General features: G+C 37.9%; 5 protein-coding genes and 1 long non-coding RNA gene across 11 annotated transcripts; 3 read left to right on the forward strand and 3 right to left on the reverse strand.

The window, feature by feature from the left end:
• The first annotated feature begins 8,989 nt into the window (after positions 1-8,989).
• On the forward strand, positions 8,990-65,718 carry PLA2G12A (phospholipase A2 group XIIA). Of its 4 annotated transcripts, XM_072623937.1 has the most exons (10): positions 9,798-9,890; positions 10,620-10,683; positions 13,980-14,056; positions 16,687-16,852; positions 46,424-46,466; positions 49,271-49,417; positions 51,922-51,998; positions 53,764-53,939; positions 60,480-60,639; positions 63,563-65,718. In XM_072623937.1, exons 2-10 carry the CDS (start codon positions 10,662-10,664, stop codon positions 63,799-63,801), a joined length of 1,107 nt encoding a protein of 368 aa, XP_072480038.1. In that variant the 5' UTR covers positions 9,798-9,890; positions 10,620-10,661; the 3' UTR covers positions 63,802-65,718. The 4 variants fall into 4 exon arrangements, with proteins under 4 accessions (XP_072480037.1, XP_072480039.1, XP_072480038.1 ...); XM_072623936.1 differs by lacking the exons at positions 9,798-9,890; positions 10,620-10,683 and adding an exon at positions 8,990-9,352; XM_072623935.1 differs by lacking the exons at positions 9,798-9,890; positions 10,620-10,683; positions 13,980-14,056; positions 16,687-16,852 and adding an exon at positions 38,181-38,298.
• A 3,734-nt stretch (positions 65,719-69,452) lies between these two features.
• On the reverse strand, positions 69,453-149,893 carry MCUB (mitochondrial calcium uniporter dominant negative subunit beta). 2 transcript variants are annotated; one of them, XM_072623934.1, is made up of 9 exons: positions 149,531-149,615; positions 104,310-104,496; positions 83,081-83,156; positions 82,036-82,206; positions 78,962-79,066; positions 76,774-76,934; positions 73,482-73,685; positions 72,207-72,323; positions 69,453-69,640 (listed from the first exon to the last, which is right to left on the reverse strand). In XM_072623934.1, the coding sequence occupies exons 2-9, from the start codon at positions 104,346-104,348 to the stop codon at positions 69,563-69,565; spliced, it is 951 nt and encodes a 316-aa protein (XP_072480035.1). In that variant the 5' UTR covers positions 104,349-104,496; positions 149,531-149,615; the 3' UTR covers positions 69,453-69,562. The 2 variants fall into 2 exon arrangements, with proteins under 2 accessions (XP_072480035.1, XP_072480033.1); XM_072623932.1 differs by lacking the exon at positions 104,310-104,496 and having other exon boundaries at positions 149,531-149,893.
• A 22,866-nt stretch (positions 149,894-172,759) lies between these two features.
• On the reverse strand, positions 172,760-261,484 carry SEC24B (SEC24 homolog B, COPII coat complex component). 2 transcript variants are annotated; one of them, XM_072623141.1, is made up of 24 exons: positions 261,299-261,484; positions 245,463-246,191; positions 230,956-231,129; positions 225,225-225,329; positions 209,453-209,533; positions 205,728-205,915; positions 202,926-203,110; positions 199,667-199,769; positions 196,126-196,252; positions 195,343-195,452; positions 193,577-193,689; positions 191,976-192,094; positions 191,581-191,636; positions 191,056-191,262; positions 189,848-189,971; positions 183,981-184,139; positions 183,153-183,326; positions 182,456-182,566; positions 179,544-179,719; positions 179,093-179,230; positions 178,406-178,510; positions 175,934-176,026; positions 174,288-174,391; positions 172,760-173,640 (listed from the first exon to the last, which is right to left on the reverse strand). In XM_072623141.1, the coding sequence occupies exons 1-24, from the start codon at positions 261,414-261,416 to the stop codon at positions 173,526-173,528; spliced, it is 3,714 nt and encodes a 1,237-aa protein (XP_072479242.1). In that variant the 5' UTR covers positions 261,417-261,484; the 3' UTR covers positions 172,760-173,525. The 2 variants fall into 2 exon arrangements, with proteins under 2 accessions (XP_072479242.1, XP_072479243.1); XM_072623142.1 differs by lacking the exon at positions 225,225-225,329 and having other exon boundaries at positions 261,299-261,483.
• A 121,450-nt stretch (positions 261,485-382,934) lies between these two features.
• On the forward strand, positions 382,935-951,846 carry COL25A1 (collagen type XXV alpha 1 chain). Its single transcript, XM_072623878.1, has 38 exons — positions 382,935-384,050; positions 385,083-385,152; positions 688,003-688,047; positions 691,380-691,387; positions 737,165-737,182; positions 757,009-757,035; positions 757,198-757,224; positions 789,861-789,920; positions 791,793-791,900; positions 794,686-794,721; positions 814,207-814,233; positions 818,553-818,597; positions 834,655-834,708; positions 838,194-838,220; positions 841,707-841,751; positions 854,214-854,246; positions 855,112-855,147; positions 859,924-859,968; positions 874,975-875,037; positions 879,351-879,419; positions 880,233-880,277; positions 881,473-881,517; positions 883,065-883,142; positions 893,667-893,690; positions 894,351-894,395; positions 896,836-896,880; positions 900,644-900,724; positions 903,756-903,818; positions 904,370-904,420; positions 909,424-909,450; positions 913,809-913,889; positions 916,751-916,786; positions 918,571-918,624; positions 924,194-924,247; positions 927,560-927,613; positions 932,509-932,595; positions 936,775-936,813; positions 946,350-951,846. The coding sequence occupies exons 1-38, from the start codon at positions 383,757-383,759 to the stop codon at positions 946,350-946,352; spliced, it is 2,049 nt and encodes a 682-aa protein (XP_072479979.1). The 5' UTR covers positions 382,935-383,756; the 3' UTR covers positions 946,353-951,846.
• Positions 951,847-996,794: 44,948 nt separating this feature from the next.
• Positions 996,795-1,016,851, forward strand: ETNPPL (ethanolamine-phosphate phospho-lyase). Its single transcript, XM_072624957.1, has 13 exons — positions 996,795-997,030; positions 1,001,173-1,001,291; positions 1,001,522-1,001,681; positions 1,004,141-1,004,215; positions 1,006,221-1,006,311; positions 1,007,268-1,007,384; positions 1,010,040-1,010,122; positions 1,010,410-1,010,635; positions 1,011,998-1,012,152; positions 1,013,156-1,013,245; positions 1,013,532-1,013,662; positions 1,014,133-1,014,164; positions 1,016,316-1,016,851. Exons 1-13 carry the CDS (start codon positions 996,975-996,977, stop codon positions 1,016,442-1,016,444), a joined length of 1,464 nt encoding a protein of 487 aa, XP_072481058.1. The 5' UTR covers positions 996,795-996,974; the 3' UTR covers positions 1,016,445-1,016,851.
• Positions 1,016,852-1,043,206: 26,355 nt separating this feature from the next.
• LOC140513907 (uncharacterized) lies at positions 1,043,207-1,092,486 on the reverse strand. The gene is made up of 2 exons (XR_011970413.1): positions 1,092,389-1,092,486; positions 1,043,207-1,045,922 (listed from the first exon to the last, which is right to left on the reverse strand). It is a non-coding gene; the product is annotated as an uncharacterized lncRNA (long non-coding RNA).
• Between the last annotated feature and the right edge of the window lie 7,243 nt (positions 1,092,487-1,099,729).

A 1,099,729-nucleotide genomic window follows, 5' to 3' on the forward strand; every position in this document is an offset into this window, starting at 1 on the left:
TGGGAGATTATTCCTATTGAGCCTTACCCTGAGGGGAGAAGGGCCAATGGAAATGCTGCCTCAGGTCATGCTGGTTCCCCAGGGAACATAGTCTAAGCATGCTTCTGGTAACAGGCAAGGCAATATCAGAATAGATGAATCATGCTGTTATTCTGGGGAGAGGCTTAATGACACCCATGCCTAGCTAGCCATGAGGGAGTCAGTAAATCCCTTTCCAAGATGTAGAGGAGTTAGGGAAGACAGAAATTGGGATTTTAAGTGGGACTTAACAGAAGCCAGGGAAGCCAGTAGGTGGAGATGAGAAGGCCAAATGCGCAGCGCTGAGATACGGAGCATCTTGTTCATGAAATAGCTAGGAGGTTATTGTCACTGGATCAAAGAGTATGTGTCATTGGAGAAAGGTGTAAGAAGACTGGAAAGGTAGGAGGGGGTTAGGTTATATAAAGATCACTGAATAGCAGCATTTTGTATTTGATCCCAGAGGCAATAGGTAGCCACTGGAGTTTATTGAGTATGAGAGTGACATAGTTGGACTGGAGCTCTAGGAAGATCGCTTTAGTGGCTGAATGGAGGATGACTGGAGTGAGGAGAGAGGTTACTGCAGTAATCCAGGTGTGAAGTGATGAGGGTCTGCACCAGGGTGGTGAGAGTGTCTAAAGAGAGAAGGGGGCATATTAGAGAGATGGTGCAAAGGGGAAACTGAGTCTTTGGCAATAGCTTGGATGGGGAGAGGGGAGTGAGAGATGGTGAGCAGTCAAGAATAACTCCTAGGTGTTGGAGCCTGAGAGATGGGAGAGTTGGGGAGAGTTTAGGGGGAAAGATGATCAGTTCTGTTTCGTGCATCTTTAGTTTAGTATGTCAATTGGACATCTATATCTGAAAGGCAGTTGGATATTCGAGACTGAAGGTCAGTGGAGAAGTTGGGGCAGCTGAGTATAGAGATAGATGGTAATTAAATCAATAGGAGTTGATGAGATCACCAAGTGATCATTTCATTAAAAATCACCTCCTGCATTATAACAGAGATGGAAGGTGGTGCATGTAGAATGTTGCATATAGTGCCTATCTTAGCCACTATGTGAGTTGGTTTTACTTAACTGTTTTGCTTTGTTAAAATGAATGTATGCCATCCAGCGATGACTGACATTAAAAGCAGAAGGAATCAATAAGTACTTTTTAAAAACTGGTTTCCAGTGTAGTATACCCTGTTCAACCTCATCAGTTATTTCAATTTCCTCCTTTCCCCATCTCAATAATTTGATATCGTGTCATGAAAATTTAATCTTGAAAACCTTCCTTACCTCTTGAACCAATTTCCCTTGAACCAAATTCCCAGCCATGGAATCCAGCACACATAATAGGGTGTGATTTATTGATCGAGCCTAAATAGGGCAAGGTAGGTGTGTACACTGGATAGAGCCTTGGGCTTGGAATCAGAAAGATGCATTTTCCTGAGTTCAAATCTTGCCTCAGACATTTGCTACCTGTGTGACCCTGGGCCAAGTCACCTAACCCTCTCTGCCTCACTTCCTTATCTGTATAATGAACTGGAGAAAGAAATGGCAAGTACCTTTGCCAAGAAAACTCCAAATGGGTCACAGAGGATTGGGCACAACTGAAACTAAACAACAATCTATACTGTCTCTAAAACGAGGCAAAATGGCCTAGCAGATAGAGCATTGGGCTCAGTCACGAAAAACTGGGTCTGCACCCTAACTTGGATACTATCTATGACCCCAAGCAAATCATTTGACCGCTCTGGGCCTCAGCTTCCTCATACGTAAAATGAGAGGCTGCCTCCAAGGTGCCTTTCAACCCTAAATTTATGATACTATGAACATAGGCTGCACATAAGATGTCTAAGAACATAACAACCTTTCTGATGTTCTCATTGATCAAAAAAATTTATAAATGACATGGTCACTTTCTCCCAAGGTTCCTGTCATTTCTAATTTTTAAAAACATAATCACAAAGCATTCATTAACAAAAGATAATTTAATATTAATCATAACATATAATAATTCAACACATAACATGACATGACATAATATAATGACATAAAACATACCCTAACAATATAATATAAAACATAGCCTAACATAGCAGTATTCTCATAAACCTGGTTCACATTCACCCACCAATGCACCCAGTGTCCTTTGTGAAGAGTGGGCATAAATACCTTCCCTAGCAGGGTACCTGGGGCAACTCACCACTTTGTTCTGAAGGTCTTAATGTCCTTGGTCTCCTCAAGAAACAGTCTGAAGCATCTGTCAGCTGTTAAGTGAGAGTTCTCCTCTTTGGGGCTTTTCCATTCCCTTATGAGATAACCCAGTACCTTGCTCCTCTCAGGCTGCTAAAGCCCTGATAAGATCTTTTAGGAAAAAAACACCCTGAAACAGAATCTAATCTTTCAGGAAAAGAAATTCCCTTATTAAGCTTGGAGTCTGAAAGCTGTTAAAGTATATCACCTATTAGGGTTCCCCTCTTTTTGAGCCATAGAGGGCAGTGGTCATTTCTATTTCACCATACAGTTTCTCTGGAATACTCCATAGGATTATATATCCTAAATAAAAGAATGATAAGGAAATATGATTCTTCTAGGGCTTTTCTGGAAGTGCCCATACCTTGCTCCACCCCTTTAGTCAGGCGAGTCATCCCTAGAAAAGGCCTCAGAGATGTCACAGCTGTTCCTGTTCCAAGAACTGCCACAAGCCTACTCAGTCCCAAAGAAGATGGTCCCACAGAACTTCCAATTAGGGCAGAATCAGATTACAGTGTATGTTGGGGAATGTTTGACAAAAAGAAATAAAAATATTATTCAGCATATAAAACGTTGATTTGTGGTTTTCTGAGTCAATATGCAGCCAGCAGGGATCCATTTCTATTTGAGTTTGACACCACTGCAAGGCTGTAGCCTTGGACCATGAGCTCCAAACTCAAGCATCAAATTTATCAGGAAGCATCAGATTTAACAGAAACTGAAAAGGAGGATTCATCATTATTTCTGCCTGCATCCAAGAAGATGAAGACAGAAACTAAAGAAAAAAAGAAAAAAGCACAAAGTAGATGAAGATGAAATTCAGAAGAAACAAATTCTGGTTTCTCCCTTTTTTTCTGAAGAACAGATTTCCTAAGGCAGCCCTTCAATGGCTGACCAGCCCCTCAGGGTCACAGAATGTCTCAATGATGTGTCAGGCATTTCTAAGGTATGTGTTGGAGATGTGGCAGAAGATGCCTTGAACTTGTATGAGAAGAGATGCAACACATCTACAATCCAAATATATGAAGGAGGCTGAGTTATTGAAATTAGTGGTGCAGATTCCTAACTCAAAGCACAAGCACAAGACACACACACACACAAACACACACACACACACACACACACGCCTGCACAAAATCACCTTCCACTAGGTCCAGAGAGCTACTCTACTGAAAATGGGGAGAATGACTTATTTCCTACCAATGAATCTTTGTGCACTGCTGTTACCCCAGTACTCTAGGGATCCAATGATCAGATATCTGCCAAAAAAACAAAAACAAAAAAACAAACCACAACAAAAATACCTTCGTGGTGTGTCTCCTGGTCTCTAAATCAGTTTGGTTAGTTCAGATTTGCCTCATATAACTGTGGACCAGTAAGTTCAAGTGGTGGTTGATAATAACTCTTGTCTAATTGAAAAGGGGAAGTTTCCTTAAAGATGAATTTACCCGGATTCCTGGCATTGTTTGTACAAGAGTATTCTAGTTTCAAATGGGTAAAACTCTTCTAAGGATTTATCTCTTGATTAATCTCAAGAATGCTTTATTTTCCAGCCTCACATGGGAACCCTAACCTGCTAATGTAACTTAATAGGGTCTCATATCTTCTTTAAAGTTGACAAGAGGCCAGAAATTTGTAATGTGCAAAATTTCACAATTTAATTTGCAATGTGGGCAAATGGTAGAATGACAACATAGTTTTATTTCCTTATAAAAACTAAATATTATCAAGTGGTTTTTGGTGTATGATCATTAAAATAATTTCTAACTTTGGGGAAAAGAAATGTGATTCTTAAGGGCAGAAGGTGAGAGAACATGTGGAAATAGTAGAAAAGAAGACAAAAAAATCAAATTTAAAAATTAAAGAAACACGAGCTTCTGAAAGGTTCTTAAAACTATAGATAAAGGAGAATAACTACAATTGTAACTGAAGTACAGTGGTGGTGAGAGGACAAACAGGCTACAATAATTATGAAGAGATAAATAATAATCAATTGACAAGTATTTATTAAATGATTACTTTGTGCCAGGCACTAATGGGGAAGACATTCTTTTGCCACTTGTCATTTTTTCTAACCAATATTCATCACAAAAATACAAGCACAATGACTTGAAGAAGAATTTTTTAAAAAAGAAAGCTTAAAAATTGACTTATCACGTCCTTGATCAGTTGTATTTTGTTGATTTTCTGTTACACTGAGACATCAGGTAGTGATTGCATAATCATTCCATTTCCCAGAACCCCAAGTTAATATATTACATTGCAATCAGTAAAAGTTGCATCTCATTACTTTAACATGGTTCTGTTCTATAATTCATTTTAATTCATATTTTCATCTGGACTGCATTGTGAGATTTACACCTGGAAATAAGAGGTCATATAGTCCAACCCTCTCATTTTATAGATGAAGAAACTGAGGCCCGAAGTCACACAGGCAGTCAATTGCAGAGCCAGGATTTAAATCCAAGTATTTTTACTCAAAATCCGTGACTGTTTCTACTACAACTCTCAGGGATATCATAGTCAAATGTTATCAAAACTTATTGGGCACACATAATATGTTAAGGACCAAATAGAGAAGACAGCTAGTCTTTAACCTCCAGGAGATTTGTCTTTAAAGTAGCATGATGTGTGTGTATGTATGTATGTGTGTATGTGTATATATGTATATGTGTATATACACATATCCACACACATGTATGTATACATGTATATATTTGTATATGTATGTGTGTGCGTGGATATATGTCAAACAGTATATTTATCAAAATGCAACTTTAGCATAAATCTACAATCACCATTTTAGGGTTATTTTTGCATTTTTGTTTCTACCCTTTTGTGGGGAGGAAAATTACTTGGATTACATGTGAGGAAGTAGTTCTCACTTTGACTGTTCAGTAGTGAATTGTAGACAGGTGAGAAGTAGGAAGCTATTTTGATTCAGGCAGATGAGAATGCAAAGTGGCTTATTTTAAGGAGTGGATTAATTGACAAGGAAACACTGAACACAAGTTTCTTCACTGGACCAAGGTGGCATCATCTAGGAAAAGTGGGAAACATAGGTGATACAGGTTAGGATGAGTGGGAAAATGAAACCTACTAGAATTAGGTTGAACCTAATACAAGAAGGATTTAGTTAGGTAATGGTTGTGACCAGAAGTAAGCCTGGCTGACATGGTAGCCATAAAGATGAGGCCTTGTAGGTCCTTGGCTGGGGCCTTTTGACTGAGTCCAGGTTTTACAGAACAAATCCTATTATTAAGGGGATTTGTTCTGTGAAGTTTGGATTCAGTCAGAGGGCTGCACTAGAGGGTCACATGTGACCTTGAGGCTGCAGGTTCCCCACCCCTGTTCTATCCTAACGAACAGCTTTATGCAGGTGAGTTAAAGGCAATGACCCCACATTGGCTAGATGGTGCAATAAACAGAGATGAAGTCAAGAAGACCAGAACTCAAATCTAGCCTCAGACGTTTACTAGATCTGTGACCCTAGGCAAGTCACTTAGCCCTGTTTGCCTCAGATTCCTTATCTTTAAAATGAGCAAAAGGAAATGGCAAACCCACTTGAATATCTTTGCCAAGCAAACTCCAAGTGGGATCATGAAGAGTTGGATTCAACTTAAATGACTTTACCACAATAAATGTGATGTACCACACAAGCATGTGAAATATTTTGGACTCTCCAAATTCAGTTCAGGTATTTCAGGAAGTTCCCAATTTAAAAAAACAAAACACCTCCCTCTACCAATGCAGGTACCATGCTTTCTCTGCAGCTTACAGAGTTGCCTGGAGCACTGAGAGGTTTAGTCTTTTGCTCAGTCTCTTAAGTCAGTATTTATTCAGAGATGAGACAAACCCAGGCCTTCCTGACTCCATGGTCAGCTATCTACTGTTCGAGGTTCCCTAAGAAAGAAAGGTACAAAAGCAAAAGTCAAAGCAGTGCCCTGCCATCAAGGACTACACATTTTGCTGTAGGGAAGCTACAGGTTTATAGATAAGAAAATACAAAATAAATACAGTTGTGTAGGAATGGAGGGCACTCAGAGATTGGTGGGGGAGGGCGGGGGGAGGGGGAGTTGGGGAAGGCCCTTTGGAGAAGTAAAAACTGGCACTTGAGTTAAGTCTTGAGTCATCAATCAATTCATCATTCTGGTTTGGCCAGAATGGTGAATACATGAAGGGGAGTCATGTTCAGTTGACCTAGAAAGATGGACTGGAGCCATTTAATGAATCTGCTGTGGATAAATAAAAGTCCAACCTTTGGCCAACGTTCTGTCAATAATATCCTCACTATCCATTATACACAGGGCAGACCCTAGTTAAAGCATCATGGCATCCTGAGGAAGAGATAGGCACAGGAGCTCTGGAAGTGGCAGTACTTTCCACACCACTATTCCTTCTTCTGGCCCATCCCTCAGAGCTATCATCTGGTAATGCCAAATGTGTTCTACATACAAGGCAGGAAAAAAAAAAACAGCTTAACGGATGTAAAAAGGCACCCTGAGGGAGAGACAGGAGGCAGAATGTGCCACCATGTCCAACTGCCACCACCATTTTGATCACCATCTCCCCTCAATCCTCAACAGCCCAGGGGCAGCCCAGGACCTGAGCTTAAGAGCCTCTGCAATGACTTTGTTTCCAGCCCAAGTGCCCTTAGCCATCACCATGGGAAGCAGCCCTGGTAGAGATGCCACCTGGCAACTGCTCCTGCAGATGCTACATCCACAGCTACTTAAAGACCCAGAAAAGAAAGTACTTACTTATCCCCAAAGTTCTAGGCCTATCAAATGGTTCAACATCAGAAAACGATGGGATCTTAACAAAGAAAATGACTTTAAAGAAGGGGTCTAAAGGCCATGGAGCTTTTCCATCTGACTTCCAACTAAAACCTTCCATATGTGCAATATCACCCACTAGAATGTGAGCTCCTACCGTCTTACTTTTGTAACCCCCATGACTTAGTCCAGTTCTTTGCACATCGTAAGTGCTTAATAAATGTTTTATTCATTCATTCCATAATAAATAATCAACCAGGGAGATCTACAGCGGCGGCCTTTTCAGCTTACTGAAACCTGCCAGATAGTCTTGATAAACCCAGGAATTTAAATCCGAAATACATTTAACAGAGGAGAGGTTATCATTAAAATCTCAGGAACGGATGAGCTCAACAAGAGAGGAACTAAGTGAAAGGTCTAGGTAGAAGCCAGGTGAGGATGCTAATGCTGGGACAGGAGCAGGGGGCTCTTTGTTTCCTTTTTAGCAAAAAGAAAGAAAGAGAGAAAGAAAGGAAGGAAGGAGACAGGGGAGGGAAAGAAAGAGGAGGGAAGGAAGAAAGAGGGAAGGAAGGATGCAAGGAAGGAAGGAAGAAAGGAAGGAAGGAAGGAAGGAAGGAAGGATGGAAGGAAGGAAGGATGGAAGGAAGGAAGGAAGGATGGAAGGAAGGATGGAAGGAAGGAAGGAAGGAAGGATGGAAGGATGGAAGGAAGGAAGGGTGGAAGGAAGGAAGGAAGGAAGGAAGGAAGGAAGGAAGGAAGGAAGGAGGGAGGGAAGGAGGGAGGGAAGGAGGGAAGGAAGGATGGAAGGAAGGAAGGAAGGATGGAAGGAAGGAAGGATGGAAGGAAGGATGGAAGGAAGGAAGGAAGGAAGGAAGGAAGGAAGGATGGAAGGAAGGAAGGAAGGAAGGAAGGAAGGAGGGAAGGAAGGAAGGAGGGAAGGAAGGAAGGAGGGAAGGAAGGAAGGAGGGAAGGAAGGAGGGAAGGAAGGAAGGAAGGACGGAAGGAGGGAAGGAAGGAAGGAAGGAAGGATGGAAGGAAGGATGGAAGGAAGGAAGGAGGAAAGGAGGAAAGGAGGGAAGGAAGGAAGGGAGGGAGGAAGGAAGGACGGAAGGAGGGAAGGAAGGATGGAAGGAAGGAAGGAGGGAAGGAAGGAAGGAAGGAAGGAAGGAAGGAAGGAAGGATGGAAGGATGGAAGGAAGGAAGGGTGGAAGGAAGGAAGGAAGGAAGGAGGGAGGGAAGGAGGGAGGGAAGGAGGGAAGGAAGGATGGAAGGAAGGAAGGAAGGATGGAAGGAAGGAAGGATGGAAGGAAGGAAGGATGGAAGGAAGGAAGGAAGGAAGGAAGGAAGGAAGGAAGGAAGGAAGGAAGGAGGGAAGGAAGGAAGGAAGGACGGAAGGAGGGAAGGAAGGAAGGAAGGAAGGAAGGAAGGACGGAAGGAGGGAAGGGTGGAAGGAAGGAAGGAAGGAAGGATGGAAGGAAGGATGGAAGGAAGGAAGGAGGAAAGGAGGAAAGGAGGGAAGGAAGGAAAGGAGGGAGGAAGGAAGGACGGAAGGAGGGAAGGAAGGATGGAAGGAAGGAAGGAGGAAAGGAGGGAAGGAAGGAAGGAAGGAAGGAAGGAAGGAAGGAAGGAAGGAAGGAGAGAAATAAAATGAATAAACAAAGAAGGGCCGCCTCGGCGGTCCACGTGCCGGCCCAGCCACCACCCGCCCCCGCCAGGACACGGGTCCTAGCACGTGACTCTGGGTCCTCCGAAATCGCGGCCGTCCAGTCCCCAGCTCAGAGCTCTCACCGCGCACCAGGGGTCTCTCTCTCTCTTCTTCTAATACCCGTTCTATTCCTTCCCGCTCCATCACCCCGCCCCGCCCCGCCGTGACGCACGGCGCGCCGACGTCATCACGCCGCTCGTCACGTGAGCACGCCGGAGAAGGATGACGCCGCACGAGCGCCAGGTGAGGCGCCTCCGTCTCCGCGCTCCGTCATCTGGGCCGGGAGGGGCGCGCGCCGGGCGCGGGGAGCCGGGGCCGCCCGCTGTCCGCCGAGGCGGCATGGAGCTGGCCGGGCCGGGCGGTTGAAGCCGGGAGCGCGGCCGCCGCGGAGGGAGAGGCGGCGATGGGGCCGCCGGCCTGGGCCGCGCTGCTGCCGCTGCTGCTGCTGCTCGGGGCGGCCCCCGGGGCCTGCCCGCAGGAGGCTGCCACGGACTGGAGGGCCACGCTGAAGACGATCCGCAACGGCGTGCACCGCATAGACACGTACCTGAACGCGGCCTTGGACCTGCTGGGCGGCGAGGACGGGCTGTGCCAGTACAAGTGCGCCGACGGTGAGGGCCGCGGGCACCCGGGGCGCTGGCCTCAGCTTCCTTCTCTGTAACCTGAGCCGGGCGGGGCAATGGCGAACCGTAAAGAGCACTCGGGGCGGGGTCAGGGAGGGTCCGAAACGACTGGACGTGTCCGTATGTATGCGTCATGTGTGCGCATGTGCAGTGTTCCATGTGCACGCGTACCATGCTTGTGTGTGCGTGTATACGTCACATAGGTGCACGTGTGCGTGTGGTGTACATATGCATGTGTGCATACATACGTGTGTACATATATGTAACGTCTGAAGTGGTCCCGCCTGGACCCCCGCACCGCCCTGTGCGTGAGCCCAGCGCCGGGGCCGCAGAGGACTCCGCCCACAAGGATGCGTTCAGGGGCCGGTGCCAGGGTGCCAGAACCTCAGCTCCGGTTCTGATCCAAGGTCCCCACGAGGTCCGCGTGGGGTGAAGGAAGACACCTGCGCTATGGGGTCCAGGGAAGCATTCATTCTCACACAAGCTGGTATTTTACCTGAGACTTGAGGGAAGCCAAGAGGCAGAGGTGAGAAATAACTAGAGGCCAGGGTCCGGAAAGGGGGAGGCAGGAAAGACCCAGTCACGCACTTTATCTTGTCTCTCCGTATGATGTCTACACACACGTACACGTAAATAAAATCCTGGGAGCGTCACCCGGTCATCTGAGGTGTCAGCCCTGCTTGATGCTAAGTTATGCAGTTGGAGTTTTAAAAAATGCTTAATCATTATACTTCACTGTAATTTGGTATCCTTTGTAAGCCTTGTGTATTTTATGCTTTTAGGAGCATGATTCTGAGAAGTCTGTTGGCTTCAGACAGCCAAAGGGATCCATGTCACAACATAAAGGTTGATGACCCCTCCTAGCCTAATTTGGGTCCCTAGGAAAACAGCCCTTGTATTCAAGGGGCCCTATTGGTGAGGGAAAGCTGGACTCAGATTGTTAACAATAATAAAAGGTTCTTTGGGGGTGGGAGATGCTGGGAAAAGCTTATCCTCTGGTTGAATTTTGTCTTCTGATTGTTGAGGGAATCTTTTAGGAGAGCCCATCCCTGTTGTAGCCTTGGAAAGGATCTATAATCAGCTTTGCACACGTAATGCTTTGTATTATTTTACTTTTTAAATAGATTTTTACTGATGTCTTGTTTTTATATTGCATGGAGTTCCTTCATGTAATAATTTTTAAAATTAGCATTTATGCAGAGTTTTATGGTTTGCAAAGAAGCACTCCTCACATTATTTCATTTGATCCTCACAGCCACCCTGGGAGTTAGAGGCTATTGTTGACTCCATTTTACAGATGAGGAAGCTGAAGCCAAGAAGTGAGTTGACTTGCTCAGTCACACAACTAAGTAGAATTTTCTCCAGAGATCTGTCCCTTATAAAGGATTTTTTAAAAAAGTATAGATCCACAGAGAATAAAATCTACCATTATTTACAAAATTCTACATCTCCAATTCCACTCCTGCCTTTAATTACTTTTTTAAAAACTACCCAAAGGGGCATCGGACTTGGAGAACTTGTGGTGCCTTGGAAAGAGTTGGAGATTTGGAGTCCAGGGGAACTAGGTTCCAATCATGACCCTTCCAGTTAGTGCCTGTATGACCTAGGGCCCATTGCTTAACCTTTTCAGCCTCAGTTTCCTCATTTGCACATTGTTTTCCCCATGAGAATGTGACCTTATAGAGGGCAGGGAGCATGTTTTTCCCCCTTTTTTGTGTCCCTTTTGTTTTTGTGCAGTGCCTAGCATGTAGTAAGTGCTAATAAATCCTTATTTGTGATGTTAAAATGAGGGAGTTGCACTTAACTGGCTTCTGAGTTCCCTTCCAGAGTGCCTAACCTTGTATTCAGTTTTCAGTGCTACTGTAGTGTAGGTTGGTGGTTTTTTGGACTGGGACTTAATGTTATATCATCAGGGTGGGGAACTCCCTGTATGGAAACTGTCTCTAGGGATGCAGATCAGCAGCTTTTCCTGTTATATAGTCTGAGTTGTGTAGGGGCACTGAGAAATCTTCACTTGCCCATCCACACACAGCTGGTAAGAGTCAGAGGGCCAGACTTCATGCCAGCTCATCCCATTGTCCTTGTAGGTGAACATTTTTGCCAATTGTCTGAATAATGACTCACTGTTTCCCCCAGGATCTTATTACAAAATCACTTGACCTTTTCAGTGTTCAATGAGGTGGTGTCCTGGCTTTACTTTAGGAAATCTTAAAATGTTAAAAATAAACACTTCTGGTGATCATGTTTCCTGAGGCATCCTCTAGGAATGATTGGCCAGCTTCTTCACCTAGTTAGTTTAGTGGTTGAAAGACATTATTAAGAACCTAACAAAGATAGGGGGCTCCTGATGATACTTATGGGAAAATCAAGGGTTGTGTACAGTGAAACATGCCATGAACTGAATCAAGTAAAATCCTTCCTAATGCTGCCTGCCAGCTGTAATCCTTAGGAGGGTTATTTATAATTTGTTAATGTTATGTGGCTGCAGAAAATGTGTTGTGCTAGATATTAAGATATTTGCTCCTTGTATCTTTAATTTACTCTCATAAAGGATACATTTAGTATTCTTTTTCTCTTTCTTGTACAACTTGAATTGGGTTTGTTATGAGGTACATAGGTCTGTCTCCCCCCCTCTCTTCCCCTCTCTCTCTACCTCTCTCCCTCTTGAAGGCACAGACCCAGAGAGGTTAGGTTGCTTTGAATCCTAGACCTGTCGCTCCAAACCCAAGCCTCAGCATTGCACAGTAGTAAACTGAGGTACTGTATTTCTCACAGCTGCACTTGCTTGAAGGTCACAAAGGTTTTTCTGACCTCAAGTTCAGCTTTCTTTCCTCTCATTGCTTACCATTCCTGGAGACAGATATGTATCTTTTTCTTTGCATCCTGCCTCAAACACCCAGTTTCCTCATCAACAAAATAATATTTATTTTATTACTATTAATAACACTGCTTGTATTACACTTTTAAGGGTGGCTAGATAGTGCAGCAGATATTGTACTGAACTTGGTGGCAAGAAAAATATGGATTCAGATACGTCCTTTTCTGGGCAAATCATTTGACCTCTCAGCCTCAGTTTGCTCATGTGTAAATTGGAGATAATGATAGTACCTCCCTCATAGGGTTGTTATGAGGATCAAATGAGATGACATAAATAAAGCTTCTGGGCTTAATTTTAAATTTCAGGGTCATGCACTATCCTTAACACCCATTCATTTTTTCCAATTCTGACTTCGGAAAAGGTACCCAATCAGTCGACAAACATTTATTAAACACCTGTTGTGTGTAGGCCTTGTGCTAGGCAAATGCAAAGAATGAAACAACCCCTGCTCTTATGGACCTTACATTTTATTGGAGGAAACAACATGACTATATATGTGTCTATCCAGAAGAAATACAGGGACAGAGGCAGGCACTGGCATTGGGGGAATCAGTAGTGCTCCCTGTGGAAGTGGCACCTAAGGGAGGTGAGGGATTGATTCTCTGAGGCAGAAACTAGGAGGGAATGTGTTCTAGGCATACAGGATACCAGTGTGAAGGATTAGGCTCCAGGACACAGGGCAAATGAGGGTGAAAAGTGGAAATGACATGGGAATGATCAGATCTAAGATCTTTATGAAACAATTCCTGATTGTTGAAAAACTTTCACCTTAGTGTAGTCTGTTGAATGTAATTAAATTGGTCTTTTAGAAAGGATACTGCCATTCCCCTGATGTTCTGAAGAACAAATCTCATAGTGTCTAGTATCAGTTGTAGAAATGTATAGGGTGTATTTTGTGTTCACTCAATGAACTCACAAAATTAAGGGCTTACTATGTGTAGGGTGGTGTTGTGCTGAGTGCTGGGGATACAAAGGCAAATACGTACAAGATATGTACATACAAACATGTGCACACCAGACACATACAAATCACCTTGGATGCAGAGGCACTTATAGCTAGGGAGGTGAGGAAAGTCTTACCACATGCAGCAGAGGACACTGTACTGATTTGTGATTCCACAAAATGAAAGTGTAGACAGACCCAGGAGGCATGCAGACAGTTACATGTTCATTGCTTGTGCTGAGTCGTTTATTACTACTATGTGCGAGGCATGAGGTATACAAAGACAGAAATGATCCTCTCTGCCTTTAAGGAGCTTTAAATGTAGGGAAACTCCTTAAAGTAAGTACAAAGTAATTTGAGGAAGCAGAAAGCACTAACCACTGGGAGGATGAGGGAAGACTGCCATTTCAGTTCTAAATCTTTAAGGAGAAAAAGGTTTTTGTAAGGCTGAAGTGAGAAGGGAGGGCCATGGAGTCAGCTTGTGAGAACGGATAGAGAAGAAAGATGAAATACTAAGTATAGTAGCCTGGCTTGGCCAAAGTGTGGAGTGATTCATCAGCCCAAAAACAGTTTTTCACTAACTAAGCATGCAAGTAGCCGTTTTTAAAGCTTTGTAATAAACTACTGTTCCAAAAATAAAATTTAAAATATGTGTATGTATGTTAACACACATAAGTACATGTTTTTATATATTATATATTTCTAGCAGCCCTTCTCCAGGAGTTTACGCTTATATTTTGTCATTGTAAAGTAGTTACTAAAACTTAATGGTGGGTGTCCTTTGTGTTTTATAGGATCTAAGCCTGTCCCTCGCTACGGCTATAAACCTTCCCCTCCAAATGGGTGTGGCTCTCCTGTGTTTGGTGTTCATGTAAGTGTTATCAGCTTTTATTTATTAAATGTTGCAACCAACTACATAAAAGTGGAGTAGGCCAGATATTTGACAGCTGAATAGCCATCTGTATAGTTGTAAGTTTTAGGATACTTGTAGTACGTGTTGTGATAGTAATTAAATTGTTCAGTCTTTTCGTTGAATTGTTGATGGTAATTGAACATGTCAGTCTTAGTGATTTTAACACAGTTTGAACTGTTGTTAACATTCCAGATGTGTAACTTAGTGGTGCACAAAATACTGCATAGAGAAAATGTAGATAGAAAGAAAACATGACACCTTCTAGTGTCACTTCTGAAATGCTGAACAGTGGGCTGAAGGCAACATTGCAATAGGGAAAAAACAAGGTATCACTCCCCGGAATTTTAGATCTGGGAAGTTTTCAGTGATGTTAAAACAACTTTGTAGAATCACCTTCACCTGCATTTGGTTCCCCAGAGAAATTTATTCCCTTCATCTTGCTTTGGAAACTTTCTGCTTTGTTCTTTTTTTAATTTTTTTTTTTTGAAAAAATTTAGAACTTGACAAACAGTAAACATGAATGTTTTGATATGCAAAGAATGAAACCATGTCATTGTATAAAGTGTTTTTAGGTGTGTATTTGACACTGTAATCACACAGGTGGCCCTGTTTTGTTCCCATCTTAACTTTTGTTTTCATCTGAAGATTTTTTATTTTATTGACTTTCTTGTTTCTTCCTTTTTTTTCTATTTTTCTTTCCCTTCTTTCCTTCTTCTGTGTCACTACCCAATAATTCTCTTCCTCTCTACCTCCTGTGTCTTCCAAGCTCCTCCCCCATCACACCCTCTTTTGCAACAGACAAATATAATTAAGCAAAGCAAATCAACACTGAAAATGTCTGTCATGTCTCTGCCTCACAGTCTTCTGAAGTCATGATTGGTTAGTGTTTTGAAAAGAATTCTTGTTTTTTAAAATTTTCTTTCCTTTACATTATTGTGATTATTTTGTAATTCTTCTCTTGGTTCTTTTATTTTTATTCCTCATCATTCCATACAAATCTTCCCAGGCTTTTCCACATCTAGCATTTATTATATCTTTAGTGCATTAATGTTCCTTTATAATCCTATGTCATAATTTTGTCAGCTCTTCTCTAGTTATGGAGCACCTGCTTTGTTTTAGTTTTTTCATACTACAAAAAGTGCTGCCAGACTACATTTGTGCATGTTTGTGTTTGCTTTGCCCTCTTGGGAGGGGGAGGGGTCTCTCTTCCTGAATCAGAAGTGCTCCTTATCCACTGAGCTTTTGGCCATGGTTCCAGACCACTCTCTAGAGTGGCTGGACCCTTGCTTTTAACTTTTGGTGGATGATTATGTTGAGAGTGGTGAGGTTGGGGCCCAGGGGAATCAGGGTCTGCTGGGGGCAGATGTCTGGGAGCTGTTGGTGTCTTGGCAACCCAAGAAGTGTGAAGGAGAGAGCTGAGAAAGTCGTGAGAACCATAGACAGCAGTGATGATGGAGAAGGTGCACGTTCTGTTCCTGGGATAACCATGTACAGGTTCTGAAAGACATTTGTAACAATCCTGGTCATTTATTTTTTATTTTTTATTTTTTAATGTTTAACAATCACTGCCATACAATTGAGATTTTATCCCCCCCACACCTGCCCCCCACTACCCCCCTCCCTCCCCACAACTGCATACAATTCTGTATAGATTCTACATATACTTTCCTATTGAGTATATTTTCACTATAGTCATGCTATGTAGTCAGACTAAAATAAATGAAAGAAATCGTATAATAAATCAGAACATGATACACAAACACATACACATATACAAACATGATCTGCTACATTTTGTGAGTGACTTCCATATTTCTTTCTCTGAGTGTGGAAGGCATTTTGCCTTGAGAACCACCTTTGGGATTTTATTTTTTTTTTATTTTTTTTTTTTATAAGAAGTTTTTGCGTTATTACAAAATTCCAAGTCTACCAGAAAAAACTCTCTCACGCTGTGGTCGTTGCTGTGCACAAAGTTCTCCTGGTTCTGCTCCTTTCACTCAGCATCAGGTCATATAAGTCCTTCCAGGCCTCTCTGAAGTCTTCTTGTTCATCATTTCTTGTGGCACAATAGTACTCCATTACATTCATATACCATAATTTATTCAGCCATTCCCCAATTGATGGACATCCCCAATCCTGGTCATTTTTTAAAATTAATTAATTTTTAGTTTTCAGCATTCACTTCCATAAGATTTTGAGTTTTAAATTTTCTCCCCCTCCTCTCCCTCCCCAAGACAGTGTGCAATCTGATATAGTCTCTACATTATACATTCGTATTAAACATATTTCACATTAGTCATGATGTAAAGAAGAATTCCAATGGGAAGACCTTGAGAAAGAGGAAACAAAACAACAAAAGGAGAGCACATAGTCTGCTTCCATCTGCATTCAGACTCCACAGTTCTTTCTCTGAATGTGGATAGCATTTGAAGTTGTCTGTCAAAGTCAGTCATCGCACACTATGCCTGTTACTGTGTATAAGACCTGGCCTTTATTTTGCCAGACTATCTGAGTGCCATCTTCCAGGCAGAGAGACCTGGAATTTTATGAATTGAACACACTAACCTTTGTGAAAACCCCATTTCTAGCTTAACATCGGCATCCCTTCAGTAACAAAGTGCTGCAATCATCATGACAGATGCTATGAGACCTGTGGGAACACCAAGAATGACTGTGACGAGCAGTTCCATTTTTGTCTCTCCAAGATCTGCCGAGAAGTACAGAAAACACTGGGACTAGCACAGAATGTGCAAGGTAAAGATGGTTGGGCGGGCACTGGAGGGAGAGAAAAGGTTTTTAAGTTTAGGATTTTTTGTGGATTTTTTTTTTTTAATTGGATAGCGTTTGTGGAGAAAGATCCGGGGAGAGCTCAGGAAAAGTTCCTACAGCTCCTTCCCTAAGCCCCTTCCCCAAATACTTTTTCCTTTTCCCACTGCTACAAACTTGAAAGTGCCCCCTTGACTCTGTGTTTGGAATTAGGAAAGCTTTCTTCCTCAAATTATTGAGATGAAATTAGCTTTCTCAAGAATTAAAGAAAAAATAAAATGAAGTAAAATATTTATACATTATTTATAGATCTGCTAAATCAAAAAGTATTATGATAGTATTCATTTTTACCCTTTTTGTAAAGTTCTAGTCCTATTTCTTTACTCAAATCAGCAGCCTGGTGTAATCCTTAGACAGAAATCAAATTGACTGTCTCTTAAATTGTCATATTGTTGTGCTGGCTTAACCAGGGCTTGGCACAGGGGTTCTAAATGGCTGCATTATTTTAAAGATCTAGAGGCAGTGGGTCATATGTAGTTCTGTAATGCAGTTTTGAGAACTAAGTGTGTTTTATAGTTTTAATGCTGATGATGCACCTTCTGGGATGTCCCAACACATCTCGGCTTCCTGTGAACCTTCAATGCTGGACCCATTTTTAGAGGTGGAAAAAATTGACAAGCTCCTTGGATTCAGTGGAATTCATATTTACTAAACTAAATGCTAGTGTCACCCACTTTTATGTGCTTTCGCAATGATGCTGACAGTCAAAAGTCCTGATTTAACCGTTTTTTGGCACATATCACTAGTCCCTTTAAATTCTCAGTAGTAACAATCAGCTTCCAGTACCAGTGACAGAAGCCCTTTTCACTATAGCTTTGTTGTAGGCCTACTGTTCCGTACAGTTCTGTTAAAAAAAAAGCAGGTTGGTCTGGGTGTTTTAAAAATACTTACATTAACCAAAAACAAAAGAGGTATAGGAGGGAAGTTGGGCAACTGGGAGAACAGGGATCAGAAATTCATCTGAAAACCTTTACTTTGCCGTTCCTGAAATAAATCTTAGTTCCCCACGGTTAAACACTGGCCCTGACCAGATTGCACACCTGTTAAAGCAAGTTAGGAAGCTTGATCAGAAAAAAGTCTTTGTGGGGCTGAGGAGACTGATCTGGGTAGTGCCGTCAAGGGATGACTCTACTAATACATTGAGGTCCATGCCTGACTGGGGCAGCAGTCAGATCTGACCATGGGGAGGCTTTATTGTGGTGCATATCCCCTGATACTGTCTGCATGTACATCGCCATGGAGGACACTTGACACAAGTCATTCTTTTTTTAAAAAAAAAATGTTTTGTTAAATATTTCCCAACTACGTGTGAAAATAACATTCATTTAAAAAGTTTTTAGTTCCAGATTCTTTCCCTTCCTCCTCCCCTCCACCTTTTGAGAAGGCAAGCAGCACAATATCAATTTTACATGACCACAAACCATTGCCAAAGCTTGTAGTTCTTTTTCTCATGTGCTTTACCAGGACTTGGAAATAGAAAGCAATTGTTAAACTATTTTTTTTACTATAGCTTTAGTGTCACATGGTAAATGGTTATGTAGGTTCTCCAAATTCTTTAATGAATATTTATTTTAATTAAAAACCTCCAAAGAAAATTTTGATTCCTGTCAAAATGAAATGTTTCAACAAAAATTGGAATTACTTAAAGAATTTTCTTAGTATAACTTAAAAACATTTTATATGTGAGCACTTACAAGCCATTAAGTGAGTGCATTGTTGTTGTGTCCTTTCTGGTTTTGTTCACTCTGAAACGTAAAAAACGTATCACATAGATGTGTCGCACAACCTTCATTCATTTTTATATTTTTCATAGAAAAAGTGGAAAGAATAGTGACTGACAACATGAGTGTTACTAAAAATGGCCTTGGATCATGTGTGAATTACATGAATAGGTCATCATGTAGGGACGTGGGAATAGACAAACAAGGAGAGGGACATTCACGGTGAATCGTGTCCGGGTCATTGTGCTGCTGTGCTCTGTGCAGTGTAGAAGTGAGAAGGCTCTGCCGGCCTTCCCTGCAGTGACGGTCTTTGCTTCTCTGCAGCTTGTGAATCGGCGATGGAGCTCTTGTTCGATGGTGTTATACACTTAGGCTGTAAGCCGTACCTGGACAGTCAGAGAGCTGCCTGTAAATGCCGCTATGAAGAGAAAACTGACCTTTAAAAGAGGCCTCTGACCAGCAGCACCTGCAGCTAGAGAGGAGTCCCACTGTTGACAGATCCAGTGTTCTGTGACTGGGTGAAACTGCCTGCTTTTTGTCAGTGGCTTTTTTTTAGAAGAACCTGAAAGTTTCTTTTGCCATTAAAACCTCTGCTATTTAAAAAGCGGCTGCACAGTGTGATAGAAAAAACCCCGAATGTGGAGCCAGGAGGCATGGGCTTGTCAGGCTGTGGAGTTGTGGGCACAGTCTTTCTGACCTGCTTTATGGCTCTGGGCTCACCTTCTGAGCCTTGACTTCCTTGCCGGTCGAGTGAGGATGATATTTATAGTAGTGCCTTCTTCATGAGCTTTTTGTGAGGAAAGTGCTCTGTGAAGAACTCTTAAAGCACTATGTTAAGAGGAGTTACTTTCACGCATTCACCTTCAAATTTGTAAAAATGTATCATTGCACTCTCATGTATGCTACCATTATTGCCTTAATGTGCCAAACTGCTGTGACTAAAAGCGAGACAGACTGTAGGAACTGAAACAAACTGGAAAGGCAGAAGCAGGTGACTGCAGAATTCTTTTGCAACGACATCCCTCTCTCCCTTGAAAAAGTAGGTCAAATTTTAAAGTTCAGTATAACTGAGGCTGATAATAAAGGAGGAAAACCTTACTTTGAAAGAAGATTAGTTTACTATAAAACCGTAAGTGTTTGCACTTTGATGCTTTGAAGGAACTAAATATATTGTTTTTCTTTCATTAAATGCATGCCGTCTGTTCCTTTTTGCAATACATTTAGCATATTAACCAAGCCATGCCATAGTTAAAGCACGTTTAGGCTCAGGGACAAGGTTTTCATGTATCTAGTGCATATCTGCTTCTCTTGTGAGATTGAAAGTGTAAACAGGTACACCTTTAGAGGACGCTGACGGCAGGTCTCAGAATTATCCTCCTAAGGAAGCTTCTAAGAATAACACTTGATCTAACAAGAACATGAAGCACAGCCACTCACGTCTGCTGAATTGCTTCTTTTAAGAATATAAAATGTAAATGTCTATGTTTCTAAACACTTTGCATGTTGCCTAGAGGTCTAATTTGGAGAGAGAATGGATTCTGGTGGGTTTAATGATTAAGTTGCTTGTGTTAATATACTTATATATAAAGCCATGTTATAAACTTACATCTTGGGTTTTTCATTCTTCATTTATTTCCATTAATATTTTTTATCATAAATTCACACTAATCTTAGCTTTAATAAAAATTTGGTTTGCCATTTAGATCATTTTTTTCCTTTGTTATTTTGATAGTAGAAGGTAGGAGAGGAAGTCTGTAGGTAATATGAGAAATGTTATAAATCTCTTATTTACTATAGAAATTACTTGTTCATGTCTCATCACTCAAGATTCTTTATATGTTTCATATAAATGTTAAAAAGTTATCCCATAAAATAGGGTCTTGGAAATGGTTACTGTCAAGTATTTCCCTGCTGTCATTGCCCTACAATTTTCCCTTAATGTCTCATCGGGTGTCTTGGTGCATTTCAGTGATGTCTGACCTCAGCTGTTTGCTTCTTCTCTTCTAATAATGACAGACTCCACTGGTCCATGAATCACTTTCATGGGATCAAAAATTCCTTCTCTTAACCTTTGTGGATTATTCATTTCCTCTTGCAGCATTTCACCCCCTCAGAAGGGATAAGGGGAAGACAAGAATGATGCTGCTGCTTTTGAAGGCATTAATGGAGCCCAAGTGACCAATTCGTGCCAAAACAATAAATAGCCTGATAAAAACCTTAATAGTTCAGTCTGTGGTAGCTCATGTTTTGAGAACCTTTGGTCTAAAAGGCATGAGTTCTTGCTTGCTTGCTTTCTTTTTTTTTTTTTTTTTTTGGTGAGGCAATTGGGGTTAAGTGACTTGCCCAGGGTCTCACAGCTAGTTAAGTGTCAAGTGTCTAATGTGGATTTGAGCTCACTCCAAGGCCAGTGCTCCATCTGCTGTACCACCTAGCTGCCCCTAAGGCATGAGTTCTTAACTTTTTGTGTGTCAGAAGCCTTTCTCAGAATAATGTTTATAAATGAATAAAATACAGTACATAGGATTGTGAAGAAAATTCCTTATATTGAAAGACAGTTATCACAGTATTTTTAAAAACAAGTTCATGAACTTCAGGTTAAGAATCCATGGTCATTCTCCACATAATGCTGTCACTCAATAAGCTTATTGGGGTTCTGCCTAATCAGTCATATGAGAAGGGGAATTTGCTTTGGAAGTACTCCAGGGAACTTACCAGGGCACGCATATAGAAATAGAACTCTAGAGCAGTATGACTAACATGTATTGAGGCCGATTTTCTTTAGTTTATCTTAGTGAAATCAGTCTAGTATAATCACAACTTAGATTAGGGGAACCAGAGTTCTAGCTCTGATCATTTTACACCACTGAGCCGTGTGTGACACTAAGTGCTCTCTGGGGGCCAGCCCTGACACATTTATGAAATTTAGATTTGGAAGAGACCCGAGAAATCATGTAATCAAGTGTTACTATGTTACAGTTAAGGGGACAGTTTCAGTGGCTTGCTTGACGTCACGCAGCTAATGAACTCTATAGTCATAGATGAATATGGATTGAGGTAAAAGTTAATGTAGATGAGAGACAAAAAGGGAAGGGAATAAACATTTACATGGTACCTTCTTTGTGCCAGACACTGAGCTAAGTGATTTACAGGTACCTCATTTGATCTTCACAGCAACCCTGTGAAAGAGATGTTTATTGTTATCCCAATTTTTATAGTTGAGAAAACTGAGGCAGAGAGAGGGTTAAGTGACTTGCCCAGGGTCATGTAAGGGTCTAAGGCTAGATTTGGATTCATGTCTATCCTGACCTCAGGCCAGTGTTGTATCCATCCATCCTAGCTACCCCAGAACTACAGAAAGTAAGTGATTTAATTAGGGCATGACCTGAAGACATTGACCTTGCCCTGTATGAGATATGACTGTAAAAATAATGAGACCTTTAACAGAAGCTAGAATCTATATTTATACCCTGACTGTTACCTTTTAAACAGGAAAGGTTTTACCTGGGGAGTTAGATACTGGCTCAAATATAGGCACTGTTCAGAACTCTTTGGGAATTAGAAGTAAAGTTTACTGAATTCATTTTATACTTTCTGTGAATAAGATTACTTTGTGTAGGCCAAGGGGGTTTATTTGTCTTTGCAAGGAAGTTTTAATATTTGCAAACATAGAAAGGATTAGAATAGTAAAGCCAAGTGGTGTCCTGTAAGGAAATTAGTCAACTGTTCTGACATTCACAAGTCCAGCTTGTTGTTTGAGTGCACAGCCAAAATTGCTTGACACTACGAGGTATAGGAAAGAACTTTGATTTGCTCTTGGTCTGAGCTTTTGCTCCCGTGACAGCTGTTGAACTTGAGATGAGCACTTTGGTGAGGGAGGCTCTGTAGTGATATGAAAGTGGTGATTTTTTTTTTATTTAGTTAAAGATTGGAGACTAAATTCTCAGTGATAGTTGGGTAAAAGAAAGGGAGGTTTTGGATATTCAGGAAATGATTTTTTTTTAAAACTGGATGTGAAGATTTTGTTTTCAAAGTCAGTTGAGGAGCTGGACTCTGTATATGAATACCTCTAGAAACTTGGAAGATAACACCATGACAACTGATTGTTTTGTGTGTCAGCCAGAACAGGACAGGAGACAGCTATCTTCAGAGGATAAAAGACCATTCCCTGCTGGGAGCTTAATACATTTTCAAAGTGAGATGTGACAGAAACTATTGGAATGTGATCATTAGAGTAAACTAGTTAAATTTAGCCTCCATGTGTTTAAATGACTGGATATTACTTTTGTTTGATTGCTTGTCAGTCCAAACTCCTTTAAAACTCTGGAACAAATCAAACGATCCTTTTTTCAAATAGGTAAAAGATGTAACATATAACTAGTTTTGATGTTGCATTTTGTGAGGGATAAAACATCTGATTGGGCAGCTTAAAAAGGAACTAGTTAATTTCCTTTTTAAAAAAATTTTTTTCCAATTACACATAAAAACAATTTTTAACTTTTTTTTAAATTTTGTGCTGCAAATTCTCTCCCTTCTCTTGCTCTTCCTGAGTCAGTAAGCAGTTTGATATAGGTTATATATGTGTGTCAGATCATGCAAAACATTTCCATATTAGACATGTTGTTCTTTCTCTGTGGATGGATGTCATTTTTCATCATAAGTCCTTTGGTATTGCTGAGAATAGCCAAGTCATTCACAACTGATCATTGTACAGTATTGCTGTATTACCGCATACAACGTTCCCCTGGTTCTGCTCACTTTTCATCAGCTCGTGTAGGTACCAATTAGTTAATTTCAGAGCTGCTCTTAATCCAGTCACTGGAGTACTTGAGAGCAGAAATACAAGTTGTCTCTGAGAGGTTTGATTCCTGGGATTAATTTAGGCTCCAAGGTAGGAGAAACCTCTTAAAGATTTTTTTTTTTTGGGTCCCAACCAGTGATTTCATTAATAGGGTAGGGGATGCAGATGAACAATGCTTCTATAAGTTAATCTTCCAGTGTGGCCCAGGTAAGTAGACTATGTTCATATTTGTACAGCTAGTAGGTGTCAGAGACAGGAAGGCTTGCGTTCAAATCCACCTCCTCTTTCAAGATATTTTAAATTTAATAATTTTCTCTTGAATCTAAGACCAGATTTTAAAAAGTGAAGATGACTTATGACTTATCTTTTGGGAGTTAATCTTTTTCATTAATTAACTTTGAAATTTGAACTTTCAAAGTAATATTTAGAGTTATAGAGTGTCTTTTCCCTAAAAACTTTCAACACAAAGGAATGAGTATTGATATATTCATTTCATAGATGGAGATTACTGATGCATAGAGAGAATATCACACCTCCACATCACACAGCAGTGGAGTTAGCTCCTTTACGTTACAATGGGATGGTAATCTATTTTTTTGAGATTTTAAGAACCCCTTCCAAGTTACTATACTTTTAAAGTTTATGCACTTTTATGTGTTCCATGACAGTATTGGAGTGGTGCTGGGAGGTGAGGGACTAGACTGGGTTGGGGAACCTTCAGTCTTGAAGCCAAATGTGGCCATCTAGGTCCTCCCTTAAGCTGAATCCAGAGCAGATCCCCTTAACAAAAGGATTTGTTCTGTAAAACTTGGACTGTCAAAAGGCCACACCCAGAGGGCCAGAGGGCCACTTGTGACCTTGAGGCCGCAGGTTCCCAAATCTGGACTAGACCAATTCACATCTTCATTGACAGTGGTGTCAAATGCAAATAGAAATGGGGACCAGACTGCTGCTGGCTAATGCATTGACATAGAAAACAACATATTAACATGTCTTATATTATTTATTTAAAATATTTCCTTATTATATTCATCTGGTTTGGGCCAAGTTCCAGAGTGGAGAGGTAGAAGGGGGCTACAGATTTGACACATCTACTTTGTGTAATTACACTTTCTTTTCAGAGGACCTCAGTTGGAGGGGTTCTTAACCTTTTTTGTGTTATGGACCCTTTTGTCAGTCTGGCAAAACTTATGAAGTGCTTGCTTCTCAGAATCGTGTTTTAAAATATGTAAAATAAAATACATAGGATGATACAGGAAACCAATTATATTGAAAGTTATCAAAATGCTTAGAAAAAAAAGTCACAGGTTCGCAGACCCCATGTAAAGAACCCCTGAGTATATACTTTATAGATAAAAAAAATTATTTTTAAGAAAATCTGAACTTAAACACCAAAAAGGGAGTGTTTTTATATACAGCAAAGCACACAAAAAAGGATTCTCTATGAAACTGAGTGGGATAGACTTTGTGAAGACTCCTCAGATTGTAATTTTTCTCCCAGGGGTGAGGTAAGGCCTAAAGGCTCAAGGTTACAATATTTTTAGAATAGAATAGTTCCATATAAGGATATAAAACTGTGTAGTGTATTAGGGTCTCAATGATTGGACAAAACTTACATAATTCCTCGATGTCTTCATTTCAAAAGGGATTGGTTAGATTTCATGTCTAGAATGTAAGACCATATTCTCAGCTAATGAGAATAATGGTCAGTGGGGGGAGGAGGGACTTGCGTTAGGGTCTATATAAATCACTGTCCTGTTCTTTGTCTTCGGCTTTCCTACTCCTACAGGGGAGCCCCGCTTCTCGAGAATCGAATAAATCACTTTTCTGTCATCACTTTGAGAGACCTCTGAGTAATTGATTTATGTAGGGACCTGAGCCATCCCACACAAAACCATCTCGATTCATGCCATTTATACTTTTTAAAAGTACGTAATACATTTTACACTTTATTTTCAAAACTGCCCTTGTTCATACTTCTGAACTTCTTTTATTTTCATGGATTTAGAAATTGTATGGGCATCTAGGTGGCACAGTGGATGGAATACAAGGCCTGGAGTCAGGAAAATAAGTTTTCCTGAGTTCACATCTGGCCTTGAGACTAGCTGTATGACCTTGGGCAAGTCGCTTAACTTTGTTTCACAGTTTCCTCATCTGTAAAATGATCTGGAAAGAGGATTTTCAGGAGAATGGTGGACTAGATCAGAAAACTTTTTGGCTTTCCAAATTTCCTCCATTAAAAACCACAACCTAGAGCAGCAGCAGTAAACAAAAGTCACAGTAAAGCAGTTGTTTTAAGACAACTAGAGAAGACCCCACCTTCAGGGGCCAAGATTGGGCCTGAGTGAAGTAGAAATACTTTCAGACCAACTTCGGAATCAAAGGAGCCCAGGAGGGCAGCTGGGGTTGGGAGGCAGCCTCACCAGGCTTGAGTAGAAGGCTGAAGGACCTTCCACTGTCAAGGGATGCTTCCAGGGCAGACCTGCTGCTGCTGAGGAAAAGCAGGTAGCACACACCTGCTGAGTGAAATAGCAAGGGGCAGGGATCCTGCCAGCTGTGGGCGCTTACAGGAGAACAGAGGCCCTGGTTTCACTTCCATGGCAGAGGACAGCTATAGTTTGCAGCGACTGGAGGGACAACAGAGAGCAAGGTCATTTGTGGAAGAGCTTGGGTGAGGGCCAAAGCTGTTAGGAGTGGGCAGGAATTCCAAGGTTGAGCCCCAGTTAGACCTCAGAAAATAACAAGGACCCAAGGCTTGGGGCATAGATGCTAAAAACATAAAACAATAAATAAAAATAAGCAAGGAAAGGAGAAAGAACCTTAACCATCAATAAATATTCTGGGGATAGAAAAGAAATGGGTTCAGTCAGAGAAAGATAATGGAGCTAAAAAAGCCACTCTTTTTTCAGTGAGAAATGGCAAATGCTCCCAAGCACAAAGAGTTGTTGGAAGAACAAGTCAACCAACTTGAAACAGAATCAAAAACTTAAGGAAGAAAATAATCACTTGAAAATAGAATTGGGCAGAAGAAAACTAATGATGTTCTAAGACACCAAGAAGTAATAAAACAATCAGAATAGTGAAAAAATAGAAGAGAATGTGAAACATCTTATCAGAAAAACAGTTGATCTGGAGAACAGATTGAGGAGAAATAAGAATAGCTGAACTACTTGAAAATTATGATAAAAAAGAGAATCTTGATACAGTCCAAACTCCTTAACTTTGTGACTTCTCCCTTCACCTACATTCCAGAAACTTGCTTAAAGATCAAGCTATAGTGTGTCTACCTTTGTAACCTCACCCACCATTCAAATTCAGTTGATTCCATTTAAGCCCGGCCCCAGAGGCCTCCTACATCTTCAGACTAACACTCTTACCTCTGAAGGATTACTCCCACCATCCAAATGAGTACTTCTTCTAGGTATAAAGATTGATACTATAAACAAATTAGGGGAGCAAGGAATAGTGTATTTGTCAGATTTGTGGAGAGTGGAGAAATTTTTGACTAAACAAGAGATAGCAAACGTTATGAAGTGCAAAATGGATAATTTTGATTACATTAAATTGAAAAGGTTTCTCACAAACCCAATGCAACCAAGATTAGGAGGGAAGCAGAAAACTGGGAAAGAATTTTTGCAACTAGTATCTCTAATAAAGGCCTTACTTCTAAAATGTATAGAGGACTGAGTCAAATGTACAAGAATACAAGTCATTCTCCATGGTCAAAGGATATGAACAGGCAGTTTTCAGAGGAAGAAATCAAAGCTATCTATAGTCATATGAAAAAATACTCTAAATCACTATGGATTAGAGAAATGCAAATCAAAACAACTCTGAGTACCACATCACACCTATCAGATTGGCTAACATGACAGAACAGGAAGATGATAAATGTTGGAGAAGATGTGGGAGAGTTGGAACACTAGTTCATTGTTGGTGGAGCTGTGAGCTGATCCAACCATTCTGGAGAGCAATTGGGAACTATGCCCAAAGGGCTACAAAAATGCGCATACTCTTTGACCCAGCAATACTGCTTCTAGGACTGTATCCCAAAGAGATCATAAAAATGGGAAAGGGTCCCACATGTACAAAAATATTTATAGCAGCACTCTTTGTGATAGCCAAAAACGAAATCAAAGGGATATCCATCAGTCGGGGAATAACTGAACAAATTGTGGTGTATGAATGTAATGGAATATTATTGTGCTATAAGAAATGATGAACAGGAAGACTTCAGAGAAGCCTGGAAAGACTTATATGATCTGATGTTGAGTGAAAGGAGCAGAACCAGGAGAACTTTGTATACCTCAACAACCATTGTGTGTGAGGAATTTTTCTGGTAGACTTAGTCCTTCATAGCAAAGCAATGACCTAAAAAATTCCTAGTGGACTCTTGAGGCAAAATGCTTTCCACATCCAGAGAAAGAACTATGGAATTGGATTGCAGAATGAAGCAGACCATTTTCTTTTATATTATGTTTTGATTTGTGTTATGATTTCTCCCATTCATTTTAATTCTATTCAACAGGACTGTGGTGAAATTGTATTTAATAGGAATGTATGTGTAGAACCTATATAAGATTGCAAGCTGTCTTAGGGAGGGAGGGGGAAAAAAATCTAAGATATATAGAGGTGATTATAGAACACTGAAAACAAATAAAATAATTATTTTTAAAAAAGGATTACTCTCACCTCTCTCTGAGGCAGTAAGGGGGAGGAACTGAGGTGACTTCACCATCTCCTCATTAAAATATTTTAATAATTGTTATAAAAGACTCAGTCAGCCTTCACTTAGGATCATTGAGAGAGGCCATTCACCTAAGTTGTTTGTTGTTCACTTGCTTTGATGTGTCTGACCCCATTGTGGTTGGCAAAGATACTAGAGTGGTTTACCATTTCCTTCTCCAGCTCATTTGACAGATGAGGAAACAGAGGCAAATGTTTAAATGACTTGCCCAGAGTTACACAGCTAGTCTGAGGTCAGATTTGAACTCAGGTCCTCTGGACTCCAGACTCAGCACTCTATCCACTTCTCCACCCAGATACCTGTAATTTATTGGTTATTGATAACCTACCTAATAAATTGATTGTGCTCAGAACCTCATCTCAGTTTACGTTAATTTTCTATTGTAGCATTTGTCTTTAAGGTTACTTTTCTAAACTATTGGTATGGGAAAATATGCTGATAATATACTGATATGGCAAAACCAAACCTCCCTTGATGTAATTTCCTATTTCCCTTCAAGATCTTTGTGTTCCAAACAAATTGGACTCCCTGTTCTCATCATACCTGTTCATTCAGTCATGTCCAATTCTTTGTGAATCCTTTGTAGGTTTTCTTGCAAAGATAATGGAGTGGTTTGCCATTTCCTTCTTCAGCTCATTTTACAGTTGAGGAAACTGAGGCAAACTGGGAAAAGTGACTTGCCCAGAATAACACTGCTAATAAGTATCTGAGGCCAGATTTGAACTCAAGATGAGTGAGCCTTCTTGAGGGCAAGCGCCACACTTTATCCACTGTGCCTCTCAATATTTCATCTCCCTACTTTTTGTTGGATTAAGGGGCTTATTATGCTTGGAGAATAGTCTCCCTTTAGAAGGTACTTCTCCTTTTATTCTACCCAACATCTGGGCCTAACAGATTTAGAGAACCCACCCCAGGTGTTCACATGGACTATTTGTTTCCAACCTGTGGTAGAACACTGAGCTTCATTGGTCTAATCAGACACAGTGGGACACACTGTAACTTGACTCTAGCATAGTGATACCATTTTAGTTCTCTTAGAAAACTAAGGACAATAATCTATTAAACACTATTACTGTAAGAAAAAAGGAAGTAAAAGACAGTTTAAAAAAATCCTGCCTTTATGGAGCTTACTATGTAATGGGGGAGATCAATGCAAACAAATTATACAAAGCTAACTATATACTGGATAAATAGGAATTAATTTGCTGAACAAAGGCACTCAGTGAATAAGGCTTGGAAAGGCTTTCTCCGGGAGGTGGGATTTGAGTTGGAGCATAAAAGAAGGTAAGAAGCTCTCTTAGTAGTTGCAGCAGAGGAGGGGGAACATTCTAGGCATGGGGGCAGCCAGAGATTGCCTAGAACTGAGAGATGGAGAGCCTTGTTTGTGAGGCAGCCAGGGCCAAGTGTCCCCAAGTGGAAGAGTATGCGTCTGTAAGAAGACAGGATAGGCAGAAGACGATGTATTATAAAGAGACCAGAACATGGAGAAATGGGCAGCTACAGAACAGGGTGAGTGGGACAGACTTAGTGAAGACTCCTCAGATTGTAATTTTTCTCCCAGGGGTGAGGCAAGGCCTAAAGGCTCAAGGTTACAATATTTTTAGAATAGAATAGTTCCATATAAGGATATAAAACTGTGTAGTGTATTAGGGTCTCAATGACTGGACAAAACTTACATAATTCCTCGATGTCTTCATTTCAAAAGGGATTGGTTAGATTTCGTGTCTAGAATGTAAGACCATATTCTCAGCTAATGAGGATAATGGTCAGTGGGGGGAGGAGGGACTTGCGTTAGGGTCTATATAAATCACTGTCCTTTTCTTTGTCTTCGGCTTTCCTACTCCTACAGGTAAGCCCCGCTTCTTGAGAATTGAATAAATCACTTTTCTGTCATCACTTTGAGAGGCCCCTGAGTAATTGATTTATGTAGGGACCTGAGCCATCCCACACAGTTTGGGGGCACGTACCAGGATCTGTGACCTTTCTGAGAGATGGCTGACAGCTCAGTTCAAAGACTGGGCGCCCGTGGGGAGATTTCCCCATCGTCCTTGAAAAGGGCTGCTGGGCCTCCCTCTGCAAGGTAACGACCCGAAGCAGAGGAACTCAGTGAAGACAGAAAAGAATAGAGTTAGGGACTCCAAAGACTCCGAAGCTGTGAAGTGTGTAAAAATGCCAACCGGTTGGTGTTGAAGTTTGCAGTCAGGCAACTTGTACGCGTATACGACCCAGCGGTAAGCGCGGGGGGGGCCTGGGGGTCAATTCGTTGAGTCTTAGATAGACTCGGGGAGAAGGTGACGACTCCCAACCAAATTAGTGGACTGCGGGACCCCAGGGTGAAGGGCCCCCCAAAAAACGTTTGCTGGGTGACTGCTGGTGACGGGCGACCCTCACCTGAGAGCTGGCAAGAGAAGCTAGCAAGGGAGCTAGCACAATTCGTTGAGTCTCAGACTCGGAGGTGTTGGCGACAACCCTCGACCAAAATGAGACAAAAGCAGTCCAAGAATAGAGCTTCGGAGTGGAGTCAGGAAGAAATACCGGTAAATAGTCCCTTGGGAAACTGATTACAAAATTGGCATGAGTTACCAAATTATAGAGAAAAGAATGTAGAAGAAGATGATTAAGTATTGTTGTTTCATATGGGGTGAAAAGACATCGGAGGAGGAGGCACAATCTGGCCCAAATATGGTTCCTCCGAGGACTGGGTTTGCCAAAAATTTAAACCTATATGTACTATTCTATTCTGTTAAATGTTTTGTCTGTATATGTTGTGTTGGTATTTCTGTGTGAATGAAAGTCTGTGTGTCTCTGTTTTCATCTGATAAGGTTGTAAATTTAGCCAGCCAGCCAGCAGGAGCAGAAAGGCTGAGCTGAACTGTCCTTGAAATTCCTGTTACTCCCTTTCTTCAACCCCTCCAGACTAGTTTCAGAGGGGCCGAGGGACAAGGAGGGAGAGAAAGGAAAAAAAAAATCTTTTTCCCTTAGACCTAAGAGGCATGCTAGCAACCAATTAACCATTTCCTGCCTCACCCAAAAGAAGAAATTTTAGTGTAATGGGAAATAACAGAAAGTTAAGTGAATTCATTCTGGTCGTATTTGGAATTGTGAATAGGTGAAATGTGTCATTCTTAATTTAATGTTTCAGATAGGTTAGAATTTATTAAAGTTTGGTGGAAGTAAGCAGAAGATTAGAAAGTAAAACTCAAGTAAGCAACTTAGAGCTGAGAGTTTTGGATTTAGGTTTAATTAGATCAATATATTTGATGCCAGACAATGTATTTAAATTATAATATATTATAATTTATATTTATATAATATAATAATAATATATATTAAATTATAATAAGTTTAGGTTTTTCTTTTTCTTTGCAGAGTGGGAGGGCCAGAAAGGGGTGGCCTTGGGAATCCTGGCACAAATAAGAGGAGGGCAGAGACACCCAGCAGCATTTCTGCCAAAAATGTTAGATCCATTAACAAAAGGATAGGTATTTGTTAGATGCAACATTAATCTAATATAACTGTTACACGATTTTAAATTTTGTAATTTATTACACATAGATTGGGGTTTTAAAAAGATGTGATAGAAATTTGATAATTTGAAACTTACATTTGGTTATAAAAAAAGAGCTGAACAGGTTAATGGCTTCTTTTAAGTTTTAAGTAAACTTAAATAAGTTTAAATTTTTAGGTAATCCATCTAAGTATTGTATTAGAAATTGCATTGTTAAGTTAATGAATTGGTTAAAAAGAGCTGTTATGAATTTTTTTTTATAAGAGTTTCCTTGTTGTAGCATTCTTATTAAGAAAATGAGAACACTTTAAAAATGTATGGGTATATATATAGGTGTGATTTTCAAGCCTGTTTCATCTGAGCATGTATTATGTTAAAAGTTTATTTCTGTTGTTGAAAAGGAAATTTTAGCTAAAATTGTTTTTGCCATGAATCAAGCATTTACTCTAAAGTTATTTTTGTAAAAGAAAGTTTATGGGCAAATGTGAAAAGGCTTTGGGTTTAGGTCTTTTCTTGTGATTTCTGTCAATTAGTTTCAAGGGGATTGTGATAAATTGCAAACTGTTCGTAAGAGAGGAAATATTTGCTGTATTAAGAAATACTTTGTAAAATCTTTCGTATGGGTTTTTGGAAGGCCTACCTATCCAATTTGTATTTGTAAGTTACAAAAGTGGGAAGAATTTAGTTTCTCTAATAGGATATGAAAATGCAATTGGTGTCATCTAAAATTTATTGTTCAGGTTCATAGCTAAAACAGTTTGTTATCACTTATGAAAATTATGTTTGCCATTTGTAATTCTAATGCTAAAACCTAAAGCTGGTACACTGTGTGTATATGTGGGAAAAGAAGCAGTCCTCAGGCTAGTAACAAGTACGGCCCCAGCAGCTGAGGAGATTGTATATAGAACTTCCTTTGGTGAGAATTTGAAAATGTATAAGAAATGATCTTCAGTGATTGGCTCTTTAGGGCAAATTTAAGATCTAAGAAGTAAATAAAATCCCTGGGGACATTCTTTCTAAATCTAATGGGAATAAATAGATATTGTATCATTGTTACATAGAACAAAATTGGGATTTAAAGTTAACTGTAATTGTATTTTATTTACAGGGGGATTCAGGGAAAGGAATCCTTTACAAAAAGGGGGGGGGGGGGGCCAGGTGGTCTGGGAGCTCCAGGAATGGTCTTGATGGGAGTGGCCAGTAAACTGGAGATTTGGACTGATAGAATTAAGAGTGGGAAGTAGAATAGACTTGGGCATAGTGATAGAGCGGACCTTAGGAGAGCCGGTTCACGTGGAAAAAAAAAAAAAAAACCAAGGAGTTTTCAAGGTGAGGTTTTCCAAGGCCTTTAGACAAATGGGACTAAAACTTTTTTGGGGTAATGGACAAAGGTCCCAACTTGGAATGAGATCTTTACAGGTTACAAAATGATGTAAAAGCAATTAGTATTAAAACAATTAACTGAATTAATTACTGAGACTAAATCAGAGACATCTTTAGTTTGGGAAAAAGAATTTCAGTCTAATTTTCTTAGAGGTAGGTAGCCTCTGGTAATATTTGGCATTGAAAGTTAAATGATTGTTTTGATTTGAATTCATTACATAAACATAAAAATTCAAGTTAGTGTTTGAACTTATCACATGTGTAGCTCATTCGTTTAGATTGAGCAGGGTTAGAAAGGGATAAAGTAGTTTGGGAAACAGATATAAATCTATTAGAGCAATGACTTATGATTGTTATTCAATCAGGAACTAGAACATGTATAGAAAGGCATGTAGGCTACTTAGACCTGCTTCAAAGATGTTCCTTGGCCAATGTGAAATTAGTCATGTCTGAAACTGATTATTGGAGCTTGCTATTTTAAGATTTTTCTGGGACTATTAACTGACTGTTCTTCTGAGTCTAACTCCAGGTGTGGATAGCAAGAGAGGTGGTCTGAGCCACTGATCCATGATGCCAATAAGCCTGTGAGATGCTGGTATGAACTGCAAAAAGGTGATCTCATGGGAAGGTCGGGAGAGCGACTGTTCAGTCTGGGCTGAGGTAGGATTCTCCTGACTCAATTTCCCCACTGACACCTGGCAGACTTGAAGCCTGGCTGAATGCCAGTTGACAATCTACTCCTGCCTGGAACTGACATAAAGTAAGGGAGATGTTGTTTCCTGCAATGTCCCTACTCTTAGTGGCAAATTCCTAAAATCAGAAGTTTTGTAAGTAATAATACCAGATCTGTTGAATAATAGATTGTTGGTAGGGGAACATCTGAGGTTAAGTCTAAAATTGAGCTAACAGGTTTAGGACTTTAGACCAACAACAATGTTAGGGTCCTCTAATTCTTAGTAATAGTGTGGAGATGATTAGGTCAAGGGCTTGTGAGACTAGCATGCACAGTTATTATTTTGTCTTGGTTAATGTTAAATGAAAAATGATTTGTGGACTATATTGTAAATGCTTTAAAAGAAGCATCACATGATCAGAAGTTGGAATTGTTTTATGATGTGATATGCACTGTGTTAAAAATGATTATTTCTTGTATTTATATAAGTACTGGAGCCTGGTATTGACTCCTTAGTGAAATCTCATCTTCCTAATGAGGGAATGAATAATGACTTACTGTGAAATGTAGAAGCTGCATTTTAATGTGAATTTTCTTTTTTTGTTAAATGACAATTTGTCAAAGTTTCAATTTTGATTTTTGTAAGAATGATAGGAGTGGTAATCTAAGATGGTATTAAGTTCAGTTTTGTAGGAGAGTGGACATCTGGATTTCTACAAGAAGATAAAGAAAAGAAGATGCTGAGATGCTGTGCTGACGACTGTTTGAAGGAGCATCCAGATCAGAAAATTGCATAAGATGATATTTCTCCCCAGACTGCTGTATGAGATGGAACCTCTAAATGGACAGTTCATTAATTTAAATCTCTGTATCTGTACTTATGACAAGGGGACTGCCCCCTGTAATTTGCTAATGTGTCAGTCAACTTTGCTTCCTTCCCATATTCATAAAAAAAAAAGGGGGAAGATAGATGAAGGGAAGGATTCATAAGGGAAAGAATGTGAAGAGGTATTTATTGATTGGATTTAGGTATGGAAAAAGGAAAAATAAGAGGAGGGGAGGAATATGGGTAAGTTGAACCTTGAACTATCTATTCCCCCATCCCAATTCAGAAAATGTTTAGCATGATTGGGAAGCCAGTAGACAAAGTTATGGAAGGTTATTGCATTTAAAAATTTTAAAGTTGTTTACTTTCATTTATAATTATTGCTATTAGTTATTAAACTCTCAAGCTTCATGCTTGGAGACACACTTTGTCAGTATTTAAAGAAGCGTGTGTGAGGACACATAGAATTTGGAAAGGGATAGCCAATGAGGTATATATATATATATTCATTATAAGTTTTGTTATTTGGGGAACTATACTAGGATTATTATTGTTTGTTCTTAACAGGATTCTCCGTTCAGCAATTGTCCTAAGTCATTAATCACAATATCTAAAGAGGACTCTTCTATTAAGACTGGGTGGACTTGACAAACCGTGGGAACAATGCAACCAAAATGTAATACCCTGGGAATGTCCCTTTTAGGCATGATCCTGTTCCCACTGCTGGGACACCAGGCCACAGTTATCAACCCCCCCCCCCCCTTGAAAATAGTTTCCTGGCCCTAATTCAGACCATTGCGGACACCTTTCAGGTATCCGACTGTTGGATTTGTGGGGGGACCTCAGCGGTTAAGCCAATGGCCATGGGTAGCAGTACCTCTGAGTCCAGTCTGGATTTTAAGTAATAGATCTGTAGTACATGACAGAACAAGATTCTGGACAAGCCAAGAGAAACACCAAGGGTCTTTGTCCGAACCAGTTCCAGGTGAACATTGTTTAAACCAAACAGGACCTGAATTGCAGGAGACATGGCTGGGAGAAAGTAATTGTAAATGGACATTCACACAAAGGCCAGAAACCCTGGCTCGTATTGATTGTGCCCAGTATGCAAACAGATGGGATCAGAACGGTATTACCTGTTCAGATGGTAGGGTGATTCCCTGTACCCATTCATTTTTCCCATCCTCTTCATACGAAGAGAGAGCAAAAGGGGAATATCATGAAAGTTGTGGGTATAAGTTTTACAACCCCTCTGATCCCAGAAAACCATGTGAAGGGGGGTCATGACCATGACTATTTGTGGAGTTGTATATATATGAACAGTATTAAGAATAACACAGAATATAAAGAATGGGTATGGAAGTGGGAGAATGGAACACATAGGATGATGTTTGATACTTTCTGGAGTGTAATCAATAGAACTGGGGAGAATTATCAACATTGTATATGGAAGAGGAAACAACAACTATGGAAGGGTAAGTCAGAGATCATGAAAGGGGGACCATTAGGCCTGGATGATGTGAAGTACTTTCCGGCTGTGGATTAGAGAGTAAGACTGTTTCTAGAGGAAAATCCTTGCTTTGAGAGGGCATTATTGGATATGTGGACAGACAGCCTATACTCACCTTCCGCTAAACTGGAGAGGTGTTTGTTACATTGGATTGGTGAGACCTAAATTCTTTTTCTTGCCTGAATTAGGAAGTTGATGATAATGGAAGGATAGTGAAAGAGATCACCAAGAATATCAGGAAAGTTGCTCATGTTCCCATACAAACTTGGGGCTCCCCTTTCAATACATCCTGGTGGTCCTGGTTTGAGGGGAGCTGGTGGAAGAGGTTACTGTGGTTTGGCCTTATAGCAATTAGTGGTATTGCATTACTTCCTATTTGTTTACCTTGTTTGATTTCACTAATTACTAAAATAGTTAGAAATTCTTTACTAAAACTTGCTAGAGTAGAAGAAAGGACTGAAGGAGCCATTCGATTGATGATATTAAAGAAGGAAGGTTGGGTACCTGTGGAGACAAGAGACAGGAATGATCCTGATTGGGGTGAGGAGATTAATAGACAGCATGAGATCATGTTACAGAACTTTGGTTGAAACATCCGTGAGAAGTCTTCAGGCTGATAAAATAAGAGGAGGGATTGAGTGGGACAAACTTAGTGAAGACTCCTCAGATTGTAATTTTTCTCCCAGGGGTGAGGCAAGGCCTAAAGGCTCAAGGTTACAATATTTTTAGAATAGAATAGTTCCATATAAGGATATAAAACTGTGTAGTGTATTAGGGTCTCAATGATTGGACAAAACACATAATTCCTCGATGTCTTCATTTCAAAAGGGATTGGTTAGATTTCGTGTCTAGAATGTAAGACCATATTCTCAGCTAATGAGGATAATGGTCAGTGGGGGGAGGAGGGACTTGCGTTAGGGTCTATATAAATCACTGTCCTTTTCTTTGTCTTCGGCTTTCCTACTCCTACAGGTGAGCCCCGCTTCTCGAGAATCGAATAAATCACTTTTCTGTCATCACTTTGAGAGGCCTCTGAGTAATTGATTTATGTAGGGACCTGAGCCATCCCACACAAGGGGATTGACACCTGATAGACCGAGGTGCAAATTGGGACAAATATTTCTGGACATAGTCAATGTTGACTGTGGACGTTGGTTTCTCCTTTTTCCTTCTCAAGGTGGGGAAGAGGTGGGGAGTTGGAGAGGAAGAGAAAAACCAATGTTTTGTCGAATCTGAAAACATGACCAAAACCACAAGGAGCTATGCAACTGTTAATTCTGAAAATACCAAGGAACTCACCCAGGGTATCACAACCTGTTACCTGAAAGAAAAAAAATAAAGGGCTAACAGTGGTGATAAGCAAAAAACTTTATTCTGTTGGAGGACGTGTCAAGGCCTCCCATAGGGGATCCTCCCATAGGGGACTTTAGTGAAGTCAAATCTTCATATGCAGTAACAATAATATATACCATCAACAATGAGGTACCACAGCAGGGCCTCATGGGGGGACCATGGGTTCTGCAGCTGGTTGTCCGAGCTCAGTGACCACCTGGGGCTGCTGTGAACCGATCCCAGGATTTTGTTCTGGCTGAGTTCAGTAGAGGGTGAGCGCAAAGGATTATTGTTATGTCAGCCTTGGAGCACCACCTGCTTGGTAGGCCTGAGCTCTGGAAAACTGACAGCTTGTTTACTTAAAAAAAAAAGGCACAAGAAAACCCCAAGCAGGAGCAAGTTTACCCACCGCCAGAGCTTAGATTTAAGACTGCCAGGACGGGGAGGGGGCTGTCGGACCACAGGACCGTGCACTCGGAAATGGGATTGACCAGGAGACCACGGAGCCTTGTTGGGCATCACTCAACAAACAAGGAACCTGGGACCCACGAGGCTGGGTCAGCCAGAACTGAGAAATGCCTGGGGCAGGATCAGAACTCGGGCGCAGCGGAAAGCCCAGGCTCCACGTGTGCTGCCCTCTCCGTGGGGACTGGGCGGCGGTAGCTCAAGGCGGGGGGGAGGTAGGGGGAGGGAAGGAGGGAGGACTGGGGGAGGGAAGGAGGGAGGACTGGGGGAGGGAAGGAGGGAGGACTAGGGGAGGAGGGACAGGGGGAGGAGGAAGCCAAAGGAGACGTGGAGGAAGAGGCGGGGGCTGCAGAGAGCAGCCAGGAAGAGCCGGAGTCCGCACCATGAGCGCCCTGGACTTCTCGGCCCCAGGTGGGAGGGGAGGGCGCCCCCTGCTTTCTCTCCACTTTGCCTTTCCCTTGCTCCTCTTCTCCCTCTTGTCCCCGGCCTCTATTTCCCCCCCGTCCTGCCTCTTCTCGCCTTTCTCCCCCTCCCCACTTGTCTGCCCTGCCCCCCTTGGCGTGGGAGAGCTTGGCTTCCAGCCGCAGGCCGCCCGTCCTCGGAGCCCCTTCCCCGCCTCTGGGAGCCTTGGCTCGGGCGGTGTGGCCGGCGCCTTTCACCTCTGCGCTGGGGGCCTGGGCCCTGCTCTCCAGCCGCCTTTGGGGCGGGGTCCCTCTCTTCTGTAACAGGAGCCCCAGCACCATCTGGTGCCGGAATCCGGATCTCACCCCCAGCCCTGCCTCGCGTCCTCGGTTTATAGGGTTATTTGTGGATTTAATAGACTTCTCTTCCCAGGACGAGTGGCTTCCGTAGGGCGCACTCCCTTCCCATCGTGTTCCCATTGCCGCACTCGCTTCCTAAAGCCTTAGGGATTTGTTGGAGAGTTCCTTCTTCGGAGTCGGGGAGACCCCACTGCTGTGCCTGGCTCAGACGCTTACTAGCTGTGACCTTGTCTGAGCAGGTCAGGCCCCCTCTCCCTGCCTCAGGGCCTTCACCTGTAAAATGGGGGTGATTCAAGCCCCTAAGGATCGAGTGGGACAACCTGTGCCCAGTGCTTTGCAAATGGAAGTCAATGCTACCACCATCATCATGGTGCTTGTGGGAGTTTTGTTTTTCAGGCTTCTGCCTCTTCCCTTTTCCTCTGGGCTTGATACTAGGGCAACTGTTGCTGGCGTGTGGAGTCCTCCAGAATGGCCTTTCCTTCTCCCTCCCCATCACGTTCATTCCTGGGGGGTTCGAGGTCCCCCGCCCCCACCATAAGCCCAGCAAAGGGGAGAAGACGTACGCAAAGTGTTCACGCAATCCATCCATGCGCCCCAGCGTTCAGACCCTTAGTTGTCTGCCGGCTGCTCGGAGGAAATCCCGGGACTGCTCTGCCTTTGTTCGTTGTGGGTCCCCGGCTATGGGCTTGAAATTGAAACTTGAATCACTCGAGGATAGCTGGTTCGCATTACTGCTTGAGAGAGAGCGGGCTTGGTCCCTGTACTGCTCACCAGTTCTGTGCCCCAAAGCTTTTAAAAAACGCAACAAACCTCAAAACCCTTGAACTGGGCTGGGGAGCAAGGAGATGGAATCTTCAAGGCACGTCTGTGCCTCACCCCCTTCCTAAACGTCCAGTGACGCTTCAGAGCCTCAACCAAGGCTTGCCCCTGAGCGAAGGTGGGGGAGTAGGGCAATAGATGATGCCCTTGCCTGTGCCATAAAGGATAAGTACAATCGTGGCAGCGGTGGCAGACCAGGAACAGCTGGTAACTGGCAGTCAGTTTATTTCCATAAAAATTTATTAAGACCTTCACAGTTGTAGGTGCCAGGGCTACAAAGGAAAAGAAGTGACTTAGTCCCTGTGCTTGAATACCTTATTAGGGAGATGCACTATTTAAGCAGGCAAATAGTACGATCAGTCATCTTTTTATTCACCTAGTTTGTGTCAGCTAAAGTCATGGTGAAGATCCCCAGGAAATAGAGTGGGAATTTCCCCCCACATTGAGATTTTCATCACATGGCTGAGGTAATGAATGCCCTTTTCAGGGGATCCGAGGGATCAGCACGGGAGACTTCCTTCCCCCTTTCCTCTAGTCAATGGACTTAGCACCCTTAGGGCCTCCTGATTTCCTCCAAAGAATTGGGAAGGTCAGTGATCCAGGTCTTTGAGCTGGTGGAGGGGGCTTATTTATTAGTCCAAACTCTGGAGGGTTCCCAGGGTGACTCTACCCAACGAGGATGCACCATCCTGTAGTAGAGTGGCCTGAGTCATACCTTTTCATGAGGGTTTCTTAGCCAAGACAGGATCCTAGGCCTTCCTGTACCCTAGGACCCATCCCACCTTGCTCCCTCCCCTAATAGCTTTCCTACCAGCCTGGATCCAGGGGGCTTTCCTGAGGCCTCTATACCTTTATGTTTTAGGATCCAGGATTTCTCCCTGGTTCTGCTCCTTTCACCTCTTTTTCCCCCCAACCCCCATTAATTTGCTCCATGTATTAGAATTCTTAGCGCTTGGGACAGGCACTAGTTTTCTCAGTCATAAACCATTTATTAGATGTTTGCTATAACTCATGCAGAGTTTTGCCTATGATCCAAAAGGATAGCAGTTCTGGAAAGTCACCTGGAAACACTGCTTCTTCAGTAATTCAGCACTGGCTACATTTCTTGCTCAAAGATCAAGCTTTATAGACTGGACAAGTTCCCACTCACCTAGCAGACTGGATGCAATAACTAAATAGTAATTGTTTCTCTTTTACCCAGGAACCCTGAGGGTCTTCCCCTCCCAGTTTGATTTTTTTTTTTTATTAAAGGGGCCATGCCTTGAGTAACTTGAAGTCTATTCATTGAATTGGGTGTATCTCACTCAAAGTGAGAATGTGATACGACTTTAGCCTGAAAGGGCCAGGGTCTCCCATTGCATCCTGGGCCACCTCCAGCTGTCCTGATGAATATCAGGTCACTAGACCCAGATGGCTCAGGAGGAGAAAGTGAGGTTGGTGACCTTACACAGCCCTCCCTCACTCAAATCAAAGTCAGCTGCAAGTCATGTCATCATCTTAATGTCATGGTCCTCTTTGAGAACAAAGGACACAATAACAACGTTATAATATATATTTAATATATATATAACAAAAGCATGTTTATTAAGCACTGACTATAGCACTCTGGAAACAATGTCAAAATACCCTTCATGAGTTTACATTCTACTGTATATGTTGCATCACTTAGCAAATTAAGGATGGAGGAGGGAGAGGGTTCTAACCACTGGGGGATCGGAGAGAGTCTTTGCTAAGTAGGTGGCCCCTGACCCGAGCCTTGAAGGGAAGATGAGAGGGTGAGAGGAGGAGGGAAGGCACACCAAGTGAAGGTCTTGACTTCTTTCTGTGCCTGGGGGTGGGGAGATGGACTCAAGACCAAGTCCAAGGTGGAGCTAGATCGGGAAGGACTTTGAATACCTGGGTGAGGGATTTGTATTTTATCTCAGAGGCAATAGAAAGGTTTGTGATCATAGGATGAGCACTTACAAATGCTTGTTGTCTTGGCTTTTCAAGACTATCTTCCTCTTAAAATGAATGGCTTGAATGTTGAATTCCCTCAGTTGTGTTTGTCCTTCATTCTCGAAGAGGATGGTGATATCAAGATGATGACATGACTTGAAGTTGACTTTGATTTGAGTGAAGGAGGGCTCTGCAAGGTCACCAGCCTCATTTTCTCCTCCAGAGCCATCAGGATCCAGTGGCCTTTTTTCCTTTGGGTTTACTGGCTAGATTTCTTGCTCAAAAAACCAAACCTTAAATGAAATTCATTTTGGAGCTCATAGATTGTACCAGGTCCATACCCTCCTAGCATAGAATGAATGTAAATTATAACTGTTTCTCTCTTACCCAGGAACCCTGAGGGTCTTCCCTTCCCAGTTTGATTTTTTTTTTATTAAAGGGGCCATCCCTTGAGTAACTACTTAAAAAGGCCTATTCATTGAATGGGTGAATCTCACTCAAAGTGAGAATCTGATAAGACCTTATTCTAAAATGTCCAGGGTCTCCCATTGCATCCTGGGCCATCTCCAGTTGTCCTGATGAATTCCCTCAGTAGAACATAAGGGAAGGAACTGTTGTGTGTTGTTGTTCAGTTGTTTTCAGTCACGTCCAACTCTTTGTGACCCCATTTGGCGTTTTCTTGGTAAAGATACTGGAGAGGTTGGTCATTTCTTTCTCCAGCTCATTTTCGAGATGAGGAAACTGAGGCAAACAAGGTTAAGTGACTTGCCTAGAGTCACACAGCTAGTAAATGTCTTAGAGTCCAAATTTGAACTCACATCTTCCTGATTCCAGGCTTACTCTATCCATTGTACCACTGAGCTGCCCTCTTGACTTTGTGCCTAATGTCTTTTTGGTTGAGTTCTTTAGGAAGATTATTTTGGCAACTGGGAGCCTGGAATGATCTTCCTTTTCACCTGTCGCCCTCATAAAGACCCTGTATTGTTTTAAAACAGACCATTCTCTTCTACATATGCTCTTTCCTGATGAAACTATCAACTATCTTGGGTCAAACTACTTTGTATATGTTTGTATTTATTCACTCTGTATTTGTGGTGTATGCTTTTTGGACTTCCTGTCTCCGCAATTAGAATCCAAGTTCTTTGGGAGTAGAGATTGTGGATAAAAATACTGTGTGCTGGGCGCATAGTAGACTCTTAATAAATGTTTGTTGATCGATAGGCTGGAGAGGGAGAAAACCTGGAGGCTAGGAGATTAATTAAGAATGCCTGAATAGCCTTGTGAGTTAAGAGGGGAAACCCAAGGAAGAGATGTGGGAGTAGAATTAGCCAGATGGATGGGAAGGGGAAATGAGCATTTATAGAGTACCTACTCTGTGCTAGGCACTATGCTGAGCGCTGTTACAAATATTATCTCATTTGATTCTCACCACAACCTTGGGGGTAGATGCTATTATTAGTCCCATTTTACAGTTGAGGAAACTGAGGCAAAGAGAAGTTTAGTGACTTACCTGGGGTCAGTGAGCGTCCAAGATTGCATTTTGATCTTAGTGCTCTATCTACCTGGGCCACAGTTGCCTCTGATGGGAGTAGCTAATTATATATTGGGTAAGGCAGAGTGAAGAGTCAAGGATGAGGCCAAGATTATGAACCTGAGTGACTGGGAGGATAGTATTTCCCTCAACAGAAATAAGTATATTAGCCAGATGTGGTGGCCTGTAATCCCCCACATCTGGGTGGGCAGATCTCTTAAGTGTGGCCCATGCCTGGTGCCCTTCCAGTGTCCTCAGTAAGGTTAGCATCAATATGGTGAGCCTCCAGGAGGACAGGGCCTTCAGGTGGCCTAAGGAGGGGTAAACTGGCCTAGGTCAGAAGAAGAGGGAACATTAAAATGCCAGTCAGTAGAGGGATCTGACTTGTGAGTAGCCTTCCAGCTTAGGTGAGATGGTAAAATCCAGTCTCAAAAGAAAGGAAGGAAATTTTGCTCCTGAGGGGACAGGGATCCAACTTTTTTTAATCTTTGTGGGAACAATAAATATTTGTTAAATAAATGAGTAAAGCCAGTCAGGTTAGGTAAGAAGGGTTTGGCATTTATTCGATGCTAATTCGTTCATTTAATATATTCTGCAGGGGGAAAAGGTGTGGCCAGAAATCTAAAGTGAAACTCACTTCGGCACAAAGGGTAGGGGGCAGATTAGATAGTACTGGAAAGGGACCAACGGAAAAAGATAAGAAAGAGATAAAAAAACACCCAGATCAGGCACTGTATCTTTGTTAAGATGAAAGGTAGAGGCTGTGAATTACCTGGGCTAGAGAATTTCTTTTCTCCAACAAAATTCATTCTATCCTTATCAGCAAAGTAATGCTAGAGTGAGTTATTCAGGTGGGTGGGTGGGGGTTGCCTATATCTGTAGAATTGGGCATTAGTGTGGTGTTTATTTAAATGGAATTATACTTGTCATAGCCAGAAGGTTGTCCAGTTTAATATATCTCTATATGAAGATAGTCATTGATGTAACAATGAGGTATTTAAATTTTTTTTAAAATCCTCTAATTGTTTGGGAAAGTAAAGTTGACTCACTATAAAGATTGTTAGAAATCAGTGCTCTAAAAAAAAAAAAAAGGCAATAAGGTGATTGGGATAGGCTGCTTGTGAATTTTAGGTGAGATTTGAAGGGAGCCAGGGAATACAAGAGGCAGAGGTGAGGAGGGACAGAGTTCCAGACATGGTGGATGGACAGGGAAAATCAGAAGAGTAAGGAGATGTACTGTCTTGTATGAGGGGCAGCAAAGGGTCCAGTGTCACTGTATGGAAGAGTAGGTGGAGGGGGGAGTAATATGTAAGAAGATTGGAAATGAAGGAAGGAAGCCAAGTTTTGGAGTTTGATTTTAAGAGCCAATAAAATCAAACTTGGTAACTGGATTAGAGTGGCAAGAGACTCAAGGCAAGGAGATCAAATGAGCATCTGTTGCAGTGATCTAGATATGGTGTCATGAAGGTGAAAATGATCGAACTTGGACAGTTGATTAGCTATGAGGGGTGAAAGAGTAAAGAGTTGAGTGGGGAAGTTTGGAAGAGGGTCTGGGAGGAAAAGATAATGAGTTTAATTATCAACGTACAGCATTTGAAGTGAGTCTGGGAAGTTGTTGTTCCGTTGCTTCCAACTCTTCATGATGCCATACTAGGCAAAGGTACCAGAGTGTTTTGCCATTTCCTTTTCCAACCCATTTGACAGATGAAGAAAGTGAGGCAAACAGGGTCAGGTGACTTGCCAAGGGTCACATAGGTAATTTGAGGCCAGATTTGAACTCACATAAATGAGTCTTCTTGACTCTAGGCCCAACGCCCCACTCACTGTGCTCTCTGGTTGCCCCTAGGAGACTTAGAGAGTAGCCTATTGGTGTTGGAAGGGAGGAAGGAGGAGGGGAGATCATAGATCAGTGCTGCTCAGTGGTTGCCTGTTTAAACTCATGACCCTCCCCTCTTCTTACCTTTCTAATTGCTAATGAGGGCACCATGGAAGAGAGAGGGCATTTCACCTGGGTCTTCCCAGCTGGCAACACTAAATGGGCAGGTTTTTCTCTTTTTAAAAAAAAAGAGAGATTAGAGATTCCTTGCTTGGCATCCCCCCACCCCACCCCCCCAAAAAAAACCTCCTCTGCTTGTGAATTTCTTTTGGTATTTTCTGTAGGATACTGTTTCCCTGCCTTATGAGGAAAAAAGCACTGTAGTCAACAGCATGATGTAAATGCAAAAACCAGCACAGTTGGATATCTCGGTTCAAATCTCAGCTTTGCCATTTATCATGGGTATGACCTTGGGGAATTCAGTTCACCTGTGGGGAACAAGTTTCTTCATCTGCTAATGAAGGGCATTGACTTTCTAGAGTCCCTGATAGCTATGAATCTAAAAGTCTACCATTTCTCAGCTACAGGGTCCTAAGTAAACCAGAGCATCTCCCTAAATTCTGGTTCTTTTGTCTCTACAATGGGGGTCATCATGCTTGTATCACCTACCTTACAGGGTGATTGTGATTCTTAGGTGAGATAAATGCAAGGTGGTGTCAAAGTCTTCGTGCAGTTAACAAGCTATTAGTTTAATATAACATGGTACTTTGTAACTATATGTAAGTGCAAATTGCCATTGTATACATATATGCTACACACACACACACACACACACACACACACACACACACACACACACAGACACCACACCTATGATTTCAGTGGTATAGGAATTCCTGATGAAAAAACCCTCTCTGCCAGTGCAACTTGACTCCTGCTCTGCAATCTGCGGTCATGGAGAATTGCTCTTTGGTGGGCACTGAAAGGAAGGGAAGAGAATATGCATTTACTAAGCACCTATGTGTGCCAGGCATTATGCTAAGCACCTTTACACAGATTATTTAATTTGATCCTCAACAACCTTTCGAGGTAGGTACAAGTATTATCTCCATTTTACAGATGAGAAACTGAGGCAGGCAGAGGATAAGTGACTTGCCCAGGGTGACATAGCCAGGGAGTGTCTGAGGCTGGATTTGAACTCAAGTCTTCATGGCTCCAAGCCTACCCCTCTATCTACTGCCCCCCAAGCTGCCTCTGACAGCTAGAACTCTATAGAGTTGGTTGGGGGGCAGTGAGTGGCTTGCCTGTTGTCACACCCAGCATGTTAACAAAGTGGGACTTCTTGAATTGGAAATCATGTTCTAAGCTATATTGTATCTCTTGAAGAGAATAACTTGTGTTGATAAGAAATCTTTTAAAAAATTATTGGTCTGTAATTAAAACACACAAGTGAGCCACCCATCCCTCCCAAAGGTGAAGGGTTAGTGAGATTGCAAATGGTTTGTCAGTCAAACAGCACTTTCCAAAGCTGACATATGTAAGATGTGCCAAACCAGAAGACTCAGGTTTTTTTGAAGAAGATACAAGTCTTTTGAAGGTGTGAAGGAGAGGACATTTAATACTCCCTGATGTGTTTCCATCTCAAAAACTCTTTTGTTTTGGTTTTAACAGATGCTGAACAAAATGTGACAGAAGTGGATGCCTTAATTAAAAGGTAATAGGCCTTTCTCTAATAAAGACCCTTGGCTGGTGCTAATGACAGAATGAGGGGAGGTTAAGAGCTGACTCTTGGAGCTGACCAAGTAGAACCAAGTTTTATTAAGTAGGTGAATTGTATAGGGCGTGAGTGACCATGCTGCTGACCTCTGGCAAGTGAGAGCACTTTGTAAACTGAAGGTGTTGGTAGTGTTATCATTAAATCACCCATCAGATACTTTGTAATTATATGACCATGGACAAATCATTTAACCACTCTGCCTCAGTTTACTCAACTGTAAAATGTGATGGTTGGGTTTGGGGCCTTTCCAATTCTTTGATCTGTGGTTCAGTGATGAGGATGATGCTGTTCTTATGACATAAAAAACTAACCTGATCCAGGCTTCTATGAGAGAAGAAAGCCTGGTATCTACAGCTTGGGAGGAGATCCTGGTCAGACCATATTTGGAATGTGTTTAGTTCAAGGCGCGTTGGAAAGACATTGACAAACGGTGAAGATGACGCGGGGACTGGAAAGATGAAAAGACTCAAAGCTACGAGATAAGGAAGGTGGTAAGGATGGTCATCCTGGAGAATAAAGGACGTTGTCATTTTACAGATGAGGAAACTGAGGCCCATCGAGGTTAAGGGCTGTTATGTGGAAGGTGGATTAGACTTAATTCTGTTTATTCTTGGAGGGTGGAACAATGAATAATGGATGGAATGGTAAAAGAATAAGAATAATAATATTTTTAAGGTACCATAAAGTTTTCAAACCACTTTACAAATATCATTTCATGTTATTCTCACAGCAGCCTGGGGAGGTAGGTGCTGTTTTTATCATTTTACAAATGAGGAAACTGAGGCACAACATGGTTAGGTGATTTGTGTCTAGAGTCACATGGCAAGTGAGTAAGTATGTGAGGCCAGAGTTGACCTCAGATCTTCCTGACCCTCACCCCTGTGCTCTAACCCCCATGCCACCTTGTCCGCTGGGATAGAATCTCCAAAGAGGCCCATTTCAGGTCAATACAAGGAAAACCTTTTTTAATCATTTTACTGTTCAATCTTTTTCAGTCGTATCTGACTCTTTGTGACTCTATTTGAGGTTTTCTTGGCAAAGATACTTGAGTGATTTGCCATTTTCTTTTCCTGAGGCAAACAGGGTCAAATGACTTGCCTAGGGTCAACCAGCCAGCAAATACTGAGGCCGTACTTGAACTCAGTCTTTTTAATTCTAGACTTGGTACTTTATTTACTGTGCCTCTTAGCTGCCCTTGAAATACAGAGGATTATAAAGAAATTCAATTATATTAAGATGTAGTTATCAAATATTTTTAAAAATTCATTGACTTTTAGTAAGAACCCCTGACTTTGGTGCAGGTCTAATTCTTTGGCCGCAGCAGCCTTGAAAAAATACAAGATTACAAAATGAATCTCAGTGCTTTGTGGCGTGCTTCTGCTGTGACTGTGACAGAGTAGCAGGAACGATGGGGAAAGGGTACTAAGTTTTTAGACAGTCTAGAAAAATATAATACAGGGGTTTTTAACCTTTTTGTGTGTGATTTGAACCCCTGTGGCACTCTGAGAAAGCCCATGGATCCCTTTACAGAATGGTTTTTTAGAAAAATAGAGACGATTGCAGAGGAAGTCCATTATATATGTTTTTAAATGATATTTCCCCCCAGTTACATGTAAAAACAATTTTTAACATTTTTTTTTTTAAGTTTTGAGTTTCAAATTCTATCCCTCTCTCCCACCCATTCCACCCTCTGTTCTCTTCATGGTAAGCAATTTGATAAAAGTTATACATATGTAGTCATGTAAAACATCTCCATAGTTGTCACTTTGTGCAGGAAAACTAGCAATAAAGGCAGACAGTATGTTTGGTCTGTATTCAGACAGCATCCATTCTTTCTTTGGAGGCAGATAGCGTGTTTCATCATGAGTCCTTTGAAACTGTCTTGGATCTGGATTGCTGAGAAGAGCTAAGTCACTCATAGTTTTTCATTGTACAGTACTTCTGTTATTGTGTACAATGTTCTGTTTCGTTCACTTTGCATCAGTTCATGTAAGACTTTCTAGGTTTTTCTGAAATCATCCTGCTTATTATTACTTCTAGCACAATAATATTCCCTTACAATCATATATCACAACTTAATTCCCCAATTGATGGACACCTCAGTTTCTAATTCTTATCCACCACAAAAAGAGCTGCTATAAATATTTTTACATATGGGTACGTATTTGTACATATGGGTCCTTTTTCCTTTTTTATGATCTCTTTGGGATCCAGACCCAGTAGTGGTATCACTGGATCAAAGGGTATGCATAGTTTGTTTACCTTTTGGGCATAGTTCCATATTGCTCTCCAGAATGGTTGTATCAGTTCACAACTCTACTAACAGTACATTAGTATCCCATTGGAAATCAAATTATTTTGAAATAGTTATCAGCATTTTTTTTTAAAGTTCAGGACTCCAGGTTAAGGATTACTTCTCTAAAATTATAGGTTGGAGAGAAGGTACTCCTCTGTTGGTAGAGAGGGTGTTTCCTTATCCTGGAGTTTCCCTGTAACAAGGAATTAACAGGGACCATTCCGTATCCCTATACTCTGCATATGCTGTCTGTCCTGATAGAGTATAAGCTACTTGAGGACAGGACTATTTCATTTTTTTTTTCTGTTTCCCCAGTACCTAGCCTAGTCTTAGGCACATATGGTGCTTAATCATGCTTATTGATTGATTAGCTGATATTACTTCTTGGTATGGGTAGCTGGCACATTTGACTCAAATTTCTTATTTCTTGACTTTTCACAAACAGTGAATCATTTGATCCAGCAGAAAGGTACAAAATGGACCACAAGAGGAGAGGTATAGCTTTGATCTTCAATCATGAGCGGTTCTACTGGAAGTTGACTTTGCAAGAAAGGCGTGGCACCAGGGCGGACAGAAACAACCTTAACCGAAGGTAATCTCTCATCTGTCAGAAACAAGTTGGCACGTTGGAATGAATGTCTTATAAAATTTTTAAGTGGTAATCAGATAGTGAGTCAGGAGAGAAGATGGCTCTTTTTGGTGACTAAAGATCATGGAATCATAGATTTCAAGGTGGAAGAGAGCTTAAGGTCATTTAATCTAACCCCCTCAATATTACAGAGAAGGAAATTGAAGCATGAGGAGACTCATGGATTTGTCCAAGGTCACCCAGATCCTGCAGGGGCAGGCTTTGTACTTGGACCTTTATGAGCCTCAATTTGGGAAAAATTCCTTAAGCATCTATTCAGTAAGTAATAAGTTGGCTTCAGAGTGATCAATTTTTCAACCAAAGCAATTCTAAGACCATTTAGATAGATGGAAGGGGGAGGAGGAGGGTCAAACAATGTCAGTTGAAGGGGCGAGTGCCTTTAACACCCGAATTACAGATCTTTGAAATATTGAGTTTATTATTTATCAATTGTTTCTACAGTGTTAGTGTTAATGTTAGAATTGTTTTCCTTTCCTGGTTCTTCCTACTTCGCTCTTCATCAGTTCATACAAGTCTTTCCAGGTTTCTCTGAAACTGCCCTTTTTCACAGCACAATAATATTCTATTACATCACATGCCATAATCATTCGGCCATAGCGCCCCCTTGTCTTCCAGGTTTTCTCCACTACAAGAAGAGTTGCTACTTATATTTTTGTATCTATATTTTCCCCTTTCTTTGATCAGCTTGGGGTTTCAGGCTTTATTGTGGTTTCTGAGTCAGAAAGGATCCTCGGTTTCGTAGCTTTGTGAGCATAGTTCCCAAATACTTTCCAGAATGATGACCATTTCACAGCTCCACCAAGTCCACAGCCCCTCCAATATTAATCATTCTTTCTTTTTTGTCAGCTTGATCAATCTGATGGATGTGAGCTTTAATGTGCATCATTAACATTTTCTTAAGTCTAGACCAGGGGTGGGGAATCTGCCATCATAAGGCCACATGGGGCCTTCTAATCCTTAGGATTTGTTCTGTGAGCTTTGAATTCAGTCAAAGAGCAGTCCTTGAGGACCTAGAGGGCCACACCCCTGGTTAGATTAACCAAGTCCATTAACACTGGGCTCAGACATCATTTTCTGTGGGAGACTTTTTCTACTTCCCTTCTGTTAGTAGCTTCCCTCTATTGTCACCTTGGATCGACTTCCTCTGCACCTTAGCTGTCCTGCTATGTGCACATGTGGTCTTCCCCCAGTAGAATGAAAACTCCTGGAAGGCAGGGGCTGTTTGGTTTTCGAATCTTTGCATCCTCAGTCTCTGGCACATAGTAGGTGCTAAATAAGTGTTTGTTGATTGATGGAGATGTGTGATGGAAACATTCTCTATCTCAGGTAGACTAGTGTAGCAGTTTCTTTATATATAATACAATTATATATGTGTATGTATGTATGTGTGTGTAAATATTTATACAATATATTTATATATACATCTTGTATAAGTATGTATAAATATATGTATATGTTGTATACAGTATAGATAATTATTTGTATATATTATGTGATCATATAAATATATATTTTATATATTATAAATAATGTAATATTTATCATGCTATATTTTATATGTACTATATAATACTCTGTATGCTATATTACATTTTATATATTCTATATACTACATCGTTATACTTTATATATACTACGTTATGCTTTATACTATTATTATACGTGATTATACTTCATATTATGTATACTGTATATTATAGGTACAGAGATGTGCATATAGATTTATATCCTCAGTGTTTTAGAATATGTCTTTAGAAATACTTCAGAATGTAAGCTCATTTTGAGTAGGGATTTTTTATTGTTTGTATTTATATCCCCAGCAGGTAGTATAGTGCCTAACACAAGAGTATTTGCTTAACAAACACTCAGTTCATTTCCAATCCGGTAATGTTCACTAAGCGTGTGCTTTGTGCCAGGCACTGTGCTAAGCTGGGGATACAGTTAATTAAAAAAAGGCAGTCCCTGACCTCAAAGGAATTTACAATCTAAGGGGCGAAGAGAGCCACAAAAGAAGCCAAGAAGACAAGGTGGGGAGGGGACCAGACACCAGGGGAATCTCAATCTGTAGAAATGAATCTAGGCAGGGCAGGAAATGCAAAGTGGAGTGAAGTGCTGTTTCATGAATTGAGTTGTGTAATTGATAGTGACAAGGTGGTCCAAAGACAGCAGCATTCCTTCCATCTGGGGAGCTCTAGGAAGGCTGCATGGAGAAAGGGGCACCTGAGCTGTTTCTTGAAGGGTTGAGAGGACCCCAAATCAGGCCCGGGGATGGTGTATCCCAAACCAAAAAGGCAAAATTGGGAAGGACCAGATTAGAAAACAGTGGAGTGGGGGGAAGCGGGCGTGAATTGAGGCTGGAAAAGTCAGTTGGAATCTGAATCTGGAGGACATGGAAGGCATTTGGATTCCTTTGGCAAGTCTTAATGTTTCCCTTACTCTGTCCCCAGGCTTTCAAATCTGGGGTTTGAAGTGAATTGCTATGATGATCTTAAAGCTGAAGAACTGCTACAGACCATTCATACCGGTATGTGGTTTCTCTACCATATGTGTCTCTAATTATGAAGCAGCCCCATTGGGAGTTGAACCCAGGGGTGTGCTAATAAATATTTAACAACTGGATCTCCGTGGGGAAAAAATGTATATAAGACACATTTTCAAATTTAATGTTTCTCCAGTACTTTCTTAAGTCTAGGCAGTCAACAAGGCAGTAAGTCAAACCCTGATTGGTTACATTTGGCCAGTTTCCAAGATATAGATGCTCACACTGAAAATTTAACAATCAGCTCTCGTGAGCTCACCCTTGCTTTAACTCTATCTGGAAAGAACTGCTGCAAAGATAGAGGGTGAAACATGCAATGTCTAGGAACGTCACAACTTGGGAGGTTTGGAGGGAAGGAAAAAAGGATTTCTTTGGTTGCCTTTAGATACTCCCGAAGTTTTTGTATCAACAGAGCCACAGTCCCTTCACTGGTGGCTGTTTGCAGCCTTTCCACCCCTTTGCAGATGGTCCTCATTAGTCACTATGGACAAAAAAGTGCAGGATCTGGTGGCAAACCTTCTGGGGATGAAACTGTTCTAACTGAGCTGGACAACCCACAGTGTCTTTCACTAGACCCACATTTGAAGGTCCCAACTTAGTAATGCCTAAATGTTTAGAGCTGAGTTCTTGGCTCAAGGAATCTGATAGAAAAAGATTTAATGACATGAAACCACTGACTCAAAAAGCGCTACACAGGAAGATTCCATCTCAGTGAGTAACTGTAATCAGTGAGGAGACTTGCTTATAAATGGCCTAAATACCTCATTTTGAAACCTAAACATGTTCTCTGGTTTTTTTTCTAGGAGTCAGAGAACACCGTAGTCATCACTGTTATATAAATTTTATAAACCTCATCTCTTAACCCCTCCTTCTCTAGGCTATAAATACCCTACTTGGCAATAGTGATTAGAACTGAAAGGTATCTTAGAGGCCATCTGACCCAATTGTCTGATTTTATAGTTGAGAAAACAGAGGCCCAGAGAGTTTGGGTCACCTGTCTGAGGTTACATGAGTTGTACGTAACAGGGCTGGAGCTAGAACCTTGGTCCCTTTTCTCTAAATCCCTTAAATCACCATTTCAACCTACCCCATCCCTTTCAGGTTTTAGTGTGTCTTTGTTCCTCCCATCCTGCTTTCTTGTATGAGCACCATGAGAAGTCTTATTGGTTCTTGAGGCATTAGTCAAAGGGCGACTTTTGTAACAAACATCCAACTACAGAGAGTATTATAAAAGGTCTTCTTTCCAGTCCCTGCCCCATTAAATAACTCCCTGTTGGTGGTGTTGCCCAAGTGACTGAAATCATGTGGTGGTGACCCCTCTCTCCCGTTTCACTCTGGGGGTGAATTTTTTTGGCTCTGGTCAAATTCAGAGGGCATCTACAAGGTCATAGATGGATTTGTGACTGTGCCAGTGGAGAAGGAGCCTTAGCAATGAAATCGTAGTTTGATGAAGCATCAATTATGCATAGCTTATTTTCATAAGAGCATAGATTTAGAGCTGGAGTGGGCCTCCTAAGCCACCTACTACAATCCAGTTAAAGGACCCAATTCTATTTACATCAGTATGCACAGTATTTGAAAGCAGATTTGAAGATAACTGTATTTTTGCATTTCACTAAGCTGGATGATTTTTTCACCTCCTGCCACTTCATTCCAAATTCCATGGTTGACCACCATTTTCCCCTGAAGAACTGTTGATGGATGCTTGGTTTTCCCTCCTGTCTGAGTTCTTGATGATCATTCCTTGCAGTATCCGCCTCTAGCCATGTGGATGCTGACTGCTTCTTGTGCGTGTTCCTGACTCATGGTGAAGGAGATTACATCTATGCTTATGACGCCAAAATTGATATTCCGCAGCTGACCGCCCTGTTTAAAGGAGACAAATGTCAGAGCTTAGTTGGGAAGCCCAAGATATTTATCATTCAGGTAAGAATAAATGTCTTTCATTTGGAAAAATTCATGGTTCTAGTCATTTGTTTATGAAGGATTCACAACACCTTTTCTAGGTCAAGTGCCCATCTCTAGATTTTCTTTATGTCTAAATTCTAGATTTCTAAACTTCTAGAATTTCTTGGTTAGGAAGATCCCTAGTTAAACTCTGTCTGGAATCCTGGCTACCACCCCCATACCCTATGCTGTTAAGGTTTATTTTTTTTTTTTACTTCATAACTAGCACGCCCCTCCTCCCAAAAGATCCCCTTCCTTTTAAGTTTGTTTTCTTGTTACCTTTTGTTTTTATATCACTTTCTTTTCTTCATATCAATACATTCCTCTTACCCCTACCAGAAAGTCATCCCTCTGTCAAAGAATTTTTCTTAAAAGGAGGTAAAATGCAGTTTAGCAAAGCTAATGTCCGTCCAATCCAATGGTATATGCAGTATTCTGTACTTATAGACCCACACCACTGCAGCTAAGGAGAGAGCTTTATTCTGTTGTCTCTTCTTTGGATTCAAAATCTAAGCATTCTTCTTGCTTTCTTTTTTTAAATTTTTGTTATTCTGCAAACACCAGTGGACATGTACATTTTAATATACAAAAGAAAAAATGCACATGAAATTAGGAATCTGATGTGAAATAGCTTGTTTTCTTTTTTAAAAGTATAAAGAGGGCAGCTGTGTGCCCTGGTAAATAGAGCACCAGCTCTGGAGTCAGGAGGACCTGAGTTCAAATCCAACCTAAGACACTTGATACTTTATAGTTGTGTGACCTTGGGCAAGTCATTTGATCCCGATTGCCTCACCTCCCCCCTCCAAAAAAAAAAGTATATAATAAGTCCAGAACGTTCATTTCAAAGGTCCCTGTGAACCACCTTCTGTTTTTTTAGCTGTTTTTTCATGGCTCATAATTATAATAATAATTATGTAATTACACAGTGCTTAGGTTCCGTTTTTTCTCACTGTTCTCTCTGCTGATATTGAAGTTACTGTTCACATCGTTTCCCTGTTCCTGGTTACTTCTTTACATTAGAGCATAGAAACCTTGCCCTGGTTCTCTGTATTCTTCTTAGCCATCTTTTCATAATGGCACATGATATTCCTGCACATTTTTTTAGCTATTTCCCAGTAGTTGAGAGCTCCCCACCTCCCCCATTTTAACACAGAAAAACAGCAAAACAAACTCTCTGTAAGACTTTTGATATCTGTAGTCTCCCATCTCTATGTTGTCTTCCCCATTAGAATGCTTGTTTCTTGAGGATAAACACCGTATTTTTTTAGTATTTCTTTATATCCTCAGTTCTCAGCACATAGAATTCATAAAGAATTAGTAACCAGTCTTGGAAAAATATCAAGTGTTTAGTTGAACAATTTCTACAAAACAGTCGTAATGTTAATAAGAAAACAGCCCCAAAACGCTTCTGGACTCGGATCAAACATAAAGACCAATGCTGGTTGGCAAACAGTAAATGCTTAAGTAAATTTGTGTTGACCAACTCCATTGAGGAACGTGGCATGTTTCATCACTTGTTCCCTGGAAACTGGATTGACCTTTGTATTTCATCTTAGTACTGTCATTTTCATCTACGCGATGACAGTTAGTGTACAGATTGTTCTCTTGAATTCTTGCCACCTCCTTTGCAAGAGTACTTTAAGTGGTTATTAATTCATTGTGAATTCTGTCGATATCTTGGTTTTAGCAAAACAAGTGCTTAGACTTAAATTATGGGTGACTCACAAAAACTGCTCTTATACTAATTCTACCAGCCTAGTCCAAGGCTGAAGGCAAAGCAACCAAAAAGAATTACCTGGTGATTGAAACTTGATTGTTTCGGAAATGGCTGAATTAGTTGTCACATGTTTATCTTGGTTTTCTGGGCCTGTGGTCATCACAGACCCACTGGAAGAAAAGCTGACTCAGGAGCACAGACTAGTGAGTGCTTGTCTTGTTTTGCCTCTGTATATTTTTTTTTATTAGTTAAAAAAGGGTTGCCATTTTATTTTTAAAATATCTTTTATTTCATTAAATATTTTCCAATTACAGAAAAGATTTTAACATCCATTTTTTATAATTTTGAGTTTCAAATTCTCTCACCTGCTTCTGCCCCTACCCCAACAGTTTAGAAGGCAAGCAATATGATACTGATTATACCTGTGAAATCCTGCAAAACATTTCCATAGTAGCCGTGTTGCAAAAGAAACACATGTACATAACAAGGAAAATAAAGCACTCGGAGTTAATCACTTCTCTGTCTGGAGGTGGATAGATAACATGCTTTTTGTCATGTGTCCTTTGGAGGTGTCTTGGATTACTGAATTGATAATAGTAGCCAACTTTTTCACATTTGATCGTCATTACAACATTGCTGTTAGGGTGCACAATGTTCTTCTGGCTCTTGTCACGTCACTTTGCATCAGTTCATTTAAGTCTTCCCAGGTTTTTCTGAAATCATCCCCTTTGTCATTTCTTGTAGCACAATGGTATTACATCACAGTCATATACCACAACTTGTTCAGCCATTCCCCAATTGATTTGTACCTATATTTTAAACTGTTTCTTGTGGGTTAATCTGGAAAAGAGTAAGAAGGAAATAAGTCAAGCACATCTTTGTATGGTTGAAATCATATTTTGATGGAGTATTTTGTATGCATATATGACATATTATTTTGGATGGTAGAAATCATATTTTGATATGTGTACTGTATCACAGAACATATAATAGGAAACACTCCTGAAATTGTGTCCTTTTAAACACTTTGGAGAGGTTCATTAACTATTTAATCAGCCATAATTGGAACAGGCTATTAGAGGAAATTATCCTGTTTTATAAACTTGGGGATTTGTCTAAGGTTATAGAAGTAATCAGCAGAACTAATATTTGGACTCTTGACTCCATATTCACAGTCTTTCCACTGCATCAACTCTATAGCTCCCCTCTTTTTTTTATTTGACTGCAGAATAATATGAAGTTTCAACTGTTCAGCTGACAAAGTTTTCTTTCAGTTTCAAAGTGATTTTGAGTTATTTGAATAGATATTCCTTCATGACCAAATGCCTCATTCATGTATGCTTGCAAAATTTATTGTTTAGTATTAAAATTCTGAGAGTAAACCATGTTAGAATTTCAAGCATGGGGATTTTTCTCTTTTTCTTTAAGCAAGTTTTGATGTCTTGTCTTCATCATTTTAATTTTTTTAACAAACGAAGAAATCATTTCTTATACATTTACTATGTGGAAAAACATTGTGCTAAATTCTGAGGATAAAAATTGAAAAATAAGAAAATATTCACCAAATACTATAACATCTAAATCTTTTAAAAGAAAAGTTAAAGGAATTTCAGGTAGAAATAGATAGTAGTACTATGATATTGGAGGACTTTAATCTTCCCCTCTCAGAACTAGAAAAATCTCACCAAAAATAAATAAGAAAGAAGTCAAGGAAGTGAACAGAATTTTAGATAAGCTAGATATGATAGATAATATGGAGAAAATTGAATGAAAATAGAAAGGAATACATCTTTTCTCAGCAGTTTTACAAAGATTACCTTTACAAAGATTGACTGTGTGTGAGGGCATAATAATTTCACAGTTAAAAACAGAAAAGCAGAAATATTAAAAGTGTCCTTTTCAGATCATAGTTCAATCAAAATTATGTTTAATGAGGGGCCACAGAAACATAGATTAAAAACTAATTGGAGACTAAACAACCTAATCTTAAAGTCACCTCTTTGTATTTACTAGGAGAGCAGAAAAGACACTGAAGGAAACCAGCTGTTGTAGCAGGTTCTGCCAAAGTACTCATAACACAGAAAAATGGCAGATACAGAACAAATGGAGTCCTCCCAAAAAATCTTTTCTCAACACTGCTCTCAAGGAACTCACAATTATTAATATATCTCTCCTTGTACCCTCCCCACACTCTTGTCCCCAAAGACGATAAGTGAAAAATATAAGAAAGGAATATAAGAAAGGATAAAAACGAAAGGGGAAAATTCTGTCACCAAAACTAATCAGCACAAAAGTCACATTTCAGAATTCTATACCCATTGACCCTCACCTCTATAAAGAAGGGAGAGAGGTACATCTTTAAGCTAAAACTTGGTTATTTTAATTTCACAGCTTTTGATTTAAATTCTTCCACTAAAATTGTTCCACTTGTGTGTACTGTTTCCTCGATTCTAGTTGTTGCCCTTTTCATCTGTTCCTCTTATATTTCACTGTAGTCTTCTTTTTCATTATTTCTTACAGTATAATCATGTTTCATTATATTCATTTGGCCAGTCCTGTGGAAGTTTTCCTTGGCTGCAATCTGAATTTGATCAATCAAGATTTCATTGTTTGTTTTAAAAAATTCTGGCTAAGTGTGTATGTGTGAGAGAGATTTCTTACAGTCCAGTATTTAAGTGAGATAATCTGTTCTTTTGGGAGACCCAGGATCCTTAAATTATCTGGATGTTCTATCTTCAGAGTCAGTTGTTTTATCTGCTTAGGCCCCTCTTTCTAAGTTAACTGTCCCTTGCTTCTCTTCTGCCATTTTTTCCTCTGCTTTCAAATTTTGAACTTTGAAATCTATTCTCTTTCTCAGAGCTTCTGCTCCTTTGGGGAGGTTTTATTCGAAGGTGTCTTCTCTGATACTAATCTTCATTAATTCTGCATTGAGAGCTTAGATTTCTGACCTAACTTCCAGCACTCCTTCTGCAAGTTGTATTTCTCTTGGGAACTATTATTGCTGATATTTTGAGATCTCTAGGGAGTCTGTGGGATTCTTTATCACTGAGGATTTTTCATTCTTTTTCTTTTGTTAGTAACATTTGTACTAAATTCTTTTTCATATTATTCATAGTAAAATTCTTTTTCCTTTTTAATTCTTTTAAGAATTTAATTTTTTTATACATGGATTTTTTGATTAATATTTATTTTTAGAGTTTTGAGTTGCAAATTCTCTCCAGCCTCCAGCCCACCCACAAGCAACATGATAGCCATTGTACATGTGAAGTCATACAAAACATACTTAGTAATAATGCTCTTTCATTATGTTAATGCCATTTTCAAAATGCCTCCGATTCATTCTTTCTTCTGCCTTTTAGTCTCATTGATTATCTGTTTGGGAATTTCCAGACTCTTTCTCTTGGCTATTTTTTAAAATTATTTGGTCTTTTTCTTATCTTCCCCTTAGATGCTTTCTGGCCTCCGTCCTCATTTGTGGCCATCCGGCCTTTTAGTGCTGAAATACGTCCTCCTACGGACCTGTGTATTGGAGTATCTTTAGTCTCCCCTCATTGAGGAATTTGGTGGCCTAATTTCTTCCTTAGATTAAACTCTTAATGGTGAATAAACTGAAAAATGAATAAACTTTCAATCCAGAAGACTGACTCTGGACAGGTTTATCATCCCCTTTTCCTTGGTCACAGAAGCCCTTTCCTCTTTAGCAGGTTCTACCTTATTTCATCTCATATCCCACCACCCCACCCCTATCCCCATCTCTACTTGTACTTCCCTCTTCCTGTGGATGGTTTTTAGAGGGGATGGGGATAGGAGTGTGGTTAGAAGAGCCTTAGTCATGACCATGGGGAAACTAGCAACTTCCCTTGAAGTTCAAGCCTGGGAACTAATTTGCAATGACTACCCCTATGGGTGGGGTTGTCTGGAGACTAAGGATAATTGAGTTGTCGTTCAGTCCTGTCTGATATTTCCTGACCCCATTAGGGGTTTTCTTGGCAGAGATACTGGAGTGGTTTGCCATTTCCTTCTGTAGTTCATTTTATAGATGAGGAAATTGAGGCAAACAGGATTAAGTGACTTGTCCAGGGTCACACAGCTAGTAAGTGTCTGAGGCCAAATTTGAACTCAGGAAGATGTGCCTTCCAGTCTTTAGGCTTGGCACTCAATCCACTGCACCACCCAGCTACCCTAGGATAGTTGAATAGGAGTTCTAAATATTTAAAATACTTGACTTATTTCATGAGTCATCCTTCTAACTAGTGTGCTAGCTTATGGAAGAGTATGCTTGTAAAAGTTTAACAGCCAGCTCTCCAGGAAAAGAGAAGTGTGCCCAACACACTTTTAAGTTTGATATGCATTATTAGATTTGTCTTTGTCAATTCTACTTAAGTCTAGGCTGTCAACAAAACAATAATAAAGTCTTGATATGGAGCCTTTAAGGATTTTGGGGTAAAAGACTGAAACATCTGCCATTAGTCTATTTCCAAGTAGCTTCAGTACACTCGTGTGTGTGTGTGTGTGTGTGTGTGTGCGCCTTCTTATCTTTTGGATTCAGCTTTATTTGCTTGAGATTTGGCTTCTGTTTCCTTATTTTGAGTTTTTTATTTAAAAACTCAATTAAGATTAGAAAAGCTCCTCTACAATCTGGACTCCATCCCCAGAAGGACTTTTTTAGTCATTGTTTAACATTTAATGAGGAACAATTTAGTAATCATCCATTAACTTTTAAATTAAAAGGTAAGGGGAAGAGATTCGATGGGGGGTGGGGTGGAGAAAACTGATCTGACTCTTCCCTCTGATGCTGTTAGGCATGTCGGGGACACCAGCACGATGTGCCAGTCATTCCTTTGGACGTGGTTGATCATCAGACTGACAAGAGGGACGTCAATGAAACAGAAGTAGACGCTGCCTCCGTTTACACTCTCCCTGCCGGAGCCGACTTCCTCATGTGCTACTCTGTTGCAGAAGGTTTGTTAACTATTTCTAGGAGGGTTTGCTGGATCTGGTGGATAGATGTTGCTCTTAATTTTTGTCTAATTTTCCATTTTGTGTTCTTCTTAGAAACCAAGTCAAGGAGTTGTTCCTAAATTGTTCATCAAGTGTCTTTTAAGGCAGGCATTGGAATCCACAGACCAAAGTGAATACAAAGCCCCTGTCCTTAGGGAATTTCCATTTTAACTTCTGTGTATATATGAGATACACAAAGCAGACACAAGGTGACCAAAGAAGGGAGAGGGAGGGGGACATCCTAGAGGTCATAGGGTACAGATAGAGTATTTATCAAGTACACAGCTAATGTGGTTAGATCTTTGCTTTCATTTTGCCAACTGTTCAGAACTGTGTCGTCAAACTCAAATAGAAACTGAGCCCTGGAGGCAGCTAGGTGGTGCAGCCAACAGAGCACCAGCCCTGGAGTTAGGAGGACCTGAGTAGAAATCTGGGCTCAGACATTTAGTAGCTGTGTGACCCTAGGCAAGTTACTTGACCCTGATTGCCTCCCCACCAAAGAATAAATAAGGTACTCCTTCCCCAAAATTAAAAAGGAAGGAAGGAAGAGAGGCTGGATAATGAATTTAGAAAACCACACATTGATGTTATCCCTGTCGTATATATTTATTGTGCTAAACATTTCCCAGTTACAGTTTCATCGGATTTGGGTCTTAATCTGGAGTTTTGTGGTTTGACGCCTTGGGTACAGAGGAGGGTTTGGAGCATGACTGGAGCCTCAGAGACCAAATAGGAAATCTTAGCCTTTAATTAGTTAATTTAATTAATTAGTACAGCACTTGCCTAAAGTCCTACTCCAACACCTCATCCTGGTGTGATGATCCTGGGTTCTGGATGGCTGAAGAGGTTTTGAGGATGGGTTTGGTAAGAGACACCTGGCAGCTGAGGAGCAGCCTCCCTCCCTCATTTTGGAAATCCTTCACCACCAGACAGTTGGCTTACTACTAGAGGGTCTGGTTGTTTTCCAGCTACGAGGTATCACAAAGACAGCTCATGCTGCTGTGGGTGAGGACTTAGCACAGGCAACCCTCCCAAATCTAGTCATCACTTCATAAGAGCAGTGATAAATAGTACATGTGGAATTTGGCACAGAATTGAGACTAAGAAATAATCTGGAAAATCACACATGAAATCCAGTGATTACTTCTAGTTTTAAATTAAGCCAGGAAGATAAACCACTTTAGACATTAAGTCTAAAGGGTGCAAAGAGCAGTCATCCCCATACACAGGAGATACCTTTGACTGTCAGAAGATCTGTCCATTTACAACACTAAGGGTGAGGGGAGAGTCAGTCTATATTTGGACCCATGTCTGCATCTGTGCTTTCATGAGCGGCCTGCTTGCTAGTTACAGATGACAATGCCCCCTTTAGGGGCAGACTCTATATCAAGACAATGATGTTTCTCTTTGGTTCCTTTGTTCTAGAGCAGGGGATGTCATGGACTCCTTTAGCAGTCTGGTGAAAACTCTGGACCCCTTTTCGGAATATTGTTTTTAAATGCATAAAATAAATTGCATTTCAATGGAAGCCAATGATACCCAAATGGTTATGAGAATGGATATTTGTAAAAGTTCATAGATCCCAGATCAATAACCCCAGCAGTAGAAGCAGGTCATTCTTGTCTCACTTTCTATCTCTCAGCATGGCATAGTGAACAGAGAGCTGGCCACAAAGACAGGAAAACTTGGGTACCAAGGCCAGCCTCTGATGTAGGACCCTGTGCATGGTTCTTAAGTTCTCAGGGTTCTAGGCAGTTCTCTAAAATTGTAGGTTGGAGAAAATGTGCTAACCTGCACCAGGAGCAGGACTTGCCTCACTTGAACTCCTAGATCTAGACCCTCCCTATCCTTCCTACCTCAACTTTATAGTGCCCACTTGTCCACGTGCTAGCCCTGGTCATTTTTTTTAAATTAGTGAAGTAAAATGAAAGAGAATTGATGCTGAAGGACATGACTTTACGTTTACTTTGTATTTATTCTCTGTATATAGCTGTATGTATATCCTCATTATCTTCATCCCCATTAGAATGGAATCCCCTTGAAAATGGAGAATGTCCAGTTTTTTAGCTGTATCCCTAGTATCTCACACAATGCCTAGCACATCAGTGAATTCTTTTTGATTGATTGAATACAGAAAGGAGAGTCAGCAATGATTCAGTGAAAAGAGCCTGAATCTGGCATCAGAGAACTGGGTTCAAATCCTTTTCTGCTCTTTGCTACCTTCATTACGTTGGCAAATTATATCATGTCACTGGGCCTCAGTTTCCCTATAGGTAAGATAATAATAACTGCTAACATTTATGTTGTACTTACTATGTGCAATAGGGACAGGTAGATCCAGTGGATAGAGCACTGGCTCTGCTCTTGCCCAGGAACACTTGAGTCCAAATCCGAACCCAGATATTTACTAGCTGTGTCACCCTGGGCAAGTCACTTAACCTTGTTTGCCTCAGTTTCCTCCTCTGTAAAATGAGCTGAAGAAGGAAATGGCAAAGCACTCAGTGTCTCTGCCAAGAAAACCCCAAATGGAGTCACAGAGTCGGACAAGACTGAAACAACTCAATGACACCGTGTGTCGGGCATGTTACAATTATTGTCTCCTTTGATCTTCAAAACAACCCATTTTACAGTTGAGGAAACAGAGTTCAAGTGACTTGTCCAGGGTCACACAGCTAGGAATTGTTTAAGGGAGGACTTAAACTCAGGTCTTCCTGACTTTAGGATTCCTTCTCCCTTTAAATCTCATAGCTTCTATGATTCTGGTTTATTCTTCAGCACTAAAGGAAAAATCAGTCCTGTGGAGAGCCATATAAACTTGTAACAAACTAAAGCAAGGTGCTCGGTGCTGACGTCGGGGCATTTTGTGTTTCTGTATCTTTGCCAGGTTATTATTCTCATCGTGAAACAGTGAATGGTTCCTGGTACATCCAAGACTTGTGTGAGATTCTGGGAAAATATGGCTCTTCCTTAGAGTTTACAGAGCTGCTCACTCTGGTGAACAGGAAGGTCTCTCAGCGCAGTGTGGGTTTCTGCAAGGACCCTGAAGCTATTGGGAAAAAGCAAGTCCCTTGTTTTGCCTCCATGCTGACCAAAAAGCTCTTTCTCCTTCCAAAGTCTAAATAAACGTCTGGGTGGCTCCTTCAATGTAAACACACATTTTGGAGGTATGGTCTCCTCCTCACTTTTTTTTTTTTTTTTGGTACAATTATCTTGAGATGGGATCCAGTGCCTTTTAAATTTTCTAATCAGATGCCCATTTTGGTACAATTATCTTGAGATGGGATCCAGTGCCTTTTAAATTTTCTAATCAGATGCCCATTTTGGGACAGTCTTGCTGCTCAGCAGCACAGTTTTCAGTGGGGAACTATAACAGTTTTCACCCAAAGTTGCTACTTTGGTTAATCTTCGTTTTTAGAGCTTTGGTTATATTTGCTAATTAGCGTGTTGACCACATTCTCAGGGAATATCAGGGAATCACCTTCCCAAGAGTTTCTTAGTAATTGACTTTAATTTCATGAATCGGTAGTCTATCCAAAGTATCAGGTGATTCTAACTTGTTTTTGTGGCATCTTTGTTTCTTCATCGAAGTCTGTTTTCTAATATTCATTTATAGCTTTTTTAGATCTTTGAGTGAAAAATAAAAACCAGCGGGTCATTTTCCAATAACTTTTCAATTTCAAGGGAATACTTATATCTTCTCTGGAACTTTTTGTATGTTTTATAAGAAAATTAAAAAAAAACACATTCTTACTTAAATCTCCACAGTGTCTCATAAATATATAATAACCACCAATACCCTTATTCCCCCTCTCATCCCCTTCTAGCTTATCTACATGGTATCCAATAAGTGGATACCTGCCCTGTCTAAACTTAAAGCTTGTACCACCAATCCATCAGCCATCATTCACCTGGTTACATCTTCTCTTCCTTCTTACTCCTCTCCCCACCAAACCCTTCAGCTGCTCAGTGTTTCACACCTGAGACTGCATCCAGTCTAAGTCATCTACATGCCTTTGCCACCCCAGCCAAGACCCCAATCTTTTACTTTATATCATTTCTGCGGTACCCACTTTACGCCTCTTTCATCTGTGATCATATTTCAGAATAATGAGTTGGTGGTTACATAGACAAGGTATGCCTGTAAATAAGTTTTATTCTCAGATTCTAAATTGTCGATTAATCATTGACAAATTAAATGACCTATCTTGCAGATTTTCATCATTCTAAACCCCTTCCCCTTTCATAGTTGATATGCTGCATATTTTAGGTGAATCTTTGAAATTTAGTGTTACAAATTTGTAAATTTTGAAGATTCTTTTTTCCCCAGGATTTTCTTTAGATTAGACCTTTTTTAAAAAAAAAAAATTTTAGATAAATTATTATTTAGAGATCACCTATTTAGGTGGTTACACTAATACTGGTTTCATTCATAGATTATCAAGTTAATGAATATATATTTTGCTAACCATGGGGCTCTGAACCTTAAAGTGCTATGCAAAACCAGAAATCTTGTTGCCCAAAGCTAAAAATGATTCATTTTGGTTTCTTATAAGTAATTGAAAATCTGTAGTTTTCATGTCTTGTTCCAATTGCTTATTTCCTAGGATAGACTGTCCCAGATGGTATTATGGCATATACCTAATCTCAGTGAGATTCTTGTCCTCAATCTTAACTCCTCCTCTTCTCCCCCAGTCCCTGTGAAGGCACAATAAAAGTCCATTGGCCCTGTACCAAAGAGGCAACACCCCAGAATGTTCTACTTGGTGTACAGATCATGAAAAATTTCCTGGGCTTTTGGGCAGATGTTATACAATTCTGATTGTCTCAGAGACACTAAATGCTTTTTCCATTGTACTGTCATTCTATCTTAAATGTGATTCTTTTAATAATTTTTTTACAGTAATGTACCCAGAGCTCAGTTGCCATAATAAGGACTGAGCTTTGGAAGCAATATGGATGGACCTAAATTTTGTTTACACTTATTACGTTGTTTTGGTAATAATTTGGTGCTTTTGTAATAAAAAATTATGTAATCCTGTATTTATTACTTTCATTTTTACTCTATATGGTTGGCTGTGGATCCCAGCTGGGTGGAAAGAAATTCTGCTTTTTCATCCTCATCCATTTCCATGGGGTCTCGCAATCAAGCAGAATACTCTATTACCATATTCAGTGCAAGTTCCAAACTTTCAATGTCCTAGGTTAGGTAACCCTCTCAAATTCTAAGTTGGAGAAGAAGTACAATTCTGAATTGATAAAAATTGTCTCATACCAATGAAATCACCAGTCTAGTCCCCCCCCCAAAATTGTCCAGCTATTACTTGGAAGTTAATTTCATGAAATGGGCTAGAATTTCATATACCTTTACATATCTAGAATTTCTAGTGTCTTCTCTCTGTTGATCATCTCCAGTTCATTTTGGATATATCTTATCTGTACAGAAACGTTTGCATGTTGTCTCTCCCAGTAAGTAGACTTCGAGCACCTTTGGAGAGGTTTTAAAAATTAAAACTTTTATGCCTTTATATCCCCAGCACTTAGCACTCAGTAGGTGCTTAATAAATTCTTGAATTAGAAATACCAAAATCTCATCGTTTGGGTCATTGAAGTCAAAAGAGCAATTTACGTCAGTTGTAACTTACATCATGTCAGGATGCTAAAAATACAATTGGATGCGCAGAGAGTGCAAGATAGAAATATAAAACACAGGGCTGTTAGTGCTAGCATAATGGGTCTTGTGCTTGAATTCTGATTAGTAGTACCAGAGGAGGACGTGGGCTCAGAGATGCCAGCTGTCTATTTCACAGTTTTGTGCATCTCTGCCTCACTGAAATCCAGTCTCACTCACAAGGTAAGACATATCACCGGTGACATCACTGATCCTTAAACAAAGGATAAAGAACAGTTGTAAATGCAGAGACAGAACTTGAATCATCAAATTGTTACCTGGCATTAATTTATATGCCTTCTTAAGGTATCATTTTCATGGCAGTTTTTCAGCTTTGATATTTTGATCCCATCCATGTAGGTCCTCCTTATACAGATTATTACTCAATACATAACTCATCCAGAATGACTCTGTTTTTGTCTTCCCAAATATTTTCTAGAGCTTTCAATATTCCATAATCTGCCCATCGTCTCCTTTTCTTACATATCTTGGATTAGTTGGTCAAAAGCATTTATGAAGTACCTGTTGTATACTAGGCACTAGAGATAGACAATATATAAAATAAGTAGTCCCAACCCTTCTCAAATAAAAAATATATGCAAAGTGATTTCATCAAGGGGACAGGGAGTGGTCATAGTAACCTGAGATTAGAAAATGCCTGTTGTATGGCCAAAGCTGAGGACTGAAGGAGATTTGGGATTCTAAGAGGTGAAAGTACCTTCTAACATCCAGTTCTGGTACACAATTCTTTGCTGGTAATGTGCTATGGCTCACCTGTGCCAACCATGTGTCTCACCATTGCTGATTAGGTCACCTCTACCTTTAATTCATGATTTTTGTCCGTGGTTGACCATCACATATAGTAACACTGGAGAATATTAGTGTTCAAAACATTCATATTTGAGAGGAAAATTTATTAAAATTTCCTAATACAATCTAACCCATTCTCCTCTTAGTTTCAAGCCTTAGGAAGTGGCTACCTTAGACATGCATTAGTGGACTATGGGCCTTTCATCCAACTGCATGATCATAGTCTGAATAAAACATTCTTCTCCCACCTGGGCTTTTCATGTGTTAATTGTTAGGCTAAACTTGAGAAATTATGAATATTATATAGAAGGCTTTGTAGATTTAAAAAATTATCTCTATGTCTCACATGTGGACATCTGGAGGGCCCTCGCCATTTACAAGATTACAGGGGCATATGGGGTGGTCAGGGCTGGTGTGAGGGCTTCCTGGGTCCTTTTCAGGGCTGCTTATCCACCTTTAATGATTCCATGGCACTCAGCTTCACCTGTGGATCCAAGAAGCTGTAGCATGTGCAGTGGCCACACGCTGGCAAAATTCTCAGCAGGTGGGCTAAACCAGATTGAGGGTAACTGATGGGCCTCCCACCTATCAGTGAGCTGGGGGTGTTTACTCCAAGTGTGCGAAGACTTCCACTGCTGGAATGGGTGGATGAGAACAATTTGTTCCAGCAGCCATGAAGGCAGCTGATGCAAGCGCTATGGGGTGCTTAGAGCTTGGCAACAAAGATGACAAGGTCATCCACGGCATCCTGAGCCAACCCCAGTCATCCTGACTTTTCTCTTGCCATTGGACTTTGATGAATCTGGAAGAGAGAATGAGGCTGATGATTCTGAGCAACTGCCTCTCTTAGATCCAATTCACTCGCAAATCAAGACATCACCCCATGATGTCACTGGTCAGCTTTGAAAACGAAGGACAAAAACCAATTTCTGCACTGACAGCCTCCCTGACAATGGTAAACACCTGGTAAGCATACATCTCCTTGTCCTATGCCTGCCCGATATTAAAACGTTCATCAAGTAGCAAGACGCTAATATGAGCCAATCACTGAACAAAATCAGCGCTTTTTAAGAAATCTTTTCTGGTTTTGACATTTACGTGGCAGATACTTTCTTGGAGGAGAAGGCTTTAAGGCAGAGATTTTTAAGGTTTTTTTGTATTATGAACCTTTTGGGGAGTTTGATAAAGCATAATAATGCTTTTAAATGTATAAAAATAAAGTAAAAAGCAAAGCAAAACCATTATGTTGAAATACAGTTATCAACATAACTTTAAGAACAAAATTACTTCACGGACCCCAGGTTAAGAACTCTACAGTGACATTTCTGTCTGATCAAGTCTATTTTGTGAAATAGTGAAAAATAAAGACTGAGAGGGGTAGGAGGAGGTGGGGGATCCATGTAGTTTTTATTCTTTACCTTTCAGTAAGATATGTAATTAAAAAGATGTAAGATGCTGAAAGCATATCACTTACTACCTGTTCTCTTCGCTGACTTTTCATCAAGGATGTCCTTGACACACGCATACAGAAAAGTCTCATAAAATTTTTGTGGCCACTGGGAAAACAGGTATATAGATGATAGTCACTAATATTTTCTTGATTTTCATCAGTAATTATTTTCCAGCAATTTAACCCTGAAGTGATCCTGGGCAAGTCATTTATCTCTCTGGGTCTCTTTCCTTATCTGGAAAAAGAAGGAGTTGGACTAGAACAGAGATGGGGAACCTGCGGAGGCCACATGTGGCCTTCTAGGTCCTTGGGTGCGGCTTTTTGACTGAATCTAAGTTTTACAGAATAAATCCTTTTATTAAGGGGATTTGTTCTGTGAAGTTTGGATTCAGTCAAAAGGAGACACGTGACGGCCTAGAGGGCCACATGTGGCCTTGAGGCTGCAGGTTCCCCACCCTTGCACTAGAGACCTCTGATGTCCCTTCTAGCCCAGATCCTGGATAACCAAACACCTGTATAGTATCAGTTCGGTTGTTTTTCAGTCATGTTCAAGTCTTCAGATCCCATTTGGAGTTTTCTTGGCAAAGATCCTGGAATGGTTTGCCATTTTCTTCTTCAGCTCACTTGAAGGATGAGGAAACGGAGGCAAACAAGTGACCTGCCCATGGTCATACGGCTAATAAGTATGTGAGGCTGGACTTGAACTCAGGAAAATAAGTGTTCCTGATTCCACCTAGCTGTCCAGTGTAATACCAGACCCCTCATCAACTCACTAGAAGTGAAAAATCAAAACCTCATTGTGAGATTTAGAACTCAGAATATTTCTGTCTTCCAAGAAAAACTTCATTAACTAAAAAAAAAAATTTATTGAAACATTCAAATCTATAATGACAGTCATTGAACATCCAGTTTCCAAGACAAACTAATAAGCATTCATAAAATAATAAAAGCAGGTGTCAATTCTTCTCTTTGATTTCCTGGATTGGTAACCGCAAGTGGAGAGGCTGGCGCAGACGTTGCAGAGACTCTTCAGCCTAACAAAGTGAGAGACAGAAAAGGATGTAATAAAAGAATGAGAAATAGCAAGTCTGCCATGTGTATGGCATGTACCTATGTGTTCAAGGAATTCTTGGGCAAACTCAAAATGGCTTCTCCCTTGTATTGGGACAATGGCATGTCATAATGCATACTTTGCTGGATGTGCCCAGTTTATTCTGAATTCTCTACTTGTATAATTGGCACGGGGGTTTTTTCTGCTTTAAAGCCAAGGGACCTACAAATCTGGAGAGCTTTAACGACCTCCATTTGTACCTCTTTTACCATCCTGGGTGGCACCTGGAAAATACTTAAATGTTTGTTTATATGGAATTGGAACACAGAATGAGGCAGACTATTTTCTTTTGTGTTATGTTTTGTTTTTTCTCATGGTTTCTTCTATTCATTTTAATTCTTCTACGCAACATGACTAATGTGAAAATGTGTTTAACAAGAATGTATGTGTGGAACCTGCATAAGATTGCATGCCATCTTGGGGAGGGAGAGGAAGAAAATTTAAAGCTCAAGGAAATGATTATTAAAAACTGAAAACAAATAAATTAATTTTAAAAAAAGTTTGTTTCTTGGACTTGAAAACTGCTATCTAAAGAGAATACTTTTAGGTTTAATATCAGTCCTGAAAGGCCACATGATATAATGTTTCTGAGTCTGGAAGGCCTGGGCTTACACATTCTTACACTCTTAAATTGTAGAACCAGTGATGGTTTACAGTGATAGAGGAAGCTGACTCATTGGGAGTTCCCTACACCAATGAAACCACAACTCTAGTTTAAAAACATAATCACACAGCAGGAAGAGCAATCCCTACTTTTCTAGGACTAGGATACATCTGTTTAAGAAAAAAACACAACTCTTCATTGTTCTTTTCCCTAGAAGGTGTACACATGCCCTGTCTGCCTTAATTTTTTGTTTCAACTTTAAATTTTAAAGAGCCAGTCTGATGAGCTTTGGAGTTATCTGCTAGTCAACACAACAGTGTAACACTTCCTGAACACCCTTTTAAGGGTGACTGTGAATTTAAAGAACTGGTCAGTCCTTCCTGATTTTGAGATAAGATCTGCCTAGCAGAAGAGTGGTAAGGGGCAGTTAGCAGAGAAGATCCTTCTCATATTGCCTGAAAGGACTGATGACCTCAAGTTGTGAGTGACCCTGAGCATATGGGACTTCCCCACTCATGCGTGAAGCGAGTGTGTGCCCACTTCTCCCTCAGACACTGATAGTAAAGAGTGATGCAGGTCTAGGGGTAGACTGGTTTATTGATTATTCCCGAATTTGCTCAGTGAGTACCCGTGATGTTCTATACATTACTACTGCTTTTATTTTATTGTTAAATAGATGGCTGTGTTTAGGATCTAGCGGTTTTCATCACTGTGAGTGGCTGGTTTTGTATAAATGGAGCACACTAGTGAGGGCTCAAGACCTCTAGAAGTGAGGAGGGGGAGTGTGTGTGTGTGTGTGTGTGTGTATGTATATATATGTATGTGTGTGTGTGTGTGTATGTGTGGTAAATGTATCAAATCATTTTATTTTTTAATCTTACAATACATACAACATTGGGAATGCTCCGTTGTTATAATATAAGGGAAGATCTACCTGAAAACTGTAGTATAAACACAAATAATATCAGTGTAACTTTTATTTTATTTTTCGCAGGGAGGCTTTTTTAAAATTGGTTAGTGATTTGAGGTTTCTTCAAATCAAATAACATTCTACTAGAAACTTATTTTCATGCACTGAGAGTACATAATGATGAACTGGATGCCTTGCCCTGTGTCCCTCCAGCTGAAATCCTAAACTACAGGATCTACCCCAACCATGGCTCTGAGACTAATCTAGTCCGTCACTCATGAACAACAACAACAAAAAATTTATGAGCTTTGATGGATCAGCATCAAACTCTCCTTGTTCATAGCATGGGGGGGGGGGGGGGGGGAAGTATATTTTTGCGTAACAGTCACCCGTAGGATGCTGGGAAAGTGTGGATAGAGCCACATGGTGGTAGTCCTAATCTGGGAACTCAGTCCTCTCTGTATAAGGGCAGAATGCAATGAGCGAGAAACGGGTGGCCAACATCTCGTGTGAGAGTGTTACAGTATAAGAGGTCTACACCAATAGAACCCAAATGGAAGGAAACACACTGTAAAGTACAAATATATAAGTACAGCTATATTTATATGTAATATAGTTTATTATATCATATGTTATATATTATTATATAAGATATTATTATATATTCTATTATAAATATATAAATATTAAATACGTCCTATAAATGCGAAGTATTCATATCTCCATGAAGGACTATAAAACATGAGTAAATATAAAATTTTAAGACAAAAACCTGGGAGGAGGATAAACTGGTTTGGAGCCCCATTTCATATTTCAACATGCATCTTTTTAAAATGGGGAAAAAAACAACCCAACTTCATCGGGGAGGAATTTAGGAACTGGAAAGCCAATGACTGGACAACTGAGGCAAGCCATCACAAATACATGAGAATACTTTGAGAATGTAGCTACAGAGACTTGGAACTTTAAAGATACCTCTTCAAGATCTTCTTTTAACTTGTTATACTGTTGCACATCAAAATCCTTCTTCTTCAGTCTTTTGTGGAAGAAATAGAGGAATTGTCGATTCTTAATGAGTGAGTAAGAAGAATCCTAAAGAAAAAAGTCCCCCCCAAAAATTTTAATACATTTCTGACTCCAACATTTGGCTTAATAAATATGACAACCAATGTAAAGAGCAGAATCAATGATTTGTGTTGAACATGGTATTTTAAAGCTAACATGTAAAGCAGCATGGATTACTGGATAGAATACAGAGCTTGGGAGTTGGGGAGATCTGTGTTCAAGTTCTGCTTCTGAAACTTATCAGTTGTGTGACCCAGGGCAGGTCACTTAATCTTCACATGCCTGAGACAACTGCTAGGACACCTTAAGATCTAAGTCACAGCCTGATTATGCTCCTAAAATGGTAGAAGTTCTCTACTTTGGTGAATTCGCAGCGATCTCTTAGATAATATGAGGATGTAACATTTGAGATCATTCCAGATCTACGGCTACTCTGTCTACTGCTTTCCAAGACATACTTGGGAAAAGAAGCTGACTCTATTTCTGAAAAAGATTCTGGCCAAACATCTTCATTATTACCGTGGAATTTTCAAACTAGAAGAGACCTCAGAGGTCCAAGCCTCTCATTTTACAGATGAGGAGACTGAGATCTGAAAGGATTAACTGAATTCTCCAAAATTACTCAGAGCAGAACAGGGCTTTGAACCTCGTTCTTGAGACACCAGGTGCAGTACTCTTGACCTTATACTCCAGCTAACCCTATCCAATTTTGTATGACTACCACTTCTATTATTACCGCCTCTACTACCACCACCGCCACCATCACCGCTACCACTAATACCACCAGCACCACCTACCAGCACCTACAACAACTACTACCGGCCAGGATTTATATAGTTTTGTAACATGCTTTACAAATACCTCATTTGATCCTCACAACCACCCTCAGAGGTAGGTGCTACTATTACTCCCATTTTGCAGATGAGGAAAGTGAGGCATGCAGAAGTTAAGTGACTTGCCCAGGGTCACACTGCTAGTAAATGTCTAAGGTCAGGTTTAAACTCAGGTCTTTCTGACTCCTGGTCCAGTTCTCTATCACTTCCCTACCACACTGCCTGTTAAAGCATGAAGGGACAAAAAATGAATAAGCCTATCACACTACTGAATCAAGCCGTCAGTGACTCAGATAATCTACATGAATAGTCTTTCTTGGCCATAACAAGACTGTCCAATCCAGAGACGTACCTGTCGAGTGAGGAGGAAATAAGCGAAGAAGGTCATGGAGCTACCAAAAGTGATGAAGTAGGTGACGGGTTCCATGATGTCCCAGGAGTACACCCACCACGTGAGCCATGCCAAGATTCCACCCTGAGTGGACATCAAGGCCAGGCCGGTCCACAAGAGTCTGTTGGTTTTGGCCTCTGAGCCAGCTTCAATTTTAGCTTTCAGCTGAGGAAGGGAAAAAAAAAACAAAAAACCACTTGATTAATCTACTTACAACTGCAGTATCTGCCCTTCTCTGGCCCAGATCCATGGTTTTACTGGTGTAGGGCAATGGTTCCCATGTATTTCTTTCATGGTCCAAGCAGTCTACTCTAAGAATTCTTTTTTCTCCCCCAAATTTACATGCTAAGAATTCTTAGTGACACCTTCAGAATAAATACATTCTAAGGCACTCTGAGTGAGGAAATGCCCTCTACTAATGCAGATGAGTGCCTATACTCCAACTTGTCTTAGGAGAACTGACAAGTGAGTTACTTGCCCATTAGCTTATAAGCTCCTTGAGAGGCAGGCACTGTCTTTGACCACGTCTTGTATCCCTAGCACAGGGGTAAGGAACCTAACCACCTTCAGGCCACATGTAGCCTTCTGGGTCCTGAAGTGGTGCTTTTTGACTGAAACCAGATTTGTTGCACTGGCACATAGCAGATGTTTACCACACAGTCAGTATATGGTGAAGTCAGCCAAGATCCAGGCTGTCCTTGATGCTGAGGCTACCTCCTCTATCCAATATACCAGGGGTGTCAAACTCAAATAAAAATAGATCCCTGTGGGAAGCAATAGTGACTGAGATAACCACAAATTAACATCATCTACGTTGTACTGTGTTGTTCTTTATTTTGTTAAACATTTCCCAGTTTCATGTTAATTCCATTCTGGCCAAACTCAGGGCTTCTGAGGGCTAAGTCACGCTGCCTCTGTATCCTCTAAGATCCCAGTCCACCTCACTTAAAAACAAACCTAATATAAAGGAACACCTGCTATCTGACATCCCTTCTAGGATCCTGGGAAAACAGAAATAGGAGAACAGACAAAACATTTCCAAATAAATGGATTCATTAAAGTGATGGTTCTAAAGAGTGATTTTTCCAACTTTCCATCTACCCCTAGTCAATGCATTTGAAATATTCCTCTTACATACAACTGTGAGAACATTTCTCTCACTTAAAGAGTGTGTATTGTATACTGATATGAACAAGGACATGATCAAGGCAGTTAAACTGAGCCCTACCAGGCCTTCTGAAGAGATCACCGGGTCAAACATACTTACCTGTCCTTTTGCTTTTAGGTGATTTTGAACTTTGGCCAAAGCAGGGAGTGAAGAACATTACCAGAAAACTAAATATTCAAGATGGTTAAGTTTACTAAATGAATAATAAGGTCTGTTAGACTTAAAAGCCTTACCACCTCCTCACTCCATGCCTTTGCAGAGGCTGAGGCCCCCCAACTGGAAGGCCATCTCTCCTCACTTCAACCTCTTGGAACTGCTCTTTGTGACTGAGCTCAGAGGCCAACTTCTTTAAGAGGCCTTTCCCAATTCCTCCAGTTGTCACTATCACTCCCTACCCCCTTAATTTTCTATTTATTTCACATACATTCTATATTTATCTGTTACTGTGTTGTATTACCTTACTCGTCTACAAGCTCTTTGAGGTTGAAGCCTGTCTTACTTTCTATTCCCAGTCAGTCAAAAAATATTTAACAAGAACAATTAATGACATTATCAGAGCTATCGTTTATACAGTGCTTACTATGTGCCAGGTGACTTACAAATACCTCATTTGCTCCTAACAATCACCCTGGGAGATAGATGTGGAGAGAAACGAGGGAAACAGGGTTGAGTGATTTGCCCAGGGTCACATAGCTAGCAAGTGGCTGAGATCTGAACTCAGGTCTTACTGACTCCAGGCCTGGAACTCCACAGTGCCACTTGTTATATATTTACTAAGCACCTGCTATATTCCAGGCACTGTTCTAGGTGTTGAGGATACAAAGAAAGGAAAAGACAATGCCCCCTGCTCTCAAGGAGGCAGCTAAGTGGCCCAGTGGATAGACCACCGGGCCTGGAGTTGAGAAGACTCATCTTCCCGCGTTCAAATTTGTCTTCAGACACTTCTAGCTGTGTCACCTTGAGCAAGCCACTTAACCCTGTTTGCCTCAGTTTCCTCATCTGTAAAATAAGATGGGGACGGAAATGACAAACTACTCCAGTATCTCTGCCAAGAAAACCCCAAATGGGGCCTCAAAGAGGTGAACATGACTGACTCTACTGAACAACCACACTCTCAAGGAACTTACAGTCTAAAGGGAGAGACGACATGCAAACAAGTGCATAGGAACAAGCTACAACACAGAATAAGCAGGAGATAACCAACAGAAAGAAGGCAGCAGAGTTAGGAGGGGTTGGGAAAAGCTTCGTGTCAAAGGTTAGCTGGCTCCTGACTTAGCAGGTGCTGAGAAATGCTTATGTATAATTTATTTAAATATAATTTACATATAATTATATATAATGTATATATTTTATCCTGCAATATAGTTTTATGCACATAATTTCATTGTTTTATATATTTATATATGTTATTATGTAATATATTATATTTATACATTTTATTACATAATATATTTATATATTTTGTTATGTAATGCACCTGTATATTTATTTTATATAATTTATGTGATATATATTATATTACATCTTATATAATATAATCAATGCTTATTTATAATCAACACATTTCAACATCTAGACCTGCAAGGGAGATCAGAGGCCATCTAATCCATCCTCTTTACTTTACAGAGGAGGAAACTGAAGCACACAGAGTTTAACGGACTTGTCCAAGGTCACACACCCAGCAAGTATCAGAGGCAGGATCTGAACCCAGATCTTCCTTTGGTCTTGAGAACCAGTATGCTTTCTACTCTTGCACAACTCCCACATCAGGAAAGAGTCAACTGGGAAGGGACTATTTTCTCTAACATTCTGCTTGTATTTGCTTCTTAGAAACCACTGAAATTCTCGGGTTTTGATGCAGTTGCTGGAGTGAGGGAGACCCCGCACTATGGACTGACTAGCCTTGGAAATTATTCCCTTGGCTCCAAGTTCTTGCCCAGATTAGCAAAGCTGGTGCCCATAGCAAGGGAGCCCCTCCCCTGTGAATTCTGATGCTGTTCTGGAACGGTCCCTCTCATTGTCCGGAGAGGATGACCAAAGGTTGCCTGGACCTCTCCCTGAATGGATGACCCATTCATTACCTACCTCCTCCAGGGGCTGGAGCTGCTCCTTCAGCTCCTCAATTTTCTCCAGTAAACTGCGTTCCTTCTTGACCTGATGCTCCTCCACATGCAAAGCAGTAAAGAGTCTCTGTACCAAGGACTTGATGTCGTCCATGTTGGTCATGTGCTCGCTGCTCAGTTTTTCTGAGAAAGACACAACAGTGATCACAACTGAGCGAGGAGCAAATCAGGTCTGACACATATACTGACAGTCCAGGCAGCCAGTGTCCATTCTGACTGATGGCCCCAGCCCCTTGTCAGCTAAACTGTCCCAACTCCTGAACCGGCATTTAGGTTATTTTGCTTTTGTATCATTTCCAAGTATTTTTTTCCTTTCTCCCCTCTTCCCCCATTTTTTAAAACAAATGATTTTTTTCATTTTTTTACTTTAGTTTTTTAATTTACTTTCTTATTTAACTTCTTATTTATTTTTTTTTACTTCTTAGTTTCACCTCTTCACAAAATAATTTATTTTCATTCAAATTTTAAATACCAAGGATACTCACCATTCATATACAGTTCTATTTTTAATTTTTTTTAATTAACAAGCATTTTTAGTTAACGTTTTCTCTTGCCTCACTGGGGAAAAAAGCCTTATAACAAATAAAGCACTTACTTTCTCTCTTCCCCACCGTCCTCCCTCCCCTGACCAAAGGAAAGGAAAACACCTTTGTAACATAAGAGATCAGAGAGACAGGAGGCTCTAGACAGACAGCCAGGCAGACTCATCTTCCTGAATTCAAACCTAACTTCGGATATTTACTAGCTATGGGTCACAGGGCAAGTCACTTAACTCCAAACTAGAACGTCCCTACTCTTTTCTCCAATTAGAAATCAGATTATCTAATGTATCCTGGCTGTTTCCTTTGACTTATTTGATCTGATGTTATTAATTATTTGGCCTTATTTGATTGCTTTTAATGTATAAAAGTCTGGCCCCCCCTGTTGTAGGGATCCAGGTCTAATCTGAGGAGGTCTGGTCCTGGTTTATTGGGTAACTGCCATGCATTGCTTAAGAAATCAACTTGCTCAGAAGATTGAATCTTTGTTTCCTCAATCATTTCATCTTTCACCTGCCACAGTATATAGTATGTTGGCTGGTTTACTGAACTGCATTTTTTCTCTTCTGATATCTTTGTGACAAGAAACATCTCACTGGGTAAAGTGAGGAGAAAGGGAGATGTATTTAGAAATAAAAGCCATATGGAGATATCAAATATCTTTTTTCCCCTGTTGTATTTTGGTCTTTATTTTTAAAAAAACTAGAATAATGAGTACATAGCAATGAAAAGACATTTGGGGGAACTGTATGAATAAAAATATGGGTATGAATAAAAATATGGGTAGGGAATGTTTAATTCACTTTTGGGCACCTATAATATTGTTTAATAAATGCTTGCTCAATTAAATTGAATGTCTTTTTTTTTTTAAGAAGGGAAAAAAACTGCAATGCCTCCTCCAAAAGTACGTCCATATACACATCCACAAAAGAGATGCATCATTTTGATGGCTGTGGTGCGATGAGGAAGCCAAAGGGTTGGGATGCTGTCCCCCTCATTCTAGATAGCAGAGGTGATAGCATCCATGGCCAGCAGAGGTCCCAAACCCACGAGTTAAGTCACTGGCTTGGTTGGCCAACAGGAATTAAATGCATATTTACTATACAAGATACAAACACTTGGAGGCAAAGTATAAAGGTGAGATGTGTTCTCACTGTTCAAGGAGATCACTTCATGTGAGAATCAACAGAAATACACAATAAACATAGAAACAAACAAAATTCCAGAGGAAGGAAAACACAGATCATGCTGGGATTAAAGGGAATACCTTCTTAGAGAAGTGATATCGGAGCTGCAATTTAAAGCAGAGCAAGGAAATCTAACAGAATTCTGACCATCCCCACCCCACTGGGTTACTGTTAGAAATAGTAAGCAAGAGTCAAAGCCCAGGTTTTCAAAGCTAAAGTGAATGAGATAGGTTTTAAAGGATGTAGGGTTGGGGAGAGAAGATCTAATGTTTGGAAAACATTTTATACATAACTGGTTGAAAGTTCTAAAAATATGGATTCTTCCAAGACCTTTTGATCACCTGATGAACCCAAACCACCTGTATCCCAAGCCCCCCAAACTCAAGGCAAAAATAAAGATTCCTGGATACTTATAGCTTCTTACCTTTCCTAGGACAATGAACATCATATGTCATGTCATTTATCATGAGTTTAAAATCATTCGTAAGCAAAATCTCCATTGAGGTTGAAGATGGAATTCTGCTCCCATCTGTGGAAGAGAAAGATTTAAAAACCAGTTCCTTGAATGAAAACAAAATCAATTTTCCAGCTCGCAGATTTATTTTTACGAGTTCTCCATAATGGGTACACAGAGAATAAAATAAATTGATCTGACACTCTTAATTACTTTTTGTAATCGATACTGAGAATGTTGTTTTCACTTCTCATCCAACAACGCTGACCTTGTCTAAAGTGGACTTTACATTCTCAGCCAAGATTTGTGCCTAAGAGTGACAGACGAGGAAAACCAACCCAAAATAGAGAGGCTGACTAAGCATGAGAGATAGGAAAGGTTCTATTAGACAGGGAACTTGCATATCTCCTTACACAGGAAGCAGTGTGGTATGGTGGAAAGGGTGATGAACTTGGAGGCAAGAAAGACTTGAATTCAAATCTCACCTGACCTTGGCCAAGTCACTTTAAACCTTTCTGCACTTTGGTTTCCTCATCAATAAAATGAAGGGGGTAGACCTGATGGCCCTTAAGGTAGCTTTTGTCTTTAAACCCAAGATCACAGACAAGATCAGAGTGTGATGGAACCTAAGACATCTGCGACTCCAATCTCTTTCTTTTAAGAGGTAAAACAAACCCATCATGGTGGAGGAACCCAGCATACGCTAGGTGATTTTAAAAAAAAATGGCAGTTTTATTAAACAATGAAAAAAGAGATCCTCTGAAGTTTCTCCACCCTCTTACTCAACTGTAAGAATCTAACCTGCTAAATAAAGTAATACTCAGAGAAAGATTAGCAAATATAAGCTCATCACCCTCTTGATTAAATGAAAATAGAGAGTCAAGAAAGTTATTTCAAAGACACTCATAATGATGTATGTAATGGTGGAAGGCAGCTACTTTTAAGTTAAAACATTCCAGTCATCCGTCCCTTTACTGCATGTGTTTTACTCTTTCAAGGAGGCAGTAAGTCAAGTCTACACCTGCCTCCTTTTGGACTGTCTGGTTTCTTGTTTGTCTGCTTTGGGTGAGATTAAAATATTCGTCAACTGCCAACTTACTTAACCGTCAACCCACACAATGGGTAAAAAAAAAAAAGTGCAGTAGACTCAAAACACCAATTTCAAGCACAAATGAAAGACACAGGCAGACGCCCTGCCCATGTGGCCTTAAAAAAACCCACACCTGTGATGCCCTAATCTTTTCATCTGACTATGCAAGAGACATTTAAAAACATTTCCATTGAAATGAGTTCCAACAACCCTTTCAAAATGATCTCACTACAAGAAAGGAATAATCTGAATATGATTTATGGAGTGTATTACTACATCACCCTATCCGCTAAAGTACTGTGTGAGCAGCAAAATTCTAAGAAAGCTCTTTTATGGGGCCAAAAATACGTTTTTAAAAATTACTTTTCCTCTTCAGGAGAATGCAGGTAATAAGGCTCTATCACCAAGGAGTTTGCTCTTAGTCCAAATCTATATCAAATTGAAGTGTAACCTGAAAATGTCTAATATTTTCATTGTATCGATGGATTTTGCTGAATTTTTTTCCTTTTTTTTCCATTTAAAAAGTCGTTTGCAAGGATGGCTTTTTAGGAAGAAGAAGGACAGTGATACAGGGTAAAAATCTAGGCAAATTTAGAGATGATGGGATTTGAATGCAGACCTTCCAGACAAGATAGGTCATTCTTCTTCCATTATACATATAAAAATGACTCATTTCACAAGAGTTAACTACCAGCCCTGCCCTTCTGATATATGTATATGTATACATATATATGTGCATGTATGTGTGTATTATATGTATATGTATGTATACACACACATATACACACTCTTTTTGGTCAAAAATAGATTGTATTATAGTTAAAATATATAAAAAAGATTAGCAACCAAGTCTGCATTCTGATTCTGTGCCAAAGACTTTATTTAATCAGTGAAACCTTATTTTATTTCTTAATGATTCAAATATTACTGCTTGGTTCATAAACTGCTGGACAGCACTACTGCCGTACATCATCACCAAATTTTTCATTGAAATAAAATGCAGGCTAAATGTTATTTACTAAATGAAACTTGCATCTTGGTCCTTTCAGGCAGGTTTAGGGAAATGGCTCCGGAGTTTAAGGACTTCATTTCAAATCTTGCCCTTCATGCTGCCCTGTTCTCAGGGAACTCACATTCTAAAGGTGCTTACGTGACCTTAGGCCAGTCACTTAATCTCCACAGTGTTGAGGTTTAAAGTTGGGAGAGCTCCGTTCAGGTGTGAAAGAATTCACTTAGACCTTCTCTTTTAGCCAATGGGAGCCTTTTATTTTACGTGAAAAAGCATCACAGGCCTCCTTAGTAAAAAAGCTGAGACCCCTATATTTGGGGTTATATAGAGCTTTCAGAATGGTGATGTAGTTTTAGAGGTTTTTATGGAGGTTAAAGATTAAAGACAGGACAGGATGACACCGGATGAGGGAGATAAAGGGAATTCCTTATGGTTTAAGGATTTAAGGACAGGGCAGGAGGATACAGTTTAAAAATTAAAGGAGAACACAGGATAAGGAGACAAAGCAATTGTTTTTGGTACAGGTTCAAGATAAGAGGAAAGGACTTCAGGTTACAGAATAAACTAGGGTCTTCACAAAGTACTAGAAAAGCAACTCTTAACCCTTAGGGTGCCATTTGTATCCACATCCATAGGCCTTAGGTTCTTCATTTCTAAAACAAGGAAACTGAACTAGATAGCTCTGTGGTCCTTTCCACCTTCAGACCTAAGATCCTAGATGTCTACACCAGCTGGTTTTTGTTATGATCCCTGTATAGAGAAATTACTTTGCTTAGAAAAAAGAAAATATTCAAGGCATGATGATGGTGATAATGCAAAAAGGTTTGGAATGAGCCCCCCTCCCTCTTTTTTTTTTTTTTTTCCTCTGTGGAAAAGCCAAGAACCAAAGTAAAGCTTGGGAGGTGAAGATATGGGAGTAAGGCACACCTGGAGGTTAATTAATACCTGTGGTGAAGACAGCTGTAGTTTTAATACCTCGGTCCTCATTCTGGATGTCCTGGAGAAATGAACCAACCGTGGTTAACATGGGTTTGACTGTGAAACGACAGCGCTCCTGTCTTGATGGCAAAGTGAGAGTTATCAAAGGAAGACCGTATCTGTAATTAATGACTACCTCTGTTAAAGAAAGAGAAAAGGAAGCCAAATTATAATGTGCAAAAGGAGAAGATATTTTCGAAGCTACTTCTTCCTTTTTGGAGAAAAGGAACAGATACCAAAATTAAGAGAACACTATAACTTATTTCTGTCCTCATTTTAGAATTTAAGGTTTGCTCTTGGGATTTTAAGCCTCTTGAAGGCAGATAGATAAGGTTTCTGCCTTTTCTTTTCATTCGGCAGTACATTATCCAGTGCCTGGTATGTAGTAAGTGCTGAATAAACACCTGGTGCCTGACCAAAAGATATGTGTCTACTTTGTACTCCATTAAAGCTCAAGTTTATACTATGCTAGCTTACCATATTTCACTGCATAATCTGATTTTATACAAAAAAGTAGGGTGTGACCATTATGTAAAGCTTTTTAAAAATTTGTACCAGTATTATTTTAAAAATCACTTATTACTAAACTATCTTTGGTACAAGATTAGGATGCATGGAATATTCATGAATGTACATTAAAACTGAATACTGACAATCCAAACCTGGCAGCTGGCAATGCACAAGAGATAAATGCATACCCATATGCCACTGGTTAATGCCTTGCTGCTCAGTTTACCTTTGAAGCAGTGTGGGAAAGAGAATTATACCATGTGACCATTATGCAATGAAAGGTTATAAACCAATTTTGGGACTGAAACACAACAACACACACAAACGCGCATATCTGTGTGTGCAAGTAAATTAAAAATCCTGTGTGTATGCATGTATGTATGTGTAAGAAAATTAAAAACCCTGGAGTAAATGGGGAGCCATACTGAAAACTTTAAATCCATAGCTGGGACTTTATTTGGGAAGTATATAATCAATGAATTAAAGATGGTAACAGACTTACCATCAGATGGCACCGGTACACTGTAAAGGCGTGATTGATGGTGTTTCCTATTTCTAGTTAGCCTTACACACAGTATCTGGAAGAAAACAGAGAAACGTTGAGCCAGGTACTTTTCTACCATGAATCTCCAGAATTCTGGAAAAGCACAGACACCAACCAATCAATGAGCCAATCAATTAAACACCTGCATGTGCCAAGGCGCTGTTCCAGGTGCTGGAGATGTAAAGACAGTCCCTGCCTTCAGAAAGCAGATGTTCTATTGGGGAATGGGGGTGAAGGTGGATTTTTTCAAAGATGGTGGAGTAAATTACTCAATACCATAGCAGTTTCCAAAGAAGAGTTCTAGGCAGTGCTCTGTTCATGTGATACCCTTCTTGAGAAATGTTTAATGACTCATCTTCCTCTTCAACATCATCCTCACAGCTAACATTAACACAGGACTTACAATGCATTAAGTGCTTTACAAATATCTCATTGGATGCTTACAATAACCCTGGTAGGAAGTGCTACCATTACTCCCATTTTACAGATGAGGAAATTGAAGGCAAACAGAAGTTAAGTAACTTATTGACTCTATAGGCCATGGCTCTACAGACAGCGACATGGTGCAGTGGATGGACTGCTGAGCCTGCAGTCAGGAAGACTTGAATTCAAATTCAGTCTCAGAAACTTACTAGCTGTGTGACCCTGGAAGAGTCAACTCCTGTTAGCTTCAGTTTCCTCATCTCTAAAATGAGAATACTAATACCATTTTCCTCTCAGGGTTGTTGTCAAGATCAAATAAAAACTGTAGTGTGCTTAGTCCAGTGCAATGCATATAAGCATTCTATAAATGTTAGCTATCGCCATCATCATTATTAACCTCTGGGTCGTTACAAAGAGCAAATGAAATAAAATTCGCAAAGCACACACAGTGGGTGTTTAATAAATACTTGCTGCTTTTCTTCCTCCCCATACATTGTCCATACTAGATGAAGAAATGAAGGATCTCTCAGTGGAGGGAACTCTTTGTTTGAGAATTGTCCCCACCATGGCAGATTGCAGCCATTCCGTGACTTTGAAAAATCACAGATTTAGAATGGAAGGGGTCTCGGAGGCCATATAATCCAAACCCCTCATTTCAAAGATGAGGAAACTGAGGCCTAGGAAACAGACAAATTTTAGGCAATTGCCCAAGGTACATTCAATTCAATGAATTGCCTAGGATCAGAGAGTTTGCTGAGTGTGAAAGGTGGAATCTGGATGGGGTCTATCCACTGTGACAGGCTGCTGTCTCTATATATGGAGGGATTAAAGTCTCTTTATAAATAGAGGCTGAACAAAGAAATGTATGGATGAGAAGGCTTCACCAACAAATAAATCTTTTTCTCATATGGTATGGACAAGTAGCTGGTTTCCCCAAATGTCTCAACCACTTACTCATAAGTAATACTACAAACATCTATTACTTCTCTCATTTTTCACGAGGAAGATGGGTACCTTCAAGGCAACAGGGTAGACTGGAGACAGTACTAGATCTGAGTCAGGAAACCTGGATTTCAAATTCTTTCTTGGACACCAGCTGTAACCCTGGGTAAGTCAGGTTTGTCTCAGTTTCCTCACCTGAAAAATAAGGGGATTGGACAAAAGGTCTCTAAGGTCCCTTCCAACTCTAAATCTATGATTCCAACTCTTTGGGGACTCAGTTTCTTCATTTGCAAAATGATGGCTGCGATCAGATTTAGAGCTGGAAAGCTACAGTAACTTCTTTAAAAATGAGACTGTCATTCCCTGCTGGACAAATGTCAGATGTTAATAACTGGGGCAGAGGTTTTCCAAGTGTCAACAACAATCTTCGGAGATCCTCTGAGGAATGCTCATGCAATCACAGGAAATGAAAGAAGGAAATGGGCTGTCCTGACAATACAGCCGAATTGATTCTTCAGCCCAGTCCCAGAGCTTTGTTCTTTAAATGCAACTAAAAATAGCCCTACTATGGTCCTTCCTACTTCCCAAGCAGCGACACCTTCAAGTGCTCTACTCATACTAAACAAAGACAGAGGCCAACGGTCAAATCAACAGTAGTATTTGCCCCAATGAATAATGAATGGATAATGAATCCAATCTACAATGGCAAAACTTCTCCCCATTGGTAAAGGCAGATAGGTGGTACAGTGGATAAGACAATGGGCCTGGGATCAGGAAGACCTGAGTTCAAATCTGGGCTCAGACCTGTATAACCCTAGGCAAGTTACCTCACCCTGTTTGCCTCAGTTTCCTCATCTGTAAAATGAACTGGAGAAGGAATGGCAAACCACTCCAGTATCTTTGCCAAGAAAACCCCAAATGGCATCATGATGAATCAGACATGACTGAAACAAATGAACAACAGCCACTCTGTTACTATATGAATGTTACATTTGTGGAATGGGAGAGGGAAAAAGGCAGGCCTGGGGTTAATGTATCTATTCAAAACAGGACTTTGACAGAGTGAAATGTGGAATTCTAATTTGGACAGACCTGGCACTGAACAGACAAGATGCAAATTTCCACATAATTTATAATGATTGGAAGGGGCCAGGGAGGAATGGTGGAAATAAAGGGAATTTGGAAGTGGTTTGGGATAAGTAAAATCTGTACAGTGTGGAGCCTGGTGGATTGACAGATGTGCGAAGGATACGTTGTTGAATGCTAAAGACAGGTTTACTCTAAACAATACTAAAGAAAAATGAGCAAAGCAGTGTTGAAACTCAGGTGTTCGGTAGTTAAAGTAGAGGCTCTAATGTGTCCTGGGCTCCTTTGGCAGTCTGGTGAAACCTATGGACCCCTTCTCAGAATCACGCTTTTCTTTCTTTTTTTTTTTCAAATTTATAATTAAAAGTAATGCTAAATTAGAAGGTAGTGAAAACAAAGATATAATTTGTTCCAATCCAAATTCAGAGACCCCCGAAAATCCATCCCTGTAGCCCTTGGGGGGGGGGGGTGTCTATGGACCCTAGGCTAAGAACCCTTGAGTTACACTCACGTTTTCCTGCATAAATTCCTTAAGGGAAAGAACCATTAGTTCATCTCTGTATTCTTCATAAGGCCTGAGTACTTAAATATTTATTTGTTGTTGAGTGAGTGAACATTACCCAGATTCAGTAATCAAGAAATCCCTGGCACGTTACAGTATTTGTGCCCAGGGTTCCCAGAGCTCAATCATCATCCTTCTATGGTCTAAGTCATCCCAACCCCTTCTCAATCCTTCTGCAGAAAGAATTTTAGTCATTTCAATGCTTTCATTTAGGCCTTCTCCAAAAAGGTTTTTAAAAGTCTTTTTAAAAGAATACATGAGGTAGGTGTTTCTTTTATCCACCAATTGTCATGTATTATAATAATAATGATGATGCATAAGAATGTCTGCTTATATTAAGAGCTTGAGTACTAAAAAGTTTCATTTGTTATTTTTAAATAAAAACATAAAAAATACAGGTAAAACGAGATTAAAATGGAGCGGCAGACTCTAAGTTATAGTTTTATTTCCACACCAACAAAGAGAACGAGACAGTATATGTTTATGAATGTATGTACAGAAGGATGTATGGGGGGGAGGGGAGACACACAAGGTAGGTATGGATACATGAGTCCCAATTTTCATTATTCAAAATGTAGAGTCTCATTCTGAATAACTGTTCTCTAAACCTATTCTAATCTTTTCCTAAGCTGTGGCGTAATTCTATTCAGCACTAGGGAATTCAGCACATGATGCCTGTTGCTGAGTTGGTAGTAACCAATGCATCGAGGTGGGGGAGAAAGAACTAACTACCAGTATTGCTGATGAATTCTGATGCAACACTTTTAAAGGCAATTTTAGCAAAATGATTACAATTTTTTTTACAATTTTTTTTTTTTAATTATTCAGTATGACCAAGTTGGATTTACCCTAGGGATATAAGGTTGGTTCGACATTTGGAAAACAATGGGCATGATTACTTGTATAAACAATAAAAATAACTATACATATGATTATATCAATAGTCTCAAATTAAGGCATTTGTTTCTTTTAAAAAGAACTAGTAAAAATATTTTAGTACACATAGGTCCTTTTCCTTTTCATTTGATTAAAAGTAATATCTAAAACTAAGAGCTATAATTATTTGAAATACAGAAGTACTGGAAGCTCTCCCAGTAAGTTCAAGGATAAATCAAGGATATCTCCTTTCCCTATCATTACTTGATAGTATACTAGAAATGACAGCAGGATCACTGAAACAAGAGAAAGAAACTAAAGACATTTTTTCAAAGGGAAAAAATTATGTTTATTTGCACACAATTTGATGCTTTACTTAGAGAAACCCAGAGAATCAGCAAACGAAACAGCTGCAGCAAAGTGGCAAAACATAATTTAAAAAAAAATCAGGATTTCTGTTCAGTGGTAACAAAAAATTAGAAAGAAACAAAAAAGAAAGCTGGTTCATTCAAAATATTTGCAAAATGGAGAAAATACCCGTAAGTCAATATATGAAAATAAACTAAGAGTTATATCACACAATTACAAAGTGCTCTTTACAGAAATAAAGGAGAATTCAAATAATTGGAGAGATACTCAATGTTCACGGATAGAATATGCCTATATGATAAAAATGATGATACTTGTTAGAGTGATACTATACCAATCAAATTATCAAGGGGCTATTTTTATAACAAAATATATTCGTACAAGCAGAAGACCAAGAATTTCAAGGGAGGTTTGGCATTACTAGATCTTAAATTATATTATAAAACAATATTATATTATAAAACAATAACCACTGAAATTATTTGGGGTTTTCTTGGCAAAGATATTGGAGTAGTTTGCCATTTCCTTCTCCAGCTCATTTTTGAGATGAAGAAACTGAGGAAAATAGGGTTAAGTGACTTGCCCAGGGTCATATAGGTCTAAGAGGACAGATTTGAATTTGAAAGAAGAGTTTTTCTGACTCCAGGCCCTGCACTCTATCCACTTCACCACTGAGCTGCCCCATATTTGCTATTTGTTTAGAAAAAAGGAGATTAGAAAAAAAGACTAAGGAGAAAATGATGCAGAAGCAATCCGGTGTCCAATAAATCCAATAAATCCACAAACTAATAACAAACCTCATTTGTCAAAAATGATTGGATGAACTTGAAAGCAGTTTGTCAGAACATTTTTCTAGACCAAGTAACTTGTTTCTACAAAGCACAATAAAGTAAATAGATGTAAATATAAAATGAATATTCAATTTAAATACAAAAAGTCGCCTCGGAAAAATTAGATCTTTTACAAGTATGATTAAGGCAAAATTCATAACAAGATAAGGGATAGAGATCGCAAAAGACAAATTCTATTTTGTATTATATTTGAAGCAAAACTAAAAAATTGATAAAAATGTTTGCATCAACCAATTCTGACATCCCAAATCTAAAGGGGTTTAACACAAATAAACATGTCAAAGAACTACTTCCTAATACTAAGTGATCACCATGACATCATGGAGAATTAAAGCTATGTGAATCCTTAACTAAGACAGAATAATGGTGCCCAAAGTCCACTGGACCCAACGTCTGCCGTTTCAGCTTGGCCAATGAATGGATAATTAGAAGTGGTTACACCTGACAGAACCTTGTACTTAAGTTCAGGACAAGAAAGAAGGGACTGCCAAGCAAGATAAGCTATACCATGTTGGGGTCCAGCCCCAGAATGGCCCAAGGTGGGATAGAACAGTAGACCTACTGGATCATCACCTTTCCCTCACCTCACATATCCAATTAGTTGCCAAGTCTTGTCAGTTTTACTTTCACAATCTCTCTCTCTCTCTCTCCCCCTCTCTCATTCTTCCCTTTAATCTCCACTAAAAAGGCCACCAACCTAGTTCAGGCTTATCACCTAGACTATTCTTTTTTTCCATATATATAGAGAGAGAGATAGATAGATAGATAGATAGATAGATAGATAGATAGATAGATAGATAGATAGTTATAGATACAATTTATTTATTTTAAACATTCTTTACCTTTTGGATTTTGAATTCCAAAATTTCTCCCTCCCTTCCCCCCTTCCCTAACTCACTGAAAAGGCAAGTAATATACCTATTCTACATGTGAGATCATGCAAAGCATATTTCCATATTAGCCAACTTTTTCTTAAAAGAAAGTAAGAAAAATAAAGTAAGAAAATTATACTTCAATTTTCACTCAGAGTTCATTAGTTCTCTCTCCAGAGGATAACGTTTTTCATAATGAATCTTTTGGAACTTTCTTGGGTCACTGTATTGAAAGAGTAGCCAAGTGTTTCATAGTTGATCATCATTACAACATTGTTGTTACTGGGCACGGTGATGTTCTGGTTTTTCTCACTTCATTTTGCCTCACTTAAAAGAAGTTTTGTCGTATTTTTCTAAAACCACTCCCCTTGTCTTTTTTTTTTTAGTAGCACACTAGTAATCTATCATAATCGTATGCCACAACTTATTTAGGGGCATCCCCTCAATTTCCAATTCTTTGCCACCACAAAAAGAACTACTAAAATATTTTAGTACATATAGGTTCTTTTCCTTTTCCTTTGATCTCTTTAGCAAATAGACCTTGCAACAACCTTCTAAAGGATCTCCCCACCTCAAATCCCCTCTCCAATATGTCTTCCTTAAACCTGCCAACATGATAACGTGACCACATCGCTCCCCTTCTCACTAATCTCCAGAGACTATATTAGCATAAACTATGCTCCCACACCCAGAATGCATTCCTTCTTCCACCTCTTAGAATTCCCAGGTTCCCTCAAGGTTTGGCTCCAACAACACCTTCAACATGAAACTTTTTTTGATAGCCACCACTGTTAGTGGCTGCCCCTGCCCCAAATTACCTTGTACTCATTTTATTAGCTGTCCTTTATGTTCTCAGAGGACCAAAATGACATACTATACCAGGGTCAAGGTACTGTGTGTCCAACATGGTTGATCAGACCATACAAGCTTGGAAGGCTCTACCACAAGATGGGCCCAAACAGACCATATGAACCTTTGGAGTAGAGATATCTCTAACCATAAAAATGGCACATCTCACATTTCTTTTGAGCTACTGCAATTGTGCTTTGCTCACAGAGCACATATGTATATGCCTCTCCAGATAGAAATCAGCCCCTTGAGGACAGGAACAGAATGTGTTTCTTTATAATTCCCAGTTCTCAGATTGATTGGTTGATACAAGGAAAGACTTACACAGACTAGAAAATCACATTCTCTTCAATCTCCAAATTCCTGGATTTTCTGATTCTGGATTAGAATGCTCATCTGTGCTCATCAGAATCTAGGTGCTATTTATCAAAGCGGATATAAATATTCCTCTTCAATAATTTAGTATTTCACCCAAACTTTTGCTTATATCACACCCAACATCCACAATACCTCTCCATGGGTTACACAGGGCCTGTGCTTGCTGGTATTCATGTGGAGCTGAATTACCACTTTTCTTAGCCCTTTCAGGGAAAGAATTGAGAGCTGATTTTAATGATGATTAACCAGACTGAGAAACTCAGGGCTGTTAATTAGATGGCAGCCTATTATCTGCTAGATAATGCAATTTATACTGCCTGGTCCCTGAAAGATGAACCTCTAGGCAACACAGGAAAACAATCATACCCATCAAAGAGGACAATTACATAGCTGTTTGATTGAGAAAAGTTTGCTGGGATGTGTGGCACGCTAATTAAAATCCAGAGGAAAAGAAGGCGATGCTGTGGGGCATCTGATGAGTGTCAGAAAAATGGAGGTGTTTCCAAAGCAATATGTTTGAGTCGCTCATTCTAGAGGAAGGAGACCTGATGTCAGGGTTGGGGATGGGTAAAACGGTACCCAGTTGGGACTGAGCTTAAAAGGCAGTCACCCAACTAGTGATGGATGGTTAGGTATGTGATGAAAGACATTGTCTGGGAGGAAAACATCCAAAAGGACAGAGTAGTAATCACTACTTAAAAAATGGTGTGTGTGTGTGTGTGTGTCTGTGTGTGTGTGTGTGTGTGTGTGTGTGTGTGTGTGTGTCTGTGTGTGTACGTGGGCAGCTAGGTGGCCCAGTAGATACAGCACTGGGTCTGGAGTCAGGAAGACTTACGTTCAAATCCAGCCTCGTACATGTATTAACTATGTGACCTGGGGTCTATAGGGTCTTTCACGGGAGTCTAGGACACACACAAAACTAAGACGTATTTTCAGATTTTAGGTGAAAAGACACTGCTGCGTATTGATATTACTCACTAAAGGATCAGCCAACCCTTACATTTCTCCCTTAAAAGGCACCTTCAATAATATCTCCAAAGAACTTTACATACTTAAAAATACTGTGTAAATGCTAGCTACTACTACTATTATTATTATAATAACAGTGACGTATAGGTATAGTGGATTAAAATAAGGACAATGTAGACCTAAAGACAAACATTTGTTTTAGGATTTTAATTACAGCTCTGCAAAGGCACTCCATCTGAAACTGGTCTCAGCATGAGGCCTCTGACAATAACACATGGTGTTAGGATTCACCCTTTCCACATGGGTGACAACTCAGTTATTACTGCTATTTATCAGGGATGCACAACTGTACACTAGGGATCTCATCAGATTGTGTAATGTACTTAAAATGGCTTGGAGTAACAAGCTATAAAAAAGATGAAAAGAAAATGTACCACATACTGTACCCAGAAAATGAACGCTTTGAGTCTTGTGATATTTCTCTCCGATGCCCCATAAATGGTGGACTGATTATGTCTGATGAAGGAACTTTCTCCAGGTTGGACGCTTTACAGAAGGCTATATTATGATGCGTACAAGTCTAGCACATGGCAAGAAAGGGACAAGACTGTGGTTTTGGGAAGCAGGAAAATGTTGTGGTGTTTCAAAGAGTAGAGGCTAATTTTCTAATTCAGCTGGTGTTTGCTCTGAATACAATCGGGAGTGTTTTCATGATGGGATTTTAAAAAAATGAGTAGCCATCATAAAGAATGGATGTGAAATGTGGTGTGAAATTAAAGTGGGACTTCCCTGAAATGTTAAAAGATATTCCTGGGGATGAAGTAATAAAGGCGGTAATAATTAACTGACATTGAAATAGCATTTTAAATTTGGCAAAGTGCTTTACACATATCTCATTTGAAACCCACGTTAATAATAATAGCTGTCATTTATAACAATACTTTAAAAATTTTACATTTAATTTTTTCCTCAATTTTCTTAACATTTCTTCAACCTGTAAATAAAAACTATTTTTCTTCAACCTTTAAATAAATTAACGTTTATTTTTTAAAATGTTAAGTTCATAATCTCTCCTCTCCCTGCTCCTTGGGAAAGCAAGCAATTTGATATTTATTATACATGTGCAAGTCTTGTAAAACATTTCTGTTATACAGTATAAGGTATTGCAAATGTTTGCAAAATCTTTTACATGTTAACCTCACAACAATCCTGGAAGATAGGTGCTACTATTATTCCATTTTACAGATGAGGAAAGGAAAGATCAAAGAGGTCTATTGACTTCTCCATGGTTCCACAGTTAGCATAAATCACTGGCAGAAGTCAAAACCAAGTATCTCCTGACTCAAGGTTCAGCACTCAAAGATGCAAAAGGTTTAAAGGAGGCAGGAAGACACCCAGGTAATTAGTGAGGATGCTGAATAAGCAAGCCATGGGGCTAATGAAAATCTTTAGTGTGGACTTTAGATTCTAGGTTGCTGCTGCTTTTCAGTCATATCTGACTCTTTGGGACCCCATGCATTGGGTTGTTTTCTTGGCAAAGATACTAGAGTGGTTTGCCATTTCCTTCTCCAGTGGAGCAAGGCAAACAGAGGTTAAGTGATTTGCCCAGGGTCCACAGAGCAAGTAAGTAACTGAGGCCTGTTTTGAACTGATGAATCTCCCTGACTCCAGACTCAGTGATTTATCCAGTGTACCACTAGCTGCCCTGCATTTTTTTTTAAGACTACAAATAGAGAGGAATTGGGAAAGTAGTAGCAAGGGCTATTCTCGTCCCCTGAGGGTCAGAGACAAAACAGAGCAGTCCTTAGGATGGGATCTGTGAACAGACATGCTTAGCATCTCAGCTGGCAGAACACCCCAAGTCCCCTTGGAGAAGCGTAAGGGCGACTCAGCAGGAGCAAGGCTTAGATGCAGAAGCCGCCATACAAGCACAAGGTCTACTCTATCCAGGCTTGAGAAACTTCAGCTGAATCCACAAGAAAGCAAAGGGGATTTGGGGGTGGGGGAGAAAAAGCTCCCTTTCCTCAAACAAGCACTTGTTACTTATTCGTGCTTTATCATGACTCTTTTTATTTGGATCTCTCCCCAGATATCTGGGAATCAGTCTGGGGTCTCCTCCTTCCTTTGCCTTCTTCCTCCCCTATATACTTTCTCCATATATTTTCTTCCTTTTGCTCATATGGCATGCATTTCAGAGCACTTGTTTCAGGAAACGAATATTCAAGCAAGAAGCGGACTAGATCCCAGACAACGTGCAAAGGCCGCAGGTGCTCCTCAGCCTGATGGGGAAGGCACGCGCAAATGAAGACACGTGAAAGAAAATCACAGTGTTTTCTCTCTGGGGAGACTCCAGCAACATCTGCTTTATCTCCTTATTCACCCGGAGTCAGTTTCAGGATGAGAAGAGTCCACAGATAGGAAATATTTGAGGAGAAGGGAACTCACGGACCTAGATGTGGAAGGGACCTCACAGGCTTTGCAGACCAGCCCTATCATCTCACAGGTGAAGGGACTGAGGACCAAAGAGGGTCAGTGACATGCCACGGTCATGCAGATTAAGCACCACAGGCAGGATTTAAACCCAAATTCTGACACCAGAATCAGTGCTCTTTCTATGAGAAGGAGGCAAGTCACTTAATCTGTCTGCCTTGGTTTCCCCATCTGTCAAGTGGGGATAATAATAGCAATTACCTCCCAAAGTTGTGAGGATCAAATGAGATATTTGTAATCAAATTTGCCAACCTTAAAAAGCACTATAAAAATACTATGATGATTAGATAATTATAATATCCAGGCATATAGAAATTGCTATATAAAACCTATTCTTATTAACCAACAGGTTAATCAAGCGGAAAGAAGTGAGCTAACAACAGAGAGAGACACATGGCTGTAAGACCCTGAGCAAGTGACAACATTCTCAGTAAATACCTTTTGGCCTTTTCCTTTTAAAAACAAATTGATATCATCTGGTTGACTAATAGTGTGAAACACTTGGGATGGGGTCTTGTGAGCAACACAGCTAGAAACCCTAAACACTCAGGGTTTCTCCCTACAATAGCATTCTCTTTTTCATTGCTACAATTCATACAGGAAAAACTAAGTGGATGAAAAATTCCTATTTTCCTGACTATGAAATACAACAGGGCTTAGAATTAAATAGAAGGGAGGGAGTAGGTTAGATTGCATTTTCAAATATACCATGCTTTCAATAATCCCAAATCCTTTTCCATCATGTAAACTTAACTTCTTTTTAAACATAAAATATTCTCCCACTGATGCTATGCCTGTGAATACTGGAAGAGCCTGGTCTCTCAAGAATCAAAGTTACAGGTGATTAAAAGAGTTGTGGAGAAATGTATGGTCAGAGAATTATAGATTTAGAACTGGAAAAAACCTATTCCAAACCATCAGTTTGCAAATGAGAAAATTAAGGCTCTGAGAGGGACGCTGTCTTACTCAAGGTTACTGTAAGAGAGAGAAACAGAACACTTGAGGGCTGCTAGCACAGGTTCACTCTTGATTTGGTCAGACAGGAAAGACACTAAAAAGGGGTAAATCTTACTTTATTCTAGTCTAGTTCTCTCAGAAGAGGTTGTTGATGGTGAGAGCACAAACTCCTACAATACTCCCGAATCACCCTTCTCACAGGGGCTGGTGAGAAGGGGGAGCAACTACCCCTACCTCTCGACAGTGTCAATCAAGATGGGCACAACTTGTGCTTCTCCTAAATCCCCAAGCCCCAGTGGGGGCCAGTTGAGGCAAATAGATTCCCCCCAAGCCTTGATGGGGGCCAATCAAGGCACACATAGCATTCCAGCTTGTGCATTCAACCCTAAGGCTCCCCGCAAGCCTCAATGGGGGCCAGTTGAGACACACACAACATTTGTGCATTCAACCCTCAGTGTTCCCCATTCACTATCTAGTGACTACCTGCTTTATAGGCCAACAGACGAAGAAGGCATATTGCCAGCAACAGCCTCACAAGTTAACATCACCCCATCTCTGTATCACACTGCTCAGCCACCGTGGATGTTTATGTTATTACTGTTATATAACTACGCACAAGCATGGTGGAGATGTTTTGAACCATAACTGTGGGAACTCATATCTAGTACCTGGGAGCCTTACAGCCGTAGTTATGGCTATGAATCCTGAGAAACTGAACTCTGAGAAATAATAACAAAAATTCACTTTACGCACACTAAAATCCACCTTACTTACACTAAAATTCACCTTACAAACAGTTACAAAAGTAGGAAGTGAAAGAGCCAGGATTGGAACCTAGGTCCTTGACTCCAAACCTGGCACACATTCCACAGCACTCCATGGTCTCTGGCGTGAGCATTAACAGGTTTCAGCAGATTTATGTAACTTTATTTTTTTCACATGTTTAGAAATAAGTTTGTTTTTACATTATTATCTATTAGCTTTTGAAAAAGTTTTATTGATATGTTTTGCTTTCACATTACATATATTTACAGATTACTCTTATTTCATGAGAGGTCTCTTGTAACAAAGGACGATCTTTGACTTAGAGGAGTTCACAGTCTAATTAATAAGGTAAAATTAATACAGATTAGTACAAGAAAGTATGGAGTTAAGCGCTATAAATTGAGTGTGGCCCAGAAAAAAATGAAAGAAGAGTCTGAAGAATACACATTTTTGTGATTTCCTTTATGTTCCCTTCTCCCTCTTTTCGATCACCACTTCTATTCTCTCTTACCATATTCCTTTATTTTCTCACATGGATTCTTTCTCAATCCATGGATATAATTTGCACGTTTTCTGAGTAGTTTATGGTATGTCCCACTATATATGAGCGTATGGGAGATTTATTTTTGTATCTTCTTCTCCTTACTGTGTGTTGTATATATTAGGCACTTAATTAGTTGTTAAATGAATGAATGGGCCACATTAATATCTTCTGAATGAAGATTAAAGTTAAAAATACTACAATGTGGCCAGTTAATAAGAAAGAAAAACAAATAAGTTGTTTGGCCTACGATGATTATCATCCTAAGAGAGTTTATTAATCCAGCCTGTGCTGGTAACATCTTCTCCTTATGACATATCCATTTGTTCGCCAATCTTAATTCACTATTTCTCATTTCTACTAGTCATGGCATAATGACTATTCTCCAAGTGAATTTACTTTGTGAAAGGAAAAAACAGAAGGAGCAGAGGAGGGAGGGAAGGAGGAAAGGAAGGAGAAAAGAAGAAAAAGGGAGGAATGGGAGGAGGGGAGAAGAGAAAGATGGAAGGAAAGACAGAGGAGAAAAGGAAAGAAGGGAAGGAAAAGAGAAAGAAAAGGGTGAGAGGAAGAGGAGGGAAGAAAGAAGAAAGGGAGGAAAGGAGAAAAGAAAGGAGGGAGAAAGGGAAGGAAGAAGAAAGGGAAAAAAAATCAATGTTTTAATTGGGATTTAACCAAACCACTGTATCTCAGCTTAGCTTTGCCAATAAACATTTTCCAACTCCAAATGCTACCCTAATTTCCTCAAAATAGAATTCTTCTTGGCAACTCAAATAATTAACAGCAGCTCCCTTAACGTGGATGCCAGCTTCCATTTAACATAACATCCAGCCTCGCTTTAACATTCAACAGCTGTTGGCGTTAGCAGCCACCCCCTTCCTCACTTCAGCTGTTTGTTTGAAAGCTGAAATTTAGCTTACAAAATGAAGATGGGCTACACAAAGCAAATGGAGAGAGCTCACTGCATCCTCGCCAGGGTAATTAAGTCTGACTGGCTGAAATTACAACTAGGCGTCTCAACGGTAATTAATCTATCACCTAACGCACCACAAACATGACTTCTTAATAGTAATCTGCATTGAACTCCTTCCCATGACATAAACATATGCTATAAAAAGATTTCCAGCTCTTTACAAATTTGTTTTAGGATTAAACTGTATTTTTCAAAAATTTGTCCAGAGAAATGGCATTACCTTAAGGACACCTTCCAAAGAGAAAATATATAGGTAATAGGTTTCCATAGAGAAATCTGAGTCATAGCACACAATCATTGCCCAAGATCCTTCAATTTCTGTTTTATCCAGTTCCAAATCAGGGGATCCAATTCTGTTTGTCTACAAAAAGCCGACCACTTGTGGATATAACACTTGGGACCGGAATAAAGATGCCGGGTTTCTAGTCTCCCTTCAGCCACTAATTTATTTTATGCACCTGAAAATATTATTCTGAAAAGGAGTTCACAGGATTCACTATGCTGCTAGTGCAGCCCATGGGATAGATCTAGAGGCAAAGAATCTATCCTTCAGGCCCATTCTCATGCCTCACCAAAGCACAGAGGTGACCCTGAGTTCTCAAAGGTTATGCCAACATAATACTACCTCTGGAAGGTCCTACCAAGCTGGAACGGCCCAGTAATACAGCAAGAACCAGTCTCCATTAAGTCTGGAGATGCTCATTGGCCTTCTAGCTCTACTTAAGGTGATAATTTTTTTTTCAGCCAGAGAAACTCATGGAGGTCCAGGGGGGTGTGTGATTTGTACCCCACATGGTTGAAATCACCGATCCTTAAAATGCAAAAGTTAAAAAAGGAAGCTGACATTTACCAAGGTTTAGAAACAAACTAATGTGCTGATAGGAAAAGGGAGGATTGGGGTGAAAGGGTCTCTTTTGCTAGGAGTTAAATTCTTGGACACTCTTCTCAGTACCTGGCCTTTTTCCTGTTTCCTAGGCTCCATTTCTTTTCTTCCCCTAGTAAACACTGTCCTAACATATGCACAAGACGTAATAATTGATATTTACATATAACATTTTAAGGTTTGAAAAACACTATACATAAATTATCTCATCTGAGGCTGAAAACAACCTCAAAATGCTATGAAGGAAATACATATTAATCTTGTTTTCACATACGAAGAAACTGAGACTCAGAGATATTAAATGACCAGAGTGGTAAGATTGAAAACCTAGGTCTTGTCAATTCCCAGTCCAGCACTCTGGCCGCTGGAAGTCTCCATGGATTCAGCCTCTTTTGAAATCCACTCTTCATTGTTGTCTCCTGGGATGAGAAAGTCAAGGATGAAAGTAGAACTCAAGTGTCTAGACCCACTGAGGCTTCCAATGACATTGACAGAAAGCTAACATCATGTCCTTAAAGGGAGTTCTTTAGCTCAGAGAAAAATCAGGGACCATATGAAGTGCCTTCCTCATGCCATGGACCACATACCAAGAGATAAAATTTAAGATAGCAGTGGATAGAGAGCCCACCCTGGATTCAGGAAGACTCATCTTCCTAAGTTCAAATCTGGCCTCAGACATTTACTAGCTGTGTGACCTTGGGCAAGTCATCTTGCCTCATCTGTAAAATAAACTGGAAAAGGAAATGACAAACCATTCCAACATCTTTGTCAAGAAAACCCCAAACGGGATCATAAAGAGGCAGATATGATTGAAACAACTAAACAATAACAACCCAAAATGGACTGAGAATTCTGACATCGCTCCCAACCGTATTCTATTTCAGTTAGAAGCCAAAGAATTCAATCCCACTCCAAAAACAGTGAAGCTAGGAGGGGCTTCTTAAAAGGCATAGCTGAGACAGGGAACAGGGGAACAAAACTTATCTGAGTTCACATATTAAAGACAAGGATTTCCTATGCTTAAGTTATTAATATGTCTCCTAACTTCATAAAATTTCCCTTCCGTGTGTTATATAACTATGCTTTCCTTTGGTTACTATCCAAAAAAAAAAACCAAAACCAACAACAACAAAACTTAGTAAACCTAAGGGAAGATGAGATACTTCTTTCACAGAAAGGGAGAAGGATGTAGAAACCTGAATCTCATCCTCTTTAGGGTTACAGGGAAACCAGAATAGAAGAAAAGATGAGACAGAGACAGAGACAAAGACAGAGAGAGAGAAAGTAAGTAAGGTATAACAGCTAAAATACTTGACCCAAACTTAGGATGACCTGGATTCTAATCCTAATTCCGATACTTTTTTGCTGTGGGCAAGTCACAGGGTGGTTGAACCTCAATTTTCATATATAGAAAATGGGCATGTCACTTACTTTGCCGAATACTCTGAAGTTCAGATGAGGAATTTGGTGAACCAATTTAAAGGAACTGAATTCAAAAGCATCTAATTGATGGAAGAAAGGATCTGAGTGACAAATTTTCTTATAAGTTGCTTATGCTACTATGACTAGGAAATATTCTGAGTTAAAATCTAACATGTAAAACTTGTGGAATTACAGGTGTACCAGATTTTAGAAGTTAGGCAAGAAGTCAATACTGGAGAGGAAAACAGTAATACTGTAATCAAGTACCAGGCGTAAACAGTGCTGGCTGATCAATATTTTCCATTACACTCAGTAGTCTCAATTTTAACTGGAATCCCAATTCAGGAGTTTAGGAGATGAGCAGACAACAACTCTAATGGAGGATAGTTATTTCTTAATACAATCAACAGCGGATAAAAAAATTCAAGAACCAAGCTATGATTTAAGCTTTAAGCTTATTATTGAGATATAATGGACTAGACAGCAAAAAATATAAGAAAACCCAAAATAATATTAGCTGGAGTCAGGAAAATTCTATCTTTCTTTTAGATTTTAAAGGCAAGTCATATAACTTCTTTGGGCCTCACCATCCTCATCTGAAAAATAAGGATACTGTTAACCTTGTATTTATTTTGCATATATCCTATATAGTAACATTAGCGTTATAGAGGGCTGTCCTTCCTGTCTGGAAGACCTAGGTTTAATTCTTAGCTCTGACCCATACAGATTGTATATCATTGGGTAAGTCATTTAACATTCAGAGCTCTAGGTCAGAAGTATCAAACAAGATGCTGGAAGCTACACCTGATTAAAATATAACTGGTAAATATTTAACAAAATAGATAAAAATGAAACAGAACACAGATAATGTAAATATGTGGTTGACTTTCCTAAGTCAACGGGAGGCCTTTATTTAGTGGTCCTTTGTTTTTTAAGTTTGACACCACGGTTCTGGGCAACTTTGCCCCAGTAGAATGTAAGCTACTTACCAGAAAGGTAACACTATAATAGTGTTTCCTTCTCCAGCTCACTTGACAGATGAGGAAATTGAGGCAAACACGGTAAAATGACTTGCCTGGGGTCACACTTCTAGGAAGTGTCTGAGCCCAGATTTGAACTCAGGAAGATGAGTTTTCCTGACTCCAGGCCTGGCATGCTATCCACTGCACCACTTAGCTGTCCCATGGCAGTATAAGACCCCTGTGGACAAGTCTGGGTTCCTAACAGGCATAATAACTTGAAACCCAAGCACCCTGCTCCCCAGTTTGGAGCATCTGGGCATTTTATCACTAGTTTCTGCCAGATATCTACATAATGAACAGACAGGTGCACAGCTATAACTAGAGGGCATTTAAAAGGATCTAATTGACCAAAGTCCTCTCGTTCCTTTCTGGCTGTGTTCAAGTTAGGAGGAAGGGAAGGAAATAAATGTCAGGAACTGTGCCAAGCACTTTATAAATGTTATCTCATTTGATCCTCCTGATAACCCTTCGAGATAGGTACTGTGATTACACCCATTTTACAACTGAGAAAACTGAGGCAAACAGAAGTTAAGTGACTTGCCTAAGGTCACACAGCTAGTAAGTGTCTGAGATCAAATGTGAGTCGAGGTCTGGCTACCTCCAGGCCCAGTACTCTATCCACCGCATTACCCAGCTGCCTCTGTGAGAGGGAAAGAACTGAGACCCTAATCCGAAGAGAGACCTCAGGGCTTTATATCCCCACCAGGAAGTCCATGAACACAAGGTGCTGTATCTCTTCTTTCCTGGTTTTAGGCAATCAGGACTGGAGATGGCTGTGGATCTTTCTCCTGAAATATCAGGAAAACAACTGAATAAATTTAATAAAGGTAAACTGAGCTGTAATAATAAATAATAAAGGTAAACTCTGTGTAAAATCACAATTAAGTTTTATATACATACATACACACACACGCACACATTACATATATAATATACATACATAAAATGTGTGCGTGTATGTGTGTGTATACACACACTGTTAACAAAGTGGGTGAGGCTGGCCACCTCAGCAAGGCCAGGGACCCCAGTGAGAAGGAGGTGACCCTCTTCATTGACACCCAGGAAAGGAGGGGGTCTGAGAAGTTGGGGAATAAGCTACACTAGGCAAAGTGGGTTGGCACTCAAATGTAGACAATCATGCCCCCCTCTGACATTTAAGGAGTGGTGACTGGTTTAAGGGATTAATCTGATGCCTGTAATCTTGCCTATAAGACCAGTACAGCATCCCCTAATTGAACAAGAATAGGCAAGGACAGATGGCATGCCTTTACGGGATGGTACCAGGTTAAGCTGGTTGGGACTGACAGACAACAAGCAGGTGTCCCAGAGGTTAACGGCATGAATGATAACTTTTTCTTTCAACCATACTTTATTACTAACTCAGAGGGAAAACTGCATTCCCCAGCTTAATTCAAGAACAAAGAGGTTGCTTGACAAAATGGGGCAGTGATAGGGTGTAGGGTTATTTATAGACTAGATTCAGTTATTTAATGATATAGGATGATTTTAATTTCTTCACACTAGGAGTCCAAGAGCAAAGTCTAAGTGGGTTTTTCCAGAAGCTGGTGAGGAAATGAAGTCCCAAGTGACCTGCCCAGTCCAGTAATAAAAGGTGTAACCTCATCCATCCACTTACTATGCTGTATTTGTAAAATAAGCCTGACGGGACAGGCTCTACGTAGAAACAGTGTTAAGTTTGACTCCACTCTCCGCAGGAACCCAGGTGGTGTAAGGGAGAAAGAACATGCTCCTAGGAATTGAGTGGAAATGCTTTTAACTTCTGTGCTGGCTATACCTTCCCAGTAAATAAATCTTTGTAAAAGCTAACTGATGTTAATTTGTTAAATGCACTTGGAGGGTTATGGGAAACATACCCAAACGGGAGTTTAAGTGACTAACTAATACTGGAGAAGAATCATCTGAACCCCAAGAACTCTGAAGGAGAGACGTGGTTAGCCTCACTCTGAAAGCAGAAGCCCAGAGTCATGGCTACACAATGCACCCTTCCTGTGTTAACTCATTTTTAGTTTGAAAACAACAAATCAGTAAAGATCCCTTTTGTTCTTTGTCTCTAAATGATTATATCCCAGGATCCTAGATTCTACACATGTTGCTGAAATTTCTATTAGAGATAAGCAGCATGATTGCTCTCTCAGGGTCTCCTACTATCACTTTTCTCAAAATGCCAAAATAAAACTGGTATTTTCTCCATTCAAATATTTGCCACCCTTTGTGTGGAAATCAATTCACATCTTAGGTTCCAGCCACTCTGAACAGCTTTCCTAAAGAGGAATCAGGGCATCCTTTAGCTAAAATTGTAGAAATATTGCTTTTTTCTTTTAGATTTTAAAGGCAAGTCATATAACTTCTGTGGACCTCAGTATCCTCATCTGAAAAATGAGGGGGCTGAGCTAACAGATCACTAAGTTCCCTGCAAGAAAGAGAATCAATCTGGGAGCCAGAGGACCTGGCTTCACATACCACCTTTATCGTTTATTCCCTGTGTGAGCTGGGCAAATCACAACCACTCTGGGCCACAGTTTCCTTGCCTACAAAAAGAGGAGATTTCTTTAGCAGGAAGAAATGTGACCCTGAACAATACCGAACACTAAGGTTATTAATGGAAACAACTGTTTATTTTGACAGGAGAGACGCATTATAAAAAGAAACTGAATAACTGACTGAAAAAGGTGGACAGTCTCTAAGGTCCTTTTCAGCTCCAGGTCTGTGGTTTTAAATCTACAACCTTATGATATTTTTTTCCCAGAGATACAACACAATTGATTACGATATTTCAAAATAACAAACAAAAAACCCTATTGTAACACAAATTTAAAAAAAAAAAAAAGAAAAGAAAAAACCTCATAATCAAGTGCTGTCAAATACTGAACTCAACTTCTCTTTCCAAGGTGGTATATAGGAAGAGACATGGGTTTCATAGGGGGCATCACCACAAACTTGGCACACCTTCTATAGTCAATTCTGGAGTGAGTGAGCCAAATGGAGTGCCTTTTCCCATTTTGGTATGTGCCAGGAAACCGACATGTTTCAGTAGGAGCTGATGGCAAAGACCCTGTTCTATAATGGTTCTTGCACTGGCCCCAACAACATGGTTCACTCTGTTAATCCCTGGAAAGTACCTACCCCCAAAGATCTGCCCCAAGATCTGTAATGGTAATCCATCTGGCAAGAAGAAATGTGACCCTGAACCATAAGGGTATTAATGGCAACAAGTCTGTTTGTTTTGACTGGAGAGACCCATTATAAAAAGAAACTGAATAATGGACTGGAAAATTAGGATCCCTGAGAAATCAATCTGGAGAGAGTAATCCATGCATTCTCCAAGCACCTTGTTGACAACAACGTTGATAATTTTCTTCAGCTGTATGCAATTAGGTGATGAGAAAGACTGGCCCTCCACTGAGAAGCATCAGTACTTAAGTGGGAAGGCACATATTTGAAGTCTAATGCTTTTACTGGAAATCTTCCACTTACAAAGGTCACCCACCATTTCACCCTCACTGCATTTCTAAGCTCCTGAAAAAGCTCTCCTATTACCAATAGGACATCTCAGCCTGGATATCCCACCAGCACCTCAAATTCAACTATGACCCAAATCAAGATAACTTTTCCCTCTAAAATTCTTCTTCCTTCTAAGATCAGTTTTGGAGAATGTCAGTTATTTACTGAGTCTCTCACATTCAAAAACATTGACTTTTTGAACTTTCTTATCTATCATATCTAATCTATCATCAAGACCTGGTGATCCTAATGCCTGCAATTCTCTTTACATTATTTTAAATTAGTTTTTTTTAATAAACAAAAATTAGTTTTCTCTCCTTCCCATCCACTCCTGGACTAGGTAAAAAAGACCATTCTCTGCCTCATTTCTTAACTTAGCCTTAATCACTGAAAGGGCATTGTCTCAATCAAACTGAGTCTTGCTAATAAATACCTTACTTTAAAAAGTCCAAGGTTTCCCACTGCATCCTGGGCCATCTCCAGTTGTCCTGATCTATATCTGGCCACTGGACCCAGATGTCTTCACAGGAGAAAGTGAGGCTGGCGACTTTGTACAGCTCTGCCTCACTTAAATCCAATTCACTTGCATGTCATGACATCACCTCCCTGATGTCATGGTCCTCTTCTAGAACACAGTAATAACAACAATCCACTATTACCACTGGAAAAAAAAAACCCAAACCCTTATAGCAAATACGCATAATCAAACAAAACAAATCCCCACACTGGCCTAGTCCAACATAATATATCTCTTATGTCTTATTCTCTGCAATTGTCTCCCATATCTCTCCCACCACCATCACCCCAGTACCGGTCTTCATCACTATTTGCCTAGCCCTAGACTGCTACAAAAGCCCCCACCCTACACCTTCAAAAACCCACCCTTCATACTGTTGCCAGACCAATCAATCCTTTATGTACAGGGCAAGTTATCTTCTTCAAGCCTTATTTCATATCATTCCCTACCACGGACTTCATGGTGTTTGTAGTCTTGGAATTCTCAGCTTAGGATCCATTTTTAAAATATTTTTTCAACTGTATTTCAATGTAGTTGGTTTTCTTTATAATTCCATGTATTTTATCTTATGCATTTACAAATATTATTCTAAGAAGGAGTCCACAACACCCACACCCATACACACACACACACACACACACACACACACACACACACACACTTAAGAACTTCTCATCTATTCAATAGTCTCTCCACAATATGCTTTCTGGTGTCCTGCCTTCATGTTTTTATTGAATGTTCTTCTGATATGGACTATCCTTTCCACATCTTTGCTAAATTTTTAGCTGTTTTCAAGGCCAACCTTGGATGCTGCTTCCTTCATGAAACCAAGATTCCCCCATGCTGCCAATGACCTCTTCCCTCCTCAAAACTCATGTATGTTGTGCACCTCTGTAATGCATTTATTATGATGTAAGCTTATTCATGTACTGAACTATAAACTCCACGAAGGCAAGAACTATATCATTACCTAATAGTAACTTTGTTTCTTCCTCTGAGCTCAGCACAGCACTCCGCACAGACTAAGTCTTTAACATTTTCAGAACTGAAATCCATTCTTTTTCTTAGTCCACATTCTATAACTGCTATGCAAAGAATTACAATTAATTACCAGGATCTATCCTCAACAAACTGGTCTGTAACCAAGTAACCCTCAGGTCTGGAGTGTTTTTGTTTTTATTTTTTTCCCCCTGAGACACAGAGTGTGGAAAGGCTGCGGTATACAAGAGATAGGACTCCTGAATGGCTGAGAGACAGCTGAACCTGTGATGTTCCTACCTGAGTAGGGACTTTTTTGCATTAAGAGAGACTGCCAAGAGAAGGAAGAGGGAAGGAAGGAAGAAAGAGTCTAGTCTAGACTATTCTTTCAAGAGGGAAGCACAAACTTTTAAATGGTGGACAGGAGATCCCCAAGACTTGCTCCTACCCAATAAGTCCCTTGACTGCTAACTCCTTCAGCCCTTCAGACTGCTAAAAGAGGTCTCCATGAAATCACTCCCTCTCCTACCTCCTTACTCAACTATCTCCAAGATGGGTATTACATCTATTCATGTATCGATAGTCTAGGCATACAATGCTCTCTCTTTTTAGAAGTTCAGAATAAAAGCAACTTTAAGGGTAGGGTTATTACTATACTTAGCTTATTCTCACCAGCTTAGGTCCCTTTTAAACACTGGTTACATAAAAGACAACCATGACCAATTAGTACAACTTTTTTAAAAAAATTAAAAATACATAGAATGTGTTATGAATTATCTAGGTTAATAATTAAGGTTAATTACCTAAATTAATAAAGCAGAACAGTAATAACAAGTGTGTATTGATAATGACCATAAGGAATATGTCATCTAGCTCCACAATTAAGTGATCTACAGAAGCAACTAGGTGGTGCAAGGGATAGAATGTTAAGCTTCATATCAATAAGTTAAATCCACCCTCGGATTTCAAGTTGTGTGGCCACGAGAAAATCACTGTGCCCTCCCAAATTCTGTTTCCTCATCTATATAATGGTGCTAAATAATAGTTGTGAGGATAATGTTGGTAAAATACTTTGCAAACCTTACAGCACCATATAAATGCTAGCTATTTAGCTATTATTTATACTGTTTTCAGTCCTTCTGAACTCACTATACCACTGGAAAAAACACAGGCAAAAGTTTTCATCAAACAAATTCATTTCTGAAAGTAACGTCTTATCGGATTCACCTTAGGCACAAGAGTTCTGAGACTAACTAGTACCATTTACCTACTTGCTGTATTTCAATTTGGGGATAGTTTACGTGGTTGCCTTTACTATATCAGTCTGTATCCTTCCCACTTTTATTCTACATGAGAAAGATCATGCAGGACTGAGAGGCAGCGACAAGCTGAAGAGAAGGAAAATCTATTTAAGTAAGACTTAAATGGAGGAAAATGGACCCGAGAACAAATCTTCTCCCAAAGGGATGTCATTTAGGCTTGTAATCTTCAATCCACTAACTTCCATCCTCTTCTTTTTCTTCTTAACCTTAAAGCCACATCAATCGAGATGTACATAGCAGCAAAATCCACCAGGCAATTTATCTGAGCAGGCCTCCTGATTCTCTCAGTTCCTACACTGTTCGGGTATTTTCCAACTAGTTGGACACTCATTTATCAGGTAGGCAAATTCAAGGCAAGGTTGAGCTCTCTAGCAGCAGCAAACAAAGGACCTGGGTCAAAACTCTGAGCAACTCATCTCTGTTTTGTCCCTGCTGTCATAAAGAAGTAGAAGAAAATATAATATTCTGCTTTGTTTTTTGTTTATTTTTTAAGGATCCTGTGAGGGTGGAATCTTTTATTGGCTCAAATAAATATGGTTTAGAAGTCAGTTTGTGGATAAGGAGATGAGAAAGATACACAATTTACATCAAGGGTGGAAAACAATAAAATATTGGCCAGAGTATATGACCCAAATAGCAACAATTCTTATATTTTTTTTGAAGAGATGGTGTCAGATTTACCATATCCCAAGGAGATGGTTGACTGAATGGTGTAACTGATCATTTTCCCCCTGTCCTCTCAGGGTTGGATAATAAAAATGGGAACAGTGTCTCCAGAAAGTCATCAGTAATATGCACCCCTGAACCCCCAAAGAGGGGCTCTCCATTCACTCTTTATTAAATATCCTTTTGTGTACAAAGTGCCTAGGGGCCAAACAAAGATAAGATATACTTCCTACCCTCCAAAATCCTTTTGTATTTCATTGGAAACATGTTAATAGTTATGTACATGGGGTATCCCCTGTTAGAATGTAAACAACCTGAGGACAAGAGTTATTTCATTTTTTGCCTTTGTTTACCTAGCACCTAGCACTGTTACAAATATGTTTTACGCTACACTAAAGCTTAACTATATTGAGACTTCTAAGATATTCAATGTAGTATAATATTATTATACAACATAATATGTGTATTATAAAATATATATATTATATATGTTATTATACTACTATAATATAATAAATTCTTAATTAAAAAAGAGGGAACACATAAGTGGCATAGTGGATAATGTTCCCAGCCTGGAGTCAGGAAGACTCATCTTCATGAGTTCAAGTCTGGCCTCAGACACTTAGTAACTGTGTGAGCCCTGGGCAAGTAAAAAATAAAATAAAATAAACCTGTCCCTTTGTTTATTAGTGATGGTAAGCTGCATAGAGACATAACTCAACCACTCTCTAAGGAGACAGTGAGGCCTAGTGGCCTCCAGCCTCAAAGTCAAACAACCTGGATCTATGTGACATCTCAGTGCCCCAGGCAACTCTCCAAGACTGGATATTGCACAAAAGCTGTAAAACTGAATTACTATCAGAAGTTTCCTCACCAGGAATCCCTACACCACAAGTTCTTAGCCTTTTTTTATGTCTCCAAGCTCTTCAGCAGTCTGGAATAATGATTTTAAAAGTACAAAATAAAATACATAATGTTGTAAAAGATACCAATTTTGTTGAAATACAGCAATCAAAAAACAATTTTTTTTAAATACAGATACTCCTCCCATCCCCCAGGTGAAGAACCCTTGCCTATATACTGAACCCTTGCCTATACTGAAATCACAGCCAATTCTTGCTTCCATCAGCAAAGTAGTCTATCATATTATCTGAAGCTCCACTGACATTCCTGTTTCTCCGATAGCTGCCTGCTGCCTTTCCTTCTTGGAATAACAATAGTCAGTCCACAAACAATGTGCCAAGAATCATGTTAAGTGCTAGAGATACAAAGACAGGCAAAGACATTCCTGCTCTCAAGAAGCTCAGTCAAATAGGGGAGAAAATTACAAATAACCACAGACAATAACCAACAGTAATCCCAAAACAATGGTGAGGAACATAGAATCGGAAGGGAAAAATCATTGCTTTGTCCTTCTACTACTCCCAGGAATAATGGAAGGTGCTTCTTCTGATTAGAATTCAAAACTTCTCAAATTATAAAACTTCTCAAATTAAGACTTAATGCCCTGGAGGACCTCCTTTCTGTGTTTAGGATTCTTCTTAGTAAGTCACAGCACCTTTTTCATCCCACATCTCTCACAGTTAGATCTTCAATGTGCATGGGTGACATCTGGTTTCTGCCTGGTTTACAATCTTCATCAGACACCGAGCTCTAGCGATCAGACTCCCTTTGAAAGGTACGTGTGGCTACAGAAACTAGTTTTGTTATCTGTGCAACAGATTAAAAAACAATGAAAATCATAAAGACCCTTTATTTTAAGGGCAGTTACTTATTCCCCTCCTAGGATTTTAACGTTAAGCAACTTTTTCCACCCAAGTTCATAGACCTCAGGTTAAAAATCCTTATTTTCCCTGGAAAGATTTATATGGACTGATGCCAAGTGAAGTGAGCAGAACCAGGAGAACACTGTACACAGTAATGCAACTTTGATAGACTGAGCTCTTCTCAGCAATTCAATGATCAAAGACAATTCCAAGAGACTAGTGATGGGAAATACTATCCACATCCAGAAAAAGAACTATGGAGCCCGAATGCAGATTGCAAGATACTATTTTCACTTTTTTTTCTTTCTCATGATTTTTCCCTTTTGTTCTGATTCTTCCTTTACAACATGACTAATGTGGAAATATGTTTTAACATGATTGCACATGTATAACTTATATCAGAAGGCTTGCCATTTTGGGAAGAGAGGAGGGGAAGAACGGAGAAAAATTTGGAACTCAATATCTTATATAAGTAAAGGTTGAAAACTATCTTACATGTAACTGGAAAAAATATATATATTAAGGCGCAAAAAACCCTGTTTTAGTCTAACCTTTTCACATTAACAGATTAGGAAACTGAAGCCCAGAATCCTCTAATCCAATCCTCTCATTTTATGGATAAGTAAAATGAGAACTTAAGAGGTCCTCTAACTAACTTGCCCAAGACCACATAGCCATATCTGGGATTTCAAATACAAGTCGTGGGACTTGGAGTTTAGTGTTCTTTCTACTACTTTGATAAATAGAACACCCTTAACAGATCACCCTTTGATAAATACAACATAATCCCAAGTTACTGCTTTATTTTCTTCTTATTTAGCCGGCAAAATGTCAAATGTCCCATGGCTGCCATTTTTCACTGGAATGGAATGGATTCCATCAAAAAAAAAAAAATAAGAGATCTAACTGGTAACAACTCAATTATTTATTTTAATACTAGAAAAAAAAGAGAATTTTCAGTTCACTGGGAATCAAAGTGGGATTCTACTTACATACCAACATGATTAAAGCTTGTGTTTTTAGCCATGCAATTCAATGTTATCCATCAGCAGCTTTCTGGGTTCTGGGTAGATAGAATGTTAGGCCTGGAATAAGGAAGACCTGAGTTCAAATCTGGACTCAGTCAGTCTCCAACTGCATGAGACCCAGAGCAAATCACTTAACCCTGTTTGACCCAGTTTCCTCATCTGTAAAAATGAGATGGAGAAGGAAATGGCAAACCACTCTAGTATCTTTGCTAAGAAAACCCCAAATGGGGTCACAAAGAATCAGACAAGACTGAAATGATTCGACAACAACAAAAGTTAAAGGATGAGGAAAGGCTTTACACAGAAGAGAGTTCTCAGAAATGTTCATTCTCTATAGTGGAAGTTCTCATGACGTCAGAAATATTCCTTAACATGAACTAATTCCCTTTCTCGGTAATTTCATGTTCATCAAAAATAAATCTTCTGATTAGTTTCAGTGCGTTGAAAACAGAAAACTGGTAGTTCATAAACGTCTGCTGAACGAATACATCCACTTACTCCAATGTCCAAATCAGGGGTAGGGAACGGGCAGTGTCTAGGTCCTGAAGTGCAGCCCTTTGACTGATTCTAAACTTCACAGAATAAATCCCTTTGATAAAAGGAGGTCTGACTCTGAATAGTGGAAAGAGGGATGCTCTGGTGATGTAACACAAGCATATAATCATTAGAAAGACATATCTGATTATAAATTTTAAAAATCTGCACTGAAGTTCATAAATAGATCCCCTAGGAATTTGGTGAGTAGAGATCAATTCTTATCAGAATATAAGATCTCTAGTGAATTAATAAAATTAATTCTAGGGGGAACAGTGACACCAAAGGATGACAATACCCGTAGAGAATGATGTGATATATATTTGAAAGAATAAAAAACTTCTGGCTTTGAAAATAGAAAAATGCTCATTTCTTGGCTTCACACATTTATCACTTCCAGTCTTAAGAGTTCCCAAGATTCCTTACAATGTCAACTACAGCCAAAATATGCCACAGTTTACAAAAGGCTTGATAATCCACAGACAGACTTTCTAGCAAGCATGCAACAAAATGAAGTCTTAAGTGGAAACTATGTAAAACCGGTTTTATGTATTTTTTTTTTTGGCCCCAGGCAAACATTAGCATTTACAAATTTCACCCCAATTCATTATATTCAACATTGTCTTTGGACTGAAAAAATTATATTGCCATCTTTATGAGTTTCCTGCCATCTAGAATACGTTATTAAAGGGAAGGTTTTTCAAGATTTAGAAAAGGAAATGGAGTCAAAAGGAACCAAGATATTTTCTTCTCTAACAGGTCATTCCAGGACTAACTTCATTTCCTTTTGTTTTTGTCAGGGTTACTGACTGGCAGAGCAGGTAAAGAACTGAAGGATTGTGTGCCTAGACTAATCAAAACATCTCACAGAGCTATTTGTTGCTATTATTATGGAGGTGATGCCAATGAGACAGTCTACAGAATAGGTAAATAGATTCTCAACAACTTGAATGGTTGGAACACAGGGTCAAAGCCAACTTGCAAGGTTTCTGGTACAATGCCCAGGGGATCTGTGCTTGGTTCAGGATATTGACTTCGATATGGCCCTAGAATAATAGGTGACAGTCAGAATCCAAAAAGATCTTGATGAGCTGGAACATTAGATGGAAACTCCTAAGAGGAAACTGCATAAGAAATAAATGTAAAGTCTTTTAGTTGGGTTCAAAAATCAATTTCATTAGCCTAAGATGGGGACACATTCTGTTGGCAGTTTGTCAAAAAAAAATCTGGGAGTTTCAGTGGATAAAGTGGCCCCCAAAGTTAATGAGCTAAATTAAGAAAGGAGTAAAGTTAGGGAATACCTTCCTATCAGAACTATCCAGAAGAGGAAGCGGGTTGCCTTAGGAAAAAGCAGGCTTCCGTCTCACTAAAAATAAATGTCTTCTAGCAAAGTCTGGGTGACTATTATCACTTATACAGTAGAAAGGATGCTTGTTCAAAATGGACTGCAGGACCACTAACTGGGAGATTCTAGGATTCCTTCCTCTTCTGTATCAATCCCCTGCCATTCCCCATGCCCACTATAATATATTTCATAAGACTCTGAACTGGAAGAGTCCTTGAAATTCACTGCTCACTTTATGGAGAAGGAAAATCAGGCTCAAGTTAAATGACTTACAGATCATTTAGGGTCAAACAGATAAGAAGAAGGGTCAAGGTTCAAACTCAGGCCCTCTGACTCCAAATTCGCAGTTCTTTCTTTTTCTTTTTTTCTCCTTAATAGTATTTTCTTTCAATTACATGTAAAGATAATTTTTAACATTCACTTTTATAAGATTCTGAGTTCCAATTTTTTTTCCCTCCCTCCACTTCCCCCTTCCGAAGAGAGCATGCAATCTGATATAGGTTATACATGTACAATCATATAAAACATATTTCCACATTAGTCATGTTATGAAAGAAGAATCAGAACAAAAGGGGAAAAAAAACACAAGAAAGAAAGAAAAAAAGAGAAAATAGTATGCTTCTATTTGCATTCAGACTCCATAGGTCTTTCTCTGGAAGTGGAGAGCATTTTCCATCTTGAGTCTTTTGGATGTCTTAGATCACTGCATTGCTGAGAAGAGCTAAGTCTATCAAAGTTGATCACTGCACAAAGTTGCTGTTACTGTGTACAATGTCCTTCTGGTTCTGCTCACTTCGTTTCACATCAGTTCATGTGTGTCTTTTCAGGTTTTTCTGAAATCCGCCTGCTCATCATTTCTTATAGCACAACAGTATTCCATTACATTCACATATCACAACTTCTTCAGCCATTCCCCAGCTAATGGGCTTCCCCTCAAATTTCCAATTCTTTGCCACCACAAAAAGAGCTGCTATCAATATTTTTATATATGTGCGTCTTTCCCCCTTTTTTATGACCTCTTTGAGAACAGACCTGGAAGTGGTATTGCTGGATCAAAGGGTATACACGATTTTAGAGCTCTTTGAGCATAGTACCAAATTGCTCTCCAGAATGGTCGGATAAGTTCACAACTCCACCAACAGAAATCCACTGTTCTTTGTACCATACCTTTCAACCTTCTTTCTACCATACCTTAACAACCTCCTCCTATATTGATGTAGAGATAGAGAGCTAGATATAGATACACACACACACACACACACACACATATATATAGTTTTGTTTTGATATGACCTACATTTCCCAATATATCCCTTCCATTTCCTCTCTCCCCTCCCAGAAATGGTCCTTATAACCAAAAAACTAGAAAAATACCAGGGGGCAGAAGAGGAACAGTTCATCAAAACCAACAAACATGTCAACCAGGTGTGACATATGTTGCATTCTTCACCCATAATCCCCCACCTCTATAAAAAGTAGAAGAGAATATATTCTTATGTCCCTTGTTGGGAACAAGTTGGGTCATAATCTCACAGCATAAAGTTTTGGTTGTTTTACTGTTTTCTTTCCTTGTACATTGTGGTTGTCACTGTGTATCTCATTTTCCTGGTTCTGTTTATTTCACTTTGCATCATTTCACATCAATCTTTCTAGGGTTTTCTGTATTCATCATGATGGCGCTTGGAATAAAATGCTGGATTTGAAGTCAAGAAACCTGAGTTCAAAATAGATGCTTGGGCATTCCACAACTGGGTGAATTTGTTTGAGTAGTTAACTGAACTTTTCTTAGCCTCAGTTTCCTCATCAGTAAAATAGAAAAAAAATAGTACCTACCTCAAAGTGAGAATTAAATTAGATAATATATAAAAATACTTTGTAAACTTTAAAGCTATAAAAATGTTATTATTATTGCTACTTCCTACAGCATACATATCATAAACTTGCTTAGGCATTTCCCAGTTGATTATTTCCAATTCTTTGCTACAATAAAAAATGTTGCTATAAATGTTTTGGTGTATATGGATTCTTTCTTTTTTTACCAGTGACTCTTTGGGTTAGCATCTGGGGGCAGGATCTCTGGGTCAAAGAGTATGAAAATTTTATTTACTTTCTCCACTTAATTCTAAATTGCTTTCTAGAATGTTTAGACCAGGGAATGGCAGGACCTGTGAACAGTTTTTATACCTTTAAATAAAATTTTAATGTATTTAAAAATGTAAAAAACCACTGTGGGCCATATAAAAATAAGCCTGGCTGGATTTGGCCTTGGACCATGGCTTGTCAGCTCCCACTGGAGATGGACTCATAACCCCACCAACAATGCGCTAGCATGTTGACTCTTTTTTTAAAGTTAAACAGAACTCCAAATTCATATACTCTATTGTTAGTACCTGTTCTTTCCTCCCGAGTTAAAATATATGCATCCTTCAGAGATGATAAATGCCTAGTCTGTTTCTTTAGACACAATACATGGCTGATATGTAATAGCTAACTGTACCATTAAAAAAAACTCCACTAATTCCAGGTAGCTTATGCTCTGAATACTTGAATAAAGCTGCCAGAATACATTTATATACACAAAGCTGATTGGAACTTCATTTTTGCAATTATTTCTTTTTATGTCTTTATAAGCTTGCAAATTCTGCGGGTGAAACTGCCTTAACAACTTCAACTATGAAAAGAATATGCCCCCATTCATTTTAAGAGCACAGAGTAATCAGTAAGATTCAATTTGAGTTTCCCACATCAAGCCAGGCTTTTCAGGAGACTTTATACAGCATTTCCATGCTTCTCAGCACACCATCTTAGTTTATTTTGTGAAATCAAAAAAGAGCCCCTCCCCTCCTCCCTTTAATGTACACTAGGAGGCATATTTCATTTAACAGGAATTGTTATAGGCACTGAGACTTTATTCAGAGTATGCTAGGCACTGTCAAATATCACCCTCAGGGCATCTTTGGTGTACATTACATCAGAAACTCACACCTGGGTAGCAGCCAAATCAACAAGCATTTATTAACTATCTACTGTATGCCAAGGCTCTGGAGGAGAACGAGGCAGAAAATGTGTTCTTGCTTTAATAGGGGCAGCCTGAGATTCACAGAAGAAGGCTGAAGGCTGGGGGACACGGATTTGAAAATCAACTGGGGGGGCGGGGTTGCTGAAGCCATGAGAGTGAATGAAGTTGTCAAGGGAGAGAGTGTAGGAAGCAAAGAGGGCCAAGGACAGACCCTTGCAAAATATTCACCTTAAAGCCATGAAGGAAACACATGGAGTGTTTTCATAGAGGCAAGAGGGGAGAGGTCTCTGAAGACAAAGGAGACAGTATCCTATAGAAGAAACTAGACAGCAATGGCAAAATCTGCTGAGAGGTAAAGGATCAGTCAGTCATCAGTCAACAAACAAATATTAAGTGCCTACTATATCCCAGGCGAAATCTGACTCTCTAACCACTTTACTCTATTTTCAAAGGATTCAGAACTGAAAGACCCCTTAGAAAGTAAGTCAAGTCAACAAGCGTTTTATTAAGCTCCTGCTATCCACCAGGCACTGTACTAAGGTACTTTCCAACACTCGATCCATGATCCTCTTATCACAAAAGATTCATAGCTGGAAGGACACGTAAAAAAAAATCAAGGTCAACAAACATTTAAGGTGCCTACTATGTGCCAATTAAGTGCCAAGGATACAAACAAAGGCAAAAATCAGTTTCTGTTCCCAGAAGTTCACAGTCTAATGGAGTGTGAAGGATAAAAGAGAAGACGGGACACAAGGTCATAGATTTAGAGCTTAGAGGTCTAACCCCCTTCATTTTTACAAATGAGGAAAACTGAGGTGCAGAGAGGTTGTGATTCACCCCCAATCACAGTCTGAGGCAAGATTTGAACCTAGGTGCTCCTGACTCCAAATCTAATGTTCTATCCACTATGCATCACTGAAAAAAGGCCAGTGGTGAGAGAGCAGTTTCCAGTCAAAAAACCAAGGATGGGTATTAAGACAGGCATCAAGGAAAGAGTAGGTGATGAGGAAGCCCAGGTCTTAGGTGTAAATAGTTGGTCATAGAATATAGCAGAGAAATAGCTAGATGGAATGGCAGGGTCAAGGACCCAAGCAAGTTTGAGAGGTAGTATGGCATTGTAGAAAAAGAATCAAGCTTGGAATCTCAAATCCTTTGAATCCTGCCTCAAACACTGGCTAGCTGTGTGACCCTGGGTAAAACCACTCTAGTTATCTCTTAGACTTCATTTCCTCCTTGTTAAAATGGAAATCACAATAGTGTCTACCTCCAAAGTTACCCAAGATTAAGTCTTCAACATCAGATCTGAAGTGTTTTTCTAAGTCTTCCACCTTGCTGACCTCTCTATAGACTGACACAGTCCCCCCTTTATTTTTGTGACATATCTCTTGGTGCTTCTTCCCATCTGAGAGGTCCTCCTCTATCTTCGCTCCCTCATCATCCTTTACCCATCCCCAAACGGTGGGTCTTCCCCAGTGGGACCCTTCTCTTTTCCCATTACATTCTTGTTTGGTGACCTCATTGATTTTCATGGGTTTAATGATCATATTGATGCAGATGGCTCCCTTATTCAGCTGCAGGACATATATCCAGCCCCAGTCTCTCTCCTGAGCCCAGTCCCACATCATCAACTGCCTACTGGACATTTACAACTTGGACACCCCACAAGAATCTCAAACTCAATGCATCTAAAACAGAATCCACTGACTTTCTCTCAAGCCCATTCTTTTCCCAAACTTATACTGTCAAAAGTGCCAGCATCCTTCCAATCATTCAGGTTCATGATCCCAGCATTCCCCTCCATTCTTCATTTCCCCTCACTCTTCAGATCCAATGTTAAGGTTATTCTACTTCTACAGTTCTTGTCACATCTGTCCTTTTCTTCTCCTGCACAGTCACCACCCTAATATCAGCCCTTTTCAGCTTTCACCTGGATTGCAGAAATACCCTCTTCATTGGTATCGCTGCATCCAGTCTATCCCTGCTCCAGTGCATCCTCAGGACAGCTGCCAAATAGGTTTCCAATAAGTGCCAATATATACTTACCATTCCCTTTACTCAAAAACTCTACTAAAATCATATACAGATGCCTCTGCTTGGCATTTAAAAGCCTTTCACAACCCAACCCCAACCCACCTTTCCAGCCATACCAATAAACTGATAAATATTTATTAGGCAATGACTAAGTACCAGGCTCCTGTGCTAGGGATACAAAAAGAGACAAAAGACCATCCCTACCCTCAAGAAGCTTACAATCTAATGGGAGAGGACAATGAGGCAAACAGATCTATATAAAGCAAACTACGTACAGGATAAACAGGAAATAATTAACAGAGAGAAGGTACTAAAATTCAGAGGGGATGGGGAAGAAGTTGGGATTTTAACTGGGACTTAAAGGAAACCAAGGACATTACGCTCCTTATGCATTCATTAAACCATCCAATCACAGGACTTCTTACTTTTTCTCAGAAGGAAGACAACAAACATTTATTAAGTACCTACTATATACCAGGCACCATACTAAATGCTTTACAAATATCTCATTTGATCCTCACAACAACTTTATGAGGCAGGTGTTATGATTGGCATCATCCCATTTTACAGAGGGGGAACCTGAGGTAGGCAATGTGACTTGCACACAAGTCTTGCAAGACAGTCTTGGGCCAGATCTGAATTCACATCTTTCCTGACTTTAGGCCCAGCTCTCCATCCACTGAGTTGCCTAGTAACCTTCTGCTGGTACTTTATATCTCCTGTCTAGAATGCAATCTCTCTTTACTCCTACCTCTTAGACCACCTACTTTATTCAAGACTCAGCTCACAGGCTACCTACTTTCTTTTTTTTTCTCCCCACTTATTAGTATTATATTTTTTCCAATTACAGGTAAAGACAGTTTTCAACATTCACCTTTATAAGATTTAAAGTTCCAAATTTTTTTCTGCCTCCATCCTCCCCAAGAGAGCAAGCAATCTGATGTAGGTTATATATGTACGATCCTATTAAACATATTTCTACCTCAGTCATGTTGTGAAAGAAGAATCAGAATAAAAGGGAAAAACTCAGACTGCCTACCTTCTAAACAAAGTTATCCCATTCATTTGTGAGACTGGTGTTAAAAGGTCAAAGAAGCTTTAAGTCAGCAATCTGACTGCACTCAAATTCTGCCTCTCACATCCCAGTTCAGGAAAATTAACAGGGGAAAGGTTAATTGTCAGGGTGCCAATAGATAGGAGAAGGCTATTGCAGCTGGAGCAAAGGGCAGGGACAAAGGCCACCAGAACTAGAGCATAAGCAAGAAAGAGGCCCACAGAGGCAGTCCAAGTCCAGGCCAAGGTTTGACCAGAGACTGAGTCCAGGGAATTATCGTCCCCCTGGAGACACAAAAGTGGGAGTTATGTAGTGCCACCAGGCCAAGGTGACTGGGGTAAGAGCTACCCATCAAAGAAAGGCAGAGGAGACCAGGAAATCTAGGAAAACAACATTCTATCTAGAACTCCAATGTAGCTACCTGCTCTTTCCTGCTAACAACTCTGACGTAGTATCTAGGAAGGAGCCTAGCAAAGTGAATTTGAGAAATATTTCTTTAGTGTGTATTAATAAGATGATTGAGGGAAATGAAAAGTTTTTCAAATACTGAATCACAGACAGATACCTGAACGAGGTTTAGAGATTTAGAGTCAGAAGGAGTCTTGGAGATCACCCAGTTCAAAGTCCTTGCTGTATAAAGGAGAAAACTGAGAAACAGAGATAAAATGATCTGTCCAAGGTCACCTGGATAAAAGTGATAGGGCTGGAAATGGGGAACCCAGATCCCCTGACTTCAAATTCAGTGATGTTCTACCGCCCTAGGGTGCCTCCTAATCATTTTGATAAATATCTGGTCACTGGATCTAGATGGCTCAGGAGGAGAAAGTGAGTGAGCCCTCCCTCCCTCAAAACAAAGTCAAGGACAATTCATGTCATCATTTCTCTGATGTCATGGTCCTCTTCGAAAACAAAGGACAAACACGACCTCCTGACAGAATTCTATGACTGGCTGTAAAAGGAGGAAAGAGATTGATACCCCCAGATTTTATACAATCAACTACCATACAAAGCTGCCCATTCCAGAGAAAACTGCTAGAGGAACTTAAATTGCTTTTGTGTTTTATTCTTCACTCTGGAAGAGGACAATGACCAATGATATCAGGAAGGTAATGTCTTGCCTTGCAAGTGAATTGGATTTAAGTGAGGCAGAACTGTGCAAAGCCACCAGCCTCACTCCTCCAGAGCCACCAATATAAGGGCCAAACTGAAGCTACGGGGTTTGGGCAAGCCCTTTTTTAGAAGCTAGAACTAGTTTTCAAATAAGTCACTTGTATTTTTCAAAGAAGAAATTTCACTTGAGGGTTCTAAACAGAGTCTACTGCAAATAATAACTTAACTTTTTGAACAATTAAAAGAAAACACACACCTCAACATCCTTGAGGGCACAGAAGGAGACAGGATGCCCATTTCTAGAACTACGAAACAGAAAGAGATCTCACCAATCAGCTATCCTTAAATCACTGCCTGAAAGATGTTTCCAAGCCAGAGACTAAGAAGTAGAGGCAACAACTATCTCTTTTCCTCTTGGATATCATGGGAGTTTTAAGCCATGTTTCAAAATCTTCCTGAAAATGGGACATAAAAGATGTTCTCACTTAATGGCATCAAAGTACCTACATCTTTGCTTAGGAAACTAAATCCACATTTCTCATGTGTTGTAAGCACTGTACTTACATGATTATTAAATTATTATTGTATGATTATTAAATTATTATTGTATGATTATTAAATCATAGGGAGAGGCAGGTGATGAGTATTTAGTAAGTACCTAACATATGTCAGGTAAGGTGCTACGTGCTTTACAAATACTATCTGATTTGATCCTTACAACAACCTTGGAGGGTAGGTGCTATTATGACCCCCATTTTAAAGATGCAGGAACTGAGTAAGACAGAAGTTATTACCCAGGGTCACACAGCTAAGTCTGAATTTGAACTCCGGTCTTTCTGATTCCAGGTCTAGGGCTCTATTGACTAGCAGCCACCTAACTGCCTACATGACATGACATGTTCATATTTTACTCAACTGCTCAAATGGATCTGCCATCCCATTGTTAGGGATGTTCTCTCCAATAAAGCAGATTGCAATCAGTCCCACCTGCCCATTTCTTGTGACCACAGTTCAAATCTCCCCCTACCTCATATACTGATCACCTAATGTGTTGGATTTCCCCATGTTTTCCCACCCTTAAAAAAAGCAAACAAGTTGAGTAGGGTTAGGACCAAGTGACCAGCCAGCAGGTGGTGTCATTTTGGCCCTTTCAACAACCTGACACTCTTTTTAGCCAAAACAGTAGGTGTGTTAACATACCTAAACCCCTTTATGTACTACAACAGATCCTTAGCTTTAGAAGCAAATAAAACCGAGATCTAGAACTTTTATACTGTCTCCTTTCTTCTCCACTGTCCAAGGCACGGAGACCTCCATTAGGATCCCTACTAGACCCTTATCTCCTTTGTCATTGCCTCTACATCATAACCCAACCCTGACCATGCCCCCATCACACACACAAACCCACTTTTGGGGGGCAGCCCTTCTTCCCTGTATCTCCTATTTTATCCCCCCTTAGGGTCGGGCCAAGCTTATTTCAGTTACAATGATGTTCAACAGGCACAGGCTAAGGGGATTCCTTAAAACCTTCCCTTCCAGGTCCTAGTCACATATGTGAATTATACAATTCGGAACTTTGGCAGAAAAATAAGTTGTATTTTTGATCTATTATACAACAATAATTTGCATAAATTAATTTTTTAAATCCATAAATCAATACAGATGAGGTTGAATTGCCCTGCCATTCATTGAAATGTACATATGCATCTATTTATCAGTGCCTTCTCTGGATGCAGATAGCATCTTTCTTCACATATCCTTTATTTTTAATCTGTGAATTTATAATAGTCAATATGATTAAGTTAACAACATTGCTGTTACTGTGTACAATGTTCTCTTACATCTGTTCACTTTGCTGTTCATCATTTCGTGCAAGTCTTTCCATGCCTAAGATCATTGAGCTCATCATTTCTTATAACATAGAAGTATTTCATTATAACCATATCACAATTTGTTCAGCTGTTCCCCAACTGATAAATTTTTTTAGAAAAAGAAATATACATATACGAACTAAAATATGGAGGCAACATGGTGCAATGAAAAAGTCCCAGCTGTGGAATCAGAAGACCTATGTTCAAATCTTACCTTTGACATGTCTTACATGTGTGACCTTGGGCAAGTCATTTAAGATCTGTTGGACTCGTCTATAAAAGGAGGGATCTCTAGAAGACAGGGCCTTATAAAGGTCTCCTTCAGGTCTGATGCTATGTAAAATATCAGATAAGAATACATTGCAAAAAAAAAATCATATTAAACAGCTAGCTAGTGTAACAGAAAGCACATGACCTGAAGTTAAATCAAATCCTGCCTGACATATTTACTAGCTAAGCAACCCTGGACAAGTCACTTAAGTTTCATCTGTCTCAGTTTCCTCATCTGTAAAGTGAGAAAAATAAATCACAGGATTGTTGTGTAGAAAAAATAAGATATTTGTAAAGTGCTTTCTTTAAAATTTTAAAACACAATACAAACACTAGATATAAACATTATAATATTCAAAATATATTATAAAAAATGGTTATCAATATAGTTAGTCTTACACAACACGACTATTATGGAAGTCATTTGCATAACTACACAGATATGGCCTATATCGAATTGCTTGCCTTCCCAAAGGGAATGGGTGGGGAGAGAGGGATGAAGAGAAGTTGGAACTCAAAGTTTTAGGAACAACTGTTGAGTATCGTTCCTGCAACTAGGAAATAAGAAATACAGGTAATGGGGTACAGAAATTTATCTTGCCCTACAGGACAAAAGAGAAGATGGGGATAAGGGAAGGGAGGGATGTTAGAAGGGAGGTCAGATTGGTGATAGGGGTAATTAGAATGCTTGGTGTTTTGGGGTGGGGAGGGGAGAAATGGGGAGAAAATTTGGAACCCCAAATTTTGTGGAAATGAATATTGAAAACTTAAATAAATAAATTTAAATACAAAAAAAAGAAAAAAAGTGGTTATCTTTCAAAAGGATGGCTTCTAGGGGGTGGAGCCAAGATGGTGGAGTAACAGCACAGACTTTCTAGCAAGCTCCCCCTGAACTCACTCAAATACCTGTAAAAAATGGCTCTAAACAAATTCTGGAGCTGCAGAACCCACAGAATGACAGAGTGAAGCAAATCTCCAGCCCAAGACAGCCTGGAAGGTCACTAGGAAGCATCTGTCTCACCATGTTGGAGACAGTGTACAATTCAGAATCGGCCAAGCCAGCACTGACAGGACCTGAGCAGGCCTTGGGGAGACTGAATTTCTCACACCTGTGGTGGTTTCCAGACTTCATGACCCTAAAATGCTGAGGACAAATTAGAAGGTCAGTGGAAAAAGCCTATGGGACCAGTGCAGGAGAGTGGAGTGGTCTGGCTCCAGCCCCAGGGCAGCACAGAGGGAAGAGGGCAGAGGAACCCTCAGCATCCATAGCAGCAGCAGGGGCAGCTGCAGCCACTGTTTCTGGAGCTCTTGGCCCACAGACTGTGGGGGACTTGAGTGGCTAACAATACATCCCCCACCACCACTGGAAGCAGAGAACTACCTTGACAAAGAGCTCGTAAGTCAAGTAAATGGCTGGGGAAATGAGCAAAAACTGGAAAAAGAATCAGATTATAGAATCTTACTTTGGTGACAAGAAAGACCAAAACATGCAAACAGAAGAAAACAAAGTTAAAGTTCCTCCATCCAAAGCCTCCAAGTAAAATATGAATTGGTCTCAGGCCATGGAAGAGCTCAAAAGGATTTTGAAAATCAAGTAAGAGAAGTAGAGGAAAAATTGGGAAGAAAAATGAGAGTGATGCAAGAAGATCATGAAAAACAAGTCAACTGCTTGCTAAAGGAGATCCAAAAAATGCTAAAGAAAATAACACTGTAAAAAATAGACTAACCCAAATGACAAAAAAGATCCAAAAAGCCAATGAGGAGAAGAATGCTTTCAAAAGCAGAATTAGCCAGATGGAAACAGAGTTCCAAAAGCTCACTGAAGAAAATAATTCCTTAAAGATTAGAATGGAGGAGATGGAAGCTAATGACTTTATGAAAAATCAAGAAATTATCAAACAAAACCAAAGGAATGAAAAAATAACAGACAATGTGAAATATCTCACTGAAAAAACAACTGACCTGGAAGACAGATCCAGGAGAGACAATTTTAAAATTATGGAACTACCTGAAAGCCATGATCAAAAAAAGAGTCTAGACATCATCTTTCATGAAATTATCAAGGAAAACTGCCCTGGCATTCTAGAACCAGAGGGTAAAATAAATATTGAAAGAATCCACTGATCACTTCCTGAAAGAGATCCCAAAAGGAAAACTCCTAGGTATATTGTAGCCAAATTCCAGAGTTCCCAGGTTAAGGAGAAAATATTGCAAGCAGCCAGAAAAAAAAAATTGGAGTATCGTGGAAATACAAGCAGGATAACACAAGATCTAGCATCTTCTACATTAAGGGATCGAAGGGCTTGGAAAATGATATTCCAGAAGTCAAAGGAATTAGGATTAAAACCAAGAATCACCTACCCAGCAAAACTGAGTATAATACTTCAGGGGGAAAAAAATGATCATTCAATGAAATAAAGGACTTTCAAGCACTCTTGCTGAAAAGACCAGAACTGAATAGAAAATTTGACTTTCAAACACAAGAATCAAGAGAAGCATGAAAAAGTAAACAGGAAAGAGAAATCATAAGGGACTTACTAAAGTTGAACTGTTTACATTTCTACATGGAAAGACAATATTTGTAACTCTTGACACTTTTCTCAGTACTTGGGTAGTTGGAGGGATTATATACATATAGACAGAGGGCACAGGGTGAGTTGAATAGGAAGGGATGCTATCTAAAAAAATAAAATTAAGGGGGTGAGAGAGGAATATATTGGGAGGAGAAAAGGAGAAATAGAATAGGGCAAATTATCTCATAAAAGAGGCAAGAAAAAGCTTCTTCAATGGAGGGGAAAAAGGGGGAGGTAAGAGGGAAAAAGTGAAGCTCACTCTCATCACATTTGGCTTAAGGAGAGAATAACATGCACACTCAATTTGGTATGAAAATCTATCTTACACTACAGGAAAGTAGGGGGGAAGGGGATCGGTGAGGTTTGGGGGGGAATGATAGAAGGGAGGGCAAACGGGAGGAGGCAGTAATTAGAAGTAAACACTTTAGGGGAGGGACAAGGTCTAAAGAGAGAACAGAGTAAGTGGGGGGCAGGATACGATACAGGGAAATATAGTTAGTCTTTCCCAACATGACTTTGTGGAAGTCTTTTGCATAACTACACATGTATAACCTATATTGAATTGCTTGCCTTCTCAGTGAGGATGGGTGGGGAGGGAAGAAGGGAAAGAAGGTGGAACTCAAAGTTTTAAAAACAAATGTTAAAAATTGTTTTTACATGCAACTGGGAAATAAGATTTACAGGCAATGGGGCATAGAAATCTATCCTGTCCTACAAGAAAATAGAGGAGATGGAGATAAGGGAAGGGAGAGGTGTGATAGAAGGGAGGGCAAATTGGGAGAAGGGATAATCAGAATGCATGGTGCCTTGGGTGGGGGAGGGGAGAGATGGGGAGGAAATTTGGAACTCAACATCTTGTGGAAATGAATGTTGAAAAAAAAATTAAAAATAAAAAAAAAAGGATGGCTTCTGAATTAGAATATTCTAGCTACTGATCATCAAAGGAAGAATGTTCCTATTTGAGCTGAATGGTTGCATCCTACTAAAATAACTGACATGATGAACAATTTCATCTTTATATAACACATTTCCTGAACAAGCCACCCCCCACCCAAAACCTTGTGAGTTTAAATGTTATAAGCATTATCTCATTTTACAGATAAGGAAACTGAGGCTCTGAGAGACCTAGTTTAAGACCAGCATTTCTTTTTGCTATACCCATATCTTCTGCCTAAGGTTCCACCCAACTCTAACCCAGCTCTAATATTTCCTCTACTATTTTCTAACCTAGATATCCAGTTTCTTATATGGTGTTAAGAAACTGAAGCTAGGGTTGTTTTGCCCTCAAACAAGATTAAAGAGAAATTTAAGACTCTAAAGGTACTGCTCATGTGTGGTTACTCCAGGACAAATAACACAAAGTAGGATCACAGGCTCAAAGATCTAGGCAGACAATCAGTCAGTCAACAATCCTTACTATGTGTCATGCACTGTGCTAGATTTAGAACTGAAAGGGACTTCAGAAATCATCACCCCCCATTTTACAGATGATATGATACAATACTTAAGTATTGTCCACAGGCAATCAAAACGTCACAAAACTTAAGTGAAAAACTAGATGTATTACAAGAGAAATAAAACATGAATATGGAACCCTTGGCAAGTGCAAAGAGTTCACCATCCAAACAGAAGGTTGCATATTTATGAAATTATGACAAAGAGAGAAGAGACAAAAATTTCCACCTGAATGGGAGTAGTCAGGGAGGAGAAATCATGAATAATTAAGACAGCAAAAGCCAAATTCTTTTCCCTTCTGCTAGACTATGAAGATAGGATAGTCTGCTTATCTACAGAAGGCCCAGTTGCACAGTTTTCCAGTCTAATACTGACTGTCTGGTGCCTGTCTTGACTCCCAAAGACATACAAGGACTCCAACTTGGAGTACAAACATCAAATTATATCAGTTCAGGGGGGCTTTATCTTTGACATGTTCAGGGCCTCTTGCATACTCTAGGTCCAGTGTTTCTGGAAAATATGGCAACACAAAAGGACAAGTTCAGGGACCCCTTCCCAGTATATATTAAGTGCCTACTATGTGCCAGGCACTGTGGGGTACATAAATAAGGAAAACAGTCCCTGCCCTCAAAGGGAGGAAAGCACACAACTGAAATCAAACAATAATGTCTGTTCAGCAGTTTTACAGACTGCATTATGTGCTAATGAAGTTTAAGTCACAACCTCCTAGGAGAATAGAACAGTAGTTATAAGCTTAGTTATTAACTATTGTTTTAAGTGTTTTTGTCAATGTACACTTCTGAGTGTTTTATATTGCCTCCATCATCAGCACTGAGTGGTTGAGATGCACCATAGGTTTTTGGTCCATAAATAGCTTTCAGGGAATCATAAAAGTGCTTTGGATTGTTACTGTCGGCATAAAACTGAATTTCATCTGCCTTCTTACTGAGCCAGGAATCCTGCATCCCTCTAAGCTTTGCTTGTACTTTGCTTCTGATGGAATTAAATGCTGCCTTCTTAGAGGTGGATGAATTATCCTGCTTAAATCCTGCGGAGTTTTCATTTTTCATTTAGCAGCTTCTGAATTTCCCCATCATTTTCATCACATTAGCCTTGGTGTTTGCAAGTATTCTGACCAAAAAGAGCAAATGCAGTGCTGTACACCAAATCTCTGAAAGCTGCCCACTCCCTTTCTGCTCCACCGTTGCCAATTGTGTGTTGACTCAACTTTCCCTCCAAATCAGCAACAAACTATTCACACTCAGAGAAGAGCTCTAATTTGTTGACATTAATTTTCCTGGTAGTCATTTTGCCTTGAGGGCGGCGCTTTTGAGGAATGTGAATATTTAGGTTGGAAAGGATAAGTCTATGATCAGTCCAGCACTCTGCACCACACATTGCCTTTTGTCACTCTCACATCTTGTCTGTCTCTTCTCCTTACAATCACGTAGTCTTATTAGGTGCCAGAAAAAAAATAACTGTCCCATACCTAGTTGACTAAAGGTCTTTCTACTTCCCTCTTTGAGGAACCAAAAACTAAGCTTTAAGTATTTTTTTCCATAGGATGACAAGGTGGGAGTTTAACAAGCTAAAGAATGTGGGAAAGGAGGCTTAATCCCTCTCATTAGAAGCCAAAGTCACTCAGGACTGAACCTGATCCAAATCAGAGAGGGCTGTTTAGTGGAAAGGGCACAGAATTTTTGAGATCCAGAAAGACATATGTGTAACAGCAAGGATCCCGACATATACAGGAGGGCCTGCTGTACAGGTTCTTAGATCTGCTTTTCTAAAAGGAAAGCAACTTTTGAGGAGTCAACAATCTACTTTAATCAAGCACATATATCATTCACTTAGTTCAAGGGGAAAAATCAGCATCCTGAACTTCAGAGAAAATGCAAACAGAAATTACAAACAAAAAGACCAACAGACAGGGCTTCCAACTGTCTGACCAGAGACAATACATACAACGTTACTAGAGAGAAAAGTATCTGGGTTTTCAAAGCCAGGGGGCTCCTTAGCAGGTACTCAGAGTCTCATCTGGCCAAACAAACACTTCCAAAGAGTAAACCCCAAAGAAAAACCTCACCTCAGAGTATTTATTCACTTTTCAGAGATGGAAAGGTACAACCTAGTGACTCATTAGAAATGAATAAGTGCCCATTAATGGGCAGGGAAGATCTTTAACTCTTCCCTCCACCCACCATTAACCTTACATTAACATTACAATATATTAGATATAAAATGAGCTGGTTGGAACTCTGAGGTCCCTTCCTGCTATATATAATAACCTTATTACACAGTATAAGAAAGAAAGTTTTTGAACAGGGAAAAAAATCTTTGAAACAAATTTCTCAGATAGAGTTTTATTATTCAAGATACAGACAATTAAGACCAAAATCCATTCCCCAATAGATTAGTGGTCAAAGGATAGGTTCTCAAAACAATCAAAAACTATTAACAACTAAATGAAAGAATGCTCCAAGTCACTAATAATGAGAAAAATGCAAATTTCAACTCTGAGGTTTCACTTCACACCCAGAAAATTGACATAGATGACAAAAGATGGGAATGGTCAATGTTTGGAGGTGCTCTGGGAAGACAGTGAATTGTCAGTGGTGCCAAGGTTCCGGGAAAGCAATGTGGAATTATGCAAATGACGTGTGTGTGTGAATACACACTACATATGTGTGTATACACACATATAGTTGTTTTCATGTTGTTTCATGCTGTCTTTGTTGGTTGGAAGAAGTTTCTCAGTCAAACCTGATGGAATTAGAAGATAGTAGTGAAGTCACAAATATTTGCACTTTCTTTAAGACCTGTTGCCTCTGTTACCTGGCCCTCACAGTCTGTCATTTATTTCATCAAATGGAAACAGAAAGCAATCAATTAATCAATCCTTTCCTCCCCAACCCCCATCACATCCTTATCAAGATTTTATGCCAACAAAATCACAAGCCTGGTAAGGAAAAAAAAGTTGTTAATCAGATAATGTTTCTGTCCATTTGAAGCGTCATGTTAACCTAATTTAGCCATTAGCCACATTACATCATTTTAAATCTATCAGACTATCTCGTTACAAGTCTTCATTTCTACCGAGCCCACTTGGGCAGATACAGGACAGCAAAATCATTCACTGCTTTTAGCAAAAAGGAAATCAAGACATTTTCTAAAAAGCATACAGATTTAATTCATTTATGTGCCTTCTAAGATAAGTCCAAATCTATTACAGGAGAATCTTGGAAAAAGAATTCAAGATGGAGTTTTTAACAGTTACATAAAGACAAACTACATCTTTACTGTGCTAGTCACTTAACATCTGCTTCCCATTAAAAGAGGCGTACTCTGTTTACTTTCCAGGGAATGTACCCAATTTTGCATAAACTTCTCTTTCAAAGCTGTTGCACAAAGTAATCAAAGGAAGTGCCAGTATTCATCCTCTGGTTTTTGGTTCACTTTTACATAACTGCTCTGTAAACTAGATCTTTAAAACATTTACATAATGATAATCACTTAATTCCAGATAAGACTTTCAACAAAGAACATGGCTTTACTTAGCACTGCTCCTTGAGAAAAGGAAAGGTTTATGGCTTTGGGGGTTTTATTGCCCCCTCAATCTCTAGTGCTCCGTGTAAGTGCCTAGAATATAGTATTTTCCCATTAAGTCCTCCAGAGAGATCCAACTCAATATATGATCAGCTGTCTTCTCCATCTTTCCAAGACACCAGCGTAACACTAGAGCTGTCCATCTGTCATTCCTCTCTCTTTCTCCATCACCTTTCTAATGTCATGGTCCTCTCTGAGAAAGAGGGACAACTTTGGGCATAACTAGCCCATTATCTTTGGGGCCTGATGATGTACTGTTACTTACTTGATATCACATTAGTTATTTAACTTCTAGGTCTCAGTCTCTTTTATCGGAAAAATGAAGAGATTGGAACAACTTATATATTGACGACAACACTACAAAGGGCAACAGCTCTGAGAGGTTTAAGAATTCTGATCAATGAAATGACCAATGATGATTTCAGAATAATTAGGTAAGCCTCCAATTTCCAGGAAGAAAAGTGGCAGACTTTTGAACACTGATTTTTGAATACAGTTTTGTTGTGTTCATCTGTTTCAGTCACGTCTAAACCTTTGTGGTCCCATTTGGGGTTTTCTTGGCAAAGATTCTAGAGTGGTTTGCCGTTTCCTTCTCTAGGTCATTTTACAGTTGAGGAAACTAAGGCAAATAGGGTTAAATGACTTGTCACAAAGCCAGTGTCTGAGGCTGGATTTGAACTCAGGAGGATGGGTCTTCCTAACTCCAAGCCCAATGTTCTATCCATCATACATACCTAGCTGCCTCAGTGGTAAACAGAAATGGGCAACACAAATTTGTTTAGCCTGACTATAGTAGTTTATTATAAGGGAGGGCTTTTATTGGGAAAGGAAAGATAATAAAGAGTTTATTTCCCACCTAGCTGCTCTCCTGGATTTCAACATTGTCTCCAGAAGTTCATTTTCCTACAAAGATCTCATCAGGTCTGAAACTCACACCTACTCAGTAGCCCCTGCCCCAGGCCAGAGAGCTCCTCCATCTAAGGAAAGGGCCCAGGATAGCCATCTCATCATTTCCCACTGGTTACAGGTCTTAAGCATGCCCCCACATCAGATATCCTCTCTCTGCTCCTCCTTCCCCTTTTCAGCCATGATGTCATGTCTGTGGGCTCTTGGAAGGTAGTGACTATCTTTTGCCTTTCTCTTATCCCAAGCACTTAGCTGGCTTTGGGGGAGAAAGTGAGGCTGGTGACTGCATAGGCCTCCCTCACTTAAATCCAATTCACTTGCATGTCACGGCATCACCTCCCTGAGGTCATGGTCTTCTTTGAGAATGAAGGAGAAACAGGAAGCATGCAGCAGCAAGCGCTTAGCACAGTGCCTCTTAAACAGTAGGTGTTTAATAAATGTTTAATCATTTACACTGACAGACTATAGAGATAAGAGTGGAGTTGATAGTGATGCAAAAAAAAGATATTCAATCAAATGAAATCAAAGAAATGTAAAAAAAATACACAAAAGTCAGTATGAAGACTCTAAAAAACACCAAGAGAGGACCGGTACTATCACGTTAAAAATGATTTATACTTTTTTTTAAGACATCAAGCTTATGTGGAAACTGATGATTTCATAGTCAATCCTCTTTTCAGTCTTTTATTTTTTTCATGGAAATATTCGTGACTGTTGATGACTGTCAAGTTCACAATAAAAAATCTATTAAAAATGAGAGGGTATTTTTACATAAAAATTCTTGCTGGCAATATGCCCACCCACTCCTAACATGCATCTTCCCATTGCCCATTGGGTTATCTGAAATTTTGATTCTTTATTCCATAATCCATGGTTGTACAGCATCACCGGACAATTAAAAAGATGGGCTTTGAGGACAGATTATTAAAAGTTCTGTACAATTTCCTTACATATACCATACATAATATCCTGTTACAATAATTAGCTCTCTTTAATTACACTGAATTGAAAAACAAAACAAAGTCCCCCACGTTACAGATCAGTTCTGCAAACATTTATTTTTAGTTTGTGGAATAAAAGCAGTTTCATAATACAGTAAAATAAAAAGAGGAAAATGAGTTTCTGGAGACAATGTTGAAATCCAGGAGAGCAGCCAGGTGGGAAATAAACTTTTTATTTACCTTTCCTTTCCCAATAAAACCCCTCCCTTATAATAAATAAGTACAGTCAGGTGCAAATCTACTATGACAACTTTCAAATATATTACAAAATTATCATGTAACTGCACGACGTGGTACCAGAAGTATCTAGAACAATATTGGTCTAGGATTCAAAGGGCCACACTCAAGGACCTAGAGGGTCGCATGTGGCCTCAAGGCTACAGGTTCCCCACTCTTGATCTAGTCTCTGCCCTCAAGAAGCTTATATTCTTGGTGAAAGAATACATGTATAATTTTAACCCACTGGTTCCAATTCTGCTCCCCAATGTAACAAAATTTATGTCCTTTTCCTTTGTGATGCTTCAGCTGAAAACAACAAGTATCCCTCTGTATGGTATTCCCTTCAAACCGACATCACCATGATTCAGGACAATCTAGACAGGTGATAAGATGATTTTCAGGGTATGAATCCAGTGATAATATTTACTTTAAAACAATTCTTCCTACCTTACACTAGTGAGGCAGCTGTCCTGGAGTCAGAAGGTCCTGGGTTTAAATCCTGACTCTGGCACAGACTAGTTTTGGATTCAGTCAAAAGGCTACACTTGAGGACCCAGAGGGCCACACGTGACCTCAAAGCTGCAGGTTCTGCAGCTCTGGGCTAGAGGAACCTCTGAGTTCTCTAGGCAGCTCTGTAAGTGCCCAAAAGATGAGTTGATAGAGGGAGGTTCTTCACCTGGAAATTCCCTATGCAAATGAAATCACAGGTCCATTATCTATTTCTCCGTTAAGTTCCATCCTGACATCTTTTCAGGCCCACCAGTGAGTACATGGTCCTCCAAGATTAATCAGTATAACTGTAAGAACTGAGTTTCATAGATCCAAAGGAGGTAGGACAGCATGAATGCAAAAACACCACAGAATGTAAACTCCTTGAAGGCAAAGAATGTTTTTTTTTTGTCTTTGTATCCCTGATCTGGCACAGTTGGTACTTAAAAATGCTCACTGACTGTCTGAAAACAACACAGAAGGTCAAATGCACAAGAACTTTCAGTGCTGGGAGGTGTCAACTCTGGTAACAAATGGCCAAAGAGTCACACAGGTTTAGCAACCCGCTGTTAACTCCAAAAATACCAAAGAGCCCACACAGGTTATAAGCAAAAAGGTTTCTGTATTCCATTGGAGGAGAGACACATGTCAGGGCCTTCTCTAGCGGAAGACGAAGCTGTAGGGCTAAACCTTGATTTATATATTTGTGGCTAGACAAAGAATCAAATACCGTAATGTAGTAACAGCAGTGAGGCCCAACTGTAACAATATAGTGAGGCTCATTCATAGTAGGGCTCCATGTCTGGGCCTGCTGGTACTTGCCCAAGTTCAGGGACCATGAGTTTTTCCAGTTAGTTGTAACAATGTTCATCCAGAGGGTTAGTTGTTATGCCAAGGACTGTTGTTATGCCAAGCTCAGGGCACAGCTTGCTAAGCCTTAGCTCTCTTAATAATAAAAAGAGAGGGATGGTCTTGGATTCTGACACTGGTATGTCAGTAATATGGTATTGGGGGAGGGGTCCCCAGGGAGCCCCATCCATCACCCCACCCCTAAACTAAGATGCTCTGTTTTTTACATAGAAAAATAAAACACATTTGCCATATTTGTCTTTAAATGTGAGTCATGCTCTCTCGGGTCATTTACCTCAGTGTGCACCACAACCTTACCCATGTCTCTCTGTCATTCATTTCCCTCTTTCCATGTCAGAAATCAGACAACCTGACACTGGATCCATTCAGCTGGAACCCTTCTCCAGCTCCCATCCGTCAGCCAGTCTCCTCAGTTACAACACCTTCCACCCCCCAGCAGCTGTTTTTTGCATTTACAAACTTGAATTCTGACCTCAAATTCTAGTCAATTAATCATCACAGTTCTCTTTTTCCTCCTTTCCCTGGCCTCTTCTGACACACAGTACAGCTGAGAGGCTGTTCTCTTTCCTCTCGAGTTACAGCCTCGAGGGCAGCTTATAATGAACCCAATGACATGTCAAAAAGATTGAACCGGCTGTGATTGTTCCTTTTCTAAGAATGGATTTTTTTAAAAATGCTGAGCTTTCATTTTCTCCTCCCAGAAGTTTTGAGGGAAAGGCTTACAAGCATCCCTTCCAGGAAAAAAAGCATTTAGGGATAGAGGACAGTTTGAGGCCTCAGCGCTACCAAAAAAAAAAATTCACATAGCTGAATACACTCCAAAAGTTCTGTTTCTGAACAGACACATGGAAAGGAGAGGCGACTCTCTCTGGCTTTGTCTTACAGTATGAGGTTGGAACACTGAAAATAATGTCACAAATTTTTCAATGTTTAGTTAGTTTTGGTGAATTGTTTTCTCTCTCCTCTTTTATTTTTCATCGTACAGGATAGCTGCCTTCAAGGAGGCATTGGGAAATGTAGGTGATGTAAAAACAAAAGATAATCAATACTAATTTTTTTTTTAAAAAGGAAAGACATGAAGAAACATAGTCAAAGCACTGAGTGACCTTGCATTCTTGTCATGCCTGGACAGGTAAGTCAAAACAATGTCTGTAACTTAATGATGATGCTCCCCAAATTAATCAATCAATAGGCCTTTTTGTATCTGCTCTTACCCATCTTTTCCATATGTTTATCTGCCCATTATTCATGTCATTTGTCCCAGTAAGAATAGGGTCTCTCATCCCATGGCTCTGCTCCTTCCCCATCATCCATGGAGGCACTCCAGTTCAGACCTCTGCTCCCCTACGCCAGCCTTCATCTTTTCCCCATTTCCTTCCCTCATCCCTCCTATCACTCTGCTACATTCCTCCCCCACTTCTTCCTTACTGATTCAGAAGTGAGAAGATTCTTGACTGATCTTTGTTAAATTTATTTTGTCCATCTCACATCCCATAGATCTCTATACATCCAGTTTGTCAACAAATCCTTTCTTTCATTATGACATCTCCCACATCCATCTCCTACTCTATTGCTACTGCCAAAACTTTAGACTAGACTCAGTTCCTTTTAATGACTTCAGCCTTCTCTTTGCTTAGGGCTCATTCATTCATCGATACTTCTCTCCATCCATTCATTCATCCACCATGTATTTATTCAGTGCTTACTATGTCTAAGGTACTGTGCTAGACCAAAATGCCAAGTACAAAATCTCATCCCTGTCACTGAGGAATCTGCAACCTCTTAACATTCTTAGCTCTCCTTGTCTCCTGTCTCTCTGAGGAAGAAGTCCTTTTTATGGCTAAACTTTCATGTGTATGAATGCACCATCACTCTCCCCAGTACCCAGACACCTAAATTCAGAGCCATGTCTAACTCTTCCTTCTCATCCAAAGAGTTGCCAGGGCTTCTTGATTTTGCTTTCACAAACTTCTTTATGTCTATCAATTGAGTCATTATTAAATGCCTACCAGGCATACCAGGTGTTAGGGAGAGAAGGACAAAGAAAGAAGACAACCTGTATGTGATGTGCCCAGTCTAAGGTTTTAGTAATAGCAGGAGATGGACGTGGGAGATGTAGTAATGAAAGACAGAAGATTGGTTGACAAACTGGATGTGTAGAGATCTGTGGGATGTGAGACAGACAATATGAATTTAACAAAGATTGATCAAGAAGCTTCTCACTTCTGAAGCAGTAATGAATAGGAAGAGGAGGACAGAATGTAGATGAGTAAGAGGTATGAGGGAAGGAAATGGCAAAGAGATGGGAGGCCAGCATGGGGGGGTACAGAAATCTGTTCTAAAAGAACTGGGGCCCTATACCAAAACTACTTCATTTGGGCTGAGGTGGGTTTACCACAATTGTGAAAATAGGGAGAGATTTCTCCCAACTGTTCAGACAAGGCAAAACAGCAGCATTGAAAGGTGTATAAATGGAAAGGAGAGATAATAAGTAAAGCAACCTTGAGCAGTTTTAGCTTCTAAAAGGTTTCATCGATCTTAGAAGTGGCTTTCTCCATTTTCGGGGGAAAGAGACCTGAGGAATTTTCTTTGGGATAGGAAAACAAAGCCTTTGCTCTAAAGAGTTTCCTTTGATATATTTCCAGTAAGCAATGCCAATCTACTCACTAGGATAGCACTTGCCCTTTTAAAAGTCCTAAACAGTAGACATAGCTACCAACTCATTACGTAATGGCTAAGAACTACACCCTAGGCATTAGAGAATGCATTGTTACAGTCACAGTTTTGTGAACACCAATAAGGTGTTTTATCTCAGTATGTGGGTATACAACTGTTTATGACTCCTAGTGGTCCACAGTCCTAGTATTGACAGATGTGTGCCTGGAGAATGCAGGATACATTTTTAATATCATAATAGAAGAAAACTGAAGGTTCGGTGGTCCTAAGTTTCTGGCCAGGTTCCAATATAGACTTGTTGCTCATTACTTAAATTGCTAGAATTTAAACTAAAGGGCAGATGCTGTTTCAATTTTTTCTTTGTTGTCTTAGTGTTTAGCACAGCGCCTGGCAATACAGTAGATACTTAATAAATGCTTGCTGATTGATCGACTACATAATTATACACGTTGATGTCATCTCCTCCATAGAATGTAAGTTCCTTGTCCGCAGAGACAGCTTCCCTTTTGTCCCTGAATCCCCTGAACACATCAGAGTGCTTTGAAATCACTAGGTCAACAAGCATTTATTAAGCACCTACTATGTGCCAGACATCATGCTAAAACAATGTTGATACAAAAACAGGCAAAAGATCCCTGCTCTCAAGGAGCTCAGACCTAATGGGCAAGACAACATGCAAATGACTATGTACTAACTCAGTCCAAACAAGACATGATGAGGGTCTCAACTATGATAGTGACTGTGTAAATGGAGAGTAGGGGACAGATACGAGAGATGTTGTGTTTATCGGATTTGATGAGGCTTAGAATCTAACTGGATATAAATATGACCTGGGGGGGGGGGGGAGATCTCCTTGCCAAAGACATCCCAGTCCTTACAACATGCCCAATATGCTTTGACTGCTGAAGATCCACATGGAGGATTGGTGAGGCTATTTCTGGAAATGTATGATGGAGGGTTTCTTTTCCTACCTCTACTCCTTTGCAGAGGTAGAAGGTCTATGAGTGTATACATTTTCAAACTTTTTCAATGTACAGAGCAGTTTCCCTGATTTTTCTACTTTTTAAAATTTTTTTGTTATATGAGATGGTTCTCTGGGAGAGAAAGAAAGGAAAGGATACTGGGGAAAATTTTAATTAATGTAAAAAATACAAAAAAAGACAAAATATTATTTAGAAAAAGAGGTGTGAACTCGGTTTCCTCACCTATAAAATGGGAGGGGGTTGAACATGACCACCACTGAAGTCTCTTTCCTGTTCTAAATTGATGATCCAGTAACTGGTAAAAATTCACTGTAGTTATTTACCTGTCCAGCCACAAGAGGCTAGGATAAAACTGAATGAAAACTCCAGCCCCCTAGCTTTTTTACTACATAAGGCATCTTACTTGGGGAAAATAAAAAGATATTGGAACTAATTGGTAAGAAAAATACAAGCTGATAGAAGAGAATTCAAATTTTTATATTTTGTAAAAAAAAAAACATTTCAGCAGTATGTCATTGAAAAATCGGCAGGTAGGGAATTCATGTCAATTAACACAGTATCCCTTTCACTTTCTCTCCCAAATGATCTGATGCATTAAACAACTTAAACCATTGGCTCACTATTGATTCAGAAAATGCACCTCTTTACTTTAAAGTACCAGAGATTTAATTGAGTTGGAAGTCAAATCAGATTTCAACAGAAAGTCTGAGGTCACCCCAAATGCCAAACTCTGGGGTAAAAATAAAGCACAGAATTCCAAACAAAACCCCCTAGACCAAGTTGAAAATTCTACCCGAGAGTTGTTAAGGCTGGAGAACTTTTGTTTCCTTTGGAGTTTTTTGCCCAAGAATTACCGTATTGTGACCTAATTTCTTATGAAGTCCTTCCTCCCACTTCCCTTAAGTAATACTCTGAACTATTTAACTTTTAATACTTAAACTTTCAATGCAGATACTAATTATTCCTGGTAGTTGCATGGTAGGAGCACTTTGTGAATCTGACATAAACATGAACTAATACTTGAACAACCTAATTTAGAAAGGCATTTTCTTTGGAGAAGAGTCCTTGCTACTTTGCTCACGTGTTAACACCACCACTGTTGTTGCTGAATCACTTTTAAGGATGTTTGTCTCTTTGAGACCCCAATTGGGGTTTTCTTGGCAAAGATACTGGAGCAGTTTGCCATTTGCTTCTCCAGCTCATTTTACAGATGAGGAAACTGAGGCAAACAGGGTAAAATGACTTGTCCAGGATTACTAGTTAGTATCTGAATAGTTAGTTAGTATCTGAAGCCAAATTTAAGTCAAGAAAATGAATCTTCCTGACTCGAGGCTGAGCACTCTATCCACTATGCCACAAAGGTTAATCAGCATCTTTTCAGATTGGATATGTAAGATATCTACTGGGCATTCCTTTGATTTGGATAAACCTAAGTATATGCTATACATGTAATATGTATCTGGGTAAAATATATGTACATAGGGTAACAAAATCTAAATACATATATTTAACCAAATTAATATATATATTATATATTTGATAATATTCTCATAGCCTCAGTTTTACTAAGATATAACTCTATTGCTCTAACAATTCTTTTTATTTTTTTGTTGTGCTTTCATCTTGTTCATTTTTTGTTAATTTTTATTTTCCTCCCTTTCCTTTTTTTTAAATTGGGAACTTAACCAGCATCAAATAAAGTTAGTCAGTTAATAAGCATTTGTTAAATAATCATTCTGTGCCAGGCAGCATTCTGAGAACAAGAGATTCAAAAACAGACAACAACAATCCTTACTCTTCAAGGATCTCACATCCTGAAGAAAGAGATAATATGCAAGGATAAAGCAAAATTATGCATATACAAGATATCTACTCAGGAGGTAACTCAAAAGGAAGGCACTAATATAAGTGGGGCAGAGAAAGGTCATGAGAAAAATTATTATACTATCATATTAATAACTAATTATTAAATTGGAATCCAGGTTTTTTTCCTATTTTCTCTCTAGGCCCAACTCCTGTAAAAGACCAGTCTTACTCTGAAGGATGTGGCTAGCTGATGAGATTAATCATAGCCCTCAAGCAATGCTCAGATCGACCCCACCCAATAAGGAAACCAAATTTCTGTTTACAGTGTAAATAGAATCCAGTCTGAGTGAGCCCTTGCCCGGAGGGAAGGAACCCCAGTCTTTTTATTCCTTTATTACAGTTTAGGGTGACCCAGCTCAAGAAGGAGAAAACCAGCTGGAGAAGTCTGGATGGAGATGGACTTCCCTGTCCAGAGTGCTAGAGGCTGCTGCGTTTCATGATCAAGCCACGATCTCTGCAGGAGGAGCTAAAGACAACTATCTAGCCCACTACCTCATTAATGTCCACCAATCCCAGTTGAATTTCACTTGTCAGGGGAATTCCCTTTCAGAAGGGTCATTTAAGGTTTCCACAGTCTCCACTGGGGATGAGGGGTAGGGTTCTTTGGTTACCAGAGAAACCACTAACCATCAACTAACTGATTGCCAACTAGCCTAGTTAATAAATTGATTATTAATTACTCAGAAACTGTGTCTCTTGGGGGTTCTTCATTCATTTCAGTCATTCATCTGCAAAGTAGAAGAGAAAGAGGGGACTACATGAGGCCATGAATCTGTACCATGGACAACTGACTTTTCTTTTTAAGTATATAAAATTAAACAAGTTATTTTCAAAGATGTCCTGCTTGTGTATGCTGTGTATGCTCCCTTCTAATCCTTCTAGGATTCTTTTTTTTTTTAATCATTTCCCCTGATTTGGTAACCTCATTACTAAGTTCTGTTCTTCCCCTCCAATTCTTTCTGGCCAAAAGTAAAGAGGGAGGAAGGGAGGAAGGGAGGGAGGGAGGGAGAGACAGAGACAGGGACAGAGAGAGACAGAGACAGAGGGAGAGACAGAGGGAGAGGGAGGGAGGGAGAGCGGGAGAGAGAGGGAGAGAGAGGGAGAGAGAGAGAGAGGAGAAGAGGAAAATTCTCATATATTTCATCCAACAAAAAAAATCTCCACATTAACCACATTTGAAAATGTGTTCATGAACTCAAGGTTCATGCCGCACCTTGAGTTTATCCACTCCCTATCTAGAGGAAGGTAACATCACCAGCTCTTTGGAATTACAGCTGGTCAGCACTGATCAGATTCTTGGTTGCTTTTCTTAACAGTTTGTTATTATATAAATTACAATACAGGTTCCTCTGCTCACTTCATTGAGAAGCATTTCATATAACCATTCCCAGGTTTGTCTGACAACCATGCTTTTTAGTATTTTTAATGTTCAATAATATTTCATTGTTCTGTCATTCCAAAGGACAGGTGGTCCCTTAGTTTCCTGATCTTTGCCACCACAAAAAGAGCAGATTATATGTTTTAATATATATACACACACACACACATATACATATATATGTATATGTATGTATACATACAAAAACACATCCACATACATATATTAGAGAGACAGACAGATACACACACAAGTTATATTTTATATACTCCCTCTTCTTTCTCATCAAGATGAATGAAGATACAATACTCTGGTTAGTTTTTCCCCCTCAAAAAAGTCAGCTTTTAGTTTTTGCATTCTGTGATTGTTTAAATGTATTTTTAATGCATCCATTTCTCCTCTAATTTTCAAGATTTCCTCCTTTGGATTTGTAGGTATTCTCATTTTTAATTACATATTCAGTTCATCAATCCTATTATTTTGTTCACATCTAGACATTCTTAGGGCTATATAAGATTTGTTCTAAGGACTGGTTTAACAGTATTAGAGAAACACCGGTACATCATCTCATCACTGTCAATGTCTTTCTATGAATTATTAATGGCATGTCAATGTGCTTCTATGAATTGTTATGACCCACTCATATTTCAGGATGTCATTATTGAGTCTCCATTAAGGTGTCTGTCATTTTGCTTGTGCTTTTCTTCTTTATTGTGTCCTAGTACATTGTCATTAACCTGCATTTTATCAGCAGCCAAAAAATTATTAGCATTTCAGACTGACCTTCAATAGCTGTTTTCCTATTTCATTTTTTTAGGGTTCCAGAACTGTGACTTAATTGATATATGGCAGAGATGTCAAACATTCCTGCCCACAACACTCTCAACTGAGACCTCAACCAGTTTAAAATGTAATTGGGAAATACCTAACAAAAATAAATAAAAATACAATAAAACATAATGTTAATTTGAGGTTTTCTAAGTCAGTATGCAGGCCACAGGGATCTTCCTCTGTGGTTTATGGCTGTTGTTCAGTCCTTCTCAATTTAGTCCTACTCATCATGTCTCGATTTGGGGTTTTCTTGGCAAAGACACTGGACTGGTTTGCCATTTCCTTCTCCAACTCGTTTTATAGATGAGGAAACTGAGGTAAATAGGGTTAAGTAACTTGCCCAGGGTCACAGAGCTAGTGCGTGTCTAAGACTGGATTTTGAACTTAGGTCTTCCTGACTCCAGGCATGGCACTGTATATCCACTGTGCCACCAAGCTGCCCTTATATATAGCTCAGTGGCCCCCATTTCTATTTTGAGTTTGACAACATTGGTGCGGAATTTCAGTGTAGGGACATGCATCCATCAACGCAGATAAGCAGCATCATTATCTACCTTACAGTGGGAGATAATTATCACAGGCACTTCCAGGATGTGATCTGCCCATTGACAAGATCATGAAATGTTAGTAATAGGGAGCTGTGTCCAGTAGGGTACAGAACACTCCAAGTCCAAGGACCTGGTCTTCAAAATCTAACCCTTATCTCTAACTACATACCTTTGTGACTCCGGGCACATCTCCTCACCTCTCTTGGCAGAAGGCTCAAAAGCCAACCCTCTGAATATGCCACTCTGAGTCTAGTTTACATCAAGTTATGCTAATTATCTTTTTAAAAAATGTTCTGCTGTTTGAAAGCCCAACTCAACTAAATCATTTTGACAAGTGATTTATGTATCTGCTGGGTACTTTTTATCAAAATTACAATCGGTATCAGGATGCTTTCAGAGGATCTTCTAAAAAACCTCCTAAATACTTGAGGGGAGCCATTCCCATATTTGTAACACAAGTAAGTATACATCAGTGTTTCTGCCAGAAAAAAAATTAAGAGTTGAGAAAGCTATGAGGCCTAAAGAGAACGTCTATCTAATAAGTACAAATTACTTCCAGAACTGCATGCTTGGTCATGAGATGAAATTAAGAAGTTAATTTATTTTAGATCTAAAATAGTTATAATGATAACTCACATTTGTATAACATTTTAAGTTTTCTAAAGTGCTATGCCCAGGTTAGGTAGACAGATAGTATGAGTTTTATTATCTCCTTTGCTGTAGGTAAGAAAACTTCAGGTAAAGAAAGTATAATTCTCAACAATTTGCTGTTGTTTTCTCAGTCATTTCAGTCACGTTTGACTCTTCATAACCTCATTTGGGATTTTCTTGGCAAGGATACTGGAGTAGTTTGCCATTTCCTTCTCCAGCTCATTTTACAGATGGGGAAACTGAAGCAGAGTTAAATGACTTGCCCAGTGCCACGTAGCTAGTAAGTGTCTGAGGCCAGATTTGAATTCAGGAAGACAAGTCTTCCTGACTCCAGGTCTGGCACTCTTATCTACTGTGCCACCTAGCTGTCCCCCTCCCCAAAATATGTAGCATCAATTCAAAATCCAGTGTGTCTCTGTAGGCAAGATGAACAATTAATCAGCAGCAGAATCTGGGTTAATGGTACTAGACCAACGACACCGGGGCTCAGAGGATCTTGGGATTGGGAACTATTTTAGGTAAATTAGAGATCACCTACTCCAATCCTCTTCCTTTTTACAGATAAGGAAACAGAAGACCACAGAGGTTATCATTAAAGTTCACCTCATTTCCATAAGGTCAGTTGGTAACAATTAGTTATTTGTTTAAAAACTAGAGTGGGGAGGGCACTATACAATGTATTTTAGAACATGTTGGTTAGAGACAATTTATTGATATTGAAGTACTTCTGCTGAGAGACAGAGATAGATAAAAACAGAGACCGAGAGAGATGATACACATACATATACACACATACACACACACACACACACGCACGTGTGCACCCGTGCGCGCATCCTAACAGGCAGAGTTTCCCCTTATGTATTGAAAATTTCTCTCACTCAGTTCACACTCACTTACATTTATATAGTAATCAAGAAAAAAAAGACAAAATTCCACAATTAGCTAAAACAGGTAAAATGTTCAAATCTAGGGTCTTCTGATTTGTTTAAACATAATAATAGCTATTTCAATGTTGATGCACTCCAGAAAACTAATAAATAGCTTGATTCTATCCATGGTGGTTGCATACCAGTGAGTTCCTTATCTACCTAGTCCTACCCTACCCCTCCCCCAGGCAGCAATATCCCTAGTAACAGCCTCATCAGGTCTTAAATTCTTCATCTCCCCCTTCCCAATATTCCCCACATAGCATCGGTATTGATATGTCCCCACCCTGTGGTCGATTTGGCAGCACCACGCACCATTTTGTGCAATGTGCCCTGTGCATATAAATGTCTAGCTATGGTTCTACTAGGCCCACTCTGAAAAGTCTTTCTAGCTTGAAAGGGCTTGCTAGACTTTATGCTTAGCTGGCTTAACCCACAAGACCCTAAATCCATTTCTAAGCTTTGATGTTTCATCCAAATGGGACTCTAGTGGAAATTATATTTGCTTACCACCTAGAAAACAACCTGACTATTCTTTTGCTAACAAGTCTTCCCACTGGATTGTCCTGGCATCCACAGTCAACAAATTAAATAAGCAGTCATATATTTCCAATATGGCTTTTTTGGGAAGATTTCTTTACTAGTTTATAGCCTGAATCTTAAGCTTTCCAAAGAAGCTGAGTTCATTACGTAATTGTCGTAAAATAAATTTTCAATAAATTCTAGGTCTCCTAGGATATGGGAAGCACTGCTGCAGATGTAACAGTGGAATGACCTCAGCAGGGCAGGCACTCAATCCTCCATTTTAATCCTGGGTGATTTTTATCCATAGTCTTCCATCAACCTTTCACAGAGGAGCCATATAACACCATAGAAGGCCTTCATCTGAAACTTTCAATATGAGAATATTAAAAGGAAACCAGTGTAGCACATGGGGTTAATCATTTATTGCCTCACTCTTACTCCATGAATGGCCCACCTTTACTTGAAGTCAGAAATGTCCTTGAGGGATATCTTTTTTTACCTCTTCTCATATACAAGTCATCAGATAATAGGTTGTAGCTTTGTTATATTCACCACATCTCTTTCTGTCACCATTTGCATCCCCTGAAAATATGATTCCTCTGGGTTCATGATGGTCTATGAAATGCAAACATATGGCACCACTGGGAGATGGGCTTTGGGGGCATCAAGCTATTTGAAAATGTAGTACAACTGCCCCTGCAGTTCCAGTGTACCCAATTGTGGTTAGTTTGGTATTCATTTCTACACGTAACTTTTTTTTTTTTTAAGAAATTGAAAAACTTGAAGGCAATGGTGAAGGAACTGGTGACCATGCCAGTGGATAAAAATTGAAGAAACTTGGAACATTTAGTTTGAAGAAGAGATTTGGGGAAGTGAGAGGAGTGGTTAGGGCTAGAGGATAGAGGGTAATAACTATCTTCCAATTTGAAGGACTTAGATTTGAACCCAACCTTCTTTATTAATAGGAAGTTACAGAGAGGCATATTTTGACTTGAGCAAGGCAAAACTGCCTAACACTACAAACTGTCAGAAAGGGGCATCACAAAGAAGGTAGCATCCAAAAATAAGCATCCCCCCTTGCTTTTTGATCTTTAAGCAGAGGTTATGAGAGATGTATGAATTGTAAGCTGGTTAGAGGAGATTAAAAGATGCAAAAATTATTTACAGAAACTCTTTTCACGGTGGCAAAGAATTGGAAACTGAGGGGATGCCCATCCGTTGAGGAATGGCTCAACAAGTTATGATATTTGAATGGGATGGAATACTATCGAGCTGTAACAAATGATGAAGGGAGAGGCAACTAGGTACAGTGGATAGAACACTGGCCCTGAAGTCTGGAGGACCTGAGTTCAAATCCAGCCCCAGACACTTATTAGCTGTGTGATCCTGGTCAAGTCACTTAACACCATGAAAAAAAGGAAAGAAGGAAAGAAAGAAAGAGGTGATAAAGGGGATGATTTCAGAGAAACCTGGGAAGAATTGTTTGAACTGATGTTCAGTAAAGTGACCAGAACCAGGAGAACAATTTATACAGTAACGATAATACCAAAAAGGCAAACATCTTTTAAAGCGATGGGAATTCTGACCAACAAAATGATGAAACACAATTTCAAAGGGCTCATGAAGAAACTCTACTACCCTCTACCTCATTGAGAGGTGATACACTTAGGGTAGAGAATGAAACTTTTTTTTTTTTAATGGTGGCCCATGCAGGAATTGTTTTCCTTGTTTGTAACAGGGGTTTTGCTTTTCCATGCTTTCTTAATGGTGATGGGGTTGAAGAGGGAAAAGGTGAAAGAGAGAGAATGTACACCCGAAAATAACATTGCATTATTTTAAAATGTAAAGACAATTCCTGCCTTCAAATATTTACATGTCTTTCGTAAAACATAACGCCCAGAACTGAACACAATACTCCAGAAGGGTCTAACTCAGACAGATAGAATTCAATGAAATTATTACTTCCTTTATTCTGATTTGTACTCTTTTTGGTGCAACCTAATATCACTGAGGGTCACTGAGGTGGAGTGACTGGAGAGCCAGCCTTGGAGTAACACAGTGACTACAGAGTCAGCCTTGGAGTCAGGAAAAGCTGGGCAAAGTCCTACCTAGGCTACATCCTGGCCATGGTCCCTTAAATCTCTCGGTGCCCCAGGAAACTCCTGAAATTGACAAATGGTAGAAAGGTGGCTGATCTACATTGGAAGACGGAGTTTCCTCAATGTAGGTAGGTTTAGACCAAAAAAAAAAATTAAATAAACTTTCAATCAACTAAATCTCCTAAGCCTTTTTCACAAGAATTGCTGCCAGTCTGGCTCTCCTGCATTCCATACTGGCACAAGTGATTTTTTTTTTTAAGTCCTCGTGAAATCTTTACATATATCTCCAGTCAATTTCATCCTCTTAGGTCTGGCCCATTATTCCAGACTGTCAAAATTTTTCTGAAGCCTAACTTTGTCAACAAAAGTATTAGCTAGCTCTCCCAACTCTATATCACATCCAAATTTGACATTTATAAGACTGCTGAACCAAACAGGGCCAAAGGCAGAACCATGGGGCATGATATCAAGGACCTCCTTAAGTCTAGGATCGCTACTGCTGAACAATAATCACTTTCTTTTCTACAGAGATATTTATAAATCAAAATATGTTTAATAAAATAAACTGCACAAAATTAAAATTCAGGATGCAGAAGACAGTGTGCACCAGGAATGACATACTTATTAAATCCAAGAGGCAAAAAGACTAAATAAACTAAATTAACAAATTGTGATGGAATAAAAATGTATTCACAAGTTTAGTGTCAAAAATAAAAAAAACAGCTAAACTTTGTATTTAAGTCAAAAGTACAGGCTGGATTATATTTTATATTTTTAAAAATTTTAAACACTGCTTGAAAGAGCTCAATTTTTGTCAGATATGTTGACACATATCAAGGGTTTTTGGGTCCAAAAAGCAGGGAGTTCCAATTAAGAAATGCACAATTAAGCAGGATCTTTTAATGTAAACATTATTCATCAGTCCCAGTAATCACTCAAGGCTGGATCCCTACCAGGATCAGCATCAAACTCAGCAGGAGTCGTGGATTGTCCTGACAACGGCTCAGCCAGAATGCTGACATGCAGAGATGCTGTCATAAGAAATATCCATGAATACTGCCAAGGCTTTGGCCACCAGCACATCGAGGGCTCTTGTTTAAATGTCTTCTTGAGTTCTCTTTCTAGTTCTCTGTCTCTCCTTTCCCTTCCTTTTTTTCTTCATCTTTTTTTTCTTCCTCTCCTTTCTGCGACATTAGGGCTATGCTGACAAACTGTGTCTTTCTACCTACAAAACTCTGCCATCCAATAGATGCCAGTTGATCAATCAACATGCATTTATTAGGAACCTACTATGTTCTAGGAATTGTACTAAACACTGGAGATAAAACGACAAAAACTCCTCAAGGAGTTTATAGTCTAAGCCACTAAAGCAGGGGGAAAAAAAAGAGAATATTTTTCATAAGTCACTCCACTTCCCTAAAAAGTACATTCACATGTTGGAAGATGCCAGCACAAAAGAGAAAACCTTCTAAGATGTACCTGGGGACTTGTCTTTCTAGAGTGGTGACTCATGAACTGTCAAACAGTACTCAAATGCCTCTGCTTTTTCTCCCTGATTTAATACTGTTTAGGGGGACCTATTTCAAAGATTACTTATGGGGAAAAAAACATAATGGAATGATAATTTTCTACTCTACCAGGGGACTTTCAGATCAGATGGGCTCAAACACTTAACCACAGATCTTTTATCAAATGTCACTGGAGCAAGACTTTTGAAAGTTGGTCTTCCTAGTTAAAGTTTTGAGAAGGGGCCAGACCTCTTCAGGGTAGATTTCTGCCAGTTCTTCACTTGTGTAGAGAGACAATCATGGGGAGCAAGAGAAGCAAACAAGCATTTCATTAAATGCCTACTACGTGCCAGGCATGGTACTAAACAGTGTTACCAATGTGAACTGTTGTTCAGTTGTGTCTGACTCTTCGTGACTCCATTTGGGATTTTCTTGGCAAAGATACTGGAGTGGTTTGTCCTTTCTTTCTCTATTTTACCGATGAGGAAACTGAGGCAAACAGGGTTGAGTTACTTGCTCAGGGTTACACAGCTAGTAAGTGTCTTCATCACTGGACAAAAGTGAATCTTCTTGACTCCAGGCCAGGCACTCTATCCACTGTTCCACCTAGCTGCCCCATGCCCTACGTGATCTTGGGCAACTCCTCTTTGGGCTTGTTTTCTCACTTGTAAAATAAGAGCATCAGACTCGTAGTCTATGAGCTCCGTCTTAGCTCTAAGAAGCTGTGATTTGGTTTCTCAGAGTTTCATGTTAAAGAACCCTGATGTCGATCATTAGACTGCTACTTTGCATCAGCCACCAATTAAATTCTTGACCAGAGTGTCAGGGAAAAGAATACCCAGTTCACTTTAGAAAAGAGATGTATTCAATGCTTAAAACCGTAATGGAAATAGAAACAGGAAAGGAGCTAATGCTTCTTGAGATTCATGCACAGAGGTGAAACAGAAAGGCTGAGGGGTACCACAGAGCTTTTTGTACCTCTGTGATGCACTCACATTCAATTTTCTATTTCTTTCTTATCTCTGCCACTTGATTACAGGCTCACTAGAGAAGCTTAAAATCTAACTTTTCATATTTGTATGCCCAGCAGCTATCACACAGTACCTTGCACACAGTAGGTTCATAATAAGTATTTGCTGGATTGAAGGAGTGCCCACTAATTAGTCTAAACCACTGCACTGCACCATCCCATAGCTCAAGAATGCACTCTGGGGGAGACAAACAGGGGTGTCATCCTCTAGTAACAGATGGAGAAAGTGGTAAAGAGACTTTGAGAGAGAATTACACAGGAGGCAGCAAACATGAGTATTGTAAAGGGCCCCAAATCCATCAAGGATTTCCCCCATCCTTCCCTAAGAACAGGCTGCTGACAGAACTGTTCTACTTAGTTTTTGTTTGGGGGTGGGGGGAAGTGTACAAAGAATACATTTTAATGGATTCCCTGCACTACTAAGAACCCTGCAGTCCTGAGCAAAGTTAAAGCAAATAGAAAATGAAAGCAGAAGGATGAAATCAAGACTTCACTCTTGTCAACCAGTTCCTAAACAAATCGCAAAGTTGCCACCATTTTGTACACAGCTAAAAGCCCCCAAATTAATCTGATCTTTAAAAAGATGAAAGGATCCTGTGCTTTATTAGTAACCTAATAAGAGTAAAGCAAAACTAATTTGCCATTTGCCCTTCGGGTGTGTCTTCCAGTTGTCTCTTATGAAAAGACGAGGAGACGAGGATCCTTGGTTTCAGGCACATCCTACTGCAATCATTACTTGTGCTATGCCTTCTTACTACTGTTTCTTTTAAAAATCCGCACGCTCTCCCCTTCTTTCGTTTCCCTCTCCAAGCACTCTTTCTGAATTGACTGTAAAACGCAGGTGTCAAGCTAAGTCATACGGCTCAACGAGTCTGACTCATCCACCCATCAGGGGCCACAGCGACAAAGCTGAAGAAATCCTTCCTTTTCCATTTGCATGGTTTCTGAGCATCCGGTTTCAAGCACAATTGCCCTCTCCTGACATACCAATGTACCGTGCCATCGAAAAGCACTGGGCAGAGTTGTCTTCTGCCAAAGTCAGACCATTACCCTTTCTGTTCCACTTCTCCAGCAGGGAACAACAGACTTCCCAACCCACATCCACCCTGGTGGGTGCTTCTGTTTGTGAGAAAGACAGCTAAGCTGGCACCGAAGCTAACTCCCTCCCCTCCTGCAAAGACCAATATTGTTTTGTTTTGTTTTCTTCTAAGAAGTTTAGGGGGTTGCTTGGTCAGTTTTATTTGCTTATGGGGGTGGGGCGCAGTGGAGGGGGGGAATTAGGACTCCACTATCACTAGAACCAGCTGGGAAACGGCTTAGGAGTGAAAGAACTCTGAACGTGGACCCGAATTCAATGACACCTGTGAGAACTTGGAACAAGTCGTTGCTCTCTCTGGAACCTGAGATTTTGTTCTTACAGATAAATGAGGGGTTTGGATTAGGGGGGGGCCTCTGGAGGTCCTTCCCAGCTCCTGATCGGGAACTATTATAATTACATAATTGGGAATTAGGAACCCCAGGTCCTACCTGGGAGAACTTGGGCAAGGCACAGAACCTGTCAATCCATCAATCAACCAGGCTGGAAATTGTAGAAACAAAGCAAATACACACACAGTCTAATGGGGAAGACAACATGCACACAAACTGGGCTGGGGTGGGGTGGGGGGGTCTGAACAACAGCCCTGTGCCCAGCGCTTCAGAAAGGATCTGAGTTTCCTCATCAGTAAGTGGGCTCTTCCCGGTCCAGCCCTCTGAGCCCAGGATCCGAGGATCTCCTCGGGCTGGCCTGGCAGTGTCCTGGCACCCGCCGCGTCCCCAGCCCGGGTGCAGGAAAGCCCACCGGGCATGGGAGCCCCGCTCCGGCCAGAACGCTCGCCGTAGCCCCGGAGGTTCACTGGTCACTCCTCCCGTCCCCGCCCCAGACGCTGCCCGCTCCGGCCAAACAAGTGGCCAAGTTGCCCGACCGAAGGCAAACTTTTCCGAAAGCGCGGCTCGCTCGCCTTACCTGGGCAGCGGCGGACGCCCGGCACGCCCGGGGCAGCAGCATCGCGCGGGGCAGGATCCGGGCTGCGCCGGCCGCCGGCTCTCCTCCCGGAGCGGGGGCTAGGAGCCAAGGCAGCCCTCCAGCACTCCCGCACCGCCACGCAGCCCCAGCCAGCGCCCGCCCCAGCCTCCGCCTCCCGCGGCCAGGGCGGATTAAAGGGGAGGGTGCGGTCCTCCCTCTCGGCTCTCTGCACGTTCCGGAGCGCAACTCGGTTTTCTTCCCGCCGACCGAAAACTTTCCACCCTCCCTCCCGCGTCTTCAGTTTGGGGTGCCAGGGAGGGCTCTGGCCCCTTTCCGTCTTTCTCTGCCCACCCCGAGAAAAACGGCAGCGCCACGGGGCACACGGGGAGAGAACAAGGGGTTGGGCTCCCCCCGACCCGAGCTGCTGATGGCGTCATGTCTGGGCCCATTTGGGCAGCACAGGGAGGGAGAAAAAAAAGAGAGGGTGCACTGGGGCGAGAGGACCGAGAAGAGCAAAGAGGGGCACTCGTGGCACGGAAAGCGGACCTAAAGAGGACCCGGGAACAGCACAGAAAGAAAGACGTGGGGCTCATCTTGGTTATTTACAGAACAGCGAGACTCCAAAGGCGCCTCCTTCCTCTAGAAGGGAGAAGTCAGATCAAACAGCCTCTCCTGACCCACCCACTGCCAAGGAGGCCAGGGCACCATGTTGTAGCCTGAAGCCACCCAACCCAACGCTCTAGGAGGAAATCACTGTCAGTGGTACCAACTGCCGAGGCAGAGAAAGAAGACGTTGTGTACTTTGGCTGTAGGCATTTGGCTTCGGAAAGGAAAAGACTCCAATTTCACATGAAATCTTGACCTCTGAAGGAGCCCATTCGGATTTGCCCCTAAAGAAAGAGGCCAAAGGAGTGATTCGGTGGATTGCCAACAAAGAAATAGACCAAGAGAAGTCAGGGGGATTGCTGCAATTCAACTAATGAAGTCAACAGGCACTTATTCAGGGCTGACTGCGTGTGAGGCACTCTGCTAATCGCTGGAGATGCCAAGGTGAAAACAGTGGCAGCTCAGGCAAATAATAGCCATGTATGTGCCAATCTATGTAGGCTGAGTTGTAATTTCAGAAGGAAAGTCAGAAGTATTACTAGATCAAGGCATAAGAGCCAAGATGACTTGAGTTCACATCCCGACCTCAGCAATATTGGCTGTATGACCCTTAGCAGGGCAATTAATCTCTCAGTGTTCTAAATTATAAGTTGCAGAGAAGGTGCCAAACTGTACATTGCTAGATGAAATCAGGGCCAGTTCATATCTTTTATCCTGGTCTAGAAACCGGGCCTCCAGGCCTATCTATGCTTTAGGGCTAATGAGTTCTAGGTAGTTAACAGTCATTCCACTGAACCTCGAAGATGATAACTATGGTAATTCCTTGGAGCTAGATTTTCCTTTGCTTTAAAAGAAAGAGTGCGGATCAGCACATTCAGCCCAGTCAGTTATCCTCTATCTTCAAAGGCCTTCTATTGTATTCCAAGTTAGATTTGGCAGTTTATCTCCATATACTACTGGTGTATATTTTTTTCAATGCATAATTTAATTTTTTAACACACTTGTTTTAAATAAAGAACACTATTCCTAACTAATTTTTCAACATGGGGCAAGAAAATATATTGTATCAAACATTCCAGATCAAGTGCTGTAACTCAGACTAAAATAATTTTTATTAATATGCAACTTTCTGAGTTTTTGCTGTTTGTTCTACAAAGGAATTAGCCTTAAGCAATAGCAAAAGAGAATAAAATATTTTTATTTTTGTTCAATTCTTACCTAGCCTTTATTTTTTATTAATTTTTTAAAACAAATACACAATAAGAAAAGAAAAAGAAACATAAACTTAAAATATTAAAACTTAAATAGAATGAGATATTTTTTAAAGAAAAGTTTGGCAAACCTGCACCCAATTTGGCTCATTCAGACAATGGTCCCTTGTGATGAATTAGTTATTCCTATATAACTTTAAGTTCAAACTAGAATCACTTACAACTGGGAGTGTCAAGTGAGTTTCCAGGATTACATTTTCCTGTACATCATAGTAATGAGGACAAAATGGAGTGTTATTTGTACATGTGTACCTCATAACTATTTACTCAGATACATAAAACAGTTTAAACAAAGGGTGGGGAACCTTCGGCCTCCAGGCCCCATATGGCCCTTTTACTGAATCCAAACTTCACAGAACAAATCCTCCTGATAAAGGGATTTGTTCTGTAAAATTTGAATTCAGTCAAAGGGGACTTGAGGACCTAGAGGGCCACATGTAACCTGGAAGCCAAAAGTTCCCCACCCCTGGTTTGAAAAATGAGAATTTCAGAAGGTTGTCCAAAGTATCCCCACACTATACCTTCCCCCTCAACTCTCTCATTTGATTCTCACAACAATCCTTTAGGTAGGTGTTGTGATTATCCATATCTTACAGATGAGGAAACTGAGGCTAATGGAGGTTAAATGATTTGCTCACACAGATAATGAATGTCTGAGACCAGATTTGAGCTCAGGTCTTACAGACTCCAGGCTCTGTACTCTATCCATTGGGTTACCTAGCTGCCCTCCAAATCATGGAAAACACAACTTTACTTTCTTCTCACCCAACCAGGATCTGAACAATATTCCAAAGAAGGAAACAAAAGGATTTGGTGATGGATGGGTTGTGAGGGGTAAAAGAGAGAGAGAAGGGTGGAAGAGAACTCCCATGTGACAAGCTGTATTCTATTGAGAAATGAGGTGACTGGAACTGATGGAGAGAGTGAGGTATGTATGCTCAGACCTTGCCCATAGGTTGATGTGTTTCATTGGACTATAACTGTAACATACAGGGTTTATTTAAACTACTAAAACTTAAAACCACCCTCAGACTTTCACGACAATTTGTATTTGTTACAAGGGAGGACTTTTACTGGGGAAGGAAGGGGATGGGGGAAGAACATTAAAAACCTCGTTGTTGGTTTCTCTAGCATAAAAATCTTTTCTAGACTTGATCTCTTAGGTCGATAGTTAACAAAAGACCTTCCAAGGAAAAATGGAAACACAAGAGAGACCAAACTTTGAAAAAAGAATACCTCTTGTTTTGTTAACTGCTATGACCCATTCAAAATCTTTTCCATTCAGAGGGAAGTGCCCTCTTTTTCTTATTTAGAAAGGATTGTTACAGAGAAGGATTCTACTGAAACAATGTAGCCTGTGACCATAGGAAAATGATTTGCTCCTTTAATTGAATCTTTCCCTGCTTCAGGCAACTCTCTAAGAGTATAAATTACCAAGATCTTTTCAGTCCTTGAAGAAAGCAGTCAAGAAAAGGAATTGATCTCCAATTGATAAATGATCAAAGGATATGAACAGGCAATTTTCAGAGGAAGAAATTAAAGATATCTATAATCATATGAAAAAATACTCTAAATCACTTTTGACTAGAGAGATGCAAATCAAAACAACTCTGAGGTACCACATCACACCTATTAGATTGGCAAACATGACAGAACAGGAAAATGATAAATGATGAAGAGGATGTGGGAGAGTTGGAATACTAATTCATTATTGGTGGAGCTGTGAGCTCATCCAACCATTCTGGAGAGTGGTTTGGAACTATGCCCAAAGGGCTACAAAAATGTGTATACCCTTTCACCCAGCAACATTGCTTCTAGGACTGTATCCCCAAGAGATCATAAAAATGGGAAAGGGTCCCACATGGACAAAAATATTTATAGCAGCACTCTTTGTAGTTGCCAAAAACTGGAAATCGAGGGGATGCCCATCAGTTGGGGAATGGCTAAATAAATTATGGTACATGAATGTAATGGAGTACTATTGCACCATAAGAAATGATGAACAAGAAGACTTCAGAGAGGCCTGGAAAGACTTATATGATCTGATGCTGAGTGAAAGGAGCAGAACCAGGAGAACTTTGTGCACAGCAATGACCACGGTGTGTGAGAGTTTTTTCTGGTAGACGTGGATCTTCATAGCAATGCGAGGACACATTAAAAAAAAAATTCCCAATAGTCTTCTAAGGCAAAATGCTTTCCACATTCAGAGAAAGAACTATGGAATTCAATCGCAGAATGTAGCAGATCATTGTGTGTGTGTGTGTGTGTGTGTGTGTGTGTATTTTGTTTTGTTATGTGATTTCTCCCATTTATTTTAGTTCTTCTACATAGCATGACTATAATGAAAATGGATTCAGTAGGAATGTATGTGTAGATCCTATACAGAATTGTATGTCGTCTTGGGGGGTGGGGGATGGGAATAGGTAGGAGAAAAAAATATAAGTTTTATGGTAGTGATTGTAGAGCATTAAAAACAAATAAAATGAATATATTAAAAAATAATAAAAAAAAAAAGAAAAGGAATTGAGTAGTGTTAGTTGAAAATGAACTGACATCACTCTGAGACATTAACCCCAAACTGAATTTTAACACATATTTCACTGTTTTTCAAGAATCCCTTAAATATTACTAAAAATTATCTTGGGTTAGAGAGAACTCCAAGGGCACCCCAGGAGAACCAAGACCATTTGGACATTTCTCTCTCTAAAGCTAGAAATGTCTTGGAATTAATAATTGCTTAATAATTATATTTTATAGTTTTATATGTTAATTAATAATTAATATATCATAGTATAATTATATATTATATAATTACACATAATTATAAAATAATTTAAATTATAAGCATATAATATGATTGCTTAATTATATTAATATAATAATTGTATATTGTTAATAATTAATAATGTTTCAGGCAGACTTGTGCCGGAAATGCAGAGTACAGTATTAATATTTTTTCACAAACAAGCTAGTGAGTAGAGATATATATGCAGCAGTAAATTAAGCATTTACTATGTGTTAGGCATTCTAGGCGGCCCAAGTGACAGTGCTGAACCTGGAGTCTGGAAAACTCATCTTCCTATATTCAAATCAGGCCTCAGAAACTTACTGGCTTTTTGACCCTGGGCAAATCATTTAATCCTGTTTGCCTCAGTTTACTTGTCTGTAAAATGAGCTGGAGAAGGAAATGGAGAAACTCCAATATCTTTGCCAAGAAAATCCCAAACGGGGTCACAAAGAGTCAGAAAGGACTAAAATGACTTAACAAAGACACTCCCTGAGAAGGCAAACCCAAGGCAGAAAGTCTCTGCCCTCAAGGAACTAGATCCTAATGGGGGAAGACAGCACAGAAAAGAGAGCTGAAAAACTGAGAGGCAGTTGGGGTTGGGGTGAGGCATGGTAGAAATCCTGGGGAACATCTGTAGTGCAGTCTGGAGAAGAATCAGGACCTTGGTAGACCTGAGCATCCTCTTTTAAGCAGAAGTTCTGAGTGGAAACAGTCAATTGGAGAGAGAAGACAAAGGAGCACAGGATACTTGGAATATGAGAATTAGTCCTTGGGTGGGGAGAATTTCCAGGGTGAAGAAATTTCAATAACAGGGTAGAGAAAGTCCTCTGGAGTCAGAAGTATAGTTACTTTGTCAGCTGAAGTGATTAAGAAATAAATATTTCTTTGGTCTAAAAACCTTTTTCCAGGCTATTCTCTGTTTGCAACTTTGTAGAAGACAAAGAACTGAAGTTCCTTCTTCGGGGAAATCTTAACTTTTATCTAGGAAAGATCATTGACTCCCCAGTCCCTGAAGGCATTGACTCTGTGGTCTACCTAAGGGCAGCATCCTTTTTCTTTTTCTTTTTTTTTTTGTACTCAAGGTTAAGGTTTAAAGATCACTGAAGGAAGTCCTTTCAGACTTGGGGGAGGATGGTCAAAGTAGGAATCCAGTACTTTGAGTATTCTTTTTTTTTTTTTAATAATTACATTTATTTATTTAACTTTTAACATTCATTTTCACAAAATTTTGGGTTAGAAATTTTCTCGCCTTTTATCCCCTCCCCTCCCCAAACACCAAGCATTCTAATTGCCCCTGTGACCAATCTGCTCTCTTCTATCATCCTTCTCTGCCCTTGTCTCCGTCTTCTCTTTTGTCCTGTAGGGCCAGATAGCTTTCTATACCCCTTTACCTGTATTTCTTATTTCCTAGTGGCAAGAACATTACTCGACAGTTGATCCTAACACTTTGAGTTCCAACTTCTTTACCTCCCTCCCTCTCCACCCCTTCCCTTTGGAAGGCAAGCAATTCAATATAGGCCAAATCTGTGTAGTTTTGCAGATGACTTCCATAATAGTGGTGTTGTATAGGACTAATTATATTTCCCTCCATCCTATCCTGTCCCCCATTACTTCTATTCTCTTTTGATCCTATCCCTCCCCATGAGTGTCGACCTCGAATTGCATTCTCCTCCCCATGCCCTCCCTTCTATCATCCCCCCCACCCTGCTTGTCCCCTTGTCCTCCACTTTCCTGTATTGTGAGATAGGTTTTCCTACCAAAATGAGTGTGCATTTTATTCTTTCCTTTAGTGGAATGTGATGAGAGTAGACTTCATGTTTTTCTCTCACCTCCCCTCTTTATCCCTCCACTAATGAGTCTTTTGCTTGCCTCTTTTATGAGAGATAATTTGCCCCATTCAATTTCTCCCTTTCTCCTCCCAATATATTTCTCTCTCACTGCTTGATTTCATTTTTTTTTAAGATATGATCCCATCCTCTTCAATTCACTCTGTGCACTCTGTCTCTATGTATGTGTGCGTGTGTGCATGTGTGTGTGTGTAATCCCACCCAGTACCCAGATACTGAAATGTTTCAAGAGTTACAAATATTGTCTTTCCATGTAGGAATGTAAACAGTTCAACTTTAGTAAGTCCCTTATTACTTCTCTTTGCTGTTCACCTTTTCATGCTTCTCTTCATTCTTGTGTTTGAAAGTCAAATTTTCTTTTCAGCTCTGGTCTTTTCATCAAGAATGCTTGAAAATACTCTATTTCATTGAAAGACCATTTTTTCCCCTGAAGTATTATACTCAGTTTTGCTGGGTAGGTGATTCTTGGTTTTAGTCCTAGTTCCTTTGACTTCTGGAATATCCTATTCCATGCCCTTCGATCCCTTAATGTAGAGGCTGCTAGATCTTGTGTTATCCTGATTGTATTTCCACAATACTTGAATTGTTTCTTTCTAGCTGCTTGCAATATTTTCTCCTTGACCTGGGAACTCTGGAATTTGGCCACAATGTTCCTAGGAGTTTCTCTTTTTGGATCTCTTTCAGGCGGTGTTCTGTGGATTCCTTGAATATTTATTTTGCCCTCTGGTTCTAGAATCTCAGGGCAGTTTTCCTTGATAATTTCATGAAAGAGGATGTCTAGGCTCTTCTTTTGATCATGGCTTTCAGGTAGTCCCAAAATTTTTAAATTGTGTCTCCTGGATCTATTTTCCAGGTCAGTTGTTTTTCCAATGAGATATTTCACATTATCTTCCATTTTTCCATTCTTTTGGTTTTGTATTGTGATATCATGCTTTCTCACAAAGTCCTTAGCCTCCATCTGTGCCATTCTAGTTTTGAAAGAACTATTTTCTTCAGTGAGCTTTTGAATCTCCTTTTCCATTTGGCTAATTCTGCTTTTGAAAGCATTCTTCTCCTCATTGGCTTTTTGAATCTCTTTTGCCAATTGAGTTAGGCTAGTTTTCAAGGTGTTAATTTCTTCAACATTTTTTTGGGTCTCCTTTAGCAGGGAGCTGATCTGCTGTTCATGCTTTGACTTCATCTCTCTCATTTCTCTTCCCAGTTTTTCCTCCACCTCTCTAACTTGATTTTCAAAATTCTTTTTGAGCTCTTCCATGGCCTGAGCCCATTGGGTGGGCTGGGACACAGAAGCCTTGATTTCTGTGTCTTTGCCTGATGGTAAGCATTGTTCTTCCTCATCAGAAAGGAAGGGAGGAAATGCCTGTTCTCCAAGAAAGTAGCCTTCAATAGTCTTATTTCTTTTCCCTTTTCTGGGCATTTTCGCAGCCAGTGACTTGACCTCTGAATATTCTCCTCACACCCACCTGGCCTCCTGATCCTCCCAGCCAGCGTTTGGGGACTGAGATTCAAATTCTGCTTCCAGCCTTAGGGCTTTTGGCGGGGGCAGGGCTGCTATTCAGTGTGAGAATTAAGTTCAGGTGGTCAGGTTGGGTCAGGGCCGCCTCTCAGACTCAGTTCCCTCAGGGGGCTTATGCACAGACCTTCCACAATGGATTCAGGCTCCCGCCTGCTTGGGGAGCCCCTGTCTGCAGCCGCCTCTCAGCTTCTACCTCCCGGGGGGGGGCCAAGCCATGGGGGCACCCCACTCCCCTCTCGACCCACCAAAGAGACTCTCTCACCGACCCCCGTCACCTGTGGGTGGGGGGGCTTGTGCCGCCGCTGGAGATCCCATCCCTGAAGCCTGCTCGGATCTGTATCTCTCTGTGCCACGGCCGCGGCCGCAGCAGGTCTGGGCTGGGCTCCGCGTCTGCAGCGCGACGGACCTTTTGCGAGAGGTTTGCAGTTCCCTCTGTGGGTGGAGGGACCCGCGTGGCCGCTGGAGATCCCGTCCCCGTAGCCCGCTCGGATCTTTTCCTCACGGTGTGTCGCGGCCGCTGCAGGGCTGCCCTCTGCTCCCAGTCCTGGCGCCCAGTCTGCAGCGCGAAGGACCCCCCGCGAGAGGTTTGCAGGTCCCTCCAGAACAGAAATCTCCCTCGCTCCAATATTCCGTGGCCTCTGGGTGCAGAATTCACCGTGAGTTACTCCCCTGTAGCCGTTCTATGGGTTGTGGGTTCGGAGCTATGTGTATGTGCGTCTTTCTACTCCACCATCTTGGCTCTGCCCCTTTCTATCTCTACTTTGAGTATTCTTAGCAGTTGACAAAAGTGGGACTGAAATGAATGAAATGACTGCCTGGAGTGGTAACTCCAAACTGTATTTTAACATGTTAGGCCTTTTCCTTTGGAAGATTCCTATACATGTTGTCATTGTTATTCAGACATGTCTGTCTTGACTCTCCATGACCTCATTTGGGGTTTTCTTGGCAAAGATGCTGGAGTGTTTGCCATGTCTTTCTCTAGCACATTTTACAGATGAGGAAACTCAGGCAAACAGGATTAAGTGACTTGCCCAGGGTCACACAGCTAAGTGTCTGAGGACGGATTTGAACTCAGGAAGAGGAGCCTTCCTGATTCCAGGCCAGCACTCTATCCATTGTACCACTTATAAGTGTATTACCTCAAGTCATGTTGGGTAGTCCATGACAGAGGGAATGCAGGAACCATGGAACATGGTGAAATGATTTGGATGTTAGATTAATGCTAAAATAAATAAAATCATTTCTGGTGGATTTATGCCCAACATCCACAGTGCAGTATTAACATTTTTCCTTCAGCACAAATTAAAAAAAAAAAAACACAAAAATATTTGATTGCACAGAAGGAAAAAAAATGCAGAAGGGGACCCAAACAGCAGTTTTGCTACTACCTTGATAAATGTTATATAAATACTTCTTTAAAAACTGTGGTGGACTGAAGTTTGCAGGGGTTTGGTTTTGTGTGTGTGTGTGTGTGTGTGTGTGTGTGTGTGTGTGTGTTTTGTTTGGTTTTTTACAACCCTCTCTTGTTTGTTAAAATGTTTACCGTCTTTTGCACTGGGAAAATGAGCAGGGTTACATTTGTTCAACCAGTAGGGACCTTTGGCAAGTATTAAAATCCTATAGTGTGTCTCTACCAACTATGATGATCAGCGTCCACTAATCTGACAGATGCTTAGCTGAACTATGCCAATTCTGAATTTTTGTTTTAATATGTGTACTCACTGGAGTAATATGCTATTAAAAATACGTGTTATATATACACACATACATGTGTGCATATATACACATTTAAACATGTGTGTATATATGCACACACATATGTATGTGTGTATATATGTGTGTTTGTGTGTGTATTCTCTGTGTGTATTTCTGCTTTCATGTCTGGATGTCTCCTGGTGTTTAGTTTCAGGCTATTCATTCTTGCTTTGGTTCCAACACTACTTGAAGACAAGATCAGCCACTGCTGGGTGAGGGTTGGTGGCAGTTTCATTTTAACAGGCTTTCAAAAATCTGTTCAGGTGGGCTCAGGCCCTGTTGATAGGATTTCCTTTTTTGTCTCCAAACTTCTAAACTATAGCTTGTAACAATAAGGAAATAAACTTTTCAGTATATAACGGAAAAAATTGTTTGTTAGAGTAGTGGGGTTTTGGAACTCTAACCTCTAACAGGTTCACTTTTGATATGGTCAGACAGGCAGACAGCTTTGGAGGGGTTAATAATCAGCTTTATTCTAGTCTAGTCTTCTTGAAAAGATTGCTGATAATGGGAGTCCCAGCTCCTACAGCCTTCCCTAATAACCTTTCTTGCAAGGGCCGACAAGAAGGTTGGACAGCTACCCCTGTCTCAATGGGGTCAGTTGAGCTCGTGCGTTCCCCTAAATCTCCTCAAGCCTCAATGGGGCCCAGTTGAGGTAGGTACATGCATTCCTCTATGCATTACCCATGGTTTCCCCCACTCACTGACCAGTGCCCACTTGCTTTATAGGGCAACACACAAAGAAGGCATCTTGCCAACCTTAAACTCACAGCTTAATTTTAGCAATATTGTCATTCTGTACAAGCATAGTAAATATTACATTTTGTCACCTTTATCTCATGGCTCAGTCTCAGTAGGACTGCCTATCACTACAATTCTAGGAACTACTATCTAGAATCCTTGGGACTCTTCTGGGAGTTATTATCTAACACTTGGAAACTTAGAGATTCCCATGACCGTGGATCCTGAGAAACTAAAAAGGATAACAAAAAAAAGGATAACAAAATCCTCCTTACATACAACAGGCTTTAAAAAAATCTGTTCAGGTGGACTTAGGCCCTGTTGATAGGATTTCTTCTTTTGTCTCCAAACTTCTAAAGTATGGCTTATAATGATGAGGAAATAAACTTTTCAGTATATAACAGAAAAAATGCATTTGTTAGGATTGCTACTATTGTCTTCAAGACCCTCCCTCTGGAGTTTTCTTGGCAAAGATACTGGAGCAGTTTGCCATTTCCTTCTCCAGTAGATTAAGGCAAAGAAGGTTTAAGTGAATCAGTCACCCACCGGCACACAGATAGTGAGTGTCTGACTTTGGATTTGAACTCAGGTCTTCCTGCCTCAAGCCTAGCATTCTGCCCACTTTGCCATCTAGCTGCCTCTGTCTGTGATCATTAAGTCCAATGATTAAGTGCGATACCTCTGCCAAGCTACCCCTCACTGTATTGTGACTGAATGCTTTAAAATTAAATATTCATCTTCTACCCTGCACTTCAGTTAGGGCAGCCATAAAATGTAGGGGATGTTTGCTCTTTACTTCTAGCCTTTAATCTAATTCTGTGAAGCAAGGCCAGCCAAAGAGACTAACGAATCTGATATTCCAAGATTTGTTTTAGCAATTCTAACAGCTAATGACTTTCCCAGTCTCTATGGTGTCTATCTATTTCAACCCAGTCACTTTTGTAATCATTAACTTCAAAACCATTTATATCAAAAGTGGATTCCTAGGGAAATAATTGAACAGATGTTTCATCAGAGCAGATAGTTCTTTAGAGCAAACTGAAATGACTCAGATTTTAAGACCATATAATTTTAAGGTCATAAACTTAAAGCCAGAAGGAACATAAGAGATCACCTGTGTCAACCTCTCCATTTGATACCTAAGGAACGTGGAACCTAGATTGGTAAAGTGACCTGCCCACATTCATACAAAAGGATAAGTGGCAGAACCAGAAATTTAAATGCAGAATTCCAAATGTCATTTTCTTTCCAAAATTAACATTACCTCTGATTTCTACTGTATTGATTTTACAATGTAATCTATTTTATGCAGTATTGATTTTTATAATTGAGTTCGTATCTGTGCTCATTTTTAGTTTCCCTTAAAGCTAGTTTAAAAGTATGGTTGAAAGGGAATGCTGTTATCACTGATGCAGTTAGCCCATGGAACATCTGCTTGTTGTCTATAAGCCCCAACCAGCTGAACCTGGTGCTATCCCCCAAAAAAGACAAGCCTGCCTGTACCTGCCTATCCTTGTGCAATTCAGGGAGGCTTGATCTGCCCCAAGGGGACAGCTAATCTGTTCCAGATTCTCTAGCCAAGTTTACAAGAGGCAGATGAGTCCCATAAAACAATATTCCTTCATTGTCAGAGAGGGACACACCTGAACACTGACAGAAAAATATAATTATTAATGTTAGGACAGAAATGGTTAATACCAAATATAATGTTACCTAACACTCCCTAAAGAACCCCAGCAATGTCCAAATGCCAATAGTATTTCCAGCAAGGTAGTATCAATTAGTTTGAGCTGAGTCAGACCTTAAGTCCTATCCTGAGATCCGGTCTTGTAGGGGTCAAGCTGGATCTAGGCCTTGATATCCTTGCCCCTTTCATTGGATTTCATGGCTTGAAGGGCAAAACAGCAAGAATGAAGTGGTTCTCCTTGGTCAGATTGTTGGGAGCAGCTGGGGTCTCATGACAAGACCTTGTTACCTCATGCTGTTTCTTCCAACCCTTCCCTCCTAAGGGTATAAAAGACTTTTTCACGGGCCCCTAGTTTGGGAAATGCACTGGATATCTCCCAGGGTGACAGGTGCTATCTCAATTAAAGACTCTTGATTTATTTCAGGACTTGACAGTGCCAACCCATTTTCCCCAGTGTAGCTATGTAGACCCCCTCCTTTCCATGTCAATAAAGTGTCCCCTCCCCCCACTTTTCATTGGGGCTTTACTGAAGTGACCAGTTTGACCCATTCTATTAATAGTTGTACATGCTACTGTTAATAAAATGATTATACTTGGAGGGTACACCTCAGTTTACCTTTATTGCACTTATTCACTGCAGTGTTCTTATTTAGTATCATCTGTTTATAACAGGTTATCCTAACATCAGCCTCATAAGATGACTTTTATTAGAAAGCTCTGAGCCAGACCCAAGATGGCAGAGTAAAGGCAGGGACTTACTTGAGCTCCCTCCCAAACCCCTCCAAATACCTTTAAATAATGACTAAACAAATTTTAGAGTGTCCAAACCCACATAAAGACTGAATGAAACAATTTTCCAGCCCAAGACAACTTGGAAGGTTGGTAGGAAAGGTCTCTTGCACCTGGGTGAGAGTGGAGCACAATCCAGCACAGGCCATGTCGGCACAGCCCCCGCTCCAGCAAAGCAGGAACATGTCTTGGGAGCCTCTGAATCAGCAACTGCTTCCAGAACTCTCAGCCCACAGACAGTAAGGGGATCAAACAACATCAGAAGGAGATTACAGGGGTGTCTTTGCTAACTCTAAGGCAGGACTCTGTTGCTTTGCCCATACTAGAATCTGGGTCACAGTCCTGGGTGGCAGTCCCAGGGCGAGGAGGAGCAGTAGCACACTAGAGCTTGTGGTCATTCACAAACCACAGCTCAAGCCATGAGAGTAGCAGGCACCTTTCCTTAGATCATACCACCCTGGAAAAAACTGAAAACTTCCAGGTCCCTAAGAAATATGTTTCTGACTTTTTTAACATCATCACCATGCCCCTCCATCCCCCAGCCCCTCATTTTCGTCTCCCTTTTACTTGTTTTACCCCATGAGAATATAAGCTCCTGAGGTCAGGGGCTATCTTTTTGCGTTTATCTGGTCACTCAGTACTTATTCATGGCACGTAGGAAATACCAAATAGATGTTTGTTACCTGCCTATTGTCCAGATATAAGTGAGGCAGCACTGGAAGACTTAAACTGTCTGCCTGAAAAATGTCCCATTTTATTTGAATTGCTCTTGACATTATTGGGTTTATGGAATGTTTTAAATAGAATACAGCTATGCGGTTCTATCTCAAGTTGCTTCTGTCATGGTCATATTTGATTCTTGTCCATTAAGGTATTCCTTGATCACTCCATCTTTCCTTCCATGGTCCATACCATGTGACAGCTCCTGTATATACTGCTGTGTGCAGATCCTGAGATGTTTTTACAGCTTCTGTCAAATACGGTGGGAGAATATATATATTCATGACAGTTAAAGCAGACACTAGCTTTCCCAGATTACTCTATTTTGGCACCATTGTTATGCTAGTTGGATTCATGCCATGAAACATCTTTTTGTAGGATCCTATCCTTTCCAAGGTCATTTGTTATATCTGGGTTGCTTTAGTCTTTCGTTTTATCATTGGGTACTGTATAATTTCTGAAGTTACATTAGATGAAAGTTTTCTGGGACTCACAAAGGTCTTTATGATTACTCTGCAGTGGCTGGTAATATGTTGACTTGGTGACGCAGATACTGTTGACAGAAAGCATTGCCTGGTAAGACAATGGGTGAGATCTGCTTGTAGTTGTGTTATGATATAGTACTGGCAAATAATGAAAGTATTTGTGTCTTCAATCCATTTTATGGGTTCCCATTGTTTGTATCAACGCCATTCACACTAAAGCATTTCCACCAAGTGAGCTGTTGGTATCACCAATTCATTCCAAAGTATCTTGCCTTCTTGTGGTACCAGGACACTAAGGATCACCACCTGTTCCACTAACCTCAATGTCAAATTGGTCACAATAATGGTTTTTCGATTAAGGCCAGCTGGCGATCATATAGTATATTGCCTATTGATCAGATTGAAAAGATTATTTTCATCAGGTTGACCTGGGTGCTAACTCAACCAGAGGTATCACCAGAGTCCTATTAGCTAGTGTCTCAAGGTTCCTGCAAGAACTTCATGGCTTCCATAGAGTTTTCAGGGCACACAGCATCCCCACTGCCTCTCATCCTTTTACTTATCTATTTTGTTCCCTCCTTTTGTCTCCAGCTGTGACATGGACAATGGGTTGGGCATTTGGAGGGTTGTTACTAAAGGAAACATAGTAGTAATAGTAGTAGTAGTTGCAGTAGTAGTAGTGGTGGTGGTGGTAGTAATGCTAGTAGTAGTAGTCATGGCCATAGTCATAGCCATAATAAGAGCAGGAGTAGTCATCATGGTCATAGTCATAACATAGTAGTAGTAGTAGTAGTAGTAGTAGTAGTAGTAGTAGTAGTAGTAGTAGAGATGATGGTGATGGTGATAGTAGTGATAGTGATATTAGCAGTGGCAACAGCAGCAACTGCAATTAATGATGTCTAGTGTTGGATATGAAAATGAGAGAATGAATCAGAACTGAGACAGCATGGTAGACTAAGCGGAAAATCTAAAGAGAGATAGTTTAAGGTGATTGAGTAAACCACTGAAATAATCAGATCCTGAGCTCTAGGGTTAGGTAGAAAGATTGTCAAGTCATTGGGAGAATAAAAGGATTCTTGCAAAATGCCATCTGCATCCAAAGAAAGAACTGTAGAATCAGAGTGCAGAATGAAGCAGACTGTTTTCTCTTTTGTTAAGTTTTGCTTTGGTTTTTATCATAGTTTCTCCCATTCTTTTTAATTCTTCTAATGCAACATGACTAATGTGAAAATGTGTTTAATAAGAATCTATGTGTCAAACCCATAAGATTGCATGCCTTCTCAAGGAGGGAGGGGGAGAAAATTTAAGACTTATGGAAGTGATTGTTGAAAACTGAAAACAAAGAAATTAATTAGATTATATGTAAATTAATTAGATGAATTGAATGTAAATCAATGCAATTAATTAGTTAATGTAAAATTATATGTAAATTAATTAGATTGTATGTGAAAAAAAAAGTCATTGGAAGAATAGGAATGGGTTGAGGGACTTGTGATACTCTTGTAGATAGAGACCAGCCTCAGTGTTGTATTCTCAGTGGGATTCTTCTGATCTTAACAAATGCCATTTGACACTTGGTAAAATTTGAAATCCTAGAATGTTAGAACTGGAGATCATTTAACTCAACTTCCTCACTTAACATATGAAAAAATTGAAGTTCAGAGAGATTATTGTTGTTGTTTAGTTATTTTCAGTTGTGTCCAACTCTTTGTGACCCCAGTTAGGGTTTTCTTGACAAAGATACTAGAGTTTGCCATTTCCTTCTCCAACTCATTTGTGTGTGTGTGTACAAACACACACACATAATATATGTATGTCTATAGGTATGTATGTGTATGTGTATATGTGTGCCCATGTATATAATGTGCATATATATGTGTTATTTATATATATGGTTCAGCACCACATTCTGTCTTATATTGCACCTTTCTCCCCAACTGCATCATCCTCATCTCTATTGCTTGTGTCTAATCAATGGGAGCAAGCATCAGTAGCTATAAACTAGAAGGACTTAAATTCACAACAGGAAACAAGTGCACTGTGGATCACAATTCATAACCCTGTTTCCATCAGTGTCATAAAAAGTTAAATAAATTCAGATACACAGAGTCATAATCTCCGGTATCCCCCCGCAAAAGACAAAGCTAGTTTAAACAGGCCTTATATATAAACTAAAGTATGTTTAGAGTGAGTTGGGGATCTATCCCGTCCTCCATTTATCAGTTACTTAGATGAAAGTATGAATGGCATATGACAGATGTGCTGATGACAAAAAGCTAGGAGGAATAGCTAACACATTGTACAGCTAACATAGAAGAACCTGATAGGCTAGAACACTGGGCTGAGCCTAATCAGGTGAAATGTAATGTGTCAAGTTTTACATTTGGGTTCAAATAATCAAATTCAAGCTATAGACTTGGGAGAGAAGTAGATGGGCAATATTCCACCTGAAAGAAATCTGAGGCTTTCTAGTGGACTGCCAACTCCAAATGAATTAACAGTATGACATGAGAGTAAAAAAAAAAAAAAAGCTGTTATCTTAGATTATAGTTAAAAATAGCATCTAGAATAAGGGAAGTGGTAGCTCTACTTATGAAAAATATTTCAGAAATGATTCCTGTTCAGACTGAATGTGGAACAGATCAGAGGTATCAAACACTCCTGACCTGAACATTCCAGCCCACAAAACTCCTGAGTGAGCCCGAACCAGATTAAAATGGAATTGGAAAAATGTTTAACAAAATGTATAAAAATACAATAAACATAGATAATGTTAATTTGTGGTTTTCTAAGTCACTATCCAGTTTGACTTTACTGAATTTCTGGGGTGTTTTTCCAACAAGGAGATTCTCTGATTCCATAATAGAGTATTTTGAAAAAAATCATTAGCTAGCTATGTGACCTTTGATCAATCCCAATCTGTCTGAGGGCACCTGGTGACACAGTAGATGGAATGCTGAGCCTGTAATAAGGAAGACCTGAGTTTAAATTTGGCCTCAGACACGTAATAGCTGTGTGACCTGGGCAAGTCACTAAACCCTGTTTGCCTCAGTTTCCTTATCTGTAAAATGAACTGGAGAAGGAAATGCCAAACCACTCCAGGATCTTTGCCAAGAAAACCCCAAAGGGAATCACAAGGAGTTGGACACAACTGAAAACACCTAAAGAACAATGCTGGACTACTTATATAGTTAGAGCAAAGGGATAATCAAGTTAGAAAATTTAAGGACGGGTCTCAGCATATTGGTTGGATCCTTTCTTGTAACTCACAGTAGTGTATAGATAAGAACTGCACAGAACTAGTAGGTATGGAGGGATTGAGGTCTCCCATTGCTGAAGGGAATGCCTACCTCAGTGAATTCCCAGATGCAGTGGAGAAATAGAGAATGTAATTTTTGAGAGCTTCATGCTGTTCCTAGGATGGCTTCTTCTGCATAATATCAGGTCATGAGAATCTTATCTATCATTTCTCTAAACCTTTTAAGATGCACTCTCCCTAAATCTAGGACATGAGTCCTAGATTCTGTTTTTCTTTCCTCTTCTGCAGATATTAAGAGGAAGTAGACAGCCACTTACTCCCCTTCAGGGCTGGGTTTTTTTTTTTTTTTTTTTTTTTAGTACTGACTTTCTTCTCATAACTAAATGGCATTTTCCTCTTACCTATATGGTCTTTAATAAATAAGTGCCCAATTGCTTTTGTCCTTTCTATGCCAAATATCTTTTTGTTTCTGTTTCTTTTTCCTCACCTTCGATCTTTTCTTTTATATAAATTATGAAAAGCACTGATCACCTTTGTGACCTCACACCTCACATTCACATAGTCCTCAAATAGCAGAGACCTTTAAATGATGAAAGGGAAATGCTGAAATTGCAGATATCCCAATGCAGGACACATGGTCCAAGCTTAATGAAATATAAACTGGCAGCTTGAAAAAAGTGATACAGATACTGAGTGTATTTAGTAAAAAAGGTTAATTGATGCAAGGAGATACCGCCTAAAAAAAGGAGCAATTTTTCTTTGGGAAATAGAAATAAAATTATCTGAGTGTATTTTTTTAAAAATCAGAGTTGCAGAGTAGAGAAGGTTGGTTGAGAAGGGCCTAGGTTTGAATCCTGCCTCTGACATGAACTGGTTGTGACTCTTGTCAAAGTACTTGATTCATTGGATGCTCCATTTTGTTGTCTGTAAGATGGGGATGAAAATCATTTTGGTAGTGTCTCCATCACAGATTTGTAAGTTTAAGTCTTCTTCATGACTTTGCCTAGGAGGTCCCCCACATCTGCAGCTAAGGTGCAACAAAAGGCCCTTCCTAACTACCAAATTATTTATTAGAGCTGTCATCTGCTTTGAAATCTAGTTTCTTTCAGCCAAATGAAAGCTATCTAAAGGTAGGAACTGGGATTCTTTCTTTTTTTCCTTATTTTGGTGTTTATGGAATCCTGGAGCCATGTCTTGTACATAACCATAACTCACTAAATGTTGAATCAAATCAAATCTGATAATATGCATAAACCTTAAAGTCCTATTTACATGTTATAATGATGATGGTGATTTTCATGCATGACTTTCCAAGAATGGAGGAACTTAGGGATGAAGGAGAAGGGGAGGAAAAAAGAAGAAATTGAGAGATAGAAGCAGCAAAGGGGAAAAGAAATTTATTGACTGATAATATGCCAGTAAGGAATATTTAAAGGCTTTTCTTGTTTAGAGAAACCAGAAACTTTTAAAATGTATGACTATCAAAAATTGGATCTCTGGTTGTGATATGAGACCTATGTGAACTATGAGAGACACTGTGTCTACACTGTGACATTTGGGGTATTTTGTGGGGACTCTGAAGGATGTTGTCCAAATTGGCTTATATGCTACCTTCCTTTGGTCTTACAGAAAAGCAACATGTCACTATATTAATTTTCTAGAAGGGGGGGTATAATAGATGAGATGATCAAAAGGTGCTGATCCACTTAAGTCACTAGTCAAGTAGACTCTGATGCCAACAAATCCAATCCTGTCATTTTACAAATGAGGAAACTGAGGCAAAGAGAAGTGACTTGCCCAAGGTCACCAAGTTAGTGTTTGAAGTAGGATCTTCACGACTTCATGACTCCAAGTCTACCACTCTATTCTTTGTACCAGCTGTGTCAAACACTCCAGATTAACATGTAATTGGGAAATATTTAATAAAATATATAATTAAACACATCAAAATTTAAAACTAAGTCAACAGAGTCCACAGGGATCCTCATATATGGGTTAGTTCCATCTCTCATCTCCTGCATCTCACCAACGATGAGATTTCAGTAGCGGCTGGCTACTCTGGATTCATCTCCGCTGTATTGATCTGACACCTGGACATCTAGGTGCCACTGTTCATTCAGTTTAGCCTGGGAGAGATTGAGTTTTTGGCTAAGGCAACATCAGTAGTCATTGGCAATGTGGCCAACAGTCTCAATCCCAAAGCATTATTTAGTTGCGTTGCTGAGACATCTCCCATGGGTCTTACTACTTTCTTCTTAGGCCAGAACAGTGATGGCAATCATGTCCACTACTGACCACATGGCTTTCAGGACCTCCCTTCAGGACAAAAGGAGAAAAAGGGAACCCATATACCCGTATAGATCTAGTCCCTTTCTATTCTGTTGTCTCACAATTTTGTCTCTCCTGATAGTTCCTCAGATGTCCCAGAGGAGACAAAATGCACTGCAGAAATATCTAACAAATCTTTATCTTGCCAATTTCTTTCCAAAGGACCAGCGTGGCTTCGCTTACAACTTTGACCCTTGTTCTTTAAAATGATTTACTATTCTCAGGAAATATATAGTTCCTTATTTAAATGCTCAAAAAAACCTAACTGCGTCTAGGTGTCTGAGAGAATGACCTTCCTTTCCATAGTCATTATCTAAGAGAGGTACACAGATCTTTATCCTAACTTTCCACAGCAATACAGTGGATGTTGTAATTTTGGCTAAATGAGAAAGGTGCAAGTGTATCTATAATTTATCATTCAAGAGCATTTATCAAGTGTTCATTACGTGCCAGTCATTGTGCTGAATAACGAGGATACAAATATGAAGGTGAGGCATCTGTTCTCAAAGAGTGTACATACTATTTTTGTAAACTGTAATAGCTAGAAAGGTCGTCATCAAACAGTAATTTGCTCTTACAGTTACACAAGTGGGAGAATCCCTTAATTTCCCCAAAGAAATATCCAATATTGCTAGATCGTTAAAATCTACTAAACTGACACATTACTTGACTTTCAGAGAAGTAGGTCTAGATGAAAATATCCTCGTCCATAGCTCACATTCTAATCTTGGGCCTTGGTCCCTTGTTTGAGGACCTGTTTTCTCAACAACTCTTACTGTCAGTTTATTAAAAAATTTTTATTTCCATTTCAAATTCTCTTTCCCTCTACTTCTCTCTCACTTGAGAAGGCAAGAATTGCTACTCATTATATATATGTATACACATATGTACATACATACATGTACACACACACACATATACTATAGGGTAGCCAAATGGCACAATGTGTAGAAGGCTCATCTTCCAAAGTTCAAATCTGACCTCAGATGCTTACTAGCTATGTGACCCTGGGCAAGTCACTTAACCCTGTTTACCTCAGTTTCCTCATCTGTCGAATGAGTTGGAGAAGGAAATGGCAAACCACTCCAGTATCTTTGCCAAGAAAACCCCAAATGGGGTCATGAAGAGTCAGACACAGCTGAAATAACTGAATATACAAATGAAGTCACAGAAAACATTTTTCTTCATTAGTCATGTTCTGAAAAAAAAGCCAGAAAAATGTATACTTCAATCTGTACTTTAGACCATCAGTTCTCTTTCCGTAGGTGGACAACCATTGCATTGATCAGCTAGTGTCTTTCATACGTGATTTTCCTTACAATATCATAGATTGTTCTGTTGGCTCTAACTTTTCATCAGTTCATGCAAATCTTCCCAGATTTTTCTGAAACCATCTTCTTCAATCATTTCTTCATATGCATATATCCTACCCTGTTTATCCTTTCCCCAAATGATGGGTATTGCCTCAGTTTTCACTTCTTCGCCACTATAAAAAAAGAGCCATTATATTTTTGTTACACATGGCTCCATCCCCTTTAATCTTAATAGTATTTCTAATCATGTACCTATCACATGTAAAATGAAGTTAAAGTTAACCACCTTAATTATTTGAAGGTATGCTGTACCAGACAGACCTCTTAAGGTTCTTTCCAGCCTAATGGCTAATTCTAAAGTCAAACTTATGCTCCCTCTCAAAACCAGCTGCTTTAGGCAAGCTATTTTTTTCATCATTCATTTTCCTGATGACCCACAGTTTAAACTCAGTGGGCATTTTGGACTTTTCATATCCGACTGTCATTACTGAAACATTTTAGTCATGTTGGACTGTGACCCCCATTTGAGGTTTTCTTGGCAGAGGTACCGCAGTGGTTTGCCATTTCCTTTTCTAGATTATTTTACAGATGAAGAAACCGGGGCAAATAGGGATAAGTGACTTGCCCAGGATCTGAAGCTGGATTTAAACTCAGGAAGACTAGTCTTCCTAACTCCAGGTCTGACATTCTATTTACTGGACCATTTAGCTGCCAAGTGTTATGAAAGGCGACTTCATTCCCCATCTAGAACAATCTATTCCTCACTTAATCACCTATCAAAACAACTTCCTCTTTCCTTCAAGTCCCACCCTCTCCCTTCCCTAACCACATGTGATCATGGCTTCTTTTAAACTACTCCTAATTCTTCCACACTGATCCACTCTGCGATGTTTCTCGCTAACATCTAGAATTCTTTAGCAGCTCTCTCAGCTACTTAACTTTTCACGTGAGGAGTCTTGTCTGCCCAACACGGCTGTCAGCTCCTTGAAGAGAGATTGTGAATTATACTTCTTCGTATATTCCACAGTGCTGCGTACTAATGAAGAATTTTCCGTTATCAATCATTACTAAGCTACCATCTAGCCTAACAGGGAACACAATGGGAAAATTTGGCGTTTGAAATAAGATGCCATAATTCTCATACCAAGTAAAAAGGTGCTAAAGAAATTCTAAGCAGGGAATATTCAAGTGGCAACCTTCCAGGCAAAAGGCAAAAGATGACAAAAATGCAAAATGTAAAAATGAGAACTATGATTTCATTTGTGTTCTCTCCATGTTTCTGTTTGCAGGCAGCATATAAGGTTAAATTTTTGAAAAGTGAAGAGTCAGTTTTGGGAATTAGTTATTTTTACTGCTCAACTTTGCAGGGAAAAAAAACATCTAGAGGAGGTGATGATTTATTTCTCTGGATCAGTTTCCTCATCTATAACATGAGGGATTTGAAAAAAGTTATCTTTCAAGTTTCTTCTTGCTAACATTCTGTGAACCTGTTGATTTCCTTTGTAGAGAACTATCATCGATGTCTTCAGACCCTACAGTTCTATCATAACTGAATGATAAAAGAGTACAATATACCCTCCTTCCCCAAATGAAATCAGCCAAAGTAAGAAGACAGTGAGATCACTGGCTTTATATTTAAAAAAAACAAAACAAAACACACTGAGCACCCTTACTCTTTCACAGGTCAATCTATGATTTACATGGTGATAACAATCTCTAATCTCAATGTAGTTATAATAGTGTACTAATTTTTAATGAATAACTAAACTGTTGTTGAAGCATTTCTTTCAGAATGAGTGAAGGCACTATAAAAATTCAAAGTGGTACTTCTAATGTCAGTTAGTCCGACTGGTCATGTCATTTCTGAAAACTTAAAATTAAAGCAATGTAAAAGTTGAGAACGTTTCTTTTACTAGCACAATAAGACAAGTGATAACACTAACAACAATTAGCCCTCTTTTGAAAAGTTATTTGGTTTTAGAAACTGAACACAGAGTGATAGTCATAGATCAATGAAAAAATACTGACATACAGAATATTAAATTGAACATCTAATTTCCCACAAGTTACCAAATCCTACATCTCAGACTTGTAAAAATATCAGTTACAAAAATACACACACAATCAAGCAAAATATCTTTAATTAGTAAGGTGATCATAAATAATTCCACATAAAAGATTGAACAGAATTACAAAGTGTTTCTTATGTGGACTCCATTCTTACTATGTATTAGTCAACCTCATTCTCTAACTGGGACAAAAAGATCTGTCATCAAACATCCAACAATGTAGCACATTTTAAGCAATTCATATTCTGTAGTTACATTTTTACATTTCTTTACAAATGTAACATTTATGTACATTATATATTTTATTTCTACAGTTCACGTATTGAAATTCTATAATCTTCACTGGGAAAATGGTGAATCCATTTAATGAATACGAATCATTCCTTGTTAAAAAGTAATTCATATAAACAAATAACCTGGTACCCTTGCCCTTTGGCGTCTCTTGTCAGAGTTTAAGTTTGGAAATATTCTATTAAATGTAAGAAAAAGGATTTATCTAATTTTACATTATGAAATATCATTCCACATAGCTACGTAAATTTGTCAGCTTGCAATTAATAGGACCGTACTGCTGCACTACTGGAAATGTGTATTAACCCATTCAAAATGTAGTTAGTGAAACAGCATCACCATTACTATCTTTAAATTTAGGCTGACATAAATCCTTCTTCTACAAGATAATTCTTCACCTTTAACTGTCAAAGCTCAGAAAGGGGGGGGTGCATTGCAAATGCTTTCTTTCCAAATTTCCCATGTGCTTCTCTGACAGCTTATGCTTATCTCAAGAGTCATGGATGTTTTTCTTTTTCTTTGGTTCCATTTCATTTACAAATCTGCTGCTGAACATGAAGCAAAAATTCATAGTAAGAGAATGCAGCCTCTGTCCGATCTTCAACTAAATGCTGGAAAAAGTCTGTCTTCGCAGGACTCTCATCTCTAAAAAGGAAAAGAAAAGAACATTACTTATCGCTATTAAAACATATTCTCAATTAGAGGTCACATACGTACACTTCAAGATTTATCCCTATCACCAAGACAGCTTTACAGTCCCTCCACAATGAACAATCCCATCACCAAAAGATTCATCTGGCGGCTAAACCAAAGTCCACCTTTCTTGATCCTAGCTAAATCCCTATCCACTTTGGCAGGATGTCAGTGTCTGTGCTCTGGTGGCACAATCTTCAGCAGCTGAGGAGAGCTGGTTCCTTCCACGCAATGATGTGGGATTGGAACAGGATTTCTGTTAGGGAAACAAACACTAAACTTTCCAAGTGGTATTAGTTTCTCCAGCAGAGAGAAGGAAAGCACTTAGATTGAGGATGTCGATGGTAAGTTGAATTGAAACAAAGAAGTCACTGAACCTACTATGTTTGCTCGAATTTAAAATAAAAAATTAAGAACAGACACTCTACATTAAAAAAAAGAAAGGACATGTGCACTACAGAGGATATGCTGACAGGTTAAGTGAATGGTACTTTTTTCTTTTAAAGTTATTCAGTCTTTTAGGGAAAAAAAATCAATCTCTTCCATACAGATGTACAGAGGAAAGGTGAAATCCACAATAAAATCATGAACATACTTACTTTATCACATGGAGAACTGGACTCAATGGCCTGTTGTCTCTAAGCCAGGAAAGAAAGGATCTGGTTCTTTCTGAGGAAAGCGTATCTAACTCTGGAAGATGTGTCTAGGTCAAAAGATGAAATGAGAATGTAACTTCTTTTCATAAGGGCTTTAACAGAACTTTTACAATTTAAATGCATTAAAAGAAAAACAATAGAAAAATGAAGAAAGCTTAATTTTGGATAAATCTAAGTTTAACTTATTTATCTATTACTGAAATTAGTAGAACATGTCCAAAAATCAGTATGTCACCAAAACTCTACTGGATCATTTTTCTCTCTAAATAGGAATAAATCTTGACATATATATCAAGCCGCCTGTGGAACAGATCCACTTACCACTATTCTAAGTAAGAAAGAATGCCATCCTGTTTCCTTAATCCTCAACTGTTTTTAAAAGGATGTTTTACAAATTAAAGATTCAGAAATAAGGAGCTTTTTTGTCTGATTCTTATACCTTTTGATTCTCAATTTTTGTTCTTATGATTCTACTGAAATTACGAATAGTTAACAATACTGGTGGAAATGAGACCAACCCTAATTACTCAGGTCAATATACTGCAGACATCACTCTTCAACAGCATTATGACGAAGTTCCAAACAAGAGTAACCCTTTGAGGAACAAAAATTTTTTTCTTTCTTTTAAAAAGAAAAAAAGTTTTATAATGCTGACTTGAAAAAAAGATTGAAAACAGGAAATTACTTTACTTCTACTTAAGGCTTGTATTTCTCTTTCTTATTGCTTAGAGTAGACATACCATGAATGAAAAACTCAAACTTTACAAATAACCATGAATTACGTTCTCTTCTGTTATGTGTTGCTATATTCCCAAAATCCAAGAAACACATTCTAACGAATTCAGGCTTAAACATGAGGAGGCATTCTATGCAAAAGGCACATTCAATTTCCCTTCACCAATTAATGAATGGACTGAACATTTCAATGTGATATTGTTATTTATATAATTCTTATTAAATGGAATGCTTCCACAGAATTGGATTCTCTCAAACTGAAGTGCTCTGGTGTAAGAGTGAGGAGGGGGCAATTCCAGTAACAGTAGGAAAGATGAAAAAATGAGCTGGACCTCACACCTGATTCTCCTATTAGTGATCTAAGTTTTGTTATCTACTCTTAAAGTTACCATCCAGAGACTGCTTGGGGAGAGGGCTACTTAGCATTAGGAACTCTATTTATTTATCTCTGGTGATGACGCTGTTAAGGAAGGATCTAATCTACACCAATGTAATTATGAGTCCAAAGTATGTCCATTTAGTACTTGACTTTCAATTGTACGTACTGTACTGCCCCTCAGGTCTTAACACCTACAATGGCCACTAGTAAAGAATATTAATGTGAGATTGTGGTAAAGATTTAGAGTTTGGCTTAAAAAGAAAAAAGGCAGGTAAATTACTTTCCAATATTAATGTTTATTTTAACTACAAAATGACAGATCTTTACTCGTTTCTCTAATGTTGTTTACAAGACTACAGGTTTATAGGCCTCCCACTGTTAACAGTTAAAATGTCAGTCTGGAAGAGGCTCTATTTTGTTATTGAGCAAAGCTAGCCAATTTAAGAACTATATAAACTGTATAAAATCCACTGACCAGTTTCTGTGGTACTGATGCATAGTTTGGGTAACCGAGCACATCTTTTATGAAGTTATTATCACAGTTTTTCCCAATCCAGATGTAAATAATCTAAATAAAAATAAATTAAAGACCTCATTAGTCAAGAGAAAACCTGTCATAATTTCCTACAGATTAGCAGACATAAAAGAGATCATATCAGGCAACAACTCAAAATAAAACAGAACACCAAAATAGCAGAGTCTGTACACCATTAAACTACTGTCAGTTGCACAGGGATCAAGAATCTAGAACCCTAGATTTAGCAATAGCTAGCATGAATACAGCATTTCTTAAAGATCTGCAGAGTGCTTTAGTGTGAGCCTCACAACAATCCTGGAGGTGAGTGCTACTATTATACCCATTTTAGAGATAAGGGAACTGAAGCAGGGGGAGTGACTTGTTCAGTGTCACACAGCTAGTAAGAATCTATGGCAAAATTTGAACTCAGATCTTCCTAACTCCAGACCCAGGGATATATCCACTGTAACACCTAGTTGTGTTTAGAAGGATTTTTGAAAGCAGCAAATAACAATGAATGTTCAAATAAAAATGATAAGACTGCAGTAAGAGTACTGTGAAAATGGAAAAAACACTGGATTAGGAGTTATACAACAGAGTGCGAAAATCTAGGCTCTGACACTTACTATTTGTAAGACCTGTGCAAGTCACTTATGACCTCTATGGGTCTCAGTTTCCTAATCTGTTAAAATGAAAGGGCAGGACTTGCCAGTTTCAAATCTATCACCCTATGATTTATTTCCTTTAAAAAAAAAACCACCCAAGGTTTTACTGATGTATTTTGCTTTTTGTATCACTATAGTTTCATCCAGGGACTCATATACCATACTCTATTTTTTTAAAGGAAAAAGAAGAGCACAACTAATCAAAACACTGAAGAAGTCTGACAATATGTGCCATGTGCAAACCTGTGGCCCTCATACCTCAAGGGTGGGAGTGTCTTTCCTGCACCTCCTCTTTTGAGCCAGGCTTATTCGTTTTAATTTTACGTTTACTTTTGATTTTTTGGGATGGCTGCTCTTTCCATTTATATTGTCATGGTCACTATATACAATGTTTTCCTGGCTCTCCTCATTCACGTGGCATCAATTTCATGTAGATCTTTCTAGGATTCTCTGTATTCATCACATCCACTGATATTCATTTGATTACAATCATGTATCATTACCACTATTCTAAGTAAGAAAGAATGCCATCCTGTTTCCATTTGTGGGGCCATTCTCAATCTATGAGCATCTGCTTTGTTTCCAATTCCTTGCTATTATTACAAAATGTGTGACTATAAATATTTCAGTGGATTACGGGGACTTTCATATCAACTGCCTCCTTGCTGTATAAACCTAGTAATAAAATCTCTAAGTCAAAGGTTATGGACATTTTATTATTTGCATAACTCCAAACTGCTTCCCCAAACAGGTTTCTGCTGATCCACAGCTCCACAAACAAGGCATAAGTCACCTTCTCACAACCCCTGTGATATTGGCTATTGTCATCTTTGACAATTTGTAGGGTCTGAGATGAAATCTTATGATTTATTTCTTAGCATTTAGTAAAGGCATATTTCTAGGCACTAAGTAAAAAATGATTATGATGTGGTTAGAAACATTAACATTTAATGAAAATATCCAGTTTTATATAAGGTAAAATTTTATGGATTAGTTATTTTTATTGTGGCCTCATTTTTGATAGAATAGCACCACCTACAGGCATGCCACTGATCAGCACCCAGCATGTATAGTGTTTTATTCACATGCCTGAACAGTATGTTTCTATTGAAAAACAAACCACCTCACAATAATTACATGTCACAATGACACTAATCTCATGTAAAGTATTTCAGAAAAACTCATTTACTTGGAAGCTTTCTTTCTATTGGGGAAGCTCAAATAACAGTGCTGTGTATAACTTCAAAAGAAATCAGACTATTTTGTTTGGGATTTGGAGAGATTTTGTTTTCATCTTTCCCTATGAGGAGTGAAATGTAGTGAGGACCTTCTCTTACCCCTACCAAAGTGACCAGAACCAATACTGGAAACAAAATCACATATTCAAGTTTGATTGCTGATAGCTGAAGCATGTTACATCTATGCTATGTGATAGGAAAAAGACCAAGAAAAGTTAAGCAGTTATCATTAGGGAAAATGTGCTAGTAGCTAAGTTTATTATCTTACATGGATATCACTGAAACCACACAAAATAGGCTTTAATCAAACTGAAATCTATGGGATAATAAAAGAAACAAAAAACCCTGCGCAGATAAAAAAACCTTTCAAATTTGATACCTGGAACCGTTAACTTCATTATTTTTAAAAGACTACTCAAGCCCATTCAAGAAAGAAAAAAAAAAGTCACCTAAATGAAGGGTCTTCAGTCAAAAAATCTAGCTAATTCAAAGTGAAATTTAACATCAAGTCAGAATTAAGTACTTACAGAGCCAGCATCCATAAGGAAGGCGCCCTCTCTTGTCAGTTTCTCTGCAGACAACTTCTGAAGAGGCGGCTGAGGCACTATTCTGTCACTGACGTGTATTGCACCCTTTAAGGAAAACACAGAGACACCACCAGTAAGCTCATGCTGGTATCACCAAAACTAATAGCCATTGGCTTTGTTGAAATACCAGAAAAAATTTTAAACTAAAATTTTTCTCACAAAGTCTATTTTGAATATGTTTATCTTACAGTCTATCACATTTAACTTTTTGGGCTCTACCTTTTCAGCCATATTCCTCGAGTAACAGGGGACACTTGAGAATTCAGTGCTTGAAAGAGTAAAACAATAAGGAGACCACATCCTGAATACTACAGATGATCAGAGTTTAAAATGGTCTAACAAAACAGTCTTGGGTATGTGGCAAATGCTGTGAACTTGATTCTTCCAACTAGTATCAAAATATTTTTGTTGTGATGCTACAATGATAGTTTCTATGAATTCTGAACAAGAGGGCTTGCGGCACCTCTTTAGGGCAGGACATCATATAATCTTTACAATCACCACCAGAAAAAAGGGATGTAAACCACAAAGAGGAGTCAGCCACTGATCACGTTCTTGGCTACAGAAGACAATTAACTTAATCTGAAACCAAAAAGTCTTTTCTCTATGCATCAAGAGAATTCATACCTCATCAGTCAGTTTGTCTATTCTGTACAGGTTGGGATGAATCATCTTCATCAGATGAACAAGAGGCTGATACTTCATCTGGCACATGGCAAACACACGATCATCCAGGCGGGTGCTAGTACCAGTTCTGAATGCTTTCTATGAAGAAAAAGAAGGTAAATCAAAAGTTACCTAAACAACTACAGATTATATTTCATAGCTAGGAAGGATCTATTAAGAATATGAGTCACACATTGTAGGCACAGGCATTGAATGATGCAGACGTGAAAGCTGCAGGCAATCCTACATGTGTGGTCATTCACCAGGCCTCCCTCGTTCTCCACTCTACTGCTGCTCTACAAAACTCCTAAAATGCTCAAGTATCCCACACCTTATATTATTGTCCTCTAGAGCCTGTCTGAAATCTGGAAATACAAATACAACTTAGGTCTAACAGAGCAAGATGAGGTACCTGCTTGAGCAGTGCCAAAACGTAGAGAGGAAACAGCTTGAGGGAGGCAGGAGCTATGAGAGCAGACTGCTGGGAGGTGGAAGAGGTCAGGCTGTATGCAGACAGGGAGTCCACCACAGCATTCACTAAGGCATCTCTTGCATCTGATAAACTTGATGAGATTGATCGATCCACAGCTGGAAAGGCAGAGAGACCAGGTGAGTAATGACAGCAGCCCCAGGGACAGAAAGCACTAAACAGGGAATACTGTGAGTTAGCTTGGTAAGAAGTGGGAGACATTCACAAAGTGCAAGAGAATGAATAAAAACAAATTATGAGGGTCTCAACTAAAATGGATAGAACAAAACCAATTCTCAAGTCCAAGGATGGACTCTCTGGGGTATTTATGTGAATTCTTCTCAGTTCTAAAACCACTTAATGACCATTCAGGAGAGAAAGCAGCTACTTCCCAGGAAGTGCTTGAAGGTATTTCCGGTACTTAAATGGAAACCTCAAGAATGTGGCTCATACCATGATTTCTAGCTGACATGGCACACCAAAGTTTACAAAGAGCTACACACAAGTTATCCCCGTGTATTCTTACAACCACCTGTAGACACACAAATATGATTCACATTTTGCAGAAGAATGACGGGCTCAGAAAGACTTTGGTTTTTAGCTACTTAGTAATCTCATTACTGTGGGCTCACCACTGCAGTGATCTGCATCCTGTGACATTCTTGTGCATCTCACCCTCTAATTCTTCCTCTGCCTCTTAGTATCTCCAAGGTACTAACGCAGCCCTTAGGATACCCGTTCTCATGCTTACACATAACTGGTGAAATCGCAGGATCATCTGATCATAACATTTAGGTCTGAAAGGGATTTTAGGGATCATGGAAACTAACCCCCTCATTATACACATGAGGAAACTGAGGCCTCCAGAAAGGTTCACTGACTTGTCCAGTATCATAGAGGCAGAATATGGCAGAGGTGGGATTTGATCCAGGTCCTCTGACTCCAAATCCTCTACCCTGTCCTTTGCACTAAGGCTGCCTCCTAAGAAATCACTTTTATTACAGCACCACCAAGAGAACACCGGGCTGCTGTGGCAATGGACAACCTAGACTTAGTGATTTCAGTAAGCAGTTTCCCAAATGTGAATGAGCCAGACAGATCAATCACTGGTCCAGTTCATGCTTCATCTCTGCGTGATTTTTACACTGTGGCTGATATCACATTTTTCTTCTGGGTCCTAAAGGCGAAGGCTGAGTAAAGGAAATAAGGAAAAGGACTCATGTTGAATAGTAAGAAATGATAAAAATGGTTTGGAGGTCTTTGGAATACAGAAGAAGACCAGATATTGGATTTAGGGAAGAGAAATTTGAGAGGACTTGAGGAATTAATGAGAAAGACCAAGACAGAAGGATGAAGACTCAGATTGAAGTTTAAAAATGTTCTAAAGAGAAAGCCACCAAAAGAGTTAAAGCTAAAGGAGAAGGAGCCAACAGGAAGGTCCTGAGGAAGAGTAGGTGACAACTATGAGAGGTTGCAGGAAGAGAAAACCTTGACCTGAAGGAGAAGCAAGAATAGTAAGAGAAAGAGAAAGTGGTTGATGGGATGATGCAACATAAGGTAACACACTGGCCAAAAAAGAAAAAAAAAGGTAAGATGTTAGTGAAGGACAGGAAAGGAGTTTGTCTGGGGCTGTCAAGGGCTAATGAGAAAGACAGGATGGGTTAGAGATTCTTAATCTTTTTGTGTTCTAGGAATTTTCAAGAGAGGTTGAGGGGTGGAGGGGGAGGTTATGGAGAAAGATGAAGCAAGAGTATCTCATCCAAATCACAATCCATCCAAGCCTGACCATCTTGTGTGACTCACTGCATCACACCAAAACTAAAAAGGATTGGGGCTCTTACTCTCCTCTTTGCTCTAAGTCCGGAGCCTGCCCCAAGGGCAGAGCCAGAAGACATCTGGGGGCAAGGGATGGGAGCACAATTTTTCCAATAGCACCTCTGGTCAGTTAAGACTATAACTAAAGCTGGAGATGGCTCTCCAGCTGTTCATATCTCTCTTTCCTCTTTCACTCCTCTCTCTAGGCCAAATATCCCCCCAGTACCTTAAACTAATTCTCATGATGTGGGCTGAAGGCTCTTCTCATCGTCTGGATTCTTTAGATACTCTGGAGTTTATCAATGTCCTTCTTAAAAATGTAGCACACAGAACTGAACATAATGTTATAAATGAGAGAGGGATCACTGCCTTCTTATTCCTTGAAGCCATACCCTTCATGAATGCAGACCAAAGTCTCACTGGTGTTTTTGGCTGCCATGATCACATTGCTGACTCAGAGGGCTTTCAGTCCATTAAACCCTGAAGATCTTTTTGGAAACTGCTCTCTGTCCAGATCTTTCTTCCTCCCCATTTACCCCCATCTTATACTTGCCATTTCAGGTGTAAATAATGAACATATGCTTTGTTCTGAAAATATAATGGACAAGCAACAGCTGAACTACAAGTACCAGGTGTTCTGAAACTGGAAAAATGAGCAGCTGCAGAGCCTCAACCTGGAATCATATGTGGCAGAATTAGACTTGTTTTCTGAAATAATATTAAATATCAATTTCTTCAGTTGTAATTAATATAGGCCGATTTTTTCTGATGCCACAGGAAACTGACAATACTCACTGAAATATGTGAAAACTTTTATTGGATGGAATATAGACTTATTACTGAAAAATGGACTGTGATTTTATCAGTTCTCAAAGAATGTGCAAGAAATATATGGAAAAGAGGTTAATTGATAGTGCAGGAGAAAATGGAAAAAGCAAATGTAAGTAAAAATAGGAGATTTGGTATGAAAAATATGCCAAAATGGTAGCTTATGGGGCAGAAAACATGTCTTACAACTGTTGTTTCATCCTTGTACTTACCCATGTTTGCTAGAAGGCAGACGGCTGCTTGTACATCTACTCCTGCATAAACATCTGCCAGTGAAGTCACTACTGGCAAACAAAGAGTGTGTACTCGAATCCTCCGCTCACCTAAACAAAGTTATGAATAAGTATACATTAGAATAAAACATGAAAAGAGAAAATTTAGAGTTGCCTAAGAAAGATCCACAATTAACAAGTTTGAAAGAAAAACAAATACTGTGAAACTTTACAAAACAAACTATAACACTCACATTACATTATATAGCAAGGGTGAAAATACGGATCAGGCTTTCAGTGGCAATCATGTTAAGAAGCAGGTGACTATGTTGAAATATGTCACATTTGGTGAAATGGCAGAAAAACCAGACTATCTTGATAATGTATAGAAGGCACTTCAATGCAAGAGACGTGCATGAGGGTAACTCTGTGTTCTTACTGGTGGAGATAATGCCAAAAGCAGAACCATCAATGAGATTCTGCATGAGACACCAAAACATCTGTCCTAACTCAGTTAAACACTCTTTCCTGAGACACTATTTATACTGCTGAAAGGCTTGGAAAAAACAAAATTACAATTGCTGAGTAGTTACAATATGCTCAATAGAAGTTCGTATCATTAACACTAAAATTCTTGTCTCTCACATAAGAACAGCAAGTGCCCTAGAAAGCTTTGCGGAAATTCTATTTAAATTACCTTTGCTTGAGGTATATAACAGGGCAGTCTGAAAACAAACCAGAGAAGTTTCTGTCAAATTTTCTTCAATCGACATCTGTACTGCAAATCCAGCATCAGGATTGATGTTGGCAAGAGAAAGCAAGTCAGTAGATCGAACGAAAAAATTTCCGTGGAAAGTGTGTATTGAAAGACCTAAAAAGCAAAAATTTAGATTTAAGTCAAAGGGACAATAGACAAAATTTACTTTTGAAGTGTACTTATTGTGTGCAGTAGAGGTGGGGGGGAGGGAAAGGATCTCAAACCGATTAAAATCATCATTTAAGCTTTATGCAAGACAAAGACTATAAACTTGGTTCATTTGTCTTAATGGTATTTTGCTTTGTGACTGGAGATAAATATATATGTAATATTCCAAAGCAAATGAGGTCTTTGCCCATTTGTTTAATATTTGAAATGTGATATTAGACTGTATTCTTCAGATTCCCATAAACCAACAAAGTAAATAAAAATTGTGGAAATTTTATCACAACATTCTTTACACAATTTCATTTAAGGGAACTTTACTTCCTTGTTTCTACCCCATCCCACTTTGAAATACATTTTAACTTTTTTTTTTTAAATTTAAAATTTTTAATTTTTTCCCCTTAATAAAGTACTTTTTTTCAAGTTTTAGCAAATATTTGATAGCAACTAGAGAGTTAGACACTGTATAAACCAGCAAACTACAATTTGGAACACTGGTTATATGATATATGACTTTTTTATTTGCTGGGTAACAACATTCACAAATTAAGTCATTTCAATTAAAATCTGAACAAGCAGCAACTCAAGTTCCCTTCTATTTACCTTTTGTACACCTTATTCTCATGACTGCTTCGAATCCAATTTTCCTTGTGAGATAACGTTTTAAGTCTTTCTGCAATTTTTCTGCTTGTGAAGGATTGTGGGTATGATGAAAAGATGGGTAATAATAGATGCAACCTGCAGAATACTTGGACATGCAAGCTTAGAAAAGACAAAGAAGAAGATAAATATTGATAGATGCAGAATCCAAACTTTTTTTTGTTCTTACTTCATAGTATGACACATTTCAGCATTTAAAATAATTTTAAAGTTAAATGGCTAGTAAAGATTGGCTAAAATAAGAAACTTAGGTAGAATAAAGTTAGAATAAAATGTACATAATCTAAATACAAAGTTTAAATGAAACACGTAATATCGAATTTCCTGATAAACACAGTGCAGACAACCAAGTGTGAATCTTGGCATGGCAATCTTTTTATTCCTCCCTGATTTTCTCTGTAGTGAGAGAACTATTTTGTTGATCTGAAATGAAAAAGAGGTCTGCTAACTTTGTGGAGCACAGTTTAACAGAGAATATTTCAAAATTTGTTAAAATGGATGGCTACCATTCACTTTCTGTGGTAGAACATAAACTACCTGAACGCAGGAACCCATTTCATTTTTGTCTCCATCTTGGGCCACAAAATGAAGACCACAGAGGCCCGGATGATTTCCTCATCACTGCTCAATGAAGGCAAGGAAAAGCTGACTGGGGAGGTACACAACCGGCAAAGAAGATGCTGCTGGTTGGGGACTAGCACATAACTATCAAAAGCTGGTGAGAAGGTAATTTGCCTGGTATCTTGAAACTCTAATAAATCGCCAAAAAAGAAAGGGAACAGAGTCTAAGTATATTCAACCAAGCTTGCTACCAGAGAGCAGCAAGAATAAAGGATAAGCAATTGAAATACCTAGAAGCTCACTGAAGACAAAATTCAAGAAAGCAGCCAGTCGTAAAACCACAGCTTTAAATGTCCAAAGTTTGAGCAACAAATACAATGAATGAGAGAGCCTAAAGCAAAGAGCTAAGTCTGAACTCCTAAGTATCACTGAGACTTGATGGAATGAAGTGAAATGAATGTGGTTCTAGAGGGCCCTAACTTAATGAAAAGAAATAGGAAAGGTAAGGTTTGGTTGGGGTAGAGTGGAAACGGGGTAGTGGTATATCGAAGATGATATATTTAGAAAATCCCAAAGACTCAACTAAAAAGCTGAAACAATTAATAATCTTAGCAAAGTAACAGGACATGTAAATCCAAATAAATCATCAGCATCCCTATATATTACAGATAAAACCTAAACTAATTTGTATATTCAATGCCATGTCAATTAAATTGCCAAAAGTTATTTGACTGAAATAGAAAAAAATAGAAAGTAACAAAATTAATTTGGAAGAATAAAAAGTCAAGAATATTAAAGGAACTAGTAAAAAAAAACCATAAAGGAAGGTGGTTGAGCAGTACAAGACCTTAAACTATACTATAAAGCAGTAATTATCTGGTATTGGCTAGGAAATAGAAAAACCGATCAGTGGAACAGGGCAGACATACAATTTACAGCAGCAAATAAATATAGCGACCTTGTATTTGACAAGTGGAAGGATGTAAGTTTTTGGGAAAAGAACTGATTCTTTGGTAAACTGTTGGGAAAACTGGAAAGCAGTAAGGCAGAAACTGGGCACAGACCAATATCTTACACCATTTACCAAGATCAGATCAAAATGGTAGCACTGTGTATTAAGAATATTCATGTAAGGAAATTCCATAACAAGAAGGGGGAAGCTTGGTAGAGAAGGTGTGAGTGACAAATTAATGGGAGACAAATAGAAATGATTCCATCACTGGCGACACCACACTACAGACTATCTGAGCAGAAAGATGAGCTCAGGAAAGAGATCACAAGGCTGGCAGTGACAGAAGGACAATATCTAGAGACATTTGCTGGAGTTCTGTGTCTGTTTAAAGCAGCAACTCTCTCCTCCTCCTTCCCATTTGATCCTCTGAATACAATCCTCTGTTCAAAGCAGCAGATTGCCTTAATTGAAATTTCTTAGTCCCAATGGTAAAGTAAATAATAAGGAATCTTTGTTGGTTTTCTGGGTTGGGGGAAAAATAGGAAAATGACACTCTGGGTGTAGAACACTATACACATTATAAGACTTGCCTCATGTGCTGGTTTATTTTGCTGGAGTATTTTTTCCCCTTCCCTTAAAATATTTGTTATAAGGGATATATGGGGAGGTGGGGCTACACTGAGAAATGTATAGTATAAAAAAATAATACTTTTTTCTAATAGAAGAAAAAATCCCGCTGTTCCTAGCTCCCCTATCTCCCAAAGATTCAGCTTGACTTACGCAAAAGAACAGTCATGCCAGATTACCCTTATGCTTCCTTTTTAGATGGGTTTACTAAATTAGTAGCTGAAGGGAATCCTGTCAAGTTACCTATACTTTAAGAAAGCACAAAGTCTCTCATGCCATTCTTGTGGCAGATATGGTGAGAAGTAGTGCATCTGATAATACAATTAAATGGATTTGAGACTGGCTGAAAGTCTGCACTTGAAGGATAGTCTTTAATGGCTCAACATCAACTAGGAAGGGTTCCAAGAGTGTGCCCCAGGGATCTGCATTCAGCCCCATGTAGTTTACCTAGATAAAGGCATAGATGGCATGCTCATCAGATCTGCAGTTATATCAATAAGACGTGAGATAACAGGGTCCAAGAAGGTTCTGATGGGCTAGCAAACTGGACTGAATCTAATAAGGTGAGATGTATACAACATGAAAACAAGATCAGAGAGGCATGGTGAGATTGTAGCTTGTGTGAAAAAGATCGATAGGTTTTTATGTCCTTCAAGCTCCACATGTGCCAGGACAGCTAGAGAAGCTGATGGGATTGTGGTCTGCATTAAAAGAGGCTGAGCTGCCAGGGATGAGGAGGGCTACAGCTCTCCTGGGCTCTCGCCTGGGCAGACAGTGGCAGCATTCAGTCTGGATGTAGAGTTTGGGAAAGCTTCCAGATGAGAGCAGCTAGGATGGTAAAGGGCTTTGAATCCACAGCATATGAGGACTGGTGGAAGGAACACAGCATGGTTAGCCTTGAGAATGAGAAGACTGGGGGAGGCACATGATTACTGGTTTTGGGTATTTGTGGAAGAGGAACATCCATCTGACCACTGAGGACAGACTTAGGGAGTAATGGGTAGAAAGTTATGTTGCTAAGAGACAAATTTAGGCTTGATTTTAGAAAAAAAAAATCCAAATAATCAGAGCTAATTATAAATGGAACAGGCTGCCTTGGTCATGAATGAAAGTACAGACTCAGATTCAAGGGACTTGGGTTAGAATCTTGCCTTGGACATTTAACAGCTGAGTGACACTGGGCAAGTCACTTTATTTGTATGTGATTCAGTTTCTCCATCTGTAAGACAGGGATAAACCCTGAAGCACTAGTTAAGTGCAAGTTATTATGACTCGGTTGTCTTTATTGCAGGTTTTCTGAAAGAAGAAAAAGTGTTTACTCAGGATGTTGTAAGTGGGGTGCTTCCATAAGTTGGACAAAACATCTGGGGGAGTTACTTCCAATTCTAAAATTCCGTAACCTCATTCTTCTCTCCAATGTCACACCTTAAAACCTTTTTCTCATTACGCTCAATTTTTTCCTCTGCTCCAGTCGCAGAGGAAGAGATGCCCTTTCTTGGCAAGGCCAACCCTTACACAACCGACCCTAAAGAAATGAAGCAACTGCTCTTTAGTGTAACCAACAACCGCAGCTGATAAACAAACCCACAGGCCTTTTCTTGGTCTTTACTCTCACTGACCTCTTCATGGCTTCTGATGCTGCTGACCACACCCTCACCCTCCTGGACAAGATGTTCATCTATACAGAACTTGTCTGGCCCTTGCTCTTTTCCCTTGGCTTTCTTCCTAAAGGTCAGGCCTTTCCTTCTCAGTTTTCCTTTCTAGATGTGCATGTTTCCCTTATCCATTATGTGTAGGTATCAGTCAGTCAAGATCCCTGTGTCTTCTCCCCATAATCATCTCTATGTAGATGGTTCTCAAATTTATATATGCAGCCCCAGTCTCTTTTACTAACTGCCTATCGGACACTGGATGCTTCAAACTCAATACATCCAAATGTGAACTTATCATTGGCTTCACCAATCCTACCGCTATTTCATTGTTTCTGTTGATAGCACCACCATTCCTGTGGTTACAAGGGCTTGCAATTTTGGAGTTATCCTTGACTTTACTTTCACTTACCCAATATCTAGTGCCAGACCTTGTGAAGTGCACCCCTATAACATCTTTCCTATCCACTCTCTTTTCTCCACTCAACTGGGAAACCAATCAGGAGGCTACTCCAATAGTTAAAGCAAAGGACCATTGCCTTTTTTGCTTCCTTGGTTCCAGCACTTCCCAATCTCAAAGCACGCTCTCACGAAACAGGTGTTTCTGAAACACAGATCTCCCTACCTTACTCCCCTATTGATAAAGCTTGATGATTTTCACCAGATAAAGTATAAAATTCACAACCTGTCATTCTGAAAACCATCTACAATGTAGCTCCCACTTCTTTCTCCTCTGCTGCTCTCTTCTCTCTAGGTTTTTGTGACACTGCTCTTTTCTCCCACCTCTCTGAACATTTCTTCACAGTTTCTTTTAAGGTGAATCTTCATCCAGGTCACAGACCCACACGCCTAGGCTCTCTTCACTCTATGTATGATTTCACTAAGTTATCATCAGCTCCCACAGTTTCAACTATTGTCTCTATGTACGTGAGTCTCAGATTTATTTGTCCAGCTCTGGTCTTTCTCTTGACCTCAATCTTACTGCCTACTAGACATTTCAAAATGGACGTGTTGTAGAATTCTTGAAGACTACCATCATCCAAAACTGAACTTATCATCCCCGCCCCCCCTCCGCCCCAACCTTCTCCTTTTCTAAACTTTCCAGTTACTGTGGAGGCCATCACTATTCCACAATCATTAGGTATCACTCCTGACACCTGATTCTCTCAGCTATATTCAAATAGTTGCCAACTCCTGTTGTTTTTTCCTTTGAAATATTTCTTTTATATGCTACCTCATCCCTTCTGACCCTGACACCATCCTAACGTAGGCCATCATTACCTCATGCCTGGATTATTCTAACAGTCTTGTGGTTGGTTGGCCTGCCGAAGTCCCTCCCTACTCCAGCCATTCAGCTATCAAACTTATCTTTGTTAAATAAACACAAGTTCCACTATATCACTTCTCTATTCAATCCCCTAAAGTGGCTCCCTAGCCCCTGTCTGGCTTTTAAAGTTCTTCAAGACCTGGTCCTTTCCTATCTTTCCCTCTCATTGTCCCTAACTTCCCTCAAAGTCCAGGTCTTCTAAGGGGCCAGTAAGTGCTCTCTGTTCCTCCTGAAATTACTTTGTCTTTACTTTTGTGTTTATGCACCATTAGGTCAAAGACTGTATTGTTTTTGTCTTGGCATCACAAGCACCTAGAACATGATAGGTACTTAAAATGTTTGTTAAACTTATTTTTGTCAGGTACAGTAAATGCTTCCCTCATAACCTGTGCCAAACGCTTCCCAAACGTAGAACTTTTAAAAAAGCTATAAAGTTCTCCCATTCATTTTAATTCTTCTATGCAACATGCATTTAATAGCAATGTACGTGTAGAACCTATATAAGATTGTATAAGATTGTCTCAGGGAAGGAGGAATGAGGAGGCAGGAGTGGAAAAAAAATCTTAAGATATATGGAAGTGACTGTTGAACACTGAAAACAAAATAATTCAATTAAAAAAAGCTACAGACTGTCGATTTAAGCATATGTTAAAATTGGCATAGGTAAACAGGTTAAATTGAAATAGCACCTTACCAAGTGAAGCCAAGTCAGAATACTGTGAACTTAAAAGGAACAGATCCACGGCTGTCTGTTGCCCTGAACAGTCTAATGCCAATTTCTTATAAAAATCAGTTGCAGGACCAAGATGTTGCACCACCTTCAGCAAAAAATTTAAAAAATTAAAGAAGAATATATTTCATGCAGGCAGAAGAAGTAGTTTGGGCATACAGATGTATTTATCTCAGAGCATTGATTCTTAATTATTTTAAATACAAATGAGGTAAAGAGATACTGGTTCAAAAGTATCATGTGCTGAAATTAGACAAAATACAGGTTACCGAACTGCTTAAGACAGGTCAGATCCCTAAAGCGATCTTCCTTTGAAAGGAAAAAAATATACCTACACACTAACCATTAGATTTTAGAGACGCTAGGCTTGTTTCTCAGCCCAATGTAGGCAGACGCTATTTTAGAAACTTAAAATGAAAACTTGTTTACTGTACTTACAAGGAGGTATAGAAAGCCCTTTCTCCCTTTGTTTCTTCTTGACAAAAAATTAACCAGTTTAAAATCAACTTTGCCTCCCATTGGGAATTCAGAATAACTGTTTAAATTACCATTCTTGCTTTCATCCTGGCATGTTTTTATCTACCTTAGGTGAATTGCTATTTAAAAAGATGTCATGAGCATTCAATTTTAGCATCTCTGCTCAGTATAAAATAAAAAAAGTACATTTATTTGGCTTAAATGGGAGGAAAAAACCCACAGGAACGAAATACCTCTTAAAGACTACCTCCATAAAATCTTTCCCAATCCTCCTAAACTGCTAGTTCCCTTGTGTGTCTGACTCTTTCTCTCTTCCCCTCCCCCCCCACCTCCCCCCAAAGAAAATGTAACTTCTAAAAAAGCAGGGACAGTTTCATTTTTATCCTTGTTGCCCCAGGGCCTATGGAAGTGCTTGGTATATTGATGAAGAGAAATTCCTGGCAATGGTTTTCAAAGCAAAGATTAGACTTTTAATTTCATTCCATAACTATCATTGCTCAACATTCAGTAAGTTGGAATTTGTAAAACAGTACCTAAAACTAACTGAAAAAATAACTTTCTCACAAGAATTCTTTAATGGATGAATATTAACTAATAATTCAAGTACACAAACAATGAATGGGATCCTATGACAAGATGACAAAGGAATGGAAAGCATTCTGATGAACATGACATCAAAATAAAATCTAAGATACCTTTGTACTGGATCTCTGATTAGGATCTTCTCTGGACTGCAGGAGTCCTGCACCCAAGGAAGGTAACTGTGTCTGGAATACAGACACACGGCCACCTGTTGGAGACATTAATTTAAAGGCAGCCTGAAGTGCAGGACCAAGAGCACTATGGGTTTCTCTTGTATAGGTGAACATATTTGGTAAAGCATTCAATAAGTCTTTTATCAGCTGGAAAACAAAGATTACAAATAGTTATTAAAAAGGAAAGGAAATTACTTATCTAAAGCATTCTGGAGCATTTGTGTTAAAATTCAGTTCACTTCTTTTTAGGTTCAAGACTACATGTAACTGAAATACCAAGTCTTTCTAAAACCTAATACAGTTAATGATGAAATGTGGCTACTTTCAATGTATTATTTCCAGAAAATCCATCTGAAACTATACATTAAAATGCAGACAGCTTTTATACAAAGAAATTAAACACTAAATGTTTAACTTTTAAATGACTGAAATCATAGCAATATTATAATAAAAAAAGCCACTTACCTCTTTGCTTTCATGTAGATTCACAAGTAAGCTATCAGGTGTAGGTAAGAAGATATCTGTGGGTAAAACAGATGTTCTAATAAACAAATCAAGGCACAAAGGATTATAATAAAGAAAAGAACTATAAGTCTCAGTTAATTTATGTTACAATAGCAATGTACATGCATACAAACTGACTTAAATGCAACAACTCATTATAAAAGCACATTAGAATAACAAATTTCCTAGAAAAATATTAAATTAAGGGGGAGACATATCAAGGTATGTGTACCTAGTAATCTTATCTCTACAGTATGTCACCATTCACTCTCAAATGATTTGAAATTATAAGTGCCATTTTATTTCACAATTCTGTACCAGTCCAAGGCGGTAGTGATTTTAAATTAAGTATTTACCTTCTATGTCTGAGACAATCAACATCTGAGGCTGTGATAATCCTTCTTGTAAGTTATAAAAATGAACTGTGCTGTCAAAGGTTATGAACCCAATTCTTGTTCTTGAATCTCCAGGCAGTCTAATAAAGAAAACAACTTTCAATACCACGTGCTTGGTATCACAGGTTTTTAAAAATGAAATAACAACTAAATGGGTTAATTTGGGGTTGGTTGAGCCCTTTTTCTTATTAAAAGATCCGAAGAAAAACAAAACAATCCTTACTGAAACCATCACAGACAATTCATGTGGGAGAAAACACTGAAATCTAACAGGCAATGCAATAGGAAATGATCACACACTTAAAACATTTAGGCATATCTGGAATTCGTACTTGAATAAGAAAAACATCCACTTCAGCACCCAAATATTAAGAGTAAAAAACCAAACAAACCAAGGATTAAAAGATGAACCAAACATTTCCTGCTGATTTAAAAGGGAGGGAACTTGTGAGAAAACTTTCCTGCACTGCCTAGTCTTGCATGGCTGAGAAATCAGACCTGTTGCTTAGAGACCAGATTTGTTTAATGCTTAGACTCAGCACCCAGGTTGTGCTGACCAGAATCCCAGTCAGATCCAAAGATTAATGTAAGAAGTTTTTTCCTGCTATGAATCTCAAGCAACCCACATGTCTTATTTGGAAATTGTTTCTATGTGGGCCAATTAGCTACTGTTTCCCTGCTCTTTTGTATGAACCCTATATAACGTATACACTATAGACACTCGAGGGAGAAGACCACCCCACCCTTTGTCCAGCTTTCCCTTCTGCTCAATGACTTAATAAACTTATTTTTAAATTCTTTCTGTTCTGGGTTTTGTTCTCTGCCACATCAATAATGGTGTCAGGAGTGAGCCAACCAATAATGTAAAGGTTAGTTTCCCTTGTAGGCTGGATATCCACTTTTAAGATATTTTATAGTGGGGCTTCTTTTTATGTATGAGATAAATTAGATGGCTGCTGAATTTCCTTCCACCTTTCAAATTCTACAGGTATATTAAATCTCTTCCTGATAAACATGTCAAAACACTAGCTTAATTAAAGTTAACTATAGGTTATATTTATTATATAGGTTTTATAGAAAAAATTTCCTTGATGTGGTATAAAGGGCTATTTCTACCAAATAACTGAAGAGATGTCAGAGTCTATATAATTTACAATATTCAAATCAAGCAGAAAGACACTTGCAACATATTGGACAGTGTGTATTATTGCTACTGGTACAGAAAGGCTGCCAGGCGGTGCATAGATAAGAGTGCTGTGCTTGAAGTCACTATGGCCTGAGTTCAAATCTAGCTTAAAAACATCCTACTGTGTGTGACCTTGGGCAAGTCATTTAACCTGTTTGCCACTGGAGAAGGAAATGGCAAACCATTCCAGTATCTTTGCCCAGAAAACCCCATGGACAGAAGACCATAGGGTTACAAAGAGTCATACATAACTGAACAACAACATATAACAATGTATTATAACGAAAGCCAACTTAAAATATTTTCCAGTAATCATTCTAAAACTCTGAACCCAGCTCAATCACATAGGAAAACAAATAAATCTAAATATCCTTACTTGTCTAGATTTTCCATTAGCGACTGGCAGACAATTGTCAAATACCCAGCTTCCACAGCATTATGAGACACATCTAAAACAAATAAGTACACTGCAGGCTGAGGAGGACGAAGCTGGAAGGAAGAGACATAATGTAACTTATTTTATAGTCCTAATTCTCTCTTTCACATCATATTAAGACTGCAAAACAAACAAAAACCTAACAAAAACACTGCAATAGCTCCTCTCTATGAGTTTTCTTACAGACTACTGAAATGACAAAATAATATTGTGTTTTGTTTTCTTTTCTTTCCATTAAATTGAGTTGATATGTGCTACATGGGAAAGCGGCTGCTGTTCAGAAGTCCTAATGAAACAGCACTGCTCAGGTCTCTTTACTTATGCTGTGCCAACACAGATGAAGGTGAGGAGATGGGCCTGAGAATCATCAATCTCTGCCTGTGGTCCTCTCCACCTAATGGCTACCAGGCGGTTTCTTTGGTTATGCTCTGCAGATCAAGGCCAAAGCGCCAAAAGCCCTGGCAAGTCTTTCAGAAAGGTGAGGTGGTTTATCATATGTGAAAAGGAACAACTACAACTAACTTTTTCTCATCTTCAATTAGAGAAGGATACATTGGGGATGAGATTCAGAACTCATAATGGTAGAAAAAATACCTTCTAAGACAGAGTTATAGTACAGGATGCCACAAAGAAAGGGCTGGGAGTGGAAGTTAAGAAACAAAGTGATATGGCATGCCTCATTAGACAGAATGAAGAACTGTAGAAGATAGTGGTACCGACTGTTGTACATGAGGAAGGATCTTGCAATTTTAAGTGGCTATTGACAAAAAATAGATTAAGACAATGGAAAGCCAGGGAAAGGAATTGGACCATTCTATTAAGCCACCCGGTATACAGCCACACACACAGCACAGACTTCACAGTGTCCAGATGTAACCTCTTGAATTGTCTGGACATGGAAGAAAGTCAGAGATGGGAGAGACTCCGAGGTGAAAATTCTAGTAGATAAGAGGACGAAGATGGCCTCAGGGGAAAGAGCAGCACCCACCCAAAGAACATAATTGTGAAGGAGACAGAAATGAAGAGAGGGGAGTGCCAGAGTTTGGTGACTGGATGAAAAGAGAATAAAGGCCAAGCTGAGCCAGTAACAATGAAGCTGTGAATCTGGTGAACCAGAAATATGGAACCATCTTCCACAAACTATAAATGAAGGCAGCTTGAGGAAGATAAGAAGATTCCATTTGGGCATTAGTCTGGTGATGGCTGACCTAAGCTAACATGATGGCCATACAACCGGAAGGCAATAACTGTCAGTGGTGGTGTTAGTGATTACAGAGAATGCTACAGTAGAAAGAGGTCTGAATTTTGAATCAAGAAGGCCCCAGTTCATTCTCAGCTCTGTCACTGTGTGACAAAAATGGGGACAACATACCTACACCTCAACTAGGCTGAAAGGACTGAATGAGGTTATGTAAAAAGCTTTGTAAACTTTAACGTTTACATGATGGAAGTTATTATTTATGCTTAATGATTAAGAAATGTCTATACTATAAACTGCCCTTTCAAAAAATCCATTTTTTCACTGGCCCACTTTCAGATTTTAAATAAAAAACAAAACATAAAACACAAAAACAAAAACAAACTCCCAAGCCCCCAAAACTGATCTTGTAAAAGTTTTAAAACATGGGTGAAGATTCACAGAATTCAGAACTAAAAAGAAGCACTGCACATGACTAGATAATTATCACAAAACACTTAAATGTTACCATGTAGTCTGAAGAAGCAACGAATTCCACGGTTGAATTCTGAACCTCGGGCCGTGTGTGAGGCTCCCCATAGGAACGGGTAACAGGGTTATACATAAATTCCTCAGGAACTGGAAAATAATTGGGAATCCAATGCAAATCATCACTGACAGACAGAACACATGGCTTTTATACTCACAAGTAAAGAGTTATGCCATCGAAATTTTAATAACTACTACTTTCAGTCTTGATGTTGTTTACTTAAGGACTCCAAAGAGCTTAATTTTCATTGAATCATGAAAAATATCTCCCTTTTAAAAAATAACCCAGGTGCAGAAATATGAAGTTCCTTTTCTGAAATCAAGAACAGGCACTAGAACATTACTTTCAAACTAGCAGCATCCTGTCCACCAGATCACACATCTGCTATGAGACACAGAGACACACTGGAAAACAAGAACAAGGGTCCCTGTCCAACAGCCTAAGAAATAATGACACATAAGTTGACTTCTATGATACTCAGATCTAAGCAGTCCTCTGCCATGCCTAAACAGAACTTAAGACATAGGACTTTACTTGGAAACCTTTCTCTGCTTGCTCTGTGAATACTGTTTCTGTTTGCCCTCCAACAGGGACTTGTTCGGAATCTCATGGTCTGTCAGGTTGGGGGCAAATGAGAGGATTCTGAGCCTATGTGCTCCTTTCATAGAACTGGGAACAGAAATCACTTAATGACATAGTTGTTAAAATACACTTAAAAAAATCAAAGCTACACCAAGTCCTGCTCTCAAATATGACACTCACCGTCATTAACTCTGTAGCACAGATTGCACTTCCATCGCCTCTGGTCAATGAAGGACACAAAGGGGTTGATGTAGGTCCTGCAAGTCCGGCACCTCACAATGGTGCTCGATGTTATCACTGGTAATTGCTAAGAAAACAAAATGAACAAGTTGTAGCATTCCTTATCCTAGGGAAATGTTGACTACCTCTTATAGTTCTGCTCAGTACAAAGATCAGAACCCATAACTGCTTATGTGCATGGCTTGAAATCACACCATTCCATGCCCATCAGTTGGGGAATGGCTGAATAAGTTGTGGTATATGAATGTAATGGAATACTATTGCACCATAAGAAATGATGAACAAGAAGACTTCAGAGAGGCCTGGAAGGACTTATATGATCTGATACTGAGCGAAAGGAGCAGAACCAGGAGAATTTTGTGCACAGCAATGACCACAGTGTGCGAGAACTTTTTCTGGTAGACTTGGAACTTCGTAATAACGCAAGAACTCAAAAAAAAAAAATAATTCCCAATGGTTTTCTAAGGCAAAACGCCCTCCACACTCAGAGAAAGAACTATGGAATTCATTTGCAGAATGTAGCAGATCATTGTGTGTGTGTGTGTGTGTGTGTGTGTGTGTGTGTGTGTGTTTGTGTGTGTGTATTATGTTTTGATTTGTTACATGATTTCTTCCATTTATTTTAGTTCGTCTATACAGCATTATTATAGTGAAAACATATTCGACAGGAAAATATAAGTAGATCATATATAGAATTGTATGGCATCTTAGGGAGGGAGGGGGCTGGTTAAGGGAAGGTGGGGGGGTAAAAATATAAGCTTTTCGGTAGTGACTGTAGAACATTAAAAGAAATAAATTAAAAAAAAAAATAAAAGGAAATCACACCATTCCAGTAAATACCTCCCAGCGCCTCAAGCAAAATAAGCAGCTGCCTCCCCTCCGACACCCAGGCAACCTCGTAAGATGGAACCACAAGGAGTAGAAACTGGCTGACAAGTGGCATGACTGGCCAAGGGACGACCATGAGTCAGAACTCATCCTGAGGTATGTCGTGTGCTCAGGGTAAAGGTACCTTTGTGTCTTCGCTGAGCGACTCTGCCTGGGGGTGGCATTTTTATGAGTTTCCTTGAGTCTGAGAGAAGCATGGACATCCTTGCTTATGTTCATGTTTAACATAAGGTTTAGTTCGTATGCTCCGGACTCAAAATAAACCAGAAACACAGAATCTCAGAGCTGGGAGGGACTTCAGACACTATCTAATCTGGAATAAGACAGCTGACCCAAATGGTCATGGGGCCTCCAGGCCTCTCCTAAGGAAGAGCCCACTGTCACCTGAAGAGCATTCTGCTCGTGGCCAGTTTCTCAATTCAGAAGCTTTACATAACATGAGGCCCATGATGTGCCTCTTTCCAACTTTCATCAAAGGCATCCCTTTGGGGCCTTTCCTACATGAGAATAGCACTTCAAAAACAGTTCCCATATAGAATCAAATCTTTTCCCTCAGGGAAAATATTCCCACTTCCTTTAATGAATCCTTATAACCATGAGAGCTGGTTATTTTGTAGTTGTTAATGATCTTCCTTTTTAAAAAGCTGGCCTACATTCTATTGTCTCTTTGAATTGACTTGATGAGACTCTAGTGACCATCTAGCAGTCCAAGTCTCTACCTTATAGGAGAGTCCTCTTAAGAATTAATGTTAATAATCAATATGAAAATTAAGAACTGTGCCTTGAACAAAATCAATATGCTCTACCCATTCCTTTGAGGCTCCTTTGCTTATATGAGGTGGATAGCTTTTAAAAAAAAGAAGAAGAAAAAGAAAAAAAGAAATGGAATCTGATTCCTTTAGGGGTGAAGCTGAAGAGTAATAGGCAGCACTGGAAAAAACACGGTAAAAATGTAGTGGGCACATGTTACTGAGGTCCAAAGTGAATTTCACGAAGTCTACTGATGTCTAAAAAACACTGGCAAACCTAACTGAAGCATAGAAGAGAAGTGGAGCAAAGAAGAAATAACGGAGCAGGGCATGTTATACATTTAGAAATTGTATAATACTATGACTAAAAAGAAGTTTTTCCCTTAATCTTATGCCCTAGTTACACAGTCTCACTGAGGCTTTTTTTCTTCTTCCCTAAACATTAAGGAGATGATTTGTTTGATAGCTATGGGACATTTTCTATGATTCATTCTTACATAAACAAGTAATTTCTGCAATATTAATGTGAATGTATACACATATACATACATACAAATATATATGAACACACATACATTTATATATCTATCTCAGATCTTCAGCTTTGTGAGCAAGTCACTTAATCTCAGTTTCCTCATAAAAGCATCAACCTCCCAGAGCTGCTGTGAGGACCAATGAGATAACTTTAAAGTGTTAAGAGCACATAGTAACCACTATATGTGAGTTATTATTCCTATGATTTATCTCTTTCTTCTGTCAACTCTTGCAGAATTTTGTTTCTCTTTTATGCATTCTCATGCTCTGGTTTCTATTTTATCTGTATATATTAAATTCTAGGTTTTCCCTCTCCCCTATTCAATTAGATCTTAAGTTTCTCAGGACAGGGATTATCTCTATTCTTTGAATTTGCTAAAGGATCCAGTGCAGCTTAATGGAAAGAACTCTGGATTTGGAACAGAGAGTAAATGGAATCATGTCCCAGGGCCATGTTATTTGCTAGTGTTAAGACCCAGGACAACGGTGTGTAAACTATGAGCCCCAGTTTTTTCAGTTTTTAAGCTGTGTTCATGATACTAATGGGGAAACAGACTCCCTATTCACAGGGTTCTTCCATGAAGACCAAATAAGATAGTGTATACTGGTAAACCCTGAATCACAGGGCCCTAGACCCAGAACAAGAAGGAACCTCAGCTGCCATCTAGTTAACCCTCTCACTTTTTACAGATCAGAAAACTGAGGCTATGGAAGGCTATGTGACCTGCTGTGGTCACACAGGTCCTTGGATTCCAGACCACTGTTCTTTCCACTAAACTATGTTTTGTTTAAAGCTCTCTATAAATAAGTTGCTACTATTCATAACCTGCCACAATCCTTTACACGTTGTAGGTGTTCAATAAACATATAATGAAATTACAAAGTGTACTTGAATTTAATTTGGAGACATACTTGCAACCTTGATTTCTCTCCCAAGCTGTCCTCAAGGCTTCTAGTTATAATCATGCTCCCTGCCTTGCTTCTTATCCAGCTATTTATTTAAAAGTTCTCTAATGAATGTACCATACATGATTTTGTATAATACTTATTTGCATGTCATATGTCACTGTTAGATGGGAGGTGCTATGAGAACAGGAATTAAACTATGTATCCTCTAGGTCTCTGCACCATCTGGATGCACATAGTAGACAGTAATATTTGCTGAACTGAATTCCAACACACTAGAGCATTTTGCTCTTACACGTTAGAAACAACAAAAACAGGGAAGGAAGAAAAAATATTCAATTGATGTGCAATACATAACCATGTATTTCTCCATCCAAGACCAAAATATAAAAATGACACTTTACCGTGAGATCTCTGAAGGGATGCAACAACAACCCTAAAGGAAGCTTAGCTTTATTCAATAAAGCCTGAGTCTGTGGAATATTTGTCAGAGTACATCGAAATGAACTGAAAGGCAAATGAAAAGAATATCACGTTTAGCTTTCAGACTAAAATATGCCAAAGCATATAACGGCTAAATTATAAACAATCACAGTAGTTAACATTTCAACAGATTATAGAGAAACCATCAGATATTTCTCAATCACTTTAAATACAAAAACATAATTCAAAATTCTAAAATCAGGCCCCAGAAGCTCTCCTAATGGAAATGACCACATTCCCTGTCCCTATTCTTATCACTGAGGGCTAGCTATCTTAATTTCACTTTCCCTAGTCACCTGTAAATAAGACTTTACATGTGACTCCTTATACATGTAGATTCATTTCTTATAGCAACCAGAATAAGACTGCCTCATCAAAGGATGAATAGTACTCCGAGCACATTTAGTCCTATTAGAAATTCTTTTCCTATTACAGTTTAAGTCACAAAACATTCATCTGATATAAATGAGATAATACTTAACTAAAATTCCCTTACTAGAAAGCCAGAATTAAGTATTTAATGAGTCACAAATTCACCTAAGGATAACATCCCAGGTCTATATTACTGCCTTAGGATAATTCCTTCTATTGTATACACGTGTTAAAGCTAAAGTCCAACGAAGTCATATAAGGGTTATTATCTCTCAGACAGACCTAAACTTTCTTGTTTTCTTCTATTAGCCGCTTTTGTAGGCCAACAATTCCTAAAGACCCAGCAATTACATAATGAACAAAATGAACAAAGACACAAAAGAGTAATTTTCTGACTTTGTATAGTATTGATAAAGTGACAAATAATTACTATATATTATAAGAATTACAACATATATCATAGCAGACAATGGATAAGGCTTTCGTAGCAGGGCAAAAATGAGATATCTCAGATCCTTGACAATTCCGCCTCCTCCCTTCCCCCTTTCCCCACATGCAACGATCAATCAGTGTGAAGAATGTTTACATAAGAAAATGAAAATAAATCAGTGACAAATTCTAAGGTCTATTCTAGTCCCAAGAATTTTCAGAGCATGTCCCAAAAGTCTTACTGAAGTTTTAAGCTTTAATAAATGTTTCTGTAGTAGGGAAGTTGGTAGGACCCAAAGACATGTTTCACCTACTTCAAAATTCTGAGAAGGTCCAATACTGCTGATAACTCAGCTCACTCCCAAGGAGAAAACCCAACTCTAGCGAGGCCCACTCAAGTATGCTTTAGGGGCTGGAGATGGATTTGCCATGGCTCACTAGCATGCGCTTCCCTGACTGAAAGAAGAGTCAAGTAAAGGAGGTCATTTTCCACTTCCAAGCCGTAAATCAATTTCCCAGGAGAACAAAGAAATAGGGTAGTGACAGGACAGGTCTGGAGAAGGAATGTGGGGACTCTATGAGAAGCAATCCAAAGAAGAGTCTGGGTTCACTACGGGGAAGGGGGGAAGATAGGACAGGGGCAATTTAACGATTAGCATGTCTCTTAAAACCTTTGATTGTGAGACAAAGGATACCTAGATATTTGGGCTTCACTGCTTCTTTAACAGGGGGACCATGCTGTGTGGGTGTTCTGGGAGTCCCTGGCTGACAGACACCTGACCTCACAGTTAAGAGTTTGGAGAGGCACAGGCAGCACAGAATTCCCTGGATCAGGCTCTATGAAAGGCATGAAAAACAAGCCCGCTGTGTGGGTCAACTCAATTTCACTTGCTGCTAAAGCTTCGAGAAAGACAGGAAGGAAGCTTGATTAGGGATGAAAAAATAAAGCAGTGGGTCAAGCTAGGAAAAAGAAGAGGTGAGCTAAAAAATAAATAGTTCTCAGTAAAGACGAATGCCAGCTACTATAGCAAGAAATCAAACAAATGAAAAGAACTGAAAATTAAGCAAATTACTAGTTCCTATATAACAGGAGCCTTTGTCTACTTAGAGAATCCTGGGTTTACTTTTGGATAGAAGGGATGGGTTTCAGGAATACAAGGAACTCTCCTGAAGGACACCCAGGAAGCAGGAGGGCATCTTATGACAAGGACAGGGAAGCAGGAAAGAACAGAGAATATTCTATTTAGGAGGTCCTGGGAGGCAGGTACCAAGCCTGATTACTAATAGTTTCATAGGGTGTATTACAAGGAACCAATTTAGGGTCAGAGACCTAAGTTCGAGGCTTGGCTCTACAATTTATTAGCTGTATGACCCTGGGTATGTCATAGTGTGAGCCTCGACTTCCTCAAATACAAGGGGCATAACAGGAGGAAAGTAGCAGAAATGTTGTGAGGCTTCAATAAGACAAGGCATATGAAAACACTTTACACAGCCCTACAGAATGTCGGCTATCACTATTATTTTAACTAGGAAGTGCAATGAGCTCTTAGTAGCAGGTCAGATGAAGACGGAGAGTCAGACCCCTAACTGAAAGAATGCAGTAGAAAGAAAATGGGGCCATTCCACTGCTGTTTTTTGTCTCATTATTTCCAGATGCACAGAAAAGTATAAAGAGGCAAACCCTCCACCCAAACCTATCCTGGGGCTTACGTAGAAATCTACTGAATGAAAAGATGGATTTTGGCTAAGGAATGACTGCAAAGGGGGCACAAAATATTAGAAGGAGAGAGGGGCTGTTCACAAGATTATGCTTTTATTATAACTACTGATGAGATAACAACTCACATTTATTTAGGGCTTTAATGTTTACAAAGCGCTTTCTCCACAACAGCCCTGGGAGGTGCAAGTATTATCATTCCCATTCTATAGACAAGGACATTGAGGCTCAGGGAGCTTAAGTGACTTCCCACTGTCACACAGCTAGCAAGTATTAGAGCCAAGTCTGCTGACTCCAAGTTCTGTGCTCTTTCCATTGGGGAAAAAAGGATGAAAAGGAGAAAAAGAAATTATTATTAACTTATTAGGGTATTAGGAAAAGTTTCCTCACCAAGACTTAGAATACATTCAAAAAAGTGGCAAAAACCATCTCTGAATAAAACAAAAATTAGCCCCCAAATGATAAAAATATGTCCTAATTGCACAGAAGTTTCTGAAAATAAAGTGGTTCAGAACAGGGGGATTACATTTTGAGTTTCTCATTTTCGGTACTGTCTCCAAATTAACAAATTCTACCCCATTTTTACTACTTTTAATGCTAATGTCAATTAAATCTCGTATCAAGCAATAATTCATTAAAAAGATTACAAAACATATACCTACTCAGGATTACAATTTAATTGTTTCAGATCTGAATTCAAGTTAGGTACAGGAGCCAGAACAGGAGTCACAGGCAGAATATTCCTATCTTGAGTGAGGTTCACTGGTCTCAGACTTTCTGGTTGTTGAGAAGCATGTTGGAGACTTAATCCGCTTAGACTAGATGACAACTGATTCATGCCAGGATACTGCCGAAACAATAAGAGTATTAAAAAAAAAATCACAAAAAAACCAAACCAATTATTATTTCAAATGTGATCTGACTCTGTTACCCTATATCAGTAAAACATGCAGAAAACTTAACATCTCTTATACTAATGAGTAAATAACCCCATGCTGACTCATCTACCCATGGTTTCCCTCCATTTCAAAGGTTAAAAAATAACCCACTGATTAATAAGCTCAATGTTTTTTTTGGGGGCAGTCACATTAGTTATTAGAAGGTTGTACCAATTAATAATCATCAAGAAGGAATCAAGAATTGATAATTATCCCAAATTAAAGATAATAGAAAATACTTCACCCCACTTTATTCCAGGGGTAGTAACAAGTACACAGAGATGAAACACTGCATATATTACCAGATTTTTTTGATATATTGATTAGTTTTACTGATTTTAAAAATCTTTTAAATTTTCTTTAAAAAAAAATTCACTGTTTTGTGGGATGCCTCTGGAAGGTGGGGGGCAGTGGTGGGAAAAATTTAGACAATGAAAGAACAAAAGACAGTAGTAAAAATTCATTTTAAAAAACTTCATAATCCTTAACTGGGGTTTATAGCAAGTCTTAATATTTTAAAGGCAGTTCAATTTTTTGCGATAAAGCTTGAAATTAAACAACTTTATCATAGTAAGAAAAAAATTTTTTTTTTTTAAAAACATAGGCTTTTATGAAAACTAGGATGGTTACTGAAGTTCTAATCTTTTGGAATGATTAATATAGCTAGTAAAAACATATTAACAATTTACACATAGGTATCATTTTGGACATGGTTTTGAAATACTGTCAAAAAAATAAAGCTAGGCAAAGAGCCTTTGCCATTTTTCTAACAAAGATACACATCTCAGATCTAAATCTCTGCCAGGTTTGGAGGACAGAAAACAGAAAATTTATTTAGATCATAGGAAAGACAGAACGTCCCCTGGACTAATAGGACCAAATATTTTTTTACTTGTCATCCAGCAGAATACCCTTACTTTTTGCCTACAATATAAATCAGTCCAATTGTTCCTTTAACCTAACTCCCCACACCCTGCACTATTTCTAGTCTAAAAAAATTAGGATCATTAAAGAATGCAATTGATGGGGTGTTCAGGCCCCAGCCTTAAGATCATGTTTCTGGAAGTGTCCCAATTTCTCACAAGACAGGAACCTAGATCACAATGATATAAAGAAGACTGATTTTAATTTTTACTATTGGAGGCAATTAAAGAAAAGAAAAAAACATTTTATCGTTGGTGAGAAGGATACAATCTATGCCTTCCACTGTCTTATTCCTTCATTCTAACATATTACTTATGGTCTCTTTCAAGCATAGCAACAAAAACAGTTTGGTTTCTTTCTAAGCCCCAAACTTCTAGGCCATAGAATCTACTCACGTGTGGTATCTCATTAAGATAGAGGAAGAAATAACATACAACCGAGAGTAGGAATTATTGGTTCTAACACAAAAACAATAAAACAAAACTAGTTTATCAAGTCAAACTTTTATCTGAACTGACGAACAAACAAAAGAAATTCACTCAAGTGGAGCTCAGGAAAATCTTTGGGCCTATAGAGAGGCAGGAACTATGGAACAGAGTACTAGACTTGGAGTCAGAATATTTGGGTTCAAACCTTACTCTTGACATTAAGAACTGAGTGATCACAGATTAATTTAAGTCTAAATTTCTTAATCTGTAAAACAGGGATACTGACACCTCCAGTACCTACCCCACAGGGTTATGGGGCTTACATGAATGTTTCCAAATCTTCAAAAGCCAGCAATTACCATCATTACTGTTATTTGTACTACTATTAATATGGTTTTTTTCCAGTAGCTTTCTTTCCTCCCTACTCCTTGTTTTAAACCTTCCATTTTTTGTGAGTTAAAGCCTTTAACCAAAGTGTAAACCAGCTTCTACTTTTTATTCTTAGCTCCACTGAGGGCTGAGAACATTCTCTAAGATAGGATGAGCAAGTGGCCTCTTATTCCAAGTAGAAAGCTTTCCTGTCAATCTTGGGGAAATTCTGCTCTATTAAAATGATTTTCCCCAGAAAGTCAGAAGACCTAGGTTTAATTCAATTCTAGCACTGACACAGTTGTTGAGGAAACTGCTTTATAAACTTTAATTTACAGTAATAAGATGAACTATTATTGCAGTAAACACCAACCAAAAATGCTCCCTTTTCCACATTGTTAAATTGAGATGGTGTCAGACTAAGCTAGCTAAGTGTGGCAGTAGCTAATTACAACTGGGAAGAGGGAGGAAGAGATTATCTCAGAGTAAAACAAAGTCACAAAGATCACAGCTCAAGCCAACGGTGATATCACTAGCACAAGTATCTTAACAGAACTGTCATTTTCTTACTAAGCAGACTTTAGTAAAAATAGTTTTGGGAAGATGTAATGCTGCTTTCAAATGGGACAAGCGAGAGCAAAACAAACTCCCCTTACTAGGAGACAGAAGAAATAAAAGCAGCTAACTCTTTTTCCTTTGGGCAGGGGAAGTTAAATCATGATAGGTTAGGTATAATCTAAACTTCTATTAGAATGACAAGTCTGATAATCTGTTCAGACTACCGAATGTCACTGCTTACACATACCTGAGTATGAGTATACTGCTGGAATCCAGAATATGCTGGGTTACTCGGTTGTGCGCCAGAACTCAGCCCTACATTCTGATAACCAGGCTGAAGAGTTGGATACCCATAGCCAAAGGGCTTAGCAGGTTTGGTTGCCTGAGGAACAGAGAGAGCAGGAGCTGGACTGCTGGCCAATGAAGAAAGTGTATCTAACAAAGAGATAAATACAGATTCAGCACCCTGGAAACACACCTCGAAAATGCTGCTGTGCCCAACTCTACAGATCCCTCCCTGCTAGTCAGCAGCATCTTCTTTTGATTTTTTTTTTTTTAACAATAGCATGAATGAGTTGAAGGGTACATAACAGAGGAAAAATTACTTTTCTTCCCTTCTTCCTAAAACTGACCTTTGCTCTGTCACACTTTCCTGAAAATGGAGTTGTATCATATAAGGCAACATAACATGGTATAATAAAGAGGCAATGTGGAAAGAGCACTGAATTTGGAATTGGGGCCTAAGCTAGAATCTTGACTCTCTACTCATGATCTCTACGACCTTCGGCAAGTCCTTTAAGGATTCTCACTCTCACTTTTCTAATCTGTTAAATGAAGTTTAACCTGAGTTTCCTTCTAGCTCTAAGTCTATGATCTACCTTTGCATGAATTTAAGACTATACTCAGAACAATCCCACTAAGAAGGAAGGTGACAGTAATAGAACTGAGAGAGCAGTTCCTTAAAACCCAGGAAGGTGAGGAGAAGATGACAGCATGAGGAGGTATAAGGGTCAAGCGAAAATGACTTGTAGAGGAGGGAGACGTGGGAATATCTGCGGGCTGAAAATGGAAAGGGCCATTCTCCAAACAGGTAAACAGTCAAGTGGTATGAGCAGGCATTTCTCAAAGAAAGAAAATACAAGCTATCAAGAGCCATATGAAAAATGCAAGTTAAAGACACTCTGAGGTTCACACTCATCAGACTGGCAAAACTGACAAAAGTTACAATAGACCTTTTGGCTCAACAATACCACTAGTAGGTCTATACGTTCAAGACATCAAAGAAAGAAGAAAAAGGACCCTCAGTACAAAAAATATTTCTAGTAGCTGTTTCTGTGGTGGTAAAGAATTGTAAACTAAGGGGATGCCCACCAATTGGGGAATGGCTGAATGTGTCATGGTATATGATTGCAGTGGAATACTATTATGCTGTCGGAAATGATGATGGAGGTGGTTTCAGAAAAACCTGGGAGGAATGAACTGAGAAAGTCAACAGAACCAGTGCTACACACAGTAGCAGCAATACTGGAATGATCATCAGCTGTGACTTAGCTACTCTGATTAACACAATAAATACAATAGTCCATGAAAATGACAAAGGACTAATGATGAAGCAATGCTATGCATCGCTAGAGAGAACTGGGAGACTCTGAGTGCAGAGGAAAGCATATTTCTCCCCTTTATTCTTCTTGCTTGTTTTTTTTTTTGGACAACGCTGTGGCTAATATGGAAATATATTTTTAGACTTAAATTTTATTTTTTTTTAAGAATGGAGAAGGCATGGGAATGTTTCTGGGCAATAGGGAAGCAGCCAGGAGACAAGGTGAAATTGAAGAAAGGAAAGATCACAAAGGGGAAAAACTTCTGGAGAAGAAATGATAGAATGGGATCATCTGTGCATGTAGAAGGGTTTGTTTTGGCATGGAGGATGGCCTCTTCATGTGAAAAAGGAGATAGGGGCAGAATATACCTTAGTGATGTAAGGTGGAGAGCAGCCAGTGAAATATAAAACAATGTTCTTGGCTAAGAAAATAGGGGGAGAGGGAACTATGAGAGGTTTGTGAGGGGTGGGAGAATGAAAAAATGTGGAAAAGCTATAAATGGAGTAACTTGATGCAGTGAGGGTCCACTTGAGAATAGTAAACCCCATCAGAATAGTTTCATAAAAATTTGAGTTAACTGTCAGAATATCAGAAGAGACCTCAGGAGCTATCTAATCCAATCCCCTCATTTTAAAGATGATCAAGGTCAAGGATATGACCACCTCTATGAACAGGCAGAGGAACTGGGAGCTAAGGGCATTTTGAGGGAATATCAATAGGTATACTGAAATTCCCCAGTATGGACGCAGGAATTGGGTATGAGAGAGAGACTATGAGCTAGGCCTGAAACCAGGGGGTGGGGAACCTGTGGCCCTCTATGTCCTCAAGTGCAACCCTCTGATGAATCCAAACATCACAGAACAAATCCCCTTAATAAAAGGATTTGTTCTGTAAAACTTGGACTCAGTTAAAAAGCCACACTGAAGGATCTAGAAGGCCACAGGTTCCCTACTTCTGCCCTAAACTCAATGAGGAAAACAGGAAAGCGTCCTGAAGGTTAACAGACAACAGCTACCAGAATCTAAATTCGGTGGCAGATGTAGCCTGAGTCAATTTCAAAGAGCTGGAGGTTACTGAGTGATGGAGGTAGAGGGAGCACATGGAAATGGCAGTGGGGGAGCAAAGAGTATTCCAACTTGTTCATTCTGACCAGCCAGCTGACGGGTGGTTGATGGAGGAGAGGGAATGTCTGAAAGTACAATCAGTGCTGGAAAAGGTGGTTGGGGAGACTAAATCTTCAAGAGGGAGCTGGAAGATAAAAAGAAAGTGGACACAATAAGGATGAAGTAACAATTTAGAGGGAGCAAGGACTTATTTTATCTAAAGCCTTAATTTTTGTCAGTGAGTTCCTGCCATGATATATCCTTGTAAAGTGTCTCAAAAAATTGAATACTGGCTCAAATTTATCTATTATTTCCCATAACATTAAGAGATGAGTGCCTGCAACTTTTCCTGTACTTTCTGGTGTTCCAACCTTAAAGTGACATTGGCCCGAGATGAGCACAGTAAAAAGATGTCAGCTATTTGGTTCTCAGTCGATGCATTAATCTCACTCTTCTGTGGGGAAGGGGCAATTTTTATGGGAAATGTGCCCATCTGTTTTTGTACTTTAAAATAAATACACATTGTTCTACTGATGTGACTGAAATTGTAGGAAGGTCTGGTTAAAATTCATGGATCCAAAATCCATCTCCAAGACTGTGTCAACCGAGGCATAAACCATGAAGTGATGACATGATGTGCATGATATGCTAGGTGAAGAGGTGGAAAGAGAAAGAATCAAGAGTTACATTTATTTATATTAGGTAAAATTTGAGGGAAAACAAGGACCAAGGAAAAGGGGAAGGAGGAGAGAGATTACTATGAGATTTATTTTTTAAAGTTTCCTTATGGAGGGGTAAAAATATTAACTTAAAAAGAAATTAGCACTATATTTTCTTTTTCAAAGTAATAATGATAAAACTGCTTTAGAAATACCATGTACATGTTGCTTAAAATTATAAATTAAAGCAAATGATAAACATTACTAAACTTTCCTTCTGCCGGAAATAAATATCCTCCTTATTTGTAGGCTAGAATGCCATGTTTGGAACTACTTCCTTTTTGATACCGTTACATATAAAATGCTTTATTCAAGTGGTTGGCAAACTACAGCTGCCACCTGTTTTTGTACAGCCTGAGAACTAAGAATGGTTTTCGATTTTAAATAAAGTTTTATTGCATTAAAAAAAATATAATAACTGTTTTAGCTCATTAGCAGTAAAAAAACCAAAAACAAAAGGAAGAAGATCAACAGGTGGAGACCTCCTTTACCCGAATACTGGGTTTCCCCTGGGAGTTCATGATTTTTACAAGAGTAATTAAGAGTCACCTGGGTAGTTCCCTCCTTCTAGGGCGTCAAAGCTGTTGGGCACAGGAGAAGCACTGCTGGTTGTAGAGGAACTGTCAATGGCTAGGAAGAAAAGAAAACCAAAATAACATTAGTAAAAACTGCAGAGATTTAGAGAAGGTGATTGGCAGTTTGATAAAGATGTTTTTCGTAGACTAGAGTAAGGATCTTGAGGAATCAGTCCAAAGACTAATGGTTAAAGACAGTCGGAGTTAATAGGAATTTTGGTTAAAACGAAATGCATGGGATGGGGATAAAACAGAAATAAGTAGGTATGAGGAAGTAGCCATTTAGAGCAAAAGATATAAAACTAATATATAAGTGGCCAAAGAACAAACGAACATGAGTTTTCAGAAGTGAACCAAATGAACCAAAAGCCCCACTCACACTAATGTACAGCCATTAGATGGGTCTCCTCAAGGATGAGGTTAAGAGCTGACTAAAACCACAGGCTCTTCCACTTGTATAAAGACAAGGTGTAACCTTGTTCTGCCCAGTTCTCTACCTGCGTTGAAGCAGTTTTTTCATCTACAAAGTGGCAGTAATTACTTACTGTTCTAGCTACCTCATAAGACTTTGGGAAGATATTATGAGCAAATATATGGGAAGGCAATGCACAAAGCATAGGTTTGACGTTAACATAAAGTAGCATTATATGAATCAATTTAAATAGTACATTTTTATTACTAAAGTTAATTAGAAATTTAGGAAGAGGACATGGTGGTGATCATGGTCAATCACACAGCATATCCTCTCTGAACATAAAGGCCACAAACACAGATACTATGCTCCTCAACACCAATTATTACACTTAGGGAAGAATTTTACATTCATTTAAAATTATGTTTGTTGGAAGTATGTTTTTCATGACTGCACATGTATAACCTGTGTCAAATTGCTTGCCTTCTCAATAAGGTGGGGAGGAGGGAGAAGGATGGGAGGGAAGGAGAATCTGGAACTCAAAAAAAATTTAAAAATGAATGGTAAAAATTGTTTTTCATATAATTGGGGAAAAAAAGAAAATAGTAAATAAGTAAAAAAAGAACATAAAAAAAATTCTAATTTTGTTCCATAGTGCTAGTGACAAACTTACTCTATCTTTAAAGCTTCAGACAGAGGGCTAGATCTCACACTATGGGATGACTTCTATTATTAACAACTCTCTAACAATTTACCAAATCAATTCTTTGGCTTTGGCTTCAGTACTCCATCTCCACCCCCACTTCCCCACCGCCATCTACAAAGCATTTTCCATGTATGCGATGAGACTCAACAAGAAATTTGACAGTATGGACTCATGCACTAAGTCTTTTGCATGCTAGTTGAGGAACTAGAGAATTTACTTCACACTAACTACCCTGATACATTAAGTGAGTTCTTGGTTGAGCAATTAATAGAACCATTTAATTAGTGTATTAAGTACTGAACTGACAACATGAAAAATAATCCTTACTGCAATGGTATCAATGCCAATAAAACACAATGAGCTCCTTATAAATATAAAATATTTAAATAAAAAAAATTTCAGATACCAATTAGGACAAAATATATTGACACATGCCTTGAGACAAAACTATATCATATGATAAAGTCACTAGTTCTGCCTTTGTGGTCCTTATATTTACGGGTTACTAAGATAGAACCTAAATATACAAGAATAAAATCTACAAAAATTAACATTTAAAAAAGAAAAGCTGGTGACTTTTATAAGGAACAAAGTCATTTGAGACAGCACTGTTCTTAACACTACTGAAATTAATTGAGACTGAAGGGATGCATGATGCCATATTTGAGCAGCCTCTTTTTACTCTAGGGAATCACAAGCCAGAAAGAAAAAAAAAGAAAAACAAGGAAAGTAAAAAAAAAAAAATATTACACATTGCTTTGCGTTCAGACTCTACCTGGTTCTTTTGCTGGAAGTGGATAGCATTTTTCATCATAAGTCCTTTGGAACTATCTTGGATCATGGTATTACCAAAAATAGCGAAGTCATTCACAGTTCAAACATCATTACAATATTGTTGTTACTGTGTACAATGATCTCCTGGCTCTACTCACTTCATTTGGCATCAGTTCATCTAAGTCTCCCCAGGTTTTTCTGAAATCATCTTTCTTGTCATTTCTTGTAGCACAAGAATATTCCATCACAAACATATACCACAACTTGTTCAACCATTTCCCAAGTGATGGGCACCCCTTCAATTTCCAATTCTTTGTCACCAAAAAAAACCTGCTATAGATAATTTTGTACAGATAGGACCTTTTCCTTTTTCTTTGATCTCTTTGGGGTACAGACCCAGTAGTGGTATTTCTGGATCATACCCTTTGACAATTTTCTAGACTTTTGGGTATAGTTCCAAATTGCTATTCAAAATGGATCAGTTTATAACTCCACCAACAGTGTATTAATGTTTCAATTTTCCTACTTCTCCAACATTTATCATTTTCCTTTTCTGTCATATTAGCCAATCTGATAGGTGTGAGGTGGTACCTCAGAGTTGTTTTAATTTGCATTTCTCCAATCATTAGTGATAGAGCATTTTTTTATGACTAGAAACAGCTTTAATTTCTTTTTCTAAAAACTGCCTGTTCATATCTTTTGACTATTTATTAACTGAGGAATGATTCATATTCTTATAAATTTAACTTATTTCTCTAGATATTTAAATGAGGACTTTATCAGAGAAATCTGTTGTAAAATCCGCCCCACTATCCCCTCATTTCCCCCTTTCCTTCTAATCCTGACTGCATAGGGTTTGTGTGTACAAAAGCTTTTAAATTTAATTTAATCAAAATTATCCATTTTACATCCTGTAATGTTCTCTATCTTTTGTTTGGTCATAAATTCCCTTATCCACAGACCTGACAGATAAACTAAACTAGTCCATGCTCCCCTAATTTGCTTATGATATCACCCTTTATTTCTAAATTATGCACTCATTTTGATCTTATCTTGGTATAGAATGTAAGATGGTGAAAGTAATAAAATATTACGCTGCTGAAGGAAATGATTAAAGAAATGGTTTTAGAAAAACCTGGGTAGACATTTGAATGAACGCAGAATATTTTAACAATAATATTATGGAAATGAACAATTCTGAAAGACTTTAAGAACTATGATCAACCATTACTTGAGGACCAATGATGAAGACAGTACTCACACATTTTGGCAGAGAAATAATGAACTAATATGTAGAATGAGACATTTTTGGATATGGCTGATATGAGAACTTGCTTTGCTTGACAATACGTATTACAAGATCTGTTTCCTTTTTGAGGGGTGGGGAGAAGAAAAGAAAGAAAGAATGGGAGAGAGGAAAAATAAATGATTGATAATTTTTTATTTTTATTTTTTTTATTTAACTTTTAACATTTATTTTCACAAAGTTTTGGGTTACAAATTTTCTCCCCTTTTATCCCCGCCCCCCCCAAACACAAGCATTCTAATTGCCCCTGTGACCAATCTGCTCTCTCTTCTATCCTCCCTCTCTGCCCTTGTCTCTGTCTTCTCTTTTGTCCTGTAGGGCCAGCTAGCTTTCTTTACCCCTTAACCTGTATTTCTTATTTCCTAGTGGTAAGAACATTACAGTTGATCCTAACACTTTGAGTTTCAACTTCTTTAGCTTCCTCCCTCTCCACCCCTTCCCTTTGGAGGACAAGCAATTCAATATAGGCCAAATCTGTGTAGTTTTGCAAATGATTTCCATAACAGTTGTGTTGTATAGGACTAACTATATTTCCCTCCATCCTATCCTGTCCCCCATTACTTCTATTCTCTTATGATCCTTTCCCTCCCCATGAGTGTCGACCTCGAATTGCATTCTCTTCCCCAAGCCCTCCCCTCTATCCTCCCCCCCACCCTGCTTGTGCCCTTGTCCCCCACTCTCCTGTATTGTGAGATAGATTTTCCTATCAAAATGAGTGTGCATTTTGTTCTTTCCTTTAGTGGAATGTGATGAGAGTAGACCTCATGATTTTCTCTCGCCTCCCCTCTTTATCCCTCCACTAATAAGTCTTTGCTTGCCTCTTTTATGAGAGATAATTTGCCCCATTCAATTTCTCCCTTTCTCCTCCCAATATTTCTCTCTCACTGCTTGATTTCATTTTTTTTTTTTAAGATATGATCCCATCCTCTTCAATTCACTCTGTGCACTCTGTCTCTATGTATGTGTGCATGTGTGCATGTGTGTGTGTGTACTCCCACCCAGTACCCAGATACTGAAATGTTTCAAGAGTTACAAATATTGTCTTTCCATGTAGGAATGTAAACAGTTCAACTTTAGTAAGTCCCTTATGACTTCTCTTTGCTGTTCACCTTTTCATGGTTCTCTTCATTCTTGTGTTTGAAAGTCAAATTTTCTTTTCAGCTCTGGTCTTTTCATCAAGAAAACCTGAAAATCCTCCATTTCACTGAAAGACCATTTTTTCTCCTGAAGTATTATACTCAGTTTTGCTGGGTAGGTGATTCTTGGTTTTAGTCCTAGTTCCTTTGACTTCTGGAATATCCTATTCCATTCCCTTCGATCCCTTAATGTAGAGGCTGCTAGATCTTGTGTTATTCTGATTGTATTTCCACAATACTTGAATTGTTTCTTTCTAGCTGCTTGCAATATTTTCTCTTTGACCTGGGAATTCTGGAATTTGGCCACAATGTTCCTAGGAGTTTCTCTTTTTGGATCTCTTTCAGGCGGTGTTCTGTGGATTCCTTGAATATTTATTTTGCCCTCTGGATCTAGAATCTCAGGGCAGTTTTCCTTGATAATTTCATGGAAGATGATGTCTAGGCTCTTCTTTTGATCATGGTTTTCAGGTAGTCCCAGAATTTTTACATTGTCTCTCCTGAATCTATTTTCCAGGTCAGTTGTTTTTCCAATAAGATATTTCACATTATCTTCCATTTTTCGAATCTTCTCGCTATGTTCTGTGATATCTGTCTTTCTCATAAAGTCCTTAGCGTCCATCTGTGCCATTCTAGTTTTGAAAGAAATATTTTCTTCAGTGAGCTTTTGAATCTCCTTTTCCATTTGGCTAATTCTGCTTTTGAAAGCATTCTTCTCCTCATTGGCTTTTTGAACCTCTTTTGCCAATTGAGTTAGGCTAGTTTTCAAGGTGTTAATTTCTTCAACATATTTTTGGTTCTCCTTTAGCAGGGAGCTGATCTGCTTTTCATGCTTCTCTTTCATCCCTCTCATTTCTCTTCCCAGTTTTTCCTCCACCTCTCTAACTTGATTTTCAAAATTCTTTTTGAGCTCTTCCATGGCCTGAGCCCATTGGGTGGGCTGGGATACAGAATCCTTGATTTCTGTGTCTTTGTCTGATGGTAAGCATTGTTCTTCCTCATCAGAAAGGAAGGGAGGAAATGTCTGTTCTCCCAGAAAGTAGCCATCAATAGTTTTATTTCTTTTCCCTTTTCTGGGCATTCTCCCCAGCCAGTGACTTGACCTCTGAATATTCTCCTCACACCCACCTCGCCTCCTGGTCCTCCCAGCCAGCATTTGGGGACTGGGATTCAAATGCTGCTTCCAGCCTTAGGGCTTTTGGCGGGGGCAGGGCTGCTATTCAGTGTGAGAATTAAGTTCAGATGGTCAGGTCGGGGCAGGGCTGCCTCTCAGGCTCAGTTCCCTCAGGGGGTTTATGTACAGACCTTCCACAATGGATCCAGGCTCCCGCCCACTTGGGGAGCCCGTGTCTGCAACCGCCTCTCAGCTTCTATCTCCCGGGGGAGGGGGGGGCCCGAGCCATGGGGGCACCCCACTCCCCTCTCGACCCGCCAAAGAGACTCTCTCACCGACCCCCGTCACCTGTGGGTGGAGGGGCTTGTGCCGCCGCTGGAGATCCCGTTCCTGAAGCCTGCTCGGATCTGTCCTCTCGGAGCCGCGGCCGCAGCAGGTCTGGGCTGGGCTCCGCGTCTGAGATCCCGTCCCCGTAGCCCGCTCGGATCTTTTCCTCACGGTGTGTCGCGGCCGCTGCAGGGCTGCCCTCTGCTCCCAGTCCCGGCGCCCAGTCCGCAGCGCGAAGGACCCCCCGCGAGAGGTTTGCAGGTCTCTCCGGAACAGGCCCTTCCGTGGCCTCTGGGTGCAGAATTCACTGTGAGTTGATCCCCTCTAGCCGTTCTGTGGGTTGTGGGTTCGGAGCTATGTGTATGTGCGTCTTTCTACTCCGCCATCTTGGCTCCGCCCCCTGCTGATAATTTTTTAAAACAAGTAAAAAGGGTGAAGGAAGAAGCCAAAATGGCAGGTAGCTAAGAAGTAAAGAGATGATGAGGAGGGGGGTAGCACTAGTGGAGGTGTGATGTTGATAAAGCTGAACTTTCTCATCTTGACTTCAAAATTCTTTAAGGAATACATTTTACATTTTCTTCTACATAGTGCTACATGTGCTAAAAAGTTGTTGTTGTTGTTGTTTTTGAAAAAGAAACAAAGTTATAGATGAGGAAAAGAGGACATTTGAGACAACTAAGTTAAAAAAAATCCTGATGTGGCATGCTAACATAGCTAGGCATAATCTAAGTTAAATACAGATAGCCTACGTATTCTCTTATTTTAGTGAAAAATGTGCCTGCTGCAGTTTAGAATTTCCTTTTAATTTTTTACCTATTTTCTAGCTTGGAAGAAAATGTATTTCTTTTTCAAAAGCTTTTTTTGTATGTGTGTGTCAGAGGAACTGAGAATTTCCAAGACACCATTTTACCTTGATCATAGAAAGAAATATAAGGATTTTTAAATCAGTTGTCAGAAAGTACAAATGGGAGATGAAAACTAAATTGTCAAACTGAATGAGTATCATTCAGTATTAACAGATGGCAAGGATCATGACTTTTAACATTTCCCCTGAAAAGAAAATGAGCAAATGAGCTTCAGCTAACCCATCAGGAGTTTTAAGTTAAACACATCCATTTTCAAAAGATTTTTGATATCAAAGGTGTGGGCACTCCCTCCAACAAATATGAAAAACTTTTAACTAAATTGCTGTGGCAAAATGTTAATCGATTGGTGGCCAAGTTTCTTGGACCTGTGGCTACAACTGCTTACTGGAAAGGGGTATGCAATCAAACTGTTCTCCTTTGCAAGATTTAGACTCAAAGGCTATCTGTAAAGGCCCTTAGGCAAAAACTCTTTCCCTGATTAAGTCCAAAGTCCACAGAGGGAAGATTCCTCTGTTTTTATGCAAACAAGCACCAGATACTTTTTTTTTTTTTTTAAATCTTAAGTTATTTTTCTCTGAATTTGTTTTCAGGATTGGATTGCATGATGGAACAAAATAGTTCAATTTGCCTCTTGTAGATTACTTTATATGTGAACTCTGTCTCTTGCACATTTCATTTGTAGACAGCTTTTGGGGAAGTGTTATATTTTCTACATATGCAGTGTATTTATCAGATTGCTTTAAAAAAATCAAGTTAGTTGGTTAAATGACTCTACTAAAAAAAAGACCTCAGAAAAAGAAATTAAAGCAAATTTAGTACTATTGTGAAAATAAACAGATTAATTCACAAAATAGTTTAGGTCTCAGCCAGATTCAAAAGGTTTCCATTTTGTATTTTATAAAATATTAACTATGGAAAATATGATTGAGTCTTTATCTTTTCCTATGGAGTTGTCTTTGTTGTTCATGCGTTCATTCATTATCCAACTCTTTGTGTCTCCCAGACTCTATCCTCCACTATCACTCAGTTTGTCCAAATTTATATTCATTGTTTTCATGACGCTATCTATCCATCTCATCTTCTAACATCCCCGTTTCCCTTTGCCTTCAATCTTTCCCGACATCAGGGAGTCCTGTCTTCTCATTATATGGCCAAAATATTTAAGCTTTAGCTTTAGTATTTGAGTGAACTGTGAACAGACTGAATTAATTTCTTACAATACTGACTGATCTGACCTCCCTGCAGCCCAAGGGACTCTCAAGTCTTCTCCAGCACCACAATTCTCAAGTGTTGCTGCTGGAGCATTCAAGTTTCTTTACAATCCAATTCTCACAGCCATACACTGCTACTGGAAAAACAATAGCTTTGACTACAGCCCTTATTCTGTAAGGTGACATCTCTGCTTTTTAGTATGCTGTCCAGATTTGCTTTAGCTTTCTTTCCAAGGAGCAATTGTCTTTTAATTTCACGGCTGCAATCCCTGTCTGCTGTGTGTGACCTTTGAGTCCAAGAATATAAAATCTGATGCTGCTTCCATTTCTTCTTCCACTATTTCCCAGGAAGTGATGGGAACAGTTGCCAAGATCTTAGTTTTCTTTTTAATGTTAAGCTTCAAGCCAGTTTTTACATTCCCCCTTTTTAACCTCATCAAGAGGCTTCTTAACTGGTTAGTAGTAACCTAGCTAAATTTGCTATGACCAAAAAAAATAAAAAATAAGAGAACGTTACAGTTGTGAAATGAGAACTGAACATTCTTAAGATACAAATGGATTTTTTTCCTTTTCAAATGAGAGCATTCTTTGAGGAAGAGAAAAACAGGGGGACTGCCCACAGAGAGATATTAGTCTCTGGATACTACTTCTCAATTCAATAATGTATTAATGGGAGACACTTAGGGCATCTCTACATACTGATCATTTTTGGTTGAATTGTACCACTGGTCCGATTAAGTTTTCCTTCCTGCAAAGTATTAGCACTAAGGAGACTATTTGTGGGCTATCTGTGTAAACTTCTTTAAAATACAAGGAACTGATGTCCTGAAATAAATCCCCGTTTACCAATTTGTTCATCTTAGGGGAGACAGCCATCAATGACAGCAAATAAAAAACTGCACAAGGAAATACATTTGGCATTCTGTGGAACAATGATTAAACGACTGGGCCCACCCACTCAGGGGAAAAAACTCCCAATAGCATAGAAGAAGATATCAGAAAATATAGTTCTATTTTCGGCCTAAAAATTGGATTTCTTTTCTCTGAAAATGATAAATCATGCCAACAGAAATCTCCTCATGTTAGGGGTTGAGGGTCTTTCCTTATTTATTCAGTTCTTAGCCTTTACTGAATGATAATACACTTTGCTGGCAAGGTGATGTCACTGTTTTTTAGTATGTTGTTCAGATTTGCCATAGCTTTCCTTTCAAGGAACAAATGTCTTTTAATTTCATGACTGCAGTTGTTGTCTTTGATCTTTGAGCCCAAGAATATAAAATCTGACACTGTTTCCATTTCTTTTGCCTCTACTTGCATAATCTTAGATTTTTTTTTAAATGTTAAGCTCCAAGCCAGCTTTTACACTCTTGCTTCATCAAGAAGCTTCTTAATTCTTCTTCACTTTCTGCCATCAGAGTGGCATCTCGTGCATATGTGAAGTATATTTCTCTTGGCAATCTTCACTCTAGATTTTGATTCATTCAGCCTGGCATTTTGCATGATGTACTCTGCAGATAAATTAAATCACTAAATTGACAATATACAGCCCTTTCCAATCTTAAACCAATCAGTTTTTCCATGCTTGGTTCTAACTGTTGCTTCTTAGCCCACATACAGGTTCCTCAGAGAAAAAGTAAGATGATCTTGTACTCCCATCTCTCTGAGGATTTGCCACAGTTTATTATGATCCACATGGTCAAAAGTGTTAGTATAGTCAATGAAGTAAAAATTTTTCTGGAATTCCTGTGCCATCTCCATAATCCAACAAATGTTGGCAACTTGGTCTCTATCTCCTCTGATTCTATGAAAACCAGCCTTCTTTTCTGGTAATTCTTGGTTCACATACTGGTGAAGCTTAGAGCTTGAAGAATCTTGAGCATAATAGTGCTGGTGTGTAGAATAAGTGCAATTGTTCAGTAATTTGAACATTCCTTGGTACTGCTCTTGTTTAGAATGAGGACGGTAAATTGATCATTTCCAGTCTAGAGGCCACTGCTGTGCTTTTAAAACTTGTTGGCATACTGAGTACAGCTCTTTAACAGTATATGCTCAGCTGGAATCCTTATTGTTAGCAATGTTTCCTAAGGCCCACTTCACTTTATCCTCTAGGATGTCTGGCTCTAGATCAATAACCACACCATCGTGGTTATAACTGATCTTAAAATCTTTCTTGAGTAGTTCTCCTATGTATTCTTGCCACCTTATCTTAGTCTCTTCTGCTTCTGTTCAGTTCCTACCATGTTCATTTTTTTATCATGCTCATTTTTCGTATGATGTTTGCTTGAAGAGGTCTCATCTTTCCTCAGATATTTGTAAAGCCTCGTCAGCCATTTTGCTTTTTTGTTCTTCATTTTGGAAATGTTTTTTGTTGCTGCCTCCTGTATAATATTGTGAACCTCTCTCTGTTCATAGTTCTTCAGGTACTCTATCCTACCACATCAAATCCCTTATATCCTGTGGAGTTCAAAGACTTTTATTTAATTGCCACAGAGGCCGAACTATGTGTACTATCTCAACAAGTATTTCTGAAAATCCATATGTACTCCTTTCTCTGCTGCCGTGATTTCTATTGACATTCCATGACCTTGGTTTAGGCCCTCATTACCTTTCACCAGAACCACAATTGCCTTCCAACTAGTTTCTCCTTTCTCTAATCCACACTTTACAGTTTTGCCAAACTGACATCCTTTTCCCGGTACAGAAGTTAGGGGCAATCTAGAAAATCCTCTTCATATAACATTTTTTGGCCCTCCTTTCCTACCACGAAGTTTGATTTTTTTCATTTTCTTTTGTGGGGTGTTTATAGTACCTTAGTATAAAATTTGGGTTAAGTATTTGTTCATAGATTCTGTGTCATCTGCTGGTCTTTGTTTGTCTGCAGCTGCTGCAAAACTCCCATAAAATTCCCATTTAATTTCTTATGCTGACCTGTAATATACTGAAATCACAATGGGCAAAGTTGCGATGTGGAAGGGTAAACGTATAAGATTACTCAACTGAAAGAACAGAGGAACACTGACCACTGTATACATGGCATTCATATTAACATTCACTCTCTTTTTACCTCTTCTGTGATTTCTTTTTGAACTTCTATTTCTCACTTTCAATTTTATGATGCTAAATGTTACAGGCTTAAAAAAACAGCAGCTAGAGCAATATTCTTGAGAAGAAAAGGTGGTATGTAGAACAGAAATTAATATAAACAGGAATGAATGCAGAGAATAAAAAGACTTAAGACAGAAGATTTCTGTCAGCTCTGGTAATCTGAAGAATTTATATTTGCTCAAGACTGCTTTAAACTTACTCTCTAACAACCTGGAGCAGATAGTAACATCCCACAAAACATAAAAAGTCTGTCTCTGACAGCTGTCCCTGGCACAAGATAGTTTTTATTAACCTTATGAATACAATTTAGCATAATTTTTAAAATGAGAAAAGTAAAAAGCAAAAATCCTATTTACTTTTGTATCCTATCACTTTAAAATGTAACTTTTTGTGTGGTTTAGTACAAAATGTTGAGCTTTTTCTTAATAGAGGCCCTCGCATTTTGAATGTTTTTTGGTATTCAGTCATTTCAGTCATATCTGGCTCTTTGGGACATCATTTGTAGTTTTCTTGGCAAAGATCTGGCAGTGGTTTGCCATTTTCCCTTTCCAACTCATTTTACAGATGAGGAAACTGAGGCAAACAGGATTAAGTGACTTGTTCAGGTTCATACAGCTAGTATCTGAGGTCATATTTAAACTCAGGTGTTCCTGATTCCAGACCTAGCACTCTATCTACTAGGCCACTTAGCTGCTCCTTTGAAATATTTATATATATCTAAATATAGATATGTTTATATGTGTGTATATACATAATTATGTAATTTTTATCAGTTTGGGTAATCCTCTTCTTGATAACTTATTTGATGGACCAAGTTGCTATGTTAAAATAATTATCATCACATTATCAAGCTAATGAGGAAAAATCAGGACTTCAGTGAAACACACCCTACCTTTTCCCCCAAACCACACTAATAAGATGACATAAACTTAGTGGGTAAAAAGAAGCTCCGAGAACCAAACAAGCAGTGGCCAATGACTTCACTGAGATGCTCAAGTTTCAGGCTCTCTTCAGATACAGGGCTGCTGTGGTGGCTGTGTTTCTGTTCGTATCCCTAGGGCTTAGCACAGTGCTTATCACACAGAAAACGGAACAGGAACTTGGTGACTGATTACTTTTTGTATCGTTGTCAGGTTCTAGAAAAATGTTCTTCCTCCTACTGGACAGTATGACTGAGTCTTCAGTTCATTAGACAGGCATAAAAAAATACAAGTACAACAAGCTTATTACAATCCAAAGGAGGAGTTTTAAACAGTAGCACTAAAATCTAAATTTATGACTCATTCTCCCCTGTTGCTATCTTTTTCCTATTGTCCAGAAGAGAATTATAGTTCATAACAAAAAGATGTAGAGAAGTAAAAAAAAAAATTTCTACTTTGTAAGAAACCTGGCAGTAGATTTCTTAGTCAAAATGCCTGAATGCTAACATCACATCATTGTGTGAGGGTATTATTAAAAGGATAAAAACCTGTATAGTGCCATGAGCTCTCTTCTTCCCTTATTGGCTGATAAAAGTGCTACTGTCACCCTTCAACTCCACAGCTCATGTTAAAATCAACCATGGAGTATCTAAAGCAAGATTATTTGGTAATAATGGCTGTTAATCAATATACTGGCCTTTCCCACTCCAACAGCTTTACCTCACTGTGAAATGCAGAAACAGCATTGTCAAGTTATTTTGCCTTGAGATCAGTAACACTTAAAATATTTTGCAGATGGCATAAGGGGAGGGGGTGAGGAGAGTAATAATTCAAGATGGACTCAGCCAAGAATAAGCAGGAAGAGAGGAGGAAAAAAGGCCATTTCATGCTTCATTCCAACCATCCAAGTGGTCTTTGGACAAGATGGCTCTTGTTTCAGATTTGCACAGGAAGTTGGATAACTGTCTTCATTTTCCAGGGCAATTAAATTGTGTACTTTGGCAAGATACAACAAAAGGAATTAGATATTCTGAACATTCTGAATCTTCTAATCAGCAATCATATGGCAGATTTAGCTCAGTTGGAAGTCCTAGGTTTTAAATATGCTGAGATACATCAGATTCTAGTGAATCTTAAGGGGAAGTGCTTCATGGATGAGTTTTAAGAAGCTTTTTGCTTTTGGAACTGTTGCATTTTCTAATGTTACTTGTGTAGTTGCTTGAAAGAAAAGTCTAAAAAAATAACACATGCAAGATAAATTTTTGTTGGAAACTCAAATGTAAACTGATGAATCCAACATTATTTAGTGATAAACTCACACATTCATAATTTTCATGTCAGGCGTCTCAGATGTTTTGACATTTTTTACTTTGTTTAGGTATGAGCTGATTGATGCTCACCCCCTAATTAGGATTTCAAAATCTCAGTTCTCATTTTTTAAAATTAAAAATTAGTTTTCACTATTGCAAAATACTCCAAAAACTTTATTAGCAAAACAGAATGGGTTAAAACATGATATATTCAGTGAACATGAAGTTTACATTTACTGCACAGGTAAATACAGGGTCCTATTATTCAGAGTAGATCTTACTTTTCAATTCATTATGTTTAAAAAAACTTATTCCCTCCAATAATACTTAGTATAATGCCTGGCAATAGTAGAGTTTAATATTAAAATGCCCTGTCACCTTATTCCTTTCTAAAGGGCAAAAAAAAAAAAAAAGTTGCAAAAGTCGACATTTTCACTACAAGAATTGAGTCCTGCAATCTAGAATTTAAACCACAGCAATCTAAAGTTATGAAGATTAAGGGTAATACTTTATGTGCAAATAATATTTCCTTTTACAAACTAAAAGAAATAGTTCAGTGGAAAGAGTGCTGCACTCAACATCACAAAACCTGGGTTCACAGCCTGGCTCTGCTCCTTCCTGCTATTTGTGTGACCATAGGTAAGTCATGCCAGCTGAATGGGCCTAAGATTTCCTCAACTGTAAAAGGAGGGAACTAGACTCCAGGCATTCTAAGACTCTTCTCCATTTAGGATCCTATGACTTAATGTTTACCTAAATCATCTAAAACATTAATAAGATAATGAAATAATTCCTAAAAAGCCATACAGTTCCACCACACCATAATTAAATTTAACTGCCATTTTAAGTGTGATATGGTATTCCTCCTTGCTATCATGATGGCACCTTCCTGTCACTTGGATCCTTGAACACAGAGCTGGCCATGCTCACAGATCTTACATTGGCTTTAAAAAACCTATTGCGCTCCAGATGTTGGGGACATAAAGGCAAGCACGGAACAATCTACGACTACAAAAAGCTAACATGTGGCCAGGAAGCTACAGTTACTCTTAGTGATTATATCACTTAAGAATTTTGGATAATCTTGGTATAGAAAACAAAAATTGGCTTATATAACTGTTGAGATTTTGCAGAAGTAAGAACCAATAAAAGCAATCTTTTGGACACACATGTATAATATATACAAATGAAGGAAATCTATTCCTTCCACTCCTTGGGATGTTTGCATATTCTTCTTGGCAAAAGGCAGTCTTATCTCTTTATTTTGACCAAAAACATCTAAATTAAATTATTAAAAGTTACATATAAATATATACTAACCAAGTACTCAAAGATTTTCTATCCACTAATAACACAAGAAAAAAATCTAGTTCAAGCAAAGAGTGACAATGATGAAGCCTCAACTATCATAATATTCTCTCAAATCTTTTATTAAACTGAGCAAGTAAAATTTTCAACAACAATCTCTATTTGCTGGCAAACTAACAATAGTTAACAGACCAAAGAATACCATCCAAAATTAAACATAATGAAAGAGAGATCATAATGATGAAAAAAGGAGAAATGTAACTAACATCTTGGAATATAAACACATCTGATAAAATATGCAAAAATATAAATGCATTTTTATATTTATAGTAAAAGTGGAATCAATTCCCTGCCCTCCCCCTCAAACACTCATTTAAAAAAAAAAAGAAAAAAGCAAAAAATACCATGTTAATTAAAAAGGAAACAGATAAGATACCACGCATTGCAAGGTTTCTGACAAAGCAAATCTCACTAGTTTAGAGTATGGTGGACAGAAGAAAAATGGTCCAATAGAACAGTTATGGATACAACTGGTTCAATCTTAAATAAGTGAGAAAAACCCCTTGCATGGAACTTCTCAATCTTTTGCAGGAACCTACCAACTAAAGGCAGAGAGAACGATATTAAGGAGATCTGAACAGAAAATCATATCTATTCATCTGTCTATCTATCTTTCTATTCTTTTAACCAGTAATACATGAGGCGGTTATAAACTTGCCTGAAGCATGAAATAACAGCAGTCTTTGGGTTTGCTAGGCACCTATTAAGATGGGGGCAGGTGGCCTTAAGAAAGTAATTTCCTCCTATTCTCATTAGGATGAATCAAACTCAACTCTATAGATTTGAATAGAACACTGAAAAGGCATGGGCAGTAGACACCACAAAGCATTACGCAAATGGGTCAGAGTGATAATCAGCCAAAAGCTTCACAGCCAGTAAAACCCTTGTTTTGCTTAAGAAGACGGAAGGAAATGCAAACGGAATCAAAATCCCTTCCTCAAGGTAAGGCTTACACTGTCATCAACAAATGAAAGTAGTTGTGAAGTTCATGAAATGGAAAAAAAAATGTCATTTCAGGTATCACCACCTCTTCCACCCAAACTAAATTTTGTTTTCAACTATATATTTTATGGTACCAAATCCCCAAACACTAATTTTCTAGGTTTTAAACAGGACCTAAACTGCAATGTGGTGGAAATAAAAAGAAAACTAGCATAGGAAAAGATCAAGAACCGGTGTAAAGCTAAAGCAGACCTGCTTCCTCATCCTCCTCCTCCTCTTCCTCATCATCTGAAGTTGATGACGAGGGAGTTGGTGCAGAGCTAGCTTGGTTATTAACATATCCACCATACTGCATGCCTGTGAAGTGGAAAGCACAAACACAAGAGTCAAACCGACAGGAAAGATGAGAAATAAAATCATGTCATTGCATTTTAAACTGAGAAAGAATTCTAGCATTCCAAAGGACAACTCAACATGCACATCACCAAATGTGTTACCCAGTCTGGAACAACTAGATTATCTGTGAGAAGCAGCTTTTATATGGATGCATGTGGTTAAGCACCAACAGTACACAGTACTGCACAATACATATTTCATAGAAGCAACCATTCTTTCTTAGAAGTTTTCTTGATGCCTATCTATCTTCATCAGTGAGTACCTGACATTTCTTTCTTTCTAGATTGTAGCTTCTTGCATGTAGGGAGCATGGTACAGCAGAAAGGGCATAGATTTGGAGTAAGAGCAGCTGGCTTCAAGTTCCAGCTTTCATACTTGTGTGACTACCAACAAGTCAAGTACTTCTCCTTCCTGGATTGTAAAATTAGTGTATGGTCCTAGATTGACCTCTGAGTTCTTTTCCAGCAATGCCTCTAACTCAGCTTGTATAAGCACTTAGCCCCATTTTCTCCCTCTAATGTTGTCTTGGTAGCAACCCAGTTTCTATAATGGAGGAACGGGATAGGGAGAAGGTGGAAATCACAACTGAAAGGGAAGAGATGTAGAAAGAATAAAATAAATCCTAGCACCTGGAACAATGTTCTACATATAGTAGGTGCTTAATAAAAATGACAGACTGTCAATATCAACCACCGAAAGGAGAAGAAAGGCATGACACATGTACAACCACTTTATGTTACTCTCTCCATACTTGGGGTTGAGAAAAAGAATGATGAAACTGATTGCCTATGAAATCCAATACAAGGAAAATTCTGCAGGGAAATACAATGAATGACAAGTATAAAGTATTTCCCAGTGAATTAGGCTGAAAAACTGTTAGTGTTTCCTATGTTTCATTAATCAGGTAAAATTAGGATAAACTGTTTCAATCATTCAGTATAGTAACACAAATTGTCCTTAGAAAGGAAAATCTGACATTTTAAATTTCAAGCTGCATCAAACATTTAAAGAAAATTAATCTGAAGAAAAATCTGATAAGTCTGCTTTTAAGTATTCAGACTGTAGGAACAATGATCCTAGTTTACATACTGGCATTTGGATGTTTTCCACATTTCTTCAAATGAACATATTTTTGGTTTTTGGAACAGTAGTCACTTCTAAAAATCACACAAGTATAACTCTTCCCGTTTGTAAGAAAACAAATTATGATGGGGCAAAAGCTAAATGTAAGATTATTTTTAAAATTTTGGCTTACCCATTAAGTCTCAAGATGCCATGCAAAATAATGTACCACCCTTCTTAAAACATTTTAATGTAAAAACGACAGCCATTTTGATAAAACTGGGGAAAAAACCCCATAATACAAATGAAATTCAGGCATATATAATGGAAACTTGGCCTCTCAAGAGACATGATTCAAATTGGCCTAATTTTCTAAGTCTAATTAAATTGCATAATTAAACATAAATTACATATTACATTACATACAATAAAAATATCATGATTAAGTATGTAGCTTGTAGGTTAGCCCAAAATATTCATAGAAAAAAAGACAAATGCATTTGATTCTAGAGCTAGAGTTTCTGGGGGGAAAAAAGCAATTTCTCCAAATATCATCAGGAAATAAGCACTTTAAAGAGTAAAAATAGATGTGCATGTACAATATCATTTACATATAAATAATAATTCTCAATTAGGGAAAATAAGAAACAAGTTAAAGTGTATCTGTTTTGTTATCTTAAGTTAATGAACATGACAGAATCAGAAGAGATATGTAATATTTTCCATTTCTGAACAGGCTGCTGGTAGTTCTAGGCCCAATTCAGGCCTATCATTTACAAAGACAAGTATCATAGTCCCAGAAAACCTATGTAACTTTGTTTGGTGACTTGCCCTTTTTAAATCAATTATTTAAAAGCAAATCACAGGTAATTTTCCTTAACTGGAGATAGTCTGGGGGGTAGTGGTGGGGATAAAGCTAATCTTTTCTCATAGCAGAACTGCACGCGCCCTACTCTTTTGTAGACTGTCCCATTATCATCCAGGAGACCTTAGAAAAAAAGATAATACCCATGTATCTATAAACTCTACCAATGTCATTGGGGTACAGAAAGATTGATACGATATGAAAGGGAACAAATGGAACTTTTCTGGAATCTGTCTTCTATGCTGAGTTTTCTTTGCAGTATAACCAATATATATATATATTATATACACACACATATATATTAGTACGTCCCTTTAAGGTGTCAGCACCTTACATTTATTTACATTTGTACTGAGCAATCTGTCTTGCTAATCAAGCAGAAGCGGTCATGTAGACAATTCAAGAAGTATTTCTATTGGACACTGGAATGCACTGCATGATGCCTTTTCCCAGCCAACTTAATATATAATTTTGCTCAAGCTAACATTAAAATGAGTTCACCTTCCTTAAACACACTGGGTGGTAGCTTTGGTATGTGTTGGGTTGCAAAGGGAAACCAAACTAGGATGGAAAATTGGCCAAAGATAATTCACAAAGTGGATAATCTAGTTGACTGTGGAGGCAATTTAAAAGATCAGAGAAATAATGAATGAAAGTAAGTTAGATTTAGGGGTTGTACCCAGTATAGTAAAAAATCTTGTAAGAAGAATATGAAGACAGCTGAAAGATATGCACAATTTCCTTCCTTGGGTAAAAGAATCTCAAGAAACCTTAATAATAATAAATCACTAGTGGTCAACAGGGTGAAATAGAGGCTTTTAAAATGGTAAAGTAGTTTTTCTAGGAATTTAAAATATCCAGTTCACACTTAATATAGTCTCTTTCCCCACTGACAAACAGGGAAGTAAATCATTGTGGAGTAAAGTTGCACAAGTATTAAGTTAAAATACCACAAATAATGCATTAGTAAGGCTAACTTGGTGAAAACTACTCTCCATCATGAATAGTCATGAACAAAACTGTTATTTAACTGTTGGTACTCTTCACATGTGAAGAGCACTATGTCCATTTTCCCCAAGTAAACCCAAAGAGATGGTATTAAGATGATTTATTCAAACATCTACTGGTACATTGATGAAATAAGCACGGTCATGGAGTACAGAAAACACAGCCTACAGTCTCTTTCTCAGAGGTACAGAATGTACATTTATTTGTTCTTATTAATGACTGAAAGTATCAAATCAAAGACTCAAGGGCAAGTAAATAGTATGTTTAGGGCAAGCAAACAGTATGCTTAAGATTTTACCTCAATTGCTGTCTTACATTAGATAGTAACATGGTTGTCAATTTAGTGCATTTTAAGAGACTCTGATCTCCACGTGTTAGGCAACACTATCTGTTTATCCTTCCATAAGCAGAAGCAGAAGCCTCTTGTCTCTGAATTGCTTTGGAGATCAAAAGGTAGATTGAATGGTTTCCTTTCCTTCTTCTGAATGAACAGGAGGCTCTGATTTTTCATCTTAATCCACTTTTGCTCTTCCAGGCAGACTATTTTAATTGTATGGGATTATTTAAGATGAAAGAATATGTAACATTTTAAGAATTTCAAAAGGAAGTGATTAACTGCTTCAATAAATGCATATATATTATAGGCCCCAGAATTGTTAGGGTGGCATTTAATGTATATGGCATGTAGGAAAAACTATGGTCAGACGGGGTGTTTTTTTTTTTTAAACCAAGAATTCAAAGTTGATTTCTGAGTTGATGATTTTCCTTTGTAGTTCAGAGATTTTTCCTGGATTCCCTCTAATATAGCAAAAACTGATGGGCCCCAAAACAACCAAGTTTAAGGTTAAATGAGCTACAAAAAAAAAATTAGGATTTCTGCCAATAGAGTAGCAAATCTTCATTAGGGCTTTAATGTCAGAAATACTAGCTAGCTTTGTGAAGCCAAGTGGCTGCAGCTACATTCTAAGGAAGTCTTTATTTAAGGAAAGGAAACAGGGTGAGGAGGAATGTAAAGCCTGCAAAAATCATCTTTTTTTCCCCTAAACAGGTGATACAAGTAGATTAATCAAATGAAGTCAAAGAAGTTTGCCAGGGACTTTTAAGTTCCTTCTCTCTTTCAAAATTCCTTCTTACTTAAAATGGGAACAAAAATAATCAGTGCAGGAGAAAGTCAATTCAACAAACATTAAGCACCTAATATGTGTAAGACCCTGGGGATACAAAGACCAATAAAACTAGTCAAGAAGCTTATACTCTACCAGTGTAGGAGAGAAAAACAACATGAAAAGTACAAGCAAAGTGGAAAAAAGGCATGAGCATTAACAACTTGGTGGGGAAAGAGGAAGGTTCATAGACTAAGGGATACCCCATCTGAGTCTGAAGGAAAAAGTAAGGACTCTGTGAAGTTAGAAGAGGGAGGACACTCTAAATATGAGGGAAAAGCATACAAGAATGCACAGAGGCAGTTATACTATGAAGTTGGGATCAACAAGGAAACACATAGGAAAGCGTTATATTAGGCAAGGCTATGGAGAGTCTGTAAATAACAGGACATCAAAGATACAGAGATATAGCAGGAAGCATCAGTTAAAAGCATCATTTAAGGACTGCTGTAAAATACTTTAACTTGTAACTGTCCAAAAGGAGTATGATCTATGACATCTTGCTCAATCACTGGAGGTAGAAATTCATGAATGGAATGAAATTCCGTTCCTAGAATATTCAGTGACTTGGTGGGTAACACTGGATATTCTTTGTTACCTAAGTGACTTATATGTAAAATGGAACAAAGAAACTAGCAGTAAGGGAAAGAAATGTTTTTGCTGACCATAAAAACAAAACAAAAAACAAACCCTCAAAGAGACGGAAAGTAGTAAGGTTAATCACAAGATTATTGATGTCCTAATTCAGAGCTTTTTGATAAAGGGAAGCATCATTTTGAGGCTTGACAATTGCTACCAAATAAAAAATCTGCCATATCTATGCTGACAATATAGAAAACACAAACTGTAGGTTAAAGTTTAAAAAAATCAGTCAAAATAGTTCCACTGGCCTAAATCCTTAATGATATTGGAGTTTTAGCATGATAGAAAATAGATGAGAAATCTGTCAAAGAAAAGAGTAGTGGCGTAATTTGGAGTCAAAAGAATACTGCAATTAGTTGCTATATTCCTGAAAAATGTGGGTACCCAAACAGCCTATATAAGGGCCAGTCAATAGGTGGAATGACAACTTTGGTTTTGAATAAAGATTATTCAATATGTTACACCTCCCTGTCAGTTATAATTTCACATAGGAATAATCATTTTAAAATTGCACAGAAATAATCAGTGATTTCCATATAGTTTTGAAAAATCTCAGACAAATAAGGAAACTTTGGATGCTCTGTACTAAAACATAAGAGTTTGATTTGCAGAGGCAGAAGGTCTAAGACTACTGTACCATGCAAATATTTTGACTTTTTTGATGTGTTGCTAAGGTAGTTTACCTTCTCTTTTTCTGACATAAAAATATTTTATACAGGCTGGCCCTTTGGGAGAGGACAGGAAAGAAATACTGGGGAAAATTATGGTGATAAAAAATTAATTTTTTAGGAAAAGAAAAAGGAAAATTTACTCCGAGATTTGAATGTCTATTCATTTTCTCCAATACCTTCCTGTAGTAAGAGTTCTGGAGGCTGTGTCCCTGAGGCCACAGGTTTAGTTGCCTGGTCTGCAGTCGGCTGCGTCCTTGCCGAAACACTCCCTGATGAAACTGTGGGTGGTGCTGGACTGGTCTTGAGAAGCTGAATGCTTTCCTTTCCAGGACAGGATGAAGAATCTGCGGCTGAAGAGGGCAAAATATTTTACTTACAACACCATATTCTAACAGATTTATTAAATTTTGTTTAGTTATTAGTTTACTGTACTGAGTAATTCATCTAGCAAGCATCCTTGTAGGTATAGTTTCTAAATTAAATAAAGGTTAAAATCCTTAAGTGCTAATATGATTCTCTTTTAAATTAAAATCTCTCTAGTACATTTAATTAGTCAATCAATACAATGTATTAGGCCCCTACCATATGCAAGGTACTATGCTAAAGCGGGGATACAAAAAGGGGCAAAAGGGAGCTCTTGCCCTCCAGGAGCCAACAATCTAATACTTACGCTTCCTTGCCTTTAGAACAAAATAGTCTTTTATTGTTAATTTGAGCCATCAATATGAACAATAATTAGAGTGTTATGCACTGATACCTGAGAAATTAGGGGTATAGAGTTGTTTGAACCTTCACTAAATAAGCCTAGATTTTTAACATTTCTGTGTTTTGTTTTTTTTTTTTTAAACTCAGGGAAGCTGTCAATTGTTACTTTTGGCTGTTTTAACTTCTGTTTGCTGCTCCTATTAACTTCACACTTAAATGTCACAGGAGAATTCCAGGGTGGCACCAACACTTTTGAAGTCAAGCATTTGGGTCCTGTAATAGCAGTGCTGATTAGAGACCCTTTTAAAAGTTTAACAGACAGGGGTATATTTTGGACCAATGAGCTTGCTCAATGTCTAGCATATGAATAAATCTGAAAGAGAATTTTATACAATTTGGGAGACCAAACAAAAATGCAACAGAGTTAAATCTGGTGTATCTGGTTTTTTTTTTTTAAATAACACTACCAGAAAAGACACAAACAAAACAATTTAAGTTTGTATATTCTGCCTGATTTAATGAAATGTTAATGATTTAATGATAAATTTGATACACTGATTTAATGAAAAGTCCTCCTACATGACCTACACAATGTCCCAGAGAGCCTTTCTTTTCCTTACCATCCATATTATCCACCCAAGTTAACTTCCCTAGTGGGCTGCCGCTGCCCTTAATCAATGGGCCTTGGTAAATATCTTATATACAAGATACTCTGGGGAGCACAGTGCAGCCTGTTTCATATCTGTCATCTTCCAATTGTTTATTGTTTGGGTTGAAATTTTATTTTAAGATCATGGTGCTCCATAAATTGTAATCACACAGCATCAAAATGAGGTCACTGAAGCTAAAGCTTAAAAGTACCCAAAGGGCTGAATGACATCTCAAATGTGGTCCAGGTGGATTTTCTTCTTGTTCCCAATTCTGGGCCAAGATAATTTTCCATTTACTGCACCCATCAAACGAAGAGATATGTCTAGCACTGGAAGGGAACTCAGACACCATCTAGTCCAACTGCCTTGTTTAACAGATAAGGAAACGGAGTCCCTGAAAGGCTTAAGTAAAAGAAAAGGTAGAAAAGCTAGATGGAAACTTGGGATTCCCTAGGACTCTTTCCACTCCTTCAACAGTCTCCCAAAGGTCTCCTCATCAGCTATGTATCATAGTCTCACATTTTTATCTGCTTAAAAAAAAAAGTGTACTAGGGTTAATTTCTTTCACATTACTTCAGATTTCTCTGAGGAAGTTGTAATGTTCCAGAGTTTGATACAATTAATAGATTATCTGCAAATCTAAGCACTGGAAAACTCTGATATCAACAGCAAATACTGTAGCTTATAATCTAGAACTGACATTTTTAAATATTGGAAAACAAATTAGGTGCAAATGTTTCCCCATATTATACCTGGCTTGATGCCAATTTTCAGCACAGCACTGATGAAAATAATTTCAGTATTCACATGGGTCACAGTTATGTATATTTATACCAGTATGAATAGTAAAAACTAATATATTCACGCCAGTACTTCCATTTTTAATACAGCGAGTCTCCAAAACTCTTAGGGCAGTTTTAAGTTATTACACACACATAAATGCTTAAAATGATATTTTTTTCAAAGCTCTTAGAGCCAACTCTACACAATGTCATTTTAAAGGAAATGGCAGATTTTTCATACAAGTTTCTTCAAAAAAGCTCAAAACCAATAGGTAGTAACTTGTTTGTCTGAAAGAGTTTATGACCACCATGCCCAACTTTAAAAAAAATGTAAGATTCTCCTCTGATGGCCCAAGTTGATGAGATTTTAATTTATTAGTACTAGAATAATAATGGAACCTGAATCCTCTTCTGTGCTATTAGGTGAGTCTGTTTCTCTCTCTCACACACATTTAAAAACTCTCATAAATAACCATCACAATTTAGGTAGGGAGTTAATTTATTTGCAGAATTGTTCTAAACCAACAGGAATAAAAAAAATAAAACAAAGGCTGAAAAAGGACAAAGGATGGATGATATGGAGTTCCCACTTTTATGACAAAGCCCAGGTTTTGCAGCTTAACACTCTGTATTTGGTGTAATATGCTATGGATGACAAGAAAATCTTCAAGATAGACATTTTACTGGATATTCTGTGACTGTCTGCAAGGCTCCTCAAGAGGGTGAGAGAGCCCATTATCATGCTTGAAGCTTCTGTTTCCTGAATATAAAAATTCCTTCCCAAACTCAAAAAAGAATGAATCTAACATTGAGTATAGCATTTATTTCCTCAAAAGAAATGGATGGGTTTATTTTGTTTTTGAGGGTTAAATGCTGTAAATAAAACCAAAAACCACCATCTAGCTATTAAATTTATAAACTTGACTACAAGAGCTTATTTTTTTTATCACTATAACAAGTTATGTGAATGAAAAACTTCTACAAATAGATAAATTTGGGCTCTACCTACCTATAAACTACCTGCATAAAGAAAAATCTTTTAGTCGCCAAGATTCAGTTTTGTGCAGCAGCCTTACAGAATGAGACGACAGCAAATTCTTATCTTAATTGTTTAACTCCGTACTTGTTTCTAACACAGTAGAAACACAGATGAGTTTAGCTTAAGCGTTGAAAGAAACATGCTGTGATTAGCTGTGGTTACAAAGTCAGCATGCACTAGATTTGAATGTTGGCTCATCTCTTTATCTATCAATTTCTCTCCCCACCTTCTCATTTACATATCTTATCTGGGTTCCCTTCGGATTGTCTGTGGGTTTCAACTTCTGTATCTATCAATAAGGCACTGGAGACTAGATGATTGCTAAAAGATACCTAAATTTATAATCCTAAATGTATGTTCAGCTCAGGCTAGCCATCATATTCAAAAATTCAAAATATTAATTGGTCCTCCAATACAATGATCTCCAAAGTGGGGGCCATGTACCCCTCCCCCCAGAGGCTTATGGAATGATTCCAAGGCAATAGGAAGATGGAACACATTCTACCCTCCCAGGAGGGTAGAATATGTTTCCAATACTTCTCCCCACACCTACCAGAAAAGGGGTAGTTAAAATCTAACCTGAAGAAGCTGCACAAGCACAATTCCCCACCTCACCCAGTATCTCCACACCTCGACGTCTACTTGGCTTATACTTGGAGAGTAACAGATTCATCCTCTCCTTTTCATTTTTTGATGAGTGAGCCACACAAGATGATCGGGAAAGAAAGGATTTCCATTTTCATTGCATATGTCATTATATTCATGACCTTTGCCATACCCCTTCTCCAAATTGTGGAGGGCACCATATCCTTTCAATCACCCAGGCTCACAATCTATCATCTCCAATGTTTACTCTCCCTCACTCCATATACCCAGTCATTTGATAAAGCTTGCAATGAAGGCAAAAACAACTTTAAAAAAATCTGTGCTTCTCTTAACTTAGACATCATGTTGTTCAGGCCCTCATCGATGTGCCTACTGCCACAGTCTCCTAAGGGACTCTTCCTTAAATGTCTCTTCCCTCTCCAATACACACCTGTTAAAGTGATTTTCCTAAAATGCAAGGCAAATCACATCACTCTTCTGATTGAAGCAGTTCCCCATGGAGTTGAGGATCAAATCATTTTGGGTTACATGACTCCTGGTTTTTTTTCCCTAAGATCAAAAAAGTTTGGAGCCTACTGGTATAATAAATGCAATTCATTTAGGAGACACTCACCTACCAGCTTTACTTCTCTTACCCTTCCCTCAAACTACTAATACATAGAGCCAACAGAGTTCAATGGTTAGACAGGCACAGAGCAAAAGATTTATTGTTCAACACCGATAACTTACCAAGTTTTAAGGAAAAGGTAACTGACTAAGCAAGGGTTATCTTTTGCAATTATCCTAATTTAAAAGCTTCAAATGAAGAGGGCTCTGGTAGTTAAGAGCTCTAAAGACATAACATGTGTAATTAGCACGTTTTAGGATTTGTCGCTGTACACCAGAGCTTCTGGCATTCTAGGACACAAACTATATCTGAACCAAATCTTTGCAAATTCTTTGACAATATAAACAGCTTACTGACAAAGTTAACTAGCATTTATTAGGCACCTACTCTGTGTACTAAGTGCTAGAGATAACAAAGAAAGGGAAAAACAACTCTTGTCCCCAGCATAGTAGAATTATTAACCTTAGATACAATGCTATATGTGTATGTACATGGTTCCAAAACCAGCCTACAAAAATCTATTTCACAATAGATCATTAGTCCAATACTGCATTCAGTAGTATCATGGAACTTAACCATTATTTATAACTTTTTCGGGGGGTGGGAAGCTGCCTCCATTATTTACTCAATAATTATTTTCTAAGGGAAAAGTTCTTCCAAAAAAGATATTTTATTTCCTTTTTAGGTGGACCTGGTGAACTTTCCTTTTTTACATACTGACTTTTTTTCTATTTGGGGCAAGGGATATAAGATAATTACTTAGCTAAGGATTTAAGTTAACTATGGGGAGGGCACTAAGAACCCATTATGTATTAAGAGATTTCTTGCAATTGGGAGGTTTCATAAAACTGAAGATGAGACTAGGATTTTAGAAAAAGGGCAAACAAATAAAAATCTCACTCCAAAACCAGTCTCAGGCAGCCTGGTAGACAAATCCCAAAGTTAGCTTTAGAAGAACTCTGGGAACAAGTGAGATAATATGTGAAAAATGTTTTGCATGCGGACTTTTCATACCTGAGAAAGGTGAGGGAGGGGAAGGAACAGGGCAGCAGGAGAAGCTTGAACTTTCCCAGGGTTTGGGAGGTACCCATGACAGAGTGGCAAGGGAGACAGATGGCACTGTAGAATCCAGGACTGGAAGCCTTATCCTTAACTATGCCAATCCCACTTGTATCTGTGACCATGCACAAATCACTTCCTCATTTCAGGCCTCAGTTTCTTCCTTGGTAAAATGAGGAAGTTTACATACATGAGTTCTTAACCTGGAGTCTGAGAATAAAAAATATTTTGGAAACTTCTTTTCAATATAATTTCCTTTGCTAAAAAGAAAAAAAAAACTAAGAAAAAAAGAGAAAAGTGTTTTGCAAACTATAATGTGGGATTCTTAACTTTTTGTGTGTCAAGGATCCATTTTACAGTCCGTAAAGTCTATGGATCCTTTCTAAGAATGTTTTTAAATGCCTAAAAACCACACAGGATTACAAAGGAATGCAATCAATGATAATGAACTAGAACTAAAAAAACATTTTTTAAAAGTTCATGGACCCAGGTACAGAGTCATGCTATAAAGGTTTATAGTAACGTCACCTTATGAGGAGGAAAAGGATGAAATACAATTCTTGAAGTGGGGCCAAAAAAACAGCAAAGACTATGACTGGAAGAGAATCATTTATAGACCCAAGGTCATATTGTGGACTCTAAGGTTAGAAGAGTTTAGGAAGTCATCTGATGTGGCACCAAGCAGGTGGATTAGGGACAGTTAGGTGGCAAAGGGGACACAGTGCTGGGCCTGTAGTCATCTTCCTGACAAGAATGCTCAGGGGCTGAGAAGCTTCAGGTTGATTAGACAATCAGTTAAGTTTGTGAAATGAAAGATCCAGAGTCAAAATTTCTAGGAACCAAGAGTTGATGCTCTGGGAAGCTTGTCTTTTGGAAGCTTATGGTCTGACAAAGGAATTTATGACACATGCAAATATCACCCCCCCACCCCAAGTCTAGTTAATAAACAGCAATGATAATAATAAAAGAAGCACTTTACAAATATTAGTTTTTTTATCCTCAAAACAACTCTGGTAGATGTTAATGTTATTCTCATTATGATCCCCCATCTGCAGTTTGGGAAACTGAGGTAGACCGAGGTGAAGTGACTTGTCCAGGGTCATACAGCTAGTGTCTAAGGTTGGACTTGAACCTAAGTCTTCCTGAATGCATTGACTATCTGCTGCACTATAATAAAGGGACAAAATAACTAAGCTCTGAAAATGAAAGATTACTTCTTAGGCCTGGGGATGGATATTTCAGAAGGTTTCACTGCAGAATTATTGTATATATACACACAAACACATACACACGCACAAACTTAAGTGATTAAAGATATACATACGCACACAAATACACAAAAATAGCACCTTGTAATCCTTAAAGCACTAAATGTATTAGCCATTGTTGTTATTAAAATTTGAAATGGACCTTAAAGAATGTAGGTAAAAGTATAGTAAGTAAAAGCAGTCAGGTATTGGGCCTATACTAGTGGCAGTAGTAGAAATGGAAAGGAAGGTATAGATGTCAAGACATTGGAAGTCGTCTCCTATTGCCTACAATAGGGAAGGAGAAAAGGAACTGTCAAAGATAAGACTGATATTTTGAGTACAGGAAATTGGATGAAAAGATGGTACCCTTAGAAGAAATACAAAGTCATAAATAATCAATTCTTTCTATACTCTCCTTTTGTGACTGCATCTGCTCTTTGAGGTTCAATGGGTATTAGCTCACTTTACGTGAGTACCTGAAAAAGCCTTAGCCTAAAAGACCAAGGTCTCCCATTCCATCCTGGGCCATCTCCAGTCATTCTGATGAATATCTATCTGGTCACTGGATTCAGATGGCTCAGGAGGAGAAAGTGAGGCTGGTGATCTGCACAGCCCTCCTTCACTCAAAACAAAGTCAAGTGCAAGTCATGTCACCATTTCTCTATCATGGTCCTCTTCAAAAATGAAGGATGAACACAACAACAACAACCACCACCCCTAGGCAAAGGACTCCCAAACCTATCTAAAATGCTTAGTCTCTCATCTGAACGCCCAAGCGCTATGACCCCAGCTGCCTGCCTAGACCCCCCATTGGTAATTCAAACTCACTATATCCAGAGGTGAACTTCACCATCTTCCCTATGAACTACTGTTCTTCCTTCGAAACTTTCGTTTTCTGTTAAGAAGCAGAATTATCTCCAAATCACCCAGTTCCAAACCAGAGTCATTTCTGAGTCTTCCATCTTCCTCACTCTCCATGTCTTATCAGTTGCCAAATCCTGCCAATTCGATTCCCAGTCTCTCATATCTCACTTTCTCCCTAGGCTACCTGCCCTCTCCTTACCATTTACTTGGACTACTGTGGTTGATTACTGATTGTACCTGCCTCCAGAGTTTTCCCTCCTTCATAACCCCCCCACCCCCCAAAAAATTATCAAAGTAATCAATCTTCCTGGCATAGGCTGCACTACATTACTCACCTGCTCAAAAACCTTCAATGGCTTCCTAGTGCCTACGGGATCATTCAAACTCTTTAGCCTGGCATTAAAGTCTCCTTGCAACTTAATTCTAACTCTCCTTTCTAGGGCTCTACTACATTAGTACATTACTAATGTACTAATACATTACTCTCCTTCCTTCTGTTAGTGAAATAACCGTGCTAGCTATTCCTCAGAAACTGAACATACCTGAAATGCATCATCTCTACTGTTTGGAATCATTTTCCTTTCAGGATTAGCTCAGGTGCTATCTCCTAGGGAACATTCTCTGATAGGCTGACATCTTAAAGCATCTTTCAGTCCTCAGAGAATCTTACAGCACTCTGTGTGGCTCTCACTTTTATACCTATAACCAAGGATGTGCTGGAGGCAGCTAAAACCAGCACTGTTAAATTTTCAGTGTGAACATTTGCACCTTGGAAATCAGCAAATGCTCTAACTCAGGGCTTGATTTATTGATAGAATGTGAGGCAGCGAGGTTACACAGTGGGTAGAGCCCTAGGCCTGGAGTTAGGAAGATTTGAGTTCAAATCTGGCCTAGGTGTGTGCCTCTGGGCTAGTCACCTAACCTCTGTTTGCCTTAGTTTTATCATCTGTAAAATGGGGATAAGAATGTAAGGTTCAAACGTGATAATAATCATAGAATGCTTAGCACAGTGCTTGGCACACAGTGCTATGTAAATGTTTATTATTACTATTATTGTTAAGTGATGGAGAAAATATTAATCAGATTAAACTTAAAAGTGTGTCATGTATACATGCTTATCCCCCACAAAAGTTGGTTATTAAACATTTACCTGCACACCCCCGCCCACGGACTCTACTTTTTATGATACTTATTTCTGTGTCCATTAAAAAAAAAAAAACAGTGGTAAGATAGAAAAGGCTCTGGATTGGAAGTCAGAGGACTGAGGTTCAAATCCCGGTGCCACTGTTTACAATATATGTGACCTTAATCAAGTTACTTAGCACCTCTGAGGTCTCATTTTCCAAGTGTAAAATAAGGAGGTTCTCCTAGTATCGACATCAGTTCTGAATCCACAATCCTATGTCATGTATGTCCCCTTTATAGCAATAACTATTTTTACATTTATTATATCCCCCGTGCCCAGTATAGTGCCTTGCACAGAATGGGTTGTTATAAATACTAATTTAATTAAAGGTAAATTCAATTCTGGAACTATTGAGTTAGACATACCACCAGGAATCCAGGAGATGGTCCAGCAGGCAGTCACAGCTGCAGGTCCAAAGCTTGTCTGAGAGGATAGGCTTAAAATCAGAATCCCACTTACATGCAGTATAGGTACCTTCTTACCCCTCGTAACAAATCTTAAGTGGTGATTCTTGTGGTCTGGGATAAGAGGTCCAGCGGAGTGACGGCTAGGGACAAAGTAAAGGGTAAGGATGGGGGCAGGAAAATGCCAGGGAGACTGGGAAAGGAACTTAGGAGATAAGGCGCGCCCTCTGGAATAAGAAATGGAAAGCAGAAATGGAGAGGTGAAGACACAGGGCTTAAGAGCAAGACGAGGACTTGTGGTGGGGTAAGACTGTAGAAAGTTCTTTGCCAGAATCTACTAACTCTCTCATTGCTACCACCTCCTGCTGCTGTTAATCTCTTCCCTGGAAATGTGTGCTACATGATGTAGTCTCACAATTTCTCCTCTTTCTTACAATTCTAGATCAAGTAACAAAGTCCCTCTTAAGGTTGGCAAACAGATCTTCCTGCAGAAAAACAGGAGCCAAAATAAGGACTTGCCTATGCTCCCTCTGCCTTTCTTTTTCCCATTTACACTAAAAGGAAGGACTGATAGGATGCAGTAACAGAATGGATATAGAGCATAAAGGAAAAGAAAGACTCAAAGGTTTTAAGATTGAAAGATTAGAGAAATGGTGGTAATACGGAAAAAAGTAGGCAGCATAATCTTTACATCTCTCCATTCCCCAGCATAAAACTGGTGTGACATACCACTGACTGAATGACTCCTGGAAAGGAAGACCGGTTGGGACGATGAAGAGCAGTTCTGACACACCGACTTTGAGGTGGTGATTTGGAAGTAGAAGTGTGGACCTAGAGCAAGTAAGGGCTCAAGATTCATTTATTAAATGCCTAATAGTTTACAAACAATGGCAGAAACCAAGAGAGAAGATGAACTCTTTCAGGTAAACGTTGAGACTCGAGAGCTGAGATCTCTTGGGAGGACAAGATCCAATGTAAATATGATAAAGTCAGGGCATCACTTCCTTCCAAGTATGAGCTGATCATGTCCAAAGCCTGTCAGCATCATCCTTTCTTTGAAAAGCCGTAGGGTGGTGCAGGCCTCTAATGCTTTGCTACTAGGGGATCACTCACAGCTGGCAGACTGAGTGAACTTAGAAATTCTGAGCTGCAGTAGGGCCAAAGTTGATCGGGGGTCCACACCAAGTCTGACACCAGTATGGTAAACAAACCCCTGAGAACAGAAGAGGTGATTACCAGGCTGCCTGAGGAGGAAGAAATCAGTCCAGGTAAGAAACAGAGCAGGTCAAAGCTCCCATGTGAGATCTGCCCTGGAGTGACTGCTATACTTCCAACCTGAGCAAGGCAAGAGCAATCTAGCCTCCAGAAATCAACAAGCACATAAATAAGTAGCTCAGGAGAACATTGCATCATTTTTTTTAATGTATTGATAAATATACTTTGACCTACTTTAAAAATGCAAATGACTGTTTTTCATGTGGTAAAGCAAGATACTTATGGTTTATTTTCCTCAACTAGAGAATGGTTTGATTCCTTTAAAACGCTGATTTATTTTAAACTCAGCTTTAGTTTTACTCTCACACTCATTTCATTTTCACTGCTGCTGGAAAGGTGAGATTATATACTTCACTTGGGTAATTTAAGACACAGCAATCAAATGCAGAATAAAGCTTACCACATTTCCCAAAGTCAACCCATTCCATGAGCTCAACCCTGACAAAACCCGTCACTCTTGGGTGGCTTGGAGAACAGAACAGTGTTGGACTGCCTCATACTTTCCCCTAAACGTATGTAATTTAAACACTCTGGCTGAATGAAAAATTAGTAAAAACAAAAGCTATAACTCCTAATAGCTTACATTAACGAATAATGATTAAGAATTTCACCAATTCACAGAATGTATCCTTAATGAAATCAAGCCTCATCAGTGGTACCAAAGGTACTAACTGGTACAAATGGTTGTACTGTTTTATTCTTATATTTTTGTTCATCTGAATATGCATTTTGGCCCAGCAGATGTCATTAAAAAATTATAGGTCTTAGTAATTACGAGTTTAGGATTAGAGAAAACAAATTAGTTTTATTAATTACTTGATCACTTCAAGATTAAAAATGAAGCATTTGGGTCATCTCTAGGTAATCTGGTGCTACAGTGATATATGATCTGTATATACTTGATTATCAATTTTTCTTATAAAAAAGGAAAAAATACTTGATTATGGTCAGTGTCCTAATGGTCACTTCTTTATTTGATTTTAGTATCTACCCACATTTTGTCATAAACATGAAACTTCTTTTAATCTTAAAATCCAAATACTTTATTTACATCTATCCTTGGTGAGCTCATCATCTTAAGTTAGTAGCCAGGTTAAAACCCCTGTAGTGGTGGGGTAAGAGAAAGGCCTGACTGGATTCTAGTTCTCTCTCATGGTGCCTTACTTGATGTACAACTTTGGCAAGGCATTTAACCCCCTGAGACTTGGTTTTTATCTGTAAAATGGGGAAAATGACACTTTTTTTGTGCCTACTTCACAGGACTATTGTGAGGATCAAATGTCACTGTACATAGTGTTTTGCAACCCTTATAAAAATACAAGTTAGTATTCGTATTGTTGGTGCCTGATATCTCTAATTCCTTGACATAGTTAAAAAATAATATGCCCTCTTTCTCTCATGTAGAACATTCTATGGCGATAGTATGTGTGATCAAAATGAACTGATTAAAGGGCTGAAGACTAATTACAAATCCATGCTAAGAATTACAACCAAATGACATGGTATGAACTAAACAGCAGGTATATACCACATTCCATTAAACCTAATACTAGAATAATTAGTAGTCTTGAATCTTTACTGATACACTTTTCCAAATCATAAAGGCAAACTAAGTATCACAGCCCCTTTTCTTATTCTCTGTTTCCAATGCGATAATTTCATTAACTGCTGGAATTAAAATTATTATACTCATTCTTCTCCCCATATATATTTGCCAAACTATAGGCTAATACTTAAATAAGCAAAATTACCACATTTTTCTAACATTTCTAACAGTGAAATTAGAAAATCAGTAATGAGTAGAAAAATTCAAAATTACAATTGATAACCATGCCAAAACTACTCAAAGGTTAAGTTGTTTACAGCAAAAATTAAATATGCATACTTATAATAGGTAGTTTATACCTTTAATTTCTTATTGAACACAGCGACAAGAGCCACATTAAATGCTATAAAAGGAGGTATGCTAGGAAAATTAAACTGTCAACTAATACTTTAAATTCAAGTGTTCAAATTTAATCCTTTTTTTATGGTAGTGGTAGTAAGTTTGAAAAGTGACTTATAAACTGGCTTAGTGATTCAAAGCATTCCTGTGGGCATGTAAAATGTCAACTACACTAAACCTTTCTAAGACTTATTTTGGTTCTAAAATGTTATTAATTCTGCTTTGGGCTAAAGTAATTTACTAGTCCAAAAAGTGATAAGTAAAAGTACAGCCTTCCATCCCTTCACAATAGACCTATGTTCCTGATGTCTTCCTATAGTTCACTTGTATCTATCGTGTGCTGAATTACATTGGATCACCTTTCTAACTGATGGTACTTTTGTAGTATTGTGCGATGTCACATTTACGAAAGGAATTTACCCCAACCTGTGCCAACAGAAAACATTTTCTAATAATCTTTCTTGCTCAGGTGAATATTCAACACCAATAAACTGTCTACCACTTTTTCAGTGTATAAGCATCTCCTTACTACCCACTGATTCCAGAACCCAGGACAATTCAGTTTCCACTCAGTCACTTTTACTCCTACACCAAAGAGGAAAAGGGGGGAAGAACCATATTATCTTCTTCCTCTCCTATATATCATAGCATCACACAAGTTTAGAGTTGAAAGAGTCTTAGACATATCTCCCACCCAATTCCTCTGACATACTACTGTTCAATCTTTAAAATACCCTCTAAAGACATTACTTTATTAATTCCCAATCGTATCTGCATAAATTTTCAATACCGAGTTCAAAAGGCGGTCTCTGCAGATCCAGGTTTGCAAACAGAATGAAAACTATAAATACAATAGTAATAAAAGGCACATATCTTAACCATGCAAAAGATTTCTAATCTAATCAATTTAATTATACCTTGGCCTACAAGCAACAAAAGCAAACACCAAACATTTAGAAGTAGAGAAAGAAAAGCCAATGATGACTGGCTAACAACCTGGCAAAGTTCCACATTTTCCTTTCTTTCTACTTTGCCCATCTGCAGGAACAGGATGAAAATCCTGGGAATAGTCTGATGTGGCAGGCAGCTCACCAGCTTTTGCTGTAGTAAGTCAAGGGGTACTCTGGTTCATTCTAAGTGGAAAATAATTGCTCCTACAAAGCTGCTGCTCTGGAGAGAGAAGTTGGCTTCATCTTCTCTCTGATGAAGTATCCAATTTTACTGATATTTTTCCACTTTCTTGATATTCTCTCCTCTCTTAGCTTCTCTGACATCACATTTTTCTCGTTTTCTTTTTAACACTCTACACATTCCTTTCCTGGCTCGTCTCACTTCTCCTTCCCTCTTAATGTAGGTTTTCTCTATAGCTTTCTCTATACTTTTATTCTTGATAAACTCACCTATTCCTGTAATTTCAACTATTATCCCTGTAAGTAGATAACTCCAAATTTAAATTTCTAGCCCTAACCTCTCTTGACTATGTGAACCTCCATCTCCATATAAATAGACCTGATCATGTCATTCTTCTGCTAAAATTTTTCTAAGGGCTCTCTCTTGTCTACCAAATAAAAACCAAATTCCTTAAGGCCTGGCAATCCAGTCTACCTTTTTTTTCAACCCCACATTCTCTCCTTCTCCACTCCCAATAACATAACCCACATAATGAGCGATTCTGCCTCTGACCAAGGCACCCAGAGCAGCCCATTTCGAATGTGAAACCCTTTCTTCAAGCTCTGTTCCAAGTACATCTTTTACCCACACCACCATCCCCAATCTGTTCAGCTGGAAACGACGGTAAGAGAATCATTTGTCTACCTAATCTGCTAAATTAAATACCACATCCTTTCTTTAAAGCAACAAATCTCCAATTCATCTCTTCCTCATGACCTTGTTCACTGTCCACTAGAGTACCTGTATATATGGCTACTAAGTGAATGTTTAATGAATTGGCTGAAGCATAACCTCAGAGAGGCTCCTCTTTCCTGGGCCTCATCAACTAAGCACCACAGTTTTAGAACTTGGTGGCTTCCAATAATACGCTGAATATCAAGTCACAAATATCATGGGGTATCCATTACATGCAAGGGACTGTGCTAGAACAAAACCAGACAGTTGACAACTCTGTGTAAAATAGTACTTTTTCTGGGAGATGATGGAAGGAAAACTTATAGTGAAAATTAAAACGTGAACTCTATAAGTTCCAACTTCTCTATAAGACAACACATACTTTAAACCTCAGAAATATAATGATTCAGTATAGAAAAAAGTGAATTTCAACTACAAACTTGTAGATTTCAGTTTAGTAACATACCTGCATTGGATGCACTGCCTGCTGTAGCCAGGGATCCAATGTGATTTTGGGTAAGTTTGTCTTGGGATGACTGAGGGCCTGGAGTTGACCATGATGAAGCACTATATCCCACAGGACTCGGCCGCCGCTGTGGAGGATGGTTGACGGCTGTGTTTTGACCAGGAAATGAATTATCTTTAAACTGTGTGATGACTGAAGTACTCTGTGAAGTAAACACTTGCCCATATGGATCACCAGCAGGCACCGAAGGATATGAAACACTAGGGTACACAGCACCCGAAGCAGTAGACATAGCATAATGGCCAGAAGTAAGGGGAAATCCCTGAGAAGCAATGGAAGAATTGGCAGAGGGAATGACTGGGCTGTTGTAGTGATTACCAAACGAGGAGTATGGTTGGGGTCTACCCGTGTGTAAATGGGATGCTGATGATGCAACACCACCTGGGAATGCTCCAGGAGTAGACCCCATAGTATGAGGAGTAGGAGGACCGCTGCCATATACCTGCTGTGATCCCAGTGGCATGTTCATTGTGCTAGGACCTGTAGCAAGAGTCACATTTTGTGTTGGTACTGTGTAGTGGCCAGAATAATAATCATTACCATACTGGCTTTCCAATGGCAGAGGGGTATTTTTCCCAGATCCTTGGGAGTAGAGTTCTGAGGGAACAACATAGCCTTGAGAATGTATTCCATATTCAGGTGGAAACTGCATCTGATTCTGTGCTGGACCTAAAAAAAGGAAGAAAATCCTCACATGAATCACTGAAATAAACAACTAAGGTGCAATATTGGTCCTTAAGGATAGGAAAAATCATATACAGTTAAGAATAAAGCTAAGGTCCCCAACTGATAAATGGTCAAAGGATATGAACAGGCAATTTTCAGAGGAAGAAATTAAAGATATCTACAGTCATATGAAAACATGCTCTAAATCACTTTTGATTAGAGAGATGCAAATCAAAACAATTTTGAGTACCACATCACACATATCAGATTGGCAAACATGACAGAACAGGAAGATGATAAATGTTGGAGAGGATGTGGGAGAGTTGGAACACTAATACACTGTTGGTGAGGCTGTGAGCTGATCCAACCATTCTGGAGAGAAATTTGGAATTATATGCTCAAAGGGCTACAAAAATATGCATTCCCTTTGACTCAGCAATATTGCTTCTAGGACTGTATCCCCAAGAGATCATAAAAATGGAAAAGGGTCCCACATGTACAAAAATATTTATAGCAACTCTCTTTGTGGTGGCCCAAAACTGGAAATCAAGGGGATGCCCATCAATTGGGGAATGGCTGAATAAATTATGGTATATGAATGTAATGGAATACTATTCTGCTATAAGAAATGATGAACAGGAAGACTTCAGAGAGGCCTGGCAAGACTTATATGATCTGATGCTGAGTGAAAGGAGCAGAACCAGGAGAAATTTGTGCATAGCAATGACCACAGTGTGCGAGAGTTTTTTCTGGTAGACTTGGAACTTCATTTCAGTGCAAGGACTTAAAGAAAATTCCCAATGGTCTTCTAAGGCAAAATGCCTTCCACATCCAGAGAAAGAACTATGGAATTCAATCACAGAATGTAGCAGATAATTTGTGTGTGTGTGTATTGTGTTTTCGTTTGTTAGACAATTTCTCCCACTCATTTTTAATTCTTCAACACAGCATGACTATAGTGAAAATGTATTTAACAGGAATGTATGTGTAGAATCTACACAAAATTGTATGCAGTCTCAGGGAGGGAGGGGGGAGGTAGGGAAAAATAATAATCTAAGTTATATGGTAGTGACTGTAGAACACTGAAAATAAAATTAATTTTAAAAAAAGAATAAAGCTAAGGGGTGTTGGAGAGGAAGTATTATTCATGTTTCTGTTACAATTATATTGCATATATTGTATATATAATAGAATATATGTTCATATAATACCCCAATTTCTAATGCTTTAATTAAAGCTCTTGTAGGATGATTGGAAACATTACATTTACCTTCAAAATTCTCATTTATGAGGTTTTTTTTTTTTAAAGAACCATATAGTAATTCTTTAAAAAAAAAAGTTAATGCTCTTGTCTACTCAGTTAATAGAAACTGATAATACCTGGAATGCCATATCCAAGTACTACACTGTGCCAATTTGTGAATCATGAGGGTAATTTAGCCAGTATTAAACAAATCTATTTAAATGGCTATCCATTTCCTACCGACTTATTTGGCTTATCCATGTTACAGATACAGAAGCAGGGAAATAAACATTATCATATCTCAAATGTCAATCTTCTAAAAATAACAAGAATGTTTTATCTACTGAAAGTTTACCAGCACTGCACTAAATATGAGATAAAATCAATTTTATTCTCATGATTACAAGAGAAACATTTAAGTTATTTCTTTAAATTCACAAAAATACCCTAAAATACTTTCATTACTGTATACTTCAAAATTATTCATCATCTGTCATTTTACGTTAAAGCTTTAATGTATGAAAAAAGCTGATAAATCATTCAAAGTAAACGACTCAAGACAAGTTCAAAGGTGAAATGCTGACATTTTATATTCTTTCATTGTTCTTTGAAAAGCAACCTAAAAAAAAGAAAATTTAGTCAGAAAACTGAGTGCCCTTTGCTTTCTCATTCTTAAAGCTTATATTATTTAACTCAAAATATTTTAACCTTTAAAAATATCACTAAAATGATTGTATTGAGAGTGTTATTGGCACTTCTATGAATCCACTTAAAGTAGAATCAGAAAAATAAAATGCAAAAGAACTGTGGCAAAGAAAAGGAAAAGAACAATATGAAAAAGAGAATTTTGTGTAAAGGTCAATGTTGGCTCTAGAGAAGAAATGAGAAACTGAACTTCTTTCTTCTTATTAGGTCATTGGCTGGAGAATACAAGCAGATGCTGTATGACAGCATTAATGTATTATATGATTTTTTTCTAAACTTTTAAAAAATTTTTGTTACAAGGGAATGTCTGCTGGATAGGGGAATTGGAAGTGTGTATTCAGAAATGAATGTTATGTAAAAGCAAAGTCATAAAAATAAAACATTTACAAAAGAATTTGGAAAAAATAAGGTGCTACTTCTTTTTTATCTGTAAGTTTGTCCAAATATTTTATAAGTAAGCCTGAACTACCCTGTTGTTCAGTTATTTCCAACTCTGATCTCCTTTGGGTTTTTTTTGACAAGGATACTTAAATGGTTTTTCATTTTCTTCTCCAGCTCCTTTGATAGAGAAACTGAGGCAAACAGGGTTAAGTGACTTGCCCAGAGTCACAGCTGGTTAATGTCTGAGGCCAGATTTGAACTCAGGAAGATGAGATTTTCTGCCTCCATGCCTGGCTCTCTATCCACTGTGTCACCCAGCTGCCCTCAGAAATCATAAAGACCCTTCAAATTACAGAAATATTATGAGCAGCTAGCTAGGCTATACTACAGAGAGGATAAACTGACCTAGGGCGATATACTTGAAAAAAAGCACTCAATTACCAGGCAGAAAAACTAGTTTCTGATCCAGCCTCTGCTAATGATTAGCAGAGGGACCTTGAGAAAATGTCTTCTACTTGATGAAACTTAGCTTCTTCATCTATGAGTCTGCTCTGCATCCCTCGCATAATTCTTATAAGGATCATAATACCATAGAACAGCACTTTATAAGTTAAAGATATACACCTGTACTGTTAGAATTTAAACTCCTTGAGAGTAGGGATCTCACTTCTTTTAGATCTGTACCCATCTCTTCCAGGCCACCATGTCATACAGTGTAGAGAACAAAGCTGTCTCTCAATAAATCTGTCAAATTGATATGCACGCAGTAAAAACAACAACAAACTGGACTGTTTTCAATTCCTGTAACTCCCTGTCCCCCTATTTCCACTGGATGAAATCACTCAAGGTCAAATTAAAATGCCAATTCTCCCAGGAAGCCTTTCCTGATAACCCTTGCAGATAATGACCCAAAAGAATTAGGTTTGAATTAAGTTTGGCTATCACTATGTCTAACCTGATTATTTTACAAAGAAGGAATCTGAATTCATAGCATTTGGCCTGTACTACTTCTCTTATTATAGGGATAGGAACCACACCTGTGATTTCACTGATATAGGGAAATCCTGGGTAAGAAAACTCCTTCCACCAATGCACATAGGCACCTTCTTTTCTATCCTTAAGTTTTAGTTTCCTAGAGCACTGAATGTGAAGTGACCTGCTCAGAATCACCTCCTATGTGCCAGAGGCAGGACCTGAACCTGTCTTCCTGGTTCCAAAGCTAATGCTTTATTTACTATGCCATGCAACCGTGTAGCACTTTTCTTGTATGTTTCTAGCCTAATCCACATAACAGTTTGTAGAACAGATTTAGAGGTGAAAGGCACCTCAGAAGTGGTCTAAGTCTAACTCCCTCAGTTTTACAGATGAAACTAAAGGCCTAGCAAGGTTAAGTTACTTGCCCAGGCCACCTGGATAGTTTTAAGAGGAAAAATTTCAACCCAGGTCTTCTGAGATTCATGAGTCAGTACTTTTACTTCTGAATCATGGTATACTGTAAACTAAAGGTATGTCAGTAAGGTACAACTCTCAGAATATGTAAACTGTACTGCATACTTATGAGTACTCTGAGTGCTTGTGAGTGAGACTAGATGGCTGCCAAAGTCCTATGCAGCTCTCAAGCTTTGAATGTGAGGACCTACAATCCCTCTGAGCCTTCACATCCTGTGAAGTCATGTGCTTTCATAAATCTTCCAAATCTACCCAACATGATAAGAGACCTTCCTCTTGGTCTATACAATCATTGTGCATAGTATGTGTGTAATAAATACTTTCTGAATCAATGCAACAATGACTAAGAATCCTAGGATAAATTAGGTACTGTGCAATTTAGAGGTGACGAAAATGAATTACTCTGTATTACCCCATCCAACCTTTCACTGAATGTATAACAATTCTGAAATATACGTGGTAAAGATTTTAATACCTGTATTGAGAAAAGGTTGCAAAGGGTTAAGGAAAGGAATAGAATGGTTTGGTAAACATATCTGGGGGATGGTCAGTTTTAAACATTAATGGAAGGCTGCTATACTTTCCAGGCTTCTGATTCTTTGATAGCTCTCCTGTACTCATTTCAAATATTACACATCAGTAAGGAAAAAGCTCTATGATCCTCAAAGTGGGAAGATCCAATTGAAAACTTCAAAGATGAGCATGTATAGCTTTGAATTTTCATATTATGAGCTACCTAGAACAAACTGAGTATCTATTCCTTTTTTTAAACTGATAACATTAAATTTTATTTTTTCGATTAGCCACAAAAATCTGCCTTCTGTTTCCTACTCCCCCCATGCAAAAGAATAACAATGCCCTCATAACAAATAAGTATAGTTAAAGAGGAAAAAAAGCCTGAGATGGTCATATCCAAAATAATTTATGCCTCAATCTGCACTGTGTCCATCATGTCTAGATCAGCAGTTGAATGGCAAGTTTAATCATGAATTCTTTGGAATTGTGGTTAGTCATTGCACTGATCAGAGTTTTTCTGTTTTTCAAAGTTATTTGTTTCTGCTTACTTTACTCTGAATCAGTTCACATGGCTTCCCAGCTTATCTGAAAACTGAATTTTTTGTCATTTCTTATGGAATGAGAATAGTTTATCACATTCATATATCATAACTTATTCAATTATTCCCCAACTAAGGGGCACTTGGGCATCTATTCTTCAGAGGCAAAAGAATAAGAACCATACAACAATAAAATACAAGTCTAGCTCAAGTCTTTATAAACATCAATTTGTATTCAGCATAAGGGGAAAGGGGAATTTAAGAAATTATTTCTGCGAACATTTTCAGGGAGTTGCTGGCCAATTGGTGTGAAAGATAATATCACAGAACAGTAAAGTGCCACCTCTAATTTCCAGCAAGTATTACCTGGATCTAATAGCTCCAGAAGAAAAAAATTATTTCCAGTTTTATCTTTTAATGAAAAGCCAAAGTCATGTTTCTACATCAATGATCTATATTCTTTTGCTGGTTTGGAAACTCCCTCCATCAAGGCAGAAAGCAACCAATCTGTAACTCATGTAAATCTTGGGGAATTTCCTGAGGTTCAGATAGTTAAGAATTAGGTTGAGTTACACATGATCAGAGGTGAAATTTGAACTCAATGTCTTCCTTACTGGAAATATAGCATTCTATCCATCAGACCACAAAGCCTCTCTTGTCCAATCCAATTAAGCGCCTATTATGTGCAAAGCACTAGGCTAGGCCACTTTCCAAAGGATGGATAACTCACCCTGAAGGATAATGGATTACAAGTGTCCCCTGTTTTAAACAAACCTGATATAAGAATATGCGGATTTACAAAACAAATTATACTGGATTATTTTTCAATTGTAAGCTCCTATAGTACATGTGACTTAGCATCTGATTTGCAATATTTAAAACAGCTTGGTAACCAGTTGTCAAGCTTCCTTCCAATGTATCCCAAACACCCAAAATAAAGCTTTCTTTTACCACATTTATCTCTTGGCTTGTACAAGCATCTTAGTCTGGCATTCAATGTCCTTCCAAACACCTTTTCCAAGTTTGGCTCATAGTGTTCTCCCATAGATATTCAATACAATGGTGAGCTGGACTACCTGCTATTTATATTCCCAAACACGGTATTTGCTCTCCTGGCTCTGTGCCTTTGCTAGTGTGATTTCCTCTGTGTGGAATCCAAAAAAATTAGTGAAATCTGCCCCTTAAGAACTCATGCATCCTTCAAGGCCTGGCTCAAAAGATACTTCCCGAATTCTAGAAAATATTGATTCCTCTTCTGAATTCCAAAGTATTCTGTGCTACTCTTCAGTCCATTAACAGAAAGTGCTGTATGTAATACTGGCATCATCTTATCTCCTTTATTAGACTGGAAGCTCCCTGAGAGGACAGATGGTATTTAATTTATCTTTCTATCTCCAACAGAAACCCACAAATATAAAGCACTCAATAAATGTTTACTCAATGAAATGAATTTTACATTGAAATTTTGTGGACCACATATATTCTGTAACGTCTTAAACAAGGAAAAAAATAAGTTTTAAAACTTATATTAAATTATTTACTACAATTTTTAAAAGTCTGATGTTGTAAGTAAGCTATGTAAAATGTTATAAGAGCACTGTTGATACAATGTATAGCTGGGTAAATTTTACTATTTATAATTGCTCCTTATACTACTTATAGAAACAAGCTTGAAAGGAATTTTAGAGGCCCGTTATCTAGTCTAAAACAGAATTCCCTCTACAACATATCCCCACCAGTCATCCAGGGACCTCTAGGGCCTTAAAGTGAGGGGAGGAGTCACTGTCCCCACCTTATCTTTTGATAGATCTAACTTCCCTATGTTCACTCTAACTCTTGTCTTTCCATAATTTCTACACCTTGCTCCTAGCTCTTCCCACCAGGGCCAAGTAGATAGGACTAATCAAATCTTTCTTACACGTGACAGTTGTTTCAAATACTTAGAAGACAGCTTCGTTTCCCCACCTCCAATCTTTGTATGGCATGCTCTTGAGACAACCTAAAATCAAAAACCTTTGCTCACCAGAGTTTTAAACATGGTCTCTAGAACAGAACACCATATTCTAGAAAAGGTCTGATGGGACTGGTCATTCCTTCCTTCATTCTAAACATTATGCCCCTCAATGTAGCATAACATCACAGCAGCTTTTTGGGCTGCTATAATCCATTAACTCATATAACCCTATCTTTACCAGAAGAAATGCTGTCTAGCCAAGTTTCTCCCATCTTCTACTTTAAGGGGTTACTTTTTTTTTTGAACCCATGCATCTGAATTTATGTCAAGAGTTAAGAAGAGAAAGTTACCATTTGCCTCTCATTTCCCAACTCCTAAAATCTGTGACATGATCTGCCCAGAGCCATCCAGATGACATACGATCATCAAAACTGCAAAACACTATTTTGTGTTTACTAGTGCTCCTTGAGCTTACATTTCAACGACTATGAAAGTTTTGGAAAATGGATTCTTCCGTAATCCTAAAAGGAACATCAAGGACAACAGTACTGCAAAGCTGTTTTTGGTTAAAAAAAAAAACAACTATTAGGCAAGATTACCTTTAGAAGTGGAATTCTTTTTTTCAATAATGAGATAACATTACATAGTGCTCTCAAGTTTGCCAATACATTATCTCATTTGATCCTAGCAACCCTGCAAGTGCTATTATTATCCCCATTTTACAGATGAGGAAACTGAAGCTCACTCAGAGTTATACAGTGACTTGCCTATGGTCACACAGCTACTAAGTGCCAGAGGCAGGATATGAACCTAAGTCTCTCGACTCTGAAGTTCATCACTGTTTCCATCACACAATGATTAATTATCGACAAGGGTATCAAAAACATATGTGAGAATATGCTGATGGCTTTACATAAAGTCAGTATGAAAATACCTAAAACCTTAAGGAAATCGACCTTCTATTGTGGCATGATGTAATCCATACCAAACTGAAGAATCTTGGGAATTTCAGCAAGCACATGCTTTCTTTTCTCAGACTTTAAATAGGCCCATGGAGAAATCACACAGAACATACTGGGCAACAAGAGTCAGGAAGGAGTCTTTACTTGTATATTTCTCATGCTACATGTATATCTACTTTCCGTCCCAGGGTTTCTCTTTCAAAAGGAAAAACCAAGGCTTTGTACTGAGGGAGAAGTAGTACTCTAGAAAGTTGTGGAGGTCCTTAAAAGGCGAAACACGGTGTTCTGAGTTTTGGAGCTGGTCCAAAAATTTTAGAGCTAGATAAAACTTTCAGCTCTCAAGGAAAGAAAAGAAAGAACCCATCACTGACTTCTAGTCTCCAGTTCCTCTCAAACTAGGATCAGTAAGGGCCTACATTGTCACAGGGTGGATATGGAGAGATAGAGTAGATGTTAGGCCAGAAGCCACTTTTGCTTGTCATGGTGGACAAGCCATCCATCACTCATCCTTCTTTCTGGGGCACCGCTTTTCATCTATAAAATCAAGAGTGGCAGACTATATAATCTTTCAGGTCCCTTTCACCGTGAAATCTGTAATTCTGTGAATGATTCCAAAAGACTCATTCTTCACACAGTCACTAGCGATCTTCCTAAAGAACAGAACTGACCAAGTCACTTTACCTATTCACTAAATTCGGGAAGCTCCTATCACCTACAGGTCCAAATATAAACTGTTATGTTTGGCAATCAAAACTCTTCATAACCTGGCCCTTTCTCCTTACCTTTCTAGTCCTTTTCCCGGCCTTGTCTACTGCCGACTCACTGTTTTCATCTCCCGGCTCAACCTCTGCTCTGGCTGTACCTCAAGTCTGGAATCTTCTCACTTTTTTTGCCTCAGCCCCTAGGAACACCTATTGAAGACTCAGCTCAAGCTCCACTCACCACGCTCTTCTTCAGATCTTTTCTGGTCCCTCACTGCTAATGAAAGGCTACTTGCTTTTGACCTTGTATATACTTACATGTATACATTGTCTTCCCTGTTCAAATGTGAGCTCCTCACCAGCAGGGATTGTTTCATTTTGTCATCACAAACTCAATGCCTAGTATATAGTATGTCTGGCACTTAGCCAATGCTTAATTAATTTGTGTACAATGACTGGTTTATCCCAAGGGTGGGGAACCTGCATCCTTTAGGACCTCTAGGTCCTTGGGTACAGCCTTTTGACTGAGCCCCAAGTTTTACAGGGCAAATCCTTTTACTAAGGGGATTTGTTCTGTGAAGTTTGGACTCAAGGGGCCAAACTTGAGGGCCACAAGTGGCCTCTAAGCCACAGGTTCCTCACCCTTGTTTAATCTTCTAGAAATCCTCAAAAAATAAACTAAACACTTAGGCTTTGGGGATCTCCTAGGCCACATGTAGAGTGACTCCTACCCTTACTCCCCCTTTTTATAACTTGAGGCTGATAATGATTTCTCCTTCTCCAAATTCAGAGTTCTCTGCTTCTACTACATGCATCTTGCAACATTCTTATTTGTGTGAATGCCCTACTTAACCCCCTCTTAGATTAAAAGATGCTTGCTTGAGGGCAATGACCATTTGTTTTTATCACCAATATATGGTACAATGCTCCTATCTTTTTCAGAAGAAATGCTGTCTAGTCAAGTGTAATAATACTTAATGGTGTGTGCTGAATTGAGTCGTTTGTAGAATACTCCTTCTACTTCACATCTCCAGGGAATCAAAGCCCAAGCTCGTGCAAGGGGAAAGGAGGAGGGATGACTGAAAAAACCTGAAGAAGTCCAAAGTTGATATCCACTGTGGCTCAAACAAGAGGGTGCTTAGTAGGTGTTGCAGACAACTTCCTTTCAAGTTGTTATAACAGTATAATGCTGAGTGCAAAAGATGAGAGAGAATAAAGAGCACTTAAGGCAACAGACTATCTTGGTTCAAATGCTGGCTATACAACTTACTAGCAATGGGACCTTGAGAAAGTCAGTTCAGTTACAATGGGGAGATTTCTTCATTTGTAAAACATGAGAGTTGAACTAAAAGATCTCAAAGGTCCTTAGAGACTCTAAATCTATCGTCTTTCAAGACAAGGTACTCTTCATTTTTCATCTTTGCATTTCCAGAGCCTAACTAGTACAAATGCCTTCTTCTTGGTAAATGTCTGAATTGAATTTTTTGGTACTGTTATGCAGTACAATGACCTACAGTCCAATATTTTAAGCTCTATTATGAGAAGTCCTATGATTCCACATCAACCACATGGCTGTCTACTATCAATCTTGTGAAAGTTTTTAAAAGGGTTCATTTCAGGGGAAGAAAGAATTTGAGGAAAGACATTGAAACCTCAGCCCTGAATTCCAAAAAAATTTAAGGCAGGATTCCCTCCTTCTGCTTTCTGTGGGCCATCTTACTATCCATTATCTCCTAAAAAACTTATCCAATCAAAGAGCTATTTCTTGAATTAAGTTTTAAAAACAAACAAAAAACTCTTTGTACTGGAGATAATATTGGGTTAGAAAGGATGTGGAACTGAAGAGAGTCTATTTTGTTACTTATTAGCCACTCTGGCAACATGTTTGCAGAGGAAAGAAGTATTAGCTAGAAAAAAGTTGTTTTTTTTTTCTTTTTTTAATTTGCTAGCCATTATGGGGTAATAAAAAGAGCAGAGTGAAGTCTGAGGACCTTGGTTCAAATCCTGCTTCTGATTGCTAGTTACTATCTGTATAACCTTGGGCAAATCACTGACCAGCTCTGGAGCTCATTTTCTTTATCTTCTGCACATGAAAAAACGTGGGGGTTGGACCAAATGGCTGCTGAGGTCCCTTCTGCTCTAGATCTTGGATACATCATTGCAAAAAGCCTTTCCTACTTCCCTTTCCTAATTCCATTCATTCTAGGTCTCCCCCTAGTTTCTATCCAGCCCTATTTTCCTCTACACAACTGATGAATACTTGAAACTGATAAGCTCAACTTATCCTTCCAATCAAGCCACAAAACAACAGGACAAATATGTTGGACAATGTAGGAAGTATGTTTGTGAGAAAGGCTCCAAGAAGGGATCCAGGGGTTCTCTGGTTTAAAAACTAAGAAAGAGATAAACTCCCATAAAACCTAAATGAGGAGAAAAGCATTTTAGGTATATGAAACCATTCACCTTTTGGAGTGAGTTGTCCAAATCCTTTAGTGGCTGGTCTTTAAAATCTACAAGAGAAATCAAACTACTAATGTTCAGTAATCTGCCTGGACAGCTAGAAGAGTTCAAAATTCTACTGGAGGAGACTACATTACCAAAGTTAATAATAATAACCAGCACTTAACAAGTTTGCAAAGTGTTTTGAAAGTATTATCAATCCTTCCAACAACCCTGGGAGATAGGTGCTATTATTACACACTTTTACACATGGAGAAACTGAGGAAAACAGAGGTTAAATGACTTGTCCAAGGTCATAGACCTAGTTAGCATCTGAGGTCAAAGCTGAACTTAAAACTTACTGCAGGCCCAGTGCTCCATCTACTTTACTGTACTTGTAACTGCCTTGAGAGAAGATCAACAACTCTGAGTTGCTAGTTTGTAAATGTTCTTTGTAAAAACTCACTCCTCCTCCCTATGGAGCCCAGATGGTATAGAATTCTTTATTTAAAATGACAATACTCAAGATTTAGCTCAGTGACTTCAGCCTGAGGTCTTACTTGATTTGTCTAAATATGAGCCTGGTGGAAATGACTATCATAAACTAATTAAATTTCAGTTCAACATGTGAAGCCTGTGATATAGTTACTATGTTAAATTTCACACAATCTTTATTGGCAAAGTCTAATCCCAACAGTCCAGCCACGTAAGAAGGCCTGAAGGTTGCACCATTAAAAAAAGTGAACTGAAAACAAGTTTCTACACTATACAACAAAGTTGTACTGTTGACCCAGTATGGCGCAAGTAAGCTAGTTACAAGAAAAGCAAAATCTGTGGTAGGCTGGTCACATTCCTTTTACTCTTACCATAGGATTGATCACAAAAACACAGAGTTAAAAGACAGAAGAAATTTTAGAAGTCGTTCAGTCCAACCCCCTCATTTTACAGATGAGGAAACAGATCTAAAGCTGAGGTCACTGGCCCAAGATCACACATGTAGAACATGGCTGGATTTGAACACAAGTCCTCTGATCACAAATCCAGCACTCTTTCCACTGTACCAGGACATACTACATTTATTTTGTTGGGGAAAAAAAATTCTCCTACTCTGATGCTTCATCCTGGTGTCAAAGGCGCCCTGGCTTCTTAAAGACTATGCCAGTGAAGTCCAACCTTGAGCAGATTTTATTAAGCTAGAAAACGTTTGATCCTGAACCTGGGCCTGGTGATGGGCTCTATACTTGTCATTCAAACTCCAGAAAAACAAGAAACTTGTCCCTAGATTGACCTCATGGTAATGAAAATTTTGATCACAGCAACTCAAGAGTCACCATTATCAAGATATGGAGGTTGTCCCAATGAAGGGATCCATGTCAAAGAAATAACTGAGTCCTTTAAGTATGTGTGAGGTAACATGTTAAATTCTATACATAAAAAACTCTCAAGGACTTTAATGCTTCATATACAGCTGTTTTTTAATTTCCAGCATCTAGCCTTGAATAGAGTAATAAATGTCTGTCATAGTGAATTCAACAGTTACGTAATAGGGGGTAGAGATATACTGAAAGACAACTAAAATAAGAAAAATAATAATTAAAAACCCTAGGTAATAGGCACTAGAGATCACCCAGGAAAAGGACTGTTTTCCTGAATATCCTCGAGATCTCTACCACTTTGCATAGACAGAAATTAAGCATCCAGACAGGCACATTCTCACTATGGTGATGTCTTCATAAGACCTGATGCTTTCGGTTAGCTATAAATGAAGAGGAGAAACTTGAGACAGCTGCTCTGATCAGAAGAGACTTCAAGCATACTAGGGAGTACTTGTTTTATTTTAAATTTTGCATGTGTACTTAGAGTTGAAGGGTTTCCCATAACTGACAAGATAATAGTAGGTCAATGATGACCTATTTTTATTTATATCTCCCATTATATCAAACTTTCATAATATAATCATTTCATAATATAACAACTTTATCTTTCTTGCTGCCTTACTGACTGCTAAAATTATAACTGTCTCCTCTCCACCTCTGGGAAAGCATGTATGTGGGGAGCAAAGTAATTTCTAGTATGTTCAACAGCTAACCTCTCAAAAGTACTTCTGTTTAAGTCCTTTAAAAGTAAAACAAACCTATGGCTTAAATATATATTCTGAGTCTGCTCCTTTTAGGCCAGTTCTTTCCTATATTGGACAACTGTAACTGTGACAACTGCAGGAAGGGGAAAACAACTGTACTATATGGACCTAAAGAAGGAGAAATTAAAATGAATGATGAATAGATAACTACAGACTGTCAGTTGTGCTTCTTTAAAATGAGTAACTGCCATTACTGGATAGTCACAATAAACTGATGCTACTGGGAGCCAAAAGTAATGTACTTTCTTCAATAATTTTGCCCAATAATTTTTCAAATTGTTTTGCTTAAGTCCATGTAACAATTACATTCCTTAAGCACTCACCAACAGATGGTAGGGTTAAGATACAAATGCACTAGAGATAATTCACAAAGTCAATAATCCACACAGAAAATGAACAGTTAACCATAAAAGGCATAATGCTTGGCTCCTAGGTAAACATGGATTTATGCTACTTTAAAACATTTGGTTCACTCCATAAAACAAATCTGGACCTCTTATAGAAAAGACCAAATATTATCTCTATGTCCTGTTTAGTAGAACATCTCATATTCCTTCCTAGTCATAGAAAATGATTTAGCATGTGTCAATAAGTGCACATCATCAAAGTGATTTTCAGATTAAACAAATAGAGCTTACTTCCCTTTTTGGAAAGCATCAAATTACAAAAATGAGATGGATATTGAATTAAATGCTACACACCTATAGTTTAAGTTTTATGTGTCCTTTAAAGAATGGTTAGATTTCACTAAGAAGACAAGATGAAGAGGTAGGACAGCCAGTCAGTTCTTTGGGGAAGGTGAAAATACTTCCTCTCACATGGATGTTTTTGGACTCAAGACTTGCAATGATTTTCTAGTTTGAATCAGAGCCAAGATCTCTAGCTCACCCTGCCTAAACCCACTAACATACCCCAAATAGGGGATGGATTATGTGGAGATAATTTTTCAGCTCAAAATGCTGAATAACTCAACTTACAGGAAATTTTATTGGCTTTTAATTTAAATTAATTGTAAATATTGGTTTTCTTTATTTTCATGGGGAATGGGAAAAGGCCCAAACTCAATACAACAAGCACTCTATTTTGCAGAGAGACAGAGAGAGAGTATGTACGTGGGGGGAGGGACAGACAGACACACAGAAATGAGAGGAGGGGGAGATGGAAAGATACACATAGAGGGGGGGAAGTGGGGAGAGGGATACCCAGAGACACAGAGTGGAGGAAAGAGACACATAGGTGAGTGAGATGAAGGGAGAAGGGAAACAGAGACACACACAGGAGGAGGGAAAGAGAGAGGGAGAAAAAGGGGGGACAGAAACAGAGTGAAAAAAATGACAGAGAAAGGGAGACAGGGGACACTCCGGGAGACGGGAACTGATGGGAAGGGGGGGGGCAGAAACAGATCCAGGGATACAAGAGATAAAGGGGGGAGAGGGAGACAGGGGACACTTTGGGAGACGGGGCAGAAACAGATCCAGGGATACCACAAGAGATAAAGGGGGGAGAGGGAGACAGGGGACACTTTGGGAGACGGGGCAGAAACAGATCCAGGGATACCACAAGAGATAAAGGGGGGAGAGGGAGACAGGGAGCTGATGGGGGAGGGGGGCAGAAACAGATCCAGGGATAGAGTAAGAGAGATAAACAGGGGCCGGGGGGAGGGGGAGGTTGACTGTGGTTTGCTCCCCTCCCCCCACCCATTTCTGAGACCCACTAGCAGGGGGGAGTTTCCGTTCGAGAAGGAGCAGGTGTCAAGTGCAGCAAACTCCGAACCCCCCCCGGGAGCAGAGCTGCCCCCCCGCCACGCCTCCAGCCCAAGTGGGTCAGGGCTGTTACAGATGCACCCAGGGCGATGCGCAATGGTCCGCAAACTTGAGCCCCACGTCGGGGCTCCGCCGCAGAATGCGCCCCCAGCCGTTCCTGCCCCCGCGCCTCGCCCAGCCCCGAGGCCGGGCCTCCCGGAGCGGCCCCTCGCGCTCCCGCCAGGCCAGGCCGGAGCCCCCGCCCGCCCGCCCGTGCCCTAGGCCCCGCGCCCCAGGCCCCGCCCGCCCGCCCGCCTCCCCTCTCGCGGCCGGCCTCACCGTTCTGGTAGTGCGGGGCCAGGCTCGGGCCGGCGGGGGCGGCCGCCGCTCCGAGCCGGGGCGGGATCCTGGCGCTGGCTGCGGCGCGGGGGTGCGGGGCGCCGGCGGGGGCGGACATGACCGGCGGCGGCTCCGGCTCCTGGTCCGGGAGGGAGGGAAGGAGGGAGAGGAAGGGGAAGGGGGGGAGGGGAGGCGGGAGGAAGAGGAAGGAGCGCGCCGGGCGTCACCAAAGGGAGCGAACCGGAACCTGGAACTCGGGGGCGCGCCGACGTTCCACGGGAGAACCTAGGCCGCGCCGGCCGCGCGCCGCCGCCGCTCCGCTGCCGGGAATCCCCGGCCTCGTTGTCGTCCTCGCCCTGCCCTCCCCCGCCTCCGTCAGTCGCACGCCGCCGTCACAGCGCCCCCTGGCGTCGGCGCCCAGAGGCGCCAGCCTCGGAGCACGCCTGAGCGAACCTCGGCCCCCAGACGGGGCTGCGGCTCTGTGCCGGTGCCCCTGTCCAGCCCAGCCTGCCTCGGGGGCATCCCACAGCGGCTGGATCGCGGGGACCCCGGGGGGGACCGCCGCACCTCCGACTTCTTCCAGGCTCCAGACCCCGGAGCGTGCGGGGCGCGGAGGGACCGTGGGGACCCTCGTCTTACGAAGGGGTCCCCCGCTGAGCGGGGCGAGGCTCCGGCTCCTCTGCCTCCGTCTGGACACAAATCGAGTTCGAATCCCAGCTCTGCCCTGGACTCCCTGGAAAGCAGTCCATTAACCTCCATTTCTGTAAAACGACCCCAGAAATCCAAGCTGCAAGCGCTTTTAAAACACGCGCTCCGTAGCGCTATGTTTTGTCTTTTGCCCTTGGAATGGAATTAATTTTGATAATAGCTTAGCCTTCATGGAGCACTTTTCAAGGTTGGCAGAGTGCCTTGCAGACGTGAATTCCAGTTTTTCATGTTGCCCTCTGCTTAGCATTGGGATTGCTACAAGGGAATGCTTGATAAAGGCTCCTTTCTATTCATCCTTCCGTTTACCTACCTGTCTATCGATCCATAAGTCTGTCCTAAGTGCTTCTCTATCTAGATCTCATCCGAGCCCTCCTTCACTCAAATCCAAGTCCACTGCAAGTCATTCATCACCCTCTGATGTCACGGTCTTCCTCCAGAACGAAGGACAAACACGCCAGTCTGGATCTCATCTACCTATCTGATCTAGCTATCCTGTCTATGTCTACTTATCCTTCTGTCTATCATCTCTGGATCGATCTGTGTATCTGTCCTATCTGTATCTACTTAACTATCCTACCATCTATCTATCCTATTGATTTGTCATCTTTCAGGCTATATCTACGCATGTATCTATCTATCCTGTCAATATCTACTTATCCTTCTATCTTTATGATCTATGGATCGATCTGTTATCTGTCCTATCTATATCTACTTAACTATCCTACCATCTATCTATCCTATTGATTTGTCATCTTTCAGGCTATATCCACAGATGCATCTATCTATCCTGTCTATGTCTACTTATCCTTCTATTTTTATCATCTATGGATAAACAGATCTATGTATCTGTCCTATCTATATCTACTTATGCATCCTACCATCTATCTATCCTATCTATTTATCATCTTTCAAGCTATCTATCCTATCTATTTAGGTCTACTGATAAATCCTTCTATACTATCTTTCTGTCCTATCATCCTATGAAATCTATATGATCTATCTGTATATCCTATCAATCTAGAATCTACTGATCTATCTTATTAAGATCTTATCTTATCCATACTATCTATCCTTCTGGGCTGCCTCTATCTCTCCATCTTTACGTACCCACCTACTGATTATTTCCTTTTTACATGTGAGAGGAAACGGAGATTTAGAGAAGTGACTTTGCCTGTGGTTATACCTTTACTAAATGCCCACAGAAGGAATTCAAACTTGGATCATCCTGACTTCCTGGCCCACAATCTATAACTTAAGAAAATTCCTCATTTTACCCTTTCAAAATCTATTATATGCCACCATAGGATTTAAGAGTTGGAAGGAACCTTATAGATCCTCCAATCCAGTGGTTCACAATCATTTTTGACCCAGGACACTTTCTTTGGCTTTCAGAAAATCTTCTTATAATCCTTATTCAATAGGAAAGGGATAAAATTCTAGAGTTCACCATACATATACACAAAAGAAAATGAGATTAATTTTTCATAAACTTTTACTTGGTAAGTGACATTTCTGAGTTTCATGAAGTTCTTCCCTCTCTATTCCACAATTTTCCCCCACCCTTTTCCCCTCCATTCAAGTACCCCATAGTTGGCAATCCATGATCTAGTCCAGAGGTGTCTAATATGAAGTTTGTGGCTGCAGGTAGCACTGCCAAGTCCTGCCCTAAGGAGATGGAAATGCCATTGGGAAAATTTGACAAAACAATCTATTAGAGATTGACACCATCTCATTTTATAGATAAGAAAACAGGCACAGAAAGGTTAGGTGACACTCCAGGTCCCACAGCAAGTATCAGAGTTAGTTTTTGGACCTGGGTCCTAGAGCTCTATCCTGAGTATTTTTTTTTTTTTTTACCATATTGAGCTGATGTAGCTCAAACTCTCAATAGTGAAACTCTACTGCTGCAAAATCTTCCCACCTTACCCTTTTCAAAGCTCTTTTGAGTAATAGCTACTAATACCTTTCATTTTTCTACATGATTTTTAGGATAGAAGGTAAAGGGAGAAAACAGTGAATCTTTTCACCTTTCAGCCTCTAGGTGATGAAAAAGAAAGTCAAAGGAGATGATTAAAAAGATGGCAAGCATTTATTAAACACCTACTATGCGCCAGACACCAATGACAGTTCTGAATCTAAGAAATGTGGTCGGACAATGGAGGGTTTGGGTGGGAAGCAGGTGGGGCAATCAAGAGGTAACAGATAATGGCCACAGATTTGAATAGGAAAGGCCAGGTTAAGTGGGGAGATACAAGGAGAACTCAAGGAGGTTCCAAAAGTCTGTACTCCACCATGAACATGTACTCTTTGATCCAGTGATCAAACAGCCTACTGGCTGTTCCTAGTACAAGACTCTCCATATCTCCATTCCAGGCATTTTTTTCTGATTGTCTCCCATGCTTGGAATGTTCTCCTTCCTCTGCTCCAATTACTGACCTCCCTGACTTCCTTTAAGTTCAAGTAAAATCTCACCTCCCACCTTCCCCAACTTTTCTTAATTCCAGTGTCTTCCCTCTTTAATTATTTCCTATTTATACTGTAAGAAGTTTGCTTTGTATATATTTGTCTGCATGTTGTTTCCATCATGAGTTTGTAAACTCCTTGAGGGTAGGTATTGATTTTTGCCTGGCCCATAGTGTGTGTTTGTTGTTCAGTCATGTACAAATCTTTGTGATCCCATTTGGGATTTTCTTAGCAAAAAACTACTACTACTGGAGTAGTTTGCCATTTCCTTCTCCAGCTCATTTTACAGATGAGGAAACTGAGGCAAACAGGGAAATGACTTGACCAGGATCATACAGCTATCAGTATCTGAAGCCACATTTGAACTCACGCAGATGAGTCTGACTCCAGGCCCAGTCCTCTATCCACTTTGTCACCTAACTACTTAGTACATATTTAATAAATGTTTATTGATTTACTGATTATTCTGAGAAGGGTACATAGGTTTTACCAGGCTGCCAAAGGGGTCCATGACAGAAAAAGTTAGAACCCCAAATTAAATCGTAAGCCTAATTAGCATTTGGGATACAGAATAAACAGGGTTTAAAATGCAACCCGATCAAAGTGCCCTGGTTCCTGCTGTGTGGGATGGCTCAGGTCCCTACATAAATCAATTACTCAGAGGCCTCTCAAAGTGATGACAGAAAAGAGTTTTATTCGATTCTCGAGAATCTGGACAATCCCACAGCAGTTCACCTGGAGTAGGAAAGCCGAAGATAAAAATCAGGACAGTGATTTATAAACCCTAACGCAAGTCCCTCCTCCCCCCCACTGACCATTATCCTCATTAGCTGAGGATATGGTCTTACATTCTAGACACGAGATCTAACCAATCCCTTTGAAATGAAGACATCGAGGAATTACGCAAGTTTTGTCCAATCATTGAGACCCCAGTACACCACACAGTTTTATGCCTTATATGGAACTATTCTATTCCAAAAACACTGCAGCCCCGAGCCTCCAGGCCCCACCTCACCCTTGGGAGAAAACCACAATCTGAGGAGTCTTCACCAAGTCTATCCCACTCACTGCCACTTAGGTCAATACCAGAGCTTCCTAAGCTTTTTCAAGATTAACAACTTTGCCATTTTTAATGGCATGTGTGAAGGGTGATCCTGAGCTTACTGATCAGTCACTCAAACAATAATCATTTATTAAGCTTACCTTACTGCCTACTAAGTGAATGGATCCAGTTTGAGGAGGAGAAGGGGAGGATCGCTGACAATTGTGTAGGGAGGATCAGAAAAGGTATCCTGGAAAGGTGGTGCTTAAAGGAAAAGGGAGATTCAGCGAGGCAGACGTGAGAAGGAAGTGCATTCCAGGCATTGTTAGTAGTGCTGGGAATGTTGTGTGTGATGACCAAAAGGCCAGTTTGACTGGGTGGTGGTGTGGGAGGAGGAAAAATAGGTTGAGGTCAGGTTGTGAAAGTATTGAAAAGCTAATTCTAGTCTCCAAAAATATCTAGGATATTTTATCCTAGGAACAGTAAGAAGCCCTTGGAATGAAGTGTGGGAGTGGACGGGGTCAAATCTGCCTTAAGTGATTTTCACTTTGACTATGTATTGTTCATTCAACAATGGGCATTTTTCAGTAATTGACTTTTCCTTCATGGATTTAAACTTAAGCGAAACTGTTTGGAGGTATAACATCTACTGTAGGAGGCTGTATTGTGTACCCTGGGTTCTTGCAATCACCAGAAAGCATTCATGAACAGGAGCTTATGGGGGACACTACCATGTATATGGCATAATCACTCTCTTCCATGTAGATTCTAGAACTAACTTCAAGTTAGTGGCAAAAACACCTTTGGTGTCCTTAAGATTCCCTATTTATTCTTGGTATTAAAGTATATCTTGACTTAATTTGGAGAATTTTATCAAGTTCTTTATTGAATCTCCTTAGCTCATTTTCTCTCAACAGATGCTAGTTCATAAGCTGCAATTTTAATGATTATCTTTTTTGCAAATGTTTATTGTAAGCATTGCAATTGTGGCTAAGTGTTCCATGAAATGGTGTTTCTTGTTACCTTTGAATGGATGGACAATCAAACAACTCTGCTAATTCCTTTACTTCTCTGAGGGGCATCTTTATGAGCCATCATTCCATTTGGTTGTAACTTCTTTTTGATTTCTTGTTTCATTTATATCAAGAATGTCAAGGTTCATATGATGCATTTTTTTCAGTATTTCATTGTTCTTTGAACAAAGGGAATATTAATGAAGTTAATATTTATAGATGTCCTACGAACTCTTGAAATTTTTAGAATCCTCGTCCCTTTTTCTTTCGCTCTTCTACCAGAACTTTGGATACAAGAAAAAAGCCTTATAGGACAGAGGACTATTTTGCACTTGTCTTTGGCTCATGGATTGCCATAAATCACCCACCCCTTTCCAGTCTTGGTCCCATGTTCAGTATAGGGTTTGTAGAAAATCTCTTCACCATGACTTCACTCATTTGTTCCACAGTTTTCCTAAGTGAAGTCCCTGGGATAATTTGAAAGGAACCCACGTGAGGGATCTAGGCATGTGTGACAGGAGTTAAAAGGAATTTTGTACAGTAACCCATACAGTTGAGTCTGGCATGAGACAGATTGAACAGTAATATTTTAAAGAGTAGTTCAAAAGATTATCTTTCAGATGCACAAAGGCTTCTCTAGCGAATAAAAGGAAGCAAAATTTTTCTTTGTATCCCCAGTGCTTAGCGCGATGCCTGACCTATAGTACTGATGAGATGCTTGGACCCTAGCCCTAGGACCATATCTCTCCCCAGTCCAAAGACCATCTCTCTAACAATGATTCTTGAGTAGGTCCCAGTGAGACAAACTATCTCTCCCTGTTATAAGAACAAGTTGACCTCTGAAGAATTTTCCTCATATAAACAGGACTATTTTGTACCAGTAGAACTTCATGTACTGATTTCCATAGTTACTGTATACAACCCAGAGGTCAATTTGTAGACATCAACTGCAGAGGCTATCTTGTTACAGACGTTACCCCTTAGAAGCCCCACCCCTACTCAGGGTTTCCATTAAGCAATGAGCCTAGGTACAGAAACTGTATGTCACTACCTAATTAGCATACTTAGCCTATCACTCACTGAACTTTTTCCATAAAAGCTTTAGCATAACCCCCATTAAGTTGCAAGTTCCCTAAAGAGCTTCACTTGCTATATTAGCATTATAATAAACTCTTTGCCACTTGACTGGAAGATTGCTTGAGTCTGTGAATTCTTTCCAGATGATTCCACCCTGTACCTCAATAGTTTGGGGATCTCTGTACCCCTAAAACGGCATCAGTATGTGTTTGTGGTTGCTGTTGTTCAGTTGTGTCTGACTCTCCATGACCCCATTTGGGGCTTTCTTGGCAAAAATACTGGAGTGATTTGCCATTTCCTTCTCCAGCTCATTTTACAGATGAGGAAAGTGAGGCAAACAGGGTAGATAGAGTGACCTGCCTGGGGTCACACAACTAGTAAGTGTCTAAAACCTAATTTGAACTCTGGTAGAGGAGTCTTCCTGACTCTAACCCCAGTGCCCTAGCCACCGTACCACCTAGCTGCTATGATAAGGTGAAGTTGAAATCACTGCATTTTAGCTGTGATACCTTAACTAGGTGAGAACATGTTTTGGTGGAATCAAATAATCAGAACTGAATTTGAGAAGGATCTATATTCCAAGGAGGGTTAACCTCCTAGAATCAAAGTTGTTAAGTGAAGATGGGGAATGACAGTAAACAATTTGGGAAAAACGTGGAAAAAGATATCTCAGAAATGGAAAGAGAGATTCTGAAGATTTGGATTCTAAAGGCTGGACTCCTTACAATTCTGAGACAAATTCCTTTTTTTTAAACAAACAAAATGACTTTCATTGATTTAAGGTGGTGCATGGGCACTGTACACACTTCTCATTGATTCAATCAAAATATGTTTTTACCTTCTTAAAGTATCAGAGCTAAGAGTGATTGGGCTTAAGACATGGTCCTTAGAAAATAAATTTAGCCTGTAAACCCCAAGATATCCTGAGAGGTTTCAGAGATCAAAATTTATATTCCTTTGGGCAGAGTACCCACAGGTAAGAGTATGATTCTTTATGTGGACATAGGGAGAGGAGGAAGGGAAGGGAAGGAAAAGAAATGAAAGGAAGGAAGAAAGGAAAGAAGGAAGGAAGGAAAGAGGGGAGGAAGGAAAGAGGGAAGGAAAGAGGGTAGAGTGAGTGAGGCTGGTGACTTTGCACAGGACTCTCTCACTTAAATCCAATTCACTTGCATGTCACGGTACCACCTTCCTGATGTTAGGGTCCCTTCAGGAATGAAGGACAAACAAAATCAGAGCTAAAATGAAATGGTTGCAAACTTAGCCTTTCATTTACATAAGTGTTAGTGTGGGATGTGGACCAGTGAATATTCTCCCTGCTTCACAGTTTGGTAGACAAAGCTCTTGGTAAGCATTGATTATCAAAATGTGAGCTGTTGTTTGAATGTAGCAGAAAAAATATTGAAACGAGTTAGAGGGTCTGGGTTCAAATTTTGGCCCTGCTACTGGACTACATATGAGACAATCTACATATTGGACTACATATGAGGCAATCTCTTTACTATCTTTACTATCCCCTCCTCCTTTCCCTCCCCTGCCCCCAATCCTATAATCCTTATGTGTCTCAACATGTAAGCTGAGGAGTACTGGCTTATGTTATAACCATGCCATAAATGAGGATAAACCTCAGGGTTCATTGGCTGTCCTAATATCCAGACACTTCAACCACAATTCTCTGTTGGGAAGATAATTACTTGTATGTATGTTTATCTACATATTATGTTCAGGATAACATCTGGTAATGAGATATTTCTGGGAAGATGAGGAGTCTGCATTCCTGAGGGAAGTTATACAGCAGTAACAAAGGCTTTAGGTTGTTGGTCACAAATCATGCCACGTTGTTTATACACCCATGTCTATATCCTTCACAAACAACGTTAGCTAGATTTGTCTCTTCAAATTCTGGGGGTTGTCAGGTGAGGGTGGTGAGGAACCTCTTCTTGGAAGCAAAGGAGAAAAAGGCCCTCCTAGTTTCCCCACATAAAATAAACTTATGCCAAACTTAAGCTGAGAATTACTCTCTTGAACAGCTAATAGTTTCCACATTTTCCAAAGTTTATTCTGAAACAATTGAGAAAAAATGTCAAACCTGGTCACCATTATTTGAGGGCAAAGATACTTATGGCAGTTGCTCTCTGTCTGATTTTAAGCAGCCTAAATCCTAAAACTATGGGAGAAGTCTTACCCAAGAGTTAAAGGAGTATTAGGAACCTTATTCTATCCTATGAGTGAAACAGAAGCAGAGCTTCTGGCATTCAGTTCAATTCAAGAGACAATTATTAAGTACAGCTATCTGTAAGACACTATACTGGGAGATACGAAGATGAAAAAACCCGATACAATTCCTATCTTCACAGAGTTTATAATTTCATAGGGGAACTATGATATATACAGGCAGGAGCCTGTATCCATGGAGCAGTGGATAGAGCACTGGGCCTGAGTCAGGAAACATGAGTTCAAATCTGGCTTCACACTCCAGCTGTGTGACCCTGGGCAAGTCACTCTACCCTGTTTGCCTCAGTTTTCTCATTGTAAATGAACTGGAGAAGGAAACTACTCTAGTAACTTTGCTTTAAAAACCCCCAAAGAGGGTCACAAAGAGTTGAACATCACTGAACAGCATATATCACCTACTTGTGCTAGGCACTGGGCTCTTTATAAATATTATCTCATTCGATCTTCCCAACAACCCTGGGTGGTAGGTACTATTATTATCCTTAGGTTCCATTATCCCTGTTTTACAGTGGAGAAAAGTGAGGCAAACAGATGTGAAATAATTTGTTCAGGGTCATACGCTAAGTTGCTAAGTGTCAGAAGTAAAATTTGAACTCCAGTCTTCCTGACTCCATGCCTAGCACTGTTTCCTTGCTGTCTCTTTCGTGATTTCAACAGCTTTTATTTTCATATTTCTGTCTCCTTTTTCCTTGGTAACTTGAAGTTCTTTACATTTTTAAAACATGGTATTTCTGACTCTGTTTCATCCAGTTATGTTATTGTGGGAAATTATAGTCATATAACTAGAACAGCTTTAATTTCACTTCACAGAAAATGCAAATGAGTTTGAAAGGCTCACAGTAGCCCACATAAAAAATGGGTAATGTACTTTCTACTACAATTGCATTCCTCTTTTTCTTGAGTTTCAATCATCCAATCAAACATTAAATCAATCAGCACACATTTATTAAGTTCTTATTATGTGCCAGGCACTGGAAACACAAAGTCAGAATCATAAAAAACGGTTCTTACCCTCAGAGAGTTTAATCCTAATGGAGGGGGAAAATTGCAAACTTCCAGTCCTCGTCATATGAGGAAACATCTCCTGTGGAGAAGGGGTCACCTATCCCCACCAACCACCACAGAGCAGACAAGTCAACCTCACTGAAGCACCAAAGCTCTTCAGGGAAGAGACAGGAAGTATCATGTGATGTGCCATGTCAAATCAAATCACCATAACTACTTTGACCATGTGGAGATGGCCAGGACCTTGGACCCAAGAGTCTTTAAATAGTAATATTTCTAATCCAATGTTTACATATGCTGTTCTTTCATATACTGTTAGTATGTGAAACAATCTCTAGTAGTCCTGATCTATATCTGACCACTGCACCTACATGGCTCTGGAGGAGAAAGTGAGGCTGGTGACCTTGCACAGCCCTCCCTCACTGTAATCCAATTCACTTGCAAGTCATGACATCATCTTCCTACTGTCATGATCCTCTTCAAGAACAAAGGACAAACCAAACCACAAATAGTATATGAGGACAAAATCCAAGTTGTCCTATTTCTTCAGCTCTGAGGTCAAGTGCATAATTCTCTTTTCTGTAACAGATTGGCACTGTCTGGAAAATGTCCTTTCTTTAGAAGTCTGTGTCTAGGAACTCTCCAGGAATTTACTGTTTTCTATGAAATTCTCCCTTCTATATCCAGTGGACAAATCCCAAAATCTTTCTAGGAATAGGACATTATTCACTCTCCTCTATTTAGGAGACTGGGTCAAGCAGCTCCATTTTTTATTAGGACATGTGGTTGACTCCCTCTACTACCTGTTGGACCTTGTAAACAGTAGCACGTGAAAATGCAACATGCTTTTGCCTTTGGTAAGTCCTTGGGAGAAGGCTATAGGGATGGGTCATCGCTTTGTTCCAAGCCTTCCCTAGAACTATGATAAGGCTATAGGCTATATAAATGTAACACAGAATCCCTAAGGTTCCTGTCCCAACTCACACTCCAATTGGAAGAGCTTATCTACTATTCCCTTCTAGGTTTTAGGTTGTGATATCTATCCCATGTTGTCACTCACACAGCCAGGACATGTCAGAGATAGCAGCAATTCAATCAAAGTCTTTTTGACTTGGAAGGCAGTTCTCTACTACACCATGCTGACTTTATACTTTGTTTTTCTTTTTAATTGTTTAATTTAAGCAATTATTTATTTTTAATATTCTTTTTTTTTTTAACATTTTGAATTTTAAATTCTCTCCTTCTCTCTGGTTCCTTCCATCACTCATCCGTGCTTACTCTTAACAGCAACAATGAAAACAATCCTAATGACAAAACACCTAACAACTGATGTTGACAAAAGCCCAAACAATATTAATCAAATCCTATGGCCTATTACCCTAAGTCAATTAGACAAATACTGACACTTCCATTCCCAAAAGAAAGATAAAGATTGATAGATCTCCAAGCACAAGTCAAAAATTTATAGCAATACTGTTGGAAAGAATAGACTATTTCATCAAGCATTATTAAAGACTGATAATAGCTACACATTCTTGGATTCATTAAATGAAATAGAAAGTGACTTCCCTCTGGATGGAGCCTATGAAACAACCAAGATCCAAGAGTGAATCAAAAGGCCCTTTCATAGGCAGAATCAGCATGAACTCAGCCTGTAAGATGTTGACAAAGGAAGTATTGTCCAAATTATTGAATCATGTAGATTCTTTTTGTGGAAACAGAGGGATTTAGGATTGCAATTCACGACTAAATCATTGCCACCAGACACTGTGTGTGTGGGGGGGGATTGTTCTTAAGGGGACTAAACTTAATGATCAGTATAGATTATGCTATAATCTAGCAACTGGGTGGTGCAGTGAATAGAATGCTGGACCTAGAATCAGGAAGACCTGAGTTCAAATGTGGTCTCAGACACTTACCAGCTGTGTGACCCTGGACAAGTCATTTAACTCTATTTGCCTCTGTTTCCTCATCTGTAAAATGAACTAGAGAAGGAAATGGTAAATCACTCCAGTATCTTTGCGAGGGGGCAGCTCAGTGGTGCAGTGGATAGAGCACCAGTGCAGGAGTCAGGAGGACCTGAATTCAAATCTTAACACTTGACACTCACTAGCTGTGTGACCTCAGGCAAGTCACTTAACCCCAATTGCCTGATTCTGGGTCATCTCCAGTCATTCTGATGAATATCTGGTCACTGGATTCAGACGACTCTGGAGTAAAAGTGAGGCTGGTGACTTGCACAGCCCTCCCTCACTCAAAACAAAGTCAAGTGAAAGTCATGTCATCATTTCTCTGATGGCATGGTCTTCTTCAAAACGAAGGATGAACACACACATCTTTGCTAAGAAAACCCCAGATGGGATCTTGAGAACTCAGACACGACTGAAACGACTCAATAGCAACAGCATCAATGATTATGCAAGGAAATGGTACAAATGATCACTATAGGCTACACTATAACAGTTTCACACATCTTGGATTGTACAATAACTCACTATCCCTCTGTGGACTGATAAATAACAAATTCTACAAATACAGCCCTCAAAATGTCTTGGAGAGCTTGGCCATTATAAGTTCTAATCAAGTTAGACTATTATTGTAGATCAAACTGCTGCCCAGAAACATTCAGTCATAAAAACGATTCATAAAATCTTAAGAACAATCAATTTAATTGGTACTACCATTCTCAATATCTTTAATTTTTTGGTTGAATAGTACAAAAAACTTTTTAAAGGGGTGAGACCTCAAATCTGTTGGTGAGTTAGGGGGATGTCTACCTCAAGCATGTGAAGACTTTCCTTGGTGGCATGGATGGATGAGAACAATTTGTACCAATGGCCATGAGCCTGGTCAGACATCCGAGATGCCAAGATCATCCATTACATCCCAAGCCATTGCCAGTTATGTTACCTTTTGTTCTGATGCTGGGCTTTGATAAATCTGAAAGAGAGAATGGGGCTGATGACTTTGTGCAATTCTGCCTCATTTAAATCTAATTCATCCATGAGTCAAGACATCACCCCATGATGTCATTGGTTCTAAGCAAAGGAAAGACAGCAAAAAACTTTCAAAATTCAGGAACCTAATAGAAGAAATTAAAATCATGCAGGAACTGCATGAAGTACATTTCATCCCCAATATTCAGTGTGCTGCTGAGTTTGTTGCAGAGATTTTTTTCACAATGATCATACGAAAGATGATCTTCTATCCCACTAATTTTGTTCATTTCCAAAAATAGTTGTCATATTCAGCTGTGTAATAGTCCACAGAACATTAACTATAAAAAAATGGCAAGTTAGTGATTTTTCCTAGGACCATTTCTATATGAACTCTTGAAAAATATGAATATGATAAAGTAATGATATAACTGTAGTATCATGGTGCAGTGGAAAAAAAAGGTTGAACTTGGTACCGTATAGCCTAAATTTGTATTCCAGCTTGGCTACTTACTACTTGTGTGACATTGGGCTAATTGTATCAACTTGTTCGGCCCTAGTTACTTCATTTAAAATAGGAGGGGTTTGAGCTAAATGATCACTAAGATCCCTTCAGACTCTAAATCTATCATCCTATGTATCTGAAACATTTATATAGCACTTTTAGGTTTGCAGGGCACTTTACTTACAATAGCTTGAGACCTAACAACTCTATGATGTATTCATGACAGTAACTATTATTCTCATTCTGTAGAAAAGGAAACTGAGGCCCATAGAAGTTAGATATTTTTCCCATGATCACCTCTTCATGAAGGGTATTCCACAGTTCCACATCTTTAAAGCAAAGGAATTTGATGACTCTGTGCTCTCTCTGTAGATACATTTCTTAAACTGAGGTTGGAGGACTCTATGTCTTAGGTCCTTTATACTCTAGGGGAAATTTATCCTCCAGTTTTTCAAAAGTTTTGAGCTAAGACCATTGGCCATGCAAATAAGAAAGGAACTGTATTTATCCTACTGTATATATAATTATATATACTACATATATTATATTATAATTATATATACAGTACATATTATATATATATATATATATATATATATATATATATATATATATATATATATATACATACACTGTATTTATCCTGCAATAATAGAGTTTAGTATGGTAATCAAATCACAACTTACAACAAAGTAATGTGATACATTTAATAGTAGAATTAATAATTATATTAAAGATACAAATAGTAAGGACTCATTTCTCCAAGTGCCTATTAGCCATTTGAACTGGAGTCCTGGAGACATCTTAAACTCGACACTTACAAAACAGAAGTCATTATCTTCTCCCCCAAACCTTGCCCTTTTCCTAACTTCCTTATTTAGGTCTCCACTAACTTCCCAGTCACCCAGGCTCACAACCTAGGTGTCACCTTGGATTCTTCACTTTCTCTCACCCTACCTTTTCTTAGACTCTCCAATGCAGCAGCACCATTCCATCCATATTGCCAAGACCTGTCGATTTTACTTTCCTCAAATCTCTCAAATATGTCTCCTTCTTTCCTCTGATATTGCTGCCATCCTGGTGCACACCCTCCTATCTCATATCTATACCACTGCCACAGCCTACTGGATCGTCTCCCTGCCACAGTTCTTTCTCTACTCCAGTCAATGTTTTTTCTCAGCAATTAAAATGATTTCTGCTGCTTGTGCTAATTTTGGCCTGACAGTTAATATCAAGAAAACAAATTTTCCACCAGCCAGTACCACACCATCTATACATGAAACCATCAGTTACAGTCAATGGAGTAATTTTGAAAGCTGTGGATAAGTTCACTTCCCTTGGCAGTATACTTTCCAGGGATGTGTATGTTGATAGTGAGGTAGATGCACGCATTGCCAGAGCTAGCTCAGTTTTTGGGAGGCTCCAAAGGAAAGTGTGAGAGAGAAGAGGTGCTAGCCTGACTACCACACCGAAGATCTACAGAGCCATTGTACTGACCTCGTTGTTGTATGTTTGTGAAACCTGGACAGTCTACCAGTGTCATGCCAGGAAACTGAATTGCTTCCATTTGAATTACCTTAGGAAGATTCCGCACATCCCTTGGCAAGACACGGAGATAGACACAGAGGTCCTTTATTAGGCTGAGTTGCCAAAGCAGTCAAACTCCATTGCAGTGAGCGCATTCCTGATGGGCTGGTTCTGTTACTCAATGACATACTTACCTTCGCCTAATAGCTTATGTTACTTATACAAGACAAGTGCTCACATGGAGGTCAGAAGAAATGATACAAGAACACTTTCAAGGTCTTTCTGAAAAATTTATTGATTGTGCGACATGGGAGACACTGGCACGGCACAACTCAGCATGATGTGCCTGTATCAAAGAAGGCCCTGTGCTCTATGAGCAGAACAGAATTGTAGTAGCTCAAAATAAATGTGAGATGGGCAAAATGTAGAGACATCTCCACTGCAAATGTTCATCCAGACTATTTGTGTCTGACCTGTGGTAGAACCTTCCCAGCTCATACTGGTCTGATTAGCCAGAGTCAGATACACTATACTTTGACTCCAACATGGTGATATAATTTTGGTCTTCTCTGAGAATAAAATTCAAGAATCTAAGCGTTCTTCCTAAAGCATAGGTCTGACCATGTCACCCCCTCCCCACCAATAAACTCCAATATCACTTTCATAATCAACTATAGATTCTTTTATTTGGTGTTCAAAGCCCTTCATGAACTTCCCTAAAACCTCTAACCCCATTCCCCACCCCCTGGCCTTTCCAGTCTTCTTACACCTCACCATATATTCTGTGATCCATGGACACTGAGTCTCCTTGCTGTTCCATCCACATGTTAACACTTTGTACAATTTCACTGGCTGTCAACAATTTCACTGGCTGTCAACAATTTCACTGGCTGTCAACCATGCCCGCATGTTAATCCTTCTCATCTCTGTCTCCTGACTTTCTTGCTTCCTTCCAGTTAAAATCCCACCTTCCACAGGAAGCCTTTTTTGAATCAGGCTTAGTTCTTATATCTTCCCCCTGTTGGTTAGGTCCACTTTATCCCATGTATGTCTTGTTTAAACATAGATGTTTGAACAGTGTCTTCTTATTAGAATGTAAACACCTTGGGAACTGCAACTATTTTCATCTTCCTTTGTATTCCCAGTGCCTGGAACATGGTAGGTGCTTAATAAATGTTTATTAACTACTTAGCAGGTCAGGCAAATTAAGGATTGGCAAGTCATAGATCCAGTGTCAAAGTGAAGCATGGGTTTTTCAAACAATTATCCCACTATTAGAGCATGTGAGTGGGTGAAAGGGATGAATTACCTGAAATTTCTGAGGAATCTATATCCAGAGCCATAACTCGAATTAGGGATTTTTATATAGGAATATCCTTAAGGGAATACAGGACTACATGATATTTTTAGGTCTAATAAACTATGCTCAGGCATCTTTGTGGGGGAAGGGAGGTGGGCAGGAAGGAATGAAATAGCTACTTTTTCTATTCTCCCCTCCCCAAATATTTGGATAATTGGAACTCCTTACTAAGTGACAGAAAAAAAATATTCAGTCATGTGCAGTACAACTTTGAAGAGGAAGAAAAATGCATTGTTAGTCAATAAACATTTATTAAATGCCTACTGTGTACCAGACACTATTCTGAACACTTGGGATAGAAGTATGAAGAAGAAAGAATACCTACCCTCAAGGAACTTAGAATATGATGGGGGAAGACAATACACAAAAAGAAGTTGAGAAGGAAGGGGGGGAAGGGAAGGTACACAGCTTGGGGAAATATTATTTAAATTATATCTAATATATTATTATATATTATACACAATATATATATAATAATATATGATTAATTATATTTTATATTGTGTTATGCTACGCTATGTCATGTCATGTCATATCATATATTAATTATATATAATATAAACTATATATAATATAAATATATAATGTATTTACTTTTGTTATATCTAGAGATATCTTAGGCTCTGCAATGCAACAGCGCTTTTCAAAAATGGATTTGGAAACTACCATTTCAGTTTTGACATCATTTTTTTTCCATCCCTTAAATGGTGAGGGAATAAATCATGAATGATCTTTCAGCACCATCTGCTGGCTTATTTACAGATGTACATTGGTTTTTGGGAAGTTTTTCTCTGGCTGATCCTGGACCATTTTCAGTGAGATGAGTCTTATATCCCTGCAGCTAACGTGAAAGCAAAGCCTGGAAAGATCAACCTCATCCAAACACGCAAACCACATGGATGAAAGTAGTTCAAATTTATGCAAATGATTTATGGTTAATATGGGAAACTCCTGACAACAGATCTCAAGAGCACTGGCTCTGGAGGCAGAGGACCTGAATTCAAATCCCCCCTCTCAAGCTTAATAACTTTGTGACCCTTGACAAGTCACCTCTGCTTCTTGAGTCTCATTTTCCTTATCTGTAAAATGAAGGGGTTGAAGCAGATGACTTCTGAGGTCTCTTTCAGTTCTAGATCCATGATTGTACTTAATAACCTATGCATAGATAAGACTTAGGGAATTCCCTGAGACATTTTGAGGTTGCACCAAACCTAATAAGTAGCAGACATAGGATTTAACTCCAAGTCTTCCTTACTCCAAGTCCAGAATAGTATCCATCACACCAAAATATTTCTAGTTAATATTTTTAAAGTGATAGGGAAATAGTGTTTATTAATAGCAGAAGTAATAACAGCACATTTTATATATTATTTTGTGGTTATAAAGTGTTTTCACATATACTAACTCATTGGTTCCCTACCAATTATGAGTTCTAAGTACTATTGCAATGACTGACTTTTTTTTTTACTTTCCTTTTTTAACTTTAGTTTTAGCTTATGGAATAAAACAAACATTTTCATAACATAACATAACAAAAATTATTAGATAAAATATTGTTGCAATGATTATGTTTCTAACTTTTCATAGTCCTGGGGTATGGCTAGGAGCTAGGGGCATGGAGTTTTTTATTCATATTACTAAGTAGAGGAAAAGACTCAGAATTGGGGAGACTAGTGGCTGAACTGAGGTGATAGATCAGATAAGAGCTCATGAGTGCCTGAACTAGTATGATGACAATGAGAAGGGATAGAAGAATCTGAATTCCAAAAGTAGCCACAGGATATGATCATAAGGACTTTTCATGTGGTTGGACAATGAAGGAGAGGGAGAAGTCAAAAATAACAATGTGATTTCAAACCTGGGTGACAGGGTAACTGGGTGACATCATTAGCCAAAAAAGGGAAATCAATAGTAGGTGCTGTTTGGGGATACAGTGGGGTGGATGGGGAAGATGATGAGTTAAGCTTTGAACATGTGAGGTTTAGGTATACTGATATCCAGCTGGATCTCAGTAGAGGAAGTTGGCAACTGAGCTAAAGAGAGAAAATGATCCTTGAGTCTATTCCAGTCTATATGCATCCAGAGTGTTGGAGAGGACACTGGACCATGGATTATATAAAGTATATATAAAGGTATAGAGTGATACAAAGTAATTAGCCACCGACTGCACGCCAGGTACTGTGTAAGTACTTTACAAATATTGTCTCATTTTTATCCTCACATCAACCCTGGGAAATAGATGCTGTTATTGTCCTCAATTTACAAATGAGGACATCGTGGTGCTCAGAAGTTGTGACTTACCCAGGGTTACACAGCTGATGTTGAATTTGAACTTGGGTCTTCCTGCTAAGTGGTACAGTGAATAGAATACCAGCCCCGGAGTCAGGGAGAGTTCAAATCTGGCCGTAGACACCTACTAACTGTGTGACCCCCAGAAAGTCACTTAACTCTGTTGGTCTCAATTTTCTCATCTGTAAAATGAACTGAAGAAGGAAATGGCAAACCACTCTAGTATCTTTGCCAAGAAAACCTCAAACAGGATTATGAAGAATCAGAGATCACTGAAACAACTCAACACTTCCTGACTCCAGGTCTAGCAGTCTGTCCATCACTTCATCTAATGGTACCACCTCAGTTGAGCTTTGAAGCAAATTAGAGACTATAAGGGCTGGAGGTGAGGAGGGAGTGCCACATGCACAAAGGCAGAGAAGTAGGAAATGTTTGGGGGCCAAATAACTGTCCAATTTGAATAGAATGGAGAAAGCATGAAGTGTAAGAATTATGGACTAACGCTTAAAAAGTAGGTGGAAGCAGATGATAAAAGGCTTTCAAGTATGATCTGAGAACTGGACAGATTGAATGTTTTGTAGAATGTTTCATAAGACTTAAAGCTGAAGGAGGCTTTAAGAGTCTTTAGTTCAATTTTTTCATTTTACAGATGAGGAAACTGAGGCTCATAGAGGTGAAATAACTTGCACAAGGTCAAACAGGTAGTAAGTAGCAGACCTGGAATTATAATCAAAGGTCCTCAGACTTTAAATTCAGTTGAATAGAAGTGATGATTTAAGATTTCAGAGTGAATGATGAGAGAGAGAGAGAGAAAGAAAGAAAAAGGGAGAGAGAGAGAGACAGAGAGAGAGAGAGAGAGAGAGAGAAAGAGAGAGAGAGAGAACAGCCAGAAAGATGAGAAGAAAGAAGAGACCAAAGCTATTAGGACCACCAACATTTAGGATATGGGAAGAGGACAAAGAATTAACCAAAGGAGATGAGGAAGAAATGGCCCAAGAAGTAGGAGAACCATGAGAACATTATAGAACATTCTAGAAGTCAAGGGAGGAGAGAGTTCAAAAAAAGAAGAAGGTTGTCAGCAGTGCTAAAAATTGCGGTGAAGTCAAGTAGGACTAGAATACAGAGAAAACAACTGTATTTGGCAATTAGGAAGTCAGTGGTGACCCTTGAGAGAGCAGCATCATGGAACTCTTGGAAGTAGAGGCCAAATACCTAAGGGTAGGGAGAATGTAGAAATGGTTATAATGGACTATTCTTTCCAGAAAGGTAGCAAGTAGGAGATGGAGAGGATAATAGCTCAAGGGTGTTGCAAGGTCTAAGAAAGATTTTTTCCCCTCAGTGGAGAGGGTTTGTAGGCAGAGGGCAAAGAGTCAGTAAAGAAGACAAAAATGAAAATACAAAAAAGGGTTAATTGAGGAGGTGAGGGCCTGGAGAAGAATGTCATTGTTTAGTTGTGTCCTACTTTTTGTGACCCCATTTGGGGTTTTCTTGGCAGAGATAATGGAGTGGTTTGCTATTTCCTTCTGCAACTCATTTTATAAACGAGGAAACTGAAGTAAGCAGGGTGAAGTGACTTGCCCAAGGTCACACAGTCAGGAAGTGTCTGAGGCTAGAATTGAACTCAGGAAGATGAGTCTCCCTCACTCCAAGCCTAGTGCTGTATTCACTGTACCACCTAGCTGTCCAAGGATAGATTAGAGGACACAAAAATTGGGGTTAATCTAAGGAAGGTAGGTGAAGATCCAGGAAAATTTTGAGGTGGAATGATGTACAGTTCAGGAGGCTCATTTTTTTTTCCATTTAAGATCCATGTGAGACGCATAAGGCATTTTTTATTGATCTCATTTTACAGATGAAAGATCCACCCATTCCACCTTAGGAAGTCTTCACTTGCTTGGGGAAGACACTGATATATTCACTGATGAGTTTGAGACCCCTAGGTTACCTTCAATCTGGATTAACTCATCTGCCAAAGGGTTTAACAGGGCATGGCCATTGTGCATCCTACAGCTTCTTTTATTTTTACTGATTAATTTATTTATTTTTAATTTTCAACATTCACTTCCATAAGATCCCAAGTTCCAAATTTTCTCCCCATCTCTCCCTTCTGCCCACCCCAAGACAGTGTGTATTCTGATTACCCCTTCCCCCAATCTGCCCTCCCTTCTATCACACCCCTCCCTTTTCTTATCCCTTTCCCCTATATTTTCTTGTAGGACAAAATAGATTTCTATACCCCATTGCCTGTATGTTTTATTTCCCAGTTGCATATAAAAATATTTTTTAACTTTCATTTTTAAAACTTTGAGGTCAAACTTCTCTCTCTTCCTCCTTCCCCACCCATCTCCACTGAGAAGGCAAGCAATTCAATATAGATTATACATATGCAGTCATGCAAAACACTTCCATAACAGTCATGTTGTGAAAGATTAACTATATTTCCCTCCATCCTATCCTGCCCCCCATTTATTCTGCTCTCTTTTCACCTTGTCCCTCCCCAAAAGTGTTTACTTCTAATTATCCTCTCCTCCCATTGCCCTCCCTTCTGTCATGGCCCCTACTTATCCCCTTCCCTCCCTACTTTCTTGTGGCATAAGATAGATTTTCATATCAAATTGAATGTGCAAATTTTTCCCTCCTTAAGGCAAATATGATGAGAGTAAGGTTCACTCTTTCCCTCTCACTTCCCCCCACTTCCCCTCCATTGAAAAAACTTTTTCTTGCCTCTTTTATGTGAGAGATAATTTACCCCATTCTATCTCTCTTTCTTTTTCTTCCAAAATATTCCTCTCTCATCCCTTAATTTTATTTTTTTGATATCTTCTCTTCATATTTAACTCACCCTATGCCCTCTGTGTGTGTATCTATCTATCTATCTATCTATCTATCTATCTATCTATCTATCTATCTATCTATCTATATCTATATATATCTTTATTCCCTCCAACTACCCTAATACTGAGAAAAGTCTCAACTCAATATAACTCTTGTTATATATATATGTTATATATAACAAATATATAATTTGTTATAATATTACACATATTATCTTTTCATGGAGGCATGTAAACAGTTCAACTTTAGTAAGCCCTTCATGATTTCTCTTTCCTGTTTACCTTTTCATGCTTTTCTTGATTCTTGTGTTTGAAAGTCAAATTTTCTATTCAGCTCTGGTCTTTTCATCAAGAATGCTTGAAAGTCCTCTATTTCATTGAATGACCATTTTTTCCCCATGAAGTACTATACTCAGTTTTGCTGGGTAGGTGATTCTTGGTTTTAATCCTAGCTCCTTTGGACTCTGGAATATCATAGTCTAAGCCCTTTAATCCCTTAGCGTAGAAGCTGCTAGATCTTGTGTTACCCTGATTGTGTTTCCAGAGTACTTGAGTTGTTTCTTTCTAGCTGCTTGCAATACTTTCTCCCTGACCTGGGACCTCTAGAATATGGCTATAATATTCCTAGGAGTTTTCTTTCTGAGATCTCTTTCAGGAGATGATTGGTAGATTCTTTCAATATCTATTTTACCCTCTGGTTTTAGAATATTAGGGCAGTTTTCCTTGATAATTTCTTGAAAGATGATGTCTAGGTTCTTTTTTTGATCATGGCTGTCAGGCAGTCCAATAATTTTTAAATTGTCACTCATGGATCTATTTTCCAGGTGAGTTGTTTTTCCAATGAGATATTTCACATCGTCTGCTGTTTTTTCATTTTATTTTGTTTTATAATTTCTTGATTTTTCATAAAGTCATTAACTTCCATCTGCTCCATTCTAATCTTTAAGCAATTATTTTCTTCAGTGAGCTTTTGGACCTCCTTTTCTATCTGACCAATTCTGCTTTTTAGGGCATTCTTCTCTTCATTGACTTCTTGCATCTCTTTTGCCATTTGGATTAGTCTATTTTTTAAGGTATTAATTTCTTCAGTATTTTTTTGGGTCCCCTTTAACAAGACTTGGTTTTCATGATTTTCTTGCATCACTCTCATTTCTCTTCTCAATTTTTCCTCTACTTCTTTTGCTTGATTTTCAAAATTCTTTTTGAGCTCTTCCATGGTCTGAGACCAATTCATGTTTTTCTTGGAGGCTTTGGATGTAGGAGATTTGACTTTATTGTGTTTTGTTTTTAAATTTTGGTCTTCCTGGTCACCAAAGTAAGATTCTATAATCTGATTCTTTTTCCAGTTTTTTCTTATTTCCCCAGCCATTTACTTGACTTTCAAGCTTTTTGTTAAGGTAGTTCTCTGCTTCCAGTGGGGGTGGAGGATATTCTGTCAGCTGTTTGATCCCCCCCCCCCCCACAATCTGTGGGCCTAATGCTCCAGGAATAGCCACTGCGGCCACCTCTGCTGCTGCTGTAGCTGCTGCAGACTCTTTGGCCCCCTCCATCATCCTGGGACTGGACCATGCTACTCTCTCACGCAGATCCAACAGGTTTTTTTCCACTGACCTTCCAATTTGTCCTCAGTGTTTTTGGGTCATGAAGTCTGGAAACTGCCACAGATGCTAGAGGACTGAACAATCCCCAGGAACCCTGATCAGGTTCCATCTATGCCTGTGTGGCTCACTGCTGGACTGTGCTTTACTCCCAGACTGGAGTGATAGGTGCTTTTCATCAACCTTCCAGGCTGTCTTGGATTGGAGCATTCTGTGGGCTCTGTAGCTCCAGAATTTATTTAGAGTCATTTTTAAAAGGTATTTGGCTAGGTTTTGGGGGAGAGCTCTAGCAAGTCTCTGCTTTTACTCTGCCATCTTGGCTCTCCCCACTAAAACCCATCCTATAGTTTCTTGAAGTCACAGGTGAGTTAGGTGAATTAAGTAGACATCAAAGGTGGAAAGGAGCCCTGAAGAGGGTTTGGCAGCCCTCATACCAGAGGTACTAGTATTCCCTAGACACATTCTACACACCTCTGTCTGTCTGTCTCTCTATCTTGTTTGTACAGGGCTGTTTTAATGTTGTCTCCCACTTTAGATTGTGAGTTCCTTGAGAACAGGGATTTTTTTTGCCTTTCCTTCTATCTCCAGACATCAGCACAGTGCTTGGTATATATTTTGTGGTTCAATTGTTCAGTCATAGCTGACTCTTTGCAACCCTGTGGATTATATTGTCCATGTGGTTTTCTTGGTAAGATACTGGAGTGCTTTGTCATTTCTTTCTCCAGTAGATTAAGGCCAACAGGGTTAAGTGACCTGCCCAGCATCACACAGCTAGTATATGTCTGAATCCAGATTTGAAGTCAGGTCTTCCTGATTGCAGACACAGCACTCTATCCACTGAGTCACCAAGCTTCCCTTGATACATATTGGGGCTAGCATTTATTAATGCTAGGTAACTGATTGTCAGTTCATATTTACTACCTAATTGCTCTGTGAAGTTTACATCTATCTGATGAACTGTGTGGGGTATGTGAATAAAGAAATCATAGGCATCATAGAATTCCTACATGTTAATGAGTGACATTATTCAAAGTCATTGCTTGGGAAGAAGGTATACTCCATCATCCTAATGATCCTGCAATTGCTCCAAGGGACTTTTAAATTACTCCTTTGAAATAAGTTTGCCACTGCCAATTTAGGAGATGATTAAGAGAAGCAGCCTCATTATTTTAGAGTTAGAGACCTTTAAAGTTTGGTGACAAAGCAAGCCTTTCAGGGTGATGAAAGTGGAGAGAAGGGAACTCAGAGAATCTGGATTCAAGTGCTGGCTTTGTTGTTTACATCCTACAATGAAGTTTGACTAAATAGCCTCTGGAGTCCCTTCCAGTTTTAAGTCTAAAACGCTTTGTAGCAAACCCTTGTTTTAGGGGTAACCCTGAGAGGTTGGAGGTTTTCTAGTTTTATGATGCATGAGCCCCCATCAGTGAACTCCCTATTTATTGTCATTAAGGAGTTCATATTAAGTTTCCCTTAGGCAAAGCTCAATGGTGGCCTCCATGAGTATAGTTTCAGAATGGAATAAGCATTTATTAAGCACCTACTATGTGCCAGGTATTGCGCTAACTGCTTTACAAATATTATCTTATTTGATCCTCATTATAATCCTGAGAGGTAGGTACTATTATTATCATCCCTATTTTACCACTGTGGAAGCTGAGGCAGGCAGAGGTTAAATAACTTGCAAAGGGACATACAGTTAGTAAATGTCTGAAGCTGGATTTGAATTCTGGTCTTCCTGGCTCCAGTCCCAGCTCTCTCTCCAATGTACCATCTAGCTGCCTCATAGTTTATCTTTGCTGTGTCTCTCTGTTCCTGATGAAGATGTTGCTATCACTCATTGCTGTTCTGGGGATGCTACCACAGACTCTAATGTCAATGAAAAGTGCCAATATACTAAACTTTTAAAGTTCACAAGGTAGTCCTGTGGACAAGGTGGGAGGTAGTTGGGGGAGAGTAGAGAAAGGTTTCAGTCTTCTCCCTTATTTGATTGTTGATGACTCTTTATGAACCCGTCTGGAGTTTTTTTGGTAAAGATAGTAGAGTGGTTTGCCATTTCCTTCTCCAGTTCACTTTACAGATGAGGTAACTGAGGCAAATAGAGTTAGGATACTCGCCAAAGGTCATACAGCTAGTAAGTGTCTGAGTCCAGATTTGATCTCAGGTCTTCCTGATTCCATGCCCACCACTCAATCTACTCTACCATCTAATTTCCCCCTTTCCCCTTAAACCTAATGGCAAGAGGAATTTTTGCTCAAAATTTTGCTGTTGTATTCCGACTTTGAATGGACCAAGAGTAAAATAAAGTGACCCAGAGATGTGCTTGGTTCCTTTACAAATCCTAGTGTGTTTTCTGTGTGGAATCATTCAGTGATCAAAACACTTTACCCTTTCCAAGTAGATTAAGGAGCCATCTACATCTAGTTTGTACTATTGATTCAATAGAGGTATCAAGATCATGTTCATACCTAGTTAACACTGCTACTTAATTGATTTAGTTGAGAAATTTGATCCTTTTTTGTTAAAACCAATTGGAGTATGAGATGTGGAAAACCTCTTGTGATCCTATAAATGAAGAGAGCAAAATTAACGAGACCTGGAGGATCTAAGTAAATTCTCTGAGTTCACACAAGTAGTAAAGTGCAGCGTCAGAATTTGAACCCAGGTTCTCTGACTCCAAATATTGTACTTATTCTTCTGTTATAGGAAAGCTAAGGAAATACTCTCATATGGTTCATTAAGGAAAATGAATATAATAGAGAGATAAGGAAAAACATTTATGATTCTGTAGAAAGTTTGGTTTTGCAATTAGTCCAATGGAATACCTACCATTGACTCAGTCCCTCCCCAAACCCCCATCATTCTACACTTTGATACCTTGAAGATGATTTCTTTTCTTATTTTAATTTATATTTCAGGGAACAAGAGGATTTGGGGGGAAGGAAGTGTTTGCTTTTTACATTCACTTCCATTGAAGCAAATATTGGTTTCACTGGAATGAAAATAAGTACTCTTGCTAATGATAATACCAGTTCTCCTGTGCATAGGAGAGTAAACCACTAGGAAGTTGTGGATAGCATTGAAAAGAAGCATGAAATATGGAATGGAAGGGAGGCAGGTGAAGGAAAGGAAAGGAAGTAGGACAGAATGTCATACAGCAAGGACTGTAGCTGACTGATTCTCTGGCTTCACTTGCCCAGAGTTACTGCTTAGCACAATGCCTGGTGTATGGTAGTCACTTAAATGTGTGTTGATTTGACTACTCTATAGACTATGAACAGCTTAGGGAAGTGCTCTCAGTACAAACAACCTCCTAGGGGAGAATGAATCTATGGGGAGGCAAGATCATAAACTGCTGTTATATTATCTTAAAAAAGCCAAAATTGAGCAAGGATTTTATCACAGTCAAGATTTGTGAAGATGATGGTTAATAGCTAGCCTCCATTTCTGCTGAGGCTACAGAATGAAAGGGGGATTAAATGACGACATTGTTGGGCTGTTAACTTGAGACAGTGACTCTTACTCCATGCACTAGAGACTGTTGTAATACATTATCGAGGATAATAATGAATATACTTGGGAGATTTTCTTAGAAAAGAGTAAAAAACTAATTCTTCTGGAACCATATGAAAAGCATCTTTCTCCAAGAGTAGAAGTTGTTTCCAGGGTCATGGTTCTGTGATAAAAAATTTTCAGAATAAACACATAAAGGAATACTAATGAACAAGTTACAAAATCTCCTGGGGAACCTGCCTCAAGACTGGGACTGCATGGTCTGAGCAGCCATTTGTTTTTCATTTTTGTCCCATTTCTTCCTAAGTAGCCTGATCATTCCTCCTGACTAATCAGACCTTTTCATCGTGTTGTGTGGTTTGCTTTTCAGCATCCAGTAGCCCGTGGGAGATTCCAGTGTGCTGACTGGCACTCTGATGCAGTGAGTGCAAACAGCTGGCTTTCTCTCTGTTTCAGCTGTGGTAGAATATTCTTTCTCATAAGACCTTTGGGCTGTTTTTGTAGTTAGTAACATCAATGGTGGGGACGTCAAACATTTTATTTAGTGGTTTGTTAACCTAATGTGATTTTCCAGATGTTTTCTAATGCTGGTCTTCAGATACTGATTTGTAGCAGTGTGGATATTTTCTTTCTATAGCATTATATTATTTTTGAGGGGATACTTTAGTTTAGTTTTGGGAAATGTCTTTTCCAAACTCTTGGATCTTGAGAACCTACAGCTACTCTGTGCCTTGGATGGGTTGATCTCACAAATGGCCAGATTTGGCCTAATGGCAGGAAGGACTGGAGAAAAGAGATTGTAGAAGGGCTGGTGTGTTAAATTCCCTCTTCTGCTTTCAGTGTTCTGTATACAAGAAAAGTCTAAGATAATAGAATCTAGACTTTAGTGAAGGAAAAGTAATAACAGGTCTGGCTGGCACAATATGCAAGTTGCTATTATCTAGGTAACAAGTACTCTTTTGTTTTGATATGTTTTTATTGATTTTTAAATTTTTTTCATCACATTCATTCCCCAATAGATCCTTCCCTTCTTTTCTTTCCAGCTAGCCATCCCTTATAACAAAGATTTAAAGGAGGGGAAAAATAAGCTCATCAAAACTCATCAATACCTTAACAGTACAAATAAGTAAATAAAGAAATAACTTTTATTTTTTAATAAACAAATTTTTATTTTCTTTTCTTCCTACCCCTCTGAAAAAAATTTCTTGTAACAAATTTGCAGTCAAACAAAACAAATTCCTATATTGACTGTCACATATACGTATAAATATGTGAATATATATGTATATTAGATAGATAGGTAGATAAGTAGATCAATATTTGCGAATGAATGTGATGTAAAAACAAAAAATACCAATAAAATAAGATCAAAACAAAAGAAAATTATTTCTTGCCTGGATAATAACATGGATTATGGCAGCTAGACCTATGACTGCTTCCCTTCCTTAAAGCCTGGAATCTGTTATCTAGACTTTTTTTGTATATAGAACAGCAAAAGCAGAAGAAATTTATCATCTTAGGCCTTCTGCAGCCTCTTTTCTCCAGTTATTCCTGCCATTAGGCCAAGTCAGGCCATTTGTGAAATCAACCTAGCCAAGACACAGAGAGCTATAGGTTCTCAGGATTCAAGCATTTGGAAAAGACATTTTTCAAAACGAAACTAAATATTCCCTCAAAAATAACATAGTTATACATATGTATGTATGTATCTACGTACACATACATACATATGCATACGACAACCAAGACAGGAATTTTTTCTTGTTTTTCAAATTTTGCTTGACTATACAAATTTGTGTTATAGTGTGTGTACATGTATATATATCCATTTATATATGTTGCGTAGCATATATATCCATGCATATATCTTTATCTCTATCTATTCTCTTTCTCTCTCTGTGCACCCAGAGTCCCAGCTAGCATAATTCATCATTTGTCCTTCTGGAATCATGATTGGTCATTGCATTGATCTGAATTCTCAAATCTTTCTAAGTTATCTATCTTCCAATGTTGTTATTATGTACGTTTTTTCTCCCAGTTCTATTTACTTCAGTCTTCATTAGTTCATACAAGTCTTCCCATATTCACTGAAACCACTCTTTTCGTCATTTCTCATAGCACAGTACCATTCTATTCCACTGGTGAGCTATAATTCATTTAGCCATTCTCCAACTGAAGGAGAGCCCCCTTACTTTCTAGCTCTTTTCTAAAGCCCCCCCAAAAAGAGTGGCTATACATATTTTTGTGTATATGGGTTATTTATCTCCTAAATCTCTTTGGTAAATAGATACAATGGTATCGTTGATGTCACTGGCCAAAATGGTTTCCTGAATGTTTGGACCAATTCACAGCACCACTGACTGGATGTTAATGTGCCTGTTTTTCTTTGACCCCTCCAACATTTTTTATTTTAGTTTTTGTCAACTTTGTCATACTGCTGGGTATGAGGTGAAATCTCATAGAAGCTTTAATTCCTCTAATAATTAGTGATTTAGTGCATTTTTTTCACACAGCTGTTGATAGCTTGGATTTCTTAATTTGAAAACTGTTTATAACCCCCAAACATTTATTAATTAGAGAATGACTCTTAGGGAATGACTGTTTTAGATCAAAGGACATGTTTACTTTTATTGAACAGTCCAGAAGTTTGAGACTGGACTTGTGAGGAGGTCTAAATCTTACCCTGTCAAACATCACTCCTCAGACTCATTTGTCTTGTAAACAGAGGGAAATAGCAACAGATCCTTCCAGGCCCAGAAGGCAGGAAAATCTCTGTTCCATCCCTTTCACATGAAGGTTCACATCTGGAGGCAGGGAAAAAGGACCCCTTAATCATCCTAAATCCAGTATTCCTCAGCAGAGGGACAGTCTAATGAAAGTCTCCTAACAAAGGTTTTGCTTGGGAACTCTGGCAGCAGTCACCCCAATTTCTCAGTCATGGACTCTGCTCCCAGGATGTCCTAGCCAGGATTTTTCCCTCCAGGGTGGCACAGTTGAAAGAACTCATGAACTGAGAGCCATTCTGCCAAAATCACAATGTAGGAGGTTTACCACTCTCCAGTGCCTTCCTTTGCAAAGTCCCCTACCAAACAAATGTGCAGAGGAGTCTTTTCAAAACTTAGGACAGCCTGTTTCCTACCCTACAGAAAGAGGAGAAGACAGCTTATAAATAACTGTAGAGAAGGTGTTGCTGACAATGGGACGTCAATAGGGGAAACACTGCTCATTATAAAAAAAAAAAATCTTTGAAAATGAAGGCCTGTTGGAGATATAGACCAAAATTTAACAGAAATTCACATAATGCATTATGTTCACAATAAGCATAACTTTTATGGCCCCGGGCCAAAAACTTCACCTGCTTTAGTCTTTCAAATAGACAATTAAGAATTTCAGAAGACCACTTCAAGATTTGGCCATAATCTATAGGATGTCAGTGTGGGGGTAACTGGTAAAACCATTTGTGGTCTCATTTTGTCTGTTTTAATTGATGGTCTTTCTCTCGAGTTTGCCTTGGAGTTGGAACACAGCTGCTTCACTAGAAGGCCATGACATGCAATAAGCCATTAGTGTCCATGTGGTAACAGGGAAATCTCTCAGATTGTCAGACCCAAGTTTCCTTTATTGCCTCTTTTATTGGGGGTCTATTTATGGTACACTAACCAAGCACTTGATTGTAGGTAAAGAAGCTTTTAAAATTTAAAGTTTTTTCAATGAGCAAAAGCCTACTTTCTTTTCTTTTCATCCCACCATTATAATAAAATTTTAATTAAATAATAAATATTAAAATATTAATTAACTAACAAATATTAAATACAAATAAATGCAGTATAATGTAATATATAATCAATTAGAAATAAATAATTAATTATTAATTGAATATTTTCTAATTAATAACAAAAAAGAGAAAAAATCCAACCTTTTATATCAGACATATAAGTCAAGCAAAACAAATGACCACATTGGCTATGTTCAAAAAAATATGCTTCAGTCTGCACACTGAGGCTATCTATCATCTCTCTGGGAGGACGTAATGCTTCATCTGTCTCCTCTGTCATCATGGGTCGTTGTGTTTCTCAGAGTTCTTAAATCTTTCAGAGTTGTTTTTACAAGGTTGTTGTTAATGTATAAATTGTTTGGTTCTCCTCATCTCAGTCTTCATCAGTTCATTCAAATTTCTCTAGTTTTCTCTGAAATTGTGCCTTTCACAGTTTCTTATAGCGGAAAAGTATTTTATGACATTCACATTATCATAGTTTTTGTCCAGTCACTTCCTAACTGATGGGCACCTTTTGGCTTCCAGTTCATCAACACCACAAAAAGAGCTGCTCTAAATGTTTTTGTACATATAGATCCTTTCCCTCTTTTTTGATCTCGTAGGGTAAAGCTAGGGAAAAGAAATTAATGAGCTCAAGTTTTTCTCTCCACCTTCACAAGGGAGTTCGTGTTGCTAGGGCATCTAAAAGGCAAGAGATTCTATCCTGGTCTGACTGGGCTGCCCTCCAGAGGCATTACCCCAAAGGCATGCTGCAGCTAGGTGAGATACATAGTTTGTTTGCACCTGGGAAAAATACTAAAGGGTTCAGATAATCAGATAGTAGTACCTGTTCATTCTTTGGCTTTGCTTCTGGTCTTTGAGCATATTATGTCAGCCCTTCAATAGGAGGAGAGAGAGTCAGAAGACTCGTTAGCTACTGCTTTGTTACTGTGGAAAAGAAGCAACCAAATCAAGGAGAGATGTGAAAAAAGGGCAATGTGCTATGTGAGAGATGTGTATGAAATTCGGGAGGGAAATGTTGCTGTTAGGCAGCTGCTGTTAGTGTCATCTGTGTTACCTTGGTGACTATCAAAGTGGGATTTGGTGTTTCAGAGAATCTTGTATTAAGAGAATTTGTGCTACTGGAAATTTGTACTATGGGTTCCCAGAAATAGAAGAGCATAATTATCTAAGGGAGGAAACCATTCCCTTCTTCCTCTTCCCACCTGTGTGTAGCGCCAACACGATATTTACAGTGTCTATGGTGGCCATGAATATCCCAGAGCAGTTCTGAATCACAAAACAGTCTGTCCACATGGAAGATGGAACCAAAACATTTATTCAGATACCAGTAACATAGTAACAAAAATCTACACATGATAACAATGCAGAGGACAACACCATCCCCAAGCCTTCCTCCTGTTAGCCTTCCCACAAACCAGCTCCATTAAACAAATCACAAACAAGCTCTTTCACTCACACTAGCCAGCTGCCTACTTGCTCATATCTTTACTAGCTCTGACTAGACTCTGACTAATTTCCTCTCAGCTCTGCTCTGGCTCCACCTATTCCTGTTCCACCCCTCCTGCTTCACCTCTTCTTGTTCCATGTGACTTTACCCATGTGACTCAGGCTTCCATGTGACTTAAGCAATTCGCACAGGACTATTAATGAATGGGAAAGATCTGCCCATTAAGAAGCAAAATTATAGTAACAATAAGCAAAAAAGCATTGTCAATACTTTTGGCCCCAAGATTTTTCTTACCATCCCATAGGTCAGTGGGGCAACTGGTATCAACAGAATTTTAACAGGGATAACAGAAAATAAGCACATAAAACAATATCTTAGGCAACTGGTGTGAACAGAACTTTACAGCAATATAACAGAGATTACAATATCTTAGGGTGGGACTTGAGCACAAGCACCTCATCATTACCCCCTCGAATGAATGGGGCCCCAAATCTTGGGGTAAGGGGCAAAAGTCTCTTCCATAGGTACTTCCTGCTGGAAGAGTGGATATAGAACTGTCTATGCCCTCAGAGATCCCATTTGAGAAATCACTTCTTTAGCTGGCATCTAGAGTTTGATTGATACCAGGTCTAGGGATGAAACATCACAGTCATCAACCAGGGGTTGATATCTGGATTAATTGAATAAAATGATAAATTTGATTTAGATTTCTCTCTCTGTTTTTTTCCCATCCAAGATCATAGAGTCCCTGAAATCTATCCATGGATCCCAGGATAACTCCTGTCCTACTCCAATCCCCAATATTCCTACCCACACATGCACATAGGATTGTCAGGGAGAGGGGAGAGCAGAATGTAAACCTGTGAATATGGCAAACTTTTTTCAGTGCCTGCTCATCTCACACTTCAGCATGGCCTCCTAGATATGTTCCTGCCTTCGTGCTCTGGGCTCTCTGACTCCCTAAGGCTACATGCTTTCATGGCACTGGCACTTTCCATCCTGCAATATGTCCTCAACTAACTTCTGTCAAAATGAAGCTGCTCTGTAACCCATGACCTTAGACCTCTGATCTCTGTTGAGTGACTTGATAGCTAATCAGAGGCATTAATCCATAATCATGTTACTATCCTATTCCTCCAGAAGGGGGATTTGTAGATTAAGGGGGCGTCTGGAGACAAGGAGCTAACCCAAATCAATTCATATTAGTGTCTAATATTTGTCAGGAACAGTGACAGGTAGGGAGAGCAACAGGTATGTGGTTATTTGTTCTTCAGTTCAGTTTCGTTCAGTTCATTCATTGTTGTTCAGTTGTTTTCAGGTGTATCTGACCCTTTGTGACCCCATTTGGGGTTTTCTTGGCAAAGACACTGGAGTGGTTTGCCATTTCCTTGACTTTCCTGCTGAGAATTTGGGTTAATGTTTTTTTTTTTTAAGTTGTTGGAGTGAGGAGGGAGTATTGAAAGAGCTCCTCGGAAATGCTGGTTTCATTCTACCATCTTGCCCTATGTATCATTCTTGACTCCTCACTCTTTCTCAAGTGCCTTATTATAAAGACACAAATCCCGCCAATTATACCAATAGATCTTGCCGACTATACCAAGCATAAAGATGTAAGATCTGTTCTGCATTGATTATATTAATTGTAGGGTAGCAGATGCTCCAAGAGAATACTGAGATAACAAAGAAAGGACAATCCATGCCAGTGTTGTGTATATATATGTAGATGGGTTAATTGGGGGAGTTTACCCATGAGACTGGTCCTTAGTGACAGGGGAGAACTGCCTCCCTGCTTTAGGCCAGGTCAGGTATTGTATAGAAATAGAACATAGGAAACATAGTGCCATAGTGTCACCCAGGGTGACATGTAAGTTTTTCCATAGGATAGCTGGAGTTTCTTTTTGTTGCTTATGCTTATTCAAAGTAGCTTACATTAACTGTGGAATCATAAATGAGGACTCTCTGGCTCCCACTGTCCAATCATTTGATAAGTCCTGTTGTTTCTCTCTTTGTTAGATATCTCTTCTATGCCCCCTTCTTACACTGCCACTACCTTGGTGCTGGTTGTTCTCCCTACCTCTGTCAAATAAATCTTCCTCAAGTGCTCATCAGACCATATTATCTCCTTATTCAATCCACTCCAGTGGCTTGCTTTTGCCTCTAGGATAAAACATATACTTCTCTGTTTGGCTTATAAAGTTCTCCATATTCTGACCTGTCCTACCTTTCCAATCTTCATACTCCTTATAACATTTCCCTATCCCTGGCCTCTTCCTAATCTACTAACCAGTGACACTGGCGCCTTCACTTTTCTTTTCACTAGGCACATCTCCAAATCCTGTGCATTTTCACTTCCTGTCCCTTGTTCCTGTAATTCCCGCCTCATCTTCTTCTGGCTCATCTGGCTACCTCTCATATAAAATCCCATCTTTGGCATGAATCCTTTCCCAGTCACCCTTAATTCTAGAGCCTTCCTTCTGTCATCACCAATTTGTTCTGTCTATAGCTTGTTTGTACATAATTGTTTGAATGTTATCTCCCCCATTAGAATTTAAACTCTCTTATCCTTCTTTGTATCCTCAGTGCTTGGCACATTAATAAGTTCTTAATAAATGCTATTTGATGAACTGAACTAAAAAAGGAGGTGTTTTTTTTTTTTTAAACATGCTTCCACAAGACTAATGTATAAGATGTATGGAAAGGAAGTTTGGAAGCAGGTTGTGAAGAGCTTTCCACCTGAGAAACTGAGTCATATAATTCAACCCCTTCATTTTACAGATGAAGAAACTGAGATCCAGAGAGAAAATGAGTGACTTGCATAAAGTTGTAAGGTAGGAAGAGGCAGAGTTGGGGTCTGAACCCAATATACTTGATCCCCCAAATTTGGCACTCTTCCCATTGTACTATGCTGGATTAGTAATAATAACCTATCTGGGGAATTTATGGATGATCAATGATTGTGAGTCACTGACTATATGGCTTATGGTACACAAAAGAATATTACTTACAACATGCCTAAACTAAGAAGAAAAGTTAATCACATTTTCTGGCAAATATGTAAAAACCCCATTCCTACACTGGTTTAATTGGGTGCCAAGACTCATCCAATCTTTTTCAGGGCAAATGAAATGTAAACTTAATAAAATGGCTTGTCTATGGTTACGGAGCTAGTAGGCATCGGAACATGCTTCAACCCAGCCCTCCTGACTTCTGGTCCAGTGTTATATCTACTATGTCATAGGCTCATTAGATTTAGAAAGTTTTTATCCTAGTTCTTGGTACAAGAGAAATTTTGTCTTGTCTTCTTTTTGACTAACTTAGCCAGGAGCAATTTTACTTCTCCTGGATATCTTTTTAGAGGGCTCTAGGAATTTTAATGAGAATAAATGAACAGGGCACTGTAAACACTAAACACTAGAAAAAGAGACAACATAGCAGAGTGATCGAAAGGTTGGACTTGTTGCCAAGAGGAGCTTTGTTTAAATCTTGCCTCTGGTACTTATTACTTATGTCATCACCATAAATTTTTAAATAAGTTCTAGGTAGCTAGGTGGTGAAGCTGAGCTTGGAGTCAGGAAGACCTGAGTTCAAATCAAACTTTAGACACTTATTAGCTTTGAGACCCTGGGAAAGTCATTTAATATCTGTCCACCAAAGTAAAATTGGCAATCAAAATATCTATCTTTTGGGGGTGTTGTGAAGATCAGATGGAATAATATTTGTGAAGTACTTAGCACAGTGCCTGGCACAAAATAATAAATGTTTGTTTCCTTCCTTCTTCTGTTTCTCAGTCATCTCCTCCATAAAAAAAGAGAGGCGAACTTGATGGCAAGTTTACCTCTTGTATCTATTTCACAGAACTGTCTTGAAGTTCAAATAATATAATGTGTGTAAAACATTTCGTAAACTTTAAAGCACCAGAAAATTTTAGTTATTATTATTTATGTTTAAAATTAATTTTCCATGTCTTTTGTTTTCATATCACCTTCATTGTCTAAAATATCTCTATATAGATTAAATGGAAGCTAATTTCAGGGGAGAAGGTTCTAGAAGTTGGGGAGATCAGGAAAGTCATGCTGCAGAAGGTGAGATCTGAGGTAAGACTCAGAGTGAGGGAAACTAAGAGGTGGAGGTTAGGATTGAGAGTCCTCCAGGTGTGGGGGACACAGAAAGTGAAGGTGCAGAGTGGAGCGATCAGCTATAGTGAGATCACATGTGCAGAATTGGTGTTACTGGATCATAGAGCCAATGGAGAATAAAGTGTGAGAAGACTGAAAAGTGGGAAAGGGATGGGGAGTAAAATAATTAAAAATTACAAACAGAAGACTTTATATTTGCTCCTAGATATAATAGGGGATGTCTGGAGTTTATTGAATGGGGGGGGGGCTGACATGATCAGACCTGAAACTTTAGGAAAATTACTTTGGCAGTTGAGTGGAGGATGGGTTGAAGTGGGGAAAGACATGAGACAGGGAGACCAATTAAAAGGCAGCTCTCTAGAAGAGAGTTGATGAGAGCATTAATAAGGTGAGGACATGTGAGGAGGGGAAAGAGATGTGAAAATAGAAACAGCAAGGTTGGACAATGAATTAGACATCTGGGGTTAGTGAGAGTGAGGAGTTGAGGATGACACTAATCTGGGTGACTGAGGAAGGAGGGAGGGTTACTGTACTTTTCATAATAATAGTAGAGTTTAGAAGAGTGAAAATAGGTGTGTGTGTGTGTGTGTGTGTGTGTATGTGTGTGTGTGCGTGTGCGTGTGTGTGAAGATGCTAAGATATGTTTAGACATACTGAGTTTGAGATGCCTATGGGATATGCAGTTCAAGATGTCCAAAAGATTGATATGGGATTGTAGCTGAGGAGAGAAATTAAGGAATCTGGGGATTAACTGCATAGAAATATAACAAACCATCGAAGATGAAGAGATCACCAAATGAGATAATAAAAAGGGAAAAGAGAAGGAGGACAAAAGCTTAGAGACCACTGGTGAGACATTACCTAGGCAAAGAACTAGTGAAGGAAACTGAGAAGGAGAGGTCAGATAGGTAGAAGGAGAAGCAAAAGAGAGCAATGACATTCACCATTAAAAACTCGAAATCATTCATTTAAAAAACCCCCAAACTCAAATGCTCTTCCTTCCATCTCTCCTCCACCCATTGAGAAGACAAGCAGTATGATACCCATTATACATGTGAAGTCATGAAAAACATATTTCTACATTAGTGATGTTGACCTCCCCCCCACAAAAAAGCAAGAAAATGAAAAACAATTTGCTTCAATTTGTACTTATCAGATCTCTCTCTGGAGGTGGATAACATTTTTTTTTTTTTTATCATGGATCCTTAAGTCTTTCACAGTTCATCATTGTTACAATATTACTATTCCTATGTACAACGTTTTCTTGGTTCTTCTCACTTTACTTTGCATCAGTTCATCTAAGTCTGCCCAGGTTTTTCTGAAACTATCTCCCTTGTCATTTCTTATAGCACAATACAATTCTACCACAATCATATACAACTTGTTCAGACATTCCCAATTGGTGGAAATTGATCCCCTCACTTTCCAGTTCTTTACCACCGTGAAAAGAGCTGCTATAAATATTTTTGTACATATAAGTTCTCTTTCTTTCTTTGGTCTCTTTGGGATACAGTCCTAGTAGTAGTATTTCTGGGTCAAAAGGTATGCAAAATTATAGCTCTCTGGGCATAGTTCCAAGTTGTTCTCTAGGATGGTTGGGCCAATTCACAACTCCACCAATAGTGTCCCTATTTCCTCACATTCCCTCCAACATTTCTGATAGATATGAGATGGTACCTCAGAGATGTTTTAATTTACATTTCTCTAATCAATAGTGATTTAGAGTAGGGCTTCTTCAACTTTTTTTCACTCTCAACTCCTTTTTGCCTGAGAAATTTTTATGTGAGCCCTGGTATACAAAATAGGTATATAAATCATAAAAAAAATTTATTTTAAAACAGTTCTTTGGTATACATATAATTTTATCATTTATTAAAGAGGAAAGCAAATTTGTATACTGAGTTGGATATGCTCATTTATTTTTACATAAAAAAATTGAATCTTATCAGAATATTTGATACTGCAGGATGTTGAAAATGATATTTTGATTTTATGATGGTCAGTATTGTGTTCAGATTGCAGTGATGTTGTGTGATGCAGCATGGACAACTGCTACCAGGAACACTGTGGATTTTTACTCATTTAATTTTGAATTAATTTTTGGTCTTTGTGTGTTCAGAAATCTTTTACTGTTGCCAAATTTTTCACAATCCTCCATTCAGTTATGTGACCCCCTATGGGATTGTGACCTACAGTTTAAGAAACACTGATTTAGAGCATTTTTCTCTTTCGGTATTTCTAACTATAAAGATGTATGCTGTAAGAACATCACATTCATGTATCACAGTTTGTTAAACCATTTTCCAATCAAAGGACATCTACTTTGATTCTCATTCTTTGCTGCTGCAAAAAGTGCTAATGTCAGCAATCATTATTATTAGAAAGAATTCAGGCATTGGCATGTCAATGTTGAGAGGTACGGTAGACAAAATTATACCCATCAATAGTACCATCTTTGAAGTATGAAGACTCTCTTTGTGTATCCTTATTCTCATTTTGCAGTTTCACTGGTTTGGTTTGTGATAGCTTGCCTTTAAATATTTAAAGTCTATCATCCTAATTGTTGCCTTTTAACTTAAAAGCGTGCATCGATATTTCTTTTCCTCTGTGGATTTATTGTAGTTGGTTTTCACCTCGCTGGAACAAAGGTTTGAACTTATTATATTCAGAGGGTTCATGATTTTTTTTTTTAATGATCAGCAGCCCTTCTTAAAGCAAAGCAGATGTAGCCAGTGAAATAACCATTAATTGAAAAACACATATTTGTCCACTAGGAGATGCTGCTGCTGCATACTAAATTATCCAGGAATACTCAAAGAAACACAATAGGATCATTTTCTCATAAGCATTTACAGTTCCAGCAATTAATGTACAAGAGGCAAGTCAAGAAAGAAATATGCACTTCAAATTATTTTAAAATATTTATGATCAAGTTGTTATTCTGGAGTTTCTATTTCAAATAATTCTAGGAGGAAGAAATCTGAAATGTAAAATGTGCTATTATATTAAAATTAACAGTGAATGCTGATTTTAAAAATGGCCAATAGCATGTGCTCACTGCTTTAGCACAATGCCTTGTTCAGAGTAGGCAGCCAATAAATGTTTCTTAAATGTATAAATGAACAAGTCAATGTAAAAATAGAAACTTCAGGAAAGCAGAGGGGGTAAAGCATATACATAGATTTTAGTCAGTGCTATGTTTTTTTTTTTTTTAAACATATGTTGGAAAACTTCTGGTTAAAGTAAAATTGAATTTGAGATGTTATTAAATTGAGAAATTAGGAATACTCCAGAGTATTCCAATAGTGTCTGGAAAGGAATAGACAGCCTTAATGTTGATTCTCATTTCAAATGAAGTCAACATATTTTATTTCCAGAGTCATGGTCATAGCTAAATTTCCAGGAATGTCAAGAACAGATCGGTACATTTTATAAGCTGTGCTTTTGTTTAATTTTTACAGGGAGTTGTGACAACTCTGACGAGTCTGTTGTGTTTGATGTCACCTAACACTCGGTCAGTAATCTATCAGGTCTTGCATTCTGTTGTCCTAATTGCCAGCATTTTTTTTTAAAGCTAAAGTAAAAGTACACGGCAATCTCCTAATATAAATCACCATCTTTGGTCACTTATGGGAAGGGAGATTTACACAAGCTACAGACCATGTGTCACCCCTCTCCCGAAGCAGAGCACAGGGCGCATATTCCAACTGCCATTTTCCAGCTCTTCCACTTCATGGAATAAATTTGCAAAGTCTGTAGGCATGATTCATAAGTTTCAGGAAAGACACACCTTCCAGAAAACTAGATGAAGAAAGACGGATATTATATGTTTAGTCTTTGCTATTTTTACCCTTTGAGTTTTCAGCTGAATGATGACTTATAATCTCCTTGTGATGAGGACCCATTAATTCAGCAAACAGAAGCTCCATTGAGGCAAAATCTTTTTTTTTTAAACTCAAGGGGAACAATTTAAATGAACTTGTCATAGGATAATAATATCCTAGCTGTAGAGGTGGGAAGGATGTTAGGGGCTATCCAATTCAACCACTGTACTTTACAAATAAAGAACTGAGACCTAGAAAAGTCAAAATAATTTGTTCAAGGTCACACAGGTACTATATAGTAAGGAGTAGAAATGAGATCCATGCTGAGATTTTTGACTCCAGATCTAGCTATCTTTCAACTGTACAACAAATAATGCTCAAGGTCTGACTTTGGACCTTGAAATTTGAATTGTCTCATAGCTAGGTTGATTACTACAGGTAACAGGTAGGTATTATTATTTGGTCTTGTCTGACTTTTTGTGACCCCATTATGGGGTTTTCTTGGCAAAGATACTAGCGTGGTTTGCCATTTCCTTTTCCAATGGATTAAGACAAAAGAGGTTAAGTGACTTACCCAGGGTCACATAGTTAATAAGTGTCTGAGACTAAATTTGAACTCAGGTCTTCCTGACTCCAGGCCCAGTCACCTAGCAGTTTCTAGGTAGTGTATAGCAATTCCTTAAAAACAACAAAGACTTCTTTGTCTCTGTCCTATCATAGGCAGCTGCTAGTGGCAATTGATGTTGATATTATGCAGAAATGCTGCATACAAGCCATATTTATGTGTGAGGGAAGGTTTAAGACCTGGGAAGTTGGTTGCTAGGCACACTTATATGTGAAAGGCAGGGATTTAGAACAGTGAATTTGAGGTACCCAGTAACCCCACCTAGACCTTTGTCCTTGCTTTCATCTTTTGATTCATATGGTGATGGTGACGGTAATTTCAGGCTGAAGCAGATAACTTGTAAGGTAGCATGAGCATGATGCAGTGGAAAGGATGCCAGATTTGGGTTCCAATTATTATGACTGTTTTTTTAATTATTTATAATTTATATAATAAATACATATTTATAGATTTTATTTAAAATTACATATTATTAAATTTAAATTTAATAATCTGTAAATAAATTAAATTTAAAAATTAAAACAATGTATAAATTAATACAATTAAATTTAAATATTTAAATAAATAAAATATATTATATTTATATTGTGCTTAATGTATTAGATATTATTTATATAATATTATTGTATATATTTATGATTGCTTATAATTTATTATAATTTTACATATTATTATACGATTTATGATTCTATATATTTATATTATTACATTTATACGTAATTCATTAACATATTTATATTATCATATATGTATTTATAGATTATTATACATTAATAGTTAGATATTGTTTTATTATCTATGTAAAATTGCACAAGTCACTTAATCTCTCTGCGCCTCAGTTTCCTTATTTGTAAAATGAGTAGATTGGATTAGGTGACATCTAGGGTCTCTTTAGTTTATAAATCTATGATCCTATGACATTGAGGTCCTTTGCAACTCTGATGTTGTATAATAATTTCATGGTCTTTTTGTCATGTCTTCCACCCATATGGAAAAGCAAATACAAAGCGCACAGGATGAGAATGCATGAATGGAGGGCAATCTACTTCCCCATCAGAATTATTCACATAATTTGCAACCTTAAATCCATGGACAAATCAAAGGATATTTATATTGGTCACATGCCAGGAGTTATCAGGAAATCCCCTCACTCTTTATGTTCTCAGAGACTCATGAAGGACTTGTTTAAGAGGGAACTACTTCTGCGTGTACCTTTTGGGGCATCTCTTTACCTTGTGGGCCCCCAGAAAAGCTGTGTCAGGTCTGAGACCACTGAAAGTTGGCACCGACTCAAAACCGTGGCTTGTGAACCCCTATCATTGTGTTTAGTACTGCTTTGTCGCAAAGACTCAGACACAACTGAACAACAAAGCAGCCAAAAAGCACATTAGTGCAAAACAAAACTCATCACACAACACAGTAAATAAAAATGACAAGAAAAGAGCTTGTGTATTTCCACAGGTTACCATACTGCCAGAAGAGAAGGATATAGATGTAAGAACTCATAGAACAGGAGGACACACCTGCAGAGGAACATGTGTGGCCAAAGAATATGTGGGAAGGACCATGTGCCAAAAAATCATGTGGCCAGGTCACAGATCTGGAATATATCTAAACTCCTCCACAAACTGGCTGCCACCTACCTTTCTAGACAATTCATGTTACTCTCCTTCCCATGGGTCACTTTCTAGCCAAACTGGCCTGCTAGCTCTTCCCTGAACTTGACATGTCATCTCCTGTCTTCATGTTTTCACAGAGGGTATTTCCTAGAAGCCTGCTTTCCCTCCTCATTTTCACCTCTTAGATTCCAAGGTTCTTTCTAAAGCACAGTTCATGTTGTTTCTGACTCTACATGACCCTATTGACTTTGTTCACACCATTTCTTTCTCCAGTGTATCCCTATTTTACAGATGAGGAACTGAGGCACATAAGAGTTAAGTGACTTGCCCAGGGTCACATGTTTAGTAAGCGTCTGAGGCCAGATTTGAACTCAGATCTTCCTGACTCCAACATTCTATCCAATATGCCACCTAGCCTCCCTACTGCTCTGATGCCAGATCCTTAGCAAAGTCTCTGTCCAATGGTTAGTGTTCCCTCTCTCCTGAAATTACTTTGAATTTACTTATCTGTATACATGATACAGCAGGATATAGCCTCCTTAAGGGAAAAGATCATTTTTAATTTTGTCTGTATTTCTCTAGTACTTAACACAGTGGCTTGAACAGAAAGGGTGTTAAATTGAATTGATTAAAATATCAAAGCAAAAGTCTAAATTGTGAAAAAAATTGGCAATAAATCAGTGATATGTTTATGGAAATGCCGTTACTGTAGCATCAATACTTGTTCCATTAGAGTATTGGTAAATTCTAGCTGTCCTGGCTTAATGTGTCAGAAATAATATCCAACCTCTCCCCACCCCTATCCAAGTTAGGTTAGTTTTCCCTTAAAAGGTATTGATACCATCCTCAAGATTTGGTTGGCTCAGAGGACCAATGGTTTAGGCTGATGACATCACTTCCTCGTCACCTGAGTATTAAATAGTTATGAGGAACTCTAGCGGGGCTTGGATGCTTGGCTGATGGGTAGCTCAGGCAGGGCAACTTCCTTCATCTGAATCCACTGGAAGTGTCCTCAAAGTTTATCCTTCTCCTGCTGTGACTAAGTAAATCTTTTTTGTTAACTGTTGGATGATCTGTGAGTGTCTCATTTTATTCTAATATGGAACCTATATTACCAGGGAACTGGCCAGAGGCAGGCCCATCCCAAAACACTATAATAATTCAAGTAAGTTTCCTCTTAAGACTTTAATTTGAAAGAAAGAACTGAACCTTAAAGAGTATCTCTGTATAACTCAGCAGCAACATTTTCCTCCAATACTGTCAGTTTCAGCATATTTCAGATATTCTACAACTAGGATGCCAAAAATAACAGCAGGGAAGCATTAATGTGCATTAGCAAAGACTGTCTGAAAAACGAACTTTCCTTCTGCATGAAGATGTGGATGCTAGTTTCCTAAGGAAGAAACCATTTCTACTTTGCAAATAAATATTTCATAGCAAGATGTTTTCAAACCACTCTGTTAGGAAGCATGGGGAAGGATTTCAATATAAGGTCTTCTGTCTGACAGTGACTATATCATAGGGGCAGACATACAGTTCAACCCCTTCATTTTACAGATGAAGAAACTGAGAAGCCTTCAGAAGTTAAGTGACATTCCAAGTCACAGGCAGCAAGCAGCTGAACTGAGTTTTGAACTCCGGCTCTCTGAGTGCTCATTTCATTATACCAATGTCAAGCTACAAATAAGGGTAGGAGGCAGCATTTTAAACCTGACCTTCCTGAATCCAAGTTCAACTACTCATGCCACTTTGTCAGCTTTTCCTTTGAGTTATTTTGTCTTGTATAAATTAAATAGAGGAAAAAAATAGGTTTCATAGTTTAGCTTCCAGGAATGGGAAGGTAATAGTTCCTCTGTACTCTGCTCTGGTCAGACCACATATAGAATAATACTGCATTCAGTTCTGAGTATCATAGTTTGGGAAGGATGATGGTAAGCTGGAAAGCTTCAAGAGGAAGAAAGCTAGAATGGTGAAGGATGTTGAGTCCATATCATCTGGGGATTAGTTCAAAGAACTGAGAATGTTTAACTTGGAGAAGAGAAGGTTCAGGGAGAAAATGATCAGTTGTTATCTATCTCCTATCTAACATCTATCTTTATTCCAGTCATTTTGGCTGTAACATAGAAGAAAGATTTCCATTTGGGTCCAGAGAGCAGAATTAAGATCAATGGATGGAAGTTGCAGAGGTGAATTTAGTATTGATGGCATGGAAAAACTACTTTATACTTAGAGGTATCCCCAAGTGCAAGTGGGCTGCCTCAGGAGGCACTGATTTCCCCCTCTTTGGAAGTCTTTAAGCAAGGATTAGAAAGATGAGTATTTGTTAGATTTGTTGCAATGGGAATTCTTTTTTGGAGGGTATGGGTTGCGCTTCCAAGCTCCCTGTTGCCAGCTTTGATGTTTTTAGAAGTTCCTGTGATAAATTAAAAAAATCCCTAGAGACAGAGTTTCTGAATAATTAATAATCAATTTATTAATTAGGCTAGCAAATAATAAATTGATGATCATTGGTTTCTCTCAGTAACCAAAGACACCTAATGGAGACACTGAATTGCCTTAAATACTTTTTGAAAGGGAATGCCTCCAATAGGAGAAATCCACCCTGATTGGTGGACATTTAATGAAGAAGTAGGCTAGAAATCTTCAGCTTCTGCTGAGAACATGGCTTGATTATGAGACTTCGCTGTCTCCAGCAATCTGGACAAAAGAATCCATCTCCATTCAGATCTTTCTGGTTGGTTTTCTCCTTCATGAGTTGGGTCACCCTAAGCTCCAAGGGAGGGATATGAGGACTTATGCCTAGGAGGCACTTAACAAATACTGATGTTTCATTCTTTCCTTTATCAATGAACCTGTCAAACGTTTCTTCCACAAAAGTCCTACTCATATGCTTTGCTGTGTACTATGGAGGTGATCTTGGACTCTCAAAGGCTATACCAATGAGAGTTCAAGCTCTGGCACATTCTACCAAGAACAAAAGATTTCTATTATATCCTTAGCAAAAATGTTTGCTGTTCAATGAATAACTAACTAAATATGGTGGGTCTTGTTTTAGAAAGTTGGCTAATAGATTGTAAATTCTTTGACTAGGGAGTGTGATAGAGTGGGGAGGAAGCTGGAATTTAATTCAAAGAACTGAAGTTTCAAGTCAAGTCAAATCAAAGAGCATTTATTAAGAACCTATCATGTGCCAGGCATTTATCTGTTGGGACTCAGTGGGAGATCTTCATCAAATATTCAACGAGTTGGTAAATTATTGTATGAATTGATCTTCATTTACTTTGCTCTCATATAAAATGATAATAGAGAACATAAACAATTTGCAGATAATTTGAGGAATGGCTCATAGGTTTTTCTTGGAGAGGTAAATAAGAGAGTTGCCACATCTTGTCAGGTTTCCAAACATAATTGGAAGCATAATTTCATTAACCAATTAGTCTTCTTAACTTGAAATGTTCATTATGATTTTGTATTGTTTTGGCTAGGGATTTTTAAATTAGTAAATTAATTAATTAAATAAATTAGAAAAGAAAGTTTTGTTTTTTTTTTTTTTACTAATTTTGGCCAGATAATTTAAGACGCTATAGTATATTGTTAATCTAAGTTGGATACAAAATCATTCATGTGACCAATGTGATCAGTTTTCCTTGGGAGGAAATGTGGTACACTGTAAAGAGCACTACATTTGGACTCATAGGACTTAGTTTGAATTTCTGTTTTACCGTTTACTCTCTGTTTGATCTTGGGCATATCATTTAACATAGTAGACTTAATAAACGTTTTTTTCATTTGTTGATTCATTCAATCTCTTTGGGCCTCACTTTCCTTGTTTGTAAAATGAGGGAGATGAACTAGATGAGATCAAAGACTCCTTCTAGTTCTAGAACTATGATCCTATGTTCTCTGGACATCTGAGGGACAAATGCCAATGAAGGGACTCATTAACACGGCAGCCGATGTGGGCAGAAGGAGTTAGAATTGCTTCTGTTGTTTCGTCACTTTTTAGTCATGTCTGACTCTTTGTGACCCTTTTGGGGTTTTCTTGATAAAGATAATGGAATGGTTTGCCATTTCCTTCTACAGCTCATTTTACAGGTGAGGAAACTAAGGCAAACAGGGTTAAGTGAGCTGCCCAGGATCACACAGCTAGCAAGCATCTGAGGCTGGATTTGAACTCAGGAAGATGAGTCCTCCTGACTCCAGGCCTGGCATTCTGTACACTGTGGAATTGCTAGACAGTGCTTTTTTCTTTTTTTTCAAGACCTGAGGTGCTCATATACATGCAATCAGTCCATCAATCTATTCCAACCAAGCAACTAAAGTTGTCTCTCTGGAAACAACATGCCCCTTTTTCTTTTATACTCATAATCCTCAGGCTGCTTGGTGATGTTCTATGATGTTCTTTCCTCTTTATGGTTACCCTTTATGTTAATTTTAACAAGACTTCACCTGTAGGAAAATGTTGAGAGGGTGGAAGAGATGCATGATGAGATTTGCCTCTGCCCCCTTACCCTAGTAGAGATGACCCTGCTTTTATGCACACATTAGTATTCTTTTTTTACCTGGAAATGTGACCCGAATGCCCCTGCTTGGCTTTCAAACCTAGAGCTAATCTAAAGATAACTTCAGACCCTACAATAATATGTAGCTTCTTTCAAATTTCCTCATCTCCAAAACCAGTGATAAAAATCAATTTAACAAAGCTTGATAGGAACATTCTTTCCTGGGGTGAAGTCAGTAACGACAAGTTAAGGGATGAATTACAAACCTCTGAAAATGGGGCTTTTAATGGAAACTGCAAGTCAACCATATAAAATAGGATTAAAAAATCTGATGCTCTGAGATAATCGTTCACTGCCTGGGTGGGTCATCTACCTTCCAGCATGAGGAAAGTGTTGACTTTTGCTGACTGAACAGAAGAGATATCGATAGAATTGGACTAGAGCAATAACAGAAATCACCTGTATATATTACCTGCCTGAAAGTTCTCCTAGAAAAAAAAATAAAGCCAACAATGTAAATATGGGAAGTCCCAAAAGTCTTAGTGCAATTTGAAGGTGTCAAAGCTGAAATGAGTAGGAGTGCTGGACTTGGAGTTACGAAGACCTGAGTTAAAATCCTGCCTTAGACACTAGCTGTGGGACTGGGAAAGTCACTTAATCTCTGCCTCCCTCAGATTCATCATTTGTAAAATGGAGATAATAATAGTACCTCCCTCTCAGGGTTGTTGTGAGATATTGTGAAATATCTCAAATGAAATAACACATACATCACAAACTTTAAAGTGCCATATTAAGTACAATTATTATTATGGTTAGAGCTTAAAAATATAATAAACCTTTCAGCGCAGCTAAGTGACTCAGTGGATAAAGCACTGGGCTTGGGAAGACACCTTCATGAGTTCAAATCTGGACTCAGACACTTACTAGCTATGTGACCCTGAACAAGTCACTTAATCCTGTTTGCTTCAATTTCCTCATCTGTAATAAATGAACTAGAGAAGGAATGGCACACCACTCCAGTATCTGCCAAGAAAACCCCAAATGGGGCCACAAAGAATTGGATGTTACCGAACACCAAAAGACTTTTGGAACGCCCTGTAGAGTGCAAGCAGTTTGAAGTGAGACTTTTAGGAATGGGTGAATGTGCAAAGGAAATAGATCAAGGACATCACCAATCATTCCGGGTAGTTTTTCTAATACCCTGACAATAGAGTGTGATGAGGGTGATTTGGGAGTGGCCTTGATCAAATTAAAGTTTCCTTAATAACTCAATAACACAATACTGTATAGGGCATTATTAGTGCTGTTAAAATTGAAAAAAGTTCATCTATCAGCCTAATCAGGTTATAGGGCACTGGAAATTGTATGAAAGCAACTGATGGAACACAGGAAAATCTAGTGATTGGCTGACCAAAAATAAGTCATGCTCCTTTCAGCCTCCAAAAGAAAGTTGATCCTTGTTCTGACTTCTAAGTGACTGGGGTCTTGCCCTTCCAATCTCCCTGCTGTCTTTTCCAGAGTGCAGCTAGGAAAAAGATTTATTCCTTTAATCTGATCAGAAGCAGTCATGGTGACTTGTGACAGAAGAATATGGTCGCAGGAGATGTGTCTTTGCACACAGCTTAGGAGGGGAATTCAAGGACACCAGTTTCCTAACTTCTATCTTTTTGTATAGAGCAAAGGGATTCTGCATTCCCTTGAGAGTATGATAGCAGAATCTAAGGTTCTAGCAAAGAAAGGAGATTTTTAGGTCAGCATCAAATTGGAGAGTTGCTTCATGGGTCGTTTCACATTTAAGAGTTCTTGACTTTGACAGTCCTAGGCATTGGATCTTTGTACTCCAAAACTTTGGCCTAACTCCTTTTCTTTTCTCTTCTTTTACTCTGTTTTCTTACTTGGAGATTTTATAAGTTTTCATGAGTTCAATTATAATCTCTATGTAGATGGCTCAGATTTATATATCCAGCTCCAGTTTCTCTCAGAGGTTACAATTTAAAATATGCATAAGACTATTGGGGCATCCAGGTGGTGTAGTGCATAAAGTGCTGGGCCTGGAGTCAGGAAGACCTCAGATACTTACTAGCTGTATGACCTTGGGCAAGTCACTTAACCCTGTTTGTCTCAGTTTCCTCATCTATAAGATGAGCTGGAGAAGGAAATGGAAACCGCTCTGTGGTTTGCCAAGAAAACCCCAAATGGGGTAACAAAGAATTGGACATGATTGAAATGAATGGAGTTCATTCACAGCATTCTTCTTGGAGTGGACATCTAACAAGAACTAGTGGAAAAGCATCTGAAGAAGACAAGAGACCAAGGTTAAATGGAAGGTGGCATCATTCATTGATAGAGGATGTTTCTTTATCTGGATATTCCCTATGCCAATGAAATCATGGGTCCAGTCCCTATCTTTTTTATAGTATTATGTTTCAAAGCGTCATTGAAATTGTGTTGCATGTTGCTGATGTGACATTGTTAAATCGTTATTGGGCATTGCATTTTGGAATACTGAGTCACCTTAGTTATTTGTTTTTTGGAAAAGTAGTACACAGAAACAGGCTTTGACCGTTGTTGATGACTATTATTGGGTTTTTTTATAGGGGAGGAGGTTTCTATTGATCATAACAATGATGATATTTTAAAGATCAAATCATGCTGTGGACAGTTTGGAGAAGTGTAGAGATCATGCCAAGAAGTACAAGGATGAAGATGAAGCAATCACTGTATTATGTGAAGGATCTGAAAAAGCAGTATATTAGTGTCCCCAAAGAGATACACTCTAATGGGGCTATTTGGTAACCGGTTAATGAGTCCCTCCCTCCTGATCCCCAATCTAATCCACTGTATCTAGCCAACTTGGACTATGTGGACACCAGGGATGAACTCAAGCATCCTGCCACCTGTTTTAGGATTTTGCTTAATTCCTTTCCCCACATTTTCTACCTCTTATTCTTGCTCTGGAAATAGTAATCAAAACAGTACTAGTCAAATCAAGTCATCAAGAATTTCTTAAATGCCTGCTGTGTGCCAGGCACTGTGCTAACTTCCGGGGATAAAAAGAAAGGTAAACATCCCCAAACAAGTCAGACAAGAAGAAACCCAGGGCCCACTCTCAAGGTACTCACAATTTAAAGGGAGAGACAACAGGTAAATGACTCTGGACGAAGAAGATATGTACAGGATAAATTGGAGGTAATCAGTAGAGGGCAAACTCTGTCGTCAAGGAGATTGGAAAAGGTTTCTTATAGAAGATGGAATTTTGGCTTGGACTTGAAAGAAGCCAGGAGATGAAGATGAGAAGGGAGAACATTCCACACTGGAGTTCAGCCAGTGAAAATGTATTGTCAGAAGATAAAACACTATGTATAAAAACACTAAGTACAGCATTAGTGTGACCATTGCTACTGAAAAAGGTATGACAATCTATACCCTATGGCACCACTCTCCCTGTGATTCTCAACTATCTTTCCTGATTACCACCCCTCTTCCCATACATGTTGTCATTCTTTATTAGAGCACTATATTCTATCATCTTATCAGAATGCTCTTCAAAGGCACGGAATGTCTCATTTTAAAATTGTGTCTTTAGTACCTAGCATAGTATTTGGCATGTGGTAGCCATTTAATAAATACTTGTTAGCTGACCAATAGATTGACGGATGAATTGAAGTTAGGAAATCTTTGAGTCCAAACTATTTCCCCAGGTGTGGGTCACTCAGACCAGAAAAGAGGTCAACTCAGATCAGTCAGATCTCACTACAGAAGTTAAAGGAAAACAAGATGGAAGATGAAACATTATGCATAGCAACTTCTCTCAGAAGGGAAAAGTGGCTTGGAACTGGAGTTTAAACCAGACTCAGGGAGTCAGTTAAAGGGACTAAGCTGTATTTTGTTGCAAGTGTTAGTAAGAGAGACACATACATGCTGATTACACTTCAATAGAATATGGATTCCATTTTCCTGAAACTGCTGAACCAGTAAAATGAAGATAAGGTTGAGGATAGGACTGCCCCAGGTCCTCAAGAGCTTAATCTTTCCCTCCACCAAATATCCCTGGAATCACCAAATCTCAATCAGCTGATATATAGTTTTGCTGTGTTGAGGTAAAGCTTAAATGACAAATGTATTCCACCAATTTTATGAAAAGCAAATGTAACATCTATATCTATGTATCTATGTGTATTCCTATATCTAAATATACACATAGGCTACCTATGTGCACACATATGCTTTGGATATCTATATATGCTGTTTATATATATTCTCTTTGTCTTTGTCTCTCTCTCTCTCTCTATCATTGGTTGATCTCAGTCATTACAACCTAAATAGGATCCATACTACCATGGACAGAGGAGAAGTACCCATTTTTGCTTTATGACCTTGGAGTAACTTGAAGAAGTCATGAATGAATGGGGGCAAGTAGGTGGCACAGTTGATAGAACACTGGCCCTGAAGTGAGGAGGATGAGTTCAAATCTGGCCTCAGACACTTGATACTTATTAACTGTGTGACTCTGAGCAAGTCACTTAACCCCAACTGCCTCATCCCCCCCCCAAAAAAAGAATGAATTGAGCATTTCTTAAGCATTTAATATGTGCAAACCATACTGCTAACCCTGGGATTATGAGTAAAAAAGACAGAACCTGGTATCAAGGAGCACACATTGTAATGGGAGGACACAGAACCCATAAGAATGGGAAGGACTCAAGGTTTTAGAATGCAGCACCAAAGCATTGCTCACAATAAGTCTAGTGGAGGTGTTAGAATTCCAACTGAACTATTTAAAATCCTAAAAGATGATGCTGTTATAGTGCTGACTCAATATGCCAGCAAATTTGGAAAACACAACAGTGGAGGCTGGATTGGAAAAGATCAGTTTATGTCCTGATCCTAAAGAAGAGTAATGGCAAGAAATGTTCAGTTTCCTGAACAACTGTGACCATTTCGCACACCAAAGGTTTTGCTTAAGATTTTGCAAGCTAGGCTTTAGCAACATGTGAACTGAGAATGACCAGAAGAGCAAGGTTGTTTTTTATTTTTATTTTTATTTTATTTTATTTTTTAATTTATTTATTTAACTTTTAACATTCATTTTCACAAAATTTTGGGTTCCAAATTTTCTCCCCATTTGTCCCCTCCCCCCACCCCAAAACACCAAGCATTCTAATTGCCCCTATCACCAATCTGCCTTCTCTTCTATCATCCCTCCCTTCCCTTGTCCCCATCTTTTCTTTTGTCCTGTAGGGCCAGATAACTTTCTATACCCCTTTACCTGTATTTCTTATTTCCTAGTAGCGAGAACAGTACTCGACAGTTGTTCCTAAAACTTTGAGTTCCAACTTCTCTTCATCCCTCCCTCCCCACCCCTTCCCTTTGGAAGGCAAGCAATTCAATATAGGCCATATCTGTGTAGTTTTGCAAATAACTTCCATAATAGTCGTGTTGTGTAAGACTAACTATATTTCCCTTCATCCTATCCTGCCCCCCATTGCTTCTAATCTCTCTTTTGATCCTGTCACTCCCCAAGAGTGCTGATTTCAAATTGCTCCCTCCTCCCACTGCCCTCCCTTCCATTCTTCCCCTGGCCCTGGTTATCCCCTTCTCCCCCACTTTCCTGTATTGTAAGATAGGTTTTCATACCAAAATGAGTGTGCATTTTATTCCTTCCTTTAGTGGAATGTGATGAGAGTAAACTTCATGTTTTTCTCTCACCTCCCTTCTTTTTCCCTCTACTAAAAAGTCTTTTTGCTTGCCTCTTTTATGAGAGATAATTTGCCCCATTCCATTTCTCCCTTTCTCCTCCTGATATATTTCTCTCTCACCGCTTAATTTCATTTTTTTAAAGATATGATCCCATCCCATTCCATTCACTCTGTGCTCTGTGTGTGTGTGTGTGTGTGTGTGTGTGTGTATGTGTAATCCCGCCCACTACCCAGATAGTAAAAAGTTTCAAGAGTTACAAATATTTTCTTTCCATGTAGGAATGTAAACACTTCAACTTTAGTAAGTCCTTTATGACTTCTCTTTGCTGTTTAGCTTTTCATGCTTCTCTTCATTCTTGTGTTTGAAAGTCAAATTTTCTTTTCAGCTCTGGTCTTTTCATCAAGAATGCTTGAAAGACCCCAATTTCATTGAAAGATCATTTTTTCCCCTGAAGTATTATACTCAGTTTTGCTGGGTAGGTGATTCTTGGTTTTAGTCCTAGTTCCTTTGACTTCTGGAATATCCTATTCCATGCCCTTCGATCCCTTCATGTAGAAGCTGCTAGATCTTGTGTTATCCTGATTGTATTTCCACAACACTTGAATTGTTTCTTTCTAGCTGCTTGCAATATTTTCTCCTTGACCAGGGAACTCTGAAATTTAGTCACAATGTTCCTAGGAGTTTCTCTTTTTGGATCTTTTTCAGGTGGTAATTGGTGGATTCCTTGAATACCTATTTTGCCTTCTGGTTCTAGAATCTCAGGGCAGTTTTCCTCAATAATTTCATGAAAGATGACGTCTAGGCTCTTTTTTTGATCATGGCTTTCAGGTAGTCCCATAATTTTTAAATTGTCTCTCCTGGATCTATTTTCCAGGTCAGTTGTTTTTCCAATGAGATATTTCACATTATCTTCCATTTTTTCATTCTTTTGGTTTTGTTTTGTGATTTCTTGGTTTCTCATAGAGTCATTAGCCTCCATCTGTTCCATTCTAATTTTGAAAGAACTATTTTTTTCAGTGAGCTTTTGAACCTCCTTCTCCATTTGGTTAATTCTGCTTTTGAAAGCATTCTCCTCCTCATTGGCTTTTTGGACCTCTTTTGCCAATTGAGTTAGCCTATTTTTCAAGGTGTTATTTTCTTCAGCATTTTTTGGGGTCTCCTTTAGCAGGGTGTTTACTTGTTTTTCATGCTTTGTTTGCATGTCACTCATTTTTCTTCCCAGTTTTTCCTCCACCTCTCTTACTTGATTTTCAAAATCCTTTTTGAGCTCTTCCATGGCCTGAGCCCATGGTATATTTATTTTGGATGTGTGGGATACAGAAGCCTTGACTTCTGTGTCTTTCCCTGATGGTAAGCATTGTTCTTCCTCATCAGAAAGGAAGGGAGGAATTATCTGTTCACCAAGAAAGTAACCTTCTATAGTCTTATTTTTTTTTCCCTTTTCTGGGCATTTTCCCAGCCAGTGACTTGACTTCTGAGTTTTCTTTCCACACCCACTCCAGATCCTCCCAGCCAGTGCTTGGGGTCTGAGATTCAAATGCTGCTTCCCAGCCTCAGGGCTTTTGGTGGGGCGGGGGTGCTATTCAGTGTGAGATTAAGTTCAGGTGCTCAGGTGGGGGCAGAGCTGCCACTCAGGGCTCAGTTCCCTCGGGGGGGTTTATGCAGAGACCTTCAACAATGGATCCGAGCTCCTGCCTGCTTGGGGAGCCCCTGTCCGTCACTACCCCCATTGCAGCTTCCCGAGGGGTCCTGAGTTATGGGGACACCCTACTCCCCTCTCGACCAGCCAAAGAGACCCTCTCACCGACCTTCAGCACCTGTGGGTGGAGGGACCTGCATGGCCCTGGAGATTCTGTCCCTGAAGCCCATTGGGATCTGCTCCTCTTGGTGCTGCCTGGCCAAGGCAGCACTGGGCCCTGTTCTGGGTCTGGTGCGCAACGGACCTTTTGTGTCAGGTTTTCAGGGCTCTCTGGAACAGAAATCTCCTCCACTCCATTGTTCTGTGGCTTCTGCTGCTCCAGAATTTGTTGGGAGTTCTTCTTTACAGGTATTTTATGGGCTGTGTGTTCGGAGCTAGCATATGTGTATCTTTCTACTCCGCCATCTTGGCTCCTCCCCTCCACAAGGTTGGTTTTTAAAGAGGCAGAGGAACTGGAGACCAAATTTACAGCATTTTCTGGATTATGGAGAAGCAAAGGAGTTCCAGAAAAACACTTAGTTCTGCTTCCCTGACTACATGAAAGCCTTTGACTGGATTGCAACAAAATGAGGCAACTCCTCAAATAGGGGAGTACCAGATCATCTTACTTCTCTCCTGAGGAACTTGTAGTCAAGATGCAACAGTCAGAACTGAACACAGAACAACTGGCTGGTTAAAGATTGGGAAAGGAGTTTTGACAAGTCTGTATATTGTCACCTTATTTATTTAACTTATATGCAGAACACATCACAAGAAATGCTAGGCGGGGCAAATCAAAAGCTGGAAGCAGAAAGTGAAGAAAAGTTAAGAAGCCCTTTGATGAAGGTGAAAGAGGAGAGTATAAAAGCTGACTTGAAGCTTAACATCAAAAAATATTGAGATCTTGGCAACTGATCCCATCACTTCCTGGCAAACAGAGAAGAAACATAAGCAGTGTCAGATTTTATATTCTTGGGATCAATGATCATTGCAGATGTGACTGCAACCATGAAATTAAAATATGTTTGTTTCTTGGAAGGAAAGCTATGGCAAATCTGGACAGCATACTAAAAACCAGGGGCATCACCTTGCTGACAAAAGTCTATTTACTCAAAGCTATATTTTTTTCCAGTAGCAATGTATAGTTGTGAGAGTTAGACTATAAGGAAAGCTAAGTGCTACAGAACTGATGCTTTCCAATTATGGTGCTGGAGAAGACTTTTGAGAATTCCTTGGACAACAATGAGATCAAATCAGTCAATACTTAAATTAATTCAGGCTATTCACTGGGAGGTCAAATACTAAAGCTGAATCTTAAATTCTTTGGGAAGATGGGACGCATTGGAAAAGACTAATTTTGGGAAGGATTGAAGGGAAAAGGAAAAGGGGATGGCAGAGGATAAGATGGATAGAGAGTTTCACGAAAACAATGAACATGAATTTGGAGAGATAATGGAAAATATGAGGGCCTGGCATGCTTTGGTCTGTGGGGTCATGGAGAGTTGGCACAACTGAACAACAAAGCACATGATAATGCATCTTCTTTAATGTTATTTCCATTGGTAAAATCATATCTGTTGAACTATTTGACAGCACTGAAGACTAATATTAAGAACTTTATTTTTTGAGTCTTTAATAGCTGTGGGTATTGAGGAAGGAGAAGCAGTTACTAGGTCACATTTCTACAAGGATTGCTTCCTGGGATGATGGTAGTAGAAGCTGTGCTAGAAGTAGCACTGGGGTCTGGGCAGGGAGGAGCCCTTCTGTGATGGTGAACAGAATGGCCCCAGTACCAAGGACTGGCAAACATCTATGGAGTGTCAGTGTTGATTCAGACCAATGCCAGTCTCTTCAAAGTAGTAGTGGAGTATGACAGGAAGTGACCTGTGGCAATATTACTTGGATGCTCTGACAATCCATTCCTCATGTGAGAAAATTGGTAAGAAGATGGTGACTGGAGGTTCAGAGAGCATTGAGGAAGTCTTGAAATTTCCATCTCAAGGGATGATCTGGAGAAGTTTGATCTTGGTGACTCTTTGATGCTCAAGAAATGTAAAGATTGGGGGGGTAGAGCTAAGATGGCAGAGTGAAAGCAGGGGCTTACTTGAAGTCTCCTACAAATTCCTTCAAATACCTCTAAGGGGTGAATCTGAACAAATTCTAGAGTGGTAGAATCCACAAAGAGGTAGAGTGGGGCAGATTTCTAGTCCAGGGCAGCCTGGAGGATGGATATGAGGGGTCTGTTGTGCCAGACTGGGAGAGGAGCACAGAGTCCACAGGCTGCACCAGTGTAGATTTGACCATAGTGAGTCTGGAGCAGACCCCAGTGGACTGAATCACTGGTGGCAGTGGTGATTCCCAGATCTCTCAGGGCAGGATGGAGGTCTGTCAGAACTGGGTGAGAGAAAAGCACAGTTCCCCTCAGGGTTTGTGGTGGCAGCAGCATCTATTCCTAGGGCTATCAGCCCACAGACTGAATGTTTGAAAATCACCTACTTAAACTTGCTGGAGCCAAGATGGTGGAATAAACAGTAAGCACTTCCCTTGTCAACCTTGAAAAACCCAGAGAATATTGCCCCAAGAAAATTCCTGGAATAATGGAGCCAGTATAAAGAAGGGGTAAGGAAGTCTTTTAGCTCTAGCTCTGGAGGCTTAGGGCATTAACGTGAAAACTCCCTCTAACTGTGACTGAAGGGGATCAGTACAGGATGGGAGGCATCCCAGCAAACCAGCAATAAGCCCTACCTCAGAGGACCATCAGGAGATCTTGAACCCCAGAGTGGAGGAGCAGTCAAGCGCCAATACCAGGCACATACCACCTAAAACTCAGCACCAGGTAAAATACCAGACCATTACAACATCCAGCTGCAAGTACCTGAGGTCCCAGCACAGAAAACCAGTAACCAGATCCCTAGCCTCCATCACAAGAAGTCTGGGGCAGTGGCCCCTGGACCCCAGAAGGAGAGATCAAATTTAAAAGCTGGAAAAAAAGCCAAATGACATGGGCAAGAAAAATAAAAAAAAAAGTAAATGACCATAGAAATGTGAAGATTGTAGGGAGAAATCACTGAGACCTGGAGTGTTCTTACCATATGAATAGATTGTGGGCTGTGTTCAAAGAGCAATGCACCCAACCTACCTCAATGGTTCTTATGACTTTTCAAGAAGGATCTTAAAAAATGCCATCTTCTGAGAAGGAGGACCTCAGAAATCACCTGAAGAGTCTCTTGGTCAATGATTTTTGTGGTTGTTCAGTTGTTTCAGTTGTGTCTGACTTTTTATGACCCTATTTGGGGTTTTCTGGGCAGCAATGCTAGAGGAATTTGCCATTTTCTTCTCCAGCTCATTTTATGGATGAGGAAACTGAGGTAAACAGGGTTAAGTGACTTGCCCAGAGTCACAGAGCTAGTCAGTGTCTGAGGCCAGATTTGAACTTAAGTCTTCATGATTCTAGCTCTGCTCCTCTATCCACGATGCCATCCAGCTATTCCTGGTCAATGGTAAAATCATGAAATTCCATAGTTTTCATGTTTCCCCACAGGGGTAGTGTGGGAGGAGACTAGAACGATCAAAATGTTTTTAGACTGAACAAAGGACTTAAGGTGGGTCAGCGATCTATTCCATGAATTCAGTATGCCCAGGTGTATCTGCTCATCTGACAGTGATTTTCAGGGTTGGACCTACACAGTAGATATTATTAGATGCCCATAGCAGAGGAAAATAGAGAAAATAAATCAGAAAATGACATTTATCTTCCTAGAAGGAGTTTATCAGTTTCAGGGCATATTTCAAGCAATTTCTGCTTTCTGGCACAATCCCACCACAGTATGCAATATTTACAATCTACAACTGTGCTATGGGTAATTGTATGTTATCTATATGTTTGGTCTGTAGCGTGCAACTTTGCTACATGTTCTATGTGTTTGTACGTATGACATATTCCTACATCTGGTCTGCAACTCTAAATGTACCATGTACTTGGAATAATTATCTCTGACTATTGCTCAGTAATAATTAATGAGCATTTTTCATGTGTTTCTACAGATGTCCCTGTGTTCCAGGTAAAATTTGCAGGGACTTCATTTGCTTTTTACTGTTGATGATGATGATGATGATGATAATTAGCTAATTAAAATAATAATCGTGCTTTAAGGTTGCAAAGTATTTTTAAAAACATTATCTCACTTTATCCTCAAAATAGCCCTAAGTGCAGAAGCTATTATGATTCCTATTATATAGATGAGTAGATTGCAGCAGACACATGTTAAATGATTCACTCAGGGTCACACAGCTAGCAAGTACTTGAGTCTGAAATTGAACTGGGGTTTTCCTGGCTCCAAGTCCAATGTAACATCAACTGCCTGTAAGGGAGCTTGCGTGTGTGTGTGTGTGTGTGTGTGTGTGTGTGTGAAAATTGTCCTTAGCATTAAAGGATGTTTCCAGAAAAGTTTCAGTTTTCTCAAAGTCCATCACCTTTGGGTAGACTTTGTGGTGGGGAGATAGTTATACACACCTGCACAGAGTGATACACATCTACACGGGTTCAATACACCGAAGGAATTTGTGGCTGTTATCATACTATTGCTATTTGTATTTGTGGGCATTAGTGTGTGTGTATGTGTGCGTGTGTGTATGTATGTGCACATGTGTACATGCATATGTGTGTGTTGGTCGTGATAGGGAAATGGGAGCAGTAGAACCATGCTTACTTCCAAGATGGGAAAGCTGCAATACTCATGAAGGATTAAAAGAATGAGATAATATCTTTGCGTACAATTATTTTCTGGAATCCCTAAAGGAAAAATTACTTGGTTCCAGAGGCTGTAGTCTATTACAATTTCTAGGAGACTCCTAATAAATCCTAGATAGTGAATGAATCTAGCCTTTTGAGGTTTCATGAGTTTCTTCTCCTGGATTAGATCAGACATAGGTAGAGGTTCTCCAAATTACGTACCTTGACTCCAATTCCAAATCCGCAACATGTCTAAGACAATTCATTGTCTTTTCTTCCCCTAAACCTGATCATCCTCTAAACTTCTTTTTTTCTGTGGAACACCATATACTCCCAGGTATTCAAATTAGTAGCCTTAGACTATTGGAAAGAGGGTCTGTATGTGGAGTCAGTAAGTCCTGAATTCAAATCCTACCACTGACTAGTTGCCTGACTTATGTCAAGTCATCTAACCTCTCTTGTCTCAATTTCTTTGTCTGTAAAAAGGGGATGATGATAGCACTTACACCACAGATTCTGCTGTGAGGATCAAATGAGACAACATGTAGAAAGTGAGGGGCCAGATGGTGCAGTGGATAGAGCATTGGACTTGGAACCATGAAGACTCATCTTCTTGAGTGCAAATCTGGCCTCAGACACTGTGTATGACCTTGGGCAAGTCACTTTACCCTGTTTACCTCAGTTTCCTCATCTGTAAGATGAGCTGGAGTAGGAAATGGCAAACCACTCCAGTATTTTTGCCAAGAAAATCCCAAATGGAGTCATGAAGAGTCAGACATGACTATACAATAACAGCAACTTGGAGAGTGGTTTGCAAACCTTAAAGAACTGTGTAAATACTAGTAATTATTATTATTTTACCTCCACCTCTCTCGTATCCATCTCCTTCCTCTAATCCTGTAGCTAGGATTCACCCTAGTTGAAGCTCTCATCACCTTTTTCCTGTTCTTCTGAAATGGAGGTTGAGGATAAAGTATAAATGCCCTTGAAGAGCCTATCCTGGGGCAGACAGGAAAGGTTGGGAGCTTGCATAGTTATGGGAGGGAATAGGGTGAGGCAGGTAGGTGGCCCAGGGTATCTGGAGTCAGGAAAGCCTGAGTCCAACTCAGACCTTAGACACTTACTAAATGAAAATTCTGCACAAGTTACAAACATGAACAACAAGTTCATGTTTGCCTCAGTTTCTTCACCTGTAAAAATGGGGATAATGATAACACCTATCTCCCAAGGATTATTGGGAAGATAAAATGAGATAATAATAACCTTAAAGCATTATATAGATGACAGCTATTATTATCATTATATTCCTATTATGCTGGGGACAAGATTGATGACTGACTCTTGCCAAGAAGGCAGAACGTGACCCATCTTCTCACCCTTTGATCATTTGCTTATCATACTTTTGGTGGAGACTTCGCAGCAATGTGCTGTCAGTCCTATAAAGTTCACCATTTTAATCAGCTAGTGTACTCTGAAGAAAGATGACCAATGATGAATTTGCAAATGACTCAAAGGTAGGTAGGAATGTTAGCTAATATGGTAATAACAGAATAGAGATTTTAAACAATCTCAACAGATTGGGATTGATTAAAATGAATAAGATGAAATTGAACAAGGATAAATGTGAAGTCCTTCATTTAGATTAAAAAAAAAAAAGATCAGTTGTATAAATGCAGGGTGGGAGAAACCTGTTTTAATAGTTGTGTGAAAAAGACCTGGGGATGTCTAGCATGGAGAAGAGTGTGTGGAACATTGTGAGAAGGACTTGAGAGGATTTCAGAATGGTTTGCAAATAGTGTAAGGGTTATCATATGGAGGAGGAATTAGATAGACTGCATTGATTGGTCATTGAATGGTCAAGAATCATTTAGGTTTCTTGAAGATGTTCTAAGATTAGTGTTAAAAATTCTTTAAGCAGTCAATAATGACCCATCTGTGTTACAAATATGTTTTTCTTCTGTGACAAGAAGTATTTTAAGCCTTATGGCTTAGTTTCTGCAGTGATTTGGAACTCTTCAGGGCAAATGTTATCATTGTGGTTATTGTAAGAACTTAATGAATAAATCTAAACGATATTATTAGTAGCATATTCAGTTACCGTAGTAGTTCACAATACTTTTTTTTGTTATTATTGAAAGGAATTTGAGGAACAAAAAATATTTTTGACCTAGACCTGAGCAGGGATTCTTAATCTTTTTTATATTAGGGACTGCTCCGGCAGTCTGGTGAAACTTAAGAAGCTCTTCTCAGAAAGATATTTTCAAATGAATAAAATATGTATATTTACAAAGAAAGCCAATTATATTGAAATACAGAGATCAAAATTTAAAAAATTGTGTTAGAGTAACATAAGTATTTCTTTGTTAACATATTAAATAACAAGAAAATATACCTAAAATAAAGTCAATTTAAAGTTAACAATTTAAAAAGATGTTATCAGTAGATTAAATAAGAATATGTAAGTGTGAAGAGGTTTCTGACACCTGTTTAGGTTATTTAGGCAGTATGGAGAGAGTTTAAAATCACAGACTGGAAAGGGCTTAATTAAATCTTAATTTCATTGTGGGAAAAACAGGAGGTTGTTTGGAGGGAAGTGGGATGGACCCAGGTTAAGAACCAGATCTGGAGGCAAAACTTGGACTAATAAACATGTAGATTTTTAGTTCATTCTAAAGCATAACTATCTAATAATTAGAATTGTCTTAAAAAGGGAATGAATTACTTTGGGATAAAAGGATTTCTCCAGAGTTGGAAATGTTTGAGCAGAAAATGACTAATAACTTATTAGGGACGTTTTTTCTCTGTGGTTCTGTCCTGAACAGACTTTTTAGAAGCCCCAGATAATGCCCAAGAAGAGCAGTTTGGGGACAGAACTATTTCATCCATGTGCAAAGAAATGTAATTTACTCAGTTTCCTAGCAAAGGTACTCTTAATAGCAATGATAATATTGTTTGATGTTGTTCAGTAGCATCCAACTCTTTGTGACCCCATTTGAGGTTCTCCTGGCAAAGATACTGGAGTGGTTTTCCATTCCTTCTCCAACTCATTTTACAGATGAGGAAACTGAGGCAAACAGGCTTAAATGACTTACCCAGGGTCACACAGATAGTCAATTTGAATTCAGTTAGATGAGTCTCTCTGACTCCAGCCGCAGCATCACCTACTGTATTTACTGAACCACCTCGCTGCCCCATAATAATATTGGTTAACATTTACATAACTCTTTAAGGATGGCAAAGTGCTTTACAGTCATCATCTCATTTTATCCTCACAATAACCCTAAATAAATAATAAATAATAAATAAATGAATAAAATAAACCCTATTGTTCTCATTTTACCAATGAGGAAACTAAGGAAGACAGGGGTAAGTGATTTGCCTTGGGATCACACAATTAATAAATGTTTAAAGCCATATTTAAACCCAGTTCTCCTTAACTCCAGGACCATCGCTCTGTCCACTCTAATGCCGCCTAGCTGTCTCAGTATTAAGTTTAGTTTAAAATGAGGAGCCAGTTAAAAAACATATGGATGAGACTGAACTAACTTTGTTAGAATATAAGTTCCTAGAGAGCAGGAATTGTTTTTCATTTCTTTGTATTCTCAGTGACTACTGCAGAGCCTTAAATGAAGTGTTTGTTGAATTAAAAGAATTACATGTGAACTGCATTTTCTGGGTCATATCAAAGGGATTCCCCTAATACACAAGGATAGGTCCTTTTAATTACTTTTAAAAGTTTTTATTTATTTTATTTTTAATTAATGGAATAAAATAAACATTTCCATAACATAGTATATATGTATATAAAAGATGATTTACACATGGAACTGCAAATATATTATGTACAACTTGCTATTCCTTTAAAATACATAATAGTCATCATGTAAATTTCTTTTTCTCCTTTTTTTTCTCCCCCCATATGGCTACCATTAGACACAAATATGGGGGATAGTGCTTGGAGAGAATATTGTATACATTATTAGACAAGTTTTCTGTATCATGTTTTTTTCTCAACTATTTTTCTTTGTCACAAGATAGGGTTAAATCTGGAGGTGGGGAGTGGGAAGAGGTAGGAAATGTAAAGATGTAAAGACAAAAGACATCGATAAAACAAATATGTTTGTAAAAGAATACAGTGGCTTGTCCAATTATACAATGAGCACTGAGGGAAGAAATGTGCTCTAAATAGTAAGAATTGTCAGTTGAATGTTATTTCATCTGTAAGTTCTTCACAGGAATATTCAATGCAGGAATAATCCATAGTCAGAATATTTATTTACACAGGGAGTTTGGGAAGACCTTTGAGAGTAGAATTTTTTCACTCCTATGTCACATTCGGACAGAGCTTTATGAGATCAAAAAAACTTAAATCTTAGAGTGAATGAATGTTTAGACGCAACAAGGGCATGCAGCCATCTCGGTCTTTCTGGCATGTTAATCCGGTCAATCTGCCTCTACCATTTACCACTAAGTTCTTATCTTACTTCAAATAGCATCTTTGAAGTTTTTGTTAATACCCTGAACTATTTAAATATTGTTTTCTTTGAAGGAACATAGCCGTTCTTTGGCCTCATTTAAACATGCATTTGTTTGGGAAGTTCCAATTTTTGTACCATTTTCATTTGATTTTTTTTGAAAAACCGGTTCATATGCATTCCAATAATAAGATATCTTATTTATTAGAATAAATCTTCTTCTTTTTTACAGACCCCCAAGACTTGCCTTCTATCTAGTATACACCATGCCATGCTGGGTAGTCTCTTACACTTAAAAAAAATTCCTTTTATTGTTTTGAACTTGGCAAATATAGACAAACATGAACATTTCTCCATATAAGGAATAGAGAAATAGGCATGTATACACACATATATGTACACTTTTTTATCTTACTTTTAATCACCGCAGCAGAAGAAAAAATGTTTTTAAGGATTTAATTATGCATTCCCTTTTCATTTTACATGAAGCTTTGCTTTCTGAAATAGAGTAAAGAACATAGACACAAACAGGCTGGTAAGCTCCTCCTTCATCTGATGATGGCATTATTAGCACTGAACACAAACCCCATCAAACCATATCAATGATGTCTGTGTTCTGTGAGGATGGATAAGACATGACTGTCTGTGTCCTGGCCCTCCCTTTCAGTCTCTGCTTTCTGAGTGGAGGGGTCTACTCTTAGTCATATTGACACAGTTGTGTCCCATTAATAAGTATGTTTAGTGGGGTCATTTATAGCTGTCTACCATCTCTACCTCCTCCTAAAAGTTCTTTCCTCTCCCTCCTTCCCTTTACTATTTTTCCACTTCACAGGCAATTAATTTTAATGTTATTTTTCAAATTCTAAATATTGAATGGGACGGTCTGGAAGGAATTATATTTCTTTTTGAAATAGTATTTGTTGTCTCTTACTTGATTACAAAAAAACAACAATAAACCTTTGTGTTTTTCTTCACTACATAATACCTTTCTGAAGACTGATGTTGGAAAAATATTACACGGGACTATCTCAATGACCCCAGATTAACATTAAAATGATGTATTTTAAAGAAAAAAGCAAGGCAGCCTATTTGCTGTTGGTTCATTGTTGAGGAAATCACCCTGATTGAGAACTAAGCAGAAAGTTTTATTCCCAGCAATGAATGTTTCAACAGAAATCTAGGAAGGGAGGTCCTTTAAGCTGTTAGGAAATATTGTTTATTCATAGTGAGTGAACTGAAGATATAGTTAGCTGTCATTCATTTGTAAAATGAGTGCCTTGAGATCACTTTATGGCTGGGTCAATACTGACCAAATAGAGAAATTATTCAACAAATTTGGAAAAAAATTGAGGAAAAAATGTATGCATATATTTGTGTATATACATGTCTATCCACTCGTCCTTTATATGGAGAAATGTCCACGTTTGCAGATATTTGCCAAGTCCATAATCATAAAAAGAAAAATTTTTTAAATCTAAGAGACTACCCAACATGACATGGTGGATAGTGGATAGGAGGCCAATCTTGGGGACAGAAAGATCTGAGTTGAAGTCTTGCTTCTGATATATACTTTCAACCTTTCAGCGTCTGACACAATTCTCTAAAAGTTTGAGTCAGACAAGTTGTTAATCTGAATAGATGGAAGTCTGTGTAGTAGGGAAGGAGAAGAGCAAGGGAGTTTCTCTACTGGGAATTCTTTTTACAGATGAAATAATAGGTTCAGCCCCACTCCTAACCAAAAGAAATTTTTACTGCATATCATAATAGATAAAATAAAGATTGTGCCAGGAAGTCTAACTCCCTTTTCATCCATTTATTAACTGATTTAATCTGCCCACTTATTTATAAATGTATGATTTGGCTTTCCACTCAACTTGTAGACATTTTTCTTTAATAAATAAACATAGTTCAGTGCCACTGAGATTTAAACTTGAATAGGTTTTCTGTGTAGAGAGTGCTTGCAGAAAAGTCTACGTAGAATGATTTTAGTAGTTTCTGTTATTTGTATATATGACTGGGTCATGGTGAACATAAGTTTAAGCTACTACTGTTTGACAAAGACTGAGTACACTATTTTGCCTAATATGGTGTAAAATTTAGAGGTGGACATGATTTCTTGCCCAGTGGGGTTATATGTTTTGGTTTAGGAAGGGATGTAACAGGTTTAAGTTTTGTTAAACCAAAGCTTTGTTACAAAGCCCTGACTGGCTCCACTGCTCAGCCATGGAATTAGCCTTGAACTTCATGGAATTAAAGGTAATGGGGAGTGTAAAGGAAGGGAGGGGGGTAGTTGAAAGAGGCTAACTTTCAGCTGCTAGCTACCAGTTGCTAATTCCTTTCTAAATGAAATGAAGGTATGAGAGAAAGCAAATTTGTGGGTTGAAAAAATGACAGCCTGTGATCTTCATGTCACTCGATATGGTTGTATCTACAAGGCATACATCCCTTAAAACAAAACCAACAAACTTTTCTTAGCCAATTTCCCATTGATCAGTGTGTTTCTAGACATCTAATTGTTGAAAATGGTAACTTTTCATCTCTTCCTTTCATTGGTTGTCATCTGAAAAGAAGAAATATATTCCTCAAAACTCTTAATTTATGAGTATTTTTCACAAATCATATTTTTTAACCATTTAAATCACAGGTTTATCCTTTTAAAATGTCTACATGTCAAAAATTAGCATCAATTCAAATAGAACCAATACCATCACACTATATTTCCATTAGCCCCTATTTTTGCCTGTTGTTTAAAATGGATGATGGATAGTGGCTGTGCTCTGCTAACCAACTTCTTCCAACTGTGATGAATCTTTGTACATTTAACAGTCTGAAATATGCATTTCAATTACTGAGATTGTAAAATATTTAAATGATATTCTGTTTGAGTGTCTGGTAAAAACTGAGAAAATCATGTTTATTTTCCGGCTAAATCATAAAGGTGTGATAAATAATTGTAATTATTATAAATAATAATTAATGATAACCATCATAAAATGGTTACAATATATAAGTGTTGGACGTGAAATGAGGAAGACTCATTTGAATTTTGCCTCAAAAGCATACTAGCTTTGTAACCCTGAGTATATATTTTAACTACTCAGAGTTTCAGTTTCCCCACCTGTGAAATGAGGGATTTGGCAATTGATCGTCTCTAAAGTCAAGTTCTCAATCTATGATCTTATGAATTAATCTTCAACTTGCTGGTAGTTAATAGTGTTAATTAATCTTTAATCTTTTAATGGTATCATGTCCCTACTCATATATCTTTACTGGCTCCCTATGAAGGCTAGAATGAAATAGAAAATTCTCAGTCCCATATTTAAAACCCTCTTACTATATCCATCTACCATCCTTTTCCAGTATTCTTTTATAATCCTTTTTATTTACTCTCAGAAGACTTTTCATTCTGGAATATCGCATCAGCCCTGGAATGCACACATTGAAAGCACACTCAACCCCTGAAGCCCTTTCCTCTCTGAATGGATGGTACTCCTAGGACCCATGTATGCAGAATCTTGTCGGGCCAAATAGTACTTCCAATGAGTAAGCCCCAAAACAAAATCTCATCTCAGAATATATACACACTATTCAGAGCCAGAGGGCATCACAACCCTAGAGAACCAAAGCCTCATTAGAAATTAACAAAAGGTGTGGGCCTTCCTACAAAACAAATCTCCCCTAATCAAGCTTCCCATATTGGGCAGGTCCATTCATGGGTGGGGAAGATCTTTAACTCTTTTTAACATAATTAACATTACACACACCTATAATTCACTTCTCAGTCCACTTCAAGAAGGAAATTTTAAGCATTAAGCTAGGAACTGGGTTGATAAAGACTTAAATGAAAAAGACCCTTCCCCCAAAGGGCTTACATTATACTTGGGAGGGGGGGAACCACACAAGTAACAGAAGTTCTTTATGGTCCCCTCAGCTGCTAGTCTCTTCTCCTTGGAGATTACCTCCCATCCACTCTGTAAATATCTTGCTGGTAGCTTTTTTTTGTATTCAAAGAGGACCAAAATGACCACACGATGTCAGAATCAGTGTACGGTGTGTCTGACTGGCTGACCAGACCAATACAAGCTTGGATGGCTCTACCACAGGTAGGGCATATAGAGTCTATATGAAAATATATCTCATATGCACCTGTTATTTACATTGTCTTCTCTATTAAAATGGGAGCTCCTTAAAGACAGTAGTTGTTTTTTCTTCCCCAGTCCCATATTTATGTATGTGGGGGAGAAAGGAAGAAAAAGAAGTTTTCCATCACTGTTCTCTGCTGTTGAGGGGACAGAGTCCACTATCGGTTAAGCCTTTCCTCCCAGTAGGTTGCTGCTTTCTGGTTCCTACAGTTATAGCCTTGCCTTGGCTCTGCTCCTCCCTGACTCTCCTGTGCGCCCCCAACTTTGGGCCACCATCAGGTCTCCTCATGGCTCAACCATACACAGCCTTGATAGAAATCTTCATTGTGCAAGCAGATCTCTTGCTGATCTCTGGAAGCTTATAGGAAAGGCTATATAGTAGCTGGGTATTCTGTGAAGCAGGTGAGGGAAAGGAGAGTGTTCCTGGTATGGGAAATAACTCTTCCAAAGGTACCAAGATGGCAGATGTATGAGGATCAACATGTAGGCAAGTTTGTCTGGGATGTATGCATGAGGGGGGTTAATGTGAAATTAGCCTAGAAAAATAGCTTGGAGTCAGACTATAGCAGACTTTACATATAACAGAGGAGTCTGTATTTTATACTAGGGGTAAGGGAGTCAAAACTTCATATACAGGAGAATGATATGGTCAGAATGATGCTTTAGGAATATCACTTTGGCAACTCTATGAAGGATGATGAAAGATTTTGCTGTTCAGTCAAGTCCAACTCTTCATGACGCTACTTGGGGTTTTCTTGGCAAAGATACTGGAGCAGTTTATCATTTCCTTCTTCAGAACATTTTACAGAAGAGGAAACTTAGGCAAACAGGGTTAAGTGACTTGTACAGGGTCACATATTTAGGAAATGTCTGAGGCTGGATTTGAACTTGGGTCTTCCTGACCCCAGGCTCAGCACTCTATCCACTGCACCAGAGAAGAGGGTGGACAATTAGAAAGCCACTGCAATAGTCCAAGAGAGAGGTGATCAGTACCTGAAATACAGTCATAGCCATGCAGGTGGAGGGAAGGGAATGAATGTGAGAGCTATTGTAGAGGTAGAATTGACAAGCCTTAGAAACTGAGTTTGCATCTTGGGAGACTAGAAGGATATTGATACTCTCCAGAGCAGTAGGAAAGTTAGGAAAACTGGGCTGTAGGGGGAAAATAACTACTGTTTTTGACATCTTAAATTTGAGATGCTGATGGCATATCCAGGTAGAGATATTTCTCAGGCAGTTGGTGATAGAGGACTTGAGTTTGCCTTTCCATGGGTTGTCCCTCATGCCTGGAATGCACTGTCCTCGCTTCTGTCTCCAAGAATCCCTGTCTTCCTCTAAAGCACAGCTCATGTGCCTCTATCTGCATTTGGCCTTTCCAGCCCCTTCCCCCCAAGTTGTTAGTGCTGTCTCCCTGTTGAAAATTCTGTGTATTAGCCCACATATATACTGTGTTTTCTTGCCTGTGTATTCTCTCAGTAGATTATAAGTTTCTTGAGAGTGGAGACTTTGATTTTGTATTCCTAATGCCTTGCACACAGTAGGCATTTAATAAATTATTATTGAATTGAATTAACCTTAATCTCCCCATTCTGGGTCATGCTCTTGCAGCATGACTTTTTGAAGCCTGGAAGCAACCTACTTTCCTCTAGAATTCTCCGTTCAAACTAACCTTTTATGGTACCTACTTTGGGTAAAGAATCATTTCAAAGCCTCTTAAGCAAAGCACTTAAAAATCAGATGAATAAGGGTTAAGTGGTATACCCAGAAAAAAAAAAAGCATACCCCTTTCTCATATAGATGGTTTTCCTTTTATTTTCACTCCATTTGTGCCCTCTGATTAGGCTCTGTTTTTGCGTTTGTTTTGAACCCAAAGCTGTTCAGTGGCATTTTCTGTGAGCACCAAGCAAGAGACTGCCTTGTCTTCCATACACTGATATTATGGAAAACCAAAAGAAGTTTCCCTTTGTACATTTATAGAACCCCACACTTGGTTTTTGCATCTCCAGAATATGAGAATGATAAGTGATAGCTATACATGATATTATGTTTTTCTTTCCAAGAGTTAAAAGCATTTCATATATTATATATATGTATATATATACATATATATATAAATATGCATATATATATCCTTCCTTTTCTTGTAACATCCCTGGGATTCAGACAGAAGCAGGCACTGTGTTTTTGTTTTTAAAAATATTGAAACTTAAAAAAATTAAAATCAAGCCAAGTAAAGATTTATATCTTCTCTGAATTATATTTGGCATGCCTGCCAAAATAATATTGTGTTAGTATGCATGTTTGGCAGACTTACTTTACTTCAGGAGAGATGAAAAAAAAGCCCCAGTTTAGTAGCATCTATTTATCATGTGATGGTGAGCTGCCTAATGCACTTTTCTTATGAGGACTAACCTTGTTTAATTTTCTGCTAGGATATGTCCCTAAATTTTAACTGTATTAGGAAATAGCCCAGTCTATTTATTCCTTTTTTTCTTGATTTATTGCACCAAAAACCCTAATGATAGGAATGAACAAAAATTTCTAAGAACGTGTATCAAGACTGCCCTGCTTTACAGCTGTTCCTTTGTTCAACCATCAGTGTCTGAAGGAGACACTCCCTCCCTGAGACACATGGAGCATCGAGGCTTATGCCTGGACATAGCTGGTTTTAGAAAAAGTCAAGGCAAATCCCACTTTTATATCTTTAGTTTTGTGATCCCAGTGAGACTTCACAGAAAGAGACTGACAAGAGAGACAGGTGGATATTGGCTCCAACTTGGTGACAAGTTTTCAACCTCTGTTGCATTGCAGAGTAAAGAACAGTTGGTAACTCAGGAGCCTTGGGTCTTCAATGGGAATTCCTGTGGCGGGAAGAAGAATGTTCTATTTTGCTCTCTATGCCTCATCAGGCTCTGCCACAACTTGACATTGAAAGCTAGTGTTTGATCTGATCAGGTGAAGCCTTACTTCATTATAGCTCCAGAGACTAATTACAATGGAATGGAATAGGAAGTCCATTAGGGAGACAGCAGGAAACTTTCCAGGTTATTATTACTTCCTGCATTTTCTGCACTCAAATGCAGAACCTACCTTTCTAACCTCATTTTACACTTCTCCTTCATTACATGTACTATACTCTAGCCAAATTATTGATAACCAGAATCCTCTGCTTTCTTGCCTGTGTTGTTGCTCTGACTAGTACAATCTTTGCTTGAAATTGAATTGAAAACTTCCAGGACTAGCTCAAATTTATTCATTCATTCCTTCAGTTACTTATTAAGTAGCTACTGTGCACTCTCATTGAGGGCAGCTAGGTGGGATAGAACACTGAGCCTTGATTCAGGAAGACTCATCTTCTGGAGTTCAAATCTGGCCTCAGACTCTTACTAGCTGTGTGACTCTGGGCAAGTCATTTAACCCTGTTTGCCTCAATTTCTTCTGTAAAGCGAGTTGGAGAAGGAAATGGCAAACCATGCCATTATCTTTGCCAAGAAAATCTCAAATGGCATCATGAAGTGTCTGACTGAAAAAAACTGTCATACAAATGCCTCTTCCTCCAAATCTTCCTTGATTACCTGTCCCTCCCACTCCTACCCTGAAGCTGAGAGTGATCCTTCCTATGAGCTTTCATAGTTCCTTGTCTATATTTCTTAGGTGATTATCATATTCTCCTTTGTGTACATCTTATCCTCCTTACAAACTTCAGATTTGATTGTGCAACATGGGAGACCCTGGCACAGGACTGCTCAGCATGGTATGCCCACATCAGAAAGGGTGTTGTGTTCTATGAGCAAAGCAGAATTAAAACAGCACTAAAGAAACATAGGATGGTCAAATTTAGAGTAACCACCCCAAATGTTCGCATGAACTATCTGTGCCCAATCTGTGGTAGAGCATTCCGAGCTTGTGTTGGTCTGATCAGCCACAGTCGGACCCACTGAAGCTTCACTTTATCAAGGTGATGTCATTTTGGTCCTCTTCGAGAACCAAGGACAACCAAATCCTCCTTACAAGCTTGTAGACTTCTAGAGGGTAGTATCATCTCTGGTAAGTTCTCTTAAGTTATTTGAGGGCAGGGACAATTTCTGCTTTGTCTTTATATACTCAATGCCTTGAACATAGTAGGTACTTTTAAAATGCTTCTTAAATAGAAATTCAAAATTCAATTTTCTTTCCTACTTCACTCAGCAAAGTACCTTCTATATCATAGGTGCTTAATAAATCTTTGTTAAATAAATAGATCCTCTTGTTTTACTTGTTCTGTTTCCATAGAGTATGATCATTTATCTATCAGAACCAGATAAGCAATCCAATCTCCTGGAGTCTTCTAGGATCATAGATTTAGAAGGAAAAGGGAGTTTAGAGTTTGGCAGATCCACCACCTCCATTTTGCAAAAAAGAAACTCAAGCACAGAATGGTTAAGTGATTTGCCCAGGGTCATATACCTCGTGTTTGAGGCAGGATTTGAACCCAGGTCTTTCTGCCATTAAATCCTGAACGTTATCCAGTATTTCATACTGCCTCCTATGGTGATCCCTAGCTTTACCTGATTCACCAAGAACCTCTGGTCCATTCATTTTCATACTCCCTGTGCTCCAGCACTTAGCACAGTACTTGGCATATAATTGTTATTGTGTTAGTCCTTTGTTGCTGAAGAAGACCATGCCATCAGAGAAATGATGACATGACTTGCACTGGACTTTGTTTTGAGTGAAGTCACCACTGTGCAGGCCACCAGCCTCACTTCTCCTCCAGAGCCATCTGAACCCAGTGACCAGATATTCCTCAGGATGACTGGAGATGACCCAGGGTGTACTGGGATAAATGCTAATTGACTTGCTTTCATTATATTTTGATTCTGTGATCAGTCTTACAACTCATTTCTACTTTCTAGTACAATGGGATTCTTGTTCATGCCTTTTCATAAGTCTTTCCCAGGGTGTGTATGTATCCCATGTACTGGTAATACACTATATTGTACTGATTCTTTCAAATTAATCACTTCAATATTGAGGATGTTCATCTGTTACCTCTTGTTCTTGCTAAATTACCAACCTGTGCCTTTTTTCTGATCATACATATCTTTGATTATATCCTTTATTCTGTCTCTTTTGTAAGAGCTATGGTTGATAGTAGGGTGTAGTCTACTCACAGCCACCATACCCTTTGAGTCAGAGGCAATTTTAATATTCTCAAGGTTCCAGTGTTATGTGATCTACAGCCTTGGAACATCACCAAGGTGATGAAAGATGGGCTTCTGTAGCTGCAAGTAGCTTTCTTCCTACTGCCAGGGCGTAGCTCATCATACACATACGCTATTTGTCTAATATATGTATGTATATATGCATACATGTACATGTATGCATATATACACATATAAGTATACAATATGTAAACACACAATTATGATGTAAATACACACATATAAGTATACAATTATGTATATATATACATATACAATTAGTGCATAATTACAATACATACACAAATTGTAAGTTCACAATTATATACACACATGTAAATCTATAATTATAATGATATGCATATAAGCATGCAATTATATTTATATAAGTGAATGGATTAACTCAATCAGTTCATCTATTCTGACTTTGTAAAAATTAAATCATGACAGGCCTTCTTTAGTCATTATTTTCTATGAAGTTCTGGCTGGGTCACTTTTCAGTGGTCGTTGTTGGCACTGAGAGACGCTGCTGTGTGGAAAGATTCAGTGGCATCAACGGTGGCATCCACATCTCCCTTGAGGTCAGGGGCTATTGTGGTTTTTAGTTTATACACTGCCCTCCACCCCCACCTCCTAGTGCTTAGACACAGGGCCTTTTAACTGGTAGTCACTTAACAAATGTGTATTGAATCGATTTGAACTGAAAAGTCACCATGTATAGTCACTCTGCATGGAACATACATCCACCAACGATTAATGATTTAATTAGGGAGAAAATTCCTTCCTTCGTTTCTGTGGTACAGATCCCACTGCTTCCCCTCGCAAAGATTCTGTCTTTCTCTTGCATTTCCTTAACATTTGGTAGAGTAATTCCAAATACTTAATAACCTCTTACCAGTTACTCTTGACTTCAGCGAGACTGATAAATGGGCACCATTATTCCAGTCCTATAAATCAGGAAACCTTGGGTGGGTGAGGAGAGGAACCATTGAGTTCTACTTTCCCTACACTATGATGCCTTTCCTGAGCAAAATCATCAACCTTCATACATGTGAATTAGAGAAATTTGGATCAGAGATGGAACATTTGATTGAGAGATTGAGAGATATCTGGACCTGTAAGCATGATGAAAATGAGCAGAAAGAGAGAATGGAGGGAATCACAGTGTGTGTGTGTGCGTGTGCGTATACACACACATAAAAATGCATGTATGTATATACATACACATGCATATATATGTGTATGTGTGTATGCATATATTTTTATATGTATACTCAAGTGTGTGTATATATATATCTATATATGTATATATACATATATATATATTCAGGTAAGAATTAGTGGCTCTATATGAATGTATGCCTACCCCCCACAGCGTTAGTGGAAGAGCTAATATTACAGAGGTTTTGACTTCAAATCCTGGGAGACCCAGCCAAGTGGAAAATCTAGAGGAGCTATGGGTGGAAACCAATCACCTTGTTAAACAACCAGGTGCATTAAGAGAGAATGGTGTGAGAGACTGGTTTCTTTCACTGAGCACAGTTATTCACTGTACAGAGAGATAAAAAGAAATCGTTGTTACAAAACCAAGACGAGAAGTATGTATATTTTAACTTTTACAAATATATACGTACTGCAGATCTGTTTTTGGTTCGATAATGTGGTCAAAGATAGTTAACTTTTGAGCTATCTTGATGTTGAGAAGCACCTCAGTTGGAGTGGTATCCTGGCTCTCATGCTTTGGCATGGATGGACTCAGGGATTATTTTTCCTTAAAGAAAATAATTGCCGCTTTTCTTTAGAGAATTTTCAAATATGAAATGCTATGGACGATTCAAAGTGAAGATCAATGCCAAAGTATACATTTCAACGTGGTGGTAGAGGTAAGAAATTTAAAGAAAAATTACCAAGGATCTTGGCCTAATCCCATAAAGCAATAATTTAGATTAGGGTTGTTATGGAATTTTATGTAACTGGAGCACTGCCCTCAACTCAAAACTCCTACTTACCTTGGGTTCAGAGTGAAGTGTTTTAGGGAATCCTAATTAAGCAAATATAGGGCAATTTTTACAGAACAAATATGGCCTTGGCCTGAATCCAAACTTCTTAGAACAAATTCCCTTAATAAAAAGATTTGTTCTGTAAAACTTTGACTCAGTCAAAAGGTCGCACCCAAGGACCTAGAAGGCCAGGTTCCCCACTCCTGTATTAGATAGTTTAACAACTATTTGGGTCTAATTTTGGATTCATGTCATTGGTTTATGTTTCCCTCCTTCTCCATAACTGGCCTTAACCCATCCTACTAACTGTATTTCAGTGTACAGTCAGTTCAAATGTCCAACTGATATTTACTATAGAGAAACTGAGGGGGGGTGGAAGGGGTGAAGAAGGAAGGCATACAACCAGCTCTAACCAGTCTGTGAGAACTGATTGTTAAAATTTCTGCAGGAGCATTTACACTTCAGAAATCAGCAAGTGGTACAAATCAGGACTTGCTTTATTTATTTTTAATGTGCCAGGCATTTTATAAATGCCTGTAAAACATCCTGTGAAATTATTGTCTCATTTGATCTTTGCAACAACGCTTGGAAGTAAGTGCTATTATTGTACCTATTTTACAGATGAGGAAAATGAGGCAAATAGTATTAAAGTGACTAGTCTCGAGTTAGACAGGTAGTAAGTATCTGAAGCAGGATCTGAACTCAGATCTTTTTGACCTTAGACCAGGGGCTCTATCTGCTGAGACAAAAAACTGCCCAGAAATGTTTTGTGAAACATATTTTTTGTTTCATCCATAAGCCTGTTATTACATCAATTATAAGAATGTCTAGTTATTTAGTCCTGAGATCATTCACTCCAAAGGTCCTTCTGGCATTTGTGCTTCCATAGGGTGCCCTGTTCCACACATAAATACAAATGAAAACGCACCATGACTTGATGCCATTGTCTACTTCTGTGGTGGAGGATGTGTGTGTGTGCTTGTGTCTGTGTGTGTGTCTGTGTAGGGTCCCTGTCCACACACAGCCCTGGAGAGAGGTGGCACATGATAACCGCTTGTGAGTGTATGAAAACTCTGGTTTAATAGTTGAGGACAACATTTATGGAAAACACAATAGATTCCTTTATAGATGTCTTGGGAAAAAGCTTTGCCTGTTTAGTAAGGACTTTGTTCTCTGGCCTCCCTGCCTTCCTCTGGCCCCAAATTTTAGCAGCCATGTAGGGAGGTCAGACTACCCTTCCTATCCTCCCTCACCCTGTGCCCCCAGCAATTACACAGTCCATTCTCAGCCCATGGACTCCTCTGGTTTCCTTAAACTGGTCATTTGGTAAACTTGCCTAACTCCTTCCTTTCTCACAGAAACTGCTAACAAGTATTCACCTACCCTCTTACCATATACTGAACATGTCATAACCTGCTCCCTAATGGCACAAAATGGAGGACTGCTGGTATCAGAGTGGTCATCCACCTTTTCCTGAAGGAATCAGCTTTCTGCTCCAGAAAATGGTGTCCCTAGTTCAAGATGGAGCCCTATCTTGCATAGGTTCAACACTGGAAGCTTATAGGGAGCTCCAATCTTCCCTTTATGGAGGCAAGAAAGGTTGCTTTTGAAGAGTGATGAGAGATGTAGGGGTAGAGGAAGACTGAAGGATATCCTGCTATGTTTTGACTGTTACTTTGTAGTCCACTGCACACAGGCAGTCTAGATTTTGGCTATGGTCACCAGTCACTGTCCTCAGGTTGGGTCAGTAGCAACACCCGCAGCAATGTTCTAACAAGATCTAGGTCCATATTCTTTCCATCCTGGCACATCCTTACTCTTTGGAGGAGACATGCCACATTGCCCTCTGTCCTGCTTGTCTTTATGATTCCAGGAGCATGTTATTAAAACAATACTGCTGTCACTGTATACAGTGTTCTCTTGGTTCTGTTCATTTCACTCTTTATTATTTTGTGCAAGTCTTTCCATGTTTTTCTAAAATCATTGAGCTCATCATTTCTTACAGCATTTCTTATAGCATGGTAATATTCCAGTATTGACTGTGAAGCAGTCCCTCTTGTGATGTCACCTGAACTCCCATTGTCACACTAGGCAGCAGCCATGATCCTTGAGGACCTTTCCCCAAATTTGGTAGAGGGTAGCTTTCAAACAGAGATCATGGAGATTGGAAGGCCTTGATCAGAGTTTTTGTTCAGGTTACACAGGGCAAGGTCCAATGATATAAACTTAGATAGGGACCAGTGCTCATCTTCTGGATCTCAAGGGTCACTTCAAGTTCTTGGGATTGGGGCAAGGGGAGAGAAGACCAATACAGGTTTTAGTTCCTTTGAAACTCACATCATGAGGACTTCAGGGGATGGCTCAGAGCTTAGCTGGGCAGAAGGCATTATCTTGTAGGGCTTCTTGCTAACTCAATAATTCTTGGTCTCTGGTTGAGAAGGTGACTGGGACTTGCCTATGGCCCATAGGTTATGGCCTCGTTCATTGGTTGTTGTCTTGCTAGAAGCCAGGTCCATTCCAGAGGTGACACAGTCCAGTTGGTAGCTCCTTTTTCCAGGTCCCAACAGGGACCCTCCCATATCCATGCAGACTGGAAGGGCTGGTGGAAGCTGCCAGGAGGCCTGGGGCCTTCGCTCCTTCTGCCTTACCAGCTCTCCATCCTGCTCTAGAGATGGCAGATCTGAGCAATTTATTATTTTATGGATAATATTTTTCACTTTCCAACCTATTTATTTTCCTTCTAAGAACTCTAATTTTATTAATTTTTTTGTTTTTTCAAGACTCTGTTGTTTATGTTTATTGTCTAGATTTTATAATAACAATAAATTAATTAGCAATAATAAGGCAATAGAGAAAATGTGACTAATGCAGAATAAACTTAAAAGTGCATCCTCTGAACAAGATCCAGTTGCTTTTTTTAAAATTTTAATTACTTAATTAATTTTTAGATTTCAACATTCATTTCCACAAAATTTTGAGTTCCAATTTTTCTCCCCATCTCTCCCCTCCCCCCACCCCAAAATACCTTGCATTCTGATTACTCCTTACCTCAATGTACCCTCCCTTCTATCACACCCTGCCCTTCCCTTATCTCCATCTTCTCTCTTTTCTTGTAGGGCAAGATAAATTTCTATATCCCATTACCTGTATTTCTTATTTCCCAGTTATATGCAATAATAATTTCCAACATTCGTTTCTAATACTTTGAATTCCAACTTCTCTCCCTCCCTCCCTCCCTCCCCATCCCCACTGAGAAGACAAGCAATTCAGTACAGGCTATACAAGTGTCGTTTTGCAAAAGACTTCCATAATAGTCATGTTGTGTAAGACTAATTGCCCTCCATCTGACCCTGTCCCTCCTTTATTCTATCCTCTCATTTGACCTTGTCCCTTCCCAAAAGTGTTTGCTTCTAGTTACTCCCTTCCCCCATTTGCCCTCCCTTCTATCATCCCCCTCACCCCACTTGTCCCCTTCTCCCCTATTTTCCTGTAGTGTAAGACAGATTTTCATACTAAATTGAGTGAGCATGTTATTACCTCCTTAAGCCATATGTGAAGAGAGCAAGCTTCACTTTTCTCCTCTCACTTCCTCCCTTTTCTCCTCCATTGAACAAGATTTTTCTTATCTCTTTTATGAGTGAGAGTCTGCCCCATTCCATTTCTCCCTTTCTCTTCCCAGTATTTTCTTCTCTCACCCCTTAATTTAACTTAATTTTTTAATGGATATCATCTCTTCTGATTCAACTCAAGGTAATTCCAAGAAAAATTCCAGCAGAAGATAATTCTTCAATATTTGCAAAAAAGCCTCAGAAAAAGAATGGATTGTCCCTGTTGACTCTATGGATAGCCCAAAGAAATGATGGAAGTTTTGAAACAAATAAACAAAGAATGAAATTAGAGTTCTCAGAAGGAAAATAAATAGCTTGGAGAGAAAGAAGAAAATGTTATCAAAGCCTTGGTCACCTTCAAAAACAGAATAGAATGAATAGAATTCAAACATTTCATAATACCAAAAGAAATAGAAGTATCCTAGTAAGTAAATGATGGTACCTTAATTCTCTGTTTGACTTTGCCTTTTTACTTCCTATTCATTGAGTGGGTGTATCTCACTGAAAGTGAGAATGTGAGAAGACCTTAGCCTGAAAGGGTCTCCCATTGCATCCTGGGCCATCCCCAGTCATCTTGATGAATATCAGGCCACAGGACCCAGATGACTCAGGAGAAGAAAGTGAGGTTGGTGACCTTGCACAGCCCTCCCTCACTCAAATCAAAGTCAACTGTAAGTCATGTTATCATCTTGATGTCATGGTCCCCTTCAAGAATGAAGGACAAACACCACAACAATCCTAACATCTCCTGTGGGCTCACTCTTTCAACTTGCACTCTGACTCATGGGTTGGATTCTTAGAGAGTGGTTAACTACATCTTCTTTCAGGATGAACTTTTTAGTACTTTGGAACTGACTCATCTGTGTACTCCCTGTTATTAATGAACCAGTTGACATCAATTAGCTTTTCTAAAAGAGATTCACACTTGACACAAAAACAATCATTTCTTGCATTACTGGGGTACACCTTCCCTTTGTACACATGAAGTTCATGTGGAAAGTAGGCTCAGTCTTAAAGAATATCATCCAAATGATGAGGCATGTGTGTGGAGAATTCATGCGGCAGAAAAGTATCTACCAGTTCCTGGACTCACCAGTATTTTTCTTCCTTTGTGAAAGCCTAATGAAGTTTTCTTTAGATATGTCTCTCTTCTGGGCCCCAAGGTTCAGTGACTTCTTATCTTAAGATCTACTTTCTATCTGCTACTCCATGCTGCCTCTAAAGTGCTATATAAATGCCATTTTTTAAAGCTGTTGAAAACCCAGGGTCACCTCCATGTCACAATGAGGTATCAGAGTAGTACTGTGAAGACCAAGTTGGAGATAATTCTGCATTTCTGTGATTTTATGTTTCTATAATGTGGGATAGCTACCAACATAACAGCTTAATGGTGTGTGTAAGTGTTAATTCTAGTCAACAGATGCCAGAAGAAATGGATCTCTTGTCAGTCGATAATTGATTCCTTTATATGTTAGACAACCCAGATGCTTTACAATTTAAAGTGTGAATTTTAAAATCCAAATTTTCTCCAATACCTAGTATGACCTTGGATAACTATACATCTTTAAGCCTCATTTTTAAAATCTATAAAATGCTGACTACTTAACAGGACTTTTGTGGAGATCAAATTAGAAAATAGATATGAAGATATATAAATTGTAAAGTACTATGCAAAAATAATATGGTATTGTTATAAAATTTTCTGTAATATAGCATAAAATTAATCTTAAAGCTAGAAAAAGTCCTTGCATGGCATAGTACTTTTCCCCCAGAAAAATACATCTATTGTTACCTCCCAGGTTCATCCTGAACTTGGATAAATTTCTCTTTGGTATGAATTAAATTCAGTTAGAAAATCATTTATTAAGAGCCTACATGTAGGCAGGAAGAAACCACCTCCAGACTCTTACTCACTGTGTGAATTTGGGTTTACTGACCCTACTTACTGTCCTTTAGTTAATCTCACTTAAACCTCTGTCTGCCTCAGTTTCCTCCTATGTAAAATGAGGATAATAATAACCCTTATCTCCCAGGGTTGTTGCGAGGATAAAATATTTGTAAAGTTATTTACAATTATAAAAATGCTAACTATGATTATTATTCATTTTGGTTTTTTCCATTCCAGTAATAGAATGAAGGCTGTTCATCTGTTACCTCTCATTCTTGTTACGTGACCAGTATACTCTATATATGTTGTCTTTCATACAATTTTTTGGTGTGCAAGTTGTCATTGTGAATATACTTCAGCTTAATTAAACTCATTATATATCTTTGAGTCACTCTTTGGATCATTCATAGTTTTAATCCTGAATGAATTAATTTTCAATCATACATAGCCACATATCACCACTAGAATAATATTGGTGTTAAGAGAATGGAGCTCTGATCAACACCATGACTAATTATGACTCAAGAGAACTCAAGATGAAGCAATCTATCCACAGAGAGGTGAAGGACTCAGATTATAGATTGAGACACTTTTTGTGGATATGGCCAATATGGGAATTTGTTTTGTTTGCTTATGCATGCATATAAAAATTAAATTTCATTTAAAAAGAGAATGATGAATTTTTGGGTCAGGGAGTAGTTTGGGATCGTTAAAGGTACTTATTCATCTCCTTTCTTTGTATCTTTGTGCTGGCTGTCACCTAGCCTTAGAATGCACTCCCACCTCACCTCAGCCTTTAAAATTTCTTGTTTCCTTCAAAACTGCTCAAAGAACATCTCATACATGAAGCCTTACCTCACTCCCCAGCTACCCATGTCCTATCTCTCCCTTTTCCATTTAATTTGCATATATTTTGCATACACTTATACATATGCAGTTTCCCTTGTTAAAATGTAAGCTTCTTAAGGGCAAACTTTTCCACTTCAGTTTTATATCTCCAAGGCCTATCAGAGTAGTTGGTGTACAGTTAATAAATAATAAAATTATTAATAAATGCTTAATTTTTAATTTTTTAATTTTCATAGTTTAATTTAAGTATAAAATTTAAAGTATAAAAATTTAAGTATAAAGTATAAAAACCCATCCGTAAGTCCAACATATATCCTTTTCATTGATCTAAGGCACTGTTGTGAAAAATCAAGAGATAGCTATCACTATGTGTGGATGAAAATAAGATGACAGATTTAAGACCTTACACCTGAAAAACTGTGCACAATATTAGTCTGACACTAAACAGCCTAGAATTTACTTTATAAAACCAAAATATAGAATGAAATTAATATATCATCTCATAATTTACTGTAGTAGTGATTCTTTTACCATGGGTTTATGGCAATAAATCTATGGTGTTGTTAGAATTTGGCAGTAGTTTTTCCCATTAAGATGCTTGCCGTGAGTAGCTCTCAGCTATTCACCAGACATTGAAAGTGGGTCAGCTCTTGTTGTGTTAACCACATGTGCTCTGTACATTTTGTCTCACCTTAATCCTCTGCAGATGGACCTCACCCTTTTTTTATCTTTTGTATTTGCCTGTGCTTTGTCTTTTCTTTCAGGCTGCTTTTCCTCTGGGACCACCAAATAAAAATAAACCATTAATATAACTTTAAACCTTCATCAAATGAAAGAAGCATTCATCCTACCAAACTTGCTAATTAAGTGGAGGCTAATTTAGATTTAGATTTATTTATATTTCAGTGCACAATGCCCTGATTCTGGGAAACAGCTCCAGGATATATGTGTTATTAGGGAATAGGGCTTAGACCTGTGATTCTCTTGCTATTGGGAATTCCTAGGGGGAGGAAATTTTTCCTGATACACATTTGTAGTGAGGTCATAGGCAGGACTTGAAGCCAGGTCTTCCAGACTTTGAGGACTGCTCTCTATTCACTACATCAGTGATGTCAAAAACATGGCCTACAACTTAGTGGGACCCAAAGCAGATAACTGGTAAATAAATCAAAACACAATCTGCAGGGATCCTTATGTATGTTTTAATAGTGCCATTTCAATTGGAGTTTGACATCACTGCATTATATCATGCTGCTTCCCATTTGATATTACTTGATCTAGTTCCATTTTTCAAATAAATTCTTGATTTAAGTAATAAGACATAATGGGAAGTAAATTAATGGAAAGAAAGGGAAAGTGTGTACAAACATTGGTCTATAGTAAAAGCTAAAATTTTTCCTTCCATGGAAGTCAGGGAACTCAAAAGTCATTGTTTTCACTGGCACCATTACTCTGTCAAGTTTATTTTAATATTCATTATATCATCACGGTATTAAGTTATTGCACTGAGGCAGTCCAGAATGCTACGTGAGTAATGACGTTGAATTGACGCTTAAGGTAAGAAATAAAGGAAGATTTGTCCTAGCTGTCCATTCTTTCTAAGCTCTTTAAACTCAACCAGGACTCACTGCCAGTGTGATTTTGGCAAAGAAAGAAGATGAGGAGGGAAGGATTATGTTTAAATGAGAAGGAAAGGAAAGAAAGTTAAGAGGGAAGGACAGAGGAGATGCTTTGTGGATTGAGGGTGGGAAAGAGCAGGTGAGAAGGTGAAAGAGAGAATTAAAGCTACCCAAAGTAGAAATATTCTGCTTTCCACATCACTGCTACCTTCCAACACCAGAAACTAGGATAATTGTTATTATTTTTCCCTTATAAGAAGTATGTATTTATTGGCGTTTTTATTTTTACTTCATTCTTATGATTTACCAATAATCCTACCACTACTTTAGAACATTGTTTTCATCAGGGGAGATGAGAAAGAGGGAGATAGAGAAAGACAGAGACAGAGAGAGACAGAGATACACACATGCAGAGACAGAGAGAGAGAAAGGTGGGGAGGCAGAAGCAGAAAGAGAAAGAGAGGGAGGGAGAATGAGAGAGAGAAAGAGAGAATGTAATTTGTTGATGTGGGAAAGGCAAACTTAGTTTTCTCCAACCAACCCAATCCTTAGAATTTGTAATACAATAGAGAAGCATGATAGGGAGAAGGTGACATAGGGAGAGGATGAGAGGTTAAAAAACAGCACACTTACTACATTTTCACTCAGCAACTTTTCTACTTGATGAAGTAGACCCATGGGAATACTTGCCTCAGTCAGAAAGTATGACAACTAAGAAGTGAAAAAGGTTCATGGCCATAAGGTAAATATGAGTTGAACCAAAGAGGACAGGCAGGGGAAATAGTTTAAAGATCGAATATGAGTATAGTTTCCATACCTGAAGTACAGAAAGATTTGTCCAGGGTCAGACACTTACTGTGTCTGAGGCAGGGTTTGAACCTAGGTCTTCCTGACTTTAAATCCAGGGCCTGGCCCATAATACCATTCTGCTAGACACATTTTACAAAGATGAATCTATATACGCAGTGCTAGATTTTGGTTCTAGGTAGGAACAGCTCATGATAGAGAGGAAAAGTCCTTTTGTGCCTATGGTGTTTTGTGTTTTTAACATGTATTAGTGCTGTATTTTGTGAAAGGTTGTTCGTTTTTTCCTGTATTCTGTGATATAGCCTCATGATAGAGCCACTGCTAAGATCACAGTGGGTACTGTGAGTATTCCCAGTTCTGTACCCAGGCTTGAGGTCTGAATGGAGTTCAGTTTTGGTGGAACCTGCTTCTAATTAGGGAGAATTAGACTTCCCTTTCTCACACTCTGTAGCTCAAGTCTCCCACTTTGGTTTCCTGGGAAAAGTCGGTTAAGATCATGGTTCACTTCTAGGTTTCCCCAAAAGTAGACAGCAAAAGATATACTCAATGTACCATATGATTCGTGTAATTTCTTTATACATATGAAAGGACACATCCAAGCATGCATTTACAGACTTAATTAAATTAAGTAACTTAATTTGTAGCTTCTATCTGCTACAAGTCTGATACTTAATCTTAAGTAACTTAATTTGTATCTACTATTATGTCTGCTACAAGTCTGATTCTCAACCTGATCAGAACACAAAGCAGTCAACAGTGTTGCTAATTAATTATTTTATATTTCGCCTTGACTACACACTGTCTTCACAGCTCTGTTGGGAAAACATGTAGTCTTGGGCCAGTTTCTTCCTTTTGGTGACTACCCTCTCTTCAACAGTGCTTGAATAAATATCCCAGCACTCTTGGATCCTTCCCACCTCCTAATCGGAGACTCCCTATGGCCTCTCTTCAGCTCTGACTTCCTGATAGGACCTAATAATTTACATCATTGCCTCCAATTCTGGACACACACTCGTTGCAGACACAAAAGGGGTCACCAGGGGTCCTGATGCAAGCTTGCCTAGTTTTAACCTCCTGCATCAGCTTCCACATGGGTAAAATTGCCACAATACTGGGAAAAAGAAGGACCCATCTTTTATGCTACCTGGAGAGTCACAGTGAAGAAGAGAAAGCTGTCTTCTTTTACTTAATGAAGCATTTTGCCTCCTTTCTCCCTTCCTCAGCAGCCAAAGAATCAGTCAGTCATCATCACTGACTTGTACAAATGCTGAATGAGAAATCTGGCTGGCTGAAAATAGGCAAGAAATAGCCTTGCATAACCTAGGAGTGGGGGTTATTTCTGTTATCTTTCTGGTCTCATTTCTCTAGACATTTTGTAGAATTTGGACATTGTTCTACTTTTTTCAGCCACATCACACATTTCTACCCTTCATGTATGCTGGAATCCTGTCAGACAGGGTTTTTTTTCCCTTCTGTTTCTCATACACAGAATTCTATTTCTTATCCTTGTCATTTTGTAGAGTCAACAAATATTTACTTAGCACTTACTAAAAAAGTAGTATTTAGTAGTGTGTAGTGGGAATACAAAGTCAAACAGTCTCTGTTGTCCAGGAGGTTACATTGTAGTAAGATAAGACAAAACATAAAAGAAAAATGAAAAGGGGGTTTGGGAGGAAAGAGATGGAGAAATGAAGGTAACTGACATAAAGACATAGTAGAGAATGTCTGGAGAATTTGGAGAGGAATGAAGACATGGTTGGCCTGGGCATCTCCTTAAAATGGTGGTTCTCTGTGGAACCAGCCAAGCAGAGGGAGAAGCTGTGGGGGCACAGGGGGCACTTCCAGTATGTGAAGTATAGGGGTGAAGTGAGTTTCCAGGGTGAAAAAATTTCTATGGTATGGTAAGAGAAAGTCTAGAGAATAAAAATTTCAATCTGAAAAGGAAAGAAAAGATATTGGGGATAAAAAGGTAAAAGAGTGTTAAATCTATGACCCCTTCTCACAAAAAGAGTCAACAGCCAGGCATGATGAAGAAAAGATCTATAAAGTTTTGACTCTGGAAATGGAGAGCAGAGCAGTGGGTACAACAGAGGACATTACCCTGATAGGTCTTTCCAGAACTTAGTTACATTCCTAAAGCCTTCATGTTACCTATGTATGTAACTGTGAGATATACACTTACCTGCCTCCTTAATATAAAGAAGCATATAAGTTTAGTATAGTTCATTTCTTTAATGATTTTCTCTCCAGGTTCATAAATAATCTAGGGCATGGATAGCTCAGGGATTATTAAAATTTCAAAAATTATATCCTTAATCAGCTTGTCCCAACTTTTCTTCAGCTAAAGAGACTATTTTCTCTCTTTTGGGTTGCTTTTCTTTTCTCTCAGTCTTATATGACACACTTAAGAGACTTGGAATAAAATAATTGTAAATGTCCATTCACTTCATTAATTCAAATTTCATATAGTTCATATAGTCACAGTTCATATGGGTAAGCTCGGCTAGGGTTGAGTCATTGACTGAACTCATGATGTATGTACCCTTCTCCTTACACATAATTACACCCTTTTAAAATTGTCTAAAAACCTGTGACTTTGACCACTAGTCAGCCAACCCTCACCAGAGCAGACCAATCAGTTTGGTCACTAAGGCTGACTCACTGGAGGGATAGGGAAGCCCACTTGACATTGCCCAAAGACAGAGATGATCTGGCTTTGCCAGTATCTTTAATGGGGTTTCCTGTAACTTTGAAGTATAATCTGTGGCTTTCTGTCTTTAGGAACAATCTCCATCCAGGGGAAGCAGTGACCTGGCTTTGTTGGTAGTTTGGCATTCCTAGAAGTGCCGACAGCTCTGAGTGGTCTTGCCCAACACATCTAGTCTTAGGCATTTACACCTGTCATTATAATAAACATATCATGTGTTGAGCATCACTCTTGGCTGGACCTGAGTCATTCTTGGCACCCAACACGTCATTTTTGACAAGAGAAAACAGTCCCCACCCTTAAGGAGCTTATGTTCAACTCTGTGCTCCTATCTTTCCTCCTCATGTTCATCTCTTAGAGTCAGGAGCTTTCTTTAAGACTCAACTACAGTGCCAACTTCTGCAAGAGGTCTCCCCATCACCTCCTATCACTTTGTATCTACTTTGAGTATAATCCTTTTCCACAGATATTGCTGTGGAGATCTCGTGGAGTGGAAAGCTAGCGTACAGGCATCATTTCTTTCAACATAAAATCATTCAATCATACTTGTGTTTATCAGTTCTTTCCTTGGGTGCAGACAGTGTCTTTCTTTGTAGTTAATTTGGGCATTTTTACTGACCGTCCCCCATGTCTGGAAGGCTCTGTCTCTCCACCTCTGACTCGTAGCTTCTCTGGCTCTTTTCAAGTGCCAGCTAAAATCTTACCTTCTACTAGAAACCTTTCCTAATTTTGCTTTGTTGATCATCTCCAAGTTATTGTCCAAACAATTTTGTTGTTTCCAGACTGTGTGAATTCCTTGAGGACAGGAGCTGTTTTTGCCTTTCATTGTATCCCTAGCACTGGCCATAGTCCCGGGTACATAAGTAAGCACTTAATAAATTCTTGTGGCTTTGAGAAGATGGAAGTGAGGGCAGGTGATAGAGAGTGAATGGCAAACATTTGGCTACTTACTATAACAACAGTATCAGGAATGAGCTAAGGAAAGCAGAGAACAACCATCAGGAATTGATTCAAGATGTCATAGGGGGAAGGGGAGGACAGGATGATAACTGAGAACAGAGTGAAAGTGAGAACTGGCTAATTCTTATTTAGCTTCTTTTTAAGAAGGAGGATTATTTTTGTTTTGAAAAGGACAAGACAGAGGTAACTAGGTGGTACCATCAGTAAGGCACTGGCCCTGGAGTCAGAAAGCTTGAGTTCAAATTCTGCCTCAGACACTATCTATACGACTGGACAAGTCATCTTTGTGACTCAGTTCCTTCATCTCTAGAATGGAGACATAATAGCACCTACCTCCCAGGGTTGTTCTGAAGATCAGATGATGTTATGTTTGTAGAGACAACAAATCATAAAGTGATAACACTTTATAAAATAAATAATATAATTATTATAAATAAATAAAAGATAATAAATAAATGAATAGCTAGATAAATGCTAGCTATTCATAAAAAAACTACCGTAATTATCAGTATAAATGAGGAGATAGTGGGAAAGCATCTAGGTGCCTTTGATGAATTCATATTGCCTGATCTAGATGTTATAAATGTTTTCATCCTGAAAGAACTTCTTGATCTTCAATATCAGTGATACGTAAAAAAACATGTAGAGAATGTAGACTTTCAAAAGAGAAAAGAGAGAGAAAAGGAATAAGCATTTATACAGTACCTGCTTTGTGCCACACATTGTGCTAAGTACTTTATTAATAATATATCATTTGATCCTCACAACAACCCTTTGGGGTAGGTGCTGTTGTGATACTCATTTTACAATTGAAGAAACTGAGGCAAATAGAGGTTAAATGACTTGCCTAGGGTCATAGAAAAGGAAGAGAATAACCTACAAAATAAGTCAAAGGCTGGCTTTGATTACATCCTAGAATGTATTATTATGGCAATGGTTAGGGGACATAGAGCAAAAGAATCAGTGATCACAGAGATCCAGACAAGAAGTCATGCCAAATTAAATTTGTTATCTTCTCTCCCTGGTTTACTAAAAGTGGTAGATCATGAAAAAGCTGTAGGTATAGTTTAGCTAGAGTATAGAGATAGTTTAGTTAGCTTCAACATCTGCAACAAATAACCACACAAAAGCTGCAATGATGTTCAGGTTAGTATTTTTGCTTGTGCTTGTAGACAAAGTTGGTTAGAGATAGAATTTCTGAAATTCTAGCAATGCCTGAAATACTCATATCCTATTCTGTTTATGAAACTGGAGAGCAAATAAATAAAGAAATGAGCCAGTAGCAGTGAAAGGCTGAGGATGATGTGTTTATTCTGGTAACTACCCTGCATCCTATTAACATTCCCCACTTAGCTAAATATATTAGTTTTGTTTATTAACGATATACTTGACTCAGATGCCCATGAGATAATGTTTCTTGTGAGATAATATTTCTAGTTGCCTTTAATTGTAGGATGAAATAATTCCTTTAGTTTGACTGCTCTCTTTTCATATCTTCTAGTTTAATTTCCAAGTTGAAGTTCTATATTGATTAATTCCTCCTACTTTTCCTTATTTCCTCCTATGCCTAGTTAACTCTATGGGTGAGGAGGTTCTCTTTACTTAGCTAACCTGGTTTTTGAAAACCATAGAATGTGGCGCCAGGGTAGGAATGAAAATCTTTCAAATTTTATAAAATCTTCCAAACTTTCTGCCCTCTTGGCATAGCCCTCCAGAACCCAGGATCATCTTTGTGCCATGATGAGGCATCAGAAGAAGATTTTTTTATACTTTAGTTTCCCTAATTTATGAAATTAGGATTATGGCATTTTGGAGCTGGAAGGAACTCCAGAGATCTTCTAATCCAACCCCCTCATTTTGCAGATGAGGAATTAAAATTAAGCTGAATTTTAAGAACCATTAAAGGAAAAAATAAATGGTCACTCATTTCACCAGAGAGGAAAAAGCTAAAAAGTGCATTTTTATCTCTATTCCTGCTCATCTATGATTCCTGTAGTTCAGTTGTTTTGCTATTCCTTTGCCTTTTAAAATTTGTGCTGCTAGAGTCCTGGGTGATACTTTTTTAAAATCTAAAGTGTAAATAAATAAATATATCCTAAAGTAAGAGAGCACTAAAAATATGCCTATTTATTTTTATGTTCATATGGAAAAATCCACTTTAGCCTCACTTTAGCCTCCTGGGTAAATATTCATTATCTTAATTGACTTCTGGCTAGTCAAAATCTTCAACGGGATAAAAAATAGTCTGTGGGTTTAAATATACTTGCTGAAAAGTAAATGACTTGAATGAAAGCAACATCTGAAATTCACTCTGAAAGCAGAAAATCTAATACAGTGGAAATGTTTTAGTCATGCTGCTTTTTCCAGGAATTATCAATAAAGGAGGGGAAGTCAGGTATTACTTTGAGTAAAGGAGTTCAATAAACAACAAAGTGCAAGAACTGAGAAAGAAATCAGAGCAACATTATATGGCAAGCACATATTGGAAAAAGGAAGACAAAACGGGGAGGGAGGAGAGAAATGGCACATTAAAAATGTGTTTAAGAGGCTTATTCTCCCTAGGTGTGCATGCATATAAATACCATTAGTGTTAATGGGAGTGAAATGCATGACTCAAAGGAAGAATGGAGTGACTTGTGTGCATTTAAATGAAGTCTAGAAAAAGTCAATTAAGACCCACAAATGGTAGTTTAAGAGGTTGATGAAGTTATGGGGGTCTATAAGAGAGACCCTTAATTTTAATTAATGGAATTTTGCTGAAGCAATAATCATAAAAACAGCGACGGGAAAATAAAATTTTAACAGTTCGCATTTGGCTGTCAGAAGCATGGGTTAAAGTTGTGTGTGTGGGGATAGACTTGAATTTCACAAGGTAACATTGCATATATACTCTCAACACCCCTTCCCCCTTCCCCGTTCCTTCATGAAAGCTTTGCTTTATTTACTTTGCAAGTATATAGTCATATACCGGCTTCTTGAAGTAGACTCTCATCATTAGAAAGGATCTCAAAGGTCATCTAGTCCAACCAATGACTGAGCTGGAGTCTCTTGTTAGTATTTTAGACACAGGATCATTCAGCCTCTTCATGAAGACCTCCTTCAATTGGAGTGGGGTGTGGTGGGGAAAGGATACCTCCTAAGTTAGCCCATTCCACTTTTGGACAGCTCTAATTATTAAGGATGTTTTTCCTTTCATCAAATTTTGCCACTGCCATTTCGACTCTTTGCTACAAATTTTGTTCTCTGAGGGAAACCAGAAGAAGTCAAATCACTTCCACAGAAGAACCCTTTAAATTCTGGAATATGACTTTTACATCCCTTCTAAATCTAGCCTTTTTTAGGTTAAGTGGAGGACCCTCCCCTTTTTCTCCTCTTCCTTTGAATGGTTGTCTTGTGTCATGTTCTTCATTCCCCTATGAGCATTCCAGTCACTTCATCTGGATGAAATTCAATTTATTCATGTCCTTCCCAAGACGTGGCACCCAGAACTGAGCACAATACTCCAGATTTGATATGACAAAGGCTGTATAGGTCAGGACTATCCCTTCCCTTCTTTTGGACACAGCCTCTCCTAGTGCAACCCAAAGTCATGTTGTGTTTTGGCTGAGGCAAAGCATTATTTACTCTATATGGAACTTGCAATCCACCAATCCTCCCTACCCTGAAATCTTTTTCAGATTGTCAAGCCGTATCTCCCTCAACCTTTACTTGAGAAATAGATTTTTAAAAATCTGCATCTATCTTTCCTGTAAACAGATGAAAACAAATAGAAAAAAAACCTATGCAGTTAAATATCTGTAGTAACAGAAAATATTCTGGTCTCTGGTTATTTGCTACAAATGAATGACTTAGACCTCAAATAAGAAGCAAATAAATAATAAGTGCTACCCAAATAGACAACAAAGTGACTTAGTGTATAAAGTACTGTAACTAGAATTAGGAAGATCTGAATTCAAGTTCCAGCTCAGACACTAGCTATGTGAGATTTGTCTGCTTCAATTTCCTCATCTGTAAAATGGGGATAATCACAGTGCCTACCTCCTGGGGTTGTTGTGAAGCATCAATGAGACAATATTTGTAAAACACTTTGTAAAACTTAAAGCTATGTAAATGCTAGTTATTATTAATTATCAATATCATCAATTAATTCTTTATTAATAATTATTGATCATTAATTTTTAATTGATATCAACATTGATAATCAATTAGTAATAATTAATAATAATTACTCATTGCCTACCTGTCTATCTGCAGTGACTTTTATCCATGTTCTCCCAAAAGTTCATTGTAGAGGGATCACTTAACATCCTGGAGGCCTCTCTCACTTTCTCCCTAGTCTATCCATACCTGTTCTCTCCTGCTCTTATCGCAGGACCAGTCAATCTTCTTTTTGTAACAAACAGTTCGTTTCTTGATGACATATTTCATTCCTGGATGTATTTGAATTTCCTCACTGCTTGTCTCTTCTAGCCTGTTTATACCCACTACTTGCTTTTCCATTGCTTTCTATAAGATATCCACCTTTAGTTGGATAAAGCAGTAGCATTACACATCATAGAGCAACACCAGGAAAATATTAGCATTGGAAAGATGGGGCTTTGCTTTCATGGGAATCTTGGGATATGTGTGTGTGTGTGTGTGTGTGTGTGTGTGTGTGTGTATTATTGTACAGTGTATCTATTTAGGTACATATTGAATCTATTAGGGAATGCTAATCTGAGGCTGTCTTCTTTCATCTAATATAGAGTTGCAAATACATTTGGACCTCCTTAAATAGAGAAGATAGGAAATTCAAAGTCTTCTCTCCTTTCTAGAGCCATCTGTGAAATTTAGACTTCCTTGTTTAGTTCCAGTGCTGCTGAAAAAGCTTCCATGTATTTTAAAGAGCTACAACTAGAAGGAAAACCTCAGGGCCTGACAAGACATAATTGCTTCTTTAGAGGAAATGGGATAGGCAGCTTATTTAGTGGAAAGAGTTCTAAGTTTAGAATTAGAGGATCTACATCTGAATCTTCATTTTGCTACTTAGTGCCTGTGTGACCTTGGACAAGCTACTTTGCTGGCCAGCCTCAGTTTCCACAAATGAAAAATAAGGGAGTTGGATGAGGTAAACTCTGGGGTCTCCTAACTTTTATTAAGGCTATTAAAATCATGAGCTGAAAGATACTTTGTAAGGAGAGGGCCCAATCCATGATGTACTGGATTGCCTATTAGGTTTGACTTGCAAAAATGATTTTTTCTGGGGAACTTGTGCCCCTTCTCATAGGTTTCATTGGATAGGACCAGAAAACTCATCTATGCAGGCCAGTCTCCTTATTTAGGACCTGAAATAACCCAAGCCCACACAAGTAGCAAGTGACAGCCAGCATACCTCATATTGGTACATTGTTTATTTTGAAATCGATTGAGGAGCATTGTGGGATAGTGGGTAAAACGCTAAATTTGGAGTCAGGAAAACCTGAGTTCATGTCTTGCCTCAGCCATTTCCTTAGTTGTGTGATGCTCAATTCCCTGAGCCCCAGTTTCCTCAAATATAAATTGAATATTAAAATCATCACTGTTTCACAGGGCTGTCTTAAGAACCTAGTCAGATAATGCATATGCAGCGCTTCATAAGGCACAAGGCCTTGTATAAATGTGGGTGATCACTATATAAAGAATAAGGTATACCATTAAGTATGTTTTTAGTCACAGATTTGCATAGGCTTGCCCTTTCGTTCTGTTTTTTCTAGTAACCACATTGTTGTGTTTGTCCTTCGTTTTCGAATAGGACCATGACACCAGGGGGATGATGACGTGACTTGCACTTGACTTTGATTTGAATGAGAGAGGGCTATGCAGGGTCACGCACCTCACTTTCTCCTCCAGAGCCATCTGGGTCCAGTGGCCAGATATTCATCAGAATGACTGCAGATGACCCAGGATGATGCAATTGAGGAAGTATTCATGGGATGGCCCCTTAAATGAGAAAAAGAAAAAAATAACTAAATCACACCAGGAGGAAAAGAGAAACAGTTACTATTGACATAATCACTGTAAGCCAGGAGGGTCTAAAAAACAGCCGTTAAGTGGGGCTTGGGCAGGGACCTATTGTTGTCCAGTCTATGAACTTCAGAGTGGTTTTAGGGTTTAAGGTTTAAGGTTTTAGGAAAGACAAGAAAGGAAGAAAGAAGGAAGGAAGGGAGGAAGGAAGGAAGGAAGGAAGGAAGGAAGGAAGGAAGGAAGGAAGGAAGGAAGGAAGGAAGGAAGGAAAAAAAGAATATACTAGGTTGGATTTGAATTCAGGTGAATTTGAATGGGCCACCTAGCTGCCATGAAGTTTCATTACATCAGGTTTTTCCTTAATACGTACACACATATACATACATTATTGTAGGCAATCTATGTCCTAGTCTAGTTCTGCTAATTTTGCTTTGCATGGCTTCACCCATCTTTCCATATTTCCTTCATATTTACTGTTCTCTACAGAGCCACGATAGGGCAGCTAGGTGACTCAGTGGATAGAGCTCTGGGCCTAAAGTCAGGAAGACTCATCTTCATGAGTTCAAATCTGGCCTCAGACACATACTAGCTGTGTGACCCTGGGCAAGTCACTTAACTCTGTTTGCCTCAGTTTCCTCATCTGTAAGATGATTTGGAGAAGGAAAGGACAAACCACTCCAATATCTTTGCCAAGAAATCTCCAAGTGGGATCATGAAGAATCATACAGAACTGAACAACAACCTGCAAACAGGTCAGGGTCACCGGATCTCAGAGTATGTGGTAAGAAATTAGGAGTAAGACCAGAAGTGTAGGAGAGGTCCAGATCGTAAAGGGCTTTGAAGAGACAGACATAACTAAACAAAAACAGAGACATGATACTCCATTCCATTAATTAATTGTACTTTTTTTCAACCGTTTTCTAGTTGCTGGGTGTATAGATTGCTTCCAGTGTTTAGTTATTATAAATAACATAGTAATGAATATTTTATAGAGAGGTTCTTTTTTACTCTTTTTCTGATATTTTTAAGATAAAGTCAGCATAAAGGACCAGGATCCCTTTTCTCTTCTGACCTCATGTGTTGCATCTTCAACTGCTTATTGGAGATCTTGGATTGGTTGTATCATAGATACCTTAAACTCAACTTGAACCAAGCTGAAACCATTATCCTCAGCTGCTGCCTCCTGCTCCTTGAACGCTCCCCACTTCCTACCTTGACAGCTACTCTCTAGGGCATTACTATCCTCCTGTTTACCCAGTCTTGCCAAGTAGGCATCATCTTTAGTTCCTGACTTTTTTTCACTCCACCATATCCTATTACTAAGGCCTGTTAATCTTGCCTTTCTAACATTTCTCCTCTCAACCATCATCAGCCTTCATCAACAACTTGCTGATTGGTTTGTTTGCTACTGGTCTCTTCTCACTCCAGTGCATTCTCTGTTCAGCCTCCAAAGTGATTTTCCTAAAGCACAGGTCCAACCATATCACTCCCTACTCAATAAAATCCAGTGGCTCTCTATTATCTCTAAGAGTAATTAGAAAATCCTCTGTTTGGCTTTTAGAGCCCTTTATAATGTAGTGCTTTCTTACAGCATTCCTGTAACTTACTCCCTTTTATGTATTCTACAATCTAGCGCCACTGGCCCTCTGGCTGTCCCTTACATAAGGCACTCGTCTATTGACTCTTCACTTTTGTTGAGTGTTCATCATGCCTGGAATGTCCTTCCGCCTTGTCTCTCTCTGCCTCCTGGCTACCTTGACTCCCTCCAAGATCTTCTGCAAAGAACCTTTCCCATTGCCCTTAATACTCATGCCTTCCCCGCTGAGATCACCTTCATGGTAACCTGTATAGAGTTTTTTTGTTCATGGTTATTTATATCTTGTTTATACTATTAGCTTGGAAGCACAAGGATCCTTTCTTTGCATCCCCAGAATTTAACACTTGGGAAATCCTTAATAATTGATTGTTGAATTGACTTTTCCTCCCAACATCAAGCATCACACACTACACATAGTAGGTGATTAATCTGAACTATTAGCTGAATAGGTAAATGAATATCATGATTGCACAGGTTTGGTCAGTCACTGAGAAGTTGTAGTCTGGCAAAAGCAAGGAGGCATAGTCTTCAGTCCAAAGGTCTGAGAGATTGTCCAGGAAATCTCTAGCCCAGGGCTTCTTAACCTGTGTTCCATGACCTTGGTTTTTAAAATATTTAATATCTGCATTTCAATATAATTGGTTCCATGTAATTGTGGTAACTATGTGGTGAAGTGGATACAGATCTAGATGAATGTAGAAGTAGGACCTGAGTTCAAGTACTGCCTCAGATACTTAGTAGCTGTGTGACACTGGACAAGTTTTTTAACCTTTGCCTGACTCAGTTTCCCCATCTGTGAAATGAGGATAATAATAGTAATTAATAATACTTATTTCCAAGGGTTGTTGTAAGGATCTAAACTCTGTAAAGTACTTTTCAAACCTGAAAGTGCCATACAAGTGCTAGCTATTATTATTACTATTATTATTTTAAAAGCATGATTCTAGGCAGGGTTCCATAGGCTTCACCAGACTGCCAAAGGGGTCGAGGATACACAAAAAAGGTGGAGAAACCCTACTTGAAGGGCATCTTTAGTACTAGAGACAAGGGATTAATTTAAGAAAATTCTTTGGGTCATTTATTTCACTGTGATTTCTCCTGTGCACTTATCACATTCTAACTTGAATTATAGTTATTTGTCTATGTGCTTAATTCCCCCAGGCACAGTATCTGGCACATTGTGGGCATTTAATCAGTGTATATTGATTTACCATCCTCAGTGGTAAATCTTAGACCTAAACATCCTTCCCTGTCTACCACTCTCCAATTATAATGTATGGTCCTCAAGGGCAGGGACTGTCTTGCTCTTATATTTCTATCCTTAGCATTGTTTGACACATACTAAGTGCTTAATAAATGCTTTTTTGGTTCATTCAGTCATAATGCATAATAGTTGAAACCAGGGTATGCTGATAAATATTTAATAACCAGGTTTTGGGTGGGAAGTACAAAAATGTATGCACAACACACTTCAAGTTTAGGCTACATTTGACATTTAACATTTTTTCCATTACTTTCTTGTCTAGACAATTAACCGCACAATAAATAGAGCCCTGACTTGTAGAGTTTGCCCATTTCCAAGGTGTACATAAATGGATGCACTCACAATTTAATGATCAGCTCTCACAAGACTGATTGAGACATATATTGAGACCACCACATTTATCCCATCTAGAGAAGGATCCATCAGAGGACAGGAATTAGTTAAAGACCATGGTGGCCACAGGGCCAGCTCTGTCCAGCGAGGGAAGAGGATTCTGAATCAGAATTCATTTAAGCATAAATCAGAAGTTGCATTGGTACCAGAGCTTCTTTGTATTGCCAGAGTCCAAAGGGTTAAGATAATAATAGCCAGTAGCTAACATTTATATAGATCCCACTATATACATATGCCAGACTTTACAAATATGAACTCTTTGATCCTCACAACAACCCTCCAAGGTAGGTGCTGCAATTATCTCCATTTTACAGTTAAAGATAATGAGGCAAACAGAGGTTAAATTACTTGTCCAAGTAATTACTTGCACTATATGTCCCCACCCCCCCGCCCCCCGGAGAATCTGGTTGTCACCCACCTGGTAAGTGTCTAAAACTGTATTTGAACGCAGATCTTCCTGACTTCAGGACTCTATTCATTGTGCAACCAAGCTGCTCCCAAGAGGAACAAGAAACTCAGTTGTAGGAATAAAGATTCAGGCCAGTACATAAGTACTGAATCAAGAGATGAGATATATTGTATATCAAAGTTATCAAGCAATTGTACGATTCAACCTATCTCCCTACAGCGTCAAGCTTACATTCCTTGAGTTCTTGGCTTTCTCCTGTCATGTCAATATGGCCCCATGTAGGATCTATCATGACTGCCTTTAATTCAGCAGTGCCAATTGGGTTAAAGATGGTTCTCTGTGCTCTTCCTTACCACTGGAAAGTATCCTTTCTGTAATTTAAAATGCCTCTGATGATGCTGTCACTACAAATTTATTAATTTTACTGCCTGAGTATTCACTACCTGCTTATTAAGTGAATTGTAAGGTCTCTTGTGATCTCCTCTATTTTTAATTCTCCTCATACAGTGAGTTGCATTAAGTAGGTGCTCAATATGCTTGTTGAATAGCCTCTGAATGAATGAATGTATAAATGAATATGAACACGGGTGGAAAAAATGTGTCATGTAACTTTCTTTCCATGATAAGTATACTTATTCTTCCTCTGCACTTTGGAAAAAGGAGAAATTAGCAAGGAGGTTTGATTTTGTAGGAAACTCAAAAGGGAGGCTAGAATTTAGAGCTCCCTTAATTTCTTTTCCAGTGAAAGTGACTGAATTTTTGGAGAAGTATATGAATGAATTCCCTTTGGGGATAATTCAATAAGAAACCGATCCTGGAGAGACTCAGGGCTGTGCACATTCACTGAGTTCTAATGCTGGGCTATAGGGTATCACTAACATTAAGGTATGAAAACTATACTTGTGGCTATAGAGTAGCAAATCCTTAGTATCCTAGTATTTTTTCCATCTTAGAGATGATGAAAATTTTTCCGAGTCATTTTAAATAGCTCTTTATATCCCAGGGTCTAATTTAAATGTGATGTTTTGCACTTAGTAGTATTATATTTTTCCAATTACATGTAAAGATAATTTTCAACATTCACTTTTATAAGATTTTGAGTTCCAATTTTTTTCTTCCTTCTTCACTCCCCTCCTCTTCCCAAGATGACATGCAATCTGTTTAATATGTATATTATATCATATTATGTATCATAATATGTATATTGTATCATATTACATATTTTCCACATTAGTTAGGTTGTAAAAGAAGAATCAGAACAAAAGGGAAAAATCACGAGAAATAAAAAATAAAAAGAAAGTAATAATAGTATGCTTCAATCTGTATTCAGACTTCATAATTCTTTTTCTTGATGTGCATAGCTAAATGTGATTTTAAAAACAGAGATATCATAAACCTCAGGCATTTATCTGGGATTTCCATAAGGAAAAAGTAATAGGACTAGAATTTGAGACAATTGCTTTAGTTTTAGGTGTCAATATTGGATATAAAGGAATGACCCAAAGCCCCCTAAAACTTTAGGTTTTCTCGCATAGATGCTAGACATTTATCCACCAAAATGATCTTGGATTCATTTTTGTACATGTTCAAGTTGTCTCTGCCGATAGAATATCATTCCCTTTCTATTTCCTAGACTAGGGGAAGGGAAATGTTGTAACATCTGATGAGAACAGATAGGAAATAGAATTGATTACATTGGGAGGAATGTTTTGTTATTTTATTGGTGACACATATATGCTATGTCCAGTTTTTATAGAATGGAATTTAATGTAACAATGTGAAGACTAGAGAAAAAAAAAGGAGTTCATCTCAGCTTTATTTATCTTTTTAGTAAGACAGTTATCATCAGTACTTATAGCTTTTCTTCCTCTGACATCTTTACTATGCCTGCATTATGAATCTATTTGTAAAAGAAACTGCACCAACAAATACTGCTTCTATTTACCTCATCACAGTGTTTCTTCTGACTTAAGAACATACTTGACTGACTAGGACCTGTTGTGATTTTTCTGCTCTAATACACAACTCTATTGTGAAATGAAATATTGAATTTCTTTAATATTTCTGTAGTTCCCCTTCTGGGTTCATTCTCCCACCTCCCCCTCACCCCGCCCCAACTTGAGCTAACAGGTTGGATTCCCAGAGGTGCTTGACTATTTTTCACCTCACAGTTCTAGGGATAACTTTGATGGGTTGGGTTGACTTCTACTAGAATCACTCATGAGCTTCCATCAGGTGTGGTCACATATTGATTATCCAGCTGATATCAGTTAGCTAGCTAGAGTTAAGACACTTGTAGAAATGGGTATTTACTAAATTGGATGGTATGAACAGTTGGTACAGAAACTTTCCAAAAAATACCTCTGAAGTATATTTTCCCACAAGTATACTTTTCCCACAAGTCCAGAGAAGGTAGACTTAACCATAGAGGGTGCATGTGACAAGGGGGCCCTCTGTAGTTATCCTGATTGATACTTGGCCACTGGACCCAGATGACTCTGGAGGAGAAAGTAAGGCTGGTGACTTTGCACAGCTCTCCCTTATTTAAATCCAATTCACTTGCAAGTCATGGCATCACCTCCCTGATGTCATGATCCTCTTTGAGAACTAAGGACAAACAACTACATGTGACAAAGGGTTAGCTTACAACTCCTGGTAGTGTAGAGCTTTTTCTCTTTTTGTGGAATGCTCATGAAGTTCTTTTGAGGTTTGTGTAGTTTTTTGCTGGGCCCCGGAGGTTGGGGACCAGATTCCATCCTTTATGGAATTCCAAAGCATCTCTTTTTTCCCCCTTCTATTTTGTCTTCTCTTAGCTCCTAGTCTATCCAGTGGCAAAGTCAGATGTTCAAGGAGTGAGTCAGATACTCCCTCTGGGTCAGTCCTAGCCTCATTAGCCACTTTCTACCTTTTGGTACAGGTAAAAGAGAGCTCCCTTCTCAAAGTGCTCCTGAAACTTGACTTTCTGGAAGGCTGCTGCTAGAATCTCCTCTCATGTACCTAGGTGATATCCTCTGTCTAATTCCTTAAAACTAATCCTAGTACAATTCGTCATCGAAGTTCGTGCAGTGACTGAAGTGCTTCACTGTTCATCAGACCTTTGATTGGTTAATCAAATTGATTAATCATTGGTTAAGACAAGTGTCTAGGAAGAGAGGATTCTGGGAAGATGGTGGAGTAGGTCTGAAAATTTCAAGTTTTCAAGATTTTTCCCCACAAAAGAATTAAAATAACACCTTACGGTGAACAAAGTGTGGGTGGAGGTAAATAAGAATTGGGGTGCAACTAGGGTCTTCCTGGGAAAATTAGAGAAAATTGGAAGAAAAATCCCAGGATGTGGTTTTGTCCTTGTGAAGAGTTAACACCTCCAAGCTAGATTCTGTTTTAACTATAAGCTGCAAGTCTTGGGGTTAGTTGGTTTGAGAGGCTGCCTCAGTCCCAGTCACAGGAACTTTTACCCCTGATAGTAAGGGAAGTTGGGCATTTGAACCTGGGAAGATTGAGGGAAACTCTGCTGATAAGGATCCAGCTGTGCTAAGAAGAGCTGAGGGATGAGGAGGATCTAGCACACACTTGGTGAGTGCAGAAGCAGTGTGGCAGAAAGCCCCTGGCTGCAGGCACTTACAGGAGGCTGGAGATTTGGCTTTGGTTCCAAGCTATAGGAGAGAACTGAAGATTTGGGGCAAGGGGCACCATCCCCCACACACCAGGGCTAGAGGTGATTACAAAAATTAAGCTATTACTACAAAAAAAAAATATGCACAGGCAAAGGAGAAAGAATCTTACCATAGAAAGCTATTATGGGAATGGAGATTACCAGGGTTTACCTTCAGAAGAGGATATTGAAGCAAAGAAACCCCCAAAAAGTAACTTCAAATGGTCACCTGCTGAAAAAGAATTCATAGAAGATCTTTAAAAAAGACTTTCAAAATCAAATGACAGAAATGGAGGAAAAACTAAAGAAAAAAATAAGAATAATCCAAGAAAAACAAGAAGGTTGTGAAAGGAAAGTTAATTAGTTAGAAAAGGAGATCCAGAATCTTAAGGAAGAAAATGACACCTTGAAAATTAGAACTGGGAAAAGTGAAGCCAGCAAATTTGTAAGAGATCAAGACATAATTAATCAAAATATGAATATTGAAAAATTAGAAGAGAAAGTAAAGCATCTTGTAAGAAAAACAACAGATTTGGAGAATAGATTAAGAAGAGAAAATATAGAAATAATAAAGACTAACTGAAAGTTATGATTAAAAAAAGAATATTGATACAATATTATGAGAAATAATTAAAGAAAAATTGTCCTGAAGTATTAGAGCTGGGGGAGGGAGAAGGAGGGAGTAGAAATAGAAAAAATCCATCAGTCACCACTTAAAAGAGATTCTATGAGGAAAACTTATAGGAATATCATAGTCAAATTCTGAAACTCCTATCTCAAGGATAAAATATTAAAAGCATCAAGATGAAAACAGTTTAAATATGATGGTGCCACAATTAGACTCACATAAAACCTGGCAGCAACAACATTAAAGGACCACAGGTCTTGGAACACAATATATTGAAAAGCAAAAGAATTGGAGCTCCAGCCAAAAATCATACCCTGCAAAGTTAAGTATTATCCTGAATGGAAAAAAATGGACATTTGATAAACTCTCAGACTTTCAAGACTTTGTTAAAAAAAATCCTGAACTTAATAGAAGATTTGACATACAAGAGCCAAGAGAAATATAAGGTACCAAAGACTGATTATAAGGGATTCACAAGGACAGAGCATTCACTTTATTTATGTATATATGTGTATATATGTATATATGTGTGTGTGTGCATAAAATATATGCCTAAGATTCTTATTAATAATTGGGTAGCTCCTAAGAAAGATTGGGATAAACCTGAGTATGGCAAGACTTTTAAAAGTAAAACCATTTAGAACAGCTAAAAAAAGTAATTATTTTATACAAATGAGGTACAAGCGGAAGAATCAATACAGTGGAATTAGATGGGTGAGGAGGGCTGGTAGTTCTGGTAACCTACTTTCATCAGGAATGGGTTTGAGAGGGAAATACATACATACATACATATATATATATATACATATAAAACTCTTCTAAATTCAGAAGAAATAAAATGGTAGGAACACAGGGAGGGTGGAGAGGACAAGGAAGGAATTTTTAGAGGGGAGGGGGAGAGAATAGGTAAAAGGGGGTATAGAGGGTGTTTAGATTTATGGGAATGGGGGGATAGGGATGGATCCTTGAAGGGGGGTTGGTAAGTAATAGGAGTGCAAGGTAGTGGGTAGAAGTAAAGTAGAGGAGGCAGGAGGTGTCGGAAGCAAGAGATATGCACAAACAAAATCAAAGGTCAGGAGTAGAATAGGTTTGGGAAAGTATATGTCTATTTATGTATGTATATATGTATATTTGTATGTATGTATTTATAGCTATGGAGGAACATATCTAAGCTTTATTGTAGCCTTCTGGATGGGGGAAGTGGGGAAAGAACATGGCAAAAATGTGCACAACAGAGAAAAAAGGAACACTCCCAAAGAAGCAAAGATGGACAATTCTCAACACAAAGTGCTGTATATCATACAGGCTTTCTTGAAATGAAAATTTATTGTTAAGTATTTTGAATCTTCTCATGTTGTATTATGCTCATGACATGCTTTTTTTCTTTTCTTTGATATGTTCATGATATGTTTGTTTTCTCTATTCTGTATTTGTATTCTGGTTCTTGAGTCTAAAGTAAAATTTAAAAAAAGAGAAATGTCTAGGAATTGTTCACATCTAGTTTACAGATTTGATAGACGAGTTCATTCTGTAACTCAAAAGGGAGTTCTCACAAGATAAAGGTATGAAGGTAGGGTGGAGGTATTAAACTCCCAAGTGTCCTTCAAAACTCCCTAGTGGGAGGGAAAATCAGATGAAAATGGACATGAAAAATGTTTAATAAAATAAATAAAAATAAAATACAATTTAGATACGGTTAATTTGTGATTTACTTAGTCAATATGACTCCCCCCTGCCCCACTTCTCCCATCCTTTTCATTGCTCCTATTTGAATTTGACCCCACTGGTAGAGAGCATCTCATTAGTTACATTAGTGGTGGGGATGATTGATTCAATGGAGATGTTCAAGCCTTGTATTGATTGGAGTGGTTTTTGAATCAGCAATCTCCTTTACAAGGGTACTCCCTCCTTCAGCTCCCTACCTATCCCTACTTTCTTGTTCTATAAAACTCATATCCAATGTGTTTAGGAAGGTTGGGGGCTTTTCTCTAAAATTCTTTTCTCTTTTTTCAGCTAATCTCCTCTTCTCCCTTCTTTCTCCTCACTCCTCCCTCTCTTAATCCTCAACTTTTGTAGGGGTATTGTTCCTAGAAAATGGTATGAGAGTAAAAAATGCAAATGATATATTTTCCATTTACGCAGATGTTCTCTGCGTAATCACCAAAAACTGCAATCTTTCAACAGAGATTGCAGAAAACATACTTTCTTCATACAATTTTTTATAACAAAACACTAATTCTGATAATATGCAGTTTTAAAACACAGCAACCATGAAATAATGCATAAAATGCAGTACACAAAATAAAATTGGTAACATGCAAAACATTTTTTCTCATTAGTAATTCCCTAAAATTCTGGGACCTTTTGTGCTAACACTACAATGAAAAAGAACAATCATTGATTCAGAGACTATTCGGTTTTTATAGCATATGAAATCTACACTATCATAAAATCAGCAAATAAAATTCTTAAAATTAAAACATCTTTAAACCTGGACCTTCCCTTCTACTGTATTCAACTGGGGTTTAAGGGCATTATTATACTGTATACTATTGCAAACCTCTCTATCTTGGCAATCTTCTGAAAACCAAGGGAGAGGTTGTTGGGATGTTAGTCACTGCTGTTGGAACTTGATATCACCTTCAAGACTCTGTTCTTCACGGCTGATGGATGGCGTTGGAAATTGCAAAGGATGCACCAGCTTGGAATGATCTGTCAGTGACATCTGCTTCATGTGCCCTTTGAGATCCTCAAGGATCTTGGGAGTATGGGAACAGAGGTGATTTGATGTTTAAACTTGAGGCTGCCATTAATGATGAGTTTGGCAGCCTTGATGTCTCTAGCCAGTTAGTTATGCCAAGCCACCTTAGTAGGACACCATCCACTGCACAGATCTGTTGAGATAGCACTCTCATTTTTTTCTCCATTGCACAAAGCCACAAATGTGTAAGGTGAATGTGAAAGTGAAAATGAAGTTAGTAATAAAATCGTGCAAATGTTTGAAGACAAAAAAGTTAAATGTTTGAATGTTGAGGATTGACTGTAGATATATTTATATAGTGCTATTTACATTTATAAAATATTGTCATATGTGTTTTCTCATTTAGTTCCCACATCATTGTGAAGTTTCTTTTAGATTTCTTGATGTTGCATGGATACCAATCTAGCATGTGGATAGTCTATCAACTATCTCTTGCTCTTTTTACAAGACTTATCCAAAACCTCAGAGCCAGGAGGACCAAACTTCAAGACCCATCTCTGATGAATATTGGTTATGTCACCCTGAATTAATCTTTTAATTTGTCAGTATATCCAGATAGGTTCTAAGATTCTAAATTGTAAAATAGGTGTTTATCTGCCTTGGTAGAGGAAATTTCCTCATAGAAATTTCCCCAAACCAATAAAGTCACAGGTCTAGACCCTCCCCTTCATTGCCCATTCCTTCCCAATCCCCCTATCCAAAAAGCTGTAACCTACAGCCTACTTATATTGGTCTGCGCCACACTCCTTCATGGAAGGAAACCCTCTTCTTTCCTCATGATGCTACTCAATCTCCATCTTTCTCATGAAGTTCTTCCTGATTCCCCTAATTACCAGAGCCTTCTCTCCCTGTCTCAGTTATTCCATACATTTTTAGTTGTATATATTTGTCAATAATAAAAGTCCTTCGGATCAGGGATCGTTTTATTTTTTGTGTTTATATTGCTATGCTTAGTAAATAAGCACAGTGCCGGGCAGATAGTATGTGCTTAGCAAAACCTTGTTGATTGACTGATCAAGCTGCAACTTTCATTCTTCAGAAACTGTGGTATTTCACAGCTTGTATTCATACAGCATCACCAGAAGAATGCTGGAATTAAAAGATGACCCTTTACAGTATCTGCTTCCAAGGGTTGTTGTGAGGATCAAATGAGATAACCTTTGAAAAAGTTCTTAGCACAGTGCCTGGCACATATTAGATACTATAGAAATGTTTATTTCCTTCCCCTTTTGTTTTTAGAATGAAGCTTGGATAATGAATTATTATCTTACCTTAATTAATTACCTTAATTACCTTACCTTAATTAATGAAGAATTAATGAAACATTAGATAATGAATACTCCCAACAACTCAAATGTAAGAATCTTGCATGTCTTTCATTAATCAATCACATGTATAGATCTAAATCTATGTGGTGTATATTGGTAATTTCCTTAGTTTGTTTCGTTTTTATCTGAGTACAATGGATATAAACACCTTGAATTTTCACCATTCTGTTTCTGGCTCTACTAATAGCTTTTCCACATGGGTGTATACTGTAGGCTACAAAACTTTTGTAGCTACGTTTTGACTCATTATTCCTATTCTACCTGAGTTGGACTTTATTCTTCTTGGCCAGCAGTAATTTTTTTTTTTTGTCTGGTCAAATGAAAGTCAAGTCAGATGAAAACTTCCCCTCAAGGAATCTTCAAAAGTCGAGCTAACTCTCTCACCTGATATGCTGGAGAAGGCATGTTTTTTAGCACCAAGTTATGTTTCCCTTTACTTCTGGGAAAATTATTTCATCTGTCAGTCATAATTGCATGCTGAAGATATACATGGACCGTACTGTGAGTGAAAACACCTGGGTCCTGAATCCAGAGCTAAAATGATTTAAGTTCATATTATTAAAGACTAGAGAGAGGTAGAACTAGCAATCATTGGTTTCTACCACTGTCTTTGTACCAAAGATTTACTGAATCCATAAACTAGGTGGAACATATCCAAAGGAACATGAACAAGATGGTGAGGCAACCAGAAATCATTCTACAAAAAACTGTTTTAAGTCCTTCAAGGTATCTAAGTAGCACTGCAGATAGAGCACTAGGCCTGGAATCAGGGAAACCTGAGATGAAATCTGTCCTCAGACCACTTGTGTGACTCTGGAAAAATAACTTCCCCTGTTTGCCTCAGTTTCTTCAACTGTAAAATGGGGATAATAATAGCACCTTCCTCCCAGAGCTGTTTTGAGGATCTCTTAGCACAATGCTTGGCATGATAGGTATGTAACAAATGCTATTTCCTTTCCCTTCCTTGTTTTCCTTGTTCACTTCTCTATCAGGAGGTAGATAGCGTACTTTATCATCTGGAATTGCAGTTGGTTTAATTACCTCTGACATTCTCACTGACAAGGTAGAAGGAATAATCTCAAAACCATTTGGATGACTAGAAAGTATAAAATACTGAGAGTATGCCTGCCAAAACAGATACAGGAACTATATGAACATAAACATAGAACACATTTTATACAAATAAAGTCATATCTAAACAATTGAAGTAATATTTTTGTTTTTGGGTAAGTAAAGTCAATATGATAAAAAAATTTTATCTAACTAATCTATTTATATAAAGCCATCCCAATTAAATTACTAAAACATTGTCTTACTGAGTTAGAAAAAATAATGACAAAGTTCGTTTAGAGGAAAAAATGCCAGGAACTTCAAAAAAGCCACGCAAAAAAAAATAAAGTAATATCAGACTTTAAATCATATTGTAAGGGAAGAGCATTGTTGAAGTGTAAAATGGATAATTTTGATTAATTTAAATTAAAATTTTCTTGTATAAATAACATTTATGCAGCTAAGAATAGAAGGAATGGAGAGAACTGGGGAAAAGTTTTCTTAGATGTTCTTTCAGATAGAATGTGATTGGGTTGGAATATTGTTGGGGTGTAGGAAATGATGAGCTGCTTGATTTAGAAAAACATGGAAAACCTTGGATTTGTGAAAGAAGATGCTCTCCACCGTCAGAGAAACAGATGACAAGAGATGTAAGTATAGTATGGTCTTACACATATGTGTAAGAGTATGTGCATCTACATGTAGGTTTATGGATATTTGTGTGTGTGTGTGTGTGTGTGTGTGTGCGTGTGTGTGTGTGTATCCTTGCTTAATTGTAGCTTTCTTTGGGGGAAGGGAAAAGGGAGGGTAAAAAAAAAAAAAAGTAAAAATTTCACACCAGAGAACAAAAGAAAACCTACAAGGAAGTAAAGCTAGATGATTTTGGAAATAGTGTGTAGTATTTATTATATAGATTTTCTTGACATGGAAATTTATTACTTCATATTGAATCCTCTCATGTTCTGCTGTGTACATGGCAATATTTTTCCTTTTCTTATTTTGTACTTAAGTTTAAAATAAATGTAAAAACTTTAAAAATAAGTAAAGAAAAAAGAAAAAAATCATTTGGATAACTACTTCTCCTGGACTCTTACCTGACCTCAGGCAATGTTTGCTTATTTCACCTTTGGATCTTGATGGCTACTGTGCTAATCTGTATTTCTGGAACTATAATGTTCTTCCTTCTAATCAAATGAGATAATACTTGTAGAGTGCTTAGCAGAGTGACTGACACATACACAGTAGGTGCTTAATAAATGCTTCTTTTGCTCCTTCCATCTTACCTTTACCTAATTACTGTCTGCTGATAATCAGTATTCTATTTTCACCCTTTTTGTACTCCCACCTTCCACTCCCTTCAAATAACTAATGTAATTTGACTGAAGCGTGCTATTTTTCACTTTCTTTCTTTCATTCCTTTTTTTAATATAAGACAACATGGCAGAGTACATGGAGATCTTATCTCAGAGTCAGAAGGCCTGGAGTTCAAGTTCTGCCTGTGATAAATCCAGGCTGTGTGAGTCTCAATGCATCCAGGTAACCCTCTAAGACTATCAATTGCAGAGTAGGGGCTGACTCACATTTGGAAAGAGTTTCTTCTCTGGGAGTTCATTTTGCTGGTGAAACCCCAAGTCCTATTTAAAAAAATTATTGGAATGTATTAAATGATAAAATGAATGATAAGGATAACAACAAATAAGGTATCTTAAGCTGCACAGAAATATTATATAGAATAGAATTTATATATTATACTTATATTTATATTGTATGTTTATATCATGTTTATATGTTATATAGAATAAAATTTATGTAATATATAAATAAATTTATATACTGTAAAAATTATATAGAATGGAAGTATTATAAGAAAACCTCTCATAGTAAATATGTATTTTTGTTCTAATTTTGTGTGATTATTTTTCAGTTTATATGTAGTGAAAACCTAAATCCAGTTAAAAAATTATTAGGATGTAATAAAATGAACAATAATGATAACAAATAAACTATCTTCAGTTGAATAGAAATATTAAAAGAAAAACCTTTACAGTAAATATGTGTTTTTGTTATAATTTTGTGTGATTATTTTTCAGTTTACATGTCTTTATATTTTTCTGTCCAAACAGACTTTAAGCAGTGCCATCCATGTGGATGACCTATGCTTGAGATAATACAGAACTAATTAGTCTAGTAGACCTAACAATACATAATGTAATATGAAATGCATTATAGAATGGATATTAATTTGCTCATGGAAATTCTTGAACCTTGGTCAAGATGATGCCTCTTGAGCCTATATTACCTTTACATGGTCTTCATGGAGAAAGTAGGCTATCCTTTGGGTAGATTCTATTTTTGCTGCTCTACAGGGATGGTTGGCCTTAGGTAAAATTGTGAGTTAGTTAAGTATGGCTTTAGAGTCCCCTCACCCTTCTTTGACATCTCAGCTTCTCAGTACTGGAATGCCTTCATGTGATCCTTTTGTGTTGTAGGATTTCATTCACAATGCCGTGTCTGTGCCTCTTCCCAGAAAGACCCTCATGTTCTAAACTAAGCTTTTTCCTTTGTTCTCATCAAAGTTTACCTGTGCCATGTCCCATTCTCTCAGTCAATACTCTTTTCAAGTCTACTGATCCAAACTTGTTCCAGTCTTCTAACAGGCTGCAAGAAGGTTATTGTATTTCTACTTCCAGGCAACATATTTGCATTTTAATTTGTTCTTCAATGACTTAACCCAAAGGACTATCTTTTTGGGTAGAAATTCCAGACAATTAGAGGAATTCATTTGGGGATACATGGATCTTGGGGAGTATTTCATATCATACATACCATATCTTTGATGATCCTTGAAAAGAGGGAATAGTATCCTTCACTAAGAAATCTTAGACATAGAGGGTCTCAAAGAATAGCAGCAGTTATTTCATCTGGAAGTAGAATTAATTGTAGCCCATTAAGAATGCCTCTGGGAATAAGGGAAGGGATACTTAAAAAAAATATTTTTTATTTAAAAATTTTTTATTTTTATAAATATTTAAACATTTAAAAATTTTTTATTTAAAGTTATAAGTTCCAAATTTTATTCCTCTGTCCCTTCCTCCTCCCTGAGATAGTAAACAATCAGATGTATGCGCAATTATGTAAAACATTTTCATATTAGTCATTTTGTACAAGAAGACTCAAATAAAAGGAAAAAAAGAAAGTGAAATATAATATGGTTTAGACTGTATTCAAATGATGTCACTTCTTTCTCTGGAGTGGATAGTATGCTTCATCATTAGTCCTTTGGGATTGTCATGGATCTTTATATTGCTGAGAATAGCTAAGTTATTCACAGCTCTTCTTTGAACAATATTATTGTTATTGTGTACAACGTTCTCTTGGTACTGTTCACTTCACTATGCATCAATTCATATAAGTCTTTTCAGGTTTTTCTGAAATTATTCTGCTTGTCATTGCTTATATCTAAGAATGATCTAAGAACCTGTGCTAGCAGCCATACTGGGTACGCCAGTGTGATTGCCTTTACTTTGGGTTAATTTAGCTATATAGTGATTTGTTTGACTGAAGCAATTAGCCTGTTCAGGCAAAAATTGTAAATTGAGCAACCTTATAGGGATATTATATGAAATAAAGAATTTAGATGGTTGTCGTTATTATGATGATCATTCAGAAACCGCAGAATATTGAGAAAACTGTTGTTGTTTGGTTGTTTTCAGTCGTATCTGACTCTTCATGACCTCATTTGAAGTTTTCTTGGCAAAGATACTGGAATGGGTTGCCATTTCCTTCTCTGGCTCATTTTGCAGATGAGGAAACTGAAACAAATAGGGTTAAGTGACTTGCCCAGGATCACACAGCTGGATTTGAACTCCCGTCTTCCTGACTCTAAGTCCAGCACTCCATGTACTGCACCACCTAACTGCCCCTTGAGAAAATAAGTTTACTATATCTTTAAGGCCTTCATTAATTAGACTTGCAAAAAGGTATAATCTATTTGCTTATCCATTCTCAGGATAATAAATAAAGAGTTGGAAGGGACTTCAGAGGGCAACTCCTTCACATTACAGATCAAGAAATTGCAGATACAAGTCATTCCTCAATTGATAAATGGTCAAAGGATATGAATAGGCAATTTTCAGAAGAAGAAATTAAAGATATCTATAATCATATGAAAAAATGCTCTAAATCACTTTTGATTAGAGAAATGCAAATCAAAACAACTCTGAGGTACCACATCACACCTATAAGATAGGCAAACATGACAGAACAGGAAAATGATAAATGCTGGAGAGGATGTGGGAGAGTTGGAACACTAATTCATTGTAGGTGGAGCTGTGAGCTCATCCAACCATTCTGGAGAACAGTTTGGAACTATGCCCAAAGGGCTACAAAAATGTGCACATTCTTTGACCCAGCAATATTGCTTCTAGGACTGTATCCACAAGAGATCATAAAAATGGGAAAGGGTCCCACATGGACAAAAATATTTATAGCAGCACTCTTTGTAGTTGCCAAAAACTGGAAGTCAAGGGGATGCCCATCAACTGGGGAATGGCTGAATAAATTATGGTATATGAATGTAATGGAGTACTATTGCGCCATAAGAAATGATGAACAAGAAGACTTCAGGGAGGCCTGGAAGGACTTATATAATCTGATGCTGAGTGAAAGGAGCAGAACCAGGAGAACTTTGTGCACAGCAACGACCACAGTGTGTGAGTTTTTTCTGGTAGACTTGGAATTTCGTAATAGCGCAAGAACTTAAAAAAAAAATTCCCAGTGGTTTCCTAAGGCAAAATGCTTTCCACACTCAGAGAAAGAACTATGGAATTCATTCGCAGAATGTAGCAGATCATGTTTGTGTGTGAGTGTGTGTGTGTGTGTGTGTGTGTATTATGTTTTGATGTGTTATATGATTTCTTCCATTTTAGTTCGTCTACATAGCATGACTATAGTGAAAACGTATTCAGTAGGAAAGTATACATAGATCCTATATAGAATTGTATGCCATCTTGGGGAGGGAAGGGGGTGGTGTGGGGTAGGTGTGTGTGGGGGTAAAAATCTAAGTTTTATGGTAGTGATTGCAGAACATTAAAAAAAAATTAAAAAAAAGAAACCATAAAAAAAAAAAAGAAAAGAAAAGAAATTGTAGACTAGAAAACTCATAGCTGAACAGTGAATTATGTGGGAGGTCTAGATTGGGAACCCAAGACCAGTGATTCAAATTCAACTCCCTCATCACTGTACCATGAGGCTTTTCCGTCCAAAGGGAGTATTTCAGCTCACTTCTTGAGGCCAAATCTTCCTTCATTGCTTTTCTCTTCTGCATAGATAGAATTTACAAGTCCATATTCTCTTCATCCAAATCAGATACTGTAGATGTGATTGAGAGAGCTATTTCTTTGAAATTGCATCTCCCTTTTCACTGTTTCCATTCCCCTTAGGAAAGTTTGTCTTCTTAATAAATGTTTCAGTGAGGGTAGATTTTCATCTAATGGTCATGAAATATTATCCCCAACACAGGACACAATTTATGAGACCACTGTCATCATCAAGGTGCGTAAATAAGAGAAGAAATGGTACTCACAATGCTACCGTGTTTGCCACAGTTTGGTTAATTTTGTTTTGAGAGCTAATTACCCGCATCAGTTAAATAATAATGATAATAGAAATAAAAATATTTTCTAAATAAAATTGAAGCTATTTCTCTAATTGTGTAATTATTATCTAAATAAAAGTTACTTCCTCCCCTTCCAGCATTTATTGGTCATAGATTCCCATTTTACTATTCTCTCAAGCTTGATTTTTGTAGTTCTTCACACACATGACTCTCTACCTCCCATCTTTGGGTGTTTGAACTGCCCACCCCCCATTCCTGGAACGCCCCTTTTCCTCATAGGATCCAACTTGTCCTTCAAGACTAAATTCACTGATCACCTTCTATATGAAACTTTTCTTGTTTCCCCCCAAGTTCCAGGGCTTTCCTTCTTTCCCTAACTACCCATAATTAACTGTTTTATTTATTTTCTATTTTTCTATGTGTACTTATATATACTCATGTTGTCTCTGATAAATGCAAGTTAATAAGGATTGTTTCATTCGTTGCCTTTGAACACCTGTCTTTGTGGCACATTAGTAGGAGCTTAATAAATGCTTGTTGTTGATTGAAAAAGTTATAAACATTTCTAACTTTCTTAATTGTGTGATGAACCTTCTCCCTTATATGTTATTTTCATTGGTATTAAGGGTAAACGTTTATGAGTGCTTCCTTTTATCTTAGCCCTTCAATCTGCCTCATCTTTTCTATTCCATGCTCTCTTTTCCTTTCTGTTTTTCTTCATACTTCTAATATTTTTTGCCCCTTTTTCTATCACTTCTCCTTGTCCTGACTTTCCTCCTTCTAACTTCCAGCCTTATTCCAACAGAAGTAAAGTTTTAAGACCTTGCCCCTTCCTGAGGGCACCTGGGAACCAGGAATAGCAATGATGTTGAAGCCTGGGAATCCTTTGGAACTTAGTCGTATGGATAAGTGGGGGTCCTGGCTCACCCAGTGTCAGTGGGTTGGTTGGAAAGAGCAGCTTTGCAGTTTAATTCTTTTATTATCTTTGAATAGTCTTGATGGAGATGCATCAGGGAGATATAACTTATTTGATTCAGCTTAATGTTTCTGAGTATCCTAATTTTATGTGACATGAGAGAAAGCACATTTATTCACTCTTTTCTCAAGAGATATATTGGTAAAGTAGAAATGCACGAACATTTGAGAAAAAGCAGTTTGTTGCTCTAAAGGTTGCTTAAGCTCCAAGGCATTGCCATTTACTTATGAATTTTTACTGCAATCTAAGCATGATGAAGAGCAGTTATTTGTAGGGAGTAGTGCTCAGGAAGGGCATGGTCAAGGTTAACATGGTTGAAGGATGAGGCATTGTCTTCCTATGCAAGATGTAGACATAACACTTAGTGTTAGCCGCTAGAATCAATGGCAGATCCATGGAGGAATTGTCATATAGAAAGGAGATCCTGAACCACACAGGGAAGTCTTGGGACCAAGTAGGAGCAAAAGCCAAGGAGCAACAGGGGACTAATTTGTGGAGGAGTGAACCTGAACTTCCTTAGTACTATTGAGTTATATAGACTGTGAATGTCTGGGATAAGGGGGTGAACTTTCCCCTTGCAGAGGAGGAATGCTCTGTCACAGGATAATGCTATGAGTGTGGAGGACTATTATATAATTCTAAGACAGAGGGTGGTGGAAACTGAATGGAGAGGTATTTGATTAAGCTTTGATTAAGTCTCTTCAAAGACTATGATTGTTTTTGTCCTTTTCATTTAAGTGGGGCTTCATTCTAAGGGTAGATTTTTTACAGTACCCTGAATATGGAATTATGGAATGAATGATTAATTTACTGATAGAAATTCTGGAATCTTGGGGGAAATGGAAGTTCTCTGCAGAAAGAATGATAATTTTCTTGACTTTTTATAAGTCTGGGCATGAGCTGTCTCTCTTTTGTTGGTTGAATTAAATAAAACCTGTCCTCTATTTAATGTATCATTAGCCCCAGTGCTTGCATAAGAGCTGAAAGCCCTTATAACTTTTCTGTAAAGACTTAGATATGAATTATATTCTGATGTTTTACCTTGGTAGAGTACATAAGTACTTCTGATTGTGTATGGAGAGTCATCTCAGTGGAGTAGAGATGGTGCCCACTGACATGGAGCTATTATCTGAGTGATTGCTAGAGGAGGCTAAAGAAAATAACTTGTTTAAAGAAAACAACATGTTGATTATTATATGGTTATTGTTAACTGTCCTGGAAAAGCTGAATTGCCAGCTGACCAGATGCTACAAGTTAATTGGCCCAACATGTTTTGTGGATAGGAACAGAGTTCTTGGTTTTTAAGGACCACAAGGGGCAGCTGTTGTGTCTGGTAAGATCATGAGTGAAAAGGTTGGTGATGATGGGGCAGGAAGCAGCAGTCCTGACCAATAGGTAGAGCAGGAACTGACAGACTGCAGGTGGGAAGTATGGTCTCTGACCCAGAGGATTCAAAGGAAAATAATAATAATAGCTAACATTTAGATAGTGCTTAACTGCGCTAAATGCTTTATACTTGTTATCTCATTTCATCTTCACAACAACCCTGGGAGGTAGGTGATGCTATCCCCATTTTTCATATGTGGAAACTGAGGCAAATAGAGGTTAAATAACTTGTCCAGGGTCACTCAGGTAGGAAGTATCTGAGGCTGGATTTGAACTGAGGTCTTCTTGACTCTTAAGTCCTGGAACTCTCTCTGCACTGTGCCACCTAGCATTATAAGATGTGAGATTGAGAGGAAGTATAGATGAGACTTGGGAACCAGAGGAAAGAAAGTTGGGGGTTTATCCTATTACTACATCCCCCGCAACTCAGGATGATTTCCTCAAGAGTGAACAGAAGATAGGTAAGATTTCATCCCTAAGGAATTGGGAAGGCTGCAATAAAAGCTTTAACAGGAAGCTGATGATTTACTGGAACAATGAGAGTTGATGTTCAGGTCCAACAAAACCAATGTGCAGCTGCTCTCTACAGCAGGGAAGGGTCTTCACTGGAAGGGAGTTAATTTTCCAGGACCAATGAAATCAGTTAGAAACTCTCAATGGGGACAATATTTTGTCCCTTTTTGGGTATATAAGAAGGGAACTTGTGTTTATATGGATTCATAAAAATGGATTTGCTAGAAACCCAATAGGCAGGGGATGGGGTGAAGTTCCTAAAGGAAATGGGTTTGATATATTGGGTCTTTTTGGTCCTTTCATGGCTTCTCCCTCCATATGGCAAATCTATCTTTGGTTGTGGATCCCCTATCACATAATTATATAGGCATGGACAGATCAATGGGCAAAATTTGAACAGGAGAGCAGGACAACAGTAGCTGGGGTAAATGCAGCTATCAGTGCAAATTGGAGCTCTGGGCATAGCAGGTGATAGCACAGGAAGACAATGACCACTTTTGGAGGGAGCCCTTTAGCTTCTGAAACATGGAGTTGTTAAGAAAGCAATCTCCAGCCTATGGGGATGCTAGTAAAACTGTCCCATCCTTGGGACAGTAGGGGCCCTTTAGAACCGCCCAAGTCTAAGGCACCTACAGTGGGGCCCCTGAACCCATCTGGATAAAAAGGTTCTGTTGGACACTGGCAGTCAGGCTACTATCATACTCCCAGTGAGCCCATTGGATACTCCAGTTTCTACAGGGAGTCATAGAGGGTAGACCACTGAGGGAAGAGGTATCATGAACAAGTCTGTAACCATACAAGCACCTTTTGGCAACCTCTGTGTGACTTATTGTGGCTAAGGCCAAATGGAAATCATTAGAATCCCATGCAGTTAATACCAAACAATACTGGGTCTTCAGGGATGTGAAAGATATGTCTTCTTTAGTGATGTAGATGAAGGAGGTCAGAGTACTTTAATATACCAGCTTCCTTTACAACAACCCTGGGAGACCCATGAGGAAGGAATCCTCAAGGCTTACAGTGGACTATAGGGAGCTGAACAAGATGTCCTCCCATTGCTACAGCAGTTTCTGCAGCTGTGGCCAATCAGGTAGCTCAGGCCCAGGGGAAGTGGTATGGGGTTATCATTCTTATCAGCACTTTTTTCTTTATTCTTGAGATTGATTCTAGTCAGCAATAGTTTTCTGTCACGCAGGAAGAAGTCCAGTATATCTCCATTGCCCTTTTGATAGCCAGTGATCTAAAAGAGTCTTTCTTTCTTCATGGAATTGATGTTGTTGTGTTGGTCCTTTGTTTTCAAAGAAGACCGTGACATCAGAGAAATGATGACATGACTTGCACTTGATTTTGTTTTGAGTGAGGGAGGGCTGTACAGGTCACCAGCCTCACTTCTCCTCCAGAACCATCTGGATCCAGTGACCAGGTACTCAGAATGACTGGAGATAGCCCAGGATGCAATGGGAGATCTTGGCCTTTTTAGGCTAGGCCTTGGAATTGATGTATTAAACAGATGACATAATGTTGACCAAGATGGACAAAGCCACAGTGTCTGAAAACCTTTGATCAGATAGATAGTAGCCCGTATGAGGGGAAAAGGACAGGAAATCACTCTAAAAAAATCCAGGGAGGGAGGATTCTGGGAAGATGGTAGAGTAAGTCAGAAAATTCCAAGCTCTCCATATTTCCTCCATAAACAGGACAAACTAGTGGCTCAGGGGGAATGTAGAGTGGTAAAAATAAACAAGAGTTGGCACAGAACAGTAGTCCTCTGGGGACAACTGAAGAAGATCTGAGATTTGGTTCTGTGAAGTTTAACACCTAAAGGTTGGTTCTGCTTAAACAGCAAGCAGCAAACTCTGGGGCTAACTGGGTTGGAAGGTAACCTAGGTATCAGCCACAGGAATTTTTGCATCTCAAACAGTGTGGAGAGTTGGGCATCTGAGCCGGGGAAAACTGAGGGAACCTCTGCTGATAAGGGACACTAGGCCCAGCTGTGCTGTCAAGAGTGCTGGTTGAGAAGGAACCAGCATACACATACATGGTGAGTGCAGGAGCAATGGGATGGGGATGCTGCTGACTATGGGCACTTAATAAGGGTGGAATTCTTGGTTTCAGTTCCAGGCCAGAGGGGAGAACTAAAGGAGGATCTGAAGCCAGAGGGACCATCCCCCATATCCCAGGACTAGAGGTGATTACAATAATAAGCTTTTACAAATAAAAAAATGAGCAGGCTAAGGAGAAAGAACTCAACCACAGAAAGTTACTATGGAAGTAGAGAAGATTGGAGTTCATCTTCAGAGGAGGATACTGAAGTAAAAAAAAAAACCCTCTGCTATCTCAAAGAGCATTGTCAAATGGTCACCTGCCCAAAAAGAATTCATAGAAGATCTTAAAAAGACTTTGAAATCAAATGAGAGATTGATAAAAAATAAAAAAGAATAATCCAAGAAAAAACAAGATTATGAGAAGAAAGTCAAACCAACTAGAAAAAGAGATCAGAATCTTAAGGAAGAAAGTGATTCCTTGAAAATTAGAACTGAGTAATCAAAGAGACCAAGAAATAACAAAACAAAATATAAAAAATGTAAAAACAGAAGAGAAAGTGAAACATCTCATAAGAAAAACAACTGATCTGAAGCACAGATCAATACGAGAAAATGTAAGGATAGTTGAATTACCTGAAAACTATGATAAAAAAAACCCCGATCTTGATACAATAATGCAAGAAATAGTGAAAGAAAATTGTCCTGAAGTCTTAGAATAAGAGGGGAAAGTAGGGGAAATCCACTGATCACCACCTGAAAGAGATTCTATGAGGAAATCTATGGTGATATCATAACCAAATTCTGAAACCCCCAGCTCAAGGAGAAAATATTATGAGAAATGAGAAACAAACAATTCAAATATGGCAGAGCCACAATTAGAGTCACACAGCAACACTAAAAGAACACAGGTCTTAGAACACTATATATCAAAGAGAAAAAGAACTGGGATTGTAGCTGAAAATGTCACACCCAGCAAAGTTAAGCATAACCCTGAATGAAAAAAAATGGATATTTAATGAGTTGCCAGACTTTCAGGATTTTGTTGCAAAAAGACCTGAAATCAATAGAAAATTTGACATGCAAGATCCAAGAGAAATATAAGGTAAACATCAAAGACTAATTGCAAGGGATACAATAAGGACAAACTTTTTCACAGGAAGAAATGTAAATTATATGTTTAAGATTTGTTATTAGTAATTGGGTAGTTCAAAGGAAAGATTGGAATAGAGATACCAAAAAGGAAACCATCTAGGAAAAGTTAGAAAGAGCAATTATTTTATACAAATGAAGTGCAAGAGAAGGAATTGACACAGAGGAATTAGATGGGGGAGGAAGGCTGGGACTCTACTACTCTCATCTGGAATGGGTTAAAGAGGGAATAATGTACATGTACATGTAGAAGGGCATAAAGTCTAAATTTAGAAAGGAAAGGCTATGTGGATAGAGAAGGGGGAGAGGTTAAGGGAGGGATTTCAGGGTGGGAGGAAAGGATAAGGGAGGGATCTTTGCTGGAGGGGTAGGTTAAGTAATAGGAGGGCAAAGTAGCAGGTAAAGTAGAGGAGTCAGGAGGGATAGGAAAGGGGAGACACACACAAATATAAAATAAAGATCAGGAATAGGATTTATTAGCAAAAGCAGAGTTAGTAATCTTGATGGCAGACAGTTAAAGCTAAAATGGATTTAATCAAAACAGAAAAATAGGGAAACTACGCTATATGTCAGTCATATTAATCAATATTATTTTAGACAATTTAAAATAGCTAGATAGCATAAGGTTGGAATATTGGTATGGTATAGGAAATGATGAGTTGGTGGATTTAGAAAAATATGGAAAGATTTAGACTCATGAAGGAAGATGTTATCCACCTACAGAGAAACAGAGGTCAGACACGTACAGTATGGTCTTACATAGATGCATATGAATGTATGTCTATATATGAGTATGATTATAAATATCTAAGCATATGTATGTATATGTAAGTGTATATATGTGTATGTGTATGTATGTATGTTTGTGTGTATATGTTTATATGTATGTATGTGCATATTGTGTGTACATTATATGTGTATATGAATGTGCATGTGTGTGTATATCTTTGCTTAATTGTAGCCTTCTTGTAGGGTGGAGGGAGAGGAAGGGTGAAAAAAAGAACAAAGTAAAAAGTGCACAGCAGAGAACAAAAGAAAATTTACAAGGAAGTAAAGAAAAGATAGACAGCTTGAAATGGAAATTTATTGCAATATTTTGAATCCTCTCTCACGTTCTGCTGTGCACATGGCAATGTTTTTTTTCTTTTGTATTTAAGTTTTAGTATTTAATTTAAAGGAAATTAATTTTTAAAGAGCATATAGTAAAAAAATTAAAAGAAAATACAGGATGTCAAGTTTAAAGAAATACAGCGGATGAGGAGAACTCAGATAATTTTGAACCTAATTCAGAATAAGTTATTGATATGTCCTTATTGACAATCTGAAAAGGAAGGTCATATACTTATCGGTTTTTCTTTCTGACTTGTCAAAAACACACATTCCCGACTTGAGTATATAGGTGGCCCCAATTTATTGAGTTACCCACAAGTCTACTTCTTTTGAATGGAACCCAGAGTAGGCTCTCCCCGGGAGACTTAAAGTGGTTCATCTAGTAGTTTTCCAGGCCCTATATGTTCCCTAGAGGTCCATGTTTTTGATGTCTCTGTCCATGTAGTCCTAGATGAGCCAAGGCACTAGTAGGCACCTGGTTGTGGGGGGAGCTGTGAGGGGAAGAGAAGGGAATACACCAGGCACTTTGCTAAGCACTTTTTACAAATACTATCTTATTTGATATTCATAGCAATCCTGAGACAGGGGTGTTATTATCCCCATGTTATAGTGGAGGGAATTGGGACAATTTCAGTGACTTGCCCAAGGTCATATAGCTAGTAAGAGTCTGAGGTGGGATTTGAACTCAGGTCTTCCTCATGCCTGGTCCAGCACTCTACTCACTGAGCCACCTCGAAGCAGTCACTTCGATGCCAGTTTTGAAAAGCATTTGTTTGCCCATTTCCTGCCTGTTGCCCTAGTTATTACTAAACAGATGATGCAGGTCATAAAATCACCCTTAATCCAGAGTTTCCTATTATTAGTTGGGTGATGCAAGATGGCCTTTCTAACAAGACTGTTAGGGCACCAGAGGCATCTATTGCTAAATGGGAAGGGTACATTTAAGCTCACACTCTCCCATGTCCCTAGTTTGTGAGTGCCCTTCACAAACAGGATGTAATTCTGTCAGAGAATTTCCAATAAGTGCCTTGACACTCTGTGTCCTTTGTAGCTCAGAGACTCTTACCTATGACTACCTCGCTCCTGAGGAACACTGTTGCAACAAATTTATTATTATAACTTCAGCAGCCATTAATCTAGTAAAGGGGTACCTCACAAATCCATACAATGGGCCAAGTGGTGGGCAGCATGGTTGGAATGTGAGAAGACCCTGAGGGACAGGTCAGCTAAGATGCTCACCTTCAATGACTTTGGCCACAGGACTCTCATGAAGGCAATAAAAAGACCGACCCAAGTGGAGTCAGGACCCCCAGACTTGGCAAATGCTTCCAAGCTTTGCAGGTCACCACACCCTCCTCTGCTACCTGGACATTACTTTAGGGAGATGAAGGGGACTATATACTCCTATTGAGTACTCTTTCTATGTCATGATTAAGTAAGTCTCCTTTCATTAACTATTCGATGACCAATTGGTATCTCCCATTTCATTCCATTATAAGACCTAAACTTCCAGGGATCTGGTCTGAGTTAGGACCAGCCAATGATTCACTCCAAGATTAAAGCCAGAGGTGAGATACCATTGATATCTTGTCATTATTCTAAAGTGAGGGTTACTCATTCTAACAATCCACAATGGAATCAAGACCTAAACACTCTTAGCTTTTTCTTTTTTTTTCTTTTGAGCAAATTCTGTTATTTTATTTAATTTATAGGTATTTTAAGATGACCTTTGTAATTTGTTTTATAGCGTCTTTTCTGGCTAATGTAAGTAAAGGTGGGATAAGCAAAAACAGGAAAGATGATAACTTGTCTCAAAGAAAGACTTACCCTTCCTCCAGTACATAGTCCCCACAAAATTGCCCACAGGTCTCGGAAAAAACTTATTTTCCATTATGCACTTCCTATTATGGGAAATTCTTTCCCCATTTATTAGAGATTGAGAATTGTTTCTGCTAAACTGCATGTTGTTACTTCATTAATAAAATTCAGTAAATTGTCCCCAGACTCTGCTCCTCTTCCTTCCCATGTTATTTTAATTTCTGGGCTTCTCCAATCCCCACTTTCTCCTTTCTCCTAACGGTTATGACATCTCCTCTGTATGACCAACTGAATCCATTCACAGATATGCGAGGCCAGGGAAAGTAAAGTGGTTTTTGGTGATTGAATTTATGAGTTAAAAACTATGGGGTGAACAAATATAGGGAATTTCTTATGAGGCTGAGTGGTTATGAGGATGGAAGAGAGGAGAAAAAGGAAGCATAATAGAAGAGTGTTCCCCCCTCCCTTTTTGGGGAAGAATTTGTTGGGAGGGAGAATGCTAACCACAGACAAGTTGTCACCAGCTTTCAAGAATTCCTCCTTAAGATCCTAAAGTCCTCCAGATTGCATGAGAAGGGTCAGGTAGGAAGACCAAGAGGTCTCCTTTTACAATTCATCTTTCCTAGGTCCGGTTTTTTCAGTTACACAAAATAGGGAATCAGGAAAATACATTAGCACGATAGAGACAGCCAGGGATCAGGAAGAAGGCAAGCAGCGTCTCCCACGTAAAGGGGAAACCTGATGGAGACGAGAATGCAAACTTTCAGGCTGCTTCCATTATCAAAAGACCTTGGCTGAGGGGCAACTTGACTCCATGACTCCCAGATACATTGGCAGTGTGTCTCAGCTTGAGGGGAAGAAAAGGGGAGGAGAATGGGAGAGGAGAAAAGGAGGAGGAAGAGGAGGGAAACACCAATCTGTTTTGAAAGTTAGCAGTGGAAATGAAGAGAGGTAGATCATTTTTAGACACCCTCTTTCCTTTAGGAGATCATCACCCCACTTCTTCGCTGTGATAAACAGGTTTGCCCCTATGCTGAGTCTTAGGAGTAGCGGTTCCTGACATCCTCACTCAGTCCAGTTCCTCCAGACTCGGGCTACCCTTTTTACTCCGTTTCCAGCCCCCGGGGCACCTACCAAGAAAGTGAGAGCGTAGGAGTGAGTGAGGGGGATTTCTCTTTAGGGCGGGACTGTTCTCTTAAATTCTCCAATCTGAATAGCCGCTCGGTATATTTGCATACATTATGCTAACACACAGACCGCCTTCTTACCGTTTCCCCCAACTTCGGGGAGGTCTCTAAGGCTGGTGGGGAGGCAGTGGGGGGAGAGGGCGGGTGCACCAGGCAAAGGTGAATAAATTATGCTAATGAAGTGGAGGTTCCGCTGAGTGTGGGGGGGTGTCGGGGGAGTGAGAATTAGCGCTCAGCAGCAGCGCAACAGCAGCGGCCACTGCTGGGGTACCGTATAGAGGGAGTTTAGTGAAGGGGGGCGTTCTGTGGTTCTAGCGCGCGCGCACACGCACACACACACACACACACACACACACACACACACACACACACACACACACACTCTGAAAGATATTTAAGGCTCACACACAGCGAGCTGCAGATACAGTCGGGTAGCAGCTCCTTCAGTCTCAGGACTGGTGTTCGTTTTTGGGGGGTCATTTCCCTTTTTTCCTTATCCACCCTCCTCTCCTTTTTGCTACCCTGATTTTATTTTATTTCTGATTTTATTTTACTTGTCTTTTGCATTTTCCTTCTCCCCATCCTTTCTTCTCCACTTTTTTTCCCCTTCTCTCTCTCTTTTTTTTTTTTTGCCTTGAGCTGAAACAGCGTAGGAAAACACACAGCCCAGCGTGTGTTGAAAACAACAAAAAAGCCAATTAATAAAAAAAAATAATTTAGAAAAAGCCTCGCAACAGGTCAGGCTGGTCAATATCGGATACGAGCTAGCGCCGGGTCACTTTGAGGCACTCCTCGCTCCACAGGCGCCGGGACTCCTGCAGTCCCCGGTGGCCAGCCGCTCTGCTGACCACTCTGGGGACACTGTGGCCACTCGCAGTGGACCCAGAGGTCCGGGGGCACTGGATCTCCTTTAGAATTTTTCCTCCCGCCGAAGCCCCCTCCTGCCGGGGCTGAGGGTGCTTTTGGCCCGCTGCTGGGTGGGGTAAGCTGGAAGGAGGATGCAGTTTCTGGGCTCTGAGACCATCTGAGCCGAGGACCATTTATTCTCCTCTCGCTGCCTCTGTGGTTCAGCAAACTAGAGCTCCAAACTCGACTTGAACTTTGACGGAACCCACCCTTTGCCCTTTTATTTTATTTTTTTCCTCTTTCTCTTATTTTCAAATTATTCGCCGAGGTCCGAGTGAATAATCAGACGGACAAAAAACCCCCACCATCATGCTGGGGAAGAATCAGGTAGGGAAGGGAGGACCCCATGGAGCCGAGAAGCCCAGCTCTTCTGCAGGGCAATGCTGCCCCAGGACTTTGGCCCCTTGCTCCTTGCTGCCGGCCGTGGTGTCTGCGATGTGTGTGATTGCCTGCCTCTACCTGGGGGTGAAAACCAGCGACCTGCAGGCAAGGATCTCGGCCATCGAGGCAGCCAAAGGGGATCTTCCTAATCAGCTTTTACCAGCTTCCTTGGATCGACTGGAAACAATGATGCAAGAGAAAATGGAACGACTTTTGGCTCAGGTGTGGTGGAAGCCTGGGTGGTGCGGGGGTGTAACATCTTACGGGGTGTGCGCCTAGCTCCTGCTACCATATAACATGTATACGGGTGTGCGTTTGTCAAGGCAGTACCTAGTTTAGAAATCTTAGTGTGTAACGTTATGTATATAAGTATCTGTGGTTCATTCAGTCACCGGAGCTAATGTATGCATGGGTAAGCGTGGGAGGGGAGTCTGAAAGTGCTTATGGTTGGTTCTTGCCTTTTGATTTAGTCATTCAGACTAAAATGCTTTTCTCTTCTCCCACATCCATGGGAGCCATTCCATTCAGATATTATATCTGTACATTCCAATGACAATTCAGTCCAGGAAAGGTTTAGGTCTTAACATGTTAATATTTCCTTTAAAAAAGGAAATCTCATGGTTAAACCATAAAATATGCCGAATGTCTTATGCTTAGTGCTCTTAAAGAAAAAATAAACAAATGTGTTTGTATTTTTTTAAGTGTCCTAGTAGTGGGGAGTTTTGTGACTGCAGAAACCTTTAAGCTGGTATTTAAAAAAAAAAAATCAACTTCCAGTTTACGGCTACTATAGCTGAGGTTGGTTTCAGAACCTTGTTGGGAGGTTTTCTGGGACCTGGATTTGTTCTCTGCAATAGAGAGAGTCTTAGTCCTCAGCACTCTGCTGCTAAACACCTCAGAGCAGTTGACCTTCAGACAGAAAATATTGCCTATTTCTTCATCATGTGTTTTTCACAGAGATCTGCAACATCTTGGTGCCAGGTTCTGTGGACTGCACTTGCTTGAGATGGGGGAAGGGGATAAGACCGATGTTCTACAAGTCCAGCAGCCTTGATAACATTTCAATTGTCATTTTCTTTTTTTAGGGCTGGGTTACTGTTACTTCTTGACAGAAGTCCAAGTACAGAAGTTAACTGTTAGTTATGCAGGCTATCAAATAGTGGCAAATCCCCCTTAAGCCCAATGGGCGGTCAAATAATTCTATTCATAAAAGAACTGTTAAGCTATTGTTAATACCTCTTCTTTCCCCTACAGAAATCCTATGAGCATTTGGCTAAAGTAAGAATCGCCAGAGAATCACCTCTAGAGTGTAACTGTCCAGCAGGTAAAATGAAACTATTTAACAATTTTTCTTTGTATCAGAAGATAAAAGAAAACTCTCCTGTCTGTAAACTATAGCTGTTTTATTAATAATGATCAAGAATGCAGAACCAGTTGTTTAGCAAAATGAATATGTCCTAATCAAGAGAATCAAAGTCCCAGGTATATTGTGTGGTATATCTAAGTTCACTGTGAGAAAGTAGAGGAGACAAAAATAATCTTCAAAGTAAATATAGGCAAGCTGATGCACAAATATAAATTCCATTGAAAAATATTCTTCAAGTGCATTAACTAGTTTAATGAAAATGGGGATAGGTTTTTTTTTTCTTCAGATTTCTTATTTACCAGCAGCTAAAGATAAATCAACACAACTTTCCATTTCTTTCCCATTTTGTTAGGGTGTTACATTTTAGGCCACTTTCCCTCAGTTTTCACCCCACTTTTTTTGTTGAGAATGGTTTCCTGTCTCTATTCTAAGGTACAGTCATGATACAGGACTAAAATAGAGGTCAGTTTTGTGTCTTGTGGCTCTCCGTTAAAAGCCACTGCTTTCCAAATGTATGGCTAAGAGAAGGTGTTTTAGAGGTTGACATCATTCTCCTGTGACTTCCTGGTTTTCTGTGTCTATAACTCTTCTGTTCCCTATAGTTCTGTAGAAAGAGATCTAGGTTTAGTACAGTGAAAAGGTAGGAGGAATAATGAAGCAAAGGACCAGCAATGTTAAGTGAAGTAACAACACAGTGTTAATTTGCAATAGACTTCCTAGACTGTGGAGATATTTTTGGCCCTCTTAACTGCTTCATACACATGAATGTGGCCCTTGGGAAAATTCTAGTGGAGACCTACTGATATAAACCATTCATGAGTCCCAGAGGACTTGTTTTTGCACCTTTAAAAGAGGCATGCTAATGCATTCATTCAAAAGCATTTCATTCTTCATTAGTCATGCAAAATTCAATCTTTCACACCTTCTAGAGTCTCTAGGTCCTTTGAGACTGATCACCTGCAGGGAGAGAAAAATTATTTCTCAGATTTTTCCATATTCTAAGTTACCATCTTTCTAATAATTACTTATTTTGACTTTCAAAAGCTGAAAATTTTAATCATTCATTTTTTGATGTTTAATTCCAACATATTCTGGGGAAGTGACATAAAACAGAGGCTTTAGAACTGAAAAATACCATAGGAATTCTAGTCTAGTCTTCTTATTGGACAAATGAGGAAACCATGGGTGAGTGAAATTGAGTGACTTGCCAAAGAGCACACAGGTTGTAAGGAAAAGATGTAGGATCAAAACTAAGTCCAAATCCAGTGGAATTTCCCATTCACCATGATGATTCTTAAAATTTTGTGGTTGGGTTTCTCAAATGCTTCACCGATTAGGAAAAGCATGGATCTGTCTTTAAAAATGAAGCCTTTCTTCATTGAAAAACAAAGAGTTAAGACTGGACTTTGTCAACCAATCATAGTTATTTTATGTTGGGGTAGACTTCAGAAGTCAGATATTCAAGGAAGGCATTTTCTTAGTACAGGGATTAATTCACAACAAACTCATCAGCCTAGAGGGATTACTGAAATTCCCGGTGACAGTTGGTATAGGACTTTACTGATCATACTACTTACAGTTCAGCTCTTTCTGTGTTTAGGAATCCTAGGAGCCATGTGAAAAGTATAGAACATTCCTGTAAGAATAGCTTTATTAATTAGTTTTTTAAAAATGTGCAATGACAACGTTTTAAAATTGAGGACATGGCGATCCCAATTGAATCTTTGCTTTCTCCAAAACTATTCATATTTCTCATGGCTTACTATGGAATAGATATTGAAGCTTAGGACATAGTTCTAAAGATAGAAATACATGAGGAAGGCTGTTCAGTTTTGAGTTTATATTATGTCATCCTGAGACAGCAAAGTGAACAACTTTCTTACTTAACATTTGTTAACTGAATAAATGGATGGCCACAGTATTTTTGATAAATGGTCATTCATTTTCAAGGAACAAGGATCTCTGCTTTGTGTTTGCTATTCATTGCCAGTTTTTGAAGCCTTGCTTTCAAGCTACCACTAGAGCTCCACATTACATCAGTTTTTACCTTTATAGACCTGGGAGGCAAACATCTGGAGCTACACATTGCAATACACTGCATCAAACAGACTTAAGCTGTAAAATCAGAATGGGGCCATTCTCTACCAAGTTAAAAAAAAGTCCAACTCCACCAAAAACGCAAAAACACAGTCAAACTTGGAATTCAAACTTAGACAATGTGCATTTTTCCTTATAACTCACTTTGCTTACCATAAATGGAATTTTAGTTTTGATTAGACTTCTGGCTTCTGAGTTATTTTCTGCATTTTTTTCCCATTGTGCTGAAAATATAGGTATCATCAACATCAACAAAAACAAAAAAAATGTTGAGATGTCACCCAGGAAAATTGGGTTAATATTAATTATGGTTAATGAGGAGTAGGCTGGACAAGAGGATTAGAAAGGTGATACAGTGCTTCCAAGATTGTTTGGATCTAACCCTGATTGCCCATTGACTGCGTTATTATTTCCCAATTTCTCTTTGTTGGTCAGTATGATATGAGTTCCTGTCTTTAACCCAACAGCCAAAAAAGCAAAGAGCTCTGACCTGCCAGAAATAGCGTTATTTTATTTGTCTTCATTTGGAATTATTTCTGAAAGCCTTCAAACCCAGCAGAATTTGTACAGGAGAGGCTGAGACAAATCTGACAAGTCTGCCAGGATTAATTTAAAAACAAAACACAGCAGAACAACAAACATTTATAGAACCTTCCCCAGCTAAGGGTGTTGCTAGTTGGAATTTCCTTTTGAATGTATAGATGAAAGTTAGTTCCTTGCAGATGTCAAAATTGATCTCCTGAAGGATTTTTGCCTAATTGACAGCTAAACTGCCTTTGGCCTCTTAGGTCAAGAATGAAACAGACTAACCAGCTAGGCATATTTGGGGTTTGGTCATGAAACAACAGTGGTTCTCAAGAACTTTATAGTTAAGAGGTGTAAATCTGTCCCTCTTTCCAGATACCAAATATGATTTATAAAAAGGAGTAGCTTAACCATCTGACTTATTTTCTCATTGACTTTCTTGAGCTCAGGAATAATTACCCCTCCCCTCCCCATCACCAAATGCTTGCTTTAAAAAAAAAAAACAAAACCCATACAAACTGAAGCTCTGTTCAGCAGAATGTTTGATTTAGCAGGAGCCGAGCCATGGAAAGGCAGTCGGCTTCCGTGGCTTGGCATCTGCAGCACTTAGCCCTCATAGAAGAGTGCATATAGGCTCCTTGCTACAGCTGTAAGAATTCCTCTTCTGGACTTTTGCTCAGCATTCTCCGATGTCCTGCATGAGATATGCATTCACCAGGTGCACTGCCAGGAAGGCATTGCTGTGCCAGCTGATAAGGACCTCTGGCATCAGCAGGCTGGGAGCTAGCCAGCTGCCCAAACACCATTTGGAGCACAAGCCTTTCTGTGCCTTCCCTGGAAATAGCTCCATCACTGGTGTTTTTGCTTGGATAGAAAAGTTAGGCAGGAGGTATGATGTAGTGGGTGTGATGTAAGGAAACCTGGGCCAGAGTCTTCATTCTACCAAGAACATTATGATTGATCACTGCTACAATTAGTACTATATAACAAGAAGTCATTTCAATTCTCTGAGTCTCATTTTCCTCATTTGTAAAAATTAAGAAACTGTGTTTGATGACCTTTTTTCCTCTTCCATCTCAGTGAATCCTTAGAGGTTATTGATGTTTTTTGATTGATTGATTGATTGATTTTGATTGATTCTTTTTTGTTTTATAAAAAATAGTATTACCTTATTTATGTAGTGTTGATAGAGATAACTTAGTTTGTGATGAAGGGTAATTTTTTAAATTTGAAACGAATAGTATAGCAAGGATCAGTCACTGAATTACTTTACCTTATTTGACTACCCTACTTTTTTTTTGGTGTGGGGGGCAGCAAGGACTTGTGAATTCACTGGTATAGGCAATGTTTGTTTTCTTCCCCTCCCTCTTCTCTCTTCTCAATTCCATCTCTAAAGGAGCTGGGTAACCTGCAATTTATGAGCCTTAGAGTTAATAGGGACATTGAGAAGTTAAATGATTCGTATAGGATCATACAGCCAGCATGTGTCAATGGCTAGCCTTGAACTTAGGTTTTCCTGACTTGAACCCAGCTCTTGAAGATTTTGGGGGGCTAGGTCCCTATCTGCTAGAACTGCTAATTCCTTAATGTAAATGGTCCTGGATTCCCCTCTTTATATGGAAGTGAAAATATCATATTCCAATACTTTTTCCCTGTCACTACTGAACAAAGATTCCCAGATTTGATTAAATTTAACAAACATTTATTAAGCATCTACTCTGTTGGGGTCTGATGATAACAATAATACAAAATGATTGCATCTGCCCTCAGAGAGTTTAAATTCTTTAGGCACTGTGAAATTTTTTTTTTCTTTCTTTTCCTCTTTCTTCCTTGTCTTCTTTTTTCTTTCCTTTCTTCTCTTTTTCCTTCCTTCTCTTCTTTTTTTCTTTCCTTTCTTTTTTCCCTTCTTCCGTCCTTTCTGCAAGCCCTGGCTTTTCTACCTATTGTGCCTGTTTTGTAAAAACATAAACAATGACAATAGAAGTTGAGATTTTTGACTTGGAGGAGGTTTTTAGCTTGGGAGAATATAATCAGTGATAACTTAGTGAATGTTTTTTAATACATACGTAGTCTGTTGAAGATGATTAATTGGCTAATGGATTTAGATCTGGAAGGGACCCCAAAAAGCAACTAGTCTAATTTTTTGTTTCAGAGATGAGGACACGGAAGCCAGAGATGTTGGGTACCTTACTTGAGGTCATGTCAACAAACATTCATTAAACACCTACTTGCATGCATTTATTCATTTGATAAGCATTTATTATGTGCCAGGTACTACATTAAATCTGAGTCTACTCAGAAAAGCAAAAACCAGCCCCTGCCTTCAAAGAGCTTCCAATGTGGGGGTAAGCAACAGGCAAATAAATAGATACAAACAAAATCTACTCCACAGTTACTGTTCTTTCTATAGACTTGTTCTAGGTCCCCACTGCAGGGCAGCTTAGGTAGATAGAACTCTGGGTTTGAAATCAGGCAGACTTATCTTCATCAATTCAAATCTGACCTCAAACACTTACCAGTTGTTTGACTTAACCCTATGTGCCTCAGTTTCCTCATCTGTAAAAGAAGCTGGAGGAGGAAATAGCAAACCACTCTAGTATCTTGGCCAAGAAAACCTCAAATGAGGTCAAGAAGAGTTGGACCTCACTGAAAAAAGACTGAACATCATCAAATGTCTCCACTGAGTGGAGTGAGTGGTATTTGCATTAGTTGTGAGGAAGAGCTTTCTCTCAGGGACTTGTAGACACTTGTTTCCTTGCTTTAAAATAAAATCATAATGTAGATAACCATATGCTTGGAAGGGTTTAGAGGAAGTTTGGCCAAAGGTAGGAGGATTCACCAGATAACTTTCAAGGAACTTCTAATTCTAGGAAAACTACTATACATAAAGAGAGAATATTTCTATGTAATTGAGGGAACACATTTGAATGTGCTAAATCTGAGTGCTTTAGTCCCTTGTGTTGAACACTCCATAGCCCTTCCTCATTTTAGGGGTGAAAAACACATTACTTCTTAATTTTAAGGGTGTGCATCCTCTCCATCATATGTGAGGAACTTTTAATGATCTTGCATTAAATATGTTTTACTTTATCTTATAAAACTTGAGCTTCCCATGAACATGGTTTTCTACTTACGCCATACATTTTTTTTAAACTAACCACACAATGAATGGAAAGATTGTGTCAAGCAAGGGGGATATTAATGTTAAGATTTTCAGTTGTGTGATGGCAATGAACAGCCAGAAACAGTTTGTTGAAAGAAAGCAAGTTAAAAATTCAGTAAATATTATTTAAATGACAATAACAGGCATTCCTTTCCTCTTGAAATCTGACTGCCCTATAACATTCTTGCTAAATTGCTTCTAACCTAACGAGCATACCAGTTTTGGCATAACATTTTCAACCAGTCTAGCAGTGACAGCTGGCAAAATGCCCTGTCACCCAGGGGAACTGGGACAAATTGCTTCTGAGCAGTCTTTATTTTTCTTAGCTTCTTTTTTACTCTTTTCTGCTTCTTATTAGGAGGTTACTCCTTGAAACTCTATTTTCTCTTTGTTATCTTAGTAATTTTGTTATTCCATTAGGCTGGTCTTATTTAAGAGGGGAAAAAGAAACCTGTTTTAGTTTGTTGTTCTTTCTAGTTCATTTATAGAATACATAGATGTAAAAGTGCTGTCTAGCCATTGGGCTGGTGACTGTGGCAGACCAACTGTACTGAAAAACCATGTTAACAGTATTTGATCTCTAGATTTTCCCATTAATTTCGGGATGAAGGGAGGGTGTCCCCATCTTCTGTAGGATCTAGAAAATGAATAACCAAGCCCATAGGGGATACTAGTGAGGAAAATCACCTAGAAACAGTTATGTTTGGCTATCCAAAGGGGTGTTACCTCCCAAGGAGAACTGCCCACTGGATAAATATCAAGATAACATCGATTCAAATTTTATTTAGTGGAAAACATCCAAAAATGATTCTAAAGGTTTTAATCTTAACCTACCAGTTAATAAGCATAACTTCTGGTGACTTGAATGATATGGAGAATGGAAAAACCATGGATGTCTCACTTATAGCTGTGATCTAGAGCCTAGCAGGTACCCACTGAACAGAGAAATATCACAGAACCTTTTTGGGTGACGAAATGAATTCAGTTCTGTACTGTTGTTTATTTTTTCCTAATACACAATCCTTCCCCGCCCCCTCCCTCCCCCCCATTTGAATTCAGGAACACAAGATTTTCTTTAAGTGACTTTTCATTACCAAGACTTTGATTTGCATTTTAAAAATAGGAAAATACAAAAAAGAATAAGATACATAGAGAAATGGAAATCCTGGAAGAATTAAAATAGAATGTTTTGATATTACCTCCAAATGAATGGTTGGTCTATGAGATGTGTGTGTGTGTGTATGTGTGTACATACACACAGAGTACACATATGTGTGTATGTTAAGTAAATTTGAACTTATTTGTGTACACATTATGCATATGTATCATGTACATTATATACATAACATACTTATTATGTATGTATAGAATCTGTCTTGTATGATAAATATGTATTTCTATGTACTTGTACACATTGAAGTAATTCAGAGGACAGGGTTTGTTGAGTGACTGCCACCAGGTGGCAGACACCTTCTTTTTCACCGTCTTTCAGCTTTGGTCTTTCAACTGTGACCATAAGGCAGAGAATTTTGCTTCTTTCAGAATAGCACAACTGTTTTTTTTTTTTTTATCACTTCCTTTTTCAATAAGTTCCATTGGCTCCCTGACCTCCAGGATTAAACATAAAACACTGGCATTTTTTTGTTAGTTTGTTTAGAAAATCATTATTTATTTTTAGTATTTAAAAAAAATTTTTTTGCCTTCCAAATTCTCTCCATCCCTCCAGCCCTTCCCCCACCCACTATGAAGGCAAGAAATATAATATCAATTATACATGTGAAATCATGCAAAGCTTATTTCTCTATTGGCCAGGTCACAAAAAAATAAACTCAAGAAAAAGAATAAAATTATACATTAATTTGCACTCAAAGTCCATCAGTTCTCTCTCTGGAGGTGGGTAGCGTTTTTCATCATGAGTCTTTCAGAACTGTCTTGATTGTATTGTATTGATTGTACTGATCAGAGAAGGCAAGTCTTTCCCAGTTGATCATTGCTACAATGTTGCTATTACTGTGAATAATGATCTGGTCCTGCTCACTTCCCTTCATGTCAGTTCATTTAGGTCTTCCCAAGTTTTTCAGAAACCATCCTTTTCCTCATTTCTTATAGCATAAGACTATTCCATTACAACCATATACTACAACTTGTTCAGTCATTCCCACTTATTGGGCATCCCCTCAATTTCTGATTCTTTGCCACTACAAAAAGAGTTGCTATAAATATTTTGGTACACATAGGTCCTTTTCTTTTTTCTTTGACCTCTTTGTGATACAAACCTAGGAGTGATATTGCTGGACCAAAGACAATGCAGTTTTATAGCATTTTTGGTATAGTTCCAACCTGTTGTCCAGAATTGTTGGACCAGTTCACCATTCCACCAACAATGCATTAGTGTTCCTATTTTTTCACCTCCTCTCCAGAATTTGTCATTTTCCTTTTCTGTCACATTAGCCAGTCTGATAGGTATGAGGCAGTCACAACTAATATTCTTCTTTTTGACCCCCTTTTGGTTTCTTATTCCTTCCTGTTCATACCCCTACCAGATTTTGTCTGAATCCTTTTTGTTTACAGTTAGAAAGATGCACTAGAAAGATAGGGATCAGGAGGTCACATTTTCCCAAACCCCTTTCTCATTTTTATATCCCTTTCTCTTCCTCACGACTGGCATGTATTGCTTTTGAGATACTGTAGCACTTTCCAGTGAAGATCCCAACTCTTTCATATTCTAGGATAAGGGCTTCGTCAGCTTCTGGGATCCAAAGAATTGATCACCTAGTAACCAATCCTCTGGTGACAAGGGTCACCACACTCATAAATGCTGGTCCTCAGGTAGCACCCTGATGCTAGGCTCATCTTCTTGGCTTGATTGGATCTTCTAGGGTTAGCTGTGTTCTAGCATGTACTACAAAAGTGCCAGGCTCAAAAAGAATAACTCTTAAGTAGCTTGAAGTTATTTTTGTTCAATTTACTATCTATTTGAGCATCATAGAATATTTGAGTTCAGAGGTGCGAAACCTGATAATTACCTAGTATACTTCCCTCTTCCTGTGGAGGAAAAAGCTGAGACCCAGACTGGTGAAATAATTAGCCACAGGTCACAAAGCTAAAGAATGTCTGAGCCTGAACTTAAGCTAAGTCAACAGCCCCCAGTATGTGGTACGTTTTCTCTCAGTCTGGTAACCATTCACCCAAGAAGTGTTTCCTAAGTGTGTACTGTCTGCCCTGTACTCTAGTAAGCACTGGGAAATACAAGAAAGGTGAAAACAAATCCTGCTCTCAAGGAATATATATTCTATAGAGGAGATAACATGTATTGTATTGCTGAGAAGAGCTAAGTCTATAAAAGTTGGTCATAGTACAATGTAGCTGTTACAGTGTACAATGTTCTCCTGGTTCTGCTCATTTCACTCAGCATTAGTTCATGTAAGTCTTTGTAGGTTTTTCTGAAATCATCCTGCTCATCATTTCCTAGGGGAGATAATATATACATAACTAGATAAATATAAGATAATACAGAGAAGATGGAAGGTGATCTCAGAGAAGGTCCTAGCAGCTGGAGTCTATCTCATTCAAAGTGAGAACGTGATAAGACCTTAGCCTAAAATGGCAAGGGTCTCCCATTGCATCTTGGGCCATCTCCAGTCATCCTGATGAATATAAGGCCACTGGAGCCAGATGGCTCTGGAGGAGAAAGTGAGGCTGGTGACCTTGAACAACCCTCTCTCACTCAAATCAAAGTCAAGTGCAAGTCATGTCATCGTCTTGATGTCATGGTCCTCTTTGAGAACAAAGGACAAACACAACCTGTGAGCAGCTGGAGTCAGCAGGAAAGATCTCATGCAGAAGGTAAGATTTAAGTAGAGTCTTGAAAGAAGATAGGAAACCTAAGAGGCAAAAATAGGAAAGGAGAGCATTCCATCTATAGGGACAGCCATTACAAAGGCAAAGAGTCAGGAGATGAAGCATCATTTTTAAAAAATTTAATTAATTTATTTGTTTTCAATTTTCAACAATCACTTCTGTGTCTTAAATTTTCTCCCCTTTCTTTTTCCCTCCCTCCCCAAGACGACATGCAATCTTATATGGGTTCTACACATACATTCTTATTAAACACATTTTTTACATTAGTCATGTTGCATAGAAGAATTAAAATGAATGGGAGAAATCATGAGAAAAACCAACCCAAAACAAAGCATAACACAAGAGAAAATAGTCTGCTTCATTCTGTGTTCTGATTCCATAGTTTTTTCTCTGGATGTGAAAGGCATTTTGCCTCAAGAGTCCTTGGGGAATGTTTTGTGTCCTTGCATTGCTGTGAAGGACTAAGTCTATCAGAAACAGTGATTGAGAGTCATTTCTGAAGAATAGAAAACAGGCCAGTGAGTCTCGATCATGGAATGTGTGGAGCCTAGTAAAGAATGAGAAGCCTGCAAAAGTAAGAAGGGGCTAGGTTTCATCTTATACGTAATGTGATCAGTGAATGGAGGCCATAGCATCTCATTTTCATTAATGCAGAGAATGAATTTTATTTTGTTTTATTATTGAGATAAACTTATTAGATCTCATGCATCTTTTTACGTGACACTCTTCTATGGATGTGACTGTCATCAGAATTTTTTATAGCCATAATTTTCTTATTTAGACTAAATAGATGAATTATGAGTTCTAGTCAAGTGTAGCAGATGAAATTCTGATAAAAGTGATAAGAGTGGTATATGATAATCGCTTAGGTGGTGTGTGTGTGTGTGTGTGTGTGTGTGTGTGTGTGTGTGATTTGTTGGAAGAGGAGGGGAAGATTCTCTTTCCTAAAGAGTTCATAGATTTGGAAATATAAGGCTATAACATCTTTCCTATCCTAAACTATGCCTCATTCTAGTAGAACAAAAAGGAGGAAGAAAGAATTTTTTTAAAAGTCCTCAAATTTTTGTCTCTTTACCATCACATAGAGAAAATTCCAGGGTTGGTGGACACTTTCATCTATAATGCTGGAGTTACCTACAAGGGAATCAAGAATATATATTCTTAGTGGCAACTAGTCATCAATAAAAGTGTTTCTTTTTTGCTACTTCAGAGATTAATTGGACAGGAAATTTCCCAGGATTCCTTTGTAGGAAAATCAAATCTCTATCTCAGGAACAAATCTTTTAAAACATAGTCTTATGGTTTTTGTTCTATCAGATTTTGGAATTACATTTTAAAAATAATGTACATTTTATTAATATTTTTTGCTTTTATATCATCTATATTTTCCAATGTATTCTGTCCCTTTCCTGTTTTCAGAGAGCCATCCTTTAGAACAAAGAATAAAAAAGAGGAAACGTAACATTTCTATAGAACTAATCCAAACATCTGAAAAATCTAAAATTACATGCATTGTTCTCTAGCTTCAACAAAGAAATGGGGCAAGTATTTTCTTGTCATATCTTCTCTGAGACATTAGAATTAAAATGACCAAGCAACGCGTCTCATCTCTTACCTCATTCTCTTTTATTTTGAACTTATTTGGGGGGCTATGGAGAAATTTTTTCTAGGACTCTTCTAGGAATTTTATTTCAATGGATGGTCCCAAGGGCCCCAGAAATAGATCAGGACTGCATGGAAGTATGTGATATGGCTGCAAAGTAATCATACTGATTTCCATAAGCCACATACAAAAAAGCAGACTCATTATTTTAAGTATAAGACCACTGGTATTGGGAAATTCTGGTTCATCTTTAAAGAGATTCCGAATTATATTCAATACCTTTATGAAAAAAGGTTGATGGTTCTTATGGTAGGCATGTGCCAAAGTTTTGTTCAGGGGAGGTGGTGTGTAGGAGAAAGAGGGTTTGGAATCAGAGGACATGGGTTTGAATCCTGCACTTTCATTAGTCACTTCAGTGCTTTGTATCTCAGTTTCTTCATCTGTAAAATTAGGAGTTCAACCCTATAAACTCTGACAGAATCTTTTGCTTTTTTTTTTGGAAGGAAGTACTCAAAATTATCAGTAGATTCTTGTTATTTGTATTATCCTATATAGAATGCCTTGGTGGATTGTTAATGTTCATATATTAATTCGATAGATTCTCAGCAGGAATGTGATTTTATATATATATATATATATATATATATATATATATGTGTGTGTGTGTGTGTGTGTGTGTGTGTGTGTGTAAAATCATATATCTTATAATGTTATATATAATATACAAAATGTATATTATGTATATGTTAAATTGGAAAGCTTAGCATTTCATCTAAACAAAAATCTTTTTGTCTTGAACCCTTTTAAAAATAAGGTAGAGTGTGTCTGCTTCCCAATTGCAGATAAAACTTTCTGGGAAGGTTTCATTTTTTTTCTTCCAAAATAAGAGTGTCACTACTAGGAACTGGTTGAGGTTTTGTGAATGTACCGTCATTCAAGAGAAAATGGTTTGGGAATCCAGATCTACCACTCTAAATTAGTAGTCTCTCTAGGACAGCACCTGGTACAGTGACCTGCCCATAGTACACATTCAGTGAATGTTTGTTGACAATAATGTCAATGAAAATATGACAGGATGGGCTTGTTGAAGAGTTTTCAGTGATTACTATCTCCTTAGAAACATTACACTTTTATTTATTCTTCCCTTTAAAAATTTCTTGTTGAAATCCCATCATTTGACTCAAGGTAAAAAAGTGCTGACATGCATGGAGGTGGACAAATAGAGAATATCCTCACATAGTGATTCCCAGGACAGTGAAAATAGATATTGTCTCCTGGTGCATTATAAGAAGGAGTAATGGACAAATTGATTATTAAAATTAAAATTCTTCAGAAGTAATTATTAATAAGGCATCATGTCTTTATTGGGTTGCAGTTAAGCAGTGGAAAATATCTTAAAAATCCTAATTAAAATACTTCATAAGTAATTATTAATAGTGAATATTAATAATTGATAATCACTTTATTGGTCACAGTTAAGTCATGGAAGAAGATATGAATGACAGTGAAAAGAATGCTGGAAAAATTTATTGCATGATCAAAGAATTTCACTTTTATTGCTTTGAAAGCTTAATATGAATCAACAATATGACGTAGTGCACTCACCCCCTAAAGAAAGTCCATGTCCTCTTAAGTGGCATTGAGAAACAGTTTCCAGGACTAGGGAGGTATTCTTTAACCTGGTTCCAGCACAACTTGTGTACTGTGTTTTGTTCTGGGTGCCATTTTCAGGGAGGACATTTATTTGATTAAAAAAAAAAAAGCATTTTTAGGGAGTGAAGGGTCTTAAAATCATGCTATATAAGGACTGTTTGAAGGAATTGACCTTGTTCAGCTTAGAAAAGAGAAAATTTATGGAGGACATGATATCTACCTTGAAATATCTGAAGGATTGCTCTGTGGATAAAGGATCAAGTTCTATAAGGCAGAATTATAAGTTGTGGGTGGAAGTTATAGAGAGGCAGATTTAGACTTGAAATAAGAAACAACTTCCTAGCAACCAGAGCTGTCCAGAAGGAGAACAGGCTGGTTTGGGAAGTAATGAGATCCTGGGGAAGTTTTCAAGTCTTTAAGGGATCCTGGAGAAGGGAATTCCGGTGTAGCTCCGAGTTAGACTAGCTAGGCTTTGAGGGCCCTTCCTACTCTGAGATTTAATGATTTTGTGGATAATGCAGAGGTAGTTTTGTTCTTGTTTTAGTCATTTTCAGTTGTGTCTGACTCTTCATGACCCCATTTGGGGTTTTCTTGGTGAAGATCTGGAGTGGTTTGCCATTTCCTTCTCTAGTTCATTTTACAGATGAGGAAATTGAGGCAAACAGGAGTAAGGGACTTGCCCAGGGTCACACAGCTAGTAAAGGTCTGAGGTTGAATTTGAACTCACAAGAAGATGAAGCTTCCTGATTCCAGGCCTAGCCCTCTATTCACTTTGCCACCTAGTTCGTTTTCTCCTTTATCTCTTGGATATTTCATTGTATCACCTCACACCCTTTCATAGAGCAGTATTTTAAGAAAAAATGGTTCCTAACTAAGCTGTTTTCAAATCAATACTATATTTTTATGGCAATTTTCAGTCTGTATCTCAGCTTTCTCCTTTAGCTATTTTTTCTTTTTCTTTAATTCCACTTTCTTCGTGAGGAAGGTGATTGACATTGCTGCAGTATGAACAATAATGTAGCCATCCGCCATCACTTTTGGGTGCTTGCTTCTGAGGGTGATTTTTGTGTGGTGGAATGGTGGCTCAGTAGATTGGAAATACTCTTTTCTTTACAGTTTACTTGTTGAAACCATTCTTTCTGTGAAATGGTACAGTCTAGGTGAAAAACTGGGCTATTGAAAAGAAGTCCATGTTTTTTGTTTGTGAAAAACGGTTGAAAGGAATTGGTGAAAAGCACAGGCAAGCGTTGATTTTACATGTCTTTAAAGAGCAAAAGGAAAAAATGTGTATCTTTTCCTTTTTCAAATCTTTGGCTAAGATGAATGAAATACACACAAAAAGTCATGGAAGCCACCTAAATGCGTGCTGGAATCAAGCTGCTTCTGAAGGAGAAAGGAAAGACTTCCTTGTGACTCCCTTCAGAATGAACTTATGTTGTTATCTGTCAGGCTCTTTGCTGTAGTCACCAGCTAATGGGGGGAAGTCCCTTGGCAGAAGTGATGGCACAGCTACTTTAAATTGCTGGGTAGGGCAACAGAATCATACAAAGACATGGAGACTGTGTAGGGTTATTGACCATTGTGAAGTGTCCATGTTTTCCTTTAAAATGCAGAATACATGCTATTCATGTCTGAATTATTGACTCTTTAGGGACTCCAAGAAGAAAGCTCTTTTCCTTTTTAATTTTTTATTCATTTTTCTTGAATTTCCTGTAATTCAACAAATTGAACCTTTCATGTTAATTTCTGGACATTTTATAGTATAGGATAGTTTTCCCACTAACATAAAGATCTAGACTGAAAACTTGACAATTATTACTCAGTGTTATATGAATGCTTAGCACAGGGCCTGGCATGTAGCAGATCCTTTATAAATGCTTATTGAGTATTGACATAAGGGAGCAGCAAGGTGATGCATTGGATAGACGGCCAAGGCTTGGAGTCAGGAGGACTCATCTTTGTGAGTTCAAATCTGGCCTCAGACACTGACTGTGTGAACTTAACCCTGTTTGCTTCAGTTTCCTCATTTATAAAATGAGCTGGAGAAGGGAATGGTAACCCAGTCCAGAATTTTTGCCAAGAATACCCCAAATAGGGTCATGAAGAGATAGACAAAACTAAAAAGACTGAACAACAAATTGACATAGCTATTTTAACTAATGGATAGATTTTGGCATAGAGAGATTATGTCTATGGGGAAAGCAACTCTTCTAAATTTATAACAATAATAATAGCACACATTTACACAGTGAAATGAAATACTGGAATGAATATTCAATTTGGAGAAGACCTCAGCTCATATCCCAAGGTCTCTGTTACTTAATACTTGTATGTACTTGGGCAAATTATTTTTCTTTTCTTGGTCTCAGTTTCCTCATTTGTTAATAAAGGGGACTGGACTTGACGATTCTCAAAGTTCGTTCTGGCCTCAGCTTCCATGGATGATGCTAGAAACATTAGCTTCCCAGCCTCCCAGGTGATGGGCAATGAAAGATTATTTTCTTCCATTTTACAGAGGAGGAAAGAAAATTCCAGCTAAGTTAAATTGGAGGTTAAATGTTGGAATCAGGACTTTGAACCTCTAAGTCCAACCCTTTTTTTCTATAATGCTTCTCAGTCTCTCCCTAAGATTTCTCTTCCATACATATATATTTGGTGTTTTTTGAGCTGTTTTTTTTGAGAGCACTTTTTGAATGTAGTGTTTAGTTTTTCTAAGTATGTGTGAGGAATGAGGCCTTTGGGGTACAATCCAAGTTAAATGTTTAGAATAGCCACGAAAAGTGCATTTGCTTTCACTGTTGAAAATACATGGGATTGACATGTTTTTTTTTATGTGTTAACTCAGAATACACCAACAAGATAATTAAGAAGCTTCCAATGTCTTGCATCTGTTGAGTCTCAGCTATTTTAAGTGCTACTTCTTAAATATGTTGGTCACTAATCATTGGAGCTGAGGATTATAGGTCAAAATGTCAATTTTAAAAAATGAAATCCTAAATGTTTTGGTCAAATATTCGATTAGGGATCAGGGCAGTTGCCACAGGAAAAACTCTGAGAGGTGACAAAGGAATAAAGAAGGGGAACAAAGGAAAGAAGAGCTTGGGTCAGAGGTTTCCTACCCTCCCACTTTAGATGTCTCTGAATGACACTTCCTGCAAAACCCTTGTTGACATTTGGACACTGATGATGCAGTATGAACCTCATAATTTAGAGAACAAGTGAAGATCCCAGTATCGACTTTCCCTTGTCCCATGGCTGGTATAAGAGTTGATTTTGGACTTAAGAGATACCAAAACACATGACCCGTGATGTATCTGTGCAGCACAACATTCTTAAGGATAGCCTGAGCCAGATTAGAATATAATAGAAAAATATTTAGCAAAATAAATAAAAATGTAATGAAACAAATAATATTACCTTTTAATGCTAAGTCAGTATGCAATGTACAGAGATACTTATGTACATTTTGGTGGCCCCTGTTTCTATTTTCTATTGATATCACCGTTCTGGATGACTCAATACTTTTTCTCCTTTTAGTGAATTTGCTCATGTGCTAAAAAATGTCAGACACATCACTGGTTACAATACATAAATATATTTGTCCAAATCCCTATAATTTTAGAGGAAATTGCTCAACTTAAGGATAGAACAGCCCACATCCTTCTCTGCCTATTTCAAATAAATGGTTACTTTAGAGGCAAAACCAAAATGACGAAACACACACACACACACACACACACACACACACACACACACACACACACACTGAGTAGTTGGAAGTAGAAGCAATGATTTCCGTATATTAAAAAAAAATGATACTGCACTCAGTGCATATAATTTGTTGAGATTTGCAAATATGGTTAGCACTGCGATGTACATAGTGGCAGCTAGGTGGAATAGTGGATAGAAGGCTGGACTCAGGGAGTAGGGAAGATAGGAATTCAAATTCTGCCTCAGACACATCAACTATGTGATCTTGGACAAGCCACTTAATCTCTCTTAGACTTAGTTTCCTCATCCTTAAAACAGTGATGCTGATAATGATATCCATCTTACAGGATTGTTTCAGGAATCAATGAGATATCATATGTAAAACACTTTGTAAATCATAATGCATTTATATAACTGCTGGTTATTTATTATAATTATGGTATGATAGATATATACATATGTTACTGTATATACACATATATACAGAAGTCTTCTGGAGTTTTAAATTTTAGTAGCTTAAAATAGTTCTATATGTTTCACTGTAGATTTACATGCTATATAATTATGTATTATAAATATATCCCAAACCTACATATTTATAAATATATTTATATGTTATATAAGATATAGTTATGTATTATAAATATATTTATATATTAAATAGCTATGTATAGTTATATATTTATACATAGATTCATATACCATATACATATATAATTACATATGGTAAATGTATTTATATGTAGTTATATATATTTTTAGGTATATACATATGTGTTCCTGTCATAGGAATTAAGGAGTATTATATACATATTAACATGTTTACCATATATAAAAAGGTTAGTATATTTAGTTCAAGGGTAAGAAGACACATTTATTATAAAATACAGTTTGCATTTCTATACTAGCTGAAGGTTTGCAGAACGCTTTCCTATATCCTAGGTCATTGCTGTTCAGTCGTTTGGGTACCGTCTAACTTTTTGTGACCCCATTTGGTTTTGTGCTTTTTTGGCATGGAGTGGTTTGTCATTTCCTTCTCCAGCTCATTTTACAGATGAAAAAACTGAGATAAACACAGTTAAGTGACATTCCTAGGGTCACACAGCTGGCAAGTGTCTGAAGCCAGATTTGAACTCAGGAAGATGAGTCGTCCTGATTTTAAGTCCAGTGCTCTATCTACTGCACCCCCTTGCTGCCTTAAGTTAGGTCATACAAGTACAATTATTCTCGTTTTAGAGATGAGGAGCCTGAAGGTGAGGAAAGTTCTGACTGATTCAGTCTCCCATCTAAGGTCAGAATTACTGTTTGAACTCAGGTGTCTTCACACTAACCCTGTGTTCTTTTTGTTATACAATATCAGCTCTTTTTAATGCTTTATCTCTTCAACCAAATTGTAAGCTCTTTGTGATGAAGTATAACAGAAAGCAGCAAGCGAAAGTTTCGGAAGGAGCCCCCTTAATCTTTATTACATGTATAATAAAGAGACCCTCATCCTTAGCGCCAAGAAAGGATTCGTTGTTTTCCTCATTCTAGTGCTTGCTTGCTACTGATTTATTTGTACTTTCTCCATGCTGACCAGAGCTCTGTGAGTAATTAACCTTCGATAAGTGAGGATTATCTGCTACTCATTTAGAAGGTTTAGATGAATTAGCGGCTAGTTGGCACCATGGACAGAGTGCTGAACCTGGAGTTAGCTTTTGAACTGCAGTTCCAATATGCTTCACTTACTAGTTCCATCACCCTGGACAAGTCATTTCACCTTTGTATGCCTCAGTTTCTTCATGTGTAAGGTGGGAATAATAGTAGCACCTGCTTCCCAGGGTTGTTGTGAGACTCAAATGAGATATTTGTAAAGTGCTTTGCAATAAATATGAGCTGTTATTAGCCAAATGTTAGCTCTTTTGTACAAAGGCCATGTTTTTTGGACTCTTACAGGTCTTTGCAAATATATGTTATATTTGCAAATATATAATTGAATTCTTTATTCCTTGGGCCCCTAAGTCATGTTGGTTGGTGCTATGCAGGGTTGTTCATTTGATGTAGCACCCAAGTAAACTGATAGAACCTCAGGGGCATATATATTAATAATTTGCCACCTTCCTGGACAGACTTAAGTAAGGCAAAGTCAATGGTTAAAATAAGACTTGTTTTCTTTGTTAAGACAAGACTTATAGAAAGCTGAAAAAAACTTTGGATCAGCAACAGTATATTTTCTTCTTCAAAAAATATAGTTATGGTGATTGTTCATTCTAACTCCTTGTCCCCTTTTATCATTTCCAAAACTCCTATGTGGAATATAGTTTGTGATAAAACGTTTTATTATAAAGTAAGATTTCTTTTAGGCTTGGACTTGTTTCTTTAAAGACCTAGCCTGGGTGGTAGTGCTAAATTGTATAACTATACTATATGGCACTGGTGTCGCTGGCCTTAGAGTCAGGATGACCTAGGTTCAAGTCGCCTCTGACACATACTGGCTGTGTCATCCTGAGCAGGTCACTTAACCTCTTAGTGTTATAAACAATTCTTTTAGCCTATAAGTTGCAGTCAGTCAACTAGTATTTATTTTATTAAGTCCCTACTGTGTGTGACAGTCACTTTGCTAATCTCTAGGGATTCCAAGAGAGGCAAAAACCAGTCATTACTTTCAAAGAGCTACTGGTCTAATGAAGTAGTTGCACAATGGGGGCTAAATTGCCTTGGCAGAGAATTTCCTTATCAGGAGTTCCCTATGACAAAATCACAAGTCTGATGAGAAAAAAAATATGTCTAATTTTTATCCTTGATGTAAAAAAGAAAACCATGTGTTATAAATATCAATGGTTCAAAGGAGAGGCTACTTTGGAGGAATTAACTATCCGTAGCCTAAGGTCTTGGGAGGCCAGTTCCATTAAATATAGAGGCAAGTAGTCATTCAGTTAGAATTCATAAAGTGCCTTTGTGCCAAGCCTTGAGGTAGGTGTTGGGGATAGAAGGATTAAACAAAATGGTCTCTTCCTTCAGGGAACCTATATTATTGTAGGAAGAAATTATAAACATACAAGTAAATGCCAAGTGTTCTGGTAGAAGTCTGTTATCATATACTTTTCAGGAAATTGTGATCCTTTGATGAGCTCAACTTCTCTCCCTGAAAGGACATTTTGAATGACCTTGGTAGTGAACATAATGTCTAATGTTAAATTCCCTCACAGGGAGATGTAACATGGGATTAGACATAATTGTTAATCGCATCGGCTTTGTGATTGTATATGTGCCTTGTGTCTGAAAAAAGTGATTTTTTGGAATGAGTGAGTTACACTCTCATACTGAGTACTTTCCTTCTGCATACATATCTATATATAGCTAAAACACATATACACATGTATACAACAGCATGTCTAACCACATACATGTATGTGTGCATATCCAAATATATTCATACTCAATAAAAATGTTGAGTTCATAAATGAGATTTGTTCCATAACCCAGTAAACCATTCATGGTGTTCAAAGAACCCTAGGATCATAGGATTTCAAAGTTTGAAGGTAGTTCAGAGGTCATCTAGTCTCAGTACTACGTAAAAAGGGGTCACCTGGGCAATATCCTTGACAATGGTTAATTCAGCTTTTGCTTAAAGTAATTTAGTGATGGGTACTGTCTCTATAGACAGTCCTTTCCACTCTTGGATTGTTAGGAAGTTTTCTAGAATTGAAATCATTCTCTGTACAATTTCCAGCTGTGTGATCATGTTGTCTAGAGAGTCCTTTGTTTCAGAAAAGGCTTCCTCTCTAAGTTCAAGTGGACTGAGTTCAACAGGAGGGGAAGTCTGATCTCAAAATACTCTTTGGTTCATTGTGCCCCTACCCTGGAGCCTTGGGGAAAATCTCTTAAATGAGACTTAGGTACGCCTTTAGTCTAAGGTCTCCTCAAAAGATATAAACACATAACACTTTTAGAAAAGTTACTTGATGTACAAAATAGTGTACCAATTGATCAATAGCCATTCATTAAATGCCTACTATGTGGCTAAGCACTAGGGATGACAAAAGAGGCAAAAGACAGTCCCTGTCTTTAAGGAACTTAGAGTCTAATGGATAACACATACAGAACAGCTATTTATTTCCTGACTACAAAAGAAATGCTTAAAATGCTGAAAACTCATAATGGCACATTGACAGGTGCTTGAAACATTAAACAGTTAACCACCACAAGAAATTCACAGAAGCCCATAAATAAATGTAGAAGACAAATGAGGCATTCAGAGGATTGTAGACACATCACTTTTATTATTTTCTCCCATGAGTTAAAGACTCCCAGGAAGCTTGTGGGAGTGCTGATCATTTTCATCAGCACTAACTGCGCAATAACTCACTCAAGGTTCATATCTTCTGGTCAGTAAAGTATGCACAGTTCATCTTCCTGGTCATTTTTTTTTCCTCTGAGAGAGAGCAACGGGCATCTCAATGATTTCAAAGTTTTTGAATTGCTAAGGTAACTGACAGAACTAGAAGTATACATCTCAGGATTGATTTCTGGTCACTGTGCTCAAGAAAAGAAAGTAGGGGAGGCCATGGAAATCCACTCTGAGACTCATCTGGGCAAGGGCATGCATTCATTAAGTTTAACTGTTATAGCTGCTACAAGTGAGGACAGAGGAAGCAGAGATCCCAGGGTCTTTTCTTCCCCCCTGTTGGAAGTTTGAGGGAGCCACAGCAGATTCCCAAATGAAACATTCAGTGGGAGGAGAGAGAGAGGGATTGGGAATTTGGCCTCTCTTAAACCTACTGAATGCACTGCTCTTCCTGATTTAGTCATCAGGACTCTGGCACAGGATGTGGATATGAAGGGACCCACCAAGAGCCTCTGACTTCATATGCTCTTTAGCAAGAGGTTGGAGCACCCATGTCACTGGAAGTGGCCTGAGCAGAGGACCCACCAGATACCTCTATCTAGCAGACTAGGAGGGGCTTCCCTGGTTCCTACCATTGTTCCTGGTTCAGCTTTCTGGGGTCAAGCAAAAACAAGTCTATGATCAATATTCAATCAGCCATCATTTATTAAACACCTACTATATTCCAGGAACTAGGTATGATGTCAGGGTCCTTAAATTATTGACTTTTGTGGTTCCTTGAGCAGTGATCAGGTGATTAAGAAGGAAAGATCATGGATTTAGACCTAGAAGAGACTTTAGAGATGATCTACTTTGGCCTTCTCATTTTACAGAATGACAGACTGAAGATCAGATAGGGAACATGTAGCAAAGGTTGGATTGGAGTTCATGTCTTCTGACTTCCAGTCTAGTGCTTTTTCACCTCCTGAATCTGAGATCTCACCTTTGCTGACCTGGTAACACAGGTCATCTCTGCCCCAGCCCTGTACTTGGTGGTGTGCCCTGGTTGGATTCCTCCAGCAGCCTGCACTACAGCCCACTGGGTGAAAAATCTCCCCAGGAAGAAAATACAAACACAGATCCAACAGGAAAGCCATCCAGATAACTAGACTCCATAGAGTTAGGGAGAGTGCCCTGTCATGCACAGGTCTCTCTTGGTTCTTTCTTCTCACTACCCTAGCCCAGAAGCCTAAGTTAATTTGTTTTATCCATGTTGCTCTGGGCAGCCTCAGTTGGGGGTGGGGTGCAGAATGCTGGTGTGCTCATCAGGGTTATTGGTAGCAGCTGCTGTCTTCCTGCTCTGCATTTCAGTTGCTCAAGACTTCCTGACACGACAGCCCTTCAAAAAACTTTATGGAAGCTTTTATACTTTCCTTTAATCTTCTCTTTTCCAGGCGAAACACCCTTAGGTTCTTCGGTCAATGTTTCTAAGACATAATTTTCAGTTGTCTTGCCTTCTGCGCACCCACTTCTGAAAATGATCTAAGTCATTCCTAAAATATGGTGATGAACACAGTAGTCTATGCGTGGTCTCACCAAGGCAGAGTACTATTATATTTTAAGCTCTCTTGTTTTGAGAACTAGGATTCTGTTAATATAGCCTAAAATCATATTAACTCTTTTGGCTATCATATCACGTACTATTGATTCTTATGCAGTTCAAATTCTATTAAAATTCTCAGGTCTTTTTCATTTGAAATTTTGCCTAACTACTTATCTCCCATCCTCTAATTATATGGATGCTTTTTGGGGAGCATATGTGTAGGACTTGACACATACTCTGATTTTGTTTCATTTTAGATTTTATGTCTCAAACCTTTTAGGATTCTGGTTATGTCATCTATGGTCTTAGTTATCACACTCAGCTCTGTGTCATCTGCAGATCTGGAAAAGGTCATCTATGCTTTTTTTCCCAAGACTTACACACACACACACACACACACACACACACACACACACACACACACACACACACACACGTTGTTTCACAGAACAAGGCCAAGTATAGAGACACATGGCATTCTTCTAGAGATACTCTGGGTTAATGCCAGTCCGCGATTTACTAGTCTTTGAGGTTAGTTGTTCAAATAATTCTGAACCTACATAACTACTCCTATTAAGCCTACATCTCTCCATCTTGTACACAAAGAATTTGCCAAGTGCCATGTATCAATGATTTTTATTTTTCTGATCTGTCACTCAAGAAGCCCTATCAAAAAAGGAAAAAGGTTAACCTGGCTAATTTGTGCTAGCCATAGAGTTCCAGAATTTTCCCAGGAATTGAAGTCAAGCTTAATGATCAATAGTTCAAAGGATATTCTTTAAAAATAAGTATGATGTTTGTACATCACCAGTTCTATGTTACTTCTACCCTCTATGATTTTCACAGATTGCCCACCGTGGCATCTTTTCTGTTCCTTGGCAAATACTTCATTTGGGTTTGGTGTCTAGAATTCACAAGTTCAAGTACCATATCAACATTTATTTTGGGTTTTGATTCTCTGCTGACAATTTTGTTTTCTACTTTTCAGTTCTGAAGATCATTCTCCTTGGTAGAAAAAAAGAAACATAGCAAGAGTTGAGTTATCATTTTGCTTTCACTCTGTTCCATTTTATCAGACCTCAGTTTTTCTCTTCTTTGATCTTCTTGTTGCTTTCAGCAGAGCTTGAAAGTGTTTTAAGTCTTTACTTATTCTGACCTTTAGCATTTTCCCAATAACCCTTAACAGACTGTGCTGTACTTTTGGCATTCTTTCCTAGTCATCTGTTCTTGCTTCCATGTTCAGTATGTGTATTATGAAATCTAACCTGGTCAGAGAGCTCCCTTTGCAGCTGCATTGCTCTCTTTATTCAATTTCTCCTTGCCTTTTCCATTGTAATCATTTGAAGTTTTATTTTCAGAATTTCATTTTTGATAGCATCCCATTCCTTTTGAATTGACTTCTTCTAATGAATGACAGCTAGCATTTACGTAATGCTTTAAAGTTTGCAAAGAATTTTACAATATTGTCTCATTTTATCCTTAAAACAACCTTGTGAACCCCATTTTACAGATGAAGAAACTAAAATTGTGAGGTTGACTTGCCCAGAGTTACATAACTGGTAAGTATCTGATAATCATGGCCAGGGAATTAATAGGAACATAGATTCAGAGCTACAAGGGACCTTAGAGCATTCACAGGGAAACTGAGGTTGAAAGAAATTTATGTACTTGCCCAGGGCTCACAAAGCTAACAAATATGTGTGTATGGCAGGATTTTGAGGTGCCATCTTACCCACCCTTTTTCAAAAGTCTTGAATATTCACTTTCCAAAGTCTGAGGTATAAGAAATATGTTGGGCATTCCTTTCTTTTACCGTTAACTTGAATAAACTACATGTACAGCGTCATTTTAAAAAGAAACAGTCATTGGTACTTCTAGGAGTTTTTAAAACAATGACATGAGATGAAAATTGAAAGACTTTTAATGTTTTTAACTTAAAAAATGAATATTTGTCTTCATGTTGTTAAATCTGTATGTGCATATGTGTATGTATGTTTCTTAGTGCCAAGTATTTTTGGCTTCTTGAGAAATCAATAGGTTATTAACCTATTTTAAAGAATTAATGATATCAGATATGTGGAGGTGAGGGCTATAAGACAGCTCAAAATTATGCACATAGCCTGTAGCCTACTATTTCTAATTTTAATGGAGCTTAAGACTGCAGTTATAATTTCTTTGTCCTTATGATGCCAGCATATTTTCCTGATTTCAGTTACTTTTTGTGTTTCCAAAACAGTAATCTGTTACAAAACTGACATTTTCATTGTCTTTTAAAAGAAAATTGAGAAGTATTTTAAAGAGTAGCTGATCACAAAAATCATAGACTCTCAATGGATTTTTCTAAATATACTTTGTCCTTGGCAACTACTTATATTGTATTATATTGTGTTATGTTATTTTATATTGTATTCTGTGCTTCCTAGAAACTGATGATAAAACAGTCACTCTTTCCTCGTCTCCACCCCTCCACCCCAACATGCCAAAGAGGTGACAGATTCGATATACAAAATGGGACACATGTTTTTGGAAATGGCCAATATGGAAATTAATTTTGCTTGACTATGCTTGTTTGTCAAAAAAAGGTTCAGATTTCCTTTCTTTTGGGGGACAGAGGGGAAGTGAGAGGGAGGGAAAATAAATGCTCATTAACTGAAAAAATTTTTTTAAAAGGGCTTAAACTCTTTTTTTGGTCACACAACCTTCTTGGTAGAGTATGAGTACTCTCTTCCTGCCCCCAAACAACAACTACATTAGGAACTCTTTTTGGAACTCTTTTTATCACTTCTGCTTGGTGGCCAGTCATTGAAGCAAGGTCTATTGAGGGATCCTAATTAAGGTTCTATTGTCAGGGAGAAGGAAGGAAACCAGGAATTGTTGTCAGGGCAATATGTTATTGGGAAAACTGTCCTACTGGTATGCAACTGGAGTTTCTCCAAAGATGAAAAGGTTATCCTTCCATCTTTTACACTGGTAATAATATGGCTGGACCACCAGGAGGAGTAATGGGGTTAATCTTTGATCAACCAATTCCAATTACCAGGCCCAAGTAAGATTTTCATTGGGAAGCTAGATCTACACAAAGTAACTTTTTTGATGATAGTTGGAAATGATAGATAATTGCCCTGTAAATTCCAGGCAGGGGAAAGTATATAGGAGCTGGTGTGGGGTGGTGGGTGGGAAAAGGGACGGGAGAAAGGTAGCTTGGCGTAAATATTACTTACAAGGGAAGAGACTCAAAGGGCTTTGTGAGATATCCTTGTTTACTTCTAAGTAGTATCCTAGTGTCTGAGGTTATGATTCACTCTTGAAACTACCAAACTTTAGTTTCTCTTCATTAGATCAGATTATGGGGGTAAAGGGAAGATACTGGGCTTTTTAAAAAGGATTAAAAAGCCTTGGTTTTTTCCTTAGTAGCTCTGATTCCAATTTCATTAATTCCATTGCCATGGTCTCTGATTCTAATATTAGCTCATGACTTTGTAGAAAAATACTTAGGCTTGACAAAGAAAGGAGTAATAGGTGACCTGGACAAAGCCATAAGACTAAAGCTTATAGCTCACCTAATATGTTTTTAATTACTTCATTAAACTCTTATTTCCCTTCTTTGTGGGTATGGTTCTCTTGTCTGCTGTAGTACTATAGCAATAGGAAGTTAGAAAGAATTTCTTGTCAATGACTCCCAACCTCACCCAGTACTTTGTTTTGCTTTTGTCTAATATACTTATCTGATGTTGTTTGTCTAGAATATCCATCATGTTGTGTCTCAGTTTAGAGGACAGAGGAACAGGGGAATTCTTTGGCCTCATGTATATGGATTCATCAATGAGAAGTCTGAATATCAACTTTCTAAATATCTTCAGACACTGGAAGAGTAATATCTGGTGCTAAACACCATGAGTGGGTGGGAGGCTCTTTGTATGGCTGGTTTCTTCTTTACTCATGTCACTTGGTAGTTTGAGTCCTAGAATAAGTCAGCTGAGGGTTAGGGGCTGAGGAGATGTATGTTCTTATTCCCTGGGAAGCTGGAATAGTGCAGACACTGGTGACTAGTGGAAACTATGTAGACAAAGGGCATCTTCTCTCCACCTACCGCTTACCAGAATTCCAGTTTAATCAAGGCAAGTACTCCAAGTGCACAAAAGAGAAAATAATAGATCATGACCATATCATGGTTTAGTGTGATAGACTTGGAGTCGGGAAGACTTGGGTTTAAATCTAGTCTCTGACACATACTGGTTGAATGATCAGGGGCAAGTATTTAACTACCCTAGGCATCAGTTTCCTCATCTTCAAAATGAGAGTGTTAGAGCTGATAGTTCCTCAGAATCCTTCTAGCTCTAAGGTTATAACCCTATAATCCTGTGATTTCTAGGATAGTCAGTCTGTAAACATTTATTAAACACCTACCAAGTGCTAAATACTGTACTAAATTCTGGGGATACAAAGAAAAGCAAAGCAGTATCCTGTCCTCAAGGAGCTCAGAATCTAATGGGGGGAAGATCACATGCAAACAACTACATACAAAGAAGCTCCATTCAGGATAAATTGATGATAACAGAGTATAGGTACTAGAACCGAAAAGGTTGGAGTTGGAATAGAATTGGAAGGGTTTCCTGCAGAAGGTGGGATTCCTTGAAGGAAGCCAGGAGGTAGAGGTGAGGAAGGATGGCATTGCAGGCATGGCAGACAGCCAGTGAAAATGCCGAGAATCAGGAGATGGAGTGTCTTGTTTGAGGAACATCAATGAAGCCAGGATCATTGGGTCACAGAGTATGTGGAGATTCATAGATAGAGAAGATCCATGGACACTAAAAGACTTTTCAAGGCTAAAAAGTATGGTTGTGACTACCCAACAACACAGCTAATAAGATTAACTCTTTAGTCTTTGGAGAAGCATTGAATACCTTACATGTGATATGTATTTCTATTTAACCAACATTGTCTTCCTACTTGATTGGCTTTATCTGCTTTTTTCTTGGTTGGATGCAGGTCACCTCTATCTCGAATAAAATGACTATTTCTGCAAGTCCTATGTTTTCTTTTTCTTTTCTTTTCCCTCCCTTCTCTTCCATTCTCCATTCTCTTTTCTTCTACTCCCCTCTTTTATTTTCTCTTTTTAAAGACACACACACTCATTTATCTCTCTGTTGATGCTTCACTGTTTCATTGAGGGTAGAGAAAGATTGCGATTGAGTTTAAGCTTATAGGGAAAGGAAATTAGATTATCCTTAAGGAAAAATTTCAATTACAGGCAAAAACCTGTAGGGGCCAACTCCAATTTGCTGATTTTCTCTTAAGGGCTCTTTCATTTGATCTTTGATCTTTTCGGGAAAAGTAAATGAGTCTCGATTTCACAAACCAGTGCTTTCTGTTGTGTAAATTGCAATAAGTAGTTGAAATGTGCTCTTATTGTATTTGTCCAGGACTGTGCTCATGGTCATTATTACTTATAACCTTTCTGGGGTGCCAGTAATTCACTAGATGTAATATAGATCAAGAAGCTCACCTTCTGGTGGAGACACAATCTAATTACGTAAGTAATTAAAATCACATTGAAGAGACAGTAGGTTATGTGCAGGCATAAGCCCTGCTGCTGGGGGAGGCAAAAAATAACAAATTGCTTGAGTTTGGAAGAGCTGAACTTCAGTGGGTTAAGCCAATTAGGCATCCAAGCTAAATCTGGTACAAATATGCTGAACTGCTTATGGAGAGGAGCGGTGGCATTTGGCTGCCTAAAGAAGTTGAGTCAAATCAGATTAGAAATAAGATACCAAACCTAGGTATTAGCTCTATTTGTATATATTTCCCTTATTCCCCAGTGCAGAAATAGAATGATAGAGACCTCGCATTTTATCAGATCTCTTATGTAAATTTGAAGCTGTATTTGTAAACTCTGGGATTCCATTTACTTTTTTTTCAGGACATTGGAGAGCTGTCTGGTAGAAGACAGTTTAAACTAGAGTTCTGGTCCTATTGGCCATACCTACCCTGACCAAAGTTTTGGTACTCTATGTCTAGGCAAATTATTCTCTTTTTTGTTGCTGTTATTTTTACCGGACCTGAGATTTCATTGGCATAGTGAATTCCTGATGAGGAGACTCCCTCTGCCAATGCAGATTGGCTCCTTTTCTGGAATTTATAGTTTTAGGGAGTTACTTGTGACTAGCCAATATGAGTCAGAGGCTGGGCTGGAACCCAGATTTCCCTAATTTTAAGTTGAAATCTTTGTGCTACACCTCTCTTCGATTTAGTACATATTAATTGGACTAGTGTCTATACAGTATCACTATTAAGATAATGTGGTATAATGATATAGTGCTGGACTTGGCATTTGGATGATAGGAATTCAAATCCCACCTTGGATGCCTATTAACTTTATAACCTTGGACAACTATTTAAGCTCTCTGAGCCTCAGTTTCCTTATATTCCTTATATTATTATTATCTAATATTATTATTATCACTACTACTACAAATCAATAAAAATTATGGATACATTTAATTATGATACTAAATAATGAGGGGAAAAACCAAGAACAACTAAGTGTGTATTTGTATTGTTTTTATTGTAAGAGTGGGGTTGAAATGACCTTATCTCATTTTAGCTTTGATTCCTTAGCTAGGTGAGAACATATCTCTGTCACATGCTCATAGGTCTTACACTGTGTTCAAAAAGCTTTTGAATTGAAATGACATTGGATAAAAATTGTGTTCTGGATAGGCCAAGGAAACCTGGCCATGCCCCAGGATTCATCTTTAAGCTATCAGGGAGGTTGAGAAGGGATGATGGAAATGCAGAAATTGAAAGCAAGGGTGACTTTCCAACTGACTTCTGAGGATGAGGAGGAGGAAGAGGAGGGATGTATGGGGAGGTCTCTTTCCTCGATTTTTGGATAGATGAGTGTCTTGCAAGGGTAAGGAAGATGTTGGATCATCTAACTTCTCATTGGAAGTCTAGCAATTGGGGTCCTTAGCAGTACTTAAATAGCTGGTGGAAGTATCTGTATCTGGAGTCAAGCACAGATGGACACAGATTCTCCATGTTTGTTGTTGTTTGGTTGTTTTTCCATCACGTCTGACTCTTTGTAACCCCCCTTTTGGGATTTTCTTGGCAAAGATACTAGAGTGGTTTACTATTTCCATCTCCAGCTCATTTTACAGATGAGGAAACAGAGGCAAGCAGGGTTAAGTGACTTGTCCAGGATCACATAGCTAGAAAGTGTCTGAGGCTAGTTTTGAACTCAGGAAGATGAATCTTCCTGACTAGCTACTTATCTCTGTATTTAATTGGAACATATTAGATACCTCTCAATCTCCATTTCATGGATGGCAGAAAAGGCCTTCTAGCAACAGGAACTGAGAGTTGCCCCTTTGTCATATGGGCTCTCTAAACCAAAGTCCTCTTTCCCCTGAATTCTGTGTATATTTGTCGGAGAGGGTGTCACTGATATTTGTGAGGGATATTTTGTACCAATTGTTTTTACTGTACTTTATTAGATTACTTTATTAGATACTATTTTCTAACAACTACTTAAGGATGCTTGACTAAATTGATTCTTGATGGATAATCTTACCAGAAAGCATACTGGTGAGGCTTGACCCAGTGGCATTAGAAACAGTCTGATTTCTCAGGGGTACCCCAAGAACCCTAAGGGGAAGATGTAGCCAGGTTCTAGGGACTTGAATCCTTAGTGAGAGTGGGAATTATGATAAAGATCCTTAGAGCTTACATGGCCTTTGTAACTATGAAGTTTTCCAAAGTTGGACTCAAGCCACCCTCAATGGATTGCTAATAGTGATATTTAGATGATGGCTCAATTATCTTGAGAGTAGATCCATTAGACTCTAGACAGGTATCAGGAATCTGTACATTGTCAGTGCTGTAGCATGTCAGAGGAGATCATGAAACCACAATACTTTGATGTCTCAAACTTTATTTTTGTTTCCCAGAAGTTCAAGAATATTAATGGATTAAAATTGGATCAAAGTTTTACATGAAGTTCAAATTAATTGAAACCAAATGGCTCAAATGGAGAGTCCTAATGGATGAAGGCTAGATTTCACATCCTTGTTGTTTAGATAAACGAACGTCCAGAACAAAGCAAACTTTTGTAGCTGGAGGACATATTCATAGAATGAGAAATTAGTAATTGATATTTAAGAATGAAAAATTTTGAACCATTTTTTAGCTCTGAAATAGGACAATAGAACTCTGTTCATAAACCATTCTAAAGTTTGCTCTTTTTCCCCCTTTTTCCTTAGTTCATCTCAGTCATGTTTTGTTGGAAATGTTTCTCTAATTTTTTTTATTATAAGAAACTCCCTTCCTTCCCCTCTCCCCTCCTGCTCATGCTCCAGCATCTGGTTCTCTTTTTGTGTTATAGGGAAAACAATTTGAAATCTTTTCAATACCAAAGAACCTCCTAATTTGAATTTGATTCCTCAAGTTTTGTTATGTAGGCTTGATATTAATGCTGGTTCCTGTGGTTCTTGCTTATTAGGGGGTTCTGCATTTATATCCATTCACTTACCCTGCAACCTTTCACTATACTGTTTGGACTAGATTAAGCATTGGGTTAGGAAAAATTTTATAGTGTTCACACAAAAAGACTGTAATATTGAGAGCTGAGCAAGTTTAAAAAATGCACTTGGAGGAGAAAGATAATTAGAATGAACATGAATCAACAGTTTTCTCAGTTAAATTATTCTGCCACCGCCATACTCCATAGGCTCTGCTAAGAGAATTTATAACTGCATTATAGCAGAAGTACCTTTGGCTATATCTTGGAAAAAAGTCAGTGTTCTTTAAAACAATCCCTCTCCACCCCCATTTTGAATTTTTATTGGTATCTTCTGTTTTTAGATCACCAACATATTCTTTCCCATTACTGCATCCAAAGAGCCATCCCTTATAACAAAGAATAATCAAGAAAAAAGTGGGGGAAAATAAAACTAACCAATTCCTTAATTGAGTCTGACAGTATGCTCAGTTTTTTATTCCTACTTTCCCCACCTCTGGAAAGAATCAATGTGCCAGGCACCGTGCTAAGCATGGAGATACAAACAGAAAGCAAACACATTTCCTGCCTTTAAGAAGCTTATAATCTGATGAGGGGCAACATGTACATTGTGATGAATACAGAGTAGATGGGTGCAAGCCGGGGAGCGTTAGAGGTAGCAGAAAAGTTCTTTGGCAAAGGATGATGTTTGAGCTGAGTCTAGGAAGCCAGCAATTCTAAGAGTTGGAAGTTAGAAGGGAAAGAATTCCAAGAATGGAAGGAGACTCAGGGCAGAGTCACAGAGATGAGTTTGGAGGGAGGCATATTCTGATAGGTTGCACTGCAATTCTTTAGCATTCAATTTCAATTTTTCCTTTTTGTTTTTTTTCCATTTCCATTGCCATGGTCATTATGTGTATTCTTTTCATGATTCTGTCCAGTTCATTTTAAAGTAAAACCTTTTTTGCCAAGCTAAAATGCTTATTAAAATGACCAGCAAATATTTCATTTTCTATAAGCCCCATTCCTTATCTTCTTCAAGAAGTCAAAAGCCTGTGTGATTCATTGTTCTGGTAGTGACACTGACCAATTGGGATCAACCCTTCCCTCTCTACTCTTCTCAATCCCCATCTCTCCCCTCCCCAATGTTCTTGGGAAAATAGGATTCTGTGCATGTGTTTTGAAATGGAAGATTATGTTTGATGTTTTTTCTGTTTTTTAAATATAATTTTTCCTGTTCTTAAAGGCTTTCAAGTAGATTGATAGATTTTGGAAGAAACCATTATGTTGTCCCATAGATCATAACCAGTTGAATCCTAGATGTATTATAAAAAGTTCTATCTGGTCAGCTAAAAGCAATAATATTATACTGAAATGACTGATAGAGGATCATTCCATTTTCTTTTGCAAAATTTTAATTTCTCCTGATTGGGTAGAATGGTACCTATAATGGCAGAACATAGATTTGTCATTCACTCCTGAAAGTTTTTAACTTAAACTCTCGTTTATTTGGAATCTAAACAAGAGGAAAGCTCAAACAACTAGATTTCCTCTTGACATTCTGCCTTTCTTAGAAGAAAAATAACATCTAAACAAACTGACAGTTGATTTCAGCCACTAATTTATTTTTATTTTTAATTAAACTTTTTTTAAAAAGACTGAGTGTTCCCATCTCTTCCTTGTTGAAAGGACAGGAGCTCTTCATGGGTCCCATCCCACTACTGATTTGCATGGGTGGTCTCTCACTCTCAGGAGTTCACCATAGTAAAACTGAACTTAGTATAGACACCCTAGATTCATAGCACACTATTTCTCAGAATGACTAAGATCAAGAATTCTGTCAATCTCAACCTTCTTGGTAGCTGGGATTACAGGCATACACCCCTATTTCTGGAAGCCTATTTTTATAAAAAATACTTTCCAGAATATGGCATCTAATTAAGACAGATATACCCCAATCTCCTACATTTTCTCCATTTCCAGTGCTGAACAATGATAATTGTTCAGAAAAGAGACCCTGAGGGACTATAAAATCCTGAATTGCTTTCCCAATAACTAAAGAATAATTAAATTATTTTTAGTGTAGCATATTAGTATATCCTATTTCTAGTTCTTAGACAACTACTCCATTGTAGAATGTTTACAGAGTTATACTATATTTAATCTTCTTTCCCCAAACATTCTGGATAAATGTGAGTAGTGGTCTTTAAGCAAAAACTATATAACATGAATAAAGATTTTTCACTCACTGTCTGAATGGAGTAAACCAACATATTCATTTTTCTCTGATAAAGCCCTTTAACTTCATTATACTATTAGGTAACTATTGGTGCTAAATATTTGTACTAGGCAGCAGACTATGTTTGCTTTTTGAGGACAAGTCTAGCTTAGTATGGGGAAGGTCATTGTCAGTAGATTGGCCACTTGATAAATTCTTTCACGATGGAAATTCATGAAACAAAGGAAGATACAAAATAGCTCCATTATACATCTGTCAGTGATGGCAGCAGAGTGGTAGCAAAGAAGTATAGTAGTATACTAAGAGACACATGTATTTTAAATTATCTGTAAGCACTAACTTGGTTATTGAAATTCTAAGATTTGAGGTCTTTTTCTTCTGAGTAGTGAATGAATATACATTTGGAGGAAATGATTAATACAAAACTATGGAGTTAGAGTGGAAAGAGATCATCATAGAAGCTATCTAGTTTAATTCCCTCATTTTACAGATGAGTCAGCTGAGCCTTAGAGAAATTAGGTGACTTGATTATACAGCTAGTAAGTATCAGAAGCAGTATTTGAACCCAATTCTCATCTTGAGAGTGTTTAAGAATAAAACTTGAAGGAAGATAGCAAACTAATGAATTATATTAAAGAGCTTTTAAGAGTTTTTTAGCAAACGCTTTTCTCAACCAACAGTAGATTCATCACATTTAGATCCCAGTGTCACAGAACCCAGTGTGTTCCATGAAGTAAAAATTGCTCTGGGGGGAAAAAATCTGGGAAAAATAGATAGACTAGTCAAAGGATATACAGAGGAAACTTGTGCTGGGCAATTTTAAAGGACTGATTTTCAGGGTATATGAAAAAAGGATACCAAAGTTATTGCTGCCCCCGTAAAAAAAAAGTATATTGAAAAAGTAACTGTAACTTAAAAGAATTAAGTCTAATTATCCACACAGGAAAAGCCACATGGATGAATACCTATTGTCCTGATAAAGACAGTTGGATGAATAACTCATCAGTACATATCTTAACCCTTAATTTATTTTATGTCATCCCCTCAAATTCACCTTATACCTAGACCCTCTATGTTTATTCCTTCTAGTTATACTATTAATGATATAATTTTTAAGAATTACAAGTATCATCTTCCCATGAATGAATGTAAATAGTTTAGCTTTCTTGAATATCTTTTCTTTTTCCTTTTTTGCCTGTTTATGCTTCTCTTGGGTCGTGATATTGAAGTTTTGTTCTGATCTCCTTATGAAAACTTGAAATCCTTCTGTTTCATTGAATGACCCCTTTCTCCCTTGATGTATTACGCTTAATTTTTCCAGGTAAGTGGTTCTTAGTTGTAGTCTTAGCTCCTTTACCTTCCGAATATCAGACAAGTAGAAGAATATTGTCATGAAAACCAGAGAGGAGAGAGTATTCAGGAGGAAAAGGTGGTCAACAGTGCCAAATGCTATAGAGAGGTCAAAAAGAATGAGGATTAAGGTAAGGCATTAGATTTTGCAATTAAGAGATCACTGATAATTTTGGAGAATTTCCCTGGGGAAGAAGCATTCTTTACCAAAGAAGAATGTCCCCTTTTATAATTTAAAGTCTTGGAGTTGTCTGGAGCACTGAGAGGCTAAGGAACTCACTTGGGGCACACTGTACACATGTGAGGCTTAACACAGCTCTCAGTGACTCAGGCTAGCTGCCTCTCCACTGTCTCTCCTGTATAAATGTTATTGCTATTATTATTTATTATCATTATTCCTCCTGCTCATATTATCATAAAACAAATAACTCCTAAACTTCTTTCTATAAAGAAGGCCATTTCAAGTGCCCTGTTGCAAAACTGAAGAAATTAATCAAAATTTTACATTTTTTTTATCAACCAGATTGCCCATCTTAAGTAACTGTTTTCCTTCTTATATATTTCACCGACTTCCAATGTGCAGTTGTAGCTTGAATCTTTAAGAGTTAAAATTCTCTTCTGCAGGATACCACAACTATTCCAATGATCCTTTCATTTCCACCCCCTCACCCCATCCTCCAATCTTAAAAGCTTCATTTGAAATAAATATGCCTTTAAATATGTGGGTCTGCTTACATTTTAGAGTTTTAAAAGTTCCAAATTGGATTAAATCTGTGGCCTAACGAAGGACCTCATCACTGTTGGGTATGAGCCATGAGTTCAATTTCCTGCCTGCTTGGTCTAGAGAAAACTTTGGTCACCATGGCAATAGACTCACTCTCTAGACCACACTTCCTATTTAGATGACAGAGTTGAGTGGAAGGATGCTATGTATAGGACTGCTGTATCTGACAAACTGTGGTTGCTGCATTGGACAAAGTAGGAGGCAACTTATGAGCTTCCATGAGGGACTGTGGTTTCCCTAGTTAAGGTGAGGCTGTTTCTTCTTATTTGAGCTGTATTTTTTTTTTCTGTGACATGTCTACTTCTCACTTTGGAGTGCTCTTAGGAAATGTGTTAAGCAATAATAACAATAGATTGTACTAATAAAGAGAAGAAATGAACTGAAATGAATGCACCAAACTTTTTCTTCTTCTTTCTCAAAGGGTCTCACTGTAGCCCAAAACACTCTACCTTGAATTATATTTGCTTTATCTGAATTAAATTTGATCCAAAAATGCTGAATGTTTACTGTGTGTAAATAAGCATTATGCTAGATTCTTTGGCATTAAATATAAATTAAGAAATAATTCCTGACCTCAGGAACCTTATAATTTAGTAAGGGAAGGGTTAGTCTTTATTTAATCATAGGATCCTCAAGTTGGAAAATATGCAGTGCTGCAGTACAGTCAGAGATGATCATTGTTTAACAACAGTTAATCCAAAGACCTAGAGTTTGCAATGAATACCAGTGGTTTTCTGTGACTGCCCCTTACCCCCAAAAGCTAATGAATTGCTGGGTTATGGTTATGCAAATATAGGGTCTAGAACAAATGAAGTAATAGTTGTTTCACTTTTCACATTTGTTCAGATCACATGTGTAGGATGTCATTTTTTTTTGAGGGAAATTGTGGGAAAGCAACATCTATCCAGAAGGGAGAGACCAGGATGATCGTTAGTAGATCATGTTATATGAAAAAAAATGGAAGAATGGAAAGGAATTAGAAAAGACAAGACTTAGAGATTTCAAATGTCTGAAGCACTGTACTATAGAAATGGGATCAGAATTCCATGTAGCTACAAAAGAAAGAGAACTCAGACCAGTCAGTGTGTCCAAAGAGGGACTCAAATTTTAATTCAATAGATATGAGAAGCTTCTCACAATTAGAGTCGTCCCCAAATGGGAAAGAACATCTTATGAAATTGCGAGTCTCCCGTCACTGCAGAAAGCAAAGCAGAAGCTAGGTGACTGCCTGTTAAGAATGCATCTTGCCAAGAGGATACCTTCACTGTGATAGAAGATTAGACAAACTCATCTCCATGATATCTTCTAACTCATTTTATGATTTTACAGACCTACAGCAGCACTGCCTTCCAAGAAAAACCTTCCAGAAAGGAAAACGCCATCTCACATTGCCCTTAATTACCCTTGGAATTGAATTGGATCTGTCATTTCTATTAATAACTCTTGGTTAGGGAGTAATTGGAGACATGATTATTCAAACTCTTTGGGAAATTTCATGTTGGCATTAAAGAGCACTTGTTTCCAAGTGAAGACAGATTCTCTCTCAGATCATCTGTTTTTTTCTTTAGGCGCCTAACCATACTCTACATTCAGTGTTCTTTAAACTGTGTAGCAGGACATTACAAAGACTGTTACTCACATCTCTGTATTGCTTTGTGTCTAGAGACACTAATCTTTTTGTTAGGTCATGATTGATCACCTCAGACTAAACCCTATGAAACCTCGAAGGAAAAGTGGCTTGAGAGGAACTGGTTTTTTCTTTTCTGTTTTTGGTGACAGACAGTGATCCATTCAAAGACTGTTTATTGGTGAAGTTCAAGAAAACTATAGTGGTCCATGAGAAGAGGTTCATGTTCAGCAAAATGGAAAGATAGTTTTCTCTACTTGAAATAGTATAGAATACACAATAGACCTAGCCCTTGGCTTCTAATCACATGAGTTTGCAAGGCTCCTTCATGATGGGAATATACACTTTTCATAGACACAGCAGGAGGACATTTACTCGTTGGTACTGTTTCTTTTCAGCTGCTCTGTTGGTAGTCTGAGAATGCCCTTTTGTAGAGTGAAAAAAAGGGCTTTTAGTAAAACATCAGCTTTATTAAAGAGGACCATTGTGCTCATATGTACCTTCTGTGAAAAAACTAATTTAGTACTTGAAATACAATTACAGGAAGGGAAGCAACCAGCAATTCTGAGATACTCTTATTTCTGGTTTGATTAAAAATGGTTAATTGTTTTGACTACACCAACACACAATAGATAGAAATTTTCATAAAATTAGTTCTATGTGTATTATGAAGATAAACAATGTTAAGCTTTTTATGGAAGGCATAAACAACATGTTTTCATAGTCATTTAGTCAAAGAATATTTATTAAGCGGTTACTATGTTCCAGACACAACTTTAAATATTACAGATACAGAGAAAGGGAAAAAAAAACCACTTGCTTTATCCTTAAGGATCCCACATTCCAGTGGAAAGTGGGCAGAAAACATATTAATAACTATGTACATTCAAGATATATACAGAGTCAGTAAGTGCAAAGTAATCTTGGAGGGAAGACACTAGCAAGTATGGGAACCTGACCTGAAAAGGGCTTCTGAAGAGAAGTAGAGTCTACAAAGAAACTAGGAAAACTCAGGGCTGGAGTAGAGGGGCAGAGTAGTCCAGGGCAGACTAGGGAGGAAGAAGCCTGTGGAACCATGGAGGGTATCGCTGCTAGTTCATGAAGTTCCTGGGTTGAGGGAGAAGTAGATTCAGGTATAAGAAGGCTACCAGGTTATGAAGGGATTTGAATGTCAATCAAAGATATTATAGGTCTACAGCCAGAAGGGAACGAACTCAGAGATCATCTACTCCAAACCTCTCAATATACAGGTGAAGAAACAGAGGTCCAGGAAAGTTGGCATTTATTCAGGGCCAGACAGGCAAGTTAGTGCATAGTGGGATTTGAACCTAGTCAGCTAACTCAAAAGTCAGTGCTTCCCTGCCCCTCCTGCACCCCATAAGCAGCTGTAGAGATTAAGGTATCTTTTTTTTTTCTTTTGGAAATTTGTTGGCAAGTTCTCCACAAGCAAAGGTGCAGAAGTATTCAGTCTTTCCAAGCAAAAGGAAATCTAATTTGTTGCACATTTTTAAAAACCTGAAGTTTATTACCTCTTTGAACCTCGGGCTCTACTGTAGATAATCCCTGGCTGTATTGTTCTGGCATGCATCTATTTTTAATGGTTACAATCCCCATTTCAGAATTTTAGGTCTTGGTCCTAAAATGAGCCATGCTGAAGTCTGAAACTTTGCTTTTACCTCCCTTCAGAAGTCAGCCTTTGGTAATAAAGCATAGTTAGAAATGCACAACAATTTATAGAGTCTTCACAGCAAACTAGGCTTTTCATGTGCTTTGTTGTTCAGTCGTTTTTCAGTTGTCTCCAACTCTTTGTGACCCCATTTGGAGTTTTCTTGGCAAAGACACTGGAGTGGTTTGCCATTTCCTTCTCCAGTTCATTTTACAAAGCAGGAACTGAGGCAGATAGGGTTAAATGACTTGCCCAGGGTCACCCAGCTGAGGCCAGATTTGAACTGAGGAAAATGAGTCTTCTTGACTCTGGGCTTGGCACTCTATAGACTGCACCATTTCATGCACTAAAAACATACAAGACTAGAAGTCAATCAGTCAACCAGTTTATATTAATCACTCTACTATGTACCAGGTACTGTGTTAAATGCTGGATATGGAAAAAGAAAGACAAAAAGTAGTCCCTCCTTTTAAGGAACTTACATTGTATTATGGGAGAGAGCTTGCAAATAACTAGGTGTATACTGATACAAATGTATGGATTGGGAACTCTTTGGGTTCCACATGCATGTTCATTTTTCATATAAGAAGCGTTGTTTTCAAGTAAGTCTCATGAAGTTGTGATGCTCACACAAGGAAACCTCCTCTTCTCATATGAAAGTCATCTCTTTGTCTTCTGAATTCCCCTGGAAATTTGTCCCTCTTCTGTGGTTCTACTTTCTTTTATTTTTTTAAGAATCTGTGTATCTATTGTCTTTCCTATTAGATTTTTGGCGCTGTGGAATATTTTTGTATGTTCCATAGTACTTGTGAGAGAGACTTAAACATAATAGATGTTCAGCAAGTATTTGTTGAATGAAAAAATGAATAATTTTTCTAGATTTTTAGTGCTGATTAACTCAATAGTTAGATCAAATTAAGTAATGTAGTGCTAATTTGCAATTATTCTAAATCTCAAGAATACTCTTTGTATCAATTACCCTAAGCTATACTTAAACCCTTCTTGAATTTTGGGCTAAATTAAATGTTCAATTATTAATTCCTAGTTCAAGAAAAAAATTTATGAACATTTGGATTTATTGCTTGCATAGTTAATTAAATTTTCCTCTAAATAGAAATTCAGACTTGCCATCTGATAGTGGAAATTTTTTGCTTAGTAATTTATCACATTATCATAATTTCTATTCTTAGTGGCATATATTGAGATCTCATTACAGAGTAGGTGTTGTATTGAATAAATGCTGATTCCATGGTTCCTACCTTTCAAGTGTGTCTAGTCTTATGTGGGAAAATGGAACAGACACGAATAGAAATACTTAGGGACTTAGTTCTGAACCTCCATGTTCTGTGATTTCCTTGGCATAAATGCTCTCTGCACCAAAACGATTAAAATGTACCTAAGTGTTAGTAGATGTGCGTTGCTCTGGCCAAAAATATTATCACTTTGAAATCAGCATTCTGTTGATGAACCTCTAGACTAGTTCTCAGGTGACAGCCATACTGTCCATGATTGCTTTATACTTGAAGTCTGGGATAGCCTTGAGAACTCAAGTTAATTTCCATTCTGCAATAAAGACATTAGCGATGGGCAGGTAAAAATATGGAGAAACACTTTTCTTTAACACTACCTAATCAGTTACGAAATTCACTATTGTTGTACCATGCTCAATGGAGTTCAGTTATGGGAAAAAGACAAAGGACACTGTTTCACCTATAATATATAATATGGATTCTGATCAATGAGACATGTAAATATGAAAATATAGGATGGGAAGAAAAATGAATGGAATTATTCTGGGCTTGCATCAAACAAGAAGGGCATTATGGGAATAATGTTTGGAGAAAAGGCAGAAGGATTTTTCCAGGGAGAGAAAAGACTATTATAATTTTGAAGACTGGTAATACTCTAGTCCTATACTGAATCTACAGTCTCATTGATGCAGATGTTCTCTACATTTGCAAAGATCATAAGCCAACTGTGCTTTTGATCCTAAGTGATACTTGTCCTTTGAACAAGAATTCTTCTACAAGTTCAACATACGCATGATATTGCTTGTTGGAGAAGAATCTTTCAGGCTGAATGGATTATATGGATTACCTTGCCCTGTTTCAGGTAATTCAGTTGCAGATTCTATGACCGAAATGGTCACCCAGGATTGGTGCTTTTATATTGGCTTTACTTATAGAAATGAAATAATTAAATTTTTGCCTCAAAATATTTTTGAACTTTTACTTCTATTCTAGCTACTGACTAGGAAAAGTATGTGACACTATCCATATTCATTTGTCGATATTTTCAATTTGGAATATATATATTTCATCCCCAAACTTTCGTGAATCTCTATAGGTCATCTACTCTGAGATTCCCAATGTGGAAATCTCAGCACAGACCCAACATGTGAGGATTGGGAAACTGATGTTTTGCTTCTCTAATCCTGAAAAATTCCTTAGCATACATACAAAAATTGCATATTTTTCCTCTTTGTTTTTAAATTTTAGTTGAAATGAGGGCATTGGTTTGCACGATATTCACATTTTTTCCAAATTGAAAGCTTTATTATGAGGACTCCCTGGTAAGAAGCTGGCTACATTTCTGTTCCTCACAATGTGCAGAATGTTGCCGACAGTCAATAAATGTTTAATATAATGAATAACAGAGTCTGTGGAAATTCACTCCTCAGAAGAGAAAATCCAAAATGGTAGATGAGATTTTCAATCTTGTAAAAATAAAAAGGCAGTCACATAGTCTCCTGGGCAAATAATACAAAGAAGGGATAAAACTCCATTTAACTAATTCATTTTAACAAGGGAAAGAATATGCCCTTTAATTGACTGTGTTTGCGGTTTGAGAAGCAAAGGTCCAAAGGAAATAGTTTAATTTTCAGCAAAGTGAAGAATTTAGTTCATTGTCGTTTTTGGCATTTTCTCTTTGAGCTTACTTTAAAAGTTAACATTATTTTAAGAGTTGGTTGGCTTCCTATTTGGCTTCATTAAAGTTACTTTTTAGTATTTGCTGGAAATCGGAATTCCAGTCTTTTTTTAGTATTTCGATGATAAGAGGTAGAAAAGAAGGAAAATTGCATTGTGATCCAATTTGCCACAAATGAACATGTTGGCTATTTTCCCCTCATGAATGTTAGAAACTTGAATAAATCATAATAATAGCTAGTATCTATACAGCACTTGAAATTTGCAAAGCATTTTACCAATATTATCTCATTTTCCTCTCACAAAAGCCATAGGGGCTAATATTATTCCCATTTTAACTATGAGGAAACTGAGGTAGGCAGCAGCTAAATGATTTTCCTGGGGCTGCTCAGCTGATAAATTTTGAGGCTGGATTTGAACTCAGGTCTTCCTGACTTTAGGTCACTGTGTCACCACTGTGACCTGTGTCACCAAGCTTCCTCTATGAGGATATATGAATATGATTCTTAGGTTTCTGTCCTATAATTCAGGGTGTAGATTGTTAACATTTAAGCTAAATAACCTAGTCAACTTTGTATGATTTTGGATAAAATGATCTTGGATGTATAGTGGGAAGAATCCTCTGACATTATCTAGTTCAAGACCTTCATTTTACAAATAAAATAGGAGATAACTATAGTTTGTCACCCAGGTGATGTGTCAGAAATGGAGTTTGAACTCAGTTTTTCCTATTCCAAATCCAGCACGTTCTCTTCTTAGCATCAGAAAAATGAACACTTGTATTATATTTATACCTTTGCATGGTTAGGCAATAGTATTTCTTCAATAGTATATATAATATAATATATAATACCACATATGTGTATATATATGTGTGTGTATGGATATATGCATATATACTATTGTATATAATATATAATGGTGGAACCTAAATTTGAAGGTAAATTTTTACAACATTCTACCTTAGGCAACTAATATCAAAGCTCCCTTTCACAATAGCATTTTAGAGATTATATAGGATATGTGAGCAAATATACATAAAATATTATTTTTATGTTGAGGGTGAAATTTGATATAAAATTGAGGTAGAGGCGAATTTTTTTCTGTCAGGTTAGTAGAGTTACATACAATTGAGTATCAGGGGTATATAGAGCAAAAGAAAGTGTTACATCATTTCAGACTTTCTTAATTCACTGAAATCCACTGCTGCATTTCAATTTAAGTGAGACAATTCCACTCTGTTATAACAACTTCGATCTTGTAATTTAGAATTTGCTACCTTTTTTTCCTGAAAAATTAATCCTAAAAAGAATGACATGGTTTTTATTTCAGTTCAGATCTCTTAAAATTATAATTTGAGTTTTATATTTGAACAATTTGGATTATTTTCTCCTAGAGGCATGGCCTTCATTAATGAATAATTTTTCTTTATCCTTGAAAACCCTTCTTGATTAATGAAGGTCATTATCTTCATTTAATAATTATAAAAAGATATCAAACTAAGCCTCAAAGACCCATTAAGTACTCAGTAGTTTCTAGTAGATTCAACTTTTAGGTTCTGAGGTTTATTTTTGAATCATTAAAAGAGTTCTGTTAGTATTAAGTCTGGAAAACTTTATCCAAACAAATTTAAGAATTTTAATCAGATTCATCCTAGACCAGAGGTAGGGAACCTACTGTCTCTAGGTCACATGTGACCTTCTAGGTCCTCGGGAGCAGCCTCTTCATTGAGTCCAAGCTTTACAGAACAAATCCTTTCATTAAGGGTATTTGTTCCGTGAAGTTTGGATTCAGTCAAAAGGCTGCACTTGAGGAGCTAGAGGGCCACATATGGCCTTCAAGGCTGCAGGTTCCCCACCCCTGTGACCTAGACTTTTAAATCGGTCAATTATGTGAATGAGAATCCTTGATCTGTCTTGCCTATACTGCTGAACAGAGGGGTCTGACAGGTTTCCTTGGGAAAATGAAACTTCTTGGCAGCAAGTATCTGCAATACATGCCATCAAAAAATCTTGTGGACTTTTCCCATCTGGTTTTAGAGGACTTAGTTTTTTTTTTTAATTAGCTTTTCTAATGTACTTCAAGATGGCTCAGATTCAAGTGATAGAATTTTATCTAATTAGTAAATAAGGCTTAACAATCTGCTGGTGTATAGAGGCAAAGACTTTCTGATGACTCCCAGAGGCCCTAAGGCACAGTCATGAATTTGAGTTTAGTGCTATAGCTGCTACTTGCTTTTTTTGTTTAAAATGAAATAGATAATTTCAATTGCATGGGGAAAAAATTTGCATCCAGAAAAGTTTTCCTCCTTTTTTCCAAGGAAATGTTTGAATATTTTTGAATATTTGAATATTTTTTAAACTGAAGAATGCCTGAGCTCTGTTGTGTAGAGGACACACTTTCATACTTTCAAAATTCTATTAATCAGTTTGGGAGGCCATTGCCAATCATCTTGATTTTTTCTTGCCACTGGACTTCAATGACTGGAGGAGAGAGCGAGGCTCTGCCTCATTTAAATCCAATTTACTCACAAGTCAAGACATCACCCTCATTGGTCCTCTTTGAGAATGAAAGATGTACATCTCCAACAATCAAAATTATTTTTGAACCTAGTTGTACATAATATAGACTTTCTTGGTATTCTTTGATTGGCCATCCAATTAAAGCAGGAAGAGAAAAGTTAAGAACCTACTATGCACAAAACATACTAGAAGGCATAAATAAAATAGGCTTCCTATTCTTTAGAAACATGTAATTACTACCAGTAAAGAATTCAGGGTTTTAGAAACTGATTTCTGACCAGTAAAGAGAAGGCTCAGTTAAGAAAATTTTAAGAGGGAAAAATCAGTGGGTAGGCAGCGGTAAGGGGGAAAAAAATGATACCCAAGAATAAAGATGATTCTGGAATTGAACATTAGAAATTATCTCTGCCATATTATTAAGTTCTGTTTTTAAGGCTGTTGACATAGCACTCAACAAATACAGCAACAGATATTAAGCTCCTACTGTGTGCAGAACAGTTGACCAGTAATGTTCATGAATACCATTAAAGAATCCTGTTGAATGTTTACAAACCTGGTGTTCTTTTTTTAAGTATAAGCATGACTGATGCTTCCAAATTCTATCCTTCATCTTCTCAGGAATCTTAGAAGGGTAATGAAAAATGTAGGCTAAAGAGATATATCATTGATTAAGTAGGGCCACCTGGGTGGTAGAGTGGAAAGGGAAGGGGGCATAAACTTAGGAAAGCCTTAAATGGAATCTTGCCTCCAGTTCTAATTAATGATGAGACCAGGGGCAAATCACTGAATTTTAGTTGCCTCATCTGTAAAATGGGGGTAATAGTATGTATATGCATATGCACATGCATACATATGTGTGTATATATATGCATGTGCATATGCACATGTATATGTATATACATATGCACATGTATGTGCATATCTATATCTCTATCTATCTTCTATATTTATGTCTAAATCTATATCAATATCGATACATATACCCATATCTATATCTATATGTCACCCATCTCACATGAAATAATATCTGTAAATCTGCTCGACAAAATGTAAAATGTGCTAAATAATTACCTATGATAATTATGGTGAAGATCCATAATTTTGTATCTCCACTATTATGAATCATAATTTTAGTTGGCTTTATAAATGTATCTCTGCTCCTCCTCTAAACTCTCTTAAAACCCTTCCACAACATTCCCTGGTGGTCAAATGTCTGAGCCCATTCAAACTTAACTAGACTAGTCCTCACCTAGCAGTCCAATCTCTGTCCCTGGCCATGTACTTGAAGATTTTTCAGAGAGGCAGCAAGGTATAGTGGAGAGGGCTCTAGACCCCAACTCAGATACTTTCTAGCAGTGTGACCCTGGACAAGTTTCTTTACCTTCTCTATGTCCCCATTTCCTCTTCTGTAAAATGTAGGGGTTGGACTAGATGACCCCTAAAGCCTTTTCCAGCTTTAAATCTATCATTTGCCGGAGCTAGAACTCTACTGACAAAGCCTTTCAAAATCAAACATCAATAAGGATTTATTAGACATTTGCTCTGTGCCAAGTACTGTGATAGGATTACAAATACAAAGAAACAACGCCCTCCCTCCCCCAACTCAAACTCTGGTGGAGGAGACAGGTACATATAAAAATACATGCCGCACAAATATGAAGTTTATATATATATGTGTATACACACACATACATACACAGAGATAAAGTAATTAAATCCAAGGTAGTTTGGGAGGGAGGGCATTCATAGTTCAGGGAATGAGGAAGAGTTTCAAGCAGTAGATGATGTCTGAGTTCATGTTAAAGGAAGGAAGGGACTCTGTGAGGCAGAAGAAGTAAATTCCAGATATGGGGGATGGAGAAAGAGGAACAGGCTTTTATCAATCATATCCCAGCCACTGAGCTAAGCACCAGTGTTATCTCATTTGAGATAATAAATGATCATTGCAAAAACTTGGAGATGAGTGGTGTGGGTGTGGAACAGAGGAGGCCAGTTTGGTTTAATCACTTCTCTACAGGCATACAGTAGAAGCTGAATAAGTGTTTGTTGAATCGAATTGGATGCTGTATGTAGGCACTAGAATAGATAGCAAACAAAGAAAAATCAATGTACTGAGGGGAAAAATGAGGAATAGGTGGGCAAATGTCTGGCAAAGGGTGGCAACATTGACTAAAACAGAGGAGGAACCATTCATTCAGTCAATAAACATTAAATTCCAGTGCTATGGTAAGTACTGGGAATGTAAAGGGAAAAAAATGAAATAGCTTCACTGCCCTCAAGGAGCTCCCAATGCAATAGGAGGAAGATGCTATGTACATATGAAACTAGATAGGATGATAGGGCAAATGAGAAATACAGACTAAGTGTGTGAGGAAAATTAGACAAGGAGTTCACTGTCTGCTAGAGGACTCTGGGGGAGTGGTGGTAGGTACCATATGAAGGATGGGGGCTTTGAAGGAAAGAAGGAAGTCAGTAGGCAGATATTGCAGATATGGGAAAGAAAGGCATTCCAGGTATGATGGAAGACCTATGAAAATGCATGGGAATGGGAAAGGACAGGATAGATTTGGGGAAGAGTGTAAAGTCTAGCGTGTCTGGAATGCAGAGTACGCAAAGGGGAATGGGATAAACTAAGGCTGGAAAGGTGAGCCAGATGCTTGAGGGCTAAGGGTCTGACATTTCATCTTTTGGGGATAGGAAGTCCTTCCTTCTTTTTGAGCAGGGAAGTCACTTGCTCACATTTTTGTATTATTTTGTATGAAGGCTTATGTTCTAAACGCACATTTTCTTTTTTTTCATATTTTTAAATTTGTTGTCTCAGACAAGTTGGACCATCAATAAACATACCACAGACATCAAAATATTATTGCTCTTCTTATGTCGTTTTGCTGTATTATCCCATTCCTAGTTTGTATTCAAGAAAATGAGACAAGTTGGATTTATGCTGTAGGGGTAGCTAGGTGGTGCAGTGGATAAAGCACTGGGCTTGTAATCAGGAAGACTCATCTTCCTGAGTTCAAATCCACCCTCAGACACTTACTAGCTATGTGGCCCTGGGCAAGTCACTTAACTCTGTTTGCCTCAGTTTCCTCATCTATAAAATGAGCTGGAGAAAGAAATGGCAAACCATGCCAAAATCTTTGCCAAGAAAACCCTACATAGAATCACAAAGAATAGGACATGAATGAAATGACCGAATGAATAACAATGAAGATATGTTTGGACTGTCTCAGTTCCCTACAGGAAGGTAGATTGGTATGACCAATGGGAAAAAAGAGCCATAATGAAGCTAGATGGTGTGGTTCAAGTCATCAGTGACTTGTTCATGTTTTCATAAACAGATGTGAGCATCTGTCAAGAGCTTCAGCCCATGTTCTGAAGACCTTGCCATGTTTCATTTCTTTAACTTTAATAGAGGTTAAGAGATTGGAGGTGTGTAACTGTGTATTGAATAGGCTGGAAGAGAGAGAGAGTTGTACTAATATAGCCTATATTTGGCCCTAAAACTTGGAGAGCTTTTAATTAAATACTGAGTGATCAGTGGGCCTCCTAGATATTACTAAATCATGGACTTCTCCATCTTAGTGACATGGTTAAAATTGGAAATGTCAAAACTGCTCCGGCATGAGCATGATTCATGGACTTGGTTTGATTTTCATTTCATTTTCTTTACCAAAAAAAGAATGGTCAGATTAACTTAAAATCATAGTGTATACCTATTACCCTTGCCCATCTGTTGCAAAACATTTATTTTCTGCAGCAAATGTGACATGAGTTGATATTTAATATTAAAATTGATGGATTTTTCAGACACCAAAATATAGTCAAGAGGCAGGACTACATGGTCCAAAAAACAAGTACAGCCACTCAGTAGCATGAGTGACTGTGGTTGAAGATGATGAGTTGGGAACTTGGCCATGTTAAAAAATTGTGGTGTCTGATTTTTAAACTGATTGTCCTGTGGGGAAAGGTTTTTAAATCACTAGGAATGATAAAGTGTTCTCTTATATTTCTACATTTTACTATAAATTTGACCTTCAGTAAAGCAAAAAAAAATTTCAAAAAATTTACACAAGTGAGCACACTCTGGCTTATGATAAAGACAAGACAATACATGCTTTGCAGAACTAGTGGAATGATGCAGTTTGGAGAAAAAGTGATGCATTTATAGACCCTTGGGACCTGTAAGGGACCTTGAAAAGTTATTTAATTCACCCCTCTGCTTTCACAAACAATAACTCACATTTATAGAGACTTTAAGATTTCAAAAACATTTTGTATGAATTATCTCATTTGATTAGCACAATCCTACGTAGTGCATCTTACAGATGGAGAAAATGAGGCACAAATAGGTTAAGTGGTCCGATGTCACATAACTGGCAAACATACAAGTTGAGTTTGTCCAGGTCCAAGTTTTCCATGATATGGGACTATCTCTCTAGTAACTAATTTAGATAAATAGCTGCTCAAATCTGTCTATAAAAATTTACAGAGGAGAACTATATGGCTTTCCTTGGCAATGCATTCTAATGTCTCCAATAACTTCAAACTAGGGAATTTTCCCTGGTGCTTAACCCAAAGTTGAACCTGCTAGCAACTTAAACTCATTTCATTCCTTTTCTCTGGCCAAAGGAAGAACCTTGGTATGTTCCAATATTGTTATGATGTTCCTTCCAACTTTCTTTTGTCCAATCCAAACAACACCTATTTCTTTAGTCTTTGTGTCCTTTTAAAAAAGGCATTTTTATTGCTGGACTCTGGAGTACCACAGGTTGGGGCCAAATCTGGACACATGGAGTATAACAAAAGCCAGGCCAATGAAAGTCCTGTTCCTATATAAAGGAAGAGAGCAGCATTCATTTAAAAAAAATTATCACTGATAATTTCCAGGCATAATAAAAAATCTTAGGACACCCGAATGTGGAACTTGAACATTTTTATTTCTCCAGCTGCTAAATGCCTTTCACTTTCAAATTGTCTTCATTTACTCCTTCTATAACTTGAACATACCTAGTCATTATTTCCCCTCTTATGTATGTATGTATGCTTCTTGATGGTAAGGACTGGTTTTTTTTTCCTTTTCTTTGTAATTCCCAGGGCAGTACTTAGCACCTTGCGCATTGTAAGCACTTAATAAATGCTTGTTTGACTCACTGACCCATGTGATGCTGTAAAATCTATGACCATTCTTGTGACAGAGATATTTTGCTGTGAGTTCGGATAGTGACTATGCAATAGGTCTATCACTTTCAACATGAGATACTGGTCTTCTCTTGCTGTGGCTGGATCATCATCTCTGCTCTGATTCTGTTTTAGAGCCATTAGCACGTCAGCTCTGAAAAAGAAAGCAACTTTGCAAGGGGAAATTTGCTCTTCTTGAAAATTAATTACCATATTCGCTGGTTAACTGAACCGAACAGTTGTATCAGGTCTAGGACATTTATAGCTCGATGCTGACTTTTTTTGGGAGATAAATTAACTCATGAATTTAGTAATGAAGAAGGGGGATTGTTGAGAATTAAATATGCCATCTACCTGACAAATTCTGTGGCTTCTGTTCATTCATTTCAGTTATGTTGGACTCTTTGTGAGCCTATTTGGACTTTTCTTGGCAAAAGATCCTGGAGAGGTTTTTCAATTTCCTTTTCCAACTTATTTTAGAGATGAGGAAACTGAGGCAAACAAAGTGAAGGGACTTGCCCAGGGTCATGGAGCTAGTAAGTGTCTGAAGCTGGATTGAAACTCAAGAAGGTGAACCTTCTTGACTCCAGGTCCCATACAGTATCCACTCTTTCACCTAGTTGCCCCCTACCTGGAAAGAGGCTGGAGTAAATGAGTGAGAAGCACAAGGTCACCAGGATTACTGTAGAAGGCCCAGGATGCAATGGGAGACCATACATACTTTTTGAAAGACAGAATTTAATTCAATTTAACGAGTATCTATATATGTATGTATATATATATATATAATTCAGTGTGTTTTTGAGTACCTATTATGATCCCAACTCTGTATTCAGAACTGTGAGGAATTAAAAAATTAAAAATAAACTAACAAAAAACTTTGCCCTTGGAAAGCTTAAGAAAACTCTAAAGAGAGTATAGAATTGTCCTTAAATATCCAGACAGTGTAGACAGGACTACTTCCTATTCTAGAGGTTTTTGATGTTGGCTAATTATGAAAAGTATTCTTCTCCCAACTGGTTTTACTTGTAGAGTTTTCTGAGTTTGTATTTGTAGGATCAGCCACAGTCATTGACCCCAAAATTGTGATGTTTTGGTCCTCTTCAAATATAAAGGACAAAAATGAATAATTTTTAAAGTCCTTACTTTCTGCAAACTCTTTTCAAAATGTTTCCATGACTTGAGATCATCTCTGAAAGTAGATTTTGGAAACCAATTCATTTTTTATTTTAGTGCAGTTTCAGAACAAGATAGATAATATTTATTAAATGCTAAGTGCCAAACACCTGCTAAGTCTAGAAATATAGATGCAAATATAAACTAAAGACAGTCCTTGTACTCAAGAAGCTTATATTCTGGTAGAGGAACACAAGTCATTAAAAGGAGTTGTGAAGCAAAAATGGGGGTAGGGGAGGTGCATGCATCGGAGCAGGTGAAATTGCAGTCTGAGGAGCTGTAGACTCCTATAGGAAAGAGCCATAAAAGCCTGTTATCGGAAGCATAATGAGAAATTTCTCCTCCCTCTGCAGAATTTTAGAATTACCTCCAACTGCCCATCTTGCTTTAATTCATCTTTGTCTCACCTTGCTCTAAATTAAAGAGCTAAACCACAAAGAAAGCAGCTCTCCACTTGCCTCCAACATTAAATGAAAATGACTGAATTTCCCATCAAAAACATTGAATGAATCCACTCAGTGAAGGTGAAGAACATATGGATTAGGTGTTGGACATAGAAGAGGTCAGGGAATTGAAAAAGAAAGTATACTTCATGAATTTGAAGAAGGTAATACCTAAAAGTGAGGATATTAAATCAGGAAAACCGAATACTTGAAATAGCATGATAATCATTTTCCAATATTTAAAGAGTTGACAGGTGGAAGATTTATTTTACTTGGCCCCAGAGTACAGACATAATAGGTAGAGGATGTAGGGAGGCAGATTTCAGTTCCAAATAAGGAAGAGCTTCATGTCTACCAGAGCTGTCCCCAAATTGGTTGCCCAGGAAGGCAGTGAGTTTTTCACCTTCCAGAGGAGTTAGAAGAATATTTTGTTCTGTTTTTAAATATTTCATTTTTTCCAATTACATGTAGTTTTCAGCATTCATTATTCATAAGATTTTGAGTTCCAAATTTCTCTCTCTACCGCCTCCCCAAAACAGCAAGCTATCTGATATAGGTTATACATGTGCAACCATGTTAAATATATTTCCACATTAGTTATATTGTGAAGGAAGAAACAGAACAGAAGGGAAAAGTCATGGAAAACAAAAACAAAAAAATGAAGATAGTATACTTCTATCTGCTTTCAGACTCCATAGTTCTTTTTTTTAAAATAATTTATTTATTTTGAATTTTCAACATTCAGATCCACAGGCTTTTGAGTTTTAAATTTTTTCTGCCTCCCTTCCCTTCCCTCTCCCTAAGATGGCATGCAATCTGATACAGGCTCTACATATACATTCATATTAAACATATTTTCACATTAGTCATGCTGTAAAGAAGAATTAGAACCAAAAGGATGAAACATGAGAAAGAAGAAACAACATGAGAGAGAGAGGCAGAGAGAGAGAGAGAGAGAGGCAGAGAGAGAGAGAGAGAGAGAGAGAGAGAGAGAGAGAGAGAGAGAGAGAGAGAGAGAGACAGAGACAGAGAGACAGAGACAGAGAGAGAGACAGAGAGAGAGAGAGACAGAGAGGGAGAGACAGAGAGGGAGAGACAGAGAGGGAGAGACAGAGAGAGAGACAGAGAGAGACAGAGAAAGAGACAGAGAGAGAGAAAGAGAGAGAGACAGAGAGGGAGAGACAGAGAGGGAGAGAGAGAGAGAGACAGAGAGAGACAGAGAGAGAGACAGAGAGACAGAGAGAGAGACACAGACACACAGAGAGAGACACAGAGAGAGAGAGAGACACAGAGAGAGAGAGAGACAGAGAGAGAGAGACAGAGAGAGAGAGACAGAGAGAGAGAGACAGAGAGAGAGAGAGAGCAAATAGTATGCTTTGATCTGCATTCAGACTCCATAGTTCTTTCTCTGGATGTGGATAGTATTTTCCATCGTGAGTCTTTTGGAATTGTCTTAGATGATTGTGTTGCTAAGAAGAGCTAAATCTATTACTGTTGATCATCACTCAGTGCTGTTACTGTGTACGATCGTCTCCTGGTTCTGCTCACTTCACTCAGCATCAGTTTGTGTAAATCTTTCCAGATTTTAGAACATTTATTGAGGATGATGTAGAAGAGATTCTCATTTCAAGTAGAGGTTGGGCAAAGTGACCTTTGAGGTCTCCCAACAATTCTGAGATTCTGTAAGTCCATGATTTCTTTTGTCAACTTCCCCACTAATGCACAGGCTGATGGGGCCAACAATGGACATTCTGTTTTCATTTCCTTCTTTCCATCTCCGCTAATTGTTTCTTTAAGGAAGTTAGGCTCTGTAGTCATCAAGTTACATGTGAGTGGCATCAGGCATGAAAAAATCCCTTCTCCCTGCCACACAAAGATTGATTACATAAATCCACCCACATAGAAATGGAAACACAAATGTATAAACTATGTGGGTAGGTGGTTCTTGTATTTCCCATCTACAATTGGAAGGTGTTAAAAAATTGTTGGAAGAATTCATCTTCTGTGCTTTCTTGCTGACATCTCCATTGCCTGGGAAGTGATAGAGAATAACATAAGTAAATGAAACCTAAACATAACCTTTGGATATGACATATTAAATTGAAATCAAGGTGATGAAAAGAAAAATGTTATTTGACAGAGAATTAGAATCCTTATTGGCAGACTCTTTTTTTGTCACCATACCCATGTAATCCTACTTTGGTTACATTTAAAAACTGGCAAGGACATATTTAGAACAAAGCAGATGAAATTTGTTGCATTTGACATTAAAACAGTAACTGAATTGGTTAAAAAAAAGAATCTTGGAAAGACCATACTGCTTAAAATATGGAAGGAGAAATTTTATCTAAAAACCATGATTGTCTTTCCCTCACTTGAGAAAAATTTAATTTTTTCTTTTTACATGCATAAAACTAAATGGTGATCTCAGAATAAAATATCTTTATACAATCAATGAATTTATCGAATTACTACTATGTATAAAGGACCTTATTAAGTACTGAAGGGGAGATAGATTTGCATCTGAGAATGTACGTGAGGCTTACCTTGTCTTGAAGAGTGAAATACACACACACACACACACACACACGCACACACACTTTGGAGAAGAGCCAACAACCTGTCTTCTTGCCAATGATTTATTCTCCTTTCCTGCACCAGCACCTCAATGGCTGGAAAAAAAAACTCTCCTAGCCCCTCTCCCTTTCATACCCCTGTGGAAGAGAACCCAGGACCTTTGGTTCACTCCTACTCTTGGGTCCTCTCCACTATTCCCAGTGGTTGTGAGCTAGGTCCTTCTGGTTCCTCCTCCACATTTTGCCCTCTAGTATGGTCCCTCATATTTTTTGGATGATCATTGAGTTAATTCCAGCCCTGCTGGTAAGATGAAAGGACCATTGAGCCTTAGCGTTTGCCTTATACTATGCCCACCTGTCCACTATCTACCCTGCCTGTCTACTGTTCACTAAGACTTATTACCTTCCTTGCTTCAGCTCCTTCATATCCCCAGTACTGCTATCTGATTTATTGAGAGCTGAGCCCTGTCCTACATGCTACTCCTATGCTCTTAGAACCAACTATAGGATCTACCTATAGGACCCACCTAGGAGCTGACCCTTCCTATGTGTGGTGGCTCTTTAAAATAGTATGTGAACTCCTTGAGAGTTTGGATTGTCTCACTTTCCCATTTGTATCCCTAGAACTTAGCATAGTTGGGGTGATTCTCACTTTGTCTCACCCGTTGGTGCAGATTCCCGTCAGTGACTGACCAAAGTGACCTTTCTCTCCACCATGCCTCCACACCAGGCACTCAGGTCTCAGTCCACTGCCTCTCCTTCCCCCTTCTTTTTATCTCCTTCCTAATGTGAACTTCTTGAGAGCAGGGATTGTCTTTCCTTCTGCTTGAATTTGTTTCTCCAATGCTTAGCACAATGCCTGTTACGTAGGAAACACTTAGTAAGTACTATTAACTGACCGACCTGGTTTCTTGGTCACTCACCGGGATAGAAAGATGAGTCTTTAGATCTTGGGGGAGTGCTGAGGTGTCCTCTGCAGAGTAGATGCATTTCCATAAGTGTTGGCTTGAATCAGGCTCCCTTTAAATAAAAATGCTCAGCACATAGTGAATGCTCAATATAGAACCTGGAGTCAGGAAGACCTGAGTTCAAATCTGGTCTCAGACACTTACTAGCTTTGTGAACCTGGGCAAAACACTTAACCCTATTTGCCTCAGTTCCTCATCTGTAAAATGGTGATCATATTAGCACCTATCTCACAAGGTTGGTGTGAGGTTCACATGAGATAATATTTATAAAGTGTTTTGCATCATGTCTGGAGTGTAGTCAGTGCTGTGTAAATCCTTATTTCTCCCCTCCCCTCATTTCACTCAATGTCTAATTGCCTGTCATTCTTCTCCAACTCTTTCCCATTCAATTCCTACCCCTATCTCAAGGTTCAACTCAAATGTGATTTCCTTAAAAAAACAAACCAACTTCTGACTCTCCTAATTGGAAGTAAGCCATGTCTCTGAACTCATATAAGCCTTTATTTGCACCCTTTTTGTATTGTGCTCTCACTTTATAGCTCATGCTGTGGTTATATGTGAACATTTCTCTTCTCCCCTATTACATTATAGAGGTATGCCTGCCAGGGGAGGGGGTAGGAGTGGAGTGCTATGGAGCGAGTATTTATATAGTACCTACCATGTGGCCAGCATTGTTCTAACTGCATTACCAACCTTATTTTATCCTTACAGGAACCTTGCAATATAAAATGCTGCTATTTTTTTGTATGTGTGTGCATGTGTGTGTACATTTTATCTGCACACATACACACACATACACACACATATACATATATATATATTTATAAATTTTTTAAATATACCATAGAGGATTGAGAGTTAGCTTTGGAGGCAGGAATATCAGAATTTATGTTTCATTTCTAACACATGCTGCCATTCATTCTCTCAATGTTCTATGTAATTCCCTAAGACTCTCAATTTGAGATAAAGTGTAGAGGGAGTGTCCTCACCTAGGATTCCTATGCCACTGAAATCAGTTTCATTCTCTGTCCTCTGTTAGACCATAAGTTCTAATAGGTCCAGGTCTTAGATCTTGTTGTTAGATTAGAATAGATTAGATATTGAGTGAAATGGGGGAAGGGAAGGAATAAAGATTTAGGCTGCATTTACTAATGCCAGTACCAACAAGGACTTTTAGACAGACCTAGTACTATAGACTTAGCAAATGATAAACAAATATCTGTTGAATGAATGAATGAATGACTTGAAACATTCGGCATAGTATAGCAGAAATGGATCATCATTCTACCTTCTGCCTCTTTGGCTCTTAGATCTGGTCACTGGGGAAGAGAGAAATTGAGATAATCCCTGCTCCAAAGGAGCTCAAAAGGACATTTTGTAAATGACTTAGAAGTTTCTTTTCTGTGCCTGGTGGTCCAAGTGGCATCCCATACACCTAGAACTGCTTGACCCTTCAGAGGGCATTCTCAGCTCCCCACAAAATACTCTGGTTGAATACAACTTCCTTTTTTACCCTTTGAAGTAATGACCAGATAATGAAAGACCAGAGAAGAAACATGGATGAATGAAATTAATGGAAGGAATATTACATTTTATGTACATTGGGCTTATTCAAACCCATCTGCTGTAAATCAAAATCAAAATGTATGCTTAGCAAACTTTCTAAACTTTTAGCTGAATATGAGAAAGTTCTTGATTGCTTAATTTTCTATTAAACAGGGAAAGGAAAATGTATTTTTATATTAATGACACTTTTTTGTCTTCATCTTGATTTTAATTCTTTATCACCAGCTCAAGGAAATAGGATTTTTTTCTTCCACATAGCTCTGTCTTTCACTGTTCTCCTTGTCCTATGGTTTTCCTTTGTTTCTGCTGGTGCAGAGAGAGATGTTAAATTGTGAGTTTAGCAGCTCTTATAGATAAAGACCACAGCAATTTTCTTTGTGTTTTATACATAGAATGAATTAATCCCCAGAAACTATAAGCTATGAGCTACAAAGAAGATATAATAGTAACCTGTTCTCTTCTGAAATTACACTTCAGACTTGGGGTAAAAGTTTATCTTCAAATTGCATTCTTGCCTGCAGCACAAGACCAAGCTGTTGGGATATAATATGTGGAGTATAAAATTATCCCTTTGACCATGGATTTGGAAATCATTTCTGTATGGGGGAGTGAATGATACAAAGGTTTTTTTTCTTTGATGTAGCAATAAGATGAGTTTCATTTTCCATGTAGAAGCATACTATGAAGAGAAGTTATTTGAATGACAACTCTGGATTCTTAGGCTGTGAAGAAAAACAGGGAAGTAGTCAGTGTAGCTTAGTGGGCCTTACACAAAGAAATATATCAGGACTAACTGTCTAGAGACTTTCCCTCCTAGTTCAAAGCTCGTATCTTTGGTTAGTTAATTCACTTTATTGGACTTTGGCATCTCATCTGTGAAACATAGATGATAATCAAAAGCTTGTCTAAAGTTACATATGAAAGGGGCCTTAGAGAGTGTTTAGTTCAGCCATATTCTTTTAAAAACGAGGAAACTGAGGCATCAGAGATAATGTGATTTTCCATAAAGGTCATAAAGTAAGTTAGTGGTAGAGTTGGGACTGCAATCAAGGTCTCCTAACTGACTGGCCCCTTTTCTATAACACCAGGCTGCCCCTGTAAGAATTAACACTTAAACTAGAACATGGTCTGCTATTGTGGATGTACAATAACAATACTCCAGTATCCCTTGATAAAATTAAATTAATAGGAGGTCTGGTCTATAAGCCAATATTTGCATATTTTTTTAAAATTTTAAACATGTTATTTAAGATTTGGTACTATGGCACTAGCTAGATTCCTTGTTGTTTGGAGGCCATATAAATTAATTCTATTTTGACAACTTTTCAGTGACATTGGCATATATGTTAAAATAATGGACCCACTCAAAAACCAGCATATTTTGTGGAAGAAAAATTAATTTATTGACTTAGCCAGTCAAAATACATCTCTCTGCTTTGATGTATACCTAATTGATTAAAAATGAATTTTAAGAATATTTATATACAAATGAAGACAAACCCACTTTAAAAAACAAACAACCTTTATAATTCCATACTTGGATTGAGAATTAATTTTTTTCAGTATGAAATCTTTTTATTTTATTTTTTATTTTAAATTATTTGTTTTCAGTTTTCTACAATCACTTCCAAATATCTTAAATTTTTTCCCCAGCCCTCCCCCTCCTTCCTCCCTCCCCTCTCCTCTCCCTCCCTGAGATAGCATGCAGTCTTATATAGGTTCTACACATACACTCCAATTAAATACATTTTCACCTTAGTCACGTTACATAGAAGAATTAAAATGAATGGGAGAAACCATAAAACAAAACAAAACAAAACATAACACAAGAGAAAATGGTCTCCTTCATTCTGCGATCCAATTCCATAGTTCTCTCTCTGGATGTGGATGACATTTTGTCTCAAGAGCCCACTGGGAATTTTTTAGGTCCTTGCATTGCTGTGAAGGGCTAAGTGTATCAGAAACAATTACACACTGTGGTTGTTGCTGTGTACAACGTTCTCCTGGTTTTGCTCCTTTCACTCAGCGTCAGTTCATATAAGTCTTTCCAGGCCTCTCTGAAATCTTTCTGTTCATTTTTTATAGCACAATAGTATTCCATTACATTCATATACCATAATTTATTCAGCCACTCCCCAATTGATGGGCATCCCCTTGATTTCCAGTTTTTGGCCACCACAAAGAGAGCTGATGTAAATATTTTTGTACATGTGGGAACCTTTCCCATTTCTATGATCTCTTTGGGATACAGTCCTTGAAGTGATATTGCTGGGTCAAAGGGTATACACATTGTTGTAGCCCTTTGGGCATAGTTCCAAATTACTTTCCAGAATGGTTGGATCAGCTCACAGCTCCACCAACAGTGAATTAGTGTTCCAACTCTCCCACATCTTCTCCAACATTTATTATCTTCCTGTTTTGTCATGTTAGCCAATCTGATAGATGTGATGTGGTATCTCAGAGTTGTTTTGATTTGCATATCTCTAATCAATAGTGATTTAGAGCATTTTTTTTCATGTGAATATAGACAGCTTTAATTTCTTCCTTTGAAAACTGCCTGTTCATATCCTTTGACCATTTATCAACTGGGGAATGTCTTGTATTCTTGTGCATTTGACTCAGTTCTCTACATATTTTAGAAATGAGGCCTTTATCACAGACACTAGTTGCAAAAATTCTTTCCCAGTTTTCTACTTTCCTCCAAATCTTGGTTGCATTGGGTTTGTTTGTGCAAAAACTTTAGTGTAATTAAAACTATCCATTTTGCACTTCATAATGTTCTCTATCTCTTGTTTGGTTCAAAATTTCTCCATTCTCCATAAATCTGAGAAATACACTATTCCTTACTCCCCTAGTTTGTTTATAGTATAAGTCTTTATACTACATTTGAACTTTATTCTTGTGTAACGTGTCAGGCATTGGTCTATGCCCAATTTTCACCACACTGTTATCCAGTTTTCCCATCAATTTTTGTCAGACAGTGAATTCAGAATCTGGGGTCCTTGGGTTTATCAAACAGTAGCTTGCTATATTCACTGACTACTGTGTCTTGAATACCTAACCTATTTCACTGGTCTACCCCTTTATTTCTTAGGCGGTACCGAGTGGTTTAGATGATTGCTGCTTTATAATACAATTTGAGATCTGGTAGGGCTAGTCCACCTTCTCTAGTATTCTCTTTCATTAGTTCCTGTGATATTCTGGGCCTTTTGTTTTTCCAGATGAATTTTGATATTACTTTTTCTAGCTCTAGAAAATAATTATCTGGTAGGTTGATTGGCATGGCACTGAATAAGTAAATTGATTTAGGTAGAATTGTCATTTTTATTATATTAGCTCAGCCTACCCATGAGCAACTGATGTTTTTCCAAAAAGTGTTTTGTAATTGTGTTCATATAGTCCCTGGATATTTTTGAGAATTATTTTTTATCCTGTGACTTTATAGGAAAAGAACTTGAACAGCTGTAATCCTATATTCATAAAACCACCTAATTGCTATTTCCGTTATTACTGACTTTGCTGCCAAAGATTAAAATAAGTTCAACTGAAATCCAGTTGAATTGATGCAGTTTTATCAACATAAAAGGATATGTAACCATGAGCTTAAGAGCAATATTAATAGTAGTGTTAATTGATGCAATTTCATGCTGTGTTTTGTTTTTCTAACTAAATTTAAATTCCAAGTTGATCTTGGAATCAGGAAGATCTGGCCACAACTTTTGTTTCATATACATACCAGCCAAATGCTCTAGGCAACTTTCTCTCTAAGACTGCAAATTAAACCACATTGGTGATTCTACTGGAAATTCACTGCCCTGATGAAATTACAGGTCTGCCCCTCTCCTCCCAAGATTTCTATAGACCTCACTAGATTTAGGCAAGTAAAGGCAGTGCAGATTGAATTGGGACAATAAAAGCTTCCACACTTACTTCCCAATGAGTCAACATTGACTGTGTGAGGATGTTAGTAATTAAAGAGAATTTTGAATGTGAAATTTCACATAACAATTAGTGATGAAAATTTTTTAAAGTTATTTTGAACTTCAAATACTGTCAACTGTGGTTCATTTTTCATTCATCAAGTATTCTGGATTCCTGTATTTCTAGCATCTTCTATGGGCAAAGCACTATTCTAAGCACTGAGAAGGGATCCTATCTTTCACTCACTCTGAGTTCTAGCCAGACTGGTCCATTTGGTGTTCCTTATACACACTGCCCATCTCTTCAGCTCTGTACAGGCTGTTCCTCACACCCTCTTTCCTTCAAAGCTTAGGTCAAATGCTCCTTCTAGCGTCTTTCCCAATCCCTCCAATAACTAGTATCTGTTCCCTCCTCCACCCACCAATTTGCTTTGTATTTACTTTGAGTATATCGAATATTTGCTAAGATGTGTGCTTGTCTCCCTATCCTCCTCCCATTAGAGTATGAAGTCCTTAAAGGCTAGCCTTCTGTATCCCCAGCATCCTAGGCATTGTAGGTACTTAATGCATGTTTGTTGAATGAATGGACAAGTTAATCTCTACCCTCATGAAGGTTATAGGAACAGTGAATTTGTATCCATCAAGAGGTAAATTTTTCCTAATGCAAATCAATTTAACCATTTTTGAAGTTTCTGAGTTAAGATATAAGTTGGTTAGATGACATTTTGTGAGGGGCGGGGTAAGGGAAAGGCAATTTGATAGCAGAAAGCAACTGAGACAAAGCATGTAAAATATTTTGAAATAGAACTCAAAAATATTGAAAATGTTTATTGTCTTTGGATAGCTACTCCCTTATTATCACACTTATTAGCTCTGTGATCCTGGGCAAGTCACTTAACTTCTCATTGTTTTAGTTTCCTCAAATGTGAAAATCAGAATAATAAGAGCACCTACTTCCCAAGGTGTTTGAGAGGATTAAATGAGAAAATATGCCTAGTACATAATTGGTGACAAGTAAATGTTTATTTGCTTCCCTCTTTTCTCTTCTACTCCTTCCCTTAGAGGCTTCACTTTGGGAGACCTAAGGAAAGCATCGGCAAAGATAAAACTTAACTCCACGTCTTACTTATGTCTCTGATTTGGGTGTTCTTCAGGACATTTGGTCCCTTTGGTGAAATACTGTTACTATTTAGCTAGCTGAAAGGAATATTGCATGGATTAATAAGAAATAAAGATACATTAATGCATGTTTCAAATGAGTGTGCATATTGGTCTAGACTTGGAAACCTTTATAGAATTCCACCCTTCAGAAGAACACTATCTGCATTTTCAGGCCAGATGCTAGATGCTAGATGTCTGGTGGACACCTTGAGCTCAGAGTGAGTTTTGCCTGCTGAATCATATTCCCTTTCTGTAGAACATAACTTTCTCAGCTTTCTTATTTTATGATTTTTGGTGGCTTAATATGTTCATAGACAGAGTAGTACAGTATTGCAAACTCAAATAATATAATAGCAGATGTAATGGGCACCTTGGGATGAATATATTTAGGAATGACAGAAAAATTTAGTTCTTTTAAAGCTGCTGAATAGTTTCAGGGGTAGCACTGTGTTGTTTCTAAAGTTCCTACCTACTCCTCAAAGGTAAACAGAACCCTGGATTTTTAGTAAAACTATGAAGGGGAAAATAAATCCTTGGAGGAAGGAGTTTTTGTCAAATTTACAAAGCACTAAAACCTACTGGCTTCTCAACTTTGCACCAAATTGCAAACTGCTATGGAGTCCAAGTTTGTTTTGGAAGATGGCCTTTCTTATTTCTAAGACTCAAGAAGGGTTTTCCACACTTTTCTGAAACAGTATATTAAATTTCTCTTGTAACACTTGGGTACCGTGAGCATCTGTGTTTTTGCTGGTGTGAGTGTTCCCTCCACTAACTCAGATTTCAACCCCTCCCAATCTTAGAAGATGGTTTCATAAGTTGCTATGGCCAAGAAAATTTGTTACTTGGTCGTCAACCTTCTGGTGATGAGCCTTTCCAAATTTAGCTCCACTACTCCTACAATGACAGACACACAGTCTGGTGCTGAGCCCAGACTCAAAGCCTTCTCAGCGTGGTAGTATCTGCCAGACTTTGTGCTTCACTGGCATAGGCTCTGAGAGCCCAGAGTTTTTTTTTTTCTTCCTGTGACATGACAAGACACTGCATTAGGAGTTTGTTTTTTGAGTTTTCCCTTCTAGTCATCAGTGAAATTAAATAAGGGATGGGAATACATCCCGGATATATGATTTCATTGATAGAAGGAAACTCTGATAGGGGAACTTTCCTCTACCAGTGTAGATGGGAGTCTCCTCTCCTCAATTTATAGTCTTAGAGATTTGTGTAGAGTCCTGAGAGGTTCAGTATCTTACCCAGGGGCACACTGCCATTAGAGGGGGGGATTTGAACCCAAATCTTCTTCACTAAGAGATTGGGTCTCTATCCATTATTCACACTTCTCCTAAAATGTAAATTTAAACATTAGGGGAACATAATTTTAACCAAATAGTTTTTAATTGTGGCTTCAGGTTTGGACAAGATCCCCACAATATATCATTCTCTGACCACGAAATGTGGCAGGGATTTTACCAAAAAACATATTATCAATTGAGAATTTTTTTCTTGAAGAAATTATACTTGGTTTATCTGCATTCAAATGCCTGAATTTCTCACAGAAAGACTACCAGTTCTTCAGATGAGTGACTCAGTTTTTATTCCTTATGGACAATAGATACCATGCCTTACAGTTGTATTAGAACGTTTGAAAATGATTCTTTGATTCTACCACCCAATGGCAGTTTCTACCACCCAAAGGCAGTTTCTACCACCCCAACAAAGGAGGGATAATCCCAAGGGCTGGGTAGCTTGGGGGCAAGGGATGGATACTGTTAACAATACCCAGAGTGGTAATCAAGCATTTAAGAAGGAAGTGGTGGAGGGAGAACGAAGTTAGAATTCCCTGAATGTTTATATTTTGGCACTGCTTTTACTATCTCCCAGTAAAGTGGGAGAGCAACTGACCATTTACCCTCCTGACTCATGTCACTTATTTTTCTTTTGGGCTCCTAAATGCTCAAAGAAAAGTAGTAATTGTAGATAGGAATAGCAGAGAAATCACAGAAAATAACAATTATTCTGCTTTAAAAAATAAAAAAGTTAGGGGAAAGAAGTAACCATGTGCTATAGCTTATTTTTTTCCTTCTTTTATCTGTTGATGATCGGTATAGCAGAATTTGGTAACCTCAAATGTGAGTGTTGACAATCCATTGTAAAAAACAAGATTTGAAAATGCTTTAGTTGTTGAAAGTTCTTTGTCCAAAACATGGTTCCTTAAGATATTTAACCATAGCTGCTGATAGGATCCATTTAATTTCACATTTATAATGCACCTGCTCCGCGTCCTTTCAAATAGTCGGTCAAGTTGCGACCTTCTTTAGAAGTTATTTTGCTTTTCTCATTTTATGTAATTCTTTACAAAGATGGTCCCTTTTGTTCATATGTTGTTTTTTTCATACACTATCCTACTGTTTTTTGTTCATCTACCTCAAGATAATTCAGACTGGTGGAATGCTAGTTTGAATTCATCAAAGCGTCTTAATGACAAACTATTTCATTTGTTCTAATTCATTATATTGTAATAGAGAGGATATAGAAATGGAAAGAAATACAATTTTTGTTTTCATCAAAGTACACATAAATAATTAAATTAGCTACAAACAGCCTGTTTTTAAGACGACTATGGACAAGTCACCTAAATGTTTTAAAGTTGTTTCCTCATCTATAAAATGATGTTACTGGATTTGAGGTTTCTGGATGTCCTTTCCACTGCTAATATTCTATGACTTTATGATTGGAGGTCCTTCCTCTTAGTCCTTCCTTGTATATGAATATATAATTCATCTGGCATTAGCAATATCTACATATATAACGTTATTGTGCTCTTGCTCTAGAATGCTAAACATGCACTCTCAAAGTCTTGTTAATACCATGAATGTGCTGACTAAATGCTTTCTTAATAGTTAGTGCAAAAATAAACTTGTCCTAGTCAAGGTCAAATGAACAAATTAGTGGATTCTTTGTTAATGAATTTTTACTAGGCTGTAATTACACATGAATATTTATGTTGCTTGTATGTTCCTCTTATTTTCTCTCTTAGATTTAACACTCCTTGAGGGCAGGGACTATGTCTGTGCTCCACAGTAGCACCTTGGTAGTGACTGTATACTCATATTATACTCAGTATATATTTATTGATTGTGTTAGTAATTGAATCCATTATGCCAATTAGAGTTTTTTTTAAATTAAATTTTAAGTTAATTACTACCATGTGTTTATTTGAAATGGCTAAGGTGGCCAAAATGACCAGACCGAGTGTTTCACAGTCCAATTATTCTGGCTGTCTAGACATGGTCATTGACCAACTGACTGAGATGAATGCAGTCAGAAGAGTGGATGGGAAATTGCCACCCAACTTGGCTCAGGAGGTGGTAGTCACAGTGCTTACACACTGATGAAGGCCATTTATCTGCTTAGTTTCCCTCCACCTCTTAAAACACTCACAGTCCTGCTTGGTCCCAGAAAAGTGGTGCAGCTGCTTTCTGAGTCCTTTCTTCCATCCTACCCCTCTTACCCCCCCTCCCCAATCAGCTGTTCGCTGGAGAACTGGATTGATGTCTGCTTTCTGATGGACAGATGATCCATAGCAGGGAGTGGAGGAGGAGCTGCTGAGCAGCTGTGGGGTTATTGGAGCTCTGGGTTGGGGCTTATATTGGCTTTATTCCATAGCCTGGATGGAGGTAGAGAAAGCTTATCTTCAAGCCAGATAGGAGGAGAGAGAGATGCTGATAATATTTTCATGGAACAGCCCTGAAATGCTATATCCACAGAAGCAAACAGAAGTGTAGTAAATACTTTCGTACCTGATACAATGCAACACTGGCTCATCTATCGTGACTGTTAGTAATTGCGTGAGTAGGTTGAGGCTACCATTCTGGATTCCTTCAACATTATTGTGCTAACTAAGAAATACTCTTCCCTCTGACAGACATCCTGGCCTGTGGGAGGCATTTCACTCATATTCAAAGCATTTTAGGGGATGACCAGTAAACAAAACAAACCTCTGACATTGACTGTAGGTGTCTATAGTATGGAAATGATGTGAGAAGTGGAATTCTATGAAAGGGTAACATGAAGCTGCTTTGGACTGATACATAGCTCTGCTGGGGATAAATGAGGAGTGAAAGGTTTCATTTCATTCGGGGTCTAGAGTAGAGAATTGATGGAAAAGACTACTGAAGAAAAAGCTAGTAAAAAGAGAAGACTTTATAGAAGATAGGAAATAAATCCATACAAAAGTGAGGGATAAAGTAATGTGACTGTAATGTCCATGCTACAGAACAATAGGAATTAGAATTACATTAGGGATGGAAAAAACATGAGCAAGGCAACCTCTGTGAACACCAGGTTTTTTGTCTTTAAAATGGGGATAGCAATAGCACCTGCCTCATAGAACACCCAAATCAGTGGATAAAGTGCTGGGTCTGGAGTCAGGAAGATCTAAGTTCAACTCTGGCCTAAGATTCTGACTAACTGTGTGACCTTGGGCAATTTATTTAAACCCTCTCTGCCTCAATTTTCTCGACTATAAAACAGAGATGATAATAATGGTACCTACCACATAAGATTGTTGTGTGGATAAACTGAGATATTTGCAAAATACTTGACACATATTAGGTGCTTAATAAATGGCTGTTCCTTTCCGTTTCCCTCCCTTTGTTGAGATCTGCAAGTTTAGATTCCGTATTATATTGTCATTAGCTGAAGAATTCCAGGATGTCATTTTATAAAAAAATAAGATTCCCATTGTATCCTTCTTTCAATTCTGTTAGGTTCTGCTGTGTTATTGAAACATGCTGCGTAGGACCTTAATTTTGAACTCCATATATAATGGTGTGTGTTAGGTTATATAAACCTTTGGGGAAACCATATTGCAAGCACTGCAGTTGGTGAAACAGTCAAGAAAAAAGTGATAACATTTCCAAAAATACAGCATCTCTGAATATTTTAAACAGGTGATCCAAAACCTTTCATGCGCAGTGTTGCAGAAAATGAAGAGGCCATCATAATGATTTTCAAGGCTGCTGCCAATAAATTAAAGTATAAGTGCCTCACGTTGCAGATGTATCAAGCCATTTCTTAAACCTTCACTACGTAAAAAGAATGGAAATTGTTGGCAATGATTGGATTTTCAGGGAAGCAGTATGATGCTCTAGAAGCAGGAAAGCTATTAAACTGGATGTAATACCTTATCAAGAAAATAGCAAGCATCATAACACCATTCTCCGAGAGACTCAGACATTTTGAGATGTTTTTATAAGTAGGAAGAAGTAGAAATAAATAGGTAATTTGAGTACCAGAATGTACTAGCCCTTATGGGAGTGCTCAACTCTAATTGAGAAGCAACTTTCTATTTTGTTGAGAGCTCAAAATGAAGATCTGAGATATTTCTCACTTTCTAGTCTCACCATATTCCCACTTTTGGAATCAGATTGCCTCATAAGACAATGAAGCATTTATTGGGTTATAAGATATGAAAAAGAGGGTATTTCCTTCAGTCAGGGACTTTTTTTTTTTTTTTTTGGTGAGGTGATCCCTTATATAGGAAAGGGGTTCTGGCTGCCTCCTTCTACCTCTGTCCCTGCCCTGCCTTCTTCCTGTCTCTGTGTATTTTTTACTCAGATTTATGCTAAAACACGTGGATTTGGAGAGTTTGAAGCTATGGGGCATCTACCAATACTCAGACAAAGAAGCATTTATTAAGTGCCTCTTTGGTACAGGCACTGTGCCACGTACCAGGGCTACGAAGTCAATTAATGAAACAACTCTACTTGGCAAGAAATTTACCTTCAGACAGAACCTCAAAGGCATGGGACAATCAACTGAATTTTTAAAAACCTCAACAGAGTATATTCCAAACTCTCATACTTCAGTATCTTAACTCATTGCCAAGAAATTCCTACTTATATCTAACCTAAGTGTTTCATATTAGTATTTAATCCTATTTTCTTTTGTTCTGTTCTCATTGGAGATGGAGAACAGCTGGTCACTGGAATAACCGATCAAATACTTTGAGAATGTTATTAAATCATCCATCAATCTTCCCTTCACCAGGCAAGATAATCCCAGTTCCTTTAATCTTTCCCCATAGATATTACTTTACAATCCTTTAATCATCTTTGTGGCTCTTCTCCACCTTAGTAAAGTTAAGTTTGTACATTAAAAATTGAGTACAGGTTTCAAAATAATGTGATCTTTTTTTGAATAAAGAACAATTATGTGGTCCTACTGAGGTTTTTTTTGGCAGACTTACAGCTGTACCCATTGGCTTCTTTCAGCCAAGAGACCAAACTTGTTTGTAAATTTTCTTTCCAAGTAGAGAAAATGATTTCTTCAACTCATAGAAAGGGTATGAATGTTCATGAGATGACTGAGATACAAAGGCTTAACTATAAGGTGTTTCTCTCCCCATTTTCCCTCCATTCACAGCCAAGTATACTTTTATTTCACACAGTGAATGAGAATTTCCTAGAATTCCTGTAACTAGAAAGCAAACAACCAATACTTTGACATTTGATGGTTAGCCTAGAGAAAAGGACTTGAAATTTTAGGATTCTCTATCTCAAGAGCCTTCTTCCCTCAAAAAAGATATCCAGCTAAATTTTCTAGGTGACTATGAAATTTACAGAGTAAATTGTTATTGAATAAAGATCATTTCATGGACTTTAGAGGTGTATGTCGGGGCAGCAAGGTGGCACAGTGGTTAGAGTGCTAGGCCAGGAGTTAGGAAGACTCATCTTCATGAGTTCAAATCTGGCCCCAAACTCTTACTAGTTGTGTGACCCTGGGAAAGTCACTTAACCCTGTTTGTCTCCATTTCTGAACCACTTCCATATCTTTGCCAAGAAAACTCCAAATGACATCATGAAGAGTTGACCACAACTGAAAAATGGCTGAACTCTAGCAGGAGTTGTATGGTAGGTGTGGCTGTTGTTTTAACAAATCACTTTACCAGAACAGAAAAGCATTCCTCTCTATTCACATATTTAGGGCAAAAGTAATGCATACTTTATTTACTTCATTATCAGTTTTAGATTTTTGCATGTGTTAAGGAATGGGGAATCTATCAAACACACTGTATGACTTCAACTCCATCGGGATTGCTTTGTCAGGTTTAAATTCATTCTTACGAGCAGTCACATTGGCTAGTCTCCAAGACTGCAAAATGGCCATTCTTAACTGGACTTCTACTTCCCAAATCCCTCAACTCCTAGAAAACCTGATAGATTGTGTGTTGAGGGCTACATTTATTGCAGTGAGTGCAAGGGAGTATATATGGATTAAAGACTTTCATCATTCTTCATTTAGTGCTTGCTTTAGATTTTTTAAAGACCCTCAAAAGAAGAAATTTTGAGAAGTTTCTTCATCTGTAAAATGAGGGGTTTGGAAAAGATGGGTTGGAAGATCCTTTCCCGTTCTTGATCTGAGTTCCTATGAACTCTAAGAATGGCTATCAAAAACAACTCTGCTAACCATGGTACAAAACTGATTAAGTATGAAGTTCTTGGGCTGTTCACACACAGGAAAACTGGTGCTTTGGATTACAAACCTATCAAAGAAAAGTGGCATTCTACTTAATAAGGAAGGATTCCGAACATGGATGTCACAGTTATAGCATGTGCTGTATCGGAAAGGAAAAGTAAAGCAGCCATTAATATTCCAGATCTAGGGCTCTTTGTCTCTGTCTTGAGTCTCTCACTATAGACCTGAGACTACTCAAGGACAAAAGATGGGAAGAAAGAAAAGTCTGAATTTGAAATGGTGACTTTCCATCAAACTTTCATTTTTAATTTGAGTGCCAGAGAAGCATATTATAATTGCAATAAAAAAGACTTATGTACATGTCAGGGACCTGTACAGATGAATTAAGGTCATGGAGGTACTTGTCTGGACTGAGCTGAGGGTTACTAGGGTTCCCCCAACTCTACTTCAGCAAAAATTTTGAATGTTTCCTGTGTTGTAAATTAGAAAATACTTCTTTTTAATTGAGGCCATCTGGAAGCTCAAAAGGACTTGGGGACTGAAAGAACTGAGAGGTGAAAACTGGTGTATGGGTGTGTGGGGTGGGTGGGGTGGGATTGAAGCCATGTGGTTCCTTGGCAAAATACTTTCTTGTTAGGTGTGTATGTTTCATGGGCTTGAGTTAGTACATGACCTGTTTCCTCTAAAGTTCTCACAAGTGACTAGATAGGTGATTACATAAAATTCTGTAGTCATGTGGATGACCAGACCACCCTCGTTGATCTATGGATAGCTTAAACATTTTGTGCAATGCCTATTGATAAAACAATGAATAGTAACACATAAATAAAACAAGATTGCCTTTGTAAGAACCCTAGTCAAGATTGCACTTGTTTTTTATCCTTTTAGGGTTGAGAAAAAGAAAATGAAAGTGAAGATATGACACTGTAGAAAACACAAGCAATATAAATCACATTTGGGGAAGCTTGGGATAGTTAGAAGGGAAAGCAGTGTATGTTGATGAGGCAAGAGTGAGAACTTCTAAACATCAGAAAGAGAATTCAGTAGGTCAGTGGAACTATCCCAGTCATTCTTAGATTTGCCCTCCCCACCCCAGTCCAATTCTTCTAAAGCCAAAGACTTGAGCAATGAGAGCCTTGAATATCCAAATACTATTTCCATTCTTTTTTATACTCACAAAAAGTTAGCATGCATGATGAAAAATGAAAAACTTTCACCCTGCAGTATGAAGGAAGGTTACTTCAGAATGGAAGCTTGAAAACATTTCATTATATAAATGTATATATATATAATATATATTGTGTCTACATACATACATACATATATGGATATATACATACATGTATATACATATTTGAATGTAAGTCCCTTCTGTCTTTGTATCTCTAGCACTTAGCATAATGCCTGGCTCTAGCTTGTTGATCAACAGGAAGAATTTATTAGCTGCATATTATGCATATGCCAATTTTAGTATTGTCTTCCCTTGTGTTAGTTAAATTTCCATTTTCTCCAATATTTTAACCGAGTTCTCAAATAATTAAGATCCTTTCATTTTCTCATTCTTGTTTTGCGGAGTTGGCTGTTGTTTGGCTCATATTAACTGCTTATAGTGGAAGAAATGAGAAGGGACAGTTTCTGATGTTGCCAGCTTCCACCTGTATGTGTATGCATGCATATACAGACATACATATATATTTAGATGACAGGAAAATAGTAGTAGATATTTGTCAATTTTGGCTTCACACAGGCCATAGTAAATCCAATTGCTTAGTCACTTTTCTCATTTTATCTTGTCTATATCTTTTATGCACGTAGTTGTTGGCATGGTTGGTTTCCACATTAGACTGTGAACTTGAACGGCAGGGATTTCCCCCTCCTTTTCTTTGTATTCCCAACACTTATCATGGTGCCTGACACACAGTAGTCACTTAATAAATGCTTTTTGATGGACTATTCGCTTATAAAGCTTGCATGGGGAAGTGCCAATCAAGTGAATCCTAATTTCTCTCCATCTTTTTAGCAGTGGTGTTCATAGACTGTCCTCAGAAATGAAAGCCTTTGTTTATCTTAATTCATAGATGATTTTTTTCTTCTTTTCTACTTCACTTATCTGATCAGGGCAAGCATAGACTACCAGGGTTATTATCCTTTTTTTTTTTTTTTTTTTAAAGAAAATATCACATTACAAATGTTTTTATGTCCAACTATCTGGTTACCAATAGAAGAGACCAAGGTATTGTTACATGGACCCCAGGATAATGCTTAACATTTTTAGGGAAACAGTACACGTGGTAAATTCTGTCTTCCTCACACGGCTGTTACAGATCATGCTCATTCAGGTTTGTGTTTGCCAAACTGATAGTATAACTCATCTAGCAGTCTGTTAGACTGATTTCTTTATCAGGCTAGTTTTACAAGATTGTGAAACATTGAAACTGTTCCTCCATCCCTGAGGTAATCTATGAAACAGAGTTCCTGGAAATGCTGTCAGTTGTTCTTTTCCTTCTAGAATCTTGGTATTTTTCAGATCATTTAAAATATTGAAACAGAATATTGATAAATACCATGCGAGGACTAAATATATATAAGGAGAAGAATTTCCAGAAGCTATAGCCACCAGTTTTCTTTCTTTTTGGGGGGAAGCAGTTTGCATTGGAGATTTTATTAGTGGCAGGAAATAGCTAAGCAAACTTCCTCTTAGAATGAAGATCCATGATTCTTCTGCCAATTAGAGAGTTGCCTAGGCACTGAAGGGTTAAGTGACTGGACCAAGATTACGAAGCTGGTATGTATTACAGGTGAGAGATTCGAACCCATGTGTCTCTGAATCTACGGTCCATTCATTAATGGAATGCATCAAACTTTCCTTCTCTTTCTTTCTCTGTCTGTCTGTCTCTGTCTCCATCTCCCAAAGGTGGTTTGTAAAAATGACATTTGGAAAATGTTAAAAAAACAAAACAAAACAAGAGGATCATTATAAATAATGTTATTTTTTAGTGCCAGTGGAACATTAGGAAGGCACCAAGCAAAATCAGTTTTAGAAAAATGAGGTATTTTCTGGATAAAGCCAAATGTTGAAATACCTTTGCTTGGTTTGGGGCAAAATTTTCTTGTTGTCTTTTTCAACGTAAACAGCATTCAGTGACCAACTCTGTTTTGCTCCAGATCCTTACTTAGACTGAATATGATTTATTCATTTCCTGCAGAGCTGAATGGAGAAAATGGCCATTTGTGGTTGTACTCATGACTTTTATGGGAGCTTTTAAGAATGAACTGGAGAAGTTACAGGTGTATGGGGAATGCCGTTGGGTTTCATCCAGTTCAGAGTTAATGGTCTCTACCAGGTTCTGTTGCCTCCAACGCTTGGCAGGTCAGAAAATACAGAAGAGCCCTTGTTGAGAGAAAAAGTTCTATAGTTCAGAGGTCTGTTTTTCTTTAGGCAACAAAGGTACTCCTAAAGATTCATGTGTATATAAAATATTTGTAAATCAAGTTCTATTTAAAATGCAGTGCAAGAATTTTTCTTTTAAAGGAATACTATGATGAATTATTTTATGGGTGAAAAGTCCATTTATAAAATGAATAATCACCTTTAATTCATCTTTTCTCATGTATCCAAGTTTTCATTTGTTGAGAATGTTTTTTTTTTTACTACACATCTGTATTAACATAGACAAAAAAGTATGACACACCAGCTTTTTGCAACACACTGAAAATAGAATGATTCATTCATTGATTCAATGATTATTTATCAAGTGCCATTATGCCCAAGACAATGGTCTAGGTTCTTTTTTGGGAAGGGAACAGAGATGTAAAAAGAGTGATCCCTGTCAACGTGGAATTTATAATCTTGGTGGTAAGACAAGATACGCACATATAACTACAATACAAGGTACTACTGATCTAATGGATAGAGAGCACACCTTGGAATCAGAAAGAACTGAGTTCAAGGACTACCACCTATAAAAATAATAGAATTATAATGTAATATGAGGCCACCAAGTCACTTTCTTCTTTTTGCCTTAGACAACTCTCCAAAATTAATTGTTGAGCAAGTCCTGATCTGCACTGGTAGAAGAATTTCCTCATTGGAAGCCACCTTTCCAGTTCAGTTGTTTTCAGTTGTGTCTAATTTTTTGTGATCCCATTTGAATTTTTCTTGGCAAAGACCCAATTAAATTAAAATTTAAGGGCACAATTTCAAGTACTATTCAGAATATGATTATTTTTGAGAATGCCATCAGCCTCTTAAAAACACTAGTTGCTGCCACTGAAAGTTATTTAATTTTTCAGGATTGATCATTACAAGGAAATAGTTTTTCCAGAGTCCACAGCATGACTTAGACTTAATAGGTAAGTAGATTAAATTGTTATGATATACAAGAATACTTAAAGAGATCGATATGACTTATAATTAGCTAGAGATAGAATAAACAGATCTTTAAGCAAAGTTGTAACAAGAGTTGTGACATGGTTTGGGGGGTATTTGCATAGTTTAGGGGTGCTGGGACCCCAAAATGGAAGGTTACAAAGCGAAGTTGCCTGGAATGAATTCACACATTCAAACTGTCTTTCCATCAAGTGGCAAAGTTTATTGTGATGCCAACAGAAGCAGGCAAGACTTCTCAGGAGTGATGTTAATGCTTATATGTAAAAGGGACAGTGAGAGAATGCCAAGCATGCTTAATTAGGTGATGCAGGGTGGGATTAGGGAGTGCTCAACATATGCAAGTAGTCTGGGTGCTGGGCTGCTGGAATGTATGGGAAAACTGAGAGATAACTCTGTTGAGGGGACAAGATAGAAGCATAGTCAGAGCCTCGTCCTTGGGCAGGTATCAGAGTCAGGATCCTTGGGCAGGACCTTGAGATAGCTTTTGTTTGAGGAATTACAGGGTCAACTGTCTGTGCTTGTAATAAGAAGAGAATTTTCTCAATGAGGGGGGTTTGCTGGGATTCCAGGTTGCTTCCAGATGCATGATCTTAGGACTTTTGGGGTCCAGGTCCCATCACCTCATCAGTTGTAATAGGGCACTGTTGATATTCACTTAACCTGACTGAGAAGCCCAAGTATGGGGATAGGATAATATGGCTGGAGAGATTCAAATTGAAAATTGTGTTTATACACATTGAAAAGATGTAGCATTAATTAAATTAAATAAAAATTCCATTTCAAAATTAAAGAAATGGGACAGTGAAGTTTTAAGGGCATATCTGATTCCCCTGACTGAGTTAGCAATCCGATTTGCTTTAGTACCTTGTCTGGATTTCTCTTTTGCCTCTGATGTGTTCTAGGCTGTATTTTTCATTTGTGGATGTGATTAGTACCTATTACATTGTAAGTTCTTTAAGGCCAGCAGCTATTATTTTTACTCTCTTTGTACCTCCACATACAAAAGGCAGCACAGTAGATAGAGCACTGGACTTGAAATCAGGAAGACTCATTTTCATGAATTCAAATCTAGCCTGAGACACTTACTGGCTGTGTGACCCTGAGTAAATCACTTAACTCAGTTTCCTCATCTGTAAGATGAACTGGAGAAGGAAATGGTAAACCACTCCAATCTCTTTGCTGCAAAAACCCCATATGGGGTCATCAAGAGTTGGATATGACTGAAAAAGCTCAATAGCAGCAGCCCAAGATTAGCACTGTGCCTTGTATAGTATTGGGATTAGATTTGTGATTTCTTTGGAATAAGGAACCCCAAATAAGAAAACTCCTTCTACTAAAGCAGTTTGGTACTTATTCTGTAACTTATTCTTAGTTGTTTGGGGATATTGAGAGTTTGGGTGACTTGGCGAGTGTCATACAACCAGTATTAGTCACAGGCTGGGACTTGAACCCAAAACTTTCTGATTTCAAGAACAGCACTCTTTCTAAGAGGACTGATGACATTATGAAGACGATGTCTTGACTTGCATGTGAATTGGAGCAGAGCTTCACAAAGTCATTAGTCTCACTCCTCCAGAGTCACTGGAGTCCGGTGTCAAGACAAAAGTCAAGATAACTGATGATGGCCCGGGATGTAGTGGATGACCTGGCTTTTCTAAATTGAAATCTTCCCCAGGTCTCTCTCTCTCTCCACCAGGCCACACTACCTCTTTCCTTGTTCAAAACAAATGCTAAATAAGAACATCTTAAATTAATTGAAACGGTATAAATATAAAGGTTGATCATTTTAAAATGGTTTGATTATCTTAGCCCTATCAATATTCTGAGTCTATCACCTCTCCATAGGAGGTAGGTAGCATGTTTCATCATGAGTCTTCTGGATTTGTGATTGTCCATTCACATGTAACTGTACTCTTACTCATAGCATTATTGAGAACAGAAAGGGATCTTTGAGGCCATCTAGTCAAATTACTTTATTTTAAAGATGACCAAATTCAGACTCAGAGGAATTTGAATCTGAAGTAACTTCCCCAAGGTCACACAGGGAGTATGTGGCAATTTACATGTAGTGGGTCAATTTTGAGTGCGTCAGGCAGGTTCCAGTCAAGCATCCCTATATACTCTTTCTGCCTCCTGTACCTCCCCTGACTACATAGTTGGAGAAGCTATAAATTCCTTTGCCCAAAGATAGAACCCTTCACCCTACAATGAAGTGCAAGGTTTAGAAAGATAATTTCCATGCTTGGGTGAGTTGCAGTTTCATCAGCTGGTATAGATAATATTCCCTCTATGATTCAGTAAATGAACATTTTTCTATAGCCAAAAAATAGAAGCACACTAAGCAGGAGATGAGATTCTTACAACATAGCTGTGCTAGTTCATAGACTGTAGACATGTAGTTTATTGCCAGTATGTACTCCTTGGAAAAGTAACATATTGGCTTAACTTCACAATATAAAAATGATTGATTTCAGATCCCTTCTGTGAATGCATTTGAAAAGGGAGGAGTCCCAGAGAGGAGGAAAAATCCCCACAAATGAGAGACTGGAGACATCAAAGATAAACTTTACTTATATCCCAGTTTTGTCAAGGACTTCTAGGTTCTTTTAGCTTTTGAATTTATAGTTACAGGTGAAAAGCAGGTCTATTAACTTAAGCCTGAGAAATATTTGCATTTTTTCTAAGTTTACTTCTTTTTTCAAGTTGAGTCAACAAAGATTTATTAAGAACCTACTATGTACTTGGCTCTGTCTTAAGCACAGAGGATGCAAAGGAAGGTAAAAAACCCAAACCAATCTCTGCTTAGGAAACTCATTTTCTAATGGAGACAACATGCAAAATATGTGATGTGGTGGAGAAGGGAATTAGCATCTATGAAGTGCCTACTATGTGCCAGTCACAGTAGTAAGCACACAGTTATCTCATTTAATCTTCACCACAACCAATTCTGGGAGGTAGGTGCTATTATAATCTCCATTTTACAGTTGAGGAAACTGAGGTGAAGCGACTTGCCCTAATCGCATTTCTAGTAAGTGTTTGAGGCTGAATTTGAACTCACATCTTCTGGTCTAGCCCTCTATCCACTGTGCTATCAGCATAAGTTGGAGGCAACTCAGAGGGAAGCTGATCACATTGAGGGAACCAGGAAAGATGTCTCGCAGAAGGTGAGATCTGAAAGAAGCTAGGGAAACCAAGAAGAGAAGAGGAAGGAGAACATGAGCAATAGGCAGGGAAAAGGCTTGGAGTCTAGACATATAGTATTATGTGTGAGGACCAACAAGGAGGCTAGTGTTGTTGGAGTTGAAGGAGTTTAAAAATTTTTTTTCCAAACTCTTTTTTCACTTAAAAGAAAAAAAAAGTCAAATAGATGCGAATTCCTTGAGAGCAGGGACTGCTTTGTATTTGTATGCCTGTCATCTAGCATAATACCTGGCACATAGAACATGCTTAATAAATGCTTTTTGAATTGAAAAGTAATTGCATTTTTTCCTGGGGCTTTGAGAAATGGGATTCAAGGCAATCAGCTGGCCAGTGTGTGTGTGTGTGTGTGTGTGTGTGTGTGTGTGTGTGTGTGTGTGTGTGATGTTCTTAAGGGACTAGAAGACATAGGAATGCAATATACTAGATCAGGTTGTAGAATTTATTACCAAAAGGGATCTTAGAGTACATTGAAATACTCACATTATAGGTGAGGAAACTGAAGCACAGAAGTTAACAGACTTTATTAAATTGGTTGCAAGCAGCAGAACTGGAAATTGAAGCCAGGTCTTCTGACTGCACAACTGGTGCTTTTCCCACTGAACCAAAATGCCTTTGTCGTTAGAAATGTTTATGGTACCACGGTAGCTGTCAAGATGGGGACCTTGCCACAATTACATGGGTAACTGAGGAATTGTTCCTGAGAGATACAGAGGTATTCTGTAGCTGTGAAGGGGAGACAGGATATTCAGTGAGTATTTAGTAGAATGGAGTTAAAAAAATTTTTTGTGGAGAACTCATACAAGACAAGTGCTCACATGGAAGTCAGGAGAAATGATACAAAGACACTCTCAAGGTCTCTCTGAAGAACTTTGGAATCGTGAGACATGGGAGATTGTCCAGTATGGTGTGCGCACATCAGAGAAGATGCTGTGTGCTCTATGAGCAAATCAGAATTGTAGTAGCTCAAAAGAAACGTGAGATATGCAAATTTAGAACCATCTCCTCTGCAAATGTTCATATGGACTATTTGTGCCCAAACTGTGGTAGAACCTTCAGAGTTCATATTATTCTGATCAGCCACAGTTGGACCCAACATAGTGATTTCAATTTGATCCTCTTTGAGAAGGAAGTAACAACAACCAACCAACCAACTAGCAGAATATGAAATTCATTAAACCAATGTATTCTCTGGTGTCTAGGAATATAGATCTGAGTGATTAAAAACTCAAGTTATTCCAGCATACTTACCAAAAAAAAGTCATGATACTTGGATACTGAGCTAAGGTCAGATAACACATTGATCAGTCATCCTATACAATAAAATGACCTCATGAAATGGATCAGCATCACCTGTCTCCTGCCATTTTAAAATGAATCAATTAAAATGTATTTTACAAAGATCACACAGTCAGCAAGCATCCTGGCTTAGTTTATTTAATTTTCAATTCTCTTACTGTCATTTCCATGGTTAGTCAATCAGATTCTTCCTTAATATATGCAGTTGTATACACATTACAAATAATCTCTTTCTAGTTTATTCTCCAAGGAAAAGGTGAAACAATATCTACACTGCTCACTTCTGAAAGTTCTGAATTAGTTGAATCAGAATGAATAGGGCTGTCAATTTTATATGTGAAGAATTGAAAATGTAATTCAGAAAAAGATAGGGGTGGGAGTAGAAAAATGAGAATATGGATTATGAAAAGCCTCTAATTGAAGTTCTGACAGTAGTGATAATATGTGGCCCAGTGGAAAGGGCACTCTTTCTGAAGACAGAGGACTTGACTTTGAATTTTGCTTCTGATTCATATTGCCTGTGTAACTTCAGCAAAGCATATAACCTTGCCTCATTTCTTTCATCTATAAAATGAAGAAATTAGACCAAATGGCCTCTGAGGTTCCCTCTCACTCTAGATCAATAATGCTAGGTGTGTTTAAATAATTTAATTTATATTTTTGTATATTATATATATGTAAATGTATATAATTTATATTTAAATAATTGTAGCAATCATATCAGGCAGCTAAGTAGCACAGTGTATAGAGTGTCCAGCCTGGAATGAGGAAGACTCATCTTCCTGAGCTTAAATCTGGCCTCAGACAAGTCACTTAACCCTGTTTGCCTCACTTTCCCCATCTGTAAGATGAGCTGGAGAAAGAAATGGCAAACCAATGCAGTATCTTTGCTAAGAAAACCACAAATGGAGTCATGAGGAGTTGGACATGACTGGAACGACTATGTAACAGCCACAACAAAATAATATTCTTTCTATTGTCAACTCAAGCCTTTATTAAGAGCTTCCATGTATTAAATACTATGAAAAGCAGATTGCAAAGAAATGCTGTTCATTCATTTTAATGATGAGCTAGCTGTACAAATGTAAATTTACCAAAGGAAAAAAAAATATATTGACTTCCCTAGGAATCTCTATCAGACAGGTAAAAATTACCCTTTGGAAAGGAAGAGGCAAAGGTGAAGTTTGGGAGGTCTTAAGGAATGGCCAATTGATGGTGTTTGCCGGATTTCCTCTTTTTCACTGTATTTAGCAATTATTTTAAATGGGACTTTGAAATTTTAGAAGAGGATCTTGATGGATATCATCAAACATTCTTGAACTGTTTTTGGAACATTCTTTTCCTGGAGCGGAAGTGCCAGCTGTTCCTCTGTCTTAGTCTAGTTAACACTGTTTCTGTTGATGCTTTTAAGATGGTGTGTACAGTAAATGAGGATCTGAGGCATCAATCCAGTTGCAACTATTTTAAGTGTGCAAAATGAGATGCTGATTTATAATTCATGGCTCTTCATTCTTTGAATGTCCTTGGTTGTAGACTTTACGGTTTTGCATTTCTCAGTCAGTCAATAGGCTTTCATTAAAGCATTTACTATATGCCAGGCGCTGTCCCTTTCTCAGAAGGAACTCTCGGGGATGTTTGCAATCAAATAATTGGTCTTTTTAAAGAATGGGCAGCTAGCTAGGTGGCACAGTAGATAGAGTACAGGGCCTGAAGTCAAGAAGACTCATCTTCCTGAGTTCACATCTGTCTTCAGATACTTACTAGCTGTGTGACCCTGGGCAAGTCACTTAACCCTGTTTGCCTCAGTTTCCTCATCTGTCAAATGATCTGGAGAAGGAAATGGCAAGCCACTCCAATATCTTTGCTGAGAGAGCCTTAAATGGGGTCGCAAAAAGTTGAATAGGATTGAAAACAACTTAACAACAAGAACAGTAACATTTAAAACTACACAAGTGAAAAGAACCTACCTCTACATCAGGAAAAGGAAAACCCAGTCTAATTTCCCAACACTGTACAATAGATATTTATTATTTAATTAAGCTACTCTCATGACTTTCTGATCAATGGGTTACCTGCATAATGGGGTAGCAGGCTAAACAATACAGCCCAATAGTTTTTTTTTAAAATTTAATTAGTTTATGCTTTCAGTTTTCAACAATCACTTCCATAAGTTTTAAATTTTCTCCCTCTCTCTCTCCCCTCCCTCCCCAAGACAGCATGCAATCCTATATGGGTTCTACACATACATTGTTATTAAACACATTTTCACATTAGTCACGTTGCATAGAAAAATTAAAACAAATGGGAGAAACCATGAGAAAAACTAAACTTTTTCAAGTAAAGTTCATAGTAAATGCCACTACAGAAAATTTTGTTCACAAATCCATTAAGTATTCAGGTCTTGAGAGATGCTGAACAAGGAGAGATTGATTTATGCTTGTCAAAGATAGGGCATTTCCATCTTTGTCATGGATCTTGCCCTATCTGAGGTCCAAGAAAAGAGAATTTTCTATTAGTGGTGATTTTCATATGTACTTATTTTGTGGATGACACCATAGCAATTGAATTGAATCCTGAAACACAACCAAGTCTTCTTAGACACATTTATAGTAATGTGAAAATTAGTGGTCTAACCATCCATATCAGGGAAAGAGCGTGGATAAAAAATGAATATTGCTTAGATGACTATATACAGCTGCATAAGAAGTTGGTTAATCAATTAATAAATATATTTTGTTCAAGTACAACAAGTGAGTAAAGAGTTAGGTTTGAAATTGAAGATGAGGAATAAATCAGGTTGGATTTCATTTGGGAAATTTTACAAATGTATAATTCTAGGTGATCTCAAACTATTAACTCCTATAAAAAGCATGCTGATTTAACATGCTTCTGTTGTGCTATGTGGGTACGAATCATGGAACAACACACCTCATCTGAATAAAATTATTAAAAACTCAAATGATAATGGAAAGATATAAGGTAGGTATAGTACGCACAGGTTAGTAAGTACAGCTTTCTTGTGAGAAGTGACATCAAGGACATTACTGAGCATAGGTGTGGCTGAACAAGAGTATGACAGAATGAACAATCATGGATGTTTGGTTGATTTAAATCATTTGGAAGGAGTATCATCGCAAATGAAGCCACAGAGTTGGCATGTTGGATAGTAAAAAGATATAGTCTGGTGAAGTGGAAAGAACTGGAGACCAGAGTAGAGCACTGCAAGGCTTTAAATGAACCAGAAGAAAAATTGTGACACATTGAGTAGATTTCCTTGGTGCATTTCTGAAAAACATGGAAAATGTCATAGGATGAGAAGGTGAGGTAGTCCTCATTAGCATAGAGCCCAGCACCAGTGAAATCATGCATCTATTAGAGCAAAGGATATCTTGGAGTTAAATTTGTCACACACTGTAGTCTGTGACTCTGCTTGTAGTATGGTTTTGATTTTGTAGACAATTTCCATGCAATCAAATGTAGTAGTATGCCATGATTATATTCAGCCATTTTTTAGTTGTCATGATTAATTTTCATGTTAGCCGTTTGGTTTGAACCTTTAGTTTTTTATTTCTTTTGGCTCAAAACCTATAACTGGATCTTTTCAGCTCTAGTTTTGTGCTACTGTTTGTTGTTTTTTTAAAACAATCTGGCTGTTTGAAGACTTCTTCCTCTTTTTTAATTGTTTCGATTAAATTCTCATGGACTGAGGCACTCTGGGTTGTTTTCCTGACACTGGCATTCACACTTAACTTTCTGACAATTTAGACTGCTTTGACTGGTAGTGTGCCTAGAAATACTACACACTGTTTGGTAAACTTTATATCTTCTGGACATGTAAATACCTACAGTGTGAAATTCACAAGCTTAGTTGAATGCTCAATCAGAATTTGTTAGCAAAATGTAACAACTGTTGATTGTCATCAATCAGGAGAGCAGTAAATTATAGGAAGTGTTACAAATAAAACTATTTATGGTGCAATAAAGTGTTTTATTGTAACATTACATCATTCTGAAATGGGACATTAGAGAAATGTAATCTGTGTCAAGGTTAAAAATAGGGACAAAAAAAGTAAATGTTGGAGAAAACCAGTACTTCCTGGATGCTGAGGATAGGGTCACAAGCAAATGTCTCAGAAGAAACCAGGAAGATCTTTCAACTCTCACTGCTAGAAATCCTTCTCCTGCACCCCCCCCCCCTTTTTAAGAGGAAGAAAACCACAGTTTTAAAGCTGCTTCATGTTTTCACCAGATGTCTCCCCTGAGACTTCCCCATAGGTATTAAAATGTCTCTTTCACATTTTTGTTCATTCTCACTTCTAAACTCACTACTTCTTTAGTCCTATACTATAAATTACCATGTAATTGTACCAAATGACATTTTGTCAGGCAGCCACTCGGGCAAAGGAAAGGGATTTAAAAAAAAAAAAAGAATGATGTAATCAATATTAAAGAAAGCTATTCATAAAGTAAAGGAGGGGTGGAGGGAAAAGGAGACTCTAGTAACCTAGTCTCAAATCTCACTTAAGAAAGTGAATTATAAGGAAATCTTTAACAGTGCACTCCAATGTGTTTTCCTGAATTTATTTGAATTTGTTTGGAGCCTGTCCCCTAAGGAAGATGGGGCCCCAGTGAAAGGAAAATTCAGGCACTGGTTTGGGATGTTTGTATGTTATAGAAAAAACCTTAATGGACACAATTTCTCTGGATTCTAATTGGTTAGAGCTGGGGCTCAATCTTGGAGATCCGGCTCAAATTCCATTGAACATTATCATTTAAGTAAATTCTGAAGGAAATTGTCTGATACTTTTAATTACCTGTCTCAACTTCTAACATTTTCCTGTGAGTATATTAATTTAAGAAAATAAATGGATTGAGAAAAGTTCTTCTGGAACTCTTTTGAGTTCTTAATAATCATCATGTTATTTTTAGTAACCCAAAGCACACATCCATTTCACTGAAAGTCTGCTAGATGGTATAGGTAGAGAACTGAACCTGGAGTCAGGAAGACCTGAGTTCAAATTTGGCCTCAGACACTAGTTATGTGATCTTGGGCAGGTCACTTAACCTCTTTGTACCTCAGTTTCTTTGTCTGTAAAATAGAGATGATAATAATAGCTCCTACCTCTGAGGATAGTTTTGAGGCTAAAATGAGATATGTATGAAACGCTTTGCAAACCTTAAAGTGCTACGTAAATGCTACTGTTATTGTTTTTCTCACTATTGAAAAAACTATATTATAGTTGGGTAAAATGACAATATAGTTGGGTTAATCAACAAATTTACAGACACCAAACCCCTAGGTTATATGATCTTTTCCAACTTTAAAAGTATGTTCCAATGATTACACAAAGAAACCATTCTTAATATTTTAAAATCACATTCTGTTCTTGCCTGAATGGTGTTACTTAACTTGGTCATCTGAGTTATTCACTAGCTAGACTTTTCTCTAAATGACTTTTGGCTGTTTCCAAAAAATCAACTTTACCCTCATATTACAAAGACTTACCATTTCTGAGATATTAATAGAATATGCTAGAAGCTTTGCAAGCCAATCCAAAAAAAGAAAAGAGGTTTTAAACAAGGGTTTAATATTCTTTCAGGAGTGTGTTTGATTCAAATTGGAGACTGTACTCCAAAGAAAGGAGTGAAAGGTGAACTTGTAGTGTGACTTGGGATGGTTGAATGCTTTAGGAATACATTTTTAATGGAACACCATTTTTTTTTCCCTGGCAGATAGTGAAAACTGGAATAAGTGTAATTTCCCAAGGTGACTATTTTGATGCTTATAGTGGAAAAATCTTAGGTTTTAGAGTCAGAGGCCTTGGTATTCAATCCTTGGGTTTGTCTCATGCCACCTGTGTGACCTAGATAAGACAAGTGTCCCTATCTCAGATAGGTTCTATATAAAAATGAATGAGTTGGATGCCATCTCTAACACCTTCCATTCCTAATTCTATGATTCCAGGATCCAACTGAAGTATAAATTATTATATATTTGTTAAAATATATAAGTATATATCATATCTGTGTAGTCACATCCATTTTGAGTACCTTGTCTAGTCCTCAGCTACATTTTTTAAAAGATGGGACAAATTTATTTGATCAGTTTTAGTCATGATTTTCTGGGCACAATGTGTAAAGTATCATGCTTGGTGAAATAGTGATGGATTAGACGCAAACTCTGGCCTCAGGAAACTTACTCACTAATAAACCGCTTAAGATATTTAGAGCAGAGATTTTCAACCTTTCCACACACATAGAGTTTAGAGCTAGAAGAGGTCCTTCTAACAGATCATATAACCCAATCTAATCCAGTCTCCTCATTGTACAGATGAGAAGCTGAGGCCCAAGAGGTCAGATGATTTTTACCAGATTGCACAGGTAATAAGTGGAGGACCTGGAGTTTGAACCCAGAATTTTTTTAACCATTAATGATAGTAATGTGACTTATAAAAATAGAGAGGTCAATAGAAAGAGCAAGTTCAGTTTTTAGATATTAACTGAGGTCCTAGTAGAACATTTGGATGGAGATCTCCAATAGGGAGATGGAATTGTATTTCTGGAGCTTGGATGTGACGGGCTGGGCACTTGATTTGGAAATTATTGACATAGAAGTAATCAATGAAGTCATGGGAATGGGTGAAATTACCAAGGGAGAAAGTGTAGTCAAGAAAGAAGGCAAAGAACAGAAACCTGGGTTATGCCAACATCTAGTACATGCAAGGAGAAAGAGGAGCTGATAGACGAAAGAGAAAAGGAACAGTCTGATTATCCTACAAGGCAAGGGTGAAATATCACTATATGAAATGTTTGATAAAGACCAAGTAAGATTAGGACTGAGAAAAAGTCACTGGATCAGAAAATGAAGGAGTCACCAGTGTTCTTTGAGAGAGCAGTTTCAGCTGAATACTGGGGACAGAAACCCAACCTTACTACCTGGCAGTAAAATACACAAGCAATGAGTTTAGGGCAACTCATAACTTTGGACACCAGGTTTTGATGTCAGTGATCCATTTGGATCCTTTTGGGACATCTGCATTATATGAAGTTGCTTCATTGCCCTCCAACTGGAGAAATACTCTTATTTCCTCAAACTGAAGCATTTACAAATATTTCCAATGTACAATCACCCTTAAAAAGGCATTGAATAACAGTTGCATTTTTTGACTTGGTTAGCAGTTCTTTTTAATCCAGAGAGTTGGAAAGCTCAACAAGCTGGATCTCTTTGGTCTATACACATAACCCCATCCAGCGAGTTATTCTCTCACCAGTACACTGACTCATCCAAGCAAAGTGAAGCAGAGTATGCAACAAACAGCTCAACTTTACCTTCTAAATAAGGCAAACAAGGATAGCCCATTTTTTACTAATTGAGATTCTGGGTCATCCAATTAGATCTCAGCAATTCCAAAATTCTTTCTCTTTCTGATTTTCCCTCCCCAAACAGAGGAAGAGCACTTTGTAACTTTTGAGAATTGTCATTTTTGCCTAAGCTTAGGTTTTAGCTAGAACTGTGGCAATCATTCAATAGACTTCAGTATATTCAGCTAGTCAGGCATTAGTAGTCAAAGCCCAGTCAGATTATGGCTCCTGCTGCTGGTTTCTTTAAACAGCCCCACTAAAGCTGGTTTTTGGCAGAATATTCCTTTTCTTAGAGATTCTTCAATCTTCTCACCACACCAACAAGTCACAGCCTAGACCTGTCTCCCTAATGACTTAAATTAGAACATAATGGTTCTCAGTGATTTACCCGACAATCCTTGTTCAGTCATTCCTCAATTTCTAAACAATTCCATGTTTTTTTTCTTTTCTTCTTTTTGCTGTTTTTGAAACACTTTGACACAAACGAGCTGAGGGTTCACGAAGACCTTCAATTCTAGCCGTTAAACAGTTCTTAAAGTAGACCCCCCAGGTCATTCCCTGTCTTTCAAAACCATGTTCCTTCATATATACATTTTATCAGTTTGTAATAAATTAAAGTTTGTACTTTTTCTGGTCCTTTTAATCATTGAACTGTTCACATACAAATGAGTTATCACCCTACATCTTTTACAAGGTCATTTAAGTCTTTATGTTTACCCTATTCTGTCTTGGACTGCTCAGATTCCATCTGAAAACTGTCTTTTTTACATCCATATTTCAGAAGTTTTTATGATATCAAGTTTCCTATCCTACACCTTTCAGGAATCATTCTGTTCATTCATAAAAAAGTTAGTATCATAAAGGAATATTTACTTGCCTCTTAGAATCTATGACTTCCCATAAAGCTCAGCTCAAGTACTACATTCTACATGAGGTCTTTCCTGATGCTCCCCTCCTCCCATCCCCAACTGCTTAGGCTTCCCCACCTAGTAATTACCTTATATATGCATTGTATACATGTACCATAAATGGGTTCCTATTGCTTTCCCTGATAAAATATAAGTTCTTTGAGAGCAGAGACTGCTTTTTTGGGGGAGGAATCTTCAAGCCTATTCAAGTACCTATCGTATGTAGCAGGTGCTTAAAAAATGCTCGTTGGTTGATATTTTAGAAGGCATTCATGTTTCAGACATGGACTACTCTAATCCTCAAAGTTCCTTCCACCTTCAATGTTTTCTTATTTTAAAGATGAGGAAATTGAAATCTAAAGAGTTTAACTGGCTTACAGAAGACACAGTTGAGATCACAGAATAATGCCTAGGAGTGACTTTTCTCCATGATTAAAATTGGTGAAGTGTTGAGGCAAGTAATGGGCTAACAGCATGGAAGTTTAGCTCATTTAAAAAACAGGAGTAGAATGACTTTAGCCAGCTATAGTAAAGAATTTCTCCAGTGCCCCAGTGACATTAAACCATTGATTACATTAGTGAGAAAGTTCACACAATCCCTATCCCCTAGAAATAAGACTTGTTTTCATCTGCCAATTCTTCCTGAAGGCAGGCAGGTGAATTTCAAAGAAGCCATATATCTACTTATCTATATAGATTCACATTCTTATTTTATATTTAAGGTTTAATGTTTAAGTTTATAATATGTTTTTTCTTTCCTTATTATGTATTTAAGTTTTAATATTTAAGTCTAAAATAAAAAGATAAAAAATAGGTTCACAAACAATTCCTAAATTTAAAATCTCATGGTTTACTTTTACTTTTATCACCATCACCACCACTACTACTGCTACTAGTATTTGGCATATCTTTTTTAAGCTATTAGACAAGAGGTCAACGTTATCATTTCAGAGCACTAGAAAGAGGAAAGTTGTTTTTTGAAATGTCTGTAGAATTGGAGAGTTTACTTAAAACAATTAAACTTTTCCATTGAGTAAAGCAGATTTACTTACTCTGAGTCCGGAGTTGACAGTCTCCACTGGGAATATGTCTGGTTTATAGCTGTAAAGACCACATGACCTTTAAAAAGTCTCTTAGGTAACTGAGGAAGTAGTAGACCAGGAGGACAAAATAAATACCCCAAATCCTACTGTAGAATTAATTCAAGGTTCATAGTAATTGTAGACTTATGATTTTTAAAAACAAGATGTTAGAACTTTAAATATTCCCTTACTAGAATCTTACTATAATGCCTTTTATGCTGGAGAGATGTTCCTGGATTTTTGAAGGCTATACCAGTGAAATGGAGTTCTGCTTGGCCTGATAAAACTAGAAAGGCTACATCTGTAGACCTGGCAATGCAATGTATCTGACATCTGATGTCAGATTTAATTTAACTTAGCTAAATTAAAGAAGACTCATCCTCAGAAGCCTGACCAGTAGGTGATAAGGTTTTTATTTTATTCTGCCATAATTCCTTATGAAGACCTTTTACTAAGGCAGGAATTAAGGGTATGGTGTCTTTTAATGAAAGTGGTTTCTCACTTGGATGAAATAACTTGTTAATCCAAACAGAATAAATACTAAATATTTAAATGGGATATATCTTTATCCTCAGAGATTTTAAAAGTCATATGTTGAACCTACAGTTGAGTACTGTTAGTAAGTATCTCTTAGGAGTTCTTAACTGGGGACCCAGAGACCCATTGGATTTTAGGAGGTCTGTGAACTTGGGGGAAAAAAAATCTGTGTTTTTACTAAACTTTAACTGAAATTTAGAATTTATTTCAATTCTAAATGTAGGCAGCAAACATTATTCTGAGAAGGGGTCCATGAGGTTCGCCTGATGGCCAAAGTCAGTCCATGACATACAAAAGGGAAAGCACCCTGATCCATCTGAAAGTTTGTCTTTCACTTAGAAGGGCCAGAGTTATAGTAGTATTGGAGAAAGAGTCAAAGAATAAGAACCATTTTGTGTCACTGTGCTTATGTTAATTAACATTATGAGCAGAAAAAAGAGACAAAAAAAGGCGTCTTTATATAGTTGATTCATTTTTCTTTTGTTTCAGCTGTTTACCTCTGGACCTTTGCATCTATTAGATCTAGATTCTTCTCTATTCATTGTCTTTTTTCATTTTCCCAGAAAGAGCAGCATCCATGAAGTCCCTGGGAGGCTTATGATTTTGTGCTGACTGTTGTACAGACTGAGTTAGGATACATTTCCTATACATTAAAGGCTTATGATTTACAATATTGTTGCAAATCTAAATATAAAGGACGCATGGGAAGTTGGATAGACATGGAACAAATACATAAGTAAAGCATGACTATTTTGCATAAACCCAATGCCAAGTTCATTTTTTTTAGCTGTTAAAAGCCATTGGATGTTTAGCTTGAATAGGGCTCTGGACCTCTGCACAGAATGAAGATAGGGTTCTCTTGAATGTAACAGCCTCCCACCTTCTGTTGTAGTTGTGTGTTGTTTTGAGACTGAGTCTATTAATCTCATCTAGACTAGAAATGCAGTGGCCGCTCAAAAATCCAATCCCACTACTGATTTGGGAATGGAGCTTTGACCTGCTCTATTTCTGAACTGGACTAGTTGTCCCCTCCTCAGGCAGTCTGGCTGCTTGCTTCTGGGGGCTCATTAATGTGTACACCTGAGCAGCTTAGCTCACTGTGTCTCAGAGCTCCTGAGCTCAAGAAATCCACCAACCTCAGCCACAGAAATTACAGGTGTGCAGCAACCTCCCACTTGGTCCAAAAATATCACCCCTTAAATACTGACTTATTTTTTAATAGTTTTGCTATGTGTGCTTTTCAGTTTTTTCTTTAGCCTCATTTCATGATATGGACATATAAAAAAATATGGTTTGACTAATACTGATCCAATTTTTGCATAAAGCCCCAAATGACAATTGGGTAACTGAAGTATCTCTGAATGTTCTTAGGACCACCGTGATGACATTAATTTTATTATAAGTGTAATGCTTAGGGGTAAAAGTTAGAGATTTTATAGATGTGCGCTGAACTGATTTTAACTTTCCAAGTACTGTGGCCACCTGTAGATCCCCTAATAGAAATATTGAGGATGTTTTAGTTCATTGTGAATTAAAAGTGATCAGATGCATTTGAAAACGTGCTGCAAGCTGCCATGTTACTCAGGTAAGATTTAGATGCTGTATGACTAATGTGGTTTGTTTAGGTAACAGGATGTAATGAATAAATCCAACAAATACTTTTTCATCATCTGCCATATGCAAAGCTCTGTGTTAGGGCCCATGGGGAATACAAAGATATATTAGACAGTTCCTGCCCTCTCCCCAACCCTCCATCCTGTAGAGTTTACAGATCACATACACACACAAACACATAGACTTTCATTCTACTCATAAGATTTTCAGCAAAATTAGAAATACAGGAACATCATTAATACATAACACCGAAAATGATGAAATGGCATATTCATAGGGGACAAAGAATGACATTGTGTGCTACACCTAAAAGTAAATTGTTTCCATGTGGAATTTGTATGCATTTTTCAGGACTTAGATTTAAGCAAATTATTTCTAAACCTTTCTTTCTTTTATCTTACGGGCATTGCCTCAAGAATCAGGTTTAATTTTAGCTGAACACTAAAATGTTATTATGTAGAAACTTTTATTTTGTGCATATATGAAAAGTCCTATTCAGATTCTATTGTGTACCTGATATAAAAATGTTATGGCCTTGTACGAAACATTGGTCCAATTAATTCAGTTTTCATTAAACAATGTCATTAAAATTCTGTGGTAAGTTTTTCCTACATTCCATAGGAAAAATACAGTCACTGTGTGCTTAGTGAATAGCCTTTGTGGATAATCTTTTTGTCTCATCTCAACTTCTTTTGTTTGTTCAAGTTCTGCTCTGTAGAGTCATTTCTAAATGTCTCTGCAGTGTGAGATAAACCAAAAGTACCTAAAGTGAACTGGATGTCTGCTCAGTCTCAAGGAGTCTTAAGGTTCAGAAATAGAGGTCTACTGAAGAGCCAATCAGTTAATCTTTGAAATGAAATGTAATGAGCCAAATAAAGAAACCACAGTTCAGATAGCTGACATCATACTATAATGTCTCCCAGACAACACAAGATTTCTTATAGTGTGGTTTTGATGCATTTCCACCCCCTCCTATAGAATGCACAAAGATCCAATTGACTGAGAGCTCCAAACAATTGGTGGTTATGACATGAGACCATTGCCTCTATTGGGAGGTGAACTTGGGTCAGAAACAGAGCTGTGGCTAGGAGCTAGGATATTTTAGCCACCTGGTTTCCAAATTTAAAAACATCATTATTTATTGAGCATCCACAATATGTTAGGCACTTAAATAGTAAATTTAATAGAATAAAGAACACCTCAGATCCTACTCTTTTTAGACTATCGAAATCTCTCAAGATAAATTGGGCAAAGTTGGATTTTTCTTTTCTTAGTGGTCATTTTTTTTTGTTTTCTGGCTTCTAAGATTCTGGCTTCTAAGATTCATTTTATTTGAACTGACATCTGTCATTTCAAAAGAAGACGATTCATCATCACTGATTTTTTGGTCTGTAATTTACTGTTTTTGATATGGTCTTGGAGTGGGTGTCTTGGCAAAGAAGGTCTTAAGGCAAATGACTATGGCTATGAGGATGTGTAGCTCCTAGATATTTGTCATGAGTTAGAAGAAACAAGGTACATACACAGGAGATGGTTTATGCTAAAGATGAGCAACTGTCAAAGCCATTAAGGGTTTCAGGAAGAAATGTTTGCCCCTCTCTTTCTTTTACAACTTTTTATTATAATTTTTGTCCATGTCATATCCCTCTAAAGCAGTGGTATCAGACTCAGACTCATTAAACCATGGATAAGAACATTAAGCTGCATTTTGACTTAGAAAACCACACATTAACATTTTCTATGTTCTATTATTTACAGCCTATCCAACATTATCTATGCTCTATTGTATTTTTATCTGTTTGGTAAAATATTTTCCAGTGAATGTTTTGAACTGCTTCTGGTTACTTTCAGGAGTGTTGTGGGGCTCCAGTATGTTTGATACCTCTAATGGATTCTAAGATCCTAAGATCCTAAGATTAGGGCTGGGTTTACGTCTCATCCAAATGTTGAATTTCTTTTGGCATATAGTATAATGCATGCCTAAGTGCTGAAGAAATGGTTTTTGAACTGAAGTGAGTCAAGGAGTTGGTGTGGGTGGCGCTAGAAAGAAGAAGAGACTGGGAATTTAAGAAAGTCTGATAAGAGTTGCTGCTTATATACTGGCAAAGGATAATAAAGGGTCAGGTTCTTTTGGGGGTGGGGGTGGTATAAAATGAAGGTTAAGAGTAGAAAATTCAACCAATTTAATAGTGAGAAGTCCTTTTTTTTTTTAAACAACCCCTTTGTTTGTCTCTAGGACAAATATCTGGCACTGTTATGGCTTTTAAAGCCTTATGGCACCTGCTTCATTTTGGTGCAGGCAGCTGAGCTACATCCACTAGCCCTCTATCCTTTCCAACTTATTCTCCCTCTTACTTGAGAACCTTAGAACTAGCTCCTTAATCTAAACTTACATTGTTATCAACCTGCACCCCGACTAGTGATAGCTTACAAAGAGTTTCCTTTAAAAAATAACCCTGGAAAAGTAGGCAATGCTAGTATTATTATATCCATTTTATGCATGAGAAAGCTGAGGCCCCTTGAGCTAAAATGACCCAGGATGACTCATTTAGAGGCAGAACTGGGACTCTACATGGCTCATCTTCCTCTGAGCACAGACACCATTCTTTTAGAACCATTTCTCTAATTTGACCTGGATCTCTTGATTCTACTTAGTCCCAAATTGGGAGCTGAAGCCCTGTTTGCTGAGCTTTAGGGCTCAGCAGAAGGGAATTATCCTGGAGTGTGAAGGTGTTTGACTAGGAGCCATTTTTAATGGAATGTTATAAAAAATGATAGTTTATAGGTTTCAAGCTATAAAAGACCTTAGAGGGCATCTAGTCTATCCCTGTTATCTTGAAGAAGAGGACATAGAGACTTGAAAAGTAGAAGTGACATGCCTAAAGTCACAAAGCTTGTAGAAAGATCACCTCTTTAGTCCTAAACTCAGTCTTGTTTGAGAATTAATTTTATAAGGATCATTATTACCTGATCAGATCAAAGATGTAAATACAAAAAATTAAATCACAGATCAGAGATTTAGAGTCAACAGTCATCTTGAAAACTGTCAAGTCCAACCAATTCATTTTACAGACAAGGCATCTGAAGCCTCAATAGAGACATTTGGTGACTTCCTCAGGGTCACACGGTCTCTGAAGCAGAATTTCAACTTAAGTCTCCCTGACTCTGGGATCAACATTAAGGTAATTTTGCTGGTCCACCTTTGAGGCATTCTTGTTTGTCATGGATGTGGAAACTTTGCTCTCAAATACAGCAATAAAGCATGTTTAGGTGGGGTGTACTTTCTGTAGCGGCTTTAATTTTTTTTTTTTAGTTTTGTGAGGGAGGTAACAGGGCAGGGATAATTAGAGAGGCGTAGGTTAGGTTCAATACAATAACCACTCAAAAACCCATTCACTTGCTAAGTATACACATATAGTCCTCCCAAGGTCAGGAGCCTGGCTGTGGTTTCTGGCACCAGAGCTGAGGGAATACAGGCTGTATAATTTGAATAATAACATGGCAGTATGACAAATTACATCAAAATGCAAAATGGATGAAGGCAGAATCAGGACAGAAGTTTGATTGTCCTGGTTTTGAATGTAGCTGAGAGACTTCATGGGGCTTCTCTTGTTAAACTGCCATGAAAAGAACATTTGGCTCAGACCCCTGTTACCCCAAATTAGCTCTTAAGCTGCAGAGTCATACCTTACACTTAATAAACAGAGCAATAAATGCCCTCTGGTTGACAAAGTATAGTAGAATTCTATCATTACATGGTTTGGACATAAGATATCCCACACTGCGAGGATAATGACGACATACAAAAGAACCTGGCTTTGGAATAACATGATCATTGTTTGTCCTTCTTGATCCAAAAGGACCAAAATGGCATCATGATGTTGGGGTCAACATATACTGTGTTCAGCTGTGGCTGATCAGACTAGTATGAGCATGGAACGCTCTACCACAGCTCAGGCACAAATAACTCATAGGAGAATTTGGAGCAGATATGTCTCTACATTTGTGCATCTCACATTTCTTTTGAGCTACTGAAATTCTGCTTTCTTATTGAGCACAGAGCTTTCTTTGATGCAGCCATGCCACGTTGGGAGATCCTGTGCCATTGTCTCCCATATCTCATAATTGAACATATTTAGAGGAGCGTTAGCTGTTTCAGTGGCTTCAGTAAAAAGGGATTCGACTATGATGTCATTGTTGTTTACCTAAGAAACTAATATCATTTGTTTAAACCTATTAATTTAATTAATTTTATGACTGTGATGAAATTATTTTAGATAAGTAGATTATGTTGGGAATGCATGATAGATGGTTAGAAGGCAGAGAAGATGCTACATGAGAGAAAGGGAGTATATTTAATTGTATTTTTTAGCTTTATAAAAGTGCAGAATTAAAATTAAGAAATCCAAAAGGACCATCATATCATGTGATTTTTCCCTCTGACTTTTTTTTAAACAAAAAGTAGGAAGCTATAAATAGGATGAAATCACCAAGACTTTGTCCTCAAGATCTCAAAAGTTACTGGAGATCTGGTATCTGGAGATGGAGTGGGATGGCATGCTTTTTTACCTTGCTCAGGCAAACACCCCTGATGGTCCTATTGCCATAGTACTTTTCTACAGGGGTCACTTCCCATGACCACACCTACCACCTTTCTTCTCACTGTTTCTTCAGTGGGTTTGGGAATGGTCAGCTGTACCATGGAGGCTTGGGCTAGACTCCCTGGAGGGCAGACTGTTCCTTCTCTTGGCACAACTGCACCCACCTGGGGCAGTCTACATCTTTACCTCCTCACCAACTGAATTTACTCCCATTGCCAAATTTTTAGTTCCTACTCTGTAGGAGCTAGAACTTCTATTTTCATCAATCATTCCTCATCTTTGCCATAAATGACATCTGCAAAGCTCTTTAGAATGTTTCACATTGCTTCCTCATGATTTCATCAGATTCTCACCATAACTCAATGAAATAGATAGAATTTATTTCCACTTTAGAGATGAGGAAACTGAGGTCCAGAGGTGTTTTCATGACTTGTTTAGAACCTACATTTTCTGATTTCTCTAGTTCACTGTTCTTTGACATAGATATTGTAATAAATATAAGCTGGACCTATCTCATGAACACTCAGTCACAAAAACTCATTTGTAATTAAGCCATTTAGAATTATGAATGTTTTCTCATAGAAACAATATTCCACAAAAAAACTATTTGATCCCCAATGTACCTGATGCATATTTCTACACTGAAAATACTGAAGAATCGAATCTCTGTATGTAATGTTTTTATGAGGGTAATTTGAACTACTGGAAGCATCTCTTTCTTCCCACTTCAGGAAGATTGGGGACTTAACCATTTCTTCAACCTGCTTGACTTTGGGAATAGGGACTTCCTTTGATCTAAGTCACAGCTATGGTTTTGGGACAGGGGCTTGACTGAAAGTTAAGGAATTATGGGGCAGAGCATTTTTGCACTGAGTTTTGAACTCAGCTGGAGATAGGTAGGTGGTGCAGTGTTGTAGTTACTCTCTTTTAAGTACTGGATTTGGAGCCAGGATCCACATCACACACTGCCCAGGTTTGTGACCTTGATTAAGTCATGTAACCTTTCTCAGCCTCAGTTTCCTCCTTTGTAAAATGGCAATAATAATAATAGTAGCACCTACCTTACCTTGTTATGAGGATCAAACAAATGAATGCAAAATACCAACTATTATCATAAACCTTTGGAACACTTCATGATCCCAGGAGACTCCTGGGTCACCAGCTTTCTTTTCCTTCATGGGTCCCATGGACTGGTTTGCCTGCCTCCTTTTCTGTCCCTTGCTTCTAACAAGGATATCTCTCCTTCCTTGATCTTCATTGGAATAAGCTGTGACCTCTCAACTTCTCATTTGCCCCTTGCCCCTGAAGAAAGGATATTTTCTTTTTTAAAAAATTATTTTGTTTTCAGTTTTCTACAATCACTTTCAAATAGCTTAGATATCCCCCCCCCCTTTCCCTTTCCTCCCTCCCCTCTCCATGAAATGGCATGCAATCTTATATAGGTTCTACACATACATTCTTATTAAATACATTTTCACCTTAGTCATGTTGCATAGAAGAATTAAATTGAATGGGAGAAACCATAAAACAAAACAAAACACAACATAAGAGAAAATGTTCTGCTTCATTCTGTGATCCAATTCCATAGTTCTTTCTCTGGATATTGAAGGAATTTTACCTCAAGTCCATTGGGAATTTTTAGGTCCTTGCATTATTGTGAAGGGCTATGTCTACCAGAAAAATTCCCCACACACTGTGGTTGTTGCTGTGTCCAAAGTTCTCCTGGATCTACTCCTTTCACTCAGCATCAGTTCATATAAGTCCTTCCAGGCCTCTCTGAAATCTTCCTATTCATTTACCACAACTTGTTCAGCCATTTCCCATTTGATGGGCATCCCTTTGATTTCCAGTTCTTGGAGAAAGGATATTTTCTTTTGGGACTTTTCTAAGGCTTTTTACTATTGGTAAGAATAAGGCAACAGACTGGGTGAAAATGTACCCTCCTATTTCTCCTCATTTTGGCATTGTGGGGAAGGACAAAATCATTCACAGGTGGTAAATGGTCTCTTAGTTCCCAAAGGACTTTTAAGTAAGATTAATCTTCATTTCATAGGAAAACCAGACTGATGCTGTTCTGTACTCTATAGAGAGTTGGATGGGTGTAGGTAGTCTGGGAGGGTGATCAGGGAGATGGGGAGATGGGACAAAGGTGAGCCAGCTGCTGATCAGAGCTAGGACTGGGGCAATTAGAGGCAACAGAGAAGATGAGGTCATAAGAGAGAAATGACTAAAAATGTTCCCCTTTCCAAATGTTGCTGTAGCAAACCTTCCCTTCCTCCCTTCCTCCTCTGGGAAGGAGCAGAGATGATGGTATAGTGTGGACCAGAAAGGAGGAAATCACAAGCAGAAGCAACATGGAGAGAAATGGAGTTGCTATGGTCACCATCATTTCTAGATGCTCATTTATATGTAGAGGGTATTTTGGGGTACTGCTTGTATTATACATTGCACATGTACAAGCTCCAACCTTTTAACTGATTTAATAACAGTCAAGGGGAGTATTGGTACATGTATTTTCAGATGAAATATAAAAGGAGATTATGATGGTGGTGATGCACAGAGGGGCTGCTTCTGAGAACACAATGGAATGCTCAGGTTGTGGCAAAGCTTTGTAAAAATAAAGGAGACTGTTGGTATTGTGCAGGATGGTAGGAGAAGGGCATGTAAATTAAATTAGATTTGCTAAAGTCTTCAAGAGTAAATCAAAGGAGGCTTTTAAAAAGCACAGTTATTTTTTCCTTTTCTTTTCTAAACCAGCACTGGAAGGTCTTTCAAAATGTTTTGGAACTAAAATGTATCATTTTTGGCTGAACCTTTATGAATATAATACAGTAATAGAAAAAGACCTGGAAATGTATTATTATATTGAGAAATAGTATCTTACATTTGTATAGCATTTTATACTTTTCAAAGGAATTTAAAATACATTACATCATTTGATACTTTAACCCTCCAAGGTAGACAGGATATGTATTATCTCTATTTTACAGCTGTGAGAAAGGAGACAGGCCAAATGAAGTGTTTGAGGTCACACAGACATTGATAGAGCTGAGATTAGAATGTAAATCTCCTACCTTTTTATTCACCTCTCTTTCTACTTCACCATACTATCTTTGTCTGGTAGGTCTAAGCTAATATTTCACAGTATACCCTTCTCCCCTGAAAAAAAGGAGATGAAACACTTAAGAGTTGCCTTGTAGGCATAGTCAGTGAAGGATAAGATGTTATATACAGAGTCACTAGAATCCATGCATTCCTCATAAAGTTGGGAATGGAGGAGCTACAACTGTTCTTGGGTGGATGGCATGGTCTAAAATTTCAGAGTGAAAATATGAAAGTCATGAAGAGATGGGCATGATACTGTTATCAGAGCCCACTCTCTTCTCCAAAGCATCAGCAGCCGGGAGACTTTGGAGTCCTCTTTCATATGATGTTTTCTTGGAGTTTAAGGGATGATCAAATCTCATTTTCTGCAGAATATTTCTTTGCAACTGGAGGGAAACTTGAGTTCATGATGTTGACCACTTTGAAAGGAGATAAAGTAGTTGATTCCTTTTCTGGATCAGTCCTTGTCTGGGCTTTACGAATCCTTTGTTTTCCGCATCGACCTCTTTGCTCTTCTATATTACCGATCTACCTTCCTGGGGGAAAAACAAAGTGATGGCTGTGACTTTGTTCTCCTTTGACCTCAATTCTTTAATCTTCACAAATAATCCTTTTGTCCTTTTCATGATTTCAAATTCCCGTATGTAAGATATTTTAAAATGATCTTTTAATTGGGCCATTACAATTGACCTTATTGGTCTGGGAAGGATCTTACTGCACATTCCACTGGTTCTGGGTAATTACATCCTAGCTTCTGACAAGATGCCTCTGTGCACTCACCCTCAGTCATGAAGGCTTTCTTTTGTTGCCTGCTGTCGATGGAGAATCCACAGTGTTCTCGATTCTGCTGGTGTTTGTCTGATTTGTATCACATTGCAAGTTCATGTTTTAGATTTGGTTTTTGGAGTATTTGCTATATTTTCTAGTCCTTTGAACTTCTCGGATGCATAGCTTTGAGTCTGTTTTTCTCTTGTTGAACCCCATTTTATTTCTAGTCTGCCATGATTGGTTCATAAAATACACGTAGATTCATAAGCATTTTAAATACAGGCAGATTGGTTGGTTTCATTCTTTTAATCATTGCAATAGTTCAAGCCTTTCTGATTTAAATAAATGTCACCATTCTCCTGGACACTCTTCTTTGTAAGTTTTCATGATATATCCTCCATTCTCTTCCTACCTATCTGACCATCTTTCTCAGTCTTCTTTGGTCATTTGTCATGCAGGTAACTCACATCAACCGGGGCCAGAGGAGGGGGAGAGTATCACCTAAAGCTAAGTCTCTGTCTTGGGCCGTTGTCCTTTTTTTTTCGTTCTCCACTATTTATTTCATTTGGTAATCTCATCAGATCCTGTGGGTTCAATTATCATCTTGATGCAGATTTTATATATATATACACATACATATATATATGTACATACATACATATACGTATATGTATCTATCTGTATAACATCTATCTGTCTGTCTATCTGTCTATCTATCTATCTATCTATCTATCTATCTATCTATCTATCTATCTATCTCTTTCTATCTACCTATCTATCATCTCTTTATCTACCTACCTATCACCCATCCATCTATCCATCCATCCGTCCATCTGTCAATCTGCCTATCTACCTATCATCCATCCATCTATCTTTTTATCTATCTATCTACCTACTATCATCTATTTATCTTTCTACGTATCTACCTACTTACCTATTATCTATCTACCTATCATTTATCCATCCATCCATCTATCCATCCTTTTATCTATCTACCTACCTACCTGTCATCTATCAATCTATCTATCTATCTATCTACCTATATCTCTTTCTATCTACCTACCTATCATCTATCTACCTATCATCCATTCATCCATCCATCCATCCATCTATCTACCTATCATCCATCCATCTTTTTATCTGTCTATCTATCTATCTATCTATCTGTCTAATCTATCTATCATCTCTCCCTAACTTTTCTCTTGAATTTCTGCATCACCAACCACATTTTGGATATCTCAGACTGTATGTTCTGTAGTTATCTCAAAGCTAACATATCCAAAACAGAATTCATAATCTTTCCACCCAAACTCTCTCCTTTTCCCATGTCCCCATTACTTTTGAGAGTACCACCATCCTCCCAGTTACCCTGGCTCATAAACTCAATATCATCTTCACCCCCTCACTCTCACTCAATCTGCATATCCAACTTGGCTTGTTGACAAATCTTGTCATTTCTACCTTTATAGCATCTTTCACATAGCCATCACTCACCCTGAGACAGGTCCTCATCACCTCTCAACTTCACTACTTCAATAGTCTCCTAATTAGTCTCCCTGACTCAAGTCTCTCCCCACTCAGTCCATTCTCCATTTATCTGGGAAGGTGATTTTTCCAAACCATAGATCTCACCATGTTATTCTCCTACTCAATAAATTCCAGTAGCTCTCTATTGCCTCAGTGATCAACTATAAAATCCTCTGCTTGGCTTTTAAAACTCTTTACAACCCAGTCCCTTCCTACCTTTCCAGTCTTCTTATATGTTAGTCTTTTTCATGTACCCTCTGACCTAGCTACATTAGTTTACTTGCCATTCCTTACATATAAAGCCACATCTCCCAATTCTGCACCTCTTTACTCACTTTTTCCCTTGCCTGGCATGCTCTCCCTCCTTATCTTTGCTTTTAAGTTTCCTTGACTTCATTCAAGACTCAATACAAATTCCATTTTCTACAGGAGACCTATTGAAACATGGACACAGGATAGAAAGAATTAACTGCTGTGATTAAAAAAAATGTAATTAATTTTAAAACATATTGTTGAACTTGGATATGACTTTAAGTTCCTTTCACGTGTATCTTTTTCATAAAATATTTTGCTTTATTTGGAAATAGAATACTTGCAAATTGGAAATAGAATGCTAACAGAGACAGAATCCCTCAAGTCTAAATTTTTCCAACCATGGAAACTTTACCCTATTCCAGATCAATGGCTATCTATCTGCTCCCATGCAATTAGAAATGAAGGTCGACATTCTCTTTTGAAATTTCATTCCAGTGTTAAGGTAGTATCATCAGGAAATCTTTCCTGATTTTGTGGAAACTGATGATGCAATGGATAGAGCATAGACTTAGAAGACCTGAGTTCAAATACAGCCTCAGACACTTACAAGCTGTGTAACCCTGGGCAAGTCACTGTTTGCCTCATTTTTCTCAATGGTAAAATATGGATAATAATATCACCTGCTTCATAGCGTTATGAGAATAAAATGAGATATTTGTAAAACACAGCTCAGTGTCTGGCACATAGTAGGTACTACATAATTGCTTATTTCCTTCCCTCCTATTTTTATTGCTGTTGAAAATCTTCTCTAATATTACCAAGGTCCATTCCTTCAGTTCTGTTTTCATATCTGACATCAGAAGCTTTTATCCGATTGAAACCTATTATCAAATGATTCTTCTGACTTCTATATGTTAACAGAGAAGAAAGTACAAGTTGACTTACTGAAAATTAGCTTTTTTTTCACTTTCAAAAATAATTTTTAAAGGCCAAGTTCATCTTTTAGTGACACCTATTTTTAAAAGTTACCTGTGTGTGTTTTACCCTTCTGAATGAAAACCTCATGAACTTGAATGGAAGTCATTCATGAATAAACAAGGGAAGGATTTGTGGGACGGATTTATTAGAAACATTATTATGGAGGAGACTTCAATTAAAACCTTTCTTTTCACTGTAGTCCAACTAAATAATGTTATCTTCAGTTTTAAAAGTTACAAGTAACTCATTTTAATTTCTTTCCATTGTCCTAAGGGAAAAATAGAAATTTTTTTTAATAGTTCAGACATACCAGTTCATATCCATCCCTTCTTAAATGATTTTTCTTATTATGAAGTAAATGAGTTCATTAACTCTATAATTATCTGTGATACTTATATCTAAATCTTCATTTAAATGGTTGGAAAATAGTCAATGTAACAGACAAAATCCAAACAGATAAAAATGCAAGTTCCAATAATAGTTAGACTAGTGAATGTGTCTCTCCTCTTCTTACCCATCAACTTTTATAGCTTGGTCACTCCATGTCTGTAGGATGCCTTCCCTTGCTGTCCCTCATTTGAGCCTCTGCTGATTGAATTTTCTCCTATCTCTTACCTCTGAAGGCTTTAAGGGAGATATCAGGTATATAAATACAAATATAAAGAATCTACCAAAAAGTCAAATGGTGCTGTAGAAGGAACAGAGACTGGACTTAGGAAACTCTCTGATGAGGAAACTTCCTTTCCCAGTGTAAGCCAGTACCTTGTGTGCCACTTGTACTCCAGTTTCCTGAAGCATTGATTAGTTAAATAACTTGCTCAGGGTCCTGTATATATCAGACATGGGACTTGAATGCACATCTTCCTAGCTCTGCCATCATGGATCACTTCTGCCATCCCAGAGGCAAGGCAGCAGTTTACTTTGTATAGGATTAAAGAACAATTTCTTAGAAGGAAAAAAGAGAGAGAAACATTTTTTCTTCTAATTCTACGAACAAAACCAAATCAAACTGTTCTAGGCCAGGCAGGTAGGTAATCAAGGTGTCACTAAAGAGTAATCTGGAACATTTTCTATATTGGCAAATTTGAGAGGACTCAAAAAGGTTTCCTGGCTCTCAAAGGAGACCGGTTTTTTTCTTTTAAACAAAAATCCAGCATCCTTTTGCAAAGAGAAGAAATACTGTCCTCGAAAGTTCCTGTTTTGCGTTTTCTGCAAATCCCAGTATGCTCGAATTACAGCTTTACTGGTATCCTCCAGAATTCCAGTTTTTATGAGGCATTGTCTTATCTATGACTCTCCACACAGAACCATAAAATAAAGCCACATCTGTTTGAGTTGCCGCAGTTGTTAGAATTTTAATATCACCTTTCCAGGCTTCCTTTTCTTTCTGTTATCTTAGAGATCTAGCATCAATTTCTTCCTCTAACTCCTAATGCTTTGATTCCATGAAATAATGTTCCTCTGGGCAAAATTCCCAACAGTTTTCACATATCTGAAATTGATCTTGGTGTGGTGGATAAAGTGCTGGTCTCAGAATCAGGGGTTCAAGGTCTGCTTCTGACACATAATGGCTATGTGATCCTGGTCAAGTCAAGTCTCAGTATCCCAGGGAAAAGGTGACAATTTGCTTTTTTTTCTCCCAAGAAGTGTTTTCTTTACCTGGGAATTTTCACCAAGGAAATCATAGGTCTATTTCTTGCCTAACTCTTGTAAATTATCACCTGAAACATAGGAAGGTGCCTTCCCTCTGGAGATGAGACCTGAAGAGATGTAAATGTTGATAAACTCCTCTTTGAATAGACTTCTACAGAAGACTCAAAAACATTTGTCTTTCAATAAATTGTTCCTTTCCTAAATATCTTTTGGAATCTGGCAGTCTGGATCTTGAATTCTAAATATATTCCTTCTAGCTCCCCCTTTATAGATTTAAGCTCATTATTTGTTTGCATAATGAGTATGATTATAACTGTTGTGTGTGTGTGTGTGTGTGTGTATACATGCTGAAAGCTGCGTGCAAGCCAAATTTGTACAAATGCAACAGTATTTCATGTACCCTTGAAGAACTCATTTGTAAGAGATCTGCAATGAATACTTTTGTAATAAAAAGATATCATTTGAACATGAATAATCACTTTCTTGTTTGTCTTGAGTTTTACCTTTTGTATAGTGTTTGAAAGTGCTAAATGCCTTTTTGAAACTCTTCTTAGCATTTTAAAAGAATATTGTTGAGTAAGCCAAAAACACTTGAAGAAGTTTAATTGACTTAGTTAATTAGAAAACTCTCTCCCTGTGGTGTACAATCTTTCTCCTCTGCATTCTCCGCCTTTCCCCACCTCCACTTGTCTCTTTTCCATTTGACTAATTGCTTAATGTATTGGTCAAATACTGTGGAATGTGGAAAAATGGTGACCAGGTTGGTAAGAAAACTGGAGGTTATGCAGTGAAAAGATGAGGAGAAGAAACTATAGATATTTAGTTTGAAGTAGCTAAGCCTTTGGGGGTTGGTGGTAATGTAAATAGATTTTGAGCATTCGAAGGACTGTTATGTACAGGGCTGTCATGTTGAAGAGGGATTAGACTTGTTTTGCTTGACCCTGGGGGGCAGAAGGAGGAAAAATAGATTCAAGTTGTATTTAGATTTTAGTTCCATAAAGAGAAAAGCTTCTTGATCATTAAAACTATCCCAAAGTAGAGAACTGCCTTGGAAGGAAGTGGGTTTTCTTTCACTGGAAGGGAAGTTTTTAATCAAGGCTGGTTGAAGGCATTCTTCTTCAGATCTGGGTTGGACTAGGTGGTCTCTGAGATCTCTCCCAGTCTGAAATTCTGAGATTCTGTGGCTAAGTCGTTCACAGTTGGTCATCATACAATATTGCTGTTACTGTGTGCAATGGTCCCCTGGTTCTGCTCACTTCACTTTGCATCAGTTCATATAAGTTTTCCTAGGTTTTTCTGAAACCATCCTGCTCATCATTTCTCATAGTATTCCATTAAATTCATTTTCCACAACTTGTTCAGCCATTCCCCAATGGATGGACATTCCCTTGATTTCCAATTCTTTTCCCCCACAGTAAGAACTGCTGTAAATATTTTTGTACATGAAGCCCTTCTCCATTTTTTTGTTCTCTTTGGGATACAGACCTAGCAGTGATATCACTGTTTTATAGTTCATTGGGCATATTTCCAAATTGCTCACCAGAATGGTTGGATCAGTTCACAACTTGACCAATAGTGCATTAGTGTCCCTATTTTTCCTTGTTTCTGTATTTTGACCCAGTGATTCTTTTACTATTTTTTTAATCTTAAAGAAGTCATTGATTAAGAAAGATCCATACGTATTATGATCTTCATAGCAGGACTACTTGCAATAGGAAAAACTGGAAACAAATTAGGTTCCCCACAGTTGAGAAATGGTAGAACAAATTGTGACATATGAATATAGTGGAATATTATTGCTCCATAAAAGAGAATAAATAGGAAACACTTAGAGAAAATGGAAGATGGGTATCTAGTGAAGGAAGCAGAAATAGAAAATTTAACATACCCAATAACTATGATAATATAAAGAAAGACAATAGTAGAAGGCAATGAGCATCAGGTCAAATGCACTCAACAATACTGATTCCAAATTAAGTAAAAGCACACCATCTTCCTTTCTGTTAAACAATGGATTATCAAAATGGAAAGTAGCATGTATCATCAGTCACAACTGCTCTACTCTGGGCTGCTTTTCTTAACTATTAAAAATTAGCCCTGCTATGGGCCAAAGGCCCAACTTGAAGTCACCAAAGAATCTGTTTGCCTCTTTTTTAATCAGTTCAAAATCAAATGTTCTCTTGAGTTGAATTCAGCTCAATTCATTTATAGTTGCTTTGGTTAAGTGAGGTAGGTACAGAAGGGGACTGGTACATAGACATTTCAATACACAGAGTTCACAGAGGCAGTGGGAGAAATTGGGGGACAGGGACATTGTTTTTAAGAATGATCATTCCTGGATATGGTTATGGTGGACTGGAGAACAGAGGTCATGGGAATTGAGGAGTATGAAGACCTGGAAGGTCAACATGTTCAAAGGGAGCAGGGTTTTAGGTAGAGAAGATTGTGAATGAACTATAAAACTTATTGGGGACAAGGGAGAGTGACTCAGACAAATTCACAGATGCTAGCAACAAGAATTCAGACAGAAGACAGTGAACTTTAAAAAGAGAAAAAGTTGTTGAGTGGTGATGGCAGATCGATGTTCTGGTAGAGGCACCAGTGAGTGAGGATTACATTAAATCCTCCTCTTAGACCTGGGTATGATGTGGAATAAGAGAAGAAGATTCCAGCCTATAAGAGAGGGTTTCAGTGAGTGCTAGAAGGAGAGAAAGAGAATCAGGATCATATATTTAGAACTAGGTAGTTCTCAAGAAGTCATCTATTCTAAGTTTCTTTTTTTGCAGATGAAGAAACTGAGGCTCCAAAGAGAAATAACTTTTTTTTAAGGTAGAACAGCTAATAAAGAACCAAACCAGGGTTAGAACTCAAGGCTTCTATTGCTAGGGTCACAGCGTTCTTTTTATTATACCATAAGAAGTGAAAGTTTCACAATATGTAGAAGGGAAAGGGAGATAAAGATGGTGGAACACTAAGGCTGAGTTTTCTAGTTGGGGGTGATTGGGAGAAGGACCACTGGTGTTGCTAGCATATGCCACTTTCCCTGATGATCTCTCTAGCTAATACCTAGTGTCTTTCAATTTGGAGTATAGGTTAGTTAGCACATAGAAAGAGCAGTCCTCATGCCTAGTGATGGACTGGGCCATGATGACTGTAGCACCCTGCGTAGTGGCAGCAGGAAAAATGGGTGAGGGACTTTGTTAGGCTAGCAGCTGGCATAGGCAGTAGGGGCAGGAATGTCCCTTTCTCTTACCATGGCATAACATTCCTTCATATCTCCCCCCACCACCATGTTGGCCTATGGGGTAGAGTGTAGACTGTCCCAAGAACGTTGTAGGTGTAGGAAGGCAACCAGGGGATGGGTATTGTTTGTTGGAAAGCAACTACTCTGTCAAAACAAAATGGAACGTTAAAAAAATTTAGAGAAGGAAGAAATAACCAAAGTAAATTATTTATCTCCAAAATACATCTAAAAGGAATAGTCCTTCATTTTTACTCAGATCCTCTCCATTTACTGACAAATCCCACTTTTAATGCTCCCCAGAGTTAGCTGGCCCCAAATTTGTCTATCTTGAGTAACCTTAATTCTATGGCTTGAAGTAGATTATCTCTGTGGCTTGAAGTAGATTTTGGTTGGTAAAGCTGCTAGGTTTCCTAGTGCCTTCTAGGAAAAATTAGACTTCCTTCTAGGAAAAAATTAGACTTCCTAATCTTACTTCCAGGTATGGGATCCACAATTCCACATGCATATTTTCTACCAAGCCTTGGAGATGATTTCACCAAGTTCCTTTGAACACACTATCTTCATAGAATGCATCTCAATAAATTTTTGTATCTGGCTTAAGAGGTATTTAGCATCATAGATGCTGATCTGGAAGGAATTGTGGAGGAAACCAAGGCCCAGAGAGATTAAGTGATTTGCCAAGGTTACAAAGACAAGCTTCATTTCTCACTCTCGTATTTATAGAGTTGAGATGATGAGTAAGAACTGAGATGCCTTTGCTGGCTCAGATGAACAACTTTCTTCATTTCTCATTTTTCTCTCTACATCCCCAAAGTGACCCTTCCAGAATCTCATCACCATAGGCTTTGAAGGGAAAAAAATATTCCAAGCTCATCAGATCATTTATACTAACAGAAAAAAAGGAGTAATTGTATTGAAACTGTAAAATAAAAACTCTTGGGGGTAAAAAAGAACCGGCTTCTGAGAGTAGTGTTGATGTGTAGAGAAGGGTCAGTTCTGTGACTCAGATCCCACTTTCCTTATGTCTTCCCTGGTGGTCTTGGCCTCAGAACTGGATGTAAATACTTTTGATTTATTAAAGCCATTTCCTAAATACACAGGATGGCCAACTTCTAACATGTTGATACTCCCTTTCCAGTTTTCCAAGTTAACCATTATGACAAATCCTCAACCTGCTGAATTATATTTTATGAGACTTAAGGTTCAACTGGATTTTAAAAATGCAATTTTATTTAGAATGGTTGATTTGATATAGTAAAAAAAAAAAGAGCAAGTTTTAAAAGGTAAATTGACAGTTCATTATCTCATTCTTAAACTTTTCCTTCTTTATTTTCCTCTGCTTCTGTTGAGGGCACCACTTTTCCAGTCAGCCATGTTGGTAACCTTAGTGTCACCCTCCAGTTTCCCTGTTCCCCCCCACCCCATTTAATTAGCTACCATATCTTGTCAGTTTTACCTCCATATACTATGTAATGTCCACCATATACAATCTCTCCATTCTGTTCCCTTCTCTCCACTTCAGTGGCTACCATGCTAGTTCTGGCCCTCATCACTGCTCTCCTGGATTATTGCAATTGTCTCCTAACTAATTTCCTTACTTCTGGCCTCTCCTGTCTCCAATTTGTCCTCCATGAAACCACTAAGTTAATTAATAAAACATAGATCTGACCTGTTATTACCCTCCCCCCTGCCCATGCTACAACATCTTTACTTTCTCCATATTGTCTCTAGATCAGGGGGTCATACACTGGGCCATGGGCTCAAACCAGATTAAAATGTAATTGGAAAATATTTAACAAAACAAATCAAAATATAATAAAACATGGATAATGTTAATATGTAGTGCAGTCATCAGGAATCCTTATGTATGGTTTCTCTAGTTTGACACCTGTTCTTGCATAAAGCACTAACTCCTTAACCCAGCACTCAAAACCCATCACAATCTGGCAAATAGCTACCTTGGCAGACTTATTTCACTTTATTCCTCCTTGTGCATCTGATGTTCCAACAGGAAAAGCCTACTTTGCAATTCTGTGAGCTCAGCCTTTCTTCTCTTGCTTTTGTAATTTTGTTCCCTAATCTTGGAATGGATACTTCATTTACCTCTCACTCTAAGAAATCTTCAGTTCTTTCAAATCCACCTCCTGCATTAAACCTCTTCATAATTCCCCTCCTGGTTAGAGTTGTTTTTTGCCACAACTTACCTTGTACTTCATAATCTTTTCTTCTGTGTTCTCTCTCTCTCTCTCTCTCTCTCTCTCTCTCTCTCTCTCTCTCTCTCTCTCTCTCTCCTCTGCTCATTGAATTGGATCATTGAATTGAAATGAAATATTTTTCACGTCTCTATGGGACACCTCCACATAATGCTGGGTGAGCTAAGTATGCGTTTTTCTAGCATTGTAGACACACTGGGATTTACATGCTTAGAATACTTATGTCCTTGGATAACTCTAATTCAGTGTTCTTGTGGATTAAGGACATATACCAAGTTTCATGAGAAAGAAAGAAAATGTATATTATCAGTGTTAACTCCTGACTGGTTGGAATATACCCTACACCTTCACTTTCAACATATTCTAAAGTGACTTTGAGAACGCCCTGATATGGACTACATAGACCAGATGTTTTGTGAAAATGGAGATAAGCAGGTTATTATTGGAAGATTTGTTCATTGGCTCTGGAATAATAAGTTATACCCTTTCATTCAAGGAAACCAATCTTGATTTTATGCTGAATAAATAAAAGTTTGTTGAGTTCCCCTTAAAAAATGACCAAGTTGTTAGCCTCATTTCCTGTAGACTATGTCTATCTGCCAGCTATTGTTCTAAGCTAAGATTAATGTATCCTAGCCAAAGCATCTAAAAGGTTTTTATAACTATAAACTCCCTCAGTGGATAGGCACACACTTTTCTGTGCTGTGTGCACTGAGCTGGAGGGGAAGCTCTCCAGACACAAACATTTATGGTGACTTGTATGGTCTATTATAGCAGAAATTTTGAAGGTTTTGTCCTCTATTGAAAATTGAACAAAACTAGGATAGAGCAAGACAGACATTTTTGAGCACCTTGCCAGCCATCCGTTGATGCAAAGAACTTGGCCATCATTAAGTGAATTGCAAGGCTCATCTGTGGTACAGGTGATACCTGCTAGGTCTGGTAGTTAGTGTCATTGCTAAAGCACAGGACAAATGACTCCTGGGGTCCCCTTTGGGTTTTGCCTCATTTCATACAGATGCTGCTTTCTCCATTCGATGTGACTCTAAGAAAGCACTTCTTTTATGGAAGAAAAAAATCCCAAACCCAACCCCCCACAAACCCAACCCAACAAGCTGAGGCTTTTAAAGCATGTTAGGAAATAAAATGTAGACATATAAATATTATAAAACTACTATTGTCTCTTTTTTCTAAAGAATTTGGCAAACCAAGTCTTTTCTTAGCCTCTCTGATCTTGTACACAGAACCTGCAAATAAGTTCTTTGTTTTAGGATGCATTATGATGTTTGAATAACATATTCATTCTAAATTCTAGGGAAAGTAGAGATACTGGATCCCTCCTAGAAAATAAAAAATACAAACTGATTCACAGTTATGGTGGATTCTCTTTTATAATTCTAGTATGGAGGTCTTTTCTGGATCCTCTCAGCTGATAGTTTTCCTCTACCTTGAATTACCTTTAATTTACATTTACTTACATGGTTGCATGGTATAGTAGATAAAACAAGGAAGACCTGAGTTCAAGTCCCACCCTTGACACGTGCTGGTAGAATGTGTCCAGTCAAGTCACTTTGCATCTCAGTGCTCTAGGGAAAACTTAAGAGTTAATGATGATAACAGATAATATGTATGAAGTGCCTACTATATGCTTTGCAAATGTATCACTTCATCCTCACAGAAACCCTGGAAGGTAAGTCCTATTATTATCCCCATTAGCAAATGAGAAAACTGAGGCAGACAAAGGTCAAGTGACTTGCCCAGGATCTCACAGCTTGTAGGTGTCTGAGGCTGTATTTGGACTCAGGTCTTCCTGACTCCACTGCGCCACCTATTGGCTACTAAGGGTGCTATTCTGCAATGTTACAAGTGGAATTATAGGTCCGATCCCTGTTCTTATTTACTTGTACAGGGCATATGACTTTAGTAGGGCAGATAGGTAGCGCCATAATGCACCGAACACCAGACTTGGAATCAGGAACATTTATCTTTGGCCTCAGACTCTTACTAGCTGTTTGACCCTGGGCAAGTCATGTAACCCTGTTTGCCTCAGTTTCCTCATCTGTAAAATGGGTTGGAGAGGGAATTGGCAGATCACTCCAGTATCTTTGCCAAGAAAACCCCAAATGGAGTTATAAATGGGTCTTAAAATTATAGTAAGACTTTTGGGACACCATGTATGAGCATGTATTTTTCTCATATATTCTTCCCCCCTAGGGTATGTAAACTTCTTGAGAGTAGCAGCCATTTCATTTTTGACTTGGTGTTTGTAATGCCTGGTACACAGTAGGCACTTAATAAGTGTTTGCTGATTGATTGATTGAAGGTGCATGCTGACTGATTAAAGACAGAGTGAATGACTATGTGTGTTACTACTTTTCTCTATATCTGCTTAGTTCCTCTCAATGAGGAAGCTGTTATGAAGACGGCTTAGAGTGCTGTGTAGAAGTGAATTTTCAGTTTCCCCATTATTATTAAACTTGGGTAGAGTGAGTTCCTTATGGTTTCAGGTCATGGACTTTGGCCCCTTACATAGCTATAGGCTGTATTTCTAACCCTTGTCAGCAATCTCAAAAGTAGGGAAGTTGGTAGGGAAGTAGGGAAGAAGACAGAGTCAAGAGAGTATGGTATGAATCCATCAATTCTTTTGGGAAAAACGTAACTCCAAACACATGCTCTATCTTCTAATGGGAAGGCCACCATGTTTTCTTCATTCATTCTTTGATACAACAAAGACTGAGTACTTACTTGACTTTCAATCTATGTTTCCAAGAATATCACATATCTTTATCCTCTGCCTTCCAGCCAAACTGACTTACTTGCTGTTCTGCGCATTTGATGTCTTGTCTCTTGTCTCCCTGCCTTTGCTCAAGTTGGTTCCCATGCCAGGAATGCACTCCTTCCTCACTGTGTGAGGCAGCTAAATGCAGCTAGGTGGCTTAGTGTTGTTTTTAGTATCAGGAAGACCTGAATTCAAATCCAGACTCCAACACTTAACTTGCTGTATGACCCTGGACAAATCACTTAACCTCTGCCTCAGTTTCCTGAACTGAAAAAATGAGCGCCGTAATAGCCCTTCCTCCCAAGATTGTTGTGTGAATCAAATGAGATAACCTATGTTTATTGCTATTCTACTCTATCAAAATCTGATCAAAATCTTTTCATCTGTCCTCTAGCCCCTGCGCTATAGTCCTGCCCTTGGCTGAGGATCTGGCCTCATAATTCACTGAAAAAAACTGAGACCATTCCCCCAAATTTTCCTCTTCATATTTCTCCCCAGCTCATATCACTTAAATGTCTTTGGCTCTTTCCTGCTTCTTTCTTGACTTGGTTAATGAGGCAGCCCTTGTCGCACAGGCAAACCCTCCCCAGAATATAATTTTTTTCCTGTGAAATGCAGATATGTGAAATTTAACTATAAATAATTCATATTTACAGGATAATGTTTGTTTGGTTAAAAATGGAGAAAAATAGAAAAAATACTAAATCTATTCCTAACACAAATTTCTAGCCAGTTTTATGGATTTTTTAAATTATTGGTTATCCAACATAATAATTGATTTATGTTTCTAGGAAAAATACTGCTAAATAGTTCATCCATATATTTTCATTTTACATCTTAGTTTGCCTCCTATAATTCAAAGAAGTGAATAAATCTTTATTTTTTGAAGTATAAATTTACCTTAGAACAATTCACATTGAAAAACATTGCACATATCTGTATATTTAGTCTCTTTTCATAGGAAATGTATCTGCTAGCATCTCTCATATTTTTCTAGCTTAATCTCCTATCAGCTGTTTGGTACAATAAAAAGAAAGTCTTCACCATATATTGTCATGTGATTAGCCTCACCTGCTTTGGGAACAGAAATAGACACAGGCTTTGTTTAAACATTTGTGGAGTGGCACACCAGCTATTGTCTCCTGACTTTGTATTGTGGTCTCGAAAGCTTTCTAATTCTAAAGCTATAATTCTTTATCAAGGTAAATTAAGCAGATATCTTTCTCATCAACAGCCTTTTCTCATAGCACATGAAACTCCTCCATTTAAAATTTCAAGAGAGCTTATCAAAGTATTGGCAACTAGATCTGGTTAAAGAGGGTCCATATAAGAAATGACTCCATTCAAATCAACCACCACTACCAAACCAACATGGAGGTACTCACTGTGGGCAAAGCCTTTGTATTATGTGCTGAGGATTCAATCTAATTGCCATAATTCAATATCTAGGTAAATTATGCAGATATCTCCAAATTTGGTTAATCAAAGGGCCCAAGGTACAGTGACTATAAATTCTGATCTAAATATAAAGAATTTCCTTGTCTTTTAATCTTTTCTCTTGCAAAATAAATGCAATTTCTCAATGAAAAAAAGAGAGAGAGAGGAGAAGGTTGTAGATTGGAGAAAAACATAAAACATACAAATAGTTTCATATTCCTCTTTGCCAAGCCTCACTAGCCCTAGGAGGACCAAGATTAGTGAGTGGAATCTCATTTTTTTTCAGTCAAATCATTTACATCTGAAATTGTAAGCAGTTCTTGTCAGGGTTGGATTAAGGTTCTTATGGGAGTTGTAGGTTCTTATGGGAAGTAGGCAAAGATATTCTTATAAGTTTTGATTTTGTAGTTACACAATTTTTTGAAAAGTTAATTTATGTTACAGGTTTTAATCATAGAAAATTCTTCAGATGGTCTAAAAATATTTTCTTTGGCCTTTTACTCCCTCTAGACTATGCCCTATGTACTCTGCCTTTAAAAAAAAATACCATTGTCCTAATTTCTGTTCCTGGTGCCAAGTGTGTGTGGGGCAAGAGGAGTGGGGCATTTCAGAGCTGTCATCATGCATTAGTTTTCTTCTTAGATAGAATTTCCATACTATTGGATAGATATGTTGGCAGGCACAGGGCAGCTAAAGAAGGGTGTTAATGCCCTTGTGTGCATCCTGAGGACCATGTAACAGACAGGACACCTAGTTCTAAGTGGCAGCTGGGTTGCTGGGAAGTAGTCATTTACCTTAATCTGGTTTTAAACAGATTAGGCAATATTTTTCAAAGGTTTCACAAGGAACTGAGGAATGTCTTGGCAGCTGGCGTCAATGGTATCATGTTGAAAAGGACTTCTGGACAGACAAGGATAAAGGTACAAAAGAATTACACAAAAGTATAATAATGAAGATGATAGGAGATTCGCAACTCCAGTACACAATTTTTTGGAAGCAGTTTTAAAAAATTTATTTGTTTTCAGTTTTCAACAGTCACTTCCATAAATTTTAAGTTTTCTCCCCCTCCCTTCCGCCTCCCTCCCCAAGATGGCATGCAATCTTATATGAGTTCTACACATACATTCTTGTTGAACACATGTTTAACAAGAAGAATTAAAATGAATGGGAGAAACTATGTGAAAAAACAAACCAAAACAAAACATAACAAAAGAGAAAATAGTCTGTTTCATTCTGCGTTCTGATTCCATAGTTCTTTCTCTGGATGTGGATGGCATTTTGCATCAAGAGTCCTTTTGGAGTGTTTTAGGTCCTTGCATTGCTGTGAAGGGCTAAGTGTATCAGAAACAGTCCTTGCACCCTGTGGCTGTTTCTGTGTATAATGTTCTCCTGGTTCTGCTCATTTCACTCAGCATCTGTTCATATAAGTCTTTCCAGGTTTTTCTGAATTCTTCCTGTTTGTCATTTCTTATGGCATTCATTACATTCATGTACCATAACTCGTTCAGCCATTCCCCAATTGATGGGCATCCCCTCAATTTCCAGTTCTTGGCCACCACAAAAAGAGTTGCTCTAAATATTTTTGTACATGTGGGACCTTTTCTCATTTTTATGATCTCTTTGAGATACAGTCCTAGAAGTGATACTAGAAGCAGTTTCTAAAAAACTTTTATTTATTTTTAAAAATGTGAAATAGCAGGGCATATTGGCTGTTCTCAAAATCAGGAAAGATCTGTATTTAAGTTCTTCCTCTGATTCCTACTGGCTGTGTGTCCCTGGGCTAATCATGTAACCTCTTGGTGCCCCTAGGCAACTCAAAATTGCAAAGATGGTGCCAACTTGCATTGGTAGAATTTATTTATAGGGTGCTTCCTATACCAATGAAATCATCGGTGTGATTCCATACCATTTTATTTGTTCATCTGATTTTTTTTATCCATCACGTAGCATCATACATTTAGATCTGGAAGAGACAATAGAGGCCAGTATGGTTATAGTGAATGAAGTCCTAGACTTGGAATCAAGAAGACTTGGCTTGAAATTCTGCCCCATATACCTGCTAGTTGTATGAACCTGGGAAATTACTTAACCTCTCCTGGCCTCATTTTCTTCATTTGTAAAATGAGGGGATTTGACTTGATGGTATCTATACCACCTCTAAGTCTATGATCCTGATTTTGTAATGCACCTAATCTAGCCCTTCATTTTACAGATGAGGGAACTGAGGCCAAGAATGGATCAATGACTTATCTAAGATCACACAGGTAGTGTCAGAGATAAGACCCCAAACATTCTTTAACTATCGTGATGGACAAGAATCACACAGGATATGAAGGAGTGTGTGTGTGTGTGTGTGTGTGTGTGTGTGTGTGTGTGTGTGTGTGTGTTGGGAGGACTCGCCATCTGTGTCAATGGAGAGAATATCCCTATCAATGAAAACATGGCTTCACCAAAGTACAGTTATCATTATTCACATTAACAAAGTAACATAAAGAAAACTGGGAGAATTTTTGAACCACTGGACAGCATTTAGCCACCATAATTTAAAATGATAATTAGTTTTCTGTTTTCCTTCTAGATGCAGGAGTACAATGATTAGTTGCAATGATTATCATTTGTTTACCCACATTCATTTAAGAGAAAAACCATAGACTTGAATATTAGCTTCATGAAGGATTTAATTCAAATGGGTCATATTGAGCACCTGAACTGTAGCAGAAGTATATTGTGGGGGATGTAGGGAGTGACTGATAGGATTGCCTATCAGCACAGTGAAGACTCTTCTCGAGAGCTGGAGTGTATGTGCTGCTATTCACATAGACACTAATTTTACCTTATATTGCTACAGCTATGCTCCAGGCACACAGCCAAGATTTTTAAGCTTTCCCCTCCCCCAGATAATTGATGATCTGATATGGGATGCTTTGACCAGGGAGTATCACATATACACACGGTGGGCCACCAGAGCAGCTGGCATACTTGTTTCTGCCTTCTTTGTTTGGCAACTTCCGAAATCAGCATGGGCACGCTGAAACACTTGGCACATTCACCTAAAGCAATGAAGTCTCTTGGTTAACCCAGTGTGAGAGTAAACAGGATGTTAATCAGGGTCACTTAGGTGTCAAATATCAGGTTAAGGGGATTGTAATTTATGGACTGAATTTATACAATTCCACTTTTTGTTTACAGTTTAAAAACCCCATTTCTAGATTCTTTAGAAAAATTAGGTACTTGAGATACAGTTCTGTAACAGAACGGTGGAATTAAAACCAAACAGCCTATTTGGCTGAATTGGAGGCCAAGTTTGGTTGATTGGATTGGCCCACTGGGGTAGCAGATGTATCGGACTAGACAGTAGACATAAGGGAGTTGGAGGATTACCACCGGGCTTCTCTTTTCCCACTTATCCTTACCCAAGGCTTTTCCAAATCTGCTTTGCATTTGAAGATGATTAAAATGAATATTTTAATGTTAACCCATTAGCTGGAACCTGAGTTTTAGGGAGTTTTTTTTTCAAACTTTAGAGTGTTTATTTCAGGTGGTACAAGAAATGGAGGTGAAAAATCTGGATCCTTTTAGAGCAGTGTGGATGAACAAAAAAGAACATCTGGACCCATACTTTTACCCCAAATTAATGCAAAAGTGTTATCAGGTGGAGGGGAATAAAACTTTTTATTGGAAAAGCACTCCCCCTGGTTGCATGAATTTGTTGTTGTTAAAGGCTTCTCTTGGGGGTGTGAGATGTAATGTTCAAAAAGTCACTGGAAAACATTATCAAGATAATGACACCATCTTGCATTTCCATGCATTCGGTTTTTTTTCCCTTGAGAACTCAAAGTGTTTCCCCCTAGATGTTAGTTCATTTATCTTCAAAACATTCCCGTGTGGAATAGCTTGGAGGCAGGTATCATTCCTTCCCTTCATAAAGACAAAGTCAGAGGGGTAGGAGGCAAATGGATTTCTCTGCAGTCCATAATCTGAGAACCATAAAGTAGCTGCTTCTTACATCTCTTCTTTCAAGTTCATGACAATACTCTATGGATGATACATTCTCATGAGTAAGAAAATGACCATGCCAATCTTTTGTTTAAAGACCTTTATCAGTGCTCAAACGTCTAGGAAAAAATATAAATCCACTAGGGTGGCATTTAAAATCTTCCACAATCTGGATCTGACTTACCTTTTGAGCCCTATTTCCTAATATTATTTCCTTTACCTAATACTACTCCCAGGTGAATTGGACTATGCACTGTGTTTTCTGTGGTTGTCTTATACATTTCTTACTCCATGCATTTTTCACATGTCTCAGATGCCTTCAAGCACGTGCTCTTCCTCATTTTCCCTTAAAATTTTTCTCTTCCAAAGTTGGCTTTGTCCATGTATGGGATCATTGCTTCAAATATTCTTAGAGCAAATCACCAGAAATTCTTCTGTGCCCTATGACATTCTTCCTTTTTTCATATTTATTTGTGTACATATATATATATACATATGTATGTATATATGTATACATATTTCTCCTAAGATTGTCTTTGAGGACTGAGATTGCATCCTTTAAAAAAATATTTTCTTTAAAAAAACAACTTTTCCATGTAATTAGTACTTAGTAATTGCTGTTTGAAATGGAAGGGAATATGAATTCTTTTAGGATTCTGGGTTCAGCTTTGGAAAGCAGTCTTAGAGTTCATGTGGTCCAATATACTCATCTGACAAAGGATTAACAGATCCAGTGAATCCAGGTCTTTTGTCTTTTTTTTTTTAATATCCCTAGCACTTGGCATATAGTAGGTGCTTAGTAAGTGCCTCTTGACTGACTGACTTGGCCAGGGTCATACAGAATCACAAATGGCAGAGAAAAGATTTGAACCTAGCTCCTCTGATTCCATATATGGTACTCTTTCCACTGTTAACACTCTGGTACCTCATTCATTAGTGAGGAGGGAGCCCTGTATCTGTTGGACCAGCTGACTTCTGGTTCAATACAAGCTCTGGCAGGCCCTTTCCCAGTTTACCTCCATTTCCTCATCTGTAAAAATGAGCTACAGAGTGAGATGGCAAACCACTCCAGTATCTCTGCCAAGAAAACCCCAAATGGGGTCATGATGAATTGGATGCAACTGAAATGACTGCAAGACGACCACAAAAGTCCTTTCAAGTTGGAAAGGCTTTCAACATGGCGCCAGCGACAGACTGTATGTTTGTTGTCTCAGAACCAGATTCAGTTTAGAGGGTTCCTCAGTGGAAGGCAAAAACTCCTTCAGTCACTACAACTTATGGAGAATGCCTACTACAGTATGGAGGAGCTGCTATTTGTGTTAGAGGAGGGCATGCCCATATGGCTGAAACCATAGTGACGTTGAGTAAGAAAGTATTATGTGGGAACCACTGTGACAAAAATTTTATTTTCATATAACTAAATATGAAATACTCAGTTTGTCTAACTGTTTTGGAACCATAAGTGATGGCAAAGCTTTCAGGAAAATTCAACTTGATGAACTACAGAATTCTAATTCATGCTCCTTGAACCCAGTCAATATTAATTACATTGGTGAGTAAGTAGAATAATGATATGGATGAAAAAATATCTTTATAAGAAGCCAGCTTGTCAGTTTTATTTTGCCATGGTCTCAAATCCTTTGCATTTAGATAAGCTCTCTGCAAAAGCAAAACAAAACAAAATTAAAAAAAAAACTTAAAAAAGAAAGAGATCCTTTGTAAAGCAAATACTCATTATATAACCAAAGTGTGGCTACTTTTTAACTGAGAAATCATATTTGCTGTTGAAAGATCAGTAGAAATGGGTAGCAGAAAGGGTTGGCTCACATCTACAGAGGAGACTGGGGAAACTGCTGCTCAGCAGGGTGACTTTTGAGTAGCTCATGGTTCTTTTGTGTTCTCTTCTTACTTCTTATTTTGTGACCATTCAAGCAGTTTTCCAAAACAAGAATTTATAAAACCTTGGGCCCTACACACTATCATTACGGGTAATATTACATTTGAATAGGAAAATATCAAATTATTTCTTTGGCAGATCTTGTGACATAAAAACTTAGACTTCTTATGTCTATATCCAGACTCAGTTTTATGGGAAATACAAAACTAAACAAAATCTTTATCTAGGAAGTGTCTGAGATGAAAAATAATTTCTCCAGTATCAGCTGGAACACACACTTTCATGTTTGTAATGAACATATTTCCATGTTTATGATACTAATGTTGAAATCACAGCAGTTGGGGCTGTCACCTACAAGGTTGGTAATATTCTCAGTATGACTTGGAGGAGATCAGAGTTTTCTAAACTAAATATATGGAAATGATGGAAAACCATCATTAGTGTGTGATACTCCTACTCAAATTACCCCCTCATCTGCCAAGTTTAGCCTCAATTTCCATAGCTCCTTACTTACCTCTAGGGTCATAGAGTGAGAGCTGGAAAGGCATACAGAATCCAGCTCCCCCATTTTCCTGTGTCATCCTGGAAAAATTTCTAATTCTTGTGTGCCTCAGTTTTCACATCTGTAAAATTTTGGATATTAGTGGCACCTACCTCCCCATGAGATATTTGTAAAGCATTTGCAAACCTTGAAGCCACCTGTACATGCTAGTTAAGGTTAAGGAACTCGGTAAAGATCATACAGCTAATAAGACTCAGAGGTGGAATCTGAACCCACTAGAAGAACTAACACTAGAAGCTAGAAATTCGTGCTGTTTTCAGCTTAGTGTATCATGCTGTCTCACTAAATCCAAAATCCTTAGCCTGGCATTTTTGGTGCCAGCCTACCTTTCCTCTTACTCACCATCATGTGTTTTACATTCCAGCTATGCTCTTTTGTTCATTGTTCTGCAAATTCAACTTTCCATCTCCTCTCTCCTTATCTCCACGTCTCTCACCCAGAATACACTCTGCCTCTTAGAATTTTGAGCTTCTATCAAGCCTCAGTGCCACTGAGTTTTTCCTCCTCTCCCCAAAAGGTTTCTTAAAATACCTTGTATTTACTTATATGTGTATACTTTATTTACCCCAAAAGATTGTAAACTTCTGAAGCACTGAGGCTGCTTCATTTTTGTTTTTATAATTCTGTTGCCTAACAGTGTTTGGCATACAAAGTAACTGATAAATGTGTGCTGGGGGAAAAATAACAGCCCGAATCTAACAATGACTCCCTGTGTGATATGCTTCAGAAGGGAAGAGAAGGGAAGGGAACAGAAGGAAAGGGAAAAGAAAGGAAGGCAAGGGAAAGGAAAGGAAGCGAAGGGAAGGGAAAAGAAAGGAAGTGAAGGGAAGTACTTTGGATCTTTGAGTAAAGTATTCAAAACACTAATAATGTATGATCTCAAATATTACACAACTCCTGAAAGAAGCTAGGAAGGAACCTGGTCATCTGACAGACAATTTTAATGAATGCGTATCACCTTTTCAATTAATTAATACTAGTAATTATAATAGCAATAATTATATTGTTTAGTATTTATCTATCAGCAAGACAATATCTCACTTGATTCTGACCACAACCCTGTGAAGTAGTTGCTGTTATTATCTTCATTTTACAGAGGAGAAAAGTGAGGCTGAAAGGTTCAGATAGTCTGCATGTGTGAGGCAGGATTTGAGCTCAAGTCTTCCTGACTCAAGGTCCACCATTTTAATCCACCATGCCACCTAACTGCACAATTTCAGGTAGCCTTCATTTTTCACTCTCATTTTCCTTTGGGAGTATGGAACATATGGAGGAAAACCAACCAAACAACTGTAAAGACAAGTGAGGAGGGCCTGCTATCACAGGTTCTTAGATCTGCATTTCTAAAAGGAAAGGCTACTTTTGAGGGACCAACAAGCACTTTAATTAAGCACATGTATTATTCACTTAGTTCAGGAGAAAAAGTCAGCACCCTGAACTTCAGAGAAAATGCAGAGAAATCAAAATCAACAGACATGCTTCCAACTCTCTGATATAAATAATACATACACCATAGATCAACAGACAGATCCAGCTCTCTGACCATTGCATACATACATAGTTACTAGAGAAAGAAGCACCAACATCTAGGTTTTCAAGCGGGGGGTCTCCTTAATGGCTACCCAGAGTCTCATCTGGCCAAACATATACTTCCAATAAGTAAGCCCTAAAGTAAAACCTCACCTCAGAGTCTTTATACACTTTTTAGAGCCAGAGAGAATCATAACTCTTGAGAACCAGTGCCTCATTAACAAAAGGTGTGGGCTTTCCTACAAATCTTCCCAGGCCCATTAATGGGTGAGGAAGATCTTCCCATTAAGAAGCAAAATTATATTATCAATAAGCAAAAATGCATTATCAATACAGCAATATGCTTTCATCCTTTTTGTACACGTGTATAGGGGAAAGGAGATAGAGAAGTATCGTTACGCTAACATTTTCCTATCTTCATTCCACCCTGATCTGACAGAGATGACATTTTCCATGCCCTCTTAAGAACGTCTTCCAACCCGGTTATCATAACTTACTCTGGTAGAGGACAATTTTAGGTCAGGCAAGACATTACACGATGAGCCAAAAATGTGCCGTGTTTACAGGAGAATATTCTTAAACTGGGTTCATGTCCTTCCTACCTTGATTCTCCTCTGGAGGGTAATAGCTCTTTCCATTCTTCCCTTTGAGTTATGGTTTATTTTGGTTAGTGGAGCATATTTTTGTGAGGAGAAAGGCCTGGATGGAATGTTCTGGGAAATATTTCACAGTAACAAATACTCCTTAGGAGAATAGGAATCAGTAGTATTACATATCCTCTCCAGACACATCGACTTCCTTCCCGCTTTGAGGGCTTGTTGAACAAGACAATACAAATGATGTTAAAAATGCAGATGACTTTTTTTGCATGTTGTTTGGGTGATGATGGCTAAGGAATGTACTAAAATATCGTTGCTTGTCATTTTCGCTGACCTTCTCACAAGTCAACTTTGTAGCTGCGTTGGTTTACTTCTTTTCCTTTTGCCTGAATTAATGACAAAAGGAGAAGAATAGCTTAAGCAAATCAAAGTGGAAACACAGACCATGATTTAGGAAGGGTATCCAAATAGGGCTGAGAGTGGGTCATTCTTAGGATCACAGTTTTAGAGATGTGATGGACATCAATGATCCTCTCATCCAATGTCTCCATTTTACTGTTGAGCAAACTATTGAGATTAAGTGATTTGCCCAAGATAACTCAGAAACAGAGTTGAAATTTAGACTCAGGTCCATGGATAAGTCCAGCATATATTTTTCCCCACAATGCCATAACTGTGTGAAATAAACCTAGTAAAAACATAGAATCTTTTATTATCAGCATTGGAAGAGCCCTTAGAAGTCGTTCTGTACAAATTCCTACCTGAAATAAAAATCTCTTCTACCAATCCCACCTCCCAACCCTACAAAAAAATAGTTACCAGTTGAAGATACTTGGTATCATTCCTCTAGCCTCAGTATAGTTTACTCTTTGGGTTTGTTCCCATTTTATACATGATAAATTGAGGCTTGTGCTTGTCCGTTCGCAAAGAGGACCATGACACACGATGATAACGTGACTTGCAGTTGTTGAGTAAGAATGACTTGTCCAGGGTAACACAGCTAGGATGTGTCTAGGGTAGGAACAGAAGGAAGATCTTCTGACTTCCTCACTACGTCTGCTCCATGCTTTATTTTTGCTTCCCAGCCTAGATAACTTGTCTTATTTTGGTCTTCTGAATCTCTCATTGGTTACTTATATCTCCCTTTGCTTTTTTTAAAAAAATGTAATCCATTTCTATTTTATTTAAAAAAACCAATTTAAAAAAAAATTTCAGTTTGGAATTCTCAGTTTCCATTTCTAATTCCCTTTTTCCAGCATGACTTTCCCTGTTGGGTAATGTGACCCATCTCATAACACTAATGTTAGTGTCTGCATGTCTTTTCACCACCTCAAATGAAGCATGGTGAGGAAAGGACAATTCCTTCTTCTCCTGTCTCCCCACGTGCCCCTGACTTTTTCTGTCTGATTTCCCCCTCTTTCTAGCAACAGAAGCTGAGTCAACCTAGTCAAACAATCTCAGCAGAATCTTCCTTGGTCTTTTTTCCTACATTCATTTGCTCTTCCCCAACACCCTGTTCATTCCTTCTTTAGAGTAATATGTTCCTCACCATCCTTTCTGCTATATTCTTGGTGCCTGGAATGGACCCTTTTGGGCCTTCATTTAACCTTAAGTATAGGATCCTGGCTCACCCCTTTGCTACTTCTCTCCATCTCAGATTCCTGATTTGGCTTGGCTTAATGACAGCTTTATTTCAAATCACGTCTCCAAACCATGCCTCATTTCTTTTCCTGTTTCTCCCAAAGCATGACTGAGATTCCTTTTTTACTCACCTTTACTCTCAGAACTACTTGAAAAGGCAAAATAGATCCTGTAAATGAACCTTCACTAAGGTGTAATGTTTAGGCAAAAGAGGTTTATTTTCTCCCTTGTAGGTTTCAAATCCAAACTTGGTATGCCTTTTTCTGCTTCATGCTTTTTGCAGAGGCTGCTCCACAGGCCCAGAATGCATGCTCTCCTTTGAACTTTAGGTGGCTAGAGCTCTCTACCTGGTATCAGAAAGGACTGAAGTCGAATCTGATCTCAGGTACTTACTAGCTGTATGACCCTGGGTAAGTCACTTAACCTCTGTCTGCCTCAGTTTCCTCAATTGTAAAATGGGGATAATAATGGCCCCCTACCTCCCAGGGTTGTTGTGAGCATCAAATGAGGTAATATTTGTAAAAAACATTTAGCATAGTACCTGGCACATAGTAGGCACTTCATAAATGCATATTCCCTTCCCTATTCCTATTCGTTCCCTCCTCCCACTTACTCTGTCTCTCAGTAAACCCTTAAGGTGCACCTCAAGTTTTCCCTCTTCTATGAAGTCTTTTCTGATCCTCCCAGCTGTATTTGATTTTTCCTCTCTGTCTTTTCTAAAATTATCTTGCACTTACCTCTCTGGGTCCATATTATATCCAAGAAGTAGCATGTAAGTTCCTTGGATGCAGAGGCTGTTTCATTTTCTGCCTTTCTATCCCCAGCTCCAAGCCAGTGCCTTGAATTCTGTTGGTCTTAATACATTTTTATTACATCGAATTGAATTAAAATTGCTGCAGTGAAAACCAGCAATATAGCTTGCTTGAGAAATGCTGAACACATCACTAGAGTTCTCCTTTTATTGTTTTTATATTATTGTTGGAGAACTCTTCTTTTCCCCATACTATGAAGCATAACTCAGATGTTCACTGTTTGCATTCCTACTTCTTAATTCCTATCTGTTTCCTAAATAGCTTGTACTGTCCAAGTGTAACCTGGGGCTTAGTATTGTATGAGAATCGCACTATTGGTGAAGTGATTACTTGAGCAGCATGCCTGAGTGAGGGCAGAGTGGGTAAGAGTTTGAGAGATGAGAGATGTTCCTGTGTCTTCCATTTTGGGGAGAGGACACACATGGTTCCAGGCTCTCTTCAGGGAGACGACCCTGGAGAGAGACAGAAGATTTTAGAGGGAAGTAGACATGTACAACAGACAGCTCTTACCAACCTTACCACAGAGGAGGGCAAATGGAAAATCTTATGCAAATACACTGGACTTGAACCCTGGGTTACAAAAATAGTGGGAGAAGGGCATTTTGCTCCATAGCATCCTTGTTGAGGGTCATTTTTCAGATTTAAAGAAGCTGTATGTAGAGGTCAGAATCTCTGTATTGACATTAATTACCTCTGGGCCTTGATCCTCTTTTTTTTCCTAGGTATTAAGATACTTTAGCTTCATGAACCTGTGACTTTCTAAAGATGAGATGAGATTATTTGCCAGGTTATGTGCTTTGGTTTAAACCTCAGCCCTAAGACAGTTGAACTGAAGTGGGTTAAATATCTTTCAACGGTAAATTCTCACTGACATGAAATACATTGACTCTTTCAGAACATTAATATACAATTTAGCACAATACTTTACCCAGGATATTAGTTTAATGTTCTTCATCATTTTCAGCTCTTCATCCTTCATGAATATAGACATCATAAGTAATGGACATTTTCAATGTACAGGGATTTGACTTACAGTGATTTGCAGCTGCTGTACTTTTCTTAGTCTCATTCTATTGATGTTTCTTATGTCACTTTTAAGAAAACCACTTTGGAAGAGATAGATCCCACCCATAAATTTGGTAGAAGGACCAACAATTCAATCTGAATATCTATGATGGCTATTGAGAAAATTTACAAAGAGAAAGAAAAGGAGGCAGCAAAATCAAAGCCCTAGAATCAGAATTTCTCAAAAAGTCATTATGGCCTTGAGTCACTTTTAAAATCTCTGGACTCAAAGTCACTATCAGAGTCTTAATAAAGCAGAAATAGAATATGCATGTGTCAGTGGTTCAGTGGAGACTCAATTCCTAAATAAAATTTGGAAGTGTTACATAGAAGAGCTTTTTCTCCTCCCTCCCTCCCTTCCTCCCTCCTTCCCTTCCTTCCTTCCTTCCTTCCTTCCTTCCTTCCTTCCTTCCTTCCTTCCTTCCTTCCTTCCTTCCTTCCTTCCTCCACCCCTTCCTTCCTTCCTTCCTTTCTTCCTTCCTTCCTTCCTTCCTTCCTTCCTTCCTTCCTTCCTTCCTTCCTTCCTTCCTTCCTCCCTTCCTTCCTTCCTTCCTTCCTTCCTCCCTTCCTTCCTTCCTTCCTTCCTTCCTTCCTTCCTTCCTTCCTTCCTTCCTTCCTTCCTTCCTTCCTTCCTTCCTTCCTTCCTTCCTCCATCCCTTCCTTCCTCCTTTCCTTCCTTCCTTGCTTCCTTCCTTTCTTGCTTCCTTCCTCCTTCCCTTTCTTCCTCAAAACTTTGACTTTATTACCACGATTTCAGGTTTCTGAGTGATACTCAAATCCTGACAAATTCTTCATAAAGGTATATGTTAAAAATCTCCATGGATGCATTCCAGACATTTGAAGCATTGTTAAGGATTCAAATAGTAAACCATTTTAAAGCTGGCCTTGACAGAAGGAATAATTTTATGTATTTTGGACCATTTTCCTCATCATAGCTCAAACAGGGATTCATTTCTCACATCTTGTACTGTTAAAATACATGGCCCCAAGGCAGGTAATGATACACATTTAGACTGTTGGCTATTGTTTTCTGATATTCATATTCTTAAATGTTCCACATGCTCTTTCAGGTTTAGAATTATATTTTTGTCCTGGTAAGTTTTTGTTATTTAGTTGGGGGGAAATTAATCCTAGCTATCAGTGAATTTTATTGCCAATAAAAGGGAACCTCTCCTTGCAGTACAGATAAAGTCCATTTAGTTTGTTTAGAAAAGAGTTGAAGTATGATGTTAAAATAATCTGCCAAAAAAGATAAAATGGAATGTACGTTGGTAATTGGCTTTCTTTTGATTAGGTGTTTAGTACTAAACAATAATTTGTGTCTCTAGAGTCTGGCTTGGTTAATAAAACCGACTTTACTGCTCTAGAGAAGAGAAGAGATAAGTTATTTTTGAAAAGTCTCTTTCTGGCCATGAAAAAGTCTGTTTAAGAGCTATTTATTTTCCCAGGGCCCTGGCCTTTTTACAAGAGATTTAAGCACTGGAGAAGGTGACTGTATTCATCTTCTCACAACTGAAATAAATAGTATTGATGGTCTAAAAAAGCAAACATTTAATAATAATAATGTATAGGAGGGAAATGGCTTTTATAAATCTGTGTAATTCAAGAAAAATAAATCCAAAGGAGAGGAACTTGTTTATAATGGATTCTTTCTAAAGAAAAAAAATTTGTGATAAATATTAAAATTGATGATACACCAAATCATGTAAATTAATAATGGTTTTTTAGTAGAGGCAAGAGGAGTAAAAGCAGACACATTTCCAGTTATAACTTGAATGATAGAATGTCACAGCTAGAAGTGACTTGACTGTTCTTTTAATTCAGCCCTTTCATTTTTCAGAAGAATTAACTAAAGTCTAGGCATCTAGTGGCTCTGTGGATGGAGTGCCAGGCCTGGAGTCAGGAAGATTCATCTTGTTCAACTCCAATCTAACCTCAGACACTTACTAGCTGGGTAACCCTGATCAAGTCACTTAATCATGCTTGCCTCAGTTTCCTTATTTGTAAAATGAACTTGGAGAAAGAAATGGCAAGCTATTCTAGTATCTTTGCCAAGAAAACCTCAAATGTAGTCACAAAGAATTGGACACAACTGAAAAACAACTCAACAGTAACAAAACTAAGGCTTAGAGAGGTAGTAAATGGCCTAAGAACATATAACTAGTTTAGTACCTCTTAAATGTTTTCTTTTATGGAATATGTGGTATTTTAACAGAGTAACTTACTTTTCCATTAAATTAGATTCTTGAAAATTTCATAGTGGAAATTATTGGAAATTATTTATTGATATATAACAATGTGGAGTCATATAGGATTGATCTAGAATTTTAGACTTTTATTGGTTTTATGTGAAATAAAGCATAGGTTTTTTTCTTCACACTATTTATCTAACACTTTTACATCTTGCAAAGAGATTTGCATATTATCTCATTTGATCCTCACCTCACCCTATAAGTGTCGTTATTATCCCATTTTGTGGAGGAACAAATTGAGATTCAGAGAGGTCACATCATTTGCCCAGGATCAAGCCTGAGGCAGGATTGAACTCAGGTCCTCCGGAGAGATTCCAAATCCAGTATTCTGCCCTCTCTGCCATCTAGCTGCCATGTTAATTTGCATTGTACATTCTGTGGAAGGAGTATGAAAGAACATGGATTTAAAACACGCTGTGAGAAGGAACCGATAAATTATTATAGCTTAGATTTGCATAATATTTAAAGTTTGCTAAGTAGATTGCATACGTTATCTCATTTGATCTATATAACAAACCTGTGTTGTGGTTGTTGAGTTGTTTTTAGTTGTGTCCAACTCTTCATGACCCCATTTGGGGTTTTCTTGGCAAAGATACTGAAGTGATTTGCCATGTCCTTTTCTAGATTATTTTACAGATGAGGAAACTGAGGCAAACAGGGCCAAGTGACTTGTCCAGGGTCACTCAGCTAGTAGGTGTCTGCGGCCAGATTTGAACTCAGCAAGATAAGTCTTCCTGACTTCAGACCTGGCACTCCATCCACAGGGGGCCACCTAGATGCCTAAAACAAAAATAACTCTGTGAGGCAGGTGCCGTTATTACTCTTATTTTAAAAATGAGGAACCTGATATTCAGAGAGGTTGTCTTGCTCAGGGTCACATAGATCAAGAGTAATTGAGGTAGGGATTCAAGTCTACCTCTTCTTGAATTCTGGTTCATTATTCTATCCCCTACACTAGACAGCTTCTCCTTTCTATCGATGGAGGCATTAATTTCCCACATGACAGAGATGATAGGTACGTTAAAATATTTCCAATGAATATTTTGCAAACTCACAGAATGTCAGAGTTGGAAGACACTTCAGAAGTTACCTAGACAAATCCATACAAATCAAGAAGATTCTTCCAGCATCTGAGACAGTTGGTATATAGCTTCCATTTGGCAGTGTTCATTGATAAGGAATTCATCGTCTTTGAGTAAAAGCTGGTGTCATTTTTTTTGTCAGCTCTAAATATTATTAAGTTTTTTCTTATACCAAGTCTAAATCTGCCCTTGTAATTTCTGCTCCTCGCTCATGGGGCCAAATAAAATCTCTAATGTTGTTTTCTATATGATAGCCTTTCAAATGCTTGAAGAAATTTATCAAGTGATCCTAAAGTCTTCACTTGACATTACTATTTCCTTCTAACAGGCCTATAGCTTTGGTTTCCAATTCCATTTTATTCTCTTCCCCTCCTCTTCTTGTGATCCAGTTTGTCAGTGGTGGTCTGACTGTGAGAGAACCATACCCTTATTTGTTCAACCTGCTAAGCTTCTGTTAATGAAGCAAAAGACTGCATTACTTTAGGGCTGCCCACATTATCTTGCTTACTCATATCAAACTTGTGGTATACCCAGAGCTCAAAGTCCCTTTTAGATGAATGACTTTAGTCATACTTTATTCTTTGTGTACTTTTGCTGTACACAAAATCCATTGGCTAAAAAAGATCCATTGACCTACTGGTGATGAGCTTTCAGGTGCTTAGCTAGACCAGTCTTCAGACAGCAGACACAATGAAGTGATTGAGATATACTTTCATTTCAATTCAGCAGACATGTACTAAATACCCCAAATGTGCCAACACTGTCCTAGCTAAGTGCTGGGAAGACACAGATGAAAATGAATTTGCTCTCAACATGATAGGATGTGCTGGCATCACATTTGAGAAACAAAGAGTTGCTTTGGTAGCATATTGGCAAAATAATGGTTATGTCATTTAATTATGAAATTATTCATAGACTTTGACTAGCATACAAGTAACAAAAATGGAAATATTATTTAACCTATGATCACTGGATTTAACTTTGCAGTCATGTTAAATACTATTCTCCTTGAAGCTGAATTTTGTAGCAATGGATATTTTTTATTAAATGCTGTTTTTATTTAATACTAAATATTTATCCTTGAGTGTAAAATGAGATTTTCTATGTATCAAAATAATCTACATGTTTATGACTAAATTTATCTTACTAAATACAATTTTTAGTCAGAAGATTTACATAGAAGAATGGGAGAAATAGTGATAATAACAGCTAGCATTTATATGGTATTTTATGAAATGTTTTATATATATTGTCTCGTGATTCTCACAACAACTCTATGAGTACTGTTATTATTGCCCTTTTAAATTACAGAGGAAGAGAATGAAGTTGATTGAGGTTGAGTGATTTTTGTTGGAATCACATAGCTTGCAAGGTCTGAGGCACCATTTAGACATTGAAATTCAGTCTTTTTACCTGTTGCACCAACTACACAAAAAGTGAATAACTCACGGACCTCCTATGCCTACAGCAATTCATCAAAGTTGTTTTATTTTGCTCAAAAATTGAATGAAATGGACTTTATGAGTATGAAGTTCCATATTTTTAAAGTATGATGCTTGACTGTCCCATTATTTTATGTGGAACCCAGTAGAGAATTGATTGGAGATAATTCACGATCTGAGTGTTTGGGATTGTATTTGAGGATAGACGTAAAGCACAGCTGGGGCACATAAATCTTTGTGCTTCCATCACATGTAATTTTTATTTTTCGTGCGTTCCAAATGAGGAGAGACATCTCCTTTTCTTTAGATGGCAGGCTTTTGGTAGATGTCCAGATTTTGTGGACATCCTTAAAATGTTACTTTGTATCTCTTAAAGAGGAAGAGAAGGTAGTCTGGTTAGATTTACTTTTTCCTTTGTCTACATTGTAGCATTGACTTGCCAGAGGGCTCAGATCTCCAACGTGGAGGTAACAATCTCTAGTCTGATTCACCCTAATAACCCATGTATAACATGCATATATGTATGGTACATGTGGACAGGTAGGTGGCTCATTGGGTAGAGTGCTGAGTAGGGAGTCAGAAAGACTCATCTTCCTGAATTAAAATCAAGAAGATTCTTCTGGCATCCAAGATTAGTAATACAGCTTCCATTGGGCAGTCTTTAGTGAGAAGGAATTGATCATCTTCAAATAAAAGCCTGTCACTTTTTTAATCAACTCTAATTATTATTAACTTTTCCCTCATACCCCAGACACTTCCTAGTTGTGTGAACCTGGGCCAGTCACTTAACCCTGTTTGCCTCAATTTCCTCATCTATAAAATGAGCTGGAGATGGAAATGACAAACCACTCCAGTATCTTTACCAAGAAAACTGCAAATGGGGTCGTGAAAAGTCAGACATGACTGTGAAATGTCTGAACTGAATGCTGCATATGTAAGTTTAAATTTATTAGAATAATGAAATTTCAGCATTGGAAGGGGCATTACAGCAATGTATTCCCAGATCTTCATTCCACTGATAAGAATGCTGCTTCCCCCACCCACCCATGTCACCTAATGACAGAGCTGGGGTTTATACCCAGGTGTTCTCACTCCAAGTACAATGAGTTATGTATACCACAGTTATGTACCTATTTGATTCTATAGGGATTATTTCCATTCCTTCCATTCTGTGACTTTTAAAAGAATAGACTTGGAGAGAGAATAGGGGCTCCCTAAATGTGGAACTTAAGATAATGCCTAGAAGCCTCCAAACTGGGAGCCAAGCACACTATACCACATTCACTTCCTTTGTAGAATACAGGAAAATGAAAAACACATGGAATGACTTGTTGAGTTGATTTTTGTTCTGTACTCTTTTCTCATTATGGATTTGTTTTCAGAATCAAATAGTCATTGTGCTTCTTGGTGGATGCTTGTGCTCTTGGAAGCATCGCAGCATGTGGGACCCAGTAAAACATGAATTTCATTTGTTTTCCTTGGCTTCTGTATGTCATGATCTGTTCAAGATGACAGAGTCTGGGAAAGAGTCAATTTTAACAAGGTCTCAGGGCTGAGTCTTGAACTTTGCCTTGGTCAGGAAAGGAAGCCTGATAGGAATAGGTATACTGATGTTCAACTGTAGTCTGAGACATAATGGATAATATGTTTATTTTCAATGCAACAGTGATGTCTGGCATCCCTAAGATTAGACCAAATAGCTCTTTTACTTTGTGTGAAAACTTGTTATTGCATTTCTTGGCTCTATGTTGGATATCTCTTTTATTCTGTGAGGTGGGCAGGAATATCAACCACTAGGCTACTCTGGATGGAATCTATCAAAGAATTTGGGATATTTTTGATTCTAATTCTTCAACAAGAAACAGAAGAGTCAGGAAGGCAGGAAGACCGGTTAATGGAGACTTATGGTTTATTTTGCAAAGAAAATAAAACTACTTGTTCCAATCCAGGGCTTCTGAATAGGTTGATGGCATTCATTCATTCATCCATCCAAAAAATATTTATCAAACACAAGACAATGTGCTTAGGGATGAGTAAAATTCAAAGGTAGGCAAGGCATAGTTTCTATTCTGAAAGAACCTAAAACTAATAGAGAAGAAATATTGCCTATAACATGATAGAACGTCAAGTCCTTGAGAAAAGGGACTCTTCTGTTTTGTTTTTGTTTTTGTAACCCCAAATGCTTAGCACAATGCCTGGCACCTAGTAGGTGCTTAAGAAATGCTTGTGGAATGAATATGATATAGAATGAGATGGCCACTTCCTTGTAGGAATTCCCCAGGAGGCATCAGTCACTCTACCTCATTTAGTTGTCCTAATGTCTGCCACATGTCTACTTTCATCCTTTCCAGTTTAACTCTGTCTTCCTGAGACTTGGGGAAATCTAAAGTAGCTCTTCCAGGAGAAAAAAATTGGCCCTTGTTGTAAGCAGTATACCCTCAGACTCATGCAACTTCTTATGATCATATTACCTGCATGATTGGTGCATCAGTTAAGTAACTTAATGACAAGGACAGAATTGTGTAGGTGCCAAGATTCACACTATTTTTACCACTAAAGAAATCTAAGAAATTATTGTGAGTAGCCCTGTAGTAATCTCTACTTCATGGAACAAAGCCTACATTTCTTGTTTCAAGGAAAACAACTAACCAAAGTAAAAACAGGTCTTTATGAAAAAGTTACATTATATTAATTTTGCTATTATTCCAAGTTAATTTCATTTTAAATTATTAAAAAAAAATAGTTAAAAGGAGCAATTTCAGCAGAACATAGGCAAGAGAAAGGAGAAATTTTTAAATGAATACAATTGAATGACCAGGGTAGGCAGCAAGCCCTCCCATAACCTCCCACAGCAGCTGCTCAGCTTTCTCTGTTTCGGAGGTGAATTCTTATGGCCTACAAGTACCCAATCTCTTAAAGAAGGCAAAGGAATGAAAAGAGAAAGTTTGGGGTTCATGGCCTCAGCTGTTTGAATTTCTTACCCTGGTCAAATAGCAGAAATTCTCTTCTCCCTTTTGCATTGTCTTTCAGGGTTTCCCACAAGAATGTGCCTCCTCCTCCCTCCCCTCCCCCACAACCTGCTTTCTAGGCAAATGAATAATTTATCTCAACAGTGAATTCATTGCGAAACCAATTGTGTCCTTAATGTCTATAAACAAAGTAAATAAAGCCAAGGAGTAGGGATTGTGGCTCACTTAAAACATCACTTTCTCTGAATGGTTCTAACAAGTTCTCTATTGCTGAGGCAGCAACCTGGAATATATTAGCATCCTCATAGGAACATGCCTTTAGGAACATATAGGCCATCTTTGCTGAAAGGCACCATCGCAATACACCAAAAGGATGACAGGAAGTATTTTCCTCCCTGGTGTATTGCAATCAAAACCCAATTTCATACCTTGGGAATTACGGACACACTCAAAACCTTATTTTGAACCATCATTTGGGAGGAAAAGTAAACCAACATGGTATGTCATGCCCTGTAGTTCTAAATTACTGGCATGTGGGTTGAGATTTTGTGCATATTTGCTTGATTACCTTCATCTGGCTTTGCACTACAGGTCTACAGATTAATCAGAACAAGAAAGAGATCTAGCCTGAGGGATAGAGATGGGATGGCAGAATTTAGGATTGTTAGCCTCTTCTAAGTTAGTGGTTTGTTATTTATTTCCATATTTTCTCTCACTCTTTATAGTTACAGTAAGTTTTTTTTTTTTAAATAAGGACATCCTTTGACTGGCTGCCAACACCTCTTCAAAAGTAATTTAACAATATTTTTGTAAACCTGATATTTTCATCATTCAGAAATATTTGCAGAGATCCCACCAGAATCACTAATGTCCATGTGAATCAGTGACATGGGTCTTCTTGCTATATAATTCCAAGTGTTTTCCCTGGCTGTCCCCCATGCCTGGAACTGTCCCCATCTTTATCCTGGCTACTGGTTCCCCTGGCTTCCTTCAAGTCTCCACTAAAGTCTCACATTCTGAGGATTTTTCCAGTCCTCAAAATATTTCTCATAGATCTATTCAGGTAACACACATAGGTGGATCATTTCCTCTAAACATTAATTAGCACATGTATTTAAAAAGAAAAAGGGCAAAGGCAAAGTTTAGTTTGTTATAGAGTACCTTTCTTAACTTTTTTCCTGTTATTTAAATCTATCATCATTGCCCTACGAAGGGAAAGAGAAAGCAAAAAAGAGAAAAGAAAATGTTAGTCACTCTTGGAGCTTTGACCATGAAGGCATACTATTTTAGCAGGAGCGCTAACTTTCTCTTTTCTAATGCTGTTTGTTGCAATCCTACAAAGTCACAGTGGGTGGAGGAGAAGGAATTTCACTAGACTATAACATGAACAAAAATACGTGACAAATTGCCGCTTGAAGGCTGTTCTTTGATATGTAAGTCTTGGAGAAACCATCTAGATGACCACAGTCCTAAAGTCTAGGACCAGGTAGAGAGGATCCAGGGTTTAAAAGAGGCAGCATGTCAGAACTTGGACCTTGTTTTTCAGCATTAGGAAAGTAAACTAGAAAATATATCTCTACCAAGTCATGGGAAAGGCAAGGGGTGAGGAATATATAATTTTTCACTCTATGTACACAGAGCTTTGCTGAATTTCATTTTTTATGCCTTATTATGGTGTAGAGGTAACATTTGGTTCTTGTATGGGTTGTTTTCCCTTTATACAATGTAAACTCTGAGGGTAAGCATTCCTTCCTTCCTTTCCTTCCTTCCTTCTTTCCTTTCTCTCCCTTCCTTCCTTCCTTCCTTCCTTCCTTCCTTCCTTCCTTCCTTCCTTCCTTCCTTCCTTCCTTCCTTCCTTATTTCCTTCCTTTTCTCCCTCCCTCCCTTAATGACCCCAGTGCTCATAGTAGGCATTCAAGGAACTTGGTTGGTTGATTGAAGGGTTTGCAAGGGGAAGTAAGGGGAACAGTGGTTGGCAAATAGTAGGTACTTAATAAATGTTGTTAATAGATGGATATATTGAGCATGACCCAGTTTTGTCTTGTGTGTGGTTCAAGGACCACCCTAGATAAGTTCAGAAAGGCTAATCAACTGGAATCTTAGCCCGTGAGTGACAATATTGTTCAGGCACAGTTACTTGGTGGATGGAGTTCCTTCAACACCAATAAAATTGGAGATTCTTGAAATAAGTGGAGGGTTAAACACATGCATGATCTTTAAACCAACAACAACAGCAAAAGAAATTATATCATATTCTACTTAAAAGAGGCAGCATTGCATGATAGATAAAAAGCTATCTGGGAACCAGGAAGACCAGGGTTCAAGTCTTATCTCTGACAAGTCTTAACTCTGATCTGCGACCCTAGGCAAGTCCCTTAATCCTTCAGTGTCCTAGGCAAATCTCCAAGAAGGTGCCAGTCTTGCTAGGAGAGGAGTTTCCTACAACACTGAAATCATAGGTCTCATTTCTGTTCTTAAGTCCTACATTAGGTGTTTCCTAGGTTTTAATAAAAATACCACTGTTATTAATATAAGAAGATACTAAGCCTGTTTAAGCTGTTTTCTCTGAATCAGTGATGAGTTTGCTGTGGTCTATCAACAATTTCTTACCCAATACCTTTTAACCAGTGGCATGAATTTACAACAACTGATTGGAATTAGGAGGGTGGTGTTTAGCTGGCATGTATCAGGTGCTTAATAAAAGCTTGTTGACTTATTAAAAACTTGTTGAACATTGGAGCTTTTAGTCCCAATATTCAATTTGACCCCAATAAACAGCAAAGTTAATTGACTCACTCAGGAGCAAAATTGGGACTTGAGGTCACATTAGCGCTACCAAACAATCTAAATAACTGCAGACTGTTTATGTATAGGAAGATAACAAAAGTACCGTGTTTCTCTCCTTAACATTTGCTTAAAGAGAGTCACAACAATCTTCCATTGGAAACCTAGATATTAGGATTCCCTGATGGTAATAATCTTGCACTGTTTGTGAATCTAATTATTAGAGACTTCTCCATTCCCACTAAAGCTATCCTTGGTCTGTGATATTTCATAACAGTAAGGTAAAATCGAAAAAATAGGGTCCTGTTCCTAACTAACTTATGTTTTAAATAAGATATTTCAGTGTCTTATGGGTATAGGTCAGGAGTAGGGAATCCGCAGCCTTGAAATCACGTATGGCTCTCTAGGTTCTCAAGTGCAGCCCTTTGACTGAGTCCAAGTTTTACATAACAAATTCTTTTATTAAGAGAATTTATTCTGTGAAGTTTGGATTCAGTCAAAGGGCTACACTTGAGGACTTAGAAGGTCACATGTGGTGTCGAGGCTGCAGGTATTCTTTCTAACCATGCAGACCATGATCCTTCTAGTACAGTGGTTGTTATTAAGTTTTTGAGTTTTGATTTTGAAGTATTTCCAGTTCTGTGACCTTTCAACCCCCAGCTAATCCATCATCTAGTGGCCAACCCAGGAATGAGCCACTTGATATTTAGCTAGACTGTTTCTCAGACCATAGGCATAATGTCTGCTGCTAAGTCCTTTCCAGCTTAGTAAGAATGTGACCTCCTTGAGAACAGGGACTGTGTTTTTGCCTTTTAGAAAAAAATATCCTTGATCCTTAACGATTTCCTGGCACATAGTAAAAGCTTAATAAATGCTTGTTGACTGACAATTGATTGACTAACCTACCAGAGCTTTTGTGTCATTGGCAGACACTTTGAAAACTGAGGGTCATTGGGTCTTAAGTGAAGGTTTAGGTAAGGTTCATAATAGCTTACATGAGGAACAAGGAGTAAATCACAGATAGGACATAAAACAAAATAAACCCAAGGATAAATCCTGCCTTAAATACTTGATCCTGGACAAATCATTTATTCTTCCTCAGTCTCAGTTTCCTCATCTGTAAAATGAAAGATTACTAGTACCTGCCTCACTAGATGATTATGAGAATCATAGGAAAAAACTTATGTAAGGTACTTTGCAAACTTTAAAGCATGATACAAATGCTAACTATATATTAAAGTAATAAAACTTTAAGCTATATTTTTGTAACTTTCTAATGCTTTCGTTGTTATTTCCTTCCATTCAATATCAAAACAAAAACTCAGACCACTGAGAAAAGAGAAAAGGAATAAATGAGTAGAAAGGGTAAGTGGGTCTGAATAGCAAGAGTTCTGTGTTAGTTTGTACTGAGTATGGAATTTTAGAACTAGAAGAGGTTGTGGTGACCTTAGAGGTGAGAGCAATGAACCCCAAAGATTTTAAATTACTTTGGACCACACAGGGAGTACCCTGGGGGATTGGATCTAGGTCTCCTGGCTCCTACTTCCTCTAGTTTTCTCTATGGCATAAATCAGCACATAATCATTGCAATGCTGGGAAGGAGGCAACCTGATGACAAATAACAGATAGAAAATTCTTGGTAAAAAAGAAATATTTTCCTTGCCCTTCTCTATTTTTTAATGTGGGGAAGCAAACAGAAAAGGAATTAAAATGTATAGATGTGTGGGGGTAAATGTGTACATATGTCTGGATGTGCAAGTATGTGTAGCTATCTCTTTATATATAAACCTTCCTTTTTAAAGAGAGTTGGCTTCTGTGGAAATAACCTATTTGCTCTGTACAAGAAGGAACCTGTATCCCATGAATTGAGTAAAACAAAAGACTACATTTGTCCTATCACAAGTAAAGATTACAGTTAGCAAATAAAAATTCTTGTCAATTTCCAACACTATGAACAATATTTTCAGCAGCAGGGAAGCTATGATATGTCTTTTCTGTAGGATAAAGGAAAGATCTTTTATTAACTAATGAAAGTCTGGAGAACACACTTCCTACAAAGATTTGGACAATCATTAAATCAATAAACATTTATTAAGCAACTACTTTGTTTCAGGCAATGGGGGTATAAAAAAGGCAAGATACTTCTTGCCCTCAAGTTTACAATCTAATGAAGGAAATAACATACAAACATATATGTATGTATGTATGTGTGTATGTGTGTGTGTGCGCACAAAGCAACCTATATACAGGATACATAGGAAATAATTAATAGAAAAAGCATTGGAAATAAGAGGGGTTGAACATTCAAGCTTATCCTGTCTGAGTCAGAGAAGAAAGTTTCTTTCTTCTCTGGAAAATGAAATCAGCTCAGTGGTTGGCACATGTCAGAGAAAATATAAGTCTGGCCTGTTCAGGAAGCTTTGGAACTTGAAGTCTGTTCAGATGTTATCTTAAATAGTAATGACCGTGACTCTGGAACTAAATATATTTTATGGGAAGTATCTATGTATTCCAGACACCAGGAACTGATGTGGTTGACAGGCTTTCTACCTTGATGTTTAGCCCTTCATTATAATCTGGACAAAATCCTCTTGCTTAATGCCAGCATTTCATTCCAGAATCAGGAAATGATGAGAAGTGAAAAAGCAAAAGCAAATGTTTTAGGGAAGATAGGAATGCATCTTACCCTCTCCCCAAAACAGATTCCTCTAGAGGCATCTTGAATCTGTAGATTTTTAGGACTTTCCACAGCAGTGGGATTCTCCACACTTCTTTTGGCAAGAAAGTAAATGCAAATATTAGTTAAATACATAACTCAACATTGTCGGTGAGCTTGCAAGCGTTTGTCTGGACCAGGGCCATCTCTGCTTTGTTATGGAAGTCTATGGCCAAGAAAACCAGCAGATTCTCTTTCTCCAAGTCCTAGGTCCTAAAGTACGGGACAGTAATGACACTATATCCTCCCAGCTGCAGACCGTAGCGTTTCTTTTCCTTTATGTTTTATTGGCTTCAAGAAAACCAGTTGACCTGCAAACCTCTCGCAAAAGGTCCATCGCAGAGCCCAGCCCGGACCTGCGGCAGCGGCAGCCGCGGCTCCGAGAGGTACAGATCCGAGAAGGCTCCAGAGACGGGATCTCCAGCGGCAGCACAAGCCCCCCCACCAACAGGTGACTGACGGGGGTAGGTGAGAGAGTGTCTTTGGTGGGTCGAGAGGGGAGTGGGGTGCCCCCATGGCTTGGGCCCCCTCAGGAGATAGAAGCTGAGAGGCGGCTGCAGACAGGGGCTCCCCAAACAGGCGGGAGCCTGGATCCATTGTGGAAGGTCTGTGCATAAACCCCCAGAGGGAACTGAGCCAGAGAGGCGGCTCTGCCCCTGCCACCTGAACTTAATTCTCACACTGAATAGCAGCCCTGCCCCCACCAAAAATCCTAAGGCGGGAAGCAGCATTTGAATCCCAGTTCCCAAACGCTGGCTGGGAGGAGCAGGAGGCGAGGAGGGTGTGAGGAGAACATTCAGAGGTCAGGTCACTGGCTGGGGAGAATGCCCAGAAAAGGGAAAAGAGATAAAACTATTGAAGGGTACTTTATCGGAGAAAAGACACTTCCTCCCTTCCTTTCTGATGGGGAGGAACAATGCTTGCCATCAGGCAAAGACACAGAAATCGAGGATTCTGTGTCCCAGCCCACCCAATGGGCTCGGGCCATGGAAGAGCTCAAGAGGAATTTTGAAAATCAAGTTAGAGAGGTGGAGGAAAGACTGGGAAGAGAAATGAGAGGGATGAGGGAGAAGCATGAAAAGCAGATCAGCTCCCTGCTAAAGGAGAACCAAAAAAATCTTGAAGAAATTGGCACCTTGAGAACTAGCCTAACTCAGTTGGCAAGGGAGGTGCAAGGGGCCAATGAGGAGAAGAATGCTTTCAAAAGCAGAATTAACCAAATGGAAAAGGAGATTCAAAAGCTCACTGAAGAAAATAGATCTTTCAAAACTGGAATGGTACAGATGGACGCTAAGGACTTTATGAGAAAGACAGATATCACAGAACATAGAGTGCAGATTCGAAAAATGGAAGATAATGTGAAATATCTTATTGGAAAAACAACTGACCTGGAAAATAGAATCAGGAGAGACAATGTAAAAATTCTGGGACTACCTGAAAACCATGATCAAAAGAAGAGCCTAGATATCATCTTCCATGAAATTATCAAGGAAAACTGCCCTGAGATTCTAGAACCAGAGGGCAAAATAAATATTCAAGGAATCCGCAGAACACCGCATGAAAGAGATCCAAAAAGAGAAACTCCTAGGAGCATTGTGGCCAAATTCCAGAATTCCCAGGTGAAAGAGAAAATATTGCAAGCAGCTAGAAAGAAACAATTCAAGTATTGTGGAAATACAATCAGGATAACACAAGATCTAGCAGCCTCTACATTAAGGGATCGAAGGGCATGGAATAGGATATTTCAGAAGTCAAAGGAACTAGGACTAAAACCAAGAATCACCTACCCAGGGAAACTGAGTATAATACTTCAGGAGAAAAAATGGTCTTTCAATGAAATAGAGGACTTTCAAATTTTCCTGATGAAAAGACCAGAGCTGGAAAGAAAATTTGACTTTCTAACACAAGAATGAAGAGAACCATGAAAAGGTGAACAGCAAAGAGAAGTCATAAGGGACTTACTAAAGTTGAACTGTTTACATTCCTACATGGAAAGATGATATTTGTAACTCTTGAAACATTTCAGTATCTGGGTACTGGGTGGGAGTACACACACACACACACACATGCACACATGCACACATACATAGAGACAGAGTGCACAGAGTGAATTGAAGAGGATGGGATCATATCTTAAAAAAAAAATGAAATCAAGCAGTGAGAGAGAAATATTGGGAGGAGAAAGGGAGAAGTTATATGGGGCAAATTATCTCTCATAAAAGAGGCAAGCAAAAGACTTATTAGTGGTGGGATAAAGAGGGGAGGCAAGAGAAAAACATGAGGTCTACTCTCATCACATTCCACTAAAGGAAAGAATAAAATGCACACTCATTTTGATAGGAAAACCTATCTCATAATACAGGAGAGTGGGGGACAGGGGCACAAGCAGGGTGGGGGGGAGGATGGAGGGGAGGGCATGGGGAGGAGAATGCAATCCGAGGTCGACACTCATGGGGAGGGAAAGGACCATAAGAAAATAGAAGTAATGGGGGACAGGATAGGATGGAGGGAAATATAGTTAGTCCTATACAACACAAGTAGTATGGAAATCATTTGCAAAACTAAACAGATTTGGCCTATATTGAATTGCTTGTCTTCCAAGGGGAAGGGGTGGAGAGGGAGGGAGCTAAAGAAGTTGGAACTCAAAGTGTTAGGACCAAATGTAATGTTCTTACCACTGGGTAACAATAAATACAGGTTAAGGGGTATAGAAAGCTATCTGGCCCTACAGGACAAAAGAGAAGACGGAGACATGGACAGGGAGAGAGGATAGAGGGGAGAGCAGATTGGTCACAGGGGCAATTAGAATGCTTGGGTTTGGGGGGGGGAGGGGATAAAAGGGGAGAAAATTTGTAACCCAAAATGTTGTGAAAATAAATGTTAAAAGTTAAATAAAAAAAAAAAGAAAAGAAAACCAGTTAAAGATAAACAGTGACTGCATAGATATTTTTTAATCTCCTGTGAATTTTCAAGGCATGATTCTTCATAGGGTCCATTTGTTTCCGAAATTTTCAACTTGGCTAACTAAAGCCACTCCTCTAGTTTTCTCACTGAAGAGACTCCATTAAGATTCGGTAGAGGAGATGCACATTTTGGCATAAATGGGATGCTTTGTTTGATAAATGTACTTTAAATTTGAACACTGATTTTTAATGGGGAAAAAAAGGGGTGTGGAGTACATGGCATTTTTCAGCATTAGAAATGCTAATGTTTCCCAAGATGCTTGAGTGAATCTAAGATGTGTGTCACAGCTAATGATTTATCAAGGGAATGATAACATGAACGTGACAAAGTGTGCAGACTGGTATAATAGTACCAGGAGTCATAATTGTAGCTTATATTTATGTTACTTACGTGTTAAAGTATTTTCCAGTCAGCAACTAAGTTTCTGGTAGATAATTACCACCCACATTTTGTGAAAGAGAAAACTGAGGCAAGAGAGGACTAAGTTTGCTCACAATCACACACCTAGGAAATATCAGAGCTCTACCTTCCAACTCCAAATTGGACTCCTTGCAGAAAGTGAGAAAACTCACAGGACCACCTAGTCCAGCGTCTTGATTTTACAGATGAGGAAGCTGATAGATACCCAGGAATATTCAGTGACTTTTCCAAAGTCAAGTAGTAATCATCAGAGGTAGCACTCAAATCCAAGGCTCTTATTCCCCAGGCAGTGTTCTTTTCATTATATTATTTTGGCTTTGGAGCTTAGCTCAGATACTTACTATTTTCTTCATCTGTAGAATGAGCAGGTTGGAATAATCTTTCACTGTTGCTTATCAGTCTATCAGTTGTGTCCAACTCTATGACTCTGTGGACTTACTGTCCATGGGGTTTTCCTGGCAAAGACACTGGAGTAGTTTGTCATTTCCTTTTCTAATGGATCCTTTTGTCAGGCAGTCAGAGGTTAAGTGAGTTGTTCAGGGACACATAGCTAGGAAGTGGCTGAGGCTGTATTTAAACTTTGCTCTTCTTGACTATTTGTCTAGAATGTTGGACTTGAAGACAGAGTTTGCTGTTGTTGAGTGATTGCAGTCTTGTCCTACTCTTTGTGACCCCATTTGGGGTTCTCTTGGCAAAGATACTGGAGTGGTTTGCCATTTCCTTCTCTAGTTCATCTTACAGATGAGGAAACTGAGGCAAATAGGGTTAAGTGCTTGCCCAACTAGTAAGTGTCCGAGGCTTGATTTGAGCTCAAGAGTAGGAGTCTTTTTGATTCCAAACTCTATCCAGTTCACCACCTAACTGCCCTGAGGGCCTTCACTACTTCCTGGCTGTGTAATCTTGGGACATGTCACTTTACCTCTGTGGGCTTTAATTCTAAAATCAAGGTGTATGGTGTCAGGCATTGGTCTACGTCTAGTTTCTACCATGCTGTTATCCAGTTTTTCCAACAGATTTTGTCAAACCAGGAGTTCTTATCCCAGAAGCTGGAGTCCTTGGGTTTATCAAACAGTAGATTGCTATATTCATTGACTACTGTGTCTTGAGTACCTAACCTATTCCATTGGTCTACCCTGGTATCTCTCAGCCAGTACCAAGTGGTTTTGCTGATTGCTGATTTTTAATACAATTTGAGATCTGCTAGAGCTAGGCCGCCTTCCCTAGCATTTCTTTTCATTAATTCCCTTGATATTCTGGACCTTTTGTTCTTCCAGATGAATTTTGATATTACTTTTTCTAGCTCTAGAAATATTAGTTCTTCATAGCAATGCAAGGATTTAAAACATTCCCAAAGGAGTCTTGAGGCAAATTGCCAACCATATCCAGGGAAAGAACTATGAAATTGGAGTGGAGAATGAAGCAGAATAGTTTCTTTTGTGCTATGTTTTGTTTAGGTTTTTCTCATGGTTTCTCTCATTTATTTTAATTCTTCTATGCAACATGACTATTATGAAAATGTATATAGTAAGAATGTATGTGTAGAACCCATATAAGATTGCATACCATCTTGGGGAGGAAAGGGGAGAAAATCTAATGGAAGTGATTGTAGAAAACTGAAAACGAATAAATTAATAAAAAATAAAATCAAAGTGTAGAACTAGGTGACCTTAAAGGTCCCTTTCATTTCTGAATCTTTGACATGAGTTTTTGCTCTCTCACTAAGTTTAAGAGCAAACCTTATATTTTTTTCTGACCCTCCACCTTTTCCTTCCCTACCTTTCTCTTCTCAACAACTCGATAAACATTTATTAAGTGCCTCCTAAGGCCTTGTGCTAGGCTTTGGGGATACAAAGATCAATTTGATGCATTTTCCCAAAGGCTTCACTGTTGATTTCAAAACAAATTAGCTAAACTACCTTTAAATATCTCAACATCTTTTAATATTTTTAAAAAACATCTCAAGAAAATTATCTTTCCTTCTTCATTTTGTGTTGTTGATTTAAAATTCATTAATGAACAATTTCTTCCGTTGATGCTTCAAGGAGTCATGATTTCATTGGTATGGGGTCTTTCCTTTGTAGATCACAGTTCCTCTATGGATTGACGGACTGCCGCTAGAGTTGCTGCAGCCAAAAAGAAGTCATTATTACCTTGTATTCAACTGGCAACAAGATTCTGCTAGCTTTGCTAGCCTGAAAACTTGAATGAGAGGCTCACAGTCCATTGTCCAGCCCATACTCAAAGCTTTTCTAGCTTCAAAGTAGCTTTAAAAAAAAATCTGCCAGCACAGCTTACAGTGTAGCTTGGTAGGAACAGACAGATGGAACTTGTTCTTTGTGAGTCTTTGAGAAATCCAGGGTCATTGCCACAAGGAGAGGAAGTAATGAAAGATTTTTGCATAGAAAAACTATCTGGTCATAGTTGAAAAATAAAAATACTCTCAGTAAATGAGATGAATAGGGGAATAATGGTGTTTACATGCTCTGGTGCCTCTGTCTCAGGCTGAACAAAGCATCACCTTTTGCATACACCTCGTTCTCCTAATTTGTTAGTGTTTGCAACAGTGTAAAATGAGCCTCTGCGTTACACAAATAATGAAAGCCAAATTTACTCTTTCTACACTTTGTAGCAATAGGCTTCCATTCTAAGGAAGTCTGAATACAAGCAGGAACCTTGATTTCCCAGCAAACTCACCAAAATGGATTCTGCCTATTTTCTCTCCTCAGGATAAATCACACCTTTCTGTATTTGTTTCATTTATTTATTTTTATGGAAAAAATGTATCTTAAATGCTTTCAACCTGGTCCAATTCATCCCCTTCCCTAAACACTTCTGCACATACATCAGAAACAAACAAAAATAGTATTTTGCTGTATTATTCCCTTGAGTCCTAAGGCTTTTCTTTAGAGAGCCAGAAAGGTACTCGAAAGAAATGGTTGGTGAAGAGTTGGTGTCTTGATTACAGGTGCTTTTAGGATTTATTTATAAGGTTGCAATGCTCCTAGGATGTGACAGAAATTGTCATGTCTGGGCAAAATGCCTAAGTCCATTCTGATTTATAGAACTTGTCTCTGGTCATGTTCTATATTGTTGTATCATAGAATTTTATAGAAACGGGGCCATTTTGTCTCATTCCTTTGGCAACTTTGAGGTTGTAATTAGTAATTGTTTAGAACCAAACATGAAAGAATGAGATTTATAGCTCTAGGGACACTCACTGATTAATTTGAGATCATTCAACCAGTAAACTCTCATTAAGTCCTGTTCTAGGCACAGTGCTATGCTCTGGAGATACAGAGACAAAGAATAGTTTCCTCCCTTATTACATTCAAAGATGGATCGATAGAATAAATAGATTGGTAAAGCATTTTTAAGTGCTTACTTTGTGCTAGGCACTATGCTAAATTCTGGGAGTTTAAATACAAAATATTATCCTCAAGTACCTTATATTCTAATTAAGGAACACAATAAATACATAAAGAGGAGATAAAAGGAGCAGAGTGGTATGGTTTAGAGCTGGTGGCTGCTAAGAGGTAGAGACCTATTGCTGGAGGAGATAAAATGGAAGGTTACCCAGAAGAGTTCATGGTGCTTCCCTGGGGCAGAGACCAAAGTTTCTGTGATAAGGCGTTGAGGACATTGGCTGGACCACAGGGACCTGGAATTTGTATATTAAAAAAATAGATACAAAACCAGTGCAAGGTATTTTTTGGGGAGGAGACCACCCCCCCCCCCCCCAAACTGGCAGAATCAAGAAAGGCTTCATGTAGACAGGGATGCTTTGTGTAAGTTTTTGAAAGAAGCCTAGTGGTTATGAGAGCTGCTCACTTACTTTCGAAATGGTGCCACATTTTCCAGGATTGAGTTTTCAATGATGATAAAGTTGTCAATAGAGGATATTCCCAAAGCCTTGAACTAGCATAAAGACCATAGTGCTGCAGTGCACAGTCCTGCTCCGTTAGCATTAAAAGCTTAGAACACTGAGAACATTTATTTCCATGGAAGGCAGAGACCAGAAATGTTCCCACAAATTACCTCCTTCTTATTGTGGAGATATTTGACAAGAGCCTCAGAACACAATCATTAAAATATGCAAATCTCTTCATAATGGACTGTGATTTTGCAGTCCTCACACATGCAGAGCCCTCATTGATTCAGATGTGGGGCTCTATGTGATTAAGTTTTAATTGTTGATTGAATAACAAGCACTTTCTAAGGCTCTAGCTTTTAAAAAAAAGCCCAACAACCTTGAAAATCAACTATCTTTAATGTGTGAAGAAGCACAATTTTGAAAGCATTACCTTCAATTCTCCCAGAGCCTTTAAAGTAAGTCTAATGGGAGATTAAGGGGGGAAAAAGATGTTGGTTCTCTGTCTTGCTTAGGTAAGGCCTCAGATGGTTCACTATAGGATTGCTTTGGAGGTTCACAATTTGTGATAATGGAGCTACATTATTCATTTCTCACATGGGTGAGAGGGAGGACTCATTATCTCTAAGTTCTGATAGTCAGCTCACTTTCAGAAGTCCCAAGGAGCTGAAACCAGGAGCAAATGTTTAGGCTCATGATAACATATCAGAAGTCTCAGATGACCATGGTGTAACCAGGATGGGACCAGTGTGCATAGTTTAGCCGTACAGGCTTTGAAATCAGCAGCTTAGACTGGAGCTGCCCAAACAGTTGTCATGCCAGGTGCAAAAAAGGGGGAGGTGGGGAGTAGTTCAGGCAGGTTGTGGGGAAGGCTGCCTGTCTGTGACACCACAGAGGAGGTGCATTTCTTGGCAGCTTGGAAGAATCCTGAGGATGTTAATTTAATGTAGTGGGGACACAGGTGGTGATTGCCACCTTTCATGGTCATCTTGTCAATAATGGAAGACCTGTTTGCTGCCCTGCTGAAGATTACCAAGGAAGTGAATTCTTGACTCACTACATTCTTGTCCTAGGATGGTCGAAGAGGTCAGGACAAGGACTTAGGACCTCTTTGTGCTTGAAAGAAGAAAGTGAACGTGGAAGCAAAGTGTTGGAATAGAAACCAGGGAAACCTGCCTTATTTCCTTCTTCACAAATTCACGCATCTGGTTTAGGTTGAGAAAATGAATGCATCCTTTAATCTTAGACATAGAGTCCCAATTCAACCCTCAAAACAATCATTCTATACTTTTTCTATAGTGCTTTCCTAGATTTTTAGGTTATAGGGCTATACACACACACACACACACACACACACTCATACACACACTAAAATAAGATGAAACCCACTCCATGTTGGACCCTGTTTTGATCCAGTTAAACTATACTCAAGTTCTGAGATTTTAGAATCACAGCAGAGAAAGGGCCTTGTCATAAAGAAGTTATTTCCATTTTGAAGTTGTTTGACTTTGTAGATGGAACATGTTAATTGAAATGGCTTTTATCATTTTGAGAGGGTCACGTAAATAGTGGCAGAACAGAAGAGACAACTGAGTGGGTGGGGTGAGGCATTGACGTAAATTTTCTGTATTTAGTAAATATGTATGTTAGTTTCCATGAAACAGGCTGATAATATAGAAAGCCAGCTTTGGCTCATGTTGGCCATATTAAACTTTTGGTGCTTAAAGAAACTCTTTAAAACTAGAAATCAGAGAAAGTATTAATCTTCCTTGATAGAGTAAGGTCCTTATCAGGATTGTACTACATTTATTTAATCACTAGTGTGGTCCAATGTACTAGGTTTGAAAGACTAGTTACTTTCCTCCAAATGGGTAGTTTACAACAATGTGGGACAACTTGAGCTCTCTCCATTTTTCTTTGAAAGACTAACACACTTCCCCTCATCCCCATCCACTACATTATTTATAGAGTTAATTTTGATAGCAAGCAATTTGCAATCCCTAATGTTTGTCGTAGCTGCAGCCACAGAAGCAGATTCTGCTGGCGCCATAATTAAACAATGAATCACATTATCTGGCAAATCAAGCTCTGAAGTTTTAAATTATTCAAAAATGTTTTTGTTGTGAGTTCTGGTACATGCTCATTAGCATGGAACTGGTCAGCCAGACTGAATCAATCATGCAGGGAAAATTCATGAACTGCCAGACCTGTCACCTCCTGTTAACTCACAAGATAAACTTGGCCTGGAACTCATCTTGGCTGGAAAGCATGTGGACAGTACTGATAGCAGATGGTACCCACTAAGTTTTACCCATGGGTTCAGTGCTGTGCACAGATGAGGAGGCAGAGAATGCGAGATTGAGGTAGGAAGAAGGAGGTCTGATTCAATGTAAAAATTTTGTAGTTCCCTTTGACTTCTGGGTTTAAAAATGAAAGAAAAAATCCTAATCCTCTGCACTGTTTTTGAGCAGAATTGTCAGTTGACAGTCACTGCATCTGGTAATAACATTTGCAAAAGCCCAAGTGAGGAGCCATTGTAGCAGAGGGTTTGGAGAAAGTCATGTTAAACCCTCAAGAGCTGACCCTAGTATGTGCTGGTCCACTGTGATGACCCAGGGTCATGAGTTCCATAGGCATATGTTGAGCAGAGATGTATCTAATTAATCTTTTGCTTTTCCTCTCTTGATATACTTATATAACACACATATATAAAAATGTATACATATATGCATATACATACATATACACACACATATATTTTAAATATACATACACACATACACACATGTATTTACTTGGCTTGTCCTCTCATCTCACATATTTATTTTCTTGCCTATGTGTCCATACTTGGTCTTGATAAAAACTTTTGAAAAAAGTTTTTCTTGTACAACTTCCTCTACACTTGAATTTTATATTTTGGGATGGCAATGAGGCTTTCAGCAGAGCAGAGGCTTCTCTACATAACATAAATTTTGTCTTTACCAGGCAGACAAAGGGTTAATTTGTCCAGCTCTTTGCCAGTAGTTGGGGTTCAAAGAGGGAGGGCCTTATATTCATTTCTCTGTCTCTCTTTCTCCTTCAGCACCTGGAAGTAGGATTGGGGTGGTTAATGTGGTTGAATCTCCAAGTGTAGCTCCCTATCTGGTAAAGACATTAATGCTCTGAGATAGGGCTGTGGTAGCTCCTGCCTTGCCCTTGTTTTTGAAGTTGTGTGTTAAGACTTAAATCTGAAACTTGAAAGGATATTCTAAATGTAAACACCCCCCTTCAATCCTTTTCTGCCTTCTTTCAAAGTAAATAGTCTTTTCTTCTAAGGAATAAAGGTTTACCTTAGGAAGGAAGGAACTTAGGGAGATGAACATTCTAGTGAACATTGTTGTCCCTTAATGAAGATATTTTATAGTAAATGAATGTGAGAATCTTCATACATGAAGATTCCTGAGAATATCAGTGGGCTAGCTCCCAGGGACTCACAATCTTCCTCCCTTTTCTCCAATGAACAGTCCTATGTGTGTGCATGTATGTGCACGCACATGCACACACAAGCATATGTATCTAGCTTCTCTTTCTCAACAAAAGGGATAGAGATTTCCACATAAAAATCATATGACTCTGCTAGAACTTAAATACCCTTGTGTTGAGGAGGAGTGCTCAGGAAAAAGTGTGTGAAATCATCTCTACTGAATTTTAGGAAGAATCCTGTTAAAAATTGCTTTGGCATGTTCAGTTTTGTTTAAATGGAGACTTAGAGTCATCAGCTTAGGAGAGAACATTAGAACACATTCTGTCTAGTCCACTCATCCTGTATATGAGGAAGCTGAAGTTCAGAGAAGGTAAGGGATTTCTCCAAGGATATGGTCATTTATCTGCTTATTGACAGTGACAGGACTAACAGCTACTTCTCTTGTTTCCTGGTCTAGCTTTCTTTCTTTCTCCCTCTTTTTCTTTTCTCTCTCTCTCTCTCTCTCTCTCTCTCTCTCTCTCTCTCTCTCTTTCCTTCTTTCCTTCTTTCTTTCTTTCTTTCTTTCTTTCTTTCTTTCTTTCTTTCTTTCTTTCTTTCTTTCTTTCTTTCTTTCTTTCTTTCATCCTTTCTTTCCTTCCTCTCTCTCCCTCCCTTTCTCCCTTCCTTCCTCTCTCTCTCTCTCTCTCTCTCTCTTTCTCCCTCTCCCTTTCCCTCTCCCTCTCCCTCTCCCTCTCCTTCTATATGTGTGTGTGCATTCACGGGCATGCCTAGGGAAGGAGCTGAGTTTATCCCCCTACTCCCCATTCTAACACCACTCAACTCTTGAAAACAATTTTTATTCCTGCCCCCCCCCCCCACTATCCTAATCCGTTTACTATGTCCTATGACCCTGTTCCAAGACATTGCCTTAGATCTTCTCTCTTCTTTCTTTTCCCACCTGGCTTTGTTAATCATGTTTCATGCTAGTCTGTACTCATCCCTTCTCTAGTCCTAAAGAGAAGGATTCTTTCTCAGACTTTGCCCCTCTGTGTCCTTCAAACCACTAATAATACCTTTATAAAAATCTATGCAGTATGATTTCCTTTAATCACATTTTAATACTTATACCCCAAATGACAGATGGCAAACTATCATTATCATAGAGTGTGGTAAAGGTATATTTAATATAAAATATATTATTGACCCAATCAGTAATAAATAAACCAAAAAAAGCACTGTTATTATGAACCATCTGTCAGGACATGGACAATCTACATAAACAGACTCTTTATACAGAACCAGCCATTTTAATGGAATTATCAAACAAGATCCATATGTGACCTTGGGCAAAGTCCAGTCTCTCTGGAGCTCAATTTCCTCTTCTGTAAAATGAAAGAGTTGGACTAGATGGCCTCTAATGACTGATCTACCTCTAAATCTGTGACTCTTGAACCCTAAATTTTGTCCATTTCATCCTCTACTCAGGTCTTCATTGTTGCATGGAGGTGATTCTGACTATCAAAGAGAGGGCCATATAGTTTAACTGGTCACACACAAGGCAGCAGAGAGGGGGCAAGACAGGGTTATCATAAAGGGTATACTAGTAGAGGAAAAGCTCTACCATGTCCTACCTAACTGGAAAGACTTAGAGTATAGTCTTAGCAATAGACTGTGCCCATCATCTAAAGACAGCTAAGCTGTTCCCCAGACTATTTGTAGTATGCTGATTTTTTTTGGTGGTAGCCACTTCCAAAGACCCATCTACTGAAGCACAGAAGGAAATAGCTATCTGTGTTAGTGGAAGGAGTACTCAGGTGGATGAAATTAGGGAAAATCATTCTAAAGAAATGAGACCTTTAGGTGAAAGGGAAAATAATATAGCAAAAGAAAAAAAATGTTGAGTTTTGAAAAGAATGTAGTAAAAATGTGTGTTTTAAATTGTAATAACTGCAAGTGCAATTTTGTCTTGATTTTGTTATCAGAGTGTTACAGAGTATAGAAAGAAATCTCGTGTAACAACTGGAGAAGATTGTTGGCTTATCATTAGATTCTTGTTAGATGGAAGAAATTTACTCTTTTAGGTCCTTTTGTCAAGTTCTAAATAATAATGACTACTGTTTAATCTGTTTAAACATCTCAAGTTTTACCATCTACAATATGACATTTTATATATTATATTAATATTATATATTATTTATTTTTATATAATATGACATATATTACTTTTGAGGCTCCAGAAAATTATGAAATGGTACTTTGTAAAAACATGGAGTTGGTTTTGGTGCAGACTGTCTGATTTGCAATGATGGAAACTGACATTCTTTGGCTAGTACATAGGCTCATGGCTATGAACAGTAGTCCAGGAAATTTCCTTTGTGTTATCTGTCTGTATGTGCGATCCCTAAACAAGGCAAATAGACCTGGGATCAAGAAGACCTCAGTTCAAGTACAGCCTCCAAACACTTATGTGACCTTGAAGCAAGTCATTTAATCTTTGTGTGCCTCAGTCTACTTATCTGTAAAGTGGAGATATTAATAACACCTCCCTCCCAGGATTATTGTGAAGATAAAATGAGATACCATTTGTAAAGTATTTGACAAACTCTAAAACTCTAGATAAATGCTAGCTATTATTAATTCTTATTCCTTAATCCAGTGAGTTAATTCAGGCTTTGGCTTCCCTCAGGAACTGCCAATGAGCTTCCCAATTCCCAATTCATGTCATTTATCATAGACCACTTCTAAGCTCCTTCTTGAACTATGAATAATAGCGGTTCGATCACTTACTGTAGACAACTGAAGAGTATCGAATAATGACAGTTTTTCATCCATTATAGCCAGTGGGCAGAGTTGAGACAAGAGTAAACTCCATGTTCTAATTGTCTCTTTGAGATATTTAATCCTCATAAAGTTAGAAAGTATAAAATTACTTGGTTATGAAACACTGCACATTTGTGTAGAAGAAAGCTGTCTGGGAGTGATCCTATTCTTGGACTTCCAAGTGAGTTGTTTTAAAATTTTTAATCATGGGCATTTCAAAAAGAGTTGTGTTTATAGGTTTATGTAGTTAATGACCATGGCCATTTGAAAGGGCTCCTAGGTGTTCTGAGAGATTCCAGAAGAGGGAATAGGGAAAATGTACCATGTTATCTATTTCCTCAGGCAGAAAAAGCAAAATTGCAGACAATTTAGTTAAGAGAACTCACCACAAAATTGGTAACTGGTTTGATATCAGTCAACCTCCCCTCAGATGTTAAAGTCTCTGTGCCTTTCTCCTGGCTGGTTATCCTTGCATACTCAAGCAAAAGTCAGGAAGATCCAAATTAAGGCAGCTAAGTGGCCCAGTGGATAGAGTGTTGGGCCTGGAGTCAGAAGATTCATCTTCCTAAGTTCAAATCTGGCCATTTACTAGCTGGGTGACATTGGGCAAGTCACTTAATCCTGTTTACCTCAGTTCCCTCATCTGTAAAATGATCTGGAGAAGGAGATGGCAAATCACTCCAGCATCTTTTCCAAGAAAATCCCAAATGTGGTCATGATAAGTTGGACACGACTGAACAGCCACATCTCAATTGACCTCTGACAGATGCTCTTTGATTCTAGGAGAAAAGGTTAGCTATTCATTCATGTGCATCTTTGAAATTTGTTTTTTTCCCCAGAACTAGTAAACCAAGATATAATAGCAGGGGAAACAATACTTTTCTCCCATCAGCTGACAAGTATTTATCAAGCACCTATTCTGTGACATGCACTGGACCAGGTGCTAGGGATACAATACAAAGGACAGAAAAATTCCTATTCACACAGTAGTTTATACATTCTGTTGAGAGTAGAAAAAGGTATATATGGAAATATATACAGCCTAAACATAATGAACAAATTCAAATTATACAGAGTATTTGGATTCCTTAGAGAGAGAGCACTGGTGTTTGGGGAAGGCAAGAAAGATTTCATATAGAAGATGGTGTTTGAATTGAATCTTAAAGAAAAAAGTGGGACTGTACAAGGATAACAGCGAGACAAGGCACCATATTACCTTTATCTAGGTGACTAGCAGTCTCTTTCTAAAGTTTAAACTGAAATTTAAATTTTTATGTCATTTAATGCTATTTGCCTCTGCCATGTTGAGTTGAGTACTAAAACAGGATCACAGAAGAATTAGGCAAGCTAGTCAGTGCTTGAAGCAATGGGTCTTGGTAATCAGTGCTTTTAAGGAAAGGATACATTGATTAACTGGTCCCATCTAGGTGGGCAGAAAGGGATAAGACAGGGATGGCAAGAAAAGTGCAACAGAAAAATATCCATGTTGCAACAGAAAAATATGCCCCCAAATATCTGGGGTAGCTGCTGACACTTCTAAAATCAGGGCAACATGTTGACCTACCCTGGTACTTGTTGGTCCAATTGTTGGACCAACACTACCTCATTTCAAAGCATGCAAATCATTAATGGAATCCTTCTTGAGTGAGGAAAGTAGCAGACAACAGTGGATAGAATGCTGGGCCCTAGTGTAAGGAAGACCAAACTTCCAATCCAACCTCAGATGCTTACAAACTATGTGACCTTGGGTAAATCACTTAACCTCCATCTGCCTCAGTTCTTAGTTTCATATCTATAATCTATCCTCCTTTTCTCCCTCCCTCCTTTCCTTCCTTCCTTCCTTCCTTCCTTCCTTCCTTCCTTCCTTCCTTCCTTCCTTCCTTCCTTCCTTCCTTCCTTCCTTCCTTCCTTCCTTTCTTCCTTCCTTCCTTCCTTCCTATACTACTTTAAGAATGAGACACTTTGGACCAACTTGTTTAAATTCTGGTGAGAACTGAGTTGTTCCTTCCCTTCCAAATCAAGATGCATGATGTTTACATTATAAAGGAACACCCAGGTAACATACTTTCTTATTTGGAAAAGCATTTGGGCAGTTACCCAAAATAAGAATGAGTGCTCTCACTAGATATTGTAGATAGATATTCACAGTCCTGCAAGATATGTGAGTTACCTAATGCATATTTCACATCAAGTTCTCAAGTTTTCTGGTTCTAAGCAAGGGGGTTGGTGAGTTCTGCTCATCGGAAAGTGGGCTGCAGGATCAAATAGTGTAGATTTCCCATTTTGATAGCCATTATTGTTAATGTATAAGTTCCATGTTATCTGTCAACTTGACCTTTACTACCAGGGGAGTAAATGCAATTTTACCCTTCCTTGATGAATAAAACATCAGGAAAAATGCACATTGAATACTTGTTTAATTTCCTCCTCACCTGCATGCTTCTTATGAGAAATTATGAACTGTGGTCTCACTAAATCCTATAGAACGCAGAATCAAGTCCTGGAGTTGTTCTCTGACATTCTGACTCCTTTGAACTAGAAATCCTGACCTTCTTAGCCAGAGGCATGCATTTTCTTTGTTTTAATATTTATTTTATTGACTTAGGTAATGACTAGTGAGTGAGTGCATTCTTCATGCAATGAAGTTATTAGTCATTTTTCAGTTATATCGGATTCTTTGTGACTCCATTTGGGATTTTTTTGGCAAAGATACTGGAGTGGTTTGCCATTTCCTTCTCCAACTCATTTGATAGATAAGGAACTGTGGCAAGCAGGGTTAAGTGACTTACCCAGGATCACCCTAGTAAATGTCTGAGGGCAGATTTGAATTTAGGAAGATGACTGGAGTCTTCCTAACTCCAGGCTCAGCGTGCTATCCACAATGCCATCTTGCTGGCTCAAATGAAGTTATATTCAGTATGTAAATATAAATTATAGGGCAACAACCACTTACCTCCATTTACAGCGTGCTAGGGACAATGGAAAGACACTTAATGGGTGCTTGATATTAGCAGCAATGACTTGCATTTACAAATTGGCATAAACAGTGGGATCAAGCACACCTGGGTTCGTCATGTAAGCTCTGCTACTCCTTTAATGTCCCTGAGATATTAAAAGAATCAGGGCAAGGTCGCTTGTCCCATATGGACAAATTACAGATAGTTATGGATGAGACTCCTAGTGAATGATACAGTGGTTGCTCTCTGCATCTAAACATAAAATAACATGTTTTTCTCATAACAGCATTTGCGATTTTTATTTGTTACTTTTCTTAGAAATTAGACAGTACCTATTATAATGGCATTTTTACAAAATACACATGCAAACGCTCATAAAAAGTGGAGGAGAGAATATAAAAAAAAGATTTTGAGTCATTGATTTTATCCCATTTTTTAATGGCCAATAAACCGGTCTTCTTTTGAAGGAAAAAAACAGATGCCTGGTTGTGGTTGTAGTTTGATATAAAATTGAGATATATTAACTGAAAAACTTTATCATCCATCTTTTAAAAATGACATAGGTTGTGTGTTCAGTCTGTTAGGTAGTTTTACCCAACACTCATTAATAATAGAAACTCTGGAACCTTGGGTGATTCCCTAGTCTCATAGGCATATTTACTTGGAAATCAATTACTATTTTACCTTGGCATCAAGATGTCATTTGTCCTCTTTGAAAATGAAAGATGAACAAGAATGGTTCCAACTCCCTGATTTCATAGGTTAGGAAATGGTGAAGTAACTCGCCCAAGGAAGCACAATGAATTATGGACAGATCCAGGATCTGAACTCAGGTTTTCTGAATCCAAACCTGGTACTTTTTCAATACAATACCAATTTTAATTTCCACATTAAAAAAAAAAAAAACCAGTGACTTTTTCTAGCTATTCTGTAATGACTGACGTGAACCTTGAGTGTTGAAATTCCCTTCGGTTTCATGTACTTATTATGCATTATTATTTTTTTTTCTTCTTAAAGGCTAAAGCTCAGAAACTATAAAATAGGGATGTCAGAGAAAGTTAAACATTGGAAATTTTCCCTAAACCTGAAATTGGCTTAACTGACAAGGTCAAAGGCAAGTTACAAAAACTCATTCTAGAAACATTTATTTCTTTAGGTTTGACCAAGATATTTCAGTCATCTGAGAGACTTGTTTCAAATTATAACTGTGACATGGATTGTTTCAGAGGTCAAGAAACGTGAACCCCAGGGTCATTAAGTGACTTTCCGAAAGGTCATGCAGATTGTATGGGGAATTTTTATGTGGGTATAGATAGTTGAGTTATCTCTAGTTTTAGATTAACTTTTGGTAGAACTTAAAATGGTACATTCTGCCAACAGAGTTTAGAACTAGGATTCTTACTCTGGGGCTCCAGAAATTAAAAAAAATTTCTTTGATAACTATATTTCAATATAACTCACTTCCTATGTAATCCTATGTGTTTTATTTTAAGCATTCATTCATTTTTAAATTTCATTGCTGTATTTTTCTTTAGATTATAAACACTTACAGAATATTCCCCCCTTCCCAGAGGTCATTTGTAACACTGAAACTATAAAGTAAAATTAATAATATAGTGACTATAGCTGAAAACCTATTCAATATCCCATGTCTGTAGTCCCTTACCTATATAATTAAAAGATTAGCATTAATCTATTTTTTCTCCCTCCACAAACCCACTCCATTAACAAAAAGAAAAGAAAAAGAAATTTCTTGTAACAAATATGCATACTCAAGCAGAACAAATTCTTTCAATGGTTGTGTGCTATCTATGTGTATGGTTATGTTTATATACCCTCCCCCCCACACACAACAAATGCATATAATACATATATACAGTCTCATTTCACATTCTACATCCTAAACCATCACCTCTGCCATAGACACATGCTTTAATTGCTTCTTTGGGATCATCTATGGTTATTGTATCCTTCCAAGTTGTTTGTTTTTTACAATGTTCTTATTGCATATATTAAATAAACTATTTACCTAGTTCTGCTCATTTTTTTCAATGAGTTTCTAAAAGTCTTCAAAATTGTTCATTGTTACGTTAGTGGTGTCAGAATATAAATTATTTTTCTGGTTCTGCTTATTTCACTTTGCATCAGAGTCTACAAGTTTTTCTTCGTTTCTTTGAAAATTATAGTATGTACATGTGATGAAATACTATCCTGCTATAAGAAATTAGCGTAGCTAGGTGGGGCAGTGGATAAAGCTATGGGCCTGGAGTCAAGAAGACATCTTTCTGAGTTCAAATCTGGCCTCAGACACTTACTAGCTGTGTGACCCTGGACAAGTCACTTAACCCTGTTTGTCTCAGTTTCCTTATCTGTAAAATGAACTAGAGAAGAAAATAGCAAACCACTCCTGTATCTTTGTCAAGAAAACCCCAAATGGGGTCATGAAGAGTCAGACAGGACTGAAACCACTGAATAACAATAAGAAAATCAATGATGGGTTTGAAGGGGTTTTTTCAGTATATTTGAAAGCATCATTTTTGAAAAGGAGTCTGTAGACTTCAGCAGACCGACAAAGGGGTCCATCACAGACAACAAAAAGTTAAGAAATCCTGGTGTAGAACAAAATATGGTGCTTTTAGAGCCTCATTTCTGTCAACAAGGGCCTTCTTAGGTATTCTGGGTTTTTTAAAAAAAATCTTATTATTCAGTTTATTTCTTAAATAATACAACAAATGATCATTTATATTTGTACATTGTGTATTAATGTCTTTATGTCGGTAAAGTATATGGACTATGAAGGATCTGGTTATCTTTATTTATTCACAAGCAAAGGAAGGAATCTTAACTTGTTAAGATAGCCTCAATGCAAGTGAGTTATGTTTGCCCTTGAAATATCTCATAAGGGAACTAGCAAAGTAAAATGCACTATTTGGCTGGTTCTTGCTTTTGATCTCTGTTATGAATTTGCTAGTATTTCTTTAGTACTTCATGGCTGAAATGCTGTAGTCACTTTGCACTAAATCTTGAGACATTTTAAAAGCAGACTGGTTTAGAGGCTGTAATGGCAGAGGAGGGGGTTAAGAGAGGAGTTCAGGAAGATGTCACTGAGTTTTCTTATGGCTTTGAAAGGAAATCGGGCCAAGGAAAATCTGCAGGTCTGTTCCTTTCTCACCCTTCTCCAGAGAAGCCTTTTTTTTCCAAGAGTGTGGCTACCAGTTGGAGTAGAAAGGATGTCTATAAGATTACTTTATCATCCCAGGTTTTGCGGTGGCCCCCTCAAACCTTACTAGGGTTTTATTTGTCCTGTTGCCATATAAATAGCACAAGTGAAGTCATTTTCTCTCACTGGACCTCAGTTTCCTTATTTGTAAAATGAGGTAAGTTAGGCTAGATGACCACTCAGGTAGTTTCAGCTTTAAAGCTATGATCATAAGGGCCTCCCATTCCCTGTCCTTGCCTCCCAAACACACCATTTGACTGATGTTACATTTGTATGGGTTGGTAAATTAACTCTTTGAATTGAACTGGCGAATCATTACAATGAAGTCAATCAAACTTTTCCTCTTACTGAATTGAATGAGTTGTCAGTTTCTTTGGATTCTCACCTGGCAGATAAAAATTTGGCAGCCTCTTGAAACCCTGAAGTAGAAAATCTTTCAGCTTATGGCTATATGGGCATCTTACTGCTTTCTTCCCTACGCGTGAGAAGACATGTATGATGAGATTCATTTTATTTCTTTGCGTTACAATCCCCTTGCAGAATCAGTGGCTGAGAGAATGACAGTGTGGTGGTACATAAGTCAGAAAGCGTTTGGATTTGCCTTCTCTTTTGGTTTATTTCTTGACCTCACAACGGAGCAATATATTGTCTCAGATTTGCACACTTGCCATTCTGAATAGGGCCCATGAGAGGAAGAGATGAGTTTCACAAAATGTGCTTCTGGGTCCATTTCAAGGACTATTTAAACCAACATAAGATGTCATGCAAACTCCCAAAGGTTTAGTCCTAGAGTAGATCTTCATTTTACACAGTAAAAATAGCTATGTTCTTCCTTTCATTTTATTTCGTAGTTCATAACATCATACTTATCAAAACATGTAGTAGTGACAGCCTTATTGGTTTTTGCCTGCACCTGGGATTTCATTGGCAACTTCCTGGGGGAAAGAAACTCCTTTTACCACATAGATTAGCATCTGCTCAGTTACTTCGTCTTAGAGAGTTGCCTTGAGGTGCTGAGAGGTGATTTGCTGAGGGCCACACAGATCGCAAGTATGAGAAGCAGACTGGAAATCGAACTCCCTATTGACCATACTACAAATGAGTATGAAATGCTAAAACATATATTGGAAAGACTTCGACAAATGAATATGACAACCTCAAATTAATTTTGTGTGTGTGCATACATTTATGTATACATATATGTATACATACATACATCTATGTTGTTTGGTCATTTCAGTCATGTCCAACTCTTTGTGACCCCATTTGGGTTTTTTTTTGACAAAGACACTCGAATGTGTCTTTGATGGTGAAGCTGAAGCAAACAGGGTTAAGTGACTTGCCCAGGGTCACATAGCTAGTAAGTGTCTGAGGTCAGATTTGAACTCAGAAAGGTAAGTTTTTCTGACTCCAGGCTTAGTATTCTATCCACTGTGTCACCTAATGGCCCCATATGTACATGTATATTCATATTTATATTTTTATACATTTATATACATAAACATACATAATATACATATACATTTTTATATTTTTATAGCACTGATATAGCGTTTTAGCGTTTGCAACACACTTTGCATGTGTTTTCCCATTTGATCCTCATGATCATCTTGTACCAGGTGCTATTAGTATCATCCTCATTTTATAGATGAAGAAACAGGCTGAGACAGGTGAAATGATTTGCCCAGGGTCATACAACTAGGTGAGATGAGACTTGAACTCAGATCTTCCAGATTTCAAATCCAGCATTCTATCCACTGCGCCACCTTGTTGCCTGATATGTTCATGTTTCCCCTGGCTAGATTGTAAACTGCTTGAGATTTATGACTGTCATACTTTTGTCTTTATAATACTACTACCCAGCACATAGTAAGTGCTTAACACATGATTCTTGATTATTATTTGAGTAATTATAATCATAATTTAAGTGTATTATTCTTTATAGGAATTTATTTGACATCAGTTTTACAGTTTCATTGATGCAAATTTTTTAAGATAATTTTCCATTGCTAGGCAGCATGGCATATAATATCTGTAGAGCCAGCCTTAGAGTCAAGGAAAACCATATTAAAGTGTTCTCTCCCTCCATCCCTCCCTCCCTCCCTTCTTCTCTCTCTCTCTCTCTCTCTCTCTCTCTCTCTCTCTCTCTCTCTCTCTCTCTCTCCCCCCTCTCTCTTTCTCTCCCTCTCTCTTTCGCACGCACTCACACACTCACACACACACACACACACACACACACACACACACACACACACACACACACACACACACACACACACACTGATCTGGTACTTTGCCACGCCTCAGGTCATTCCCTACAACTAGAAATTTGAGACAAATTGCTAATCTGCATTAGTGAAGGGAGTTTCTGTCTCCATACTGGGGAAATCACAAAGCCAAACATGGGTTTCCTTTCTCTGTTAGAATTTAAACTCCCTGAGTGCCGAGACTGTCTCCTACCTCAGATGCTTTATAGCTGTGTGACCCTGGACTTGTCACTTAACTTCTAGTGAGATAACATATGTAATATGCTTTGTAAACCTTAAAACACTAATAAATTCTTCTACAATATGACATAACAATCCTTCACTATAATTTCTATTATATAATAATTTCTATACTATAATAAATCTTATAATATAATAATCCTCTTCTGCTATAATTTCTATAATACATAATAATAATGTGATAAATCTTCCTATAATACAATAATCCTCCTCCACTATAGTTTCTCTTAATATAATAAATATTCTTATACTATAATAAACCTCCCCCACTATAATTTCTATAATATAAATCTTCCTATAATATGGTAATCCTCCTCCACTATAATTTCTGTAATATAATAAATCCCCCTCCCATAATATAATAATTCTCCTCCACTATAATTTCTATAACATAATAATTTCTATAATGTAATAAATCCTCCTCCTATAATATAATATTCTCCCTTCACCATAATTCCTCCTCCTCTATTTCTGCTTTTATTTGTATCCCTTAGCCCAGTGCCTATCACATACTAAGTTTATAATAAGTACCTGGAGCCTTGACTTGCCTCAAAATAACAATTACAAATTCCCACTCCTACCTTCAATTTCTATAGTTTATCTTACCCACCAAGGAGAATGTCCAAAAGTCTGAGTAAATCAAGCGGACTTAATTTTTTTGATATCGTATACTCCTGGCGAAAGAAACCTAAGGGCCCTTGCCTTTTCTCTAATGTTTTAAAATGCATAAAGCAAAATCCATAGGATTACCAGGAAAAGCAATTAGTCTAAAATACAGTTAGAAAAGTATTCTTGAAAATGAAGTTCCTGGACCCCAGGTTAAGAACTTTTGTGTGAAGTGCAAGGGCTATGCTGTTTTCACTTTACTAAAAGTAAGTTCTCCAGTTATACAAAGTTTACAGTTCTTAGAAAACAAACAAGCAAGCAAAAATTAGCCATGAGCAATCACTTTCTAACTTGTTCCCAGCTCAGTGGCTGCATTTCATGGTGTTCTTGCCAGAAAGAATACAACAGAACGCACAGTTTGACATCTTGCACCAAGACAAGCCCGGAGTTTTCCTGGTGCCAGAAAGCCTTTTCACAATAAACAGGCTCCAGTGCTACTCTGACTTTGGACACAGATGAGTGCAGTGAAAAGCCCATCTCACAAATATTTTGATGTTCAGACCCTAGAAGACATTGGCACCTACTCCGACTGTGCATAATGAACCCAAATAAATGCTTAGAGCCGCTGAATCACCAGAAGGCAGTTTAATCGTTTTTATTTGGGAGCCAAAAACAACAGGGAAAATCAGAATGGTGTGAGCCAGATTGGTTGGAGGCCTCATTCTCTTGAAACTCCAGCTAAAATGAAAACTAGAAAATGGTGCTCATTTGGTGGACAAAAAGAGGAAGAAGAAAGGACAAGACAGCGGTTAGATTGGCAAGGAACTAATGAGCCATAGCTGCATTTTAAGCAAAAGTTTTACATTTTCTCAGCTTTTGTAGTGAGAAATGGAGGGAGAATGTGACAATTGATATTGTGAGGGTGCCATGTGAGATGCAGGTAATCCAATATGTGCCATTCAATCTGGGATTACAGCCTATAATTTGTAACATGCACATGGGGCAGCTAGGTGGCATAGCAGATACTCTGCTTGGAATCAGGTAAATCTGAGTTCAAATTCAGCCCCAGACACTTCCTAGCTGTGTGACTTTGGGCAGATCACTTAATCCTGTTTACCTCAGTTTCCTCATCTGTAAAATGAACTGGAGAAGGAACCACTCCAGTACCTTTACCAAGAAAACCCCAAATCAGGACACGAAGAGTCAGACAAGACTGAATGACTAAATGAGAACAACATTATTCCTGGTTAATCATCTTCATCCCTTTTCATAATCATGGAATATATACATATGCACATGTATTTTATACACAGACTGTATTCTGATATGAAGATTCTGTTGGGTAGTGCACAGATGGTTTTTTCTCAACTGGTAGTGATATATATATATATATGTCATATATAATGTTATATACATATATACAAATACATATATATGTGTGTTTGTAACCTATATCAAGCTTTTACAGGATGCTTGGTCAAGGTCTATGGGATGGAGAGAAGCAAATATGGGAAGATGGTATTAACTTCATTAGTATCTTGCTATGATCACTTCAGCTAATAACTTTATGTAATAATACAAATAGAACAAAATCTCAGCTAATAACTTTATGTAATAATACGAGTGGAATAAAATCTCAGCTATTCAGACCTTACTAATGTATATTTGGCCAGGACTAAAGTTTTTGTTTGGTCATGTTTGACTCTGTGATTCTGGTGGTTTTTTTTTTTTTTTTTGCAAAGATACTTAAGTGGTTTGCCATTTCCTTCTCCAGCTCATTTTACAGATAAAGAAACTGAGACAGAGTGAGTTAAGTAACTTGCCCTGGGTCATCCAAATAGCAAGTGCCTGAGGCCAGATTCGAACTCACAAATATGAGTCTTCCGGACTCAAGATCCAACACCCTGTGCCACCTAGCTGCCTGGACTGAAGCTTGCCTTAATTTAAAGACTTTTTCATCCTGGTCCAAATTATTAGTTTAAATAAGAGATTAAATAGTTGAGAATGTTCAAACTATTTGAGAACATTGAATAAAGCATAAGTGTATCAAGGCATAATGGATGTGCTAATGGAAATGGAGACTTTACTTACTAAAATAGGGTCCCTAAGGGCTAGTTCAAGGAATGAATGAAACAAATAAATCCAGTTGTGAATGAATGAAAGAACTGTGCAAATCTATTTTGAATTACAATGCGAACTGGAAACAGCACTTCTAAAAAATATTCTGTAACTTATACTTTTTACCAGTTTACATTGATCTTTCTCCTAGTTAGTCTAAATTAGTTAGGTTTTACCATATTGTATTTGGACCAAAGACCATACTGACTGAAGGGTTGAAGCAATTTGCTTTCTAACGAGCATCAAGTCCCAAATTTCACATTGGCCCTGAGCTGAAATGTCAGGAAATCTCCATGAATTATTTATTTTACTTTTATAATTAGAACTGACTCTTTGGAATACCCTAGGAGAAAAGCAGAACCAGAAACATACAGGATTTGATGACCAGACACAGTTGGCTTCAGTAGGACCCATATTTCTCATAATGAAGCTTGTAGGAGGAATTTGGATCAGTTCATAAGCCATGCTGCTTTCCAGGTGTTCTTGTTCCCAATGTCAAGGTCTTCGATTACCTTCTAAAGAAGTAATATTTTATTCAGCAGAAAACACCTTTAGCCATTTAGGCTGTTTAGGTTTCAAAAAGCTGCTCCACATCTTCCCCAGTACGGTTTCCTGCTAAGGGGAAAAGGTTGATCTGCAGCAATTAGGCTAGTTTACTTTTCTCTTCCTTTTCCCCCAGCCCACCTTTCCCTTATCTCCATCCCCTCCCTAGCACATTAAAAAAAAAAAATATCTTAATCTATGGAGTAAAATCAGCATTTCTATAACATAGCACATTCTGCTAGACGTCTTAGAGTTGAGAATACTGGGGAGATGGGATCTTCCCAGCAGGAGGAAAGAAAGAGTTATGCATTTATTAGAAAGTCATGGGCTATCGAACTCAAAACTAGATTTAGTTCTGAAGCTGACATGGATGTTTAACAAATTGTGAAACTTCTCTGAACCTCAGTTGGATAAATTGGCAGCAGAAATACATCTAGGAGAACTTGCAAATTTAATAATTAGATAAGACCTCTCAATTCCTTCCTCACAATATTTCTTTGATCTATCCTTTCCTATTGCCAAAGCTACTATAATGTTTGGTTCGTTTTCATGTTACTCTTGGACCCCTGCACAGATGTATCTTGGTTTCTGCTCTTTCTGTATTCCAATAAGTATTACACAGAGCTCTTGGAATAATTTTCAAACCATGTTTCCATCATGTCCTGCTCGCGAACCTTGAGTGGTTCCCTAATATAAAATCCAAACTACTCGACCTTCAGAGTCTTTGCCAACTCCCCATTTTTTTCTTCTTAGCAACATTATTTCTTGGTATTACTTAACACTGCTGCTCTGCTCCAGCCAAGTAAATCTGTTCCCCACCTCCTGCTCATGATCTGCTGATTGATTCTCACTTCTGGCTTTGCAGATGGCATTCTTCCATAGAAATATCTCTTCTTTTCTTAGTTGATTTATATCTTTCTCCTCTTTCAAAACTTCCTTTTCTTTGTTTAATCCCATTCCATTATCACCTCTCCTTTACTTTTTATCTCTTGCACTCTCCTCTGATGCACTTGCTAAAGTTTAAACTTATTTATGAGTTGTTTTCTTTTCTTTTGTTTTCTATTCTTTTCAGATATTTTGAGTAACCAGTTAGATTGTAAGCTGCTCGAGGCCAACAATTCTGATCTTCTTTCCTACAGCTCGCAACCCTTCTTTGTCTTCATGATTTCTTTACTCTTTATGCTTTAGTCTCTGGGGAGAAAGGATTTTTTTCCTTGCCAAGATTCATCTCTGTACTTGTGCCCTTGACCTCTTTTCCTATGAGCTCAATCCATCAGTCATTCCTGCTGTTTCATCTTCACTCTCTCTCTACCCACCTGTCTACAGATGTGATCAGGCTTTCTAGTAATAAAAATAATACCACACATTTATATAATGATGTAGGGTTTTGAAAATCCTTTCATTCCAAGTCAGTGAGGTAGGTGGTGCAAGTTTTATTCTCTCAGTTTTAAAGATGTGATAACTGAGAAGTGACTTTCCCATGGGCTAGCAACCATCTGAATGTGGACTCTGAACGCAGTCTTCTAACTCCTAACCTAGTGTTTTTGTCATTATTCTATACTGCCTTTTCTCATTTTTCATCCCTATCCAAACAATGGTCAAAAAATTATGATTCTGTCTTCACAGTATGTACATAGCTGTTTGTATTTTGTCTCCTGCATTAGACTGTGGGCTTTTTCAGAGCAGGGATTGTCTTTTGTCTTCTTTTTTGTATTTCCAGCATTTAACATGGTGTTTGGCATAGGATAGGCACCTGATGTATGCTATTTGGTTGATAACAGAAACCACATTCCCAGTGAATCCTTCTGTAGTTACCCCAACTGAATGTATTCCCTCACTCCTCAAATTTTCTTAGAGCACTTTGTTCCTCTTCATTTACATGTATTTCTTTATATCCTATCTCCCTCAAAAGGCCATAAACTCCTTGAAGACATTAGTTGTGTCCTTTCTCCTTGTGTTTACCTTGGACTTAATACAGATCCTTGCATTTGGTAAATATTTAATAAATGTTTATTTAGAGGAATTTGTTGAATATAAAGAAAATATATCCTCATTATTATCCCTCCCTCTACACACTCTAGACTCTAGCTAAGTTGGACCATCTTGTCTCCCCAAATGCCCATTTCCAAACCTTTACTCACACTGTTCTCATGTCTAGAACATTCCTCTCCCTCTTTCCATCTATTAGACTCTTAATTATTCTACTTTTGTGCTCCCTCCTTCATGGAGTCTTCCCTAGTTTCCTGGTCAGGAACAATGTTCCCCTTCAGACTTCACATGCCCTCTACCCCCATATAAAAGCCAAACAAAACCTCAAATCTCTTTAATATACTTCTTTTGTAATATTGTATATTAGAGCTATTGGTGTTTGTGTTTTGTGTTATTTACAGTGTTATACTGTAAACTGTGAGGTCAGAGGACGGATTTTTACTAAACAATGTATTTTCCCTAGCATGGCACTTCCCACAGAGTAGGTGCCTAATAAGTATTTGGTGAATGAATAACACATCAGCATAGGTCATGATGCTATTTCTATTTCATTTACTTTTGGATCTTTCATTAGATGTAACATTTTTCTATAATCTATTCTAAACTCTTCCCAGAGAAAGTATCACCTTGGAGTTTCCTTACTTGGGAATTCCCTAGACCAATGAAACACTTCCTATTCTCTATACCTATTCTAAGCTGTAGTATATTGACATTAAGTAATATTATTAAATAGACAGTGTGATTTTGTCCAGAAGTTTGTCAAGTATTTTAGAAAGAAATATTTAAAATAAATGTGGGTAATAAAATAATCCCAATATAGCTTTGTTCTTCCTAATTTCAGCATGAAAATATACCCTGTTCCAATACTTTTAAGTGTAGAAAAAGAACGTTAATATATCAAATCAGGGAACTAGAACCACACTGCATATTCTGAAAAGTATGAAAATATTGCAGTTTTATGTATTTTTAATTCTTTACATAGTCTAGCTGTAGAGATTTTAATTTGATCTATAGAATATGGAAGGATTGGAAAAAACTGTGCGGGCTAAATTATGAGTACTTTCAAGATAACGGAGGTATTTTGCTTGTGTTAATTCTCTGTATTTCAGAAAAGTTTAGAGTAATCATAGGTTCACAGGATTTCAGAGTGGAAGCCATGTGGTCCAACTCATACCCCAAAAGAATCTATTATATTACCTGCCTGACATGTGGTCATCCTTTAATGACCTTTGCTTGAAGATGGCCAGTGAGCAAGATCCCACCCCCTCTCAGGTCAGCCTCTTCTCTTTTTTGGACCGCTCTGATTGTTAGGGATTTATTCTTAACATCAAACCTAAATTAGCCTCCTTGCAATGTTCACATATTGCTTCTAGTTCTGCCCTCTGATAGTGAAAAAGCAACAAACAACCAAATAACACATCCAATGTCTCCACAGGATGGCCTTTCAAATACTTGGACACAGTTCTTACATTCTTCATGAATCTTCTTTTCTTTAGGATAAGCATACTCAGTTTCTTGAACTGCTTCTCAAATTACATGTATTGTAGATTTTTCACCATCATGGCTGCCATCATCTGGACAACTATAAAATATTAATACCTTTTCTAAATTGTGGTGTGAAAAACTGAACGTGATGCTCTCAATGTGGTCTGGCCAAAGCACAATGCCCTCAGATGATGACCTTCTTATAACTGCAAGCCATGCCATTTAAAATGAAGTCCAAGATGCCATTTTATTGATCAGGGTAGCTTTCGTAGCTGCTATATCATACTGTTGACTCATATTGACCTTGAAGTTCAACGAAACCTATGCTTTTTAGACCACTTGCCTAACCATGCCACCCCATCTTGTACTTGTGAAATAATTTTTTTCAACTAGTGTAAAATTTTACATTTATCATGCTTAAATTTTATCCTTAGTTTTCTTAATCAGCACCAGCTCACACTGAACTTTAATGCTTCTGACACTATTCTTACAGTATTTTATATTTTGTATACTCTACATTTTATTTTATTTATAGCTTTTATTGTAGTATATGATAGTATACATTATACTATACACTATATATACTGTATTGTATATAATATTTGATATTTTATTAATAGTATTTGTTATATTATATAATAGTATACACTATAATATATACTATATTGTTCATGATATACAATGTTTAGTATTTTATTTATAGGGGTATATAACAATATAGACTATAATATATACTATATTTTTATGATATATAATATTTAATATTTTATAGTATTTATTATGGTACATAATAGTACACATTATAATATATATTATAGTAATATATTGTATATGATATATAATATTTGGAATTTTATTTATAGTATTTATTATAGTATAGCCACTTATTTATATTCATCCTTTATTACTTGCCCTTGCTTTAGAGTCAGACAGAACTCTATATAAATCTTGTCTCAGTAACTTATTAGTTGTGTGGCAGTCACTTAACCTCTGTATCTCAGGTGCCCCAACTGTGTAGTATGAGGATGATAATAGCATCTCCCTCCCAGCACTGTTCTGAGACTCAAATGAGATAACATGTAAATCTCTTTGCATCAAAAGTCACTATGTAAACACTAGCTACTATTACTTTTACTATTATGATTGTTATCTTCTGCACCAGTTTACAAAATTGATTTGGTTGATGAGTTCCCTATGTATTTTCATTAGTTTCTTTAGAGAACTTTCCCGTAGACTCTTCATTGCAACTGAGAATCCATGGTCAACTTTGTACCATAGTGAATCATTGGAGTAGGGCTTATACATGGAAGTGTAAATATCCATGTAAATTTGGCTAAAAACTTTATATATTCCAATGACTATAGATTTAAATGTTCCTTCCAACAATAGAAATTGCAAACCCACTTATACCTGCCTATCCTGTTTTAGCACCAACCTGATTTTCACAGCATCTACAGTGGCCATGAATATCCTGACACACTTCTGAATCTCGAAATACAACAGACTCTTCACATGGAAGACAGAACCAAAACATTTATTCAGACACCAGAAAGCCAAATCCATCATAGTAACAAAGAAATCTATACACAATAGCAATGCAGAGGGCAATACTAGCCCCATGCCTTCCCCCACTAGACTTCCCACAAACCAGCTCCCTTAAACAAAATTACAAACAAGCTCTCTCACTCATGCTAGCCAGCTGCCTGCATCCTTCAGTTCTGACTGCTCTGATCAAATTTCCTCTCAGCTCTGGGAAAGATCTTCCCATTTAAATTACCATTGCATCTCTCTAGCTCCTGTCTACATTTGCCTTTAGGCTCACTATAGATATCAGAATGTGGAGAGTGGAGGTGTCAAATGTGCAAGTAACTTTTACTAATTAAAATGAACGTAAATCTATTTAGCCATTGAGATCAATAAATGTGCTTGTTGATAACTTACTATCACTGTGTTTTCTCCTTTGCGAGTAGGAGGACATTTCAGTCAGGCAGTATGGCATGGTGGACAAAAGATTGGATTTTCAGTCAGGAAAATCTGAGTTGAAAACCTTTTTCTGACCCATACTAGCTGTGTGACTGAGGGCAAGTATCTAGGCAACTTTCTAAAACTATAAGTTAGATTAAAGGAAGCACGGAAAGAAGAAAAGAAGGAAGGAGACAAGCATTTATTTAAAATCCTCTATGTGCCAAATATTATCTTATTTGATCCTTACAAGAATCCTGGGAGGGAGGTGCTATGATTATCACCTCTTTATAGTTGAGGAAACTGAAGCAGGCAGAAATGAAGTGACTTGTACAGGGTCACACAGCTAGGAAGTGATTTTTTGAACTTGGGTATGCCTGACTCTAGGTTCTCTCCATGGAGTCACCTACCAGCTAGCTTCCTCTAGATGAGTTGCCAAATCATATCAGGGAGGGAGTTTTCCCCACAGCATTGAAACGACAAAAACTAAACCAAACCAAACCAAATCACCATAGCTCTTGAATTTTTAGATCATTACTATTCTAGTCAGGATTTGCATGAAATTGGATCCCATGTTGGTGGATTGGCAGTCTTAGTATGGTGTCTCCAGAAAAAATGGGTCCAATGTTTCTTTAAACAGTTAACTGAAAGAATGCCAACAAACCTTTATTAGTTCTAAGCACTAGAAATACATGAACCCCTCAAGGGAGAAACTTATATTTTTCCTGAAGTCAAATAAAATGCGTATAGAAAATCAAACATAGGATATTTACAAATTTATTTACAAATGACAATATTTACATTATTATATTTTTTTTTATTTGCAGCTACAAAAATAAAAATGTTTACCAGATTTATAGGGAGAAGGACACTACTTAATTAGGAGAATCAAGTTAGGCTTCCAATGGGAAGCAGCATGTGAGTTGAGTTTTGAAAGAAACTAAGAATTCTTCAAGTTGGAGGTGAGGATGGGAATACAGATCAGACATGGGAGGCACCAAGATGGATGACAGAATGTTCCCTATGAGATATAGCCAATCCAACCTTCTTGTTTTCCATGTAAAGAAACTGAGACCCAGTAGGGAGTTAGTAGCAGCAGATCCAGAATCTGACAAATCGGTTCCCATGACTCTAAATATCCCATCCTTCTCATCATCCTCTAATTCTTCATAAGATATTAGGCTTTCTATATTTGAAAACTTTTCCCTTTGGATTATTAGTATGAGGAAGTATTGATCATAGAGAACATTTTTAGATTGTTCCTTCATTTTCAGTGCAGGCCAATAGGTCATTATCTAGTGATTGGGGTCAATAAATGGGTCATATATCTCTCCTTGCTGACAACTGACTCATTGAATGTCAGTTGAGTTAACAATAGGTCACTCTCCTAGTAATTATTAGAAATGTGCTAAGTTTGTACAGAAGGACAAAGGTCAAATACGAGGGAAATTACAGGTGGCAGGCCTCTTGTGAATCATTGAAACAATAATGAAAGCCAAATCATTCTACCATTTTATCAGAATGAATGCCTAAACTATAGTAGAAAATAGATAAATTAAAGCACCATTTTTTATCTTAATGCTAAATTATATAATGGTTTAGCTTCCTCACTGATAAAGAAAATGCTTGTATTAACCCTTGTGATAATATATATCACTTTTGCATAGTTATAACCAGAGATAGACTTCCTTCTTCCTCCTCATTTCCCCATGTAGAAATATGCTTTTTTTTTTTAATTTGGAGCAGATTTTTTGACCTAGTTAGTCAACCAGTTACAGAAAACATATAGAATAATTTTTTTTGTGCTCTCAGGATACGCACTATTTTTAGAGAACTGTCAGAGAAATGGAATTACAGTCTTGTTCATCTGTTTTTCCCCCCCCTAAGTTCATTCTGATTCCAAATTAGAAAGCAACTTAGCTTTTGGCCATGATCAACCTCAGTTATGGTCTTCATTATCCAAATGTAAGCCAAGAATCACGCCATTTTTTTTTGTAGTTCTTGAGTTTAATATCATGAGAAGAAGTGGTATTATATCACAGCTACCAAAATTTTCTGCTACAGGCAGATAAAAAACAAAACAAAACAAAGCACAAACTTGATCTGAGATATTTGTTTTCTCTATGTTTTCTTTGCATTTTTAAAAAATTGCTACTTGTCTATTTCTTCTGTTAATAAATTAATTGCCTTGATGTGTATATGCGTAGATTTTTCTGTTCGTTCCTCTGTAGATTGTACTTACACGTCTGTTCAATTTCTTCTCTTTAATCATCACAGCCAGCACATTAACGTGACTTCTTTTTTCAGATTTTCCATCTGGCAAAGTGTGCTCCCTTTTAAAGTGCTCCCTGGTGATAACATGATTCAAAACCACCTTATCATCAATAACTCACATACCTTGGTGCACGCTTTGCCTTTGACCAGTTCTGAGTGTGAAATATCTAGCAAAGTGTTCAATGAGGCATTGTCTAAAGAGTTTCCACTTTAATCCATGTTCTGCCTCAATCAATTAACAAGGATTTATTAATTGTTCATTACATCCCAATGCTAGGCAGCACTGTGGATGGACTGTTGGATTTGGAGTAAGAAAAATTTGGGTTTGAATCCCACATCAGACCTTATTAGCTGTGTGATTCAGATAAGTCATTTCAACTCTCTGGGTCTCAGTTTTTCCATCTATAAAATGAAGGGGCTAGGTTTGGTGAAGGAATCTCTATGATCCCTTCCAGATCTGATCTATTGATCATAGGTTCTTCTGAAACAGTCCCTGTTCTCAAGGAACTTAACACTTCGTTGGAGATGTTAACATGTACAGAGAGTAATTAGGCATATACCATATATATATATATAAAATTCTGTATACATATCGCTATTGTTTGGTCATTTTTCAATGTTTGTGATTCCCATTTAGAGTTTTCTTGGCAAAGACACTGGAGCAGTTTGCCATTTCTGTTTCTAGTTCATTTTACACATGAGGAAACTGAGGTACACAGGATTAAGTGACTTGCCCAGAGTCAGCAAGCTAGTAAGTATCTGAGGCTGGATTTGAACTCAGGACTATGAGTCTTCCTGACTCTAGGCTAGGGCTTAGAGTGCCACGTAGTTGTCCCCACATACAAGTATAAGTAGATTTAAAATAAGTACCAAGGGGTTTGTTTTTTTTTGTTTTTTGTTTTTTGGTGAAGAGGGCATTAGCAGTTGAGGGCATTCACAGTTGGGTGTATTAGCAAAAGCTTTGTGTAGGATGTAACACATGAGCAGAATTTTGAAGGAAACATGGGATTCTAAGAGGTGGAGATGATGTAGGGCAGGGGTGGGGAGCCTGCAGTCTCAGGGTCACATGTGGTCTCAAGGATGCAGATTCCCCCTACTTGACATAGGGGTAGAGGCAAAATGGGGAAGCCACTGGCATTTTTTAATCAGACTTGCATTAAATTGGACTTCATAGATTCATCTAGTTCTAGTCCTGGCTCTTCTATGTGCTCATCTGCTTTATGACTGAGTAGAGAAGAAAATTAAAAGTCCTGTTTCATACTATCCAAAATCATGAGTTCAGTCAAAGTAGGAAAGCCTTGAAGAGCTAGGACCGCAGTGACAGACTTAGTGGAATCATGACAGAAAGGCAATGGTGGGGAGGAAAGCCCTTGGAATTAATGGATGTTCTGTCATCTTCATTAGATGACCTTCATTAGTGCTCCTGTCCCTCTAGGAGAACAATTTAAAAATTAACTATATTGATGAATGAGGCTTTTACTGGGTCTACGTTGCTTTAAAAAAAGAAAAAAATCTTCTCTGAGATTCATCACGGCTGTCCTTAAAAGCATGGAGTCAGATTTAGCAGCACTCCTTATCAGCGTGTTTTCACTGGGCCTTTGTCAGTAAATACAGAATTTACACAGACCCACTGAAGTTCTGTGGACAGTGTCACATCCATTCTAGGACACTGCATTTTGTTTTCATTTGGTGCTTTTTCTTCTTCTTTCTTTCTCTTTATTCCCCTTGTCCCTGACTTTTTACTACCATGTAAATATTGCTTATCTAGTGAAGGAAGAGAGTTTCTAGGACACTCTATTGACATGGGAAGTCAGGGCTGTAATGGAAGTTTCCACATACTATATGGGTACTTTTTATCTATATCCAGATAAAGTGTAAAAGACACATGGATGTGTCGTTTACGGAAAAAGGACTGTTATTGTGCTAGGGAAGGGTCTCTGGTAGAAAACAATGGTGATGTTGTCTGACGATGTTAAATGATGATATTGACCCCGTGGAACAGTTTAATTAAGTGTATTTTTCTTGGCTTATTATATGAGATATATGGAGCCGAACAGTGGGGGTCAGCAGTCTCTGGAAGTCCTGCTCAGTCATCCTGCTGGGGCTGTCTTTTCATTTGGTGAAGCTGCTTTTGGTCGATATATCTGCCCTTTTGGGAACAGTTGTGGAGGAGCCTTTCTTTAAACAAATTAGAGTGAACTTTTTAGGTGGAACTTGCTTTCTTTCTTTCCTCCTCTTTCTTTCTTTCTTTCTTTCTTTCTTTCTTTCTTTCTTTCTTTCTTTCTTTCTTTCTTTCCTTCTTTCTTAGTTCCTTCCTTTCTCTTTCCTTCTTTCTTAATTCCTTCCTTTCTCTTTCTGTCTCTTTTTCTTTCTTTCTTTCCTTCTTCCTTCCTTTTTGTCTTTCTTTTTTCTTTCTTTCTTTCTTTCTTTCTTTCTTTCTTTCTTTCTTTCTTTCTTTCTTTCTTCCTTCCTTCCTTCCTTCCTTCCTTCCTTCCTTCCTTCCTTCCTTCCTTCCTTCCTTCCTTCCTTTCTTTCTTTCTTTCTTTCTTTCTTTCTTTCTTTCTTTCTTTCTTTCTTTCTTTCTTTCTTTCTTTCTTTCTTTCTTTCTTTCTTTCTTTCTTCTCTTTGTCTGTCTCTGTCCCTCTTTGTCTCTCTGTCTCTGCCTCTCTCTTTCTCTGTCTCTCCGTCTCTCTGTCTGTCTGTCTGTCTCTCTCTCTCTTTTCCCTTCTCTTATTTGTAATCATGCAATGGAAAGAACATGGGAGGACCTGGGTTTGAATCCTCACTCTGTGCCTCAGTTTCCTTATCTATAAAAGATGAGGTTGGATAGCATCAGAAGCTTCTTAACTTTTTTTTTTTTTTGCATCATAGAACCCTTTGGCAGTCTGGTAAAGCCCACAGATTCTAGCTCAGGATAATGTTTTTAAATGTACAAATGAAATATCCAGAACTAGGAAGTAAAATAATTATGATGACTATATAGGTATGAACATTTTTCCAAAAAAAAAGTTCCTAGAGCCCTGGCTAACCCTCAGACCAGATGATCTCCAAGGTCCTTTCAGCTTTGGTTCTTGTGTTACTAGTAACTGCACAAAGGATCTTGTTGAAAAATAGACAGAATAATATGATGAAATCTCTTTGATTGCATTTTTGGGGAACCATTCAAAAAGCCATTGAATTTAAGAGAATTTAGCTGGATAGTGGTTTGTCTATTTTCCCTGAAAATGTTAATTGGCCTACAGAGGAACACCTAGGAATTGAAGAATGTCACAGAAAAGTTTTACTAACTGTGTCTGACTGAGCACTAAAGCAAGACCATTGCTTTATTTTTAATACGTTTCCCCTTTTCAATTGAAAATACCCAGATTAAAAGGAAACTCATTGCCCTTTTAACAGCATGTTTGAACTGATGCATAAAATGGGACAAAATGTGTCAAGGCAGCTAGTGAAAAAGTAGTCTCAGGAGGGCACCATGCAATAGTTTTGGGTTTTTCCCCCTTGCTCAACAGGTGGTTTGTTTAGATCTCTGTAATTTTATATAGAGGTATTCAGAAGCTTTAGGGACATAGGCAGTGGTATGCCAGTTATGTCCAGGGCTTTGATACTGTGTGTCCTTCAGCGTCAGGAGTGGCACGACCCTCCTTAGACTACATGTCCTGCCGCAGACTGTTGGCTAAGTGCTTGGTGCCCACTGCTGAGTCCTCATGCCACTCATGCTCCTGTTTGGCATAGAAAGGCAGCTGTGCTACTAAAGGCTGTGTTTTTTTTTTTTTTACTCTTGACCTAGAGCAGGGCTTCTTCATGTGGTCTTAATTTTTAAATGTTTTGATTACTATATTTCATTAAAATTAGTTTCCTGTATATTTTATGCATTTAAAAATATGCCTTTGAGAAGGGATCCTTAGGCTTTGCCAAAAGGGTCATTAACACCAAAAAAGGTTAAGACCCCATGGTCTAGACTAATCCTACGTTACCTAAAAATCCTAGTAAAAATTCATACAGATTGAGTGCCACTGTAGATTAAAAAACAAAACTGGTTATGATTAGGGAACGCTAAAGGAGAAGCACCAGTGAAGATCTGAGCTTTTTCTGCAATTTAGTCTTCAAGAGTGGCCTGGGGGCATGGAGAATTTAAGTGACTGTCTAGGATTAACAGCAATCCTCGTTGTTCAGGCATTTTCAGTTGTATCTGACTCTTTGTGACCTTACTTGGGGTTTTCTTGGCAAAGATATTAGAGTGGTTTACCATTTTCTTCTCCAGCTCATTTTACAGATACACAAACTGGGGCAAACAGGGTTAAGTGACTTGTCCAGTATTACATGGCTATTAAGTGTCTGAGGCCAGATTTGAACTCAGGAAGATGAGTCTTCCTGACTCCAGGCCTGGCACTCTACGGAGTCTCCTAGCTGCCTTCCCTATGCCATATGGGGAATAAAAGTGAAGAATAGCAGAATTTCAGAGCTGAATGGGACTCTAAGAGAATCCTGATTTCAACATACCTGGAAAGTGTTCATTCAGCCTCCACTGGAAGACCATCGTAGAGGAGGAGTACCCACTATCCTCAGAGACAGCCCACCCCACTTTTTTTATAGTTCTAACATTAAGAAATTTTCCCGTACATTAGTCCTAAATTAACTGCTTAGTTCCTAACCCTTGCTTCTAATTCTGTCCTTTATATCTGAATTTTGTCAGTTGAGTTATTTCCTGGTTCATGTCACTAGAGCAAGCTCTGTATGACACTGAATGATGGAGAAAATGCTTCAAGACAGAATATAAATTTTTTTTGTCTGGATCCACAATTTCATTAGCATAGGGAATTTCCTCTTCTGATATTTGTAAAGTCCTTTTCCAGCCTTAAAATGTTATATGAATGCCAGCTACTATTATTAAGTCAACCTCTATCTTCTTAAGTTTCTTTGAGATTTATAGCTGAAGCTAAAGTCTCAGATTATTCTATATGGATGGAAAAAAATGAAAAGAAGGCACTATTCTGAAATTCATTATGAGGTGGTTCTTACATGGAGATTACTGATGTGATATCAACATAGTGTATATCTAAGAGGAGGAACCAAGGACCAAGATAGGAAGCCATATTTAAAAGTGCTTAGTGAATAGATTCTTGTACTTGGGGCCATTAAGAATACAGAACTTGGGCAGCTAGGTGGCACAGTGGATAGAGGACCAACTCTGGAATCAGGAGGACCTGAGTCTAGTCTCTGACACCTACTAGCTGTGTGATCCTGGGCAAGTGATTTAACTCCAATTGCCACAAAAAATAAAAAAGAAAAGGAAGAAAAGAAGGCAAAACTTGAGCTAGCTAGTTTTGGTAGGCTAAGATGTGCAGATTCTCATAGTCTTGTTTGATTTTCTTAAAGTACTCTAGCACTTAGGGAGGAAAAATCAGGAGACTGTATGCAGTATTTTAAGTTGTTCTCATTCAGCCCTGGGAGGCCAACTTCAAAAACTAAGTCTTCAAGGCTCATTGCTTTTATCTGGAGCAGACAAAGCCCTTTAGAAAGCTCCTTCAGCTTTTTCCTCCACTTGACACCGACGTGAGGTCAGACTGTGTCCCAAAGCACCACGTCTAAATGGTTTCCTTTATGTATTTCTAATTGGGATTCTTTCTCAGGAGGGTCAAATTAGAACCATGGGATGTGTGCTTCACCATTGACAATTGGCAGCATCAGCTCAATTCTTTCTCCCGAGACATGTAAGACAGCCACTTCAAGTTTGTTCCTACATTCTTTTGACAAATAGCACTAATTTGACAGTACATCTAATAGACTTTTTTTTTTAACTTGGCATGGCTCCAAGAATCATGTTTTTACTCAATTACCTAACTCTTTTTTCTTTCCTTTTTGTCCTTGTCTTTTGTTGACCATGTTTCAGGTTGTTAAATAGTGTTTGCTAATTTTCCTGCTTATCACATTTGACATTTATGTATAAGGATTGTTTTACTCATCTTTGGAACTATCTCTTTAGTTATGTTGATAGAAGTTTTAATATGGTAGAAATATTAGTGCATGTGAAGACCCAGTTTCACACTGGCCTCATTTAACTTAGCTCAACTTTAACTTCTCAATCTGTAAAATAGTAACAAATGCACTATCTACCTCACAGGACTGTTGTGAGGATTAAAAGGGGGTATAATGATATCAAAAAATTGCAGATTTAGTGTTGAATGAGCTTTTAAGAAGGATTGTTAGTTGGTGCAGTGGATAGAGCACTGAACTTGGAGTGAGGAAGACTCATTTAAATGAGTTCAAATCTGGCCTCAGACATTTACTAACTATGTGACCCTGTGCAAGTCACTTAATCCTGTTTGCCTCACCTGTAAAATGAGCTAGAGAAGGAAATGGCAAACCACTCTAATACCTTTGCCAAGAAAGCCCCAAATGGGATCACGAAGAGTTGGACATGACTAAAATGATTCAACAATGACAATGGGAGCTTAAGAGATTAATTGAGGTCCCTTATTTTACAAATAAGGAAACTGAGGCTCAGGGACCTTAAATGATTTGCCCAATTACTAGATAGTAAACCTCACAGGTTTACTTATGTCCTTTCATTTCAAAGTTGATAATCTTCAGATATTACGTATAAAGTAATTTTATAACATACAATATATCAGCTATAATAACTATTACTATTTCCTTATGACTTATTACTGCCCACAATTAATTCCTTATATCTGTCCAATTTATATGTCATCAGCCATGGATGATTGAAATGTGATCTACGTGAATTAAATCAAACATACTTGTAGATTCTGAGGACCACGTAGACAATCTGAAATAGCTAGATGGTGAAGTAGATAGAGTATTGGACTTGGGAGTGTGGAAAACCTAACTTCAAATCCTGTCTTAGACACTAGCTATGTGACCCTGGCCAAGTCACTTCACTTCTGTTTGCCAGAGTTTCTTCATCTATAGAATTGGGATAACAAGTTAGTAGCTACCTCTTGGGTTGTTGTGAGGATCAAATCTCACATGTAAAGCACTTTATATATCTTAAAGAAGTATATAAATGCTATTATTTGCTCTGGTGAGCATGAAATATTGAAAATACTGAATAATGTCCACCTTTCCCCCATTGGAACTGTGTTTTATTACAGGACAAATATTGACAAATAATTGTAGTTAACAGTACCCATTGAGGTTATTAAACATTTGTTTAAAACTTCAGGGGGCTCAGCAAAGGATTAGATGTGAGGGGGGAAAGGAATTTCAGATTAATGTTGTGTATTAAAGGTTGTCATACGCTTAGAACCCAGATTGAATACCTTAAATAAAAGCTTTGATTTGGACATATCAGACTGTCTGTATAATGAAGAAGAATTGTGCTGTGAATTATCTTCTAGATGGAAAGAGTCTTCAGATGTATGCAGTTCTCAAACTAATATCCTGGAGTGCATTCAGTTATTCTTATTTTTGTACTATTGGTGGGAGAAAGAGTAGTGTGTGTGTGGGTGTTGCTCATGAAACAGGAAGGTTTTTCGAAAGATTTGAAATTGCCCCCATACAGCTGAGTTCAGTTATTAGAATTGAGGACCTTTATTCTGTCCCATTAGAACCCTGTTGTTTTATAGCCTGGGAAGTAATTTATGACTGTGAAAACAAGAGTGATGAACTGAAGGCTAAAGAGAAGTCTTTCCTAGCTGCCTACGGGGTAGCCGGGGAGGTCAGACATACTGTAAGCCTGTCTTTCTTTTTTGGGTTCCTTTGCCTTCTGGTAGAAGAAGGGGAGTGATTGTTTTCTAACAGTGGGAGAAATAGTGCCAAGTGACTCTTATCTTTAAGTAATGTAAAGTTTGATTAGCATTATGCTCCCCTGGCCAGAGTTTCTTAAAATGGGATTATTTAATATTTTGAATATACTTAACACCATAAATATCCTTCCCGCCTTGCCTTGCAATAACTTTGCTGGTATCAGAGCTTCCTTTGTGGCTTAGGATCCAGGCACATGGAAAAAAAAATATGTGGTTTAATAGAGGGTACTGGATCATCTTCTTCCCCTTGTACAATTCCCCTCTTCCACTAAAATAAGAAAAAGTCAAATCTCCATGCCAATGAGGATGGCCTGATGGACAGCTTGAGAAAGAGGAGATTAAGTTAAAATAAATGAAACATTTTTTTTCTGACTAATTTCATTTTAAATGGAATTTTGATTCTTTAGGGAGACTACTTTTCAAGTCCTGCCACTGTTTTAAGGATTCTGTTATTCTCTTAGACAGCACTTTGGTGCTTTGACACATTCCTAGGATGCAACTGACTTAGATTCAGAGATCTGCCCCTGGTCTGCAAAGGATTCCATGAAACATACCTTTAAGCATGATTGTGCTAGAGGCAGCATTAATTCCCAGCGTCCAGTGTGAGCATTAACACTTGGGAAATTGGTGAACCCTACAAATTAGGGATTGAATTATTGTTTTGTTGATTGTGGAGGAAATATGAATAATGCAAATTAAATACAGAGTTCCATTCCCCCTCAGTCTGTTCATCAGTAAAATGAAGGGGCTGGACTAGGTAGTGAGCGTCTGAGAGAATGGACAATTCAAGGTTGGAATTAGAGATGCAGGAAAGGGTGCTATTGGGACTTTTGTCCCAGGGCTGTGGCTGTGGCCTGTATTTGCAAAGGTACTCAGGGAGGACTAGCACCTCTGGTGTGAGGGTTGCTCCTCCATCTTTGGTGTCTACTCCTCACCCTCTTCTCATCTGTGGCTCTGAGAAGCTGTATCATATGCAGTAACCATACCCTGGTAAAACTGAACTAAACTAGGCTGAGGGGAAGTGACATGCCTTACACCCTTCCGTGAGTTAAGAGCATGTTTTCCTCAAGCATATGAAGACTTCTCCTGGTGAATGGGTGGGTGAGAACAATTCATTCTGATGACCACAAAGGTGGCTGAAGTAGGCACTGTGGAGCACTTAGAATATTCTAGTACTAAATCTATGGATTGCCAATTTTTAAAGAATTAGAATAGAAATATACACTTGATCCTAAAACTCTGCTGAACAGAAATTCATGTTTCTTATTTCATAGTCTGGAAGCACTTTGAGGTCATTCAGATGTGTAAAATGAAGATAATAGTAGCTACCTCCAAGGTTGTTGTGAAGGTCAAATAAGATAACCATGCAACCTAATCCTACACTCTAACCCTGACCTACCTTACAGCCCTCTATAAATTATTATGATTTAATTCATCCATTATCTTCATTTTACACATGAGGAACCTGAAGTGACTAGCCCAAAGTCACACAGCAACTCTCGGAGGCCCAATTTCAATTCACGCCTTCTTGACTCAAAGTCCCATATTTTATCTATGATGCTACCTAGTTGTCTATCTGGCAAAAAACCCAATATTCATTATATGTTGTATGTTCTTCATTCTCCAAGAGGACAATGAAACAGGAAGATGACGCGATGACTAGCAAATGAATTGGATTGAAGTGAGGTAAGGCGGTGCAAGGTCACCAGTCTCACTTTCTCTTCCAGAGACATCTGGGTCCAGTGGCAAGATGTAGATCATTATGGCTGGAGGTGACTCCCTATTCATTATATCATGTATAAGCATACACACTTATATATATGTATATGACGTATTATATTATACAAAAAAATAATTGTATGCTGTTTCACTTTATACTTGTGCTGAAGACTCCAGAATGGACATTATTGCTGTTACGAGTTCTGTTTGCCAATATTTAAGTTCAAATTAAGAGAGAAACTGGAGGAATAGTTATTTACAGGTAACTTCTACTAAGGAGAGAAAGATCTCAATGCGTACTACAAAATATTTTGGACTGGGAAAAGCTAAGTAGCGATAAAATCTACAATTTTCTCCGGGGCCTTCTGAATCCAATCAGAAACTTTTGGGTAACAATTTAGTCTTCTGAAAATAACCTAGCTAACTTATTTTTTCTACTACTGAAAAATCCATAGGATATGAGAACTAGAAGTAGACTTGAGGATCATCTGATTTGTCTTCATTTTACAAAGAAGGAAACTGAGGCAGACAGCGAGGTTGAGAGTCCACTTTGGTATAGCAAAAGTTGGTACCTTTGATTTGGAGTTCAGTACCCTGGATTCGCATCTCTCTTTTGCCACTTACTACCTTGGCAACCTTGAAGAAGTCCCTTCCGTTAGCTGGGTTGCATTTTGTTCATTTGTTTAAATAAAAGATTTGGGCTATCGTTGATTTTTAAAGTTCTTTCTATAGGATTAGGAAGTTTTAAGATCACAAAATTCAATGATCCAAAGGTAACTGCTCAAGGAATATAGATCTTCTGATGAACCCAGTCCCAGTGAGGGATCTTTTTGATATCCAATCGTTTCCTTTCTTTGCCTTTGTACAACTAGTGAATTTGAAGTTTGTAGATTTATAAGGTTAAGGACTCATCTGAAGAAAATTCTATTTACTTGTGAGTTAGAACTGAAAAAGACCACAGAGACTATCTAGACCAGGGCTTCTTAATCATTTTGAATATGTGTATTTGTGTACCCATTGATGTTGTGGATTCCTTGGCAGTCTGGTTAAAGGTCATAGACCTTACTTGGAATAATTTTTTAGAAGTCATTACTGAAGGAAACACTAAATTTCAGTTAAGAAGTTAGTAGAAATAACATTGTAATTTTTCCCTCCCAGAGTTCACAGAGCCCTTGAAATCTATCCTTGAAATCCAAGTTCAAAAACCCCTGATCTAGACTAATCCTTTTATTTCACAGATGGGGAAACTGAGAACCAAGGATGTTAAGTGACTTACAAGATGGAATCATAAAGTATTTCTTTTGCAAGAAAACCCCATAGAAAACAAGCCAAGGGGATAATTATCCCTCTTTCTAATTGTTTATTCAGAGGGCAGGATGATAAATAAGAGAGCATATTCATATATAAGCAGTTATTGAAATTTATAAGTAGGCATAAACGTTATGTCTTCAAGTTTTACCAGCAAGCTAATAAGGTTTTTTTTCTTTCCCTCCTCGATTAGCCTTCAGTTCAATTTCCTCACCTTATATAACTGTTGATTATTTTTTCCTAATCTCAATTATTTGTGAAACATGCTGTTCAAATAAATTAGAAAACTGCAAGACCTTTTCACCACATCCATACATTTCTTTTCTCTGCTTTTCCAGACAGACCTGATTCTGCATACTGTGTAACACCCCTGGGGTTGGTCCCATGTATAAGATCCCATTTTCGTGACAGCTTAGAAATTATGACCCCAGCTCTTACTCATCTCAGAAGTACCCTTAGGAGGTATTACTTGATTAACTAGACAGGAGAGAACTGCCAGAGACTTCAGGAACTTAAGAAGCCTAATAGATTCTCTTTTTTTGAGAATCACAGTGGGGGCAAGTTAACTCTTGGAGGAAACGCCACATGATAGAAGGGCAAGTGATGGCTTGGACCATCTCAGCATGCCATTGGTGACTTGATTTCCTATTCCACAAAATAATAGGAGCCAATTTGTTTGAAGTATTTCAGATTATTGGCTACATTAGAGGCTATATGTCATCATCTTTTACATGTTTATATGGGACAATTTCCTGCAGACTATCAATTCAGACACATTTATTAAATCTAAAAAAACCCTAAGCGGTCTCCTGATCATCTAGCATTCGTCTACGTTATCATCCATCTACTTGCTCAGAACAACAAGCTATTATTTGCTTTACATTATCTTCCCCCTCTGCCTTTTTACTGGCATCTAGTTAAAGACCTCAGGAGTCTAAGGAGTAAGTCGTAAATAAAATAAATACAAGTCATGATCAGGGCCAGATTGTGGAGATGGCCCCAATTCAACATCCGTGTGGATGTCTGATTTGCTGTGATCTGTAGACTCATTTATATTAAGCTGCTCCTACACCTTCATGACAGAACATATATTTTCCCAATGGCTTAAAGTCAGACATTCGGATCCTGCCAACATGAGGTTTTTTCCCCCTTTTTATATATTGCATGCTCCCAAGGGGCTAAAACTACATTTTCCTTATTTTATATAAAATCATCACCATTCATAGAAGAATCTCATGTAGCAGTGGACTCAATAAATATTTGTTGATGGGGATTTATTGATTTTGTTCAAATTTCTCTATATTTTAAGATCCTGGTATCATTAGTTAGTGTAAAAACTTTATACCATTATCATCAACAAAACAACTCATGTTTCTGTAGAGCTTTTAAGGTTTACAGGCCCAAATCACAGACACTTAGAGTTGGAAGGTGCCTTGTTGACATTCGAGGTCTAATAAACCTTGTGAAATCTCTGAGACTTTGCTTGAAGGTATCTGATGAGAAGGAACCCAGTGCTTCCTAAGACAATTGAATCCATTTCTGAATTGCTTCAATTTATTAGGAAGCTTTTCTAATTAACTGCATCATTACCTTGAAATCAAGGCAAAATCTAATGCTCTGCAACTTCTACCCTTTATTCTAATTGTTTTGCTACATGATAGCCCCTGAAAGATTGTTTTAAGACTGCTATCATGTGTCCCCCTAAGCCTTCCTTCTGCAGACTAAATTTTCCTAGTTATTTCAATTGATACTCACACAGCATTGTCTCTAGGATCCTTGCCACCCTGGTTGGCCTTTGTCTGGAAGTATATAAGCTTGTCAGTTCCCTTCCTAAAAATATGGAACCTAGAATTGAATGTAATATGCCAGGATTGGAATATCACCATTCCTTTTCTTAATGCAGGATCTTACTTCTCTGGAGAGTTTTAGTGTAATTAATGCTAAGGGTAAATAAATATGTATTCACTTATAGATCAATAGCTGGAAGTAACTGCCCTCATTTTTACAGCAGAGCAAACCGAAGTCCAGGTAGATTAAGGGATTTGCTCAAGATTATACAGGCAGAAAACATCAGAGGCAGGATTGATTGGACCCAGGTCTTTTGTTTCAAAATACTCTTTCCACTGTGTCAACCATAACCAACCAACCTCAATATACAAAACTTTTCTTCATCCCCCTTTTAGTAATGAGAAATAAATTTTCAGGGCTTCATGTCCTGTAATGGCTGTAAGTAAGAGTCACCATAATTTACATAGATCACAATGTACAGTGTCCACCGTGATTTTGCAGTCACAGGTGTCAAATTTTGGTAATGATCATAACAAGTGGCTGGTTGCCATTACCCTTGTGCATCTGGAAAGCTCTCTGTAGATGCTAAATGTTTTGGGGAAAATCTGTTTAGGTAATAGGAGACTCCATCTAAGACCACAGTCTTTAACTTCCTTTTAGTTTAGTTTAGTCAAACAGGGAATTTTCTCAGAGCAGGGCATCTGGAGTTGACAAATGATGGTGCATTTCCATTTCCTTAAGCTTGCTGGGAAAGTAGCAATTAAGACATTCCACACTTCCCAGTCTACTCTCCCCCTCCACAACAATACCTTCTCCCTCTGTGTGTACATACATATACACACAAATACATACATACACCTACATACATAATACACACCTACTACATACATACACTCATACATATATGAAGGCATATATGTGCATATGTATATATATACACATACATACGTGTATGTATATATGTATGTGTGTAGGTGTATATGTTCATGTGTGTGTATATACATAACCACATGCACACACATATATATGTATATGAAATTGCCTATCCATGGATTCTTGAAGCCTACCTTATGGGGTCTGTGGACCATAAGTTAAAAGTCCCATTCTGGTGGTTGTAGGTTTTTCCTCCATGGGCATCTTCAGAGTTGCTACTTATTAATTATGGTATCTCCTTTGGGATATGGGTCCAACTAGTTGGCTATTAGAGATCCCTTTCCAATGATCAAATTCTTTTCTATGAAAGAGAAGGTGTGACATAGTAGATTACCAGGAGGAAGGGTAAGGGTAAGCATCTTATATAATCTACTATATGGCAGACACTGTGCTAAATGTTTTTTGTTTTTTTTAACAAATATCTCATTTAATGCTCAAAAATAACCCTGAAAGATGGGTGCTATTATTATTACACTTTTGAAAGTTGAGGAAACTGAGATCAGGTGTCTTGTTCCAGGGTCACACTGCTAGCATGTTTGAGGCTGAATTTGAACTCAGGTCTTTCTGATTCCATGTTTGGTACTCTAGCCTCTGTACCACCAACTGCCTCTTACTAAAAAGAGCCAATTTGTTCCAATTATTTTAGATTATTGTTTACATTAGAGACCACAAGTCATCCTCTTTTCCCCAGTTTTGCCTAAGGCTGACCCTGACTCAGAGTGTAATTTTGAGTATCAGGATTGTGAAATTTAAAAGATGCTTATAAAGCAGCTAGATGGTACAGGGAATGCAGTGTTGGGATCAGGAAGTTCTGAGTTCAAATGTGCGCACAGATGTTTACCCCTTGTGTGACTATAGGCAAGACATAGCTTCAGTCTGCCTTGGATTCTTCATCTGTAAGATTCAGATAATAGTAGCACCAACCTCTCAAGATTGTTGGGAGGATCAAAGAATATTCGTAAAGCACTTTGCAAACCTCAGAGAATTATACATGCTAATTATGGTCTCATTATCATCCCATCAGAATTATTATTTTTGTGACTGTGATTCCCAGCACCAAGGAGGCATTCAATGAGTGAAGGAATGGATAAGACTTTGAATATGTATTTATGCTTAATGTTACATAGGACTGCATGCTCAGAGTGGCCTGATGCAGTCCCATTGTCAGCTTTACTTAACAATTACAACCCTTTCAACATCGCCTAGTAAGAGGCCCTACAATGGAAATCCATTGAAAGAGGAAGAGGCCACCCTCACCTCTGAACCTAACCATCCTAACCTCTCTTGCTTTTCAACTGTAAAAGCCTGTCTTTCATCTTTCCTCTTTGAGTTGACCATTAAGGGACTGTGTTATCAGTGACTGACTTCCTTCAAGTGGAGGCCAAAACCTCTTTGAAAGAAATCTCCTATTTCCCTACACATTCAAGGGTCCATCCAGGTGAAGGAAAAACTAAACAATCTCAAAACCTTGATTACAAATGCCTTTTAAAAGTAAACATTTGAAAAGCAGTTTCTCCTTAACTAATTTCCCCGGGCTAGAATTCAGCCATGTATCTCTCCCCAGTGGTGGGTGTGAGTGCCCACAGTCAGCAAGGCGAGAAAGCTCTGTTTCAGGTGTTGGAGAAGCCCAGGAACTTGTGCTGGGGTCTCCTTAGGTCAAGAGAATGGGGATTGAGTTGACCAATCTTGCGGTAATCTGTAAATGTGTTTGTAATTAGAGAGCCTGCATAAAAATTCTGTTAATCATCTGGGATCTGAAACAGGTTTTTTGAAAAACAAGCTTGAAGTATTTGCCTCAGATTACAAGACTTGAATCTGTAGGAAAGAAATGCCATAGGGCTTTAGCTAGAGTCCCTTCCTTCAACAGTGCCTGGGCCCAGGCCTAATTTCTGAGACTTAGACCAGGACTAACACCCCCCTTTGGTCACTCACAACATTGCTTGTTTATAGCAGGAATTCTTAGCCTTGGGGATGGGTTGGGTCTGCGGAGAGAATTTAAGGGGGTCTGTTAATGTGGATGGATAGAAAAATACATCTTTGTTTTCATTAACCTCTAGCTGAAACATAGCATTTTCTTCAATTATTTACAAACATTATTCTGAGAAGGGATCCACAGTCTTCAACAGACTACCAAGCAGGTCCATGATACAAAAAATGTTCTATATTTCCCTAGTCCTTGTTTGAATCTCTCAACTTATTACATAGAGAGATTTCCTTTAGGTGATCTCCAATGCCAGGAATCATTTCTAAGGCATTTAAAAACCCAGTAGACAAGTAAGTGCAATTCTTTTTTTTTTTTTTTTTTTTTTTTTTGAGCGGGGAGAGTGGGGCACTGTGAGGGATCATTAATGGGACTAAAATGGAAGGAAATGAGAAAAGGCAAGTTCATGTTTGATTGGACTGTGGAAACCCATTTCTCTGTGTGGAAGGGAAATTGTTGTGTTGGAACATGGTATGCATCACTACTGCCTCTTGACAGGTTCACCATGGAAAGACACAAATTAAATCTTTTCAGTTGCTGTGTTGAGGCTAAAAGTGTTTGACTGTTTCAGCCCCTGAATGGTGTTTAAGGAATAAAGGGAAAAGAGCAGGAAGTTCTAATTGGCAAATTACTGGTTGTTATTTAGTTTGGCTTCCAAGTTGGAAATTACAATAATGAGGAGCTTTGGAGGACCTGCCCCTGAGCCGAACCAGGAGGCTTTTTCTTCAATTACTATTTAATGTGAAGATATTCAAGAAACATATTGGAACATTTAAGCCATCACTTTCTATTAAACAAATATCGTAGTGTAATGATTTTTAAATCTCCCTCCCTGGATGCTTTTATGATTCTGAAATGTCTGAGTGAAGTGTAAATTGTGAAAAAGGCTAAAAGGATTTTCTTGTTACCTACCATTTCTCAGGATATTATTGACTCAAGGACTGTTTCTGAAAATGTGTTTATATGACAATGCTCTAAATAAATGCACTGGCTATGATTATCCTAATCCCAACGGTGTGAGGAGCGTGTGTGGAACCTTTATATGATTAAAAAAAAAAAAGACATTGCAAGTAGACTTCCCAGCAAGGTCTTTTTTATTGTGTTTATTTTGAAAAAGTGGCTGAAGAATGCTTAAGTTTGTTATTCAGTAGAATGACAGAAGCCATTTATGTTACGATACTGGTCTTGTACTGGAACTCTCGAGAGGGTGTGCTTCAATTGTCTCATGAGACAGCAGAGCTTCTGACTTGGGGGCTTTTATGTATCAGAAGATCCCATCAGTGTAGTTTAGAAAGAGAGCATGCTTTAACCTCTAAATCTTGATACCATATAATAATTGGCCTTGTTAGAAGACATAAAGCTAAGAAACAAAAAAAGGAAAACAGATTTTTAAATATAAGGAATTTTGAGTTATTGTTGCTTAACTCGTATATTCAAAATTTGTTAAGTATCTACTTTATGCAGGATACCGTACATTTATCTTTGTCATTTATGTTTATGGGGGGCTTTATAAAATAGAAGAACAAAACATAAAAAAAAAATACTATTTTCAAAGATTTGCCCAGAAAGATTTAATATGGTCTTCTTCCTTTTATAGATCTATTAATAACATTTTATGGCTGGAGATCTTTCTTTTCATGTTCATCGACACTTTCTGTATTTACACAGCAGAATATCAGTGTTTGGCCAAAGGATTGTGTGACATCATGATTGCCAATGGGGTAGCAAGAAAGACTGTGTATTAATTACCACTTTCTCTTTTAAAAATTAAATGTTTCACATAGGGACAATTAATACAATATTCTTGGAAATACTAATGGTTCCTAAGGTACTACTCTTGCCTTGTTCTTAAACATTTACAAAATGACGCCTGTTTATGGGAATGGTGGGTCATGTACTTTCATCACTCTGTTGTGAGGAGTCAAGCTGGTAAATGGAATATTTTGCTGATGAGAGGTGAAATTGAAGTTCTAGTCTAAATCTGTTTGGTAAGTTTGACGTGTTCAAAAAGCACAGAATCACAACTTTCCAGTATGTGATGTGTTTTCCAGGTTTATGTTTGAAAATAGCAATAATATACTATTAAAAGTATTTTAAAGTATTAAATCTTTGTGTATAGTACAACTGACTGTGATTAGAGTCGTAAATTTAGACTGAGAAGGTACCTTATAGGTCATTTACTCTAAACCTTTATGGAAACAGAGATCTAGAGAAACTGTCATAAACACAGTAGAAAACGGTCAGTATCAAATCCAGATCTCCATGATTCTATTATGCAACAATGAATTGATTTAGAGGAGATAAGACTGTTAGAGGAAAGATAACAGATACATGCTTAGGAGTTAGAGGAAATGGGTTCAAATCCTGCCTGTGTGAACCTAACCTTCCTGGGTCTCTGTTTCCTCATCTATTAAATAAATATTGGAATGTGAGCTCCTTTAGACCAAGGAGTGTCTTATTTTTCTTTTTGTAAACCTAGTTCTTGGCATAGTGCTTTTCACATAGTAAGAGTTTAATAAATGCTTCATTCACCCATCTGTCCATCTTTCTTTCCATCCATTCATCCATCCATCTACCTATCCATCCATCCATCCACCTATCCATCCGTCCATCAATTCGGACATCCCTTCCAGCTCTTTGATCCTTTGATGAGAAACTAGAGTAAAAACTTGGCTTCTAAGCTTATTTTTACTTCCAAAAAGGAATGAGTATCAGCATTCTATCCATCAGAGAACTCTGTCTATATGTAACTTGCTCTGAAAGGTTTTGACTAAGTCATACTCTAGTTTTCGTTTTTGTAAATGTGGACAGTAGATGGGTCTTTGTAGTCTAAAACTTGATTGCACCCTCTCTTTTTTCCTTTATCATTTTCAAAGCCTTATAAATTATAAAGATTGGAGTCTACAGTGAAAGGTTGGTGGATGATGGGACTGAAAGGAAAGGTGCACTTTAGTGAAGCTTCATTTGATTTGTGGGACCACCCTGTTTTGACTTAATCTACTTGTACATGTTGTGGTAGTAAAAGGGGGATTACACTAACAAGAGCCAAGGGGATTCAGAGTGAAGGCATAATGCTTGCTTTAAACCAAGTTAGAGCCATTGAATTTTTTTAGGAGTCCTGGCATAGACACATAGACACAACAGGATTGATTCATAGTAAACGAACTCAAACTTAATTATGAATTTCCTGGTTTCAAAACAGATTGACATTTTATCAGGAGGAATTTATATAATTGTGAGTTAAAATTAAAAAAAAAATTAGCCGTAGTATTTAGCACAAGGTAGTCAAGTATTAACAAGTACTTCTTGATTGAAAAGGAAGAGGAACAGTTCTATTATAGAATATGAGCTAATATGACATAGTAATAAGCATTGCTATTAGGTATAATTGAAGTGTGTCTCAGAGCACATTGTAATGCTAATAGGATATCCAGTGGCATCTGGATCAATATTTTGGAAAAGTTAGAAGGCCATCCTTTGCTCTTTGTTCTCAAAGAATACTTCTGGATTCTCAGTATTGAACTAGAACAACCATAGCAATGATAAAATTCTCCTTATTTCATCTATGTGTGCTGTGGATATTTGCTGTATTTTGATACCTTGGTCAAAATTTTTTCTACCCTAAGAATGATCAGACTTCCTGATGAGCAAATACTTTTATGGTGGACCCCTAAAGAAAATACTCCACAAGTTATGTGGTGAAAACTTTTATTATACAAACTAAAAACTAATATTAAATAAGACCTTAGTGTTTAAGATTTATCTACTGAAATTTCCACTTCTGTTACTTACATCTTGGCAACAAAATTTCCTTTTTTGTTATATGATTATTGAAAAGGAAAACCCACCCTATTTAACTTTATTCTTCCTCCAACACTTCTAGAAATTAAAAATGGCTAGGTTTTTTTCCCCAAACATGTAAAATGCATTTACTTCCAAAGACTCATTAAGAGAAAAAGTAATTGTAACCCATTTGTAAAGTCTGAAAACTAGGACTATATTTAAAAACTGATGACAGATTCTTAGCTACAGTTATTATCCTACAATGCTCAACTCAATGCAAAGGATGCATGGTATAGTTCACAGGTTGACCATCCCCATCCATGCAGAGAGGAATCTTAAGACAGCATTTTTTTTTTTTTTTGGTCTGAATGAATAATTTGCTCATAGGAAGGCCAGGCACCTCATCAAGTTCCATGATTCAGTCATGATTCAGGCCATTACTTCCAGTGATATCAAACTCAAATAGAAACGGATCCTTGTAGGCTGCATATTGACTTAGGAAACCACAAATGAACATTATCTATGTTGTGTTGTATTTTTATTGATTTTGCTAAACGTTTCCCAGTTTCATTTTAATTTGGGTGGTGAAACCTCTGGGCATTAAACCATTCTTGACTTTAGCATCTCCATGAATCTTTGATGTCATTCATAGGGATAATGTCTCTAATACTTCAGCTCCCAACTTATCTGTCTTGTCATTTATGTTTTTGTGTTTTGAAACTTAAATCTGCTACCAACCTAGTTCAATTGAATTGGTTTGTACAATTCGTTGTCGCTATTAGAAATTAAGTTATGTTATCAGTGTTTGAGTCTAATAAGTAACCAGAGGCTTCCGAAAGATTTCATGTTTCTCCCCCACGTCCCAACTCTCATGTCAAATAGGGATGTTTCCTATTTTCTATTTTTTAAGGGTTAGAAAAAGAATGATTAAATACATTTCAATATATTGATTTTGAAAAATAAAGTATGTATGTTCTTTTTCAAGAGAAGTAGAAACTTCACTGTATTGAATTTTTAGGGACTTGCCTATCAAAGGATTAAACATTTTAAGTTAATAGCTGTTGCTACCCATCCTTTGTCCTCTAAGAGGACCAATGTTATCAGGAAGGTGATGTCTTGATTTGCAAGTGAATTGGATTTGAGTGAGGCAGAGCTGTGCAAATTCATCAGCCTCACTTTCTCCTCCAGAGTCAACTGGAGGCCAGTAGCAAGACACAGATCTGGATGCCTGGCAATAGCCCCTGATGCAGTGGGAGACCTCGGACTTTTTATACTAGGTCTTTTCTAGGTCTCAGTTTATCTGAGGCAAGACTCATTCAATAATTAAAGGGTAGGTAAGAGCGGAGGCAAAAGGTGGCCCTAGAGTGTAAATAGCAATTGCTTCTGTTCTGGCCAGAAACTCTGAGTATCTTCCTCTCCCATATTGATTCTTTTGTAAAGGTAAACTATGCCATGTTGGGCCACTTCTGTCTTCAAATTTTAGTGATCTCTTAATGGTCAAATGTGAAGGTCTTTTTCAAAGTTTTAATCCTTCCTTCCTTATTTATTCTAGCTGACACTACTGAACACCTTCTCTTCCTCTCTGGGTTTTCATGACTCTACTTTCTTTTGGTTCAGACTCCACCTGCCTGACCACTCCTCACCCTTCTTTGCTGGATCATCACCTCTATTTTTCTCCCTAACTAACGATATTCCTCAAGATTCTGCCTAGATCCTTTCTTCCTTGTCTCTTTATGTTTCCTTTCTTGGTAACTCCATCAGTTCTTATGACTTAGATGATCTTTTTTTTTGCAGGTGACTCACAGATCTCTATATTGAGTTTCAATTTCTCCTCTCACTTTCAGTCGCACATTGCCAATTGCCTATTAAACATTTCAAATGGGATGTCCTGGGGACATTTCAAATTCAACATGTTCAAAACATGTTCATTTTATTTCCCCCAAATTCTCCCTGCTTCCAAACCTTCCTCTTCTTTTGAAGATAACAACCATCCTTCCACAATCTCCCAACTTCATAAGCTTGGCATTATCCTCAACTCACTTTCTCTCACCTCACATATCTTATCAGGTGTGAAAACCTGCCTTTGTTTTCTACCTTTACAACATCTCTCTCACATCTGATTCTTTATCTCCACACACGTAGCTATCACTGTAGTTCACTTCCTTATCATCTCTCACCTGGATTATTGAAAAAGTCTCCTAATTGGTTTCCCTGCCTCACGTTTCTAACCCTCCTGTACATCCTGCACACTGCTGCCAAAGTAATTTTCATTAAATATGGAACTGACTACCTTCCACCCTTACTTAATCAACTCCAGTGGTTTCCCGTTGTCTTTAGGGTAAAATATAAACTCTTCCGTTATGCTTTCAAAGTCCTATCCAACCTGGCCATGACCTTTCATTAGAGCCTCACAGAATGCTAATCCTCCTACTGCACTCTGTGATCCAGTCAAAGTGACCTTCTCTTTGTTACACCTTATGCTCCCTCTCCCCTTGGACTGACCACTCCCCCTGCCTAGAATATACTCCCTCCTCACTTGCACCTCATAGTTCCTCCTTTGCTTTAAGATAGAACTCCAGCACCATCTTTATCATGAACCTTTTTCCCTAGCTGCTAATGTGCTCCTCAAAATTACCTTTTGTATTTTAAATTTATTCATTTTATATATGTCCTTTTTCTCCTGTTAGAACATAAATTGCTTGTGACAAAGGATCATTTCATTCTTTGTACTTCTATCTCCAGTACCCAGAACGGGGACTTAATGAACACTTGGTGATTAATTGATGGATATATAACGATAGAAGAAAACATGGTACCTCTTTTCTACTGAGAAGTTAAATAATTAAAATTCCAAAGCCATTTAGCTGAATTGAATTTCAGGTTCCTAAAAGTATTATAGGAATTATGAGTCCTTATAATTATTATAGGAAATTATATGTTCTTGAAAGTATTTCCCCTTTGGTTTGATCTGAAATAAGTATATTTATACTATGGCAAAAGTTTTCCTTTCGACAATAATAAATGCATTTATTTTTCTCAGGAAGACAAATATTAAGATGAGAAAATGAACGTCTCATTTGAGAAAGTTCCACAGATGAATTCATAAATACTTCCAAGGGGCCATGATTTTACTGGTGTTTATATTTCCTTCACTACAACAGATTTCTAGCTTTCTACTTCTTCAAGAGATATTGTTCTCCAAAGTTTAGCAGATGGTAACTATCTTCTGGTGAAGAACCTCTCCAAATCGATCTGGCCTGGCTTTTTGGTGACAGATGCTGGCTGTCACTAGGCCAATATGTGGTACCTTTTCAATTTTAGAAGGACTTCCCCGGGTTCCTGCCCTACCAGCTTTGACAGTAGAACCCAATCCAACTCTGTGCTCCAGTGAAGTACCACAGTTATATAACTATTCATAGTACTCAAGGTCTGTGTTCTAAGGTATGATCATGGACTTTAGTTAATCCTTGTAATTCCAGGGAAATTGAAGAACGCTAATATTTGCATTTTATAAGGGTGAAACCAGTTTCACTGTTTCATCCTTAAAAAAATATTTCTCCAAATTACTTCTGAACCTAAAAGAATATAAAATTGCATGGCTACAAGAGATTTTCAGTCATTTCCAAGACTCCAGAAAGAACTGTAATTAAGTGATGCTAAAATAGTGCTATTGTATTCCTTTAATATATTTACTGAAAGAATTCAAAGATCTGTGATTTTTGTCCTTGTGAATTCTCCCTTCACAAATTCTCCCTTAAGAACTTAGTAGATAGTGTTCAAAATTTGTTGTGACCAAAAAAATTCATCCTACTCATGGCCATCTTGGTAAATATCCTCCATCAGTTTGGGCTGGTCTTTAGATGAGATCTTGACTTACTATCATTAGGGATAGATTTGAAATATCTAACTTGATAGGATCTGCCAGACCTCACACTTCCCTGGCACAGTATTCAAAGATTCATAGTCACTTCCATGTGACAGTGGTCACATCAGAGAAGGGTTTTATTGGTATTTATTTGTTTACTTAGGGAGAGTAGGTACCACATCTATATTTAATGTGTTTCATTTTCTGGTGAGGAAATTCTCTCTTCCAAGGTGGATCAACAATCATTTTGCAATGATTAGTTTTATAGTCCTAGAGAGTTGCTTGGAATATTGAAAGATTAAGTAATCTCTTTCTCCCTGTCTCTATCTCTCTCTTCCATCCCCATCTTTCTTTTTTCTCCTTCCTGCTTCTTTTACTCCTCTCTTTTCAGCTGTTTATCTGTGTATATGTGTGTAGATAGCTAATCACAGAATCTCATAATTGGAAGGATCATTTGGTTATTTGATTCAACCCATACCTGATCAAAGGAGTACATTGCCTCTCAAGGCATTCCATTAAACTTTGGAACAACTCTAATTGGTAACAGATTTATTCTGCCTTAGTTCCCCATCATTGTGCCTTTGGATTTAAATTTAAAAAAAGTCAAATCTCTTTTCCATATAATGGCTCTTTTAATACCTGAAGGCAGCTTTCATGTTCTAACTAGGTCTTCTTCAATTTCAGCTAAACAGCATCACTTCTTTCACCTTACACTCAAATAGTGTGATTTTTAAGTCCCTTTACCACTGCTGTCACCCTATTCTGGAGATGCTCCAGTGAAGAAATTTCTTTCCAAAAATGTGGTGTCCATGATTGAACATAGTGCTCCAGATGGTGATTAGATCAAAGTATATAAGAACTAACAATTTTTTTTTGTTCTGAATCTCCTCCTAAACCCAAGATTGTTTTAGTTAAGAGTTTTTTTTTTGCATGCCATGACATATATATTGAGCCTTTAACCCACTGAAATCCTCAGACCTTCTGTTGTATAGCTTTACATCCATCATTGTATATTTGCAAAGTTGGTTTTTTAAAGCAAAACTTAGGACCTTATATCTATCACTGTTAATTTTCATCTTATTAGATTCAGGCCACATTGTTGAGAAGATCCTTTTTTCAGCTTTGGATTGGGTTACATATCTGCTGAGATCCCCTCCAACTCTACACAATTTGAAAATTGAGAAAAAAGAGGAGTGGTCTGAGGGGTAGGATGAGAACCATGACGATGCACCAAAATGGTAGAGGTTATCAAGAAAAGGGGGCTGTGGTCAGTAGAATAAAATACTTCAGAGATTAAAGGGAGAAGGTGGATGAGAGAAAAAGTCTTTGGATTTAGTGACAAGAAGATCATTATTGACCCTAGAAAATTTCACTGGAATGGTCAGAGTAGACATTAGATTGCAGTGAGTTGAGAAGTCATTGGTGCCAAGGAAAGCACATTGTTGTTTAGTTCAATTTTGTCTAACTCTTCATGATGCCATTTGGGGTTTTCTTGCAAAGATATTGGAGTGATTTGTCATATCCTTCCCCAGCTTATTTTCCAGATGAGGAATCTGAGACAATCAGAGTTAAGTGACTTGCCCAGGATCACATGGATGAGAAGTGTCTGAGGCTGGATTTGAATTCAGGTCCTCCTGACTCCAAGTCTAGTGGTCTATCCACTGTGCTACCTTACTGCTCATAAGGAAAGCATAGAACAGTGGGAAAGGATTCTGGATTTGGAGTCAGCTACCATTTTGGAATAATTACTACTTCTCTGACCTTGGACAAATCCCTTGGACTCTCTTGGATCTCTCTGGACCTCAGTTTTCCTGAATGCAAAAAGAGGGTGCTAGATGACATGACTTAAGAAATATCCTTCAACTCTAAATTTGGTATCTTTTGGGTATAGGTAGAAGGTGTCCATCACCCATTTTAGAAGTTTGGCACTGGAGGGGTGGGAGAGATGCATCTTTTTGTTGGTTTATATATTTTGTTTTTAAGATGGGGAGGGGAATCTGAGCACCTTTGTGTCCTGAAGGGAGTCAAGAGGGAAACAAATAAATGGGGGTTTATTTTGAGGGAGGTCTCTGTAGAATTTAGTCTGAAAGTTTAGTAGTTAACCTATGTTACTGTCACCCAAACTGGGGGCAGAGAACCTTTTATTTAAAAACTCACCAGGTTTATTACCACTACGAATCACTGACTGTGGTTTATAATGAAGCCAATTAATCACTTTTTCCTTCTCTAAAAGATGGTTCATGAATGTAATTCAAAAATGGGTGAATGTTGAAGAATTATCCTGTTTTGGCCCTCTGGCTTCCCGTAAATGGTGTCACTGAAAAGAGTGTTGACAGTTATCCAGCAGTCACATATGTTGCATGTCCCAGCATTGTTGGATTTAAGACAATTATAACTTGTCAGACAAAATAAATTGACTTATTGATGACTTATTTGCACGAGCTGGGTCCCTGGCAAATGTGGAAACACGGTCTTGCGTCATCAATTCCCTCTGGAAGGTACTGCTCCCTTTTGATGTGAACCACGTTCTTTCTGTCTTGGGGACCAATTCTATCTCCCCATTCTCCTGACACCTGACCTTTATTGCATCTGGATGATGCTGATGTGTGAGAGATGCATTAGACGGTACAGCATAATGATACCTTGGAAAGATATCTTCCCTCCTCTCCACTTCCTTGCCCCCACCCTGCTCCTGTCCTTCTTCCTTTTAGAATCCTCATAGGGGATAGGAAACAAGAAAAAAATGAGTTGCCCAGATATAATTAGAATGATGTATGATGAACGTATGATGATGAAAATTTAACAGTGATAGATATAAGGTCCTAAATTTTGCTTTAAAAAACCAACTTTACAAATATACAATGGTGGATGCAAAGCTCTGCAACAGAAGGTCTGAGGATTTCAGTGGGTTAAAGGTTCAATTGTATGTCATGAAAATATTTGTAAAATTGCCACTAAGTCTTTTCTTGATTCCTGTATCATTAGTCCCACTTTTCTATTTATGTTAGCCAATTTAATCAGTTGATTAATGTAGTACCTTCATTGTAATCTATATATGTTCACTTCACCTATCCTGGGAAAATCAAGAGTGTATGAAGAAGGAAAATCACATGAGTAAAGCCACAAAAGCTCAGAGAAATTATATGGGTTATCTATGGTCACACAATGACTAAGGATCAGAAACAGAATTTGAATCTCTATCTCTTCCTAGTGCAAATCCAATGTCCTTTTCTTTATACTCTCCTACCTAGGAGTTTTTATAGCTCTAAGATTCTATAGAAAGATAGTGAAGTTGTAATCAGGAACAGGGTGAAGGCAAGACCATTCTTTCTTGCAGAGTGAAGACAAGAATGCTCATATTTAGGTGCAAAGTAGATTCAGTTTTACTCAGTGTAGCTTTCATTTCTTCTAGTGATCTGGTCCAATGTATTAATTTTAAAATGCATCAAGTCAAAATTGAAACCAAGAGCAGGATTTGGGGATAAGGAAATTGTGAACAGTTAGAAATAAGTTTTTCAAACTTACTTCAACATTACCTGTTTTAAAGGTAAAAAATGTGTTTTTTGGTGTTTTTGAACAGCCCTGTCATTGGAAAAAGTAGCAGATTGAGAATGGCTACTACAGAATATATTTAACATTAGGGAAGGGAAGGGGAAGATGAAGACCGGGAATAAGCATTTACATCGCACCTTTTATACACCAGGCACTATGCTAAGTTTTTTTTTACAAATATCTCATTTGATCCTCCCAATAACCCTGAGAGGTAGGTGCCGTTATTATCCTCATTGTACAATTGAGAAAACTGAGGCAAACAGAGGTTAAGTGACTTGTGAGATTATTGTAGGAATTGAGTGAACCTCATTATTCACTTCCTTTCCTATTCCATTATGGTTTAGTCAAATTTCTGTCTTCTGAGAAAAATTTATTCAATTATGGGAGTTGTGAGAAATCTTTATTGCATTGTTTGAACCTAACCCTGCATGACTGGGGAGCTAGACTTTTTCTATCTGTTGCTTAGAGACACTTAACTAAGAACCTAGGTTGTTCCGCCCAGAAACCCAGTCAGACCCAAAGATGGATGCAAGGAGTTTTCTTACAGTCATGTATCTCAAGCAACCCATGTGTTATCTGAAAACCAGGCCTGTACTGGTCAATCACTTACTGTTTCCTTGTTCTTTTGATTGAATACAGACACTTGGGGGAGTGGGACTCATTTCAGGGAATTGCACCTGTTCACTTTCTCCCTCCTAACTTGGAAAGCCCCTAATCTTTCCTTCAATTAGAAATCAAATTATCTCATTTTGTATCCTGGTTTATATCCTGTTACTTGTTTTAATGCATAAAACTCTGTCTCCCTCCCCCACCCCTCCCCCAGTATTCAGGGTCCAGTGGCAAGCTGAGAGTCTTGGGTCCAATTTGTTATGCAAATGACATGCATTGCTTAACAAATGGATATGTTTAGAAGCTTGAACCTTAATTTCCCCAGTTATTTCAGATTTCACCCATCATGCTTGCCCAGGGTCACACAGCTTGTGATGCTGATTTGGAACCTAGTTCTCTATCCACTATATCACCAACTGTCATTAGTCACTGATTCAGGAACATTTCTTGTGCTTTAGTAGAAGACTGGTCTGGGTACTGCGTAGGTGTGAAGGAGATATAGAACATGTGGTCCCTGCCTTCAAAGAGTTTCTAATCTAGGATGACTTCTGCACTATGCTATTAATGTGATGTACTATCTTTTTTAGTAATGTGGTGGAAACTTAATTTTCTTGAGTCCCTCTAGAAAGTAGAGAGTTTTTCCCTTGGCTCTATCTCTGGCGAGCAGATTTACCAGACACACATAACAAACATTACGATTTATAACAGTCTTCACTATATCTGAAGATTTTTAATGAAGCCTTTTAATCTGAAGCCTTTTAATGGGAAAACAGCAGTTGCCAGGAAAAGATGGAGCTATCTGTTCATCTGGCACTCTGTAATGGGTCTCTGGATAGTGTAACATTTGTGTGCTCACATTTCTAGTGCCCTATTGGTTTCATTCTCTTAATATCTATGCCTGGGAATGATTCCTCAAAAGTGTCATTTTTCATCTTCATAGTATCAACAGTGAGGATACACTATAAAATTTGTTCTGGTAGCACATGAGGTAAGTATTTCTCTGATACATTATCAGATGGAGCCGATCCCCTACCTTGTCATCCTCCCTCTTCCATTCCATTTTTCTCATTGCTGTAAAGTTTGGTTTTCTTAAGTAACACTTTCATCATGACCTTTTCTGCTCAACAGTCTTTCAGTAGTTCATCGTGTGCTCATCGTCTACATTGTTCTACAGTTTGGTTTTCAGAGTGCCCATAATTTGACACTGACCTTTTCATCCAACGTTAAACTGAGTCTCATGGGTTTTCCCAGTGGCAAAACAATCAATAAACATTTTTTAAGCACTTAGCATATGCTAGGCACTTTGTTAAATGCTGGATGAATATGCTAATACTCATATAGTATTACTTAGCTATAATCATAATTTTATCTTTGCTAGAAATATCTTTCTATCACTCATCTCTCCATAATAAAAAATAACTCACTATTATATAGCACTTCATGGTATGTAAAGTATTTTTCTTTAGTAACCCTGTGTGGTAAAGAGTAAAGTCTCTCTCTGTGTCTGTCTCTGGCACCAGACTTGTGATTTCATTGTTGTGGCCAACTACTTTGTCCATCTGTCCATCTATCTCTCATCCATCCATCCATCCATCCATCTCTCACTATCTATCTATCCATCACTATCTGTCCATCTGTCTATATCTATCTTATCCATCTATAGATTTGTCTTTCTGTCTGTCTGTCTCTCTGTTTGCCTGTCTATCTGTCTGTCTCTATCATCAGATCTGTGATTTTATTAGTTTAGGCAGCTAGTTCCCAGTTAATTATTCCCACTAGCAGATCTATGCAGATCTTTCTCTCTAACTTATAACCACTGAGAGTGGTTTATCTTGTGAAATTAAGTGTTTTGCTCAGGATCACAGGGTCAGTATGTGTCAGAGGTAAGTCTTCTTGGCCAGCTCTATCCACTACTCCATGCTGGCTTTATTCCCACTCAAAAGTTGTGGACATTGAGGCTCAGAAATGTTACTCAAGATTGTGCTGCTAATAAGTGGAAGGATGAGGAGCAGAGCCTTGTTTTTCCAATTCCCAGTGCACCTCTCAAACACCCCATTTGGTGATCATTTCTCCATATGCCCACAGGTGGCACCTTTTTTAGCTTCAGGAGGACAGGAATGGTATTTGATTCTTTCTGTTTCAATACCTAGCTTACTGTCATGTGCACAGAACAGGGTTTAGGGAAAGCTTCTGCTTTGGAAGACTAAAGAAGGAGGACCTAATCCCCCATGCTGCCTCAGCTCTCAACAAAGCTTTGATTCCGGTCTCTTTTGTTTCAGCCCCAGAAGGGTGGCATAACAAGACCTACAAGAAGGAATTAAGAGCTGGCAGATCATGTCAGCTTGGATCCAGTTCTCTATCACCTGTTAAGAGAAAAATCCAGTAGACATGAAAATAGGGTGTGGACATATGGTATGAACACCCTCTGATCTGGGCAGCTGAAAGGATCTCAGTTGACTTCAGCCTTGGGAACAGGGCAGGTTGGGGTGGGTGGTTTGTACACAATATTTTATTTTGAGCCTGACAAATCAAAGACCAGCTTGGCCCATCTGGCTCAGGGGCATCATTGATTACATGCAGAACTTTCTAAACATTTAGAGTGTGTGTGTGCGCGCGTGTGTGTGTGTGTGTGTGTGTGTGTGTGTGTATGTGTGGTTTATGGTCTGTTTTATTCTTTATTGATAATTTGGGACACTCTTCTTATCCATTATTTCATGTGCTATTTGTGTTATTTGTGTGTTCTAGGGCTTTATACATAGTAGCTGAGACTAGAGGAAAGTGAAAGATAAAGACAGAAAAATGGACAGATATAAAAATAAATGAAAATGTAGTTTATCTAACCTGGGTATATTTCGTTCTGCTTCCCACCATTAAAATAAATAGATACTTATTAAATAGCTATGGGGCAGATAGGTAGTGCAGTAGATAGAGCCCTGGGCCTGGGGATAGGAAAACCTGACTTCAGATTTGGCCTCTAGACCCTTACTAGCTGTGTGACCCTGGGCAAGTCTCTTTATCTTGTTTGCATTAATTTCCTCATTTGTAAAATGATCTGGAGGAGGGAATGGCAAACCCTTTCAGTGTCTTTGCCAAGAAAACCCCAAATGGGGTCATAACATGTTGGACAAGACTGAAAAACAACTAAACAATAACAGAAACAACTACGTTAGAAGCATAGTTCTAGCACTGTGCTGTGTTCTGTACTGTTGATATCTACTTGATGTTAGGCTCCTGGGGCTGAGTTGTGCTGAGGGGTGAGCGAAGGAACAAAAACTCACTTATGCCCCATTCATCTATTCACTTAAATGCCAAAGCCTACAAGGGAAGCCACGTCATCTTGTTATCTGCTCTGCAATCACCTGAATTCCCTTTCCCCCAGCCGCTTTTCAATGTCTTCTCTCATGCTCTTTCTTTGGGAACCATAATTAAAGCAATTTTGCCATTTCCACAGGAGAAGCTTTGATAAGCTACGATCTTGTGGCTCCTTTCAAAATCCTTGTGACTGCCTAGGACCAAGCTCCCTTCTTGGGCATCTTATGCCCTCTATGTTTTGTTAGCCCCTTTTAGAAAATAATGTCCTTAAAAATAGGGAACCCTTACTTTTATCTCTGGCTCTTCAGTGCTTAGTGCTATGGTTGGTACATAGTGCTGTCATAGTTCAGCCATTTCAATTGTGTCAGACTCTTCATGATCCCTTTTAGAATTTTCTTGGCAAAGATACTGGAGTGGTTTGCCATTTCCTTCTCCAGCTCATTTTACAGATGAAGAAATTGAGTCAAACAGGGTTAAGTGACTTGACCAGGGTCACATAACTAGTAAGTGTCTGAAACCAGATTTGAACTTGTCTTCCTGACGCCAAACCCAGCGCTCTATCTGCTGCACCACCAAGCTGTTCCTGGTACACAGTAGGTGCCTATTAAATGCTTATTGATTAAGTAGTGGTACTCACTTTGTAGGTTTTATTGGAGGCCCTTTCAAGCCCTCCCCAATTGTTCTTTCATGAAACATTCAAAATTTTAGAGTTGCGAGAGCCATCTAGTCTGATCACATCTTTTTTTATTTGACGAGTTTAGGCTAGATGCACTAAGAGCTTGGGCTTCTAGTTAGTGACAATGCTGCTAACTTAGAGCCCAGATCTTTTGACTATATTTAAGAGTCAGGAAGAAGGAATTTGCCCCAGTAACACAGTGAGATAATTGCTAAATTGTCATGATATCTGGTATTTATACATACTTTAAAGTTTAGGAAGTACTTCATTTACAGACTCTCCCTTCAGCTTCACAAAACCCTGGGAAAAAGGTGTTTCAGAGGTTATTATAAGTTTTTAGGTCAAGATCTGATGTTTACAAAAGGTTAAGTGATTTACCTAAGAGAACACAGCTAGTCTGGGCTGGGATTTTTTAGAACCCTGGTCTTTCTGACTCCAACTTTAGCACTCCATCCACGAGTATACATTAAGATTAGAATCTTAATATCTCTTCAGACTAGAACACGGAGTTTTGATCCCAGTGGCTATTTCCACTAAGGAAAGCTGCTCAATGCTATTTCCACTTAGCAGTCTTAGGGGCTCTGTGTTTCATTTAATAGCAAAATATTACACTTTTCTTTTTGATCTTTCTGTTTTGAAGTGCCTCTTCTAAGGCTGAAGTCAGTAGGGCTTTTCGACTCCACAGGTAAAATAAAGTGGGCCATACTTTTAACTTCCCAAAGGTGAAACTATATTTTATGTCTTTTATCAGAAAATGATAATCTTCCTTTGTCTATTTTCTGCCAGTTCTAATTCTGTTGATTGTTGGGGTTTTTTTAAACCTCATTGTTTATAAACAGTTTAATTTAAGAAGTCAACATTTCATTAGCTTGTTGGTTTGTGCTTATATTACTTCATGTCACCTGTGCCCATTTGTTGACTCCTCCACTCTGCAGTTACCTTTGTGGATTTGTTTTCTTTTCCTGTTTGCTATGGGTCATTAATTCATACAAATCTTCCCAGATTTCTTGGAAGCCATCAATATCTTCATTTCTTATAGCAAAGTAGGAGTGTAATAAGAATGTAATTACATTATATTCATATGTTCATCCATATTGTTCCCCAACTGGTGGATATCCCCTTAGTTTCTGGTTCTTTGCCACTACAAAAAGAGTGCTGACTGGTAAAAATGTATCCCTGTCAATGCAGAAGCCAATTTGTACATCTACAAAAACTAGTCAATGGTATTGATCCACATTGGAGTATAATAAGCAATAGTAGATGGAAAAGGCAATCAAACAATGTTCAAGTTGGATAATTCTTTATACATGCTTAAATAGAGTTTTATAACCCATCAAAAGGACTAAATATTCAAAAGAATATGGTGGAACACACTGTATGTTAATTGAGCATTATCTTCTTGAAAATGTCATGTACAAGGATACACAATAAGATTCTGACTTAGAATTTTACAGCTTCCAAATCACCATCCTCTCTATTTCTTCCCTTTTCTGCACTCAGTTCATGACTGAATGTGAATATATCTGGGGAAGTGAGAAAGAAAAATGAAAGAAGGCATTGTAGAACAAATGCAAACCTCCTTCTTGCTATGTTTTTTTGTAAGCGGAGGGTTGAGTGCAAGTGAATAGAATTCACTAGGAAAGACTAGGAAAATCTTAAGGTGATATGAGAATAACAGATCAGAACTTTATAATGTAGTGAGAATGAGTGCTTCCAGGTACAGTTCACATGTTACAATGGTACTGAGGAAATCTTAGAGACCTACATCAGGGATTCTTAACCTTTTGCTGTGTTGTGAGTCCCTTTGAGATTCTAGTGAAACTTACGAACCTTTACTTAGAATGTTATTCAATGCATAAAATAAAATACATAAAATTAACAAAGAAACCAATAATATTGAAATCTATATCATTAGATCAAAATATTTAAAAGAAACAGGTTCTTGGACTCCTAGGTTAAGAACCTCTGATCTAGAAAATGACCTCCAACAGAACACTGGGTAAGTCTCCTATGGAAGATTTGTGAGAGGATGTGGATGAGAACATCTTAGGAAGAGAAAGCATGGATGAACTAGGAGAAAAGAGGAAGCTCTCCCCACATTAATGAAATGACTAAGTCACTGAATACTGAATTTATGCACTGTAAAGACATATCCGGAACAATTATGTGGTTTGTCAATTTTCATTCTTTAGGATAAATTTTGTAATTTTACTACTGCAAATTTTGTTCAATTTTTACTGAGTTAATAATGCATATATATGTACATATTCATATCTACACATACACACGCCATGTCTCAAGGGTCTCAGTGCAAGTTTCTGTTATCAAAAGCTTAAAACTGCCCTAAGATATAGGGTAAATGAATATAACTCAAGGATATACATATACATTTCTTATTTGATATTCCTATTTAACACACCATACTCTGGATTGAAAACAGATTAAACATGTCTAATGAGTCCATATTTAGACAAAATATTTTTAACCCACCATTTTTAATACATACATATTTTGTTGTTATTGAGTTGTTTCAGTTGTGTCTGACTCTCTGTGACTCCATTTGGGGTTTTCTATCTAAAGATACTAGAGTGGTTCACCAATTCCATCTTCAGTTCATTTTACAGATGAGGAATTGAGGCAAACAGAGTTAAGTGACTTGCACAGGTCACAAAGCTAATCTATGTCTCAGGTTGGATTTGAATTCAGGTCTTCCTGACTCTAGGCTCATCGCTCTATCCACTGCACCACCGACATCCCATGGATTTTTTAGGACTCACCTATTTGACTATAGAAACATTTCTCTTGTTGAAAACCTAGTGTTGGTTTTTAAATAGAAAATTTGCATTCTGCGTTCTTTAGAATATGCTTAATAGATCATATGAGAATCTTTAGCAGGCATCCATTGCAGTCAAGCTCATTTTTCCCTGTCAGGCTTGAAGAACTGCCTTATCCTGGTAGTATTATTGAAATAATACGTAAAATCTATTAGATTTCTTTGGGTTCAATAGTGTCATTTTCACACAATCATTTTACATTATACTGTGTAAAATAGCACATACTGATGGGATGATGGAATACTCTCAAGCAGATGTAAGGGTTTCAGATTAGTGGGTGGCATAATAAGCAACCCATTAGATTTTTTTAGTTTTCAGGGTTGTGTTGAGGTGTGAAAAAGTGTGGATAGGAAGGTGCCAGAGTGGAGAGATAACATCCCTCAGAGTCCAGAATATGGCCAGGTCCCAATCAGTGTGAAGAATGAATTCCATGATGTGGGTGCATGAATTCAAATCCTCACTATTTCAAGTTATAATTATATAAAATATGGCAATCGGTTCTACCCCAATGGAAACATGCAATGGGAGTTGTGATTCTGTAAAATATGCATATGTTTTGTATATATATATGTATATGTACGTATATATGTTTATGTAATGTATGTACATATATATATTAGTTCCAGCTCAATGGAAATAGACCACATGCATTTAAATAATATGACCACTCTATATGACTCATTGTTCACACTGATTGAAAACTAGCTATCCCTGGTTTGCTTCTGGAACATACTGACTATAAGATTCAAGTCACTCTAAGGCTCTCAGAGCCTTAGGCAACTGTCAAAACTCTAACTTGTACAATGGTTGCTAAACCACATGGGTTGGGGAGATTTCCTGAACAGAGAACTCCTCATACTGATCAACTTTTAGGTCTGGACCAAAAAAAAAAATTGAGATGTGAGTGAGTTTCATCTACCCCCTCATTGTACCCTGATTTTCTGAGAACTGAGATTTAAAAAGAAGTACATGGAAGTGGAGCCAGTAAGACTTTGATGATTTAACTTATTCTGTTTTTTTGAGAGTTTTGACTCCACAATACTGATAAAACCATTTAAGTGTAAAAAAGGAAGTTCTGTCTTTGTTTAGGTACTGAGATATCTCTGAACTCATCAGTGTGGACATTCCTCCTTTGCTGCAGCTCCTATTTCCTTTTTGCTTTCTTATCCTGTGAGATTCTTGTCCAAGGTTTTCTATAAATCATAGAAGACATGTCCAATGCCCTCGAAACTGCCTTCTGGTTCTTTTCATATGTGAGAGGCTTCTGGGCTGTCATCATGTTCCCCATCTTTTCTTTGTTTCTCTCTCTGTCTCTCTGTCTCTGTCTCTGTCTGTCTCTCTCTGTGTCTCTCTGTCTCTGTCTCTGTCTCTGTCTGTCTCTGTCTCTCTCTCTCCCTCTCTCTCTCTTTCCTTTCTCTATTTTTCTGTCCCTGTCTGCCCCCCATCCCCAGCATTGGGGTTGCTGAATCAAAGAGTAAGCACAGCTTTATAGCCCTTTGGGCATAATTTCAAATTGATCAACAGAATGGTTGAATCATTTTGTGATTGCATTAAATAGTGCATTAGTGTCCCACTTTTCCCACCTCTCTTCCAACATTTATGATTTTTAAAAATCATATTAGCTAATATGATAGACGTGAGGTGGTACCTCAGAGTTGTCTTAATTTGCATTTCTCTAATCAACAGTGATTTAAAGTATTTTTATATGACTATAAATAACTTTGATTTCATTGCTTGAAAACTACTTGTTTATATTCTTTGACCGTATGTCAATTGGGGAATGACTCATTTTTCTATATTTTTGAGACATGAGATTTTTATCTGAGATACTTGCTATAATTCTCCCCCCCTCCATTTTTGCCTTTCTTTCTAATTTTGGTTGCATTGGTTTTGTTTGTGCTAAAACTTTTTAATTTCATATAATCAAAATGATCCATTTTACATTTTGTAAAGCTCTCTCTATATCTTGTTTAGTCCTAAATCTTTCCATGTACATAGATCTGATAGGTAAATTATTCCATGTTCTCCTAATTTGCTTATGGTATCACCCTTTAAATCATGTACCCATTTTGACCTCATCTTGGTATGCAGTCTGAGACGTTGGCCTATACTTAGTTTCTGCCATACTGTTTTCCAATTTTCCCATCAGTTTTTGTCAAATAATGAGTTTTTATTCCGAAAGCTTGGATATTTGGGTTTATCAAACTCTAGATTACTATAATGCTTTACTACAATGTCTTATGTACCTAATCTATTTCACTGATCCACCACCCCTTATTGTATTTTATACATAATACATTATAGTATATAATATACACATCACCTTCTCAAATCTGAGTCCTCTTGGTAATGTGCCATGGCCACCATCTTTTTTTCATATTCACTTGCATCACTTGCAATTCTGATTCTTTACAGATCAGGTTTGCTTTTATTTGGAATGTCGTATGATTCACTGACTAAAAGATAAAAACATAAAGAAAATATTCTTATTAATAAGATCAATTTTTAACAGGAAGCTTAGAATCATTAAAATAGTTTATTATTTATATATTTATGTATATTAATTATATATGTTCCTGTTTTATAGATTCAAACAATAGAATTTAAGTTTCTAAATCACTTGATTTATGTAAATTATTCATTAAAGATAGTTAAGATAGGACATTTTATGCTTTCTAATATTTTGTTTTTGCTATTTATTCATTTTTAATTGTATCTGACTGTGACCTTATTTGGGGTTTTCTTGGCAAAGATACTGGATTTGCCATTTTCTTCTCTAGTTTACTTTAAAGATGAGGAAACTGAGGCAAACAGGGTCAACTGACTTGCCCAGGGTGATACAGCTAATGGGGCAGCTAGGTAGGTGGTGCAGTGGATAGAGTTCTGGGTCTGCAGTCGTCTTCCTGAGTTTTAATATGGCTTCACTAGCTATGTGAACCTGATCAAGTTATTTGATCCAGTTTACTTCAGTTTCCTCACCTGCAAAATAAGTTGGAGAAAGAAATGGAAAAACTTTGAAACCCCAACAGAGTCATTATGAAGAGTCAGACGTGATTGAAGTGACTTGCACAAAAACAATAATAATATTTAGTAGTAATATTTTAATGTATAAAAATAGTAATATTTTAATGTGTAAAAAGAACTTAAAAATTGAGACCACATTTTATTTTATCTAAATCCCACAATTATTTTATATGTCTCTTAGCTATACATGGAACAGAATTTCTTTTCCTTTTTGTTGTGCATTTTAGGCCTTAACTTCATATTCTTCAGCATGGTTTTAGGTTGACTTTCTCAATATGCAGGTTCTTAAGCAAACATCAAATCTCTAATCATTAAATATTAAATCCGTGTGCCCAGAAAGACATTTAATTTGTTAAGATTTAGCCCTCAAGGTGTTATTCTTTATATCATAAATTCCAATTGAACTTGTTAAGCTAAATTAATATTTCAGCATACACTTTGAACATCCTCCTTGGACACATATGGACTTCTTTAACTCAATGAGTTGTTGGCAGTGGCAGAAATAATCTGTACTGAGCCACTTTATGGGCTTTCCATGGCAGCTTGAGTTTTATCTCGCAGTGAGGATCTTTTATCCATTTGTTGGCCATCATTTGGCATCATTTTTTTGAGGGGGGGGGGGAAATAAGAGTAAAATAACTTACCTTTTGACTGCCTAATCTTTCCTGTATTTGTATACACAAATAATCCAGTACTCCCTTCCCAATATAACCCTTTTGGTTGAAAGCAGGTTAAGACTATTCTTGTCTATGTACATTTGTGTCTAACATAAGCTTTCTTCAAAAGAAATTACAGTTTTTCTGTATTTTTAAAATCACTGTTACATTCAGTGACATACTTCCCTTGCCCCCCAGTGGAAGTCCTCTATTGTAATAAGTAAGAATAGTAAAACAAAATAAATACATCATTTGGCCCTCTCTATCACATCTTTGCCAAGAGAAGAGAGGCAGGTTTTATGTTAGTTGATTGGTGTCTGCTTTGATCAGGACTCTGAAAGTATTTTGGTGTTTTACTTAACCTGTAATTGTGGTCACTGCATAAATTGTCCCCCTGGTTCTGCATCAGTTCATACAAGTCTTTCCAAGTTTCTCTGAATTGTTCATATTCATTATTTCTTATGGAACAGTAACATTCCATTATCTTCATCTTCTACAACTTATGTGAATATTCCATATTTGATGGGTACTCAATTTCCTTCAAATTCTTTCTTAAGTATTTTGTAGCACATATAGATGGGGGAAATCTTATTGGTGATAGAGAAGTTACTTATTCTTCCTGATGAAAACTAATTGATGATGATTAGATTTTGAGCTCCTCAAAATCAGGGACTGTCTTTTATATGTCTTAGTATCTCCAGCCCTATCATAGTTCTGGACATGTAGTAGAAGCTTAAGAAATGTTTATTGGCTGCCTGACTTGATGATATGAAAAGGAAGAAAGTGGTGTTTTGGTGGTATTTTTTTTGTCCCTTTTCTGATTGTGGGCATACCAATCTTTGCATTTAGGTTGGTCATGACTTTAATCAATTAAAAATCATTTATTAAACTGCTATGAACCTGGTCCTATGCTAGAGAAAAAAGAATACAAAGACAAAATGAAATAGTTCCTACCCTGAAGGAGCTTACATGGGAGATGACATGACTATATATGTAGTATAAATAGAGTCTATTGACCAGATGTAGTAGGCAATTTACTGAACATCAGATACCAAAGGAAATAAAATACAGATAGTTGTGTATTATAGAAACATTTCCTTTAGGAATAGTCTATTGAAGAAGCCTATTTTAATTTCAGTTTCTGTAGAATTCTCCCATATTACCTGGGTCTCCATTACTTAGTGTTACAACTTGACATAGCTATTCTCCTGTCATCTGGTATAAAACCACACGAATGAGATTACGCCATATACAGAAATAAAGTTTTTAAATCATTGTATTAGTCACTGAACAATGTTTTCCCAAAGGAGGAATTATTTGTCTATTCCCCCCCATTAGAGTAAGTGAAAAGGCTTGAAGTTAATAAAAATAATGATAACATTTATATAATATTTTAAGGTTTGCAAAATATTTTAAAATTTGATTTCATTTAATCCTCCTAAGAACCCTAGGAGATAGGTGCTATTATTATTTCCATTTTATAGATGAGGAAACTGAGACAGACAGGGATTATGTAATTTTCCCAGAGCCACACAGCTGGGAAGTGTCTGAGTGAGGATTCAAACTCATGACAAATCAGATTCAAATTCAAATATCCATCTCCAGGTCTAGCACTCTGTGTACTGTGTCAATGAACTCTCACTTAGTTGATAACTGTTGTGGGGAAGCTCCAGTGTGTTTAGGGTTTGACAGAAAGAGGAATCATTTGAGGAAGGCTTTAGAGGGAGTTCTAAATTCCAAGATTTAGCGCATTCAGTTTCCTTTTCTAAGGGAAGCCCCCAATGGATTGAGCCTAAGGTAATATATTCTAGTGCCTTAGTGGATAGTGCTCCAGGCCCATAGTCAAGAATTCTTGAGTTCAAATCCAGCCTTAGCTGTGTGACCCTTGGAAAATCACTTTGCCTTATTTGTCTCAGTTTCCTCATCTGTAAAAAGAGCTGGAGAAGGAAATGACAAACCATTCTGGCCTCTTTGCTAAGAGAGCCTCAAATGGGGTAATGAGGAGTCAGTCATGACTGAACAACAATAAATATATTCTAGGGAAAGAAATCAACGAGGCATGTTTTCTCTTGGCCTTTGTAAGCGCTTGAGTGAATCTGCCAAATAATGGATTCCCTTTACCTGAGGCATAGGACTCAAAACCACGTATCTTTATATTTGAAGGAAAAGAGAATGAGCCCTCTTTTCATTCTTTGTAAAATTTTTTTTATATCCTAGGATATAGGAGGGGTATACCAAAGGGAATGAATGTTAGGTAAATCCGTTTATGGATACGATTAGAGCACAAAATGGTTAAAATGTGTGGCAGATGTTAAGGAGGACTTCTTTATCACTTCAATAGAAATAGTATGTGATAAGATATAGATCATTATGCATTTAATGTTGTATGTCTCATCCACTTAGAGGAGAGATATTTTCTTATAATGAGAAAAGTATTTCCTTAAAAAAAAAAAGGGAAAATTTGCTCAGTTTCTCAATTCTGATTGTTTTTTCTCTGAGTGGTAATTATAAATATAGCTAATTGTTGAAAAAGTCATAGGGCACTCCTTTCTCCTAATGTTGCTAGAAAAGAGAAAATGTTGTCTGTTACCAAAGAAATTATGCAAGCAAAATTGAACATTTCCCACAAAAATTTGTTTTCAGTTTGGATTTTAGGTATGTTTAGGTATTAAAATGATTATTTTAGACTGTTCCTCATTTCATTGACTAGGGAAGCTAGGTAGGACAGTGGGTAGAGAGGACTGGGTCTGTAGTCAGGAAGACCTGAGTTCAAATCCTGCCTTAGACACTAACCAGCTGTGTGACCCTGGGCAAGTCACTTAACTCTCTTTGCCCTAGTTCCTTTATCTATAAAATGATCTGGAGAAAGAAATGACAAACCACTCCAGTATCTTTGCCAAGAAGACTTAAAAAATGGGATCACAGAGAGTTGGACATGACTGAAAAACGACCAGAAAATTGTATGGTGTGTGGGCATGTTTGTGTGTACATGTTTGTGTGTGTGTGTGTGTGTGTGTGTGTGTGTATGTGTGCGTATGGAGATATGCCTCCCCATATGAGAAAATCTGGCTTGCCATTATCCTGATGTTCCAGTTTAATTCTGGTGATTTTTTCCCCCAAGTAGATGCTTTGCTGAAATTTTGCTCCGACTTTGCAGGTAATTTGCTTATGCCTTTAAAAGCAACATCTGTCCTTCTTTTGGAAAGTCAAAAAATGTGATCACTTTAATATATTTTTGCCTTTGACTGGACCCTGGTGCAATTTTAGCATCCGATATGATGTTGCCCCAGAAAGCCACCTGTCCTGGAACCGCTCTCTCGAAGTCACCTAAGATCTCTTCATTGTCCAGTGCAATGGCTTTTTCCCAGGGTTCATCCTCCTTGGCCTCTCTGCAGCCTTTGTTACTGCTGTGCATCTTTTTCTTCTGGATACTTTTTCCTCTCCAAGCCTGTGAGACATTACTGAGTCTCCTGGTTCTCATCCTACCTGTGTGACTCCTTCTCCATCTCCTTTGCTGTCACTGAATTCATCATGAAGCTCATGCTCTCTGGTGTGCCACATCACTCTGATCTGGTCCCTCTTCTTTTCTCTCTCTGCCAGAGATTCTTAATCTTTCTTTGTATATGTGACAAGACACTTTTGGCAATGTTGTGAAACCAATGGACCCTCAGAGCAATGTTTCTAAATCCATAAAATAAAATGTCGTTCAGTCATTTTTCAGTTCTGTTCGACTCTTCATGACCCCATTTTGGATTTTCTTGGTAAATAATTGGGAGTAGTTTGCCATTTTTTTCTCTAACTCATTGAGGCAAATTGGGTTAAATGGCTTGCCCAGGATCACACAGCTAAGTGTTTGAGGTCAGATTTGAACTCAGGAAGAAGAGTTTTCCAGATTCCAAGTCCAATGTTCTATCCACTGTGCCACCTAGCTGCCCATAAAATAAAATGCATAGGACAAAAAGGAAACCAATTATATTAAAATATAATTATCAACATATTTTTTAAAACTGATATTCATGCACCCTAGATTAAAGTCCTATCTTGGATGCAGTAGAAGCCTGAACCTTTGTCACCTTGAAGGGGTAGTGGTCCCTGAAATAGGAATAGGATTTCCAGTTTTGAGACAGAAGGGCCCTATGAAGTCCAACTTCTCATGTTTAGTCCATTCCTTCTCATTTTATGGTCGGAGAAAATCAGGATGAGAAAGGTTAAGAGCTCTGGGAATATGCTTTCCTCTTAACCTCTCCCTCTCAGGATTCCTTGTCTTCCTTCATGATTCATTTGGAAGGTCACCTTCTGGGAGAGGCCTTTCTTGGTCCCCTAGCTACTAATATCTTCTAATCAACTCACATTCCATACCTTGGAATGTATCTTATACATATTCATTGATTTACATGCTTCCTCCCCATTAAAATGTAAGCTTTTTGAGAGGAAAGGCTGTTTTTACCCTTCCTTGTTCAGCACAGGGCCTGACATATAGTAAACACCTATTAAGTGCTTGCTGTTTGATTCAGAGATCCATCCAAGGTCACACACAAAGCAGTTTACTTTGTATAAAATCTGCATTTTTATAGGTAAGGGCAGGCCTTACTTTGGTCATTAACTTGCTACTGATAATTTTATTTTAAGCATGCGAGGTAGCCTGTTTTCAACCTTAGTCTAATAGTGAGCCAGGAATTTATGGGAGACTGGGATAGTGTTTTTTTAAGTCCATTCTGGGTATGGTAAGAATAATTGTAAATAAGAATGATAATACTTAAAATCAAAACCCCATATTTCTTTGGGGGGGGGGTGTCACTATAAAAACATACCTGTTAAATATCAGCTGAGAGGCTTGTGTTTCAAAAATCTCTAGTGTTATTAGAGGATAACAATGGTTTTCATTGAAAATGTAGACCTGTTCCTCTGCACAGTTTCCAGGATGGGAGATCTGGTTTGCACATTTGTGACAAATCTCTTCCCAGAACTGCAAAACAATTTGTTTCTGTCATCGGGGGGTTAAAGAAGTAGTTTTCTTCCTGTGCTGTTGAGAGGCTTTTTTTTTTTTTTTTTCCCTAAGAGGTCAAGAAAATACATCAGAAGAGGAGATAATTCACAATTATTCTGGTACTGCTGAAACAGAATATATATTTTTAAAATCTCTCAGGTGTAGAAGCCTTTTTTTCTGTGTTCTACTCAGTGTGGGGAAAATTTAAGAGTTTCAGTGTTCTTAAGCCCAGTCAAGGCTTTTTGTTCAGTTTTTTAGGTGTCTCCCCATCAACCAGGTTTAAACTTTTCCTTTCTAGGGTGTTTGGTTCAGAGCTCAGATGAGTGTGGTGGTCTGGCCTAAGCCTCTGTGGACATTTGCCAACTTCACAAAACTGCGACAGAGTTTAGCAGACTTTCGCATTCTTGGCAGTTTTCCACTTGCTGGAGAGCTGTGGGATCGAAATAGGAGGAATGCAGCAGATTGGGAAATCCCGTGATAGAGTAATTCACACAATTCCAGTCCCTATTTTTCTGATTCTGTAGTGCTACCAGTGCATCATTTTTTATTGCGCCTAAAATTCACTCTCCTTGGGCGTGCTCAAGATGATTTTCTAAGAGGATACATTTCCTAATAACATCCCTGTTCCAGGAGATCAATGTGTATCAGCATCACTTAACAAAGCCTAACGTGGTTTGATTTTGTTTATTTATATGAAATTAGCATCTTTATAGGCAGGGGCAGGAAAGTGAAAGGGTTAGATTTCACTGTTCATTCATTCAGACATGTTGATTCTTTCAGAGAAAGACAGTCAAAAGAAACTTTTAAAAAGTTGCTGGGAAAGCAATGATTTGCCTCTAAGTACGTGTTTGTAGAAAGTCTGATTTAGTGTGAGGTGATTTCAATACTGTATTGAACCTAGGATATATGGAGGCTGACAGACTGAATCTGGATTTCAGCCTTGTTAGTTTGGTCTCTAGGTGAACCATTTAGAATTTTTGAAAAATCTACCGAATGTTATATTTTCTCAGAAACTGAAGGAATTTTTGCTCAGGGCAATGAAAAAGTCATGGCATGTTGGAAAATAAATAACCCATTGGTTATGAAGTCAGACCTATTACAGGTTCTTAATTTTTTTTTTTGCATTTAGTTGTGACAGCCTATCATGTTTCCTGTCTGACCAATATGAAGTTCTAAGATCTGTCTACTGCTTATTAACCAATATAGCAAACTGTACAGTTTTAAGCATGTCATAATAGTAATAGCTAGCATTTATATGGCATGTTAAAATTTGCAAAGTACTTTACAAGTATTATCTCATTTGATCTTCACAACAACCCTGGGGAGTAAGTATTTCCATTTTGCAGATGAAAAATTGGAGAAGGCAAAGGTTAAATGACTTTCATAGCTTGTAAGTGTCTGAATCTAGACTTGAACTCAGGTCTTACTGACTCCAGGTTCAGGACTGTATCTACCGTGTTATATAGCAGCCTCAAAATTGCAAAAGCAGTTACTATATTCTTATGTTATTTTAAAACCATTTCATATACCTGAAAAGCTGTGAAATTTTGCATATTCTTTGATGCAGCAATATCACTATTAGGTCTATATTCCAAGGTTATTTCGAAAAAGATGAATAAAAAATCTATTTGTACAAAAATATTCATAGTAGTTCTTTTTTGTGGTGGATGAGAATTGAAAAATGAGAGGATTTCTATCAATTGGGGAATGATTGAACAAATTGTCGTACATGAATAGAATACTGTTATGCTCTAAGAAATGAGTGGATTGACTTCTGAAAAACCTGGAAAGACTTACACGAACTGATGCAAAGTAGCTGACGCAGAACTGATGCAAAACCAGGAAAACATTGTACATAGTAACAGCAATTTTGTATGATGATCAACCATGAAAGACCGAACTATTCTCAGCACTACAGTGATTCAAGATAATTCCAAAGGACTCATGAGATAGAACTGATGGAATCTGAATGCTGATTGAAGAATACTGTTTTTCTCACTCATTATTTCTTTCATAGGTTTTCTTTTTGGTCTGTGTTTTCTTTCACAACATGACTAATATGGAAATATGTTTTCCATGATTGTACAAGCATAACTTGTATGAAATTGCTTGTCTTCTCAATGAGGGGGAGAGGGAAAGGGGAGAGAATGTGGAACTCAATTTTTAAAAAATGAATATTAAACATTGTTCTACATTTAATGAGGAAAAATATTATTCATAAAAAACATTTCATGAAAGAAAAATAATATTCAGGAAATTCCGTTAATGGTAGCCGAGAGAGTATTTCTAATGCCTGGTATGTTGACCTATGCTGAATTGGTCTTTAGAAAGGAAGCAGATAACCTGTAACCGCTGGAGTGAAAAATGAGGGGGTTTCTGCCTTAACTGATAGCAGAGAGTTAATCAAACAAACACACAGTAATGAAATTAACATCATGTAAATCATTTGCTTCATCAACTATCTGTTCCGCCTCTGAACTCAAGCAATAAGTGCTGTATGAAAAAAATGATGTGAAAAAAGGTATGCCAACTATATTTTTCAATCCATTAAAAGGTATATGATTTCATTCAGCTTTCATGAAACAGATAATAACCCTTCCACATCATGGGAGGGGATTTTTAAATTCCTGTGGCAAAATTCTCCTCCTCTTCTTCCTCTTCATAATCATCTTCATCATTTATCGGCCAACTCTTCAATAGGAAGCTGCTCCACATTTAGCTGTTCTAGTTTTTGGACAATAGGTAGGTCTGCAATCCAAGCCTTTCCTTCTAGAGCTTGGCCCCATCCTTAAGAACTTACAATCACTTTTATGTAATCCTTGTTTGGTTCAAACAAAACTTATGGAAGCAGATTTTACAGCGATTCACAATTATCAAGTATTTGATCATTTAGAAGGAAAATAACAGCTAATTTTGTTTCAAGATTAACTTATTTAAAAAAAATATTCCTATTACCCAAAGAAAATACATTAAACAAAATCAGTATAGTAGGAAAAAAGGGACTTGGGTACTGAGAGGTCAGTTCCTTCATTTGTCTAGTGAGGAGACCAAGGTCAAGAGATACTAAGTGACTTAAAGACAGCCTGGATTGGAAAGCAGATCTGTAGAATCCAGGACCAAGGCTCTTTCCAATGATGGATAGATAATACTGCACTTTCTCCTGTGGAAACTTGGAGAAAAATTTAAGAAGTGATTTAATTTACAGTATAACACAAAAGAAGGATGCAATCCTATTTCACTTAACACTTACAGTGCTTTGTATCTTTATTTTCCTTGCACTTACTACACACACCAAGTAGGATTATTTATTATTGTGAATTTAAACATATAGAACTGTTGTGAGAATCAGAAAGGTCTAGGATGACGATTTCTTCTTACAAAGCATTTTTATTTTCAAAACTCATATTACTTCATTTTATTTTTATGAAAATACATGATATACACGCACATATATGTCTGTATACATATATGCACACATCCTTACCTTATTATGCCTCCCTACAGAAACGGAGCCTAAGGCACAAGTAATGGAGCATATTGTCCAAGATGCAGATTTCATTGTAAAGTAGCCAGGTGGTGGAGTGGATAAAGTACCCAGTCTAGAGTCAGGAAAGACCTAAGTTCAAATTTTGCTGCAGACACTGTAATTTGGAGCAGTGTTTCATAATGTTGCTAAAAGCTTTCAGTTCTTAGTTTTAATAATTGTTTATTCATGTCTTTTAAACACTTATCTCTTGTGGAATGAGTTTTGTCCTTAGATAATTTTCTTTATAATTGGATATCAGACCTTTGTCAGAGATAGTTCATAGAAATTTTTTTTCTTGTCCTAGTTTGATCATGTTTATTAATAATAGCGAATATTTACATAATATAACTATATTGTATACTGTATTTTGTTGTTGTTCAGTTGTTTTCCAGTTTTGTTTGATTCTTTGTGACCCTGTTTGACAAAGATGCTGGAGTACTTTGTTATTTCCTCCTTCAACTCATTTTACAGATGAGGAAATTGAGTTAAACAGGGTAAAATGACTTTCTCAGGGTCACACAGCCAACGTCTGATATCTGATTTGAACTCAGGTTTTCCTGACTCCAGGCTTGGCACTGTATCCAATGTGCCAACTATATATATGCCAGATATATTATATAAGCTAGTCTATGATATATTTATTTTAATATTTGTGAAATGCTTTACACGTATGAACAACCTTGTGAAATAGGTGCTGTCATTATCCCCGGTTTAAAAATGAGGGAAGTGAGTCTGGGAAAGGTTAAATGGATTTCCCAAAGACCTACAACTGGTTACTGCCTGAGGCAGCATTTGAACTCAGGTCTTCCTGACTCTAAGTGCAATCCTCTATCCAGCATGCCATTTAGCTGCCTCTTTAGGTCAAGTTTAGTGCAACCTATATTTATTTTCTCTGTTTTGAAGTAAAATGTCATGACCCTTTTTAAAAAGAGCTTTACTCTTATTCAAATAAAAGTTTTATTTGATGTTATTTTTGGGATGTTATCAGATAAGTATAAGTTAGACTAGACAGCCTCTCAAGTTCCCTCCATCTCTGAGATTTGTGATTCTGTAACTTTGTCATACATATTTACTAAATGACAAGTATGAATTTTAATCTGTAGATGAAAGTAGTTGGGCCGTATTGCCATAAAGGCACATAGTCAGTTGACAAACATTTATTAAATGCTTATGTGCCACGCATTAAGTTAAGTGCTGGGGCTACAAAGAAAGGCGGAATAAATCTCTGTCCTCAGGGAGCATATATTTTAGTAGGTGAGACAACATGTAACAACTAGGTAAATATGATATTTCTATCTCTATCTCTGTATGGAGAGAGAGAGAGAGAGAGAGAGAGAGAGAGAGAGAGAGAGAGAGAGAGAGAGAGAGAGAGAGAGATGGGGAGGGGAGAGAAGTCCAGAGGAGGCACAAAGTTTGGGGGGTCTCAATGGCTGAGAGTATGATGGCGCTCTTGATGGTGACAGGACAGATCAGAAGAGAGTAAGGTTTGTTGGGGGAAGGGAGATAATAAATTCATTTTTGGACATGTTGAACTTGAAATACCCCTGTGACATCTAGTTTGAAAAATCCAAGATGCAGTTGGAGATACATGACTATAGTTTAGGAGAAAAACTAGAACTGGAAATATAGATCTGGGAACCATCTACCTAGAGATGATAATTGAACTCAGGGGAGCTGATGAGATTAGACATTATTTACATCTTCAAGATGAAAATAAGCAAAACAGATTTTTTTTCAGACCCACAGAGAAATACAACAAATAGAAATTAGAGAAAGTGGCCAGAAGACTTGGAAAAGTCTTTCTTTAGTCCCAAAGTTTGAATGGGGTTTCTTATAACCTACTGAGGCTAACATGGAATATTTTAATGGAGGCTTTCTTTCTGTTTGAAGGGAATAACCTTTTCAGTGATGCACCAAGGAAGAAAAAAGGCAGATCTTTCATGTTAAGTGGTGAGGGCTTACACTGGACAGATCTCTGCTCTGATGAATTCTCCTCTCTTTTATTAAGGCCACATGGGAGCTACAGCTTCAAGTTAGCAACACGTCTTTTGGTTTCCTGTTGAATCTCTGGGGAACTCAGGAAGACTGGAGGAAGGAAATGAGACCGTTTATTAGTGATAGAGCAGCAAAATCCAAAGGAGGAGGACTACTTATTATCAAATAAGATAATATTTGTAAAGTGCTTAGCTCGATGCCTGGTGTATAATAGGTATGTAATAAATGCTTGTGACCTCAAGAAGGGATAGATGGAGTTTGGTCAACAGAAGCAAGCAGCAAAAAGATATATGTGAAAAGAGGAAGGAGAAAAAAGGGCAACAAACACTCATTTCTAGATTTGAATAGTGCCTTGGAGCTCTTTGTAATTCTGAGCAAGTCATTTAATCTGACCTTTGGGAAATATATGTGTATGTAAAATATAGTTTGTTATATATCATTTTATTTTCCATGTATATACATATACCTGTATATGTACACATGCACAATACATACTGCTTATTTATGTACGTACATAATATATATCAATATAAAACTAAAATTATATAATTGGTTATGTATATATATACGCATCTACACACATATGAATAAAACTTTGACTTCAGTTATACACACACACACACACACACACATATATATGTATACACACACACATGTATATATGACTGAAGCTCGGGTTAAGTGACTTGCCCAGGATTAAGGCAAAACACACACACAGATATATTTTATATACAGATAAAATGAGATTTCTACGCATATATAGTGTGTTTTGCAGATTTTCAAGCACTGTGTCAATTTTTCTTATTATTATAATGATCCTAGTAAAGGTCAAAATCAGAACTCAAGTCCATGTCACCTCTTTTCACCTCGGTTTCTTTATCTGAGAAATGGAGATACTTGCCCTGACTCCCTCACTAGGATTCTGATAAGAATTCTCTGAAATAATATATATGAAAATGCTTTAAATCCTCCTAAGTGTCAGGAGTAGAAGCCCATATCCATTATCCCTGCTACTCAGGAGACTGCTGAATTGCTTGAGTTTTGAGCTGCAGTAGGACTTAGTGTCTACACTAAATCTGGCATCAGTATGTTGAGCCCCATGGTGTGTGCGTACATGGGGGGACCAGGCTGCCTGAAGAAGGGTAAATTTGCCTAAGTGGGAAATATAGCATGTAATAGCTGTGCTGATCAGTAGTGGGATAGGTTCCTTGCATGGTTGTTGCACTGCCAGCTTGGATATGATATGGAAACCCAATCTTAAAACAAAAATAAACAAGCAACCCTCCAAAAAACAATCAAAAATGGAAAAGCATGATGAAGTACTATACAAATGTAAGGCATTATATTATTATTGTTATTTTTAACTTTCATAATTTAGAATTTTTTTGTGGTATGTATATAGGATCATTTGATCATTTATATTTAGAGTTTGTTTACAAATAGAAATCAGTATAGTATTTGATTTCTGTAATCTCAGACCAATGTGGTCATTTTGTTTTACCTGAAGCAGGTTAAGAAAATATTCCTTGTTTCCTATAACACATGTTCTAAATAGAAAAAAAATTGTTTCCATTTAAGATATGAACAGTATGAAAACTTGATCCTATATATAAACATGTTTTAAAAATACCAGGAAGGTTGAACTTAATTTTTTCCATTTTAGACTTATTTTAAAAAGAAGGCTAAGCAATGCTAGCGATACAAAATTTATAGATAAATGGAGTTTGTAAAAGGATTTTAAATGGCTAATGTTATGGTCTTCCCATTTGTTCATTGGTGAGTTGTGTATACATATATACATACACATACATATGGTGGAAGAAAAGTAGCGATAACTTTTGTGCATTTTCAAGTATGTCTGTTTCACAAAAAACACTGGTATGTTTCATTCAGACTGGTGGTTTCTTCTTTCTTCAAAGGATATCACTTTCTGTTTGGAAACCATGTAGACTATATCAGTATGACTTAAGAAACATCAGCATTTTTTGAGAATGTTGTATGTGAGCAGAGACTGATATCTCTGATCACTCTGTTATTGATAAAATAGTATGATGAAAGATTGGCAGATCGCTTTTCTCCTTTTTCCCCTTTCTCTTCTTTTCCTTCCATGTATACTTCTCTAACAAGCTTCTCCAATGAAAGGTTACCTTTTTTTGGGGGGGGGGTGTCTTCCTTTTATTGCTTAACAGTAATTTCAGTGTTCTGCTTTCATGAGAAATAGACAATAAAATTAAAATGGTAGATAAATGGGGGTGTGCAAAAAGTGTTCACATTTCTGGTGATTGTCCCTTTATCAGCCACCTTTGAACTTTTAGAGATGAATCCAGTCATGAGTATGGAAGAGACAACAAAAGAGTTATAACTAATTTTAGTCATGTGATTTTGGGCATGAAATTTCTCTTTTGTTTTCTCATTTCTTAAATGAGAGAATTTGATTTGATAATATGTGAGGGTCTTCCTACCAGTATGATGCAGGAATATTCTAGGGTATTCCATCTCCTGAAGATCAAGACAGCTGCTTCTTTACGATGGTTATTTTCAGTGGCAAATGTTTAACAACAGGTTCTCTGAAAAAAAAAAACAAAAGACATGTTTGACAGACTTTTAAGTTTAATTTACATTGTTCACTTTTTCTCCATTTTTCTTAAGTCTAGATAATGATCAAAACAATAAATCAAGCCTTGATTTTTAGTGTTTGTCTATTTTCAGGTTACAAATGCTTACAATGAAAGTTTAAGAAACTCTCATGATCAGGTTGTAGCTGGCTCTACATAACCCTGGTTGTTTTAGAAGCAAAGAAATAACAATTATATTGTTGCTTCCTAAAAAGCAAATTTGCAAAGAAAGTTCACAGATAGTCTTCTTTGCTCTTTTTTGACTTTTGAATGAATGAAATTTTGAACTAGGCTAGTACTTAGGAATTTTTTCTTTTTTAAAGAAAATTTAAGTTTTTATTGTCATTTTATATTTCTTGTGCCATCATAGTATCTCTGTTCCTTCCCTTTCCCTAAGGGTCATCCCATTTGACAGATAGTATTTTTAAGAGAGAAAAAACCATCAACACAACATTGAAAAACTCTGAAAAAATGTGCAGTGTGTAGCCCTTGTGGATTCCTATCTCCATGAAGGGGTAGGTTGAGGGTGTCCCCTTATATATGTAAATTTGAGTCTTGTTTGATTTTTATAATTTTTTTTACAATTACTCTTGACTCTGGTATAATTGTTCTTCCATTTACATTTCTATGTATATTGTTTTCTTGGCTTTCTTACTTTACTCTGCATCAGTTCCTATAGATGCTCCTTTGTACTCATCATATACATGATTTGTTATGGCACAGAGGTATTCCGTTCCATTCATGTACCACAATGTTTTTTAACCATTTTCCAGTTGATGGACATCTACTTTGTTACCAGTTCTTAATTTAATAATTCAATTGTTACCAATTCTTCTTCTATTGCAAAAAGTGCTGCCCTAAATATTTTGGAGTATATAGTGATTTTTTTTGTTATTGTTTTTTTATTGTTGACTTCCTTGGTATATAAGTCCAGGGAATTTTTGATAGATATGGTTCACAGCATTCCAGTGAGTTGTCATTGAATAAAACTGTTCTTATATCTTCCTGGTGACAGAGCTTACCAGGTCTAAGTATATAATAAATCATGTGGTCAGTATCACAGGATTTTGCATCTGGAAGGGATCTTAGTGATCAGCTGATCAAATTCCTTTCATTTTATAGCTAAGGAAACTGAGGTCCAAAGAGTTCTTTCAATCCCAAGCCTTTTGTTTTAAAGGTGAGAGCAGAAGCCTTAAAAGGTTAATTGGCTTGTATAAGGTTCAAATTCTTGCTCCATTGGAGTGAAATGTGATTCATGTTATATATTGGTAAGAAAACATGGGACAATATGACCTTAGTCATACCCATTCCCCTGCTCACGTTATTTATCATTTGTAGAATTTTGGAAGATTCCGAGGCAATGAAAATAGCTATCTTCCCTTTGTGATAAAGAGTAGTGACAAATAGCCCTGTTGAACAGGACTATCATATATCTACCTTTTATATATCCTTCCTGAAGGTTAATGTTCCAGGGTTTCCAAGTTCTTGGTGAACTTCTAGACTATTTTAAGATTTAATTTCCCAAGAAAGATGGCTAGAAATGCATAGAATAGTGGCTTTATGGGTTAGTGAAAAGATCAGGTTGGTGAGAGCAGAAAGTTCATATTGAGGAGTGGTGAAATAGGATGGGTAGGGTAGGACCAGCTGAGCATGATCTGATCTAGATAGATCTAGAACTGGACCCGGCCTCATAACCTTGTAGTCTAGATGAGAAAAATGAGACCCACGGAATTGAAGGTATGTGCTCAAAGTCATACAGGTGGTGTCAAATTTGAACCCATATTCTGACTTGAGAGTCAACGTCTTTCCATTATGCCATGCTGAAGAGTCTAAATGTCAGAATTTGGGAGTTTATATCACTCAATTTTTAAAAGTTACTTTAAGACTTAGAAATTACTTTACATACATTAACTCATTCAGCCTTCACAACAGTCCTGTGTAGTAAATGCTTATTCCCATTTAAAAGATGGGGAAACTGAGGCTAACAAGGGCCAAGTTACTTGCCAAATATATCTAGTAGGCTAGTAGGAAAAGAAAAACTTCCATTTTGTAGCTCGAATAGAGTACGTCAGGTATTCAAAATAAGGAGAAAACATAAATAGTTAGAAAGAGGAAAGACGTTGGAATATAATGTCTTCTTTGGTTTGGGAAGGCATGAGGAGGAAAGTATTTTTGTCAAATGCAATATATTATATCTGCAATAATTCATAACAGATTTTGGGGACACTTGTTTTTTGAGGGGGGAAAAGCCATTAACATCATCACTAACTAAATTAGAATTACATAGTCTTTTAAAGAAGCCAGCATTGTTTTACCTCTTTTGTCCATCCATATCCCACTCAGATCCTGGGTTTTATACGTTCTCAAAATGGAATTGTGGGAAGCATGTGTGCATACTGCATGAGAATCAACAGAGGATCATGCTTGGCTGTGTCACTTAATGTGAATTCTCCAAACCATTATATTCTGGCAACGAGGATTCTCGCAGCATCAGAGTAATTTTGACAGACAACTCTACATCTTCTGGAAAGTGACCATTGGCAATAATTGGAAAGAGAATTGATGCATGATGTTAGGGGTGGAAACTATGACATATTGAAATGGAAAACAACCTCAATGCTTTATATGTTAAATTTTGTTGAAGATGTTTTGATTGGGAGAGTTTTAACTTTTCTGCATTTTGGTCTTTTTCGCTGACCCATCCTTGAGCACAAGTTGTAGAGACCTTCCTATTGTCTTTCTTTCTTAAAATAGGGGATGATTTGAGCACATGGGATTATTCTGGTTCACCTTTTCCTAGGTCTCTTTTTCCCCTGTTCTATTACATGTCATTAAACTGTCACAACTTGGAGTTGCTAGCTCATGAGTTTCTTGTCTCAATGACCTTAGTAGATAAACGAGGCAGCTGAATTTCCTTATTATTACCATTTTTTTGGATGGATAGTTACTTTGATGTATCTTTACCACTAGGAGAGAGAAGAGATAAATTGTTGTTCATTTTTTAAAAAAACACTTAAGAATCTCCTAGTGCTTATAGGTTAAATGACATTGCTTCAAAGCTCACAACAAGGAAAGAAGGCCAGTAGGAAAAGAAAAATTTCCATTTTGTAGATGGTATAGAGTTACACGCATGTCAGGTGTTCAAGATAAGGAGAAAACATCAAGAAACAGTTGTAGAGCTGTCCAAGGAATTAAGATGTCTGATTTTCTATCTGGAGTTCTTTGAAGTTACTTTTTTATGGGGAAAAAATGACCACATTCTACTCAGATGATAAAAGGATCAGACAATAAGATTTGTATGCAGGCATGTATCTGGCCTCAACTTCTGCTTTCATGTTTCCTGTCCTTCCATTCTACACCCCCCAACCCATCATCTTTACATTCATGTGGTCTCTGTCTCTGTCTCTGTCTCTGTCTCTGTCTCTTGTCTGTCTCTCTCTCTCTCTCTCTCACACACACACACACACACACATACACACACACACACTGGTGGCCAATTAATTCTTCTGATGGTGAAACTTTTCAAAGTTACTAAAGTATTGCTGGAACCATTCTCGAGGTCTTTCCAGACCTCGTCTTATGGAATTCAGCATCACCTCCATACCACAATGAAGTTCAGGAGAAAGGCTCTCTTAAAGGACATATGGTTATTACTCACAAATGCACCTGTTCATGTGTGACCCTTGGTAAAATTTTGTGTGACTAACTTCTGGAGTTGATATAGTGAATAAAGAGCTAGTGTCAAAGTTAGGAGAATCTTGGTTCAAATCCCACCTCTGATGCACACTTTTAACTCTAGGTCAATCACTTAAACTCTCGGTGCACTAAGATTATAAGTCATAGAGAAGGGTCTGACCTGTATTGGTGGAGGGAGTTTCCTCACTTGGGACTTCCCTTTACCACTGAAATCATAGCTCTGATAGTAAAAGCTCCTGCTAAAGGAAACAAAATATTTGAAAAGCATAGATAGAGTATATTTATTTTCTTTTTTAAAGTGACAGTCTAGATAATGTTTTAATGGGTCACTAACTTATAAAGTGAGATGCCCTGAACTCTTGGTTGTGGATTTCTCACTGGAAACATAAGAAGGGCGATTCAGCAGTAGCTCAAGCAGCTTAGTGTATGCGAATGCCCAAGAGAAGCATTGGGAATCTTAAGTTTTGTGGAGGAGACAGCCAGATGTCAGCTTGAAGAGAGGCCTTTGTCTCTTTTCTGCATGGGGCAAGGGAACATTTCATGAAAAGGATAATAAGCATATGGAATAGATTACCAGACAAGGCAATTGGAGGAGAGTATAAATGAGTTCAAGAGACACCTAGACTTATTTCTGGAGAAAAAGAATTGAAGGGGACTTTGAGAAAACAGGAAAGTTGGATTAGTTAGCTAAACATGAGTAGGCATACAAAGCCAAATTTTTTCTCTTGCTCCAAATATTTTAGTATTTTAACAAGTTGAATGTTTTAGGGGATCTTCCCACCCCAACGTCATAACTTCTTGCTCCAAAACCTCTCTGTCTTAAGTAAGTTTCTTCAAATGGCTCTTCCAAAAATAAAAAAAAAACCCAGCTAAATTCTTTATCCAGGCCTCCATCCATCTTTTATTATATATCAACAAATTTGTCTGTCTGAGCATACAATAGGAAGGGTTGAAAGAACCTTGGTTTGGACCTAAAAGACTTGGGTTTCATTGATTGGGGGAAAGGCTAAGCAAATTATGATCCATAAGTCAATGAACTTACTTTGCTGTAAGAGAAGATATATGTGGTGAAGACAGAAAAACATGGGAAGATTTATATCAATTGATGCAGAGTGAAGCAGAAGAGCCTATAAAACAATGTACAGAATGACTGCAACAATGCAGATGATAAGACCAAATCCAAAACAATCAAAAGTGAATACTGAAAAATTACAAAACATAAGTGTGACTCTCAAGAAGACATGGGAGGAGACCTCTACATTCCACTCTTTTGCTGAAATGGGATGTCCATGGATGTGGTCCATTGCATATATTTTCAGACTTTTTCAATCTATTGATATGTTTTGCTAATTGTTTCTGTCTGTTTTTCTCCTTTTTTTCCATTAAAAATATTTGTTATGTGAAATGGGTCTTTGAGAGGGACAAGAGAAGGGAGGCTAGAAAAAATTCCAATAAAAATTAGTTTCATAAAAATCCCTTTCTTTCCCTTCCCTTCCCTTCTTCTCCCTCTGTTCCCAATAGCTTCCAACCCATTAAAAACATTTCAGAAAAGAACGACAAGTGCTTTGTAGTCCTTAGGTTAACTACCCAATTTTAACTTCACATTTCCTCCATCCTTCAAATAAATCAGAAAATCTGCCCAACTGCTTTCCAGGTTGTCTGATCTTTGTGAAGAATTTCTCCTATACTAGATTAAAAGAAGGCATTTTGGTTTTGTTCGGCTCTCAGTCTCATTTACTCGGGTTGAAAATAGACACTTAAAAAATTTTAAAGACAGAACATTTTTTTCTCTCTGCTATACTGGTTTTATTGACTTTAGGGATCGTAATTGTTGTAGAAATATCTAGAGAAAACACAGATAGATGGAAGGAAGAAAGGAAGGAAATAAACATATATCAAGTACCTACTATGTGCCAGGTACTGTGCTAAACACTTTAAAATTATCATCTCATTTGATCCACACAATAACCCTGGAAGACAGGTGCTGATATTATCAACATTTTACAGTTGAGGAAATTGAGGCAAACAGAGGTTAAATGACATGATAAGAGTCATGCAGACAGTAAAATGTTTGAGGCTGGATTTGAACTCAGGTCTTCCTAACTCTAGACCCCAATGCCCTATCTACTGTACCACTTCCATGCCTCTCATATATAACTATGGAAGTCCTTAAGCTTCCATAATTATTACTGTAAGGATTTCTGCAATGTCTCTAATGAGTCAGTGCAGTGGTCAGGTTGGAAGTAGTTACCTCTCTCCCAAGTGTTCCATTGGAACCTTGTCTCTCCTCTTCCCAATCTCTAATCTGTATTCATAGGCAAATCAGGTGATCGATAATGACTTCAGTTTATAATTTTTTTCTCGGTAAAAACATAAAATACCTCCCAGTATATTGTGAGGAGGCTTAGGGATAGACATTATTTTAGAAAGTAATATGGAAAAACATTCTTACAAGGCTTCTTGTGAACCTAATCCCTGTCTAGATATTTCTACTCAAACTAAAATATCACTAAAGAACTTTTAGGGATTGATCCCATAGAGAAATTGATCTGGGAAACAGACTGTAACTTTCTTTCCTTAATAATGACATAAGGACAGATCAGTGGGAAGGAGAAGGACTTTTTCCACTATTAAGAAATGGTATTCAGTATCTATTATTTCATCGCTTATACACTCTGCAAAGTGTTTGCAGAGCCTTTTCAGGTCTGTTGAGCAAGGTTCTTGACCTAAAGGAAGTGAGATATGTAGGAAATGATCTGAAGGTGGTCAGAATTCCTAGTTGGCAGATCAAATGGGGATAAGCCATGAGATCAAAATCAAAAAGTTGGATGGTGGCACTGTGTTTGAATGGAAGAATTTTAGGGACAAGTGAAATTGGAGTGTGGGTAGCAGTGGGTATCAGAAGTGGAGAATTAGGATTGGAAAGAGATGTGAGAGTCCCAAGACATGGCTATGATGCATAAGGTTTTCAAGGAAAAAAAATCATGCTTTAAGCTGACACAAAAACCACCCACATGTACAAGTACTTAGGAACAAGGGGATGTTTGCAATTTAATTTTAAACATAATGAAGTTCAAATCTTAAGCTAAAAGTAATCTTTACCTTTTTAGATGTGAATGAACCTGACAGTTTTTTAAATGATCCCCTGTGTCAGGTTGCATTTTTCCCTGGTGCCATCATAAGGAATTTCTTGAATTTCCCACTCACTATTTGTATATGACATCATGTATAAACATGGCAGTTGTAATAAAGGCAGAAACACAGTTTTCATGAAAGTGGAACATAAAAGCTTTGGCAAAAATGACATCACATTTACTTGACCTCGATTCTATTATTTTGTGAATGTTTATGTGTAGTATTATTTAAAATATGCTCTCCTCCTGTCTAGACATTCAAACATTTGATTTGGACAATCTGGACAAATACTCACTTTCTTCAAATAACTCAGCATATCCTGGATTTGAAGTTAGATGCAGAGGTAATTTGAGATAGCTTTTTATTAAGGTTAAGTTAGCAAAATAATCTTCTTTCATATCGAGAACCCTATAAAAAGACTTTGCCTCATGGTTTAGAATTAACTTTCTTTTTTTACCTGTTTGGTCATAAATATTCCAAGGGGAGGTTTCAGGAAAGAAGCAGGAAAATTTGGGACTTAAAAAAAAACTGTGTCAGTAATTTGTTTGCTTGGTTCTTCAGTCTCTCTCTCTCTCTCTCTCTCTCTCTCTCTCTCTCTCTCTCTCTCTCTCTCTCTCTCTCCTCTCTCTCTCTCTGTCTCTTTCTCTCTGTCTCTGTCTCTGTTTCTTTCTCTGTCTCTGTCTCTTTCTCTCTGTCTCAGTCTCAGTCTCTTTCTGTCCCTGTCTCTGTCTCTGTCTGTCTGTCTCTCTCTCCCAGTGCCTTGCAGAGGATAGACACCCAATAAGTGTTTATTGACTCAGACATCAATACCAGAGATTCAGATGCAAAAGGTAGTTGTGTATATTATTCTTTGTCTTAACAGAAGAATCAGATTTCTTGCAAGGCACTGACATGATCTAAACAAGTGATTCACATTGGTTGTGGGAGGTACTGGAAATGGTCAAGAGGGTACTGGTGATGGCGTGCTGTGATCTGCACTGTTGGGCAGGTTCTCAGCCAAGACTCAAGGATGAGAGGTCTGAAAGGAAAAGAAATTTATTAGTGGACAAAGGAAGATGTTTGCTGGTGGCAACTTCAGCCTTGAGCTATGAGCCATTTCCCATCCTGCATAGAGTGCATTGCTAATCAATAGTGTTCTGTAGCATTTGACTGGACCAACAGGGAATGACTCTCCCATATGAGGAAAGCTGATTATTTCAGTTCCTGTTAAGGAATGCTCAACAGTTTGTTACTTCATCAATATTTCAGTCCTGGCTTGTGGTTCTTACATATGGTTGGCTGAAAGGTGCCTCCCAAAGTAAAGATCAAGGTTGCCATTTTAGTCCAACAGTATGTTTCTAAAATGATGTCTTTTCTAAAAAATGTTCCCCTCTCCCATTCTCAGTGCTTTCATGCCATAAAATACAATAATTATTGTTGAGAGAGTGAAAATTATTAGCAGCACCAATGATAATTATATTATTTTAGAACAGAATCCTTGGGGTAACTAGGTGAAACAATGGATAGAATCCTAGTCCAGGAGTTGGGAGGTGCTGAATTCAGATCTAGCCTCAGACACTTACTAGTTGTGTGATCCTAGGTAAATCACTTACTCCCAATTGCCTCCAAGAAAGATGGAAAAAGGAAAGAAAGAAAGATAGGAAGAAAGAAGGAAAAAAAGAAAGAAAGGAATCCTTCATACTAGTTAAGAAGAGATCTAAGCTACATAGCAAACCCAGTAGATAAATATACCTTGTATCATTCAGACATTGTGTAGAGACAGGTCCTTGGTGAAGATTTTCATTTGAGTCAGTATTGGAAACCAATATTCATTTTGCTGGAGCTGTGAATCCTGGTACTTCCCCACTTTTCCTAGAGTCTTATTCCCATTTTGAGCACCTCTGCTTGGCCATCAGAGTCTGCTTCAGAGCCCTTGTCTTACCTAGTGCAAACACGCGTCAGCATGACAGCAAAACCTTGCAAAGCCAGATATTAACCTCAATAATTTAGCACTATGGTGTCTGCTTAAAGGCAAGTAGCACACCATAAATTGAGAAGGTTTTCAGGAAGTCCATGATTTTGATTAAGGGCCATAAAAGCACAGTCTGGAGCAAAAAGAAAGCCCTCATATGTGCAGTGAGCCCAGTGACGGAGCACCTCAGGGAGGCAGACCTTTGGTCAGTCGCCAGTCCAGCTGTCCCCTTGCAGATGATCCTGCTGTTCTATCATTGCCAATGAATGGCTTTTGTAACTTTGAGAGGGAAATTTGTTGTTTGCTTAAGAAAAAAATAATTTCAGTTAACATGGCTCACATGTCAGCAACTGCTCTTATCATGGGTGGGGGAAGAGTTACATGTCTAATTGCTTTACAGCTGGGCTGACCACTTGAGTAGTTTTTGACTGGCTTTCTTGTTTGGTTGGTGTGTTTACTCAAGTTCTTAAAAAATGAAAATGTCAAAACTTCTAATAAACTGAATAAGTATTAAGTGGCATCTTTTCCCTTTGTAGTGTGTCTACATACACATACATATGTACTGTATAGTATATATACGCATAGTATGTATATGTATATGTATATATATGCATATATATTATATGCTAATATAAACAGATTCTTCATGGAAAACCAAGAAAGTTGATTCTCTGTAAAGATCTGGGGAAATCTCCAATTTAACTGTCCAATACAATATTTTGGCATAGCACATTGCTTTGGCTAAGCGTTGATGATAACGACGATGACAGAGAACGGTCTAATCTCACTGATCCAACACTTTACTACATCAGTCCACTTTCCCACCCACAAACCACAGAAAGTAGACTTTCAAAGACATCCTTCCATCACTTAACAGTTCACTGAATATATTCTTTCTTTGACATTCTACGAGTCATGGAACCTGGCTCTACCTTCTCAATGGCCATTATGGTATCTTGTTTTAATTTGTGAATCCTTTCATTCTCAGAGGCCATCTGTCCTTTGAGTCAACAACTCTACTTCTTATTTTGGGAATGAGGGGCTCTGATCCTAAGTGGGTATACTGAAGTATTTGGGATATACACAAGGTGTCTCCTACTGAGCCCTCAGCTTAAGTTTTACTTTCCATGTTCTAGACTAGAGACTCTAGTGAGTACATAAGTGCTAGTGCATACTCTAGGCCAAATGGGCCTCATGGGACAAATATGCCATCTCCACATAAATGGAGCTGGAACCAAACATAGAGAACATCCAGTCCACTCTTTTCACTTTACAAATGAGGAAACTGAGGCCCAAAGTCATAAAATTTTGAAATAAGGTGTTCTGGGATCCAAACCCATATCCTCTATCTCCAAAGTGAGGACTTTTCCCTTTCATACCATGCAGTCCTGATTTATCACCACAGCGATAACCATAAAAGGTTTTTTCCTTTGCTGAAAATGTAATCATTAAGGCTCTGATTAAGGGTTGTCTGCTTCTCAAAATCTGAAAATAATTTGTTTGGCTTATAATGCATGAAAGTCCCCAAGCTAAAAGCAAGAAAATTCTAGGCTGCTCATGCGTTGTCTAAATAATCCCTAGGTTAGAAGTCTCTGCTTCCAGGCATATTGACTGCACATGTGTGCTGTACTTGAACAGAGTACACTAGGGAAAACAAGTCACACACAAGTATTCAGTCTTTGTCTGTTGCCAGTACTCTTTAACATGTATCATCCTGTCTCTCAAGTAGGACCTCTCTCCACAGCTACTCATATCCCCAGAGCAGAGTGAGATGGGGGTCCTTTGTCTCAAAAGCATACCAGAGCAATAACTCTCCCAGCATTCCTTTGGATAAAAAACTCTTTGAAGAGGTGTGATTTATCATCTGTCCAGACATCCTCAGCTATTTATTTACCTGCGTACCTAGCTCTTCTCTCTATCTCTGCCTCTTCTGTCTCTTTGTCTTTGTCTCTGTTTCCGTCTCTAGCTTTTGCTCTCTCAATCTCTCTCTTCCTCTTTTGTCTGCAGCCAGTATCCGATGAGCATAAGCCGTGTCATCCATATTATCCATAAGATCTATGATGATTTCAGAGTATGATACACAAAAACCCATCTAAAAAGCCCCAACAATATTGATAATATAAAAGTAAATATATTTTAAGTCATTAGGAACTGATGAATATCTAAAAATATAGTTAATAAAATAGCTCTAGTCTGAATAGACAAGGATGATATCCTTAGTTGTGAGTAGTTGAGAACTGTTGAACATCTAAAATCTAGCTAATGAAATGACTCCAGTTTGTCTAGATAAGGGCAGTACCTTTAGATGTGAATAGTTGTCTATTGAAAAGATATTTTAATTTATGAAATGAACAGGAGATATTGTCAGGAAACAAAATAAAGAAAACTAATTACATTTTTAAAAAACCTTAATCAATTTGAATTTGAAAGGAAATGTGGAGTGAATAAAATATAACCTAGCTATTTTGTGTATGTCTAATTATCAGAAGGCTCTTTATACCTTCTCTTTTGGAAATGATGTCCTTGTTATTCATAAGATAACTTAAATGAAATCAAGGATTATTTTGAAATTTTTAAAAGAAAGATTTGCAAACAATCAGCAAACAGACTGTTCTTGTTAAAATGTACATTTTTCACTGATGAATCCCTAACATCTCCAAAGTCTTCAGACATGTGGGAAAGAGTATATTGCCAAAATGTAGTGTCTTAATGCTGTGTGATGTAAATGATATGATGGAACTGACAGCCTGCTACCAAAAATATGATCCTGATGTCAAACACTAGGTATGAATATAAATCAAGAGAAATCTCACTGAAAGGCATAAGGATAGGTGAAAGGAGTAGATGTAACCAAAAAGAAAATTCCTGCTATCTTTTAGATAGAATACTGCTTGTGATAAACCAAAATATAACCTAAAGAAATAAGTGCTATCCACAGTGAGCTGGGATGGGGTAAAGATGATGGTGGTGGCATTTAAAAGCTCTCTTCTGATAATACTGAAAGCCAAGCAAAATGAATGGAAATGAGGAAAGCTAAATTCAAAGATTCTCCTTATGAAACTTGAGGCATTCTGGCATGATCTGAATGCAGACCTTGTTTGCTTCCTTTGCCTTAAATAATACCACTTATCCATCATGTGCCTGTGGTTTGGATGAGTTTCTTTTTGTGTTTGAATGTAGCTATCAATATGCTCAGAAAAGAATTCTTAAGGCCCACTGTTTTAAGAGTAACTCCAGAGACAGCTGTTCTCAGGAAGGATCTTGGAGGTTTCATTTACGTAAAGGCTTTACAATTCCCTATGAGCAAAGCTCATTGACTGGTGAGCTTAAATCACCTAGAAGTGAATATTATCATTAGGTAAAAAAAAATAAAACAGGGAAGTTGAAATATCTGCTTCTTTGGCTTTTGAGGTTTGCTTTCCACTAAATCCTTAAGGGCTCCAAAGAATTTTGTAGGGAGAAAGAATTATATCAGGCATACATATTTTTTTAAACTTGAAGATTAAAGGAAAAAGGCCAAGGTTGTATTTTTGTCTAGTTTTTTAAGTTTTTGATAGTATTTTTGTAAGATAAAACACAAAAAATGATTATGGTAGAGTGAGAATATAATTGAATTTCTACTAGGGCACTTTCTGTTGTGCAAGACTGAGCAGTTGCCTTATTAGAATAATCTTTTAAGCCTCAATTTCCTCATCTGTAAAATGGGACTAATAAAAATTCACTACCTGGTATGCAGAACTATTGTGAAGAAAGCACTTTTTAAATCTAAATGTGAGTTAGAAAAGTGTCCTTTTCCAGAGTAAAACTGTCTAAAATTTTACTACAAAGGACTATCATTTGTTCTGGGAATTTTTCTCTGTCCTTGAGTCAGCATGAAATACTGTATTTTTGACTTTATTTTCCTAGTCCTGTGTATATTTTCGTGTCAGAATATTCCTGGGATGAGTACCTACTTGAAGGATTCTGAGGCAGCTAGGTGGTTCAGTACATAATACTTCTAGACTTAAGGTCAGGAAGACCTAAGTTCAAATCTCCCCTCAATCTTGGAGGTTTCATTTACGTAAAGGCTTTACAATTCCCTGTGAGCTAAGCTCATTGACTGGTGAACTTAAATCTTACTTATTTAACTCTAGATTCCCAGGTAGAGGTTTAGAAACACCCTTGAGAGATAGTAGCAGTGTATTATAGTGGAAAAATCCCTGGACTGGAATCAGGAAGATATGGGCATGAATCCTAGCTCTTATACTTACTAGCTTAGGGTTTAGGTTAAGATGATCAGCCTCTCTGAGTCTCAGTTTACCCATCTCTAAAATAGGAATAACAACCTTATAGGGTTGTTGGGAAGGAAGTATTTTTGTTTCTGTTCAGCCATTTTTCAATTGTGTCTAATACTTAGTGACCCTATTTGAGGTTTTCTTGGCAAACATACTGGAGTGGTTTGCCAGTTTCTTCTCCAGCTCATTTGCAGATCAGGAAACTGAGGCAAACAGGGTTAAGTGACTTGCCCAGGGTCACACACGACCTAGTAAGTGTCTGAGGCCACATTTGAATTCTGATCTTCCTGACCCCGGGTATGGTGTTCTATCCACTGCTGAGTTTTACAAAGCACTATTGTTATTCTTGGAAAGAGGAGGAATTTGAGTTTTGGTTTAATTATAAAACACCATTAAGGTCACATCCAGTAGTTTTTCCTGAACTTCCATATGTCTGGAAGATGATTGAACCATTGCCAGGGTTGTAATGAGCCATACTGCTTGGTCTGGTTAGGTGTGATACATAAGGACTGAATGATCCACAGGGCACCCTTCCCAGGAAAAACTGACAGGGAGCTTGATAGGAATTTAATGGAAAATGTTCTGGGATTAGTTGGCTTCACAGCTGCTTTGCAAATAGTGTTGTTTATGCATCCTGCTCAAGTAATTGCGCTGATTTCCTTACTGGAGAAAGGTGGAATGAACTGAAACTTTATGGTAACAGATGAACTGGGATAGCATTTGGATGTTGGGTTTGTCTCTGAGCATACCTGGGTGGGTTTATCCAAGCAGATATGAAAATCTTCTCTTGTTCCATTTTGGAAACCAGAATAAGATCAGACTATTGGGATATAAGGTTAAATTCTGAGTTAACCTTGGTACTTGGAGATCAATCATTTCTGATTTTTTAAGGTTTTTAAGGCTTGGGGTGACTGCTGGATTGCTCCAAGGCATGATAGGGAAAGGTCAGCAGGAGTATTAATGCACTTTGGTGAATGATTGAAAGTACATTTACTAGTAATAATCAGTCAGCCTATAAGCATTTATTACCCACATACTACGTGCCAGGCATTGTGCTAAGTGCTGGGGAGACAGATACAAAAAATAAAACACTGCCTAATCCCAAGAAACTAATGTTCCATTTGGACCAGACAGTGAGGCATATATACAACATGTCCCCCAAATCTTAGTGTAGTGTTTTTTAAATTATTAATGAATTTATTTTAAGTTTTCAACATTCATTTCCATAAAACTTTAAGTTCCAAATTTTCTCCCCATCTCTCCCCTCCCCCCATCCCAAAACACTGAGCATTCTGATTACCCCTTTCACCAGTCTGCCCTCTCTTCTAACATCCCTTCCTTCCCTTATCCTCATCTTCTCTTTTGTCCTGTAAGGCAAGATAAATTTCTATACTCCATTACCTGTATTTCTTGTTTCTCAGTTGTATGAAGGAACAATACTCAACATCTGTTCCTAAAACTTTGAGTTCCAACTTCTCTTCCTTCTTCCCTTCCCACCCATCCCCACTGAGAAGGCAAGCAATTCAATATAGGCCATATATGTGTAGTTTTGCAAAAGACTTCCATAATAGGCATGTTGTATAAGACTAACTATATTTCCCTCCATCCTATCCTGACTCCCATTTCTTCTATTCTCTCTTTTGACCTTGTCCATCCCCAAGAATATTTACTTCTAATTGCTCCCTCCTCCCGTTTGCCCTCCCTTCCATCATCCTCCCCACCCTGCTTATCCCCTTCTCCCCTACTTTCCTGTATTGAAAGATAGGTTTTCATACCAAATTAAGTGAGCATATTATTTCCTCCTTGAGCCAAATGTGATGAGAGTAAGCTTCACTTTTTCCCTCTCTCCTCCCCCTTTTCCCTCCATTGAAAAGGCTTTTTCTTGCCTCTTTTATGAGAGATAATTTGCCCAATTCCATTTCTCCCTTTCTCCTCCCAATATACTCCTCTCTCACCCCTTAATTTTATTTTTTTAGATACAGTTCCTTCCTATTCAACTCACCATGTGCGCTCTCTCTCTCTCTCTCTCTCTCTCTCTCTCTCTCTCTCTCTCTCTCTCTCTCTCTGTGTGTGTGTGTGTGTGTGTGTGTGTGTATAATCCCACTAACTACCCAGATACTGATAAAAGTTTCAAGAGTTACAAATATTATCTTTACATGTAGGAATGTAAACAGTTCAACTTTAGTAAGTCCCTTTTGATTTCTCTTTCCTGTTTACCTTTTCATGCTTCTCTTGATTCTTGTGTTGGAAAGTCAGATTTTCTTTTCAGCTCTGGTCTTTTCATCAAGAATGCTTGTAAGTCCTCTATTTCATTGAAAGACCATTTCCCTCCCTGAAGTATTATACTCAGTTTTGCTGGATAGGTGATTCTTGGTTTAATCCTAGTTCCTTTGACTTCTGGAATATGATATTCCACGCCCTTCAATCCCTTAATGCAGAAGATGCTAGATGTTATCCTGATTGTACTTTCACAACACTCGAATTCTTTCTTTCTAGATGCTTGCTATATTTTCTCCTTGACCTGGTAACTCTGAAATTTGGCTACAATGTTCCTAGGAGTGTCTCTTTTTGAATCTCTTTCAGGAGGTGATTGGTGGATTCTTTCAATATTTATTTTGCCCTCTGGCTCTAGAATATCAGGGCAGTTTTCCTTGATAATTTCATGAAAGATGATGTCTAGACTCTTTTTTTGATCATGGGTTTCAGGTAGTCCCATAAGTTTTAGATTGTCTCTCCTGGATCTATTTTCCAGGTCAGTTGTTTTCACATTATCTTTCATTTTTTCATTCTTTTGGCTTTGTTTTATGATTTCTCGGTTTCTCATAGAGTCATTAGCTTCCATCTGTTCCATTCTAAGTTTTAAAGAACTATTTTCCTTAGTGAGCTTTTGAACCTCCTTTTCCATTTGGCTAATTCTGCTTTTTAAAGCATTCTTCTCCTTATTGGATTTTTGAACCTCTTTTGCCAATTGAATTAGTCTATTTTTAAAGGTGTTATTTTCCTCAGCATTTTTGGGGTCTCCTTTAGCAAGCTATTGACTCACTTTTCCTGTGAAAAGTTTCCTCTCTCATTTCTCTTCCCAATTTTTCCTTCACCTCTCTTACTTGATTTTCAAAATCCTTTTTTGAGCTCTTCCATGGCCTGAGACCACTGAATATTTATTTTGGATGTTTGGGATACAGAAGCCTTGACTTTTATGTCTTTCCCTGATGGTAAGCATTGTTCTTCCTCATCTGAAAGGATGGGAGAAGATACTTGTTCACCAAGAAATTAACCTTCTGTAGCCTTTTTTTTCTCCCTTTTTTGGACATTTTTCCAACCAGTTACTTGACTTTTGAGTTCTTTGTCAATAGTAGGGTATACTCTGTAAGATCTCTGCTCCTCCAAAGTGGCACAATCAAGCCTTATCACTGATCTGGGAGCAACCAGAAACTTTTGTGTCCAGAATCTGTGAGTAGTAGAATTTTCTCTCCACAACAGCCTCACCTCCAATTTTACCATGCCAGCACTCAGAGCTGAGGTTCAGATCAGTTGCTAAAATCCCCCAGGGTCTTTATGATGAGGCCTCCCACAATGGATGTGGGCTGCTGCCTGCTGTGGGAGCTGCTGTCCCCACTGAGGCCTCTGCTGCTGCTGCCTGGGGCCAGAGCTATGGGGGGGACCCTGCTCCCTTCTCGGCCAGCTGAGAAAGCCCTCTTACTTACCTTTGGTGCCTGTGTGTTGAGGGATCTGTGAACTGCAGCTGCTGCTGCTGGGGATTTTGCCCCTGTGCAGCATGACTGAGGCTGGTCTGGGCTCTGCTCTGCCTCTGGTGTGACGGACCTTTCCCGTAGGCCTTCCAGGTCACCCTGGGCTGGAAATCTCCCTAGTCTCTCATTCTATGGCTTCTGCTGCTCTAGAATTTGTTGAGAATCATTCTTTACAGGTATTTTATGGGCTGTGGGGGAAGAGCCAGGGTATATGCATCTTTCTATTCTGCCATCTTGGCTCCTTCCCATCTTAGTGCAGTTTTAAGTTATTCAAGTTCACTTTTGCTTAGACATTCTGGTAACCCTTTGCTCTTGAGGTTAGACATTGGGGTGGGAGTGTTAACAGTTGGGATGACTGGGGAAGGCTTCATGTTTAAATTCAAGAAATTGTGCTGAAGTTGAGGAAAGAGTACATTCCAGGTACAAGTGATGAGAAGAAGATGGAACAGAGAGAAAACCAGTTTGGTTGGTCCATTGACCATACATAGTAATATGTTCATACATAGTAATGTGATAATGAGTAGGAGACTGAGGGCAGGCTGTAAAGGACTCTAAAAGTCCAACAGAAGAGTCTATATTTGATTCTAGAGTAGAGAGTCTCTGGAGTTTATTGAATAGTGAAGTGACATGATCTGATCTGCTCTTAAGTTAAAATAACTTTAGGATGCAGAGGATGGATTGAGATGGCAAGAGACTGAGGCACGGAAACTAGCTGCTGAGGTTCTGAAATAAGTTAGTGTCTATGAGAGTAGAGAGAAAGAATTTGGAGCAAGAGACACCATAGAAGCAAAGATGGTAAAATCTGACAAATGATTGATTCTGTAGAGTGGAGGAGAGTGGGGAGTGGGAAATAGCACCAAGGTTCTAAACCGGAGAGACTGAAAGAATGGCAGTGCCTTTGAAAGAAATGGCTAAGTTGACAAGAAAGTCATATTTGGGGGCAAAGGTAATATGTTCAGTTTTTTTTTGACATGTTGAGTTCAAGATGCCTGTAGGACATCCTATTTGAAATGTTCAATAAGCAATTAGTGATGCAGTTCTGAAGCTTTGAGTTTATAAAAATCTTTAAGTCATCTGCCCACAAATGAAACTTGAGTACATGGGGTCTGATGAGATCACTGAGAAAGGGAAGAGAAAGAGAGAGAGAAAAGGGGAGAGAGAGAAGAGGAGAGAGAGGGGGAAGAGAGAAGGATGATAGAGAAAGAAAAAAGGAGAGAGGGAGAGAAAGAGAGAGAGAGAGCAGAGCCTTGAATAAATGAATAGCACCAGGGATACAAATATAAATTCTTGCCTTTAAAGAACCTACAGTGGACAGAGGTAAGACATATAAAAAGGATTGGAAGAGGTAGGGGGAGGTGGTACAGCATAACTCAGAGATGGCTAGGAAGTGGAATAATAGTCTGATTCCAGTTAAGATAAACTAAAAGGTCACCCCTAGAATCTCTGGGGAACTCAGATAGGGGGGCATTATAGGAATGATAGAATGGCAAAGGTGAAGGAGAAGGAATGCTCAGACAGATAAGAAGTGAGCCAGGAGAAAGTAATATTCATGAAAATCCAGAGAGAGGAGAGAGTATCTAGGACAGGGATAGGGAACTTGCAGCCTTGTAGGCATGGCCCTCTAGGTCCTCAAGTGCGGCCCTTTGACTGAATCCAAGCTTCACAGAACAAATCCCCTTAATAAAAGGATTTATTCTGTAAAACTTGGACTGAATCAAAAGGCCACACCTAAGGACCTAGAAGGCCACATGTAGCCTTGAGCCTACAGGTTTCCCACCCCTGATAGGAAGAGAAGGTAGTCAGCAATGGCAAATGCAGCAGAGAAGTTCAAAAGAATAAGGATTGAGAAGTATTTGGCCTTTAGGAGATTGTCAGTACCTTTTTGAAAAGCATTTTTAGTTGAGGTCAAAAGCCAAATTACAAAAGGTTGAGGAGTCAGTGAAAGGAGAGGAAGTCGAGACAATGAATGTGGTTAATTTTTTTCCCCTAGGACTTGGGCAGAGAAAGGGAAGAGTGATATGGGCTGTTAGTTTGAGGTGGCATTAGTTTCTAGTGAAGGATTTTTTTTAAGGATGAGGGACTTTTAGGCATTTTCAGGAGAGGAGGAAGTAAGAAGAGGTTGGGATTAGAGAAGGGATCCTGAGGGGGTAATCTGCTGTGGAAGATATAAGGGACAGCTGCAAGAGCATATGTAAATAAGACAAATCTGCTGTGGAATTGTACGTACACATATGTGGCTTCCACTAATTATTTGCATAAACAAATTTCTATTAACATAAATAATTTGCATTTTGAGTTGGTTGGTTTTGTTGTCTGTTCATATATACTCTGTAGTTCCTGGGAACACTGAAAAAACAGACCAGGTCTTCTCTGGAAAAAGTTTTTGATCTATTTCAGGAGGCCTCTGCCATGAGAACGAGCAAGAATTCTTTAACTTTATCTGAATTGCGACATGGTATGAGCTCATGTTAACTTGTTCCATGAAAGAGAACATGAAACATATCTGGTTCTGCTATCATGCCCTGATATAGTGGGTGACCTTCACAGCCGTCCTTCTTATACCTTGGTTTCTACAACTGTATACTGGGGATCTGAATTTTAAGTTGCCTTAGGAGAATTTGTTTTAGCAATGTTTAAGCACTTGCTAATTGTGGTACACAAATCAACTACTTTCAGAATGAAATTCTAGTCAAAAGGGTCAGGGTTTCCCATTGCATCCTGGGTCATCTCCAGTCATCTTGATGAATATCTGGCCACTGGATCTAGATGGCTCTGGAGGAGAAAGTGAGGCTGATGACCTTGCACAGCCCTCCCTCTCTCAAATCAAAGTCAGCTGCAAGTCACGTCATTATTTCCCTGATGTCAAGGTCCTCTTTGAAAATGAAGGACAAATACATATAACTTTTAGAATTTCTACTTAGCACTGGGCACATAGTCCGACTCTTTGTGACCCTATTTGGGTTTTTCTTGGTAAAGATGGTGCAGTGATTTGCCATTTCCTTCTTCAGCTCATTTTGCAGATGAGGAAACTGCTACAAAGTTAGGTAACCCAGGGTCACGTAGTTGAGGCTGGATTTGAATTGAGGTCTTCTTGACTCCAGGGCTGGCATTGTATCCACTGCCACCTAGCTGCCCCTATAGACAATAAATGTTTATTGAATGGAATTAAATAGAAATATTTGCAGATTCTATTGCTTCTGATGCAATGTAAACTTCTTGAAGGCAGGGAGGGTTTCTTTTACTTTTTCTTTGCATCCTCTGTGATTAGCATAATGTCTGGCACATAGTAGGGATTTAATAAATGCTTATTGATTGGAAATTGGAGTACAAAGGAAGCACTGGCATGATAAAGTGGTGATAACAATCAATTAGCAAGCTTTTATTGAGTGCCTACAAAATGTAAGGCACTAGGGATTCAAGAAGAAAAAATGAAATAGTCCTTCGCCTTTATTGAGTGCCTGCAAAATATAAAATACTAAGGATACAAAGACAAAAATTGGAATCATCTTCAGAGAGCTTACATGCTATGTGGGGGAGGCATGTACATATACAAGTACAAACAGAAATTAAATACAGGCTGGTTTGGGCAGGAAGGGCACTGATAGCTGGAGGGGAATCAGCAAGGCTTTCTGAATAAGATTAAGCATTACATAAAGACTGATTAATAGTTTATCATCTACCCTAACCCAAGACATTGACATAACCACAGAAATTTGTTTTCTGGTAAGCTTTAATATGCTGAAGGCCAGATTTCTTTATAAATTGGAGAAACTATCTCCTGATGCTGTGGTCCCATCAATGTTTCGTATTCCCTTGACAAGTCTACATTGGTTCTCTGGAAAAAAGGTACCTTAGCATTCCTTCCAAGGTTGTCTCTACGCAAGGTCGTCTTTGCATGGTTATAGTTGGTTCTTTTTCCTTTATTAGTTGTAAACTGTTTACACATGTCAGTTAACTTTCAGCTCAGCCTCAGCCAACTTTTGCACATGTAAAACGAAATGCCATGGGAGCAGACAGCTTGGTTGCCAAGGACTGGATTTTTTCCCTTAGCTAGCACTGACCCACCCCTCATAAATAACGAAGAAGCAATAGCCAAAGCTTCAATTTAATCTTTCCCTAAATATACGTTTGGGAAACAGAAATGATAGAGAGAGGAATATATTTTCCCTGCTCTCTTACAACCCAAGATGGTGAATACTAAGGATTAGCAACTCTTAGATCAAGATGAAATGAGGTATTGTTCTAGAGGAAGGAACTGAAAAATGATCCAAAGATTCAGTTCATTTGATTGGTTCAAAAGAGTTGATCCAGGTGGAATGATCAAATAATTTCTGTTAGGATCTTGGAAAAACCAATGACTTAAAGCAGGTTCCCCATCCCTGACTTAGAGGAAGTAGTAGGGCACTTGGTTTTCATTATATATATGTTAATGTGTTTGTGGACAGGATTGCTTCTACTTTTCAAAGATAGAATCACTGTGGTTTGTTAGAGTTGTTTTTATTTTTGTTTTTTGCCAGATCTATAATTTCTGTAATGGTATAGGGCAGTGGTGTCAAACTCAAAATAGAATTGGGAACCACTGAATCGTACTTAAGGAACCCTGTGGGCTACATATTGACTTTGTTTTAAAATATAATGTTGTCACTGCTTTGTGGTATTTTTACTTATTTTGTTAAGTATTCCCAAATTGCATTTTGATCTGGTTTGGGCTGCACTTGGGAGTGTGGTGGGTTGCAGGAGACTGTAAGCTGTGTGTTTGATGCCTCTGGTATAGGGAACTCCCAGGAGAAACAAAAGGTTGATGCCTCCTCTTCAACTTAAAATCTTAGAGAGTTGTCTGGGTCGGGGATGGGGAACCTGCCACCTCCAGGCCACATGTGGCCTTGAAGGTCCTTGGTTGCGACCTTTTGATTGAGTTCAAGTTTTACAGAACAAATCCTTTTATAAAGGGGATTTGTTCTGTGCTGTTTGGATTCAGTCAAAGGGTTGCACTTGAGGACCTAGAGGACCACAGGTAGCCTCAAGGCTGCAGGTTCCCCACCCCTGACTCTGGGGAGTTGAGCAGTTATTTGTTCAGTCACAGAGACTTTATGTGTCAGAAGTAGGAACTGACCCTAGGCCTCCCACTCCAAGGCTGGACCTCTATCCACAACCTCCCTGTTCTCTCTTAATGGTGTAATAGAAGACAAATGGGACATATAGTTACTCTAAATAATTTGATATCTGTTACCAACAAATGATAGTCATTTTTCTTTCTTTCTAATGATGGGTCTCTCAGTCATTTATTAAGTTAACATTCGCTAGGCATCATTATTGGAGAGACAAGAAAGGCAAAGGGTAGTCCCTGCCCTTGAGGAGCTCACAGTTGGATGTAAAGATTTTATAGCAAATTTAAGGGTGAGAAAGATATTCAACTGTTGTGATAAAAGGAGATGAATCCTTTTGGAATTAATTAAATTCTATCAAGATGTGAAGTTTTTTATAAAATTTGCTAAGTTTGACTTTTGTCTCAGCCTGCATGCCATTTAAACTATTTTCATATACTAAGATATATAGCTATATATAGAAATATATATTTATATATTATAACTATATTATAATATATAATATATAGTTATATATGTAGTGCTATACAGTTATAGCAGGTTAGTACTATTTCTACTGTAAAATGATTGGCAACTCAGTGTATACATTTCAGCAAATTAGTCCATTTTAGCTTTAGGTACAAGTATTGGGGCAGTTAGATGGTGCAGTGGATAGACAGTCAACCCTGAACTCAGGAGGACCTAAGTTTAAATCGGACCTCAAACACTTACTAGCTGTGTGATCCTGGGCAAGTCACTTAACCCTGTTTGCCTCACTTTCTTCATCTGTAAAATGAGCTGGAGAAGGAAATGGCCAACCACTCTGGTATCTTTGCCAAGAAAATCCCAAATGGGGTCACAAAGAGTTAAACATGACTGAAATGACTAGATACAAGTAACTTTGAAGACTCCAAAGTTCCTTAAGACAAACATCCAAGATCATCAGAAATACAGGATGCAAAATTTGAGGTTTTCAGGGTGTCCCTAAAGGAAAGTCAGTTCTTAGCAATTCATTTTCTTTTTTAACTTTGGTCAAGAACCATCTTCTTGCAAGGTGTGATTTTTGTCTCCATGATGTTTTTGCTTCTTCTCCATTGTGCATCAGAAGCAATGCTTTTGATGTTGTGGTCACGTTTCCCTCTGGGTACTCCATGGAGATCACCTCCTGCTATGACATTAGACAGCTGTACATTTTTCTGTGATCCTGTGCTGGACTTCAACCAACAACCTCGAGGTGAGAAGCTCCATATCAGTTACTGTTTCCTTGGCCCGTCATCTGTCATCTACTCCCCCTGACCAGCATGTCATCTTAAATAAGTTTTAAGAGCCTGTAGGTCTTCCAGCTTTAGATTTGATTCTAATCTAAGGTATATATCCTTGGCTCTCAGACTGTGTATCTTGGAAGACTCACTATCACACTTGGGCATTCATGCAGAGCAGTCAGACTTTTAAAAACAAAGAAAAGAAAAAGAAAAGGAAAGGTGGTGATATGTGCTGCTCTATTTCAGATTAAGATGAATCCCCTGTGAATCAGGTGTCAAGGAAGTCAGTCTGGTACAGGGCTCTTTTCATCCAAAGAATTATTAATCTATTAGGCATGTGGGCTACTACTTAACTACTACTTAGGAGCGATGTGAAGTACTATCTTGGAAATGCATTAAGTTGACGTCTGAGAAAAACATTGCTTTAGAAAGGATTGTTGAACATGTGCTCAATTTATTTAAATAAAGTTGATTGCTTAATGTCCATTTACTCAGAATTTATTCAGTTTTGAACAGAATATATTAAAGATATGTTATCTCCTGAGAGTTTTATACCCAGCTTCATCTAAGGCTCATCTCTGATTCGATAGATCAATAAACATTTCTTGGATATTTATTATTCATTCATATGTGCATCCATTTATTCAACTACTAATTATTTTAAGTACTATTTACAAGGTATTGGCCTAGATCCTAGGGCCATAAAGATAGATACTATGCAGATTCTCCTTTCAGGAAGTTTGTAGTGTTATGTAATGGGGGTGAGGAGAAGGAGAAATAGTTAACTAACTGTGATGAAATAGAGAATGATATAAGTGATAAAGGGAGAGATCCAGGGAAAATACTATAATAAATTGGAAAAGGAGGGTTCTGTGGTAAAATTGACAGGACTTGGCTATAGGCTGAATTGGGTTTAAGGACTCAAAGATGATTCTAAGCTTATGATCCTGAGATACTATGGTGATGCTATTAACAGAAACAGAACTGTTAGAAAAGTTGAGGAATAAAGTGAATTTTAGACACTCTGAGGTTGAGGTGTTGTAGAACATGAGTGGAGAGATCTCTCGGGCAGTTAGAAACAAGGGCCTGGGATTGTTGGACAGAGATATTTCTTTCCTTCCACATTCTTTAGTACTTTGTACTTCTCTGATAGGGGCAGTTAGGTGGCACAGTGGATAGAGCGCCAACCTTGGAGTCAAGAAGATCTGAGTTTAAATCTGGCCTTAGGCACTGGCTGTATGACCCTGAGCAAGTCATTCAACTATATTTGCTCATCTGTAAAATGAGCTGGAGAAAGAAATGGCAAACCACTTCAGTATCTTTGCCAGGAAAACCCCAAGTGGGGACATGAAGAGTCAGACATGACTAATTGACTGATCAACTACTACTCTGATATTTTTATAATATTCTGAATCTTATAATTGTATAATTATAATTATATATGTATTATGTATTTGCATTTATGGTGAGTTCTCCTCCTAGTTACAGAGATAGGTTTTGTCCCTGATCACCAGGTAAGCCTTTATAAAAGTATTATCTGATGCTTCATCATGAGGTGCAGGTGACTCAGGGTTCCTGAAGGGTCAGGACAAAAGCTCTGGCAGGCTCCAGGAAAGCTGGAAAAGCTTAAGACCATCCTATTTAAGTGACTTGGCAATAGTTCTAGAGTATTCCTCACCAGTGAAAGCAAAACCCAATTTTTACACCCAAACCAAACAGCATGAAGGGTGACTTGATCAGGGGTCATAAAATGAGCCTTCAAATCACCTTTTCCAGGAGGTTGCAAGACTGTGGCAGAGGTAGGCTGGAGGGGGTGCAGGGGACACAGCCATGGAGGAAGTCACTTATTGAGGGATGCTTTCCCTATTCAACTCTACCTCCTCCCTTCCTTCAAGTCCCATCTAAAATTTCACCTTTGACCAAAAGCCTTTTCCAGTCTCTCTTAATTTTCCCCTCTGTTGATTATTTCCTACTTACCCTGTGCTTATTTGTACATTTTTTGTTTGCTTGTTTTCTCCTCTGTTAAGCTGTAATATCTTCAAGGGCAGGAACTGGTTTTTGCTTTCTTTGTATTCTCAGGGCTTACACAGTACCTGGTGCACAGTAGGTGCTTAATAAATGCTTATTGAACTGCTTAGTAGTTTTCTGTTTTAATAAGTTTTACTTGCTGTGTAGTCACCAAAAAATACACAGTCATTTCCACTCCTTTGAAGAATTTCAGGGAGTATCCTGGTGCAAATCCCCTTTTTCCTGACCCTAGTTAGAGCTCTGAAACCAATACTAATACCTCAATAGCTAATTTTTCTATATGGGGAGTCCGCCTTAGAGGAAAGGGTTGTAAAAAATCAGTTGGACAAGATCAAGTACAAAGAAAAAAAATTTATGTTTGAGATGTCTAATTTTGAAAGTATTGAGGTACCGACTTTCAAGATACCAGAAAGAAGATTCTGAATGATCTGAAAAATAACGAGTTGTATTATTAACCCCACAAAGGGAACAGACCACTGGTAACTACTGAGCAATGAGTATCCTTTCTCATACAAAAATAAGCTAGCCGTTACATAGAGCTGTAAGGTTTACAAGGACCTTTACAAATAATACTCATTTTATTCTCACAAGAATGCTGTGAGGTATTGTCATCTCCATTTTAAAGATGAGAAAACTGAGTCTGATAAGGGTATAGCTAATATATTTCTTAATATAGCTATATTAGATATAATATGACATAATATATAATATAGATTAACATGGATAATATATTTCTTGGCCCCTGGTAATCAGGGACAAAATGTACCTATTATTAATATATTATTTATTAATAATTTGTTTATTATTATTATTTTCATCAATCATCAATGACCACTCAAAGAGATCATCCTAGCAATACACACAGGAAAAACTAAATGAATGCTTAGAGCACACTGTCCACAGTACAAAGGGCAGTTAGACATACAGCCTATTGACTTTGTCCATTAAAGCACATCTTAAGCAGCCACTGCCAATGGATACTGACCTATAAGAGATAGCAAGTAGGCTGAGAAACTGCATAGTGCTTCCAGTTTCCTCCCAACTTTTGAACACCAATATTTTTCTGGTGATAGTATATGACTGTGAATCATAAACTACCCCAGTCCCTGATGAGTCAAAATTACAAGAGACCAAGAATATAAAGACACATGTGCATTGGCTTTAGTATATTATCGATTATATATTTGGCACAAGAAGTGCCATAAATGATATGATCCAAGAAATATATGATAGCAAAAGGAGGTTGGATGCTCATGTACTGTGGACCAGGGATAGCAGATGGGCAGCCTGACTGCCTACAAAATTTTAAAAGGCCACGAGAGAGGCCTCTAGTGCTCAGGGCAGATTATCTGAGGAAGATTTATGAGAGGATGTGGGCAAGAATCTTACAGAATGACAGGGCATGGATGTGTTGCCATCTGCACCGTTTGAGAGAATAAACACATTGGTGAGAACATGGATCCTTTCAACTGTTAAAAAATTGAATTGAGAAAATAAGAAACTTTTATCTCAGTAAAAGAATAATTTTTTTTAATTCCTAGAGCCTTGTTGGGAGTTAGGGAGTTAGTTTCCCCATCACTGGAAATCTTTACATAGAGAATGGAGGACTCACCTGTCTAGGGGGCTACAGAAAAATGTCCCTAGATTGCACTAGATACACGTAGGTAGTATAATGGGGGAAAGTTGTGAATTTGAAGTCAGGAAGACTCAAGTTCAAATTCTGCCTCAGATACTTAACAGTTGTGTGACCTTGGAAAAAACTATTCAACCTCTCTCAGCCTCAAAACTGTACAATTGGAATGCCACTTACCTCCCATGGTGGTTGTGAAGATCAAATGTGATTTTCTATTATATCTATGTCTATGTTTGTATGTATACAGATACACACATTACAGTACATTGCAAACCTGAAAACCTTATCTTAGCTATCTTATTTGGATGATCTTTGGGGGTAACTTCCAATTCAGAGTTTCTGCTTATAAATAGTGGGTGATGTCATTTCATAGTTATTTGGGGACCAGATTATTAGGAAACATGGAGGCTCTTTTTAGATACTTGGACTTCAACTAGTAAATAATGGGGCATCGTTTGAGCACTCACATTGATTTCATCAATAACCTTTTATGTTATCCTTTATCTTCCAGAATTTCTTGTTAAATTTATCTCATGCCGCCCACAGAGAAGCCCAAAAGGACTGAGTTTGCAAGTCTCGATTTCTTTTACTATTGATTTAAAGCATAAGTTTGGTTTTAGGCAGGCTGGCAGCAGCAGGAGGTGGGATTGGGAGTGTTTTGGGGAAGGGTTAAGGGGGAAACTTTTCATTTTATTCCAGTCATTTACCTTCATTCCCTTGCCTTCCATTTTGGCCATATTATGAGCAGTTGCCTTGATTCACCTCAGGTGATATAAATTCTCTTGTCAAGGCTATCAATCAGTGCTTGATGCTAAAACCAAAAGATAATTTTTATTCAATGTTACATAATGTTGCTTTACTGACTCAGAGGTTACTATTACTGTTTGCTAGGAAAATAAATATTCAAGTGGTATTTTGACTAAGGTGTTAGTGTTTGAAACAGAAGCTGCAAAGCCAGTGGTTTTTTGTTTTTTTGATAGATAGCACTTAGAAGTTAATTGCCTCTAATAGGAACCCTGGGGAGTAGTAGACTTAGGTTTTGGTACAAGTAAGTAGTGTTTGACTCTCTGGTGATCGTCCCAAGTGCTAGAAGTGAATACTTTACATTTCATTTAATGTAAACAGTTTCAGAGTTTTCTTAACAAGTTCTTGAATCTGAAATAAACATAAGTTGACTGATGATGGACATCTTCCTCTATGCTTAATTAATAGGAAAAGTCATTTATCAAAAAAGCAATTATGTGACAGTAGGAAATGTGGAAGAAAAATAAAGCCTGCCTCTTAGGGGACCAATGGAAGATTAAGCTCTCAGATTAAACATTCATGAATAAATTATCAAAGGTTTATCAGACCAAGGAACTACAGGACAATGTCACAGTATTCTAGCTTTTTCTCTGAAAATTCAAGAGAATGAGTTTTATCTTTTGCTTAGTTTTTAAAAAAATTTTTATTATTATTTTTATTAACTTATTTGTTTTCAGTTTTCTACAGTCACTTCTATAAGTCTTAGATTTTCTCCCCTTCCCTCCCCCTTCCATCTTCCCCCCCTTCCTGAGATGGCAAGCACTTTTATATGGATTCTACAAATGCATTCTTATTAAACACATTTTCACATTGGTCATGTTGCATAGAAGAATCAAAATAAATGGGAGAAACCATGAGAAAAATCCAAACAAAGCAAAACATAACACAAGAGAAACTATTCTGCTTGATTCTCTGTTCCAATTCCATAGTTCTTTCTCTGGATGTGGAAGGCATTTTGCCTCAAGAGTCCACTGGGTATTTTGTAGGTCCTTGGATTGCTGCGAAGGGCTCAGTCTACCGAAAAAAATTCCTTACACACTGTGGTTGTTACTGTGTACAAAGTTCTCCTGGTTCTGCACCTTTTGCTCAGCATCAGATCATGTAAGTCCTTTCAGGCCTCTCTGAAGTCTTCCTGTTCATCATTTCTTATAGCACAATAGTATTCCATTACATTCATAAACCACAACTTGTTCAGCCATTCCCCAATTGATGGATATTCTCTTGATTTCCAGTTTTTGGCCATCATAAAGAGAGCTGCTATAAATATTTTTGTACATGTGGGACCCTTTCCCATTTTTATGATCTCTTGGGGATACAGTTGTAGAAGCAATATTGTTGAGTCAAAGGGTATGCACATTTTTGTAGCCTTTTGGGCATAGTTCCAAATTGCTCTCCATGGCTGGATCAGCTCACAGTTCCACCAACAATGAATTAGTGTTTCAACTCTCCCACATCTTCTCCAACATTTATAATCTTCCTGTTTTGTCATGTTAGTCAATTTGATAGGTGTGATGTGGTACCTCAGAGTTGTTTTGATTTGCATCTCCCTAATCAATAGTGATTTAGAGCATTTTTTCATATGACTAGAGATAGCTTTAATTTCTTCCCCTGAAAACTGCCTGTTCATATCCTTTGACTATTTATTAACTGGGGAATGACTGGTATTCTTGTAAATTTGACTCAGTTCTCTATATATTTCAGAAATGAGGGCTTTATCATAGATACTAATTGTAACAATTCTTGCCCAGCTTTCTGCTTCCTTTCTAATCTTGACTGCATTGGGTTTGTTTGTGCAAAACCTTTTCAATTTAATGTAATCCAAATTATCCATTTTGTACTTCATAATGTTCCCTATCTCATTTGGTCATAAATTTCTCCATTCTGCATAAATCTGAAAAATACACTATTCCTTGCTCCCTTAATTTGCTTATAGTATCAATCTTTATACTTAGATCATGCATCCATTTGGATTTTATTCTTGTGTACTGCTATCCAGTTTTCCCAGCAGTTTTTTCAAACAGTGAGTTCTTATCTCAGAAGCTGGGGTCCTTGGGTTTCTCAAACAGTGGATTACTATACTCATTGACTACTGTGTATTGAGTACATAGTGTATTCTACTGCTCTAACCCTCTGTTTCTTAGCCAGTACCAAGTGGTTTTGGTGATTGCTGCTTTACAATACAATTTGAGATCTGGTAGGCTAGGCTACCTTCCCTAGCATTTCTTTTCATTAGTTCCCTTGATATTCTGGACCTTTTGTTCTTCCAGATTAATTTTGATATTATTTTTTCTAGCTCTAGAAAATAACTATCTGGTAGTTTGATTGGTGTGGCACTGAATAAGTAAATTAATTTAGTAGATTGTAATTTTTATTATATTAGCTCAGTCTACCCATGAGCAACTGATGTTTTTCCATTTACTTAGATCTGATTTTATTTGTGCGAACAGTGTTTTGTAATTGTGTTCATATAGTCTCTGGGTTTGTTTTGGCAGGTAGACTCCCAGATATTTTATGTCTCTACTGTAGCTTTAAATGGGATTTCTCTATCTCTTGCTGTTGGACTTTGTTAATAATATATGAAAATGCAGATGATTTATGTGGGTTTATTTTGTAACCTGCAACTCTGCCAGTGTTGTTTATTATTTCAAGGAGTTTTTTAATTGATTCTCTGGAATTCTCAAAGTATATCATCATATCATCTGCAAAGAGTGATAATTTAGTTTCTTCTTTGCCTATTCTAATTCCTTCAATTTCTTTTTCTTCTCTTATTTCTAAACCTAACATTTCTAGTACCATATTGAATAACAGTGGTGATACTGGACATCCTTGTTTCACCCCTAATCTTATTGGAAATGTATCTAGCTTATCCTCATTACATATAATACTTGGTGATAGTTTTAGGTGGATACTGCTTATTATTTTATGGAAGGCTCCATTTATTCCTATGCTCTCCAGTGTTTTCGATAGGAATGGGTGTTGTATTTTGTCAAAAGCTTTTTCTGCATTTATTGAGATAATCATATGAGATAATCATTTGTTGTTGATATGGTCAATAAGGCTGATAGCTTTCCAAATATTGAACCAGCCCTGCATTCCAAGTATAAATCCTACCTGATCATAATGTATATTTCTCATCATAGGTTGCTGCATTTTTTTTTTGCTAATATCGTATTTAAAATTTTTGCATCTATATTCATTAGAGAAATTGGTCTATAATTTTCTTTCTCTGTTTTGGTTCTTCCTGACTTAGGTATCAGAACCATATTTGTATCATAAAAAGAATTTAGTAGGACTCTATCTTCACCAGTTTTCCCAAATAGTCTATATAGTATCAGAATTAACTGTTCTTTAAATGTTTGGTAGAAATCACTTTTAAATCCATCTGGCCCTGGAAATTTTTGCCTAGGGAGTTCATTGATGGTTTGTTCAATTTCTTTTTCTAAAATGGGGTTAAGTATTCAACTTCTTCTATTAATCTGGGCAAATTTATATTTTAAAAATATTCATCCATCTTACTTAGATAGTCAAATTTATGGGTATATAGTTGGGCAAAGTAATTTCTAATTATTGTTTTAATTTCCTCCTCATTGGAGGTGAGTTCACCCTTTTCATTTTTGATATTAGTAATTTGGTTTTCTTCTTTCTTTTTTTTAATCAAATAGACCAAAGGTTTATCAATTTTATTGGCTTTTTTTTCATAAAACCAACTTTTAGTTTTATTTATTAGTTCAATAGTTTTCTTAATTTCAATTTTATTAATCTCTCCTTTGGTTTTCAGTATTTCTAATTTGGTGTTTTCTTGAGAATTTTCTATTTGTTTTTTCCTTTTTAAAAAGTTATTTTATTTGTTTTCAGTGTTCTACAATCACCTCCATATACCTTAGATTTTCCCCCCTCCCTCCCTCTTCTCCCCTCCTTCCTCCCCCCTCCCTCCCTGAGATGGCATACAATATTATATAGGTTCTACACACACATTCCTATTAAATACATTTTCGCCTTAGTCATGTTGCATAAAAGAATTAAAATGAATGACAGAGATCATAAAGAAAAACATAATACAAAAGAAAATGGTCTGCTTCATTCTGTGATCCAATTCCATAGTTCTTTCTCTGGATGTGGAAGGCATTTTGCCTCAAGAGATCGCTGGGAACTTTTTAAGTCCTTGCATTGCAAGTCTACCAGAAAAATTCCTCACACACTGTGGTTGTTGCTGTGTTCAGAGTTCTCCTGGTTCTGCTCCTTTCACTTAATATCAGTTCAACTTGTTTTTTTATAGTTTTTTCATCTGCATGCCCAATTCATTTATCTCCTCTTTCTCTATTTTATTCATGTAGCCGTTCAATGATATAAAACTTCCCCTAAGAACTGCTTTTGCAGCATCCATAAGTTTTGGTAGGTTGTCTCATTATTGTCATTCTTAAAATTTTTTTTTAAATAATTTAATTTAAAAAAAGTTTTTAAAAGTTACACTCTCTTCCTCTGTCTCTATCTCTTTTACTCTCTCTCTCTCTCTCTCTCTCTCTCTCTCTCTCTCTCTCTCTCTCTCTCTCTCTTTCTCTCTCTTGCCCCACATTCAATATAGGATGTCCTGAAAATTTTACTGCGGATTCTAAACTCTTAAAGCTTAAAAGTGCACTGAAACTTTTGGGAATCCTATATGAATCTTGGAGATAATTTAGGATATGTGTGCTTATAGGTATACCAGATATATGTTCCACTGTATATATATGAATGCATATAATTTATTTAAGCACAAACTTCCTGTTATATTTTTACGACTTAAACTTTTAGATGAATCTTAAAAAAAAGATGTTACCAGTCCAGAGATTACATTTTATATGGCATATTAGAATGGAGTCAGCATAGCCTAGAGAATAGAAAACTGGCTTTGAAATCAGAAAGATCTGGGTTCTGTATGTGCTAGGTAAATGCGATAATATTTGTAAAGTGCTTAGTACAAGACCTGGCACGTAGTAGGTGATATATAAATGTTAGCTGTTATTATTACTATCATTGTTATTCTCTAAGAGTTAGAGTTGTGAGAGATCAAGTGATTTGCCCAAGGTTACACAGACCAGTTCATGTCAGAGATAAGACTTGTGCTGAGATCTTCCTCGTTTCAAGGCAGGCTCTCTATCCATTGCACTATACTGTGTCTCACAAAGGCATTTCATGGGAAAAGAATTGTCAAGGAAAATGAACTAGCCAGGGTCATGTCTGACAGGTAGGAATGTATCATATTTTTCACTTCCTTAGTGACCCTGTGATGTCCAAAAAGAATAGAAGGCCCATGGATCTAAAATAAGCGTTCTGGACATCATAGATGAGCCTGTTTCTGTGGTGTTTTATATAATTTGGAAATACTCTGTTGAGGAGCGCTGTGACTTGTGCCCTGGGTTACCTCAGGGAAGGAGGCTGATTCAGCCTTTTTTACATTGAGCCAGGGTATTTGAATGCCTGGAGCTTTTCTTGTATGCCCCTGGGACAAATTCTTTAAACTGAGTTTAGGACTTTTTTATTTGCTTGCACCAATTTAAGAAGTTTGGATAATCTCATGGATCCATGAAGCCATACTGACTCCAAATATGTGTGTGTCTATCTATCTATCTATCTATCTATCTATCTATCTATCTATCTATCTATCTATCTATCTAATCTTAACTATTTTCCTCAAAGAAAATATTTCACAAAAAGAAGGAATAATGTCACAGCGTGGGTCCTAACAGCACCATTACCAATGGTCTGAGATCTGGCCATGACTCTGACATTTCTTGAAAGCCATTACTCCTTCAGTTTCTCAGGACATTTTGTCCAAACCCTGGGTGGTTGATAATCAGGTCCGTGTTTGGCCTTTGGCATTACTCATATCCTGACTTTGTCAATGGTGAAACTGTAGAGACTACAGGTGACAGCAGGTGTCGCGTTACTCACTGTCTGATGATCCTTTTCTTGAGTCATTCTTTTCCCTGCTGGGGATAGGCCAGAGGACCTATCAAGAATTGTTTATAGGCTTCTGAAAGTGCTTTACACATTCCTGGACAACTCCCAAGGGACTTTGAGCTAGCTCTTTCAAAAGGCATGTGAAAAGAGCCTATTTTGTTGAACAAGTAAGCAGTTTTTCTAGGCCACAATGATTAAGAAGGTTCTTTCCTAGGAAGGGTACCCCAGGAATAAGCAGGTAGGATTAGGTGATAACTATATATCAAATATCCAATAATTCTAGAAGTCAAGTAAAATACAGATTTCAACTACTAATGGCTTAGGGATCTCTAGGTATCTCTAAGAAGATGAAATTGTACAGACAGAACCATGGCTGCCAATTAGATTATGGTACATGTGTCTTTCTCCTCTTCTATGTGCTTAGTAAATGTTTATTTGTTGACTGACTACTACTTGGACATTTTTATAGTTCTAATCTGGAGACAACAAATATCATTGCAAAATTTTAAGTAGGACTAAATGATTTCTAAACCACAGGGAATTAATAGACAGTTTCTTTTAAATCTTATTTAATAGAAAAATATTGTGTTATTTGTTTGTTGAATTCCTTGGATATTCCTTTTTTTCAAGAAAAAGAATTCATTTTGCAGTAATAAAAATGGTAACTTCCATTGGATATTTCTAAAATGATTTCTTCTCAACTACCTTTTGAGGTTGACAGCACAAATTATCCCTGCTTTTACATATGAAGAAACTGAAGTTTTGAGAAATTGAAAAACTTGTCCTTCCTTGGTCACAAAGCTAACAGTTATCTGAAATAGAATTCTAACCCAAGTCCCAGTCTCAGGCTTTCCACAGCATTCATTTATAAAATGAAGGAAATGGAACAATGATCTGTGTCAGATGTCCTTTTTTTCTTGTCCCTAACTCTGATTGATTATTTTAAGGATAAAATGATGATTCTCTTTTTTTAGTTTTGTGGGCTTTGAGAGCCAAACATGTTACCATATGTTTTCATTTACTAAGACTACACTTCTCTTTTGGTACCAAAAAGGAGAGAGGGGGAAGTCTTTGGATTTAAGACTTAGCATCCTCTTGGCTAACATGTTTATTATGCATTATTCATAGTGAAAAGTCCAAATTTGTTCTGCTGCAACTGCTCAGCACTTGATGTGTAGCTCTGATAGATGATACCCCATTTCTAGGTAACTAAAGAACAGAATGAACCAGATTTCTCCTCAAAAAATGTGTAGCACTGGGAGCTTCTTTGTCCACTCACCATGTTCCTTTATATTTTAAATTTTGACTACTCACTTTCTTTCTAATGATGTAGCAAATTATGGACCTGGAAATAAGGTTCTGGCTTAACCACTGGCTGTTGGCTTTAAATATACTTTAGACCAGGAGTTCATAATCTGAGGACTTTGAACTTTGAAAAAGATTTTGATAATTTTATTTTAATACAACTAGTTTCCATTGTGACCCTATGTATTTTATTTCACATATTTAAAATATTTATTTCACGTATCCTCAGTCTATAAACTGAGGAGTCTATGGACTTTACAAGACTGCCAAAGGGATCTATGAAGGAAGCAAGCAAGTATTAATTAAGTGCCTGTATGTTCAAGGGACTGTGCTAAGAGTTTTAAAAACTATCATTTCGTTTAATTCCTGTAGCAACCCTGGAAGGGAGATGCTATTATGATCCCAATTTTAAAGTTGAAGAAACTGAGGCAGACAAAGGTTAAGTGATTTGCCCATGGCCAAACAGCTAAGTGTGTGTTTCTGGCTGGGTTTGAACTCAGGGCTTCCTGATTGCAGGGACAGCATTCTATCCACTGTGTCACCTAGCTGCCCTATTACCCACCCCCTACCCTTAAGAATTCCTGCTTTAGAATATATATATATATATACATATATATACACACATATTTATATGTATATATATATGTGTGTGTGTGTCCTCTTTATATATTAAAAAAATTATTTTCTATCTTTTTAAGGGTTGAGGGTCTTATATACCTAGTCATATAATGAATCATTGTAAGAAAAATGCTTGGCTTTCCATATAGCACCATGTGAGTTAGAACACTATAAATGTTTTATGTAAAAAGACTGCAAGAGCACAAAATTTATATGTTTAGATGAGCTCACTGTTCTATTCTTTTCTTGAATCGTCTGGGGGGAAATAGATTGGAAATCACCTAGATAATGCTCAGCTATGAAATCTATTAGTTTATACAAAGTGAGAGACTGGCAGTGCATTATGATTATACCAAGCTGGGCACCGTGCCTAACTGCAGATGGCTTTGGATATTGGGAAATAAAAACCTGGTGTGCCATTCTGAGGGTGGCCTTGCTTATAGAATAATGCTCTGGCATTACTCTCAAGGAATTCGATTAATATACAAACTGTCTTGGGCTCCCCCAAAGTGTTAGAAAGTTAGAGTCTATGATGTGAAAATATACATGCCACCACCATCTGGGGTCCCCAAAATTATTATCTTGTGGGAACTGTCAGTGGAAAAAAAAGAGTATATGGGTGTAAGCATATATCTATATCTATGTATAGATATAGATATAAAATATGCACATGTGTGAATATTATGTTTGTAGATATATCTTTCTCTCTCTCCATCTGTATTCTTTCTGCTCTGAATTATGAAAGACTGATTTCTTAAAAAACTATTTCCAAGCTGTTTCATTGCTTTCTTTGCTTGTTTAAATATTCATATTTGACAATATTAATTCATCATTGTTAATGAGGAGACAAGCAGCTTGGGAGACATTAAAAATCAGATTTCTCCAGCGGTCTTTTTCCTTTTGTTAATTTCAGATTATCTTCTCCTGCTGAAGAAAAGAAAGGGAGAGAGGGAGGAACGGAAGAGGTAGCAGGCAGGGCTAACAACTGTCTTGATAAGGATTTTCATATCTTACTTTTCAGTGATACTCAACATTATTTTAGAAATCTATCTGCTACTCTCAGCTTTACATGTAGATAACTATGATCTATTTCATTTTAGTATTGAAGCAATTGCGATGGCAGCATTTTGTTGTCACCGAAAATGTGGTTAAAAAAGATAAGAAATGAGCTAGTTTGAAGATGTTGGATTGATGCAGTTAATCCTGAGATTCTGCATGTGATGTACAGGTTCTCACTTAAGTATGGCCATGCTCTTGGCCTCATCTTCCACGACCCCCCCCCCCCCCAAAGAGAAGGAAATCAATTTTTGTGTGATTTTTTTTTATGAGTAATAATTTTAGAGACTAAAATATTTCAATAAACTAATAAGATTACTATGGGTATTATGACAAGCAGTAACAGGGAGTTTTAGATTTAGGGGCCTTTTGCCTTCTTAACAGAGGGATTGGTTTCTCAGAATGCCACCCAGGAGAGATGAATGTTCCTTTGTTTGGTAGTCCTATTAAATTTTCATGACAGCACCAGAATTTTTAAGACACTTAGGCATCCTTTTAAAAGTTTCTTTTCAAAAAGAGTTGCATTAGCCAAGTTGTAGCAGACCAGCCTATTTCATTCCATGGGAGAGTTACCCTTGTGCAAGGACCCTGGATGTACTTAGGAGAATTAAATGTGTATATATTATCCACTGTTTCCATTTCTGAAAACAAAATACAGGGTAATTCATTTAGTTTTGGCACAAAAATTTTCTATAAGTCAGTAAGAAATAAAAAATAGATTTAGTTAATTTTCTCCTTATCTTTTATATCTGCCAAGGTAGCAAGTATAGTAATATATGTATATAATGTATATGTATATATGTGTGTGTATGTATATATGTGTATATATGTATACATACACACATACATACATATACATATATATACATATACATATTATTTATATACACACACACATAGGAGGGTCAGGGGAGTGGAGGGGACAGGAGGTCTGGATTTTTAGTTTTATCAATGTAGGGAGCTCCTAGCAAATTGCTTTCCCTGATACAAATCAGTAGGGCATTCATAACTTGTACACTTAGAGCTGCCTGGGGACAACAAGAGGATAAAGGACTTGTCCAGGGGCTCACTGTCAATATATGTTAAAAATATGACTTTAACCCAAGTTTTCTTAACTCCAAACCCCTCTGTCTACAAGAGCATGTTTCCTCTCACATCCTTTTCTTCCCTGTCTTCTCCATTCTTTCTCTCTCCCAATTTTCCTCTATGGGATCTGTAAAGAAGTGGGGCATGTAGACAGCTCATTGTAACATGCCTTGGTCAAGGCTTCCTTAGACTCTTATTTTCAGTTTGAGATCTTATGAGAGTTATATAAAGCAAAGAGAAAAAAGTCCAGGGATCAAGATTTATAAAATAGCCCCTATGAGGAAAGATTAAAGAAATAAAATTTAGTTAGCAAAGAAAAGAATCCTATAACTTTTTTTTATCCTGGATAAATTATATAAATACAAGTGTGATTAATTTGTTTAGTGGTTATTGTAGAATTATATACTTTAGCAATTATCTGAAATTACCTCAGTTTACTGAGCAGTAAGGTGTAAAGATTCCAAAAGTCACCAAGAGATAGATCATGCTCCCTTTACTATATTGTCTACCATTTTAAGATGTCTTAAAATAAAGTCTTCTTTATATTGTTTTATTTTTCATTATAAATGCAAAGTGCACATGGGTCCTGGAAGAAGAGTCATCCATTTGGCTTAGTCCCAGATTGGTACATTTATAATATGCAAAGAACCTGGCATGAGCCCAGGAAAAAAAGGCATTAGAGTTATTCTCCAGCTCTTTCTGCCCTTTTCACAATCTCCTAATTTACATCTTACATGACAATCCCCATTTTGCAACACCCCAGGATGTCTCCAATTATCTCAAGAGATCTGATGAAGTTCTGAAAATAGAATTGCTTTTAGTTTCAACTTCTTAAAAATATGTTTAAAGTATTTTTTAGGTGGGTATTAGAAGCACGTTTTGAAAAATCAAACAAAAATTTGGCATAATAACTCTGAAAGGTTAAACATTTCCTTTCTAGAAAGAAAGGACTTGTATTTTGCAACAACTAGAAAAGTGAGGATATTCACCCCTCCCAAATGAGACTCGGATTTAAAAAAAGAAAAGAACCAAACCAAACCTCATTTGTATTGACACTTGTTCTTTTTACATCGCATTTGTTTTCACTAAAGGTGAGCTAGTGAACCATCCTCTGTTAAAAAATAATCAAAACATTGACCTTATCTAACAGTATAATATTATACATCTATGTTCCTCTGCTTCTGCAGTGAAAGGACAGAGGTGCATTTTCTCCTCCAGAATCAAATCTGAGTCCTGAATTGGAATGAAAATTCTTGATTGTATTAAAAGTTGGTTAAGAAATGACTTCTAGGAGGTCCACTTTAGGAGAGTAATAAGAGCATGCATCTTTTCAGCTAACCAGACAAAAAAAAAAAGAAAGAATGAGATTTCCAACACATATCAGAAAAAAAATGACTTATAGCTCCTCTAACCTCTGAGGATCCTTACCCCAATCCCCATTGTCAAAGATGAGTCTTGAATCCAGGATAAGGCTACAACTCCCTCTCAAGCTTGTAGGGTTGCTCTTTAGGAGTTGGGGATGATTCTGTAATGCCCCTGGCTTCAGTCCCTGCTGCTGTGCTCCCCACAAGATTATCAAATAAAAATATTATCATATCAAATCAAAAGATATAAAATGAAAACTTAGACAGCCAGACTTAAATAGCTTTTAGACAGGAGCATTTTCTGAGTCTGTGCAATAGGAAAAGTTGGTACCAAGCACTCCCTCTAAAGTCTATGACATAGAGTCACAGAGAAATATATTCAGAGTCTAGATAATGTGAACTCAAGTTTCAGAGAGCACATTGAGTGCAAACTACTGATTGTGCAAACTCACAACTACTGATTGCTGGAAGTCCTTTTATATACTTTTGTGATGACCTCAAGGGGTTCCCCTTAAACTTGATTTTTGTCCTTGGCTTTTGATGTAGATGTTGCTTCTAGTTACTGCTGTTTAGGGAGTAAGAGAGGGAGGGGATGGAGATACAGTGCTAGGATGCTGATGGGAAACCCAACATTCTCCAGATCCTTTGAAGATCTTCTGGTCAAAGGTGTTGGGGCCAGGAGGCCAAAGCTGAAGCTAGAGTCTTTCCTTCCTCCCAAAGTCATTCTTCAGGGATTTTCTGGTTCACCACTTTCTGGAAATCCCTAATTCCAGCCAACTCAGTTGTTTTTTATAGGACCTAAAGGCCATGATGAAAGCCCTCAGCCAATTGGAACTGATTTCTTATCTTCTAGAATTTCTTTCCATCCAATGGTTTTCAAACATTTTTCATACTTAGCCTAAAGTCTATGACTGAGACTGATTGATTGAGCTATGTTCTCGCCCAATTAAAGATCATGGCTAAAAGGATGCATTTGCACCCCCTTACACACTCATTACACACTTGTTCAATACATAATGCAAACACTTCACTTAAGCACCTGGAATGGATAAGACTGTATACTAACAACTGATTAGACTGCAAGACCATGGTTTAGTTTTTTTCTAGCTACACATCTCAGTTGTACAGTATCTTGTTTTAAAGTACAATGCTGCTTTTTAAAATTTATTTACCTGTTGGAACAAATTCTGCTCTCTCCAAGCCCATGGACAGATTCTAAGAGTCCCATAGCTGCAAGCCTCTGCAAACCAGCCAACGAAAACATTTATATTTGTCTTCCAATCTGTTTTGGTTTGCCATGTAGCCAGCAGAAATGAAAACCTGATTTCAAAAGCTCCGCAGTCTGCTGTTGCTCTGGAGACCCAAATCTTGACAAATGGATCCTTATAAAGCAGCTTGCTAAAACTGCTGGCCGCACCATGTTGGGCTGGAGGATTCCTAATGAGCATCAAGTAGGATGAGCACACAGAAATTATAGATGAGATATACTGGAGTAGCACACACAGAATCATGGAAAGGCATGGTATTTGAGTGTGTTCATATCCTCACTGACTCAACTATCAAATACAGAAATGGGTATTGAGGTTTATTGTATCAAACATCACAGAAAGAGAAGGAAAAACAGTTGTCTGATATAGACCAAAACCAAAACACAGCCTTTCTATCCTTAACAAGTTTCTTACCTCTAAGAGATTGCTTTCCACTCAATGCCACCATCTTTTCTTGCTCACCTTCTCTTGGGAGGCTATAGTGGTTTCTCAGAATGCCACCCAGGGGAGATGAATATTTCTTTGTTTGGTTGTCCTATTAAATTAGTATTATTAAATTGAAATAGTATATTTGCTATATAGGTAGTGGCTCTATTACATTGTAAGTTCCTTAACATCAGGGACTATTTCCTGCCTTTTCTTTGTATGCCCAGCACCTAGCCCAGTTGCTGGCACATAGTAGGCACTTAATAAATGCTTGTTGACTTATTGACTTGACTCCAGATTTAAAGGACTTAGGTTTAAATCATACCTCTCATGTTTACTATCTGTTTGACCAAGGTCAAAGGCCAGTCACTGAACCTCACTTTCTTCATCTGTAAAATGAAAGAGATTGAATTAGATCACCTCAAAGATCCTTTTCATCATCTTGATCTTTGAGTCTATGGTATATTATTTTTCCCTTTCTTAGGAAAACTGATTTGGGAATTTTGGTGTGTGCCTTACTTCTTTAAGAGAGAATGCAATGTAGTCAGATCACTGAACCTGGAGTTGGGTTAGACCCACAATCAGTTTTTCCCTCTGATATTTTCTAGTATGACCATGGACAAGTCCCCTAACTTCTTTGAACTCCTGTTTTTTTATATAGATGGGGAAAGCATAGTAACTTCCTCATAGACTTTTAGTGGAACTCCAATGAGTCAGCATATGTAATAATAGTATTTATAGAGCACTTATAGGTTTGCAAAGTACTTTACAAATATTATTTGCTTTTCAAAACAACCTTAGGAGGTGGGTGCTGTTATTCAGGCTGACAGAAGCTGCACTTTGCTCAGGGCTACATAGCTAGCATGTCTGAGGTAGGATCTGAACTCGGGTCTTCCTGACTGAGTCTAGGCTCAGAGCTCTATCCACTGAGCTACCTAGCAACCTCTAGTGTGGTTTGCAAACTCTCTCGCTCTATATAGATTTCCTCTAGTCTCTTGTAAAGTTTGACATTGATGATGGGGTTGTTAAGGAGCCCTGTAAATGTCCAAGTCTGTGTCAGCATCACCTGTTAGGGAAGACAAACCACTGCAAAAAACCAAAAATAAACAAAGCCCTCTAAATTCCCGAGTCTTGGTATAATTTAGTTATGCCATGACTAGCGTCTTTGGAGGATCAGTCATGCATCTCAGAAAATGCTCTCAAAGAACATTCAACCCCCCACCCCCTTCTCTCTAGTTCTTTTTTTAAAGAGCATCGTAGAATCATAGCATTGGAGAACTGAAGGCACCATAGAGCCCCAGTTCCTTCCTGGTACAGATAAATGAGCAGAAACCCAAGTTACAACATCTCTTAAAGAAAGCTAACTGTAGCACAAGCCAGTAGCCAGATATTATTTCATGAGCTCTGTAGGTCAGGGGGATAACCTGTAGAATAAATTAAGAAAGCAAATATGACTGAAGGTTTTTGAGCAAGGAACAGGTCAGGAAGAAGTATTGATTAGTTCAGTGATGTGACATGCCAGGGTCAGCCAAGAAGAAAAGACTGGAAAACAAGCCCCCTTTGTCTCCCCCAAACCTTGCTCTATCCTCTCTTCCTCACAGATTTCATGCAGCAGGTTATAGCCAAGGAGTCGAATGAACATCTATCAAATTAGTCTTCACACGATAACTTTTAGTTATTTGGGGGAGAAATGGGGAGGGAGTGCGGAGGCTACTTTTGTCGGAGTTACAAATGACCTCCTTACCTTTGCAAATTTTGTTCTCCTCTGTCTTTACCCTAAGGCACTTGATCTTAGCTCAGCTTTCAACACAGTTGATTATGATATAGCTAAAAAATGCTTGAGGGAGTTGGCCTTTCTGTCTGTTTCCGTTTTAAAATGGGTTTCAGTCTTCTCTGTCTGACCGTCAACTGCAGGAATCAATGGGTGACCATTGTTCTTGGTTTAAGTGGACAAAGGCTAGTGTCTTGTAGGTTTGCACTATGTGCTCATAACTATGGAAATAGCTTTAGGTTGCCTTTAGGTCAGGGGCACCATGGAGTGTAATGGTGGTTGGTGACTGTCTGTATCTTGTTGAATTGTTTAAACAAAATGCTGTGGATTTAATGATTAAGGGGAAAGAAAGATGACAGTGGATCTTTTCCCTTAGGATGATAGAAATCTAGGTTTGCAAGGAAACTCAAGAGGGTGTTTATTTCATCTAATTACTCCCTAGAAATTAGGATCTTTCTTGGAATTAAAGTTGTTTAGGGAAAGGGATTCTGTGAATTTTTTCCTCTACACTGATATATTTGCTATCAAAACCTGTTGGCTCAGTTTCTTCTGCCCTCAACTCCCAATTCTCAAGATCCTAGATTGATACTTGGAAGGGGGTTGGGGATCACTTAGTCTAATTCCTTCATTTTACAGATGAGGAAACTGAAGTCTAGAGAGGTGACATGGTTGCATAGGCAGTAAGTAACAAAAGCAGAATTTGCTCTCAGGTCTTCTCCATGCTGCTTTTTTTAGTACACATCTTCTATGTCTTCTGCACTGTTCTAGGCACTTGGTATACAAAGATAAAAAAAAAACAGCCCTTGTCCTCATTATTACTATTATTATATATTTTTATATTGTTATTATTATATTATATACATTATATTAATGGGAAACAGCATATACACAAAGACAAAATGTACAATAAACAACTCAAAAGTAATTTCAGAGAAAATTCGGGGGTGATGAGGTAGGGATAGGAAGGACTAGCAACTGGCATGGATTGCTGTCTCCGATCAGGCTTTTATCAAATAGATCCATCCCAGTCAGTTTTAAGATTTGTGTGAATTGTTGGTCTGTTTGATGGACTTCTTCCAAGGATTACATAAAACAATTAAGGCCATGAAGAAGTCATTGATGAAGGTATACTATTCAGCACATACTTATTAAGTGTCTGCTCTAAGCAATAGACCATACTAGGTAACGGAAATACAAAGACAAAAAATGAAATTGCCCTTCCCTCAATGAACTTGCAATAGAACTGGGGAGAAAATGTGTTTAAATACATACAGAACATATGCAAAAAAAAATACAAGATAATTTTGGGAGAGAGAGCTCTAGGAACTTGGCTCCCGGTGGAAGGTAAAGCTTCAGTTGAGTCTTAAACCAGGAATTCTAAAGAGTAGAGGTGAAGAGGAAGTACCTCCTAGGTATGGGGGGAGGGAATAAGTAGTCCAAAAGCATGGACGTGGGAAATGAAACATGTATGAAGGAGGGAGTGGGGAAGGTATGTTGATGTCAAGTTGCAAGGAACTTTAAATGTCAACAGAGGAGTTTATATTTGAGCCTAGAGACTATAGAAAGCCACTAGAGTATATTGAATGGGGAGTGGCTTGGTCAGACCTGCTCTTTAGTGAAAATCAGTTTGTTGACTTTGGGGAGGTTGCATTTGAGTTGGGACAGACTTGAGTTGGGAAGAACAACTAAGAGGCTTTTACAGTAGTTCAAGAGAGAGGTGATACAAGCCTGGATTAGAGTGGTGAGTGTGTGAGTGGAAAGAAGAGAGAAGTGAGAGATGCTGTGGAAAAAGAAACCTTCAATGACTAATAGATATCTGGATATGTTCCTGGAGTTATAAATTAAACTTTCTACTCATAATTTTCCATTGTGTTAGAGCCAATGATTTTATTTGATTTTTTGGCCAGTGGGTAGGAATGCATTCCAGAAATCTTGAAGTCAGTAGAAAAATAATGATTTAATATATAAATATTTGCTTCCTACACAACTTTCAGGGGGGAGTATATTCACCATATAAAATAAAATCAACCTGTCAGTGTAATCTTTAATGGACTCTAAGTCATTTTAATGGTTTGTCTTTTCCAACTATTTTCAATTTTTATAACCGTTTTCCTGACTTAAAACACAATTTTGTTGTTTCTTATCTGGAATTTTGAAATGTATGAAATAACGCTGGAGTCTCTTTGTCTGTCTGTCTGCCTCTCTTTCTCTTCTCTCTCTCTCTTTCTTATTTGTAGAGACAGCGATCACTCAAGGACACAAGGGTACAGGCACTCTTCTCTGAATATCTATAAACAAGTAATCCAGAGGGAACAAAAAGACTATGGTGTAAGGCAGTATGGAAGAGTGGCAACCATGCTGGTTATGGAGTCGGGTTATAATCTTGGCAATGAAGCATCCTGTATGCATGACCCTGGGAAAATAGTGTAGTCTCTTCAAACCTCAGTTTATTCATTTGTAAAATATAGCTGCAAATATTTACATAAGATGCCTTCCCTCTTTGTGGGAAAGCATTTTGTAAATCTTAAAGTGTTTGTGTTGTTCTATATTTGGAGTCTGAGGACCTAGAATAAAATCCTAGCTTTACCACTTACTACCTATGAGATTTGAAGCAAGTCACTTTCCCTTTGCAGGCCTCAGTTTCTCCATCTATCAACTCAAAGAGTTGGACTGTCATTAGGTGATCTATAATATCATTTCTAGCTTGCTATCTCTGGTCCTATTATTCTGAGATGGCAAGTAGAAAATGGCTGTAAATCACTCTATAAAATATAAAATGGTATTTCAATGCACAGTATAAAGAGATCAGTGATGAGGGCTTGTATTGGTTTAGGATTGTCACTATAGGTCACTGATATTTTTCAGCAAGGGGCTGGCATTTGTCCTGGATTTTGAGTTGACATTTGACTACCATGTTCTCTACCAGAGATTTAAGAGATGGTATTGTCATTTGGGGAATGTTGCTAGGCGTTAGTCTATTTATTCATGAATGTTACTGAGATGCTTGCCCAGACCTTTACTTTGTTTGAGAGACATTATTCTAATACCCTTTGGCTACTTTACCAAGGAGGCAGATGAAAGAAGGCTCAAACTTACTTTCATGTCCTATTGCAGGGTGAATATTTTACATAGGGAAGCGTGAGCACATGCCACCAAATTTTTGGCATCTCATCATTCAACAAAGGCCCAAGACAAATTATTAAGGGGCTGATTCTCTCTTTTACTACAAAGGAAGCAGTATCCTTCCAGATGTTTCCTGAAGCTTTCAATGATAAATGGAAAAACCCATTGTTTTTCTTAACTTGAGCTAAAGATTGGACCTTCTTGATCTGTGAAGCTGTTTTGGATGATTAAAGGATGACCATCTTAATAGCATAGCCTGATTAATGGTGCTCCCATCTTTACTGGAAATCGTGCATGGAAATCCCTTTGGACTTTAAGGAAAATTCAGTGCTAAGATTCAGTCACAATATTAGGAAGCCAACGACCTGTAAATTAGGCGTTTGTGCAATTTGAACATACCACCTCATCTACTTTTCAGCTCTAGAGACCACTTGGGTTTTTACAGTGGGCCTAATCATTTTTAGGCATTCTGAACCCTTTGGCACAGATAAGTCGTACTGTCCAGATTCTATGACAGCAAAGGGAGCCTTTAAGAGTAGTGGACTATTCTTTCTTCATGGCAAAGAAACTCAGGAATAGACGGAGGACTTGTTCTCATTCTCTTGGACCCCTTTTGATTCATTTTTAAATGTGTATGAAGCTATAACACTAACTCTTGCCTAGGATCTTGCATTGGACTTGCTGATGTGTTTAACTTTTAGTGTCTGGATAATTAGGCTGCAGTTCTTTGCTATGTACTAAACAACTATTATCGGTTCTGGGTGCCATGCTATGGAAACCATGTTGACAAGTTAGAAAGAATTCAGAGAAGAGCAATAAAAAGAAAAAAAGGCTTAAAAACGTGATCTATGGTGAGTTCTTAAAGAACTGAGGGCTTCCAGCCTAGAGGGAAGGCATCTGAGGAAAGATATGATAGCCTTCTGAAAGTACATAAATGCTATAGCCATGAGAGGGACATTTATTTTTAGTAGGCAGTGAAGAAAGATAAAGCAATATTCCTAAAGGAACACTCTGTAGAATTGTAGAAGTTTATAGATATCCCCCCTTTAAGACCCAAATTTCAAAGGAAGATATTGTATAATGAAGCCCATGGTTCATTTTCTACTCTCCCTCCCTCGTTCCCCCTTTCCTTGCATTCTTTGCTGTACTTGGGTTTTCATCGGTTGTGAACAGTATTTGTTGTTATTTCTTCATTTTAAATAAATTCACATCAACGTGGGAAGTCAGATGGAAATGGATAAAAACTTTGCCCTTGGGGCATATAAGCGTTGGTCGTAGGATTTTATATTTAGAGTTGGAAAGGACCTTAGGGGTCATCCAATCCAAACCCTTCATTTTACAGATGAAGAAACTGGGGCCTCAGGAGCTTAAGGGATTTGCTCAGTCACACAGGCAAGAAGGGCCATCATTTTAAGCTACAACCAGCACTCATTCTGCTGTACCAGGCTTCCATAGGTATTGAATTGTATTTCCAAAATTCAACATTGACGTCTTAGTTGATCTCAGTTTTATATAGATGCCAAAGACAAGAAAGAGGTAATTTCTAAGGTCAGTACTCAATTCTTGAGAAAGTTGACTAAGATGTCTTAGTTGATCTTAGTTTTATATAAATGCCAAAGACAAGAAAGAGGTAATTTCTAAGGTTAGCACTGAATTCTTGAGAAAGTTGACTAAGATCAACAAACTGGAATTGAGTTCAGAAGACAATTAGTATTTTCTCTGTGTTACCCCTTCTCACTCTCACCTCAACTATCATGGGCCTATCTGTAGTCTTCCAGAAGAATGAAACCATCCATCTACATGGTTTTAATCCTTTTCACCTCCATTCTTGTTTGGCTCCAACACACCTTTCATACTACTATTGAAATACTAAGTTAAATTTATAGATTAGGCCATTTTACTACTCTGCTCAAGCTTCCTCAGTGGTTCCATATGGCTTCCAAAATAAAACTCAGACTTCCTTTCGTGGCAGTCCATGAGGCAACAGACTCTTTTCCAGCCCTTCAGATTCAAAGCAATTTGAGTGGTTTTGTGCTCCCCCCTGGACACTCACTGTTCTGTCCTACATCTATGGTTTTCCTTAAGGGATTCTGTCAATCTAGAATGTTCTCTCTGCCCAGTTCTTCCACAGGTTGAATTCTTAATCCAATTTAACACTCCCCTTCATGAAATCTACCCTGAGCAACCCTGTTAATTATAGTTTTCTTGTTCCAAAATCACACATTGCTTTGTTTTGTACCTTTTTTGATTTACTTACCTTATTATGAGTCTTATCTATGTTTATTCCTTATCCTCTTTCTATTACTAATAGCTCCTAAATTGTAAAACAGCAAGGTTCAGGGGGGCACGATGGCTAAACTTGGAGACTGGATGATGTGGGCTCAAGTTTTGATTCAGACACCTACTTACTGTGTGATCTTGACAAGTCCTTAAATGTCTCTGTGCCTTGATTTCCTCATCAGGAAAAGAGAAATGACAATAGCACCTACCTCAAAGAGTTGTTGTGAGGGTCAAATGAGATAATGGGCAAAAACTCTTTGCAAACCTTAAGATGCGATGTAATGGAAACTACTATTATTTCTGAAGTCAAGGACCAAGTCTGCTCTAAACCTTGTATTTCTCCCAACGAAGCTTAGCACAGTACTCTGCCTTTAGTAGACATAATGTTGATTATGTTTATCATAAATTATGTCAATAACAAATGCTGAAAGAACAAATGAAGCAGGTTGGACATGGCCAGAAAGCACTTGGGCAATGAAATAGATTAGTTACACTCCACACGAGGTTATAAACTCCTCAAGGCAAATACTTGTCTCTGTGGACCCCTGAATGCTCTCAGTTTTGGAGTCAATGTCAAGAAACCTTGGATTGGAATCCCAGTTCAGACACTTAACATTAGCTGTGCAGCCCTAAGTCACTTAATTAACTCTTTTTTGAGTTAATCTCAGTTTCCCCATCTGTAAAAGGAGGGGACGAGATTTGGTAACCTCAGGAGTGTCTTCCAGTTCTCAGTTTATACTCCATGATGCCAAATTTTTTATGTGGGTCCCTATGGATTCATGTGACTCCTTTAGCACATCTGGGCAATGAATGGCTTGGCAGCTAAAGAAATGATTGCAACATTTGCTATTAAGCAATAAGACTGACAAGTAGGAAGGGAGGCATGGAATCATGGTGGTTGGAGTGTGTGCCATGTGGGTTGTTCTCAGCAGGTTCTAAAAAGGAAGGGGAAGCAACAGTGCAATTTATACAATATAAATCCTTTTCATTCATTTTTTTTTTCAAACCTCAGGAGGGGCAGAGAAGGAGAAATTACTGGGAGTATGTAGGAAAGATTAAAAGTGATAAGAATTACAGGGAGCGTGGGGCTCTTTCTTTTTTGTGTTCTTTGGCAGTGTGGGGAAGCCTATGGATGCCTTCTCAGAAGGATATTTTTAAATGTGTAAGATAAAATACAAAAGACTACAAAGGAAACCAGCTATGTTTTGATATAAATATGTTTATCAAAATATTTCTTAAAAGGTTTATGAACCCCAAATTAAGAATTCCGATTTTAGGAAGAAGGACTAGAAAGTTGTAACATGTTGAGATACACTTGAGAACAGATTTTGAGAATAATTACAAACAATTATCAATACATTTGAACAATAACTTAAAATAACCCAAAGTCTTCCTCACATGGATCATTTTATTTTTCCTCAGAGGTCTTCTTCTGTGAGGTAGGTAGTAATGACCCCATTTAAAAATATTTTATTTTTCTCCAGTTATGGGTAAAAATAATTTTTGACATTTCAAAAAAGTTGAGTGTCAAATTCTCTCTTTCCCCTCCCTCTTGCCTGAGATGGTAAGCAATCTGATATAGGTTGCACATGTCTAATCATGTAAAACATTTTCATATTACTTATTTTGTGAAACAAATTTCAAAAGAAAGAGAGAAAAGAAAGAAAAAGAAAAAGAGTATGCTTCAATCTGTATTCACATGTTATTAGTACTTTCTTTGGGAGTGGATTACATTTTTCACCAATTCCTTCATAATTGTCTTGGATCATTCTATTGCTGAAAATAGCTAAATCATTCACAGTTGATCATCATACATTATTGCTGTTACTGTGTACAATGTTCCCCTGGCTCTGCTCATTTCACTTAGCATCATTTTATGAAAATCTTTCCAGAATTTTCTGAGAGCATCCTGCTAGTTGTTCCTTATAAGTACAGTAGCATTCCATCACAATTATATACTACAACTTGTTCAGTCATTCTCCAAATACTGAGCATCCCTTCAATTTACAAGTTTGCTACTAAAAGAACAGGTATAAACATTTTATAGGAAAGATTTGTTAAAAGAGGGAGAGAAAAAATTAAGCAAAGTCTATAAATATATCAACCAATAACATTATATGCATTATTACAGATCCCTGAAACTCCCATCTCTGTATATATCTCTCATATCTCGTCTCTTGGATTAGCTTGTTCTTTATAATTTCATAACATTGAGTTTCAATTATTTTGTGGTTGTTGTTTTTTTCCCATTTACATTGTTGTCGTCATAGTGTACCTTGTTTTCCTGCTTCTGCTTATTTCATTTTTGCATCACTTTGTGGAGGTCTTTCTATGTTTCTCTGTATTCTTCACATTCATTATTTCTTACAGTCATATTTCATTACATTCATGTACCACAATTTATTTAGCCATTCCCCAAATGACATTTACTTTGTTTCTAGCTCTTTGTGACCAGAAGATATAAGACAGTTTTTCTCTATAGCAAGCTTAAATCTTTCCTTCTGAAACTTAGGATCCTACTAGTATTGATTCAGAACTAAAAGCAACCTTAGAGATCATTAAATCTAACCCCTTCATGCAAGAACGGTCCTTTAGCTGAGCTTTGAAGGCAGTTAGGGAATGAATCTATGAGGTAGAAGTGGGAAGGGAATGTGTTCCAAGTATGGGAGAAAGCCTTTGTAAAGGCATGGATGGAGATGGGAGTTGGGATGTTTTACATAAGGAAAAGAAGTCTTGGCTTCAGTGTCCTAACTTGGTGGAATGGGAAAGAGCACTCGTCTTATAGTCAGGAGACCTGGATCTGAGTCCTGGCTTTGACATTCCATGTATGGACATTAATAAATGTTTGTTGCATAAGTGTATGAATGAGTACATACACTTTTTATGTGTGATCATAGGCAAGTCTTGTAGGGTCTTTGGGTCTTGATTTCCTATTCTGTAAAATGATAATAATAACCACCTCATAGAATGAGAAAGTGCTACATAAATGTTATTGTCACCTTCACTGGGACTAAGTTGGAAATATGACATTCTTATGTAAGTCTATAAAACAAAGAACTGCCTTAGTTAGAGTTGACATTTATAAAAAAATTATAGCTCTTCACTGTTTTAATTTGTGAAAGAGTTATTAGATTACCCAGATATTTTTAAATATTTGGGAAAAATATCCAAAACTGTGGGTACTAATCAGATCCTTTGCAGAGAAATGTAGACATCCTTATGCCCTGACTTTCATTATTTATTTTTCCCTTCCTGTCTGAAATGATAAATCCCCTGAGTTTGCACTATAACCTTAGTTGAGATTTTCACCTTATAACTAGCATGGTTCTGTTGGCTTCTGTCCTCACTAAAGTCATAATACTGCAATGGCTTCGGTGAGTTTGAGGAGCCTTTATTATGTCATGAGGAGAACCTTGAATAAAGAAAGGACAGGAATTCTACCTGTGAGAAAGCAATAATAGAGAGAAGTAGTTGCTGAAGTTCAGCATGGGGTTACAATTGGCTGTCAGTGTTACTACACTTGGACCTCTTCCAAGTTTCTGAAGGCACATACAGTTGGCCTTATAGGAACAATTGAAAGATCTATATGCACCCAATCAGACTTTGAGGTGTTGTGTGTAGAATGTGACCTTTATTTACACCATTTGGGGCTTGTTTTTGTTATTTGCTACTTTCTTTGACAATGTTTTGGTCCTGTTGGTCACCAACCATTAGGTACTTGTTATCTGGTGAGGTGCTGGTTCTTTGGATCTGCTGTCTCATTTGGGATCCAGTGTCTTGATGCATTCTTTAGATGTTTTCATACAGAGTATCTCAAAATTGTTAGTGTCTATTAAAGGTTAATACACCACTAAGAGTTTTGGGATGCTCTGTATTGTATTGTGAGACCCTCCCTCTTTCTTCTTTTAAATTTTATTTCCTTTCTGTTTTCCTCTTCTTCCCCATTCCTCATTCCCTCTTTTCCTCCCTCTCTCCAAAACACCATACAAATATCTTGGCTTCAACTAGACTATGAGAGCCAAAGGCAACCTCATGAGGGAGATATTATTTTCATGTATAGCCTAATCTTAATACATAAACTGCTCTCTGGGAAGAAATTGGTCACCCAGACGGGGGAAATTCATTTCGCTGTCAGCTACTTTTTCCTTTTCAAGACAGCATGGAGTGGTGTAGAAAGCATTGTGGGAGTTTGGAGGCTTGCCTCCTAGAGTAACTAGCTGTGCAACTTTGGCCATGAAAGTCATAACTTCTCCCTGAAGAGAATGGAATAGATGTTTTCTAAGAGACCTTTCAATCCTGACATTCATGAATTCCATGATCATTGTGCTTTCTGGTGCCCTGAAAAGAATGAATGATGTCTACTTATCTGAAGCCATCCTGGGAATTTAACCCATAATTTAGTGCTTGGACAATGTCGGAATGAAATCTGAAGAATACTTGTAGTGAATAATATTATGCAGTTCATGACTGCATGAATATGGGAATTATAGTGACAGTGGATAAGGCTCTGGATTTGGAGTTAGACCTGTCCTAGATGCTTAAGACCTAGGAGGTTCTGAGGAAGTCACTAAAATTTACTCAGTCTCAATCTCAACAGTAAAATAAAGTTCTATGATCAGAGAACTATCTTTCAGGTCTCTCGTAGGACTGGATCATAGCTCTTCCAAGTCATGGTTTGTGTAAGCTGATAGGATCCTTGTGGTACCAGGAAGAGATAAACTTTTCTGGGGACCTTCCCACATGCAAAGAAACAGGTAAATAGAGAAATTCATTAGTGCCAAGGGGGTTACTAAGATGATTCCAGTACATGGGAGAATGCCTTTTTAATGCAAAAATTTAATCTCCATCTGAAAAAGCAGTCTCTTATTATAAACCAAAGTCATGCCTACACCTTGGCAAGGTCACCCAAACCAGAGAACACATGAAGACCAGAGAATGCTTCTTGTGATTTTCACATCTTTATGATTATTCTTCCTGGGGCATCAAGCCCATAGAAACCTTTTAAAACCATTTCTGCTGAGAAGGGACATATGATTTTCATAATAATCAATATGATATCTGTAATGAATATTCCTTTCTCACTGGCAATAGGGAAGTTTTTTTTATCAGAAACTCCAAATGATGAGTAAGGGATGGAGTGGGACCTTTTTTCCATATAGAGAGAACACCTCTCTCCCAAACTGATTCATATAATGTTCATTATAATCAACAATCAACAAGGGTCCTTGTTTCCTGTGAATCATTTTTTGGCATGCTGATATATCTAAACTCTTACATGATTACTGAATATTTGAAATGTTATTATAATTATTTCAATGGGGAAAGAAATGCTGCAGCTGTCACTAACTCTTCTCCCAATGACATGTGTATTATGCTGGGGTGGGTCAGACATCTGATGAACACTTTGAAAAGAATACACTCAGCCAGGGGAAGGGACCTGGTTTTAAACGGGTTATAGAGAAGATTACTCCATGGCCAGTGTGCCTGGCTAGTTATGTGTCATACTTAATCTTACCATATTGTATTTCATCATTGGTTGATGCAGTGAAATGAAAAACCTTTGCATTCAATGAATACTTGAATCCGTCATCACAATCATGAAGGCCTTGTCAATCTTGGCTCCAGCTCTAGGTTTACCTTTCAAAACTGCTGTTAGATCAGGCACCTGGATGCCGCTATCTAAATGGCCTTAGTAAGAAGGAAAATAATAGAAAAAAAGAGGCTGTTGAATATATTTATCGGTCTTTTGTTTCCAAGTGTATCATCTGACTGCATTAATATTCTAGCCTTTGCTGAAATCGCAGCAATAGAACTAAAATGGAAGAAACATTTTATCAAGTGTATGCATAAAGCCAATAGAGAACTAATTTCTGAAATGGACTAATGGATCATTAGAAGACACCTTCCTTGCATCATCTGGGTTATTGCTTTACTTTTCTCATCTGTTGATTTTGTGCTAAGTAAAAAAAACAAACAAACCTGTTTTGGAGAACTCAGCAGAGAGTGTTGCAGCTACTTGATAGTGTAGAAGGATAAGTGTCTTAAACATGGTGATGATACCCCAGGGTGCCTTCGCATTTTGTCACAGAGGTGTGACAGAAAGGTCCCAAATGGGCCTTATTTTGGTTTGGGTGTGGAAGAGGGTCACCAAAGGGCCTGCCTGCGTCCCATTGGTTTGTGAGCAAAGCTCATCCCCTTACTCAAGTACTAACTTGTACTGCATTCTGGAGCTGTAACTTTCATTTGGCAGATGGGAGAGATGGTTAGACTGGCATTCTGCTCTCATTGGCTTTCCTTCTCTGAACTTGAGAGTTCAGGGGGAAAAAAGCCAGGCTCCTGTTAGCAAACCCTTCCTTCCTTGGGAAAAGCAGCTGCGTTCTTCTTTGAAATGGAGAAGGGCTGACAGCAGCCTTGGTTATCATCCCTGCAGGCCGATGTGCCTGACAGTTCTAATGGAACACAGGATGTTCCATATAAAATACTCATTGACTCTGAAGTTGAAAGACTCAGGTTCAGATTTTTCCTCTGGCTCTGTTCCTGTGATGTTGGGCATTTAGGTTTCCTGGTCCTCAGTTTCCACATCAGTAAAATAAGAGAGTTGGACTAGCCTGCCTATGGGGCAAGGCCTGGCTCTCCATCTCTCATCCTATGACTATTCTTTGTTCATGGAGTGACCCCAAATCTCCAAGATGGAAAGGAGGCTTTTTAACCCAATGTGTTTCCTATCCCTACTTTGGAGAGATGAACACACCCTCAATCCTCATTTTTCCTTGTATCCTTTAAGTTTTGCAACCTGAGCATAATTAAATAAATATTTGTTGAATACCTAGTATATGCAAAAAAGTGGGTGTAGGGATAGGGAACCTAAGGCCTCGAGGCCACATGTGGCCCTCTAGGTTCTCAAGTGAGGCCTTTTGACTGAATCCAAGTTTTACAGAACAAATCCTTTCATTAAGGGAATTTGTTCTGTGAAGTTTGGATTCAGTCAAAAGGTCACATCTGAGAACTTGGAGGACCATATTTTCTCCACCCTTGGGTTAGGTACTATGGGGAATTTAAAAAAAATAGATATGGGCACTAAAATCACCATGGTGTTTAAAGTATAGGAGGAGAGGTGAGGTTCATATGTATAACAAGGTACAATGTCTAAATACAAGAAGAAAGACCCAAGAGAAGACATCAAAGGAGAGACAAGGTTAATTTTCATCTGGGGAGATCATAGGATCATATCAATCATTTGATCAGCAAACATTTATTAAGTTTTTGTTAGGTGTTGGACAGTGTCCTAGTCTCTGGGGACATAAAAACAAAACAAAATATTTTCTATCCTCAGAGATCTTACATTCTATCATAGATCTGGAGCTACAAGTAGAGATCTTAGAGGCCATCTAGTCTAAATCCAGAAAGGTGAAGTAATTTCATGGACCGATTAGTTTAATAATAGTTTGCCATTAGGTACAATTAATAGTAGTTGGAGAGTAAAAGAGAGGGTCTCCACCAAGCATGAGAAGGCTTCCTCCAATGGTATGGGTAGGTGAGAACCATTTTTTCCAATGGCCGTGAAGACAGCAGAAACAGGCTCTGTGAAGTGCTTGGACCTTAGTTAAATATGGAAATCTTCAAGGTCATGCACTGCATCCTGGGTCATTGCCAATTGTTTTGACTTCTGTCCTGCCATTAGACTCTGAAAGAAATAGTGAGGCTGAAGACCAGGCAACTCTGCCTCGCTTAAGTCAAATTCATGCATGAGTCAAGACATTCCTTGTCCTATTCAAAAAGGAAAGACAACAAGAATTTACTAATTGATTTCCCTGCTTCCTGACTTTCCTCTTTCTAATCCACACAATCTCACAAGTCAGTCAGTAAACACTTATTAAACACCTACTATTTACCAGACACAGTGCTAGGAGATACAAAAAGAGGCAAAAGAAGATCCTTGCCCTTAAAAAGCTCACAACCTTATAGATGACACAAGTAAATAAATGTCAAAAAACATATAGAATAAACATGAAATAATTACTAGAGGGAAGACACTGGAATTAAAGAGGAATTAGGAGAGGCTTTCTGTAAAAGGTGGGATTTGAAGAAGCCAGAGAAGTCAGTAGGTAGAGAGGAGGGGGGAGATGAGGGGCATTCAGAGAAAATGCCCAGAGCTGAGAGATGAAGTGTCTTGGAACAGCCAGGAAACCAGTGTCACTGGATCAGAATATGTGTTGGGGAGTAAGGTGTAAGAAGACTGGAAAGGTAGGAGCGGCTGATTATGAAGGACTTTGGAAGTGAATGTCGAAAAATTGAAAACAAATAAAATTATACTTTTGATAAAAAAAATGAAGGGTTTTGAATGCCAAATCGGGATTTTGTGTTTGATTCTGGAGGTGATGGAGTCACTGGAGTTTAGGGAATAGGGGGTGACATTTTATTTTAAAATTATTTACGTATTTATTTTTAGTTGTTAACATAATCTTTTATATGATTTTGAGTTCTAAAATTTTCCTCCTCCCCCCCACTCCTCTCCCCAAGATGGTATGTGATCTGATATAGGCTATATATGTATGATCATATTAATCATATTTAGGAACATCATTTTAGGGGCTTGAATGGAGGATGGCTTGGAGTGAGGAGAGACTTGAGGCAGGCAGACCCACCTATTGTAGTCATTAAGGTTTGAGATGAGACCCTGCTTTAGAGTGGTGGCAGCATAAAAAGAGAGAAGGGGACATATTTGGGAGATGTTGCCAGAGGGAAATTTACAGATCTTGGTGATATCTTGTATATGGGGGAGTGAGAAAGAGTGAGGAAGGAAAAGACAGTAGCAATAATGAATTTAACCTGAGTGTACAGACTTTTTGATTATAAAAGAAGTCTATGTTATCAGTAACAGGCTATCATGTATTTGACTGAAAAGATCTATGAAATTTTATGCAGATAATGAGCCTTGAGTGCTAGGAGGGGTGTCTTTGAATACCTCAATAATAACTTTTAAACTTAAGCTTTTGAACTGGAATCTAAATCTTGAGGATTTCTGAACCAATTACTGGAATTAAACATGTACTAAACTTGGTAAGACACTCCATAACAAATGTGAATTCACTTAAATCTATCAATATTATAATAGAGTTTAAAAAGACATTTAATTAATTCTATTTTATTTTTAGTTCAAATTTCTCTCCTTTTCCTCACCCCCTTTTCCACCCATTGAAAAGGCAAGAAATACAAAAACCGTTACAAGTATTGAAGTCATGCAAAAGGGATTTTTCCATTAGCTATGTTTTAAATATAATGATGATGATGATAATAATAATGAAGTTTTAAAGAGTCAAAACTTTGAAGCTAACTGTTGGATTAGAGAAACCTAAATTGATATAGGACTAGGGAGGATTCAACGGAAATGTCAATGCTTCCTCCCACTTATGCTTTCTAAGACTGAAAAATCTTAGAATTATCTTTAATTCCTATATATTTTTCATCCCCCAAATTCAACCAGTCATAGCTTCACCTTTAACTCTGAAACATCTCTGTGGCTAGAATTTTTATCTTTTTCCATTTCTACCTATGCCTTAATTTCTTTATAACTTTATAACTGACAATAGTATCTCTTAAAAATTCTCCACCTTCAATTTCTCACATCTTCCAAGTTAATCTTCTCTACATTCCATTTTCTTTGAGTCATTCCCTTGGACATGAAATGCCTGGGTTCCAGTGAAGTGACTTTCTGAGTCCACTCAGTAGCTTGGTGCTGATGCCTTGAGAAGCAACATTTCAAGTCAACAAGCATTCATGAAGTACTATGTGATAGTCAAGGCACTGTATTGGGTTTTGGAATATAAAGAAAAACATATGAATGCCTGCCCTCAAAGTGTTCAAATCATATTTATGCAAATCATATTCAGTCTTTCCTACCATTTCGGCATCTCTAGGTCTGGGCTCCACATGTTTTCTTGCCTGTATCTCTCATCGTCTTTGTATTTAATGTGTGTGCACTATCTCCAAAAGTGGAGATTGTCATCTCCTTAAGATCAGGACTGCCCCTTTCCCTCCTTTTTTGGGTCTTGTAAAGACATAAAGACAGACTGAGTCACATAGTACATTTTGATTGGCAAGGTTATTATTAAGAAACCTGCCAGCCTATGAAACCCTTGCCTTTCTTGCAGTTTCCTAGAGGATAAATCTGATATCTTGAACCAGATATCTTGGTGATATCTTCCTTATGGAGTCACAGTAGATTTTAATGCGTTTTTGCTCTTAATGCTTATGTAATCATCTAGCAAGTAGGGTGTATTGTCAAATCAGAATGGAAATGGATGCATTCAGACAAATGTATTATATTCATATGATTAGGTGTGCCAACAACTAGTAAAACTCTAACTCCCTCATTTGTGGAGGAAAATTGAGCAGTCACCTTTCAATAGGCATCCCGTTGTACCCATCGAAGAAAATAATTTGACCTCACATGAAGTACCTGTGCCCATGTGAGACACCTGCCCTGTTGTTCACACTCTAAATGCTGTGTGTGTGCCATGAAGGCTTGCCAGGGTGCACGTGCTATGGCAAAGACCCAGGCTAATGGTGCATTGAAAATGGAGGTCATGTTACAGGAACATAAAGTGCTCTCTGCTTGTGTGCTTCTGATATTTCACAATGCTTCCCCCTCTCCCCCCAAGAGGGTGACCATTCCTACCGGCTTTGCAAAGTTTATCGTACCAACGTGCATTCTGCAATGCCCCAAAGTTGCTTATTTGGTCATGTCTTAGCACTGCCATATTACTTTTTTTTTAATAAAAAAATCTTTCTTGTAAATAAATGACAAACTAAATGTTTGCCTTCAAGACATTTTTCTTTATCCTGAAGTGGTAACCCTTGACCTCTCATCTCCAAATATGTTGATTTATGTCTGTCAGCTGCAGAGAGCCAACACTCTCCTTTAACAGGTGGGGCTATGTGACTCTTTTGGAGGCTGATCGGTGTTTTGTGTTTGGCCTTATACAAAGTATTTAACGGCCTCTGACATATATCCAAACCTTTGCTAGATTCTGAGGTTTCCTTGAGAGTTAGAATAAAATTTGCCTGCTGGAAGGTTGTGTGAAAACCTCTCTCTCTCTCTCTCTCTCTCTCTCTCTCTCTCTCTCTCTCTCTCTCTCTCTCTCTCTGTGTGTGTGTGTGTGTGTGTTTGTGTATAAGCATTTTCTTATTATTTGAAGTCATAGGAGTATTTGCCTGCTGAATGAGAGCATTCTTCAGAGTTCATGTTAAAATCTATGCTGTATGTAACGGACACTAAAGTTTGTGGTGAACATGTCTGAAAGTGTGTTTCACATGCCTTCAAATTTTACTTCTACTGTTTCACTGGAACAGGTCTACTTGTGGTGTGATGGATATAACAGCAGCAAAGTGCCAAAAATTATTATGTATTCTTATGGGGAAGCATTTTATTCATATAAAACTAGTCATAATATTTCTATGTTCTAGGGAATTTGCCTGTCAAGATTAATTTGCGATTTAACAATAAGGAAACAATTGTGTATGGCGTTAAAAAGGCAGTAAAACTTAGTGCGATAGGGTTCCTAGTGTTTTTTTTTTTCCAGTGAACAAATGGGAAAAGTTTTACTGATGGGACAGCATGGCATTGACTGAAGCACTGTGTAGGAACTCAGGAAGGCCTGGGTTTGGGTCCTGTTACATTTATTTGTTGGGTGACTTTATTCTCTGAGCCACCATTTTCTCTTCTGTAAAATCAGGATCTTAATAGTGCCAACATCATGGGGTTGTTAAGATCAAAAAGGAAGATTATGCAAAGTACTTTGTAAACTTTGAAATGCCATAAATGTCATTTATCATCATCATCATCACCATGATGTAACTTCTACAGAGAGCTTGTCTCACTTTCCCTTTGTGGATGATCCCGTTTTGTTCTCAGACATGGCCTGTGCTATCCTGTGGCCACATCTTCTTTATCTCAAACATCTCTAAATAGATTTCTGCAAAGACTGTCCTCTACTCCTGGAATGCTCTCCCTCACCTCCACTTCACAAGAGCTGCAACTCGATTCAAGGCTCAGCTCTTTCTTGTATCCACTTTTCCTCTTTGGCTATTGCTCTCTCCCTTCCCTCCACCAGTGACTCAATGTTTAGTTCATGTGTATTTTATATTTTTGTGCCAATACATCATAAGGAATAGAGAGCTAGAATCAGGAGACTTGAATTTAAATCCCATCTTTGCCTCATACTAGCTACATAACCCTGTGTGTGTTGTCAACTCTCTGTGCCCCAGATGACTCTGGAAGTGTATCTAGAGAAGATCTGAATTGGGAGAGGGAATTTTCCTCAATTGGAGTTCCTTACACCAATGGATTTTTAGGTCTGGACCCTCTCTCACACACAATCCCTAACAGAATATAAGTTCATTGGTGGAAAAACATAACAAAGGCATGAAAATACCAGTCCTGCCTTGAAAATATTTTTTATTTGTATTTAAGCTGGTAGGTGGAACAGATTCTAATGCTAGATGGCGAGCAAATTAAAATCCAAGTCCAGAAACCTGTAGCTGTGTGACCCTGTGCAAGTCGCTTAACCTTTATCAGACTTAGTTTTCTCATCTCTAAAATGGGGATAATCATAGCACCTACTTGTCAGGGCTATTATGAGGAAGTGCTTTGAAAACCTTAAAGCTCTGTCTAAACGCTACTATTATGGTTGTGATTGTTCTTAGTGCACAGACTGATTCACTCTCTTTGTACATCTACCAATCAGTATGGTGCTATATATGTGTGCGTATATGTATCCATAGCGTGCGTGTGTGTATGCTTTTGGATAAATGGGTGTGTTGAATATAATAGAATGCACTGTGTCCTTTAGTCAACAAAACAGAGTAAAATAACAGCTCTTATTCTTTAGTAGAAACCTGGATTAAAATAAAGGATTTGGAAAACCAGAAGCAATGCTGAAAACATAATTTGTGACATCATAACCAATTCTTTTGAAAGGTTTGTGAGATCCTATTGAGATCACTCAGCTGCTAGTAACTGAGTACTTGTAGTATAGGTAGCTAGCTGGTTGTTTGTGTTCAGTTTTTTTTTCAATTATGTTTGACTCTGTGGCTCTATTTGGAATTTTCTTGGCAAAATTACTGGAGTGGCTTTTCATCTCCTTCTCCAACTCATTTTACAGATGAGGAGACTGAGGCAAGCAGGGTAAAGTGACTTATTAAACACTTAACATGCTAGGCATTGTGCTAAGCAGCAGAGATGTGTATATAGGAATGCACGCCAGCCCCTGCCCTTAAGGAGCTCACAAGAATTCTAATGGGGGAAGACAACTCATAAAGGGGAGCATGAAAAGGAGCCTTCCAATTTCAGCAACATGATGAGGAGATGGCAGGGGAGTAACATGGAGGCTCATTTCCAGGCAAAACTCATTTATCAAAGCCTTGGTTCCCATGGAGAAAGTCTATGGTTCTGATAGGAAGGATATGAGAAGGACAGATGGATTGCAGGCGGTGTGGTCTGGAGATGGCCAAGAGATCTTGTAGAAATACTTAATTCCTTTTACAGGAATAACAATTAGCCTAGAGTTGTGTTAGAAACCCCTGGCAAAATGAATGAACTGAATACAGTTACAGTAAACAGGGACATACTTTTATTTTGTAATATGCTTCATATAAAAAGAAGATATGGCAAAAATCATCTTTAGAAAAGTTATTTTACCCTAGATACATGAGAAGAAAAGAAAAAAATATGTTGAATAATCAGGGAATGATACAGGTATTTGAACATTAGCTTGTATTTCTCCATAAAATTTCTGGGCTTTCTGCCTTTTTTTATTTTGTCTGGAAGAAAGAATAATGGTGGCTGGCTTGGGAGAAGGGAAAGAACACAAAGAGTTCTCTGCTAAAGAGATTGTGTTCAGCTTAATTTGGATACTACGGGGTAGGAAACTCAGTAAATGGGGTAAATATTTTTAAAAAGCTTATTATATAGTGACAGTTAATTTCCTCTTCTTTGCCTTAACCTAAAACTTAACTTGAGTCAACAAAATCAATGAGGACATAAATTACCAAGCAGACATCTTATCACATTCATATATCACTGAAACTTCACTATAATACGGTTGGCTGTAGATTAGAATTTTCTCTAAGTGGGTTAGCGTTAGATTGCTTCCAAGCCTTTCAGTTACAGAAATGCTTAAAGGACTTTATAAGGTGGCTTCATCGACAAGGCATTTGTGTGACATAGATACAACAAACAACTTACTAATAGGTCTTTGAAGTATGTATTAAGTTCATTCATTTAATAAATTTTGAGCATCGTCCCACACAAGGCAGTTAGCTGGCCCAGTGGAGAAAGTGTCGGATCTGGAGTCAGGAAGACTTATCTTTCAGAGTTCAAATCTGACCTCAGATACCTATTGGCTGTGTGGCCCTGGGCAAATCACTTAACCTTGTTTGCCTCAGTTTCCTCATCTGTAAAATGAACTGGAGAAGAAAATGTCAAACTACTCCAGTATTGCTGCCAAGAAAACTCTAAATGGGGCCACAAAGAGTCACACATGACTGAACGACAACAACGACTGAAAAATTGTCCCACATACAAGTCTGTGTTCTGTGCTGTAGGAGTCTAAAAAGTATTTGACTTCCCTTGTCCTCCAAGAGTCACAGTCATTAGGATAAGAATTGGGATTAGAATTGTGATTTCATTGGCATTAGAAATTCTTGTATCCCAGATGAAGAAAACGCTTTTAATAAAACATATCAGAACCTTCTGAAACTTGCAGAATAAGGTAGTTTTCTAGCAGTGGTATCAAACTCAGATAGAAATGTGGGCCACTAAACCTTCCATATCAATCTCTGCAGACCACATATTAATGTAGAAAACCATGCATTAACATTATTTATGTCTTACTATATTTTCATTTATTTTGTTAAGTATTTCCTAGTTGTGTTGTAATCTGGTTCAGATCATGTATTTGACACCTCTGATCTAGAGCACTGAAAATGGAAGGGATTTGTCCAGAATTATATAGCTAGGACATATCAGAGGTGGGACTGGAATCTTAGCTGGTCTTCCAGACTCTAAGGCTGATCATCTAACCACTAAGCCATATTGTAAAGATCCTACAGCCAGAGGCTCGTGATTACAGAGCTGAAATAGAAACATCTGAACCAATGTTTTGTAAATGAGGAAATGAGTCCAAGGAGATGAAGTGATTCGCCCAAGATCACACAGGTAGTAAATGCTGAACTCTAGGTCCATGTCTCTAATTTCAACACCCTGACCATTGTACCATCTGCCTAAATCTAGTTGGAGGAGATAAGGTAGACTGAGAAAACATAAATAGCTACACTGAAAAATGTAGAATTTAGTGGCCAGATGTATGGAATAGAAAAGTAACTGTGCTGGCATTCAGAGGAAAGAGAGATTATTATGGACTAGTATAGTCCCATGACTTCATGGGAAAATTGAGAAAATTAAGATTGACTGAAGGAAGGGTAGGACTTTTAAAAAAAAGTTTAATCAGTCAAAAGGCCTACCATGTTTCAAGTACTGTGCTTAAATCCTTGGGGATACCAAGAAAGAAATACAAATATGGTTCCTGCCCTTAAGGAACTCCCATTCCAGTGGGGGAGACAAATGTAATAACTAGATACAAATACAGAGTAGATGGAAGGTGATCAGGTCATCTCAGAGGGCAAAATGTGGGGTTAGCAAAGGGACCAGGAAAGTCCTCCTACGGGATACCAAACCTGAGCTAAAGGAAACCAGTGAAAACAAGAGACAGAAGTGAGAATGGCATGGGGGCCAATACAAACATAATAAAAAGAAGAAAAAGAATTCGTATTTACATAGCACCTTATTCCAATCCACTTTTCTAGTCTTAATATATATTATTCCCTTTCATGCATTCTTTGGTCCAATAAAAATTGCCTTCTTTCCGTTCTTCACACTTGGCATTCCATCTGCCATCCTTCTGCCTTTTCCTAGGCTGTCATCTTTGCCTCATCAAGTAAGAAGTGAAAACGAGAGAGAATAACATGGCAAATGGGACTTGGGGCTGGAATAAAGATCAGTAGGAGCAAAGACATGAACATAGGAACGAACAAGTGTGTTCCAATAACAGTGAATGAAGAAATGTGGGTCTGTGTTGGGGAGGACAGAGACATTTCATTGAACCTGGAATATTGAGTTTGGATTTTTATCTTCCTGTTAATGGGGAACCATTGAGGAAAAATGATACAACAAAAATGTTGTTTTTGTAAAATTAAACTGGCTGTAGCGTATGTAATGATTAGAGATAAGAGAGCCTGGAGGCTGAGACCAGCTATTTCCATACTCTAAGAGTGAGGTAATAATGGCCGAAATTAGGGTGGTACCAGCAGGAATTGCTTGAAGGAAGAACTGGATTGAGTGACTATTTTGTAGATTTAATTTAATTTTTTCAATAAATAAAAATATATTTTTCTCTCTTATCTTCCCATCCCATTGAGAAATGTGGAAAAACAAAACCTTTATTACAAATAAGCATAGTCAAGTAAAATAAATTCCCCCATTGGCCAAATCCAAAAATCTTTGTCTCATTTTGCATCTTATATCCATTACCTCTCTGCCGGGAGGTGGGCATCATGCTTTATCATCTATCTTTAGAACCATGTTGGTCAATGTATTAAACAGAGGTCTTAAATCTCAAATATTTTTGTCTCTAGAATGTTTTATTATATGCATTGTTCTCCTGGTTCTTCTCCCTTCACTCCATATCAGTTCATATAAGTCTTCCTAGGTTTCTGGAAGAGATATTGCAGAAAAAACATTGACATTAGCTATGGAAACCAGCAAGGGAGAGGAATCAAATATAATGTTGATGTTTCTTTCAAGTCTGGGTTGAATGAAAACAGGAATAGAAAAGTCAGGAGGTGGAAACAATTTTAGGAATGAAATAGTGAGTTCTGATATGTTATTTGGGCAGAAGAAGACTCTAAAGTGTAGAAATCACCACATGTGAACAAATGAATTTATTGACCACATTGGAGAAAAATCATTTAAGGTCATTAAAAGTGAGAATTATTTACTCAGTCTCAGATAAAAGTATCCCAAGGACGAACCAAGTCTCATTCCTTGTCTTTCCAACTCCTCAAAGCCAAATTCTCAAGTTGTAAATTTGAATTTAAGTAAAAGGTCAATGCAGAAGTTTGCATCAAGAAGACCTTTTTAAAAGTGAGATGGTATTTTAATTGATTTTGAGTAGTCCTTAATGTCCTGTGCTTTTGCCAGTTTGGGGAGGGATGGTTGTACATTCAGAAAGAAAGATGCCTATTTAGACCAGTATCTAGAGACAGGTTATAATGACCTTCATATATACACTGTTATGTGAATACACCTGTCACTTTTCTGCTTGATTATCACTCCACGGATATGTCTACTGTGTCTCTAAAAATAAGGAAGGGTTTCGATGTGGTTGGGAAAGGGAATCATAGCAGTTCTCAAGTATTTAATGAACTCACATATGGAAAAGGAATTATATTTATTCTGCTGGGCCCCAAAGGGCAGAACCAGGAGCAGTGGGAGGAAGTTTCAGTGAGGCAAATTTTGGCTTGAGATATGGAAACACTTCCTAACAGTTACAAGCATTCAGAAGTGCAATAGCTTACTTTGGGACATAATGGGGTTCCACCTCATTGAAGCAGAGACTCTATGTTTTTTTTTCCTGCTTATATCCACAGAACTAAACAGTGCCCGGGATATAGCAAGAGCTTAATAAACACTTTTTCATTCATCGGTTCATTGATTCATTCATTCCTTCATTCCAACAGAAGTTGAATGAGCCCTTATTTAAATGTTGTGCATCTTGTTCTGTAAGAGCTGGATAGACAGCTTCTGAGATCCCTTCTTTCTTAGATTCTATGATTCTAAAAAAATAGGAGATTTCCTTTAAGCTTTGTGAACTAGTTTGTTAAATTTTTATAGACAATGTCCTATAATTTTATGATTGAAAATGTGACTGCAACCTTTTATTAAGACTCTTTACAAATGGACTCAAGTACCTGTTTTGTGCTAGGCATTGTGGTGGGTACTAGAAATACAGAGACACCAGGAAACAGTTCCTGCTCTCAAGGAGATTATATTCCACTGGATGAAAATAGACTTAGATTATTAGGGTAGCTACATGGTGTAATGGATAGAGCTCTGGGTGTGGAGTCAGAAAATCTGAATTTAAATCCAGCCACAGAAATGTGCTAGCTTTGTGTCCCTGGGCAAGTCACTTAACCCTATTTACCTCAGTTTCCTCATGTGTAAAATTAGCTGGGGAAAGAAATGGCAAGCCACTTCAGTATTTTTCTCAAGAAAATCCCAAATAGGGTCCTGAAGAGTTTTTCCTGTGAAAGATTATATTTGTTTAACTCCCTTACCTTTTGATATATCATATTCCAAGTCCTCTGGCTCTTTAAGGTGGAAGCTGCCAGATCCTATGTAATCCTGACCATAGCTCTATGATATTTCAGTTTCTTTTTAGCTTCTTGCAGTACTTTCTCCTTGATCTGTGAACTCTAGAATTTGACTATGATGTTTCTGAGAGTTTTCATTTTGAGATCTCTTTCAGGTCGTGATCTGTGGATTCTTTCAATTTCTATTTTGCCTTCTGGTTCTAGTATATAAGGGAAATTTTCTTTGATGATTTCTTGAAAAATATTGCCCAGGTTTTTTTATTATGGTTTTCAGGTAGTCCAATAATTCTTATATTATCTGTCCTTGATCTGTTTTCTAGGTCAGTTGTTTTCCAAATGAGAAATTTCACATTTTCTTTTTTTTTTTAACATTAAAATTTTTTTTATCATATCTTGATGTCTCATAGTGTTATTAGCTTCTACTTGTCTAATTCTAATTTTTAAAGAATTATTTTCTTCAGTGTGTTTTTGTACTTCTTTTTTTATTTGACTAATTTTATTTTTTAGATTTAGTTTTCTCAGTAATATTTTGTATGTCTTTTCCCATGCTGTTGTCTCTTTCTTCATGATTCTTTGGTATTACTCATTTCTTTTCCCAGTTTTTCCTTCTACTTCCCTAATTTACTTTTTAAAATCCTTTTTAAGCTCTTCCAGGGATTCCTTTTGGACCTGAGACTGAACTACATTTTTCTTTGAGGCATCACATGTAGCCATTTTGACATTATTGTCCTTTTCTAAGTCCTTGCTGCCACCTTAGCAACATTCTATAGTCAAGCTCTTTTTTTTTGTTTTTTTCCTCTCTTTTTTCTCTTTTTTGTGACTTAATGTTTTTATGTGAGAATTGGAGTCTGGTCCTGCACTGTCCCAAGCTTTCAGGGTCTTACTGTTGTCTTTTACTGGGTTTCATTCAGGTCTTAGCTGTTTGCTTTCACTGGAGGGTAAACTACCCTTCTGACTTGTACTGGGAGATAGGGGAGGGGCTCCCTGTTGACCTCCCCTGTGTGTGGGGTTTAGCTGCTGGTCTGCCCCAGCAAAGAGGCTTTTCTGCTGAGTTGCTGTTCTAACAGACCTTTTCCGGTAGCTGATCCTGGAGGAGGAATTTTCTTTCTGGTCTGCCTCAGGGTGGGGACCCTGCTGCTGGTTTGCTCTGGAAACAGGATTTCTCTGCTAGCAGACCCTAGGGGCAGGGTATTGGTGTTGGCCAGCCCTGGGACAGGGCTTCACTACTGGTCAATGCGATCAAGGCCTGACTGGTGATGCTGGGGGTTGCATTGCTGTGCTGCACAGACTACTCACTTGTCTAGTGGTCTGCTGGTTTACAGGAGGGCAGGGCTTTGCTGGTGGGTTGCCCCAGGCTTTGAGTCTTGCTGCAGGCCCCCTGGCTGCTACTGCTGCTCCTGGACCTTCTCCCTTCCCACCCCAGTAAGACAGACCTTTCCTGCCATGCTTGGAAGCTGTTTCCCTGTTCCTAGATCAATTTTGAGGTGGATTTCTAGTTGTCTGGAGGGGAATTTAGGAAGGCTTCAGAGGGTTCCTTTCTTACTCCACCATCTTGGTTCCGTTTTCTTTTATCCTAGCATGATGCATTAAGTTTCAGTAACCATTCTCATGACATAGTCTATGGTCTGACAAAGTAATCCATTTTTTTTCCTTATTCACTCTCCCTCCTTTTCTCTACCCTTTGCCATCTCTTTGTTTCCTCTTTTCTATCCCTTTCACATGCTCACATACACTCCAAGTCACCATGATATATCACCTTCTGTATCATGGGATAAAACATTCTAGTGCTGTAATAATGAAACACTTTCTGTGTGGGAGAAGAATGATAGAAATAACAACTGTGCCACATCCAACCTCATTAAAGTCAATGAACTGCAACATTTGGGTTATTTGTGGTCTTCAGCAATTTCTGAAGCAAATTTGACTATTTATAGTGTCTAAATATGGAAAATGACAGCAAGGAGAACTTCTGGCATGCTAGAGTATCTTTTTATCCGGGAAGAAAACTTTATATACAACATAAAACCAACAAACTTTATCCAGTCCTCTTAATTTTGAAAACCCTTATTTTATCATGAATTACAACTCCGTTCCCCACATATTCTCCTGGGATGCTCAAATTGTCTAAGACATAAAGATATTCCTTTTCTGGTCATAAGAAAACCTCATTTCCAAAGCTTCAGTTGATTTCTGAGGGCATTTGAAATGTTTTGCTTAATTCTCACACTTATACTCTTAAAGGAGAATAGACATTTGGACTGACTAAAGAGAAAACTGGGAGAGTAAAGAGTAAGGTGGTGGAAGAAGTGTATTTTGGCCCACTGCGTAATATATGAATAGGTTCTCAGCTCTTCTGGATACTTTCAAGTCTTCCTGAGGTGTAGAATTCATTGATTTCAGAGAAATTTTAAGGCCCATCACATCTTTGAGTCTAGCTGACCTGAATGCTATGAGTATAGCTTTTATTGATAATGTTTATTAAGCAACACTATCCACAAAGTACTATGTCAGATATTATTACCAGAATGTGAAATGACATGCTAGATAAAATATTTCTAAACAGAAGAAGCTCTCACAGTTTCACGGAAACTTTCTCAAAAGGTAAATGTGTACCAATGATCTAACCTCCCCTGGACTTTCCTCTTGTTGATTACATGTTCATAATAATTGAAAAGTTTGTGATCTTGGCACATCTGGGGGGAATTGTGGCCATTTTATGAAAATAATAATAATTTCAGGCTAGAATTGCATAAAAATACACTGTCTGCATCTTTTGAGGTTGTGGAGGGTATTATTTAAGAATACTAACAGAAAATCATAGGGAAACAAAAATAAATCTTTAGTCTCCCAGAAATGTGCCACCTGGAGACAGGACCACTTCCCATCCTTAGCAGTAAGAATTCTAATTAAGTAGAAGTGTGGATGCTGTTAATGGACATGTACTAGTTATAAATCTTGGAAGTTGTCACTGAGAAGATAATTGAATGCTGTTCATTTTTAATCTCTTTACCCCTTCATTAACTTCAATGGATTATACATTTTTTCTCCTCCCTTCAATATCTATCAAAACCTGTTTCTGTCAAGATAGAATCTGTTTTATGGGTATATGCTGATATTCTATGCTAGTTATAGGGCTGCCAGAAATTTCCTTTATATGCGATAGAAAATAGGTAGATTTATAAGAGGAACAACGTACAGATAGTGTTGGCTTCTAAGAGTTTTCGTAAATATTGTATTTTGATTTGGTGTTTTTGTTGTTATTTTCAAAATAATTAAATAAAAACATTTATTAAGTATCTACCATGTTCTTGGCTTGGGGGAAGAAATTAAACAAGACACAGTCTTTACTTTCAAACATCATACAATGTAGTGCACATAAGACAAAATGACAAATAACTAAATAATTTTAAGATCAGTATTTTGGGGAAAATTGGACAAAGGGACTAAGAGAACGTGGACCTCTGGATACATCAGGGAAGACCTTATGGAGGATATGGTACCAAAAAACAAGCTTTGAAGGAAGAAAAGCCTTTCAACTAGAAGAGGTGTAAGTTAGACAGTTTCAGGAATAAAGGGCAGTGTGAAAAATGTCACAGAGGCATTAGAAGGCATGACAAGGCTGAAGAACTGGAAAGAGTCTGATTTGCTTGGATCACGTAATATATGAGGCAGACAGTAACCTAACTTAACAAGTTAATTGTAACCAGACTGAGGGTTTGTCTAGAAGCCAGGTACAGGAGCTTGTATTTAATCCAGGAAGCCATGGGGAGCCACTGAAGGTTTTTTGAGCAGAGGAGTATTGTGATGAGACTTGTTCATTGGGAAGATTGTTGTGAAAAAGTGATTGGAGAGAGAGATTGGAGACCAGAAGACCATCTAGGGGAATATTATAATAAAAAAGATTTAGTGAGTCTCTGACTAAGGTGGTGTCCATGCAGATATATTGGAGGAGACATATGTGAAAGATGCAGCTGAGATAGAATACTTGGAATTTGACCACTTATCTAGGTGAGGGAGGGCGAGGGAGAAGGAAGGCTCGCAGATAACTTTTGAACTGTGAACCTGGATGACTGGGAAGATGGCGCCATACTAGAGCCCCCGAGGTATAGAAGAGCACAAGGAGGACAGTTTTTTAAATTTTTTTTTTCATTTTTAACACAGTTCATATCACATAAAACAATTTCAACTTTTGGTCAGGTGATACTTCTTTCAAAGCATTTATAATATAGACTATAAATGAATTTTTTTTAACATTAGCCAACTGAGACACAAATAATAACTATGTGTGCTAACTTCATAAGTCCTTGACCTAATTATCTCCCCACTGTTACTAAGAATTAAAGGACCCTAGCATTGTTGTTGGTCTAAAGTCCTAAGCTTAATTTTAGACTTAACCTCAGATGTTCCCCTACCAACAATCTACAATTTAATAGATCTGGTATTAAGCTTACAAACCTTTTGGCTATGGGAAATTGCCACTAAGAGTAGGGACATTGCAAGGAAACAATATCTCCCCAACTTCATGTCAGTTCCAGGCAGGAGTCAACTTGCATTCAGTCAGGCTTAAAGTCTGCCAGGTGTCAGTGGGGAAATTGAGTCAAGAGAATCCTACCTCAGCCCAGGCTGAACAGCCACTCTCTCACCCTTCCCATGAGATCACCTTTTTCAGTTCATACCTGCATCTCACAGGCTTACTGGCATGGATTGGAGGCTCAGACTGCCTTTGTTGCTATCCATACCTGGAGTTAAACTCAGAAGAACAGTCACTTAATAGTCCCATCGCATCTTAAAATAGCAAGTTCCAATAACCATGTTTCAGATATGACTATAATTTCACATTGGCTAAGGAACATCTTTTGAGGCAAGTCTTAAGTGGCTTGCATGCCTTTCTGTACATGTTCTAGTTCCTGCTTAAATAGCAATCATAAAATCAAATTTACCATTAAAATCTTAAATTTTACCTGAAGCTCCCTGCCTCTAGGAAACTTTGACTAAAATTCTTTTCTCCAATCTAAAGATGTCTCTGATTTAGTCTCAGTAATTAGTTCAGTCAATTGTTTTAATACTAATTGCTTTTACATCACTTTGTAACATGTCCAATCTTTCTCCCTATCTCTCCCCTCCCCCCACTCCCTAATATCTTGTATTCTGATTACTCCTTCCCTCAATGTACCCTCTCTTCTATCACACCGCACACTTCCCTTATCCCCATCTTCTCTCTTTTCTTGTAGGGCAAGATAAATTTCTATACCCCACTACCTGTGTTTCTTATTTCCTGGCTATATGCAATAATAATTCTCAACATTCATTTCTAATACTTTGAATTCCAACTTCTCTCCCTCCCTCCCTCCTTACTCATCCCCAGTGTGTCATTTTGCAAAAGACTTCCATAATAATCATGTTGTGTAATACTAACTATATTGCCCTCTATCCTACCCTATCCTCCCTTATGTTTTTTTACTCTCTCATTTGACCATGTCCCTTCCCAAAAATGTTTATTTCTAGTTACTCCCTTCTCCCACTTGCCCTCCTTTCTATCATTTCCCTCACCCCACTTGTTTCTTTCTCCCCTACTTTCCTATAGTGTAAAATAGATTTTCATATCAAATTTAGTGAGCATGTTATTCCTTCCTTAAGTCATATATGGAGAGAGTAACTTCACTTTTCCCCTCTACCCTCTCCCTTTTCTCTTCCATTGAACAAGATTTTTCTTTATCTCTTTTATGAGTTACAGCCTGCCCCATTCCACTTCTCCCTTTCTCCTCCCAGTATTTTTATTTTATTTTATTGTTGTGGATATCATCTCTTCTGATTCAACACAGCCTGTAGTCTTTGTCTGTGTGTGTGTGTGTGTGTGTGTGTGTGTGTGTGTGTGTGTGTGTACAATCCCTCCACCTACCCAAATACTGTGAAAAGTCTCAAGAATTATAAATATTTTCTTTCCATGTAGGAATGTAAACAGTTCAGCTTTAGAAAGTCTTTTATGATTTCTCTTTACCGTTTACCTTTTCATGCTTCTCCTGATTCTTGTGTTTGAAAGTCAAATTTTCTCTTCAGTTCTGATCTTTTCATCATGAATGCTTGAAAGTCCTCTATATCATTGAATGACCATTTTTTCCCTTGAAGTATTATATTCAGTTTTTCTGGGTAGGTGATTCTTGATTTTAATCCCAGTTCTGGAATATCCTATTCCAAGTCCTTTGATCCCTTATTGTTGAAGCTGTCAGATCCTGTGTTATCCTGATTGTATTTCCACAATACTCAAATTGTTTCTTTCTAGTTGCTTGCAGTATTTTCTCCTTGACCTGGAAACTCTGAAATTTGGCCACAATATTCCTAGGAGTTTCTCTTTTTGGATCTCTTTCAGGAAGTGATTGGTGGATTCTTTCGATGTTTATTTTGCCCTTTGGTTCTAGAATATCAGGACAGTTTTCCTTGATAATTTCATGGAAGATAATGTCTAGGCTCTTTTTTTGATCATGGCTTTCAGGTAGTCCCATAATTTTTAAATTGTCTCTCTTGGATCTATTTTCAGGTCAGTTGTTTTCCCAATGAGATATTTCACATTATCTTCTATTTTTTCAAACTTGTGATTTTGTTTTTTAATTGCTTGGTTTACCTCATTTATTTCATTTACCTGAACTCAATTCTCTCTTTCAAAGAACTATTTTGTTCAGTGAGCTTTTGAACCTTCTCCTCCATTTGGCTAATTCTGCTTTTTCATGCCTCCTTCTCCTTATTGGCTTTTTGGATCTCTTTTTCCAATTGAGTTAGCCTCTTTTTAAAGATGTTATTTTCCTCAGCATTTTTTTAGTTCTGTTTTAGCAAGCTGCTAATTTGCTTTTCAAGCTCTTCCATTGCCTGAACCCAATTTAAGTTCACTTTGGAGGCCCTGGAGGCAGGCATCTTAACTTCCTGTGACAGTAAGTCTTGTTCTTCCTCATCTGAAAGGATGAGAGGACACACCTGTTCACCAAGAAAGTAACCTTCTATGGCCTTATTTTTTTCCCTTTTCTTGGGCCTTTTCCCAGCCACTTGACTTCTGAATCCTTTGTCAAGAGATTAGACTCAGTTGCTCAGTTCTCCTAGGCTTTGGGTGGGGGCAGGGCCATCAGTCAGGGCTGGGGTTTAGATCAGCTCCCTATTACCAGAGGCTTTAAGCTGAGCTGCCAGGACAGTGGACCCAGGTTGCTTCCTGGCCACCACAGCTGCCTCCGTCTGCTGCCATTGCCCCTGACATTGCCTGGGGCTATTGTTGGAGGAATCTTTTCCTCTCTTGCCCAGCTGGGAAAGCCCCCCAACACTGACTTTTGGAGCTTCCTTTGTTGCTTGTGAGTTGAGGTATCTGGGACCCTCGCTGCTGGGGATTCTGCCATGGAGGCCTGTTCTGGTCCTGTTCCTCCCCATGCCATGTAGCTAGGGCTGGGCTCTGCTCTGCTCAGTGTCCTGTGAGATAGACCTTTCCTGTTGGCCTTCCAGGTTACCTTTGGCTGGAAACATTTTTGCTCTGTTGTTCTACAGCTTCTGTTGCTCTAAACTTTGTTGAGAGTCATTTTTTGCAGGTATTTTGTGGGCTGTGGAGGAAGTGCTAGAGTGTATGCATCTTTCTACTCCACCATCTTGGCTCTGCCCCCAGGAGTATAGTTTTACATGAGTTTTGGTGCACTTGAGGCACTAGAAGAACAGTCAGCAGAAAAATGCATCAAATATTTGGAAATGCAAAACTTCAGGTTTTATTTAGACTGCTTTTGGAAGCTGAGAAAAAAATACAAGACAGATGTGACTTTTCAATTTTTCCGTATGTATTACTCACCTTTTAGGTAAATATTATGAACAAGATTGTACTGAAAGGTGACAGTTCCAGAATGCAGCTGTTACCAAGCTCATTTGCTTCATCATCTATAATTTGGTTTCATTAATCTCTTAAAAATTAACTTTTTGTAGTGATTAAATTTTAAAAAATATTTTAAAAAAAGAAAAAAGACATTTAAAACAAATAACCTTTAAGTATGGCAGCCATATTTCAATTAATTAATCCTTTGAGAACAAATTTCTTTCATATTAAAGATGTGGTGCTTTTGTTGCTGTTTTTTTTTGTTTGTTTTTTACAAATCAAACCTACACATATCATGCAGTGCAGTATTGGTCTCCAACATTTGGCTCATACTACAATGATTCTGTTAAAGTGTACATGTTTTCTTGCACATGACAGAAATATCTGTGCACAGCTTCTATTTGACCATGTTTGAGGGTTAACAGGATGGCCAAGTTGTGAAGTGGATTAAGTTTCACTTTGATGTCCTCAGCCTTCTCCTTGTCTAAACAGGAAAATATCTATTATCACTCATGCTGGTTGTGATAGGTCAACTTTTGAAAACAATGTCATTTAGGAAACAGCTCTGGATTGAAAGTTAAGGGACTTTGCTGTATGCTAATTATACTCCTAGTGGGAATAGTGCCACTAACTAGTTGAGAATCTTCAGCAAATGGATACCTTTCTTGGCTTTTGTTTCCTCTTGTGTAAAATAAGACCTTTGAACCAGATTCATTCTTTCATTTGACAAGACAGTCAAGATAAACATTTATTCAAAAGTAATTGGGTGGGGATAAAAAAATAGTCCCTGTCCTAAGTACTTAACAGGAGTAATTTCAAGCACAAATAGAAATGGGGGACACTAAACCATATTAAGGATCCCCATGGGTGCATATTGTATTAGAAATACACATATTAACACTATCTGTGCTTTATCATATTATCTATTTTGTTAAATATTTCCCCCCCACACACACACTTTAACCTAGATTGGGCAGAACTTGAAGGTAGTGTTGGCCCATCCTATGGATCATATGCTTGACACCTCAGTTTTACAGTATAGGAAGAGAAATAAGATGCAAGTGTGGATAACTCTAATATAAAGCAGAGTAGAGAGACAGTGTGACATAGTGGATAGAAATATGGCTTAAAATTACTTTGTATTGCTTCGTATATATTGGTCTTTACTTATTGTTATATGCAATATATTCTCTAAGCAGTGTGCTGTAAGCTTCTTGAGGGCAGAAATTGTTTTCTTTGTTTCCTTAGCACCAAGGACAGCACCTTACAAGTAATATGTACTTACTAAATGTTTGTCGGATTAAGCATTTGTATTTTCAGCTTTTTATTCCTAACTATGCAATGAAAGATGATGCGCTATTAAAAGAATTTCATGGGTTTGTAACTTTATCACTAGAAGGGTGCTCAGAGGTCATCAGATCAAATCCTCTCATTTCTACAGAAACAGAGACCAAGAGAGGTTAAATGACTTGCTCAGGGCCACCCAGGTAGCTGACTCAGGATTCCAACTTAGGTCTTCTGTTTCCAAATTCAATATTTTTTTCATTTACTATACTTCTGCTTTCTCTCCTGAGAAAGGGGGGGGGGTCAGGAAGGAGGTTAATTAATATCCCTGAAATCAAACTACACCTAAGGTCAACTAAACAAGATTTAAATGTTTTTTTCAATTTTCTAGTGTGATTGGCCCACAGTCCTTTTTGCTCCCCAATCTACTTCTCCTGGGAACAATTAACTAGGGACTACCATTGGTTGGTAAGGAAGTGAGATGCAGGAAAGATTGTGTGTTCTATGGCATTTTTCATGTTTTTTGGCAACACACTAACATGCAGGATCTTCCTACCATAATCAGCAGTATTTGATGCCTTGGTTTGCATCATTGCATCTTTTTTTTTCTACCCATGGAATTGGTTTTCCTAATAGAGGAGTAAGTCCCCCAAAGCTTATCTGTTCTTAACAGGAGTATTAAAACATTTGGTGAAGTTCATAATGATAGCAGTGCACAACAACCTTCTTACAGGGGGCAGTGCCTTTTTTTTAAAAATCAAGAATCATATTGTCCATCAGGACACTCTTTGAACATTTCAGTTGAAGTATATGCTTATAAGGGAACAGTTATCTGTAAGCAATTTCATTGCTACACATGCTCACCTCTTCTAAGCACATAACAAAAGGATATTATATGCACTACAAAGATAATATAGAAAACCATGGAAATTCAGTTAAAAGTCAGCCCTCTACTTTCTGAAGACACCAAATAATTCTGAAAACAATGAATCCCTAGGTTAGCCAAAAAGGTATGTTTCCCTAGGTAAGTGGAAGGCAAACTTAGATGTCCAAACAAGTAATGGCATTATCTTTCCTTTTCTGTACAGAGATGTCACATGCTTCAGTCAGTAATCAATAAGCATTTGTTAAGTGCTAGGTTCTCGGATACAAAGACAAAAATGAAACCATTCCTGTCCTCAAATATCTTATATCCTTTTGAGGGAGACAGCATGCTCACAATAATCTTAGGCAGTTGGTACTATTATTACTTCCATTTTACAGATGAGGAAACCAAGGCAGACAGAGGTTAAATGACTTGCTCAGGGTCATACACCTAATAAGTATCTGAAGATGGATTTCCTTTCAGATCTTCCTGACTCCATACCCAGCACTCTATATATTATTCCACCTAGCTATCTCAGATGAATTAGAATCAGGTCATTTCAAATGCTAATTTGCAAAAAGTGTGGCTGAAAAGACCTACAGAATATTTTAAGTCATACTTTTGTTACCTTTTAAAAAACTTCTTATAAAACACAGATGGCCAGACCAGGTCTTTTGAGGGACTTGGGAGAATCTGACCAGTCCACCAATATTTTTCTTTCTGATGATAATGTTTCCATGTGGAAGCCCTTAGATCTATATCCAATTGAGTCTCCAGGGTATTAAGGCCACGTGCTACCTGTGTCTTGAACTTCTTGGAGTTTGAAAGTTGTCAGGCTTAGCAGCTCATTCTTTAAAACTAGGCAGTTCCTTATTTTCCTTGGACTATTTTTGGGGAGAGCAAATATTATAAGGTTTAAATTCTCATTGTGGTGGTAATTATGTTTTTCTCTTTGTCTGGACTGTAACTCAGAGGGAATTATAATGCCTAAGGAAATGGAGACTGATCTAGTGTGATTGAGAATGATGGCCAGAAAGCCAAGAATGTCTCAAGTTTTATACAGACAAGCTCAGTGCTTTTTTTTTTTTAATAGGTCATTTGCTCAAAAATGTTTCATTTCCCCCACCTTCCCAATGAAAATGATAAAAATAATATTACATAAATATTAGTCAGATAAGATGCTGAATTCCCATAGAATCTTATCACTACCTTTATTAATGTAATTTTATATTTTATATTCTACCTTATTTTATGGTACACATCAGAACTCCTCTAGTAGACAGTAATTTCAGTGGGGACAAGAGACAAACCTTATTTTTATTTGTCATATCCATAACCTCTATTACAATGCCTTTGATGGGGTTCTGGGCCTCTATGCTCTATGGCACAGTCAAGGGCTGTGACATGACAGAATGATATGTTGATGACGCAATAAAGTCTTTTTTCAGGGCAGAAGCTAAAGAGACTTAGCAATAAAAGAGAATTCTGGGAGAGTACCATGTCAGTGAGAGACACCTGAAGGCAAAGGCAGGGGTCCAACCAATGGAGTAGGAGAACTAAGGCATTTAGAGAAGGTATGGAATATAAGTTTGTTAGGGCTATGATACCACAGGTGAAATAGAATGAAATTAATCTTGATATTAACATTATAAAGGAAATAAGAAGAAAACAGGAAATTTCAGCTAAATGGAATGATGGGTCAAAGGTTCTCTTGAGTGAGGCAAGTGAAGGTGTTGATGAAGATGGTTTATTGTGTATCCAAACAGTATAATTTCATGAGACACATGATCATCTAGGATTTCAGTGTTTACGATGAATATTTGCAAAAAGATCACAATGAAGAAAATAGATCAGCTTCCATTCAACTCCTAATGTAGAAGAAGAGGAAGGAGAGAAATTCTCTAAATAAATCAATACGACCCTAAAAATTAAATCCATATATACTTTAATATTTAGTGAAAAAGGTGGGCATAGGAGAAATTCATGAAAAGTATGTTGGAAAACATGGTTTGGAAGTAAAAAAGGAGGGAAGCTGGTAGATTACCTGCCTATATAGGCAGGAATTTTTTTTCAAGAAGGAAGTTAAGAGGCAGAGATATAATATATTTCAAATAACATCACTAAGAATGGAATCAATTGTTTCGATAGACAAGAAATGACTGGTTACCAATGTAGCAATCATTTCCACGTTGTGGTTGATGCACAATCAAAACATCAGATTGTTAGAGCAAAGATCAAAGTCAGTAACAAAATAGAATAGAAAATAAAAAAGAGATGTCTGTATACAGTTAAAACAACTCCAACCTGACACATTTGAGTTGGTGCTGGAAAAATATAGCTAGCATTTCTATAGCCCTTCAATGTCTGTGAAGAACTTTACATGTATTATCTCATTTGATCCTTACAATGATTCTGGAAAGTGGGTGCTATTATTATCCCCATTTTATCAGTGAAGACACTACAGCAGACAGAAGTCATGTGACTTGCCTAGGGTCACCCAGTTATTCCATGTCTGAGGCTATATTTGAACTCAGGTCCTCCTGACTTGAGGTTTAGTGCTCTGTTCCCTGCACCACATATTTCAAAATAAGAAGAGGATAAAAAGGACAGACATCACCATTTCCTATGGAAACTTAATCAGTTCCTACAATGAGGCTTAGAAATTGTTAATGATAGAAGACTCTTGATGCCCCTAACAAGTAGAGAGATATGGCAGTCAAGGTCAGTAATTGTTTAGAATACAAAGTAATTTAGAAAATCTTACAATGGAGGTTGGATAAATATGACCAGTACTGATTAGTTTTACAGTGGGAAGCCATAGAGCTTATAGAAAAATTTATAGAAAGTGTGGCAAGAGACTCAACTAAACCAGATCATCCCCTAGGCATTTAAGGATGGAAAAGGAAGAAGGACAATGAGGAGATTAAAATAGAAAATGATCTCTAAAGATTACTATTACTAGCTCTTTTCTTCCTCGATGATAGGCAAGCCCCAACATTTGGGCTCATATCACAGCCCCCAGTGTGTTGCATGGGGAAGTAGAAATAACTCTAAATAAAACAAAGATGGGAAGAGCAGCTGGACCAGACCAGGAATAAACAGAGATGGCAAATGTTGAGAGTTGAGGGCTTGAGTCTCAAGATACCTAAAAAAAGGGGAAAAAGCTAAATGTTAGAAAACAAAAATCAGAATTGTCAGAAAAGGATAACTGGTGAAATACTAATGAGGCAAATGTTCATTAAATGTATTCACTACCGTAATGGAAGATGTCAACTATATTGTTTAATTGGAAGGATTCCCTATAGGTGATGGAGTCCTATAAACGTGTCTATGAATGACATTGTAATGATTATGACAAGCCTTCACTATTTCAGTCTTTGAAATGAGCTTTATAATAGCTCCAAATTTTGTGTTTGAACTAATTGCCTACACAATTAAATAACCAAGAAGATGAAGAATGCCTTTTGTCCAGATGGCAACATGGAAGAGATCTCATAAAACTGGTCCATCAGAGTGTATACCTTGTATAGACACTGTAGAAGATTCTTTGGGGGATAAGGATGAGAGTCATATAAGATAAGATGTGAAGAGGGTGAAACCTGATTTGCATATTGGATGGAGTATTCATATATTACAAGATAACAATTCCATTAAAGTATCTTTATCATCTAGCATAGTTCTTGGTACAGTGGTCTAAGCCTAGATACCCCTAAAGTTTTACAGTAGTCTCTGTTCATTCAACAAATGTTTATTGGGCTCATATAGTACACAAAGTACAGTGCTGAGCGGGAATACAAAGAAAGTTAAGATAGTTCCTTTCTCTTTACAAGTTAGTTGCAAGTGTGGGGCTCAGGGAGAGTTAGTACCTTTGAAGTGAGGGATTTCTGAACCCTTTTCTGGGCTGCTCATTCACCTTTGGTGTCCAGCTGTCACCCAACTCTCAAGAATGTCCCAAGAATGTGCATGTGCAGAAGCCACACCCTGGTAAAACCATCAGGACAGGTGGGATTAGTCAGTTTGAAGGTAACTGATAGACTTCAAACCTTTTGGTGAGTTACTTCAAGCATGTGAAGACAAGATTCAAACCTGCTTGTGACGTTAGGGGATGTCTACCCAAAGCATCTTTTGACTTTCCCTGGCAGAATGGCATATGAAAACAATTTGTTCCAGTACTCATGAAGGCAGCTGGAGCGGGCTCTGCAGAGTGCTTAGAGACACCGAAGACTCCAAGGTCCTCCACTGTACCTCAGGCCATTTCCAGTCATCTTGACTTTTTTCCTGCCACTGGACTTCAATGACTCAGCAGGCGAGAATGAGGCTGATAATTTTGTACAACTCTGCCTCATTTAAACCCAAGTCATCACCCATCAACCACCATTTTACCCCAACATCATGTTGTCATTGGTTGTCTTCAAAAATGAAGGATCAACAAGTGTCGCCATCATAAGATAAAAATTGAGAGATGAAGCCTGAAATACATACTGAAAATAGACTCATAGAATTAAAATATAGAGAAAATTAGAAGTGAGAAGAATCAAAGAAGTCATTAGATCCTGCTTCTCACTTACAGAAGGAGTCTCCTCTATAGCATCTCTGTCTAACGGCAATGTATCATCATCCTGTCTCTGCTCAAATACTTCAAATGACGTCAAATCCACTATTTTGTTAAGATTGTCTCTTATACCGTTGGATGTTTCTAGCTAACAAGGCTGTTTTTTGCTTGGTGATGGGAAAAAGAATTATAAGCATGTATAATATTATAAAATAAAAAACATAGGAACTTTTTTCATGAGATTTTTGATAATGGGAGATAAGCAGTCATTTTACGTCATTTAGAAGATGTGACCCTTCAAACCTAAATATCATGAATAAGATTTAGGTTATCTGTGACCTTAGATTTCTTCTTCTCCATGTTGGATATATCCCACTTATAGTCATCTCTTTGTGACACCCAGTTTTAAAAATTTGCATTAATATTTATGATTCAAATGTATAAAACTAGTTCAAATAAATTGGGAGTAAGTCTAAATTCATGACAAATATGAATTCTAAAATACTTTGGTAGATCTGTGATTTCATCAATATGGGTATTCCCCTCCAATAATGCATGTTGCAACCTATCTCATCATGTGGGATTCTGTCCATGTCTTCCCATAAAAAATATTTCTTTTATTGTTGAAAAGTGCAACATAGTTCCTACTAAGTAGTATTTTATAGTAGTGGTCCAAGTACCCATTTGATAGTGGTCTTTAATGAGCTTCTCTAAAATTCTAGCAGTCATGATTGGTAATTAGCATCATTTTATGGAAGGCAATACTTCAGAAGGAGCGAGTTTTTATAGTACCACAAAAAAGAGGAGAGCAGAGAATCAAATATTTTAAGTCACCAAAGAGCATTGACTTTGTTCAGACTTTCATTGTAAACTGAGATGTTGTCTGAAAGGCCACCTAGACACAAATCTAGCACTGAGACACTTTTGAAATATAAAAAAGAAAAACTTAAAATAACAAATAATTGAGAAATCTGTTGTTTTTGTTTCAGGACCTCCTGGGAAACGTGGTAAGAGGGGCAGAAGAGGAGAATCTGGTAAGTTTGAACTTTGGACTTTGCCAGGGAAGAATTTGATTTCTGTGTGTGGTCACCAAGCATCCATCTATTCCTATTACATTCTCTTGCTGTGTTGATTTGGTCAGTGTTGTCTTAGCTTATGTACATCCAAGGTTATTTAGCTTTAAATCATTTTCCTCTTGACTGTGTTTGAATGGGTTCACACCCACAGAGATACATATGTCAATGTGTTTAATTAAACCTAATTTCATTGGCATAGGGAGCTCCCATAAGAAAACTCCTTTTGCCAATGCAGGTTGGCAACTATTTTACTACTGATAGTCTTAGAGAGTTTCCTGGGGAAGCAAAATGTTCCCCTTTTGTGACAGAATACTACATCACATTCTTGAAACATTTAGTGTATTCACAGCCAAGTCACACAAAAGGCAATGGTATAATGTTTTAAACATTTGAACCTTAATGGACATGTGTTTGTAGTGTGCACTGATGGCACCATCTTTTTCTTATAACCATTCAAATGGCACATAAGAATTAAATGATATTCTGAGAGCCAGTACTTGAACCAGGTCTTTCTGACAGGCTGCTTGTCTATCTACTACTCCAGGTAACACCTTGAATATATACGTGTCCATGTACCTATACATATATGTGTTTATGAGTAGGGGTGCACACAGATAATCTGGTAAAAGAAGGGGAATATATTTTATATTTACATGCATGCTTGCATATGACTTTTTAAAAAATATTTACTAATTTTTTGTTCACACTTTGAATTCTGAGTTGTCCCCCTTCCCTCACTCCCAACCTCACATTAGAGAAAGCTAACATTTTGTGGGTGTGCATATGTGTGTGTACATACATGCATACATATATATATAAATATATGTAGAACCATAAATACATACTTCCATATATCAGTTACTTTTCTGGAAGAAGATAGCATTTTCTTTCATAAGTCCTTCATAGCTGATTTGAATGTTCATAAAACTCAGAATAGATTAGTCATTCATAGTCACTCTTGGAACAATATTGCTGTGACTGTATACTACATTCTTTTGGTTCTGCTTGTTTCATTAGTTCATGCAAATCTGTCCCATATTTTTCTAAAACCAACCTGCTTGTCATTTCTTACAACACGGTAGTATTATATCACAATCACATACCACATTCCCTAATAGCTTTGTAAAGGCGAGGTCTATAGGATTACTACAATCATGGTTTGACTAGATTATTGGCACCTGATTTGTATTTCTTTATTATTGTTTCCCTCCGGATAAGTTCACATTGTCCAGATAAAGTTCAATGTATTCTACTCTTCTGCAGTAAGGCTGTGACATGACAATGTCCCAGCACATAGTTCAGGGTCACGTCCTTAGGGTATAGTTAGTAAATGTATGTAACATTTCTGAGTCAATAGCTGTCTCAGAACAGGAAGCATACTTCTCTGAAGGGAACAATGCTGCTTTCCCCAATCTAAATCTTTCCTTTTATTTTTTTCTTATAATATATAGTGAGTTTGAAAATATAATCGCCTTGGTCAAATTTGATTTTGAAAAGGGAGGTCTAGGCTGGTTACAATCTGAACTGCTATAAGAAAAATATGGCATCATTACTGTGCACTGCAAACACATGTCCATTGAGGTTCAAATACTTAGTCCATTATACCCTAACCTTTTATGTGGCTTGGATGTGAATACACTATTTAAATGTTTCAAGAAGCTCTCAAACTTGGGGATTTTGAATATTGCTGAATATTCACAAAATGAGATCATTTTAGAACTTAGACCTTTAAAGTTCCCCAGTCAAAGATTCTCCAACTTACATGTATCATTTTTGCTTTAAATTTGTAGTCTTTGTGTGTTTGTAGTACTATATCTAAGTCTATTTCTCTCCATGAAGTCTTATTAATTTGATTATATATTCACCAGGTTATATTTAACATCAGGTCAACCTTAAAGACTTGAAAGACAAGAATCTAGGAGAACCTCCTTATTTCTACCAAGAAAGAAAGTAGGCCAAGGGAGATCAAAGGATTATTGACCCAATGTCATTTGGTATTTTAGTGACAAAATTGGAAGTAGAGCTCAGGTTTCCTGAATCCCACTTTCATACACATTCAGTTTCCTCAGTCAAAATGAGGCAAAGGAATTGAATGAGTTTCATGAAAAGACTTTATCTAGTGTATTGTTTTGGCATCCTGTTTTACTTGGGCTGTCTTCACAAGGGATCAAATAAAGTCTTATCAGCCTGTCCCCCTTTGTTTGAAGGATGAGGGGGAAAGATATTCTAGAAGGACAAGAAAACAACCATCCTTTCACAGTATGTTCTAAAGTGCTTAAAAACATTAAATTGCTCAATATCAAGATGTTGGAAGCATTGACGTCATCAAGGACCAAATACAGCTGGTTCTATTTGAGATCCCCTTTGCCCTTCTCTTTAAAAAAAAAATGAGGCATAAAAGCTAATGAAAAGTCACTGATTTGGGAATTACAGCTGTATCACTTACTATGACTAAATTATTAGATATGATTTGCAAGACTTTGGTAGTTTCCTCGAAAATTTTTCCAGAAACCCACTGAACCTAAATAATTGGAAATATGTGCAAATTTTACTTCATTCAGTGTGACCTTTGCATAGTCTAACTTTTATAACCAAGTCCTGGAAAGGGAGGGGGAGTGAGAATAAGGTGATGAAAAGAATGTTTCATGGAGTCAAGTAACCACTAAATTTGTCCTTTTTGGCAAGAGAAAGTAAGATCTAGATTTGAGTATTTTGTCCTAATGCCAAGGTCAAATATTCAGGGTAAAAAAAATTTGTAATTTTGTAGGCAAGATGAAATTGAATGTTTGGTTACGTGGCTAATTGGCCTAGGAAAATATTATATGTATGATTTTTCTGAAAATAGACTCTTGTATTCAGTATTTTTGGCATGTCATGTGATTTTATGAGCATATATAGCTGTTGAACAGAACTGTATATGTATTTGAAGGCTTTCTCATACTCACATCTTTACCATCAATACCAGTTATAGTGAGTTGTTGGGAGAATGACATATTTGTAAGTGATCTAATACATAAACTCCTGGTTTGGCCAATTTTGCAAATTTTGAGAAGTCAAACATTGCTTCTCTACCCCTTTTATTACAAAGAATGGCAAAAAGCATTTCTTTTAAATCAGATTGCCTCTTTTATCTGAATTCTCCTTAGTATATTTCAATTAATTCTCATTTGCATGATTAAGTTTAGGTTCTTGAGATGTGCTGTAATCTTCATTTTTGATATTTTACATTCTCATCTCTGCAACAGCATGAACTGATTCTTTCTTTCTTTTTGTTTTCTTTTTCTTCACAGGTCCTCCTGTAAGTATATTTGATACCTTTTGACTCTTCCACATTAATCTGGATTGTGCCTGTCTAAACATTGTTAGAACAGATCGTATTTCAATTAGAGGAAAGGTAGTGCCATTTTTTTAAAACAGTACCTCTGGAACAGCTGAGCAATTGCTTTGGTTTCTCATTGGAGAAAGTCTTTAGGCACAATTTTGTTGGAACAATCTTAGAGGTGATATTTTGGAATCAAATGATGTGTAAGTATTCTCAGTTTTTCTCTGCCTCTTATTTTTGGAAAGTGTGACTTTTGGTTTGGGCTCCATTGCCAACAACTCACAGCCCTGGAATTCTGTGTTTTCTTTTCCACAGAAATCTCAAAGCTCATTTCATCTACTTAAACTTGTATCTGAAACATTTGCATTTGCTGGTCTACCAAATGGAGATAACAATGGGATTGTGAATGTGATATCCCTTGTAGACTCTGTCCAATACTCCTTCCTAAGGCAAAATTCCCTTTGAAGTGAGTTAGAGTTTTGCCTGCACAAAGACTACAGGGCTGCACCTTCTCAGAGTTTTTCTTGCTTTTTCTCTCTCACTTGAGTAGGTCAGATTTGTGTGGTTTCTAGTATTTTTCCCACTCACTGGAGTGGATTATCTTGTCACCTTTGAGCTGGATGTGTTTTTGACTAATATCCTGGCTGTTTGCTGCCTGACATACTGGGCACTGGATATTTACAGTAGCAACAATAGTTGGCCTTGACATACTTTCACATCCCCAAAAGCTAGTTTGCTCCGGTGTTCACTGAGTACACATTGGCAACTCATCTGACGGGATGACTTGGTCCAGAGAGAGCAGGAGGCTTAGTGCATGCTAGTTTTCTGTATTCAGAGGAAATGTTGGCTTCCCAAATATCTTTTGCAGCCTTCCTGGAAAATTCAGGAATGGAACATAAATCATGAGAACAATTTTTGTTCTGTAACTGATTTTTAGCTTTCCTTTAATGGTAGGCAGATGGTATGTCCTGGGTCTGTAAGTGTTTCCTCCTAGGCTTCAGCTTCATACCTCTGTAGTTTATAGTAGAAACAAACCACTATTGCCCAGAGAGAACTCCGGAGATTCCAGCTTGAACAGAGGGTTCAAGGCTTCCTTTCATGACCTCCTTTTGTAACCTAAGTGATTCTTAAATCCTAGGTTTTTTCATGGTCACTTACAAGTCTCTAGAATTCAGATTTGGTTCCCAACACTCCAGGCAATTGCTAATCTCGTTTCCTTCAGATTTGCTATTATCCTTGATCCCATGCATAAAGATGTCCATTGTCTGACTTACATAACATTTCTTTATCCATCATAACCCTTCTGTAACATGACTCAGAGTTATTGCCACATATTCCATATATTTAGACATACCATGAATTGAATCACATCCCCTAAATCATAACAAATATATAAAGTAAAGGCTGGATCTACCATGCTTAATTTACAGTGTAAGTATCTATCTTAGTCTGACATCTGTGTTTTCAGAGAGTTTAGTTGTATGCTGAAATCATATTATTTCCTGAAATCAATAGTTCTTTTATGGCTGGGAGAAAATTCATTTAGCAAGATTTAAAAACAGTATTGATTATTCTCTCTTAAAAGAGAGCCTCACTACAAGTGGTTTAGGCAATAAATTACACATAAGTGAAACTACCTCATACAAAAAAAGTGCTTTGGCTAGTTGCCTAATTACAAATGTAATTTCTAATTACTTTGTAATTTCTAATTATAAATTGCCTTGGATGAAATGCCAAGTAATTGAAAGTTCTGGTCCATAGCAAAAAAAAAAAAAAAAAAAAATGGCAGAGGGAGATTCTGATTGCATTTCATCCTTAAAGTGATGTATAGAATGGCAGCTTTCTCATTTGTAAATCTCACTCTCATCTCCCCCCCAAAAATGAATGGATTGTATTATCATTATCACCACTCCATCCACCACTGTCAAAGCAACTTACTAAGTTTCTATGTATACTTGTTGGGATTTTCAATGTAGGCAAACCAGAGAAGAATAGTATTTTGTCATATAATGTCATACAACTAAATCTGGAAGAGACCACAAAGGTCACATAGTCCATTCCTTTCATTTCAAAGATAAAGAAAATGAGGGCAAGGAAAGTCAAGTGATTTGGCTAAGGTCACACAAGTAAGCTAGCACATAATACATGCCTAAAGAATACTGGATTGATAAGACTTTTCAGAGACAGCACTTCTGAGTCCTCTGACTGCTTACTGAGCCAGAGTTCTTACTGAGTTCTTTCCACTGTAAGACCTTGTATCAGATGATTTGGGTGATTTCCATTCTTAGTAAAAATAGTAAAAATTTCTAAAATTAGGTTTCATAAATGTTTATTCTCCAGGTATGATTTTTAGAAAATTCATTTGGGGTATAACTGTTTCCCCACATTTGTTTTACTCTCTACTTGCCTAATTCTAATTTTTATCAAATTATTTTCTTCAGTTAACTTTTGCATCTCCTTTTCTATCTGTCCAATTCTTCCTTTTAAGGAATTATTTTCTCCAGTTAGTTTTTGAACTTTCTTTTCCATTTGTCCAATTCTTCCTTTTAAGGAATTATTTTTCTCCAGTTAGTTTTTGAACTTTCTTTTCCATTTGTCCAATTTTCCCAGTTAAGTTTTGTGCTTCCTTTTCCATTTGTTCAATTTTCCTTTTTAAAGAGATGTTCCCTTCATGGAATTCTTTTTTTCATACCTTTAAAATCATTAGCCAGTTAATCTTCTATTTCCTTCTTCAGCTATTCCAGGAGAGCTTTTTGTGCATGCAAGCAGTTCATATTCCCTTCTAAAGTTTCAGATGGGAGTACAGTCTCACTACTGACCTCTTTGGTTTTTGTGTTTTGGTCTTTGTCCTCATAGAAAGATTCTATGGTTTTTTTCACCCTTGTTTTGCTTTTTCTTGTTCATGATGGTGATTGTGTGTTGTGGCTTCTGCTTCTTTCAGTTAGAAGCTGCAGAACTTGGTGTTGAACTGACTTCTGTGAAAAAGCTAAGAGCAGGTGTCTTTTTATCTTTTTGTTTTCTGTTTCCCCAATCAGCCTTGGGGTTAGCTTGTTGAGCTTGGAGGATGGGTGGTCTGATCGCAGGAGATTTCAGCTGAGCTGAGGCAAAGGCAAGCTCAGGAGTTGATGGTCCAGCTGCCCTATTGTCTTCCCATTTCCCCTGGAGTGCTGAGGCATGCCTGAATCCTAGTGCGAGTTTCCACCATCCTGGGGCCCCTCTCCTTCCAGTTCACCTCTGCCACAGTAGGAGGAATCCCCCTTAGCTATTTTCCTAGTCTCAGTTGTTATGGGACTGTTTGCCCCCTTTGCTGTTCCCACTGATCCAGGATTTTTCTGGGGAAATATTTTATGATTCTTTTGAGGTCAACAAGGGGGGAGGAGAAAGCATTTACTGATCACTCCGCCATCCTGGCTCTTGGAAGTTCAAGGAGGTGACTTACAGACATTTGATCTGAGGACTGAAAGTCTCAGAAGCTGCTGGGCTGCCACTCGCTGGGCTCTGCTGGTCTCTCACCCTGGGCTTCCACTCTGCCAGTTCTGTCTGCTGCTGCCTCAGGCCTCCCTGGGGCCCTTCCACTCTGCTGTGCTATGCACTGGGGAACAGATCCTTTCCTTCGACCTTCCAGTCTGTCCTGGGCTGTGAATCTGCCAGTCTGTCTCCTATTGGATTCTGCACCTCCAAAGTTTGGTCAGATTCTCTCCTTAGAGGTATCTGAAGGAGTTTGTTTAAGAGCTTAGGTGAGTTGTTGCTCTCACCCTGCCATCTTGGCTCTGCCCCCAATTTGTTTTATTCTCAACCTTCCTTTCATTTTATAATCTAATACTTCTCCTGCAAACCAGAAATTGAGTTTTTTTGAGTAGCAATTTATGTGACTCTCCCTTTTGAATGGTGATTCTTATGCTTAGGTAGGTATTACATGTACTGACAAATTTAAGGGTTCTCAATATTCCTACTGCTGAATTAACCTTTAGAGAGAGATCTTCTAAATGGACATTGAGATTCCTTTCAGCTTCTGCCAGGACATCCTAATGCGTTTAGAATGACTCCAAAACATCACCTGAGATGTTCTGCTACTCATTCATCTCTCACTTGTGCTGATGGAATATGAAATGAATACCAAAGCCTCTTTTTCCTGAAAACAAAAAAGCTTCAGAATTTTCTACCCATTGTACATGCAAATCATAAGATCAGAGATTTAGAACTGAGAAGGACCTTTGGGAATCACTCTAAGCCAACTTCTTCCTTTAACAAGAGAGTGAGGGACAGAGAGGTTAACAACTTGCCCAAGGCCACTAGGATGATACAAGAGCCAGGATTAAAATTTGGATCTTTTGACTTCACTCCATGCTATTTCGTGATGATAACGGCAATGAACTCATATTTTTGTTCAGTTGTTTCAGTCATGTCTGACTCTTTGTGACCCTGCTTGAGGTTTTCTCGGAAAATTTACTGGAGTGGTTTGCCATCTCCTTCTTCAGCTCATTTTGTAGATAAGGAACTGAGGCAAATAGAGTTAAGTGACTTGCCCAGGATTACACAGCTATTAAGTATCAGAGGCCAGATAAGAACTCAGAAAGATGAATCTCCCTGACCCCAAGCCCAGCATTCTTTCCCCTGTACCACCTAGTTGCCCTAATCAACTCATTACTTGTGAAGATTTTGAACTTGATTCTTCACTACCTTTATGAAGAAATACTCCCCAAATAAGCTGGAAAAATGAATGACCACCTAATACATAGTGATAATAATAACTCCTGACCTCTTTATATTTTCATTTAAAAAATATTTGGGAAATGACAGGACACATGGATGCAAATACAACTAGCATTGTGTGGTGCTTGAAATGTTTCTTTTATTCAATTTGAAATTTTTGTATATTGAGATAATTGTTTAAACATTATAACTCTAATCCCAACTGACAGTGGATCCCATGTGTCCATTTTCTCCTTAGGAAGCCATTCTGCTTTCATTCTGGGACCTTTGTGCCTTATTCTATTTAGTTTGGTTGCTTAGCTCTATGCATTTTGAGAAAAAGTAAATTGCTACCGCAGGAGTCTTAGCAGTTGACCACAAAAGACTATAATGGAGCAATTTTACGGTAATGTATGTAATTTAGAGTCAGACAATTATCAGTTGCCCTTTTCTAATTTCCTTCACACAAATGTAATATACAACAAAATACTATTCCAAAGGATTTGATGCAAGCATTTTGGTTGCCCAGTTTGGACACTCCAAGGATACGAGCTAGAATGACATGCTGCCTAATTTCAGAGGCAGTTAAGATATCGTTCCTGCTTTTAGATATGCCTTTTAAACTAAAGCAGTGTGAGTTCCATGGAGATACAAATTATGGCTCAAACTTTTTCTAAATGCAATCACAGTTTAAAAACTGGGTTAGTTTCTTAATAAGCTTTGACCTTCTGTAGAGTATCCTCTTGCTCCCATATGTTTTATAGGAAGTTCTCTACTCATTTTCACAAGTCAGAGAAATAAGCACGTCCTGGGAGTTTAGCCAGAAAAGAGACAGGAACCTTGTTGCCACTGATTTTTTGATTCCTATCAGTCTTCTAAGTTACATAGTCGTAGGAGACTGACAGTGATAGGATGTTATTGTCGTTAGTGTTGAACACTCTGAGGTGTGAAATATGACTCTTTTGAACAGTCTGTTCTAACTTATGTACCATCAACAATTGTCAACTAGGCTGAATTGTAGACTCTTGTTGACAGATGTAAGAAGCAGACATGGCCAGGCTATGGGTACAAAGTTGCTTTGGCCAATGTGGCAGATGAATTAGGGGGAAACAATCTCTCCCCCCCTCACTTTCCCCTTCCTCCCCACAGACCCACACACATCCACCTCTATAAAAGCTTCAAATTAAAGCCTTCTAATTATTGCATTTTTCTGAATCAAAAAAAGTTGGCTTACAATTCAGAAGCAGACACTTTCTAGCTTTAAGATTTTATAAGAAGGTTGTAAGCAGTTAGGTGGCACAGTGGGATGGAGGGCTGGGACTGGAGTCTAAAAGACTCATCTTCCTGAGTTCAAATCTGGCCTCAGTCACTTACTAACTGGGTGAGCTTGGACTAGTTACTTAACCTTGTTTGCCTCAGTTTCCTCATCTATAAAGTGAGCTGGAGAAGGAAATGGCAAACCACTCCAGTATCTTGCAAAGAGAACCTCTAATGAGGTCATGAAGAGTCAGACATGGCTAACACTAACAGCAGCAACAAAAGGCTATGTGCTACTTTTTTCCTTCTTTACGTTATTCAGAATATCCTGCCCTATCCTGCATTGTTTCTCACTCCTACTAAGAGTTTTCTTGTTTATCTATTGTCTGACTTTGCTAAGCTTTAAGACCATTAAGTTGGAGATGAAAAGGTCTTTGGTGCTCAGATGAGGAACTTGAGGACCAGGGAGATTGACTTTCTTGAACTCAAACTAGCAAATTCAGAATTCAGTCCCAAAATCTTTGCCTCTAAATCCAGAGCTTTTGGCACTGTACTATGTGGTTATTTTGCATTTAATTTCATAAATGATAGAGAATTGTCCCCCCTCTGAACCACAAACCCTATTGAACTATGTGGAATATTATAGTTGCTTTCTCTAGAGCCTAGAGATAGAAGAGTCCTCAGAAGCCAAGTGCTTCACTATAAGAAAGCTAACCCCTAGAAAAGTGACTTGTTCAGCTAATAAATTATACACACTGCCTCTTTAAAGCAAGGAGGTCTGAGTTTAGCAACATACCCTTAAGTTCCATGAAGAGAAAAATCCCCCTAAGGTCACAAGGAGGGAAATCTTTTAAATAATAATAATAGCTAGCATTTATATACTTTTTAAGAGCACTTTGCAAAATGTTTTTACAAATATTATCTCATTTAATTATAGCACCTGGTGTTTAGGTGCTATTATTGTACCCATTTTCTTTTTAGAGAACTGAAGCACCAGAGAGGTTAAGTGACTTGCCCAGGGTCATACAGCTGGTGTCTGAAGTCTTCCTGACTCTCAGTCCTGAGCTGTATATATTGAGCCACCTTCTTCCCAAGTCCTTTTTCAAACAGACACTATCTATCTCTTGGCTGTTGAGCAGATAGAGTGAGGATTTAGTAGTTTGAATTTATTTGATTAAAAAAACTTACTGTTGGTATCTAATGCTAGATGATTATAGTGTGGTAGTGGTGGTACAGAATGTTTCTTTGCATGGAGAGAATCTTTTATGAAGCTGGTTCATAATCTGAGAGCAGTGATGAGTTGGCAAATGCTTAACAACTAATTTTCAGGGAGGTGGGGGGGGAAGCATCAAAACACATTTTTAAGTTTAATCTGCATTGTTAACATTTTCTTCCATGATGTTCTTGAGTGTAGGAATCAACATAATGTTAAATCAAGCCAAGATTTGTAATGTTTGCCATTTTCTAATATTCTCATAATGGCCAGCTCTCATGACTTGGTTTGAGTTCACTCTAGCTCACCTCTAACTAAGAGTATGGGTAGACCACAATCTAAGAAAACAGAGATGATTTTTATATAGATATAGTGAGTTGTGTTGTATGAAATGACTACCATGTGGAAGCCACTGCATTTGGAAGAAGGTAGAGAATCACTGTGGATCAGGGAAGGGGGATGATGAAAGAGGAATTTCATTCTTAGTGGATTTTCCTCTACTGTGTCAAGCATTTCTACATATTTTGAGGACACCTGTAAGCACACTAAAGTGGAATTTTGCAAAGCCATTGGATACCATGCTCTTCTCTCTCATATGTGATGATTTTATAAATAATCTGTTACATAATTAGCTAGAATTTGGAAAGCACTTTACAAATACCTCATTTGATCCTCACGACAACTGTAAGATGAAGGTGCTATTATCATCTCCATTTTCCAGATGAAACTGAGACAGATAGAGGTTAAATGACTTGCCCAGGGTCACACTTAGTGAGGCAGAACTTAAACTCGGGCCTTCTTGACTCCAGATTAAGTGTTCTATCCACTGTGCCACCTAGATGACGCATGACTTTCAAAAAGGCACTAATGTTTCTAGATAAATTCAGACATGATGCAAGAGAGAGAAAGAGAAGGGGAAAGGCGAGAGAAGGGAGGGTGGAGAGCTTGGTAATGAATTAATTTGAAATCTTTTCGAGTCCATCGTTACAAGAGCATGACCACCAGGTGTCACAGAAGAGCTAAGTCAGTCACTTAAGGACACTCCCACATAGGCACATCTGGAAATAAAGGTACCAAGAAGAGAGTGAATTTACTGATAAATGACATCTCCAGTATCTTTTTTGTCTCTTCCATTAGGATCATTTTTCAGTGTTCCTGGCTACCTGTTCCTGTTCTACCTGTCAGTTTAGAAAGTGCTGGACTCTGCCACCTAGTTGCTAAAAAGCAGCATGATTTTGCTACTGCTTAGGCAGTATTTGGTCTTACTCTTAGATTTAGTTGAAATTTAGAAGTTCAGGAATGAGGATCTTGTATTTTTCTCCATGAGTGTATAAAGACTTCACAAATTCAGATGAATGGTGAGGTTGACTTTTTTTTAAAAAAAATGATACACCATTGGCATCTCCAACAAACCTAGTTTTAAAAGTTTGGGTCCCACTCCAATTCCCACTCCTCCCCCCCGCCACCCAACAATATTACAATTTTCATGTGACAGACTCCTGGATTCCATTTGGGAACACAAGTTTCTAAGTATGCATGCAACATGTTCCAACTCATTCAGAAACAGGAAATGCCAGGGACCTCCTGTAAGGGAGAGGCATACATACCTACAGGGGCATCCCCAGAGAGATGCAACATTTTTATAACGGGAAGTCTTGTGAAATAAACATCAAGGAAAGTCTTGAAAGGAAAAAAATAACCCAAAGAGAAATTTAAAGAAGGCCACATACAGGCTGAAGAGTGGCTTATAAGTGTTGGGGGGTGGGGGGGGGTTGGGTGGAAGAAGCCATTGTTGCCAGGAAGCCAGCTGGCCTGAGTTCTGCATTCTGCCCATGTGGTCTCAGTGATAGTGGTGAAATTTATGAGCTTCAGATTATCTTTCTTTTACATCAACCAGCAACATGGCACTCCAAAAGTGTTAGATCTAGGGTGATCACCCAGATTAGAGGACTGGAGAATAAGCATTTATTAATTGCTAAGTTCAGAGTAGTAGCGGTATAAAGAAAGGCCAAAGACAATTTCTTTTGCTACCTGTTCTCAAAGAGCTAACGGTCTATCTGGATAGATGATATCCAAAAATCTTTGTAGAATCCTTGACTTCCCAATTTACTACTGGTGGCCCAACTCCGCAGTTTCTAGTCTCTTTTGTCCTAAGGCTACTTTTCATCACCTTTTTATAATTTGTATATGTCTATTTATGTACCTGGAGGGCAGGAACCATTTATTGATTTTTCTTGATATCTTTAGTTCTTAACATAATCATAGTGTTTAATAAATGCTTGTGGATTGATGTTCTAGAACCAGTTGTTTCAGACATTCAGTTTTTAAAAGTGCTTTTCTAAACTGAAATCTCAAAACATTTAGTAGATTGGCCTCATACAAGAATTTTGAGTGTTGGGGAGGGAGAAGACAGGAAGGATAAACCAAAGAAGATGAGGACTTGGGGGGAATGGACGACTCATTGAGAAGAAGGGTATTTATTTAGGTGTGTGGTATGAGCAGGTCACTTGATAAAAGAAACAAGTACGTACTGAGAGAGAGCTGGCTTCTTTCTGGATGAGAGCCACAAGTGGCATGTGGCAAGCACATTTGCTACAGAGTGCCTTCTCAGTTTCAAAGCACCTTTCCTGTTCCTTGTTTGAACACCTGTATATCTTTTCTAATATCCGATCTACCCCATAGATGAGATGTCAAGTCACTCTTTCCTCTCCTGCCAATCTGGGCAAAATCTTTAGCTGTTTTCCCTTCCCCTACCTGCTTGTCATAGATAGAGCTGTTAGCCTAAAGGACATCTGGAGATGTTGTAAGACACTGCTTCCCACCAGATGTCTCTGCCTGTGGCTTTCTGCGACTGGTCAGGCTAGTAGAGGTAGCATGATCTTCAGACAGTCTGTATACAACACTCTGCTTACCATCTGGTAAATGAAGTCAGCCACATGGAGAGCCTCTTTGGATTGGTTATCATAGGCAATGCTGTCTGCTTTGGGTTTTCATGATTCTGAAATGGAAAAATAGATGACTGAGATCCTGGCAGAAACTCTTTGCCCTGTACCAGAGAGTTGGAGAGAAATCAAGACTGACCACATCCCTTTGGATTAGCAGGTTCCCATCTTCCAAGCATGGTGAGTTCCTCCTACTACAGACCTATGAGAAATACTGCTTTGAGTCAGATATGGGAGAAGATCACTCTTCTGCCTAGTTTTTGCTTTAGTTCTGTGTCAGTCAACAAGCATTTATTAAATACCTACCATATGCCAGGCATGGTGCTAGGCATGAAGGATAAAAAGAAAGGCAAAAGACAGTCCCTGTTCTCCAGAGCTCATACTCCAATTTATTTATTCATCAAGAGGTGGAGAAATATTTGAATTTACAACACTGTAATTTGGGATTAAAAAACCAGAAGAGAAGTAGGGAGAAATATTCCAGATAGATATTAATTTGCAAACTAAGACAATATCGAAGTCATTTTCCTTAGGTGCCAAAAAAGTTATTCATCTTGAGAGGGCTATAATTAAATCATTATTAATATTTCAGATAGCAGAAGGATAGAGTCTGGATCTGAGACTTCTTTGGTATAGAAAGCTCCTTCTATTAATAGAAGTTGGCATTTCTCTTCAATTTAAAGTTATAGAGAATTTCCTGGAGTGGGGAGCAGGGCACTGATAAATTAAAGTACTGGCTTAGGATCACACAGCCAGGATGTGTCAGAGTGGGGACTAAGTCTATGTAAGCCAGAAATAGCAAACTTGGTTTTTTGGCTGGAGATTTTTATTGTCTTTGTATGCATCTGTGTGTATATGTGTGTGAGCTCCTGCATGCACATGCATCATTTGCAACTGCTGCCTCCTTCCCTTCATTTTATTTTTTTGGGGTGTGTGTGTGTGTGTGTGTGTGTGTGTGTGTGTGTGTGCGCGCGTGTGTGTGTGTGTATGTGAGCATCACACACTCCGCCCCCCTCTCCTCAGATTTGCCATTTGTAAAATTACTCCTATACTTTCCTTATTATTTTTTATAGGAAAAATGGGATAAATGAGGTAGTCAGTATGAAAAGATTTCCTTGTTCTTCCAAACTGGTTAGTTCAAATTCCCATGAACTTATTTTTATAGGAAATGGTCATGGATAGATTGAAGACCCAGAAGGATGATTGAATTCTAGTCGAAACCATATTATAAGAGGGCTAGTGAGGCAGATATGAGAAGCAGCTATTGCTCTTAGTCACTAATTTCTACTTTGATTAGGAATAAAATGGTACAACTAGGGACTTTACCAGAATGACTGTTTACTCAGGAGAGAGGAGCAGCAAATGTATGAAATTTACTGTTGCTTCCATAGCAAAGTCTCTCATGCATCTTGAGTCAGCCTGGGTAGAAGTGGCCCTTTCCCCAAGAGGTCTGAGGAACTATGTGTGAGGCAGAAATAGGCAGAGTGACTAATGTGTCTTAGGCAGTAACCAAAGGAATGACCAACCTGTTTGTACATTCACATCTGACTGACTTCTGACTTAATGAGTGCATGAGGGTTTATTGATCATAGGCTAGTGCATTTGTAAAGGACACCAGCTACCTTTGATTCCTTGTGAAAATAGAATGGTGTAAGCCCCCTTGTTTGTGGACACCATTGCTTAGTCAGAGCTAGCTGTTTCTTTGAGCTTTATGGATGTCATGGAATTTTTGAGAATTGCTACTGACACAGCCCGAGTGACTATATCAGAGCCTGGTACAAACCTTTGATTTGTATCATTTATTTCCTTAAATAGATAATGTGACTAGACTACCCCTTATAGCCCATGACTTCCATAATACCAGTATACATTTTGGTGAATAGTACTGCCCAGTGTTCAAAAACACTAAGGTAGCTTACTAAGAAATGTTGTGAATATGATATTTTGAATATCCCAAGGGAATACTCATTGTGGAAATCGTAGACTTGGGAAAAAATTACCATGGATGTATAAAAAAGTTACATTGAATATCATTGGCATTCTGAAGGAAGTTGATGGAAAGATTTTTGTGACATTTCTAATAGAACACAAGTGCTTCAAAGGTCATGTTATTCTCTCATGAGCAGTTAAAACATTTAGTATTCTTCAGCAACAGAGTAATTGCACGGAAGATCTTCAATTTATTTGTTCTTCCAAAGTAGTTATGTCAAATTCCTGTAACTATTGGACAAATAGTAGCCCCTAGTTCATGTCTGATGCTGTATATTTTACAAAGTTAACCAGTACTTTGTCCAAGGTAACTACTGATCTTAATTTGAATTAGAATCTGGACTACAATAAGGCAAATTCATTACGTTTCTCTAATTATTAAATACTTTCACATTTGAGGGAATGTAAGGGCCTCAAATTGTAGAGTTCAAATTATTTCTGCTTCTCCCAAAATGTTCTTTGGTAACTTTAATTGGTCTCTAAAAGTGCATTCAACCAGCCCTCTGTGACGTTCTTAAAAATCTGTTCATAATTTATCTTTTTTTCCCCCTGCTTTCATCTTTATTCTAAGAGTCAACAACTTAATTAACCTTTATGTGAATGGCCCCAATTTTTAAGACTTTGAGTTCTATTTTTTTTCTTGCCTCTTCAGCATTGTTTGAGTTGCAAATAATCTATTGGCTAAAAAACGTCATAAATTCTACAATTTTAGTCTAAGAAACAACGTTGGGCCTCTGTTCCTTCTCTTTAAAGTGGAGAAATTAGGCTAAATAGTTTCTAAAGTTTCCTTTCAAGCTTTAAATCGATGATCCTATGATACATGATGAATTATTAAAGATATCCACTTGGCAGTCATCACAATTAGTTAAAACATAATGCTTATGAAAAGGCTTAATTTCTTCATACTTTTATTATTTGTATGTTTCATGACTATAGGGTACCTCCACAACTTCCCAAGTCATCTTATAAAGAAATGGATTGAAATATCATATATATTAAAATAATTATAATGTCATATATTAATTATATTGTATTATGCTATATTATGGAAATATAAAATCATACCATTAGGAAAGAAATTCAGCAGCCATCTAGTCCAGCCCATACGCAAAACGAATTCCTACTATTATGCACCCAAGAAGACATCACTAAATGTCTACTTGAAACCTTCTAGGACAGTTAATTCCATTTTTGCTCAACTCCAATTTTTAGGAAGTTTTTCTTGACAATGTATCTAAATTTGCCTCTTTGGGACTTTTGTCTAAGTTCCTACTTTTGCACTCTGAGTCCAAGGGAACAAGTCTAGTCATTTTTTTCATATGACAACTCTTTGGATATTTGAAAACAACTCTCATGGACTTCTGAGTCTTTTCCAGGTTAAACGTGCCCAGCTCCTTCCTTTACCATCTTATCTGCCATCTCCTCTCCCAGTCCCCTCCCTCCACATCTGAAGTTGTTCATCATCCCATGTTATCAGAAATATTCTGAACGGGAAAAGTTAATGGCTGTCCCATTCTTTGGAACAACTGTTTATTTCTTCTTATTAGGAAACAAATAATAAATTCTGTGTTAGTGATGTTAGCCTACAAAGGTGCATTGTTTCTCAGTCATAGTGAAATTTTAACCTCAGAATTACAGCTCTAAAGGACAATTTTTACTTTGCATGTAATCATGCCTTGGAAGTCCTTCTGGAAATTTCTGTTAGTTGCATCTACATTAGAGTACTCTTCTGAGAGTAGAATTATACTTACTCAGGAGACTTGAACTGCCCAAAGTCCATGGATTTTTATGGAGTACATGAAAGACATGCTTTAGTCCCAGGCTGGAGATGCAATTTTATGTACAGATATATAGTTTCATTCAACCATAGTGGAACAATACTTGGTCCCTTGATTTGAATTTGTGGGAATTATTGCATCTTGCTTCCTTCCAGAAAAAGCATTATTAACAACCAATTAGCACACAATTTCAGGTCTTTTAACAGATGAGAGTGAGGATTGGAAGAGTGAGTTAGAGTCCTTGCAGGAACCCAGAGTAATTTATTGCCTTTCTGTTGTATGAGCTAAATGTATTTTTCATCATATGTAGCCTTTCATTTAGACTACTAATCAAAACTCAGGAATAAGTGTGTGTTTGTGTGTATGTGAATGACTGTGTGTGTGTGTACACACACATGTGTTAAGCAGCTCTTTTGAGTGGAATTGTAAGCAGCTCCTTACAGTCCATGAACCAATCCTTCCTCTATACCTCAACAGCAAATACCAAAATCACCAGTTCTCCAAGTTTGGTCCTGGGGTCCCTGAGACCCTTTCAAGGGACCCATGAGGTCAAAACTATTTTCAAAATCATACTTACATTTTGATTTCTAATATAGTTAATATTTATAGATATAACCAAAATAAACAAAACTTCTTTGGGGTGGGAATCCTCACTAATTTTGAAAAATTGTATAGGAGGTCCTGAGGCAGAAAAGTTTGAGAACTACTGCCTTAAGTAATTCCCTTTTCTGTTTTCTGCCTCAGTTATCTGGACTTCCTAATCTTCTCCATTCCTACCCTTACTTTGCATATTATAAGTAAGTTTATAATTGTTGTGACTTCGCCCTTCAGTGTGAAAAGTGAGATCTCCACAGTGTGGAGATTTTTATAACTCATCAATGAAACAAAGAAGGGGTGGGGGGGAGTTGTTGTTTAGTCCTTTCTCAGTCCTGTCAGACTCCATCTTGTCTCATTTGGGGTTTTCTTGGCAAAAATACTGGAGTGATTTACCATTTCCTTCTCTAGCTCATTTTACAAATGAGAAAATTGAGAGAAACAGGCTTAAGTGACTTGCCTAGGGTCACAGAGCTAATAAGTATCTGAGATTAGATTTGAACTAAGGTCTTCTTGACTCCAGGCCCAACACTCAATTTGCTGTGCTATCTAGCTGCCCTGTGGGCAGGCATAAAGTGATCCAAATTATATCTAATATCCCTCTTAGCTTGAAATCTATGATTCTCTGATTCATCATCCACACTTAACACATTCTATTGAGTGGGTATGAAAAAAAAAGAAACAAACTTTTATATATCTGTTGTTTTGCATCTTAAAATTTGATTAAGGAAACAAGACTATATTTCATTAGATATTAGATTTATGATTTTAATTAGTTAAGAATTTAGCTCTTCTACAGACATTAATGACTATAAAGGAATGTTGTTTATGTACTTAGTTGGTTCTTCATTTTATTCAGTGTCTTGTCTCTCATCTTATGTTAGGATTTTCAAAATTGTGCAGTCTGCAAGAAAAAAGAAACCCCCAGCACTGAGGCAGAGCTCTGAACCAATGACACTTTATCAAAGTGTCATTGTGTAGCAGCAAACAGATGCAGGATGGCCTGCTAGCATAGGTTTTTAGATCTGCTTTTCTACAAGGAAAGTCACTTTTGAGGGGTCAACAATCTTCTTTAATCACATTTACCAACAGAGAAAATAGAAGCAGAGAAATAAAGACCAACAGACAGGGCTTCCAACTGTCTGGCCACAAGCAATACATACATCACAGATCAACAGACAGATCCAACGGTCTGACCATTACATACATACATAGTTACCAGAGAGAGAAGTACCAGCCTTTGGGTTTTCAAATCAGGGGGACTCCTTCGTGGCTAGCAAGAGTCTCATCTAGCACACAAACCTTCTTTCAAAAAGTAAACCCCAAAGCAAAACCTCACCTCAGAGTACATAGAGAGCCAGAAGGCCTTACAGCATACTTGCTTCAGTGCCTAATTACCAAGGTTGTGAAAGCCTTCAAGCAAGCAAACCTCCCTATAAGTAAACTCTCCCTTTAAACAAGCTCCTCCCTCAATGGGCCGGGAAGATCTTTAATTCTTGTTGCTATAAATCCCATAAACATTACACTATGGTCATCCCCCTAATGAAGTAGACTCAGATCTTCATAATCTGAGATGCCCATTTCCTTCAGGGCCTTAGTTGTATATTACTTGATACATGGACAATACAGGTGAAGCAGACCAAAAATAAAGAATCTCATTGGCTGATAAACCTTGCCTTGCTGGATGTTTCTAAGAGGGCCTTCATGAAATACAGAATCCCATTGATTGACAAACAGGCTAGTAAGCAGACCTTAACAGAACTACCTTGACCTTTCAAGAGATCCTACCAAGCCAATGAGCAGGCTTATGGGTTTGGGTTGATGAGCTGATGTCAAAACATCTGTCTACATGAGTTGACAGGCCATTAAAAGGGTAGGCTACAGTTCAGCAATCAAGGTCATTCATTGGCCAAATGCTTGTAGTCACTTCTCTGTGTTGGATAATAGACAGATGATGGGATAGAAGGGTAATAAAAATAGCTGAGGGGCTTTCCATGTAATTGAATCACCTCCAGTACCATGGGCTTGATTAACATAACAAAGAAAAACAAAGATGGAGGTCCCCTAAGTTAGCTTCCTATGACTAAGTATCTTAAATTTACAATCTGTAGTTCATAGCTCTGAAGCATTACCATCAGAGTTTATAATCACCACTCCTTTGGAATCATAAAAAATGGATTAAAACTGATTGGAGTAAAATAGGGATTCAAGAAAATAGGGGTCTAATTTAATCGTCTATCATACTTACCACAATTTTTGTTCCCCATTTAAAAAAAAACCAGTTATTCATTTTTCTATCCTTAGTTTGCTATTGCTAATGAAAAGAAAGAACTTAAGAATGTTGACAAGCTTACACTACACTCAGACTATTTGGACATAAATATTTATGGGAAAAACAGCTTTTTTCACTGTGTCATAATTTATAACAAACTCTATAGAAATTATAAATATATGTCTTGTCTAAACAAAACGTCAAGCAAATTAGACAGTATTCCAAAGCATCTTCCCACTCATGATTTTGAGATTTATAATGAAAAAGTAAGTCAATTCTTCCTTTATATCCATTACTTTTCATAACTTATTTTTCAGGCGCTAGGGCTGAGGGTCCATTGTCTCATTCATTCACGCATTTAGCAAATAGTTATTGAGTGTCTGCTATGGCTAAGGCAGCAAGGTAATATAGAATGTTTTCAGTAGCAGCAAAACCAAAGGCACAGAGTAACTTCATCTACTGCTTTAAATTGTGGCCATTACTAACATGTAACCTACCAGGGAAAAAAAGACATTAAGGAATCCTCCTGAGCACGTGCTGTAATTTATTGTCTTTCATTCCATGGTCAATAAATTAGATTTCACAGACACACTAATAGGCATTCCTTCTGGAAAAGGAGTTTTGTTAACAGTCAAGGGGGTGGTTTAAGAAAGCGTGTTTCTTTTAGAACTGAAAGTAACGTTTTGTCAAGGAAGAATTATTCCCTCCTTTCATTCTGCTTGTTGGTCAGTGAGTAGCTCCACTAAATGGCCCCATACTCAAATCATGACGCAAGAATTGCTTAGATGAGGAAAAGGAGGAAAGCCACTGAATTGCTATTGATGTCCTGTTATTCAGTCTAAGAGAAAAAGTGTGATGTAGTTAATTGAGAACCATCCTCCAAAGTCATCCAGAAAGACCTGGGTTTAAGTCCCATGTGACAAATCACTTAACTTCTCACTGTTCCCTAAGACTGTGTACTGTTAAGGAGTGACTGCCCTGGATTGACAGAGGGAGTTTCTTCATCTTGAAGTTTCCTATACCAGTAAAAATCATAGTTCATGACCCTGGCCTTGTTTGCTATTAAATATAAACCTGTATGACACTATGTATCATCCTGTGTTGGCAATGTAGGATTTGATGATATTCATCTCAAAGATCTCTGATGTTGTTGGGATGGTCACTACTTCCAGAAACGTGGTATATAATTTTTCTATGCCATTGTAGATGATCTTTGAGAGTTGTTTTGTCCCTCAAATTTATCTTTGAATTCCAAGTTATACAGACTGTTTGTTCTTAAGCTGTACCCAAGGAATAACTAAATAGTATTTAGCTGAATTTAGCAAGGGAATCATATAAGGTCCAGTGATATGAATGGAGATAGTTACACAAAATACCATCTTCTTACCTAAACATAGGGGAAAATGTAAGTATGAGATCCTGAAAGTACCATTATAGGCGTTCAATTTTAACCTTTTGCTTTTGTGCTTTCGATTTTTTTCATCATTTGTGAAAATAGCACCCCAGAAGAGTACACCTGCATGTTGACTGTGTTGTTGATTTGGCATGAAAAGATTAAGGAGGTAGAAATTCCAATTGTTTTGAAAGGAATGGATTTTGTTTTCCTCCCTGAGATTCTATGTTCAAATAAAAATTTCCAAATTTGATCCAGAAATCCTAGAAACACAGGATTTTCAGAAGTGGAAGGGACCTTAGGAAAATATCTAATCCAATCCTGATATCTTAGAGGGTAGGAAATTTAGGCTAGTAGGCAACACAGAAGAATAAAATAAAATACTGTTACAGTCAAAACAAAATATACCAAAAAGTTGAGTAAGGTCGTAACAAAACGTTGTTGTTGGGTGGATGTGACTAAATTAAATAGATCCATTTTTTTTGGAGAGGGGTGTCTTTCTGCAGAAAGTTTCTAGAAAAAGAGGGTGGTGAGGAAAACCCAATTTATCAAAGTCATGCTGCCACAGCTGTTATAAAGATTCATCTACTGACCACCAGCTAGTTAATTTTCAAGAAGTGACATTTTTCACAGTTTGTTGTTTTCTCATCATTGTGGCACAAGTCACATCAGAAATGTTTCCTGAGTGACACTGACATTGATGAATTAGCCATATGCTTTTTATTTCAGGATGCCGGGGTTTGGGTTTCTTTAAGAGAAGGGAGAAATTTTAAGCAAAAGATAGCTATCAAGATGTCAGACAGTTGTAACATTTGTACATTTAACTTTTAAAAGTGATTGTCCTATTGGGAAAGAGGGTGATGGGATGAAATTGAATTATTCATCTTTCTATAGTCTTCCAACAGATTTTTCTTCCCCCTTTTTTAAACCTTGGCGGATGGAGTTGACATTTTTTCTTCATTTTGCCACAGCATAAACAACCTGAAGTCAAATAAGGCTTATTGCTCCAGTATCTATTCTTGAGACTAAAAGAGAGACTATTTGTGAAACATTTTGCATAGTTTCAGAGTCAGACAAATCACAGCTACCTCATCAAACATCATTCTAAATACAGTCCTTTTCTCTTGCTTAAATATAGCCTTTCTGCAACAATTTTTCCATGAAGTTTCTACACCCTTTTAAAACAGGAAACATCAGTTCTTAATCATCAAAGCTAATGAAGAGAGTCAAAGACTGTTGAACAATATGCTCTAACACTGGTTAAACAATATTGTTATGTTAGATTTCATTATACCCAAATGACCATCACCAAACTTGATCTCATCTGTAATGAGTAGCTTGTCAAAGTCTTAACATGCAGACTATTTATGTGCACCCTAGAAAGCAATGAAAAACAAATAATGCTAATAAATAATGGGATATTATTCACATATGGTAAGTCAATTTGATTGTAAAGAGAGTACTGCCTTTCTTATCTTTAATTTTAGGTAATTGATGGAAAGTGCAAACTATTTTTAAAACATTTAGTATTTTCATCTTAGCCCTGTCTATTATTCATACCTTGGGCCTGAAGTCAAAGGACTTGATTCCATATTAGTGAAAATTGATTAGGCAATCTGTATGGTTCAAGAATTGGACTTGAAGTCAAGAAACCCTGTGTTCAACTCGGACCTTTTATACTTCCTTGCTCTGTGACTATGAGCAAATTGTTTAATTTCTCTGAGTCTCAGTTTTCTTATCTGTAAAATGAAGGGTTTGGACTTAATATCCTCACATAGGTTCCCAAAGTAGGCTCTGGAATGATCTGGGGGGTGAGTTTTTTTGAAAATGCTATAAATTAAAAAAAAAAACATTAAAGGGTTAAAGAAAGTAGATTTTCAGGGGGCACTGAGTAATTTCTTTTGAAAAGGAGTAGAAGACCAAATAAATTTGGGAACCTCTGTTAGGTCTTTCCAATTCCCCATCTACAATCCAGTGAATTTCTTAAGGAACCTTATATTCCCGTAAGTACATTATACATACCTATTAACAACAGTGAAAATTCACCTTCTACTTCATGATAGGATCATGACTTCTGAATTCATTTGTGAATAAGGACAGCTGTACAAAATTCCTAAGTTCAAGGTCGTATTTCAGACACATACAAAAATATAAATTTTTTCGTTATGAAGAAGTTGTATTCAGAGAACCCAGGATGATAACATTACAACAACTAATTTAGATACAGCATCACCACCTGCATAATTAGCCATTAAAATTAATGAAGGTGATTATTTTCAAAACCAAGAGACTTTGCTAAAGTAGAGAAGAACAGGAGAGGTAATCTATTTCTCACCCCATCCTCCATATCCACAATTATAATTAGAGGTTATGTTAAATTAAAAGTCAACCTCCGGTGATTATACATCTCTCTGGTGCCTCATTTGATGCTGCTTTCTAACAGGTTATTAGACAAAGTAATATCTGTAATTGTGTCTTTCATGAAGGCTTGTAGAATTTTGACCCCACATAAGGCACACCTTATCTGAAAATGGCCTTTATTCTACTAAATCAATAAGAAATGGACCATTATCTCATTGATTTGGATATTTCCTCCAATCACACAGAGAGATCCTAACCCAAACATGTCTATCTTGTCTGCCCATCATGCTCATCTACGCTTTCAGAGACCTTTGTCATAGGGAGTCAACAAAATGGTCTTGAACCTTTACTTACATTCTTCCTACATTTCACTGATGCTAGTGAACCATCGGGGCTGTCTTTTTGTTAATCCTTGCTAGGTGACCAGTCCACCATCTTTTTTTACAGTCATACTTCATTTTTTTTTAACATTCTTTATTCCACTCCTTCAAGGACCCTGTCCTCTCTTTACAATGGTTTCTCCTTGGGGTGCACAGTTTTGTATGTTCAGTCTATCTATCCTAAGTTACTGAATTTCTAGAAGAACTTGATTTTAAGATTTGGTTTTGTGTCATGGGTCCTATTGATAGCATTAGACAACTCTGTGAACTAGATAGGTCAAGTCAAGTCAGCAAACATTTATGAAGCATGTGTTGTGTATCAGGCACTGTGGTAACTATTGGGAAAATAATGAAAAGATAAAACAATTCCTACCCTCCAGAATCTTATATTTCAATCATGGAGATGATATGTAAACAACTATGGGCAAACAAAATGTGTACAGGATAATTTGGAGATAATTTCAGGGAGAAGGCACTAGCATTAACTTCTTTCTGTCTTTTAAAAGCAGAAATATATGAAGGATAACAATCCAAAATTACAGCTAGCCTGAACTTAAACTAACCATCATTTTTCACTAAAACTCATAATTTAAAAAAACAACACAAAACCATCAAATCACATTGTCGTGCCTTTTCCCGTCACATACTTTTTGCCGCTTTGCTTTCCATTGATTCTGTTTTTCATCCTGACATTTTTATTAGGATTCTAAAGTCCATGTAATTTCTATACCATCCATTAATGCCTCATCCTGGAACCAGCCAGACACATCTGAAGATGATTTTTGAGACTCTCTAACCTGTGAGCTAGCCCTTCAGTCATGCAGACCAACCAACCACAGCAACCATGTAACAGAGACACTGAAAAGAAGAATCACAATAAGGAAAGAAACCAGCAACAAATAGAGCCCTGGAAAGAAGAGGAAACAACTACTCAGCTTATGGCTAAATACAACTGGAACTTTTCAACTGAATTTGAGCATCTTTGGCTTAGTCCTCCAGTTAACATTGCTACTGTCCCCCCGCCCCTTTTTTTTTTAGCAGAATATAGTATCCTTACTTTTGCTGACCCAAAAGATCTTTCCCCTGCAATGTTCTCTCCTCTTATCCCTCAGTTTCATGTGACTTAGACTTCTTGGTCCTCTAATTTATTTCTTCTTCCTCTTCATCACCAAACTAAAAAAAATGTATCTAAAAGCCACAGTATAGGACACATTACAGAAGACCAATAATTTCCTATGCTATTTCATTAGAGCAGATTATAAGGAGGGACTGCATATTACAGGCAGGAAATTATATATTTAATACAATCACTATATAATTTCAGCAATTTAGGAGTTCCCAAGAGCATAAATGTCCTATAATATTACATAATAATGATGGTTTGCTGGTGACTGTATACCATTAATTAGTTTCAAAATGTGGGTAAATCAAATGATGAAAACACTGCTATAAGTACTGGCCTAAAAATATTTTAGCATATAATTGGTAAAAGATGTACTAGGATAGAATCATAATAATGGACCAGCAAATCCTGGCCTATGCATCTGAAATTTTCCTCTTTGAATGCAGTAATAATAGTGGAATTTATTAGGTAACCTAGCTGTCCAACATAATAGAAAAATGGTAATAGAAAAATCACAAAAAAGCTCTGGAGGGAGCTAGGGAAGTAAGTGTGTCTGCCTAGCCCAGGATTTAAAGCAAAGTGGAAATGAAGAATCTGTATCCGTTCTTTAAAGCAAGCATTCACTAAGAATCAACAGTTTCCAAGGGACTGGGCTAGGTGTTGAGGAAGACATAAAGTAAAATACAACTTTATCCTTGCCCTGAGAGAGCTTACAGTCTAGACACTAGAAATAAGACTTACATAGAGAATAAAAAATCCAAATGAAACTTAAGCCCGTGATAGAGATATCAAGTGGTTTGAGAGGTCCAACAAAGAAAATAGAGTATATGACAAAAGTGGAAATTGAGCCCAGGTCTTTCTGACTTCATGCTTTCTACTTCTGACTGTGGTGGTAGCAAGGAATGAAGGAAATAAAACATCTAATAAGCACCTGAACACCATATTATGTGCCAGGTACAATGCCAAATGTTTTAAAAAATACTATCTCTCTCCTATTCATTTTAATTCATCTATGCAACATAGATAATGTGAAAATGTGTTTAATAAGAATGTATGTGTATAACCCATATAAGATTGTATGCTGTCTCAGGGAGAGAGTGGGAGAAAATTTAAAACTTATGGAAGTGATAGTTGAAAACTGAAAACAAATAAATTAATTAAGAAATATTATCTCATTTTCCCCTCACAAAAACACTGGTAGGTATGTGCTGTTAGCATTCCCATTTTCCAGTTGATGAAACTGAGGCAAAGTAGAGGTTAAGTGACTTGTTCAGGTTCACCCACCCACAGTAAGTGTCTGAGACTGGGTTTGAACTCAGATCATCTTGACTCCAGTCGGACACAGTGCTCTGGGTACTATGGTACTACCTAGCTGCCTCGATGATAGGGAAGGGTTTTTTGGAGAAGATAGTATTAGAAATGGATGTTGAATTTTAAAATACAGAGACAGTGGAGGAACACATTCTAGACATGTAGTAGCATCAATTAAGGGACTGAAGCCATCCATACTCCAGTTGATGTGTACCTTTTCATGAACATGCTTAAATCTGTAGGACAACTGACCAGAGTTAGGGATGCAGCCCAGATTCCCAGATTCCCAAACAACACAACAAAAGAACAGAATAGGAAGAGACAAATGCCTAAATAAAGCTTGGTGACCACACAGAAATCAAATTCTTACATGGAGGTCTCCAGTGAATACGGGTTTTACCTTCTTTCCAGGATCCTAAATGGAGATGTCCATGTTCATTCTCTCGTCTTCAGTGAATTTTGAATGATGTGTATCAAAAGGACCTGAATTCATAGCCTTCAGGGAAGTTTGAAGCATTTCCTGTTCCTGAGGCTTGCTCTACACCTTGCTCTTGCAGACCTGAGGGCATGTGTAGTGTGAAATTCACATGTTTTGTGTTCAGAAGCAAGGCTGCAGGGAAGTTGCATGATGCAACATCAGCAAATGCTGTTGTGAAAAATAGCTCAGATTCATTTTGATTTTTAATTAATTTTTGGTCATTGCATGTACAGAAACCTTTTACTAGTGCGCCAAAATTTTTGTAACCTTATATGGGATCCCAACCCACAGTTTAAAGTGCTGATTTAGACCTTCTAAGTCTCAGGCTCATGCACTTTACAATATATAGAGAACGGGGATGACTAGAACTATGACTCCATTGGTATAGGAAACTCCTGGATGAGTAACTCCCTCTAACAATGAAGAAGTATATTATTCTATAAGCCTTAGAGAGTTGCTCAATTAGAGTTAAGGTTAAGTGACTGGGAAGTTAAAGAACTTCCCTACAGACAGAATGTGTTGGAAGCTGGTCTTGAACCTAGTTTCCATTTACCCTGTCTATTCCACGCTGTCTCTCATTCTTCCAGACTGAAAGGCATTTATTTATAAATGCCTGCTATGTTGGACCCTTAATTCCTTGCTAAAGATGTTAAATGCACAAATATGCACCACAATGAGTATGCAAGAATGCTCACAGGACTTCTTAATTAGTATTATATATTAGGCTTCCATGCAAGATTGCTTTGTAACAACCTTCTACAGAAGCTAGATTATGAGCACAGATCTGTGTGAGTAATGGCAGTTCTATTGCTTGTGAGTAGGTTTAATAGCTAAGAAGTGTCCAATTCATCCCCTTTTATAAACATGGATGAGGTTCACCTCTCTGAAGTTTGAGGTCTAAATTTACAACTTTTTTCCTATTGAACAATTTTTTTTCCCTTGATTTCTGGTTTACTGTCATCATCTTAAAAGGAATCTGACTTTTAAGGATGTCTGTCTATTTAAATGCCACTAGGAAGGAATACAGTCATTGAGAATTTTATTTTCTGTCATCAAGAATCTTATTTTCATGACAGTGTTTTACTTTCAGGGACTTAACTTTTTTCTGTCAGTTTCTCTTTCATCATCCAAGATGATGAAAATGTAACAGTTCTTTTATTATTCAGGCACATAGTAGATACTCAATAGATACTTGCTTCTTTCCTTCTTGGCTCTAAGGTCAGCTATCCACTTTGCTTCTTTCCCCTCCCCAAAGCTCCCCACCACTGAAAAAATGATGAATAATTCAATCCAGTCAACATTTATTAAGTGCTTATGATGAGCCAGGCATTGTGTTGTGGACACAATTAACAAAAAGAAAGATGATTCTTGCCCTTAATAAAGCTTATAGGTTAAAGGGGAAGGTAATATACAAAAGACATAAAGAGAGTCAGGAAGGAAAGGGATACCAGGTTGTACCCAGCGGGGAGGCATCTTGTTCTGTGAAGTTGAAACCAGGCAGCTCAATCCATGCAAAATGGAATGACTGAGAGTCCAGTTTCTGCCTATGAGGAGGAGTTTGGTACTCCACCTTCCAATTCTCCAATCAGAGGGGAGAGGAGGCTGAGGGAGGTAAAGTAATCAAGGCGTATTAGCAATAAAATAATAAACCAAGAGACCACACAGCCTACATTCTGTCAATAAGTATTTATTAAACATTCCTTCACAAAATATTTAACTTTACTCAGGTGGAACTTTATAACTCTAAGAGCATTTTAAAATGTTATTCTTTAAAACGCACATATGCATATGCACACAGAGACAGGGAGGCTCATTTTTAGAGTTCTCCCTCCCTGGAGTGATAAAGATTTTCATGACTCCTGCATGTTAATTGAAGAGAAGGGATTTTTCTAGATGTTTGGCTCACATTTATTTATATTGTGAGAATTAAGTCAGCTGTAAACGATAGCCTTTTTATTCATAGTGCTTAGAAAATTGGAATGAGTTAGCCAAGTTGAGTTATCAATAAGAATTTATTACTATGTGCCAAACATTGTACCAAGCAAGGAGGGTACAAAGAAAGGAAAACAACCCCTTCTCTCAGGGAGCTCACAGTTCAGTGGGAGAGGCAACATGCAAACAGTTCTGTACAAAAAATATATACAGTATAAATAGGAAGTAGTGTCAGAGGAAAGCATGAAAGGTAAGGAAGATGACTGGGAAAGACTTCTTGCAGAAGACAGCATTCTAGCCGGAACTTGAAGGATGCCAGGGAAGCAAGGAAGAAGGGAAGAGAAGGGAAAGATTTCCAGGAATGGGGGACAGTCAGTGAAAATGCTCATGTGAACCATGTAATTTCAGTCAAACTCAAATGCCAGCCTGGGATTAGGAAGACCTGGATCTGCATTTTACCTGAGACACTTATCAGTTGCATGACCCTGGGCAAGCCACTGAAAACTTTTGAGGCCTCACTTTCCCCATTTGTAAAATGAAGGGGTTGGCTTTGATAACCTCAAAGTTTCCTTTTAGCTCTTGCTATGATCCATATTGAAGAATTGACTTCCATTCTTTAAAGCCTCACACATCTCTGATTTTGTCCCTTCAGGTATTTCATCTACCAATGCAGATCATACTTAACAAGCTGTAGTAGGAGTCTGATGATTTTCTGAGCCCCAAATTAATCATCCATTTATGATCTGATAGCTAGCCCTTTGGGAATAAGCCTCCTCAGAATGACATCCAGGCTCATCTTTAGATGACAGACTTAGTCTGATAGCAGGCCCCTACTCAAAGTCTTTCCAAATTGGTTACATCCATCAAAGGAAGGAAAATAAGCATTTATTAAGCACCTACTGTCCAGGCACCATGCTAGATATTTTGCAAATATTTTTTCATTTGATTCTTACAACAAACCTGAGAGGTCATTATTATCCCCATTTTACATTTGGGGAAACTGAGGCAAATAGCATTTAAGTGTCTTGCCCAGGGTCACACAAATCTGAATCCAGATTTGAACAGAGGTCTTTCTAACTCCAGAGTCACTATCTATTTTGACCATCTAGCTCCCACTCTGGCTGCATAGGCTTCATAATCTCTCCTTCAAGGAGCCCTTCCTAATTCCCTTGTTTGTTAGTGTTCCCCAGTACTAAAATTATTTTGAATACATATTTCTGCATTTGTATATACCTTATTTTTCACTTGGTAGAGTATAAGTTCCTTGAAGGCAGGGACTATTTAATATGTATTATATCTCTAGTTAATCTCCTGGCATGTAATCGATGCTTAATCCATGCTAGTGGAATTGGATTTATCCAAAAACACAGTGTGACTTTGAGGTATAACTTTAATGGAGGATTTTTTAAAATGCCTTTCACCGTCACACCAATAACTCTGTTTTATGTTATGGCCCCTCTGTTCTATGCTATAAAAATAAATTGGCAATAAAACCTCCCTTGGTTTTTAATTTGTGTTTATTTTTAGAGCTATTAATTTGAACAGTGCCCTCTCATTTATTTTTCATTATTTGCTGCATTGTGTCTAAAATGTATGAGTAAAATACATCCCTAATTAACACCTTTGAGAGAATCTTGAAGCTAAGCCTAGCTGAGTGAAATGAATAGGAAGGATACCATGTTTAGAAAGGTTAGGCAGTATTATGTCCAGCTTTTGTTTGATTGGATGGATAAGTGCAGGGAGATATTCTGCTCCCAAATTATAGTCATGGAAAGAAAGCAACAAAATTATCTCTAACTTTTTGGATTCAAGAACTACTCTTTTACACCCTTAAAAATGATTGAGGATCTGTATTCTCCAAAGAGTTTGTGTTTATGTGGGTTATACCTATCATTATTTTTACCATATTAAGAATTAAATGTCAGTATTATTACAAAAATAATTTTGACCTTGTAACACCATGAAAGTGTCTCAAAGGATCTGCCAAACCACACTTAGAGAATTATTTCTTCTAAGTCCTGAATTTGCTAGTTGATTTTCCTTATTGTTAGCATTAGCTTTTTTTGGGGGGGGGGGGGGGGTGTATGTATGTGTGTGTGTGTGTGTCTGTGTATGTGTGTGTGTGTTCACTTGCTATCTGGTATTATTTATTTAATTTGTGCATTCCTGCCTCGTTTCCGTCTTTGAATTATCAATTCCTTGAGAGTGGGTTCTATCTATTCTCCAAAGTCTATAACACATGAAGTATATAGTATAATGTTGTACAGTAAACAATCAATAAATGCATATTTAGATGAAATCTAATGGTCACAATAGTTATATTAAAAATCTCAAACTGGCCCATATTTCTTGAGGAATGCTGCTTTAGTTACCAGAGTTAGTCCTTCAAATTGATGAAGTATCTGTTTCATAGAATACGAACTTTTATGTTAAATTATATATTATTTAAGTTTGTTATTGATGGTGTTCAGTCATTTTTCATTTGTGTCCAACTCTTCAAGACCTCATTTGGGGTTTTATTGGAAAAGATACTGGAGTGGTTTGCCATTTCCTTCTTCAATTCATTTTATAGATGAGGAACCTGAGGCAAGCAGGGTACTTGGTCAAGGTCACACAGCTAGGAAGCATCTGAGGCCAGATTTGAACTCATGAAGATGAATCGTCCTGCCTCCAGAGCTGGCATTCTATCCACTGCCCCCCTCCCTCCAACCCCCACCTTGCTTCTTCAATTTGCTTTACTCAGCTTTTACTATAGACACTATAGCCTCTAATAACTGAGAATTTTTTGAAAATATTAAAATGTTTATTTTTTTCATTACTTCGAGAATCTATGATTTTCCTTATATGACGGCCACCACATGCACAACTCAACCTTCTTCACATTTTAATGAACTCTTTCAGGAGTTATTGTGGTCATAATAATTCATCACTTGGTGAACAATCCTCTTATGATGATCTTCTCTGAGTGTAGTCTGATTCTTTAGCAACGCACGTGCCATGTCTTTCCTAACTGGTAGGACATCCACTGTTACCATAGTCAAGAATAGGGATCTCTGCACCATGATGAAGCATCAAAGTAGGACTTGAGTAGAGGAAACTTTTCAATAAATGTATTTATTTGTGTCAATCAAACATTATACAAAGTGTCTACTATGAGTCAGGTACTGGGGATACAAAGACAAAGAAGAAAGAGTTCCTGATCTCAAAGAACTTACATTTTATCAAGGGAATCTATTTATCTACAGGAGTATTTTTGGAGAGGGTAAGTTGAAGTCTGTACCAGCAGGGATCCTACTATTTTGGAAAGATGTGGGCTCATGTAGCAGTGGAGGGATCAGGAAAGGTCTCTACCATATGTTTCTCTATCTGTCCAATTTATTTTGCCCCCAAATGGAATATTGACCTTTTCTTGAAATTGATGGTCCCCAGAAGAACCAAGTTCACAATGGAAATTATTTAATATTACTTTATTAACTCCTTTATTTCCTAAAATGTCATCACACAATAAATACGTTTGTTTTCTTTCACTCATTGCTTTGTTTCCTCACTTTCTGCTCACTTGTCCCATGTGATTTCAAACTTGTTTTCAGGTTTTAGTTGTCTTTTTGAAATAGAGAAATTATATTAGAAAAGAAAGGAAGAACCTCCATCTTCTTAGTGTACAGCTCAAGAACATTTTGCCGTATGATCAAAAATCTACACATGCATGATTCTTTCAATTAATCACTCTAGAAATTATTAAGCAGCTACTACATGCCAGGCATGGGAGTTACAAGGACGAAAATGAAACAATCCTTGTGCCCAAAGAGTTTATATTCTATTAGAGAATATAACATTAATGCATATGATTATATACAAAATAAATGCAAGATATTTTTTTGTGGCAGAAAACACTAGCATTTGGTGGGACAGAAAAGATCTCTTGTAGAAGGCGTTAGAAGAGTGTTAAGGAGAATTAGGGATTCTGAGAGGCAAGAGAAAGGAGAGATTACATGTTAGGCTTTGAGGACAGTACAGGCAAAAGCATGGAGAAGGGAGATGAATTAATGTACATCAAGGAACAGAGAAAAAAGGCCAATTTGCTGAATGAGTGGTGGGAGCAAAAAGGAGTAGTGTATAAGACTGGAAAAGTAAAATCCCAAATGATTTTTTCCACTAAATCTAAATTAGAAAAAAAAGAATTAGGTTTTTTAATTCAAGAGTCTACCTAAAGGTAATAACTGTATCATATAGAAATATTCCAAGTCCCAAATAAGTTCATTTTTATTTTCTTACAAGTAATCTGATGAAACCTCATCTCACTTTCCTCCCCCCTTCCATTTTTTCTTGCTCAAATTTGACAAAATAAATCTTAATCAAGCTTGAGGCCATATGTATTCACTTTTACCTAGAATGCAAACTTGCCTCCTTGGGAATTAAGCATTTGCTAATAGTGTATCCAACCTTGAAAGACTCATATAGAGTTATAATATATAATTGCCGATAAAGCAAGAGTTCTAAGAATTATTAATAACCATCCTATAGGGTGACATAGTAGGTAATATAAATTATGAATAACATTAAATTTCAGTCAAGCATGCAATATCACTTCAAGGCTGTGTGTCTAGGTAGCACAGAAGGCATCATAATAGCTGTGAAATCAAAAGCTGATTAGAAATTTTTTAGAGCCATTTTTGAATTCGCTCTCACAAATCAGCGTTTGCTTCTTCTGGTCTGTCTTTCTTGCATTTTCATATTAACTTATTCTAAAGATTGGTAGATGACTGCATATCAATTTATTCTAAATATTAGGGAAAAGTTTAATTTTAAAGTTTAGTGGACATTAAATAGTGGCATAGACATAAGTACCTTGTAAGCCTATAGGAATCTCCATGGAATTCCTCTTCCCTAGAAATCTATTTGTTTTGGATTTGGGGGATAGGGAAGATTTTCGGGAATTTTATACAGAGAATTTAAAATCTAAATCTATGCCAACAATTGGTGATATTTTAATATTGTTGCTCTATATTTAATATTGTGAAAATATTGCTCTATAAAATGGGCCATTTTTCACATTTTTGTCATGGAGGGTAGAGTGAGATTCCAGCTTCTCAAAGTTCTGAGGGTTGGAATGAAAATGAATCTCTCTCTCTCTCTCTCTCTCTCTCTCTCTCTCTCTCTCTCTCTCTCTCTCTCTCTCTCTCTCTCTGCCTGCCTCTCTCGTATTATTGGATCAAATGCAAGGTCAGATGTATCCTCAATGCTTAGCAAAGTTCTTGGTTCTGTCTGTTTAGGGATCCTCAGGTTTCACCTCACTCCCCTTCCACTGAGAAAGGTGACAAAAGAGGAAAGCGGTGATGATTGGACAGTGTTTGGATGAGCAGGCTCACTGATACACAGAACTATGAAGTGTTCTCACTTCAGTGAGTCAATTAATCAGTCAAAAAACTTTTATTCAGCAAATTACTATGTGCCAAGCACTTTGCTAAGCATTGAGGATACAAAGAAAGCCAAAATCCACAGTTTATGTCTTTAACAAGCCCACATTCTATAATGAGGAAAACCACATACAAATAACTAGGTGCCTATAAGATATGCAAAGAATAGATGCAAGGTAAAGAAAAGGTATTAGTGGCCTTGGGGAGGGAGGTTTAGGGAACCAGGAAAAGCGTCCTGCAGAAAATGGACTTTGAGAAGCATAACAGTATCATTCAGGAAAACAATTTAGAATTATAACCTCCAAAACACTTTGTCCCTAGGTATGTACCCCAGAGAGAGATAAAAAACTGAGAAGAAAGTCCTATATGCACACAAATATCATAGTAATACTTTTCATTGTATCAAAGAAGGCAAATAAGGGAATTCTCATGAATTTACACAGTGACTGGACAGATTACTGCCTGAATATAATGAAACATTCTTGCACTCTAAGAAATGACTAAGATGATGGATTCTGAGGATCCTGAGAAAATTTTCATGAATTAATAAAGAGTGAAGTGACCAGAATCAGGAGACAACCATATAAGATAATGACAGTAACATAAAGGAAAACAACTTTGAAAGACTTCAGAACTCTGCTCCCCGTGCTGATCAGTCTTGACCTTAGAATACAGAGAAGGAAGCATGCCACCTACCTCTTTGGTGTAGGTGATGGATAAGAGGCTTAGAGTGATATGTATTTTCAGAAATGGCCAATATGTGGATTTATCTCATTCAACTCTACTTAGAGTTACAAGGGTGGACTTCAATTTTTGGAGGGAGGAATTGGGATGTATTGTTACTAATAAAAAAGTGGAAACAAAAATACATAGAAGATAGTAAGAAGAATTTCAGAAAGGGACACCAACAAATTGGACAGCTTTGTTCCTTCCCAAGGTGTCAAATTTGAGAGGCACTAGTTGCTTAGTGGAGAGAAAACTGTCCTTGGAGTCAAGAATAGTAATTTTTAACTTACCTCTGAAACACATTGACTATATATGTGACCACGGACAAATCAGAAGATATCAGCCTATATTGATAGATAAAGTTTCCTCATCTGGGTGCCCCTTATGCCAATGAGATCACACATCTCTGTGATCTCTATCCCTATATTAACTTGAATATACACTTACAAAATGGTACCCAACAGAACTTTACAGCTTCTTATGAAGTCTTCCTTTCTGTTCTATGTATATTGAAATGTTCATGTTTCCTGAATTCATAATTAAAAAGAATTAAGATAACCTTAGGGGGTTTCACTGGGATGGCAATCTGGAGGCAACACTACTTTTATTAGAAGGTCCCTATTGACCCTGAACCCCTTCTGCCAGTAGACAGATACTATAAAAAACCCAGCATCATTTTGATGCAATTGATAATTCTCATCTGAATGGCTATTACAGGTAGAGCAGATTGCTTTCATTCCATAAGGAAAGTGAACTTCCTACCTAAGTGTACGATTTTGAAACATTTCAAGAAGGTCCAAAACTGTGGTCTCTATCATAGCACTGGTCCTTTAGAATTTGAGATTCTCTTGACTTCCAATTTTAAAATTGCCCTAAAAATTTTCTTAACATGTTGAATGTGACAGTTTGAAGGGACAGAAACCATAACACTCTGAGAAAAATGAAATAAAAATTGTAGTCTAAACGGTTATGGTAGAAGTATAGGTAAATAGAATAAACAGAACCCAAATGATACTGGTGATTGCCCAAGACTGGTAGGGAGTGGTAGTGATACAGACAGATTTCTTTGGAGAACCAAAGCATTCAGGTATCACACATATGTTGCTCCTTCTAGCAGCTTGATTCCACAAGCTCTCACTTTCTAATTTTCAGTCTTTCTTTTCCTGCCACCTAGAAACATGTCTGGATATTCTCCATTTATAAAAGAGCTATTTAACTCGACCAGACTATTTCCTGAGACTTTCTTCCCTTTCAGAGTCAAACTCTTAGGGGGAAAACAGATATGTTACTTCCACTTCCTCTCCTCTCATTACTCAGCTTGCCATTTGGTTTCTGGCTTCATTATTCAATGGAAGCTGTTCTCTCTAAAGTTATCTCTGATCTCTCAGTTGCCAGACACAATGGCCTCATCTCATCCTTCTTGACTTTTTTGTTGCATTGGTTGGCCACTCTCCTCTGGAAACTCTCCTTCTTGTATTTTTGTGACCCTGCTTCTCCTAGCTATCTGTGTAAATTCCTCAGCAACGCAACTGCTATGACTTCTCAATAGTGATTCTGCTTCCCCGTGTTCTTTGCTGGATCTATTTCTTGCCATCTGTGTGTTAGTGTACCTATACTCTCTCTCTATGAGCTCATCTGCTATCAAGACCCCCAGATCTATATAGCCAACTCTAGTTGCTTTCATGAGCTCTTGCATTACCAACAGCCTAATTGGACATGAGTAAATGGATGAAAAAGCATTTATTAAGTACTTACTATCTGTCAGACACTGGGCTAAGCACTTGGGATGTAATGATTAAAAAATACAGTACTTATCCTAAAGGAGCTGACATTCTAATAGGGGAAGACAGTACATAGAGAGGAAATATTATCAGGGAATGAGGTTTTGTTCTGGGGAAGTAGAGGAGATGTGGGAATTCAGGCAGCAAGAGACAGATGGTAAGATGGCCTGGGTAGATGAGTGAATGAATGGCCAGGGAAACTGAAACATGTTTTGATATCTAGGGCCAGCCAGAAAATATTGTGAACTAAGAGGGCTAGTTTGTACTCATTCAGTCATTAGTCAACTGGGTTTTGCTCTAGTGATAAAACTCTAGGTCCATTGTGAAGGGTCCTGATCAAACTAGAGTAGGATGGTGGCAGGTAAATTGTGATGGCTGCTGGGTGGATGGAACTCTTGGCTGGGTACAAGTCCTTTTCTCTGCCTGTGGAATCCTGGTGAAGTTCCCCTGTGGTGTGAACAACACTCTGCTGAGTTCCTTCTACAGGTCCTGAAATCACATTTTCCTTAATTTGTTCTGAGGTCACTACTACTCCTGGGATACTACTACCAATATGGGAAGTCCAAATCTTCCAACTCTTTAAGGTTCAGAGGGTCTTCCTTTGGTCATATAGAAGGGAGAAGCCAACTGAGGTTTTGATCTTTCCCCCTCTGGGATTTGTCTAAAGCTCGACTACCATTAGGTTAGTCAGCTCTTAGACCTTGCCTATAAAATTATTGGGTATGCAGTAAGTGTTTGATGTCATGTAGGCATCCTGAACTCAACATTTCTAAAATAATTTGTTTTATTTTTCCTTAAATCTTCTATCTGTATTTCATCAAAGCTACCATATTCTTTTAGGCAACAAAGTATGTAATCTCAGAGTATGACTCTTTACTTTCCCCCTTCCCCACTTTCATATCCAGTGATTCATGAGATCCTTTGAGTTTTACCTCCACAGCATTTCTTGTTTCTATCCCCTGTGCTCCGCTCACATGACCACCTCCCAACTGAGGACTTTATCTGATCCTCCTGCCTCTAGTCCTGACCTGTCCAGTCCACTCTTCACATAGCTGCCAAGTTGATATTCCTGTTTCAACTCTGCCATCCTCCTGCTCAAAGTCTTCCAGTGGCTCATAATTGCCTCTAGAATCAAATGCACTCTCCTCTATTCAGAGCCCTTTGCAATCTGACTATCATCTTCATTTCTAGGCTTAGTACACATATATTCTCCTTTACCCACTCTACATTCCAGCCCAAGTGCTCTATTTGCTGTTCCCCACCTGTGACATTCCATCTCTCATCTCCTTTTTCATGCACAGACTGTCACTGTGCTTGGAATGTATTCCCTACTCATCTCTGCTTCCTTCAGGGATCAGATTCCATCTGTAGCTTCCTTCACAGCTTAGATTAAGTGCTACTTCCTACCTAGTCATCTAGCCTGATATGCCCCAGTTGCTAATGCCCATGTAATGGACACTTACATATATAATGTATATATACATACAAATATGCACATATTTATGTGTGTAAGTGTTTATATATATACATGTCTTAGTATATATTTGCATATGTGTGTGTATATGTGTTACTTTTGAACAGGATATAAGCTCTTTGAGGACAGAGATTACTTCATTTTTGTCTTTGTGTTTACAGCACCTGATCCAATGCTTGACACATTTTTGTAGACGGAATAAACAATGTTTTTTGAATCAATTGGAAAGCAGCCTGAGGATGATGGAAGCTCATTGTTCCCATTCCTCTGTTGGTACAGATCCTATCCATTTTCTTCCCTTCAGACATGAATGACTCCACAGTTTCTTCTGGTGAGAATCAATTGAAGAGTTAGCCCAGCATCTATATACATATCTGTGTATGTATCTATTTGATCATGAGCAAAGAGTTCAGGGGACCCCATGTGTGTGTCTCAAGGACTGTAGGTGGGAGATAGGACCTCTATTAGAGAGGTCACTTTAGAAAACTACTTTGGAGATAATTGAGTCAGGGTTCTGATGGTGGGTACTCACCTGAAAGCTTGTTCTGAAGTGTTCTCTTCCTTTAAGTTGAGGGTAAGAAGTGATGGAAAAGGGGAGAAGGAAGTAAGCATTTATGCAGCACTTACTATGTGTCAAGCTCTGATATTTTTACAAATATCTCATTTGATTCTATAAAGGACTATAGGAAGGAAAAGAATACGTAGTGGCTGATGGAAATGTTTCACAGAGCTTGTAATCAATTTCTTGTTACATTCATTCATTTACTCAACAAGCATCTAGATAGTGTCTTCTATACTTATTGCTATTTTAAAGTGGTAGCATTAAATAATAACTCAAAAGTATGTAGTGCCTTAATTTTTTATCAGAAGCTTTCTTCACAAAAACCCTGCTCCTGGCATTTGGTAGGTCCTTAATCAATGTTCGTTGACTGACGATGAGGTAGATGGTTCATATGTAATTATCCACATTTTACAGATGAAGAAACCAAAACTCACTGTAGTGATTAATGACTAGATTATAAGCTCCTTGAGAGCAGGGACTATCTTTTGTCTCTTTTTGTATCTCTGACACTTAGCACAATACCTGACATATAGTAGGTGCTTAAGAAATATTGATTGGTTGATAATTTGTTGATAAAGATAACTTGCCCAACATTGTACAACTAGTAAAAATGTAAGCCAGAATTGGAACTCCTGACCTTAAATTTAATGCTTTCTCTGCCACTATCTCCATGTTCAAGGATAATATGAACTATGACAATTTCAGGGTTCTATTGATCTTCCTTGGACATTTTACTTAAATTTTAACATGATAGGAATCTACAACAGTTTGTCAAGTTTTGTTGATGTGATGATACTTATTGAAGGTAGGAACTATGTACCATAAGAAAAGGATATGTTGCAGAGTGTGTTAATGCTCAATAATTAAATAAAATAATTAAAACAATAACAACATGCAACAGATTTTTAATTCAAAAGTATCATTTATTTTATCTGAATAGCAGTAATGCAAATTCCCTATCAAGACAAACCATTCTGTAGCAAAATCTAATTACCTCTGTCAGAAATCTAAATTGCTTTGGAGGAGTGGAGAAGGGTGTTTTCACTGTCTGGAAATCCTATTTGTAAAATCAGACTTGCACAGAAGGGTTAACTAATAGAATTCCTGAATGGGCTAAAACAACCAAAAATAAGCCAGATGCAACATCTCATGTTTCAGCCCATAGTTCCATTATGGTTTGTGAGCCTCACAAATCTTTCATTTTCTTTTGAACACTCTCTTGTCAATCACCAGCTACTGGCTGATTGCTGCTGCCATGCTGTTCTGATTACTACCTTTTGAGATCTGCCTTTCCTGCTAGTCCTATCGCTTCATGCCAGTGCCTAAGATGCCTTCAGGGCACGACTTCTAACTGTTGACATACAGTAAATCTTCTAGAGCATTCAATATTTTCCACGTCCACATATTTGTTCTTTATTTCAGAGTTCCTATGATTAACTATTTCACTAGACTTGATTATATTGGAAGGAGAGTTGGGTGATTTGATTGTTTTTCAAAAACATGATTGACCCAGTTCTTTCTAAGAATTCAACTTTAAAAAAATCACTTAAGTTCATAAAAGTTCTAACTTATAGCTGACCATCTTGGGCTCATCACAGCAGATTTAAAAAAGGCACAATTCCTGACACTTGCTCATTATCCCAACTAGGCTTAGGAAAATTTCTGTGAGCAAATGGGATAAATGTGAAATATGGAGAAGGGTGCTTTAAGGCAGATTTGGGAGCCTTAGTTTTTAAAGTGATTATTATTTTTAGCTTTTGTTTTTTTTTTTTTCAGTATTTAAACCCCTTTCTAGTGACAGGTTTAAGAATATCTTTCATTAACAGGCCATATGCTTAACTGGAAAAAATGAAATCTTTTTTTGCCATTTTGAAAGATTCTAAAACCAAACTCTCTAAACTCAAGATTTATAGTTATTTCCTCATAGTCATTCCATATCAGAAGATCATAGAGTTGTGATTTAGAACAGGGTAGAGTTCCAGACTTTGAGTCTAAAAGACCTGCTTTCTAATTCAATTTCAGACACATACTATTTGTGGGGCACTGGGAATATGATTTACAGTAATTAACACATATAACACTTGGAGGTTTGTGAAGTGCTTTCACATGTTGTCTCAGTCTTTATGATAACTCCCTTACAATAGTGTTAACATTATCCCATTTTGTCAAAGAGGTTTGTCCAGGGTCATAGTCCGTAAGTGTCTGAGGCAAAATTTGAACTCTGAAGACTTGATTTTAAGTTCAGTAGTCAATTCACTCTCAACCTCAGTTTCATCAGCTACATAATTAGGAGATCAGACTGCAAGAGATCCCTTCCAGCCCTCCGTCTAACCTTAGGGACCATCTGGTCCAGTCTCCTCATTTTACTGATGAGGAACCCAAAGCCCAGACAGAGAAAATGATTTGCCTGGAGTCACACATATATGTCAAATATCTTTTGTTTTATCTCTTTCTTCTTTGGGGCCAGGTCTCCCTCTGAGCTTTAATTACCTAGTAACGTCATCTATTCCTTTTCTGCTCCTAAAGCCTCTCTCCATTCCTAAAGTATTCTATATGAAATATATTATATATAATATGTATATATAGTACATCTATATCTATCTATCTTTCTATCTATCATCTATCTATCTATCATCTATCTATCTATCTATCTATCTATCTATCTATCTATCTATCTATCTATCTATCTATCTATCTATCTATCTATCTATCTACCTATCTATCTTCTTTGGTTCTTCCTGCCCCCACTCTCCATACTATTTCTTGCCTATTCTTTTTGCTATCTCTTGAATTTTTATTCTGCCTTCATCTCTTTCTCCAAGTCTTCTCAAGCACAAGTTTTTATCTCTGAGGCTCTTTCCTGACTCTTCTCTGGTGTCCTTTATGGCCCCAGGATTCTTCCACGACCAGCTGCCTTTGCCACTCATTGTTGAACCCCTCTCATCTTATCACCTCGATCATTTGGCCAGATGGTTTTCTTTTTTTTTCTTTTTTTAATGATGGCCACAATACTGCAGCTGTTTGGTGCCTGTTTTTCCCCCATGCAGTTTTCTCTCTTTCTTCTTTCCTTTCTTCCTTCCTTCCTTCCTTCCTTCCTTCCTTCCTTCCTTCCTTCCTTCCTTCCTTCCTTCCTTCCTTCCTTCCTTCCTTTCTTCCTTCCTTCTCTCTCTCTCTGTCTTTCTCTCTCTCTCTCTCTTTCTTGGTGTGACTTTTGGATAACAGTAAGTTATATAATATTGGCTATGAGAGGCAGCACTGAAATCTTGTGCAAGATTTGTAAGGCATGTGCTGTTTAGTACAGGTTTTAGGCCACACTCACATATTTGTCATGTTTTCTATATAATTACCTCTGGGCTGGGCAAGGTTCCCATCCACACCCTGGGACAGAGCCCAAGTTCTGGAGCACCAGAAAAGCTTGTAGCAGAAAACTCTGCACGCCCTATGCAGCAACAACCTACAGCTTTGGCTGCCCTTCATGCTTTGTTTTTATTTTATTTTTATTGGCTGATTTAAATCCCAGTGCTATCATCATTTGAATATATAATTCACAGTTCACTGTCTGAGTATGCACATACACGTGCATGTGCACACACACACATACAATACAATGTATTACATATTATGTAATAATGTATCATATGTATTTTCATAGCAATACCCACACATATATACTATAAATTTTGTCATAATGCCCTATGTTTTTTTTCCTGCATTAGACATATTCATACAATATGATTTATTATATTTTATGTAGTAATATATGTATTTTCACAGCAAGACACATGTATACTAAATAACATATTATATATTTATATAATAATGTATCATATGTATTGTCACAGCATTGTATACACACATGCTCATGCACCCACATATATGTGTGTATATGTATATATACACATACACATACATACATATATACATATATATGTGTGTATATATATATATGATTGCTTTCAGTTTCAAGGAGGGGAGAGGGGAGGGAGGGATAGAATTTGTAACTCAAAACTTTATTTTTTTATTTTTTAAAAAAATTTTAAACTAAAAACTTTAAAAGAGTATTAAAATTATTTTAACATGTAATTGGAGAAAATAAAAGCTATTAAATTAAATATATATACATATATACATACAATGTTGTGAAAGTTTATATAATGCAGAAGATGTTGTATGAGAATAACTTTGGTTCTTTTGGTGGCAAGAAATAGAGGCAGCTAGTTGACCCAATGGATAAAGTGTCAGACTTGGAATCAGGAAAACTTGAGTTCAAATCTGCCATCAGACACTTAGTAGTTATATGACCCTGAGTAAATTCCTTAATCCTTCTTAACTTCAGTTTCCTCATCTGTAAGATTATGACAATAATAACATCTGCCTCTTTGGATTGCCATGAGATTTAAATGAGATAATATTTGTAACTCACTTGATCAAACTCTTAAAATGCTATATAAATGCCAACTATTCTGATTATGAAGCAGCACCATGATGTTTAAAAAAATAGAGTCATGCAGTCTGCAGGGCTGGAGCAGAGTTCCAGCTGTCATGCAAGTCCAACCTTCAAGGAAAAAATCTTCTAGGATTTTGATGTTCAAATCTTGATTATACCAAAGCATGTTCTGAGTTCTTGAAAAACATCTAGTATCCCCTTTGTCTTTGTATTCTCAGTGTCTCTTTCCTGCAGCATTTGCCATGTAGTCATTGCATAATTAATGCTTGTTGATTAATTATTACATTCTAATGTTTGAATCTGCTCCCAGTCATGAGGAGAGCCAAAATATTAAGGAAGACAAGGAGTTCATTTTGAAAAAGCTTCTTGCATTTAATTGGAGATTCATATCTTTCAAGTTTCCAATATCTACTGAAATCCCTTCTCAAGGACTATCTCAACCTTGATCATTGTGCCTACCCTCTGAAATAATCTCTAATTTATCCTGTATATATCTTGTTTGTTTGTAGTTGTTTGCATGTTGTCTCCACCTTTAGAATATGAGTTCTTTGAGGGAAAGGACCATCTTTTTTTGTTTCTTTACTTTCTTTGTATCCCTATGCTTAGCACGATACCTGGCACAGAGTTGTTGCTTGTTGATTTGACCTTCAAAAGAACTTTTGAAGTTCTTTATTCATGGAAATGCCTGGGATGATGAATTCTCATTTATTTTGAATTTCAATATTTCAAAAGATGGATTCAAATGATAGATGCTGAAAGCACAGCTTTTCAAATGAACTTGGAACACTTTCTTTTCATAAATTGAAAACCAAGATGAGTTATATGGACTTTGATTTCCCAAGGAAGGAAAGACACAGGGTAGTTCAGGCATCACTCACAATGCCCTTTGCTGCCAATGCCTACTTTAATGACTGTGACATTTTATTATGTGACTCAACCAAGGTAGAGATGCCTAGTTAGCTGTCAGATATCAGTTAGTTTCAGCCCAGTTATGTGCTGTGAGAGCCATGGGAAAAGCATTTTTGTTTGCACATTTAAGTGCTCTTTTGACAGCATTGGCTTGTATATGCTAATATACAAGCCCCTGTAACCTTGTCCATGGAAAAAAGGCCAAGTTTGATATTCTTTGGGGGAGCATCTTTTACTTAAGGAAGCTTTTCCTAAGCTTGGTACCTCTTATTTTATTGGCTGTCAATTGACAAGTTGCTGACATATGATTGGAAAACATATTGTCACTCCTAGACATACAATGGAGTCATTAACATACTTACATTTAACTTAGATGAATTCAACTGCTCAGTCAATAAAAAGAGATGAAGGAAGGAATAATAATATAAATGATTCAGGCTCAAGGAAGGGATGACAGGAGGAGAACAGAGGGGAATATCAGAAGAGAAGGGCAGTAGCTGGATATTGGGCAAGGGGAACAGCAGCACCTGCTGAATTATAGGTAGCACTAAGTCCCACTTTTTACCCCCAGCCCAACACAGCGAGCATGGATCTTACTTGGAAAATAAGGATCCAGCTTACTGACTTCTCTTTTCTATATTCTTCCAACAAGTTAGATACTGCTCACCTTGGAGACCTGTAGAGAGATGGTCATTTTGACAAAATATGATTTTTAATTTCTAGACTGACTTTATAGTCTGAACCTCATATAAATTATGATATCACTTCTATGTCTTAAGAACTGGATTGGGGTAGAAAGGTAATGGGAAAAGTACTTTTCTAGAAAAGTAGATTAGAGACAAATTGTGAAAAAACATTAAACTGAAATGTCTATGTTTCATCTTTAAAGAAATAAATACTCATTGAAAACTTTTAAGCAACGGAATGACCATCACCAGACCACTGCTTTTAGGAAGGTTATTTTATTAACTTTGTAGAAGAGGGATCCAGGAATAGAGATCGATCAACCAACAAGTAATTATTAACCACTTACAGTAAACAAGCATTTATTAAGCATCTCTGATATTTCAAGAACTTTGCTAAGCTCTGGCAATACAGATAAAAGCAAAAAGAAAAACACTTCCTGCTCTCACGGAGGTTATATTCCAATAGGCTTAGATAACATATAAAAGGAAGCTGAATGTGTGTTTGGGTGGCTGTCTGCCGGTGTCAGGTTCAGGGTGCAGGAATCTAGAGAAGTCTGGAGTAGTGGTTTGAGAAATGAAGAGCTAGCTGGTCTGGGAGTCGCCCTCCAAAGGAGGTTCTTGTAATCATCCGATCAGAGGGAGAAGCCATTGGTGGGAAAGTGCTGCTACATTGTGAATTCCAGGACTAGAGTGATCATACGGGATAAAGAGGTTTCTGATGGATAGTAGGGAAGGCTGGAATGAAGTCTTTACTAGGGGCTGGAGATCCACAGACAAAACAAAAGAATCCCTGGGTTCTTTTGGAATGGAGCTTGCATTCTAATCGGACAAAAAGCATGCACAGTTTCCCTTCACACTCAGATGACTTCAAAATCTGGCCATATTTTATTAATCAGTCCACAAGCATATATTAATTGCTTACTGTGTGTCGGGCTAAGTGCTGAAAATATAAAGACAAAAAGGAAGCAGTCTCTGCCTATAAGGAATATACATTTGATTTTTTTATAGAAACAAGCAAATACAAAATATGCATAAAATACATACAAATTCAAAATGAGTATATTTCAGGAGATTACTAGTTGGCCAACAAGATCTTCCTCCTATATCTTGGTGAAGTTTCTACTCCACAGTCATCAAACACTCCATTGGCGGTCTACCTGTGAGCCACAAGACTCCCGAGTGTAGTTCAAAACTAGAAAAAAATGTACTTTCTTTCTGACTTTTAATGTGTTGATGTATTAAAAACACCACCATCAACAAAAGCCAAGTGACCCAATGGATAGAAAGTCTGGCCTGGAGTCAGGAAGACTGGAATTCAAATTCAGCCTGAAACACTAGTTGTCCTTCATCTATAAAATGGGGATAATAATAGTATCTACCTCCCACAGTTATTGTGAGGATCCAATGAGATAATATTTGTAAACTTCTTGACAGTTTACAGTATCCCAGGACAAATTGAGACTGGGGAAAGACAGGCCAAGTTCTTCCACTGCATCCAGGGCCATCTCTAGTCATTCTAATCTATAACTTGCCATTAGACCCAGTGGTGGTGGAGTAGAATTGAGGCTGGTCACCTTGAATAGCCCTACATCTCCAAAATCCAATTCACTTGCAGTTCATGACATCACCTTCCTGATGCCATTGATTCTCTTTGAGAATGAAGAACAAACAACTTGGTGAGGATCAGATGAGATAATATGTGTAAATTCTTAGCACAGTGCTTGGCACATTGGGTATGTGTGTGTGTGTTTATATAGATATATACATGCACACACATGCGTGTATACATATGTATATGTATATATACAAATGTCTATATGTATTGTGTATACACACATACACATATATACACATGTATGCATATGCATATATACAAATACGTATGTATTGTGCATATACATATATACATGTGTATATACAAATATGTCTATATATGTATTATGTATACACATACATGCATACATGTGCATACATATGTATATACAAATATGTACATGTGTATTGTGTATACATATACACACATATATACATGCATATATACACTCTGTGTATGTTAAGTGTGTTTTTCTAAGTCAATATGCTGACCATAAGGATCCTTATATATGGTTTAGTGAGCACCCCATTTTCATTTCTCTTTGAATTTGATACCACTGGTCTACACTGTCCCTGTCAGGGCATCCTAGGTCAGAATACTCAGAGCAGAGATTCTTAGTGCTCTCTCTCTCTCTCCTCTTTTTCCCTTTCTCTCTCCTTACTCCCTCTCATTTTATCTCTTATTTTCTCTCACTCTCTCATTCTCTCTCATTTTGTCTCATTTTCTCTCTCATTTTATCTATCACTCTCATTCTTTCTCTCTAATTCTCTCATTGTCTCTCTCATTTTCTCTCTCTCACTCTTATTCTCTCTCATTTTTGTCACTCTCATTCTCTTTCATTTTGTCTCTCTCCTTCTCTCCCTCTCTCTCTCCCTCTCTCTCTCTTTCTCTCTCCCCCTCTCCTTCTCTCTCTCTCTTTGTGTCTCTCTCTCTGTCTCTCTCTCTCTTTCTCTCTCTCTCTGATGGCCCCTTCTGGCAATCTGGTGAAGCCTACTGTCCACTTCTCAAAAGAAGGTTTTTATACACATAAGGTAAAATACATATAATTACAAAGGAAGGCAATTATACTGAAATAAAGATGTATTTTTTTCCCATCTAAGTTCAGAGATCCCTTGATTTCTATCCACGAACCCTTTGGGAGTCTGTGAACCATAAGTTAGGAAACCCTGATCCAGGGTTGCCTCTTTCCAGCAGGATTAAGCAGGCATTTTCAAGTTGCTTTCCTTGGTTCCTGTCTTCCTCCTCCTGCCCAACTCTCATGTTCCCACCATGATCAATGTTTCTTCTCTTTTCTAACTCACAGAACCCTTTCATGTCATCTCATGGAATAGAAAAACTGATTAAAGATGCTTAAGAAAGTGATGGGTAATCAATACTTGTATTTCTTTAGTGATTGACTTCTTTTGTTTTGGGGGGGATTCTTTTCTGGTGAGAAGCAGCTCAATTATGTTGTTTTTAAAAATGTTAACAGCCTCAAACAAAAGATGACATTCAAAATGCATTAAGTTGGTTAGAGGTCATAAACCTTATTGACTGTGTTAGGAGTTATGATCCCCTTTCCTTGAGCTGAAGAGGTTTCATAATGTTTTTTACAGCCTTTGGCTCAATTCTATTGAATTAAAAAGGGGAAAAAAAGTTCCTGGGATACTAGGAAAGCCAAAGGCTCAGTGAATCATAAAATGTACCTCCTTCTCATGTGCCTCTTTGTCATGACATATGATCTGGTCATCTGTGAAGCTGTAGCTCATAGCTACACATTTGGATCTCAGAGCTATGGAGATTTTTCCATCAAATGACTCATTCATTATAATATATTGAACCAATTTATTGTTTCCTTTCCTCTATCATCCCCCAATCACATTTCAGTGAATGCTAGTGTTTCCAAGTCACTCTGGAGCTGGATGAGTTAAACTGTAAAATTTAAGATTTTAAATGAAGTTATCTTGACATGGAATTAAGAATTCAATAGACAATTGAATGTAATGCATTCTTCAAGAAATCATCAAATAAAGATTTACATAATTCATTCCTCCTTTGGAGGTGGAGGGTGGGGAGATCCTTCTTTTTAATAATGAAGGTCAGTTTAAGTTTGGCCCCAAGGGAGAAATAAGAAGGATTGATCCGTCTTCCTTATTTGCAGATGTGGGGGGTCATGGGCATGGGACATTGCCTACCTGCAAATTCAGTTGATTGGCTGGCTACTTTTTGCTGAACTGTTTTTCCCCCATTCTTTATTGTTTGTAAAAATTCTCTGTCATGTAAAGAATGAGCTCTCTAGGTAGGGAAGGCCAGAGGCAAAATGAAAGTTTGGAAAGGAGGGTGATATTAAAAAAAAAAATCAACAAACACTTGAAAAAATAAGATCTTTCCATGTTATCAACTCTGGTAGTAAAAGAGGAATAAAACAATCTTGTAATTCTTTGCTTTTCTCTTCATTTGCAGGGTCAGCCGGGTCCTCAGGTAAGAGAGCTCCCTCACAAGGAATTGATTCCAAAGCTTAATTCTTCAAAGTTGAAATTTTCTCTAGTTCTTTTCAACCGCTATATTAAAAATAGCTATTTACTGGTAATCATTACACAACATGGTAGAACAAATATTTCCTAGGAGGAAAGCCTGGGGCCCCTCTCAGCCCTTTCAGTTACATCAGCTGTCTGACCAGATGGTGAGTTTAACAACGTACAACCAAATAAAGCAGGACTCTTAACTGGTTTGAAACATTGCCACGAAACTTGAAAGTGAGATAGAAGAACTTAGCAAACATGGAGAGTGAGCTGGTTTGCATTAGCTGATTATTAATCACGTACTAATAATGTTGTATATCTGCGCAGACCAGCAACTTCAGATCTAGTCCTACTGGGCTACTTTTGATTAATTATTCATAGGAACTCAATTATTGTCGGTATTTTCAGTTCATTTCTACTGTGAAAGATATGCATTATAATGAAAGGAATGAGAATTCAAGAAACAAATTGAGAAAAGTGAGCCCAACAGAGGAATGTGTGTAAAAGAAAACAAAAAAAAACAACAAAAAGAGGCTAAGATAAAGCCTCACAGAAGCCTCAAAATATTAAGAATTAGGAAAGAGTGACTAATATAAATTATCTTGTAACACAATACTATTAAATGATACACATAAATATTGGGCTTGAGGCAACATGGCAGCCTTGTCTTCAGGAAGATGTGGGGTCTTGTCCTATCTCTGACCTATATGATATATATGTCTGTGGACAACCCACCTAAGTCATTATCTCCTACCCCAAACTCACTGTTTTTCCAAACTTCCTGATTTCTGTTGAAATCACTGCCATACTTCCAGTTTCCCAGATTCACAAGGGAAGACACTGGCCTACACTCTTCTCTCTTTCTCTCACCCCTCATATCTAGTCTGGTGCTAAGTCTTATTAATTTGACCACCTCAATATCTCTCTCACCTGTCACCTTCTGTCACCTTCTCTCCACTCACATGGGCCCTATCCTAGTAAGAATCTGCATCCCTTCTTACAATAATGTCTCCCTGGCTCCAGTCTTTCTAATGTTATCTGCCACCTAGCTGCCAATACCTAATATTCCTAAAGCATAGGTTCTCCCTTGCTAAAAATTTCCAATAACTGTTTTTTTGCCTTCAGAGTAAAATAAAAACTCCCCCAAGTGAATTAAAAAAGGCTTTTGTCTAGACTGTGGTAGACAGTTGGATGGGTAATTTATTAAGCTGGTCCAATAATAGGTAGATTTTGGAGAGTCAGTACGGATTGATGTTGAGTTTGGTCTAGACATAAGGGGGTGAGATGAAAGTGGGTTGAATTGCCTTTGAAAAATTATAGCGTGCTTTCAGTAAAGACAAGTGACTCTCTGAAATTAAAAAAAAAAACCCATCTTAAATATCATTATACTATATGGCTGCAAATCAGTGAATACCATGATCTCTAAAGAATCAAGATTGAACAACGAGAGAAAGGTGAAAGATGTAGCCTATCACCAAGGATGACTGCAAAGAAAAGAGGGTATAATAAAAGACGCCATTAAGGACATTATATGAATGGAAGAGAAAGGGGTGTGTGTCAAGCTGGACAATTCAAGTTCTATGCTGGTACATCTAGTGTGTTATAAGACCAGCACCTCCAGAATATTAAATGGACTTTAGTGGAGGTTTTAAGTGAGGAAAAGAGAAAGAGTCATATAGGATGAATAAGTATGAATGGGTTGCAATCTGTGCCATTAGAAGGTGTGCCCACATTGAAATCATGGATCCATCAAATTATTAATGATTTTTAGTATGGTCTAAAGTCTCATAAGGTATAGAAAATGCCATATAATTTATATCAACTCCATACTCCTCTATACATTTTTCTTTTCCAAGTTAAAGTGATTTTCCTAGTTCTCTTTAGTTGTTTAAAAATTGTGATGAATTTAAATAATAGACTGTTTGACTAAAAAAGAACTCCCCTTCATAAAATGAACACATAAGTTCCCTGGTTAGTCAGTGTGTAAATCAGTGCATACAACCAAACTAATTTATATCACTATATGATATCTCATGTTGACACTTTACCTTAAGTCAACTTTTCTGGAAAAAAATTACCAAAAGTACATATTAAATTGATTGATACACGCAGATCTATAAGGTTACCCAACAGTGACAGAAAAATTCCACCTATATTTAAAAGTGAAACATGGATATTTTTACATTTTATAGGGTTTTTAAACTCCTGAAATGTTTCTGTTATTTGATCAGGTTTCATTTAAAATTTCCTTTTTCTTTTGTTTGGCTCAATAAAAAATGATCTCAGTAATATATACTATGAACACTTTCCCCAAAAGTTTCCCACTGCATAAAATTTTTGGGCAGTGTTGACTCCAAATCTGAAGTGAATTTATTTTTGTTCCATAAGCAGTAGGCCTACTTCTTTTTTTTGAAGGAAGAATTTGTCAAGCTCTGTATTTTTATAAAACTCTGATACTTAAGCTTTCAATAAGCTATTGAATTTCGGTTTATTTGAGACTTCTTTGTCTGTTCCCTCAGTTCTCAGAAGTTTCCAACTTATTTATATGTAAGATAAGTACCTCTCCTTCACTGCTCCTCTTCTCCACATCTCACCTCTCTCCCCTCTTTAAGTGTGTGAAACCAAGAAGAGAAAGGAGAATATATGTCATTTGTGTGATATGTCTATGCATATATAGCAATTATAAATACACATATATTTACATACATATACATAAATGTTTGTGTGTGACTATGTTCTTGGCATTCCAAATTGGAATTAATTTTCCCATGGAAACATTTCTGTTAATTATAGTTAGGCTTTATATAACTCATACATATGACACACAATTGGAGATGGTGTGGTATAGAGGGAAAAAGCAGCATATGAAGTCAGAGGAACTGACTTTAAATTTTAGTTCTACTGCTTAATGCCTATGTGATCTTAGCCAAGTCATTTCTTCCTTCTTGGCTTTGATTTCTTCATTTGTTAAATTAGGTGACTGGACTAGATAATCTCCAAAATCTCTCTTAGCTTTAAATCTATGATCCTATATTTGGACAAATGATCTGTAATTTTATCAATGTGAGCAGCTCTCTCTATCAATACTGACATGGTGGATTTTGTCCTTGGGAGTTGCTTGGGACATTGAGTTTGACAAGTCATGCTTAGGTAAGTGTGTATAGTAAATGCGAGGGGAAAAGTTTGAACATAGGCCTTTCTGACTCCCAGTTCATCACTCTCTCCATTATATCTCAATGTGCTTTTTAAAAATATGGTTCCAAGCTCATTGTCAATCTGTTGTTGTTCAATTGTGTCCAACTCTTCATGACCCCTTTTGGAGTTTTCTTGGCAAAGATACTAAGATTCAAAAATACTGAGTACAAATCTAGCCTCAGACACTTACTGTGCAACCCTAAGCAAGTCACGAAACCCCAATTACCTAAAGAAGTCCATAAAAATGAGCAAAAAAACCCTTCAAAATTTGCCATTTCCTTCTCCAACTCATTTTATAGATGGACTGAGGCAAACAGGTTAAGTGACTTGCTCAGGGTCACACAGATAGTAAAAGTCTGAAGTTGCATTTGAACTCAGAACTCGCTGGCTTGAGGCCGAGTATTCTGTCTGACTCACAACCTACCTGCCTGTCCTTAGTGATTATCCAAAATCTGCCTATTGTTGGACCAGCTCAATAGGTTATATATATATAATTAGGGTTTTATGGGCTGTCTATACAGGTTAGTGGTTTTTCCTGTGGCCTAAAGTCGCACGAGTTATAGAAAAATGTCACATAGTTCATATCAGCTCTGCACTATGATGCATTTTTTCTTTTTCAAGTTAAATTGATTTTCCTAGTTCTCTTCAGTTCTAAAAGAAAAAAAAGAAAAGAAAAAGAAAAAACGTGACGAGCTTAAATAATGGGTGTGCTAACTCAAAATAACTCCATTTTGTACAATGAACACACAGAAAATATCCTAGTTAGTTCGTGTGTAAATCAATGCAAGCAACAAAACTAAATTAAACCATAACTTTGGGAGGGAACTCAACCATAGTTCACAGCATTGACTTTATGGGAAAATGTATTCCAAGTTCTTGAAGAATCATCCAACAAAACAGCTTTTATCCATATATTTAACCAGCTGTCCAGTTAATTTGATGGGTGTTTATCATCCAAGTAGAGATTTCATTTACATTTGACCTTTTCTTTGCTTTTTGATGTGAAAAGAAAAATGTCTCATTTATATCTACATCGCATTGTAGATTAGTACATGAACTCAGAAAGGGTTTGTATGGAGGGATACAAATTTGCTTAAAAAAAAATCCTTTATAGATATAAAACCTTTGGCAAAATCAAAAGATTGGTTTTTACTAAGTAAAATAAGGTCCATGCAATGGAATTTGCATACAATGCTAGTATCCCCTTACACTTTTGTAATGAATACATGATTTATATGCTTAAAAGAGACCTACAGAAGGTTTCAGAAGAACTATACAGCTTCTATGATCAAGGAAAAAATAGTATGAATACATATGTGTTTGTGAAACTTCATTTATAGCATAAAACAAGGTTTTATCTTTAGCTTAAAAGCAATTTAACCCACCCTCAGTCTAGCAACAGAGAAGACCATGCCATTCCTCTGTTCGTTAGATTCCAGTGGTTTCCTATAGCCTCTTGGATCAAATACAAAATACTCTGACATTTAAAGCCCTTCACAACCTAGCCCCCTCCTATCTTTCCGGCCTTCTTACTTATGCTTTATTCTCTGACACGTGATGTTAACCTATTTGTTGTACCATGAATAAAATACTATCTCTTGGCCCTGGGCATTTTCAATGGCTGTCCACCATGTCTGGAACACTTTGTTTTCATCCTCTCTATTGATCTTCCTGGCTTCCTTTATGTCCCAATTAAAACCTTACCCTGGACAGGAAGCCTTGCCCAATTCCTCTTCATTCCAGTGCCTTCCCTCTGTTAATGATTCATTTTTGCTTTGTATATATTGGTTTGGAAGTTATCTCCACCATTAGATTGTAAGTTCCTTGAAGTCAGGGACAACCATTTGCCTCCTTTTGTCTTCCCAGAGGTTAGCATGGTGCCTGACATCTTGCTTTTTAATTGTGTCCAGTTCTTCATGATCCTGTGGACTATAGCAAACCAATACTGTTCATGGGGCTTTCTTGGCAAAGATACTGGAGTGTTTTGCCATTTCCTTCTTCAGCTCATTTTGTAGATGAGGATTCTGAGGCAAACAGGGTTAAGTTAATTGTCAGTAAGTGTCTGAGGCCAGATTTGAACTTAAGCATTTCTGATTCCAAGCCGATACTCTACCTACCAAAATACCTAACTATCTGCCTGGCATATATTAGGTACGTAATACGTGTTTATTGATTGAGTGAGAGGGTAGTTCACACTCAGTCATTAAAGTCCAACTGAATTGCATAAAAGTTCTTTTCTGAAAATAGCTTTGTTAAACTGAAACAAAAATAGTCACATAACTTTAAGCTACTCAGAAAGTCAAAGGTGGGGGCCATTAACCAAATACTTGATAAATTAGCTAAGACTGTAGGCATGTCACCTTACTAAAATTACCCAGTTCATGCTTGATATTTGCCTATGACTTCCGCATCAGGACCTTTGTACATGAATTCAGTTGCTCTGAAACAAGTGTCCTTGAACACTGAGTTTCTAATTTGTTAAAAGATGTTTTATTTCAGAGCAATTTGTCTTCAATGCCAAAATCTGTAACATCAGTTGTTAATGTTTGGCATGTTTTCCTTTTCTTCCTTTCTTTGCTTAGAAAGCTTAGATTACAACAGTAATAGACATGCAATACATCTTTAGCAAATCGGAATAATTGAGGGAAAAGTCAGTAAACATTAATGTGGGGACTCTTAAACTGGGGTCCCTGGGCTCCAATTGGCTTTCAGGAGGTCAGTAAACTTGATGGAAAACAAAATTACCTCTTAATTTCAATATAATTGATTTCCTTTGTAATCCTGTGCATTTGATTTTATGCATTTAGGAACACGATTCTGTTTTGCCAGGTTGTAGCCAAGGGGTTTATGACACACAAAAAGATAAAGAACCTTTACTTTAGTGGAAATTCCTAGTTATAGACATTTGGCAAGAAGTGCCATTAGTATAAGAAACATACAGACAGTAAGAAGTGCTGTTGTTACCTAGTTCAAGGAGTATTATTGCCAGACTTATTTAATGAATAGATAAAGGTCATAAGTGGTGCATTAATTCTTTTTCTAATGGATTAGAGGACTGCCTAGGTTCTTTCCCATTCTGAGGTTGAAAGTTGTAAAATTCTCTGTTCAAATAAGGAAGACTAACACGTCCCAGTCAGTTGTAGCATTGACCCCATCTGTTTCACAAACAAAGCAAGCTAGCCAGTAAATACTTAATGTTTTCCAGTAAATACTTAGACTTTTATTACAACATATTTTTAACTTACACAAGGAGACACTTAAGAAAAGGTACAACATGGGAAAGTTGCAACCAAAGCAGCTTAAATTCTACTCCCATGTACCCCCAATCACAGTAGGCTAGTGCTCAGATAGGACCTGTACTTCCTGGTCTGGACATGGAAGAGCGGGCTGTGGTCAGAATGCCTACGGGACTTGTGTGTGGTGATGTAAGAAGGAGGTCAATGATGCTGCAGTACAGTGGTTGCCATGGTTTTGGCTTGGCCAGTTTTCTTCTACTCCTTCTGCCTCTTCTGGGTATGCCAATGGCTTTACCATCACCACTACATTATGAGTTTTGTACAGAAAAACATCTTCACTCAGGGTTATCTAGTTGGTTCTCCTAATACTTACATCACAGGGACCTGAAATCAGAGAGAAACCTCCCATTGTATAATAATGGTACCTGGAAGTTATTTTGAAGGGAGAATGCAAGACAGTGTGTTTGAAGGAAGGGGCATATCTAGAACCGAGAAATCAAAGCCACAAACAGGAGAGTGTTCTTTTGTGATTTTTATAGCATGAATATCAACTTAAAGTTTATTTCCTTCAGGATATTCAACATCTCTCTCCCTTTTAATCTTGTTTGCAATAATAATTTGCAAAGTAAACTTAAAAAAATAGATGGTAAGAAGCTATATTTTAGCCTAACCATTATCAGTTGCCCAAATTCCATGTAAATTAACGAAGCTTATTTTTCCCCCCAACATGATAGTTAAAAGGGAGATTTAGGTTAGTTTATTAAGGAAGCTGGACTGAGATTGGGAAATTAAGAAAAACATTCTTTACTAAAGGGTTAGGATGCTTAGAAGATTAATAACATGAGAGAGGCACCCAATAGTTCTTGATCAAGGGAGTGACATGATTATAACAGTGTTTAAATTAAATTATTCTGGCTGCTGTGTTTGGGTTGCAGTAGTAACTGGAAAAAGGATGATGAGCTAGGAAGATGCTGCCATAAATCTTGAAATCATAGAGTTGGAGTGACCAGCTCTACCCCCTGAACTTAAATTGTCAATTTGTCTTAAGTTTCTAGCCAGCGTCTAAAGAAAACCTTGGTTTCACCTTACAAAAGACTTGTTAATCTGGTTACACATGTCTTTGAAAAATAGAAACCAAAAGTCATTTTATGTAAGAAGTGGAGATTCTAAGTGACTCTAAGTGGGCATTTGTGTTCCAAGACCTACCTAACTCCTTAGTTTTATGAATTAAAAACCAAGCGCTGGAGAGGATGTGACTTTCCCAGAATCACATAGAAAGTTATTGGAAGAGATAAGGCTAAATCCAGGTCTTCTGATTTTAAGTTCATTGTCTAGACTGTTGGTAATTGTGAAAGTAGAAGAGTGTGTCTAAGGTGTTGATGGAGAAAAAGTGATGGAAGAAAAAATGAGTAAGGTGTAATGGGGGAAGTGAGGCATTTAGAATGCAGAGAATTGAATAAATTACATCAGAAAGATATAAGGAAATGGGTAGGTAAAAAAACAATGAAGTGAGTGTTGAAAGAAGGTAAGGTATAAAGGAGAACAAGAGGGAGGAGGAAAGAGTTTGTATTTATCATTAAAATTAGTGTTTCATAGACTACTCTTTTTCACAGGTTATGAAATCAAATTTGTGAAGATGATTGATTCTTCAATGATGTGTTGAAATTAATCTTACCTGGCTATCTTTTATATTGATTTTTATTTGGGGGGATTACATGAAGATAGAACCATTGAAAAGATGTTAGCCACCATTCATGCTATTATTTTGTATTTAGGAAGCTGAACATGAGCTCCAGAATTGTAATTATTAAATAATGATTTTTTCTCTTTTACCCAGGAACCCTGAGGGTCTTTTCTTCCCAGTTCGATTTTTTTTTTATTAAAGGGGCCATCCCTTAAGTAACTACTTAAAGAAGCCTATTTATTGAATGCGTGTATCTCACTCAAAGTGAGAATGTGATAAGACTGACGGTCAGGATCTCACATTGCATCCTGGGCCATCTTCAGTCATCCTGATGAATGTCCGGCCACTGGACCCAAATGGCTCAGGAGAAGAAAGTGAGGTTGGTGACCTTGCACAGCCCTCCCTCACTCAAATCAAAGTCAACTGCATGTCATGTCATCATCTTGATGTCATGGTCCTCTTTGAGAATGAAGGACAAACACAAGGAAGCTGAACGAAAGCCTTCCTTCTTTCTTCTGGTCTACCCCTGTCCCACTAGGCAATAAACTAGGGATAATTAGATCTGTTTTATGCATAGTCCCAAAAATCCAGAAGTAGGGAGCCAGTGGTGGAAGTTGCAAAGATGCATATTGAGTTGAGATTTTAAAAAAAACACCAAAAAAACCAACCGTTCTATATGATGAGATTGTCCTTAGGTGAAATGGCTTGTTCTTTGATACTCTGTCGTGGATTTTCTCTCAGTAGGAGTCTTTCAGAAGATACTAGATTGTTTTCAGTGATGTTGTATAGGAGAATGCTTGGTTAAATACAGGTTGATTCTGTGAAAGCTATCTTGGCTACCATCCTGGGACTCAGGATAATGTTGGCAGGATGACTAAAGTCTACTTTGAAAAGAAAGCCACTTTTCTGCCTGAAAATTAATGATATTTGTTCTTAGAAACATTCTGTTACAACCTAGTACTTAAAAAGTGTTTCAGTTGTGTGTGATTGGCAACTGTAGAGAGTTATATTTAAAGCATCATTTACCTGCCAGGTTTGTTTTCTCATTTTACAGTAATGCTGCTACCAACATATTTAGAGTGATAGACTTGTGAGTTGTGTTGCATTTAAAGGTTTGGCTGCAGGAAGTATAAGATTATGTTCCTACCAATGGGGCATCCTTCTGAGAAGAAAGAATTGTCACTGTAATGTAACAAATTGACAAACTAAGGCAACCAACGGATTAAATGCCTACTATGTGCCAGACGCTTTGCTAAATACTGGGGATGCAGAGAGATAAAAATGATCCTTTCCTTAAAGAGCTTATATAATAACAGTAGAGACAATGTGCAAATAACTAAGTACATAGAAGATCAAATTCATCAAGGATTTTGTATAGAGCATTCATATTTAGGGATGAGTTGAACTAAATGGCTTTGGGGTCCCATCCAACTGTGAGAACTTATGAGAGTTACTTGCTGAATGGGAAAACACAACTCTTAAATGCTGTCTTGTGAATAGTGACTGAACAGAATGTCAACACTTTTGTTTCCAAATGTAATGACTTCATAAATATGGTTTGGATACCTAAACCAGGAAGAGCAAAAACAGAGAAAGAAAAATACAGACCAATTTTCCTAACAAATATTGATGCAAAAAATTTAAATAAAATGCTGGCAAGATCATACACTATGACCAAGTGGAAGTATATATTCAGGAAGTTGGGATTGGTTTAAGATTAGGAAAACTGTAAGTAACTCTATCAATAAAAAAACCCAACAAAATATGATTATATCAACAGATGCAGAAAAATCTTTTGACAAAACACCCATTCCTATTAAAAACACTAGAACACAGGAATTTGTGGAGGTTTTCTTAAAATGATAAATAATATTTATCTAAAACCAAGAGCAAGCATTATCTCTAATGGAGATATACCAGAAACCTTCCCAATAAGAGGAAGCAAGGATGTCTATTATCACCATTAGTATTCAATATAGTACTAGAACTGCTAGCTTATAGGAATGACAATAAAAAAAGAAAGTAAAAGAATAAAGTTTAGGCAATAAGGCAAACAAGACAACAAAACTGTCACCCTTCACAAATGATATGGTAGGATGCTTAGAAAACATTAGAGAGCTAACAAAAAATATTCAAAACTATCAACAATTTAAACAAAGCTACAGGATATATAAGAAACCCACACAAATCATCAGCATTTCCATATATTACCAATAAAACACAGCAGGAAGAGATAGAAAGAGAAATTCCATTTTAAATATTGTGGATAGTACAAAATAATTGGGAGTCTACTTGCCAAGACATACACAGGAATACAATTACAAAACACTTCACATAAATAAAGACAGATCTAAATAATTGGAGACATATTAATTTTTCATGGGTTGACCAAGTCAATATAATAAAAATGCTAATATAACCTAAATTGATTTTCTTATTGAGTGCTATACCAAACTACTGAAGAATTACTTCATAGAGCTAGAAAGCATAATAATAAAATTCTTCCAGAGGAATAAAAAGTCAAGAATAGCAAGGAAATTGTTGAAAAAAACCCAATATGAAGGAAGGGGGCCTACAGCACTAGATCTCAAACTATATTACACAGCAGTAATCATCAAAGCAATTTCTTACTGGAAAATGAGTGTAATGGCTTGTAAACTCATCACATAAACATCTAATCCTACCACTGATATTCATTGCTTTTATATTTGCTCTTTTTAAAGCATATATACTTTGATTTATGGTGCTTCAGTTCATTACTTAGACGTGCAAAGGAAAAAGCCAACAGAAGGTGGAAGAGCAATATTATTAATGAATAATTCTGAATTTCTTTGGCAGAATACCATAGGTAGAGCCATCTGAGTTGTCTCTAAGGACTTCGAGCTCTGTAATCCTTTCAGAAAAGGCACATCGCAGAATACCATAGGTAGAGCCATCTGAGTTGTCTCTAAGGACTTCGAGCTCTGTAATCCTTTCAGAAAAGGCACATCGAATATTAACTTGGAGACATAATGAAACAAGTAGCTATACTCATGACCTATACTAAAAAAGAAAAAGCCAGACTGCTTTGCCTGGCCCATGGCCTGGTTTACATTTATTGGAATTCAAGCAACTATAAAATATATTTCATAGTTGATGTAGACACACTACTAGAAGGTGAACTCTTCCAATAGTAATCTAATTTGATATAAATCCACTGCTTTATAAAACAAAAATGCAATATTCTTTCCAGGGCTTACTTGCAAAAATAAACTACACTTTTTGTAGCCAAAAGAAACTTCAGTAGCAGCTATTCAATAGAGGAAAATTGAGACAAGGAGCCTTAAAAATGAACTACAGGTAGTCTTTCCAAAGTAAAGCCATTTCTTCTGTGTAAATGACAGAGGTCCCGTATTCCCTCCCTCTTATCCTAAATGTTAATATTTTGTGGAGCTGCCTCTTGTACATAAAGGAAAAGCAATCCCTGTAGGAAGTGAAAGGACCTAAGTAGCCTGCATGCCATAATTCTGTATTACTCAGTGGGAAAAAAATGCAAGTTGGAAAACCACACACAAATCCCATCAAGACAATTGCCCATATGGTCGTATGTCTTCCTTCCATGTGTGTTACTTGAAAATGGCTTTTGAAAAACAATGGAGAGTTTTGAGGAATCCTTTCTATCCCTTGGTCGTTTCTTCTTTCTTTGCATTATCATTGCAAGCCCCTCCTCCAGCTTATAAAAATGAAACTTTTTCCTGTGTTGTTAGAAATGATCTGACTGGAACAAGATGCCACATTTGAATAGGCTTTGTAGCACTTTGCTGCCCCTTGCTTTTGCATGTGTTTTTAATTTTGTCTTAATCTTCTTGTGTATCACTTTAGTGATCCCCATATTTCAGGTTTGCATTCCAATCCAATCTCTTACAGATCCCAGTAGGCTCATTGTTGGGGGGAGGGAAGAAAATGCATGCATGATCCAAGAAATTCAAACAACTTTTTTTGGTATAGGAAGCTGCTGAGTAGTCTGCATTTTTCTCAGTGGATAATAGACCTGTCACATTAAAGTGGTAATATATTCTATCCTAAATAAATCATGTTAGACTTAACAAAACATTATCATGCCCCAAATATTAATGCATTACACTTTCTCCTTTATATCTCATTGAAAACCATTGGCCATATTTTTCTTTGTCCTGACATGTGAATTATTGTTAAAATCTGAACATTAATATTTTGTTAGTAGTATAATAGGTAGTGTTAAGTTATGGCTAACAAAGCAGAAAGAATTCATTGTGCTGAAAATACCTTGTGTCTTTTCATTAGAACTTTTAAGGAAATACATAACCATGCACGTGGGCATTTCCAACATGCAACATTTTATACTATAATCCATATTTATATGTTTCATGTAGTTATTTTGTGTAGTGGAAATGATATGACATAGGGTCCTCTCAGTATTCAATCTTGACTCTGAATCAATTCCTGATGAAATTAGGGAGGACACTTCCAGTAACAAAATGAGGCTGTGTTTTCTATCAAAGATATTTATTGGATTAGAAACCATCTCCTTTTGTCACACAACATTTTGGACAAGTTGGAGAAAAGCAGAAGGTTAGACCCCAATTTGTCAGGAAGCATGTTTGTACTAACGAGTAGCACAATTTCTCCAAACTTTTTAATGACATGCAAATGTACTATAATTCAGAGGTGTGCTGGAACTAGCTTCTATAGAGAGCGAATTGTTAAATTTTCATTGGGAGCATTTGCACCTCGAAATGATACAGATGAGGGCTGATTGTCTAGACCAGAGGTGAAAAAACCCAGCCTGCCAGCCAAATACACTCAGCCGATGCTCCTGAGTAAAACCAGAACCAGATAAAAATGTAATTGGGAAATAGTGCACAAAATAAATAAAAGTACAAAAATGTTAATATGTGGTTTTCTAAGTCAATATGCAAAACCCACAGAGATCCTCATTGTATGTGTTAGTGGGCTGTCTCTATCTGAGTCTGACACCATTGGTCTGGACTTAAGAAAGTGATGAAGAAAATGGTAGTAATGCTGATTAAACTTTCAAGTGTGTTATGGGTACGTTTCCCCTCCCCCAGTTCGTTGTTAAACATTGACTGCTATGCCTCTGGTTGTAAGGGAAAGAACATGAAACCTAGAAGGACCAGGGTTGGAATCCCATTTGACTACGTGACCTTGGGCACATCCATTCTCAGGGCTTTAATTTCCTCATCTGTAAATGAAGACGTCAAACTAAGTGATTTTTATAGTCCCTCTTGACCTATGATCTTCTGACCTTGTTTTATTCATTCCTGACAAGTTGTATGTAACTCAGGTCAAGATAATCTATATCAAGCACTTTGCAAACATTTAGAGCTAACGGGGTGGTGGTGCTAGAATTCCTGCTACTAGGGAGGCTGAGGCTGGTGGATCGCTTGAGCTTGTCAGTTTTGAGCTGCAGTGAAAATGAAAAATCAGACAATCTATTGATTGACTATTAGGCAATCCACATGTTTCTGTGAATGGCATATATTTAATCTGCATCTCCCTGAGTTACATTTAGGGTTTATAGAGTGGCAGGCCATTTCATCTTCATTTGGTGATGAAATACCGTTGGGGGCTTCTTTAAAATAATTCAATCTGTGACCATCACTCTTTGATTATCATAAATGTTTCAATTCAGCACAGCACCTTCTCTGATGTGGGCACACCATGCTGAGCAGTCCTGTGCCAGTGTCTCTCATGTCACACAATCAATTCCAAAGTTCTTTAGAGAGATCTTGACAGTGTCCTTGTATCGCTTCTTCTGACCACCATGTGAATATTTCCCCTGTGTGAATTCTCCATAAAATAATCTTTTTGGCAAGCATACATTTTGCATTTGAACAACATGGCCAACCCATTGGAGGTGCATTCTCTGAAGCATAGTTTGAATACTTGGCAGTTCAGCTCAAGCTAGGACTTCAGTGTCTGGTACCTTATCCTGCCAGGTGATCTTCAGAATCTTCCTAAGACAGTTCAAATGGAAGTGATTCTGTTTCCTGGCATGGCGCTGGTAGACTGTCCAGGTTTCACAGGCATACATCACATCCTGATGGCAGGAAGAACTGGGTTTAAGTCCTGCCTCTGATGCATACTGCCCAAATAAACTTGGACAAATCACTTAGACTCTGTCTTTATCAGTTTCCTTAAATAGCACCAACCTTTGGAGGATAGGAGGAGATAACTCACAGAAAGTGCTTTGCAAAGTTTAGTCCTATATAAATGTTTATTATCCTTTTGTCATTACTGTCATCATTATTATCCATTTATTCCTCAGTATCCCAGGCAACTCTCAAAGTCTATAGGATGAATAGGAGTTCCTACTCCTTAGAAGCGAATTTTCACATTGGGAGGTAGGAAAATCAGATGACTTAGAAGATCTTGTCCAACTCTAAATCATATACCCACCTTTGTATACTCTGCATATGATCATTCAGATGCCTAGACTTCAGAATTTTAATATTCTGATCATAATCTTAAGTGGCGTTATATTCTGCCATGCTGCTATCTGGGCAATGTGGTACAGAGGAAAAATCAAATATTTGTAGTGAGGGAATCTAGGTCCAAGCCCTACCTGTACTATTTTTAAACTGCCTATATGACTTTGAATAAGTCACGTAACTTTTCTGGGTATCAGTTGCCTCATCTGCAAAATAAGGAGATTGAATTAGGTCTCACCTCTAGATCTGTCATTCTAAATTTTCTCAGGTGTTTCAAATGAAGTCCAATTGTTTTATTTTACAATCTGTATTTTCTGGTCAGTGGAAGGCTTCTGTTAGAGATGTCATTATTAACTGATTAATAACTTATTGGATGGTTGGATAGAAGAGACTTTCTGAACCTCTCTAATGCATTTACAGATGGTATACAAGCGTTTATTAAGCACTTACTCTGTACTAGGGGCCTGTGATAAGTGTTGGAAATACAAAGAAAGGTTGAACTTTCCCGCTTCCAGTTCCCCATCCTCCTCTACACACACACACACACACACACACACACACACACACACACACACACACACACCCCAATCCCTGCTCTTGAGGAGCTCACAGTCTAATGGGGAAGACAGCATACACACAACTATGTACAAGTATAAGCTATCTACAGGATAATTAGAAAATAATCAAAAGAGGAAGGCACTAGAATTAAAAGGGAATGGGAGAGGCTTCCGATAAAAGGTGGAATTTTATGTGGGACTTGAAGGAAGTCTGTGTGTGTGTTTGTCCTTTGTTGCCGAAGAAGACCATGCCATCAGAGAAACAATGACATGACCTGCACTTGACTTTATTTTGAGTGAGGGAGGGCTTTGCAAGTCACCAGCCTCACTTCTCCTCCAGAGCCATCTGAATCTAGTGACCAGATATTCATCAGGATGACTGGAGATGACCCAGGATGAGGCAGTTAGGATTAAGTGATTTGCTTAAGGTCACACAGCTAGTGAGTGTCAAGTGTCTGAGGTGAGACGTGAACTCAGGTCCTCCTGACTCCTGCACTGGTGCTCTATCCACTGCACCACCTAGCTGCCCCTAAAGGAAGTCAGTAAGCAGGCTAAAGAGGGAAAGCATTCCAGGCATGGGGAACAAGCAGAAAAAAATGTCTAGAATCAAGAGGTGGACTGTCTTGTTCAAGGAATATCAAGGATGCCATTGGATCAAAGAACAGCAAGGGAGGTTACAGGATTCAAGAGGGTATTGGTGATGGGGTGGGTAGAAGATGGGATGGGGTTAAGGACTTTAAATACTAAAAAGAGGATTTTCTATTTGATCCTGGTGGTGATAGGAAACCATTGTGATTGACGAAGTTGGGATGGGTGTCCATTATTAAAATGATCAGAAATGGATCTATTATACTTCTGACCACCATGGGAATACTTGCCCTGTGTGGGTTCTCCACAGTTTCCAAAGTAATTTCCGATTTTATGGTTTATGGCTTAATATCTTACTATTCCTGGCTTCTGAAAATGTGAGATGTTTGGAGAGAATGAATATACATTTTAAAAATTATACTTCATTTCCCATAATAATTTGAATATCCATAAATTGCATAGGAATGGTTGCTCCACAAAAACTATGGTTAGTTCCTCTGACAGTAAAATAGTTGTTTTCTGTATGTTATCACCATTAAGTTTACCCAACCCAATGGGTAGAGCGTGGGAGGCAGTATGGGATACTGGAAAGAGGATCTGGAGCCAAAGCATCTGGTTTTGAATACTCTTCTTGTCAGTTACTAATTGTGGGATTGGGTAGTCACATCATTTCTGGGCCTCAATTTTCTCAGTTTCTATAAAATAAGATTTGGATTAAATGACCTCTAAGGTCCTTTCCAGTTCTAGATTTCTGACCCAAAAATGTATGACTATTTAACTTCATTCATAATGGAAAGGCTGAAAGGGAATCTAAAAGATAAAGTAAGTAAGGAGAACAGGAGAATGCTTAGAATGTCTGTCCCTTAGTGCATATAGTTACTGCATGAATTTGAGAAACCTTAGAACAGAATTTCCTTACCTTTTTTTGTGTCAAAAATCCCTTTTGGCAATGTGGTGAAATCTACAGATCTTTTCTCAGAATCATGTTTTTAAATGTATAAATACATAGAATTTAGGTACATAATGCATATGTATATGTACATATATTATGTAAATAATACATAGGATTACGAAGGACCCAATTATATTGTTATAGTTATCAAAATGTTAAAAATCGGAAAGAAATTCATGGACTCCAAACCTAGTTTCATAGACTTCAGGTTAAGAACCCCTGCCCTAGAGTGCAGCCAACAATGAACTTAAAGTTGACAATGTCTAGCTTGATTAGATTTGTGATCAGGATCAAAAAGGATGAATGAGTCCATTTCTATAGCTCTAGACAGCAAAGGAAATAGCCAACGCTCTTTTTATCCTTGTTTGGTTTACTCAAGATTGGTGTATTTGAAAGCACCTGAACTAGACTTCTCTGAGATGGATACATTTTTATAAAAGGTTTTGTTCTCCTCAGTATCAAAGAATGACCAAAAGCCCTAAAAACCCAGGACCACTGGGAATCAAGCTACAGCTAGGAACTACTAAAAGACATTATATAAGTCCAATGCACTAAAGCTTATTCACTTTTTTTGCCTGAGAAAGAAACTCAAGTCTTTATTCCAGGACTACTTGTCCTTGTTTTATACATAGTTCTTAAAGCATTGGTTATTTGGTTTCCCTTACCCCCAGCAGATCAAAAGTGACAGGTTAGAACGGGAGTGACTTCTGGACTCACACACTGACAGCAGTAAGAAAAAACAACCAAAGGAAAAAAAAAAGCAGCCACAGTAACTCAGAAAGTATAGCAAGGTTTGCCAATTTATGTAGGAGCAACCTGCCTGTATGACTAAAAAGCCCTGGGGACGTTACTGTATTACAATGTAGTATACCAATTGATAGTCATAATGGTGGACAATATTGAATGACATGTAATAATTTTAGAAAGACTTTCACTGAAATTGTTTAAATTAAAAAAAACCCTTTGGCACTTAGAAGAGACAGATTAGTTTTTCCCAGAAAATTTGCTTCTACAACAGACCTCTTCCCTGATGATGCTGGATGTTTGATGTGCTAATTTAGCACCTCTTTGTGAATCTGTCCTGGGGTAAGCTAGTTGAGGGCAGGGACTGTGTTGTTTTTCCATCATGGTATCTGCTGTCTCTTGTTCCCTTTTACAGTGCTTTGCTTATAAAAGACACTCAATAGATGTCTTCTTTCTCTTCCTCCCCTGAACTATAGAGTTAACTTCTACTTTACATTCTGCTTCTCTAAACTACATGGTGTAAAATTTGAAAAGCCCTTTGCAAATATCTCATTTTTATCCCCATAATAACCCTGGAAAGTAGGTACTATTCTTATCCTTATTTCAAAGACAAGGAAATTGAAGCAGTCAGAGATGAAGTGACTTGCCACACACAGCTAGTAAGTATTTTTGAGGATGAATTTGAATACAGGTCTTCCTGATTCCGAAGTCCAGCCCTCTATCCACTGTGACATCTAGCTACCAATTGTATTGCATCAAATTCCCAGGTACTCAAAAATTCAAATGGATCTCTGAATCTCATCAAGGGGAATACTCCCTCTAGCAATGCAGATCAAAATTCACCCATGTCTGGCCCCCATATGGAGGTCTTATCCATTTGTTCCTAATAGTTTGCCATGCTAGGAGGACAGAGTCCACCCAATGTGTTGGGATCTTTCCTTACTTTCTCTTATTATCCCAAGCATACCAAAGTACACATAAATTGTACTTTAGTCATCTCATTCTTGCGAGGTTGGCCAACCTTATTTATTTCTCACTTATATATTTCTTGGATGACATTCTTTCCACCACTGAGTGATTCTTTGAATGCAAAGAAGCTTTCCGTAGTTCCTCTTAATTTAAGTTCTAATGCCTTCCCTCTCTTAATTGTTTCCTGTTTATTCTGTGTAGAGCTTGTTTGTACAAATTTGCTTGTTGTTTCCTCCAGAAAAACATGATCTTCTTAAAGGCAGTGTCTTTGGTCTCTCTTTGTATCTCCAGAGTTTATTTAGTACAATGCCTGACACGAAGTAAGTGTTAAGGAAGTATTTACCGACTGCCTGACTAATATGTTACATCCTGGTGGCCACCTTTCCCACCACACACTTTGATGACCTCAATCTTCTCCCTGAAGCAAAGCCCTATCTTTTAAAAATTCTTTATTCTTCTAGTATGGTTATAAATTTTTGTGAGTCATAGGACAGTAGAGTATCCAAAGCACTCAAAAATAGGAATTCCCTAAAGGTTGAATAAATTAAATAACTCTGAATAAGTTGTAACCTTTTGAAGTAATAGAACCAGGAAGCTTTCAGAATTGTGGGTAATAAACCAGATACTTGATGTTCTGCATTATGACCGCTGTCCCATTCTGGAGTATTTCTTAACCAAATATTAATCCCCGTCCATGGGACAGTTGTCTGTGGGTTACCTACTAGAACAAAGTTATCAAGTCTTTCCAGTAATAATTGAAAGGGCATATGATAGCTTATCAAATGAATATTCTTCCTCTTTTTTCTCTCCTTACTTTTTATCTATGTAAAGGATGACTTGCTGGCTTCCTAGGATCACATATTTAGAGTTGGAAGGGATCTTAAAAGTTATCTTGTCCATCCTCCTCATTCCATCCTGACAACTCTGGCATTCAATGTTCCTATGACTGGGTCAATGTGTGTGTGTATGTGTGTGTGTGTGTATGCATGTGTGTGAGAGAGAGACAGAGAAAGAGAGACAGAGAAGAGAGAGAGAGAGAGAGAGAGAGAGAGAGAGAGAGAGAGAGAGAGAGAGAGAGAGAGAACACTAATGGGGAAGCAAGATTTCTAACGTTTTCATAGGTAGAAAAGTCTGTGTTCTGATTTTTAGAATACCTTCTAACCTTTGCGATGAAAAATACTGAAGACAATTAGAGAGAGACACATTTAATTATGTTTTTTGTTGTTGTGTTTTTTACTGTGAACACAAATATGGTTAAAGAATCACTAGTTCCTGTAGGAGTTACCTTGATAAGGAATATCATGTATTTTGCTCACATACCCCTCAGTTGAGTTAGTGGTCTGTCCAAGTTACAATAATATTTTCACTTCTTTCTCTTTCTCTTTTTTAGGGCCCTCCTGGTCCCAAAGGTGACAAGGTGAGTAAATATATGACATAGGTGATCCTAGCCAAATTAAAAACAAGCCAAGTTATCAGAGATCTAGACCTAGTTTATCTTGACATACTGTAATTTGAGATTATGAGATAGCAGCACGCATATGCTGTGTTAAAACTATCATCTCATCTTTCCACTTTGCAGGGAGATCAAGGGGATCAGGGCCCTCGGGTAAGCGTTTTCTTTAAGAAAAAAATGTTTCTTCCTACCCTGAGTAGAAAATGAGCTCTTAGCACTAAGCTAATTTAATAAAGGGTACCATGGCTTATTAGCTGCCTAGCCATTGCATGTTTTGTAGCTTCTAGCAAAAATGAATGCCTTATAAGCGAGATTGCTTTGGCAAGCATTTTGAGTAATGGTAGTCTGTGTATAGGGATGCAGCTTGTACATATACATAGTACTGCTGTATCTTTATTTGTGGCTTACTAGTGGAATGTTTTACAATAATGAACCCTGCTCTGTAAGGACCAGAATACTTTTCATTAAAAAAAAACCTACCACCTTTCCATTTCTATGAAAATCTATTGAAGACTAGGTACAACCTTCTACAGTACAAAGACCATCAATTGTTACTGACTTGACTCTGAGGTTTCACTTAAACTCTAGGTATTATGAGATGAATATGTTGCAAATATTATATGAAGAAAATGCAAATATGTGTTCTTTCTTAAATGTCATGCTAAGTATTAAGAGTACTGTGGTTTCTCTTATTGTAGAGATGTTAAAAGCAGCTAAAAGATATAACTTTAGCTTTAGATATACGTGGAAGAAATTATCAGTGGGGTTTCTTTTTTCTTCCTCAAATGTGGTTATTTTAACCATTACAATGCAGTGGTGAACATTCCTCTGTTACCTTGGGTAGTGCCAATTCCCCGACTTCACATCTGTGCCTCATTACCCCCATGTTCAGACATACTGTTCTAATGATGCAGTGCCTTGGTTTGGTTACGTGCTGCTCCATTTTCTCATGTCACTAGAAGCAAAAGCGAGCTTTCAGGGGAAGACAAGGTCATTTTTTAAAAGAATGGTACAGCAAGTTAAAACTTGAGTTAGAAAGCAGCAATACATTTCTGCCATATGCCTTATGCATTGATGATTACTGAAATGGTTTATGCTGGGGTTGGAGGGTTTTATTGCAGAAGCTTAAAGGGATGCCAGCTTGAGAGCTTTGCAATATCATTGATTCTCTCCTTGTGTTCCTCAAAATGAATTATTAAGCCTCTTGTTTTCTCCTCCTATTCTTTAACCGTTATGAATGTAGAGCAGAGATCTTGCCTCTCAACATTCCACTGCTCCTGTCAGTTACCTTTGCTGATAAATACACATCTCTCTGGGTTAGATGATTAAACATGATATTGGTGGTTGTGAAAGTGAATAGTCAGATACAAAACCCCTTCGGATTAGGTTAGGTTGACTTACCTTGTGCCAGGTGATTATTTCACATGGCACCTCATTCATTTCTTTCTTCATACCACATCTGAATCACTCAACCTTCCTGCTTCAGGTAAGGACAAGACTGTTTTATCTCTGAAAGAGCTTCTCTTGGCAAAACTGAACTAAGGAGTGTTTCAGTGCTTTAGCTGTCATCAGCGCTCACTTTCAGAAAAGGTGTGTTGGCTTTCATCGTTCCAAGGAGTGATGATTGATTAGAAAGTTGAGCCAAGTTTTCAGAATGAAACCTGAAGCCATGTGAAATCTCACCTGGTATCATGTTGCATTACAAACTCAAGGCTTGGGTCAGGTTCGTTGAAAGTTTGGCCAGAGTTCATGAACTGTTTTGCTGAGCCTAGACAGCATTTCACAGAGGTCTCAGCCAGTTTTCATGCTAATATAGGCCAACTTTCACAAGATCCTTTAGGGTTTCAGGTGGGAAATAGGAAATATTGATCTTTTTTCCCCCTGACTTTCACTTTGTATTGAGGCATATGGCTCAGATCCTAAGTCCGTAGGGGGTTTTTGTCAGTGGGAATCTGGGTACCTTGCTACCAGATTTGGAGGAAACTATGTACCAAAGAGAATTGGCCATCATTTGCATAATATTTAATTAATGAAACCACTAAAGTCTCCCCAATGGCTCTTTGTAGTGTGGAGGTCAATCTGGGTTTGGAAGTTAGAGCTAGCTAGGCTCAATCTCTCAACCAAGGATTAGATTAATTAAATTCAGAGAAACTCTTCCCAGGTAGCTGGCCACCAGATGGTGGTTTTCATTGGTATTGTTGTTTTGCAGCAATAACACATGAAAATCACTATAATATTGTAATTAAGATTGTAAACTGCAGCAGTGGAGGGAATAATCACACTGCTAAAATCACAGAACCTTAAAATACTGGTGTAAGATTAGGAAATGAAGGGGGTCAAAATCGATCCATTCTCTTATAAATCATATACAAAATACTTTTATAAGTCAGAAGATGTTGGTGAATTCAGAAACAAGAAATCAATACCAGGACAGCTAAGATGGACAATGGAATTTTTATAATTTCTGCAAACAAAACTGTCACAACCAAAAAAAGAGGTTACACAGAGTTGGAAATATTTTCAGATTTGCAGGTACGTTTATGAAATTTAGGGAGCCTTCTCTCTCTCTCTCTCTCTATCTCTCTCTCTCTCTCTGCATATATTGAAATGTAAGAAACGAGCTGGAGATAGATGTGTCTCTCTAAAGTAACTATAATTCAATGTAATTAGGTTACGTGCTCTGAGAAATAGGGTTTCAAAATAATGTATCATTTGAGAATATGAAGTAGAATGGTTTCAACCTCAATTCTTCCTTTTTTTGACCTTGACTTTCATATTTTTTGCCTTTACCAAACTTTCCTTGAAGGTGTAGTACTTGACTCGAATACCATTTCTTATTATTTTCTTTATTCAGGTCTTCCTGGCCTCATTTTGAACATATTTAACATATAATATTTTTAACATAACATCTTATTTCTAACACCTCATTACATTGTCTGTTGACATTTGCTTGCTGAGTTTTAACTAGTCACTAGTCTGTATTTCCAGGGTAGCTAGATGGTGCAGTGGATTAGAGGCCCTGAAGTCAGGAGGACCTGAGTTTTAATCTGGCATCAGACACTTACTAGCTGTGGGACCCTGCATAAACCCCTTACTCCTGTTTGCCTCAGTTTCCTCATCTGTAAAAATGAGCTGGAGAAGAAAATGACAAACTACTCCAGTATCTTTTCCAAGAAAACCTCAAATGGGGTCACAGAAAGTAGGACATGACTGAAGGGACACTACAGTACAGTCTATATTGTATCCCTTTCCTTACTGTCTTCCTCCCATATACCTTTTTTTCATGAAATATTTCAAAAGAAAGTAGAAGATCATAGGTGAAACAGATTAGTGAGGACTTTAAGAAAGTGTTGAACCAAGCAGTAGGAAGCACTCTGCATTCGTTCATTCAGTCACTCCATCCATCCATCCATTCATCCATCCATTCATCCATCCATCCATCCATATATGGCATGGTATTAGTTGAGAAGGTTATTCCACCCATGGTTGACAGCCACTAAAAATATACAGAGTTGGGAGATGGGGTGTTTAATACAAGGAAAAGTGAGGTAATACTGGTATGAGTTGGTGCTATAGATGCTCCAAGTAGCGAGACTGGAATGACTGGATGGCTTTGACTGAAATGATATAGGATGGCTTCCTGGAAGAGTTAGCATTTGATCTAGGCTTGGAAGGGTGAATGAGTTTTCAATTGATAGAATGCCACAGTCTTTTTAGTTAGAAAAGATTGCTTGAGGAAAGATTTAGACTTAGAAAAAGTTAAAGTGTGTTATAGCAAGTTACCCAGTTTCTTCCTCTATAAAATTCTTTGAACTATATGACTTCTAAGGACCCTTCCAGATCTATATTGCTGTTGTCTGCTGTACTGTGCTAGAGAAGCAAATAATAGAAGGTAAGACTGGAAAGGCAGGTTGGGGTTGAATTGTGAAAAGCTTTGAATGCCAGGATTGTGAGTTTGAACTTTATTCAATAGTTAATAAGAAGTAAATTTAATTTTTTTATTTACTATTGGTCCAAACCTATAATTTCATGAGTGTAGGGAGTTCCTGGTGAGGAAACCTCATCTGCCAATTCAGATTAGCAATTGAAAAGTTTGCCTGAGTTACTGGTAGATTGAGTGACTTTTTTATATCCACACAGCTGGACCATGACAGTGGCATTATGGAACCTAAGATGACTGGAGAGTAGGGAGTGAAAGAAAAAAATGCCTGGAATCTGATAAAGTAGGCAGGTGAGGCAGTCATGAATCAGGAGAATGGAGCTCTAGGCTGGAAGTTTTAGAAATGAAAGGGTTAAAGTTTACAGAGAGTGGTTTCTGATCTTGGTGGCAAGACCTAGGAGTGAGATGATCATGAAGTAGGGTCTGAGTAGAGTGAGTTTCAAGCCTTGGTGACTAATAAAATAGTGCCCTCCCTATCCCACTTAAAGAAATGAATGAAGTAAGAAGGTGTAATGTTAATTAGAGTTAAAGATCTTCCCTGCCCATTTATAGGCCTCACCTGGAGCCTATTAAGGGGAGCTTGATTAGGAGAGGCTTGTTTCCTAGGAATACCCACACCTTTTGTTAATTAATGAGGCACTGGGTCCCCAGGGTCATGCCTTCTGGCACTGCAAAGTGTACATATACTCTGAGGTGAGATTTTGCTATGGGGACTTGGAAGAAAGTTCCAGTGCTAGGTGAGACTCTGGGTAGCCATTATGGAGCCCCCCATCCCCTTTGAAAACCCAGAAGTTGGTGCTTCTCTCTTTGGTAAATATGTTTTATGTAATGGTCAGACAGTTGGATCTGTTTGTTCATCTGTGATGTATCTATTGCTTTTGGTCAGACAATTAGAAGCCCTCTCTGTTGGTCTTTATTTCCCTGCTTGTGTTTTCTCTGTTGATGACCTCTCAATAGTTGCTTTCCTTTTAGGAAAGCAGATCTAAGAACCTGTATAGCAGGCCCTCCGAGGTGCTTACTGCTACAGAAGGAGAAGCTAGTTTGAAGAAGAAGATGATGGTTTTTATTTCTTATCACTTACAAGTTTGAAGTTCCCATGTACTATTTAGGTTGGCATGTCCAGCAGAGAGTTGAAAATGAAGGACTAACATTCAAGAGAGAAGTCAGACCTGGCAATATAGATTCAGGGGTCATTATTAGTTGAAGTTTGAAGAGTGAGTAAGATTACCTAGGGGAAGATTGTAGGGAGAAAATAAAGGGCCAATGACAGAGCTTGCATTGGATAGTTGGGAGGCATAGTTGACCTTTATAAGATTTATACTTCATTTAACTTAAGTTGCTACAGAGAAATCACTGCTATTTTCCATAGATTTCTAAGGATAGGGATAGGGATAGGGATTTCACTGTGTGATTTCATTGGTATAGGGAATACCTAGATGAGGAAATTCCTTCTACCCAAGGCTGAGTCCTGGGTCATCTTTCCATTTTGCTAAACAGCCTTATTTGGTGATCTCGTCAGCTCCCATGGGTTCAGTCAGGTGATTTTCAGAGTTATACATCTAGCCCTAGTCCCTCTCTCGAGCCTCTTGGATATCTCCAACTGGACTTCCTATGGGCATCTCAAACTCAGAAGCTCCAAAGCAAAGCTAATTGTCTTTTCCCCAAATCCTTCTCTCTTCCAAACTAACCTCTCAGGGTTGCTGTCATGATCCTAGTCACTCAAGCTCACAACCTAGGTGTCATCATCAGTTCTCTCTCATATGCCCCATACATCCATGCCATTTCCACATCTTGTCATATTGACTTTCACAGACTGTCCCTTTCACTCCATGCACAGGGTCACAACCTCAGCCTTATTTCAGGCCCTTCTTGCTCTGGACAATTATAGTAGTGCAGAGTACTTCACTATGACTCCACGCTATCCTTCAGTTTGATTGTGTGCTGCTCTGACCCCTCCCAAAGCCCCACCCCGATGAGAGCCACCTCCAGGATCATATATAAACTCCTCTGTTTGACCTTCAAACCTCTTTATGACCAGCCCCTTCCCATCTTTCATACACTCTACAATCCAACCACACTGACCTTCTTGAAGTTCCTCTCATGTGATACTCAGTTTCACTTATCTTTGTGTTTGTACTGGCTGCTCTCCATTCCTGGAATCTCCTGCCCTTTCCCCTCCCCTCTTAGTTCCCCTGGCTTCTTTCAAGACTGAGCTTCTACTTTCTTCTTGTCCTACAGCTGCTGGTGCTTTTCTCTCTCAGATCACTTGCCATCTCTTCTGTCTATATCTTGTATGTGCCTAGTTAATTATATTTTGGCTCTCCTGTTTGGATGTGTGCTTTTTATAAGAAAGAACTGGTTTTTTAAAAAAAATCCTTCTTTGTGTCCTCATCCTGGAACAAAGTAAGCACTTATGTGTTCACGTCCATTTTAGTCATGTTCATTTCAGTTGTGTCTGACTCTTTGTGGTACTATTTGGGGTTTTCTTGGCAAAGATATTGCAGTGGCTTGCCATAATCTTCTCCAGCTCATTTTACTATGAGGAAATGGAGACAAACAGGGTTAAGTGACTTGCCCAGGGTCACACAGCTACTAAATGTCTGAGGCTAGATTTGAACTCAGGGCTTCCTAACTCCAGGCCTGATGTGCTATCCAATGCGTTACCTAGCTGTCCAGTAAGAATATACTAAATACTTATTGTCTTTCTGATACCATCATTGGAAATTGGTACTTCCTCTGCAACTTAGTAGAGAAAATCTCTCTTAAAGAGTTTTTCTAGTGCACTGAGAGATTAAGTGACTTGAGTCACACAAGCAGTGTGTGTCAGAGGTGGGACTTACATTTCAGTCTTCCTGGCTCCAAAGTCACGTGGCCTGTCATCATCATCATCATCATCACCATGATCATTATTGCTCACATTTGTCAAGCATTTTAAGCTTGCAAAATGTTTTATACATTATTTCATTTGGTCCCCACCAGAAAAACTGTGAAGTAGGTGTTATTACACCACCACTTTACAGATGAGGAAGTTGAGACTGAGAGTAGTTAAGTGATTTGCCCAGTAGAATCATAGATGTAAGCTAGAAGAGGCCATTGAGCCTAAGCTTTTTATTTTACAGATGAAGAAACTGAAGCATAGAGAAATTATGGGACTTGTCCAGGGTCACACCACCATCAGAGGTGGGTTTCGAACCCAGTTCTTTTGAGGCCAGTTCTCTATCTATTACTCCCCGTAGTCTCTCTAAAGAATTCCAGCCATTAAATTTCAGTCAATTATAAGGTACGCGTATTTGGGGTTTAGAATTACTACTGTAAATATCCATCATATTCTACCCCACTGGGATGCTCTGTGGACAGATGTCAGTACTTGCCTGTCATGGATATAGATTCATTCATTCTGGCTTTAGAATTCGATTTCTTCCTGGAAATACCCTTAGAGCATTGCTTTTCATCTCCAAGTCAGTCCCTCAGGCAAACTAAGTCTTCCATTTAGGTAAATAGTTCTATATTGTACTTATTGAAAGGGTTGCCATTCTTGACGTACATCACCAAGAGATTATTTTCCTTTATATTGACCAGGTGGCATAGGATATCAGGTTTGTAGGATTATGAATTTACCCTCAAGTACAGGCTGAATGATCACCATTCAGACATGATCATCACAGTATCGTGTCGGGGGATTGGACTTTATGACCTCCAGCTCTGAGACTCTTTGAAAGAGACAACCGAGTGGGAAACAATGTTTTCAGGCTTCCTATTCCATGTCCCTTATTACCAGAATAAACACAGAAATTTCATTTGAATGCATTCTCACTGCTGTGATTGAGTTACACTCCCTTCATGGAACTGAGTTGGAGGTAGATCATTCTTGACCCCACCACCCCCATCCAAGTGGAGCTCCTCCAGGACCTTGTTACAACATCTACATCACAGTCCTGGGATGCGGATCATGAGAAGGACATCATCCTGTGTATTTGATATTTGTGATTTCCACTTTAGGAGAATGTGTTGAATGAAGCTGATTTTTTCCTTCCCAAAGAGTGTGCTGTTTTTTAAGTTCTGGTTTTTTTTTTTTTTAGTTTCTTTTATCAAGAGAGAAATTTTAATTATATTTTATGACCTGAAACAGAACACTGAAGGTTAATAGATATTTATTTTTAATCAGATATGATTTAAACGAAGAAATTTCCATGAAGAAATTCTCTCTACCAACACACCTCCTTTTCAATTTACAGTATTAGTCTTGGAAACAGAAAGATGAAATCGTAAGAACATAGATTTAGTCCTAGAAGGACCCTTGTTGTTCCTTGTGTTCAACCTCCACATTTTAGAGATGAAGATATTGAGGCATAGAGAGATTAAGTGACTTGCCCAGTGCTGCCACACAGCTGGTAAATGTCTAAGACAGGCTTTGAACTCGATTTTTTTTCAAAGACCAACCTCTATCCTCTAAGCCATCTGGCTGCCTCATGTGTAAGAACTGAGGCAGAACTGAAATTCAGGCCTTCTTACCTGTGAAACTTATTCTCTTTGCAGGGGCAGCTAGGTGGCGCAGTGGATAGAGCACCAGTGCAGGAGTCAGGAGGACCTGAGTTCAAATCTCACCTCAGACACTTGACACTCATTAGCTGTGTGACCTTGGGCAAGTCACTTAACCCCAATTGCCTCATCCTGGGTCATCTCCAGTCATCCTGATGAATATCTGGTCACTGGATTCAGATGGTTCTGGAGGAGAAGTGAGGCTGGTGACCTGCACAGCCCTCCCTCACTCAAAAACAAAGTCAAGTGCAAGTCATGTCATCATTTCTCTGATGGCATGGTCTTCTTTGGCAATGAAGGACGAACACACATTCTCTTTGCAGTATATGCCACACTGCTTCTCAATTTACTTTATGGTTTATGAAACACAACAGCCCTATGAGGTTGGTAGTATAAGAATGTTATCACCATTCCAAATAGTAAGAATGTTAATTCTATGGAAGTAAAGTGTCTTATCCAAGGTTACTCAGCTTTAACTGAATGTGATGGGAGTTTTAACTGAAACCTAGACTAGTTGACTCCAAGTTCACTATACTGGCATCATCTTCAATGGTGCTGCCTCTGTCTTTGACTTACATAGAGCACTTTTTGTTATTGCTATCATCCAATTCATAAAAGTCTTTTCTTCCATGCCATGTCCTTAGTCCCTGAGAATCAAAGGGATGCTCTTTTGCTTTTTTGTTAGTATATGAATATGTCCATTTCTTTCCTAATGCCCCAGGTTAAATGAAAAATTTTACATTGTCAATGCCTTTTAATACTTAATGCTGGATTCAAGAAAGGGACAAGGTCATTCTGAAATGGCAGAGGGATTATTAACCAAGAACAGGATATTAAATGAGATTATCTTGAGAAGTTACTTTTTGGTCTATATCACAATCTCCTAATAAATTAGCCACCATTCACATGCCAAATGACACCTAGACCTAATATTAAAATCATATTTAATAAAATCAGATCTAAAAATCATCAGTTAAGAGCTAGTTTGCCATGAGTTCTATGCCCGGTGGCAACAAACAAGAAGACACCTGGGGGCTGGCCTCAACTAGTTTAATAAAATTCTTTTCTCCTCATGGTGTATTCAAGTAGATTTTCCTAACAGCTGGGGCTATGCAAAACCGATAGCATCTTAAAAATGTCTTCAGCAGGAAGGATGGAGATCCAGAAAAGGAAGGCATTTCGAAGTTTATTATACTATCTTAACCTTTGTTGACTTGAATGATTAAACAGATTCTTTTGCTCTGTTAAAACATTTAGACCTAGATATTAATGTGATTTTCTTATTTACTTAACCCTTGCCTTTCTCCTCTCGTGCTTAATGAATTGGATGTCTATTTGGCACTGAATGTATTGACTGTGAGAAGGGAAAGGATATCTCACAATGGAAGGTACTCATGTGAGAGAAAATTATTTTAATTTTTTCCAGATTCAACAAAAGTTGGCATGGAAACAACAAGTTCATTAGAATTCAAAACAGCTCCTGTTATATTTTAAAATCAGAGCTCCCTTGGCAGTATTTTTTTCCTGCATTTCAAGCTACTCAGAGTTTTCATGTGAAATGGAACTCAGACATTTTAAAGTTTGTCAGAATCATTTGGAAGAAATCATATTACTTTAAAAAGTTTTTCCCCTTGAAATCCACAATAAGTGGAAGGTAATAACTGACCTCATGTAACAGTAAGGTGATAAGGAACAATGGACCGATGTCTAAGAATCTGACTTTGCTTGTCTTTCTTTAGAGGCAGGTAAGTGGCAGAGTGCACAGTGCGGAGCCTGAACTCAGTATAGACCTGAGTTCAAATCCAACCTCAGACACTTATTAGCTATGTGAATCTGGGCAAGTCATTTAACTTCATATGCCTCAGTTTCCTCAACTGTAAAGTGGAAATGATAATAGCACCAATCTCACGGGGTAGTCATGAGAATCAAATTGAGATAGCATCCGTACAGTGTATTTATTACATGCTTAATCTCTTCTACCCTTTATTCTTCTCACATGTCAGTGGAAGAAATGGGACTGTAATTGGGGACTGATCCTTATGCAATAAATCTTTCCATCTAATGGTGTGAAGTTTTACATGAGATAATTGGGTGGAGAAAAATTTGGTCACACACTTACCTTTTACTTCCTTTTCACTTAAATTGGGAAGATTGGTAAGATTGAAATTTAAGTCCTCTTATCTGGAAGTTCTATCAGTGACCTTAAACTTATTAAGTTAAGTTAAAAAAAACTTTGACTTAATTACTTTTTCAGCCAGGGAATTCCACTGAGTGATGCTAACCAGCCTGTAAAACTTCTGGGTTTCCTTTACATTTTCCCTATATACAATGCTCTTCAAACAATGCCCTATTTCCATTTTTTAAGAGAAAATGGAAAAATACTGCATTTTTGCACTTCCTCATTTCTACCTTAGGCTTCATTGCTTACATTATTTGCAATATTCTTTTTTTATTGTTTTATTTTCATTTGATATATGTGGTCTGACATATAATGTTATTCTTTCAGCATTGGCTGAACCAGATCATATTATTTCTTGAGATTTAATGAATTGGAGGATTTTATGTGACAAAGAAAATTTTGTTTTTAAATTACTTCATATTAAGGACATTTCTTTGCAGTGAAATCTTCTTGAGTATGCCATTATGTCTTCAAGTATTTGTCAGGTACTTTAGAGCAGGAGTTCTCAAAGTGTGATATAAAGATACAAGATCTTTATAGGGGGTCCAACAAGGTGAAAACTATTTTTGTAATAATAGTCAGATTTTAAAATTTCTAATATAGTACGTATCAATAAATGTAATCCATATAAGCAAAAGCTCTTTTGGAGGTCATCCATATTTTTAAAAAAATTTGCATGTTTTTAAATATTTTATATTTTCCAATCACGTAAAAAAACTATTTTCAGCATTCATTTTAAAATTTTTGGGTTCCAAATTCTCTCTCTACCTGCTCCCCTTTCTTCTCATTGAGAGGGCAAGCAATTTGATATAGGTTATACATGTGCAGTCATGAAAAGCATTTCTATATTAGTAGTGCTGTAAAAGAAAACACAGACCCCTCCCCCAAATAAGGAAAGTAATCAAAAGTATGCTTTGATCAGGCTCCATCCATTATTTCTCTGGCAGTAGATAACATTTTTTTTCATCAAAAGATCTCTGGAATTGTTTGGGATCTTTGTATTGCTGAGAATAGCTAAGTTGTTCACAGCTGATCATCATACAATTTTGCTATTACTTCAATTTGCCATCAGTTCATGAAAGTCTTTCCAGGATTTTCTGAAGGCATCTTACTCATTATTTCTTGGAGCACAATGAATCATTACAGTCATATACCACAAATTGTTCAGCCATCCCCCAATTAATGGGCATCCCTCAGTTTCCAGTTCTTTGCCAACACAAAAACAGCTGTTACAAATATTTCTGTATGTATAGGTCCTTTTCCTTTTTAAAAAATCTCTTTGGAATACAGATCTAGTAGTGGTTTCACTGGATCAAAGGATATATAGAGTTTGATAACCCTTTGGGTATAGTTCCAATATAGTTCCAAACTGTTGGCCAGAATGATGGGATCAATTCACAGATCTCCCAAGAGTGTGTTAGTGTTCCAATTTTCCACATTCTAACATTTTTTATTTTCCTTTTCTTTCATATTAGTTAATCTAATAGCTAACTCAGAGTGGTTTGAATTAGCATTGTTTTAAGCAATAGTGATTTAGAAAATTTTTCATGTGACTATAGATAGCTTTGATTTCTTTGTTTAAAAAAAAAAACTGTTCTTATCCTTTGACCATTGATCAATTTCTCTACATTTTTAAAATATGGATAGTCCTAAGACCAAAAAGTTTGAGAATCGTTGCTTTAGAATTATCTTTATTGAATTGTATATTTTGAGACCTAAATCCTTTTTTTCCATAGTTAGCCAGACAATCTAAAATTATATATAAGAAGAGTTTGTTTTATTTGACTTGGGTTTAAGCGAGTTAATTTTTTCATGTATTTTTAAAAAATGAGTTCTCTGTATCAAATAGTTTGTGTAACATTGAACTAGGACTGGCACTGATGTTTTAAGCAGCAATCGCAATATTCAGGATAAAAGGAAGGGTAGGTGAGATTTGGGGCTTACCTTGGTATAAATATTGATTTGTAATATTTTATAAGGAAGGGAGAGAAGTCTCCCTAGGCATCTAGGAAATATTCTAAATTTACTATGTGTATAAAAGATAAACTATATCCTACTGGGTGTATCATCTTATGAATACTGAATACCGAAAAATGTACAATTTGAGAGTAAACTACCATGTACCAAGAACCAACATAGCTTCTAGCTCTCTTCTTTCAATACCACAAATATATCACAGTTGCAACTTTAAGCACTTGAAATTAATCACCAATGTAGAAATCGTAAGGAGTCGTAACAGCAGAATTTTAATGGCACATTTGAGTTTCAGGAAGAGGATGGAGGGCAAGTAACTCCTGCACTGTATTTTCCATCTTAGGTGTAATAATAGTTTATACACTGACAGAGTGAGCTCAGGGCGGACAGTTACTGCAGGTTTGATTGAACTTGCCCTCTGGAAAGTAATTTAATACCAGACAGCAGCATCCTTTCATAAGCATACTTGCATGTTTTCACTAATGGTTCCAGCAGCTCCTTTAGCAGACTTAGTCTGTAAATCAAAAGTGACAAACCGAGATTGCTTTGTAGGAAAGGGGACATCCGCTTCTACTCCAAATCCAGTTCTTTTAGGAATTGCATTAGTGGTATACAATCAAGACAGTTTGGAAATTTTGACTTTGACAGAGTTCTGTGTAAAAAAAATATTAATAATGAGAACTCTTATCTTCCTAGAAAATTCTTTTGCCAGCTACTAGTAACATTTTCTAGTAGTGCCAATGTTCATGTCAAGTGACTGGAGACCATAAATATATATGTTTGCTTCTTCAATCACAGAGAAACTGGAAAGCTTGGAGCTTTGTTGACTAGTGGCTGAATTCATCTTGAGTGAAAATGTGTAAGAGAGTACATATGTTAATGGACACAATTCTACAATAAAACTTTAGTTGAGAGATCATCATGTCAAAGGGTATGATGCACTTCCAGGTCAAATAATAACAACAATAATAAGTAATGATAAACGATAATAAATGACATAATAAATAGCATTTATATAGCACATTAAAGTTTGTAGGTCACTTTGTGGATGTGTGTGTGTCACATACACACTAATCTTATTTGATCCACACAACAACCCTGGTGGGGGGGGAAGTGCTATTATTATCCCTATTTTACAGATGAGGTCACTGAGGCAGATAAAGATTAATTGATTTGTCCTGGGTCACTTAGCTAGGAAATGTCTAAGGTAGAATTTGAACTTAGCTTTTCTTAACTTCCTTCAGGTCCAGCACTCTATCACCTGAGCCACCAAGCTTCCATGTGCTTTATACTCTCTGAATGTCTGGATTCTTATAGGGCAGTTGATTGGATCACTGGATCATTGGCAGTTGTTGGTGGGTAAGGAAGGAAAGCAAGTGAACTGATCATGGTAGGGCTTCAGGAACCTTTTGGCTTGAAACCTGATTGATTTGATGTGAAATAGCATCAGCTGACTATAACCCTAGGAAGTACTACTAGGTGACATAGTGGATTCTTGTCCCTTTCACAGAATCATATCAGCTTGTTCAGTTTGAGTAAATGAGGCAAAAGCCTAAGGAAGACTCAGATTGATTAGTAAGGATGCAGTTGGTAGAACAAATGTGCATTTGCACATTTTCTGATCCTTCCCAGAAGCTTTTTGTTGTCAGATGTTTAGTCCATTTGTGTGAGCCTTGGAAATTATGAAATGGTCTTCTAGGATTTTGCCACTCTGAAAGCCAGCTGAGCACCACCTTAGGAGTCTTCTGGAACTGCTGAAATGGAAATTCTTCTGCTGATGGAATGAGAAATATGGCATGAGGGATGTGATGGAGAGATAGCAATGTCTGAATACAAAATAAACCAACTCATAGGGAACTGTCCTAAACAGGAGTTCTTAACTAGGAATCTGTGAGTTAGGTTCTTGAAATATTTTGAAAACCATATGTCAATATAATTGGTTTCCTTAATAATCCTCTGTATTTCATTTTATGCATTTGAAAACATGATTCTGAGAAAGGGTCCATGACATAAGAAAGGTTAAGAACTCTGCTTCTACGTGGAATAATTTATTTGTCACATCTATGGATAAGGGAAGAACTTAGGACCAAACAAAACATAGAAAGCATTACAAAATGTAAAATAGATAATCACATAAAATTTAAAAGACTTTGTGTTACAAAATCAATGCAACCAAAATTAAAAGGAAAGCAGAAAACTGGGGGAAGTTTTTGCAACAAGTATCTCTGAAAAAAGGCTTCATTTCTCATATATATACAGGACTGAGCTATATCTGTAAAAATACAAGTCATTCTCCAATTGATAAATGATCAAAGGATATGGACTGGCAGTTTTCAAAGAAATCAAATGTATCTATAGTCATGTTAAAAAGTATTCTAAATCACTATTGATTAGAGAAATGCAAATATAAACAACTCTGAAGTACCACTTCATACCTATTAGGTTGGCTAATATGACAAAAAAAGAAAATATAAATGGTGGAGAGGATGTGGAAAAACTGGAATACTAATGCATTGTTGGTGGAGTCACGAATTGATCCAACCATTATGGAGTGCTATTTAGAACTATCCCCAAAGGGCTATGAAACTATGCATATCCTTTGATCCAGCAATACCACTGCTAGGTCTATATGCCAAAGAGATTTTTTAAAAAAGGAAAGAGACTTATTTATGCAAAAATATTTATAGCAGCTGTTTCTGTGATGGCTAAGAATTGGAAATTGAAGTGATGCTCATCAGTAGAGGAGTGACTGAACAAGCTGTGGTATATTATTTTGATGGAATATTGTTGTGATATAAGAAATGACAAGCAGGATGATTTCAGGAAAATCTGGAAAGAGTCACATGAATTGATGCAAAATGAAGTGAGCAGAACCAGGAGAATGTTGTATACAGTAACAGCAATACTGTTCAGTAAAGAACTGTGAATGACTTAACTATTCTCAGTGATACAATGATCCAAGACAATCCCAAACGACTCATGATGAAGCATGCTATCTGCCTCCAAAGAAAGGACTGATATTGTCTGAATACAGACTGAAGCATGCTGCTTTTCACTTTCTTTCTTTTATTTCTTTGTTTCTTATTCGAGTCTTCTTGTATAAAAAGGACTAATATGGAAATATTTTATGATTGCACGTGTATAACTTATATTGGATTGCTTACCATCTCAGGGAGGGGGTACAGGACAGAAGGAAGGAAGGAAGGATAGAATTTGGAACTCAAAACTTAAAAATAAAACCAAATGTTAAGAAATTGTCTTAACATGTAATTGGAGAAAAAAATGAGAAAGCATTCTGGCTCTAAATTATAGGAATTAGATAACCAGCATATTTTGACTGTCTTTTTCAACATCTATAAGTTGAATAAGGAAAACCTTTTTTTTTCTTTGTTTCTCCCCCTTTAAAAATAAGAAACACATGTTTTCCACAGCCCTTATAGCTTCAGATCTCTCTCTTCCTTCCACATGCATATTCCCAAAAATACATCTTTAAGAGAAAGAGTCATGTTCACATCGATCTACTTCTCTCCACTCAGAAAATTACCATCTTAGTTCAGGCCCCCTTCACCTTTGACCAGGACTCTTACAATAGCCTTTTTTCCTATTTTTATTTCCTTAAGACTGAGTCTCCACACCTCTTGGAGGCTCGAAATACAGAAGCAACTCACAAGACCAATCCCGTTCTGATTGGCATAGGACCTCGGACCTGCTGCTCCATTTCTGATCCCACTTCCCTCCTCCTCCCAAGTGTTCAACACATTGGAATCAGACTTAGTATAGACACCTGATCCATCATCTTAGTCCACTGCAGCTCATACCTGCTAAGCTAAAGAGATCCACTCAGTCTCCTCAGCAGCAAAGATTACAAAGCAACACCTTTCTAATTGATGTCCTTGCCTCTAGTTTCTCCCCTCTCCAAACTACCCTCCACATAGGTGACAAATTGATATTCCTAAAGTACATTTCTGAACATGCCTCTAAACATCAATAGTTCCTCTACCATCTGGCTTCAAATGATCTTTCCAGACTGAGCTCCAATTACTCCTACTCATTCACTCTACATTACAGCCAAACATCTACTTATCATTCCCCAAACACAACATTCTACCTTTTCTCTCTATACCTTTCCATAGAATGTCCTGTGGCCCCAGAATCCTTTTCTTCCTCACCTCTATCTCAAAGAATCCATCAATTTCTTTTAAGCACAACTCAGATATCATCTCCTGACTTCCCCCATCCTGAAATTTCTTGGGTTTATTTTGTTCTCTGATGATCTGTGCACATAGGGTTAGATCTTAGCGTCAGACACCTTAGGGATGAACTTACAGTTTATTTAGTCCTATCTGTCTCTTTATAAATGAGGAAATTATACATGGCATTCATTCCCCAGTAGAATGTAAACTCCTTCAAGGAAGCATTTGTTTTATTTAGGTCTTTATATCCCCAACACCTAACACTGTTTTTCACATCCTGAAGTAGACTTTCCATTAATTATTGTTTAATTAAATTGAATTTTACAAGCTTGGGTAGTCTCGATAAGTCTTTTTCTTTCTTTCCTCATATTGTAATGAATTCTCTATCATATTGGGACAATATGTTTTGGGAAATAAAAAAATAATTTTCAAATTCTTTTACAACAAATAAATTGTGAGGAACTATTGGGAGAAGTTAATTCCTAGAGATCCATAAGACATTCTTAGTTTGTTGGAAGAGACAAAGTAGAGACTTAGAGTTTCACCCTTCGCTTTACATTTTTAGGCCGAAAAGTTCAACACAATGGAAGCAGAACAGAGCTCGTTCCATCACCCACACAATGTTAAATGTTAATTTTGTAATTCTATACGAATCAGTGGTATTGCTTCCACTCCAGAGTCATGTACTTCTAATAAAATGTGTCAGACAGGAATGCAGAATATGAGTCCTGGTGTCTGCCTGGGACTTTATATACTAACTGTTATAAGAGCTCTGAGGGTTTTTAAAGTGTGCCAAATGAATTGACATACACCGATGGGGCTGGGGGTTATGGGACTGTCCTGTCTGTTTCTTGTAGGGGTACATAATAGCAGAAAGGGTGGAGAGTCACATCCTTGGCTAAGGTACATAAGAAAGATATGATTTCTCTTCATTTCTCTTATGTCATGATTCTTGAAGCATATACTCCATTTTATATACTGTTCTTTGCATCCTTGGGTTGAACACTCTTCAGAGATGATATTCAAGCTTGCAATTAATTGTGTCTCTTAGAAATTTACATTTGAACACTTTCTTCTGGGTCTTTTAATGCTTCATGGGTTCCAGTATAATATTTTGGCTGTCTATTCTTATAACATGACCTGTTCACCTACACCCACATTTGAGTCTACATATACCCACAATGCAAAATCCATTGATTTTCAATTTTGATTCTTCAGACATGATATTTCAAGATGCACAACCTTAGAGCATCACAGGAAAAATATTGATATTAGAAAGATTAACTTTGTGTCATGAAGTAGTTTGGGCTCATTTAAAGTGCTTCATAGTTTCCCAAATGCAATTCAGTCATCTTCTGTTTAAATCTGTGTCCAGATCATTGTCTGTCTTCAATACTCATCAATGATATGTACTGATGATTTAACTCAATAGGATGGCCACTGATCATAGGCATTTTTCATCCATTTGACATTTTCTATTTGGATTGTTAGACTGATCTCTTTAGAGAGGTGTAATGGCAAGCAAAGTAAGATCTTTTGCTGTTTTTATTAGTATAATCCAGTGCCTCTGATTGAATAATGGGGTTAAGGATCTTCCCCACCCATTAATGGACCTGAAAAGATTTGTAGGAAGGCCCACACCTTTTGTTAATGAGGCTCTGGTTCTCAAGGATTGTGATGCCCTCTGGCTCTAAAAAGTGTATAAAGACCCTGAGGAGTGGTTTTACTTTGGGGCTTAGTTTTTGGGTGAAGCTTTGTGTGCCAGATGAGATTCTGGGAAGCCATTAAGCAGCCCATCCCCGGGCTTTGAAAACCCAGATGTTGGTGCTTCCCTCTCTTGTAACTATGTATGTATGTATGTAATGGTCAGACAGTGGGATCTGCCTGTTGATCTATGATGTATGTATTGCTTATGTCAGACAATTGGAAGCATGTCTGTTGATTGGAAGCATGTCTCTGTATTTTCTCTGATGTTCAGAGTGCTGACTTTTTCTCCTGAACTAATGATACATATGCTTTACTAAAGTGATTGTTGACCTCTCAAAAGTTGCCTTTCCTTTTAGAAAAGTAGAACTAAGAACCTGTGATAGCAGAAGTGGACATGGAACTCATGGAGGATGATCTATAGTAACATAAAGCCTGATGCAATCAGATTAGGGTCATCTATAAACAGGAGAATCTAGAAGACCTTCCCTTCTAATAAGGAATTCTTCTATGTATGCTTATCACTATCATTACTAGGAAAAATGGTCATTCCTATGAAATGGTGTTACTGCCTTTGGGACACAATGGAATGAACTCTTCCGACTAATTTATTTCTCTTCCCAAGAAGAATCTTCAAGACATCCTTATGTTTAGCTGTGATTTAGAGCTTCTGGTTTCACTTATAAAGAATGTCAGTACTAGCATGGTTCAGTTCCTTTAATAGTATATCGTCTTACTGATCATTGAACAAACATTTCAAGTTTAGAGTATCAGCAGTTAAATTAATGTTTCTAGAAAAATCTAACACCTCTCATTCTGCTTCCTTTTCCACTGACACTATAATTTTAGAAGCAGAAATGGCTCTTTCAAGAGAGATATATGTATATGTATATCTACATACACATTCAGATATACGTATCCATGTATACATGAGTGAATGTGAGATATATTAATATTGTATGATGTTAAAAATTGAATTTATATTATATGTAATAAATATAATGTATAAATATTTCTCAATTTTGAGAGATATCATATAGTTGTATGTATATTTCTTTGGTTCATGGGCTGCTATAGCCAAAGAATATATTGCCTGATGCTAAATTACTAGCAATAAGCCTCTCCATACCTAGCTAGCCTGGTCATCAAATAGAAAAGTCAGCATACAAGACTCAAATTTTTTCTTTAACATTTTAGAAAATACTATGATTTACCCTTAATTAAGCCTAGGATCATCTGCCCACAATAAGGCACCCAACTAGTATTTTGTAAAGGTTACCCAATAGTAGTAACAATCATTGTCCCAGAAATTCAGACCTACTTAGCTAACAAAGCAACTGATAAGGGAAAATACATTTTATGAAGATGATCAACCCATTTTATTCAAATTAGGTTTCATATGAACTGAGGAAAGCACATTTTATAAGGATGGTAGATTACTTCTTATGCTTAATCCAAATTAATTTTCATATGTCCTAGAGTCGCATTCAAGGAATATCCTGTGGAGCCTGTTAAATCATCATAGCTTGAAATAACAACTAACATTTGTACAGTGCTGCAAGGTTTGTAAAGTGATTTACAAATGTTAATTTATCCTCTCAGTAACCCTAGGAGGTAGATGCTGTTCTTACCCACATTTTACTGATGAAGACACTGAGGTAGATGAGTTAATTGACTTGCCCAGAGACACAGCTAGTGAGTGTCTGGGATGGGATTTGAACTTAGGTCTTCCTGACTCCAGGTTCAGTAATCTATCCACTGCCCCACTTAGTTGCCTCTAAACTTTGAGATACTGGTCAATAGGAGACCTCATTTGGGGGGATTTGGTGAGCACAAGCTAACGGAGGATTGATCATATTATCCTGAGATTCCAATGTTAATATTTCCCTTCAAGGTATTTACTTATCCATTTAAAAATAATCTGCAAATAGTATCCTTTCTTTACAATGAACAGTGAGTCAATTCTAAAGTAAAGTGTGGTGCTTCTAATTGTATGAATAAAGTAACACATTAAATAACATTTTATCTCTTCAAAATTTTAATTTAAGATAAGGGATGTCTATTATTCCCAACAGTAGCATTCCATGCTGACTTGCCTCCTTCCTGAGAATATAGAAATTCAGAAGTATCCCCCAAGAATCTTCAAATCCTTATCCCTTGAGATTTTGCACAGTATACTTTTGGTTTATTGTCTAAGAATGAGTGATCTGCACACAAAGTCATAGGAATTCTCTATCAGAGTTTTATGTGAATTTTCCATACTGATTTAGGAAAAGAATGCAGCTTTATATCCACATGTTTTCGGTTGAGCTGAAATAATTTCCTATTATGCATTTTTCAGTAGACTCTGAGAAACTTCTGTGTCGGGAGGCATTACATATGTTTTCTGTTTTTTCTCTTTCCGGTTGTGTATTTGAATTAACGGAAATATCTCCCCTCATAAATATTCCCATCAAAGTGGCCCTGTTGGGGGCACTAATGAAAAATGAGTTATTGGGTTGTTTGAATTGTCCTGTATAACTATACTGGCAAAGCTTTTCAGAAAGAATAGATTTGGAAGTCAGCGTTCCGCTGAAGAGTATTTGATTCTTATATCTTTGTCTCCTCTTGGACACAAAAACAAAATAAAACCTTACCATATTTCTTTGTGAGCATAGCAAATATTGGCTATGCATCTTGATGCTAAAGTATGAAAATTTGATGGGCTAGGAAGAAAGTTACAAGACATTAGATTGCATCTTTTTGGATAAGTAGACCAAAGAGAAAAAAATAACTCCTTTAGTAATTACCACTGAGAGGTGCAAAGATTAAGAACTGGCATTCGATTGAAATTCCATATCCCTTTGGAGCATTGTGGACATAGTAAAAAATGGATTGTATACATGTGGCAAATAATTAAGACAAATGAAAGAAACACAAAGAAAATTTTAAACCTCATGTTGCCAGTTTCAAACTTGTACGTGATCAAGCTTCATGTTAATAGCAAAATAAACTTATTTACACCACATCCCTTCTCTTCTCCTTCCTGATCTATAGCTAAGGCTGTCATAGGCAATGAGTTGCTCAAAAATTAACAGGCATTCTGGATATGGAAGCATATGCTTAAAATCTCTTCTACCAGTAAGACTGAGACTAGTGGATCTCCTGAGCTCTGGAGTTCTGAGCTACAGTGGACTCTGCTGGGCAGTTGTTTGCACTGAGTTTGGCACCCATATTGTGAGCCTTTGGCAATTGTGGGACCACTACACTGCCCAAAAAATGACAAACCAAACCAAGTGAGAAATAGGAAAGATCAGAACTTCTGTGCTGACCACAAGTACCTTTGGGCTTTCAAGTGGCTGCCATGCTTTCAACCCAGTTGAAATAGGGTGACATTGTCTCAGGAAAAATAAATACTATAAAATAGTAATGGAGTTGAAGACAAATTAAGGATCTGAAACTATTGCTATTTCTTTGAAGAGTTGAACATATATTTTTTTAAAATTTGGCTTTGCTCAATACTATCTCCCTACAGTCATAAACCTCCCCAGATATTTCACTGGTCCAGAGACCTGCACAATTTCAGTATTAATGTTGGAGTTACAGATCAAATATATAGACAGGTTTTGTCTCAGCATGGCCCAGAGTTCAAAACCAAAGAAGATGCTTGTCTTCCCCCCTTTTAGTGATTTATAATAGTGCATATCACAAAGTATGTAGACTTGGCAGTGATTGATAAGCAAATTAAATAGCAATAAGTTATAGGTGCATCCTTTGATTAGGGAAAAAACCCAACACCACCAAAACCCAAACATATGGAAATCATAGAAAATTGGAGCATTTGCAGTAGTACGACTTGGTAGTGATGGGAATATACCAGATGCCACCTGGTTTTAAGAAGTAAACCTTAGACTTTGTAGGTACAGAAAACAGAAACTTGTATAGTAGAAAAACAGGTCTTATGAAATACATCTGTCTTTTGTATACCAAACTATTGCTCTTACCCTTAGACATCAGGAAAAAGCTAATCCCTCCTTAGATAAATTGGGTACCATACGGTCATTTTTCTGCTTTTAAACATAGAAAACCACTTCTTTTTTCCCCCTAGTAATCTGGATTCCTCATGAATAAAGAAGAATTCCTTTGCTATTTACTGAATTGCCATATCTTTTCTTCACTTAGAATGATTTATCCTCACATTTAGGGACACGAGTCTCCTCTCTGTTTTGTGCAGACCAGTTCCATGACCTGATATGAAAAATCAATATGTCCAAGGCAAGAGTCTGACAGTTATACTTGAGCTTGGCTTGCATTTTCTGTTCCCCATTTCCATTACTTTTTATGTTAGATTTATCTATCACTCCAGTATTTCCAGTACTTGCTATCTTTGAAAGTGGGGAGCAAAAGTGGGAGTTTGAAGTGGAAAGTTAAAATGAGACTCGTTCAGGGTTTTTGGAAAAAATTATTTATGCAAATAAAAATAGAGGATTTAAGAAATGAAACATAATATACAATATGGCACATAGCTACATTTCATTTTGCAAAAGCCAACAATGATCAGGAAATTAAAACTAAAGGAAAAAAATATACTATGATAAAGTTTAATTTCATAGGAGTCAGGAAATTCAGAGTTGAGTTTCCCAAAGAAACAATAACTCTGACATTGGTTACAGCAGACACATTTATTATATACTTAGGGCACTTATCCTCCATCTAAAAAGGAATTGTACTTTGTTCTTCCTTCATCTAAGTCCCAGAAGGACTTTCTCACATCGCTAAACTGAGATGTTGAATATTTGTTCTGCACTGTATCTCTTTTATTGGAGATACTTGACTGCAACACATTGAATTCTTGCCTGCTGTGGTTTATGTGAGGAGAATTTAACATTCAACTCTTTCATCTTCAAAGAGTCTGTGAATGTTAATTATTGAAACAGACAAATCGATAGGGCATTGGTTAAGAGCTATGGGCCAAGTATTGTGCTAAGCTCTAGGTGTTCAAAGTTAAGCAAGCAAGACCAATACTGTTCTCAGGCAGCTTATATTTTAATGAGGTAAACACACATAAAAGAGCTGGGAGAGTCAGGAAAAGGGGAAGTATGAGAAGAGAGAAATGTGATATGGTTTGGAGTCGGGGTCCTGGAAGTGAATCCAGGCAAGATAAGGCAAAGGTCACTTATCAGGGCTTTCAGTGGTACCAAGGGCAAAATTCAAGGATTCTGTGGGGAAAATGTAAGGCTGATGGCTAGAATGAGGGGATATCACTTGTAGATGGTGTCTGGAAAGTAAATTAGAGTCCTGGGTCCAGGCGAGATAAAGCAGAAGTTCACCCTTTTAATATAACAGAAAGTAATAGAAATCAAAATTGAGGCATTATTGGAAACATCCAGAACCTTTATTTTCTATGAGGAAAATCTTTCTCCAACTGTGACTAATCCAACTTCCAAAGCACCAGCAGATTCAGTTATCAGATCAGTCACAAATCTAACTAACATTATTGTGGTGTTGTCATTATTAACTATGTAACTATTCCTTTCAAATACAGGGAAATTGCCAGAGCAAATTGACATCCCAGAATTGAACCCACTTTGTGACTTAAACACTTTCTTAGTGTTCAGACTTTTAGTGTTGAAGTTAATGTTTGGGGAAAGCATTCAGAATTAGTGAGGGAATTAATACCTGGTGAGATCAGAAGCACATTACTTGGTTAGCTTGAAGCAGAAAGCAGTCAAGAGGGTACCATCCCAGAAAGTAGAGTTACTATTTTTGGGATTTTCCCAGATGTCACTTTCACTTCTCCAGTGCTAACATCCACTGTGAAACAGTTCTGCTAGACACTTTTTTCAAAGACCAGGGGCCAATCCACACTTTTTGTACCTTAAGAGGTAGGACAATTGAGCCATCCACCACTTGAAACTTTGTCCAAGTATTCAAAGCACCCCTAGCAAATTAACAGAATGTCCAGAGTGAAATTAATTTTACTAGCTATATTATGTGTTATCACTCAGTACTATGCCTTTCTCTATGACAGTGATTCTCACCAGAATTTAATTTAGTAATTGTGCTAAAACACTACAGTTCATCCTCAATGATAAATTCTAGTGAGTTTTTGGATTTGAAAATCATAGCATTTGTAATATTTGAATGTTGAATATTTTTGTATTTGCACATTGTATGATCATAGATATACATTTGTATATTGAACATTTTGTACCTGATTTTTTAATTCAGAAAGACATCCCGAATCACAACTGAGCCACCATACCCAATCCTTGTACATTTCTTCTCCCTCTCCCTCGTTTGTCCTCTGACAGTGACTGCTATTTAGACTAAAGTTATTCACTAACTTAAATCCTTTTTGCATAGTATAATAATCCTTCTCCATCTGGTCTTCCTTAGCTGGGAACCATTTCATCAACTTCTAGGTATATTAATCTTTCATTATGCAGCCCATCATAATCGTCCTTTTGGAATGCACTTAGTAATTAGGCAGGCAGAATCATAACACTATATTATGGGCTAACTCAGTGGGTTTTATGGCTCAAAATATCACTTTTTCTCTTCCAATATAGCTTGGCTTTTGTCAACTAGCCAAAAAAATTATAACTAAAGTTTCTTAATCTTTTCCAACATATCTCAATAACAACCATTACCAAACTTTCCATACATCTGACAGGCTTATACTGTCCACTGTATAGTGTCCATCTACAATAAGACATTTCTACATGTTATGTACTGTGAGATTCATATTATAATAAAGAACAGGCACAGGATATGTAATTTCACCTGTAGTATTTGCTCATATCACTGCTTACATGTTACAAATGGGTTTTTACAAGGCATTAGCATTAGGTGATAGTCAATTCAACACATTTACGAAGTACCTACTATGTTCAAACACTTCATTAAGTGCTGAAGATACAGATAGCAGGAAGGTACAATAATACACCATAGCTACTCTCCAGGAGTTTACAATCTAGTAAAAAAAAAATGCTCAAATAACTTCAGTTATAAATTAGGGAATGATAAGTTAAAAGGAGACATGTTTGAATGTGGTCATTTGAGTGCTGTCTCCCTGAATTAGACTGTGAGGGTTAGAAATGTTTTTGCCTTTCTTTGTAACCCCAACTCCTAGTGTAGTGTCTGCCATAGAGCAGGGGTTAGTAACTGCTGGTCGACTTGTGTGAATTTTTGAGGAAAGACAGCTTATTAATGATTATTAACTTCTCAGTTGTGTTGTTGTTGTGTGTTCATCCTTCATTGTTGAAGAAGACCATGCCATCAGAGAAATGATGACATGACTTGCACTTGACTTTGTTTTGAGGGAGGGAGGGCTGTGCAGGTCACCAGCCTCACTTCTTAAGTGGCTAGAGTAAGTGGCAAAGTTAAGGGATAACAAGGGCAGGAGAAGGACGTTATCATCATCTGTTGAGCTGTTGGTCTGTGATTCAATAGGTCTTCAAGCCTTCTTTCTCTGCCTTTCTCCAAACCATCCCTCTTGCACTTATCTTCCTTACACAAAGGAAGGTCATTTCATTCCTTTGCTCAAAACCCTATTGCCCACTGAGAAAAGTTCAGATTGCTTTGTCCAACATTCTTGGCCTTCCAAAATCTGAAGCCACCCTAACTTTTCAGTAGTATCCCCAATTTTTCCACCTTCTAATCCACTCGACACCAGTCAAGCTGGACTAGTTTTTGTTCCTCATATATGTTCTGGGCTTTTCCATCTAGGCATGTAGGTGGGACAGGCACACAGTGGATAGAGTGTCAGGCCTGGAATCAGGAAGACTGGTCTTGCTGAGTTCAAATAAGGCCTCAGACACTTACTAAGTGCATTACCTTGGGCAAGTCCCTTTCTATTTGCCTCAGTTTCCTCATCTTTAAAATGAACTGGAGAAGGAAATGGCAAACCACTCCAGTATCTTTGCCAAGCAAACCCCAGATGGGGTCATGAAGAGTCAGACATTACTGAAAAATGACCAAACAGCAACAAACTTTTGTTCACCTTTCTTCTCTCTAGAATCCCCTCTCCTGATAAATTCTATGGGTCCTTTAAAATCCAACTCCAGTTCTACGTCTTCCAAGAAGACTTTCTCAATTAATTTATTAGAAATTCTCTCCATTTCTCCATTCTTCCATCCCAGTTCTCCTATAACATTTTTCTTATACCACTTTTATATATTTTTACAAAATACCATGAGTAATTTTGTTACATTGTCATTCATGTAGCATCATATCTCACTACTAGACTACTCTAGGAGGACCAGAATGATATCTCATCTTGGCATTATGTATTGTTCAGTACTCTGCACGCAGTAAATACTTAATATTTTTTAGCTGAATTAAAGTCCTAGAATATCCAAGTTGGAAGAGACCTTAGAATTCACCTAATGTAACATCCTTGTTGTAAAGATATGGAAACTGATGTTCACAGAGCTTAAATGACTTGCCTAAAATCACACTCCTAAAAAGTATCAGGGCCCAGACTAGAGCCTGTTATAATGTGATGGATAGAGGCCTTGACTTGGAACAAGAAAATCCATAGTTTAAGACCTGCCTTCTGACACTTACTCACTGCACAACCCTGGGCAAGTCAGTTAACTTCTCTGGGCCTCAGTTTCCTCATTCATAAAGTCAAGGAGTTGCATTTGATGACTTTCCAGCTCTAAATATATGATCCTATGGTTTCCAGTTAAGTGTGCTTCCTTTACCCTTTCTTTTGTCTTGGGTCACCCTCATCTGATCACTTCTGGAAGAGAAAAGTCACTTTAAATTTTTCCTCTGCTCTACTGTGTTTGAAATCGGAGCACAACCCTTGTTTAGATTTTTAAAGAGTTTTTAACATTCAGGTCACCACTTCACAGAAGCATATGGAGGTTTAAAATAACATACAAAGGGAAAGCTTTCAAAGTTACACCAGTCTTAAAAGTGAAGCTTCATCTTCTATACCAATGCACAGGAGACCACCCTGGTTTTTTGTTAGTTCTTCCCTTTATCCCCACTGAGCTCCTTCTTCCAGCTTATTTTGCTGAGTTGGTTGCTGATTTAAAATCTAGGCTTTCAAGGTTAACATTGTTGAAGCTGCCAGAATTCATAGTTTCTTTTGGACTTGCTTCCTAGTTCCTTCTCTGAGTCTTATAATGGAAAACACTTCTCAAGCTGACCATCCATCCTACAAGGATCTCATTAATCTCTCCCCAGAGGTCTCAATGTCTCAAAATTTCCTCTTCTTGATATGGCTGCCTGGCTAAGAAAGAGTCTTCTACTTGACCTTTAAAGTTTTCTCTTCTTCCTTGACTCAGTCCTTGAATATTCTGGCCTTGGGAAACTTGAACTTAGCCAAGCCTTTCTGCCTTGATTGGTTTTCTTTAAATTAATTCAATAGGTAATTCAGACTACTTCCTTCCTCGGGGTAAAGCTTGATTTTACTTCTTACCTTATAGTAGTATGTGAAGCCACATGATCTAGAAGGTCTTCAAGAACATAGAATTTTTTTCCTGTTCAAAATTGGACCTTCTCCCATTGTATTCCTGTTTCTAATATTTACTGTTTCTAGTTCCCAATTAATTGGAATAACTGAGGCCACACTTTGGAGCTAGTGAATATTTCATACCTTTCTAAAGTCTTTTAACTCTGCCCAGTTTCTTGTGTTTTTTAAGTTGATAACTTATCTTCAGTTGAATGGTCCTAGAATGCTGTGCAGTAGCGCTTTGTATTTGAAAAGTACCTTAAGTGTACAGTAATTAATAATAGACTATTCTTTCTATGAGAGGCAGTGTAGCATAGTGGATAGAGAATCTTAAAGTCAAGACCTGTGTTCAAGGCTAGACTCTGTCCCATAGTGCCTGTGTAACCCTCAAAAAATCACTTAACATCTCGGTGTCCAAGGCAACTTCGTTTAATTTTTAAGACTTTTAATTGCCTAAGCGTTGCTGATCTGACTTGAGAGAGTGAACTTTCTCACTGGCAGTTCCTGATAATAAATGTCCATACTCTCCTTCCCTTCACCAAAAAATAAAGTTCTCCTCATCATTAAAAGTAAGGACATTTTATCATAATATAACAGCAAAAAAGTATGGGTTTTTATGCATAGATGACATTTCTCTCATAGATCTGTAGGCAAAAAGTCAAAAGTTGTCCTATCTGTTGTCTAAATAGATAAGAATCTTATCTTGACAAATGGATTTGTTATCTGAAGTTTGAAGTCAAAGGGCCACACTTGAGGACCTTCAGAGCCACATGTGAGGGCAGGTTCCCCACTCCTGGATAAGATTATTTTTCTACCAGTGGTCTGAGAACTTAGGTGGGAGTGGCTATGCAAATGATTTCTTCTAAGAAGTCAAAGGCTTTCAAATGAACTATTTGTCTCTTCAGCATCCTCATAAGGCAGGCTTATGTTTCAGTATTGCCCAGAGAGTGTGACAAGACGTGCTTCTCCTAGAATGATACTAATAGAAAGGGTCCTGTTAGAGTTATACTCATCACAGTGTTATGGGCATTATTGAGATGAGATGTGTTAAGTGCCTTGAGCAGGAAAATTGGCTGTGGAAAGTCATTTTACACCCTTGTGCATCCAGGTTCCCGAAGCATTTAAAACTTCTTTTGGGGGGGAAACGTGCAAATTGCTTCAATGCATCAGCTTATTCTTGTGTCCTTTCTCCATGTCTTATAGAAACACGTATTTTTTTCTCACACCCACTCCAAACCATCTGTATACCAGACAAGTTTTCTGAAATATAAAACTAAATGAAATATGTCCATTTCACTTATTTGGAAAAGATTACGACTAATTACCGTGGAGAAAAATCCTAATTGAGTGGGAAAGTGGGTTATTTTCTTTGGGCATAATGGAAATAGCACTGAACTTGGGGTCAGTAGATCCTGCATTCAAGTCCTGACTTTTGCATTTGCTAAGAGTATGAATTTGGGGCGAGTCACTTGGGGATAATAATATTTGTACGACCAATGGATGTTATGAAAAAAAGTTTTCCATAAGCTGTGAAACATTCATATAAATGTGAATTATTTATAATTATTCTTATTTTACGTTCCTGCTCTCTGGTTCTGTTTCTTCTTCTAACCTATAATTAATTCAGTGTTGCCATCAGGAGTGGAAAGGACACAATCAATTCTGTTTTGACTTCGCTCACCAACACTCTGACTTCCCAGACCAAAACTCTCCTCCCACATTTTCTATCATTACACACTCTCCTAAATGAGCTCCACATCTCACATTTATGTTTGTGTCCACAGTACTCAGCACAGTGACTGACACTTAATAAGTGCTTAATAAATCTTTTTACATTCATTCATTGTTATTACTCATTGAAATTAACCACACTTAGGTGAAACCTTGCTGAATGGACCACAGTGCTATGGAATAGAAAAAGCCATGTCTAGATAAAAAAGCGCAGTTCACTGTGTGGCAAACAGCCCAGTTAGGCAAAATGCGTAGGGGAAACAAAGCCCTTAGTACCAACTTTGTAAATCCAAACTTAAACAGTGATAATACATATCACTGTTAGCTCATCCTAAAAGTGTATCCATATGGAACTATTTAACTTGTGAATATGTTGGGGATCTAAATATGGGGCCATGCATGAAAATCCCCCAGAGAATTTTTCTCCAGCCTAATGACCTTCTCATCTCAGAGGTTTCCAGTTGTACCAGTTGGAATGAACCTAATCCCAAAATTTCATTTACCCACTTCTTTCCTCTCCTCCACCTTTCCCTGAGAATGTGAAGTATAATATGACCAAACACAGTGATTAAGGCAAGGAAACTCATGAGATTTTGCATCATTTTTCTTTGAGATGAATGATCCAGCTAAGTCTCTTCTATGTGATTAGAAACTCTCACTCTCCTTGTAATTACTGTTTTACTCCTACGTTGGGGAGCTGGAGGAGAGGGCAGAGTAGGGTAAATCACACAATGTTGGTTATATCTCCAACACTCACATTTTTTCAAGTGAGATCTCATGAAAATTAATATAAGAGAAACTTGAAAGGAGGGGAAAGATGGTTAAGATAGAGAATGTGTATGGAAAGGGAGAGGCAACTTTAGTTTGAACTTGTGGTCCCAGCTTACCCATTCATCTGATATGGGTGAAGGAGAAGGAATGTGCTACATTCTCTGGAAACAGTTATCCTTGAATACACCTGTGTAACTGAATAAAATGCAGCATGATTTCCAGGTCTTGACTGATTTTCTTACTCACTAACCTCAGCTTGGATATCTGTGGAGAGTCATCGATATTCTCCCCTTTGACCCATTTTCTTTCCATCCTAAAGCTATCTTGCCAAAGTCACCCAGTAAGACCTTCAGTATATGGTTACAAATATCAAGTGTGTAATGTTTCTTGGTATTAAGATTGAGGAATCTGAAAATAGCTTCTCACAGAGAAGTTTCCATTGATTGAGGGTCTTAAATGAAAGGCATCTTTCCAACTACCTTTCTACTTTGTATTTCCGATTTTGTCACATTGGAATCTTTTTTCATGAGTTTTTGTGGTCATTTCTTATTAGTCATATCCAGATAAGAATGTGAGAAGAGGCTTGTTTATTCATTACCATTTCAAAATACTTGTAAAGTCTACCATGTGCATGGTTAAAATGTTTTAAAATCTAAATAATTTTTGTTAGATAATCCCATTTTAAAGTGACATTATGATTTATCACCATTAATTAGGTCTTTGGTCCTTCACATGTTTCTTGTTTGTATCTGTTTTTATTCTTTGTCACATAAATATTGTAGTTTACAGACAGAGTTCTGACTTTGTGTAATATAGGACTAATGAGTCACAGATGTAAAGATGCTGGCACATTACCATCTAATAAACTCATATTCCTCAGTAAAACAAAAGCAAATTTTACACATCTGTTTTCCAACTCTCAGCATTTCTATATTTGTGTACAATCTATGTTTAAAGGGCTTTTGCTTGAGGGAGAAAAAAAATAGAGGAGGATACAGGTCACTCAGAAACCACCGAACCTCATAACAGTCTTATCAGAATGGATTTTGAGCAAAGCTGATGGTTTCTTTTGTTTTGGTTCCATCCAAGCACTACCTCCATAGATGAGAATCTAAGGCAACAGAGCAGAAATGCTACTATTTACCTATCTATCTAAAAGCTCATTGACTTTCTCAAAAGAAAAAATCTCCAGTGAGGGAAAAAAACTAATGAAATCATGACTCTAGGGAACTTTTAACCTTGTGGGAGCCTCTGGAGAAATAGGGAAGGGCATAGATATTTGCAGCTTTTTACTAATTGATTCAATATATTTACAAACTGTACTCAAGCCAAAAAAAAAGCCAATAAGGGAAGGAATTATTTTTCTGGAGAGCTCCATTTTGCAGACTATAGTGTTGGAAAGGTGGTAAAATTAGGGCAAAAATGTCTCTCATATCTATCCAGTTTGATCTCTTTCTCAATAGTCTGTTCTCTAGGAAGGAGGAACCAGTGTGAACCAGTTCATAAAAGTGATTTGTTTCTCTGGTTTCTAAAATGATCCTTCTCAAGGAAATGTCCCTGCAAAATTTCTGTCTGGTCCCTTCTCATGATTAAGGGTTTCCAGCAGTATATTGCTCATTTAAAATATTGGACTTTTGAAAAAGTATATATACTTAAATAGAGCCTAAAAGTCAAACTCTGCCATAAAGATGCTCACTGTATAAATGATAGATGGATATTGGTTAGATGGATATTGGTATCATTCCGAGTTCCACAAGCAAGAGAGAACAGACTATTTGAACTGGGAGTCATTGTGAGGTATGAGAGGGATATTTCGAAACATAGGTGGGAACACTAAATATGTCAAACTCGTTGGGTCTGTCGAGCACCGTTTCTAATCTGACTGTGTTCACTGTGTGTTACTGTCCATTTAAAAAAATGGATGTGTGTACTGTATGTCCTGTGTCTTTCAGTAAACAGAGCATTGCTCTCATTCTATAACAATTTGTTGGTGTTCAGCCCATGATCCAACCTGTTGCATCTAGGATTCTAAGAATCTAGAAAATTTTAGAAAAATTCTAGACACAGGCTATATACATATACAACAAACTCGAGTCCCATCAAGTGGTCTGAGTGGGGACTGCTGGGTCTCTCTCTGACTATCCCAGCTGAAGAAGAACTGTATTCAATTTTGTTTGGCCCTATAACAGATGAGGCTAGTAGCAGTCCATAGGTCCCATTGGTCATCTTGCTTGTTCTGTCTGTCCATTAGTGAAATGTCTGTGTGACGGTTTCTGTCGTGTTGTTTTGGTGCCTGTGCTGTGTCTGTAGGGTCTCCCAGGCTTCCCCACAGTTGCGGCTCTGCACAGTAATCAGATACTCACCGTCAAGGTTTGTGGTTGAAACCTATGCCTACTCAGTCAGGTTCCTCAATCAGCATAAGAGTGTGTGTGGACGGTTAACTGGACTCTGGAAAGCCAATGATTTCATCAGTCTCTAGGAGTCAAAGCCATCAACACACATTACTTCCTAGACTCTGGTGAGGTGTTGGTTTAATTTTTTTAAATAAAATTGTCTCAGATGAAGATTTATCTAATGTAACACATATGGGGGAAGTCATCTTTGAGTACTCTACATTTTTATTCAGACTTATTATGTGGGAATGTAATGTACCTCAGTGTTCTTATCTATGTTGTCTAGCACCTAGTTGATTAAGACATATAAAACCTCCTGGCCTTCAGTCATCATTAAAATGGCACCAAGGTTCATGCAACATTATGCTGGTTGAAAATCCTGACTGAAAAATTGGACTGGTACTTTGTCCTTGGAATCTCTGCCTGCAGAAAAGCGTATAAGAGCCTTTGGAGCTGTGGGATGATATTAAATTAAAAAACCAAAATCAAAAACCCTAACACACATCTGACCAAAATTACTGTTTTGAGAAATATTCTTTGCATTTAAAAAAGCTAACCTTACCAACATGCTCCATAGCTTTATTCTTTTCAACAACCAGGCGCGGGTTCTAGTGTCAGACATAAGCACTGGTTCTTTTTTTCTCCTATTGCTAGTTTTGGTAAATCTAACGCTTATATCTTTATTTCTTTCTTGGGCCTTCTGATGTCTATTCCTCAACTCTCTCACCTCTGAACTTCAACCTTTGACCTCACCTGCCTGATCAGATGGTGTTTCCTAAAATCAATCATGGGTTTCTCTCTGCTGATCAGCAGCTCATTAAACGCCGCCTCATTAAGGTAGTGCTGCTTCTGTCTGAAGTCTGATTCTTCTTTACTTTTAATTATTACTCTGCATGCTTGTACCAGGGTATCTCCTCATGGTGGAGTGTTGTCTTGAAAACATCCCAAAGTAAAATAATCTTAATATGCTGTGTTTGTAGAATATTTGTAAGAGATAAGAAGATATTGTACAATGGAAAGAAAGAACATTGGCTTGGGACACAGGGCACCCAGATCAACCTCACATTATATGTGACCTTGGGCAAGTCATGTAATTTCAGGGTCCTCAGTTTCCTCTTATGCAAAATGAGAGGATTGGACCATATGCCCCCCCCAGATCCTTTCCAGTCTCAAATTTGTCATCCTATGATACTGTGAGTTTGAAAAGAAAAATTAAAAGAAATGAAAAGGTTTTTATCTTTTTTTGCCTTTTCGTTTTTTTCAAAGTTTACTTATAGTAATTGAGGTCAGTAAGGGATGTTTTCAGAACCTTCTGCCTCTAGCAATTAAGAAGTCATTCTGAACTAAGCCAAGAATGATTTTATTTTATAAGGAAAGAGCCTCGTGTGTGTTATTTATCAAATTCCTAGCCATGAAATGCATCTGTCGAAAGTGCAAGTCCAGCCGTTTGTTTTATTGCCACTAGAAGTAAAGTTTAAAGTAAAAGGAAGCTGGTGCAGCATTGTTCTGGTAGACTTATTCTAAAGGAGTGGACAAGTTTGCTTCCAAGCACAGCGATTATGATGTGGGACTATTTTTGTGAGCTATCAGTGCCTAGCCACTGAGTACCTCTCTATCAAGTCAGCTCACATGGTATGAATATTTATGTCCTTCCTGTGGTCAAGCAAGTGGCTAGCAGAGATGCCTGTTTTATGTCTCTCTAGGATTCTTTTCACCATTTGGTTATGTGAATCATTTGAGCCAAAAAGTAGTCAACAAGGCAATGTTTATGAAGAATAATTGAAAGAGAGATGCCTCGGAACATGTTCCTGTATGATCATTTGTGTATCTGTTCATTCTTCCATTCTAGGGTGACCAAGGACAAGCTGGTCCTCCTGGCCCCCCTGGCCCACCAGGACCCAGAGGGCCTCCTGGGGACACAGGGAAAGATGGTCCCCGTGGCATGCCAGGAGTACCTGTGAGTTGTTGTCTCCTTATGCTTTCTGAATCACAGATTTCCAAAACTTTTTTGTGAGGAGTGACTATTTCTAATTTCTCTAAAACCTTCCTGATGATCATTAAGCCAGGGCATGGGGTGGGGTTCTGCCAGTTACAGCCCTTTTCCCTTTGGTAGCCTCATCAGAGTGGATGCATGGAGGGGTAGCAACTAATTTGAAGTTCTCCCAGGTAAGGTTTGAGAATGAATAGTAAGCTACATGTATCAATGCTGTTTTTCTCCCATAGCTGAGAATAGACCAGACTTGTATGGTTACTGTAAAGTATGGTCCTAGAAGAAATCAGTCTGTCTAGCAATGAAAACCAATCAAAGCAAACCACAAGGTATCCCTAAAGTCTTAGGGCCTTTAAAAGTTATTATAGCTTAAAACCACATTAAGACTTTGGGGATACCTGTATACTGTGTTGTAAGTGATAAATAATTTTAAAGACTATATTATAGCATACTTTACAATGAACTTCAAATGAACAATATTGGAGTTTCTTTGCTTACTTGCCTTATTATTATTTTTAATTTTGGGTCTAATACAAAAGTTTTAAGACAAACCTTCTTATAAATGCTTTTCCCCATGCTGAATGATACAATTAGTTCTTCCATATAGTTATATGAGGAATTCATTCTTAAAATATGTAGGGCTAGCCCCAAAGATGGTACTGTTGAAGTTATTACTCTACCACTAGAAGAAAAAATTCACATCCAAAAGTCCAATTCTAATGACTCATTTTTCTCCATATGATGCTCCAAATGGACTACAGCCAAGAGAGACTTTATTCTTATAAATTGTATATTCTTTGGCAGCCTCGGTATTAGGGAGGTCATGTGATTATGGAAAGTGATGGATTTGTAGTGGAGAATCAAGTTCAGGAGTCTGGCACTGCCACTTACTATTTGTGCGACCTTGACTAAGTTACCTCTCTGGGCCTCAGTTGCTATATTTATTTGATAAGGTTAGAATTCCAAAGTCCCTTCTAGCTCAAAATCTAATAAGTATTCCTTCAAATAGCTTCCCTTTTTTGGATACGTATATCGATCACATATTAGAAGATATTCTAGGCCTGTGCCAGGAATTAAATTCCATTGAGGAATTGTTGTTAAGGAATGAGGATAAAGAGGGAGCTATCAAGATGTAATAAATAGGAAAGTTCTTTGTGATCTCAAGGCAGCACATAAACACAGATCATTATTATTAATGGATGTGTTAAGAAAGGAACTCTTTACACATTTCATAGACCCAAACTGCTATTAGTAAATTCCACAAATTGAATTAAATATTTTGTTTATCTAATTTTAAGGTCAAATGGCCTGTCCAAAGTCAATCCAATTTTAGTACTTTCCCCACTGTACCCCATTAATCTAAGCAAAAATTAATCATGATAATAACAATGCCATTGAGGAGTCCTCCCTGGCATTTGGGGGTTAATCAGTTCTTTTAGCCATTATCAATCAAACCTAAATTCTAAGAAACTTTTATGTACTGACAGTCTCTACATACGGATGAAATTCTTTTTCATGTAATTTTCTGTAATCACAGAACAATTCTGAAGCTTTCCTAAAAATTCTTTCAAAAGTCATGTACTCTAATGCACATGAATACAATTTTGTCTATTTAAGGAGACTTCACATAAATGAAAAGTATTTGTCTGAAACTTAACAAAGACCCTGGTCTCTAATTGAGACGTTGGGCCTTTTTGATTACTCGTCAGGCATTTGATTAATGCCTTGAATTTGAAAAAAATTTCAAAAGTTGACTGTGTTGGGACCAAAATGTCTACTTTTCTTAAAATATATGGACTTTATGACAGATATTCACCGTTCAGAGGTTTCCTACACTGTGTTGCCAAGTTTGAAGCTGTTTTTTTAAATGATAGAGGTTACCAGCCTGACCTCTCATTGAGCAGAGGATTATTTTAATGCATTAGTCTTAGAACTCATTATGGCCAGGTCCCTCCATTGCAACTCCCTTCTCACCTTGGTAAACAGTTATTGTGAGTTGTCATGGACAGAAAATTTATCACCTGGAGACCAATCTTCTGGTAATGAGTCTTTCTAAACTTAATTACATTGGTCGTTGAATGACAGATCTCCATTCTGTGGTCAGACCATTATGAAAACCCTACCAGGTGAGTGGTAGGGTGTACCAGAGTTTGAATTTTTCTGTAGTCCTATAGAGAATCCAGGATTGCTTCTTCAACCTGACAAGACATTAGAATAGAAATGCTGTATCAATGCAATTACATAATATGTCATCAAAGTCTTGATATAGTTGTATTCTTTGATAGCATCACTAGCACTGGATTCCATTGCATTAGCCTATGTTTTGGTCACCCCCATCTGATTGAGTTACCATTTATGCAACTTAAAAAAAAATAAACAAATATTTATTTTTTAATTGTTATGTTTTTCTTCTTTTTTGTTAGAGTTTATTTATTTTTAATTTCTAACATTCACATATGCAACTCTTAAGTTGACCTTGTATGGAAACTAAATCCCTTTTGTTAAATTGAAAGATGACCACAGTATGGTTTTAAAGTAGCTCTGTTACCTGCATTGTTTCTGTACCTGAAATTAAGAGTATTTTAGAAAGCGGTGGAATTAGAAAAAAAATCATATTTTCATGTGGTTGCTACATGTACATCAGTGAATGTTTGCTGTGCTATGCCTCAGTAGTTGTTGAAACATTATTACTGAGTAGTAACATTTAATGCATGCAATACTAATGATATTGATTTTTAAATTCTCTTTTAAGGGTGAGCCAGGAAAACCAGGGGAACAAGGCTTAACAGTAAGTACCTCAGATTTTTCCCATTCTACAAATTTCTGAAAACTAGGCTATTTCAGAGGTAACTTAATGGGCAGCTTTAGAATTGTGATTATCACCTTGTACAATTGTGCTTCAGACTAGTCTTGAAAAGCTTGTGGTTCAAGAGAAAATCAATTGAAGAATATAAGGTTTTTTTCTGCATGTGAGTAGTCCTTTGCAGTTTCAAGTTCTTAAACATGGCAATATCAAAGTTGTCTAATGGTCAGAAATGGACCAAAAAAGAAAAATCAATGGAATCAAAGTAACCTTATTTTGTGAAATTCAACCAAGAGCAAGTACCATGTTCAAGAGACCAGGAAGCTAGCATAAACTCTCACAAGGAGTTTATAAAGTAGATGAGAGAAAACATATATAAAATAAAGCAAATGACAAACATGATAGCATGTTATAAAATAAAAAAGTAAGGTATGTTTTGTTTTCTTAGAGAAATATGTATTAATGTATTCATAAATATACATATACATATAGACACAGTTATATGTTTATACACAAATACATTATACACACACACATATATCTTCCAGTATGTAGCACAATGCTCAGCACATAGGTAAGTACTTAATAAAAGTTTGTTTCCTACTGTGTGTTTATATTATGGAGTTGTATATATAATATACATACACAGATAATACATACATACATATATATATATACATACATACATATCCTTCTCCAGTCATCCTGATGAATATCTGGTCACTGGATCCAGATGGTTCAAGAGGGGAAAGTGGGGCTGGTGACCTTACAAAGCCCTCCCTCACTCAGAACAAAGTCAAGTGCAAGTCATGTCATCATTTCTCTGGTAGCATGGTTGTCTTCGAAAAGAAAGGATGAACACAGGCAGATACACACACACATACATTCATACATATATTACATACAGGTTTCACATCTTTCCTAAAGGGGTTATCTAAACAAAACAGTGTATAAGCAACCTGATGCCATTACAAAATTCTGGTCATTGGATGGAAGAGATTAGTTGAATGTTAGCCATCCATTCCTAGTGTCATTTAAAAAGCAAGAAGTCAATGTGCATCCCCATTCCCATAGAACCTGAATCTATGTTAAGCTCCATGGAATCACCTCTACTACATATAAAATGTCTGGTTTACTTGCTTTTGATTTAGGAATAATGATCATAAAAGTACCAAAAATACCAATGAGATTTTGCAGTTCCATATGGGAACCATTTGAGTGGAAGAGGGGCAGGGAGGGGTGAGGGGGACAAGAAGAGGAGAGAGGTGGTAAAAGAAATCTGGAGAGGAAAGAGGAACTGAGAGCAAGAAATCCAAGAGATAGAGATACACAGGGGAGAGAAACAGGCAGAAGGAGGGAATGGGAGACAATTTGTTTCCACAGATTTCTGTTGTAAGATAGATTAAATTCAAGTATGGTTGCGATTTCTTTCAAGAGGTGTGAAATTCCACCACAGGTGTGGATAGCTAGAATTTTTTTTCTTTTAAATTCCAGACTTATGATTTAGTTGATGTTGGAAACTTCTGGTAAAAACTGCCTTCATTAATACAGATGGCAATTCTTTTGTAATTTATAGAGAGTAGTTTGGGGTCAATGAGAAGTCAGGTGACTTGACCAGGGTCTCAAAGCTAATTCTCTCATAACAAGAAATTGTTACTTTGCAAAATACTTCCAATATTAGAAAGGCTTTTGATTTTAAACCTTTTGGTTCTTTTATCTGTGGGCTCATAATGGGAGAAATAGTTGTGTCCTTTTTCTTTGTCTGTAATTTTAAAAATTGTTGCCTTATAAATTTGCCCTGTAATTAACTTGAGTATGAAATGTCTATTGTGATGTAAAACAAAAATTCACTATCAAAATTTGGGGGTTCGAATGATGTGTTGGGTTCTATTGAGGTTCAAAGTAGAGATGAAAAATATTATCAGAAACAAGATTCTGAAGGTAAAAACAAAGGCACTTAATGTTTTTTTTGCACCAAGGAGCCTTATGTCAAATTAGTAAAGGCAGTAAATGTTTTTAAAGCACATCCTGTGTGCTAGTCCCTGTGCTAAGTGCTGAGGATACAAATACAAGCAAAAAGAAAGACTATCCATATCTTCAAGTCATGTAAAAGGGCTTGGGTCCTCTCAAAATGGAGGCCCTGGGAGACATTCACCAGTGGAAGAAGTAGTTGGCATGGTGGAGAAACGTTACCGAAAGAAAAGGTCATAGGAACTGATGAATGCTCCATATTGAGGAGACTGTAGGTACTTAATGGAGGTTCTAGTGTGAAACTGCAGCTGTCACGGTATTGAAGCTTGATAAGTCAGAAGCACAGAAAAGGGTAATGTTTCTAAAATATTCATAGCTGAAACAAATGCTAAATTTTAGTTAAATAGTAGTGAAAACAAAGATGTAATTTTTGTTCCCCATCAAGTTCACAGATCTCTTGAAATTTATCCACCGTGGAAAGGATAAGAAGCATTCACTAAAATAAACCACAAATCAGTTTGTGGCAAAAAAAAAGAAAAGAAAAGAAAAGAAATTTACCCACCATTTGGGTGTCTGGCTAAGCAAGTTAAGAACATTTGCTTTAAAGGCTATTCTAAAATCATATGTATATATAGATAGCTATATAGATGATATAAAGGTAGTTTATGCAAAGCGTCCCAGAAGTATTAATACAGTCCTGATTCCCTTAAATCTGAAGACTTGAGTGATACACTGAATTACAATTTAAATAGTAAAAATTAATATTTATCTCAAGGTTATATATCAATGGTAGTTAAAGGGATATCTTCCCAAGGAACAGATGGCATCACAGAATTTCAGAACTGGAAAGATCCTTAGAGTTTGTCTCATCCAGAGCATCTTACCTTGTATGTAATATGGGAACAAAGAAAATCAATAACTGTATTCCAATAGAATTAATTTCCATTTTCCTCCCATGTGTCCAGTTTTATGAATTTGAAAACGTTGTTCTGTGATGTTGTAGGCATCACCAGATTGCCAAGGAGTTCATGACAGATGCAAGGTCGATTTTTGTTCCATTTTTTCATTTTGTAGACACTCACAGAGGTGGTATTTTCTCCAAGGTATCAAATGGTGACAATTACACTTGAAAACCTTTACAACATTCTCAATGTTGTAAATCTTAGGGCTATGTGTGTATTATTATTTTTGTTGTTGTGCTATTATTGTCATACTACCTCATCTCATTGAGATGTGCAAACATAGAACTTTATATGACTTAAATTCTCAAATTACTGATGGTAATTGACTTCTTTGACTTGACTTTGACTAGTCCTCTACGGAACTCTGAGTTACATTCAAAACATTCTTTTCTATACATTCTCTTCTCTTCACCTACATTAAGGTGTTTCTTAGACTATGAAGCCTTCTTTCTGATACAACTCTATACTACAGTGTAACACCATTTAATAAGACAAACATCTATTAAACACCTATTTAGAGACAGTGGAAGCAAGAGTGTTGGAACTGAAATTAGGACAGACTGAGGTTCAAGTCCTGGTCCACTAGAGAGGTGAGAGGAAAACTAATAGAAAGAGATATCTCTGATTTCAAGAGAGCAGAGAGCGTCCAGTAAGAAGAAGAAGGTGGTAAATAGTATCTAAAACTAATGGATTAGGAATGCCAGAAAGCCACTGTGTTAGTAATTTAGGTGGTCATTAATGATGTCAGAGAAGTTTTAATAGAGTTTTAACAGGAATAGATTCCCAGTTGCAAGGAACTGAGCAAAGATTAACTCTTGAGGAAAAGAATTTTTTCAAGAAGTTCAGAAAAAATGGGAATAACAAAGAATGGATAGTTAACTTTATGGTATAGGAAAACTAAGGAAAAGCTTTCCTTCCTTCTTTCCTTCCTTCCTTCTTTCCTTCCTTCCTTCTTTCTTTCTTTTTTTCTTTCTAGGATTATGGAGACTTGGGCATATTTGTAGACAATGCAAAGGAGTCAATGTATCCAGAAAAAGATTTAAATGCTTGGGAGATGAGAGGTCCGTGAGGAGGAGATAGGATGGGATGGTGATAAGGGAGTTGAACTTTTGTGAGGAGTTATTCTGTGAAGGAGGAGAGTGAGGACAGCGATGCTGACATAGCTCAAAGAATTGAAAAGAGCCCCTGAGGGATTCCATGGAGGATGGTTTCAGACTTCTTAGGGAGGAGGAAACTAAGTCTTCAGAAGATAGTGGTAAGGGGAGAGAAGGAATCATCCAAAACCAGAGATCTGAAGAAAAATTTAAGAGGTCAATAAGGTTACAGGTAGAAAGATTATCAAGTGGCAACTAGGACCCAAATGAAGTTATGTACTATAAATTTCTAATTTCCAATTTCACATTTTTTTTTACTTTGTGCATTAATACTCACCTGCCCTGGAGCAAGAGGGGGAAAATTGAATGGATGAGGTTTATTCAGGAACTAAATTTTGTAGGACAGGAACAATAGAAGGACAAGGGGTTATGAGATTTTTTTGTTGTTGTCTAGTCATTTTTCAGATGTGTCTGACTCTTCATGACCCCATTTGAGGTTTTCTTGGCAAAGCTGAGGAAACCGAGGCAAACAGAGTTAAGTGACTTGCCCAGACACTAGTCAGCTAGTGTCTGAGGTCAGATTTGGACTCAGGAAGATGAGTCTTCCTGACTCCAGGTCCATGCTCTATCCATTGCACCATCTTGCTATTTGGCTGTGGAATTAAGGTAATAGCTAGAGAAACATTAAAATAGTAAACCATAAGGTCAAGGCTGGAAAGAGAAGCAAGGAAAGGCAGAGTGTGGGAAATGAGGTGGGAGAATACTTAGCCCCAACTTGTTACCTAGTCCCATCCATAATTTTATTGATGCATGAATTTTGTACATATGAAACAACATCTTAGGTGTACAATCTGGCAAGGAAACAGATTTATTAGCAAAAGTAGCACGTTCAACCTTCCTTGAATTTATACATACCACCTAGGATATAATATATGCATGACAACTAGCCTAATCTCATCTCCCAACAATCCCTAGCTGGATATCATTTCAAATAGAAATGTCATTAAATATAGCTACTCAATTTATTCCTAAATGAATCATGCCTCCATCTTGGTGTGCTTGAGTGTTCCATCCTTCAAAGGAATAGTCCAATCTCACTTGAAGGAGATATGAGGCATGTTCCTGTCTCCCCCAAGCCTCTTTCTCCTTCTTTTGAAGTCTTCGGACCTAGTTAATTCCCTAATTTAGTTAAGCCCAGCTGGAAACCTTAGCTGAAATGTCTTTGTTCAGAAGATGGTTGAGTTATCATAAGCCTTTCAAATCTGTTGTTTCTTTACACTTTGAAAGAAACTAAACTTCCTTCCTTGGCATAGCCATTATCCTTGGTATGAAAGTGGGAACCTCACTTTTTTAATGGTTAATAATGAGGGTGATACCTACCCTACCCACTGCAAGCATTACTGGGACAGAGGAGATAAATCATGGCAGAGTACTTTTAAAATTCAGAGCACTCAGCACATGTTGGATAGGATTTACATGTTCTTTCTGGAATCAATTATAGGTGAGCATTGATTTACACAACAGATTTATTCATGACAGTTTGTGTGTCAATAGCATTTTTATAATTCAACTTCATTTGCTAAGAATTTAGACACAAGAGGATGCAAAAAATGACATGGTGTCTGGCCCCCAAAGACCTTATATTCTACTTGAGGGAAACAGATGTTTAGATAAGTATATGCAAAGTACGTATACATATATGTGTGCGTGTGTGTGTGTGTGTGTGTGTGTAACAAAGTATATATTCAAATATATACAAAGTATATATTCATGGGGTTAGGTGGGAGTGGGGAGGGATGAGTATGCATAGATTTAAAGTAGAGTGGTAAGGAAGCAAACATGTAGTGTTCATGTGTGGCCAAAGCACCTTATACGTCTAGTACTACAAGACCTTAATGTCCTTTCTCTTCTCAATCAATAAGCATTTGGTATCTAATATGAGCAAGCAATTCCTACATGAAGAAGATATAATATTTTTAAAAGCAAAAAAAATACTATGTGATCATATTTTAGTTCACAAGTTAGCTTATCAGTGAAGTATTATTGCTAATAGCATATACATGTTAGTCACGTCCCCTGCCTGCTGGGATTCCTTAGCAACCATTCTCATGCATTATTATGTTGCACATTGTAGGGACCCAATTCTCAGTTAATTTGTTTTTCTTCAAAATACATGCTAGCAAAATACCATCAGAGCTCTTCCCGATGAGTCTTGGGCCAGAGCCAAGGTTTGATTTTCCAAATGAGCACAGTGAAAATAGGAATATAATACATTATCTTCTTTTTCTATTTCTCAGTCTAGGTCAAGGGGGAGATAATATCTTCTTTGAAGGTTTTTGTGTACTCCTAGGTAGGTTTATGTGAGATAATCCTTTCTATTTAGATGGCACTAAACAAATGAAGATTTGGAAAAGCTAAATGTAGGATAGGAAATAAGCCAGGGATGAGACTTGAACCCACTCCCTCTGATTCCAAAGTCAACTTCTCTTCCAATACTATTACAAATCCTCTATTTCCACTGTGGTGGTAGAGAGAGAGAAGTTAAAACAATTCTGTCTTCTGGAAATAAAAGGCTTTCTTTCTTTTGAGAACATGCTCAGTACCAAGTTGAAACACAGGCACGTATAATAAATGGGGGAAGTGATTCAAGAAGATATCTTAAATGGTAACCTTAGTAGATAAAGATTGATAAAACATTTATTAAGCACTCACTTTGTGCCAGGCACTGTTCCATACCTAGGAATATAAGTAGATGCAAGAAGAAAACCAATCTTGTCCTCAAAAAGCCTATGTTCTAATGGGAGGAGACAGCTCATAAAATGAACTGAGCAGCAGTGGGAGAGGTGATTAGAGGTGGGTGGGGGGAATCAGGGGAATCAGAATTAAGATCTGACCTGGGTTATTTTTTGATTTGTTTAAAATTTATTTTAAATTTCCATTGGATTTTGGTCTTTTCATTACAAGTATCTGAAAGTCTTTCAGTTTGTCAAATATCCATTTTTTTCCATTTAAGATTATATTCAATTTTGTCGGGTTAAATTATTCTCGGATGTAACCCCAACTCTTTTGCTCTTCTAAATATAATGTTCCAAGACCTATAGAGTTTTATGGTAGAAGTTGTTAGGTCTTGTGAAATTTTCCACAGCATTTTAATTATTTTTTTCTTTTTGTTTGAAATATTTTCTCCTTAATCTGAGAGTTTTGAGACTTGTCTATGACAATCCTGTGAGTTTTCTTCTTGGGATCTCTTTCAGGTGGTGAATGGTAGATTTTTTTCTATTTCTACTTTATCCTCTTGTTCTAGAAGTTCAGGGAAAATTTCCTTAATAATTTCTTGTAATATTGTATCCAGATTATTTTTTATAACAATTTTCAGGTAGTCTGATGATTCTCACATTGTCTCCCCTCCATCTGTTCTCCACATCAGTTATTTCTCTAAGGAAATGTTTCAGATTCTCTTCTATTTTTTCTAGTTTTGCTATTTCTTAGTATTTTATTAATGTCATTTGATTCCTCTAGTCCAATTCTAGTTTTTCAAGGAATTATTTTCTTCCTTAAGATTCTGGACCTTGTTTTTCCACTATTTCTGGGAGTCAGGTCTAGTGGTGCTGACCAGAAGTGATTCTGGGCTGTGGCTGTGGACAAGGATGGTAGCTTAATAACAAGCTACTTTAAAAAATGAGTAAGCAAAGGAAAAGGAACCTGACTGTAGGTAGCTACTTTGTTGTAAAAGAAGATCTGGTTTCACATTCAGAGGAAGATAGTGAAGTTAAGAGAAAAGAAGTCACTCCCATCTCCAACGTAACATCAAATGGTCACAGGCTCAAAAAGAATTATTGGAAGAACTTAAAAAGGAATTCAAAATTCAAGTAAGAGAGTCATAGGAAAAATTAGGGGAAAATTTAAGGCAATCCAAGAAAATTTTTAGAGGAAGGTTAACCAACTGACCTGAGTTAGAAATGGGTACTTCCTCCAATAGACATTTAAATAGAAATTCTCTCTAATCTGTCTTCCACACAGCTGCCACAATAATCTTCTTAAGGCTGACCAGGTTGCTACCCTGATCAAAAACAATAGCATTCTTTGATAAAGTGTAAACTCTTTTGCCTGGTATTTAACGTCTCCCACAATTTGGATCCAAGCTGCCTTTCCAGAACTCTATCACATTACAACCTTCCAAATACTTGGCATTCCAGGCAACTGGACTGGAAATTGTGTTTTGAATTCTGTATCCCATTCCCCACCTCTGAGCATTATCACACAGATTTTTTTGCTGTAATTACTCAATTCCATTTATCAGAATCCTTCCCCTCTTTTCAGGTTCAAATGAAGTGCTACTGAATAAAGCCTTCCCTAATTTCTCTCAGCTCTCTACGTCCTCCCTAGGACTCATTCATAGGAAGGCAATGAGAAAAGTGAAGGGCCTCCACTCAGTTGCTATGAGACAATCCTCTCTCATCCTGATGAATATCTGGTCACTGGATTCAGATGGCTGTGGAGGAGAAGTGAGGCTGGTGACCTGCACAGCCCTCCCTCACTCAAAACAAAGTCAAGTGCAAGTCATGTCATTACTTCTCTGATGGCACGGTCTTCTTCGGTAATGAAGGATGAACACAATGAGACAATCAGTTGAAGGAACTGAAGACATTTATCTTGGAAAGCAGAAGACCGAGACAGAGATTTTCTTCAATTATGTGAAGGGATGTCATTTGGAAGAGAGAATAAATTTGTTCTGCTTGGTCCTCGAAAGCAGAACCAGAAGCAGTGGTTTAAGCCTGAAAGAAGTAATTTTAGATTTTATAAGAGAAAGCAGACTAGAACACTGGCACTAGGATTCTCAACACTAAAAGCATCTAAAAGTGGAATGGGCTACCTGCCTCAGGAAAGAATTGGTTGTGCCATTTTGGAGATCTTCAAGAAAACACTGGTTGACCAATTTTTTTTTTTTAATGTGAATTGGATGAGATGGCAGCTGATATCTGAAACTCTATGATTCTGTCACATTTTGCCATGTATACATTCACTCCTATATGCCCACATTAGCACATTCTGAGGAATAATATTTTAAAGTGCCATTTTAGAGAATGTTGGAAAATTAAATTCATGTGAATATTATGCTGTTACATAAAACAGTGATCTAAGCAAAAGCAAGTGAAGGAAAATAGCAATCTTGAAAAATCATGACATTTTATGAGACCACAACAGACCAGCAACACTTTAATTGTCCCCAGAAGTCATTTCTCTAAGCTGTGTCATTTATTTTGAAGCACCTCTGATGGTAGAATACATTCCCCTATTTTGCAAGAATAGCAAGGAATATTGAAGAAATTGTGTTCAGTATGTTTCCATCAAATATTCTCCTGTCTCAGCATCACACATTAGATTAGATTGAATAAAAGCTGTTTAGAAAATAAGTTTACTCCATGAATCTGAATGAACCAAAGAAAAAAAAAAGTAATAGACTTTCATTTGAGTTAGTATAAGAGTAAGTCAACTGGGACTCTTAGGAAGGGATCAGCTGCAGTTCTCTAGGCTTACATGATTCTTCCCATGGTATAGGCAAGAATAGGTTTTTAGATTGTCCTCTCTTTGGATTTAGTAGAACTTGAACCCTGGTTCAATTATTTACTATCTGTTTGACTTTATCTTTAGGCATCAGTCTCCTCTGCTGTTAAAAAAACACATATTTGTACCCTCCATCTCACAGAACTGTTTTGAATACACATTGAAAACTTTAAAATGTTACATAAATGTATTAAGTCCTATATCACTTCATATTCAGTTTATGAAGGAGGAAACTGGAGCCTAGAATGACTGAAGAAGAAATAGATTTGAATCCCGATACTATCATGAATCTCTGAGACTTATTAGCTGTATGTCCTTTAGCTCGTCACTTGACTTCTTTGGTTCTAGAGATATCCTCTGTATACTAAGGCAATGCAGTACAGGAGTGCTGAACTTACTCATAAGACCTAATTCAAGCTCCCAGTTCCACCATTTGCTTCTTGTGTAACCTTGAACAAATGACTTTATTATTCTGGGTCTCAGTCGCTTCATTTGTAAAATGAGGACATTGGATGAGATGATCTCTAAGTCTCCCCTAGCTCTAATTCTATGATTCTATGACCTTTAAATCCAATGAAATTATGATTTACCCAATATGTCACAGTGATTTAGTGGAAAAACTGGAATTAGAATATAGGTTTTATTTAAAGGACAAGGATCTTTCCCAGCATGCTGTCTGGGCATTAAATACAACTTTATGTTGCATTCTCACTTGGAAGGTTTTGGGTTTTGCTCAGGAGATATTGAATTTTTAAGAATCTAGAACAGTGTTTCTTAGCATTCTGCAAATTAAAATAGAAAAAGCACCTATCCTTTCCTTAACAGAAATTTTTTTTTGTATGAAGTGCAGGATGTAAGGCTATTAGGACTATATATTTTTTTAATGTTTCACTAGAGAAATATATTTAAGCATGGACACAAGGGAAAGCCTGTTAATATTTTTTTCCTTCTGAGTCATTTCCACTTTGGATTCAGAAAACAAGAAACAATCTATTGAATATTTAGAAGGGAAGGATTAAGTGGGACCAAAGCCTGGATCTATATGGTGATGTAAACACTGGGGTCTGGGACCTGTTCTGAAGACAGGATCTGAAGTCTCTGGATCTGTCCTTAATTAGCCTGTGGTATTTAGTATTCAATATTCTGTCCTAAGTTCTGGTTTTGTCAACTGGTGAGAAAAATGTATTATTTCTTTAATTTCCTGAGCTTGCATGGACCTCCCCTAAAAGAGGTAACAGACTCATGCTTTCAAGAAACAGTGAGAGATGAATCATCCTGATTTGACATTTTCCCAAGGAAAGTCAGTACTTCTTTGCAGAGATGGAGGTTAGGCTAGGGGGAGGAGGAGAAAGAAACAATACATTGGAAAGTGTGGCCCACAATTCCAGATGACCAATGATGAGGCATGCTACCCACCTTCTGACCTGCTGACAGAGAGGTGATAGGCTAAATATGGAGGAATGAAACACACACTTTTGGACATGGGCAATGTGGGAATTTGTTTTGCTTGCCTAGGCTCATTTGTTACAAGGGTTCTGTTTTTCTTTTCTTTTTTTCCCAAAGGAGAGGGAGGACTGGGGGAAAAATTTTTTTTTTAATTTAAAAAAATAAGTATTTTTTTAAAAGATAGATTGGCCTATTTAAAAGTCTCCATCAAATGTTTTGTCCAATACCTGCACACATTAGAGAAAACCTATTGCAATAAAGTCAATTAGTTGCTTTAAGTTTTTTTGTTGTTTTGTTTTAGCAAGAATTTATTAAAGCAGAACCATCCTAGGATGGTGGCAAAGTCAGAATCTGAGAAGATCTTGACAGGATGGAATATTAAATTGAATATAATAATAAGACATACGCAACATATTTGTACAAATGTCTTACAATTGGGTTCAAAAACTCAGATTCAGGAGTCCAGCTTAGGGAAATTATAGCTGGATCACACTTGGTCAAAAAAGCAGATCTCAAAGTTTTCATCGACCATGCATATAGTCAAAGGCGGGACATGGTGAACCAAATAGTTAATGCAATCTTAAGGGGACATGGTGTCCAGGAGGAGGGCAGTGACTGTCCTACAAGCCACTAGGTGAAAAGAGTGATGCTCTGAGGGTCAGGAGGACTTGAGTTTGAATCCTGCCTTAGTCACTAGCTCTGTGACCCTGATCAAGTCACTTAACCTCTCTCAGACTCAGTTTCTCCTCTGTAAAATAAGCATAATGCCTACCTCAGAGGTTTGTTGTAAGGCTCAAATAAAAAGACATATGTAATGCACTTTATAAGTCTTAAAGTCTAGATATATACTAGCAATTACTGTCTTTGTTGTTTTTACTTCTAGTTCTACTCTGCCCTGGGAAGACTATAGCTAGAATTCTTTCTTTGGTTTGGTTGCTTGTTACAGTATCCAATGAACAGCAACCAGGTTGGTGTCATATGATGGTTGAAGAAACTAGGGGTATTTAATAGAAGATTGGGGAAGGGAAAATAATAACTATCTTTAAGTATCTGAAGACCTTTCATGTGAAAATGGACTGTTGTTTGTCCTTCATTATTGAAGAGGACCATGACACTGGGGAGGTGATGCCATGACAAGCAAGTGAATTGGATTTAAGTGAGGCAGGGCTGTGCAAGGTTTCCAGCCTCACTTTCACCTCTGAAACCATCTTGGTGAAGTGGCCAGATATAGATCAGGACCATTCAGAAGTAGAATAAGTTACCTGGGAAGGCAATGGGTTTCTTCTCAGAAAAGGTCTTCAATCAAAGGCTGGAACATATTTGTCAGGTAAAGATTTTAAGCAGGTATTGCTAGATACAGACTGGAGTAGATAACCTCCAAAAGCCCCCAAATTCTATGATTCTGGTCCCAAATTTCTTTATAATACCTGCTATCTTATTTCTAGAATCTCTACATGCTTAAACAGAGACATTCTGTAGACCTGGCCAAAGCTATGTGGGGTAATGAAGAACCCTAGGAAATGGAGTCCCAGAGACCTGGGTTCACAACCTATCTCAGATGCTTGTTTGGGATTATGGACAAGTTACTTAAATAAGTAACATTGTGCCTAGGCTGTGCCATGCACTGGAAATAGAAAGAAAATAATGAAAGAAAATCATCATTGCTCTAAAAGAGTTTACATTCTCTTGGTGAAGACAACATGTACATGAATAAGTACTGGCAAAAATATCAGCAAATCTATATATAACCTTTCAGAATCTCAGTTTCCTCATCAGCAAAAGTATTTTGCAAACTTTATAGAAATATATAAATGTGAGTTATGTAATTATTTGCTTGTTTATTTTCTAATTCATTTTACCATTAGAGCCATCATAAGTCCAGTTAAGAAAGATTAGGAATAAGGATACAAATGGGAGTCTAGGATTTGTTAAGTAACAATGGAGATGAAGTGCAGATGAAGAAATGTTTTGTTATATTTTTCCTTTTTTGCTAGTGTGCCAGTGAAAAAAGAGGTGATGATCTTTTTGATATAATAGGAGTTGAGGTTGATATGGTACGTTATGTTTTTCTCATGTGACCCTCACAATAAACCTGTGATGTAGGAAGTTAAGATATTTTTATCCCCATTTTGTAGATGAGGAAAATGATCCTGTATCAAAACACCCTCTTTGGGGTGGAATCAGAATTTGAATCCAGATCCTTGAATATAAACTTAAAAATCTCTTCATCCATTTATAACTTCCTTATTTTAGCTCTCTTACTTCATCATGTTCTGTTCTTTTAAACATTAAATTATTTCAATATGCTCTTATCTTAAACTATTTAATATGGTTTAAAATTTGACTCTTCCTCTTTATGACTATGAAATCTGCATCTTATAAAATTTAGCACCTGCAATATACCCCAGACATGCCTATAATAGTGGTTGGATTTGTGTTTTTTAAATTTCCTGGTGCATATAACATGTATGTATAACACTAAATTTTATTTTAATGCATCTTGAATAATTCTTTCTGAAGTGTAACAAGTGCACATTTTAGATTTGTGTTAAAAATTCATGGATTAAATTTCTATTTTTTTCAGATTTCTGTGACATTCTTAACCAGGATAACCTTATAAACTTTTTTCAATAAACAGATAGGCAGATAGATAGAATAGATAGATAGACAGACAGACAGACACAGATAGATACATAGATAGACCCAGAAGGATATATACACAGACAGACAGACAGACATAAAGTATGATGACCCAAATACTCCATTCATAATGTCAGGAGAAAAAGAGGAAGATATTCTGGTTCATTGGGTGAACACCCTCTTGGTATATTAGAGGATATGCATGATAATTATATAGGATGGGCAATCATGGATAAATGTTCTCTGTATCATTGGAGAGAAATAAGGCTAGACCTGTGATTTTTACTGATATAGAGAATTCCTAGGTAAAGAAATTCCCATTACTAGTTCAGGCTGGCATCCTCTCTCCACCTTATCATTTTAGAGAGTTGACTAGAGTACTCAGAAGTTAAATGATTTGTTTAGAAACTATAGCCAGAGAGAAGTGAGCCGTGAACCCAGGTCTTTCTGACTCTGAGGCCACCTCCTATTTATGATGGCACACTTCCTCTAGAGGCACAACAGCTCCCATCTACTCACATAACCAGAATTTGCCTCAGACATCTTCCCAGTAAGTATTGAAAGTTCATCATTCATGAACTTAGCAAACTCTTTAAAGAATGAAATAAAATAGAAGCAAGAACATTGTAATTTACTTGTTTAAAGTCATGTCTGATCAGCTCCAAAGATGTTTTTCTACAAACTGGTTCCACCTCTAATTTGTGTTTTCTTTCTTTGGTATAGAGCCTTAACGTTATCCCAGATATAATTTTGTCCAGGAGTTCATGAGCTCCTGGCTCATGATCTTCTTGAGCTCAGACAGTTGTCCTTTATACCTTCACAGAGGAGGGGAGATTGGCCTTTTAATATATTCATGGAGTTCTTCAGGGAGAGGAGAGGAGAGAGGGGGAAGGACCCTTCATTATGCATCCAAAGGGGATGCTATATGAGGCAGTATTCTTATAGAAACCCTATGGAATAATAAAGGACAAGTATTATTTTCATTATTTTAAAAGCAGAGAAACAGGCTTGAATACAAATTCGGGTTTTGTGGTGTATCTAGCTTCCCTACCCACTGCTTGCTAGGTTTTAGGATGAATGGTAGTGCTACCCTCCGAGTAAACTGAATACTTATATTCTCTCTATGGTCCTCAATTTCCTTTCATTAAATACTTATTAAAATATACTTTAATGGAGATACATATTCCAATGTACCCCAGTCCTGAATTTCAGAGTATAGAATAGCCCTCCTGTGCCTTTCTAAATCTCTCTTTTCATAGTCATATAGAAAATTCCAGATGTGCTAGTCTTTGGTTAGAGAGAAGTGTGCTACATTTATGCTCTTATTTTCAAATAAAATGTTGACTTGTTAGGGGCTGTACAGTCATGTAATGGGAAAGGCCCAATTTTTAATGAATAGTGTATTCTCAAAGTTAGGGTTACCCTGGGAAACTGAACTTCCTGAGCTGTATAAATAAAGTCTCAGTCTGAACACTAAATTCATGTAATTTTTCATATGTGATTTCCTCTCTAAAAAAGCATTTTGAGAGAAAAGAAACCTTTAAAGAAATAGGGAAGGACACAATAACAAATGTCTGAATTCAGTCTTTGTTCCTACATGCCAAACATTGACAAAATCCACTTATCTTGACTTTCCTTAAAATTGACAGGTACACATTAGGCAATGGCCTGATGTAAGACTAGCCTAAGTAAAAACTAAGATTTTTATTGGTCTAATAAATGGAAAGGACCAAAGATCTGAGCTTCATTTTCAGGTTCATCCTTGACTGCCTAAATGGTTTTAAGCAATTCCTTTTACCTTCCTATGAGTTACAACATCATTCAATGGAAAGTAACCAGTTTACCCCTTCCTGCCTGCTAATTCTAATTCAGATTAGAATTGAATTCATGAAAATCTCATGTAAAGATGACATATGGTTCTTTATTGATAGAGGAGAAGTTACAAAAGGAAACATAACAGGAGAATGGTGGATTTTGAAAGGATCAATTCTGATATGACTATTTGAGTATGAACTCCTGGAGGGCAGAAACTGGTTTCACCTTTCTTTGAAGCCCTAACGTATAGTACAATTTACCAAAAGCAGCACATCCAAGTCTACTCTTCCTGCGCAATTTATAACCTGAATCATTTTTCATTTACAGCATCTATCTATCACATATTTAATGGGGATAACCCAATCCATCCAACTTGAGAAAATATGTATTCTTCATTCTCTTTCTTTTTACCAGTGTCCATGGTTAGTCTTTTGAGAGACCATGAGTCTCTTTGAGAAGGTCCTATAGTATTCCAAGGCTTGATGTGATGAGTTTAATATCATGTGTAAAGAGGAATATCTGGGGCATGAAATTGCCTTTTACTTGGACTTTCACAAGGCATACTTCACGATGGACCTAAATACCTTTAGTGAGCACTCTGGTGTGCTTGCTTCATGCTTCGCTTGAAGCTGATAATCACCAGAACGTTGAAAAAGTTGGCTATTGGCAAATTGACTCTTGCTTTTTAAATACACACACATATGCCTTTGAAACAGCTCTTAAATCAATAAAATGACAGATACAATGTGGTCTTTTATTTTTTTAATACCTCTCAATCAATTGTGCTACTAAGTAGATGTTAGCAACTGAAGAAAATAACCTTCAAAAACGGATTGATAGAGCATAAGCCCTGGAATCAGGAGGATCTGAGTTTAAATGCAGCCTCAGAGACTTAACAATGACTAGCCGTGTGACCCTGGGCAAGTCACTTAACCCCAATTGCCTTGCAAAAAAAAGCGACCCAAAAAACAAAAATCCAGACTGTCCTTCCTCCCCTTGATATCAAGGATGCCCTCAAAACAATTAATACTACGCTATAAAGATATTATAATCATAATATATTTATAATAGATCATAATTATGTAACACATTGTATTATATAATTATACCTATCAATTAATACATATATGAAATATGATCATTAATGATCATAGGGTATTTAAATTGTATATTTAGTACAATATGTATTAGTCAGTATATTTGGTTATCAAATTATTAGCACTTTAAATTATATATTTAACATAAATTATTATACTAAGTATTGCATCACTGTATTGATTATAGAATTGTGTAGATATAATTGTCATTAGTTATCATTATGTCATTAGGTAAATAGTTATTAACATTTATATAATAATAATAGCATTTTTATAACCCTTTAAGGTTTTCAAAGTTCTTTACAAATAATGTCATTTTATCCTCACAACAACACTGGAAGATAGAAGCTGTTATTCCCATTTTACAAATGAGGAAACTGAGACAGACAGAGATTAAATGACTGTGTAGAGAAACTTCTCAGAAAACTTTTAAAGAGAAAAAAGTAGCTGTGCAGGTCAGATGCAGATGCAGGTACTAGCATCCCCTCAGTTACCTTTTTTTGGGTCATACCAAAATCATGTCCACAATTTTCTCCATTCTCTTAGAATGATCACCTCTAAGACACCTTTAAAATTAGCCCCCAAAATGCCTTTAAAATGGTGTCACCTCTTTTTAATATATCTAGTCAGGTTCAATTCAGTAAAGCCATAACAAATATCAGTTCATATTTCAGATAACTTTAAGGTTTTCAAAGTACCTTCCTCAAAACAATACACATGGATATGGAGGACATCTTCTAAGAAAAAAAAGGTAGAGGCTGATTGCTTAAAAGTTAAGAAGAATAAGGTTTATAACAGATGCTGTGGTTGAGAATAGGATATGTCAGTCAGAGAAGCATTAAAGACTTTCCATGCAGCAGTGAATGGTCAGTTTGAAGTTCAAGTACATACAATCGTTGTGGCCATCATTTTTTTCAGCTTCTTCCACCAGCACTTTGTAAATAGGAAAAAAGAAAGCAAATGAAGGGAGAGACTCAGCATTATGTATTATCTATGTAGAACTAGCAGAAAAATTAATGGGTAAAGGATACAGTGGTGGAGGACAAATTTTATTGAAATGACCTACTATAAGGTTGAACATGTGAAAGAAAGGAAGTGAAACCATAACATGGATGGGGAAATAGGGAAAGATCAAGCTATAAAAAGTTACTGTGGTCCCCAAAGTATAAAATGAGTAAGAGAAGAAAATGGCAAATCACTCCAGTCTCTTTGCCTAGAAAACCCTAAATGGGGTCACAAAGAATTAGATGACTAAAATATGACTGAAAATGGTCCCCCAAAAGCAGCTTTGGGAGGAATGCCATTGACAGAAGAGTGGAAGGTGAGCAGATTGTGGTGAGAGAGGGGAATTTCAGAGCTTATAACCTTGGAGATGGATCTGTTTGCATAATGGTGAGATCTGAGATATGATAACCACACTTGTGCATGGCTTAAAATGAAAGTCATGGGAGTTGAGGAAGGTGAGAGTCTAAGCGTTAGAAGCTTCCTCAGAATGGGCACTGAAATCACTAATCATGATGATGGACTGGGATAGAGACGCAACCTATAGGACAGGGGTTTGTCATGAAGTAAGATGGGAGACCATTCTGGATGTCAGTAGATAGCAACAAGGATTTAGGTGTTCCTAAACATGAATTATGATATTGTTCTTTTCATTTGCTACGTTTTCTTTTATTGATAAACTTGTGCTTAATGTTACTATCTGAGATAGCTTTTGAAGAGCAAGACATGGTCAACTTGAACACTGCTGCAATCTGTAGTTGTAATGATGGGCAAAGGGTTTATCTACCACTTTGCTAAACATACATTTTTTGAAAGGTAGAATGGCTAATTCTAAAAAGTTATATGTTACAAATCATAGAGAAACATGTAAGATTATCATATATGCTTTTGCATTTCATCCTACAAATATCTTTGCCAAGGTGACTCAAAGCATTCTCTTCTTTCTCTAATTAGTCATCCAGAACATTATCATTGATTTTGTCATCATAATGACTACTACATCTCAGAAGTGACATATTCTACTGGGGGATGTGGGTGGGGAGGAATATCTTCATTCACCTGCCTGAGTATAGTGATTCTAAGTATTAATAGATACCACCTTCTATTTCTTTTCCTACTTCCCTATATTCCCTTCTACAGCAACATGTCATCAGCAATTCAACAAGGCATTAACCAATTAAGAGCATTTATTAAGTGCTTACTATGTGCCAGGCAGTAAGCTAGGTGGTTCAAAGAAAGTCAAAGACAAAGGGATTCTCTTCACTTAAGGAGCTTACTTGTTAATAGAGAAGAAATGAGTAAATAAATAGGTTTCTACAACCTCGATAAAGAGTAGAGGTGAAACAGAAAGGACTGTAGCTGAGAGGAATGAGAAAAGCTTCCAACAGAATGAAGAGAGGTTGGGGAGGGTCAGTAGCTAAAATACGCTTCTCTCTGGTTCTTTTTTAAATTCTCTTCCTTGCAAATGCCAACCAAAATTGTGCAGGTATACTGCAGAAATAGTATATAATATGGCTGTTTTGGTTTGGGACCACAGTTGCCTTTTAACTGAAGGAAATCTTTAGCTGTCTAAGTAAGATTGATACTATAGATTTGCAGGTATTTGAAGAAACAGATGGACTGGGATAGTAGAGACTTAAGAAAAAAGAAATGAGAGAAATCAGAATCCTACTGCGTATGCTTAATGCTATTTCAGAAAGGAGAAGAAAAGATCCATTATGTATTTTGAACTGAAAGTTTTCCTTTCCCTTGATGCACAAAACATCAGCTGGATTCAGTCCAGCATAGGAAGGTTTATAGAATGGGACAGTTTTAATTGGTCACTTAGGCTTAAATTGACTATATTATTATGCTAATTGAATTGTTTTCCCTTTTCAGGGACCTCAGGGGACTCCAGGACAAAAGGTAGAGTATAAACAATAATACAGTGAAAGTAATTATGCACTTAGTACCAAATTGCAACTCTGAGAGGTGAATAGAATTAGCTACTGTAAGCCACGTTGGAACAATTAGTTTAGGCTGTCAGGTCTGTTTTCCCAAAATACAACTTCATAATGTGAGACATCAGATTTCTAATTTCCTCCATTATAGAAAATTTAAGCAGTTCAGATCAGACTGTTTTCAGTCTGTCTTCTGAACTTGTAGGTTAAAAGGTTTCAAGTACTAATAAAGCTACGAAGTCAAGCTCTAAAAAAAAATGAAGAGGGAGATAAAAGCTCAAATTAAATGGATTATGACTTTACCTGGATGCTCTGTTGCCACATGATCCAAGCCCTGACCGCAAGAAACCAGGAAGGTTGGTGTTGCTAATAAATAGTGTTTGGTGCCTCAGGATTGTCTTCCTGTTTCCAAGGTAACTGGAGAATTCACTTTCTGTGAGTCTTTTTGGCATTATTTATACTCACCAGGATCAAATGCTGCAGTTTGATGGAGTGAACCAAGAACTTGAGCGTTTGTGTCATTACACAATACTAAATACATCAGTAGCTCACTCAGCAAACCAGTGAAAGCTGATCAATGGCTCCTTGCCATCATCTTATACAAGTACCTTAATTCCCAATTTTTTTCAAAAAAAAAAATGTTTTTGTAGTATAGAAGATAACGTTCCATGTCCGTCCAAAAAAGTATCTGAGAAAACTGAATAGAATCACTGGTAACAGCACAAACAAAAAAGTAGTTGTTCTCTGTTTTAACATTTCATATTGCATCCAGAGATATAGCCTTTAAAAAAAAAAAAAAAAGAAAATAACAAAACTTGTCATCTGTCGAAACGCAATCTTTTAGACCAAAGTAAAAGCTAATGAGTTGTAGATAATTCATGTCAGAACACCACGTCCTTAACAATAATGTCTCCAATAGGCACAGTGGGAAATTGTAAAGCTACCCTAATCCACCCACTACCGCGACAAAATTACTTCTTGAGTCTTTAGGAAGTCCATTAATAGTACATACAGTATTAACAGTAAAGAGAAGACGCGACTTTTTACATCACTGTCCTTCAGAAATCTTTAAATTCTTTGGCAAAAGAAGTCATATTTTTTAATAAAATCCCTTTCAATTAAAATAAAACCATCTTAAAACATTTTACAGAGGCTAAGAAAAAATCTGTTTTCTGGTGCCAGGAAAGAAATGGTACGTGCTGAATTTAAAATATGGCTTATTCATAGCCTAGGAAGAAAGGTGTGCTCTGAGAGAAGTGAATGGAATGTTTGAAAATATTTGTGCCTGACTAGATGTCATAGCTTTGCATTAGGCAATATTTAATGGCTCTGTTTCTAGCTCTTTAGCACATTACTATTTCAAAACTGGATTTATATTCGCTTGGTCTAAATACTGACAACCAGTTTTGGTCTTTGCAAATCTGGGGGAAAATTGTTACCATAAATACTGAGAATTTTAATATCATACAATTATTTGCTTTCCCCTCCCCAAATATCATTCAATTCCCATGTTCTTCTTATCTCTTCTTTCTCTCTTGCCTTTTTATTGGTTCTACTGTGGGACAGAGTTTATTTTTATTTGTTACCTTTTGTTTCATGTAACTGAGACTCATGCATCTTAAAAGAGTTGTTTTTGTTAAATTTTTCTACAGTAAGTATTGCTGACATCTCCTACAAGCACTAAGGATAGATCAACGTCACCAGCTGGTGTATTTGGATTTCAATCTAAGCTATAAATTTTTTGTTAGAATCACATATTAAATTTATCAGGATTAGTGTGCTTGACTCGTGGAGAATAAAAACAGTATTTGATTTTAATTTTCTAGTTTCTAAGGAAGCATGAAAAGTGTCATTACATGATCATGCATTTGGCCGGCAGATGACATGGGAAATAATTAGCCCTAGGTTTAGTTATTTCATAAAACTGGCAAATAAAACTCACCAAGAAGAAAAGAAATGCTCCATTGAGATAGTGGATTTGGTGCAATATTAGAGCAGGAGTTTGTGCCTTTTAAAATTTATCTCCATGTATCTTTATGACAAGTCACTTAACCCTATTTGTTTCAGTTCCTCATCTATAAAATAAGCTGGAGAAGGAAATGGGAAACTACTCTAGTACCTTTGCCAAGAAAACCCTAAAATGAAGTCACAAAAAGTCAGACACAACTAAACAACAGCATCTATGTGGTTACTTCTTTTTCCATGCAGATCACAATCTGTCCATGCTTCTTATCTTGGGTGATTCTTATTCCTGAGCTTAAGTGTTGGGAATCTTCATGGGTTCCCTCCCCCCCTACCCCCAGTACTCTGAGTCATTGCTGGTCATTTCCTTCCACTTACTTATACCCACCATATCTTTCTAACGCTTTTTGGGTGATCTAAAGTTTTGATTCTTCAGAGATCATGGTATATTTGAAGCTATTTAGAATGATTGTTATTACAAAGAAAGAAAAAAGACAGACTTTGGTGACAGAGAAAATTTGAAATCTTAAAAGTGTAATTTCCCAAATGCAATCTAACCTATTCTACTCCTATTTTTGAGCCTGACTCATTGTCCACCTGCACTCCTTTGAGATATGTATACAGATAGGTTAATTCATTAGGTTGCCCATTCAACTCTAGGTCAGACCTTGGCAGTCTACATTCTTTACTCAATTTTTTGCTGTGTGGATTGCTAGACCTATTTCTTTGAGTCACTCAAAGGATGGGCTCATGGATCTACTTAAGAAGATTCTAAAGAAGAATATCATCATCTCAATGCATTTGGAAAGCAATAGCTAAAAAACTTTGCCATTTAGAGGGAATCCCTCTTCCATTTGGATTCTAAGCAAGACTTTTTCTATGACATGGTGGACAAATGTGTCTTATGTGTTACTCCATATTGTTCATCAAAAGAATGTTGAGCAACAGTATCTCTGTGATATCAAGGAATATGGAATGACCTTAACATCTACAGAAGAGGCACCCTGTTGGAAGACAAACTTTAAGTTTATTTTAAGTTTTAAGTTTACTAACTTTATTTTGCTCTACTGTGAAGTCAAAAAACCTCAACAATAAATAAACTAGAATTTTACATTCTCTACAATTCTTAATCAATTTTTTTTTACTATGAAAATAGAGTTTGTTTTACAGTCATCCTATCTCATATTTTTATTTGACTGCTCTCATTAGGATTCTATATAGATGAGAAAGTACATATAATTTAGTGGTGGTTTTCTTGGTAAGCATTTATGGGGGCAACATTACCATATGGTGCTTTCCTTTTTTAAATTGTTCTTTCCATCAAAATATATCTTAGAGAACCGATCCGTTATTGCCTTTAAATTTGTGTTGCTTCTTGGATAGATTTCCTTCAAAAATAGTTAACCAAATTCCTTGCTTCATTTTCTTATGTGTCTGTGTCCTAAGGTACCACAAGGACTACTGAGATGTTATATTCAAAATGTATAAATTTCATTGTCATCCATCATAAGAATATATAATCAAATGGATCTTATCTATTCTTGAGTTCCCTCCCACAGTGAAGATTTCAATCTATTCGTGCCAGTCATTCTATATGATTCACATCCATGTTTTCAAAGTTCATCACAAGGGTACCCAATGTGCTGGAGGCTTTCTTCATTTTCTCTCAACCTCACAAGAGGACCAGCAGTGTTCTGAATATCCACCTGTTATCTCTCAATCTTGCTACATGACCAATAAATCTTCCCTTTCTTTCATACAATTCTCTGATGATAACTTTTAACAGTATTGTTCAGGATTCCTCACTGGTTATGTATTATAGCCTGTTCACATGCACCATATACCTCTCCATTATTTTCTATGGTGATCTTAAGTTCTTCAGGGACAATGGAGTTCCAATTCTCATTGCTATATGATAACCACAGTTTCAGTATAGTTGTATTGAAAAAAGCTTTTGCTGAAGGTCCATTGCATTTTCCTGAAAGCAATCTAGCCTATTCCTCTCCTTTTCATAGTTGGACCCAGCTCCGTGACCATATCTATCCATCATACTGTTGGAAAGGCTATGAAGGGCATCCAAAAAATCTTGGTAATAGACATTCTTCATCCAGTTGGTTTGGCCTATGTGGATAAAATTTTTAGGAGGCACTTAGTCACTGTAGTGATTCTTTCACATTAGTTATATTCCCTAAAAAAAATGCTGTGGAGAGGCATTAGAACGGGACATTTGGTAGGACATGATACACAATCATTTAAATTTAGTATGAAAGCATTTTATAATCTGAATATCAACCTAAACTGATCATATTTTTTTCCCATTAGGGTTCTATTGGAGCACCTGGCACTCCAGGGATGGATGGGAAAATGGTGAGCTCTTTTGTTATCATTCTTTCAAGTGTGAGTAAGAAGATATGTTAATCATGATTAATTATGAAAATAATTGATGTACACGTATGTTTGTCTGTGTATATGTGTGTATACTTATTTGACCAATAGAAAATAATGTCTAAACTTATATGATGAAGCTTTTTAGGAAGAGACTGCATAAAAACATAGGAATGTAATTCCAATAAGGAGTTTGAAAGTTGGTAGTAGATGTTTTGTGGGACATAGAGAGTTTTCCTGCTATTTTATGTGAGGCATAAAGCAAAGTCCTTGGCATAAAGTTAGCAGAGGGTTTACTTCCTTTGGCATTTATGGAGATAAGAAAAAATGCATCCTAAATTTCTTCTTGTCACAGGAAACATTAGATTAATTCTCCATTTTAAAAGAAGTTTGTTTATTCATCAATCTGAGTGAGGAAAGTAATTCTTTGTCTTCATTCTGTGATGAGTGAAAGTTTGAAATGCATTATTTTGAAAAATTTTGGCAGGCTCTCTGTTTCTATCTCCAGTGTCTGGCTGGGAGTAGGTGATTGTTGATTAAAGTCACTGTTAATTCATATCATATCCAAATTACTAATTTACTTTCAGGCTTGTTGAAGAGAGACTGGACCTGTGGTTTCATTGGTAGTTGGAACTCCAGCATGAGGAAACTCCTTCTCCCAATGCAAATCAGCACATTCCCTGAAACTTAAGAGCCTTAATAATTGTCTAGAGCCCTGAAAGATTAAATTACTTGCCTAGGGTCAACCAGCCAGTCAGTGTCAAGAGGAAGTGCTTGAATTTAGGTCTTCCTGGTTTTGAGGCCAGTGAGTCCATGCACTCTCTCCCTCTCCCTCTCCTTCTCCCTCCCTCCCTCTCCCTCTCCTTCTCCCTCCCTCCCTCCCTCCCTCTCTCTCTGTATATATATATGTATTTTCTTATAGCATAGACTCTCTTGTGTTTTTACTTGTTGAATCTATGCACATAAAACTGATGATCATTAATTTGCCTCTTTCTGCATTAGGTATATATGTATGTATGAATGATATACATACATATATGTATATGTACATATAATATATACATGTAGATATACACATATTTTTACTTTTACAAAGTAGTCAACATTTTCTCTCTGAAGAAGCTGCCAAGGATTTCCTTGAGAGCTTACTCTAGCTTCACAGGTTGGAGATCTGTAGTCCAGAAAAATCGTTCTCAAGACTTACAAACTCCAAGTCAGAAGTGGATGTATCTATTGGGAGATTCCCCTTGAATTCCCCCCGCAAAAAACTGAACTAGGGAACTGTGTTGGCCCTTTGTAATTGCATGAATCACTAGCCTGGCCTCTCATGTCCCTCTTAAGTCTCTTATCCTTTGGATCATGTTACAGAAGTCCCAATAGATCAAAACAATATAGAATATGCCTAATGCTGAAAAAAAAATTTTGGATCCCTTTATCAGCACCCAATCTTTTCTACAGAATAATTAAAGAATCCTTTTTTGCATTTCATTAAGGCTAATCATTTTTTAAACTTGTCTTTTGGCTAAATCCCTAAAGGACATTTGATTTCTAACTCATCAGAGATGGGGGAGAAATGTACTTTATTCTGTTTTGGGTAAAGTCCACATATATGTTGAATTTCTAATCCATGAGAGATAGGAAACTAGATTTCAAAATGACCCTGTACTTCAAAATGTTTTCATGTTTGAACTCAGGGAATCTTTTCTTTTCTTTTCTTTTCTTTTCTTTTTTTTTTTTTTTAGTATATTGCTTAGTTTCTCAGTGAAATAAATGTTCTTCCCCCCAGGCAAGTGGTGCATTTTTGTTGATGCGGCAAATTACCCTCACTCATTGGTAGTTACCTGTCTGTTTCCGTGTTTCTCTAGTTCTGTTCTTTCCCAGGTTCAGATAAGTATAAAACATTCACTTCATGTTTCAGATATGAGTAGGTATAGAAAAAAAAAATCTGCATGGAATTTTAAAAATGCATTATTTCCAGGAAACAGTGATAGAAAAAAATTTCCTTGAGACCATCAAAATTTGGATACAAAACAACAGAGATCAATGCAGACTCCTGCATGGGTGGTAGGGTCCCAGATATAGAATTGGAAAGAAGCTTAAACATCACCTAATCCATCCTAGTCATTTTTACAATTAAGGAAACTGAGGCCCATAGAGAGTAAGTGACTTTCTCCAGGTCATACAGAAAGTTTAGTAGCAGAACTGGAATTCAAATTCAAATTATTGTAGTAGAACTACACCGTGCTGTCCCTGAAAGCACAAGAGCTTTGCATATTAAGTTGTGATTTTTCTCTTAAATGTAAACATATTGGGAAGAAGCAGAGATTTGGAGAAACCTTTAACCTGAAACTGTGCCACTTAAAAAAAAAATCCATGTATATCCTTATGAAGTCTTTATGTGTTCTCTTTTTATAAAGGAAATATGCAATTTCCTTGCAGATTCCTGCAAGACAAAGGAATGTGTCCAGTTTTCTTGTCCTGGTCATCAAATTTAAATTGTATTTCCAGGATCAAAGTGGCCATTTTCAATTTGTGGATTTACGTTTTGATTTCCACCTTCATTTATGACGCTGTTTTTAGTTATTATCCTGTACACATTTCTAAAAGTGGTGTCAGCACAACTTAATTGTGTTTGAACTCAATTTTTTCCTAAGCTGGGTGAAGAATATAAGTGTTGCCAGACTTCAAGCACTTACTTTAATATTTTTTATACAGAAGATTTGTTACCTGTATATAGGATTTTAATTTTGTTGACACCTGCTATGTCATCTCTGGAAAGAGAAAAGTGCATGTGTGCTCTGGCTGTAACAAAGGAGCCTTACATCCTAGTGAGAACACTTGGGCAGTAATGGAATAATCCCATTTTGGGGAGAAGTGTGACATGAATGTTAACCTGTCAGAATAATATGTTCCTCTAGAAGGCAGGTAAGATTGTGTAAGTGGTATAACAGGCAAACCATGTCTTGGAAGATAAAACTACATTGGAAGATATTTTATTTCTGTATTTGCGCCATTTCACTCCCAAATTTGCTTTTGCGGAATAGGAACTGGTGATTCCAGGGAGTGGATGAAATATGTTCCATTTTGGGAACTTTAGAGAAATATCAAATAAAAACTAGAACAATAACTTTAACATTAATTTTTAAAACCTACATTTGTAGCCAACAGCAAAAGCAAAAATGTTTTCTGAGAAATTAGAACTTCTGCTGAAGAAGACACTCCCAGTCATTGGAGTTGAGGCATTCAGGGCATAATGTAGACATAGACCTGGTATTGCCTTTTATACTTTTTTTTCATTTTAAATGATGTTAAAAAGCAAACAAGTTAATGCCATAAATTATAAGTCTATGTTGAGGGAGAACTGTACTTAAAAGGAAGTAACTGATTTCAGTCTTCCCTCTGTAACTTTTTGGTCAGTAGGTTTTCTTTACTCAGCATCTTTGTGGACAGGGCAGCTAGGTGGTGCACTGTATTGAGTGCTGGGCCTGAAGTCAGAAAGACCTGAATTCAAATCCAGCCTGGGCAAGTTACTTAACCTCTGTCTGCTTCGGTGTCCTCGTCCGTAAAAAGAGAATAAGAATAACTTCATCTGTAAAATGGAGATAATTATAACCTAACTCCCTGGATTGTTCTGAAGATAAAATGTAGTAATATTTATAAAGCTCTTTGAAAACTTTAAAGGACTGTGTAAATGTTAACTCATAAATAGGATGGAGAGGAAATTTTTATGTATTTCTTCTTAGTTTTAATAATTAAAACGAAAGGAAATGTTTCTACTGAAATTGGAAATGTGGGTTTAGCAAGACAAACTAAAGAACTATCTAAAACATTTTTATGTGCCCCAGATAGCGAATTATGAAAATAGCCTATCCAAAGATAGTTACCAAGTGGGCTCTCAGCACTGTCTTGTTCAATATGACAGAATCACAAAAGATCTGAATAAAAAGAGACCTCAAAGCCCATCTAGTTCATTATGTGCATGAATGAGAATCCCAACAAGAGGTCATTCAACCTCTTCTTGAAGACCACCAACAAAGAGGAATTCACTACTTCCTAAGGCAGACCAACTCAATTTTGGGATAGTTCTTTTTTTTCAAAATTGTATTTTCATGATATTTATCATGATCGTTTTATCAATGTCTTGTAAAAAGAAATAGAAGGCACCTAGGTAGTGCAGTGGATAGAGCCCTGTGGCTGGAGTCAGAAACACATGAGTTCAAATGCATTGACCCCAGGTGGATTACTTAATCTTTTTCTGCCTCAGTTTCCTCATCTCTAAAATAGGGATAATAATAGCACTTTTCTCCCAGGTTTGATGTGAGGATCAAAGGAGATAATATCTGTAAAGTCTTTAGCACACTGTCTTGCACATTGGATACTTGGGTGCTTAATAAATGTTTGTTTCCTTCCTTTTCAAATTTTTAGATGACACAAAGTGAATACATTGAATGACAGAATCAAACAATAAACATTTATTTAGTGTCTACTATATTTCAGCCTCTGTGCTCAGTATTGGGGATGCAAAAAGAAGCAAAGATAGTCCCTGCCCTCAAAACATAAACCCACAAATATAAAATGTCCGCTTGAAATACAATTTAAATTAGATGGCCAGTGCAAGAAAACCTGTGACTTGCAGAAATGGGAATAAATATGAAATCCAGCAGGCGCCCTGGATGTATCCAAGCAGAGATTTGAATGACTTCCCATCAATGATATTTCAGAGAAATTCCTTCCTGAGTTGGTTGAGAGATAGAAGTAGAAGACTTCCAAGACCCCTTCCACTCCTAAGACCCTTCCCATTCAGCTTGGTGACAAATCTAAATGTTTCCCTCCAGATATAAGACGCATGTCCATCAATTCACCTAGACTGGGTCTTCAAAGAATCAATGTATGGACTATCACTAGGTCCAAAGATAAAGCCCAGCTATCTTCAAAAGACCCCCAGAGCTTATACTGGGATGACACAACTCTCAAGACCACAACACAGTGAAGCATCTGAGTACTTGAGGAGATGACTACTTTAGTGGAGATTTGTCAAGTGTACAACCAATACTAAAAACCATAAATCTAGAATTTACGGTCCCAAAGGGTTTCCTATAATCATGTAAATCTATGAGAATCAGGTTATTGTTTTTTAGTTGAACCAATGAATCCAATACTACTTCATTCCTTCAAGGACAAGGTAGCAATGAATAAGGATTCAGTTTTTTAAAAATAATCTTGTCTATTAGTTTAAAGCCAGAAAAATTAGAGTTAAGATACAACACTTATTTTTTCATCTGAATTGGCTATAATAGTAGGCTATTTCCTTTATTTTTAGATTGACTGTCCTTTTGTTGTTAAAGAGAATTTCATAAAATCAAGTTCCAAAATATTTCCCCAAGGCAAAATACAGAAGGTCTTTTGCTGTAAGTCTGGCCAACTAGAACAAACAGTATGGAAAAAATTATTCAGATAGCTTACTTTAAATCAGAGTTTATTTTTGGTAGAACCTTTTTTGGTTAAATCCTAGATTAGAGCTTGTATATCTTGTATATCCTTGAATGTTTCTCATAGGACTAAAGGAGGAACAATGTTTGTGCTATCAGTGGCAGGTTAGGTTGTATGTAATAACACTGACTGATATTCTGTGATCCTTTAAGGTTTATGGAATATTTTGTTTGTCAGGCCTCTTAGCTCAATGTTAGCGTCCTACAAAAGACTCTTTATTCTCCAATGAATGGGTTCATGCTTCTTCCACTCTCACCTCCAACTGTCTAATATGATCATGTTGATCAAGCCAATTTAACAAATACTTGTTAGGTATGTACCATCTCCAGTACAAGGAAGGAATGACACCCTCTTTGCCTCAAGGAACTTACACTCTACTAGGGGATATAACATTGAAACAGATGAGTGAATTACACAGCAATTTGAGAAGATAGTAGATATGAAGAGAGTTCTTGAAGGAGGGGGTATAGCTTAGCTGTATCTTGAAAGAAGAGAAGTATTCTGAAAGGTAGAGATGAGAAGGGGGTACATTCTTTGTATGGAGGATGACTTCTGAGCTTTCACCAAGGCCAGAGTTGGAAGGCAGAACTTGGGGGACACATAGTCACATTATTGAATAAAACATAAATGCTTGCAGGGAAATCATGTTAAATAAGGTGGAAAGTTAAGTAGGGGCCAGGTTGAATGCCAAGCTAAGAAGTCTGTATTTTTTGAAATGGGAAATGGTGTGGACAGACGTGCCTCAGAGGACTGTTTTTGCAGCTGAATGAAAGACTGGTCAGATGGATGCTTAGAGACCAATAAGAAGGCTATTCCAATCATCTGGGACAGCACCTGCTACGAGGTGATGGCTTTAGGGGTGGAAGAAAGGGACCAGATGTTGGGAAGATAGAATTGTCACTACTTAGAAATTAATTGACTGTGGGGGTGGGAATGAGGGGGAGGGTGATAAACCTGATTAAGTGGGAAGATATTGCTAGCCTCTACAGAAACAAGGAAGTTTGGAGGAGATGAGGTTTTTAGGGTAGGGATGGTGTGTCAGTGGGAGAAAGGGAATGAATTCCATTTTTCGATGAGTTGCATTTGATATGCTAATAGAACATCCAGAGGCTATTCACCTGGAATACTCTTTCCTTGACCCTATGGATGTCTATCCTTTGAGACACCCCTGGAAGCATCCTTTGATTTCTCTAGCCCATGTTCGTATAAGCAAAGAATTTAGAGCTAGAAAGAACCTTATGGGTTATTTAGTCCAACACTGTCATTTACCCCTGCCTGAAGTCACTAGGTAGTTCCTATCAGAGCCTGGATTTGAATCTGTCTTCACATTCCAAATTCAGTGTCTTATGAGGCAGCTGGGTGGCACAGTGAGCTTGAAGTCAGGAAGAGGCACTTAACTGTAAATAGTCTTATATTGATCACTATTTTTCTTCACAGTGTAATTTTTTTGTCTCCACTTAACTTGCAAATTCCTTAAGAGGAAGAACCATGTTTTTCTCTTACCCCAAGTTTATCGCTACACTTCTATGTTTGAATGTTTCACCTTCCTCTTCTGAATTTTATTATCAATCACTTTTAAAAAAAAAAAACTTAATTCAACTAGCATATGAAAAATCATGATAGTATAATGACCTTTCTAGGTGCTTAATGAACAAATACTTCCCTGTACAACAGCCCTGTAAGGAACGGCCAAATATTACCACTTCCATTTTGTAGATGAGGAGCTGAGATTACAGAGGATGAGTGACTTGCTTACTAAAGTCACACAGGTGGTAGCAGAATCAACATCTGAAATCAAGTTTGGAAACCAACAGACTCTTCCAATGATGCTACTTTGACTTTTGTCTGTAATCATACAACTAATAAGTACCTGAACCAGGACTTGAACCACAGGGTCTTCTGACTCAGTTCTCTTTTTGTCACACCCTGCTTGATTTTGTTAGTCTGGGTCACTTGTATTAAAAGTTTATTTCAAACTGTCCAATTAGTAGCTTCTCTGGAATGGACATCTCAATTCACTTCCAAGTTGGTCCATGTGTTAATTTCCCTGTTAGTTTCTATTCATATTTCCAATGTGGCCAAAAGCAATCATGATCAGATGGGGTTGGAGACCAGATTTTGCAATTTCATTTTAAGCCAGAAGTCTATTTGTCAAATGAAGATAAAGCTCTCCTGCAGGGATACTTGTAGAAGCTTGATTGCTGAGGCTACTTACTTTCTGCCTTTTCAAATCTGCTCTTTAAAAAGCATATCAACAACAACAAAAAAGAAAAAGAAGAAAGAATCTTTTAGAGTTTTCTAATTAAGCAATTAGCAGGAATAAATTAACTTTGCACCTTGGCTTTTATATTTTGAGTCTTTAGAGAAAAAGAATAAAATTTAAAACTATATTTTCAAGGGCAGATAGGTGGTATAGCAGATAAAGTACCAGTCTTGAAATCAGGAAGATTTGTGTTCAAATGTATCTCAAATACTTACTAGCTTTATATGACTCAAGGCAAGTCATTTAGCCAATTTGCTCTGTAAAATGGGGACAAAAATAGTACCCACCATACAGGATTACTATGATGTTCCAATGAGGTAACAACTGTAAAGCATTTAGCAGAGTGCCTGGCACATAGCAAACTACTTAAAAATTAGCTAGAAACAATAAAAATATTACTTTTTACATATTAACTTCATTCCTCCTCTCTAAGTAATACTTTCTGCACTAAAACAAGCAACCTCTCATTTTCAACATTATTTCTATAAGTAAACAGATAATCTTTAACAGCCTATTGTATACAAATTTCAGTCACAAGCAATATATTCTTCTAAATATAGAAGAGATAAAACTTTACCTCTCATTCCCTCTTGGGTATTCAGATCCAGAGAGACAAATCATTTGTAAAAGATTCTCTCCATTGGTGGAGATTGGTTACTTAATGTTCTTGGCAGAGTTGTGTAGAGCTAGAGAGGAGAGTCTTAAGTAAAACCCTTAGTTACAGATATAATTGCAAGCAGTGCAAAACAATATCGTAAAGTTCAGTGAAAGGGGATTAGATGTGCTTTTCAGAATCTGAATCTATAGGGAAAATCACCACTATTCCCATTCATTTTGGTTTCATTCTGTGTGTTCTGATTGCTAAGTAGTGAGCAGACCAAAGTACACATAAGAAACCACATGAGACTGACTGTCCTTTGGAAGGGCAGGTCAACTGATATCACACATAGTACTACTGCAGACGACAGGAAGGGAGAACCTTGGACCTCCCCCAGCCCAGCCATTGCCAGCATCTTGGGACTCATTTTTGCCTTCTTCTTCTGGGTCTCTCATGTATCACCTAAAACCCCTCACAAGAACTGGGCTGGTTTGACTAGAGTATACCAGCAATGAAGACACTATAAAACTGGGGTAAAGTCCCCTGGATCCGTGAAGAGTCTCTGATGCTTATCTCTAAAGTCTAGTCCTCAGCTGAGCTGTTTCACTTCCTGATTGTTGCTAAACTATGAACTCTAGTGCTTGAAGAAAAGCAAGCTTAATTATATGGCACGAGGAAGAAAATGGAGATTTTGGTGGACTTCTTGAAGGGGTCTTGAGCTGAGAGGGCACTAATTCTTTATTCTGGACGTTTTTGCTTTGAAAATTGTGGCTTCCTTTTCCTCAGTGCAAGTAATTTTATGAACTACTAGAGTTTATTGACTATGATTATGATCTCTCTGGCTCATGAGAACAGAGAAAGGGAAAGAGAAAAGAGGAGAAAAAAAGGAGAAATGTTTCCTTAGGATAACTAGGCAAGAAATAGACAAATAAAAGAAAAAAGGGGGTCTAAAGAAAATGTGTGTATCCTTGTGTGTACATTAGAGATTGTTTGAGGTAAAATTACCTCAGCAGTGATTAAGAGAAGGAAGAGGAGATGTCGGGACAGGACTAGCACAGAGTATCCTTAAGAGAAAAGAAAGGAAGTAGTTGCAAAGAGCTGCTGAGTCAGACACTTCCTTTAGTCTGTGACACCTTAATTATAGTCCAAAATTGGGAGGGAGGAGAATGAAAGTCATTAGACTGTAGGACTGTTGGGGAAAAGAATAAATGGTGTGTAGACTAGACAAGATATTTGGAGATTGAAGATAATAAGGATGAAAGTGATCTACATGAACAATCTCATGTATCTAGATCTAAATCCTCCCCATCCCTGCACTACATGCTTAGCTTCTCTGAAAGATCCATTCCCCTAGTAGACAGACTGCTTCATGCTTCTCTAAGGATTAGGAAATACTTAAAGATGATTGTTAACCTTATTTTTTACTCCAGGATGAGCTTTATATTATTTGGTGAAACTGTTGTACCTGATACAATTGCACTTAAACCTTTGGCAAACTGCCTGGTTCTAGTAGTATGAGGTCAGATTCCCAAGACCTCTATCATGACTATTGACATCTGCATGTTATGAACAATTGTTATTGCAAATACACTTAACAGGCTGGACTGTGTCCTTCAAATTCAGTCACTAGCTATATGCTCTTCTAAACACAAAGGAGAGAATGATTACTATCCAGTCCCTTCTTATGTTTTCATATCCAGACAGATAACTATATAAAATGAGAATGGGGAGATACCATGTAGGAAGGGCAGTCATGGATCATCCTGTAGCCTGGGACCTTGTTCTCTCAGTCAACTCAGATGTCACTTATTTCCCCACATTCCCTCCCCTTCCATTGCTGAACCCAGAGACTTTTCTAAAAGTTCCAGGGTTTCAGGATACTCCCTATGGTGATAAGTGAAAGGTAGAAGGTGGGTAGGGATGTTTCTGAATTCCTTTTATTAAGAATAGAATTGTTTCCCTTCTCCTTATAGGTACATATCTTTCCCTCCCTGTCATAATTTATGATCCATAACTTTTTTCCTTGGGAAAATGTACAAAACCCAGGAATGGAGGGAAATGTATTGAGGGGAAGAGAAATGAGGAAGAGGTACAGGGATGGGGATGATGACTTGGCAGCTGCTTAAGGACTTCAGATTCCAAAGTGAAGGTGTCTCACAGGGTCATCAGTATAAAGGAGAAAGTCCCAGAAAGAAAGATATGATGTAAAATTACCATGTGCTAAAAATTTAAATAAATAAAACTGATTCTTGTTCCTCACTACCAGATTGGAAAACAATTGGGATAGAAATTATGGCAACCCATGCTGCTGTTGAATGACCCCTTTTCCTGTAGTGCTAAATCTCTAAGAGGACTAAGTGCCTTTCAGCTTTTAGGTATTCTTTCATATTTTTTTTTCTTGAAAACTATCACCTAACTAGCTGAAAAAAAGGCTAGGGTAATGTTTTACATTAGAGTTCTAAGACATATTTGGTCAAAAATCAAAGCAGTAAGCCCTTCTTTTTAAAAAGTCAGTCTAAATTATTTTCAGCTTAAATACTCAAATGGTCATTTGGGAGCAATACATGGAGAACAGTATTGGAGTTTAAAGTATAGGAGAGGAAGCACCATCAATCGACTTGCATTTAAGATGTCAGCTGCTGTTTTGCTTTATGACTACCTATAGAATTTCCTTATCATTTGGGAGTTTAAAATGTTGTCAGATTTAGGTGGGCAGGAGATGATCCAACAAAGCATAAAAACTATACTTTTATAGACAAAGCTCAACCCTTTCATCTTATCATTTTTTCATGTCATTCTTATGTGTTAGGGTATTTAAGCATATATATACACACATACATATGTATATGTGTGTGTATACATACAAATATACATACATATATGTTTATGTATATATACACACATGTGTGCGCATATGTGTATGTGTGTATATATATGTCTTTATATATATATCTAATATGTATATTTATATATATATATATAAAGATTGATTTGTATGACTGCTCCAGTCATTATACTTCTGTCAACCTTAGTTTCTTTGTCTATAAAATGGTTATATTGCTCTACATAATGGCTAAAATTCCTTCCAGATCTGATCGTCTTTGTCTCTGTCTCTGTCTCTGTCTCTCTCTCTCCTTCCTCTTTAACTCTTGTTTTTCCTTTCCTTCTTTTACATCTCTCATTCCCTTCCTTTATTTTTTCTTTGTCCCCTTCTTTATTCCCTTTCTTTCCTTCTTCCTTTCAACAAGAATTCACTAACTAATCCCTATACCTGTTTCATGATGTAAAAGAATAATTGCTTTAGGGAGTTCTGGTCTCTTTGCATATCTAAAATCCTGGGACTTTCCCTGGTATTCATATGTGTACAGAGAAACCTGTGGTAATATCGAAGCAGCTCTTCCCTTTCTTATTTGAAGATCTAAATAGGTAAGTTTTCATCCAGTCTTGGGGCTTTCCTGTTCCGCACAACTCTAACCGCAATAATTATTTTTTGACAGTTGGAGTAATGTCTGTATTGTTGTATACTGGCAGCTGTTCTGTGCTTCATCACTCCTCTTGTTATATAGTTCCCTCGACAATGACAGATTTGCTATCTCTGTTTTGCAGTTCATATAGCAAATTTTAGATCTCTTTCAGGGTTATCCTATTTTGTTCTTATTCCGTTGATTACAATCACCCAAGTGTACAACCTACGGCTGCATCAATGTGACACCTCCCCTATCCCCCGCCCCATGACAGAGCTTCAGCTTAGTGTTTACTTCACTTGATATATAGGTAGAAGCACTTTTGTATAAAGCACGTTTACATCAAACTGAGACTATTGCATTCTTCGACCTTTTATAGAAACTGAGATAGCTAATGAAATGAAGAAAATGAAATTTATCCTTATGGATTCCATTCAGAGGCATTAGTTGAGCATCGATCCTATGGAAGGTACTAGGAGGCAAAAATGAAAACTGAAGCAGTCTCTCCTTAAGAGAGTTTATAGTCAAGTGTCTTAGTCTTAGAGCTGGAAGGGATCTTAGAGTCTTGTTTCACAGATGAAGAAATTGAAGCCCAGAGGGATTGCGACTTGCCCAGAGGGCATGCAGTGAGATCTGAACTCAGGTCTTCCTAACTTCAAATCTGGGATCCTATCCACTATTCCACACTGCCTCTCCTTAGTCTACTAGAGGAAATATGACCAGTCCATAAGTAAGAATGATGCAGTGTATAGTAGGAGAAATTGAATTTTTAAGAGACAGCCATTAAGTGTCATGGGCAAGGCACATGGGGCTAGGTATTTAAAATTTTTCAATGACACAAATCCTGCTCTCAGTGAGATTACAGTCTACTGAGGGAGCTGTGAAATGGGGATGGGGAGATACCATGTTGGAAGGGCAGTCATGCCTCAGTCTATAGCCTGGGACCTTGTTTTCTGGGTCAGATACACACACACACACACACACACACACACACACACACATACATATAAGGAGTGGTGAGGACAATATGGGCATTTGGAGTATCAGAGAAAGTTTCATATAGGACGTGGCCCCTGAGTAGAGCCGTGAAAGAACAAAAGGATATCAGTGGTTGAGATGAAGAAACAAATTCTAGGTGTGCTTCGGACATCATTAGCTTCTATGAATCCACATAGTCAAGAGATGGTGAGATGGGATCAGGGGAGAGTAAGTAGTACAATTTAGTAGCACTATATATAGAGGGGTGAAAGGGTCTAGGTTAACATAGGAATGGGAAAAGTTTGGAATTAGGACATGGAGAGCCTTAAATTCCAGACTCAAGAGTTTATATCTTTTCCAAAGAGCAACTTGTGTAATAACTGAACAGGTGAGATCACCAAGGGAATATGGCAAGAAGAAAGGACTTGAGGGCCTGTCTTTTCTTCCTGTACCACTTTCCATAGTACATATCCAGTTCTAATGTCAATTCCCCCAGTTATCTATAAAGATAACTTTTAATATTCATTTAAAAAATATTTTGAGTTTCAAATTTTCTCTCCCTCCCTCTTCTCCCTCTTCCCTGAGATAGTAAACAATTTGGTATAGGTTATACATGTTCCATCATCCAAAACATATCATCATATTAGTCATGTAAAAGAAGACACAGAGCCAAAGGAAAACACATACACACACACAAATACAGAAAGTGAAAAATATTATGCTGAGATCTGCATTCAAAGTCCATCAATTCTTTCTCTGGCGGTGAATGGCATCTTCACCATGAGTCCTTTGGAATTGTCTGAGATCATTGTGTTGCTGAAAAGAGCAACATCACTCACAGTTGGCCATTGTACAGTATTGAAAGAGTTTGCTGGAACTGATTTATGAAGGAGCTTTGAATTTCAGGATAAGCAATGTGGACTTAATATGGTGGGCTATGGAGAGTGATCAGAAGCTGTATAATGTAGTAAAGTAGAAGGAGAAGTGGGGCAGCTAGGTGGTGCAATGGATAGAGTGCCAGGACTGGACTGAGGAAGACTCATCTTCCTGTGTTCAAATCTGACCTCACACACTTATTAGCTAGCAGCCCCCCCAGGTAGTTATAATAATGGCAATGGAAAGGGATGGTGATAAGATAATTATAAAGGTTTGGACAGAACTTCATAATCTCAGCATTGGAAGGGACCTCATGTCATTTAATCCAGTCTATATCCAGTGAGGAATCTTTTCTGCAATACAACTTCCCAGTGGTCATCTAACTTTTGCATAAGGATCCACTTCCCCCATTGACATTCCACTCCATTTTGGGGTAACACGTTATCAGGAAGGTTTTCCTGACATCAAATCTTAACCTGCCTGCTTGCAATTTTCACCCATTTCTCCCTGTGGGACTAACCAGACTGAGATAAATGCACATGACAGCCTTGCAAGTACTCAAAGATAACTACCATGCCTTCTGACCCCCACAAGTCTTCTTTTGTCCAGAGAAGACCCTCATTTCCTTCAAATGATTCTCATATGGCATCATTTCAAAGACCTTTATTATCCTGGTTATCTCCTCCAGATGTTCTCCAGCTTTGCCCATGTCCTTCCTAAAATGCAGTTGCTGGAACAGATCTTACCATGGCAGGGCAGGACTACCACCTCCCTCTACACCTCTTATATTTATTGTCTTGGCTGCCTTATCATAGTATTGACTCATATCGAGCTTACATATCACTTAAATCCTCATATCAAGCCTCTCTTATCTTCATTTGTGAAGTTGACTTTTTGATCCCAAGTGCATAACTATTAAATTTCACTTTATAATATTTGGCCCAATGTTCTTACCTGTTGAGGACTTGACTCAATCTTGACTGTCAAATAGAGATTTACTCCAGCTGGTATATTGACTTAGAAAATATATCTATGTTGTATTTTATATTTTTTTTCATTTAGTTAAACATTTCCCATTTACATTTTAATCTGGTTCAAGCCCCATTTGGTGCCGATCTGAGTTTGACACTTCTGATCCAAGGTACTAGATATATCTCTCCCATCTTCACGTCACCTGACAATTTGTCCTCTATGACTTTATCCAAGTCATTGATAAAAATGCTAAACAGGACAGGGCCAAACACAGATCCTGGAGAACTGCAATGGTAATCTCTCCCTAAAAGGATATTTAATGTCTATTGATGCCCCTTTGGTCCCAACCATTCAATCTATTTTAAAACCTCTTAACTATAAATTTATCTGTACACTTACTGCCATGTTTTCCAAAATAATAGCATGTGATGCTTTTATCAGATGTTTTGTTAAAATCAAGGGAAATGCTATCTAAATAGCAGAAGCACTTTCACTACCCCCAGTAAAAAGAAAGAAGTTGGCCTATAAGGTTAGAGATATTCAGATGGACTTTAAGGGGTGTTTAAAAGTAAAAAGTAAGATTCTTGTGGCTTTTTGGTTACCCAAGAACATTGTGGACCAGCATATTTCCCTTTTTATACCTCAACGTGCTTCTTTGAAACTTATAGCTTCAGATTTTCACTGCCCTGAATGAGGTCACCATTCTTTAGAAACAGGAAGCTAATCCAAGTTAATAATTATCAGCTAAGTGGCCCAGTGGATACAGCATTAGACTTGGAGTCAGGAAATTCTGAGCTCGTTTAGTTTCAGACACTTACTGGCTGTGTGACTCTGGGCAAGTCACTTAAACTCTTTCTGCCTCAGCTTCCTCAGCTATCAAATGGGAATAATATTAAATCTGAGAATTAAATGACATCATATTTTTAAAGTGCTTTGCAGTCCTTACGGTACTCTAAAAATGCTAGCTGTGAATTCATAAAAGCTTACATGAAGTGAAAAGGATTAATATATGTATACACTCCCCAAATATACATATTACTTTAAGATCTTCGTAGAATTTCTTATTATATCATCTGAGCCTCTTGACAATCCTGTAAAGTAGGTACAAATTATCCCCACTTTATATGAGGAAATTTAGACTCAATGAAGTCAAATTCCACAAGCAGTAATTATCAGAGGCAGAATCTCTAACAGGGGGCTTCTTAACTTTATAGTCCAGCTTATGACCTACCATGCAACATAACATCTACTTGACACATTTTATTTCTATGCCATTTTTGTAATGTAGGAAGCCCCAATTAAATGGGAGTCTTCTTTCTAGGGCTGGGTAGAATTCAAGGACGTATTTAATGCAGGTGTTGTCATTTTATTCAGTAATATCTTCTGTTTTCATTTGAGGGTGAACCTGGCTTGCCTGGAACAGCAGGACAGAATGGAACACCTGGGCCTAAGGTTAGTTAAAAAAAAAAAATCATGTAAATTTGTAGTGTGCTATAAAGATCTGCATAAAAATCATGTGATTACCATTTTTGATGTGCCTGATAAACTAAATTTGTGTGACCTTCTTTGCCATTAACACCATGCCACAATAGATTTCTCTTTATACTAAGTGAAAAGAAGTACTGCTTGTGACATTCTGACTCATATTCTTCCTGATTTAGAAAACAAGGAGGATATAATTTAGTCTCCTTCATCACCCCAGACTTTTTCCTTCCTTTTTTCAATTTTATTGACATATTTTGCATTCATATTCACTCTTATTTTCAAATATTTCCCTCTCACCTCCCCAGCCCAGGGAGCTATCCCTTGTGACAAGAGGGGGAAAACAGTATAGCACAAGTAAACAATGCATCCACACCCATGGTCCCCAACTTTACAAAGAAAGCAAGGAGGTCCATTTCTCAGCTCTTCTTCAGAGTGCAGCTTGGCCATTATAACTTCATAGCATTTAGTTTTGCTTGCTTTATTGCTGTTTTCTTTCCCTTTATATTATTATAGTCATTTTTTCTTTATCTTACTTTTTTACTTTACTCAGTATTTCATAGATTTTTCCCATACCTCCCCATATTCTTTATGGATATAAATTTTTTTCTTCTCTTTTCTTTCTTTTTTTAGTGGCTGGGTTTTCCTCTTTCTTCTAGGCTAGAAATTCAGGGACTTATCACTGGCCTTGTCTCTCTCTGATTATCATTAGAGGTTTGACCTGCTCCATCCCAACCTGGGGCAGTTTGACATTCCATACATAACCTGGTGGTCCCTCACTCCCAGGGGTTTGCCATATTGTTGTTGCTGCACTTAGTGCAGACATTCAATCACCTTAGCCCACAACAGCGAGGATTCCCATTCTCAAGAGGTCCACAACATTAGTCTCCCCAGTAACTGGGATTACCACCATAGACCACCATGCCTAACCTATTTTATCAATGGATACAGCAAAATATTTTTCTATCGTGTTGCTGTAACACAACTTGTTTATGTTATTTTCTTAATCATTGGGCATCTATATGGTTTCTGGCTTATTTCCAGCCACAGAAAATTGGCAGAGATTATTGGCTATCATTAGAAATCCCTGATTCCAAGATGACTTTGTTTCCCTGGTGGCCAATGAACAATAGCTCTCATTTATATTCCTCCAAGCAGTCTAAGTATCATTGTCTTCATTTTATAGATAAGGAAGTTGAACTTCCTCTCTGCAATCAGGGCAAACATTCACACCTAAGTCTTCTGCTGCAAAATCTAGTGTGTTTTCTGCTCCTCCATGATGACTTTCTGTAAAATCATAGACCATGTATATGTTGCCTGGAATTTTCTGTTCTTTCGAATGATTTCCACAGTTTCTGTTATGCTCTTAGAAATTTACCTATTCAATAATACAACATTTCCATAGTAGAACGGAGATGTTGCTCCATTTAAAAAGTTAATATAGATATGAGCTAAATAGTTAAGAAAGGTCCTGAGAGGGTTTGGAGCTGTAATTGTAATTGACTTCTGGGAAATTTCAAGTTTTCCCTTTGTTATGAAAGGAAAGAATCTACTAAGCACATTATAGGTGACAACATAATTCAGACAAATTCCAAAAGCTTTGCTTAGTGAGCTTCCCCTTAAATAGCATGATTCTAACTATTCTCACCATTTGTGTTTTTGTGTATCTTTAGCCACACATATCTATCAGCTGATTTCACAGATCACCTCATTATTGACAGGTGCCAAGGGCAGATTTCAAGTTTATAAATGTTTCCTTTGCCCAGAAAGAGAGCCAAGTGAATAGATCTTTGAGACCTCAGTCATCTCTCTGTCTGGTTCTCTCTCCACACTAAAATGCCAAATGATTGGAATTCATGAAGAATGGATGTTCATGGTGCTATTCTAGTGTTGCCTAGCAACCGTCTCAATAGGTGTTGGGTGATGAGAGTGGCCAGAAATATATGAAGCCAGAGGGTCACTGTTAGCTCTCAACAATGAAAGAATTGCCACTGAAACTAGGTTATGAGTTTGAAAAAGAACATGGGAGTTGTCCTAAGAGCCGTCCTGTCAGCAAGAAGATCTGAGAGCACTAGAGACTTCTGCTCAAACTTTTCACAAAAGCAGCTATATTTCATGATGCATATAATTCATTCTAGGACTTTTTATCTTTTCTGTCCTTTCCTGTAAAGTTAAATGGAAACTTTCTTTACCCCAGGAATTTCCCTGATTTTGCACTTTCTGAGCAGAGAAGACTCATAAAATCTCTAGGTTCTTTCACATTCCAGTATCCTCCAGAGGGTACTGTAATATCCTAGCAAACGAGGGATTCAAAATCTACTGTTTGCATTGGGAGATGAAGGGAACCAGGCTACACTGGATATTATATCACTGGGACCATTCCATTTGGCTCGAACCCTTCATGGGGCATTAAAATCCACACTGTTGAATCTGTCTTAGGGTTGGAAGTTCAATGGTAGAACAAGGACAGATATCCCAGGGGACTTTTGGTTCTGAGATTGACAGGGCCAATCAGAGGTCCTCCTGATTCCAAGTCCAACAGGCTCACCACCACACCACACCACACCATTTATCACACAAATGTGCTAACTCATTGTTTCAACAATTTCTTTCTTTGGTATTTTGATAATGGTGAGGCATTATTAGTCCTGTTGACTTCATTTATGTAACAGTATGAAATGTGGCATTTTCTGCGTGTGCCAACCTTATTTTAGGGGAAATTTGAAGATTGTACTAAGCAACCTTTTTTTTTTTTTTAAAACAACCACTTTAAGCAAAATGAAAATTACCAGACTTTACAGATGCTGCCATGGAACCTCAGTTGTAATGCCATCAATATCCACATGACAATATATTGAATTTGTTGGATCTTTCTTTAGATCTCCACCACAATCCAGATGGAAAGAATAAAGATAATGCCTAGTTTGGAATAGTCTGCCAAGAACCATTTTCTTTCCTTTAGGCAGCATCTATGTAGTCAATATCCTACTTAAGTCATCGAATGACCAACTTTTAAGACAAAGAAGACTTTAAAATCAATCAATCATTTCACTTTACAAATTAAGAAACTGAGACCCAAAAAGGGGAAATGTGACCTATGGTCACACAGTATGTCAATGACTGAGCTGGAATCAAAAACCCAGGGCTCCTTCCTTTTTCTCCAAAACCATATAGCCACTTTCTCTGATCAATACCTCATTTAAGAGAGCAGAAAATTCTTTAAAGCTCATCACCCTTAATGTGAAGTTAAGTGTCTTCTTTTTTATTTTGAACGTCCCTACTCAAATGCTGGAGTCTATCCTGATGTTTTAGAATTTAGAGGATGATTCTTCATTCATGCTTGTGGCATCCCCATATATTTCTCCATCTTATCAGGCACACCCAGCTAAACTCACTCATTAACAGTATCTAGTTGCACATGTGAATAATGCACCTACATCTTTTCTTTTTCTCAGGGTGATCCTGGAGAGCGAGGAGAGAAGGTGAGATTGCATTTATCTCTTTCTTTCCCTCTAAAATGAAGTTTATTTTATTTATATAGCACTTATTATGTGACAGACACTGTGCTAACCACTTTACAAATATTTTCTCATATGATCCTCACAGCAACACTGGGGGGTAAATGCTATTATTTTTGCTATTTTTTCAGTTGAGTGTTACTGTTCAGTCATAGCCAACTCTTCATGATCTCACTGGGGTTTTTTTGGCAAAGATCCTGGAGTATTTCTTCTCCAGTTCATTTTACAGATGAGGAAACTGAGGCAAACTGGGTTAGGTGACTTGCCCAGGGTCACATAGCTAGGTCACATAGCTGGGGCCAGATTTAAATTCAGGTCTTCCTAACTCTGGGTCCAGCACTTTATCCACTCTGCCACCTGTCTGTGTTTGTCCTTTGTTTTCAAAGAAGACCATGACATCAGAGAAATGCACTTGGCTTTGAGTGTGGGAGGGCTGTGCAACATCACCAGCCTCCCTTTCCCCTCCTGAGCCGTCTGGATCTAGTGAGCAGATATTCATCAGAATGACTGGAGAAGGCTCAAGATGCAATAGGAGACGGTGGACCTAGGACCACTAAGAAAGGGTTTTTCTAACTAAAAATGTTCAGTATTCCATGCTAACCTTTTAAAAAAAATTTTTAACCTCACTAGGCTTGCAAAAATTTGCCTCACTAATGATAGAAATTTGATTCTGAAATACATCATCCAACACAAATAGGAGTTTCCAAAATGAAACTTGAAATTTTTCAAATGGAAGATAAGGCTAGGTATCAGACTAAGTATTCATGACTAGTGCTGAGTATATGAAGGAAAGGGAAGGAGTGGTATATCTAGAAACTGACCAGAGTGGGTGTTCTTATCCATGAATTTCTTCTTTCAATATTTTGATGACTTTATTTTAATATAATTTGGTTTCCTAATCCTGTTCAAATTGGAGACTTACAAACATAATTCTGAGAAAGGTCCATAGAGCTAACTAGATCACCAGTATGCACATGTGTGAAGAGGATTGGGGAGAGGGTCATGACACTCACCCAAAAGTTTAAGAACCCCTGGCCTCTATTTTCTCTATAGGAAAATACTTCCAGCAATCTCTTTTTAAAGTCTGCACTCAGAATCTTGAAGGTCATGTCTATAGAACTCTCCAAGTTCTGTTTAGACCTAATGAGCTGATCTGGCAAAAGACTGTGGTGTCCTGGAAGTCTTGAGAGATTGGGGTACTATTACCAGGCTGCCTATCATAGTCAACATTTCATTAAAGATAATGTATTACTTACATTTAGTACTAAATTAATAAAAAAGAAGGGTGCAGGTAGGGGGCATAGTGGAAAGAAGCCTGAGCTTGAAGTCAGAAACACTCATCTTTCTGGGTTCAAATCTAGACTCGGACACTTACTATCTCTGTGACCCTGGACAAGTCACTTAATCCTGCTTGCCTCGTTTTCCTTATCTGTAAAATGAGTAGAGAAGGAAATGGCTAACCACTCCAGCATTTTTGCCAATAAAACCCTAAATGCGGTCACAAAGAGTCAGACATGACTGAAATGACTCAATGACAACAAAATAAAAAAGAAATCACCATCAATCACAGTTATCGAGCATCTATCATATCTACACCAAGTGTTCAAGAAACATACAAAGAAATGTAAGACATACTTTGACCTTTAACATCAAAGGACTTATAAATCTATTGGGGGATTCATTGTATAGACTTTTTTTAAATAGCAAAACCAAGTCTCATACATATGCTGATGGTACAAATAATAAATGCTAATGGAGTTCAGGGGATTGATTGCCTAAGGCTGAAAATAGACTGCAAGAGGCATTTGCCTTTAGGTATTTAGTCAATTAGATTGCTGGAGCTAAAGCTTCAACTAGATCTTAAAGGATGGGTAGGCATTTGACAAAAAGGGAGGCGAGCATGCTAGCAAGGAAAAAACAGTAAAACACATCAGACAAAGACAAGTGAGTGGGTGGAAAATGGTTTTGATGGAGCTAGGAGCTGAGATAAAATGTGTATAGAGGTCAGAGAAAGGCACTTGACTTTTGAGTGTGGGAGGGCTGACTTCAAATACCAAGATAAGGACTGAAATTTAGCTACATTAGGAAAGCTGCTTGAAAGGGATCACGGTCTCCCATTGCATCCTGGGCCATCTCCAATCATTCTGAAGAATATCTGGTCACTGGATTCAGATGGCTCTGGAGGAGAAGTGAGGCTGGTGACCTAGACAGCTTTCCTTCACTCAAAACAAAGTCAAGTGCAAGTCATGTCATCATTTCTCTGCTAAAATGAGCTGGAAAAAGATATGGCAAACCATTCCAGTATCTAAGCAGTGGGCATACAAAGAAAAGAAAAAAAAAAGTGTGCCATTAAGGAACTCACAGTCGAATGGGGGATTAAGTATGCAAACAATTATGAGCATACAAGATACATACAGAATAAACTAAAGATAATCTGAGAGGGAAGGTATTAAGATTCGCATCAATTTCCTTCTGTCTCTATTAAAAGAAGAAATATATTAATGATAAAAATCCAGAATAATAACTAGCTTTACCTTTTCTGGACCATTATGTTACACCAAAAACCACAGAGTAAGAAACAGAGATCCTTCAAACCTCCTTGATATGTCCTTTTTCATCACATGTACCATCGCTTCCCATTGATGTGGGTTTCGAGATCTTGAAATTTGTGCAATTTCTATACATTCTAATAATTCCTAAACCCAAAGTCATTTGGTCAAATCTGGAGAGGAATCTGAGAATCACTACCTTAAAGATATCTCTGCACTCATATCTATGCAAGCCAACCACTCCCAACAGCCACATAACAGGGATGCTAAAAAAGAGAAAGATTATGGTAGGGAAAGAAACTGATGGTAAAGAGAGCCTTGGAAAGAAGAATCCTTCAGGGGGAAAATATTTACTACCTAGATTATGACTGGAATAGATGAATATGCCTCAGATCTTTGAATTGCATATGAGCATCTCTGTCCTGCTAGTAATCAGTTTTCTTCAGACTTGACCTGAGTCAGGTACGTGTTGATAGAAGTGTTTGGGAGGTAATCCATTGTGTGTGGGAGATTAAAACTCATAGTAGGAATTAAGGAATTGTTAAATTGATTGGCAGTTGTCTAATGACTTTAGTCAGAGAGCTGGACCTCAATATATGTATCAGGTCATGTAACTTTCAAGCATATTTTTCCTCCCTCATTAAAATTAAATTGATGAAAAGTTCTTTGAAGATACAGTATTGACATTTTGTGGTCATTTTCTTTGTCCTTATGGTTTCATTCAGCCAAATTAATTATAATTCTTTACATTCATGGCTTTGCAAAGAATTTATAAAAGAACTTAATAGGGTATACTATATACAGGGGAAGAGGAAAAACATTTAATTTTACTTTACTTAATTTTGTATTACTGTGTGAGGCATTAAAGATCTTATCTCATCCTCTCTCTTTTTCCCCTTAGGGAGATGCTGGAGAGAGTGGACCCAAAGGTGACATAGGTGAAAAGGTACATTTTTCTTTTTTGTCTTTGAAATATGAAAGTATATGTGTATAAGTGAAAAACTAAAATCTAATCAATATGATGTGATATATAGGAAGAGTTCATGAGGTTTTTTAAATGAAAAGAGAAGACTATTAATTAGATTTATCCCAACTCCTTAGAATGATACATGGCAATGTTTAGCATATAGTGTAGTATGTTGTATACAAACACAGGAAAGGGTAGATTTTTCTTATAGAGAATGGATGGCTAAGTGGTTGGATTTTTATAGAAGAAATGTCCCCATACATCTGCAAGTGAGATAATTCAATTTCAACAGGAATATTTAGAAATTTCTATTTTAGCATGATTTATTTTGTCTAGTCAATTTAAAAAGGTAAAATTTCAAAGCAAAGTGAAGAGACTGGGCACTTTCATCTGTAGAGAGAACATCACTTAACTAAATCCTCTCTCGTTGGGTTGGGAATTTGCATCAGTATGAATCTGAAATCCCCAACATTTGGGAAAGTGAAAAAACAAACACACTCTCAGTTGTCCTTAATTGTCTTTTAATTGGATTCTCACTTTCCTGAGATTTCTGATGATAAGAACAATTTGAGCTTGCTACATACGAGGAGTTAAAAGACAGAATCTTCCAGAGGGATTGGAAATGTTAAGAGATTGAGATAAAATATGTAACTATTCAACTTTAGGCAATTAGCTTATATTAAAGCAGTCGGTTGTGGTTTGTTCTCGAAGGAGACCATCATATGAGGAAGCTAATGTCATGAATTACCAGTGAATTAGATTTAAGTGAGGGAGGGCTGTGCAAGGTCACCAGCCTCACCTTCTGCTCTAGAGATATCTGGGTCCAGTGGCCAGATATAGATCAGGATGACTAGAGACTGCCCCCAGGCAACTGGATTTCTGGTTAAAGGGCAGCTACGTAGAGCAGTAATTAGAGCACCAGGCCTCCAGTCAGGAAAACCTGTGTTCAGATGTGGTCTCAGGCACTAACGGCGTGACCCTGAGTAAGTCAATTAACCCTGGTTGCCTCAGTTTCCTCATCTGTAAAATGAGTTAGAGAAGGAAATGGCAAACCACTCCAGTATCTTTGCCAAGAAAAGCCCAAATGGGGTCATGGAGAGTTGCACACAACTGAAATGACTGAAAAACAAAAATTATTGGTTAAGGCAAGCTACCTAATGGTAACTGAATAACATAGAAAAAAAGCAGAGACCTTAACATCTGTCTAAAAGATGGCAGGATGGCAAAGTTGGAATTTAGTAGCTATTGGTCAGATGACTAGTGGATGGACCACTATATCACTTCTACAAAATAAAAGATTTATGTTGTGATTCTTATAGCTATTAATAGATAAATGGCATGTGTGCTTTGGTGAGTTCTTAGCTACATTTGGGAATCTCAGGGCAGTTATAATATAGAAATATGCTGCATGTAGAACCATTTTTATTACCAGGAAGATACATATGCCATGGTACTTAATCAAGATTGACATTAAAATGTCTCTTATGAACAAGGTTAATAACATTATCCTGAGGACCCTAGAAACCAGCTACATGAACATGAATTTCATTTTAGTTTATGTTTGGAGGAAAGAAATAAGTTAGGGTCGAACTCATGAGGTAGGTAGTCTTATTGTTCCAGTATTGTAGATGGGGAGACCAAAGCATGAGAAAGTTGAGTGACTTGTCCTAGGTCACAGAGCTTACAAGTCACAGAAATGGGCTTTTAATTAAAATCTCCAAATTTCAAATGAAGAAAACAATTTTAGATGGATTTCTCATGTGGATATGTGTGTATGTATCTAATATACATATAGATTTATTGAAGTTACAAAGTTTTAAAGTGGATTTATGCAAAATATCCAGCACAGCGTTTAATACTTTTAAAAATTAAATTAAACTTAGCTAAAAGGACCAGAAGCAATTTGCATAGGTTTAAAAGTGTAATTCTTAGAACACGTGCCTATGATGAATTTTTAAGTCAATCATTTTAAATTTTCAAACTTAAAACAACTCTTTATTTTAAGAATATATTCGGCTTTCTTCAGTATTTTTTCCCCAGCATGCCCTATTTGTAACAGTTTCCTAATTTTTTAATCAAAAGAAATGTTTCATTATTTCACATGAAATTGGAAAGGACTGATTTGAATAGTATTTTTATTAAAAAAGTTTTTATTAGACAGCTGAAATTAACTCAGGGAATGCATAAGTTTAAAAGGAAATGACTTTAATAAACTCTGAATAAGTCTAAGTTGTGAGTTGTAAATAGAAATCTGCATTGTATAATTGCAACCTGAAGTGTAGAGTAACATCCCCATGAATGGTATAATTTGAATATCATTTTAAACATATTTTACAAAATACAACTTCTGTCAGAAAATTTATTTCTAGTCTTCTCATGGCAAGTCATTCATCATTTGCCAAAGCTTGGGGAGTAAAACCAGAAAAAAAAAAATCTTGTTTTTCATCAATGTAGTAAGTTACATCATTGACTGGTCATTTTAACAGAGATTTTTTTCCCCTCCCCTTTTGATCCAAGTCTGGTTCTCTGGATGGTAAAACAATCTAAGGTTTCCCAGGCTGATCATCCGGAAATCCTGAGAAACTAAAAAAGCACTGGACAATTGTTCTCTATAGCCAGCAATGAGAGGTATACTTTAGGTTAAAGAGTGACTTAGCAGAGATTCGTTTTACTCCAGTGAAAAAGTTTTTAAACTGAGTCAGACAGGTTTTTTTTTGGGGGGGGGGTGAGGAAGAAATTGGGGGGAGGGTTGTGGAAAGATGGTCATGAATTAAAATTTTTTTATAGTTACATTTCAACGTAATTAGTTTCCTTTGTAATCCTAAGTACTTTGCTTCATGTACATAAAAATATAATTCTCAGAGGGGACCCAGTCTGACTACATCAGACAGTAGCCAAAAGCGTCCCTGGCACAAAATAGGTGAAAATCCCAGTACAATATTGTTATTGAAAGGTTAAGAAATGCTTATGGTGTTGTATCTGCTAATCTACTATTTAAAAATGCCAAATCAGATTCCCTCTTTTGTTTTCCTGCTATTTGAAAGCAGATAATTTGTCCAGCACTTTGAATGGTTTTGAAATCATTATCCTCCCTTTCTCCTTTGGCCTTATCACTCTGATATTCATCATTTCTGAAAGTTTCCTTGGTCCTCTGGATCAAAGGGTTTCCATTTACTTGCTGTGTCCTGTCTGCCTTACCTTGGAACCCTGTCTCTGACTGACTCTCTCATTGAAACTTAGTCCAAAAGGTTCCTCCCAGCCAACACTCAGGGCTTCCTTTACCCCCTCTGAATCTAAGTTCTGCTCAAGCAGGAGCAGGAAGTATACAACAGAGAAAAGCCATGAATCAAAATCTGACTCGATCACTGACTAGCTCTATGACTGAGTAAAATCTTAATGCACATCATTATCATGGTTGTGAGAAAGGTTGGCAGCATACTCAGCTTCTTACTATATTTGTGAAAAAGCTAGATGGCACAGGGGATAGAACACTGGTCCTAGAGTGGGGAAGACCTGATTCAAATCCAGCCTCAGACACTTTCTAGCAGTGTCATCCTGAGTAAGTCCCTTAAATGCTTCTGCCTCTGTTTCCTCAACTGTAAAATGGGGATAATAACATCTTCCAGGGTGGTTGTGAGGACCAGATCATATTTGTAAAGGATGTAGCACAGCACCTAGTAGACTCTAGGTTCTTAATAAATGCGTATTTTCTTTCTATATGTATGCAGAAAGACATGATTTAACCCACAGTAAAAGTAGATCTATGGTAAGGTACTGCATTTTATATAGGGTTTTACTACATCATAATAAGAAAGGATAAAGAGTAGGAATGGAAAGAACATTGACTTTGGAGATAGGAGATGTAAGTTCACTTTCTGCCTTTCTCATTTATTACTGGTGTGACTGAGCAAATCATTTAGACTCTCTGGACTAGTTTTTTTATCTGTGAAATGAGGACTCCATGAGTCCCTGAAATCTATGATGCTGTGAATTATGAGAATGTGCTAACATAAATCAGTGTAGGTTAGAGAATATATTAAGCAAATATGACTTCCTGTGGAAGCGTAGTGTGCTTCTTAAAGTTTGATGGATGGCAATACCTGACATTTGTCACAATACTTTTGAGTTCCCAAAGTTATTTCATGAAGTATGAAGTTGTTTCTTAACTCCTGGCCACTGTGGTCTTTCTATTAGATAAGGTTCAAATATAGAAGTATAAAGCAGGGGATGCCTGATGCCTAGAGCATGTGCCATTATCCCCATTCTATGGGTAATTACAGTGAGGTTCAGAAAGGATTAATTTGTTGGATGACAAGATTTTCTAAAACAAGCAACAGTCGTTTATGATATTTTAAATTTTTCCCCAAATTTATTAATTTATTTGTTTTCAGTTTTCAACAATCACTTCCATAAGTTCCAAATTTTCTCCCCCTCCTTCCCTTCCCAAGAGGGCACGCAATCTTATATGGGTTCTACACATATATTCCTATTAAACATATTTTCACATTAGTCATGTTGCACAGAAGAATGAAAACAAATGGGAGAAACCATGAGAAAAACAAAGCATAACAACGGAGAAAATAGTCTGCTTCATTCTGCATTCTGACTCCATAGTTCTTTCTCTGGATGCAGATGGCATTTTGTATTTTGAGTCCTTTGGAAATATTTTAGCTTCTTGCATTGCTGTGAAAGGATAAGTCTATCAAAACCAGTTCTCACACACTGTGGCTGTTACTGTGTGTAATATTCTCCTGACTGCTCACTTCAACATCAGTTCATATAAGTCTTTCCAGGTTTTTCTGAAGTCTGCCTGTTTGCCATTTCTTACAGCACAATAGTATACCATTACATTCACATACCGCAACTTGCTCAGTCATTCCCCAATTGATGGGCATTCCCTCAATTTCCAGTTCTTGCTATAAATATTTTTGTACATATGCTTCCTTTTCCCATTTTTATGATCTCTTTGGGATACAGCCCTAGAAGTGGTATTACTGGGTCAAAGGGACTCACTTATGTGTTTTTCCCCTTGTTGGTGGTCTGAGCTATAAAGAAATCTAGATACATGTATTCCTATATGAACACATATGTAAATGGCCCCCAAGTGTAATTCATGGAATTATAATAATACCTAATATTTATAGTACTTTAAAGTTTGCAAAATATTTTACAAATTTTATCCCATTTAGTCCTCACAACAACCCTGGGAAGGAGGTGCTATTATTATCCCCATTTTATAGGTGAGGAAACTGAGGCAAACAGAAGTTAAATCACACAGTTAGTAAGTGTCTGAGGCAGGATTGCAGCTTTATAACTTCAAGTCCCACCTTCTATCCTTTATGACACCTGGCTACCCATGCAAATTGTAGTAAATACTACAAATGATAGCTAGAATTATAAATATGAAAAGAGAAGACAACTAAATTTTAACCCAGTTCCTCAGAATATTGTATTGTAATGTTTGACATTTATAATGTGGCATGTTGTATACATAGTAAAAGGTAGATTTTCTTTTTAAAAAAATTTATTTACTGTTTAATTTTTCCCTAGTTAGATGTAAAAAACAATTTTTAGCATTCATTTTTAAAACTCTGAGTTCCAAATTCTCTCCCTTCCTCCTTCTCTACCCTCCTCATTGAGAAGGCAAGAAATTTGATATAGGTTATTCATATGTAATCATTCAAAACATTTTCATATTAGTCATATTGTGTCATGTCATAGACAAAAAAACCCTCAATAAAAATAAAGTAAAAAATTATATTCAATCTGTATTCGGACACCATCAGTTATTTCTTTGGGGATGGATAGCATTTTTCACCATAAGTCCTTTGGAGTAGTCTTGGTTCATTGTATTGCTGAGAATAACTAAAATATTCACATCTTACAATATTGCTGCTACTTTGTACACAGTATATTTCACTTTCCATCAGCTCATGAAAGTCTTTCCATTTTTTTCTGAGAGTATTCTGCTCATCATTTCTTATAGCATAATAATGTTCCATCATAATCACATACCACAATTTGTTCAGTCATTCCCCAATTGACGGACATCCCCTCAATTTCCACTTCTTTGCTATCAGAAAAGAGCTGCTATAAATATTTTTGTACATATAGGTCCTTTTCCTTTTTGTTTTTTCTCTTTTGGGATAAAGACCTAGCAGAGGTATTGCTGGGTCAAAGGGTATGCATGATTTTATAGCCCTTTGGGCACAGTTCCAAATTGCTCTATAGAATGGTTGGATCAGTTCACAACTCCAAAAGGTAGATTTTCTTCTACAGAATGGATAGCTAAGCTCCTAGTGGTTGGATTTTCATGGAAGAAATGCCCCATTACATCTGCATGTGAGATAATTAAATTTCAATGTCATGATATTTTGAAATCTCCACACCAGCCTGATTTAGGGGATTGTTGCCTGTGACATTCTGATTAACATTCATTATTTCATCTGAAGTTGAGCAAATAGGAGTGAAGTTATATTCATTTATACCAATTATACTCACACGGTATTTGTCCATCTATGGATATCTTCCCCTGTCAAAACTTTCATTTCCAAGCCAGTTGACTCATTAAGAAACTACGAGTATGATCAGGGCATACTTACATTCTGTCTTTGCTTTAATCCTGTATTCATTTTCATTTTTGAAGGAAGTGGGATTATAAACATTAAGTGTCTTATTTCCACTGCTTACAACATCATCCCTTAAAATGTTTCCCTTGTAAATGCCTGCCTCTCAGTAGTAGCTTGGCTACTTTGGAGTTAGAAATATTCTTTGAGACTTCTCAGCTGTACATTCTGCAAAGGAAAGGAAAAATATCACCCATGCATGTCTATCAAAATGAGACAGCTCAAATTGCCATCAGTGCAACAACCCTTCAGAAAATTGTCTCTTGTTTTTGCTCCACTTCCTGTCTTATGGAAACTATCAGGAGAAATCTAGTCCCAAGTCTTGGCAGGAGACTGTCTGTCATGTAATAGAGGCATTTTTTAAAATGCCAAAGCCATGGTAAAGACAGCAAATTCTTTTGTTTATTTGTTTTTGTGAAATCAATTCAGCAACACATTGGTGTTCCCTTACTCAAATGTGAGTTCTAGGGACATAACCATTAATTTTTCACCTGAAATTGGCATTATGTGATTGCTTATTCCAAAGTTACCAATATTAGCTTAATTACAAAATCTAGAGACCTTTTCTCTTCTCATCCTTGACCTTTCTATTGGGTGGATCATTTCACATACTCAGCACTTTCTCTCCTCACTGAGGTTTCCTCACTACAATCTTATACTTCTCCTCCTGTCTAATCAGTCCTTCTTGGTCTTCCTTTGCTGGATCATCATCCATGCCTCACACCTTTCTGTGGGTTTATCACATACCTCTGTCCTGGGCTGCCTTGCTCACAACTTTTTCAGTGATCTCAGTCATCATGAGTTCAGTAATCACCTCTTCAGGTAACTCCCAAATCTCTATATTCTAACTTGTCTCTTCTTTCTCCTTCAACATCAACTCAACGTCTCAACATATATGTCCCATACGTGTCTGGAATGAGGTCTATCCAAAACACAACTCACTCTCTTCATCTCCATCTTAAACCCACTGACTCCCAAACTTCCTTATTTCTGTTGAGGGATCTAAAATCCTTCCAGCAATCATCTTCAATCCTTTGAATCATAGGACCCCTAGAGTTAGACCTAGGAAGGACCATGACAGGTCAGATCACATAGTTAGTACATGTCTGAGGTAGGATTTAAGCCAGGCTTTACTAACTCCATGGCTAGCGCTCTATCTGCCACACAATGATACTTGTACTCTTTCTTGTACCCACATAGCCAATAATTATCTCATTTGATCTTCACAACAACCCTATGAGGTATCTGATGCTATTATCCTAATTTTACAAGTGAGGAAACTGAGGCAAACAGTGACTTGCCCAGGATCACACAATTAGGAAGCATCTGAAGCTGGATTTGAATTCAGATCACAGTGCCTGGCTGAAAAGCATAGTAGGCACTTTAGAAATGCTTCTTTTTCAGTTTCTTTCCTCATCTTCTTTCCTCCATGTGGTCTTTTTAAAAGTTATTTTTGGTGCCCTTGATTTTCCTCACGATCTTCACCTCATTCTAGCTCTTTAATAAGTCTACCTCTTTAAACTATTTCTCTTTTTTATTGTCAGTGAATTTGTTCTCTTTGGGTATTCAGACTTGCCTTCTTAAGTCCTTCCTTCATGAGCTGACTTCCCTTGTTGAAGGATCCTATATATCCTTTCCTTGAATCATTTGTTTTCAGTTTCCCACACTATTTCTAGCTTCCTTTCCCCTCCTTGATCACAAATTTTGAGATGTAGAGTGGTCACATTGACCCATGGTTTCCATCATTTCTGCTTCAGTAGCCATTTTTTCCTTATTGGTCAGGTCCAGAATTGTATTTCCCCTGGCGAGTTTCTCTACCTTTTGAAGGATGAAATTCACATTAAGACAAGCCAGGTCGTTATTAGATGCTCTGTTTTTGGCAGGCGGTGAGCAAGACGGAGAGAGTTGCAGAATATGTCTGGAAAATAAAAATCTCCCATTACAACTCTAGCAGGCCTCCATTTCAGATTTGTGATCTATTTCCCAAGCTACTTGTCTCTTTCCTCTTTTTGTCTGTAGTATAACTCAATAACATTATCACTTCTGTTTCTCCTTCCTTTGACCCTCACTGAAATGTTGTCTATTGCTTTGGTGCAATACTTAGTACAGTGCTTAGTACAATAGTAGTGTCTCAATAAATGTGCATTGACTGACTGGTTCCTGACTCCTGTACTTGAGTGTATATTCTTAATATGCAGTATTACTGCCCTACCTCAAATCTTTTACCTATTCATTTTCCTTTTGGATGAGGTTAAACCTTTTTTTAACCATTGCAGTAGCACATGTCAAAGTTACTTGCATCTATAATAGATCTCTAGTTCACCATGTTTGTTATCCATACTTTATGCATTTGGATATAGTAGGGTGTTCTGAGTTGTTCCTGACTCAGACTAGTCCCCTGGAAGTTGAGGTTCAGTAATTAGAACAAATTCAGAAACTCGTGGGTCATTCAGTAGTTGACGAAAGGAGATTGACTTGGCCATAGCAGGAAAGGATATTCAATAAAGATAGACATTGAGGACATCTTGAATTGATTGGGCTGAGGGAAGATCCTTGCTTGAATTACATCATCATCTATCACCTCACTTCCTTTCAGGAATCTCGACTTGATGTTCAGTAGACATCTTAAATTCAATATGTCCAAAATAGAACTCAATAAGTTTCCCTCTAAACCCTCCCTTCTTCTGCATTCCCTATTATAGTAAAGGACAAGAGGTGGTGCAGTGGATAGAGCACCAGTGCAGGAGTCAGGAGGACCTGAGATCAGATCTCACCTCAGGCTCTTGACACTCACTAGCTGTGTGACCTTGGGCAAGTCACTTAACCCCAATTGCCTCATCCTGGGTTATCTCCAGTCACCCTGATGAATATCTGGTCACTGGATTCAGATGGCTCTGGAGAAGTGAGGCTGGTGACCTGCACAGCCCTCCCTCACTCAAAACAAAGTCAAGTGCAAGTCATGTCATCATTTCTCTGATGGCATGGTCTTCTTTGGCAACGAAGGACGAACACACACAAAGGACAAGACCATCCTCCAATCCCTCAGGCTCCCAGCCTAGAAGTCATTCTCTCTGCCTATCCATATTCAATCCATCACCACCCTGGTACAGGCCCTCACCTCATACCTAGATTGCTGCAGTAGCGTGCTGGTGGATCTGCTTCTCCCTATTCTAGTCCATTTTCCATTCAGCCATTTAAGTGATTTTCCTAAAATGCAGGTCTGATCATATCACTCCTATGCGCAATATACTCCAGTGGCTCCCTATTGCCTCCAGTAGCAAATATATAATAATCTGTTAGGCTATCAAAGCCTTTCATGACCTAGCTCCCTCCTACTTTTTTGGTCTTTCTGAACCTTACTTCCAGACATATACTCTTTGATCCAGTGACACTAGTCTCCTGGCTGTTCCATGAACAAGATACTTTCTTTGTCTGTCCTCCATGATTAGAATCCTCCCCCTTTTCCACTCCAACCATTGACTTCCATGACTTCCTTTAAGTCCCAAGTAAAATACCACCTCCTACAGGAAGCCCCTCTTAATTCCAATGCCTTTCCTCTGTTAATTATTTCCTATATAGCTATTTGTATGTTGCTCCCTCTCCCGCCATTTGTAATAAGGACAGGAACTTGAGGGCAGGATTTCCTCCTTCCCACTTTCTGTCATGACAGGGGGCTTTCAAAAAATGGAATCTAAGAGTTTAGAAGGGACCTGAGAAGTGATCTAGTCCATCCCATAATAGAACATGAATTCCTTCTAAAATATCCCTCATAGGTAGTCATCAAACCTCTTCTTCCAACCTCCAATGATGAAACCCACCATATCCCAAGCAACCCTACTTTTAGATAGCTTTATGGTAATTTTGATCATGGGCTAAAATGTGCCTCTTTGCAATATCCATTCATTTCTTCTACTTCTGCCTCCTAGAGTCAAGCAAAACAAGTGTCCTTCATCTTCCCGATGCCTGTCCTTTTCAAAACTTCAGAACTATCAGTTCTCCCTTAAGATTTTTTGTCCTTCAAGATAAATGTCCCCAGTTCTTTCAACCATTTTTCCTGTGGCATGGCCTCCAGCCTCCCCTGCATCATGTTCTTTTCTTCTAGACTTCTATTCATGCTTGTCAATATTCATCCAAATCATAGTATCCAAAGTGGAGCGCAACGTGCTTGAAATGTGTTTTGATTGATACAGAGGACCTTTGTACTTCTGAAGTTTTCAGTGCTTCTCTTCCTACTGGCTAAGAACGCAACAATTTCTTTGGTTGGTATGTCACATCTTTTTTTGTTTCTTTATTTTTAATATATGGAATAAAACAAGTATTTTCATAACATAGTATGATAAAAAAAGATAATTGCACATGAAACTGCAAATCTACTAGGCACAACTTCGTATTTCTTTCAAATATACAATAAAATTATCATGTAAATTTCTTTTTTCCCCTTTTTTCTTTTCCTTTCCCCTGCCCTAGAGATGGCTACCATTAGACACAAATAAGTATATACATGTAAAATTATTCTCTATGTAATTATGCTTATCAGTTCATTCTCTGGATGCAGATAGATTCTTTCTTCCTGTATCCTATATAATTGATTTGAGTATTTATTAGTCAAAATGACTTATTCACTCCAAAACATTCTTTAAAACAATATTGTTCTTACTGTATACAATGTTCTCTTGGTTCTCCTCATTTTGCTCTGTGTTATTTCATGCAAGTCTTTCCATGTTTTTCTAAAATCACTGAGCTCATCATTTCTTATAGAGCAATAGTATTCCATCACAACCATATGCCATAACTTGTTTGGTCATTCCCCAAGTCATGAGCATCCCTTCTATTTCCAGTTCTTTGTCACCACAAAGAGGGCTGCTAAAAACATTTTAGAACGTACAGGTTTTTTTTTCCTTTTTTCCCCTAATCATTTTTGGAAATCGACCTAGTAGTGGCATTGCGGAGTCAAAGGATATAGATAGTTTAATAACTCTTTGAATGTAATTCCAGATTGCTCTCTAAAATGGTTGGATCAGTCCACAATTCCACCAAAAATGAATTAATGTCCCAATTGTTCCACATCCTCTTCAACTTTTGTCACTTTCCCTTTCAATTATTTTTAGCAAATTTGGTAGGTATAAAATGATATCTCAAGGTTGTTTTAATTTGCATTGCTCTAATCAATAATGATTTAGAGCATTTTTTCATGTGACTATAAATTGCTTTGATTTCTTCATTGGAAATGGAAATTGGAAATCCATTGACCATTTATCAGCTGGAGAATGAATCATATTCTTATAGATTTGACAGAGTTCTTTATATATTTTAGATATAAGAATTTTATCTGATAAATTATCTATAAAGTTCTCTTTCCACTTTCTTTCTGATCTTGGCTACATTTGTTTTGTATTTTAATTTAATCTAATGAAATTATCCACTCTCTCTAAATAGAAACCAGTAAATCATAATACACACCATATGTGTGAATGAAAAAACAGAAAAATATATTATGTTTTTACATTTTTAGTACGGTCTCAAGGTGAAAAAATATGAAAAGTTAGGTTCATGCTGATAGTAAAAAATGGGGTCTTTAATGGGTGGAGAGGGAACAACTTTGATGATGTACATAGAAAATAAATTGTTACACACTGGAAAATAATGATATCTTGATAACAGGTATATTTGTATGAAATCTTATGGAGCACAGTCAATCTGAATTAAGAGACACTTGGACTATATTCCATAGTAACCTTGATTGTATATGTATCAATGCTTCCTGTGCTACTATCACTATTACATATGGAATATTTTCTTGTGGGTTTTCAATCAGGGTGACCCTGGATCTTCTGCTGCAGGAATTAAGGTAATTATATGCCTTCTTTGTTTTTAATTATACATCTTCGGAACATGGGCTGTCCCCCAGAGAATCACAGTCTTCATTTTGAAGTTCATTTTATTTCTTCTCATTCACAAATGTAACTGTTAAGCATATTGTATTTTTCTGATGGGCAGCTACATGGTGCAGTGAATAGAGCTCAGAGCCTGGGTTTAGGAAGACCAGAGTCCAAATCTAGTTTCAGATACTTACTTACTGTGTGACTCTGAGCAAGTCCCTTAACTCTATTGCCTTAGTTTCCTCATCTGTAAAATGAACTGGAGAAGGAAATGGCAAACCATTCAAATATCTCTGCCAAAAAACCCAAAAACCCAGAAGATCTAGAGATGATAGAAAAACTGATTTAAAAATAACTACTTTATGATTATTTTAGGCATGGAAACAAATACTGGCTCATATGCTCAGTGCCCAAAGGAAGTAGAAGAATGTCAGATGGAAATCTTATAGTTGACCTGATGCTATATACTGCTTATTAACATGCCAACCCATTCTCTTGGGTTTTCAAAGATACCTGGTTTCGTGGATAAATTGTCTAATGAGATACTGAGTACTAAGATAAAATACAGATGAGTGGCTAAAGTTATGTCCGGTGTATAATACTGAGTACCTTAAACCTGGCGGGTATTTAATAAATGTATGTTGGATTGACTTGAATGTGGGCTGAATCCCGAGTATTCCAGACAAAGCAGAGCATGACTTTAGTCAAGGTGTTTTCAGAAAATAATTGGGAAGACTATTCCTATCATCTCGTCATCCAGCCCCTAATAGTAGTACCTGACACTTAGTACTAAATAATTGTTCTTTGAATTGAATTGTCCTTTTTCTTTGTCAGGGAGAACCTGGAGAATCTGGCCGTCCAGGGCAAAAGGTAGTATTTCAAAGATTTCTCTCTTTCTCTCATACTTTCTTTATTAAATTCGTTATTTCATCTTCATACATTTCATCTCTACCAATCACTGTCTACAATTAAATATTTTCTGGAAGTAAGGACTGCAAGATAGTACATTTTTAATGAATGAGAGTTTTTGTTGGTGCTTTTATGTTTTAAATACCATGATGCTGACTAAGGCCAAAGGTGGGGATAAAACAAATTCTTTTGTGGTACGGAACCATTTTCTAAACCAAAGATCTGCGTATACTCAGCTGTCTGACTAAGCTGTCTAACAAAGACCAGTTAGAGTGGAATGCTAACTACTTAATCTTGCATGTTTAACCATATTCGCTCTCTTGTCTTCATTTGTTCAGAAGAGGTGCATGTTGACAAAGTAACCTCAATAGGGAGTGACCAGCAGCTCTTACAAAAAAATTACACTTTTTTTCATCATACATGCTCTCTTATTGATGGTATTAAATATAAATTATTTGTAATACCCTGTGTAGACAATTTTATGGTATGTAAGCTGATTCTGTTAATAAACTTGAGTTTCAATTAAAGACACTAATCAAAACTATTTTAACCAGTTAATCTATGGAAACATCACATTTGTTTATCATTTATGCCTCACTTGAGTAATAAATTAAAAGCTATGCTAAGTATGTTTAGATTTATCTGCTTATTTGAGTTTAATGTGCAGGAAACAACTGGCAGTCATTTATCATGTGAGCATCTGGATTTCAATGCCCAGTGCAATCAGATTGGGAATAACAGATGTATTGTCACTAGCCAGTAAATGTGAATTCCACATTAGATTAGATCTTGTATAAAATTATGGCTTTGTCTTTGTCTGGTGGCATATGATGTTGTAGAAAGAAAGATGAATCGAAAGATGGAATTTACTTCATTAGTGAAATTGAAATGAGAGAATGCATCTTATTGTATTCATCTGGAACCTGGGGACGTAATGAAATGTTGTTCTCACACTCATGAAGACATTGAGAGGACTAGTCTTTTGTTTTAAACACTTAAGGATTCAAGTAATTTTTGAAAAGGCCTTTTCATTTGGGGCTCTAATTTTGAAGGCAATCTAATGCTCTTAAATGGAGAAAAAAAGGACTTAACCCAGTCAGTTCCACTGTAATCAGCAGAAGTTCAAGTTTTCCCTTCTGGACCTTAAGGACATTTCAAGTATTAGCCTAAGATTCCTCTGATTTTTCCATTGAAAAGAAAATGGTGAACTTTTGAATTGATTACAATGGATTTGGGTCCACAGATCACTAGAGAATGAAATACGCAAATGGATTTTGCCCATCATAGAGATACCGAGTCTCTTGAACTTTGCATATGTAGGTCATATTTAAATTATTCAATCTAAAATGTGATTCGGGAAGCAGGTGTGTCTGAAATCACTTCATTTTAAATACAAAAACACTTCTAGAGTTTCTGTTGGTTTCAATGTAAGATTTTCATTTGGAAGTGGCTTTCATTGAGCATTAACAGGATTACTTGGTATTATAGTCTAAACCTGTTCCTGGAAGGCTCATAGATAACTTCTTTAGATTTCTCTGGACTCCAAAGAAAGGTTCTAACATTGCATTTAGAAAAGAGGATTGAATTCATTTAATGTTGACCTTAGAGTTAAATAAATATATTCTTAGAAGGTAGCAGATCACCTCCCCCAGTTTTATTTTTGCAAATATTTAGGCAAGACAGAACTAGTTGATATCAGCGTTACCACTACCCACTAAAGCCATGGAAAATTGCTTATTTAAATGAGAGACTATTTAGGTTTTGAAGAGTTTATAAATCCAAGCACTAGATGAGAAGTAGAATGTCTATGGTAATAAATGTCATTTTTTCTCCCTTGATTTGGAGTTTCTGTAAGCTCAATTCCACTTCTCCACAATTATTTTTTTTCCTCCAAGGTATATTGGTTGCCCATGCTTCTGTTGTAGCTGGCAGTGGGCAAATTATAATTCCTGCCTTAGGAGCAACCTTATAAAAACATAACAGAGCATCAACTCAGTTGCAGACTAGACTTTCTGAATGTTTAATTTCACTCCAATGAGTGCTGAACTTCTGTATCTGAAATCTAGCATAAGATTGTAAAGAAGTTGTTTTTAAGCTCCATTTAAAACTTCTTTGTGTATGCTTTGCATTAGAGCATGGATCCTCTAATGCGTATGTCCATCTGCGTTGAGTATGTGAGTTCCTGTGTACTGCATTCACTTTCAGAATCCTGTTCCCTACTTTGCACAAATATTTTAAATCTAAAACAGGGAAAGGAAAATTTGTCAAGTATTGTTCATTCGGGGAAAATAGTCCCTTTTTTTGAGCAAGAGAGAAAGTTGAACAGCTGGTACCAGTGGTTTTTAGTGTTGATGAGCGGTGGCAGCAGGTACCTGGAGTGGGAGGAGAGAACCCTGCTGAGGGAAGCGGGACAGGGTTTCCTGGAATCAGGCCCTGTTTTTCTTAAAGTCATTCAAGTTTTATTCTTGTGCTGCAAAAGGGCCCCATTAGCTCTCTACACGTACCCTAGCTATTAGGGTTGCCTTTCAGCCATGACCCAAAGGAATTCCTGAGCACAGGAGAGGGTAAATATGAAAAAAAGAGAGTTCCTTTCTGCTAGGAGAAGAAATAGCTTTGATTGAGCTACCCAAATGGATAGAGAGAGCCTTGATTGTGTTAAAGAAGAGAAAGAGGAATACAGAGGGTGAAGAATAGGTCCTCAAATAGATGGAGGAGAAAGTCCACAGTGAGGGAAATTAGATCTCAATCAACCAAAAAAATGTAATGAATCAAATGAAAAACAAATAAAATTCAGGCTATGAAGACCACAGATGGTCAGTTAGCATAATCAATGACTATAAAATAAGCGTAAACTTATAGAAATTCATATATGCTGCTCTTTGTATAGGAAAAGAGTGGTTAACTGTATTAAAAAAACTCTATTCAAACATTATTATATTCCATTCCATTATATTATATTCCAAAATGTTCTGGACAACTCTATCTTCCCTAGAAGTCCAGAGTTGCATTCATATTCATATTGATTTTCCTTGCAATAATTTTCTCTCAGAAATCAGAGAGACCTTTTATTTTTGAAGAAAAAAAAACAATGTTACTATCCTGCAGTCTGTTCAGGTACGTTTTTGTGTGTTAAACTCCATCATTCTACACATACACACACACACAGCTCTACTTAGTTTTATCAGTTATATTTTCTAGACTTCTCTTTAGTATGGTTTCAAAGGAAATATATACTTTAAAAGAGAGAAAAAAATATAATCTTCAGTTCAGGAAAAGAGAATATAATGAGACCATAATCTCATATGGACAGAATTTTACTAGCTTTTAGCTTCTTTGAGAGAGGAAAAAAAGAATGAGAAGTATTTTGTGAAGTTCAGTCAATTCAGAGAAATGTTATTTGACCAGAAGCATTATCAACAATGAAGCAGAACTGTTGGGAAACATGTCTTGGACTTATTCTACACTTAAAATATAGATGCATTTGTCTTTTAAAGCTTCAGGCACTATGATTTTTCTTTTGCATGGTGAAAGGAATTTTTAATGAAATGAGGAGAAAACTAGTATGGTTTTTCCCTTTATATTTATCCTTTAGTAAATCATTTTGGAAATTATTATTTTCCAGATCATTTTTTTTTAGCAAATTATATATTTGTAGAACTTACAAGGAATAGGTATTCTAATTGAAATGCCCTGGAATTTCTCAACAGATTTGCACATGAAATGAGTTGCTCCAGCTGTGCCTGGTCCTCCCTTCCTCCCTCTCCTCTCACTCTGTGAGAGGGCATGGGCCTAGCTACACTGGGTTGCCATGGTGAAATAGTAATTTGTGTAAATCAGATAACCTCCGTATAATTGTTCTAGCCCCAACATGTATGCTTTTTTCCCTCCATTTTCACTCTGATGATTTAGTTAGTGGAATGCAAGGGATTTTCTGAGTAATGTGGTCTCAGTACATCTTGTCACCACACTCAGTGCTTAAAATAATACAGACAATTCTATGAAAATGAGAAGGTTTAGTGTGACTCCAACACACTCACCCAGAGTACACCACTTAATCTCAAACCTGCCTTCATTGAACAGCTGCACAATACCCACCAAGTAGCTAAGTAGGGTTTCCTAGACTTGAACAATTGTCACAAATATATAATGGTGTTATGTATAATTTTAACTACTCACTTATCTCCTCATCATCCAAGAATGTAGAAGAAGCCTTACTCTACTTAAATGCTAGCAAGACTTTTGATATGCTTTGTTTTGATGTTAGCATCTGTTCATACAGCCAACTCTTGATGGCATGTTGGTAAGAAGCTATTGGGCTGACATGGATATTTGAAATCCATGTTGAGCCCTTAAGTTTTACTTTAACCAGTAGCTTCAATTTGTCTTCCTCCATTGCCTGGGAATAGCAAAAAGTATTGACTTGAGTTAGCTCTTTCCCTGTCCACCTTTAGGGGAGAGTGCTAATGATAAGTGAAATTAACCAGAGTTGTGTGAGCAGACCTCTTTGGTAGGAAAGAACCCAAGGAATCTGCAGACTGATTAACTAACCCCTGAATCATCAAGAGTTGACTGAACCACACAATCTAACCATCCTTCTTGGACTTAGACAGTATTTCTGTGTATATGTATGCAGAAAGGGTTTCTACAGAGCTTCCATCCACATTTGCCATTTCTCTCTCCATCAATTTGTGCCTCAGTGAATACTGTTCTATAATGTTATGTAATTTTCCTATGTAGGGTGAACCAGGGCTGCCTGGGCTGCCTGGACTTCCGGGGATAAAGGTAAATACTCAATCTGCAGTGTTGGTGTAATAGGGCTTAAAAATGGAGAAAGTCCCAAAGTGGAGGACAGAAAGAAAAATAAAACTCAGGGAAAACACAAGCCAACAACAACTACAATAATGAGATGGTGCTGTCTTTCTGATTCCTTCTGAAGTGGTTTTAATTGAATAATCTTTTAACAGTAGAAAATCAAACATAGGTCCTGCTGAAGTTTGTACCATCTGGACTTCATATACAGCTGTATCACTGAAGGAAAATCAAATGCCACTCTTATTTGAAGACAGAATTTCTTTAAAGTTCAAACTCCAATGTCTGACTTTGATTTCAGATTTTTGATTCTATTGCAAAGATCTTGTCAGATTTGGACTAGAATAAGGGTTTAACAACCCTGTAAAGCTGGCATTTAGGCAGATGTAGTCACTAAGTGTTTCCTCCCTACAATGTTCACTTACTGTCCCTATTCTCCACCAAGAACCTTAGTATTTAAACACTTTACCACAACACACACATACTGAGAAATAATCTCTACATTGACTTCCAATTTATTTAGTCTCTGGGAGAAAATTATTAAAGTTTAATTTGAAATTACTTTACTAAGAGGACAGAATTACTAGTAGGTATTTCACTTGGGAGCTAACAAGACACCTGATTTCCCTATCTTGGGTACAGTTTGTTTGCTCTTTCAGAAGTATATTTTATTTTATTTTTAGTTCCTTTTTTTATATGTCCTATGGCTAATGATATAATCCTTGGGAAAAACAATCTACTTTCTGTAAATTTTAAGCTGTTTTTGAACTTAAGGAATCATTTAACAATTTGTTTTTACAGGCAAATTGTTCAAAATAGAACATGCATGAAATCATTAGAGACGCACCAAATGTGTATGAATGTCCCCAAGGTACAAAGAATCAGTATTCCTTCTGAAACTTGTAGGTTTCTCTAAAAGTGGCTATCGTTACTACCTTTTGTGTCCAGCATGCCAAGAGGGATTTGTTCCTGGTGCTTGGCTGCTCATGTCCCTAAGGGGGAAAGGGGCAAAGCTCTTGATGATAGTGATGGGAATAGACTTATTACTTGTGATTTTCAAATCTCACAGGAGTTCATATCAATTTTCATTGAATATTCTATAAAACATGTTTCTGAATCTGGATGAAAGTTCTCAGACAAGATCTGCTACACGAAATTAAATAATTGCATAGTAAATGCCTCAAAGTATTGAGTAACCTGGAGAATATATGATAACCACATGAATTGCAAAGAAGATTACTTTGTTATGCTATATAAGATATATAAACAGTAGAATTAATTTAATTTAATTAGATTTAAATTAATTTAATTGGAATTAAATCAGTGTGATTCTCAGCTTTGTCTTCCTGAATGGTATTCAGAATTCTAATATGTTTCTGGTCTTTTTTTTTATTTGTGCCTGTTATTATACCAATGTCACAGGAGTTTAGTTATTTTCCTCTTTGATTCCTTAGTGGAAGGAAAAAAATACTCTTATGACCATAACTTCCTGAACTGCCTGAATGTCAAGCAATTACAATCACTCCACATGCCTTGACATTTAACAAAGAAAAATGCATAAAAGTCACTTACATTTAGGCAGTTTAGAATTACTTTGTGTGAATTTTCAGTCTTGCCATGGATACAGGAAAATTTTGCTCATATATGTATATGTGTATATGTATATGTACATATACACACATATACATACACATACATATATGCTTTTAATTTATGAAGTCAGAAATTTGAAAGAAAAGAAAATTTGAAATTATGAAAATGACGTTTAGGGATGGCTAAAAGAAAAGCTGGTAGTTTTATGGGAAAAGGAGACATATTGTGGAAGAATTAGAACTCCATTACTTTAGCAGCTCCTCAGAATAACAACAGGACTCCTGTGAGACTGACAAATAGCCACCCTGCCAGGGAGCTCAGGCAGTGTCAAAGCACAGCTCACTGAAAAGTGAATTGTATTCTCTTTTCCTCTATTTCCCTGTCATTTTTTTTCCACACAGAATTTAAGGAAAATATGTTTATCCTATTCTTTTCCATATAATGATGCTACTTACTAATCCCTGTTATTTTATTGTAATGATTAAATGTTAGATTCTTATCATTTTATTTTAATAATTTCATATCTAGATTCAGATTAATCCAGTGGTATTTGAGCATTAGTAGCCCAATGGCCTGTAGAGTTACCCACAGTTTTTATACTTTCTCAATTTGGGGAGAGGAAAAGTCAATAGTTTGCCACCTCTAAGAAAAGAAAAATGATTTTGTGCCTTGACCCCATAGGGATTTTTCTGGTCTGCTTTGTGGAGGTAGTCCAACTAAAATGAGCACTTTGTTTTGCTAGTGATAACCCAGGGCTATAGGTGTAGACAGATCCTGTCACTTGACAGAAATTCCTATTTAGCATTATCTAGAGAGGCTTCCACACCAAATACTTGGTGATACTTTGGGCCATCTCCAGTTGTCCTGATGAATATCTGGCCCCTGGACCCAGATGACTCTGGAGGAGAAAGTGAGGCTGGTGACCCTGCACAGCCCTACCTCACTTAAATCAAAGTCAACTGCAAGTCATGTCATCATCTCCCTGATGTCATGGTCCTCTTTGAGAATGAAGGACAAACACAACTTGGAGATAACTATTGGTATATCTATATCATCTGTTGGCCAAAGTTTTCCTATAATTTTGCCTTTTCTCTCTAGTTCAGGGTATAGTAGGTTTGGGGGTCCCTTAAGAGAGTTAGAGATAGAAGTTAAATACTAACTTTAAGAAGTTAGTAGATTCGAACATTTGTAAATATCAATTGGTAGCCCATAATTTATATGGCGGCTAGATGATTTTTAGTGAATAGAGTGTTGAACCTGGAATCAGGAAGACTTGAGTTCAGGAAGACCTGAGTCTGAGACCAGTCTCAGACACTTCCTAGCTATGTGACCTTGGGCAAATCATTTAACCTTTGCCCAGGAGGCAGCAAGTGGCTCAGTGGATAGAGCACTATCGATGTGGCTTCACTTAGGATGCTACCAAGGTTTTGCCCAAATGTTGTAGGGAGTGCTTATGAAATACTACAACAAAGCAAAAAATACAGATGAAGACCTCTGGCATGTTGAGTAAATCTTCTCTGGAGGATTTAAGAAAGGGATAGACAAAACTTGTACACATTAAGAAAGATGTGTGGATGGGTTGAAATCTCTCACAGCAGATTTATTGGAGGATCTGCCAAGTAATGAATCAGATAGCCAGGATTTCAAGTTCTGCATGAGCATGGATCTCTATAAGATGAAACCACTATGTCAAAAAATGTAGAATGCGTGGTAGCCAAAAGATTTGCTTCACCATCCGAGTTTTTGTTTATGCTTTGGAAACACTTCCTGTTGCTACTCAACCTTCCTTCCCTCCTCCCCTCTTCATCATCCGCTACTACAGAGAGAGCACAAATACCTTCCATGTTTCCAGGACATTGAGGAAATCAGCCACAGAAGCTTTGTTTCACCACCTGTTGCTGCTGTGGAATGATTGGAAAGTTAATGAGTATCTGATGCCATTCCAGCCTGGCATTCAGGAAATGAGTAAAGCACCTAACACAGAAGGCTGACTCATTCATGTATCATCCTATGGAATCACGAAGAGCAAAAAATGCAGAAACCTTAGGCATGCAGAGCACTCATTAGCACTGAAAATGTTACAAATACAGTATACTCTTCATCTTTCCGCTCATGCATTGAAAAGCCCTCTTTGCTATGTGGAAGTCATTTGGAATTCCTTTTTCATGCATTCATGGTCCATTGAATGTCAGGATATTCCAAGGTGAAACTAGGTAATGAGATGCTCAATGCAGTCACTGAATTTCCAGGAATTTGTTTAGCCTTCATATTCTTTCAAAATAATGATTTAACTCAATTGCTGACTGGACAAAGCTGGTCATTTCCAGCTTTCCAGTAAGCAAAGAGCTTTTATCTTTCCACGTTGCAGAAAGAGCTCAGAGCTCAGAGTCAAGACAGAAGCAAGAAATGTTTATTAAGTGCCTTCTATGTGGCAGGCACTATTCTAGGAACATGAAGATAAAAATGAAACAAATTTAGACCTGGCTTCAACACTTCTCAGTTGTGGGATGTTGGTCAAGTCCTTTGACCTCTTTTTGCTTCAGTTTTCTCATCTGTATGTTGGGAAAAATAATACATTCAATAATACCTTCTTCAATGGATTATTGTGAAAAAAGTGTTTTTGCAAACCTTAAAGTGCTATACATCTGAGATGAAATAAGTATTGCTTTCTTTTATCTCAACACTCACTTTGCAAAAGGCAAACATAGACCTCCCTTTTTCCATATATATTCCTCTTCCTTCATCTCAGAGTATTGGTAGATGAATTGTTGCTCCCCCTCAATCTTTGCCCATTTGAGTCTCTTTAACTTAGTTATCATCTGTGATTTTCAACTTGAGTTGAGGGAACTATGCCTTGGGCAGATGGGTGAATTCAACAGCCTGTCTTTAGAGTAGGGAGGTCAGCTGCCTACTTGTAGTATCACAATAACTCCCCATCTCCTCTCCTTCCTTCCCTCATCCGATTACCTAAAGTCACGTACGCGCCTAGGGAGAAAATCAGGGAACATGATGTTCTGGGCATCAGCAGTGGTGGTGACAGCCTAAGGAGTCTGACTGAGTTGTATGACAATTCTTTCCCCCTCCTTGACAGGAAAAGCAGTGTCCCTGACATGAACTAAGCTCATGGAAATTTTTATTGTCAGCAAACACTATGCTTCATAAACTATGAGTTATCCACTGATGTAAACTTCTTTAAGCACGCACAGCCAAACTTATAATGAAATAATGAGGGACAAAGTAAGCAGAACAAAGAGAACATTGTATACAGTAATAACAATAGTGTTTTAAGAACGACTTTGAGCAACTAAGTCATTTTGACTATAATAAATCCCTAAATTAGCTATAAAGGATCCATGAAGGAAGAAGCCCTCTACATCCAGAGAAAGAACTGATGAATAGAAATAGGTATAGAATGGTTTTACACACACACATACATACATACATACATACATACATACATACATGCACAAATGTAATGCATACATACATATTTGTCTCTAATAGCAGCCATCTCTAGGGTGGCAGGGGGAGGCAAGAAAAGGAAAAAAAAATTACATCATAATTTTATCTATTTAAAAGGAGTAGCAAATTATATATAATAGTTTTGCAGTTTCTGGTGCAATCATCTTTTTTCTATTCTAATATGTGATGAAAATGCTTGTTTTAGATCTTAAGTTCAGAATAAAATAAATAAAATTAAAAATAAACGTACGCAGCTAGCTTACTTTAAAAAAGACAGACAAATGAAGTACGTTATTTTACTGGATGTCAATGAATGAAGGAGTGATGGAATTGAAGGAATGAATGGATTATGTGCCAAACACCATGCTAAGCGTTGAAGATGCAAGTAGAAAAATAAGACTGTCCCTGATCTTTATTTGTCAGAGACAAATAAAATGAAACTTTTAGAAGAAAATCATTCAAATACTAAAGAAACTATTGTTTCTTTTCTTAAAATGTCCTCTTTTTTATTTTCAAAAAGAAAAAAAAGGCTTTAGCCTTTAATAGAAATTTAATAGAAATTCTACATCTCTACAAAAGGAGTGAAACAAGCATGAGATGTTTCTGATTCTGAGCTTTTTGCTATGAAGTCATCCCTAACACTGAATCCAAAAGGAGAGAATCCCTTTTCCAGGCAGCTAAGACACTAACTCTGCCATCCTTTGGGAACAAGTGTGATTCTCCATCACTTGTTAAAAATGTTATTTACTAAATTCACTTACACTGCTATTTCTTTCGCATCAGAAAACCAGAGCAGAGTCAGACTTTTAAAAAAATGAAACAGGATGTGAAATAACTTCCTAAAAAGAAAACACTGCTCGTTAAAAGGCTAGCATTGTGTTTCTGTTATCCATCATTAGCCTCCTTGCCATGGACAAAGTCAGTATAAGCAATTGAGTAATTCGAGAGTCCAATTAGGAAATTCATGCAAGCAGAAATGAAAAATCTCACCAGCCCTGATGAAAGCCTCCAATAAATAAACTAGAAGTACTTTCATGATGTAATCCCATGAAGAAAAGAGCAGAAAACCATATTTTATAGGGTTTAAATAAACCCTATGAATAAACCCTTTGCTACGAAGCTCATTTTTAATATTGCCACAAAAAAAAAAAAAAGATGTTTTAATGTATAGTCAAACTTGATCCATAAAGGAAATAAGCATTTTTTGGGACAAATTTCATTCTCTCATTTTCTGCTGCACCCTCTCCCCCTTCAATAATTTTACAAATCAATCATTACCTCCAAACAGACTGCCTAGAGGTTCTTATTACAACAAATGTTTTCACTATAATCCTCCAAAGCAGGTATTGTGCTGACTTGCATTCTAATTAGCCTGTAAGGAAGAAGGATTCTCTACGATTCCTGCAATCAGTGCCACATCACATTAATCAGAATTATTGCTGATGCTTTTTAGTACCCTGGTAAATCAGCACTTCTCTCCCCCCACCCTCCAATCTTGCTGTACTATTGTTTTTGGAAAACGAAAATTGGATCTGCTTGAAAGCAGTAAAGATCTCAGAAAACACAACCTTTGATTATGGCTGCTATGTTAGAAGTTCCTTTAGGCAGGTTAAGGAAGTCATATATTGGAGGCCTTTCTCTTTGAATGACTCATAAAATAAAATCAATGGTCATAAATGTGAAGTCGGAGATTTCTGTGAGTGTGAGATCTGCTCATTTAAGTCGATATTTCCAGTTCACTTTTGCAGGTGGTCAGTTCCGAAAGTTTTTGATGAGAACACCTGGCAGGCTGCTTCTGCATGAAACTGGGCTTATGAATCCCCAAAGCAGTTGGTAGCTGCTTCCATTAACCAGAGGCACTTCTATTACTTTAACTTCGCTAATGATCATGAAGAGGTTCTTTACCCTTTTATGTGTCCTGGACCTCTTTGGAAGTCTAGCAAAACCCCTAGACCCCTTTTCAGGGTAATGTTTTTCAATGCATGAATAAAATATGTAAACATTACAAGGAAAACCAATTACATTGAAACAGTTATGAAAATATTAGAGGAAAAACAAATTTACTGGCACCAGGTTTGAGAACTCCTTGATTACAGAAACAAACAGAAAAAGGTCCAAGATAATCCTGATTAGATGAACTTGAGCTAGATCCTGTCCCTACAAGGGAGATACTTTTAGGAAGTAAATCTAGCAAAGTCAAACTAGAAGTTCTATAGTACTGTTGCTTCAAGGTCAGCTGGGAGATTAACTCAAGGTCAATTGCAATTAATAGCCTCTTGCTGTTTTTGGCTGTGTATGGAAAAAATTAGTCATTGCCTTATTATAGATTCTTAGACCTTCATCAAGCCTCTAGCAGTCATCCTTAGTTTCTTAAAGTGAATGGGAAGGACACATTCCCTGAATCAGTTCCCAGTTCTTTAATCACCTGTTTGACCCATATTCCTCACCTAAAAAGCCTTGAAACTGCAGATGACTTCTCAGGATGCTCTTCAGGTATAGATAGTAGTTGCCAAGGAGGTCAAGAGAAAACTATTCCTTAGGGATCCTTCCTCCCTTTTCTCCAACGGAGCTGGGAGCATAGTCTTCAGCTTCTCTGCTGAGCTATTTCCTCTTGAAGTTTGCCTTCCTCTCTCTTCCATGTGGGTAGTGACATTTAAGGTCATAAAAGAGAAATATAACTTAAATTTGTGCTAAGACATGGGACAAGAAAAAAACTATTTATTTTGAAACCATCATGCTAAAATAGAAGTATCTAGTAAGGGTATGGCTTTTAATGCAGTGATTTTTGACACTCCAGAATATGTGGTGTTGGTTTAGGGTTTATTTTTTTGGATGACACAAAGTCAGGATGATTCTTTGAAAAATTAGTAATTCTTTTTGAAAAATAACTACGTCACCAGGCATAGTAGTACATCCAGCTACCAAGGGGGACAAGGCTGGCAGGTCTTTTGAGGTACTGTTACTGTGGGATAGGCAAAGCATCTCCCATCAGTACTGTGACCCTGGAGAGCAGAAAAGCCACCAGGTTCCCTGAAGAGGGGGAAGGGAGAATCATCCCTGGTTAAAAATGAAGTGGGCAAAGCTCCTCTGCTGATCATAGTGGGACTGGGTACATGTTCCAGTTTGGGTGAAATTGGGACTCAGTCATATTAGATAGTCAGTATTTATCAAGTGCCTATTGTGCTTCAGGCATGGTGCTAAATGTTAGAGATAAAATAACAGTTCCTGCTCTCAAGGAACTCAGTCTTACAGGGAAGACAACCTTCAAAAAGCTATGTACAGAGAAGCTAAAAAAGATAAAACAGGGATAGTCTTGGGGAGAAGGCACTAAAGTTTGGGAGGACTGGGGAAGGTTTCTTGCAGAAGCTAAGAAAGGGAGAGGGGTGGAGAACGTGAAGAAGAGAGAGACAGAGAGAACTACGTATGTGCATGTGTGTGTCTATATATAGTGTGAAATGTATATGTCTATGTCTCTATATCTATGTATATAGATATATTTATCCTTCATATTTGAAATGGCATTGCCATCCATGTGTGAGTGATTGCAAAGACCTGTGGGTGATGCCAATACTTCTCACAAGGTGTTCATGTGAAAAGAGTCCTTTGGTTTGCAGCAAAAGGTTCTTCTTCCCAGAACCTGTGACTGTCCAAAGCTCTCCCTCTTCCTCTCCTGGGCTGCCCACCCATGGTGGACAGACAGGTGGGTCCACCTGCCGCCTTTGTTCTCAGCGTCCTATAGCTAAGCTGTGCTGTTGGAAGCTAGGTTTCTATCACGCTTCCATTGCATTCCTTCCACTACCTTAGAGCTCCAGTTCGGCTCTCCACTGAGTGGCTCTCCAGGTATCCTGTGCTTACCCAGCATTCACACATGGCCTGTTCTGGAACATGCCCTGCATCAGTGACAAGGCTCAGAACAGTAGAACAACAGATCTTCTCTCTTCCACTTCATTGAAACTTGCTTTGACCACACTGCTAAGACTAAACAGGGAAGTTCAGGAAGTGATAAGGGGATGATTCCTCCCATTACATAAGAAGGGAACGTAGCCTGTGCCTAGAGGTGAGACTTTAAAATAGTCAAGAAGTGTTTGGGGTTCCCAGTTGGCTGGTGAAAGTTTCTGCTTAAATGCTTCTTTCTTTTGAACGCTGGCAGAAATTTCTAGCAGAAAGAGAATTCTTGGAGTTATTATTTAAGGACTAGCTAGTTCTAGCTTAAAAACCAATGAGGTAGTGAGTGTTTGGAGCTTCTTGAAACCCGACAGGCCTCTTCATCTTTAACATATTGAATTGTGCTGACTTGACTACAAACTACAACCCAGATACCCAAGTTCTAAAATGTTGGTAAGTTTTAGTTTAGTACCTTTAAATATCTGCCTAACAGGGTTCACCCAGTCCACTAGAGAGTCAGTCAGAAGTAGAGTCTCAAGATACTCTGATAGAAGGGATAGAAAGGTAGCCTCAGAGCCAAGACAACCTGGCTTCAAGTCCTGTCTCTGATACACACTGAATTAACGACCCTGGACGGACCTCTTTTCAGCAATTCCAAGCAATTCTTTTAAAACACTAAGCTGTAGAGAAGGAGGCCCCTCACAAAAACCTTCCTGTAGCAATGAAACCACGGATGCAATTTTTCTAAAATGTAATAAAACTGACTGCTAGAGATGATAATGCAAGGTGACCATAACCTTTATGGATCCCTTCTCAGAGAAGAACCTAGGTCTCAGAATTATGGAAATGGGAAATCAGTACTAAGCCTTGGGACATTTAAAACTCATGATGTTCATTAAAGCACTATTTGGGGATCTTGAAACATGGAACCTTCAAACTACAATGAACTAAAGAAGTCATGTACCCCTTCAACTTAAAGAGAAGGAAACCAAGACCTAGTGAGGTAAGGTCATGGAACTAGTTAGTACCTCAAGCTGTATCTAGAACAAAGGATTCCCAATCCGGTGATCTTTCTAAATGAATCATTTTCGTTCTACCAAGTTAGATTTTAGCAAATTAGTTATAAAGGATATATGTGCATGTGGGTATATCTATCAATTTATATATTCTGTAAAATAACACTGTTTGACTTGACCCCTTTCATACCTAAGACATCCTACTGCATCTGATCTCTAACTCCTGGAGGTTTCAGGTTCAGATGTTCTTACATTCAATTTCTTGCCACTCAGAAGGTCATTTGAAAGTATATTTTTGTATTGTTTAGGTTCTGTCCAAATTTACATGATAATGGGTCAAAAATACAGCTTGACTGTTTGGAAATATAAGCAATTTCTTGATGTTCAACTTTTGTTTTTTGTCCTTGAAAATCATTGGTATATTGACACTTGTACATTGGTAGGTTGATGGCATAGGGATTCTAGGTGTTAACCTATATTAAGAACACATTTCAAGGACTAATGTTTTTGTGTTCATCAGAACATAATTTAACTTTATTTTTAGAAATCAAGAACATCATCCTATGATACTCTATAAAGCAGCGATTATAACCTTCCCATTCAAATTTTAGTATTCATAATTTAAAATTCATTTGCCTCACGATGAATAGATATATGTTAATAATGAATATGGGCAGCTGGATGGTGCAGCGAATTGAGCAGTAGGCCTGGAGTCAGAAAGACATCTTCCTGATTCATATCTGGCCTCAGACAGTTACTGGTTGTCTGTGACCCTGGGCAAGTCACTTAGCTCAATTTCCTCATCTGTAAAATGAGCTGGAGAAGGAAGTGCCAAGAAAACCCCAAGTGGGGTCACAAAGAGTCAGAGAAGACTGAAAAATGACTGAAAAGTAACAACAACAAAAAAAACAAAGGAATATAACACTTAAAATTTGTTTCATCAAAGTTGATTTTGGATAAAATGTTATTTCCAGTCATTCAGTGACTTCACATTAAAGTGTATTCATAGGTAACATTGTTCTAATTTCAACTGTCGGTGTTATCTATTAAAGAAAAAGTTCAACTTTGCTATTGCTTTGGCCCCCATCCCCTTGTGACCTCTAGCAGATCAGTTAAAATTTGTGTTCTCTCCTCCATCCAAGAATCATGGTGGCCCTATCCTTGCATAACTGATCAGTCTGTTAGTTTTCATCCTGCTGTTTATTTTTATTCCTCTTAACACGTCTTTGGCAGACTTACTCTGGCTGGAATCCCAATTGACTTTGCTGTCTGGGTGCTGGGCACAATAACACAGATCCAAAGCAAAATTGTTGTCTGCCACTCAAGAGAGTGCAGATAGGAAAGAAGAGGAGAGAAACAAAAATCAACAACTTGATCTACAGGGATTATGAGAGAAGGCTACAGATTGGACAAATTCAGAAATGATTTGTATTATTCTTATCTCTGGGGGATGTTCTTAATTGATGTCACTATTTCTATGACATATATTTCTATTATTGTCTGCTAAAGGCCTTCTTTCTTCCCCTATTTCCGACTAGAAGTCAAGGTTTTCCCATTTTTAATTGTTTTGCAGAAAGTTTGGGTTTAATTTCTCTTTTCCACTGTAAACAGTTACTTGATAATTTCAACTGATCCCTTTTTCCAAGTGATCATTTCTTTGTATTCCTTCCATAAGCAGAGTAACCTCTCTCATTCATAGATCAGAAAATCCCAGGTAATTTAGTTCAGGAGTCGTCGGCTTCCCTTCCAAGAAGAGTCCACCAAAGCACATAGTCTTGGGGTCACTGTCTCTGTTTTTCCTGATCCATTCTGTTTCTTTTTCAGCCTCCTCCAAATGTGGCTGCAACATGATGCCCCTCCTACTTCCATCTGCTATTTCTTTCCTAATGGTCAGAGTGATTATACAGTCATGAGTAATCATGGTCTACCAGGAGTTTCAGAAAACATCAGAGATACTTATTGAATCATTCAATAGATCTTATCTTAGCTGTGATGGTGACATATTGAAAGCATCCTTGGGCCAGCAGAAAAAAAAGAGATAAGAACTGGGCTCTATGCTCTGATAGTCTAACTACAAAGGTGAATCTGATTTTTAAAAAATTTCTTCAGGATCTCCTTCAGTATTTTATTTTCTTTCCATTCTATATGACAGATATCAACATTTGGCGGGTGGGTGATGAAGGGGTATGACTTACTGGCCAACAAACGGATAGAGCTCTGGACCTGGAACCGAGAGACCTTAGTTCAAATCTGACTACAGACACTTCCTAACTGTGTGGCTCACAGCAAGTCACTCGATCTATGCCTGCCTCAGTTTCCTCAACTGAAAAGTGGGGAAAATAATAGCACTTACCTCCCAGGGTTGTTGGAAGTATGAAATGAAGCAATATATGCAAAGTGCCTGGCACATAGTATGCATTTGATAAATGTGTGTTTCCTTCCTACTGAATCAGCAGCATGGTGCTATGAAAAGAGCACCAGATTTAGAGTAAGAGAACCTAGATGCAAATCTTGCCTCTATGTCTCTCTCTTTAGGCAAGCCCCTTTCTTCTCTGGACCTCAGTTTTATCATCTGTAAAATGAAAGTGTTGGACTAAATGGTTTCTGAGGTCCCATGGAACTTTGTATCTATGATTCTAAGATTCTTTCCCATCTCTAGGTATCAGTTTCCTCATTTGTTAAATGAGGGTGTTGGACAATATGGTTTCTGAGCCTTCTTCCATCTCTAAATTTATAATCCTATAATCTCACCCTTAGTTGATTGCTCCTGCCATGCATTGTTTTGACCCCCAAAATATAGTGCCAGGTCATGGAAACAAGCCCAAGGAGTCATTGTGTATACCACTGGGCTCCAGGGAGGGTCCAGGCTCACAGTCCCATCCCCAAGGATTTAGGAGAATACACTGGACATGACAACAGCAAGAAGCTAAAACAATCTGAGTTTTGCAATTACATGTCTCTGGCTTTGTAGGAACATTGATTTATCCACTCCTTAGAAAAGGAAAAGAGCAACTTAACCATCTCTGATATGCCAATAGCTCCCAGGAACTTTTCAAGATTAAAGGGAGTGATTTATGCCCTCAAGGATAGCTCTATAGTCTTTGGAGCAAACCTGACGATGGGAATCAGAAGACAGCTCTAATTTCTACTTTTTCCGAGACCATCCTCGGGCAAATGACTATGAAATTAAATTTCTTTATGTGAAAAATGGATATAAGATTCTTGTCTACCTATCTATCACACCAAGAAATTATGAGGATGCTGTCTGTGAGGCTGTTTGAGATCTCTAAGAGGGAAAAAATAAATGCAAATTGATTTTTCCTAAAATTAAAAATTCTTTTCCCCTTTTGACTAGGCTGAGAGTTGAAATAAACATTTAGGAGAAGTTGGTAGTGGGTTTTTTGTTTTTGTTTTTGCATCGGTGAAAAAACTTAGATTCTCAGGGTGTCATGATGACAATAAACTAATAATCATTCATATGGAAAACTGTAAGATTAAATAATGTTATTATTGTTTGAAATACTGGAATTGCCAAGCATTTTCTTTTACCGTGAATTCAGAAGATATTTCTATCAGTTGCTGTTTAAGTGAGGATTAAAGTTTTAGATCCCCTAAACTGTTTCTAGTCAGAAATAACACAAGCTCTGAAATTTTGCATCCCAAGATGGAATGTTTTCTCTTCTTAGTAACAAGACCACTAACCAGAATAAGAAATGTGTGTTTGCACATCATTTATCCCTATACCTTCTCTTTCACTGTTATGCCCTTCCTGGTCCTCCTGTTTGCTTTGCACTCTTACTGGTATGCTAACCAACCAAAGAAGTTATTTCTCTTTAGAGATTTGAGAGGTCTGACTTACCTATAAACTGTCAACCTTAAAAAAAAACTTGCCTTTTTCTAGTGCTAGCTAATCATTTAAAGAGACACTGAGTCATCAAGTATTGAGGGATAGCTTATTTACTTGCTTTGGGGGTAGGGGGCAGGAGCATTTTTAGTCATCAGTAAGGGGTCACTCTAACAACAATGGATTATAAATTTGTGGTTAACATTTTTTGCCTGAAATTTGGATATCTGCCATTGACATTTCTGAAATACTAGAAGTTCAGAATTCTGTTTTGTTAAACATGCCCCAGAAGGTTGTCTACTCTGATTCACCTGTTCACATGTAAAAATGCAGAGAGAAGAAAGAAGTAGAAAATTCATGAGAAGTCCCTCTACAGTATTATTCCCCTCTTTTTCTAATAAAACAGTGCCAAGAGTATCAGAAGTAGGGAATAACTTCTCCAGGGAAAGAACTGATACAGTTTGAATGCAAAACAAAGCATACTTTTTCTTTATTTTTCTTGGGGTTTTTTTGGTCATGTTTCAGAGCATGACTAATGTGGAAATATGTTTTGCATGACTGTACATGTATAACCTACATAAAATTGCTTGCCTTCTCAATGGGATGGGGGAGTAAATGACACAGATGGAGAAAATTTGGAACTCAAAATTTAAAAAAAAAGAATGTTAAAAATGATTTTTACGTGTAAATGGGGAAAAATAAAATATTAAATCATTGGGAAACAAAGAAATGGGGAATGGGACCTATTGAGACAATCACTGGTGCATAGCCATGTCTATGTCTACCTATACATGCATACATTCAAACAAAATAGAAAAGTACAAAAAGAAAAGAAAAAAAACTTTTCATCCAGCCCTTAGTATAAATATATTAAATCTGTGCTAAGTAAATAACAACAGGCACTACAAAACAAATGGAAAAGAAGAATTAGAGATTTCTCAGTTGTCTTTTCTTCCTCTTTTTAAATCTAAATTCTATGAAGATTTGCTCCAAATAGTTGTGCTGAGGAAGACCCTCCCTGATTAATTTTGTCTCAGTTGCTGGATCTCAGTTGGACATAATTGGGTGATGGAGAAGGAGGGTGGGTGGGTGAGAAGAATTGCATTAGGAGAAATCCAATTTTGTTTTAATCACTTACTGACAAATAAATAATACTCTAATGTGCTCATCTTTTTAAAGGGAGAGCCAGGTTTCATTGGTCCACAGGGAGAACCAGGGTTGCCAGGGTTACCTGGAACAAAGGTAAGTCGATTCTCATTCCCTTGGCTTCTGTGCAGAAGGAGGTGGGCAAATTCACAGGGGAGTGGAACAAATGAGACAATATACCTCACTCGCCCGTTCCTCCATTATATAAGCTGCTGAAAAGCTCTGTAGTCTAATGGCCAGGTGGAAGGAGTGGAATTTTTAAGCAGAGTCGGCCAACCCACTAACTTCAGTAGAGAATTATAGCTCATCCTCATCCGTGCGACTCCTTTGGAGTCAAAGGCTAGAAATAATCCTTTCATAGATTCCACAAGCACCTGGTACCAGAAAGAGACACTTTTGAAGAGCAGAAAGATTTTCTAATATAAAGTCTTCAATGGCTTGTCCTACCAGACAGCTGCAAAGAGTATGCTAAAAGCATTTATAAAAGCCTGTATGCCCACCATATGAAAAATTATTTTTCTATTTATCAAATCAGGATGAAGTTCTCTTTTTATCTCCTCAGGAGGAAATAAAAACACCCACGTGAACTTAAAAGATAGGGATCTGAAACTTTTAGTTTGGTTTGTGACAGATACAAGTCCTAGATAAATCAAAGAAGGTAACATTAGACCAAACATCAGTCTTTTATTTTTAAACAGCTGCATCATCTTCTTCCATGTGTTGAGTTCACTGGAAATAGATAAGAGATGGTTTTAGATAGTCAGGTCTGAACTATCCCTGAAAGAAAAGTCCTGAATATGTCAGTCTGTATACAGATGGAGGACTCTGGAGAAGGGCGGACCACTTCTTTTATCAGTGGAAGACATGTGTGTTCTGTCAGAGGCAACCAATTCACTTAGCTTTAGATGAGAGCTGGAACACAGGCAATGGATGCAAACTGGAGATATTCTCATGCACTTTTCATATAGCAAGGCATCCAAGTACATGTAGCACCTATTTTAACTCGGGCAGATTTTACCAAGTAATTCATTCACCTCCCTCCCTTTTCATTCCTCAACTATCAGAATTCATGGTCTGCATCATCCTTCTCCTGGATGACAGCAACAATATCTATCAACCAGGTACAGGTCAAAGCAGCAAAGATTTAGAGCTCTAAGGGACTTTAGGGGTCATGTAGTCCAACCTCTTCTTTTTACAGATGAGGAAACTGAGACCCAGGAGCGCAGGAGTGAATTTCCCAAGCATAGTGTAGCAAGTGGTAGAGGAAGGAACTGAACCCAAGTCAGTATCAAAAATCTAGGGTATCTTGTGCAATCCGTTTACTTTGGGAGAAGCTACGAAATAGTGCCAAGTCTACAGCACTGGACCTGGAGTCAGGAAGATCTGAGGTCAAATCTGGCCTCAGATGTTTCCTAGTTATGTGACCCTAGGCAAGCCACTTAACTTCTTTCTGCCTCAGTTTCCCCAATTGTATCACGAGAATAATGATAGTACCTACTCCCCAGAGTGATTATGAAGATACAATGAGATAGATGTGTAGAGTGATTTGCAAATGTTAAAGTGCTACATACACGCTACTCATTTTGTTATTATTAGTGAAAGGCCACATGTCTTACCTAAAGTCATCTAGATTTGTAAGTAGCAAAGCCAAGATTTGAATACAGGTCTCCCCGTCAGCATTCTACAATTCAGTTCAGCCAATATTCATCAATTACCTGCTTTGATCTAGTACTAAGTGACTTTTTCAGTCATTCCATTTAGTCATATCTGATTCTTTGAGACCTCATGGACCATAACACGATACTATCCATATGTTATGGTTTTAGCAAAGATACAAGAGTAGTTTGCCATTTTCTTCTCCAGTGAATAAAGGCAAACAAAGGTTAAGTGACATGTCCAGGGTCACACAGTTGTAAATGTCTGAGGCCAGATTTGAATTCAGGTCTTCCTGATTCTAGGCCCAGCTCTCTATCCACTGAACCATCTAGCTACCCCAGTTATTATGCTAGACCCCTCCAATTCCTCATTCCCTCTGTTCTCTACATGACGCCATCACCAGATCAATCTTCCTAAAATACTGATTTTATCACAGAGAGAGAATTTTATTAGATGATGTCTAAAAATCCCTTCTCACTCAAAATTCTAATGTTCTATTTGATTCAATAAACATTATTAAATGCCTTCAGTGTGTACAGAAAGGTGCTAGGTGTTGGGAACACAAAAATGAAACATTTAATCAAATTGGAGTACAGCACGCATACCAGTATTATAAGCCAGAATCTGGTTAAATGCAAAGAGAAGGTATAAAGTGCTATGAGAATTCTGAAGATGGAAAGATCATTTCCAGCTGATAGAATGAAAGCTTCATAGAGGAGGAGCCCCTGAATTGGGCCTTGAAGAAAGGAAAGAGCTTTCCAGAGGGCACTGATTTTGTGCATGGGGGATGGCATGGACAAAAGAACAAAATGGGAGGAGGTGAGACAGAAACGAAGATGGAGAGTAATCCAGCTTGGCTGGAACACAACTACATAAATGCTACTCATTTATTAGTGCAGGAACTAGAGCCCAGGGAGGTTGGATAAGGGAGGTTGGAGTCAAATATGGATGACTTGGAATGCAAGGTTGTCAATTTGTCCTTTATCCAGCAGACGATGGAGAACCTCTAGAGGTCATGAGATACAGAAGTGAAGGAGATATGTGATAAGGGGACAGTGCTGAGATTAGGGTGGGGTGAGATTGGAGGAGGACAGTTAGGAAGCTATTGCAATGTTATAGGCAGGAAGTTACAAGGGCCTGAACTCAAACTGGTTACAATGGGAATTCAGAGAGTTAGAATGACTTGAGATATTGCAGAAGTAGAATTAATGAGATTTGGCAACTGGTTGGTTGTGTGGGACTAAGGGAAAAGAAGCTTTGTCACTGTTCCTGATGACTTTCCCAATAAGGTAAAGTCCAAATTCCTCAGCCCCTACTGTCTGGCCTCGCCTTGGCCCTCTCTGACTTTATATGTCCTCCTCCTCCCCAAAGCTAACCCTCCAGCCAGGTCAACTCCACTTTACCCTCAAGCTGTATTCTCAATCTCATCTCTAGTCCTTTGTCCATAACGCATTTGTTCCCTGTCCTGCCTGCCTAGCCAAGTCTTGCCCCTCATTCAGGGATCAGTTTGATCCCTCCTCCTTCCCTGAGTCCCCCAGCCTCTACTGGTTAAGTATTGCCTGGCACTGCTGCTTCTCTGCCTCATATGTGTATGTCCAGTCTCCCCACTTGATTGTAAGCTTCTAGGAGGCAGGCACCCATTTTTAAATTCCTTATGGATTCTCTCTTTGATATTTAGCACAATGCTAAACACACAGTAAGAATTTTTAACATACCAAATGAATAGAGGCTTTGTCTGTTTTAAATAGAGACAGAGTCACGGACAGTACAGATGAATCAAACAGCTTTTAAAACCACTCTCTTAAGGTCTTTTTGGTTGTTGCTTTTGGAAGTAAGGAATCAACACACTTCCTGTGTGTTGGAATTATTAATTAATTCCTAATTAGGAATTAATTAATTAGTTTATTATTAGGGATTAATTATTAGTTAGGAGTTAATTATTAATTAGGAAACTCCCTCTCCTTGAGAGAGTAGCCTGTGTCTCTGTGCAGTTATATGACTTATCCAAGGTCACACAGCCAGTATATGTTTTAGATGGGGTTTTCCTGACTTCTAGGCTGGCTTTCTAATGCTTCTCAACAATAATAATAAAAATCCTTGGGAGTTTAAAGTCATCAAGTTCAAATTTTGACCTGATGCTTTGCTGACAAAGATTGTATTGGAATACAAGCCCCTAGAAATTTTGCTTAGGCAGTTAGGTAGCTTCACTTACTGGTTGTGTGACCCAGGGCAAGTCTGCTTACCCTGTCTGTCTCAGTTTCCTCCTCTGTAAAATGGGTATAGCACTTGGCTTGTTATGAGGTTTCAATAAGCTAACACATATAAAAACTTGGTAAGACTTAAAGTGCTAGCTATTATTTTTAAATAGTATATGGATTATATTGGATTCATATCACCACATCCTTCATCCCTAAGCTTGTGGGGATTTTTTTTTCCCATCAGTCATCTGGGCTGACTACCTCATATCCCTAGCTTAGCAGGAAATCCATTTTACTGACTGGCAGTTGAAAACAAGATGATGAGATCCCAAAATAAATAAATTCCATATCTTTCCTGTGTGTCATAAGTTTCCTTGGGGAAAACATTTTCTACAGATAACTATTGGAATCAAAGTTGTCAGAGTTTTTGTTTTTTCAAGCAGGACAATTTTCTTGGGTTCTACTCAATTCCTCTCTACCCCACTCCAAACTTTATTATTCTATAATGATCAATATTGGCATTTTGTCACTTGTGTATGATGTAATCTGTGACAGGGTGAACGTGGAGAGGCTGGGTCTCCTGGGAGAGGTGAGAGAGGTGAACCTGGAGTTCCTGGACCAAAGGTCAGTTGTCTTTGCCCTGTGAAATGTTGTTCATTGGTCTGAAGATACGTACCACCTGCTTTAGACCAGAATACCAAAATAAAGCTCAACAAGTGTTAAAGGGAACTTACCAAACTCCCAAATAGTTTCTATAATGTGCACATACTGAGTCTTTCCCAAATCAGATTAATTTTATAATTTTTCACTTTGATCTATCCTGTTACTCTCTTATCTTGATTAACCAATCTGGGGATGGGGACAAGAAGACGAAGGAGATGCTGTAGCAAAATCTCCCCCCTTAATATGTTTAAAACTTTCTGGGAAAATATAAAGTCTCTGCTTATTTATATTATATGATGGTGAGTAACACCTTGAAAATATTAGAGTAAAAAGAATCATTTAATTGTTTGATCTTCATTCCACTAAACTTTCCTGGCAGCTAATGTGGTAACACTTTATTTTAATTGCCCATCCTACTGACACAGGAAATACTTTACTCTTTGAAGAAGAAGAAATTTATGCAGACAAATGCTATTAAGACTAATGAGAATTATTCATGTAAATCCTCCCTTTGTTTTGATGAGAGAATAGTCTTCTGAATCATCATGCAAAGACTGGGTTGGTGGAAAGATATGGGACCCAGGAACCCTTATGGTTTTCTGATGTTTGTGACTATATACCCAACTGCATATATACCTATCCCTAGTGTCAGGGCAGCTAATATACGAGGTTGTTCACCATTCTGTATTATTTCGAATCACAGGTAATTCCTTTCTTGTTCTTAACTTCACCTGCCATTTTCTCTTTTCCACCATCATGCCCTCCTTGTAACAGGGGAAACAAGGTGAATCAGGAGCTAGAGGTCCCAAAGGGTCAAAGGTTAGTAACAACACCTCAGAGCTTTCTACCAATGCTACCCTTCTCTCTCTCTCTCTGTCTCTCTCTGTCTCTCTCTGTCTCTCTCTCTGTCTCTCTCTCTGTCTTTCTATCTGTCTCTATTTCTGTCACTGTGTGTGTGTGTGTGTGTGTGTATCTCTCCCTCCTCTCTCTCCAAGCAAAGATTCATAAAATTTGGAAGATTTAATTTTTACAAAGAGTCTTATTTTCACACTAACTCTTTCACACACTGCCATTACTATTAATGTCTCCTCATTATGCCATCTTAACACAGTTGGACTTTGTTTCATATCAGTAGCTTTTTTCAGGGTGGTTTCTGCTTTTCCTTCTAGTTTATAGGTTGTTTCTAGGCTGTTTTTTTAGGTGAGGTTAAATTTCCATTTTTTTTATCAAATCAAATTGAATTCATTAAACAAAGAAAAAAGTTAGATAGTTTTCTCACCAATGGAATCGTGAAATCATGCACATAGAATGCTTGTAAAGGCTTCTCTTGTATATTAAATTTCAGGAAGGGTGAGTGCCAGTTTCTTCAGTGAATATTTTACCAGATGAAATGTTTCCCCTACAACACAAGCACTACCTTTTGTAAATAAATAATAAAATTTCATGGAGAATCTACTCAATATTCATTGGAACATGTCATTTATCAGGGTTGTTTACTCACAAAACTGTAAGTGGGTGACAGGATGGGGAAAACAGAAGGCAGAAGGTGGTAGCTCTCCAAAACTCAGTCAATATGATCGCTGCAGTACTTGTTATTAAGTATCATGATGTTACAAAGGATCGTGAAAGTCAGAACTGCTCAATTTCAGTCCTGTATTGAATGAATGACATTATAACAAATGAAGTCTTTAAAAAAGAAAAATATAGGCTGATGTTGCAAAAGTTCCTGTGAGAATTTTCCGACTGGCACACTGAATCCTAAAAACATTTACAGAAAGATTGCTATTTTGTAGATAAATAGATAAAATGTATTTGTATGTAGTTATCATTTCTATATTTAAATGATTTATAATCCCCTATGAGTTCATTTCTTTTACAATGTGAGATGTTTTCTTGTTACTGATTAAATTGTGTATGGCAATTAGAAGACAAAATATTATAAATTTCAATTACTGGCTATTCTTTTCCAAGAATAAGGAATTTATTTTTTGCTTTATTTTTCCCTGGGCAACAGGGTGATCATGGAGACAAGGGTGACTCTGGAGCTCTAGGACCAAGGGTGAGTGTGCTTACCATCTTGAATTGCTACCATTAGCCTATATACAAGGTAAAATTTGAAATATCTACTTGGAATGTTGCAATACACACACACATACATATAAAAAATAGTGGTAGTATCCCTATATATACACATGTATACACACATGTACATGCATGCATACACACATATACATGCGTATATGTGTAAGTATATGTGAGGATGAGACTACTATGTTTGTGCTTGTACATGCATGTACAAGCGCACATATGTATATGTATGTGTGTATATACATACATGTATATTATATTATATATTATTATATTATATATAATATATGTTATCTATGATATATTATATATAACGTATGTTTACATATGTGTGTATGTATGTGTGTGTGTGTGTGTGTGTGTATATGGAGAGAGAGAGAGAGAGAGAGAGAGAATCACAAGGAGTAGCATCCACTGTAACTTTTGCTGTCACCACTATTGGGCCATCCAACAGGTTCATGCCCTCCTTCATGATCCTAAAGCAAGAGGGTAAAGAATGTGTAAGTGGTAATAAACAAACCTAGTTTCAAAAGGCAGATCTTAAAATTTTCTATCTATTTTCATTCTGTTCTGTGTGAACAGTTACCCTATGAACATCTGTCTCTAATATCCATTAGGCTGTTAATGCAGTAATAAAGATAGACACTAAGCCATGAACCTTGGACTTAAATGAAGTCAGGGAGTTGGAAGAAGTCTAATGGGGATTTAAGACTGTTGGCCTAAGAACTAGCAGATAAAAATGAAAAGAGAAACAGCCTGGTGAAACAAATAAGCACCGGACTGGGAGTCAGGAAGTCCTGGGTTCAAATACGACCTCAGGCACTTACTAGTTGTGTGACCCTGAGCAAGTTACTTAACTTTTCTGGGCCTCACTTTCTCCATCTGTACAATAAAGTGGTTGAACTCTAAGTTTTCTAAGGTTCCTTTCAACTTTAAGTCTGTGAGTTTGTGGAAAAGATTTAATAAACTACATTCTCCTTTCTATTCCCTATTTGTACTTTGTACATTACAGACAAATTAGATATTTATTGGGTCTAATTCAATAGTATTGGTTATTTTTAAATGGAACCCTATACCTGTGGGTGACTCAAAAGTTCTTTGCTGCATAAAGATGCTTTGTTCTCTTAAAGCCAAGAGATTAGAAACAGTTTATAAGGTGAAAGTAAGGAAAAAGGAGTGACTTGAGTAAATAGAGATAAATCCAGTGCAAATGTTGACATCTCATTCTAATTTTTATTCTAATAACTATTAGAAACTTTTTACACAGTTAAATGTCTTCTAAATGATCTTTGCCGAAGTTCAAGTCCTCTGTATGTACCTTAAGGAAGCTGGAAGTTGCCTAACTGTGAATGAAATAAAATTTGGCCATAAATGTTTGACAGGATGATCACAAAAATATAGTTTGGGGGCTGATTGGATGAGGGGGCTCAGAAATGGTAGGCAGAGCAGTTCTGAGGGTACAGGAGTGTTGTTGGTATATATGTTTCCCTGAGCAAATTCTTCTTGATGTATTTATAGGGTCCTCCCGGGCAAAAGGGAGATCCAGGAGCGACAGAAATCATAGACTACAATGGCAATCTTCACGAAGCCTTGCAGGTGGGTGAACATGTCCCTCTGTGAAAAGAGAGACAGCTTTTGGTTCAAACTCTTTTAGTTGCTTGGCATTCATAAATATTTACTTCTATAGTCCAGCCCTCCCTCACTCAAAGCAAAGTCAAGTGCAAGTCTTGTCACTATTTCTCTGATGGCATGGTCTTCTTGGGCAACGAAGGATGAACACACACACATTTCTATAGTCAGTCTCAGAGGAAAAGAATCCTTTCCCTTTTCCTAAAGCAAATGGCTGGATTCCATCCCTCAGACCTTGCCTCCATGACAATGAGTGATAATCACCCACTTCCTCATCACAGCCCCCTTCCCTTTCACTTTTAAATATACTTGGTTCTCTTTACTTTTCATTGCTTTCTCTTTCAACTACTGAACAATCTTTGCCCATTCCTCCCAGGCTAAAAGCTTTGAAAATACAAGACCCTTCACTGCATTCCCTGCAAAGGCACCCACTCTCTCCTTAATTCTCTTTCATCACTGAAATGGTTCCATTACAGTCTACCAATGACCCCCTTTTCTCTTCAAAGTTTTCTCACCACTTACCTTCCCTGACCTTTTGATGGCATTGATTTCATAGTTAACATCTACTCTTTGATAGCCTTTCTTCCTTGGCTTCTATGACGCTATACTTTCTTGATTCTCCTCCTACCTCTCAAACTAATGCTCCATCTGCTTTGCCAGTTCTTCTGCATCTTCCTATCCACTAAATCTCTACTTTTGAATCTTTATTTTTCCTTCTTTCTCCAGATAAATTATGTTCATAGAAGTAGATATACATGTATATGCATTAGTGTGCAGATCTAAGTATATACACATATATTCTTTCTCTATATTGTTATCCTATTATTGGTAATATATGATTATATTTCATATGCACATGTACATGTTTATGTATTACATATTTGTGTATATATTCACACACACACACACACACACCATCCCTGTGATTTCATCAGTAAAGGGAGTTCCCTGTAAGAAAAAATCTTTTATCAGTGTAGATTAGCACCTACTCTTAGTTTTAAGAATTAAATTTTTCCTAGGTGAGGAGATTTAGGGGTGCTGGGGACCCCAAAATACCGACACACTGGGTCCTGCTCGAATGAATTCAACTCAAGACTTCTTAAAGCCAAGAAAAACAAAGTTTATTAAAGATTCGCTAAACTGAGTTGGCTTTTAAGGAGCCTAAGCTTTTGTAACGTTTGTATTGCAAAGTGGGCCAGACAGAATTTCAGTTAGACAGAGTCTGTGCTGGATCCCACCTGAGTGCCTTCATGGAGGTGAGATGAAACTTAAATACAGAAAGGACTATAGGAGGGATCTGCGGGTGGTCTGGTAGTCTAGAATGATGAAAGGAGGGTTTTAGGGAGGGTCTTAAGGACAAGTTCAAGGAGAGGATGACTGGTCAAGGGTTGGAAACAGCTGGAGGCAATCAGGAATTATCAGACAATGGAGGGCTTGGGTGGGAAGCTGGTGGGGCAATCCAGAGATCTTGATAGGGATGGTATGGGAATGAATATAGATCTTGATGGGAGTGGTCAGCAGCCTGGGAAATGGGGGTTTTGATGGGATTAAGGGTAGGGGGGTGCAAAGAGACCTGAGCACAGTGATAACGAAAAGCCCATGGGCTTCCTGAGACTGCAGATTAGATTTGCGTAACAAAGGCCAGATTAAGTGGAAAGATTCAAGGGGAGCTCAAGGAGGCTCCCAGAGTCTGAATCCCATCTCGGGAAATGCCATCAGAGACAGAACTTGAACCCCATTCTTGATAACTCTAAGACCAATCTTTTGCTGTCTTACATTTCAATAAAATTTTCAAATATGTATATAGAAAAACAGCAAGGGAAGAGAGGGAAAATATATAATTATTTCATTAGTATAGGGAGTTCCTGAGTAAAGAAAACTTATCTGCCAATGTGCATCAGCATCTCTGACACAGTCTCAGAGACTTGCCTAGAGCCCTGAGAGGGTAAGTGACTTTATCTATCTAAGGTCAGAGAGCCAGTGTGTGTCAGAGGCAGGACAGGAACTCAGTTCTCTCTGACTCTGAGGTTGACTTTCTTTCCACTTTGTCGCATAAAGAAAATATTAAATTACGCACACACAAATATAAATTTTTTAATTTAATTTAAATTAAATTATACACACATATATGCACGTGTATGCATATACAATGGGACAATATTATAAAGAGTGATTCAGACCTCACTGAGCTTATCCATTTTCATGGCTTCCGTTCTCCCTTTTACAAATCTACATCTCTTGCTTTGGAACTTGCTTCATGTCCAATCCCATTTTTCCAACTGACCACAGATCTTCCACTCAGTCATCCCACTCCCATCTCAAGTGCAAAGCATACAACACTGAACTCATTGCCACCACTCTCCTCTCATTAAAAGTCCAGATCTCCTTTCCTACTTCATTTCTATTAGTAGTATCACCATATTATTCTTTTAGTCTCTTGAGATAAAAACCTTGGACTCCTCTCTGATTCTACGTCCCTCTTTTCTAATTCATCACCAAATTCTTTCATTTCTTTCTTCAAAGAGTTTCTTGAAGTTCCTCCCCATTCTCCCACTTTGATGAGTTCAGGTCTAGAAAATCAGGTGATCTTCATGCTTTTAGCCTCTCCTCCTCCATTTCATTCTACCCAACTAATCTTCCTGAAATGGGACTTTGAAAATGTAACTTCCCTGCTCAAGAACCCATAGTGTCAGGGGCAACAAGGTGGTGCAGTGGATAGAGCATTGGTCTTGGAGTTAGGAAGACCTGAGTTCAAATCCAACCTGAGAAACTAACTAGTTGTGTAATCCTGGGCAAGTCACTGAAAACCCATTGCCTCCAAAACAAAATTATCAAACAAACCCATGGTGTCTCATTGTTACTACTGCATTATACACAAACTTTCCTATCTGGTTTTAAGGCCTTCCATGATTTTCATCAAATCTCTTCAGGAATCCTACCTACTACATTATATTTCACCCTTCTTTCCAATACACCCCACTTGCAAGTCAGATTACTCTCCACTTTGTCTCCCATAAACGCTGTGTCAATTCCCACCATCTCTGTGTGTTTGCTTCTGCTGTTTCTTCCTCATCGTTTTCATTTGTATGAATCCTTCCTATCCTTCAAAGCTGAATTAAATTCCTCTCTCTTCCTTGATGCCTTTACCTACTCTCGCCCACACTGACTTCCATTCCTCTTCTGCCCTTAGAGTTACCACCATATGATTTAACACTTAATTGTTCCCTTGGTGTTGAATGTAAATTAGTTGGGTCATCTCGAGTAAATTGTGTCTCTCTTATCCACAGGATAGACCTACGCACAAATGAGGGTTACAAAATTCTTATTATTTGAGTGAAAGACTGCTCAATCACCAAATGCATAATAGCTCTGGTGATGGCCTTCTCTGCTTGAAGCTTGACTCAATTTTGTCTTGCCCTGTTAATGTATTCCTTTCTACATTAATTTGTGAGCACGTGACTTTATTAGCATTACCTGACAAGGTAAGAAAAATACCTAGAAGACCTTTATTGATCATATAACTGATTTTAACAAATAAAACCCTAGTAGGTTTTGCAGAAACATCTACTTCTTAGTTCAACCTTATTTTTTTTCCAGCTTTTAAAAATACCTTTTCTGTTTGTTATATATGTGAAAAATACAAAGGGAAACATGTTTAAGGTTTGAGAAAATGTTGCTTTAGCATGTTAATACGCAATATATATCGTCAACAATTTGATTTAGGATCCCAAAGAACACGGAGAATAGATATGAACATCATTCCTGCTGTTACCAAGCCCCAGCTTTCCAATCTGATTTTCCTCTACGTACTTGTATATGCGTATCTATAGTATGTGTGTAGTGTAAAATATTTATTTTATTATTTATTAGTGTTATTCACTTTATTTATTAATTAGCAATTGAGAATTATATCATTAATATTATTAATTATGTGTATAATTATTGTTTTAATTGGTACTGTTTATTAATTAGTGATTGAGTATTGTATCTAATTACAAGGTTTGGTCACTGATCAGATATGTGGGATGAGAGAAAGAAGCTAAGACCATTGAGATTATGAACCTGAGTGACTAGAATATGGTGGTGCCCTTGACAGTAATAGGGAAATTCAGAAAAAGGGAGACATGATGAGTTTGAGATGCCTATGGAACATTGAGTTCAAAATGTTCAACAGGTAGTTGGTTGGTGATGTGGCACAGGAGGTCAGGAGAGAGATTGGGACTGAATCATAAATAAATCTGCATACAGATTATGTGTGTGTGTGTGTGTGTGTGTGTGTGTGTGTGTGTGTGTGTATGTTCGTCCTTCGTTGCCAAAGAAGACCATGCCATCAGAGAAATAATGACATGATTTGCACTTGACTTTGTTTTGAGTGAGGCGCAGGTCACCAGCCTCACTTCTCCTCCAGAGCCATCTGCATCCAGTGACCAGATATTCAACAAGATGACTGGAGATGACCCAGGATGAGGCAATTGGGGTTAAGTGACTTGCCCAAGGTCACATAGCTAGTGAGTGTCGTGTCTGAGGTGAGATCTGAACTCAGGTCCTCCTGACTCCTGCACTGGTGCTCTATCCTGCACCACCTACCTGCCTCTGCTTAAAGATTATAACTGAACCCACAAAACTGATGAGATCACCAAGTGAAAGAATATAGAAAGAAAAGATAAGAGGGTCCAGGACAGAGTCTTTGGGGACAACCAAAGTTGGTGTAAAAAACCTGGAAGAAGATATAGCAAAAGAGACTGAGGAGTGGTCAGATCGATAGAAGAAAAACCCAGAGGGCAGAGTCATGAAAACATGTAGAGGGAAAGTGATTAAAGAGTGTCAAATATTTCAGAGAAGTCAAGAAGGATGTTAGACAGCTAGGAAGCGCAGCATGTAGAATTCTGGGTCTGGAGTCAGAAAGACCTGAATTCAAATCCAGCCTTAGACACTTACTATCTCTCTGAACCTGTCCAAGTCCCTTAACCTCTATCTGCCTCAGTTTTCTCAGCTGTCAGATGAGGATTATAATAGCACCTACTTCCCAGGGTTGTGAGGATTAAATTATATGATAATACTGGTGCTTGGCATACAGTGTGCACTATATAAATGTTAGCTACCATTACTTCTTTCAGCCTTTAGCAGAGTGCCTGGCACATAGTAGGTGCTTAGTAAATGTTTATTGATTCATCAAGGAATGAAAAAATATCATTCAGTTTGGCAATTATAAGAATGCTGGTAATTTGGGAAAGAACAATTTCATCTGAATGATGAGGTCAAATTACACGGTGTTTAGAAAAGAGTGAGAGAAATAGGGACACCAGATTGTAGTCAGTCTTTCCAAGGAATTTAGCTGAAAAAGGGAGGCGAGATTGTAGGCTGTCAGTTGGTAGGTATGGAAGAACTTAAATATGTTTTGTTTTTGTTTCTTAAGATGGGAGAGATTTGGTTATGTTTGTAGGTATCTAGGAAAGAGGGAGGAGATAGGAAGGGACTGGAAATTAAAGGTAAGGATAATGTCGGGACCAATCTTCTAGAGAAGACAGGAAGGATGGGATCAAAGGGATATGTCAAAGGGTTGGCCTTGGCTCCTCTATGCACACTCAGAGACTGGAGTGAAGGAAGAAACATTGAGAAATAGTAATATCAGAGGAATATGAGCCACTTGAATGGATAAAGAGAGGTGGGGAATGAAATATTAATTTCAGCAATTGCTAAGAGTTGAGATTGGCTAGAACATAGTGCTCTCTGCCTCCTTTTTCGTTACTCCATTATCAACACAGAACTGAGGTTAATTTTTTTTTACTTGTACCTATTGCAGGACTTAGCAGGCTCCAAAATTTTATTATTTGTTGGCCAATTTACTGACAGACTCTTCATGCATAGCTAAGTTGGTCCTAGGATAGCAGCCCAGCAATCTGGACCATAATTCAAGTCTTTCTAGCTCAGTATAAATGTCCACAGTTTTTGTTTGGTTGTCATAACCTTTGTTATAGAAGGCATCTAAGTTAAGCCTTGGCAGAAATTAAGAATTCTAGCTCGCATTTGTCAGCAACAGAGACACAAGATGGCACAGAGAATAGCAAATATTTGTGGTGACTTTATATGATTATGTACCAAAGAAGCAAAATTTGGGATAATCCAAATGACAATGGAGAAAGATGTAGGGTAGATAGACTCCAATCCATTTCCAGCAATGTCCTACATGCACAAAGAGCATATGAGATACCATCAAGGACATGCATGACTAGAAAGGGGCATGACAAGAGCGAGGGCAATAGATGGCCAGCCCACATGTCACTCTGGTATTCTGGGAAGAGTAAAAGACCTAGCAAACCACTAATATGTTGGAAATCTCCTCCACAGAGAAATTATGGAGAGGTTTTAAAAAGAACTTTGGGATGAGAAGGCATGAATAGATTATAATTTACACACATAAGTGAAGAGTGTCACATCACATGTCCTTCAAAAGCAAGTAGCTAGCAGATAGAACAGATAGAACTACCTAGCAGGTAGTCAGATCTGAGTTTGAATCCTACTTCCAACATTCCCTAGCTGTGTGATCATGGGCAAGTCATTTAACCTCTCTGTGCCTCAGTTTCCTCATCAGTAAAGTAGCAATAAAAATAGCACCTCCCTTATAGAGTGTTGTGAGGATCAAATGAGTTCATATGTACAATACGAGGCAACCTTTGAGGCACTCTATAAATGCTAGCTATTATTGAATAATGTACAAGATATGGTATATTTATAAGGCACCACACTGATCATATAGACCCAAATGATTCTACGTCTCTTCATTCCATAGCCTGCATTTCATGAGACATTTGTTTTCATTTTAATTTGCCAGGCAGTTAAGTTTGAAGCAATTAGCAATAAAAAACCTTCTGCTTCCTAACTTAAGCTTTAATATTTCTCATAAACTGTACCTCTTCTTCAGGTGTAAGGCAGAATCAGTGATAGGTAATTTCAATCTGGCATCATTATGGGACATGGGGGACAAAACAGCCTTTGATTCCAAAGGGCTTCATGTGGGAGTTCTTGGGCAATAAATTACCAAACAGCCTGGCTGGCTCAAGCCAATTTATATTCGCTGTAGTTCATGCTTCCCATTTCATTTCATGTCTCACTGGAGAGAACAAGACTTCTTATTCTATCACTACTGAAAGTCATGATTTTCAAATTACTACCAGAGTTCAAGAGAGAACCCTGCTGGGTTTATGTATCTTCAGCTTTACAGGACTAGATACAAAATGTGCCTTTCAGTGCAGGTGTTAGGATAGCACTGTGTGGTTGTATGCAGGCACTTCCAGGTGACCATAAAAACAGCAGACCCAGGAAGCTGGCTTCATGGGTAGTCGTTTGTCCTGTAAATTAGCAGGGTGAACAGTAAATTACCCTTCCTATGTTTCAAACCTATCCAAGAGAATGTAAATGTAACTACATTGCCCTTTTAGAGGCAATCTGTTAGCTGTTTCAGTTGTTAGCATCAGCTTCTACAAGCATCATTTTCAGATTAGCAGGTATATTATTCATTTGGCAACTCATAAAACTGTTCAAAAGAGAGAAATACCAATTTCATGAAAGTTAAGAAAAATAATCTCAAGTTTGGGTAGAAAATATGATTTATATGTGCTCCCTGTTCATCTTCCTGATTTTGTATATTACTAAAGGCAGATAGACCAGATTATTTCTCCAGGATCCTCACCACCCTTTGATTTGGATTCCATGTTTTCTTGTTTGTAACATTTTGAAGTATGCTCACAGGGAACTTTCTCTCTCTCTGTCTCTCTCTATTTCTCTGCCTCTCTCTCGTTTTCTGATTGCTTCTTTGAAATAAACCAAATAAACAAAAAACGGTCATTTAAAATAATTGTGCCCCGATTATCTACAAAACCAGTCCAGATAGCTCTTTCCTAGAATAGCCTCCTCCAGAATTATCAGCATTGTCCATTCCCATACTTGCTGGGATCTTGTGTTTGTTTTTCTTTTAACTGAATTCTTAATTACAGCTGCTTTCTATCTTAAAGATGTATAGGTTTAATCACCTGTCATGTTTTTGATTAAGGCTGAAATGAACACAATCAATTTTATTGTAGGGATGATGTCACTGAGGGACTTGTTAGAGTTGCTTAATTAAGTACTGCTTTGATGAATCTGAGATCTCATCAATATTTTTACTCCTTCCAGCAATGTAGACTGCAATCTATCCATTGCCCTCTCAATGTGCTTGACTCTTGTCCATATCCTTCCAGAAATTGCCCAGAGAGGACTTTCCCATGGCTTAAGGGGTTTATTCTATATACCTTGATATTACCTAGATACCAAGGGAGTATGTGGGATACCCTTCGCTTTTACTACATGACTGGCCTACATCCTGTGCCATGTATAGTTCATTTGGACTGTACCTGTAATTTTATTTTATAGGAAATCCGTGGTGATGAAACTTCCTATATAACAATGCTTGTTCTGCCACTTATCCAATGTATCCCAAAAATCTAAGTGCAATTTCAAGCCTTAATCACTTACAACTGTAGTAAGACTTTTTAGGACCCCCTGTATTATTCTTGGAGAGGTATCCGAAGGGTGGCATGGTGAAAAAGTGTCAAAAACAGGACTTGAACTCAGATCCTCATGATTCAAAGTTTGGTTCTTTCGGTATACTTACTACACCACAGCTATTTTTCAGTTAACTATCAAAATCAAGAAAGAGAATTTTAAGCTTTTAAAAACAATGATATTTGTAAGTTTCCTGAAATTCTGAGATGCAAATGGGAAATTTGGAGCAAAGAAAGGTGTTTTATTTTCTCCAAAAATGACATTTACAGGTCCTCCAGATAAACACTAGAAAGCAAACCCCAGGTCTCAGCAAAGTGTAAGATTCCAGGATGGATTTTTAAAATAATGAGAATCAATAGATCTTCTGGGTCCTCTAAGCTGGGGTTTTAGAGATGAAGAAATACAGTTATTCTGATAGCAAGCATAGCCACTGAAGAGTTTTCTCCCAAGTGGTTTTCTTCAGAACTTTTGAAGAGGAAGCAGACTCAATAAAGCTATTACAGGAAACAATCAATCCTCTTGGAGTTGTGATTTGCAGGCTTAAATATTCACAGTGAGCCATACCAACCCACGCTGCCTCCTCAAATAGCATAATTATGCTTTGTTACTGTCCTCTCTCCGTACTGTTATAATCAGTATGTGGCAGCTTTACAGTATTAATTCATACCCCCTAATCAAGGTACCCAGAAGACCCAAGAGGAAAGAAAATGGGCATTGATGATCATTATAATACAGCACAAATGGAATTCCCTATTTGCAAGATTCTCTAGAAAGAAACACAGTAAATGGCAAGGTTCTACCATATTGGTGGTTGTAATAACAAACTTCCATATGTATTTTTAAAGGCAGAAAATAACCACTGCTCCCTTGCATCTGAAACACACACAGCGTTTTCATATTAAATATTTTTTGTTATAAACCTGTGATTTTCATCAATATAGAAACTCCCAATTACAGAATTCTTCTTGCCAAAACATATTAACCCCTATTCTTAGAAAGCATGTAGGTACACCAAGAAAGTAAGTGATGTGTGTCAGAGGGAGGATCTGATGGTAAAAATTCCTATTCCTTTTTCTCTCTGGACACTATCCCTCCTCCATAGTCCTGTTGGTTTTTCACATTTAACTATTTCCCTTGATTTTTGTTTTTGTTTGTTCTCTAGTGGGAGACATAACATCTGCATGAATTAGTATATATAAGATAAATCTAGGGTTTTCTAAAAGTTTTGGTTCAGTCTTTAAGTTACCAAAACATAAAACTGTAGAGACAAAGGAGTGGTTGTTGAAGGAGTGAAAATATTAGCATTAGGTTGTGAATGGCTTTTAATGCCAAGCAAATAGTTTTATATTTAATTCTAGAGGTAATAAGGAGTCAATGGAATTTATTGAGTTGGGGGGAGGGGCATGAATTGGTCAGACCTATATTTGAGGAAAACCACTAGCAGCTGTGAGGAAGAGGATTGATGTAAAGAAAAACTTAGGGAGAACAAGTGGGAGGCTATTGTAATAGTTCAGATGAGAGGTGATGAGAACCTGAGTTGGAGTAGTGACTGTTTCATAAAGGGGATAAATGTGAGAGATGTTAACGGGAAAGAAATTACAAGACTTGGAAACAGATTGTGTATGTGTGAATGGGACTAAGGAATTAAAGGTGATACTGAGGTTCTACAAGCTTGGGTGATTATGAGAGTGGTGATGCCCTCAACAGTAATGGAGAAATTCAGACAAGGAAGGATTTGGGGGGAAAGATGGTGAGTGCTGTTTGGGAGATGATAAATTTGAGATGTCTACTCATCCAGTTTAAAATGTCTAATAATAGACATTTGGTGATGCAGAACATACTCATCTTTCTCTACATCCTCAGAAGAGCTCATTATTAAGCAAATGTAGTCGTATATTTCAGTGTGCTACATTGGTAACGTTGTCTTTTGTTGATGCATTTTTCCAACAGAGGATTACTACCTTAACTGTCACGGTAATTCCTATTGCATGCTTTCCTCCAGTTCATAAATGTGTCTCTTTTGTATGATTGCATGTTGGTCATAACAGTACTCCTCTAGCTTTCTCATTTCCTGATATTTATTTCTGGGTTTCCTCACAGTAATAAATTCCTACATCATGCTAGCCCTGGTTGAATTATGCTAAATTCTATCTTATGATAGAAAAAAAGAAGTCTCTGTCACTTTTAGCTTATAAAAGAAAACAGAGTTAAAACATCAAGATTACATTATGAGATGAAGCTGATGGATGCTTATTATTAAGTATCACAGCTATGACCTTAAATTTTTATAAAATCTGGCTTAGAGGGAGAGAACATCCAGAAAAGTAAATATTTATAGGCTTAGTGTCCTAAAAGAATGAATACAAGGATGTAGCAGCAAACCTCCATTGCCAAAGAATTCCCATTGCTACTTTGACCTAAATGTTTGCGTTGATCATTAACATATGAAATTATCTGAGTTCTCCTAACTTAGTGATCTGTTAATGCCCGGTAGGATTATTCCAAGCTATAAATCAGTTTTTATCGTAATCATTGTTTTTGTGTGTAGTATTTGTGTACTGACTATTTTTGGGAGTAGTTTTGGTACCTAATCCTGCTTTCATTTTTAATATCTATTTTTCTTTCTCAATTTAGGGACCCCCAGGACCTCCTGGACCACAAGGACTGCAGGGACCAAAGGTTATCTTTTATTTTACTTGTTTCCATTAGCAATATGTACATGTAGCCATGCATAGTTCCCCAACGTAGATAGGAGGATCCTTGAAGGTTAGTAGTTTTGGTAGACAGACACAACCACTCAGGAGGGGTGAAATTAATCAATGAACTACAGTATGAATCTGACATTTTAAGAAAGTATCGACTCTGGATGTACAAGATTCTGGTTGTGTCTTCTTAATTATCATTAAATTGATTGTGATCATTCAAACAACTTAAAAAATACAGCATTTGTTTTTGCACTTAAAGGCTTTCTACTTGATAGACTCTCCCATCATCAAGAGTATGATGCTTTCTCTGTGTGTTTAAAAGCAGATTTGCCATGGGATACAGTACATGGCAAGGGCTGTTATGATGGTGATGTGGTAGATAGGACATATAAAGGCACTTATAGCTGAACACCTTACATCTATTGGATACAGATTTCCAAAAGTTTCAAAAAGATTTCATATGTTGCACTGGAAGTAGTGAAATAATTTGGTCAAGCTTAGTAACCACTTCCACTTTGGTGTTCAACTAAATTGCAATCCTTTGTGGTCTCATTCAGTATTTTGTTTCTTGGCAAAATAGTACTTTCTGAATTCTTGAACATCAAATTACAATATTCTGGTGAGTGAAGGGTCAATGAATTCATACATGTGGATTGCATTTTCCTGTAAACATATGGGGTTAAACATTTAAAGGGGTAAAAATCTAGAAAAACAATCATTATCCAGCCCACGGTGATGGCATTGAATGCCATCTAGGCAGTGGGCAAATCTAGGACCTGACCAGTTCCCCTTGTTCCAGTATTCCTTGCCATTTCTGTACAACTGTACTTTGGTACAGTTTGGAAAGAATAGCAAAATAAGAAAGCTCTTTTTTCACCATATGGATTTCATATGTTCAATTTCATATCTTCTCAAATAAGCCTTGGAAAGCTATCAAATTATGTTGTAGTCCACAAAACTCAGTTTGGTTTTCTTTTGTTTTTCAACCAATGAGAACAACTTTAGTCATTTCATGTTGTGGTTTCTTATTCATCACACCAAATCTTTCTACAGAATACAAACTTGAGCCCACTTCCTTGAAAAATAGTTTGTTTGGCAGCTCAATCAAGCTCTAAAAAGTTCACTTATAAATAGTTGTGGAAAATTGACAGAGAATCTGGTCCATAGGATTTAATAGATGATATCTTATGATATAGATTCAAACATATATAGCATATCAAAGCATCTCCCCTAAAACATATAAAGTTTGGACAGCCTATGAAATTGTTTTTCACATAAACACTACCTCTGTAATAAATATTATCAGATCTTTTATGAAATCTGTTGGCTTATTGTCTTTCCAAGTGAAATATGGCCAGATGTCTATAAATTAAATAAACTTTGGTCTGGTGTCTGTAGCACAAGTTAATGTTTTTAATACTTCAATTAAAAAATATAAATCATTATACTAGTAGCATAAAGTAAATCAAGAAATTCTATCACAATGTGAACTATAAAAAGTAGCTCCTTCCTAGTATGGTGTAGGATATTAAATTTACCTAGAAGTAATTTTATAATCAGATGCTCTTTGATTTATTATATTCTGCAATAATCATAACTCTTAAACCACAACATATTCACACTGGTTATCATTTTTCAATCAGTGTTTAAAACAGTGCCAGTTTTGAGCATGGTGCTTTCCTTTGATAGTCGCTATTAGAGAGGCTAAGACTGAGGCTGGTGGGTTCTTTGAGCTCTGGAGTTCTGAGCTGCAGTAGGCTAAGGGCACTGAGTCTGACACCATTATGGTAAACCCTCAGGTAAGGGAAGCAAGGATGTCAGGTTATCTAAGTTAGGGAGAGTCATCCTGGGAAAGAAAGAGAGCAAGTCAAAGTTTCCATGCCTGTCGGTGGCTGGCTATTGTACTTCCAGCCTGGAGGAGAGAGACAGTCTTAAAACAAAGGAAAACTGTGCCAATTAAAATAGAGCTGTAAATTCAAGAAGCATTGCTTGTTATGCTTTGGGAAATTTTCAGTACTTGACTTTATTCCAACCCTTGGTTACTGAGAGAGTATAGAGGATTTTGGAATTAAAATGACTTAACTCAGGCTTATAGATTTTTGCTGCAGGGCATGGCTTGACCTGCCTTTAAATTCCCCTGATGAGTTTATTCTTATTGTAGACATTTTGCCAAGTTCAATTGTCACAACCATAGCATTGGGCCATAGCTACTATATACAAGTACTGAAGTGACTAATTTTGGAAATCACCCGTTTCCCAAGTTCAACATGTGCTATGATGTCAGCATTTCTTATTCGGTTCTGATTTGGATAATTCTGATTTATTTCTTCTGATGGGTAAGAGTGTGTTGTTACTTAGAGAAGCAAATGATGAATGGAGACCAAGAAATTCTGTTTATTTTTCCCTTTTAACAGGGTGAGCCAGGATCTCCGGGAACACCAGGAGTTGATGGTGAACAGGTATATCCCAAGTATATCATCTATGCTGTTGCTATGGCATCATTACTTCTATTTTTATTATAGGACAGGAGTTTAAGAGATGTAAAAATTGGTCCATGAACATCACATAGTTTGACAAATGATTTGAAAATATTTATTCCAGTCATAATTTTAAATCAATCATCTTTCATTTCAGAGATCACATTTGATTTCAGAAAAATATAACTTTTACTTGATGATTTAGCATTAAACATAATCATGGTTATACTATGTAAATTGTTTTTTGTAATAATAGTCTCTCTCTATAGTACTTAAATGTTTGCTGAAAAATCATGTATGGAATCATGTAATTCTATGAGGCAGACAGAACAGATATTACTTATTTCCCATTTATATATGAAGAAACCCCAGCTTAGAGATTAAATAACTTATCCTTGACCACGTAACTAATAATTGTCAGGAATGGTATTTGAACTGAGGTGTTCTAACCACTACACCATGCTTTCTTTCTATGATATCAATATCACTTTGTACTTGAATAACAATTTTGCATTAATGTTTTTATACCTGTTATTCCCAATTTGGCCTCAACAATCTTATGAAATAGGCTGACCTTGGATCAAAGTTAAAAAATACAGAATAACATGTCAAGATTTAGATGCCATATCATTTGAACAAACTTTTCATTCGGCATTGAATTAAGGAAGAAATGATTTTTTAAGATGCTCTATGCCAATGGTCCTCAGTATATAGTCTGGGTGCCATTTACAGACCACAAACTAGTATCTTTTAACAATAATGTTCATAATAAGTTATATATGTCATGTAGCCTTTGAGCTGAGTGAAATCATGAAATTATCCAGTCTAACCCTCTTATTTAGCTCGAATGAAACATGGAACATGTGGATATGAAGCAGAGAAGGTAGAAAGGAGTTGTCCCAGGTCACAAAGCTCACTGGTAGAACCCAGTTCTTCTCTTTTCCATTCCAGGGTCTTTTTCAGTGGAGCATATTATCTCCATTTAACAGATGAGAAAATTGAATCTCAAAGAGGGTTGGTGACTTACCTGTAGTCACAAGTATCAAATCGTGGATTAAAACCCAGGACTTCACACTTCAAGGGCAACACTCATTCCTTATTATGCCTTACTGCCTTGTCACATCCTATTTGATTTTTCAAAAGGACTGTGCCCCTATTTCAACTAGCCTCAGAAGAGATTTTTATCTTGAGGATGACTTCATTGCATCTTACAATGAGAGGTCCATGGTGGATAGGAAGCTGGCCTCAGATTCAGGCATTCAGAGGTTTGAGTCTTACACCCAACACGTGTTAATTGTATAACCTTGAACAAATCATGCAACCGTTCAGTGGTCCTTGGAAACTCTTGCAGACTATAAGCAACAGCAGTTGCTTCTCTAACTGATAATGAGAATAACAATACTTAACATTTATATGGTGTTTATAAAGCACTCTACAAATTTTATTTCATTTTATCATTATTGTGAAGATCAAATGAAATATTTATAAAGAACTTATCATGGTGCCTGCACATAGTAGGTGCTATATTAATGCTTAAACCCTTGTGTTTTGCTTCCCTGTTATCATTATAAAAACCCTGGTACTATTATTATGACCATTTTACAGATGAGAAAACTGGGGCAGAGAGAGGTTAAGTCACTTGCTCGAGGTTACAGAGCTGGTAAATGCCTGAGATCTGATTTGAACTCAGGTCTTCCTGACTCCAGGTCCAGCACTCCATCTATCTATCTATTGCACCACCTAGCTGCTTTCAGTAAAAGAAATTTCCTCACTAGTATTTCCCTACATAAATGAAATCACAAATCTACATAAAAACAAAACAAAAACTCATGGTATCAATGATCTTTATTTTCAATAATTACCAAGGATAGATACAGAGATATACTGGCAAAGGTAATACCACCTCAGTATGATAACTTGGCTGTTCTACAGTCTATACAGGAATCTGTTCCTATTTGTAATTTATTTACAAATATTTATAAAGTGTTTCTATTCTTCAGTCTCACTAAGTGAAGTCACTCTATAAGATTTCTGGATATAATTAAGATCAGACTGATCCATAAACTGTGAAAATACTGGTCCAATGGATTCCTTCCTAGTTGTTGATTCATTCATGACAATTTATTAAATTACATGCACGGCTCTGTACCAAGTGTTATAAAGCCAGATAAAGAATAAGGACAGAAAAGGACACTAGAGAAGGACACTATTATGTAGTTTCAGAGATTAAGGTAGATCATCTGTGATGCTTCCTGAAAGGAAATGAATTGTTCCTTCTGGCCACGTCATCTCTAGTCTGATCAGGACTCAACCAGAGACATTTTGTTGATGACAATTCTTTCCCAATGGAAATCGCTTCACTGATCATCTGAAGTTGTGATCCAATGATCCTCTCAGTATAATGCAAGACAAACATCCATTTCTTAGATATAAAATGGATATAATAATGGATGTACTGCCTCTTCAAAGGATTGTGAAGAGGATAAAATCAGATAAGTGTTCTGAAAAAAAACTTTTAGGAGGAGCATTAATAACAAATGTGAAACATCATCAAGCATTTGGGGCTTAGTAAACTTTATAGTCACAAGAGGAACTGATTGTTTCAATGAATAATATCAACAATATTTACTTGTACTTAAAAAAAACCAAAAACCTCAGTTGGGTGGCACAGTGGAGAGAGTGCCAAGCCTGGAGTCAGGAACACTCATCTTCATAAATTCAAATATGATCTCAGAAACTTATTAGCTGTGTGACCCTGGATGAATCACTTAACCTTATCTTCCTCAGTTTCCTCACTTGTGAAATGAGCCGGAGAAGGCCATGGCAAGCAATCCAGCGTCTTTGCCAAGAAAACCTCAAATGGAGTCATGAAGAATCAGACACAACTGAACATCCACAACAAGAAAGAAAAAAAAAAGACGTGTTTGATCTTTAATTTTGAATTGGCATACAGTTTTATGAAAGGCCATGTGATGATGTAGTTTGTAGATGGTGGCTTTGGAGCCAGAAAGAGCAGAATTCAAAGCCTACTTCTGAAATACACTGGCTATCTGACCATGGAAAGTTATGTAGCATCATAGCACTCTAGGTGACTCTGTAAGACTATGTGTTGCAGAGAATTGACAACTTGTCTTGAGAGGGAGTTTCTTCATCTTCTATTGAAATCACAGGTCCAATTCCTAGTCTTGTATCCACTTTTATAACAAATCTAACTTATGCTGTTGAACTTTAATCTGAGTACTTTACTCCCAGAAAGGGTGACAGGGCCAAGTTTGAATGATGAAGTAAAACATCAGGGCACAGACCGTCACCACCCCATGCCATGTTTTCCCTATTTCACTGGAATGAACAAAACACTTTTGTGTCTTCCTTTAAATGAGAAACGCAGTTTTGATGTACTTTATGGGCTTTCTGCAGTGGGAGTAATAAAGGTATGATCTAGCTGTGTGACCCCAGGCAAGTCACTTCTCTCTGGTTCTCACAGTTTCTTCCCCTGTATAATGAGAAAGGCGGATTAGATGGTCTCTAAGGTACATGCCAGCTCTGACATTCTAGGATCCCATGCCTTTGCAATTTTACTGGGGTCTGGATATGACTGTTCAAAATCATAATCGTTACAATCATTCCAGTGTTGAGGGAGAAGAAAAGGTCTTTGTTCACCTGCCTGTTGAGGCAGCTGTTCTGGAAATATGCCTACCCCCAAATCTGACTAACAGGTGTCCGTATGATTTGTTATATGTTTTAGGGTCCTAAAGGCTCAAAGGGAGACGTGGGGGATTCAGGTCAGCCAGGTGAAAAGGGAGGAATTGGCCTTCCTGGATTACCGGTGAGTATATATACCTCCAGGAAATTTCAGATCACTAGCAAAGATGATTTGTTAGCTTCAGAATCAGAATGATGGGCAACAAGGATGGGAGTGTTGATTTATTACCCCAGTACTCAGACATCTGTAATGATAATAACACTCCAAAACAGGGTGGCTGTGGGTGGGAGGAGTAACTGTAGAAACCTTTGGACAGGCAGAACTCACCAGAATGTTGGGGGTTGCCTGTCTATCAACTCCAAGGTCACTTCCCCTCTGAGGGGAGTTCAGACTATAAGCTTGCAAAGTACTTTACCGTATATTCTTTCACTTGATCCTGTCATCAACTTGCTGAGATAGTTGCTATTATTATACCCATTTTACAGATAAGCAAACTGAAATTCATTGATTTCATAACAAACTTTCATGCCTAGTGTCTCAGGTGGAATTTGAAACCAATTTCTCTGGACTCTAAGACTAGCACTGTGCCATGCTGACTTTCTGTAGGAATCCAAAGAACTGATGAGAGAATACCACCTCTCATTTTTTCTAAATCATGTTCATTGGAGGAAATAATGAAAAACCTTGCTTGGCCACATTCCTGTTAATTAGTCCTTATGGAAACTCAATAAATAGATGTCAGGAAGTCCACTAGAAGCATAAAAAGAACCAGTTTTTTTAAAAAGTATCTAATAATGGGAGTGGGAGGCAGAGAGAACATCTTTGTACCCTGTTTGTGGGTATGTTAAAACAAACAAACCCTTGCTGAGAATTTATGTGTACTAATTTATAGGAAAAGTAGATGTAAAATTGAAGTTTATGGGAGACTTCTCTTCTATTTTCCCCGTGAAATGCTTGTCAAATAAGCAGTGGTAATTTGGGCAAAATCCTTTTCATCAGGGGATAAATGGAGTTTATATTTGATGTGCAATTAATAGTGGAGTGACTGCCACTGATAAGAGTTGATGGAGGTTTTTATTTTAGTCAAAAAAAATTATTAAATACCTACTATATACCAAGCATAGTGCTAAGAACTGGGGATACAAAAAGAGACAAAATACAGTCCCGTCCTTAAGGAGACCACAGTTTAAGTAAATAAGCTATATTCAAGATAAGGAGAAAATAATTAACGAGGAAGACATTAAAATTAAGAGAGGTTGTGCAAGACTTCCTGGAGAAGATGGGAATTTAGATGAGACTTAAAGGAAACCAGAGAAGCTAGTTAGTAGAGATGAGAAGGGACGGCATTGCAGGTATGAGAGACAGCCAGAGAGTGTCCAGGGCTGGGAGATAGTGTCCTGTTCAAGAAACAAACAGCAGGGAGACCTTTGTCACTGAATTAAAGAGTATGTGATATGGAATAAGGTTTAAGAAGACCCACCAGCAGACTTTAGCAATTGTCCAAGAATGAGTTAAGGAGGTCTTGCACCACAGTGATGGTGGTATCAGAGGAGAAAAGAAGGTGTATTTGAGAGACATTGCAAAGGTGATTGCAAGGTCTTGGCAACAGATTGGATATGGGGGAGGGGAGGGAGAGACAGGAGTTGAGTATGACATCTAGCTTGTGAGTCTGTGGGACTGGGAGGATGGTGTTGCCTTTGACGGTATTAAGGAAGTTAAGAGAGGGGAGGAGAGTTTAGGGGGAAAGATAATGAGTTTAGTTTTGAACATGCTTAGTTTTAGTCTATTGGACAGACATCCAGTTCGAGATGTCTGAAAGGCAGCTTGAGATGCTAGAATGGAGGTCAGCAGAGAGGCAGGGGATGGATAGGTAGATTTAAGAATCGTCAGTATAACCCACATGTACAAAAGTATTTATGGCAGCTCTTTTTGTGGTGTCCAAGAACTGGAAATCAGGGGGATGTCCATCAATTGGGGAATGGCTGAACAAGTTGTGGTATATGAACACAATGGAATACTATTGTGCTGTAAGAAATGACCAAGTAGACTTCAGAAATACCTGGATAGACTTATATGAACTGACGCTGAGTGAAGTGAGCAGAGCCAGGAGAACATTATGCACAGTAACAACCACAGTGTACAAGGACTATTTCTGATAGACTAAGACATTCACAGCAATGCAAGGACCTAAAACATTTCCAAGGACTCTTGGGGCAAAATGCCATCCACATTCAGAGAAAGTACTATAGAGTCAGAATGCAGAATGAAGCAGACTATTTTCTCTTGTGTTATGTTTTGTTTTGTTTTTTTCTCATGTAGAGAAAAATTAATTTAATTTAATTTATTTAAATTCTTTAATTCTTCTATGCAACATGACTAATGTGAAAATGTGTTTAATAAGAATGTATGTGAAGAACCCATATAAGATTGCATGCCATCTTGGGGAGGGAGGGGGAGAAAATTTAAAATTTTTAGAAGTGATTGTTGAAAACTGAAAACAAATTAATTTCCAAAAAAAAAAAAAAAGAATCCTCAGCATAGAGATAATTAAATGGGCAGAAAATGAAGAGGTACCACGACAAACCCTAAGGACGCCCATGATTGGAAGGTATGATCTGGAAGAAGATCTAGTGAAGGAGATTTCTAATCAAATTAAAATATAGAAGCTGCTTAAGAAAAGGGATTATTTTGGTGTTTGTCTTTGTGTACACAGCACCTAGCATACAGTATCTGGCACTTAGTCCTGTAGGGGAGTGTCAAATTGTGAAGATCAGCTTCTAATCAAAAAAGAAAAAGAAGTATAGCCTAGTCTGCAAATATATTTAAATTACTTAGAAAATCTAAGAGGTGAGGTGTTCATTTGCAATTTGGAGAAATGTTAAAGTAAATTTTGAGTAAAATTCAAAAATGAAATCTCTACTATATTTTTGGACTGATATGTCCCAAGAGAACTTGGAGGTTTCAACAAGCTGTTTAAACATAGAGAGGAGACAATACTATTTGTGTGCTGAATGTACATAATTTTGTGATCCTTCTGAAAATAACCAACCCATTTTTGTAGCATTTCATTATAGCAATTGCTATTAACCCAAGTGGGCCCAGTTACTTGGTGGTAATGGACACTAAAGTGAATTTTTCTTCATGTTCTTTGTAGGGTGCCAATGGTGTGAAGGGAGAAAAAGGAGACTCTGGTTTACCGGGGCCTCAGGGACCCTCTGTAAGTTCCTTGTGGTTATATTCCTGTGGTTGTCCATAAAACATTGAAAAACAGGTCTTCCATTTACTGAGCCCAGACCTGCACCAGATGGTTTAACAACTGTAGGAACTGCTAATGTCTTGGTGTGTCAAACTGTAAAGGAAATTTCTGTCAGCCTTGTACAATGGGTGTCTCAGGAGAACAGGTTGGAAGTAATTTTTCAGAGGGCTGTCTAACTCCAAGGAAAAAAATCACTGACTTTCCATCATTACTTGTGGGTAAAATTTTGAAGGCAGAACATACTTTCAGTTTTCTCTAGAGCCATGCTTTTGCTCATTGTAATGTTTGGAAATAGAGTAGTAGCTGTAGCATTTATGATATTTCTTAATAACTGGTTGCTTCCTTTTTTGGACCAATTGATATTTGGTGGAAAGAATCTATAACATAGAGAATTTAATGCATCACTTTCCTGCAAGGCCCTTTTCCCTATTCTAATAATGCGAGCAGCAAACTAGAGTCACTCAGTTTAACTTATCTGAAAGAAATAAACACATTTTATTTTTAATATGTAGATCATTGGCCCACCAGGCCCACCAGGCCCCCATGGTCCACCAGGTCCAATGGTAAGTCTTTTTTTTCTTAAGCAACTAATGCTTTATTTATGAATTATAACTAGAGAGATCCTGAACGCAGTTGGGCTCATCTTGTTGACCAGAGAGAATTGCCACCCATGTCTGTTTTATTCACCAAGAAACATATAGAAAGAAACTAAGTTGGTGCTTTGAGCTACAAAGACTTAGGACAGTAGCTTTTCCTCAAACAAATGTTTGACTTAGTTATTAACTTTGAAGGACATGGAATCCTTGTGAAAAGACAAAAGGCAGGTTCAGGGGTCTACTGGAGCTAGGTCCCACTGCTTCGATAAGAGCTGACTATTAGTTTCACTGTGAGAATTTACACCTCAGGAAATCAGCAAAAGCTATACATTTGTGCTTGATACATTGTTTAATTGACTGTCTAGACTTTCTTAAGTGAGGGAGAAGAGCTAACAACGCAGATTAAACTTAAAAATGTGTCCTGGCTAAGTTGTTTTTCCAGGGATCCAATTCCTAAACAATTCAGAAGCACACTCCTGAGGGTGGCTTCTGCTCATCTTCAATGAGATAACCTTAGTATAATTCTGGCCAGCAGGTGATATTTCTGAAAGGTTTTGGTTTATGTAACATAATTGCTTTCTATTGTAAATAGGCTTCATATATAGTTTGGAGTAAGGCAGGCAATAAAAAAAATCAAATCTATCTCTACTATTGCTCCACAGAGAAGATCTCTTTCATATATATATATATATACACACACACACACACACACACACACATGTTTGTACATGTATATATATGTGTGTGTAGACACATAAACACAAACATGTATACATATATGTACTGTACATGTAAATATACATCTATATAGCTATCTCTCTGTCTGCATGTGCGTACATACACACACACACACACACACACTATCCAGGAATGTGCTGGTAAATGTTTAACAACTGGATCTCACATATACATAAAAGTGGCCACAGTTGATCATATAATATATGTGCGTATATGCATATATATGTGTGTATAATGTGTGTTGTATATATACAAATATATATGCATAAATGAGCTTATATACTATATTTCTATATCTATACATGTACATATACTACCCAAAGGTGTGCTGGCAATGTCTAACAACTAGATCTCCGTGGGAAGAGGGGAAATATATGTGTTGACATGTAGATATACACCTATATTATAATGTGTATGTATATGTATCCATATCCATATATATATATAATTATGTGATAAACTGTGGTTACTTTTCCTTTCTACTGTGTTCCAGTGCTTAACTCAGTGCCTGAAACATAGTAGAAGCTCAATAAATGTTTGACTAAATAAAAAAAAAAGCTGGTAAAATGATTGAAAGGCTGTGAGTCCGCCAGACACCATCATTCGATCTCATAAGTGACCACTTCATTCTGTAGCGGGTGACTCCTCCATATGCTTTCTTAGGGTACTATAGTTACTAGCCCATTAAACCTAGTGATTACGGTGTTGGCACGTCAACACTCCTTCCCAAAGCTTTAGAGAAAAGGAAATGAGATGATACTGTATCCTATTCATCTATTCTTAGCAGTGGCTCTTGTGAAATACATCCTAGCTGAGTTAAACGTGGAGACAACTGATAAACCAACAAGTCCGTTTTGGAAAATTGTTTATCAGTTGTGTGTCTGAAGTGAGCATATTTTTGCAATAAAAAAGCCACACATAATCATGCAATATTTCATTGCATGATAAATTTTTCTTATTTTACATGTAAACATTTTATTTACCCCCTTCTATTTTCTAAATAGAGTCCTTTGAGATATTTTTTAAAAGCCAAAATGTTCAAAGGGCACAGTTTTGTTCCAATGCTTACTTAGCCTCTCTGGATTTCTTATCAATTTCTCTACAATGCGTTATTTTGCAGCCTGATTCATTCACTTGTGAGATCTTTTTAGCAAGTTATTAGATGAATTGATACTGTGATAGGTCATCACTGAATCACTGAAGGCATTTATTTGCCTGCATTCACCCCTCTGCCCAAATTCTCTTTTTTTTTCCCCAGTGGGGCAGAGATTTGGACAAGGATTAATAGTTCTCCCTGCAGGCTAAGAGATCTATTAGTGTGTACATGAAAGTCTAACATTCTAGATTTCTTTCCACTCCTGACTTTCCAATCTTTTTGACATGCTCCACACCATCCCAACCTGACCTTTCACCTGCCCCAATCCCCTTATTGACAAAATATCCCACAATTTTTAGCTTTTGGACAGTTCTTATGAATTCCATTCTATCAGAGGACACACACACACACACACACACACACACACACACACACACTCATTGGCCAAAAAAGTTTTACTGCGGTTTAAAGCTTTAATAGTTTTAAGTTGGGTTTGGTTTTTTTTTTTGAGCCAATTGGTGTTAAGTGACTTGCCCAGCGTCACACAGCTAGTAAGTATCAAGTGTCTGAGGTCAGATTTGAACTCAGGTCCTCCTGACTCCAGGGCTGGTTCTCTATTCACTGTAGCACTTAGCTGCCTCATTATTTTAAGTTTTAATAGCTTAAAATTGCACTAAGGCTTTTGGGACAACCTGTAATGATCTTAAGAGAAAGAGGTAAATGATACACCACAATTCTTGGCACATAGAAGGTGTTCAATAAGTTATTTTTCAGTCATTCCAACAGTTCGACAAAAATCTAACGAGCCCTTATTGTTGTAAGACTTGTTCCCTCTCCCTTTACATTTTCCTGTTTTGTTTGTCGTTGTTGTTGTTTTTGTGTAAGGCAATTCCACCACGAACCTATCATTCTCTTCTATAATAAGTCTGTATCCCAAACTAGTGTTGTCCTTGGCTCACGGGTCTCTTCACCTGCAAAGAAGATCAAGTATTCCCTGAAATAGTTTCTAGACTCTTTTGACCTCCTCGTAATAGTGACTGCTTTACATTAGTTAAACCTGTAATAAATAATAAGTCAAAGTCAGTGTCTTTACCCATTTCCCCTTTGTTCAGGGTAAGCAGCTTGTAATAATAGGTCAGATTTCAGGTGTTATAATACATCTCATCTTTATTCTTCTCATTTAGCATTTATTCTGACCTTTGCCCTCACTGAACACTGACAGCTGGTTCTGAAATTATTTTCATCAAAGGAGCCAGTCAGTTTAGATACAATTTCATTTTTTGTATGATTTGGTGCTTTTTATGTGTCCCTTCTTGAAGTAAGTATTAATAATATGCAAGTGTGAAGCTTGGGTCTTTTTTATTTTTTAATTTTGAGCAACGTTTTCAGTCATATTTCCCTCCCTTGGCCTTTGCATTAAAAACCTTGTCAGGTTCTTCATAGGATTCCTCTACTGCTACTGTGACTCAATCAGTTTTGAAGCATAAATTTCAATTATCTTCATGATAGTCTTTGTTTATATTCTTCATGAGTCTTTTAGGGTGAGATGACCAAGGAATGATCTTTCTATTGGGTACAGAAAGAAATTTTATTTGACAGAGCAAATTACCTTAAAGACTCTGTACCAACCATGTATCTACCATGAATATCTTAGGACCAAAGAAGTCCTAGAAATAAGCAACCTCCAAAATAACTTTATTCTCAAGCCTCTAATCATCAAAAGTGTTCCTCTGGAGTTCAAATGGAAGAAGAATTCCCTATAGATGGTGAGGTATTCTACATGTTCTTGTTAGCTTGTCATCAAGTATCAGAATGTCATAGGACCTCTTCAGTGAAAAACATAATCGAAAGAGAGCATGCAATACTCTATGAAAAAAATGGAATGGAAAATATCCATTCTCCAGTACATATATCTTAGATAGGCACTGAAGATGGATGGAAAGTGGGGCCCAGAAAAGAAGAAAAGAAACCGAGTTAGGTTGTATTTGGGAAGTTGTGCAGTGTTTCCAATGATTTCGAGACATTCACACACACACAATTTTTTAGAACATCTCTTAGTTTTCTCTTGGTACTAGTAGAAAATCACAGAACATGGAAAAATCATAATCCCCCCAAATCACTGTTGCAGGCAACCCAAAGGACAGTGGAGTAGGTATCATATTACCTGTGATAACTTGCATCTAAAAAACTTTGTAAGAGACATTGAAGAAATGAATGACTCAAGAATGAGGTTGGTTAGACATATAGTTAGAGTGAGAGACAACTCATAGACAACCCAAGTGGTCTCCTGATGGTCACAAAATGAGACCTTTCCATCGGACTTGCAGTTAAAATCTTCCATGTGTGTTGTCTACACCTTTAGAATATGAGCTCCTTGGGGACAGGGAGTATTTCACGTTTCTATTTGTGTCCCTAGCAAATAGCACAATAGTCTGTATGTAATAATTTCTTAATAAATGCTTCGTTCATTCATTCATTTAAAAGGAAGGTCTCTCCAATGTTGGTGATTATAGATTGTTATATCATATTATATATAGTTATTAAATTATAGATTTATGGGAAAACACAAGGAAGAATCAAGAAGGTTAAGAAGGAATGAATGGTCCCAAATCCTCGTTGTTATATAAATTATCCATATCAATGAGCTGCTGAATTCACTGAAATAATTGAAGTATATGTAAGGCACACTGTTAGGCACTGTGGGGTATAGAAATGACTAATAACCAGTCACTGTTCTCAAGGAACGTACATTCTAATGTTGAGGTCATTAAACAGATGCACGATAATAATTCCTAGACAATACTTTCTTAAATTTGCCCTATTCTTCCCTGTAGCCACACACATTTTCCCCATTGACAAGTAATTTTCTTACTGTAATGGAATTTCAAGATCTGACAGAGACATTATAAGGTCATCTCAAATCTAATCCAACCCTCTTCCCCTACGTACATCCTTAAGAAAGCACTTTGTTGCCGTTATACTTGTTTTATGTATGTTATGTATAATATATTATATATTGTTTTTATATTACCTGTCGTCTATTGTGTATATATATATTTAATAAGTTGTTTCTGATTACAAATGGCAAATAGTGTTCTAGTTCTTTATCAGAGGTTTGTTTCTTCTCTACTTTCAGGGACCCCATGGACTTCCTGGGCCAAAGGTAATCAAATAGATATCTGTCTGGCTCCTTTCTATTAAATTTCTTTGTTCATCATTGTGAAGCATGGTCCAAGCATGTTTGTCTCTGTCTCATTCATTTGTCAAATACCAGTGATATTCTTTAAGCCTTTAAGCATCCAGATGTTTAAATCTTATGATGCAGAATGACTCACAGCAAATTTAAATGATATCACCCAGAGATGGATTTCTTCTTTCGCGTTTCTTCCAAGCACAACTCATATTAATGGTACTGAGATAATAAAAATCAACCCATCGTACAGTGAACTGATGAAAGTTTCAGACTATCCCAGGTGTTGCTTTGTAACTATGCTATCTTTAGAACCAATTTAGCTTACATTTTAAAAATCACTGGCTGTTATTAATATGTGCTTCCTGAAGCTTATATATGCTCACTGATCTAGAGCTAAGAAGGGTTTCAGGATCATCTAACTCACCCTCTTTTACAGATGAAGATATTGAGGACCCAAGAATTTAAATAACTAGCCCAAGTCCACATAAATTATACTACAGAAGGGATTTGAATCTAGATTCTCTGTCTCCAAATCTAACGTTCATTCCATCACACTATGAATATGATATTACCATAGTTCTAAATTTCCATTTAACTTTTAGTGTCTGCCATTTGCAAATTCCAACTACCTCAATTGATGAGATTACACGTATGTTTTATATTCATTGAGATGGAGAGTGTAACCAGACAGTCACCTAGAAACCCTGCTTGGCACTAATATCTCCTTCTGCTTTGCAGAAGAGATAACCTCATTTTGCCCTTTGTCTTTGTTAAGAGGAAACATTAGAACTTTAGCAGTGAAAGGCAGTGTGAAGATGATGAATTCCAGTGCCCTCAGGGAGCCTCACCTCTCTATGGAATACTGAGAACTGACAATAAACCTAACGAAAGAGACAGACCTGTTTCTAAGAATGCTGTGACTCCTTGCAAAGGCAAGGAATTCCACAGATGTCTCAAAATCTAGAAAAAAAGTAGGCAGAAGAGGAGTAAAAGAGTAACCACAGGCATGAGAGAACGAGAGAGAGAAAGAGAGAGAGAGACAGAGACAGAAACAGAGAGAGAGACACACAGAGAGACAGAGAGACAGAGACAGAGACAGCCATGTCCAATTCTTCATGACTCCATTTGAGGTTTTCTTGGCAAAGAGACTGGAGTGGTTTGCCATTTCCTTCTCCAGCTCATTTGACAGATGAGGAAACTGAGGCAAACAGGATTAAGTGACTTGCCCAGGGTCACACAACTAGGAAATATCAGAGGCTAGATTTGAATTCAGGTCTCCTGAGTCTATCCACTAAGCCATCTAGCTGCCATCATTGTATAATGTGAGAAACTAAGTCAGACAGAGGTATGGCGACTTGCTCAAAGTTAGACAGCTGTATTTGAACTCAGGTCTTCCTAACTCTGGACGCAGCATTCTATCCCCCGTATCACCAAAGTACCTCATGTACAAATATATGTAATTTACACTAGTATTGAATAAGTACATATGAAAGGTTTCAAAAGTGCTATGGAAACTCCAGGGAAGGAGAGATGATTTCTAGGTAGAGGGAACCTAAATAATCTTAATGGACAAGGAAATGTCTGAATCAAGTCTTGAAAGATGGGAAGGATTTCTACAGGGGAATGGGGAGCAAGGGAAGAAAGTTAAGGAGGATAATCCAGGGATAGCCCATACTTAGGGTTTGGTGTGTATTAAAGTTTGGCTAGAGTACAGAGTATGAGAAAGGGTGGGTGTGAGATAAGGAGAGAGGAAAAATGTAAGATAATGTGGAGAGAGTGATGTCACTTTGTGAGAAGCCTTGGACTTCATTCAGCAGCTGAATTTTAACTCAGGCCTTCCTGACTCCAGACCCAGTGCTCTATCCACTGTACCACCTAAGTAGGTCACTATTTGCACTTGTATAAGAGAGAAGTGATTAGAGGTTGGACTAAGGCACTGCATAGGGAAACAAATGTATATGAGACATTGTTCAAGGAGTGAGAGTACCCAACATCTGAGACTGCTCCGAAGATGGGAGAAAGGTATTAAAGTGTTAAATTCTGAGCACAGTGACTGAATGAATAGTATACAGAAACAGATCATTTGCTGTCTTGGGAATATGGTGAAGAAAAGTCTCATAAGCCTGGATGATATCTTGGACAATAGCCTGATGACCCAAGTTCTACCTGTAGGACTCTGGACATAACACTTCTAGCCCTCAGTGCCTCCAAATATAAAAAGTTTTTTTTTTAAGTTATCATCTGAAAAAGTTATCAATTAAGATCCCTTCCCTCTTTAAAGTGCTATTTTCTACTCTACTAATCCATGAGTAATCTCCAGTGGATTCTATTTGCATTACTAAGACTTGATGTTCCTCTGAAACTAGGTATTTTTCATAGTCAAATCTTCTTCACACTTAATTCCCAATTTTCATGAATCAAAGCTATTTACTGAATAATATCACATGGGAAAGGTTGCCTTTGTCATTATGAGCTCAATAGCATGATTTCATGATCTAAAAAATATACAAGACTACGGAGCTCAAATTGAAATTAGATGATCACTCTGACTCTGCCTACCTGAGCTTTTATTAGATTCTCATTAATTGTTATTTTACAGAGTTTTCTGAACACAGGCATTCCACCTTGTTGGACGTGAGGGAAATTAAACCAGTGAGGGCCATGGGGACAGAATGCATATTTTTTCTCCCCTTGGACTGCCCCATCCTTTAACTAACTTATCCTCTCTTGGAGAACAGCCACAAACTTTTCCATACAGAGAGACACTATGGTAGGTATAAGTCTGAAATATTACCTTCCCTTTTTTTTTTTTTTGAGGCTTTTCCTGGTCTGCACATGAAAGTCACAAAAACTTTGCGCCAGGATTGTCTGTAGTTGACTGCTTGTTAGTGGAAAAATCTTATCCTCATTTTCTAATGTCATGGAAAGATTAGGTAATTCTGATCTCCCCCCCCCCCATGTAAAAAAAAACAAGCACAGCAAATTAATATAATTTGAAACATTTATCAGTGTGGCACCGTGCTGGAGTCAGGAGACCTGAGTTCAAATCTAGCTTCAGACACCAGCTGTCTGATTCAGGGCTAGTCATATAACCTCTATTTGACTCAGTTTCCTCATCTCTCAAATGAACGGGAGAAGGAAATGGCAAACCACTCTAGCATCTTTGCAAGAAAATCACAAATGGAGTCACAGAGAGTCGGACATGACTGAAACGACTGAACAACAAAAAAGCAGAATGAACGTTTGAACCTTTTCAGGAGGAAGCAAATTTCCTTTAACTAAAGATCCTAAAACAAAATCTAAATGACCTCTTTTGGGGGATGTCATAGAAGGAAATTCTTGAGTTGGATTAGATGACTTCCAATTCCAATGTGATTCTTTGACAAGTTTTTGTTCTACCAATGACTTCTATGGGGTGTCCCAAAAGCCTTAGTGCAGTTTTGAGTTATTAAAGCTCTAGCTATGTTCAATTAAATAATTGATTATTAATTCATTATTTTCCATTTATTAAATAATTTATGTTAAATATGAAATTAAAGCTATCATATTAGACCTTTAGCTTTAAAGGTATTAAAGCTGCACTAAGATTTTTAGGACACACATTGAGCTTCCATTCTATCTCCTTTTATTCTAATATTAGACGTATGAACGATAAAAATTTTTCTAAAAACTTTTTTACGTATGGGAAAGTAGAAACTGGAAATGGGCATTCTGGAGACTTAGTCTCTACCATCTTGATTCAGTTACATAAGAAGGCATTTGTACATCTGAGGTAAACATTGTTTGATGAAATCAGTGGACTCAGACTTCCAGAACATCAGGCATCGTCCTCTTTGGGTGAATATATGTGCTTAAAGGTTTAAAGTATCCCTCCTTAAGACTCTCCTGCATATTTCAGTTTGCCGTTGCAGCAGAATGGGCTTTTGTTACAAAAACTCCCCCAGCACCTTCCCCTTTGGTTTTTACCAGTGCATTTTGCCACAGCTGTGTGATACAAATATTTCATTTCCAGATGTGAGCAAAGTGGAGCGACATAATCCCATCCTTAAATTAATTCAGTCAGGAGGATTTTTTTTCCTTCTATGAAGATGATGTCAACAATTCCAGCTCTTTTATTCTATCATACATTTCAATTCACTGATAATCATCCTCCCTCCCCTCCAAAAAACCCATAAATAACTATTGAATTGATAAAAGATAATTCTAGCTTGCCTCTGCTGTTACTTAAAACTGCAATTTGCAGCCATTTCTAAGACTGGCTCTCTCTTCTGTCCCAGCTTTAAACACCCATAATAGCAACCAAAATTGGCATTTACTTTTGCATTTAGGGTGAACCAGGGTTAAATGGTCTTAAAGGATTGAAGGGTGACCCAGGTCAAAAGGGTGACAGAGGACCCCTTGGTCTTCCAGTAAGTAAAGAAAACTATTCAATTTTTAGTGCAAATCTCAGACTTGTCTTTCTCTTTTAACCAATAACTCTGGTTTACTCAGGAGCACTTGAATGTTGTCAATATTCCTGTTGTTGAAAACATCATCTTTTGGAGCAGAACTCAGTCACAGAGTCTGCATTTTTTGTTACTTTTGCCACCTCATTCAATTGCATACATGCCAACTCTCATATACAAGTGAAGGTGTCCCCCTCTTCCCTCTTAAAGCCAACACATTCATTGTTTTGCATGGCTCCTCCAAAAATATTCTTATAATTCAGTGTAGATTTAAAGACTTCTGAAAGTTCTTTTTCTTCCCCAATGCCACACGTTGTAGCTCCCCAGTGTTGGCTGGCTTGCAGTTGGTCATTGTTCATGGTGTGAGGACAATGCTGTGTGACTCCCTACATTAATCCTATTGTCTTCTGAATGTTTCATGTTGTTTGTTTTGCACATACCATTCCAGAAGGTGGTGGTAGATCTTGAAGAAGGGGATTTTTAAATAAGTTTTCCAAACAATGAAAGTTACACTCCTTCTCTTTCCCCAGCTTCATACCAACCTTCTCTCTACAACTACCACAAGAAAAAAGGAACTCTATCTAAATTTTAATCACATTAGATAAAAAATGTAAATAATCTTCCAATTTAGGGTTATATTGCAAATAAAGATCCAAATAATAACTCTCCAAAAAACCAATTGTTAGTTGACCATTTCTTTTAAAATCTCTCCTAGAATGGTTATGTTATTCGTCTTACAGATAGGTTTAGACTATCTCCATGCCGGAAAAATTTTTGCCAGTATTCCTCAAATTTGTCAATATCCCAGATGATGATAGTTCTTAGGAAAGGACATCCATGTGTCTTAAAAGTGTGTGACTGGCTTGAATTTTCATTTTTTAAATTAAGTTCCCAAAATAATTTCTTTCAGTCAACTGTAAGTTCAAGTTCTAGGTCTGCAGTAATTTGCCTAGTTACTGCTCCAAAGCAGTGGCCCAAACAACTTGCCTACAGAGAGAAGAGATATTTTCCTATCATCACTGTGGGAGAAGTAGGATTACCCATCGGTATTTTTTGTAAGAACAGATACCTATAAATATGTATGTAGGTAGCATCATCTGTACTGTTTGTAGCAAGAATCAGATTTTCCCCTTCAGTTTTGCATTACTAACTACATTATGAAGGCATAAGATGGGAATGCGAGTTAGTTCATCTGCAATCTAGCCAAGAATAAGACCAGTGCCTTATCTTTCTTAAATACTTAGCCACATCAATGATATGAGTAAAAAGAGCATATATAACTATCTTAACCTTTAAAATCTACTAGCATGTCAAGTCAAAAACAGTGCTTAGAGTCATGCATTGGAAATCTGTCAAGTGCTCCAAATTTAAATTCTACCCAATTGATTCCAGGCTGAATATTCCTTGCAGTAATCAAAGATCAAAGAAAACATACATTTTTTAAAAGAACAAAGAGGGAAATTGACATAATTACCATTCAATCTCTGATATGTATTTTACTTAGGGATGATTTTGATTTAGAAGACTTTCATATTTAGATATTTTGTTTGTTAGACATTCTCTGTTCAAAGAAGTCCCTCTAGTGGTAAATAAAGTGAACATTTGATGGTTCAACAGTGAACCCATGTCTGATACAATCTACCAGGTGTCATCTAAGCCCCTGACCAAAGATACGCATTGTAACCCCACTAGAAAAAGAGGAGAGGGGAAAAGTGAGGGACACAGTTTAACCCAGGAGTTTTGTGTTTTTTTTCCTAGTCCCCTTTGGTAGGTTGGTGAAGCCTATGTACTCTTCAGAATAATTTTTTTTTTTAATAATTGAAGGAAATGCTAAATTTTAGTTAGAAGTTAGTGAAAATAAAGATGTATTTTTCCCAAACAAGTTCTCTTTTTTAATTTGTTTTTAATTTATGGAATAAAATAACCATTTTCATAACATAGTAAAATAAAAAAGACTATAGCACATGAAACTGCACATCTACAAAGGCACAACTTGCTCTTCCTTTCAAATATGCAACCAAATTATCATGTAAATTTTTGCTCCTTTTTTCCTTTCTCCCTACCCTTGACCCTAGAGATGGCCAAATAAAAATAGGCAGATTCTCAGACCCCATGAAAGCTAACTACAGACAGTTCGAAATCCGTGATCTAGTCATTCCCTTTATCATTCCCCTCAAAATTCTAACATGTAAAAACAGATTTTGTTTCCCTTCATCTTTTAGAATAATGAAATGTAATAATTGGCTCTTTACACAAAGTTTTTCTTGGGACAGCTAGATGGTGCCAGCCCTGAAATCAGAAGGACTTGAGTTTAAATGTGGTCTCAGACACTTACTAGCTATATGACCTTGGGCAAGTCACTTAACCCTGATTGCCTCCAAAAGGAAAAAAATGAAGCTTTTCTTCAATCAAATGAGATTGAGCCATTTGTTAAAAGAAATGAATATATTGTGAATTTTATAGTCTATATAAAACTCATCTGTTATGATCCAAATGGCACCTAGGTAGAACTTTATGGTTATTATAGGTTATTGTGGTAGACGTTTTAGTCTACCTTATAAACCTCATTAGACTGATTTTTAAATAAGGATTTGTGGGATAGAAATGTCATGAAAATGTCAGGGTCTGGGGGACATTTATTGTTGTGTGTTGTTGTTGTTTTTTTAACTAACAAGTTGTAGCAATGTGGTAATCAGTTCAGAACCCTATAGCCATAGAATCTGTTGTTTGAATTGTTGTATTTGTTCATCAGTTCTACTTACTAATTTCATGTTCTTGTCATCCGTGTTACACCCACCAACCATGCTTCCAACCTAACCATACAGGGAGCATCTGGCTTAGACGGAAAGCCAGGATCCCGGGTGAGTCCCTTGTCTTCCTCTGCATGCCTTCCTCATGAGTTTGTGGTGCTCTGGGACACATCTCCTCGCTCTGTTTGTTTGAGTAAAATGATAAATAATGTTTTTAGCGTTGAAGTGGAAGAGGGAAGCAAACACACTGGGAGGACTAGGGGAGTAAAATTGCAGCTTTCTGTGGATGAAGTCTAGAACTACTAAAAGATTTATCTCTAGGGCTAAAACTTAGGTCCAAATTCTGTTTATTTTACAGATGGGCAGGTAAACTCAACTTTGTTGTGTCAGTCCGTGTAATTTCATGGGACCATTTCTCCAATGGCACAAAAGGAGATTTGATTGTAGCCTGTTTTTACTTACTGTTCATTCTGTTTATGTACATTTCATGTATATATATGTATATATATATATATATATATATATATATACACATACATACAGAGAGAGAGAGAGAGAGAGAGAGAGAGAGAGAGAGAGCACTTCTTTCTGAGCACTAGATAATCCTCTTTACAAATGAGATGTCCATTTACTGTAGCCTTGCCTCCTGTCTTGGCTTCGTAATAGCACCTTTCCCTCCATTTCTTGGATTTCAGTATTTCAAGTGTTTTGAGGATGGTTTTTGGAGGTAAAGGCAGAACTAATTGAGATTGAGTGATCACAAATATATTGGACTGGGTTTCTAAAGACTGGTTTTTAAATGCAGATTGCCTTTTCATCAATGTTACCAATGTGCTGCCTACAAAGTAGGATTCTAAAATCCTTCCTGAGACTCCATATATTTAAAAATAAACCTTGCAGCTCACTTGCCCAAGCAGCATTTTTCCCCCAAACAGCATCTCTTAAGAGTCCCCTACTTGCCATTCGCTGTGCTAGGTGGTTCGGATACAGATATAGAAATTAAATAGTCCCTGACCTTATAAAACTTACATTCTCTTGGCAACCTAAGCAGTCTCTTTAGAAGTAGCAATTAGAACAGAAGCCCCCAGTAGCATTTCTAGAAGCTGAAAGGAAAAAATGTATGAAAGGCCAACCTCTGTTATTTTTTTAAAAACAAAATAAAATAGCCTTTAGACTGTCATTCTTTTCATTGAGACCTCTGTGTTTCTTTCTCCATGCTGTATTTATTGATGTAACTCCCACTTCTTTTTGTGGCTATTTTACCACTAGAATGTGAGAGAAGAAGGGAATCCTGCCAGAGAGTTGTCCAAGCTGCCTGCTGCTGCTAACAGGATAACCTTAGGGATCATAGCCAGGGGAATAATTCCTTCCCTTCACCCTGTTTTCCTCCTCCTCCTCTTCACTCTTCTCCATCCACCCCACTTCCTCCAAAGATCCTCTGAAGGTTTGATCTGGGCAGGGAAACATTGTTAACAATCACACTTCACTTGACTTTCAGCAAATAAGGTTGTTCAACTCTCTTCCAAATGTTCTGGCCAAGCCTTCAGAGGAACTCCAGCTGCTGCTGACAACCAAAGCAGCCCACCAGAGGAAAATAATGTGTGTGGGGTCAGGGGAGTCCTATATTTCTGCCTTAAAAATGGAGTATAGGAGAGGAGTGACATGTAAGGAGAAAAGATATGTGAATAAATATGGTCAATAGAGGTTTTGACCCTTGTTGGAACATGTCATTCACATAAACCTCTGAAAAGTGTTTAATCTGAAGAAATAAAACATGAAAAAGATGAGGAGCATCAAAATGTCTTCATGGTTTCCTAAGGCAACATTTAATTACTAAACCTCTACGGCCTTTATCAGCTTCTGAGTTATATTTCTGTTACATTTTCCTTTTTTAGGGTACAGATGGCCCCATTGGACCCCATGGACCTGCAGGTCCTAAAGGAGAAAGAGTAAGTTCCTCTTATATTTCAGAAATTATTCAAATGGATCTGTGGAATGAAGAAAGTTCTTTGGCCAAGGTTTCAAAACAAAAGAAAAAGGGGCTTCCATCTTTCTCTCCCCAGGAGAATGAATGCAGCTATTTAATGTCAGTAAAGGATAGGGAGGGTCCTAAGTACTCTTCTATGAAGAAAAGGGGAGGTGAGAACCTCACACTAGAAGGTAACTCGAAAGATTGTAATACAGAGATTTACATAGCTAAATACACAGCTGTGCAACCATAAGGAAGATGTTTTCACATGGCATTAAGCCAGAGAGCTGTAGTCATTGGGGCTAAAATCTCCAGGATTTGGAAGGTAACCTTTCATAGAAAGCTACTGTTTTCATTCAGAGGAGAAAACCATAGCTTTCTACCCTTAGTGAAGATCAAAGATCACAAATCATCATGACCATTCCCACTACCACCAAAAATGAATCGTTTTTCCATTTCATCTCTCAGAAAAGCCTCTTCCTTCTTTTGCCATAAGGAAACAATTTCAGAGTTTGAAGAGGGCAAAACTTCTCCTTAACCTCAAATTGGAAGAGACTCTCTCTTCGCATGTTGCTTGTGAACCTCAGGACCAATAGTGAAATTTATGGCAACAGCAGTGATTAGTCACCCAGCCAGAGAGTGTCTCTCTCTCTTCCTTTTTTGGATCATAGACCTCTTTGGTTGTCCAGTGAATAAAAATAAATGATATTAGTAATAGCATTGACATAGAGCTTTGACATCTGCAAAGAACTTTACACACACACACGCACACACACCTATGCAGAATATATACAAGGTGATTTGGGAAGGTGATATGAATAGCTGGGGAATCAAGAGGGTGCCTTCCCACCCCCAGACCTCTTCCACTTTGAGCTTCTTGAGAGCAGGGATTGTCTCTTGCCTTTCTTTTGTATCTCTAGCACTTAGTAGAGTGTCTGGCACGTTACTACTGCTTAATAAATACTAGTAGTCTAAATGACTAGCTGGCAGATCCATGATGGACTGAGGCAGGTAGACTGCACAATGGACAGAGTACTGGTCCTGGAGTCAGAAAGGCCTCAGTTCAAATGGAACCTCAGACCAGTATGAGCTGGGGGCAATCACTTAAACTTGTTTGTTTCAATTTCCTCATCTGGAAATACCAACACCTACTTTGCTGGACTGTTGTGAGGATCAAATGAAATATTTGCAAAGCACTTAGCTCAGTGCCTAGTATATAGTAGGTGCTTAATAATTGCTTATTCTATCTCTATGCATCTCTTCTCCAGAGAGCTGACTATTGAGGTCTTGAGGTCTTTATAAAAGTGTATATTTTCCATCAGAGGTGCAGTTATTTTTAAATCTACAATGTGATCTGTGAATCCTACAGATAAAAAGGGCAGTATTAATCTAAATTTTAAATAAACATTTTAATATTTAAACACAGCTAACTTCAAGGTTTCCCACAGGATTGCGCTTACCAGCATGGTGTCAAGAAAGGCAGCGACTATTTCTAGAAACAGATCAGTAAATCTCCTAAGTTCTTTTGGTAGCATGCCCTGAGGCTAGAGGGGGGGGGGGGCTGGATTTGACCATTTGGCAAATCAGCTGTTACTTCCGATGCTCCTGATGTGTCACAAGGGTATCAGGTCTCTTTACTGGAGCAGAAAAAATCAAGAGATCAGCTGTAGAAGCCAAGACTGCCATTGATAGCATAGTTGGATCTAAATGGAGCATGGTTAGTGTAAGAACAGCACTGGAGTGTTCATTCAGAATGTTCAAAGATTGGAAGAGAACCCAGTGTGAGGGCTCTGGAAGTGAACCTCTTTAGGACATTGGGGGCATTGCGGTTGTTTATCTGGTATGCGGCTGCTTCAGTTCAGCTGCCATGTTTTTTTAATACAGGATTGTAGAGAGTGACATTAGAAAGCCTCAGAGAAATTAAGCCAACCTAAATGAAATCAGGCTTTTAGGCAGGCAGATTTTCCTGAACATTAGTTCTCTAGCTTATTCCCTGTCACCAGATTCTTGATTCCTATGACACTGGAAATACTGGGCAGTTCTGATGAAAATATTGATAGTTTAAAAAAAGACAAATTTCCTCATCTTATAAAGGTACCTAGGCAGCAAGATTGTGCAGTAGATGAATCACGGGGCCTGGAGTCAGGAAGACCTGAGTTCAAATGCAGCCTTAAACAATAGCTGTGTGTGCCTGAACGAGTTATTTAACCTCTGTGTTATTATCCTCAATTGTAAAGTGGAGATAATAATAGTACCTACTTCTCGGGAGTGTTATATTATCTGTAAAGCACTTAATACAGTGCTGGCACATGGCAAGTATTTAAATGCTTATTCTGCCTGTTTCTTCCTTGTAAAATGAAGGATTTAACCAAGAGGGCTATGACAGTCCTTCCAGCTCTACATCCACAATTCTGTGCATAATCCTCCCCCCCCCCTCACACACACACACACACACACACACACACACACACACACACACACACACACACACACACCACACTATCCTGCTTTCTCTCTCAAATTGTCCTATCCAAGACTGAAAGTCAAATATCCTACTTCAATATTTAACTCTGAGAAGTAAACAAAGAAGGATGTCCCAATTAAAAAAAAAAACATCTAGAAGACCTTCCAAGTGGGAACTCCCTCATGGATAAGTCCTAGATAGTTAATTAAGGTTAAGTGACTTTTCCTAGTTTGCACTTCTAAGAAATGAGCATCTGGATTTGAACCCATAGTTTTCTGATCAGGTTCAAAGAACAGCATTTTAACTACTAAACATATATTTTAAGTATACCAGAATCAATACACACATATGAATATCTTCTTTCAGCGGAACCGTGTAATAAACTGACACTAACCTTGTTACACAGCTATAGATTCCTTCTTTTAGAACTGGTTTCTGAACCATTTGAGTAAATATTCAAGAAACCAATCAATCAGCAGTCTTTTATATGCAAGGCACTGTGCTAAGCCCTTTACAATTATTATCTCATTTAATCCTCACAACAACCCTAGAGGTAGGTACTATTCTCATTCCTATTTTACAGAAGAGGAAACTGAGACAAAAGGAGGTATAGACTTGCTCAGGGTCACACAGCTGGAAAGTGGCTGAGACCAGATTTGAAGTCAGGTCTTCCTAATTCTAGGTCCAGTGCTCTATCCACTTTACCAGTAGCTACCAGGCACTGTGGTAAGTACTGACATTACAAAGACAAAAATATAACAATACACACCTTCTAGGATCTTATGTTCTAATATCCACCTTTAGAAAATTAAGCTGAAAAAGATTAAATGATTTGTCCAATATTTGATAGTGGTCGATGACAGTCTCATCTCATTTTGACCAGAAATGGTCAATATTACTCAGCTTGACCACTCATTGGATTCACTGGACTTTGGGATTGCTTCTCAAAAAAATCAAATTCATCCACTAAAGATGAAAATGGGCCCTTTATGAGGATATTCAAAGAAAAGTACCCCAGGATGTGAAGACAGTTCCAAAGGAGAAGGTCCATAAATGTGTAACTATGTGGCACCTTTGGACCCTCTCAAGGGAGAAGACTTTAAGGCCATATTCATGTACTCTGGAATGCTTCATTTCAAGTGTATGACCTTAGATCCATTTCTATATTTTAGTCATGAAGAACTTTTTCCAGCTGTAAGGGTTAGAATGCAGATCAAGGGGAAGGAGGTAGATACTGTATAGGAAAATGGTTGCCCAATCAGGAACCTATCTTAGAGCCCAAACATTTCAAAGCAACTTTAAAATACCAGGATGAGAGGGAAAGACTGATATCTGCTTTCTGCATTTCACTCCAGAGACATGATTTGGTAACCTTTCAGATTCTGCCATGAATTGATTTCTACACAGTGGCTTGCCAGAATTGAGGCTGTATCTTTCCTCTGGTCATTTGCTTAGATTAGATATTGGTTTCACAGTCAAAGTTTTTATACCACATTCTAATCACGTGACAAGGTTTAATTTAGCAAAACAGAATCAGAAGGAAGTGGTATTTGAAATAGAGCTACCCTCTGTTTCTCCAGCCATTATCATAGCTGTGTCATTATCACAAGACCATGCCCTGCCTGGATCAAGATAGTTCTGGTCTTTAAATCAACTGGTCTTTAACTTACTTCCTTGACTTCTCAAAGATTGCCTGAGGTTGATTGTCTAGTTTTAAAAAAACAGAATGGAGAGAGAAAAATAGATCTATCAAAGATTTTGATCTATGAGAATATCTTAACCACAGGGGTGTGCTATAGTGGAGGAGATCTGAGTCCAGAAGACTAGGGTTTCAGATCTGCATTCTCCTGGGCTATTCTCTAATACTATCAACTCCATGGTAAGTGCTGATCTGCCCTAGTGAAAGGAGTTTTCTCACTGGAAATTCCCTAAACCAAGGAAATCACAAATTTTCTCTCCCTCCAAAAAAGAAACCGATCCATAAAACAAGTTCATGCCTTGCCTTAGGTTCAGTGGAAAGAATGCTGGGCCTGGAGTTAGGAAGATAATTCAGACACTTGCTAGCTGTATGACCTTGGGCAAGTCACATAACCTCTGCCTGCGTCAGTTTTCTCATCTGCTAAAAAGAAGTAATAATAGCACCTACTTGTAAAGATCAAATGAAATAATATTTATTAAATACATTGTAGCCCTTAAACAGCTACGTAAATGTTAGCTATCATTAGTGATCGTAATGAGTAATCACTAGTAATATTTTAATCATTAATTAATAATCATAATCAGTAATTATTAATAGTCTTAGCTATTAATAGCTGTGTGGCAACTGCTAAGCAGTCTTGGCAGTTCTCTAAGATTCTAAATTACAATTGAGGTCCTAGCCTGTGCTCACAAAAGGTATCCTCCACGTTAATGGAATCACAGGTCTAGATCTTCCCAATAGCTTCTAATAAGGAGGATTAATGGTTTTTAAATGCCCTTCGAAGGAGAAGCAGCAAATTTACACCACTACGTTTAGGTCTGGTATATAGGGTGGTGAACCTGCAGCCTCAAAGCCACATGTGACCTTCTAGGTCCTCAAGTGTGGCCCTTTGACTGAGTCCAAGTTTTACAGAACAGATCCTTTTATTAAGGGGATTTGTTCTGTGAAATTTGGATTCAGTCAAAAAGCCACACCCAAGGACCACATGTGACACTGAGGTCACAGATTCCCCACCCCTGGACTCCAGTAGAGGATATCAGAACTTTCATCCTTGCATTTATAATAAACTAACAAATAGGAGAAAAAAAGTTCATAGTGTAACATGAAATTTAGTTGCAATATTTTAGACAAATGAGCTTTCGGGCAGAGTTGATGGGAGTAGGTTATCACACGAACTGTGATTTTAGTAAAGTGTGTTCTGTGTGTTCCAGCTATGAGTTACTAATAACAGATTGCTTGAAATGACTGGCTGAGATCCTTTCTCTGGGATTTTGACAGAATGGTATGGGTAAACTTTAAATAAAAATCTTAAGGATGTGTTATTACAAAAATAAAGCCTGTGTATATGTGTTTGAATGTCTTTGTTACATTATTATTTTCTTTTAGGGCGAAAAGGGAGCTGTGGGAGAGCCTGGACCCAGGGGACCTTATGGTTTGCCTGTGAGTTGACTGTAACTTTCATTAGTCCATGCATTGGTGAAATGTCATTTATTTTCCCATTCATTTCTGTGAGCAGCAGGATAATCATTCAAGGAAAACAGTAAAATAATCTTCTGAAATACAGCCCTAATTATGCCTGTTTCTTTCAGCAATGTCATTATTCTTTCTTGAACTCATACACACACACACACACACACACACACACACACACACACACACACACACACACACACACACACACCCCACCCCTTCCCCCCCACAGAATGGAAAACACCCAAGCCTATCACTGGAACAAACCAGGGTAATGTGCAATCTAAAGTTCAAGTTATTTTTAATTCTTCACTTGTAGCATTTGATTTGACTAGGTACTCATCATTAAAAGTTTAGCGCATAAAAATTAGATACAGAAATTCTATCAAGAAGTTAGAATTTAACCATCTCATTATTCAGTTTATTTTATCCAGTAAGCTCTAAAAGACACTAACACTGAATAGAATTATTCAATGTTATTCAGTGTTATTCAATGTTATATAGAAAGTATTATTACCATTTAACAAATGAGCGTTTCCAAAATTGTTGAGATTAATGCTCATTTCTCTAATTGTGTCTTGTAGTGGGGCCCTAGACATCAGCACCCACAGTCGTCACAGCTTCAAGAGGCTTGAATGTACAGGCCTGGAGGACTGCCCAGTCCATAGAACTAGGTCTGCAATACCTTAATACAAATGTGAAGAAAAAAATTATCCTTAGAATAATAAGTGGTCTGTTGGGAAAACTAAATCTAACATATCACTGTCTTTTCATTTCTCTTCTGAAAATTCTCAGACACATGGAAATAAAATCATAAAACCAACAATGAAATGTATGTAACTATAGTTGAATTTTGTTAAAATTATTGGCAATGTAAACATACAAAACATTGCTAAAATATGATCAAATTTCTTCTTGTTGTTTTACTCCACATATATCTCTTCTTTTTTAACTAAAAAAAACTTAGACTATGACCTTAACACATTTTGATTTTGAAATGAATCACCAAATGATTGGTGGAGTCAAAGCAGATGTCTTGCTGAAATTGAATGGATCACTGAACTTGACAGGGGAAGTACGTTATTTTAATAGTATGTGCTATACTCTACGAAAGGATGGATTGATCATCACTGGCCACCAGCTTGTGACTTCTTTTATCTTTGGCCAGCGTTTTATTTACAAAATCTACTTAAAAGTAACATTTTAAAAACTTTCTCCCTTTGTGTCTTTTTCACTTACAGAGAGACCAGAAGTGTGTCTTAAACAAAAATCAATATAGCATTTAGTGGTGAAACATGTTTCACTGCCTTCACTGTGAAGGAGCTAGAATGTTGCTAATTTAGAGGCAGCTAAAAGATGTAGTGGATAGAGAGCAAGACCTGGAGTAAAGAAGACCTCAGTTCAAATTCTGCCTCTCACAGTTATGAGCTATGTGACTGTGGTCAAGTCTCTTTACTGATTTCTGCCTCAGTTTTCTGTAAAAATGGGGCTAAAAAGAACACCCAACTCCCAGGATCAAATGAGGGAATATTTGTTGAGCAATTTATAATATTTAAGGTGCTATATATACTAGTTATCCCATGTTATTCCGTGCTAAAGATATACAGAAACATTAAGAAGCACATACACTCAGAATTGAACATGGCTTTAAAATGACTGAAGTTTTCCCCTATGAAATCATCTCCTGGAATAATGACTTGGTTACCAAAGCTTCAAAAACTGGAAAAAGGTACACATTTGACCTCTGAACATCATGCAATCAACTCACGGAGCTTTAATAAGAAAGTGTATAACATTTAAAGGAATTATGAATCATCATCTTTCAGGCGGCTAGTGGAGGAAACATACGTGACTCAACTCAAAAGCCCAGCTTCTATGTAGTCCATTGTAGTCATTTTGATACTTGTATGCTCACATGCTAGCACTACCATCCTGAGTAGGGAAAATGATAGCCTAAGCTTAGGAACAATAATGTAGCTCATATGGTTCTTTGGCAGGGGAAGGATGGAGAGCCTGGTCTTGATGTAAGTAAAACATACAATAAACATGTTCCTGTAGTAACAGATACTAGCGTGCTTTGTGGCTATAACAGCATGGATATTGCTTATTTATTTACCATACACTGTATATACTAGAAATGTAGAGAGTGATGTGAAATGTGTTACAAGTGTTTGTGTGTAATACATGTAGGACAGAGATACAGTTAGAGGGGAGAAAGTTAACATAGGGGTAGTATATGGTAACATTTTAAAATCACTTTCCCCAAAAGAAATGACATCATGGAAAAACTGCTGAATTTGGATTTAAAGACTTAATAATGCCATTGGTATCTGCTGTAATCATTTAACTTCTATGGGTTCCAGTTTCCTAAACTGGATGTTGGGCTATATGACCTCTAAGGTTTCTCCCAACTTTTCATCTATGATCTCGTGATTTAAAACTAGTGCTCAGCCCACAGCAGTGAGTTGACTAGATTAAACTAAATTGAAATAAGAGAAAGTTTTCTTATGATTTTACTGGTGGAGTCAGAGCCAAGTTATGTAAAAGAACATGCAAAATACAATCACTGCTCACATGTGGTGATTCAAAGTTGTTGATGCAGTTTCTGTCACTATTATTAATATCATTAATTACAATTAACATTATTAACAATAATAATTGACACCTAGGTTGTTTTAAGGTTTATTAAGCTTTATGTACGTTATCTCAAAGATTCTTCAGTTTCCTCTTAATCTAAACTTAACCTAAATTGTATACTATCCGTAGTTTATATCTCATAAAATATATTAGCCATGAATGTCTCTAGAGTCCAGTGTCCTGCAACCAATAAGCATTTATTAAGCACCTATTATATGCCAAGCACTATGCTAGTTACTGAGAATACAATGACAAAAATGAAACAGTCCCTGTCCTCAAGGAACTTATATTCTATTGAATATATTAGCTGAGAAACATCATGAAGCACAAGCCAAGAAACTGTTAGAATTCATTGAAAAGCATCAAGCAGGAGCTAAAGGGCATTTTGACAAGTTAAGGAAATTGATCAGACTTCCATAAATGGTTTTGTCAGTTGCTATTTTGTAAAGTAAACTTTGAAAACCTTAAAACACTATAATAGTGTCAGTTGTTATTGTTAATTTGATCTTCAAATCATTTGGAATACCCTTAACTCTTTCTGTGTCTGTAGAAAAACAATAAATCTGAATATTTTCCCCAACATAGCTGTCACACATTAGACCAATGGACACTTTTGGTTTTGTTTGTTTTTCTCTTTTCCTACAGGGTTTTCCTGGTCCTCGAGGAGAGAAGGGTGATTTAGGAGAGAAAGGAGAAAAGGTGACCTTGATGCTGCTGGCAATTGCTTTTTTTTGTTTCATTCTAGTCCATCCACTCCTTCTTGCTTTTCCAGTCTCATAACTATCTCAAATGCTTAGTCTTTCCCTCATCCTGGGTGCCAAAAACAAGCAGATACTAGAACCTACAGAGTCAAGGCTCGGAGGGAGACTAGAGAAGCTTGTGTAGTCAACCGTTGTTAATGCTGATGTTGCTAATGTTAGTGTCTCTGATGAAGGATAGATTTTAAGCCCTATTGTCATCATCAGACTATACTTTCCCCAGGCTTTGTCTGTGAGATTTAGTAGACAGGCACAGGTTCTGGCAAATGAAGGCTAATGACACTGTCTAGATCATTACATGGAGTTAAATTGTACCCTTCAGGGATGCTTTTCTGGCATGGATTCCATTTTCATGACATAAACCCCTTTGCTTGAAAAAGAAGAACCACAGTTCTATTTTTCAGATAGGGAAAGCAAGGAGCAGTCTGGGTAATTGCTTTACCCTAAATTATAAAATTAGTTTGTGTTGGATTAGGAACCAGGCTCTCCCACTTTCTGAAGTTGTAATGAAAAATAGGAGTTTTTAAATGCGAAACCTTAAATGTTTTATAGTTGATACGATCAGATTCCACATTACTGATACCAGAATCGGGCTTTAAAAATTCAAACAGCAGAAAAAAGTTTTCATGACTTTAGCTATAATGGGTAGCACCAAATGTAATAGCAGACTTCAGTACACTGTAGAAAACCTGTCCATATTTATACTGCAGAGAAGATGTAGGACTCTTTGTGTCTTACCTTGTCCTGACATCATTAACACTTGTAATAGCATTAACTGTTTATAAAGAAAAAAAGGAATTATGAATTGGGGAACACTTGATATCTATTGTTTCTTTTTTCTGACTATAATTCAACTGCAGTTTAACCTGTGAATGCATGTATGTAATCATCCACTACTAGTACTGTATTTTATTCAACAGGTCAAAGTCATCAGGTGCCACCTGTCCATAGGGGACACTGGTCCTCGTGAGTGTGTGCCTGTCAACGTTACTAGATTTCAGACAGTAATAAATTAAAAGAAAAAAGTAAATGTCAGAGAATTAAAAGAAAGCATGGAGTTTTTTTCCTCTTCCATCTGTCTTATCATTTTATTAGGCATGTCCTAGAACCAAAAGTTAATCTGACTATAAACATAGATGTCTAGTTTAATTTTCAACTGTTCGTGGAGAAAGTAGTCATTGCAGTGAAAGATTAGCTCACTTAAAATACAATGTTCAATCCTCTAACTTAAAATAACATAAAAATAGTTAGCATTTATATGGCTCTTTAAGGATTACAAAGCGTTTTACATATTTCTCACTGGAGTCTCAGAACAGCTCTGGGAGGTAGATGCTAATTAAAAGATTTCTACTATTTAAAAAATAAAATTGAGTTTATTTTTTTAATTACAAATATTGTTTAAAAGGCAGTGTGATACGGTGGATAGAAGGCTAGCCTTGAAGGCAAAAAGATCTGGGTTCAAGACCTGACTGATAAATACTAGGTTATTTGACTAATGGCAAGTCAGTGAACCTTTCAATGCCCCAGGCAACTTTGCAAGACAAGTTACCTTTGCATGACACATTTCTATTAAACAGTTCTGAATTCTTGTTATCAAATTATTCCTAGGACTCAACTGAGGTAACAAGAGTAATTGCAAGAGAATTTGAATCATCTCAGAGAACATTTTAATTTGCATTATAAAAATGATCCCTCTAATCTCCTAAGCCATGTATTTAATTGTTTTACAACTGTGTATTTTTCACCTGTATGGTACAACTGCTTGTTTACATTACTGGAGAGATTTTCCACACCAGGAGGTTTTCCAACTTAATGAAATTACAGTCTTTATGTATAGATTTATGGAAGAGAGGAAGGGATGGAGAGAGAGAAAGAGAGAGAGAGAGAGAGAGAGAGAGAGAGAAAGTCTAGAATCAGAAGACTCTTCTTCCTGAGTTTAAAATCTGGCCTTAGACACTCACTAACTGTGTGACCCTGGGCAAGTCACTTCACCCTGTTTGCCTCAGTTTCCTCATCTGTAAAATCAGCTGGAGAAGGAAATGTTAAACCACTCCAGTCTTTGCCAAGAAAACCTCAATGGTGTCATGAAGCGTTGGACGCAACTGAACAACAGCATAGTCTTTGAATAGTTTAGAATTTCTAGCACTGGAGTAAACAATCTTACCTTTAGGGGAACTGTAGGCTAAACCTGAAGGCCGCATATGTGTCTCAACCTCAGCATGGCACATGGAAATTATCATTGGCAGACACCCTTCTACCTGCAGGGACAGATATTTTGAGCTACACGAAAGAGCTCCGTGGATTTTTGGCAATTGTGATGATTAACAGTGACAATGATGCCTTAGCCTTTGTAGAATAATACCTCTTTTCCCTGAAGCCTGATGCATGCCAGAGGCTTATTACGTGATTTGATTCACAAACCCTTTTCCCACTAGAATTCATTTGGTAGCCTCAAGCTCTAGGGTTGGACAGTCTATGTTCAATGTACTTGAATTATCAAAATAACATGAATTGAAATCTGCAATATTCAGTCCCATGACAACTGGTCATGGTCATATATAGCACAGGGAGAATTAACCCTGATTCAGGAGGTGAGTTGTGTGACCCAAAATCAATTCTGCTTTCGGGAGAGGGACTAGACTCACAATTTCATTGCTATAGATATCTTCCTGCCAGTGCAGGTTGGCATCTTTTCTGCAACCTATAGTGTTACAGTAGGGCAGCTAGGTGACACAGTGAATAAAGCCCTGGTCTTGGAGTCAGGAAGATGCATCTTCATGGGTTCAAATCTGTCCTCAGACACTTACTAGTCATGTGACCATGGGCAAGTCAATTAACCCTGTTTGCCTCAGTTCCTCCTCTATAAAATGAGCTGAAGAAGGAAATGGCAAACCACTGCAGTATCTTTGCCAACACAACTCTAAATGGGATTGACTGAACTGACATGACCGAAAAATGACTGAACAAAATAGTCTTAGAGAATTGTTTAAAGGACTGAGAGGTCACGGTCACATAATGTGTATCAGAGGCAGGACTTGAACCCAGATCTTTCTGGCTATGTATCCACTTTGCTGCCCTAAAAAAAAAAGTGTTAAACGAGGATATGCATTCACTTTGCAAGACTGAACGGTCTTAAAACATTATTCTCATTATCTTTTCTTGGTCTATCTGCTTTCCTAATGACCCAGCCCATAATTCCTTTCTTTGGTCAGAGACAACCGACTCTAACAGAATTTCTCATCTTCCTTCAGCATTAAAGTAAGACATATTGACCCAGGGCTTTGATTTGAAGTCTTTCAAGGACTCCTTTTTGGCACCCAGGAGCCAGATGAGGAACTTTCTGCTCATCCTCTGGCAGAATTAATGCATATACTTGGATGTTTCTTTTCTAGTACTTGGTGGTCCCCATGTATGTCTTCTTCTTTGATGAGTCTGATTATTTGCTTCAGCATTTATTTTAAGCTTAATTTCATTATATAACCTGATTGCAAAATGAACGCACTAATTTAAATGTGGAATCCATTATATTTCGTGTTCTTTAAATACTGATTAGCCTTATAAATTATTTTTAAAGTGTTAAAAGCTGCCTCTGCCTTGCATATAGATTATCCATGTGTTTTTTGCCTTGGTGAAAACTGTTGATTATCTATTTGTTGGCTACATTTCCCTATCCAGACGGGCATTCTTTCCTTTTCCTCTTTTTGCTGCCTTTCCTGAAAATTCCTCCATCCAAACAATCCTTCTTGCCAATTAAATTTTCTACCACCTCTACCTTGACAGCTGATACTAATTTCCTACGGCTACTATTCCACCGCATAATCATCCTGATGCCTTCATTTTTTGTTAGTATTAGTACCACTGAGTCCACCTTGCTTTTCCTATTTTAAACAGAACAACTTTTGCTTTTGCTAAATTGAGAGTAAGCCAGAAACTCATTACCACTCTGATCATCTGGCAAGGGATCAATGGGAAAATAACTGGGGAAAAAGCCCCACAAAACCTGAGACTTATAAATATCCCTGACTCTTTAATTGGTCTTCAGGAAAATAAATAAATCAGCAAAAAAGAAAGCATTTTCAGTGACTTGTTTCAGTGACCCATACATAAAAGCCACACTAGCTTTTGGAAAAAGGATTCCATTGTTAATAGAGTCTGTGACTAAATATCCATATGTTTTAAGATATTGAACAATTTTTAGATGACCTTATAAAATAGTACCAACTGTTGGGAGAGAAAGCAAAAACATCTGGCATAGTTTCTGAAAGTTAGAGCATTCTTTGCAGTATTCCTAGATTAGCATGACCTCAGTCTGCTGTTGCAGGGTTAAAAAATGTCCGTGGCCACAAGTGAGAAGAGTTCCAAAAAGGATCTGGCCTCCCTGGGAACTTCATCTGCCTTCTGGGTCCTTCTGGGACCCACCCTGCTGTCTTCTACCTGACAAGACTGATGACCACCACATTAGTGTTTGTCAGTCCAGCTAGACTATGTGTCGCTGAAACATTTCATCCTTGAGGATGCTGTGGATGAAGAAAATACCAGCATTGTCCTTCCACTCTGTGTGTCAGTTCTCCACTTTAAGACTGCTTGAATCTCTCAAATCCTGACCTATGGGCAGATACCCAGGACTCATGGAGGGGGGCTGGGGAGACTGGTGTGATCTGCTAATACAATTGGGTTTTCCACATAATTTTCATCCCAAGCAGAACAGAGTGGTAAATGTCTATTCAGGCTTCTGTTGGCTAAAACTGTCCTTTGAACCGGTGTATATATATAATATTTTTCCACCTGCACCCCCAAAATGAAATCTCTGTTTTATCCAAACTGTTGTGTCCACAGGGGGAAAAGGGAAAGAAAGGCAAAAAGGGGCCCAAAGGGGAGAAAGGAGAACAGGGTGCCCCTGGATTAGATGCACCTTGTCCATTGGTATGTCTCATTCATAGAAGTCTGTCCTGATGTCTAAAGTAAAATAAGAAATAGAATAAAATGGGAGAGGAGCAAACTGGAAGTAATTACAGATGTTAATCAGTCCTAAAGAACCTGCTCTTATCACAGGGTCTTTTCTTCTCAAGCCTAGTACCTTGAGTATATTACTCCTAAGGAAGTGATTTTAAAATGGACCCCCCCCCCAAAAAAAAACACAGGTAAGACTCAAAGAGAAAACAGCATAGACTGTATGGCATCTCAATTTGTATGGCTTAAAAACAGGGAGTCATTTAAAAGATTAACCCCTTCATGGAGCTGTGCGCAGACCTCATTTCCATCCTCCAACCATTGAAAGCTACTCCAGAATTGCTCTTCTCCTCATTTTTTATGCCTACAAATTCTTGTTTTCTTCAGCAGCCTTAGTACTTAAAGACCTTTCTTTTGCCAGTAATATTACAAGTTAATCTTCATCAAACAGGGATTCCGTGGAGTTAAGGGGGAAAAAGGGGAGCCGGGTCAGCCTGGCCTGGATGGGCTGGATGCCCCTTGCCAATTGGTACAGTATTTCTCTTTCCTACCAACCCTGCATGTGGTTCCTTTGTGTGATCACACATCAGTCTCTAGCGATGTAAAGCAAGCCTTTCTGAAGCAAGCTTTACATGTTCAACATATTTACATGCATGTGCATGGATCGTTTGGTTCCTCCAGAGACTAATGCAAGATGGAGAGAGCCAGGGAGGGTTTGGGGGTGTTTTGTTTTTGTTTGTATCAGAGAATGTGAATTAAACTCCCTGGTCTTTTGCTTATACTTGACATGGCCACCATATTCCTGTGTCCTTTGAAATAGGCCATAAATATCATTTTCTTATAATTTCATTTTTTATTTGTTTTTTTTTTCAAAGAAGAAAAATAAATCTTTGTCTTGATCATCAAGTTCCTGTCTATATTGGGACAAGAGCAAGCTGCCAAAATTAAGCTTTGGAAGTCTACTTTCGATTTACTTTTTAAAGTGGAATGGAAGGCTATTAGTTCTCAACAATAGTTGAAACACTGATGGGAACAGATCATCTGTATCCAAGAACCTCATGGTTTGCTTTGTTTTATCCTCTTCCGCAAACCCATGTCTCCAATTTACCAGTGACTTCTTCAGATTTCAATCTTCCACATCTCCAAATTTCTGGATTTCAATGAATTCCTGGTACCCTACAGGGGAAAAAATTTTTAAAAATCTTATTTATACATAAGTAATGTAATGGATGAGTGTTAGACTTAGGGTCAGAAAGACCTGAGTCTAAATCTTGCCTCAGACACATACTAATTGTGAGATCCTGGATAGGTCATTTCCCTTTTCTTTGTCTCTGGTTCTTCCTATGTAAAATGAGGGGCCTCAACTAGAGGGCTCTTAAAGTCCTTTCCAGATCTAAAGTCTATGATCCTTACTTCTCAATAATATCAAATCACCTCATGTGATTTAAGATAGGAGGCACTATGAAGTGATAAAAGTTAAAAAAAAAAAATGTCCACCACCCACAGTTTGCAAAGAAAGCCTCTTCTGGTATCAGCCTAATTCTAGAGAACTAGAGAATATTTGCAAGCTCTCTCTCTCTCCTGACTAAACTTCTCAGTCTGGGCATTAATAGTAAATTAGTTCAAGGTTCATTGACATGCAATTTGCTGAGCATCTTCTTGTCTAGTTCTAGATATGGCTCATGAGAATGGAAGACCCAGGCAGAAACTGATCACCTAGGCTCAATCATTTAGGGATATGTCACCTTAAATCTACCAAGGCCTGGTAAAACTTATCCACTAGATAGATCAATGATAGGTAGATAGATTGATTGATAGATGGATAGATAGATAGAAATAGGTAGAGATAGAGAGATAAATAGAGATAGGTAGGGAGAGAGAGGGAGAGAGAGACAGAGAGAGAGAGACAGAGAGACAGAGAGAGACAGAGAGACAGAGAGAGATCCCAGTTAAAAAGGGTTCTCCTCCATCTTGGCCCCAAATTTCTACTTGTCCACCATTGGTGTATCCCACCCTTACACGTCAGGAATTTCAAATCTTCATGCTAGTTTCAGCTTATCGGGAAGTATCCATGCTCCCATCCTAAATAAAATGTTCACTTTTATATCTTGCCCTCACCAGTCTGGCTGGTCCATTGAAGGAGGATCTAGTATGAGCAGATTCTTTTGGTCAATATATTCCATAATAGAGGGGAAAAAATCTCCTCTTCCACCTATGCCAGCATCCCCTGACTTGGGCCTTTGTATGCATATTCCTCCTAACATATTTCCCTCCCTAGTACTAAGAACTCCCAGGTAGACCCATTCTTGCTTCCCAGGATTGGCTGAGCTAATCTTATTGATAGCCCTGAGGTCCAATAGAGGTTGAGTGCTCTTTTACTCATCCCCTACCTTAAGGGTGACAAGTCTGGGGCCTCCTCTGGACATTGCCCTTCCCATGGGTAGATCTGACAGACTAGTGTTGTTAGCATTATTACATATAAGAATTCAAGGTAATAATGAAACGGCAACATAGTCTCTCTACCCCCCCAAAATTGGCAGGGTCATTTCATCATCCTTCTAAAGATGATAATGGTCTGCATCCCAAATACGTCGCTCTCCTTTTTTTGCTTAACATTTCCAATTTAATGGTCTCTCCCTTTAGAACTTACTTGACAAAATCCATTGTGCTTCCTTCCTCTCTGTTAACATGATCTCCAGTTTCTCTTTATACTAAAATTCTTCTGTTGATCCTTTTTTCTGGTACCAATCTGGCAGTGCTAAAAAATTTTCCCCCCAAATCTAAAGATGTTTTTAAGGATTTGAGGTTTTTTGTTACTTTTTGTTATTTTTGCTTTTAAAAGAAGAATATTTCCTGAAGTCTCCTATTTTATAATTAGTTGTGGGGGGAGGGGAGGGTTACACCTGATCTGCATGTTATTTTACGATTTGTTAGCTGAGCACGGTTCTGGAAAGGTGAATGTTCTTAAAATTAGATTTTTCAGAATAGAATATATTAATTCTCCATTTAGAGAATTATAATAAAAAGTGTCAAGTCTTTTGTTTGCTTTGGATCCATAGTTATCTTTCATGGGTAAATCATAAGCATGCTTTCATAATAAATCAAATGCTATGGTCTTGGTAATATCATCTGTATCTAGAGCATGTCTTACACTTGTAAGTAGAATGTGTTTTGTAATAGAAGACAAGTTCCCTGCACACGAAAAATTACATGACTTCTCAGTCAAGTGTAACAAGTAGGAAACTGAGTGGATATTGAGTACTAAATTTCTAATAGATGGGATTTTGTGCACTGTACTAAAAGTGTACAAATGGCAGTGTGCTAAGCAATGTTAACCACAGGCTTTCTGAGGAAGAATATCCACCCACACTTTTATGTTTGATCTGCATTATTATTCTCCATCGCTTTCTCAAGTTTAAATGAATAGAACAGTAAATCCAAACCTGCTTTTTAGCATTTGCCAATTTTGAAGATGTAAAAGCTCACACTGAAATTTTAACAATTGTCTGTCCCCAGACAAATTCAAACTGACTCCAGCACACCCCTGTACAGAGAAGGAATGATCAATAGAATTCTTTGACTGCAGCATGCCTTTCAATTCAATTAGATGTGATTGATGATCTAAAGAGAGAAAAATTAAAGTGAAAGGAAGTATGGTCTTAAGCATGCTGTGAATTGTAAACTTCAGATACAAATGATAAGACATTGATCATTTATCCTTATCATGCATAGGTTATTCTGATGAAGCAGGGTTCAGGGCAGATAAATCAGAAGCTTAATAGAGATAATGAAAAGATACGCACATTCAAATTGCAGCTATAGTACAACACTTGGTATTTAAAGATGAGGCCATGAGGAGCCATACTGCAATCTGTCAATTTCTTAGTGTGCTTTTCAAAATTGTTATGTTCTTAATTGATTTTGTTTGTTAAGCTATAGCCATTCCCTTTCTAGAGGAAATTTGAATTTCCTTGATTTGAATTGAAATGTTATATGCTACTTAAAGAAATCCCACTAAGAAAATAAAGGCAGAAGTATAGACTCAAACTTTAGGGTTAGAACATCTTTACTTTTCAGCCTTTAAACATAACTATGAAGTTCTCTCTCCTTTTGACATACTGAGAAGTGTCCTTTTCGTTTTCCTTGGAACAGGGGCCGGATGGATTACCGATGCCTGGGTGCTGGCAAAAGGTAAGATCAAGGGAATATTTCTATTAAGATAGACTCTCCTTTGCTTTGATGTGGACTAAAGCTTTCAGGACCTCTTTGTGCATTTTAAAATAACCTTCAGGAAAGTCAATCATGAACAAGCATGAAGTCGAGTCTCTTCTGGAAAGATGTCTTTATGTGAACTTATTCACAAGTTATTGATCAGGGGACCATGCTAAAAAAGGGATGTAAATTAGTCCCTGATTCTTACCAATTACATTTATTAGAAATTACCCTTTTTGAAGCTGGTCATGGAAAGGGGCAGTCTATCTTAATAGTAACTATTTGCCTCTCTCTCATTCCTCTGACTACAATATTCCCAATTTCTGTCTATATTAAATATACCCATAGGTATATTTAACAGCAGTGGGTAAAACATTCCTTGGATAAATCACTGGGTTTGAAAATGGTAGAACTCTATCAATCTGATCTATTAAACTGAGCAGGAAGAAAATCTAAACGTTTATTTCCCCCTTCAATGCTACATCGATTGCTGGACAAAAGTCAGATAAACTTAAGATGTGTTTAAAGGTGTGTGACCATTCATTCAAAAGAACTATAGAGTTAGAGTTGGAAGGGACCTTAGAATTCATCCAATCTGACCCCTCATTTTACAGATGAGAAAACTGAGACCCAATGAGGTTAGTTAATTTATTCAAGTTCATTTGGTAGCAGGTGGCAAAGCTGGAATTCCAGACCAACCTTTATAACACTGCACCACAGTTTATTAGTTCCCCTGATTTTCTCTATACATTAAAGGAAAAGTCACTGGTATATAATGGAACAAAAGTGACCCTTAATTCAGAATTCCATTTTGAAAACTGAGGATGCTGACTTGCTTTATCTGCAAGCATTGTTTAGTTAGTTGGCAAAGTAGATAGAATGCCAGGTCTGGAGTCAGGAAGACTTGAGTGCAAATGTAGCGTTAGACACTCTTTAGCTATGTGACTGGACAAGTCACTTAATGCTATTTGCCTCAGTTTCCTCACCTGTAAAATGAGCAGGGGAAGAAAATGGTAAATCACTCCTGTATCTTTGCCAAGAAAACCCCAAATGAGAAGAGTTGGACATGACACAAGAAAAATAGCAAGGCTGTTTCATTATAATGTACACTGCCAACTAAAACCATTCTTTGTCGTTCAAGGGAAGGTCTTTGAGTTCAGGCCAATACTTGTTATCTTTCTAGAACTTTGAGGTAGCTTGGTGGCAAAGTGAGAGAGTGCTAGACCTGAAGTCAGGAAGAACTAATTTCATACTTAGTCCCAAAACCTTGATTGTTGTATAGATCCTAGATCGTTGTATAGATCCTAGATTGTTGTATAGATCCTAGATCACGAACAAATGATTAGCCTGTTTCCTTGTCTTTAAAATGGGGACAATAAGAGCATCTACTTCCCAGCGTTGTTGTGAGGATCAAATGAGGTATGCATTAAACATTTTGTAAACTTTACAATTCAAAATCCATCTCTTTGCTCTCAGTCACCACTGTGTGGCCAAACTGCTCCAATAAATATGCTGTGCTTAGCTAGATGAACATGGAGAATATCCAAAACAGCTCGGACTTTTAAAATATTTAGTTAATCTTTTGTTTCAGATACGTGTTCTAGCTTGAGGCAAGAGTTTACATACATAGAGGTTTGCTTGTGTGAAAAGACCTTGTATCTTCCTGGCTTTCAAGATATTTCTTTGAAAATATAAAGTACTCAGAGTAGATGTAAGCCTTTGGAAAATCTTCTTTTCCATTTTTAGTGTTCACCTAATGCTGGCATTTAAAAAAAATTATTCTGCCAAATTCTTTGTAATGGTTAATATGGGTAGCAGTATTATGAAACAAAGAGTAAATATACTTCTTAAGCCATTTAATAGAATGTAATAATGATTTGACCCATCAGAAGAGGGCTGATTTCATGTAACTTTCTTGAACCCTATAGATGGTAACCCTTCTGAACCTTAGTCTTTGGAGTCCAAAACAGTCATCATCTGTCACAAAAGTTATAAAGCAGAGCAGGCAGAAAATGTATTTATTTTTATAATGTATTTATTTATATTTAGTTTTTGACATTCATTTCCACAAAATTTTGAGTTCCAAATTTTCTCCCTATCTCTTCCCTCCCCCCATCCCATAACGCCTTGCATTCTGATTACCCCTTTCCTCAATCTGCCCTCCCTTCTATCACACCCCACCCTTCCCTTATCCCCATCTTCTCTCTTTTATTGTAGGGCAAGATAGATTTCTATACCCCATTACCTGTATTTCTTATTTCCCAGTTGTATGCAAGAACAGTTCTCAACATTTGTTTTTAATACTTTGAATTCCAACTTCTCTTCCTTCCTCCCTCCCCAACCATTGCCCCTGAGAAGCCAAGCAATTCAATATAGGCTATATATGTGTAGATTTGCTAAAGACTTCCATAATAGTCATGTTGTGTAAGACTGACTATATTTCCCTCCATCCTATCTTGCCCCCCATTTATTCTATTCTCTCATTTGACCTTGTCCCCCCCCAAAAGTGTTTACTTCTAATTATTTCCTTCTCCCATTTGCCCTCCCTTCTATCATCCCCCCCACCCCACTTGTCCCCTTTTCCTCTACTTTCCTGTAGTGTAAGATAGAATTTCATACCAAATTGAGTGGGCATGTTATTCCCTCTGTAAGCCAAATGTCTCTTTTATGAGAGATAATTTGCCCCATTCCATTTCTCCCTTTCTCCTCCCAATATATTCCTCTCTCACCCCTTAATTTTATTTTTTTAGATATCATCCCTTCCTATTCAACTCATCCTGTACCGTCTGTCTATGTTTGTGTGTGTGTGTGTGCATGTGTGTGCATGTGTGTGTGGGTGTGTGTATAATCCCTCCAACTACCCAAATACTGAGAAAAGTCTCAAGAGTTACAAATATTATCTTTCCATGTAGGAATGTAAACTGTTTAACTTTAGAAAATCCTTTATGATTTCTCTTTTCTGTTTAGTTTTTCATGTGTGTCTTGATTCTTGTATTTGAAAGTCAAATTTTCTATTCAGTTCTGGTCTTTTCATGAAGAATGCTTGAAAGTCCTCTATATCATTGAATGATCATTTTTTTCCCCTGAAATATTATACTCAGTTTTGCTGGGTAGGTGATTCTTGGTTTTAATCCCAGTTCCTTTGACTTCTGGAATGTCATATTCTAAGTCCTTTGACCCCTTAATGTAGAAGCTGCGAGATTCTGTGTTATCCTGATTGTATTTCCACAATACTCAAATTGTTTCTTTCTAGCTGCTTGCAATATTTTCTCCTTGACCTGGGAACTCTGAAATGTAGATACAATATTCCTGGGAGTTTCTCTTTTTGGGTCTCTTTCAGGAGGTGATCTGTGGATTCTTTCAATATTTATTTTGCCCTCTGGTTCTGGAATATCAGGGCAGTTTTCCTTGATAATTTCATGAAAGATGATAGCTAGGCTCTTTTTTTGATCATGGCTTTCAGGTAGTCCCATAATTTTTAAATCGTCTCTCCTGGATCTATTTTCCAGGTCAGCTATTTTTTCAATGAGATATTTCAGGTTCTCTTCCATTTTTTCATTCTTTTGGTTTTGTTTTGTAATTTCTTGGTTTCTCATAAAGTCATTAGCTTCCATGTGCTCTATTCTCATTTTGAAAGAACTATTTTGTTCAGTGAGCTTTTGGACCTCCTTTTCCATTTGGCTAATTCTGCTTTTTAAAGCATTCTTCTCCTCATTGGCTTTTTGGACCTCTTTTGCCAATTGAGTTAGCCTATTTTTAGAGGTGTTATTTTCTTCAGCATTTTTTTGGGTCTCCTTCTGCAAGCTGTTGACTCACTTTTCATTATTTTCTTACATTGCTCTCATTCCTCCTCCCAATTTTTCTTCCACCTCTCTTACTTGATTTTCAAAATTCTTTTTGAGCTCTTCCATGGCCTGACACCATTGCATATTTATTTTAGAGGCCTCTGATGGTAAGCATTGTTCTTCCTCATCTAAAAGGATGGAAGAAAATACCTGTTCACCAAGAAAGTAACCTTCTATAGTCTTATTTTTTCCCCTTTTTTTGAGTATTTTCGCAGTCAGTTATTTCACTTTTCAGTCCTTTGTCAAGAGGAGGGTATAATCTGGGGGCCTGTAAGTTCTCAGTTCCTCCAAGGTGGCACAATAAAAGGAAAGGAGTTTCCTCCTCTTCTCGCCTGTGCAGTGGTCTGGGAGGAACCAAAAACTTTTCTGCCCAGAATCTGCAAGTAATAGAATTCCCTCTCCACAACCACCTCCAGCTCTGCCACACCCCAGGACTGTGCTCAGGGCTGAGATTCAGATCAGCTGCTCAATTCCCCGAGGGACTTCAGGCAGAAGACTCCAAAAATGGACTCCACTGCTACTACCACTGAGGCAGCTGCCACTGCCTCTGCCACCGCTGCCTGGGGCTGGGGTTAGGGGGGGTACCCAGCTTCCTTCTGGCCCAGTTGATAAAGCCCTCTTACTGGCCTTTGAAGTTGTCTTTGGCACTTGTGGGTTGAGAGATCTGAGAATCTCCACTGCTGCTGGGGATTCAGCCCCTGAGGCCTGTTCTGATCCTATTCCTCCAGGTGCCACATGGCCAAGACTGTGCTGTGCTCCATTCTGTGCCCCATGCAATATACCTTTTCTGTCAGCCTTCCAGGTTACCTTGGGCTGGAAATCTCTTTCACTCTGTTGTTCTGTGGCTTCTGCTGCTCTAAAATTTGTTGAGAGTCATTTTTTACAAGTATTTTATGGACTGTGGGGGAAGAGCCAGAGTATGTGCATCATTCTTCTCTGCCATCTTGGCTGTGCCCCCTGCAGGCAGAAAATTTAAAGACAATACTCTCTTTTCCCCTTGGTGACCTGTTGGTGCTGAGGCTCCTCAAAATTAGCTATACTGATCCCTAGACAAGCCATCCATTTCTGGGCCTGTACCCAATCTCTCCAGCTTGGTAGGACAGACCAGAGGAAAGAGACACTTCACTGAGTATGATCTTTAAGAACCCAGGGCTCCCTCCGTACCATGAGAAGGCATCGAAGATGGGGTTTAGTGAAAGAACAGTTGTTGTAAAAGGTCATATATACTAATTAGAGAATGAATATGCCATAGAGAATAGAAATCATGCCTTAGATTGGTTCAAGATCCACCTCTTAAATCCCCACTCTGGTTGTATGGATCTGTGTGGGGCATTTAACCTTGGTACCTGAGACTATAAATTGAAGAATAGTTTACTAGTTAAGTAAAAAGAAGAAATCCAGCTAAAGGGGGAAGGAAAGCACTAACCAAGGAAAAGAGTAAGTGAAATTAAACCATGTAGCCAATATCATTAACATTTGTTTGATTCATTTCCCCAATTTTCTGTGGCTCATATTCATGAAGCCCAGAGCCATGTGGGCTTTTGGAGGCATAGAAAAGAGCTCTTTGCTTTTATTCACTCCAGAACTTCTGGAAATGGGTCAGCCCCTGTACAACTTTTTCCCTTGCACAAAGTTTCACTGACTTGGTCAAGAAATACAATTGATTTGGGAAAACAAAAATTTTCTGTTGATGACTTCATTTATTTAGTGCTCCAAACTGTACTTATTTTTCAAGCTGTCAAATAAGTTGCTATCTACACTTGAGATCAGATGATTCTCAAAGAGGTAGACTCTGATGTGTGAAAACTGCCCATTGACAATTATAGTCCATTCAAAGAGTACTTCAGCAGCATGTAGCACTTGAATTACCATTTATTTTCAATTCCCTGTAATTGAACTACTGTAATGATTTTTAATCCTATCCAAAAGACTGACTCTTTTAGTTTGAAATCCTTGAATTCAAAAATGGAAATGTTTAATTTCTCCAAGTTTCTAACCCACTCATAACATTTCTATTTTTGACTAGCAACACCTGACTTTGAAAGAAATTAAACCATGAGGTAGATAGTGGATTGAGAGGGCTAGCGAGAGAGTCAAGAAGGTCCAAATTCAAATCCAACCTCAGATCATTACTACCTGTGTGATCCTGGTCAAGTCATTTAACCTCTGTCTGTTTTAGTTTCCACATCTACTGAATGATGGATAATAACAACACTGACCTTCCACGGTTGTAATGAGGATAACATGAGATTAACATATGAAAACCTCAATATAAAAATGAGCTTCTGCTTATTTATTATATTTTGTTGTTGTTCAGTCATTTCAGTTGTATCTGATTCTTCATGACCTTATCTCCTTCTTCAGCTCATTTTATAGATGATGAAACTGAGGCAAACAGGGTTAAGTGACTTGCTCAAGGTCGCACAGTTAGTAAGTGTCTGAGGCCAGATTTGAACTCAAGAAAAGGAGTCTTCTTGACTTTAGATCTAGTTCTCTATGACTAATCATTTTCTTCAGAGGTAGCATGAGGCAGTGAATGGGAGAGCTGACATTAGAGTGAGGAAAACATGGGCTCATGTTCCATCTCCAACATATCCTAGCTGTGTGAGCCTTGGAAAATCATTTGACTTTTCGTGCCTTGGGGAATGCTTTAAGATGGTGAGGTGCAAAGCTGGCACTAATTGGGTAGAGAAAGTTTCCTCATCAGAAGCTCCCCGTACTAATATAATCATAGGTCTAGTCTAAAACACCAAACAAAACCAAACCAGAAACCCTACCTGAACCAGCATCCCAGGACTATAAGTCACTGTGATTAATTAGACAAGTCTCTTTGGTTAGGGCCTCTTCCTACAGTAATTCGTTCATTCATTTTGTTCAGCTTGTCAAAAGCCATGTATTGAGCTCTACGCAAAGGAATGTACGAGACAGTGAGCTCACGCAATGCCAATTGATCTTTGTTCAAATTACTTTTGTTTCTGGTTTATAGATTCATATTTCTAAGTGAAATGGCCCAGATGAAGTAGGTACCCTGGAGTGGTCAATCAAATAGCCGCATTTTTTTCCTAAGATGGAACTAGTGGATATGTAAAGATTGTCTTTCTTCAAACTTTACCAGGATGGGAACTTCCTACAGCCTCAGTCTAGGCTGGTGATAGCTTCTGATTGGCTGAGCCTTTTAGGGGATTCTTAAAACTTAGGACATCAGAACCTTTTACCTCTAATATTAATATTGTTATAAATCACTGTGAGGTCTCTACAAATGCTTTACTCATAACACTCTTGTAGGGTAGATAGTGCTAATATCGTCCCCATTTAAGAAATGAAGAGCCTGATGTATGTGTAGAACCCATATAAGATTGCATGCCATCTCAGGGAGGAAGGGGAGACGGAGGGGGAGAAAATGTAAAACTTATGGAAGTGACTGTTGAAGACTAAAAACAAATAAATTAATTAAATTTTAAGAAAAGAAAAGAAATGAGGATCCTGAGATGAGAGAGAAGAAAGTCCTCACAACTAAAAAGTGTCAGAGCCAGAATCTCAACTGGCTAACTTCAATTTGATCACCCTTTGAACACCACTATATTTTTTGAAGGGTTTCCTTTTTCTTTTCCTGAAAATTACATCATAGTTGCAGATTGGGGAAAAGGGAGGTTTAAAGGAAACATATTTTCTTATAATGAGTTTAGCATGTTTAAAATATTTTTGATTTCCATCTTAAGGAAATACATATTACTTTTCCACATATATCTGATGGTATAGGAAGGTGGGGGGGAGGGGAAGGATCCAGACCTGTGATTTCATTGACATGGGGAATGTGCAGTGTAGGACTTCTCTCAGCCTCTGCATATTGGCAACTCATTTGTAATCTGGCTTCTTTGAGAGTTGCCCGGGGGCACTGAAGGGTGAGTAGCTAGTACAACTTGGTTACGTGATAAGTCAAAAGCATTTATTAAATATTTAACATGTGCCAGGCACTGTGTTGGGTGTTAGAAATGCAAATGAGAGAGAGAGAGAGAGAGAGTTACTGTTCTAAAGTAGCTTACATTCTAACAGGGGATATACAAGAGTGGTATCAGTCAAGTCAATAAGTGTTCTCTGCTAAGCACTCAGGATACAAAGAAAGTCAAGAATAGGTACCCTGCCCTCAGGAAACTCCCAACCTAACAGGAAGATAACATGCAAATAACCATGAGCATACAAGTTGTACGTAGGATGAATTGGTGGTACCCTCACAGGGAAGGTACCAATTTTGAGGGGGCCCAGGACAGGCCTCTTGTAGTAGGAGAGATTTTGTAGCAGAGATTTGAATGAAGACTTGAAGATAGCTAGGGAAGCCAACAGGTGGAGCTAAGGAGAGAGAGGCATGAGAAGGGTTAAGACCCAGGGGTGAGGAACCTTTGGCCTAGAGGCCACATGTGGCCCTCTAGGTCCTTGGGTGCAGTCCTTCAAGTCCAAGTTTTACAGAACAAATCCTTTTATTAAGGGCATTTGTTCTTTGAAGTTTGGATTCAGTTAAAGGGCCATACTTGAGGACCTAGAGGGTCCCATGTGACCTCAACGCCAAAGTTTTCTCACCCCTGGCACTAAGCAGTCACAAGTCTCCATTGTGAATGAAGCCATACAACAGGAAATTGTCACATCCTTTCAGATAGATCAAAGGATCCTAGATTTTGAGCTAGAAAGGACTTTAGAGGTAATCAAGTCAAACCACCATATTTTATAGATGGGAACTGACTTGCTCAATATCATACATTTACTAAGTTTCCTGAGACAGGGTTTGAACTCCTATCTCCTGACTGCAAAGCCAACACTTTGCTACACTATGTGATTCCAATAATTCCGTAAGTCAGAGGCTAAAAGAAGATGTTTTAATTACAAACTACTCAGTGGCAAAAGGAAATAATCAGCCATTCAAATAAGACAAATGCTTTCATAGCCCCTGAGAGGGCTGGACCAGCACGATAAAGGGCTAGACACACAGAATATAGCCAGTAGTTTTGGTTTTGATTTCATTAGTAATCATTTTGTTGTAGTTCAGTCGTGTCTGACCATTTGTGACTCCATCTTGGTTTTCTTGGCAAAAATACTGAAGCAGTTTGTTATTTCCTTCCCACATTCATTTTACAGATGGGGAGACTGAGGCAAAGAGTTACGTGACTAACTTAGGATCACATAGTTAGTGAGTGTCTGAGGCCAGATTTGAACTCAGGAAGATAAGTCTTTCCAACTTTAGTTCTGGCTGCGTCCCCTAGCCACCTTATAATAGCTATCATTTATAGAATGCTTTAAGATTTACAAATTTCATCTCATTTTTGTCTTCACAACAATCCTGGAAGATAAATGTTATTACTTTCCCCATTTTACAGATAAGAAAACTGAAACAAATAAAGGTCGAGTGATTTGCCCGGGGTCATATAAGCAGCAAGTAGCTGAGACCATATTGGGACTCAAGTCTTTCTGTCCCCAAGCCCAGTGCTCCATGCATTGTTCTACCCACCTGCTTTGCTTTGAGCTCTCTTAAAGAGGAAGCTTCCTCTAGAGGGAATCCAGTTGGGGTTTAGTTGATAAACAATGGTCTCTGTTCTCTCAGTTGTTTTGTTCACCAAGTGTTCTGTGGCTTAATTTCCAGACTACTAATATTACTTGTTGTTTTTGTTTGTTTCCCTGCAGTGACGAATCTAACCTTACAAGCATGAAGTTGTGTATATAATGCTCCGCATTTTGTATTTATAGTTGAAAAATGAAATATAGATTTTACAAGTCTGAGATATGTTTACATGTAGCTGCTTCTACCTGTTTAAATTGGCCATGTGTACATCTTTTCTTCACTTACATCTGAAGTTAGGAAGTATAGGAAACCATGGGGAGAGAAACCTGACAACATCCAGACTGAGAACTCTCTGGTATGACAACATGTAGCCATGTGGAAATAGCAGAGAAAGAGCGGAATTGTACCTTCCATATTCCCTTTCATTGGACTCCCATGCACAATAAGTTCTATGAACTAGTCGTTTACATGAAATTGTGACCAAATATGGACTAAAAGCTATGAAATGTATTGGCACTGACTGATTGTACGTAAAGCTGAATGTCTTCTCATCCGCATTCACCTTGGCCACCACCATTGACCCACACCCCCCTTAACTGTTGAGATAAACTAAAAGAGCATGAAGTGTGTTCCCAACCTGCTTGTCCGATGCTAACCCTCTGCTTGCTGACACCTTTGATCCCAGTCACTGAACATTTCTGTTCCTTTTGTCATTCCCAAGGGGGTCACACCGTGGCTTATTGCCAAAAAGAGATAAGTCCGTGGAGCAAGAACACGAATAAAGGTCTTGTATTTTGAGGGAGCTGCAGTCCTGACTGCAGAGCAACAGCTTCCAGTTTTGTGGGGTCCCATCGGCCACCTTGGTTGAAAACACAAGGTGCCAGGCCTGTTGCCCACCAACAGTTTTCCTTATACCGCTCCTGGCAGTGAAGATGTCCAAGGCGGACAAGTTCAGCATCACGCGCTGTCTCTTGTGTGACTGAGTAGGAAAGAGGTTTACAACAGCAAACACCCAGAGGAGAAAAAAAAAAGTTTTTTAAATTTAAAATAAACTTTTTGAAAAGAATTTTACAAGTGAAAACATGGGTGGTTTGAAAAGATGGCGGAGATGTCCAGTGGTTCTTCTGAGGTAGGAGATATTTGAAACAGCGGACCTTCTCTCTGAGAAATGGGACAGCTGGTGGTCACCATGTTGCATAATAGGGTTGCTAAAGAAGGGACGGGCTTTGATGAGAAGTCAAAATTAAACACTCTCCTACGGAGTAAAATGGCCAAGTTCATCTGGACAGTCCATGCTGCAACATGATTGGACAGTGTATTTTTTTTTGAGAAACAATCCATGTTGAACCTTTTTTACAGGGCTTTGGAAACTGATGGTATTTTCATTTCTTTTAATTTTTTCTCTTTTTCTTTTGGCCCCCTTTTCCTTGTACCTTGTCCCCTCCCAAGTATTTGTTTATTTGTTTCCATTTTCTTTTATATTTGTTGTGACCAATTTTTAAGCACTGGAAGTCGTTCAAATCTTGTGAGCCTATTTCTAAAAAAAAAAAAAATCACTTTTTTTTAACTTTGAGTATTCTCATACTCAAAAAAGAGACACACTCTCCTCTCCAGCACTGTGACACAGTTGGCCTGTAGTGACTAATCCCATTGACAACAGCTGGAAAGAGTCAAAGGAGAAGAAGGAGAAGAAGAAGAAGTAAGGCTCAGACTCCTGACTTTGTTAACTTTTAAGCATCCAAGTGATGCATTTTCATAATTTCAGTGCTTTTGTGTTGATTTTCTTTGATATGATAAATTTATACTACGTAAGGTCACTCCCTGCCTGAAATACAGCTCAAGGTGCCTCTAACCTTGCAGAATTGTTTTCTATACCTCGTGGTTCTATTTAGAGCTAAGCTTTGTCTATATTCAGATTCTTTTATAATTATGCTTACGTACCTAAATGTTTGTCTTATCTGAAGACCAAATCTTAACTATCAGAAAGATGTCAGAAATAGAGCTGTTCTTTCAGAAACGGAGCATCTGTTTCCATATATTTGTCCCTAAGCCCCTAACCATCTTAGGCTGTCTATTTCTTGGATGCTTTGAAAGGGAAATGCTTTCCTGGCTTTTCAAAATGGAAAGGTTACCTCAAAACAAGTCTCAGTGGAGGAAGGTCTATAATTTTGAGCCATGCTGTAATTCAGATCCCCTCCTGAGTGTGTGTCCTTTCATGGGGAAGTTCCCATTCCATGCACACATTTTCAATAACCGAAAAGAAAAACAGATGATCTCCATCTCACTTTTTATTCAGTTGCCAGCATTTCAGAGGGAATTCATGATCTCTCTTTTACAGTATGTAGCAGAATGATCAATCATACCAAATGTCCTCTTCTTTTTTTTTTTTTTTTTAATTTTACCTGCATATCTTTTGTTCTTCAGTGATTTCTTTCCAGGGTGGGCAGGGTGGGGGGTAATCAAATCACTGGATTAATTCATCTGAGTGGCAACATTTTTGGTAACATTCCATTCCGGAGCCCTGTCCAGCATTCTTGGAAGCCTTTGAGGAGCAACTTTAATCTTCTGTGCTATGACTTAAGTTAGGATGGAGGGGACTTGGATGAATGGGGAAAAGAGGTCCTTTTTTATCTAGTGTACTCTGTCTTAAGTCAGTGTTGTACAGAGCTCTAAAGAGGTTAGAGCTCTGGAGTCTTTAAGAAAATAGCTGTAAGTATAAGAGTTTGGCAGGTAGATTTCATCCTTGTTATTTTTTTCTTTGTTTTCATCTTATAGAAATAAATGGAGATGAATTACTCTTTAGAGTCTGCAGAGATTCAAAATAGAACAAAAAGAAACTTTTCTCAATCTTTCCCCCCATTTGAATGACCTTCAATAAAACTTTTGAGTTTTTTAAAGTTTTTAATTTTTTAAGAGGCTCTTCCAACATATCTGCATATACAATTTTGTAACCGATTTGACAGTGTTGTTTTTTATTCCATGAACAAAGGAAGCTGTGAACCTGATTTCTGTGTACTTGGGAATATGACCAAAGGTACTTCTCAGCCCAGGGAGAACACCTAGCATATAGGCATAAAGTACTCCTGGAGGACGACTCCAAATCTCATCCAAAGCTTTTCTTTCCAATCTGCAAATGTGGCGAACTACTCTGTCTCACAACAAAAGATGTAGTTATCCATTTCATTGACTGGAGAAGAAGTTCTATTAACATGAGGGTTTCTTTGAATGACATTCAGTGTGATCTAATGACTTAGTCATGTCTTTGGATGCAGATTTTGGAAAGACGCCTGTTTTCTTTGTAGATCTTTTTGTACAAATAAGAAGTTCTGGACATAAAAAGCTTAGTCTAGTTATAAAAAGAGAGTATCCTTTGAAAACACGGAACTGGTTGTTTTATCTTTAAAACTATTTTGACCTTGTTTTAGTGCTAATATATTATTTTTCTTGGAAGAGTGGAGAGAGGAAATAAGCTCCATCATGGGCCATGACTTGTCTCTTTGGCAGCCTGCTTCTGCGAGCTTGGGGGTAGGAGAGGAGGGGAATCCTTTTAAAACAAGCAGACTTGCAGTGATGAGGATTCAATGACTAGTTCTTCCTACTGCTACAATGTTTCACTGACCTGTGTTTACATATAACGCATATCCTCTCACTTAGTGTCTCATGGTTTATCACTTTTCTTATTTTGTATATTCATTTATCAATTTCCACACTCACTCCAATCAATAACAATAACAGATTCCCTCTCTAGAGGGGCCAAGTTGACATGTACTACCTACACTTGAACATAGGACACAAATATGTATACATTTTCTCTGGTTTTAATTTATCTTAATCTAGCTTGAGGAAATATTTCCTTTCTCCCTTCTCCTTTTTTCTTTGGATAATGTTTATGGAAAATTAAATCTATGACAGAGGTTGTTGATGCTATACACAAACTTCCTTTCTTTTTTCCTTTCTTTTTGGTGAATTTCTCATCAGTGTATAATATTTTGATAAGACGGGGAGTACCTGTATATCTGGCTACATAAACATGTTTTTTGACAATAGCAAAAGTTTATGTATAAGTACAAGTTTGGAAAATGGTCAAATCAGCATGCCTGCAACTATGAAAACATTGTGTATAGCATTTTGAAACATTTGATCCCTTCCAAACTCATTCTTTACTTTGCTGATGTAGCATGAAAAGTTGAAATTCTCATTTTTCTAGTTGTATGCTATTAAAAGTATGGCCCTATGCAGAAATGGGTTATGTTTTTATTTTGCTGTTTGAGCACCTTCCAATAAATGAAAACATCGTGGTGGGCAAACAGATATCAGAATTTCAAGCTTCGTTAGCTCTACTGCTTGATGATCAAATTGTTTGTTTGGTTTTTATAAGCAAGTCTCCTTATAAACAAGGGGAGAGCCCTTCAGTCTCTATAGAGTCTTACTTTTCATTTTTTAAATTGAAGACTTTGGTACCTCTAAAAGCTTGGTTCTGTATGGGAACCCATGGTTAGAGTTAAGTATGAACGGATTAAATGATATGATGGTGCTGCAATAAAAATACCACATCTAAAGTAGTATTAACATTTGTAGGCATTTGCTACAATCCTGCTAACTTATTAAGAAAATAATTTCTTGGAAGCATTGGTTTCGTTAGCTGGATTCATTGAGACCCATAGTAGGGAATCACCTCCAACCTTAATTTCTGGTGGAGTTTGTACTAACCCACTACAGAACGAATAGCATGAAAAATAATGCCACTTTAAATGTAGTGTTTAAAAAAAAGTAATCACGCTGCTGATAAACAGGATTATTCATATTTGGTAAACAGAGGTACCTTATTCAACCTAGAATTTTTATTTCAACATTTGCTGATACTTAACCAAAACTTTTCAGAATTTCTCATAACATAGTTGATACTTGCACACATCTCAGAAATATTATTGAATTAGATTCATGGAGGATGTTTTACATTTCGTTAACACTTTTGTGGATATGCTTTTTATTCTTGTACATGTTTGGAAACATAGAATACTGTGCAACTGATTAACATTTGTAAAAGATGTATCTGACCATCTTTTTCCTTTGGAAAATATATTTTATTTGTAATTTTTACTTTTTTTAAGTTCATCAATATGTGCAGTTATTTTTGTATTACAGAAAACAAGTGATCTCATCAGTACATGACAGGAGAAAAATGCAAAAAGTATTTTAACAAGCTTTACACTGCTTACGGTTGAAATTTTCTGTGGGCCAGTCTCATGTCATTGATTATATTAAGAATATGATGTGTCTTATCACTGTAAATATGGCACAAATCTGGATTTCCTAGTTATGTAAATAATAGCAAAGTTACATTTTGATGACTTATTTTATCTTCATTGTAACCTTGATGTCTGACTTTGTTGAATCAGGAAAAAAAACCAGCATGGGTTTGATTTTTAGTTTGAAAATATTGCCTTGGTTTTCCATTTTCCATTTGTTTTATTTGAGGTTTGGTTTTTTTTTTTAACTTGCCTAGGGGGTCCCTAGTTGGTGAGAAGTTGATCTTCAGAATTATTTTTACACTATTTATGACTTATTTTCATAATGTAAAAAGTGTGTAATTATTAAAATATTAATCCAAACACTGATTCCGGTTTCTCTTAAGTTCTGTGTTCATGCAAGTCTTGGTCTGATCTTTTGGATGAAAACAAAGTCTGTAAAGAATGATGATCCATTATTCCTTCATAAAGCAGTGATTCACAAAGTGATTCACATGTTCCCAGAGATTTTCAGGGGCTCCACAAGGTTGAAACTATTTTCATAATACTACTAAGGAATTTTCATTTCTAATATGGCAGATATTAGCTCTTTGAGACTTCTTCCATAATTTTTAAGATTGTAAAGGATTCGTGAGACCAAAAAGTTTGAGAACCAGGACATTAGGGGTAGCTAGGTGGCAGAGTAGATAGAGCACTGGACCTGGAGTCAGGAGAACCTGAGTTCAAATGTGACCTCAGCCACTTACTAGCTATGTGACCTTGGGCAAGTCACTTAACCCCAACTGGCTCCTAAAAGAAAGAGAACCCCTCTCTTGGAGTAACTGTAATACACAGGCAATGATTATGATCATATAATTATTGCCACAGATGTGAGCCTCCAATATTTTTTACTGTTTGAGTTGCAAATAAATAAACTATGAAGAACCAAGACCAACAACTTAACTCAATATGTAGGATGAGGAAAACAACCCAGGTATCCAATTCTTGCTAGGAGTTCATGTTAATTCATATTAACCATCAAATTGATATAAAAACACAGGTCAAGGTTAGCTGAATGTACAAGGGCTTCCTTAAACATTACTGATCCCAGAGACCTTTCACACCAGAAGGCCATGATTACCATCAAAGCCTTCCTCTTTGGCTCTGAATGTAAATTGGTTCCATCTATTTTCCCCATCCAGGTAAATGCCAAATATTTTCTTCAGCCCGCCTCTGTGATCCTTTTCCTTTGGAAGTCAGGCAGTATCCCTACCAGAAGGTGCAGCTGCTTGGTCAGACAAGGAACCCTGACTGATTCTACAGACCTCATTCCCCTCCTGCAGAGGATACCCATAGATCCCAATATCTAGGAATCTCTAATTAAATGCTAGGGACTCAGTGAAAGGTAGGGTGGTGGTAGAGCTTTTTATTTTATACTCTGGGTAGGATTGAAGTAGGAAGTGGACTCAAGCATTCTCTCTCTCTCTCTCTCTCTCTCTCTCTCTCTCTCTCACACACACACACACACACACACACATACACACACACACACAATTTAATACTAAAAACAATCCCTAGGGGTTTTTAATTATTTTATCTTGGTCTTCCTCACAATATCATAATGATATTATTGCAATGAATGTTACTCAAATGTGTTTAAATTGCTTATATTTCTAAGCTTTTATGAAACTTACAACTGTATTTCAATCATATTTCAAAAATAGTCTCTACTCCCAAAAAACCTATATTCTAAGAAAGGAAATAATATACATAAATTAGAACATAGATAATTTCAGAGTAGATGGAATGGCACTTGTACCTGGGAAGACCAGGAAAGGCATCCCTGAAGGGAGGTGATGTTTGAGTTGGGTATTAGAGGAGACCAGGAATTCTAATAGTCATACATTTGGAGGGAGAATACTTTAGGCATGGAGAGTAATCAATTCAAAAGTACGAAGATGGTAGATGGAGTATCGTGTAAGGAAAGGCAGGTGGGCCAGTATATCGGGATCTTAGAGTGCATGGAGAGAGTAGAATATAAGAAAATTGGAGAGATGGGAAGAGACCAGGTTGTGAAAAACTTTAGATACTAAACAAATAACTTTATATTTTATCTTGGAGGCAACAGGAAGCCCAGGAGTTTATTAGGTAAGGAGGGTGATAGGGTTGGGCTTAGAAGAAATACTCTTTCTAGGCAGAGAGACCAAGAGGAGGCTATTGTAATAGTCCAAGTAAGAGGTGGTGAGGGTCTGAATTAGGGTAGTGGCCATCTGAGTGATGAGAAGGGGTTGAATGAAAGAGAAATTCTAGAGAAGAAAATTACAAGATCTGTCAAGCGATTGGATATTGGATATTGGTGAGAGAAAGAAGGACATGAGTTTGTGAACCAGGGTGACCAAAAAACGTGGTGTAACAGTAACAGGGAAGTTGAGAACAGGGGTAGAATTTTGGAGGAAAAGTAACAGAGTTCTCTTTTGTCCATGCTCCATTTGAGATGCTCACCCTCAAAGGGCTCACATACTACTAGGGTGATATTCTAAGCTGGGCATGACTCAGGCCAGGCTCCTATAGTTTAGGTTTGCTACTGGAACAAAGTGAGCTACTTGTAAGTCATTTGTTAGTTAACAAAAAGAGATTTACTTAGCCCTAGCAGGAGAAGAAAAATAAACAAGGATAGACAGTGAGGACAGCTTGAATTTATTCTGGTGTTTATCATGATTCACCAGTCAAGCATCAGTAAAAGACCTTAAAAGTCTTTGTGGGTGTTTTTATACTCAAGCAATGAGGAGGAGGGTCAGTTAGATGGAACAGCGTATAGATCACTGGGTTTAAAATCAGGAAGACTCATCTTTCTGAGTCCAAATCCAGCCTCAGACATTTACTAGCTTTGTGATCCTGGGTAAGTCACTTAATTCTATTGCTTTAGTTCCTCATCTGTAAAATGTGCTAGAAAAGGAAACCACTCTAGTATTTTTACCAAGAAAACCCCAAAAAGGGTCATGAAAACCCCAAAAATGGAATAACTGAAAAACAACAAAAAATGAGTCATCAACAATCTGAACTTTTCTTCTCATAAGTTAATCAAATCTCAAGGATGCTCTCTGTACTTTTAAAGGAAAACTATCCTACCTTGCATGGGTGTTAGGGTTTGGATTTTCAACCACAGAGAGATAACATTTACATAAATCAGCACTTGCAAAATAAAGACAAAGTAGATGATATGTGTGTTTCCTCACATCAATCCTTGGGAGGTGGGTAGTACAATGAGTAGTACCCCCATTTTACATATGAGAAAACCAAGACAAGTGAAGCGGCCATACTAATAAGTGCCAGAGTCTGGATTCAGGCCCTGCTTTCTCTTACTTTGCACAGTCACCCAGTGGTTATATAAATAATTGGATTTTGGAAGATACAGCATGATGGTGATATCATAAACCCTTAATGAATTTCACATTGCTATATCACTGACTGATAAATCATAAGGAAGACGAGACACTCTTTATGATTTCAGACCCATTCAGTGTTGTAAGTTCCAAAATTATTGACATAGGATTCACTGCCAAATCTTCCTTTCATCAAAGCCACAGTTCTTCAGCTGTTCTTTGTTTGTCCCTTTAAGAGCTGTTTTTAACTCTGAGTCATATATTCAAGGGACTGGTGAGAATCAGCAAAAGGTATTTCCGATAAGGATAGCATGAACCCTGGAAAGTAAGAAGACATTTTGTCACCATGCTTCAGACAGCTTTGGCTTTACACATTAGATTAAGATTGGAACTTGTCCTGCTGGTTCTGCTCAAGTTGATACAAGTCAGCCTTGGGATACAGACAAATTTAGTAAATCTATAATCCTAGAACCCAAGGAAGACCCTGCTGTCCTAGGTGATTTGGAATGATGCTTAATTAATTTCAGTCCCGAAGCCCCATAACAAACACTGAACTTAACTGGGGTTAATTGAACACAATAGGGTCACTTCTGATAAGTCAGAAAGTTAATCAACACCCTAATCTTATGGCAGGCACTGTAATAGATGTCAGAGATTCCAAGACAAAAATAAAATCCCCTTTTCCCTTGCAGAACTTATATTCTAAGGAGGAAAAACGTGCATACATGTATATAAATAGAAATATATTCAAAATAAGTGAAAGTTAACTTCATGGAGGTGCTAGCAACTGGAGGGGGCAAGAAATGCCTCATTCGAGAGGTGGCACCTGAGCACCAACTTTGAAGGGAACTAAGGATGTCAAGAGGAGGGTGTAAGAAAGGAGGGAATTACACCCAAAGGCATGGAGAAAGAAAATGGATTTTTTTGTATTAAAAAAATGGCAAATAGGTCATTTCGAATGAAACTTGCATTAGAGAGTGTGGTATGTAACCAACCTGCAAAGGTAGATGGGTACTAGATCGCAAAGTGCTTGTTATGGGAAAGAAATGAATTCATGTGGAAGGTAAGTGCTGCCAAATATATATTTACCACAATGCAAAAATTATAGAGGTAAAAACCTAAGTTTTATTACTATGCTCAAGCATAAGCCTCAGAGAAAACCTGAACAATTGGGAGGATTGTGACAAGGTTTCTCATAGGCAAAATTATACCAGTACAGAGAATAATTCTTTTACAAAATGCAATCTTGCATATTCCTTGTAGACCATAAAAGTTAAGGTTAGGTCTACAGTCTCAATATTTCCTTCAATGTCAAAAAAGTTGGGCAAATCTAGTTAAAAAGAGTCGTAATCTCATACATCCCCTAAGGAAACAAATGCTCTATATAAACTAAGTTAAATTATAGGGGGAACTTCATTTAGAAGTTTCACAAATAGGCTGATTGAAAATGAAGATTTACATGTCACCAGGATAACCAAGACTAGGCATCAGGGAAATTTTTCCTTCAGTGGTTTAGCTAGGGGAGCCAACACATAACTAAATCTCTTTGATTTCCCTTTGGCTTCTATCTGAAGGATGTCAAATAGTGTTCCCTTATTTCATGAGTCAGATTTTGGTCAGGTAAGGTTCATATTAAGAGAAGAGGATGAGCTTTTAGTGAACCAAAATTTGTAAGGGAAATGACCCTGAGTCCTGAATAATAAAAAGAAAAAAATTCCCATGACAGGATTTAATTGAATTATCTTCCTCCTGAAATCTTTTAATCATTTCAGTCTTTTTTTTTCTTTTTTTCTTCTTATAATTCCCTATCCCTCAATTTATGACTCTTCGAGTATGGCTTTCCTGGAGAACAGATCTCTAAGTCATCTAAGCCTCTTCCCAAGCTAGGGAACTCACCGATTTCAGATTTTGCTCCAAGTGACCTCTGAGGGAACAGAACCGGCCCCAACTGGATGGTGGATTCTTTCCTTCAGGCTTAGTGAAATGCCACAACACCATTCACTCATATGCATCCTGCCTCAGTTCTCATTTTTTGAGACTCAGAGCTCTGGGATGCTACTGCCCCAGCCTAAGCAGCCTTCTGCCATTTTGTATTTCCATGGCACTGGTAAAGAGGGAGAGTAGATTTGAGGTGTGTTAAGAGTTAGTGGGTGGGATTGTAAAGTCACCCCTCAAAAAGGTGGTGAGGGACAGGGGTCTGAGTGCCTTAAAGGGTTAAGGATTAGCCTTCTCTGCTATTTTTCATTGAGTTCTTGCCTTATTTGGATATCCCTTGTAGACCAGAGAGTCAGATAGGGAGAGATTAAAGATGAGAGGGGAGAGGGTGATGATGGTGGAAACAAACTGCCAGAGGAAACACAAAAAGATGAGATACAGGTTAAAAGTAGAGGGTTTAGTTTTGAGGAAAAAAAGGACCACTTCTTCATCAGAGAGTGGAGTAGAGAGAGAAGACAAGGTCTCACACACTAACTAGCTGTGTGACCCTGGACAGATCACTTAATCCTGTTTGCCTCAGTTTCCTCTCTGAGCTGAGTTTCAAATCTAGGTGCTCCCATTCTACATCCAGAACTCTTTCTATTGTTCCAGTGTTTCCTATTTCAGTACTTCAAAGATCCATGATTTCATTAGAAAAACCCACTGAGGCAGGTTTCTACCTCTCCTCACCTTAGTACACAATCTGTAATTTACTATGGCCAAGAAAATTCATTCCTTGACCGGTAATCATAGTTAGCATTTGTATAGCCCTTTAAGGTTTTCATAACCTTGTAAGTAATTTTATGGGAAGCTTTGGATCACATTTGATCCTGACAACAACACTGTGGGATGTTTTTATTCCCATTTACTAATGAGGAAATTAAGGCTGAGAAGGAATAAGTGACTTGCTCAGTGTCACTCTACTAACAAATGTATGAGTGAGGATTTGAATTCAGGTCTTCTTGATTCCAAGTCCAGCACTCTTACCCACTGTCCCACCCAGCTACCAATTTTTGCTAATAAACTTTTTGCAATTTAATTGGGGCAGTACATTGAATAGTAGATACCATAGTCCACCCTCCACTCAGCTACCAAAGTGATCTTCCTGAACCATGTCACCCAGGCGTGTGCATGTGCTCTTTCCCTCTCTCCCTCTCTCCCTCTCTCCCTCTCCCTCTCTCCCTCTCTTCCTCTCTCTCTCCCTCTCCCTCTCCCTCTTTCTCTCTCTCTGTCTCTCACTTTCCATTCTTCTTACACTTTATACAGAATCCCTTCCACCTTTCCCTCTGCAACCCAATGATACTAGTATTTGTTGTTTCTTGAACGAGACAATCCATCTCCCAACTCTGGGCTTTTTCACTGGCTGTTGTCCCTCATGCATGGAATGCTCTTCCTCCTCACCTCTGCCTCCTGGCTTCCTTCAAGTCCCTTCTAATATCTTACCTTCTCCATTAAAGCCTTTCCTAATCCTTCTAAATTCTACTGCTGTCACTGTCCGGATTTTCTCTAATTTAATCTGTACATATCTTGTTTTCCGTAGTTACTACATGTTATCTCCCACATTAGACTGTGAACTCCTTGAGGGTAATGACTGTCTTTCTTCTAATCTCTGTGACCCCATCACTTAGGACAGTGCCTGGTAAGCTCAATAAATGTTCAGTGACTGACACACATGGAGTCTGCCAGTGGGTCCATATTATAGGTCTTCCAAGCTTGGTAGGACCTGACAGAGTTTGTGCTCATTCTATAGGTTTAACATTTGAGAACCCAGGATCTCGTCCATGCTATATTAAAGAAGCAAAATAGCACTTTAATGGAGTATTAATTTCATTTCCATTGTATTTATTTTCATACCTTCTAGATCTCCCCTATTAGGCTGTAAGCTCCTTGAGAGAAGGGACTATTTCATTTTTCATCTTTGTGTCTTCAGTGCCTTAGACAGAGTAAATGCTTAATATATGTATTTTTTTATTTTGAGTTAAATTTTCTGGAAGGAAAGAGTAAAAGAATACAGAATATAGGGGAAGTCCAGTAAAGCAGGTAAAGAGCAAATCTTGGAGTCAGGAAGATTGGGGTTCATATTCCCTCATATCCCTTGGTGGTAGACAAAACACTTCAACTCTCAGTGTCCCCACACTATGTCTCAGAACAGGTTTAATCTGCTTTTATAGAGGGAGGTTCCTGATTGGAAGTTCCCTATACCAATTAAATCACGGATCCAATCCAAAAATAAAGAGTTATAAGGAAAAGTGTTCTGAATACATATCTCAAAAGTTTCTGTTAGGTCTTCATAACCTTGTGAGTAATTTTGTGGGAAGCTTTTCTGTAATGTTAATAGAATAGGAAGATCTTCCCTGCCCATTAATAGGTCTAATACATGGAGCCTATGATCAAATGGAGCCTGTGATCACATGAAGCCTGTGGTCACATGGAGCTCAGACTGGGAGCAGTTGCCCCAAGGAGAGAGAGAGAGAGAGAGAGAGAGAGAGAGAGAGAGAGAGAGAGAGAGAGAGAGAGAGAGAGAGAGAGAGAGAGAGAGAAGCCAGCTGTGAGTGGGCAGAGGGAGGAATTTGTCTAGGGGAACTTGTTCTTGTGGGGAGGCCTGACAGAAAGAAGGTTTAAGATGTGGCCACTCCCTGGATTAGTTATAAGTACCTTGTCAAATCTCACCTTCTGGTATTCTAATGATGTCCCAAATAAATATTTTGGCTTTCCCTTTGAGGAAGAGAGTTTATTATGTATTGCAAATTTACCCTGGAAATACGCATGCATACTCATAGTGGCTGCTATGGGTGTTGCATTGGCATTACACTTTCTCAAGCCCTCTTAATTCTGGGGCTTTCCCTCTGTTATTTTCTATTCATCCTGAATATAGCTTGCTTTGCATATATTTTTTCTCATCCATTAGATTGTAAGGTCCTTGAGGGCAGTGACTCTACATTGCCTTTTTTTTTTTTTTTTTTGTATTTCTAGTACGCAGCACAGTGCCTGACACAGAGTAAGTGCTTAATAAATGTTTATTGATTCATTAGTCGATCAATCAGTACATCAAGAATTCCTCTTTCTGTGTGAATCATCTCAGGTACAAGTGCCAATGGCTTCATATCTGTTTCATCCTTTTACTTTCCTTGGGCACAGTTTAGCCAGTCATTATTATTTTCTTCAATAGTTTGTCTGCCCTGGCCCATGATTTTTCTGGCTTCTTATTCATTGACTTCTCTGACTATTTGCTGTACAATGAACTTCTTGGTTAAGCATGAAGTCATGGATGGACAATTGGTTCACCAAAAAGTGAAAGAATCAACTCAAATTCATTCATTATGTAGTTAACGGCAGGGTACAGAATAAAGTTAATGTAGATTCATTTGTCTCCTTCACTGTTCAACTTCTCCAGCAATGTTTTATTAGTGAGGCACAAGTAGCAGACATCAGTATATGGGGGTAAAAAAAATTAAGTGATTTTTTTAAACAGAGCATTACAAAATAAGCTAGAAAGTACTTTGGTTCTCATGACTTTAGAGTTAATTTTTAAGCTTACTTGGATGGACTCCATTAGAGTTCTCCTCTGATGTTGTCTTATGGCATGGAGTTCTGAAAAGCTATATCAATGGAATATAATTCATAAGCAAGTCTTAATAGAAGGGTAGTCTTCTGTATACGACTAGCCATAAATCTCATGTTTGTTCATCCAAGGTCTAGTTTAGTTAACTTCAAAAGATATTCATCACTATTTGGTTGGGGGTGGTTAAAATTCTTTTCCACAGTATTTAAAAATGACTATAAATACCTGGCAGAACTAGGATCTGCATTGATATGCTGGAAATATTACTGGCAATAGCAATCCCAAAAGATTAAATTGGGACTCCTTTTTGTTTGTGCCATGTGGAATAGCAGGACCTTCTCTCTGGGTGCCACTATTGAAAAAGCAACATATTAACTAAGAAACAGATGCCATCACCTTTTACATCATGAGCAGTGGGCACTTTGAACACTTTGTTTTTATTTTTAAGTCATTTCAGTCGTGTCCAACTCTTCATGATACCATTTGGGATTTTCATGTTAAAGCTCCTGAAATGGTTTTCTCCTCTAGCTCATTTTACAGATGAGGAAAGGTAGGTGAACAGGGTTAAATGACTTGCCCAGGGTCACATAGCTAGGAAGTATCTGAGGTCAGATTTGAACTCATAAGTCTTCCTGACTCCAGGCCTGGTGCTCTATCCACTGCACTACCTAACTGTCCTATTTGAATGTTGCTACTTATACAGATGCTATAAACGTAGAGTAGTTCTGCTGCTTCTTGTAATACCTAGCACAGTGGAAGTTATTTAATACTCATAGATTTCTCTTGATTTTCAAAATAACTGGAGGTTGGGAGTATTTTATTCAATTGTCAGTTTTGTGTGTTTCTGAATTTGCTTTTATGGCCTCTGTACTCTATACTTTTCAATATCTCTTATTTTATTCTCACAGGAAAGGTATTATCTCCATTTAAAAAATTGAGGAAACAGGTTTTGAGAGATAGAGTAATTTTCCTATGATGACAAAGCTAATTGATTTCAAGGCCCTTGTATCCTGTTTGAGGTGGAGCTGTTCAGCAAAGGTGAAGTAGCCAGATATGGGGCCAACAGGTGGGGCTGGGATGATTTCTTTTATATCCTGCACAGGTTGATAGCCAAGAGGTGGGTCAGAGCCACTTGACAGTAACTGGTAGTTGTGAGGGATATTCTAGGCCAACAGAGTGAAAAAGCTTGTGGTCATGCATTGAAGGCAGTCAGTAAAGAAAGACTCAAGGCATGGGTCAGAGAAGCCATGAGTAGTATAAGATGGCATATCAATTAGGCAGAGTAGGGTCATCTGCCAGGACTTTAAGACAAAGATGGGGCAGAATTGGAAGCAAAGCAGAGCAGGTTAAGAAGCAAGCTATTGTATGGGACAGACATAGTAGAGATCAATTTAAGGAATCTTGAGGTTGGAGGGACATAAGTATACGTGTGTGTGTGCATGTGTGCGTGCGTGCGTGCGTGCGTGTGTGTGTATAGGCAGGCAGTTAGGTAGGTATATAGGTAGGAGGCAGTAAAGAGATGATATTCAAAAATTCCACTAACAAAGTTCTCCTTTAAATAAATATTCTTTAAAAGTCCATAGGGACTTTTGACCTAAAGGAGATGGATTATCTCTGCTCTAAAAGGAAGTCTTCAGAATGGGAGACCAACTGAATGTCATTGAAATAAATGGGGTTCTTGATACTAACAATAACATAATAGCAGGGGTAGGAGCTGCAGATTAATAGTGGGGAAATAGAGATGCTCAAGTAGGTACTTTGAATGGAGACTTAGACTAAGATATTGATAATCTTGAGCTCATCTCCCAACTCATCCCTCCACCTTTTCAATTCACTAAGAGGAGAATATGGTTGGAAGAGACTGGAGCTGAGATCAGCTAAGGAACAGTGAAGATTTAATTCCCTTATTCTCAACACTGACTGAAACTAGAAGACATTTTCTATAAGATTTCTCTATATCTTTATGGTGTTCTTAATTCCTAGTTTGTCTGTAAAACTATGATATAATTGCTATGTGATCTGTGTATATTGTTAATTGTGATCAGGGCCTACAATTGAGGGGCCAGTGAATGGTTGGGATGTGGTACAGAGGAAGGAAGGCAGAGATCTGACCTCCTATATCTAGGGTTATTTTTTTTAATCCTGGTTTGAGGGCTCTATGTTATAATCATGATAGAGAAATACATAAATCTTCACAATTAATAATTTTTGATGAGATTTCTCAAAGCAGAATTTAAACTAGATCTCCATTTTCATTTGGTTCCTCAAATCAAAAACACTGCAAGCTGGATAGTGATGATGCTCTAGTAAGGGAGGTGAATGTGTGGTGAGTCACATTTTCTACTTCTTCCATTATTTTCTCCTGAAGCATGCTCAATGGAGCAAGAGCACTGACTAAGAAATAGTTCCCCAATATGGGAACAGAAAGGTGTGATACAGAAAGAGTGGCCATACCCACTAATTCCAAAGAAGAAAGATAAGAATTCTTCCTTTCTTTCATTTTCTGCCTTAAATTTCCAAACCTTGACAGATAGTGACCCCTAGTGGTTATAAGAACCTCGCAACTGACAGAGAAATGGACAGACTATAAGATCCTTTTGTATTTATCATTTGTTGGTTTCAAAAAAAGTATTAGACTGAGAATCATACAATCTAGTATCTCAGGAGCCAAGCCATACTAAACAAGAGTACCTTCCACAACTCTGCTAACAGGTCATTTACTCTCTGTTATAGGGGGAAACTCCACCATCTCTGAAAGGATCCCATTCTACTTTTAGAGAACTCTAAAATTGATGTCAAATATAAATTTCCCCCTCTGCAGTACCTATTCATTGCTTTTAGCTGTTCTCTCCTAGAAGAACAATATAAAATCTAAATATATCAAAGTAAATGTCTCCCATGAATATCTTAAAACCATACAGCATGCTATGACAGATGTGACCATTCAAATAATTTTGTTTAGTGTCCTACAGAGAATTAGTATCAAACAAAAGCCTCTAATGGTGTTCATCATTGCCATGGAAAAATGTTCTGCCAAGTCCAGATAGAAAAACTGGCTTTGATAGAAAGATTCTTCTGATGCTTCTGTCTACATAAAATGTACTCAGGTTGCCTCAGGCCCCTGAATGCCACAAGACATCCTCCATGGGAAAATGTGTCATTTAGTACAAATTGCTAGATCTGGAATCAGAGGACCTAGGTTATAAACCTGAAAGTGGCTGTCTTATTCATTATTTATATGCAAGATAAATCACTTAAGTACTCTGGACCTCACTCCCCTCATCTGTAAAATGAAGGGGTTAGACTTTGCTAATCGCTCAGCTCTAAAACTGTGATCCTCTGAGTGCGGTGTGTAATCATTCAAAAGAGACCAGACTAACTATCTGTATGTGGAAAACAAAATGGATGAAAAATATTTTCCTAGATTATATGAGATGCAGTCAGACAAGCAGTTAGTTGCATTGGGCGAGATAAACAGATGGAAGAACAGATGGATAGAAGGATAGATGAGGGAGAGAGAAAGGTATCATGGATAGACACTACATGTAGGCAATAAAGCTGGCTCAGAATTAGAAGGAAGAGAGTAGGCAAATAGGATTTTGGGGAACTGCTCATCACTTTTAATGATACTTACTCCTGAAACAAAAATTCATTTTTAAATACCAACATTAGAGATTTCATATGGTTACAATGAACAAATCACAATCTCTGAAGAATCAAAACTCTAGGTGACTCAAAGGGCAGTGAAAAAAAATGTATCTTAAACATAAGTAGGTGTCAGCACTAGTGGTAGCTTGCATGCAAGAACTGGCATAAAAGATATAATTCACTTGATGTATGATCAACAAAGGAAGTGGGGTCTGTCATATACCAAGAATGGGGGGTAAGAGATGGTTGACCCAAGTATTGCTCTGGTCCCTGTGTAAAGTCACAAGAAATAGAATGTGACCTATAACACCTTGAGGCGTTCCCTCTATGGATGATTAATGGAAGAAGAATATGGACAAGAATTTTACAGAATGAGAAGTTGTATAGATGGGTTATGACCTGCAACACTGGAAAGAGGGCCAGTGTTTATGAGATCATGGATCCCTTCAAATATATGATGAGAAAAGATCAGTCATACACAGAGAGATACAAAGCCTTACCAACACAGAGTCAATCATAGGATGCTCAAGGTGAAAGGGATTGTAGAGACTGTCTTTTCAATCCCACCCCAAAACCTCTCATTTTACAAGAAAGGAAACTAAGACACTCCCCACCTAAGAAGATGAAATAATTTAACTAGTCACACAGGGAGTAAGCAGTAAGCATCACAGATAAGATTTGAATCCAGATCCTAGGACTCCTACTTTCTGCACTAAACTATGTTATGGATGAGAAAACAAGCTACAAAGTATTTACAATGTTCAGAACAAGATTTCTGTAATTCAGGCAAATTAAAGCATATTTTTAGGATTATTTCTGTTGTTCATGTCTGTTGTGACCCCATTTGGGGTTGTCTTGGCAAAAATGTTGGAGTGGTTTGCCTTTTTCTTCTCCAGCTCATTTTACAGATGAGGAAACTGAGACAGACAAGGTTAAGTGACTTGACCAGGGTCATACAACTACAAAGTGTCTGAGATTGGATTTGGACCCAGATATTCCTGACTCCAGGCCTGACACTCTATCCACTATGCCACCTAGCTGCCCTCATTTCGGAAACAAAAAATCCTTTTCCTCTCTAAGTGACATCAATCATCACTAGAATGTTTTAAGCTGTCAGGGACACTGTGGTTCTTGAATTCATCTGAATAATCTTTGCATAAGTATTAGATGTGCTAATTTCAGGAAATAGGGTTCTCATTCCTATGTGTAATAAGCACATGAAACAAGTTCTTCTTGAAAGAAAATACTCAGCAATTGTCCATAAACAACTATCTGAAGTTACTCACTCGTTCTACTCAGAAGTCAGGAGTGGTCAGAGCTCAGTCTCAGTCAGTGGAAGAATTGGCTGGACAGGACACAGTCACACCCCAGGAGCTGTACAGACTCACCTAGGTGTGGCAGATGATCCAGGAAATATCTCAGGAGCTGATCATAGAAGTCTAGGGAAATAAACAGTGGAAAGTAGGGAGATCTAGCAATTGGAGACATATTGATATCTCAAGGACATGGATGGAACAAAAGAGCAAGAGTCAGCCAGAGACATCAGAGAGGGTTCAAGGGCAGAAAAAGGGACTGAGATATGAGGACTGGCCTTTAGGAGCAAGATTCCAATCTGAGGGGGAGCTAAGATCATCATGGCGGGCACCCACTCCTAGGGAGGATTTGAATCAGCAGGGACTTGGGCACAGAGAACAAGGAACAAGAACCAAGTCAACAAAACTATGAAAAAGGTATCTGTCCAGTCACAAGGGTCAACATAAGAGCTAAATTGTTAGACCCATGATACAAAGCTAGACTTGGATGAGTAAGGAGGTTGATAATGGTGGGCCACCAAACTGTGGATCCTGAAGTCCATAAAGGTCTCCCCTGTCTTGAGGCTGGATTAGTTATGGAGACTGAGGTAGAGTTGAGTTCCTAGGTGGGAGTTACATGGCCTGAGCTATACTGACCAGAATCCAACCACAATCTATTAAGCATATACTACTGTGTTCAGTGCTAGGGATAAAAAGACAAAAATAATGCAGTCCTTGCCCTAAAGGAGCTTACATTCTGATGGGCAAAATCAAACATGTACATATATAAGTTTATAGAAAATAAAAATAAGGCAATTTTGGTGAGGAGAGCCTCTTGTGAAGGATATGGAAAGACAAAAGTGAAATGGATTCCCAGCTATTTGACAAAAAAAATTGCTGAGAAAACTGGACAACAGTATGGAAGAAAATAGGTTTAGACTGATACCTTACACCACATACATATTAGCTGCAAGTGGATCTACATGCTAGATATAAAAGGTCGTATCATAGACAAATTAGAGGAACAAGGAATAGGTTACCATTCAGATCTGTGAATGAGAGAAGAGTTCATGACCATACAAGGGATGGAAAGGATCAAGGAAGGAAAAATGGATAGTTTTGATTATAGAAAATCAAGAGGATTTTGCAGAAACTCAACCAATGCAGCAAAAACTATCAGGAAATCAGGTAAGTGGAGAAAAAAATCTTTGCAACAAGTTTCTCTGGGGAGAAACGGGTAATAGATTAGTGGATAGAAATAGAATGCATGGGATAGAGATAGAGCAATGTATAGAGCCTTCAGTCTGGAGTGCGGAAGACTTGAATTCACATTCAGGCCTAGACATTTACTGGCTATGTGACCCTGGGTAAGTCACTTGTCCTATCTGTCTGTTGTCATCCTGACTTACCCTGTCTGTTTCTTCATCTGTAAACTGGGGATAATAACAACACCCACCTTGCAGAGTTGTTGTAAAGATAAACTACTCTTTGTAAAGTGCTTTGCAAACCTTAAAAGGCTATATAAATGCTAGCTATTACTATTGTTATAAATGTTTCATTTCCAAAACGTGAGTACTTGATTCAAATCGATAAAAATAAGATTAATTCATCCTATTTTTAAGTAGTTGAAGGATATAAATAGGTAATTCTCAAGGGAAAAAAATTAAACTATCAATATTCATGTGAAAAAAATTCTTCAAGTCACTAATTATTAGAGAAATTCAGACTAAAAAAACTCTGAGGTTCTATCTCATAACCATCAAGTTTGTAAAATTAACGAAAAGCAAAATTAAATAAAGAACAAATATTGGAAAAACTGCAGGAAAACAGAAACATTAATACACAGTTGGTAGAGCTTTGAAATTGTACAACCACCCTAGGAAACAATTTGGTATTATGCCCATAAAGTTACTAAATTGTGTTTCATACAGTGATACCACCACTAGACCTGTGTCCCAAGGAGATTAAAAAGAGAGAGAAAATGGTCCTATATGTATGAAAATTGAACTGAATGCAGTTTTGTAGTGGCAAAAATCTGGAAATTAAGGAGGTGCCCATCATTTGAATGAATGAAGCATCAGTTAAGTACTTACCATACCCAAAGCATTGTACTGAGGATAGAAATAGAAATAGAAATTAATTTAGAAATATATTGATATTTCTTTGCAGAAATATATATTATTATGATAGAATTATAGAATTCAATAATAATAGGATATATTAAAACATTAAAATAATAATAGAAATAAGAAATATTCTCTGCTTTCAAGGGGACTCACATTCTGATGGGTAATGGCTCAACAAATTTGGCATATAAATGTAATGGGATATTATTGTGCTATAAGAAATAAAGAGGAAATAATTTCAGAGAAACCTGGGAAGATTTGAGAACCTATATGAACAGACTGAAGTGAGAAGAACCAGAATACTTAGTTTTGAAAGACTTAAGAACTGGGATCAGCACGATGATTCACCATAATTCCAAAGGATAAAGAAGGCTACCCACCTCAAAGCAAAGATGATGGACAAATATACAGAAAGAGATGCATCTTTGTGGAGATCAACTGTATAAGAATTTGCTTTAGTTGACTATGTTTATTTGTTATAAAGATTTGGGGTTCCTCCTACTGCCCTTCTTGTGTGTATGTGAAGTTGATCATTAAAAAAATAAAGTATTAAAGTTTTTTTCAGTAAAATATTCCCTGCCCTCAAGAAGCACATATTCTATCATGGAAGAAAATATGTGAATGCAATATGATTGTTCTGGCCCCACTCTCTGGGAACCTGGTCTGTTACATTTTACCTTCTTCATGGTTCTCTGATACCCTCAAAGGGATTGGAAACTCTCTCTTCTCTGCCATTGGATCAAGTCTCCACTCATTATGTTCCCCTCATGTAAGGGATGCAACAACTAGTTCCATTCAAACATCTGATATCAGATTAGTTTTTTACAAAGGGATATTAACTTCAAAGATATAACAAGAACAAACATACAAACATTTTTCCTAATACCTCAGGGGCATAATCCCCCCCCCCCCCCAAACCACCTCAGTCTCTGTGGAGGGGACGGAGGAGCAGACTCACAATTTACCTCAGTTTCTACATTGCAGATAGATACAAATAGAGATAGATCAGACAGACAGAGCATTAGGAAACACTCATTAGGTGCCAGGGACTGACTGTTCTAAAAAAGGGTGGACTAAAGCCATCTGACAGCTCTAGCACTCAGTGAATGACAGGAAGACTCATCCTCAGCCATCACCTTTCAAGATCAAAAGAAGTAGGACTGTTTTGTGTAACCCCACCAGAGGATCTCAGTGTCGGGTTGAAGTTGTCGATTAGTCACTGGCTGAGCTGGAACTCTGAGTACACTGTCCGAGTGAGCTGCTCAATCTGCCAAGACAGTTACATAACCCTGCCCTTGCTGTCCCGAGAACAGCTCTAAGCAGTGTTACAAGTGAACAAAGAGATTATTAACACCCAGCTCAGGGTCAGATGCCTTTCATGGGATTTTATCTTCCCAGTTGAATTCATAAAACAGACCATATGGTTGCCACTTGGTAAATGTTAACTAAATAATAATATTTTCACATATTATTTCAACACTTGAGGCATTGCTTGTGACTTTCTAGAGTAGGTATGTCCAGGTGGCTCCAGGGAGACCTAGGTCCTCTTCCCCTCGTGTTACACTTTGTTACACTTGTTACACTTTTAAAGTGTAAATTTCCTAGAAAGAGAAGAAATTCCCCTTCCCCTTCTTTGTTCCACTGATGAAGGCTTTTGTTCTAGCAGTGACAATGATATACATATGTTATTTCATTTGTTTGTCAAGGCAACTCTGTAAGGCAAGGGCTATGATTATCCTCATTTTACAGATGGGGAAACTGAGGCAAACAGAGGTTAAGTGACTTGCTCAGGTTGATACGTGTCTGAGGCAGGATTTGAACTTAAGTTTTCTTAACTCCATCTTCAACACTGTGCTACCTAGCATCTCTTGGAACAGAAAAAAAAAACGAGGGGACAGATTAGCTAAATAGTGGGGACATGAAATGAATAGTACTTTGCAACTGATTGGAGGTAGGGGAATGGAGATGAGAAAAGGGCCCAATATTTGGGACCTGAGTGGGAAGATGGTGAGGTAATCAGTGGAAATAAAGAAGCTAACATTAACAAGTATTCTTTAAGTGCCTACTATGTGCCACAGACTGTCTAAGAGGGATACAAAGAAAGACCAAAAAAATAGCCATCCCTGTTATTAATAAAGAGCAAAGTCTAACTCATCTAATTAGTCTTGATAAAGAGTATAGTCTAATTTAGTAAAAGAGGGTCAGGATTTCAGGGGAAGATGATGACAACTGCACCTCATTAAAAAAAAAAAAAAAAGGAAGTTCTCTTCAAAACTTGTACCAACATCATCAATTGTGAACTTCTTGAAAGTCACTGTTTTTTAAAAATTTTTCCTTTGTGTCTTTAGCACTTAGCACAAAGTAAATGCTAGTTGACTGTTTGATACATGCAGTTTTTAAAAGTTTTTTTTCAGGGTTATTTCACACTTGAAAACTATGGATACAGTGGAACTAGTGCTTGTTTTGGAGTCAGAGGGTCTGGTTCAAATCTCAGTTTTATCAGATAGACAGATAGATGGACAGACAAATGGACAAACAGACAGATAGATGATAGTCAGGTAGATAGACAGATAGCTAGACGGACAGACGAATGGGTAGATGGATGAATAGATGCATGGACGGTGAGAGAGAGAAAGGGTGGGGGAGGGAGGGAGAAACTCTCTATGTGACCTTAGCAAGTCATTTAAAACCTCCGTGAGACATATTTCATTCTCACAAGGTGATAGCACCATAAGGGGTTGGACTAGATATTTTCTAAGGTCCCTTTCAGCTTTAAATCCAGACACTATGATGTTGGTAATCATGGGACATCGTGGAAGAAAAAAAAAAGAGAAACAAAGATATCCCTGGTAGGGGAACAGTTCTTCCTCCTCTTCTGCCAGGACAGTATTTGTGGGACTCTTCAGGAGGCCAGGAAAGAACACCAAGTGGGGCGGGTTCGTATCAGCTGGTGACTTGGGAAACTGACTAGTGAGGTGTGAGCATTATAATATGGGAGATGAAGAAGTAGTTAGTTGTGCTGAGAGGGCGTTCTGGGAATTGCATTCATGTGAGATTCCAGTGTGAGAGCCAGAGGGGACAAGTGTGAATGTGAATCTGGGAAGGTTACATTAGATTAGAGGGTGAATTAGGACAGGTGTTCTCTCCTAGTCAAACTTCTGAACAGAGTTGTCACTGCTTATTACTTCCATTTTCTCACCTCCCATTCACATTTCTCAGCTCCTTGCTACGTGGTTTCTGATCAGATTTACTGTTGAAAGTGTTCTCTCTAGAAGTCATCAATTATCTCTTTATTTTAAATCCATTGGGTTTTTTCCCCTTAGATCTCATTCTTCTTGATTCCTCTGCAGCCTTTGAAACTGCTTCATTCTCTCCACACCTTTTCTAGGTCCTCTCTCCTCTTACTTTTTCTCAGTCTCCTTTGCAAGATCATCATCCATAGTCCATGTCCTTTCTTCAGATGTACCCTAGGTCTCTGGTGCCCCTTTCTTTCTCTACTGTCTTGTCATGTCCTAGGGGTGTATCACCTCTCTTCAGATGATGTCCAGATCTATGTATCAAGTCTTGCATCGATAACTTCCTGATGGACACCTCTACTTGGTTGTTCCATAGGCATGTCTAACAACATATCCAGTGTGGAACTCATTATTTTCCTTTGAAGACCTTCCCCCTCTCTCTAACTTCCAAATTTCTGTTGAGGGCATCGTTATCTCATTCTATTAATGACTGATTCACAACCTGGAAGTCAACCTCAATTTTCCACTTTTACTCAGCCCCCATATTCAATCAGTAGTCAAGTATTATTGTCTGTCATCACAGTAGCTCTTATACATATCTCTTTCTCTACTTTTCCACAAATCTGTCCTTATTCTGGGCCTCATCATCCTTCTTAAGAGTACTACAATAGCCTTCTAATTGATCTCCTTGACTCAGACTTCTTCAGTCCATCCACCTGACTACTACCAAACTGGTATTTGCAAAGCTCAGCTCTGACCTTTTCACTCATGCTTTAAACATTAGTGACTCTCTTGTATTTGTGATACAAAACAAATTCCTTTGTTTGATGTTTTAAGCCCTTCTTTCTCCACCTGGCTCTAAATGGTCTTTCTAGGCACCACCTAGCTTCCCTCTTGTGATGCCTTTGTGTTTAGGATAGTATTTTTCAAAAAGCTTGTACTCCTAAACCATGATAGGATTTACAAAGCACTCTCCACAAAAGAGGTAGGGGAAAGGATGAACATCATTTCCACTATAAAAATGAGGAAACAAGGTCTAGAGAGTCTATGGGATGGGACCACATGGCTAATCAATATAAAAGCCTGATCTCAGGGACCCTAACTCTATCTACACCTTCTGTCCTTCTACTACACCATGCAGCCTCAGTAGAGAGGAAACTGATAAATAGTAAATGACCATTCTTTGAAAAGGTGATGCCATTGACTCATCTGCACTTTGAACTGTTTTTCTAGCAATGATTATGTCTGTTCCCAAGTCACCAAAAATAACAACAATCCCAAGCCTTCTACATTCTCTTTCGCATTTCCCCTTGTGACCCATGGCATGAAGTTGCCAACATAGTCAACCAGGCTTGGATAGGTCAAAATCAACCCCCCACCCCCCATTTTACAAATGAGGTAACTGACATGAAGTAACTTACTCAGTGTCACACAGTTTGTGTCTGAAGTGAGATTTGAGCCCAGGTCTCCTTGACTTTAAATTCAGCACTCTATCCACTATACCAGGATGTGTCCACTGTGAAGTTACTTAGCATATCAGTTTAGCTGAATTCAAATGGAACTTCAGATTTGGCCCAAGGCTCAGGCACCAAACCCAAGTCTCTTTTAAGATTATGTGTCACTGAGACTACCAGGAAACTCAAGAGCTAAATTTTGGGGCATTATGGGCTTTATTCTCAAAAATAAAAGTAAGATTAGAAATATAGTAATAATCAATGCTATCACTATTTCACTTCATACTTTGAAAAGATGGCAAAAATGACAAAAGATGGGAATAGATGCTGTTGGAGGGGTTTGGGGAAGATAGGCACACTAGCGCATTGTTGGTGGTTGTGAAGCAGTACAACCATTTTAGAAAACAATCTGGAATTATGCAAATAAGGTAAAGAAAAGGTTTGTACTCTCTGACCCTGAGATTCCGCTATTAATCTTGTATGCTAATGAGGCCATTGATTGATAAGAAAAAAGTCCCCCTGTACACCAAAGAATTGAAAACAAAGTTGATGCCCATTGACTAGAAATATCTAAACCAATTATGGCACATGAATGTAACAGTATAAGTAATATAAGAAATGATAAATGTTTGAATACAGAAAACATGGAAACATCTACATGAACTGAAGCAGACTGAAGAAGAGCCAAGAAAACAAGGAGTGCAGCAATGTAAACAAAGAGAACAAAGAGAACAACCACACACACACAATCAGAAATTAATGTTGCACAATTATAAAGAACAAACAAGGCTCAAAAGAAGAAATGAGAAGACACCCCTTCGCAGAGGTAGGGGGGTCCACAAATGTTACACATGACATATTTTGATGTATTAATCATTTTTTCCTCTTTTTTGTCTTAAAAAAATTGGAAGGGGAAAGGAAAAGAATACTGGGGGAAATTTATGTAAAAAAAAGATATTAAAAGTATTTTGAAAAAGAAACAAATTATGAACAGAAGGTGTAGAGTAATATATTATTATGTAATATGCTATTACCTTCATGTACCATAATTCTTTAGCTATTTCTAGTCAATGGGCATCAACTTTGTTTCCAATTCTTTGCTATCACAAACAGTGCTGCTACAAATATTTTGGTGCACAGGGGGACTTTTTTCTTATCAAACAATGGCCTTCTTGGGATACAAGACCAGTAATGGAATCTCTGGGTAAGAGAGTATAAACATTTTAGTTACTTTATTCATATAATACCAAATTGTTTTCTAAAATGATTGCACTGGGGTAAAACCTTCATTTTTCTATTGAAGTGCTAGGCTTTGGCTAAGTAAATGGTCTATCCATTTTGCAATGCCTGGCACAAATCCAATTAATGGAAGGAAAGCTCTAATAGAAAGGTAATGAGTTACAACTCTTGCTACTTCAAAAAATACTCAGTACCTAAAAAGTTGCTTTTCTAGAAAATAGTAAGTCAAGTCAATTAGATGTTCTGAACAATCTCATGGCAGAGGGAGCTTCACTTCATCTCATTAGTATACTTACTTCTTCTCAGGGTACAGATCACAGCTCACTTTCCCCTTCTCATCCTGTCAAGACTTCTACCTTTTTTTTGAGTTGTGGACCTCTTGGGCAATTGAATGAAGCAAATGGATTCATTCTGGAAATAATGTTTTTTTAAAAAAAAAATATTGATAATAGCTAATACTTATATAGTGCCTACTTTGTGCCAGGCACTATAGTAAGCACTTTACAAATATTATGACATTTGAAACTCATAAAAACCCCAGGAAATAGGTGTTATTCACTTCATTTTATAGATGAGGTAACTGAGGCAAACAGAGGTTAAGTGACTTGCCCAGGGTCACACAACTAGTAATAGCTAACATTTATTATTATTTATTATTGCATGCCAGGCATTTATAATTATTATGTCACTTAATCCTTACAACAACCCTGGGAATTCAGTGCTCTTACTACACTTATTTTACAGATGAAGTCACTGAGGCGAACAGAGCAACAGCATCTGAGACTGAATTTGAATTATGGTCTTCCTGACTTCAAGTCTAGTGCTCTGTTCATTGTCCTACCACAAAATACACAGATTACAAAGGAAATCAATTATATTGAAATTTAGTTTATCAATCTATTTTTAAAAATCAGGTTCACAGACCCCCACATTAAAAGTGATTGTTAGTAAGAGAAATGTAGCTTCTCTAAGGGATATCACACCTGGTTAATTATTAGAGTTCTTTGAATTGGACAAAAGGAAAATGAGTGGATGTAATTCATTTTGACTTTCAGGAAGTCCTAGAAAATTTTCCATAGAAAAACTATAAAACAAAAACCTGACTCATCCTAGGACTGTGGGAGAGGAAAAATATTTTGCTTAGAGACAGAAATGAAAGCCTAATGGCAACAATTTCTGTGTTTGGAGAAGGATAAACAGTGGGGTCCCCAGGTATCAGTGCACAAACTAGTCCAATCGAATATTTTTGTAAACAACTTGGTCCCCATTGAAATGCTTGTCAATGCCTCATCCCACTGTGGACTTTGACTTTTCAAAGATTCACACATCACCACACACTCTAGGTAATCCTACCAAGTCAAGTCAAGTGAATAAGTATTTATAAACTCCTGTAGCAGAGGGCCTGCATCCCTACACGGCTTGGTGATGTGGTGAAGAAGAAAGACACGGGAGGCGGGAGAAGAAAGACCAACTCCGTTTATTGATCTGGGGGTCTGGGCATTTATAGACAGAAACTGCGAGCCTAGGTGACATTCTACTTGTCTCCTGCCCTAGTGATTTAATCAGTCTTATCTTAAAGACTGTGAGCCTAGAGGACATCTATTTTACATATCCCTTGTTTTCTGTAATTCTCTTGTTTGTCTCACGGAGACTGCAACATCTGGGGGGCATGGAGAGCCATTCCTGAAGATAATGAGCACAGTCTCAAAGAACAGTTTCCCTGAAGGTCTATCCTGATCTTGTCAACCGCACTCCACCCTGGCCCTCAACAAACTCCTACTATGTGCCGGACACCATGCTAAGCAGTGGGATAAAAATACAAACAATAATTATAATAGTTATTATTATTATTGCTTACAAATCACAATAATAACTGGCACATAGTAGGTACTCTACAACTGCTAGCGATAATTCTAATGTTAATAATTATTATGTACAACTGGCAATGCTAATAATAATGCTATGCTAATAGTGAGGTAATATTTGTAAAGTATTTAGCACAGTATCTAGTGCTATGTCAATCCTAATAATATTTTCACTAGTGTTTATACATACTAGATAGATAGATAGGTAAAGAGATGGATAGTGTACTAAACATTTTACAAATATGATCTCATTTGATCCTCACAACAACCATGGGAACTAAGAGCTATTATCCACATTTTACAGTTGAGGAAACTGAGACAAACAAAGATTAAGTGATTTGTTCAAGGTCATGTGGTCAGTAAATGTCTGAGACCAGATATGAACTCAGGTCTTCTTGACTTCAAGCTCAGTACCCTATCCACTATGCCCCCAAAATGTCCTCAGGAAGCTTACATTTTAATGGGGGAAGATAACACATTAAAAAAAAAAGTTGAAAAGCAAGGGGTGGGGATTGAGCCATAAAACAATTAAATGGCTTGCCCAAGTATGAACACCCTCCCAGGAAAAAAAGAACAACTCTCTTAGCAACTTCATTCCCAAAAGCTAATTTCAGTCTAGTTCACCTCCTCTGAGATTAATTCAATTTATTTCAGATGATCATAGATCTAGAACTAGGAGATATCTGGGAGACTATCAAACTCAACCCTCCCATTTTACAGATGAGTAAACTAAGACCAAGAGAAGCTGCAAACTACATACAGAAAGGGAATTATACACTGAAATATATACAGCTTGGAAGGAAAAGACGCACCCTGAAATCTGAAGTTCCTCACTAATAGATAAGTTGATGGACCTGAGTCAGAAAGTTGTGGGTTCAAATCTCCATTACTTATGTGATCCTTGCCAGGTTTTCCTCACCTATAAAATGAAAAGGTTGTATTTGATGACCTCTAAGGTACCTTTCAGCTCTAAATAGATGGCCTTGTAGCCTCCCTCTTCTAGACAGTAAAATGGCAAGCCAGAAGGGACAATTTTGGGGACAATGTGAGGTAAGAAAAAAGAGGTGGTTGAATTTTTCCATGAATTTCCATGAGCTATGATTTAATCAAAGTTATATAGAACAAAGTAAGTAGAAACGAGATCAATTTTCATACTGACCATTGTAATAGAAACAGCAGCAGCAACAGCAAATTCTGCTCATTGCAATGTCCTTCTCATGACACCCAATAAGGAAGAGTGCCTCCTTCCTTTGACTACAGGCACTGAATATGGCGTGCATGTTCAGATATGGCCAACGTGTTAATTTTTTTTGCTTGATATACTTCTTTGTTATAAGGAAAGGGTTCCCTTGAGGGTCAAGGATGGGGATGGAGAAAAATCGAAGCAATGGAAAAAGGCACCAATAAAACATTTTCATTTTGAAAACAGATATGTAAAGTAACACACTTTCGGTGTTTTTCCTTTATTCCTGAAAAGGACCGTGACATTGGACATGCAAGTGAATTGCACTTAAGTGAGGTAGAGTTGTGCAAAGTCACCAGCCTCACTTTCTCCTCCAGAGCCCTCTGGGTCCATCGGTGATACAGTGAGATGGAAAGGGGACTAAACCTAGAGACAGAAAATAGGGGTTCATATCCCTTCCTTGCTACCTGTTACCTGTGTGACCACAGGCGAGTCAGGTCACTAACCTTCCTGATCAGCAAGATGAGGGAGTAGAATCAGATGATTTCTAACCACTTTCTAGCTCAAGAATTCCATGACTCATAGTCAAAGCTAAAACATCAGAGTTAAATCCAGTGCTCTCCTCACTTACCCGCTAAATGACACTGGGCAAGTGATTTAGCCTTTCTCAATCTCAGTTTTCCGCATCCAATGTCATAGTGAAGAACAAATGAAATCAAAAGTATGGGGAATCATTTGTAAATGTAGAGTTACTATTTATATACATATTATTTTCTACCTGGCTACACAAAACAAAAAGAAAAACCTGTATCTAAGCAGGAAAAAAGTTTTCTGGCCATGAGCCATAACTTAGTTATCTTTGTATCCTGCCCTCCACCAGCCCCCAAACACATCTTCCTTGCACAGTTCCTTTCACAAAGTAGGAACATAATTGTTTATTGAATAAACAAATGAATGAATGGATTTCTATTCAGTGCAGAATTCTAAGGCAGGAAATGTATATGTTGCCAACAGAGGGCAGACTTTGAATGTTCAAAAAAGTGGTTTGTCCTTAAATGCCCTTGCAATTGGATTTGACCTCTCCATGAGCTCTGTCATAATAATTACAAATACTACCTGTGGCTTTAAGTGTTTCTTGTCCATTTGCAAATGTATGTTCCTTCATCTGCAAAATTGCTAAAGTTTTTTAGGGTATCTTGCTACAGAAATCCTATATCCTAAACAATATCTTGCTATTTTGGGAAGAGAGTCAAAAAGACCAAAACAAAACAGCCAAAAAACCTCTCCATTGAAAGACCCAAATGAACCCAATTCTAAAACAAGCTTAGAATGGCCTTTTCTGCTTAAAGCTCTCCACTTTTCTGTAGTAAATCAAAAAACCCTAAGTGATCTACCTATCTGCAAACTGTCAGAAGTAAGCTATCCAAGTGCAAGATAAGTCTTGATTCTAGGTTTTATGACACAGTGAAGTTAATTTAGCTTAAAAATACTTTTTTTGAGTTAAAAATAGTCCAAAATTAATTGTTAACTTTTTTGAGGGCACAGATAAATTGACAATGACATTCAAAAGTAAATCAATAATAAAAAATATCAAGGACATTGTTTTTTTTAAAAAAAGTGACATTGTTTTGTAATTCTTGAATCCACTGCCTTTTAATTCATTTAATGGTTTTCTAAATTATTTTCACTGGAGAACAGCAAAGATGGCAGAGTAGGAGGAAGAAATATAGCCGAATTCTCTTCCACAATTTTTCTAACAAAGACCTAGAAAGAATATTAGACTAAGTCATGATCAGCAAATCCAATAAAATCTCAGTGAGTAGTTTGTTCAGCTCAGGTCAATGTAGAGAGACATAGAGGTCTATAGGTACTGGAAAAAATCTAGAGCCAGATCTATGGCTGTGTACTAGCAGAGAGGGGCTTGATGCTTCCAGAGAACAGGAATAGGAGTTAACTAACAGTTTTGTTGGTCATACTTCAGAGCTAAATCACATCTCCTACATGAACTGATAAGGTAACTTGCCCCTAAGGATGGAGAACCTGTGACTACATCATGGTAAAGAGCAGTAACAGGTCCAAGGTCTCAGATTCTTCACTCCCTCACCTGGTCTAAAGATGGTAGCTGAGTGACCAGGACAAAGACCTCAGTCTATGGGCAATAGTTCTTCTTTTATGAACCTGCAGAGCTCTCTAGCTACCTGACAGGGGCTGGGGCCAGTAGCAGTCTACTAAGACTCCAGCCAGGGACAAACCTATAGTTGTGTTACTCAGACCTAAACAAGGGCTAAGAATTTGCAAAACTAAGAGCTGGAGGGTAATAATTAGTCTTTGTCTAAAACCAGATAGCAAGTTTACAAGTAACTGGCCTGAGTTTCTTCTGAGATCTCTGAAGAATATGGTATTTGATACCCAAAGAAAGCAGTAGGAGGACCCCAGAAAACAGAATGAAGACCACATAAGGCCAATGTACTACATTCAGAAGTGCACAGAGTCTAGTCTTAACTCAAGATCCCAACTCAGGAAGTAAGGCTAGAAGAATAATTTTTAAACAGACTTCTACCATAAGAATTTACTATGGTAAGACGGTCACTCAAGATACAAACATAGTAAAAGGGAATAACCCCAAATATCTACAGAGCCTCAAAGAAAAACACAGTGAAGATGAAAGTTCAACTTAAGTTCCCAGCAAAAAATGAAGCAAGAATTTTTAAATGAGTTTATAAATATAATGAGGAATGTTATAGGAAAGAACTGGAAAAGCAATTAAAACTTCAGAAAAAAGATCTGGAAGGAAAATTAGTAGTTTAGTTCCAGAGGTATGAAACCTTACCCAAACATCAGACTCCTTGAAATTCAGATTAAAGACCCCATGAGCAACAAGAAATACTTTTTTTTTCTCTTGGAGGCAATCAGGATTAAGTGACATGTTCAGGGTCACACAGCTAGTAATGCTCTGTAGTTGAATTTAAGTTCAGGCCTGACCATAGGGTCAGTGCTTTATCCACTGCACCACCTCTAGTAACCCTACCTAGTAACAAGAAATATTAAAATAAAATCAAAAGACTAGACAAAAACTGAGGAAAATGTAAGGTACCTTCTACTGCCAGCAGCCAGAAAAAAGGAGTTCAAGTCCTGAGGAGTCACAATACTGGATCACACAAAATTTAGCATCTGCCACTTTAAAGGAGTAGAGAGCTTGGAATATGATATTGCAAAAGGAAAAAGATATAGGCTTACACCAAGAATAATTTACCCAGAAAAACTGAGTATGTTCCTATAGGTGCAAAAAATGGAGCCTCAGTTCCAAATCCCTTTTCCTTTTCCTATCTTGCTTGACTGCTCCTTCTTACTTGGTATTATGAATCTACTTCTTGATAACTTCTTCCCAGGGCTGCATGGTATAATGGATGAAGCATGTGACTTGGAACCAAGGAGAACTGAGTTTGAACTCTGCCTTAAATGTTCTCTAGTTTTGTGTTCCTGGGCAAGTTTCTTAATTCCTCTGTGCCTCAGTTTGTTTATCTGTAAAAGTTAGAAAATTGGGCTCAAAGCGCTCTAAGGCAGGACTTCTTAAACTTTTTCCACTGGCAAACCCTTCCCACCCAAGAAATTTTTACGTGACCCCAGGTATATGGGTATATAAAATAGGTATACAGAAACATTTTATTGTTGCCAAATTTTTGGTGACCGCATATGGAGTCATGACCCACAGTTTTAGAAGAGCTTCTCTAAAGTTCCTTCTCCTAAATTCATGATCCTGTAAAAGAGTATTCTCTTGAGAATTTGCCAAATGGGTAGCCCCATTTAGTAGAAATGAGCTGGTTTTTTGCATGTGGCATTTCACATCAATTTTTTAATATATAGATTTGATGGACTGCAAAAAATATATACAGATCAGATGAAAGCACTACTTGGAAGCCAATGGATTCCTTAATTTGTTTCCAGAAATTTGGTACAGTTCTGGGGTCATAGGGCAGCTGAAATCAGAAGGATTAAAATAATGACAGTGTTCAGGAAGCATCTGGAAGCTCTATCGAAATTTACAAAAATCATATGTGACAGCTGTGGCTAAGGCAGCAAAGTTATGTTATGCATTCTCTCCCAATTGGTACCTGTGTGTCTCTAAGTACAAAATAAAGCTAATTTTTTTTGCTACCTTGCAAATTGAGGTGACAGAGGGAGAAAGGAGAGATGTGGTAATTGTGCTTCTGGTGATCCTTAAGCAGTTGAGTACACTCACTTAGCAACCCAACTAGAGTACTATGTCTGCTGATTTTGCAAATTTAGTTGACTTTGTGACCTTAGGTAAATTACTTTACTTTCATAGGCTTCATTTTTTTTCAACTATAGGAGATTGGAGTAGATCATCTCTAAGATCTTTTCTAATATTAGGATTCTATTTTTTTGAATTTTAAAACATTTAGGTTAAGGTATTAACCTAAAGGAGCAATAGTAATAAGAATAATAAATAATAAGAATGACAAAATTACAAAAAATTAAATTTAAAATTAATAACATTAACAAAAAATGAAATGGTTAAAAGCCCAGAGCAAAAAAAAGGATAATTCACTTAATTAGAATTGTGTCTATACTAAAAGAAAACAAATTCTGAAAAAGGCCTTAGTCTTTTCTTTGAGTTGAGTACATGAGCTTTAGAACATGGACTTTGAGACATTTGCTTTGGTCACTCAAAAGGCCTTTTTGCTTGTTTTGTTTGAGTTTTTCATTCTACTTTGACATTCTCTACTGCATCTGACGTCATTGAAGGGGCCAATTGAGTAACTTTCAGCTAAGTGTTACTGTAGCCTTCTCATGATGTCCAGAGTCATTTTAATTCTGGGGTAAGATGAAAGGTGTATCCCACACACACTGGAAAACACAGAGCTCCAGTTCCTGAACTGTCCCTGGCAGGGAAGGGAGGAAGGAAGGAAGGAAAGGAGGAAGAGAGGAAGGGAGGAAGGGAGGAAGGAAGTAATGATGGGATTAGGGGAAAGGAAAAGAAAACCTCTTGGAACAAATTACACAAGCGGGGATAGACCACTCATAACCAAAAACATAGAAAGCTAATCTGAGTGCCTGCACTGAGGAAGTGGGTTGGGGGGAAGGGAGAGTATGAGGGTGGAAGAAAAGGGGCAGGATGGAGCTGCAAGGAAATGATGATAGAAGGAAAAGAAGGTAGGAGGGCATTTATTAGATTGAGAAGATTGCTTTTCCCAAAGAAAACAAAGTCACTAACACTAACTACATTGTTTGCCTTCAGCCCAGAGATATGGTAAAGACGGATTGCTGCAGAAGTTGGGTAAAGCCTATAGACCCCTTCTCAAAATAATGTATATAGTATAAACACATTGGATTACAAAAGAAACTAATTATATTAGAATACAATTCTCAAATATTTAAAAACAACAGCAACCAAGTTCACAGATCCCAAGTTCAGAATTCCTGATTTAGCTAGAGGTGCAGGACTGCTGTAACTAAGAGATATATGGCCCAAAGCTAGCAAAGCTGTAACAGGACTTCATGATCTGCCCTACAACACCGCAGTGATATGTGGTTTCACGGGTATAGGCATCGCCTCACCTTGGGCCAAGCAGATTGCAACTTCTCTGTCACTTAGGAGGCATTTGTCTCTTATCTTATCTACTCTATGTGTCTTTATGTAAACTTATTTTCACGTTGTCTTCCTCATTTAAATGGTTGTTATTGTTGTTGTTTTATATTATTTATTTATTTTTAGTTTTCAACATTCATTTCCACAAAATTTTGGGAAGCAAATTTTCTCCCCATCTCTCCCCTCCCCCTACCCCAAAACACTGTGCATTCTTATTACCCCTTCCCCCAATCTACCCTCCTTTCTATCACACCCCTTCCTTCCTTTATCCTCATCTTCTCTCTTTTCTTGTAGGGCAAGATAGATTTCTATTTCATGCAAAAACACAATTCTCAACATTCATTCCTAAAACTTTGAGTTCCAACTTCTCTCCCTTCCTCTCACCCCACCCATCCCCACTGAGAAGGCAAGTGATATAGGCTATATATGTGTAATTTTGCAAAAGACTTCCAATAATAGTCATGTTGTGAAAGACTAACTACATTTCCCTCCATCCTCTCCTGCCCCCATTTATCTGTTCTATTCTCTCTTTTGACCTTATCCCTTCCCAAAAGTGTTTACTTCTAATTGGCTCCCTCTTCCCATTTTCCCTCCTTTCTATCATCCACCCAACCCTACTTATCCCCTTCTCACCTACTTTCCTGTAGTGTAAGACAGGTTTTCATACCAAACTGAGTGAGCATGTTATTCCCTCCTTAAGTCAAATGTGATGAGAGTAAGCTTCACTTTTTCCCTCTCACCTCCCTGCTTTTCCCCTCCATTGAAAAAGCTTTTTTCTTGCCTCTTTTGTAAGAGATAATTTGCCCCATTCCATTTCTCCCTTTCTCCTTCCAATATATTCCTCTCTCACCCCTTAATTTTATTTTTAGATATCATCCCTTCCTATTCAACTCACCCTGTGCTCTCTGTCTATAAATGTGTGTGTGTGTGTGTGTGTGTGTGTGTGTATAATCCCTCCCACTAACCAAATTCTGGGAAAAGTTTCAAGAATTATAACTATTATATTTCCATGTAGGAATGTAAGCAGTTCAACTTTAGTAAGTCCCTTATGATTTTTCTTTCCTGTTTACCTTTTCATGCTTCTCTTGATTCTTGTGTTTGAAAGTCAAATTTTCTATTCAGCTCTAGTCTTTTCATTAAGAATGCTTGAAAGTCCTCTATTTCACTGAATTAACATTTTTTCCCTTGAAGTATTATACTCAGTTTTGCTGAGTAGGTATTTTTTTATTTTAATCTTAGTTCCTTTGACTTCGGGAATATCATATTCCAAGCCTTTCAGTCCCTTAATGTAGAACTTGCTAAATCCTGTGTTATCCTGATTGTATTTCCATAATACTCTAATCGTTTCTTGCTGGCTGCTTGCAATATTTTCTCCTTGACCCGGGAACTCTGAAATTTGGCTACAATATTCCTAGGAGTTTTTCTTTTCAGATCTCTTTCAGGAGGTGATAAGTGGATTCTTTCAATATTTATTTTACTCTCTGGTTCTAGAATATCAAGGCAGTTTTCCATGATAATTTCATGAAAGATGATGTCTAAGCTCTTTTTTTTTTTTTATCATGGCTTTCAGGTAGTCCCATAATTTTTAAATTGTCTCTCCTGGATCTATTTTCCAGGTCAGTTGTTTTTCCAATGAAATATTTCACATTATCTTCTATTTTTTCATTCTTTTGGTTTTGTTTTGTAATTTCTTGGTCTCTCATAAAGTCATTAGCTTCCATCTGCTCCATTCTCATTTTGAAAGAACTATTTTCTTCAGTGAGCATTTGAACCTCCTTTTCCATTTGGCTAATTCTGCTTTTTAAAGCATTTTTCTCCTCATTGACTTTTTGGACCTTTTTGCCAATTGAGTTAGCCTATTTTTAAAGGTGTTATTTTCTTCAGTATTTTTTGGCTCACCTTTAGCAAGCTGTTGACTTGCTTTACATGTTTTCTTGCATTGCTCTCATTTCTCTTCCCAATTTTTCCTCCACCTCTCTTACTTGATTTTCAAAATCCTTTTTGAGCTCTTCCATGGCCTGAGACCATTGCATATTTATTTTGGAGGTCTTGGATGCAGAAGCCTTGACTTTTAGGTCTTCTTCTGATGGTAAGCATTGTTCTTCCCCATCCAAAAAGATGGAAGAAAATACCTGCTCACCAAGAAAGTAGCCTTCTATAGTCTTATTTTTTTCCCCATTTTGGGGCATTTTCCCAGCTAGTTACTTGACTTTTGAGTCCTTTGTCAAGAAGATGGTATACTCTGGGGACCTATAAGTTCTCAGTTCCTCTAAGTTGGCACAATCAAGGGAGAGGAGTTTAATCCTCTCCTGGCCTGCACTCTGGTCTGGAAGCTACTGCAAGCTTTTCTGCCCAGGATCTTTGAAGCTGTCTTTGGCATTTTTTGGTTGAGCAATCTGGGAACTGCAGCTGCTGCTGAGGCCTGCTCTGGTTCTGTTCCTGCCAATGCCATGAGGCCAAGGCTGGTTGTGCTCTGCTCCAAGACTGGTGTGATAGAGCTTTTCTGCCCAGAATCTGTGAGTGGGGTTCCCTCTCCACAACTGCCTCAAGCTCCAGCACACCAGCACGCTCCTCCTCTCCCCAGGACCACCACTCAGGGCTGAAATTTAGATCAACCTCTTGATTCCCCCAGGGGCTTTAAGCAAAAGCTCCTAAAATGGATGGTGTACCACTGTGACTGACTGCGACTGACACCCTGGGGCCACTGGGACCAGACCACAGTCCCTTCTAATCCAGGTGAAAATGCTTTCTCACTGACCTTTGAAGCTGTCTTTGTCTTTTGTGGGTTGAATAATGTGGGAACTGCAGCTGCTGCTGGGGATTCTGCCCCTGAGGCCTGCTTGCTCTGTGTAGCCAAATCTGGGATGCACTCTGAGGGCTACACTCCCCTGTAAGCCTGGTGCAATTTCTGTCTGCCTTCTAGGATGTCTTGGGCTGCAAATCTTTTTCACTCTGTCATTTTGTGGCTTCTGCTGCCCTAGAATTTGTTTAGGGTCATTTTTTTACAGGTATTTTATGGGCTATGGGGGGAGAGTTAGAGTAGGTGCATCTTTGTACTCTGCCATCTTGGCTCCACCTGTTGTGGTTGTGTTCATCCTTCATTGCCAAAGAAGACCATGCCATCAGAGAAATGATGACATGACTTGCACTTGACTTTGTTTTGAGTGAGAAAGGGCTAAGGGTTGATTTAAATGGTTACTCATGGAAGGTAGGCAATTTTTTTTCCCCTTAGAACATTGCCTGATACATGTAAATGCTTATTGATTGATTGATCTACAAGAGTTTCAAAGGCCAGAAAAACTCATCACTCAATGTCACTTGGTAAGGTCATCAGCTCCTATGGATTTCATTATCATCTCTATGTTAATGATTCTCTTATCTACTTAGCCATCCCCATATTCTTTGTTGACCTGAAGCCTCACATCTCCAACTGCTATCTCCAGCTGCATGTTCTGTAGGCATCTTAAGCTCAACATGTCCAAAAATGAGCTCATCTTCCCCCCCAAAATCTTCCCCACTTCTAAACTTTCTAATTACTATAAATGGCATCACCATCCTTCCAGCCCCTGGGCTTGAAAATGTCATCTTGAATTCCCTACTCTCTCTCTCATTTCCCCCTTCCAATAACCAATCTGTTACCAAAGGTGATTGATTTTACCTGTATAAGACCTCTTGAATACTCCTTCTCTCTTCTAACACTGGCCCTCATTATTACACACCTGGATTATTGCAACAGCCTGCTGGTGGATCTGCCTCCCTCAAATCTCCTTCCACTCCATTTTTTTTTTTCCATTCAGCTGCCAAAGTGATCTTCCTAAAGCACAGATCTGACCATATCACTCCAGTACTCAGTAAACTCTACTGGTTTGCTATGACCTCAAATACAAAATCCTGCTTGACATTCAATGTCCCCCATGACCTTATCCCCTTCCTCTACATTTTCAGTCTTCTTACAGCTTATATGCCACCATATACGCATCAATCCAGTGACTAAGGCTTCCTTGCTGTTCTTCAAAAAGGGACACTCCATCTCCTAACTCTAGGCATTTTTGCGGAGTGCCCTTCATGCATGGAATTCTTTCCCTTTTCATCCCTAACTCTTGGCTACCCTGACCTCCTTCAAGTCCCCACTAAAGTCTCATATTTTATAGGAAGTCTCTGGTGAACTTTCTTAATTCTAGTACCTTCCATCTGTTTGTTATTTCTTATTCATTATATATGTGTACATATATATGTATACATATATGCACATATGCAAACAACTACGTATAAACCAGATATATATAGAAAATCTGGTTTATATGTAGTTGTTTGCTTGTCGTCTTCCCCATTAAGTTGTGAATTTTTCCAAGGCAGCGACTGTTTTTCGCCTTTATTTGTTTCTCCAGAACTGTACCTGGCCCGTAATTCAAACTTGCAAAATGTTTATTAACTGACTAACTGACCAGTCAACTGGCTTGAGTATGAAAACAGATATAAAATCTATCTCCTGACTTGTACTCAAAATCTTTCCAGCTTCCTCATTTCTCACCTGGCTGCACTATTTTGGAAGTTCTCTGTCTTTTCCACCATGCTCTTATCCACTGTGACTGGCAGGATAGGAATGCCCTTGCCTACTCCACCCCTCTCCCCCACCACCAAAAAAAAAAAAAAACTTATGTGTAAAATAGAATGACGTTTGTGTGAGACATCCAGGTAGACGTGTTCGGCAGGCAGTTGGCAATTATAATACCTGGCATTTATACAGTGCTTTAAGGTTTGCAGCATAATTTACATGTATTATCTCACTTGATCCTTATGACATTGTTGTAAAGTTGGTGCTATTATTATTCACATTAGCAGATAAGAAAACTAAGATTTGGAGGGCCAAGCGAGTTGTCAAGGGTCACATTGCCAGTAAGTGTATCAGATGGGCTGTGGGTGCATTAGAGCCAGCTCAGAACTGATTCTTCAATTTTCAGTGTGAATATTTACACCTTGGAAAATGACAAATGCTACAGATCAGGCCTTGATTTATTGTTTTATTTCTGTTTGTTGTTGATTATCTAGACTTGAGAAAGTGTTGCAGAAAATGTTTACATACAAATTAAACTTAAAAGTGTGCCAAGAGGACCAGTTGTTAACAGTTTACCAGCATGTCTCTGAATATTCAAACTCTGGTTTCCTGATTCCAGGTCCCTTACTCTATTTACTGGGTCACCTAGATGCATATTGCAGAACTAAAATTCAGTAGAAAAATTAGGGCTGAAGATACAGATTTGGGAGTCATCTATGCACGGATAAATCAGGCCAAAGACTGGGGCTAGATATATAAACTTGCAAGTCATCTGCATAGTGGATTCCTCTATCATGAGTTTGAGCAAAGCGAACATTCTAGAATGTAAGGATCCATCAGAGCAAAAGAGAAAGATACAAAATAAGTGTCCAGAATCTACAATAGTAAGCCTGATTTTAGTACTCAGGAAAAAATTTTTCAGGAGGAAAGAAGTTTTAAATCAGTAATAAAAGCGGAAGCTTTCAAAAGCATCATCCGTACCTTGGGTTTTTTCCTCGTGGAAAAAAATGAACATATAACAACTGAATTCTAGGTAAATTTCACTGAGATAATCAAAGAAATTATTCATTCATATGTATGTATATCTACATGTACTATCTGTGTGTATATATGTGTGTATATGTATATGTACATGTGTGTGCACACTTCTCTGCTGAATACACATGCATATGCACACACAAGCACACAATTCTACACACATGCATGCACACATACACAGAACAAATATTGAGCATTCATTGGGAGCAATTTCCCTCAACCTTAACCTGAAAAATATTAGTCTTAAATCTATCAGTAACGAGGTTAAGCCAGCAATCAGAAACACAGATGAAAGCCAGCATTTCCCTAAGAGAGGATTTCCTTGGATGGGGGATTATTACCACCACTGTACTCATTGTGGAATTTGAGGAAGTGAGGGAGAGTTGTTGAAACAGACAAACTTACCAGTTCCATATTTTGTGTACTACAAGATTCAGTGGGAAACTCTGCATGCCCCGCTTTTGCACCTGTCCAAACATGCATAGTCCCCTAGACTTCGGCCATTTCAGAACTCCCGTGCCTCATGGGTACAAACTTTTATGAGTGTTGTAGATAATATACACTCAGTGTTTTGAGTTCTCTGGAAAGACTATAAATCTTTGATGCTATATTATGGCTGCTGTCTCCAAAAGCAGTTCAGTGCTATCTCAGGACGAAGACAAAGTACTCTGTAACTAGCACCAGGAATAATCCAAAAAGTTCAATTTCTGACCAATGCATGGAAGCTCCAAAGTGCATCTGTGCAATTCAGCTACCTTCTGGTCACCACTAGAAATTACTTATCACCCCACTAGTCTATTCTGTATCTCTTGACCAGAGAAATTCAATTCAATCTAACAGACTTTTATTAAGTACCTCATCTGTGCAGAGCACTGAGGGAAATGGTATAAATTTAGATAAGTCTCCATCTTTGACCTCATGGAGCAGAAAGTGGAGTGTCAAATGCTGAAGAGAAAAGGAAGAGTGAACAAAAGCCCATTGGATTTGGTAACTATGAGCCATCTGTAACCTTTCAGTCTAGCGTTGGTAGCAAGACCCAAATTACAAGGAGTTGAGAGTAGATTGTGAGGAGGTTTGAAGGGGTAAAGAGAGAGAAACTAGAAAGACACCAGGGTCTAGCATGAACTGTACCTAAAGGAATCTTTTTTGGTTTTCCCCTAAGAAGTTTGGGGGCAAGGGGCAGAAAGAGTAAGGAGAAGTGGAATTACAGGTTACTTCCAGGACATTCTCATCACCAAGAATTCCCACACCATTCTAAAGAAGTTCTGAGATCTCGGATCAAACAATTCCCTCACTCCCTACTACAAATGATTTCAGAGTCCCTCACCTCAAAACTGACCTTGAGAGCTAGCCTGAATCCATATTAAAATATTAAGCCCTTTGATTGAAGGGCAGAGGACTCTCAAGCCAGCCTCCTCTTCATTTCCAAAAGCTGCATTCCTTTGGACTGGACTCCATCATGTCCCTGTATTACTACCTACTTCCCTTCTTCCTTCTCCATCACCTTTTCAACTTCCTTGTGTGTGTTATCCTTCCCCATGAGATTGTAGGGTCCTTGAAAGAAGGAACTATGTTTCCTTTTCATATTTGTATCCTCCGCTCATAGCATGCAACTTGGTACACAGTAGTTTCTTAATAAATGTTGTAGTCTGACTAACCATAGGACTTTGTTTCTCCATAAACTTATCTTGATTCTGGCTGGAATTTTTAGGGCAACCTAGACAATCTTTGAAATCTTTCTGATAATAACGTTCCCATGTTCCCCTCTCCTTTTGGCTCTTGGCAAAGAGGCAGGGGATGATGAAAGTGAAACACTTCAGGTATTGTTCAATGGAGTCACTGTTTAGGTCATTTTTCCTTCTTGTTGTTCAGTCATTTTCAGTCATGACGCCATTTGCCGTTTTCTTGGCAGAGATACTGGAGTGCTTTGCCATTTCCTTCTCCAGCTCATTTTACTGATGAGGAAGTGAGGCAAACAGGGTTAAGTGACTTGCCCCAGGTCATGTAGTGTCTGCAGTTGGATTTGAACCTAGGAAGATGAGTTTTCCTGACTCCAGGCCCAGCACTCTATCCATTGTGCCACCTGACTGTCCCTCATTTTTACTTAGTTGTGTTTTTTGTGGGGTTTTTTTGGTGGAAGGTTGGATACAATTTTGAGGGAAAAGTATCTTTAGAAATAACCACAATATAACACAAAACCGAAAGGCGCCAATCAGACATTATTAATACCAATAATGTTCCATTGTCCTCACATCCAGAATATGCTTCCACTCTGGCTACAGAAGCAAAGGGGATACTCTTCACCCCCATGAAATCATGTCAGACTTTGAGGGTCAAGGATGAGAGAAGGCAAACTGGTATGTGTGAGGCCAGGCAAAGTAGAATCTTTTGCTGTTTTTGTTTTAGTATAATCAAGAAGTATAATGCCTCTTTTTGAATGTGATTAAAGAAGATCTTCCCTACCCACAGATGGGTCTGACCATTTAGGGAAGCTTGATTAGGGGAGTTGTTTTATAGGAGGGTCCCAAGTACCTTTTATTTTTTCTATTGAGGCACTGGATCAAAGGGTCAAGACCTCTGTCTCTGAAAAGTGTATAAATACTCTGAAGGTGAGGTTTTACTTTGGTGCTTAGTTTTTAGAAGAAGCTTTGTGTATCAGATGAGACTCTGGGAAGCCACCAAGGAGCCCCATCCCCACCCCTCCCACCCGCAGCTTTAAAAACCCAGGTGTTGGTGCTTCCCACTCTGATGAAGATGCCTGTATGCTAATAGTAAGGCAGTTTGGAAGGGCTGTGTTGATTTCTCTGGAATTTTTATTTTGATTTTCTCTGATACCTGTGCTTGATTAAAGTGATTGTTAACCCCTGGAAAGCTGCCTTTCCTTTCAGAAAAGCAGATCAACGACCCTGTGGTAGCAGGCCCCCTGTGTATGTTGGGGTGCTTGATAATGTGATAGAAAACAATTCAGAGACTGAGGATCTCAATTTAAATTCCACCGTGGACAAATCATTTTTTTTCCATGGACATCAGTTTCCTTATCTATAAAATGAGGGAGTTGGACTTGGATTCTGCCTGGAACTTTTTAGGGCAACCTAGAGAATCTTTGAAAGTTTTCGGATAATAATGTTCCCATGCTCCTCTCTCCTCTTGGCTCTTGGCAAAGAGGCAGGGGATTCTGCCTGGTTCTAAATGGTCCTATGAACTTTACTGTTTATTTGAGGATTCTCATAATTGTTATCACACCCAGCATTTGTTCCAGATGATACACAAGATTTAGGTGGGGTGGATTAGGGTAAGGTAGGGTAGGGTAGGGTAAGAGGTAGGGTAGGGTAGGATAGGGTAGGATAGGGTGGGGTAGGATAGGGTAGGATAGGGTGGGGTGGGGCAGGGTAGGATAGGGTGGGGTGGGGCAGGGTAGGATAGGGTGGGGTGGGGCAGGGAAGGGTAGGGTAGGATAGTGTAAGGTAGGGAAGCAGGAGATAATTATGTAGATAGTCAAAGCTCCATTCAATCTTCAGTATAGTAAAATACTCTGCAATTAATTGATTAGTAAGGACACAAAATTTATTTTAATCTGCATTTTTCTCATTGACAAGTCAATTCATCTTACTCTGTTATTGAATAGTAAGTAGATAGATAAGTATTACCTTCAGCTCACGCTCTTACTTAATAGCAGTCTAGATTCCTGATGGAGTTCTAGATTTTTATAATTCATCCAGGCATACACAGGAGTGGTTCACCTGGTCCAGCCTGTTCATTATTGAGAAATCCCTGACCCTTGGATCAGGGCTTACACTCTGAGTACAATCAATAGGGTCAGGACAAAAACTGAGCAAACATCAGCTTTTGGGGGAGAAAAGCCACTTCAGCACAGAAATCTGACTCATAAAAATACTTTAAAATATCAGTATTTTTTAAAAATTTTACTTTTTGAGAAAGCCTAGCATGTGAGTTATTGACTTGGCTCCACTTCAGTTTTATGCACATATATTCATTTTATGCAAAAGGGCAAAGAGTCCTTAAAAGGTGATGAGTATTAAAGGTGTATTAATTTTAAAATTGATGTAGTAAGGGAGCCAAGTAGCTTCTGAATTCCTATGACTTTTTCTTGGACAAAAAAAATCTAACTTCCTTATCCTTTAAGTAAATTGGACCATGGAATCATAGCCCTAGAGCAGGAAGGGATCTCAAAGGCCATGGAATCCAATCCCCTAATTTTACAGGTAATTAAATGAGGGTCAAAATGATTTGTCCAAAGTCACCCAGACAGTAAATGCCAGATAAGGGATTTGAACCCAGGACCAGGGTAAACTGATTGTCATTCTTAGCTTTAGAATCAATACGTGCTGAGGATGTGGCAAAAAAAAAAAAAAAAAAGAAAATCTTACTTGCTGTTTAGTTTATTTCATCCTACACTAGGCACTATACAAAGAGAATAAAAGTTAGTATTTTTTATACCACATTAAGGGTTACAAACTACTTGACAAGCATTATTTCATTTTGTCCTCATACCACATCCCCAGAAGATAGGTGCTATTCCCATTTCACAGATGAGGCAACTGAGGCAGACAGAGTTGAAATGACTTGCTCATGGTCACACAGCTAGTCTTGAATTCAAAAGCAAAATAGATATGCTGCTTTCCATACAAACAGTGGAATAAAAATGTTAAATTGAAAAAAGACACTGAACATTTAACAATCACTAAAGCAATGTTAGGAGTTGGAGTAGGCATAGCACGAGTTGTAATTGGAAGCCCTGATGTTAAGTCCTGACTCAGCCGCACATTTATTCTGGAGAAGTCATCTGTAAAATGAGGGGGATAATAGCCACACTGTCTATTTCCCAGGGTTGAGTGTGTATGAACACTATACATACTATATGCATATGTTTATTGTGTACATGCATGTATTCATGCCTGTATGTCTTGGTGTATATATGTCTGGATGTATGCATTTATACATGCATGTATAAATTGTATGTATGTATAAATATATTGTGTGCATGTGTGTTTGTGCTGTATACTGTACTGTATATTACATATGTGTATGTGTGTGTACTGTCTATATGCATATGTATTGTGCATGTGTGTGAGTGTGTTTGTATGTGTATTATATGTTGTGTGTATATGTATGTATGCATATGTACTGTCTATATGCATGTGTATTGTGTTAACATAAACAGGTACATGTACAAATACATCTATAGAAGAGCTACCTTTTGATTAAATTTAATAAACATTTATTAAACATCCATCATGACACTGACCAACACCGAGGATATAAAAGCCCAAACTGAAAAGTTCCCTTGTCCTGAAGGGGCTTACCAGGCTCTGTGGGGAGGGGGTGGATACTCCTCATTCACAGACAAGTACACATAACATAATGCACAGGGTTCAAGAGTCAGTAGGAACGGGAGGATCCTGAGGACCTCCAGGGAAGGTCATACCTCAGAGGTGGTACCCGAGCAGTGCTTTGAAAGGAGATAGGGATTCAAAGAAGGGAAGGCTAGTAGAGATTGCCTTCCAGCCACAGGGGATGGTTTGTGCTTAAGGGCACTTGAGTTGGGGGTCTAGAATGTCAGGAATGGAGATCAGAGAGCAGTTTGGCTAGAAAGGAGAGTATGTGAGAGGTAGCCACAGGAAATAAGATAGGAAAGGCAGGTGTAATAAAGATTGCAGAGGGTTTTAAATGCCAGCCTGATGGGTTTCTGTTTTCTTTATGTGGCAGCAGAAGGTCACTATTTGAATGGGGAATGGCATGGTCTGATCTGTGCTTTGGGGATATCAATTTGGCAGCTGTGTGTGGAAGATGGCTTGGAAAGGCAAAGCAGGAAGACCAGTTAGGCCACTGCAATCCTCTTAGTTGCTGGTGAAGATCTAAAGGAAGGAGACAAGCATTTGTTAAGCTCCTACTATATGCCAGGCACTATGCTAAGTTAGCACTTTACAAATATTATCTCATTTGATCCTCATGAGAACCCTGAGATTGAGGGAATATTATTATTCCCATTTGAGGAAACTGAGAAACTGAGGCAGACAGAAGTTGACATTTGCCCAGGGTCACATAGCTCGTAAGTGTCTGAGGCAGGATTTGAACTCAAATTTTCCAGGTCTGCACTCAATCCACCGTGCCACTTTGCCATGATAGTGACTTAATGGAAAGAAAGGGAGAGATGTAGAAGATTTTATGGAAGTAGAGTTGGAGACTTGGCAAATGCTTGGATATGAAAGATGAGAAACAGGAAAGCATCAAGAATGACATTAGGCTTGAAAATCTGGCAGGATGCTGATAGCCTCAACAGAAATAGGGAAGTTTGGAGGATGAATGAGTTTGCAGGAAAAATAAAATTAGTTGTTTCAGAAATATTGAGTTAGAGATACATCCAGGTGGAGATGTCCAACAGACAGTGGGTAAAAAAGAGATGAAGCTATCTTTATAGAGACAATAATTCAAGAGAGATATTAGGACTAGATATTAAGGAAATGATCTTCATAGAATTGATAACTGGACCTGTGGGAGATGATGAGCTAACCAAGAGAGTAAAGAGAACACAGGACAGAGCCTTAATGGTGTAATGGATAGCACTGAATTTAATGTCAGCAGATCTGAGCTCAAGTTGTGTCTCAGATGAGCACTAGCTAAGTGACTACAGGCATGTTACAGAACCTCTCAAAGCTTTAGTTTCCTCATCTGTAAAATGAGGGGGTTGTTCAGTCATGTCCAACTTTTTGTGAACTCATTTGGAGTTTTCTTGGCAAAGATATTGTGGAGTGATTTGCTATTTCCTTCCCTAGCCTTTTTTTTTTTTTTTACAGATGGGGAAACTGAGGCAAACTTGTACCCAGAGTCACACAGTTAGTAAGTCTCTGAGGCCAGATTTGAATTCAGGTCTTCCTGCCTCTTGACCTGGCACTCTATCTGCTGCACCACCTAACTGCCCCTAAAATGGGGAGGAAAGAGTTTTATAATGCCTATGTAAAAGGTATGGCCAGGAATCTGATCAACTTAGTAAGGATAAAAGATGAGGACTTGTACAAACTCCTCAATCACCTACCACGGAGATGTTATCAAAATCTCATTCTTGGGGATCTTTATACCATATGTAGGGAGAAATCTTCAATACTAAAACAAAATCCTCATCCTTTAACCTTCTTCAGGCAAGAGGGTTCCAGGCTGACCTGAAAGCAATTCCAAAATAGAAAGAAGGAACTTATTAGCTGGAAAATGGGACTGACATGGCAAAAGGATATTTCAGGGTGAGAATCACGGTGGCAAACGCAGGAGAATCAGATGCATAGCCAGTAGGGGAATAAGATATTCATAGTAAACATAAATAAGTATGACCCCACCACATTTTCATTAACACTGTTAAAGAGAAAATATAAATACTAATATTGTGCTCTGTGTTTAGACACTGGTGTCCCCAAAGCTGTTTAATTTAACATTAATCAAAATTCAAGCCATTTCTAGTTTGGAGATGTCCAAATTGGCATAGCTTCCTACGCTCTCTAATGTTATGTGACCCCAAGAATATTTCAGGTATCATTTTTAGAAATCTTGAACAAGAGATCTTAAACTATAGTATGGGTCAGCATTCTAGAATTGAGGCTCATTCTCCTTTAGGAACATCCTATAGATCATGTCGAGAGCTCCTTGAGGGTAGAGAGGGTAGGTTTTTTGCCTCTTTTTATTTGTGTCCTCAGGGTTTGATACAATAATTGGAACTTAGTAGGTGCTCAGTAACTCAATAAAGGTTTATTGCTTGATTGAATTAAAAAAAGAATTGGAGGTGGTTTGAGTGTGGACCATAATCTAATCTAATCCCTTCTCAGGGCTGAAGGAGATTGCCTTTAGGCAAGATTTGACTTTAGTCAGTGTGACAGAAAAAGCGATGTTAGTGTTCTTAACTAGACAAGAAGTGTTTGTTAAATTTCCAAGGTCACCTTTAATCTATCCACCTATCCAAAGATTTTTTTGTCCTCCACCTTTCACAGGAGCTTTTCCAAGGAAAAAGGAGGCTTTAAAAAAAATTATCATTTAATGTCTCTAGAGAAACTAAAAAAGTTTTTTAATTTGCTTTCACAAATCATGGTCCTAGAACTTGGTGTGCAATAGCATTCTTTAGCCTCCTTAGCTTGATAACTGTTTAGTTGTTCACTAAATGTGAAATTGGGGCAGCTAGGTGATACAGTGGATAGAGCACCAGTGCAGGAGTCAGGAGGACCTGAGTTCAAATCTCACCTGAGACACTTGACACTCACTAGCTGTGTGACCTTGGGCAAGTCACTTAATCCCAGTTGCCTCATCCTGGGTCATCTCCAGTCATCCCCATGAATATCTGGTCCCTGGATTCAGAAGGCTCTGGAGCAGAAGTGAGGTTGGTGACCTGCACAGCCCTCCCTCCCTCAAAACAAAGTCAAGTGCAAGTCATGTCATCATTTCTCTGATGGCATGGTCTTCTTCAGCAATGAAGGTCGAACACACACGCTCACACAAATGTAAGGTTAGATGATAAGGATTAATGCAATAGATTACATATTCTCTACCCACTGCATTTTGCTTTCATAAGTAATTATAAATGGTAATGAAATACACAGAGAACCGAATAAGAGATAATTATCCATGTATCCATGTTGACAAGTTATACCTGAGTTCATTTGATCTTCCCAACAACCCTGTGAAGGTCGGCGCACAGATGAAATTCTCTCCTTTTTTTGTAGATAAGGAAACTGAGGCTCAGACAAAGTATATCCACAGGTGCATAGCTATCGGGTGCCAGAAGCTGGACTCAGCTCCTGACTTCAAGTTCAGTGATTTCAAAGCCACACTGCCTCTCTGGGAGAAGACGAGAAGCAGAAAGAAGAGATGAGAGAAAAGAAAGTTAGGAAAACTAGAAAGAGAAAAGAAAAAAATAGAGATAGAGAGTATTAGGAAATCAATAGGGAGAAATAAGGACCACTAAGTCTGGGGCGGGTGGGGGGAATGGTGGTGGGTATGGCGATTAACTGAAAGCCAGGTTACTAGCCATGCAATTGGTAGCCCCAAGAAAAGGAGGAGGCGGAGGAGGTGGAGGAGGAGGAGGAAGAGGGAGAGGAGGAGGAGGAGAGGAAGGAGGGGTTTGTCAAAGGGCAAAGGCTGGGCAAGATATAAAAGGAAGATGACACTAACCTGTTAATGTCATCATTAATACCTACAACGGAAAGCAGTTTGAAGAGCTAACGAGTACCAAAGGGAGGTAAGTGCTGGGGCTGGAAAGTGACCAGACTCCATCCGTCGGCAGCAGAGCCGAGACCTTGAGAAGCGCAACTTGACGGATTCGCAGAAGTGCCCGGGTCCCCAGCAGCCTCAGAAATATGAGTGAGCTGTACAGCAAAGCCGAGACTATCTTGCTCCGGAGAAAACATCTCGGGTAAGCTCCTGGGCGCAGATCCACTTGGGCTTGGAGGGTCGAGGGCGAGCAGACTGACGGAAAGTACGCAAAGAACTGCTGGGTCACAGACGAGCTCTGCAGGGCCATGGGGGCCGGGCCGATCCTTGACCCTACGCCCTCTGCAGCCTCTCTGTACCCGAGAGTCGGAAGAGAGGAAACGAGGATGGTCCTGGGTGGCCACGGCTGACTGATCAGCCAGGCCCAAGCGGAGCCGGGTGCAGCAGCCTCACGGTCCCCAAACTAGTGCCCGCACGCATACATATGGTAATACCCACGCACCTGCGTGCTAATACCTACCCTGCATATGCACACCTGCCTATGTTAATACCTGCCCAGCCAGGCTAGCGGATTTCTCCACAGCCAGGGGTTTGGGGGGTAGGGTGGGATTCCGCGCGCGCGCACACACACACACACACACACACACACACACACACACACACACACCACACACACCGCGCACACCGCACACACCACACACCACACACACACCACACACACTCACACACCACACACACCACATACACCACACATACACCACACACACACCACACACACACCACACACACACCACACACACCACACACACCACACACACACACACACACACACACATCATTCATCTCGATGTCCAAGCCCAGGGCGAAGGTGACCGTCTCTGCTTCGGACTCTGCTCAAGGAACAGGAAGGAGCCTGCTTCTCTCCAGAAAGGGAAAAAGGTGGCATCGCTTCCTCCTCCCTTCTCCTGTACCACCCCTTCTCTTGTGTCACCTGGGGCTCCCCTGGCCTGAGCTGCGCAGCTTCCCAGGGAGCCGCTGCGGGTGGACAGCAGGAATCGTGCATCAGAGCCCCGAAGAAATGCATAGCTCTCACTCACACCCACTTCTAGGAAATTTTCCACTAGGGCCTCGAGATCTGTAGTGACGCCCTGTGTGGCCCGCTCGGCAGCCACTAGTTCTTCAGAAGTCTCTTAGACCCAGAACGGTCGCATTCTTTAATGGGGACCTTTCCTTCCCCCGGCCCCCCACCCCACCGCTTAACAGTGCCTGGCACAGAGTAGGTGTCTAATAAATCCTTGCTGCCTGACTGCACATCACCTCCACCCCCGACTCCTGCCCAGCAGGTACTGGGGCAAGAGTAAATGGAACGGGACCGATTGGCCCAGCCAAGCAAGGCTCTGGGGGTAGGGGACGAGAGTTCTAATCTGGTTCTTTCTAGCTGCAATGCCTCCCCATCCACTCTGCCCCGACAACCTTGCATTGTGTATTCTTAGACATACACGTTGTCTTCAGGATTTGTTTCATTTCTGTATTTATATAATCAGCTCTTGGCACATAGTGGGGGTGCTTAAGAAATGCCTTTTGATTGACGTGATTGGGACCAGTGGGTAGAGGGATTCGGTTCTCTCTGGGACTATGGCAAGTAGCATGCTAATAGAGGAGGGCCTTAGAGAATTCTGAATGTTCTCTAATTTTCTTCTTAGAGAAAGATATATTCAGGCTACCGAAGCTACAAGAGTGTTTGCCAAAGCCAGCCAAAGAGAAGCTTTGTCCTCTGAGAACTAAGCACCAGTTTTGTTGTTTTGTTGAGTTTTTTTTTTTTTTGGAAGCAAATAATAAAAGGAAATTGAATTTGATGAGTGAGTTCCTAATACTTCATAGTCACAGTTCCTAGGTGACTATTGAATTTAACTAATATTTAATAAGTGCTTACTATGTATTAGATGCCAGAATATAGAGTCCAAACAGTCTGTCCTCAAAGATTCTAAGGAGTAAAGACTATAGAATTTCTTTTTATTTTTCCCCACTTAAGAGTATTTCTAAATTACATGTAAAGGTAGCTTTCAAGATTCACTTTTATAAGATTTTGAGTTCCAAACTTTTTCTCCCTGCCTTGCTCTTCTCCCCACTTGTCCCCAAGATGGCAAGCAATCTGATGTAAACAATATATATATGTGTGTATATATATATATAATCATATTAAACATATTTCCACATTAAAATCTATAGAATTTTAAACTGAATGGGGCCTTAGAAATTATCTAGTCAAATCCCCTCATTTTACAAGTGGGGAAACTGAGGTCTTCAAAAATCACCCATTAAGAGGCAGACTTAAAACTCAAACTCACTCCTGATCCAAATCCAGCAGTCTTTCCTGCACGCATTATAGTACAGAGGCTAATTTAACCATGCAAGAAAAACTCAGACCACTTTTACCTGATAAAACTCCTAGATCTTGGTAGCAACCTCCCTACTCTTTTGTTCTTCCATTCCTTCATTATTACATCATTTCTTGAATGCACATATATACACAAATATGTATGTCATGTGTATATCATTCATGTGAGGAAATACCCCACCCCACCGCTATGTTCAATTGTCCTGCCTCTGGCACTCCTGGCTGTGTGACCCTGCACAAAACGCTTAACCACACAATGATATAGATAACTTTATGACTGAGTTGGGGAAAATGGAAACTATACCTGGAGTTGCAGAGCAGACTATGAATTGCATTGATAGAGTTCCCTCAGTATAATCAAGAGCAGTATAAGTATATTTATTTAATAAATTGCACATTTGCTCTAATGATGGTTAAAGAATCATAGATGTACAGTCCCATCTAGCTACAATTTTTTTTTTTTTGAGGAAGAGTTAGAGTTAAGTGACTTGCCCCAGGGTCACACATCCTAGTAAGTGGCTGTGGCTGGATTTGAGCTCAGGTCCTCCTGACTCCAGAGCTGGTGCTCTGTTCTCTGAGCCACCTGGATGCCCCTAGAAATGTTTTAAGGAAAGGTTAACTTTTAGTCACATGAATAAGAAAATGTTGACAAGCGGTTAATAGAATGGAAGTTTATTTTGTAACTGCTCATAATAAGCATAGGGGATAACAAGCTGGTTTTGTACTTGGGGAAGATAGAGTTCAGAGTTCAAATCCTGCCTCTAATATACAATTGTTGTGGGACCCTGAGTATGTTATTTAACCAGTCACCAGTCTAGTTACAGCACTAAGCATTGGGGATACAAAGAAAGGTGAAAACAATCCCTGCCCTTGAGGAGCTCACATTTTAACGGGAGACAACAAATAACTGTGCAAACAGATATATACAGAATAAACCTGGAATAATCAGTAGAGGGAAGGCTCTAGCATTAAGGTTGATACCCTCTGTTCTCTTAATGAACCGTGCTTAGGATTTTTATGAAATTTGTTACCATTTTAATAAGCCTGCAAGTTGCAATTAGTGCTGATCTGTATTGACATAGGACGTTTCAGCACCTGGGAGCTCCATAGACAAAATTAATGGTTGAAGGTATGGGAATTATTACTTTTAATGTATATGTTTTATATATCGTTTAGTCATTCAGTCATGTCCAACTCTTTATGACCCTATTTGGGGTTTTCTTGCCAAAGATACTGGAGTGGTTTGCCACTTCCTTCTCTAGCTCATTTTACAGTTGAGGAAATGGAGGCAAATCGGGTTAAGTGATTTGCCCAGCGTCACATGGCTCGTAAGTGTCTAAGGCTGAATTAGAACTCAGGAAGATGAGTCTTCCTGACTTCAGGTCTTTCACTCTAACAGCTAACTTGTTTTGTATGTACTTATTGATTTCAACTATTATAGAGAAGTTTATTTTTAAATGCTCATAGATATCCTTAATTTACAAATGGAAATACTGAGCTTTCATACTTTTATTCTCTCTGGAAAAACCTTTATGACAAGTCTAAATTATTAAGTCAGTTAAGTGGCATAATGGATAGAGTAGTGGGTTGGGAGTTGCTTCTAGAGGTCCTGTCCTACTCTAAATCTGTGATCCTATAAGATTGTGCCTCAGTTTACTCATGTGTAAAATGAAGATGCTGTACTTGATAGCTTCTGAGGTCCCTTCCAGCTATGTCTGATTCTATGAAATGTACTTTAAGATTTTTTTTCCTTTTAGTAATCTTTTTGGTTTTGGCATAGCCCCTTGATATGAATCTTCCCTAACAAGCTTCCCTAAGCCATTCCATCAAGCTATAGATTTGACTCTGTCCTCTGAAGTACTTTCTAGTTTGGAGAATGTCTGATGTCTATATGATTCTGAGTAATGGCTAGTAGACCAAGACTGCCTTTCTGTCATGATTTTTAGACCATCCTGTAAAGTTTTCTTCGCCAAGGATCCCCTCAAGATAGTTCGGGCAAAGGGCCAATACATGTTTGATGAAAATGGGGAACAATACCTGGACTGCATCAATAATGTTGCTCATGGTGAGTGCAGAGGGATACATTTGGTGGCCAGGGCAGATTTATGGGAGCTAATCTATGTTCCCGCAGTTGTCAGTGGTTCCTTCAGGCACTGACTAGTGCCACTTGTCTGGATCAACAGGTGAGAAGGGGAGACAGTCACATTTCTTCTGTGTCACTTGGTTCTTCCCTTTGTTTCCCAGGCATTTGGAAGTGTAATAAATTTCCTGGGCTATTTGTTTCCTAAATTTCAGTGGGACACAGTCACCCAGAAGTGATCGAGGCTGCTGTGAAACAGATGGAGTTGCTAAATACAAATTCTCGGTTCCTCCATGACAGCATTGTTGAGTATGCCAAGCGCCTTTCTGAAACTCTGCCGGAGAAACTATCTGTTTGCTATTTTGCTAATTCAGGGTATGTTTCAGGACTTGTTTTTCTTTTCATTTTGGTTCTTTCCCCTTCCTGTTTTATTTCTTTCATAAATGTATCACCAATTGTGTTTTCAGGTCCATATATTACTGCAAGTGTCTGTAGATTATTTCCTGGAGTATATGGTACACCTGAGAAAGTATTCACCTACTTTGAGAACAGCCCAGGCTAATAATTTACTCATTAGCATTAGGCAAACCAGCTCAGTTCAATTCAACAAACATTTATTAAAATCTTAGTATGAGCCAATCATTGTGCTAGGTGCTCAGCAAAGACAGAAACAAAACAGATCCTACCCTCAATGAGCTTATGTTCTATGAGATAACCAATTTTTTAAATTGGCACAATTTCCTGTCACCCAGTGGAGAGAAAAAGGCTAGATGTTACAGATGCTTAAAGTCATCTTGGGCACTATAGTAAAAGTCATGTCAAAGAGGTGTTCATGTTGGTAAACATAACCAGTCAAAAGTCTGCCCCAAAATAATTAGCGCCTCTTTGACAGGGTAGGGGTAGTCAGAGATCTGATGAAAATTCTCCTCATCAATACAGGAATGAGGGATTTTGCCATAAAGAGAAAAAGAAAACTACTCAACAGATTATCATTTCTATTAGATATTTCTTAAGATAGTCAATCTGGCACCTTCTAGAAGCATCGAAATATGGCTTAAAGAAATTCAAGTTATTTCTATGATTTTTAAGACATTCCAGAATGAAGTGTTTATTTAACCCTAAACTTTTTTCTCTTGTAAAGAATTTCAAGACAACGCTAGGATCTAAATTACAGTTGTGAAGCATTCTTGTCTTCTCTAAGTGAAATCTCACGAAATAATGGTTGACTCTCAGTCTCAAGATTCATATGCTGATGGAGGTGCATTAATGATTTCATGAAGTCCTTAACAGATTCCCAGCATCTCTATTCATGTGACTTTCTAAGAATCTTCAAAGAGTTTGCCTTTCTTTTAGTTTCAAGTATACCCTCTTAACACCAAAACGCTGGCCCCAGTGACGGGAGATAATATTTACCTCTTCTTCCTTTGGGGTCAACTAGGTGATGCTTAATTGTGAAGGCTTATCTTTCTGAGTTCAGATCTGATCTCAGACACTTACTATAGCTGTATGACCCAGTTTGCCTCGTTTTCCTCATCTGTAAAATGAGCCAAGAAGGAAATAGCAAGCCACTCTAGTGTCTTTGCTAAGAAAATCTCAAATAGGGTCAAAAGAATTGGATACAACTCAACAACTTCTTTTAATGTAATATCTTTAGATTCTGTGAAGGTGAAGCAAGTAGGGAGCAATTTTTATTACCTCCATTTTATAAGAAAATGAAACAACTAATATTTGCCTGACACATTTGCTAAATAGCAAATAGGAACAGAATTTGTACTTCCCACTGTTGTAACCAAGCTTAACAAAGCCCTCTTATTGTCCTAAATGTTAGCTTTACTGCTGTGGGTGGTTGAAGCTAAGGCTTAAAAGGGACCAACAGTATTCGTTTTCTCAAATATGTCTGCCTCTCTATCAATGCTGAGACCAAATCACCAGAAATGGATGAGGCAGCATGACATTGTAGATAAGACCTGGGTTGAAGTCATATCTTCAACACATTAACTGTATGACCCTAGGCAAGCTACTCATCTTCTGGGACCCAGGTCCTTCATCCATAAGACGAGGGATTCAGGTTCAGTGGTTTCTAAATTCCCTTCTACCTTTAAATCCATAATCCTGTGGTCTTTTGATAGGAGTCAGGAAGACCTAAGTTCTAGTCCTGTCTCTGATATATACTGGATTTTTTACTCTTGGCAAGCCTCCTAACTTCTAGGTAACTTTTTGAGGCTACTTGTTACAAAGCACGTGCATTGGTATTGGGAGTTTCTTCATTGTGAATTCCATGTGCCAAATAGAATTCCAATTCTAGTGAAAGAGAAGAGAGGGAAGGAAGGAGTGAGAAAGGAAGGAGGGAAGGAGGGGAGGGAGGAGAAAGGGAGAAAGGGATTGAAGGAGGATGGAGATGAGAGGAGGAAGGAAGAGGGAAAGAGAGGAAGGGAGAAAAAAGGGAAGAAGAAAATGGCTGTTTGACAAAAACTACAGCTGAGGTCTAGCATCTGAAATGCGTATTGTTGTGCACATTATAACTTCAGTTGGAATTACAGTTCAAGCTGTTAATTGCTTTTCCTAGCTGACAAGAATTAAAATAAGGTGTGAGGTTATAAGGAAGAGTCAGTGAGGATCAAGGAATACAACCAATGCTTGGTATGATGATGACCTAGCCACTTTTATGTAATATCCATGTTTAATATCAAGGCATACTACTGAGGCATGTTTGCATCTGACATTTTATTTTATTTTTTAATGAACTTGTTCCTGTCTTTCTACAAACAATTATGTGAATGAGGATCTCAAAAAGGACTACATATCACCTGCCACCCTAATGTGTTCTTTCCTAGATCGGAAGCCAATGATCTTGCCTTAAGACTGGCTCGGCAATACAGAGATCACCAAGATGTGATCACACTTGACCAGTAAGTCTGCAATTAGGCAATTATAAATGAATCCAGCTCATTTTTCTGCACTGTTTTGAGTTGGAATAGAACACAAAGTTACATATTAATTTAATATGTCTCAATAGACATTTAAGTATGGTAAGTGAAGGGTGGATATAGGGTTTAATGTTTTCTATTTTTTCATTAATTGCGGATTTGCAAGACCAGTACCAATAGAGCCTGTTCTGATTCCTAAAGACTTTGCTTGAGAAAAGGTTAAGCTGATGCCAGGGAAGTAGTAGTGTTTTGCTTAAAATATTTGGACCTCCTGAAACAATTAACTAGGATATTTATTGCTACACATAACTTGGGGTAGGAGAGAGGAGCAATATTTTTCCACTCAATCATGATTTTTTAAATATCCAACTTTATTTAAATTGTAAACTATTATATAGACCCCTTCAAGAAAAAATTTTAAAGAAAAAATATGTATGAACATTTATGTGTGCAGGTATAAACTGAAGGAATACACATAATTATCATGTAAAATAAATATTTGCTGTTCATTTTTTTTTTCATTTTCTCATGCAACTTTAAGCATTTTATTCAAGTTCATTCCCACCAATCTCAGTCTTTATCACATTTGGTGTTTTCTCTTTTCACAGTGTTGTTCTTTACCATCTATCCCAAGCAGCATTCTTAGAAGTCACAGTTCATATTTTGAGAAAATACTCTTTCTTAACATCGTTAAATCCACAGCAGAGTAGATCCACCAATAACATCTTAATTTTTCCACCTGATATATAAGTATACCCTACCCTGCCTCCACCCTTAACAAAAGCCAATCAGGACACAACTGGCAAGTTGTCTTTCAATGATTTACTTATAACCACCATTCTTTGTCATTTAAACATGTTTGGCAACTGTTAACTCCAAGTAATAACTATGTAACGCTGTCTTATCTGGGTCACTATAGAAAAGGGAGTTGAGATGATCACTGACATGCATCAGTCAACTCATCCAAATTATTAGTTTAAAAAAAAAAGCAATATTTTCAGACTTAGCATATTGAAATTAGATTATTTACCTCTTGACATTTACCCTGAGGTGCTATTTTTGTCACGTTTGTAGGATAAATCTGGAGAGCTTGGAACTTTCTGACCTACTCCATCATCTTCCCAGAATTCTCCAAAATAATTTCTTTTGAGAACTTGAAGTTACAGAATATAACCTTAAATGTCTTTAAATAGGGCTTTTAAAGTGGTATCTATAGTGGTGGGTATTGGGGGGCGTTTCCTTCTGGGCACATAGTTCCAGTGAAGGGCACCTTTGACATTGGAGAAGATGGAGAAAATAGATCATCACCTCCCCACTCCACTCCTTCCAGGACTGATACTTAAGCTTTTTCTTGAAGTCCCCCTCCCACAGAAGGGCTAATTTTTTGCCAGCCAATGACCTGACTTTCTAAATGTGTCAGAGAAACTTTCACACTTTATAAGCATTTCAAGTTATATGTGAGTGTGTGTAATATACGTAATAGAGTTTACCACATTAATACCTTATTACCTGCCCATGCTTCAGTGGGGGAAAAGGGAAGACTAATTCTATCTAATATGTAAAAATTAATTTCTACATATATGATTTCAAGGCTCAACAATACAAGGTAGGAAATCTCAAAACAAAATCAATTATGTCCACTTTATCAAATCTAATGTTTCATCAGCAAAAACACTTGTTTCTACACTGAAAATATCATCTTTAAAGTCCCGAATCTTTCCCTTTCCTTTTCTCTTTCATGCATACATACATGCATATGTACACATATACATATATGTTATGTATGCATGTGTGTATATATATTGTACATACATAATACTGAAGAGACTAAGAGAGAACAATTGCCAAATTGACCATGTGAAGTGGAGTGTGTTTCCCAGGACTGGGTGCTATTTTCTTCATTTTTTTCTTGATTATGGAATAATATTAATTTTAACATATTAGAAGAAAACTCCCTCGAAGTTGTATGCATCACTCTTCCTTTCAGTGCCTACCATGGTCATGTTTCTTCCGTGATTGAAATCAGTCCGTATAAATTTCGAAAAGGCAAAGATGTCAAGAAAGAATTTGTGCATGTAGTAAGTATATATTAATCTCACCTGCCCTGGGAAATACAATTGCACTTTGACCTGACACTTTCACTGAGATTAATTTCTGGGGATGGCTACTACCAATGTGTCCTTGAGTCTCTTTAGAATTTTCCTTGCCAGGGTGGACAACCTAGTTACTGTCCTTATGCCTGAGTTACTTCATCACAGCTAAACACAAAATGATGTAGTCAATTTTTAAAAACATTAGTGATCCTGTAATTTTCAATCCTTAAAGACTGAGTCCCTTCTTTGTGTTCTCAAAAGAACAATAGTCTTTTTTCCCCATAATTTTAAGCTCTGGAAGTAATGCTTTGTAGTTAAAGCATTCATCAGTTAGTTAAAATGAGCACTAACTCTTCTCTCCTTTCCTCCTCCCACTGTCTGCCTCATAGTAGACAGTATGTTACAGTGGAAAGGACAATGGCTTTAGTCAGAAGTTGTTTTGGTTTTTGAGTCATTCCAGTTGTGTCTGATTCTTCATGACTCTATTTGGGATTTTCTTAGAGATACTGGAGTGATTTACCATTTCCTTCTCCAGCTTCTTTTACAGATGAGGATATTGAAGCAAACAGGGTTAAGTGACTTACCCAGGGTCACACAGCTAGTAAGTGTCTGAGGCCAGATTTGAACTCAGGAAAAGAGTCTTCCTGACTCCAGGCTCAGTTCCCTATCTGGGCAGCCCAGGACCACCTACTTGCTTAAATCTTGTCTCTGATGTTCACCAGCTGCATGAGCTTAGGCTGTTAAAGCCCCTCGGGACCTCAGTTTCTTCATGTATGAATCAGGGAGCCTCGGTGGCCTCTGAGGTATCTTCCAGATCTAAATTTTAGGTTCCTATCACAATACAGTTGGGCTAAATGACCCTTACAGCTCGAGATCTATGATTCTATACAAATATCATGCTAAATTTTCAGTGCAGAAAACCTGTCTCCTGATGCTTTCAGGCACCAGCTCCAGATATCTACCGAGGGAAATATAGAGAGGACCACCCAGATCCAGCAGATGCTTATGCAGAAGAGGTGAAGAAAATTATTGAAGAAGCCCAGAAAAATGGGCGGAAGGTTTGTATTTGCCATTATAAATGTAATTTAACATCTTTCATAAATTGGTTTGAAAAGGGACTTGGAGTTGAGGGGTGAGCCAAAATTTTATGGACCTAATTTTCATTAGATTCTTTTATGATATTCTTTTTGCATTTTCATTGGTACAAACTACAAAAGGCAGGCCCTGAAGTTTGTTGGCAAGAAGAAGAATGGTGAACTTGATTTGGGATTTCTCCAGTGTAGGAGACTCCTGTCATGACCACTGCTTTCTCCCCCTTGCATTGTGAGATCATGCTCTGAGGGTCAAAGTATTGGGCAAATGACACCTCCATGTCTCTTCTCCAGTCTCTCTCTAACCTATCAAAAAGAGTGAGGGTGAGGACCGTCAAGATGCTGGGAGGAAAAGTGTCCATTCCATTAGCAAATGACACCAAGGGCTTATGTTGACTTGAGAAGGGGACATAGTAACCCCTGGGTTCCAGAACCAAACTAGGTTTCAGACAAAGATTTTAGTGCATCCTCAGAACTGGCTCAGCCTTTGGAAAATAGGGAAGGTCTGTACCCTGTCACATCTTCTACAGTCTGAAGGAGAAGTCTTATCAATGTGGACCCAACCTTTAAAGTCTAAGCAAGTTCCCAACAGTCAAAAACAGAGCAGGGCAGAAAATTGTTAGTTAGCCGGTCATTTTTCATCTTAACTGAGTCCAATTTCATGTCCTACATTGAACTTACTTTGGGGTTTTAAAAAGCATAGAATTTTGGGAGACTCTGACAAGTGAAATCAGGAACATGTGGATTTAGATCCTAATGGTGATCTTTGATACTTGTATGACAGCATTTCAAGGAATTCCATAGGATTGCCTTCTAGATTACAGAGCAATCACAGCCAAAGCAATCTTGTCCTAGCAGGTCATTAGTCAATCTCTAGCCTAGATCAAGAATTCGTAACCTGGAACATGTGACCTGTGTTTTTAAAATATTTTGATATAATTATTTCAGTAGAATTGGTTTTCTTTCACAATCCTTTTTACTTCATTATGCAAATAAAACATTATCCTGAAAAGGTGTCCATGGGCTCTACCGAACTGCCAAAGGGGTCTGGAAAGAACGCAAAGCTTATGAACCCTTAATCTAGATATACTATATAACATTTGGGGCTTTAAAAAAAATATATATATATTTATTACTAACAGAGTCTTCTCATCTTCCTCCTTTTCCTTCTCTTTCTCCTGCATATTTCTTCCCTCCTCTTCCTGCCCTCCTCCTCCATGTTTTCTTCTAGATCTTGGCAGTGTATACCACCAGGAGCAAAAAATACACACAGTTGCACAAGAGGTGAAAGTCGCCCATGCTCTTGGGAGTTTCCTGCTTTTTGACTATAATGAGTCCCTTCAATTTAACATCTACCTCTTTATGCACACATTACTGATCAGCAATGTTTCCAGGAAGACTGCACTCTCCATTTCATGGCAAATGTTGGTGTCACAGGAGGGTTGCCTAAGTTGTATGGGAAGCAGTCAATAAAATAAAATTGGTGCTACCTCCCCCTTATAGAGATTTGGTTGACACCCTACCCAAAGGATGTGGAGCTGACAAAGGAAGCCAGATATAAGAAGGAAGCTTCAAGAATGTGAGAACTACGGACTTTGTCCTTTGTTCTGAGAGAACCATTTTCTCTTTTCCATCTTTGGTCACTGGAAACACTCCAGTTGGTGGCACACTATATGAAAACTCTTGAACTAATGTAAAGGTTCTATATGCAAGAAAGCCATAAGCTAGGTGATATAGTAGCTCCCCATACTGAACTTGGAGCTAGGAAGACCTGATTTCAAATCCTAACTCAGGTACTGACTAGCCATCTCTCTGAGCAAGTCATTGAACTTGATTTCCTCATTGATAAAATGGGGATGAGAGTATTAATACAACTTCTTTGAGGTTATTGTAATGATCAAATGATCAAATTCCTATAAAAGTACTTTGCAAACCTTAATATGCTCTATAAATGTTCACCATGATTATTATAAGAGAGGCAGTATGGCATAGTCAATGGAGAGATACATGGCCTTGGAACCAAGAAAATCTGGGTTCAAATCTGTTCTCTGATGATTACTGGCTATATGACCCTGGGCAAGTAAGTCACTTAACCCCAGTATTCTAGACAACTCTTTAAGATTGTAAATTGCAGAGAAGGTCCCAAACTGCATTGACTATTTCCTCATCTGGAAGTTTTCTGTACCAATGCAATAGCAAGCCCAGTCTTCATCATCATCATCATCATCACTGTGTAGAGAGAAGGCAATTCAAGCTATCTTTGCTTTCATGGATTGCCATTATTAGTGCTACATATTCTCAAAATGTGCCCAGACTCAGAGCATTGTAATGATGGCCTGAGTGAAAATTAAATTTATAAATATCTAACTATCCCTCTTTTTTTATCCATGCCTTTTGGCTGATGATGCAGCCCTTTGGGACTGCGCTGAATTGGTGATCCATGCCTCACACCTTGTGCTTGATGGAATCCTAATGAGAGCTTTCCATGGTATCATTGTATGGTTCCTTTGTCCCATCTGCAGTGTTCTTTTCTAGCACATTCTTGAAGTTAGTTGATTTGTAAGGAAAATATTCTGGTCACAATTAGCTGGATAGACTCTGACTTCATTTCTTTTCATGTAGATTGCTGCTTTTATTGCTGAGACCATGCAGAGCTGTGGAGGCCAAATCATTCCACCAGCAGGCTACTTCCAGAAAGTGGCAGAGTAGGTACTGGGCTTGGGGTACACTGAGCATTGTAACAGTTACTGACTGGAGACTGTTTTTGCCCATTTGGGTCTTCTTTGTTCTCCAATATTGTAATAATCATTTTACTTGGTGCAAACCAAGTCACAATTCATTTAGTAAACTTACTCTGAGATACAATGTGTTCCCACATTTTAATATGGAAATCCAGTAATTGTCTTGTAAAGCAATTGAGAAAACTCCCCTCCTTTTTTTGATAGCCATGGAGATGTCTCTTTGTTTTTCATTATGTCCCTTTACTTTTCAGATATGTCCACAAAGCTGGGGGTGTATTTATAGCTGATGAAGTTCAAGTTGGTTTTGGTCGAATTGGGAAACATTTTTGGAGCTTTCAAATGTATGGTGAAGACTTTGTACCAGACATTGTTACCATGGGCAAACCAATGGGCAATGGACACCCACTGTCTTGTGTTGTGACAACCCAAGAAATTGCAGAAGCCTTCAGTGCTTCTGGAATGGAGTATTTTAACACGGTAAATTTTTATTTTCAGATAAATATTTTTATGTTTCTATTTTTATTATTTCATATACATATAGTTTTATATATATACACACGTATATATTATATATACATACATATATATGTATCTATCTATCTATATATATATCTATATGTAGTTTCCCCAAACATGGTAAAAGGTAAAATGAGCATTCTATCAAATAAGTTTCTTACTTCAATTCAATATGCATTTATTGTCAGTGATTTTGAGGAAATCACTTCCTCAGTTACCTCATCTGTAAAATAAAGGAGGTTGGACTACATGGCCTCTGAGGTAGATATCCCTTTCAGTTCTTTATCTAGGATGCTATGAACTTCTTAAATGGCGAGTATATGAAAGACAGTGTTCTGAGTTCCAGGGGTTCCAAGATGAAGCAGGACACATAGTTGCTGCTCTTTAAGAACTTAACAGTTGAATAGATTGGAAATAATTACTCCAACCCCTCAAAGAAAAGCTCTTTGGTAGGGAGCTTGAAGAGGAAGAGAGCTCCAAAAAAAAAAAAGGCTATTAAAAAATTTGAACAAGGGTCTTTATCCAGCAGAGGCATGAAGAGAATCCATTTCTGGCAGGAGAAGGAAAAAAGCAGGAAGGAAGAGGCAGAAACAGGACAGTGCAGCATGAAAACTTAGAGACTAAAATAGGACAGTACCATAAAAACAAAAGAACTATCCCCAAAATCCTAGCCAAACTCTGACTAGAGTAAGTTAGGTGCCATTTGCCTTGTTAAACCACAGGCATAGTTGCATTTCATTTATGGATGACATGATCCTTGTATGTGTTTCACATTACATATAAGTTCATAAATCACCTTTAAAGCCTTTAGATTATGAGGCACCATTTAAAAAATAACCTAATGATGTAAGGCTTTGGCTATAACAGTTGCTGAATTTTTGTTCTGGGAGAGTTTTGTTGCTTTGAAGATTTATCCCCAATCACTTTTGACTTTAAGGCTTGAAAAATTGATGCTTGTAGAGCATAGGATAAATGAATTTGGTATCACTCAAAGTCAGATTCAAATTTAGTGAAGTTCAAATCTCATAAAACTATTGGTGAGTGGCCAGAAGAGGACAGTTTAGCTTTAGCTGTTGGCTTTGCCCGAAATTGCCTCATATTAAACAGTCAGTGAACTGTAAAAAAATATTCAACTAATCTGTGACAACCAATTTGTCCTAGATATTGAATTATAAAAGCCTTGATGGTAAGTAAAAAAGATGCCCTTCAAATTTAATCTTGCCTTGCTTCTGAGCTGAAGAATTTTGACAGATTGCTGGTAGATTACAGGAGACCACTCATCCAACTGTTGGGTTGGGTTTTGTCTACCATCTTTATGCACAGTATGGAGGAAATCCAGTCTCCTGTGCTGTTGGCTTGGCTGTCCTGGATATAATTGAAAAGGAAGATCTCCAAGAAAATGCCACACAGGTTGGAAATTACCTAATTGAGCTACTGAATAAGCAAAAGACAAAACATCCATTGATAGGAGATATCAGGTATGTTCATCAAGCAGGAATCATGTGGCTAGATAATTGTATGATAATATTTTGACCCTAGAAGTATGTTCCTAACTCAGTACTCAAAAGGCCTAAAAATAAATGAGTTTTCCCTCCATTTTACACTGTAGATCTTGAAGGAATATGGTTTTTTGAGTCCATTAGAATATAAGCACCTTGAGAATTTCCTCCACACTTAGCACGTAGTAGGTGCTTATCTGATGCTTCATGCTGTTGTTGTTAAAATTAAGTGAGAATCTGTCCTTTTCAAAAGTATAAGCTGCCATCTACTAGGCAGCTAGGGAAGGCAGTTAATGGAATGCTTGGTCTGGAGTCAGGGAAAAATCTGAGTTCAAAACCTGCCTTAGTCACTTATTAGTTGTATGACCTTGGGCAAGTAGTAACTTAACCTCCCTAATCCTGAATTTTTCTTTCACTTGTAAAATGAGGTTAAATAATAGCATGTAACTAACTCCCAAATTCTACGAGCATAAAATGAGTTACTATAGGTAAAGTATTTTTTAAACATTTATTATAGCAATTGTCCTAAGAAGCTAAAGAAAGTTGAATTATTATCTTTAGAGAGGCAATATGGCATTATGAAAAAAATTGGCTTTGTAATCAAGAAGATATAGGTTCAAGTCTGTTCTGCTACTTACTGGCTCTATGATCTTAGGCAAGTTACTTAGTTTCTGAATAGTTCAAAAGACTTGGAAAAGAGATAAAGGCTTTTCTCATTTGTCAGTCAAGTAGAAAAAAAATAATCTTATTTTGAAAGAAATTGTTTCTAAAAACAATTAATAGCCTCTTACTGTGGTTTTGGTACCTTAAACTAGCCTGAATCTGCATTGGTTAGACATGGAAGGTCAGTGACCCACTTCGTTACCACTAAGTGAAGGTGAAACAGAAGCATTGGGGATAACACTGGGTTGGGGCTTTTTTGAGAAAATGAAGTATTGTCTCCTGATAGAATGAATACCATTTCCTCCTCCATCTTTCCTAGGGGCATTGGCTTCTTTATTGGAGTTGACTTAGTGAAGGACCAACAGAGAAGGACCCCAGCCACAGCTGAAGCACAGCACATCATCTATAAGTAAACACACCTTTTGTTTCTGAGTCTAGTTTGGCAGATCAGATATTTGCCAATCCAACTATGTCATGGAGTTTGAGAACTCTAGTCTTTGCTCCTCTTCCATCCAAGGAAAGGACAATTAATCATCTGCTATGTGGGTGGGATTATATGAGTGTGAGAAAGAGAACAGGAAATGAGGGTGGTGGTATGTTTGTGTGTATGTAGACCTGACTCCTGGAGGAGCTTTTTGCATTATTATTTTGAACTTTTGACATTTATTTACATCTATAAACATTTCTCTTACTAGGATGAAAGAACAGAAAATACTTATGAATGCTGATGGCCCTCATAGGAATGTTCTTAAAATAAAACCACCAATGTGCTTCACAAAGGAAAATGCTAAGTTCATGGTGGAACAACTGGATAAAATTCTAACTGGTTAGTCTTGCAATTCTCTACATTGTCCCTCTTTTTCATTTTTCTCTAATCTGATCTGTCCAAAATCCATCAAACTCTGTCTGTGCCCACAGCCTTTGAAGACAGAAAAGAGACAGTGGCAGAATGAGAAAAAGGCATGATGGATAGGCTAGAGTGGTGGGGATCTCAACTCCATTTGATTCACCACTCTCTTTTTAAGCATTTTCCCCTTAATTACTAGAGTTTCCTAAAGGAAACAATCAGGCTTTGTTTTCCTCTCACTTTTCAAAAGGACATTCTCCCCAGTCTAAATCACTGATTGGAGAAAGATTCTGGACACTGCTCTCCCCTGGTAGAAGGAATCTTCATTAGCATTTAATAACATTTCTCTTTCACTCGAACATCTCAACCAAAGTCTTCCTCATCACAGCAGAAAGCAGTAAAGGTTTGGTAACTGATTTTCTAATACTGTTATATTTTCCTTTATATAGTTTTAGAAGAAGCCACGGGAACCAGGACCAAAGTAAGATCCAACTTTCCTTTTTTTTTTTTTTTAATGGGGGTAGACGTGGTGAGGGATTGAAAATTTTCTAATAAGATACAGTGACCAAGTCTCCCTTATGAGCTTTGTGGTTTTGTATACACACACAAAATATCTGCCAAAATGAAGAGCTAGTAAGGATAATTCCCTTTCTCCCCTTGAATGAGTCAAGAACATCTTAGGCTGGTCCCTTCTCATTGGGGCGTAAGCAAAGGGACTCTCATATTTCATCAAAGGCATCCCCTTTTCTGTTGGGAAAGGGGTCCTATAGGATGCTGATACAGGAGGCCTTCAAAGAGCGGATCCTAACTGCAGAAAGGTCTTGATGGTTTAAGCCCCTGTCTTGGCTCTTAGGTACCAATATATTCATCTCCAGTCTCCTATACAACAGTTACCTTCACATCAGCAAAAGATCAATACTGAGAAGCCAAAAGACCATTATTTCACCCTGAAATGAATTAAAATGGAAAGCCCTAATGGAATCAGATCTTGCAAACTAACGGTTCTGTTGTAACACAGTATGGTTCCTGTGTGTTTTAGGTTTCTCCCAGTAGAGGGCCATTCCACAGGTGCAGTCTCTGCTCAGGGCCTTGGTCAAAGATCTTGGCAAAAGGAAGGCAAAATCCTGAGAGGATTTAATGACTTACTTGGACTCCTGGGATTATGTCCCATTTACACTGTATCTCTTGAGTGTATGTAGTTGTTTGTGCGATGTCTCCCCTTAAGAAGAATATAAGTTCCTTGAGGGTAGGGGTGGTGTTTTTGTATCCTCAACACATGGTATGATACATGCCACACTGCAAGCACTTAATTGCTTACTAAGTGACCGAAAGGTGCCAGCCTTTTCAGAAAGAACTTCTTGGGCTCAAGATCCCAAGGGCAAATGAAGCAAAGTCAGCAAGGTGTTTCTCATGTTGAACAGAGCATGAGGTAAACTCAGTGGCCCTCTGCCCCCAAAAAAGATTTGCCCAGTGGAACTAGTCCTGCATCACCTGCAGTGACAGCAGATGTTAGATGGCTGACCAAGAAGAGATGCTTCTGGAATCATGCTAAATAGGGACAGGAATTAGAACTGTGATTTCATTGCTACTGGAAATTGGTTTGGCACATTTTCAGTCAATCAGTCAGTCAGTCAATAAGCAATTATTAAAGGCTTATAATGTGCCATGCATGACTCTAAATGTTGAGGATACAAAGAAAGTCAAAACCACCATCCCTGTCCTCAAGGAAGCCTATATTTTTATGGAGGAGGCAACATGTGCAAAGTATGTACAGTGTAAACAGGAAATAATCTCCGAGGGAGACTTTGTCTGCAATTTAGACTCTGAGAGAGTTGCTTAGAGCGCCAAGAGGTTAACTTGCCCCACTGACACAGCCAATATGCTTCAGAGTTAGGACTTGACTCCTTGTTTTCCGGTTCCAAAGCCGCTGCTTCCTCGGCTACACCAGACCTGCCACGTGACTATAAATATTGGTCAGGAAATCCTGATCTGTAAAGGAAAGGATCTTTTCCCACTGGAAACCTGCTTTATTTTACCATTCAAGTTTAAGGGACATAAGCTTGGCCCAGTGTTCCCAATATACAGATTTGAAAACTGAGGTCCAGAGAAGTTAAGTAAGGGACTTGATCAAGACCGTACAGGTCCTAAGTGTCCATTTTCTGAAACTTTGGCTTGGATTCAAATTTGGTTGGGGAAGATTCTTGTAATTTAGCACAGTGCCTGACACAGAGTAAGTGACTAATACTTATATTCTCTTAGACCCATTACAATCATTGGGGATGTCAACTTTTTGGATCAAATGGAATTTGCTTAAAGGAAAACCATTAGATTTTCCAAAAATCACTCTCAAGTTTATATCAGGCACATTGTTTCACATTCATTTACATACTAGATACGTACAGATGTACAAATGCATACATTGTTTCACATGAATTGAAATAAAGTATCTGTGAAAGGGAAATGGGCTTAGGGACTTGAGTCCAGACTTTAAGCTCCCATTACTGGAAAGTATTTATGAAAAGACCAGAGAGGAAGGAGTTCAATTCTTGTCAATTACATGGAATATATCTACCCAGGGAAACTTGTTTAGCTTTGAATAATGCACTGGAATTTACTTGGGCTTATGTTGTAGAGCCTTAATGAGGCAAGCTCAGACAATGCCAGTGACAGCACCAGTGAGTTCGGTGAAAACACCAGTAAAAAGAGAAATGGATTGTATGCAGAAAAACATACAGTGCCTGGGAAAAGGATCAGGACATGAGACTCGTGGCTGCAGACAAATGGAACATCTGGCTTTAAAGAGAAGTAGAAGTGCCCAGCAATTTTCTTGGCTTTCCTTATTGTGATTAGCTCATGCACTTAAATGGGATGTAGAGCAATTTGTTCATTCTGTTTGGATTTGTAAATAACCCAATCAATAAGCAATGTGTAAAAACCAACTGCTAATCAAAGCACCTGTCCTAGGAAACCCTTGATCTTTGTGAATCAGAGTGCTTAATTTATTCTGCTCTATGTGAAATTTAAATATGTAAATTCAATATTAAATCCCATGTATATTGTTTACATTTTAATGATTAATGTTAGAAGGCAAAGCATAATAAGCTTCTTATATTTGAAGCTTAAGGGATCTAAATAAAATTTATCCTTACAATGATTTAATATGTAAAAGTATGTGTATAGATTGCAATAAAATCACACATCCTAATTTTCTATAAAAAAAACTTATCAAGTTTACATACACACACAAACACACACACATCCCAAACATTAACTAAGGAGTGATAATATATACCCAAAGTCTCAATGGGAAGAAAAAAAATAAAATTGAAAAATTGAAAAGTCTTTAACTTTTAAAGAGCAGATTAATGAAAACATTATTGGAGAAAAGACCAACAGATCATAGATGTAGCTGTGGAAGGGACCTTAGAAGACAGTGATGCTGATACTTTCATTTTATAGAAGAGAAAACAGATGAAGTAAGGTGTAAGTGATTTGTCCAAGATCAAACAGGTAGTAAATAGCTGAAACAGCACTGAAACCCAGGGTCCCAGACTCCAAAGTCACTTTGATTACATCATGCTACTGCCATTATTATTTAAATTAAGCACTCCTGAGGATCCATGCTCAACAATTCCACAGAAAAGACAGCTCACTGATATAGTATCAAGCACCCCAATATACATAGGAGGTCCTGCTGTACAGCTTCTTAGATGTACTTTTCTAAAAGGAAAGCAGCTTTTGAGGGGTCAATCTACTTCAGTTACATTCACCAAGAGAGAAAAATACAAGCAGGGAAATGAAGACCAACAGACAGGGTTTCCAACTGTCTGACCATTACAGTTACCAGAGAGAGTACACCAACATCTGGGTTTTCAAAGGCAGGAGGGAGGGGTTGTTGGGGGGAAGGCTCCTTAAAGGCTATCTCATCTGGTGCATGAACCTTCTTCCAAGAGTAAGCCCCAAAGTAAAACTTCACCTCAGAGTATATGTACACTTTTTAGAGCCAGAGAGCATGACCCTCATGACCCAGCGCCTCATTAGAAATTCTTAAAAGGTATCTGACGTCTATTAATGGGCCTATTCTAATTAACATTACAATTGGGAACCACCTGACCTAGACATTCTTTATGCTAAAGACTCCTCTTCCATGTTACAACATTTCAACTTTGGGGTTGAACCAGGTATTTGGTAGGATCCAAAGCTGTTTTCTGAGAAAAGCAGTACTTGTTGGTACTCCTGTATTATATACCTGTGACACAGGGTCCATTCTTTTAATTTTACATTATCTTCTATTTCATTAAATATTTCCCATGTAAAAAAAAAAAACATTTCTTTAATTTTGAGTTCCAAATGCTCTCCTACTCTTTCCCTACCCCTTGAAGAAAAGTAATATATATGTTATACATATGAAATAATGTAAAACTGTTTCCATTTTAACAATATTCTAAAAACACACACACCAAGAAGAAAAAAAGTTAAAAAACATGCTTCAATCTGCACTCTCCAGAGGCGGATAGCATTTTTCATCATGGGTCCTTTGGAAATGTCTTGGACAGTTGTCTTGAACAGAATAGTTAAATCCTTTATGATGAGATGTATTGAGAGAGTCAAATTCAACCCTTCCCCTTTTCCAACAACAAAAAAAAATCACTTTCACTTTGCATGTGATATATGATTTATACAGTTCTCACTCTAGCAAAATCTAGCATATCTGGAAATATAGTGACCTATACAAGTGAATCAAGTTAGGCTAAAGCAGTGTTTTCCAACTTTGGGAATTTAATAAAGCATTTGGGACACAAGAAAAGGAACTGAAGAGTAGAAAAGCAGGAGATACATATGTAAACTAATATATATACTCGTCATTCTCCTTCCTCCCCTCCATAGTTACTATTCACCTTAACTTCAGTCTTCCATACTAATATTAAACAAAAATTGGTGAGAGAGTGTAGACATGCTATACCAAGGACATTATGAAACACCAGTGTCATGGCACCTCCACTGGGAGACATGATACAGATGGTAAAATTATGATATCTAGAGAGAAAAGATCCTAACCCTCTTTCCCAGTGACTTCCTCTATGAAATCAGAGAAACCATTTAGATTTTGAGCTTTGATTGCTCCTACAAAATGTAAATAAAAGTTTGCAGTTATCCCATCGTGCTATGCAGGGATATTACAAGGATAAAGCAGATAATTGCTAGGAAAGCATTCTGAATTCTTCACGAGAAAATGTTATAGGAATACAGGACAATAATGAATGGTGCTTTTAAGAGTGAATCTGGGAATAGGTCTTAGAAATATTTTGTTTATTCTACCATCCATATATAGCTTCACTCAGATTAAGGCCAAAATATAATAATTACAGTAAATCTTAATGGGAATATGGGTCACAGTTTTAAAGCTTCTAAAGAGAGGTTCAAAAAAAGGTTTATTATTGTAGATTTAGGTACTAGGTCTAGGATTTCACTGGCAAGGGGAGCTCCCATGTAAGAGAACTCCAACAATTCAAGTCAACATATCATCTTAAGATAGTTGCTGAGAAATAAGAGTGTTGGATCAGTGGAATAGATTAGATATACAAGACACAGTAGTAAATGACCATAGTAACCTAGAGACTGCTAAACTCAAGGATCCCAGCTTCTTGGATAAGAACCCACTATTTGACAAAAACTCCTGGGAAAACTGGAGAACAATAGGACACAAACTAGGTATAGATCAACATCTCACACCTTATATACCAAGGTAAGGTCAAAATGGGTACATGATTTAGACATAAAGGGTGATGCCATAAGCAAAATAGAAGAGTAATGAATAATGTGGAGAAGGGAAGAATTCATAACCAAATAAGAGATAAAGAGCATTACAAAATGTAAAATAGATCATTTTGATTATATTGAATTTAAAAGCTTTTGCACAAACAAAACCAATGCAACCAAGATTAGAAGGAAAACAAATCTGAGAAACAATCTTTATAGCAAGTGTCTCTGATAAAGGCCTCATTTCTCAACTATATAAAGAACTGAGGCAAACTGATAAGAATACAAGTAATTTCTCAATTGATCAAAGGCAGTTTTCAGATTTATAATCATATGAAGAAGTTCTAAATCATTGTTAATTAGAAAAATGAAAACATTTCTTAGATACTACATTACACCTATCAGATTAGCTAATATGACAAAAAAGTTCAATGATAAATTTTGGAGAGAATGTGGGAAAATTGGAACTCTAATGCATTGTTGGTGGAATTGTGAACTGATTCAACCATTCTGAAGAGCAATTTGGAACTGTGCCCAAAGGGCTATAAAACCATGCATACCCTTCAATCCAGCAATACCACTACTAGGTCTATATCCCAAAGAAATCATGAAAAAGGCTTACATGTGCAAAAAAATATAGCAGCCCTTATCAGGGTGACAAAGAATTAGAAATTGAGGGGATGCCCATTAGTTGGAGAATGGCTGAACAAGGTGTGGTATGTAAATGTAATGGAATATTATTGTGCAATAAGAAATGATAGGCAGATTTTGGAAAGATATGTATGAACTGATACAAATTGAAATGAACAGAACCAGGAAAACACTGTACACAGTATCAGCAACAATGTATGATGATCAACTATGAATGACTCAGCTCTTCTCAGCAACACTGATCCAAGATAATTACAAAGGACTTATGGTGGAAAATACTATCCACTTTCAGATAAAGAACTGATGGACTCTGAATGAAGAGGGAAGCATGGGGTAGGGGAATATTACCAAACACAGTTGTAAATTTAATTGGTATTATTAACATTTTCCCTATCACTTTCCTGAGTTTAAACAATCAGCAAAACAAATGAAGCCCTGATTTGTAGCATTTGCCAATTTCTGAGGTATGATAGCTCATTTTTATTGTTCAGTCATTTTAGTCATGTCTGATTATGAATGTACACACACATATCTACATAAATGTATATGTGTATACATGCATGTATATGTATACATATCATAGACCTATAGGAGCAAGTTTTCAAGGCAAGCCTCTTTTTTGTATTGTTGGCAGTAGAGTCAATATGCAAATATTTAATTATTACTTCAGGCAAGCTAAGTGGTACAATAGATAGAGTGCTGGGTTTGGAGTCAGGAAGACCGAAGTTCAAATGTAGCCTCAGACACTTAGTAAATGTGTGACCCTGGGCAAATCACTTAACCCTATTTGTCTCAGTTTCCTCATCTGTAAAATGAGCTGAAGAAGGAAATGGCAAACCACTCCAGTATCTTTGCCAAGAAAATCCCAAATGGGGTCACAAAGGTTGGACATCAATGAAAAATAACTATGCAACAATAACTAAACAACTCAAGGTATCCTTTTAATGTTTTGTGGTTTAACGGTCAAGGATGCAACAGAGGGCATGAGGACATAAACACACTGGTATAGCTTAACATAACTCCTAAGCAGACCTTGTTGAGCACCAAGAGGATCATAATCATATATCTGTCTCTTTCATAAGTAACAAAAAATAAAAGTGTACTTTCTGATGTATTTGTTGGAGAAATTTGTATTGTACAGTTTGGGCTTCACTTACAGATTTTTCAGGGTGGCCAGTATGTCTTCTTGTGGTTTGCCCTTTGATTATTCATCTGGTAAAGGACCAGAACAGAACCATCTCATACACAACAGACTGTGCTCAACAGATAAAATCAGCTTCATAGGCAGGACAGAGACAGTTGCCAACTGGAGTTCATCCTTGTGCTCAAGCTAGTTTTAATTATTACGTCAATTCCCTAGGAAAACACTGGCATACTTAATATCCTCTGTTCTGTCCTAGTTACACTCCAATATTCCAGTGCATCCATGATATATTCTTACTGGTTGATTGTTTGGAATCTCATCAATATTAATATATAGGTTATATTCAGCTAGAGAAATGAATGCCACCATGATATGTATGCAGTAGACTTGAGTATCATCATACATATACCATTTTTCAAGGTGAGCCTTTTTTTTTTTTGTATGTTGGTGGAAAATTGAGTATGTAAATATTTTATTATCACTTCACGTTATGTTTACCAGTCTCCCTCATGTCTCTGTAAATAACAAATGTAAATGTCTCAGGGTTGCGGACATCCATGACTAAATATTCTCATGGCAGAGCCTGACAAGGCAGAAGGACACCTAAGCTCAGATTCTGTTTCTGTTACTTTGGGTAAGCCACTTTACTCCAGTAGAGCAGGTGGCACATCTCCAAAGTAATTCAATTAATCAACAAGTATTTTTTAAGCACCCACTGCATACCAGGTACTATAAGTGCTAGGTATACAAATACAAAGAATAAAACAACCTACTCCCACAAAATGGAATCAAATAAGCAAAGTCCTAGACTATGACTTGTATGTGCAGGTGTAGGCTCAGTAAATCCAGGAAATTCTCTCAAATTTGAAGTTTTAGAATAACTTCTGATCTGCTTAACCTTTTGTACTTCCAAGATTGTAAACTGCAGAACAATAGCTGATGATTATCCGTAGAAAGAATTTCCTAACTAGGAGCTCCCTAAACCAATTAAACCACTGTTCTGGACAACCGCCTCCCCCAACCCCCCCTTCCCAAATAAAAAATGAGAAAAAGAGATCTGTAAATTAAATAAAATACCAAGTCAGAGAACAATATCCAGACATTGAGTCGTGTGACAAGAAGAAGGGTTCTATGAGAAACAGCCGGCTTCCTATTAGAATTGCTGATACACTATAATTCAATGCCAACACAATTCTCGTTATTTACTTTTTTACTCATCTGAATGCTTATCCTATTAGACCTGTGAGTGACATGCCATGTTCCACCCTGAAAGAAACCACCACTTTTCTGGGAAATATTGCTGGCATTCAAATCAGAGTGGCCCAAGATGACACTGAGCACCAAAGAGGAATGGTGGCCTCCCTCCCAAGAGAGCCTCTATGAATTGATGTTTGGTGAGTGTGTTAGCAAAGGGGAAATTCTGCATGATTGAGCATTGTTTCTGTGGTGAGAGAAATCATTTTCTTTGTTCATTCCATGTCAATGTTCTCAGAATGAGTAGTCATAGAGGCTGCCTTTCAAAAAAAAATACATCAGCACAGTTCTGCATGGGGCCCTTATACATTTCTCTTTGGGAGCTAGCGTTTCTGCCATTAAGTCTTCATGTATCACAACAGCTCGACACAAGTTTTAGGGCTCCACTGATTATAAAAAAGGAGAGTTGTTACAAAACACTTTTAGATGATGGGGAGATGACCTCAGTTGGGATGTCATTTGGGGAAAGAGGGTTAGACTAGGGAAGAAGACCTCAAAAGAAATGGGTTATATCATCTAGGGGTGATTGAAAGACCTAGTAGTTTTCTTTTCTCACCTAAAAAATAATAATTGACATTTCAACAACGCTTCAATCAGTCAACAAACATTTAATAAGAGTTTGTGTGATAGATCCTGTGCTTAACAACTGGGGATAGAAAAAAGTCAAAAATGGTCCCTGCCCTTGAGTTAATATTTTAGTGGGGCAGACAGCATGTACATACATCAGTACGTCCATGATACATACAGAATAAATAGAATATGACCTTAGAAGAGAAGGCACTAGCAGCTAGGGGGAACCAGGAAAGACTCCCACTTCAAGTTTTGTGAAGAGCTTTCTATGACCTCTCAGGTCCTCTCAGCTCAAAATCTATGATCCCATGATAAGAAATATTATCTCAAAAGATCTTCACAGTAGTCCTTCGAGAAAAATACTTCTACTATTTTTATCATCCCTGTTTTACAATTGAGGAAATTAAGATTTTGAGGTGTTAAGTGATAACTGTTAATGGTCGTAAATCTAGTTAAGTGAAGAGCCAGTATTCAAGAAAGGCCAGTTTCTCCTGATTCTGTGCAGTACTCTTTTCCACTGCTCTTTCTCCATTTTAAAGGATTAACAAATCTCTTACATTACTGGCCTCTGGAAATAAGGGTCACACCCACCTTCTGGGATTCAGGTTATTAGGAGAGAGACATCACTTAGTGTGTATATGAGGACATGTCTTGATGTGAATTATAACTGAATTCATACAGAGTAAAATGCTTTATATAATGCTAATGATGATGGTGATGATAAAGATAATGGTGGTGGTGGTAGTGATGATGATCATGAAGATGAAGATGAGGATGAGGATGATAACAAGGCTGCATGGCATGATGAATACAGAACTAGCTTTGAAGGCAGGAAGACCAAGGTGTAAATCATTCCCTTGACCTCTACTATCTGTGGACCCTGGAAAAGTCACTGAGGGAGGTGGAACTAAGGTGGTAGAGAAGAGCCAGGAAGGTGCCTAAGCTCTCCTCAGTTTCCCTCAAAACAACATTAAATCAGGCCTCTAAGCAAATTCTGAAATGATAGAACCCACAAAAAGATGGAGTAAAATATTTTTTTCAGTCTAAGATAATTTAGAAAAACTTCAGGAAAGGTCTGTCAGAATTGTGTAAAAGGGGAGTGCAACCCAGTGCAGGTGACATCCAGGCAAGCCATAGGGAGACTCCTAACCATAGCACAAGTCAGCAGCTGTGGCCTTTTGGTCCTGGCTCAGAAGTCCAGGGGAACTACAGGCCAGCTAGGAGGCCTCCAGCCCCAGCACAGAAGGTAAACCACCACCTCCAGAATCTCCACCAAAACAGGTGTGACTAGGCCAGGTCACACCAGTGCAATGGGCAAGCCATCAGTTCTGGAAGCTCTAGCGCAGAAAGCCAGTGACTCTGGCTTTCCCTGGGGTCTCCTCGACCATAGAAAGCTACTATGGCACAAGGAAAGATCAAAACACAAACACAGAAGAGGACAACAACGTCAAGAAGCCTATGTGTGAAGCTTCAAAGAATATGAATTGGTCTCAAGCCCAAAAAGTTCTCATGCAAGAGCTCAAAAAGGATTTTTAAAATCAAATGAGAGAAGTAGAAAAAAAATTGGGAAAAGAAATGAGAGTGATGGAAGAGAATCATGAAGAAAGAGTCAATAGCCTGGAAAAAGAAAACAACTCCTTAAGATGTAGAATTGGCAAAATGGAAAGGGAGTTACAAAAGCTAACTGAAGAAAGGAATTTCTCAGACATTAGAATTGAACAAATGGAAGCTAATGACTCAATAAATACGACATTAAGAATCAATAAGACAAAAATCAAAAGAATGAAAAAAATAAAAGAAAATGTAAAATACCCCACTGGAAAAACAACTGACCTGGAAAAGAGATCCAGCAGAGATAATTTAAGAATTGGACTACCTAAAAGCCAAGATAAACCCAGGAATTATATGAACAAAATTACAAAACATTTTTTCACACAAATAAAATCATATATAAACAATTGGAAAAATATCAATTACTTACAGGTAGGCTGAGCTAATATAACAAAAAAGGACAATTCAACCCAAATTCATTTATTTGTTCAGTATTATACCAATCAAATTATCAAAAGATTGCTTTATTAAGCTAGAAAAAATAATAACAATTCATCTAGGAGAACAAAAGTCAAGAATACTAAGGGAATTAACAAAAAAATACAAAGGAAGGTGGCTTAGTAGTATCAGATCTAAAACTAAATTTTAAAGCAGTAATCCTTAAAAACTATTTGGTACCAGCTAAGAAACAGAGTTGTGGATCAGTGGAATAGATTAGGTACACAAGAAATGGTAGCAAATGACTATTGTAACCTGTCATTTGATAAACCCAAGGACCACAGCTTCTGGAAGAGCTCACTATTTGACAAAAAGTGCTGGGAAAACTGGAAAATAGTATGGTAGAAATTATGTATAGACCAACATCTCACACCACACACCAAGATAACATAAAATGAATAAATGATTTAAACATAAAGGATAATACCATAAGCAAATTAGGAGAGCAAGGAATAGTTTATCTGTCAAATCTATGGAGAAGGGAAGAATTTGTGACCAAACAAGAATAGAGAGCATTACATAATGAAAAATAGATAATTTTGATTATATTAAATTTAAAAAAGCTTTTGCAAAAACAAAACCAATGCAATCAAAATTAGAAAGAGAGCAGAAAGTTGGGAAACAATCTATCTCTGATAAAGATCTTATTTCTCAATTGTACAGAGTACTGAATCAAATTTATAAGAACACAAGTCATTCCCCAATTGACAAAAGGTCAAAGGATATGAACAGGCGGTTTTCAGTTGAAGAAATCAAAGCTATCTATAGTCACGTGAAAAAATGTTCTTAATCACTATTGATTAGAAAAATGAAAATTGAAATAACTCTGAGGTACTAGCTCATGCCTATCAGATTGGCTAATATGACAAAAAGAAAAAAGAAAATAACTGTTGGAGAGAATGTGGGAAAATTGGGACCCTAATGCATTATTGGTAGAGTTGTGAACTGATCCAACCATTCTGAAGAGCAATTAGGATCTCTGTCATAGGGCAATCAAACGCTTTGATCATATCCTTTCATCCAACACTACCACTACTAGGTCTGCATCCCAAAAAGAACATAAAAAGGGGAAAGAACCCACATGTACAAAAAATTTATAGTAGCTCTTTTTGTGAATGCAAAGAATTAGAAATTGAAGGGATGTCCCTCAAATGGGGAAAGACTGAACAAGTTGTGGAATATGAATGTAATAGAATACTGTTGTGCTATAAGAAATGATGAGCAGTCAGATTTCAGGAAAACCTGGAAAGACTTACGTGAACTGATGCTTAGTGAAATGAGCAGAACCAGGAGAGCACTGTACATAGTAACAGTGGCACTGTGCAATGATCAACTATGATAGACTTACCCTTTCTCAGCAATACAATGATCCAAGACAATTCCAAAAATCTCATGATGGAAAATGCTATCCACATCCAATGAAAGAACTACAGAGTCTGAATGCAGATCAAAGTATACTATTTTCACTTCAAAATTTTTTTTTGTTTTTTTCCTTCTCATGTTTTTCAAAAACCCTTTTGTTTTGATTCTTTTTTTGCAACATGACTAATGTGAAAATATGATTAATATAATTGTACATGTATAATCTATATCAGATTGCTTGCTGTTTGGGTGGGGACAGGGGAAGGACAAAAATTTGGAACTCAAAATCTTAAAAAAATGAAAGTTGAAAACTACATAGACTTTCTTTAAAAAAAAGAAAATTGTCTTTACGTGTAGTTGGAAAGAACAAAATACTATTAAAAAGCAAAGTCACTCAATCTCTTAGTGCCCTCAAGCAACTCTCTAAAACTTTAAGGTGATTGCAGAGAAGGTGACAATCTGGACTGGTAGAGGTGGGCTTTCCTTTCTGGGAGTTCATAGGTCTAGTTAAAATAATTACAGATGACATTTATAAAAAAAGATCTGTACATATTATCACATTTGATCCTCACAACAATCCTGAGGCACTGAGTGCATTGTCCCCATTTTGCAGATATGTAAACTGTTTAGAGAAGTGATAGGCTGCACAAAGTCACTAAGCTGCTTAGTAGCTGAGATGGAACTCAAAGCCAAGACTGTTTATTAATTTATCAGAATTTTATGTAATAGAGATTTCATTAGTTTAGGGGACTCCCAAATAAGAAAACCTTTACTCTCAAACACTGAAGGTAAATGACTTGCCCAGGGTCACGCAGCCTGGCTGTGTCAGAAGTGGGACTTGAATTGAGGTCAGCTCAGCTTTGACACTGGCTCTTTATCTCTATGCCACATGGACTCACATCAAAGTTTTACTTCAATAATTTCTTCCCACCAAACTCTGTCCTGATAGGACCTTCATGGCAGAAGCATAACTATTTCTGATTAGCCTAAGCAAAAAGGGATGTGGAGAATTTGAAGATCCACAGGTATGATTTAATTTGAGACTATGAGGATCATGCTAAGAAAGTGAGCAATACAGTGGAAAAGGACTAACTCTGGAATCAAAGGACCTGGGCAAAAATCCATCTAGAATCTTTGGGAGTAAAGAAAGTATGAGAACTGATTCATGGGGGGACATGAGACCTATGGCAATTGGTGCTGGATTAGAAACACATATTTCTCCCAACCTCATCATCTCCTCTATTCCCTCCCCTAAGAGCTCCCATCCAACCATTTCTTTTCTTCCCTTGGATCTACCTCCCAAAGTTCATGTTTTGCCTCTTCTCTCTTTCTCCTACAGATGAGTACCAGTGCCCATAAAAATCTTTCCTTATTTTATGAGACCACAAAGTAGAATAAAAATCTCCATTTAAAAATACTGAGGTCAAATGTCCAAGACAGCTGATGCCAGAAGCTGTTAATAAAATGCTGTAGAACCAGTTCTTCTGATGAATTGGCTTCCAAAGGCTAGTGAGGCAAAGAGGGAAGAAATGTAGTATATCATTGACTGACACACCTGGATATACTGAGCAGAAAATTAATGCAGGTAGCTCTGGAAATCATTCTAAATGTCAAGTCTGCTATAAAGATTCAAAGGAGGCAGATGACATAAGTACCATAAAGACAGCATGATTCTTTTTATTTAAGCCTGACTTGGGTATAACAAAATATTGCTCATTATGGGTACTGGCTTAATGTTATCCCTACACGAATTCTTTGGGTTTCTTGTTTTAATAATTCAGTGACCCTGGAAACAATATACTGAAATAAATGGTTGGCCTTGAGATCTTGTCTTGTTTGCTAGGAAGAAGGAACAACATAGCAGCCAAGCATGATTTGAGATGGAAAAGTGAGGGAAGCAACAATGGATATATCATCAGAGGTCACAGAATCATATTAAGAACTAGAACGAATCACTGAACCCATTCTTCCCCATCCCCATTTTTCATGTGAGAAAATTGAGGTCCAGAGAAGTTAATTGATTTTCCCAGAGTCGCTCTGCTAGTAAGTATCATAAACAAGGTTTTCTGACTTCAAATAAAGCTCACTATTCACTAATAATAGTATTTATAAAATATTTTAAAATTTGCAGAGCACTTTATAAATATTATCTTATCTTATCCTCATAACATCTCCAGAGTATTATCCTCCTCATTTTACAGATGAGGAAACAGTTCCAAAGAGGCTGATTTACCCAGGGTCACCCAGTTGTGCTTCAGTTCAGGTCTTACTGATTCCAGGTCCAACACTTATTCTCACAATGTTGCTGTTGTGCAGTCATTTTTCAGTCATGTCTGATTCTTTATTACTCCATCTTGGCAAAGATACTGGAGTGGTTTGCCATTTTCTTCTCCAGTTCATTTTACAGATGAGGAAACCATGGCAAACAGGGTGAAGTGACTTGACCAGGGTCACAGAGCTAGTATGTGTCTGAGGCCAGAATTGAACTCAGGAAGATAAATCTTCCTGACTCCATGCCTGGCACTCTATCCAATTTCCTACTGACCTAACATTGGCCACATCCAAAAATATATGTCTCATCCTGTATCTTGGGTCAATCATCTCTCCATCAAGAGTTAGGTAGTATTGGTCCCTTGAAATCATGGTCAGTCATTGATTTGTTTAGAGTCCTTAAGTCATTCAAAGTCCTTTCAGCATTGTCATTATATACACTGTTCTGATTCTGCTCACTCCTTTCTGCATCAGTTCACAGGTCTTCTCAGGCTTCTCTTAAGCCATTCCCTTGTTAAAACACAATAAGTACTCTATTTCTTTCATGTATGATAACTTGCATAGTCATTCCCCAATTAATGGGCACCCCCTTAGTCTCCAACTCTTCATCACTAAGAAAAAACCTATTTTCTCTCTCTCTCTCTTTTCTCTCTCTTTCTTTCTCTCTCCTCTCCTCTTTCTCTCTCCCTCTCACATATGTATGTATGTATGTATCTATCTATCTATCTAATATACACATATTTTACATATGAATCCATTTCTTTCATCTCTTTGAGGAAGGTATAAGCCTAGTAGTGATGTTGCTATGGCAATAGTGATATTCAGCTTAGTGATTTTTGAGGGAATACTTTCAAAATGCTTTTCCAACTATGTTTGTTATAAGAATTTTGTTTGATTTCTTTTGCTTTTTCAGTGGAAGGGATAGGCATGATTCAGAGATAAGGGCAATATCTTCCTCTCTTCCACCCCTGCCACCCAAAAATGAAAAGAGAACAAAACATCAGAAGAATCATAGACAAGCAGGAAAATTTCGAAAGCTACATGTTAAATTTATTGTATACTTGAAAAGCAAGGTCTAATTAATAGAGATTCATAGTTCCACATGCAATCCTCTCTCCTGTTCCATGCTGTATATGGAAATGTTCATTCTTTAAAAAAAATGGGGAAAAAACAATAAGAGGAAAACTTCCAGTATATTTAAATCCACACAACAAACACGTAAGTGCGTCAGTGGAGAGAAAAGCTCCCAAAGTGAAATAATGGATTCAACAAAGTACCCCAATGCTCAGCCATTGCCATACTTCAGCAAATTGACCTGTGATCTTGTTGATGTGGATAGACATCCATCCCAAAGGTGCTAATCACAATCCATCCATGTCTTTTCATGAAGTTTGACTCAAGCATGTCCCTCAATAAACCTTCCGGGATCATCCTGAAAAGGTAGAGGACTTCCTCTATGCCTTAAAGAAAGAGTACATGATATAGTGGATAAAGAACTGACCTTGGAATTAGGAAGACCTGGGTTCAAATCCTGCCTCTATTACGCACTTGCTGCATGATTTGAAAAAACTGTTAACCTTCCAGTGTCTCAGACAGCTCTGTAAGATTGTAGATTGCAGAGAAGCCTCTAACCTGTGTTGGCAGCAGAAGTTCCTACACTGATGAAATCACAAATTTGTTCTCAAAAAAATAATTTTGAAGGTAGCATTTCTAGCTTTGGATTTTATGCTATCTATAATATTTAGCAAGTTGAATTAAACTCAGAATTTATGAGGAAGAGACCCTAGTGGTCTTAGCTATAGAATCATCAAGTATGTAGCATCTTTTGAGAAGACACTGAAAGGTCTCTTTGACACAAGCCTGCCATGGTTTCTGAATTTCTCATTAAAGGAACTGCGTAGGTTTAGGAAGATTATTAAAGGTGCGTATTTGTACCCTAATGTCTGGTCAGGGGTAACTTTATCAGTTTTGTCAAATGCTAGCAGGCCCCCAAAAGAATGTAGCACACAGTATGGGTTGTATTGATGGTGACGAGAGGGGAACATGGGAGCAATCAGAGAATGAATTAAAACATGATAGAGAATAAGGAGGGAGCAGCGAGATCACATCACCAATATTTATTGAACTGGCTCTGTTGTTTCCAGGTTTGGTGCTTTTTGACATAGTATTTTTATGAAGTAAATTAATTGACACTAAATGATCACTAGCTCTAGAATTGGAAAAGGTAGGTTCCAGTTACACATTTGACACTTATTCATTGAATGGCCTTGGCCAATTCACTTAATTTCCCTAGGTCTTGCTTTACTGATCTATGAAATGAGGGGGTTGGATAACATGGCCTCGGAGGTCCTTTCCAGCTTTAGAGCTGTGATCTACTTAGCGTATTAGCACCTTGAGGCCAGGGACTGTCTTTTGCCTATTTTTGTATCTTCAGTGCTTAGCACAGTGTGTGGCACACAGTAGGTGTTTAATAAATGTTTACATATTGATTCTGTGAAGGACAAACAACAAGGGTTCAGTATGTCAAGTTTAGATTAAGTCAAACATCATCTTCTGGGTAATTTGGGCTTTGCTCTCATGAAGTAGCAACAGAGACAGGAGTTAACAAGCGCTGAACAGTGATTTAATTGTTAGTGATAGAACCTATAAAAATCAATAGTGGGAGGTTTCCTTGGGGAAAAGCACGTTGTGGGTCACAGGATCCTTGACAGGAATTTGCAGGATAGAAAAGCTTGAAAATCAGGGTATTTCTCTAGTCATAGTCTCTTACTTATAAATTACCAAAGTGGGTGATACCACCCCCTGGGGGTGCTAGAATGATCCAGGGGGGCAATAGTGGCTTTGGGTGCAATTGGGGGGGCATTGAATAAAAATAAGGGGGCAGTGGAAGTGTAAGAGAGAAGAGAATTTTGAAAAACTGTTCGTACCTGTTTCATCTATTGTGTAACAGAGTTGGAGTCATAGCGGTTACACTATTTTCCAAATAAACACATAAAATGCAAGTTATAATTGATCAGTGGCCAAGTCCACTGACAGATCTTAACAAACAAGTGTTGGCAGGTGAGCATGTTAAATACTGTTGGGAAGTCCAGCATGCATCAGCAGGCTTATGTGTGTGTAATGACTTGTTTATAATACAATACTATATGGATATATGATGCAATATTACATCATCAAAATTTCAATGCAGGAAGATCCCCCAAATTTACCATAAATTATTAAATTTAATGTGCATCATTTAAAAATATATATATTGAAATGATGCAAATTTCAAAAAAAAAAATCTTTAAGGGTTAAAGAAAGTAGATTTCCAAGGGGGTGCTAAGTAATTTTTTTTGAGAAGGGGACAGTAGGTCAAACAAGTTTGGGAATCTCTAAACTAGATCATGTTCTTAACAATACACAGTTAAGTTACCATAACATTCCAATTTACACCCTTCAAGTGAACATTGGAAACATTTTCTTTCCTGAATTCCAATTTTTCATTCTTCAAGATTCATCTGTAATTCCAAACTCTGGACAATTCTATAGATGCATGTCTTTAAGGCAGTAATTTTCTCGAGTAATTTCATTGACATTTCAAGTGGAATGGCAAATAACAGGCATTTCATTTAAAGAGTTTTGTATAACTGCCTCAAAGCAGCCAGGGCATTTTTCACTGTTCTTTGTCTTAATTGAAGAGTGCTGCATGTGTGTATCTGCATGTGTTTATGTGTGTTTATGATATATACATGTATATCCATACATATATACACATATGCATATATGTACTGTAATATATATGTGCTTGTATAAATGACATAGCACAGGTTTTGTAAAACTATTTCTTTTGAGATTCATAAAGTATTCTTTTTTTATTTTGCAACTCATAAATTAAACTCCTTCATTGAGGTCTCAAATGCCTATACCATTTTAAAAACAATTTTTATAACTATAACACATCTTACAATGTTATGCTATCTTATGCTATGTTATAATAACATAAGTTTTTAGAAAATTACATCACTCCCAAATGCATTTTCTAAATAATAAAAAGACCACATAGAAGGCTTCTTTGTGTAAGGTACAGTAAAGCTCTTTGAAAGAGTCAAGGAGAGAATTTGGGGGTGGGAGGATCAGGGTGGAGAATGGAAAGGCAGTAGAACTGCCCCATGTCAAGCAGTGAAAAGCAGTAAGAAGAGGAGAGTTCTAGTCTCTCCTCTGGTGCTTCCTACCCATATATCCTAGGCAAATCCCTAAGTATGGGATTTAGAAGGGGTCCCAGAAGTCAGCCAGTCCAAGTTGAACCTAAGAATCTCCTCTACAACATCAAGGCAAAGCAAGGAGCATTTTAAAAATGTCTGTTGTGTGCTGGTCACCATACGAAACACTGGGAACACAAAGGATGGCAAAAACAAAAAGCCTCTGCTCTCATTGGGTTCACAGTCTCATGGGGGAGACATGGTGCAAACAACTATATACAAACAAGAGATACAGAGGATAAGCTGAGGGTAATCTTAGAGAGAAGGCACTGACTAACATGAAGGGGACTTGGGAAAGGCTTCTTGTACAAGGTTGTATGTTACCTGGAACATGACAGAAGCCAGGGGATCCATGGGACAGATGAAGACAGAGAAACATGAGGGTTCAGCCTGTGAAAATGCAGTCAGAAGATGGAATGTCACATAAGAAAAACAACAAAGAGGCTAGTGTCACTGGATGACAAGAAAAGAAGTAAAAGTGGAAAACTGCAAAGATAGGAAGAGACCAATGAAGTAGACATCCAGACACCACCTCACTATTTCCAGGGAACAGGAAGGTTGAGGAAGCTTGTTCTCCTTATGGACAGCTCCAATTATTAGGAAGTTTTTCCTTAAGCCAAACCTAAGCCTAGCTCTCTGCAATATCTACCCATAGTTCCTAGGTCTGCTCTCTAGGACCAAGCAAAACAATTCTAATCCCTTGCCTTCATGCCATCCCTTCAAACTCTTCAAACAATTACATCTTCTCTAAGGCTTCTCTCTTCCAAACTAATCATTCCCATTTCCTAGAACTAATTTTCATGTGGCAAGATTTTTTTCTTTTTTCAAATGTTATTGATGTGTTTTGTTTTTACATTACAAACATTTACAGACAATCCCTACCCTCTGGGAGATTTCTTGTAATAAAGTAAACAATTAAGTAAAGCTAATGGTATATGACTTCATCTGAAAATATAAGCAATATTCCTCATCTGTAGCAACCCTCCTCTATTTTTTTTAAATAAACAGAAATCTATTTTCACTCTCTCCCACCTCTCAGGTCTGAGAGAGAGAGAGAGAGAGAGAGAGAGAGAGAGAGAGAGAGAGAGAGAGAGAGAGAGAGAGAGAGAGAGAATATTTTTTCAATAACCAATATGCAAGTTCAGCAAAACAAATTCTCTCATTGACTGCATACAAATCCAGATCTAGGTCTCAATACAGATAGAGATCTTTTTACAAGGCTCTTTACCTAGATGTTTAAAAGAGACACTCTGTACCCTAAATCTATCACCTCTGGAAAATATGTTTCATTGCCGATTCTCTGGAATCGTGGATGGTCCATCATAAAACACTCAGAGTTTTCAAAGCTGTTTGTTTTTACAATGTTGATATTATAAAAGTTGCTCTCCTGGTTTAGTTAATTTCATTCTTCATCAATTTTTAAAACTCTTAAAATTGTTCATTTTTATAATATCAGTGTCATAGTATAAACTATTCTGGTTCTTTTTACTTCATGCTGCCTCAGTTTCTATGTTTTTCTAGGTATGTGAAATCATATTTCCTCATTTTTTTATAGCAAAATGGTATTCCAACACAGTCATGTACCATCACTTATTCACCCATTCTTCAGTCAATGAGGCTGTTTGGTTTACAATTTTTTATTACTACAGTTTTTTGATGGTATAATAAGATCTTCAATCTCTTAGACACTGTCAGCCTCCTCTAGGGTGATGTGCAGCATGTGAAGTCCTTGCTAAAATGTAACACCCAGAACTGAACAAAATACTCCAGATATGCTCTGACCAGGGCAGAGAAAAGTACGCTTCTGTCAATGCAGTCTAAGATCATGCCAGGGTTTTTGGCTAGCATGTCATGTTAACCTCATAATACTCTAAAACTACTAGATGTTTTTACAAATGAGCAATTTTCTTATCCATGCCTATTCCATCCTCTACTTGTCCATTTGATTATTTCAATACAATTATACTAATTGAATACAAATGCAATTTTTTCCTATTATAATGAAAGCATTTTGTATCTTAGTATCCAATGTGTTAGCTCTTTCTTCCAGATCTGTGTTTTATACCCTCCACCTTGGGGGATTCTGGCTGTCTGACAAGTCTCTGCGAGGAACCATCATTTCTTGAGGAACCCCAGTCAGACTTCCCATCCTGCTCACTTCTTTTCCTGCTCACTCTCTGCTGCTCCACACCAGCTGCTTTGCCCTCATATGGATGCTCTCCCTCCATTGCACCCTTCCCCCTTATGCTTTATCTTCCATCTGGCCTCAGACACTTACTAGCTGTGTGATCCTGGGCAAGTTATTTCACCCTGTTTGCCTCAGTTTCCTCATCTGTAAAAACAAGCTAGATACTCCAGTGTCTTTGCCAAGAAAATCCCAAAGAGGGTCATGAAGAGTTGGACAAGACTGGAACAACAGCAACAGAGTTATAAGTGGTTTTAATCTACCTCCCCTTACTTTACAGGTGAAGAAACTGAGACCTAAGGATTTAAAATTATTCTTCCAACTTCATCCAGGCAGTGAGTGTCACTTCAGTCATAAATTCTAATAGTAACTTTGGGTAGGGCACTGTATCAAGGCCCTGATCTGCCATTTGAATAGCATAACAATGCCAACAGAATTCCTGGGGTTAGGGTGGGGTGGAGTTTTTGCCAATTTTCTCAAAGGAAAATTTGGCTCCCTCTTACATCCAGATGTATGTCTTATAGTCTTACAAGCCTGAGAGGGTGAGCTTTTAAATGACTTGCCTATGTCCTCACTGGTGGTGTGTTGTTGGAGGCAGGAATGCAACTTAGGTCTTTTGAATGTTAACTCTCCCAAATACTGCATTGCTTTTTGATTCCATGTCCTATGATTCTTCTGTCTTACAGAATCAACCTTCACTGATTTTATTTTGTTTATCTACATCTACTTCTTAAACTTGTCATGGTGGTTTTTATTTCTTGCCCAGTCCTTGGAGGTACTGCCCGCCCACCCAATTTGTTGTCACAAGAAAATTGAGGGAACATTTTACATTTTATTCAGAAGTTGCTTAATCAAACTGAATATTTTTTAAAAGAGACAGAAAGGTAAGAACACAATATTTAAGTGATCACAAGCATATGATGTGCATGGAAAAGAACTGAAAAATTCAAAGTAAATGTCTTGCATGAGGTGAACAAGAGGGTAAAAGTTTCAGTGTTAGCTTAAATATACCTGAATTATGTCACATCAAATTATCTCAGGTCCTCAGGAATGATAGCATATATTTTCTTTTCCTCTCTCAAGTACAGAGAGAATGCAGAAAAGCATGATTTTTAAAAGTACATTATTATGCAAGGGAATAGCCTAGCCATAAGCCAGGGAAGGATATATTTAGCCCACAGATCTGCTTCTTCTTTTCACTAACCCAATATCTTTTTTCAAATGATTATGATAAGAATTATAGGGGTAATGTACTATTAGCTAAAACTAAGAGAAAGGAATCTGGTCCTATTTCCCATCAGACATGTATGGTCACTTTTCTTCTTGATCATATAGATTTTGGAGGATGGTTGAACGTAGGGTAGGTAGTGGGTAGGATTTCCTTAGAACACACATCCCATCTTCTATTTTTTAAAAATAATTTATTTGTTTTCAGTTTTCTACAATCACTTCCATAAGTCTTAAATTTTCTCCCCCTTCCTCCCCACTCCTTCCCCAAGACAGTATGCAATTTTATATGGGTTCTACACATACATCCTTATTAAACACATTTTTACACTGGTAATGTTGCATATAAGATTTAAAATGAATAGATGAAACCATGAGAAAAAAAAACAAACCAAAGCAAAACATAATACAAGAGAAAATAGTGCGTTTCATTCTGCATTCCGATTCCAGAGTTCTTTCACTGAATGTAGATGGCATTTTGCCTCAAGAACATTGCTATGAAGGGATAGGTCTACCAGAGACAGTCCTCGCACACTGTGGCTGTTACTGTGTACAGTGTTCTCCTGGTTCTGTTCATTTCACTCAGTATCAATTCATATAAATCCTTCCACGCCTCTCTGAAGTTCTCCTGCTCATCATTTTTAAAAAATATTTATTTATTTTTCATTTTTAACACAGTTCATATCATATAAAACAATTCCAATTTTTGGTCGGGTGATACTTCTTTTAAAGCATTTACAATATAGACCACAAACGATTTTTTTTAACATTAATCAACTGAGACAGAAATAATAACTATGTATGCTAACTTCACAAGCCCTTGACCTAATTGTCTCCACACAATTACTAAGAATTAAAGGACCCTAACTTATTGGTGTTGGTCTAAAGTCCTAAGTTTAGTAGCTTAATTTTAGACTTAACCTCAGATGTTCCCCTACCAACAATCTATAATTTAATAGATCTGGTATTAAGCTTACAAACCTTTTGACTATCGGAAATTGCCACTAAGATAAGGGACATTGCAGGGAAACAATATTTCCCCAACTTTATGTCAGTTCCAGGCAGGAGTAGATTGTCAACTTGCATTCAGTCAGGCTTAAAGTCTGCCAGGTGTCAGTTGGGAAACTGTCAGGAGAATCCTACCTCAGCCCAGGCTGAACAGCCACTCTGCCACTCTTCCCATGAGTTCACCTTTTGCAGTTCATACCAGCATCTCACAGGCTTACTGGCATCATGGATTGGAGGCTCAGACTGCCTTTTTACTATCCATACCTGGAGTTAGACTCAGAAGAACAGTCAGTTAATAGTCCCATCACATCTTAAAATAGCAAGTTCCAATAATCATGTTTCAGATATGATTATAATTTCACATTGACTAAGGAACATCTTTTGAGGCAAGTCTTAAGTGGCTTACTTGCCTTTCTATATATGTTCTACTTCCTGATTAAATAACAATCATAAAATCAAATTTACCATTAAAACCTTAACTTTTCCATCAATGCCAAATTTTACCCAAGGTTACCTGCCTCTAGGACACTTAGACTAAAATTCTTTTCCCCAAACTAAAGATGTCTCTGATTTAGTCTCAGTAATTAGTTCAGTCAATTGTTTTAATACTAATTGCTTTTACATAACTTTGTAACATGTCCACTTTTTTCTCACCATCTCTCCACTCCTCCCACCCCCTAATACCTTGCATTCTGATTACCCCTTCCCTCAATGTACCCTCCCTTCTATCACACTCCACCCTTCCTTTATCCTCATCTTCTCTCTTTTTTTGTAGGGCAAGATAAATTTCTATACCCTATTATCTGTGTTTCATATTTCCTGGTTATACTCAATAATAATTTTCAACATGCGTTTCTAATACTTTGAATTCCAACTTCTCTCCCTCCCTCCCTCCCTCCTCATTCCCACTGAGAAAGCAAGCAATTCAATACAAACTAAATAAGTGTCATTTTGCAAAAAACTACCATAATAATCATGTTGTAATACTAACTATATTGCCCTCTATCCTACCCTGTCCCCCCATTTATTCTATTCTCTCATTTGACTTTCTCCCTTCCCAAAAGTGTTTATTTCTAGTTACTCCCTTCTCCCATTTGCCCTCCCTTCTATCATTCCCCTCCCCCACTTGTCATCTCCTCCTCTACTTTCCTGTAGTGTAAGATAGATTTTCATACCAAATTCAGTGAGCATGCTATTCCTTCCTTAAGCCATATGTGAAAATAATAAGCTTCACTTTTCCCCTTTCCCCTTCTCCTTTTTCTCCTCCACTGAACAAGATTTTTCTTATCTCTTTTATGAGTTATAGGATGCCCCATTCCCTTTCTCCTCCCAGTATTTTCCTCCCTCACCCTTAATTTTTATTTTTTTTATGGATATCATCTCTTCTAATTCAACTCAATCTGTACTCTGTGTGTGTGTGTGTGTGTGTGTGTGTGTGTGTGTGTGTGTGTGTGTACAATCCCTCCACCTACCCAAATGCTGAGAAAAATCTCAAGAGTTACAAATATTATCTTTCCATATAAGAATGTAAATAGTTCCGCTTTGGAAAGTCTTTTATGACTTCTCCTTCCTGTTTACCTTTTCATGCTTCTCTTGATTCTTGTGTTTGAAAGTCATATTTTCTCTTCACTTCTGGTCTTTTCATCATGAATGCTTGAAAGTCCTCTATATCATGAATGACCATTTATTCCCTTGAAGTATTATACTCAGTTTTGCTGGGTAGGTGATTCTTGGTTTTAATCTCAGTTCCTTTGACTTCTGGAATATCCTGTTCCAAGCCCTTTGATCCCTTAATGTTAAAGCTGCCAGATCCTGTGTTATCCTGATTGTATTTCCAAAATACTTGAATTGTTTCTTTCTAGCTACTTGCAATATTTTCTCCTTGACCTGGGAACTCTGGAATTTGGCCACAATACTCCTAGGAGTTTCTCTCTTCTGGTCTCTTTCAGGAGGTGATTGGTGGATTCTTTCAATATTTATTTTGCCCAAAACTTCTTATAAAAAAAAAAAATCCCAAAGGTGGTTCTCAAGGCAAAATGCCTTCCACACTCAGAGAAAGAAATATGGAAGCCACTCACAAAATATAGCAGATCATGTTTGTATATGTGTATGTGTTTGTGTATCATGTTCTGATTTGTTATACGATTTCTTTCATTTATTTTAGTCTCACTACATAGCATGACTATAGTGAAAATATACTCAATAGGAAAGTATATGTAGAATCTATACAGAATTGTATGCAGTCATGGGGAGGGAGGGGGGTAGTGGGGGGTAGGTGGGGGGGTATAAAATCTCAATTGTATGGCAGTGATTGTTAAACATTAAAAAATAAAAAAAAGAGAAAAAAAATATTTATTTTGCCCTCTGGTTCTAGAATATCAGAACAGTTTTCCTTGACAATTTCATGGAAGATAATGTCTAGGCTCTTTTTTTGGTCATGACTTTCATGTAGTCCCATAATTTTTAAGTTGTCTCTGCTGGATCAGGTGAGTTGTCTTTCCAGTGAGATGTTTCACACTATCTTCTAGTTTTTCAAACTTTTGGTTTTGTTTTTTAACTGCTTGGTTTATCTCATAGTCATTGGCTTCCCTGAACTCTGTCCTCTCTTTTAAAGAATTATTTTGTTCAGTGAGCTTTTGAACTTTGTCCTCCATTTGACTAATTCTGTTTTTTAAAGCCTCCTTCTCCTTATTGGATGTAGAGAGGGATTTTTGTGCCCAGAATCTTAGCAGTTACCTCTCCACAGCCACTTGGCCTCCAGTTCCCAAGTCAGCACTGGGGGCTGATTTTCAGATAAGCTGGATGGGCAGGGCCACCCCAGTGTGAGACAAAGATCTGCTTGGCCAGGTCCTCCACCCAGGGCTGAGGTAAGACTCAGCTCTTCAGTGCCGCCAGGGGTTTTTATGCTCCAACAACAAGCAGTCTCTCTACCGGCCAATGAGGAGAAAAATGCTTTAAAAAGCAGAATTAGCCCCGCTGCTGAGACTGGAGATTCCGCCCTGAAGTGTCCTCCTCCCAGAGTCTCCTCACTCTGCTCGGCCAAGGCTGGGCTGGGCTCTGTGTACAACCTACGTTTCCCGTGGGCCTTTCAGGTCACCATGGGCTGGAAATCTCCTCCACTCTGTTGTTCTCCACTTCTGCTGCTCCTGAATTTGTTGAGAGTCCCTCTCTACAGGTATTTTGTGGGCTGTGTGGGGGACCCTATGTAAGTGTGTCTTTCTAGTCCCGCCATCTTGGCTCCGCCACCCCTCATCATTTCTTATAGCACAATAGGACTCCATTACATTCATGTACCACAACTTGTTCAACCATCCCCCAACTGATAGGCATCCCTTCGATTTCCAGTTCTTGGCCACCACAGAGAGAGCTGATATAAATATTTTTGTACATGTGGGCCCTTTTCACATTTTTATGATCTCTTTGGGATACAGTCCTAGAAGAGATATTGCTGAGTCAAAGGCTATGCACATTTTTGTAACCTTTTGGGCATAGTTCCAAATTGTTCTCCAGAATGCTTGGATCAGCTCACAGCTCCACCAACAATGAATTAGTGTTCCAGTTCTCCCACATCTTCTCCAATATTTATCATCTTCCTGTTTTGTCATGTTAGCCAATATGATAGATGCGATGTGGTACCTCAGAGTTGTTTTGATTTGCATTTCTCTAATCAGTAGTGATTTAGAACATTTTTTCATATGAATATAGATAGCTTTAATTTCTTTCTCTGAAAACTGCCTGTTTATGTCTTTTGCCCATTTATCAATGGGGAATGACTTGTATTCTTGTAAATTTGACCCAGTTCTCTATATATTTTAGAAATGAGGTCTTTATTACAGACACTAGTTGCAAAAATTCTGTCCTACTTTTCTGCTTCCCTCCTAATCTTGGTTTCATTAGGTTTGTTTGTGCAAAAACTTTTCAATTTAATGTAATCAAAATTATTCATTTTGCACTTCATAATGTTCTCCATCTCTTGTTTGGTCAGAAATTTCTCCATTCTCCATAAATCTGACAAATACAATATTCCTTGCTCCCCTAATGTGTTTATAGTTGTTCTCTTTATGCTAGATCTTGTATCCATTTGGACTTTATTCTTGTGTACCATGTCAGGCATTGGGCTATGCCCAGTTTCCACCACACTGTTATTCAATTTTCCCAGCAGTTTTTGTCAGACGGTGAGTACTTATCCCAGATAAGCATTTATTTAGTAAGTACAGATATAAGTTCTGTTGGAACAAATACTATTGGTTAGGATGGGGAAGAAGTACATATTCTTTTTCAGATTCACCTTGTGTTTGACTTGGAGACACATAGTGGTTTGAATGACCTGATCAAGCAGTTAAGAGATTAGAAACCATGGTAATAGATCCTCTATACCCTCTGCAGGTGCTTCTCTAGAGTTTCATCCCAGAAAAAAAATGTCTCAAAATTCTTTGGAGGACAAAGTAAAATCAGTGGTAGAACAAAAGCCAGTGCAACTTCAAACATTAGGGACTGAATCAAGTATTGTCTCAATTGATGTGTGTTTCAAGGATTTGCTTTAGAGCTGTGATTGCCATTCATTGTCCTGTCCTATGAAACTCCTGTAACTTGATGCAGGGTCCTTCCTGGTAAGTTGAAGTCCACTTGATTCTCAATTTTCCCTATTGGTGAAGCCTTAATTGAGTACAGATGCAGAGTGTCAAGATGCCATCTTCTTCCCAAAAATGTGATATGTCCTTAAATAAATGCTTATGCCTATTTTCTTCTATTTTTTCCTCCATCCCCCAACCATCCCCCAAATCCCAGCTCAAATGTCACCTTGATCCTCTCTATCAGTAATGAACATCAATATATATATATATATATATATATATATATATATATATATATATATATATATATATATATATATATATATATATTCCAGATAAGAAAAAACTTATACAGTATATTAGCCATTACCAGCAGGTTGAGCATTAGGTAATGAATTTTTTGACCATGACAATTCATGAAACAGATAATACAAAATTAGCATTAGTTCTCTGTAGTCTCCTTCTGCTTCCACAGTCATAGAGGCAGAATGGTGGAAAATGGGGCAAGGAAAACTAAGATTGAGCCAGTTAGACCTTCTACAACAATTAATTTGACTTTTTCTAATACCTAATAAGGTCAGCAAGGTGGTGCAATGGATAGAGCATTGAGCTGGGAATCAGGAGGACTCATCTTTCTGAGTTCACATCTAGCCTCAGACACCTAGCTGTGTGACCCTGGGCAAGTCACTTCACCCTGTTTGTCTCAGTTTCCTCATCTGTAAAATGAGCTCAAGTTGGAAATGGTGAACCACTCCAGTAACTTTATTAGGATTCCATCCATTGTACGCTAAGCTGGTGCTTCTACTATTGCCATATATGTCTGCATAGTGAAAATAGTAAGTGTTTGTTAGTTAAGATGGTTTCTGAGTTTTTCTGGCTTTCTTACTTATGTCAACTACTTTATGTTAGTTAAAATTTGATTTTTAAGAAGAGTCAAGGAAAGAAATGTATTAACAATTCCAATACAATGAATAAATACTATGACATGTAAGAAACTAAAGCCAAAATGCAAGGAAAATATATGGTTATCAGCTATAGCTCCCCAAGAATGAAGCTACAATTATTACCATATGAATAATAAAAGAAGGAAACGATAAAGAAATAAAAGATGATATTAAGTCAGTACAAAAGAAATAGCATGGTATTAAATAATGAAAGATAAAAAGTATGAAAAAATTCAATTGTTTCAAAATATTCAAGAAGAATATAAATAAAATAAAGAATTCATTGAGGAACAAAATTGTTTTATTGGAGGCCAGAATAGTTAGGAAAAACGTAGGAAACAGAAACAAGCTCAAAAACCTATCCTACTGGAAAACTTCTCAGACATTTTGAAGATAAAGGTGACAGACAACAAAGCTCAGGAAAAAAAATGAAAGTATTATCAGGTTCCCAGACAAAATACAAGAAAGAATCTTACTACTATATTTAATTGTTATGCAAGAAAATTCCCTAGAAAATTTTTTTGGGTATTCCTCTTAAAATTTATATGTAAAAATAAAAAAGAACGCATCACTGCGTCTGTATGGACATCTTCTCCCAGATGAGGAGATCTCCTCAGACTGTCTTTTTTTTTAATTTTTTAATTTTTTTTATGTAAGCCACAAAGGAGTTCAAAAAGAACATAGTCCAGGTATTCATATTCCAAAATCTCTCTCTCCTGCTCCTTCCTCCCCCAGCCTTTCTGTTCAAATGATTACTCAACAGATATTGCCCCTTTCTTAAGCCTCCTCTGTGTGGTCACAAATCAATGTGTAGTAACTTCCATTCTCATTCAAGAAGGAAAAGAAACGGGGTGGAAAACCAAGGAAGAATTAAGAGCAGAGTTGAAATGATTATGATGTTAAGGCAAAGACATCAATAAAATGTGTTTTGTTTTTTGTCTAAGGCTATTGATGTTTAAGAAACTAACACTTAGGCATCTCTCTGGAGGTAATAAAATAAACATTTGACCCCAACTTAAAAGATCCCCTGTTTTCCCTATGATTTGGATGCAAACTCTTTGAAGGCAGGAAAGGTTTCTTTTTCATCTTGATATCTTTAGCACCTGGCACAATACATAGTACATAACTGGCATGTTAAATTGTAATGAATTTGCTACCTTTTCATGCTTCTCTTGATTCTTGTGTTTGAAAGTCAAATTTTCTTTTCAGCTCTGGTCTTTTCATCAAAAATGCTTGAAAGTCCTCTATTTCATTAAAGGACCATTTTTTCCCCTGAAGTATTATACTCAGTTTTGCTGGGTAGGCAGTTCTTTGTTTTAATTCTAGTTCCTTTGATTTCTGAAATATCGTATTCCAAGCCCTTTGATCCCTTAATGTAGAAGCTGTTAGATCTTGTGTTATCCTGATTGTATTTCCACAATACTCTAATTGTTTCTTTCTGACTACTTGCAATATTTTCTCCTTGACCTGGAAATTCTGGAATCAAGCTACAACACTTCTGGGAGTTTTTCTTTTCAGATCTCTTTCAGGGGTGATTGGTAGATTCTTTCAATATTTATTTTACCCTCTGATTCTAGAATGTCAGGGCAGTTTTCCTTGACAATTTCTTGAACTATGATGTCAAGGCTCATTTTTCATCATGACTTTCAGGTAGCCCCATAATTTTTAAGTTGTCTCTCCTAGATCTATTTTCCAAGTCAATTGTTTTTCCAATGAGATATTTCACATTATCTTCAATTTTTTCATTCTTTTGGTTTTGTTTTGTAATTTCTTGGTTTCTCATAAAGTCACTAGCTTCTATCTGCTCCATTCTGATTTTTAAAGAACTATTTTCTTCAGTGAGCTTTTGAACCACCTTTTCCATTTGGATAATTATGCTTTTTAAAACATTTTTCTCCTCATTGACTTTCTGGACCTCTTTGCCATTTGGGTTAGTCTATTTTTAAAGGTGTTATTTTCTTTGGCATTTTTTTAGATCCCCTTTGGTAAGCTTTTGACTTGCTTTTCATTATTTTCTTGCATTCCTCTCATTTCTCTTCCCAATTTTTCCTCCACCTCTCTTACTTGATTCCCAAAATCCTTTTTGAGATCTTCCCTGGCCTGAGACTATTGCACATGTATTTTGGAGCTTTTGGATGAAGAAGTTTTGACTTTGATGTCTTCCCCTGCTGTTATGTTTTGTTCTTCCTCATCCAAAAGGATGGAGAAAAATACCTGTTCACCAAGAAAGTAACCTTCGATAGTCTTATTTTTTTCCCCCTTTTGGGGGCATTTTCCCAGCCAGTTACTTGACTTTTGAGTCCTTTGTCAAGAGAAGGGGATACTCTAGGGATCTGTAAGTTCTCAGTTCCTCCAAGGTGGCACAATCAAGGGAGAGGAGTTTATTCCTCTCCTGGCCAGCACTCTGGTCTGGGAGCACCCACTAGTACTCCTTTCTGCCCATGATTTGTGAGTAGGGTTCCCTCTCCACAACTGTCTCCAGCTCCACCAAGCCAGTGGTCCTCCTCACCCCAGGACCACCACTCAGGGCTGAGATCCAGATCAGTGGCTTGATTCCCTCAGGGGCTTTAGGCTGAGGTCTCCTAAAATGGATACTGCTTCCTCAGCAACTGTTGCCACCCTGGGTCTGTGGCTAAGGGAGGACCCTGCTCCCTTCCCATCCAGGTGAAAGAGCTTTCTCACTGACCTTTGAAGCTGTCTCTGGCATTTGTGGGGATCTGGGAATGACAGCTGCTGCCCAGAATTCCGCCTGCTCTAGTCCTGTCCCTGCTGCACCACATGGCCAAAGCTGGGCTGCGCTCCACTCTGAGCCCAGTGTGACAGACCTTTTCTGTTCGCGTTCCAGGTTGTCTTGGGCTGGAAATCTCTTTCACTCTGTCATTTTGTAGCTTCTGTTGTGCTAGAATTTGTTTAGTCAGTTTTTACAGATATTTTATGTGCTTTGAGGGTAGATCTAAGAGCAGGTCTGTCCTTCTACTCCACCATCTTGGCTCCACCCCCTAGAAAATTTTAAAATGAGAAAAATTAAGGATTAATAGAATTTAAAGGACACTCACACCAATTAAATTTGCCTAGCTATATTATCATCAAAATTATGACAGAGATTATCCTAGAAATAGCCAAGAAGAAAAACCCCACTTACCAAAAAACCACCCATTCAAACTGCAAATGAATTTTTGCTCTAGACAAAGAATGGCAGAAATAATTAAAATTGCATATACTATAAGTGACAGAAAATTGAACTTCATCTTCAAATTAAACACCTGGAGAAGGTGAACATACCTTTCCAAGATGGTCATTTAAAAAGCAACAAGAACTTTTAGCATCTATAGGAGCAGAGTGGGATATATGCAAACCTTAAGGGAGCTTTTAAAAATATTTTATTTTTTTCCCCCAATTATATGTAAAAAAAACAATTTTTAACATTCAGTTTTTTTAAAATTTGAGTTCTAAATTTTCTCCCTCTCTCTTTTTCCTCCCCTCCCCACATTGAAATAGCTAGCAGTTTATATGGGTTATACATATGCAATCATGCAAAACACATTTCCATGTTGTTAGTCCTTCATTGCCAAAGAAGACCAGGCCATCAGAGAAATAATGACATGACTTGCACTTGACTTTGTTTTGAGTGAGGGAAGGCTGTGCAGGTCACCAGCTTCACTTCTTCTCCAGAGTCATCTGAATCCAGTGACTAGATATTCATTCATCAGGATGACTGGAGATGACCCAGGATGAAGCAATTGGGGTTAAGCGACTTGCCTAAGGTCATAGCTAGTGAGTGTCAAGTGTCTGAGGTGAGATTTGAACTCAGGTCCTCCCAACTCCTGCACTGGTGCTCTATCCACTGCACCACCTAGCTGCCCCAACATTTCCATGTTGGTCATGTTGTGAAAGAAAACAGACAAAAAAAATTCAAGAAAAATAAAGGAAGAGTATGCTTCAGTCTGCTTTCAGACTCCATCAGTTCTTCCTCTGGAGATGGAGAGAAGTTTTCATTATAAATCAAAAGGAGCTTTTAAAATAAAAAAATAGGAAAGAATGAGAAGCAATTGTATTAAAAGCTGTCATATCGTTGGCATGCTCCTATCTACTGCAATTTTCTGCTAAGTATCATTTCTGCTAGGTGAATCATCTTTCCTGGCCATTATGTCTGTCTTCCACTGGATGTTGTCTTGCCTCCCCAATCTCCTTTTCTCCAGGTTACACATCTCCACTTCCTCCAACTAATTTTAATATTATGTTTCAAGTACAGTGACCTTCCTGTGTATTTTCCAGCTTCTAAATATCCTTATTAAAATGTGTTCAAAATTGGAAAAAAAAAATACACTAATGAAGCATTCAGAAAGATTCTTGCTTCTTTTGTTATGGATGCTACTCCAAATAATATAACCTGATTTCACATTTCCCTTTGTTGGTAGCCACATCAGATGGTACAGTTGTAGACTTGGGTTTTTTTGGGTTTTTTTGTTTGTTCAAATTTCCTATCCCTCCTTACTGACAATTTCTCTAAAACAATTAAAGATAATCAAATACAAGAAAGGATAGGGAAACAACCGAGTTGAGATTTAAAACCAAGTCCTCCATAATCTTCACTCAGTGGTTCATCCTCTGTTTTCAAAGAGGATCAATGATATCATAGGATAATATCTTGATTTGCATGTGAATTGGATTTAAGTGAATTCATACATATTTAAGTGAATCACACACATGCAGGGAAGAAGGTAGGGACTATCAGGCAAATGTGGCAACTATAATTCATAACAGTTATAATTCTCTACTGTTCTTTATATATGCCTCCCTTTAGAACTGCATTTCAGAAACTGAAAGAATGCTGCCTCTCTTCAGTTGATTTTCTACTGAGTTCAACATAATCATAGACAGCCCCTAAATGGGGGAAGGGAGCAACTTGACCAAAATGAGTCTAATATTTAAAGTTTTATCACAGGTAACTCCCTTATTGTAGTAGCTTTTCCCTGGCTTCTCAGGAGTATAAGAAAATATCAGAGGAAAATGCTGGTTACATCTTTTTTTTTAAATGGGACTTCTATGTATTTTAGCTTCTATGTATTTGTTGCCAGTGCTTCTATTTTAAGCATTTTAATTAAACATTATTGTTATATGTTCTAATTCTATGTGGATTTTATCATAGTATAGCTCTTTAAAATAATTAAATGGGTTAGCCACCTACATTGTACTGAGATATCATATATAGTTATTTATGTGGGTGAAACATTCTTGCCCTGTAGGAGTTTGTTAACAGAAAATGAGATTATTAAGACATATACTAACACAGAATTCCCCTTTACAGATTTCACAAGATAGCCTATCAATGACAAGATAAAAACAGACCAGGCATGCTGGCTTTTTAACTGTTCTGAACTCTCTTGGTAACAGAGGCAAAACATTTATTGAACATCTGTGTCTTTAATGCCAACAAATATCTTCTATCTTCATTTATCTTTTCCAGTCATTTAATGTCATTTCTTTCAATTCCCTTCTACCCCACCTCAAATGTCTTTGCTTCTTCATTCATTTCTTCTTCTTTGGATTCTCCTCCTAGCATTTATTCCCTTTACTTCATTTATTCTCTCTTTTTCTGCCTCTGCCTGCTCCTCTCTCCCTCTCTGTTTGTCTTTCTCTTCATGTACCTCTATCTGTCTCTATCTGTCTTCCCCACTCTCCCCTTTGTCATTCTCCCCTTTCCTTTACTCTTTCCTCTTAGTTCAGATACCAGCCAACTCATAAAGTCATCTCTAAGCACCTCCATCTGGAAGTCATATGATTCTCTAAACTCTTTGCTTTGTCCTTCTTGCACACTTATCACACTCGATGAGGCAATTAGGGGGCATAGTCCTGAGATTGAAGTCAGGAAGACCTGAATTCAAATCCTATCTCACACACTTCTTAATTGTGTGAACCTGGCTCAGTTTCCTCAACTGTAAAGTGGGCATCATAATTGCTCCAACCTCTTGGGGTTGTTGTGAGGATATATATTGCCGATGAAAATAGGTGTTATTTATTATTAAGGTTTTAGTTATATCATGTCAGGGACTTTGATTATGTCTCTTTGATAGGCTAACCAGGGCAAAAGTACTTCTTATTAGTCTATTGGCAATAGGATGACTATTGTAGATCTGAGCCTTATCCTTGGACTTGGCCCTTAGGAGGGACCAGACAAGTCTGGGGAGAGGACTCACAGGGATCAGAGCTGAGTCAAAGGTAGATAAGCATGATTAAGTGCCTATTATGTGCCAGGCATTGTGCCAAGAGCTGGAGAAGCAAAGAAAAGCAAAAGATAATTCTGACTCTCAAGGAACTCACAGTATTAAGGAGACATCAAGCAAACATATACAAACAACTTATGGACAGGTTAAATAGGAAGTAAAGAACGGAGGGAAGGCACCTGAATTAAGAGGGATTGGGAGAGGCTTCCTGTAGAAGAACTGAGAGAATGAAGAGATGATCATGAGCAGAGAACAGAACCAGGAGGCTCCCCAGGTGGTGCAGTGTAGAGAAACAAATTCCTCGTTCTTGGGGACTCCCTACATATGGCTTCTTTCTCAGCTCTAGACTCCATGAATGCTCAGTTCTAGACTCTGTGCCTGCTCAGTTCTAGACTCCATGCCATTGCAGTTCTAGAATCTGTGCACACTCAACTCTAGACTCTGTGCATGTTCAGGTCTAGACTCTGCACATGCTCAGTTCTAAATTCTATGAACACTGTTCTGGACTCTGTGCAAGGTCAGTTCTATACTCTGTGCATGGTCTGTTCTAGACCCTATGCAGCTCAGTTCTAGACTCTATGAAAACTCAGCTCTATTATTTCTTAGTTCTCTGATCCTTGAAGAAGTCCTATTGTATTCAAGGGCTTGAGGTAATGAATACATCATCCACAAATACCAGCATCTGGAGGACTTCACCACTTCTAGGGAAACCTAAAAGAATTCTTTCTATAAACTCTCCCTTAGAGACTTACAATACTAGACTGGGTGGAACCCTAGTAAGGGAATATGGAAACTCTGTACATCTGCTGACAGCTTTGTTCCTCCTTGCTCCTTTTCCAGTCCCTCCTCCCCCATCTTCTACTAAAGACCTACTACCATCCTGCTACTGTCTCCCATTTCCAGTAAGAGTCATCTTTCCTTCTTGCTATGGTTACCATCTTCTTTGTTTTGTTGCTCTCCAGTGTTGGGCTCTTCTTTATAAGAGATAGTGACAGCCTGAGAATCCCTGGGCTATGAAGAAATTACGGAGGGAATTCTAGCAGGTGGTGATAGTAGACTCCTGGGGTAGAGTGTTTAATGGCTCCTATGTCACAATGCAGACTAAACTTTCTATCCACCCATATCTCCTACCTCTACACTGAGTGGCTATAGAAAGGTCTTTCTTGTGGCTCACAGACTGGGCCTCTTTCTTCCACTGTAAAATTGCTTACAGTGAAGAAGAAACCTCTCCGTTCTTCAGCACCTGAGAAGAGTGCTTTCATTTACATCTATATTCCCAGGAGGGCTCAAGAGACACTACCTCCATTCCCTTCTAGGGCAGCTGAGCCAAGTCAAGACCTTGAAGCCAGAAAGACCTGAGTTGAAGTCCCACATCTTGGCAGACACAAGTTTTATGTGTGACCCCTACACTCTGACAGAAACAGATCCCTGCAAGGCAGTTTATTGATTTAGAAAACGACAAATTAACATTGCCTAAATAAAACATGTTTTATTTACTTTGCTAAACATTTCTCAATTATATTTTCATTTGGTTGGGGCAGAACTTTGGGCTTGAGGGCTGAGTTTGACACTTTTCTACTCTCAATATTTTTCTAAGACTATAAATTCCAGAAAAGGTGCCAACTTGCACTGGTAAAGGGAGGTTTCCCATACAGGAGTTTCATATACCAGTGAAACCATGGGTCAGGTCCCTGATACCTATCCTTTATGTGGCAATGTTCAGAAGCTTCAGCGTGGGGATAAAATGAGATGCTTGTAAAGCACTTTGTAGTGTGTCTGGCATATAGAAGGTACTTAATTATTTTTCCTCTTTTTATATAGTGCCTAACAGGCTTAAAAGATGAGTTCTTTGTTCTGAGATTTTGTTTCTCTTTTGTGGATGTGATGCTACTTTTTCATATATATATTCAATAATATGAGAACCTTTGAAAGCTGTAAAGTACTATACACACCTAAGATTTTAGCTACATTATAGGTGTTCAAAAATATTTGCTAAATACATATCGCTTGCTGGTGAGAATAGCACATTATGAATTCACTTAGAATTGGAATTAAATTAGAATAACACATTATATTATTATTAAGGCTTTAGTTATACTATGTTGGGGACTTTGATTATGAATAGAAGAGAAAACATCCTAACAATTAGAGATGTCCAAAAGTAGAATAAGATGCCTTATTGATTAAAAGTTTTCCATCACTGGAAGCTGGATGAATACCTGTTAAGAATGTTGTAGCAAAGATGCCTTGAGGTCCATTTCAGTTTGAAACACCCAAGATAAAGCCTTTCCCTGGACATAAGGCAATGATTTACTTTCAGATTCAAATAACTCAACTATAGTTGTACTTTGAACTAGTTTTCCATGGAATATGGGAGTATTGTGCATGTGTACTGGGAAGGACAGAAGAGTAGGACACGTTGGCAGGCCTAGGACAATTTTCTAAGAGTGCTATAAATTTCCAGGTGATGTAAGTGGAAGATAGCATGGTGCTCTTTTTCAGTCACTCTTTGTGAACCTTTTTGGGATTTTCTTGGCACAGATACTGCAGCAGTTTGCCATTTTCTTTTCCAACTCAGTTTACAGATGAGGGAACTGACGTTAAGTGACTTGCCCAGAGTCACACAGCTAGTAAGTTTCTGAGACCCAATTTGAACTCAGGAAGATGAGTCTTCCTGATTCCAGACCTGGCACTTTATGCTCTATGCCATCTACCTGCCTCAGTAGCACAGTACAATAGAAAAAGAACTGGCCTTGGAGTAAGAGGACCTGAATTTAAACCCCACTTTTAATAAGAATTACCTGGATGAATTTAAGCAAGTTACTTAATCTTTGTGGGCCTCTCATAAATGGCAAATTGAGGGGGCTGGAATAGATCAATGATGTCAAGCCTAAATAGAAATGGAGACCAAAAGGGTCCCTGTGAGTCACAAGTTGACTTAGTTTTAAAATGTAATATTATCTATGTCTTGTTGTACTTTTATTGATTTTGTTAAATATTTCCCAATTTATTTTAATCTAGTTCAGCTGTACCTGAGAGTGTTGTGAGTTGCTTTGGCACTATATGTGATAGCTTTGGATTAAATTACCTCTGAAGCCCCTTCCCACTCAAGAGCTATGATCCCATGACCTTATATTGTCCTGAGCACATGGTGCAGCACCCAGTATCTCAGTAAAATGCCCACGAGTTCCTCTAGGACCCTAGTGAGCATGTGCCCTTGAAATACACATATACATATTATCAAATGGAGGTCGTACAGGACCAAGATCATAATAAAACCTGAAGTATCTGAAGTCTGACACAGGATGTCAATTTTGACTACACCTGGTATATACTGGGGAGTGAGGGCAGGGAATGTGGCAAGGTCTGTTTATTTTTCATATTAGCAAGGTTTGAACTGAGTTAGATGGTTAGAACAGATAATATTTTTATTAACCTCTTGGAGAAGACTGAGACATGACAAAAAGAACTGAATCATAGACCATCTACAAACCCATAATTACCTGTATGCTATAATACAGACAGAAAACACGCACACATACAAACAGCCCACTGCATCTCCTTTTTTGTCAACTCCTGTGTTGCTAATTACTACCTGTGTGATCTCAAGTAAATCACCTCCCCTTTGAAGTCCATTTTCCCTAGGGAAAATGAGATGGTTGGACAAGATCCTTGGCCCTGGACCCTGACTCTTGTTAAAGTGGGCGCTGGGCTTTCTGCCATCTCTCTGAGTAAGATTTTGCAATGACTCTGGGTATCTTGTATACTGTAACTTAGACTTTGCCCTCCCCCCACCTCATATGGAGTAAAAATGCACATGACCTAAAGGTAATTGAAGTCCTCTCTACTGGAAGAGAATTCCTATGAGAGGATCATAGATAAGTAATTGGAAGAGACATCAGAGACCAATCCTTTAATTTTTCAGATGAGAATACTAAAAACCCAGGAGATTAAGGTTATCTTGTGTTTATTTTGTATGTGTTCATGTAATAATGATTTTATTATGCAAGGTATAATCACAAATTATTAATAGTACTTTAATCATCACAAAGTCTTTGATCCCATCCTTATGGATTATTCATGTCCTACATATATATGTGTTTATATATGTATGATGTATGTATGTATGTATGTACATGTATAGTAAGAATTTTACAGTATTTGATAGTCACATGGGAATTTGTTTTCTATTATAAGTATTCTACCAAAATAACATTAGTCACAACTGATGTAAAGCACGAGATCTGCCAGAGAGAGAATTTCAGCCTTTACGGTTCTGCCTAATCTTAAACCTATTGTCATCTTTCCTAAATAGAAATTAGTGTGACTTCTAAGGTAAAGAAGGAACTAAGCGGATGGCATGATTATATGCTTCATGGAAAAGTCCTATTAAGTTGCTTTGTCTCTGGGAATTTTTATCCAAAGGTGTCAAATTGTCATTCAGACTCAATAAGTGTACAGTTCTAAAATGTTTAATGCATTCTGAGGAAAGATGGAGAGAGGAGGTTTCTAGCTTGAATACAGAGGTCAGATTGAATGAAAGGGTGAAGCGTTGGTCTCCTCTAGGCAAGATCTGTATATATCAAGAGAATCCCTCTTAACAGCTACTTTTGGAACTGTAGAATGACCTATAGAAGATTAGGAATCAAGCCTAAAAAATCAACCAAAGGAAAAAACCTTCATGCGATATAAACAAAACACAGGATTCACCACCTCAAGGTGTTATGGAAAGATTAATACTTCTTCCTCAAAAGAGAAGAGAATTAATAAAAGTTCTCAGAGCACATAGCAAACAGGTTAAAAACTTAGAGAAATACTTTTAGAATAAGCAGACATCACTTCACCAAATAAAAACAAGGCTGGAAATGGATATATACCTGGATTTGTCAAATGTAAGTGAAATGGTTTACTTTCAGATGGAACCTATGAAATGGTGAAGAAAAGCCTATCTCTCAAATTCCCCAATTGCCAAGACCTCCAGGGCTTCCCTATTTAAAGGTTCTAGGGGAGACATACCAATTTTCAATCCAAATAATGGCAATGCCTCTCTTGGTTTAGAGAAACTACTTTAGAAAGAGATAACAATGTCCATCTTTGGTGACCACCTTTTCACCCAAGAATATATTAGCACTTTGTTAACTGGTAAACAGTTCACTGTGATTACATCCTGTGACTACAAGTGGAATGGAGTGGAGAGAAACCAAATCCCACCTTTTCTTAAGCAACATTTGCATACATTCAACCAAATATATGTTGATGAAGAGCCATCAAGCAAATGGATTAGTTATGTGAATTTTCTTATAGAAATTCAGTTTCTAAAAACTAAAAATGTCCATAGACTTTGCAAACTATATTAATTACTCCTAAAGTTGCAAGTGAGCATGTAGAAAAGTCGGCGTTTGGTGCAAATCTGAGTTTATGATGGCATTGCAGGAGCAGGTCACCTAAAAATCCCAGATGTAATGACTAGTGAGGATTCTACAAGGAAATGGTGAAAATGCGGCATTGCATTACCATAGGCAGCAAAAATCTAGCATGTGGGGAATATCTAACAAGACATGGCTTGGTGGTTAAAATTATACATCAGAAACTCATTATCTTTCATAAGCTAATATGACAAATCTTCATGCTAAAAATGCAGACCTCAAGCTATCCTTGATAACTCTAGAAATAGACTGTACTGGGACAAGACCATTATCACAAACAGAATTGCTGCCAACAATCACCCAGACATAATGTGAATCTATAAAAATTTATGAACACCATTTTTAACAGCTGTCAGCAAACCAAAAACTCATCAGAAGAATGACTTTCTATAATAATAAGAATAATAATGCCATTTATATAGAGCCTTAATGTTTACAAAATATTTTGCATACATTATTTCATTCATTCCTCCCAACAACATGAGTTGGTATTAATATTATTTCCAACTTAAGTTTATGTGTACATGCTGTCTTTGTACCTCTGGTACCTAGCACAGTACCTGCAATATGCTTGCTAATTAGAAATGTCACTCATCTTCCCAATAGTCGGTCAAACAGTAGTTAATTAATCGCTTAACTAGGACTGTCAGTCATTTTTCCCTCTTCACCCATGTGGGACACCCAAGACAAGGAAGAGAATTCCCAATATGGTTCCTTGTCTTTGCTGTTATCATTTAGTTGTGTCTTATGCTGGGTAATTCCATTTGGGATTTTCTCAGTGGAGATACTAGAATGGTTTATAATTTCCTTTTCCAGCTCATTTTACAGATAAGGAAACTGAGGCAAATAGAGTTAAGTGACTTGTCCAGGGTCACACAGCTAGTAAGTCCATGAGGTCAGATTCAAAATCAGAAAGAAGAGTCTTCCTACCTCTTGGCCTGGCTCTCTTTCTGCCATACCTCCTAGATTACTTTGCACACCTCCTAATGATTTCCGTTGTCCCTCTTGGTTTTCCTGCTCTTTTCTTATTTTGAAACACAGAAAAACAATTCAGATGTAAAAGGTGGAGGGGGTAGGAAGATCCTTCCTGAAATATGGTAATAGAAGTCTTTGAGATCCCTCAAGTCCAGTTTTTCAGTCAGGTAACAGTGTTTCTCAATGTCACTATCAGTGAGAGAGAACACATATAGTCTCATTCTTCATGTTTCAGTCTCCAGGGTCTAGCACAATGCCTGACACATAGTAGGTACTTGATAAATGCTTGCTAATTCATTGATTGATTGATCTACTCTCTCTTTAATACCTTCCCCCTTTTCACCACTTTTCTGTTGACTAGTTGCAGATATCTGAATATTTGAGCCAACTTTAGCACAAGTTAGTAAACAACGAAGTAGGACTTTTTCATCTGAGTTGTTTACATGAACTGGATTGGTAGGCTAAGTACCTGATCCCCTTGATCTGCAGGATCATTTCAAAAGAAGATTCTTTCAATCTTCCAAGTGGGGATTGCCCTCTTGCCCCTGTCCAGTCTATCTCAACTTCAGAGTCTGTAACCAGATTCTTATGGTAGAATCTTAATTCTTAGCTAAAGTCTGGTTCACCCTCTTTAGGAAGTGGCATTAGAAAGGAATTGTGGATGCAGTGGAAAAAAGATGAATTCAGAATGCTGAATTCTCATTCTCAGGCAGTTAATAAGCAATTATTAAGCACCTACTATGTGGCAAACATTATATCGGGGTCCAAGGATACAAAGAAAGGCAAAGACACAGTCTCTGCCCTAAAGGAGATCACATTCTAATGGAGGACATAGCATGCACACATATGTATACATATAAGATACAGGCAGTGTAAATGGATGATAATCCTAGAGGGAAAGATACTAGCATTAAGGGAGAGAAGATGGCACAGGGGATACAGCAAAGGGCCTGGAGTCAGGAAGATTCATCTTTCTGAATTCAAATCTGGCCTCAGACACTTACTAGCTGTGTGACCCTGGGTTAATCATTTCACCCTGCTTGCCTCAGTTTCCTCATCTGTTTAAAAAAGAGAGAGAATTGAGCCAGAGAAGGAACTGGCAAATCACTTTGCTAAGAAAGTGATTTCTTGGATCCCTTTACATCTGAATTATTTTTCTTTGCTTCAAAATAAGAAGAGAGCAGAAAATCCAAGAGTGACAACAGAAATAGGAGGTGTGCAAAGTCAGCTGGGGATATGGCAGATAGAGCACCAGGCCAAGAGGTAGGAAGACTCTTCTTCGTAAGTATCTTTGCTAAGAAAACCCCAAATGGGTCACCAAGTGTTGGACACCACTGAAACAACAGAACAGCAAACAAAACGTTAAGGCAGGGAGAAAAATAACAAACATTAGGAAAGGGTTCTTGTACAAGGTGAGATTTGAGCTAAGTCTTCAAAGAAGTCAAGAGGAAGACATGAGGAAGGAGAGTATTCCAGGCATAAGGGACAGCCAATGAGAAAGAAGAGTCAGAAGATGGAGGCAAGTGTCCCCAGATCACAGAATCCATGGAGAAGAGTAGTCTGTTTCCTAGAATGGTAGAAGGGGGTCTGGTTCTATAGTGTTTGTATGTTTATCACCCCAGGATTGCTTGGGGTAGAGATCAGATGTTGTCCAATTAGCATTCTGTTTGAGTTTGATCTATCACTCACTGGTACGCGTAATCTGCCTTTAGCAAGCATTCGGCTGTACTTCCATGCAACCTTGGACATTTGACTATGTCCAGTTGGCTGGACACTGGGTTTATCTCCTGCCTTTCCAAAAAAGCTTTGACACCAAAGGTGAGAAAGGGTGAAATTTGTTTAATACGTTGCTTCATAGGTGATGCTTGTAATGAGATCAGATCCATCTGCCAGAGCCAATGTGACATCACGGGGTGGGGATGAGGTCAGGCTACTGATAAACCCTCAGAGACATTTCTTGACCTGGGGCCTACTCCCCTTCATCTATTTCCTTCCACCACTGAATCCAGGTCTTCTTATGTACTCCATTCTTATATTGCTGCTATCACCCCTCACATCATTCATTTATTCAGCTAGCATTGATTAAACCCCCTCCTGGGTGCAAAGTCCTGTTCTTGGGGCTAAGGAACATATAGAGCTAAATAAGACTCCAACCTTGCTCTCAAGGAGCTTATGAACTATTCTTCTATCCTGGATTTCTGTCATCTGAATTTCCTATAAAGCAAGATGTAGGCTTTTAATTCCCACCACCTGGAAAAAGTCCATAACCCATCTTTAGGTTCTCCCTGGATTTTTGTTGCAAATAACTGCATAAAAAGATGCAGTTTGGCTCTGCTGGACTGAAAGCTAGAAAGACTTGAGTTCAAGTCTCTCCTCTGACACAAAGTGGTTGTATGATCCTGGGCAAGTCATTTAACTTCTCAGTACTCTAGGCAAAAGTGGATAGAGCACCAGGCCTGAAGTCTGAAAGACCTGATTTCAAATCCAGCTTCAGATGCTTACCAGCTGTGTGATCCTGAGACAGTCGCTAAACCTCTGTTTGCCTTAGTCTACTGAAAAAGGAAATGGCAAACCACTCCAGTATGCTTGTCAAGAAGCCCTAGACCGGGTCACAAAGAGTTGGACATGACTGAACAACAACCACTGGGCAACTTTCTAAGCCTATAAACGGCAGAGAAAGTGCCAACACAATAATAATGCATAACATTTACATAGTTACTATGGGCCAGACTCTGTGCTAAGCACTTGACAACTATTGTCTCATCTCTGAGAGGTAGGTGGTATTATTATTCCTATTCTACATATGAGAAAATCGAGGCAAACAGAGTGACTCACACAGGGTCACACAGCTCACAAGTGCCTGAGGCCAGATTTGAAGTCAGGTCTTTCTGACTCCAGGTCCAATGCTTGATCCACTGTTCCATCTAGCTACCTCTTGCTTGGACAAAGAAAGTTTCTCTCTAAGAGTTTCCCACACCTAAGACATCACAGGTGCCACTCCTTGTCCCTAACTACATGAAAGTATTTTGTTGTTGAGTCATTAAATGATGTTCAACTCTTCATGATCCCATTTGGGGTTTTCTGGGCAAAGATACTAGAGTGGTTTGCTATTTCCTTCTCTGGTTCATATATATATACATATATGTATGTATATATGTATACACACATTTAATTATATAATATATATAATATCTATTATATATGTATATAATATATAATATAACTGAGATGAACAGGTTTAAGTGACTTGCCCAAGGTCACACAGCTAGTAAGTGTCTGAGGCCAGATTTGAATTTAAAAAGACAAATCTTCCTAACTCCAGGCCCACACTCTATCCACCATGCCATCTAACTGCCCACATGTAAGTATAGCACTGAGTTGAAAGAGAAAACTAGAAAGGAGAATGGCTAAGCAAATTATGGTTTCATGAATATGATGGAATATCACTGCATATTAAGAAATTATGCATGTGAAGGATGCAAGAAGGCATGGAAAGACATATGAATGAATGCAAAGTGGATGAAACAAAATCGAGGAAAAAATATGCATAATGATTATAACGAAGGGTAAGAACAACACAGAACTGATCACTGAAATGACCAAGGCTGATCCCAACAAAGAGATATGATAAGTCTCCTCCCTTCCTTTTTTGCAAAGATGGGGGGGTTACAGGTGTCAAAGTGAATATATACATTCTTAGACTTTGTTACTATGTTGGTTAATCTTGCTGAACTGCTTCCCTTCTCTCCTCTTCTTTCTTTTTTGTAAAGAAAGATGACTCCTTAGGTTGGTATGTGAGAGGAATATATTGAGAGATCAACGAATGTTAACAAAGCTATATGTGCTGGGCCCTGAGCTAAGGGTTAGGAATTTTTTAAAAGGATAATAGCAGTCTCTGCCCTCAAAGAGCTTATATTTTAGCAATGGAGATAATATGTAAATACATGATACATACAGAGGAGATGGAAGTAATTTTGGAGGGGAGGGAGCTAGCAACTGGGGAAACGGGGAAACGTCTTCTGCTAGAGAAGGTATTTGAACTGAGTCTTGAAGAAAGCCGGGGAAATGAAAGTGATATCAACATGAAATAATGAAAGACTTTTTAAAAAAAAATTAGACAAGTCAAATGAGAAAGTTGTGAAATGATGAGAAATCTTACAGCTTGACAGGAGCCAACAGCTGTGGTCTTTAATGAAAATTACTTGCTTCTCTCAATTCTCCTCATCTCGCAACTCATTCTTTGGCAGGTTCTTTTTTCTCAAGTTAGCAGCTTCAGTGTTTTCTGGGCTGGTTTACTAGGCCCCTCACCAAGGTAGACTTGGGCTGGCCAGGTTCTTAGGATTATCAGCCAGCTACAAGAATCTCTGCTTCCTAGTTTGCTTTACAAGTGTGGCTGAAGGAGACACACACACATATATATATATATATACATGCATACATGTATACATATATATAACCAATATATGTGTGTACATATACATAGAATATATATGTGTGTACACACACACACACACACACATATATAGTGTATGTGTATTCTTGAGTCTCACAATAGCCCCGTTGTACCATACATACAATTATCATCATTTTGCAGATGAGGAAGCAGGTTCACATGATTTGCCTGTGGTCACAAAGCAAGAGAGTGTCAGAGGTAAGATCTGAACCCAGATTTTTATGAGTCCAGTTCTACATGCAATGCCACATTGAACTTGAAACCAATATTGACAGCTCAATCTGCAGTTGAGGTACTAAGGGGAAAGGATCATTACTCTTATAGTCCATCATCTGTATCTCCAAATAGTACCTAACACACGGACTCTTCAATAATATTTGACCAAGTGATAATGAATGAATGAATGGATAAATGAATAAATAATGGCCTGGATCTTGGTTACTGCAGCAATGTAGATTCCAGTGACATAATACTGAATTGTTCCATTAAATACTTCTGGCTACCTCCAGAGCTGGTCTGCTTGACTTTCTTCCCATTTGAGGTGGGAGCAGGAGAGGGTAGCAGCCAAAGACAAAGGAGAATTAGGTGTACAAATTGGGTAATAGAGTTGGAAACAAATAGGAAGATACTCATTCTGACTAAACAAGACATTTTCTTTATGAACACACCTCTGTTTGCCTTGATTTTAATTCACAGCAAAAAGAATGTCCCAAAGTACTAAAGAAACAAGCCTGTGCTTTCAGATGGTGTTACTCTAGCAACAAGTACTTCTCAGTTCTCCCCTCAAAGAAAAGAATATGGGACCAAAAAGGCAAAAATAATTAGCCCTGAAAATATATTTCTAGATGCCCAGGAAACTTAAATTATAGGTAATTAACACAAGTAAGAAAAATCTGAGTAAAAACTGAGAGAATTTTTTTCCTTTTAAAATTATAAGAATATATAATAAGAGAATTATAAGAGAATATATGATAATAAGAGAAGGATTTCAGGGGTGGGGTTAATTTTTATAGGGGCTCCAACATTTTGAGCAATATTTGGCACAACCCAAATCCTAGTATAACAGTTTGCTGCAACAGAATTTGGCCTGTAGATTGAAGGGCAGGTGATCCCTTCCTGGCTTATAGATGATGGAGGGCAAAGGTATATCGCAATATTGACAAAGAGCCAGCACACATTGCAACACACACCTCCTGCCCTCCTAACAAGAGTTGCCTCACTGATCCATAAACAAACCTTGCAGCTTTGTACTAGCAAACAGTCGGTGGTTCCTAGACCTAGTCACATTAGTGCAGCCAACATTGCCTCTACAATTAAATGCCATGACGCTTATGCCAGTTTCCTACACTCATCTGCATGTGTTTCTTATAAAGTTGCCCTTCAAAGCAGAAGCACAGCTTTGCTCAAGGGTGCCGTTAATGGAACGCCAGAAGAGACAAAGTTAGAAAACTGAACTGCAGAGTTGTTGACGAATGGATCTCCTGGATTCAATGACCTCAATGGAAAAAGGGTGGATGAGACATCCTATTCTAGCATACCTTCCAGGATTGACCCAATGTTTGGGTAAGCTGAATCACCAGACAGAATAGAAATTAATATACAAGAGTCCCTGATGGAACTTCAGCCAGGATAGGATCCCAGGCTCTTCAGGAAGCTAGGTGGAGCCATAATGCACTGAGCACTAGGCTTAGAATTGGGAAGACAAACTCAAATTCAGTAAAGTGCTTAACTACTGTCTGCCTCAGTTTCCCCATCTGTAAAATAGGGATAATAATTGCACCTACTTCCACAAGATGTTGAGTTTTACTCATTTTGCAAACCTTAAAATGCTCTATTATCTAAAAAGAGATTGTCCTCAAATGTGGGCATGTTCCCCAAATAACCCACTGTCATTAGAGTTCTGTTTATTATTTTGAGCAAAACCGTCATTTCAGTAGCATCCCACTTAAAATAAGACAAGAATGTCATATTGATTCCTTCCACTTAAAAACAGTACTGTTGTGTCTCAAGGAATAGGGAGACCCAGAGACAGGGAAAGAAATGGGAATGGCTAGTGGTTGGAGCAGTCGGAACACACAACAACATTCAGTGATTAATTTTGCTATCTTACATCGGTGCTGTTTGTGGTGCCTCCAAATAATTACAATATGTAGTAACATCTAAGATCACTGATGACTCATCAATACAACAGATATAGTAATAATAAAAAAGTTTGAAATACTGTGAAAATTACCAAATATAACACAGACACAAAATGTAATCACATGCTGTTGGAAAAATGGCCATTAATAGACACTCAACACAGGTTTGCCACAAACCTTCAATTTGTAAAAATGCACACTATCTTCAAAAAACAGCAAAACTAGGTAAGCCTGTATGTGTCAAAAGTAGGTTTTGAACTTGGAATTTTATGACTCTGAGACCCATTCTCTGCAAGGATATGGTGCCTTTCCAACTCCATCAAATTAAATGGTAAAGGTCAAGACTGATGAAGTAGGCTGAATAAAAGCTTTAAGCAGCCTTTGGATTTAGGCGATCTTTTTTACCCTATTTCCCCAATACTTTGGACCTCTGCAGTTGTCTGAGAGCATTCCATTGGCTTATTCATTTTAGTAGATGTCTCAAGGACTTTCTCTTGAACAGAATTCTCAGACCTTACTCCTCTTTCCCCCTGAACCTACTGTTCTTTCTGATTTTCCTGTTTATCTAAGTGGCACCACCATTCACTTGTTTGACATTTTGTGTGCTATCTCCCTCTCCTCCAGCTCTAGCTGTCACTCATTCCTATTCATTTGCTAGCACCACTGTCATCATCTTCTTATAGGTCCTTATTTACCACTTACCTGGAAGTTTTCACCAGGTGGACTAAGGAGAGGGAAAACTGGAATGGGTCAGAAATAGAGCAGATTAAAGACCCTTAAGTGACTGCAACTTTTCTAGCCTGAGCGAGATAAAGAGATACATTTCCCAAAATAGATTATTTCATTTGATTCTAACAACAACCCACTGAGATAGGTGCTATTATTGTCCTCATTTTATAGATGAGGAAACAGATGTTGAGAGAGGGCAAGTTACTTGTCCAGGGTTATGCAGGATACGAGGTAGGACTTGAACTCAGGTTTTCCTCATTAGCACACTCTTCTCTATACCACCTAGCTGTTACTGTTCAATCATTTTAGTCATGTCCAACTCTTTGTGGCCCTGTTTGAGGTTCTCTTGGGAAAAATACTGGAATGCTTTACTATTTCCTCCTTCAGCTTATTTTACAGATGAGGAAACTGAAGCAAACAGGGTTAAGTGACTTGTCCAGGGTCATACAACTGTAATGTTAATTAGAGAGTTAAAGATCTTCCCCATCCAATGATGGGCCTGCCCATTACGAGGAAACTTGATTAGGGAGATCCATACCTTTTATTCATTTTTAATGAGGCACTGGTTCTCAAGGGTTGTGATGCCCTCTGGCTCTGAAAAGTGTATACTCTGAGGTGAGGTTTTACTTTGGGGTTTACTCATTAGAAGTGTTTGGCCAAATGAGAGAATCTGGGCAGCTACTAAGGAGCCCCCAACTTTGAAAACCCAGATGTTGGTGCTTCTCTCTCTGGAATTATGTATTTAGGTCAGACAGTTGGATCTATTAATCTATGATATATATATTGCTTACGGTCAGATAATTGGAAGCCCTGTCTGTTGATCTTTGTTTCTCTGTATTTTCTCTGAAGTTCAGGGTGCTGACTTTTTCCCCTGAACTAAGTGAATGATATATGTGTCTGATTAAAGTGATTGTTGACCTCTCAAAAGTTGCTTTCCTTTTAGAAAAGCAGATCTAAGAACTTTTACAGCAGGCCTTCCTGTGTATGCTGGGGTCCTTGCTGATACAACAATTAGGAAGTTTCTGGGATCGGATTTGAACTTAGATCTTCCTGACTCCAGGTCTAGAATGCCTGCACCACCTATCTGTCCTTTGATAAAAATTGTCAAAGTTGCATGTTTTGAAAGAAGGGATCTTATTTAATAGTTTGTAGCAGGATCATCAGTCTTCACAAGGGAAGAGAAAGTCTAAGAGTATCTGGTATCCTAACCTTATTTCCCAGACCATGTGTAGACCCTTGGAGATCTAAATCTTCCCTTACAGATTCAGTCTATCTTAATTCCTATTCATGAAGCAATGTGATGAATTTTTGAGTTGAACACAGTGAAAAGTCGAGCTACCTTTTCTGGGTGATTTGCAGGACCCCAGGAAAGGCCTCCCTCTATCCCCAAGTATCTTTTCCATTGTCTTGTCTTTTTTCTAGCTTCATTCTTTTGAGGTAAGACATTTTTTAGAAACCAGTCATCTGATTGGGAGATGCAATGTTAATGCCTAAAGAGAATGGGAGTAGAACAGGATGAAAGGATGGAATCCAGGATGAAATTTCAATGAAGGAAGGAGAATGATGGGAAGTCTGGGCAGAACCATGAGGACACTGGTATTGCCAAGGGCAAAAGTACTGACAGGAGAGAAATTGGCAATGAAGCAGGGGATGGGATGGGGGAGAAATAGGAAGGTGGGGACCAAATGCCAACGTTGCTTACTTCACAGTTTTGCCTCACCCTGCCAAGTCCCAGTCTACTCAGTGGCAGTGAAATATGAAGACACTGTCATTCAACAGTGACTTTGTCTTCACCCCTGCCCCATTTATCCACAAAAACAAAAAATCTCTTCCTACAAGACCTGTCAATTTTTAGAGAATTTTTGGAGAAACCCACTTCCTAAAGTGTCAGAGTAAAACCTCCCTCCATTCCAAGCTTATGTGTGCAACCTCCAGGGAAGTATCAGCCCTGTCCTCTCCCCTAGCTCTAAGCCAGTACCAGCAGTATTCTACATGAGTGCAATCAGCCTCACTTCTCGTGGACCCTAGAGTTTCAGAGATGTCCTCCCCCAACTCCTAGTCCATATTTCATCTGACCTTTTCTAGTATGACTGTTTTATGACTCTCTAGTATGACTTCTTACTCTTTGTCCCTTCCTACCCAGTTACCTTCCTGGACTTCATGATCTACAGAAATTCATCATTGTGAAAGATGAAATCAACTCTGCCCCCTCACACACACATACTCCTTTTCAACTTATTTTTTTGTGTTACCTCTCCCCTGCCCCCATCAGAATGTAAACTGTGTGATGGCAGGGACTGTCTTTTGCCTTTCTTGGTATCCACAAAGACTTAGTGCAATGCCTGGCATACAGTCAGTGCTTAATAAATACCTATGGTCTATTTACTGACTGATTGTAAGTGATGATCCAAAGCTTGGCTTTTGTTAGCAGTGTTAAAAGCTTTTTCAAATGGAGCTTTTAAGTATTATGGCCTGTCAGGGAACTATAAGCTTATTCTCTTCTGAATCCTAAAACATCATTTAATGCAAATTCTTTTTATTTTTCATAGTATTTTATTTTTTCTAATTACATGAAACTACAAATTTTAATGTTCATTTGAAAATTTTGAATTCCAAATTTTCTTCCTCACTTAGTCATCCTGGCCCCAGATGGTAAGCCATTTGATATAGGTTATATACAAGCAATCACATAAAACATGTGTCCATAGTAGTCACATTGTGAAAGAAGAAACAGACAAACAGAAAAAGACTATGAAAAAATAAAGTGAAAATAGTATGGTTTGGTGTGTATTCAGACATCAGTGCTTTCTGTGGATATGAATGGCAACTTGCCTTATGAGACCTTTGGAATTGTCTTGGATTGCTAGGAATAGCTAAGAGCTAAGTCATTCTTAGTTGTTCATTATACAATGTTGCGGTTACTGTGAACAACATTTTCCTGGTTCTGTTCACTTCACTTTGCATCGGTTCATTGAGTTTGTCCAGGTTTTTCTGAAATCTGTCTGTGCATTATTTCTTGCAGCACATTAGTATTCTATTACATTCATACATCTCAATTGATGGAAATTCCCTCAATTTCCAATTCTTTGCCACCACAAAAAGACTGCTATAAATATTTTTGCACATGTAAGTCCTTTTCCCTTTTTTTATGATCATTTTGGGATATAGATCTAGTAGTGATATTGCTGTATCAAAAAGTTTGCACAGTTTGGTTGCCCTTCGGGCATAGTTCCACATTGCTCTCCAGAATGGTTAGATCAGTTCACAACTCCATTAACAATGCATTAGTTTCCCAATTTTCCCACATCACCTCCAACACTTATCATTTTCCTCTTCTGTCATATTGGCCTATCTGATAGATGGGAGGTGGTATCTCAGAGTTCTTATAATTTGTATTTCTCTAATGAATAAGTGATTCAGAACATTTCGCCATATGCCCGTACAGAGCCTTCGATTTCTTCATCTGAAAACTGCCTGTTCATACCCTTTGACCATTTACCAATTGGGGAAGGACTTGTATTCTTAGAAGTTTGACTCATTCTCTATATATTTGAGAAATGAGGCCTTTGTCAGTGACATTTGCTATAAAAATTGTTTCCCAATTATCTGCTTTCTTTCTAATCTTGGTTTTATTAGTTTTCTTTATGTAAAACCTTTTTAATTTGATATAATCAAAACATTCCATTTTACATTTCATAATGTTCTCTATCTCTGGTCACAAATTCTTCCCTTCTCCATAGATTTGACAGGTAAACTATTCCTTGATCTCCCAATTTGTTTATGGAATTAGTCTTTATGTCTAAATCATGGACTCACTTTGACCTTATCTTGGTATACGGTGTAAAATGTTGGTTAATAGGGAGTTTCTGCCATACTGTTCTCCGGTTTTTCTAGCAATTTTTCCCTAACAGTGAGTTCTTGGCCCAAGAAACTGAAGTCTTTGAGTTTACCGAACACTAGATTACTATGGTCATTTATTCCTATGTCTTATGTACCTAACCTATTCTACTGATCCACCAATCTATTTCTTAGCTAGTACTAGATAGTTCTGATGGTTACTGCTTTATAATATAGTTTAAAATCTGGTAGGGCTCGTCTACCTTCCTTTGCATTTTTTCATTCATTCTCTTGATATCTTTGATCTTTTATTCTTCCAGATGAATTTTGTTATTGCTTTTTTTCTAGCTCTATAAAAAAATTGTTTGGCAGTTTGATTGGTATGGCACTGAAGAAGTAGATTAATTCAGATAGGATTGTAATTTAAAAAATATATATTGGTTTGACCTATCCATGAACAACTGATATTTTTCTAATTGTTTAGGTTTGACTTTATTGGTATAAAAAGTGTTTTGTAATTGTGTTCATATAGTTGCTGAGACTGTCTTGGCAGAAAGACTCCCAAGTATTTTATATTGTCTGCAGTTATTTTAAATGAAATTTCTCTTTCTATCTCTTGCTGCTGAACTTCACTGGCAATATATAGAAATGCTGATGATTTCTGTGGGTTTATTTTTTTATCCTGCAACTTTGCTAAGGCTGTTAATTATTTCAAGTAGTTTTTTTTCGTTGATTCTCTAGGATTCTGTAAGTGTACCACCATATCATCTGCAAAGAGTGATAGCTTCATTTACTCATTGCCCATTCCAATTCCTTCATTGTTTTTCCTTCTCTTATTGCTAAAGCTAACATTTCTAGTGCAATATTGAACAATAGGGATGATGATTGGCATCCTTGCTTCATCCCTGATTGCATTGGGAAGGTTTCTAGCTTATCCTCATAACAAATAATGCTTGTTGGTGGTTTTGCATAAAGTTTTACATAAAGCAAAATGATTACTTATCATTTTAAGGAAAACTCCATTTATTTCTATGCTATCTAGTATTTGTAATAGGAATGTATGTTGTATTTTGTCAAAAGATTTTTCTGCATCTATTGAAATAATCATATGATTTCTGTTGGATTATGCTGATAGTTTTCCTAATATTGAACCAGTCCAGCATTCCTGGTATAAATTCCAACTGGTCATACTGAAGATGCTTGTGATATATTGCTTCAGTCTCCTTACTAGCATTTTATTTAAAATTTTTGTATCGATATTCATCAGGGAAATTGGTTTGTAGTTTTCTCTTTAAGCTCTTCCAGATTGAGGTATCAGAACCATTTTTGTGTCTTAAGAGGAATATGGTAGAACTCTTTCTTTGCCTATTTTTCCAAATAGTATATATAGTATTGGAATTATTTCTTCTTTAAATGTTTGGTGGAATTCACTTGTGAACCCATCTGGTCCTAGGGATTTTTTTCTTAGAGAGTTCCTGGAAGGCTTGCTCGATTTCTTTTTCTAATATGGAGTTGTTTAGATATTCTGTTTCTTCTTCTATTAATCTGGGTAATTTATATTTTTTTAAATATGAATCAATTTCACTTAGATTATCAGATTTAATTGTTTTAATTCCCTCCTCATTGGTGGTGTATTCATCCTTTTCATTTTTGATACTGATAATTTCATTTTTCTCTTTCCTTTTTTAAATCAAATTAATCAATGGAAATTTTGGTGTTTTTTCCCACAAAACAAGCTCCTAGTTTTATTTATTAGCTCAATAGTTTTCTTAATTTCAATTATATTAATCTCAACTTTGATTTTCAGCATTTCTGATTCAATGTTTAATTGAGGATTTTTAATTTATTCTTTTTCTAATTTTGTTAGTTGCATGCGCAATTCATTGATGTGTTCTTTTTCTATTTTGTGTTAAGCATTTAGAGATATAAATTGTCCCTTAAGTACTACTTTGGCTGTATCCCACAAATTTTGGTATGTTATCTCATTGATTGTTTTCACTCTTATTAATGAAATTATTGTTTCTTGATTTGTTTTTTCAACCCACTCATTCTTTAGGATTAGATTGTTCAGCTTCCAATGAATTTTCAATCTGTCTTTCCATGGTCCTTCATTAAATGTAATTTTTATTGAAACATGATTTAAAAGAATATATTTAATATTTATGCTTTTCTACATTTGATTGTGAGGATTTTTTTATGCCTTAACATATGGTTGGTTTTTGTGTAAGTGCCATATCCTGCTGAGATAAAGGTATACTCTTTTCAAACCCCATTCAATTTTCTCCAGAGATCTATCATGTCTAGCTTTTCCAAAATTCTATTCAACTCATTAACTTCTTTCTTATTTATTTTGTGATTAGATTAATCTAATTCTGAAAAATGAAGGTTGAGGTCCCCACTATTATAGTTTTATTGTCTGTTTCTTCCTGTAACTCACTTAACTTCTCCTTTAAGAATTTGGCTACTCTACCACTTCATCTATATATGTTTAGTATTGGTATTACTTTGTTGTCTATTCTATGGAACCTTTTTAGCAAGGTGTAATTTCCTTCTTAACCACTTTTAGTTAGATCTATTATTGCTTTATTTTGAGGTGATGCTACCCCTGCTTTTTTCACATCAGTTGAAGCATAATAGATTCTGCTCCAGTCCCTTACTTTTAGTCTTTCTGTGTTTCTCTGCTTCAAGTGTGTTTCTTTTAAACAACATATTGTAAGATTCTGGTTTTTAATTCACCCTCCTATCTGCTTCTATTTTATAAGTGGATTCATCCCATTAACATTCACTGTTATGTTTACTGTGCATTTCCCTTCATTCTATTTTTCCTCCTGTTTACCTTCTCTCTCTTTCACTCTTTCCTTCCTCACCAATATTTTACTTCTGACCACTGCCTCCCCAAATCTGCCCGCCCTTCTGTCAATCTTTCCCACCTTTTTTCTCAACCCCCTTCCCTCCTACTTCCCTATAGGGTAAAATAAATTTCTATACCCAACTGATTGTATATGCTGTTTCTTCTTTGATCCAATTCTGATGAGAATAAGGTTCATGCAATGCTCACTGCCCCTCTTTCCATCTTCTCCTTCACTGTAATAGGTCTTTTGCATCTCTTCTACTCTATTTTACCTCTCCCTTCCTTTTGTTCCCAGTGTAATTCTCTTTCTCAACCCTTGATTTTTGAGGAGGGGGCAAAGGAATATCATCAAAGTCATCTTATACCCACAACTCTATCTATGTATACTCCTAACTGTACTAATAGTGATATAGTTCTTAAAGAGTTTCAAGTATTATTTTACTATGTAGGGATGCTAACGGTTTAGTCTTCATGAATCCCTTATGTTTTCTCTTTCCTTTTTGCCTTTTTATGGTTTTCTTAAATCTTGGTTTGAAGATCAAATTTTTTGTTCAACTCTGGTCTTTTCATAAGGAAAGCTTGAAAATCCTCTTTATCATGAATGACCATTTTCCTCCTGAAGGATGATGCTTAGTCTCGCTGAATAGTTTATTTTTGGTTATAGTCTTAGTTGCTTTGCCCTCTGGAATATCATATTCCACAATATTTGATCTGTTTCTTTCTGTCTACCAAGGTGTTTGAAATTAGTAATTCTTTTTCACTGACAGCCTTAGAAAGAGTGATTATATTGGTACTTTGCAGATACTTCACATAATTGCAGAAAGCTATTTTTGATTCCACGGCTGACAAACATGACATGTATTACTTAAAGCCTGAAAGTACAGTAGAACTAATAGCTTACGACTGTGAATTTTGGTGTGTAGGGGAGGTAGGGGTGGGGGTAAGGGTATATAAGGTGTCCCAAAAATCTTAGTATAGTTTTAAGCTACTGAAGATTCAAGGGGGAGTTTTAGGGAGTATTACTTTGGTTATCATGTAGCAAACTTATGAAATACTCAACTGGCTAGATCTCTGATCCTTCCTGCATGACATTTCTTATGTTCCTTGTTCTTATGAAATATTTTGTACATTTGTCACATTGAATGTCTATGAATTGATCTGTCACCCTGAGGTTTTAAATCTGAGCTATAGAAGGATATGGCAAACCACTGCAGTATCTTTGCCAAGAAAACCCCAAATGGGGTCACAAAGAGTTGAAACATTCAATGAATCTATCAAAACTTTAATTAAAAACACCCATCAGGTGGTCAGGGATATTTTGGGGCCCACAGAGTCCATTGAACCATGATCTGGTTTTTAATTTTAGCTCTGGCAAAGCATAGTGCTATGTGACCTTGGGTGAATCACAATCTCAATGCCTCAGTTTCACAGTATTGAGAGTTTAAAGGGGTCTGGGAAGTCACATAGTGCTTTGTTAAAGGCCATCATCATAATCACCTTGGTCATAACCTCATCTATTGGATTGGGAAAACATGAATCTTTTTTCATTATATCTTCTTCAGAACTTAAAAGTGCTCTGTGCAAAGTAGGTGAAGGATGAGTGTTTATTTAATGAAAGTATAAATGCATACATTTAAGATGAAAAGGAAATTCATTCCTGGACAGGTTTTAGATGTGGAAGTACAGAAATCTGATTTTTTTTTCTCTTTCTGTCTACACTATGATAGAGGGTGTCTTAAAGCTTAAAATTACACTAAGACTTTGGGGAGACCTTGTACTTTAGGATCACCTGTTTGGAAGTTATGCATTAGCCATTCTAGGGAATGTTATTAAAAATGCACCAAGTATCTGCCCAATATTACTTCTAATACAATGCTTTTTGGTTAACCAAAGCTATTGTTTGTGATGGAGAGGCAGTATAGTGTAATGGACAAAAGACTGAGAGTTGAAAAAAAATCCTGTCACTGATAATTAATAGTAACTTGGAACTTAAAATTGAAGATAATTAATAGCTTTGTGACTATAGGCAAGTCATTTAACTTCTCAGTGACTCAGTCAATTCTCTAAAACTGTGATTTATACAATAGCTGTGGATTTGCATTCGTAGTTTTTCACCATGTAACCATACATACTGATGAAAATCAAAGGTCCCAACCAAAAAATTAATGAAAAATGAATAATGCTAATATATAATACATTGATTAATAATATATGTGCAAATAGGTTATCTAAACAAATCTATATAACTCATGAATGACATGGATAGATTTATGAGATTTGACTCACATCTGCCAAGAGTTATGTCTATATTCCTGGCATGGTATCTGGGAAAGGGAGAGGATCAGACAGAACCTATGAGTACCCTTAAGACTAGAAACTCTTTTCTCCAGTGTCTGAGAAAACTATGGAGCTAGAACTGTAACTGTTTTCCCCCTTCAACTATTGATAATCTGGCCATAGGTTCAAAACAAAAGATGCTTCCAAAGTCATCCTTAAGGGGGAGGGCAGCCCTTAGCTTACTTATACTTGCCAGTTTAGCTACTTTTCATCAAACACTAGTAAAACAAAAGACCATCACAGATAGCAAATATTGAGAAAATTCATTTATCCAAGCAAAACAACAAACCAAAATCAAAAAAGTTATACAACTAAGAAAATGCCACAGAATGCCAAAAAATGCCAAAGCATGATTGAGTTTGGAAACTGGAGGGAGGGGTAATTTTTGTAGTAAATTTCTCTGATAAAGCCCATTTCTCAAATATATAGGGAACTGAGCTAAACTTACAAAAAGTGACAGTCATTTCCCAGTTATCAAATGGTCAAAGGATACAAGCAGGTAGTTTTTACAAAAAGAAATCAAAGCTATCAATGGTCACATAAAAAATGCTCTAAATCATGACTGATTAGAGAAATACAAATTAAAACAACTCTGAGATACCATCTCATACCTACCAGAATGGCTAACAAGACAGAAAAGGAAATAATGATTGCTGGAGGGGATATGGAAAAATTGAGACACTAACGCACTGTTGGTGGAGTTGTGAACTAGTCCAATTATTCTGGAGAACAATTTGGAACTATCCCCAAAGGGCTATAAAGCTGCACAAACATTTGACCCAGCAATACCACTACTAGGTTTGTATCCCAAAGAGATCAAAGAAAAGGGAAAAGCACCTATTTGTACAAAAATATTTATAGCAGTTCTTTTTGTGGTGGCAAAGAATTAGAAATCAAGGGCATGCCCCTCAATTGGGGAATGGCTAAACAAGTTGTGGTATTTGATTGTGCTGGAATATTATTGTGCTATAAGAAATGATGAGCAGGATGGTTTCAGAAAAACCTGGGAAGGCTTATATGAACCGATGCAAAGCAAAATGAGCAGGATCACAGGAACAGCAATATTGTAATGATGACTGACTGTCAAAGACTTAGCTTCTCTGATCAAGAAAATGATCCAAGACACAGTTCCGAGGGACCAATGTTGAAAAATGCTATCCATCTCCAGGGAGAGAACTGATGAACTATGAATGCTAATTGAAGCATACTTTTAAAAAACTGTATTTCTATTGTTTTATCCTGTTTGTATTTTCTTTTCCAATATGGCTAATATGGAATTGTGTTTTGCATGATCTCAGATGTATAACCTATATTAAATTGTATGCCTTCTCAATGAGGGGCAAAAAGAGTGAGGGTGGGAAAAATTTGGAACTTAAAATTTTTAAAAATGATTGTTTAAAAAATTGCTTACATGTAATTGGGAAATATTTAATGAAATAAAAATAAAATTTTTAAAAAGAGTGAATTGAGTTCTAGGGGCTAGATAAGGGTTCAGTTCAAACAAGAAGAAAGAATAATCTCATTCAGAGGAGGTACATTTTTAGTAGTCTCTAGAATTTCAAGCAGGTCCAGAAAGATAATGGGGACAGCTTCTTGTGCTTGTCCCCCAATCCAAAGTCTATCTCTCTAAACCACTTGCCCTGTCCACCTGTCTCTCCCAAAGAGTTTCTGGAACTAACGTAATAAGTTCCTTATTCATTACCACCACATAAGAAAACCACATCTCCCTTCGTATACTAAACAGTTTGCAAAACCATTACAGGATTGGGTAAAAGCTGGTTTATAAACGTGAAGGTAGTGCCCAGATAGTCTTTCCCATGCCACAGCAAGATAAAGTCAGAGCAGAGTCCCAGCAGAGTCCCAGATGGTCTATGCCTAAGTCATGGCAGGAGCCACATAGACAATGGCAGAAATTGGGAAACAGTGCCTGAGGTCTTGCAATAATAGTATGTTACCACCACAATTGAAAACAACTGATTGGGGCCTGGTAGAATCTCAGTAAGGAATGGATTGAACCTTAAATTCAGCACAGTCTAAGGAGGGGATAGAAGAGGAGCCTGTGACAAAGATTAATTAAGCTAAAACTCTGGAATTCTTGCAGGAAAAAGGACCTCGTCTTAGCCATCACATTTAGGACTAAGCAGAACTAGCCTACTATATCCAAGAGTATACAAGGAACTTGAATCTGAAGGCAAAGCCCCAGTTCAGAAACTGAGGCTAAAGATATGAGTAAACAGAAGAAAATGCTAAACAAATTAAAGAAACACTCCTGAGAGAAGCCCCAAAGGTAAACCCTGGAGAGTAACTCTACAACAACTCTAAATAAAGTCTTAATGAAACAGAAACATCCTGATAATAGGGATCACAAGAGTACCTGGAAGAAATGAGGCAAGAATTACACTGGAATAGAAAAAGAAATGAGAGTTATAGAACAAAGAATGGGAAGAAGAATTAGTAGTCTGGAACAAAGGTTCTAAGAAACTTACCAAAAAATGGATCGAGTCCTTGAAAATTAGATTGGATGAAACAGAAAACAATGACTCCATGAGGCAATAAGAGATAATAAAACAAAATAAAAAGTTTTAAAAACACATGAAATGTAAGGTAATACTGTACTAGTAACACCATACTAAAACAAGTAATACTCTAAAAAAATTCACTTGGAAAACAAGACAAGGAAAAATAATAAGAATATTTGAACTACATGAAAATCATGACCAAAAAAAGCACGGATACCATATTTCAGGAAATTATGAACAAAAACTGCCCAGACCTGTTGAAATAAAAGCTATTCTTGAAAGAAAGCCCAAAATAAAAAACCCCTGGAACTTAATGTTCAAAATCCAGAGCTTCCAGATCAAATAAACTATGTTACAAACAATCAGAAAGAAAGAGTTCAAGTACCAAAGAACCACAATTGGGATCACATAAGACTTGACTAACCTATAAAGAAAAGAAGATCTTGGAATACAGTTTCCAAAAGGCCAAAAAAAAAAAAAAGTTGACTACTCATCCATACATGCATAAAAGCACACGTTTGCACACATACACACACATTCTTTTGGTTTTGAAAGACAAACTTCTCTGAGAGACAGATGAGAAGACAAAAAAGGGCAAAAATGGTTTAGGAGGGAAGGTAGGCTAGAATTAGTCTTAAGCAAACTACAACATCAAAGAGTGGACTGGGAAGGGTGGTGGGGATTGAAATGAAAGAAAGTAAATACCTGTGATCAAGGGTGAGATAAGGTGAGGAGAAGAGATGGAAACCTAAATTAAAGATCATTAGAGTTAGCCACACCCTCTTTCAACACCTTGTTCTTTGAGAAGGGAGAGGCAGAAAATTTGGCTGAAGCATAGAGAATATAAATGGAAATAATATTAAATAACACTGGAAAAGAGAAATAAAACAAAGAAATCAAGAATCTTTTGCAGCCTCCTGACCTCAAAAACATTCTCCTAAATAAGTATCAACATCTTCCTCTTGACCTAGAAAATAGTCAGCTAAGTATAAACCAGGGGTGAGGAAATTGCAGCCTTGGGCCACATGTGACCGTCTAGGTCCTCAAGTGCACCCCTTAGTTTTACATAACAAATCCTTTTTGCTAAGGATTTGGGTTTTTTTATTTTAAAAATTACTTAATTTTTAATTTAATATTTAAAATATTTATTTTTATTATTTATTTATTGTATTTTTATTAAGCTTTTATTATTTCCCATCCCTGGTCTAAACCAAAGGCATGATTTTCCAAAAGCTGACAGGAATACAAGATAGGACAGGTTGAAGGACTTAAAGGATATATTTTAAAATGTGATTAAACTTTAAAAGTTTAGATCATTCAAAAAAGTCTTCATTGCAATTCATGACATAACATTACTTGAAACACTTTCCAGCTCCCATTGTCAGTTCTCCATTCATCCTATCTGACCCAAATGTTCAAGGCAAAGAGGAGAAAGTGATCTTGCATTCCCATTCTCCCCAGATTTCCCCACGTTGAGCAAACTATCCCTCTTTGATGACAGCTTTTGCCTAAATGTACCAAAAAAAAAGAATTGAATACACACACACACACAGACACACACACACACACAGACACACACACACACACACACAGTCCGGTGTAGAAAATCATCTTATAATATTAACAAGGGAAAGCCACAAACAAAACAAACTTCCTGTTCTGGAAAGAAGGATTAAAAGGAAAATAATAAAAGCTAAGACTACACCCAAAGGGAGATGCCTATGAATTCAAAATGGCTAAACAAGTTGCGATAGACAACTGTAATAAAATATAATTGGACTGAAAGAGATTACACAAAATATAATTTTAGAGAATCCTGGCTGGTTATGAACTGATACAAAGGGAAGTGAGCAGAACCAGAATGATGTGTACAGGGTTAAAATTGTAACATCAGCTTTGAAAGAGTTAAAAATCCTAAACAAGGCAATGATAAACCATGTCCCCAGAGGACATATGGCAAAGCACATTACCACTTCCTGACAAAGAGGTCAATGGGCCGGAGACATCTTTTTGGACATGGTCACTTGTGTGGATTTATTTTGCCTTACCATGCTTATTTGTTGTAAGGTTTTTTATTTTCTTCTTCTAGTTTTTAATTGGGGGAAATGAGTTAAAAGGAACAGGAGGAAGTTCAGAAGGAAGCCTAGACAAGCAGGATATTTTTAAGATAAACTGCAAGTATTCTATACTTTTTTTAAGCAAGTACTAAGAAATAGAGATTTGTGGTTTCTTACCCCATCCCCTTTGTGTGTTTTGTTGTATATATGAAAATGTTCTTTTTTTGTTATTTAAGTTCAGAATAAGAAATTTCAAATAAAAAATCAACAGGAAGACAGTGAAAGAATAAAGTAAAAGAGAATAGGATGGCACAAAATATGCAAGTAACAACCATGCAAATGAATGAGATGAACTCAATAAAGTAGAAGATGAGAGCAAAATGTAGTAGAAAGCAAAATCCAAGAATGTGTTGCTTACTTAAAACATAAAAATTCATTTACAATGAAAATTAGAGACTAGGGGAAAAAAATCTAATTTGCTTCTTCAGATGAGTTCATAAAAGCAGAGGTATTAATCATGATCTCCTACAAGATAACAGTAAAAATAGACATTTAAAAGACAGAAATAGGAAAACTACATGATGCTTAAGGATGCCATAGGTCAAATGAATCAATTTCAATACTTAATGTCTATGCACTGAATAGCATAGCATCTAAATACTTAAAGGAAACGCTAATCCAAGAAGTAGAAAGTAAATCTATACTAGTAGGAGTCTTTGTTGCACCCCCTTTGAGATTTACAGAAATCTAACAAAAATACAAACAAAAAAGAAGTTAAAGACCTTAATAAAATTTTTTAAAAGTTGATAAATGGTAGATCCCTGACAACTACTAAATGAGAATGTGAAATTTACACATTTCTCAACTGCTTATGGCATCCTTATAAAATTTATCATGAATTAAGGCATAGAAATCTCACAAACAAATAGAGAAAAGAAGTTTGCTATCCACAATGCAATAAATAGTACATGTAATAAAAGGATTTTGAAGAAAGGATTAACAATTAATTGAAGAAGATAACTTAATCCTTAAAAAGTGTGTAAAAAACAAATCATAAACAAAATAGACAATTTAGTCAAATAAAATGAAAATAATGAGAAAGCACACCAAAACTTTTGGAAAAAAGTCAAATAGTCTTTGGGGGAAATGTATGTCTCCATAACAAAATAGAGAAAGAATAGGTCAGTGAATTGAGGCTGTAACTAAAAAACAAACAAAAAACTAGAAAAACAAATAATCAAAAACATCAAACTAAACACCAAATTATAAATTCTGAAAAATCAAAGAGATTTATAAAATTAGAAACAAAAAATGAATTGATCATAAATGCATGAGTGAAAAGGCAATTATTAAGGACTTCCTATATGCCAAGCACTAGGAATATATCTAGAAAAAGACAAATAGTCCCTGCTTCAATGATCTCACACTCCTGCAAAAGCAGGAGAAAGAAAATAACTTAGACTTTATTTTTTAATAGCATTTTTTCAATTACATGCAGACACGTTTTAGTATTCATTTTTACAAGATTTTGAGTTCCAAATGCTTCTCCCTCCCCTCCCCTCTTCCTAAAATGGTAGTTAATGTTGATCAAATCAACTCTGCCATTATTCCTGAATGGGATCTATTCACCTATTGTCCCTTCATTATACCTGTAACTTTCTGATAAAAAGTACTCCTCCCTCGTATTCAGTTCCCTTGTATGCTGCATCCCCCTTTGAGGATAGGGATTATCTTTGCTTTTTGTATCCTTCCCTTCCCCTCCTCCACTTGGCACCCAATAAATGCTTAATAAGTGTTCTTTCATTCATCTATCCATGCTGCTGCTGCTGCTGTTCAGTTCATGTAAACCTGACTCTTTGCTCTAAATCTATACTCCTGCAAACTGGATCCCTTTTTCAAAACTCCTAGATATGACTCAAGTCTACCTTCTAGCTCAAAGACTACATTAGTTCAATTGTTTTCTCAGGGAAAGAACATATGTCTCTCTGAACTACAAATTTCAGAATGTTTCTCAGGTTTCAAATTCCTATTACACTTTATTGAGAAAAAAAGAAGTCATTCTCCCCACAAGCTCTCTCTTCTTCACTGTGGCTTTAAAATTATAAAACCTCTCGACATCACCCTCTATTCTCTCCTCCTGTACTAATAGGGGGAAGGGGGAAAGATTCTTCTTGCCTTCTACTTGGACTCTTGTTCTCATCATTTCTTTCCAGCAAATTAGCCCCACAATCATCTCCACCAACCCCCAATAATCTTTAGCTCATTTAGCTCATTCTCTGCTGTAGACAAAAATACACATCCATACTATTTCCACAAATTGTTATGTATCTCTCCTCTCTTTCATAAACAAACTCCTGGAAAAATCACTCATACTTGCCTCTACTTCTTTTCTTCTTGCTCAATTTCTTGCAATATGACTTCTGATATGATCACTCAGTTGATACCACAGTCTCCAAAGTTGCCAATGATTTAATAGCAAACACTAATGGCCTCTTCTCAATCTTCATCCTTCTTGACCTCTCTGTATCAGTTAACACTGTTGACCACCATCTCCTCCTAAAAATTATCTCTTCTTTATGTCTTTATTATACTGTTCTCTCATCTGTCTTAATATCTTGTCTCATCAATCCTTAGTCTCCTATATTGTATCATCAGTCACCAACTATCAGTTATCAAGTACTATGCTTCTCTTCAGTGTTGTATTTGAAAGTCAAATTTTCTATTGAGTTCTGATCTTTTCATCAGGAAAGTTGAAAGTTCTCTACTTCACTGAATATAAATTTCTTTTCCCTGAAGGATTATACTCACTATACTTTTATTATACTTACTATACTATATATTATACTCACTATACTTTTCTGGGTAGGTGATGCTTGGTTGTAATCTTAGTTCTTTTGCCCTTCAGAACATCATCTTCCAAGCCCTCTGATCTTTTGATGTAGAAGTTGCTAAATCTTGTGCTATCCTGGATGTGGCTCCATGATACTTGAATTGTTTCTTTCTGGTTGTTTGCAATATTTTGTCATTTGCCAAGCCTAGAGGCCTGTATTGGGCTACCCGAGTCTTTCTTACCTCACCTCCCGAGGTCTTCGGCTGGCCACGCCGGATGCACGTATGAGAGAAAGGACGTTCCAGAGTCAAACAGGGGTTGAGCTTTATTACGTCTCAGCCCAGACCTCCTGTTCCTCTGGCTTTATTACTGGCAATAGATTCCCCATCTCCGCCCTTTTCCCAGGGGTTTGGGAAGCTTCTCTCCCCTTTCTCTCCTTCCGAATCTAGGATTTGGGACTCGCTTCTTTCACAGCCCCTTCCGGGTGTACCCCAAAAGCACCCAGGATTATCTACACTCCCAATCCCTGTTGGGGCACCAACTGCCAGACCTAGAGGCCTGTATTGGGCTACCCGAGTCTTTCCTACCTCACCTCCGAGGTCTTCGGCTGGCCACGCCGGATGCACGTATGAGAGAAAGGACGTTCCAGAGTCGAACAGGGGTTGAGCTTTATTACAGGGTTTGGGTTACAAATGCAGGGGGGTCTTCCTTAGGAGGAAGAGGGGGAGATTTCCTAAGGAGGCTAAGCTTATTGGATTGGAAGTAGAAGTACAAGCGGGGAGAGAGGGGGAGGGGAGAGAGGAAAGAAAAGAAGCGGAGCCCTACTATCCTCTTTGGCTCCACACGTGCTAAGAGAGAGCTTTCTGGCTTCCTCAATCCTACTTAATCTTCAGCCACACAGTTTGCATCTCAATACCATGCTGTTAGGTAACTAGGTGTGCTCCAATCCGGGACGACCTCGAGGGCAGGGAGACTCCACCCATCAGGTATCTCCGGGGGAGAGGCGGAAATACCCGAGCTAGCCGAGCTAGCTCAGTCTGACCTTTTCGAACCCCCGCTGTTCATGGAGGGCCTCGTAAGACTCTAAGATTTAGAAGTCCCACTTTTACCCGCCCGAGACCGTCCACACAGAATTGAGCTTCCAGTCCCAACAGTCATTGACCTGGGAACTCTGGAATTTGGCCATAATATTCCAGGGAGTTTTCATTTTGGCATCTCTCTCACCAAAGGTGATCAGTGGACTTCTTCAATTTCTATTTTACCCTCTTGTTCTAGAATATCAGAGCAGTTTTTCTTTATGATTTCTTGGGGGGGTGGGATATGATGTCTAGGTTCTTTTTATGATCATGGTTTTCAGGTAGACTAGTAATATTTAAATTATCTTTCCTGGATGTTTTCCAAGTCAGTAGTTTTCCAATGAAATATTTCACATTGTCTTCTATTTTTTCATTCTTTTGATTTTGTTTTATTGTTTATTGATGTCTCATAAAATCATTAGCTTCCACTTGCTCAAGTCTCATTTTTAAGGAATTATTTTCCTCAGTTAACTTTTGTACTTCCTTTTCCATTTGGCCAATTCTACTTTTTAAGCATTTCTCTTTGATGAACTTTTGTATATGTTTTTCCATTTGGTCAATTCTACTTTTCAAAGCATTTTTCTCATTGGATTTTTGTATCTCTTTACCATTTGGCTTATGCTGTTTTTTTAATGTGTTATTTTCTTCAGTATTTTTTGTGCCTTCTTTACCAAGCTGTTGAATCTTTTTTTCATGATTTTCTTCCATCACTCTCATTTCTTTTCCCAATTTTCCTCTACTTCTCTTACTTGATTTTCAAAATGCTTTTTGAGCTCTTCTATGACCTGAGACCAATTCATATTCTTCTTGGAGGCTTTAAATATAGGGGCTTTGACTTTGTTATTTTCTAAGTGTGTGTTTTGATCTTCCTTGTCACCATAGCAACTTTCTGTAGTCAGAGGTTTTTTCCATTGTTTGCTCATTTTCTCAGCCTATTACTTGACTTTTAACTCTTTGTTAAAAGTAAGGCTCTGCTTCCAGGATGGAGAATAAACTGTCCCAAGCATCAGGGGTTTTGTGCAGATATTTTCAGAGATACTTCTAGGGACCTGCTAAGACCTGGCACCTGACTGGTTATAGAAGAAAGTGTGGTGAGAGACTGTGAGCAGCTGAGGATACAGATTTTGAATCTCTGTAAATTTAAGGATGGTGGTACCCTTAACAAAGTTTAGAAAAGGGATGGCTTCTGGTGGGGAAGGGGGAGTTTGAACATGTCACTACAAACACACATACATACACACACACACACACACACACACACACACACACACACACCTATCAAAAGGAGGAGACCCAAGGACAGTGTCTGCACCATCAACACCCTAGCTGAAAGGAGGGGCATGCAGATCCTAGAAGTGCTCCTAAAGTCTGGGATTTTTTTTTTTACCAATCCCCAAGATGAGTAGACAGCTAGAATTTTAGCAGTCTACCACATCTCAAATATCTGTCTAGTCTAGGGGTACAAGTCTGCATTCAGAAAAAGAGCCATTTCTCTGGTTGCTCTTAAGGAGGAAGGTAGCCCTTAGCTTACACTCTCCAGCTTAGGCTCTTTCCACAAAATGCTATATAAAAGACCATCACAAATAAAGAATAGTGAGTAAACTCAGTTATGCAAGCAAGATAGCAAACCAAAACTGGAGAAGTTTACAGATACTTAAGAGTGAATGAGCTTTTTAACTGGGAGATAATTTTGTTGTTGTTTGGCTGATTAGTTGTGTCCGACTCATCATGACTCCATTTGGGGTTTTCTTGGCAAAGATACTGGAGTGGTTAGATGTAGATGAGGGAACTGAAGCAAACAGGGTAAAGTGACTTGCCCAGGGTCATACAACTAGTAAGTATATGAAGCTAGATTTGAACTCAGATATTCCTGATTCCTGGCCCCCACTGTGCCACCTAGCTATCCTCAAGTTAGATAATATTTTAGCTCAAACCAAAAAAGAACCAGTATCACTCAAGGGAAATTGTCTCTGGATTTTATCAACTAGAAGTCCAAACTTACTAGGATGTTACCTCCTCTCATGCATCTGTAATTCTGGGTAGATCTCTTACAATGGTCACTCCTCTTCCTTGAGTCCTTTGTTCACATATCTCTCCCTAAAAAAGCAAGCCCTATAAATAAATACCTAACCAGACAGGCATCATTTTGTGCATACCATTCTCTTCACCAATCAGAAGCCATATCTCCTTCTATATTTGCAATAGCATGCAAAATACCCTAGGTTTGGGTAGAAGTTCAGGTACAAATATAAGGTTATTGTTATTAAAAAAAAAAAAATAAGCAAACAAAGAATAACACCACATTATGATAGGGTGCTACAGTACAGAGTTGTCAAACCTGAGGTCCTCTGGGGCAAGTGGCCCACAAAACTCATGAGTGGGCTTCAACCAAATTAAATTGTAATTGAAAATGTGTAACAAAATAAAAACACAACACAACTTAATTTGGTATTCCATGTCAATCTGCACCCAGAGAGGAATCTAATTTTATTCTATTGATACTATTGGTATAGTGGAGAGAGATCTGGACTTGAGGACCTGGGTTCAAGTCCCATTTCTAACATGCTGCTTATGTGGCTTACTAAAGTAAATCACTTTAACCTCTCAATCATCCCCAAATTCTTCATGGTTGCTCATCTATGAGAATTTTCCCCCTGGTGGATACATGAGAGGGGTGGGAGTGTGATTTTTCCCAATGGAACCTGTACAATTGACCCAGTTGGGCTTACGTTGTAACTATCCTGAGGGGCCAATACCTTACTCAGAAAGAAAAGGTTGGGAGCTTACACAGATGCGGGAAGGGGTGAGGTAAGTACCAGGTATAACTTCGGACAGGTAAGTGTGGTTGTGCTAAAGATAAGTCCCATGATTGGCTGCTTTGGGGAAGGAGAATTGCAACTACTCTTCCAATCTTTCAGCAGATCAAAGGGAATGTTCCTTTGGAGTCATGCCCCAGTGTACTAGATGCCCTAGATGGTAATTTGGAGACCACTGATCTAGGCAGCATCCATTGGTAGTAAGGTTTTTTTTCCTTATCTGAGAATTTCTTATGCCAGTGATAATGTTTAATACAAAATTTTGGAATAACCTCTTGTTCTCTCTGAAGCAAACTCAGAGAATGCCTCTTCCTATGTCAGCAAAAGCCAGCCAAAGCTGACTCTGCACTCCTTGGGAGACCTTTAACCTATGACATATCTTGAATAATGGGACTTTCCTTTGTATCTTATTATCTATAGACACATACTATGTTATGGCATATTAATGGTAAAGAAAAAATAGGCATCCTGGGTTTCTATTGAACATTGTTTGCCCTTTCCTGCATCAGTTACCTGTTTGGGGCAGGAAGCCTGCCACTTACTAGTGGTGGGATTTCCTTACCACCTGGGACATATGTTTACCCAGCTTGGAATCTCAAGATTTGACTGACATTGCTTTGTTAATTGTCCTGTCTTACTGAATTTATGATTTGTTCAACTAGGAGAGTTCCTTTCTCACGGCAAAATGTATATAAGCCAGAAGATTTCTGCACTGGGTAGCCAGAACATTTCTGGCTCCATAATGCATTATGTTACCGTTGTCTTTAACAGGGAATTGATTAATTAATTAATTAAATCATAAAATGTATAAATTTAGCCATGTTGCCTTTTCTTTTAAAGTTTTCAGGTCAACACCAGTAAAATCATAAAACCAGTCCTGATCCTCTGTCCTTATAGAGAACTTTACATCTCTCTTTATGTTAACAATGCCAATTTTTTAAAGTGATTAAGCCCTGTGGCAGATACAAAGAAGCCCCAAGTCATCAATCTTATCAATTTAATTTGATTCAACATCCTTGTCCATTTATTTTCCAGTTTATTTCAGAATCTTCCTTTTTAACTTGAAGGACCATATTTTTCCTTCATCTATATATTTGGTTCTTTTTGCCTCATGGTATTTGAACGTAATGAAAGCCACATTTGTCATTTCTATTTCTTGGCATCAAGATATTCTTAAGTCACTTAGCTGAAAAACAGTGAACTAGGGAAAAAATGGCTCTGTGGTCTAGTAAAAAGGTCTATTCCTGCTCATTACTAGCTATGTGATTATAAGCAAAGGCATGTAATTTCTCTGGGGTTCACTTTCCTCATCTGTTTAATGCGAGTAATCCTATATGTAGAGCTGTCTTAGCATCACCAAGGAGATCAAGAAGCTGGAGATGGATATCCCTTGGTTTCTGGAGAGAGTCTCACATTGTTCTGTAGCAGACGGCCTGTGTCCCCACACGGCTTGGTGATGTGGTGAAGAAGAAAGACACGGGAGGCAGGAAAAGAAAGACCAACTCTGTTTATTGATCTGAGGGTCTGGGTATTTATAGACAGAAACTGCAAGCCTACATGACATTCTGCTTGTCTCCTGCCCTAGTGATTTAATCAGTCTTATCTTAAAGACTGTGAACCTAGAGGGCAACTACTTTACATATCCCTTGTTTTCTGTCATTTTCTAGTTTGTCTCACGGAGACTGCAACGTCTGGGGGGGCATGGAGAGCCATTCCGGAAGATAATGAGCACAGTCTCAAAGAACAGTTTCCCTGAAGGTCTATCCTGATCTTGTCAACTGCACTCCACCCTGGCCCTCAACATTTTTCCCCTACCCACTCTTCAACTCTTCCAGGGAATTCACCCAGATGTTGGAACTACAAGAGGATCTGACTTCTTTATTTTCTAAGAATTTTTTATATCTTTTACTTTAATATAACCTAAATTTCACTCCCCTTTCTATATCTCTCCCTCCCCTTAGAGAGTCATCCCTTATAACAAATATTTTTAAAAGACAAAGAGAGAACAATCAGCAATTTGATCAATACATTTTTTAAAAAATTAAAATAAAGGTTGTCCCAAAGTCTTAGTGCAGTTTTAAGCCGTTTTAATCTGCACTAAGACTTTTGGGAAACCCTGCAATGTTATAGACCTGTGGACCTCCCACCTCTGCAAAGGAATGGGGGAAGATGTCTTTTCACATCTCTTCTTGGAAATTCCTGCCCCAAACAGATAACTGACACAGGAAAGGGCAAACAATGTTCAATAGAAACCCAGGATGCCTATTTTTTCTTTACCATTAATATGCCATAACATAGTATGTGTCTATAGATAATAAGATACAAAGGAAAGTCCCATTATTCAAGATATGTCATAGGTTAAAGGTCTCCAAGGAATGCAGAGTCAGCCCTGGCTGGCCTCTGCCGACACAGGAAGAGGCATTCTCTGAGTTTGCTTCAGAGAGAACAAAGAGATTATTCCAAAATGTTATATTAAACATTATCACTGGACTAGTACTTAAATAGACGAAGCTCCCTGGTCTTCCCCAGGTCTTGATTTGGAAGAAAAGTCCTTCTCAGAGGAGAGGTGCCAAAGGAATGGCTGGAGAGATAGTAGTATACCTGAGCAGAGAAGTAACTTGATCCAGAAAAAAAAGTATAGGGTTAGCCGGTAAATGACGATGTTGTTGACCAACACAATACCACATACCACACCAGAAGATACACAAAAGGGTTGTAAGGATAAAATAATAGATATGAAAACAATTTAAAAATAGCTAAAGATGACAAAAATATACAGTGTGTAAAGCAAAGCAAGGAAGAAAAATAATGTTTATGGTTATGAAAGGATTACCTTAAACTCTAAATAAGTATGGTCATGTCCACATCTAGTGCATGAATCTAGTTCAACTTTGCTTTTTAAGGGCAAATTACTTATTGTTATGTACTGGTCACCAAGCTTCATTGCCTCTAAATCATCCTTGATTCTTATCTTTCCCTTACTGCCTAAACCTAATCAATTGTCACATCTTGTCAATTCTAAATCCAAACAATAGTCTTCTTTCCATCCCCACAGCCACCCCCCTCATTCACATCCTTACCACATCTCATCAAGACTACTGCAATAACCTCCTTACTGGTTTCTCTATTTCTAGTCTCTTCTATCCACTCAGACATAGCTGCCCAAATAACCTTCCTAAAGCAAAACTCAAATCACAGCACTCTCCTGATCAAAATTTCTCAGTTGCTCTGTTGTTTCTAGACTAAAATAAAAATTTCTCAGCTCAATATTTAAAGCCCTCTAACTTTCCAGTCATGCTTCCTATAACTCGAATCACATATTTTCTTGGAGCTTCAGTTTTCTCTTCTACAAAATGAACAATTACTACACACCCTCCCAACCTTCAAGGATTATTGTAAAGATTGAATGAAATAGTAAATAGGAAAGCATTTCATAAACTGCAATGTATAATATCCACATATAAAATTATGTGTTACATAATGATGAGAATAAGGTGGGAATAAAAACAAAAGGCTCTTTCTCTGATATGGAATGGCTGAAGAACATGTGCAAGTGTTCAATTATGTCCCAGATGTCTGAAAAAAATGTGCATTTTCATGTTTAAGAGGAAGATGACATCAATTACAGGAGTTAAAAGAAGCAGATATTTGGCTTTCATTTGCAGGATTAGGCTGGCAGAAACACAGCCCTGCAGTGAGCAGTAAAAATCATTAGAAAATAAAAAACCACCTTTAAAATGTGACATGAAACTGACATCCAATGCTTTAATTATACACGTGCACATGCATTTGTATACACATGTCCATCACTCCTATGTACAGGAGATGAGTTGCAACAACCAGTAAAGTAAAGCTAAGAATGTAAGAATAATAACATTGTGATGATTTATAAAGTGCGTCACATACACATGAACAAATTCAGACTTTTCAGGACACTTCATAGTGTGATGCAATATATTACCAAAGGATAAGTAACCACTACCGCCACCGCCTCCATCATCACCTACATGAATATTGCATTTCAATATTTACAAAACACTTTCCTCCTGATATGGAGGACATTAGTTCAACTGCGTATCCCTATTCTTCAGTTGAGGAAGCCAAGGATCACAGACTGTGGCTTGCCAAAGCAAAATGACTTGCTCAAGATCACACAGCTATAAACGATATGTGTCATAACAAAACTCTAACATGTATCCCAATATGTCAATGGAACCACAATGGCAGTGGTATATAGATACTTCCTGTATTAGTTCAGACTGAAAGCTCTCCATATCTCCTCTCCCATTAGACTTAACTCATTGAAATCAGAGACTGTCTTTTGCCTCTGTATCCCCAGTGCTTAGAAAATTGCTTGACACATAGTAGGTGTTTAATCAAATTGATTGAGGCAGTTCTAATCTGTGACCTTCCAAGAAGCTTCCATTGAGGATCTACCCCACAAATGAGAGGTCTTACTCATATTTAATATTTTACTCATTTTAATATTTTGTAGATGTTGCTGTAGCACTCAGGTTGCTCATCCGTTATCCTTTTATCTTCTATGTTACTACTCCACCTCCTTTTCTGCTGATATACATCTTCTAGAAAGTCTAGAAAGTCTCAGTACCAAAAGACTGACTGCTGGATGAGTAATTCTTTGGCAATGATGACCCATGAAATCAATGAAAATCTAAAATGTGTCTCAATGTGTGAAAGATGGCAGCAGAGGTATAGAGTAAGGATCAGTCATTAGAGAGATCTCAAGAGTTCATTTTATGTGGATGCTCTACAAATGTGAGATCCTTGTCCAACAAATGAATTGATCTTCTACTAGAAAAACTGAATGATATCCTTGCCATAAATGAATCTGAAGACAGAAGTTGTAGCTAAATGGAAGGATGGGTCACATGTTCTCCTGAAGAGATGGGACAGTTGGTTTAACCGTGAACCAAAGAATAAGAAACATCATTTCATGGAGCTTTCATCATATTGTCTTGAAGTGTTCATGACAAGCACCTTCAAAGGCACCCACTGTTGATGCTTACATGCCAGTATTGGGTGTAAAGAATGAAGAAGTGGGAAAACAATACAAAGAACTTCACAAGTTCAGCCTCACCAAGTACTAGATAACTTCAGTGTGAAGATGGGCAGAGGATATGCTGGGGAAAAAAAAGCTGGAAAAGTTGGCTTGAGATTAAGAAATGAAAGGGTTAAATCTTGTTAGTTTTTCAGCAATCAGAAAAAGATTATATTCTGGTCTATAAAAAGGTCTGACGTATTCTCCAGCATATTGATTATGGTGTGTAGGTAAATTACTATTAACTTAGTGGAAGCAAATTAAATTAATTCATCAATGATGAATTATGTATGATCATACATAAGTATGATCAAAGTAGAAGAAAAACAGAGAATAGAGAGACTAGAAAAATAATTACATAGAAATAGTGGTTTGCACCAAGGAAAATTCAAAGCAAAACATGAAAGCTAAAAAAAAAAATTGGAGCATTGGAAGCATTTGTAGCCATGGACTTACTGCCCAACTCCTCTCCCCCTGGATCTTTAGTTTCAGTGTTCTTTTGGCAAGTTTATAATAGCAACTGCTAGGAAACACAACAACAACAACAAAAGAATACTTTTCTATCAAGAAGCAAGGGCTACTTAGTTTTCCCGACTTTCATTTTCTGTCCTCTTGGTCCTACCATATGATGTGTTCATCTACATATCCTTTTGGGCCCATGTTTACCATCTACAGATGTACATAGCACTAATAACCACCAGGAGGGAGCTGGTATTGTGTGGATGTACTTTGCAGAAATAGGACTGCCAAGAACATACTTTCCTCTCATTTCTCTGAAAGTTGGGAACCCTGAACCTGTCCCTTGCATCCTGCAACTCTCAGTGAAAAGTCTTGTCCTTGCTCTATCCAAAAGTGTTTGAGGGGAATGTAGATGTTATTTAGCCTCATCTTCACAAGTTCTAGAAACTGGGAAGATTACTTGTCTCTCAGAGGGCAACGTTTTATTTCACTCTAGTAATTTCTTCAAATCTTTCAGTTATTTGCAGTAGATGACTATACTCAGAATGATAATTAACAGCTTGTTTTGATTTTATTACAAAAAGGATACTTGGTGCAATTAGATTGAATGTGTAAACTGGCATGCCTTTGACTAGCCCTTAATGAATTTACAGAATACACCCCAAAAGAATGAGGCATGATGAATTTTACTTTAGCTTCCAATAATGCACAAAATGTATTTGCTTTTAAGCATTGTCAATTTAGCATCCTTCTCAAACATATCTACTTGAAGCATGCTTCCTCATCTGTAAAATCAGAGGACTGGACTAGAGAATCACTGAAGTTCTTTCCAACATTAAAATCCTACACTCTGCTTCAGGCAATATTATATAGAAGGAAATACACTTAACTGAAAATCAGAAGACCTGGGCTTGAATTCCAGCCCTGTCACATGCTCCCTACAAGTGTGGCAGAACCAATATTTGCCATGTAGGCTTCCTGGTTCTCCCTTAAAAACTATTGATATGATTGTCATTTGGCTCAGGTCATTGATCTGACTTCCTGGAGGCCTAAGTCTAAGAGACAGCTCATGAGGAGGTAGACTTGGCTTTCCCTCAGGCTTGACTGGCCTTTCAACATGGCATAGAGGTAGGGAAATTGTAGGCAAATGAACTATATCCTTCCATGTATCCTTTGCATGCTATAGCTTAACAAATGTTTTGTTTGTAGACAGTCTACAAGTATCTTGTTTCATTCCATTTCCAAACCTGAAGTTCCAGACCAGCCCGAATCAGATCCAACATACAGTTGGAATAGTTGGTAGGACGGGATCAGAAGTTCATGTTCAAAGTTGAGGAATGGTAAAGTACAGGAAGCAGAGACTTTGTTGAAAGGATGGTATAATTTGGCTGCCACAGATAAGCTTTCTTGATATGACTGGGAAGGATTGGTCCAGTGAGTCCACGGAGGATAAAAATAACTACAGGAACAGCATTCCCTAGTTATTGTTAATGGCTACAGAAAGGCTAGATTGCCAAAATAAGGAAAATAAAAGTAAACTGTCCCTGTGCATGTAACAATGAGAGAGAGAGACAGAGAGAGAGAGAGGGAGACCATATTGAAGTAGCTTCTCTTACATCAACCCTGTGTAGACCATGAAGGCGAGAGACGGTGTCTGGTGATTTACAGTGGACAACAGGGAGCCAAATAAAGCTGTCACATCATTGCTACGAATTGTTCCTGACCTTATCAATGTAGCACCAGGGCCTTGTTCCTGGTGGTGATGGAATGGGATGCCAACTTTGATAATGTCTTTTTCTTTATTCTTGTCCCTGAGACTAGTAAGGAGCAGTTCTTTTTCACTTAGGGAAGGGTCTGGTATATTTTCAACATTCTTCCTCAGGATTATCTGAATTTTTCCTCATGTTGACACTATCTGGTGAGTAAAGATCTCAAAGAAGCCTCACTGCCCGAGGGAACTCTTGGCCAGCACCAGGCAATGAGTTAAGCGCTGGGGATACAAAAAGAGGGTAGAACATAGTCCCTGACTCAAGGAGTTTACAATCTAACAGGGGAGACAATAAGCAAATACATACAAGTCAGCTACATAGAGGAGAAATGAGAGAGAATTGAGAGGGAAGGCGCTACAACTCCGTGGGGCTGGGAAAGTCCTTCTGTAAAACATGGGACTTAAACTGGGCCTTAAGGGAAGCCAGGGAAGCAAAGGGAGTAGAGATGGGAAGGGAGAGCCTTTCAGGTGTGGGAGAAAGCCAAGAAGAATGCTTGAAGCTGGGAGATGAAGGTCCTACTCATGGAACAGTGAGGAGAACAGTATCACTGGAATGAAGAGTGTGTAGCAAAAAATAAGGTATAAGAAGACTGGAAAGGTATGAGGAGGACAGTTTTATAATCTTTGAATGCCAAGCAGAAAAGACTGTGTGTTCGATTCTGGAGGTGATAAGGAACCACTGGAGTTTAGTGGGTAAGGGAGTCAACGAGTGAGAAGACCTGCACTTTAGGAAAATCACTGTAGTGGCTGAACAGAGGATGAGCTGGAGTGGGGAGAAACTTGAAACAGGCAGATCCACCGGTGGCCTGCATGCTCCCAGGCTCTTATGATATGAGGATGGAGTTGATATTTTTAGATCTCTGTCTCATTAAGAGCAGTTGAGTGGAACTTTCAGTGTATGCACAGAAGAGGCCAGGCTAAATGACCATTAGCTTCCATAATCCCCAAAGAAGCCACTCAATATGCAATATCTGAAAAACAGCTGCTTAACTGGATCCTAGTAGTAGGTGGTCTGACCACCACCCTTCCTCCAGAGTGGTCTATTAAGATCCATTCACTACCCTTTGCATGTTAGGGCCCTTCAATATCAGGTCAAGACTGTGCCAGAGGTTGAGATCTCCATTCCCAAAACACTACTCATCTGTCAGCCTAGAGGTGTCAAACAGCAGCCCGGGGTCCTCTGATGTGGTCAAACCAGATTCAAATATAGATGGGAAATTTTTGACAAAATAAGTAAAAGCACAATTGTACATAGATAATCTTAATATATGGTTTTCTAAGGCAATTAGAATGGTGCTAATGATAAGACTGCTTTTCAGGGATGAGCTTAGCCAAGCAGTCTAAGGCTCATTCACCTAATAAGGTAAATTCTTTGGCTTAAGCAATCCATATTCAAATACTTGAATAGATCTGGCTTCTAAACTAAAGTTCAAGTCAATTTTCCATTGCTAAATGATAGAATGCAATTACATAGCACTTATAATACATGTATCATTTCATTTGAGCCTCACAATACCCCATAAGGTGGGTGCTATGTTATCCTCATTTGACAGATGTAGAAGCTGAGGAAGACAGTGGCTAAGTCACTTGCCCATGGTCACAGAGCTAGTAAGAGCCGAAAGCAGTACTCAAATTCAGGTCATCAGCACTCCAAGTTCAGCACTCTAAATGACTATGCCTAAATCTATTCCTGGAAACTTTGAAGGAAGTTTGTGGGAGAGATACTCCATATGTACTTTTGATGAATACACCTTGGTAGCAATATAAAATGTGATTTTTAACCAGGAAGGAGATAGGGTACGCAAGGGATATTGTGTGAGCCTGTACTCTTTTTATCTTAAATATAAAACCATCCACCCCCCCTTGAGCCCTTCCTCTGAAAATTACTGAAGGCTTCCTTCTACTTACTTTCTGTTTATTCACTGGCAGGCTAGAAGATTGTTTGAACTTTATAAAATTGGTTGAGGAAACTCTCTTTCATTTCTCATCTTCTGTAGGTTTTTTTCTTTCCTGTTCTGAGAGGCCACTGACTACAAAAGAGAGAATCAAAGGAAAATGAGAATAAAGCCAAGATTGAATAAAGAACATGAAAAGAACAGAAATCACACAGGATTGTCTCCCTCTACCTCCTCCCTTCCCCCCACCTCATTCCCAGTTTTTAGAGCAGGCTGGATACGACTAATACAAAAAAAGAAAGTGTTTCTTTTGAAACCTAAAAGCTGTTTCCCCCACATTATCATGGTTAATCTATTTTAAGTATATCATATCAAATTGTAAGATGAGATTCTCTAATTTTATCTCGTGTCTTTTGTAGATACTAGAGCATATAACACTGGATTTAGAGTCAGATTTGGATTCAAATCCCAGCCCTGACACTTAAGACTTTGGACAAATAACTTTACCTAACGGCATCCGTAAAACCTCTAACTCCAGGGGATTAAACCACTACTCTTTCTAGCTCTTAAAATCTTATTAATTCCCATGACTATTGATAAGATTTCATGGGAAACAGCACTGGATTTAGGATTAAGGCAATCTGTGATCTAGTACTGAGTCTGCTGCTAACTAGCAGATTTTGACCTTGAATTTATCATTTACACACTTTGGAGTTGTTTTTTCATCTGTAAAATAAAAGGGGTTAGATTAGATTATCTATCTCTCTACTCCCTTACAGGTTTAACCTTCATTTATCAAACAACCATCTGATGTATGCAATGCCTTGTATGAGATATGAAGTTTTGGTCTCTCTGTTCCTTCCTTCCCCCTCCTTCCTTCCTTTCTCTCTCTCTCTCTCTCTCTCTCTCTCTCTCTCTCTCTCTCTCTCTCTCTCTCTCTCTCTCTCTCTCTCTCTCTCCCCTCCCTTTCCTCCTTCTTTCTTTCCCTTCCCTCTGTTCACATTGGGTATCATACCCTTACCTATGGTGGGTGCTCTATCCAAAGGGAGTATAAATTTTAATCTTTGAAACACTGTTTTTTTTCCTTAAAGATCAGTCTTAACCCCAAATCACTGTGGTTGTCATTAATTGGCCAAAAATAGATCCCAGGCCAAGCCCTACTTGGTCATTGTTTGGACCCTGATTGGTTCAGAGTGAGTGTAAATAGCAATTGTTTCTGTTTTGGCCAGAAACCCTGAGAGTCTTCCTCTTTCAGACTAATTTTTAAATTTAATTTTGTCTATTTATTTTACTTTTTGACCATGTAAAGAGGCCATTCTCTGCCTCAATTCTTATTAAGCTTTAATCACTGAATGGGTTTTGTCTCAGTCAAACAGACCTTTAGCTTGAAAAAGGCCCACAGCATGCTTGGTCATCTCCAATTGTCCTGATCTTTATCTGACCACTGGACCCAGATGACTCTGGAGGAGAAAGTGAGGCTGGTGACTTTACACAGCCCTACCTCACTTTAAATCTAATTCACTTGCATGTCATGGCATCAACTCCCTGATGTCATGGTCCTTTTCAAATAGGGATAGGGATATGTGTCGCTTCTTTTATTTCATTGGTATAGGAAACTCTTGCAAGTAACTTCCAGTGCAGAGCAGTGCGTTCTCTGCAGCTTTAGAGACATGTCTTGCCCAGAGACACTAAGCCAGTACATATGAGAGGCTGGTATTGAACTCAGATCTACCCTTCTCTTGAATCCTGAATTCTATCCACCGCAACAAACTGCCTCTCTAATACCAAATCATGACTGCATTTTCCCCGTAATTATGCCTCATCTAACTATCACATTTAGATTACAACTCCAATGCATTGTCTGACTAATGTCTTTAATTCCAGTTATTAGAATATTCTAGAAGACAGATCATTTGCTCTTATCCCAAGAAAATGGTCATTCAAAAGGCCCCAGGTTTAGTGGACAGCCAAACTCAGTTACGAAGGAAGTTTCCTCACAAGGAGTTTCCAACATCAATAAAATCAAATGTTGAGACAAAAAAAGAAAATTAATATCCACTGGCCTAAAGGCCAAAGGAACCCAAATAATTCCAGGGTAAGACCCACATGGCCTTTTTAGCAAAAAGAAAGGAAGAAGAAGGGAAGGAAGGACAGAAGTAAGGATGGAGGGAGGGAGGGAGGGAAGGAAAGAAGGAAGGAAGGAAGGAAGGAAGGAAGGAAGGAAGGAAGGAAGGAAGGAAGGAAGGAAGAAAGAAAGGAAGGAAGGGAAAAGAAAAATGTTTTTACATAATCAACTGGCAGGCATAAATTACCATGCCAGGTGGATCTAACCCACTGATCAGATTAGTGTTGTATATCTACTTTCTACCAAGTATCACAACTGCAGGCTTAGATCAATTATTAAAAAAAAAGTTGAGGACACTTATATGGATTTCCAATCAACATGTGCAGAACTTTGAATTAATACTGGGGACACGATAACAAAAATTAAATTACATGACTCATTATTGTAACAATCTGGGATGCTCCACTTCATGTCTTTCATCAATGCAACAAATTTGGCACAGTTACGAGAGAAATAAAGCTTGACACAAAGCATTTAGTATGTTATCATCAAATAGCACATTCTAAGCTCTGTGTTAAGTAGCACTGGGACACGAAGTCAGAAGACTTCTTTTCCAGCCTTGGCCCTGCACAACTGGGTAATACATTAAACCACTCTGAGCCTGCTACCTCAACTCTGAAAAGGGGAATAAGGTTTAAACCTCACAGAACTGTTGTGGGCCTCCAATGAGATAAAAAACAAGAGAGCACTTTGTAATAACTCTGTTAACATTAAACACCATACGCACAAATCAGCAAGCAAACTCTGTTCTGTGGGCCTTTTCCAAAAAGAGATGAGTTTTGGTACTGATAAAGAAAAACTCTATCTCTATCCAAAGTCTATCCAAGTCTTCCAACCTATCCTTCTATGGTTGGATTTTCTTCCTAAAGCACAAAAAAATCAAAGAAAGCATCAAATAAGAAAAGACATACGTGCCATCACAGCCCTGGCAGTAGTTATTAAAATAAGGCACATATACTCTTAATGACAATGGAAAAATTTTTAACTAGTCATCTGGCCACAATCTCTTGCTTTCCACTGTCACCAGATCTCTACACCACAACTCAACGAGTTGTATAAATTCTTGGATTTTAGTTTCCTCCTTTATAATGTGAAGGAGTAAAAATAGGTAACTAGACTCATTTGAACTGGTCAGAATGACTCTATAGCTGAACTGATGGTCCTTTAATGTTGTTTGGATTAAATTATAATGTATATAATTCATTCTCTTAAAATTTAAAAGAACTACTCTGAAAAGTTTAGGCAAAAACATCATTACTGTATTTTATAAAAGTATTACTGAAGGCCATACAATTATTTGTAACTTTCAATTACCTTTATCCAGACCATTATTCACTTATATGTGAAAAATCTAACAAAAATTTGGTTTAACATATTAATCAAAATTTTCTTTATTCCAAACCCCAGTGAAGAATTACATATTTGCTAAATGCTTAAACAAATTCCCTTGAAGTTGGAATGGGAATAAGTTTTTATTTTGATACATCAAACTTTAAGGATTTTGAGTTAGAAAGTTTTAACATGTAAATTGCACCACCTGCTGGTATTTTCTATGACATGATCATTACTTATTTTCAAGAACAAGGTTAGGGGAGAGGATTCTGGGACAGTGGCAGAGTAGGTCAGAAAATTCCAGGCTCTCCAAATTTCCTCCACAAAAAAGACAGAACATTGCCTCAAAGCGAATGTAGAGCAGATATAAGTAAAAGTCAAAGTAACTTGAGAAAACGTCAGGGAGAGGTTCTTCCTAAGAGCAAACACTACAGGCAGACTCGGTTGAATCAACAAACAACAACCCCTGAGTGTAGCTGGGTCCCAGGAACTTTTGCCTTATGGACAATGTGGGGGTTAGACAGATGAGTAGGGGAGGGCTGAAGGACCCTCCACTGTCTGGGCCCAACTGTGTTAACCAGATGTGGTCCTGGACTACAGGTGTGGCCAAGGAGTAAGCACATGCCCAGGGAGTGTGGTAGCAGAGGAATAGGGACCCTGTTGGCTGTGGACACTTGCAGGAAAACAGAATGCCTGGTTTCAGTTCCAGGGCAGAGGACAGAGCTAAAGTTTGCAGCTACAAGAGTGTTTATGGGACACCATGGGTAGGGACCCTAGCTGTGGCTTAGAGGTGGAGAGAGTGCCCAAGGTTGTGCCCTTGGACAAAACTCAGAAAATAACAGTAAAAAAGATTAAGTAAAGTCTAGGGCAACATTCCCTAAGCCTAGGGGTAATTACAATAATAAGCTGCTAAAAATAAAACAAAATGAAAATAAAAATGTGTAAGCAAAGGAGAAAAAACATAGCTACTATGAGGATAGAGAAGATCTGGGTTCACATTCAGAGGAAGACATCGAAATTTTTTAAAAAGCCACTCCTAACTCAAAGAGAAAGATGAAATGGTCACAAGCCCAAAAAAGAGTTCTTGGAAGAACTTTAAAAGGGCTTAAAATATCAGACAGAATGAGAAAAAATTAGGGGAAAAAAAAGCAATCCAAGAAAATTATGAGAATAAAATCAACCAATTGGAAAGTGATCCAAAAACTTAAGAATAACTCTGAAAACTAGAATTGGGCATTAGGAAGCTAATGACATTATAGGACACCAAGAAATAAAACAAAATCAAAAGAATGAAAAAATGGAAGAGAATAAGAAACATCTTATGAGAAAAAAAAATTCCCCTAGAGAATAGATCAAAGAGAGACTTGTTGAAAGTTATGAGCAAAGAGACTTGCTACAACATTACAAGAAATTATTAAGGAATACTGCCTGAAGTTTTAGAATGAGAGGGTAAAGTGGAAATAGAAAAAAAAATTCATTAATCACCACCCGAAATAGATCTCAGGATGAAAACTTAGAGGAATATTTTGGCCAAGTTTCAAAGCTCCCAGGTTAAGGAGAAAGTGCTGCAAGCAACAAGGAAAAAAACAATTTAAAAGAGCTGCTACAATCAGGATCCCACAAGACTTGGTGGCTTCTATATTAATGAGACCACAGGTCTTGGAACATGACATTTTGAAGAACAAAGGAGCTGGGGTTGCAACCAAAAATAACTTATCCAGCAAACTGAGTATAATCTTGAATGAAAAGTAAAGGCCATTCAATGAACTGAAAGACTTTCAGGTATCTGTGACAAAAAAACCAGAATTCAATGGAAAACTTGACATACACGATTCAGAAGAAATGTAAACAGTAAAGACCAATTATAAGTGACTTAATAAGGTAAACCTGTTTACTTCTTATACATGAAAATATTATCTTAAAACTGTCATCATTACTTGGGTAGTTTGACAAAAAGGCTTAGGCTGAGTTGAGTAAGATGGGTTGATTGCAAAACATAAAAGCTGGTAGGAAGAGGTAAAAAAGAACAATTACCTCATACAAATGAGGAGTGAAAGGAAAAACTGATGTAGAAGAAGCAAGTGAGGGTGGGGGACTGGATTAAAGAGGGAACAATATCTAAATTTAGAAAGGTAAAAAAAAGTCTTCTAAATTTATAAAGAAATAAGAGGTTGAGGGGATAGAAAAGGGGAGGGACTGTTAGGTGGGTAAAAAGGATAAAATATCTGAGAGTATACCTGCCAAAACAGACCCTGAAACTACATGAACACAATTATAAACCACTCTTATACAAACAAAAGTCAGATTTTAAAAATTGGAAAAATGTTAATTGTTCACGGGTAGCTAATATGATAAAAATGATAATTTTACCTTGACTATTTATTCAATGACATCTCAATTATATTACTAAAAATTATTTTACTGAGTTAAAAAAATAACAAAATTCATTTGGAAGAACAAGATCAAGAAACTAATGAAAAAATATAAACGAAGGAAGTTCAGCAGTAGCAGATCTCAAACTATATTAAAATGTAGTACTGGCTAATATAAAGGTAGATCAGTGGAACAGAGGAAACATAAAATACACAGTAGTAAAGTTATAGTAACCTTTTGTCTAACAAATGTAAAGATTTAAGTTTTAGGGATAAGAATTCATTATTTGGTAAAAATTGTTAAGAAAGCTGGAAAGCAACTTGGCAGAAATAAGGCAGAGAACATTATCTTAAACCATATACCAAGATAAGGTCAAAATGGATACTTGACCAAGGTATAAAGGGAGTTATTTCAAGAAAATTATAAGAATACCTATCAGACTCGTGGATAGAACAATTCATGAGTATTGTGAGGCATAAAATGGATAATTTCAATTAAATTTTAAAAAGTTATTGTACAAATAAAACCAATATAGCTAAGATTAGAGGGAAAGCAGAAAATGGGGGAAAATTTTCAGTTTCTTAAAGGTCTTATTTCTCTAATATATAGAACTTTGTTAAATTTATAAGAATATGAATCATTCTCCAATTGATAGTCAAAGGATATGAACTGGTAGCTTTTCAATTAAGAAATCAATATGTGATATATATTGAAATTTACATATATGTATGTATATATATATATATATATATATATATACATAGTCCTATGAAAAAATGTTCTAAATCATTATTGATGAAATGCAAATTACTACAACTTTGAAATTGATCTTACAACTATCAAGTAGGTTAAAATGATAGATGCCCTACAATTGGGGAATGGCTAAACAAGTTGTGGTATATGATTGTGATAGAATACAGCTGTGCTGTAAGAAAAGATGAACTGATTTTAGAAAAACATGGAAGGCCTTGAACCTACGAAGATGGTATTCACATCCAGAAAAAGAACTCATAATTTTATGAGATGTACAATATGACTTCAGGTAGATGTATATGTGTGTGTATTACATATTTACTTATACGTATACATGTGTGTATATCTTCATAGCCTTCTCTAGGACAGGGTGGGGAGGGTGAAAAAAATAAAAAGTGAACAGCAGAGAAGAAAACTTAGCAGGAATAAGAAAGCTGGGTAGCTTTGAAAACAATGTGTAATATTTATTGCAGTTAAAAAAAAGTGAGATGGAATTTCATGATTTTGTATTGAACACTATGTTCTGCTGTATACATTGAAATGTTCCCTTTTGTTTCCTTTTTATGTTTGTTTGAAATGAATAATTTTTTTACATGTACGGTAACTAAGGGAAAACAACTTTGAAATTTTGATTTCAAACTTAAACTTTCAAAATTCAATTTAAATTTCAAATTTTAAAAAATTCTGATCATTGCAATGACCAACCACAGTTCCAGAGGGAATGATGGAAAATGATAATCCACTTCCTGACACAAAATGATATACAACTTC

The sequence above is a fragment of the Notamacropus eugenii genome, chromosome 7, assembly GCF_028372415.1.
Source record: "Notamacropus eugenii isolate mMacEug1 chromosome 7, mMacEug1.pri_v2, whole genome shotgun sequence".
Classification (NCBI taxonomy): Eukaryota; Metazoa; Chordata; class Mammalia; order Diprotodontia; family Macropodidae; genus Notamacropus; species Notamacropus eugenii.

What these genes read in the sequence shown, in the direction of transcription:
- PLA2G12A (XM_072623936.1), top strand. Translation starts at nt 9,145, where the DNA reads ATGGGGCCGCCGGCCTGGGCCGCGCTGCTGCCGCTGCTGCTGCTGCTC. An exon ending in CTCCTGTGTTTGGTGTTCAT is followed by an intron (nt 14,057 to 16,686) that starts GTAAGTGTTATC and finishes CCCCATTTCTAG; the next exon opens with CTTAACATCGGCATCCCTTC. An exon ending in CCAAGATATTTATCATTCAG is followed by an intron (nt 53,940 to 60,479) that starts GTAAGAATAAAT and finishes TGATGCTGTTAG; the next exon opens with GCATGTCGGGGACACCAGCA.
- MCUB (XM_072623932.1), bottom strand. Translation starts at nt 149,572, where the DNA reads ATGCTGCTGCCCCGGGCGTGCCGGGCGTCCGCCGCTGCCCAG. An exon ending in TGTACCGGTGCCATCTGATG is followed by an intron (nt 82,207 to 83,080) that starts GTAAGTCTGTTA and finishes TTTCTTTAACAG; the next exon opens with AGGTAGTCATTAATTACAGA. An exon ending in AGCTCCAGCCCCTGGAGGAG is followed by an intron (nt 73,686 to 76,773) that starts GTAGGTAATGAA and finishes TCCCTTCCTCAG; the next exon opens with CTGAAAGCTAAAATTGAAGC.
- SEC24B (XM_072623141.1), bottom strand. Translation starts at nt 261,416, where the DNA reads ATGTCCGCCCCCGCCGGCGCCCCGCACCCCCGCGCCGCAGCCAGCGCC. An exon ending in GGCCCCGCACTACCAGAACG is followed by an intron (nt 246,192 to 261,298) that starts GTGAGGCCGGCC and finishes TCCTTTTTTTAG; the next exon opens with GTCCAGCACAGAATCAGATG. An exon ending in TTGCTTCTTCAGACTACATG is followed by an intron (nt 193,690 to 195,342) that starts GTAACATTTAAG and finishes TCTTCCTTCCAG; the next exon opens with CTTCGTCCTCCTCAGCCTGC.
- COL25A1 (XM_072623878.1), top strand. Translation starts at nt 383,757, where the DNA reads ATGCTGGGGAAGAATCAGGTAGGGAAGGGAGGACCCCATGGAGCCGAG. An exon ending in CTGGAGCTCTAGGACCAAGG is followed by an intron (nt 881,518 to 883,064) that starts GTGAGTGTGCTT and finishes ATGTATTTATAG; the next exon opens with GGTCCTCCCGGGCAAAAGGG. An exon ending in ATGGTCCACCAGGTCCAATG is followed by an intron (nt 904,421 to 909,423) that starts GTAAGTCTTTTT and finishes CTCTACTTTCAG; the next exon opens with GGACCCCATGGACTTCCTGG.
- ETNPPL (XM_072624957.1), top strand. Translation starts at nt 996,975, where the DNA reads ATGAGTGAGCTGTACAGCAAAGCCGAGACTATCTTGCTCCGGAGAAAA. An exon ending in GATGTGATCACACTTGACCA is followed by an intron (nt 1,004,216 to 1,006,220) that starts GTAAGTCTGCAA and finishes TCTTCCTTTCAG; the next exon opens with TGCCTACCATGGTCATGTTT. An exon ending in CCACGGGAACCAGGACCAAA is followed by an intron (nt 1,014,165 to 1,016,315) that starts GTAAGATCCAAC and finishes CTTATGTTGTAG; the next exon opens with AGCCTTAATGAGGCAAGCTC.